Raw genomic sequence first — 1,153,433 nt, forward strand, 5'->3', positions numbered from 1 at the left:
AGTTGCCCACCTTTTGGTGGGCGAGGAAAGCAGTCAGATGCTTCATGTGGACGTTCAGAGCAGCCATGCAAATCCTTTTAGGAAAAACGCGTTTCTGGGGCTGAGAACCAAGTCTCTAAGTCTTAAGAGAGCAAAGCAAAGAAAATGACATTGTATCTTGCAAAAGAAAGCATAGATTCTTGCGTTTGAGTGACTGGATGCTAGAAAAATCTAATAGATGAGTTGAGAAAAAACAACATGAGTCAGAATTGACGACACATTCATCACGGGTGGGCGTGTGCACTGCTTCCCAAGCGGTCTTAGTCCCCGTGAGACCAGCGCTGTCCCCTGCGGCACGCCCTCTGTGACATCTCTCCTCTCCTTTCCTGCAGCTTCACCTTTTTTGTTTTCTATTCTTCAAGGCCTATTCCCTGAGGAGGCGAAACAAAGAGTGGTGGAAAAATCCACGAGCCCCAAAATGACTGCTCTTAAGCATAGGAGGCTTTGCGAGGTCATCGGACTTGCCACGTTGCAGAGTGCATGGAATGCTTAATTGAGCCTCATCTGTGTGATGGTGGTTCGACACACTCAATTTGCCCGGCCAAATCCTTTCATTAAAAATTCTTAGGCTGTAGACACAAAAGCACTTTTTTAAAACATACATCAATGCCAGCACAAAAGTGGGTTTTAATTCGTTGGTGTGCTCTTATAATACAAAGGTTTTTTTCTGTTTTCCTCAGTGAAATGCATTTCTTTTTCCTCTGGAATGTCATCATAATTCTCTACACTCAGAATGAAAATATACTCAGTAGGAAGTAGAATGACATCATTTTTGATCATGTTTTTATTTTTCACTGCCTAGAATAGGTACATTAAGATCATCATCCATTAAATTAGGAATGGTGCTATTACACACGCTATATAGAGTGCGTTATATATAGACTCATTAGTATTGGTTAATAGGGACTCAGTGCTTAAAATGTTCTAGGTATACACAGAGTCTGTAGAGTACAAGCCTTGCATTATAGCAGTATGTCATTCTCTTCTGACTGCCAAGAATTATCCTCTTATTTATTCAACAAATATTTCTTAAGTGCCTGCTCAGTGCCAGAGCTTCAGGCAAAAGAAACATGGGCCTGGGGCTCATAGAGTATACAAGTTCACAGTCGAGCAAGAAGACAGATGTCAGCAGACCATCACTGAGATTAGTCTTGAAGGATAGTTGTGGTGGGGACTCCGAGGACCACAGGGAAGGAGCTGCTCTCAGGCTGTGATTAGGGATCCTTCCTGAAGTCTGGCCTCTCTGAATGGCTTTATTCATTTGCTTGGCATTTCTGTGCATGTAAGAAGCCTTGGGCTTGATTCAGGGAGATACGAAGATGAGTAAGACAAAACTTGCACTCTCAGGGAGCCCCGCATCCCAGTAAGGAAAGCATACATAAAAGCTCATATATGCTGCAGTGGACACTGGGGTGTGTATGTGTGTCTTTTTTAATTAATCATGGCTTTCTCAAGGTTTATGCCCAGCAGTGGGATTCTTGGGTCATATGGTAGCTGTGTTTTTAGTTTTTTAAGGATGGGATAGCGCAGGTGGGGGGTTGGGAGATCCAAGAGGGAGGGAATGTATGTGTATGGACATATAACTAACTGACTTCGTCATGCAGCGGAAGCTGGTGCAACATTGGAAAGCAGGTATGCCCGATTTGAAGAGAAAGCTAATATACGCGCAGACGTCTGTTACACCACTGTGTTCTGAAAGGTAATTTGCTGACGCGCCCTTCTGAGAAAAGACACCGAACAACAGCTGCACAGAATACTAGGTAAACCAGTGGATCTCGGAGGGCGTGTGGATGGCACGCGGCATAAAGTTTTCTCTTACAAAGGGAAGACACAGTGGCAGTCATCATATAACAAGGAACATCATCAAAGCCGCAGAAGGCAGAGAAGGCTGATGCCTGTTGACCCCACTGGTGGTGTAGCTAGGCCGAGAGTTGGCATGGCCCCTTCCCACAGATAAAGTTCCACCAACACTGAACTGTAGCCTCTGGCTGCCTCCTGCCTCTTGGCCTCTGCTTCCAGGGAAGAGACTTAGCCAGTTTCTGTGTGTAGGAAGCAGAAAGCACGCAGAAGGAAACGGGGAAAAACCAGTCATTTTCGCGCTGGGAAAGCCGACACTGACGTGCTCCCAAGCTGGAGAGTCGGCCTGAGCGTTGGCAGAGGACTGAGGACACGAAATTCCCATATGTGACCCCCTGGCCGTGGCTTGAGTAGGACTGAGACAAGCTGCCGTGCCGTCAGTCATCCAGGCCTAGCAGACCATTGCTCTGCAGCCAATTACTTGTGAGCCGTTCCGCAGTGAAATAGCCTTTATGGGACTGTACCAGATAAGCCTGATTTTCAGGTGGAGACTCCTGGCTCCCGGAAAGACGAAGCGGTTCAGTCCATATCTGATTACCTGTTGGTTAAGGAGGGGTGGAGGCTGAGGTCCCCCACCTGTGTTGTCTACTAACTGGGCCCATTTCCTCTTACACCTTCCAAACGGCTCTGATGACTGGTGATGAAGGTGTGAAGGTGTGTGTACTCAGTCATGTCTGACTCTTTGTGACCCCGTGGACACTAGCCCGCCAGGCTCCTCTGTTCATGGGATTTCTCCAGGCAAGAATACTGGAGTGGGTTGCTGTTTTCTCCTCCACGGGATCTTCCTGACTCAGGGGTCGAGCCCGTGCCTCCCACGTTGGCAGGCAGGTTCGTTACCACTGCTGCCCCTGGGTGCAATCATTTCTGCAACCCCAATCCTTGTAGAATCTCTAAGAAAAAAGCCATTTATTTTCCAAGCATATGTTGCTTCAAGGCAAGTCATCTGGCCCCTTCTTTCAGCCAGATGATGGCTCCTAAATCTCCCCGCTAGAGAAATTCTGGAACTTTCATTGTCCTTGTTGGTGAGGAGGTCTGTGTTTGGGAGAGACACCCAGAGATCATGGAGGGGGACAGTCTGTTTTTCACGAGTGACTAAATTGCCTCGAGAACGATCCGGTGTAGACCAGGCAGTTAGCCATGGACAGAGTAACTCTCAGCTCTGACTCCATCCCTGGGACGGCTCTTGCTGTCTTACAGCGGCGTCCTGTGTGCAGGTTTCTCCGGAAGATAAAATGAGCTAGTATGTATTAGGGCTGTGACACACACCAGCCCGCGTGTCAGGCTGAAGTGTGAGAGCACGTGGTCATTAGGACCAGCCACTGCTGATACCAGGTCAGGTCAGTCCCTGTGACCCGTGCTGCCAGTGAGCAAACAGGGAAGGCAGAGCTGTTTTCCCTAAAGCAAATGTATCAGCCCATCCTCTCCCCATCCTTCGTGTCTTTGGGGTGGTGGGGGGTGCAGGGAACAGTGAGGGACGTCTGTAACGGAGCGGAGTTTCCAGGCCCCTCTGAGGTCGGTGGATGAGTGTCTCTCCCCGTTGCTGAGGTCACAGCCGTGCAGTGAGCCCTGGTCTGGGCAGAGCAGGTCAGAGCCCCGGGCAGCTCCTTCATCTGGATGACTTTATGCGTAAAATGTCCTGGCCGTCCGAACTCCAGACAGGAGTGAATATATTCAGAACAAAAAGCAGAGATAACGTGGGCAGTGCGAGTGCAGCCAGCCGACCTCCTGGCAGACCAGGGAGAGCCGATGCTTTTCACAGGTCAGGAGCCAATTTTTACAGCCTCGAGACAAAGAAAATTCCTGCTGGAAGGCTGGTGTTAGGTGATTGGTGTGGGTGCTATAGGGTGAGCACTGGGGTGGGCGGCTTTGCCTACCATGGGGTCAGGAAGCCTGCTGGTGATGGAGGTGGGCGGAGTTTTGGCCATGGTTTCCCAGGAGCTCAGTCAGCTTCGGAGGTGACCTTGGCTCTGGGCTCTACTCCTGTGGCCTACGTACAAGGACGCCACATCAAAGAAGGAGGAAAGGGGACCTAGCAAGTGTGTCAGCTTCATAGACAACTGCCTGAGTCATCTCCAAGTGTCTGCCATCCACGCCGGTGGCATCCGGAATTGTCTCCAACTATGGTTTCAAAGGATAAGGTCTGCAAGCGTCATTGGCCATAGAGCTAAAGAAGGCACAGAGCCTTCTAAGAAATAAACAGGGCCAGCTAAGAAATAAACCCTATTCAAAAAAGATAAATGCTTTGCACTGAAGATTCTGAATGAAACATAAGAATAAGCTAAATAAAAATCTGTCTCCTTTTCTCTTTCTCTCTACACTGTCAACCCCCAGCCCTGACCTCTTCTGAGGAAGGTTCAGTTCTTGCAAGGCCTTGAAGCCAAGTATTCATGTCTAGCTTGGAAAGAAGAGTGGAGTGGAAGGCCAGGAGCCTCTCAAGGAGGTCTCAGTGGGAACTTGAAGCCTCGATGGAAAGGCAATGGATAGAGGGGACTCTGTGTCAGCAATTCAGGGTTCAGCAGTGCCTGAGGGGCTGGCCTTTCCCCAGTCTCCATCCAGCCTGGCGCGGGCAAGGTGCACGTTTCCATCAAAAAGAGGGCTGGGTGGCTGCCCCGTGTCCATCCCTGCATGCCTCTTTATTCACTGACTTCCAGGAGCTGGCTTGATCAATACCAGCAAGAGCCCCTGGGGGGTCACAAGCCCACATCCATGGGCTCCCCAGGGAACAGGCGTTTTCTGAGTCAGGCTTGCAACACCTTCAGGCCTGGCCTCTTTGAACTTCAGTGCCCCCCAGGCTGGGTTCTGCATGTTCTCTCTCTGGGACTTGGAGGAATTCTCTCTTCACCTGTGCACTGTACCTGTCGATGGATGCCTGAAACCCTCCTAAGAGGTAATAAGCCTTTTTGCAACACCAGGCAATGACTCAGAAGATGCCTGTTCCCTGGGGAGCCCATGGATGTGGGCTCGTGACCCCCAGGGGCTCTTGCTGGTGTTGATCATTTACTAAGAGCTGTGGGAGGGTGATGGGGGGAGTCCAGAGTGCACAGAGCAGGCCGGGCCTGAAGCATCAGTGTCAGGAGGTAGCCTGAGGGTTAGGAGGTGGCCCTGGTCTGATGTCCTCAGATGCACAACCTGCTGGTCTTGGGGACCTCTCTCAACAGGGCACCCGACAAGGGATCCTCACGCATCCCTATACCTCAGTGGCCTAGCTCCAGGTACCACTCTGCCTCTCCCTCCTGTTGCAGGAAGGGGGACCCTTTCCAGGGCCTGAAACTGGGCTCTTGTCTAACACTCGGAAATGAATTGTCCACGGAGACATGTGTGCTGACAAAGCAGGAGATTTTAGTGAGAAAAGGTGCCGGGGTGGAGAGCAGGAGGGTAGGGGAACCCAGGAGGACTGCTCTGCCATGTGGCTTGCAGTCTCGGGTTTGATGGTGATGGGATTTCCAAGATGGAAGCCAGAGCGGGGGATTCTAGGAGGTGGTCGGACATGGGGCATCTCCTTTTGACATTTCCTGAACTATTCCGGTGGGTGGTGGCTTATTAGTTCCGTGTTCCTTACCAGGACCTCCTGTCGTAAAACAACCGGGGCAAATGGTTACGGTGGTGCCTGGCCAGGGAGGGCGGTTCAGTCAGCGTGCTTCTCTTAACAACTCCCGCCCACACAAAGCGTCTCCTTCCGCCTGCTCCTTTAGGCCCTGTGTCCAGTCAGCACAGAGCAGGATGCCCAAGCCCCGCGCCGACTGGCAGGGCCACTGCGCTCAGAGCCCACCTTCCCGCACTGCTGGCAGGGACTCTGCTGGGAGGCAGGTCCGGCCGGCGATGCCAGAGGTGAACTAGCCTGCACGGGGCTGTGGGCTTCCTGCGCCCGGACTTTCTCCTCTCGATTTGCCGCCCAGTTCCCTTTCTGACTATCCTGATTTTGTAAGAGCCTTGTTCCTCATGAAATATCCCCAATAGTTTTACTAAAAAGGGCCCAAGGCAAGTTCTTTTGTTGATTAGGGAACTCCCAAATACCGAAAGAGCTAAAGATCAGAACGCATGAATGTCTCACTGCCAATGTGGGGCATTCCACCTGTCAGGCAGGGAGATTCTATACCTACATGCCTGCCTGCAAGAGGGGGCTTCTCTGATAGCTCAGTTCATAAAGAATCCACCTGCAATGCAGGAGACCCCGGTTCGATCCCTGTGTTGGGAAGATCCCCTGGAGAAGGGACCAGCTACACACTCCAATATTCTGGCCTGGAGAACTCCTGGACTATACCGCCCATGGGGTCGCAAAGAGTCAGATAGGACCGAGCAATTTTCACTTTCATTTGGGCTTCCCTGTGGCTCAGCTGGTAAAGAATCCACCTGCAATGCAGGAGACCTGGGTTGGATTCCTGGGTTGGGAAGATCCCCTAGCGAAGGGAAAGGCTACCCACTCCAGTATTCTGGCCTGGAGAATTCCATGGACTGTATAGTCCATGGGGTTGCAAAGAGTCAGACACGACTGATCAACTTTCACTATTCACTCTGTTCAAGAGCATGGCCCATCATGGCAATTTCAGATAGTAGATTGAGTCAGTACTTCAGACCCCAGACCCTCGTCCTGGGGGGTTGGAGGGCTGTGCCCAGCTCCTCCTTTCCAGCCCCAGAGGATGGGGGAAGCAGGGCTGTGGGGTGGGGCGGGGCCGCCCACGCACCGCCCCCAGACCCAGGCTCCCTTTAGCTCCGCCCTCAGGGCTCCGTGGGCCCTCTGATGCCTTGCTCTGTTTTCCTTCCGCCCCTTGCCAGTGTCAGCCTCTGTCGCGAACAACCCCAGGAAGCCACACACCCGCTCCATTCAGCTCCTTCCACGTGGTGAATGAACAAGGAACCCAGAGGAGTTTTCATAGATTATCGCCAGAAAAATGTGTCTGCCAGCTTCCGGGTTTATAAAAAGCAATTTTGCTTCCCGCGAAGCCAGCCGTGTTTATTAAACATGTAATAGAGCATTTACGTTTAACAGTGGGGACCTCTGGACCCCTCGTCGGCCCAAGGATGCTGCAGGTTTGGGGAAAGAGAATGGGAAAGTGTGCAGCCCAGGCTGAGCCCCTCCGCGCTCCCCGCCTCGCTCTCCCCCTCCCCCCCACTCCCCTCCTCCTCCCTCCTTGCTCCCCCTCCCCCTTCCCTCTCCCCACCCCTCTCCCCCCTCCCTTCTCGCTCCCCCTCCCTCCCCAGAGAGCGCTCCCACTTAGGCAAATGAGCATCTGCTGTGTGCGCTGAAAGCGGTCCAGGGAGGATGCCGTTCCTGGCCTGTGGAACAATCGGCGACTGTCAGCGCACATAAGCGGTGTGAGAAGGCCTGCTTATGGCAGTGGTTCTGGAATGCCCAGGCTCTGATCTGCCTGGACGTTCACCTGGCAGTGAGCACGTGCTCCTGCCTGTGAACGCATGAGTGTGCATGTGTGCACACATGTGTGCCGGGCCTGCACGCGTGTGCTTGTGATGGTGTTCATGTGTGTGCACGTGTGTTACCCACCTCTGTGAAGACCCTGTGTCCACATAAGGTCACATTTAGCGGTACCGGGTGTTGAGCCTGCAGCATCTGAATCAGGGGACAAAAGGCTCAGTGTGGCTTTTCAGATAAGCTGCTGTTTAAAGACAGAGCAGACCTGCCCCAGTGCTGTGGCGCTACTCTCTTCTGTCGCCAGCAGGAGCGCTTCTGTGGTCTGGGACGGCGACGGGAGAGGGCTGGGGGCAGCCACGTGCTTTCCTCTTGGCTTATTTGGAAACTGAAGCATGAGTTTGTGGAAGCGTGTTTGACAGGGGGAGAAGGGGAGAGAGAGAGAGATGGAGAAAGTGGATTCTAGTTTGGCACTGAGAGTGGATGGGGCATGAGGATGCATGAATATGTTTGCCATGAATTTTGGACATAGGATAAGAAGCCCAGCAAACCTACAGTGGTTGTTCTGTGTAAGTCAGGAATCACTTGGTGGGGGGCGGTGGGGGAGGGCTGGGCTTGGCCTGATCAATAAGTTGCTTTATGGTTTTGAAGAGGAACTTTGAAACATGAAGACTGATATTGAGGTGGATACATGTGGCCTCGAGAGATTTTCTACTGTGCCTTACTGGATTTTTTTTAAGGTTAGAATATGCAAACTTATTAAAGAATGTAAAAGTGTGATGTGAGTTAAAGGAAGCTCTTACTGACTTTCCTCTTAATGCAGAACTATCTCCGTCTCCGACACAAGCCCCCAGCCCCCCTCCCCGCCCCGAGAACAGTAACTATTGTCACCTGGAAAGAGTAGGGGCTTCTCGTTCCAGCAGTAATCAAGCCTGTCCAACATGATATATTGACTAGGGTATGTGTGCACATACATACACAGGTGTGCCGTTAAAGGGGACTGAGGAAGTTAGTTTGGATTCACTTTTAGGGCATGTCATCACCTCAGGAAAGAATGAGAAGAGAAAGCACATGATGTCTCAACGGTTAAAAAGCTCACAGTTAATCCTGTCTTATTTCTAGAGACATTCAATCTGCAAACAGAGTAGTATATGATTGAGTGTGTTCCAGAATCTTCAGCTGAGACTCACAGAGGCCCTGATGCCCTTCTAGTATTTGAGGACACTGCTGCTGTTCCGATGGTCTCTCCCCAGGCGCTGGTAGGTCTGAGCCGAGCTTGCCTGCAGGAGGGGTGCCCTGGGATGGGGTGCTCAGACCCCTGTGCTCTCTTGTGCACCCGGATGGATTTGGGAAATGCAGCTGTTAAATGCAGAAGCAGAGATTCAGTACAGCGGTTGCCCTTGTGTGCGGGAGCTGCCTTCCAAGATTCCCAGTCCATGCCTGCTGTGTGTCGGGGGATGAGGCCACAGGCACACGTGTGACTGGTGATGGAGAGTAAGACGGACTGCGTGTGCACCCAGGACACAACCAGTGTGTGTGGGGTGAGCAGGCGGAAGTGGCAGGAAGGGGAAGACAGGAGAGTTCATGTGGGAAGGAAAGAGCCAAACTGCCAAAGGTCTAAGAGGCCCAGACAAGAGGCTCAGCGCGTCTCCAGAGCTGTCCTGTGAAGACCTAGGTTGCAGAGTGACTAGGAGACAGACAGACAGACAGACACAAACCTGAGATCATTGAGTGTAGAACCCCACCTGTAAGTCCAGCTACTAACCGCAGCTGCGGCATACTAGTCATAAGGCCAGGTGAGGAAAGGAGGTTGTTCTTTTTTTTTCATCAAGTAGGATCTAAAAATATTCGTCTGTGAAGATGAGATGCTCCTGGCTTGAAGAGCGTTGAGAGGAATCTGGCGGGTGGGGTGGAGGTGGAGAACATTGGAGGAAGAGTGGGAACCCCCACGGGAACGCGGCTTTGTCTAAATGTTGCTACTCCCCTAAGGCTCCCAGATGTATCGACCGCCCCTCTGTATTGAGACCGAGGGACCCAGGCTGCAGGAAATTGCCTTGCTCTGCCCAAATCCCATGCTTGGTAATCATCTCTCAGCTTGTGCTGTGGTTAGAGAGCTTACAAGCAATTGACCAGGCTGACCACAAGGCATTTTACAGTTGGGCTGGGTCTTGTTTATTTAGGCATGACAACCCCGTACCCATTCTGGCACCAAACATAAGAAACGTTCACTTGTCTGTTTTCCTCTAGGAAACGACATAATCCAGAAAAGCCTTTACTACGTCTAATTCACCGCCAGTCAGACAGTTTTGTACTTTCAGGGCTTTGTTTTTGTGGATCACAGTGGACTCTCTACGTCTTAATTGCAAAACCTACTGCCTGTTGTTCTTTGTGTTGAGAATAACATAATGCTTAACATATTAAGCGCTCAGTTAACTTGACACTCAATTTTCTACCATGTGTGTTATTTCTTTGTAGCTACTATTCCTGAGTAACTGGCAACCGTATTATGAAACAGATATGATCATTTATAGATCATTAAATTAGGGCAACTGTTTCCACGTAATATGGGAGGTTGATGTATCACTGGGTGAATCTTGTTGAGATTCTAATCCATATTTTAATCCTCTCAAGTATATGGAAATCAAATAAAATGCTTAATGAATGTTTTTCCTTGAGAGGATCCCATCTAGAGGGCAGTTTGGTTTTGCCAGGTACACACTGTGCTATGCTCTGAGTTCATTCCAGAAGTGCCCAGCCTCAGAAGGACTGAAATGTGGGGACCAGGGTTTTGTGTACATCTTAGGATAGGCATCTCGATTCTGCCCGGTGAGGAAAGGACATCTTGAAAGGCATATTTATTCCTTTCTATACTCCAGACTTATTGTATTAATAGTTTATAAGTCTCGGCTAAATCTCTAGGGCAAGATAAATCACGGCCTTCATCAGGAGAACTTGAGAGGAAAACAAGAATTCAGTTATAACAATTTATGGCGAATGCTTTAAATTAGCAGACCCCGAAGTCTTTCAAGGTCTAGTCAACTACAGAAGTCAGTCAGATACAGTTTAGAAAGACTTACCATAGGAAGCTCTAAATCTTTGCATAGTCAAGTATGTCTCAATACAGGAGAAAATTATTTTTGTGAACCTTTCCTTGGAAGGATTTTCATGCTCTCTTCCATAATCTTACAATGTGATGGGCAAGGTTGGAGAGAGACAAAGGCCGTATTTATCTCTAGCCTGCAGCAGTGAAGTGAGCTAGTTCTGAAGGTATCCTTTGAAGGAGCACTGAAAATATATATAAATACTGTCATTATCTTTTTTTATTTGATACTCTCACCCACTTCTCAAAACATTCTTTATCTCCTTTTCAATGTCCAGAGTGCCCTCAAATCTATATTTCATTTTATCCTCAAAACCACAAGAATTAAGTGAGGGTTTGTGTTATCAGTGCGACTTTACAGATAAGACTGGAGACAGGAGTTTGGGATAATTTCCTAGGGTCACACAGCCAGTTAGAGACAGAACCAGAGCAGAGATGTGGATCTCCTGGTGCTTTTGATTTTTTTTTTTTTCTTTTTCCCCTAAGCAAAAAGTGTCTAATCTCTTATATTTACTCTCAGAATGCTGTGTGTTTTTGCTGAAGCTCATGATTCAGGGCTTCTTGTTCAGGAGACAGCTGATGGCTAGGGTGTGAGCTGGGAGAGCTCTCACCACCACCCCTGCTGACCTTACTGCACCTTTTGGGCAACCATGTGCTTGTCAGCATCCCAGTTTCCTCCTCTGTGAAATGACGGAGCTGGAAGAGGAGTGGCTTCCTGGTCACCTGGACTAAACTCAGGGATTTGAGATTTTGCTGTTGTTGTTATGTCCTTGTATCAGTCAGGGTTTTCCAGAGAGATTCCAATGACAGGTTATGTGAGTGTGTATACACATCAGTTCAGTTCAGTTGCTCAGTCGTGTCCCACTCTTTGCGACCCCATGAATCGCAGCACGCCAGGCCTCCCTGTCCATCACCAACTCCCAGACTTTACTCAAACTCATGTCCATCGAGTCAGTGATGCCATCCAACCATCTTATCCTCTGTCATCCCCTTCTCCTCCTGCGTTCAATCTTTCCCCGCATCAGGGTCTTTTCCAATGAGTCAGCTCTTCACATCAGGTGGCCAAAGTATTGGAGTTTCAGCTTCAACATCAGTCCTTCCAATGAACACTCAGGACTGATTTCCTTTAGGATGGACTGGTTGGATCTCCTTGCAGTCCAAGGGACTCTCAAGAGTCTTCTCCAATACCACAGTTCAAAAGCATCAATTCTTCGGCGCTCAGCTTTCTTTATAGTCCAACTCTCATATCCGTACATGACTACTGGAAAAACCATAGCCTTGGCTAGACGAACCTTTGTTGGCAAAGTAATGTCTCTACTTTTTAATATGCTGTCTAGGTTGGTTATAATTTTCCTTCCAAGGACTAAGTGTCTTTTAATTTGATGGCTGCAGTCACCATCTGCAGTGATTTTGGAGCCCCCCCAAATAAAGTCAGCCACTATTTCCACTGTTTCCCCATCTATTTGCCATGAAGTGATGGGACTGGATGCCATGATCTTAGTTTTCTGAATGTTGAGCTTTAAGCCAACTTTTTCACTCTCCTCTTTCACTTTCATCAAGAGGCTCTTTAGTTCTTCTTCACTGTCTGCCATAAGGGTGGTGTTGTCTGCATATCTGAGGTTATTGATATTTCTCTTGGCAATCTTAATTCCAGCTCGTGCTTCCTCCAGCCCAGCGTTTCTCATGATGTACTCTGCATATAAGTTAAATAAGCAGGGTGACAATATACAGCCTTGATGTACTTCTTTCCCTATTTGGAACCAGTCTGTTGTTCCATGTTCAGTTCTAACTGTTGTTTCTTGACCTGCATACAGATTTCTCAAGAGGCAGGTCAGGTGGTTTGGTATTCCCATCTCTTTCAGAATTTTCCACAGTTTGTTGTGATCCACACAGTCAAAGGCTTTGGCATAGTCAATAAAGCACGTAAAGAGATTAGAAATCTAACTTTTGTTAGTCTTGCAGTTCTATCTTCAAGAAAGGAAATTCTTTCTTAAACAGAGATTGTAGGGCATTGGCTCACACAGTTGTGGTGCTGGCGGGTATGAAATCTATAGGTCAGATCAGCAGATTGAAATCTCAGAAATGGTTTCTATGGTACCATCTTGAGGCAGAATTTCTTCTTTTCCTGGAAGCAAAAGTTTTTACTCTTAAGACCTTCAACTGATTGGATGAGGCCCACCCACATTATGGAGGGTAATCGACTTAAAGTCAGCTGATCATAGATGTCAATCATGTCTACAGAATCCCTTCAGAGAAATATGTGGACTAGCATTAGACTAAAGGACTTGGCACCACAGCCTAGCCAAATGGACATGTAATATTAGCCAGCACAACTGTCTGCAAAGTCTCTTTGGACTTTATGTGTCTGTGAAATACATCCCTCTCTACTACAGTGCTGTGTGTCTTTGGTGAAGAGATGCCTAAACTGCACAGCAAACTACAGCCAAGTCTATTCAATCGTAAAGAATTTCCTTTGAGACTAAATTGCAAAGATAAAAGAATTTCAAATAATCGAGCATGTGTGTCTCCTTGCCCATTTGCTAATTTTCATATTTCAAATTTGAAGACTCTGTGCTTCTCCTCATTGCACAAATAGTCATAATTGTTCAAGAAGGTTGATCTGGTCCATGCATCATGGAAATGATTTAAAACAGAGGCTGAAATGGAAGCTTGATGCACACCATGGTTCAGCAGGTAAGAAAAATGAGCCCAAGGAGGCAGAAATGATGAGTGGTAGGTGGGCAGCAGGGGCCAAGATGACCTGGAGACCCCCAGCCTTTTCTAGGATGATCTAACCGATTGTCACAGTGTGGGAGTGGGGACCCCCAGTGCCCAGAGCTCCTAGTATTTTAAGATAAACTGCAAATATGGATTATTATAGAAAATTTAAAATTTGTACAGCATTGGCAATTAATGTTTAAAAATTAAACTTTCTTTGGCCTAGAAGCCTTCTTTAGCCTGCAGGCTACCCCAGTGGCATCTCTGGCGTTCAGCCAAGCCTCTTTGCTCCATGGTGTGGTTATGAATAAGAAGGAGAAAAATGTGCTGGGAAATAAGACAGTGGGGTGTGGTTTCACAGCAGTCTGAACAGAAAGCCCCGATGGGTTTCTACAGACTCTATTCTTCATCCTGTCTTAGTGAAGGATCATATAAACAGCTTTGATGGAGAAATCAACCCTTCTTGGAGGAAAAAGTCATCATCATCACCATCATCACCATGGATACATATAAGTGCCTACTGTGGCCTGTTTAGTACTTATATGCATTGGGTTATATAGTGAAAAAGTGAAAGTCATTCAGTCATGTCCAACTCTTTGCGACCCCATGGAATTCTCGAGGCCAGAATACTGGAGTGGGTAGGCTTTCCTTTCTCCAGGGGGTCTTCCCAACCCAGGGATCAAGCCTAGCTCTCCCACATTGCAGGCGGATTCCTTACCAGCTGAGCCACAAAAGAAGCCTAAGAATACTGGAGTGGGTAGCTTATCTCTTCTCCAGCGGATCTTCCTGACTCAGGAATTGAACCGGGGCCTCCTGCATTGCAGGCGGATTCTTTACCAGCGGCGCTCCCAGGGAAGCCCCTGGGTTATATAATCTCATGGTAACTGTTGCGCAGGCCCTGTTACTGTCTTGTTGCAGGTGTTATGTTAGAGCTGAGCCCCTGCGGCACAGGGGATAGCAAGTAAGAGCTCACACACGCAGTGAATGGACGGGGGCAGGGATGATCGCAGAGCCTATGTATTTGACCAGTATGCTGTCTCGGCCACAAAATCTGAGGATAACATGAAGAGGAGGAAGTCATGGTTGTGTGGATGACAGATTGCGCCCTTTTTTCCCTCCTGCCAGGACTCCTTGGACTGTGAGCCTAGGACGGTGTGACCTGTGAAGCCCGCAGACGCACCAGGCGGGGTCGGGGCAGGGAGAGGCGTCCCCAGTCTCCCTGACTGCCCCGTGGGCACCAGCCAGCCCAGCCTGCCTGACTCAGGAGTTCCAGGCTGCTTGGCTGGGTGTCTTCTTCAGCAGTCCCCAAAGGACGGAATGATTTAAGCTGTTCTTGGGAGGACCACAGCCCTCTGTCTTTTTCAAGGATGTCAGCCTTTCCTTGGGCAGATTTCTGAAAGGCGGGCCAAACGCGGCTGCAAGCTTTCTTCCACTGCTCAGCCAAGTGCAGCCTCGGCCCGTGGCGGGGGGGGGTCCTGCCACTGCAGCCCTCCTTAGGGATCTTGCCCTTGTGTTCATCCGTGTCTGCTCCCGTCCGCTTTGTGGCCCTGTGGCCACCCGCTGTGCACCTAAGCAGCGTCTTGCAAACCACCCTCAGTGCGAGAGCCTTGAGGATTTTCCCAGCATTAAAAAAATAAACAGAACCCAGATACGATCTTCGTTCTAAATTTTGGATAATAAAGAAGTTATAAGAAGGGAGACTCTGATAAGTCTCTTTGTTAAGTTTTTCCTTACATTGCTTCTAAATTCACGGATGACCTGCAGAGGAGATGACTTCCCATCACTAAAACAGAACAGGACCCTGTGGGCTTTCCTGGGACAGACCGCACCCCGCCGCCCCCCGCCACAGTGTCCTTCCCCTGCCTCTTGTCTGTAGAAAAACTTTAGCCAGAGTGTAAATTTAATCAGAGAACTGAGAAAACGCAGAAGCCCAGGAATGAGTCAAACAAGACCAAATAGTAATAGTGGAGTCATTAAGCAAAGTCAAGGGCCTTCTGCTCCCCAAGAGCTGTGCATAATATTCTGGGCCATGTCCTGTGAGCTGTTTTCTAGATGCTGAAACCTCCCCCAGGTGGGAGAAGTTAATGACACGATGACCAGGTAGTAACCGTGACTAAGGCTGCCGCAGTTCTGAGAACTGGCCTCAGAGAAATGCCAACAAACCAGCCCTGGAACTGAAGGTCGGCTGTATTTAAAACAATCAGGATGATGCTGACCAGACCAGCTGCAAGACGAGAGGGGACCGTGCTGGTCTGCGTGCAGCCCCTGCGTCTACCTGTGCACCGCTGAACCCCTCTTTAAAAGCTCTTGCCCTAAAAAAAAAAAAAAAAGCTCTTGCCCTCTGATAATTAGTGGGGAGCTGGGCTTTGGACACGAGTCTGGCTTCTCCCCCAGTTGCCAGCCTGTGACATAAAGCTACCTTTCTTTTCTACCAACGCTTGCCTCTCGAGTATAGGCTGTTGAGGGATGAGCAGCCGGACCTGAGTTCAGTAACATCGTCCATGAGGTTCAGCTGGAGAGGCAGTTGTTCAAGCAACAGGTGAAGGGCTGGCTAAATAATCCAGCCAGTGGCATGGTCTTTGGGATTCTGAGGTATTGGGCAATAAGGGCAGAATCTGAGAGAGAAAGCGGGTGAGGATGCGAAGGACTCACTGTGCTTGTCGCACTCCTGAGTCCTCCCAGGTCATTATGAGAGGGGCAGGCGGTCCCCTGGATGGGTTGACAGCCAGGGCCTGTTGTGGGGAAGGGGAAGCACCTTCAGCTATCCTGATGACCCCCGGAGCCCTGCCCTGCCTCTCAGAGCTTCAGAAACAGTGGATGGCAGATGCTGCCTCATCTGCGTGACACTTAGCAATCTGACACAGAGATCTGGAGAAGGAAATGGCACCCCACTCCAGTACTCTTGCCTTGAAAATCCCATGGATGGAGGAGCTTGGTGCAGGCTACTGTCCATGGGGTCGCAAAGAGTCGGGCACGACTGAGCAACTTCGCTTCACTTCACAGAGATCTGGGAGACTACAGCTGGGCGGTCTTGCTCATTCACAGGGTGCAGGCCCCCTGTTTAGAGGGGAGAAGAATGAAGCCTGAGTGGGGGTGATGCTGTCGTTTATCCCATCTTGTGAAAGTCCCCCTTTCAGCTTTAACTCATGCCTCCCACTGTCCACTCTCTGTGTTTCCTGGTGTTTGGACACAAATTCAGAGCTACTTCTTTCTGTTTCTCATTCTGCTTTGACGCGGAGGAGCACATTCATGCATGTCCTCAACAAGTTCACCTGCTCTTTGGTGAGTAACTGTGAACAGGCTGGATGACTTGTGAGGTTGCTGCTGCTGCTTCTAGGTCACTTCCGTCTCCGACTCTGTGTGACCCCATAGACGGCAGCCCACCAGGCTCCTTTGTCCCTGGGATTCTCCAGGCAAGAACACTGGAGTGGGTTGCCGTTTCCTTCTCCGATGCATGAAAGTGAAAAGTGAAAGGGAAGCTGCTCAGTCGTGTCCAACTCTTCACGACCCCATGGACTGCAGCCTACCAGGCTCCTCCGTCCATGAGATTTTCCAGGCAAGAGTACCGGAGTGGGTTGCTATTGCCTTCTCCGGACTTGTGAGGTTAGGGCAGGAGAACCTGCTGTAGCAAATAGACTCTGCAGTAGATGAAGGGTTGTGTGTTAGCGGCTCACTTGTGTCTGACTCTTTGCAACCCTCTGGACTGTAGCCCACCAGGCTCCTCTGTCCATGAGATTCTCCAGGTAAGAATACTGGAGCGGGTAGCTGTTCCCTTCTCCAGGGCATCTTCCTGACCCAGGGATGGAACCCAGGTCTCCTGCATTGCAGACGGATTCCTTAACACCAGTCACCGGGGAAGCTCCAGGCAAGCAGAGCCTTAATCGATGAAGGCCCCTCTCTAATAAGCGTCTGCTTCCCGCCGGTGTAGTAAGCTAGCAGGCTGCGAGCAGGTACATCAGCGTGAGCTCTGCTGTCTCCACTGTGCTTCTTCCCATGTTTTATTCTACCTCGTCGCCAGGTGAAGAGCAAGGAGGACTCCCTGGAGTCCCCACATACACCCCTTTCTGCAGGGCAGGACTCAGTCAAGTGACCACACCCAGCTGCGAGGCAGGCTGGGAAAGGCAGGCAAAGTGGGTGGGCAGAGAAAGAAGAGAAACTTCGCTTGTCCCAGACACACCTGCAGGTTTGGCCAGGAGCCCCGGGTTTGACATAGCACTGGGTACGTTCTTTTCGTGTTTGACTGAGTTTTCTTTTTTTCAAATCAGACATAAAATTTTATTCTCTGGGCCCTTCTGATGCATGTAATCATGCCGGAACCCTGGTTCCTTTCCGTTTCTTGTCCCGCCTTCACCTTGGGTGTGGCCAAAGCTAGAGCACATGGCACATTGGTGCCCTAGCTCACGGGGAAGAGAAGGGAACATGAAGGAGCTTGCGCCAGGACGAGCATCGGCACGAGCCCCCTCTGTCCACATTCCACACGTGAGAGCTCAGTCCATGGCACCACCCAGCCGCAACGGAGGCCGGGAGTGCGCCCAGCCTCAGCTCTGCTGCAGGACGGACCTGGGGAGGCAGCTGCCAGTCTGCATGGGATATATTTTCCTTTGCTTCCTCATCCATCCATTCATTCCTGTAGGACCAGGCTCTTCTCTGTTGGGGTCCTCCAGTCTCAGCGATTCCTGGCTGGATGAGTCTGGCTTCTGTTTTTAAATTAATTAGTTAAGTTGTTTATTTATTTGCTTTTGGCTGTGCTGGGCCTTTGCTGCAGTGCAGGCTTTCTCTAGTTGCAGGGAGCGGGGGCTCCTCTCTGCTGCAGCGCGCGAGCTCCCCCCGCAGCGGCTTCTCTCCTTGCAGAGCACGGGCTCTGGGTGCTCGGGCCTCAGTAGCTGCGGCTTGTGGGCTTAGTTGCCCTGCAATAGGTGGGATCTTCCCGGACCAGGAACTGAACCCACATGTCCTGTGTCGGCAGGCAGATTCTTTGCCACTGAGCCATCAGGGAAGCCCCCGACTCCTTTTTAAACCACAAGATGGTTGGAGGAGGCTCTTACCCTCGGCATGTCCCTTTTCTCCCTCCCAGGTACCCAGACACGAGACTGCCCCCATCCCCTCACGGCGGCCCCATCCCTGGGGGTGCAGGACAGCAGGGGTGGATGCCGTAACTGGAGTCAGTTCTCTGGGCGCTGTCCCCCGAAAGCCCGTGGGCATCTCTGCCTGCACATCTGGCTTGCTTCCTGGGCTGTGTAGGGGAAGGCCCTCTTCGCCCCGTGCCTCGGCTCTAGCCCCTGTGAACATGGACAGATTAAAACACAACAAAAACTGCTTCGCAGGCACTTGGAAGCAACCTGCTCTGTCCGCACATGCCCACTCCCCGTGCTTGTGATAATATTCACCTGCCTGGCAGAGACAGCCATCCAGGGAACGCACGTGCTCACCTGCCAATGCATTCAGAGATCCTCTAAAGAAAGGCTTTTGGTGGCAGAAAATTAACGATGGTGTATTTCAGAGACAGGCCAAGAACTTGGTCTCTGCTCCACTCTGCTGGGGGCTCTTTTGATGCTGCTAGTCACCAAGGGTAAGAGAATGACAATGACTCTTTTTTTCTTCTGCAGTATAAATAGCAGGCTCCTGACCTCAGGTCTGCAGCCCTTTGTTCCTGGCACTGAGCATGCGTGCTCTTAACGGGCCTCTGCCCACCCAGGTATCCTGGGGCCCACAGTGACTACTCAGGCTCAGCTGGCTTTGGGTGCAGATCCCCCTCCACTGTCATATTTTGGGGGGATTCAATTTGTTGCATTTATTTATTGCAGCCTCCTTAGGAAAAGGATAAAATTTGTTGAGACAGTTAAACACACACACATACACACACACATACACACATTGCCTACAGACACTTCAGGTGGAAAGCCAAATTGTTCACTTTTTCTCCTAATTAATCCCCACTCTGAAAGAATTAAATGGAGTTCATTTTCAACTCTGTTTTGGTATCAGGAGAGCTGATTGCAATGAGATTTATGCCAGCTCCCAGTACAAATCATACTTCTGGTTATAATTACTGTACAGAGGGATGTTTACTCTCCTTTCCTTTTTACCCCCTTACCGTCCACTGTTCTCGGTCTTCCTCTCTTGTTAGGACGTGTTTATGGCCCTGCAGCACTGAGTGTGTGCTTGGTCAGCTCCCGGGCGTCCTTGGTGATGGAGGAGTTACAGGAGTGCTTGCCCAGAGGGCTGCAGAGGGACCCAGATTGCATGGGAGTAGACTGGACCGCCTGTGGGGTGGCTTTTGTCCCTAAGACCACTTGCTGGACTCGTGTGTGTGTCTGTGTGTATCTGTGTGTGTAGGGGTAGATACGTGATAATGGACAGATGTAAGTTTCATATATTTTAAACTGAAAATGACAAGTCATATTTTAAAATATAACGCCTTCTTTATCTTTGGACTCCATTCATTCCGCTTTGGTTTCTCTCAATGCCTTTCTCTGGGAGTGGGCATCAGGTGTGTGTCCTGCTGCTATGCTCCGTCACTCAGTCACGTCTGACTCTTTGGGACCCCATGGACTGTAGCCTGCCAGGCTCCTCTGTCCATGGGATTCTCCAGGCAAGAATACTGGAGTGGGTTGCCATTTCCTTCTCCAGGGGATCTCTCCCACCCAGGATTGAGCCCATGCCTCTTGCGTCTCCTGTATTTGCATTGGCAGGCAAATTCTTTTACCACTGTAGCACCTGGGAAGCCCCAGGGGTGTGAAACAAAAGCAATTATTTGCAGAATCTTATTGCGAGGTCCTCATAGGTGCTGTAATTTTAAAGTATGTAAGAACTATATTAGTGCATTATCCAGATAATATATTAACAAGTCAAATGGAAGGCTCACATCCCCTTCCAACATCCCCACAGCCTTTATCCTAGGAATTCCTAGAAGGAATTGCTGTCATTACTTGGATATGTAAGTGTCCAGTCTTTATATGGGCTTCCTAAGTGGCGCAGTAGTGAAAAATCGACCCGCCAAGCAGGAGACATGGGTTTGATTCCTGGGTTGAGAGGATCCCCTGGAGGAGGAAATGGCAACCCACTCCAGCACTCTTGCCTGGAGAATCCCATGCACAGAGGAGCCTGGTGGGCTACAGTCCAGGGGGTCGCAGAGAGTCAGACACGACTTAATGACTGAGCACGAGCACAGCACACAGAAATCCTCACGTGCGATGTATAGTATTAGCAGAATATTAAAATACAGAGTAAGTGAAGTGAAGTCGCCCACGTTGTAGGCAGACACTTTACCGACTACATAATATCAATATGTTTAATAATATATATATATAATATTTATATATCTATATATACATAGACTTCCCTAGTGCCTCAGTGGTAAAGACTCCGGCTGCAGTGCGGGAAATGCAGGTTCGATCCCTGGGTCAGAAAGATCCTCTGGAGAGGGGAATGACAACCCACTCCAGTATTCTGACCTGGAGAATTCCATGGACAGAGGATTCTGGTGGGCGACAGTCCATGGGGTCGCAAAGAGTCGGACATGACTGGGTGACTAACACACAGGTATACATAAATACGTAATATAAATATATATGTCCATGTGTATACACATTTGAATACTTGTATAAAATTTTGTGTGTTTTTAAAACATTCAGCATTTTACTGAGGTTTTTTCTCACGTTGTCCATCACCTAACAATAGGAGTTGGTAACATCCATTTGTTGACTTAGATTCACACAAACACCTGCAGAATGATCTACGGTGTAGGTACCTTGTAGCCTCAATAACTGTTTCCCTATTAAGAGATACAAACTACTATGTATTTAATAAACTGCATGGATGTAGTGTAAAACACAGGGAATATAACCAGTCTTATAATAACGTCAGTGGATAGAGCCTTTCAAAATCGTGAGTCACTGTTCTGCACACCTGTAACTTACATAATATTGTACAGCAACTATACTTTATTTAGAAAGAGATTCCTTTGTTGACAGACGTGCAGGTGACTTTCACATTTCTGCTTTGAACACTGAGGCTATAGTGACCAGCTTGCCATATTCCTCTTGTCCCTACATGTTGCTGTTACTCCTGCAGAGATACTGAGAAATGCAACAACTGGGATAAAAGTGACATATATTTGAAATCGAAAACGACCATCGTATTCCCAAGTGGCAGCACCACTTCTCGTCCCCCCAAGAGTGTATGAAAATGCGTATCTTCCCTCATCGTTGTTTTAATTGAAGTATGTTTGATTTCCAGTATTGTGTTACTTTCTGGTACACAGCAGAGTGATCCAGTCACGTGCATACATGTGTGTATATATATAAAACGCGTATATATATTCTTTTCAGATGCTCTATAGCTCAGTACAAAGTATCAAGCGTAGTTCCTTGTGATGCACAGTAGGCCCTTGTTGGCTGCCTATTTTATATACAGGACTGCGTATGCGTTAGTTCCCACCTCCTAATGTATCCCTCCCCCCGCACTTCCCTCACTGGTAACTGTAAGTTTGTTTTTTGTGTCTGTGAGTTCATTTCTGTTTTGTAAATAAGTTCATTTGCACCACATTTTCGATTCTATATCTAAGTGATATCATTTGGTATTTGTCTTTCTCTGACTTCCTTCCCATAGTACGGTAATCTCTGGGTCAATTATGTTGCTGCAGATTGTGTTATTTCATTCCCCCCCCCCTTTTTTTTTAATACAGCCGAGTAATAATATAGCTCACATTTTCCTATAGAATAAAATTTTAAAGCACCTAGTGTGTTATTCTAGGACCTGGTAAAACACATCAGCATTTGTGACTCTTTTCCAGTTTTGTTTTTTTTAGATGTCAAACAGTGGGCACTTCACATAGAGGTGTGTGCGAAGTTGCTTCAGTTGTACCCAGCTCTTTGCGACCCCATGGACTGTAGCCAGCCAGGCTCCTCTGTCCATGGGATTTTCCTGGTAAGAATACTAGAGTGGGTTGCTATTTCCTTTTCCAGGAGATCTTCCCGACCCAGGGGTGGAACCCACGTCTCCTGCATTGGCAGGCAGGATCTTCACCACTGGCGCCACTGGGGAAGGCCCTCCAGTATTGTTTTTCTTTTCTGAGTCCACAGACTCTTTATAAAGTCCACAAGAGACAGAGTAATGAAACTGACCTTTTTCTGTCAAGTTCGATATACATGATGACACGCGTGGATGCTGTTCCCTTGGCGTATGGCATAATTCGGTCAATGTGTGAACAAATGTGACTATATTCTTGGGAGTTCTATGACACATTGTTTTGAATCTCTGCAGAAACTGGGGGCAGTACTTGCTCCCTGGAGTTTTTAGTAACAGTTAAAAGCCATTTGAAGATGAGTGTGGCCCATGGGTTTTGTGACAGAGCTCAAGCAGCTGGGGCGGCTTCTGGTGTAGACATAATCTCATCATTGAAATCACTTTAGTTTGTCAAAACCAATCGCCACTTTCTTTATAGTCACAGGCCATCTGGGTCAGGAGAGATGCTTGCGGGCAAACGTGGTGGGCATCTGCTGTTTAAATTCTTGCAAAAGCTCAGTGGTGGTTGATGGAAGGAAGAGTGGACCTGAAGAGGGTAAGATATGATTTTGTCACAAGGAGAAAAAGGCAATGTTTTCTTCACTGAGCTCATGAATCATTTGTTGGGACTTGAAGCAAAAGTACCTTAGCTCACTCGGAGCTGAGTTTCCGTCTCCAGGAAGGAAGGCGTCCTGACTCCAGGTCTCTCTGCCGGGTGCGGGGAGGTCCCAAGTGGAGTACCCACCTCAGTGTGTTGTCAGGGAACTGAGCACGTGTTGCTGCCTGAGGATGTGTATATGTTTCCCATCAGTGTCCCTTCGCGGGAAAGCCCAGGCTTCCGAGGCTGCTTTCTGGAGAGTTCCATACCATCCTGGGAGCTCCTGCGCTGGGGGCCCTCTTGTTCTCTCTCCTTCCTGTAGGCAGGTGGCTGGAAAATCCCCTCTGAGCCTTGAGTTTGCATAGATTATGTGATCTCTAACACCCCTTTAATGACGATGAGTCTTTGAAAATTGCCCAGAGCTATTTTTAAGGAGTCTTAGAATAAAAAGGTTCTCTAGGAAGGAGAAAGAAGCAGATGCCTTATGGCATCTGAGAGCAAGAATTCCTGGCGTCTGGCTGAGCCCCTTGTCCTCAGGCACCAGCTCAACTCAGCCGGCTAAATCTGCATCAGGGACCCGAAAGCTACGTTTAAAACCTCTTCTCTCCGCTCTGTCTTGGGAGGAGTCAGAAGATGCAGATTTGCCCTTTTTCTCACTACTTGTGAGGGCTGGTTTTACCTGTAGTTCTGCGAGGCCGTGTCACTCCCAGCGTGGCTCGAGGATTACGTAGTGTTCCTTTCCCAAAGGCGACGATGCTCCCTGTTGCTGGAGTCTGACCATTAGCGGCCCAGAGCACAGAGCAGCCGTGCGGTGTCAGACCTCGTGGCTGAATAGTTTCCCGTAGAAGCGCCAGTTACACAGAAGCAGTGGGCACAGCCGGGAGGAAAAGAGATCTGTGCAGTGCTGTCTCCGGGAAAGCTGATGTCCTGGCATTCTGGAGGCAGTTTAGAGGCAGCTTAGCATGGTCTTCGCAAACCAGGGGGGCTTCCCTGGTGGCTCGGTGGTAGAGAATCCGCCTGCCTGTGCAGGAGACACGAGTTTGATCCCTAGTCTGGGAAGATCCCACATGCTGCAGGGAGACCAAGCCCGTGCGCCACAGCCGCTGAGCCTGTGCTCTGGAGCCCGGAAGCCACAACTGCTGAGCCCAAGGGCCAAACCTGCAGCCCAAGCACCCTAGAGCCCGAGGTCCACAATAAGAGATGCCACCACAGTGAGAAGCCCGCACACCCCGACGGGGTGAGCCCCTGCTCGTCGCAACTGCAGAAAGCCCTCACAAGGCGATGAGGACCAGCACAGCCAGTAAGCAAACAAACTCGACTATATAAAAAAGATCCCCAGTGGATGACTGTTTCTGAAAGGAGAAATCTGGAAGGCGCGAGCGTGCCCTGAGGATAAACAGCTTCCCCATGATGTTAGTTTTGAAGGGGAATTCTGTGCAATAGGCTTTTTTTTTTTTTTTAATACAGTGGTCTACTTTAAATCCTTGCCCTATGTGATCTGTTTGTACAGATTTTGATGCAGTGACTTTCTTCCTCTTTGAAGTCTGGTTTTCTCTTTGTTCCTGTGATAATACGTGCTCTCACCTTTTCTGCAAACACTTTCATTTCTCTTCTTCGGGGCTTCTGTGTGTTCCTGGACTTTAAACACGGGCATTCCTGTCATCCTGTCCTCAGTCTTGTTAATTATCTAACGTCATATGGTTGCTGTGACTTCATCTTTCACTTGGTCTCATGTACCGTGACTATCCTAGGATGAGATGGTTGGAGGGCATCACCTACTCGATGGACACGAGTCTGAGCAACCTCCAGCAGTTGGTGATGGACAGGGAGGCCTGGCGTGCTGTACTCTGTGGGGTCGCGAAGAGTCGGGCACAACTGAGCGACTGGACTGACCGTGACCATCACTCCGTGTGTCAGTCCCAGCCCCTCATGTGAACTTAGATTTTAGCTGAGAAATTTCTAACAAACACTTAGGCTATAGTGGTAAAGAATCTGCCTACAATGCAGGAGACCCAGGTTCAATCCCTACATTGGGAAGATTCCCCTGGAGAAGGAAATAACAACCTACTCCAGTATTCTTGCCTAGGAAATCCCATGGAGCCTGGCGGGCTACACTCTATGGGGCTGCAAAGAGTAGGACATGACTGAGCAGCTGAACCACCCACCCATGGACATCTCGTGATCCACACAGCAGAAGGGAGATGCTTTCTCTACCCCCTGAAACTTTCTCTGCTTCCTGTATTTCCTACCTTGGGTAATGGTGCCACTAGAGACCACCGTACCCCACCCCACCCCCGCCAAGAAAAAGCTCCAGAATCATCTTGAAACCCACCTTCTCAACCCATAAACACTCTACCTTTAAGCACCATGACATAAGCAGCAATTTCTTGAATTTCCCACGCTGTTGTGCAGGCGCCTTCTTCTCGGGATGCCCTTCTATCATTCCTGTGCTTCACAAACTCCTCCTCATCCTTCAAGACCCAATTCCAATGGCGGCTTTATTTCGGAGACTTTAACCCAGGGTGAATGAACTGTGCCTCCATTTTTGTTTTCTCTAAAGGGTTTGTACTCTTTAAAAAAGAAAATCACGGTTTTTTGAAGTCTCCCAGGCTAAGAAAATAGCTTCACAAAGGCTGTCATTAGTGTAAGCACTATGCCATATTGTCAAATGGAGAATGGGAGCAAAAGGGATGTGAGGGTGAGAGAGAAGGTAAGAAGGGTGGGATGAAGGAAAGCACAGGAAGTCTGTAGCGAGAGGAAGGAAACAGCTGATGGAAAGCAGGGGCAGCAGCCGGGCTTCCCGTGTGGGGTTCGGGTCTGAGCTGGGGAAAGCCTCCCACTCAAGAGGCCACTTCCTGAGAGCTGAGGCCCCCTTGCTCCTTCAGAAACACTCATCAAAAGCGCCAAAGGGACGAGGCCCCTCCCTGAACCCTCACAGTTCAGTCCACCGAGGAGAATTCACTCTTTGTGAATGTGTGCTCATTTCCAGACTTCCTATGAAAAATTCATGTGGTCTAGAGGTATTAAAATGTTATGGGTTTTTCTGGAAAAGTCTGTTACACTCCTCCATCCTTGGCATTTCTCCAGTAGTCATGTACAGATGTCAGAGTTGGGACTATAAAGAAGGCTGAGCACCAGAGAATTGATGCTTTCAAACTGTGGTGCTAGAGAAGACTTTTCAGAGTCCCTTGGACAGCAAGGAGATCAAACCAGTCAATCCTAAAGGAAATCAAACCAGAAGGTTCATTGGAAAGACTCATGCTGAAGCTGAAGCTCCAATACTTTGGCCACCTGATGCAAAGAGCTGACTCATTGGAAAAGACCCTGATGCTGGGAAAGATTGAGGGCAGGAGGAGAAGAGGCGGCAGAGGATGAGATGGTTGGATGGCACCACTGACTCGATGGACGTGGGTTTGAGCAAGCTCCGGGAGATGGTAGAGGACAGGGATGCCTGGCGTGCTGCTTTTCATGGGGTCGCAAAGGGTCAGACACGACTGAGCGACTGAACAACTAGAGGCAACAAGGTCCAGGTTCACCCAGGAGCGTGGACACCCACCCGGCACACGAGGCTCCCTGAACTGTGCTCTCCAGATGCCAGCGTTCCCCCCCAGGCTCCAGAGGCCAGGCCCCAAACCCGAGCCTGACCTACTCCGGGAGACCTTGAGGCCTTGGAATACCACGTGGAATTTAGGAGCAGGGTACCAGATGGGCTTCCAGCTCCAACAATGGTGGCGTGTTCCTTGCTCCCGGGTGTCATTTCTAAGACGTGCCCCGCAGAAGCAGGCAGTGTGAGATTCTCCTTTTCTCTATGTCTAGTTTTATTTTGGCAGGGGAGGAGTTAGCCTTTGGGTTCATCAGGAGAAGTCCGTTAATATTGGCTTGGCCAAAAAGTTCTTTTGGGTTTTTCTGTCACATGTTGTTGTTCAGTTGCTAAGTCATATCTTTGTGACACCGTGGACTGCAGCACTCCAGGCTTCCCTATCCTTCCCTGTCTCCTGCTTTAACTCATGTCCATTGAGTCGGTGATGCCATCCCACCATCTCATCCTCTGCCGCCCCTTCTCCTGCCTCCAGTCTTTCCCAGCATCAGGGTCTTTTCCGTTGAGTCAGTTCTTCACATCAGGTGGCCAAAGTATTGGAGCTTCCGCTTTGACATCAGCCCTTCTAATGAGTATTCAGGACTGATTTCCTTTAGGCTGGTTTGATCTTGCAGTGACACAACCTGAACAAACTTTTTGCCCCACCCAGTAACTTCTGCTCTACTTGTTTCCTTGTAGGGTACAGTATTTTGTGGGTCAGTCAGGGTTTTCTTAACCTGCAACCGTGGTCCTTATCCAGTGCACTTCATAGCATTTCTTGTCTAAAGAAATACTCTTTAGGAATCTCTGGGGCATAGGCTCAACAGTGCTTTCCTTAGCTCCCACATGAGAGCTAGCTGCCAGTGTGGCATCTGGGCGCCGTGGTGGTATCACTGCATCTGTGCCTCTCAGCGGTTGATCATTTGGTTATCTCTGTAATAGCCCCTTGTTAACCCCCGTGGTCCTGCTTTAGTCCACAAGACACAGATGCTTAGAACTGAGCCCTGGCTCCTGGTGTCATGTTCTCTGTGGACAAACAGAGAGATAGCTTCGTGTCATCAGTCTATGTAAAGCTAAGCCAATGCCGCCCTGATGCAATGTTTTATTACCCTGAGCAATCGTAGAACCCACACTGTTCATCTGGAAACATGTTTATTTTGTGAAAAAGGATTACCCACTTTTCTGTTGAGCTGGTGTCCAAAAAAAAAATTTTTTTTTTGTTTTTGATGATACAAACTTGTTGAGGGTTCTATGTTCCATGGAGGAAAAATCATACCAGGGAGATTTATCAGTTTTCAGACCCTTGGAAATGGATGAGGCTTTAAAGAAGAGGTAGATGTGAGGGAGGCTTTGGGAAGGAACCCCTTGCCTTTGCAACGTTGAATATGACAGAGGAATGAGAGCAGAATCAAACAAAAATCATAAAAGCATCTCCCTGGTGGTGGCAAAAAGCTTCCCGGGTTTTGTGTTGGGAGGTGATTAGACTGAAAAATACACGTCTATCCAGGTTTCTGAAATAACCATATCCAGCTATATTCGCAATTGATCGGTGTGTGTAGGGGGGTGGGGTGGAGAGGTCTGGTGGTTATGATGCAGCCAGTTTTCCTTCAGGATTTTTTAGAGAAAGCATTCATCCCCCGTGGAGGCCTCCACCTGCCTCCACCGAGGTCCCCGCTGCCTCCCTCCTTCCCTCTGCCCTCTGTGCCACTGTCCTTGGCCCTCCATCTCCCATCCACCCAAGCTGCCTCTGCACCTCACGGCCCTCTTGCTCCAGTGAAGGAGAGTAAGCAGGTCATTTCCAGTTGCAGCCTTTAGTTAATTAACTTTAGGGCTTCCTGAGCGTTTCAGCGGTGGGCATTCTGACCAGCGTTACGTGACCCCTCACTGTGGCTTTGACGTTCATTTCTCTAATAATTAGCGACGTTGAGCATCCTTTCATGTACCTGTTGGCCACCTATCTATGTCTTCTTTGGAGAAATGTCTGTTTAGGTCTTCTGCCCATTTTTTGATTGAGTTGTTTGGGTTTTGTTGTTACTGAGTTGTGTGAGCTATTGGTATATTTAGGCAATTAAGCCTTTGTCAGTAATAACCTTTGCAGCTATTTCCTCCCATTTGGTAGGTTATCTTTTTAGGTTTTTTGATGGTTTCCTTTGCTGTGCAAAAGCTTATCCATTTGGTTAGGTCTCATTTATTTTTACTTTTATTTATTTTGCCTTGGGAGACTGACCTGAGGAAACATTGCTGTGACTTATGTCAGAGGATGTTTTGCCAGTGTTCTCTTTCAGGAGTTTTAATACTGCTTCGTATGTGTATGGTGAGAGGGTATGTTCTAACTTCATTGATTTACATGCAGCTGTCCAACTTTTGAACACCAGTTGCTGAAGAGGCTTTTTCTCATTCTATGTTCTTGACTCCTCTATTGAAGATTAATTGACCATAAGTGTGTGGGTTTATTTCTGGGCTCTGTATTCTGCTCCACTGATCCGTCTGTCTGGTTTTCTGCCAATACCAGGCTGTTTTGATTACTGTAGCTTTGTAGTATTGTCTGAAGTCTGGGAGGGTTATGCCTTCTGCTTTGTTCTTTTTCCTCAGGATTGCTTTGGCAATTCTGGGTGTTTTATGGTTTCTTATAAATTTTAGGATTATTTGTTCTAATTTTGTGAAAAATGTCATGGGTAATTTGATAAGGATCACATTAAGTCAGTAGATTGCTTTGGGTAGTATGGCATTTTAACAATGTTAATTCTTCCACCGAATGAATTTTTAAGGAATATGGGACTTTTATAAAGTACTACTGTTGGAAGAGATACTTGACAACATGAAGAACATCTCATTCAGCCCACAGTAAGTGATCTCTGGGTCAGAAGTAGACTTTCAGGAGATCGAGTCCTCAGAGTGAGAGGAGTGTTTATCTCCCTGCATCATTTAGCCTGTGCTCATTGAAGCCACTGGTGGCTTAGGGTTTAATCATTCCAGACCCCCATGAACTTGTCCTCCCCCAAGAAGCATATGGTATGTAATTTAGCTCTCAGTTCCCCTTAAGGAGACTTCTCAGCGTTTTGAACCCCAGCTCTCAGCTCCCCTTACGGAGACTTCTCAGCGTTTTGAACCCCAGCTGTTACCAGGAGCCACTGCTCAGCAGGCCAGCAGCTCAGAGTGCAGGGGTTTTAACAGAGCGCCCAGGAGTCACCGGCATGTCCCTGCAGCCGTGGGGCAGGGGGATGCAGGCAGCTCTTCACTGCACGTCTTTCGGGACGATTCTCCGGCTGGCTGAACGCCGTGCTGGCCTTCAGCTGGAGTGTTTGCCATGTGACCCTGAGCCCCAGGTCCCTCCGGATTTCCTGCCACAAGCCTGGGAGCTCTCTCTGATGCTTCTTGTTGGTGTTTTATGGGAGTGTGTGTGTGTGTGTGAGAGAGAGAGAGAGAGAGAGTTTTTGTCCTCTAACAAACTACACAAGTGAAGGGCTATTCAAGCTTAGGAACCAAGAATCAAAGAAGGAATAATTAATTCAGATACAGAAGCAGAAGGTGTGGCCAAAATAGCTGAATTATTGAGCCTCTTGTCGGGGTTCCCTGCGACCCTCAGCACCTTGAAACGACACTCCTGGGCCCCAGAGAGAACAGCAGTGGGAGTGTTAGGGCCCCGCTGATGAGGGGTCTCCAGGAATCTTGTGAGATCCCAAGACAGTGGAGGAGGCCGGGACTCCACAGCTCTGCTGGCCTACAGGGCGGCTTCAGCTCCTCTGGACGTGTGTTCACCCCCTAAGCCAGCAGCTGAGCACAGCACGCGGAGCTGTGGGGTGAGAGGGAGGGCGGCTCGCTTGAGAGCAAGTCTTCTTATTCTCTGTTTAATCCTTAAACACCTTGTGTACAATGCTGACTTAATTCTGCTTAAGAATTAAGGTGTGGGGGCAAGATTCCGTTTGTCTTCACGTGCATCCTCCTGCCCTTCCCCAAGGCGTTCCTTCTAGGGTTTCTGCTGTATATCCTTTTCTTTTCAGAGGTTACTGTAAAATATATGCACCATTGAACTTATGAGGATGCTTATTTTAATGGTGAATTTTTTATTGACGTGTAATTCACAAACCGTCAAAATGACCATTTTTAAGTGTACAATTAAACCGGGTGTTCCTGTATTCACAGTTATGCAACCTACACCCTGATCTAAGTTTAGAATGTTTTATCATCTCAAGGAAGAAGCTTTGTACCTGTTTGTGATTATTCACCGTTCCCTGCTGCACCCACCCCAGACCACCTAATGATTTGCTTATTCTGGACTTTTCCTGTAAATGGAGTCAGGCAGCGTGTGATCTTTGTGACTGACTTCTTTCATCCAGTAAAGAGTTCTCTGGGTTCATCCACGCTGCAGGATGTGTCAGAGCTCCATTTCTTTCTTTGACTTTAAAATATCCCAGGGTTTGGAAGTTCCGGGTTTGTGTTTCCATGCATCAGCTGTGAACGCTTGGGTTCCTTCCATTATGCGGCTATTATAAATAACACTGCCCTGATCATCTGTGTCCAGGCTTGGTGCGGACTTAACGCTTTCCTTTCTCGGGGATGTTCGCCGAGCAGTGGGGTGTACTGGGTAGCCTGGTAACTGTGTAAGCTGCCCACCTGGAAGCGGGTATGGACATGGGACAAGTCACAGTGACACGAAACGCTCTGTCCTGGTTGAGATTCAGCCACTTCCCTTGAATCAGCAGCCCTTGGGTGCAGCACGTCATTGGTTAATTTTTAGCATTCCGAAGAGCAGGTTTTGACTGTTTCGGCTTTGGTGGAGCAGCAGCTCCTTTCCCCCAGCCTCACCATGTCAGGAGTCATTCCTTACCAGCTGAGCCACAAGGGAAGCCTGAGAATACTGGAGTGGGTAGCCTATCCCTTCTCCAGGGGATCTTCCCGACCCAGGAATCGAACCGGGGTCTCCTGCACTGCAGGTGGGTTCTTTACCAACTGAGCTGTCCGGGCAGCCCCCATGTCAGGATGGTGCGTACAAAGTTCCAGAAGTGATACTGCTCCAGAGCACTCATCCTGGATCTTAGTTTTCCTGCATTTCTTTCCTTTTGAGCTCTACTAGTGACTATTAGTGTCCCTTCTTAAACACTGATTCTAACTGATACATGGTATTCCAGAAAGCAACTCATTAAATTACGTTATCCTCCCAACTTTGGTACAGTGACCGCCTAACTAGGACACTGCAGTAGTGATGGTGAGATATTAATCTCCTCCCTTCATTGCACACTTTCCTTTTTTTTTCTTTCATTCACTTGCTTGAATGAATTTATTGGGGCATGATCTGAGTTTGTTAAAAGTTTCTGATTTTTGAGTGCAATTTGATGAGTGTTGAAAAATGTCTCAAGTCATATAAGCATCATTGCAATCGCGATATAAAATATTTTATCGCCAAAAGCAGTTCCTTTCCGCTCCTTAACCATCAGTTCCTTTTCCCCAACCTGGCTCTTTGAAAACACGGGTTTGCTTTCTATCAAACAGGCAGGTCTCCGCTAGAATCTCACGCGAATGGGATCCTCAAGTATGTGTACCTTTGTCTCTAGGCTTTTCCTCTTATTAAAAAGCCTCTGAGATTCAGCAGTATTGTTAAATCTATCACTAGTTACTTCCTTTTTACTATTATCTAGAATAGTAAAGAATTCTCTTGTGGGGACTTAGCTCTGTTTGTTGGGCATTTGAGTTGCTTCCTGTTTGGCGCTGTTTAGAATAAAGCTGTAAGCGTTCATGTACAGGTAATTTTGTGACCATACGTTTTCATTGCTTTGGACAAAATACCTAGGAGTAGGACTGTTGGTGCTCCAATAAGTACATGTTTATCTTAATAAGAAACCGGCATACGGTGAACAATGGCTTTGTGAACTCATTTGCCATCTGTATAACTTCTTTGGCGAAGGCACTGTGCAGATCCTCTGCTAATTTATTATTAGGCTGTTTGCCTTCGTATTATTGAATTTCTAAATATGTATTGTTAAATAAATATTTTGTAAATCGTTTCTTGCAGCATGTGGTCTGGTTTAATTTTCTTAAGAGCCTTTACAGTGTCCTTTGAAAAGTAAAGTCTTTTAATTTTGCTGAAGTTTGATTTGTCCTTTCTTTTCGTCTATGATTTTTCATTTCATGTCCTATTTAAGGAACTTTTGTCTCATCCAAGATCAGTAAGTGTTTTTCTTATGCCTGTTTCTGGAAGTGTTACTGTTTTCTTACGTTTAGTTTTGTTATCCATTTGATGTTAAGTTTTGTAAGTGGTGTGAAAATTCTAGGATTTTTTTTGGGGGGGAGGGGTATGGCCATCCAGTTGTTTTAACACAATAGATTGAAATGAAAATCATTTTCCCATTGAGTTGCCCTTTTATTTGCCCCTTTGTTGAAAGTCAGCTGGCTCTATGTATGTGGGTCTGTTTTTTGGACTCTCTTCTGTTCTGTTGGTCTGTTGGACTACCTTGGGCTTCCCAGGTGGTGCTAGTGGTAAAGAACCCTTCGGCCAATGCGGGAGATACAAGAGACACGAGTTCAATCTCTGGGTCTGGCTGGGGAAGATCCCCTGGAGAAGGGAATGGCAACCCATTCTGGTATTCTTGCCTGGAGAATCCTATGGACAGAGGAGCTTGGTGGGCTACAGTCAACAGGGTTGCAAAGAGTTGGACATGACTGAAGCGACATAGCATGCACACACAGGTGGGTCTAGTGGTGAAGAATCCACCTGCAATGCAGGAGACCCTGGTTCGATCCCTGGTTCGGGAAGGTCTCCTGAAGAAGGGAATAGCTACCCACTCCAGTATTCTTGCCTAGAGAATTCCATGGTCAGAGGAGCCTGGCAGGCTACAGTCCATGTGGTCACAGAGAGTCAGACAGCACTGAGTGACTAATACTTTCACTTTCAACATTTAGCCAAGTAGGCATTACCTGCAATGAACCGTATGGGAGTCCCATGAACATGGCTGGGAAGAAGCGTATGTGCAGCTCCCATGCCTTTTCTGCTTTGCATCATATTACAGCCTTATGTCAACTGAAGGATGGAGTAAATCCCGTGAATCCACCCCTGGTCGTGGACTGGGCCGTGGAGTGGAAGTGTGTTGGGAAGGCTGGCACCTGTCATCACGATGGCCCCAGGGGCGAGGCCGCGTGGTCCTTGAGCTCTGACGGGGTGCCCTGACGGGTCCCAGGGATGGGGAGAGGCTGTGCTTCTGTGTGGCTATGTGAGTGCCTTGTGTGTGCCCGTGCACAGTGGGAGGGTGGTCCAGTCTCTCACCGCTCCAGGTGGAGTGACCGTAGTCGTTCTCATTCTCCGACAGCTCTTCCTGGTGGTTCATGGCTGAGTTTAGGCGGTGGAGCATTTATTATCTCCCTGAAAAAGCACAGCCTGAGTCTGGGGCCATGTTCCTTTTCCCTCATGAGCTTTAAGGCTGGTCTTGGTCTACATTTGGTTCTGGAGGACGAGGCTTCTCAAGTAGGAGTGGGTGTATGGTCATTTCAGTGACCTTGATGGTTTCACCCCACGGGGCCTCATGCAGCCCTGTTAGGGTGCGCAGTCACTGACAGGGCCCTGGGAAGGTGGGCATGCCTATGCTGGTCCAGGAGTCTGCCAGGGATCGGGCTCACTGGGGCTTGATCTGCCTGGGACACCTGCAAACCTTCAGTCTGCCCACCTTTGGGCACCAAAGGCCAGGCCCCCGTTGGACCATTGTGGATGGCCACAGCTTCGACTGGGTGTCACAGACAGGTCACGGCACCTTTCGTAACAGGCTTTCTTCTGATGGGGGTTAATTCAAGGCAGCAGGTGATGGCAGGTGGGCTCATATTGGGGGCTCCCTTGTTTGCTTGGGTAAAAGCCCGACCCTGGGGCTTAGTATCTTTAAAGATTCAGTTCCTAACAAAACAAGTATTTTAACCCATCTGTTTCCTCCTTGGTAATCCCCACTCATCCCAAATAAAAGCATATTAGATGGGTTCAAAGATCCTCTGAGCTTTCAGAGTCTACGACACGTTTCCTGGTTCAGAATCAGAAATGTGTGAGAGCGTGTAAATGGGGAAGAGGCAAAGGGGACCTGAAGAGACACACACACACACACACACACACACACAGTATCCCTGACACACACACACACACACACACACACACAGTATCCCTGACACACACACACACACACACACACACAGTATCCCTGACACACACACACACACACACACACACACACACACACACACAGTATCCCTGGATACCAAGGCAAGAAAACGCTCCTTTCATTGCAACTCTTTCCTCCAGAATATTTTGCCCTTTGTTTTACATTTAGTCTCATTTTGGGGGCAGTTTGTTGGCTCTTGGAGTCCAGGACCCTGTGATCAGAGAGGCTTCAGTCCTAAGCTTGGGCCCTTCCTTGGGGCCCCTCCAGCTCCTGGGTCAGAAGGAGCTAGCTGAGTGCCGCCGACAGCGCCCAGCGCTTGCCAGGACTCCACTCAGCTGTCCCTCGAGAGCCTCTTTATTACAGGAGATGAAGCTGGTCGTTTCTACATGCTGGCCCCATGGACCGTGTCCGCGGGCAGACTCACATTTGAATTAAAACTCTTGAATCGTATTTCAGGAAACTTAATTCAGTTCATTGGATGCTTCTTTTTATTGAGCACACGCTTAATACCTACTATGTGTCAGACCCAGAGGAGGCCTGCAGGTCACCGCCGGACACCAAGCCCAGGTCCACAGCAAAAGGAGGACATGCGTTAGAACTGGAGAATTCAGGTGCATATCCAAGTAAAAAACGTGGAGCAGAAGAAATGTCAAGTTTGGGAAAGCAAGCGTTCTTAGCTTTAGAGAAGAATTATTTCACTTATGAAAGATGTCATCCTGAGACCACCCTTAGGCACACATTTTGAGGACAGATCATTGGAAATATGACAAAAAATGATCCCCTCAAAATGCCTGGGAACTTTAGCCCGTAGAGACTTCTAAAATTCTCTATTAGAGAAATTTTACTAAAAGGTTATCTTGCCGGAAAATGGGGCTCATTTTACCCGGAGGCCTTGCAACTTTCAGAGGAAAGTCTTCATGTTACAGATCTGTAGGGAATTAAGGCAGCTTGAACGAAAAGAGGAAATATGGAACATTTTCTAAAAAGTACTGCGGCTACAGTTCTGTTTCTTTACTTGGCAAAGTTAAGTCATACCTAAAATTTCCTCGTAAAGCCTTGGTCAAAATAAGAGTTTTCTTTTGACTTAATCTCAACATCAAAATGGGGAAAACAAGATGTAGAAGCCAAGATAATAATATTCTTTAAATCTCCACTGGGTATCCTTTAAAAACAATGAAAACAGTATAAGCTTAGAAGTGAAAAGTGAAAGTTTTGTCATCAAAATGCCTAAAGTCAAATAGTGGCTCTCCCACTCACCAGGTGTGTGGTTCGGGCAATTAACACAGCCTTCCTCAGCCTCAGTCTTCTCACCTATAAAATGGGGAAATAATAGAATCTGCTTCACTGAGATGTTATAAGAAATAAATGAGCTAGTACTTGAAAAACCACATGTACCAAGCACACAGATTTTCAGTAAATTTCCAAGACTTATTCGTGGTTTGGTTATTATTAATTTTGACCTGCAATGTGCAGGGTATTGGGAGGGGCTTGGACTCAGTTTGGGAGCACTGGGGGCAGGTGTGTCACAAACAAGAATGAGCCAGACCTGAGCTGATCTTTTTCTAACAAACTGAAACAGAGTCGACTTACAGAATGGTGTTATTATCAGGTGTGCAGCGGTGACTCAGTTATACGCACATGCACATATACACACAGACACACACATACACAGACATATACACACACATACACACATACACAGACACACATACATATGCACACACATACACACACATATACAGACACACACATGCACATATATACACAATACACACACATACACACATATACACACAGACACACAAGACATACATACATATGCACACACATATACATACACACATACACATATACACATATACACACATACACACACAGACACAGACATATACACACACATACACACAGACACAGACACACATACATATGCACACACATATACATACACACATACACATATACACACATACAAACACATATACACACACACACAGACACAGACATATACACACATACACACAGACACAGACACACATACATATGCACACACATACACACATATACACAGACACACACATACACATATACACACAGACACACACACGCACATATACACACAGACACACACAGACACAGACATATACACACACATACACACAGACACAGACCTACATATGCACACACATACACACATACACACATACACACATACAAACACATACCCACATGCACACATACACACACAGACACACACACATGCACATATATACACAACACACACACATACACACATATACACACACACAGACATACATACACACATATGCACACACATATACATACACATATACACACATACAAACACATACACACATACACAGACACACATATATACACACAGACACACACGGACACACACAAACACATACACACACACAGGGCTTCCCTGGTGACTCAGACTAAATAATCTGCCTGCAGTATGGGAGACCTAGGTTCCAGCCCTGATTTGGGAAGATTCCCCTGCAGAAGGAAATGGCAATCCACTCCAGTTTTCTTGCCTGGAAAATCCCCATGGACAGAGGAGCCTGGTGGGCTACAGTCCAAGGGGTCGCAAAGAGTTGGACACGGCAGAGCGACTAACACTTTCACTTTAGTGTGTGCGTGTGTGTTTGTGTGTGTGTGCATATTTGTGTATATATGTGAGTGTGTGTGTGTGTGTATATATATTCTCCAGATTCTCTTCCCTTATCGCTTATTATGAAATACTGAGGACAGTGCCCTGTGCTGTGTATTAGGTCTTTATGAAGGAAGGAGAAGCTGAGATCCTGAGTTTGAGGAGGAGAGAATAATTGTGTAGGGAAAGGGAAGCATCTGATGTTTAACCCCATGAGGAGGGTGAGAAATGATTTGCATGGGGAATGAAAAGACACTGTTGGCATTTTCCAAAGCTCAGCTGCCTGGAAGTAAATCATGATGGAGACTAAGAGCATGACCCATGATTCACACGGTGGGGGAGTGAGAGACACCACGAGGGGGTCCGTGGTTGGGGGGCTTTGCTGCCCGACTTGGAAGTGCAGCGTCAGGTGAGCTGTGCTCACATCACACAGAGGCGGAAGGGCCATGAAGCCTGTGGGCTGGGACCTCTGACCTGCCCCTTCCCAGGCTCTTCACTTCCCCTCCATTCTTGCCCAGCCTTGGCGGCTTCTGTGTTCTTTTATGGCAACAATCTACTTTTTTTTTTCAGAGCATGCATGAAGAGTTTTTATTTTGTATCCAAATATAAAAGAGTCTGACTTGATTTAGCCACTAAAAAAAAAAAAATCACCCGCAACAGTGTTAATCAGACCCATGGTTAGTGCCCCCTAAGTATTACATACCATGGTAACAAAGGGTGATGTACACGCAGTTCAGCTGTGATCCGCTGAAGCGCCAGCACCGTGGCCACCTGATGGGAAGAGCTGACTCATTGGAAAAGACCCTGATGCTGGGAAAGACTGAAGGCGGGAGGAGAAGGGGAGGACAGAGGATGAGATGGTTGGATGGCACCACCGACTCAATGGACGTGAGTCTGAGTAAACTCTGGGAGTTGGTGACGGACAGGGAGACCTGGCATGCTGCGGTCCATGGGGTCACAAACAGTCGGACACGACTGAGAGACTGAACTGAACTGAGTATTACATCTATAGACAATCCAAGCCCCCGTATGGTCAGCTTGTTGGAAGTTTTCTGGGGGGAGGGGGGCTGGGTAGAGAGGGAAGAGTACAGAATGGGGTCAGAATAAGTTATAAGTGGAATTATTCTGACAGTCCAGCACATGAGATGCATAACCAGGAAATAAATTTAGGAAATTATGATTACCTGTATCTTCTAATATATTAAGAGCTTCCCTGGTGGTGCAGAGGTTAAAGTGTCTGCCTGCAATGTGGGAGACCTGGATTCGATCCCTGGGTCAGGAAGATCCCCTGGAGAAGGAAAGAGCAACCCACTCCAGTATTCTTGCCTGGAGAATCTCATGGATGGAGGAGCTTGGTGGACTACAGTCCACGGGTCACAAAGAGTCAGACATGACTGAGCGACTTCACTTTCACTCTAATATATTATTTTTAAAAATTGCTATCAGGTTATTACATGACTTATATTCAACTAGGTTCCTACAGTTTCTCTGACTGTGCAATACATTGGTGCCTCAGTAAGTTGACGCTCCCTTGCAGGAATGCCAGACTATCAAAGCTTCAGTCTCCATAGCTAACTGTGCGGCTCATCACGAGAGGCTGGGCATCTGTATACCTTAAATTAAAAAACATTTCCGTTTCCTTTCTTTTCATCTCTGCCCCCTGTTCTCCTTGTGCCCTAAGCCTGAGCGGGGGGACCATGTACTCAGATGGCACCGTCGTGTTCCCATCACAAGGGCACACCCATCATTAGGGCACAGCTTAGAGCAGGGAACTCTGGGAAACGTAGTCCTGGGCTCGGAAGGCGCAGACTCCCTGTAGGGGCGAGGGGACGCACACTTGTGGGTGACAGCCAGCACGTCTGCCGAGGCCCTGACCATCCTGCTCCATCAGCTGCGCTGCCACAGCCCCTGTGTGCAGCCACCCCTAGCCACCAGTTCCTGGGGTGGGGAGCTGCCATTTGTTGCTTTTCAGCATCATTTCTTACTCATCTCTTACACACACAGACACACACCGTTTACAGATACGATGCTGACCAAGACTTTGGATTTCTCTGAATATCCCTTTGCGCAGCAACTCTGTGGCTATATCAGAATGAAAAGGGAATTCCCTGGTATCTCAGCTCGTAAAGAATCCCCCTGCGATGCAGGAGACCCCGGGTCAATTCCTGGGTCAGGAAGATCCCCTGGAGAAGGATAGGCTACCCACTCCAGTATTCTTGGGCCTCCCTTGTGGCTCAGCTGGTAAAGAATCCACCTGCAATACGGGAGACCTGGGTTCGATCTCTGGGTTGGGAAGATCCCCTGGAGAAAGGAAAGGCTACCCACTCCAGTATTCTGGCCTGGAGAACTCCATGGACTGTATAGTTCATGGGGTTGCAAAGAGTGGGACAGGACTGAGCAACTTTCACTTCACATGATGAAAAGCTGGATCTCCTAATTCTTAGGTCAGAGCCATTTCTGCTTATGTGTGTGGTTATTATCTGATCTATATAGTAACTTAAGCATTCAAGAAAGTCTATAGTAATTTAAGAAATCAAAACATCTTTCTAACAAAGTACTTCCTTCTACATTTTCCAAAGGGAGTTTAGGAAAAAGCTCTTGCCAGAACCACGTCTAGGTCAGATGAGCAGAAATCGAACCAGAAATCTCGACAGGTGGGGGGTGGGGAGGGAGGTGTCCCTCAGCTCTGTCATCAGCCCACGCCAGCCCCTGAGAAGCCGTCTGAACCCCGTGTGCGGAGGCTGCCTCCGAGCAGGTGCAGCTGTAGCTGCGGAGAATCGTTTTTCCCCCTTTTCTACCGCAGCAAAGTGAATAGCACGGAAATAACAGACTCCCATCCCACTGCCATTTGCACCTGCATCCTGATTCAGGAAAAGACACTGATGGGCAAAAGTAGAGCCTGATACGTTCACTGTATCGGTCTTGGTCTTGCCTCCATAAGTCTCCCAATTACGACCATTTCTTGTACGTCAAGCTAAATTAATATAAAAATTTTATATGTATTAATAATAGTTACGAGTTCTGATCTTATCTTTGGCTTCTGTGACACTCTACCCTGAAGAGCAAAGTTGTGATGGGTGTTGAGGAACTTTGAGTGGTAATTGGTACAAATGAACTTATTTGCAAAACAGAACCATAACCCCAGACTTAGAAAACAGACATGGTTACCAAAGGAGGAAGGGGAAGAGATAAATTAGGGCTTTGGGAATAACGTATACACATTCCTATATATAAAATTGTTGTTCAGTCGTGTCCAACTCTTTGCAATCCCTTGGACTGCAGCACACCAGGCTTCCCTGTCCTTCACCATCTCCCAGAGCTTGCTCAAACTCATGTCGATCCAACCATCTCATCTTCTGTCGTCCCCTTCTCCTCCTGCCTTCACTCTTTCTCAGCATCAGGGTCTTTCCTAATGAATCAGTTCTTCGCATTAGGTGGCCATGGTATTGGAGCATCAGCTTCAGCATCAGTCCTTCCAATGAATATTCAGGACTGATCTCAGGATGGACTGGTTGGATCTCCTTGCAGTCCAAGGGACTCTCAAGAGTCTTCTCCAGCACCACAGTTCAAAGGCATCAATTCCTCAACACTCAGCCTTCTTTATAGGCCAGCTCTCACATCCATGCATGACTACTGGAAACACCATAGCTTTCACTGCTACTGCTACTGCTAAGTCGCTTCTTTCACTAGACAGACCTTTGTCGGCAAAGTAATGTCTCTCCTTTTGAATATGGCGTTAGCTTTTCTTCCAAAGAGGAAGTGTCTTTTAATTTCATGGCTGTAGTCACCATCTGCAGTGATTTGGGAGCCCACGAAAATAAAATCTGTCACTGTTTCCATTGTTTGCCCATCTATTTGCCATGAAGTGATGGGACCAGATCTTATTTTATTCAATGTTGAGTTTTAAGCCATCTTTTTCACTCTCCTCTTTCACTTTCATCAAGAGGCTTTTTAGTTCGTCTTTACTTTCTGCCATAAGGGTGGTGTCATCTGCATATCTGAGGTAATTGATATTTCTCCCCGCAATCTTGATTCCAGCTTGTGCTTCATCCAGTTCCAGCATTTCGCGTGGTGTACTTTGCATATAAGTTAAATAAACAGGGTGACAATATACAGCCTTGATGTACTTCTTTCCTGATTTGGAACCGGTCCGTTGTTCCATGTCTAGTTTTAACTGTTGCTTCTTGACCGGCATACATGTTTCTCAGGAGGCAGGTAAGGTGGTGTGGTATACCCATCTCTTTCAGAATTTCCCAGTTTGTTGTGATCCACGCAGTCAAAGGCTTTAGTGTAGTCAGCGAAGCAGAAGTAGATGGCCAATAAGAACCTAGTGTATAGCGCAGGGAGCTACAGTCATTCCTTATGTGCTGTGCTTTGTCGCTCAGTCGTGTCCCCCTCTTTGTGACCCCATGGGCTTTAGCCCGCCAGGCTCCTCTGTCCAGGGGATTCTCCAGGCAAGCATACTGGTGTGGGCTGCCATGCCCTTCTCCAGGGGATCTTCCCAACCCAGGGGTCGAACCGGGTCTCCCAAATTGCAGGTGGATTCTTTACCACCTGAGCTGCCGGGGAAGCCTCACCTTATGGTATAAGTCAGTAACTTATGATAATTTATAATGGAAAAGAATCTGAAAAAGAATGAACATATACGGCTGAATCACTGTGCTGTGTAGCTGAAACTAACACAGCACTGTGAGTCAAGTACAGTTCAGTTAACAAAAAGAGCTTTGAGAGGGACCTTGCAGAGACTCCTCTCTGCCATCAATTCTGGCGGCTGCAAGGAATGAACACTTGGTCTGTGCACATTTAGAGCAATGGGAAGACTTTAATCAATTTAAAATGATCTCTCGGTCACGTTCATTCTGTTTACTGAAAGCCTACTTCCTGCCACTCCCTGCACTGAGCGGAGGAGAGAGATTTGGGGCCACCATCCTCAATGCTATGACCGGTGGCCGTGGGACATGTGTCCTTCCCAGATGTCCAGACCCCACTCCTCCAGGCCAGAGAGGACGTGAGGACAGGAAGGAAGGAGGGGCTGGGGTTGTATTGTGTTTTTTTTTTAATTTCCTTGTGTACTCAAGAGATGATTTGGGTCACTAAATCCAGTGGGAAAGCTGAGCATTTGGTATTCCAGTAGAGATGGAATAACTGAGCAGAATAGCAGAGAAACAAGAGTAGAAACCACACAGTGTGTCGGGGAGTAAGTCATCGTAGTTTCTTTCACTTGGCATTTGACAGTTTGGGGTGGATGGAAAAAATGAACTTTCGTATTTCTCTGATGTTGGTGAAATTTAGATTCTGGAGCAATATATCTTACTGCAAGGTATCTGAGTATGAAAATCCTGTCAGTCCATAATTGTCCTTTGAGGAGAAATCTTTGGGGAAGAGAAAAATGACCGTAACAGCAGTCTAAACTATAGCTGAGTCTTACTTTTGCACGTGTGCATGCTAACTCGCTTCAGTCGTGTCTGACTCTCTGCGCCCTCATGGACTGCAGCCTGCCAGGCTCCTCTGTCCATGGGATTCTCCAGGCAGGAATACTGGAGTGGGTTGCCACGCCCTCCTCCAGGGGATCTTCCCCACCCAGGGATCTAACCCGAGTCTGTCACATCTCACTGGCATGGGGAGGCGAGTTCTTTACCACTAGCGCCACCTGGGAAGCCCGTGTCTTACTTCTGCTGCTGCTAAGTCACTTCAGTCGTGTCCAACTCCGTGCGACCCAGGAACCTGATTAATCACAAAGGTAAATACTAACTTCTCTTTCAATGCAAACACTCAATAAATGCACTGTTTAGAAATGCTCCAAAGAAAGAGAGAGAGAAAGAAAAGTCTCTGGTTCCGCTGGGGTCTGACCAGCAGCCCTACTGCTGAAATTCAAACTGAGTTCTTTTCCTTTTCATTCTCCATTAGAAATGAAAAATACATATCCATTTGTCACTCTTAAAAGATGTCTTCATGCAGAAAAATTGCTCTGCTGCAAAATGATTCCAAGCAATCATGTCTCCCTCAGAAATTATCATTGCCTTTGGTCTATTTGTCTAAGTAGAGAAATAAGTAATGTTGCTAATTTTTTATGGCTTCCTCTAAACTCCTTCCAAGATCTGTTCATCTTGCTTCTGTAGGCTCCAAACTGGACATGACATCTTTAATTAAGATGTGGTTCAGCTAGCATTTGCTTAGATCTTGCAGATCTGAAAAAGCGCCCTGAAGATAAGATTGGGCAAACAGAATTTAACCCTCTGTCTCAGTCCACACTTGAAAGGATTCATCATATGATGAGCCAGAGCCAGGAGCGGAGAAGCACAGAAATTACACAGGAACTGGTGTAATCTTTGTCCAGGCCAGTGTGCTATGGCAACACCAAACTCAGCTTTTAGCCAGAATCACTGGTGAGCTTTACCTTTAGAATCGTGCAAGTTCTTGGTTTTTCAGCATAGTCAAATGTATACTGAAACCGTCACAACTGGCTTAAATTCCACCATGGAAAGATTGAGGGCAGGATGAGAAGGGGGCAACAGAGGGTGACATGGTTGGATGGTATCACCAACTCAATGGACATGAGTTTGGGCAAAATCTGGGAAATGGTGATGGACAGGGAAGCCTGGCGTGCTGCAGTCCATGGGGTCACAAAAAGTCGGACACAGCTTAGTGACTGAATGACAGCAACAGTGAGATACCGTAGACTTCTTCTGAGGAAAGCTAGTCAGACCATTTGTAAATTCTTGGGGCGAGTAGCATTCATGTGGCATGTTTCTTTTTATGCGCATGACACAGGGCTGGGCTGAAACTTCAGAAAAAAGAAAGAAAAAGACGTGCTGATAAAATGAGCTTGTAGTTAAGTCATATCATCCCTGAGGAAGGCTTGTGTGGTTTGATTTGTTTAATATTTTGGCAGGCAAGGTTATTTAGAAAGTGAGTATATATTTTTTATTTGATTAGATGTCATTTATCATTTGGTAAAAGTTGTGATGCACCAAGATGTGAGATTTCATACTCTTGAGTTTCACGGATCTCCTCTGCTGACTCATCAAAGGCAAGCAGCAGATCGTAAGAAATGTTGTTTTTACAAGTTTTCTGTTCGTGACCTGCTCAACCCAAGGAGACTCCTGGTATAGTTACTGGGGCTTCAGTGCCTTTTCATTATGCTGAATCGCACACTATTGGTTCCCCCTATGCAAACTGAGCAGCTTTTAAAAATCATCCGATATGTGCTGGAGAAGACTCTTGAGAGTCCCTTGGACAGCAAGGAGATCGAACCAGTCCATCCTAAAGGAAATCCACCCTGAATAGTACTTGGAAGGACTGATGCTGAAGCCAAAGCTCCAATACCTCGGCCACCTGATGCAAAGAGCCGACTCATTGGAAAAGACCCTGATGCTGGGAAAGATTGAGGGCAAGAGGAAAAGAGGACGACAGAGGATGAGATGGCTAGATGGCATCACCGACTCAATGGACATGAGTTTGAGCAAGCTCTGAGAGATATTTAAGGAGAGGGAAGCCTGGTGTGCTACAGTTCATAGGGTCACAAAGAGTTGGACACGACTGAGCTACTGAACAGCAACAAAGTAGGTATGTTTCATGTCGTCTCGGGACAGAACTCGTCCTAGGAGCTTATTGCCCCTCATGGGGAAGGAGGTGGGGAAGACTCCCCATCCAGAAAGCAGAGAAGCATCTTCTTGGTGATTAACCCCCAAAATTAGCAGACATGAAAAGGAATGAAGCCAGACCATTTTTTGCCCCTCTTAGGCGACTAGACTAAATGTCAGTCACCTTCCATCTCCAGCTGGACTTGAAAGCTTCGTCTCTGGACCCCAGAACTCTTGGGGTGAGTCTGGTCTTCGAGCAGTGGCTGGGTGGAGTGGTGCAAAGCTCTGAGCACTGACCTTCCTTCCAAGGGTGAGTTGTCAACAAAGGCTGAAGCTCTTTGCCTGTGGGAACGACCGGCAGGACTTTTCTGCATCTGCCTCCTCTTGGCACCATTGATTTGTTGTCTGATTTAAACATAGAGTCCAATATGCAGGTGTGTGAGTGCAGCATAAATAAGACGGTATCCTCCTTCAGAGCTGAGGGACCTCCGTCTGAGGTGTAATTTACGCTGCCGGTGTAATTTACAAGCACCCAGGCAGCAGCGTGCACGTGGTGGTGGTGGGGTGGGTGCTCTGTCACCCGCCAGAATGGAACTGGTCGGAGGGATAAGCTTGGAGGGAAACGGAGGCAAGGGGACCAGGATGCCATTAGGAGCTCAGTCGGGGGAACGGGACCCGAACCCTGAAAACCGATGCCAACGCAGGTAGAGACCTGCTCGGCACCTTCTCTCAGGACCCTGGGTGTCTGGAGAATCCCAGACAGCGAGGGTGGGACTTTCTCAGTGCATTTCGTCTTGCCTTCCTTCTCTCTTTTCCTTCATGGAGAAGGGAGGGCAGGCATGGAAGGTGATGGATCAGCCTGAGGATGACAAGAAGCTGGCGGCTTCTGCTCCGCGCACCGGCCAGGAGGGCTGACGGCGCTGGAGTGGGCGCTTCGGAGCCGCCCCTGGGGTCTGGATGCCAGTGTGCTGAGCAGACGGGCACGGCCACCATGTCCCTCCTGATCGCAGCCCATCAGAAAGTGGATACCACTGTGTCCTCCGGTCTCCCCGGCGCACTGGTAAGGGGTGCGTCCGCGGCTGTGCGTGCGCGTGTGTGCTTGACGGGGAAGAGATGCGCAGTTACCTTTATTCGTTGGGACGGAGGGTGGAGGCTGACACTTCCGTTGTCTCCCGAGTTCTGCTCTCACCCACCATTTCTGCAAACTTGAATGTCACCCAGACTGCTGAGGAACCAAGCGGGGGAAGGGGCTGGGAGGGCGACCTTTCCAGGCCCCCCTGCAGGCCAGGAGGGCACAGGGCATGCCCTCGTGGGGGACCCCAGCGTGGCCCTGAAGAGGGGAGCTGGGAGCCCGGGTCTGGCCACTTGCGCGGTAGGAACGGGCCCCAGCTCCTGGGAGTGGACTTGCTTTTTAATGCGTGTAGAAAATCAGAGAAATGAGGAATGAGGAATTACGGAGATCCCAGCAGTAAGTCAGGGGAATAAATGAGTCCCGGAAACGCAGTTTCTGTGAAGTCCAAATTACTATGGAGATTGCAATGCTTTTCCAGGACGTGAAAGCTGAGGAGTCAGCGAAAGGTGTGGTGAGCGTGATGCACGGAGGCGGCGGCGGTGGAGGGTGGTGGGCGATGGATTACTCAGTTCATTAAACAGGGCTTTCTTCGCACAGAAACTAAATCAGCGTTTCATCCTGGTGGGGGGACTGGTGTGCCTTTCCAGAGATAAACCCTCCTGTTCTCTTCCAAGAGATCGCAGCGGGCGAGGGGTGAGGACAGGGTCCTCGGAATGCAGCGCTGCATGGGTTTATGTGGGTGTAAGTGTGCATGTGGGTCAGTGTGGGTGAGTGAGTGTGGGTGTGTGAGTGGGTCTGGGTCTTTGTGCGTGGGTGAGTGGGTGTGAGTCTGTTGGTGTGTGCGTGGGTGTAGGTCTGTGTGGGTGTGTGAATCTGTGTGCGTGGGTGTGTGAGGGTCTGTGTGCGTGGGTGTGTGCGTGGGTGTGGGTCTGTATGGGTGTGGGTGTCCGTGGGTGTGGGCCTGTGTGCGTGGGTGTGTGAATGGGTCTGGGTCTGTGGGTGTGGGTCTGTGTGCGTGGGTGTGTGAGGGTCTGTGTGCGTGGGTGTATTCGTGGGTGTGGGTCTGTGTGGGTGTGTGTGCGTGGGTGTGGGTCTGTATGCGTGGGTGTGGGTCTGTGTGGGTGTGCGAGTCTGTGTGCGTGGGTGTGTGAGGGCCTGTGTGCGTGGGTGTGTGCGTGGGTGTGGATCTGTGTGGGTGTGTGCGTGGGTGTGGGCCTATGTGCGTGGGTGTGTGAGGGCCTGTGTGCGTGGGTGTGTGCGTGGGTGTGGGTCTTTGTGCATGGTTGAGTGAGTGTGGGTCTGTATGTGGGTGTGTGCATGGGTGTGGGTGTGTGTGAGTGGGTGCGGGTGTAAGAGTGTGTTTATAAGTGGGTGAGTGTGTAAGTGTGAAAGCTCATGTGTGTGCGCATCCAGATGGGAGTCAGAGGCGCTGTGATGGAGGCGCTCCTGGCCAGGGGCCCCTGTCTCCAGGAGCAGCGGCGGGTCCTCATGGTCTCCACCTTGCTGGGGGCGTGGGAGGAGGGACGGGAGGAGAGGTCCAGGAGGGATGGGGCTCCCGGCTGGGCCCCTCCGGTGCCAGGCCCTGGGGTCAGATGACCCCGCCCACAACCACCCCACCCACAGAGGGGCCGCCTCCTGACCACGCCCCCGACGGCCCCGCCGGGCGCACCGCCCCTGCACCAGGCCCGGAGTCTCGCCCCTGGCTGCATGGGTGACCCCGGTACCCGTGAGGTATTCTCCCAGAGTCACTAGAGCTGAGGAGAGCAGTTTAAATTCTGAAAAGGACGTTTCTTTTTCTTCTTTTTCCTTTGCCCAGGGACTTGCAGTCACCTCCAGCGCGTAGTAGGAAAAGCGGGAGGCTTCCGGTGTGGGGCTGGAGGGGCAGGGTTCAGACTGGTGTCATCTGGGGGAGGTTTATGGTCCTTAGTACCAATTGTTATCGCTTGGGGAACGTGGGATGACTTCCAAAAACAGGCTGCATAATTCCGCACGAGGCAGAGACAGGAGAATTCGCGTTTCTTTAGACGATGACATTCTCGGATCCTTGGCTTGGATCACTGGTGGGATCCTGTGACCGTCTTTAGGTTTTGTCTTAGAATTACAGGGTCAGAGGCTCAGAGAAGCGTGGGCAACCTGTCCACATTTGAACCATAATTTTTTAAATTTATTTTTGAGGAGAAACCTTTATTTCCTTTTTTTCCCTCAGTTTTATTGAGATATAATTGATATATAACATATGTAAGTTTAAGGAGTATGATGTGATGATAAGAGACACAGTTGTGTGTTGCCAAGTGATTGCACAGTAGGGTTGATTGAGATCCATCACCTCACCTAACTGCCATTTCTTTTATAATCCACGATAAAGCTCATTGAAGCAAAGAAGAAGATGGGAAGACTTCAGAGTTTATTGAGCTTTGGAAACATAGTATCTGGATCCCATTTCAGGATATTTCCATTGTTTGCTGAAAGTGGATTCAAACTTTATGTTCCGTCTGGGTTCTTAAAGGGCTTCCCAGGTGGCCCAGCAGTCAAGAATCTGCCTGCCAAGCAGGTTCGATCCCTGGTTTGGTTAAAATCCCTTGGAGAAAGGAATGACAACCCACTCCAGTATTCTTGCCTGGGAAACGCTATGGACAGAGGAGCCTGGCGGTTGCAAAAACGTGGGACATGACTGAGTGGCTGAAGAGCAGCAGCAGCACCGTTAAATGCTGAGAATGTTTCGGGGTGCAGAATGTCAGGATGCAAAACCCACAAAGAGCGTGTTCTCACCCTGAGAAGAAGGGCTCTTGGAGCCTCGGGGAAGAATGAGGGCGCTTGCAGACCACGACGTTTAGACGGGAAGCCTGCTGCCAACCTGTGGGCAGGCGACTGTCTCGGCACCCAAAGCAGATGGGTGGGCTGGGGTGGGGCCGCAGGTGGAGAAGAGAGCTCACGTGGATATGAGGGGGAAAGGTTGAACTTGCTGCTCTCTGAGGAGGCACTGGGATCACTCTTATCTGCCTCTTCCATTTGGGAATCAGAGGCTGTAAAATATCTGTGTTTATTTTAGAGTGATCTTTCTCGTGTCATTTTCTCTCTTAAAATGGAAAATGGGGTGGAAACCTTCAAGCTCCGACTTGAGTTTTCCTGAATTCAATAGTTTTTTAGAAGAAAGTAAACATTCAAGGAAAACTACAGAAATTCCTCTGTAAGTTTCTAGTACCTACTCTAAGAAAAATCATGTATTCGCAATGAAAACAAATGTTAATTTTTCTTTTAAAGGAGATTTGGTTGTCTGTAGCCATGATGTTTTCTTTCCTGGGTTAAACTTTGGTTTAAAGGTTTGGTTTCCCGTAGCCAGGGTCTTCTTTCCTGGCTTAAACTCCTCTACGTTTACTTATAGCTTCTGGGCTCTCACTGCACCTGTCTTTACATCCCAGTGTCTCCCGAGCCTCTAAGGTCATTCAGTGCCCAAGGGACCTGTTTTGAGGACACAGCCCCAGTGAGTCTGAGTGCCCATCAGACAGCAGTCTGTGTGGGACACACTGACTCCACCCCGTCATGTTCCGGAAATTCTTTTTAACCTCCCAGCCCTGGAGTGCCAGCATCACTCCCTCCCTGCCTTTCCTTCCCTGTTTTCTTTCTCTCTTTCATTTCATGCATGTATATAAGGCAGGCGCTTTGACAATGTTGATTCAGTGAATGGACAAGCGAATGTTTGCTGAAACAATGGAGCCAGCAGCAGCGCTGAGCCTGTCATCTTCAAAAGCCAGTCTTTGGCTTCTTCAAGCCTGACAGCAGTGTTGCTTTAAACTTGACTTCACTTGGATGAGAAGTCTTGTGCAGGAGTTGTCTGCCCAGAGCCCAGGGTACCTTAGGAAATCCTGCTCCAAGTTTCTTCCAGTTCTGTTCCTGACTAATGCATCTTTTGTGGTGTATCAACCTGAGCAGCACATCACAGCAAACCACAACTTGTTACTGTTCAAACAGGAGGTTGTAACTTTGAAGAGTATGTGTTCACGCTGTCCTCTTCTCCAGTCCCCACACCCCCGACACCTCCCTTCTTCCTAATGCACAGACAGGTGATGGGACAGCTGAGGCTGGAAATAAATTGTGTGTGTGAGTTCTGGACCCAGAATCAGGTCACCTCAATAACCTTGTTCATCCATCATATCTTCTACCCTCGCTTCAGTAGGATTGATCATTTTTTATTTCTCCAAGCTTTATTTGGGCCAGGTTCTAAACCAGACTGAAAGATAGACTACAGTCAACAACACATCCTCTGCCTGGACTCAGGGAAGCACCTCTAGGCCCCAGATGCAACCGATCTTTGTTAAAGGGCTCAATACAACTGCTAACAGCTGCTGGCTAAGTGCGATGCCACGTTTCTTGCAGGGACTTCTCTTTTAAAATTTTCCGTTTTTGAAGTATGGTTGATTTACAGTGTTATGTTCATTTCTGCTCTATAGAAAAGTGATTTAGTTGCTTAGTTGCTAAGTTGCACCGGACTCTTGGCAACCCCATGGACTGCAGCACACCAGGCTCCTCTGTCCTCCACTCTTTCCTGGGGTTTGCTCAAACTCACGTTCACCGAGTTGGTCATGCTGTCTCACCATCTCATCCTCTATCGCCCCCTTCTCCTGCTGCCCTCTATCTTTCCCAGCATCAGGGTCTTTTTCATCTTCCTTCCCATTATTTTTTAATCATAGGAGGGTGAGTATGGTCGCTTGTGCTATACAGTAGGGCCTTGTTACTTATCTAATCTGTATATGCTACTTTGCATCTGGAAGTTCTCTCGGGGCTACTTTTTAAACCGTTAGCTATTTTACCATTAGCTATTTTAGGTATATCTGAGATAATTGTTGCACCCTGTTTACTGGAATCCAGAGAGTACCATCCATCTGATGAAGAATGATTGTAGATTTAGATTTTGAAACATAGAGCTTCAGTGATTTGGCGCATCTTTAATGATTTCCAAACATCTGTTAGAAATTGCTCATAAACTCATTTTCTGGTGTTTTTTTTTTTTTTTTTCCTTTTCTTTTCATTAAAAGCTCTTTCCTAAAATTCTAATTTCTTGTTAGGAAGTAATTTTTTCCCTAACTGAAATACAAGTCAAAACTCATGTTGACATCAGATATGAATTAAGTTTGTGCTTCCCTGCTGGCTCAGTGGTAAAGAATCTGCCTGCCGATGCAGGAAATGTGGGTTCGATCCCCGGGTCAGGAAGATCCCCCAGAGGACGAAATGGCAACCCACTCCAGTATTCTTGCCTGAAGAATACCATGGATAGAGGAGCCTGGTGGGCTGCAGTCCCTGGGGTCACAAAGAGCCAGCTGAGACTTAGTGATTAAACAGCAATGAATTGTTTAAATTCTTGCAGTGCCTGTGACAAAATAAAATCATCCTTCTCACAAAACGTGCCTGCAAAGAAGTTCCAGTTACCTGTTTTTAGAAGACGCTTCCAGCCTTTTCATTTGCTCTGAGCACATGTCTGGCATCCTTCTGGTGAAATGGGATCCAGCTTGAGATCTCTGCTTTGAGGCTACCTTTTCCATGTGAGATGGTTCAGAAGCTTCAAACATACAGTGTCCTCCAAACCTGTAAGGAAATAACGGCTGGAACTTGCCCAAAGGGAACAGGAATCAGAAGGCAGTCGTCCGTTTCAGGGTAGTTGCCGGGCTTCCGGCTCAGGTAGGGTGCACGGCAGGGGTGGGGTTTCCACAGAGCTCACCTGGGCCCACCCGCCCCTTGCCAGGCATCTGCAGCTAGCGAGAGCCCAGGGCGAGCGCTCTCCGGCCTTCTTTTCAGACGGAAGAAAGGCAGGTGCAGTGTGGCGTCGGGATGCAGTGGAACACGGGCTTGATTGCACATGGCTGCGTGGCTGAGCAGCAGCAGCAGCAGCTGGACTGGTGTTTCTCTTCTTTTCAGAAAGAAATTCCATGCCGCCATCCTTAGAATGTAAAGGCAGCATCTATTGGCAATTCAGTGTGATCAGAAAAGGTACTTCTAAGAAGGAGTCACGTCCCCAGATGGAAGGTGTAGTCCTGCTTACCTTCGAGATCCAGATGAAGCATCGTTTCCTCCAAGAAGCCTTCTTGCTCATCATCCTTTCAAATCTGTGTGGCCTTCATGATCCACACCATTTACTTAACAGAAGGAGCTTTGACCGAAGCCTCCACGCCTGTGTGTCTAAGTAGGTGGTATTCCTCGAGGCCTGGGGTTGTGTCTCGTACTGTTGTAAAGCCAATGTCTAGTCTGTTTCCTGGCTCGTGGCAGGCCTTTTGTTTCCATAAAAAGTGTTTAATCCACTTTTATTTATTTGGCTGAGCTGGGTCTTAGTTGTGGCACGCAGGGTCTTTGGTTGTGACTTGCAGTATGTAGGACCTAGTTTCCTGACCAGGGATTGAACCCGGGGCGCCCTGCATTGGGAGCAGGGCGTCTCAGCCCCCGCACCACCTGGGAAGTCCTGGCCCTTGGTTTTGTTGCCTCTGATAACACACAGCACGGGCCCAGGCTGGCACTGGCGGTGATGGACGAGGGTCCCAGCGATGCTCTGGCTGCAACTGTGTAGTGTGAGATAGAAGAAGCAGGCCAGACTGGAAAGTAGCAAGTATCTATTTTCATTTCATTCAGTCTGAAGAGATAAATTGTGCAAGATTTTAAAAAAATAGCGTTCTTTGACTGGATTTGAGATTTTTGTTTTTAATTGTAAGATAACTGCTTTACAATGTTGTGTTAGCTTCTGCCATACAACAGAGTGAGGCAGCTATATCCTCTCCCTGTGGAGCCTCCCTCCCACCCCACCCACGTGGCTGGGTTTTTAAAAAATTTATTATTTTAAAATATTTCCATTAGCTAAATAATTCGTTCTGTCTTAAAAAGACATAGATGTAGAGAAAACATGCCCATTCTCACGTATCCTTTAAGGCTTAATCTCACAGTGTTTTTCTAGGGAAAACCTCTGGCCATCTCGGTCCCAACAGGCATAGCTGTCCCCGGCACCCCAGCATTTGGCATCAACCACTTAGGTCTAAATGCAAAAAGCCCATCATCTCATGTATCGATGTTTTACAACTACAATATATCATAAATTATCTGTGGGGCAAAATACAGAACAGAAAAATACACACTGGAATGTGTGTTTTCCTTGCAAACTTATTACCATGGTAGTCGTCTTGGGTAATTTCTTTTCGAGCCTTTTGAATAACTTTGAAGTTTTCAAGTTTTTTAAATCTCCCCAATGGATAATGTTTACAAAAAATAAAAAATTGTTTGATGCCCAGAATAATAAATAAAACATATACTCAGAATGGATGATTAAAAAAAAAAAGTTGTTCTAAAAGTCAGGAAACTGATTGTGTCTGCCTGTATTTCATAAATGTTGAGTCCCCTTTGCAGTTACCTACAGATCAGACTTGCCCTTAACCATGGCAGAGTCCCAGAAGTAAATGACAAGGTAATTTTGGGAGAGGCAGTGTTCCCTTTGAATTAAAGATATTTATGCATCTCTCTTTTCCTCTCTCTCTCACTGTCATGGGGCTTCCCAGGTAACTCAGATGGTAAAGAATCTGCCTTATCTGCAGGAGACCTGGGTTCTGGGTTCAATCCCTGGGTTGGGAAGATCCCCTGGTGAAGGGAATGGCAACCCACTCCAGTATTCTGGCCTGGAGAATAGTCCATGGGATAACTGTCAGACACGAATGAGTGATGAACACTTTCTTTCTCTCTCTCATGCCTGTAATCCCACCAAGCTGTCTTTTCAACTACTCCAGTGATTCCTTCAGGATGCCCGAGTCGTTACATCTTTGTATATTACACTGCAACCCACGGGGCAGAGATGTCCAGCAGGTCTCACGATGGGAATCATAGCTTCCTCTCCTGGTTGAACCGGAGGGAAGCCTTGCCTTGGGATGGAGCGGTTATGGGGTAATGCATCCCCCCACTCTGAAGAGTCACCTTCACTTTGCCCCCTTCCCTATCCGGCTGGATCTGAGGTTGCTGCCCCCTCCCTGGCTTTCCTGCCCAGGTGTCAGCTCCAGATATGCTGACCCAGACTCCTCAGGGCTGAGATCATGCTGGAAACCTTGTTTACTATTTCTACATTTAAGTACCCATTTTCTGTAATCTCTGTTTATCTGGTGAGTGAGTGCATGACATGTCCTGTTCAAGTCAGTTTCACTCAATGCATGTTAATTGCGTATACTATTGCTCTTAGCTGGGCATTCACCGGGCCATCACTGAAGGCTTGTCTCCATGCTCACAGCCTTCCCTCCTAAAAGGGAGGCTGTCCTATGCTCTTAGTATGAATGCACACACACTCTCACACGTGCCTGTTTTATATTCAAAGAGCTAATCATGCTTATTTGAATAGATAATTTTGCTTATTTTAGGTGCTACAAAAATTAAGTCAGCTGACAGATCAGGCAGATGCAATTATCAAACCTTCAACAAGGGTTCCTTGGGCCGTACAACAGAGTGAAGCTTAGGGGCGGGGATGCACCTGAGTACCGATGAGACGATGTCCCATGTCCAGGCTACTTACATTGTAATTAAAGAGCAGAAAATAAGGGAAACACTTGTCAAGTGGTGACAAGTGCTAAGGAGAAAAATAAAGACGGAACAGGGAGTGATGGGAAGAGTCTAGTTCAGAAAGAAAGGTCTTGGATTGTTTTTCTGATAAAGGGATATGAGTGAGAACTGAGTGTGGGAGGGGCCCAGCCCTCACACCCCAGGGAAGGTAGCAGTGTCCTTTGTCAAGTCCAGCGGAGCTCCCCCCTGCCCCTGCCACAGGACAGGTGTGAGGGCTGAAGGATCGTCAGCATCATCTAATCTAGCATCCTTCATTTGACACTTTAGCAAAGTGCTACCTCGAAAAGGTTACAGGTCCCAGTTCAGCTTCACAAAGACACATCTCTTGTTAGGAGGAAAAAAAAAAAGAAAGAGAAAATGTCAAACTGCGCAGAGAATCTGCCAAAGCATTCAACAACATGTGTAAGAAAGTCAGTGAAAGATAAGTTCCTGAACATTTGATCAAATGTTCTACATTTGGTTTCATACTATGAGAATGCAATGACATAGTAAATATTTGCTCTAAGTTCTCAGCAACCATAGTTATTATTTTATTAAATTATTTTATTACTTTATTAAATTGGACAATTGGATCCATAGTCTATCTTTGGGCTGTTAAAAACCTATGTGAGGGGAAATATCATTCCAAATCCTTCAGTGCAATTAATGCCCTGGTTCGGAGACTCGAAACGTTGGGGTGTCTGCTTGTACAACCTCATTATAGACCTTAATGATCCTGGAGAATGTCAGAGGGAGTGTGCTCTTGGACCTGAGAGAGGACATTGTAGAAAACCAGCTAATAAGCTCGCTCACTCGCCGTGAGAGAGGAAGTGATGACTTCCTTCTTCTTAGTAGTAGTATTCGTGGTTTTAAAGACACTCTTGAGCTCATTTCCCTATCACTTAAATGCCCCCACTGACTTATATTTTCCTATTAAACTTTCGTAACACTTGGTGTTTGTAGAATTGTGCGTCCTTTTTCTGAGGCTGTTTGCTCCAGGAAGACCTAGCTTTCCATTGTGCCCGAGCCTTTATAGTGCACGGTAAATATTTTTGAACAGATGGACAGGCAGTCATGCCTCTGCATTGATGAAGGTTCTCTTTTGTTCATTAACTTAGAAACTGTCGGCAGTGGGTGGAGAGGGCCAAGGCAGTCTTGTGGGACTCCTAGTTCACTGAACACGGCTGACGACCGCTTCCATCTCCAGGAAGCCCTGGCTGAGCTATGGTGCGTGCGTGCCAAGTCGCTTCAGTCGTGTCCAACTCTTTGCGACCCTATGGACTGTAGTCCACGAGGCTCCTCTGTCCATGGGATTCTCCAGGCAAGAACACTGCAGTGGGATGCCTGTCCATCCCAGACGCCTCCTGGGAGCTACGGTGGGAAGCCTTAGTGTCCTCCAGACGTAGCGTGAGCAGCCCAGCCCTCCACTGGAAGGAGAACCAGGCACCGTGGGTCAGGTTTTCTGAGTCTGAGCTGCATAGTTTGCCTGTGGTATTACCTTTTCCAAGTGTATCAACACTTCGGGATCACGAGGAGCGTCCTGGGGCTCCTTACTTGGGGCTGAGCTTGCTGAGTGCACAGCTTTTAGCTGTAGTTAACCCTTGCCTCCACCTTTGCCTGTACAGAAAACTTACAGAGAGGACAATGCCAACTCTTCCAGGATACCTGTTTCTAGCATCTCACTTATTCACTCCGCCTTTCTGCACCAAATGCACAAAACCTCACTGACTCATGGGTGCTCCCTGATTCCTGCTTCTCTGAGTCCAGGTAGCACTTACTGTTTAAACCTGTTGATTCTTTCAGGTAACTTTCCTGTGTGCTCACCGTGCTCCCTGTGATGGGAACAGAGGCACGATCAAGGGCAGTCAGCTCCTTAAATATAACCATTTTCATAGTTAATGTCTAGGCTACTTCACATCATTCTGTAATTTCAGTTTGGCTGGAGAAACAAGATTAAATGGCATTCTTAATGAAACTCCTCAAAGGTGGAAAATTTATATTCAGAGAGTCAGGAAAATAAATCTAAATAGCTTTGCTGTGTAATGTTTACAGTGCGTATGCATTTAGCATTTATGACTTAAATGGATGGGGATGGGAGGAAGTTCTAGGCATGATAATGTTTCCTTTGACCACAAATATATTTTAGGATTGTCAGAGCCAGTGGGGAAAATTACTAAAGAACCTTGTTTCACTGGCACTAAATATTTTGATTTTCGATTCACATCAAGGTGCTGGATATGATTTCCCCAAAGACCATAAAACTTGGCATAGGTACCAGCAAGTAGATGGAGTTCTGGTTTCTCATTAGCTTTGTGCTGATGGTGAATCATGGGCATCTCCAGGGGATTTGGTTCCTCGCCTGCTCACGGGAGGAGGACCTAGGCCCTGATTGAAGGCGCCTGCGATCCTGACTTGGCATTGTTCCCACAGAGATGTTCTGGCTGACAGCCCTACCTCTGTGATCTCCAGCAGGGAAAGGATGCTGTTCCTGCAAGCCCGGGGCCTGGGGCCTGGCGTCGTACCAGGAAGACTCGGTGCCAAAGTTCTGGTTTTTCCATCAGAAGAGCTGAGACTCCTGACCTTGGAAAGCTGTTTTGGCTTCAGTGTTTTCATCTTTGAAAAGAAGGGTTTGGAACCAAAGAAAAATGTTCAGAGTTTGCATATTCTGGACACTTACAATCTTCCACGTATTTTAATTGATTCAGTGCAAGCCAGGCTGTGAGCCATCTCGTTTGCAGAGAAGGGAGCCTGAATGAGTTGTCACAGGCCACACGACTGGTCGACCAGCTGTCCCGCTGGGAGCCCAGGCCCTGACCCCTGCAGCTGTCCTCTGTTCTTGCTGCCTGCAGCGTCAGGTCCAGTCCCGGGGTGAAGAGATGTGGAGAAAGGAGTGGACAAGGAGGTTACAGGGAAGGGGGCAGCTGTCCTGAAGGCCACTTGTTGGCCACCACTGTCTTCACAGGACACCAGGGAACTCGGCCTTCTTCCAGCCCTGCCTTCCTCCCCCCTCCCACACCTCCTCAAAGACCAGCCCAGCCCTGAGTGTGACTCACTGTGAGTCTCGTGTTGGGTGCCCTGCAAATAAACCACCGTGGGGGCTCTGAATCCATGCCCCAACGCATCGTAGCGTCCCCAAGCTGTCCAGATGGTGAGAACACGTATGACCCTGTTTGGAGATGTTTCCCCACACAGCGTGGGGCTCAAGGTCTGTGTTAATCAGAAATCCATCATTTGTAGTTGTAACTACACCTTGCTGAAATTCTGTGGGGGGGATGGGACCAGGTGATGTTCAGTTATTAAACTCTTTCTTCGAACAAGACCTCTAAGGGTGTACAGCGTCTAGAGTTCCGGGGAGTGGGCTCTGGCCACTGGAGGTGCAGGCAGAGGTCCGAAGCTCCAGCCTCACTCTGCCCTGCCAGCCCCAGGCATCTCTTTTGTCCCCAAGGCTCCATGGAAGGCAGAACAGGAGTACTTGACAGTCATTGAGCTAGATGGCGTCCAAGGCCTTCTATGGGAGGGATGCGTTGAAGTAGAAAAGAATAGTTTTATTGTTTTGCCAGGTAAAGGGAGCCCCAGAGGGCTAATGCCCTCAACACTGTGTCCCCCTGCACCTGGAGTAGGTAGTGAAGAGTTTTGTAGCAGTGGTCCACAGAGGGTGTGGTCAGCGTATGGACCTTTTCCTGACTTGTTGGTGGTGAGGTAAGTGAGACTCAGCATCATCAACCTTCCAATTCCAACTTCTCTAGAGTCTGCATGCTTACGGGCAGCGTTATAGACAGCATCTCCCACCTGGTAGGGGCTTCAGTATCTGGTGTCTGGACTTACTGAGGCTCAGGCTTTTTGGGTCTCAGCGCAGAAGGAATTCAGTGAGAGGCAAAGTGATAGGCCAGAAGTACATTGATTAATATAGGACACTTATGAGAGATGTGAGCGGACAGGCAAGGAAACTCTCCCCTTTGCCACTTCTAAACACTGCTTCTTTCTCTTTCTGGAAATGAAGATAAGAGTTAGACATTCCTGCAGACTGGTCTCCACTGAAAATATTATTATAGACCATTAATAGGCAAGGGAAGCTACACGGGCTTCCCTTGTGACTCAGCTGGTAAAGTATCCACCTGCAATGCGGGAGACCTGGGTTTGATCCCTGGGTTGGGAAGATCCTCTGGAGAAGGGAAGGGCTACCCACTCCAAAATTCTGGCCTGGAGAATTCCATGGACTGTATAGTCCATGGGGTCGCCAAGAGTCAGACACAACTGACCGACTTTCACAGTAGGCAAAATCCTATATTAACGTTTAAAGATGAAGCAAGAGAAGGGAAGGGACTCTATAAGATTTCCTTAAAAAAGAAAAAAATGGCTGAAGCATAGTTGGTTACAGCGCAAACTTGAGCAGCTTGGTGCTGGGCAAGCATTGCAGGCGTCACCGCCAGAGCCTCAGGTGTCCCTGAACCCCCACGGTGTTGCTGTCTGTGCTCCTCTTTGGTGTTTGACTTTGATGTGTTTGTATTTCGTTTGACATGTGTATGTTTTCAACGTTGCAGCTATACCCACTTTTTTTTTTTTAACTATATTTAGAAGTTACAAAAACACTTTCAGTTCAAAAATGCAGTTTAGCTTGAAAGTTTAGCTGTCCTGCAAAGCAGAAACAGATCATGGACCTTGTGGAGTTTGGGTAAACAGCCATACTTAGAGCAATACAGATATTCAGACTTTCCGTGTCACAGCTATTTATTCTGGGAGGAATAAGTCTTGGCTGCTTTTTCATATCTTTGACCAGCTTACTCTTAAGCATAGTAAGTATCTACTATTGTAATAGAATTTGGGGATCACTAAAAGCAAGACTTGCCCCCAGATGTTTCTTTTATAGACCTGCATCAGTGCCAGCAAGGTCTGCATGGCTCAGTCCTGTGCCTCAAGGCTGAAAGCTTTCTAAAACACAAGACTTTCCAGAGGCCTTGACTGTGTCTCATTTATTACTGTATGTATAGTTCTTCACACGTCAGCTAGGTTATAAAAGGTATCCTGAAAATACTGGATACCTTCTAAGAGTTTCATGAGCTTAGACAGGAGACAGGATGCGAATGAAACTGGGTTATGTCATGGACTGAAAGACAGTTTAAGTTCAAAAATGCAGTTTAGCTGTCCTGCAGGGCAGAAGCAGATAAATGGATGTTGTGGAGCTTGGGTAAGCAGTCATGCTCAGCGCAGGAAGTCCCACCGAGGAAGTCCTGCACTTGGTGGGAGCAGTGTTGAGAAGGATGCCGCGGATGTATCCTTTGGAGCTGGAGGAGCGGATGTCATGGATGGGTGGAGGAGGGGTACCACGTGTGTCTCAAGTCATCATCTCTGCCTTAGAGTGGGAGGACGCCAGCGTCAGCAGAGGGCGGGGGTGCCCGCGGGATCCGGTAGCAGACTTTCAAAGGGAGGAGGACCAGGAACAGGAGCTCTAGCCTCCATCCATCCCCATTCTGCCTGAGTCTCTCACTGTCTCTTCTGCAAAGGTCAGCGTAGCTCCCATCTTGGCATTTCAGAGCCTTGAGTTCAGAGTCAAATGGGACATTTGGAGTGGAAGGGGAAAAAAAAGGAAAAGGGGGAAAAGAATGAAGTATGACTTTTCAGACAGGTGTTCAAGAGGGCTTTGGTTCATTTCGAGGTCTCCAGAAGGTTAGGTGGTAAGCACAGAGAGGGGTGAAGGTGCTGCTGACTTGACCTGAACGGCTTAGCCTGCTTCTCCCCTGAGAGCCAAGGTCTTCCTGGGGGTGGATGGGACATGGTGGGGAGCCCTCAGGCTCTTGGCCATGGGAAAGCATCCAAAATGCACACCTGCAGCTTGCAAATCTGAGCTAACGTGTGTGTCCCAGATAACAAGAGGGAAAGAAAACCGTTAAACCTATGTGGATCTTTTGGGGCTGTAAGTTTTGAACAGCGAAGACAGCTTTAAGAGCAAAGTCTCGTGAGTTTAGTCTCGCTCACAACCAGGCGTGATTCTCCAAGAGCTGAGCCTGTCTGGCGCTTTCCTGACGCAGCACCCTGTGGTCTGTGGTTGGGGATGACTGTGCTGAGTGTATCAGTGAGATATTGCTACTTAAGCACCCCCGAGTCAGTGGGCTTAATGCCCTGGTCATGGAATTGCTGAAACCATGCATTGGGCCTGGCTGACCTTGGCTGCGCTCCGTTGTCCGTCAGCTCCTTGGCTGGCCGGCTCCTGCTGATGCTATGCTGTCCTCTTTATCCCATTAGCTGGGGCATCCCTGCTCCAAGTGTCCCTCCTCTTCCTCCTCGACTGGGGTCATGGCCTTTGCACGGCCATGGTAGAAAGGCAAGACGCCAGGCAGACACAGGCAAGGTCTTCTGAGGGGCAGAAGCAGACAGATACCCTGTTGGCTCTGGCTCGTTGTGTTGCTCAAGCAAGTTCATGGCCAAGGGGTAGAGAAGAGTGCTCTATCTCCCATGGAACAGGTACCTGGGCGACGCATAAAGTAAGGCTGGGGAACCGAGACCCGTAGTGCAGTTTCCCACTTGAGATACTGCTGATGCTTGAACGACCGTTCCAAACCCTGAAGACGCTCAGGTAGCCACGAGGGAGGCTGTCGGAGGGGCCTGGGCGGATTGTCAGGGCTGACTTTGACCCTCATGTTCAGCATCGATGGCTGTAGACACGGTGAGTTTTAGATTCCTAAAGAGGTATAGAGGTTTGGTCCCTGGGTTTCTTTTCTTTCATCCATTAACGAATCAACTGCACGTACCAGGTTGCTACCAGAGGAGACGTGTCTGTTGCGTCCTGGTTCCTGGAGCTGAAGAGGGAGAAGGAAGGACTAACATTTACCTTGTGCTCATGTAGGGAACGGTGTATCAACTCCACATTAAATAGGGTGGGCATTAAACAGGACGGACACTGCTGATGTTAGTGCAGGCGTATTCCCAAGGTAGTGCGTTCTTGGAGACACTGAGCCTGAATTTCCAGGGTTTGGGCTCGAAGACAGAAAATACAAATGTGTAAGCTTCCTGTGGCTTTGGTGATGGCTGTATTTTTGATACATAGAAAGCAGGGGTAGATAATAGCCCTCCAGCCTCTGCATTGGTTTTAAAGAATGTCTGCAAGCACAGAGATTGCCTTCAGAGCTGAAGCTTCTCTATAAGATGATCTGGCATTTTGCCACCAACTTCATGAGGATTAGTGACTGCGGTTTATATGGAGAGCTTTGGAGAACGTTTTGCTTCTTAAAGATATTGTAATTTTCCTTTTTATTAGATACGCATATAGAGCTAACGGGCTTCCCAGGTGGCACTAGTGGCAAAGAACCCGCCTGCAGTGCAGGGGACGTGGGTTCAATCCCTGGGTCAGGAAGATCCCCTGGAGAAGGGCGTGGCAACCCACTGCAGTAGTCTTGTCTGGAGAATCCCATGGACAGAGGAGTCTAGTCGGCTACAGTCCATGGGGTCGCAGGAGTCGGACAGGACTGACGTGACTGAGCATGCATGCCTGCATGGAGCTGCTATCTGAGTACGGGGCATTTCCCTGAATATAGGCTCTCTGCACCTTTGCCTTCTTCTATAATTAATACATAATGGTGCTTATGGTCTGTTATGTCAAAAATATAATTTCCTTCTGCCTTTTTCTGTTTTCATTGTCTTCAAAAATGGGGTATAATCAGACCTGAATAAAACAAAAAGCTTGATTTCATGACCTGCAGAAAGTGTTGTCAGGCATGATACCAGTTCTTATTCTCCAAGTGTCGATGTTGCCAAAAAGCGGCTGCAATTACATGTAAAGGCCTCTTTTTCAGATCGCATCTTGGAAGTCTTTTATCACCATTCTCAGCCCTCAGAGATCCCTCGTTTGATTAGGTCCTGGTGGAATCCTGCTCTCCTCTGGGGAATCAGCTGGAACAGCTGCTGGGCCATCTGAGCAGGAGACCAGCCCTGTCAAGGGGCCCCAGCACGCTACCTGGGTCTGTACAGAGGGACCTCACTCTGGCTGGTTTTACAGGGGCCGCGGGAGATAAAGGTTTGGTGGTTGGTCCTTGTGGTCAGAGCCTGAGATCCAGTTTCTAATGGTTTTAAAGTGAAAATTCATTGCCTGGGAAGTAAACATAGGAAGTTGTTTGGTTTGGGTCCTGGGAGATGCTGGAAAGAGGCTAGAAGGATGGAAGACAGGAGAGAAAGTTCAGGGGGGCCAGAGTGGGGGTGGAGGCTTAGATGGGAGGTGAGATGGTTTCGGGGTGAGGTGTGGCCTGCCTCTTCCCTGGAGGGGAGCCCGAGAAGACCCAAGTGGTAAAGTTTCCATTCTGCTCCCCCCTGACCTTCACCCTGAACAGCCGTGCGGTGCATTTTCCAAGAGGAGTGAGTTCCCTTTGCCGCCGTGGGGACGTGGCCGGTGCTGGCTCCTGACTCTTGAGCATCCTCCAGCGTGGGGTGGGCACCACGCTCACCCCCCCTGTCCCCGCTGTATCTCTGTGCAGTGGGCAGGCCTGGAGGCTTGGGCGCCTGGGTGGGGCTGGCCCTGGGGGGACATGAGCAGTTGCAGGGCTGGAGGAAGCCAGACCTCGGGGACCTGCCCAGGAGTTACTGCCAAGGGGTCGGGGACTGAGGCCCAGCAATGGGGAACGTGGCTCAGTAGCAGGGCAGAGGGTCTGCACCGTCCTCGGCTTTGTAAGAACACATGTTGTTGAGGACAGACCTTAACCAACAGTGGGCTTCCATCTCGGGTGTTTTTCCCCTGAGGCCGGGTAGACCTCAGCAGATTGGGGTTCAAGGTTTCTATTCTATCGAGTCAGAGTCAAAGTCGGTCTTCTCTGTAGACCTCAGGATGACCTTTGTTGTAGCAGGAGATGGACTTCAGTGGCTGGAGGGAGCCAGAGGTGTTATTCTGGGCTCTATGATCTGTGGTTCTTTCCCAGTTTCTTTCTGAATGTCCACAGGTGGGCTCCAGGGCTAAATTCAGCCTCCTTTGAAGTCACAGAAAAAGGGCTCCACCAGTGATGGTTTCTCCCACCAGCAAAGTCAAGGATTACATAAGCCAGTCTCGAGGGCAGGCTCTGCGGCCATGTGGCCTGAGCCGAAGCCTCCGTTCCACCACTTACAGCTGGTGGCACGGTGCCCAAGTTCACGAACCTCTCTGTGCTTCAGTCCCTCCCTGGAAAACGGAGGCCTTAGCTGAGCCTTGTACGTCATACACGGTAGAGCTCTGGTGAAAATTAAATGAGTTAGTCCACAAAGAGTGCCTCACAGGGTATCTGGCACATGGAAGCCCTCAGTCATTGCTGTGATTACCAACGGCTGCCCCAGTAGAGCCGGGGATCTTCAGTTACCCTGGCTGGCGTGGCCGGGTATTTGGTGGAATCCGGGAGATGATACAGGACACGGAGGCTGGGCAAGCTGCAGTCCAGGGAGCCGCAAAGAGTCGGACACAGCTGAGCGACTGAACAACAGCAGCAGCATCTGAAATGTAGAGCAGCTTGGCCTTTCCAGGGGAGTGACTGCCCCTCCCCTGGAAGGGGCCTGGGTTTTCGCTTTTCCTGCTGCTGTTCACCGAGAAGGTGTCCAGCTCTTCCTAAACTACTGTTTAGGTTCAGGAAGTGACTCTGAGCAGAGTCTGGTCATCCCGGGGGTCACAGAGCACAGTCTGACAGCACTGTTTCCTGGAACCCCCTCAGAGGGGATGTGAGTGGCACCCCCTGGAGTTGTGAGCTGTGTTGACTCAGAGGGACAACCGTGTGACTTGTGTCCACTTGCCCAAGCGTTTCCCTTTCCGCACAGCTTGATGAATGTTTGGTCTTGCAAAATGATCCTGTGCTCACTTCTGAGTATAAGAATTTGCCGTTTGTTCCTTTCATTTATTAGAGTGGTTTCACGTGTATGATGCTGGTTTTCAGCGCTTGGTTGCTGCCGTGACACCCAAGGAGCATTTAAATTGTACACCCTGAGGTACCAACCAGGAGATGGGCCTTCCCGGAAAACTCAGGTGTCTGCGTTCTGAAAAGTTTCTCAGCTGCAAAGCTGTAGTATTCAAAACAGTATGGTACTGGCACAAAAACGGACAGCTGGATCAGTGGGCAGCATAGAGAGGCCAGAAATAAACCCATACATTTTTGCTCAATCTGTGATAAAAGAGGCAAGAATATGTAACGGAGAAAAGACAGTCTCTTCAATAAGTGGTGCTGGGAAAACTGGACAGTTACAGCAAAAGAAAGAAATTAGAACATTTTCCTCAGACCATATACAAAAATAAACTCAAAATGGATTCAAACCTGAATTTACGATCTGAAACCATAAAACTCCTAGAAGAGAATGTAGACAGAACATTCTTTGACATAAATCGCACCTTTTTGGATTTGTCTCCTAACGCAAAGGAAACAAGACCAAAAATAAGTGAATGGGACTTAATTAAACATAAAAGCTTTCCCACAGCAAAGGCTGCTGCTGCTACTGCTAAGTCACTTCAGTCGTGTCCGACTCTGTGTGACCCCATAGACAGCAGCCCACCAGGCTCCCCCGTCCCTGGGATTCTCCAGGCAAGAACACTGGAGTGGGCAATCATCAACAAACTGAAAAGACAACCTATTGAATGGGGGAAGTATTTGCAAATGATAAGGGGCTATAAGTGACCCCATAAGGGGCTAATATCCAAAATATATAAACAGCTCATACACCTCAATGCCAAAAAACAAACACCCCAATTTAAAAATGGACAGAAGTCCTGAACAGACTTTTTCCAAAGACATACACATACAGATGGCCAACAGGCGTATGCAAGGATGCACAGTGTCATCAGTGATAAGGTAAATTCAAACGAAAACCACGCCTGTTAGGATAAGATACCTCACACCTGTTAGAATGGTCATCATCAAAAAGGATACAGATAATAAATGTTGGTGAGGCTGTGGAGACACCACTGGTGGGAATGTCAATTGGTGAAGCCGCTGTGGAAAACAATTTGGAAATTTCTAGATCAACCTACCATATGACCCAGCCATCCCACTCTTGGATATATATCACAAAAAAGAAAATGCTAATTCAAAAAAAAAAATACATGCAGCTCAGTATTGTACAGTTGCCAAGATATAGAAGCAACCTAAGTGTTCATCAACATATAAATAGATAAAGAAGATGTGGTACACACACACACACACACACACACACACACACACACACACGTACACACTGGGATACTACTCAGCCATAAAAAAGAAAGATATTCTGCAACAACATAGGTTAACTTGGAGGGCATTATGCTTAGTGAAATAAATCAGATAGAGAAAGACACATGTTGTATTACATCCCCTATATATGGGAATGTAAAAAATACAGCAAAATAGCAACTGTAACAAAAAAGAAACAGACTCACAGATATAGAGACTCAACAAGTGGTTATCAGTGGGGAGAGGGGAGGGGGAGGGGCCAGATGGGGTAGCCGGTTAGCAGGTACAAACTGCTATGTATGAAATAAGTAAGCTATAAGGGTGTATGGTACAGCACATAGATTGTAGCCAATATTTGGTAATAACTATGAACAAGATAGAACCTTTAAAACTCTGAATTACTCTGTTGTACACCTGAAGTTTATATAATACTGTATGTATATCAGTTCCACCTCAGTTTAAAAAAATCCTCAGATGAGCAGCCCAGGATAATAGCTTCTGACTGATTGTCTTGTTTTTACCCTCATGCCAACCCTGAGAGAATTGGAGAGGTCATGGTGCCCTTTTATAGATGAGAAACCCAGCTCTTAGAGGGTGAGATGTGTCTGCAGTCACATAATTCGTTCACGTGTTGCTCGGGATAATACTGTTCTGTTCCTTAGCCAGCACTTCCTAAATCTCAATGGCTTAACCAGGGAACATCTATTTCTTACAGCACCATTAACTGTCGACAGGTGGCTTCCTGCTCCCCCATTTGAGGAGGGTCTTAGGGTCTTTCCTGGAGAAGGCAATGGCACCCCACTCCAGTACTCTTGCCTGGAAAATCCCATGGGTGGAGGAGCCTGGTAGGCTGCAGTCCATCGGGTCGCGAAGATTCGGACACGACTGAGTGACTTCATTTTCACTTTTCATTTTCATACATTGGAGAAGGAAATGGCAACCCACTCCAGTGTTCTTGCCTGGAGAATCCCAGGGACGGGGGAGCCTGGTAGGCTGCCATCTATGGGGTCACACAGAGTCAGACACGACTGAAGCGACTTAGCAGCAGCAGCAGGGTCTTTCCACCCATCTGTCCAGGCTGTTTCCTCTTCTCCACAGTTACCTGTCTCCCGGTGACTCACTCCCAGGTGTGTGTGCAGAAGATAGCGCTTGACTGTGTTTATGGCCAGCCTGATGGTGATGGCCGTGTCCTTGGTCCACATTCCATTGGCCAGAACTCAGGCGTGAAGCCCGATGTAGGGGATTCTGGGAAATGTAGTCTCCTTGTGTGTCCAGGAGAAACAACCCAGTTTGGTAAACATATAGCATAGTTTCTACCACTACTGATAATGTAAGGCTGTGAAATCTAAGTAGCAAGACTCATCCTTATGTCTAAGTAGCAAGACTCATCCTTATGTCTTTATGTTAAAACTGTGTTACCACTGACGTTTTCTCATCATGACAACCATTCAAAGAGGTAGTTATTGCCCCACTTTTTAAGGATGAAAACCTGAGATTCGGAAAACGTCAGTGCTGTGGAAGAGGCCACCCCTTGAGACGGGAGTGGGTGAGTGGGCGACTGACTGCTCTCGCATCTCCAAGTCGAGGGCAGTTTGGTGGGACCACCCTTGCTGTCCACAGCCCGTGGGGCCGAAACAGAGCTGGGCCAGAACTTGGATTCCAGGCTGTTTCCCCACCACATGTTCTGAGCCGTGTTAGCACGCGGACTGAGGACTCAGGCTGAGGCAAGTCTTCACTGACCAGAGTGGGCGGGGCCGCGGGGGGAGGAACAACTGAAGGTTGAAGTTTCTGGAATGTTTTCCCGTTATCACATGGAAATACAGAATTTTCCTACTTCCTGAAATCTACTCATAACCCCTCCCAAAGGCCTTCTCTCTGAAAGCCTCGCAGAAGACCCCATCCTTCCTGGACAAGCAGCTATGGGACAGTCCGTAATGAGGGGTGTCGCTCATAATGCCCAGGAGGCCTTCTGCCTGCGGCCTTGTCCCAGAGAAACCATCTTCCCGCGTTGTTTTCTGTTCGATAGACCTCAGTAACTTCCCAACAAGAAGGTGACTTCCCAACTCTGTTGGACGCCAAAGGCCCAAGTAGAGATCGCCTGACATTTCTGCTTGTTTTACCTATAGCCGCCTCTCCACAATGCTCATGTTTGCTCGAGTCCTGCTAAAGCCATTTCCTCTGGGAGGAAACCCCCCATGCCCTCAGGGCCCACCACCTGCCCACGGCACATGGTCTGAGGGCCTCTCAAGCAGCTCCAGCCTGACCCGTCAGCCCGGGGCCCCACTGTCAGCTCAGCCTCTTTGGAAGACAGATGGGGTGTAGCTAGCACTCAGCCTGGAGACCTTCAAAAACAGGTTCTAGGAGGATTCAACGGGCTTCCAGGCCCCACCTGAGTCAGCCCTGACCCTGAGCCAAGGTCCGTGGGATGGACCCAGCGCCCTGCCTGGCTCACCGCCTGCTGAGCTGGACAGCAAGGGTCCTGACCACTCCGCACCCATCATCATGGTGTCCTCTCTGCCCCAGCCCCAGGTCACTGTCGGTATCTCCATGCCAGCTCGTTCACTCCTTCAGACGGGCAAGGGCACTGCGAGTCTTTCCCACTCTTCTGGGCTCTGAGCCCAGAAAGGAGCAGTTCCACCTCACCCCAGAGGTGAAAGCCACTTTCTCAGCCTGGAATTGATCCCTCAACCAAGAAAAGGTTTAAGGAAGCAAGGCAGGAGGAGAAGGGGACAGAGGGCGAGATGGTCGGATGGCATCACAAACTCGATGGACGTGAGTCTGAGCCAGCTCCGGGAGTCGGTGGTGGACAGGGAAGCCCGGTGTGCTGCAGTCCACGGGGCCGCAAAGAGACAGACACGCCTGAGCGGCTGAGCGCCAATGACAGTAGACACAGAAGGCAGCAAATCCGTCTCAGAAAACCTGCACGTGTTGCTTTCCCCTGCGCGCTCAGGAATGCAGTTTATAGACTGTTAACTGTCGAAGCTCAGAAGGCCTGGCATGGTGCCACCCCAGAGTCCAGAAAACTCACATCACAGAGGCGAGTGTCGATACTGCGACTCACAGATCCTGGAGTAATAACAGTCAGAGCCAGAGCACCAATTCAACCAGAACCATGTATTTATCATGATATCTCCTGCCTGCTGCCTCCGATGCATTCTCATGAATCAATGAGCCTCTCCACTTGCATATCAATATCTTGTTTCGTTTCAAACCAGAAAATGAAAGGCAGGATTGGGTTTTGTTCTCAATGTCTATTTTTCTATGCTATCGATCCAGGTGGCAACTACAGATTGAACCTTGGAATGGGTTCTCTCTTCAGTTCATTTTTTAAAAGGGTTTTTATTTTCATCAGTGATGAATGAAGCGAATGCGACTTCCAGAGATGGAACTTGAAGGCATCGAAGTGGTCCCGAGTTTGGGAGTTTTATAAAAGCTGACTGTGGGACTCCATTGAAACGGTGCTCAGAACAAGCCTTCATGCCAGACTTGTGCTCAAGTCCTTGTGGTTCCTGGCACTAGACCTCTGAAGGATGGTATTTGAGTTTATATACTTGGCATTTCAGATGCTGGTACGTCTGGCTCCCATCCTGGTCAGAAAGAGGCAGAGCTGGAAGCGGGCACGTCCGTGGCAGCGGAGTTGTGTGGACAGAACAGCACGTGGACGGTTCCCTCAAGGTGTAGTGGAGGCTGCTGGGCACAGGGGACCCTTCCTGCAGCACCCTGGGTGCCCTCCTGTCTCCTCGCTGGCCGACCTGATCATCTTCCCTTGGGCCACAGACAGCCCTCCAGCCCGCAGGGAAGAAGGACCTGGCAGACCCCTCTCCTCCTCCAGCGCAGGTCCCCAGGACTTGCAAAGTGCATTGCAGAATTTCCCCGTGGGGGAGCGGGGTCACAGTGGTCCCAGACTGCCCTGCCTTCCAGCAACAAAGCTTGATCACCTGACGCCTCCCCTCCCAGTACTGATGGGAACGCTCCTCTGTCGCTGGAGTTTCCACTGGGAGACCCCACTGCTTGCTCTGCGGTGTTTTGGACTCATAATCTGGGCTCTGTCTTTGGCCCAGCAGGCAGCTGAAATCGAGGCTGACCTCAAGAGGGAGGCAGAAAATGAATCGTTTCGCAGTGGGCTGGAGACCTACAAAATACTTCGGTTCATGAACTTAAAAGACTCAGGAATGATCAAATTTGTATTTATCTTCTCTCTATGAAAATAGCATCCAAGGCAAGAGATGCTGATTTTATATATTGTTATTTCTACCCAACATATTGTTTCACTTAAGACAAGTATTTGGGGACTTCCCTGGTGGCCCAGTGGTTAAGACTCTGCACTTCCAGTGCAAGGGGGCATGGGTTTGATCCCTGGTCAGGGAACTAAGATCCCACTTGGTGCACAGCCACAGCCAAATAAATAAATAAATGTCACTGTTATGATTTAACTTGAAGAAGAGGGACCTATTTGTTTGGAGGCAGAGGTAGGTGTTGATCCATCAAACCAAAAAGCAGGTTTCTAAACAGAATGTACTTTCCTGAGGGTGCATCTTAGGTTGCCAAGTACATACTTGAGATTAGTAACAGAGAGTTTAATGTTGGAAAGGACCTGAGTGATGGGTCTTCTTACTTACCCTGTTTCACAGTTGAGGAAACCGAGGTTCAGAAAGGCAGACCCTCCTATGCCACAGAGCTAGTCCATGGGAAATATGGGCTTAAAACTCATGAACACTTATTTTCGTGATGAAACTACAGCATGATGAGAAGGATTATAATAGTGGTAAAAATATCTGCAGACAATGTGTTGTTATTATCTCCATTTTTGTAGATGGTAAAACTCAGGCTCGGAAACATTAATAACCTTCCTGGGGTCACAGAGAGAAGAGCGTCAGAGCAGGATTTAGCACCTGGGCTGGTCTAATCAGAAAGTTTGTTGTCTTCCCATTGTATGAGAGTGCCTTTTGGGTATCTTTTTTTTTTTTTTTAAACAGAAAATTTCCTTCCAAAGAAATTAATGATTAAAGAGCCTTCAGTTCAGTTTAGTTGCTCAGTGGTGTCCGACTCTTTGTGACCCCATGGACTACAGCACGCCAGGCTTCCCTGTCCATCACCAACTCCCGGAGCTTGCTCAAACTCATGTCTGTTGAGTCTGCGATGCCATCCAACCATCTCATCCTCTGTCATCCCCTTCTCCTCCCACCTTCAATCTTTCCCAGCATTAGGGTCTTTTCAAATGAGTCAGTTCTTCGCATCAGGTGGCCAAAGTATTGGAGTTTCAGCTATAGCATCAGTCCTTCCAATGAATATTCAGGACTGATTTCCTTTAAGATGGATTGGTTGGATCTCCTTGCAGTCCAAGGAACTCTCAAGAGTCTTCTCCAACACCACAGTTCAAAAGCATCAATTCTTTGGTGCTCAGCTTTCTTTATTGACCAGCTCTCACATCCATACATGACTACTGGAAAAACCATAGCTTTGACTAGACGGACCTTTGTTGGCAAAGTAATGTCTCTGCTTTTTAATATGCTGTCTAAGTTGGTCATAACTTTTCTTCCGAGAAGCAAGTGCATATATAAGAGCTAAAACTTTTTAACTCCTAGGAAAAAAGCACAGGCATGATCTCCTCTGAAAATAGAACAAAATAGAAATTCTAGAACTGAAAAATATAACATCTGAAAGAAAAGAATTATTAAATGTCACCTTGGATTAAGCGATGCTTCCTAAGATGTGGCCCCAGAAGCCAAACAACAGGCAAAAATAAATACAGTGGAGTTATTCAAAGTTAAAAAGTTTTGTTTATCGTTGAACACCATTAAGGAAGTGAAAAGACAGTTTACAGAATGGGAGAACGTTTTCCCACATCCTGTCTCTGACAAGAGACTTCTCCTAGCACATATAACACTATAAAAATAGCCCAATTGAAAAGGAGCAGGTGTTAGAAAAGACCCTGATGCTGGGAGAGACTGAAAGCAAAGGAGAAGAGGGTGGCAGGGGATGAGATGGTTAGATAGCATCACCAACTCAGGGGATATGAATTTGAGCAAACTCTAGGAGATAGTGAAGGACAGGGAAGCCTGGCGTGCTGCAGTCCATGAGGCTTGAAAGAGTTGGACGTGACTTAGTGACTAGACAGCAAATTATGTGCATCTTTTTAAAGGTATCATCTTTGAACAGTTTGTAACAGCTGTCCCAAAGTCCTTGTGCTGTTGTTCCATCCAGTGTCCTCAGTCTATTCCTATGGAATTATTTCTCCTGGGTTACGAGTTAGTTTCCTGGTCCTCTGGATGTCTAATAGCTTTTCATTGAGTGTAGCACACTGTGCGTTCTATATTGTTGAGAATCCGAATTTTTAAAATTTATCTAGAGAGTTTGAGTTTTGTTCTAGGAGGCATTTGGTTTCCTGGCTGGTTGCAGGGAGTCTGCATCAGAGGCTGGTGATCACCCCCGTGTGCAAGTTGCTTCAGCAGATTCAAGCTCTGATTCCTGTCCTCTTCCAGTGAGGCCACTGCTCCTCTGTGGCCTCCACCTCTTTGTGATGTGGGTTGAACGTAACCCTAGGCAGACAGCTGGTGTGGACAAGGAACTTGCCTTGGGCTCGCCCTGCTCTCAAGGGTCACAGCCCTGCAATGTCTGTTCTCCAGTACCTGAATTTGCTTTATGTGTTTTGTCCAGAGTTATTAATTGCTTATGGTGGGAGGGTAAGTCTGGTAACTCATAACTCCACCATGAACTGAACCATAGGTCTCTCCTGACTTATTTTAAATCATTCTGTTTTAGATATATTAATATTTAAGTTGTCCCCTGGTAGCTCAGTCAGTAAAGAATCTGCCTGCAGTGTAGGAAACCTGGGTTCGATCCCTGGGTCAGGAAGATCCCCTGCTGAAGGGAATGGCAACCCACTCCAGCATTCTTGCCTGGAAAGTCCCATGGACAGAGGAGCCTGGATGGCTACAGCCCACGGGGTCTCAAGAGACAGACATGAATTGGTGACTAAACCACCACCAAGTGGTTTGCAATGTTTAAATTCTCTCATGGGGAGAAGTTCAAGAGAGATAATAAGATTAACAAAATTTTTGAGTACTGTGTATTCCTTAGAGAAATCTCAGGTTTATTTCAACCATTTTAGGTGTGTGTTTTGTTTTAGAAGTTAAACATTAGGTAAAACGAAATATGGTTAAACGAGGGATAGGTATTTTGAGTTGACTTCACACCATTTTACTAAATCAGATGGCAATGTTCAGAAAAGTACTATAAAATTCTCATTTTACAGGTGCAAAAGTTTAGAAGTCAGCCCCTGGGTGCAATAGGGTCACGTTGGGAAATAATCTGGAGCATGTCTGTTTGTCTGCATCTTCTCATTTCTGGAATACACTCTGTGATTTCTTTCAGTTTCATGCCTTCATTGGCATGTCATTTGCTCTTCTTCCTCACACTTCCATTCACTGAGAAAATTCACTAGGACTATAAAAAGGACAGGATATGAGCCCTTTCCCAGCTTGCTTTCCAATAGCTCCACTCTTTGGCTTTAAACAATGGCAGTCGTAATGTGATTATCGTCAGATTATTATCTGATTGTCAGGCTGTGAGGGAAGAGAGACTTAGGGTCACCCGCTCACTGTCTTTCTCTGAGCTCGTCTTTGCCATCGAGTTGCCTTCAATATTCTGATCTCGCACCGTCATTTTCCCCACTCTTGTCCTGTGCATCCCACCCTCAGGTTCTAGAAACTCATGCTTTAATTCCAGCCAGGTGTTAATGAAGGAAGCTGGCTCAGCCCTTGTTTTACTTCCTCACCATTCTTGTCATAAAACTGGTGATTCTGCTTCCGTTTTCTAGTTCCTCACATCCTCTTACTGTCCATCCCTCAATAAACTGCAGACGAAACCTCCCTTCAGATTCCTCATGTGTCCCCGAAGCATAATGGAGCCAGGATTGATTCTGGTCCTGAAAGTACCAGGATGAAGTCCTCACTAACGATCCCATCAAAGGTCAAACCACCCAGGACATCGTCTCAGGACGCCTGCCTGATAACGATGGATATTTATTAAACTATCCCTTATGGGGCTGAGGATATGGTTTTGGAATGGTCCAATTTTTCATTCAGACATTTGAACTTTACTAAACGAAATCTTGGAGAAACTGGAAACTGTTTCCCTGTTGACTGCTTGCCTCAGTGGAGTGAGAAATAAGAAGCACCCAAGTGCTGGTTATTTTTCTCAAGCCCCGCAGGTTGCAGGGTTTCTGGAGACCCACAGTCTCCTCTGCCCTCAACATCTTTTCTGTCTTCCTTTTATTTCCCATCTCAGTGACGTCTGACATGGCTGACCTCCCATCTTAAACATCTCTGGGGAGCCCCCTTTTATGGCACCGGCCTCTCCTCTGCTATTTCCTTGATTGGCTCTATCTCTGGCTTGACCTCTTCATGTTAAAATACTTAGAGCCCAAGTCTGGGCTGTCTTCTCTTTTCTGATGTATCTAATTTCTGGATGAGCTCATTCAAGTCCGCAGTCTCAGGTACTGTGTATGTGGCGATGATTTCCAATTGTCTGTCTCTAGTCTCGTCCTCACATTTGAACTCCAAACTCAGTTTTCAGAATGCCCATCTGACCACTCCACGTAAAATCCTCACTCAATCAAAATATGACTCCTCAGCCCTGTAGCGTCCCCAAATTGTTTCTTTAGCGTAGTTTCCATCTCAGTGAGCGGCACCAACAACCACCCTGTTGCTCAAATCAAAAACCTTAAAGCTATAATTCGTTAACTTTTCCCCACGGCCATTCTAACTCACCCAGCATCTCCTGTCCATCTTAAGTTCCACATGCATCCCCAATCAATTCATTATGCTCCACGCTCACGACCACCATCATCTCTCGCCTGGATCACTGAAGTCATCCCCAAAGGATCCCTCTGCTCCCGTCCTGCCCTCCTGCAAGCCATTCTCCATAAGGAAGCCAGAGGGGTCCTGTAAAGATGGAAATCAAGTCAGGCCGCTCTCCTGCACATCACAACAGAAGCTCTTTACAAGATGTAAAGGTGCTCACATCCCGTTTCTGTGGCCTCTTAAGATCCCCCTTCTGTGCGCTCTCCACACTCTGGACATATTGGCCCACTTTCCATTCCTCAGATGTCCCAAGCTCTCTCTGCGTTAGAGCCCTGTCTCTGTCACAGATAGCCGTGTGACTGTGTCCTTCCGCCGTTCAAGTCAACCGGAACATCACCTCCTCAGAGAGGCTTTCCCCAGGCACTCTGCCAACAGTCTTTGCCCACCCTTCAGTCACACCATCTCCAAATTCTATTTCATTTTCCCCTAAACAGGTATCACTATTAGACATTAAACAGGGAAATGATTTTAGATTATAAGTTTGCTTATAAAAGTAGAGAAGGGCCTCGTCTATTTTTGTTCTGTTTATAGTGAGCTCAGTAAATATTTGTGAAGTCAATATGTATAAGTTGTAGAAACGGTCAACAGCCAGTTTTAAGAGTGTTTGGTTTTCTCAGCAATGCCAGGTAACTGGTGTGCACAGTAATAAGACGTCTGAATTCAGACCTGGGAGTCTTGAGGCCTGGCCAGCACTGGCATTCCCTGGGGGGCTCTGAGCTTCCATCTGCTTCTCTGCTAGACTCTCTGGTACCTCCTGGTCTCGTTATAGGGGTAGTGAGGAGAGCAGATAATATAAGGCCTTGGCAGACATGAAGAGACTCGTACAACGCTACATGTTTTTAGATTTTTGTTTCTGTTACATTTAGATAACCACCTGAGAAGTTTTCTTTGTATGTAGAACAAGGTAGAATTCACGTGCATAGACACATCTGATCAAGTCCCTGGCAGTCATACATCCCCAGGACCACCAGGCAGCCAGTGTTGGGTGGTGGCGGCCACAGCAGGCACCTTTCCTTTTTGGGCTGTCCCTGCCTCACTAGAGATCACTCCCCTCTGGCATTGATCATGAACACCTGGGTCGGCCATCCACTGCGGCCCCACAGAGCCCAGCACAGTGGCTGGCTCAGGCTAAATGCTCAGTTATTGAAAGCAAGTGTCCACCAACAGATGAATGGATAAGGAAGACGGTGCACATGTGTACAGTGGAATATTACTCGGGCACAGAAAGGATGAAATAATGCCATTTGCAGCTGCATGGATGGACCGTGGATACTGGGTGAAGTTAATCAGAAAGACAAAGACAGATGCCATAGGATATCCTGTTTATGGAAATCTAAGATATGACACGTGTGGGCCTGGCTGTGAAACCGAAGCAGACTCACAGACATAGAGGACAGACTGTGGCTGCCAAGGGGAAAGGGGAGGGAGACGGGTGGACTGGGAGTTTGGGGTTAGTGGATGCGAACTATTATATAGAGACTGGATAAACAAGGAGCTGTTATACAGAGCATGGATAAACAACAAGGGCCTGCCGTGCAGCACAGGGAACTCTGTTCAATATCCTGTGATAAACCATAGTGGAAAAGAAAATGAAAAAGAATGTGTATACGCATATTACAGCAGAAATTAACACTGGACGTCAACAGACTTCAGTGAAAATCAAGTTCCCTAAGGGAGGGTGAATGGTTGCTGAGGTGAGAAAGGGCGTTGAAAGACATGGGACGTCCAAGGCCATTTCTGCCACTGGGTAGCATCTCTCCTTTGGTCTATGATGGCTCTCCAAGTTGCAGCTTGATTTTCCTCCTGAATAAGCAGCAGCCGACTCCTCGTGGGATCCAGGTGCCGTCAAGCCTCCTCTGCCTGGGAAAGAAAGATCAGTTTCACGGGCTGTCTGAGCTCACAGGCAGGCTTGTTTGGGCTTTTCAGTAGAGTGGATACCAAGACATTATATAACCTGAGCTCCAGGAGAACCTATCAGGCTGTTCCCAGGTGAAGGGCACAGGGTGACTGTGGTATTAAAAGAGGCATTTGTTGCTCTTTATACGCAAAGGAAATCAAGGTGAAGCTAATACTCGAATCAGGCTGAGCACATTTGCATGAACAGGATATATGTCACTGGTGGCTTCTATCCTGCACGACAGGCAGAGAGAACATCCTCCCCGTTGCCTGTGGTTCTTCATTAAGGCGGAGCTTTGAGGATAAGAAAGGGTTCACAGTGGCATTTCCACCACCATCTCACAGCTGCTCAGAAATCACCTTCCCCCATATCTTTAGAGCTTCTCATCCACCTTTAAAGCAAAAGTGAAGGGTTGGGGGGAATACGGCTGAATGCAAAACAAATGCCATCAATAGGGAAAAAATTTTCAAAAGGTTCTAACGCAGATGAATAATGCAAACCGCCATCATGTTTATGGAGGGGGCAAACACTCAGTATTAATAATTTGCAAAGAAAAATGGCTGTCACTGTTTGTTAACAACTCACCATTTGTTCTGGATACAAACCTAAGAACGCACCATCTTATTAAGAGTTTCTTACTTTTTTAAAAATTTAATTTTGTGAACAAGGTGATGTTTATCAGAGGAAAACCAATATCCTGTCTAAAGCCGACTTTCTTCATTCCCTCCCACCTCTATCAAATATTTATCTGCCTCTGACATTTTCTGTTTTTTTGTTTTTGTTTTTTTTTTACTTAATTTTCAACACTAGGCTGCATTTTTAACACACACGGTGTAACTAGCTTCAGTAGCCAATCGTTCTTCCTCCCGAGATGTTTTATTACAAGGCAAGGAGCATGCAAAGCAGTTGCATTGTTTTTCAGATTCTCTCTTCAGGGAACAGAGTCTAACGAATTGTATCAGGGAGAAACACTTGTATAATGTGGCTGTCTCTGCATTCTGAGGATGGCGTTCGTATTGATTTAGTAATAGCTTACAAATAATAACCGAAAATTAGTTCTTCTGAGCTTGCGGTTTTCTCCTCTTACTCCTACCGTCTGGATTCAGGGAGCTCACAGACGAGTGCCGAGACCTTCATTCACTTTGGTTCCCATGGGAACCCCTTTCAACTGGGAGTCGGGGAGATCATGGAAAGCCCGTGTCTGTCTGTCCATAGAATGCATCTTCGTGTCTCTTGCTGACCACACTCTGGGCAGGCAGCTGACCTGACACAGTCAGGTTCCAGATGAAGCCCCATGACATTTTATACGCACACTCACCCACACTGTACACACTCATACACCATATGTGAAACCAAAAGTGAGCATCACCCAGTCGTGTCTGACTCTTTGCGACCACACGGACTGCACCCGCCAGGCTCCTGGGCCCATGGGACTCTCCAGGCAAGAGCGCTGCCGTGGGCTGCCGTGCTTTCCTCCAGGCACGTTCCCGACCCAGGGATCGAGCCCACGTCCCTTATGTCTCCTGTATCGTGAGGTGAGTTCTTGACCACTAGGCCAGCTGAGGAGCGTATATGTACTTTTTTCAACGTTCCATTTCATTATAGATTATTAGAAGATACTGAGTATAGTTTCCTGTGCTATACAACAGGTTCTTATGTTTCTCTCTTTTATACATAGTAGTGAAAGTGAAATTGCTCAGTCGTGTCCAGCTCTTTGTGACCCCGTGGACTCTAGAGTCCGTGGAATTCTCTAGGCCAGAACACTGGAGTGGGCAGCCATTCCTGTTTCCATATATAGTAGTGTCTACATGTTAATCCCAGATTCCTAATTCATCCCTCCCCACCCTTTTCTTTCACTGACTGCTTCAAACCCTTTGACTGTGTGGATCACAGAAACTGGAAAATTCTTGAAGAGATGGGAATACCAGACCACCTTACCTGCCTCCTGAGAAATCTGTATGTAGGTCAAGAAGCAACAGTTAGAACTGGACATGGAACAACAGACTGGTTCCAGATTGGGAAAGGAGCACGTCAAGGCTGTATATTGTCACCCTGCTTATTTAACTTCTATGCAGAGTACATCATGCGAAACGCTGGAACTGGATGGAGCACAAGCTGGAATCAAGATTGCTGGGAGAAATATCAATAACCTCAGATACTCAAATGATACCACCTTAATGGCAGAAAGCAAAGAGGAACTAAAGAGTCTCTTAAAGGTGAAAGGAGCATGAAAAAGCTGGCTTAAGACTCAAAATTCAAAAAACTAAGATCATGCCATCTGGTCCCATCACTTCATGGCAAATAAATGGGGAACAGTGAGAAACTTCATTTTCTTGGGTTCCAAAATCACTGCAGATGGTGACTGCAGCCATGAAATTAAAAGACACTTGCTCCTTGGAAGAAAAGCTATGACAAACCTAGACAGCATATTAAAAAGCAGAGACATTACTTTGCTGACAAAGGTCCATCTAGTCAAAGCTATGGTTTTTCCAGTAGTCATGTATGGATGTGAGAGTTGGACCATTAAGAAGGCTGAGTGTCAAAGAATTAATGCTTTTGAACTGTGGTGTTGGAGAAGACTCTTGAGAGTCCCTTGGACTGCAAGGAGATCCAATCCTAAAGGAGCTCAGTCCTGAGTGTTCTTTGGAAGGACTGATGTTGAAACTGAAATTCCAATACTTTGGCCACCTGATGCAAAGAACTAACTCAACAGAAAAGACTTTGGGAAAGATTGAAGATGGGAGAAGAAGGGGTTGACAGAGGATGAGATGGTTGGATGGCATCACCTACTCGATGGACATGAGTTTGAGCAAGCTCTGGTGATGGACAGGGAGGCCTGGCGTGTTGCAGTCCATGGGGTCACAAAGGGTCAGACACAACTGAGCGACTGAACTGAACTGAGCCCCTTTCCACTTTGGTAGCCATAGGTTTGTTTTCTATGTCTCATGCATAGTGGTTTCAAACAACATTTTTTAACATGTAATTTTGGGGCTAGTATCTCAGGCAGGGCTTGGCTGGGTGATGCTTGGGCTCCATGTCCTTCCCACCCCTTGGCAGTGCTGCTCTACAGGACCCTAAGCATTCTCACTCGGGGATCTGGTGGCTGAAGCTGGGCTCGTGTGGTTTCCACCCCGCAGCAGTCTCAGGTCCCCCCGCCGGTGGCTCAGGGCTCCCTGACGCCATCTTCCTGGAGTCTCAGGCAGATGCTGCAAGGCTCCTCCTGGTCCAGCCTTGGGAGTCCCAGAATGGCGTAGAGTCCCAGAATGGCGTAGAGTCCCAGAATGGCGTGGAGTCCAGCCCAGACTTCAGGGAAGGGCCATCAGACTGCATGTGTCAGTGGGAGGAGATGCGGAGCGACTGGCTTTCCCTGCTGGTTTGCTTACCTGATGAGCAGGGTAAGGATGGGCTTGGAGCATAGCTGTGGAAGGAGACTGCACAATGCTGCTAATTCCACTTAAAGCTTTTGTATGGAAACAAAAATAATGAATTATAATTGCAGTTGCCACCTGACCTTTTCTTAGTGAGAGCCTGACCTTTCTGTAGAAAAAATAATTGAAGAGTCACTTCAATGTGGAAGGCAGGGCACTGGGACCCCAAGCCACACAGAGCTGGCTGTGCCGAGTGGAGAGTGAGAGCTCCTGGCCTTTGCCTTTGAGAGGAAGAGAGACCAGGAACTGAAGGTGAAAGGTGAGAGAGAAGCTGGAAAGAGGTCTCTGTGCTGACCCGACACGCGTCGCAGTGGCGCTGGGTATGCCCTGCCTGGGTGTGCAGAGAGCTCTTGGTGAAGACGCTGGGCTTCCTTTCAGGAAACAGAGGAGGCTGGAGCTTGTCTTAGGACCTGGAGGGCAGGGAGGCCCCAGCTGCTGTCTGGCTTCCACGTGGCTTGTGGTTCGGGCTGTCTCCTTAACTCCTAGCCCAAGAGTCAGACCATGGCCTATTCCCCTGCTGTCACAGGGACCCTCCTAAGGCAGAGATGCCAATGGCTGTCCTGAGCATCAGCTGGGATCCTCTCTGATCCCACCGCACCACGTGCTAATCTCTGGGTTGCCCAGAGATTCCAGGGTCCCTGGTAGGGTCTTACCGATCCTGCCTCTGAGATGGCCAAGGCACACAGCTACCCTGGGTGTCATTAGAAGCTTTATCCACAGAGTTCTCAGGGAATTGTGTGATGTAACAGGGGGAAAGGGGTCCTAGAGCCGGGTCTGGGAATTCTGCACACACAGACACACACACTTAGATGCACACGACAGTACACCTGCACACACGCTCACACATGCATTTCTGAAGCCTGCATTCCCCAAATCATAAAGGACCTGTGTTTTCACAGCTGTCTACATCACAGAAGCTTGGAGGACTTTGCCATTTGGTTTAATAGAATTGGGACATTTGAAGCGCTGTCTTTGTATTTCTTAAAGAACAGATTGTGGTGTTACAAAGACTATACTTGTCCAAAAAGACTTCAGATGGTTTTGTTAAATGACTGCAGAATGGAGAAGAGGATTCTAAAAGATCGGTCAGTTCTTATTAAATATACATCCAAACGGTTCTTAGAAGTGGGGGCTGTCGAAACATCTCACCCACAGCAATTTCAGGTTGAGTTTTTACTACTTTTAAATGCTTACCTGTGACCTTTGATGTTCTGATTTTTTTTCTGGGATGTCTGGCACTTAGATTCACTCAATCTGCCAAGAGAGGAAGTTATACTACCAGGCTGCATAATTTCCTTCTCAGCAGTAAACAATATTTCCTTTAAAAAAGTGTGGAAGAAAATAAATTATGGGAGCAAATATGGTATTTATCATTTGAATTAAAAGACGGAACCTGGCTGGTCGTCCAGTTATCAATCCACACATCGTGTCTGCTGTTAGGGGCCCAGTTCAGAGAATTTGATGAGTTGATGTATTTATATGTGTGCACCGTAAGCCTCAAAACCACTTTCATGTGTATTATTTTTCTTGTCATCCACAAATCACGTCCAGAAAGATTGATGGTAATTGAATAAATGGCTGTGTGTACTTAAAGGCTGGGCTTGTTGAAGACAGAACAGATTTATTAGATGATACGTTTAATTTTTTTTCTTATATGCCAGTGCTCATCAAAACACTTCATTCCAAACAAGGGGAACTAGAGAAAATAAACTGAGGTTCTCAAACATGTAGTTCCATGGACATGAACTGGAGTTCTCCAGGGTCAGACCACCACCTGAGGGCTCTTTGTGGCAGTGTGGCAGGTATTGGGGAAGCTTGCGTGACCCGTATTCTCTATAACTGTCACCCACTGGCTGCCAGACTCCAAGGGTCGTGATTTGGGGCAACAGAGGGGACAAACATTAAAACACTGGTACCCCCAGGGAACCTCCTATGACTGTTTATACACCTCAAGTGTTTAACACTTTGTGCTAATCAGATCACCTGATTATTTTCTCCCTGAGAAGGGATGTGAGCACAGAAGTCTTAACGTGAATAAATCTGTTGGAGAGCTGGGAGGAGAGTGGAGAAGGCAAAGGATGGTACGGAGGTAGGAAGCAGAGGGGTCTTCCCTGGTGGCGCCGTGGGGAAGAATCCTCCTGCTGACGCAGGAGACGCGGGTTTGATTCCTGAGTCAGAAGGGTCCTCTGGAGAAGGAAACGGCAACCCACTCCAGTATTCTTGCCTGGAGAATCCCACAGAGCCTGGCAGGCTACAGTCCCTGAGGTCACAGAGAGTCAGCCAGGACTGGCGACGAAACAGCCACAACAAAGTAGAGGAGCAGAGTTAGGAAGTTTCCGGGAAGAGTGATGGCGCTCGCTGAAACTGGCACGGCGTGGACCGCGGTCGCCCTGTCTCTCCACTCTGCCATCCTTTGTGACATTTTATCCATGCAGCCATCTTCCCCGCCAACTGTCACAATGAATGATGTCAAGCCTTACACGGTTATGAATGAGGCTGCCTTTTCTTCAAATAAAGGCTTCTGGCTCCTTATGACTTTAATGGTTTCAATTCTCCTGCCCATTCATTTTTTTCAGACGTAAGTTGTGACACATTTGAAGGTCATGAAATGAACTTCGTGGATCCTGATCAACTTAAAGTAAATAAAGTGCAATTAAAAAAGCAATACCCTGTGCATCCCAGATAGTAGAATGACCTATTATTTTGCGGAACTTTGTATTTTATATATGGATTTATAAGTGTTTACTGTGTGGCTGTATAAAAAAGCTTTCATAATAGATGGTAGTCACAAAAGTTTGAAAAGCTCAGAACTCCATTTTTGGACCATGAAAAAGAAGAGGGATTCTGAGCAGGAAAGGGTTTATCATTTACTTGGCTGGGTCAGGTCTCAGTTGCAGCTCGCAGGCTCAGTTGCTCTGTGGCGTGTGGGATCTTCATTCTCCATCCAGGGGTCAAACCCGTGTCCCTGCATTGAAAGCACTGGATCACCAGAGAAGTCTCGGAAGGGACCGACTGTGTAGGCCTGGGTTGTTCAGACACTGAACATCCCCAGGAAAGGCCTGTCTTCAGGGCTGGTGCTTGGCTGCTCCTGGTAAGTTAGCTCCCATCCCCTGGAACATTCTGTCCCCACCCCATGAGAGTGTGGTCATTGGTCTGAGGCCATGGGCCACCTAGTATGGGTTTGACCTTATAGTCTGTCCTAAAATGGGATGGGGAAAAGTGTAAGCCATGACAAACTTTATTTTCTTGGACTCCAAAATCGCTGTAGATGGTAACTGCAGCCATGAAATTAAAAGGCATTTGCTCCTTGGAAGGAAAGCTGTGATGAAGCTAGACAATGTATTAAAAAGCAGAACCATCACTTTGCTGACAAAGATCCGTACAGTCAAAGCTATGGTTTCTCCAGTAGCCATGTATGGATGTGAGAGCTGGACCATAAAGAAGGCTGAGCCTCGAAGAATTGATGCTTTCAAACTGTGGTGCTGGAGAAGACTCTTAAGAATCCCTTGGGCAGCAAGGAGATCAAACTAGTCCATCCTAAAGGAAATCAACCCCGAATATTCTTTGAAAGGACTGATGCTGAAGCTCCAATACTTTGGCCACTTGATATGAAAAGCCAACTCATTGGAAAAGCCCCCGATGCTGGAAAAGATTGAGGGCAGGAGGAGAAGAGGGTGGCAGAGGATGAGATGGTCGGATAACATCATGGACTCAATGGACATGAGTTTGAGCAAGCTCCAGGAGATAGTGAAGGACAGGGAAGGCTGGCGTGCTGCAGGCCACACGTCACAAAGAGTCAGACAGGACTTAGTGACTGAATGGTGACAGCAAAACGTGATCTAGACTGGAGCCTGGTGTTGCTTTGAGGTGGGCTGCGTGGCTGAAGTCAGCTGTGTGGGTGCCCAGTGACCAAACCCCAGTACCAGCTCTGGGCACCAAGCTTCCAGGGAGCGTCCTTGGTTAGTAACGCAGTTTCTGGAGAATCAAGTGTGCCCCCGAGATTCCACTAGCAAAGAACAGTGGGCAGCTTGCCCCCCAGTTTTTCTCCTGGGTTCAGCCTCAGGTGCCTTTTCCTCTTCCTGTTTTTAATCTCTGTCCTTTCGCTGGAGGACTGACCCAAGTCTGAGCTTGGACCACGGCTGACCTGAATGGAGGGGCCGCAGTCGATGCCTGCTTTCGTGGTGAGCGGGCGGGAAGGCTTCAGCTTTTCTCCATTTGTGACAACAGTGGCTCCCAGACGCCACTTGTTCAAATGTCACTGGGTGGAAATAAATATTTTACTCCGTTTCAGCCTCCATGGAGGGCATGAGCCTGGTGCAAATAAATACCAGGGGTTATCATGAACTTTATCTCCAAAGATAATCCTGGCTCTTCCGAGATCTTCCAAATGGGCCTATTCTATCCACTGTGACCTCAGTGATAGTTTTCAAAATTATTTTTTTTACTATGCAATATTGCAAACCACGGAGCTGTCTCTTCAGTCTCCACATGAATTAAAATCAGTGTAACATTTGAATCTGAGGCACAGAAAGGTTAGCAGTGGCAGCTTCATTCTCTGATTGTTGGCTGAGCTTGTTCTTATGTTTCCCTGTTGTGTCGGGGAGAAGAACCAAAGAGGTTAGTAGTGAAAGCTTTGAGATCTAATTATGATGAGGGAGTTCCAAAGGAAATTAAACATAGCATGATTACTTTTTAAAAAATACAAATTAAAGCAAACAGCTTAGCAAATAATCTTCCCCATTCAGCAAGCTCATTTCCCATCAGGAGGTGGAAGAGGATATTTGAGAGCTCTTATTAGCAAATAATCGTGCCTGAATTTTTATGACACATTTACTTTCTCTAAGTATTTTCTTGCATCGTTAACTTATGTGATTCGCCCAGGTTTTACTAGTCTTTGCAATCATTTTCAAATTCTACCTTATTGGAGAACTACTGTTCGACCCCATTTTTTGCATCCTAAGAGCCCTGGGATTTGGTGGAAGGTCTGGGCTGAGAAGGTCTGAGGGGAGGAAGATGAGGAGAGTGCAGATGGTCAAGACTGGGTCCTCCCACAGCCCCATAATCCACCAACCATGTTAGCCAGAAGGCCCTATAATAAACATGTGGGAGGCCATGGGCTTCGGGGTGGGGAGACCGAGATGGGCATCACCAGACCTCAGATCTCCATGGAGCGTCTCTACTGCTGTCACCGCTTGGCTTTTCCTCCTTCTCACCGGACTTCTCACCGCTTTCCAGGCCAGAGGGCATTTCTCCTCTGCTCCACACCACGCCACCTGCCTTAGGCTTTGACGCGCCCGTCTTTTGGCCCTCGCTGCAGCGCGATCAGGAAGGACCGCCCCTCCCTCCAAGAGTTCACCTGCTCTGTTCTCGGTCGCAGCTCCTGCCAGCCACCCGCTTCCCTTCTCCAAATGCGCATTCCACCCCGGTTCCTCTTGAATCTAAACGCGTGTCTCGCCATCCTGAATTCTGACGGGTCTGAATCTCAGTATGGGGTCCCTTGAGTCCGTTTCCGTCCATTCTTCACCCTTCATTAAATTTCTTTCTGAGCACACCCTTCCTACTGGAAAGCTATATACTTTTAAAAGTGAAGTATAGCTGACTTACAGCGTCTCAAGGGTACAGCAGGTGGATTCAGTTGTGAACACGTGTCTTCCTTTTCAGGCTCTTTCCCATCATTGGCTATTACGGGACACTGAATATATTTCCCTGTGCTCTACAGCAGGTGTTTGTTTATATCTATTTTTCTAAAGCTCTGTCTATTTTTTGGCCATGTCTCACAGCACGTGGGCATCTTAATTCCCCCCACCAGGAATCGGACCCATGCCCTGCAGTGGAAGCACAGAGTCTTCACCACTGGACCACCAGGGAATTCCCCTTGTGTAACTATTTTATATGTACAGGTGTGTGTCTGTTAATCCCCAGCTCCTGGTTTACGCCTCCCTCCCACTTTCCCCGCTGGTGACCATCACTTCATTTTCCATGTTAGTGAGTCTTTTTGTGGAAGCCATGTCTTCTCAATGAGCTCGTCTCTTCATCATATATCCAGAGCACAAAGGGTTTTATACCTGTGATCTTACATCCTCCAAACCATGTGCCTTTCAAATTTGAGTACGTGTAGCTCCTGCATTTCATTAATTAGACACAAAGCCCATCCGTGCTGACAGTATTCTCCTCTTGTCCGGGTCAAGCCTCTCAGGCTCCTGACCTTACACTCAGTACTTCCTCTTTCCTCTCCCGGAGTCCATAGACCACCTTCTCAGCGGCCTGTGCTCCGTGCCACGTAAACCCGTGCTTCCGACCCAGCTGTGCTCCACTTGGCCACAGCATGGTTTAACCCTCAAAGGGCTCCCACCTTTCCAGTCCCTGTCTGTCTGGCCCTTTTCCCTAGCTTGTCTGTGTAATTTCCCAGATTGAGATTCCCCCCGCCCTGGCCTCCCTCAAACTCTGCACTCGGCGCTCTCTCCTACTTTCTCTTCCAGCTGGTCCCCCTGGCCCTGGGAAGATGGCGTTTCCCTTTTTTTAACAGGATGCTGAATTCCTGCTTATCCTTCTCCTCCACCAGAAGCTCCACTCTCAGCCTCCTTCTCCCTCAGTCTCCAGGAAATGTGTCTGCATCTCTTGAACTGAAAATGCAGCTGAACTCTTTCTTCTCTGGACCCTGGGGTGAGCGGCAGCCTACTGCCTGGCCTGGCTCCCTCTGGGCTGCGTGGAACCTTTGATTTTACCCACTGGGACAGGGCTGTGCAATCCATCAGACAGCATCTGTCCTCCTTCCCAACACCCAGGGTTCCTGGGGCTGTGCCCAAGTGCCCTGAAGTCTGGGGGCCCACCTCGCAGGTCCACGTGGCCCCTGGCTCAGTTGTGACATGTGTTTGCTTGTAATTTGTTGAGCGAGAGGCTCCCAGCAGCCAAGATCATCTCATTCTCTGTCTCAGAGGCCCCCTCCTTGCGGGAGCTGCAGTGACTCTTCAGCCTACTCTTGGTCTCTCCCCTGAGGTTGGGGATGAGGGGAGCAGGCCCAGCTCCTCTGAGTCTCTGCCCTCCTGGGCCCCTCTTTCTCTCCATCGCCCCCTAGAAATTAACTTCACCACTGAAACTCTTTCTTTATTGAAGTATAGTTGATTTGCAATGCTGTGTTAATTTCTGTGTGCAGCAAGGTATTTCAGATACATAGATATATAGATATGTGTATATATACATACATACATATTTTTTTCATATTCCGTCCATTATGGTGTGTCATAGGCTATTGAGCTGCTTTCCCTGTGCTCTGCAGTAGGACCTGACTGTTTATCCATCCTTGGGATAAGAGTTTGCATCGGCTAACCCCAAACTCCTGGGGCGTTCCCCCCGACCCTTCCGCCTGGGCAACCACAAGTCCGAGCTCTCTGTCTGAGAGTCTGTTTCTTGGATAAGTTCATGTGAATTCACGGAACCTCTTCCTACACTCACATCAGTGTCTCAGCAAGGCCACCCTCCGTCCCAGGAGCTGTCTTCTTCCTAGTGGATCGAGCTTCTCTCCTCCCTGCCCAGAGCTCCCGGCTCTTCTGCAAGTGACGCTCTTTCTAAGAGTAATTCTAGTGACTCTTCTCTGTGAGGGGCTCAACAAACCCCCCATTGCCTGGCTTATATATCACTCCTACACACATATATGCACACGTGCACGTCCAGCCCCTGCACACGTAAATGCACACGTGCACGTCGGCCCCTGCACACGTATATGCGCACGTGCACGTCCGGCCCCGGCACACGTATATGCGCACGTGCACGTCCGGCCCCTGCACACGTATATGCGCACGTGCACGTCCGGCCCCGGCACACGTATATGCGCACGTGCACGTCCGGCCCCGGCACACGTATATGCGCACGTGCACGTCCAACCCCGGCACACATATATGCACATGTATATGCACACGTGCACATCCATATATATTTTCCCCCTTTGCTCACCCCAGCAGAATTCAGCAGCAGGGTCTCTACCCCGAATGCATCTTGTCTGCAGAGGCTCCTCAGGACCAAGCCACCGTCCTCACAGGGGTCACAGTGACTCTTCTGCCTGCTCTTGGACTCTCTCCTGAGGCCGGGGATGAGTGGAACAGGCCCAGCTTTTCTGAGTCTCTGCCCTCCCGAGCCCCTCTTTCTCTCTGTCCCCCCATCCTGCATCCTCCTCTGTCTCTTCTTTGCCTCTCTCATCCATCCCCGGGCTCGATGACTGAGGAGAACACAGGCCAGATCCAGCATCTCCACCAGACACCCCTGCACTGGCCTTGCACACGTATATGCGCACGTGCATGTCCACATTTTCCTTCTTCTCAGCCTCTGTACTCAGCCCCTGCCAATCCTCCCATACATGCACACACATCACATAAATACACACACACATATGTTCACACATATGCACACATACACACCTGCATACCCCCACTTACAGGCATACATGTGCACACACACTGGTCACACACAAACACATCCCCTCGACACACACACCCCAGGTCTATCCCACAGTCCCACCCAGCCCCGAAGCCTGGTGTGTCAGGCGGAGTGTCTGACTCTGGGGAAACTTCACAGCCCCATGCTAACCCAGGAGTTTATCTCTAAAATGCTCCACATGTCAATTTTCTGCCAATTTTCCAAGTCGGATTTCAGTGAGAGGCATGGCCATGTTTGTTGACTCCATCTCCATTTCTTCTTTGGCACAATGGATTAGCCATTGTCTGCATCGTAAGAAAGGGCCCCCAGCTCTTTCTCTGCCCCTCAGCCCCGTGATGTCTTCCCAATAGAATCAACCCGCGTCAGGATCTCTCCTTTTGTTCCCTTCATACACACAGAGCCTCGACAGACCACGTGCCTGGGTCCCTCAGTGGGGACCGCAGCCTGGCCCTGGCTGTGGAGGTCCCGGAGCCGATGCTGAGGGTCCTTCTCGGGAAGATGCAGGCGGACGCACTTTGGGGAGTCACTGCAGCAAGGCCTCGGGGGGAGCCAGTATTTTAAAAGATGTTTCCATGGCTCAGAGGTTGTGTAATTGCCGCCTCTGGAAGCTCGCGGCCTGGGTGGAGAATCTTGGCCCCTGCACCACCCTGGAGACCTTAGTTATTCACAGTGTCCGGCTCCATTCTCAGAGTCCCCTCTGGGTCTGGTTCTCTGTTTCCAAATGCTGCTCTGTCCGAATGTCTGGGGGAATTCTCTGCTTTAGCAGCAGGATGTCCCCCTCTGCATTTCTTTCTAAAAACTCCCTGCAGAGAGGTCCCTGGCTGGTGACCTGCCAGCCACAGCCTGGTCTGTTAACCCTTTTCCATGAGACATGTCAGAGCATCGCAGTGTCCCTGAGCTGTTTACACAGAAGCAACGTCATTCACGCCCCTCCAGACCTGCCCAGAGTCTGCAGCGGACCACTGGGAGCCCTCACCTCCCAGCTCAGCAGAGCTCTTGCTGTCTGTCACCCCTCCCTCCTGCCCCAGAGTGAGTATACATGCTTCCCCTTCACCTCCCAAGGCACCACCAACTCACGAGTAACGTGTGTATTGGGTCTCGCCAACTGAAATTTTCAAGAGAGATTTTTGATGAGAAAATCCTCACTTGTGTACCAGGCTTCTCGGTGCTTGAGTTTTCTTCCTCATCCCTGGGAATCCTCTTAAATCATAGGCCTGGACCTTTCCTTCTCATATCAAGACTAAAACAAGATTTCTCAGTATTGAGTCTCAGGGGTCCATGAACTCAGACCAAAGAGAAGGTTATGATTAATTTTGTAGTGTTTGACTGTAGCTGAGCTTCCCTCCCATGAGTCTGTAGACAGAAAGCCACGGTAGTTTTGTCATTATCGTGAAGAAGAGAAATCATGGGTATTTTCACATCACGATGACATTTGGAGTTGGGCCAAAATACATGCTGTCACCCTTTATTGAAAATCGTAGTTGCTTCAGCCCTGCCCCTGATTTTGGTGGCAGAACAGCTGGGAGAAGGAACCTCGGTCCTTGTCCTTTTTGAAGAAAGAATGCAGCAGAGAGGGCAAGCTTGTGCAATGGTGGAAGGGTTTATTAGTAGCAGAATGCATGTAGAAGAGCTCACGTGTGAGCTCAGAATAAGCTACAACAGTGGGCAGCTTAGGTTGCTTATATGGGGTCAGTTTTCCGGGTTGCCTCTGGCTGGTCCTCTCAAAGTGTCAGCGGGAGACTGGTCACAGCTGCCCAGCCGGGGGCCCGTCTGTCTCCTGCCTTGCCTCTGCTTCCTGGGCTCCAGGACTGCGGCAGACCTCCAGGCAGCATCACTGGTCAGGCTTAGGACCTCCCAGCCCAGCGACCATGCAGCCAGGAAACTTCCAACAGCTGCCCTCACAGTTGGCTTTTAACTCAAAAAATCCTCTGGAGAACCTACTGCTTCTGGAGTCCAGTATATCTTTTCCTTGTGAAGCAAGTTCTGAAAACTTTCATCCTACTTGTAACTATGTCACTTGCAAAACAGGGGTCCCATCGCTAGAATCATCAAAATAAAAAAGTCGGATATGTACATCCAGTCCTGATGGGGATGCTTCCTTGCCAAAGACATGCCACAGGCAAATGGCATTAATTTATCTAAGCCAAAACAGTCATTGTACTAGTATGGCTTTAAACATAAATGTTTACTTTAGCTGTCTGTATTATGTCATGACTCATTAATAAACCAGAATAAGTACGTTTTATTTTTTATTTTTAAAACTGTGTCTCCAAATAATGTGTGTTCTCTGTGACTTGATATAGTTTATTTTATGTATTTAAAAACATTAGATGCTGAGAAAGGAAACATAAGCCTTACCACATTGTCCTAAGGGGTCACTTTTTGCTCTCATTTACGTCTAAAGAGACAAAAGATCTAGAATCTTTGTGCTAAAGACACACTTTCCTTATCTTTTCAAATTTTAGGGCCTCAATCCCTTTTTAAAATTTTATTTATTTTCACTGGAGGATAATTGCTTTACAACATTGTGTTGGTTCCTGCCATATATCAACATGAATCAGCCACAGGTGTACATACGTCCCTTCCCTTCTGAACCGCCCTCTCACCTCCCACCCCATCCCACCCCTCTAAGTGGTCTCAGAGTACCGGTCTGAGCCCCCTGCGTCATACAGCAGATTCCCGCTGGCTATGGACGCTGCATACGCTGCTCTCTCCCTCAGTCCCACATTCCCCTTCCCCCTCTGTACCCGTAGTCTGTTCTCTGTGTCTGCGTCTCCATTGTTAGCAGGTTCATCAGGACCGTCTTTCTAGATTCCATTAAATCAGTGCTTAGTCACTCAGTCATGTCCGACTCTTTGCGACGCCATGCACTGTAGCGCACCAGGCTCCTTTGTCCATGGGGATTCTCCAGGCAAGAATACTGGGATGGTTTGCCATGCCCTCCTCCAGAGGATCTTCCCAACCCAGGTCTCCTGCATTGCAGGCAGATTCTTTACCAGCTGAGCCACCAGGAAAGCTATATATGGGTGTTAATATACTGTATTTGTCTTTTTCTTTCTCACTTACTTCACTCTATAATAGGCTCTAGGTTCACCCACCTCATGAGAACTGACCCAAATGCATTCCTTTTTCTGGCTGAGTAATAGCCCATTGTGTCTAGGGATTAATACCACGGCCTCTTGATGCATTCGTCTGTTGATGGACCATCCAGGTGGCTTCCGTATCCCAGCTAATGTAAATAGTGCTGTGATGAACTTTGGGATACATGTGTCTTTTTCAGTTGTGGTTTCCCCAAGGTGTATGTAGGGCCTCAATCCCTTTCGTCCTCAAAATTTATCACCACCATCTTGCCAAATGGTTACTTTCCTGGGTGGAACAATTACCTCTTTTTTTTTTTTTTTTTTTGCCATATGCAACTTCTGTATCTCTGGAGCTGCCACAGGCCAACCAATAATAGTGCTGATCACAGCTGCCTGGCGAGGGTTCCTGTGGGGAAGTGCCTCCTCCGGGTTATCTCCCCAAGTCATCAAGTCACTCTCCCGAGACTCTGTGAGGGAGACAGGATCTGGATCTAGGGATTCCGGGCTAGGAGTCTTCCGGGCTAGTGTTGTATGCTATGGACTCATTCGAATATCTTTCAGAGCAAATACACAGAGCAGAGTTGTCTGCCTCGCGCTCTGTCCTTAGAATGCATGCACAGCTTTAGTGAAGAAAAAGAGAAAGTGTTTTCTCTTTACCTTTTTTTTCTTTCTCCGTTTCTTTTATTTTTTAAAAACTACGTTGTTTTAAGGCTTCCGTGTGTTTCTTGTAAGTCCCCATTTTCGGCTGCGCGGGCTCTCGCTGCGGCGAGCGGCGGCTGGCCTTCGGGCGCCGTGCGCGCTCCTCGGGCCGCGGCTTCTCTCCTCGCAGAGCTCGTGCTGCGGGGCGTGCGGGCTTCAGCACTTGCGGCTCACGGGCTTAGCTGCTCCGTGGCGTGCGGGCTCTTCCCCGACCAGGGACTGAACTCACGTCCCCCTGCATTGGCAGGCGGATTCTTAACCAGTGGACCGCCGGGGGAGTCCTCACTGTCTCTTTCTTTTCTTTTTTGTCCCTCTGCAATGATGTTTGACTCTGCAGAGAAGTCTCTTTCATTTTGAGGCGGCTTCCCTGTGTCCAAACAAAGAAGGTCAACCTGAGTCATCTCCGAAGTCCCTTCCAGCACCGTCATGCCTATTTAACCTCAGTGTGAGAAAGGACTCCTGACTGCAGGTGGGCTCCCGGCTGGTTGAGGGGTGATGGCTCTTTATACTGACCACAAGGTCAGGGGATTTCCTGCAAGGCTCTAAATCTTTCCCTCAAAGAGGTGACCTTGTACCTACTGCTCCTTCATCTCCGTAAGCCTTAGCTGCAGTTGTATTTGTCACCGTGAGTGATTCCATAAGCTAAACCAGCAGTTGCCATGGTTCTTGGTTGATTAATTTTCTAGGGAAAAAAAATGAAAGCCCATTCATGATCATGGTTCTCTTTTGGAAACCAACAGGATTTTAACATATATTCTACACATAGGCTCACAGTCCCGCTTTTTACTTGGAGCCCTTTTCTGTGAAAACAAGAGCAAGCAATATTTATTACAAATGGCTGCTTTTTCAATTTACTCTAGTAAGCTATGTTTTCTAGACCCCTTTGCAATTTGAATGTAACTGATTAATTGGAGTTCATTTATACACACGAGTGTATTGTTTTTCTATTTTTATTAAAGTCTAGTTAATTTACAGTGTTGTGTTAGTTTCAAGTGTACTGCAGAATGATTCAGTTACACGTATATATGCATGTCATGTACATCCTTTTTTCAAATCCTCTTCTACTACAGGCCATCACAAGTCATTGAATGTAAATCCTTGTGCTACACTGGAGGTCCTTGTTTACCTATTTTATATACAGCAGTGTGTATCTGTTAACCCCAAACTCCTGATTTATCTCTCCCCAACTCCTGCTATTCTTTCTTAAAATTAATTTATTTTAATTGGAGGATAATTCCTGTACAATATTGTGGTGGTTTTTGCCATACATCGACATGAATCGGCCACAGGTCTCGTATGTTCCGTACCTACTTATCAATACGAAACAGACTCACAGACACAGAAAATACACTTATGGTTATTCTCTTTGGCAGCCATAAGTTTATTCTCTTTGGTAACCATCGGTTTATTTTCTGTGTCTGTCAGTCTGTTTTGTATTGATAAGTATATTCATTTGTATCATTTTTTAGATTCCACATATAAGTGATTTCTTATGATATTTGTCTTTCTCTGTCCAATACTAGCACGTGTTTATAGACAGCCTCAGTGGCCGTTTTCTGCACAGTGATATTGGTAGAGGGGTCATTGAGATGACCTCATTACTATGAATGAGGGGAATTCTATAGCAGTCGTATTAGTGTTAACAGCTATATCAGAATATGACTAGTAAGTGTGGGCCCAACGAAATGCACCACTTTTTCCTGTATAACTCTTATTTCTTCCCAGAAACTATACAATCTGTTCTTTTATGTAAAAACAGAAGTTACCTGCTCAGATCCTTTCAAAGCAAGAAAGGTGTTTCTGCTGCTAATAGTATATTACATGAAGCTTACAGCATGAAAGAACTTCAAGAATGCCCTTGTGCTAACCTTGTGCACTTGTAGTTGAGGCAGTTGAGATTCTAGCAAAGACATGTGACTTGTCTGAGGTCATGCCGATGGGGGCATGGAGCGTCTACCACACTTACTGCTCCCGACCCCACGGTGCCTTTCTGCCACTTTTGCACACCGCCGCTGCTGCCGCGAGTCCCTGCTCCATGGCCAAGGTCCCCAGATGCATGGGCCTTCCTTCCTTCCTTTTTCTCTCTCTCCTCCCTTCCTTATGCGTGTGCTGAGATGAATGGTTCTTGTTTTACTCTGCTTTTGACTTAAGACACATTTTGTGTGTGTGTGTGCTTGATACGCATCACTCAACTATCCAATACCTCTCTTCCCTTTTCATTAATAGAATTATCAATCCCTTCTTACGGCAGGCATCAGTACACGTGCTGCTATCTTCCAATGGTCTGAAGGTGTGAAACCAGCCAAGGACAGATAAGCTTTCCTTGCAAATGTCTGGGCATTGTTTGTGTCTCCCTTCACTCATCTTGGCTTTTGCGGTTCACTTCAATTTCACTTCTGTCTTTATTCCCCTTTCTCTTTTCTCACCGACTTATTTGAAGGCTACATTTGTCTCATAAAAACTCAACCAACAGAAAATTGAGAAGATTAAGCCATCAGTTTATTTGGTCAGTTATATTCACCGATTGAATTCAAAGTCCCACACCCACCCAATTCAAACTGAGACTTTTCTGAAGCTAAAACATGGACAAAATGGCCAGAGCCCACAGCTTCTCTTGGCTTGTTTCTGTGTCTTGGTTTCCTTCAAGAGCACACTTCCCACCTAATCCTGAGGCTCTTGTACCAGAAAAACCTTGGTGCTCTAAGATTTTCAGCCTCAAGGATATTTCCTGAGGTTCACATTTGAGGGTACAGTCTATGGACTTCCTTTGTGGAGCAACTGCTGACTCGCTCATTGCTTAGCTTCAGTGGACACTGTCCTCTTCTAAGCCATCTTTGAGTGACAGAGTGAAGAGGCTCCATTAGAAAAGAACCATGGTGTGGTCAAGTAATGGATTTACTTTAAGACTTAAGTAAGCAAAGTGAATAAGGTACACTCTAGAGTTCATCGCCTTTCGGATATAGCAGTGATACAATAATAGTAATCACTTAGGCTTTCCATGTTAAATTATGTGAATCATTTCATTTATTATGGATAATGAACCAGTAACACAAGCCTGAAGTGATGTCTCCAGTACACTACTAATGTATTTCATTTCCCTTCTGCCCCTCATCCAAGTACAGGAAATATTTAATTTTCCTTGCAGGAATTACTTGCGATGGTGGTAGGAAGCCAGAGGATTGAGGCACCCAGCTTCTGATGTACAAATTCCATCTGCAGGCACTGATATTCTAGCACGATGCTTTTATCCAGAGAGACATTTATCAACTTAAACACACCTAGGAAAGCTACATGGAAGACGTAAAAGCATCAAGAAGCTCAAGATTGTAGCAGAGGCGCAGACTGAATGGTTTTTAATCTTGTCTCATCCACAGATATCCACAAAGATGATTCCCATAGATCGTCTTGGCACCGTTTGCCCTTTTTTACGTCCTCAGTACAATATATTTATTAGCTATATTGATGAAAATAGGAGAGCAGCTCTCCTTGATGTCGGAGACCTTGGCAAACATAAAGTCTTTTTTAAAAAATGAATAGACTGCCTTATAAATGTGAACCCATTGGCTGAACCACCCAGTGAAAGGATAGTCATGATATAGCACCAGGGAGCTTGATGAAAACCCGTGTGTGTGTGTGTGAACATCATATAAGAAGTTTACTTAACAGCTTTAATAATCCCTGAAAAACCTGTTACTCTCTCCTTTCTCCAGTGAGAAACCTGGAGGAACTGAGTTTCGAATGTCTTGTCTACAGCACATTGGAGACCCTGAGTTAGGGTTTCTTTTTCTGACATTTGTGGAGCCATCTGGTGGGGGCTCCCAGTATTCATGGGCTGATGAGATGTGGAAAGAGCTCCATTGCACCCCCATTTTTACACCTCCTCAGGAAGCAGGGCTACAGACACACCCGACTTCCCTATATGACAAGCATTCTACTCGTTCAAGCAAGGAGAATTGGTGAATTCAATTGGTGAATTTTCCCAGATTTTAACATTTCTGTTTGTCACTCGGTGTACTTCCGTGTCCATGGAAGACTGATTGTGTGCAGTGAGATGGCATGGTGAAAGACGTGACCAATGTTGCCCCACGGTTTGCGCCATTCATCCACGATGTATGTTCCAGTGAGGAGGTGACATTCCTCAGGATCTAGAAACCCAACCAACAGGCATGTCTTTGGTGAACATATCCGGTCATCAGAAATCTCAGTAGGAATGATATCCCAATGCAAATGGTAGGCAAGAAGCAATCGATTTGAGAGTAACATTCAAAACTCTTAAGCTTCCCTGGTGTCTCAAATGGTAAGAATCTGCCTGCAATGCAGGAGACCCAGGTTCAGTACCTGGGTGGGGAGTGTTCTTGCCTGGAGAATCCCATGGACGGAGGAGCCTGGGGGCTACAGGATCACAAAGAGCTGGACACAACTGAGTGACTCACTTTTCAAAACTATAGTGTTACTTGTTGCATCTTTCTTAGTCTTTCAAGTTCAAGGTCGATTTAGATCTGTGCATCTTAATGCAAACATTTGGAGCTCTCTAGGCTCAGTGAAAAATCATGTTAATAACAATATCAGCAGTGAACTGTGTTTGAGCCGCTTTGAAGTTGGTGGGATGACAGGCGCCAGAGAGGAGAGGGGTAGCTGACTGTGACCAGTATTGACCCTGACAGATTCCTTGGAGGAAAGACTTCAGTCAGTTTACATTCTACAAATTCATTTTCCCTGCAAGTGTGCTCAAGTGTTCACTGAGACAGAATCGTTGTTTGAGACCAATAGTCAGAGACTCCCAGGACCACAGAGCAGGCTCATCCAGAGGCTCTGGCCTGGAGCCACATGTATTTCTCCAAAGCTCACAGGGAGCCCTTCCAGCAAATCTTTATCGAGCTTTCAAAAACGCATCATTGTTGCTATAATTGTCAACATTTAATCTTTTAAAATTATTTAATGACTGATGCTGACACTGGAGCCCAATACTTTGGCCACCTGAGACGAAGAGCTGACTCGTTTGAAAAGACCCTGATGCTGGGAAAAATTGAGGACAGGAGAAGAAGGGGATGACAGAGGATGAGATGGTTGGATGGCATCACTGATACAACGGACATGAGTTTGAGCAAACTTCAGGACATGGTAGAAGACAGGGCAGCCTGGTGTGCTGCAGTCCACGGGGTCACCAAGAGTCAGACATGACTTAGGGAGTAAACGACAATAGACGAATATGTGCGTGAATGACTAAACACTTGACACCGCTAGTATATATAAGAAATCAGTCACCTTCGTAATGTGGGAGTAGTACATTGGCTTCTTAGCAATGGTGTTAATTCCACTTTGGATAGATAAACCACACTGGAGAGATTTATATAATACCTGTTTTAAGTGGCATTGTGCAATATTAGTTTTTCTAGGATACATTTTCATTACCCATTAAAGATAAATTATTTGCCACTAAAACAAACAAAAATCTGAAAGGAAAGGCTTTTCCCTCTTCACGCTATTAAACCTCCTCTGTATGAAAGATGTGTTCATTCCTGAAGGCTATGAAGGCTATTCAGAGGTAACCCACTCCAGTGGTCTTGCCTGGGAAATCCCATGGACAGAGAAGCCTGACAGGCCACAGTCCATGGGGTTACAGAGAGCTGGACACAACTGAGTGACCACACAGCAGCTAGCAGGTAAGGTGACTACCCGGCCCTGGTGCAATGAGTGCATTTCCTTGAATTACGAGAAGACCTATCTTGATAATAGGCATACCCAGAGGTTTTGCTTCAGTTCAGTTCAGTTCAGTCACTCAGTCTTGTCTGACTCTTTGTGATCCCATGGACTGCAGCATGCCAGGCTTCCCTGTCCATCACCAACTCCCGGAGCTTGCTCAAACTCATATCCATTGAGTCGGTGATTCCATCCAAACATCTCATCCTCTCTTGTCCCCTCCTGCCTTCTATCTTTCCCAGCATTAGCATCTTTTCCAGTGAGTTAGTTCTTTACATCAGGTGGCCAAAGTATTGGAATTTCAGTTTCAGCATCAGCCCTTCTAGTGAGTATTCAGGACTGATTTCTTTTAGGATTGACTGGTTGGGTCTTCTTGCAGTCCAAGGGACTCTCAACAGTCTTTTCCAAAACCACAGTTCAAAAACATCAGTTCTTTGGTGCTCAGCTTTCTTTACAGTCCAACTCTCACATCTACACATGACTACTGGAAAAAACAAAGCTTTGACTTGACAGACCTTTGTCAGCAAAGTAACGTCTCTGCCTTTTAATTTGCTGCCTACGTTTGTCATGCACGCATGCATTGGAGAAGGAAATGGCACCCCACTCCAGTGTTCTTGCCTGGAGAATCCCAGAGACAGAGGAGCCTGGTGGGCTGGTGTCTCTGGGATTGTCCAGAGTCGGACACGACTGAAGCAACCTAGCAGCAGCAGCTATGTTTGTCATAGCTTGTCTTCCAAGGAGCAAGCATCTTTTAATTTCATCACTGCAGTCACCATCTGCAGTAATTTTGGAGCCCCACAAAATAAAGTTTCTCACTGTTTCCATTGTTCCCCCATCTATTTGCCATGAATTGATGGGGCTGGATGCCATGATCTTAGTTTTTGAATGTTGAGTTTTAAGCCAGCTTTTTCATTCTCCTTTTTCACTTTCATCAAGAGGCTCTTTAGTTCTTTTTTGCTTTCTGCTGCAAGGGTGGTGTCATCTGCATATCTGAGGTTATTGATATTTCTCCCAGCAATCTTGATTCCAGCTTGTGCCTCATCCAGCCCAGCATTTCGCATGATGTACTCTACATATAAGTTAAATAAGCAGGGTGACAATATACTGCCTTGACGTACTCCTTTTCCAATTTGGAACCAGTCGTTGTTCCATGTCCAGTTCTAACTGTTGCTTCTTGACCTGCATGCAGATTTCTCAGGAGGCAGGTCAGGTGATCTGGTATTCCTACCTCTTTAAGAATTTCCCAGTTTGTTGTGATCTACGCAGTCAAAGGCTTTGGCACAAATAATAAAGCAAAAGTAGATGTTTTTCTGTATTCTCTTGCTGTTTTGGTGATCCAATGGATATTGGCAATTTGCTTGGTGGATATCCAATTATTTGCCTTTCTCTATTTGCCTTGGACAAATAGAGACTTGGACAAACACTAGGGTGTTAGGAGCCATCCCCCAGTACATACTGGTACATTCAGGGAAACGCTAAACTTGCTTCAGTGGGCCTTCGATATGATAGACAACCAAGACCTGCCTGCCCCGCCTCTACTGTAGTTGCTTTAGACTTTGCATTCCTGTGACCAGTGTTCACTGCTCACGTCCAGTGTCCAAGCGCTGCAATAGACACCGGTACAATCAGTAAAGGAAATGGAAGCAGTTTCTCCTCTCAAGGAGCTTGTACTCTGGGGCAGGAGACTCAAGGCAGGTACCCAACACTGGGAGGAGCCCAGCATGCCTGCAGGAAGAGGACACACAGAGCGGTAGGTTTTCACATTCTTCTTTAAAATCATACACTGATTTCATAACCAGCATGGCCTACCTATGGATTATGGTCCGTCATTTCTGAAAGGTGCTACTGTGAACCTTTTTATCGTGTCTTTATATCACTGGGGTCTCAGCAGTCACCAATCAGAGCATCTCCCAACTGACTCCAACACAGTATCTTCCGGAAGACCACCTCTGTGAAGACTATGTAGATAATTGGGGCTTAAATGAACTTTCCTCTAATTTGAGCATCTTCTCTGTATACAACAGAGTTCTTCGCTTGAACCTCAATTAGACGCATATCTTAAGGAACATCTGATGGGGGAGATAAGACATGGTCAGCCATATTAAGGCTCTGAAATGTGTGTTGGGTGAATAAATGAATGAAAAGCACAAGATAGAGCGTGATGTACTTTTAAGGCAAGTACTTGGAGGTGTCATGACGATCCAGCAGGACAATTAGTAACTTCGGGAAAATCACTGATGGACTGTTGAGCTGGACTTTGAAGTAAGGTTATGATTATGCCATCTGGAAATTCAATTTGACATCTTCCTGAGATGTGCTTTAGTGCACAGCTCATCAAAATGACGGCGTGGACAGAAACGTAGTGGGGATGTTCCTGTAGAGTGTCCCCCTCAGTTGGAATCCCGTCTTGGTAATAGTCACATCACAGGACTTAAAAAAATTATTAAACACTATGATGCATGTAAAACATATGGTTATAAAGCTTGCCTTCAATTGACTCTATTATCATTCATAAACAAAACTCTTCAAGGATGGAAAGTTTACAAATAAATCGAGTTCATTTGCAGGTATCATTTGCTACCGATGTCCTAGCTTCTGAGATCGCTTGTGTGTATGAAGACATGCATGTATTAAAACCTGACTGAAAGTAAATTGTAAAGTAGTATTTTCTAAATTAATGAATAATTTTTCAAAGATCATAACGTTCATATTTCCACAAAGACTTGTGCAGACCTAATTGTTGCCAGGCTGCTCTCCGAGGTGCTGAATTTATTTCACATATTTTTTGGAAAGGATGTCGGCTATCACAGCATAGCTTCTGCTCTCTGGGTTTCTTTTTATCTGAAAGGAGAAGGAGAAAGTGATAGATGGAATAAGCCTATCTAGGCCAAATAATGCTTGTTTATAATCCAGTCCATCACTGCCTCTCAATAGCTTCAGTGCTGCTCTGACGTCACTCATGCCGATTCGGTATCCCATATACTGAGGGTCTAGTGGATAAAAAAGACCACAGGGGATCCAGGACCCCTCCTGTGCCATGAAATTCTTGGCACACAAACCCATCAGTCTTTCTGTTCTCCATGATAAATGGGAATTCAGCTCATTATTGTGCCCACTGCCCTCTCCCCAGAATATCTGAATCTTCAACAAATGAAGACAGAGTCGTGGTTCATTTTGACCCAATTTTAGGTTTCTGAAAGCTTTTAAAACATTTAAAGCATGAAAACAAAACAGCAGTCTTCCTTTTCCTAGGAAACAAAAAGTCTTCTAAGAGGCTGCCCCGTTTCCTGTGTGATCAGCTGAATGCAGAAATGGTGTGATGGAATGAAGGGCTGCCCTAGCCATCCAGGGCTGAGCACAGCTTGCCTTTCTGAACTCCCACAGCACCCTCAAGCGGCAGCGTCAAGCTCGGAGCTGCTCTCTGTGTGCTCAAAATCACACGATCACAAGCCTGACCTGTTCTGCTTTCTTTTCGGTTGTTTGTTGTGTTGCTTTCATTTTGAGGGTTGATTGAATTCATCAAAGGGTATTGAAATAAACAGCTGTAGGTGAACAGGATGTGCAGAGCTGTTTTGAAATGGCAAGGATGCTGTCACGAGGGTGCTTTTGGTGTGGAAGGACTGGGAGGAGAAGCTGTGAGAAGAAATGAAAATAAAAGAGAGGCCCATGAGACTGTGAGAAATGTATTTATTTTCCTTGTGTTCTTTCCGTCCCCTGGATCGAAACGCAGGGCAAACAATGCGCAAGATCCAAACAATCAAAACAGGCTGCAAGATAAAGGGAACGAATGCACTTTATGAACCTGTTTTTCTGGCTTTCTTCCCTCAACTCCAAGTTCTGTAAAGAAAAAAAAAAGTTATCTGAACTATTACTGCTCCTTGCCTTTGATAAACAGGAAGCTGATCAACCTGGAGCAAAATGTATAATCCACTCCCTTTTAGCACTGCCTCTGTAGGCTTGATTAAGATGCAAAGGCATTGCCCCTCCCATGTGCAATTCCAAAAGGCAACTCCAGAGCTTGATTTTGTAAAGTATTAAAAACATGTATGTATACTAAATTTCTTCCCAGATATTCTGAATGCAAAGTTCTATATGTCCATTGGAGCTGGAATGTCTTTCCTTGTATTTTTGACCATTATTCTGGTTCCTAGTCCCCTGGAGGAGGGAAAGGCTACCCACTCCAGTATTCTGGTCTGGAGAATTCCATGGACTGTATAGTCCTTGGGGTTGCAAAGAGTCAGACATGACTGAGAGACTTGCACTTTAACTTTCACTGGTTCCTAGTGCCCAGAACACATGCCCTGCCTGCATGGGGGCACAGCCTGCCCCCCTCCTCCTGTGGGCTAGAGGATTCCAAGCCTACCATTTTTCAGCTTACAGCAGCCCTGGTTGCATGGGTTCTAAATGGGTTCTTCTGGTGCCAAGTCAAAGTTTGCCTCTTAGGAGCCTCTTTGAGGCAAAGAAACTGCCTATTGGAGCATATTTTGAGTATAGCGTGCTGATCTACACAAAAATTATAATATTATGATTTCATTTGGTAAAGCAATGATTCTTTCTTCCCTTTTCCCCTCCCTGTTTTGGATCCACACTACTTCTCTCTGGCTTTATCAACCCTAGATAGAGAATATCTCACAGAACATGTTTCTTCACGCCACGTGAATGAAAGGCTTTCAATCCGTTCAGTTGCTCAGTCGTGTTCACCTCTGCAACCCCATGCATTGCAGCGCGCCAGGCCTCTCTGTCCTTCACCATCTCCCGGAGCTTGCTCAAATTCATGTCCATTGAGTCAGTGTTGCCATCCAAACATCTCATTCTCCGTGTCCCCTTCTCCCCCGCCTTCAATCTTTCCCAGCATCAGAGTCTTTTCCAATAAGTCAGCTCTTCGCATCAGGTGGCCAAAGTATTGGAGTTTCAGCTTCAGCATCAGTCCTTCCAATGAACATTCAGGACTGATTTCCTTCAAGGCTTCCCTGGTGGCTCAGTGGGTAGAGCGTCTGCCTCCAATGTGGGAGACCTGGGTTCAATCCCTGGGTTGGGAAGATCTCCTGGAGGAGGAAATGGCAACCCACTCCAGTACTCTTGCCTGGACTGGTTGGATCTCCTTGTTGTCCAAGGGACTCTCAAGGGTCTTCTCCACACCACTGTTCAAAAGCATCAATTCTTCAGTGCTCAGCTTTATTTATAATCCAACGTTCACATCCATACATAAGTACTGAAAACACCATCGCTTTGACTAGATGGACCTTTGTTAGCAAAGTAATGCCTCTGCTTTTTAATGTGCTGTCCTAGGTCAGTCATAGCTTTTCTGCACTGCATTTCCCTGTCAGTCCAGTGATTAAGCCTCTGAGCTTCCGTTGCAGTGGTGGCAGGTTTGATTCCTAGTTGGGGAACTAAGATCCCACATGCTGTGCAGTGCAGCTAAAAGAAAGGGACAAACAAAAAACACAATAGCTGCTTCTCTCGTTGGGCTTCCCTGGTGGCTCAGGTGGTAAAGCATCTGCCTGCAAGGCAGGAGACCTAGGTTCGATCCCTGGGTCAGGAAGAGCCCCTGGAGAAGGGCATGGCTACCCACCCCAGTATTCTTGCCTGGAGAATCATGACTGAGCGATTAACGCTTCACTTTCTTTCTCAGAGAGAGGCTCATAGAGCAAACTCTAGGAGGATGCCAATCACAAATCCTCTGTCGTCCTCTCCTTGTGGAATGAGGAAGCATCAAGCAGACATGTGACAATACACAGAGTTGCTAACCTAACCCAGGAGGCTCACTCAGGCTTTTGATAATTGAAAAATATCTTCCATCAAGTACTCTAGGTGGAAGAAGCTGTCAAAATCAACAAAAAGTCCAAATCCAGAGTCATGGACAACAACAAGAAAGAATCAGATGAAAAAGCTCAGCGGTGTTTCTCGTAGAGTATGAAGTATAGGCAGCCCCTGTTCTCCCAAAGATTAGGTATATGTAAGAAGTGTTTGTTTTCTCTCATAAAAGCAATGGGTTGGAACCGCTCAGGAGCCCTGTGTTGTAGATAAAGCTGATAGGAGTAGCCTCTCTTATCATCTTCATGCTGTAGATGAGAAAACCAATACTTAGTGAATTCTCCTCATTCGAAGAGCCACTGAAGACGAGTCCGGGGTCTGACTGTGTCTGTTAGCAGCACTTTGGGCTGAGTAGCTATTCCTACTGAAAGAGGGTGAAACAGGGGTTTCTAACTGGGGGACTGTTCTGGTTTAGTTTACTAGCTCCATTCTGTTGGGGTTCTTTGTGTACATCAGTGCAAGCAGTTGACTCTTTCCTCATGGCCACAAAGAGGCTGCAGTAGCTCCTTGCCTTTCAGGTCTCATACAACTGTGTCCAGAGACAGTAATCGAGAGGGACGATGCTGTGGGGAGAAGGAAGCGGTCCTTCCTCATGCCACTATCCTCTATCCAGGAGGGAAAAAACTCTTTCCAATGCCACTCTGAAAGTTTTTTATATATCTTTAGCCAAGTAGGCACCCTTAATTTTAGGACAGAAATTCCTCAAATTAAGAGGAGATGGTCAGAAAGTGGGAAAGAATGGGAGTGTAACTTTTCTGTAATTTCCTCTGGAAAATAAACAAAGCTCTTTCTTTCTCCAAAGCACTAATATAAAGAATAATATCCAGCCTTTTCCCAGTAAAAAGTGTAATACAAACCTAAGGGTTCTTTTAAGTAAATAAACAATGAGATATATCTTCAGAGAACTCTTTAATGTGGCCAGTATCATACAGGGAAACAGTAAGATATGGTCCAGGAACTATAAAACCAGAATTGCATTTGTCTTAGTGATGATTTTTTTCCTACAAAGATCAATGGCATCAAAGGGAGATGGCAGAATCTGTGGAACACTTGCTTCCATTCTCTTCCTGGAGCTGTTGCCAGTTGGCCTAGGAAATCACCATCTTTCCACTTTAATCAGAAGCGGAGACCAAAGGCAGGGAGGGCTTCCCTGGTGGCTCAGTGGTAAAGAATTCACCTGCACTGCAGGAGGTGCAGGTTGGACCTTGGGTCAGGAGGATCCCCTGGAGGAGGAAATGCAACCCATTCCAGTATCCTTACCTGGGAAGTCCCATGGACAGAGGAGCCTGGTGGTCTACAGTCCATGGGGTCACAAAGAGTCAGACACGACTGAGCGACTGAGCATGCACGCATGCATGGGCGGAGACCCAGGGCTAGTGGCTTATCCACTGAGTTGGTCTGTGCTCTGAAGCGCCATCACATCAAGGGACTGTTTTTGTCTTGTGGAGAAATCCAAACAGACCGCCTGCTTTGCCAGGGAATCAGTGGCTGCCTGTGAAGTTGTTCATCTTATTTGATTGGAAAACAATAAAATGCAGATGTAATCAGTGGGTATGAGGTTAGACCAGTCCTTGGTCCAAGTTTTTCCATGAGAGTGCCCATCATGTCACGGGGATCCCACCTTGAGGGTCTATTGTAAGTCGTTAACTTATTTAAAGTCTTACTCTCTGTCTTAGCACAGTCACAAATTTTGTATTCTATTCCACCACCGTATATTTGGATTGAATAATCATAAAATATTTTTCTTTGAGTCTATTAAGTTCTCAAGGAAGATATTTCTCTTATGAATTTGAATAGCTCAATTTGGAAACTCAGAATTCATTTAGATCGCAACCAACCATTTACATCTCATTTAGAGTTGCGCTGAGGTTGTGTATGTTAGAGGTCTTAGAGAGAGAGAATAAAGGAATGCTAGAACACAGATATCCATATAGCCTTATCCTGCTCTATGGGCCGCTTCTTTACCATAAGACAGCTCAGAATCAGAGTCCCTTGAAAGCCTCCATTTATTCATCCTTTCTCGTGAAGCCTGAAAATGTCCTGTGACAATGATGCGATCTGGATAGTGTTGACTTACAAAGAAAGTCATGGTGGGGATTCTGGGTGCAACAGGGACGATGAGGTAATGAGACCCTTCAGAGACTCCAGGCTCAATCTAGGAATCAATAGAACCCACCTCACGCTATTGGGAGCAGAGAGTCAACATTGGTTTTGCTGTGAGTGAGGAAAAATCTGTTCAAATTGCAGGCTTTTGTGACTCATGGATTTATTTAGCCAACAGGCAATTTCTGTTTACCTGTCAAGCAGAATATAAATATAAGCGATTGTTAGGAGAATTACTGTTTTTGAGTTCCAAATTAAAATGATCTGAAATGCAATTAGTAGTATAGACAAGCCTATTTCTCCCTCTTATGAGAAGGAAATTGGTCAGAGATGGGTATAGCGGAATTGATAGAGTTACAGTGCACAGTGAATTGAATTACCCATGTGAAGCAAATGAGCGGCCTTATTTTACTTTTATTGCCCTAATATAATCTGTTCTCATTAATGAGAGTCCTCTGCACTCATATCTGACATGGCTTATATGCAGGAACCAGGGTTTTGCATTGAGATCTCTTGTATTTATTTGCTCAAGGCCCTGTGAAGACACAGAGCACCAGGCTTGAAGTTAATTTTATTCCTCAGGGTTAGTTCCCATACTTCATAGGATCTATTGTGTGTGTGCATTAATGATTAGCTGTAAATATTAACCACGTACATGTAGGTCAGAGAATGTATTACAATTTAACAGAAACGAACCACTTAAGGTTGCATCAGCCTATTTTAAAATTTTAAGTATGTTGCATGGAAATTTGGAGGAAATTTAAGTGATGGTGAAAAAAAATGGGTTTTATATTGAACACCTTAATATGTCCTAAAGGAGTAGATTCAGGAAAATTAAGTTCATAAAAAGTTGGTTTTCAACCTGAACATGTTTATTAACTTCATTGATTTTTAATTCTTTTTTTTTTTTTGCATTAAAAAAGCAATGAGTCTAAACCAGAGGCACTGAGGATTTTTAATGAAATCAATTTTTGAAAATAAGGTGTTTGGTTTCTTGAAATTCTGCAGAGCTTGTCTGCCAAACTGCATATATTCTGGCAAGATGGGTGAGACTGTCGGCTCAGGTACAGAGTCAAAGTCTCTCCGAGATGAGCCCCGACAGGAATGGATCTTAGCTTTGACCGTATGGTTGGTGTCTGCTTTTGGCCACAGAGACACTTTTGTGGCTGACTGCATATTTTGGCTTTGAAGGAACTGTCAAGATAACCCTCCTTTAAGTGAGAAAGACTGGCCTTTGTTCATTCTGGAAAAATTCTTGCCCTCTGGGGAATGCCTGTTCTGTGTTTTAAATGGGTAAGCCATTTCCTGAAAATCAACAAACATTCTGAGACTTGCTCGGCTCACCTGGGTGCCGTTTAGAAACATGCTCTAGGGATTATTCTAGTGCAGCTTGGTTTTCAAACTCTAGCACTCATCAGACCTACCTGGTGGGCTTATTAAAATTACAGGTGACCGGGCCCAGCCTGAATTTCTGATTCAGTAGGTTTGGAACGGGACCCAGAATTCACATCCTCACAGATTTCTAGATGTTCCTTTTGTGCCTGGTCCAGGTGTGATTCTTTGAGAGCCTCTGTGATTCGGGGCTGAACATGCTCTTCGTGATGGACAGGGAGGCCCGGCGTGCTGCGATTCATGGGATCGCAAAGAGTCGGACGCGACTGAGCGGCTGAACTGAACTGAACTGATGCTTTTCCTGCTTCTACAGTCAATAACTAGACCGTTATTAGGAACACATTTGTGGTCTACGCTTCTAACAGTCCTTTTCTAATAAAACTTCCAGGGCTGCAAATGTACCAGAAGGAAACATAAATAGAGACAGTTACATCTTTGCGTGAAAGAATGGCCTTATCAATACAGCCCCGTAGCTTAGAGCACCGGTCCGTCTCCGCTGAGAGGAGGGCTGACCATCATCTGCCTGAAGGCAAGAATTATGTTCATTGTAGCTATTCACCTCTTCCCTAGAGCATAAAATAGAATGATGACCGGGACATGCTGGACATTTAGTTAGCTACTGGATAAAGAAGTTAAATGCTTACAATTAGCACCGACATTAGCTGTTCCATTTTTCATGCATGGATTTGATTTTAGTTTTAGTGAGCTAGAACGTGACATATAGCATGATGCACGTATAGACGTCATCCCAAATGGCATGGCTTACGTAACATCAAGGTTTCCATTTCTGCTGGTCAGTCGTGATGCGGCTGGTCTGCCCTGGGCTCAGCTGGGAGGCTCTGTGTTGTGTTCCCCGATCCCTGAGCTTAACTCCAAACCAGGGGTTGGATTCAAGTCTCTCCCAAGTGTGTTAGTTGTGGAGGTCAAGCTGAAGTGGCTACAACTACCCAGGCTGTGTTCTTAGAGGGTGGGCCACCTGGGTGCAAGAGGTCGGCCAGGTTATGGAAATGCCCCGAAGGTCTCTGCCTGCACTGGGCCCATTCACAGTCCTTTGGCCAGAACAAGCCTTGGGGGCCTGCTGGAAGTAGAGCTACAAAGGTGTCGGGGTCGGTGGGTGTTTTCCGAACAACATTCCAGTCCATCACAGCTGCGAATAGGGAAGCAATGGCTTACCCTGAAGATGAATCATTAGGACCCAGAAACTCGTGGCTTGGAAGCGCTGTCATGCATCCAGCTGCGTCCTGCCCCGGGAAGGAGCCGATGTTGCCGGGAGAGCCCCGTCATATGCTGGAAAGGCTGGTGTGTCTTCTAATGCGTGTGTTTTTCTTTTCACTCAGACCGCATTCTTTATTTTTTTTAAAATGAGTGACACTTGTGTGATTCATTCATTTTTCTAAATGCTAGCTAGCTTTTATTGACAGTTCCTTTTTTCTGAACTTTCTAATTTTGTGTCGGAGTATGGCTGATTAACCTGACTGTGATGGTTTCAGACTCTGCACACGCATACACGAACCCATTCTCCCCGCACCCCCCTCGCATCCAGGCTGCCACAGAACCCTGAGCAGAGTCCCCTGTGCTGCACCGCAAGACCTCAGTTATGTCCAGTGATGTTTTTCCTGATGCTATTCCAGACAATGCTTAAACTCAAGGGTATGGTCTTAATTCTGGCAGCGTCCGAGGCAGGGTAGGATGGACAGGACAGGGACTTTAAAGCGACTTCTGCGGGTTCACATTCAACCAGATGGATGGCCAGGAGGCAGGTGGCCCTGCCGCATCCCTGGTCAGCCTCAGGGATGGCTTCTGGCCCTGACTCTCTAAGGCCCCTCGTTGTCACTGTTCTCCGATCAGAGGAAGCCCTCTCTTCTCCCCCTCGGTGTCTGGAAGGCAGACACCAGGATGCATGAAACACGCATCGCCTGCACCTGGACGCCTTCTTGTGCTATTTCCGGCTGGTACACTACATCAGCCTCACACCTAGGCTTCCCTAAAATTTAGCTCTGCAACGCATTTAAGGACTACATCACATTCCCTCCCATTCCTTCTGTATGCGTGCTTAGTCGCTCAGCTGGGTCTGATTCTTCGTGACTCCACGGACTGTAACCCGCCAGGCTCCTCCGTCCATGGGGTTCTCCAGGCAAGCATACTGGAACTGATTGCCATGCCCTCCTCCAGGGGGTCTTCCTGACCCAGGGATGCAACTCGCATCTCTCATGTCTCCTTCATTGGCAGGTGGCTTCTTTACCAGTAGTGCCACCTGGTGAAAGTGAAAGTGAAAAATGGTAATTGTGAGAATTAAATGATTTAATGTGTGCAAAGCACTTAGCCGAGAACTTAAGATATGGGAAACCCCCAGTAGATGATTCTCCATGTTTTGCAGTTCCACTGGCCTGCAGTTGAGTGGAATTTACATGGCAGGATGAATGAGTCAATACTAGCTCTGTTTTCTACTATCTGAAGAAGACTCAGCTTTTGAATGATCCTGTTTCTATCTCTTCTTTTCTATTCCATTGCTCCTTTCCAGTGAAAACCTAAGAATCCCTTTGCATGACATGATGAAGAATAAACGTCAGTGAGGGTCTGAGCCCTGTCCTTTCAAGCCGGTTTCACATTTCCCATTAGAGCCAAACCAGACTTGGTCCTTTGAAATGCCAGCCATTGGTCACAAGAGAGAGCAGATGAAAGCTTTTTCTCCTTCCAGAACTCAACCATCACCTCTGTTGGCTTAAAAAGGGGAGCACTGAATTGCAGAGGCTTGTTAATGTCACTTTAACATTGAAGGGAAGCCGATTCAGCTTAATTCATTGGACCCGGGAAGTGCATGGTTTGAAAGGCAAGGAGCTTTGGGGGCATTTCAGAGCAGAAGTCGCCTTCCTTTTTAATCTAATGGTGCAGGGTGTATGAATGAAGACATTTTAGATGACGACATGGCTGCTCTCCAGCGATCGCCAGGGACAGACAGAAACAACGGGCTCTCTTCTGGATCCCATGCTCTAAAAATCTCAGGAGCCTTGGGAAGCATGGTGGAGCTCTCACTGAGTCATCAGAAAATGAGGGCAGACAGAGGTGGGTACCTCCTCTAGGGGCTAACGTGATTATTCAGATACTTTCTGAGGCAGCATTGCTAGTGAAAGGCAAATTCTTATAAGTATTCAGAGCGCAGCAAGGAATTTTTAAAGAGGAAAAAAATGCAGTTTACTGATATTGATCCAGAGCAGGGACCATGGAGGAGCAGAAAGAGGATGGGAAGATAGGAGGGTGAAAGGTGGGAGGAAAGAGGAAGTAGGACATGGACAGTGTCCACGGGTGTAAGTGATGGAAGAGAGTGGACCCCTAAAGACCCCTAAAGGAAGGGAGGCTGGGCTCCCACAGCCCCACCAGGCTCAGAGGAAAATATGGGCTTAGCTGAGTCAGCGATTGTTTTACTTACTTGGTGATCAGCTTTACCACATGTATTAGTAACCAAGTCCACGTGAGCAGGTACGGCCTGGGGCAGAGAGCTGTATGTATATTTCAGACTGTATGAGCAAACCAAGCAAATGCAGAGTCAGTGCTGAAACGCAGGGACATGTGCTGCTGGAAAGTAACATTTAACAATATTAATTTTAGCATAAGCCTTTTGGTTGAAAGTGAAATGAAAGTGCTAGTCACTCAGTCGTGTCCGACTCTTTGAGACCCCATGGACTGTAGCCCGCCAGGCTTAAAATAAATGTTTTCCTTTAAAACATATTAATCTTGAAGTATCAGTTCAAAAAGCTCAAGGGTAATTCAGTTCGTACTTTAACTTTGTGTTAAAGCCAGGCGCTGTTCTTGCTGTTGTTTAGTTGCTCAGTTGTGTCTGAATCTTTGCGGCCCCATGGACTGTAGCCCACCAGGCTCTTCTGTCCCTGGGATTTCCCAGGCAAGAATACTGGGTGGGTTGCCATTTCCTTCTCCAGGGGATCTTCCTGACCCAGGGATCCAACCCAGTTCAGTTCAGTTCAGTCGCTCAGTTGTGTCCGACTCTTTGTGACCCCATGAATCTCAGCACGCCAGGCCTCCCTGTCCATCACCACCTCCCGGAGTTCACTCAGACTCACGTCCATTAAGTCCGTGATGCCATCCAGCCATCTCATCCTCTGTCATTCCCTTCTCCTCCTGCCCCCAATCCCTCCAAGCGTCAGAGTCTTTTCCAATGAGTCAACTCTTTGCATGAAATGGCCAAAGTACTGGAGTTTCAGCTTCGACATCAGTCCCTCCAATGAACACCCAGGACTGATCTCCTTTAGGATAGACTGGTTGGATCTCCTTGCAGTCCAAGGGACTCTCAAGAGTCTTCTCCAACACCACAGTTCAAAAGCATCAATTCTTCGGCGCTCAGCTTTCTTCACAGTCCAACTCTCACATCCATACAGGACCACGGGAAAAACCATAGCCTTGACTGGACGGACCTTTGTTGGCAAAGCGATGTCTCTGCTTTTGAATATGCTGTCTAGGTTGGTCATAGCTCTCAAGTCTCCTGCATTGGCAGGCAGGTTCTTTACCACAGAGCCAACAGGGAGGCCCAAAGCTTCTCTTTTTCTTGTGCTGGACGTTTCCTATTTGTAAAGTTTGAAAAGGACATCTTACCATCTTACCATCCAGATCCCTCTCAGTAGTCACCTTGCAAAGAAATAATTATTTTAAAGAGAGAGTACATGAGAGAGTGGGTGCTCTGAATTTATGTAGTCGGTACTGTATTTTCTCAAGCTACCAGAATACTTGTTTTATTTCTTTCCATTTGTATGAATACAGTGTGATAATATTTAAAAAACACTGATGCCCAGTGTTTTAGGGAAGCCTTTCTGTCAGAATGTGCTATGTTGGCCATTTCATTTTCTGAAATATCAGTGTTTGGGAAAGAATAAAAATCTTAAGCAAGGTTCTGTCCTCCTCGTTCTCCTCCAACAGAAGGGGGAAGTAAACTATAGGACATAATTCTGTCCTAGAAATAAGAAATCCTCTTAGGTAATATAAAGCATGCCTAGGCTGCTGGACTCAATACACTTTTGGTATTTTTACAATGCTTAGCTTGCATACAGACCAGAAAGTTCTCTGTATTGTCACTAAAAAAAAACAAAACAAAAAAACTACTCATCCTATTTTGCAGCATCTGCCTAGTTCCAATGATTTACCATATTTGTTTTGTAAATTGGTTCCAGGGAAAATAAACACGCACTCCCACCTTTTAATAAACAGGGAAGAAATAATCAAGTGAAACTAGATGGAAAAAATGGTCGGTGATCAGAGTTTTAAGCCATAGTGAGGAATTAACATTTTGATGGGAGATAATCCACAGAACATTTTTGAAAATAGATCCCCATACTTAGCCAACGAGCAGGAATGGAAATCTACTTTTATAGACTGTGTAGGCAAGATGTTCAGTGTTGAGTGGAGGCCGTCATAGACAAGTTTCCTTCGGCAGCCCTGCCCCTCTATTTACACGCTCCCTAGGAAGTCTTGCTACTCTTCAGAATCTTTTTCCTTATTTAAAGGTTGGGGTTCTGGAAAGGTTATTGAAGGCAGTAAGTGAACAAATTATGCATCATGAAGTGCCACGGCTTGCAGTTCTCTGCAGCTGAGTGACTTCATTCATCCTAAAATATTAGCCAGTTTCCTCTTTGCATTTGGGACTTCAGTGTTCTGACAGTCTATCCAAAGAGACCCCGCAATGTATGCATCAGCGTTTCAGGCAGACTTGAATGTGTGAGTGCATACGCGCTTGCCAACATGTGTGCACAGACTCACATTCAAAGTCTAGGGCACGCTTTAGAATGAGTGGTATTCAGTGTGTGGGTGGAGGAGGGCAGCCCGGTGCTTTTGAAGTTGGTTGATGGGCCCGGGATCTAGATGGCGCCCAGGAAGCTTTGCAACTTCTGACGGTTCCGCATTGGTGTTCCATCTGCTCCCACCACCCTGGCCTCTGCTCATCGCGACCGGTCCTTGCCCTCCATCCGTCCTGTTTAATTTTCAGATATACTTCTTTTGACACCCATCTGTACTCAACTCTTTCCCTAGTTGTTTATGGGCTTTATAGCTTTTTTCACTTTACAAATAACTATAAATTAGAGTGGCCCTATCATTTCATCTGAAGCCTTCAGCTGAGATTTTTGCTGTTGCCTTCTGTTCAGTCACTAAGTTGTGTCTGACTCTTTGAGACCCCACGGACTGCAGGACGCCAGGCTGCCCTGTCCTTCAGATGTCCTGGAGTTTGTTCAGACTCATGTCCCTTGAGTTGGTGATGCCATTCAACCATCCCATCCTCTGTCGCTTTGGCCAAATTGTAATTTGAAAACCTACATGCTCGCTTGAAAATATAATTTCAAGTGTGAGAGACCCTGCATGTCTTCTTATCTCCCTTTCAATCTATTCTCCTTGATACACACACATCTATAAAGTGTGTGATAGCTAAACTATTTCCATATAAATATCTTGTATGAACTATATTGCTACAAGAAATATCCATCATGCTTCTTCTTACAATTCGTGTAAATATAGACATGGACATTTCATAACTATATATATGCATATGTACTACACCAGTGGGACCCTCGTAGCCTCTATATTTAGCGAGGTGTCAGATCTAGATGCTTCTGTGAGCAGCAGTGGGGGGGCTTTCAGGTCGATTTGGGAAAGCAGCTTCATGGATCTGAAGCACAGCTGGGCGGGGGAGGGGGGATGAAAGCAAGATTTCCTATTTATCTGAATGTGATGACTCTTAAGGCTTAGCTGGGTGGTTCTTGTAATTGTGGCCTCTGTCTTCAAAGGCAACTGGGGCAGGATGCTCTGGCACCCCAGATCCGTGGGAGGCACACCCGCCTTTTGGCAGTGTGGGGGGCCCCCGGCTGTCCAGATTCTGATTCAACTTGTCTTTATGGTTTCTGGAAAGGAAGCATGTTTTTGGACTATGTTATGATGCACTTCTGTTTCTTAGTGGAAGGAAACCACAGAGGATTAAACAGCGGATAGCTGTGGTATACATTTTAATTAAAACAAGACTCCTTGCTAGGTTGAGAGATTGGGAGAGATAGGAAGGGGTCCTCTCCCAGCAGACTTCCAGTGTCTCCACCCAAGTTAAGGACACTGAAGGAGGTGTCCTGGTCTGGGCTTGGGTTGGAAAAGAATTTCCAGACATGAGACAGAACGAGAGGGAAATAAAGTTTATGAGAGAAGGAGATGCTGTTAGAACAGCGGGACAGCTCAAGCGAGAACTGAGATAAACAGGGGTCCTTGGTTCACTTTGATACCCAGGGACAAGGAGTGGGATAGGGGTCTTGCGAGGCATTTGCTCATTGGATGAGGCATGTATACTAGGTTGGGGGTCGGGGGAAGAGTAGGGCAAATACCTCCTCCCTATGGGGTAGGAGGGGAGACACATTATACTGTTTCATTAATAGTTACAACATAGGGGAGGGAAGGACCATAAGGGTCTGCTTTTTCCATTCCTGCATTCCAAGACCCTCCTTGGTTTTATCTGCTCTTTCGTCCTTGGGTCACCAGAGGAGGCAGCAGGTTTTTAGGACAAGGGACGGCAAGGTCTCTTTCCCTCTGGGATTTCTGCATTTGGACAGTGGTGCCAGGAGGTGGCCTTGGACTCAGACCCAAGCGCTGGCAGCCTGCAGTGGGGGCCGCTGAGTGGCCCAGGCCTGGCCATTTTCTCAAGTGGTCACGGAAACCAGGGCAGAGCGGGAGTCCGGCTGGAAGGTGAAGGTGAAGATGCCCACATCCACGTGGAGTGCAAGGACCGGGGAAGCGCCGGGACAGGTGCGAGCTGGTCTGGAGTGTGGGGTCCTAGTCCGCTCAGGACACGACGATCCATCCCAGCCCAAGGGCTGCCAACAAGGGGGAAAGGACTGCGCGTGGAAGATCGGGGGTTGGAGGAGGGGGACGAGACCAGCAGGGAGAGGCCTAGATCCTCAGGCAGGACGATGGCGCGGACTCCAGCAGGACAGGAGGGAGGAATCCACCCCGAAAGGCAGGGGACAAACCAGACGCCCGCCTGCGGTCTGAGCCGGAGCCCAGCGCCCAGGCGCAGTGGGTGTCTTTCCACAGAGGGGCGCTGGAGCACGTTTTACTGCAGAGGAAGAGCGAATGTGCGCCCAGACCCGAGCGCCCCAGTAGGTGTCGCCCCCAACACACCCGGGGCTCCCCACTTCCTCTCAGTCCAGGGGCTGGGGGCGGGCGCAGAGCAGGCTTCGGAAAAGTTGCAGGCATCACCAAATGCTTTCGCCTCCGTTGGCGTTTACGCGTTTATCGAAAACGAAAATGAAGTTCGCGATACACACAAATGAGTGGGGGTGTGCCGGGAGGAGCGCGGAACGGAGTTGCTCCGAAAACACCCCTCCCCGCCACCGCGCCCCACCGCACCCCGGTCGGCCCTTGCCTGCCTTCTCTGACCTTTCCCTTCTCTTCTTCTTGAGACCTGTTTTTGGAGCAGAGCTTGGTTTGGGAAGGAAGGGGGCCCATCGGAGGCCGCGACCCCGAGCCCCCTCCCTTGCAGCCCCGCGATTTGCTCTCCATCACCCCCCGTGCGCACCCCCGACCTCCAGGGGTCTCGGCTGTTGTCGTTTCACGTTAGGCAGGAAAAGCTGCGAGGAAAACACGAGGGAGAGAGCCCCTCAGGGCGCCGGGGTTGCAGCCGCCAGCGATGCGAGCGCGTGGACGCGGAGCGCAGCCCCGCGCGAAACCTAGCACCTGCATCTAGGGTGCCACCCCCTGCCTCCGTGCCCCCGACGCCCCCTCCCCGTCGCGGGCCTCCTCTCGCTGCGCTCTCCCGGAAGACGGCGGGGTGCGCTCTCCCCGGGGCCAGGAGCCCCCCAGCGCGCCCCTGCACCCACGAGCTCGTGGCCCCGCGGCCTCCTCGCTGCCAGCCCCGGGACCCCCGGGCGCCGCTCCCGGGGGTGAAGGGCCGCGTGCGGAGAAGGCGGGGAGGAGGAGCTGCGCGGGGGCCCGGGGCGGGGGGAGCGCGGAGATGCGCTCCGGATGCTCGCCGGGCTCTAGGTGGTGCCAAATTCCAGGGCCTAGGCATTTCCCCTCCCTTTATGGTTTCTGTTGTTTGTCTTCCCTTCAATGGCTTCGATTAGGCCGTCCGCGGCCGTGCCGAGGAGTTGAAAACAGAAAAGCAACGGGAACGAGAACACACCGCCAGACCCCGGCTCGGCCCAGCCGCCGGGGAGGGGGCGGAGGAGGCTGAGCCAGGCGGTCGCTCGGCGGCGACTCGAGAGTGGCGCGCGGGAGGAGCGGCGCGCTGCCGCCGTCCCTGCCTCCGCCGCCGCCTCCCCTTCTTCTTCCTCCCCTTTTCCCCCCGGAGGGCGTGGGGAGCGGGAGCCCCAGAGGGAGAAAGCCGATACAGAAACGCCCCAAAGACAGCGAGCGAGAGCGCGCGGGGACCGATGGCTTCGCTGTACCAGAGGTTCACCGGCAAGATCAACACCTCGCGGTCCTTCCCGGCGCCCCCGGAGGCGAGCCGCCTCCTGGGCGGCCAGGGGCCGGAGGAGGACGGCGCGGGGCCCAAGCCCCTCGGAGCCCAGGCGCCCGCGGCGGCGCCCCGGGAGCGCGGCGGCGGCGGCGGCGGTGGCGCGGGTGGCCGGCCCCGGTTCCAGTACCAGGCGCGGAGCGACTGTGACGACGAGGACGTAAGAGCATCTTGGGGGTGGGGTGGGGGTGGGGTGGGGGGAAACGCGGGGCTCCAGGCGAGCCCGGGGGAGACGCGCCCGCGCGGCGCCTGCGAGGGTCTCGGGGCGCCCTCCCCTCCCCCACTCCTCCCGGAAGCGCGCCCACAAAACCACTCCTTGCGCGGATCTCGGTCACCGGCGTCCTGGAGCGGGTCCCGGTCTGCAGCGGCGGCGGGCCAAGAGTTGGTGGCTTTGAGGGCAGCGTTGGCGGAGCTGCGCTGCTGGGGTGTGGAACTGGCTGAGGGTTCACGGCGGCCCTGGGGACGCCTGCTGTTACCCGCACGCTGCTAGGGATCCTAAGGAGAGAATTCGATCTGTGTGTGCTTACGAGTTGGTTTCTCTGTTCTTTCTTTCCGTTTTCTTTTGTCTGCTTTAAGACTCTAGGAAGAGGCTGTCCCAGGCTCCTTTCCGCCCCCTCCCACCTGTCACCGGAGTCCTTGCCTCCCAGGCTGTCGCTTCTCCACTCTCCAACCCCTCCCCTAACCCCCCGCCCCGCCACTGGTGGTGGGGCTGGTGGTGATCCTCTTTCCCGAACCATGAAATAAAAGCGCTTGCCTCCGAGGCCCAACCCTCTGACCCAGGCCCAGCACAGTTTTTGCTGGTGCGAGTCAGGCCCTGCCTGTCCCCACACTTAGCCGTGGACTAGCTACAACCTTGGACCGTGTTAGTGGGAAAACTTCTCCAGGAGCACGTTTTCTACTCTTCTCCGGGCCGGTAGCTGGGGGTTTCAAAGGTTGGATTTGCATATCACCTTAGTAACCGATGACTCAGGCAGGACACCCACAGGCTGCCAGAGATGGATGAGTTCGACCACCTCTGTTGATCTCTCTCAGCTATTCAGAGAACCAGGGAGGGCCAAGTGATGCTTCAGATACGTTGTGTTCCCAGAAGAAAAAAAAAAGAAAGAAAAAAATCCCAGACAAGCTCTCAGACAGGCAGACAGGACTGGCTCAACTGGTCCAGCTCCGCTGGGTGTATTGGGTCCAAGAGTTTACTGTGTGTAGCTTTGAGTGTCCTCCTCCCTGTGGGGGGTACCTGGACACAGGTCCTCTCACAAACCTGGCAGATGGCCTCCCCTGACAGACCCAGGGCAGTTCCTGTCTCTGCCCTGAGCAGGAGGCTGTGGTCATTCAATGTGTCCTGCCTTTGGTCACTGGTTGTTTTGTTTTGTGAATGGAGGATCTGGAGAGGTGGAATAAGTTTGTGGGAGATGTGGTTACACACACACACCCTGTATTAGAGCTTGCATGAGATTTTCTTATTTTGGTTTATTTCCAGACCCCCCCTTGGTTACACTAAGACCTATCAGAGAGATGGCCCTCACTCCAGCGGGTCAGGTCCTAAGGGAAATGTGTGAATTCTCAGATTCAAGGGACCAGAATCTTTAAGGAGGGGTTTCATTGGGGCAGTTGAAAAATTATGGAGGATTAAACTCCAGAGATCTTGGGGAAGACCACCGAGCTGCAATGCAGACAAAAATGATGTGCTTTTTGCCTTAAATCGTTTGACTTAAATATGTTGGGATTTGTTATGCTTGAAGTGAGAACCATGAGCAGTTTCCTCCAACGCGCTCTAGGTGTCGCTAGGGGAGTGGAGAGGGGAGAGTTTCTGACTTTTGCTGTAGACGGTTTCCGCCCATTTCCCCCTCATCTTAGCTTTGAGCATGTATTCCTCCTTTCATTTTGACATATGTCTAGAACTGTTCCTCAGATAAGCGAAAGGGTTGAACTGAGGAGCAAATTATTAATTTAACATTTTCAAATGGTTTCTGCTGAGATGACTCTGAAGAGTATATCTACTTTAAATTCATTAAGTCCTGATATTAATGTTTTTAATTTCATGGAAAATGAAAAACAAAGGGTGTGGGTATGTCTGTGTGTGTAAAAGTAGGTATAAATATAGTGTATGCAGTATCCTTATGAAATATATATATATATATCGTGTTTAAAATGTATTATTAAAAAAGGACACATGAGTAAATGTAGCATCAATTTCTTGAAAACTTTTACGTGCTTTTCTCAGAAAAAGTATTCAGGATTGGAAAAACTATATCTAAAAATATACTACGTAGGAGTACACATTAAACAGATTCGTTCCCCTCCAGTGACAGGGAATGCCATTTGCTGTGAGTTAGTACTAGTTAAAGAAAGCAGGTATAAAAACTACTTTTCTGATATTAGCCCTTGTTAAGATTACAGAATCTTGAGTAATCACCCTGCTACCTACGTTTAACCCTTTAGATGTACAACTGATTAAGAATACAGTGCGTATTACTCTGTGTGTCTTGGCATCCCCAGGGCATGCTGGTTGCTGTCCAAGGTTCTGAAGCATCCTCTCTATTAGCCCCTAGCTCTTCCGTGGCTTGTCTGTTCCGTGGAACAGAAACAGCTTTCCCACCTCGGTCACTCACATGATGGTAAACAGCGTTACCTTTAAAATCCAGTGAGCTCTGTGTCTCATTGTCCTGCCATCTAGAAATGAGGAAATGAAATGTAGCTCTTGATCTGTGTCTGTGAGTATGCACACATGTCTGAGTGTATGCACACGTGTCTGAATAGGATTGAGAACGAACAGTTCTTTACAAAATAAAGTTGACGGTAGTTACCAGGTCTGGAAGAGAGAAGTCAAATGCTGCAGTTGCATGGTTAGTGACTAGGAGTGCATTTCCTGTGTGCACCAACTACGTGTAGGGACCTCTCCGCTGTGTAAAAGTCTGTCTGGGGTGGGCCAGTTTTAAGGTGTGAAGTTTAACTTTGAAGAAGAAAGAAACCCTGAGTGCTTTTCTACCAGAGTTTCCTCATCAATCTTATATTTATTTAAAGTCAAAGACTTGGGAGACCCCCTCTGCAGAATCAATAGCTATTTTGATTTAAAATTCATTTCATAGGCTAAAAATTAGTTGACTCTTAAAGGGACTGCTGCTGGAAATGACTTTTAATGGAGTTTAGTAACTTCTGATAGGAATTAACTTCAATTAATTTAAAAATACTGAACCTTGTTGTGCCCTGGCTCGAGCGTTTCCTTTTGATTTCTTAAAGGACTTTGAAGGCCATGGGTGGCTGTCAGGGCAGTAGGCTTGTTGGGGCCAGATCAGCATGTTCCTGTATCCTTCATTTTTGATGACACATGATTTCCTAACAGTACAAGTATGATGACAGGATTTTAAAACAGCAATTTGGCCAAAACAGAGACTGAGCAAAAATCGTTGCTTACTCAGTCTCTCTTATGATGTCACTGCTGTCTAGCTTCTGATGTCATGCTTCTGATGCAGTTCATCCTCCTGTTTGTCTGAAACCTCCAGCCCTCTTCCTCTCCAACTTGACTTTTCACTGATATGCTCTCAACATCCTGTTCACTTCTCCTTGGCGTTTATCAACTTTAACTTTTCAAGCAACTTGATCCCACAGAAATATGTGTATACCTTCTTACTTTCTTCTGCAATTTCAAATGTATTTGAAACCTCATATTATCTTCCTAACATATTGAGGAAAAGGTTAAACGTTTCAGCCACCAGCTTGATCTCATTATTTTCATGTCGAATTCGATAATGCTTAGTGTAACTCGCCTATAGAAGAGTTATGGGATGTCACAGTGTTGCTTGGAGCTTTCAAATTCTCTATCAGGTGATCTAAAGTGGATTCACTAATTCATTACAAGAATTCCTTTTTCCTTACTTAGGTTGGTGGCACACTCACATTCTTACTGTCCTCACTGGAGCAAACTGCACAGCAAATGTCTTCAGTGTCCTCCTAACTACTGGATGCAGTGGCCTTAGCCCTCGTTGCCACCTCTTTGCTCCTGATCACCTCCACCCTACACTTCAGACTTCTGTGTCATGTGTCTTTCATGATGCCACATGAATTCATGTCCTATCTCTCTCTGACCGTTGTATTCTTCAGTAAGTCCTTTTTTCCCCTCCTCTTCCTCATGTAGGGGGTTGGGAGAACCTATGCACCAAGGTTTTGGTCTCCACTATTCTATTCTTTCCCTGCCATGCTTTCTTCTTAAGATAAACTAAATATTGGGAAAATTAAAATGAAGATAAAGGGAGCTGAGTATATTTCACAGCTTCTGTAATAGCAGATGGCCGAGGCAGCTTAATTCCTCTGGTATACACCTCCTAGCGTCTCTTCTGAAGAGTGTTTGCTTTCCTGTTTTGCAGAATTGGAGGACTGTAGGATTGGAAGGACCTTGGCGGTCCCCCCGTTGATCTCTTCTCCCACCTTTTGCTCCACAGATCAGTTTCGGTAGTGGTGACAAGACATCCACGTAAACTATACCCCTGACTTTGTCACTTCCCTCTCTTTTTCGTGTGGCTGTTTAGTAGCTTAGTCATGCCCAACTCTTGTGACCCCATGGATTGTAGCGCACCAGCCTCCTCCAGTCCATCCATGAGATTTTATGGGCAAGATTACTGGAGTGGGTCACCATTTCCTTCTCCAGGGGATCTTCCCGACCCCGGGATGGAACTCACGTCTCCGTGTCTCCTGCACTGGCAGGCGGACTCTTGACCGCTGAGCCACCGCTGCCCTCTCTTTACCTCTCATTATTCTAAACGACTCTGCCTGACCTCTTTACTTCCCCTTCTGGTGCTACTGTTTTTCCACCCCCGAGTATGGCATACAATAGACATAAGCTTGTACGGTTACATTTCTCCCAGGGTCTTGATTTCTTTTTTGTAATATGCAATACTTCACTAGATAAGCTTTGAGGTGCCCTTCTGGGTTAATGCTGTGTAACACTGTTGGTGATGGACAGGGAGGCCTGGCGTGCTGTGATTCACGGGGTCGCAGAGTCGGACACGACTGAGAGACTGGACTGAACTGAACACTCTATCGTAGTACCCTACAACAGCTGTCCTCCTGCAAAGTCTTTTCTGCATTTCAGAAGAGTGTCAAACACACAGTCAGTCAGTTCAGTTCAGTCTCAGCCGCGTCTGACTCTTTGTGACCCCATGGACTGCAGCACGCCAGGCCTCCTTGTCTATCACCAACTCCCAGAGCTTACTTAGACTCATGTCCATTGAGTCGGTGATGCCATCCAGCCATCTCATCCTCTGTCGTCCCCTTCTCCTACTGCCTTCAATCTTTCCCAGCATCAGGGTCTTTTCTGATGAGTCAGTTCTTCACATCAGGTGGTCAAAGTATTGGAGTTTCAGCTTCAACATCAGTCCTTCCTATGAATATTCAGGACTGATTTCCTTTAGGATGGCCTGACTGGATCTCCTTGCAGTCCAAGGGATTCTCAAGAGTCTTCTCCAACACCACAGTTCAAAAGCATCAATTCTTCAGCATTTAGCTTTCTTTATAGTCCAGCTCTCACATCCATACGTGACTCCTAGAAAAACCATAGCTTTGACTAGACGGACCTTTGTTGGCAAAGTAATGTCTCTGCTTTTTAATATGCTGCCTAATTTGGTCACAACTTTTCTTCCAAGGAGCAAGCATCTTTTAATTTCATGTGTTTACCATCTAAAGCAGTCTCTCTGTGAATGTTTTGGTAAAGTAGCTATCACAAAATTATGCAAAATTTTGCCTATTGTCTCAATGCAGAGCAGAGTCATCATTGGGAAATTGTCTGTTACAAGGAAGTACGAATGGTGATATAAACAAAGATTCAGTGCTAGCTGACTGATGGGTGAAGCCAAATATAGCATCAAAACTCTTGCCTCTGCACTGCACGTTGTGTTTTTTAAAGCACCGCTGGGTATATCTCATTCCACCTTCCTTGTTACCTTGGCCTTTGTTCGGGGAGAACCCTAACGAAGAGCGAATCTGTTGGCTTGAAAAATTAGTCAGGGTAAGCCTGATGTTTTTTTCATTTGGATGAGTCAATTGTCCACTGTGAATTATCACAAATAAATTTCAACGTGTTAAGCCTTTCCTCTGTGGAGTCGGCCAAAAAAGTATGTCTTTGCTTAAGGCCGGATCTGTTTGTGAAAAATAAGCCTTCTGCCTTCTTGGTGGAATTGAGTTCTGTGTAGCAGTAAGATCTTTGGAAGTGGGCACGGCAGCCTACTTGATATGGCGGGCTTCCTTTTATTCCTGCTAGTGCCCACTTTTAAGTAATTTACTGGTATGTGTTACCTGTAGATATGAGGAGGTCTGGAGTATTAGATAGCATAGTATCAATTTATATTTTTGACAATGGAATCAGCTGGTTTTCCCACATGAGATTAATATTCTAGGATCACTCTGTAGACAGGAATTGCTCTAGAGGTTGACTTTGGACATTTTTTCTTCATAAAAATAGAGCTTTCTATTTCATACTCCAAGCTTTTCCTCCTTTGGAATCAGAGTGATTAATGAGTTTAATTTTTGGAAGCAACTGGCAGGAGTTGTTGAGTAAGATGTACAAGCTGATTGTATATAACTCTGTTCCTTTTAATTACTCTGATGGTAACAATGCCTTCATCAAGCACATATGGAATGCTTCTTCGCAATATACAGTAGTGATCCCTTTCATGGAGTGTTGCCTATAAAATAATACGTGCAGTAATCCTTTCAAAATTAAATTCTCCCTAATAAATAGAGTGTTAAGGGCAGTCAGTACTCATGTGCCATGCTATGCTTTGCTTCATTTTAAACACATCCATTTGATTTTATTTACAAGTACAGAAAGAAAAGCACTCAGCCTTTCTGGTTAACGACCTTTGGAATACTTATCTTTAGAAGGATCTGCATCTTGAAATTATCTGAAATAAAATACTTAAAAATTGGATAACATCTCATCTTACAAACGAGAAGACTGTAGATAGTTCTGTGAATAATATTCTGTAAATCACTTGTGTTCTCTGGACCTCAGAGAAACTCAGTCTTTCCTTCTCTCCTGTGTCCTTCTCAGTATCCTCTATGGTACTGTAATTGAGTGGAAAAATTAACTTAATTATATCACTGGATTTCAAACATATGAATGTTATGAAATCTTAACAGTCTAAATTATTTTGGTTCTAAATGGATATGCTAATTGCCAAAGGAAATAACAGTTTCCCCACAGTAGTATGAGACTTTTGCCCTGGATGGGTCTCCCCAGTGGTTTTACTCTTTTTTCCTCCACACAATGCTTTCTGTGTTTCCTAACAGCATCCAGATCCACTGGAAGCACAGGAGATGCTCAGTTTTGTCCCATAATCTGGGAGCATATATGGGTATCTTTTCAGGGAGTCAGAAGCCAGGACGGCCCATGAGGTCCAGATGGTAGACTTCCAGGCGGTGAGCATCTTGCTTCCCAGAGTCGGAACATCTCGGTCGACAGCAGTGGGCACTATGGCCCGGCACCTGGCAGGAACTGGAGTCTTGCCTGGATGCAGGAAAGAGGTGGACTCCTGTTGCCACGGGAATGGTTCTCAGGTGCTGGAACAGTCGTTCCCTTTAAAATAAACAAACCTGACTTTAACTCACTCCTGTGGTATGTAGATAAACAGCTTGAAGGCCTTTAGAACGCAGTAAAATCCTACTAGTACCATGCCCAATGGACATTAAAAACAAACCAAACCAAAACATGCCTCCACCGAGTTTTTAATTAAAAAGGAACTTCAAGATTTTCCAGGACATCACAGTCATTGTCAAAATAAAATCTTAACTGTCTCTAATGTTCAGATTTTATTTGTTATCAGCTTTTACCTTAGATGATTTGGGGTCACTTTTAATATGCCTCTGTTTAAAAGAAAAATGTGGAGCAGGTTTTCCTGGCATGTTCCCCAGTTTGGAATTGAGAAGACCAATGAGTCCTTCTGTCTCTTATTGTTTACTGTTTGGGAAGGTTTAGTTTAAAGACAGAACTACTGGAATTAATACAGCTGTTTTGTACAGCAATGGTCTCTTTGTTATATCATCTGTAATTTATTTATATGATTGTTTATATCCCTTCTATTTTATATATTGTGCACCTAGTATGTTTTAAGATGGCATCAGCCAGAAGTTGACCAGGACTGGAAGAAGGGAGCATTGAAGAATAGGAACAGGAATAAAGAGGTTTTATGCAATACAAGTGAAGAGGGGGTGGATAAAGCAGAAACTAGAGGTGGAGAAATGCAGATCACAGGCCTCCAGGCTCCCTAACCATTTCCCCCCAAATATTTAATTTCCTAAACCGTATTCCTATGCTTCACGCAGTATGCCATCCAGCAATTTAAAAATCAAAAGTAAAAATAAGAAATCTCTTTGAAAGTCCTGAGAGATGACATTATCTCATCAGTTTGTGAAAGCTCTTAAGAGTTGCAAGCTGGTTGCAACCCCACGAGGTAGTGGAACCCCACCAGCCTTGAGTGAATGGCTCCAAGCCCTGAACATGCGGGGCTGCCTCTGGGCTTTTTGTGGCTTCTGCGCATCCCTCCTCAGCATCTCCACCACCCTGCGGAGGGACCGCTGCCTTCCGGCATCTGAGGCCAGTGGAGACAAGTGGGCGCACGCTCTGCCCTGAGGTTAGACTTTCATCCCTGCCTACCTTGCCACATCATCTTGGGAATATTCACAGAGGGGACGGTTGCCGTTTTCTGGAACACTTGGCTGCCTTATATTAATAGAATACCTAGCTCCTTTCCCAGGAGAACTTCTAGGTCTTTGTCGCTATGTCCATTTCATCTTTTCCGGCTTGCCAACGTGTGTTCTCCATGGCAGGTTTGGAGGCAGTGTGCTGCAGGTGAAACTCTTTGAATCCAGAGTGAACCCATCTGTTCACAAGTCCACCCCAGAGTGCACTGCCGCTGAGAATAGCGCTTTGAAGGGACAGAGGCTCCGCTGAAACTTACATGGGGGCTGTGGTTAGTTCGCTAGAGGGATGCGTGGGCGTGGCAGGCGGAGAAACGGAGCCAGAAGTCAAGTTGGGCTGAGCTGCCAAACTGGACCTCACGTTGAGTGTTGGCATGGTTTGGCTCAGGGTCACTGCTGCTCTGCAAGTTATTGCGGGTCTCACGGGCACCCGTGGGCTTGTGCCCTCCCTCTTAGCGTCGTGTGTGGTCACGTGGTTGACCTTGGCAGGTGGAATGGACCGGAAGTGAGAATAGCTCTCCTAAGTGGATGCTTTGTGAGCCGGCCCGTGGTTTGCCCTGCTCTCCTTCCCTCTGATATGGACGCTGGCAGTATTTCAGGTAGAGGCAGTTTAGCAGGAAAGATAGAAAGGTAGGTTTGTAAACCACCTAGATTACATCCGGATAGTGTCACCTGGCCTGAGCTGATGGACACAGCGGGATATGTGTTCCTGTGGATCAGCCACTGTGCACTCTTTCTGGACCTTGATTGTGTCGTCGTCTGTGGGTAAATCTGGCACTTTCTCAACCTCCATGGGAAGCTTCATTCTACATTCCTGCATTGTGCTTAAGACTTTCCAGTTCCCAAAGAGACGGAAATGGACATTTCCCTGGGAGGGCAACAGATGTTGGGGTGATGAGTTTTACCCACTTCCCTCATTTCCTGTCTTCTGGGAGCATGCTTGTTGGGTGACGGGGAAAGGGTGAGAAGAGACAAGTGTGGGCGTTCATGGGAGGAGCAGGGGAGAGACTGGGAAACAGGAGTCATACAGGTTCCTAGATAGTAACACTGGAAGCAAACAGCCTTCTGGATGTTGCAAAGGCTCAGCCTTGCAAATGAGCCTTCTGGGCTTCTGACCCTTCAGGTCAGAAATGAAGAGACTCTGAGGTTCTCATAGGGAAGCCTGGATGCTTCGGGTCTGTGTTGTGCTCTTCATGTCACATGGATTTTAGAACCCCGTTTTACACGGAATCTATATTTACAGTGTAGGATTAAAGAGGACATGTGTGTGTAGTGTAAGTCGCTCAGTCGTGTCCAACTCTTTGCAACCCCATGGACTGTAGCCCACCAGGCTCCTCAGCCCATGGCATGTCCCAGGCAAGAATACTGGAGTGGGTTGCCATGTCCTTCTCCAGGGGCTCTTCCCAACCCAAAGATTGAACCTGCGTCTCCTGCAATGCAGGCGGATTCTTGACTACCTGAGCCACCAGGAAAGAGGACATGTCTTCATCTGAACGAGAGGCGATGTCATCAGACACGCCCAGATCTGGCCGATGCTCTTTCTCCCCCAGTGCCTGTCCAGGCTGGTGCTTTATTTTATGTGTAGAAAGGTGTCACCAGTTTCTCTTCCTTTTTCCTAGATTTTTCATTCGTCTGAATGGACAGAAAAGTGAGCCCCTAAATGACTGGTTATCTGTTACAGGGAGAGGGGAGATGCTGTCAAAGCCAGGGCACTGTTTCTATGGAAACAGGAGCTAGCTGTGATGAGCAGGGATGTCTGGTTTCCTTGCCGGGTGCTGGCCTTACTGGACACACAGTCACTGATACCCTTCCTCACGGCTGTCCTGCAGCACCGAGGAGATCATATCAACCAGAAGCTTTTGTCTCCCCAGGTGCCCGGAGCGCACCTGAGCAGAATCCTAACGTCCTGTCTCCCCGTGATCCTTGATCCTGCTTCTCCTGCTCCAGCGCTCCTTCTATTTCATCGTAGCCATAGGGGAAACAGTCCTGTTCTCGACTTCTGGGCTTCATCACGGTGTTTCTGAAATAGAGGCGCACTTGCGGGGTCGTTTCTGGCCCCTCCGCTCTCTGTCACTCCCTCTTACACACACTTAAGAGCCATTTTCCTACTTGGATGGACTCTGCAGAAGTTTTCACACCACCCTCCAAGCTTCCCTTCCTCTTTCCCCTCTCAGGTCCATCCTGACCACACGGACAGTCCATTTCCCCGTGTCCTGAACTCACTGCAGAACATCGCTCCAGGGGGTGACCCTGCCCCAGGTCAGAGCTGCCCGCGTGGCTCCGCGCTTCTCTCGGTAAACGTCAAGGTCCCTGTCGTGGCCGGAAGGCATGCGCGGTCTGTTCCCTCTGCCTGAACATCCTTCCTCCCTGGCCTTCACATCTCTGCTTCCCCATCGCTCTCTCAGGGGTCCACGCTGCCATCCTACTTAGAGCTGCAGCCCCCCCCCCCCCCAGGCCTCCTGCTCTTCCCCGCCCTGCCCTGCTTTGCCGTTCTTTTCCCATGCCATTTATCACCTTCCAGTGTGTGGTCATAATTTTCTTATCATGCCTGTTTTATTTTTGTCTCTCTGCCACCTCCCCACCCCCCCCCACACACACACACTTCGAATATCACCTGACTAGTGTCAGGATCTCTGGCTGTCTTATTCTGTGGCGTGTCTAGGTGCCTGGTATAGTATCTGTCATGGGCAACGTGCTCAACATGTCTTTGTTGCAGGAATGCCTGAAGGACTGGCATCCTGCCTGACCCTATCTCTGCTCACTTCTGTTTGAATAAGCACAGTGCCCTTAACCCAGTTCTCCAGACCTTTTTTTTAACCCCGAAATTAAAGGAGTTCTGAAATTAGAACTCTGAACCTCCTATGTGGCTGCTTACAAGTGGCTACAAATGGATTCTTTTCTCTTCAGATTTTCATCCGTTGTTTGATTCTGAGCAGTTTCTGCCTGATGGCCCGACTTAAGACCACAGCTGAGAAGACAAAACAGTTATTAGGGAAACAGTAGGAGTTACTTTTGTAAGACCTGCTTGAGATGTGTGATAGTTCGCATTAGTAATACTTTGTCTGAGTTTAAAAATAAGTGTGAGTGAAAAGGAAGTCTAATTCTTTGGCCACCTGAGGGGAAGAGTTGACTCATTAGGAAAGACCCTGATGCTGGGAAAGATGGAAGGCAAAAGGAGAAGCGGGCAGCAGAGGATGAGATGGCTCGATCGCAATACTGACTCAGCGGACGTGAATTTGAGCAGACCCTGCGGAGCCAGTGAAGGGTGCGGGAGCCTGGCGTGCTGCAGCCCGTGGGGCTGGAGTCAGACACGACTTACAGCACCACAGAGGACAAGTCAGACAGAAGCAAATACTGCATGTCGTCACTTATACGTGCAATCTAAAAAATACAAGGAACCGGTGAGCGCCCAAACAAAAGCAGACTCACGGATATAGAGAGCAACTGTGGTTACCCACTGGGGAGAGAAAAGAGAGGAGGGGACTTTAAAAAGGGGTTGCTACAGGATCATGTGAAATCATGTGTATGAAACTTGAAAATTGTAAAGCACTGCAGAATTTAAACACTCTTTCATTCAGTAAAAATGCACGAGATACATTTTCTATATAGAACTGCTTCTGCTGACTTTTTCCCTCTCTTTTTGTGGTTATCAGAGGAGGGAGTCCCATTAGGGAAATGCAAGCCTTTAAGAAGAGGAGATTCCTATAAATACAGCATCGTGATAAGTTGCTTCTTGATTAGAAATTTGCATTACCTAATTCTCAATTTAAATGAGAGAAGAAGATCACAGCTTCTTTTTCTGTGGTCCTGTGATCCTCATTTCATCTGGCAGGTAGAAAGTCAAATCAGAGTGTTTTTGAACTCTGTGTCATTAGAGGGAAACTAAAGTTCCCAAACCAAAATGCACAGATTCTGACACACACACACAAAAGCTCTTCCTGGATTCTGTAATCTGTTCAAAAGTGCTAGAGGCACATTTGCTACCTGCAGCGTCCATTTTTGTGATGATACAGTCAGAGCTCCCTGGTGCTTCGGATGGAGCTGGAACAGGGAGAGAAGTCTGCAGGTGTGACCCTGACTTTTCTGCCCACCTCCAGCCTGGCCTGGCACCGCCGGACCCTAGGGGCTGTCTTCAGGCTGCAGTAGGACTTTGATTCAAGACTTCTGAAGTCTCAATGATGCGAAATCAAGATTTGCAGTTGCGTTTGCTGTGGCCAGACAGGGTTGGAATGCAAATGTATTCCATGAGGGGGGCTCTTGTGCCCACATCAGCCTGCGCTGAGCTGTTTAACAGCAGAGGAATCACACCAGATCCTCCGCTTAGAACACGGTCTGTGGCACGGGCAGCACTCCGATCGGGTGATCAGGGACCTGCAGGTAGTCCCAGTCCTTCCTCTGAAGACGTGCTAATAAGCCTGTGTGTTTCCTGATCTGCCGCATGGTGCCAGAGTGCCGGCCGTTACAGTGCAGCAGATAACAAGGAGACGCGTGGCTGGACAGTCGGCTCTCTGACCACTGGACTTAGGCAGTCGAAGTGCCTCCGAACACTTAAGGCCCAGAGACGCGCGGGAACATGTTTCCTGCCATCGTTACATAAGGGAAGAGAATGTGCGTTAATGTGACACGGTTTCCCAGCTCAGCACCCTGGCGCAGGTCCAGGGAGAGAGGGAGAGAGATGTGTGTGTGCCGCTTGCTCGGGCCTGTCCGCCTCTTTGAGACCCCCTGGACTGTAGCCCACCAGGCTCCTCCATTCATGGGAGTCTCCAGGCAAGGATACTGGAGTGGGTTGCCGTTTCCTCCTCCAGGGGCTCTTCCTGACCCAGGGATCAAGCCTGCGGCTCCTGCATTGCAGGTGGATTCTATACGGCCATGGTGCATGTGAAAAGCCACCTCACACACACTCCACCCGTCTCTCTGCACCTGAGAGAGGACCCAGGGACCCTGGCCCCCTGCAGGCAGTCCCCCACCCCGCAGAGCACTGAGGCAGCGGCTCCAGCCTGCAGGTCCACGCCCTCCCTTTCTCTCTCAGGGCATCAGCTGGGCGAGGGCAGGGGACGGGGATGGTCCTGGACCCAGCACACCAGCCCTTCGCTGTCAGGGCATGGTCACAGCTGCTAGTCCGGGACACAGCAGTGCCCACGGAGGAGGGAAAGAGGCCACTGGGCAGATGGGCACTGGTCTACGGAGGGAAGCCTCAGAGGAGAGAGCGGAACCCAGCCCTGCCCGCAGACCCGGGGTTCTGGGAGCCTGGGGCAAATGGGGTGCCCCAGGAGGGTCAGAGGTCTCCGTGGAAGAGCATCATTTCAGTGTGTCAGCCAGGGAGCATCTGCCTTCACTGGGTCAGAGCAGCCAGACCTCAGGCTTCAGCTTGGATTTGTTGGGGTTCTCAGTCTCTGCTTCCCCGAGCTCTGGGCTTGTGATGGCAGCCTCCAAAGAGGGGCAGGGCCACAGCCAGCAGAGCTTCATCTCCTCCCTAAGGCAGCTGTGCTTTTAAAATATTTCACCCGTACGTAAGGTTTCACAGGAAAAGTGGGCATTGCTGAGCTCTTGAGTAACAGGCCAGTTATCCAATAAACTCACAGACACTGGCAGGATGTCGCCATGACCTCTTCCTGCCACAGTTTATGAACGTGCCACACAGAGAATCAATCCTGTGTCCACCCCGCAGCATGATAGCCAGACAGAGGGCTGGGCAGTCGTTTCATGGTTCATGGTGTGGGCAGGGCGTCACGGTGGGTGATGTGTGCCCTGGACTCAGACTACCTGAGCATGAATGCCAACTGCTCACCATCTAGTCCCTGTGTAGCCTTACAAAGTCACGTAACTCTTTTTGGACTTTCCTTTCCTTATGTGTAAAATTAAGGGGGAAATCTGTGGTATTTTTCTTGTTGGTGTATTGTGAAAGTGAAAGTCACTCAGTCGTGTCCTACTCTTTTTGACTCCATGGGCTGAGGCCTGCCAGGCTCCTCTGTCCGTGGAATTCTTCAGGTAAGAATACTGGAGTGGGTAGCCATTCACTTCTCCAGGGGATCTTCCCAACCCAGGGATCGAACCCAGGTCTCCTGCATTGCAGGTGGATTCTTTGCCATCTGAGCCACCAAGGAAGGCCAGTTCGAGTCCATGCATGTCAAACGCTTAGAACAGGGTCCTATGTGACATAATCATAAAGTCCTTGTTGCCAAGTCTGATTGTTTTGGAAAGGAAAGGCGGAGGACTCAGTGTCCCCTTGAGTAAAGTGTCTTGGGGCTAGAACTGTGGAAAGGAAGGGAAGGTGATAAACCCCTAGTGATCACATAGGCTCTGGTTATTTAATTGCAATCCCTAGTATTTATAACTTAACCATTATCCCGCTATGCAGGTTGAGTGGTGTGTTATGAGAGGGCTGGACTGCTGGGTTCCATGGTTTTTGGAAGGGCTGGTGATGTCAGGGGTCATCAGGGTTAATCAGGATCCCCCTTGGGGTGGGTTTGTGCCCTTTACAGCCTGCCCCAACTTTCATGAAGGAAACGTGGTGGCTGGAGCCACAGGTTCAAGGCCAAGCTCCCCTCCGGAGAGGAGGACAAGTGAGGAAGTGCAGGCTGACCCCAGATTAATTCCCAGGACCCTGTCATCTCCACAAAGACAAGACACCTGCCAAGGGTGTTCATGGAGACCCTCTGGAGCCTGAGACCTCAAAACTAAATGAGGAAACAGTGGCTGAAAAACATGGCTTCTATTGGAGTCCATCCTGTGATTGAGAATTTGAAATGTTATGCACGGACGGTGCTCAATAACTAATGTTCCCCCGGCAGTGGTCGGAACAGTTCCAACTAGAAGACACGGAAAATACTGTGGAAACAGTGCCTGCTGGGGAAGGAGGGCGTCCACGTAGGGGATCCAGCTTGAGGATTCGCTATGAAAGGGCCGGCTGGCAAGTGTGGCCTTATTAGACAGAGTGAGAAAAAAGTATGGGCTCAGTGGAGCTATAGAAAAATAACGGAAAACTGGCCAGATATGGATTTGACTATAACAGTTGAAATTTTAAAAGTGTCCTAACTGTAAACAAAAATACTGAACCCACTTCTCTTCCTGATCCTCATAAAATTTCACTGTAACATAACCCCTGCCTTTTAGCTGCCTCTCTATTAGCAACTTAGTCGGGAAATTTTCATTTTAAAACTTATAGAAGTTTCTTCACTCCAGCTTCAGGAGTGGGTGGATGGGAACCTGGCTGTACCATCCAATTGTCAGAAGAGAAAGCGTGCCCGCCTTTGAAGTGGTTTCTGCAGCTTTCTGTGGTTGGAGAAGCATCTCCATCACCCCCAGCAGGGCGAGCATCACACCATGAGCAGCTGGAAGGGGGTTTAGACAGCCAGTGGCACTATGATGACGATTCTTCTCAGGAACCAACCAAGGAAGTCAAGGCTGCTTCTTTCTGTGTCTCTCTTAGACACACACACACACACACACACACACACACACATGACAAGCACACACAGGAGTGTCCACCGCAGTGACTAGCCCAAAGCAGTAGATGTGTTCCCCTCTAAACCAGGGCTCGTGAAGACCTTCGTCTGAAGTTTCTTCTCAGAGGTGCGGGAGGCTGTGTTTATTCACCCAGACTCTGGTTGGTCCTCACTGTGGCCCAGAGCTCATGATCCCTGCCTGATTTCCCAGGACTCAGACCATGGTGTGAAGACAGACTGCCCACTGAATGTCAAGGTGCTGAGTCTCTCTTGGACGTGGGCAGCAGTCCCTGTGAGCTGGCTGATCTCAGTGAGCTCATCAGGAGATGAGCCAGAAAATGCGACATTGGTGTAGACAGTGGGGGGAGAGGGGCGGGGAGGATATAAGGTTTTCCCAAAATGAAACAGAGCCAGTGTTGTGTTCAAGGAGACCTTGGTGTGTTTTCTACAAACTCAAAAGCCTTCAAGATGAAAGAAAAGACGAAATAGACTCAGTGAATCATTGAAAGCCTTGGAAAGGTATCCTGTATCTGAAAGACCTGATAGTTAAAACATCTTGAGGTTGGCTTGCGGCCATCAATGGTTCCACGACCATATACACCTTACAGGGGTCAGCATGCAATAGCTGTAAACTAGAAAGTCAGGAGGAGCTGGTAACATCTCTGGGCACCTGACTTGATGTCTGGGTCAGTGTTTCTCGAAGCTCATTTTCTTCCCAGTGCTAATGTTTCCAAAGAAAGGTCTTCCCGAGGAGGCACACATCAAAACACGTTAGAAGCAGGAACACGACTAGGGAAATACAGAAGGAAATGTCTATAACTAACCCAGCTCAGCTGAGAAGCAAGATGCAGATTTCAGTGAAGCCAGGCCCGAATGAGAAGGGAAAAATCTGTGTCCAATTTTGGAAAAGTCCCCAATAACTCTGAATGCCTTTGGGGGAGAACATATTCCATATTTTTTTAATGACATGACTCTAGTTCAGTGTTGAAACGTGGGGCCACGTTTGCTTGTCCTGAACAGTCCACATCCCTTGGCATTCTTCCTGGTCTTTATGGCTCCAAGACTGGCCGGCACTCACATTCACTGAGTTCAAATAAAATCTGTTGACCAGTAAAATATAAAATTTCACTTAAAAAGACGATTATGAAGAACCTAATTTAATCTAATTCTTTTCACATCAGTAAGTGTGTATAAAACTGTCAGCTTTGCAGTTCCTTTGAAATAAGATTGGGCTCTTGTTACAGAGCTAGGGGAACCTGTGCAAGGCATTATCCACGCTTCCCTTTTTAAATGTCTGCTTGTGTGGAAAAGAGGTTTTCATCAAAAAGTTTGGGAAGCATTGAATTCTTTTTTTAAATTTATTTCAAATGTTTTATTGGCGTGTAGTTGATTTATAGCATCATGGTCATTTCAGGTGTGCAGCGACGTGATTCAGTTATGTCTATGCATCTTTATATTCTTTTCAGACTCTTTTCCATTATGGTTGATTATAAGATACCGAATATGGTTCCTCGCGCTATACAGTAGGTCACTGTTGTTTATGTATTTGCCAACAAAGGTCCGTCTAGTCAAAGCTATGGTTTTTCCAGCAGTCATGTATGGCTGCGAGAGTTGGACTCTGAAGAAAGCTGAGCACAGAATTGATGCTTTTGAACGGTGGTGTTGGAGAAGACTCTTGAGAGTCCCTTGGACTGCAAGGAGATCCAACCAGTCCACCGTAAAGGAAAGCATCCCTGAATATTCATTGGAAGGGCTGATACTGAAGCTGAAACTCCAATATACTTTGGCCACCTGATGCGAAGAACTGACTCATAAGAAAAGGCCCTGATGCTGGGAAAGGCACGAGGAGAAGGGGATGACAGAGGGTGAGATGGTTGGATGGCATCACTGACTCAATGGACATGAGTTTGAGCAAGCTCTGGGGGTTGGTGATGGACAGGGAAGCCTGGTGTGCTGCAGTCCATGGGGTTGCAAATAGTCGGACACAACTGAGCAACTGAACTGACTGAGCGTGCATCTGTTAATCCCAAACTCCTAGTTTATCCCTACCCTACTTTCCTCTTTGATAACCATAAGATTGTTCTCTATATCTATGAGTCTGTTTCTGTTTTGTAAATAAGTTCTTTTGTATTTTTTGTTCAACCTATACGTGATTGCATGTAATAATTGTCTGATTTATCTCACTTAGCACGATAATCTCTAGGCTCCTCCACGTTTCTGCATGGCAGTATTTCGTTATTTTTTCTGGCTGAATAGTACTCCATTGTGTATATCTCCACCACATCTTCTCTGTCTACTCATATGGCTGCAGACATGTAGCCTGCTTGCATCTCTTGGCCACTGAAATTAGTGCTGCTGTAGACATAGGGGTGCATGTGTGTGTGTGTGTGTGTGTGTGTGTGTGTGTGTGTGTGTGTGCACGTGTGCGTGTGTGTGTGTTCAGTTGCCAAGTTGTGTTCGACTCTTGTGACCCCCATGGACTGCAGTATGCCAGTCCTCCCTGTCCCTCAGCATCTCCCAGAGTTTGCCCAAGTTCATGTCCATTGAATCAGTGATGCCATCCACCCATCTCATCCTCTCTCGTCCCCTTCTCCTGCCTTCAATCTTTCCCAGCATCAGGGTCTTTTCCAGTGAGTCAACTCTTTGCATCAGCTGGCCAAAGTATTGGAGTTTCAGCTTCAGTATCAGTCCTTCCAATGAATTTTCAGGGTCGATTTCCTTTAGGATGGACTGGTTTGATCTCCTTGCAGTCCAAGGGCCTCTCAAGAGTCTTCTCCAGTAGCAGAGTTTGAAAGCATCAGTTCTTTGGTGCTCTGCCTTCTTTATGGTCCATGTCTCACATCTCACATGATAGTCATCTCACATGACTACTAGGAGTGCGTGTATCTTTCCAAATTCGAGTTTTCTCTGGATGTATTCCCAGGACTGGGATTCCTGGATCATATGGTGGCTCTGTTGTATTTTGTGAGGACATTCCATACTATTTTCCATAGTAGCTGCAGCAAATTACGTTCCCACCACCAGTGTAGGAAGTTCCCTTTTCTCCACATCCTCCCCAGCATTTGTTATTTGTAGACTCTTTCAGTTCAATTCAGTTCAGTTCAGTCACTCAGTCGTGTCCGACTCTGCAGTCCCATGAATTGCAGCACGTCAGGCCTCCCTGTCCATCACCAACTCCCGGAGTTCACTCAAACTCATGTCCATCGAGTCGGTGATGCCATCCAGCCATCTCATCCTCAGTCGTCCTCTTCTCCTCCTGCCCCCAGTCCCTCCCAGCATCAGGGTCTTTTCCAATGAGTCAGTTCTTCGCATCAGGTGGATGAAGTATTGGAGTTTCAGCTTTAGCATCAGTCCTTCCAAAGAAATCCCAGGACTGATCTCCTTCAGGATGGACTGGTTGGATCTCCTTGCAGTCCAAGGGACTCTCAAGACTCTTCTCTAACACCACAGTTCAAAAGCATTAATTCTTCGGTGCTCAGCTTTCTTCACAGTCCAACTCTCACATCCATACATGATTATTGGAAAAACCATAGCCTTGACTAGACAGACCTTTGTTGGCAAAGTAATGTCTCTACTTTTTAATATGCTGTCTAGGTTGGTCATCACTTTCCTTCCAAGAGCACGTTAAGTAGATGCATTTATGGCAGGGTCTCTCCTGCTTTATATCAGTTTGTGGAATGGCAGCATTTGAGGGGCAGGTCTCACATCACCCCCCTCTTCAGCAGGGGGAGGAAATCTCCTTCAGATTCTGCTGGTTTCTTTGTATCACAGCTTATCTCTGATCCTGTTCCTTTCCCAGGGCTGCTGTGACAAAACACCTCCAATCAGGTGCCTCAGACCAACAGAGACATATTGAATCACAGTTCTGGAGGCCAGAAGTTCAAAATCAAGGTGTCGGCAGGGCCCCCTCCTCCGACACTGACAGGGATGGGTCCTTCCTGGTCTCTCCCAGCTGCTGGCGGCCCAGGAGTTTCTTGGCTTGTGGCCGTGCCACTTTCCTCTCCACCTGGTTGTCTCACAACCCTCTCTCTCTGCGTCCCTTCTTCTCCTAAGGACATCACCTATATTGGATGTAGAACTACTCTAACCCCCGTGTGACCTTGTCTTAGCTAATTATATCTGCAACCATCCGGTTTTTAAATAGAGTCACACTGTGAGATGCTGGGGTTAGGACAGCCTATCTTTTGGGGAGATCCCAGTTCAACTCTTAACACTGACTTCCTGACCATTTTCTGGAAGCAGGCAGCTTTCTGGTTATTTTAGAGCCTTTGGAGGGTCACTGCCCATGTCGCTGGGATTGTAAGGAACAATACATTGTCGCGAAGTCTGACTCACTGCTTTGTGCGCTGGTTCCATCCTTCAATCATCGTTGCCAGTTTATTGGTGCTTGCTGTCCCTGGGGACTTTTCCTTTGGGGAAAACAATCCGGAGAGGAAAGGAGGAAACAGATTCTGATGTGAATAGTTAGGAAGGCCAAAATGATGAGATACTGCAGTGTCGTGCATTGTGCTTTGAACTGGGTAAGTTAAACAGGAAAGGGACTGTCACGGGAAGGTGAGAGTCACTGGACTCCAGGGAAGGTCCATGCTGAGAAGTGTGGAAACCATCCTGTCTTCTGCGGACGACTCACTCCACAAAGACTCCTGATTGGTTCTTTTCTAGGATGTCATTCCACAAAGTCTCCTGATTGGTCCTCTTCTCAGGATGTCACTCCATGAAGACTTCTGATTGGCCCTCTTCTAGGATGTCACTCCACAGGACTCCTGATTGGTTCTCTTCTAGGGTGCTGCAATGTCCTGTTGGCATGGGAACCGAGGGGCAGCTAATTATGTGTCAGTGCAGCCCCTGGATGTACACACCTATTTCTGTAGTTCTGTTCCCAAAACGGACAAGCCAGCCTCTGGCAGGATCATTGTCGGTGGAAGACACATGGCTTTATTTATTTTCCTTATTTCTTTCTTCCTTCCCCTGATAGACTGTGCACATGAGTAGTGGAGAAATTAGAAAATAAGAGAGTGGCCAGATGGCAGGTAGAAAACCTAGGTGTGTTCTGTGCTGTCAGAACAGGAAGATGTCTAGAACCTGGTGCTATGAAGGTATACAGACACCTTATTGGTGCCTAGAACCAGGGCTGGCACCCTTGGGAGCCAAGGCTTTGGCCTCATTATTTCTCCCCCTGCCCCTCCTGAGGCACAGGCTCCCTGGATCAGGGGAGGGCAAGAGACAGGTGTGTCCCAGGCAGTCACGTGAGCAGTGGAGGTTCCTAGGAAGCCATTCTTAACCTGCCTGTTCCAACGTACATTCAGACGAGTGGCTGGTGGTGCCATGTGGGGTTAGGGTCAGGGTCAGAGTTGGAGTTCCACTGTTGGCTCAGATGGGAAAGAACCCACCTGCCAATGCAGGAGACTCAGGTTTGATCCCTGAGTTGGGAAAATCTCAAGGAGAAGGGGATAGCCACTCTCTCCAGTATTCTTGCTTGGAGAATCCCATGGACAGAGGAGCCTGGTAGGCTACAGTCCATGGGGATGCAGAGAGTCAGACACCACTGAGTGGCTAACACTCTTTATAGGGTCAGATTAGGGTCTGGCTGAGGGTCAGGGCGGGAGCGCTGGCGGCTCCGGTTGGAACCGTGGAGAGGAAGGGTCCTTAGGGTCAAGGTCAAGGTCAGGGTCTGGCTGAGGGTCAGGTCGGGAGTGCTGGGAGCTCCAGTTGGAACTGTGGAGAGGAAGGGTCCTTAGGGCTACAGGGAAAGGTTTCTGTTTGCCTCCACCCCCTCCTCTCCACAGGCCTGGCCATATGTCCTTACTGACCCTGTGCAAGCAATGGCCGGTCCACAGAGTTCCTGGTGTGGCAGAAACGTGGGCATCGAGGACACTTTCCCCCCTCCCCTGGCTCACTGGGTTACAGCTGACACTCTGCTCTGCTAGACTCTGTAGTGAAGGGATTCCCGCTCCACAGTCCATCTTCCTCCAAAGTCCTCCTGGTCCCCGTCTGAGTCACCGTGACAGCCTCCCCGAAGGTCTTCCTGCACGCAGGGGTGGGACCACGTGTCACACCACACAGGAAATTGCCCATTTTTCTTTTTTCTTTCTTTTTCTCTGGAATCTGAGCTTCTGGGGGTCAGGGAGCGTGCCCCCGTGTCCCAGGCCCCTCCGGGGACCGGCCCTGGGCTAGCGATGTGGTGGAGACTCAGAATTGTGTCCTCTGTGCTGCCTGTCAGGCTGTACGTTCATCAGAACTGTCCGGGGTGGGAAACGAGGAGCCTAAATGAGACGGATTTCCGGGGCCGCATGGGACGAGGCGGCGGCGGGATGCTTGGCGGCAGCCGGGTCCCCGGACCCCCGCCGCTGACATTTCTCCATTATTCATTCTTTCCTTCCTGGACACCGCCTCACATGCTGTGCCCAACCAGAAAGAAAGGAGGTCATGTTTTCAGATGTGTCCTTTCTGAAAAAAGCAACGGCTCCTGCCTCTCGCTTGGGGTTCCCAATGCCTCCCCAGGCAGTGGCTGAAATCCTTCCCCGGGATGTGTGATGAAAGGGAGGGTTTGGCTGGAAAGAAAGCCGCGCAAATGTCACAAGCTATTAAAAGCAGCCCCTGCTGCCCTTTCTGGGCTGTCTTTCGAGTGACTTGGGGTCCACCTTGAGGAACGCTTCGCTGCCGCAAGCCTGCTTCCCAGGATGACCCATTCCTGCCCTCGGTGGGGACGGGGTCCATCTCTGTGCCCTGACTCCCAGCTCGGCCCCTCTGCCTTGCAGCCTCTGGCCTGACGCCTCCCGCTCTGGGTGTGCCTCTCACCTGCCCAGCACCTGAGACCTGCTCTGACGTCCAGCAGCCCATGGAGGCTCTGTGTCGGCTCCGTGCCTCGGGATGCGGGCTCATCCACAGGACGGCATGGGGGTCACCTGCTCAGCTGCGTGTGGAGGTGGGACAGGCAGAGGCCCCCTCTGGCTACCCCCAGCACCCACTGCATACAGAGCGCAGAACAGGGAGTCTCTCGAGCTGCCAGCTCTGTAAAGGCAAGCGCCGGTCTTTTCATTCTGGAATACCTAGCACTTGACGCAGAGCACGAGCCAGATTCGTGTCTGGCAGCACGTGTGAAGTGGGGGAAGATACAGCTTTCTCAGCATCATTTCTAAAATGTCAGCACCCCTCTGTTTTCTGAAGTTTTCAATCATCAATTGAACTGGGAGAGATTTAGAGAAAACTGACGTCCAGATCATCAGACTAGTCCAGGGACTGAGAAACCTTTGCTCTCTCCTGATGCGCTCAGTTGAGTCTGACTCTTTGTGATCCCGTGGACTGGAGCCCGCCAGACTCCCTTGTCCATGGGATTTCCCAGGCAAGAATACTGGAGTGGGTCACCATTCCATTCTCCAGGGGACCTTCCCAACCCAGGGATGGAACCCAGGTCTGCTGTATTGTGGGCAGATTCTTTACCATTTGAGCCGCCAAAAGGGAAAGTGCAAGTTGCACGGTCATGTCCAGCTCCTTGCAGCCCCATGGACTGCCACCTGCCCCACTCCTCCGTCCATGGGACTCTCCAGGCAAGAATACTGGAGTGGGTTGCCATTTTCTTCTCCAGGGGATCCCGACCTGGGGATTGAACTCGTGTCTCCTGCATTGGCAGGCAGATTCTTTATTGCTGAGCCACCTGGGCAGCCCTCTTTCTTAATGACCACAGATGAAATCTCTTTTCGGGCTTCTGATGGAGTCAACATGGGTCACATGCCACAGCACCCATGGGGGTCGGTCACATTGTCAAGACTGTAGCGGGGCTCCATCAGGACAGACGATTCCCAGACCTTACCAGCTCCCTGAATGCTGTGTCCCCCACTGATAGAACTCTCTGTGATGATGGAAATAGTTAACATGTGTGGCCCCCAGTCCCACAGCTGAGAGCCAGCCATGGCTGTGGAGCACCGGGGATATGGCTTGGCCACTGAGTCTTAAGTTTTATTGAATCTTAACCTACTTACATTTCAACAGCCCTGTGGTAAGGGCTACCATTTTGGAAAGCACAGGCCTGAGGGATCAAGGTGAGAAATTTGTATTCAAGTAATACAAGGTGTGTTGATTTATTCATTTGTCTGAAATCCCCTATATTAATCTCTTTACCAGTACAAGGAGTTCAGTACGTGGCATTTCATCAATAAAACAGCCCTTTGCCCTCAAGTTGAGCACATCGCCTTATTATGCTCCGATAGAGTAGGCAGAGGCCCTGTGGGAACAGAGGAGAGGCGCTTAGCTTCCTCTCCGGGGTGTCAGGCAGAGTTTCCTGGGAGAGACGAGTGCTCGTGATGATTCTTGACAGATTAATAGGAGATAATGTGGGAAGGAGACAGATATTCCAGGTAAGGTGACAGCCCCTTCAAAGACCCAAAGACATGAAAGAGAGCTCAGAGCATCCTGGCACCTCGGTGAGTCTGAAGGACAACGCCTTTTAGGCACAGTGACGGGAAGTGAGCCCAGGGGTGGGTAGGGGTCATGGGGCTCCTGCATGGAGTTCAGACCTTAGATGACCTTTCACAAGGCGATGGGACAAAGGTCCCTCTAGTCAAAGCTATGGTTTTCCCAGTAGTCAGGTACAGATGTGGGAGTTGGACAATAAAGAAGGCTGAATGCTGAAGAATTGATGCTTTTGAACTGTGGTGTTGGAGAAGACTCTTGAGAGTTTCTTGAACTGCAAGGAGATCCAACCAGTCCATCCTAAAGGAAATCAGTCCTAAATATTCATTGGAGAACTGAAGGGCCAATCCTTTGGCCACCTGATGGGAAGAGCTGACTCACTGGAAAAGACCCTCATGCTGGGAAAGATTGAACGCGGAAGGAGAAGAGTAGGACAGAGGATGAGATGGTTGGATGGCATCACCAACTCAATGGACATGGGTCTGAACAAACCCTGGGAGATGGTGAAGGACAGGGAAGGCCGGTGTGTGCTCCAGTCCATGGCGTCGCAAAGAATCGGATGTGACTTAGCTACTGTTGAGAAGCTATGGGGAAATTGGAAGTAGATATGTGGCAAAGTCCTCTTGAGGTTTTTTGTTTGGTTGAGGGAAAGAGGGAGTTTTGGGAGAGTTGGCCAGGAGATATCACTAAGATGGCTGTGGTCACCGCCTACAAAACCGCAGCAGCTGAAAGGTGTGACACGTACTACACGCGAGGCTTACCTTACACGTGATGCTGCATGGGTTTCTGTTTTCCTGTCTCCATTTCAGTATTTTCTGAACAGCAGGAATAACCCTGGAAAGAAGAGGGGCAAGTATAAGAGATTTCCAAGAGGATGAGTAGAACAGACAGAATTTGGCGATAGGTTAGGTGTGGAGGTGAGGTGGATCAGTGTTAAGGACTGAATGTGTGTTTCCCCCCAAACTCATATGTGGAAACCCTGCCCCCTCCATCTGATGGTGTTTGGAGATGAGCCCTTGGGAGAAAAGCAGGGTCAGATGAGGCCATGAGGGTGAGGCCCTTGGGGTGGGATTAGCGCCCTCATAAGAGGAGGCACCAGGGAGCTTGTGTTCCTGTCTCATGAGGAAATAGCTTGGAGGGGGCCTTCTGCCAGCCACAGACCCAACCCTGCGCACCCTGATCTTGGACTTCCGGCCTCTAGAACTGTGGAAAATGGATCTCTGTTGTTTAAGCCGTCCAGTCTGTGGTGGTTTGTTGTAGCACCACAGTGTACTAATACAATCAGGAAAAGGGAGTAGGTATAGTGGTTTCCTGGTGGCTCAGATGGTAAAGAATCTGCTTGCAATGCAGGAGACCCCGGTGTGATCCCTGGGTTGGAAAGATCCCCTGGAGAAGGGACAGGCTACCCACTCCAGTATTCTTGGGCTTCCCTGGTGGCTCACCTGGTTAAGAATCTGCCTGCAATACAGGAGACCTGGGCTCCATCCCTGGGTTGGGAAGATCCTCTGGAGAAGGGAAAGGCTAACCACTCCAGTATTCTCACCTGGAGAATCCCATGGAGAGAGGAACCTGTTGGGCTACACTCCACGGGGTCTGAAAGAGTCAGACACAGCTGAGTGGCTGACACACACACACAGTGCCTTCAGGAGCATGACACCTGTGCTGGAAGAGAGGTTCCGGGGCAGAGCCCGTGGAAGAGACAAAAGGAATGGGCTTGGAGTATAACAAGCCTGATGACACGTGAGACCTGAGATGGCAGTTTGCATTAAAAAAAATGGTGTCAGAATTTTTAATATTCTTATATTCTGTAAAAAATTGCTTTGGATGTGACGTACAACACACTTGATTGGAAATGTGTGTGTTGGTTGCTCAGTTGTGTCTGACTCTTCGCGACCCCATGGACTGCGGCCTACTGGGCTCTGTCCATGGGATTTTCCAGGCAAAGATACTGGAGTGGGTTGCCATTTCCTTCTCCAGGGGCTCTTCCCAACCCAGGGATTGAACCTGGGTCTCCTGCAGTTCAAGCATAAGCTTTACCATCTGAGCAACTCGGGAAGCCCAGTAGCTGGTTGGCAATGGTCCTTGTTAAAGCAGTATTCTGTAAGCTGCCGTTTGTCCATTTGCTCACTTGTCCTTGGCGTCAAAATATTATTTGTGATAGTTAGGCAAGGCCTCTTACTCTTTTATAACATTGCCCAGGGGCAGGACTACTCTTTTTCTAGGATCTTTTCTGGAGCGTAGTTGACTTCCAGCGTTGTGTTTCAGGAGCACAGCAAAGTGCTTCAGTCACGTATCTCCATGTATCCATCCTCTTTTTAAATTCTCTTCCCATACAGGTCATTACAGAGAACTGAATAGGGTTCCCTGGGAAGTTTGCATTTTGAAGTCATTACTCTGTTGTGGGTGTCTGAAGCTGTGGGGCTTGAGGGCACTGCCCAGGGGAAATGGGTACAAAAAATGGCAGATGACCAGGTAGGGATGTTAGAAGGTGTTGAAGGGTGTTGAGCAGGACCAGCTGAGGAGGAAGGAAGGAGCAGCTGTCGTCACGGAGCCCGGGGGAAGAGCTTCCTAGAGAAGGTGGCTCCTTTCCAAGCGAATCCCATGAAAGAAGGACATGCCCAGTGGATTCAGCATATGGCTGTCATCCGTCATCCACCAGACTGGTTTTAGGAGCACGGGGGTGGGGAAGTGTCCAGGAGGGGACATCACTAACTGGAAAACGGAGGGGTGAACCGAAGCTGGAGAGATAGGCTTGTACTCTGGAGTTTCTGGCCATACACTGGGAGGGCCATGCTGGGCCTGCAGCAGCTCCTGGTGAGCGCCTGCAGAAGCCAGGAAGATGCCACTGATAAAGGCAGGGCTTGGGGATGCATTCACCTGGGTGGTACAGAGGACCTCCTTGGTCCGAGGGATGCGCTCGGAGACTAGACTGTTGACAGTTGGAAATTTAACAAATTAGGTCACCAGAGGCTTAATTCACCCCTTTATTGTTGTTGTCCAGTCACTAAGTTGTGTCTGACTCTTTTCGACCCCACGAACTACAGCATGCCAGGCTTCCCTGTCCTTCACCATCTCCCAGGGTTCGCTCAAATTCACGTCCATTGAGTCAGTGATGCTATCTGACCGTCCCATCTTCTGCCACCCACTTCTCCTCTTGCCCTCAGTCTTTCCCAGCATCAGGGTCTTTTCCAATGAGTTGGCTCTTCACATCAGGTGCCCAAAGTATTGGAGCTTCAGCTTCAGCATCAGTCCTTCCAGTGAGTATTCAGGGTTGATTTCCTTTACGATGGACTGGTTTGATCTCCTTGCAGTCCAAGGGGCTCTCAAGAGTCTTCTCCAACACCATAGTTCACCGCTTTACAGTCTTTTTATTGAAAATTAGCCAATGAGAATTGTTAAATAACAAAGGATTTTGTGAGCGAGGCTCTGGACAATGGTCCATGTGCCAGAGTGAAGAATCAGATTGCCAAATAGTGAAGGGTAGGGGCCGAATTTCCAAGATGGTTACCTAAAATCCAATTCTAGATTATTTCTAGAATATTCTCCACTGAAAACATGTGTAGTTTATTTATGACATATCTTGAAATAGAAATAAAACTATAAAAATAGAGCTCTCAAAGGACATGACTAACTCACTTGGGTTTTTCTCTGTTAGGACACTTTTTAAGGGTTAATTATTAAGACCCCAGAGTCTGAGGGGAAAAGTACAGTTTTTGGAAACACTCAAACGGTATTCATGAAAGTAATCAGCCCATTGTTTATATGTTAAATACTTACTAGAAACTCAGGGTAGTATTTTGTTTTTAAATCATTTAAACCTGGTTGACAGCTGAATGTTCACAGACCCCTGGTTATTTTCTTTTCTTTGAACAATATTTTCTTTATTAATATGCAAATTGTCCTATGTTTAGTAGATTCAAATGAATTAATCAAATCAGCATTTACTTTCTTCTCCCTCAAAGAGGGCTTTAAGGAAAAGAAATGTAGCTTCGCAAAATGCCTAACCATTTGGAGGGCTTAGAAAAATACTTGGTTTTTTTCAAATGCAGTTCATCTGTATGTTCCAATAATACTTAAGTAAGCTGATATCAAGAATTTAAGTGAGGAAGCAGAAATGAAGTAAAGGTGCCCCCAGCGCCCCAAGCCTATCAGGCTTGTCACTCTGCAGGGGTCAGCCGGTGAGGGAGGAAGAGAGCTGGTCAGGCACGGCCAATCCCAGGTTCAGACCCTGGCTCTACTACTAATTTATTGTAAGGAGGAAAGCCTTCACACCTCAGCTCACTCCTCTCCTTATAAAATGAGATTAGTCCGACTCTCTGGGACGCCATGATCTGCACCCTTGCCAGGCTCCTCTGTCCATGGGATTTCCCAGGCAGGAATACTGGAGTGGTTGCCATTTCCTGCTCCAGGGGATCTTCACGAGCCAGGGATCAACCCTGGGCCTCCCACACAAGCAGGGGGATTCGTTACTGTCTGAGCCACCAGGGCAGCCCTGGCATAGGTAAACAGATGCATCCCTCAGAGGAAAGTCGTGATGTATCTGTTAATCCGTGAGCTTTCTCTTGTTCGAAATGTACTGTTACTATCATCTTTAAGGAAGCATAGTTGATGCACACTGCTGTGTTAATTCCTGCTGCACGGCAGAGTGATTCAGCGATGCACACGCATGCATTACTTTTCAATATCCTTTTCCATGGTGGTCTAGCATGGGGCATTGCATATAGTGCCCTGCACTGTACAGTAGGACCTTGATGTTCACCCATTCATAGAATACTCTGCATCTGCTAATCCCAGACTCCCCATCCTTCCCTCCACCCCTCCTCCTTGGCAACCACGTCTGCGCTGTGGGTCCACCTCTGTCTTGTAGGTGAGATCATGCGTTCATCTCAGGTTTCCCGTTTCAGGGAGAGCACACATTTGCCCTTCTGGCTCCCTTCGCCTCGTAGATCATGTCTCGTTGCATCCGTGTTGCCGCAAATGGCATATTTTCATCCTTATGACTGAGTAACATTGCAGCCTGTATGTGTGTCCCACATCTTTATCGGCTCATCTGTCAATGGACTGTGACTGTGTCCGAGCTGTTGTAGACAGTGCTGCTGTGAACATAAGGGGTACATGTATCTTTTTCAGTTATATTTTAATCTGGGTAGATGCCCAGGAGTGGTATTGCTGGATTACATGGAAAGTCTGGTTTTTTTTTAGGTTTTCTTAAACTTAAAAACGAAGACCCTCTGTACTGTTCTCCATCATGTCTGCACCGATTTACATTCCCACCAACAGTGTAGGAGGGTTTCCTTTTCTCCACACCCTCTCCAGCATTTGTTATTTATAGGGTTTTCTATGAGGGCCATTCTGACGGGTGTGAGGTGGTCCCTCACTGTAGTTTTGATTTGCTTTTCTCTAATAATTAGCGATGTTCAGCATCTTTTCACGTGCCTGTGAGCCGTTTGTATGTCTTCTTTGGAGAAAGGTCTGTATGGCTCTTCTGCCCACTTTCCGATCAGATTGCTTGTCTTTTGTTGAGTTGTATGAGCTGTTTGAATATATTGGAAACTAAGTCCTTGTCAGTTGCATGGCTTACATTCAGCAGGTTGAACTGATGCTTCTGAACTGTGGTGCTGGAGAAGACTCTTGAGAGCCCCTTGGACTGCAAGAGATCAAACCAGTCAATCCTAAAGGAAATCAGTCCTGGCTATTCATTGGAAGGACTGATGTTGAAGCTGAAACTCCAGTACTTTGGCCACCTGATGCAAAGAACTGACTCATTGGAAAAGACCCTGATGCTGGGGAAGATTGAAGGCAGGAGGAGAAGGGGGCGACAGAGGGTGAGATGGTTGGATGGCATCACCGACTCAATGGACCATCATTTTGTCTACGGTTTCCTTCGCTGTGCAAAAGTCTGTAAGTTTGATTAGGCCCTATTTGTTTACTTTTGCCTTAACTTCAATTGTTTTGGACGACTGACCAGGAGACCTTTCACTGTTTCATGTGATCAGGTCTGTGACATCCTGGCAGGTGGAGGTCTTAGGTCTAATACACATGGTTTCAATTTTTCCTTCAACTTTGCCTCTCTAGCATTTTTCCTGAATGACATATTTAATTATTGAGGTCATGCAAAACTGTTACAGAAAATAACCAGGTCAATTTTCTTCACTGAAATTCATTTTAAAAAAGAATGGCCCTCTGTTTAATAGAATATTAAAATTGGTAGCATGGTATATTCTTCAAATAGTTTGGTTAATTGAGGGTATGGAAAAGTGTGTTTGTAATGTTCACTCAAACCATGTCTAATGAAGAGGCTTATCCATGGACTGGTCTCTGGAGATTGGTGAGTGAACTGTAGTTTAATGCACTCTCTTGCTCTCTGCTCACAATAACCCCATGTGGTAGGATGTATTGCTCTCATTTTACAAATATGGAAACTGAATCTCGGATTAAGTGACCTGCTCAAGGCCTCTCAGTCAGCAAAAGCCAGAAGCACAATGAGAACCCAGAACTTTCTGATTTTAAAACCCACGTTTCTCCCGCCTCCCTGGCTCCTACATCAGGCTGTCACATCTTCATCCTTCAGGCCAGCTGCTGAGTCTTCTCCAAAGTCAGATGGGGGCGGAGCTTCCCTGGCAGTCCCGTGGTCCAGACTCTGCAGGGGTGCAGGCTTAATCCCTGGTTGGGGGACTAAATGGCACCCCACTCCACTGCTCTTGCCTGGAAAACCATGGATGGTTTCCACTTCTCCATGGATGGAGGAGCCTGGTAGGCTGCAGTCCATGGGGTCGCAAAGAGTCAGACACAACTGAGCAACTTCACTTTCACTTTCTTTCTTGGGGAACTAGATTCCACATGCAGCCGAAAAATTTAAAAACATATTTAAAAGTAAGATGGGGGCACGAAGCTTGCAAACATAGTGGTTCATGTGGTAAAGAGTCCGCCTGCAATGCAGGAGACCCGGGTTCAATCCCTGGGTCCGGAAGATCCCCTGGAGAAGGAGATGGCAACCCACTTGCCTGGAAAATTCCATGGACTGAGGAGCCTGGCGGGCTGCAGTCCATGGGGTCGCAAAGAGTCTGACACGACTGAGTGACTAAGCACAGCACATTGCAAGGAAAAATCCAGCCAGTGAAATTAGTCTAAAAATCTCAATTCCTTGAAAACAGAAAAATGAGCAGTGTTAAGGAAACACAGATAATCCCCAGGGTAGCTTCCCATTTGCATGATATGCGTGCTAATATTAAAGGAACAAAATAAGGTTGTGTGTGAACTTGTAAATGAATAAGGTTGTGTGTGAACTTGTAAGTGAATAAGGCTGTGTGTGAACTTGTAAGTGAATAAGGCTGTGTGTGAACTTGTAAGTGAATAAGGCTGTGCGTGAACTTGTAAGTGAATAAGGCTGTGCGTGAACTTGTAAGTGAATCAGGTTGTGTGTGTACTTGTAAGTGTGGACGGCAGAGGGCAGAGTTTACTGATTAGATTCTGTTTCAGTAGTGCCAGGAGCCTTGAGAAGGAGAAGCAGCCGTGTATCAGAAGTTGTTCCCTAGGCCGAGAGAGAGGCATTATGGCATCAGGGAACGCTGCCCAGTGGCAGGGCTCAGAGCAGGTTGCATCTCTGTTAGCTCCCCTTAACTTTTGCAGGTTGTTTCAGGGTTTTCATGAGAGGCGCTCTTCTTTGGAGAATCAAATGCTTCTCACTGGGGGTTATTTCATGATAAACAAAAAACCCTGTCCAGAGGCCTGGCCCCTGATATGCTCACAGCATCAGGGGGCTGGGGTGGGTGCTTCGCTGAGATGAGTGAGGTACTTGGAGAAACCCCCCAGGCTTCCTGGCAGACTTGTCAGAAGAGTCATGGATAGCAGGCAGGATTAGGTCCTGAGAACACGCCGTGGCTGTGCGTTTGTGATGTGCGGGTCTGCCCTGCTTCCAGGCTTCCATCACAGAGGTGGGTTCTTGGTTCCAAAACGGTCTTGAGATCTAACAGCAAGTGGTGGAAGCGGGCGGGTGCTGGCCTTGCCCAGTGTCACTGGTTGTCAGAGGCTCTTGCTGACAAGAGTAGTGTCCACCTAGGGCTGTGAGGCTGCGCTGAGCCCACCCTAAAGAGGCATGGCCTGTCGCCTGCACTTTCTTACCAGGGGACGTGCCCCAGTGCCAGGCTCGTGAGCTCGAGGGCAGGGCTTTGAGCCCCTGGTGGCTGATCAGTGCAGACGGATAAGCGCGTCTGTCTGAGGCCAGACCAGCCCTGCCCCCGGTCTGCGCTGTGTTCAGTGCTGATCTCGGTGGACCCTAGGTTTGGAGGGAAGCGCCCTCGCTCACACCGCCCCGCCGGGACGGGCCTGAGGACCGCGAGGACACGTGCAGTGTCTGCCTCCCTCCTGTTGACCCTCCTGTCTGCACCTCGTGACCGTGTCCGGCCCGCGCCTGCTGGGACCGTGGCATGGCTGCCCTCACCTTCCTGCTCTCTGCCCAGCCCCCCAGTTCCGTGCAAGGAAGAACTCGGATGTGGAAGGATTAAGCATGGCCAGTATATTCTTCCCGACGCTCCCGGGCTCACAGCCGTGTTCCCGCGTCTCCCCGTTTCCTGGCCCCTTCCCTTTGTGAACTCCGGCTGGTCCACATCCTGTTCCTCCAAATCTGGATCCCCGAAAAATATTTTCAGAGCCTCTGCCTCCTCTCTTGTCTCATAGTCTCTGGGTTGTTTCTTGATAACCTTTTGGTGTGTGGACACCTATTTTCTTAAACACCAGCCATGCCCACCAGCCATTTAGAATCTCAAGGATGAAGACTGTTTCCTACTTAGTTTTGCACAGAACTGGTGCCCAGTGTGCCTCGTGATGAATAGATGAGTGGGCTTCAGTGGAGGCCCTGACATGGGCAGCCCAGCATGAGGAATGAGACCTTTACCGCTTGGCTTCAAATTTCCCAACATCTGTGAGATCTGTGTTCTGTGTATTAGACAAGGATCCTAAGGAGAAACAGATGGGAACGTGTGTTATTATTTCATTTATTAAAATATGTTTTTTTAAAAACTATGCGACTTCTATGCCAATTTGACCAAGTTAAATTTTCTCAATAAAAATTTCAATTGATATTTTTTTCCCACAGAACTTCAGCTGATTCTAAATCAGAGTAGCAATTCCTTGGCTGGGGCGGCGCAGATTATATGAGTAAACAGGAAAGGCATATATGTGCTTATATTTTGATAAAAATGCATATAAACAGACCTAACAGCAACCAGTGGTAAACTTCAGGGAAACAGGATGAGAAGGATGAAGATTATATTTTTTGTGATCTGTACCATGTGAGCTGTGAGTTTTTGCACATATTAACAAATGAGTGAAATAAGAGCAAACACTGTGGATGATTAAAAAAAAACCCAGACTTAGCAAGGCAGTCATGAAGGGTGCTTCTGTCTAACTCGATGCCTAGACTTACCCTAAGGCCTTAGTCACTGTGAGTTAGCGGAAATGAGTTTGAGCAAACTCCCAGAGCTAGAGAAGGACAGGGAGACCTGGCGTGCTGTGGCTCATGAGGTCACAGAGTTGGACATGACGTAGTGATAACACACCAAGAACAAAGTCACTGTGGTGTGGGGACGGATGCCCAGACCATGGACAGGACTCAAACGGCAGCACAGCTGGCCCCTTACTATGTGTGTGCCAGGAACCATTTTAAACAACTGTCAAACTCAAATCCACTTAATCCTTACAACCACCCGGGAATGCTCTAGGAAAACTAGGGAAAGAAAGGTTAAAAGGCTGATTTACACACGAGTAATTGACAACCGGGGTAGTTGTATATTGGTAGGAAAAATTGTTATTTAATAAATATAAATTATCAATATAGAAAAATATATAGTTACTTCCCTTCCTCATTCTATACTAGAAAACAGTTCGTAGGGATTAAAGGCGAATTTTTTTTAACTTAATGAGAAAATATGGGCCGTCTTTATAGAACTGGGGCATGAAAGTATTTCTTAACACGTGCCTGCCCAGTCACTTCAGTTGTGTGTGACCCTTTGTGGGTCTATAGCCCACCTGCTCCTCTATCCATGGGATTCTCTAGGCTAGAATACTGCAATGGGCTGCCGTGTCCTCCTCCAGGGGATCTTCCAAACCCAGGGGTTGAACCCACGTCTCCTGTGTCTCCTGCACTGCAGGCAGATTCTTTACTGCTGAGCCAGTGGGAAAGCCCATTTCTTAACATACAAATGTACAAATAATAAAGGGGAAAAAATGAATATTTTGCTGTGGGCAGAAGATTAATAATACAAACCCCAGACCAGATGAAACTATAGCTGCACATATAACTGATACAGAATTACATTCATAATATGTACATTCTTAGGAATCAATATATAATAGATAAATAACCTAACAGGACAAGGGAAGGCTGTCAGTGAGCACACTCCAGATTTGGAAAGCAGAATGGCCAATAAACTTCCCAAAAGAGCCTCAGTCTCACTGGCAGTCAGAAAAAAATGCAAATAAAAAATAATGAGGCACAGGTGGTATTTCAAAAATGTAAAGCATCTCAAATTTTGATAATAGGGAGAAAAAATGAATTTATGCATGTCGGTGGTTTCGGAAGACGTGGGTGCAGCTACTCTTGAAAGCAGTTTAGCATTCTCCCCAAGCAGACCTCTATCTAATAAGTGGTGGAGTTGTTCATCGCTACATCTGGCAGTTCTCTCTGAATATGTAGTCCCGAGAGTGCGCTGCCACATACAAGCAAGAATTATGCGTAGAGATATTCATTTGCAGTGATAGAAGACAAAGCCATGTGATGTTTGTAAATACGGAGTGTGTAAGTCACAGTAGTGTGCTCACAAAGCGGAATGCAGGGCAGCAATCACATGGATGGTCGAGGTATTTCGAGAAATCTGAGACAGCCCTTTGCATTACAATAGAGATTACAGGTATGGTGTGATACCGTCTAGGTCAGACCGGACTCATGCGAAGCAGTTACTGTTTATTGTCGCGGACGTGCGAAAGTAAAGTGTAGAAACACAGGATGGAAACATGCACAGACGCTCCAGGCTCCAGGCTACTGGGGAGGGACGAGGGAAGGGCACTGTGGCTCTGGCAACGAGCTTCAGCTGTTTCATCCAGGTTTATTTTAGTAAGATATTATTGTTACTACAAACAGGTGATAGCAGGTTAAAGCATGTGTGTGTCATATTGTTACACGTAGGAAATATAATTTTCCATTTCATAATTTTAAAGCGTGAGGCTGAATTTTAAAAGAAATGTAGTAATGTTCACGTTAGATACTGTTGGTTTCAGTGGGAAGAGGGAAGTGTCCCTTGAGCAGGGTGGTGTGCGTGCCAAGGGTGGATGCGCTGTGAAGGGTGTGCCCTTGACCAGGAGGGGCCTTCCTGGACTGGCTTCAGCGCTTGAAACACTGGCCAGACCTCTCAGTCTGGCAGTCTGCCAGCACACCATTTCCCCATTTTGGTATTGGGGGACAAGCTTGTTGTATGTATCAGGACCTCATATAGGGGCCCCCCTAAGGGCCTAATGCTTAAAAGAAAGCAGCCAAGCAGGGAGGGGAAGGTTGAGAGCTAAGAACCTGGGCTGTTTCCCCCTCTTTCTGTAAGTAGAGAGTAGCCTTGAGCAAATAGGTCTATTTTTTTTGGGAAAAAAAAAAAAAAAGCAAATCTAGAGATGCTTGTGTTAGGAAGAGCCCATACTCCCCTTGCCATGGCCAATATTTTAATGCCCTTTTCCTAGCTTAAATTAAGTGCATCTATAATAAAGCTTGTGTGCATACACAATTTTTTAAAATTTTAATGTAGATGAAATAAAATAATTTATAGTGAAGTATCAGTGATACGTGCTTCAGCGTGTAAGTGTACAGGCACTGAATGCCGGCAGTGCCCTGCTAACTGCGCTGATGGCTGTGGGGAGGAAGCCACGGTCTACACTGCATGTCGAGAAGAATGGGGACCGTAGTGTGGACATATGGACACAAACGTGTAAATAGACAGCCCACGGGAATGTGCTGTGTGACTCAGGGAACTCGAGCTGGCGCTTTGTAACAACCTAGAGGGGCGGGAATGCGTGGGAGGTAGGAGGGAGATTCAAGAGGGAGGAGGTGTGTATCCCGATGGCTAATTCATATTGATATACGGCAGAAATCAAACCAATATTGTAAAGGAATCACCAATTGATTAAAAATAAATATTGAAGAAATAATCAGTCTGGGTTGAAAAGAAAGAAGAAGATTGGAAATCATCAGAAATTGGGGAAAGGAAAGAGAAGATAGGACAGATGAACCCTAGAAGTTAAAAAGTGTCAGGATAAGTAATGATAGACTTGTATTGTTTGTATGTGGAATGAGAAAGAAGAACCTCATCTGTTGAAGTAAGGGCTGCACCCCCAAATGGGTTCCAAGTCATCAGAGAAAGTGGGGCCTGGGGAAATCTCAGCCAGGGTCATGTCTTGTTCTTGTTTCTTAGTTTATTTATTTGACTGGGCCAGGTCTCAGTTGCGGGGTGCAGGCTCTCTAGTTGCGGCAGGTGACCTCTTAGTTGCAGCGCGTGGGATCCAGTTCCCCGAGCAGAGGTGGGACCTGGCCCCCTGCACTGGGAACTCAAGAGTCTGAGCCACTGAACCCTCAGGGAAGTTCTGATCATATCTTTTCCTTCAGTGTGGTGTCAAACCCGTGTCTTCTGTGGATATGGCATGGATGGGTGAGGACGCTGTCTCCTTGGGATTCCACCACCTGTCAGGGCGTACATTCTGTCTGTGGTGCTTAATAAGGCCTTGGAGATCGCATCCTTTGCTACTCACTGGGGAACACAGCATAGACCGGAAAAAGAATCAAAAATAGAGAAGTCATGTGCTCAACCCAGTGGACCCTAGCAGAGAAAGACTGAAAAACAAGAGCCATCTTGCCCTCTACAAGAAATAATGTCAATACGTAATGTTTACAAAGTAAATTTATCATTGTGCTGTAGTCTTCAAATATGTGGGCAACAGGATAAGATATTTTTAAACAACCTTCTTCACAAAATGTATTGAGGCCTCTACATTGCACGTGCTTCTGTTGAGGGTCATGTTTGGGTCTAAGGATGTTCACAGGTAACGAACGCGATTTAAAATCCCTGAGGATGGTTTCACTGTGTGCTAACTGGGTCTCTGAGCTGAAGCCACCCCATTCTGTCGTGGGATCTGCCACTAAGGAGTGTACTAACCAGACAGGGTGCCCGGGGCCAGGAAACCAGCTTCTGTCTCCATAACCAGCGTGTTTGTTCCCTGGGCCCTTTGCTTACTCTCTTGTGAAATCTCTCAGCATCATTACGCACTGAGGTCCTGCTGATTTATCCTTCCATGGGCTGACCTCGGGAGCTCCACGGCTCTCACCGTGCAGGGGGCGGCAGCCTCTGGGGCTCCTCTCCTAATGCCAAGCTGACTCTTGTCCTCCTTGGGACCAGTGGAAATGCGGAGCATTTCCAAAAGGCCGTTTCCTTTGCTGAGGGTTTAATTTCTCTCCAGGAGTCGTTTAGATTTCATCTAAATCTGGGCAGCAACCAGGTGAGAGCAAAGGTCACGTGCTGTATCTCCTTTGAAAGTACCTGGCCAGTAGAGAGCAGGGGCTCAGGAAACATTTGCTGAGGGTGTAGACTGCCCCAGTGAGGCCCTGGATAGACCACGGATCCCCTCCAGTTAACTCCTTTCCAGACCCTGACAGCAATCACTTCTTTCCTTAGTTATCGCTGCTCCTTCTGTAATTTACACACGACTAGTTCCTGGTCTTACTGTCTACCTTGCCTCTCTCTATTGTGAAGGAATATCTTGATATCCTTTTCCAGCCACATATTAATTATGCTGAAGATAAGAATGATGTCACCTGCTTCTCTGAAGCCTTGAGAGATTCTAACACCGTGCTGAGAGATGATAAATGCTCTGAAAAAGAGTATGTAGATAGGGTGATTCAAGAAGAAATTCTTTCTTCCTTAATTACATTCCAGTTCTCTCCAACTGAAGGGTACTTGTAGACACACACACACACAGACACGCACACTCCAGACTTTTTAGGCTTCGTTAAACCCACATACATCTTCTACCCTGAAGACAGAGCATGACTCCAGAATGTAAGAACTATTTAAAATTCTCTCAGATTCTGAGCAATATAGGGGGAAAGTCAAGCTGCTGAATTATTCCCCAAAGCTCATTTAGTGACAAAGTTGTAGGTTGGTTAGTCTTGTTAAAGCTCAGCAAAGTGCTTAGTTAAGGAATTGTAAGAATTAGAAACCTGTGTAGGATATAAATTAAGACTATCTGGAGGCTAGAAAGATTTGGGGCTTTTTTGGGGGGTTGTTGTTAAAATATCTAACCAGCTCCTGAAAAATAATGAGTGGTTGCCATAGCAACCGTGCTTTCACATGACGCGCGGAAGAACATGAAAAGGATTGGAATCAAAGGAAGCCACCTGGTTTTCTTCTTTAATTTTGGAGGAAGAAATTCACCCAAAATGATTTATAAAACACACTATTTTATTTTTCCTTTCAACGTGATTATGGGGGGGTGGGGGAAAGAATTTTCTTTCTCTTTTAAAAATTCAGAATACAAACTGGAAATCCAAAGGAAACGAAGGCAGTTTGTCTCCACCTCAAAGCGCCCTGCCTTCCCTCCACATCTCCCAGGAAGCTGGGCCCCCACCGCACCACAGGGTTGACCCTGGAGCTGTTCTGAGGGTGCGTGCAGGCTGAGTCGCTTCAGTCGTGTCCAGCTCTCTGTGACCCCATGGCCTGTAGCCTGCTGGGCTCCTCTGTCCATGGGATTCTCCAGACAAGAATCCTGCAGAGGGTTGCCGTGCCCTCCTCCAGGGGACCTTCCTGACCCAGGGATCAAACCCTCGTCTCTTCCATCTCCTTCACTGGCAGGGGGCTTCTTTACCACTACTACCACCTGGTAGCTGCCCTTAAAGGCCAACTAGCAGATTTTCATTAAGCACTTGTTATCTGGTCAGCAGTTGCTTTTAAAGAAGACACGTCATGTGGCCTTGCTTTCCAGGGGTTACTGTCCAGTTGGCTACACATCGACAGCCTTGGGAGACCTTGGAGAAAATTCAAGTACTCAGCAAATGGAGAGTCGGGGTTATTCAAGGCAGAAAGGATGTGGCTTAGAAAAGAAGGCTCACAATGAGGAGGGGAGGTGGAGGCTGGTGGAGGTGAATTCTCCATTGACGGGATCGTGGAAAATGTAGCCTGGGTGATTCCAGGAAGGGGCCAGGGTGGCACCCAGTGAGAAGTGTGAGCAGGGCCCGTGTGGGCTGGAGGAGGAGGAGGGCTGGAGCATGGGGGCCGGGAAAACGTGGGCAGAGACTCGAGGGTGAGGTGCAAGATCTCAGGGTCTGGAGACTGGCTCCAGGGATCAGTGCCGCAGCTCTGAAGGGGGGTTGTCAGGAGCACCCCATCCCTGTAAGCTGGCTCCTGTGACCCCAACCATCCTGTGCTGCCACCCTGCCCCCTGCGCCTGGCACTCCACCCCTCTTGAGACCACAGTCACAGCCAGTATCGATCGAGGCACCTTGCTTCGTGGGAGTTGACAATTGTGCCACTGACTTAAGATCTGGAGAAAGTGCCAGGTGTGGGGAACCACTGTGATGGGGTGCATCAGTCAGGGTGCTGGGGAAACAGACAGGGCACCCACAGTAGGGCCATTAAAGGCCCAGAGAGGGAGGAGGGCGCAGGGGAGCCACAGAAGGGCTCAGGGCCTCGGTCTGCTGCCACCCCAGGTGGACGGGAGCAGGGAGCGGGCTGCCGTCAGGGCCCAGGGAGGGAGAAGGGATGCAGACTGCTGGGGGGCTGCAGGGAGGGGCCGGGGCAGGAGCATCTGCCTTCCTGGTCAGTCTCCTGCCTCCAGCCCCTGGCTCCCGTCACGTTGCATGGCCTCCTGTGAAAGCCAGGCCGTGAGGTGGGCAGGAGATGTGGCCCAGCGGCACCAGCCTCTGGGGCTGGAAGCGGGAGGACCCATGACTCTCGTCCAGTGACCCCACGCCAACGACACACGGAGGCTGGCACCCAGCTCGTCGTCCCTCTCTTTGCCTACGTAGGGCAGCAGCACACACACATCTGCAAAGGTCTGAACCTTGGCTCTCAGCCTTCGCCCAGTGCCCAGGAAAGCGGCATGACTTGTCCTGAGTGGGGCGCTTTGAGGGTGGATGTGCGGTTAACCCTTATACCAGAACAACCGGCATAAGCTCGACTTATGAACCAGGTGGGCACGTTGGGTCATCCTGACCTCTGCCTGCCTCCCCGTCCCGCACTCACAGCATCCCAGCCATGCATGCCGGCAGAAGCTGGAGGAGGGCTCGGTCGACGTGGCAGCCATCGGCTGGCCAGAGAGCCTTTAGAAAAGGTGCGCTTTGGCGTCAAGGGTGGTCGGATTTGGTGAGCAAGAGTGAAAATCTGTCTGTGCCCGGAGCAAATACTGACTTCCTCCTACCTGGAGAGAAGCAAACAGAGCTGCTAAGTTGAAAGTCACCCCCAAACCTTCAGAAAGCACCTTTCTGAAGTGCTTGCACCTTCGTGCTTGCTAATTGTCAGCGGGAATGAAGTATGCACATTTCTGTGGCTCCAGTTTGCGGTAGAGGGTGACAGCTCTGGATGGGAGCAACTAAGCTTGCATGTCTTGTATCCTGCAGTAATTTGGTACAAAATGGATGTTTGCTTTCAAGATGGTTCCTGAAGCTTCCTGGCGTCACCTTTCCTGGACAGGGCTCCTGCTATGAGAAATCAGCTTGAGATGTGGCCTTTCCATGGAACACATTAGACACAGTCCCCCATGTCCAGGGGGTTCCAGCAGCGTCTGCCCCTTGGAGCCTGTCCACACAGCACAGAGCTTCCTCTGCAGCTGTAGCCGGAGCAGCACAGATAACAGCTGGTCGACTGTCTCCGGGGGAGGGTGCTGGTCAGGATGGGACCCAAATCCCCAAATAGCTCCATGGCCTCTGGCCCCGGTGTCGGGAGCCAGCGTGAGGAACTCCGCCCATGGCAAAGGTCATGAGGAAGCAAGCTTGGCATACGCAAAGGCGTGATCAAGCCTCAGGAAACCCCCTGTTCCCGAGCATCTACCCCCAAAACCAGAGTACTTTACGGGGAGCTCTCCCCCATAACCATTTCTCTCAGAGAAGGAGTTAACTTGCAGCTCCAGTTAATAAAAATTCCTGGGCGTGACAAGAGTGTTTCAACTTACGAACACTGAAGGTTCTCCGGCCTGTCTGATCGGGCTCGTCTGGCTGCATGTGATTGTTTACAGCCTCCCAACCATGAGAGGCACAAGATGCTTTAAAACTTTCTAAATACAGACTCTTTTGAGAAGTTAGAAGATCATTAGTATAGTATTAGTGGGTTGATTAGGAATTATATTGGTGAAGGGTTTTTTCTTCATTTGTCGTGCCAATAATTACTGCTAATTCCCTGCCCTGGGTGTGACAAGGATGTCTCAGGTCAAACTTCTCTGCTGACAGACTAGCCCGTGTGACAACCTCTCAGCCATAAACAGCACAGAGAGTTTGGAGTATTAGCGTAGGGCTTTTTTTCATTGATGAGTCAATGATTGCCATCAGGCCTCCATATCCTTAGGCACCTGGGAATATATTAATCAATGTATTTGGAATATAGAAAAGGAAATATAGTAGTTTTTTGATGTTAGCAATACTAGACTCTTGAGTTAATGAATCTTCTCTTTTGTTATAGATCACTGTACTTTGTTATAAATCACTATAAATCACTATGCTATGTAAAAATGTAACTTTATCACTATCTTAAGACAAAATAGATCTTAAGGGGAACATTGGTGAAGGGTTTACATTTGTTGAGCCAATATTTGCTGCTAAATCTCCATATTCCTGCCCTTATAATGAATATAACTAGTATATAGGAGAAATAAGTATTAACCTTTAAGATTAATCATGTTAAACCTTAGGTTAAGTAAATTCCTTTCTTGATTGTAACTCACTACACCCTCACCCTATAGGAATGCAACTTTATTTGGAGGGTGGCGCCTGATTTAAGAAAAAATCACCCCTGGAAAAATAAGTTTTCTGGTTAACTGACCGGTATCAGAAAGGGCCATAAAATGTCAGCAGACCTCATGGCTAGAAGATGATGTAAAAACCCATAAGACCTTTGTATAATTTTATATGAAGCACCTGATTGTGACAAGGGTCAGGTCTGCTGACCCCCACGTGACTCTGTATTCATCCCTATGTATAACAAAAAGGTATATAAACAAACCTGAAAAATAAAGAAATCGGATCAGTTGCTGGAAAGACTGATTCCCCCGTGTCGTTTCTTTCTCGCTCCCCGTTTTCCTGGCTGAATTCCCATCTGAAATGTGGGTACTCACCAAGCCTGCTAATTCTGCCCGGGCTTCTGAGATCAGACCGGGGAGGCCTCAGTGCCTCCTCTCCTTTGGGAGAATGGAAAGACGCCTGTGGCCTACGTAGGTGGTGATTAGTATTCCACTTAACCAGTTATTCAGCCTCTTTTCTCCACTAATTCTCCTCCTACACTGTCTGTTTCTAATCTCCCGCTATATCTGTCATTAAATAAGCTTTTTCCAGGACGCCGATTCTGTCCCCACCTTCGAATTACCCTGGATCCACCGGGGCTGGGCCCCGGCACCCCGGACTCTACTGAATGAATGCGTGAATGAACAAAGCTTAGCTGATGAGTGAACAAACCTTAGCACCTGCCTGGACTGGGGGCTTGCCAGTTGGTTCAGTGCTAATGAGACAGGAATCCGCCTGCTAACGCATGAGATGCAGGAGATGCTGGGTCGATGCCTGGGTCAGAAAGATCCCCTGGAGGAGGAAATGGCAACCTGCTCCAGTATTCATGCCTGGAGAATCTCCTGGACGAAGGAGTCTGGCAGGGTACAGTCCATAGCATCGCAAAACGTTGGACACAGCTGAGCTGTTGAGCATGGCATGACTTGGATTCTAGAACTCTTCCAGCGGTTCCTTTTTATGGCTTTGTCTCCACTGTAGTTTTATTGCAGGATTAGTTCTGATATTCTTGGTACTTCCAAATTGATAGAGGAGAAAACCGAATCCCAGGAAGTTTGGGCAACTGGTCCCATGTTGCATCCCAGTTTCTTGGGATAGAGAGAAGGTGGCTGTTGGGGTCATCCAGCTGGAAGTTCAAATCCTGGTTATTTCAGAAAGGAGAGTTGGGAAGCTTGCTGTCTCAGTAGCAGTCATCTGGAGGATGGAATGATAACTTGCTCTGCTCCTTCAGTTGGCGAGAGGGGTAGGATGTCCCTTGGCCCACCCAGGTTACTCGAGGTTCCCCCGCCCCCACATCAGCTCACCAGCAAAGGCTGATCTAAGCCAACTTGCTCAGGCCCAGGCCTGCTGCCATCTGAAGCTCTGCTTCATGAGGATTGGCACCTGCAAACCTGGGGAGGACAAGCACCGAATGAAAATCCCTGTCTATCATGACAGGCTCGTTTCAGCAGCAAAGGTCCAGCCAGCTCCGTGCTTCCCCCGTGTCCTCAGCTGAGGCGTTGGTCTGACTCATCACCTGCTCTGAGCGATGGGCCCAGGACGCCCTCCTTGCAGGAGATGCAGCCCAGCTGCTCGGGTGGGCCGGCTCTGGAGAACCGCTCCCTCCTGTTCCTCTCTCTTTATGTTCCAGGAAGTGGAGACAGAGGCCTGTAACGCCCGACGTCTGGAGGAGACTCTGTTCCCAGCCCCTTAGTCTTTGGCGTCAATCACCCAGGCCTTCATCACCCCCTCTTCCTCACTCTTGCTTTATCTCTAATACTCGAAGCTACAGCTCAAAATTCTAAGCACTGTTTGTCTTCACATTTTCTAAGATCCAGGCGTCGATGGATTTGGAACATCCCAAGGATTTGGCTTGGGAAGTTTTTGGCGAAGGACGGATGGGATGTGCCTGGTCTTTTTTCTCCGGCTGCACAGGCATCTTTCTGCCACTGACCATCCAGGTGTCAGCCCATCCCCTTCTGCCTTTCCTTTCCCGGGGCAGTTGGCTTCCTCCATGCAGACTGGCCTGGGTGTTGCTGTGACATTCTTTAGTCAAAGGTTTGGAGGGGTGGGGAGGGGTTGGGGGGGCATGCCTCTCGCGCTGTGCGACTTGACTGGACCCTGAGTTCTGTGGAAGAGAAATGCTGTAATTAGCAGGGCGCATTAGAGTTGGTCCATCGTGCGCTCCTCTCCTTATAAAAGGTGCATCATCTGGTTCCCTCCCGTTTGAAGCTGGGGGAACCGCATCTTATCTGTGTAGCTAAAACACATGGGGGAGGTGAATCTTTAACCTTGTAACAAAGGTCAAGGCTCTTTGAAGCATCTGGGGATCTGCCGAAAGGAGAGAGAGCTTGCGTTTGGTCCTTTGACGAGGCTGGAGAGTGAGGCTGGCTTCCATTTCACAGGAGGGAAATGGTAAAGATGACACGGAGCAGACGAAACACAGGCTGTTGGTTTGACTTACACGGGTCGCCACCAAGGTTCATACGAAAGTGACGTCCTCCAGGGAGACGGTGCGCTCCTCCTGGACTCTGCTTCATCATGTGGCCCCCTTCTCAGGAGCGCGTCTGTAACCCCAGAGTGAAGGGGGATCCCGGGCAGCTGCTCAGATGCGGCGCCCGGCTTCCCCCGGCTCTGCCTTTCCAGCTTGCCCGTCTGAGGGTCCAGCTCCACGAGTGCCCTTCGCCCCCGGCCATGGGGCTCCTGGACTGCCTTCCAGACTCCATGGGGGAGCAGGCCTCACTTGGCATTGCCAGCTTGTTCCTAGTGAGCTGACTTGAAACTAATCTGCTCTCTGTTACCTCCGTGGTTTTTAAAAGAAAGGACACGTGCGTGCGTGCTCAGTCATGTCTGCTCTTTGTGACCCCGTGGACTGTAGCCTGCCAGGCTCCTCTGCCCGAGGGTTTTCCCAGACAAGAACACTGGCATGGGTAGCCTTCCCCTTCTCCAGGGGATCTTCCTGACCCAAGGATGGAACCCAGGTCTCCGCAGTGCAGGCAGATTCTTTACTGTCTGAGCCTCCAGGGAAGCCCTAAAGAAAGGACATTTTAACATGCAGGGAGAACATATTTTTCTGAATAAATACCATGGTTTCTAAAACACTTTACCTTTATAAAACACTCATTATCTCTCTCCATTTTTAACAAATTTACCAGCAATTGAGACATCATCATTGAGGATCAGTTATCCAGGGACGGGCATTTAGGAGTCACTGACCCAGTTCACACTGGGTCGATAATATTTCTCCATCTGGAAAGTTCTTTTATATTTCATTTTATCCAAATTTGAACATTCTTTCCCTTCCCCAAGCATTCCCAGGCCTCACCCTGAGCCTTCCCAGACATTTCAGAAGGTCCGCTTCTTCGGAGCCCAGCGTTCCTCTTGTCTACTTGACCCAAATGACCTTCGTGGCGTCTCGCACATAATGATTAATCCTCACTACGTCTTGCCAGCTAAACAGTAAACATTTTACATCCTCTTTTAATTTCTATTATTTTTATCCTATGCTGCCTCCTAAGCAAGCTTTGAGATTTTGCTGAATGAATAGGATACTAATGTGATGTACTTCCTGTTCTCTGGAGTATGTTTTTTAATGAGATTTAATGATATTGTTTAGTTACATAAGTTAGGGCTTTAGGTAGCGCTGGTGGTAAAGAACCCGCTTGCCAGTGCAGGAGACATAAGAGACGTGGGTTCGATCCCTGGGTCAGGAAGATCCCCTGGAGAAGGAAATGGCAACTCACTCCAGTATTCTTGCCTGGAGAATCCCATGGACTGAGGAGCCTGGAGGGCTACAGTCCATGGGGTCTCAAAGAGTCGGACGCGACTGAAGTGACTTAGTATTTTCACACGTGCAGAAGAGCTTAAACAGGAAAGATTGGAAACGTGCTTTTACGAGATGAATCTGGCTACTGTCTCCCCTATGAAAGAGGACTGTTGTACACGTGAGAGCAAGGGTAAAACTCGGGAGTGGACAGGGAGAGACGTGGGCAGAGGAGCGAGACTCTGACCGCAGGTGGCGCCCAGCGGCCTTCACAGTGAATGGTTATCTGTCTTTAGCGTCTCTCTGCTGGCCAGCCTGGAGGCAGGCCCAGAGCAGGGCAGCTCTTTAGTTTGCGAGGCTCCTTGGGCTTCTGCTGCCCTTCTTGCTTTTCTCACCAGGGGTTGGTTCTCTGAACATAACTTGTTGGCAGTCAGGGAATTTGGAAACTCGGTGGTTTAAGTATAAATCATTAACCAAAGAGATTGATGGTGTCTATGACTCAAAAATACTACATTTGGGGATTACTAAACCGGTCAGTCCTAAAGAAAATCAACCATAATAATACTCACTGGAAGGACTGATGCTGAAGTTAAAGCTCCAATACTTTGGCCACCTGATTCGAAGAGCCGATTCATCGGAAAAGACCCTGATGCTGGGAAAGATTGAAGGCAGGAGGAGAAGGGGCAACAGAGGATGAGATGGTTGGATGGCATCACCAACTCAGTGGACATGAGTTTGAGCAAGCTCCGGGAGTTGGTGAAGGACAGGGAAGCCTGAAGGACTGTAACAATGGGGTCACAAAGAGACACAACTTAGCAACTAAACACACACACACACACACACACACACATGCACGCGCGCGCACGCACACACACACACACGCACACGCATAATGTGGCTGAATTAACATCCTTACCCGAGAACAGGGATCTTCTTGTTCACTCAGCACAGTGTTGGAGGATTCACCGCTGTTCACGGCTGCACAGACCTGCTGGGAAGCTCGACCCCTGCCCCATTAGTCTTCTCAGGTTGCTGTGCCCAGTCAGTGTCCCGTCCCCATTGCTGGGACCTGCCCTCTTGGCCAGCCCCGTGACTGCACGTCTGGGGTGGCAGGAGGCCCCCCAGGGCCCAGCGCTTGCCCAGCCCCATTGGCCGAACCTAAAGCAGCCGCTGGCTTGGCTCAGCAGAGCTCCTGGCTCTGTCTCAGGCCTTTGCCCCAGGGAAGCCTGTGCCGCCACCTTCCCACCGCCCCCTCTGCAGGTCCAGAGTACTTGCTCCTTGGCCCTGGGCAGCTGCGGCTGTGAGGCATCCTGACCCATTGCCTGGTGATGCTGCCGTGATGGATGCTGTCTCCCCTGACATGTCACGTGCCATTTCTTCTGAGACAGTTCCCGTAACTACTGCTCAGCAGACTCCTTCCTTCAAGGATTATTGGCTTAAACAGTGGGATGTGTGGTCATCCCCTTCCCTGCTCACTGAGGTGAAGTCAGCCAGGTCCATAGAATTCAGGCAACTCCCTCCCAAGCCTGCACACTTCCTTCATCTGCAACCTGTTTGGAAGCCCTGAAGATGCTGCCTGGGGAAGTCCAGTAAGAGTGGGAGAGGTGATTGGACTTCATGCCGTCTTACGGGATTTAGTTGGCACTCAGTGCAAGAGAAGCCATCTGGTGACATGACCGCATCTGACTGGGTAAAATATAGCACCCGCCCACCCCATCTGGAGCGCTGTGTCCGGGTCTAGGAGACCCTGTTTTTAAGAGAGACTTGTATAATATGAGGGCTTCCCTTGTAGCTCAGTCGGTGAAGAATCTGCCTGCCAGTACAGGAGACCTGGGTTGGATCCCTGGATTGGGAAGATCCCCTGGAGAAGGAAATGGCAACCCACTCCAGATGTGTGATATGATAAGATGATATTTCAAGGTGATAATTGTCTTCAAATGCCGTTTTGGGATATTCAGTGAGACGGCAGGTAGAGAGCATCAGAACTCCGCTGGAGGTTCAAAGGCTGAGACTTCACCTTCCCATGCAGGGGATGTGGGTTCGGTGTCTGGTCAGGGAACTGAGATCCCACATGCCTTGCAGCCAAAAAACCAAAATGTAAGACAGAAGCAATATTGCAATGAATTCAGTAAAGATTTTAAAAATAGTCCACATTAATATTTAATATTAAAAAAAACAACAAACAGAGAGCCTCAAGGGCAGGGGGTGACCCGTGGTGGGCAGTCAGTTCACGCTGCCTGCTCTCTGCTCCATCAGCTGGCTCTGGCTGCCTGTACAGACACACCGTCATATGCTTCACGGAAGTCCACCCCACTCAAGAAATGGAATGGAAATGTAAGGAAATGAGGGCGACACTATTACAAGCATTACAGGGAAAACCCTTCATCCTTTCTGATGTATTTTCTAAAATAAACCTTTCAAAGGCTTTAATCTTCACTCATAGGAGATTACTCACAGGGCTCTGCACAGTCATCAAATCCTGTGGCCCAGAAGCTGAGAACCTTCGTGCAGCATGGACCCCATGCCTGTCCAGGCTGGAGGCCCAGCAGGGCTTCCAGACACTGTATGTGCCTAAGGTTCCATGTGTGTGGTCGCTGGGGACTTCGCTGAGAGCAGGGTGTTCAGCTGTAAATCCCATAAGACAAGCCACAGTGACACAGTGCAGCTCCTCCACTGAGGACATTTACAATCAGTGCAGTGATATCTAATCCAGCATCATGTGCTAATTTCAGTTGTTCCAGTGGTGGTGCCCTACCGGTCACTATGGTGCCCCCGTTCCTGGATCCAGTCCAGGATCACTGGTGCATTAATTGTTCTGTCTCTCTAATCTCTTTTCAAATGGAGCATTTCCGCCATCTGTCTTGCCTTCGTGACCTTCACGTTTTGAGCTTTCCTGCGGCATGCCTGTCAGTGGGATTTGCCTCGTGTCTCCTCATGATGAGAACGTTGGCCAGAGAGTCTCCTCAGTGGGGACGGAGGCCCTCCGTGGCGGGTGTGCTGCAGGGCCTCCTGCTCCTGCCCACCTCTTCTCAGCTTCTTCTTGTTCAGTCACCAAGTTGTGTGTCTGATTCTTCGGCGCACCCTGGACTGCAGCCCGCCAGGCCTCCCTGCCCCTCACCATCTCCTGGAGTTTGTCCAAGTTCATGTGCATTTCATCAGTGATGCCATCCAACCACCTCACCCTCTGTCACCCACCTCTCCTCCTGCCCTCAATCTTTCCCAGCATCAGGATCTTCTCCAGTGAGTCAGCTCTTCACTTCAGGTGGCCAAAGCTCTTCACTTCAGCTTCAGCATCAGTCCTTCCAGTGAGTATTCAAGGTAGATTTCCTTTAAGATTGACTGGTTTGCTTGCCCATACTATAGTCGCTCAGTTTCTGCTGAGAACACTTAGCAGGCTGGCTGCCCACTCTGCACACAGTGGCGGCTTATTCTTTCCTGATGCTGGGGTGGACCCTGCTTCATAGCTTCATGAAATCTCAGCTGTGACCGTGGCTCCTGACAGGCTCTTATAGAAGCACACGCGGGGCTTCCCACTTGATTTCAGAGGAACCCCTCTCTGTCCCTTCAGAATACAGGCAGTGTTTTCAAACCCCTTGCTCAGGATCAGTGAAGAGTGCGATGATTCTTTTGTTGAGATGGGGGGCGCCGCACTGATGTCAGTGCTGGAAAGAATGTCCTGTTTCTGGTGCTTCAGCTTGCATGTTAGGGACCACATTCTCTCTCTGTCTTGGACTCATAGGCTAGAATGCATGAGCTCAGCAGACACTGGTTTCTGCCTCTGAGCCCACTCTGGTTCACTCCTGGGCGGGTTGGGGGTGGTCATGGCAGAGCACAGTGAGCAGACACTGGTTTCCGCCTCTGACCCCGCTCCAGTTCACTCCCGGGCGGGTTGAGGGGGCGGTCATGGCAGAGCACAGTGAGGTATGTGCAAAGGGGGGCATGGGGCTCACTCTTGCAGTTTTGCCAAAGGTGGATCTTTTGTGCTCAGTCACTCAGGCATGTCCGACTCTCTTCGGCTCCATGGACTGTAGCCCACCAGGCTCCTCTGTCCATGGGATTCTCCAGGCAAGAGCACAGGAGTGAGTTGGATTTCCTATTCCAGGGGATCTTCCCGACCCAGAGATCCAACTCTCGCCTCTCACATCCCCTGCATCGACAGGCAGATTCTTGAGCACTGGCACCGCCTGGGAAGGACTGTCTTAATACACAAGTGACGTCACTTTCAGTGTATTTCTCAGCAGCCATAGAAGCCTTGCGGTTGTCATCCTCTCCATGATTGTTCACAGCTTGCTACTGCTGACCTGAAATCGACAGGTTGCAGGTATTTCTCCTGCAAAAATGGGTTTATTCAGGATCATCAGAGAATTGCAGTTCGGGGTCTTGCATGGTGAGTCACATGCAAGTCCCTGCAGGGCAGGGGAAGCAGGATGCTTTTATACAAGGGAAGAGGAAGCGGGGAGGATGCAGTGACCAAAGAGCCCGTGGCTTCTCATTGGCTGAGTCCTCTCCAGTCCTCTCCATGTGGGCTCTGCTAGTATCGAAGGCTATGGTTTTTCCTGTGGTCATGTATGGATGTGAGAGTTGGACTGTAAAGAAAGCCGAGTGCCGAAGAATTGATGCTTTTGAACTGTGGTGCTGGAGAAGACTCTTGAGAGTCCCTTGGACTGCAAGGAGATCCAACCAGTCCATCCTAAAGGAAATCAGTCTGGGTGTTCATTGGAAGGACTGATGCTGAAGCTGAAACTCCAGTACTTTGGCCACCTCACGTGAAGAGTTGACTCATTGGAAAAGACCCTGAGGCTGGGAGGGATTGGAGGCAGGAGGAGAAGGGGATGACAGAGGATGAGATGGTTGCATGGCATCACCGACTCAATGGACATGGGTTTGGGTGAACTCTAGAAATTGGTGATGGACTGGGAGGCCTGGTGTGCTGCAATCCATGGGGTCACAAAGAATCAGACACGACTGAGCAACTGAACTGACTGACTGACTGACTGGGTATCAAAGGGTGTGAGCCTGCCCCCTACTGATCTCTCCACTTTAACTGAGGATTCTGTTAACTGAGTTTTTACAGTTTCAAGGATTGTTCTGGGCCTGGCTGGTGGCTGAGTGGTAAAGAACTCGCCTGCCAATGCATGAGAGGTGGGTTCAGTCCCTGGGTCAGGAAGATCCCCCGGAGGATGAAATGGCAACCCACTTGATTCTTGCCTGAGAAATCCCGTGGACAGAGGAGCCTGGCAGACTACTGTCCATGGGGTCGCACAAGAGTTGGACATTACTTACAACAGCAAGTATTGTTCTAGGGGTTCTGTATGGATTACTCAGACTTTAATGCCAACCCTATGAATTAGATACAGCTATTCCTGTTTTTCACATGGAGAAACTGAGGCGCAAAGTTTTGATCTCCGTTATTTCAGAAACGAGGAAATTGTCACTCAGATTGTTTATGCCATTTGCCTACATTCAACACATCTGGGTAGCGTGAGACCCTCCTAACTCCTTGCTCAATTTTCCCATTCCATTGTGTTTGATATTAAAGTGACCTTCGTGCTTTGGCCGAGGTCATTTTCTTTAATCCCTCCTGTCGTGAAAGAATGAGTTTTTCCCAAGCAATTTCTAAGTCTGGAAAGTAAGATTCCAGGGATGAATATACTAATGAAAGTGAGTCACTTAGTCATGTCCGAGTCTTTGTGACACTATGGCCTGTAGCCTGCCAGGCTCCTCTGTCCTTGGGGTATTATATAAATCTGTATATGATATCACTTATAATAAATATTACATAAATCTGTATATAAGATCATTTATATAGATATTATATAATCCATATATGATATCATAGAATAAAGTTGTCTGTATTTTGTATGTGTGCTGTGCTGTGTAAGTTGCTTCAGTCCTGTCTGACTCTTTGTGACCCCATGGACTGCAGCCCGCCAGGCTCCTCTGTCCATGGGATTCTCCAGGCAAGAATACTGGACTGGGTTACCTTTTCCTAATCCCATCAGAGGAGTCCTCCTTGAGGAATGAGCCATTTGCATCCTAAAAGAGGCCTGATCGTTCTCCAGCCTTTTCCTGGGATGCTTTAGAATATAAGCCCATAAACGTTGATTTCCGGTGGGGGAGGGGCATCCCCATCCATCTGCAGCTGGCCAGACGGTGGCCACACGGGCAGGCGGCTTCTGGAGGAGCCCCCAGCCCCACAGAGTTTGCTGCTGCTGTGTGATTTCCTCTAACTTGCTGTCCTGTTGCACAGTCAAGGGGCGCTCAGTGCGGTTCCCAGAAAACCTGAGCACTTCCGCTCACGATCTCCTGAAATAAGGGCTTGGGCTCTGTGCTGTGAATTAACTTTTGTAATGATCTCAGAGGAATGGAGGAGCGGGTGGCTGAAAGGACTTCGCTGAGCTGGAGGGCGTGGGAAATCCTGGGGGCTCACCGTCCCCTGGAAGACGCAGAAGAGCTTTGTGGGTGAGTCTGCATCAGTGGGAAATCCTGGGGCCTCACCGTCCCCTGGGAGACGCAGACGAGCTTTGTGGGTGGGTCTCCGTCAGGGCATCTTCTCGGGTCAGCAGTGTCCCTGTGTGACACACACACCAGCCGTGCTACCAGGCGGGGAGGTTCCACGTGAGCAAGCCCGTGGCCTTCTTGTAGGTGGCCTCGTGGTTGAGAGTGTGTGGGTGGCAGGACCCATGAGGGCTCCCTCATGTGGGTCCTGTGAGGACCCACAGGGCCTTCTCTGTTCATAGGGCGTCCCTCCTCCTTCAGAGAGCACTCCCTTACCTCTCTCGATCTCGACCAGTTGGAAAGTGTTTTCCTGGAAGGCGGTCCTCAGCTGTCCCCAATCCCCTCGGATGCAGTGTGGTCCTGATGCTGTCTTTCTCGGACTGTGTCTGGCTCCATCTGAGAAGCCTGCTGTAGTGGCAGGTCTGTGCTGAGCAGCAGAGAAGAGAGGTGGTTACATAGCACGTGGAAGCAGATTTACAAGGGAGACTGGGGGTGTTGGTGAGTGAGTGACCCCAGCAGCGCATCCCCTGGGCCCGTCCGCTGATTCCCAGGTTAGCGTGAGGGCGAGTTCAGGCAGGCAGAGCCCTGTCTGACTTGAGGTGCTGCTTGCAGCCGCCTTTACTGGCTACGCCTGGGGTCGTCCTCAAGTCAGAGCTGCTGGTACCGGGTGGAGTTCTGAGCAGTAACACAGGCATGACCTTGTTAAAGCACCGAGATCTGGAGATGGACTTCTCGGGGACGCCTTCTGCTCTTGCTGAGGGCTTTGGCTCCAGAAGCTTCGGCTCAATTTGCCACAGCAGGTACTTCCTCCCTCTGTGATGCTGAGGGTAGAAGGACCGAAGATGTCCGTTGTCCAGCTGCATCTCGCCATCCAGCTCGAGGAAGAGAAGGTTGTTCCTGTTAGGGGAACCACTGCTAGGCCTCGTCGTTGGCCAGTGATGTTAAGAGTTAAGCTGTTAAGCTAACAGTTCCTTAGCTTCTCCTCGTAGAGAATCCATAAAAACACTTGCACCAGCAAACTTCCACTTCTCAACATGTGTGTAAACAAAACAACCCCTTAAAGTCAGCAGTGGCCAGAGGACTGGAAAAGGTCAGTTTTCATTCCAATCCCAAAGAAAGGCAATGCCAGAGAATGCTCAAACTACCGCACAATTGCACTCATCTCACACGCTAGTAAAGTAATGCTCAAAATTCTCCAAGCCAGGCTTCAGCAATACGTGAACCGTGACCTTCCAGATGTTCAAGCTGGTTTTAGAAAAGGCAGAGGAACTAGAGATCAAATTGCCAACATCCGCTGGCTCATCAAAAAAGCAAGAGACTTCCAGAAAAACATCTATTTCTGCTTTATTGACTATGCCAAAGCCTTTGACTGTGTGGATCACAATCAACTGTGGAAAATTCTGAAAGAGATGGGAATACCAGAGCACCTGACCTGCCTCTGGAGAAACCTATATGCAGGTCAGGAAGCAACAGTTAGAACTGGACATGGAACAACAGACTGGTTCCAAATAGGAAAAGGAGTATGTCAAGGCTGTATATTGTCACCCTGCTTATTTAACTTCTATGCAGAGTACATCATGAGAAACGCTGGACTGGAAGAAGCACAAGCTGGAATCAAGATTGCCGGGAGAAATATCAATAATCTCAGATATGCAGATGACACCACCCTTATGGCAGAAAGTGAAGAGGAACTAAAAAGCCTCTGGATGAAAGTGAAAGAGGAGAGTGAAAAAGTTGGCCTAAAGCTCAACATTCAGAAAATGAAGATCATGGCATCTGGTCCCATCACTTCATGGGAAATAGATGGGGAAACAGTGGAAACAGTGTCAGACTTTATTTATTTGGGCTTCAAAATCACTGCAGGTGGTGACTGCAGCCATGAAATTAAAAGATGCTTACTCCTTGGAAGAAAAGTTGTGATCAACCTAGACAGCATATTGAAAAGCAGAGACATTACTTTTTCAAGAAAGGTCCATCTAGTCAAGGCTATGTTTTTTCCTGTGGTCATGTATGGATGTGAGAGTTGGACCATGAAGAAGGCTGAGCACCGAAGAATTGATGCTTTTGAACTGTGGTGTTGGAGAAGACTCTTGAGAGTCCCTTGGACTGCAAGGAGATCCAACCAGTCCATTCTGAAGGAGATCAGCCCTGGGATTTCTTTGGAAGGAATGATGCTGAAGCTGAAACTCCAGTACTTTGGCCACCTGATGCGAAGAGTTGACTCATTGGAAAAGACTCTGATGCTGGGAGGGATTGGGGGCAGGAGGAGAAGGGGACGACAGAGGATGAGATGTCTGGATGGCATCACTGACTCGATGGATGTGAGTCTGAGTGAACTCAGGGACTTGGTGATGGACTGGGAGGCCTGGTGTGCTGGGATTCATGGGGTCGCAAAGAGTCGGACGCGACTGAGCAACTGAATTGAACTAAAAGTCGTTCTTGCCCCATGGAGTTTCTGTACTTGGAAAGTAAGTCATGCCAGGCTGCTTGTGCAGACAAATGGAGTAATCTACTCCAGTACCCTGCCTTTCAGTGAATTCTGGCAACACCAGCTTATGTTAGACATAAAATAAGCCATTCATGCATCAATGAACATTGAGCCCCAAATATGTGCCCAGCTTCAGACACAGTGTTAACCACTTTAGGTACAGCAGTGAGCAGTCAAAAATCTTGTCTTTCACTGGTGGTTATTGTCCAGTAGCTAAGTTGTATCCGACTGTTTGCAACCCCATGGACTGCAGCACACCAGGCTTCCTGTCCTTCAGTATCTCCAGGAGTTTGCTGACACTCATGTCCGTTAAGTCAGTGATGCCATCCAGCCATCTCATCCTGTCGTCCCCTTCTACTCCTGCCTTCAGTCTTTCCCAGCATCAGGATCTTTTCCAGTGAGTTGGCTGTTCTCACCATGTGGCCAAAAGTGTTGAATCTTCAATTTCAGCAACAGTCCTACCAATAAATATTCAGGGTTGATTTCCTTTAGTATTGACTGGTTTAATCTCCTTCTTGGATTTACAGTCTAATGGGTAGAAACCGGAAAAAAAAAAAAAACCCAAACAAACAAATCAGTAAAAATTATTCTGTACTATCTAGTGATGAATTCTAAGGAAAAAAGAACAAGGGACATATTGGGAGGTTGGAAGAAATGGCTGAAAATGATAAAAAGTGTAGCCGATGAGGTTGTACTGGGAAGCTGACATTTGCCCAAAGAGCAAATAAAGCAGGGGAGTGAACCACGGGCTCCTGGTAGTAAGAACAGAGCAGAGCAAGCGCAGAGGCCAGAGGTGGGAGGGGGCTGTTCTGTTATGAAGACATCAAGGAGGCCATCATACTTTCAGGAAGGCCAGGGGCCCGATGAGGAGCCTGATCAGGTCGTGTCTTATTGGCCGTTACTTAAGGAAGTTGGCTTTAACCAGAGTGAACTGGTAGCTGTTGGAGGGTGGGAGGGAAGAGGCATGTCATCTGACAAGTGTCCCCAGGGAGAAGGATGATGGTTAGGAATCCAGGCAAGATTTGGTGGTGTCCTTGCCAGAGTTCTGGCAGTGGACATACTAAGGATAAACTCTGTAAGTGAACTTGCCAGGATTTGCTGACAGAGTCCATGGGGGAATCCAGGAGGAGACAAAAGCAAAGTTTCCGCTGCAGACCGGGAGTGTGGAGTCGCCAGTTTTGTTTGCGATGGGGACGCTGTAGGAGAGCCGTCTTTGGGGGTACAGTTCGGATTGTAAAGTTTGAGGTACTCTTGAGTGTTCTTGTCAGCAGATGAGTCTATAGATCTCAGGGGAACTTTTAAACTAAATTAGACTAGAGTTTTAGAGGCGGCTCCTTGACAGAATGGCCTTCTGTTCCCTAGAGTGGTTTGGTGCTCATTCTCTGGGTCCAGCGTGCCTTCTGTGGCTCATCACTCACCACGCCCAGCGGTTAACCCGAGAGCCGCTCAGAGGGACCCCAAGGCAGAGCGGGCAAGACTAAGCTTTGTTCCTTTCTGATGGTTATCTGCTTCCACTCACCCAGACCTTCCCTGCTGTCACTGTTCTCCAATCTCATCAAAGCCCACCACGCCCTAAGTCCCTTTCCGCCTGGTGCTTGACCTTCCATCAGGACCCACAGTGGGTCTGCGCTTGTGTGGTTCCGCAGCACTGCGTTCATCCTTGTGAGAGTCCATCCGGCTGTGTTGTGGTGGCCTATGTGTTTACGCCCTTCTGCCTTGCACACCTTCAGCCACCTCGTGTTGCTGGGTCTTTGTTGCCCCTGACTGCTGAATCCTCCCCCGCGTCCCCCATCCCAGGCATATCCTGCCGATCCCTCAGGATATACTTTCCTGAAAAACTCCCTCTGGCACTCTGAATTCAGATTGATTGCTCATCCTGTGAGCTCCATTACCATCCTGCGCTTCTTTCTACCACAAGGCATAACTCTGTATCAAGACTTGTCTGCAGTTTCCTACATCGTCCAGAAAGAGCCAGTGAGAATTAACTGCCTTAGTGTTGTGTTCACACCAGCTGGAGCTCAGTAAATACTGAGTGCTCGGTCAGTGTCTGACTCTTTGCGACCCCGTGGCCTGTAGCCCGCCAGGCTCCTCTGTCCATGGAATTCTCTAGGCACGAGTACTAGAGTGAGTTGCTATTTCCTCTTCCAGAGGATCTTCCCAGCCCAGGGATTGAACCTGTGTCTCCTGTGTCTCCTGCATTGGCAGGCGGGCTCTATTACCACTGAGCCATCTGGGAATCCTTTCAGTAAATAGTAGTGATTTTGCCCTTTTTCTTCTTCCCTCTTCCCCCTGCGCCACGCTCCCTTCCTTCCTTCTTTCCTTCTCATTTCTTTCAAGACACACAGCTATAATCCCAAACAATGAACAATGATAGCCGCTCAGTCGTATCTGACTCTTTGCGATCCCATGGACTATAGCCCGCCAGGCTCCTCTGTCCATGGAATTCTCTAGGCAACAACTCTGGAGTGGGTTGCCATGCCCTTCTCCAGGGGATAGTCCTGACCCAGGAATCAAACCCGGGTCTCCCGCATTACAGGTGGATTCTTTACTGTCTGAGCCACCAGGGAAACGATGAAAGGAGCAGAATTAAACACATCAAGATGCTTAGAAGGGAGGGGAAGGCAAAGCAGATGAGACAGTGATGAGCGATGGTCACTGTATTGCAAAAGCCAGAAACATGTGGTCAGACTGTCATTAGAGCTCATAATTGGAACACTGCTTGGGAGCCGTGTGCACGGAATTCGAACGCTTTTGCTTTTCACCTTGCTGCTATTAATTCATTCATCCCCCCCTTATTTGCTCAGCAAACATCTGCAGGAGGACCTAGCGGACCATTTGGGGAAAGCATTTATGAAGCCAGGGGTTCAAACATCTAGTCCCCAGTCCTCATGAGTTCCCAGGTGGTGCTGGTGGTAAAGAATCTGCCTGCTAATGCAGGAGACACCCTCAATCCTCGGGTTTGCAGACCCACTGCCCCAGCTCCTTCATCTCTGAGTTTCAGGACGTTCATTACCCAGGATGTTGACCATCCTGCCTGTCCCTCAGTTGGTCCTTTAATGACCACATGGCCTGAGGGGTCCCATGTTCCCTTTTCTTCCTGGGATCCCAGTCTCCTCGTACTGGGTCCACCCCTCTGCACGCTGACCCATCACTCCGGCTGATGGATGACGGTTCAGAAAGGCACCTGGCTGAAAGGGTAAGTGAGGGGTGCCATGATTCCTTGATATTTGTTGGCTAGACCTTGAGAAATGTTGCTTCATGGACGATTTAGTCATATTTTATGAAGATCGTTTGTCAGTGGCTGGAAAATTGGACACGCATGATGAATGAGCGGGGAGGACGAACGAGCTCTTCCTCCTACACTCTGTCAAAGTCAGGTGCGGTGCCCGGAGCGGAACCTGCTAAGTGACACCAGCGCATGTATTCTGATGACTCGGAAGGCAAGCTATTCATATGTCCAAGCTCCTGTGACTTCTGAAACAGGCTGCAACCATGAATTTATTTGACAGCCTGGACAGGGGACCCATTTGGGACTTTCTTCAGGGATCCTTCCGCTGTTACAGACACCTCTGGGTTTCTTCCGCTGGGCATTTATCTGCTTCTCCATGTTGTAGCTTTTAGCATATGAATAATGCATCCCAGGTACATGGTTCCCCTGGTGGCTCAGATGGTAAAGAAACTGCCTGCAGTGCAGGAGACGTACATTTGATCCCTGGGTTGGAAAGATCCCCTGGAGGAGGAAATGGCAACCCAAAGGTACTCTTGCCTGGAGAATCCCATGGACAGAGGAGCCTGGTGGGCTACAGTCCATGGGGTGGCAAAGGGTCGGACATGAGCACACACGCAATAATGCATCCCCACATATAACCACAATAGGGATAAATACTCAAAGGAAGATCAAATGCTAGTCCACCTTGCTTCTCTGATGAATAATCAGAATGGCTCATATAAAAGAAGCCAAGTGGGTGGGGGTAAGGCCCAGGTGATGGGTTACTGCCCCCTCCTTATTTGATCATTAATGTGGAGAACATTGGCCTGAATCTCCAAAGTGAGAGGTGATCTAATCAAAGAGCTAATCAAAAGAGCGTCTACCTCTGGGCTTCCTAGTCCGTCCAGCCCGTCTGTAGGCAAGCCGCAGCTCTGGTTCAGCATGACAGAGGGGTAGCTGTGCGCAGCATGCAGCCCTGTTCACATGGTTGTTGTTTGTTGTTTGGTCGCTCAGTTGTGTCCGACTGTTTGCAACCCCATGGACTGTAGCCCACCAGGCTCCTCTGTCCTTGAGGAGAATACTGGAGCAGGTTGCTATTTCCTCCTCCAGGGGGTCTTCCTGACCCTGAGATCGAGCCCACATCTCCTGCCTCGGCAGGCAGAGTCTACCACTGAGCCATCAAGGGACCTGGGAGTGCTCAGGTTTCGGTCCTTTGAACTCAAGGTTTCCAGTGGCCGAATCTTCAGGACAAGTCCTCACTGCTCATCGCCGGCCAGGGGCTCTTTGGCACATGACCCATGCCCTTTCCAGGCCTCCCATCCCCCACTCCCCACAGGCACCTTGAGACCCACCTATAGCACATCAATGGCATAAATCCCCAAACATACGGAGCTGCCCCAGGCCTGCACCTCGGCTCATTCCATTTCTGCTGCACCATGAAGGAGAGAGGAGCATGTCTGGCCATCCTTGGGACTCAGGCAGAGATAATTTCATTTCGAAAACATCATGAGCAACCCAGGCTCAATCACTCACTTCCTTCCTTGCTCCTGGAGCATCACCCTTGAAGCTGTTTCTGTTGCAAAGGTCATGTTTTCGTGCTAGCCCGTCTTCCCTACTGGGGGCTCGATGCCTTCGGAATAGGGACAGAAGATGGGTCTGCTCTGTCTGTCTCAAGTTGCTTCCGAGGGCCCTAGAGGCAGCGCCTCCTCTGTGTGCATTTATTGAACATGCTGCTGGGTGGTGCCTTTTCAGGGGTGAGCAGAACAGGCATGATTTATATTCTGGCCAAAGGATCAAATAAACACCATGAAACATATTACACGTTGTCGTCATTGTCGCAAAGGGAGAAACAGAACCCCGGCATCCTGAATGCTTGCTCTGCCCACCTCACAGTGTTGGTTCTGAACATCAAGCCCTGAGCGGTGCTGAGGCCACTGACGTGGGGCTCTGTGTGCTCTGCAGAGTCCTTTCCTTTGCATTTTTTTTATACAACATACAATCGTACAGGCTCCCTGTACCGGGCTGGGTGCTGGCGATTTCCTCATCATTCATTCAGTTTGTGTCCGAGCGGAGGTAAGAGGTGGTCGATGAATGAGAGACAGACAGTACTCCGGTGAAGGTGACTCTTAGGAGGCATGTGAAGACTGACTTGTTGGGTGGGGAGCTTGGGAGGTCTGTTCTGTGAGAAGATTCCCCATGAGCTGAGACCGGAGGGTGAGCTGGAACCAGCCTGTCACCCGGGGAGACCGGAGTGCTTCACCTGCATAGTGGAAGGCCCCTGGACCGCTGGACCCCTGATGGCAGGGATATGAGGCTAGTGTGGCTGGGTGGAGTGGGCGCAGGACAGGGTGCGGGCGAAGGGGCCAGAGGGGCCTGGAGGGGAGAGTCTGTGAGCACAGACTAAGCAGGGGAGCGCTGAAGGGGGCCCTACTGCAAGAGCAGATGTAGAGACTGGGGACAGTCCCCGTGGCAGGTGTATGAAGGATTCAGGGCTGTGCTCTCCCGGTGGCATTCAGGCCTGGCTGCAGGAAGGCTGACATAGGGCCAGGATGACCTAGTGCCTGGATCAGGTACAAAGATGCTCTGGCTCTGGGGCTCTGTGACACCAACACTGACTGGGGGACCTTCCATGCCTGGTGACATCCCCGACCCAGGCCCGGAAAACCCACCTGAAGGCCCTTCACAAGAGCAGGCTGAGTTACTCTGTGCCACCCGCTCCCCCCAACCAGTGCTGAGCTCATTGTGATAATTTGATTTCATTTGAACTTCAGCAGTTTTCCTTGCCTTTGAAATCTCATTCAGTTGAATTTAATAACAAATAAATAATTCATGAGGGCTGGGGAATGAAAGGAAAAGGAAAATAAAGCAATGTATTCACCCAAACATATAAAAGGGCACCTTGTATACCTCAGCCCTAGCTCTGTGATCGGCCAGCCAGCTCGCTTCTAGGCAGATGCGTGAGACCCCCGGGAGGGGCCTGTACCCCTGCAGGACTCTTAGAACAGACCCTACAGGGCTTCCGGAGGCCCAGCATGGAGCCAAAGGTGGGTTTGTGTTTCTCCCTGCCCACCTGCAGGCCCTCCCGCCCCCAGCCAGGCTCCAGCCACCAGTTCCCCAGGTGGCCCGACAGCCCGCTCGGAGTGCTTCCTTCCTTGATGTGCCACATTGGAGCTCTTACCAAAACAATCAAGGTAGGCAAATGCCACGCATGCCGCCTGATGGGAAGAGCTGCCCTATTGGAAAAGACCGATGCTGGGAAAGACTAGGGGCAGGAGGAGAAGGGGGCGGCAGAGGAGGAGATGGCTGGGTGGCATCACTGACCCAACGGACATAAGTTTGAGCAAGCTCCGGGAGGTGGTGATGGACAGGGAAGTCTGATGCATTGCAGTCCATAGGGCCACAGAGAATCGGACACAACTGAGCGAGTGAACAGCAACATGGGATTATCCAGGCAAGAAGACAGGAGTGGGTTGCCATTTCCTTCTCCAGGGGATCTTCTCGACCCAGGGGTCAAACCTGGGTCTCCCGTATTACAGGCAGACTCTTTACTGTCCCAGCCACCAAAGAAGGCTGAACAACAAGGATAATGTGTGGCTTGAAAGAGTCGATCAGGGTATTCACGTGGTGCTGCAGCACCCACCTAAGGGGTCGCTGGCCGGCTGCAGGGTCAGGAAGGTGCCTTTATACTGGAGAGGGCTGGCCGTCACCACTTTAACCCAGTTATCAGTCTTCACATTCCCAACAGTGGGACAAACGTATCCCATGATGCAGGATGAGAGGCCAGCTTCGCATGCCAAGAAGTGACCGAGTTTAAGCTGAATGATGAAAGTGAAAGAGGAGAGTGAAAAAGTCGGCTTAAAGCTCAACACTCAGAAAACGAAGACCATGGCATCCGGTCCCATCACTCCATGGCAAATAGATGGGGAAACAGTGGAAACAGTATCAGATTTTATTTTTAGGGGGCTCCAAAATCACTGCAGATGGTGATTGCAGCCATGAAATTAAAAGACACTTACTCCTTGGAAGGAAAGTTATGACCTATGTAGATAGCATATTGAAAAGCAGGGACATTACTTTCCATCTAGTCAATCAAGGCTATGGTTTTTCCTGTGGTCATGTATGGATGTGAGAGTTGGACTGTGAAGAAGGCTGAGCGCCGAAGAATTGATGCGTTTGAACTGTGGTGTTGGAGAAGGCTCTTGAGAGTCCCTTGGACTGCAAGGAGTTCCAACCATTCCATCCTAAAGGAGATCAGTCCTGGGTGTAAAATAAAATTTCTTGATGGCCCAGTGGTAAAGAATCCATCTGCCAGTGCAGGACACCTGGGTTCGATCCCTGGGTCAGGAAGAACCTCTGGAGAAGGGAATGGCAACCCACTCCAATATTCTTGTCTGGGAAATCCCATGGACAGTGGAGCCTGGTGGGCTACAGTCCACGGGTTGCAAGCAGTTATACATGACTTAGTGACTAAAGAGCAACGGAAAATGTTTTAAATTATCAGTAGTTACACAGGAGGATATCTAGGGAATGGGGTCTCCATTTTTCAGAGCTGGCCCACACAGATTTTTTTTTAAGATGCATACTAAATTATTTACAGAAAAAAAAAAAGCCTTAATGTTTATGTTCGCTTGAAGTAATTTTGAAAGTAGATGAAGAGTAAATGTGCAAAATGCGGAACAACGGTCGGAATCTGGGTGGTGGGAATAGGAAAATTCACTCTACTCATCCGTGTTGCCTACTTTGCTGAATGTTTCTAACTGACATAATTATTTTAAAGTTGCCTGCAAATATGAATTGCTGGTGTGTGCATTTTGTCTCTGGTAGGATGTGATTCTTCTTCGGGGGTAAAGATGGTGGGAATTAATTGATTCGAGGAACAATCCATTAAACACCCATTGTCACCCATCGGGACACTGAACCCCTGACAGAGGAAGCCCTGATGGACTTGTTTTGATGGCAGAGCACAGAGAGGGGACCCTTCAGAGCTCAGGGTCCTCATGGCAATGGGGGTTGGGGGTCTGCAAGACCAGTCGCCTCTGATGTGTGGAGGGTCCACACCGAGGGGAGTGGGAGAGAGTGAACTGACGCTGTAACGGGGAGGAGAAGGAGCTAAAAGAGGTAAAACACAGCACTTGATAGGTGGACTTCATGCTGATCGACACTTTTCAAGTAATTGACCAGAGCATTTCACATGGCTCTAAAGAGGAGGATAGAGGTCATCAGAGAAGTCGAAGTAGGAGAGATGGAAGCCATGTTTTGCTGACTTTCTAGTTATTTATTTATCAAGTGTGGTTTCCAGGCAACAGATGAGGGGGGAGCTGTGTGTGGGAGGAGTCCAAATCCGACCCTGGTGCCTCTCCCTTTGGGGTTTCTGATGCAGAAATATTCAGTTCAGTGAGTTTGTTCAGTTCAATCCAACTCAAGGAGTGATGCTCCTGGGTGTCAGCTCAGAGCATCTTGTGTGGCTGCAGGAAGCAGGGACACGTGGTGCCTTCCTCCTATTTCACTAAGGGGTTGAGTTTCCTGAGATGGAAAGCTCTATGGGCGAATCTCTTCACAGTCAGGGGAGAACCTCTGCCGTCCCCTGAATCTGGTGTTGGTTACCTAGTGGGTGTACGGTAATAGCCAGAGCTGAGCAGATAGACAAGGACAGACAGGGGAGAGGAAACCGCAAAGGGAAATCAGGCCTTTGTCATCCATGTGCACAGCCTGACGGGAGATAGGTGATGTGCCTTCACAATATATGGGGTGAGAGCAAGAGGAGAGACGATGTGTGTCTGTCGGAAATAGGGTGGGCCGAAGAGTGGGGGGCTTTGGTGGTGTTGAGTGGATCTTGCGCAGGAAGAACCGGACTTGACTTGTATGTAAGGGTTTCTTAGAAGGTTCCACTTTTGATCTCAACCCACCCGAAGGAAAGAATAGGGAGCTCGTCACAGTCTGCAGGTTGTGGAGCAGACCTCGGCTCCAGGATTTGGAAATTGCTTTCTAATTCAAAGTTAATTCAAAGTTAGAAAAGCCTTCACGGTCTGGGGCATCTGATGGGCCAGACAGAGGAGAAAGTGGAGACCCCTGGGGTCTGGAGGGCTTGGTGAAAACAATTTTAGGATAAACGGTAAGGAGAGAAGGGAAAGGAGGGGTAAATAGGAGGGGCCATTTGAGGGAGCTGCTGCTGTCTGGGGACAGAAGGGAATCCAGAATGGGGGTTCCAAGTTCAAGTATAAAAACAGAACTTGAATGGGTTCAGAAGACCGGATTGGACAATGCGCTAGGTTGGCTGGCGGGCCGGACACTTGCGTTTGTTGTGATGTGTGATTATCCTCAACTCTGTCCCCAGTGGGGCCTGAGTATATTTTTTAAGCTGGGCTCCCCCATCAGACTTGCAGGGTTCTGGGGAGCAGTGAGCCATCCCCAGAACCAGGGGATTGACTGAGTTGAAGGCGAAGTCACTGCCCCAGCTGATTCACCCTGCTGTGACGTGGAGTCCTCACCTGTAACACAGGCTAGGAGCTGTGTGTGCCTCTTAACCACGGTGTGAGCACCAAACAAGAGAACCCACACTAGGCTATTCTAACTGTGCCTGGCACACAACACCCACTCAAGAAACACCAGCCGTGACTATCATCAGAGGTGCTTATGCTGCTGAGGCACCTGCCAGAGTGAATCATGATTTATGCCAGAGGCTAGTGGAAAATACTTATTTCAGTTATTTTCTTGTCTAGGTAATGCCAGAGGGGGCAATAAAAGTAAAAACAAGCAGGTATTTTTTTTCTTTGTTTGCAAGCGTGATTTAGTTGATGAAATTAGAGGCCTCTTCTGATCTGTTTTTCTTTGTCCTCACACTGGACCAGGACATTTCACCTGGTTGCTGTTGTTTCAGTCGCTAAGTCCTGTCTGACTGTTTGTGACCCATGGACTGTAGCCCACCAGGCTCCTCTGTCCATGGCATTTCCCAGGCAAGAATACTGGAGCGGGTTGCCATTTCCTTTCCAGGGGGTCTCTGCAACCCAGGGGTTGAACCTGGGTCTTCTGCACGGGCTGGCGGATTCTTTCCCATCTGAGCCACCGACTATGTTAATAACTAAAGAAACTCGCCAGGGGTATGAAGATGGGAGCATATGACTGACCCTGCACGGGTACGCTGTTGATGGGAGGCCAGTTGTGTAATTAAGGGTTATTGCCCTACATCATTAAAATATGTTTAAACATTAAGTCAGGATCCTTTTCCTTAACAGAAAAATGGGGAAGCACACGTATTTCTAAATTTAAAAAAAAAAAAAAGGTTGAATTTCATTAAGGACCAAATAGGCAGGAATTGGGTGAAAGAACCCATATTTTCCAATTTACCCTCCTCTACTCCTAAAAGTTTTCCATGCATATTGGCCATAATGCATCACAGAGGCTGCTCAAAGATGGGATAATTGGAAGTGTCCCGCATCCTTGAACTAGAAAGCACGTGGGTTGCACGCGATGTGGACAGTAGGCATCTCTCAAGTGTCTTAAAGAAATGGTCACAAACATTTGCGTCACGATTTCTATCAGACACCAAGGAACTTGCTGTCAAAGAGAGACCAACCAGCTGGTGAATTTAAATCAAATATGACATTGTCGACAAAGGAAGAATGAAGAAATCTATGAAGCTGTTTAACAAGGAATGCATTGACAGTAGCTGAATTCTTTAGTAAGTATTGGGGACAGTTGCTGTAAACTTTCTGATCTTCACATAATACAAGAATATTTTGCAAGATTTGAATTCCTGGGAGAGAAGCTTGGATCATCTCTCTCTCTCTCTGGGCAGTAACGAGGTGCTCCTCCTAGGGCCTCATTTGGCACAGTGCTGGATACACGACCAGGTCTCGACAAATGCCACACCATTTCCACTTCCGTGCCAAAATCTCAGTTATCCGCAGCAGGACCATCCCTCTTAGATGATCCTGACCCTGTCAGGCACCGGCTGAGCCCCCTTGAGTGAGCTACTTAAACTTTAAGTCTCAGTTTAGTTAGCTGCAAAATGGGGATAACAGTACCTACGCCACTGGGGTATTAGGAAGATCAAATGAGATCAAGAGTCTGAAGCATAATAATAAAAGTTAACTTTATTTATTCAATTATTGAGGTTGATGAAGGAGGAAAACATGGAGGACCATAGCCTAGAGGTTATTTCCCAGTGAGCTTTAAAAATTCTCCACGAGTTTGATCTTCCTAAGCAAGAGGATGGTAACTGCAGTGTCTCACTCCCCCTCCCAGGGCATTCAGAGGGCCAAGACCCATCCAATTTCACTGCCGAAGTCCCAGGCCCCCGCGGCAGAAATGGAGGCAAGTCGGGGACGGTGCTCTCAATATTAATGATACAATACTCTTTTCATCGCAGTGAACCCTCCCCCAGACTTGCGCTTCTCCTGATGTCTTCACCTGTGCCCTGGAGGCTTCTGCTGTCTGCTGCTACCGAAATGTCTGCCCTGAGCTCACGCACTTTCTGTGACACTAGGTGTTTAGGTTTGTGCTGAGTGCGATTCTGCAGCCACGGGTCTGATCCTGACCCGGGCTTGGTTGGAAATACGAGGGCTGAGGAAGGTGTGGTCGGTGGAGAGAGAGGAGAGAAATTATTCCCCACTCCTGGTCCTGCACTGTCGGCTGCCCCCCGCCATCCAGGGCTCACGGGTGTGCTGAGATGATTTAGGATGAGGTGCAAACCAGGATTCGGTCCTCCAGGCAAAGGTAACTTTATGTGAGAGTTCAGATTCTAAGCAGAAGGAAAGGATCTCTCTCCAGTCATTAGCAACTTAGTTGTAAAGTCAGATATAAAGCTGAATGTGTGTCTATGTGACAAATGGTCAGATTCTTACCTCCTACGAAACATTCAGTGGTCACTGTTCCTCACACATCCACTCTTACAGGCATGTGCTAGGTGTGCTAGCTAAGACGTGCTTTAGTTAGTTACTCAGGTAGATAATACACTTTAAAAATCTGGAACTGTCTTTTGCTTCGTTTAATTTTTTTTCCTCCAGAAGAGGGAACCCTCCTACACGGTTGATGGGGATGTAAGTTGGTGCAGCCACTATGGAAAACAATATGGAGGTTCCTCAAAAAACTAAAAATAGATCTGCCATATAACCCAGCAGTCCCACTCCTGGGCATATATCCAGACAACGTAACAGTTCAGAAAGATATATGCACCCCTCTCTTCATAGCACTGTTTACAACAGCCAGGACATGGAAGCAACCTAAAAGTCATTGACAGATGAATGGATAAAGAAGATGTGGTACGTATATCCAGGAATACTACTCAGTTTAAGAGAGAATGAAAAATGCCATTTGCGGCAACATGGCTGGGCTTAGGGATGATCATACTAAGTGAATTAAGCCAGACAGATATTAACATGATATCACTTCCATGTAGAATTTTTAAAAAGAGATGCAAATCAACTTACTTATAAAACAGACTCCCAGACCGAAAAACAAAATTATGGTTACCAACGGAGGAAGACGAAGGGGAGGGATTAATTAGGAGTATGGGATTAACAGATACATACCTCTGTATATAAAATATATAAGCAACAAGGATTTACTGTATAGCACAGGGAAATCTATTTAGTATCTTGTGATAACCTTTAGTGGAAAATAATCTGAAGCTGTACATCTGAAACTAACATGATATTGAAAATAAACTATAGTTAAAATTTTTCTCATCAAATAAGAATTGAATACATAATGGTTGAAGGAATGGATGCCTGGATGGATGAAAGGGAGGGTGGATGGATGGGTGTGTGGATGAATGGGTGGGTGGGTGGGTGGGTGGACGGATGGATGGATGGGTGGGTGAGTGGATGGATAGATGTGTGGATGGATGGATGGGTGGATGGATGGATAGATGGGTGGATGGATGGATGGGTGGGAGGGTGGGTGGATGGATGGATGGGTGAGTGGGTGGGTGGATGGATAGACATGTGGACGGGTGGATGGATGGATGGATAGATGGGTGGATGGATGGGTGGGTGGGTGGGTGGATGGATGGATGGGTGGGTGGATGGATGGGTAGGTGGATGGATAGATGTGTGGATGGATGGATGGGTGGGTGGGTGGATGGATGGGTAGGTGAATGGATAGGTGTGTGGATGGATGGATGAAAGGGAGGGTGGATGGATGGGTGTGTGGATGAATGGGTGGGTGTGTGGATGAATGGGTGGGTGGGTGGGTGGACGGATGGATGGGTGGGTGGGTGAGTGGATGGATAGATGTGTGGATGGATGGATGGGTGGATGGATGGGTGGGTGGGTGAGTGGATGGATAGATGTGTGGATGGATGGATGGGTGGATGGATTGATAGATGGGTGGATAGATGGATGGGTGGGTGGGTGGATGGATAGATGTGTGGATGGATGGATCGGTGGTGGATGGATGGGTAGGTGGATGTATAGGTGTGTGGATGGATGGGTGGGTGGATGGATAGATGTGTGGATGGATGGGTGGGTGGATGGATAGATGGGTAGATGGATGGATGGGTGGGTGGGTTGCTGGATGGATGGATGGATGGATGAATGGATGGATGGATAGATGGGTGGATGGATGGATGGGTGGGTGGGTGGATGGATAGATGTGTGGATGGGTGGGTGGATGGATAGGTGTGTGGATGGATGGATGGGTGGATGGATGGATGGGTGGATGTATGGATGGGTGGATGGATGGATAGATGTGTGGATGGATGGATGGATGGGTGGATGGATGGATGGATGGATGGATGGATGGGTGTGTGGATGGATGGGTAGGTGGATGGATAGGTGTGTGGATGGATGGGTGGGTGGATGGATAGATGGGTAGATGGATGGATGGGTGGGTGGGTTGCTGGATGGATGGATGGATGGATGAATGGATGGATGGATAGATGGGTGGATGGATGGATGGGTGGGTGGGTGGATGGATAGATGTGTGGATGGATGGATGGGTGGGTGGATGGATAGGTGTGTGGATGGATGGATGGGTGGATGGATGGATGGGTGGATGTATGGATGGGTGGATGGATGGATAGATGTGTGGATGGATGGATGGATGGGTGGATGGATGGATGGATGGATGGATGGATGGGTAGGTGGATGGATAGGTGTGTGGATGGATGGATGGGTGGGTGGGTGGATAGATGGATGGATGGGTGGGTGGATGATGAGTAGGTGGATGGATAGGTGTGTGGATGGATGGGTGGGTGGATGGATAGATGTGTGGATGGATGGATGGATGGGTGGATGGATGGGTGGATGGATGGGTGGGTGGATGGATGAGTAGGTAGATGGATATGTGTGTGGATGGATGGGTGGGTGGATGGATAGATGTGTGGATGGATGGATGGGTGGATGGATGGGTGGGTGGGTGAGTGGATGGATAGATGGGTGGATGGATGGATGGGTGGATGGATGGATAGATGTGTGGATGGATGGATGGATGGGTGGGTGCATGGATGGATGGATGGGTGTGTGGATGGATGGGTAGGTGGATGGATAGATATGTGGATGGATGGATGGATGGGTGGGTGGATGGATGGATGGATGGGTGTGTGGATGGGTGGGTAGGTGGATGGATAGATGTGTGGATGGATGGATGGATGGGTGGGTGGATGGATGGATGGGTGAGTGGGTTGATGGATGGATGGATGGATGGATGAATGGATGGATGGATGAATGGATGGATGGGTGGGTGGATGGATGAATGGATGGATGGGTGGGTGGATGGATAGATGGGTGGGTGGATGGATGGGTGGAAGGATAGGTGGGTGGGTGGATGGATGAGTGGGCAGATGGACATAGGAATGCATACATACTCTCCTGAATAAAACCTTTCTATTCATCTTTCTTTGCAAAAGAATACATAAAATACTTGATTCAAACTTCTTATTTCTGGTTGTCCTTTAGAAATCAGGGCTCCTCTTGAATATCCCCTTCTCAAAGGGGCAGTAAGCATCTATGTTTTGGCCTCTGCTGTTCCACATGGGCTTCTAAGGTAAATTTGACCTGAAGCAATTCATTTATAGTTAGATTTGATACTTCTCCAAAAAGTCACTAAGAAGTGACTGATTCAACTTCAGTAAAACAAAACCTGAGATATCTGTTATTAAGCAGATGTCTGAGAATGGTCTTCTCGGGGTTTGCTTGAGTTTCCCACATCCCTTCATCTGAGCCTCCCTTGAACTGCTGGATGAGCCACCTGTATAAAGTGCTGGCGTCCTCATTCCTTACCCATCTCTCTTAACCTTTTCTGTACTTACTAATCCAGGCAAACTTTTGTTTAACCAGGTATCACAGTTATTCAAGACCTGCCTTTTCACTCCAAGGTGAACTTGGAGAGCATTCTATAAAAATAAGATAGTAGGATTTGAAAAAAAAAAAATATATATATATATATAAAAGCAAATCCCAGACTCTGATTGAGCCCAGGGCAAATGCAATCCTGTTCTTCAGCTCAGTTTAAGCTGGTGAAGTGACTTTCTCAGAATGAGGACCTCAAGGCTTCGTAAGGCATCAAAAGACCTCTTTTCACGAGTGTTTGCATACTGTAGCAGTGAGGTGGACCCATGAGAATTAATGCATGCCTAATCCAAAACATACATTAAAGGGATTGCTTGCTCAGACTGTCGGAAATTTAATTTGTCCTACTCATTTCCCCAGCACTTATCTACTAGATCTATTCAGACAGTCAGTTATTCCATAAAAGATAACAAATTTATAAATATTACCATTTCACATGAGTCACAAAGTAGTCACTCAAAATAATTTATTGGACTAATCTATGTATTATGTACCCTGATTTTTACCTCTGAGGTGTGTAGATTGCCTTGAAGGAATTCTCTTTTACCTATTTTTTAATACATCCTTTTTAAGGACTAAGTACTGTGGTGGTTTAGTCACTAAGTCATGTCTGACCCTTGTGACCTCACAAACTGTAGCCTGCCAGGCTCCTCTGTCCACGCGATTCTCCAGGCAAGAACGCTGGAGTGGGTTGCCATGTCCTTCTCTAGGACTAAGTACCATATAGCTCTTGTCTTTTTCTTCTCTCTCAACACCTTGGTGTCTTTGTCTATCCTTTAGGAGAAGGAGATCTAGGTTTTGGACTAAAGTAGGACAAAGACCTTTGTTACTGTAATGCTGCTGCTGCTGCTCCTGCTGCTAAGTCGCTTCAGTCGTATCCGACTCTGCGACCCCATAGACGGCAGCCCACCAGGCTCCCCCGTCCCTGGGATTCTCCAGGCAAGAACACTGGAGTGGGTTGCCATTTCCTTCTCCAATTACTGCAATGCTAGTGTTTTTTAGATTAATTTGACATTTATTTATTTATTTGCTGTGCTGGTCTTAGTTCCAGCATGCAGGATCTCCAGTCTTCCTTGCAGTCTGCAGGATCTCTTGGCTGCAGCATGCAAATGCTTAGCTGCAGCATGCACACTCTTAGTCGCAACATTTAGTATCCAGCTCCTTGAATTGAACCCAGGCCCCCTGCACTGGGAGGGTAGACTCTTAACCACTGGACCACCAGGGAAGTCCCTCAGTGCTAGCTTCTTTCAAGGACGGTCCTGAAAAGGACACTCGGATTCCTTTTGGTCCTTCCTCTCGCTTCTCTCGCAATCATTTATTTTTTTCACTGTTCGCTGGAACTTGGAAGTTGCTGGCTCACTACACTGAGACATAGTGACTTTTGCCAAATGAATGGCAAGTGGCTTGAGCTTAGGAGGGATTCGTACTAGAATCTGCTGCTAATGAGCTTAACTTAACTGAGCATTTGTTAAATCTGATCTGCTCAGTGGGATGGGAGAAGGCTGGATGAGATGGAGGAGGCGCGGGTGAGCAGACACCCAGCTCGCGGAGCCACAAGCAGTGTTTCTGAGCATGGAACATGGTGTGGCCCAGAAGCTCCCCTGATGGAGGGTTTGCCATCCTAGTAGAGCCCAGCACTGGGTTCTGAGACTGAGACCGGAGGTGACATCCATAGCTCTGCTGGTCTACCGTAGGAGCCAGGCCTGCTGGGGTCAGGCATGTGGAAGGCAGAGTAGCAGTCTGGACGAGACTGACGTTGGCACAGATAATGGGCAGAGAGGAGATGCTTGTGTCTAAATGTCAAGTTGTGTCGAAAGCTGAGAGGCAGGAAGAGAAAAAACAAAACCTGCAAGTGATTATAAGATGAATGAGTCCAGTGTCACCTGTGTCAGAGATATACAGCTCTTCTTCGAGATTCAGCAGGTTCAGAATAAGCAACAAGGAAATATGGGCAGTTATTCAAGCAGCTGTAAATCTCTTTCTTCACAACTGAGATGGCATCTCTATGAACTGCCTTCAGCTCCACATCTGAGACAGCAGGAAGATGACAGTGCATTGATTTTTGACAGAGGATGGTCAGTCTCCAGAAACACTGTGAAATCTGGATCTCTTGTTTCCAGAGGATCACTGGCATTTTTATAGAACGTGAATGCTTTCCTAAAGGTCAGCAGTCCACACTAACGGGGAGGAGCAATAAACTTGTGCAGGTTGTGAACCTTTTGTGGAAAGGGATCCAGTGCCTTTGAGAATTTAATTGATACATGGACACACCATGAATGCCTGACCTGAAGGGTGAAGGGAGAGACCTCTGTTACTGGTCATCAGGACGAGTAGTGGCCAGCCAGCTAAGACTTGGTCCCCTCCAGTGATATTCACATGCGTGAGTCACTGATGGAGACGCCTGGTGGGAGGGGCTTTCATAAGCTAGCAAGGAAGACAGAGCTCTCCAGGGTGTGTGCAATGTGTGCGTCTCAGACAAATCCCACATTGGGCAGGAGCGTAGAGTCGGGCCTGCTCAGTTCCTCCTCTGATCTTATAACACATCCATCACCACACATACACACACGGGTTCTGATTTAGCCCCTTGAAAATAAAAGCCAGCTGTGAACACGTAGAGTTTTATATTATCTCCTGTGACACAGCAGAGCTATGAGATAGATGTGTAGCCTTTTAACAGGGGAGGAGATGGAAAGGCAGAAATATTAGGCAATTTACATGTGATGGGTTGTTCTAGCATCAACCTACAATGTTGGGAATTTCCCAGATCTCTTTCCGTATGTATGTGGTTCTGAGTTAGAGTTGGCCAAAAATGAAGTTGTGAGAGCTTTGGGGGGTAAAGTGAAGCGGTGGTTAGAGATGCCGATAAGAAACTAGCAGAAGGCTTTGGTTTGTCTGCTCTTTGCTGTCTGGTGCCCAGCTGTCTTTCCCAATTGCCAGATCCCAGGGTCCCCACCAGATGCTTGCAAATCCATCCTACAGACCTTGCTTCCCTGTCTGCCCCACAAATGTGTAAGGTCTAATTCCTGTAATAGATATTACTGCTGTCTAATACTCAGAGTTTCACTCCCAAACTCGAATTCTGACTGATATATTTACCTATGGCCAACCAGGTTAGAAGTGCTGTTTCTATTCTACATAAACTTTTGATTTTTTCCATTCTGCCATTGCATTCTACTGTGTTAAAATTCCTCCTTTTTTAACATCCTTTCTTGAACATTATACATGTTCATTTTTAAGAGAATTTTCCTAAAGCTTATGCCTTGAACTGAAAATTGAAGAGTTGGTTGTAATGGTGGAAAATCATCGTCTATTGAAAGACTTATGCTTTACAAGAATAACAGAAATACCTCCTTACAAAATAGACTTCTGAAAGACTATTGCTGATTGGAATTAATATGCATGAGAGATACTAACTTGATGGGAGGTTATAGGAAGTCATCTGGCATTGAAAATTCACCCTGAGGAGTTCATAATGACCCAGCTATCAAAACGTTTGCCACTTTGTTGATTTTCAAAGAATTCACTTGGCTTCATTCATTTATTATTTTTCAGTTCTCTATTTAATTTATTCTGCTCTGTCCTCTTTTTTCTTCTGCTTGCTTTGGATTTAGTTTGCTCTTCCTTTGTGAGCTTTTTAAGGTGGAATGTTAGGGTACTGACTGAGAAGCTTTTTCTTAATATACTTTACAGCCATGATTTTCCCTCCAAGCCCTGCTTTCACTGCACCCCATAAGTTTTGGTATGTTGTGTTTTCATTTTAATTCAGCTCAGAGTATATTTTAAATGTCTCTTGTGGTTTCTTCTTTAATGCATTGGTTGCTTCTGAGTGTGTTGTTTAATTTCCACATATTTGTATGAATTTTCCAGGTTTTCATCTGTTATTGGTTTCTATTGGTTTATTATTCATCCCACTGTGGTCAGAAAAGTTACTTCATATGTTTTTCATATATTAAAATTTAGACTTGTTTTGTGCCCTAACATATGGTCTGTCCTGGCTAATGTTCCCTGTGCACTGGAGGGGAATGTGCCTTCTGCTGCTGTTGGGTGGAGAGCTCTATAGAAGTTTGTAACAGTTCATCATGCACCTCGCTTTCCAACATAGCATTCCAAGCAGAAGATGCCAGTGCTGTCAACTCAACACAACACACGTGCAGAATCCAATGCCTCTTTTTATTTAGTTTCTTTTTTCAGTTATTTTTCTCTCTGTAAAACACGTTGTCAATTCCAAGTTTAAATATAAACATGTATTCTTTGGGCTGTCTCTATCTAAAATGATCTGTTGTCCCAGAGACCATTCAATTGTATTTCTCACAATTCTAGTAATTCCTGAAAATGGTATTCTCTTCACCTGAAATATCATTTTGCCTTGCTTTCCATTTAATACACTTTATAAATTTGCACATAAAACTAGGGAAGGACACAGCTGCAGGAAACACTGGACTCTGTTCTCTCAGGATGTCTGTGTATGTTGACTCATAGGTGAATAAGTTCTGGGAGCCCAGATATAATATAATGATTAGGAATGATCGTCCCCCTCCCAGGACCCTTTACCACACCATCCCTGAAGTGCTGAGAATGGCTCACATTTGCATGTTTGTCTACTGACCCGGGTGGTGGGGTGTGGAGAATGGGAGCATGGTGTGAGAGCATAAAGCACTCTATGAACTAAGAGCCAGAACCTATTAAAGTGCAAACTGCATCAGAAGCCACATGAAACCAAGGAAGATAAATCAAGAGATGACAGCATGTGTGTGATGTGGTCTCGAAATACCTCCCCGTGTATTGTATGAAAGAAATGTAGGTTGTTGGAAAGAGATATGGGATTAAAGTTCTAGCTGAATGATGTCAGACATGTTTATTGGACTCTAGGAGCCTCGTGCCTTCATCTATGCAGTAACAGGGATAGTTACACCCACTCAAGTGATTTGCTGTAATCATTAGCAGCAATATCTTAAATACCTGGCCATCAGACTGTCCTCCCTCTGACCACCTGACCCTCCTCCCTCTGACCACCCGACCCTCCTCCCTCTGACCAGCAGACCCTCCTCCCTCTGACCAGCAGACCCTCTTCCCTCTGACCCTCAGGTCCTCCTCCCTCTGGCCAGCAGGCCCTCTTCCCTCTGGCCAGCAGGCCCTCTTCCCTCTGGCCAGCAGGCCCTCTTCCTTGCTCTCCCCAGCAGGCCCCCTTCCTTGCTCTCCCCAGCAGCCGTCGCGTGAGTCTGAAGCATGCAGCCTGCAGCTCGCAGGGCTGGATCCCTGGGCTGTTTTTGGAAGCAATCAGCGCTGCATCCAAGTGCCTGCAGTTGAGCTGACAGACACACTGGGGTTGTTTATTACAAGGAAAGGAAGTCTCTGGGGGAAACCAATTGTTAACAAAGAACATGAACCCCCATGGACCAAACTGCCATCAGCCCTCCCCAAAGCCTTCTGTGTTTGACCCGCATCAAGGAACTGCATCAGCAAACTCCTGCCTGCTCCTGGTGCTCCATGGCCAGAGCGGCCTCTTCCTTCAAAATGAGCTTGCAGGAGCTTGGGGTGCACAGGTGCACAGGTGCACGGCTGGTGAGGGGACATACGGGAAGGCCAGTGTGGCCGGAGCAGGAGGAGTGGCAGGCGATAGTGACACATGAAGAGGGGCCCAGATCCAGAGCAGGCAAGGGGTTAGCACTCTCCTGTGACTTGGAAGGGCGCTGGCTGGGCAGGCAGGGGGGAGTGGATGGCTCGCAGACATACTGAGAACAAACAAAAATAGACACACAAGCTGCTGATGGTTGTGACTTGCAGGCAGGGGGCTGGGAAAAACTATGATGCTATCTGTGGGTTTTTTTTTTTTTTTCATTTTTCAAGCAATCAGTTTAATATTGATACCCTTTTCTCCAACTGAGAAGACGAAGACAAGGACAGTTTCTTTGGTGCAGATACCAGTGACTATGGAGCTGGGACACCTCTGAGATGCCCAGGTGGCAATGCCTGCTCTCTTTTCCTCGGGGGAAAGATCAGGCAGAAATAAAGCGTGGGAGTACTTAGCAACAGATAGGACGTGGAGCCGAGTAGTGACTGTTCACAACTAGAAAGGAAAGGCAGACAAAAAGAGAGTTCAGTTCAGTCCAGTTCATTTCAGTCGCTCAGTCATGTCTGACTCTTTGCAACCTCATGAACCGCAGCACCCCAGGCCTCCCTGTCCATCACCAACTGCTGGAGTCCACACAAACTCATGTCCATTGAGTTGGTGATGCCATCCAACCATCTCATCCTCCGTCGTCCCCTTCTCCTCCTGCCCTCAATCTTTCCCAGCACCAGGGTCTTTTCAAATGAGTCAGCTCTTTGCATCGGGTGGCCAAAGTATTGGAGTTTCAGCCTCAGCATCATTCCTTCCAATGAACACCCAGGACTGATCTCCTTTAGGATGGACTAGTTGGATCTCCTTGCAATCCAAGGGACTCTCAAGAGTCTTCTCCAACACCACAGTTCAAAAGCATCAATTCTTCGGTGCTCAGCTTTCTTTATAGTCCAACTCTCACATATCCATGCATGCCTACTGGAAAAACCATAGCCTTGACTAGACAGACCTTTGTTGCCAAAATAATGTCTTTGCTTTTGAATATGCTATCTAGGTTGGTCATAACTTTCCTTGCAAGGAGTAAGCATCTTTTAATTTCATGGCTGCAATCACCATCTGCAGTGATTTTGGAGTCCCCCAAAATAAAGTCAGTCACTGTTTCCCCATCTATTTGCCATGAAGTGATGGAACTGGATGCCATGATCTTAGTTAGAGACTGAAGAGGTATTCAGGTGAGGTTGGAGGGCAGAGGGAAAAAAAAAAATTATGTTACAAAAGCTAGCATGAGGACAGAAATGTGCCCTTTGGTTACTCAGCACAGAGGTCTTGAGAGGGACAGTTTGCTGACAGCTCACCAGGAGTGGTGGAAGTCAAAGCCAGATTGGAGGTCATTGAAGGGTGAATGGGAGGTGAGGAGGAGAGACAATATAGGGTAGATGTGACTCTGAGCCTGGAATGAGGCAGAGGCTTTACCAGGACTGAATGAAGGCATGAACTCAAATTCTCTGAAGTCCTTTCAAAATTCTACTTGCTTCGCTTTATGAACTGCCTGCATTTCTAAAAATTGTACGGCAAAGCTAAAAAAAATGTGTGGAATTCTGTTAATATCTGAGCTTTACTTCTGTTAAGTAAGATATAGTCACATTATAAAGAAACACGGCTGTGACCCCTAACGCAATGACGTGCAGTAATCCTCGTATGACTGTGAAAGGGCAACGTGCGTGGGTGTGGGTGCATGAAACACACTGGAAGGTCTAGAGAAAAATATAAATGTGAATGGGCAATCTATGCATGTAGCATAGCCTTTTATAGTAATGTGATCATTCCGACCCACCTTCAGGGCTGTGCATACAGTGGTTATTTTGCCAGTGGACAAAAATAAGGTTTCATGTTATACCTTCTGCTGGTACCTGTCAGGTGTGGCAGCTCCCTGGGTCCAGAAGCGATGCCCAGGGCTAGAGACCAGGGTGAGGATAATGAGCTTACGGTACAGAGATGAAAACAGAGATGATCTGTATTCTGTTGGAAAAAGCCTAGAATTAACAGGCCACCAAGAAATCATCCTCAAGACTCCTTAGCAGAATCGTAAACCGTCCTCATGCATATTTCTTTTCCACCTTGATGTAAGTGTGCCCTGGCTTGTGGGACTTGATTGTTGGGGTCTTGTTAGTTATGTAGTCGCTCCAGGAATTCAAGGCAACTTTCTTCCTGGAAGAACCTTACATGGAGACAGCACACGCTTTCTGATTCTTGAATCCATTTCTCATTAGCTGTTCACATTCAGTGGCCCTACCTCCTTGGAAAGCAAAGCAGGAGTATGTTAGGGAAAGGGCTATTTTGTAATCTAGATAAATACTTGGTGCAAGCGTTATTGAACTTGAAGGGGAGGTATTAAGTCAGTTAGCTAGGAATTTGCAACTTCTCTGAAATTCTTTTTGGCTCCAGGACAGGTAATAAATCTAGAAACTGTCAATTTACAAACGTGTAAACAGAATTTACGTTTTAGTTGACTGAATATCCAACAGTGAAATAGTTAAGCTGAATTGATATAAGGGGAAAATTGATCTAAAAGGAAGGGGACCGTGTCATTTATCATCCAGATGAGGACACTCAGTCAGAGAGGGGAAAGGGGAGCTCTCAGCTTTTATGTCAAGACAACAGACATCGCCTTGGTCAGTCTTGGGGGAAGCCAGGATGAACTGTCACCATTTGTAATGGTAAACTGTGGTCTTTGATGCTACTACTACGACTCACTGAAGGCTCAGATGATGGCTAGCGTTTTTTTTTAATTATTTTTTTATTGAAGGATAATTGCTTTACAGAATTTTGCTGTTTTCTGTCAAACCTCAACATGAGTCAGCCATAGGTATTCACGTACCCCTCCCTGTTGAACCTCCCTCCCGTCTCCTTCCCCAACCCACCCCTCGAGGTTGATGGCTAGCATTTTTTAACAATTTTTTAAAATGCTTCCCTGGCGGCTCAGTTGGTAAAGAATCCACCTGCAGTGAGGGAGACCTGGGTTTGATCCCTGAGTTGGGGGAGGGCATGGCTACCCACTCCAGGATTCTTGCCTGGAGAATCCCCATGGACAGAGGAGCCTGGTGGGCTACAGTCCATAGAGGTGCAAAGAGTTGGACACAACTGAACGACTAAGCACAAGCAAGTTTCTTTAAATGTTCTACATCTTAAAAAAAAAATATCCCTGTGTTTATTTATCTTCGGTTGCACTGGGTCTTCCTTGCTGCATTTTTCTGGCCGCTGTGAGCAGTGTGCCCCTCAGTGCAGCGCGCAGGCTTCTCTCTGCGGCGGCTCCTCTTGTGGAGCGCAGGCCCAGGCACACGGGCTGCAGTAGTTACAGCGCCTGGGTGTAGTGGTTGTGGCTCATGGGCTCCAGAGCACGGGCTCAGCAGTTGTGCAGCACAGACTTGGTCGCTTCACGGCGTTTGAAATCTTCCTGGGCCAGTGATTGAACCGGTGTCCCCTGCATTGGCAGGCAGATTCCCATCCACTGTACAAAAAGGGAAGTTCAGCAATAACGTATTTTTTTAAATTAAGATTATGCGTGTTGTTTTCTTAGACATAATGCTATTGCACACTTGACAGATGACAGTAGAATGGAAACGTTGCTTTTATATGCACCAACTGTGAGTCTCTCAGTCGTGTCCTACTCTTTGTGACCCCATGGACTGTAGCCCATCAGGCTCCTTTGTCTGTGGAATTTTCCAGGCAAGAATACTGGAGAGGATTGCCATTCCCTTCTGTAGGGGATCTTTCCAACCTAGAGACTGAACCTGGGTCTCCTGTGTTGCAGGCAGATTCTTTACCAGCTGAGCCCCCAGGGAAGCCCTTTATATGCACTGAAGAACTAAAAATTTGTGTGACTCACTTCATTGCAATATTTACTTTATTGCAGTGATCTGGAATTGAACCCATAATATCTCTGGTGAGTGAGTAAAAGTCACTCAGGTCAGGTCAGGTCAGTCCCTCAGTCGTGTCCGACTCTTTGCGACCCCATGAATCGCAGCACACCAGGCCTCCCTGTCCATCACCAATTCCTGGAGTTCACTCAAACTCACATCCATTGAGTCGGTGATGCCATCCAGCAATCTCATCCTCTGTCATCCCGTTCTCCTCCTGCCCCCAATCCCTCCCAGCATCAGTCTTTTCCAATGAGTCAACTCTTCGCATGAGGTGGCCAAAGTACTGGAGTTTCAGCTTTAGCATCACTCCTTCCTAAGAAATCCCAGAGCTGATCTCCTTCAGAATGGACTGGTTGGATCTCCTTGCAGTCCAAGGGACTCTCAAGAGTCTTCTCCAACACCACAGTTGAAAAGCATCAATTCTTCGGCGCTCAGCCTTCTTCACAGTCCAACTCTCACATCCATACGTGACTACTGGAAAAATCATAGCCTTGACTAGATGGGCCTTTGTTGAAAAAGTAATGTCTCTGCTTTTGAATATGCTATCTAGGTTGGTCTTACCTTTCCTTCCAAGGAGTAAGCGTCTTTTAATTTCATGGCTGCAATCACCATCTGTAGTGATTTTGGAGCCCAGAAAAATAAAGTCTGACACTGTTTCCACTGTTTCTCCGTCTATTTCCCATGAAGTGATGGGACCGGATGCCATGATCTTTGTTTTCTGAATGTTGAGCTTTAAGCCAACTTTTTCACTTTCCGCTTTCACTTTCCTCAAGAGACTTTTTAGTTCGTCTTTACTTTCTGCCATAAGGGTGGTGTCATCTGCATATCTGAGGTTATTGATATTTCTCCTGGCAGTCTTGATTCCAGCTGTGCTTCTTCCAGCCCAGCGTTTCTCATGATGTACTCTGCATAGAAGTTAAATAAGCAGGGTGACAATATACAGCCTTGATGTACTCCTTTTCCTATTTGGAACCAGTCTGTTGTTCCATGTCCAGTTCTAACTGTTGCTTCCTGACCTGCATATAGGTTTCTCCAGAGGCAGGTCAGGTGCTCTGGTATTCCCATCTCTTTCACAATTTTCCACTCAGTCTTGTCCAACTCTTTGTGACCCCGAGGACCATGTATACAGTCCATGGACTTCTCCAGGCCAGAATACTGGGGTGGGTAGCCGTTCCCTTCTCCAGGGGATCTTCCCAACCCAGGTCTCCTCCATTGAAGGCGGCTTCTTTACCAGTTGGGCCACCAGGGAAGCCCATAATAGCTCCAAGGTCTGCCTGTATGAATATAAGGGTGAGGTTATGTGTCGGTATAAATATAAGAATAGATATTAGATGAGATACAGAGATGAAGCTAGAATCGGCTGTCCGAGAGGTGGCAAAGACAGCTGCTGGGCAAATCCCCGTGGAAGCTGGGGTGGATGTTTTCAGGTCTTTCCGAAGCACCTTGCCAGCAGAGAAATGATTTTCCTGTCAGGTGCAGCGAGAATCAACATGAACATAAATGACGTGGGATGCTTTAACAAACAGATGAATGATCTGAGAGTCAGCTGGTATCAGATTCAGAATCAAGAACCAGTGTCTTCACTGAGGGAGCTTGGGCAAACAACTCAACTCCTGGGTCTTATCTTTGCGTTTGGGGGAGGTGTGGGTTAGATCTGTATTTACCATCAATTCTGCAGGATGGTCAAATATGTTACGAGGGGAGAAGATGGTCACGTAAGCGCTCTAGGTCGTATGCAAAGACATTCACTTCCTTATGGTAAGACTGAACCTATTTTAGGCTGCTGTGAAGCTCCCAGAAGGCAGGGTGTCTATGGGTGTATATGCACGTGCGTGTGTGCACGCTGAGTTCTGTCTGATTCTTTGGACTTTAGCCAGGGATGGAACCTGTGTCTCTTTGAGTCTCCTGCCTTGGCAGGTCTATTCTTTACCACTAGCGCCACCTGGGACGCTCACAGTGAAAGGTGAAAGTGTTAGTCGCTCAGTCGTGTCTGACTCTTTGCAACCCCATGGGCTAAAGCCCCCCAGACTCATCTGTCCATGGGATTCTCCAGGCCAGAATACTGGAATAGGTTGCTATTCCCTCCTCCAAGGGATCTTCCTGACTCAGGGATCAAACCTGGGTCTCCTGCCCTGCAGGCGGATTCTTTACCGTCTGAACCACGAGGGAAGCCTGGCAAGCCCACAGCTCTGACTTAATGGCCTCAACATTCGTGTTTCAAGGAGTATCCGCTGTGACTGATGACATTCAGACCATGTTGGGAAAACTGAATGGATGATCTGGAAGGGTTTTTTCCTTATGATGTTCTCTGGCTATGGCTACATAGAGAAGTTGACAGGAGAATTTCAATTCAAGGGTCCACATTGCTGTCTCAAGCAGAGCTCTATGCGATGAGAAAGGCCCATTTTGGAAATAGGTCATCTTCAGCTGCTTTCTGTCTTTTGTTCTGTAATTATAATGTGCATCAGGAAAGTTATCACAACCTATTTGGAGAATATTGGTTTAACAGAATGTTTGATTAAATCAATATTTGGAATGGTAGGGGACTTTTCTTGTACTAATTACATGGAGAAGTACTAATGCTGTCTGTGGGAATAAAAGGGGAAAGTTTGTTCATTATGTAAATGAAGGTAACTTAAGGGAGAAAATATTTTGAAAAGATGCCCTTTGGATTCTGGCTTGGGTATGGCTAATGGAGAGATACTCAAGGAGAAAAGAATAAACCGTCTTATCAAAGTTTATAGAAATTCTAATTATCATAGATATGTCGGGCAGTTGATTGATTTGCTGGTCATACCGTTGGCTCATCGTTGTTCTAAGTATTCCTCTTCCAGCAAGTGAGGTGCTTGATACCTTCAAAGGAGATGAGACTGTAGTTATTGCCTGAGATCCAGCACTCAGTCGCGCTTAGCCCACTGAGGAGATACAGTGGAGGGTCCCCATCCTCTCCACCTCTCGGACTACAGACTGGCGGCGGGCCCTGCCCTCTGCATTCCCTCCTTTCCACGGGTCTGCCCTCCCACCATCCCTCCTCCACAGGACCCCCATTCGTCCCATTCTTCTTCCTCCTTTCTGTGGCCGCACCTCTTCCCTGGTGGCTCAGACCATAAAGAATCCGCCTGCAATGCAGGAGACCTGGGTTCAGTCCATGGGCTGGGAAGATCCCCTGGAGAAGGGAATGGCAACCCACCCCAGTTTTCTTACCTGGAAAATTCCATAGACAGAGTAGCCTGGTGAGCTATAGTCCATGGACTCTCAAGAGTCAGACACGACTGAGCAACTCACACACACACACACACACACACGCTCACCTCTGCCTCATCCCCTCTCTCCATTTCCGTAATCTTGTAAGAGGCATCTGCCTACTCTTTCTGCCAATGCATTTGGTTAAAAAAAAAGGATTTTTCACGTCTTCAGTGGATTTCTATGGCCTTTATGATAAAGTCTGTTGCTGGGTCAAGGACAGAGAGCCTGCCCTCGTGGTTGGCCCCATGCTTCACAGTGCCACAGGCCCAACTGTGACGCAGCTCACCAGAGCCTTCTGTCAGAAGCGGTGTCCTCTGTCAGGACGGGGAGGTGCTCCAAGGAAGAGGCCAACGGGATGCCCGTCCTCAGGTGGCTCCCATGACAGAGAGAGGAGACCAGCGAGGAGGAGCTTTAGAAGCGGCTCGCGGTGACCCCAGTCCAGCAGGCAGCGTGCTGTTGCTGGGGAAACACAGATGAGTTCTCCTCCTCCAACTTCCTAACGTCACAGCTTTGATACCGTCTGGGGCCCATCGAAGAAGAGACCAAGTGAGAGCAGTGTGAGTCTTCAAGAGGGAAAGTGACAAGGACGGGGGCTGTTCTGAGTCTGGAGAGGCAGGTTCCCTGCCATGTCTGGGACAGAAGTTCTTTTCAATGGTGCTTTTGAATCGAGGGGACACACCTGACCACTCGCTTCCGTAAGCTGTGACTCATCCTCGTGGCACTGACTTGGCCTCGTTCCCGGAGGCAGAGAACCAACTCAGTGGTGCCCACAGGACCCTGCAAGCCTTTCTCAGGCTCCATCCACCTCCCTCGGCCTCTGCGGATCAGGTCCACACCCCGCCTGGGAGCCGGTTGATGGGATGAGATGAGACGCACCCCAGGCTGGACAGCTTCCAGAACCAGAGTGGTGAGAACTCATGCCCGGAAGCCCCAGAAGTCTGATTCAGGGGGGTCTTCATGGACTTGAGCAGGGCTGCCCCTAGTCAGTCTCTGACTTGGACACATTTCCTCCCTCTGGATGAAGTTTGGCTCTGAATCCTGAGATGTGGAGTTTCCAGGTATCGCCCAGGGGAACCTCAGGAACACAAGTCAACAAGGAGAGTTCTTCCCTGGCTGTGTGTCTCCTCCCCCTTGGGGCTGAGATAGTCTTTCTAGCAGAGAACCCCAGGGAGGAGTCACAACTAGGGGATGGAAGTCTCTGGAACTCTGATCTCCTGCCCACTGCCTTCTCCTCTTGATAATGGGCTTATTACCTTCGTCCGCAGATGCTTTCATGGAGCGGTGATGGTGCAGGGATCCCCGCATGTGGTCTGGAGAGAAGGAATGAGATGCTGTGAGGAAATGGCCGGGCCCCCAGATCTGCTGGTTCCCATGGGTTCCCTTCCTCGTGGTCCTGCTCGCGTTCCATCCCGGGCTCACCCACACTTCACGGGGTCAGGTACATACAGAACCCAAGTGGTGCATGACTCTGAGGCTGTTTCTCTTCCCCCAGCTGTCTCGTGTCCTCTGATCCCTGCTGGTATCGCCAGCTTCCCCTACGTGGGAGCAGGTGTTCACTTCATTTCCTGTGTGCACACACTTCCCGTGAGTGTGTACTTTTGTTTGCTCTTCCTGTGTGCACACTTACTGCACACTCACTCCAGACACACAGGATGCCTTTCCCTCCTTGGGACACATTGCTCTCCCAGACTTGCACCTCTCCCAACGCCAGTTCATCCTCCATATCTCTCATTAAGTATTGATGGTCCCCCTGTGATGTGCTTTTGTTGAGACCTGCATTTTTTTCTTGGTGATATTTATTGAGAGGGATCATTATTTAATGACAGTTGACATTACCCCTGGCTGGAACTACAATTCCAGGATGACAGAACTAAGTCGGCATTGTTCTTTGCAGAATCTCCAGGGTCAGCAATTCCTGACTTCACCAAATGTTTCTTATCTGAATGGATATATTATAGCTGGGATTTCTCTCCTTAGGAGGAATAATTAAGTTTATATCATTGTCTTGGGTTATTAGGGAATATCTTATACAAGGGAAGTTTGTGTTAACACACCAGATTCATTGATTTCTCTGTAATCTGACACACTCCCAAGCAGGTTACAGAATCTTTATTCCAGATTTTTGGAAAGGTGGAGTAGTAGTCATGTATGGATGTGAGAGTTGGACTATAAAGAAAGCTGAGCACCGAAGAATTGATGCTTTTGAACTGTGGTGTTGGAGAAGACTCTTGAGAGTCCCTTGGACTGCAAAGAGATCCAACCAGTCCATCCTAAAGGAAATCAGTCCTGAATATTCATTGGAAGGATGGATGCTGAGGCTGAAACTCCAACACTTTGGCCACCTGATGCAAAGAGCTGACTCCCTGGAAAAGACCCTGATGCTGGGAAAGATTGAAGGCAGGAAAAGGGGATGACAGGGGATGGCATCACCCACTCAGTGGACATAAGTTTGAGTAAGCTCCAGGAGTTGGTGATGGACAGGGAGGCCTGGTGTGCTGCTGTTCATGGGGTCGCAAAGAGTCGGACACGACTGAGCGACTGAACTGAGCTGAACTGAGGTTTCACTGAGTTTCATTTAGACAGGTGGCAGTATGTGTGCCCTTTTCACAAGACATTTTCTGACACACATCACTTGTGAATCTTCCAACTCCTAAAATGCTCTCACGAGCTCTTCAACACCTTGTCCCTCACTGGAGTCCTGGAAGATGGCTTTTAGAAATCTCGACTCATAGTTCCTCTGAGACAGTGTTCCTGAGAAAGGTAAAATGTTATCACCAAAACCGTGGACCCTGATGAAAAGGAGATGATCGTTTAGGCAGGATTCTGAAAAAAGCTTCCCTGGTGGCTCAGAGGTTAAACCATCTGCCCGGAATGCAGGAGACCCGGGTTCAATCCCTGGGTCAGGAAGATCCCCTGGGGAAAGAAATGGCACCCCACTCTAGTACTCTTGCCTGGAGAATCCTATGGAAGGAGGAGCCTGGTAGGCTACAGTCCATAGGATCACAAAGAGTCGGACACGACTGAGCGACTTCACTCACTCAATAGGTACCTAATGGTGACTTAGCAGTAAAGAATCTGCCTGTAATGCAGGACGCCCGGGTTTGATCCCTGGGTTGGGAAGATCCCCTGGAGGAGGAAATGGCACCCCACTCCAGAACTCTTGCCTGGGAAATCCCATGGATAGAGGAGCCTGGTGGGCTGCAGTCCATGGGGTTGCAAAACAGCTGGGCGCGACTTAGCAACTAAGCAGCAGCAGTGTACACATGCCAACCCCTGTCTGCAGCCTCCCACCCCTTCCCACCTCGGTGTCCATACGTTGTTCTCTGTGTCTACGTCGGATGCTTCTGAAGCCTTCTTTCAGGCCGAATCTCTGAACTCAGCTGCATCGGCCTCTGGCCTGTCCAGTTTAGGGCTCCTCTCATCGCCTCCCCCTGAATAGTCCTTGGAGGAGTGAAGGCCATGCTGGAAACTAGCGCTCTGCCCATCGGAACCCGCCTGTCTCATGGCCTCTGCAGCCCTCCTCTTTCCGGCTCACTCGGCCCCTCCGAGTCCCCTGTTCTGCATCCATCACACAAAAGGAGACCAGGGAGGGATCCCAGGGATGTGGGCGTCCAGTCAACAGCTCCTTCAGAGCCTCATTCCGGTGATGAAACATGGTATTTCTACATAGTGAAGCCTCTGAAGGATGGTGTTACAGAGAAAAGTCTTAGCTCACAGAGCAGGGAAGAACCGGTTGGCTGGCATCAGCATCTCTGCCAAGCATCCGTGGTGCTTTGCACCCAGGAGCACGGTGCCAGGGGGAGGGCAGCTGTGGGCTGGGTGGGTGGGATGTAATTATTGTGTTGGAAAGAGCCCAAGCCCCTTGGATTGACACACCCCTTCCCTGTTGAAAAGGGTGCTCAAGGAGTGCCGTGACCTTCATTTCCCCTCTCCCTGGGCGCAGAGCCAACACACACCACGGGAAATGTCTTCCGTGATTGAAATTGAAGGTGACTGTAGTCTGCAGGGGTGTGACCCACGCAGCTTCTACCTCCAGAAGGCCTGGGCCTTTTCTGCCTCCCTGCCCCCATTTAGAATACACTGTGTCCTGTGTTGCCTCCCGCCCCCCCCCACCCCAACCCAAACTTTAGCTGATGTAATTTCCAGGGTCCAGGATTACTCTGTTCAAGCCCAGGGTCTCTGGAAGAAAAGAAAGAGGTCAATTTCTATAAATCGCCAGCCTGGCTTCTGCTCCCTGTTTCCTGGGAACCCATACCCCTCCTTTGCAAACGAGGTGTTTTTATGAACAGAAAATGTGTGGACTTTACTGCTTGGCTTACTCCCTCGGAAGTTCATTAAAAGCTTGCCTACATGCCAGTCACAGGTTTTTACGAGACACAGTCAAGATGTTTCGTGTGTAGGGTGCCAATAAACACACTCCTCACAGAAGGAACTGGTACTGTTTATGTAAAGAAGACATTTAGTTCAAGTGAATTGCCATTCAGTCACTCAATCATGTCTGACTCTTTGCAATCCCGTGGACTATAGCCTGCCAGGTTCCTCCATCCTTCACTGTCTCTGGAGTTTGCTTAAACTCATGTGCATCGACTCGATGAGGCCATCCAACCAGCTCATCCTCTGTCGTCCTCTTCTCCTCTTGCCCTCAGTCTTTCCCAGCATCAGGGTCTTTTCCAATGAGTTGGCTCTTCACAGCAGGTGGCCAAAGTATTGGAGTTTCAGCTTCAGCATCAGTCCTCCCAATGTATGTTCAAGGTAGATTTCCTTTTGGATTGACTGGTTTGATCTTCTTGCTATTCAAGGGACTCTCAAGAGCCTTCTCCAGCATCACAATTCTAAAGCATCAATTCTTTGGTGCTCAGCCTTCTTTTTAGTCCAGCTCTCACATCCATACATGACTACTGGAAAAACCATAGCTTTGACTAAATGGACCTTTGTCAGTAAAGTAATGTCCCTGCTGTTTAATGTACCGTCTAAGTTTGTCATAGCTTTTCTTCCAAGGAGCAAGTGTCTCTTTAGTTTGTGGCTACAGTCACCATCCACAGTGATTTTGGAACCAAAGGAAATAAAATTTGTTACTGTTTCCACTTTCTCCCCATCTCTTTGCCATAAGGTGATGGGACCAGATACCATGATCTTAGTTTTTTGAATGTTGAGTTTTAAGCCAGCTTTTTCACTCTCATCAAATAGCACATTAGACAGTGCTAGACTGTGGCTTTGAAGGTGCTTTTTTGGAAGGAAGATATTTGGCAAACTTCAAGATTCTCAGTGGCTCAGCTGATTAAGAATCTGTCTGCAGTGCAGGAGACCTGGGTTCGATCACTGGGTCGGGAAGATTCCCCTGGAGGAGGGCATGGCATTCCACTCCAGTATTCTCGCCTGGAGAATCCCCACAGACAGGGGAGCCTGGCGGGCTGCAGTCCATGGGGTCACAAAGGGTCAGACACGAGTGAGCAACTAAGCACGGCACAGCACAATACACTTGGTGAGAAGCTTGGATCACACAGGTAACTCCCTATAATAGACACAGATAGAGACACTCATCCTGTATCCGCCCGGCTCACCTGCATGGTACAGATCCATGGGTGAGACACCAAGCGAATCCCTTGAGCTTGTCCACCGTGGACCTTAATTGCTGCCATGAACAATAGGATCAGCCATGATCCTGGATCAGCTACGAAACCCATATTGTCACACCCTAGGCCTGTGGCCGCACAGGTGAAATGACAAAGGCTGGAAAGAAAAACGTGCCCAAAATGCTGCCACGTGCTTGGTTTGGAGGAGGCGACAACCACAGCCAGTGAGTCTGAGCCACTATTTTTCTAAACTGATTTTTTAAAAAAATATTAATTGAGCAGAGAAGCCGTTGATGTGAAGCCAGTTCAGCACAAAGAGCATCCAGGCCTGTCAAGGGACTGAAGTGAATGAGCGGCATCACCTAACAGATAAACAAGAGGACACGTCAGTGACCCGAGAAACACCTGAGCCCAAAACTCCTTCTGCCCCAGCAGGGGCAGCCTGATTTCCTGTGGCCCCCATCCCATCCACGTGTAACAGAAAGAGCCCCTCCTTTCTCCTAAGAGCCGAGGACGCGGGCCTGCCAGCCTCAGAGGAGGTTCTCAGGCAGTGGGTAGGGCGGGAGGGGCACTGCTGCCTAGGTGATTCACGGGCCCTGAGTGCTGTAAGGGGTCCAGAGAGACGCAGCTGCTCCGCTGACAGCCCGTAAGCCTTCCCCAACTCCTCCCCTCACTCCATCCATAGTTTATGCCAGACCACAGCCACACAGAGGTCTCCTTTGCGTCCCCTTCTTGCCTCCAGTCCGTGATGCTCTAGGCAATGCCCGCAGCCAGTGGCCTGAGAGATAGAAATGGCATTGCCCTTGGGCGCAAGGGGGCTTCCCAGATGGTGGTAGTGGTAAAGAACCCGCCTGCCAATGCAGGAGACATAAGAGATGTGGGTTCAATCCTTGGGTTGGGAAGATCCGCTGGAGGAGGGCATCGCAACCCACTCCAGTATTCTTACCTGGAGAATCCCATGGACAGAGGAGCCTGGTCGGCTATGGGCCACTGGGTCACAAAAAGTCAGACACGACTGAAGCAACTTAGCACACTGGGCACAAAAGAGGTCAAAGTGCTCCATTGCCCTCCTATCTACGTGACCTTCAAGGGACAGTCCTATCTCTGCTTGCAGACCAGGTTCACCCAATGTAGCTGACTTGGCTTCCAGTTTCTGCTTCTGGTTCCAGGTGTTCTTGAATCCTGAGAGTGAGCAGTGACAGGGAGCCCCGCTGAGTGAAAGTGTCGCCAGTGTCTGTTGGGAAGATGCCCATCAGAGGGCTGCTGGGAGTGGCCAGCAACTCGCTGCCCCATCTGGCACGTTCTGCTCTTACCCGGTCTCCTACATCTCTCTTCTTTCATCTAAAACGCCCAACCAAGGAGCCCACTCCAGAGTTCATATTTATGCTTTGTATACTCCAATCAGAGATTTCATTTACATGCATTTTTAAAGAAAAGTCCAGATGTGATTAAACCACCAACACTGTTAGCACGTATAAATCCACATATTACAGAAAGAGAGGCCAAATATCCCAGAGAGGTTAATCTTATTCACACCAAGTTTGCTCTGTAAATTTCATAAGATAATCATGTAAACGTGGGTAACTCTTCACTGTATTATAATTCACGCCACTTGCCCTGTACAAGCCCAAAGAGCTGATTTTAGGAATCCTTTAAAATGCCAAGAGGATTCAGCTTGTTAGCATCTTTATTAAAATGCCAGCATATTCAGGATAATCTGAAATATTTACCTAGCCCTATCTAAATCCATGGAATTTTAGAAATGTAAGTTTAAAAAAAAGAGTCACGTCTAATAATTTTGTTCAGTCACTAAGTCATGTCCAACCCAATGGACTGCAGGGTGCCAGGCTCCTCTATCCTCAACTGTCTCCCAGAGTTTGCTCAAACCCATGTCCATCGAGTCAGTGATGCCATCCAACCGTCTCATCCTCTGTCACCCCCTTCTCCTCCTGCCCTCAGTCATTCCCAGCATCAGGGTCTTTTCTGGTGAGTTGGCTCTTCACATCAGGCGGCCCGAGTATGGGAGCTACGCCTCTAAGAATAGCACAGTGATTAACCGCAGTGATTGTAGAATTGCCTCAAAACCTTTTTGGAAGTAGGCAGAGTCTAAACAAATTACCTGGCATATAAATAAGATGTCTGAAGCTTGGTGACCTTCTGATTCTCGGGTTTCTATCTATCATGCTAGAAATAAAGCTCACTAAGTTATCCTTGAAGTTCCCTGAATGTAGAATTCTATGGGTTTTCTGTGAATCCCAGGTTAAGTTGAAGGCCATTTGGCTTTTGACTTTGTTGACAGTCTTTTGCCAAAGTAGAGTCCACTGTCCTGCCAAGTTCATGTGCTAGTGTTAAAGGGCTGTGGGGTTATCCGCAGATAAACCCTCAGATTTGGGGGAGTGTGTATGTGGACTGATGTCGGCTACAACTCTTGTGTATGGACACAGTGATATTCGATTTTAGAAAGCTGTCACTGATAGTTTATTTTCTTTCTCTACTGAAGAACGTAGAGGCATTCAATGTGTTTCATGCCTCTTCTTTCCCTTGACCCTCCACAGTGAATCCCCGGTGGTTTTACAGGTGGAGACACAGAGAGTTCTGCCTCGCTTACCTGAGTTTCTGGAAACGTCAGAGTTTTTTGACCATCCACTGTGCTTTGGATGCAGTAGCTGCTAACTGGATATTATTTAAATGAATGGATGAATAAGCAAACAAATGAATGGATAAATTCGGTGCATGTTCCTGAGCCCCTTTCTGAGTCCTGGATGTGTTTTGCCACCCTCTGTTGCTTCTGCTTCTTTGTAAACCTGATTGCCAGAATGACCTTCATAGCTCTTCTCAGCCCCGAGGACAATTGCATTTGCACCAAACTAGCATTTCTGTCTTGGAGAAGGCGATGGCCCCCCCTCCAGCACGCTTGCCTGGAAAATCCCGTGGACGGAGGAGCCTGCTGGGCCGCAGTCCATGGGGTCGCTGAGTCGGATACGACTGAACGACTTCACATTCACTTTTCACTTTCATGCACTGGAGAAGGAAATGGCAACCCACTCCAGTGTTCTTGCCTGGAGAATCCCAGGGATGGGGGAGCCTCATGGGCTGCCGTCTGTGGGGCCGCACAGAGTCGGACACGACTGAAGCGACTTAGCAGCAGCAGCAGCAGCAGGGCTTCTGTCTGGGCTTGTGTACTGTGGTTGCCTTTCCTTTGTAAAAAGAAACTCTTAAGAAAATATTTCTCAGTGGTCCCAGAATAAGCAATAGATGGAATGTCGTAGCAATCCTGAGAAAAGAGATAAGAAAGGGATCGGAGACATTAGTATCCAAGGGTTTGGCTTATCAATGGGCTCATGTTGAAAATGGATTTGGATGTCAGATGTTGCCCTGCAGGTAATGCCAACTGCTTGATCACAGCAGTTGTTGTTTAGTGACTAACTCATACCCAGCGCTTTGTGGCCTGATGAACTATGGCTCACCAAGCTCCTCCGTCCATAAGTAAACAAATGAATGAATAAATTTGGTGCATGTTCTTGTCTGGGATTTCCCAAGCAAGAATACTAGAGTGGGTTGCCATTTCCTTCTCCAGTGGATCTTCCCAACTCAGGGATCAAACATGAGTCTCCTGCTTGGCAGGCAGATTCTTTACCATTGAGCCACCAGGGAAGCCTGCTTGCCACAGAATAAATCAAGAAGACCTAAAGCGAAGACCCAGAAAGAGACATTCGCCAAAGTACACACAATTAATTAAGCACCACGTATTCAGTGTACTCTTATTTGTGGCTTAAAATTGAAAGATACCATATTCCTGAGAAATGTACAGAGGTTACCACAAGATAAATTGATAATGACCTCATCCTTAATTCCCTACATATTCTCAGTTAAGTGGTTTAAATAGTGATAGAGGTTGTTATTTATAAGCATGTTAGTAGAATATTTGAGTTTAAGTGAAATTAACACACTGTACTGAGTAAGGGATAAGAAAGAGTTATTTGGTTGGCCCTGGATAATTTACTTGGTTTTATACTTGGGTTTATAAACTGAATGCATAAATCAATGGGCAGGTAAACAGTGAACACAGATATAAAGACAGTCATATTTATTATTTATAACTTTCCCCAAAATCTGTACAAAAATGGCATGTGAAAATGATAAATAATAACATTCTATGTTATGAGATTGGGGGTATTTTTGAAAGCTACAAAATATTAAAATATCCCTCATTGCATCTCATCTTTAAGATAAAATATATATTTGTAGTATTTACACATTATTTAGTTTTATTCTTTATACAGTTAACTGAATTTGGTTGAACTTTCATTGTGAGAAATTCTATTTGTATAATTGAGAAAACTATGGAAATTAAGTTAATATGATCTGAGCCACATATCATTGGAATCATCACTGTAATTTTTGCATTTTCTACTCATTTTTACAAAACAAAGAGCAAAATGTGAAAATAAAAACCACGCAAACATTTATGTGGGGGAGAAAAAAACATAAATTATGCCAAAACTGACCTGCTCGCAGGCAAACAGCATCACAGCAAATGTTAATTTGCCAGCAGTGAACCCAGTTCCAAACTGACACCTAAACAGCCTTCCATATGCCAGCACATAAGGCTCAGTGAGCAGATTGTTCCAAGGTCAAATAGCCCTACAAAATGTATTCTTTTCTAGTATCCTATGCTAAATAGCAGTAGTCAGACACCTAAGAGTTTACGAAAGCTGTGGGAAGTAGCCTAGGATTTCACGGCCATCTGCGGTGCGATGTCTGTAGGCTGTGACGGTTGCAGGATGGTCACAACTGCTTTTTGTGTGTAGAACTCTGTGCTGTGCCCAGGAAAGGGGCCAGAAGAAGCAGAGTCAGCTACACCCGGAAGTAGACAGGCACGCAGTTCAGAATGTGTTGTGGGTCCCAGGGGGGGTCTTCCCCTGTTGATCACAACTGCTGAAAATTCTAAATCAAGACTCCTTGGTAGTACACCTTAGAGATGATGTAGCACGTTGAATCAATACAAATTGCAGTCCTCTTAGAAGATTTCCCAGGCGGCACTAGTGGTAAAGAACCTGTCTGCCAGTGCAGGAGACGTAAAAGACCCAGGTTCGATCCCTGGGTCTGGAAGATCCCCAGGCGGAGGGTATTGCAACCCACTCCAGTATTCTTGCCTGGAAAATCCCATGGACAGAGGAGCCTGGCGGGCTCCACAAGGTGGCAAAGAGTTGCACGTGACTGAAGCAACTTAGCATGGATGCACAGTAGATTTCAAAGTCTTTGATGTAACTAGGGAAGGTAACTTTAGATCTCAAATAAGCTTCAAAGCAGTTTAACTTTTTTTTTTTTGAATAAGCAATATATGTTTAAGAAAGAAAAATAAGAAGCAAGTAAAATTTTTTGATCTAGTTCTGTGACAAATGCCATCGGTAATTTGATAGGATTGCATTGAATATGTAGACTGCCTTGGGTAGTATTGTCATTTTAACAATATTGATTCTTCCAATCCATGATCACAGTACGTCTTTCCAACTGTGTCATTTTTAATTTCTTTCATTAGAGTCTTACAGATTTCTAGTACAGATCTTTTGCTTCCTTATGTGTGTTTATTCTTAGGTATTTTGTTCTTTTTGCTGTGATGATAAGTGTGGTTATTTCCTTAATTTCTGTTTCTGATATTTCATTGTTCTTGTACAGATATACAAGAGGTTTCTGTGTATTAATTTTATATGCTGCAACTTTACTGACTTTATTGATGAGCTCTAGTAGTTTTCTGGTGGTGTCTTTAGGGTTTTCTATGTATATCAACGTGTCATCTGCAGACATTGACAGTTTTACTTCTTCTTTTCCAATTTGGATTCCTTTTTCTTCTCTGATTTCTGTGGCTAGGACTTCCAAAAATACGCTGAACAAGACAAATACTTGCCTTGTTCTTGATCTTAAAGGGAATGATTTCAGCTTTTCACTGTTGAGTATAATGTTAGCTGTGGGTTTGTCATATCAAGTAAATTAAATACAAGTTGGAAAAGAAATATGAACGTGACCCCTAGTCTAATCACTCAAAGACATCACTGTAAACGTTTGGCAAATATTCCTTCTACGATTTTCTAGGCATCTATGGTCTGTTTCGAGCTACATCTATCTATACTACCGTTATTCATGCATATAAATACGTTTACTTTACAAAAATGGTATCAGTTTGTTCTGTCACCTCTCTGTTTGCATATAAAATAATTAGGAACATCTTTTCAAGTCACGAAGGAAACATCCGGAGAAGGCGATCACACCCCACTCCAGCACTCTTGCCTGGAAAATCCCATGGACGGAGGAGCCTGCTGGGCTGCAGTGCATGGGGTCGTGAAGAGTTGGACACGACTGAGCAACTTCACTTTCACTTTTCACTTTCAAGCATTGGAGAAGGAAATGGCAACCCACTCCAGTGTTCTTGCCTGGAGAATCCCAGGGACAGGAGCCTGGTGGGCTGCCGTCTTTGGGGTCGCACAGAGTCAGACACGACTGACGCGACTTAGCAGCAGCAGCAGCAGCAAGGAACCATCTGTCTTTTTTTTTTTCTTTTATTGGTTTTGCCATACATTGACATGAATCCACCACGGGTGTACATGCGTTCTCAAACATGAACCCCCCACCCACCTCCCTCCCCATAACATCTCTCTGGCTCATCACCGTGCACCAGCCCCAAGCATGCTGTATCCTGCGTCGGACATAGACTGGCGATTCGATTCTTACATGATAGTATACATGTTACAATGCCATTTTTAAAGGCTTCTTGCAGTCGTGTCTTGGGCCCACCTTGGTAGATTTCAGCGCCTGGCGGGTTCCTCCTGTTAGTTGCTGTGTGGCACACATCTCTGCACATTTATGTCCTAGTCTCTTTAGGAAAAGATTTTTGGAAGTGGAACGGGTAGGTCAGAGTTTTGTTTTTAATACATTTGATTTGTGCTGGAAATTTTTCTTTTGGAAAAGTGTCTTTGATTTGTATTCTCACCAGCTGTATATAAAAGAGCCTTTTTAATCAGACCCTCTTCAACACAAGGTGTTATTCTTCTTAATTGTTGCCAGTCTGATAGGTGGTGACTATTAATTTGCATTTTATTGATTAATAAGTAAGGTTGAATTTCTTGATGTTTATCGGCCATTGTTTTTCCTTGCCTCTTCATGTCATTATTCCTGCAATTAGATGTGATTTTTTTCCCTATTTCTCTGCTATTTATGTATTTGTTTGTGTATTTGTTCATCTACTGTGGTGTATCTTTTTTTCACAGATGTAGCAGTCACATCCCACCCCTATCTTTAGTTTATTATATGTCTTTAATTGTATTTATATTTTAAACATTAAAAAAGTTTTGATTTTTATGTAGCCAAATTCACCATTGTTTCGCATTATGATTCCTAACCTTAAATATTTGGAAGCTTTGTGAATTCACTTATTTACCAGGATACCTAAGCTAAAACACAGCGATGGATTTGACATTGCCCCTCCTAAATCCATGATGATTTCATTTGCAGGAAGAGTCAGTGAAATATGGGTATGATTCTTTTGATATTCAAAAGTGAGATATTTTAGAAGGAAGGCAAAGTTGAGTCCCATCCAGTGATACAGTACCAACTGTTGGAAGTGGAATTCCAAGACAACCCCCAGCTATGGTTTCTGGTCCCCGTTGCACCCGCCTGCTCTCCCAGTGGCTCAGGGAAGCACTAATTTATGTGCTGCTGTGAAGGGGTTTGCTGATATAATTAAGGTCCCCTGTCAGTTGACCTTCAGGGAGATCATCCGGGTAGGCTGATGTAATGCACGAGCCCTTTAAAAGCAGAGTTTCCTCTGACTCCCTGCAGAAGAGGAGTTCGATGGTCTGCATGGCCTGAAGAAAGCACAAATCCTTGTCATGAGCTGCCCATGGGGGCCACATGGTCAGGAAATGTGGGTGTAAGGCCCGAGAGCCATCCTGGCGACCTCAGTCCTGAAACCACAGGAGATGAGTTCTGCCCACTGCTAGTGAGCCTGGCAGAGTGCTCGCAGCCCCCAAAGAAGCTCACACCTTACTCATCCACTCTCCATACCCACACCACCTGCTGGGGCTGGCTTTTGCACAGGAGGTACTCAGTATGGATGGTGGAAATCCATGGCCGTAACTGGATACCCATATCTAAGAACTTCATACCACCTCTCTATCTGGCCCCCATTATTCATATAAATATGCTGGGTAAACTGCTCCACATGGGCTTGTATCGGAGAAAGATTGGTTAAATTGGTGACTGTCAGTTTGCTAAGTTGCCTCAGTTGTGTCCGACTCTTTGCGACCCTATGGACTGTAGCCCGCCAGGCCCCTCTGTCCATGGGATTCTCCAGGCAAGAATACTGGAGTGGGTTGCCGTGCCCTCCTCCAGGGGGTCTTCCCCACCCAGGGATGAAACTGCGTCTCTTTCATCTCTTGCATTGGCAGGCAGGTTCTTTACCACTAGCGCCACCTAGGGAGCCCGGTGAGAGTCTAACAGAGCCAGAAAATGCATAACTTGGGGAGTAACCCAAAGGGATCTCTCATCCGTCCGTCTCTGTCCCTCCCTCCCTCTTCCTCACACTTTTCTCTTCTAAACACTCATCAGCATAAGAATAAAGCAAAAGTTTGGACGGAAATCTGTCAAACTGTTGCTGTTCTACTTCACTGTACATTGGATGTGAGAGCTTTGATTTTTTTTTAAATGATTTAAAAAATTTTTTATTTAATCCCAGAAACATTTTGTATTGGGGTATATAGCCAATTAGCAATGTTGTGATAGTTTCAGGTGAGCAGCAAAGGGATTCATATATGGGTTCTTTACTTTATTAATTTCTACATTTGATTTTTTCACAACAAACATGAAATTCTCTTAATTTTAAAAATTAATTTAGTTATTTCACTTTACACTATTGTAGTGGTTTTGCCACACATTGACTTGGATCTGCCACGGGTGTACGTGTGTTCCCCATCCTGAAGCCCCCTCCCACCTCCCTCCCCATCCCATCCCTCTGGGTCATCCCAGTGCACCAGCCCCAAGCACCCTGTATCATGCATCGAACCTGGACTGGCGAGCCGTTTCACATATGATTATATACCTGTTTCTTTTTTTTTTTTTTTTATATACCTGTTTCAATGCCACTCCTCTGTATCATGTTGTTTTTTTTTTAAAGGAAGGACAAGTGCAGTGTTGTCTGTACCTCAGGCTCCTCTTTCCTAAGTGAACCCAAGCCTCAGAGTTATTCTGCCTCCTCCCACATTGGGCTCTTCCCCCACAGACCATACTTGAGACTAGCTCCCCAAGTTTCGTGTGAGCCAGAAAAGGTCCTCGAGGTGTCCTGACAGCCGGAGTCCTCTGGCCATTCCATGCAGGGCTGAGCAGAAAGCTCCGTCATCGCGTGCCAGCAGGTGAACTCTGGTGAACAGTGGCAGGTCCCCTGCCTGACTTCCCCCTGTGTCTTGGTCCTTTCGGCACTGCCAAGACCAAGGACCATAGTCTGAATGGCTTCAACATCAGGAGTTTGCTTCTCATAACATTGGGGAATTCCAGAAGGTCTGCTGTCTGGGGATGACCCTCCTCCTAGTTTGTGGACGGCCACCTTCTCCCCTTAACACTAATCCCAACCTGGGGGCCCTATCCTCATGACCTCATCTAAGCCTAGTTATTCCCCAAAGGCCTGTCTCCAGGTCCGACCCCTTTGGGGATTAGGGCTTCACTAAGTGTGTTTTGGAGGGACATGCACGTTCAGTCCGTGACACCCTGCCCCCCGCTGGGGCTGCCCCGACTCTGGGCACCAGCAGTGACTCACTCCCTTAGACGGGACTGAGGGACTCACTTCTATCTCGCTGTTGATGTCTGCTGACCATAGTGCCCCCAGCCAGTGTCCTGGCCTGGCGAGTGCGGTGGGGGTGGGAAGGCAGACTGTCCTCAGGAGGGGGTGGGGGAGAGGGGTGTGAGGGAATAGTGCCCTGGCCTTAAGCAGCAGGTTTTGGGGCCAGGCTCTCTCCTTACCAGACACATCTTGAAAGTGCAGCAGCATATTAGCAGCCTTAGAAGTGATGAGAGTTCCGTGCATTAAAACAGTTAGAGCTCACGTGCACCGGTTCCTATAGCGGATGCTGTTCAGGCTTCAGTGTATCAGTCACTGATGATGGTAAACGCTCGCTCATCACTCTAACAGCTTTAAGGTTTTGAAGCTGTGATATTTATTTTGAAATCGCAAATGCCATTAAAGGAGGCATGCTATTTTTATGACGTGCATTTCAAATGCCTCCAACATAGCTCCCCCTCCTCCTCTGTATCCAGAGTGTGTGCTGGTGGCTCTCAGGACTTTCTGAGGCTCTGCCCACAGAGTCCCCTGCTGACTCTGCTCTGAGCTCCAGAGGAGCAGAACCACAGGTGGGACAAGATCGGGAAGTCCATCATGGTTGTGTCTGTGATCTCTGGGCTTGCACAGTTATCCCAGCCTCTGTGCATGCTCATGTGGACATCGAATTGCTGTGAGGAAAGAGAGAGCAGCCACAGGATGGGGGGCTTAGCTGGAAAGCCGGAAGTGCTGCAATGTGAATTTGGAAAGCGAGCTACAGGGGACATGGAACGTCTCCTCCAGCAGTCCAGCCAGCAGAAAAGCCACAATGCTGTCCGACGGCAGGCCAATGGCTCAGTGGCCCTCCCCAGAGTTCCACTGGCCTCCAGTCCCTCCTCGGCCATTGCCTGCTGCCTGGAAACCAGCCAGGGCAGGAGCACTATCTCACTAGACCATTTGTTGTGCCTTTAATAGTAAGGCAACGTGGATTCTGCTCTCAGTTCTGTCTAGAACCCTGCAGATCCCGGCACCACCCGCAGCCCTCCTGGCCCCATGCAGAGCGTCCAGCCCGGCTCTCGGGGGCTGCTAGAGGACCCCCAGCAGAAGCCCACCTGGCAGCTTGGTGTGACGCCAGCCCTCACAAGCCTCGCCTGCCTTCTGGCTGCTGGATGGGCATTCGCAGTGAGGTTCATGCCTCCAAAGCTCCATCTGATGGGACATCTGGATGTGGTGTTCCAGCACCAGGAACACGTGTGTGGAGTGATGAATGAGACCTCGGGACGTAGCATCGGGAAGATCTTCAGCTACTCTTCTTGGAGGCACCAGGGGAACGTTTTAGCCTCATACAGAACAGGATTATTAAAAAGGCTTATTTTCATCTGGATGGTGCTTCAGGCATTTGGAACGAAACAGATGGGGGAAGAAAAAATATTACAGAGAACTGGAAAAGTTATTTCTTTTTAAACTGCTGGGCCAGTAGTCCCAAGTGTTCTAGGGGAGTTCAAGGAGATCAAAGCAGTTAATCCTAAAGGAAATCAACCTGAATATTCATTGGAAGGTCTGATGCTGAAGCTGGAGCTCCAATACTTTGGCCACCTGATAGAAAAAGGCCCTGATGCTGGGAAAGACTGAGGGCAGCAGGAGAAGAGGGTGACAGCGGATGAGATGGTTGGGTGGCATCACTGACTTTGGACTTGAGTTTGAGCAGACTCCGGGAGATAGTGAAGGACATGGAAGCCTAATGTGCTGCGTGCAGTCCGTGGGATTAGAAAGAGTCGGAAGCGACCTAGCAATTGAGCAGCAACAATGCACTGTTCCTAGTGGTGTCGAGAAATCATCGGTACTGGATGTTTAGACAAGCGAGAGGACCGCTGGGCTTTGTTGGATAGAGCTGGCCCTCTTTGGTGGTACTGAGTAAGAACAGAAATTGAGGCAGAGGCTACGGGGTGATCTTTATTGAAAGTAAATTTCACAAATATATATACACATAGATATCACTGGAAACTCACATGCAGTTTCTCTCTTGTTTAATAAAACCTCCTTCCTGATTAGCATCTTTTAGGAAGTTGACAAAACCATGCATAGCTTGGTTTCTTGATGAAACTTAGACCTTGAACTTAAAAGGGCTTAAAGATACAGTTCAGTTCAGTTCAGTCACTCAGTCGTGTCCGACTCTTTGCGACCCCATGAATCGCAGCACACCAGGCCTCCCTGTCCATCACCAACTCCCGGAGTTCACTCAGACTCACGTCCATCGAGTCCGTGATGCCATCCAGCCATCTCATCTACTGTCGTCCCCTTCTCCTCCTGCCCCCAATCCCTCCCAGCATCAGAGTCTTTTCCAATGAGTCAACTCTTCGCATCAGGTGGCCAAAGTACTGGAGTTTCAGCTTCAGCATCATTCCTTCCAAAGAAATCCCAGGGCCGATCCCCTTCAGAATGGGCTGGTTGGATCTCCTTGCAGTCCAAGGGACTCTCAAGAGTCTTCTCCAACACCACAGTTCAAAAGCATCAATTCTTCGGTGCTCAGCCTTCTTCACAGTCCAACTCTCACATCCATACATGACCACTGGAAAAACCATAGCCTTGACTAGGCAGACCTTAGTCGGCAAAGTAATGTCTCTGCTTTTGAATATGCTATCTAGGTTGGTCATAACTTTTCTTCTAAGGAGTAAACAAGTGACCTTTGAATATCAAAGAGGTCTATCTGTATCAAACTTAGCCAAAAGACACCAAAGTGACCTCCTAAATTTGTTCTTAAAGGAAACAGTCTTTTTAAAAGCTGGTGGAGAAGGGGGAGCTGTGCGTTGGTGCTGATCTTTGTATAGCTCTCTGTTGTTTTACTCTTGGCAAAGAACAAGTTATCTTTGTAATATCTAGAGAGACATTTAAGATTATACCTTCATTGGGATAATTAAGCCTTGATATGTGTGGTTCTCTCTGTTTCTGGGGTAGAAGACCTCTTTAGGTATTCATATTTTGGTTATTCTGAATATTTTTACTTAATACACACAGAGTTGCAAAACTTCAGGGCATATGTATTTTTTTATGTATATGAAATACCCTCATCGGAATTTTCTGAGCCTAAAGATTAGAAGGATTCAGAAAATGCTAACTCATTGATTTAAGCTAACATGCATTCTCTCTACCCAGCTTGTGAGAGAAAGCTTGGATGACTTTAGAGCCAGTACCCTATGCAGAATTTCTAGTTCCTCTTTCTACAAAGCCTAAGAGAGACTGAAAGCATCTGAGAGGAGAAGCTCTCTGTGAATGGGAATTGATTCTCTAATTGCTTTCTGCTTTGTGTTTGTTCTGCTTTTAAAAGTACTTTTCTTTTTTATCTTTTTCAAAGTAATTTGCACACAGAGTTTGTAAAGCTGTGTAGTGAGCACACTGAGGCTCTTATTGACTAAAAACACAGTTCTCTGTTCCTCGTCCTCATTCCAAGTCTTGATCCCTAATGGCTAACATTTTCTTTTTGCTGTTTTTCCAGCATCTACTGTAATATTTTTCAACAATGCACTTAAGTATTTGTATTTGTTCATTCAGGCGTTATCTATTACTTTCCTATTGAAACAGGTGAAGATCAACTCTTCTGTGTTATTTTCACCAGATTTCACCTTTCAGCGTATTCCCATTAGTTATTTCACCCTTTTCGTAAAACCATTATGTGATGATTGTACTGCTGCCGAACAAGAGGTAAAATATTACTTTTGCTGTTGTTCAGTCACTCAGGAGTGTCCTGCATGTCTTTTTTATGTAACTTTCCCCCCTGCATTCTCAGTATTTAAATAGATCGATTTTCCTCCTGGAGACACGGTCCCCGGAGCCTTCTGTCCCTAATCCCAAGCTGACTCGCACTCTGTGGGCCAGGAGTGCGGCTTCTAGCTGCGGCGTCATCCTCACTATCAACCTGGGTGTATCTTTGCCTTTTTCCTGTGTCAGAAACAAAATCCAGAATATTTCTGTGGCCGTCTTTGATTCTTTCTGCTTTTTCAGATCAAATGAATAAGATGACTTAAATCAAAAGGCAATATTTATGAGATACTAAGACCTACCCTTTCCCCCAACAAAAACAAAACCTCTCCTCCTTACCTTATTCAGCTCACTAACAAACATGAACTTGGCCACACAGAAGTCAGGGTGAGATTATACACAGCACTGCCACCAAAGCAACTCTACCCACTGCAAAAATAATGGGCAAAATACTACAGATACTGGGCACTCTGCACAGACTTCTTATACCCATGTTCACAACCACACTGTTACTTGGTTTATCAGATGGTAAATTGCACGTGGCACATTCCTTTAATCAATCCTAAAGGAAATCAGTCTTGAATATTCATTGGAAGGATTGATGCTGAAGCTGAAACTCCAATACCTTGACCACTTGATGTGAAGAACTGACTCATTAGAAGAGACCCTGATGCTGGGCAAGATTGAAGGCAGGAGGAGAAGGGGACAACAGAGGATGAGATGGTTGGATGGCATCACTGACTTGATGGACCTAAGTTTGAGCAAGCTCCCGGAGTTGGTGATGGACAGGGAGGCCTGGCGTGCTGCAGTCCATGGAGTCGCAAAGAGTTGGACACAACTGAGCAACTGAACTGTAATTGCATGTGGCAAGGTTAAGAGGTTCCCCAATCCAGAGATCTGCATAACAAAATAGGTCTTCAACCTAGATCGCCTCACTCCACATTCACTGTGCTTTAATCCATCCTGTGTCAGAAGCCGAATGACCACCTATTTTTTGATAAGTGATAAATGATGCCACGTCCTCAGTGACATACTTTAACTTCTTTTAGGCCATTATAGTGTTCTTTATGCCTTATTCTGTTATGCTAAAACAGGCAACCTATTTCTATAGGCTTTTCTCTATTTTAGGCTTTCTAAATTCAGAGTGAAAAGTCATTGATTTTCCTCTGACAACCTGTCTTTAAAGAAGCAAGGTGCTCTTCTGATCTCCGCTGTATAAGCTGTCTTGGAAACATCACCTTAGCAGAGGCCTTGGGTTATTGGGAGGACAAAGAGCCAAGACAGGACCTGTCTTCTAGACAAGCCACCCATCTCTGGGCTTGCTCTCCCTGAGGGATGGTGACGGAGAATTCGGGAACATGTGTGGAACTCTTTCTCCAAATGCAGTGTACACTGAACTTTGGTGCTAATCGAGGCACTGGCATTTCTAATGTGGATGAGTTAGACTGATTTCCAGAAGGTAGAGAGAGATGACTGGAAAATAGCTTCAAGGCAGACAGTTAATTAATTCTAAGCCTGCCTCCTTAGCACCTTTAGCACCTTGGCAATGAAATTACTGTCATAATACAATTCAGTAGAAGACATGCTAATACCCTACTTAGTCCCAGCCAGCGGGGGCAGGGGATAGGCGAGAACATGTGAGTCATCCGACCTCAAGAAGTTCCTGTTCTTTAGAAAATAATCATAAATAGTTAAGTACCTACAGTTCCCAAACTAAATATTTATTGCTTTAAAATCAGTGACCAATCTGCCAGGGGTCAGTCAAGAGCCACCTATAAATGCCAGAGCCCAGCGCTGCACCATATCTTTCAGGTTTTTTTTTTTAAATTAATTTATTTATTTTAATTGGAGGCTAATTTCTTTACAATACTGTAGTGGTTTTGGCATACATTGACATGAATCAGCCATGGGTGTACATGTGTTCCCCATCCTGAACCCCCCTCCCACCTCCCTCCCCACCCCCTCCCTCAGGGTCATCCCAGTGCACCAGCCCTGAGCACCCTGTCTCAGGCATCGAACCTGGACTGGCAATTCATTTCACATATGATGATATACATGTTTCAGTACTGTTCTTTCAAATTATCCCACCCTCATCTTCTCCCACAGAGTCCAAAAGTCTGTTCTTTACATCTGTGTCTCTTTTGCTGTCTCCCGTATAGAGTTGTTGTTACCATCTTTCTAAATTCCATATATATGCGTTAGTATACTGTATTGGTGTTTTTCTTTCTGACTTACTTCACTCTGTATAACAGGCTCCAGTTTCATCCACCTCATTAGAACTGATTCAAACGTATTCTTTTTAATGGCTGAGTAATACTCCATTGTGTATATGTACCACAGCTTTCTTATCCATTCATCTGCTGATGGACATCTAGGTTGCTTCCATGTTCTGGCTATTATAAACAGTGCTGCGATGAACATTGTGGTACATGTGTCTCTTTCAATTCTGGTTTCCTCAGTGTGTATGCCCAGCAGTGGGATTGCTGGGTCATATGGCAGTTCTATTTCCAGTTTTTTAACAAATCTCCACACTATTCTCCATAGTGGCTGTACTAGTTTGCATTCCCACCAACAGTGTAAGAGGGTTTCCTTTCCTCCGCACCCTCTCCAGAATTTATTGTTTGTAGACTTTTGGATAGCAGCCATTCTGACCAGCATGAGATGGTACCTCATTGTGGATTTGATTTGCATTTCTCTGATAATGAGTGATGTTGAGCATCTTTTCATGTGTTTGTTAGCCATCTGTGTGGCTTCTTTGGAGAAGTGTCTGTTTAGTTCTTTGGCCCATTTTTTGATTGGGTCATTTATTTTTCTGGAGTTGAGCTGCAGGAGCTGCTTGTATATTTTTCAGATTAATTCTTTGTCAGTCGTTTTGTTTGCTATTATTTTCTCCCGTTCTGAAGGCTGTCTTTTCACAGCCTTCCGTTTGTACCATATCTTTCAGTGGATCGGCTGTTCCTCCTACTTCTTTTCTCGGCCTTTTTGGATCAGAGCTTCTTTGGGTGATCCTGTAACTGGAGTTTTCCTTTCTGTCCAGGCCTTGGTGTTCCTTGCTCTTTATGCGATCTTGGTTTTTCTAGAAGATGCCTTTGCTTATGTGCTTGACTCTGTGATCCAGGGCCCTCCACCTGCCCTTCCCAGGCTGTCTGAGTGTGCTGTGCTCCCTGAGTACCTGGAAGAGGAGACCAAGCTGGGGTTTACAGTCTCTGCTCCCTTGTCTCCCCCAGTTCTATTAGTTACGCTCCAAGGATAAATCACAGAGGGCAGGTTCTTGGGAAACGGGAGCCGGAGAGAAGAAAGGGAGGTGCTCACGTCCCAACAGAGGGAGGTCCTGTCGCTGGTGTACTTACCAGCAGGGCTTCCCTGGGGACAGCTGTGGTCCTGATGGTGGCATTTGCTCAGAGCCAGCCCCGGGCTCAGGAAGCCCTGAGTCAGCCAGCCAGCTCCCGGGCCCCATTTCCTTTACCTCTCTTTCTAAAAACAGATAAAATTATGTAACTGCCCGCAAGGTGGTTTCCTATGAACTCTAAAAAGCACGTTCTTTTTTTTTCAATTTATTTTGTATTGGGATACAACTGATTAACAACGTTGTGACAGTTTCTGGGGGACAGCAAAGGGACTCAGCCATACACTTCCATGTATCCAGTCTCCCCCAAACTCCCTTTCACTGAGGCTGCCACATAGCATTCGGCAGAGTGCCCTGTGCTATACAGCGGTTCTTGTCGTTTATCCGTTTTAAATATAGCAGTGTGTACATATCCATCTCAAACTCCCTAACTAACCTTTCTCCCCCGGCAACCATAAGTTCTTTCTCTGTCTGCCAGTCTCTTTCTGTTTGGTAAGTTCATTTGTATCATTTCTTTTTAAATTTCACAAAAAGCACGTTCTTATTCACCAGAAAACAAGGTGCATTTGATTGCTCTTCTTAAAACCACAGCCCAGCAAATGCAGAGCCTTCTTCCCTGAGTGGGAATCCAACGGCGCTGAGAGTCCCCTGTCAGCGGGCCTCTGGCGACTGAGGCCTGCGATTGTGAGCCCTAGAGGACACGGGTGACACCAGCTACGGCTAACTAGAATCTCCATCATGTTTATTATTCCCCTGGAAGGAATATTTTTTTTTATTATATTAGGCACACCCTAAAAGTTCAAAGGAGATAAACTAAAGCAGTAGATGAAGCCACATCCTTCTTGAGTTTATTCTGTTGCTTTAGTGTTGGTTGTTAATGTTTGGGTTAAAAATCATTGCTGCTGAAAGGAATACAGCATGCTTCTAGATCAGACCTGATACACACACACACACACACACACAAATGCACACATGGCCCAGATCGGTGGGTTTGGAAAGAGCACCCCCCTCCATGTGACACTGAGGGGCTGGGGACCCAGGAGCTCCCAGTCACACGTTTTGCTACAGGGAGGGGTAGAAATAGAGGCCAAATCTTTAGGCTTCAGACTTCCTTATTCCTAAGAGTGGCGCATTTTCCTTGGTTTTCTAGTCCAGAACCACAGCCAGAGTTGACACAAACCTTCCCGGAGAGCTCGGGTGATGGGGAAGTTGTCTGCTCTCTGGGTCACCTCTGAAAAGCCGAAGAACAGAGTTATCAGAGACTATAGTTGGTCCCTGAGAAGAGGGAACTGAACAAATGCATTCAAATCTCAGTTGACAAAATAATCTGAAAACTAAAAGTAGTTGATTTTATCTCTGCATATTTATCCTGGGTGTTAGCAAATGTGCTCTGATTTAAAATATACTCTCAAGAAGGTTTCATTTAATTATAAATGCAGATTTGTTTTTGTTCTCTATCTCTTCCAAAAATATCCTGGGATTAACCTCAAAACTCAAAGCCAATGTTGCCAAGTGCAAAAAATCTGAGAGTCCTGGGCTGGTTGGGCCTCACTGGGACTTACTGGTGTACACCGAGAGTTTAGTCGAGAAGGGAGATTCACGAAACAGGGTCCTTAGTCTGCCTGTAGACTCTTGAGTGCCCGGTGAATGGGTGACAAGTTCAACCAAAGATAAAGTCCCTCTCTTTGGTCTTTATGGAATGAATGAACTTCAAGTCCATAGACTTACTTTTGCACACATGTAAGAGTAAATAAAGGGGCTTGCCCAGTGGCTCCATGGGTAAAGAATTAGCCTGCATTTAGGGACCCAGGAAATGCTGGTTTGATCCCTGGGTCAGAAAGATTCCCTGGAGAAAGAAATGGCAACCACTTTAGTATTCTTGCTTGTAAAGCCCCATGAACAGAGGAGCCTGGAGGGCTACAGTCCAATGGCTCACAAAGAGCTGGATAAGACTATCTAAGCATGTACATAAGTGTAACTAAGTGAGTTGTTACAGGCACCTGAACTCGAATACATAGGCTAAATTTAGCGGGCTGCTGCAGTTCGCCAAGCACCCATCTCTGGTCTGCCAAGCCTGCTTCCCACTGAGTGCCTGGAGAGGCCACAGAGCTTCTGCTCCCCGCCCACCAGGGTAGTCAGGCTCGACAGCTCGGCTTCCTGGGCTGCCAATGTTTTGAGCCGGTTGGATTTTTGTTGCAGTTATTTTTGCTTTTATCTTTGTTTCATTTCCATTTGAAATCATCCTTTCTCTCTTTGGCTGAACCAAATAACCCACAACATGTTTTAGAGATCCAGATCGGTTCCCAAAATGCTTTAAATCTTTAGTTTACCCAAAACTAATTCACAAGACTTGTCTGCCCTGTAGCTCCAGTGTAAATCCTCAGGGTCCCAGTTAGTGACTCAGGGTGTATTCATGAGATCGCTAGATGTGCTAGGACAGTGAGGCTTTCTGATTTCGCTGAACCCACTGGGAAAGATTGAAGGCGGGAGGAGAAGGGGACAACAGAGAATGAGATGGCTGGATGGCATCATCGACTCCATGGACATGAGTGTGAGCAAACTCCGGGAATTGGTGATGGACAGGGAGGCCTGGTGTGCTGGGATTCATGGGGTCGCAAAGAGTCGGACACGACTGAGCGACTGAACTGAACTTTTTCTAACGCGACTGGGTAGTACGTGGGCTGGGAAGTAATTTGTATTATGAGAGCTGTGGTCAGAAAGGTCTATCAGCTACTGGGAGGAACTGTGGGTTTCAGAGAACTCAGTGGAGCTTCAGGGTGTGCAGGTGCGAGGTAGCTGCCCACAGAAGTGTGGTGAGGAAGCCAGTCCCCTGGCCCCCACCCAGCTTCTGCTTGCTTCTCCCTCCTGCCAGCCATCCTCGGAGACAGCTGTCTTCCCGGGCTCCAGCCTGGGGCTTGGAGCTGACACTTCTCTGTGGACTTCCAGCTGGGAATAGCCCCAAGGTTTCTCATCGCTCTTCTGATCCACCTGCCTGGCTTGGCTCCCACCACTCAGCATCGTATTCTCGCTGGCTGAGTCCAGCATCTTCCTGGCCTCTATCACCGTTCAGACGGATAGGCTGGCACCATCCATGGAGTTCCCTTTCCAGTACAAGTTCTAGGTCCCTAGGCTTTCCTGACTGTTTTCTAATATAAGGCTTTTAAGATGTTCTGTCTTTTCCTCTAGAGATTAATACCATCGACGTTCTATTTCACATCCGTGATTTTCCTAAACGGCCAGAAACCCAGCAAATGGCTGTGCCGTTCTCTCCACCACCCTGTTGAAAACCTCACCATTGTGTCTGACTTAAACATGCTACTGTGCATGGACCATGACATTTGTTTTACAGCTTCACTGAGGCATCATTTACATACCATAAAATCTACCCTTTAAAGAGTGCAATTCAGTGGTTATGTTCACAGAATTGTGTAGCAATCATGTTAATCCAATTTTACAGCATTTTCATCACCCAAAAGAGACACCCTCTATTCCATTAGCAGCCATTTCTCATCCGTCCCTGGCCCAGCTTGCAGTGACCTCTAATTACTGTTATTATTTTTTTGGTCTGTATTTGCCTATTCTGGTCATGTCATACAAATGGAATTATATAACATTCACTGGTGTATATGGTTTCTTGCACTGAGGATAATGTTTCATAAAGATTCATCCATGCTGTCATGCATATCAGAACTTCATTCTTCTTTGTGGCTGAAATGTATGCTCTTGTATGGATATAACACATTTTGTGTATCTGCTCATCATTTGGTGGATGTTTGGGTGGTTTCCATATTCTTTGCATTATGAGTAAGGCTGCCATGAGTAAGTGTGTACAAGTCTTTCTGAGGACATGACTGTTACATTTTATTATGGGCAGTCTGGAGATCCAGAAATCAAGAAGCCTTGGTTAGAGAGGTGGACATTGAACTTGCACTTGAAGGACTGTTCTATTAAAGATTCTGTGAAGCATCCTATTTCCTCTCTATCTTCTTTCTTCTTGTCCATCTCATTCATTCATCTACTGAGCCAGTAACCAGGGAGCACAATTTTTCAGGCACTTTCTTAGACCGGGTGATGCTTAATTAACCATTTTTATATTTTTAATGAAGTTAGGCATTTTATTCCTCCAGGAGAGAACTTTTTTAAATTCTGAAACTAAATTGTGTTTGAAAATATTGGCGCCACCTCCTTCATGCATCAAACACTCAGAATAAGCCATTTCAAGATACTTGCTTTTTCTCTAACTGATGCCTTCCCTCTAATTTTTTGATTTCTTTCTTTTTTGGTCAGTTTATTTTTTGTGTATTGAATTTCTCCTGCCCTTGGCATCCCCGGAGCCACAGATTCTACAAGATTTTAAAGAAGCTTTGTGTCCTAACTGGAACTTGGTCCCTGCTTCCCACTTTTAATTACAACTTATGTCTACAGCCTTATTAAACTCCTCCAGTTGGAGATTCTTGCATTATAGGTTTTGGGCTTGTCAGAGGAGCTCTGCTAAGCTGCAGCTCTGTGCAGAGGCCCTGCTAGGGGCTGAGGGAAATGCAGAGCTGGATCTGAATCCTTGCATCACCCCTCACATCTTCCCTAGGACTCGCAGTGTGCTGGGGCGGGAGGGGTGTGTGCGAGGTCCCCAGGGAGGGGCCGCCCCCGGATGGCATCACAGGAGGATTAGCAGGGCGGGGAGCCAGGAGAGTGGAGTGGGAGCTCATGAACTAGGAGGGAGCATCCAGGCACCCTAGGGAGGAAGAGAAGCAATTAAACACGTGCAGATGGCAGGGAGTTCTGGTATACCAAGGAATGCGAGGCAGCACCAACCCCCATCAGAAGAACTTTTGAGACAGCAGACCTAGGACGCCTTCCTTGAGCTACAGAGTCCAGAGTCTCGATGGCGGATCACAGGGATGTGGGTTTATGAGAAGCTCTGCAGGTTGCCAGGGTTGACTGGGAGCCTCAGTTCTTAACAGTGCGCATTGTTTAGGAACCTGAGTCTGCAGGTTAAGAATCTACCCGTTGACACAAGCCTTGGCATGTCCACCCCTCCATGAGTCAAACATGAGGCTTTATGTGAAAAGAGCAAGCATTTTGGCCGTTAGCACCTGTCCTCCCATTGCATGCCGTCTTGCTGGTGCGAGAAGAGCAAGTACCAGTTAGAGACATGAGGCTACTCAAGGAAAGTGTCAAAGGACAGGACACAAGTTGAGTTCTGTAGGTGGCTTTGGGAAGGGAAGGACTGTCTGGAGGTCCAGCATCAAGAAGTCTTGGTGTTAAGGTTTGGCTGTGAGCTTGCACGTGAAGGACTGTTCTGAAACTAAACCCTGTGCATCCTCCCATTTCTTCCCTGCGTCTTCCTCTTTCATGTCCAGTTTACAGGGGCCGCTATGTGCAGCTCCTGTGTGCCAGGCGCTGTATTGGGTCCCAGCTATTCCTGACCTCTTCAGTGCACCCACAGTCTGATGGGGACAGAGATACACGTTCTGTCGCTTTCCTTGTTTGCTTTGCCGTCGCAGGCGTCACCACAGAGTGCCATGTGTGTCTACAGGAAGGGTCATCTACCAGCTTCCCCAGCAACGGCTTGTATTTCTGGTGTGGATTTGAACAAAGTGCAGGCGTTTCCTGGATTACCGAGAGCTTTGCCTTTCTGATTTCTCTCTTCCTTCCCTTTTCTCTTGCCAGCTGTTCTGTAACGCCCCATTTCTGGTTCCTCAGCTTGTCTAGCTCCTTCCATTTATTGGCTCCTGTTCATCCTCTGTGTCTTGCCTCCTTTCTCCCATGTTTCTCCCTATCAGTTGGAGCAGGACTAACAATGGGCGACTTCAAAAGAAAAATAAAAAGTAAGCCGGAAGTAATCTGTGTGTTGTTAGGCTTGGAGAAAGCTGGAAGGTGCGCCACAGGCAAGCATGTAACTCTGGCCAGTGACGTGTCTCTAGTCTCCAGGAAGGGGAGCGTCTCAGTTTTTTCTCCGCATCACTTCTTCCCCTGCTAGGAGCCACTGAAATCCGAGATTCTGTCAGATACCAGGTACCGGCAGCATGGCTAGGTCATGCTGCTGTTGATTCTAACACGTGGGGCTTAGGGGGAGGACACTGGGCTTCTGGAAGGGGTACAGTCAGTGGAGAGTCTGTGATATTTCTCTACATTCACTCCCACCAGCTCAGCTGGTCAGGACACACATGCAAATAAATGCAAACACGTGAGACTGATGTCTACATTCTCAAGTCCCCAGACTTGCATAAGATAAAACAGATACTTCTGTATTTACTAATTGAGAGGGAGTTACCCACCTGTTTGTCTTCAAAGGCAGCCTTGCCTTTTCCTCCACTTGCCAGCAAGGATCTAATAAGTATCTGCTCAAAATCCAACCCGGGGACTTCCCTGGTGGTCCAGTGGTTGGGACTCTGAACTTCCAGTGCAGGGGGCACAGGTTTGATCCCTGGTCAGGGAGCCAGCACCCCACATGCCGCACAGAGCATGGTGGAAAAAAATCTAGCCCTGTTCTGGATGCTTGGGGCATAGCAGCAGAGAGGGATTATTCTTCATGCAAAAGATTAAAAGGAAATTGCAAGCACATGTGTGCCCATGTGCAGATTTGTGCTGGGTAATCTCTTCCTCTGCACCCGTGCATCTATCCAAACTGTGGGTGTGGTCTTCAGGAAAACCACCACTGGGAGACCATCCTTTGCCCCCTGTTTATCTTGTGTCAATATTGCCTTCCGATCAGTCGGAAGCCACACAGTCATTTGATGGAAACAGGACCAGTGTATAAGACATTGAGGGGAGAGGGTTCAGTTAAACTAAAAGTAAGTACTAGAGAAGAAATCACCCACGTCCTCAGGGCTGAGCTGCATATAAAAACTAATGCTTAGCGACTGGCATTTTCTAGGGAGCTTCTCAAATGAACGCCAAGCTCTTGCATGAATGCAGGTGAGTGCTGAGCAAAGCAATGTTGAGAATATTTTCAGCTGACGTTTCCACTTCTGAGCATGAGCTCCCTTGCTGAGGCGATGCATTTTCCCCAAGGTGAATGATCCCTTGGAAAGGCTTTCATATTTTCAGCCACATCTTGAGATTGGAGGCGCTAAACTCCTTTGCATAAACATTTTACAGCTTCCAACACGAACTGCTGTCCAGAAGGGCCACACGAGCTCATGGAGCTTGGTGCTTCCCAGGCTCGCTCTCTTAATTGGATCTGTCAGTTCAGTTCAGTTCAGTCGCTCAGTCATGTCCGACTCTTTGCGACCCCATGAATCGCAGGACTCCAGGCCTCCCTGTCCATCACCAACTCCCGGAGTTCACTCAGACTCACGTCCATTGAGTCGGTGATGCCATCCAGCCATCTCATCCTCTGTCGTCCCCTTCTCCTCCTGCCCCCAATCCCTCCCAGCATCAGAGTCTTTTCCAATGAGTCAACTCTTCGCATGAGGTGGCCAGAGTACTGGGGTTTCAGCTTCAGCATCATTCCTTCCAAAGAAATCCCAGGGCTGATCTCCTTCAGAATGGACTGGTTGGATCCCTTGCAGCCCAAGGGACTCTCAAGAGTCTTCTCCAACACCACAGTTGAAAAGCATCAATTCTTTGGGGCTCAGCCTTCTTCACAGTCCAACTCTCACATCCATACATGACCACTGGATCTGTACCTCCCATTAATTGCAGACCCTTTCTGAGGCTGGGATTCCCAGGACAGTTAGTAGATGTTTTCTTTTTCTCTTTTTTGGCCATGCCTCACAACATGTGGGGATTTAGTTCCCCGACCAGGGATCGAACCTGCGACCCTTGCACTGGAAGCTCAGAGTCTTAACCACTGGACTGCCAGGGAAGTCTCTGATAGCTATTTTCAAGGGGCATTTGTGCTCCGGGTCCTACCACATCCAGCTCTGTTTTGATTCAGCAAGAATTCAGATATTTCCATGGATTTGATGACTGTCATTTTGCTAAACAGCACTCCTGTTTGTGAACTGCTCAACACAAGTGATACCCTTGAATCTCTGCAAAATGCCTGGAGGACAGTTATTAGTATTGCTGTTTTTAGGGGAGTAAGTGAGGTTTAAGTGAGATGAAACGTGAGGCTTGAAGTCAGAGAGCCTGGAAGCAGAATAGATGGACCAGTGCCCGTGGTAGGCAACCTTGACTTTCCTAAGCCTGTCGGTCTCCCAGGGCTGAAGGCTCAGGGTCCACTTGGAGCTGTTGCTACTGTTCTTCCCCAGGACAGACTGCCCCGTCTCGCACCTGTCAGGCAACTTTCCTCCTGATGCTACTGCTTTCTGGGCCCGCATCCAATCTCATTTGGAGCCTTTATCAGCAAGCAAATCTGTTTCTTTCTATTAGATTCAGTTGGGACAGAGGCAGGCACTGGAGACAGATGGACGGCTGAAGATAACACCAGCTTCCAAGGAAGGAGAAAGCCACTCCAATTAAAACTCTCACTCTCCCTCCAGGTCGTGGAGTCCACAGAACATCAGCTCAGGGTCTGAGACGGTGGCAGCCCAGACAGAGGGGAGACAAAAGAGCCCAGAAGGCCCTATTACTCCCACTTTAGGTAGACACGCAAGATCAATAAAATAAATGAGCTGTTTTATCCAGGCCAGCCATTCTGATCCAGGGACACGTAAACATATCGATCACCCTGGTAGAACCTGCTGGTCCACCCTGTGCACAATGTGGGTGGTGAAGAAAATACACCGAGTGTGGTTCTGGGCCACCCTGTGCCTGCTCGGCTCTGAGGCAGAGCTGTGCACACTGCGGCCCGTCCTTCCCGACCCGGGTGGGGGCAGCAGTTGGAACTAAGGCCAGTGGATCTCCAGCAGACGGCGGGCCTCCAGGCCAAGGCTGAAGCTCTGACTTCCAAAACAAGACATTTGACACAGGCCTTTATGCAGGTCTTCGGAGTCAGTGGTCTCATAATCATTGACTCTAACTTGATGCCTGTTCCACTGACATCAGGGCTGGCCAGATGCTCAGGGTCTATAGTGACTTGTAGAGGAACGTGACATGTCTTTTTCTAAAAATAAACATCTGACTCTTTGCAACCCCATGGACTGTAGCCTGCCAAGCTCCCATGTCCGCGGGACTTCCCAGACAAGAATACTGGAGTGGGCTGCCATTCCATTCTCCAGGCTCTTCCTGACCCAGGGACTGAACCCAGGCCTCCTGCATTGCACACAGATTCTTTACCATCTGAGCCACCAGGGAAGCCCCTTAGATACTTTGAGTGGAGGTATATTTCTGTAGCAAATGATGCATCTCAGCTTGAGAAAAAGAAGAAGCTCTAGCTTGGGCAAGAGAGAGGCTGGTTGGGGTTGGCTGAACCAGGCCTCAGGTGCAGCTAAGACTCCCTCCACTCGCCCTCTGCTTCATCCGCTGGCATCTCCTCTTAGGGCATGAGCGGAAGTGACCACCACCTATCCCAAGGCCTTCTCCTCAGTCTCTGTGTGAAAAGGAAGGAAGGCTTCTTTTCTCCAGCCTCAATGTGGAGGTTCTCAGGCAAGCCTCCTATTGGCCTGGCATAGATCCTGTGCCCACCCCGATACAGTCCTATAGTAAGTCAGTGAAGCCCTGGATCTATCCCAAGTAAACTGGACCACACTGTAACAGGGGTGCAGTCTGTCGCCAGAAGAGAGAAGATGGGGCACATGACCACAGAGGGAGCTGGTGGGAATCATGCTCTCACTCTGCTCTCCACTTCTGCACGAGACAGAACTGCGTAGCGGTTAAGCCTGATTCAGGGCACCTGAGTTCAAGTCCTGGTATCTGTTAGCTATGTGGCTGTAGAAAGATTGTATTTTTTCCTCTGTGTCTCAGTGACCTTAAAAATGATGAGGACAACCTCTGCCTCACAGGGTTATTTGTTATTTTTGTTTGTTTAGTCACTAAGTCACACTCAACTTTTTAGCGACCCCACATGGACTGTAGCCCGCCAGCCTCCTCTGTCCATGGGGGGGGGGGGGTTTCCTACTCCAGGGGATCTTCCTGCCTCAGGGATCAATCCTTGTGCCTCCTACATTGGCAGGCGTGTTATTTACCGTTGAACCACCAGGGAAGCCGCTGGGTTATTGGATGACTTCAGTGAATTAGTACATCAGAGCAGTTACTCGTACCAAGTACATGGTTGTTAATGTCAGCTAACACCATCATCACCTCATCATCGCCATCATCTTCATCATCACTGATGCTGTGCTGGTGCTAAGTCACTCAGTCGTGTCCGACTCTTTGTGAGCCCATGGGCTGTGGCCCGCCAGGCTCCTCTGTCCATGGGATTCTCCAAGCAAGAATACTGGAGTGGGTTGCCATTTCTTTCTCCAGGGGATCTTCCTGACCCGGGGATCAAACCCACGTCTCTTACATCTCCTGCATTGGGAGGTGGGTTCTTTACCACCAGAGCCACCTGAAGCCCTCATTGTTACTCAGTTCAGTTCAATTCAGTCGCTCAGTCACGTCCGACTCTTTGCAACCCATGGACTGCAGCACGCCAGACTCCCCTGTCCTTCACTATCTCCCAGAGTTTGCTCAAACTCATGTCCATTGAGTCAGAGACACCATCCAACCATCTCATCCTCTGTCACCCCCTTCTCCTTCTGCCCTCAATCTTTCCCGGCATCTGTCAGCATCCGTACGTGACTAGTGGAAAAACCCTAGCTTAGACTAGACGACCTTTGTTGGCAAGCTTGTTATCATCTTGCAACTCCATCCCACTCCATCCCCAGTCCTAGGGGGCACATAAGATGCAAGCAGAACAGAGGCAGGCCTCTGCCGAGAACTGAGCCACAGCCCAGGTCCAAGTGGAACATTTTCCAGTGTCACTCTGACCTTCATAATCCCCCAGTAGAGTCCAGATGTCCCCCCAGAACCTGTGACACTCAGAACAGCTCTGCTATTGCCTCTGCTTCTGATCATGGTCTGACTATGTATTCACATATAGAGAATTGAAAGGAAACATTGTCCCTGGTTACTTAAAATGCAGAGCCCCTGGGATGGTAATTTTTTCCCTTTACATTGATGAATTATTTTCTGTTTTCCTCACTAGTATAATGAGTGAAACAGGGTGAGCACTATTATTCCCATTTGATAAATGCACACAATGGGATTCAGAAAAGTTCTATTACCCAAAGAGAGCCCAAGGTCTAGTCTGCTTTGGTTTCTGTCTCCCATTAAAAAAGAATATAGGGAGAGGGTGGGATGATTTGGGAGAATGGCATTGAAACATGTATACTATCATGTAAGAAACAAATCACCAGTCTATGTTCGATACAAGATACAGGATGCTTGGGGCTGGTTCACGGGAATGATCCAGAGAGATGATATGGGGTGGGAGGTGGGAGGGGGGGTTCAGGATTGGGAACTCATGTACACCCATGGCGGATTCATGTCAATGTATGGCAAAACCAATACAGTATTGTAAAGCAAAATAAAGTAAAATTTAAAATTAAAAAAAAAGATTATGCCTCCCTCTGAATGAGCCACATTCCAATATTGTACACAGACTCTGTGGCACCGTGCTTCTTCCTTCCTCCCTCCTTTCTTTCGCTCATTTATGCCACAGACATTTAATGAGCGCCTTCTGTGGTGGCTCAGACAGTAAAGAATCTGCCTACAATGCAGGAGACCCAGGTTCGATCCCTGAGTCAGGAACATCCCTGGAGAAGGGAATGGCTCCCCACTCCAGTTTTCTTGCCTGGAAAATTCCATGGACAGAAGAGCCGGGCGGGCTACATACAGTTCATGTGGTTGCAAAGAGTGGGACACAACCGAGCAACCATCACTTTCACTTTCAAACATGTGCCAAGGACTCTGGGGTATTTTGGAAGTAATATAAGGAAAGAGTAAATAAACAAATAACATAAATAATAAAATATCAAGGCGTGGTAAGAACCTTGATTAAAAAATTTTAATGGTAATATTGCAAATGATCCCATGAGAGGGATGAAACAAGTGTTTTTTCACGCAGCTTATTATGTGAAGAAATAGATAAAGAAGATTCCAGGTAGACAGAATTGTACTGCGTGAATCTTTGCATATTGTTATTAGCTTCACAGATCTGCACACCAGAATATTTAACCATAACTCTCACTCTTGACCTTCTTGCCTTAAAGTGCCTTAGACCACAGCTTAGAAAGTTAATATAAACAACTGTGATTGGCTTTCCCAAGTTTTGAAACCATGGTTGTTGGAGGCTTTAAGAAAGAATGTTATTTACAAGTGTATCTTCATCAAAAATCCATTTTATTTGTTAAAAATCCATAATGGGGGAGAAATGGTAGCAAATAACAGGCTATTTTTTGCATTTAAAAAACAGTGTTTGGAGTAAATAGATTTTCTGGTGGGTTATGTGAGAATGAATCTTAAATCCTAACTGCTTTCATTTCTTTCAGAGGAATTTTGGCAAATAGAGTTTGTTTCTTGGCCTAAGTGAAGTCCTGGTTAATTTATACCAACAACAGTGACATTATGGGTATTTGTATAACAAAAGTTGTTTCTGACTGTGCCAGTGTGGATGAAATGAAAGCCATCATAATTAGTTTCACAGAATGAAGGTTTAGAAGAATGAGTGAAAATTCTAAGTGAAATAGGCAGACAGGAATTTTGTGCTTTGATTTTTATGCCTACATCCTTGGAGGGGAAAGAAACAGAATTTATATTTTAGTGAATGCAGGCTCACTTTTCCTTTGGGCTCACTGAGGAATGCCTGCCCAGGTCTGGTGAGGCAGCTTCGGGGTGTGGGGGCTCTTCCACCTGCATCGGCTGTAAAACGTTGTCCTATGTGCGTGCTTGCTAAGTCGCTTCAGTTCGGTTCAGTTCAGTTCAGTCACTCAGTCGTGTCCGACTCTTTGCGACCCCATGAATCGCAGCACGCCAGACCTCCCTGTTCATCACCATCTCCCGGAGTTCACTCAGATTCATGTCCATTGAGTCCGTGATGCCATCCAGCCATCTCATCCTGGGTCGTCCCCTTCTCCTCCTGCCCCCAATCCCTCACAGCATCAGAGTCTTTTCCAGTGAGTCAACTCTTCGCATGACGTGGCCAAAGTACTGGAGCTTCAGCTTCAGCATCATTCCTTCCAAAGAAATCCCAGGGCTGATCTCCTTCCGAATGGACTGGTTAGATCTCCTTGCAGTCCAAGGGACTCTCAAGAGTCTTCTCCAACACCACAGTTCAAAAGCATCAATTCTTCGGCGCTCAGCCTTCTTCACAGTCCAACTCTCACATCCATACATGACCACAGGAAAAACCATAGCCTTGACTAAATGGACCTTAGTCGGCAAAGTAATAAGTCTTTCAGTCCTGTCCAGCTCTTCGAGACCCCACGGACTCTAGGCAGCCAGGCTCCTCTGTGCATGGAATCCTGCAGGCAAGAATACTGCAGTGGGTTACCATTCCCTCCTCCAGAGGATCTTCCCGACGACACGGGATCGAACCCATGCTTCTTATGTCTCACTGTATTGGCAGGCAGGTTCTTTACCGCTAGCCTGGGAAAGTCCTGCTCTATGAATCGTGTGCAAATCTAACTTTTAAAACTCCGGATGCGCACCCATTTATACGAGGCCTTCTACTTCTTTGTTTTCCTAGAGACGCGGGTTTGTTGCCTAAAATGCTATTGGCTGCACATGCCTCTCTATCATCCTTCTGGTCACAGATTATTTTTTAAATACATGTTTATTTTCCTTCTTTATTTAAGTTGGTTTTTGAGTAAGAGAAGAGTCAAGTGATTAACACCAAGGGACTTGGGTCACGCTGTTTTGCTCTGAATGGCAGCTCCACTCCCATAAGCTGCATGAGTGTGGACAAGTCTCTCCGTTCCCTAAAGTTCTAGTTTTCCCTCTGGAAAAAGGAGATAGTAAGAGCACCAGTCTTACATGGTTGGGGGGAATTAGGGGAGTTGATCCATTTATAGGGAATGGCGCCTTTTTTCAAAACTGTGGTAAACAGCACGCAACATAAGCTGTCTTAGCCGTTGTAAGTGTACCTGCAACTCAGTAGTATTGAGTGTATGACATTGCCGTGAAACAGATCTCTGGTGCATTTTGTATATTTTTATGATGCGGATGCCTGTGTTAGAAAGATTGAGGGCGGGAGGGGAGCCTGGCGTGCTGCAGCCCATGGGGTCACAAAGAGTCAGACATGACGGAGTGACTGATGACAAATGTTAGAAATTAACCTTTGGTATTTAGACATGTTGAGAAACAGTCTCTTATCACTAATGATATTAAGACCAAGACATGTTAGCATCTCAGATTTTGCCTGCCATGTTCACAGACCTCCCTAGAAATGTTTTGTTTTGCTTAGAATTTGCTTTTATCACCATTTCTTGATTACCATAAACCTGGCTCTTTGTAGATAAATCAATACCCCCGGGTTTAAATAACTTACTTGTATATATTTAAGTGGAGATTTGGCTCTCTGTGATGAATACAGGTTGTTAATTTTCAGCTTCTCAAGATCTGTCTTCCCCTTCGCATCCTTCCCCTCCACCCCTCGTGCTCCCCCCTCCCCTCCTCCTATCTCTGTTATCTCATTGCAGCTGCTTCCCTTCGTGTCTCTCGTGTGGTTTTTCTTCTCTCTTCTCCTTTCTCCTCTCATTTCTTCCAGAGTCCCTTCTTGAACCCACTCTTGTTCAGTCACTAGGTCACGTCTGACTCTGTGGCTCCATGGACTGCAGCACAGCAGGCTTCCCTGTCCTTCACTATCTCCCAGAGTTTGCTCAAACTCATGTCCGTTGAGTCGGTGATACTATCCACCCATCTTATTCTCTGTTGCCCCCTTCTCCTGCCCTCTTCAACCCACTGCTTCATGTTTAATTCGGTAAGGTTGGAACTGATGGTGATTTGGCCAGTTGGACATGTTCAGAACTTGGTTTTCAAGCAAAGCCACTATCAAGCCATGGCAAAGCCAGGGACGATGCATAGCAGGGATAGCTGAGCAACAAGGAAGGTGGCGTTCATGGCCAAGGAGTGTCATTATCCACATAGCTACCTCTCTGAGCTGCTCATCAGGAAAACAAACTATGGAAATAATATAACTCAAGAATAATATTGCTGGCTCCCAACCACCGACACTTTATCCAAACACTGTGTTTGAATCACTTATTTGCCTGTGGAAAGACTTCTGGATGAACTGATGTTCAATAGGGCCAAACCTCATTAATTTGATTTTTATTTATTTTAGTTTTAAATTATTAATTTATTGTAAATATCACACCATATGGAGTTATTTCCCAGTTATAATGTCTTATGCTTGATTTATTCTTAATATTTAACACTGCCTGCCACACACAAAAATGATGTTATTGGCCCACTATATATAGTAGCCAGAATTTTGGTTCCCATAATGTCTGTCCTCTGGCTTCACACCCATGGTTGTGTTAGAGTGCATGGCAAAGGGACTTTGCAGGTGAAATTAAGTTTACTAGCCAGTGGACCTTAAGACAGGGAGTTATCTTGTTATCTGGGTGGGCACAGTGTAATCACGTGAGCTCTTACAAACAAAAGAGGATCCTGCCAACAGAATGAGCACATTCTTCCCCAGGGCTCCCGAAAGAAACCTGGTCCTGCTGATATTTTGATTTCTACCTTGTTCAGTTACTTAGTCATGTCTGACTCTTTGCGACCCCATGGACTGCAACATGCCAGGCCTCCCTGTCCATCACCAACTCCCAGAGCTCACGCAGGCTCATGTCCTTTGAGTCGGTGATGCCATCCAGCCATCCTCATCCTCTGTCATCCCCTTCTCCTCCTGCCCTCAGTCTTTCCCAGCATCAAGGTCGTTTCCAGTGAGTCGGCTCTCTGCATCAGGTTTCCGTCTTGCCAGACTCTAAGCAGAGCATCTAGCCACACTGTGCTGGACTTCTGCCCTACAGAACTACACGGTGATAAGTGAGTTCAGCTTTAAACCACTACGTTTGTGGCGACTGGTTACAGCAGCAACAGAAGCCTAATGCACACCCTAGTCACTGTCAGATCATTAGCTTAGGGTGGTGGCTGTTTTTGATCTCATCACAAGTTTTTGCCTCGCCCTCTTTCTCACCAGCATGGGGCATGGTCCATGGACAGAGTCCCTAGCTGAAAAGTGAAGGTGAAGGTTGCTCAGTCGTGTCCGACTCTTTGTGACCCCATGGACCATTCAGTGCATGGAATTCTCCAGGTAAGAATACTGGAGTGGGTTGTCTTTCCCTTCTCCAGGGGATCTTCCCAACCCAGGGATGGAACCCAGGTCTCCTGCATTGCAGGCAGATTCTTTACCAGCTGAGCCACAAGGGAAGCCCAAGAATACTGGAGTGGGTAGCCTATCCCTGCTGCAGGGGATCTTCCCGACCCAGGAATCGAACCCGGGTCTCCTGCATTGCAGGCAGATTGTTTACCAGCTGAGCTATCGAGGGAAATATGTATTTGGTTTCCATGGAATAAGATGAAGTTAATTGACATTTCAGGAATATATGAAAGAGTTCCATCTTAGAAATCTGCCCTCACCCAGTGAATTGAGTGCAAGTGGAAGTTTTAATTCAGTGATACCAGTGAAAGACTTTGTGGAAACCAACTGCATTTCCAGGAAATAAGTGAAAAGTGTAGAGTTCTATGGATCACCTCACATTTATGGACTCAGAATCTCCACAGATATGGGCAGAGAGTGTGGTGTTTTCCAAAAAAAAAAAAATATATATATATATATATATATATAGAGAGAGAGAGAGAGAGAAGTAAATGGCAAAGGTAAGTATGTTTAGTGAAAGGTGTGTGTGTGTGTGTGTGTGTGTGTGTGTGTGTGCATGTGTGCCTTTTCACAGGTGTGCATACAGGATCACCATGTAAGAGGATGACAAAAATCATAGATATTTGAGAAACACTGCTCTACTCTGACCCTGTGAATTTCAAACCTTTGTCTGGTACTCTCCGATTAACTGGGACTCCTCTACGAATACTTCCTGTCTGCTTGCCTGGCTTGCCGGTTACCAGGCAACGCTGTAAACAGTGCTGCAGACAGGGTGCAGAAGAGACTTCACCAGCCTCGGAAGAGAGTCTCAGGGACGCGCGTCCTTCCATCTGGGGACCTGTTCAGTGTGCCATGGGAGACATTCACTGTGTTCAGCAGAGAATAAAGTTCCTTTGAGCACTTCCCAGAGAAATACATACGAAATAGAGGAAGCTGGCTGTGGATGTATAGACATGGATGCCTTGCTTACAGGATAAGGTAGTGAGTGATGCAGAGCAATCATGCCGTGTAAGGAAAGTGTCTTCAGTATTATCTTCAGCAGTGAGACGTAGTGAGAAAGGAAGTTTAAACAATGGGAGTTACAGTGATACGCTGTCTTCAATACAGGCTTCAGAGAAAGGCAGTGAGGAAAGCCAGAATGCCTATGTAGTGTTTTGTTTTTTTTTTTTTAAGACTGATTGATTTATTTTTGGCAGTGTTGGGTCTTCATTGCTGCGGGCAGACTTTCTCTAGTTGCGGCGAGCAGCACTGAGGTACAAGGGCTTCTCATTGTGGTGGCGTCTCTCCTTGCAGAGCATGGGCCCTGGGCACGTGGGCTTCAGTGGTTGGAGCCCCCCAGCTCAAGAGCACAGACTCAGTAGTTAACAGCATGTGGGCTTAGTCACTCCACTCCATGTGGGATCTTCCTGGACCAGGGATCAAACCTGTGTCCCCCGGATTGGCAGGAGGATCCTTAACCATTGGGCCACCAGAGAGGCCCCATATAGTTTTAAAAACTGGAAGTGGTGATAAGGAATAAAGAGGATGAAGGGATGCTAAGGAAAGCTAGAGTGGGACTAGAGCTGAAGGGTGTTTGCAGATGAGTCTAAACCCTCACCAAGGGCCCTGCCCACGAGCGAGCATGGTTTGGAGTCACTGGGTGCATTTGCTGATGATTTTCCCTAGAAAGGGGGACATGTGTTTATTTGTACTTTTTGGCCATGCCCTGCTGCATGTGGGATTTTAGTTCCCCGACCGGGGATCAAACTTGCACCCCGTGCATTGGAAAGCCAAATCTTAACCAGTGGATTGCCAAGGAAGTCCCTGTTTATATTTTTAAAAGAATCATCTCTGGTATGAATAATTGAGATTGATTTTAAAGAAAAGTGCTTCCCTGGTGGCTCAGATGGTAAAGAATCTGTCTGCAATGCAGGAGACCCGAATTTGATCCCTGGGTCTGGGAGATCCCTTGGAGAAGGGCTTGGCTACCCACTCCAGTATTCTTGCCTGGAGAATCCCATGGACAGAGGACCCTGGCAGGCTACAGTCCATGGTGTCACTAAGAGTCAGACACGACTGAGAGACCAGCACTTTGAAATGAAGAGCTCTTTCCTTACCCAGACTTGCCTGCCTTGCCAGCCACGGTGGTGATAGCAATGGTGCTCAAGTACTCTCTAAAGTATTTGTAGTGCCCGGAATAACACACCGACACACAGAAGTTAGTATCTTTGGCAGTAAAGAAAAATGAGGCTCAGAGAGGAAAGGTGAACACACCGTAATCGTAACTGTGAGAGCTGATGCAGGAACACCAAGGCCCTGACTCCCCGTGCGGGGCTCTTTCCAGGAAACCACACTGCCTGCATCCGAGCATCCAGCCCTCTGACCAGCCAGGGCCCCTCCCAGAACACGAAGAGGTGAGCGCGCCCAGATTGTGAGAGTCAATTTCAAGTCTTGGTGAGACTTCATGCCCACAGAAGGGAGAGTTTGCACATTTTTGTTCAATGAGCTTTGAAGAACGAAAGGTCATTTCCAATTTGGAGACAAAACCTTTGCAGAGACAACATCCTGCAATTACTACCGGGAGGTTAACCTTCACCGTTTGATCAGGAAGCAAAGAAGTCATTGTTGAGCAAACTCTGAAATACCTGAGGCCTCGAGGATGCCCACGCCCCTTTTGAAGTGCTTTCATGCTGACCAGCATTGTATTGCTGTTTTCTCTGGCTCACCGCTTCAGTCTCTGACCGCAAAGCCAAAAGCCGCAGGAAGGCAGGAAGCCACAGCAAGTGGAGTTTCTCTGCCCGTCCCTAGCGGACGCGGTGGAGCGTTAGTGAGTCAGAGCTGCTTACAGAAAGGGCTCTCCGGAAGACACTGACTCTAGGTAAAGCCTCTGTTTCAGTGCTCTTCCAAAGGCAGGACCTCAATCACAGGTCTCTGTAGATGAGAAGGAAGTCATCAGCGATGACGCTGCCCTGCCAGGCATAGCTAACATTCATATAGGATTCCACAATTAAAGCAAATTATTAGAGTATAGTTTCTTTACAGTGTTGGGTTAGTTTCTGCTGTGAATCCAAGTGAAGCAGCCACACACGTACATAGATTCCCTCTTTGTCAGCACAGAGCCTTGGGCAGAGTTCCCTGTTATCTGTTTTACACACACTAGGGTGTATATATAGTCAGTATAGTCAATCTCAATCTCCCAATTCATCCCACCAGTATTTTCTTCCTTGATACCCATGTGTTTGATGTCTACACCGGGTCTCTGTTTCTGCTTTGTAAATCAGATTATCTATATGATTTTTTTTTTCAGATTCCACATATATGTGTTGTATAATAACGCATTGGCCTTTCTCTTTCTGACTTACTTCATTCTGTATGACAGTCTCTAGGTCCATCCACATCTCTGCAAATAACCAAATTTTGTTCCTTTTTGTGGTGAAATAGTATTCTATTATATTAGGTACAACATCTTCTTTACCTATTTATCTGTCGATGGGCATTTAGGTTGTGTCTGTCTCTTTGCTATTGTAAATAGTGATGCGATGAAAAGACCCCTGTCTCATTCTGTGACAGCCCTTTTCGGTTTATGTCTAAGGGTCCCATTCTGGGCGGGGAGGTTGGAGAGCCTTTGGAAGCAGTAAGAGAAGAAATCGCCCCAGACCAAAAAGAGAAGAGAACTTGGCATGACTGCCTGGAGCAGCGTCTGTGTGTTGATTCAAGATGGAGCCCAAGGGAAGCGGCAAGACCTCGAGGGGAAGGCTTGATGGTGCCCTTTTGGAGGCCGAGTCCTGGGCTGTGTGGCCCCTAGCCCCTCCAGAGCATTCTGTGTCCCCAGGCAGCCCCAAAGCAGCAGGGTTAGCACACTTAAAGGAATGATGCAGAATGACGCGAGGTCCTGTAACCCATGACAAACGGCCTGAAGGCTCCTCCCTGGGCTTTAGCACTGCAGAAACCCACAGACCTGGACCAGTCCTGGGGGGATCCCTCGCGGTGAGCAAGACCGAGCTGCCTCTCATTACGTCGGACAGAACATCAGATATTTTAAAGAGGATTTGGTATTCTTGCACACCTGAGTTTGTAGATTACTGCAGAGCAAAGAGAGGCTACAATAAGGGTTCAAGATGGTAGTGCAGCGTGTTTATGTAAAGCTTGAGTAAAGAATATTTAAGTGGCCAGTGGAGTCAGATTCGACAGTGTGTGTCTTGAAATGGTTATTTACGTTGGATTGGATGCCATAGACCTGGTTGTTGATATTCTGGAGGCAAATTCTTGGCTACCTAAAATCCAGGCATTCTGAATACAAGTGATTACTTCATGACTGTTCTGAAAATCAAATAATAAGTAATCTATAATTATCCATAACTCAGGGGAGACTATACAGCTTTTGCTAACCATGACCTCCAGCTCCCTCTCCCATCAAACCAGAATCAGTCACAGCTGTCACCTCCTTTTCCCCCAAAAATCAAAACCCTAGTGTGATTGTAAGGCTTATTGTGTCTTACGCATGCTAGTAATCACTGACTTGCCCTGGGAAGCTGGCCTGATTTTGTGTCACGTACATCTTTTGAAAATGTGGAACGACATTCTTAGTTGTTAATTTTCTTTGTCGCCTCTCTTCCAGCAGCATTGCACAGTATTTTGTGATGGCTTTGAGGCTATTCACTTTAGGCCATTTTAATAAGGTGAAAATTTAAGCGAAGATAGACTCACTTATTTAAAAATCAATAAATTATTCATGTTATGTTTGAGAACATTTAAGCTAAAAATGACGTTGCAATTCTTGGTTTGCCTGCAATGTCACAAAGACTTGGAATCTCACAAGACGATTCTGATTTAAAACACTGAAAAACCCTTTCTTTGTAGAAATATAGGGAAGTCCAAGGTACTTTGAAAAATACGGCTTATTAACAAAATATGTGAGTTTTATATCCTTTTCTTAGAAGTCACCCGGATCACAAAACTACAAATGACTTAAAAAATATATGATAAGCATGGCAGAATATCATTTTGTAAAGCTTTATATGGTGAAGAATGAGACCTATGTTTTCTTCCCCAGATTTTCCAGTGACTTAAAGTTCTTCTGATGGGAAGGTTCTCTGTGGTCTGTTTCCGGGGTTATAGATCCATCATAACTACCTTTCCAAAATCATATAAACTCAAGCTCACGTTATTTTTATCAGCCAGGAATTAAATATTAATCAGCTTTTCTTGGTGCTTAGCCCACAGGTCTTACTTCAAAGACTTTTTAAAGGGGAAATACTAGAAGTCACGTCCCCTGGCTTGGAATCATTTTGTCAGCAGTATCGGTTCCTGTAGCTCTCCGTGTTGCTTAACTTACGACTTAAATGGAATGCTGAAGAGCCCTGAATGTATTAACTTGCTCTGTTTCCATATTGACATGATCTATAAATGACATACAGACCCGATGCATTTCAACTCCCAAATATAGGCAAACAGTCCTTGAAAATGGCTTGTGAGAGCTTCCAAATTTCAGTAAAATGTTTACACTCGTAAGATTATGACCACTTCTTTATCTCGGTTTTTTTCCTCCAATTAAAATAATGTCCTGCTCTTGCTGCTGCTAAGTCACTTCAGTCGTGTCCGACTCTGTGCAACCCCATAGACGGCAGCCCACCAGGCTCCCCCATCCCTGGGATTCTCCAGGCAAGAACACTGGAGTGGGTTGCCATTTCCTTCTCCAGTGCATGAAACTGAAAAGTGAAAATGAAGTCACCCAGTCAAGCCCGACTCTTAGCTACCCCATGGACTACAGCCCACCAGGCTCCTCCATCCATGGGATTTTCCAGGCAAGAGTCCTGGAGTTGGGTGCCATTGCCTTCTCTGAAATAATGTCCTACTGCACTTCAAATAGGAAGAGGATACTGCTGTCCAGATGGTGGTGACTGGGCATAATTTGAGAGGCATTCAAATCTCCCCACCCTACATCCCAACGGTAATTCTTTGCCCTCACCTGCTCTGGTGCCAGGAATTTCCCAGTGTTGCTTTTGAGTGAAACATCAGAGCCTTGAATATGAATGACCTAAATATCACTGGCCCATCAGTGGCAGCTGAAAGTTAATATCCTGAGCCCTCTCTCCCTCCATCCAATGGTGGGGAAGAAGCCAAGCTCACCACATCTAGGCTTCTCCTGCACACAAGTGGCAGACAATGGACAGCTTTGTTTACAAATATATTCAGTATAGAAGGTGCTACCAGTTCAGTCACTCTGTTGCATCCAAGTCTTTGCAACCCCGTGGACTGCAGCACGTGGGCCATCGAGTCGGTGATGCCATCCAACCATCTCATCCTCTGTCATCCCCTTCTCCTCCTGCCTTCAATCTTTCCCAGCATCAGGGTCTTTTCCAATGAAGGTGCTATGATATTAGCTTATAAGCCCTCACTTGGATCCCTTACTTCTGTATATGGACTTAAATCGTGCCTCTTGGCATTTTATTCTTTTAATTTTTATTTTTATTGAAGTATAGTTGATTTAAAGTATTGTGTTAGTTTCAGGTATACAATAAAGTGATATATATATATATACATACACCTGCTAATGCAGGAGACATGAGTTCCATACCTGGGTTAGAAAGATCCCCTGGAGAAGGGAATGGCTACCCACTCCAATAATCTTGCCAGGGAAATCCCGTGAATAGAGAAGCCTGGGAAGCTACAGTCAGTGGTGTCGCCAAAGAGTCGGACACGACTTAGGAACTAAACAACAACTCTGTGTGTGTGTGTGTGTGTGTGTGTGTGTATCCTTTTTCAATTTTTTTTTTCCTTTATAGATTATAAGATACTGAGTATAGTTCCCTGTGCATGCATGCTAAGTCGCTTCAGTCGTGTCCGACTCTGTGCGACCCTGTGGACAGCAGCCCAGCAGACTCCTCTGTCCACAGGATTCTCTAGGCAAAAATACTGGAGTGGGTTGCCATTTCCTTCTCCTATAGTTCCCTGTGCTATACAGTAAGTCCTTGTTGGTTATCTATTTTATATATTCTAGTATATATCTGTTAATCGCAAACTCCTAATTTATCCCTCCTCCCCTTCCCGCTTGGTAACTTTTAGTGTGTTGTCTGTGACTCTGAGTTCCTTTCTATTTTGTGAGTCATTCATTTGTATCTTGTTTTTTAGATCCCACATAGAAGTGATATCTTACGGTATTTGTCTTTCTCTGACTTTCTTGACTTGCTATGATCATCTCTAGGTGTATCCATGTTGCTGCAGGTGGCATTATCTCATTCTTTTCTTGAGGGATGGTGCATTCGCGGAGTGTCTGATTGTGACCTCTGGGGTCAGCCTCGTGGCTCTCAGTCTGGCTGTTGAGGGGTTATCCTGCCTGGGTTCAAGAGGATAAACAACCTGATCCTCTGACTTCAGAAACTGCGGAGCACCACCACACATCGACAGTTTGGCTCTGCTGATTGCTTTGGGAGAACTAAGGAAATGATTGACAAGTCGTCACAGTCAGTATAGGCTAGGTTATGCTTCAGTAACCAACACACCCAGGAGCTCCAAGGCTCAAGGAAGAAAAGCCACGTGTCCGTTGCAGGTCTCCACCTCCTCGGCCCATCGCCATACCAGAGTGAGAGTGTTTTGCTCCGGCAGTGTCAGGCCTGATGTGGAAGTGGCCCGTTGCTTCTTTCCGGAGCTCACCGACCAGACACGTCACGTGCTTCCTGCCGATCAAAAGGGACCAGGAATGATCCCGTAATGTGTGCCCAGGGATGCTGAGCCAAAACTATTCAGCAGCCAGCACTATCCCCACACAGTGGGTCATCGTATGGTGTTTAATGGAGAGACGAATCTTCAGGCAGCTTCCAGAGAGGAGCCACTCCTGGTACTCTGTGATGACAAGGAGGTTTCAGCCCGTGTCTCCCGGTGCTGTCTGATCCAGCGTATTTCCCATATTACCAACCCAATGCTGCCTCTCCGTGAGGATAGATCCTCCTTCAGCAGCTAAGGGATGAAGAACAAGAGCACAGATGCAGGCATTCCCAGCTTTCTCCTGCCCTTGCAGCCTGGTCTCGTGGTGTTATCTCGGAAGCAGACTTCCTGTTCGATTCCTCTGTCTCCAGAATCTTCCTTCCTCTCTGCTCTTTCCTTCTGTGCCCTCGAGCACTTTTCTTGAGTCCAGAGATGGTGTTCTTCCTGGCAGTTGCTCTTTGGGGTCAAGGTGAGGCTGGGCTAAAGACCGATGCTCCCAGTGGTGGAATTCGCTTCTCCAGCACAGACACTTGTGCACCGTGTGAGCGTGTCTCCATCTGCCCGCTGGAATCCCCAGTCTCCGATTTCTCCCAGCCTTCCTCACTCTTCTCTCTTCTTTCTCCTCCCTTCCCTTGCCCTTTGTGGTTTAGTGAAGCTGATTTTCTTGAGATCGTTGGCTCATTCCTTTTATCCCAGACTCTAAACCAGCCTCTAAACGTGTTAGTTTCACAGTATTAATGTCCTGTAATAAGAAAACCCCCCAGAAATGAGTTCACTGTATCCTACCTGGTGATGAAAGACGAGGTGGTGGTGGGGAGTGGAAGTGACTGTTTGGATGAGGCTCCTCACGGTGGAAAGGGCATCTGGGTGAGAATTATCTAACGGTGTTCCGTCCTTCAGGCTAAACTTCTGTAAAGGTGGAATCACCTCGGAGAAGTCTCTCTTCCAGGTGGATGATGGGGGCACCTGAGTGCAGCCCAGACAGTCTCGGGGCTCCCTGATGCACGTCCCTCCCGGGCCCACCTCCTCCCCGCCTCCATCACTGACTGTTCTCAGGGTCCCCACGCTGAGCTGGGTGCTGGGTTCGATACTAAGAGACAGTGGTCCAGCCTCTGCTCTTGAGAGGCTGTTGGTCTCAGGTGGGCCGGTCTGTTCAGGAGAGAATGGCAGGTCATTAAATTGCTACCACACCAGACTGACTGCAAGCATCGCAGTCACAGAGCTGGCTTCCGTGTGCTCACACGGGAGTGCCCAGCGTGGAGCTGGCGTACACAGAACATGGCTGGGATGAATCTGTTACAGGACGGGAGTCGAAGTGAGCACAATGAACTCTGGGTCTGCCCTCTGCCTATGGCTCCTCTCTGCTGGGGGCCCTGCGGTGTGGGGGTGGGGGGCTTCTGTAGATACATTCTTCCATATCCAGAACACTGCTTACTACAGCTCTGAAATACCTGTTCTCTCTGCATACGATCAAGTGCATAAGGGCCAAATCTCTCTTTCCTGAGTAGATGCAGCCAACCTAGCATCAGCATTTACCCTTTATCAGGAATTAGGGCCCGTATTCTGCACCTGCCCCTGATCAGAACCCAGAACAAGAAGGCAGGGCCAGCGAGGCCAGCACGGGGACCCTCCGCCTCAGGCAGGCTGAGCAAATTTGAGCTGAGACGATCATTAGTGTCTGGCTTTCCCAGAGCAGAATGTGATCTCTGATTTAGCCCAGGTGAAGCAGGAAGCAGAAAAATAGGGCCGTGGGAAGAACACCTCCGGTTCTGCACCAGGGAAGGCTGCTCTGGGGTGTCTGCCAACACCCAGGTCTTCCCTCTGACCCTCATTGGCCGGTTGAGGGGTCTCTCCGCTCCGCTGTGATCCTCAGAGGCTGAGACTGTCCTGTGCAGCTATTGGTTGCTTTGTGCTGAGCGGAGGACTCTGTGGTTGTTGGAAAGCAGTATTAAAAGCCAAGGAGTGTCTCCGGTTGCAAGACTCCCCAGGCATTAGCCCTCACTCCACTTCACGTCAGCCCAGGGAGTCCCTCCGTCTTCCTGGCCGATGCACATCGGACCGGCGACACACAGAGATGAGCACGTCCAGACTGCCCAGAGTGAGCAGATTAAAGCAGTTTTGGAGGGTGAGTAAAAGGACACAAATCAACTTACTGGAGGGGAGAGGGAGTTTAATTCCTGAAAGGAAAATTAAAAAGCTGAGCTGCTCGGGGGTGGTGTGCCGTGAGGTATTTGCATTATCTTCCAAAACTCACATGGGGGGATTCCACTGTGTGTACTTGATGTCTTGCCCAAGGTTCTCAATTTAATTTTAGCTAATCTGCAGCAGATACAATCAGCAGTCAGTTCAGCTTGGGGTGTTTACTCCCAGCAAAAGTTTTCTAGAAATGGCAGTCCAGAATCTGAGCTGCTGCATGATGGCGGAGTATATTTACTGCCCCCGACCCCGTGTATCAGCTGGCGTGTTCTGGTCTTAGCCTCTGGGAAGAGTGTCGAAAGTGATGGCTAACAGATAAAATCCTGTGGAAGTGAGGTCTCTGTGTGTTTTCTTCCCAACTATAGAATTTATTAGAAGCCCTGGGTGACTAGAAAGGAAAAAGCCAAAGAATGTTCGAGCTTTGTGTGGCGCTATTAAAGCATTAGAGAGTCAAAGGCAATTGCAATTATCAAGCATCAAACATGAGATGTATACTGTAGACGGTTCCCATAATCCTGTGTCATGAGGGGTCGGGGTCAAGCCAGCCTCAACAGCCGGCTCGTGGAATTTCAGCTTTCGCCTCTCCTCTCGGAAGGCTGAAGCATCTCTGTGATCATGGCTCTTTTCCGGTTGTCAGAATCTGGATTCAGAGCAACAAGTATTCCTTCCTGGGTAGTTAAGCTGGGATTCGGGGAGGGGGGGAGTGTCCACGCCTTCCAGCAATCAGTCAAAACCCTCGCGTGTTTAGCACCTGGGAAGGAACAAATGACCCTGAAGGTGATTTTCAGTCCTCAATACGAAATGCAGAAAATGTGGGTGTTTCCATCTCGCCTGATGTTATTTGACTCTGATTTTTGAGTGTGTACCGGTGCCCTGATAGAAACCACTTCCTTAGATGAGTAAGCAACAGGGAGTCGTGCACGGAACGCATCTCTGACTGTAGGTGAACTGCTCTCCGTCCTGTGTGATGCTCTGAGTCACTGGGGAAGGGCCTGGTGTGGTAGCTGTGCTTAGCCAATCACTTAGCAAGTCAGGATATCTCTCTCTCTGAACTTCGAATGATCGGAGAGTGTGAGTTTGCCAGGAGCTGTGAAATTACTTCTTAAGCCAGTTAATCTACATTCACCTGGGTGGAGCCAAAACAATTCCTCCTCAAATGGAAGAATCTGTGTAATAGGTAATGTATATGTGTGTATGCACACGTGTGTGTATGTAGGTGTTTCAGTTGAGCGAAGAAGAGCATGTTGAAAATATTTCAGTGATGAAAGCAGAGAAGCACCATATGCTCCCTGCATAGCCCTGGGCTGAAGGTCCAACCATTTACTGGGATTAGTCTCTTGATCTTGGGCAGAAGTGCTTAAGGCCCTTCATTTTCCATCTGAAGAGGGAATGGTTCCTTCCAGCCCTGAGAGTTAATCTCAGCACATGGAAGACAGATTACTCTCTGCCCCCGATTCACCCCATATCTGTCTGGATTGTTTCTCAAAAAGGTTCATGGTTGAGTGTCATTTCCTCTTTCACAGACTGTTTCATTTTAGCTATTGACACCTCCAGTGATCTAAAAACATTGTATCTGACACCCCAGAGCTTCAGATGAACCCCTCAGGAAGCTGCATCTGGAAGGGAGACCCCGGAGCCCCTTAGCATCATCTGATGCGCACAGACTCACAAACTAGCAGTGGTACATTGGCCCTCTTCTCTGGAAGGAGGCCTCGGATCGATGTAAAGAGACATCCAGGGTTTCACGAGCCAACAGCACAGTGCAGACAAGGAAGCACATTCTAAATAATCTGAGGGCTTCCTTCATTATTTAGAGATGGGGATTTAAATGGGCGATGTAATTACTCTGTAGTCTCAACTCTGAATTATTCATCCCCCCTTTCATGGTCATTTTATGCTAATAACTCAGCCTATTGTTAATAAAATTTTTAAAAATCAGAGAAAGATTCGAAAACAGTTTCAGAGCAAGGATGGAGAAGACCCTGAATGGTGAGCAGCCTTGCAGCATCACAGGCAAATGGCAAGGCTTGTCTAGTTTCTTCCAGTTTGCCAGCTTCTCAAGGCGGGCTGGATGGAGCCCCTCCCATCTCCCCCAGCCCAGTGCCACCACATACTCCAGTGAAAACTCCTCCAGGGATCCTGGCAGTTTTGAAGGGACTGTGTCCTGGTGGTCTGCAGTCAGGGTCAATGGCAGTCCACTCATGGTCACTTCTGTAATTTTATATCTTGTTTTTGGTGGTGGTAGTTCAGTCCCTAAGTCATGTCCAACTCTTTGGGACCCCATGGATGGCAGCACGCCAGGCTTCCCTGTCCTTCACTGTCTCCTGGAGCTTGCTCAAACTCATGTCCATGGAGTCCGGCATGCCATCCAACCATCTCATCCTCTGTCTTCCCCTTCTCCTCCTGCCCTCAGTCTTTCCCAGCATCAGGATCTTTTCCAGTGAGTCGGCTCTTTGCATCTAGTGGCCGAAATATTGGAGCTTCAGCTTTAGCGTCAGTCCTTCCAATGAATATTCAGGGTTAATTTCCTTTAGGGTTGACTGGGTGTTGGTAGAAAGGAGAAATAGGAGAGGGGCTGGGGTTGTTTCAGCAAACCCGGGACTGGCCCACCTGCGATAGCCAGAGAGAGAACACTCTCGGAATCGCTGCTTTAGACGGCCCTGCTGTTTAGACTGCATGCACACCATGGCCAAGTGACGGGTTTTTTTCACCAGAAAATCTGTGAATCCAGTTATCGAATGCCAACCGAAGGCATCTGATACAACACGTGTTTGATGATAGGCATCTGTACACCAGAAAAGCTGGTCCAGTTTACCCTAGAAGGCGAAACAGGTGGTTTGTTTTGTCCCCATGGACTCTCTATTATTGACGACAGTGTCAGCAAACAGGCCCACCCCGAGCACTGCAGCTTGGCCACGCTCCTGAGAGGCTCTGCCATCTCCTAGAGCAGTGAGCAGGGTGCAGGGATTCTGTCGCAAGCCCGTCTTTCCCAGGGTTTTGTCCAAAAGGGTCATTTTATCTCCCTGAGTATTGGTTTTCTCACCTGTAAAACTGCGAAGAAGAGTGTAGATCAAATTAGCATGATCCTCTGTCTGGGTAGTAGACGATAATCTCCCAGAAAGCTTTTTTTTTTTTTCTACTATGCCCAGCCTCTGCCCTACTCCAATTAACTCAGAGTCACTGCAGGTGGAACCTCTGATGTCAACATATTTTTTTCAAGCTCCCCGGCTCATTCTAATAGGCAACCAGAATCAAGAACAATGGTATTATCTGAAGGGCCTTCCCGAGCTCTCACATTCTATATACTAAGATTCCAATGGTCATTTCTCAAGGTAAAAGCACTACACAGTTTGTACTGTGGTTGGGGTGGTTCTTAATATTCTGTTCATTTCAAGAGAGGATGAGTTGAAAGTGGTACAGTGAAATTTCGAAGGCCTTCAATCCCCCAAAGTGGTGTTTCAGGCTGAAGACTTCGAATATCCTTAGTGTGGACAAAGCATCTAATGGCCATCTGAATTTTTAATTCCCTAATGGGATATTTTCTGTCCTAAGAGCAGTGAACTCTAGTTTCAAGGGAATAAAACCAGCAAAAATAATATACTTTCTCTCAAATACAGGCTTGTCTTTCTTGTCACTGAGGTCTAAGACAGTGTTAGGTATACAAAAATTAAGAAGACACAGTCCTTGCTTTAATTAATTTATAATCCCGTAGAGGTGAAAGAAAAAGAAATAGTGGATTGTGGCTTTGGGCTATCTAAATCTGATGTTGTTTGTGCAATTTTCCAGTCTCAAAAACTTGGCTGATGCATTCAAAACTAGACAGAAGAACCCTACCCCTATCTTTTGTATATTTAAAGATAGTTGAGTTTGAGGGGTAAACATTTCATTCATCTGTCCACATTTCTTTGGGACAAAAAGATGTCTAACAAGCACACACACTCCCACACCTATACCCATAGATCCTCTGAAAGCCCAGAGCATTCATACTGATGTTCAACTAACACTAATGCATTTAAATGTGCAATCCCTCATTTGTGCATTTCAGTAAAAGAAAACATGGCAACTTTCCTGGCAGTGCAGTGGTTAGCACTCTGCACTTTGACTCTCGGTTCCCAGGTTTGAACCCTGATCCAAGAACTAAGATCCTGTAAGCCGTGTGGCGAAAAAAAAAGCAAACCAACTACAATGGGATCTTGCCTAAGTCATGGCACAAACGTGGAAAGCAGTTTGAAGCCCGTGCCGACGTTTGGCTCCTCCCCTGGACCGTTCAGGGCCGCTCCCGCGTGGCGATATTGTGTCTTCCTGTGCCAGGTCGGCTCCACGTCCGACTCCCGGTCGAGCTTTCTTTGGGTCTCAGGGAAAAAATAGTCTGAGTCCTTGGAATCTAACTGTGTCTTTGCCCCCGGGAGTTGCGTTTAGTAAGGGAAGCCCTTTCCGCTCTGTGGACCTTTGCGTCTTGTCTGTGATGGGATGAGGTTAGACCAGGTTTCCGTAGATTGTCTGATGTCCTGTGATTCTACCTCCAAACCACTTTCTTCAGGTTGTTGGGAAGTCATAAGACTATTTTAAAGCTGGTCATCCAAAGAGGAAGTCAGACAGGATAGAAATTTCTTCTCCTCCAAAAACTAACCAATCCACCAACCCACCTGGGTAATTTACTTGAAAAGGCAATGGCATTGCAGACAAATCAGAGTTTGGGTCCAGATTCCCCCATCACCTCTCTGGGTGAGAGGAGGCGGGTGTTAAGCTGTCTGAACCCAAATTTCCTCCTGTGTAAGATGAAGCTGCTAATGTTAGTTATACTCTAAATGTTTTGGGGTGAAGATTAAATTGGATAATACACACACACACACACACACAGTATCTATGGAGCTTCCCAGGTGGCTCAGTGGTAAAGAATCCACCTTCCAATATAAATAGATGCAGGAGACATGGGTTCGATCCCTGGGTCAGAAAGATCCCCTGGAGGAGGAAATGGCAACTCACCCCAGTATTCTTGCCTGGGAAATCCCATGGACAGAGAAACCTGGCGGGCTACAGTCCATGGGGTCCAGAATTGGACACAGCTGAGTGACTGAGCATGATACAGCATCTTGAAAGTACTAGAACATGCTGGCTGTTCAGTTAGTGATGTCCAGGACACCCTCACTTGTTTGAGGAGGTTGACTGCACTCATCCCAATGGGATGTTTGCTCCAGGACACAGCAGAGGTCCTAGGGTTGCAGACCTGTTGAAGAAGGAAAATATGATTGGTTTGGCCAAAAAGTTTGTTTTCTATAAGATCTAATGGAAAAACCCAAACAAACTTCTTGTCCAGCCCAATACCTCCTGGCCCCCCGAGAGTGTGGAGTAAGTGACGTCGAGACACAGGCTTCCACTGGCCACTTCCCCTCTCCCCCTTTCATGTGTCTCTGGGTTGAGACCTGTGAGACTCTCCCTGTATTTGAATTCTCTTTGTGGCCTCCCTCTTTTTTTACTGTGTCTCTTCCTTGCAGACCAGAGCAACTGCTCTCAGCTCTTGAAGGAAAGCAAGCTCGAACACACTTGAACAGTTCTACTTCTCAGAGTCTCTAAGGGTTCCATTCACCAGTGAGGTTGTGCAGCCAGGCATTTGGACATCAGGTAGACCTGATCACGGCTCTTTATTGGCCTCGAATCCTGTCCCTTTATAGAAAGTTCTCTGCTTCTTGTTAACCAACACTCAAAAATTATTAATTTGGCTCTTTATTCGTGAACATTAAAAGCTGGAAGTTAATAAATATTTTATGATCCCGAAGCTAAAATGCATATCTGATTGATATTGAGGGATAAAGAATGGAGGCCAGGAAAAAGACCTCCTCTTTCCTGAACTTGCAAAATCAATGCAAAGTGGGCTTTCTCTCACCTACCGTGTGTGTAACTAATGCTGGCTGGAGCAGGAGGTCTGAGGGAACCGTGCTGTCTGAAACCCCGGCATGGCCCCTGGGAGTCTCCAGGCAGTTACAGTGGCATACATCTGCCTACTCTTCCAGGTGAAGGTGGCTGGAATTCGCGCCGGAGGCAGATAGAGTTGATAGCAGCAGCATCAGTGAATCCAGTAATGTCAAGATTTCAAAGAAATATATCACAACTCTTCCTTCTCAAAAGGCGAGGATTCCTGGGTTAGAATGTATTTTTGCAAGTCAGATGTTAATCTTGAAATAATAAACAGGCAATTCTTTCTACCTTTGTATTCATTGCCAGTGTAAGAAGGGCTTAAGTATACACTTAATGCATCATGCGTCATTTCTTCTGCAAATGTGCTCAGGAACTCAGCTAAGGTGTTGGTTTTCTTTAAAGACTTTTCTCCCTACCCCTAGAGAACCAGAACAGATTCCTTGCATTTGCTATTGATTAAACAGATGGGTGGACCTTTCTGATAGTCCAAAGGAATGGCACTAGGATAAATAGGGCCATTTTTTTCCCCAAAGCTCTAAAAAGCCCACACATTCACCTTGTGTCCTGGAAAGAGCTGTTACTTTGTGAAGGAAAAAAGAGTATCGAATAGTTTTTTCATGGGATGGTCATTAAAAGAACTATTCCTAACCAATGAAATCTTTAAGAAGCCTACACTGCCTTGTGCTCATGTAGGAATCTAGAAAGTTCCCATTTTCAGATGTTTTTGAAATAAAGTATGCTGACTATTTGCAACGGGGGAGTTCATATATAAGATGTCAACGGTCAGATAATTTGTTTCATAGTTAATAACCAAAAGCAAATGATATGGTTGCAGAGAAACCCAGCAAACAATCTTGGGGACTGGAGAGTCTGTTGATGTTTCATTTTCAGGCAGTAATTTGCTGGCTGGAGACTCTGTGCTCTGACCTTTGATGGCACTTTCTGCACACATCTGAGCCAAGTTACTGATTGGGAAGGTGAGTGTATGCGATACCCATCTGCTAGTGCTAGTCTCTCAGTCGTGTCCAACTCTTTGTGACCCCATGGACTGTAGCCCGCCAGGCTCTTCTCTCCATGGAATTCTCCAGGCACGAATGCTGGAATGGGTAGCTATTCCCTTCTCCAGGGGATCTTCCAGACCCAGGGTTTGAACCCAGGTCTCCTGCATTGCAGGCAGATTCTCTACCATCTGAGCCACCAGAGATACATGCAATACTTGTAAGATTTTAAAGTGTTACCGTGTAAACATGATTCAGTTCAGTTCAGTTGCTCAGTCGTGTCCGACTCTTTGCGACCCCATGAATCGCAGCACGCCAGGCTTCTCTGTCTATCACCATCTCCCGGAGTTCACTCAGACTCACGTCCATCGAGTCTGTGATGCCATCCAGCCATCTCATCCTCTGTCGTCCCCTTCTCCTCCTGCCCCCAATCCCTCCCAGCATCAGAGTCTTTTCCAATGAGTCAACTCTTCACATGAGGTGGCGAAAGTACTGGAGTTTCAGCTTTAGCATCATTCCTTCCAAAGAAATCCCAGGGCTGATCTCCTTCAGAATGGACTGGTTGGATCTCCTTGCAGTCCGAGGGACTCTCAAGAGTCTTCTCCAACACCACAGTTCAAAAGCATCAATTCTTCGGCGCTCAGCCTTCTTCACAGTCCAACTCTCACATCCATACATGACCACAGGAAAAACCATAGCCTTGACTAGACGGACCTTAGTCGGCAAAGTAATGTCTCTGCTTTTGAATATGCTATCTAGGTTGGTCATAACTTTTCTTCCAAGGAGTAAGCGTCTTTTAATTTCATGGCTGCAATCACCATCTACAGTGATTTTGGAGCCCAAAAAAATAAAGTCTGACACTGTTTCCCCATCTATTTCCCATGAAGTGATGGGACCGGATGCCGTGATCTTCGTTTTCTGAATGTTGAGCTTTAAGCCAACTTTTTCACTCTCCTCTTTCACTTTCATCAAGAGGCTTTTTAGCTCCTCTTCACTTTCTGCCATAAGGGTGGTGTCATCTGCATATCTGCGGTTATTGCGATTTCTCCTGGCAGTCTTGATTCCAGCTTGTGTTTCTTCCAATCCAGTGTTTCTCATGATTTACTCTGTATATAAGTTAAATAAGCAAGGTGACAATATACAGCCTTGATGTACTCCTTTTCCTATTTGGAACCAGTCTGTTGTTCCATGTCCAGTTCTAACTGTTGCTTCCTGACCTGCATATAGGTTTCTCCAGAGGCAGGTCAGGTGCTCTGGTATTCCCATCTCTTTCAGAATTTTCCACAGTTTATTGTGATCCACACAGTCAAAGACTTTGGCATAGTCAATAAAGCAGAAATAGATGTTTTTCTGGAACTCTCTTGCTTTTTCCATGATCCAGCAGATGTTGGCAATTTGATCTCTGATTACCAGCATTTTAATGAAGACTAATAATTATCCTTGACAGTGAGTCCTCCTTGAGCACCTGAAGAAGAACCCAAACCCACTTTAGGAGGCAAGTGGACTTATTTAGGGTAAATTGAAGGGTTCCTTAAACACTTTCCCTCAGTTGCCTTATTAGTAAAATGTAATCAGATTAGTTATCCTGTAAGACCCTGTGAGAGATTCATGAGATCACCTGCATCATGAGCGACCTTGGGAGCTGTCTCATTAACAAGGGCTAGTTTCTCTTTTTTCCTCCTGTGCACGCAACCTCTTGTTTAATCTTTAACTACAGCTCATAGGCTGAGGGTGGGTGTACTGAGTGAGCATCCTTGAATGGAAAGAAGGAAGGAAGAATGGATCAATGGATGGGTGGATGGATGGATGAGTGAATGGATGGATGGATGGATGGAACTAGCTTACATCCAATTTATGGCTACATAAAAATCTATGATTTAGTATGAATCACCTAGGAATTCATCAAGTCTATTTTTAATCAGTTAGCATGAACTTCAATCATAATGCTGATATTAACATTACCATATGATCTGAAAACACCAGAAAGTATTCCTTTTCTCTGTTATATTCGTTCTTGCCTGACCCTTCTTTAGAATTATTAACATTATTAGGTAGTTTGGCTATTAGCCTTTATCCAAAGACATTATCCTTGCGTTGTTCTGTGTTCACCGTAGAATTTAAGATAGCCCTTTGCTTTAGGAAGTAGAGTGTTTCCACTCTATGTTTATTAGTTAGGAAAAGGATGCAGGAAAAGCCCTAACCATTTAACCTAAGCCTTTTGGGGGCAAATGTTGGTGGATTTCTCTCTATGCTTGAGTATCCTTTTCTGTTTCAAGCTGCAGGAATGATGAGAGGGGAGGTAAAGACATTGAAAGGAGCAGCCTTTTAGAGTATGAGTCCTTGTCTTTGCAAAGATTTTATTTTCATTTTATTTTTTAATATTTATTTATTTTACTTGGAGGTTAATTACAATATTGTATTGGTTTTGCTGTACATCAACATGAATCCGCCACAGGTATACATGTGTTCCCCATCCTGAACACCCATCCCTCTCCCTCCCCGTAACATACCTCTGGGTCGTCCCAGTGCACCAGCCCCAAATATTTTATTTATTTTTGGCTGCGCTGGCTCTTACTTGTGGCATGTGGGATCTTTCCTTGTGTTGGCTTCTCTCTAGTTGGGGCACGTGGGCTTGGTAGTTGCACCATACAGACTTAGTTGCCCCTGGGTGTGTGGGATCTTAATTCCCTGACCAGGGAATGAACACATGTCCCTTGAATTAGAGGGCAAATTCTTAACCATGGAACCACCAGGAAAGTCCTGCAAAGATTTTTAAAATAAAGTCTTCAACTGAGCAGGCAGTAAGCACTGAATTTCTTTTTAACACTGATTTTTTTTCCTCTTTTTGTTGAACTGGTTAATAGCATCATCTATTCCTTCACTACAACTCAATTCTTATTTGAGTACCTCACCTACAAACAGCAAACTTCTCCTGCCTATAAGATGCCTAAATTTGATTCCTGTAAAAGTTAGCTAATGCCTATTACCTGTTAATCCGTCAGATACACATTTCAGTTCCTTGACTGTTTCTGGGTGTGGAGGCATCATGTCATCTCGGAGGGTGAATTTAGAAATTTAGCATAAGAACACAGAGAGTAAGATGTGCCAGAGAGAGGCAGGGATAAAGTGCCCTTGAAATAGGCAAACAGGACAATTCATTTGATTTGGAAGGCAGGGAGCTTGGAGGAAGACCACAGAGAAGAGATATTTCAACCAGATGTTTAAAAATAAGTGAAGAAAAAACTCCCATATGGACCAAATGGAGTCCAGACAGAGAAAACAGTGTGATCTGAGGCCTGGAACCATGGACCTTTATGGAAACTTATGCAAACGCCAGGGCTTCCCAGGGGGCTCAGTGAGGAAAGAACCTGCCTGCAACGCAGGAGACGCAGGCTCGATCCCTGAGTGGGGAAGTCCCCGGGAGAAGGGAATGGTGCCCACCCCAGGATCCTTGCCTGGGAAATCCCTTGGGGAGCGGAGTCTGGTGGGGTACAGTCCATGGAGTCACAAGAGAGTTGGACAAGACTGAGCGACGAAGCACACAGGCAAACGAAACTGTTCCCTTCTGACTAGTGAGGCAGGTGTCTACGGTGGGAACTGCGGAGCAGGGGTGACTGAGATGGCCTGGGGCCAGGTAGGGACACACCTGAGTGAGGGAGCCTGAGGAGGTGCAGACTCACTGAGCTGAGGCCCAGGAATTACTTCAAACAGTGAACTCGTTAGTAGTAAATAGAAGTTAATGCATTTTCGTTTCTGAGTGTCCAGTGAATAATGCTTGGAGACAATTCTTCCTATATTTACATATATTTAGGCGAGCAAAGTAGATCAAACCAGAGATCAATTTGCCAACATCCATTAGATCATCGAAAAAGCAAGAGAGTTCCAGAAAAACATCTGCTTCATTGACTATGCCAAAGCCTTTGACCGTGTGGATCACAACAAACTGTGGAAAATTCTTAAAGAGTTGGGAATACCAGACCATCTGACCTGCCTCCTTAGAAATCTGTATGCAGGTTAGGAAGCAACAGTTAGAACCGGACATGAAACAACAGACTGGTTCCAAATCAGGAAAGGAGTACGTCAAGGCTGTATATTGTCACCCTGCTTATTTGTATGCAGGGTACATCATGTGAAATGCCAGGCTAGATGAAGCACAAGTTGGAATCAAGATTGACGGGAGAAATACCAATAACCTCAGATATGCAGATGACACCGCCCTTATGGCAGAAAGTGAAGAGGAACTAAACAGCCTCTTGATGAAAGTGAAAGAGGAGAGTGAAAAAGTTGGCTTAAAACTCGATATTCAGAAAACTAAGATCATAGCATCTGGTCCCATCACCTCATGGCAAATAGATAGGGAAACAATGGAAACAGTGACAGACTTTATTTTGGGGGGGCTCCCAAATCACTGCAGATGGTGACTGCAGCCATGAATTTAAAAGATGCTTGCTCCTTGGAAGAAAAGCTAGGACCAACCTAGACGGCATATTCAAAAGCAGAGACATTACTTCGCCGACAAAGGTCCCTCTAGTCAAAGCTATGGTTTTTCCAATAGTCATGCATGGATGTGAAAGTTGGACCATAAAGAAAGTTGAGTGCCAAAGAACTGATTCTTTTGAATTGTGGTGTTGGAGAAGACTCTTGAGAGTCCCTTGGACAGCAAGGAGATCCAACCAGTCTATCCTAAAGGAAATCAGTCCTGAATATTCATTGGAAGGACTGATGCTGAAGCTGAAGCTCCAATCCTTTGGCTACTTGATGGGAAGAACTGACTCCTTAGAAAAGACCCTGATACTTGGAAAGATTAAAGGCAAGAGGAGAAGGGGACGACAGAGGATGAGGTGGTTGGATGGCATCACCAACTCAACGGACATGAGTCTGAGCAAGCTCCGGGAGTTGGTGATGGACAGGGAAGCCTTCCATGCTGCAGTCCATGGGGTTGCAAAGAGTTGGACATGACTGAGCAACTGAACTGAACTAAAGGCATTTTTACCTTTTCTTTCTGTGAAACAGCTAACCAACTCTGCAGATGGATTGCAGGGTTTGTTATTTGTGGCTGTTCTAAGTTGTTCAGTCAAGTCTGACTCTTTGAGACCCCATGGAGTATAGGCCGCCAGGCTCCCCTGTCCATGGGATTCTCTAGGCAAAAACACTGGAGTGGGCTGCCATGCTATTTACATGCAAATTTCCATATTATAGAGTGAAAATATTGGAATGATTTTGCTAAAAATAAAAAAAAAATACATGTTACTTTGAGATTCCATTCAGGTCTGCTATTGAGTATGACCTGCATATGGTAAAAATCTTGGGGGTGATTTAAGAAATGGGAAATTTAGCATTCATATGTGTGATAAATAGAGCCCTAGTTTTTGTACCGTTTTTGTACATTTGTCGTTTGGTATTGAAAGTCAGAGGTCACAGCAGCTTGTGACTCCATCTTTCTAGAGGCAGATGGCAAGTGCCAGTCAGTAGCTGGCAGAGTTAACCTGTGAAAGAAGGTTGAGAGAGGCACTTCACTGAAGTCACATCCTCACGTTCAAGCAGTATTAACATAGGAGAAAAGCAGAGCTATTTATTTCTCCCTGCTAGGAGGGCTAGGGAAATTGCAGCCTCCCCGCTCACCCTGCTGAGTCGGGATGCACCACAGAGGGCAGAACGGGGCTCCAGGGCAAAAGACAAACAGAAGCCTTCCAGCCTCTGAAGTGTGGTTGCTGTCAATATGTCAAACAGCAACTTCCCCCTGGAAAGGGACCCAGCCCGGGGGGCGGAGGTTGAGTTCACTCTGATGGAGTTTAGAACAAAGGGTTACTCATCAGAGAAGCTGCTGAACCACAGAGAGAGGCTGTCTGTAGCCTCAGTGTCTCTTCTCCCTTGATGAGATCCATTTTTCTTAAGTGGTTTTTATTATGACACGTAGAAAGCCAGCCTGTTTCCAGGTGCCGTCAGTGCTAGTGTTAGAAAAAGCCAGTGTATCATTTTCTTATGATAGAGGCAGCTTATGAGTTCTTGTAGGTATGAGGTAAAGAGACGAGGAAATTAAGATGTCAGAAGGGGGCAAAATAAAAGGGAATTATCATAAAAATCAAGCTGGAAAGGCATGAATCGTATGCATATAACTCTGATGATGTTTTTGAACAGCTTTATTGACCTAAAGGACATACAATCCACTGCACACCTTTGCGGTGTGTAATTTAATAAGCTTTGGCACGTGTTTACATCCAGAAAGCAACCCTGCAATCAAGATGTAAAATGAACAGACTGTCACCCCTCAGCGTATCCTCGTGTTCCTTCTTCTTGTTCATTTAATGAATGAATAAGTGAAGTTAGCACATTTCTGTGTTATTGAGACTCATTTGAATTTCTTGGAGCACCTTTGCATCTCTGTTGAATGTCGGTTTTCAGGAAGATAATTACCTTTCAGCTGCATGCTTTCAAGGAGCACCTGGGCTTTATGGCCAAGTGCCAAGCCTACCCAAGGCCTCTGACTTGGATTCATCTGACAACATGGCTTTCACCACGCCTCAGCTCATCGGAAAGCAGCAGGACGCCTGGCTCTGTCGGGCCCTGGCCCACCTTCCCAGCAGACTTCAAGCGTCCTCTCATAGTGGTCTCCTTTCCCAGCATCTAGTGGACCCCAGCCCTTCAGTGAAATCCAGCTGGGTCCCCAAATAATCCTGGGGCTTCCTACCTCCTTGTCTTGCCTGGAAATTCCATGAGATTCAACCTCTATTTTCCTCTCTCTCCGCCAAGTTACTATGTTTGGGGGCCCTGTTTGAGTCTCCTTCTCCATGAGGTCCCCCATTCTGAACTTATTTATAGCCTATGCTGCCAGTTCAGCATCTAACCAGACCCTGCTTGGTGTTTTCAGCAAGCTTGGCGGTGTGAGTAGATGGTGCATCCTTCCGTAGCCCCTGGCAGAGTTTAACACGGTGCACGGCAACTCTTCTTCCTTGATTGTGATGGTGGTGGGCTTGGGTCTGAGGACAGAGGTTATGGAGGGTCAGCAAGCACAAGAGAGGTAGAGCTGTGACCCTAGAGTGAAAGTGAGGGTTGCTCAGTCGTGTCCGACTCTTTCAATCCCATGAACTGTAGCCCACCAGGCTCCTCTGTCCATGGGATTCTCCAGGCAAGGATACAGGAGTGGGGAGCTGTTCCCTTCTCCAGGGAACTTTCCCAACCCAGGGATCAAACCTAGGTCTCCCTCTTTGCAGGTGGATCCTTTACTGTCTGAGCCATCAGGGAAGCACTGTAGGGAGTGATGATTTATTGGAAGAAATAAGAGAATCCATGAGGAAGAATCAGACCATAGCTTCCCTTTGGACAAAAAGCGTTCACACACCTTAGTGTGCTGCCTGCCCAATGGCATTGTCTGAAATGTGCCTCTTACTCCCCACACCTGGCTCCATGACATCATGACCAAGGACCAAGGTAGCAGTCCCCACTGACCCAGTTCAGCCAGCTTTATCTGTGGACACTGAGGCCCTGTAATGAAGTCCATTTGAAATCCCAGTGTTTCTGTGCCCTGGTGCCCGTTTGTTCTAGATAAGACTCAATAACATTCAGTTAACATTATAGATTATGTCACCAAGCAGTTAATTTAGAGTGTCATTGCTTTGCAGCTTGTATCCTGACCTAACCAAGCCTGATGACCTCTGCCTAGAAGGCCACACCACTGGCATGGAAAAGGGCAGAGAAACTAACCTCTCCTCCTCCCAGACCTAGAATTGCACTCCAATGGGAGCAGCGCACCCTGCCTTTGGCCTCCCTCCCCAGGAGCACTAGAGAGATGAGTCACTCTCTCTGATGCCTTCCTTGGCACCCTGGGCAGAGAGCAGGGTCACCTGGGTTTTTAGAGCTGGAGTCAGCACTCACCCCTGTGATGCGGTCTACCCCTCGTGCCTGCGTGTTTGCACTGTCACCTCCTTATTTAACTGGTCGAGTGTTTGTTTCTTTATTTGGCTGTGTTGGGTCTTAGCTGTGGCTCGTGGGACCCGCACTGTGTCAGGTGGGGTGTTGCGCTGAGACACAGGCACTCTCGAGTTATGGCGCCCGGGCTTTGGTGTCGTGGCACTGGGCTTCGGGTAGTAGCAGCACGTGGACTCAGTTGCTCTGCCCCGTGGGGGATCTTAGCTCCCTGACCAGGGATTGAACGTGCATCCCCTGCCTTGCAAAGCAGGTTCTTAACCACGGGGCCCTCAAGGAAGCCCTGCACTGTTATTCTTTTTGAACGCTCCCTTTTTCCTTACATAAACAGGGTTGTTTTGTGGTCCAAGGCCATCTTTTGCTTGTTCTCTCTGACTCATGCCGAGAGTGAGGGAGTGGACAAATGGGCTTTCAGTGTAATTTTCACTTCGTGTGTTTTAAAATTACTCCAGCAGCCTAAGCATTATACAACTTTGATTCTGTAACAAAGATAAGTCTATGTCCAAATGGTTGCAGATCTTAAGGACCTTTCCTGTAGATGTGCATTAGGCAGGGTGCTTCACAGGAACAAAACCAATTAGAACGTATATAGGACATAGATGTGTATTTATTATGAGCAGTTGGCTTACGTGTTTATGGAAACTTTCAAGTCCCAAGATCTGCGGATGAGTTGGCAGGCTGGGGACCCGAGAGAGCTGACGGGTAGCTCCAGTCTGAATCTGAAGGCCTGAGAAGCAGAAACACTGATGATATAAGTTCTCATCCAAAGATCAGAAAAGACTGATGTCCCAGCTAAAGGCAGTCAGCCAGGATGAGTTCCCACTTACTTAGGGAGCAGTCACCTTTTTTGGCCTACTCATCAACTGATTGAATGAGGCCCACCCACATCAGGAAGAGCAATCTGCTTTCCTCGGTGTAAGGATTCAAATGTTAGCCTCATCCAGAAGCACCCTCACAGACACACCCAGGACAATGTTGGACCAAGTATCTACACGCCCCACGGCCCAGCCACCTTGATATAAAATTAGGCATCACAGTGCGTAGGGCATCAGAAGGTTCCAAGCCCTTCTCTTCTGTTGTGTAACTGGACCTTCAGCCTCTAAGTTCAGGAGTGAGTCTTGGTGTTAGATGAGGGTCTGATGAGGATGGAGTGAGTTGGTGAGACCTGGCGTTTGTTGTTTTCCTGTGCTTCTGAATACATCGCCGTCTTTCCTGACTTTCCCTGATAAAGCCCCTGGTGAACACAGCCTTGCTTTCTGTTGGTCGTCTTCATGGTCCTCCCAGATCCTTGTCACACCTGCTCCCCTGGGCCACTAACGCACTAGGGAGTTTTACAGGGTTTGCCCCAGTGTTGGGAGGCCTGGCTGGAGACACCAGCTGGGCTGCATCTGAAGTTGCTTGCTGTCTCCTAAGTCACAACCTCCTCTCCCTCCCTCTACCATCCCCTTCCCCCCACATTCTGACTCCTTAGTGGTTTCAAATGTCCAGCTGCATTTAGAGAAGGCTTGTTGATTATTTGTAACCTTTCCAGCATCCTTTATTAATTAGGCAGGACATTTTTTTTTATAAACAATAGATATTGGACAAAGCTAATTGGTAGCTGAGTTAGAATTACCTGTTTCATTCGTTTATCCGTTTACTAGTGCTCTGTGAAGACTTTGCATGTGAGCCTAGCACTGTGTCAGTGATGGAAAGACAAATCGTGGGGCATCTCTGCCCTTAGCAGCAGTTTTTGAGTAACTGTCCTGATCGTGAAGGGGCCCATCTGTGATACCTGGGACGCCTCAGACTGTTGGACTGTCTTCTCTACCTGGGCTGCTCTGGGTGGGGGCGGGGCGGGGGGGTGCTTTCCAAATAGGAATTGCCTTACAGGTCACATGCCGGGGTTCTGATTTAATCACTTTGGGGCTATGGTTTTATGAAAGGCCCCGCAGGGGTCTTCTTTGGTGGCTCACATGATAAAGAATCTGCCTGCCCGTGCAGTAGATATAAAGAGACAAAGGTTCAATCCCTGGGTTGGGAGGATCCCCTGGAGAAGGAAATTGCAACCCACTCCAGTGTTCTTGCCTGGAATCCCATGGACAGAGGATCCTGGTGGGCCACAGTCCATGGTGTCGTAAAGAGTCAGACATGACTAAGTGACTGACACTTTCACTTTTCAGCTGGTCCTGATGTGTGGCCAGGGACGAGAACTAGCGGGGTGGAACTTGTAAGACACCTCGATCTTTAAAAATCTCTTCGGCCACTGAGAAAAATGTTTGGGAGGCTTTGATAATGCCAGTGCTAAAGGTCAGGGCCTGAAACTATGGAGGTCATTCTGGAGCATTTTCATCTCAGAAAATTTTAAGACAAGTAAAGCCTAGGGTTTCTGCCCCCTGTAAGAACTCTTAAGAGAAACTCACCATCTCCTGAGCTAGGTTGCAAGTATCATTTTTCCTCCTGAGTTTTCTTCAGAAGAGTGGTGAGAGATTAAAAGAAAATCAAAACAGTGCTATTGTAACTTTACTAGCTGGAGAATGCAAGGCTGCAGATTTTTATTGCTTGAAACATTAGTCCTACTTTGGCACAGACTGTAAAGCTCTGTGTTAATTGAACAAGTGCTATTCAAGGCAGGAAACTTGGTGTCTCCTTTGGACAGTCCAGTAGGACATTAGTGGGATCTTCTGAGAATTGGCTTCCTTTTCAGATTTTGTGAGCTTCCCTTCCCCCAACAAAGAGTATCCCTCTGAGATTAGTGAGGGAACCCCTATCGATATGGCCCCACAGCTCTAGCTGGATCTTCTGATGTGTTCAGCTTTCATAATCAGCAGTAAAAAAGAGAAACTTGAGTCATAGTTTCAGGTAGTAAGGAGAGGATTTCCACTTTAAAAATGGATTTTTCCAGGCAGTCAAAGTCTGTGATGGTGTAGGCATATACCTACTGAACACATGTATTGCCATGAGGACCTCATCCATGTTGAGATTCTGAAACCCTTCAGATGCCTTTCAGGGACACTCATATAAATAGGAAGACACCAGCAGGTCACAATGGGGAGCTCTGAGACTGGATCCATGCAACAATTATTCATCATTTCTGCCTCTCTAGACTCTGTGTAAGATATACTGCAGATGAGTCGGTTGCTCATGGTGACTTTAGGAATAGGAATTAGTAAATCCATGTGTAATGGTTCTATTAAAGGGAAAAATTTTAACTGCATAAGTGAGAGGACAGCATGGTCTCAGCATGTGCGCACACACAAACACACACATGGAACTATGTGAGGTGTCGCTGTGTTAAGCAACTGTTGTGGTAATCATCTCATTATATATATGTATATGTATATATACACACACACACATATATATATACATATATCAAATCGTGATGCTGGGAAAGATTGAAGGCGGGAGGAGAAGAGGATGACAGAAGATGAGATGGTTGGATGGCATCACCGACTCAATGGACATGAGTTTGAGCAAGCTCTGGGAGTTGGTGATGGACAGGGAAGCCTGGCGTGCTGCAGTGCATGGGGTCGCAAAGAGTTGGACATGACTAAGCAATTGAACTGAACTAAACTGATATCAAATCATCATATACACTTTAAACTTACACAGTGTTGTCAAATATATTTCAATAAAGTTAGGGAAAAAATTTTAATTAAAATGATGATGTGAGGATATAGAAGGAACAGCTGCATGTGAGCTTTATTTGAACTCTGATAATTACTGTGAACACATTCACGTGTGTGTGTGTGTGTGTCTGTGTGTGTGCGTGTGTGTGTGTGTGTGTGTGTTTTCTCCCAGCATTTTATTCTCCCTGCTATGGTCACTCCTAGGTCCCCTCCTCCACCTCCTACCTACCCTACCCTTGACCCTCACACCCCAAACCAGTGCCCCCTCGTTTCCCATCCCCCACACTCCTCATGCTGGTCCATCCGGGAAGTCCTCACCCTCTGAGTTCGCCACCCTGGTTCCATCTTCAGATAGACTCTCGTGTTGCAGCCCCCAGCCCCCTCTCTCTGTTCCCTGGAATCTTCCTCTATCATAGACTCCCCCATCCCACAGAGGTGTGTTTGTTTTGTTTTTTAAACATTTCCCCCTTCTGTGCAGTGAGCTTCCTGAAAACAGGTAACAGGTCTGACTTTACCTCTGGATTCCTGAACTTAGCTCAGAACCCTTTATCAGGCTTTTGAACTGTTCAGAAATATCAACTAATACAGACACACAGACACACAAACCACAATTTCTTTCTTGATTGCTGTGGACTCAGGGCAGGATTTTGACTTTTGGCAGTAGAGCATATAGATTGGCAATAAAGACATTAAAGTTCAATAAACCTGGCTTTAGGTTCTGATTTTATCATTTATTAGCTGATAAACTTGACTAAATTACTTAAAATGTTTTTCTTTCTCCTTAAAAATAGAATATATTCACAATATTTATTGAGAGCATCAAATACAGAAATGAGATAATGTTAGCTCATGCCTAGTATATAAAATTTGCACTTAGCATTTAGAGTGTATGTTTTGGCTGCTGTTTTGGCATTGAAGCTGTACAAATACAAGTAGATAGTGGAATATGGCAATAATTATCAGGATAAGACAGGGCCCAAACCCCAGCCCTGAAGAAATACTTTTCTCTACATACCATGGGCAGGACCGCTGCCCAGGACGGAGACCATTTTCAGTGGTTCGGGGTGGCCTGGCCATCAGACGTCCTCCCTTGACTTCCTGAGCCCTGGTCAGAAGCTTGCCAGCACACATGGCCTGGGCTCTGTGTATCTGTCACGGAAACATCGCCGCCTCTGGGGGGTTGCAGACACCACAGCAGGAACAAGGCACAACATGGACAGAGGCAGCTGGGTGAGTCATGAACAATGACAAGCCCAGGCATATCTGTGCACTGTAAATGCAGGGGGGCGGGCGGGGGGGGACCAGGAGGGAAGAGCTGAGAAGGCATTAGAAGGGTGGAGGTAGACCCCCTGCCTTCTGAGCCATCAGGTTCGTGCTGTGATAGCAGCACCTGTCCAGAGGCAGGAAGACCAGCCTCTGCTCAAGCTGCTGCCCCACACCTGTGCCCACGTGGCCCCTCCATGAGCAGTGCAGTTTCCTGTATCACAAGGAAATAGAGGTCATCATAGCCACCTGAGTGTGCTCTTCAACAAGTGATACGATACAGGAAGGGCCTGTTAAACAGAAGTGCTGGTTGAATGGTTGCTCTGACTGTGGTTAGCGGCTGTGGAGGGGCTGTGAGTGTGTCCAAGGGAAGTGATCGATTATGGGGCCTGTATCCCCAAAGTGAGCCCTGGAATGATGCTCCCTGCCTCTAATGATCCTCTCTTCTCTCACAGTAGAGCTGTGGGCCCTCTTGTGTGCAGTTCCCATCTGACGGCCCCACAGGGGCTCGCCACCTGCATCTCCGGGAGCAGCATGGGGAGGTGTGGCCGTCATCACCCTTCCGTAGCCCAGTTCAGAGAGACTGCTTTCTATGGGCCAAGCATGCATCACGTCAGTCATGTCCGACTCTGCGCCCTATGAACTGTAGCCCGCCAGCTCCTCTGTCTATGGGATTTCCCAGGCCAGAGTATTGGAGTAGGTTTCCATCACCTTCTGCAGGGGATCTTCCCAACACAGGGATGAAACCTGTGTCTCCTGCATTGGCAGACAGGTTCTTTATCACTGGTGCCCCTGGGAAGCCCAAATATGCATCACCCAGGAGCTAAACTGCTTCATGGGGGTGGGGAGCTCCTTGATGGGATGCCCCTGAGGGAGTCCTGGGAACTTACATCTTGTTTTTCACTCGAGATCCTGGCTTCTCCATCCAGCCTGCGACAGCACGGGGAGGCTCTGGCCCTGCCCAGGGTGTCATTGAGGGGACAGAGTCACCAATGGCCTCCAGGTGCTTTAAGCGAAGGAGAGGTAATTGCATCATTAGCTTTCCCCTTCCCCGTGGGGACGAAGGATAGACCCTGATGAGTCTCATTTGAAAGGGTGCTGCTTACACGTGCACCCGGATCCTTACACGTGCAGGTTCTGATCTCACAGGACGAATGGAAATCACATGGCTCAGGACACCCTTGTGGCAGGTCACTGTCAAGGTTAAGTAGGGAGAAGTGTGTTTTCTGAGGCCCGACTGATTGTACAGGAGAGCTTTGTCTAGAAGCAGCAATAACCCAGGTCTGTGGTTTTACTTCTGTTACTAACTGGGTTAGTGACCTTGTACATGCACGTGTGTGTGTGTGTCAGTGTGCGTTTGAATATATTCATTCATTCTCAGGTGACACTAGTGGTAAAGAATCTGCCTGCGAAAGAGAGGTAGATTGAAACCCTGGGTCAGGAAGATCCCCTGGAGGAGGGCATGCAACCCACTCCAGTATTTTCACCTGTAAAATCCCGTGGACATCTCAGTGGGAGGGGGGTTCATGTTTGGGAACACATGTAAGAATTAAAGATTTTAAAATTAAAAAATAAAAATAAAAAATAAAAATAAATAAATAAATAAAAAATAAATAAACCCACAAAAAAAAAAAATCCCGTGGACAGAGGAGCCTGGTGGGCTACAGTCCATGGGGTCACAAAGAGTGGTACACAGCTGAAGCGACTGAGCACGTTCATTCCCTGGAATTCTTTGATATGTAGACACACACACACATATCTATGGAATGAATATACATAAAGAATGTGCATGTATGTTTATATAAACAATGTTTCGTCACAAGCTGAATTTGACTCACTCTCTCCTGTGCTGAACCCCACCTTCTCCATCACAGGCATTAGATGATAGGTCAGGTGCCTGTTCTAATATGTTTTAATAAGCATGCCTTTGCAGTGCCACCTTGAGATGGGACACTGTCCTTCATTAATCATCAGTGATACTTTTATTTTCTCCAAGTGTTTCCTTTCCTTTATGAAGAACAACCTCAGTGCTCACTGGCTTTGTCCTCTTAATTAAGCTTTTTATTTTGAAGAGATTGTAGATTCGCGTACATGTATACGAAATAACACAGCACGACCTCGAGTGCCCTTCAGCCAGGCCCCGCCCCCAACGTGGTACCCCACTGCAAGGACCCGAGGCAAACCCCACACCAGGACACAGATCCTGGTGCAGACAGGACGCAGGGCATTCTGTCCCCACAAGGACCCTCCCGGGCCCCTTTTATGGCTAATTCTGCACTCTGCCGCCCCCTCCCCTCCTTAACCCTGGCATCCACTCATCTGTTCTCTAGCTCGGTAACTTTTTCATTTCCAGTGAAAGTGAAAGTCACTCAGTCGTGTCCGACTGTTTGCAAGTCCATGGACTGTATAGTCCATGGAATTCCTCAGGCCAGAATACTGGAGAGGGTAGCCTTTCCCTTCTCCAGGGGATCTTCCTAACCCAGGGATTAAACCCAGGTCTCCCACATCTCAGGAGGATTCTTTACCAGCTGAGCCACCAGGAAAGCCCAAGAATACTGCAGTGGGTAGCCTTTCCCTTCTCCAGGGGATCTTCCTAACCCAGGGACTGAACCCAGGTCTCCTGCACTGCAGGCGGATTCTTTACCGGCTGAGCCCCCAGGGAAGCCCCACTTGCGATATGAACGGAAGCACACAGTACGTGGTGGTGGCTTCCCTGGGGGCTCAGATGGTAAAGTGTCCGCCTGCCATGCAGGAGACCCAGCTTCCATCCCTGGATCGGAAAGATCCCCTGGAGAAGGAGATGGCAACCCACTCCAGTATTCTTGCCTGGAGAATCCCATGGACAGAGGAGCCTGGTAGGCTACAGTCCATGGGGTCACAAAGAGTCGGACATGACTGAGCAACTTCACTTTCACTACACACTATGTAACCTTCAGTTCAGTTCAGTTCAGTCACTCAGTTGTGTCCGACTCTTTGCGACCCCGTGAATCATAGCACGCCAGGCCACCCTGTCCATCACCAACTCCCAGGGTTCACCCAAACCCACGTCCATCGAGTCAGTGACGCCATCCAGCCATCTCATCCTCTGTTGTCCCCTTCTCCTCCTGCCCCCAATCCCTCCCAGCATCAGAGTCTTTTCCAATGAGTCAACTCTTCGCATGAGGTGGCCAAAGTACTGGAGCTTCAGCTTTAGCATCAATCCTTCCAATGAACCCCCAGGACTGATCTCCTCTAGAATGGACTGGTTGGATCTCCTTGCAGTCCATGGGACTCTCAAGAGTCTTCTCCAACATCATGGTTCAAAAGCATCAATTCTTCAGTGCTCAGCTTTTTTCACAGTCCAACTCTCACAGCCATACATGACCACTGGAAAAACCACAGCATTGACTAGACGGACCTCTGTTGGCAAAGTAGTCTCTGCTTTTGAATATGCTATCTAGGTTGGTCATAACTTTCCTTCCAAGGAGTAAGCATCTTTTAATTTCATGGCTGCAATCACCATCTGCAGTAATTTTGGAGCCCCCCAAAATAAAGTCTGACACTGTTTCCACTGTTTCCCCATCTATTTCCCATGAAGTAACCTTCAGTTCAGTTCAGTTCAGTTCAGTTCAGTCGCTCAGTCGTGTCCGACTCTTTGAGACCCCATGAATCGCGGCACGCCAGGCCTCCCTGTCCATCACCATCTCCCAGAGTTCACTCAGACTCACATCCATCGAGTCCATGATGCCATCCAGGCATCTCATCCTCGGTCGTCCCCTTCTCCTCCTGCCCCCAGTCCCTCCCAGCATCAGAGTCTTTTCCAGTGAGTCAACTCTTCGCATGAGGTGGCCAAAGTACTGGAGCCTCAGCTTTAGCATCATTCCTTCCAAAGAAATCCCAGGGTTGATCTCCTCTAGAATGGACTGGTTGGATCTCCTTGCAGTCCAAGGGACTCTCAAGAGTCTTCTCCAACACCACAGTTCAAAAGCATCAATTCTTCGGCGCTCAGCTTTCTTCACAGTCCAACTCTCACATCCATACATGACTACTGGAAAAACCAGAGCCTTGACTAGATGGACCTTAGTCGGTAATGTCTCTGCTTTTGAATATGCTGTCTAGGTTGGTCATAACTTTTCTTCCAAGGAGTAAGCGTCTTTTAATTTCATGGCTGCAGTCAGCATCTGCAGTGATTTTGGAGCCCAGAAAAATAAAGTCTGACACTGTTTCCACTGTTTCCCCATCTATTTCCCATGAAATGATGGGACTGGATGCCATGATCTTCGTTTTCTGAATGTTGAGCTTTAAGCCAACTTGTTCACTCTCCTCTTTCACTTTCACCAAGAGGCTTTTTAGTTCCTCTTCGCTTTCTGCCATAAGGGTGGTGTCATCTGCATATCTGAGGTTATTGCTATTTCTCCCGGCAATCTCGATTCCAGCTTGTGTTTCTTCCAGTCCAGCGTTTCTCATTATGTACTCTGCATATAAGTTAAATAAGCAGGGTGACAATATTCAGCCTTGATGTACTCCTTTTCCTATTTGGAACCAGTCTGTTGTTCCATGTCCAGTTCTAACTGTTGCTTCCTAACCTGCATACAGATTTCTCAAGAGGCAGGTCAGGTGGTCTGGTATTCCCATCTTAGGGGGTGCCTTTTTCCACTCAGCATATTTCTCTGGAGATGATTTATATCCATCCACTCATGTGGCTTCATCTTGAAAGAATCCCAAGTCCGAAATCCTAGAGTTAGGATCCAAGGACCCCAGAGCCATAGGACACCTTACCCCCACCCCCCTATCCACCCCCAAGTGACAGAGGCTCAGAGAGGCCGTCTGTCAAGGAGAGATTATTCACAGCTGAGTGCAAAGCTCTTGACTTTTGCCGAAACTAGGATTGTGAGAGGAAGCCCCATTACTGCTCCCGACTGGGGGTTCTTGACAACCCACCTTCCTGGTCCCCAGCACGGCCGTGGCCTCTGGTGCATCAAAAGAAATGCAACTCCTCTAATGCTTTGTCAAGTTTGATTTATAAATGCTTCGGATGGAAGGAAGGTCCTTAAAGAAACCAGAAACGGGCGTGACCTTCCACAAGATCAAGGTGTCTTCTTGCCTTTCCTCTGGCTAAAGTCTTCACTCTCCCCCAGTGGGTTGTTCCACCCCTTGCTTTGCTCTCTCTGTTCCTCTCCAGGAACATTCTGTTCCTTGACCATTTCAGATCAGGACCCCCAAGGCCTCACACTGGGGACCTCTTAACCCCTGCCACTCCATGTTTACTGCAACCCTATAGGAAAAAGAGGACCTTTGCATTTTCCAGGGGGACAAACTTAGCAGGAGGAGGGAAGGCCTTCTTCTTACCTAGCAACCATCCAGTCTGTCACGCCTCATCCGGTGAAAAGCCTCGCCCTCTGAGCTCCTGGTTTCCTCTGCTGAACTCTGTTGATAGCATCAGGAGATGTTCCCCAGCTCCGTGTTCTCCTGTATGAAAGAAGACTTCTGTTTTCTCCAGACCTGTATGTGATTCAGCAGAGCCTGCATATCCTGAATTGCAGTTTAGGAACGTTGCTCTTCCTGAATAAATCCATTTTGCTGGTTTAAAAAAAAATATGCCTCTCACCACCCCCATTCTCTCTCTGCCCTGTTCTCTGAGCACCTGTGTGCTCTTTCCAGTTGGAATCCTCAGCCTTCCCTGGCCCCCCAGCCTCTGCCACCCCCTCACCCCTGCTCCTGGTCTGGCAGCATAGAGGTTGAGCTCTGCAAGAGAAAGGGAGGGAGGGAGAAGCCGTGAATCCGCATCCTTGAGTGTCTTCCTGTCCCAGATACATTGCTAATTTGGAGGTCTTAACAGCTCACAAAGTCATCTTTTTAAAAATGAATTAATTTATTTATTGACTTTTTAGTTGAAGTATAGTTGACTTATAATGCTCTCCTAGTTTCAGGCATACTGCGAAGTGACTCAGTGATATACAGATATAACTTCTCCCTTATAGCTTATTACAAAATAGACTATAGTTCCCTGTAATATGTGGCAGGTCCTTGCTGGTCTCTATTTTATATACGTGTGTGTGCTCAGTCACGTCTGACTCTGCGACCCTGTAGGCAAGAATCCTGGTGTGTGTGTGCGCACACTCCCTGAGTCTCCTACTCTGAGACCCCACGGACTGCAGCCCACCAGGCTCCTCTGCCCATGGGACTCTCCAGGCAGGAACACTGGAGTGGGTTGCCACGCCCTCCTCCAGGGACTCCTCCCGATCCAGGGATCAAACCTGCATCTCCTGCGTCTCCTGCATTGGCACCGGATTCTTTACCTCTCGCTCCACCTGGGAAGCCCTATTTTATATATGATGATGTGTATTTGTTAGGGTTAGATGAACTGATATACAAAACAGAAACAGACCCACAGACACAGAAAACATGCTTGTTACCAAGGAGGAAAGGGACTTCCCTGGCGGCTCAGACGGTAAAGCGTCTGCCTGCAGTGCGGGAGACCGGGTTCAATCCCTGGGTTGGGAAGATCCTCTGGAGAAGGAAATGGCACCCTACTCCAGTACTCTTGCCTGGAAAATCCATGGACAGAGGAGCCTGGTAGGCTACAGTCCATGAGGTCACAAAGAGTCGGACATGACTGAGCGATATCACTCAAGGAGGAAAAGGAGAGGGTAAATTATATATTTGGGATGAACATGTAACAAAGTTACCTTTTAATATACATTGGAAACATTCCTAAGGTGTTTAAACTCAGGTGACAAAGTCCGTTGACCTCTTTCTTAGCCACGATCCTCATACACCCTGTAACCCCACCAATCCGTCCAAGCAATATTAGGGAACATTTATAAGACTAACCATTAGTCCAATTCATTCTTTTCTCTTCCTTGTATCAGAAACCATTGAAATGTCCTAGAATAATATTTGCGATAAGGGTTTTATTTGAGGGTGATGGAAATCTTTTAGAAATAGAGGTGGTCGTTGTACGATGTGTGAATGTACTGAATTCCACTAAACTGTTTACTTGAAAATGGTTGACTTTATGATACAAGAATTTCGCTTGGGTCAATTATTCTTTTAAATGTATATGATGTCTCTTCAGAGGTGAAGTCCCCAGTCTTCCCTCAGTAGACAAACACTCCTCGTATCTACAGGGGAGTAGATAGATCATTCTCGAATATATTCAAGCAAAAAGTAAGGGGAGCCGAAGGGTGAGAAAGGAGGATGGGACTCAAAGATGCTTCTCAGTGTTAGCTCCTTAAAAGGGCGTAAGATTAAAGACTTGGAGATGGGGCCTTTGTGTATTCAGATTGGAAGCATTTTGTGGGGAAATACCAGGATGAAAGTGTGAAGTATGGTGTTGGCAAAGGAGCATTAACACACCCACAGGGCACACGTGTAAGACTTGCCAGTGACGATCTGATCCTTTAAGATCCGGGGCTTAATATCGATACAAGCGACTCCAGTTAATCATTCTAACCGTGAAAACCTAATCCTATGCATTTCCTGACCTTCTGAATTTGCAAGTGTAATGTCATTTGTTTCTGTGTAGTAGAAAGAGATACAGTGTTTGGGAGGATGTACATTTCACTTTTAGATTTTTCTATAGCGTGTTTATCAATTTGCATGATTTTGAAAAAACAATGTATAATGTTAGCACCAAATATATGCAAATACAGTTATGCCAAAGCTGCTGAATCCGACAAGTTCCCTGCTCCGCTCTCCACTGCCTGTTCACAGTTGAATCCAGACACGTTAGGATCAGAAGGCCCCTCCCAAGAGCAAAAGCCCAAAACTCCAGATCACAGTGATTTGTAATTTGCAGTTAATCAAGTGTGACTGTGGAGTAAGATGATTTCCAACCACCGTCGATGAAAAATTAATCGATCAATCCAAGAAAGAAATGGAAAATTTTATTCAAGCCGGATGTGAGGTTATCACCTGTGGGAGAGTGTCTCAGATAGCTCTGAGAACCTGTTCTGCCCATTAAAAGCCAGGCAGTTATGTAAGTTTTTTCAGACAGAGGCCCATGCATCAAATGATGTGTTACCGACAGTTTACATAATCCAGATCTAGGCAGCATTATGGGACCCCTTATAAGATCAAGGAGAAATGTTATCTTTCAGGATTTGTCTTGCTGATGCTGGGAGAAGGTTGCTGTTGATGGCTGAGCAGGTATTCCTGCCTAGGGCGGAGGTGTGGTCCATACATGACACAGATACATGTGCATAGCAGACGGAAAGGAGGCCAAAGTTCAGTTCAGTTCAGTTGCTCAGTCGTATCCGACACTTTGCAACCTCATGAACTGCAGCATGCCAGGCTTCCCTGTCCATCACCAACTCCTGGAGTCCACCCAAACTCATGTGCATTGAGTCTGTGATGCCATCCAACCACCTCATCCTCGTTCATGCCCTTCTCCTCCTGCCCTCAATCTTTCCCAGCATCAGGGTCTTTTCAAATGAGTCAGTTCTTCGGATCAGGTAGCCAAAGTATTGTAGTTTCAGCTTCAGCATCAGTCCTTCCAATGAATATTGATGACTGTTTTCCTTTAGGATTGCCTGGTTGGATCTCCTTGCAGTTCAAGGAACTCTCAAGAGTCTTCTCCAACACCCCAGTTCAAAAGCATCAATTCTTTGGCCAAAGGGCAGAAGACAGTTTTTGTTTAAATTTGTCTCGTCTTGCCATGAAAATAGGAATTTTATTTCACACTATGAAACAAGTTTGCTTTTCAACAAACCCAGAGCCAAGTATAGAGTAAGACTCAGAATCTGCCTTTCAGTTCAGCCTCTCAGTTTATAAGTGAAGAAGCAGAACCCAGAGAATCTTCTTTTGACTAGGAGTTTTGAAGGCAAATGCTTTTTTTAAAGCATCATCTATTTTGAAGAGCCTTTGTATTCTGATTTTCGCATGTAATTGAATTCTTCTAGTTATAAATCATTTTGATCTTTTTGATCCAGTGGTGTGACACAGAAAGGGCTTCTCTGGTGGCTCAGATGGTAAAAATCCACCTGTAATGCAAGAGATCCAGGCTTGATCCCTGGATCAGGAAGAGCCCCTAGAGAAGGAAATGGCAACCCACTCCAGTATTCTTGCCTGGGAAATCCCATGGACAGAGGAGCCTGCTGGGCTACAGTCTATGGGGTCCCAAAGAGTCGGACACGACTGAGCAACTAACACTTCCATTCACTTTCATAGCACAGAAAATAGGCATGGGTGAATAGTTTCTCAATTTAAAATGAAAAGAAAAAATAAATTATTCACCTCTCCAAAAGTGGTTACTAACGGTGTATCTGAGAGCCCCTTGGACAGCAAGGAGATCAAACCAGTCACCCTAAAGGAAATCAACCCAGAATATTCATTGGAAGGACTGATGCTGAAGCTGAAACTCCAATACTTTGGCCACTTGATGCAAAGAGTTGACTCATTCATTGGAAAAGACCCTGATGCTGGGAGAGAATGAAGGCAAAAGGAGAAGGGGGTGACAGAGGATGACATGGTTAGATAACATCACCAACTCAGTGAAGATGAGTTTGAGCAAACTCCGGGAGATAGTGAAAGAGAGGGAAGCCTGGCGTGCTGCAGTCCGTGAGGTCGAGAGGAGCTGGACACGACTGATCGCCCGTGCAACAACAGTAGTGTATCTAATCACGCCGCTGTTTCCGGAGGTGACTTAGAAAGAAGAGAGGCCTCAGGTATTTGTGTTCTCAGAGTATCAGAACCGTGTGCTGCTGGAGCTCCTCGTGGCATTTACAGGGACCCAGACATGGAGGCGGAAAGCTTCTTCTGAGGTCAGAGTTGGCCGGAGGAAGTGAAACATTCCCTGGACAAAAATACAGCTAAGCTCTGCCTCTTAGAGTCACCGAGGTCTCACTGCATGTTTATGTCTCTCCCATGTATTTGAAGAGCCCCAGAAAACCAAAGGTGTCCCACACCCCGCAGCATTCAGATCACCCTGGCTGATTCACCCCATCTGGAATGTGTGAGGGGCTGTTTGTCACAGCTGTGGTCATACTCCACTCTGCCCAACATAATAAATATTAAGCAGGTGCTATGTACTTACATAATTTGCAGAATTGATCCGCTGACTTAAAAGCTTGATTCCCTAACAAAAGAAAATGGAGTGCTTTGTGCAAAGGTTAAACGCACGGTTTAATTGGCAATTGTGCATTAGAAACCTATTGTAAAGCGATTACAGTTGGAGGGGACGGTCCAGATAGCACAGTCAGGGAAATAAGTTTTCATTTTTGGCCATTAAAAAATCAGCTCCTGGAACTAGAGTGAAAAAAAATGGGACAGCCTCAGTCTGGATAAGTGCCTCACCAGAATGTAATTTTCTCCCTGCTACACTTTACCTCCTAACTCAGAATTTAGAACCTGTGAAGTATGCAGATGTTAAAGATTCTTTCCTTGCCTAAATAATTTATGCAAATCTAGTGAATTGTTAAATTTCAGAGAAACACACACACACGTACATGATCTTGGTTATGTTAGGTATGTACCATTTAAGTTGAAGGAAATGAAAATCTAGCAAAGCCTTATGAAACTAATTTGGACTGAGTAAGACCATTTTGTAACAGAGACTTCCCCCAAATATTAAGAGAATTCCTAGCAAGAAATTAAGACTGTCGCATCCCCTCAAATAGAAAGTAAATGATGAGCCTTCCCAAGTGGCTCAGTGGTGAAGAACCCACCTGCATGCAGTGGACATAAAGAGACCTGGGTTTGATCCCTGGGTTGGAAAGATCCCCTGGAGAAGGAAATGGCAACCCTTTATTCTTGCCTAGAAAATCCCATGGGCAGAGGAGCTTGGACGGCTGCAGTTCATCGGGTTGCACAGAGTCAGACACGTGTTCCAGTGAGAGATGAATCGTGAGCTTCGAGCAATGGGAAGCAGTCCTTGAAAAGTCTGGTTCCCAAAAAGAACTGTCAGATTTGGGAGGCTTGCTCCATTTCTGGCAGAGGTGGCCCCGATAGTGAACGCCAGCCAGTGCACTACCTCCGGAATGTTCATCCTCTTTATTCCTCCTCCAGGGGATCATCCCAACCCAGGGATCGAACCCGCATTGGCAGGTGGATTCTTTATTAATTGCCCCACCTGGGAAGCCAGCATCTCTCCGTTAGGTGCCTACCTTTACCAAAGGTAGCCCGGGGTTCCATCGAGGCCCTTCTTATCTGCAGAATTCAACCTCAGTGGGCATGTGGGCATGACTCTTTTTATTCAAGATTTTTTTTTTTAATGTGGACCATTTTTAAAGTCTTTATTGAATTTGCTACAATATTGCTTTCTGCCAGGGTCCATCCCCGGTGGATCCAGGGTGATTCGAAGGTGGGGACGGAAAAAACTTATTTAATTACAGATATATAGAGAGATTAGAAACGGATAGTGTAGTAGGAAAATTACTGGAGAAAAAGAGGCTGAATAACTGGTTTACATGGAGTACCAATCACCACCTACGTAGGCCACAGGCGTCTTTCCATTCTCCCGAAGGAGAGGAGGCACTGAGGCCTCCCCGGTCCGATCTCAGAAGCCCGGGCAGAATTAGCAGGCTTGGTGAGTACCCACATTTCAGATGGGAATTCAACCAGGAAACGACACGGGGGATTAGTCTTTCCAGAAACTGGTCCAATTTCTTTATTTTTCAGGTTTGTTTATATACCTTTTTGTTATACATAGGGATGAATACAGAGTCATGCGGGGGTCAGCAGACCTGACCCTTGTCACAATCAGGTGCTTCATATAAAATTATATAAAAGTCTTATGGGTTTTTACATCATCTTCTAGCCATGAGGTCTGCTGACATTTTATGGCCCTTTCTGATGTTGGTCAGTTAACCAGAAAACTTATTTTTCCAGGGGTGATTTTTTTCTTAAATCAGGCGCCACCCTCCAAATAAAGTTGCATTCCTATAGGGTGAGGGTGTAGTGAGTTACAGTCAAGAAAGGAATTTACTTAACCTAAGGTTTAACATGATAAATCTTAAAGGTTAATACTTATTTCTCCTATATACTAGTTATATTCATTATAAGGGCAGGAATATGGAGATTTAGCAGCAAATACTGGCTCAACAAATGTAAACCCTTCACCAATGTTCCCCTTAAGATCTATTTTGTCTTAAGATAGTGATAAAGTTACATTTTTGCATAGCATAGTGATTTATAACAAAGTACAGTGATCTATAACAAAAGAGAAGATTCATTAACTCAAAAAGTCTAGTATTGCTAACATCAAAAACTACTATATTTCCTTTTCTATATTCCAAATACATTGATTAATATATTCCCAGGTGCCTAAGGACATGGAGGCCTGATGGCAATCATTGACTCATCAATGAAAAAAGCCCTACACTAATACTCCAAACTCTCTGTGCTGTTTATGGTTGAGAGGTTGTCACAAAAGCTAGTCTGTCAGCAGAGAAGTTTGACCTGAGACATCCTTGTCACACCCAGGGCAGGGAATTAGCAGTAATTATTGGCATGACAAATGAAGAAAAAACCCTTCACCAATATAATTCCTAATCAACCCACTAATCTATACTAATGATCTTCTAACTTCTCAAAAGAGTCTGTATTTAGAAAGTTTTAAAGCATCTCATGCCTCTCACGGTTGGGAGGCTGTAAACAATCACCTGCGGCCGGACGAGCCTGATCAGGCAGGCCAGAGAAACTTCAGAGTTCGTAAGTTGAAACACTCTTGTCACGCCCAGGAATTTTTATTAACTGGAGCTGCAAGTTAACTCCTTCTCTGAGAGAAATGGTTATGGGGGAGAGCTCCCCGTAAAGTACTCTGGTTTTGGGGGTAGATGCTCGGGAACAAGGGGTTTCCTGAGGCTTGATCACGCCTTCGTACGCCAAGCTTCCTTCCTCATGACCTTTGCCATGGGGGGAGTTCCTCACGCTGGCTCCCGACAGCTTTCGATTTATGTTTAGTTTTTTGGCCAGAGGCACACAGGACCTTAGCTCCCCAACCAGCGATGGAACCCAGGGCCTCTGCAGTGGAAGCTGAAGTCTTAACCGCTGGACCACCTGGGAAGTCCTGGTGGGTGTGACTTCCTATGGCTTTCCTTTTTGTCTCTGATTGCCATCTGCCAGTTTACAGAATGAGTAGCGGTGCCTCTGGTGTGAAATTCAACTCCCCTAGGAATTCCCAGATATTGGGAGTGCTTTGAAACCAGAAAGCCCTTCTTTATATCTAGTTGAAAAGGATCAAGTGATACAAACTGGACTTCGTTTTCTATCCTCATAGATAGAAAGTATGGGGCTTCCCAGGGGGCACTAGTGGTAAAGAACCCACCTGCCAATGCAGGAGACATAGAGACTTGGGTCTGATCCCCAGGTCAGGAAGATCCCCTGGAGGAGGGCATGGCCAGCCGCTCCAGTATTCTTGCGTGGAGAATCCCGTGGACGGAGGAGCCTGGCGGGCTACAGTCCTTAGGGTTGCGAACAGTCAGACACGGCTGAGCACACGGGCATGCAGGTAGAGAGTATAGAGAAGCCCAGTAGAAGCCACCGTGAATTAAGACCCTCGCTTCTCACTCTAAGTGCAGAAAGGGATCTTTGCCTCTAGCTCTCTGTGAAAGCCAGCTCGGGACTCCAGCAGAGGGATCAGGTGCTGTTGAGATGCTAATGGTTGTTGTTGGTTCCCGGGTGGAAACATTAAGATTGTACTTCCCATTTTTTTCTTGTCAAAGGGTAGAGCTGGACAGTAGATGGTAGTGACCATTGGCTATTGATTGCAGATATTATAGGATGTGCATTTAGACTCAGCATACACATCTCTAATGCAACAGGACTTTTTCGAGGAGCTATAGAATTCTGCCTGGAAAATATCCATAGCTTCAGATTTTACTCTGTTTGGCTGGGTTGAGAAAACCTCACAGCAAGAAACTTGTTTCCAATTTTTGAACCAAATGGTGGTGAAGAGTAATTGAAGAGATTAATAGTGACCTTTCATTCTCTTTTCCTATAACCCTCCAGCTCCCCAGGGGCTGGAAGAAAGGTCATCATAACAGGGAGATAGACTTGAGAAGGTTCAAGTCTATCTTTTAACAAATTAGCAAATGCCTCATTAGCAAATGCCTCATTGGGCCAGCCTGGCTGCTCAAGACCCTGCCCTCCCTCAAGCCTTCCCCGTCCACATGGATGTCCTGTCATCCAAGATGGGGCCTAAGGGTAACTGCAGTGGATATCCTGTCTTGGGGTGCTGCAGGGGTCTTCCCTGAGCAAATCCTCCTCTGTCCGTGGCCTGCCAGGGTGCCTGAACAGCTGTCACCTGTCACTGCAGGTGAAGAGCCTGAGCCCTGGGTGCGGCTGCAGAGCCGAGTTCTCATCTTCTTCTTTTCCCTGATGGTTTATCACAAGACGCTGAATACGGTCCCCTGTGCTATGCAGTGGGGCCTCGGCGTCTATCCACCCTACATTAGCCAGTCTGCTTCTGCTAGCCCCAGGCTCCCACCACACCCCTTCCTGGCTCCCCTCCCCCGTGGAAACCAGAGTTCTGTTGTCTAGGCCTGGGGGTTGGTTTCTGTTTCATAAATAGGTTCATTTGGGTTGTATTTTCGATTCCACATGCCAGTGATGACATGCGATGTTTGTCTTTGTCTTTCTGACTGACTTCACTTAGTATGACAACCTCTAGGTCCATCCACGTGGCTTGCACATGACATCCTTTCATTCTTTTTTGTGGCTGAGACCTATTCCATTGTATATACGGGCCACATCTTCTTTATCCATCTATGCTGGGCATTCGGGTCGCCCCATGTCTTGGCTATTGTAATAGTGCTGGAATAAACATAGGAGCACACGTATCTTTTAGAATTATAGTTTTCTTCAGGTATGTGCCCAGGAGTGGGATTGCTGGAGCAGACGGGAGCTCTGTTTTTAGTTTTTAAAGGAGCGTCCATACCGTTCTCCGTAGTTGCTCCCCCAACTTACGTCCCCGCCGGCACTGTGGGACAGCGCTCTCTTTTCTCCATATCCTCTCCGGCACTTATTGTTTGTAGACTTTCAATCACGGCCATTCTGACCAGGGTGAGGTGGGCACTCACTATAGTTTTGATTTGCATTTATCTGATAATTAGCAATGCTGAGTATCCTTTCGTGTGCCTGTTGACCATCTCTATGTCTTAGCTGGAGTAATCAGACCCAGGTCTCCCGCATTGCAGGCAGATGCTTTACCGTCTGAGCCACCAGGGAAGCCCAGTAATTAGCAATGTTGAGTATCCTTTCGTGTGCCTGTTGACCATCTCTGTGTCTTCGTTGGAGTAATGTCTGTTTAGGTCTTCTGCCCATTTTTTGATTGTTTTATTGTTGTTGGAGCTGTATGAGCTGTTTGTATATTTTGGAAATTCAGATTTTACTTTACTTCTTAAACACCTTCTTAAAAATGAGACTTTACTTCTTAAAAACCCAGTGACTTAGAGGCAAGTGTAAAATGATGATGGCAGCAGGGCCTACCTCACGATGGCATCAAGCGAATGGTGTGAGCTAGCGCCTGTCAAGACCTTGATATGATGCCAGAACTGATATAAGCATGCAGTGGAATTAGCTGTTTTTACCAGATGACCTCAGCGCCCTAACAACTAGAAACTGAAAGCTGCTCATTTGTGTCTGACTCTTTGCAACCCCATGGACTATACAGTCCATGGAATTCTCCAGGCCAGAATACTAGAGTGGGTAGTTTTTCCCTGCTCCAGGGGATCTTCCCAACCCAGGGATCAAACCCAGGTCTCCTGCATTGCAGGCAGATTCTTTACCAGCTGAGCCACAAGGGAAGCCCAGTCTAACAATTGGAAAACACAGCCAAAAACAGCTTCCAGGGACTTGTGCCTCCAAGTTTCTGGAATGTGGCTTTGGGGAAAGACATCTGTGGAGGGGATGGGGTGAGGGGGGCCTGAGGCTGGCAGAGGACGGGCTGCGTAGAACCACAGAATCCCTGGAGGTGTCTCTGGCGATGATGGCTGCACACCGCTGCTCCTCTGCCCCGGAGCCCAGCCTGCGTCTCCAAGTCCACGCCCCTTCTTTTCCGCTTCTGTCTGCGATGTCAGTGTTGGTGAGGAATTTCTGCAGGAAGTGATGGGGCCATGTGCATTGGGGACACAGAGGAGTCCGACAACCCGGCTTCACCCTCCCCGAGCCCCTGGAAACGTGCCAGCAAGACACTCCAGGAGGGGCTGGAAGGGACCCCAGAGCCCCTGCCCTCTGGTCTCTGGTTTCCCGATGCTCAGTGCCACCTGCCTGAGGCTGTCCTCCTTTCCCACTTGTGAGACCCTCGTGTCCCTCCCTCAGGTCTGTGCCCAGCTTGCAGGCAGAGAGGAATAAGACAGGGCCACCAGCCTGCGAACGCAGGGACTGCTGCCAAAACTCGAGGGAGGTGGCTGCCTGCCCCTGAGCGCCCTGCCCACCAGGCGCGACCACTCTGTCTCCATCAGCCATGTTCCACATGGCGCTGTCAGAAGTTAGGAGCTGAAACTCCCTCTGCTCGTATCCAGCTTCCCTAGTGGCTCAGACAGTAAAGAATCTGCCTCCAGTGCAGGAGACGTGGGTACGATCCCTGGGTCAGGAAGATCCCCTGGAGGAGGGCATGGCAACCCACTCCAGCGTTCTGGCCTGTAGAATCCTGTGGACAGAGGAGCCATGTGGGCTGCAGTCCATGGGGTCGCAAAGAGTCGGGCATGACTGAGCGACTCACACTACTCTCCCACTACGACACTAGCGGCCCAATCCACATCCTCCTCTCCAGTCCGGTGAATATGTCGAGTCATCGGTGTGGCTTCCAGGGCCCCTCCAGGCCCTCTGATGAAGCCAAGGCCATGGGTCCTCAAATACACCTGTCAATGTGCCCACCAGCCCAGGTGCAGGGCCTCTGCAAAACCCGAGAGGAAGACCAAAGGCCTCAGCTTTCCAAGGAATTCTCTGCATTTCCAGGCAGAAGCAGCTCTCTTCCTGGAGGGTGGTCTTTGAGGGTCATTGACTTCTTCCTTTTGCTGCAACTAAATTGTGCCTCTAAGGGGCAGCTGGTAACCAGCTGGAGCCCCTGAGGACAGGTGGCTGCAAACACTCTGAGCTTTGCAGGCACCGCCGCTAATGAAGAACAAAGTCACTGCTTATTTGAAAAGGTGTCATGGCCCCGGCAGCTGTCAGCACCCTTGGCACATTTCAAGTAAGTGTTTAGGTTCTAAAGGACAGGGATTTCAAGACCAAAGTCTTTCTGAAAATTCCAGCAACCCAATTTATTCACCAAAGCCTTGAGCCAGCAGCTCTTTTACATCAGAGTGTTTGAAATGGAGATTTAAGAAGTATGCTTTTGCTGAAGGGCCTCCAGAAAAAGACTTTCTGTGCTCGAGGATCCTTACGACCTTTCTGTAGAGTATTAACCAGCCTTAGTCCTTGCCTGGCACATCATAGGTACTCACTAGACATGCAGCTGGAAAGAAAAAAAATTTGCATCCTGAAATAGGTAAGTGGCCCCTTTGATGGGCAGAGGAAAGAGTGCAGGCCTTTGAGTCAGATGCCCCACCCCGGTTCAGATGCCATGTCCACTTCTGCCTTCATTAGCGAATCACTTAAATCCAGAAGCTCTGTCTCCTTTATTGCCTCAGGACAAAGTATGTATCTTGTAGTGTTCTTATGGGGCTTCCCTGGTGGCTCAGGAGCAAAGAATCAGCCTTCCAACATAGGAAACTCAGGTTTGATCCCTGGGTCTGGAGGATCCCCTGGAGGAAGAAATGACAACCTGCTCCAGTATTCTTGCCTGGAGAAGCCCCTGGACAGAGGAACCTGGGGAGCTACAGTCCGTGGGGTCACAAAAGAGTGGGAGATGAGTTAGCGACTAAACATGAACAGCAAGTGTTGTGATGAGGCTCAGATGAGCTCTTTGCTGGTCTATGGAGCAGCTTAATAAGCATTAGCCTTGTCAGTACTTTTAAACGTTTGAAGTGGGGGCAAGGAGACTCGGGTGGTTTTAAGGAGACTTGTAGAAATGAGACAGTTTGGTGCGTGGATGCTCCTACAGTAGTACAGCTGCGTGGTATTCCATTGTGTGGGTATGTACCACGTCTTCTTTTCCATTCATCTGCAGGCGGACTCTTAACGTCTGTTGCTGTTGCTGCCATACCTCAGCTATTGTACACAGTGTTGCTGTGAACACTGGAGTGCGTGTATCTGTTTGAATCTGCAACATAGTTTGAACTAAAGATTAGCATGCTAAGGGAAATAAGTCAGAGGAGCAACAAATATGTGATGTCACTTATGTGTGGAATCTGAGACAAAAGATGCAAATAAACTTATTGACAGAACAGAAATAGACCCACAGACATGGAAAACAAACATATAGTTCCCAAAGGTACAGGGGTAAATTAGGAATATGGGGTTTACAGATTGGGGCTTCCCAGGTGACTCTGTGGTAAAGAATCCACCAGCCAACGCAGGAGATGCAGGAGACTCTGGTTCGATCCCTGGGTCGGGAAGATCTCCTAGAGAAGGAAATGGCAACCCACGCCAGTATTCTTGCCTGGAAAACCCCATGGACAGAGGAGCCTGGTGGGGTACAGCCCATGGAGCTGCAAAGAGTCTGACACGACTGAGGACTGAGCACGCACCCACATAAAGTAGAAAGCCAACAAGGGCCTGCTATGTAGCACAGGGGACTATACTCAGTGTCCTATAGTGACTTATAAGGAAAAGAATCCGAGCCATTGTGCTGTACAACGGACACTAACAGGACATTGTAAATCGGTTATAAGGTGAGGTGGAGTTGCTCAGTCGTGTCCCACTCTTTGCGACCCCGTGGACTGTAACCTACTAGGCTTCTCCGTCCATGGGATTCTCCAGGCAAGAATACTGGAATGGATTGCCATTTCCTTCTCCAGGGGATCTTCCCCACCCAGGGATTGAACCCGGCTCTCCCACATTGGAGGCAGATGCTTTAACCTCTGAGCCACCAGGGAAGCCCACTTGTACTTCAATTAAAAAAAAAAAAAAGAATAAAGAATAGTCGTAACTAGAGCTCCTTTCCAGAGAAGGCGATGGCACCCCACTCCAGTACTCTTGCCTGGAAAATCCCATGGACAGAGGAGCCTGGTAGGCTGCAGTTCATGGGGTCGCGAAGAGTTGGACAGGACTGAGCAACTTCCCTTTCACTTTTCACTTTCATGCATTGGAGAAGGAAATGGCAACCCAGTCAAGTGTTCTTGCCTGGAGAATCCCAGGGACAGGGGAGCCTGGTGGGCTGCCGTCTATGGGGTCGCACAGAGACGGACATGACTGAGTGACTTAGCCACTTAGTCAGAGCTCCTTTCTGGGAAGCCAGTTGAGGTCTGCTTTTCACTGTCAAGGTCCTGTCTCCCCCATCGGTTTGTCTTGGCAGGAGGGGAGCAGCCCCACTGCTTTTGCCAAGAGCCTCGTGGACCAGCGTCTGGGCATCCCCTGCGAGCCTTTTAGAAGTGCCGCGTCCAGCTCCATCCCCAGGCAGGCTGACTCTGGATCTATGTTTAACGAGATCCCAGGTGATTCATTCACGTTGAAAGGAGATGCTGGCCGGCACACTTCAGCCCCGTCTGGTTTCCTGAGTTCTTGATTGATTACAGCCGAGCCATGTGATGAGGGCGGGCGGTTCTGGAGAGTTTTCTGAACATGAGACTGAACTGCTCAAGCTTCCAATAAAACAACCGGGCAGATCCACCTTACGCTCATGGCACCTACTGCCTTTAATATAAGGGGGCAACAGCAGATCCGGTCCTGTGTCCCATAGACAGATGTGCTTGCCCAGTCCCCCTGTTTCCCTCTTGCTGCTGGAAACGCTCACAGTGCCGAGTGCCTGTCGGGACATGTCCACTCGGCAGCCAGTTCATCTCTGAGCATCCAGACAGCTTTTCAGGCGGCACAGTGGTAAAGAACTTGCCTGCCAATGCAGGAGACTCAGGTCCGTTCCCTGGGTCAGGAAGATCCCCTGGAGGAGGAAATGGCAACCCACTCCAGTATTGCTGCCTGGAGAATCCCACCGACAGAGGAGCCTGGCGGGCTACAGTCGACGGGGTCGCAAAGAGTCAGACACAACTGAGCAACTGCGCACGTCTGGACGGGAGGACGCAACGCTGCTCGGCACCGGAAGCCTCATGGGAACCGTGGGGAGCCTGGAGACATCGGGAGGAGGGGCCTGAGGGGGCAGGTGGCCTCTAGGACACCCTCCACGTGGGCCGCTGGACCCTCTCTGCCCACAGCTCTTGACCACCAGCCGTCTCGCTGGCTAGTTCCACAAAATCTCTCTTCCTGGGAAAGTAACGGGCTTCCCAGGTGACACAGTGGTTAAGGGTCCACCTGCCAGTGCAGGAGACCTGGGATTTATCCCTGGGTCGGGAAGACCCCCCTGGAAAAGGAATGGCAACCCACGCGAATATTCTTGCCTGGAAAATCCCATGGACAGAGGAGCCTAGCGGGCTGCAGTCCATGGGGTCACAACATTGTTAAACACAGCTGAGTGACTGAACACACACACTCACATGGACTGTGACGCTCACTCGAGAACGCAAATTCAAGTGTGTCGCCATGTGAAGATCCTAAGATGGTGTTTTGGAAGGTCTGGGGTATCTGGAAGGGCCAGCTTCTAGGGACGGAGATCACACTTGGCCCAGGGCAGGAGCCGCAGAAGCCCGTGACTTCGGGGAGGCGCGAGGGGAGCCTGTGTCGAGGGCCCGAGGAGTCTGACCAATCTGTCTTCATCCGGAGGAAGGGCTATCATGACTCCTTTTTTGAAAGGAGGGTCCTTTTCACATTACAAACTAGCGAGGGCCGCTCTCTCCTCCTGCCACCCTGAGGAGCAGCGCCAGCCCGCAGGGGCACGCCTCCCGGGAGAAGCATGTCCTCACTCTCACAGACGGCCCCCGTACACCCTGCATCACATGACTATGACGATGTTTCGGCGGAGTTCCAGCTTTTGTGACATTGTTGTTTTTTGCCAAGTTACAGACTTCACATGTTAAGACTTCACACTTCAGCTAAATTCAATCTGACTTAGTGATTTAACCGTGGAAGCGAAAACCCTCTCAGAAGGAGAAACAGAAAAAAGCCCCAAGGAAGTATTTGGGAACAGAGGAATGTGTTAGGCACTCAGTCATGTCCAGCTCTTTGCGACCCCACGGACTGGAGCCCTCCAGATTCTCCAGACAGGAATACTGCATTGGATTGCCATTCCCTTCTCTAGGGGATCTTCCCAAACCAGGGATCGAACCCCGGTCTCCTGCCTTGTAGGCAGATTCTTTACCATCTGAGCCACAAAGGAAGCCCATGAGACCTGTACTGATTCTGATCCATGTTCCGTATTAGGAAGTCTCCCTTCCCAGAAAATGGGAATAAAACCCTTGCCTTGTAAAGACTGAAACGCCAGCCTCACCTTAAGGAAACTGAATTTTAAAAAAAAAAGAAGAAGAAGCAGCTCTCAAATTATCACTTGATCAGTATTCCAGGTAGATTCCTTTTGGCAAAAGCACAGACATAAACAGGTTAAGGAGGTTGTGATGTTCCCAGGAATAACTGTTTGAGGTTTGCAGCTATTCACATCAGCCCTTGACTTCTGAGTTATTCCATCCAATCAACAATTTCAGGCTCTAAAACCATGTCAGCACATTTAAGTGAGCTGGGTCCTGGGAGCTTCCAAATGTTGGTTTTGTTGGAACTGCAAATTATTTGACCCTCATTTACATAAAAAGGGTAGAACTGGCTGGAATAGAAGCTCAAATTTAAAGTGTTAAGATCTTTCGCCAACCGCAAGCTATCTCTCTGAAATGTTAATGTATACATGGGCCAATAAGATTCCATTTTGACCACCAGAATTACCCTCAATTTTGTTTAGGAACTTTCAGAAGGTTGCATTTTCTGAAAAGATGAAAGCCTATAAGCGGTAAACAGATACATAGTTCTTAAAACTGAGTGTTGTTTTTAGTGACTAAGTCGTGTCTGACTCTTTGAGACCCCGTGGATTGCAGCCTGCCAGGCTACTCTGTCCACGGGGTTTTCCAGGCAAGAATACTGGAGTGGGTTGCCGTTTCCTCTCTAGGGGATCTTGCCGACCCCGGGATCGAACTCTTGTCTCCTGCATTGCAGGCAAATTCTTTACCACTTGAACAACCAGGGAAGCCCCCAAAACAAATGTATCTATAACCAATTTGTACTCCCCGAGGCTTGCATGAGCTGAGAAAGGTCTGTTAGGGAAACTCAGAGGTGCTGGACGCCCAGAGCTTCAAGGGCCTGAGTTCGCACCTCGTCTCTCTCTTCCATGGACCGCAGGGCCCAAGGACGCCCTTTGTGGTTTTCATTGTCTCCTTCCAGCTTGGGAGAAGCTAAGAGCACCCATGTGACCGCGGAGGAAGCAGACAGGATCGAGGCACAGCTCATCCACAGACTGCTCACTGGATCCTCGGTCTCAGGGTCCGGGGCTGAAGAACAAAAGGCACGTGGGCTCAGAGGGAGCGGGGCCAGGCCTGGTGGGAAGGAGCTCATAGTGATTCATTGCGCATTCTCTGCGGCAGCTTACTGGGTATTCAAGTGTATTTCTCTGAACACCCAGAATGTAATTAATATTAAAAAAAAAAAAAAAGGAAAATAAATCAAGGAGCACTTCACATTTAAAATCCATCCATTGTCGGTTTTCTCATCTTATCAACAGAAAACAAATTACCCCAGGCCATGTGCTGAGATGGATTTTGCATTTCTACTACCTTAGGGGTGGAGGGTCAGCTGGGGTCCTGGGCAGTCCAGCCACTCGCTTTTATCAAAGGAAGCAGAAGAGATGCAGAAAGCACCATTATCCCAAGGGTGCTACTTTCCTGATTCACACACTGGGTGCCCTCCCGGACGACCCACCCAAGTCAAACAGTTCTTAGTACAATTACGATCACAGCTAAACTGCCCAGACTTAGAGATTACCTTCAAAGAGCTATGACAGGTCAACTTTATCTTCCAAAGAAATTGACATATCATATTAATATTAAACCAGATTTTTCAGCTAATTCATTGGTTTCCTTGAGGATTAAGGCCACAGCATACATGTGCACCTCTAGGTGACCTAATGCGTGAAAGGGTGGATTACTCATGGGCTTTCTCTCAGTTACAGGAAACCTTTATACAGCTTTTGTTTCCTAATGTATTAATATTCGGTAGGCTCTCTGTGCCTGGTCACATTATATGGGTGTTTCTGGCAGTAAATTTTAAATTATATAGTCTGCAGTTCTGCACTAAGAGTTCGTAGGAGATGATTCATCATCTTCCATGTCTTCCTGTTTACATGCGGAAACATAATTCACGCTCAGAAACCATCTTTCAGCTCATCTGGAAGCAGTCCCCGGCCCCGCCACAGAATCTGTCACTGCCAATCCGCTGTTATAAATCACTTTTCTATTAAACAGCAGGGCCAAAAATGCAAACATATGTACTTTAAATGTAGATAGGCATCTCTAATTCCCAGTGGATGAGCCAAAACTAGAGGATTGTCCCCCCAGAAGAGGTGCCAGAATTGAGTGAATGAATTCTTTGACTTAAGGGCATCAGAAATTTGCATCTCTATACACATACTGAGGGGTTTTCCTGGTGGCTCAGACAGTAAAGCATCTGCCTGCGATGAGGGAGAGCTGGGTTCCATCCCTGGGTTGGGGAGATCCCCTGGAGAAAGAAATGGCAACCCACTCCAGTACTCTTGCCTGGAAAATCCCACGAACAGAGGAGCCTGGTAAACCACAGCCCATGGGGTCTCAAAGAGTCGGACACGACTGAGCAACTTCACTTTCACGTTTACACATAGTGAGGGGCTTCCCTGGTGGCTCAGCCGTAAAGAATCCACCTGCTAACACAGGAGATGGAGGTTCAATCCCTGGGTCCGGAAGATCCCCTGGAGAGGGAAATTGTAGCCCACTCCAGTGTTCTTGCCTGGGAAACGCCACGGATAGAGGAGCCTGGCAAACTGCAGTCCATGGGGTCACAGGAGAGTCAGACAGGACTTAGTGACTACAGCAACACATATTTGAAGAGCTGTGCATGTGCGAGTTTCCCAGCTGGGTCTATACTGGGGGACGTGTCCTTTGCCGAATTCTTGGTACATTCAATCTTTATTGTTTTGAAACTTTACTTCCTACGATTTTCCACTCAGGCAGTGTTAGAAGGCAGTGGAATGGCAGGAAAGAAGTCTGCTTAAATTCTTCTCTCAGTTGTGCTGTCAGGCCCGTTGTCTGTCTCCTTGACCTTCCTCCCCAGGATAGTGCAGCCACTGCTTCAGGAGGATGCCCCCAGACTCTTCGTCTCTAACAAAGATGAAATTCAGTTCACCAAACCCACCTGCTACTAAAGAATGGGAATTAGGCATTTCGGAAAGATGTTCACCAGCAGCTACTTCTTTGCTCAGCAAACAGACCTAATCATGGCACCCCACTCCCTGCAACTTGGGTACCATCTGATTCCACTGAGACTGTGGATCACACGTCAACTTGCTCATACGCACACGCACATGAGCACTTCCTTTATCTGGCACTCTCAAGGGTGGGAGAGCTTTCAAGGTAACTGATGCTTACACATTGAAGAGTCTTTGTTCAACACTTCCGCTGTTTTACTGGGGTCTTTTGAAACTATTATTTACTATTATTTCCTTGCCTACTTTCTTAAGCAAAGGGCACCCAGCACAGACCTGTTTCCTTCCTTGGTTCTGCTGGGAAGTATTACGTGGGTCTTACTGTAGGTTGTCAGGTACCTGTGTTGAAACCCACCTGGCCTTATATCTGGGTCTTCTAGGGGATATGTTTCAAGCCCTAGTTTGTCAGGCTTGATTTATACAGTCAGAGCTGGTAAGTCCTAAAAAAAAGGTGCCCAAGTCTTTACAGGGTCTAGCGTGAAGGCTTCCATGCACAAGTCTTACCTGGGCTGCTTGAGACCCCAGGGACTCTGTGCTGGGGCGGGATGGGTGATCGGTCCTTACGGTGGTTGGTCTTGAATTCGTGGTCTCTGGGTCTGTAGGGTCTCAGCCTAGGTATAGACGGCACGTGCAGGTCTCCACTGAAAGCTGGCTTTGGAGAGCATTGGCTAGATGCCCAGCATGGACACAGCGGTTCCTGTTCTCATCCCGGCCACCTTCTCTCATCTGCTCTTTCTTTCTTTATTACTTTTGTTCAACAGCCTGTTCCCCGACCTTTTTAAGCCTCTGACTCAGTGGCTTAGCCTTTTTTGAGCAGCAAATCACAGAAAGGTGACTTAACTACTGAAAATTTTATTAACATCGTTATGATAATGACTTCATTACTCTCTGAGATTTCCAGCTCCTCTCTTCATTCCGGGGGAGCCGGTCATGCAAAGACATCTGTGGATTGCTGTTAACCTCTGCGGAATTAGAAATGGAGGTGGATGAAGAAGGTTGGAAGCTGGCCAAGCCCTTTTCAGAGATAATGGTCATATTATAGCATCCCTAGTTTGTATTATTAAAATAAAAGGCATATGAATTCATGATAAACTGAGAATTTAATTTAATTTTCCCTAAATGAGTTAGGGGAAAAAAAGGAAACACCTTTGCTATGCTTGATGAGGTACCCCCGGGACAGAAAATCTTTGGGGGAGAGTCTCTACCACATGTCACGTGACCCCCTTCCTTCTTGTCTCCTTGAATCCCAACCCCAGCATTTGCACAGCTTGGCCTTTTCTTGGATAAGTATTTGCTCTCTATGCATTTTCATCTCTCAGTCCCCACTCCTGACCTATGACTGTGGACCCGTCTCTTCCTCCCACAAACCAAATCGTGCTCATTTCCAGAGGACAATTCAAACCCCACCTTCTCCTGCTTACAGACCAACATCCATCCTGTCCCCTGTGGTTCGCAGCTCTTCACAGCTGAGTTGGGCAGAGAAGGATCGAAAGACTCAAAATAACATGCAGCAATGTACCCTGCAATGGGGCTTCCCAGGTGGCTCAGTGGTAAAGAAGCCACCTGCCGATGCAGGAGATGCAGGTTCAAGCCCTGGGTCGGGAAGAGCCCCTGGAGAAGGGAATGGCAATCCACTCCAATATTCCTGCCTGGGAAATCTCATGGACAGAGGAACTTGGCAGGCTACGGTTCTTGGGATCGCAAAGAGTTGGACACGACTGAGCACCACCCTGCAGGAGAGGGGAATCTTTCAGCGGATTTCAGTGGATTTTGCCCCATCAGGGTGACCATTTCCCACTTTAAAAAAATTATTCATTTACTTGGCTGCGCTGGGTCCGTTCCTGCACACCAGGTCTTCAGTCTTCACCGCTGTGTTCAGGATCTTTATTTGCAGCATACAAATGCTTAGTTGCATCATGTGGGATCTGGTTCCCTAACCAAGGGTTGAACCTGAGCCCCCTGCATTGGGGGCACGAAATCTTAGCTGCTGGGCCCCCAGGGAAGTCCCATTTCCTGCTTTTTAAATCTGCCATGTCTTCATCTGCCTCACGCATCTCTGGCTGTTGGTTGACAAGATCTAGGCTAGGGTTAAAGGCATATGGATGGGCTCAACAGGAACCTTTGATGACTTGTTTGATGAGAGCCATGATGTCCTGACCTTGCAGGCTGTGGGAAAGGCTTTGTTTGTTGTTGTTTTTCATCATCTGGGACTTCATACCCCTTCTGTAAATACTAAATCATACTGTACAGTTATTCATCAAATGATAATCCGTGAGAAAACTGGAAGTAACTAGGTGAGGCTGTGGAGCCCATGGTGAAACCTGGAGAGCTAGAATTGATCCTGATGCTTTGAAAGATTGAGGGCAGAAGGAGAAGTGGATGGCAGAGGACGAGATGGTTGGAAGGCATCACCGACTCGATGGACATGAGTTTGAGCGAATTCTGGGTGATGGTGAAGGACAGGGAAGCCTAGTGTGCTGCAGTCCATGGGGTCACAAAGATTCAGACACAGCTGAGTGAGTGAGCAACGGCAGAGTTGAGTGCTCATGAGAAGAGCTTTGGTTTCCACTCCTGTAGGCTTTGTACATATTTGCATAATCAGAGGCTGCTCCTCCTCCCGTCAGAGAACCCCAGCCTCAAGCTAAGCATCAGAGAGATACTTCTCTTGGTCAGTGAGAGGAGACCGACCAAGGACAGGCAGAGGCACAGCTCACCAGGGCACCGTGCCCGACTGCAGATGATAAACGGATGCGTGTCCTGGCATCCGTTCATCCATTCGCACTCAGCCTCCACTGGTGCTGAGCTCCAGAGCACACACAGAACCGACGACGTAGTGTCAGAGTGGGGTAAGAGTGGACTGTGACTGCACAAACAAACGTGTTATTAAAACTGTGCCGTGACCCGTGTCCTGAGTGCCGTGGGACGCAGGTAAGGCCCTGCGATCACAAATTTAACCTGGCTGCCCTGAGGAGCCAAGTGAAAACGGGGACCTAAAGGGCGACTGAGATAGGGGGACGGGGTGGGAGGAGTGTTCTAGGCAGAAAGAAGCTGTAAAGCCCTGCGTGGGGTGGGATCAGGTTGAGTGTTGGAAGGGGAGAAGGTGGACCGGAGGGCCCAGGTCCCATGGGCCACGCTACAGACCTTGACCTCATCCTAGGAGCAGTGGGAACCCGTGACAAGCGCTTGGGAGAGTAGTCGGGTAGGGGCGGCGCCAGGCCTGCAGGTAGAAAAGACGCTTCCTTGGGGGAGTGGAGAACAGTGAGGAGGAGGGACGGCGCGGAGGTGATGGAGGAGCGCAGCGGTCACCTTGGTGCCCAGGCCGGGGACAGCTTGGACCACGATGCTGATGGTTAATGTGGAGAGAAGCAGGCAGTACTAAGAGGTACTGAGGTGTCACATTCACGCGACAAGACACTGCGAGTTAGAAAACGCGAGGCATCCAGGGTGACTGCTAAGTTCTGCGCCCCCAGGTAACAATATAACCAAACTTTGATGAAACTGTGTACTTTACATGTTCCTGAATTGGTCCCCAGGCTACTCCAATCAACTGCAAAGCTTCATCTTCCATAAAACATGACGTTAAATTAAGACCTAACTTTTAAATTTTGCTTTGTGCGTTGAACAACATTATCAGTACGTTCCCAGATTCCTTGTTTAACTCTGACAACTTCAATAGTTCTCTTTCTGCAAATGGAAATCTCAGCTGTCCCCAGTGTACCGAGTTAGATTTCAGAATTTACCAAAATTAATCAGCTACAAAAAAGATTCCTAGCAGTAGCCAGAAGAAGTTAACATCAGCCTAACAATTTGATGACATAAGAGGCCTTTTGCAATGTCTGATTAGCTCCTTAATTGTTAGCATTTTTACAAAGAATTTGATTTCAGAATAACTATCATGAACAAGAAATGACTCAAACCTTTCATTCTTTTTCTGGTTTTTATAAAAATGCATTTGTATGTGCAGTTTTCTGAAAAGAATCTGCAAAAAATTAAGAAAATAAGAGTTTCCTTCCAGAGAGTATATACAACATATATTATACATCTATATAGATAATGTTCATATTACATATATATATAGATATATGCATGCATGTTAGATATCTGATTCTGAGCAATCACATGACCTCCCAACCTCAACTTCTTTCATGATGGAGTATCTAAATTTTCTTCAGCTTTCCAGATGTTTTAATTCCACTATTAAGATGTCATTGCTTCTAACCAGCGATAAAATAGAAAAATGTTGATTGACATTTTCCCCTTTTACTGTGAGACAAGCTAGGGAAGGAAAGGAAATTCTTACTGGTTTAGAGTTACTACAGGCTGTGTGTGTGTGTTTATGTGTGCATGAGTGTGTGTGTTTATGTGTGTGAATGTGTGTATGTGTGAGTGTATGAGTGTGTGTGAGTGTGTGTCACTTTATATAAAAATCTCATTAGTAATCATAGCATCTGTACCATCTCTCTATGGCAGATTTCATTTTACCCAGTCTATGAATAATACACTGATATTCAAGGAACAAAGATATTTATTCACTCCTCTGATGTTACCCATGTCAGGATTTAAACACAGGTTAGTCTGCCTGCAGAGACAAATCTCTTTCCCCAGGCCGTTGGATTTCCTCATTTCCCAGCAGACCTCATCCACCCTCTCTCAGGGGAGCCAGTCATACTTCGACTTTGATTAGCAAGCAGTGTTTGTAAGCAACCTTTCAATTTTGGTCCCATTAGCCCTTAGATTTGGAAGACAGTTGTTAATATCCACCTCTCATGAATAAGCAAGTGAAATGATCAAGCCACAGCTGTTGCGGCGCATAAACATGCCTGGAACCATGTCTTCTATTCGGAGTATTTCCCAGTTGCACAGGGCTGCACCCAGGACTTGCCCTGGAGGTGGGATGACACGGAATTCAGGGGGAGGAGCGGCGGGAGCCTTGGGCTGCCTGGTGTCAGGGGCAGGAGAAGGGCCGGTGGGGAGACAGGACCTGGTAGCAAACTGCATTCTGTGCTGGGAGATGCTCTTCAAGAAGCTCCCCTAAGACCCAGAGGTGTCTTGCCAGTGAAACCAGAAGTTATTTGAAATATTGAAGCGAGAAACTCTGTCCTGTGGGGAACCTGAGTTGAGGGATGCACAGTGATGATCCAAGGATTAAGCATTGGGGTTGCAGACGATCAGGGAAGATGGAGAAAGGGAAGGGGCATCTCAGTTCACAGGAGAAAGACACCAGCGAGGGAGGGACCCCTGTGTTCGTTCTGCTGATCACTTACTGCAGAGACCCAGGGATCTGGCTGCAGGGGCATTCCAGTGACTTCACAGGTGTTGAAAACTTCAGCATCTCTCGCGTGTTTCACCCCATGGGGCATAGAGACCTGGCTTAGTTCCCGACTATACGCCAGTAAATGCAGGTTCCTATTTCCAATTTGTCATGGGATGGATCTTACATGGACATCCTCAGGAGCCTCTGCTCAGAAAAATCCATAGTTGATGCTGTTTTCTCACATATAAGGCATTTGCAGAGAGGAACAGCAGCTGGACTCCTTCGTTTATTCATCGCGGTGTGTGATCCCCGGAGCCAAAGGATGTGTAAGACTTGGTTTTAGCTGTCAGCTGCCCACAGTCTCCCCTTGACTTTTAGAAGGTCAGTCCATCTCCCTTTGGCACCCAAAGGATGAGGCAACAATGCCCTTCAGCCAATTTCAAGGCCCCAAAAGATGAGAGATGGAAGAGCAAACACGTGGGCACTGTTAGTTCAGAAGGTGATGGCGTCACTGCTGTGCAAAGCAACATGGAGCCTCCTCTGAAAAGGAAAAATAGATCTGCCGCATGATTCTGCCATCCTATTTTTCTGAGGGTTTATCCCAAAGAATTGGAGACAGGATCACAAAGAGATATCTACACTCATGCTCGTGGTAGCGTTATTCACAGTGGCCGAGAGACAGAAGCTACTCAGTGTCCCTTGCTGGAAGAAGGGATGAAGGGAATGTGGTCCCTCCAGACAGTGAAGTACTCTTCAGCCTTGAAACATGAATGGAATGTGATTGTGCTACAATATGGAGGAAACTGGAGGACATCGTGAAATAAGTCAATCACAGGACAGTTTATATGAGGGATCTAAAACAGGAAACTGGTTCAATTAGAAAGTAGAATCGTAGTTGTCAGGGATGAGAGAGGGAAAATGAGGGTTGCCATTCAGTGGGCATAAAGCTTCACTTAGCAAATTGAGTACGTTTTCTTTTCTTAACTTTTTCTTGGCCAAGTTGCACAGTATGCAGGATCTTATTTCTCCAATCAAGTATCAAACCTACATCCAGCGTAGTGGAAGCACAGAGTCTTAACCACTGGACTGCCAGGGAAGTCCCTCATTTTTATTTTTTATTCATGTGTAATTGATTTACGATTTTGTGTCAGTTTCAGGAATACAGCGAAGTACTTCAATTATACAAATGTATATATACATATTTCAAATTCTTTTCCCTTATTCAGTTCAGTCGCTCAGTTGTGTCCGACTCTTTGTGACCCCATGAATCACAGCACGCCAGGCCTCCCTGTCCATCACCATCTCCCGGAGTTCACTCAGACTCACGTCCATCGAGTCAGTGATGCCATCCAGCCATCTCATCCTGGGTCGTCCCCTTCTCCTCCTGCCCCCAATCCCTCCCAGCATCAGAGTCTTTTCCAATGAGTCAACTCTTCGCATGACGTGGCCAAAGTACTGGAGCCTCAGCTTTAGCATCATTCCTTCCAAAGAAATCCCAGGGTTGATCTCCTTCAGAATGGACTGGTTGGATCTCCTTGCAGTCCGAGGGACTCTCAAGAGTCTTCTCCAACACCACAGTTCAAAAGCATCAATTCTTCAGCGCTCAGCCTTCTTCACAGTCCAACTCTCACATCCATACATGACCACAGGAAAAACCATAGCCTTGACTAGACGGACCCTAGTCAGCAAAGTAATGTCTCTGCTTTTGAATATACTATCTAGGTTGGTCATAACTTTTCTCCCAAGGAGTAAGCGTCGTTTAATTTCATGGCTGCAGTCACCATCTGCAGTGATTTTGGAGCCCCCAAAAATAAAGTCTGCCACTGTTTCCCCATCTATTTCCCATGAAGTGATGGGACCAGATGCCATGATCTTCATTTTCTGAATGTTGAGCTTTAAGCCAACTTTTTCACTCTCCTCTTTCACTTTCCTCAAGAGACTTTAGCTCTTCTTCACTTTCTGCCATAAGGGTGGTGTCATCCGCATATCTGAGGTTATTGATATTTCTCCCGGCAATTTTGATTCCAGCTTGTTTCTTCCAGTCCAGCGTTTCTCATGATATACTCTGCATAGAAGTGAAATAAGCAGGGTGACAATATACAGCCTTGATATACTCCTTTTCCTACTTGGAACCAGTCTGTTGTTCCATGTCCAGTTCTAACTGTTGCTTCCTAACCTGCATACAGATTTCTCAAGAGGCAGGTCAGGTGGTCTGATATTCCCATCTCTTTCAGAATTTTCCACAGTTGATTGTGATCCACACAGTGAAAGGCTTTGGCATAGTCAATAAAGCAGAAATAGATGTTTTCCTGGAACTCTCTTGCTTTTTCCATGATCCAGTGGATGTTGGCAATTTGATCTCTGGTTCCTCTGCCTTTTTTAAAACCAGCTTGAACATCTGGAAGTTCACGGTTCACGTATTGCTGAAGCCTGGCTTGGAGAATTTTGAGCATTACTTTACTAGCGTGTGAGATGAGTGCAATTGTGCAGTAGTTTGAGCATTCTCTGGCATTGCCTTTCTTTGGGATTGGAATGAAAACTGACCTTTTCCAGTCCTGTGGCCACTGCTGAGTTTTCCAAATTTGCTGGCATACTGAGTGCAGCACTTTCACAGCATCATCTTTCAGGATTTGAAACAGCTCAACTGGAATTCCATCACCTCCACTAGCTTTGTTCGTAGTGATGCTTTCTAAGGCCCACTTGACTTCACTTTCCAAGATGTCTGGCCCTAGATTAGTGATCACATCATCATAATTATCTGGGTCATGAAGATCTTTTTTGTACAGTTCTTCTGTGTATTCTTGCCACTTCTTAATCTCTTCTGCTTCTGTTAGGTCCAGACCATTTCTGTCCTTTATCGAGCCGATCTTTGCATGAAATGTTCCCTTGGTATCTCTAATTTTCTTGAAGAGATCTCTAGTCTTTCCCATTCTGTTCTTTTCCTCTATTTCTTTGCATTGATCACTGAGTAAGGCTTTCTTATCTCTTCTTGCTATTCGTTGGAACTCTGCATTCAGATGCTTATATCTTTCCTTTTCTCCTTTGCTTTTCACCTCTCTTCTTTTCACAGCTATTTGTAAGACCTCCCCAGACAGCCATTTTGCTTTTTTGCATTTCTTTTCCATGGGAATGGTCTTGATCCCTGTCTCCTGTACAATGTCACGAACCTCATTCCATAGTTCATCAGGCACTCTATCAATCAGATCTAGTCCCTTAAATCTGTTTCTCACTTCCACTGTATAATCATAAGGGATTCGATTTAGGTCATACCTGAATGGTCTAGTGGTTTTCCCCACTTTGCTCAATTTAAGTCCGAATTTGGCAATAAGGAGTTCATGATCTGAGCCACAGTCAGCTCCTGGTCTTGTTTTTGTTGACTGTATAGAGCTTCTCCATCTTTGGCTGCAAAGAATATAATCCATCTGACTTTGGTGTTGACCGTCTGGTGATGTCCATGTGTAGAGTCTTCTCTTGTGTTGTTGGAAGAGGGTGTTTGCTATGACCAGTGCATTTTCTTGGCAAAACTCTATTATACTTTGCCCTGCTTCATTCCTCATTCCAAGGCCAAATTTGCCTGTTACTCCAGGTGTTTCTTGACTTCCTACTTTTGCATTCCAGTGCCCTATAATGAAAAGGACATCTTTTTTGGGGTGTTAGTTCTACAAGGTCTTGTAGGTCTTCATAAAACCATTCAACTTCAGTTTCTTCAGTGTTACTGGTTGGGATTATTACAAAATATTAAGTGTAGTTCCCTGTTTTCTATAGAGTAGGTCCTTGTTGGTTATCTATGGTGGGTTTATTTTATTTTAAATTTTATTATTTTTATTGAAGAATACCATTGATTTACAATGCTGTGCCAATCTCTGCTATGCAGCAGGGTGACTCAGTTATACATATACATACCTTCTTTTTCATTTACTTTCCCATTATGGTTTATCGTGGGATGTTGACTATAGTTCCCTGTGCTGTCCAATAGGACCTTGTTCTTTATCCCTGCATGGTGAATACATTTTAGAAGTCTGTGCTTAAAGCTAGCAAATTGTACTGAGGACTTGAAACTGTGTTAAGGGTAGCTCTAATGTTATCTGCTTTTACCATAGTAAAAACATGTAAAGCGCCATCCCAGATGTACCTAAGAGGCAACCTTCCTCTTCACCGACCCCTTTATCCCACTGTGCTCCCCACATCATCCTCTGGGGTTTTTCTCAACTCACCATCCTAGGAGAGGTCTACAGTCTGTGGGGCTGAGTGTGGGTGGGGTTGTCATTCAGAGCCACATCAGGAATAAGTGCCAGGCGCTGTCACCACTGTGGCGTCATATATCTGAATGGACCAGCACGCAAAACTAGGATGTCCTGTGTATTCAGCATCGGCGTTTAGCCCATGTTTCCTGCTCCCTCTCATTCACTGTTGTTGCTGTTCAATCGCTCAGTCGTGTTCAACTCTGCAAAGCCATGGTCTGCAGCATGCCAGGCTTCCCTGTCCTTCACCATCTCCCAGAGCTTGCTCAAACTCATGTCCATCGAGCCGGTGATGTCATCCAACCATCTCATCCTTCATTGTCCCTTCTCTTCCTGCCTTCAATCTTTCCCAGCATCAGGGTCTTTTCCAATGAGTCATCTCTTCGCATCAGGTGGCCAAAGTATTGGAGCTTCACCATCAGTCCTTCCAATGAATATTCAGGGTTGATTTCCTTTATAATTAACTGGCTGATCTCCTTACTGTCCAAGGGACTCTCAAGAGTCTCACTCATTGTAGCTACGATATTTACCCTGCTTAGAAATTTCAGGAAGACAATAAGTGGATGAGAAATGAATAAGAATGAACAATGTCCCATTCAGAAATATCACTAGGGATTCTTTTTCCTTATCCCACTAGTAACAGCAAATTTAAAAGATATCATTATAAACTCAATACCCAAGCTTAATAGAATTGATAATCAAATGTGATCTTCAGATCAATAATTCTCAAAGTGTTCTGTGTAGTCCAGTAGTTCCCAGTGAATCCTTCAGACTGAATCTGACGGTCTTATTTTAAAAAAACAAGTTGGAGTGGCTTTTACTCCTATGAAAGATGCCAAATTGAGAGTTTTTAAAAATTGATAGTTTAAACCCTGTCTGAAGAGGCAATGTACAAGCCTTCAGAGTGGATTCCTTTTCTGCATTTCACAGGGGTCCTCAACCCATCAAACCACACTGAGTGCATATTTATATAATTTCCACTACAAAGACATGTAAAAAGATGCTGTGTCCTCCACTTAAGTCAGGGATAAAAGGAGAAGTCACAACTTCTGTTTCAAATAAGCCATTCCTTTATGTTGAAGCTAAATGGTAGAGACGTCTCCTCGGTGTAAATAGTGCCAGAAGATAGTTCAGCAGGTTGAAAAAAGAGAGAGAGAGGTGGAAATTAGAAGAGGATCTATTTCCCTTAATTTAAAGACCCTCGGATATCGTCCTCGGTTCACAAGGGACTGGAGCAAGTAGGGCTTGACCCTGATGGTATCGCCGGCTCGTGGAGATCTCGAAACAAGATTGTGCATGTGACAAGACTCTATCAGATTCTTCACACGCTTAGGTCCCTGTTAACTGTAACTTTGTATTCGGAGAAGGCAATGGCACCCCACTCCAGTACTCTTGCCTGGAAAATCCCATGGATGGAGGAGCCTGGTGGGCTACAGTCCATGGAGTTGCTAAGAGTCAGACACAACTTTGTATTATCATGGGTGGGTCTCCAAGGGTGGGTTCTTGGTGCTCTGAAGAGCATAAAAGGCGGGACAGAGTTTATTAATGAGTTGATTATCATGAAGTATTAAACACTTAGGGCTTTGCTGTGGACAGGGAAGCCTGGCAGGCTACAGTCCGTAGGGTCGCACAGTGTTGGACAGGACTGAAGACTCTGCGTGCATCAGTTCAGTTCAGTCGCTCAGTCGTGTCCAACTCTTTGCAACCCCATGAAGTGCAGTATGCCAGGCCTCCCTGTCCATCACCAACTCCTGCAGTTCACTCAAACTCCCGTCCAAGGTTCCTTTTCCTTACACTACCAAGTTACGTCTTTAGCCTTCCTGTAACAGAGCTGTGCACAGAGGGTTTTCTCCGTAGCAGGTGGACAGTGTTCTGTGGGAGTCGGGAGGAAGAGAGTGCTTCCATATCTTTCTGGATCATTCAGATTAGCTGGGTCATTTCTGACCACTCCAGCAACATGCTGGGCTGTCTTGCAGCCCTGCCAGCATCCCAAATGGAATGAAACTTTTATTTAACAAACATTCACTGAAAACCTTCTCTTCCCAGAGCCCTTCCTGCGCATAATTGCCTTCAGCTTCACAGTACCCCTGCAGGATACCCATTTTACAGATGAGTAAACTGAGGCTCAGGGGAAATGCCTAAGTTCATAGCACTAGGAGGGGAAGGATGCAGAGACCTCCAGGGTCCAGTGGTTCTCCTGAGTTACTTCCCCTTTCCTCTCACTAGGCCCTCCTGCTCCATCCCTGTACCCATGAGAGGAACAGCTTTATAACCTCAAGAAGCCCCTTCACTTCTCACCTACCCACTGACCCCTTTCTGCATGGAGCCTCCCCCAAGACCAAGGGCTTGCTCTCTGTGATCCAGAAGTATCGTCACTGTTGTTAATAAGTGACCTGAGGGAAAGTTCACGGTTTGTCTTGTGTTAATAGACAATGAAATTTTACAAGGATTTTCCTGAATGTTTCATATATTAGTTACTTTGCTTCGGCTTCTGTAAAGTTTAAACTTAGGCCTCTAGAAGTACAGGCAATGCTGTGAACCAAAAAAAGTCTACAGGAGCCACTCACGACCTTGAAAGAGGTGACTTCAGCCTCCACGCAAAAAGCAAGAACCAGCTTTAGGAAGGAGATGGGCTGAGATCTGCTCGGGGAGGGGCAGGGAACTGGGTGGACTCAGTCTGTGCATCCTTACAGCAGGGCGTGGGGGACAGGCCAGATGCTGATGTGTTAAGCGACTTTCTAAGAGGACGATGCCAGTGGCCCTTCTGAATCTGGTGGCCTCCTCGACTCCTGCCCGCGACGTGATGAGCCCCTGTTCCCCTACGCCGGGCTGACTGCCTGGTCCTCCCCGTCCACCTCTACCCCGGGTCCCTTCTGTGCCTCCCCGATGCTCTCTTCTTTGCCTGCTCCCTTGTCTCCCAGATCAGTTTCCAGCCACTGATGCGAGATAATGTATCCATGACTCACTCATCACAACCTAACAGATACCAGAAAATCACGCTTACTGAGGGCGACATATCTTCCCCCGCCGAAAGGTTGTCAGTAGCCTCTTTAGGAATTTTGATTATTGGCGCAGACTCATGGCCTTAGAGGTCCATGGACATCCTTGAAGACAGCCATCCTCCTGCTCTGCCCACCAGCAAGGAACATGGCAGAGACCAGCATCATGATTTCCATTTTTCTTACAAAGATAGATGAATCCACAGGCTTGCTTCATGATAAGAATTACCTAAACAGTGTGGTCTTTCAGAATATGGCATCCCAGGGCAAGCATCTCCCTTGGGACCAGTGGAAATGCTCAGGAGCTGGAAGGACCCGACAGGTAGGATAGGATGATGGGGTGGGTGGGGTCAAGTGAACTGAGGAGAGGCAGGTACTGAAATTAAGCACCCAGGAAGGGTGCTTTTCACTGGGTCAGAATATATCCAGTCAAGGGCATGCAGAAAACCAGCTACCAAGGGTTGCTGTTGTGTTAAGTGGCTTCAGTCATGTCCAACTTTTTCCAACCCTATGTAGCCCACCAGGCTTCTCCATCCATGGGATTCTCCAGGAAAAGAACCCTGGAGTGGGCTTCCATGCCCTCCTCCAGGGCATCTTCCCGACTCAGGGATGAAACCCACGTTTCTTATGTTCTCCTGCACTGGCAGGCGGGTTCTTTACCCTTAGCACCACTTGGCAAGCCCAGCAATTGAGAGTAACTGGCAAAAATGCCAGAGCGCAGAACGCAGAATCTGAGCCTGACCCACCTGGGCCTTCAGGCCGGTTGGGTCCTGATGTGGATCATCCACCGACAGCTAAGCCCCGACATGGAGCAGGCGCTTGGGCTCGGGGTCCCAGTCCCTGGGAGGAGGATGAGCAGAATCAGGACTGGCACCTTGTGTCCAGGTTGGACCAGTGCTCATGGGGACTCGATGATCACTACGGCTTCCATATTTAGTAAAAATCCTTTTGTCCAGTCATGTAACAGTCTTCAGTGGGTGTCCCTGCCCAGCTCAGATCAGGGTATTTATATCTGTTTCTCCAACTCTATCTGTGTTTGTATCTTGATCTGCCAAGAGCAGGGCAGGCAGGGAGAAGCCAGAAGTCAGCAGAAAACAGCTGAGATGAATTAGACACAACGCGGGAGGAAGGCAGATGGAAATAGGTGGCAGAAGGGTTTGAGAAGCGGGAGCCCACGAAGTGCTGAAACCTGCAAGAACGCTGTCCGACTCATCCCACTGTTTATGTTTCGGATTACCAAGTTTCCTGCGGGTGTCAAAAATAAGTCATTGACGCTTTATGTGTTCCAAAGACAGAAACGTGGTTAAAATGGCTTCACGTGGACGCCCGATAATGAAACTGTTGAACACAGGGAGCGAATCTGTCTAGAGAATGGATCCTACCTGGGTGAACTGGAATAATCGCTCAGAGCTTGAATTCAGAAATTATTTTCTGGAGAAAAGCTGGGCTAGAGAGGGAAACCATTTTGCTGGCAAGCATACCAGTGGGATGTAGTTATGAATTATAGGTAGTCGGGGAGAGGAGGCTTCTGCTAACGGCAATTTGTTTGTTGATTCAATGATAATTTATTCATCACGGCGGTGATACAAAATATTTAGATAACTCAGCACCTGTGTGGCTAAGGAGCTTCTATGCTGATGAAACATTTAGCATTCTTGTTGAATGGTTGAACTGCGTCCACTGAAAATTCATAGGTTGGAGTCCTAAGCCCCCAGTATCCGTGTTTGGCCTTATTTGAGACGAGGGTCATTGCAGACATACTTAGTTAAGATGAGGTCACCCTGGAGGACATGAGGGCCCCTGATCCTATAGGACTTTTATGTTGCTGACTGAAAAAAAAATACACAACCTAAAAAGTCGCGAGTTATGTTTTATTCGGCAGACTTCCCACAGATTTCAAGCGCAGGACACCGCATCTCAGATGACGCTGAGAAAACTTCAGAAGGGGCAAGGGAGAAGTCAGGATATAAAGGAGATTTTGCCACAGAAGCTCTGGTAGTTGGAACATCCAACGGTTACTGTTAATAAAAGAAAGCCAGACGTCTCAAGTTAAGGAATTCAGGGCTTTTCTATGTATGGGAAGATATAGGAGTCTGGGCGCACTGAAATCCTTCCTTTGATGCACACCTCGGCTCTCTGGGGCCAGCATCCTCTGCTTTCTCACCCCAAGTGTCCTCGGGGTGTCCCTTACAGCATGGCTGGGGGCTCGATGGGCTTGACACTGGGCAGCCCTCAGGCTCCGTCCTGAGCGCCCTCGGGGCTCAGCGTCTGCTTGGCTATAATGGGATGGCTTGATGCCTGCCACATCCTTTGTTCACTGACACGGCAGCAACCTTTTAGTTTGTCAACCTTATAAACAGGGGAAGAAATTCAAGCCCCCACATGTGTAGGGCAGCCATTACCATGTGAAGATGGAGGCAGAGACCAGGGCGATGTGTTGATGAGCCAAGGATTCGCCAAAGACAGCCAGAGACCCAGCGACCCTGGAAGGGAGACCTGAGACCCACCTCCCCGCAGCCTCAGAGGGGCCCGGCCCTGCTGCCTGCTTGATCTGGGACTTCCCTCTCCAGAACTAAGAAAATCAGTTCCTGTTGTTCGAAGCACCCAGTTTGTGGTCCTTCGTTACAACAGATCTAAAAAAAGCTAAGTCAGTGCTGGAGAAAAACTGAAAAAAGCAACACAAAGCAGAAATCGTGTAGAGAACAAACGGTACAATATTCATAAACCTACAGGGTGAGGAAGGTGGCGCTTGGGAATACTCTAAAAAGCCCCCTAAAAAATTGGACTGGATTCTTAAGGGCGTGTGGGGCGGGTCCGGGAGGACTAAAGCAAGAAAAAGGGGGAGATCCTTCCAGCACTTAGCAGCTGTGCACACGCGTGTGCATGCTCAGTCGTGTTCGAGACTTTGTGACCCCTGGACTGTAGCCCGCCAGGCTCCCCTGTCCATGGGACTCTCCAGGCAAGAATACTGGAGTGGGTTGCCGTTTCCTCCTCCAGGGGAGCTTCCAGACCCAGGGATCGGACCTGCATCTCCTGCTTGGCAGGCAGCTCCTTTGCTGCTGAGGCACCGGGGAAGCCACTTAGTCTCCGTCAGAGCCGAGTTCAGGTGGGGGCGGTGCTGGTTCCCAGCCAGGCGCTGGAGCGGTGATTCAGGCTGGAAACACAGAGCTGCAGCCTCTCAACATAAGGAGGTTTCAGACAAGCGAAGAGCATTCAGACAGAAGGAACAGCGTCCAGACGGAGGGAACAGCGTCCAGACGGAGGAACAGCAGGGACGAAGGTGAGGGTTTGTCAAGGAGCCCCTCCCACATTCTAGGATGGTCACCTGGGTGCTCCGGCCACTTGCTAGATGGGACTTCCTGGGCAGCTGCCTCCTGCGTAATTTGCTGTGGGAGGGAGTCAGATCTCAGTGTTGGTAAAATTGCTATCATGTGGAAAAAAAAAAAAAAAACCTCCAGTGCTGTGCTGGGTGCTTCACAGGAAGTGTCCCCGACAGTGTTGACCTGTAACATCTTTCTGCGTTTACTCTCAGGCACTTGCTCCGGTACAGCCAGGCCAGCGTTTCCTTCTGGTCCAGCAGACAGGCCATCTCTCGGGACCTTTCTTCCTGACTCCACCTCTGGGCGTGCTCTTGAGGGGCTCAAATGATATTACTTAAATGGACAAATCTTCACGTCCACCCCTGCCCCCCTGCCACATGTGAAAGGTCAGTTCTCTGAAGACCTGTGCTTCCCTGGGAGCAATTAAAGGCAACATCACCTTTCCTCCTTCATTTTCTGGAGGATGAAATTATACACAGTTTATTGAGAAGATCATTTCAAAACTGAATGACACACGTAAGCCTAGAGAAGCCAGTCATTTGGAACCTCACAGCACTCTGGAGAATATCTAATCCATCTCTTTATCTTACAGACAAGGAATCTGAGGTCCCCGTGGACAAACTGACCTTCCCTAAGGTGGCACGGGGGTCTCCTCAAGGACCCTGATATATTTCAATGTGCTATAAATCCAAATAGCTGTTTGGATTATGAGAAAATAAACAATCTCGCTCATAATTTTGTGCAGAACAATTGAGATGTGTACCAATGACTTCTAGGTAATTTCAGTTCCTAGAATAATTTCTTTGTCTTCAATAAAAGACTCACTTTCTTATTTTAAAAGATCAGAGGAGTCTGGGGGGGAGGTACAGCCTTTTTTCTCAGTAAGCCACTATCTGAATGGGGAGTGGGTTTGGAGTCAGTACCCCGACACCCCCATTTTCATCCTTGTTTGCTTAGTTCTTTCTTCTGGACACTGAGTGGCTCCGGACAAACCTCTCCTATACAACAGGGGTCAGTGTGGTCCTGACCCAGCTCAAGGCTCTGAGCTCCCAGGAAGGAATCTCGAGAGAGAGAGAAGCACTGGGTCTGAGGCTGAGGACCCTCCACGGGCGCTGGAAGAGTGCTTTGTAGCAGAGTGTGTCCGGTCCAGGCTCGGGAGGGCGGGGGAGCTGGTCAGAGGTGGAGCTGCAGCAACAGAGAAGGGGCTTGTCTGAGGTCCTCTGCCGGGGGCGGGGGGGGGGTGGGGAGTGAAGGCCCAGGGGCCACCACCCCATGAGAAGCTCCTGTCGGAGAATCCCAGGGCCCTCCCAAGGGCCTTTCCCCTCTAAGCAGGAGAGCAGACTTCACAAGGTCCCTTTCACAGTCTAAGGCAGCTTTTCCTCGCTGAAGAGATGTGCGAGTTGGTCATTTTTAATAGCACCATCTGTCACCGAGGGGGAAACTCTAGTTGCAGAATTGATCCTGTCACGTTGGGAAACAGGTTGATATTTGGGATTATAAATAGCATTTTCATTTGCTGTGTTATCGCGTGCAGGTTGTGTTTGATGGCGGAGCCCAGGAATATCATTTCTTATCAAATATGACGATGTGTACTTTTCTTGAAGTCTGAAGCCTGAAATACTATTGATGTGTGTTAGAGGGAGTGATTTACTAGGAAACCTTAACAATTCAAACGTAATGTCAAGTTTTTCTTTTTGAATTTAGTTCAGTTCAGTCACTCGGTCGTGTCCACCTCTTTGCGACCCTATCCACTGCAGCACGCCAGGCCTCCCTGTCCCTCACCAACTCCCAGAGCTTGCCCACACTCATCCACTGAGTCGGTGATGCCATCCAACCATCTCTTCCTCTGTCATCCCCTTCTCCTCCTGCCCTCAATCTTTCCCAGCATCAGAGTCTTTTCCCATGAGTCATCTCTTCGCATCAGGTGGCCAAAGGATTGGAGCTTCAGCTTCAGCATCAGGCCCTCCAGTGAATATTCAGGGTTGATTTCCTTTAGAATTGACTGGTTTGATCCTCTTTCAGTCCAAGGGTCTCTCAAGAGTCTTTATCAACACCACAGTTCAAAGGTATCAATTCTTCAGCCCTCAGCCTTCCTTATAGTCCAGCTCTCACATTCGTACATGACTACTGGGAAAACCATAGCTTTAACTAGATGTACCTTTGTTGGCAAAGTAATGTCTCTGCTTATTAATATGCTGTCTAGGTTTGCCATAGCTTTTCTTCCAAGGAGCAAGTGTCTTAATTTCCTGGCTCCAGTTACCAACTACAGTGATTTTGGAGCCCAAGAAAATAAAGTCTGTCACTGTTTCCACTGTTTCCCCATCTATTAGCCATGAAGCGATGGGACCGGATGCCATGATCTTAGTTTTTTGAATGTTGAGTTTTAAGACAGCTTTTTCACTCTCCTCTTTCACTTTCATCAAAAAGCTCTTTCATTTTTCTTTGCTTCCTGCCATAAGGGTGGTGTCATCTGCATATTAAACAGAAGAATTTTTAAATTAAATTCTTTTTTGGATTAAACAAAGAAAACTATGAGTTGACCATGGCAACACTGGCTGACATTTATCCCTGGGGGCTCAAACGGTTACGAATCTGCCCGCAGTGCAGAGACCCAGCTCAATCCCTGGGTCAGGAAGATAACGTGGAGAAGAGTACAGCCACCCACTCCAGTGTTCTTGCCTGGAGAATTCCATGGACAGAGGAGCCTGGTGGGCTACAGTCCATGGGGTCACAAAGAGGTGGACACAACTGAACGACGAACAGTTTCTCTGACTTCACATTTGAGCAGGGGCTTCCCAGGTGGCTCAGTGGTTAAAAAAAAAAAAAAAATCTGCCTGCCAATGCAGGAGACTCAGGAGACTCGGGTTCGACCCTGGAAGGAAGAGAAATGGCAACCACCCTACAGCCTGGAGTCTGTGAACAGACACTTTTATTATTATGCTCTCAGTGTCTCCAGCAAGTCACACATGGGCTTTTACTCTCTTCCCCTTGATTTTTACAAAAACTCCTTGACATGCACAGAACAAATGTTATTATCTCCATCTTGCAAGTTAAAAACCTGAGGCCCAGAGATAGTCAAGGATTTCACCAGTGCCATCTTGTAGTTAACAGCGGATTAACTCACTCAAACTGCTGTGTCTCTGTGATTTGAGCAATGCAAAATTATTACCATTGTCTGGTTACGATTAGAAGATAAGATAAGCTGTGTGTTTCTCTGGGTGACGGGACTAATGAAGGGCAGACGTGCTAGACACCTAGCCAGGTCTCTGTTACAGGTTCTGGATGAATGTTCCAGTTGAATTTCTTAGTGGGAGGAGGGGTGTGGGGAGGACTCACTGGAACCCATTTCTCTACCTGTTTCCAAGAAGGATGCTCAGACAGCCTCTCATGGCATTGAGTTTGAGCTGTGTTCCCAAAGAGCAATTCTATCCCCCTAGAAAGTATCTGAGGAGAAGGAAATGGCAACCCACTCCAGTGTTCTCACCTGGAGAATCCCAGGGACAGCAGAGCCTGGTGGGCTGCCGTCTATGGAATCGCACAGAGTCGGACACGACTGAAGCGACTTAGCAGCAGCAGAAAGTATCTGATGCCTCAGATGGAGCTGGGACTCTGTATTTTCAAGAGAAATGACAAAGCCACCCCGACTCCGGCATCTCTAGTGCGATAGTTCTTAATTTCCTAGTTACATATGGAATCTGTACAACTAGGAATATAGTTAGTCATATATGGAATATCTATAACCTAGTTATATGTGGAATGTATATAATTAGGGCTGTTTATATCTAACTAGAATATAGTTATATCTTCTGCTATAGAGAAAAATATTCCAGAACTCCATTTAGTATTAATTTACTTCATAGATTTTAAAAGAAAAAAGATTAACTGTGATGTATTCATCTCTATATTTAGCTGAGTTTATGGCCAGTGATGTAATTCTAGTAATATTTTAAGACACCCCCTGTATAGATTCTCATTATTATCACCGAATGCCACTTTTTAGAAGGTCGTTATTCCATACATCAAGGACCTTTCCTTGAACTGGGCAGACTTGCTGATGCTGCCTGCTGATTTCATCTGCATACAATCCTCAGACATCTGCCTTTGGCTGAGCTTTCCCTCTCTACTGAGAACAGGAATAGGAAATGACCCTAAGCAGCCCTGTGTCCATTCCATGCTCCCCCAAGGCATGATGGCAGAGAAGGAAATATACGCTAGAATATTAGAAGCTTCCATCTCTTGTAAAAAGGAAAAAAAAAGGAGAACATAAGTTCTCCATCAGTGAGAGGTGTTCAGATCCTGTGCTCTCTGCAGATTATTGGTTGATGTCGTTCCCTGTGAATATTTCCTCTTTGTTCAGATTCGTGCTATAGCCGCATGGGCAAAGCGTCTGACCTTACACTCATGTTCAATTTTCCACCTGATTTCTTGAGGGACTAACTCTACTTCATCAAGTGCTTCTAATTTGGCTAATGATTATTCCAATATTTTCTTATTAGCAAATCAACAGTGACAGTTGTTTAATTGCTGCCAATGGATTTTATGCATGATGGACAGTGTTTCAGACATTCAATTTACTTGATTCAATTTATTTTTTCATTGAAGTATAGTTAATTTTCAATGCTATGCTAATTTCTTCAATAACAAAATGACTCAGTTACACACACACACACACACACACACACACACACACATTCTATTTTTATATTCTTTTCCATTGTGGTTTATCCTAGGAGACTGGATATAGTCCCCTGGGCTCTGCAGCAGGACCTTGCTGTCTGTCCGTCTTGCACATAGTAGTCTGCATCTGCCAATCCCAAAATCCCCCTCCCCCCCGCCTCCCCCCCTGCCCCCCCAGCAGCCACACGTCTCTTCTCTACATCTGTGAGTCTGCTTCTGTTTTGTAGATAAGTTCGTTTTGGGCCATATTTTAGGTTCCACATATAAGTTACATAATATGATATTTATTTGTTTTTCTCTTTCTGACTTCCTTCGTTTAGCATGATCATTGCTAGTTGCATCCACGTTGCTGAAAGGGCATTGTTTTGTTCTTTTTCGTGACTGAGCAGTATTCAATTGTGTGTGTGTGTGTGTTGCTTACGCACAATGAAATGCCACTACATGTATAGATAGATAGATAGATAGATAGACAGACAGACAGACAGACAGACAGACATGCCACATCTTCTTTGTCCGTTCATTTGTCAGTGGACTTTTAGTTTGTTTCCATGTCTCGACTGTTGTCCATAGTGCTGCTGTGAACATAGGGGCCCGTGTACCATTTTGGATTACAGTTCTGTCTGAGCATCACCAGGGAGTGGGGCTTCCGGGTCATGTGGGGCTCTATTTTCAGTTTCCTTAGGGAGCTGCATACTGTTTTCCATTGTGGATGCACCGACTTGCGTCTCCACTGGCAGTGTAGGAGGGCTCCCTTTTCTCCACACCCTCCCCAGCTTCTGCTGTTTACAGAGTTTTTAATGATGGCTCCTCTGACTGGTGTGAAGTGATGACCTCATGGTAGTTTGATTTGCATTTCTCTAGTAGTTGGTGATGCTGGGCCTCTTTCCGCGTGCCGAGTGGCCCCATGTATGTCCTCTTTGGAGGAGTGTCTGTTTAGGTCTTCTGCCCATTTTTTTGATTGGGTTGTTCAGTCGGTTACTTTGAAATGGGCCATATTTCCGTTTGCAACGATGTCATACATTTGGTATTCCCATGTTGTATTTGGCCTGGGCCAATACACCTTTGGGTAAAAAGCTGTGAATTTAGCCAATTCAACCTCAGACCCAACAGGCCGTCTCATCTTCAGGTCACCCCTTTATTTGTTGGTAGAATACTAGGAAGTTTCGTTGATAAAGGTCTGGGTTAAATGCTTCTTTTTTACTCACTGCACTAGTTTTTACTGTTTTGCACCATCGGTGCGGCACAAAGAAAATGTCACGAAACAGCAGGCGATTCAGTGAGCTCGTGTGTGTGAACATCATCCACTGGCAAAAACAAACGTGCTTCCTTTACGATGTCTCCAATAAGTGCCTTCCTTCCTTCCCCTGTTTTATCCAAAGCATGCATGATTTCAAATATCCACCTCCACTCCCATCTACACCACAAAGCCTTCCTCAGCCTTCCTTAGATCCAATAATTCCCTCCTCACCATTCTATTACTTTTGATTCAGTATCACAGTGCGGGCCTTGATTACCATATATTCTACTTGATTTTCCCCCAAAGAAAGCGTTATGTTTAACCTGGCTTATTCTAAGTTTTTTTAAAATCTGATGGTTAAAAAAAGTCTATCTCAGAACTAAAGAAAGGAGCCATTTGCCCCATTTTCCTGTAACATAGCAGTGGACAATCCCCCGGCCGCCCACCTCCCCACACAGTCCACTCTATTTATCTTCCAGAATGTACAGAGAACAGAGTTTCTGGTAGATATTCATTAAATTCTTTGTGCTTGATTCCTTAGCTTTTTATCTTGAAAGGGGTTAGGCAATCCTGGAACAAAGGAAAGAGCTACTCAGAGAGACTTTCTGGCATCTGTGTTTCATCCCTCAGAATCCGCTACCATCTCCCTCTTGGAGACGTTCTCGGCATCAACAAAGGGGTCTGTCCTCTCTGCGTCTCCCCACACTGAAACCTTTGAAATAGCATCCAGCCTTGCCACCTCCTCTTGCTGACTAGTGTGACATCCGCACGTAAGCACCCTGGAGCAGGCATCTTGATCTCACTCGGGCTTTGTGAACTTCCGCGTGCCTCCGTGGTGCTTCATAAATAACTAATGGTGTGAAGCAGAGACCAAGTTGACTACTGGCTTTGTAGTTCTCAAGCTCTGATGACACTGGCTTCAAGAAGCACGTGTGCCTTTGTGTGCTGACTTGGGCTATTGCATAAAAGCCACCAGTGAACTTTACTTCTAGCTACGATGGAGTAACTCGCGCCGAACCGTCTTTCCTGGCACAGGTAACTTTTAGACTCATAAAGTGTGTAGGGCAACTGTTCTAAGGAATTGAACATAGCATCACAGAGTCACAGCCCTTGAGAGAAAGGAAGTGGTGGGGAGACCGACGGCTGCCTGACCTGTCTGTCTGGGCCACTTTCCCCAGGGGTTGCCGGGGTGGTGGGGACCGACCACAGGCTCTTGGCTGCAGCTGGGATGCAATGCACGTGACCCGTCAGTGATCAGCTGCTGCAGGAGTGGGAGCGTGACTGGAGGTGGAAGAGGTCATGCACGGCTGGGGACGTTGGACCTGCAGCCCAGCCTCAGCGAGGAGCCCTCACTGAGCATCCTGGACTTCAGCTGAAGCCACAAGAAGTCTATGACTTAAAGTAAAAGTTATACCTCATAGAATAAAGGCCTTCCCATGGACTAGGTTCATGTCTAACAAAGATTAATAAACCTGATATGACCAAAATAGCTCAGTTCAGTTCAGTTGCTTAGTTGTGTCCACCTCTTTGTGACCCCATGCACTGCAGCACGCCAGGCCTCCCTGTCCATCACCAACTCCTGGAGCTTGCTCAAAGTCATGTCCATCGAGTCGGTGATGCCATCCAACCATCTCATCCTCTGTCGGCCCCTTCTCCTCCTGCCTTCAATCTTTCCCAGCATCAAGGTCTTTTTCAATGAGTCAGTTCTTTGCATCAGATGGCCAAAGTATTGGAGCTTCAGCTTCAGCATCAGGCCTTCCAATGAACATTCAAAACTCATTTTCTTTAGGATGGACTGGTTAGATCTCCTTGCAGTCCAAGGGACTCCCAAGAGTCTTCTCGTACACCACAGTTCAAAAGCATCAATTCTTTGGCGCTCAGCTTTCTTTACAGTCCAACTCTCACATCCATACATGACCACTGGAAAAACCATAGCCTTGACTACACGGACCTTTGTTGGCAAAGTAACGTCTCTGCTTTTCAATATGCTATCTAGGTTGGTCATAGATTTTCTTCCAAGGAGCAAGCATCTTTTAATTTCATGGCTGCAGTCACCATCTGCAGTGATTGGTAATTTTTCAGCTGTCAAAAGAAAACTCAACAAACTTATAATTCTAGACACTATCTAGAATTCCTGAAATATGTCATCTGTAGTATCTGGTGTAAACTATATTAATTCATCTATTTTTAACTGAAGGATAATCACTTCACAGAATTGCATTGGTTTCTGCTATACTCCAACGTGGGTCAGTCATAGGTACACATAGATCCCCTCCCTCTTGAACCTCCCTCCGACCTCCCACCCTTCCCACGCACCTAGGTTGTTACAGACCCTGGTTTGAGTTCCCTGAGTCGTAGAAATTCCCAGGGCCTCCTGTTTTGCATGCGGTAGGGACTGTGTTCTCATGGTGCTCCCTCCACTTGTCCCTCCCTCTTCCTCTGCAACACCTCCCGCGCCCATAAGTCTGTTTTCTGTGTTTGTGTCTCCATTGCTGCCCTGCAAAAAGTGTAAAACAATTTAAGCAATTACTAGGTTTGTAGGAAATACAAATAGGTGACCCATGATCAATGATAATAGAAGTCAATGCAATTGAACCCTGAGATGACCTTGATGTTGCATTTTTCAGACAAGGACTTTACAACAGGTATCGTAAATATAGCCAAGAAATTAGAGGAAAACACGGCCATAATGAGGGATCAAAAGGAGAATTGCAACAGAGAAAATAAAAGCAGAAAAACATTTCTAGAACTGAAAATATAGTATGTGAAATAAAAATTCACTGGGCAGACTTAATGATGCATTGAGAACAACAGAGGAGCTAATCAGTTTGAAGGTAGTTCAACAGTGTTATCCAGCTTGAGGAAGAGATAGAGACATGGGAAAGTATAATAAGATATTTCTCAGTGATAAGTAGGACAACATCCAAGTGGTCATAAACACATGTAATCTGAGTCTCAAAAATACAGAGCAGAAAAAAAGTTTTAAAAATAATGACAAGTTTGCCAATATTTTATGGAAACAAATGAAAACAAGTATTTAAGAGGTTCAAGAAATCCAAGTGAGATAAAAACTAAGTTAATACATATTTTAAGCCAGATGACTAAAAACATACATATCAAAGCTGTGGTATGTATCTAAAGTAGTGCTTGGTAGGAAATTTGTAGCCTTAAAAGTTTATATTAGAAAAAAAGAGAATAAAAATCAATAATCTGAATAAAAAAAATGAAAATGAACCTCAAGTAAGTAAAAGTTGGAAATTATACAGGAAAAAATGATAGAATAGAAAACTGACAGGTAATAGAGACAAGTTACATAAATGAGAAGAATCAGTAACGTTAAATGTCAATGATCCCAGATTGACCTATGGGTTTAATAAAAGCTCAATGAAAATTTCAAATAGATAGTAGAAATTGACAAGCATAAGAATTCTAAGGACTTGGAACCGCTGAAATAAATCTGAAAAGGAAGTTCGCGTTTTAAGAATCCCTATTACCTGTTTTTAAGGTTAGTATTCGTTGTCGTTTTGTTTCTAAATCACGTCCAATTCTTTGCAACCCCACGCCAGGCTTCCTTGTCCTTTACTATCTCTCAGAGTTTGCTCAAATTCATGTCCATTGAGTCAGTGATGCTATCTAACCATCTCATCCTCTGGCGCCCCTTTCTCCTCTTGCCCTCAATCTTTCCCAGCATCAGGGTCTTTTCCAGTGAGTCAGCTCTTTGCCTCAGGGGGCCAAAAGATTGTAGCTTCAGCTTTAGCATCAGTCTTTCCAATGAATATTCAGGGTTGATTTCCTTTAGAATTGACTGGTTTGATCTCCTTGCAGTCCAAGGGACTCTCAAGAGTCTTCTCTAGCACCACAGTTCAAAAGCATTAATTCTCTGATGCTCAGCCTTCTTTATGGTCCAACTCTCACATCTATACATGACTGCTGGGAAAACCACAGCTTTGAGTATACAGGCCTTTGTGGTACTAATATTGGCATAAGGAAAGATGATTAATCAATAGAACTTATCTGTGAAGAATCCAGAATTAGACATACACATACACAACCAATAAATTTTTGATAAGGTGGAAAGATCTGGATGAAGTGAGAGGGAGAAAGGAAATTTAAACCCTGCCTCTCATCATAAACAATAGTCAATTTTAGGTGGATCATATGCCCAACCGTAAAATCTAGAATGATGATGGATATATTAATAGTCATGAGAGATACCCTGACTCTGGAGTTAGTAAAGGCTTTGTGCTGTTGTTTAGTTTCCAAGTCGTGTCCAGCTCTTTGTGATCCAATGGATTGTAGCCTGCCAAGCTCTTCTGTCCATGGGACTTTCACGGCAAAAATATTGGAGTGGGTTGCCGTTTCCTTCTCCAGGGAATCTTCCTTACCCAGGGATTGAACCCATGTCTCCAGCTTGGCAGGCAGATTCTTTACCATTGAGCCACCTGGCAAGCCCAACAAAACCTCATGAAGAGAAGTGAAGAGAAGTTGCTCAGCCGTGTCTGACTCTTTGAGACCCCATGGACTGTAGTCCACCAGGCTCCTTAGTCCATGGGATTTTCCAGGCACGAATTCCAGAGTGGGTTGCCATTTCTTCCTCCAGGGGATCTTCCTGACCCAGGGATCAAATCTGGGTTGCCCACATTGCAGGCAGATGCTTTACCATCTGAGCCGCCAGGAAGGCCCACCAAAAACCTCATAGGTAGGGATTTTTAAAAAATGATAAAAAGTCAATCGGTTGGATTTCACCAAAGTAAAAAATTTCTGCTCAGCTAAAGATGATGTTAAGGAAATGAATAGTCTGGTCATAAATTAGGCTCTTCCCTGGTCATAAATTGGGAAAATTATATTCAATTCCATATATCTGACAAATGGACTTGCATCTCTAATAGATAAAAATGCCTACACATCAATAATTTAAAAGGGACAAGCTATTTGAATAGATGGTATACGAAAGAAGATGTACAAGTGTTGGCACATGAAATAGTGCTCCATGTTGCCAGTCGTAAGGAAACGGCAGGCAGAACTGTGCTGAGATGCCATTTCTCAACCCAGCGACAACAACAAATGTTAACAGGAATGTGAAGTGACAGAAATTCCTAACACTATTGATGAGAGTGTAGAGCACATATGACCACTTTGGGGAACAGTTTGAAAGTTTCTGATAAAGCTAAATGTATAACTCCCAAGTGAAATCTATTACACTCCTAGGTGTTTCTCCAACAGTAGTGAAAACATGAGTCCTTGAAAAAAACTTGTAGTGTTCATAACAAGTCTTTTTCTTAGTGTACCCAAACTGGAAAAGACCCAAATATCCTTCAAGCAGATAATGGAAAAAGAAATCGTGCTGCATTCAGGTAGTGAACTACCTGTGAGCAGCGTTCAATGCACACTGCACTGAGGGCGAATCTCAACAGGAACCTCATATCCGGCCTGGAGAAAGCCAGACAAAAAGACAACATGCTAATTCCATGTATAAAAACTCAGGAACGGTGAAAGGAATCAAAACAGGGGTTGCCTGTAGGAGATTCTGGGTGGAACTGGAATGCCATCTATCTTGATTTGATCATATTCATTTGACTGTATATGCATTTGTCAAAACCAATGAAATGTATGCTTTAGATCTGTGTGCATCAAAATTTTATCTCAAAAAAGAGCATGCTTTTTTGGGGGTGCAAGGCTTATGGGATGTTAGTTCCCTGAGCAGGAACCCAACCCTCGCCCCTGCAGTGGAAGCACGGAGTCCTAACCACTGGGCCACCAGGGGCTTTTGAAGGAGACCTGTCTTGATAATCTGTTCCTCTGTTATTCAAGCACATCAGTGATCAGACTGGGGTTCTCAGGCCCTAGGGCACAGCCACCTGTAGGCTCCCCCTGAGATTCATAGGATGCCCGTGGGTGTTGAAGACCCATGGTCCTAGTGATCCTTAGCTGTTGTTTGTTGCTGCCTTTGGATTCTTGCATACAGTGCTGGTGTTCAGCTGGATCAGCACGTGAGTACCGATGCATAGCTTAATGAGAAAGGAGGCTTGCTTTCTTCAAACACGTTAAAAGAGGCCATTCTCTGATTTTGTGTGTCAGAGACAAGCATGCTGTTCATTTTGGAAACCACATCAGACTTTCTTTAGGACAGCAGCATTCAGTGGATAGAGAATGGAAAATATCAATTAACCTATGAATTAACCCAGAGAAACTATCAGCCAGGGAGGTCGTCAAATCGCATCTGAAAAGGTTGCCTGACCTCAGAGAAACCACACAAATAATTCCTTCTGCCGGAATCCGGTGTTCCTCGGCTCCCTCGGAGATATTTGGGGAATTTTAAACATCAGAGAACGCTGATTCTTCCGAGTATTTCCTTCCACTTGTAGAAGATGGTGTGCCTGCAGTTCAAGGATTCTGTTGTGTGCTTGTCTTAGCCATGGACAAGGGAAAGCGTCTCTGTGGTCCAAACGTCAGATCTCTGCTTCAGAGTCCCTCTGGGTCGCAGCTCCATGAATGTCAAGGTGCTGGCCACTGTTACGAGTTCACACATACACACAGACTTTTGCATGTGCTTTCAGAAGGCTTGTGGATACCCAGAAATGTATCTGGTATCCGGAGGGGTTTGCAGTAGTCTGGCGGAAGAGCCCTCCTTCTCATTTCTCATACAGCTGCCTCTAAGAAACCCCGCCCGGCTCCCTCACTGGCATCCGGGGTGAGGGTCTCCGTTGGGGAGGGTGTGTGGGTGTGCGCCGTGGCTCAGCGCTGGGCAGGCTCGCGGGGTTTGTCTGCAGGGGTTATCTCACCAGCCTTTGAAAAAAGCTCTCTTCAATCTCTGCCTGTGAATTCGAGCAGGAGACAAATGGCTTTCTCCCCTCGTTCTGAGCCTGTGTGGGAGCTAAAGAAAAACGGGTGTCTCCAGCTAGTTAGAAAGAAAGGCCTTTCCCAAAGATGAATTCAGACAGCTTTATTTAATGGGGAAAATGTCTGCCTCGAAATGCAGTCTTCCCTGGTGGCTTCTACCTGGCGAAAAGAAAAACTAGTCTCTTGCCTGAAAGAGTTCTTTGTCAAGAGGGAGGAAGGGGAAGGAGGGGAGATATAGGACAGGCAGCCTGCACCGCAGGGCTCCAACCATCGGCACACAGATCCTGGAAACTTGAAGCTGGAACTTTGAAGAACTTGCTCTTGGAGTGTTCAGAGGCCACGTGGGAGAGGCGGAGACTCACCAGCTGGGTGGATTCATGGATGCACGCTAGCTGTCTGAGCCTCAGCTTCCCCATTTGTAGGTTGATTACATGAGGTTTTCTTTTAATTTCTCAATGTTCTTTTTTGAATTTTTCTTTATTCGTTTATTATTTTTAGCTGTGCTGGGTCTTTGCTGCAGAGACGGAGGGCCAGGCTGCTGTCTAGCTGCGGTGCACAGGTGCTGCTCACGGTGGTTCTCTGCAGAGCCCAGGCTGTCTGGTGTGGGGGTTCAGCGCTTGTGGCATGGGGGTTAGTTGCTCGGCAGCGTGTGGGCTCTTCCCGGATCAGGGATCGAACCCGTGTTCCCTGCAGTGGCAGGCGGCTTCTTAACCACTGGCCCACCAGGGAAGCCCTGCACGGAGTGCTTATCAGAGTCCATGTGAAAATGTTCCCGAGAGTCTGGCTGACTGCAGAAAGGCTGCTACTTGTTAGTGTATCTCAGTTGAAGATCAAGCTGAACCTCAGAAAGCCTCGTGGCAGCAGAGGAGAAAGACCCAGAGAAAAGAGAGGCTTCTGCCCCAATTAGCGGATGGCCGTTCCAAAAGAGCTGGGTATTTCACAGGGAAATCTGCAGGTGGTTGGCAGCTGATGCCTTGGGAAGGGTGGAAGAGAAGGCAGGCGAGGGAAGAGCAAGGCCTGGGGCTTGCAGACCTGATCCCCCGTCAGGTGGGATGTCTGCAGGTTTCCTAAGAACATGAGGCCTGAGCAGGAACAAGAATGCTTCCAGAGTCGCATATTTATTGTCAAGGCTTGCTGTGTTCAGCCTGGCACGTGCCCATCACTACAGCGGTTCTTCAGAGGGATTTCTTCTTGGGTGAAAATGGAAACGTCGGCTGATAGAGCTTGGATCTATATCTGTATTCATAACAGGGTGAGATTTATCTACTTCAGTTAAAGTGAAAATCAAGACCCTTGTATTTCACATTTGTGTGTGTGTGTGTGTGTGTGTGTGTGTGTTGGAAATACAATAAGGATGTTTGAGATCAAGTTAAGCTTTGAAAAAACTCCTGCCATTTAGCAGTAAAGCAGGACTGAGGTCAGAAGGGAGAAGAGTCCTCTGTCCAGGCAGAGAGGGGCATCTGAGCCCTCACGCTGGTTTCTGGTCTTAAACAAATCCTACCAACCCTTATTATTCAGATCTGTTTAAGCTTAAATTCTCTAAAGACAATGCACCTTTTAAAACTTTTACTGTTGACTTACAGCCTCATGTTAATTTCTGCTATAGAGTAGAGTGATTCAGTTACACATCCATATTATTGTTGCCGTTGTTTAGTCGCTAAGCCTTTGCAGCCCTGTGGACTGTAGCCCGCCAGACTCCTCTGTCCATGGGATTTCCCAGGCAAGAGTACTGGAGTGGGTTGCCATTTCCTTCTCCAGGGGATCTTCCCGACCCAGAGGTCAGACCAGCAGCTCCTGCGTCTCCTGTATTGGCAGGTGGATTCTTTACCACTGAGCCCCCCAGCAAGACCACTCCCCACTGTGATGACCGCTAGCTCTACCACTGTCAAGTGGCCATTTACCCGCACCCAAGGGCAAGTGCACCTTTCATACAGAAGCAGAATACAGTCTCATTGGTGGATGAGGATCTGTGTAACAATGCCTTTTGTTGCAGAAGATTATAAAAAGAACAGAAAAAATATTGTCTTCACCTTTTGTGGGATCTGTGATTACACCCGCTTACAGCCACAAGTCTGTTCTCTCTCTGTGAGTGTTTCTGTTTGGCAGGCAAGTTCACCTGTGGCCAGTGTGCTTTCTTACTTCCTGTACCTGGCAGACTGCTTCTCCCAGGTCCCATCCTACTGACCACCCAGCACACACTCGCACACACACAGTCTCCCTCTCTCTCACACACAGGCTCACACAGTCTCTCTCTCTCTCTCTCACACACACACACACTCACACACTTTCACACACACACTCACACACACACACAGTCTCTCTCCACACACACTCACACACACACTCACACACTCTCTCACACACACACACAGTCTCTCTCTCTCACATATACGCTCACAGTCTCTCTCACACACACACTCACACACTTTCACACACTCACACTGACACATACACACACACTCACACACACAGTCTCCCTCTCTCTCACACACAGGCTCACACAGTCTCTCTCCACACACACACTCACACACTCACATACTTTCACACACTCACACTCACACACTCACATACTTTCACACACTCACACTCACACACTCACATACTTTCACACACTCACACTCACACACACACACACACAGAGTCTCCCTCTCTCTCACACACAGGCTCACACAGTCTCTCTCCACACACACACTCACACACTCACATACTTTCACACACTCACACTCACACACTCACATACTTTCACACACTCACACTCACACACTCACATACTTTCACACACTCACACTCACACACACACACACACAGAGTCTCCCTCTCTCTCACACACATGCTCACACAGACTCTCTCTCTCACACACACACTCTCACACAGTCTCTCTCTCACACACACACACTCACACACACATGCACACACACACACTCTCACACTCTCTGTCACACACAATCACACACACACTCACACACTGTTTCTCTCACACACATGCTCACACACACTGTCTCTTTCTCTCACACACACACACTTTCACACACTCACACTCACACACTCACACACACACACACAGTCTCCCTCTCTCTCACACACAGGCTCACACAGTCTCTCTCTACACACACTCACACTCACACACAGTCTCTCTCTCACACACACACTCACACAGTCTCTCACACACAAACTCACACACACACTCACAGTCTCTCTCACACACACACACTCTCACACAGTCTCTCTCTCACACACTCTCACTCACACACACACACTCTCACACTCACACACTCTCTCTCTCACACACACACACTGTCTCACACGCCCACACTCATACACACGCTCACACACACAGTCTCTCTCTCACACACATGCTCACACAGTCTCTCACACATACACACTCACACACACTCTCACACATACACACACGCTCACACAGTCTCTCACACACATATGCTCACACAGTCTCTCTCTCTCACACACACACTAACTTTCACACACACTTACACACCCACTCACACACATTCACATACACATTCACACATTCTCACACATACACACACTCTCTCTCACACACCCATGCTCACACACATGCTCACAGTCTCACACACACGCTCACACACATGCTCACATAGTCTCTCTCTCACACACATACACAACAGTCTCTTTCTCTCACAAATACACACACACACGCTCACACACACACAGTCTCTCACACTCACACACACTGTCTCTCTCTCACATACACACTCACACTGTCTCATACACAAACTCACACACACAGTCTCTCTCTCACACACACTCACACTGTCTCTTTTTCTCACACACTCATACACAATCACATACTGTCTCTCTCACACACACACTCACATTGTCTCTCTCTCCCTCACACACACATACTCTCACACACAGTCTCTCTCTCATACACATAGTCACACACACAGTCTCTCTCTTTCACACATACACACACACACATGCTCACACATATGCTCACACACACACTCACACATTCTCTCACACTGTCTTTCTCACACACACATACTCCATATTCACACATACAGTCTCTCTCTCTCACACACACACTCACACACAGTCTCTCTCTCTCACACTCACACACATGCTCACACACACTCACACACTGTCTCTCACACACACACCCACACACACACTGTCTCTCTCTCTCACACACACACATTCTACACACAGTTTCTCTCTCACACACAGTCACACTGTCTCTCACACACACACACACACTGTCTCTCACACACACTCACACACACTGTCTCTCTCTCACACACACAGTCTCTCTCTCTCACACACACACACTCACACACACTCACACACATACTCTCTCACACACACACACACTGTCTCTGTCTCATACTCTCACACACATACTCACACATACACACACACACATGCTCACACACATTCACACACACACTGTCTCTCTCACACACTCACACATACTCTCTCTCTCACACACACACACACAGTCTCTCTCTCTCTCTCTTACACACACACACACACACTCACACTGTCCTTGTCTCACATACTCTCTCACACACAGTCACACACACTGTCTCTCTATCACACCACAGTTCCTGTGAATCGCATATGAGCAAATTTCACTGAAACTTCTCCTGACCAACTGTTGCTGTCTCATCAAAGCAGGAGATGATTTCTTTTAGCATTGAGGGATTAGAAAAGATTTCAAAAAAGCAAAATTACATGAAGGAAAAGTTTAGATGTATGCCCTGAGGATATCCAAACTAGTTGGAAAGGTCAGACTAACCCATCTGAAACCAGAGTGATCACTTTGCTGATTCCACTGATAGGTTGGGCAAAGTCAACAGCAACTACCATAAAGCTTCTCTTGAAACCTGTCTGCCCCCAGCTGTACTCATAACACCTTAACTGCTGGGGAAAGGCCACTCAAAGCTCATTCAAAAGCTTTCCCTTTTGGTCAGATTTTAGTTTGCCAGAATCAAAATAACATGACAATAAAATAAATATTTAGAAAGTCTCTGGCAAGAAGCCAGATTGAAAGATGATGCAGAGAAAGCCAGGGTGGGGAGTGGGGAGACATGGGGTGAAGGGGCTTCCGGGAGCACTTGATAAATAATCTCAAGCATTTTGTGCAAAGTGAACCCGCCCGCCCATTTCAGGGAAGATGGGAGTGACAGAGACGGACCAGTGTACTTTCAGAACAACCACTCTCTGCCAAGGAGAAAAGTACTAATCTGGTTTTTCTTTGCAGATGAGCTAGTTGACTGTGAAAAGAAAGGAAAGCAGCATATCAAGGTTTCCTTGGAGAAAGTGTCTGGGGGGTGGGTGGTGATCCAAGAACTCATGCTCCACTCTCATAACTGAGTGAACCAAAATACACACAAGTGAGTGGAGGTGGTTTTGATCAGCAGGAGGGCACTTCCCACCTTCAGGGGAGAGCAAGTGAGGAGAGACCAGGAAGCAAGAAGGTGATGTGAGCTGACTAAATAACGCTTAATGCTGTCCACCTACAACCTACCCTGAAATGGTAACTTGAGTTAAATCTTGCCTTAGTACACTGCTTTAGGGCTTCCCTGGTAGCTCAGCTGGTGAAGAATCTGCCTGCAATGCAGGAGACCCCCGTTCGATTCCTGGTCAGAAAGATCTGCTGGAGAAGGGAAGCGCTACCCACTCCAGTCTTCTGGCCTGGAGAATTCCATGGACTGTAGAGTCCATGTGGCCGCAAAGAGTCGGACACGACTGAGTGACTTTCACTTTCACACTGTGTTAAATTTAGAAATGATTTGATATTTGTCATCATTGGAAAAAATGATTTTATGTCTATCGTTGTTTGAAAAAATATAGTTCATGTGACTAAAATAGACACTGTGAGCCTCACTGATAATGAAAGCAGTGATGGCGACAGCGAGGCTAATGCTGTCTTGGTGAAGAGGAGCAGTGTTCCAGGTTTGCTGATAGGTCATCTAATTCATTCCTTGCAGCAGCGCTTCATGGAAGCTATTACCATCCTCCTCCTCTGGTTTGGAGAGGTTGAGAAGTAGCCCGAGAGGACAATGGTTTTATCCTTAGCTCAGTCCAGTCTAACACTTGGGCCCTCTTGGCCTTTTCTGTTCCCTGACCTCTCCTGAAGTTGAAGATTCTTTGAAATTTTTGTTTGCTTTTTGCCTGTCACAGACCCAAATCTAAAGAATCTCAGCACAGCTATTGGTTTTGTAGGTGTGACTAAAGTTGGGTTTATTTTGTGTGTTTATTTATAGGTTTCGCTTACAAGTTAACATTTGTGACATGATGGCAGCTGTCGCAGCCCATCATGAATTTTGGTGGAATAAACCATGGCTACACTGAGGTTTGGGCTTCCCTGGTAGCTCTGTGGGTTAAGAAAGCACCTGCCACGCAGGAGACCCTGGTTCAATTCCTGGGTGGGGAAGATCCTTTAAAGAAGGATAGACTACCCACTCCAGTATTCTTGGGCTTTGCTGGTGGCTCAGATGGTAAAGAATCTGCCTGCAATGCAGGAGACCTGGGTTTGATCCCTGGGTCAAGAAGATCCCCTGGAGAAGGGCATGGCAACCCATTCCAGGATTCTTGGAGAATTCCCACGGACAGAGGAGCCTGGTGGGCTACAGTCCATGGGGTCACAAAGAGTCGGACACGACTGAGCGACTGAGCTCAGCACAGCACACTGAGGCTCTAAGAACAATCTGGGAGGGAGGCCTGAGTCCTGTGGAGGCAGATGCACCGTCTTAATGCAGATGCTGCTGCCATGGCCGTGGGTGGGAGAGTGGGGGCACGCTCCACGTTTAATGAATGAGTCACAGCCTGGACACAGGGCTTGCCTTGAGGGATGTTAGTACTAAGGGTGTCAGTAGGAGACCTAAGAACAGTGGGGAGGAGGGGAACAGTCCTCATGTTTTCACTGGGTACGAATTAAAACACAACTATTACACCTAAAATACCAACTGCTTGAGCCACTGCTGAAGAAGGTCACTCTTCCGTGAAGGGAATGAAAGTGAAGGTGAAGTTGCTCAGTCGTGTCCGACTCTCTGCGACCCCATGGCTGTAGCCCACCAGGCTCCTCCCTCCCCTCCACGGGATTTTCAAGTCAAGGGTACTGGAGTGGGTTGCTATTTCCTGCTCCAGGAGATCTTCCCAACCCAGGGATCGAACCTTGATCTCCCACATTGTAGGCAGACGCTCTTACCATCTGAGCCCCCAGGGAAGTCGTGAAGGGAATGGGAGGACTTGTTTGTTATTGGAATAAAGGTTAGAGATAAGCCATGAACATGAAGGAAAAATACATGCTCAAAACACACACACACACACACAGACACACACACAGACACACACACACAGACACACACACACACACACAGACACACACAGACACACACACACACACAGACACACAGACACACACACAGACACACACACACACACAGACACACACACACAGACACACACAGACACACACACACACACACTCACAACTAAAACTTTGAGGAATGAAAGCACATAAATCACGTTTTATTTTATGATTTATTTTCATTTCTTTATTTTTTTTAACTTCATTTCAAATTGGAGTGCAGCCAGTGAGCAATGCTGTGATACTTCCAGGTTGTCAGCAAAGGCACTCAGCCATACATGTGCATGTGTCCATCCCCGCCCCCGCCTCACACACTAAACTCTCCTCCCGTCTGGGATGCCACATCACACTGAGCAGAGTTCCCTGCGCAGATCGCATGTTTTTTTGAGTGTGAAGGCTAGAGAGGGTCTGAGGTTGTACAAAAAGATTCAAAGGTAGGAAAATGAGCATGTTGAAAGCTAATGGGAGAGGGATGCGTGTGGGAGGAATGCATTAAGAGTGATTCAGAGAGCCGTATGGACCACAGACAGAAAGATATATGAGAATTCCTAATGAAGTAAAGGATGTGCGAAATTCCAGTGAAGATCCAATCACGCCATTTGCCCAGGGCAACCGGTCTGTTCTGAGCAAGAGTGAGAAGAGACTCGCGATCAGGGCAGGGGGACCTGAGTTGCAGCCGGGGCCCAGGTGACCTCCTGCCTTCACATCAGACAGGAGGAGCTGAAGGTCACAGACCGGAAATGAAATCCACTTTCGGGGGGGGGTGGGGGAGAGCAGGGGCATGTGAATACTGAAAGGTCTTGTGATTATTCCAGAGAAGGTAGTTAGAAAACCAGCAATATCTGAAGGTTGAGCAGTCTGCAGGCTTAGATGGATTCTGTCCCAGATGTGAGGAGAGAAAGAGGCAGCGAAATGCAAATTCGGAAGGTGGGAGCCACTCCCCAGCAGAAGACGGAGCAGTCGGGGTGCTGGGGACAGCCCTGCACCCCGAGTCAGGTAGGGATGGGGGCTCCTCGGGCTTTCTCATGCCTTTCGGGGAGAACACTGGCCCTCTCTCCCTTCCTTTCTATTCATCTTTGGCCTGCCCTCACTGACTAGAGCATGCTTGTTCAGTCCCATCATAGTCTCCAGAACAGAAACTAGATGTTTCCAAAATGTTTCCGGTAGAGTGCTTGAAAATTCTTGGTTTAACGATGTATTCCCACTTAACACTTAAAATAAATAAACACTTAATACAGAAAAAGTATTGTCCCATGAATTAGAACAACTGGTTGCTATACCTAATGAAAGCTTGCAGTATTATATTCCTCTTAATTTATCCATGTTTGTTTCACCACCTGCAAAATCACAAATACCAATCTACAAAATTAGAATGGTGTTATCTGCTCTCTTTACCAGTTTCCCTAAGGCACAGTGAGATAAATACATGAAAATATATTGTGAAAAGCATGAAATGCTTTATAACCCATGGTGTGATTTTCATAGGTCTCAAGCAAAACTGTAATTGTGTCTGAGGTCTACAGATTGATAAAGGAAAGATGTATTCTGCAGTGGACTCTAACATCATATAATTAAAGTCTGACTAGGAGAAAAAGCACTTCCTGATGAATTTCAAGACCCAATTTATGAAATAAATTATTGGACTAGTTTTTTTAAAAGTCCAATAATGGTAATCACTTATCTTGATTAACCTAAAGTTTTCACAAACTATAGTATGCAAAACACTGATCTGCTCCCAAAGGGCCCTGAGCTGACTGCTCAACACAAGCCAAGCATCCTTCATTCTGCAGAGTGACTACTCTGCCTGATGTGTTACACGACAGTCTTGGGATGAATGGAGATGGGTTTTATGATGGAAAACGATCCATCTGCAGGACTTGTTGCAGGGAAGTGAAGTGTGGCATTTGAAGACATGTTTCCTCCCAAGATCTCAAAAGCCTCTTGAACCAGAGTCAGCCACATATCTAAACCTTCCAGATTGCAGAGCCAGTCAGTACAGGGCTGGGGTTTGGTCCCGGGTTTGTCTCTTCTTGCTCCTGCACTTACTTTTCTGTTAGTTCAGTGAAAGTGTTAATCACTCTAACTCTCAAGAGTCAGAAAGCGTCTGACTCTGCGACCCCATAGACTGTAGCCCATGAGGCTCCTCTGTCCATGGGATTCTCCAGGCAAGAATACTGGAGTGGGTAGCCGTTCCCTTCTCCAGGGGATCTTCCCAACCCAGGGATTGAACCTGGGTCTCCTGCATTGCAGGCAGATTCTGTACTGCCTGAGCTATCAGTTCCGGCCATTTCCGATTAACCGCAAGGAAGCTGAGTCTACTGCATGGTGGTAAGACCACTGTTCGTGTCACCACTGTGGAAAGAAAAGAAGATTAGAATCTAGGTTCTCATTGGGTTACACTTGTTTAGCACCTGCTCACCCCCAATCAATCCTTTCACGTCACAAGGTCTTGTGGGGTTCTGCTGGGAGGTTAGGAAGGGTACCAGCCTAGAATTGCCACCATATTTCCTTCTCAGCCTCACTTTAGGGAGGGCAAGTGTTTTTAGATGGTACCAGGCTTCAGAACTTCCCGGTGGCTCAGATGGTAAAGCGTCTGCCTGCAGTGTGGGAGACCGGGGCTCGACCCCTGGGTCGGCAAGATCCCCTGGAGAAGGAAAAGGCTACCCACTCTAGTTTTCTTGCCTGGAGAATTGCATGGATGGAGAAGCCTGGTAGGCTACAGTCCACAGGGTCGCAAAGGGTCGGGCACAACTGAGCAACTTCACTTCACTTCACTTCAGGCTTCAGAGTGAGAGCGTGAAGTATTCCCCTTATTTCTTTGACTGAAGATACCTGAAGATCTTCTCAGCCTTGCTCGTGAATCTTCTCTACTGGCATTTGGCCAGATCACCCCCTCCGGCCACACTCTCCCCAGTAGCCCCTTTTCCTCGGCCCAGGGTTACCTGCCTGCTCTGGCTTGCACTCGCTGTGTCCTCAGAAGGCAGATCTCCCATACAGAACACTCAAGTTCAACACCCAGCACAAGTGGGGAAGAAGTCAAAGCAGGTGCAAGGTCGTCATTTCTATGCTTTGAGTCAGGGAGTCAGGCGTGGATGAATGGCTTGTGGAGTTTAAAGGAATGGATGGCAAAGCTGTAATGACCTTGTTTGGCTGCCCTTCGTGAGAAGAGACGTTTGACATCAACCCAATTCATTTGTTTTCTTGAATCTTAGCTTTTTTCTCCCTTTTGTTCCCCAGAACAAATACTAAAGGGCAAACCGCTTGACAGCGTGTCTGGCTGTCATTTCCTAATGTGGCCACTTTCAAGGCTGAGAAGCCGAAACATCACTGGAAATTACACACATTATTGGACAGAAATGAAACAGAATAAGAACAGGTTGGAAAGAGGTAAAGAGCAAGGGTAAATTGTGGGCAAGAACTGCCTCCCTCTTGGCATCTATCCAGATGACTTCTCCGCTTCGAAGTAAACTCTGTGTTGTAGGGAAATGCAGTGAAACAATAAATTAGATGGTAAATCGTTTAATATATATCTTGTTCTACTTTTCCAACAATGCAGTTTCTGTTTTATTATTCCCATGAGAGAACAAGAGGCTGAGCAAGATTTATGCTGCCCATGAAAAAATCACTGAAAAAACTCGAGTCATCATAGAACTTGAATGGTAACTGAGGTCCAGCAGAAAGAGAGCTGATAAGGGGGGTTTGCTTATAGGAGTTTGTGCATTTTGCCTATTACCTCAAGGTTTATTGTATCATGCTTTACAAATATATGCCATAAGACAATGCAAATGAATAGAATTATCAAGCATATGTTTTCCAGTTTCTTTCTTTTAAATGTATTTAATTGAAATAAAGTTGACTTACAATGTTGTGTTAGTTTTTGCTTTACAGCAAAGTGATTTAGTTATACATGTATATATACATATTCTTTTTCACATTCTTTCCCATGATGGTTTATCCCGAGATATTGGATACAGTTTCCTGTGCTCTATCGTAGGACCCTTTCATTTACCCGTCTCATATATAATAGTCCGCATCTGCTGATCCCAGCTCCCAGTCCATCCCTCCCCTCTCCACCTACCGCTTGGCAACCTCAAGTCTGTTTCTGTCTGTGAGTTTCCTTCTCTTTCATTTGCGTCAAATGTTCAATAAGTGTTTGATGATGCCCATTCTCCCAAAGTACCTAGAATGTGCAAATGTTTTGCTGTAGCAAATAATAATAATGTTGTTCATTTGCTACTCATGTCCAGGTCTTTGTTACTCCGTGGGCTGCAGCATGCCAGGCTTCTCTGTCCTTCACTGTCTCCCAGAGTTTACTCAAACTCATGTCCATTAGGTCAGTGATGCCATCCAACCATCTCATCCTCTGTCACCTCCTTCTCCTCCTGCCCTCAATCTTTTCCCACATCAGGGTCTTTTCCAATGAGTTGGCTCTTCACATCAGATGGCCAAAATAGTAGAGTTTCAGCTTCATTATCAGTCCTTCCAATGTTTATTCAAGACTGATGTCCTTTAGGATGGACTGGTTTGATCTCCTGGCTGTCCAAGGAGCTCTCAAGAGTCTTCTCTAGCAAGGATTCTTAGAAATCAGTGCCTTATGCAAAATTACATCATAAAATCCACAGGGTTTATGGGGAAAATGGGCTTGTGGACCAAACATTCAAATATTCTGCCAGTAACACATAAAGCAGAGACAAGAACCTAGTGAGAGCGGGAGCGCAGTTTACACGCGTGAAATGATTAAGGACATGCACACTGGAGTCTAGATGGTATTTGACCTTGAGAAGGACCAGGAGCTTGTTTGGGGACATGGCACTGGAAGAGGACGGCTTGGGAGTCATGGTGGAGATGGGAGGGTGTGGCTCCACCAGGCGGCCGACTGGAGTGAGCACTGTTCGGGAGTGTGCGTGCTTTCTGTGCATTCCTGCAGCCTCCATGCACTGTTCACATTCACCTCAGTCCAGTTCAGTTCAGTCGCTCGGTCATGTCCGACTCTTTGTGACCCCATGAATTGCAGCATGCCAGGCCTCCCTGTCCATCACCAACTCCCGGAGTTCACTCAGACTCACGTCCACTGAGTCAGTGATGCCATCCAGCCACTTCATCCTCTGTCATCCCCTTCTCCTCCTGCCCCCAGTCCCTCCCAGCATCACAGTCTTTTCCAATGAGTCAACTCTTCACATGAGGTGGCCAAAGTACTGGAGTTTCAGCTTTAGCATCATTCCTTCCAAAGAAATCCCAGGGCTGATCTCCTTCAGAATGGACTGGTTGGATCTCCTTGCAGTCCAAGGGACTCTCAAGAGTCTTCTCCAACACCACAGTTCAAAAGCATGAATTCTTTGGCATGACTACTGGAAAAACCATAGCCTTGACTAGACAGACCTTTGTTGGCAAAGTAATGTCTCTGCTTTTGAATATGCTATCTAGGTTGGTCATAACTTTTCTTCCAAAGAGTAAGTGTGTTTTAATTTCATGGCTGCAGTCACCGTCTGCAGTGATTTTGGAGCCCAAAAAACAAGTCAGCCACTGTTTCCCCATCTATTTGCCATGAAGTGATGGGACCAGATGCCATGATCTTCGTTTTCTGAGTATTGAGCTTTAAGCCAACTTTTTCACTCTCCTCTTTCACTTTCATCAAGAGGCTTTTTAGCTCCTCTTCATTTTCTGCCATAAGAGTGGTATCATCTGCATATCTGAGGTTATTGATATTTCTCCCGGCAATCCTGATTCCAGCTTGTGCTTCTTCCAGTCCAGCGTTTCTCATGATGTACTCTGCATAGAAGTTAAATAAGCAGGGTGACAATATACAGCCTTGACGTACTCCTTTTCCTATTTGGAACCAGTTCCATGTCCAGTTCTAACTGTTGCTTCCTGACCTGCATATGGGTTTCTCCAGAGGCAGGTCAGGTGGTCTGATATTCCCATCTCTCTCAGAATTTTCCACAGTTTATTGTGATCCACACAGTCAAAGGCTTTGGCATAGTCAATAAAGCAGAAATAGATATTTTCCTGGAACTCTCTTGCTTTTTCCATGATCAAGCGGATGTTGGCAATTTGATCTCTGTTTCCTCTGCCTTTCCTAAAACCAGCTTGAACATCTGGAAATTCATGGTTCACGTATTGCTGAAGCCTGGCTTAGAGAATTTTGAGCATTACTTTACTAGCGTGTGAGTTGAGTGCAATTGTGTGGTAGTTTGAACATTCTTTGGCATTGCCTTTCTTTGGGATTGGAATGAAAACTGACCTTTTCCAGTCCTGTGGCCACTGCTGAGTTTTCCAAATTTGCTGGCATATTGAGTGCAGCACTTTCACAGCATCATCTTTCAAGATTTGCAATAGCTCAACTGGAATTCCATCACCTCCACTAGCTTTGTTCGTAGTGATGCTTTCTAAGGCCCACTTGACTTCATATTCCAGGATGTCTGGCTCTAGGTGAGTGATCACACCATCGTGATTATCTGGGTCATGATCTTTTTTGTACAGTTCTTCTGTGTATTCTTGCCACCTTAATCTCTTCTGCTTCTGTTAGGTCCAGACCATTTCTGTCCTTTATCGAGCCCATCTTTGCATGAAATGTTCCCTTGATATCTCTAATTTTCTTGAAGAGATCTCTAGTCTTTCCCATTCTGTTGTTTGCCTCTATTTCTTTGATTCGATCGCTGAGTAAGGCTTTCTTATCTCTTCTTGCTATTCTTTGGAACTCTGCATTCAGATGCTTATATCTTTCCTTTTCTCCTTTGCTTTTCACTTCTCTTCTTTTCACAGCTATTTGTAAGGCCTCCCCAGGCAGCCATTTTGCTTTTTTTGCATTTCTTTTCCATGGGGATGGTCTTGATCCCTGTCTCCTGTACAATGTCACGAACCTCATTCCATAGTTCATCAGGCACTCTATCTATCAGATCTAGGCCCTTAAATCTATTTCTCACTTCCACTGTATAATCATAAGGGATTTGATTTAGGTCATACCTGAATGGTCTAGTGGTTTTCCCCACTTTCCTCAATTTAAGTCTGAATTTGGCAATAAGGAGTTCATGATCTGAGCCACAGTCAGCCCCTGGTCTTGTTTTTGTTGACTGTATAGAGCTTCTCCATCTTTGGCTGCAAAGAATATAATCCATCTGACTTTGGTGTTGACCATCTGGTGATGTCCATGTGCAGAGTCTTCTCTTGTGTTGTTGGAAGAGGGTGTTTGCTATGACCAGTGCATTTTCTTGGCAAAACTCTGTTAGTCTTTTTCCTGCTTCATTCTGCATTCCAAGGCCAAATTTGCCTGTCACTCCAGGTGTTTCTTGACTTCCTACTTTTGCATTCCAGTCCCCTATAATGAAAAGGACATCTGTTTTGGGGTGTTAGTTCTAAAAGGTCTTATAGGTCTTCATAGGACCATTCAACTTAAGCTTCTTCAGCATTACTGGTTGGGGCATAGACTTGGATTACTGTGATATTGAATGGTTTGCCTTGGAAACAAACAGAGATCATTCTGTCGTTTTTGAGATTGCATCCAAGTTCTGTATTTCGGACTCTCTCTCAACAACAAAGGACACACATGCAAACGTGAAGTTAGCGTTATCCACAGGTTAGTCCCTTAATACTTCAACAGCGTTGGAACAAAGTCTCGTTTTCAAAACAAACTTTTTCGCAGAACTGATTGCAGTTAGGTCCTCCCTCTGAGGGTTTTATGATCCTGTTCAGAATAAAAGGTGGATAAAGAAAAAAGACTGAATTACAAAGTGCCAAGCTGATCAGCACAGGTGTCTCAGCCAGGGAGGGACCCGGAAAGGATCCATCCGGGGAGTTTTCTTGCGGAATCTGTCCTTGAATAAATGCTCTGAGCAGCCATAGGAATGAAGATAAATGCGGTGGGGAAGAGGGAGGGTCAGAAGAGAGACCTGCTGGGGACAAACTGGAAATGAGATCAGATAGGTAGATTTGGGCAGAGCTGGCATGGCCACGGCGACCCGGAGGAGCCGTGTGACAAAGGAGGTTGGCTGAAGGATGTGGGCATGCCACCCAGACTGAGGGCGCATGTATTTGCAGGATTCATGCCATCACTCTGCCTCTTCCGGCCCATCCTGTTCATCTCTCATTCAACAATATTTGGTGGGTTCCTGCTAAGTGCCAGACACTGTTCACAGCTGAGGACCGGTTGTGAACATGGAAATCAAAACACCTGCCCTAAGGAGCTTAGACGCCGGCGGAGGAGAAGAGCAACACAAAGCAAGGAAATAAACAACATAGCATCCAGCAGAAATAAGGGCTCGCGAGCCAGGGAAGCCGAGTCAGGCGAGGGGGAATGATGGTCTGCACGGGCAGGTGGCTACTTCAGGGTGGACAGCCAGAGACCTCTTCTCTCAAAAATAGTAGTGACGTGGGCCTTGCGGAGTGGGGAACAGGTCTGGACACACTGGTGGAGGCAGAGGAAACCTCGGAAATAAGGATCCTCAGACGCTGGAGGCAGACAGTGGAGTGGGGTGGGAGGCGGGGTCGGAAACAGGGCGAGAGGTTGTTGGACAGGCAGCGGCCACGCCCTAGAGGGGACTGAAGTTCATGGGAAGGAGTTAGGGTTCATTCCAAGTTTCATGGATCCTTTTAAGTGGGAGTTGGTCAGAATCGGATTCACATTTTTGAAAGGCCGTTTTGTTATGTGGAGAACAGTCTCCAGGGGTTAAAACTGGAATTGCAAGGAGCAAGTAGTGGCGAGGTGATGGGACCAGGAAAGTAGATGTAAGTGAGGCTAAGGAGGGAGCAGGGAAGGAGGGAAGTAGAGTTGAAATCAGGGGATGTTTTGAAATGAAAGCCTTCAGAATATACTCATTTCCCAGATGGCGCTAGTGGTAAAGAACCCGCCTCCAGTGCAGGAGGCATGAGACACATGTTTGATCCCTGGGTCAGGAAGATCCCCTGGAGGAGGCAATGGCTACGGACTCCAGTATTCTTTCCGGGAGCATCCCATGGCCAGAGGAGCCTGGAGGGCTACAGTCCATGGGGTCTCAAAAAGTCAGGCAGGCATGACTGAAGGGACTCTGCATGCATGCAGAGTGTACTAACAGACTGAATGTGAGATACGAAAGAGGGTGTGAATCGAGGATCACTTAAGCTCCCTCTCCCTCCAGCGACTAAGTGCACGGAGTCCGGTTTCCTTCGATGTTGGTGACTGTGAGAGAAATGGTGTTACAGGCTCGGCTGTATCCCCTCTGAACTGAAGCCCAAAGCCCAGTATCTCAGAATGAGACTGTATTTGCAGATAGAGCCTTTAATGAGGTGACCCAGGTAAACCAGTGCCTCCCTGGTGGCTCAGTGGTAAAGAGTCTGCCTGCAGCCAAGTAGATGCAGGAGAAGCAGTTTTGATCCCTGGGTCAGGAAGATCCCCTGGAGAAGGACATGGCACCCACTCCAGTACTCCTGCCTGGAGAATCCCATGGGCAGACGAGCCTGGTGGGCTACAGTGCATGGGTTTGCAGAGAGCCAGACACGGCTGAAGTAACTAAGCACTCAGGTAGAAAAGGCCATTGAAGTGGGCCATAATCCAATGGGAATGATGGTCTTATGCAGAGAAGAAGTTATACTCCCACTGAGAGCCCAGGAACACACACATACAGAGAAAAGGCCATGTGAAGCCTTTGAGGAGGTGGCTGCCTGCAAGGTGGGGGGAGGAGCCTCGGGAGAAACCAAACCTGCCCGCGCTTTGGTCTGGGACTTCCGCCTCCGATAGCCAGGGCAAAGGAAATCCATTTTGCTCCAGCCAGCCAGTCTGAGGTAGGTTTCCACAGCAGCCTGAGCCGAGTAATAGTGCTCTGGGGACAAGAAGAGGGAGGTCCAGGGCTCTGTTTTAAAAATGGTAAAAGAGTACCAGGTGACGTGAGAAGGAAAAAATAAACTGCAGGTAAAGCTGTTGTTTATCATGGTTCAGTCGATAAGTCGTGTCCAGCTCTTTGGGACCCCCTGGACTGTATGGAGCCTGCCAGGCTCCTCCATCCATGGGATTCTCCAGGCATCAATACTGGGGTGGGTTGCCGTTTCCTTCTCCAGGGGATCTTTCTGACCCAGAGACCAAACCCATGTCTCCTGCATTGGCAAGTGGATTCTTTACCACTGAGTCATCAGGGAATTAAGCTGACATAAGACATAATCAGAGCAAATCATTTTATTGGGGATCAAAAGTCGTATTTGTAGGCAAGAATGCAGTTTCTCTGACTTGAGACTAAATATGTTATTTTCTTGGAGACCAGCTTAACTTCTCAGTATATCCTTGTGGCTTAACTGGGTTTTCACCTGTTGACCCAGGCCAAGGTCAGTGTAGCAAGAGCGAAGTAGTGAATTATGAAAGTTTCTGACTTGTTCGGTTACAACAGTGGGAAAAATTCACCCTTGAAGAGTCTGGTCCAAGAACCTGCTTCCTCAGCAAGAAAGCGCAGCTGGAAACTATAATCTCGTTGACTCCACTGCACTTCAATCCTGTGAGGTCTCTTTCTACTCGGGGAAGGGGTCAGGAAAACCTTGACACCTGTTTAAGGAAGAGTCCCGATGTTGACAACCAGTGGAGAGTCTAAGGTAAGAACCCCACCCCTCTGCCTTTCTCTCAGTTACTGTCTGTTACAGGAGAATGGTAGGTGAAGAAGAACCATGCCCGGAAGAACAAGAGGAACAGGGCTCCCTATACACGGTCATGTGACACACAGAGGGTCAACTCCAGGCAATGAAGCAGGTCAACTCGGGAGTCAATGAGCACATGTTCCTCTTGCCAGGATAAAGTCTACCCCTTCAAGATCAGATTAGGAAGCTGGTAGAACAGATTCCATTCTTCTCACATGTGAATAATGTTTAATTCCATAGCTGTTTGGGGAAAGGATTTGAGTAATTGTCAACCAATGCTAGAAGCTGGGTCAACTTCCACAAGCCTGCAGCTTTGGAAGGTGGTCTGAAAGGAAACGGACCCTGAGATGTGAGGTCATCTGACACTTGGACTGTAGGTTTCCACCGCAGGTGCGGGCGTCACTAATTCCTGTCTACACATGTGTCTCTGCCCCTCTCCTACCGTGCCTCCCCTGTGCTGGCCTCAGAGCAGGTACTTAGGGCTTTCCCAACGGTCCCTGTTATGTTCTGTTTGTGGAGGTCTGTGGGGACCGAGTGCTATAAAAATAGATAGAATAACTTGCGTGACGGACTACAGCTCCCAAGAGGCCCTCCTCCTGGTCACAATTAAGGCTCCCTGAGGTTGTGTCATGCTGAAAAGTGGCCTCTTCAAGGAGTGTGAGATGTGCCTACATCTCAGAGATACTGCAGGTTTGGTTCCAGACCACCCCAAGAATGAGAGTTTCACAAAGATACACTAGTCACGTGGACTTTTGTTGTTGTTGTTGTTTCTCAGTGCATATAAAAATTATGTTTACACTGTCTTGTGAGTCTGGTAAGTGTATAATATATGTCTGAAAAAGCAATATGCATATTTAAAAATATTAATACGTAGCGTTAAAAAATGCTAACCATCATCGGAGCCTTCAGTGAGTCATAACAGTAAAATCAAAGACCACTGATCACAGACCCCCATAACAAGTATAGTAATAGTGAAAAAGTTTGAAATATTGCAAGAATGACCAAAATGTGACACAGAAACAGGAAGTGAGGAAATGTTGGGGAAAATGGCACTAAGAGACTTGCTCGACACAGGTTGCCACAAATCTTTAATTTGTGGGGGGAACATGCAGTATCTGTGAAATGCAAGAAAGCAAAGCACAAGAAAATGCAGTCTGCCTGTACCTGTATTTGCATGGAGTGCTGGTATCCCCAAGTCTCATTATGTGTAATGTATTTACCAACGCAGAGGTCAAAACAGGCCGTGCATAAAGATTTATAACACAGATTTCAAACTCTGAAATCTTATTTTGTGGTTGGGCAGAGAAGCACCGTTTAAGTCAGAACACAGCGCTCTTTGGTGTCATATGGTGGTTAAGAAGATCACCCTCAAAGGCATGAAAATCTGGGTTTAATCCTTATCCAGCCTCTCATTGGCTGTTCCTTTGGACCTCTTATCTGTCTCCCTATTTTCTTTTGAAAAGTGGAAAATAACCAGATTTGTCTAGTAGGGTTATTGTGAAGATGCAAGCTTATTATGAAAAGCTCAGCATGCTTCCCGGCACCGAGTGGGGAGGGTCCGCATTGGTCTGTATGAGGCTGGTGGTGATGCTGGTGGTCATGATGAAAGATGATGATGGTGGAGGTTATGGGTGGTGGTGATAACGAGGAAAATTCTGTGAGGACGGTGATGTGGATTGTGTGATACGATGGTGCTGACCTGATTAGGGTTATGATGCTGGCGGTGATGAGGGGATGTGCTGATGGTGGTTATGTGGGTGAGGATGTAATGATGACACAAAGACAGCCATGATAATGAGATAAGGGTGGCGCCGATGATTGTGTGAGACCGATGAAGACGATCAAGGCGATGATGATAACGATGTGGTGATGAGACTGATGATGTTGAAGGTTATGGGTGGTGGTGATAATGATGGAAATAATAATACGATGATGTGATATTAATTACGGTGACATGATGTTGACGACTATGATGATGGTTGTGGTGATGATGGTGACAATGATGAAGTTGATGAAGATGGTGTTGATAACGGTGCTTATGATCTTCAGTTCAGTTCAGTCACTCAGTCATGTCTGACTCTGCAACCCCATGGACTGCAGCGCGCCAGGCTTCCCTGTCCATCACCAACTCCCAGAGCTCACTCAAACCCATGTCCATCGAGTCAGTGATGCCATCTAACTATCTTGTCCTCCGTCGTTGCCTTCTCCTCCTGCCCTCAATCTTTCCCAGCATCAGGGTCTTTTCCAATGAGTCAGTTCTTCGCATCAGGTGGCTAAAGGATTGGAGCTTCAGCTTCAGCAGCTTATGAGCATGTTTACCTTAATGAAGTTTCTCTGAAATGAAATATACCTGCCAATATATTGGGCAAATAGAAGGCTCTCTTAGGACATGCCCCTGCTGTGGCTTGTTCTTGGTTTGCTTTCTAATAAGAAAGAGAAATTACTTAAATTCATTTTACAGAAATGCACCATCTCATATTCTTTTACATAAGGCCAAGAAATTGAGATGAAGACAATTGTGTTATAACTTTTGGTAAATTGGTTCAATCATGATATTCATTACTACTGTACCACAGACTATATTAGCAAGATCAACAAAACCTTAAGCGATAATGTAGCCCACTTACAGAAAATAAACTTAAAATTAGTGCTTTGCCCAGGAGACTTTCTTGGATCAGAAAAGGAAGATAAGAAAAATATTCAGTTCTATTATAGTGTATTCCTTAGAGTTTTTTTTTTTTTCTTGTGTGTGTGTATTTCTTTTTAGAAATATATTCAAGCGAATATTTTCCTAAGGCTAAAATTTTTTCACTCAAGCTCTCATCATGACTTTGTTTGGGCTTCGTTTGGTCCTATGTTTAACAAGAGATGAGGAAAGATAAAGGGCAAAAACAAAGCCTGTTCCCTAAAAGGGCAGCGTGCCCAGTGGCGTGGTCTGGAGCTAACCTGGGTGACCACACGTGAGGTATGTCTTTGCTAATGGCCAAACCACGAAGAGGAGCCATTGGTTAATCAACAGTACTTACTATATTTATATTCAGAATTAAGTCACCCTGAGAGTCTGCAGAAGTCACTCAGGATGTCTGAATGATTTTACATATGTTGAATGAGTGAATTCAACCAAAAGTCCTCTAAGTGTTCCTCAAGACCCTGTGGGCACCCCTGACCTTTTTAAGGAGGTCTGGAATGCCAAATATACTTTTTTAATAATACCAAGATTTTGTTTGTCTTATACTTTCATTCTTTCATGCATATGAAAAATCCACCAATTTAGTTTTTGAGTCAACACTGCAACACTGTTGCCAAATTTTGATGTAGTATCAAAGAAAAGTATCTGCAATTATTGAAAAAGGCAGTTAAAATATGGTTCACGTTTCTAACAATGTATATATGCATGAAGCCAGATTCCCTTCACATACCTAAACCAAAATAATACATTATAACAAATTGAAGGCAAAAGCAGGTGTCAGAATCCAGCCTGGTTTTTTTTTTTTCAATAAAGGCAAATATTAACTGAGTTTTGCAAAAGTTTAAAACAATACCATTCTACTAATTTTTTTGTCTTGGAAGATAGTAATCTTTCATAAAATATTTAAATTATATTAACACATAATAGGTTTTCATTTTAAATAAATAAAGATAATTTAATTTTTAATTTAATACGTATATAATTGTTTTAGTCACTAAGTCATGTCTGATTCTTTTGCAGCTCCATGGACGGTAGCCCACTAGGCTCTGCTGTCCATGAGATTTCCCAGGCAAGAATACTGGAATGGGTTGCCATTTCCTTCTCCAGGGGATAGGATCTTCCTAACCCAGGGACTGAACCCACATCTTGTCTCCTGAATTGGCAGGCATATCCTTTACCACTGAAGCACCAGGGAAGCCCATTTATGTGTATATATATATATATATATATATATATATATATATAGAGAGAGAGAGAGAGAGAGAGAGTATATATATATATAGAGAGAGAATATATGTATAAGTAGAATATAAACACACGCACAAATTTGTTTTAATTTTAAAAAATAGAATATAAACACAGAAACTAAAGCTCTTTGAGATTCTCAGTAATTCCTAAAAGTGTAAAAAGGTCCTGAGAAGAAAATTTTTTGAAAACCACTGGATTAGATTATTAACTCAATAATAGTTTTCCAGCCTGAAAGGTTTTGATTTACTTTTAAATGTTTTATTTTATTTTGAGGCATACCTGATTTGCAGTGTTGTGTCCGTTTCAGATGTCCAGCAGAGTGACTCAGTCATACCCATACGTATATCCATTCTTTTTCAGATTCTTTCCCCGTATAACTTTTCACAGAATATTGAGTAGAGTTCCCTGTGCTATACAGCAGGTCCTTGTTGGTCATTTTATATATAGTAGTGTGCATATGTCAATACCAAATTCCAAATACCAAACCGCCCGCCTCCATCTTTATCTATAACCCTTTTCCAGCCTGAAAGTTTTTGGTTCTAAAACATGCCCAGCCCATCCTGTGGTCTATGAGGAGTGAAAGTACTGTCTCCGCCCTTGGTGTTGCCTTGACACTGTTAGGGAGGTGACTGTCCACACAAAGGTGCTGAACTTAGTCCAGCATCAAGGACTGAGTTGTGTGGTTCCGACTAAGGGAACCAGCAGCAGAGGGTGGGGAGAGTGGCTTCTCCCTTTATCTGAATGGTTCTCTCTGAGGACACACCGTGCTCTGAGCAGTGTGTCTTCCACAGACTGCATCTGTATTTCATTAAGAGACTTTCTGCTGATGCCAATTATTGTCTCAATAATCTTATGTGGGGCATCCCTGGGGGCTCAGCTGGTAAAGAATCTGCCTGCTGTGCGGGAGACCTGGGTTCCATCCCTGGGTTGTGAAGATCCCCTGGAGAAGGGAAAGGCTCCCCACTCCAGTATTCTGGCCAGGAGGATTCCATGGACTGTATAGTCCATGCGGTTGCAAAGAGTTGGACACGACGGAGCGACTTTCACTTTCAGTCTTATGTAAATTCAAATGCTGGACCTGGTGACTTGAACCAGCTCTATTAGAACCTCTAAACTTGCCTTGTTTGTTGATTATTTTGACACAAGCCTGGGTCAGAACATTAGACGAGGCAGATTAGCAGATAAAAGGGTGAGCCTTGGAGGCAGTCAGACCTGGGGTCCCAGCTGACTCAACCTCTTCTATCTACAGGCTTCTCAGCAAATCTTCTATTCCATGAAACTTTTTAAAAAAATCTGTAATTTGGGGATGATAACTGCCATTTTAAAATCCCCTACAATATTCCTTTTGCTCTAAAAGATACTTTGTATGAGTTACTGATTTAATTCTCAAAAACACTCCGCTAAGGCAACACTGTGACCCTCATCCTACAGATGGAGAATGCGAAGATTAGAGACCTAAAGGCTAAAGCCACACAATTGCTAAGTGGACAGGCTTGCGTTTCAGTCTAAGCTCTTTGATCCTAAAACTTGTGATTTTCTTCCCTACATTGAACTCATTCTAATGGTCAGCTTTGAGAGTTCTTGGGATAATTGGATACCGCAAAGCTTGCAAAGAGCCCAATACAATGCCAAGCTCACAGTGGGTGTTACAGAACCTAACTCGGGTCCACTCGCCCACACACAGAAAGGCCAGTCAACTGACAGCGGGTGTGGTGAAGGAGAGTGCAGCATTTCTATTGCAGACCCCAAGCGAGGAGAATGGGCAGGTCACACTCAGGAGACCCAAACTCCCCGATGGCTTTCAGGGGAGGGGGTGCTGCTGGGGGCATGACCAGCTCTTGCAGAATCTGGTCGGCATCAGGGTAACGTTTCAAGCATCTTTAACCTTCTGGGCTTTCAGCCAGTCTAGGGTCTGTGTTCCTGCCATCAGCGGCTTTCATCTGGTGGGGCTCTACTTCCTGTAAAAACAACCTAGGAACGCGTGTTGGTCCTTTATCCGTGTGTTTCAGGGAACTGTGAGTTTGGTGATTCTGCTCTGTGGCTGGTTATACTCTAAACAGTTACCAGTTCTCCAGCCCAACAGCTATGCTTTGTCTCTACATCTCCACATCCTTCTCTGTTTACTGAATCCGCCTTTTAAGATTCAGGAAGGCATGGAAGACTAAAGCAACAGGCTTTTCCTCTGAAGGGCTGGGGCCCAGGGGCTTGTATGTGGTTTCCAAGGTGCTCAGGCAGTCTTAGCTGCCCAGGCCCTGCCCTTCTCCGGGGTCACAGCGCTCTGTATAATTACATGGTGCCACTGAGCACGTTTAGCCGCGTGGAACCCAGGAGAGCAGGCTGGTGTGGGTGCAGTGGGCTCTGGCTCCTGGCAGTGCTCCGTGCGTGTTTGCTGATGAAGCTGCAGCACCCTGTGGTCAGCTCAGGGCTTAATTTCTCCGGGCTTTGAGTTTCCTTTCTTTATAAGTATGAATTTGAACAAGCTTACTTTAAGATCTATACCATCTAGAGAAGTCTATATTGTACTATTGTGCAGAGTTTTTGAACAAACTTAGAAGTTCCCAGCAATAATGGTGTTTTAGTGGAGAAGGAAATGGCAACCCACTCCAGTATTCTTGCCTGGAGAATCCCAGGGACGGAGGAGCCTGGTGGGCTGCCATCTATGGGATTGCACAGAGTCGGACACGACTGAAGTGACTTAGCAGCAGCAGCAGCAGCAGTATTTGAATGCATTCTCCAAATCCCAGAAGTAAAATGAGAAACCTGTGTTGCAATTAAGGGAAGGTGATGTGTAAGAAAAGCAGTAAGAAACATCTGCTCTTTCACAATTCCTGGCACGCGAGAGAAAAAAAAAAAATTGATGCTATAAAAATGACTCGCTTCTTCTTGTGTCAAACCCTAAATAATGAGAAAAATGCAAAGGAAATATGTTTCCTATTTGTAAATAGAAAGAATGACTTTCCTAACAGCCTTTATATGGGTATGTTTTCAACTCTGGGCTAACCACAAAGACTTTTCATTTCATGCTTCTTTTCATGATTACCTAATTCTCATCTTCCCTTCGAATTAAAGAGGGAAGATTAAATTCTTGCTGAAAGAGGAGCATGATTTCGCTCTTACATTGTCTGTTTTCTGTACTCGCCATGTTATGTAACCATTAAATGTGTTTCATCGTGCTGTTGTTGGGTTCAGCACAAAGCGTTGTCATCCAGTTCTGCAGCCGGTGCTATTGTTGGTGGTCTGCACAGGCCAGGTTTCTAGGCAGAAATGATATTTTCCACCAACTTAGAACATCTGATCATTACTGGTTTTGAACTGATAATACAGAAGAACCCTTTCGAATGGATGGAAATTAAAAAATCACTTTCCTAAAGAAAAGGGAAACGTAACATATATATAGGCAGGGAATCTGGAAGCCTGGGGAGGCCTGAGAACCACCCATGCCTGTCTCCCAAGGACCTGGAGGGGAAGCGGATGGCTGGCCCACCCCTCCACCCCCCAACTCCCACCCCTCACAGGTTAGACTCGAATGTCCAGTGCTTTCAGGGCGAGAGGCTCACGAGGTTTTTCCTGGGAGTGGAAGAAGCTGAGACCCAGCCTTGATGTGGAAAAGTTTACAGTAAGACACCCAAAGGGGTGTTGAGTCAAGGTGTGCTGAGGCTGGGAAAGGGGTGGTTTTCGTTGCTGTTGTTTGGTTGCTAAGTTGTGACGGACTCTTTTGCAACCCCATGGACTGTAGCCTGCCAGGCTCCTCTGTCCTTGGGATTCTCTGGGCAAGAATACTGGAATGGGTTGCCATTTCCTTCTCCAGGGAAACTTCCCCACCCAGGGATTGAACCAGAGTCTCCTGCACTAACAGGTGGATTCTTTACTGCTGAGCGACCAGGGAACCCCAGGGGTGCTTTTGCCTCCGTGGAAACCAGGGTGCTGGGATCGCCCCTCTCAGTGCATTCATTGAGTAATTCCACCCTGGCTCCAGAGCTCAGCCCCAGTCCTGATGCACACAGCCTGCGAGAGTATGTGTGCCTGCGGGCTTCCTTTTTCACCCTCTACACCGCCCCACTCGTCCAGACCAACTTTGCTTTTATCGAAAACCTCCATTTCCAAAGGAAAGGGGTTTACTAAATGGACAAGATATCAGTTCACTTCAGTTCAGTTGCTCAGTCGTGTCTGACTCTTTGTGACTCCATGGACTGTAGCACACCAGGCCTCCCTGTCCATCACTAACTCAAAGAGCTCACTCAGACTCATGTCCATCTAGTCACTGATGCCATCCAGCCATCTCATCCTCTGTCATCTCCTTCTCCTCCTGCCCTCAATCTTTCCGAGCATCAGGGTCTTTTCAAATGAGTCAGCTCTTCACATCGGATTCCCAAAGAATTGGAGCTTCAGCTTCAGCATCAGTCCTTCCAATAAATATTCAGGGCTGATTTCCTTTAGAATTGATTGATAGATCTCCTTGCAGTCCAAAGGACTCTCAAGAGTCTTCTCCAACACTGCAGTTCAAAAGCATCAGTTCTTCGGTGCTCAGCTTTCTTTATAGTCCAACTCTCGTGGCCGTGCGTGACTACAGGAAAAATCATAGCTTTGACTAGAAAGACTTTTGTTGGCAAAGTAACGTCTCTGCTGTTTAATATGCTGTCTGCTGCTGCTGCTAAGTCACTTAAGTCATGTCCGACTCTGTGTGACCCCATAGATGGCAGCCCACCAGGCTCCCGTCCCTGGGATTCTCCAGGCAAGAACACTGGAGTAGGTTGCCATTTCCTTCTCCAATGCAGGAAAGTGAAAAGTGAAAGTGAAGTCGCTCAGTCATGTCCGACTCCTCACGACCCCATGGACTGCAGCCCACTAGGCTTCTCTGCCCATTGGACTCTCCAGGCAAGAATACTAGAGTCTAGGTTGGTCATAACTTTTATTCTAAGGAGCAAGCATCTTTTAATTTCATGGCTGCAATCACCATCTGCAGTGATTTTTGAGCCCAAAAAAATAAAGTCTGACACTGTTTCCACTGTTTCCCTATCTATTTCCCATGAAGTGATGGGACTGGATGCCATGATCTTAGTTTTCTGAATGTTGAGTTGTAAACCAACTTTTTCACTCTCCTCTTTCACTTTCAACAAGAGGCTCTTTAGTTCTTCACTTTCTGTCGTAAGTGTGGTGTTGTCTGCATATCTGAGGTTATTGATATTTCTCCCGGCAATCTTGATTCCAGCTGGTGCTTCATTCAGCCCAGCATTTCACATGATGTACTCTGCATATAAGTTAAATAAACAAGGTGACAATATACAGCCTTGATGTACTCCTTTTCCAGTTGGGAACCAGTCTGTTGTTCCATGTCCAGTTCTAACTTCTTGCTTCCTGACCTGCATACAGGTTTCTCAGGAGGCAGGTCAGGTGGTCTGGTATTCCCATCTCTTGAAAAATCTTCCACAGTTTGTTATGATCCACACAGTCAAAGGCTTTGGCGTAGTCAGTAAAGCAGAAATACATGTTTTTCTGGAAATCTCTAGCTTTTCTGATGATCCAGCAGATGTTGGCAATTTGATCTCTGGTTCCTCTGCCTTTTCTAAAACCAGCTTGAACATCAGGGAGTTCACGGTTCAAGTACTGCTGAAGCCTGGCTTGGAGAACTTTGAGCATTACTTTGCTAGTGTGTGAGATGAGTGCAATTGTGCGGTAGTTTGAGCATTCTCTGGCATTGCCTTTCTTTGGGATTGGAATGAAAACTGACCTTTTCCAGTCCTGTGGCCACTGCTGAGTTTTCCAAATTTGCTGGCATACTGAGTGCAGCACCTTCACAGCATCATCTTTTAGGATTTGAAGTAGCTCAACTGGAATTCCATCACCTCCATTAGCTTGTTCATAGTGATGCTTCCTAAGGCCCACTTGACTTCACATTCCAGGATGTCTGGCTCTAGGTGAGTGATCACACCAGTGATCATGACAAGTGATTATCCGGGTCATGAAGATCTTTTTTGTACAGTTCTTCTGTGTATTCTTGTCACCTCTTCTTAATCTCTTCTGCTTCTGTTAGGTCCAGACCATTTCTGTCCTTTATCGAGCCCATCTTTGCATGAAATGTTCCCTTGGTATCTCTAATTTTCTTGAAGGGATCTCTCGTCTTTCCCATTTTGTTGTTTTCCTCTATTTCTTGATCACTGAGGAAGGCTTTCTTATCTCTCCTTGTTATTCTTTGGAACTCTGCATTCAGATGGGAATATCTTTCCTTTTCTCCTTCGACTTTTGCATCTTGTCTTTTCTCCGCTATTTGTAAGGCCTCCCCAGAGGCCTTTTGTTTTTCTTTTTCTTGGGGATGGTCTTGATCATTGCCTCCTATACAATGTCACAAGACTGTGTCCCTAGTTCTTCACAGCACTCTCTCTGTCAGATCTAACCCCTTAAATCTATTTGTCAATTCTACTGTATAATTGTAATGAATTTGATTTAGGTCATATCTGAATGGTCTAGTGGTTTTCCCTGCTTTCTTCAATTTCAGTCTGAATTTGGCAATAAGGAGTTCATGATCTGAGCCACAGTCAGCTCCTGGTCTTATTTTTGCTGACTGTATAGAGCTTCTCCATCTTTGGCTGCAAATCAATCTGATTTCGGTGTTGACCATCTGGTGAGGTTCATGTGTAGAGTCCTCTCTTGTGTTGCTGGAAGAGGGTGTTTGTTCTGACCAGTGCATTCTCTTGGCAAAACTCTGTTAGGCTTTGCCCTACCTCATTTTGTACTCCAAGGCCAAATTTGCCTGTTACTCCAGGTATCTCTTGACTTCCTACTTTTGCATTCCAGTCCCCTGTGATGAAAAGAAAAAGGACAAGGTATATCGTAGTACCAATGAACTGTGACTAAGGACTGGGTCCATGTTCAACCTTGTAAGCACTTTCCTGGGAAGATTCTGGGGCCCCGGATGTCTGTTTCTGCTTCCAACTCAGAAGGTGTGTCTGTGCCCATCAGAGGGGAGACATGGGACTCGACGTCTTAAGGACCAGTCTCTGTACACTGGGGCTTCCCAGGGGGTTCAGTGGTAAAGAACCTGTCCGCCTGTCTTGTAGGAGACTCAACAGACGGGGGTTTGATCCCTGGGTTGGGAAGATCCCCTGGAGAAGGAAATGGCAAACTCCTGTCCATCTATTTTGTGCCTATGAAGTTTAAGGCTTCAGTGACACCCCGCTTATTTGTCAGTCCAGTGAGGGAGGGCCCGGGGCTGCCTCTTTCTGGGGTCGCAGACTGGGAATGATGCTGTTGATCGTGCCAGGCAGGAAATGTGGTGAGGCTGGAGTGGGCGGGGGTTGGAGTGGGGCTCCCTGGAGCCAGGATGCAGAGCAAGCTCGGAGAGCAAGAAGCAGGGCCCAGAGGGCCAGTGGGGACCAGGCGGCCTCGAGAGGAGGCCCTGGTGGACAGGGGACCCTGCTCGTTCCCACAGTCCCACTTCTTCCCTCACTTGGGTGCTGGGGACCCATCGAACAGACGCTCCTGTTTTCAGGGGACACGCCGGCTCAGCAGGGCCAGTGAGTGCCATGGCCACCCCCGTGAAAGGGAGCCTCCCTTCCTTGGCAATTATAAGAGGGTCCCAGCGAAAGCCCGAGGGCCAGCGCTGGGTGTCAGTCTGCCGTCCCATAAAATAACACGAAAATGGCTCAAACGTTGGACCTGAAAGTAATGTCAGCCTTCCCTGTTAAGAGCAGAGTCAGTTGAAGGCAGGCCCCAGTGGGGCCTGGGGACGTATCTTTGTCCGGGATCACTGCGTAGACTTGCCTTCCTGCAAGATGGACCTTGTGACCTGGGCGCAGGCTAGCAAAGCATTTGCAGACTTGAGGCAGAATGAGAGGAGAAAAGCGTTTGTTAGAGCAGGAGATGCTGTTAGGACAGCGGGCCAGCAAAGGGGAGAGCTGACGTCTTCTGTGGGCTTAGTGGCCTCGAGACGGAAAACTCCCCTGGAAGAGTGGCCTTAGGTGATTGGTTAGGGTGCTATTGGGTGGGTATTTTTACCTAATGTGCCGTCAGGGAGCCTGCTGGTTTAAGTCAGAGGGGTTCATGCCAACGGTTGCTATGGGGCTTGGTCAGTTCTGGAGATGACCTTGGTACCAGGGCTCCATATCTTTGGCTTTGGCATAAGGCTTTACACCTGTGACCTTGGTATCAGTTCAGTTCAGTTCAGTCACTCAGTCGTGTCCAACTCTTTGTGACCCTGTGGACTGCAGCACACCAGGCCTCCCTGTCCACCACCAACTGCCAGAGTTTACTCAAACTCACGTCCATTGAGTCGGTGATGCCATCCAACCATCTTATCCTCTGTCGTCCCCTTCTCCTCCTGCCCTCAATCTTTCCCAGCATCAGGGTCTTTTCAGATGAGTCAGCTCTTTGCATCAGGTGGCCAAAGTAATGGCATTTCAGCTTCAACATCAGTCCTTCCAATGAACACCCAGGACTCCTTTAGGATGGACTGGTTGGATCTCCATGAAGTCTGAGGGACTCTCAAGAGTCTTCTCCAACACCACAGTTCAAAAGCATCAGTTATTTGGCACTCAGCTTTCTTTATAGTCCAACTGTCACATCCATACATAACCTCTGGAAAAACCATAGCCTTGACTAGACGGACTGTTGTTGACAAAGCAATGTCTCTGCTTTGGGTACAGGGCTCCACAAACATGATGCTCTGCACAAGATCTGTAGCCAGAGCCCTCAGGTGATGGTGAAGGACCACCTTCGATCGTAAGTTTCCTGGCTTGAAGTAGAACGGTCTTGAGAATCCCTCTACGTCCAGCGTCTCGATATATTCTGTGTGTCTCTCTCCCTGGAGAGATGAGTAGCTTCTGGATAAGAAGATGCTGATTTGTTCACCTGTGGGTCCCCAGCTGCGGGCACAGGGCCTCGGGCTGAACTAGACCTATCCTCTGCTGAAATAGCCCTGCATGGTCTGTCCATTTTCGACAGGCTCTCTCCTAATATTTACTTTTAATTAAATGGAATGTTCATCAAAGTGAAAAGCATGCTTCACTTGGTGCATTATCTCGGACCACAGAGGACGCACCTCTGTTACTCCTTACGGCCCTTTTGGGACAGCTGGAGCTTTAGCTTCATATACTTTATTAGCGTAATTGAAATGGACATTAATCCAAGGGGAAGCATTTAGAATGCTGCCTGGGTGAAAACTCCGCGGCAGGGGTCTGCCCAGCCGTGCGCTGGCTGCTTCAGTCGCACCTGAAGAGTCGTGGCTGAACGCTCAGCCACATTTGCCTTATTTGGAATTGGGTCCGAGACATTTGGGGGTCTCCAGAGTTTCACTGAAGTTCATTTCAAATCTCCCACGGCCGGTGAGCAGTGCAGGGGGAGGGGGCATGGGGAGTGTTATTGACGGGAAACATACAGCGGTGTTGAAAGTGCGATAGAGGGACTTCCCCGCGGTCCAGTGGTTAAGACTCCACCCTCCCATGCAGGGGGTGGGGGTTCCATGCCTGGTCAGGAAGCAGAGATCCCGCATGCCTCCGGTTGGAAAAAACAAACCATTAAACAGAAATAATATTGTGACAAATTTAATAAAGACTTTAAAAATGGTCTACATAAAAAAAGAAAAAAAAACTCTTTAAAACAACAACCAAATGCTCAGGCAAGAGGGTGGGAGAAAGGGCTGCAGAGGGGTAGAAGTGACCTTAAGAGTGACCTCCCCTGGATCCGTGCTGGTAAAGAATGAGGAACTTGTGGGTATTGCCATGGTGTCCTGATGCTGCACACGAGCTGTTCCCATCACACGCCTCTGCTGGCCCCACGCCTGGTCCTGAGACCCACCCGCCTTCAGGTCTGTGAAGATTTCTGTCCCTGGAGCCCCCAGGACCTCTGCTTTGCAGGACCTCTCTCTCCAAACCTGAAGTGTCACATGCTCCCAAGAAAATGCACTTTTCTTTTTGTGGGGGGCTATTCTTTTAATTTATTGGAGTATAGTTGATTTACAATCTTGAGTTAGTTTCTGGTGTACAACGAAGTGGTTCCGTTATATGTGTATTCATTCTTTTCTAGACCCTTTTCTCACATAACCTATCGCAGAATATTGAGTAGAATTCCCAGTGCCGTACCGTAAGTAGGTCCTTGTTGGCTACCTATTTTGCATGTAGTAGTGTGTATGTATGAGTCCCAAGCTCTTGATTTGTCCTTCCCCACCCCATTTCCCCTTTGGCAGCCATAGGTGTGTCTTCCACGTCTGTAAGCCTGTTTCTGTTTTGTAAGCACATTCATTTGTACCTCTGTTTTTTAAATTAGATCGGTTTATTGCTGTTGCATGAGTGAGACATACGATAGTTGTCTTTCTCTGACTTGACTCAGTGTGATCATCTCTAGGTGCATCCGTGTTGCTGCAAACGGCGCTATGTCATTCATTTTTATAGCTGAGTAATATTCCATTGGATATATGTACCACGTCTTATTCACCTGTTTCTCTGGTGATGGACGCTTAGGTTGCTTCCATGTTGTGGTTATTATAAATGGCGCTGCTGTGAACATAGGGATTATGGTTTTCTCTGGATATGTGCTCAGGAGCGGGATTGCAGGATCACTGGTAAATCTATTTTTAGCTTTTCAGGACTCTCCATACTGCTCTCCATAGCGGCTGCAGCAATTTACGTTCCCACCAACAGTGCAAGAGCGTTCCCTTTTCGCCACATCCTCTCCAGCATGTTTGTAGTCTTTTTGATGGTGGACATGCTGACCCCGGCGTGAGGTGATAAGCTCGACAAGCCAACGCACCCTTTTGATAGTGTTCCCACCAGAGCTTCTGTTACCATTTCTCTCCCCAAGGACTTTACGTGTATATAACCTCACTTTTTTAGGATAGCGGAGTTCCGCCCATCAGCGGACACAGCAGAGGTCTGGTGCTGTTCCTCGGACTCATCCTTTGTCCCAAGGATCTTTTGGTCTTTATTGTTTTAAGTCACCTCGACTTGAAATTGCCGGGACTGGAGGGTCCTCTGTGTTCAGCTCAGCCTCCCTGCCACTAGCTGTGTGATGTTCAACAACAGAGTGAAGCAAGCAGAGCAGAGAAAGGGGGGACTCTGGACGTGTGGGGAGCAGCTGCAGGTGGAGGACCATGGCCAGAGGAGCCCCCTGCCCCCACGCGACAGCAGCAGTCAATGACGAGACGCGGCTTGTGTCTCTGCCAGGCCGTGCAGCCGGACAAGGCCTGCCCTGCCCCTTACGACGCGTGTGAGCTCCATTGCTCAGACATGGCCCGTTCTTTTGTTACCCCCATGGACTATAGCCCACCAGGCTCCTCTGTCCATGCAATTTTACAGGCAAGAATGGTGAAGCGAGTTGCCATTTCCTTCTCCAGGGGATCTTCCCAACCCAGGGGTCAAACCAGCATTTCCTGTGTCTCCTGCGTTTCCTGCGTTGGCAGGTAGATTCTTTACCACTGAGCCCCCTAGGAAGACCACTCCCCACTATGATGACCATTAACTTTACAATTGTGCAGTGGCCGTTTACCCATACCCAGGGGCAGTGCACCTTTTATTATTTTTTAATATAAATTTATTTATTTTAATTGGAGGTTAATTACAATATTGTATTGGTTTTGCCATACATCAACATGAATCTGCCATGGGTATACACGTGTTCCCCATCCTGAACCCCCTCCCACCTCCCTCCCCATACCATCCCTCTGGGTCATCCCAGTGCACCAGCCCCAAGGATCTTGTATCATGCATCGAACCTGGACTGGTGATTCATTTCTTATATGATATTATACATGTTTCAATGCCATTCTCCCAAATCATCCCACCCTCTCCCTCTCCCACAGAGTCCAAAAGACTGTTCTGTACATCTGTGTCTCTTTTTCTGTCTCGCATGCAGGGTTATCATTACCATCTTTCTAAAATTCCATATATATGCGTTAGTATACTGTATTGGTGTTTTTCTTTCTGGCATACTTCACTCTGTATAATAGGCTCCAGTTTCATCCACCTCATTAGAACTGATTCAAATGTATTCTTTTTAATGGCTGTGTAATACTCCACTGTGTATATGTACCACAGCTTTCTTATCCATTCATCTGCTGATGGACATCTAGGTTGCTTCCATCTCCTAGCTATTATAAACAGTGCTGTGATGAACACTGGGGTACACGTGTCTCTTTCCATTCTGGTTTCCTCAGTGTGTATGCCCAGCAGTGGGATTGTTGGGTCATAAGGCAGTTCTATTTCCAGTTTTTTAAGGAATCTCCACACTGTTCTCCATAGTGGCTGTACTAGTTTGCATTCCCACCAACAGTGTAAGAGGGTTCCCTTTTCTCCACACCCTCTCCAGCATTTATTGCTTGTAGACTTTTGGATCTCAGCCATTCTGACTGGCGTGAAATGGCACCTTTTATATGGAAGCAAAATACAGCCTTATCGGTGGATAATGATCTGTGCAACAATGCATTTTGTTACAGAAGGTTATAAAAAGAACAGAGAAAAAATTATTGTCTTCACCTTTCGTGGGATCTGTGATTTTACCCATTTTCGTTGATGAGCTGCATGCTTTAAACTGCCATTAAAAAGTAAAGTATAAACTCTGTGCTTTTTTCTGTAGATGAGACTGGGGGGGCGGGGGCGGGCTCTTTGAAAGGATTTCTCTCAGTTAGCAACCAGGACCGCAGAGTCATGCTGGTGCCAAGTAGAAAGACATCGCCATAGCAGCACCAACAATTGAGAAACACAGCACTCCCCATGGGACGGTTCCAGGTGGTTCTCTGTGAATGCCTCTCCCTGACTGCATTCCTCCTATTTCAGAAAGTGAGGGCGCTGGATTACCAGAGGGTTTTTAAGGGTGGGCGAAGCCACGTGCTGTTGGACAGCATCTCATCCAAGGTGCTGGTTCCCCCTTGAGGCCCCAAAGCCCTGAGAACTCAGGGTCCCAGCAGGGATCGGACAGGCTGCTTTATGATCTCCCAGGACCTTTACAGCTGCAGAATCCTGCGTTCCTGGCCCTGGCCCTTCCTTCCACCCAAAGTCCTCTTTGTGAGTTGGAGGCCTCGTTGCCAGGTTCCTGAGTTCCGATCCGCGTTTCCATGGGATCCTCTGCTTCCTCAGACACGACCCCTGTTCCAGTCCTGGCAGCACCAGTAAGATCACACCCAAGCCGGGCAGCCAGCTCCCCAGGCAGGGCTGCAGGAGCCGCGTCCAGGCAGAGCCGGTCTTGTGAGCGGGCAGCTGCTCTACGAGTGGAGAGGCGCCTGCTCAGCCCCCGACCATCTGCGCGGCCACGGACTGCGCCAGCCTGCGGCCGAGGGAAGGCCTTGACCTCTCGACACCCAGAAGCATGAAGCCCTGAACTGCAGTGTGTACTGAACTGCAGTGTGTACTGAACTGGGGTTCTTCTGTACGCGAAAGACGATGGTCTAAGTCTTCAATGAGTCAAATGCAGACATGCCAACTAAGATTTTCTTTGCTCAGACACTGATTTCTAAAATCTGCAAGTCTGCCAGGGTTTTCCATTTACTCTCATTGTAAAAGCATTGCAGCGCCATGTCCATCAGATTCCAAAGCTGGCTCTGACAAACCATGACTATAATTTTAAACCTAGTGAGTTCTGGTGGAGAAGGAAATGGCACCCCACTCCAGTATTCTTGCCTGGGAAATCCCATGAACAGAGGAGCCTGGCGGGCTACAGTCCACGGGGTCACAAAGAGTCGGATGCGACTGAAGTGACTTAGCAGCAGCAGCAGCAGCAGTGGCTAAACAACGATCCCGTTCTGAAGCCCCTGCTTTCCTTATACTTTCTGACAATTCATTTTGCTGTTTAGTGTGTTTGGGAGTATAGCTGTTTTACAGCGTTGTGTGAGTTTCTACTGTGCGGCAAAGTGAGCGTAGATCTGCTCTTTTTTTGAGATTTCCTTCCCATTTAGGTCACCGCAGAGCATAGAGTTCCGTGCGCTGTGCAGTAGGTTCTCATGAGTCATCTCTTTTATCCATACTATCAATAGTGTATGTATATATCCGTCAGCCCCAATCTCCCAATCCGTCCCACTCTCCTGTCCCCCTTGGTGTCCATGCATTTGCTCTCTACATCTGTGTCTCTATTTCTGCTTTGTAAATAAGATCATCTATACCAGTTTTTTTTTTTTTCAGATTCCACATATGTGTGTTAATATGTGGTATTTGTTTTTCTCTTTGATTTTTACTTCAGATGTGGTACATATATACAGTGGACTGTTGAGATGTGGATGGACCTAGAGACTGTCATAAGGAACTTTTCTTGTGTATTTTATTTCAAAATGTTAGGCATAATTTTTTCGATGAAAAGGGACCTTTTTAAACACACAGCACTCCGTCTCCATCACTGTTATGTGCGTTAGCATAGTCCCAGGCCACTGAACCACGTTTCTGGCAGACATGACCATCCAAGTGTGTGTGAGAGTGCCAGTCGCTCGGTATAGGCTCCAGGCAAGAATACTGGAGTGAGTTGCCATTCCCTTCTGCAGGGGATCTTCCCGACCCAGGCATCGAACCCAGGTCTCCCGCACTGCAGGCAGATTCTTTACCATCTGAGCCACCAAGGTTGAGGTCAGAGACAGAGGTAGATGCTGACCTCTCTCCTGCAGGTCCTCCCTTGACCTTTCCCAGGCACACCTGCCCCAGGTGCATACCCATGACCAAGGCTAGCAGCTCTGTCTCCAGACGTGGACATCTCAGAGGTCATGTGCTTCTGTGGTTCTCACATGGGTGAATCACTTGGCTTATTTCTAGAAAGCCTGTTGATGTGGGCCTTACTGTCCTAAGTCAGTTGTGTTGGGACTCATTACAGTGTAAGTTGTAACTGTAAGTTGTTTGGCTGGAGGAAGCACAAGCTGGAATCAAGATTGGCAGGAGAAATATCAATAACCTCAGATATGCAGATGACACCACCTTTATGGCAGAAAGTGAAGAGGAACTAAAGAGCCTTTTGATGAAAGTGAAAGAGGAGAGTGGAAAAGCTGGCTTAAAACTCAACATTCAGAAAATGAAGATCATGGCATCCGGTTCCATCACTTCATGGCAGATAGATGGGGAAATCGTTGAAACAGTGTCAGACTTTATTTTTCTGTTCTCCAAAATTAGTGCAGATGCTGATTGCAGCCATGAAATTAAAAGACACTTACTCCTTGGAAGGAAAGGTATGACCAATCTAGATAGCATATTCAAAAGCAGAAACATTACTTTGCCAACAAAGGTCCGTCTAGTCAAGGCTATGGTTTTTCCAGTGGTCATGTATGGATGTGAGAGTTGGACTATAAAGACAGCTGAGCGCCGAAAAATTGATGCTTTGATGGATGTTGGAGAAGACTCTTGAGAGTCCTTTGGACTGCAAGGAGACCCTACCAGTCCATTCTGAAGGAGATCAGCCCTGGGTGTTCTTTGGAAGGACTGATGCCAAAGCTAAAACTCCAATACTTTGGCCACCTGATGCGAGGAGTTGACTCATTGGAAAAGACCCTGATGCTGGGAGGGATTGGGGGCAGGAGGAGAAGGGGATGACAGAGGATGAGATGGCTGGATGGCATCATCGACTCGATGGACATCGGTTTGGGTAAACTCCGGGAGTTGGTGCTGGACAGGGAGGCCTGGCGTGCTGCAGTTCATGGGGTCACAAAGAGTCGGACACGACAGTGACGGAACTGAACTGAACACTGTAAGTTAATTGCTCGTTCATAGTAAATGTTAAAATTGTTAAGAATGACCGAGCCCCTTAGGCTGCTGGCCCTGCCTCTTAAGAAGGACTCAGTCTGTGATCAGGGCCCTTCACCCTCGCTATCCCCCCATGCCCATCCACGCTGTCCACTGCTAATGGCTCTGAATTCAGAGCTTAGTGTGAAAACTCCTAGGAGCCCAGACACTTCTCCTGTAGGTCTGATAGTTGAGATTTGTCAGACTCTGCTGGTGTCTAGGACATCTCTGTTTATCCCAGAATGCACAAATAGGAGCTTCCCTGGTGGCTCAGATGATAAAGAATCTGCCTGCAATGCAGGAGACACGGATTCAGTCCCTAGTTGGGAAGATCCCCTGGAAAAGGGCATGGCAACCCACTCCAGTACTCTTGCCTGGAGGATCCCATGGACAGAGGACTCTGGCGGGCTACAGTCCATGGAGTCACAAAGAGCTGGACACAGCTGAGCCCAGCACAGGGTTAGAGAGGGCTTCCCAGGTGGCGCTAGTGGTTTAGAATCCACCTGCCAATGCAAGAGACATAGAAAACTCAGGTTCAGTTCCTGGGTCGGGAAGATCCCCTGGAGGAGCGCATGGCAACCCACTGCAGCATTCTTGGGTGGGGAATCCCATGGACGGAGGAGCCTGGCGGGCTACAGTCCATGGGGTCACAAAGAGTCAGACACTTTCTGACTCAAAGAGCCTGAGGAGCTAACACCTGCAACGCCCATGGAGGTGTAAGCTGACCACTTCCTCCTGATAACCTACTGTTGGTCATGTTTTCCCCCCAAACCTGTGGGCACTATCTTAGAAACACAGACCAAAGCCCTGTGGGCAGTTATTATCCCCGTTTTAGACACAAGGCGGCTTTGGCTCAGAACTGCTAACCGATTTTTTTCCTAGGGTCACTCAGATCGTTCCAGTTTGGTTCTAGCTGATGTCCCTGTCCCTAAAGCCTCTCAGTAATGACATGTGCTTTAGAGTCACAGTGGGATGTGTAGGCCAGGTTGAGGAAAGAAGGAAATGTCCCTTCCCACAGCCAGGAAAGTACTGATTAGGAAATGGTGTGGATGAGGTCAAGAATTGAATTGGATGTGAGCATGTTCTGATCTTGGGGCTGGGGTGCAGGGGACACCCCACTCGGCTTCAGGTGAGGAGGAGGATGGACCTGATGGGCTCTGGACACAACCTCGTCTCATGTCCGTGGCGCTTCCCTTCCGTGAAGTCGCCGAGGACACTGAACCGTGGCCCCTGGTGGAAACGCAGGGTCGGTTCCTGTGAACCTCAGGTCCCAACATCTCCATTAACTGAACGGTACAGTCTTCTTATGTGTTGTTCAGTTGTGACTTCGGAGTGGTCGTGATAAAATGTATCATCCAATTTAGAAAGATGGTAACGATGACCCTATACGGGAGACAGCGAAAGAGACACAGATGTAAAGAACAGAGTTTTGGACTCTGCGGGCGAAGGCGAGGGTGGGGTGATTTGAGGGGATAGCACAGAAGCATGTATGTTACCATCTGTGGAACGGAGGATCAGTCCAAGTTTGATGCATGAAACCGGGCACTCAAAGCCGGCACGCAGAGATGACCCAGAGGGATGGGATGAGGAGGGAGGAGGAGGGGGGTTCAGGATGGGGGTCACATGTACACCCATGGCTGATTCGTGTCGATGTATGGCAGAAACCACTATAATACTGTAGAGTAATTAGCCTCCAGTTAAAATTTATTAATTTTTTAAAACGCATCCATCTCGAGCGGCCCCTGTGAAGTCAGAGGCTGGTTCAGTGAAGGGTGTTCTTGTTCCACGTGTATCTGGAAGTGCTTGTTTGAACGCCTTCACCACATTTTTTGAAAATGTTTGATGATGCCATTAAATCATAGACATTTAGGGAAAGACATGTGAGTGCCCCTGTACATGTGTATGTGTGTGTGTGTGTGTGCGCATGCATGCGTGTCTGTGTGCGTGTGTCCAGTGTGTGTGTATGTGGTGTGTGTGAGTGTGTATTTGTGGTGTAAGTGTGGTGTGTGTATCAAGTACATACATGAGATTTGCGTGTGTAGATCTAATCATTCAAAGGCAAGCACGGAATACCCTGGTTGATCAGTCTAGATGCTTTTCTGCTCAGTTCAGTTCAGTTCAGTCGCTCAGTCGTGTCCACCTCTTTGTGGCTCCCCGGACCCCAGCATGCCAGACTCCTCTGTCCTTCACTGTCTCCTGAAGTTACTCAAACTCATGTCCATCGAGTTGGTGATGCCATCCAACCATCCCATCCTCTGTTGTCCCCTTCTCCCTCCCTCTATCTTTCCCAGCATCAGGGTCTTTTCCAATGAGTCAGCTCTTCACATCAGGTGGCCAAAGTACTAGAGTTTCAGCTTCAGCATCAGTCCTTCCAGTGAATATTCAGGACTGATCTCCTTTTGGATGGACTGGTTGGATCTCCTTGCAGTCCAAGGGACTCTCAAGAGTCTCTTCCAACACCACAGTTCAAATGTTTATTTTATGTAGAGTTAAAAAATGGTCATGAAATTTTGTGACTGATTTTCATCTGTGGTCCCCAGACTGACTCTGGTCAGGATGTTCCTAGGTTACTGTTAATGGCAGGGTCATGGGGGTGAGACTCTGGCTTTCTGAGGTGGTAGCTTTGAAGGGTATTACTTATTGGGACAGACATGTAAATACAGTAATATTTAGAGTAATGTGCCATGCCTGTGTGTGGATTAAAACAAAAACAAAAACAGTGTTGTGTTCACGTGAGCCCTTTATACTGTGGTACTACTGACGATAATTTTGTTTAGATTGTAGAGTCTCATTGGTCTGATTTTTGAATCCATATAAACTCTTAGAAAAGGATATTCATATTTCCACTAAGGACTGTGAAGAACTGAATGAAACATAATATTTAATTAAATTGGGAGTGAGACATGCATTAGTCGCTCAGTTGAGTTGGATTCTCTGTGACCCCGTGGACTGTAGCCCGCCAGGCTCCTCTGTCCATGGGATTCTCCAGGCAAGAATACTGGAGTGTGTTGCCATGCCCTCCTCCAGGGGCTCTTCCCGACCCAGGGATGAACCCAGGTCTCCTGCATTGCAGGCAGATTCTTTACCTGCCTAGCCACATGGGAAGCCTGGAGCGGGGGTCAGATCATCTGCTTAAGGGTATTGTTTGTTGAGAAACGTGTTGGCTACTCCTAGGGTTTGGTTTGACTCTTAGACCATTTGTCTGCAGATGGATTTAACTTTAGATTAAAAAGCCTCACGCACTCCCTGCACAGCAGATGATCCTTAGAAAAAGACAAACAACAACAAAAAAAAACAGTTCTAAAGACCTCTGGGCGATACCCTGCTTTTTCCTAGTGAGATAATAAGCATATTAGGCCATTGTTTAGAACAATGACGTGCAGGTCCTATTCAAAGCCTAGAACAATTTTATAGCTCTCAATAGGTGTTGAGAATAACCAGCAGGATATTTTGAAAGAAAAGTTGCATTTAGCATAGAGAAAAGTAAAATATTTGTTTATCCCCCATCACTGCACGCCAATGGGCCAACAGTGCGAGACAGAGCTCTGAAGCCACGGAAGTGTGGCTGGCCTTTCATTACTGGAAGCGACACCGTGGTACCTCTCGTTGCTGTAGTTCAGTTGCTCGGTCATGTCCGACTCCCCATGGACTGCAGCACGCCAGGCATTCCTGTCCTTCACCATCTCCCAGAGCTTGCTCAGACTCATGTCCGTTGAGTCAGTGATGCCATCCAACCATCTTATCCTCTGTCCTCCCCTTCTCCTCTCTGCCCTCAATCTTTCCCAGCATCAGGGGCTTTGCCGGTGAGTCAGCTCTTTGCATCATGTGGCCAAAGTCTTAGAGCTTCAGCTTCAGCCTCAGTCCTTTCAATGAGTATTCAGGGTTGATTTCCTTTAGGATGGACTGGTTGGATCTCCTTGCAGTCCAAGGGACTCTCAAGAGTCTCCTCCAACACCACAGTTCGAAAGCACCAATTCTTCAGCGCTCAGCCTTCTTAATGGTGCAACTCTCACATCCATACAGAACTACTGGAAACACCATAGCTTTGACTCTGTGGACCTTTGTCAGCAACGTGTTGTCTCTGCTTTTTAATATGCTGTCTAGGTTGGTCATAGCTTTTCTTCCAAGGAGCAAGTGTCTTTTAATTTCATACCTGCAGTCACCATTCACAGTGATTTTGGAGCCCAAGAAAACTTTTACTTTCGTATTAGTGGGTTTTTTAAAGTTTGCATTGTGGAGCTCATGAGGGTTAGGCAAAATGCAAATGTGCAGTATAAATGTATCCCTTTGAGCTTCACGAACTGGAACTAAGGCTTCATTAAGGGGTTCTTTCTGGGGAAGCGTCTCTAAAGCCCACCCCAGTTTTGAGGCACACCCAGGCCTGTGGCATGAGTTCAGGAAGCTCCTGGTTCTGGGGGCGGCAGGCCCCGGGCTGGAGCCGCCCTCCACTTACTCCGTCTGTGACCTTAGACACAGCACATCCATGCCAAGTCTCACTCCCTTTATTCAGGAAGCAGCGTCACCAGGGCGGGGTGCTGTGGGGAGGGCGCGATGTCCCCAGCACAGAGCATGGACTCCTAGAGCTGCTCAGTAAGTGATCGCCATGGTTACGCCTATTTCTCCGTTAGCTCCTAATTCAACTGATGTTGGGATTTAATTAACAATGGTAACCAGTGAGTTCATTATCACTCCAACAACCACATACAGGAAGCTCCCTACATATGAACCTTCCAGCTGCGAACTTTCAAAGGTGCAAATATGCGTCCGTCAGCGTCAGGCGTGAGTGGCCCTGCAGCTGGTCCTCCGTCTCCCACCTCCCCTCCCTCCAGTCATTCCTGCCCGTTCCCTCGATGCCAGCACCTGTGTGCCAGCTGTTGGGCTGGACCACTGTGCTCGTCAAGGTACTGTCCTGTGAAATTAAAAAGGCTTTCTTTATTTTTTTCTGCTGTTTATGTATTATTTACGTGAAAAGTATTGCAAACGCATTACAGTGCGGCACTATACGTAGCCAGGTGTGCGAGTTGGGTGCCTAAGCTAACCTTGTTGGATTTATGAACAAATCGGACTTACAAACGCACTCTCAGAATGGAACGCATTTGTATGCGGGAGACTTACTGTACATGTAGGTTAAAAATCATTCCTAGGAAAATCCCAGTGTTGATACTTTTCTATTTCCTTGCATCTCCTCGTTCTGATAATGCAATGTAAGAGCCGACCTAAGTTGACCGTTCACTCTGCGTCCAGCCCTGTTTTAGCCACTTTGTACGTATTAACATATCATCCATCCTGTGAGTTTGGAACAATCAGCACCTCATTTTCACAGGGAGGAAACTGTGGAAGGTAAGAAACTGGACTAAAGACACACAGCCGGTCAATGGGAGACAGGTGACTGTTATGTGATAAGAATGCAGTTTTAAAGGCCAGGCTTTATACTCTAGATAAGATGCTATGTCTGGCACCACACCTGGCATGTGCAGGCTCTCCTTCCCCAGGGAACTGTGTTCTGAATCATACGAGTCAGTCTTGGATCTCTGTCTTCACTGTCATAACTGAGCGATACATCCAAATGGTATTATCTGACTTGACACAAGCGTTGTTCATTGTAAATCACACAGCTTGTGATGAAACTTTTGAAAAATCAAGGGAGTCACACAGTCCAAAGATGTACCACACTGTGTATCCTGGAGATCTTAGGGTGTCAGGCTAAGTGGTATTTCAAATGCATTTTGCGCCTGGGTGAAAGATCTCTTGGACTTTCCAGGTGGCATAGGGGTAAAGAACCAGCCTGCCAACGCAGGAGACATATGAGGCACAAGTTTGATCCCTGGGTCAGGAGGATCTCCTGGAGGAGGGATGGCAGCCCACCCCAGTGTTCTTGCCTAGAGAATCCCTTGGACAGAGGAGCCTGGCGGGCCACAGTCCATGGGGTCACAAAGAGTCAGACACAACTGAAGTGACTTAGCAGGCATGCATGTAAGATCTCTGGAATAATCATGCAATTCGGATAGGACCTGCTTTGCAACTGGCCACACAGATGGATTTTAGCACCAGAAGGTGTTTATATCAGTGGCCTCTTTTTACAGTCATGCTGCATGTTGAGTAATTTGACCTTTGACGCAGTGCTCTGCATTCTGTGTTTGCCTGCTAAGTCACTTCAGTCGTGTCTGACTCTGCGACCCCGTGGACTGTAGCCCGCCAGGCTTATCTGTCCAAGGGACTCTCCAGGCAGGAATACTGGAGTGGGTTGGTACGCCCTTCTCCAGGGGATCTTCCCAACCTTCTTCCAATCTTCCCAATCTTGTCCAGGGATCAGACGCGCATCCCTATGATCTTCTGTGTTGGCAGGCGAGTTCTTTGCCGTAGCACCACCTGGGATGTCCAGTCTGTGCCCTGCTACCTGAGGAAAACGAGAGTCTCCCTCCTCCTGCTGCTGCTTAAGAAGAGTTTCCCATGATCCTCGGAGTCCAGAGCAGCAAAGATGGAGTGGTGTGGGCTTTGGGGTCACAAGACGCAGGTCTCTGCGACTTTATCTCAATGACGTAACCTCACATCTCACATCTCACTGTCAAAGGAAGAGTCAGCCCCCATGCAAGTCCTCTTGAGAATTCTATGTGATGGGAGCGTCGGTGGGGGGCCTGGCACAGGGTTTCGGGCAAGGAGATGGCCTCCTTGTCCCTCTGAATCCCACTCTGCCTGTGACCCCCTCAGACAGGCATGGACCCCTCGCTTCCCTTTGCTCATGGTGCTTTGCCAGGTGGCCAGGTAACCTTTACTCAGCCCTGCGATCCAGTAACTGTGCCTTGACCAAAGCTGTTCTTAAGGTCTGCTCCCTGGCACAGGTACATGGAGTTGTACCCCCAAAGCCTTCTTCAGACAGCGCAGGGGAACCTTCTTGGGGGTCCAGTGGCTAAGACTCCCTGCTCCCATGGCAGGGGGCCCGGGGTTGACCCCCGATCGGGGACTGAAGATCCTGGATGCGGCATGGCGAGGCAAAGTGATTCTCACACTGTCTTCGCCTCTGGAGCTGGCCCTCCCTTCTGCTCACCACACCCCAGGAGGAAGCTGCACGCTATGAAACGTGTCCCCTGACCTTGGGCACAGCCCCCGCTTCAGACTCAAAGCAGGGACCCAAGTGAGCGGTCTGTGACAGAGGACTGTGCCGTGGCCTCTCTTAGGGGCAGTTTCCTTGGAGTTGCTATCAAGTGGGATGCTTATGGGATAGAATTCACACATAATGCCTTGTGTATCATAACTTGGCTTCAGTATGAAGACCATTTGCGAGAGAACAGAAACGCTAATGTGTATTGGGGCAGATAAATCTTCAGTGGTTTCTAAGGGGGTTGGAAGCATTCGTGACTGACACCAAAGAGTCAGACATGACTGAGCGACTGATACTAATACTGTCAGTATCAGTCAGGACCCCATGGACTGTGCCATCCAGGCTCTTCTGTCCATGGGATTCCCCAGGCAAGAATACTGGAGTGGGTTGCCATTCCCTTCTCCAGGGGACCTTCCCAACCAGGGATTGAACCTGGGTCTCCCGCATTTCAGTTAGTTTCCTGACCTTGTGAGCCACCAGGGAAGCCCAGTGTTTATATAACAGGTGATCAAATTAGAGGTGATGACTCTTGCCCCCCTCCCCCACAAATGCCAGAACCTGCCAGGACACCCTGCTCAGGCCAGAGCCAGAACACACCTGAAATCTTACTCTGGCCTCAGGGGCAATACCTGCACATACCTGAAGGTCAGGAGACCCACATCCAGCTCCAGCTCCCCTCCGTCAGGAGGCAGGCAGTGATGTTCACCATAGCCCTCTCTGGATTGGGACTGGACTCGTTCCCGCCTGCCCCATTGGGCCCACTACTGTGATCTGCTCACCTTCTGAACCCTAGAGTCCCTCCTGCACCGCCCTAGAGCACTCATCCGAAAGGAGGCGGGAGTAGATGTTCTGTGCTTGAAATCTGCAAGAGACGCCTGCTTTCAATCCTGGACTTGACACAGCTGTGCCCGTCATCTGGAGCAAATGATTCCAACTTTCTCTGCCTAGGCTTACCATCTGTAAGATGAGGACAGAAATGGTCTACTTCATTGGGCTTATTTAAGGATAATTGAGTTAAAGCCCAGGAATTGTATGATGGCTGGGGACTCGGTATTTGCTGGCAAGTGTCAGCCATCGTCATTGCCAGCATCGTCATCCACAGCAATACTGCCGTCGTCACCAACGGGAACTTAATCAGGACTTAAGGAGGCAAAGCAGCAGGTGTGGGGTATACAGCAACGGGGTAGACGTGGCTCCTTTACTCGAAGAACTCACCCTCCTCTCCAGGCAAAGAGGAATCGTAATAATAACGGAAAACAGAAAATCGCTGTTATGAAGCTCACGTAGCACAGGGTACCGTGGGAATTCCAAGAACACAGGGGATGCCCGGAAGGCAGGCCTCCACAGACACACCTGGAGCATCCTTGACGCTCCTGGTATCTTCCCAGATAGAAGGTCAGACGGTCCAGCAGGAAGGACTCAGAGGCAGCTCCAGGCATCCCCGGGTATATGTGGGCATGATGGACAGATATCAGATGCCCGCCATCTACCTGGGCTAAACGGGGCCTTGTGCTGTTTGTTGCCGGCTTGTGTGTGTGTGTACCCACAATTTCATGTATTTATTTATGGCTGTGCTGGGTCTTTGCCGCTGCTCAAGCTTTCTCTAGTTGTGGCGACCGGGGGCTACTCTCGAGTTCCAGGATGCAGGCTTCCCTTCGTGGTGGAATCTCTCGTCGTGCCCGGCTCTAGGGCACGCGGGCTTCAGTCGTTGTGGCCCCCGGGCTCTAGACACAGGCTCAGTAGTTGTGGCTCATGGCCTCAGTTGCCCCGTGGCATGGGTCTTCCCAGATGGGGACCATGTCTTCTGCAATCACGAAGACAAGGGAACAGGTGCTTCTGGGCCCACATCATTTCAGTCCTCTTTGCAGATGCGTGGAAACAGCTGTCTTCAAATTCAAAAATAATACATTGTGCTACATAGAGCTTTTCTGCATTTCAAAGGTTTCCTAAACATTACCTCGTTTGATCCTCATGACAATCACATTAGATACACAAGGCAAGTATTATTTGCCCTGTTTGACAAATGGGGACTGAGTCAAGAGAAGACACCTGGTCCTGGTCACGGGAGAGTGAGGGCTGAGTCCCAGATCCCCGCGTGGTCTATGGAGTTGAGAGGAACCTATTACAGGTGGGTCTTAGCTGATTTATAGACCAGTGGGGTAATTGTGACTGAATTCTGGAAGAACTGTGAGGTGATTTGCAGGACATAAGGAGTAGATAACTCATGCAGATTTCAGCCAATTGATTGTATTTCTGAAATTAAAAACAGTCAAAATATCCCAAAGTATTAAAAGCAAGGCCTTGGGCACTGAGCGTGCCCCTCAGGTAGTGAATACGGTGCCCGCTGCAGCAGGACTCACAGCCGAGAGGGGGAAGCAACGTGGGTGCCTCAGCTGTTGAATGTGCAAATAACATGTGGCCTGCTCATAAAGGGCTGCCACCCACACACAAAAACCAGTGAGGTTCTGATCCGTCCTGCAACATGGATCACCTTGAAAAATTACACCAAGTGAAACAGGCCAGGCAAAAAGGACAGATCCTCCACGATTCTGCTTATCTGAAATATCTAGGAGAGGCAAATTCACTGAGAGAGAAAGTGTTAGAGGTTACCAGGGGCTGTCAGGAGAGAAAAAGGGACTTATTATTTAGTGGTTAGGGATTTTCATGTTGCAATGCTGAGAACCTTGAACACAGATAGTGATGATGGTTGTACAACCTTGTGAATGTACTTCCTGCCACTGATGCATATGCTTAAGACTGGTTAAACTGGGACATTAAGTATCTGTGTCTGTACACACAGAGGCAGACCTCATTTTAGTGTGCTTCACAGATATTGCTTTTTTTTTTTCTTTTTAACAAATCGAAGGCTTGTAGCAACCCTTTCTCCAGTGTTCTTGCCTGGAGAATCCCAGGGACGGCGGAGCCTGGTGGGCTGCCATCTATGGGGTCGCACAGAGTTGGACACGACTGACGCAACTTAGCAGCAGCAGCAGCAGCAGCCCTTTATTGAGCAAGTTTGTTGGTGCATTTTTCTAACAGCCTTGGCTCACTTAGTTTTTCTATGTCACATTTTGGTAAATCCCACAATATTTCAAGCCCTCCACCTGCAAAAAGGTTTCAGCTCAGATGGTGGTTAGCCAAATCAGTAAAATCAGAAGTGAAAAAAGAAGTTACAGCCAGCACCACAGGTATAGAAAAGATAATAAGAGACTCCTATGGACAACTGGCACTAGTGGTAAAAATAAAACCCGCCTGCCAGTACAGGAGATATAAGAGACACAGGTTCGAGCCCTGGGTGGGGAAGATGCGCTGGAGGAGGGCGTGGCAACCTTCTCCAGTATACTTGCCTGGAGAATCCCATGGACTGGCGAGTCCATAGCATCACACAGTCAGACACGACTGAAGCAGCTTCACACAGCACACAGGAACAGCTATATGGCAATAGAATAGACACCTAGAAGAAATGGACAAATTCTTAGAAAAGGTCCACTCTCCTATGAACGAACCAGGAAGAAAGAGAGAATCTGAACAGGTCAATCACCAGTACTGAAATTGAATCAGTAATTTAGAAATTCCCAACAAACAAAAGTCCAGGATCAGACGGCTTCACAGGTAAATTCTGTCAAATATTTAGAGAAGCATTAACACCTGTCCTTCTCAAACTATTCCAAGAAATTTCAGAGGAAGGAACATATACTTTGAAACTCATTCTATGAGATCAACATCACCTTGATACCAAGACCAGACAAAGATATCACAGAAAAAGAAAATTACAAGTCAGTATCACGGATGAACATAGATGCAAAAATCCTCAACAAAATATTAGCAAACTGAATCTGACAATGCATTAAAAGGATCATACACCATGATCAAGTGGGATTTATCCTAAGGATGCAAAGATGTTTTTCAGTATCCATAAATTAATGTGATAGGCCACATCAACAAATTGAAGAAGACCAACCATATAATCATCTCAACAGAGGCAGAAAAAGCTTTTGACAAAATTCAACATTGTTTATGATAAAACTCTCCAAAAGGTGGGCATAGAGGGAATATATCTCAACATAATACAGGCCATGCATGACAGACCCACAGCTAACCACATGCTCAGTAGTGAAAAGCTGAAAGCATTTTCTCTAAGATCAGGAACAAGACAAGGATGCTCACTCTCACCACTTATGTTCACCTTAGTATTGGAAGTTCTAGCCACAACAATCAGACAAGAAAAATACGTAAAAGGAATAAAAGTTAAAAAATAAGTCAAATTCTCACTGTTTGCAGAAGACATGATACTATACGCAGAAAATCCCAAAACACCAGCAGAAAATTAGCAATAGAGCATTTTAAAATTATGGATGTATGTTGTTTATTTAGACATAATGCTGTTGCAAGTGATGTGTGCGCACGCTCAGTCGCTTAGCCATGTCCAGCTCTTTGTGACCCCATGGTCTGCAGCCCGCCAGGCTCCTCTGTCCACGGGATTCTCCAGGCAAGACTACTGGCGTGGGTTGCCATTTCCTCCTCCAGGGGATCTTCCCGACCCAGGGATTGAACCCGCATCTTTTGCGTCTCCTGCACAGGCATGTGGATTCTTTACTACTGTGCCACCTGAGAACCCTCTACTTCACACTTATTAGACTACAGTAGAGGGTAAACAGAGCGTTCACGTGCGCTGGGAAACCAGCACTTTGACAGAGCTTGCTGCATTGCAGTATTCCCATTACTGTGGCAGTCTGATACCGCACACACAGTGTCTCCAAGGTGTGTCCGTGTGTATATGTGTCTGTGTGTTTAAGTAACTCCTCGTGAGGAAGTGTTTTTAAAAAGTAAAGAGATGGCAGCACGGTGAATATTATAATTTTTGAGACGCCTCGTAGGTTCTGCTATTTTTCATGAGAGAAAGCAGTGGTATCACAATGCCGCGGCGCCCTGCGTTTCCTTTTAAGCCTGATTATTCCTGCCGTGTGTTTATGAAACATACACAGAGCACTGGTGTGTTTAGAATATAGAAAAGGCAAAGTGTGTAAGGAGATAACAATTTAACTTTTTGCAGGAAAACTCTGGCATGTTTTTCATTCTGACAGACTGGTGAGAAGAAAGATGCAGGCTCTACTTTCGTAAACCCGTTTATCCTTCCATTCTCAAGAGCCATTTGTCACCGGTTATTCCCTGTCATACAGAAATACACCTCGAAGAAAATATAGCTAATTCCTCCATATGGTTTTCAAATATATTTGCTCTTGATCAGTGTGCTAAATGTTTCATAGCTTGTATGCCGCAGGTTAGAAAAGAAAGGATTCAATTTTCCAAGACCGTGGAACCGAAAAGAGTCCTTACATTTTACAGAAAGGGCAGGAGCAGTCACTGAGATGGGAGACAGTTTTGTCTAGTGATGAGGAAGAGGAAGGGATCCCCCGGCCCAGGTCCCCAGGCCGCCTCCAGCTTCATCAACAGTCTGGGGCAATTTTATCCTTCATGCCTCGAAGCAGCCATGAGTAAAATGGTTTATGATGCTTAATCCCTAGGCTGCATATTCAGGACAGAGACTGAGCCTCAGGGTACTTGGGACCATGCAGGTCACGCATGCCTCGGACCATTATGGAGGGTAGACTAGACGCTGCAATTGAGGTAGGCAGCAGGTCGTCCGATGGCCTTGCAAGGAGATGGCCTCTCTCTCTCCAGTGACTTGGAAAAGGGCATTCTCTTCCAGGCAAGGAAATTATGGACAAGACCTGAATTTTAAGGCAAGGCTCCCCAGATATCCAGTCAGCTGCCAGGTGGCCTTCAAGCCAGCCCTCTCATGGCACTGTCCCTCCCCTGAGGCCATCTGTGCCTTCCTGGTGGAAAGTCGCTGTGGCCTTGGGACCATCCGGAGGCACCTGTCCTCTCCTGATGCCCCCTGGCCTCTCTGAGGCCACTGTCTGCTTGCTCTCCCTGATGGCTGGGTCTGTTGTCTTGTCAGTCACTCAGTTGTGTTCAACTGTTTGTGACCCCACGCACTGCAGCACGCCAGGCCTCCCCGTCCATCACTATCTCCTGGACCGTGCTCAAACTCATGTCCATTGAGTCAGTGATGCCATCTAACTGTCTCATCCTCTGTCCTCCCCTTCTCCTCCCGCCATCAATCTTTCCCAGCATCAGGATCTTTTCCAGTGAGTCGGCTCTTCAGCTTAGGTGGCCAGAGGACTGGAGCTTCAGCTTCAACATCAGTCCATCCAATGATCATTTAGGGTTGATTTCCTTTCAGGTGGACTGGTTTGATCCTACTTAGTATAAAAGGCCTCCCGGGTTAAAGGTTTACGGCATCTGTCTGAGGTCAGTGTGATGTTGTTATAACGCTGGACACGTATCGTGGGGGCCTATCCTCTGCTGTCATCACTTATTCCCCAAGAATTCCGTGCGCAAGGGAAGACAAAAGAACAAGCAGGGGGCTGAGGGGGAGACAGGGGCTGGGAGGAGCAGAGGGGCCCTGGGCATCGTCTGCTTCCCCCCGGGTCCATCTGCGTGGCTGGCCCAGACCAGCGGCCTGGCCACGCTCCTGGAACCAGACCCCCGAAGGGCTGGCAGAAGGGCCTCCTGCCACTTGCCGCCTTCCCTAATGAAACGGCAGCATCCGGCAGAGCAGGAAAAGCAAAACACGTGGTGAACAGGAAGGGCAGGTCAGGCCCTGCATCCTGTAAGAGCCGTCCCTGCTCTTTCTATTTCTGAGAGACCGAGAACATTAAAGGTGAAGGCGCGGGATCCATCGTGAAGGAATCGGAATCGTTTTAGAGGATTTGGCCCCTGACCTGATAGAGACTTACTCCTCTAGAGAATGAGTCTGGTAAAAGGGGCAAAGCCACGGTCATCCGTAGGAACATGCCGGGTCTTCACTGGATGCCCTCGGCCACTGTGCATCTGAAAAGAGCTGGTCCTCCTCCTGGCCACGCGGCCCTACCCCCCGCCCCCAGCTCGTGGTCTTTGGAGTCGGGAGAAGTTTGCTGGATCCGGAGACTTATCTAGGGTGTGATGGATCCATTGTTCTTACTCGGTGCAGTCCGGCAGCTGAGCTGCGCTGTGCGAACCTTCCGCCTAGAGGTGAGGCAGGGGACGCAGGCAGGCAGGGGACGCAGGCAGGCAGGGGACCAGACCTGGGAAGACACAACATACAGGGCAGGTGAACTGGACGTGGGACTCGGTGCCGCTCTGCCCGCCTGGCTGAGCAAAGCCAGTGATTCCGCACCCGCCCTCCCCCAGACGCACCAGCCGTGTTTCCACTGTAGGCATCACAGCCGCGTGCAGAGGACTCAGAGCCACACGGGGGTGGCTGCGACCTCACTGAGGGACCTGAGACCTGGCATGCCACCTCCCTGGGCAGCTGCAGGCTTCAGCAGCTCTTCTTCTCTAGGGAGGAGACGGTTTATGCCTTGACCACTTCTTAAGGCAGGTTTGAATGGTGATGAGATCCTGTGTAAAGGTATAAGCTGTTCTCTACACGGAAGGCATGATTCATCAAAAGTGATTTCATGTTTCAATGCCATCCTCCCAAATCATCCCCCCCGCTCCCTCTCCCACAGAGTCCAGAAGACTGTTCTATACATCTGTGTCTCTTTTGCTATCTCACATACAGGGAGGAGGGAGAGGGGTTCAGGATGGGGAACACGTGTATACCTGTGGCGGATTCATGTTGATGTGTGGCAAAACCAATACAATACTGTAAAGTAATTCACCTCCAATTAAAATAAGTAAATTTATATTTTTAAAAAAGTGATTTAATCTATGTGATGAATCCCTCCAAGTTTTACTCCCTGCAAATGGCAGGGAAGAAATCCTCTGTAACAGTGAATGTTTCAACAGGTATTTATTGAGCACCTACTACGTGGCAAACACTGAAGCACTTGTAACGTGTCGGTGAATGAAGCAGATTTCAACTTAATGCCCTTTGGCAGTTGGCATTCTAATGGGCACTGAAGAAATCTGGTCGCAGGTAGAGTGAAGTGACGGGAGTCATGGAACATGAAAGTCGTGGGCTAGGGGGCGGTACAGATGCAAGTTTCAGGAAAGATTGATTTTTAAAATTCGCTCAGTGTCCCGGGCTCTGCCTCTTTGAGACTGAAAGCTCTTGTCTGTCTCTCTTTGTACTTGTGGAATTCAGTGAATACACAGTGTCAAGAGTGCAGACCCATTTGAAGAGGGAGGCTTGTCGAGTGGCAGGAAAAAGAAAAAAAAGGCATTTCAAGGAAGAAGGTGATGCTAAATGGAAGCTGATGGAAGGAGGAAGAAGATACACAATGTGGGAAAGTGGAGCCTGGTGACGAAGAAGCAGTGCGAGGTGGGCTACAGTAAGAATATCCGGTGACAAAGAAAACGCTGTCATCAACCGAGGCCGGAAAATCTGTCATAGACGTCATAAGCCATCTAGACACTGACTCCTAGCTCCCGGCTCCTGTGGGACGAAGCTCTCTATGTGGAACCTGTTGTCAATACAGGTTAAAGGTCACCAAGCCGATGACAGAGTCGCTCCTGTAGTCTGGGTTCCTTCTGTGGGCCCGTGGCTCGCAGGACTCCGGCCATACCGGATTCACAGTGCAAGTCAGAGGCGCTGCGCCCCCTCGAGCTGGCGCAGTCCTCTCACTGTCTCAAGGGCCACGACATTCAGGGAGTGCCTACTGTATGCTTGTACTAGGTGTAGCAGTGAGCAAGGCGAGCAGCCCCCTGCCCCCTGGTGCCCAGGCTGGGGTGCCGTGGGCGGAAGGTGGCCATGACTCACCCAGATGCACACAGCTGTGTGGGGAGCAGACTCCATGCCAACTCAGTGAACGCCACATTCCTAAGCCAGCGGTCCCCAACCTTTTTGGCCCCGGGAACCAATCTGATGGAAGGCAATTTTTCTATGGCCCAGGGATGGGGGGGTGGTTTCAGGATGACTAAGCACGTGGCGTTTATTGTCCACTTCAATCTAACACCACCACTGATCTGACCGGAGGTACCAGTCCATGGCCTGGAAGCTGGGGGGACCCCTGTCTTATGTGACTCCAGAGAGCATCCTTGACATTGATATTATAGGTCTTTATTTTTCCCAGTAATCCCCCTCGTCCAGAGTTCATAGAACACAGGGGGAATTGTGTGCTCAGACTGCTGTAACAAAAATGTCGTGGACTGGGTAGTGAATAAACAAGAGAAATGTACTTCTCGCAGTTCTGGAAACGGGAAGTCCCGATCAAGGCTCTGGCAGATGCTGTGTCTGGTGGGGGCCAGCTTCCCGGAGGTTCCTAGCTGGAGTTTCTCGCTGTGTCCTCAGGTGATGGAAGGGGGCCCAGGAAGTCTCGTAAGAGAGCACTGATCCCACTCACGAGGCTCCACCCTCCTGACTGCATCACCTCCCAAATGCCCCACCTCCAAATGCTAGCGTGTCAGACTTAGGGTTTTTTTGTTTGTTTTCTTTTATCCCTGTTTTTAAAATTTATTTATTTTTCATTGAATGATAATTTTTTATTCAATGATAATTGATTTTGTTGTTTTCTGTCAAACTTCGACATGAATCAGCCATAGGTATGCATATATCCCCTCCCTTTTGAACCCCCATCCCACCCCTCTAGGTTGACACAGAGCCCCTGTTTGAGTTTCCTGAGCCAGACAGCAAATTCCCGTTGGCTATCTATTTCACATGTGGTAATGTGAGTTTCCATGTCAGACTTAGGTTTTAACAGTGTGAATTTGCCGGGGACACAAGTGTCCATCCTATGTGTGTGAGCTTTTCTTGTTCCTTCAGCCACCCTGACCAGATTAATCAAAATAAGGAACCAAGGAGCCCTCAGGTTGAAATACAATGGTTGGGTAAAATACAGCGCTTGGTAGAATGACCAGATGGAGGGGATGTTGAAAAATAAATAAGATGTGATCATTGCGATTTATCGCCATCATTACAGCCTTGCTTATTAGGAAGTTCCACGTGGGCACAGGGCAGCGCCAGGGAAAAGAACGGATAAGAGGTGAGCATGAGTGGCGAATGTTCCTCACGTGGACAGTGCCTTGTGCTGGGCCTCGCAGAGGAGTGCTTGTGTTGCTGCACCTAAATTTATCCAAAGAACATGGATTCGCTCTTAATCACTCAATGTGCTCTTTCAAGTTGACCCTGATACACAATTTTAATTTTTCTTTTTTATCCATCCCACCATTTTACTTCAGGCACTTCTTTCTCACATGGACGACTCCAAAAACCTCCTAAACTGCTGTCTCAGTTCATTCTCCACATGCTGAAGAGACCTTTCTAAATGGGAAATATGCTCCTGACATGGTATTGCCTACAGTTTCTCTCAGTTGTCTGCAGGGGAGAGCTTGTCCCTTTCAGAAACAGGATCCTCATAATCCGAGCCTCACCCGTCTCCTCCCCCACACCTCACCCCAGTGCTCTGGACCTCCTGCAGCCCCTCAAAGGACCTTCTTGCATGTCGTCACCACTCAACTGAACAGGCAGCTCGCCGCTCAGTCCTGTCCACGCTAGTCCACCTGGCCCCCAGCATTCCAGCAGGATGTGCTATAAGAAAAGCCTCGGAGAGCCACAGGCCCATGGCTTTAGCCCTGCACACACACTTCATGTTCTTCTGGACATATGGATTGTTTGTCTGCCTTCCCACCAGACTGGGTGGCCTTCAAAGCCGAGGTTGCATTTTCTGTATCTGTTTCCCCAGTATCCCCCTTTGTTGCTGTTGTTTAGCTGCTAAGTTGTGTCTGATTCTTTGCATTCCTGTGGGCTGAGGCATATACTCCTATAGGCTTCCCTGTCTCCTGGAGTTTGCTCAAACTCAAATCCATTGAGTCAGCGATGCCACCCAACTACCTCCATCCTCTGTCGCCCCTTTCTCCTCTTGCCCTCAATCTTTCCTAGCATCAGAGTCTTTTCCGATGAGTTGGCTCTTCACGTCAAGTGGCCAAATTATTAGAGCTTAAGCTTCAGCATCAGTCCTTCCAATGTATATTCGGGGTTGATTTCCTTTAGGATGGACTGGTTTGATCTCCTTGCAGTCCAAGGGACTCTCAAGAGTCTTCTTCAGCAGTGTAGCCCAGTAAGACCTGGTATATGGTAGATGCTCAATAGATGTCTAGAAATTAAATGAGAGAGACAAAAAATGGTGACCAATCAGGATTTTCCAGTAATAATCTCTTGTGTGGAATGGAATAAAAGCTCTCGGCTAGTTGAAAAATGATGTTGGGCTTTGGGAACCTGGACCAGTTTGCAGTCGTTCCTCCTCTAAAACACATCCTGTGTGAATTCCATCTGACCCCAGGAGGGGAGGGTCCCTGGGGTTGACTAGCCTGGGGCATCCTTAGGTATTAGTCTGCGTGCGGAATCTTCGCCTTGCTCATCACTAGCACCAAATGCTAAATTGGAAACCAACCTGGGCTTGAAAAGGAGGCGTCTGAGTGTGCCTGAATTCAAGTTCCTGAGAGGGAGGATCGGATTGGCTTGCAGCATGGAACATGGCTAACCTGGCTATAGACTGGCATTCTTGGGTCAGGCCACAGACCCTGGGCCAGTCACCCATGCCTTGGATTCCTGTTTCTCCTTAAGCGGGATGCTTAAAGGGGGAGTTCTACGGACATACAGGTATTTTCTATTAAACCATAAAACCCCAAGGGAAGGAAAGCACGCTCCCTCCTTAATTCTCCTGAGTCAGTGAGCATGCTGGCTCCACTCCCTTTTAGAGGTATGGCAACAATCTGTGCTCGTCAAAAGAACTTATTTCATTTGAAGGATGAGAACAGTTTCTGAAAGCTGATGAAAAGAGTCAGGGAAGAACGTAGCCTGAATCTAGAAATGATCTTCCTGGGTTTTTTCAAGTTAGTAATTCTGAGGGGAGTGGGTCTGTTCATTGGATCCATTGAAAGATTCTCAATTACAGTTGATATAGAGAAATGGGGTGTCTTTCATCTGTGTCAACTTACTCTGTTATCAATAGGCTTATGAATGATAGCAAGCTCAAAAGATAAAAGCGCAGTTGTGGTTTTGAAGTCTTGATGAGGAAACTACTTTAAAGCCAGAGCCTTTCTGGTCCCCTGTGAATGCTACTGTACCAGCTATGCTGTGCCCCACCTGGCAGCCTGCGCAGAATGGGCTGTGAGAAACCCCCCAGCGTCTTGTAGGCTTCAGTCTTCTGTCCTCTCTGAGATGTGGCTCAAACTCAGCTAGTTTCCTGGCGTTCTGCATTCATCCCAAGGGTGATCTTTCTATACCAGAGTTCACCTGAGCATCTCAGATGGAGGAGACATCATTAATTCGTTCAGGCGAGCTTTTTCTCCATCGCATGCAGGCCCTTCAGTTGCTTTGGTGTAGTGGCACATTTTATAAATGGATAGATTGAAGGTGGGAGGAGAAGGGGATGACAGAGAATGAGACGGCTGGATGGCATCACCGACTCGATGGACATGAGTTTGGGTGAACTCCCAGAGTTGGTGATGGACAGGGAGGCCTGGCGTGCTGCAGTCCCTGGGGTCGCAAAGAGTCAGACACAACTGAGCGACTGAACTGAACTGATGTTGGAAAGGGGAAGTTCCTAGTATTGGAACCTGAGCCTGCTTAAGGAGCTGACTCTGGTGTGCTCCTGAGAGCTTCTGGGAGAAGTTGCGCGTTCGAGAATTCTCGGCAAGGGAGAGAGAGCTTTGGAATAGGGAAAACAGGCCCATGCCCAGGGACAGTTTCTCTTAAGAGACCTTGGAAGAGTGTTTTCTTCATATTTCACCATTGACCGCATTTCACAAAAGTTTCACAAAATAATACCCGTCCTAGGAACTGTCTGCACTTGTATTTTCTGTTTTATTGCAGTCTTTCTCTTTGAATGCTGGTTGGCACAGCAAGTGATAGAATTAATTTCATCGCACGAACCTTGCAGTTGCCTTCGTGTGGCTGTCTCTGTGTTCCCCAACAAGCAGTCATCTTTCCTGTTTCCTGTGGGGGCCGGTGGAGAGTCAGACTCACATTCAGTACTCAACGGCAGCTCGTCTTCTTATTTGATAGGCCAAGCTCCAGTTCTTAAGGACTTTTACTTCTAATGCTCAGCAAAAGAAACTTAAAAAGACATAATAAGGCACATGCTTGTCTGATGAATTGAGGAAATATATCTTCCTTGTGTGTTTTATCGTTAATTTCTAAAATGTAAGTTTTGTTTTTTTTCTCTTTAGCAATCATTGTTTTCCCCTTTCCATCTTTCTCCTTTACAAAGTGTTCATCTGCCATGAGAGACTTGGTGGATCCTCTGTCTTAAGCCTAGATAGCATATTCAAAAGCAGAGACATTACTTTGCCAACAAAGGTCCATCTAGTAAAGGCTATGATTTTTCCAGTGGTCATGTATGGATGTGAGAGTTGCACTGTGAAGAAAGCTGAGCGCCAAAGAATTGATGCTTTTGAACTGTGCTGTTGGAGAAGACTCTTGAGAGTCCCTTGGACTGCAAGGAGATCCAACCAGTCCATTTTAAAGGAGATCAGTCCTGGGTGTTCTTTGGAAGGAATGACGCTAAAGCTGAAACTCCAGTACTTTGGCCATCTCATGCAGAGTTAACTCATTGGAAAAGGCTCTGATGCTGGGAGGGATTAGGGGCAGGAGGAGAAGGGGACGACAGGAAATGAGATGGCTGGATAGCATCACTGACTCGATGGACGTGAGTTTAGGTAAACTCTGAGAGTTGGTGATGCACAGGGAGGCCTGGCGTGCTGCAATTCATGGGGTCACAAAGAGTCGGACACGACTGAGCAACTGAACTGAACTGAACTGTCTTAAGGCAGGGAGCCTTTGTTTCAGTGATATGCAGCTCCTGTCATGGGGACAGGGTCCTGGCTGGATGCTGAAATGAGGGTAGGTGGGCTGGAGCCCCAAGTTCTCAGGAAGCCTTGGCTTCAACCTCACCACCTTGGTGCCATCCCAACCTACGTCTCCTCCCGTGGATGCTGCTCCATCCTCCAGGGCTGCCCACATCCGTGTTTCCACCTCTCAATGGTCCATTCACTGTGACCACACTAGCCCGTAAGGCTCCAGGAGGAGCCCTGTGTGTGCTGACTCGGTCTGAACATCTTTGCTGGGAACAAGTTGCCTAGAATGAATGATCAGGTTCCAATCTCTCCTGGTGCTCGTGTGAAGAAAGACATCCTCTTGAATGTCAGTGGCAGTGACTCTCAAGTTTTCCTGAAGTTCTCTCCCTGAAACACTCATGTTTCTGTTGTTTTCTGTGTGCTGAGTGCTGGGCATACGAAGAAGCAGACATGTTCCTAAGGTGACCTCAGTCCAGCAATGAGGAGAGCCTCTGATGGAGCGCCTGCTCTGTCCTCTGGTTTAATAGTTGAGCTCATTTAGTCCTGGCCATGCGCTGGGAGCCGTCTACTGTGTGTGCATTTAACAGCCGAAACCTGGAATCAGCGGCTGACGTATGGCCAGCGAGTGAAACGGACCTGGGATTTGCACATAAGAAATTGTTCTGACCTTAAAGCTCATTCCTCTAACTGATGTGTAGCACTTCATTCTTCCCAGGCTTTGCCCTGGAGAAACCCACAACGGGGCAAGGGGAAGTGGGCCGTGATGCCGTAATGAACAAGACTTCACACAAGCATGGGACATAAAAGCTGTGAAGGGAGAACAGTCAGGCGAGAGATGAAATCTAGGGAGGAGGGAGGAGGTGGCATTTGAACGGGGCGTTGAAGGATGAGTAGGAGCTCATCTGATTGGAGGGTTGGGGGAGATATTAGTGCTCCTTCTTCGGTGGACGACGTGCTTTCTTTGAGCTTCCTCTGCTCATGTCCTTGCTCAGTATTAGCTTCTAAGAGGAGTAGCCAAGTGTAATCGCCGAGGCTTATGTCCATCTCCAGTGTGACGTGACCCATTTGGGGGTCATTCACACTCACTTACACTCATCCCCAAAGCCAAGTCGAATGCGTTCTGCAAAGCTGGACAACAGTGGTTTCACAGACGGATCCTCCCCTGGGCATTGTCTGCAGGAGTCTGTTTACTTATTTATTTGCTGTTGAAAACGAAGCAGGAGAATTCAACGGCTTGGAGGGACTTGCTATATAAGATGTACCTTCCTACGTGGGTATGAGAGCTCTTCCTGACCCTGATTCTGGCGCTAGGTAACCACACGTGGGCCAGACGGCAGGGGCTGAGCAGAGGTCCTGGGAACCCAGAGAGGAGGTGGTGCGCGTGCCCAGAGCATGGCCCAGGGGCTCCTTAGAGGATGTCCGTCCGGAGGCACCACTGACCACGGTGCCACAGCGGGAAGACCTGAGTCCCCCTCCACGCCTGCTGATACCCAACTAGCATGAGAGCTCGTTCACCATGGGCCTTGCGAACAGCCCTGGAAATTTCAACCTGGGGCCATTAGAGACCGTCACCAAGACATCTGTCGGGCTGCTGTTGCCAAGGTCATCCCGGCAGTGTGAGGCTCCCGGGGAGAAGCTGGCAGTGCCCAGCCGTGACCAGCCAGCTCAGGTGGCCCACCTGCCTGGGTGCCAGGTGGCCCACCTGCCTGGGTGCCACATTGCCCGTGCCCTTCGGCCAGGTTTCAAGATACGAGAAGGGTCAGGGGGAGATGCAAAAGACAGCGATTGGAGTGGAATTAAGCTACTTTGGCATGGAACAGACGCATTTTTAAATGAGGTTTTCGAAATGCCACACAGTTTGTATTGCATCTGGTCCCCTTGACGGTTGAGACGAGGCTGCTATTGAACAGCCCGGAGTGTGACCAGGTGTGGGGGAGACGGTTTCAGACCTTTTTGCACAGTGTCAATTTTCACAGATTTGATTATCAACCTTGAATGTCTACCTGGACTCACCCAGTAGAATTTCCCAGCTGGAAGGTATTCATACCAGGGGACACCTAATTCAGGGAGTGTGATGGGTCTACACAGAGCGGAGAGTTAGACTTACACGTGGACCCACGCCGGGCCCATCCTTCAAACCATTGCCTGTGTGATCTCGGGCAAGGGATCCGGCCTCTCAGAATCCCCCTTTTCCTAACCTATAAATTAAGAATCAGTTATTTCCTAGGACTGTTGGGAGCGTTAATTAAGATAGTACAAGTGACCGCGCAGGGCTCCCGAGGGCTCTCAATGCATGTCTTCTGGTCCTGCTTTAGAAAGCATTCTCTGGTGGCTCAAACCATAAAGAGTCAGCCTGCAGTGCGGGAGACCCGGCTTCCATCCCTGGGTTGGGAAGATCCCCTGAAGAAGGGAATAGCGACCCGTTCCCTTTTGTTTTTTAATATGTATTTATTTGGGGCTGCACTGGGACTTGGGTGCTGCTCTCGGGCTTTCTCTAGTTGCAGCGAGCAGGAGTCACTGACTTGCTGCAGAGCGCAGGCTCAGTAGCTGTGGCGTAGGGGCTGAGTTGCTCCGGGGCACGTAGGATCTTCCTGGACCAGGAATTAAACCCACGTCTCCTGCACTGGCAGACAGTTCTTACCCACTGGACCACCAGGCAGACCCCTCTCCATTCATTCTGTTTGGCCTTTTCTCCACCCTACTTGCAGGAGAAGAAGCTGAGGTTTACAGGGGTAGAGCTGACGTCACGTGGTCATCTGTGGTCCAAGCAAAGCCCCCCTCGGCCTTCCTCCTTCCTTTGCCTCACGCTCCTCTCTGCCTCTATTCCTCCCTCCCAGTTCAGAATCTAGCCCCCTTTCCTTCCCACCACCAGCAAACGTTATATCATGTCCGCTGGGTAGCTTTCAGTTTGTATTTTTGCAAAACACGTATCTTTGTACGAATGCATTTTTCATTTGTTAAAAGGTTTATGGATATATGCGTATGTGTTCTGTGTACATTATTTATGTAAATGTATTTATACATGTGTGTGTACATGTGTCAGTATGCATTTCTATTTCTTAGTTTTTGCCCTGAGCGCTGTGTTTGTAATCCACCCATGCTGCTCTGTATGCACACGACCTTGCTGCTCATCACTGCTTAGTGTTGACCGGCATGTGTCCAGAGCATTCTACATGGCCCTCTGTGAGGATGGGCACCGAGGTTGCCTCCAAACCCCCTCGCTACCTCCACCACCACCTCTTTCTCCTTGTGCTTCCTAAGAGAAAGAAAGTGAAAGTGTCAGTCGCTCAGCCGTGTCCGATTTTTTGCGACCCCACAGACTGTAGCCCGCCAGGCTCCTCCGTCCATGGAATTCTCCAGGCCAGAATACTGGAGTGGGTTGCCATTTCCTTCTCCAGGGGCTCTTCCACCCCAGGGATGGAGCCCGGGTCTCCGGCACTGCAGGCTGGCTCTTTACCGTCGGAGCCACCAGGGGGTGCTCCCTAAGGCAGGACCAGAAGACGTGCATTTGCTACAAGTTTGCACCTCCCATTAGGCTCTGAGGCTCTGAGAGCAGATCTCCTGACTTACGTGGAAAGCACTTAGCACACACTAACATATCTGTAAACACGGGCCGGAGGCTTCTCCAACAGCTGGATACACTGGCTCGGGTGAGGCGTCCTGTGGCCTCATCTCCAGGGAAAGTGGGTGGCATTACCTTGCCTTGTAAAGGTTTATGATCAGTGCAGGAAGCATCTTTGAGGGAAAGATGAAAATCACTCATATGAAACTTGTCATTGAATTCCTTTGAATACACCACATTCATTTGTCCAAACAAACAGTATCAAACACTTACTCTAGGTGATGGAGGTATGGATTTTGCAAACCATTTGAATGCTTTCAGTATTCCCAGATCCACAGGAGATTCCTGCTTCCAGGGCAGTGAACTCCATTCCATGGGTCTGCTGTGGCCTTTGGAGAGGACGCTGTCAGGATGTACACAGGCGAGGGTGAGTGGCGGGTCACAGGTCAAGTCTCAGTCTCCCTACGAGAAATGAGACTCTGTGATGTCAGTGCCAGAGGGGAACTGTGTGAAAACATTCGTCTTCCTGTGAAGACAGGAGGCTGATGGCAAAAAACTGTTAGGATTTTTTTCCCATGGTCTTTCCTTTTAGGGAATCAGAGGAATGGTCTACTTGGATGCAGCTTTTTTTCCTATTGATTTTGTGATTCTGAGTGAGGGCACATAACTGTAATTGACAAGTAACAGGGTCACTCTAGACCTGGGGTCTGCAAACTTTTTCTGCAAAGCATCAGATAATAATGTTATACCTTACAGGTCACATGGCCTTGTTACAAGTTCCACTCTGCCACTATAGTACAAAAGCATTCATTAGACAATGTGTGAGTGAATGGGCTCAGCTGTGTTCCAGTAAAACTTTATTTATGAAATAAGAAGTGGTTCAGGTTTGACTCAGGTTTGACTTAGAAGCTCACTTATTTGCTACATCTGGAAACCAGCATACATTTATCAGGTCTCTTAAGATGGATCAGAGACTCCCCTGGCAGCCCAGGGGTTAAGACTCCATGCTTCCACTTCAGGGGATGTGGGTTTGGTCCCTGGTCAGGGATCCCACAAGCCACACACGTGGCCAAATAAATAAATAGGTAAGATCAGCTCCTGTTTCTTCCTGCTGCTGCTAAGTCACTTCAGTCATGTCTGACTCTGTGCGACCCCATAGACAGCAGCCCACCAGGCTCCCCTGTCCCTGGGATTCTCCAGGCAGGAGTACTGGAGTGGGTTGCCATTTCCTTCTCCAATTGTTTCTTCCTAATTGGCTGCAATTTTAGGGGGGTACCCCTAGCAAAACTGCTAGGAGTAATAAAAAGAGGAGACAGAAGAGAAATTGGTCCTGTGTTCATTTGGGCTCATCTTGGTTTTGCATGACAGAAAACCCAAGTCATGGTGGCTTATGTAAGAGAGAAGTCTCTTTCTGTCTTCTGTATAAAACATTTGGAGGAAAGAAGCTCAGGAATCTGATGGCTTTTCTGTTTTCTCCCATGAAGGGTCTGGATTTCATGATTCAAAACTGTAGCAAACATTTCAGGTAGAAAGATGGGAAAAGTGGAGAGGAGAAGAATGGTATTAGTAAATTAAGAATATTCACCTCACCAAACGCTTTGCCAGTCACCTCTGTTTATCACCTGTCATGGTTGATTTTGTGTCAGTGAAGCTGGCCCACGGTACCAGCGTTTGGTCTCCTAGATGTTGCTGGGAAGGACTGGTGCTTTTTAAGGTGATTAACATTTAAGTCAGTAGACTTCTGAATAAAGCATATTACCCTCCTTAGTGTGGGTGGGCTTTGTCTAATCACTTGAAGGCTTTAAGAGAAAAGAGACCAACCTCCCCAAAAGGAAGACAGAATTCTACCTCCAGATGGTCTTTTTCCTGGGTTTCCAGCCTGCCGGCCTGCACAATCCTACCCTGCAGATTTCAGATTAGCAAGCCCCCACAAGCAAATGAGCCAACTTCCTAAATTCCTAAAACTAACCAATCTCGGGACTTCTCATATTGTCCAGTAGTTAAGAATCTGTCTTCCAATGCAAGGGACATGAGTTCAATCCCTGGTCAGAGAACTAACCATAGGGGCAATTAAGCCTGCATGCCAAAACTAAGACCCAACACGGCCAAATGAAAAAAGAGTGACCACTCTCTCTCTCCGTATATGTATATGCATAGTATATGTATGCTGCTGCCGCTGCTGCTAAGTCGCTTCAGTCGTGTACGACTCTGTGCGACCCCACAGACGGCAGCCCACCAGGCACCGCCGTCCCTGGGATTCTCCAGGCAAGAACACTGGAGTGGGTTGCCATTTCTACACACGTTTGGATTCTGTCTCTGGTGGTTCAGATGGTAAAGTATTTGCCTACAATGCAGGAGACCCGGGTTTGATCCCTGGGTCCAGAAGATCCTCTGGAGAAGGAAATGGCAACCCACTCCAGAACTCTTGCCTGGAAAACCCCATGGATGGAGGAGCTTGGTAGGCTACAGTCCATGGGTCGCAAAGAGTCAGACATGACTGAGCAACTTTAGTTTCTTCTTTCTTTATGTACACACACACACACACACACACACACACACACCCTATTGGTTCTGTTTCTCTGGAGAAATCCAGTCTTCAGGAAACTTACCCACGTGTCCTTCCTAGTGGTAGTTTTCTATGTATCTCTATAAGCTCTTTTTCTAAGCTTACTTCTTTGGATCCTGACGGGACTCTCCAGGGAATCTTACCTTGCTGCCCATATTCACTTTTATTTTCAGGGAACTGTAATAACTGGTTTCTCTCGCTCATGGTTAATACTAAAAATAAAAATAAAAAAATCAGGATTTTCAGGGATCCTACTCTAAGGCCATTTTGGTCCCTTACAGCAACAAGGCAGCTACCGTGCCTGCTTCTTGTCGGTGGTGTTGCCGTCGGCACATACTAGGTGCTTGGTAAAGACGGGCTGATGGGGCCAGTCGTGAGGCAAAGCTGTTTTAGCCGATTGGCTGCTGGGGCAAAGTGAGCAGAGATCAGTGGATCGAGAACGGCCTGGGGCTGCCGCAGGACCCAGGGCCGCACATGCGCACGCAGACCTCATCAGCTGAGCCGGTGCCAGCCGCCAGTCTGGGACACACTGGATGGGAGAGGAGGCTGCAGGCTGCACGGTGCCCACGTGACCAAGCCTCTAGCCCCATGCACCTGCTCGGGACTATGGGGCTTCGGGTCCACGCAGGGAGACTGCCTGCAGGATCTCAGAGGTTTCTGGTAGTGCCAGGCGATGGGCCCAGTGGGAAAGGGAGGTGGGTAACATGGCAGGGCGAGCAGCTGGCGGCAGCCTCCTTGGCCAGCGGGCTGCCGCGCTCCGCCAGGCTCAGCTGCCTGTGTCCAGCAAAGGCAGGGAAGAGCCAGCGGAGCGAGGAGCAGGTGTCACCGTGGCCCCTGCTGTGTGCTGCGGGAGGAGGCTCTGCTCACACCGGCTTCTCTCTGCCCTCCCTCGGCACAGGGAACACTCGCCTGGGAAGGGCTAGTCTGTACTGGGCTGGGATCCTGCCGGGACCCCCAGCAGGGACTTGCCTAGAGTGGGCCATTAGGGCAGACCCTTGAGCTGCCTGCCGCTTCGCAGATACCGGGAGGTTGGTCAGGCACCTCACTCTTGTTTGGAGTAACTCTGCTGCCTATTACTGACTGTGTGGGTTTTGGAAAGACTGCAGAGTCGTTTCAAGCCTCAGTTTCCTCATCAGTGAAATGAGCTCACAATGAACATTAGGGGCTGAACTGTGTACCTCCTTATTTACACGTTGAAGTTGCAACTCCAGGACCTCAGAATGGGACTGTGTCTGAAGACACGGTATTAAAAGGCTGATTAACATAAACTGAGGTCGCTGGGCGGACCCCTAATCCCCCATGACTGGTGTCCTGTATGAAGAGCGGGTCGGGTACACACACAAGGGCCACCAAGACAGAGGCCTCAGAAGGCGCCAGCACCGTGGTCCTGGGCTTCTCGCGATGCTCTGTTGTGGCTGCCCTCGCGAGCTAATGCCGGGTGTGTCTAAGAGGTTTTTAAGGATCAAGTAAGGGAATGGGTGTCCAGTGCTCACTGTACTTCCTGGCACAGACTGCTTAAGTATCTTCCATCTTCTGCTCTGCAGGCATTTCGAGGCAGCACAGTACGGTAGCCCTGGCCCTGGCCTGCCCAAGTTTAGGTTGGGCACTTACTTGCTGGCTAACGATGAGAGTAATATTTAAATTCTCAAAAAGCCAATTTCCTTTCATAAGTGGTGCAATTTCAGGGGCGGCCTCACACGCATGCTGGGCTTGGGTGCCCAGCACAGGGAAGCCCCAGGTGACCATTGTCGCTGCAGCTATTGTGAGGCAAGGAAGCCTTGACTCTGTCCCTTTGCTAAGGATGGATGCTAGAAACTTAATGCTCATTGAGGCAGGCAGCAAGGCTCCGAAAGAAGTGTGCAGGACACACTTTAGCTTGACGGATAAACTTGGGCATGGTGCTTTTGTTCTAGAGGGATACTGATTAATTTTAAAATATGAATAAAACACAGCCCTTTCTCTCTTAAAGAGATCTACCCTTTGAACAGACATTTTTAAGATATATTTTTGTTATCTTTTTAATTGGAATATAGTTGATTTTTTTTAATTAGAGGATAATTGCAATATTGTGATGGTTTTTGCCGTAACTTTTTTTTAATAATTAGAGGATAATTAGTTTACAATATTGCAATATTGTGATGGTTTTGGGGAGTATAGTTGATTTTTGTTGTTGTTGTTTAGGCACTAAGTCACATCTGACTCTCTGTGACCCCACGGACTATAGCCTGCCAGACTCCTCTCTCTGTGAAATTTCCCAGGCAAGAATATTGGAGTGGGTAGCCCTTTCCTTCCCCAGGGGATCTTCCAAACCCAGGGTTCAAACCCGCATCTCCTGATTGGCAGGTGGATTCTCTACCAGTGAGCCATTAGGGAAACCCACGGTTGATTTACAGTGTGTTAGTTTCAGATGTGATGGGGGAGCCTGGTGGGTTGCCGTCTGTGGGGTCACACAGAGTCGGACACGACTGAAGTGACTTAGCAGCAACAGCAGCAGCAGTTTCAGCTGTACAGGAGTGTTTCAGTCATACATACATCTATATCTATTTTTTCAGTCTCTCCCGTTATCACTTCACTTCAGCTCAGTCGTGTCCGACTCTTTGCGACCCCATGGACTGCAGCACGCCAGGCCTCCCTGTCCATCACCAGCTCCCGGAGCTGGCTCAAACTCATGTCCATCGAGTCGGTGACGCCATCTTTTCCCTTATAGATTATTACAAAGATTAAGTAGAGTTCCGTGTGCTGTCCTGTAGGTCCTGGTTGGTTATCCACTTTGAATATAGTACTGTGTGTCTGTTAATCCCCACAGATTTGTTTCTACTGCGATACAGTAGCGGGGGCTCGAACACGGCATGTTGCGTGTGGACCACGTGTTTGGACTCTGCGCCGCCTGCAGGGTGCTCACCACCGGAAACTGTCTCCCTCCGTCCACTCGATCCTCCTGAACCCATCTCCCCCCGCCCCTTCCCTTCTGGCCGCCACTGCTCTGTTCTCGGTCACTACGTGTTTCTGTGTTGATTTATTTTTGTTTGTTTGCTGTCCTCCACGTATGACTGGAATGATTCGTTGCTCGTTTTTCTCTGACGTATTTCAGGTGACAGATTTGTCAGCATACGACGCACGGTCGTTAACCAGAAGCGGGTGTTTGCGGCAGCTCTGGAACCTTTTCATCTGGCAGAATAGAAGTTTTGTAAACATTGCACAGCCACTCCCTGCTTCTGCCGCCCCCCACTCCCCACCCCCGGCAGAACCATTCCACTGTCTGCTTCTGTGAATCTATTTTAGACTCCTCTATAGCCGTGGAGTCAGGCAGTATCTGTCCTTCTGTGACTGGCTTACTTCACTCAGTGAAACGTCCTCCGGGTTCATCCTTGCAGTCTGGCTCGGCTGGAAGTCCTGCCCTTTCTCTTTTAAAAGCAGTCCAAGCCAAGGATGCAGAAAAGCTGGGCCCTGGGCACCTGGTGTCAGAAAAGCCCATGGAAAGGTTCCGAGCGGCACCACCTGGCCTGTCCATCCTGCAGCCTTTTGCGAGCTTTTCCTCCCAATCAATGGCTCATGAAGACACAGGAGCTGGAGGAGGTGGGTGTGTGTGTTGGGGGGCGGGGAGCTCCAAGAGATCTGAGGCTGCGGGGCCAGCAGGAGACTCCTTTGAAGGAGCAGGTATAATCTCGCAAGTGTGTGTGAACTTTGCATGATATCCATATTCATTTTAGATATAAAATCGCATTTACGGTCTTTACTGAGAAGTAAAATAGAAGTGCCCTGAGGGTTTCACGCCCTTCCCCAGCAGATACAGCTGAGCAGCTTGGGGTGCCACCCACTTGGTTAGACCCAGGGCCCTGGGAACCTTCTGCCTTCTCCTCCCCCAGCTCGCGTCCCGTCCTTGGACAGCGGTGCTGGGTGGCGTTCATGGCCCCTGCGAGTCAGCGGTGGATGCTCTCAGAGACGTGAACTGATGGTGGTTGTAAGATGTGACCCACCCCAGGGGTTCTGATATAAGAGGAAACCCAGGAGAACAGATCAGTTCTGAGATGTTCAGCGATGAACCATTTTGCCCCAAGGGCTGCTGGTCTCTCCCCGGGGCTGCCAGGTCCAGCTGTGTTAGGGTAGGGGGCGCTGCTCACCCCACTCCCCAGACCTCCTTCCTGAGTCTTAGCTGCTGCTGCTGTGATGGCCGGTTTGCTTGGGGACTTCACACCACAGTGACCGCCCCTTCCCCTCCAGAGCGACCACCCCCCTGAGCGTCTGTGTAGCCTGGCACACTGCCCACAGCCCACACCGGCAATACCTGGGTTCTGGACCCCCTGGATGTGGCCCACCAGGAACACACCAGTGCTGTTCCCACCCAGAAACCCCCCTCCCTGCAGGGATGTCTAAATAAGACAAACACAGCACTAACCGAAGCCAGACTGTGCGACAAGGCTCTCACACGGGGCTTTTCCATTTTTGTACTCTCGGCAGAGCCAGCCAAGCTCCCAGCTGCCCATCCTGACCTTCTGGAATCAGTGCCAAGTAAACGCTTAGAGCCGAATTTCAGGCTGTGGGTGGGTGGGGGGGCTGCAATCCTGCAGGAGCAGGACTCGACCCTCCCCTCCAGGGAAGGGCACAGGGCCTTGGATCGCACTGTTGCTATCTATAGTAGGATGGGGTCAGGGAGTCAGGGAAGGAGCGGAACCAAGGAAGTCTTCTATTAACACCTTCAACTGGATACGGCTCTACTCTGCCTTCTCTTTGCAAGATGCTGCACTGGCTTCACAGGGGCAAAGGCAGGACCGCCTGGAGCCCAGGGGAAGCACTTCCTCAGGGCTGGGGGTCATGACCACGCTCCCCCAGGCCAGTGAGTGTCTGAGGCCTGAAGCCCTTTGGCGGCAGAGGCTCCAGGCTAGGAGGCGGGCAGTCACACACAGGGGCAGCAGAAACCTGAGCCTGGAAAGCACAGGTGTCCCTACCTGCAGGCCACAGCTCAGCGCCACCAGAGTCCCCACTGGGCATTGCTTCTCCACCAACCACTCGGTCCACCCAGGGGCAGCAGCCAAGCGGGTGCCGTGTGCCCAGGGTCAAGACCAAGCTCAAGGACATGAGGCCCCAGAGCAGGCCGGCCACCCCTGCCCCTCTCTCTCCTTGAGCTCAGGACAGAGCAGGGAGCCCTTGAGTTCCTATAAGGTCATCACCAGCTTCTTTCCTTTTTTTTTTCCTTCTTTTAACCATCAGACACCCTTGAGGTCCTGGTTGATTTTCGCAGAGAAACAGATGATTCTTTGAGTTAAAAAGACAGACCATAGTTAAGTTTCTGAATTTTAAGGAAAATAAAGGCCAAGATGGCCACGCCTAGTGTTCTTGGTGGGGGCAGCGGGGTTGGGGGGTGGGGTGGGGGAGCGGCCGGAAAAATCCCACCAGGCAAACAGAAAAGAAGCTGTTCTTTGATGCCCGCGGGCATCTTTGCTCCTCAAGAGGCCCTGCGCTTGGCAGAGGGACAAACAAAGCCTCTCGCCCCGTGGTCCCTTCTCGCGCCCCCCCCCCGGCACCCCCCCCCCCCGGGTGTGACCTGCCCGCAGCGGTGCCCCGGGGGCGCAGGTCCGGCCACCTGTATAGGTTGGCAACAAGACCCGGAGCCAGCGGCCCCTCCCCTCTCTCCTCGCCTCTCCCCTCCCCCGTCGCCGCTCCCCTTCCCCGCAGGCGCCCCCTCCCCAGCCCCCTCCCCGCCCCGCCGCCGGCCCGAGCATGCGCCGTGCACCGCGGGAGGCGGGCGGGAGCGGCGCGCATCACTCGGGTCCCCTTCCTGCACCGCGCCGCCACTTGCCCGGTTGCTAAGCAGTGGTCGTTGTTTCTGTGGCGATTGCAGAGGCTGTTGCTAATTGCAGAAGCCCCGCGAAGCCGCAGCATCGCCCGCTTCTGCTCTGTGCATTTAAAAGAGAGAACTAGGCGGCCGTACCCACTCGCCCGCCCTCCCCCTCCACCCCCTCTCCAGCAGCCGTTGGCTCTGGGAAGTATGGACTAAGCCCCAGTCCGCCGGCCGGCTGGACTCTGGGGGCCCCCGAAGTCCTCCCGCTCAGACCGCACCTGCCGCTGAGCCGGCGTGCACCCTGAAGCAGGGGACCATGACCACAGCCAAGGAGCCCAACGCTTCGGGGAAATCCGTGCAACAGCAGGAGCAGGTAAGGCTGGGCTCGAGGTGCATGTGCCCGCGAGGCAGAGAGAGGGGGTGGTGGCGGGGTGCTACGTCTCTTGAATGACTGTGTGTTTGCACGACTGTAGCCACCTGAGCCCCGGGCTGGCCGTGAGATCAAGAGCCCCGACGGTGCCGGCAGGGACTGCCTTTGTCCTCCCACCCCGCTTCTATTTTTGAAGGATCCCTAGTCCATCCATAATGCATGGGCTCGGGGAGCATCTGGAGAGGTAAACTTGATGTGTGGGAACCGCTGACAAAGGCCTCTCTCAGAGCTGCCAAATGTAGCCTGTCAGTTGCGAAGGGTGCCGGCTACTTTGCAATCTGGGGAGGTGGGGTGGAGGGGGGCTGCAGGAAGTGGCTAGCACAGCCCTCTCCCCAAATTCAGCTGCTCATGACCCTCCAACAGGACTTTACTTTGGTTCTAACACAAAGCACGAGAAGGCATGCCAGGTCTGCTTAAAGGACTTTTTCCCGGATACCTGTGCCCCCTTTCCTGCTCTCCCCCTCCCTAGTATTTTGGAAGGTACTAGCAGATCACTGCTATTCATCCTGGCATTTAGAGAGTGCAGACGCTCCCAGCTGGAAAAGTCAGAGGATGCTCCTGTTAAGACCAGAGGGGCCCCGGCTAAGAAGTGGCAGTTGTTAAAGGGCTGGCAGGGAAGGCCAGGACTGCACTGGTGTCCCCAGGTGGCAGGGGACAGCTGCTCACCCTGCCCCGAGGAGGCCCAGTGTCTGCAGAAACTCAAGGAATAAAGGGGAGCCCGCAAGCTCTTAGAGAGTAATTCTCTTCTCAGAAGATCTTGAGGGTTCTTACCTTTTAATCAGTGCTTAGTTCTTGTCGGGCAGGTCGTTAAAGTAGATCCTGGGAGACACCCGTCGCTTGGCAGAGCAGATCGCTCAGGCTTGGTGAATCCACAGCACCGAGTCTCCTGTGTGTGTTAGGGGTGTTCTTGCTGTCACTTGCTAGGGTTGGGGCAAAGAAACGGGACCCCTCTAGAGTTCAGAAAGGCAAAGAGCCTCTCTGGGGGGCACCATGTGACAGTCCCATCGTCGACTCTTCAGAGAGCTCCGCAGGCAACTTCGGATCTGTTCAGTATGTAGTGCAAACTGCCTGTTGTTGGTCATCTCCTCAAATCCCAGTTTTCCATTAAAAATGAGACCGTCTTATTGGTTGTATCATCGTCATCTACAGAACTTACGTGCAGTTTCATTTCTTCTGGGAAGAAGGTTTTGTCATTATGGATGTCTCGGAAACCTTCTATGCAGTTGGTGAGCTTGTGTGAGGGTTAATGCTCAGTGTAGCATGGACGCAGGTTCACACGAGGCAAACAAAGCCTTCCTCCGGGGTATCTGTTCAATAAAGTAATGTGTTCACCCTGAATCAACCTCCAGTGACTGATGGGGCTTCCTCTTATTACCGAGCTCCTCCTCCTAGCTGTAAAATAAACCTGCCCCGGGCTCCAGCTTCTAGCAAGGGCTGGGGTAGCATCTCGGACCAGGGGCCAGTGCATCGCTATTCATGGGTCTAAACCAAGGGCGGGCCCTCAGAAGCCCAGGCTGTTACGTAAAGGGAGGTGCGTGGTTCCTGCTCAGTTTTGTTCTCACTCTGCTTGATACCTTCACAAGCCAGAATCCTGGAAATGTCTCATTAGGGTGTGGGTTTGGGAGGACGGATAAGCCCTTGTTTGATATTATACTTTTTATCTTGGGAAATCCCTTATAATTGAACATGCTGTAATTGTGGAAGACTTCCGCTGGCATGACCTGGCTTCTGGGAGCTGGTGGAGACATCCAGAAGAGTCTGTCTCACCCCAGGCAGTTGGGAGAGCCCTTTCCACTCTTCTCAGAGTGGTGTCGCCTTGACTGAAGAATTCCCAGAGCCCACAGTCCAATAATAAAAGGTCAGCAGCAGAGTTAGGGGAGGAGAAGCAAAATGAGGATGGAGGATGGAGTAAATACACCACGCGCTTCCCTGGCGGACAAGTGGTTAAGACTTCCAATGTAGGGAGCATGGGTTCGATCCCTAGTCAGGGAACTAAGATCTCACATGCCTCATAGCAAAAAAAACCAAAACATAAAATTGAAGCAATATTGTAGGAAATTCAATAAAAGACTTCTAAAATGGCCCACAGTAAAATCAATTTTTTTTTAAGTGAAATGCAATAAATATACCTTTAGGGGACATTGGTTAAAATCTTAACTGCTAGTCCAGAAACAAGGAGGAGAATGAAATACTTAGTTCATGAAGACTGTTTCTTATTCCTCTCATCTGTCAGTTTTCAGAAGACATTTAAGCTGTTTCTGTGCTTTGAGCTCTTAATGATTCCTCCACTCCTTCATATCATTTTCTTCTTTTTTACTCGTGATGCTTTGGGGATGGCCCCTTACCCAGGCTGGGAGAAATACGATCCGGTTTATTTTAGGAGAGAGAAAGAGATAGATGCCTGTTTATGGTTTGATTGCTGGGTTGGAGATCTTTTGATTGTGTTGTACTAACTTCATGACTGCCTTCAAATCACCAAGCATTCCTTCCTGGTTGAAACTCTTAGCATTACCAAGGATGTGGGTTTAACGTGGTATGATGCTTACACATTTTTGGCTGTTGTAATAGACGACCACTTTCTTCTCAGCACGCTAACAGATGTATTACAGTAGTTGGGAGCCTTGGTAGTTGGGAGCCAGGCACATGGGTGGCAGCTGGAATTAGCTTTTTTATGTTGAGGATTACTGCAGATTAATGAAAAAAAAAATCCAAGAAATGGCATATAACCAATTGATTTTACCTGTTAATTAGAGATTGCTGAGTTTTACCAATTTGTTTTCTAAAATATGTACTATAAAATGATGAATATGTAGGAGGAGGTTTTTTTTGTTTTTTTTTTAGGAAACTGTATGACGTATTTTAGGCCTTCCAGGTGGCTCAGCAGTAAAGTACCCACCTGCCAATGCAGGAGACGCGAGTTCGATCCCTGGGTCGGAAAGATCCCCTGGAGGAAGAAATGGCGACCTGCTCCAGTATTCTTGCCTGGGAAATCCCATGGACAGAGGAGCCTGGCGGGCTGCAGTCTATGGGTCGCCAAGAGTTGGCATGACTGAGGGAGCACCCGCGATGCACCTATTGGAGTGAAATGGGAAACAGATGTCTAGAAAACTATTCTCCCTTCTCTCTGAAGATGCTAAAAGTTATTTTTAAACAAAGTATTAAAAAAAACCCAGAGATGCTTAGAAACAATACATCTTTTAAGCTGAAGGAGTTAAATCTAACCTTTGACTCTGAAGCCAGTCAGGTGTTACGGAGGCGTGTTGGTGAAACCAGAATCCACCCTGGCCAGCACCCTTGCTTCCCATGTACCCAGAGGTTAGCCTCGAAAGTGAAGTAGAAAAATCAGAGGCTAATTTGACTGAGCGTATTCTCACACACTAGATCCTACCTTAGAGAGCTATATTAAGGTTCTTTCTCTCCCTTTTTAAACTGTGCTACCCTCGCGTCAAATGACTTAGAGTTGGAAAGTGCTCATCTCAGGGGCTGCTGAGAGACAGAGGAGACCGCAGGCTCGGTCTCCATGATTCCGGCCAACCGGGACACCCCGTTCCTCACATAGTGAGCAGGGAGGCAGACTCCGTATTTGTGTGTGTGTGGATACACACCCACAGGCACGTGCACGCGCGCACCGGCGGGGCTTGTGTGTCACAGAATCCCAGAGCTGGAACAGTGCATCCTGTGATCCCTTCCACCTTCTTTGGCTGGGGAATCTCACAGATAAAGGCAAACATCCCTTTTCTTTAACGGTCTTCAGCAAAATCTCTTTTCATATGGAAATACTCTGTGTCCTGTGGACAAGCCTGAATCTTTTGCTCTTTGTTAAGTTCAGTCACCACCTCTGTAACTTCCCTTGATCTGAGAACTGGTAGCTCTGATAGTCCTGCCAGAGGTGAGAAGGTTGCCATTTCCTCCTCCAGGGGATCTTCCCAACCCAGGGATCGAAGCCTGGTCTCCTGGGCTGCAGGTGGACTCTTTACCGTCTGAGCCCCCAGGGAAGCCGCCGACGGCTTCATTTTTGTTGCTTCTCAGTTTTTCTGAGCTGCACGAGTCCTAATATGTAGGCCCATGCGTCTCTTCTCCTAATGAACGATGGGCCCTGGGACCTGGTGTGGACTGGTGGGTTAGATTAGATCGAGGATGTTACTAGGGGCTGCTGGGAATGGAGAGTGACCGCTAATGCAACTGGAAGTTTCTTTGGTGGTGATGGCAGTCTTAGAGGTGATGGTCGACAGCTTTGTGAGTGTACTAAATACCACCCAACTGTACTTATCAAAATAGTTTGTTCTGTGTTAAGTGAATTTCAGCTTAATAAACAATTTTAAAAGACTAAACCTAACAAAAAAAATGATCTAATTGTTTGTAATGCTAATGGCACTACAGAAGTGTTTTCTGAAGTGAAGAGAATTTTACAAACAGCTATAGAGTGAGCCTTAACAGGCATGGCGGGACTTCCCGGCTGGTCCAGTGGCTAAGACTGCACACTCCCAGTGAAGGGGCCCGGGTGTGACCCCTGGTCAGGGATGCTGCATGCCTCAGACAAGACGGAGAGCTCCTGTGCTTCAACTAGGGCCCAGTGCAGCCAAATGAACTTTAAAGACTACACGAAACACAGTGCATGGAGCCGAGACTTTTGAGAGGGCGGGCCTTGCCAGGGACACGTAGATGATGGCCTGGCCTGCCCTGGCTAGCGCTCTTTGTACGCAGCCTTCTGCCTCTGTCAGTGGTCGGACAAGATACTTAAACAGAGGATCTCGCTTTGACCATCATGACAGGTAAATTTTTTGTGTGGCTGTCTTAAAAGAAGAGGCAATGTGAGGCGACTGCTGTGAAGGCAAACGGAGTATTAAAAAGAGGAGGAGGGAGAAGAAGAGAAGGAAGAGGAGGGGGAGGGGGAAGCGGGGAAAGAAGAACCAGAACATCGAGCGTCAGTATTCGGAAGTGCAGAAAGGCTTGCTTCAGAGTTTCTTAGTAGGAGAGATGGTTCTTTCATGACTCAGAAAGTGTCAACGATGGCAGTAATTGTACTCAGTTCAGTTCAGTTCAGTCGCTCAGTCGTGTCTGACTCTCTGCGACCCCATGAACTGCAGCACGCCCCCTGTCCATCACCAACTCCCGGAGTTCACTCAGACTCATGCCCATCGAGTCGGTGATGCCATCCAGCCATCTCATCCTGGGTCCTCCCCTTCTCCTCCGCCCCCAGTCCCTCCCAGCATCAGGGTCTTTTCCAATGAGTCAACTCTTCGCATGAGGTGGCCAAAGCATTGGAGTTTCAGCTTTAGCATCATTCCTTCCAAAGAACACCCAGGACTGATCCCCTTCAGAATGGACTGGTTGGATCTCCTTGCAGTCCAAGGGATGCTCAAGAGTCTTCTCCAGCACCACAGTTCAAAAGCATCAATTCTTCGGTGCTCAGCTTTCTTCACAGTCCAACTCTCACATCCGCACATGACCACAGGAAAAACCAGAGCCTTGACTAGATGAACCTTTGTTGGCAAAGTAATGTCTCTGCTTTTGAATATGCTATCTAGGTTGGTCATAACTTTCCTTCCAAGGAGTAAGTGTCTTTTAATTTCATGGCTGCAGTCACCATCTGCAGTGATTTTGGAGCCCAGAAGAAAAATAAAGTCTGACACGGTTTCCACTGTTTCCCCATCTATTTGCCATGAAGTGATGGGACCGGATGCCATGATCTTCGTTTTCTGAATGTTGAGCTTTAAGCCAACTTTTCACTCTCCTCCTGTACTATTATAAGTCAAATTCCATTCTGCCCATGTTGCTGTTGTTGTTTAGTCGCTAAGTTGTGTCTGACCCTCTGCAAGCCCATGGACTGCAGTACACCAGGCTCCTCTGTCCTCACTGACTCCCGGAGTTGGCTCAAATTTATGCCCATTGAGTTGGTGATGGTATCTTGCCATTGCATCCTCTGTCGTCACCTTCTCCTGCCCTCAATCTTTCCCAGCATTGGGGTCTTTTCCAGTGAGTCAGCTCTTCACAACAGGTGGGCAAAGGATTGGAGCATCAGCCTTAGTCCTTTAATCCTTCCAGTGAATATCCAGGACTGATCTCCTTTAGGATGGACTGGGTGGATCTCCTTGCAGTCCAAGGGACTCCCAAGAGTCTTCTCCAACACCACAGTTCAAAAGCACCAGTTCTTTGGTGCTCAACTTTCTTTATGGTTCAACTCTCACATCCATACATGACTACTGGAAAAACCATAGCTCTGACTAGATGGACCTTTGTTGACAAAGTGATGTCTCTGGTTTTAAATAAGCCATTCTGCCCATGGACTAACTTATATAAGACTCTCTGGATGAAAAGGAAGCTTGAAGGAACTGGTGAAGGATAGGGATGCCAGGCTCTTAAGTTTATCTGGAAATACCTGTAGGATTTGTGAGCTTCCAGAGCAGCGAGAGAGAGAGAATCACTTTCACTGCAAAACGGGTTGGGGTGTGAAAGATTTGAGGGGGAGAATTCAGAAGTCATGGGTGTCCAAGCAAGAGCAGGTTGAGAAGGGCTCAGGGCCTGGAGTTGCCAGGGTGGGTCCTGGAGCTGAGGGAGCAAAGGGACAGCAGTGTGACGTTTCTGAGGAGAGGAAGGGGCGTTGAGTGATGCTCTTCTCCGAGGAAGGATATATAGTCTCATTACTGGCAAGACCAGCGTGGCAATGAAGCGCACACCAGTGCAAAGCTGTAATCTGTGTGTCCTGGTATCCATGGGTAGTTCCCAGTCTTCTGGGATGTAAGTCACATGCTGTATTAAAAGAAGTCCAGAAAGATACTGCTGTGATGCGTGTCAGAGAGTGTTCTTGCCTATGGTTTCCCCAAGGAGTTTCACGGTATCCAGTTTTACGTTCAGGCCTTTCATCCACTTTGAGTTTACTTTTGCACGTGATGTTAAAGAATGTTCTAATTTCATTCTTTTTCATGTAGGTGTCCAGTTTTTCCAGCACCACTTACTAAGGAGACTGTCTTATCTCCATTATATCTTCTTGCCGCCTTTGTCATAGATTAATTAGCCTTAGGTGCATATGTTTATTTCTGAGCTTTTGCTGCTGTTTTTGTGCCAGTACCATACCATACTGTTTTGATCAATGTAGGTTTATAATATACTCTGAAGTCAGGGAACCTGGTTCCTCCAGCTTCCTTTTTCTTTCTCAAGATTGCTTTGATTATTCAGAGTCTTTTGTGTTTCCGTATAAATATAAAACTGTTTTCTTGGTCCTAGTTCTGTGAAAAGTGCTATTGATGATTTGATAGGGGTTGCATTGAATCTGTAGGTTGGCTTGGGTAGTATATTCATCTTAACAATATTGATTCTTCCGATCCAAGAACATGGTGTATCTTTCTGTATCATCTTCAGTTTCTTTCATCAGTGTGTTACAGTTTTGAGAGTATAAGTCTTTTCTTTCAAAACTTTCCTTCCTCCCTGAGGAAGGAAAAAGAATTCTGCCCTTCTTGATGCAATGATAAATGGGATTGTTTCCTTAATTTTTCTTTCTGAATTTTCATCGTTACAGTATAGAAATGCAGTGATAAATGGGACTGTATTAATTTTGTATCCTGTGAACTTCACGAGAACTGATGACGAGCTCCAGTAGTATTCTGCTCACTTAATCTACTGCATGAAAACCCACACCGCCCCACCCCACCAGATCGGCTGTATCCACAGCCCAAATTCAAAACAGATGGGAACCAGCTGACTTTCCTTCCTGGAAAATACTCTCTCTGCACGGAACACAGTCCGCTGTGTTATACTTTATCAGCAAGTGTCACATTAAACCTGGTCCTGCGCTTCCTCTTTAGTAGTGGAGTTGCCACGGAAAGCTTTGCCAGGAATTCTCAGTGTTCCACAGAGAAAAGCTGGAGGATGTAAAGGGCTGGAAAATGCTTTCCGTTCACCTTCACCGAAACGTCTTCAGCTCCAACGTGCCTGCTGAAAATGCAAAGACGCTCACCACTTACAGTAATGAACAGTTACCATGTTTCCGGCTCATCGGGAATTGTAGCTTAATTATTTTTTATGGAAATGAGCCGTGCCTGTCTTTGGCATTAACTGATTTGGTTTTGTAATAGACATCTTTCACCCTCTCTCGTTGAGAAAGACAAGACTGGATGAGTCTGATGATCGAGTCCTGAAAATTGAGGGCAAGAATTTAACTGGGTAAAGAAGCAATTCTCTAAAAGATTTTAGAGGTCAATGGTGGCTTGAAGTCCTTGCTTTAAAAATATCAGTCAGGTGTGGGGTGTGTATTCTTTTTTCAGACATCCTTTGGAAACACGGAATGGACTGAAATGTCTTTTAAAATTTGCATCTGGATGCCTTGTGGCCTTAAAGCCACAAGGAGGAGATAACCACGCGTTTGGGTGAAATTTCAGCCTGAATCCCACTTGCTGTAATTCTTCACGAGACTGACATTTCCTTCCTGACTTGGGCATCTTGTGTTCCTTAATGTGGGGAAATAAATTAAAGAGAGGAGGGTGGAAAGGATTTTTTAAAATAGCCCAGGGAACGTGGTTAAGTCCAGGAAGTTTCTTCTCCATGCTCCTCCCCGTCTGCAGTTTACGCTCCGGAACGCTTTATGTCATGTCCCTGATAGGCCTTTAGTCACCCCCCGTACCTATACAGGACCAGTATTTGTTCACAGTTGATTCTCCTTATCAAACTCATTTTTTTATGTGCTATATTCCACCTGGCTTTGCTAAAAGGTTGAGACAAATCCAATTACTTAAAAACATGTAAAACTGGTACAGTGTGTCACCCTCCTTCAGAACATCCATAACTTTAGCAATAGCAGTGTGTATATCTAAAACAGATAATCAACTGGGGCCTACTGTGTAGCACAGAGAACGCTGCTCAATCGTTGGTAAGAACCTAAACGGGAAAAGAATCTGAAGAAGAATGGATACGTGTGCGTGTGTGACCGAATCACTTTGCCGTGCGCCTGAAACCAACACAACACTGTTCACGAGGCATGTGTGCTTCACCGCTTCGGTCGTGTCCGACTCTGCAGCCCCATGGACTGTGGCCCGTCAGGCTCCTCTGTCTACAGGATTCTCCAGCAAGAACACTGGAGTGGGTTGCCAGGCTCTCCTCCAGATCTTCCCAGCTCAGGGACTGAACCCATATCTCTTAGGTCTCCTGCGTTGGCAGGTGGGTTCTTTACCGTTTGCACCACCTGGAAAGCAATAATCAAGTATATGCCAACATAAAATAAAACAAAAACCAAAAGCTTAACAATAACTGTTGGTGAACAGACCAAATTGAATTATTAATGGTTGAAATTTCTGGTACAAAGTTATGGCAGAGTTGATACAAGACAAACTATGGTCCCAGTTGGTCCCAGTTGTTTGTGGAAAAGCAGGGAGAGGTCACTGTGGGGCCTGTCTTGGCGCCCCTTCAACCGCTGATGGGTTCTGTGTGTGTTATCAGGTCTGTGAATTCTGTGTTTTCATTGGAGCAAGTGCTACATCAGTCAAGGACCAAACAGCAGATACTGTTGCTGGGTTCAGCTTCCGTTTCCAGGTTGAGCTTATGGCAATGGAGTCAAAATTTGCTGTGAATCCCTTCATGAGAAAAACGGCCATAAGCACGGACATTGAGTCAGTGTCCTGGGCCAGCTTCCATGGTGGTGGCCGGCTCCTTTTGGCACCGGTGGCTCGGATGCTATAGGATCTGGAATGCAGCCCTCCACCAGCAACTTTACAAAACACACCAGTGATAGAAGAGTCTTGATAATAGAATTTTCCATGGCAGTGTACATTTTATTTTCTTACTAGTGGTGGTGGTGCTTTAGTCACTAACTTGTGTCTGACTCTTGCAGCCCCATGGACTATAGCCCCCAAGCTCCTCCATCCATGGGATTCTCCAGGCGAGAATACTGGAGTGAGTTGCCATTTCCTTCTCGAGGGGATCTTCCCGACCCAGGAATTGTATCTGATCGATTTTTAGAGATGTGTAGCTTCCCTTACTAGCATCTGACCCATGTCTAGAGAGCTTTAGCCTCTCCTACTAGGTTCTGAGAAAAACTGCTTTCTTCTCAGAAACTGTACAAGATGCTAAGCATTCTCTCAAACTGCTAAGCCATGAATTTGGAATACAGGCTTTTCAAAAATTTGTGTCTGACGCCCCTGTGAAGGTGGAGATGGTGGACTAAAAAGCACCAGCACGGTGTGGTGATTAAAATGGGAAACCAAGGTGGGCAGGGAGCTCTTTCAGAACATTTTCCAAGGTCTGTCTTCTGACGCGCTCATGTGATTCCTCTTGACAATAGTGGGTGTCCATGTCCGTGGAAGGCTAGATTCCACCCCATAAGTAGTAGGTTTGCCCAGAGAAAGATGGTCATCAAACCACAAAATCTGAAATGCATGCTCATTTTTGTCTCTTGGAAATATTCAATAGAGATGTCCTTGAATGGTGATGATGTAGGTGTTAAAATGAATGAAAGAATCCTTCTCTATTTTGAGGACAAGATTTGCATTCTTGTTAGAATGTTTGAGGTTGTTACAGTGTTCCCACTGGAAATTCTAAAATTATGACACTAACTATGTATCTTAAGTTGGATCCCTGGGTAGGAGAGTCAGGTAAACATATTTTAAACTTTAATAGCTGCCTAATACCCCATCCACTTATTAGACAGCTGTTGGATTGGAGGAAGGTTTTTATTTGTTTTTAATTTTTTTTTATTAAAGTATTGTTGCTTTACAACTGTTGTGTTAATTTCTACTGTACAGCAAAGTGATTCAGTTATATACATTTTAAAAAGTATTCTTTTCTGTTACAGTTTATCACAGGATACTGGTTATAGTTCCCTGTGCGATACAGTAGGACCTTGTTGTTTATCCATTGTATTTATACAGTTTGCACCTGCTAATCCCAACCTCCCAGTCCATCATTCTCCTTGGGCGTGATGTCCGTCCTCTACGTCTGAGTCTCCTTCTGTTTCATAGATAAGCCCATTTATGTTGCATTTTAGATTCCGCATATAAGTGATACCGTGGGGTGTTTGCCTTTCTCTTCCTGACTTATCTCATTTAGTTTGATCATCCCTACAGTCAGTCAGGAGGCAGAGTAGAGGAAAGGAGAGCTGGACGTACCAGCTGGAGGTCAGGAGAGGAGGAGAATTCCCAGCTCTGCGGTCTGCATTCTAAGGGGCGGGGAGCGGGCAGGGTGGAGTGGTCCACCTGGGGAGGTGGAATGTTTTGTGGGGCTTGGAGGCAATTTGGGGAAACAGGACCTGCTTACATGTTGTTGTTCAATCGCTAAGTCCTGTCCGACTCTTTGCGACCCCGTAGACTGAAGCACGCCAGGCTTCCCTGTCCATCACCAACTCCCACTTTGCTCAAACTCATGTCCATTGAGTCGGTGATGCCATCCAACCGTCTCATCCTCTTGTCTCCCCCTTCTCCTCCTGCCTTCAGTCTTTCCCAGCATCAGGGTCTTTTCCAATGAGTCTGTTCTTTGCATCAGGTGACCAAAGTATTGGAGCTTCAGCTTCAGCATCAGTCCTTCCCGTGAATATTCAGGACTGATTTCCTTTAGGATTGAATGGTCTGATCTCCTTGCTGTTCAAGGGACTCTCAAGAGTCTTTTCCTGCACCACGGTTCAAAAGCATCAATTCTTTGGTGCCCACAAGAGAGGGTTACAGTGCCGTGATGCCCTGGGAAGGATGGGAAGCAGCAGAGGGTTAGTCATATTCTCAAAGAAAGAGAAGAAAACTGAACTTCACGTGACAGAATCCTGCATAAAAGAACAGGATTTGAGGGGAGTATTTGAAACTGGAAGAGCGACTTGGATGTAAAATTTCACTTTGTGGGGGAGTTATGTCATCTGGGTGTGACTTTGAGGGACTCGAAAGGGCACTGTAGGATTCTAGTTTTCAGAGAGCTGAAAAGGAGTGTGTGATGTCCCAAATGGAACTCAAGTCCACAAGCAACAGGGTGTTTTAAGGCCATATGATACATACACGCACATGAGTAGGTAGATAGGAACGTAGATATATACACGTCCTATTTCTTGAAATAATCTGAAAAACATTTATAAGACTTTGGATGATTAGAATTTCTGGCTCTGATTTTGAAAAAACAAACAAACCCTGCACTCTCCCAGTACCAAGTCATATGATACACAATCAGACAATGCGATTACCAGTGAGAGAGCTTTGCCAGGTAAAGGCTGTCCTGCCATTACAAATCAGTTCAGTTCAGTTCAGTCACTCAGTCGTGTCCGACTCTTTGTGACCCCACGGACTGCAGCACGCCAGGCTTCCCTGTCCATCACCAACTCCTGGAGCTTGCTCAAACTCATGTCTGTCGAGTCGGTGATGCCATCCAGCCATTTCATCCTCTGTCATCCCCTTCTTCTCCCGCCTTCAATCTTTCCCAGCATCAGGGTCTTTTCAAATGAGTCAGTTCTTTGCATCAGGTGGCCAAAGGATCAGAGTTTCAGCTTCAGCATCAGTCCTTCCAATGAATTTTCAGGGTTGATTTCCTTTAGGATGAACTAGTTGGATCTCTTTGCAGTCCAAGGGACTCTCAAGAGTCTTCTCCAACACCACAGTTCCAAAGCATCAATTCTTCAGCCATTACAAATCATAAAGCCTTAATACTTCAAATCTCATACCTCGAAGCTCCGATGGGGGTCCAGGGGTGGCTGTTTCACTTTGACATTGTGAATAGTCATTGCCAATAGCCCTGTTTGCTGGCGGTTGGGAGAACACATGGATGCTTCTGACTCCACATCCCAGCCCTTCCCCCTCGTAGCTGAGCGATCTTGGCAAATCTGGTTCACTTCCACATTTGGCGATAATGCCAGTCACACCACTGCTATGAGGAAAACATTTTTTAAGCACAGAACGCTATTCTTAGAATGAAGATTTCAATCTGCCGTTGAATGAGCCCTTACTGTGCGTGTTGGCATTAACGATGGTATTTGAGTGGCTCTCCTGATTTTCAGCATTTGGTGAGGGTTTGTGTCCATTCCAAGAGGTGTTGTTCTAGGAAATCACAGAATTTTGACTTTTAGGGCACTTTATAGACCATCTTGGCCAGTGTGATTTGTGGACCCGTTTTAGTAACAGAAACCTATTACGTAAAGAAAAGACAAATCCAATGTGTGAAAGAGATGAAAGCACCACCCTCGTGACCCCAGGACAGGCCATCAGAGCTCCAGAGCAACAGTCCAGACGCCTGATTCAGTAGAAGGATTTTGTGCAGGAGGAAATAGGGCTCGGAGAGGTTACGTCAATTACCAAAATCACACAGCCAGCACTTTGCAAACTCAGGACAGTTTCTTAGTTTTTGCTTCAAACCAAGCACTCCTGGGTGAGACCCAATAAAAATAATATACTAAGACGATTAATCCCCAAACTGAGATGGACTGGAAACTGAAACGGCAATAAAAGAATTTTGTGTTGTAGATGCAATAAAAACCCTTGTCTGCAGACCGGCTGAGAAGGGGTGTGTGCTGAGGGCAGCCGGGGTTTCCTGCAGTTCCTTGTCTTCCTGTCTGTGGAGAGGCAGAGATGTTTCTTCTTTTTATAGCACCATCCCTGGAGGCATTAGGGTTTTCAGAGCAACTTCTGTTTAATGAGTTACTTAATGAGTTGTTTTTCAAACGAGGGGAAAAAAAATGAGGATATAACAAATGTTTTTCTCCCCAAATTTCAAAAATAAGCAACAATTAATAAATTCTGCCTGCTTTGGAAGTAGGCAGTAGGTAATTTTCAATTTCCTCTTACACTTGAATAGCTTCAAAGGTAGTAGTTATACGACAGGTGTAGGAAGATCAGAGTCAAGAGACACAGGATTCCCAGACAAACACCTGGGCACGCTGGGTACCTGGCCCAGCAGGAAGGCTGATGTCGAAACACTGGGACTGTTACCGTTCATAAGCTTAAACGGAACTGATGCTGTGTTGATCGCTGCCCTGGGATTATGGAGCCCCTTTGAGGGTCTGATAAAAGCTATGGATCTGCCAACCAGAAAAATGTCTCCTATCTTGAAGATTTTGCACCTTTGTTTTCTGTCCCTGGATATGTTCCAGTGTCTCCTGGTTTGTAGTCTATGGGAACTTGAACAGAATTTGTATCCTGATGTAGCAAGAAAAATTGTTATAAATCTCAATTATACTGAACTGGTTCATCGTGCTTTTCAGATCTACTCTATCCTTCCACTTTTCTATCTGTTCATTCTATTAATTTTGGAGAGTTTGGTACTGAAATGCCAACTAAAAATCTTAATCTACCTAAAAACATGATTGTAATATATAGTGGAGCTATGTGTAACTTTGTTCTGTATTTTTCAAGTCTCCTGTGAATGTGTTATCATACTTTCATAATTAAAAAAAAACACTTTTAAACTGTAAAAACAAACAACAAAAAAGAAAAAGTCTCATAACCTCGGGTGAGGCTCACAGAAGTTCTCACGTCCATCCGTGGACTCCAAGTTGAGTATCTCTCTGTTCCCTTCGTGTGGTTTGTGTCCTGAATTTGTTAGCTGTGTGACTTTGGTAATTTACATCACCTCTAGGGCTTCCCTACATTAGCTCAGCTGGTAAAGAATCTGCCTGGAATGCAGGAGACCCCCGTTCAATTCCTGGGTCAGGAAGATCCGCTGGAGCAGGGATAGGCTACCCACTCCAGTCTTCTTGGGCTTCCCTTGTGGCCCAGCTGGTAAAGAATCCGCCTGCAGCGCAGGAGACCTGGGTTCAATCCCTGGGTTGGGCAGATCTGCTGCTATAAATAGTAGTAGAAGTGTAGGATTTTGATCTTTCGACTTCCTGGGTTACTCTGCAAGACAAAACTAGGGATCTGTGGATTTAGGGGGTCTATGGATCCCTGGATGCAGCTTTAGCTGAGGGTCAGCATGTGCTCTGTGGGTCACGGCTGACTTGCTGGCTGTCTTCTCATCACCAGGACCGTAGGATGCCCATTGGCCTCCGATAGGGGCAAGTGTGACAAAGGACTTCCTCTCCTTAAAGCTCTCTAATGTGGAACGTGTTTTCCCTTCCCTGACACACAGCTGTGAGCCTCTGATAGACAGGCCCTGTTCCTTTTGTATCTCCAGCAGCGTGCACCGTGCCGGCCCATGAGTCTATGTGCAGAATAAATCAGTGAAGGGGTGAAGCACCTTGTCCTCCCTGAAACCTGTCCGGTGAGCGTCTCACAGAGCTCGGGGGTCCGTGGTTCGATTCATTCAGCAAATGGATGAAATTTTTGGAGGAAAATAAAACCCAGCTCCCGAACGCCAGGCTTACCTTGCTGTCTCTGATGCTTGATGTGTCACTGCCACTTTTCCTTGCCCCAAATCCGACCCCCACCTGACTTGCCTGAAGCCTTTCCCACCACGAAAGCACCGACTCTTTGCCGCAGCTACAGGCCAGGCATGGCCATCCAGCATTGCCATGACTCATGTCTGTTACGTAAGCGAACGTCCTCTCATTTACCAACTCACAAACAAGAAAGCCAGTTGATGAGAAAAGGTGGGGAAATGGACAGTGTGCGTTCCCAAAGCCCCTTTCTGTTGTTGCTGAAGCAGAAGCACCAAGTCTTTCTCCTCCACGAAAGTGACGCCCTGAAATGAAAAGATGGTAAGATCCAGATTGCACCACCTTCCCCTATGTGTAGAGAGAGTTGACTTGGAGGACCAGTTTGAGCTGGTCCTCTGAGACTCAGGTGGGAGGAGTGCTTTCAAAGAAAAAGGAAGCAAGTGGATCAAGATGGCAAGGCTGAGTTGGTCTGGAACATTCCTCCTGCTTGCCCTCTGCTAGGTGGGATGGCTACCTTTCTTAGGCTTTGTCGCAAGGCAGCGTGGGTGCACGAGTGATTTCCAGGGTGGGTAACAGCATACTGTGCTTTCTTAAAAAGAAAGAAATGAAACAGTGAGTGAGTGAGTGTTGTGTGCTCAGCTGTGTCTGACTGTTTGTGACCCCATGGACTATAGCCCGCCAGGCTCCTCTGTCCGTGGGATTCTCCAGGCAAGACTACTGGAGTGGGTTTCTGTTTCCTTCTCCAGGGGATCTTCCCCACCTAGGGATCGAACCCACATCTCCTGCATCGGCACGCAGATTCTTTAACACCGAGCCACCTGGGAAACCCAAAACAGTGAAGCTTCGGTTTACAGAGCCAAGTGGTGGTGAGGCAGGGGCTGCGTAGGAGAAGTACCAGCCTTGGGCTCCAGCAGGCCGGAGTGTAAATCCCAGTCCTGCCGCTTTCCAGCTCGGCAGTGCTGGACTCTGGGTGACCTCAGTTTCTACACTGAGCTCAGTAGACAACAGCTGTAAATATTGTCAGTGCAGTGGTTATGATGTCTTGTCAATGAAAGAGCTAATGGTCAGGTAGGCCTTGGTAGGGAGGCCAGGGTCCCTGTGACTTTCATAAAGGAGTGGAGAGATAATGACCTGGTGTGAGTTGGGTCAAAGTGATTACTGTCTGTGTGGCCCCAGACAGTCTGGCTGTAGGACAAAGTCGCCAAATGGATGCACGTTTGTTGCGTTGAATGAAGTCGTTTACTTTCCCTTAACTGCTGCTATGCTCAAAATTGCAGAGATAATACACTGCACTTGAAGCAATTAGTCTGCAGTTTTTGACTCAATTAAATTCACTTAGGCTTGTGGCTTGAATAATTATATTAGGGTACTTGAAGCTTAGTTGTAGTTTATTAGTTATCAGAAATGTATTTGCAGCTTAGTTGCTTATCCAGCTTAGTTCAGTAGTGATATTGCCACGGACGTGGAGATGTTAGCAGCCCCGGTATGCAGCTTTGCGTGCAAAGTAGACTTGCATTTTAAAGTTACCAAGTTCTTACAAGGTTACCGAGCTTGGTTTCCTGCAGAATGATGGTCTTTGTAATGCACAGAGGTATGATGAGAATTTTCTATTAGTTTTTGTCTATGCTGTAATATCCCTGTTGAAAATTTTAGATTTAGGTAATTGTGTTGTCATTGCTTGAATGGGGAAACTGTAGTTAAAGTAACAAGACAGTAATTGAATTCAAGCAAAACGCTGAAGAATGTGGAGATCACTGTCACCAGAACGCTGGCTTGTGCCTTTTGTGAAGCTCGCAGAAAACATTCTTGTCAAATGAATACGAAAGAAAGGAAACGCTAAATTATGTGTGGTTTTTCACTCGGATCTTAATTTTGTGAAAGACACTTAGAATACCTTTTAATTCTGTAGGAGCTTCTGAGCTGATCCGATGTCTGGAATTTCATGAGCACGCAGAGAAAAATTTTACGACTTTGCTTTTGCTGGAGGATCCTCAGTTTTGGCCTTAAATCACATCTTTGTTGGATTTGAAAATATGCGCAGAGGTGTATAACATTGTCTTATTTAGAAACGTGTGAGGGGATTTTTAATAATACAGGACTCAATACTTACCCTTCTTTTGCATACTCTTTCCACGTTTGGAAATGTCCGTTGTCATCTTATTTGATCCTGTAAAGAGGGGTAGCGAATTTAAGGATAATGAGAGCGATTTGGGGGGAATTGTTAAGCCCTGAATCAGTTACATACATATCATATCAACCACACGCTCTCCTGTACTTTTTACACCCCTGCCAGCACACACAGCTCTGACTCCTGGACCAAGAAGCTAGGGATCACCTCACTGACGGCCCTCGTACGCTGATAAAACTTACTGGAAAGATAAATCGCTTGGTTGGTTTTTGTTGAGCAGGTCGAGGTGGCCCCAGCTGAAGCCCATTGTACCAAAAGCTCAGAAACCACTGGCAGAGAAGTAGGACCTGCACCTGAGGATGGAGACATGTGTCTATCTCTTTGTTCATCAGGAGATACTATTTTGCTTCGTCTTGGACTGGTTAAGTAACAGTCCAGCATCGATTGTTCCCAGCCACAGGAAGGGCATATACGTTAGAGAAAAAAAACTGATGGCTTGAGTGCCGTCGATCATTCCAGAGAGACGTTCTCTCCTCTTTGTTGGCAGTTACGGCCCCTGATGTGGGAGCTGGGGGTATCTGCATGTACGTCTGTCCTGTCATCCGTCCATCGTTCCCTTCTACTTGGTTGAAGTAGACTTCAGATGCTAGGATGTTATGACGCTGTGTCTGTGGAGCGTAAAGCATTGGAGATGCAGAAAGCACAACGGTGGGTTTTCCCCTCCGCGCTTCTTCTTTGGGCAGAAGCAGGACAATCGGATAACGTTTTGCGTTTCTAACCCACGGCCTCAGCATCTCTGGCACTGTAACGATGAATTGTCGAAGCAGAAAGGTCAGCAACAGAAGGAAGACAATCTTCACTTGTTCGACCTGCTGTGTCATGAAGAGTATCGTGGTTATTCATTCATTTCTCAGCTGCATTGGGCAACATGGAAGATTGCAAACAACGTGAACCCCAACCTTCACCTTCCATTTTCCGTGGCAGGAGAATTCAAGTAGATTCAGGAAACTATAGTGTGCAGGATAGAACAGAAGACTCATTAGACTCTAACAGACTACCGAATTCCAGGTGTGCTCAGGAAGACAGCAGCGTTTATTGGGTATCTGTTATGAAATATTCGGTATCACATACTGAGAGGGATCTTCTTAGGCAATAAACATTACGGCCTTTGTTGTATTTCCATAACAGTTATAAAATTTCCTTTTTAGCTGCTACCTATAAATGAGTAGTATTTGGATCTGAGCTGGTTAAGGTTTGAAATAGATAAGGTGAACTTGAATTTGTTAGCAAAAGTTTGATGAGTTTGGCATTAGTGAAGGCTACAGAGAAGATGTTTGAAACATACACCACGCTCACATTAGCTAAATATGCTTACTTCAGATGCATGTATTTAAGTCACATTTCTGTGAGGTTATTAACCTGCTGTCAAACGCCATGCAAAAACCAAACCAGATAATGTGTGTAGGAGTTCACACCATACAAACTGCGATGGTATTGCTGTGATCGCACCTTCTGGTTTGTAGTTCTTTGTGGAAGCTAGCCTGCTTGCAGAAAAGAATGGGCACATTGGCCCTGTTTGGGGAAAATAAATGGAATAATGAAGAAAATTCAAAGTCGAGTAAAACGCCATTCCATACACATCCTAAAGAAGTATATAAAGTAGTTTAAGTGTGGAGGGTTATTGTAAGCATGACAATAAACTCGAAGGATATTGCTTCCTTTCCAAGATTCCACTTTTCCAAGATGGCTCGAACATTAAAGACCTCTCTTGGAGTTTATGTACAGTTCTTTCAACTGGCGCTGTTAGCCTCACGCAAAATCTCTAGAGTTTGTCTTTGAAAGGAAAGAAAGGAAGGAAGCGGTTCAGCACAAAACCTGTAGAAATGAGGGCTCCACGAGGACAGGGTTTGGTGGGACGACTGCACGTGTGTGGGATCCAGCTGGCATTTGGCACTGGGCCCGTGTCTGGGACAAGCGCTGGTCTTGGTGAAGGATGGTTCCGTCAAGCTCCACAACAGAAGGCCCACGTCCATTTTCATCAGCAACTGACTTGTCTCTGGCACTTGCTGCCTTTGGTCCCCCAACCGTGAAATTTTATTGACCCACTTGCCGTGTCTCGTGTAAGTGGATGGAAGCATCTTTCTTGACGGGAACTCTCGAAGAGTAACACTGTGCACTCGTCCCCGAGTGTCTGAGCCTGCCGTTTTTCCAGGTCTCAGCGCTCGCCTCTGCCTCCTGTGTCCGTGGACCTCACCACATCTGCGTGTGAGGCATGCTGTCTTCAGTTTTGGTACTGTTTCCATAATCGTTCTAGAATTTCCTTTTTTAGCTGCCACCTATAAATGAGTAGTATTTGCGTCTGAGCTAGTTAAGGTTTGAAATAGATTAAACCAGCTTGAGTTTGTTATAGCAAAAGTTTGATGAGTTTGCCATCCGTGAAGGCTACGGAGAAGTACCAGTGAGATAATTAACCACAGGTGAAAAGTTTTCAAAGACCCTAGTATAACAAGTGCGCATCGCATATACACATGTCCTCATATTTTCCATTTACAGTTAGGAGGATGGGGACAGGAGGGAAAGCTAAGCACCATGTGCCATTTTTTCATTCAGGACAGAGTCTTGAATGCGGGGTTAAGCGGGCGGGGTTCTGTGAGAAAAAGGGACATATTCTTTCCTGTTTGGAGATGGCCTAGAAATTACTTAAGTTAGGCTTACTCTTATAACTCCTGCTGATTTCCCAGTCACAGTTACCTTCCACTTCCCCAGGTGACTTGGGAAACTATTCCCATCCTAAACACCTCAGTCCTTGTCTGCTTAAGTACTTTATAAAAATTACGTTTGCTCCTGTGTGTGTGTCTGGCTCTGTGTATACATCCACGTTGCTGCGAATGGCATTCTTCCACTCTTTCATATGGCTGAGTAATATTCCACCGTGTGTGTGTTTCACATCTGCTTTATCTGTTCGTCTGTTGATGGACACTTAGGTTGCGCCCCATTTCTTGCCTATTGTAAATAGCGCTGCCATGAACGTAGGGGGTGCATGTAGCTTTTCAAACTAGTGTTCCTGTCTTCTGCAGACTTATGCCTAAGAGTAGAATCGCCGCATCATACCGTGGTTCTGTTTTCAGTTTTTGGAGAGCCTCTGCAGTTTTCCAGAGTGGCTGTATCCAGTTACATTCCCACTGACAGTGTATGAGGGCTCTCTCTTCTCCACACCGTCTCCAGCATTTGTTATTTGTGGTCTTTTTGATGAGAGTGACAGGTGTGAAGTGGTATCTCATTTTGGTTTTGATTTGCTTTCTCTGATGACTAGCAGTGTTGAGCATCTCTTCATGTGTCTGTTGACCATCTGTATGTCTTCTCTGGAATAAAATGTCAGTTTAGGTTTTATGCCCATTTTCGATAGGGCTGTTTGTTTTTTGATATTGACTTGTATGACCTGTTGTGTATTTTGAATATTAACCCCTGTCACAGTCATATCATTGGCAAACATTTTCTCCCATTTGGTAGGTTATCTTTTCATTTTGTTTATGGTTTCCTTTGCTGTGCAAAAGCTTTCAAGTTTAATTAGGTTCCATTTGTTTGTTTTTGCTTTTCTTTCCTTTGCCTTAGGAAAAAATTATTGCTGCAATTTATATCAAAGAGTGTTCTGCCTATGTTTTTTTCCGTAAGAGTTTTATGGTTTTTGGTCTTACATTTAGGTCTTTAATCCATTTTGAGTAATGTTTGTATATAGTGTGATAAAATATTCTATTTTCATGGAATACTATTCAGTCATAAAAAGAATGATATTTTACCATTTGCAAGAACATGAATGGACCTGGTGGCTGTTATGCCTTCTGAAATGTCAGACAGACAAAGACAGATACCATATGTTACCAGTAATATGGCGAATCTAAAAAAAAAAAAAAAAAGAAAATATTTGAATCAATATGGAGAAGCCTGGTGGGCTGCAGTCCATGGGGTCGCTGAGAGTTGGGACTCAGTGACTTCACTTTCACTTTTCACTTTCATGCACTGGAGAAGGAAATGGCAACCCACTCCAGTGTTCTTACCTGGAGAATCCCAGGGACGGCGGAGCCTGGTGGGCTGCCGTCTGTGGGGTCACACAGAGTTGGACACGACTTAGCAGCGGCAGCAGCAAAGCAGAAAGAGACTCAGAGAGATAGAGAACTGTCTAGTAGTTCCCAGTGGGGAAAAAGGAGGCGAGGGGCCATCTGGGGTAGAGAATTCAGGCTACAAACTACCCTGTATAAAATAAATAAGCTGTGAGGATATATTGGGCGGAATAGGTAATACAGTCAACATTTTATAATAACTTTAAATGGAGTATAACCTAAAAATTTTGAATGACTGTTATACACCTGAAAATACTGTAACATTGTAAATGAGCTGTATTTCAATTAAAAAAAAAAAACAACTGTGTTTGCTAATGAACTGTTCTCTCATTTCTGCCCATTCAGCTCAATACTGGCTGTATTTCCATTTGTCTTTTCCCTTTCCTTTTTAAGACATTTTATGCTGTTTGTTTGTTTTCGGCTGTGCTGGGTCTCCGCTGCTGTGCGAGCTCTTCTCCCGTTTGGGGTACAGGCTCTGGGGGCGTGGGGCTGCAGTCATCTCCGCCCGTGGGCTTAGCTGCCCTGCAGCATGTGGAATCCTCCTGGGCTGAACCCGTGTCCCTGCGTTGGCAGGTAGAGTCTTAGCCATTGGACCGCCGGGAAAGCGCCTCCTTGCTGTGTTGCTGGTCCCTGTCAGAAGCAAGTTCGACTTTGTCTTTTCCCGACCTCGGCCATCCCAGAGTGCGGTCTTCCCTCCCAGGTTCTACCCGGAGAGCTTGTTTGTCCCCCTTCTTCCCGTCTTAGTCACCCCCACGTCGTGATCGCTGCCCCAGCCCCCCTCCTTCACATCAGCTTTGGGAATCTCTTCTGGTCCAAGAGCACCTGGTTCCCCCAGGCGGTGGGTGGTGGCAGGATCTTTTAGGTGTTCCGAGCGTCACCGGGTGTCGGCGCTGTGCTGCTAAGCGGCGTCTCGGGATCTTGACAGGCTTCTCAAGGGCAGCTGTTGGGTTGGTCCTCCCAGGCTCTCGGGATGGGCTCTACCATCCCCATTTGCCACACGAGGAGACGGAAACTCAGTGAAAACGTGCCTGAGGCCACGTGGCTGGTGCTCGGGGAGGCGGCGCTCATGGGCCCCTGGTTCCATGTCCCGCCCACTTAGGAGGGAATGACGGGCTGTCCAGCAAATAGCCTTTTCCGACTTCTTCCCGACGACACCAAAAAAATTTGTGCCTGACTTGGATTGCCTTGAGCCTGCAAGGCCCCACCTAAGCATCTAGGACTGCTTTCCAGCTCCATTTCAGATGCACACTGGGTTCTCGTGATTCTCCTTTGCAGCTGATTTCTGCTCGTTGCCCTCAGAATCACTTAACATCGACGTGAGTTCAGCTGGAGACTCTCTTCCGTGATGGGAACTCCATTCCCAAAGAAACAGAGCAATATTTCTTAATTAGGTATCTGCTCTAATGATTCAGAAAGAGACTCAGCTGGTCCCATTTGCTTTATTTTCATTATAAATTAAAGATTTGGATGGTGTTTTCATGATGTATTCAGAACTGTAGAGAGATTGGCAGAATTCAATATATATTATTAATAATCAGAAGAAAGACACATATTTTCTGTCATACATACACCTCTAAATGTTTAGGCCAAGGGCACGTTTTTAATGGATTGAAATAACAGGTATAAATTGTGCCTCTGTTACCTGAATATCTTACCTGTTTGGAGGTTTTATTGTCAGGAAGTGCCAAATTACTTGCATGCATCATTTTAATTGAACCTTAGGTCTGACATTTTTATTGAAAAAAGTGGATTTCAAGTTGTTTTTCATGCATAAAGGCTACTAAATCTATGCTTTATTGGTGAAATCTCTCTCAAATATGGATAACCTTACCTCCATGTTCCAAGGAAAAAATAAAACCTTGCTGTCTCATATCCTTGAAATTTGGCAAAAATTGATCAATTAACTGCAGAAATCTATCCTGAAAGGGCTGTAGGGAATGAAAGAAACTGATTTGTGTCCAGTTCTGCTCATCAAAATATCATCTCTGGACCAGCGATAATCTGGGCATCCAAGACTTGGGTTCTGTTCACAGTGAGGTAACCCTTGTGTGGCTCTGGTCCCTATTCAGAAACATAATGTGGTCGCGTCTCTGGTGCTTTGTAATTCATGGGAGGGGGCTCAGCGGTAAAGCATCTGCCTGCCAGTGCAGAAGGTGCAGGAGACGTGGGTTTAATCCCTGGTTTGGGAAGACCCCTTGGAGAACGAAATGGCAACCCACTCCAGTACTCTTGCCTGGGAAGTCCTATGGACAGAGGAGCCAGGTGGGCTATAGTTCATGGGGTTGCAAAAGAGTTGGACACAACTTGGCAACTACACGGCAACAACAAACGACACATGGGAGGCTCGTGTGTGTGTGTGTGTGTGTGTGTGCGCGCGCGCACGCACACTCATGCTGTTGCATCCAACTCTGTTATCCCTGGAGGAAAATTGTCAGGCTCATAATCTGTATTTTGATGAAACAAGAATGCACATATAATTATGATAAACATTGAACCTCTGACCCTAGAAACAGAATGTAGAAGCCTGAAAACCACCTGATACCGTGGATACCAGTGGCATCTCTTGGCATCCTAGCAGACTTTGTCCGGATCTAGAGTGGCTCATGCGTGCACAGTGTGACTTGTTTATGAAGAATGCATAATTCTGGCATTATATTCTATGGTTAATTTTAGCCTGTAAGTATAGAAATACTCTACCGCATTTGCTATAATCAGCACCATATAATTTGTGTAGTTGCTGCATAGAAATAATATCACTTTGTTTTCCTATCTTGTTTTTCTCTGGAGAGCTAGTGGTTTAGCACTGATTTATATCTTTTCCTGGGGTAGACAGTAAATGAAATAATCTGATCTGCCATGAAGAAGGAATGAAGAAAGGGAGGTGACTGGTCCTTGGTCTGCAGGCATTACCCAGCTAGTCCTGGAAGGGCATGAAAAGCATGTGTGCCAGAGTTCCTGTTCTCAAGGAGGTCACAGTGTTTTTAGAGAAATAATAAGCTCCTGGATCCAAGTCTCTGTTTCAGTCTTAATATTTTGCTTGAGGTCTGCTTACCACCTGTCATCATTGGAGTCTATATGAGGATAGTTGCTTCTGGAAAAAAATAATTTGGCCTTTAGGCAATGTTGAGAGAATTAAAGGCAGAATGTGGGGATGATGAGAAAATAGAAGAATCAGTAGTTATTAGCATTATGAGGGTAAAAAGCAGTTTATGGGTTTAAAAAAGTGCTTTGTAGGTAAGGTGACCGTATCTCCCAGTGTGCTTAGGACAGTCCTGGTTTATGCCAGTGTCTTGGCTTGAGTTTTAAAGGTATCCCCTTTTATTCTCAGTGGTGTCCTTGTTTGGGCATTGTTACATGGGCAACATATGTATTGATGAGGAATGCAAATTTCCTCATCAAATATTTTGTATTTGAAAATAGCAGCAGATTGGAAATGAAGACTTTGGTGAAATTGATTGTTGAGTTCTCCGTTTACTATACACAGGTGGCTCACTGCTAAGGAATCTGCCTGCCAATGCAGGAGATGCCCGAGATAAGGCTGGATCCCTGGATCAGGAAGATTCCCTGGAGTAGAAAATGGCAACCCTCTCCAGTATACTTGCCTGGGAAATTCCATGGACAGAGAGCCTGGGGGGCTACAGTCCATGAGGTCGCAAAAAGTCAGACATGAGGGCACGTGTGCATGCGCGCGCGCGCGCACACACACACACACACACACACACACACACACACACACACTTTGCTCTACCACCATCTGATATTTATGTCAGCTTCTATTTTTATATGAGGACTGGTATTGACTATATTTCGTAGAAGAAAAGTGGAGATAAAAAAATAACAAAACTTTTCTCAGTGTTGCTAAATTATCTAAGTTGGGACTGGAATTCAGAACTTAGAAGCTTCATTGCCTGTACTAATTTCCACTCCATATGGTGGAAGTTCAGTAGCTCAGTCATGTCCAACTCTTTGCGACCCCATGGACTGCAGCACGCCAGGCCTCCTTGTCCATCACCAACTCCTGGCGCCCACTCAAACTCATGTCCATCACGTTGGTGATGCCATCCAACCATCTCATCCTCTGTCATCCACTTCTCCTCCCGCCTTCAATCTTTCCCAGCATCAGGGTCTTTTCAAATGAGTCAGTTCTTCTCATCAGGTAGCCAGTGTATTGGAGTTTCAGCTTCAGCATCAGTCCTTCCAGTGAACACCCAGAACTGATCTCCTTTAGGATGGACTGGTTGGATCTCCTTGCAGTCCAAGGGACTCTCAAGAGTCTTCACCACAGTTCAAAAGCATCAATTCTTTGGCGCTCAGCTTTCTTTATAGTCCAACTCTTACATCCATACATGACCACTGGAAAAACTGTAGCTTTGACTAGATGAACCTTTGTTGGCAGAGTAATGTCTCTGCTTTTTAATATGCTGTCTAGGTTGGTTATAGCTTTTCTTCCAAGGAGCAAGCGTCTTTTAATTTCATGGCTGCAATCACCATCTTCAGTGATTTTGGAGCCCCCCAAAATAAAGTTTGTCACTATTTCCATTATTTCCCCATCTATTTGCCATGAAGGGATGGAACTGGATGCCATGATCTCTGCCTTTTGAATGTTGAGCTTCAAGCCAACTTTTTCACTCTCCTCTTTCATTTTCATCAAGAGGCTCTTTAGTTCTTTCTTGCTTTCTGCTATAAGGGTGGTGTCATCTGTGTACCTGAGGTTATCTATATTTCTCGCAGCAATCTTGATTCCAGCTGGTGCTTCATCCAGCCCAGCATTTCTCATGATGTACTCTTCCTATAAGTTAAATAAGCAGGGTGACAATATACAACTTTATGTACTCCTTTCCCAGTTGGGAACCAGTCTGTTGTTCCATGTCTAGTTCTAACTGTTGCCTCCTGACCTGCATACCATCTCTTTAAGAATATTCCACAGTTTATTGTGATCCACACAGTCAAAGGATTTGGTGTAGTCAATAAAGCAGAAGTAGATGCTTTTCTGAAATGCTCTTGCTTTTTTGATGATCCAGTGGATGTTGGCAATTTGATCTCTGGTTCCTCTGGCTTTTCTAAAACCAGCTTGAACATCTGGAAGTTCATTGTTCACATACTGTTGAAGCCTGACTTGGAGAATTTTGAGCATTACTTTGCTAGTGTGTGAGATGAGTGCAATTGTGCAGTAGTTTGAACATTCTTTGGCATTGCATTTCTTTGGGATTGGAATGAAAACTGATGTTTTCCTGTCCTGTGGCCACTGCTGAGTTTTCCAGATTTGCTGGCATATTTAGTGGGGGAAATGGTAAAAGGCAAAGAAATATATACTTTTGACTGTACCCCTCCACTGTCACCACTTACACTGATTATGTGATTTGGCTTTCCAGGACAGCAAAGAAAAACACACAGGTACTATAAGCCTTGTGATAATCTGCCCAGTCTCACTTGCCTAGGCTGTTGCGTTTCTGCCCCGCCTTTGGTGGGAAGGTGCACCGCTGTGAGGAATGCCCACCGCTAATGCTTTTGGAACAGGACTGCTGTTTGAGTTTGTTTCCTGGGACCTCTCTGACGGAGGTGGTTATTATTTGTATTCAGTGGAACAGTCTTCCTGAGATCCATGAGCTCAAGGAGCCATCAGCGCCAGTCATCAGAGACTGAAGTGGAAAGGTCATTTGCTCAGTCTCCATGTGCCCTTGCCCTCACTCAGAGTAGTAGATGTGCTCAAGGTCAGAAAGCTATCTGTGGGACAAGGCTGCTTTCAGAGAACATGAGGTCTCAGAGAGATAGGCCATAGGGCTGATGCAGCCAAGTCAGGTGATGGGAGGCAGGAGCAGGGCAGTATAAGGCACTCGAGAACTGGTACTCGAGTCGACATGATGCTACGCCCCGAAGTAGCAGGAAGTCTCAGGCAGTGCAGAGGATGGCAGAGGCGCTTGTTCAGCTAGGGGCCCTTCACTGGAGTGCTTTGCGAGATGGAGTTAATTGATGAGGTTGAGTGCAGGGAGAACAGAGATAGGAAACAATTAGCCTGATAAGCATGTGGCCCTGAAATTCTCTTTGCTGACCTGCCCGGTGTGGTCAAGACAGCAAGGAAGGCCTTGGGAGTCCTGTTGATTTCTGTCTAGTGGCGGGAAACCAGGAGGTATGAAGGCGCCTTGGTGGCCATAACATGCATTCTGGAGTGGGAGAAGGTCAAGCCCGCAGAGGAGCAGCATTTCCGTAACTCATGGGTGTACTTGCTCGGTAGTGGCAGGAGCCACGGGCCTTTGTCAGCAAAGTCATGTCTCTGCCTTTTAATCTGCTGTCTAGGTTGGTGATAGCTTTTCTTCCAAGGAGTATGTGTCTTTTAATTTCATGGCTGCAGTCACTATCTGCAATGATTTTGAATCCCAAGAAAATAAAGTCTGTCACTGTTTCCATTGTTTCCCCATCTATTTGCCATGAGGTGATGGGACCGGATGCCATGATCTTCGTTTTCTGAATGTTGAGCTATAAGCCAGCGTTTTCACTCTCCTCTTTCACTTTCATCAAGAAGGTCTTCAGTTGTTCTTTGCTTTCTGCCATAAGGGTGGTGTCATCTGTGTATCTGAGGTTATTGGTATTTCTCTTGGCAGTCTTGATTCCAGCTTGTGCTTCACCCAGCCCAGCATTTTGTGTGATGTACTCTGCATATAAGTTAAATAAGCAGGGTGACAATATACAGTCTTGGCATACCTGTTTCCTGATTTAGAGCCAGTCTGTTGTTCTATGTCCGGTTCTAACTGTTGCTTCTTGACCTGCATACAGATTTCTCAGGAGGCAGGTAAGGTGGGTATCTTTTAGGCAAGTGTGGATGGTAGAATGCTAATGGTTTGTTTTTGAATTAGTGTAAATCTTGCCCATTGAAGCTTTGGCATACTCCTTTGTGGCTCAACTGATAAAGAATCCATTTGCAATGTGGGAGACCTGGGTTTGATCCCCGGGTAGGGAAGATCCCCTGGAGAAGGGAAAGGCTAGCCACTCCAGTATTCTGGCCTGGAGAATTCCATGGACTGTATAGTCCATGGGGTCGCAAAGAGTTGGACACAACTGAGCAACTTTCACTTTTGTTTTATTTCTGATGTCAACACATCCTTCCTGTGCACCAGACACAGTATTTTCTAGAACAGCGTGGTTTGGTGAAACTTAGAATTGTTCTGTAACTGCCTTATCTGATATGGTAGCCACTGGTGCGTGTCGCAGTAGATTTCTTAAAGTGTGGTTTGCGTGACTGAGAAATCATTTTAATTCTAACTATGTAAGACGGAAATAGTTGCATGTGGCTAGTGGCTGCTGTATTCTTGCACAGCGCAGTTCTCCACACCATTGTCACTGCGCTGACTGCAAGGCACTGGCAGCCCCGAGTGGTGGGGGAGGGGAGAGACGGGTAAACAGTCGTCCCAGAGAGGGGTCCGCATTCTGGTACAGGGAGCGGAGAGAGGGGAGCTGTGCCTCCTTGGGGTGGGGCCGTCAGGGAGGTGTTTGAATCTTGATGGACAAGCTGAGTCTGTTCCAGACACCAGATGCTAATGAAAAGAGGAGGGGGCATTCAGCAGTGGTGGGAACGGGCACAAGCTCGTAGTGTGCGGGGAGCCGAGGGACCCGGTGAACCTCGTGATTCTGGACCCTGCTGCTCCCCGCATCACTGTTCAATTGTGCACGTTTCCCCATTACCTGAAATTCTTCTGTCTCTGTCTCTTTCTCTTTCTCGCTCTCTCTATACACATATGCTTATATATGGGACTTCCCAGCTGGTTCAGTGGTAAAGAATCTGTCTGCCAGTGCAGGAGTCGCAACAGACTTGGGTTTGATCCCTGGGTCGGGAAAATCCCATGAAAGAGGAAATGGAACCCAGCGCAGTATTTTTGCCTGGAAAATCCCACAGACAGAGGAACCTGGCAGGCTACAGTCCGTGGGGTCTCAAAAGAGTTGGACGTAACTGAGGAGCTGAACGCACACAGACGCACACATACACGTGGATATTTCCCTCCCTCTGTGGGGAGGCGGACTAGCACATGCTTCTGCTAAGAGCCCAGCCTACCTCTGTTAGCCCCTGTTCCACCGTGACGTGCAGTATGACCTCAGGCAGACCAACTGCTGCGTGGACCTCAGACTCCTCTTATGGAGGAGGTGTCAGCACTCATAGCCGGAGGCCCAGTGAGCAGTTGGGCGCCTCCTCCCAGCTCTAGCAATCATTAGCTTCAGTATAATTTGCTCTCCCCTGCACCCACAAGTCCCTGTGATGGCCTTCCCTGGCATCATCTGAAGCTGGGGGGTGTTTAGCTCGGGAGATGCCTCTGGGTGGAACACACTGCCGCAGGGGTTGTTACTGGCTCATCTCATCCAGCTCACATCGTGTCGCATTTCAGTGCTTGGAGGGCATGCTCTGAAGCTGTGTCGTTTCCCCCACCCCCTTCCAGGCACTCTCGTCCCAGAGATGAGCCTGCTCTCTGGAGCCTGTGCAAAGACCACACGAGTGGTGTTGGAGGTGGCGGGCAGAGCTGTGATTTGGGGGAGCGTTCGTCTGTCATTGCCTCAGTTGGCAGTACGTAGTACACAGGGACTGTCAGTGTGGCTTCTGAGAAGAGTGGAACATTCACTGTTTTTCCAGGACCTACCTGCTGGTGAGGTACAAAAGGCCTCTGCTTAGCCCCAAGGGAATCCCACTTGAGCTGCGGCTAATAGGCAGACGGATAACTGGTCGACCAAAAGCGCAGGGGATGAGAAGAGAGCTCCCTTTTGTAAATGAATCTCTCGGGCCTTTCATTAGGAGGCCCGTGAATTCTCTCTTCATCCATGATGGTCGCGCTGATCTGCAGGGAAGAGGATTTGATGCTGGATGGAGCAGGAGGGCGTTGCTAGTAGGTGAGGAGGACCCAGCCTTAGAAGATGTCTGCGGGGAGAATGCCCATCAATTGTGCCATTCCAGCCCTCCCGATTGGCCGCACACCCAGAGCCTTCTGTGCCTGTCATCTCAGAGGGGACAGAGTATCACACGTGATGGGATCATTCACTCAGCTGGGGTGGTTAAATATAGAGTTCTGGTGTGAAATTAGCAGCCTACTGAAAATAGAGCCACGTCCTCAGAGTCCATAAAAACACTCTCCAAGTTTCCACCAATAGGGTCACTATACATGTGCCTAGCAGAGTCCAGGACCCTTTATGATGGTGTATATACTAAGTACCCACACCTGCACGTATGCTGATCTGGAACTGGGCTATACCTTTCCCGTTGTCACCTATGAAGGGGTCTGTGGCCAAGGGTCACAGAAGGTAACCCATGAAGGGACCAAAAACGTCTCCGTTGTGTGCTGTGACCCCAGGGACGGTAGCCCACCAGGCTCCTCTGTCCATGGGATTTCCCAGGCAAGAGGACTGCAGCGGGTTGTTCTTCTGCAGGGGATCATCCCGACCCAGGGATCAAACTTGTGTCTGCCACCTTACAGGCCTATTCTTTACCTTCTGGGCCACTAGGGTGTTCTTCATTGTGTCTTTTTAAATTTGTTTATTATTTCTTAAATTTTTATTTTATATTGGGGTATAGTTCATTTATAATGTTGTGTTAGTTTCAGGCGCACAGCAAAGTGATTCAGTTATGCACAGAAGTGTGTCTGTTGTTCACTTTCACTTTTCACTTTCATGCATTGGAGAAGGAAATGGCAACCCACTCCAGTGTTCTTGCCTGCAGAATCCCAGGGACGGGGGAGCCTGGTGGGCTGCCGTCTATGGGGTCGCACAGAGTCGGACACGACTGGAGAGACTCAGCAGCAGCAGCAGGGTCTTTCAGGCTGTTACGGAGTATCGAGTAGAATTCCCTGTGCTATACGGTAGGTCCTTGTTGGTCATCTGTTTTACATACCGTAGTGTGTATCTGTTAATCCCAAACTCCCAGTTTATCCTTCTCCCCTCTTTCCCTTTTGGTATCCATAGAATCTGTTTCTGTTTTGAAAATAAGTTCATCTCTCTCTCTCTTTTAGATTCCACACATAAGTTTTGCCGTATGACATTTGTCTTTCTCTTTCTGACTTACTTTGCTCAGTGTGATGATCTTTGGGTCCATCCATATTGCTGCAAATGGCATGTATTCTGTTCTCCTTTATGACTGAGTAACACCCATTGTATTTCTGTACCATGTCTTCTTCATCGCTTCCTCTGTGGTCATTTAGACCATGGGGGGTCATTTAGTTTGCTTCCATGTCTTGGCTATTGTCAGTAGTGCTGCCACCAACATAGGGGTGTGTGTATCTTTCTGAATTATAGTTTTCTCTGGATATTTGCTCAGGAGTGGGGTTGCTGGGTGATACGGCAGCTCTGTGTTTCCATTACATCTTCACCTCTCAGACTCTCGTGCACAAACAGATCTCCTAGAGATTCTATCACAATGCAGATTCTGATTCAGTGGGTTTGGCACATGTCCTGAGAGTCTGCATAGCTAGCAAAATTTCCCATGATGAGGTTGCTGCTGTTCTGTGGATAAGCCTTTGGGTCTTTGTATGTATGTCCAATTTTAGGTAGAAGCCTTTTAAGTCTTGCCTGGAGAATGCCATGGACAGAGGAGACTGGCAGGCTACAGTCCATGGGGTCGCTAAGAGTCGGACACGACTGAGAGACTGTCACTCACTCATCACACAAGAGTTTGAACCTCAAGGACCAGTGGAATCTGAGAACTAAGGCAGTGAAGATGTTTATCCGTGGATCCAGGTTTCGAGTGTGCACATGCATTTGGGCTTTCCAGGCTTCTTCCAAAGAGAAGCCAGATGAAATCTTCCATTGTCAAGTTCTACGAGTAATCTATTCATCTCGAATACATTTTTGAGAGTGTGTGTTTGGCACTTTCCCGCTCAAGTTGCCCTCAATGCCCCTGACAGCACATTGGCAGCACCATAGTTGGAAACAGGAAACTCTGGCCTTGGCAGTGAGATGCTTGTCTGGGTCTCGGGTGCTGGAGAATTGCAGGAGCGGCTGGAGGCAGGCTATGCGTCCCAGAAACGCTGCTCTGTCCCTGCAGGAGGAAGTGCCTGCGGTGAAAGCCCAGGATGGATGCTTCTGCAGCCCACCCCTGTCTTCTTAGAGAAGGGAGCCCGGTGCCTCGACAAGATGATTGCATATGACCCTTTTGGGCTGTTTTAATACCTCTGCTTCAAGCATGTTTGTTTTCCCTTATTTTCTAGTGTCTTTGAGAAAAAATTCTATCTTGCACTGTATAACCTGTTTGGAGAGAGATGATGGATCTGATTCTGTGATGAAATACACATATTTCTCAGGTGTTTTTTTATTTTTATTTTTTGTTGTTGTTGTTGTTTTGAGACTGATCTTTGCTGTAATGCAGGAGACTCACTCGGGTTTGATCCCTGGGCCTGGAAGATCCCCTGGAGGAGGGCATAGCAATCCACTCCAGTGTTCTTTCCTAGAGAATTTCCTCAACAGAGGAGTCTGGTGGGTTACAGTCCATGGGGTTGCAAAGAGTCGGACACGACTGAGTGACTAACACTTTCATTTTCACTTTGAGGTTGGATTTCTAGGCAGTCTTTAGTGTCAAAGACAAACATTTATTTTCTACCAGTATCTGGAAAATGTTCCCGATTTTAAAGCCTCTAGGCTGGCCTTGCCAGGGCAGCCAAGCCTCTTCTGTAATCCTCGTGCTTGAATCGTGAGCAGCTAGCGATATAGATTAATGCTTTATGCACTTTCAGAGCTGAGCTCCCATGCTACAGTTAGAAGGTTTGAGCATTGATTTTTCTCTGACAGCTCTTCAGATATTGGATGCCCCAAATATAGGAAGGTTGGTTAATCTCTATAGCTAGTATGTTGCTTGCAGTAGAGAATGTTGGTGAAACATCTTTTTTTTAATTATAAGATGCACCAGGGGTATGAAGAATGCTTTAAATCATGGTGAAAATTAGAAAAATAAAACTTCCTCATTAGCTCAAGAATGTAAGATTCAAAACAACAGTCAGTTTGATATTTGGCTATTTTATTCAACATCCGATTTTACATAATTCTGATTAGTAAGGTCAGTCATTAGAATTAGATTATATTCTGTCATGATTTCTATCAAGGCTTTTAAAAATGCTTACCCTTGGGGGCAAACAGACAGGAAGAGGAAGTAACTGGATTCAGATTCCTTAACATCATCCTTTGTAATTAGAAATAAGATTTTAATAGACTGTTTTCATAATGTCCCAAATCATTTTTATAACTTAATAAGTACGAATTAACTTTAGTGAGAAGGAGGCATTTCAGCTCGTCATTCTATAATGTACTTATTTAGATTATTCTGGTATAATATTGGTACCTCATCTGCAGAGAGAATTCTACATGTGCACTGACTGAATTGGTATATAGTTTGTCTTTTGTTACTTATTTTTTCTTTTTTAATTAAAAAAATTTTTTTGATTGTGCAATGTGGCATATGGGATCTTTTGTTTTTGATTAAAAATTTTTTTGAGTATAGTTGCTTTCCAATGTCGTGTTAGTTTCTGCCGTACAACAAAGTGAATCCGCATGAAATGTGAAATGTTCATCACTCAGTCGTCTACAACTCTTTGTGACCTCATGGACTGTAGCCCCCCAGGCTCCTCTGTCCATGGAATTCTCCAGGCAAGAATACTGGAGTGGGTAGCCACCATTCTCTTCTCCAGGCAGTTTTCCCTACCCAGGGATGAAACCCAGGTCTCCTGCGTTGCAAGCAAGAGTCTGTAGCGTTTGAGCCACCAGGGAAGCCCTGAACCAGCCATACATGCACAGATATCCCCTCTTGTTTGGATTTCCTTCCCTTTTAGGCCACCACAGAGCGCTGAGTAGAATTGCCTGTGCTATACAGTAGGTTCTCAGGAGTTATCTATTTTATACATAGTATCAACAGTATGTATACAGCACTTAGTTTAAAAGGGAGGATGGAGGGAAAGAAAAAGCTCATCACAGGTTCTCTTGCTGTGCTAGCTTTTCCCAAACCTTTGTATTCTGATCCCCTTCTAGGGATGTTTCTTCATACCACCCCCGCTAGAATGGAGCCTTGGCGAGGCAAGTTGTGGGATGCGAGGGGGAGAGGAGGTGGGATGTGTCAGTGCCCATAACGAGCTGTCACCCGTTCCTCTCATGGTGATGCGGAGACAAACACACCTGATACTAGACGCAGCATTTAGAGGCCAGGCCTGGCGTGCTGCACTTCATGGGGTCGCAAAGAGTCAGGCACGACTGAGCGCCTGCACTGAACTGAGCTGAAGACCGCTTGCCTTCTGCCATCAGCGGCATGTTCAAGGTTCCATGCGTCATCAGAAAGACTTCAGAACTCAGAGAGCCTTAAACTCACGGTCGTGCTTTATTACAGCAAGAGGATGTAGACTAAAGTCAGTGAACGAAAGAGACACGTGCGAAAGTCCCGGAGAATTCTAGGTGCGGGGCTGCCAGCCGTGCCCTCCCTGTGGGCTCGTGGGCAATGCCAGCTGCTCCCAGCAACAATACACAAGGAGTGTTGCCAACCAGGAGGCTCGCCTGCGCCTTGGTGTCAGAGCTCTTGTTGGGAACTTGTCATGCAGACACAGTTGACCAGCCAGGTGCTGACCTTGGCCTCCCAACCCCTCCAGAGCTCAGACTGATACCACATGGCCCAAATGCCCACCCTGATGCCCACCCTGAATGGTGTTAGCCTAGACTGTCTGGCAGCCCAAGATCACCAGGTAAACGAAGACGTTGCTATGGGGCAGGACCTTCCAAGGGCTTGGAGATTGTATCCCAGGATCTGAAGACAAAGGCCAGACTTCTCTCTGGGCAGGTGGTGAGTGAGGTGGGCCATCGTTGGGAAGTCCGGGAAGCAGGACCTGTGAGAGGTGAGAGTGAATCCGCTCATCACAGATGCGAGCGTGATGCGGCCTCACCCATGTTTGAGGGACCCCTGAGTGTAGACACGTCCTGAGATGCAGATCGGCGTTAAGTCCAAATGGAAAGAGGAGAAATCTTTGAAAACCACTTAAGGTAATGCGGAGTATTATCATAATAGCCCGTGTTCAAATCCAGATACTATGTTATTTGATAATGACAATGGAGATTGCTGCTTTGCTGTTTTCCTTGGTCTTTCCACCCATAATTTGGAAGTCACAAAAATGCTGAATGAGAGTTTGGTCTTTGATGAAGGCCATGACTTGAGCTTTGTTTTCTGAGACTCCAGAGTTTCATTTCTGTATAACTAAATAACATGACTTTCAGCCTGTCTTCTTAAGCCTGGAGTGAAATATTACTGGACTCGGGGATGTGTTCTGAGTCTTCATCTCACTGTTTTTACCTAATGGTAATGGTAGACCTTGCTAGGTGACTCTGTGTCTTTAAAAGAAGTCCAAAGATTGATCCTGCCTGCGTGCTCAGTCACTCAGCCGTGTCCGGCTCTTTGTGACCCCATGGACTTCAGCCCGCCAGGCTCCTCTGTTGTTGGGATTTCCCAGGCAAGAATACCGGAGTGGGTTGCCATTTCCTTCTGCAGGGGATCTTCCTGATCGAAGGATCGAATCCGCGTCTCCTGCATTGCAGGTGGATTCTGCACCAACTGAACCAGCAGGGAAGCCCAATCCAGAACCTATCTATCTGTGCGTGAGTTGACTTCTTATTGATGCTGTCAACATTAAGTTTCCATTGACCAGTAATTCTGTTTCTAGTTATGTAAGCTTTGGAATTAATCACATGTGTGCCAAGTTTTTATACATAAGCATGAGTGTTCATCAAAGCATCAATTACATGTATAAAGAACCTGTAGAAAGGGCAACATTCTACCTTTGTTGGAGCGAAGTGAACATCCATGGTGGAGGTTACATAAAGGGTCCGACTCTTGGTGACTCCGTGGACTGTAGCCCACCAGGCTCCTCCGTCCATGGGATTCTCCAGGCAAGAATACTGGAGTGGGGTGCCATTTCCTTCTCCAGGGGATCTTCCCGACCCAGGGATTGAACCCAGGTCTCCTGCATTGCAGGCAGACGCTTTACCCTCTGAGCCACCAGGGAAGCCCCAAAATAGAAGGTAGCATATCCTGGGCAACCATGACGTATTTTGTCTAAAAAAAAGTATTTAGGGATATATGGAAATACTTCCTCTATATTAAGAGAATATTACAAAAAATACAGACGGTATTGTGCAAATTGTGTGTGCGTGTGCATGCATGCATGTGTGTGTGTGTTTGTGTAATGGGCTGAAAATAAAGTGAAAAATTAAGCCGACTGTTCCTGCATCTGCTGGGTTAGGTCTGTATTGTGAGCAGAGAAGGGAGTTCAGTGGCATAACTCTTCCTATGGTCCCAATTCTTGTGTCGCTGCCTTCCGCTTACGGGGGGCAGGGCAGGGCTCCGAGCTGTTAAACAGGAGCTCTGCAGAATGGAAACACAGGGTGGGCCGGGGGCTGGGCAGATTTGGGAGCGAGATTTCTCTGGACAACAAGGTAAGGCAAGTTGAGTTTCTGAGAATGTCCAAAAGTACGAGTTCAAAGATTGGAGGAGAGAAGAAGTTATTGAGTATATGAAAAGCAACAGTGATAAGAAACCAGAGACAGGATCCAGAGGAAATTCCCAGTGGGAAGAGAGCCAAAGCCTTTTAAGCAAACGGCTGGCTGATGTGAAGTTTTAAGTCTGTGTCTTCAGGATAAACCTGTCCAAGACCTGAGCCTTTGATGGAACATGCTGTCTCCCCATTGGCTTGTTGAGTAATTTTGGGGAAGTCAAGGAAAAGGGCAGTGTTCTCCCTTATGTTTGAAGGAAGTAACCAGCTGTGGTTGCTGGGCTTGTGGTGACAGGGGCTTTGAGCCAGAAGGGACCGTGAAAACCTGAGCAGGTGGCCTGGCAGTCAGTGTGACCTTGACCCAGGGGGCGAACTCCAACTTGACTTTGTCCCAAAAGGGAGGTGGCTTCACATTTTACTAAATTAACACAATGAATACACACCTGGAGAATCCCAGGGATGGGGGAGCCTGGTGGGCTGCCATCTGTGGGGTCGCACAGAGTCGGACACGACCGAAGCGACTCAGCAGCAGCAGCAGCAGCATACACCCAGCGCCTAGAGAAAAGGCTGGAAAGATATGTCCATCTTTATTGATTTTGTCTCTAGATGTTAAATGGTATTTATCTAATTTTTCTTTTGAGTTTTTCCTTCCTTTCCAAATGGGTATTTCCGAAATGGGGGACAACTAAGTAATCTGTCCCAAGGAGGAAGAGGCTTTGACTGTATGCTGCTTTTTTTATGCATACTGTTACTGTCTCTGGGTTCATAAACTTAGGTAGAACATTGGCAGACAGGATCTTACGAAGTGTAAAAATCTCAGTTTACATTTGTCGACATAAGACATGCCCCACAGCATCCTCTGGCCCAGTCTGGCCTTCTCGTGATTCGTGGAGACGTGGGGCAGTGAGTCCAGGAAAGAGGGCTAGAGGTTGTCTTTGATGTGCCTCCGTTGTCCTTCCTGGATTCTCCCTCGAGCCTGGAATGGGGGAACATACTATATCGTATAACTGCTACCCAGCGAAGGTGGAATTGCTCCATGCAGTTTCAAGGGGGGAAAGAAGTCTGGCTTTGTAATCCTCAGCCCAAAGCAGATGGTTTCCTTAGTGTGAAGACTGAAGATCAAGAAAATAGGTTGGTATCGGTGGGAGGGGGGTTCAGGATTGGGAACACGTGTACACCCGTGGCAGATTCATGTTGATGTATGGCAAAACCAATACAATATTGTAAAGTAAAAAAAAAAATAAATAAAAAGAAAGGAAGAAGGAAAACAATGAGCTACTGGTCGGTGTCTGGGGAGAGAAACCATCCATCAGAATGGGCCACAATCATCTGCTCACAAGTGTCTGGACAAGGCATTATTCCTCCATCCGCACGGGTCCCCACTTGTCTGTTCCATGTTCTGCCCACTGGACCCTAAGTGATGTGAGGGATGGGAGCCTCCCTTCTGTATTTCATGGCATCTCTCAGGGCGGCGGCTCAGAGGAGTAAACCAGTCAGTGCGTGCCGCAGGAGGAGCAGACGCAGCCACACTCGGTTAAGAATGTTTTATTATCATGTAAACCTGAGAAACGTGTCCCCATTGTGGACAAGGGAGAGAGGCGGAAACTCACGGAGACAGAAGCCATGGCTCATTCTCTACCCCTTTGACTTAGAAAATATTTGGAGGAGACAGGATTTAGGAGCTGATACTGAGGTCTGGTGGAGAGTGAAGTTACCTCTTCTATTTTTAAGACAATGATTTCAGCTTTTTAAAATGACTTGTAAAATTGAATTATAGTTCAGTTCAGTTCAGTTGCTCAGTCGTGTCCGACTCTTTGCGACCCCATGAATCGCAGCACGCCAGGCCTCCCTGTCCATCACCATCTCCCGGAGTTCACTCAGATTCATGTTCATCAAGTCCGTGATGCCATCCAGCCATCTCACCCTCGGTCGTCCCCTTCTCCTGCGCCCAATTCCTCCCAGCATCAGAGTCTTTTCCAATGAGTCAACCCTTCACAGGAGGTGGCCAAAGTACTGGAGCTTCAGCTTTAGCATCATTCCTTCCAAAGAAATCCCAGGGTTGATCTCATTCAGAATGGACTGGTTGGATCTCCTTGCAGTTTAAGGGACTCTCAAGAGTCTTCTCCAACACCACAGTTGAAAAGCATCAATTCTTCGGCGCTCAGCCTTCTTCACAGTCCAACTCTCACATCCATACATGACCACTGGAAAAACCATAGCCTTGACTAGATGGACCTTAGTCAGCAAAGTAATGTCTCTGCTTTAGAATAAACTATCTAGGTTGGTCATAACTGTTCTTCCAAGGAGTAAGCATCTTTTAATTTCATGGCTGCAGTCAGCATCTGCAGTGATTTTGGAACCCCCCAAAATAAAGTCTGACACTGTTTCCACTGTTTCCCCATCTATTTGCCATGAAACGATGGGACCAGATGCCATGATCTTCGTTTTCTGAATGTTGAGATTTAAGCCAACTTCACTCTCCTCTTTCACTTTCATCAAGAGGCTTTTTAGCTCCTCTTCACTTTCTGCCATAAGGGTGGTGTCATCTGCATATCTGAGGTTATTGATATTTCTCCCGGCAATCTTGATTCCAGCTTGTGTTTCTTCCAGTCCAGCGTTTCTCATGATGTACTCTGCATAGAAGTTAAATAAGCAGGGTGACAATATACAGCCTTGACGTACTTCTTTTCCTATTTGGAACCAGTCTGTTGTTCCATGTCCAGTTCTAACTGTTACTTCCTGACCTGCATACAGATTTCTCAACTATGCCAAAGGCTTTGACTGAGTGGATCACAATAAACTGTGGAAAATTCTGAAAGATATGGGAATACCAGACCACCTAACCTGCCTCTTGAATTATAGTTGATTTACCATATTGTGTTAATTTCTGCTGTACAGCAAAGTGATTCAGTTGTAGGAAAATATGTATGTTCTTTTGTAAAATATTCTTTTCCATATGATTTTACCCGAGGATGCCAAATATAGTTCTCTGTGCTATACAGTAGGACCTTGTTTATGAAATTACTGCTTCTTCAGCTTTTTGTAGGTGTCTTTTTTGGGGGGTGGATACTAATCCTGGCCCCTGGATTTCAAACAGAAGCCTTGTGTCTGTCATCTGAAACCTCCAACTCATCAAAGTACACAATGGAATGTTTGTAGATGATGTATTCTGAGCAGGACTTGAATCCCAGCTTGGATGCTCACAGGCTGGGGGAAAGGCTGAGATGTCTGTAGTCTAGTAGCTGCTCAATAAACGTTTGTAGGAGCTCAGGGACACCCGCAGAATCACAGCTATTGTTGTATGTGGTTCTTACATTCAACTCCAAGCTTATTTCTGCTCCAAAGCGTGTTTGTTACTTCAGGTCTCCAATGTGAGGAAATCCTGTTCTTGAGATTGAATGATGATTTTTCTTTTTTTTTTTCAAGACTTAACTGTAGAAATTATGTAGGAATCTGTGATGCATAAGGGGAGAATGAACACGTCCTCAAGGGAAATTAGTGAAGATGAATGAAGGCTCCATGCACGGGCTGGTTGCATGGCCAAGTTCATCACGTGGTAGGAAACAGCAGGTGTGAATTATCACTCTTACGTTGAGGCTTTTCCCCTGGATGCAGGTGCAAGACACGCGCTTCTCTTGTCTCCGGCATTGTCAGCTCAGCAATCAAATGAGAGTGTTTCTTAGAAAAACCTCCCCACACCACTCACCTGAGCTGTGAGTAGCTATCCTTCCACCTAAGCCACTTACGGGTTGTATAGATGACCATTGCGGTGATCTGTGGGCAGAGCACACGTTGGTAACCTACAAACAATGTGCAGAGGCTGTTGTTCAGACTCCAGACCCCACGCACTGGCTGTGGAGCCAGTCAGTTGCTCCATTGTGTCCAACTCTTTGCGACCCCATGGACTGCAGCACACCAGGCCTCCCTGTCCTTCACTATCTCCCGGACTTTGCTCAGACTCATGTCCATCATGTTGGCGATGCCATCCAACCATCTCATCCTCTGTCATCCCCTTCTCTTCCTGCCTTCAGTCTTTCCCAGCATCAGGGTCTTTTCCAGTGAGTCAGTTCTTCGCATCAGGTTGCCAAAGTATTGGAGCTTCAGCTTCAGCATCAGTCCTTCCAATGAATATTCAGGGTTGATTTCCTCTAGGATTGACTGGTTTGATCTCCTTGCTGCCTATGGGACTTGCAGAAATATCCTGTAAAGCATGACAGTAGGAATCCAAGCTATACCCATTACGGGAAAAGTTCCACATGTTTAATAGACAGTGATTGGAGTAGACTGAGATACAGAATCAATTCAAGAGGCTCCTGAATTGGCTTCCCTGGTGCCTCAGACAGTAAAGAATCTGCCTGCAGTGAAAGACCTGGGTTCAGTCCCTGGGTTGAGAAGATCCTCTGGAGAAGGGAATGGCAGCCCACTCCAGGATTCTTGCCTGGAGAATCCCATGGACAGAGGAGCCTGGTGGGCTATGGTCCATGGGGTCGAAAGGAGTCGGGGACGGCTGAGCCACCGGCACACCGTGGCCTGAGTACAGTGTGGAAGCGGTTGCAGCGGCCCCAGTGCTTTGGCCCCCGACTGAAAGGCTGCCAGCTGTTCAGGAATGCAGCCTTCCTGAAGCTGTGTGCCTGTTTTGTGTTCTGATTTGCAGTTGTACGGGTGTTTGTGGCAAAGTCCCAGTCAATATGTTAATGAAATGTGTGCAGCGTACAACGTTGATGGCTTTTAGTTGGGCACTCTGTGGGCTGTAATAAACCATCATGTGGGCTTTTCTTTTCTCAAGTGGCTCAGATGGAAGGCCTGTACCTGTGTGTCCATGTAAAAGAGAGATAACGTTATAGAAGCCTGCAGTAGAATGTTGCTGTTCAGTCCCGAAGTCGTGTCCGACTCTGTGTGACCCGTGGACCGCGGCGCGCCAGGCTTCCCTGCAGTAGTGTAGGAAGTCGAAACCACCTACAGCCTAGCCCCCTTCCCTGATGGGAGTAGGAATTGCATCTGGAGGAAGTGAAGTGACTGGGCTCAGAAGACAGGACAGCACAGCCGGGACCAGATGCCTCGTCAGGTCTGCCTGACGGGCTCATGCCTGTGTTGCTTCAGTGACAAGTAGTGGGGAGGAGAAGGTGACAAGTGACAGGGCCACCAGAGGCAGGAGGTGGCTGAGGATTCCACCTCTGGTGGTGGCAATGCCAACCCTCCAGGCTTCTCAAGCTCAGCCACGCTGCCCCCCAAACACAGGCTTGTCTGGGCACCAGGGACTCCCCAGGGGCTGTCGAACATAACACCTACCCCACGCTTTGGAGTACAGTTCAAGGTAGAATGTATGCTGCTGTTGCTGCTAAGTTGCTTCAGTCGTGTCTGTGCGGCCCCATAGACGGCAGCCCACCAGGCTCCCCTATCCCTGGGATCCTCCAGGCAAGAACACTGGAGTGGGTTGCCATTTCCTTCTCCAATGCATGAAAGTGAAAAGTGAAAGTGAAGTCGCTCAATCATGTCCGACTCCTAGCGACTCCATGGACTACAGCCTACCAGGCTCCTCTATCCATGGGATTTTCTAGGCAAGAGTGCTGGAGTGGGGTGCCATTGCCTTCTCCGATGTAGAGCGCGTAGTTAGTTCCAAAATGTGATTCAAACTAAATGCAGAGCCCCCAGCTGGAGGGACCCATGGTCTCCATCTTCGCGGTCCACTGTCTGGGACAGAGCCCACAATGGACCCGTACCATTTTCCTGATGAGGACGAGATCGGCAGCTCCCCTGCCCACCCTCTAGCTCAGTCTCTCTCACCAACAAACCAAGATCGTCAGAGCAGTGGAGAAGACGAAACCGCGTGGGCGGGATGAGGCAGGGACGCGAGGCATCTGACAGCCCGTGTGGGATTGTGATGGATGGAGCAGGAGGTGGGAGGACCTCCGCTGGAGACTGCAGAAAGCAGTAGGAGGCTGGGAGCGTGGGTCCCCGCGGGCAGGACCACCCCATGGAGGGCCAGACGTGCTCTGGCCCCCTGAGCTGATGGCTGCTCTGTAGCTTCCTGCACCAGGCAGGTCACCAGCTGGAAGGGGCATCGAAGGGCTGGGAGTTCCCCAGCGGCGCCTGATGGTGTTCACTATGAAGTCGGGGCCGGAGGAGCTGGGGTAGAAAAGAAGCGCTGTTTAAACGTCAGAGAGCCTCAAAAGTCATTTCAGCATATCCCAGGCATAAAAAGGCAAGTCGGTCTCGATATCTGGTTCCTCACTTCTCTGCATTTCAAAGTTGAACCTGCGTGAACTCTTGCGGAGCTGGGGTGGAAGAGGAAGACTGCACTGCAGGTGACGTCGCCGGGCGCCCAGTCGCTGGGTCTCCCGTCTCCCTCAAACAGCCCATTCAGCTCATCTTCACGTGTCTGCACATCACTTCCTTAGTCCTCTCCCAAAGAATCCCTATTCTCTCTGTGAACATAACATGCGCGTGCTCAGTCGTGTCCCACTCTCTGCAACCCCATGGACTGCAGCCCACCAGGCCCCTCTGTCCATGGGATTCTCCAGGCAAGAACACTGGAGTGGGTTGCCATTTCCCTTTCCAGGGGATCTTCCCCAGCCAGGGACCTGAACTCGTGTCTTCTGCAGCTCCTGCACTGGGGGCGCGGATCCTTACCATCGAGCCACCAGTTGCTAACATGGAGTTAGAATAAGTCCAGAAGTCTTACCGTCAGACCGCTGAGTAGTTTCCAGTGCCCTAAGAAGAGGGAGGAAAGTGTCACTTCTTGAATGGTAACGGCCTATGCCCAGAATCGGAGCGCTCCGAAAACGTTGTCTGAAATCTGGCATCCTTGGCAGGGTGCTGTCTGCACAGCAGATACATCCCTGCCAGGCTCCATGGCTAATGATGAAATAGGTTGGGGTCCAATTCTGAAGGAACTCAGCATTCTTGAGCCTTGACGGGGCTCAGGGCGCCCTCTTGGTGCCTCCCAACCAGGCAAACACCCAGGAGGGTGCCTGATTTCTCTCCCAGCCGGATTTCTTTCCCAGGCAGGTCTCATCAAACTGTGTGCGTGGGAAGCGGTTCAGTGAAACCACCCTCCGGAGGTAAAGGATGGACAGAGTCACGCTTGTGAGCAGTGCTTGCATCTCCGTGGGGCCAGGGGCCATGCCCAGGGAGGGGGCAGGAGTAGAATGTGCAGTGCCCGCCGCGGGGTGGCTCTTTGGGGGCCCCGGACGGATGTGCTGGCTGGGGACTCCTGCCTGGTGCCCCTGAGATGGTGCCTCAGTGAACGCAGCCCTCTCTCTTCTGGGTCCCGGGTGTCAAGGCTGGCCGTGGTGGGGGCGTCGGGGCGGTTCCTCCTTGACAACGTTTCTAAGTAAGCGTGTACTTGTTGTCTTGCCTTCCGGCAGATATTTTCCATATGGCATTTTGCTTATTTTTAGCCTGGATTCAGATCGTTTCCTCCAGAAGATGAGATTGTTTGCCAAGATGTTACAGAGAAAGGTGGATGACAAAGTTAGAAGTCGCTTACGTTTTTTCCAAAGGGCTCGAGAAGCATCGTTTTATTCCAAGGGAACCGTCGTCCCAAACCTGACTCTCCACCTGGCCTGAGGAGCCTGTTTCCGAGAACCTCAGTGTCCCCAAAAACCCTCTGGTACATAACCCAAGAGGCCTGTTCAAAAACACTTCTTGTATTGGGGTATAGCCAGTTAACACTGTGACAGTTTCAGGTGAAGGGCGAAGGGACTCAGCCAGACAGACACATGCATCCTTTCCCCACCAGACCCCTCCCATCCAGGCTGCCCAACACTGAGCAGAGTTCCCTGTGCTGTGCAGTAGGCCCTGATGGTTCCCTGGTTTAAATATAGCTGTGTGTGCACGTCCATCCCAAACTCGCTAACTGTCCCGTCCCCCCTCCCCCGGCAGCCATGGGTTCATTTTCTAAGTCTGTGAGTCTGTCTGAAAGGCCTTTTCTGAACGTGCAAAGGATGCTGTGACCCAAGAGGCTTCATTTCATGAAGGCAGATGTCTGTGGGGCCAGGAAAAAAGAACTCCGAAAAGCCGTGATTCTGAGAAATTCAACATGTGGAACATACACAAAGGACTGAATACGGCCGACCCGTGCAGTATCGAGCGATTCAAGCTGAAAAGCAAAAGGAGAAAAGAAGCTAAGAGGAAGACAGGAGCTGTGAGGCCCGGGGTGTCTGCCTCAGGGCCACTGCTGATGCCCGGTCAACAGCACCTTTCGGGTGAGTGCTCGGGCTCCTGGCGCCGCTTCTCCCTGGAGCCTCAGCAAGCGGGGCCGCGGTTCCCGCACCCAGCATCCCTGTCTTGCCAATGTCTGCGCCCTCGAAGGGACAGACGCGCCACTGAATCTGCGGGAGCCGCCGCGCCCGACACAATGCCCTCTTTCACGCTCCCTGAGCCTGCTCCGCTTTCACTGGCCTCTTTTCTTTCTTCTCCTGAACCTGATCTGAAAGCAAACACTGCGGCCTCTTTCACCGCAGCGGCACAGCCCTCCGCCCTCCTCTGGCGTCCATCCATTCCTCTCTCTTCCTGAGCCCAGCCACCCTGCTCCAGGCAAGGCCTAGTGCCAGTTCCCCTCCCTCTGAGGTTATTAAGCCTCCCGAATTGCTATTTCTACCCCAGATTTCTAAACTTGCCCCAGACTGGACGCAAACGGGCCAGACTATTTGTTTCCTTTTAAATAAAGCGCTTGCTTGTTGGGCTGTGGGGCTGGTCCTCGGTGGTCACTGCCAGCGTAGCAAACACGTCTAGGCTGTGCGTGCAGATGCTGTTTCATCCAGCGTGCTGCTGCTTTTTTCTTCTTTGAGAGGTGTCAGCAGCTCGTGTTGTGCATTGAAAGCGCTACTCATTTGGAATTTACTGGGAGAGGAAGGAGCGCAGACAGGATCATGGGACAGGCAAGCAGGGGGTTCAGGCCGGTTTAGTTTTAATACAGTCCTTTGGTTGGTGGGGACCAGGATTGGGGAAGAGCCAATGGCTGGCTGCCTGTCCGGGGGAGGGGGCTTCGCAGCTCCTTCAAACTGAGGTTTACTCAGTGGCTTTTCTTAAAGAGCCCACAGAATAGGAAGACCTCACTTCCCAAGAGTCCCCAGGAAGCTGCTTACAGTCAGTGGGCATGTTCTGCATAACGGTCCTTTTGAATTCAGCGATAATCTGTCGAGCAATTAATATGAATAGAACATCTAAAATATTCATCTGAAATGCAGTCCCTGTCCAGTGAAGGGCTGCCTTGACACGCCATGCTTTGAGTGTGTTTTTCACTGCGGTAGATTAGGAAGTGTGCGTCTCTGTGTGTGTGCTAGTCACGCAGTTGTGTCTGACTCCTCTTTGCGACCCCAGGGACTGTAGCCCACCAGGCTTCTCTGTCCCTGGGATTCTCCAGGCAAGAATACTGGAGTGGGTTGCCATTTCCTCCTGCAGGGGACCTTCCCGACCCGGGGATTGAACCCGTGTCTCATGCATCTCCTACACCAGGAGGCAGATTCTTCACCACCGAGCCACCTGGGAAGCCCAGTGTGCATCTAGTAAGTCACAGTAGAAGTAGCCAGTCTTTTCTGCAGAGGAGGAATGGTGTAAATTCCTGGGGATGTGCCTGTTACACCTTGCTGTTAGGTGGTCAGCAGTGTGTTGACCATTATATGCAAACATCAAGTTAACTTGGAGCCATCTTAGCTGATCAGGATTGCTACACAAAGCTCAAATGCTAGAGATGCTGCTTATAAGAAGACAAACTATAGATTTATTTTTAAGTTTATTTTTTACTGAGGTATGACCGCTTCACAATGTTGTATTAGTTTCAGGGGTACAGCAATTCAGTTTCACGAGTGTGTTCCTTTCCAGGTTCTTTCCCCTTGGAAGTTGTTGTATAATAAGGTGCTGAGTATAGTCCCTTGTGTTGTACAGTAGGTCCTTGCTTATCTGTTTTATCTGTAGTAGTGTGTATCTGTTGGCCTCAGTCTCCTCACTTTTCTCCCCCAGCTTCGCCTTTGGTAACCATGAATGTGATGTCCATGTCCATGAGTCTGTTTGTGTTTGAGAGTTCATCTGATCACTTCTTTAGAGTCCACAGAGCATGTGGTATTCGTATGACTCTCTCTAGGCCCACCCATGGAGCTGCAAACGTCACTTGTCAGGCCGTCTTAGACAGTGCAGGGAAGGGTTAGTGCGTTGATGGGGCAACAGTTGATTCTGTGTAATCGCTAATGCTGTTTATACTCTGTGAACAATTGTAATGAATGAGCAGTTTGACAGTGAACTAGACCAAGAGTCCCCGAATCACTTCCTGCTCACGTCGGCCCTCAAATGCCTGTCGGGTCTCTTCAGTTTGTTCCTTTCCTCATCTTTTGACGAACCATCAGAGAGCCAACTTGCAGAAATGTCCTCAGTACTCTTGACCTTCATCCAGGTTCCCCAGTTCGTGGGCTATGGTGAATGTTTTATCCCTCAGACTTTAATTCCTTCTAGATTTTCTTGTGTTTTTAAAAGTGACTTTTATATTTTTTTGCATTTATTCAAATTGGAGACCCAAAACGTGGGTCATGCGATCTCTTGGTTTAAACCTGTCCTTTAAAAATGTTTCCTTTAATGTTCAAGGTATTGAGTGGAGTAGAATTGATCATAGCAGCGATAGCTGACATGAATATACCACATGAGCTTTCCTGGTGGCTCAGACAGAAGGAATCTGCCTGCAGGAGATGCCGGTTTGATCCCTGGGTCAGGAAGATCCCCTGGAGAAGGAAATGGCAACCCACTCCAGTGTTCTTGCCTGGAGAACCTCATGGACAGAGGAGCCTGGCAGGCTGAGCAACTAAACAGACACACACACAAACACACACACACACACCCACATGGTAGGTACCGATTAGCTCTCAAAGTGTTGTACCTGTAATATCTCAATTAATGCAAGATTCATCCTCATCACTCCTATTATTATTATACCCACTTCACCCTTGGAAAAAGTGATGCTTAAGCAGACCTCAAATGTGACTGCAAAGCCCATCTCTGTTGCAAGGAGATGGTTCTGCACTTGTTTCTGAGGGCATGTGTATAATTTTTCAAAGAACACTTTCCTTGATGCATCTTTTCCTTCTGACATTTGTCCTTCTTTCCATTTCATTGTTATAGAAACCTATAGATCACTTTCCCTAATGGGTGAGTTAACAGCTGTTAGTGTAGACACCAGGTTTTTCAGTGATTTTGTTATGAGTAATAAATCACACTTAAATACCATTCAATCTAATACTAATAAATTGCTCCATCTTCCTTCTGGTATTTGGAAAACACAAAAACACGTTTATAAAGTAGGTCACACAGGTTTTAAATGATGGGGTTACACAGTGAAGGTGTCCCGAGGTGGGAGGCATCTGCGCAGCTCCCCCTTCGGGGCAGGATACGCGTCAGTTCAGGAGATGCGCCCCTGCTCCGTCCTCACCTTGTGGGGGCTGCGGGCCAGACGGAGGAGGGGGTGGTGATATAGGATTGAAATGAATCATCGAGTCCGCATCGCTTCAGCTGGTTGAAATGAAACCCACAGTTGTAGGTGCCTTTGCCGCACTGTCCCTTTCACAGATCTGAGTTTAAAAAGCCAGAGGCAGGCTGAACAGGAGGAGACCACTCACCCAGGGTCAGCAGCCCCTTCTCGCCTTCTTCCCTCCTGCCAAAGAAGATGCGAGCTCTTCCTCCCTCCCTGGAAGCAGCACCATCCCTTTGAAGCAGCAAAACGCCTCGTTCCTCATTCCCTTTCTTGTCCCTCATGTTTAGGCTCGAGGTGTGTGTGTTTCGCTTTTCCCCTTGATGACACATAATTGCGTGAATTTTCATATTCCGGGCATCGTACGTCTTGCCAGAGTGACTGGCTGTTCCTCAGTTAGTTACAGATGGGCGTCCCAGGTGGCCCAGTGAAAAGAAAATCCGCCTGCCCATGCAAGAGGCATCCCTGGGTCAGGAAGATCCCCTGGTGGAGGAAAGCCACTCCAGTATCCTTCCCTGGGAATCCCAAGGACAGAGGAGCCTGGCGGGCTACAGGCGTTGGGGTCACCAAAGAGCTGGACCCTACCGACCGACTGAACATACGATATAGATATACGAGACCAGTGTTTCAATTAAAAAGGCAACGACTTTAGAACCGACTATGGACCGCGTCTCAGTGCAGGGCGCAGCACTTACGAGCGTCCACGGGAGCAGGGTTGTCGGGTGGAGCACGGGGGCTGCTGATGTGCACTGGGGCATCTGAGCTGGAGGCGATGCTTGGGTGCTTTGGAGTTAGAATCATCTCAGATTCTGAGTCCTCAATAGTTCTGATCAGCCCATAGCTGATTGTCAGTTAGTCATTCAAACTGATGAAGAAAAGGCATTCTGGAGAGTCTTCAGGGGGAGACAGGCGAGGCTGTCCATCAGACAGCAGGGCCTGATGGTCGGTTGACCAAGTCTGCCGGGCAGTTGGGTTTGGCAACCCCAGAGCACCTGAAGGACGTAGATAGTGTACAGAGGGGGTGTGGAGAGGGAGACAGCCGAGCCCATGACTTTACAAACTCTGTGATGCAGCGGGTGGGGGCAGGGGAGCACGCCCCAGGGTCTGAGCCTGGGCTGGGGCCGGATGGACGAGCAGAAGGGGGGCCTCCACACGTTCAGGGGACCCAGGAAGGAGCACATAGGGTCAGTGGAGTCCGTTGGCCCTGCGTCTTCTCCAGGCTCTGTCCCTTGGGAGAGTAGCCAGGTTGCAAAAGCCCCATCACAGTGTCTTCCTGAAGCTCTTCCTTGTCTGCTGAAGTGGGATGAAGTGAACCCTGACCCTTGGCAGATACCCTCACGGGAGGGGCTCCGGGAGCCGCTGAAAGATTCATCACTCTAAGGACTGTTTTCCTGGAGGCACACGAGTTGACAGGCCAGTCGATGTTTCTTATCCAGAAATTGAGTGAACGCCTGATGGCCTCTGGACCTTTCAGTCAAGAACCACCTGTGACCGTGTTGATTTAAGGGAAACATAAGTGAATTAGACCACTTCTTTCCTTCCACACGTGAGACCCAGCTGACAGCAGAATTGCCGTTAAGTGTTGAGGGCAGTAAGCTTTAGTGATACTGGATGTGTGCATGCGTGCTGAGTTGTTTCAGGCCTGTCCGACTCTTTGTGACCCCAAGGACTGCAGCCCGCCAGGCTCCTCTGTCCATGGGATTCTCCAGGCAAGAATACTGGACTGGGTTGCCAGGCCCTCCTCCAGGGGATCTTCCCGACCCAGGGATTCCAGGGATTGAACCCGTGTCTCTTAAGTCTCCTGCACCGGCAGGTGGATTCTTTACCACCTGGGAAGCCCTTAGTGGTGTTACTAGTGTGGAAATAGCAAACCAGCCCCTATGGGAGTGTTAGGTAAGCTGGGCAGTGAAATGATCGATGTGCTTTCTAATAGAACAGCCAGTAATCCGCTTAGTAGTGGGGCAGTGGAGGGCATTGAACGGACAGTATTGGAGGGGGTTTACCTGGAGTGTTCAAAACTCACTTTGCTGCTCACAGAGACCCAGCTGGATTGAGGGGCACCCCAAAAGTGACTTGAGGTGCGTTTGCATGGAGCAGAGAGAAGGCCCGTTGTTACAATGACACAGGTTTGCGTGCCCTGGAAGGAGGAACAGAGCCGCGGCTCCTGCGCTGCCTGAGTACAAGGCCGCGTGTCATCGCTTCCTTAGGTCTCTACCCCGATGTGCTCTTGGTCACATCAGACAGAGCATGCACCTTCCCCAAGGGCACGGAGCCGATAAGTAGCGGAGCTGAGTGGCAAACAAAGGCATCTTGTGTCCTCAGCCCTGAAACTGACGGCCGATCGCATCTTGATCTTGAGACGACGTACCGCTCAGCCAGCTCTGTAACTCAGCCTCAAGTCTGAAGTCACACCGCGGTTCGTGTGAGGTTTTATCTCCTGTCCCCCAAGGGGAAGAAGGCGTTATAGATAAGTCACTCAGCCTCACTTTCCTAAGGTCTCTGTAAAAGCATCATGGCGAGAAGAGACAGGGCTGAGGGAAGGCGGTGGGAGGATCAGGGTGCCTTTGCCCTGATTGCATCTTCTCTTCTTCCCCAAGGCCTGTTATTCACGTTCAAGTGACCTCGCTTGCAGGTCCCACGCCCGCGGTTTCCTTCCTCAAGCTCCCCGCCCCCAGGTCAGCGTTCTAACTCCCATCTTTGACCTGCTTTCTCTCAATAGCACGTGGAATTGGGAAATGCCTCCGGTATTCTTGCCTGGAGAATCCCATGGGCAGAGGAGCCTGCCAGGCTACAGTCCACGGGGTCACAGTCGGACAGGACTGAGCGGCTGACGGCAGCAGCAGTCTCCACTGTGTGTGCTCAGTCGCGAAGTCCTGTCCCACTCTTTAGCAAGCCCGTGGACTGTAGCCCACCAGACTCCTCCGTTCATGGGACTCCCCAGGCAAGAATACTGGAGTGGACTGCTTTTTCCTCCTCCAGGGGATCTTCCTGACCCAGGGATGGAACACAAGTCTCCCGCATCGCAGACGGACTCTGGGTTCGATCCCTGGGCCGGGAAGATCCCCTGGAGGAGGGCATGGCAACCCACTTCTGAGGAGTCTGGCGGACTACCATCCATGGGGTTGCAAAAGAGTTGGACATGACTGCGCAGCAAAGCGCAATCTCCAGTGAGTCCTGCTGGGAGCTAGACCAGTGTGGGATAGGGATAAAGGGCTTGGGAGCCAGGCAAGGGCAGTGAGGCCACACCCACCTTTGCACCCCAGTGGCTGCTAGCTGACTACTGTCGCCCCAGAGTCACTTTGTCCTCATTTGTAAAGGGTGAACAATAAGCCCCAAGGGCTGTTGGAGGGACTGACTAGAAACTATAATTCAAGTGTTTAATACTTGGCACCTCCAGAAACATACATGAGAAATCTTGTGAAGAGGGGCTGGGCAAATGGTACTTTGGGGATGATGTCACTTTAGTTGCCCTGATAGGGCTGGGTCCCTCCAGACGTGTCCTGGGAATTGTCACCATTTCCCACTTGCCCGGACTTGGCTGTTCCTTCTCTTTTCCCTGGAGGTGTTTCTTTCGCCGGCTGTCCCTGCAGACCCGTGTGGGCCTCGCAGTGTGCGTCCACGGAAGCCCATCAGTGGTCATCATCAGCCGTGGTTCCCCAGTCAAGGGTCACGTGTCCTGCCCTGCATCCTTGCCTGCAGTTTCTGCTCAGGGAGAAAGGATGCTCTGGTTGCCAGGGCGACCTACTGCCCCTTTTTCTAGACATCATTCCTTTGTACACAAAGTGCCTTCTCGGTGACACCATTTCCGTGAGTTAAAATAGACATACTTCTTTCAAAGGCTTTGTTGTGGTGGTGGTATAGTTGATTTACCCTGTTGTGTGACTTTCTAGTGTGCAACAAAGTGAGTCAGTGTAATACATATATTTACATATATATATTTTTTCTTTTCCATTATAGGTTATTACAAGATATTAATTATCATTCCCTGTGCTCTACAGGAGGTCCTTCTTGGTTGCCGCTTTTGTGGTAGTGTGAATCTGTTAATCCCAAGGTCTTAATTTATTCCTGCCCCCTTTCCCTGCTTTGGTAACCATAAGATTGTTTTCTATGTCTGTGAGTCTGTTCCTGTTTTGGAAATAAGTTTTAAAAAAAATCTGAACAGTTATATATGAAATCAGAAAGATCCAACAAATAATCCCTAGCCTTGGATAAAATTATTTGTTTAAAGAGTGATGTTTTAGGCAGAAATTAGTTTTCAGAACACTAAACGATTCCACTGATAATATTTGAAAATCCTTTCATAGGCATGGAAAATTAGCAACTAAATCTGGCCATTAAAGCATAATCTTTATTTGACCAAAGCATGGTCTAAAAATGGAATAAACTGTAATTTGTCTTCACTGACAGCTAATTACCTGGAAGTCTGATTAAAGGGAAAACTGAATTTACTTAATTAGTGTTTTGGTGTTTTGTCTGTATACATGTAAATATGCCCATCTCCTCTTCTACAGGAACATTGCTCGAAATAAATTACCATTTTTATTTTGTCCCATTCAAATGTTGCCAAACCGAGAACAGCATGAGAAGAATGGGTCTTTTACTGACAATGGTAACAGGTGTTTATAGATTATGAGCCTGATAGAGAAGAGCCTGTTAGCAGGAGAATAGGGTATTTATGACTAAGTCATTTTCTTTTTCCCCACTGGCTCATCCTTCAGTTGTCAGCAGAGGAGAGCCAACTTGTGGGAGAACCACCCCAGCCAGTAAATCCTGGCCGGGTCGTGGAGATTTATGCAAATGGCTAAGCCCCCATGGCAGATGGGCTCTGATAGCCTCTGGGGCTCCTTTTAGCTCCAGCATCGCTTGTTCCTCGTTGTTGTTCCGCTGCTAAATCGTGTCCGACTCTCTGCAACCCCATGGACTACAGTATCAGACGGGTTTGCTCAAACTCATGTCCAAAATTGAGTCAGTCGTTGCTATCTAACCATCTCACCCTCTGCCATCCTCTTCTCCTTTTGCCTTCAATCTTTCCAGGCATCAGAGTCTTTTCCAATGAGTTGGCTCCTTGAATCAGTTCAGTTCTGTTCAGTTCAGTCACTCAGTGGTGTCTGACTCTTTGTGACCCCCTGGACTGCAGCATACCAGGCTTCCCTGTCCATAGCCAACTCCTGGAATTTGCTCGAACTCATGACCATCGCGTCAGTGATGCCATCCAACCATCTCATCCTCTGTCGTCCCCTTCTCACTCTGCCGTCAGTCTTTCCCAGCATCAGGGTATTTTCCAATGAGTCAGTTCTTTGCATCAGGTGACCAAAGTATTGGAGTTTCAGCCTCAGCATCAGTCCTTCCAGTGAATATTCAGGACTGATTTGCTTTGGGATGGACTGGTTGGATCTCTTTGCAGTTCAGGGGACTCTCAAGAGTCTTCTCCAGCACCACAGTTCAAAAGCATTAGTTCTTCAGTGCTCAGCTTTCTCTATGATACAACCCTCATATCCATACCTGACTACTGGAAAAACCACAGCTTTGACTAGGTGGATCTTTATTGGCAAAGTAAAATCTCTGCTTTTTAATCAGCTGTCTAGGTTTGTCATAGCGCTTCTTCCAAGGAGCAATGTCTTTTAATTTTGTGGCTGCCTGGCATTTGGGGGTGTTGCCTTTTCCGTGTGCAAAGAACCATGCGGTGATTACAGCCCAGGGAGGAGGAGGTGCCTCAGCTCTCACCCACATGTTCCGATGCCTCTGAGTTCTCCTGGCAGATGCTCTTTGAACAGGAGGCATCTGTAACACACCCGAAGTGGTGTAATGAAGTCATCTTCCTTTGCAAGCTGCTATTGTGAAAGAAGTTCGTATTAATTTTTTAAAGTGATCGGAAAGTCATGGGATGCGACTCTCGAACGTGAGAGCTTTTCCTTATTTAAGCGGCAGACCTCCCAATAGTTCATTTCTGTGTGTATAAATAATTGGACTAAAATATTATTTTTGAAAAGCACTGCAGGTTTTAATCAAAATCCCTCAAGAAATGTAAGTCTTAATTAAATCTGAAAAGCTCTTTCCTAGGCCTGAGGTTTCTAATTTTATTTTTCATCTTCTCTGTACATCCTCTATGATGAAAGCAGAGTGTAAGTGGTGAAATAGCCAATTATTTAAAGGATAGTATCATTGAAACAAACCCAAAGCAAATGAAAAATCATTTTAGACTCACGGAATGGAGAAGATGAAAGAGGTTTGCTCAGAGCCTTCCTTTCACGAAGACTTTGGTGCCAGGACCCCTTCATTTCATTATGCCCGTTCTTCTCCGATGCAGAATTGTCTGCCATAATGGGATGTTCTCCAAAATGACTACTTCTGACAATACTTCTAAAAATTGCAGAATGGAGACTTGAAGAGGAGAGAGATTCTTAATGATTTGTTGAAGATCACAGTAGCAGTTTCTGGAAGCATTCCCCTTTGCTTGTAACCTGGCCCCTTCCTTCTTCTCTAGGAGTTAAGTGGTATTTCTTGGAATCCTCTCTCGTTTATTCCTCTAGTGAACTGGGTGGCCCTATGGTTGCCCCGGGTAAAGGGATTATGATAAAGTTAGCAGATGCAGCTAGTTCTTGGGATGCCACTGATCGCACAGGTGACCTGTTCTCTGCGGTACTCTCCAGGGTTTTAGGAAGATGGCATTGTCTAGGGAAAGATAGGTTTTGGTGTTGCTAAGCAGGGTTCTTGGCCTCCTTAATCAATAGAAGTTGCTCAGAGAGCAGACAAGAAAGTCAAGCAAGGCTTTACTGGGGCCCCTGCTGCAGCAGGAAGGAGCAAGAACAAGTGACAGCTTCCCCTGCTCGCTCACTGAAGGAGGGTCGTGAGGGTGGGGGCCGCTTCATGGGCTGGGCTGGAGGGAGTCCTCCCGTTTGGTGATGTGTGCAGCGCATGCGGAAGTAGCAGTGGGGTTTTTGGTCTTTCTGTATCATATTGTCCATAGTTAGCCCCAACCATGCGTGCATGTGTTTATTTTTAGTCCCTTTTAGTTTCTTTGTATTTTGTTGCTCAAGGAGACGTTTGTTCAGCTGCAGGCTCTGCAGCAGAAGGTCCCAGGCCCAGGTCCCAGCGTGTCTCGATGACGTTAAGAGCATCAGTGGTTTCAATCAGGTTGTCAGCACAAGAGTACACCCCTCAGGAGTACTGCTACCCTCTAAGTTGGCAGAGGACGGGAGAACAGAAGCCATGAACACCCCACGGAAGCTTCTGGAAAGCACGTCGTGAAACCCCGGCCACAAAGGTTTAATGTTTGTTCCCTTTTTGATGTTAAGGAGAGACAGGCTGAAGTTTTCAGTTCAGCCCACAAACGCTTGACTCGGGGACACACTTGCCTTAATAAGGGCTTAGTGTGCTAAAAGTTGCCAGTGCTGCAAAAATGGAATTATGTTTATGCATCGTCTCCAGGCGATTGTTGGGAAAGATACAGGTTTTAGGCAATAATAAACCTCTCCTAATGTGTTCAGCATGTGTGACTTAGAGCTTTGTTGGGTACAGAGTGCCCGGCCAAATGATGCCTTATAAGGGTATAGCAGTTCCAAGGCCTCTGCCAAGGGTCCCCCTCTCACAACACAAGTGCTGAAAAAAAGCATGTGCATAAGAGAGGTCAGAACTAGAATTTCAGCCATTTATCCTGAAGTAGGCTTAAAAAAATGTTTGAAGACTCATTGTATGGATGTTTTTTTGTGTGTGGGGCCAGTCCTTGGAGTCAGGGGACTGATGAGTTCCACTTGACAAGCAAGTATTGAATACTTACCAGAAATAAAACCCTGAGCTGAGGGTACCAGGACACGCAGACCTGGTGGGCGGGCGGTAAGTGAAATGTGAGGCGGGGGGTCTGCCCTGGCAGTCCAGTGGTTCAGTTCAGTCGCTCAGTCGTGTCCGACTCTTTGCAACCCCGTGAATCACAGCACGCCAGGCCTCCCTGTCCATCACCAGCTCCCAGAGTTCACTCAGACTCACGTCCATCGACTCGGTGATGCCATCCAGCCATCTCATCCTGGGTCGTCCCCTTCTCCTCCTGCCCCCAATCCCTCCCAGCATCAGAGTCTTTTCCAATCAGTCAACTCTTCGCATGAGGTGGCCAAAGTACTGGAGTTTCAGCTTTAGCATCATTCATTCCAATGAACTCCCAGGGCTGATCTCCTTTAGAATGAACTGGTTGGATCCCCTTGCAGTCCAAGGGACTCTCAAGAGTCTTCTCCAACACCACAGTTCAAAAGCATCAATTCTTTGGCACTCAGCTTTCTTCACAGTCCAACACTCACATCCATTCATGACCACTAGAAAAACCATAGCCTTGACTAGACAGACCTTTGTTGGCAAAGTAATGTCTCTGCTTTTCAATATGCTATCTAGGTTGGTCATAACTTTTCTTCTAAGGAGTAAGCGTCTTTTAATTTCATGGCTGCAGTCACCATCTGCAGTGATTCTGGAGCCCCCCAAAATAAAGTCTGACACTGTTTCCACTGTTTCCCCATCTATTTGCCATGAAGTGATGGGACCGGATGCCATGATCTTTGTTTTCTGAAGGTTGAGCTTTAAGCCAACTTTTTCGCTCTCCTCTTTCACTCTCATCAAGAGGCTTTTTAGCTCCTCTTCACTTTCTGTCATAAGGGTGGTGTCATCTGCGTATCTGAGGTTACTAATGTTTCCAGTGGTTAGCATTCCAAGCTTCCAGTGCAAGAGGTGCGGGTTCCATCCCTGGTTGGAGAACCAAGATCCCACATGCCGTCAAGAAAATAATAAAAAAATTTGAATGCTAAAAAGAACTGTTTGTTTAAAAAAAAATGTGAGGCTCCAGAGGAGACCCTGGTGACTTGCCCTGGGGAATACAGAGCAGGCTCCCCCAGTCATTCAGAGTTGGGGGTCACTGCTCTTCAGTTTTGGGGGAGCCAGGCCCAAGCAGGGGCACCCCAGTGCATATCGGGCTATAGAGAGTGGTGTCCACTGGAAAAATCAGATGCACAGCTTCCCAGGTGGCGCTCGTGGTAAAGAACCCGCCTGCCAGTGCAGGAGACATAAGAGACGCACGTTTGATCCCTGGGTCGGGAAGATCCCCTGGAGGAGGGCATGGCAGCCCACTCCTGTATTCTTGCCTGGGAAATCCCATGGATGGAGGAGCCTGGTGGGCTACCGTCCATGGGGTCAGAAAGAGTCGGACACGACTGAAGGGACTTAGCTCACACACAGCATGAGCATTGTGAGTAAACTTTTATTTGGGGGCAAAATGAGGGCAGTAGCCTGGGGGACAGCACCTCAGAAAGCTCTGAGAGACCTGCTTCAGAGAGGTAGGGGAGGTCAGTGTATATGTGACTTTGGTGAAGGGGTTGTATGCAACCAAGCACTCCTTTTGGCTGAAGGTTACCGCTTGTCACAAAAAGCAAGGGTCTGCATTGATGATTCAGTGCTTAGACGTGAGGAGATGTGAGACTCTGCCTCCTAAAATCTCCTGAAAATATCTATCTGAAGACCTTTTTGCCCGTTTTTTCCCCAGAGCACAGAATGCCTCATTCCTGATCTCCACCCTAAACTCATTTCAGGAGATGTCGAAGGTGAGAGGTTGCAGCAGCTTGTGACTTAGTCCTTGTGACAGTCTTGGTGGAGGCCGATTGTTGCTGTTCGGTTGCTCAGTCGTGTCTGACTGTCCGTGACCCCCATGGACTGCAGCACGCCAGGCCTCCCTGTGCTTCACCATCTCCCGGAGCTTGCTCAGACTCATGTCTGTTGAGTCAGTGATGCCATCCAACCATCTCATCCTCTGCCACCCCCTCCTTCTTTTAAGCCTTCAGTCTTTCCCAGCATCAGGGTCTTTTCCAGTGAGTCAGCTGTTCACATCAGGTGCCCCAAGTATTCGAGCCTTAGCTTCAGTATCAGTCCTTCCAACAAATATTCAGGATTGGTTTCCTTTAGGATTGACTGGTTTGGTCTCCTTGCAGTCAAAGGGACTCTCTAGAGTCTTCTCCAGCACCACAGTTCAGAAGCAGTAGAAGGAGACAGCAAGTGCCAGTTTGTGAATACTTGGCTGTGGGATCCGGTAGCCGAGACCCCACAGGGGTGGGACCTTGCATGCCTTCCTTCACCTGCATCTCCAAGGTCTCTGAGCTCTCACCCAGGACCCTCACGGGGGAAATCTGCTCTCTGGGACCGGCCCTGCATTTAAGAGGGGAATTAACGTTTTTAGCAAGTGTTGTCACAGAGATGTGGGTCATTTGCAGCCCCTCCGCTCTGGGGGCCTGGCCTCCAGCTCAGAGCCCGGGAGAAGCACCTGTTGATCAGCACCTGGATATGAATGTGCACCAGCAGAGCCTGCTCACGGCAGGAAAACAGAGGCTGGAATAATAATGGTGATGATCACAGGGACGCCCCCCTCCTGCCCCTGGAGGCACCTGCCCGTCCTCTGCAGCCTGGACAGGAACAGCGTCCAGGAAGGGGAGGTCCCTGGGCCTGCGCTCTGTGCCCCGCCAGGCTGTGGGGTGACCATGATAATGGGGTCACGGGAAGGATGGGAAGCTCAGGAAAGAGGCTCACTTGGCCCCCGCAGACATTACATGGCAGTGCTGGGATGTGAACTCAGCAAGACTGCAGAATCGGGTGTGCTTTCCCGCAGGGACCCCCGCCCCGCCGTCTTTGCAACTGCTGAGCATGCTTATCTCAGGCACAGAGGTTTCTGGGGGACCCCTGCCTCACCTTGGATCTGGCAGGGCACCTGGGTCCAACCTGTTTGGCCAGACTTGCTGGACGCAGGGAGTGAGTGGCAGACGCCTGGGCACGTGGCCTGTGGGACAGCTGTCATGCTGCCTGCTCCCTGCCCATCCCCCTGGCTGATGCACTGCCCACCACCCTGGGGAGCTACCCTCGCAGTCTGACCCCTCGGACCTCAGGTGGAGGAGAAATAAACCTTCCCAGAGCAGCTGCTGTGAGCGACTCTCATTTGTCCTTAAAAATTTGGATGTTTATGGGCTGACAAAGGATTTAACTACTTGAAGGACTTCTGTTTGTGTTTCGATAACCAGAGGCCTGAACTGTCTCCTTCTTCCTCTACTAATTGCTCCTTACTGCTGCTGCTGCTACTAAGTCACTTCAGTCGTGTCCGACTCTGTGCGACCCCATAGAATGCAGCCCACCAGGCTCCCCCATCCCTGGGATTCTCCAGGCAAGAAAACCGGAGTGGGTTGCCATTTCCTTCTCCAATGCATGAAAGTGAAAAGTGAAAATGAAGTTACTCAGTCGTGCCCAACTCTTAGCGACCCCATGGACTGCAGCCTACCAGGCTCCTCTGTTCATGGGATTTTCCAGGCAAGAGTACTGGAGTGGGGTGCCATTGCCTTAGAAAAATATAAATTACAAGTATGTATCAGCGACATGAGGCCCGGAAAGAGGTGTTGGCATGGGCGCCCTTGCCCTGGTCCCTGGCCCATTTGCATCAGCGTCATTGGGGGTCCTCAGACTTGCAAGGTCTCAGCCCCTCCCGCTACTCCAACCTACTGAGCCAGGATCTGAGGTGGTCTTGATCCACTTTGAGATGCACTGTTGAAAGAAAACAGGAGCGGATTTGCCCGATAGTATATACTTGGTGAACCTTTCAGTAAAGTTTCTGCTTTCTTTCTGGTTGAACTGCATTTATATTCTGAAGATCCCCTGGAGAAGAGAAAGGCTACCCACTCCAGTATGCAGGCCTGGAGAATTCTAGACTGTGTATAATCCATGGGGTCTCAAAGAGTCTTTCGTGAGCGACTTTCACCCACCTGCCAGTGCAAGAGACTTAAGAGAAATGTGTTCGATTCCTGGGTCGGGAAGATCCCCTGGAGAAGGAAACAGAAACCCACTCCAGTATTCTTGCCTAGAGAATCCCATGGACAGAAGAGCCTGATGGGCTACAGTTCATAGGGTTGCAAAGAGTCGGACACGAGGGAAGTGACTTTGCAACCAGAGTTTGGGCCAATTCTGAATTTTTTTATTTGGTGTAGAGAGAAAGATACACCTACATTCTGGTAGGTGTGCCAGTGAATCAGGAGCCAGAATAATGTCCCTCTGGGAAACATGGGGGCATTTGGAGACTTAAACACACTGTGTTTATCTCCTGCAACACAGGGAAATTGTAGCCCACTATTCGAATCTGACTGGGGAATTCTCTGTGACAGTCGAGTGATGGAGGAATTTAAAATTTTTTCCTGTGTTTCTTCTGGAAAATGAACAGGCATTTTAATGAACCCTGATTACAGGGTCTTTAATGTAAAAGACAAAAGCATACCAGACATGTAACCTATTAGATTTGGGCTCTGGTCAAATAAGAGATGATTGTCTGCTGCAAGAACGATAAACCTGCACGCGAAAGCCGTCCCTGACCTCACAGTGATTTAGGGGCAGGAAGCCCGCAGTCACCGTTAAGCTGGAGGACGGCTAGTTTTATATGAAAATGACAGACAGGTCTCTGGGGTTCACACAGCAAGCATAATATACTTCTGTGTCAAGGCCGTTCCAAAGAGAAAAACTTCAGCAAATAAGTTCCAGTGTCAAGTTTTCTTTCCCGTTCTGTTCTTCCCACCAGTGTCCAAGGGGACTTTCCGCTGAAGACCCTGAGGATGAAGATTATCCCATCACCGTGTATCTATTGAGCTTTAGCCCGGGTCCAGCACGGTGAGGGGCCCAGGGCTTAGAAGCAGTGAGCCCCGGTAGTGTGTGCAGCAGCCCCAGCTCCCTGGGGGCAGGAAAGCAGGAGCACATCACCTGCACCGCACGTGCCTGTGGTCATTCCCTCCCCCACGTGTCCCGGCTGCCAGCACCCCACCACCTTCCGTATCCAGTCACGTCTGCTTTCCTATCAAAACATCTTCCCACGTTGTTCTTTCTGTTTACTGGAGAAAAAAAAAAAAAGTACCACATAAGAACTGTGAGTTAAGGTTCGAGGCAAAATGAGGACTGCAGCCCGGGAGAAAGCCCTTCAGATAGCTCTGAGAAACTGCTCCACAAAGGCCAGGGGGGAGGTCAGTATATACGCTATTTTCATGGGGCAGTGGGTACATATAGTCATGAGTACATTCAGGAGGAAGGTTTCTGCTAGTCCCAAGGAGCAGATGTTACTGTTAATGATTCTAGAACTTTTCTAGATATGAGAAGATGCAAGAACCGGGTTCCTAAAGCCTCCTGAAAAGCCCTAACTGTCTGAAGACCTGTTCTGCCAGTTTTCCTAGAGCACGGACCACCTCATTCCGATCTCCACCCTGGTCTCCTTTCAGGGGGCGTCTGAAGGTCAGCGGCTGCAGAACTTAGTGTCCTTATCCTTGTCGGGGGTAGACAGCAAGCGCCAATCCGTAGCTGACATTACCTTTTCATCTCCACAGGTCCCGGCATAGTAATAATGATGATAATGGTTGACAGGCTTGACTGTGTCCTGTGACAGGCACTGTAGGTGTTTTACATGGGTGTCGCTGTTTACTAGTAGCCACCGCCCTGTGATGTTTAATCCACAGTGCTGTCCCCTCCCCCATCCAGATGATCTCCACCCAGCACCACTGCAGCTGTTTGCGAATGTTCCTTCCTAATCCCAAGGTGCCCCTTCCCAGCACAACCTTGCAGACCAGCTCTGTGGAATATTCCTAAATCACGGTTGCACCAGGCGTCTCCTCTCCTCCCAAAGGCAAACGCTGTTCTGACATCTCTCAGATCCATGTGCTTTGCTTGCTTTTGAGCTTTGTATGAATGGAATCATGCAACACGTATTCTTTGGTGTCACATTTAATTTGCTTAAAATTGTGTCTGAAAGGGTCTTCTGGCACACAGCAGAAGTTCTCTCTTGCGTTTCTCTAAAGTATTTCATTGTGTGAACATGTCCGCAATTGCTAAGTCATGTCCAACTCTTTGCGACCCTATGGACCGTAGCCCGACAGGCTCCTCTGTCCATAGGATTCTCGAGGCGAGAATACAGTGGGCTGCCATTTCCTCCTCCAGGGGATCTTCCTGAACCAGGGGTTGGAGCAGCACCATGTTATTCCTTCTTCTGTCTGTGGACGTGTGTGTTGTTTTCTGACTGGACTCTTCTGCACAGTCGTCATCACATGTTAGTTCAGGGCATGAACGCACGCATTCATATGGAGGACTGCAGGTGATTTTGCTACAAATGTCCAAAGCAGCCATTCTCATTTATATTCCCACCAGCAGTGCAGAGGCCACTGTCTCTCCTCTCTAGCTTTCAGAATGGCCCAGGCTGTGCTAGGGTACAGGCGTCGTTTTTTTTGACATACCGGTGAGCGTATGATGGGGTCTCACTGTTGTTTTAATTTCCATTTCTCTGACGGCTGATGAGCTTGAGCACCTTCTCACGTGCTTGTTGTCCATTTGGGATAGCTTTCCTGAAGTGCCTGTTCAGATATTTTGATCTATTTTTTGTTGCACTGGGTTACCTGACTCCCCTCCCACTTGTTGATTTATAAAAGCTATTTATATATTCTGGATATGAGACCATCCGATAGATTATGACAGACATCCTCTTTCCTTACAGCTTGCCTTCTCACAGTGGTTTTCACAATAATGTCCTGAAAAACGGGATTTTAAATTTCAGTGAAGCCTCATTCATAAGCCTTTGCTTTCTGTCTCATGTTCTCCTTTTGTTGTCCTCTAATGACATTTTTGCCCTGTTCAAGGACATGAAGAGCTTTGCTTTGTTATTGTCTAGAAGCTTTATTTTACTTTGGACATTTCAGTCTGTGATTGATCTAGAATGTATTTTTTAATGTGGTGTGAGGTGTAGGGGGTCATGATTCATTATTTCCATGTTAATATTGAATTACTTCATCACCATTTTGTAAAAACACCATCTTTTCTTCACAGTAGAGCTATGACACCTTTATTAAAAGTTAGGTGACGTGTGGCTCTATTTCTGAACAGTCTATCTGTTCTACTGGTTGAATTGTTTATCCTTTCAGACCAAAATCACATTATTGGAGTTACTGTTCCTTGAAATAAGTCTTGTTTCTGATGGTTTGGGACTTCCCAGGTGGCTTTAGTGGTAAAGGGCCCACCTGCCAATACGGGACACAGAGGTTCCGTCCCCAGGTGGGGAAGATCCCCTGGAGGAGGGCAGGCACCTCACTCCAATATTCTTGCCTGGAGAATCTCATGGACAGAGGGGCCTGGCAGACTATAGTCCATAGGATTGCAAGGCGCCAGACACAGCTGGAGAGACTTAGCATGCGTGCCCACGCACTGATGGTTTACCTGCTTCAGCTATCAAGATTATCTTTCCTAGGTTGTCTTTCTTTGCCCTTTACATTTTCATAAAAATTCTCAAATCAGCTTGTCAGATTGCACACATGGGCATGTGCACATGGGTATGCACAGCATTGAGGGTTGAGAGATGAAATTGATGAGGAGTTACATACTTACAATATTAAATTTTCCAAACCATAAATGTGGTATACCCCTCTATTTAATTTAGACCTTTAGTTACTCTTAATATCATCTTCAAGTTTTCTGTGTTGACGTCTTACACACTTTTATGAGATTGAGTCCTACGTAAGTTTGGGGGTTATTGATGCTAATATAAATCTTTTTATCCTTTTTCTTTTCTGTGTTTTTCTATTTCATTTTTATTTGTTTATATTGATAAAATGGTAATACAAGTAAGGCTAATTTTATATTGACTTTGCATTTCTGAGTCATTTAAAACAATGTTTTATGTACACAGTTTTATAATTTTATTTTTTATTATGGCAAGAGAACATTTTGGATTTTTTTCCCTTATACTCACAGTGCATAACTGAATATTTACCAAATAAATATTTCATTACTGTTGATTGATGATTTGTGAAAGAACTTTAGTCTTTTCTGGTTACTCTAAAAGTGATAACATTTCAGACTAATTCTTCAGTGGTCTGACTGTTTTAGCTAAATCTAAGAAGTAACTAAATTTTGTGGGCATCCAATCATCTTATAAATTACAGTGTTTAAAGTAAATAACCTCCTCTTAAGTCAGATATGCACGTATTCCTGCAGACGCCTCTGTACTGAAATCTCATCTTGCTAAAGATTATTTTGTTACTGAATGTGGGAGCTGGCTGCTCATTGCTCAAAAGCCAGTGCTTGAGAGGCAAGGCTGGTGGGAAGGAAAGTCTGCCTTACTTTGGAGGCTTGCAACTAGAGGGAGGGTAGACTCCTGCTCAAAGGCCAGCTCCCCACTGACAGTGGGAAGAGCTTTAAAGGGGGACTTTCGGGGTGTGCAGGCCAAGGGAGGGGCCACACGCAGAGCAGCACACTCGGCTCTGATGGTCGTCTCGCGGTTGATCATCTTCATACAGTTAGCTTCTTCCACTTGAGGGGTTTCAGCGTCTACACACAGCTCGCAGGATACGGCTCAGAATATTGTCATAGGCCGTGAGGAGGAAAGAAAGGTCCTTGACTTTGCTTATCTGACTCGACTGTTTGGGCCTGTTTCACTCCTTCCTTTGCTTCTGCATTTCATCATTCCTCTGTTTAAACTTATTCCTTGGCTAAAGCTTGAGGCTCAGCTGGCAAAGACTCCACCTGCAATGTGGGAGACCTGGGTTCAACCCCTGGGTTGGGAAGATCCCCTAGAGAAGGGAAAGGCTACCCACTCCAGTATTCTGGCCTGGAGAGTTCCATGGACCATATAGTCCAGTGGGTCACAAAGAGTCGGACATGACTGAGTGACTTTCACTTTCACTTTTTACAGACAAGAGGCAGGAGGAAGCCTTGGTGGTGTAGGGTGGGGGTTGAAGGACGGTAGGGTCCTGTCAGATTGAGAGTGCATCAGATAAAGAACAAAAGGAATGAAATTTGAAAAAAAGCAGAAAAGATAAATTGGAAGATGATTAGAAAATTCTATTGGAATTTGATATTTGCTACATAAGCAGGCAAATTTCATGAAGCCCCAGGTTTTACCCTATAGATGGTATTACCTTGTATTTTAAGAGTTAAAAAAAAATAAGTCTCTTGTACAAGAGTTTCTTTCAAACCAGTCATTTAATGGAAGAATCATTGCTAAAATGAAAAAAAAAATCCTCATCCTGCATTTACCGTCCTCATATGATGTATTTTAAATGAACAGTGAATATCTTGACCTTAATACGTAAAGCATGAGGTTAATATAAAAAGAAGTTCATCTAAAATTAAAATTCAAAAAGCACATTAATTCCCTTTGATCTTATACCAAACAAGTACAGCGCCTCTTTCATTAATGCATTATCTTTAGAGAAGAGTCCAGGTTTGTCAGAATTGAAGGAAGATTCATTTAATCAGCTACTGTAGTTCATCTGTTAAATCACAGCTCTTTGCTCTCCATTTGTAAAATAATCTTCAAACTAATGAAGTAAGGTCAATTGCATGTAGTTTTAGTCAAGCCAAATTGCTGTTAATTGCACCAGAGCCTTCGGTAAGGTCAATAAATGTTGCCTTTTTATATCTTCTCTTGAAAATGGCAGAAAATAAGCTTCTTTTCTCTGTAATGCATTCAGGCTTAGGGCAACTCATAGCAGAAGTCGTTCCATTTTTAAAGAATGGTTGGAGGGCTCAGGGTTACCAAGGCAGCTTTAGAAAGGATGCTTTCCTTAGGCACTGTCCTCATTCCTCGCATGACGGTGGTATCCCGCAGGTGGGCGCTTGATGTAGACAATGGACTTTGACTTCTGGGGACAGTCAGCCTGGACCATGCAATCCTTTCCCCTACCTCCTTTGCCACAAACAGTACACGTTTGCAAGTCGGCTCCACTCTTTTGGCCATGTGAGGTGTACCAGTGGCTGGCACGGAGAGCCGGGCAGCCTGGTCCCCCGGGATGAAGAGGAAGGGACCCAAACCCTGGGGAGTCAGCATCTCACAGGGGTCTCATGCATTCTGAACATCTGACATAGCTCTTGGGACTTGATCAAATAAACTTTAAGTAAATTTTCTCTCTCAGTGTGTGTATCTTTCTCACTGTCTCAGTTTATAAACCAACACCGTGTGTGTGTGTGTGTAATAGTGGCACATGTGTGTAATGTGTGAGGCACGAGACAAGGAAAGCCAGAAACACAGACGACAGGAGGCAGATGGAAGGGGGCAAAGGCAGGGGCTGGAGGGGGTGGCCCAGGAGGGGGACCAGGTGTGCTGGGGGGTCAGCCGGGGCTCTGGGAAGGATGTCATGGCCTTTTTCTCTTCTTTGTCTCCACATAAGTTACGATTAAAGTATGTTTGGCTTGTGATGTATTGACGCTTCAGTTCAGGAAGCCGTATGTTTCTGAGTGCAGAGCTGAGCAGAACGGCCTTTGGCGGTCAGTGAGCTCAGGAAGGATGCCGTCCGTCCTGGTAGACGTGGTCAGAGGACCACGAATGACGTGGAAGGCAGGCTGGCAGGGACGGGGCAGACGGGGTGGTGGGTGCCTCCCAGGAGGAGCCCTGGCGCGATGCTGGGGGCTGGAGGGCCCATCTCAGCGTGCGACGAAAGCAGTCCAAGCCTGCTGTCCAGTCACCACGTCCTGTTTGCTAAGGCCGTTGGCACCGGTAGTCCGTGCTGGAGACGCAGAGAAAGGCAGGCGCCCCGAGGTCTTGCAGCCCCATGAGGGTGGCCGGGGGAGCCGTGGGGAGCGAGTCCTCCCTACTGATTCCACCCTCCTCCCCTGCCCCTCGCCCTGCCTCCGTCCTCCCCGGGTTGCCAGAGTCCTCTTGCCTTCTAACCCATTTGGCTGCTCCGTGTACCATCTCCCACGCTAACCCACTCACGCCTGACAGCAGGAGGACGTTTTGTCCTTTTCTGTCGCCCGAGGCGCCTAGAACAGGGCTGGGATAGTAAGCCCTCCTAAGGGTTTGCTGAAGGAATGGAATGAACTCGTGAATAAATAGCTACATGAGATACTAAGATAGAGATGTAAACAGAGGCATTGTTGAGAGGTGGGCTGGGGTAAATTCAAAGAAAGTTTCCAAAAAATGATGATGCCAAATAACCGCGATAGACTGAGATGACTAAAGAAAGAAAGAAAGTGAAGTCGCCCAGTCATGTCCGACTCTTTGTGACGCTGTGGACTGTGGCCCACCGGGCTCCTCCATCCATGGGATTTTCCAGGCAAGAGTACTGGAGTGGGGTGCCATTGCCTTCTCCAGGGCAGATGACTGAAGCATGGAACAAATGGTGCCTTTTCCTGCAGGAGTGTGTCTCCCAGGGTGTCTTTACCTTCTGCGTGTTTCATCCCACGTTATCACAACCATGAAATGTTTCTCAAAATCACCAACATATTTTTTCGTGTATAGACTCTGCTGCTTTGGTTGTTGGTCATGATGGTGGCAGGCGCCATTTAGTGAGCACATTTTTTAGGAACTGCTTTGCAGAAGGGTAACCCAGAGATGGGCTTCCCAGGTGGCGCTAGTGGTAAGCAGCCCACCTTGCAGTGCAGGTAGACGTAAGAGACGTGGGTTCATCCCTGGGTCAGGAGGATCCCCTGGAGGAGGGCACAGCAGCCCACTCCAGTATTCTTGCCTGGAGAATCCCATGGACAGAGGGGCGGGTACTGTCCATAGGGTTGCACAGAGCTGGACATGACTGAAGCGACTTAACACACACACACACAACCCAGAGATGATAACTAGCAAGTGGGAGAGCCCAGGCCTGATCCTGGGGAATCTGATTTCAGAGCCTGAATCCCCACCTCGACAAATAGATCTTTAAGTGTCAAGTGAAAGTCGCTCAGTCGAATCCGACTCTTTGCAACCCCATGGACTATATAGTCCATGGAATTCTCCAGGCCAGAATACTGGAGTGGGTCGCCTTTCCCTTCTCCAGGGGATCTTTCCAACCCAGGGATCAAACCCAGGTCTTCTGCATTGCAGGTGGATTCTTTACCAGCTGAACCAAAAGGAAAGCCCAAGAATACTGGAGTGGGTAGCCTAGTCCTTCTCCAGGGGATTTTCCTGACCCAGGAATCGAACCCGAGTCTCCTGCATTGCAGGTGGATTCTTTACCAACTGAGCTATCAGGCAGGCCTGCCTTGACAAATAAGTCCACCCCCAAAATAGGCCCTAAAGCACCCCTGGGAGCTAAATGTTCCAATTAGTGAAGGAAGCCTTCCTGGAGAAGTAGATATCAGCCTTGAACCGGGAACCTCTGGACAGCTGTGGGAGACGCAGAGGGTAGGAGGGTTTTCCGGGGGCAGGTGGAAATGACCCAACGGCTGGATGCAGAAGGGCTGTGCACGGAGGAGAATCGATTGTTTTTATCCGTGACTGTGGCTTGGCTCTGATTTGGAAGGTTTAGACGCTGGACTCTTCCTGGCTCATTCTTCTGTGTCAGCAGTGATCTCTTTCCTATCTCCTTAAGCAGAGAAGCTGGCATAAATCTGCATGCGAGCTGCCGTTCAGCAGGTGGGACAGTGTAGTACGTTGGCTTCACTTATTCTTGGAATATTATCTGGGTGCCCCAGATAGGGAGCTTTCAGGGGACCCCCCGGCCACGGGATTCCCTGGGGGAAAATGAGGCCGTGTCCAGACCCTGATTCCACGCTCCCTTCACCTCTCAAGTCGCTGACTTTGACCCAAAACCCTAAGTGGCTCCGTTTGTTTCTTCTTTCCATGTCGCCTCTTGCAGGCTCAGGCTTTCCCTGTTTCTCTATTTTCAGCAGCGAGCAGCTGCCCCAAACCACTGTAAGTTGATTTGCCAAAGACAGAGATGCTTGAGACCAGAAAAATAACCCTGAAATGGATCTGAATAAAACATGGCACGCCAGGTGTTGATTCCTCTGAAAACGCCTGGATTCGGTGCTTTGCAGCAGAAGTCTCTTTGTGACATGTCACTCGCTTCAGCTCTGTAAAGAGAAGCTGAAAGCGCAGAGAGAATGATGACCTTGTTTAAAGTTCGCTAGGCATAACAATGAGCTGTTTTCCAAGTGACCAGCCTGTGTGATTTATGACTGTATGCCAGAAAAATTAAATTATAAGGCATAAATAAGTAGGGAGTTGATGTGGGCTCCACAAATAACAGGGAGCTGTGCGCTGTTGTTTTCTCCCAGTGAGAATCCACCCCTGATGGCCTGGGCTGGGTCTGTCTTCTCTTGCGCGTGCAGTTCTTATTGAGCTTGACGAGCATCTGTGTATGAGATGCTGGACGCCGTGGGCTGGTGGCCGATGGAGGACCTCTGTGCCTCTTATCCAGAGTTATCGATGGCATGCAAGCTGCCACTGAGGCGCCGAGATTTATTTTTAATAGTGATAACCAGCTGAGTCATAGCGCCCTGCCCTGCCCTGTGCTCCAAGACCCCACAAGACGTGTATTTGGTCCACACTCTGGACTGACTCACCCTGAAGGTCAGGGTGAGCCAAAAGGACTTTTGAGGTTTCTTCCTGCTCCTGTTTGTGAGGACGTTATGAAACCTTGTTGCCTTGTTTGTACTATCACGTGGGTGTGGGCTGGAAATCCAGATCAACAGGGTAAAATCTCTCAGGAATAAATGTAGTCTTTCATGTCTGTTACAAAAATGAAAGCAATTTGGAGAACACCTGAGCAGAGAGATCTCAAGAGTGTTTGCTGGCAGAACAAAACAAAACACCTGGAGTCTGAGCTGACCTCATGCTCCACGTGGCCCATCTGAGACACTGCGGCGGACTCGGCAATAAATAGGTGTTTTGTTTAATTATTAATTAATATCAAGTATTTGCTTAATAGGAGAAGGCAATGGCACCCCACTCCAGTACTCTTGCCTGGAAAATCCCATGGACAGAGGAGCCTAGTGGGCTGCAGTCCATGGGGTCGCTAAGAGTCGGACACGACTGAGCAACTTCACTTTCACTTTTCACTTCCATGCATTGGAGAAGGAAATGGCACCCCACTGCAGTGTTCTTGCCTGGAGAATCCCAGGGACGGGGGAGCCTGGTGGGCTGCAGTCCATGGGGTCGCTAAGAGTCGGGCACGACTGAGCGACTTCACTTTCACTTTTCACTTTCATGCATTGGAGAAGGAAATGGCACCTCACTGCAGTGTTCTTGCCTGGAGAATCCCAGGGACGGGGGAGCCTGGTGGGCTGCCGTCTATGGGGTTGCACAGAGTCGGACACAACTGAAGCGACTCAGCAGCAGCAGCATTTGCTTAATAAGCTATTATTGTTGCTGATTAATTGACCGCACTGTGGCAGGTCCTAGACAGGTGCTTACAGCATTGACTCATTTGATTCACATATATATCCTCTGAAGTAGGTGCTCTATTAATCCTGCCTCACAGATGAGAAAACTCAGAGGCGTCAGGTAACTTGCTGCGTCCTGCGGTGTTGGATCTGGAACCCAGTTTGTCTCCAGGGTTCCCCACGGGAGGTCCTCTGCACCACGGCCCCACCTCTAGGGTGTAGGCTCATCCCTGGCAGCGTGTCACCTGGTGGGGAACCCACTAGGTAGGTCCACAGTGGTCCTTGTCAGGGGGGATGAGGGCAGAGTCATAGAGGTGGTGTGGTGGCCTTTCTATTTTTAACAAACTGTTTTTCAAATTTTGAACTGTGGTGGTGTTGGAGAAGACTCTTGAGAGTCCCTTGGACTGCAAGGACATCCAACCATTCCATCCTAAAGGATATCAGTCCTGGGTGTTCATTGGAAGGACTGATGTTGAAGCTGAAACTCCAATACTTGGCCACCTGATGCAGAGAGCTGACTCATTGGAAAAGACCCTGATGCTGAGAAAGACTGGGGGCAGGAGGAGAAGGGGACCCCAGAGGATGGGATGGGAGGATGGCATCACCGACTCGATGCACATGAGTTTGGGTGAACTCCGGGAGTTGGTGATGGACAGGGAGGCCTGGCGTGCTGCAGTCCATGGGGCGGCAGAGAGTCAGACACGACTGAGCAGCTGAGCTGAACTGACTCTTAAGGCTGTTTGCTCATGGCTGTGCTGGGCTGCGCTGTTAGCCTGGGGTCTGCTAGGTGTGCCGCGCGGGCTTCTCACTGCAGCGGCTCCTCTTGTGGAGAGCAGGGGTCTAGAGCCCCAGGGCCTCAGCTGCTGCCACTCTCGGCTCTAGAGCATCAACCTGACACATGGGGTCTCACTTCCCGGACCGGGAATTGAACCTGTGTCCCCTGCATTGCCGGGTGGATTCTTCACCACTGGACCTCCCGGGAAATCCTAATGATGGTCTTTTTAAATCATGGAGACCGACTCAACAGGGTTCTCCCTTGCCCCAGTGGGAAGGGCTAACATCATTGCCGGTCCCTGGGAGAGCAGTTTGAGAGATGTGGGCTGAGGGACCTCCAGACAGCCCCGGGGGCTCAGCTCAGGAGGAAGCCAGCCATCACCTTGCAGGAGCCCTGAGGCAGGGGGTGCATCCTGCATCAGGAAACCCTGAAATGGTTGGCATCAGATGAAAAGACGAAGCTTCTGCCTGCGGACTGACTCCTCTGCCCTGGGGGTCAGAGCCACCACAGTGGAGGTTGGCCCCCTCCGAGGGGAGCCTGCCCCGCAGCAGCAGCAGGAGTCAGAGCCCCTCTGGAAGGCAGACGGTCCCTTGGTTAGTGCTGGATGTTATGAGTCCTCAGGGCGCACGCCACGTTTGATGCCACGGCCTCAGACTGGCGTGCCAAGCATGGCTGCACGTTAGAGACCCCGGGGGGCTTTCAGAAGGCTGAGGTCTGGGCCCGCCTCCTCCCACATTGCTCTGGGGTGAGCCCTTGTCCTCAAGCATGTTCCAAGCTCTCCAGATGACCCAGTTTGTGAAGCCTGTCCTCAGGCCCTAGCAACCGGCCACAGCACTCAGCCCTGCTAAGGTGTGACCTTGGGCTGATTCTCTGGGCTCCGTTTAGCCTTTTGCACGTGGTTTAGTCAGAGAAGAAAGGCTTTTGCTTAGGAAACATGTTCAGGGTTCAGGAGGAGTCGCAGGTTTCCAGTTTATGGAGTTTTTATGGCCATTTCATTCCATTAGGTGCTAAACTCCCAAGACGGAGTTGATTCACTTACAAGGCATTCGAGGCCCTCCATGTTTCAAACCCAAATTCCCAGTCTGACTTCCACAGCTCTCCTTTGCATGACTTGTGCTCCAGCTGAACTGAACCACGCTTGCTGTTGTTCAGTCGCTTAAGTCGTGTCTGACTCTTTGGGACCCCATGGACTGCAGCCCGCCAGGCTTCCCTCTCCTTCACTATCTCCCAGAGTTTGTTGAAATTCACAGCCATCGGGTCCATGATGGTATCTAACCATCTCATTCTCTGCCACCCTCCCCTCCTTTTGCCGTCAGTCTTTCCCAGCATCAGGGTCTTTTCCAGTAAGTCAGCTCTCCCCATCAGGTGGCCAAAGTCTTGGAGCTTCAGCCTCAGCTGAGCCACTTACCATTCCTTCAGTGTCCCCTTGTTCCTGCCCTCTTACCTTCTGCTCTCTTTGAATGAGTTCCTGTAGTTTATAATTTCCTCTGACCGTCGTGCCTTGTCAAACTCTGCCGTCCTTCAAGGCTCACCTCAAATACCTCCAGGGAATCGATTCTCATTCCCCAGCAGGAAAGGATAACAGTCGGCACATGCCTCCCTTTGGACACCTGTGACATTTTCCTTTGTCATAGAGGCAATGGCGTGTAGCAGATTTGGTGTTAGATAACTTCGGGGTGAGCCAGGCTTCTGCCTTTGGTTACTTCTGGGGGGTCTGGGTGCAAATCTCCTAGCCTCCGTTCTCTTTCACGTTAAATATGAATGACTGCTCCTTCAATGGGCTTCCCAGGCAGCACCAGTGGTAAAGAATCCGCTTGCCACTGCAGGAGACTCCAGATGCCTTGGAGGAGGAAATGGCAACCCACTCCAGTATTCTTGCCTGGAGAATCCCATAGACAGAGGGGCTTGGCGGGCTCCTCTTTCCACTTTTTCACTTTCACATCCTCATATTTAGGACAGAGAAATGTCCCTATTTCTCTGGCAGTCTCTCCAGGATAGGACACACAGGCGGATGCTGCTGCTGCTGCTGCTAAGTCGCTTCAGTCATGTCCGACTCTGTGCGACCCCATAGACGGCAGCCCACCAGGCTCCCCCGTCCCTGGGATTCTCCAGGCAAGAATACTGCGGTGGGGTGCCATTTCCTTCTCCAATGCATGAAAGTGAAAAGTGAAAGTGAAGTCGCTCAGTCGTGTCCGACTCTTCGAGACCCCGTGGCCTGCAGCCCACCAGGCTCCTCCGTCCATGGGATTTTCCAGGCAAGAGTACTGGAGTGGGTGCCATTGCCTTCTCTGCACACAGGCAGAGACTCACGTAAAGGGCACAGTGCACATATGTCCAAGTGGAGAAACAGTATTTCAGCCCCAGCTAGACACTGACCTTCCAGCCCAGCATCAACTCATTCTTTCTTGAGTTACCCAATGTATTTATCCGCACAAGAGAAACCAGATCTGAAATGTGTGGTCTATACTCCGTAAAGCTGGTCAACCCCCGCCAGGCAATGTGTGGTGGGATAGTCTGCTCTGGGAGACCCCTGTGTGGGCTTCCCTTCCTCCTTCCCCTGAGGGTGAAGATCAGCTGTCATTCCTGCTTCCAAAAGGACTGAGGAGGTGACCAGACAGGCCTCTGTCTATTGCGTTTCCCCCCTAGCAAGGCATCCTCACTCAGGGGCCGTGTTTGGGGGCTGTCTGTACCATCCACTCCCAAGGACAGACACGGGGGTGTCTATCGATGAGTCCTGCTGGGCTGACAGTCCCAAACTGCTTTGCCTGGACTAAGTGACCTCCTGTCTCCTCAGCACAGTGGCATCCTGAGAGAGAGCAGCGTGACTCGCCGTTCTTTCATGAAAAGGGTTAATCCAGGAATTCATGACACCATGGAATCTAGTCCAGCCTCCAGGAGTCAAAGGGCATGCCAAGGCGAGAACATTATTGTATTTTGCCAAGTAAGGCTCCCCGCAGAACGAAAACGGGAACAAAACAAAAATAAATTTAGCAGGACCCGTGGTGGTGGTGCAGTCGCTCAGTCGTGTCTGACTCTTACGACCCCAGGAACTGTAGCCCGCCAGGCTCCTCTGTACATGGGATTCTCTAGGCAGGAGTACTGGAGGGGGTTGCCCTTTCCTTCTCCATTGCAGGACCAGAACTGATGATAAAGAACAGAATGACGATCATAGATTTAGCAGAGAATGTAAAATTCACAGGGCAAAGTGTGATCCACGTGCGTTTGATGAAAGCTAAGAAACAGAGCCCCGAGGGTCCCCTCTGCTGTGCAGTATTTTCTGGGGAGATGAATCCCCTTTGTGTGTAACTGGGTCTGACGGGATGGGAACGTGTAACTGTGAGGTTCAGATCAAACGCGCGCAGAGCGCGGCCCACTTAGCACTCGGGAGTCTCTGACTCACCTGGAATTCACGGCTCAGAGCCCCTAATTGCTGGCCCGGCCCCGCTGTTCATCTCGCTGCCCCTCTTGAAGTGGGAGCCTTTGCTCTGTCTTCCGGGGAAGCCTGCAGCCCTGGGCCCCCGGCAGGTGTTGTCAGCCCAGTTCTAGCTCCAGGGGCTGCTGTCCTGTCTCAGCTCCTGGGCTGAATGGGGCCTGGCTCTGAGCCACGTGGCTGAGACGGGAGGAGAACGGTGATGCTGCTCAGGGGCGTGAGTGTGTCCCCCATCAAGGGGACCACCAAGTAGGAAGAGAATGGGAAAGTGCAAGGTGGGCAAGAGCTGTAGGCCAGCTAGTGACCCAGCTGTGCAGGTGAATAAGATGCGGGGATACTGGAAAGGATTCTCTGCACCCCTGGACATGTGCCTCTCTCGTGTCTTCCTTGGGGGGAAACAGCTTCTGCAACTGGAGGTTGACTCTGTGCCTTCGATTTTTTGTTAACATCTCTTACAACAGGGGTGAGGGTTACATCCCAGACAGAGTCATGGCTGTCAACTGCGTGGGAAGAGCTCCCCAAACACAGGTGTTGGGCCCCGTCGGTCCCCATCAGCAGAGACTGCCACTCGTTTGGCCTGGGGCAGGATTGGCCATTGGTCACTTACAGACTCTCCCTGGTGATTTTAATGTACGGCCAAGATGGGGGCTGCAGTCTTAGTGGGAATGGCCTCTTCAGAGTATTTTAGTGTAGTTGGTTTGCAGAGCTGTGTTCCTTTCAGGGGTACAGCAAAGTGATTCAGTTATACATGCATGTTTATTCTTCAGACTCTTTTCTCTTACAGGTTATGACTAAACAGTATGGCGCCCGGGGCGGTACAGTGGGACCTTGTTGCTTATCTCTTTCACATCTACCAGTGTGTACCTGTCGATGGCAGTCTCCTAATTTATCCGTCTCCCACCCTCTTCCCCATTGGGAACCTAAGTTCGTTTTTTTGCATTCTACTTCTGTTTTGTATACGAGTTCATTTGTATCATTTTTTTTAGATTCTACGTGTAAGCGATTATCATATGACATTGGCCTTGGGGTGAGGACCTCATCAGAACTTTTTAAGTCAACAAGTTTCATGAGTATGAGGGTGAGGAACTGGATGGGGTGGAACCCACTAGAAATAATTAAAAGGATAAAAAGTAATGTCGAAAGAGCTAAATGCAGATATTACTGCCTAATCACCAAGATACTCAGTTTTGCCAAGACTTTTAATAATTAATTTATTCCCTGCAAAGCCTTAAAAAATGCCTCCGAACTGTCTTTAGTAACAGAGTTGTCTGATAAGATTGTCAGATTAATTGACAAGAAGTGTGGGCATGTGTGGAAAACTTGCGGATTTTATTGTTTTGCCTTTGAGACAGGCTTCTGTAATAGGAGGGCGTTATCAATGTTGTCCTTTTACTGGAGAGGACTCTTCCTTTCCTGGGAGGACATGTCACATGAAGGATGAGATTTCCCAAGGTCCATGGAACTAACTGAGAGGTACGAACACACAGAATCACGCCATGGAGCCCAGCAGTGGTTGCTCAGGGTCACCGCCCAGGTGACAGGCAGTGAGGTCGGTGGGCAGGGACCTGGGCTCTCCGCTGAAGGTGAGCACGGCACGTCTCATGGCCCCAGCGTCAGCCAGCACTCCAGCGTGCAGCCTTTATTGCCGCAATGTTGAGCCATGGCAGGAGAAGAAAAATATACCGTGTTCGTCGTTAGTGTAACATGGGAGTGTGTAATTTACCACGCTGGAAAATCCTTCCTTGCATATCTCAAGTCTGTTAGTCAAGCTTTCTCAAGTGACTCTGACAAATTATCTCTGCATTCTCATTCCCAACATTTCTAATTGGATTGCTTCTAACAGTTTGAAAAGCCATGAACTTTTAAAAATAAGTACCAACTGGGGTTGCACGATTATGTGCCTCTTAAATACTCATTTCTCCTAAGATCTAAAAATGACATGTTTGTTTTTATGGTAGAGTTTTGTTTTCTTGACTTTCCTCCAAAATTATTGCTAGCATTCCAGTTAAAGAGAAGCATGTTCAGCATTTTATTTTAATGAAATTGAGTACAAGAGGGGAAAGTAGAGAATACCAGCTTATATAACAGGAGTAAGGGTGAATATTGCCTGCTGAAGACTTTACTCCGATTGGAGGTAGGTAGGTTTGGTTGCTCAGTCGTATCTGACTCTTTTCACCTCATGGACTGTAGACAACCAGGTCCCTCTGTCCATGAGATTTCCCAGGCAAGCATACTGGAGTGAGTTGCCGTTTCCTTCTCCAGGGGATCTTTCAAAGTCAGCGATCGAACCCAAGTCTCCTGCATCACAGGCAGACTCTACTGACTAAGCCACCAGGGAAACCCCAGTTGTGTGTGTGTGTAATTAGGCTCTCAAGTAAAGTTTTTATTGTGGTACATGAAAAAATTTTGGAATGCTATTGGATCATGGTATTAGTTCAAATAATCTCCCTGCCCAAACCACGGACATCAAGTCAGTCAACTCCCTCGTATGCTCAGAGAAACACAGAGGCCAGGAGGAAGGAAGGGCAGCCTGACTCCATCTCACTTCGTGTGGATCAGCTGGACCAGTGGTTCTCAAAGTGTGATCCCTGGACCGGCAGCATCAGCGTCGCTTGGAAACCTGCTGGAAGAGCCAGTTCTCAGAGGCGCTGTCCCAGATCTGCTGCACCGGAAACTCTGGGTGTGGGGCTCTGCAGACAATGCTGTCACAAGCCGGCTAGGCGATGCTCTCCTGATACCGGGCTGATGATGCTTTCACAAGCCGGCTAGGCGATGCTCTCCTGATACCGGGCTGCAGGGGGAGGGGGACACGTGGCCAAGCAGGAGTCAGGACAGGCCCTCACCCCTTACAGAAGACCCGCATCTACGTGGTATCAATAGGCACTTAAGCCATTATTTCAATGGATAAGGCTTTTTCTTTTTATTTTAGTAGCTAATTTTAAAAGATTTTTATTGGGGTATATTGTAAAGAATCTGCCTGCAACGCGGGAGACCTGGGTTTGATCCCTGGGTTGGGAAGATTCCCTGGAGAAGGGAAAGGCTACCCACTCCAGTATTCTGGCCTAGAAAATTCCATGGACTGTAGAGTCCATGGGGTCACAAAGGGTCGGACACGACTGCGCGCCTTTCACACACACACACACACACACACACACACACACACACGCACGCACGGACACACACACAGTTGCTTTACAGTGTTAGTTTCTGCTGTGCAGCAAAGAGAGTCAGCCGTCAGCTGCGTCTGTCCCCTCCCTTTGGGATTTCCTTCCCAGCTGGGTCCCCCCAGAGCACTGAGTATCTCATTAATTGTCTATTTCATACACAGTATCAACGGTGTATATACATCGCCCCTTGTCATTGATTTTGTGCTGGTGGTCCCTTGAAGCAGCCTCAGCAGCCCTGGCAAGTTCTGAACTGATGCTGGCCTGCTTCTCCCGGTTTGCGGCTCAGCCTACCTGCTCTCAGCCCAGCCCTGAGCCTCCAGGGTGCCTCTGCCTTTCACGGACCCTCCACTCTGCCTGACTCTTCTGAAAAATGCCCGTGTACACAGCCTGGTGCCCAGCTTCTATAATTCAGTCCATCCGCCCGGCAGAGTGTCCCTAATGAAACAGGTACCTGCGGTCTGAGCGTCTGTCGTGCCTAGAGGCACATGCCAGCAATTTTAGACGCAGGGGCAGGCTAATGGGAGGGATTCTGTTTTCTTTGGAGGGAATGGGGAGCTGGGGGGGAAGGATGAAGTGCTCTCAATGCTTGTCAGACCACCCCACGCAGATAATTGCCTGTTCTGCTGGGCCTCGGGCTGGGTCAGCTTTTGTCCAAGGGGCAGCCAGCGGTTAGCTCTGGCGTGGAACAACGTTACAGTCCTTTGCTGAATTCAACCCCTTTGTCCGTCTGCCTTCGTACGAGTTCCTGTTCTTGTGCCCCTCATCTCTTGAAGAATGTTAGCGCAGCAACTTTAGCCAAGTAATTAAAATTGGAGAGAGCTCAGCAAGAAGCGTTTAAACTTTGGAATGTGACTCTGAACTCGTCTGCTTCTTTGTGGAAATATTAGACATCAGTTCTTTCAAGTACTCTCACCTCGGAGCCAGATAGAACATTGGTCGAATTTTTCTGACAGCACTTCATCTATTCTTAATGTCGGTAAACACAACCCACTGGAAGTGGTTCTTTAAGAAACTGAGTGCAGAAATCTGATTACTTCAGCACGACTCGTTTCTTCTCCCGCCAAGGGCCGAAGCGTCTTTCAAACTTGAATAATGAAGCAGCTTGAATGAGCTCACCTGAGCGGGCCACAGTTCTCCCCAGGCACTTTCAGATTCTCTGCTTGTCGGAGCCAGAGGTCTGCTCCCAACTCAGGGGACGTTTCAACCATCTGCCAGAAGGAATCCTCTTTTAACTTCACAGGAAACGCCAAAACGAAAAGGGGTCACCTCATCCTGTGACGGAAGCGGTGTTTCTGCCGGTTCTCCGGGGTGGGCTCGGGCTTCCAAGAGAAGGTGGGGACGGATGTTCAAGTCCTTGGCCGCGGGGTGGGGTGCGGGCGGGCGGTCCGGGCGTCCTGGGTAGACAGGCCTGTGAGTCAGAGGAGGCCCCGAGCAGATTCCCCCCGGGGGTCCCTGAGAATGGGGTCTGTGAGTGGGATTTAAGGACCTGTGGTCTGCCAGGGGTACTCCTGGGACCTGCGCCACCTGACTTCAGTTCAGTCGCTCAGTCGTCTCTCTTTGCGACGCCATGGACTGCAGCACACCAGGCCTCCCTGTCCATCACCAACTCCCAGAGTTTACTCAAACTCAAGTCCATTGAATTGTGTCCATTTACTCAAACTCAGGGCCTGACTTCAAGAGGACAGAAAAACAAAGGAGTCAAAACAAACCCACCAAATCAAGAGCTTTCCCAGGGCAGCTGAGACCCCACTGGTGGCCAGTGGGTCCTTTGCTGTGAGCGCCGTGGTGGCCTGGGGAGAGGGCACGTGGCCCGCCAGGAGCCAGAGGTGCTGGGGTGCCTCGTGGCTGGCTTGGGGTGTGGATGTGCTTACCACGCTCCTCCCAGAAACAGGCTTTGACTGGACATCACGTGGGGCAGGGTGTAGAGAGAGAAAGACGGGCACACCCCAGAGTAATGGACGCCTGAGCCCAAGTGAGGACCCACGTGCCAGGCAGGGAGAGCTGTTGGGGAGCGTGTGGGTGAACGAGAAAGAAAGCCTCTTACTGGAGACTGGCCGAGGGTCAGCTGGCGGGGAGACCGCTGTTTGCTTTTATGCGGCTTGATCGTATTCTTCGGGCAGAAATCATTTCAAGTGTCCTAACTTTGAAAGCTGGCACCTCCCCCTACCCCCACACCCCCACCATCATGGACGTGCCTGAAAGCCTAACAGAGACCCAATAGAGACGACTTCCTGGGGTGACTTGGAAAGGAACCTCGGGATGTCTCATTGTGGGTGAGATCGTTATAGAGAACAGCCTTCTGAGAAGGGAAGGCCAGCGCCTGTCACTTGTCCAGTGCTGGCTGCTCCCCTAGGGAGTGGCGCTGAACATAGCAGGCTGACCTGTACGTGGCAGTGCCCACGCATCCGATTTCCAACCCGTTTTCCTGATGTGGAGGGGTGGGGCAGACACAGTGCCAGCCCGGCTGATTTTGCCTATTGGGGCAGGGAGCCAAGATGCCGCGGAGGTCCAAAGGTGCTTTTTAAAAAATTACTTCCTGAGAAGAAAACGGCGTTGTTATTAATGCATTAGTTGAAGTGGTCCAAATTTAATTTACAGAGGAGAGCCAAAGGAGATGGCTGAGCCTCGAAAGGGAGTAATTACAGGAGGAAGGCGAGGGCTGAGAGCGCCTAGGGTCCCCTTAGGTGAAGGCGTTGCTAGGTGACCGTGGATGTGGAGCTCAGGCACACGTGAATCGGAGGCCACTGCCGTGGGGATGCACCCTTTGGAGGTGGGTTCCTAATAGGAGTACTCCCCACGTGGTGACAGAGCCCCTCCCCTGCTGCCCCATACGGGGCCAGACGCGCCAGATCGGCCAGGCCGTGCCGTCTCACCTGCTTCTGATCATCTCTTTTGCCTGCACCCTAACCCTTCCCTCTCCTTTTCTCCCTCCTCCTCCGTCTTCCACCGTGCTGGCTTCCGAGGATGAGCAGAAGAAATGACCACTAATGTGATTTCTGAAATTAACGAGAGTCTTCTTTAGGGAGGGAGCTTAGAGATCCGGAAGCAGAAGACCTGTGTCTGTACACAGCCTCTCCTGCAGCGCGGCCAGCCTTCCAGGAAATAAAAGTGACTCTGTGACTTGGTTGCTTGTGTCTGCTGGGCAGTTACTAGGACAGGTCCCCGTGTCTTCGTACAAGGAGGAGGCGGGTCGCGGTGTGTAGGCCGTTCCGAGGTGTCGGATGAAGACAGGCAGCTGGCCGCCACGTGCGTGTCACCAAGGCCGGCTCCTCCTGTCATCCGCCCGTCATTGTAAAGGGACAGAGTCTGTGCTTCACTGAGAGCTATGGGGGATCAGCAGGTAGACTGGAAATGTTCGAACCATATTTCTGTGTGTGCTCAATTAAAAAAAAATGTTTATTGTGATGAAACGTACATAACATGAAATATACCATCATAACCATGATTTAGGGTACAGTTCCAGGGGTGTGAAGCACAGCCTCACTGTCGCACAGCCGTCCCCAACATCCACGTCCATAGCTCTTCTTCCTGCAAAAGGGAAGCTTTGTCGTCAGTAAACGCTGACTCCCCGTCCTGGCTCCCGGCCCCTGGTCACACCAGCTGCTTTGTGTCTGTGAATTTGAATCCTCCACGCCTTTCATATAGGTGATATCAGTGCTTCTCCTTTTGTGACTCGTCATTTCATGAAGTCTTCAAGGTCCATCCGGGCTGTAGCGAGTGTGAGAATATCCTTCCTTTTTAAAGCTATAATTGCTTATTTTTAGCTGATTGACGTATAAGCAGAAACTCTGGACACCAGCTTATTTTCATGCAGGAAATTCGCTGAGCTTCCAAAAATGTGGCCGAATCTGTCACAGTCCCGATGAGGACACACGACGAAGCCAGAGGTTTTGGAGTCAGACCGACTCTAGCCGGAACCCTGGCCCCGTGAGGACTAGCTGCGTGACCTTGGAGAAGTCGCTTGACTTCTTTAGTCTCATGCTTATAAAATCGGGCTAATAGTAAGTGCTTCATAGTGTCAGGTGGCCCGAGTGAGCTGAGGTTTGTAAAGTACTTATCTTGGCTTTAGAGTATTGCTGTCCTTGTGGTAGCTGGTTGTCACAGCTACTGTTTGGGGGTCATTTTAAGAAAAATGTGCCTGTTCCTTACTAACATTTTTACAGCAGTTCCCACACGAATGTGTTGCCACTTGAAGACCGTGCAAGGGTTTCATATCCGCTGTTCTAAACAGATTTTGTCTTTCTAAACAGGGTAAACTGGTGTTTTGTCTTCTCGCTCCATATTGTGAGAGAGGGGCCAGCATGACAGTTTTAAATAATTCTCTCCACTAGCGTGTATTACGGAGAAGGCAATGGCATCCCACTCCAGTACTCTTGCCTGGAAAATCCCACGGACAGAGGAGCCTGGTGGGCTACAATCCATGGGGTTGCAAAGAGTCGGACACGACTGAGCAACTTTACTTTCACTTTTCACTTTCATGCATTGGAGAAGGAAATGGCAACCCACTCCAGTGTTCTTACCTGGAGAATCCCAGGGACGGCGTAGCCTGGTGGGCTGCCATCTATGGGATCGCACAGAGTTGGACACGACTGAAGTGACTTAGCAGCAGCAGCACGTATTAAGTACTTGTTACACGCCAGATACTCTGAGGGCCCTGTGGATGCAGCCATGACTGATAGGGACCTGGTCCTGAGTGAGTGTGGAAGGGAATGGATTTGGGAACAGTAAACCTGTGTTTAGGTAGCAAGGTGGGGGCAGGGGGCTTTAGAGAAAATTCAAACACAGTACGAGTATCACGAATAAGAGGGTGCAGGGTCGGATGGACACCTGAGAAGTGCTGCTTTGAGGTGATGTTTGAGCAGGGGCTGGTGTGAAATCGGGGGGCATATTATGAAGAGCCCTGGGGGATGGGCTCCGAGTCACAGGGAGAGCAGACTCGAAGAGAAAGCTTTATGGGCTGTGCATTTCTCTCCCTTGAGCTTTATTTACTCCATTTTATTACGAGCCTTGTTAGTGTCCTCCCCACCAGCCCCCGCAGATTCCTGCGTTGAAGCCCTCATTCCCATGGGATGATTTGGAGATGGGTCTGTGGATGATAATCAGGGTCAGGTGAGGTCACGAGGGTGGGGCCCCAGCAGGGGATTAGTGTCCATGAATGAGAGGTCTTTCCCTGCACACTGTCTGCACACCAGGAAGGGAGCTCTCACTGGAACCCCATCTCCCAGCGCCTTGACCTTAGACTTCCAGCCTCCAGAGTTGTGAGAAGTAATGTCTGATGTTTAAGCCACCAGCCTGTGTGTTTTGTCACAACCATCTGAGCTGCCCAGGAAAGCCTTCTGCTCCCTGAATCACTCAACTCACATCCCAAGGCCCACATTTTTTCCTGATTGCCACCAACTTTTTAAACAGATGCCTGCCTTTTGATAAGTGGATGCTGCATTCAAGTGAGGAAGAGTCAGATACCTTCCCACACCTGGACAGGCATGCTCACCTGCCTGTCTGCTTAAGGAGGAGCCAGGTGGGTCCCAGGTATGACCTGCCCCTTCCCCGTGCCCTCCAACCAGAACTGCTGGGCCCCCAGTCTCCCGAAGCGCGTGCATTTGCACTCCACCGGAGGCTCATGTCAGGCAGCTTCTTTGCTCACGTGGTGCTCTTGGGCCTCTGCCAGCATCAGGCAATTTGATGGACACGTGGTGATTTCCATGCACAGGGAGGGCTGCTGGGCCGTGGACTTGAGCAGATGGTGGTCATTACTGATGCCAACGTGTGACCAAGCTTAATTGAGCTGGAAGGGCTGAGGCCGTTGATGGTTGTTCTGTCCTTCGGCCCTACTTAAAAAATATTTTTAGTGGAAAGTGATTAAATGGACGAGGCTTAAACGGACAAGGCAGCAATAGTCTATAAAATATCAGACTGCCCATAAATGCTGTCTCACCACCCCGGGTTTTAACGACTCTAATACTCAGATATACATCATCTCTCATTACTCATCAGGCAGTTAGAAGTGAGATGGGTTTAGTCCTCAGTGGATAAACACTAAACACTACAAGACTTAAAATTTTGCTTTAATTGAGTGTAGCGACACTCGTGAGTATGTGAAGCATGTAAGAAATACATCTGCATCCAGTCGAAGAAACTTCAGGTGGCTCTGTTTGCACACCATGAGTCCTCGGGGTTGACTGACAGCGCAGGTAGCTTCAGGCTTGCACGCGGTGGTCCCACCTGCTTCCAAAATCCTGGCTCTCGCTGGAGCTGGTCTGCCGCCCATTGGCCCATAAAACTAATCTCTCTGCTTAATAGCTTGCAGCTTGGGCCTCATGAATTCAGAGAACTCAAGCCCATACAATAGGCTCTAATCCCTGGTATTAAGATGTTGTAATTTGGCCCCCAACTGGAGGATTTTCTCCTCTCACTGTGTGGCACAGCTGTAATTGTTTTCCTGCGGTTTGCTTTTTGAGAAAGTCAGGGACTTCCTATTGTATTCCTCCTCTGGCAGGGGTGGGAGGCGGGTGAGGGAACTTCTCAATGGTATTGGAAGTCTCAATCTGTTGATAGCAAACCTTCTTTTAGAGAAAGAAATCAAATGAATAGGAATAATTATAATCACCTTCAGAGCAACTAATAGTTACTGAATATGTATCATATGCTCGTGGTAGTCACTCAGTCCTGTTCGACTCTGAGATCCCGTGGACCATAACTCAGCAGGTTGCTCTGTCCATGGGATTCTCCAGGCAAGAATACTGGAGTGGGTTGCCATTCCCTTCTCCAGGGGCTCGTCCCGATCCAGGAATCAAACCCGAGTCTCCTACATTGCAGGTGGATTCTTTACCATCTGAACCCCGAGGGGAGCCTGTCCTGTGCTAAGGAAAGCTACAAGCAGTTTCATTGTGTCAACTCGCAATTCCATCACAACCTGATGGGACTTGCTTTCTTACCCACATGCTGCATTTGAAGAGTGGAGACCCTGAGTGCTTGAGTTTCATTTGAGCAGTTAGTAACAGAACTGAGATTAAAGCCAAACAGTCCATTCTTAATCACCATTTAGTGTAGCTTCTGGGACATGTATTTGAATGAGTCACCTGTAGACCTGACCATCTGAGCCACTTGGGCACCTGCACTGAATTCTAGGTGAGGGAGAGCAGCTATGAGAGTCTGGTTGCAGAGATCAACCCCATTTTTGGTTGTTGTACAAGGGGGTACTTCATCTTTCTAGGTCGGAATCTTGGGGTGTGTCTTCCAGACATAATAGAAATGCTCTTATAATTTTGGATGAACTTTGTATTAGTGTATAGAAATAGGGCGTCATTGTTGTTTGATTCCTAAGCCATATCTAATTCTTTGTGACCCCGTGGACCGTAGCCCACCAGGCTCCTCTGTCCATGAGATTTCCCAGGCAAGAATAGTAGAATGGGTTGCTAATTCCTTCTCCAGGGGATCTGCCCAACCCAGGGACTGAATCTGTGTCTCCAGCCTTGGCAGGCCAATTCTTTAATCCTGAACCACCAGGAAAGCAGAAATGGGGTGTGGTGAGGTATTTTTGAGGGTAGAAACTCTGTCTTCTCTACTTTTTCCTTCCTAGGACCCAGCAAAATGATGATGCCACTCAAGTATTTTTGAGTGAATGTTAGGCATTTTTCTGGAGAAGGCAATGGCACCCCACTCCAGTACTCTTGCCTGGAAAATCCCATGGATGGAGGAGCCTGGTAGGTTGCAGTCCATGGGGTCGCTAAGAGTCGGACACGACTGAGCGACTTCACTTTCACTTTTCACTTTCATGCATTGGAGAAGGAGATGGCAACCCACTCCAGTTTTCTTGCCTGGAGAATCCCAGGGACGGGGGAACCTGGTGGGCTGCCGTCCATGGGGTCGCACAGAGTTGGACACGACTAAAGCAACTTAGCAGCAGCAGCAGGCATTTTTCAAAGCTGCAGGATTTTATACATCATTTTCTACCTATTGCCAGTCATTTCTCTCCATACGTTTTATTCAGCATGTGACAGCGGCAAAGTAGAATAAGCTGATGTATCGTTTCTGAGGGAGAAGCAAAGAAATGGGAAGTAGTTATGTAAAAATAGATATACTGTCAAACTACCATCAAAAAATAAGGAATGAATTTAAGGCCCTAGTGAAAGGCATGTTGACGTGACAGCCTGGCTCCAAGCAGCGCCCCAGTCAAAGGTCATGCAGACCCCCAGAACAGAGAGCTCCAGGGGGTGCAGCAGTGAATGTTTAGACCTAAAATTTTTCCTGAAGTGTGGACTTTTAAAAAAGTGAGAAGTATAAAGAGGATAAAAACTTTTCCAGATGAATATTCCCTAATAAATATAGAAAGCATTATGAATTTAGAAAATTATGATTTTGTCATTCCCAATGCTATAGTTGATACAGGCAAAAATTGACAATGAATGCTGAAATCATTCAGTGACAGTCTGGGGACTAAGATAGCCATGAAGTCTTAAAGTGTCGTTCCATAGATTCTTATTAATGAAAAATGGAAAAATGAAACCACCTTTCTAATTAACATCACGTAACCAAATGATCAAACTCAGTAATGAAAACGTTGGAACAAAATACGTGCTTCTTGGGACGGTGCAGTCAGCAGCCCACAGCATTCCTTACGTAATATTATTGCCAAGAATGTTCAAGTGAATCTAATCATGAGAAAATAATCAGATGAGTCCAGATTGTGGGACTTTCTAGAAGACAACAAGCCTGGATCCATGAAAACAAAACTAAAGTAAACCAAAAACAGTGTCATCATGGAAAACAAAACAAAGTAAAACCTGGCGAGGCAGAGGGGGTGGATGCATTAAACTCAAAGAGAGAAACTAGAAAAAACAAGTGCAAAACAGTACGCCACGATTCGTCACTTGATGAAAAGAAACAGATACAAAAGGCATTTTAGAAGCACTAGGGAATCTGAATAAGGCCCAGGATTATTGTTAGATATTTTAGGTGTTATAACTCAGAGATGTTTGTGTTGGTTGTGATGCTGTAGGAGAATGCCCTTATCAGGAAAGTCACGCTGAAGTACTTGGTGGGTGTTGTTTGTAAGTGGCTTTCAGGTGGTTTAGCAGGGAAAGTCTGTGTGTATGCATATACCCACACGTGTATGCATCCAGGTAGACGTATGTGTATACAGAGGTACCAGGAGAGGGGCAACGCAGTAGTGTGGTAACAGCCGTGATGTCTCCGTGAAGCCTGTGCAGATGTCCACTGCACTGGTTTTCACGGGTTTCCCTAGCTTCCTGACTCTTCAAAGGGAGGCGGGTTGGGGCGGGTGGGAGGGGGCGATGTCTCCGCCCAGCAGGGCTGGCCAGCTGTGGGGAAAATGTCCGGCTGGGCCCTGGGAAGATCGCCTTCTCCTCTAGAGCACCCTCACCTTGGGTGAGGCTGTGTTTTGTTGCTTTTGGTGGTTCTCAGGGAGCATCAGTTTGGGCTTATCCCTTTTTCTGGGCTGTAAATCCACAGAGGAGGGCTTTGGCAGGGGTGGTGGGCTGTTTCTGGAGCATCTTCTCAAGGTGCGTCCTGCGTGGGGGCACAAGCCCGGGGCCATCACCCTGGGTCAGTCCCTGGCTGGTGCCAGCATCTCTGACTTCTGGGCACACCTGGCCACGTGTTTCTAGGAGAGTGTTTTATCTTAGCTTTCTGCCCAGGTGAGAGGGTGGGGAAGGTACTGTGGTCAGCACCTTTCAGAGGCAGAGATGGTCAGAGAGGGCAAAGGGGACCAGACAACGCACGCCATTCAGGGTCTTCGGCAGTGTGGTCTCCACCCGCTCATCATGGTGTCCAGCCTCTTCCACGCCTGTCTGCCCAAGGGGGTCCTGGGAGAGGAGCAGTGATGCTGTGGGTGTGTCACAGGTGGTGTGTGCAAGGTGCGCCTGGGCACAGATATGTGGACGTTTCTTGCCGGGTTTGCGTCTGACTTTCACAAGGCAACGCTTCCACACTCTGGCTCAGACACCACCCAGAGGCATCGGCATCCTGTCCCCTCCTGTCTCTCCTCCCGCCTCCTCTCTCTTTGCAGGAATAGGTGTTTTAAAGGAGGAGGGAGCTGACAGTTGGTGTTGTCGGTATCTCAAAAATTTTGACAGTAAACCCAGACAACAAATATGTTTCTGTATAACAACCATGCACGTATATGGGTTTGTATGTGTATGTGTGTGTATATATATACATGTATATATACATGTATATATATACACATATTTATCAGCATGCCAGAGGACCTGTAGACGTGAATGTATAGGTTTATGTGTATGCATCTTAAAATACATGATACAAAACTTTTATCAAACAAACCTTACACTTATTCTTAGATGTTTATTAATATTTAATATGCTCCCTTCTTTAAAGAGATATTGCTGGTTGGTGCCTCCTATATTGATTTCACAACTTACAGATTAAAAAATGGATTAAGCAATGTGAATGACATAAAAGAATGTAGTAAACAGTGGATCGGGGGTCTGAAACCAATTCTGTCTGCGTACCGCGTGCTTCCTTAGATGCGTGCGTGTGTGTCTGTGTGTGGGTCTACTCACGTGTGTGTGCCAGCCTGTGTGTACATCTGCATGTGTTTGCAGTGAATGTGCGGTAGCCACTGGCCTGCCGTCCTTGGTACTCCTTTCTCTCCTCCTTCGGGGTGAGGCCCTGTCGGAGCCGTGGGTGTGTTGACCTTGGGGCCTGAGCTTTGGCTTTCTCTTTCCCTAAAGTCGTGTGATTACAGCCCAGGACGGGTGGCTGTGCGGTGAGCCAGGAAGGGAGCCTGGAGGACGGTCCGCATCCCAGTGAAGCCACAAGCAGACCCGGTTGTTACGTCCCGTGAAGGGCTCTGCTTTGGAACTGGTCACGCTCTGCAGTCCCGTGGACAGAGGAGCCAGGCAGGCTGCAATCCATGGGGCCGTGAAGAGTCGGCCATGACTGAGGGCCTGAGCACACACTAATCTTGCCTAGTGAGCAGCAGTGTGTGCAGGTGGCACGTGTGTGGGGCCACAGACGTGCTCACTGGTGGCTCTCCCCCAAGCCTGGGCTGCGGCCAGGGATGCTCTGGGTCTGGGTCTGGGTTTGTGCAGCAGGGTGTCCGTGGGCAAAGGACGGCCAGCCCGTGTTTTAAGTTTCATACTTTCGAATTGAGGATCACTGTCTGGTGATGTTATGGTCAAGATGCCATCAGAACTTTAATTACTGTTGAGGCATCCTAGCAGATGTGCCTGCTTTGGTAGAACTTTTCATTTTCCCAAGTTCAAGGGTTTGTCCTGTTCAATATTCCAATTGGTAGAATAGCAGTAGGAGTAATAATAATAAAAGCAGCAATAATAACAACAATTAACAGACTCTTACTAGAAGCTCGTGTCTGTGTGTGTGTGTGTGTGTGTGTGTGTGTGTGTGTACTAAGTTGCTTCAGACCTGTCTTGACTGTTTTTGACCCTTCTGGATTGAAGCCTGCCGGGCTCCATTGTCCATGGGACTCTTCAGGAAAGAATACTGCAGTGCGCGGCCGTGCCCTCCTCTAGGGGATCTTCCTGACCCAGGGATCGAACCCAGGTCTCTTACGGCTCCTGCCTTGGCAGGCTGGCTCTTTCTTTACCGCTAGCACCGTCTGGGAAGCCCTACTGTGAGCTTAACTCCGTGTTAAGTGCTTTTGTGTATTTTTTCCTTTATTCACTGCATGTGTGCGTGCTCAGTAGCTTCAGCCGTGTCCGACTCTTTGCAGCCCCATGGACTACGGCCCTCCAGGCTCCTCTGTCCATGGGATTCTCCAGGCAAGAACACCGGAGTGGGCTGCCGTGCCCTCCTCCAGGGCATCTTCCCGACCCAGGGATTGAACCTGCTTCTCGTATGTTTCCTGCGTTGGCAGGTGGATTTTTTGCCACTATTACCATCTGGGAAGCCCTTATAGGCTCATAAAATACCCGAATTCCCATCCCTCCCTTTGTAGCCCTGCACTCCCGTGTTCTTTTAGATCCTCCCATTAATAGAAACATTCACATCTTTGTGTCTATTTTTCAACATTATTTGGTACTAAAATGTTTCCTGTGGATTGCTTTCTAGGGCATGCTGATTATTCCTACGTGCAAAACATTTTAATATATGGAAGTTACATGCACTGTTGATAACTATATGAAAAATATAGTGGAGCGTTTTGTCTCCAGCTGATTCATGACTCAACAGTTTAAAAAATGTTAGTGAATTATTTAAAATAATACTGATCTCTTAGAGTCATCAAAGGATTCTTAAACCTCCTTGGTAAGGGCCTAGGATCACCCAACATCCCCGAGTAATTAGCTTAGTCATTCTCAACCCACGAGTGCTGAGCAGCTGTTTTACAAAGATGTTCATCTGGGGTCTTTGCACATGGATCCTCCCGTATGTCGTGTAATTGTCTTCATTTGAAAGTTGAGGCCAGAGAGCTGAACACGGACATCGGTATGTGTTACTAGGACTCCAGTGCAGGGCTTTGTAAAGGCAGAGACCATGCCGTCTGAGGATGGCGGTCATAGCATCCCCTGGTGTTTGGGAAGGTTGTAACTGTCAGAAAACGAGGCCTGAAGGCGTCAACAGCAGAGGACGACTTAAGGCTCCCTAACTGAAATGGCACCCACGGCAGACATGTACCTCTGCGGGGAGGAGGTCCCGGGGTTCCAGAAGCATTCGGGAAAGACTTGCAGAGGAGCCTCAGCGTGGGCAGACCCTGAATGCTGGAGGGGATTTGGGAGAAGGGGCCGGGACTGTATATGGACACGTGGGCAAGTGGGGGACAGAACCTGGAGGAGACAGGAAGACCAGTTTTCAGGGCCAATGAGAACTGGGCAAAATGCCTTCTCGCAGTACGGGTGACCGCCTGAACAGCACGGCTTTGAACTGTGTGGGCCCATTCACACACGGATGCTTTTCAGTAGCAAGCATTATGCACAGTCCACGAATGGTTAACCTCAAGGGTTCCAGGGAAGCACAGATGCCAGGGTTTGACTCTAAATTACACGATTAACCCCTTCAAGTTGTTCAAGGGTCAACTGTACATCACATCAACGTACTTTCTGGCTCCAAATTATCATCCATTTTTAGGGAAAACCAGTGAGAATCAGATGAAATTATTGAGTTTTATTTCCAAGAAATGAAGTTGTTACTTTTTAGATGAGGCATTTTTCATCAATCATGCAGCTCCATGCCTTCTACCGTGACGACCCCAGTCCACACAGAATAAATACATGGTCTGCATCACGCTGCTTCCCCTCCACCCCATCCATCGGTCCATGTTTACCAGCTTCCACGGGAGAGGGAGGCAAGGCTGATGAGAGTGGGACTCAGGCCCCAGGTCAGTTCTGCCCCCAGTTGCTGAGAAAGCCATCTAATTTCTGTGAGACAGAATTCCTTCCTCTGTCGGCGGAGATGCTAAGCATTATGTCATGGGTTGCTGTGAAGCTGCGGTGAGACCCTTGCTGCACAGGCTGTGACATGCCCAGAATTATGACTGTGCTCAGCTGCGATTCATCAGTAGAGGTTCATTCCCTATCAATGGCACCCTATGTACAGATGGATTCTTCAGATCAGTAAGAGAATCTTACATAGAAACTGGCGTCGGGGATCATTCATGGAGAAAACTAAATGGATGGTGTTTAATTACCCAATAAATGAGGCTCAGCGTGGGGGGAGTGGGTGTACTAGGCAGGCAGAAGGGTGGTCTCTCCCAACCTGTGAACGCCAGCAGCTTTGATGAGCTCGCCGGATACTTCCGGGCAGAAAGCAGGAAGTAACCCAGAATCACACTTCTTGTTTCCCTATGATCGTGGGCTGGTCTTCATGACAGTCATTCTTCCAGAAAGCCAGTCCCTTCTTGCAGAATTACTGGGTATATTTGTGAAAAGTGTTACTACTGTCTTTTCCAGTCTCTGTGTCCTTCTGAGATATTTTTAAAGAGATGGACTGGATCAACTCACAAACCTTGATTGATCTTGTTGGTGTCTCTGCCATGTCTTCCCTGATGTGGCAGGAAGGATCGCTTATCACCTTCTAATCTCTATGGTAGATTTTCTGAGAGTCTGTGTTTATATATATAAGATTTCTTTCATTGCAACCATCCACGATCCCCTGGTGCTTCTGAAGCCCCACGTTGCCCAGAAGCATTTCTGTCACAGGTTAAGTTTGTGGTCTGCTGTGCTTCCCCATCACAGTCATCTGTCTTCTCCCAGAAACACTTGCCCATTGGTGCTACCAGATCCAGACCTCACTGGACGTTATGGCAGTAATGGCATTATTTCAGGCTTCGGACTTTGCATAGATGCATGCGGGAGTTACGTGAACCTCCCAAGACAGCCAAGGTCAAGTAGGAGGGAACTTTTCTAAAACAAAGAGGACTCCAGATTTTCACACGGTTGCTTTGTTTAATGTATAAGCAGCAGCTTAATTTAGGAGAAGAGATGCAAAAAAACCTCACCTAATTAGAGAAAGCAGGGGAGAGTCAAAGTTGAAATATGTGCTGTTCATTGGAGCATTCCTGGAGCTGGGGCAGGACTGAAACCACCCCCGAGAGGAAAGAAGCAGCTCCTTTCTTGTGAGCCAGCCCTGGAAATTACGGGGCAGAGGATGGGGCAGATGACCAAATAAAGGAGACAAGAATGGAGGTTTGAGGATTTCCCTGGCAGTCCAGGGGTTAAGACTCTGCACTGCCAATGCAGGGGTTTGATCGCTGGTCAGGGAACTAAGATCCCAAATGTCATGTGGCACAGCCAGAAAATTTTTTTTTTTAATTTTTCATTTAGAAAAAAAATAATGGAGGTTTGGGCAGAGTGAGCAAGTATTCAGAATGCGGAAACCAGAGTGGTGAGAAATGGCCGTGTTAGACTGACAGGACAGGACAGGATGTGGATGTAGGAGAGGAAAGGACAGAGGATGAAAGTGTGAGAAGAGAAAATCAACCTAGAAAAACTTCAACGCAGCATCTAGCTCTAGAAGCAGGACGTTACTGGTCTTTGAGCCCTGGGCAACTTCTGAACGTGGCCGAATCATTCATCAAGAGCCAGGAGAAGGCATCCTTCATTTCAGCAAACATCTGTGGGTGACTTGGCGTGTGCTGGTATTACAGGAAGGCCAGGTGCATGGTAAGGCCGAACAACCCTCAAACATCAGTTTGGAACAGAGAAAGGTTCAGGGCCGTGAAGCGAGGCCAGTGGCTCGTGCCCAGATAACCGTGAACTCCCCAAAGCTTTCAGCAAAGCCCTTTCCTGGTAAAGGTGAGGGAGGGGCCTGGTCAGTTGCTGCAGACTTCCTGGTGTTAGAGCCTTTGTCCTTGAGGTCAGGTCACGGTCAGGTAGCAAAGGTTCCTGTAAGTCTCCGCTGAAACAAATATTCTCTTCTGACAAGGAAGGGCAAGGTCCGCAGGCTCAGCTTTCACCCTCCAAGGTCCAGGTCCTGGCTAAGAGGAGGGGTTCCCACCGGGTCGGTTATCCAGCCCTGGAGCGCTCATCTGGCATCCAGTCTGGATCCTCTCCTGGTGCGGATCAAGTGGCAGACCTCAGCAGGCAGAGTCCTCAGCATCAGGCACCCGACCCGCCCAGCCATCATCACTGAGGGAGCCTGGCGCCCAGGACCCAGCCCACCCTCATGCTCCCTTGTGACCCACGGAGGCGGAGGTGGGGGGGAGGTTCACCCCTGCCTCAAGGCTGGGGTCTGGCGCTGGCCATGGCGAGGACTCTGGAGCCTGCAGGACAAGCCTGGCCCGGGGCTCCCAGCTCACCCGCCGGCCCAAGTTAGGGTCCCGGCGAGAGGCCCTATCCTGCTCTCATCGGCCTCCCGGCCTCAAGAGAACCACCAGGCTGGCCGCGGCTGAGACAACCTCGGCGAACCCCACTTCCGGTCTCGTGCCCGCGTCTCGCGAGAACGGCCCAGCGCGGACTGACGGCCGTGCGCCGACCGTGGGCTGCCGCTGCCCGCAGGAGCGCAGCTCGGCCCGCGCGGAGCCGCGAGCCTCGGGGCGAAGGGAGTCGAGATGCCAGCGGCCCCCGGTGAGGACATTGCCGGAAACATCCAGGGATGCTTTCTAACAACCCCGAGAGAAGGTGCGGCGGCTTCATAGAGCCTGGGCGTCTAGCCCCGGGGGGGGATCCGCAAGTCGGCTGAGGGGGCCGGCCCGTGGCGACCTGCTCTGACCCGCTGCAGGGGCCGTGGAAACAGCGTCTTGGGCAGACGTGGGGTCAGCGCAGCACTCAGGGCTGACACGTGTTGGGAGCACAGACGTGTCCCCGCTTCCTCGCCTCCGCTCGGTCGCAAGCGCTGGGCAGCTCCTTCGCGGCCCCACGTCGTCATGGCAGCAGCGGGAGGTGTATCCCTCAGGCCCACCCCGCTCCCCACCAGCACCCACACCGCAGTGCTGCGAGACGGCCCTCTGCGTTGGGACCTTCCAGTCAGGAGCCCGGGACTAACCACCTGTCCTCTAGTCCGGGACACCATTCCTGTCTTTCTTTGTCACTGTTTTGTTCATTACCCTCTTCGCCGTCTGACACCAGCCAGTTCGCTCCATCAGAGCAGGAACCGTTTATATCAACTGTTCTGTACTCAGCACCTTAGAAGAGGGCAGGGCAGGCAGCAGGCACTCAAAAATATTCACTGAATAATTGGAATAAATTAATGAATTGGAATAAGGGCTTCCCGGATGGCTAAGTGGTAAAGAATCTGCCTGCAATGGAGGCGATGCAGGAGACACGGGTTCGATTCTGGGTCTGGAAGATCCCCTGCAGGAGCAAAACGGAAACCCACCCCAGAATTCTTGCCTAGGAAGAATTCCATGGCCAGAGGAGCCTGGCAGGCTACAGTCCATGGAATCGCAAAAGAGTCAGACGCAACTAAGCGACTGAGCATGTAATTGTAATAATGGTTCGATCACCCCCTAAAGCTTGTCTTACTATATTTATGCTCTCAGGATAGTTCTTCTGAGCCTTTGAAGACAGTGGCATCTTCAGATTCACTAATTTCATCGAATAGTTTCATTCAGATGATCGTTCAGATTTCTTGGAGCCCTTAAACATGTCTGGGTCTCCCCCAGGAGAGTTATTTCTCCTGGAGGTGGGACCCAGGCTGTTTTGGTTTTTGATTCCGATGATGGTCCAGGCTTGGGAACTACAGAGTCCATCGTCCCCTTTGCACAAGAGAAACAGTAGGCTCAAAGACATAAAACACCTTCCCTCACAGCAGCCAGTTCCCTTCTCTGCAGTCTGGTCTGCATCTAACACGAGCCTGGAGAGAATCTCCTGGCCAAGAGGTGACTGAGGGTGGAGTTTAAGCAGGCTTTTGAGGGACAGTAGATTTATGACTAATAGTAACATTGGGAAGTTGATTCCAAGTGAAGAAAATGCATCCAGTGCCGTTTTAAGCAGAATTAAGATCGTAGCTCCTCACTAACTTGTCCCTGGTGTCTTAGCAGTAAAGAATCTGCCTGCAGTGGAGGAGATCCCAGTTCAGTCCCTGGGTTGGAAAGATCCCCTGGAGAAGGGAATGGCAACCCACTCCAGTAGCCTTGCCTGGAGAGTCCCATGGACAGAGGAGCCTGGTGCGCTACAGTCCATGGGGTCACAGGAGTCGGACGTCATTTAGCAACTAAATCACCACCAAGATCATTAAGACCTGGATGTGTGTGTGTGATAGTCGCTCAGTCGTGTCTGACTCTTTGCAGTGCCATGGACTCTAGCCCGCCAGGCTCCTCTGTGGACTTCTCCAGGCAGGAATACTGGAGTGGGTTGCCGTTCCCTTCTCCAGGGGATCTTCCTGACTGAGGGAATGGACTTGGGTCTCCTGCATTGCAGGCAGATTCTTTACTATCTGAGCTACCAGGGAAGCCCAAGACCAGGATAATTTAATACAGATTTCTATTGGTTAAAGGCTTTCCTCTTATTTCTTGGTGATGGGTTTCCTGCTCAAACGCACAAGTGACATCACAGGAGCCCAGGTCAGTCCTCAGCACTGACTTCTTAACTGTCTTCACGTTGATGGATCGTTGTCCCCGTAGTGAGTACTCGGCCTCATTGAGTTCGTGATACCCTCACCTGAAGCACATAATTTATATAGAAATGTCAATATATTATTTAGGAGGGCACTTTTGCTGATTTTGGCAATTCCAGAGAAGGCAATGGCACCCCACTCCAGTATTCTTGCCTGGAAGATCCCATGGACGGAGGAGCCTGGTGGGCTATAGTCCATGAGGTCGCTAAGAGTTGGACACGACTGAGCAACTTCCCTTTCACTTTTCACTTTCATGCATTGGAGAAGGAAATGGCAACCCACTCCAGTATTCTTGCCTGGAGAATCCCAGGGACGGGGGAGCCTGGTAGGAGGCTGTCTTTGGGGTCGCACAGAGTTGGACACGACTGAAGCAACTTAGCAGCAGCAGAGCAACTAGGGAAAGGCAGAGGGAGGGTTGTGAAAGTCCAGGGTGATGATGGCTGCTCACTCAGGGATGAGACGAGGAGGCTGAATGGGATTCAGATGTTTCATTTCAGGGTGAAAGCAGGTGGTTAGAAATTAATAAAAACGGAGGTGATTTCATCTACCCAGGATAGGCTTATGATTTCTAGAATGTTTTACTTAAATTCTGTTTCACTGCAGGGATCAGTGTTCTAGTAATTTCATAATGTACCCTTTGATTATTTCATTGTCTCTTTGCAGTGGGCAATTAGCCTTCTGTGTCCTGGAATTAGTGTCAGACAATAATATGTTTTATAGAATTTGTGTGATGACTTATTTCAGTGCCTATGTATTTAGAAAACTAAGAGAATTGGAGGGGGGTTATTTTCAGAATTTTGACCTGGATAATATCTTGAAGATATTGGACATAATATATTGCTTTTTGTTGCATTCTGGCATTCCCCAAAATATAATTCGCAAGTTCATTTTTAGACACAATCCATTTAATTAAAATTCTCATGGTAACTTTCATATGCAGCAAGTGAATTTTCTCTGAAAGGATTAAACATCTCAGCTTTGAAGCTGGATGAGTGATTATTATAAAAGCTAAATTAATACAATTTGACCTAATTTCAAGACAGTGACAGTAACATAAGTAGCCTTATAAGAGTGGCTTTTATTGCAAATATGTAAGTTTACAATTGGAAAAGACCCTGATGCTGGGAGGGATTGGGGGCAGGAGGAGAAGGGAACAACAGAGGATGAGATGGCTGAATGGCATCACTGACTCGATGGACGTGAGTTTGAGTGAACTCCAGGAGTTAGTGATGGACAGGAAGGCCTGGTGTGCTGCGATTCATGGGGTCGCAAAGAGTGGGACACGACTGAGCGACTGAACTCTAGTTGTTTAGATCCATGCTGGGAAGATAATAAGTGAGTGAATGTCAAGTAGAGATATAAAGAAAACTAAGGTATGAGGGTGAAGTGTGACATCCATAGCAGATCGGGGCAGGAGAGGGTCTGTCGCGTGAATGGGGCCAGAGACCACTCGGGGTCCAGAGCGTACTCACCGGTGCAGGGCTTTGGGTTTTATTTTGAGTGAAGCTGGGAAGTGTTGGATCAGAGAAGCAAGAAGGTCTGCCTGTGCTCTCAATACCTGCCTCACTAAATTACAGACCTCCAGGCCGCATAAGAAGCAATTGTGTCCAGGTCAGGATGGCGCCTCAAAAGTCACGAGAGCAGATACCCAGCGGGCGTGGGACCAAGAGAAGCAGGAACCAGGACTGGCTTCCTCTGTCCTTGGCCCTCATCCTCTCCGGGCCAGCCCACTACCCTCTTTGCTTCTCCCCTAAAGCCTCCTATTCCTGCCCTGCTCACGCTTCCATACCCACCGTAAACGTGGCCCCGCCTTGACACCTTCTGCCCTGCCCACCAGCCTCTCAGCTCGTCACCTGCAAGACCCAGAGACAAACACACAATCTGCCATCAATTTTCACGCAACCAGAGAGCAGTTCTCCACTTTCTGAATACATGGCTTTCAACAGGTTGCCTTATGCGTCAGACTTTGGTGTCCTCACCAGTAAAAGCCCACCCACCTCCAGGGGCAAATTCAGCAAGAAGATGTTATGAGACCTGGCGCACACTGACTGTGTGAGGCGCCCTGTGAACACTGCTGCCGCCATCGCGCTCCTGCATTTGCACCCTATTTCATACGCGTGCTCTTGTTTTGCATATGATATCACGTGTATTGGTTCTGTTCTACCGTAAAATCTTAAAGAGTAGGAACCAGGGCTCAGAATTCCTTGTCTTCCACACACAGCGTCGGGTGGGTGGTGGTGGCCCTCAGGTCTCTACTGGGTGGGCAGCTGCTTGTGCACCAGCCATCTCCCCTGCCACCCCGCTTTCCCCGCAATGAGCCCTCCAGCCTGCACGGCCTCAGAGTCACGCCTGCGGGATGATGGCCCTGTTCCAGACTCTTCCACACCCCTACTGAGTATTTCTCATTATCGGCAGACACTTCCCTGGATGTGTGTCTTCCCAGACTCAAATTTAGAACATCTCAAACCTGCCTCCTCTAAACGGCCATTTCTCCCGAATTCATCATTCTGGGAGCACAGCCTCCATTAATCTCTGTCAGTCAGTCACGAGGGCTTTGTAAATTCTTCCCTTTCCCTCAGACTTTCCTGGTGTCCCACCTGGACAGACTCATCAGCCCCTGATCCAGCCTAGAGGTACTCGCTGTCCACCCGCCTTGCACACCTCAGCCAGGGAATATTTACGATGAAGATGGTAGTTCTGCACAATGGTGAGGGTGAAGGGTGGGTGCTGCGGAGGGCAGGTCAGTGACTTGCTTCAGGGTTCTCTGAGTGAAGCACACCTCACAGTCACCTTGGTGTGACCAGAGTCTCAGTGACCAGAGGAGCCAGCAGTGTGCCCCCGACTTCCCCATGACAGTGTTCCTCCTTAATTGTTAGCGAATGCAAGTTCCTGTGCCCAGCACACAGTGGGGCTAAACAGACTGATGTTTGGAGCCAAGAAAGTTTATTGTAGAGCCATACAAGAAGATTTGTGGAAAAAAAAAAAAAGATTTGTGGCTTGTGCCCCCACAAACTCCGGAGCTCCCAGAGGATTTCAGCACAACTTTTAAAGGCACAGTGAGGGAAGGGGCGTGGTTGGTTGTTGTAAACTTCTTGGTGTCAGAATCCTTTGTTCTTATAACTACACACCTAGGTCAGCTCACCATGTTCCTGTAAACCTCCAATAAGACAAGTGTTATTCTCTGTTCTGCAACTTTTTATCTCTATATGAATGAACTCTTACCTGTGAGTGTCCTGAGAATGGACTATCCTGTGTATTTCAGGCTGTGCTGTGCTTAGTTGCTCAGTCATGTCCAACTCTTTGCAACCCTGTGGACTGCAGCCCACCAGGCTCCTCTGTCCATGGGGATTCTCCAGGCAAGAATACTGGAGTGGGTTGCCATGCCCTCCTCCAGGGGATCTTCCTAACCCAGGGATTGAACCCAGGTCTCCCACATTGCAGGCAGATTTTTCACCATCTGAGCCACCAGGGAAGCCCGTTTCAGGCTGTAGGCAACACGCTTTTACAAAAAGTGCTAGCTGGCATGACTCAGCACAGGCACTATAACACATCCAGCATGGGGTCAGATCTGTTCTCTCCTGTTACAGTATCCACTGGAGGAAGCCTGGTTGTTAAAGACCCCCGAGGTGCCATATCAATAAAGGTACTTTTTCGGTAGATATTCATCTAAGAAGTAATATCTGTAAGTAATTTAGCTGAGCAAAGGCCTCCATTGATTAACTTTTCTTTCCTTTATTAACTCTGCTTCTAAGAAGAAGCATGTGACAAGCTCCTGTGAGCTATTTTGTGCGGATCTCTGGCTAGACTCCGTTTCCGTGAGGGCTCCAGGGAGGCGGAGGGGTCTTCTTTCATCCAGGATGGGTTTTGCATGTTTGACTTCACTAAGGTAAAGACTGGACGAGTATATCTAGGGAACTTTCAATGGAGAGTTGAGATTAGTGTTTCCTGTTAGTCCTCAGTTAATTAGAAAATTAAATTAATCACAACCCTCATTCCCAGAGCTTTCTGGTTAATTGATGTGTTACTGTATTTGGGTTAGAGAAGATCCCAGGAGGCACAGAGATATAATTGTGTAAAATTAGAGGATGGAAGGAAGAAGGAACTGCAGACAGTTTGCAAAGTTGCAAGGCAGCAGTCCCTTGGCCAAGACATTGCTTTGGGAGACCTGGGGCCAGAGTCTGAATCCTCGGGACACACCCGCCGTGAGTCCAGAGCTATTTAAAGGTGAAGGTGTTGCTTTGCACTCTTCATCTGATGAAGAAAAGAAATCTGAAGTGCTAACCCTAAGTTAGAATCATTTTAATACTTTCAATTTGCATTTAAAATGCACATGTTTTTCTTGTCTCAAATATAGGTCATCTTGAATAGTCTCCTAGTATGTAGACTGGATTTGTTTAGAAATACACAAAGTGGAGAACAGTCTAGACTCCTGAGGAGCCAAAAGACTAAACAGCTGAGGGATTTAGATGGGACATTCTCAATATAAAGTTTTAAATGTCCCAATGAGAGAACCTTTACCAGGAAACAAATTGCAATCTGAATGATCCATGTTGTTGTTAAGTCACTAAGTTGTATCTGACTCTTTGTGACTCCAGGGACTGCAGCACACAAGACTCCCTGTCCTTCACTATCTCCCAGAGTTTGCTCAAACTCATGTCCATTGAGTCGATCTCATCCTCTGTTGCCCCCTTCTCCTCTTGCCCTGAATCTTTCCCAGCATCAGGGTCTTTTCCAATGAGTTGGCTTTTCACATCAGGGGGCCAAAGTATTGGAGCTTTAGCTTCAGCATCAGTCCTTCCAGTGAATGTTCAGGGATGATTTCCTTTAAGGTTGACTGGTTTGATCTCCTTGTAGTCCAAGGGGCTGTAAAGAGTCTTGTCCAACACCATAATTGAGTATCAATTCTTCAGCACTCAGCCTTCTTTCTGGTCCCACTCTCCCATCAGTACGTGACTACTGGAAAAACCATAGCTTTAACTAAACAGACCTTTGTTGGCAAAGGGATATCTCTGCTTTTTGATACACTGTCTAGGTTTGTCATAGCTTTCCTTCCAAGGATCAAGCATCTTTTAATTTCATGGCTGCAGTCACTGTCTGCAGTGATTTTGGAACCCAAAGAAAGAAAATTTGTCTCTGTTTCCACTTTTTCCCCGATATTTGCCATGAAGTGATGGGACCGAATGCCATGATCTTCATTTTCTGAATGTTGAGTTTTAAGCCAGCTTTTTCACTCCCCTCTTCCACCCCCATCAAGAGGCACTTTAGTTCTTCTTTGCTTTCTGCCATTAGAGTGGTAACATCTGCATATCTGAAGTTGATATTTCTCCCAGCAATCTTGATTCCAACTTCTGATTTATCCAGCATAGCATTTTGCATGATGTACTCTGCATAGAACTTAAATAAACAGGGTGACAATATACAGCCTTGGCATATCATTTTGCATGGTGTACTCTGCATAGGACTTAAACAAGCAGGGTGACAGTATACAGCCTTGGCGTACTCCTTTCCTGATTTTGAACCAGTCTGTTCTGCGTTTGTTTGAACTGTTTCTTCTTGACCTGCATGCAGATTTCTCAGGAGGCAGGTCAAGTGATCTGGTATTCCCATCACATTAAGAATTTTCCACTGTTTGTTGTGATCCACACAGTCAAAGGCTTTAGCGTAGTCAGTAAATGATCCATGCTGGGGCTTAAAGCCTATGGTGGAAGCAGAGTTTGCATAATGACCCTTGCCTTGGAAGATTCTAATGAAAACTGAGGTTGGTATGTGGACTAAGTACTGTTTATGACTCAATAAAATCTCTTATAGGTTAGTCAGGGGGAATGTTTATTCAATAAAGAGTTGCTTGTAATTGTCATCCAGCCTTTTATAATTTTTGTCCTTGGGGGCTAGGGGTGGGAAGCTGGCTGTGGGCGAGCCATGGAATTGGCCCACACACATTTTTGTTTCTCCTTTTGGACCCAGTAACGTTAGGTTGTACACTGATTGCTTATTTAAAAGTCTCATAATCTTTAGATGAGAGTACACTGCCCTGCATTTTTAGAAAATTGACTTGATTTGACTCTCCAGCCACTGAAATAACAGCACAAATAAAGTACAGTGGTTTGCTGTATGCACGGCGCCCCGCTAAACCATCCACATGCATTATAGTCCTAATGCGTAGAACACCTTCCATGTGGGAGTTACTAGTACCCCCACCTCTACAAGCGAGGAACTGAGAGAGGCTCAGTAACGTGCTCAAGGCAGCAAGCCAGCAAGGGCAGGGTTGGGATCCAGACTCTGCCATCTAACCCCCAGCTTGCTGTGGTGACCGCTGTGCTAGGGTCGTGGAAGAGAGCCTTGTCCCAGACGCTCCAGGGAGGCTCTGCAAGGGAGAAAGAGACAGAGAGAAAAGGAATGAGAATGTTCCTGTTTTCCCTTAACTTCAGGAAGAAAAGTTGACCAGCTTGCACCTTCCTGGGCACAAAGGGAGGCTGTCTGATGCTTATATTGGAGCAGAGATAAAAATGCATAAAAAAAGCAGGATAAAAAAGTCCTTGACAGACGGTAGTGACGAATAACTGACATCTAACAAAGAGCCTGGAGCACACATAACCTTGATTTCCCATCATGACACAATTTCCACTTGTTAGTAGAGGCAGGATGTTATAATAAATGATGAAATGTACAGGAGATAGGGACCTACTTTCAGAATCTAGTTATTTTAGAACAAAATGAAGCTACTTCTTTTTTTTCCGTCTCTGTCTAGCAGTGGGCATCAACTGAACAGTGGTACAATGGTCCCCAAAAGGATGAGAAACGTGCGTGCTGGCAGGCATAGCCTTTATCTTATGGACATGGTGATGGGGAGGGCAGTCTGCTGAGAAAGGAATGAAAGAACCATATTTCAGTTTTAATTCCCCATTCATAAACTTCATTTAAAAAGGAGAGAGAATTCTAGAATCTGCAAACTGGTGGAAAATAATGGGTTTTTTCCTCCCTAAAAAGGAATGTCTTTGTCATGAAGCTGCACTTGCATTCTTGGATAAAATATTACCACTGTTGTGTGCAATGTGATTTCCATAGGAGAAATTATCAGCAGATGACCTGCAATGAATCATATGCCACGGCTGCAGGCTGCTAATACCAAGATTAATTCTCTTCTGATGGGGAGGCTGCTCACATTTGGATGGAAATGTTGATGATGCTGGGTTTGGGATGAGTTCTAATGTATTTGTTTACTTTCCAGCACTCCTGAGATGCAGATGAAAAAGCTAGGTGGCAGGTGTACAATATGTTCATCCGCTTTGTGCTGTGTGTGGGGGGAGGAAGGCGGTGAAGGCATCTTTTCTAATAAACAGCCCTCTTTCTCTTGCCAGGTCCCCAGACATTTCCAGGTCTTGGTGCCTTTGGGCTTTAGGGCCAGGTTTTCAATATAGAACATTTGGAGGGGATGACCACTATTCATTTCAACTTACTCTTTCCCTGAATGTACATTTCTGGATTTATATCCAACAGTTGTGATGCTATGAAACAGATGGTAATTCTGGGCACAGCAGCATTGTTAGTAACAACTGGTGCATCCCCGTGGATGTGTGTAAGGTGTAAGAATGATAAGGACCGTGTATTGAGACTCTGATCTGGAAAAAGCCCTGGAAAGACCTTGATGCTGGGAAAGATTAAGGGCAGAAGGAGAAGGAGATGACAGAGGATAAGGTGGTTGGATAGCATCACCGACTCAGTGGACATGAGTTTGAGCAAGGTTCCAGAAATAGTGAAGGACATGGAACCCTGGTAAGCTGCAATCCATGGGGTCACAAAGAGTCAGACACGACTGAGCGACTGAACAACAGCAACATCAAGACCCGTGTTGTGTGCTTGTGACCTGCCAGGCAAGGCACCAGTCACGTTATGTGTGTAACTTACTAATCTTGCCAATTCCTCCATAAAGTAATCATTATTATCTCAGTTTGAAAACTGAGGTGCATGTCATTTAAACGGCTTGCCTAAGATCTTTCAGCTAATTAGCAGCAGAGCCCAGCTTCAGTCCCAGGAGGCTCTGACTCTGGAACTGGCATGCTAGCCCATCGCACTGCCAGCCCGCTCCTAGAGATGCATCTGTGTGTTGATGGCAGGGTGGCACCTCTTGTGTTTGATTTGCACTTCAAGTGCCTTCATGACCCGTCAAGTCACCCTCTTATGCAGGCACCAAAATGATCCCACAGAGAAAGTATCTCTCTCCATCATATTTCTTTTTCCACTTAATGATCACAATTTTTTCTCCATCTCAAGTGAATGGGCAGCTTGCTTTTCTCATCCTCTCCCGATTCTGGTAATGCTGCTTCTGCTTTGCAGATTGAAGCCACCACAGCAGGCAGAAAATCAGGTGCCTCAGTGCATCCATGTGTCACGCGTCTACTGGGGCATCAAATTCAGGCTTACCTTCTTCTTTTGAGGGGGAGCTGTGTCTTAAAGACCTTGTTCATTCATCACTTCTGTCTCCTAAATTTCCCTTCCTGAAAACAGTAAGACTTGGGGACTCTGAAGGTCATTTTTACACGGCACACTTGATTGTTTAGGGAAAGAAACTTAAAAACACTCTCTTTCGAAGGGAAGGTACAGTTTCCCCAGAGTAAACGTTTTCAGCCAGATCCTGGAGAAGTCTTGTCTCCCAACAACCCTGAACTGAGGGCTTTGTTAAGTGAACCATAGCCGGTGAACAAAATATTTGAACTGCAGCCAGTGGCCTTGCGTTCAGACGTGTGGTTGGTGGGTGAGAACCAGACTTCAGTGACAATGAATCTTTGGATTCTGGAAATTCAAGAGCAGCCATGCAATCTCTATGGAGTCACCACCTTTCTTTTTGTAGGAATAGGAAGAGGAATCCTCTCTCCTAAGGAAAGTTAGCTTCTCAGGCACCAAAGCCCATTGTACTTTCCTTGTGTCATTGATTCAGTTTAAACACAGTGTTCTTATTCAGATGCAACTGTGTGCTAGGACAGAACCGGAAAGAGACGTCTCATTTATTTTTCTGTGTGAGTGCTTAGTCGCTCAGTCCTAACTGCCTTCAGCCCCATGGACTGTGGCCCCCCATTCTCCTCTGTCCATGGGATTTCCTGGGCAAGAATACTGGAACGACTTGTCATTTCGTACTCCAGGGGATCTTCCCAACCCAGGGATCGAACCCATGCCTCTTGCATCTCCTGCATTAGCAGACAAATTCTTTACTGCTGTGACACCTGGGATGCCCAGTTATTTCTCTATCCCTCTCCTTATTTTGTTACAGTTCTACTGATTGTCAAGTAGTTTTTCAAGGCCCCACTGTCATTTCTGTAAAATGGGAATAATCAGACCTTCTGTATTAACTTCCCAGCGTTGTCAGAAAAATGAAATGAAACTGTTCAGGTATCAGAACTCAGAACGGCTCAAACTCATTGCCAGGTGTCGGTTTGTTGATAACTTTGGTTGCAGTTGAAAAGCTGCAGTGATTGTTCCAAGTGTCTCTGTGGGGGGCTCACTCTGGGCAGGCAACTGTGTTCATCCTGTCATAGAAACTGAGGAAGCGAGTCTGTCTTTGCACACACACAACCCAGTGGCATGTGGCAGGTGCTGAGGGCCAGGCTGATGCTCTTGGAGGCCCAGGGGATGGAGGGTGGCCATCACCAGGTGCTGCCTGCCTTCTGTTCTGCCAGACTTCGGGGTGAGCGCTGTCCATGCTGTAAAGAAGGATGTAGTTTCTCTCCAGGTGGAGGGTGGGAGTCTTCATGGAGGAGATTGAAGTTTAATGCACCCTTGGGTGTTAGATATAATTTAGTAAGTTATTGCATATATGTACGTCATAATATCGGGGCTTCCGCAGTGGCTCAGTGGTTAAAGAACCCACCTGCAGTGCAGGAGACGCAGGAGATGCAGGTTTGAATTCTGGGTCAGGAAGATCCCCTGGAGGAGGGGATGGCAGCCCACTCCGGCATTCTTGCCTGGAGAATCCCATGGCCTGAGGAGCCTGGCGGGCTACAGTCTGTACAGTCACATAGAGTCGGACAGGCGTAAAGTCACTGAGCACATGTGTGTGCACACACATTGTAATATTAGAAAAATACAGAAGAAAGATTCTTCAGGAAAGAAAGAATGCCAAGACCGAACACACAGAGAAGCATGGACACGTTTGGATAGGGACCCAGGGTCCAGCTGGGGAGAGTGTAGGGTGTGTATACAGCAGCAGTGTAGGGTCTTGCCAGAAAAGACATCAGGGATGGGGGGCTTGCAGGGAGTTGAGAGTGGTGCTGAAATCTATCTGGAAGTCATGGGGCGGAGAGGAGACCAGCGAGTGGCATGGCTGTGCCGGGAGCACTTCTGGCCTGCTGTTCTTGCCCTGGAAGATCCAAGCCTGCTGCCCTCACTGGGGAAGACGCCATCTGGGTCTCCCTGGGTCTCCACAGCTGAGGCAAAGTGAGGGCGGTTGATGAAGAGAAGTATCGAGGCACAGCTCTGATGGCTGGCTGTCTTGCTGGGGGTGGAGGGAAGGAGTCTTGAAAGAGGGCAAGGCTCCAGGCAGTGCGTTAATAAGCACAAGCAAGGCAGCCACTTGGAATAGATGCTGAAGAGCAAATTCAAGCTTTTTGGGAGTGTGTTTGGAATGAATTTGGAGCATGCTGGGCCAACGATTCTTGCAGTTGCCGAAGTCATGGGCCTGAATGAGATCCCGTAGGGAAAGAACTTTGAAAGAGAAGAGGGCTGAAAACAAACGGTCAGAGCCAGCCAAGGACAGGGAAACGGTCCAGCCAAACCCGCTTCCAGGGCAGGTGAGCATTTCAGTCCTGAGGTGCAGGGACAGTCATAACAGTAAAGCTCCTCAGATTTCACAGGTAGGAGCTCGGGGCTTCGGTTTAATCGAGATGCACTTGCAGTGAGGTGTGATGCTCCAGCGGTGAGGTTCGATTTTGATTCCTCCCATTTCTTCCAGCTTCATTTATTTCCTTCTGTACCCTCGTGAGCATTTCTTCATGGCAAAGCGCTCCCTGAACTCTTGGCTCCTACATATTGACAGAACTCTGCTGGAAGGAGATGCCCTCCTGAGCTGATTAGCAGCCTGTGCCTGGGGCTGCGTGTTTGAGGATGTGGGCAGCAGAGGTGGAGAGCTGGGGGTTGGCACGTCTCGGGGAGTGGGTTTGCTGTGGGCCCCAATAGGCCCGGTGCATGGAAATTGAGATCAGTGCTGGGTAAGTGGTAGGAGAAAGCAGGGCTTTACTTTGTGTTTATTGATTTATCCATGTGGCCCCATAAATATTCACTTTACATCCTGTGGACTCTGTTTTACAAAATCAAAGTAGGAAAGAGGCTTCTCTGAAGGCCTTCACTCTTTGCCGGCTTATCTGTGAGTCCTCCAAGAATGCATCACTAGGAGAATTCCTCCCCTCACCAAACTCCACGAAAGGATGAGGATGCCTTAATTGCAGGCATCTGCAGAAAGCAGGTTTCATCAACTTGTAGACTGTTGGCGCTGGAAAGAATTTTAGACCTACAGGTCGTCTGGCACACATGTTCAATTTAAAGGTCAGGAAGCAACTCAGAGAGGGGAGTGACTTACAGCCCTGAGTTCCTGTGAACTCAAGACAGTGTGCTAAGGGGAGGGCACACAGCCCCCCAAGTGAGGGAAAGTGGCAAAGGGATAAAGCTCTCAGCACAGTCTGAGAGCCTTAATTTATCAATATTTTAAATTGAAGTGTAGTTGATTTATAGTGTTGGGACTTCCCTGGTGGTTCAGTGGCTAAGACTTCACCTTCTAATGCAGGGGCTGTGGGTTTGATCCCTTGTTGGGGAGCTAGGATCCCACATGCCTTGTGGCCCAAAAAAACAAAAACCCCATAAAACATAAGCACTATTGTAAGCCACCAGGATACCCATCAAATTCAATAAAGACTTTTCAAAAAATGGCCACATCCAGAAAGAAGAATCTTTAGTGTTTCATCAGTTGCTCCTGCACAGCAGTGATTCAGTTATATTCAGTTCAGTTCAGCCACTCAGTCATTTGCGACCTCGTGGACTGCAGCACGCTGAGCTTCCCTGTCCATCACCAACTCCCGGAGCTTATTCACACTCACGTCCATCAAGTCAGTGTTGCCATCCAACCATCCCGTCCTCTGTCGTCCCCTTCTCCTCCTGCCCTCAATCTTTCCTAGCATCAGGGTCTTTTCAAATGAGTCAGCTCTTCGCATCAGGTGGCCAGAGCTTCAGCATCAGTCCTTCCAATGAATATTCAGGACTGACTTCCTTTAGGATGGACTGGATACATGCATTCTCTTTTTTAATATTCTGAGAGTCTTAATGTATGTTTAGTAATCATTACTTGCCAACACGCTGAGGGCTCTTATGTAAGCAGCCTGGTAAAAGACTATTCTTTGTTAGTATTCACAGACAGAGAGGCAGATTAAGCTGGAATGCTAAAGAAATGCACAACTAATTCCCAATACCAATCGCTTAAAATACAGAAACAAACACCAGTCCCCTCCCCCTCAAAAACCCCATTATTATGAGACTGAAAATTAGTATTGGGCAGAGGATGAAATGGTTGGGTGGCATCGCTGACTCAGTGGACATGAGTTTGAGCAAGCTCCAGGAGATACTGAAGGACAGGGAAGCCTGGCGCGCTGCAGTCCATGGGGTTGTGACACGACTTAGCGACTGAACAACAACAATTCATATTCATATACAGTGAGACTGTCGCAAGTCAACTTTGTACATTTCATTAATTAAAGTAGCCAGTCTTGAGGTCTTCGCATTTAATCCCTAATTGTCCTTGACTGATGAGTTGAAATCTAAAACATACTTTTTTTTCCAGAAAAGACTGTTCTAAACTGAAAGTCTCTATTTGATAAGATGCTGGAAACGTTTTCCACTATGTGTTTGTCATTCATTCCTGCCTAACAGATTATCTCAAAGCTTAGTGAGCAGCTTGAGACGACAGACGTGGAAAGAACAGAAATTTTAGAGACATGTAACTCTTGTTCAAGTAACACCTCTGGTTCTTCAGTTCAGACGGTTTAGGGATTGCCCATAGCTGCAGAGATCTGGAGTTTTATTATGTCTAAAACAGTGACACTGATAGCCAACTGTCAGAGTTTATAACGTGGTGTCAGATACACACCTGAAAACACCTTGTACTACCTGTGCCTTAAGTAAGAGCATCATGAAATGAACTTGTCTTTTCTTTGTTGTCATAACAACATTCATCCATAACATAGTTCACTGGACTTGGAACTGATGAGTGGTTCTCTCATTGGATCCAGGCAGAAACTGGAATTAAAGTCACTTCCAACGGTAGTTCCACTCCTCCCCTCCAGAAGGCAGTAGCTGATGCTTACAAGACAGGAAATCAAAGATATAGCATGGGTGATATTAATGGCACATATCATATCATATAAATGATGGTCAGAAGCCATGCACACTGAGTTGGGGACTCTCTGTTCAAATCTATGGAGGGAATTGTAAGGCAAAGACCATACCTGTTGCATAAAGTCAGAAGCATGAGCTTTGTAAAGTTCCACATAGAAAATCAGAAAAGAAAGAACAAGGCTGTGGGAAATGTTAACAGCAAATAGGAAAAAGGATCATGTCTTTGAGCCACAGGCATGCTCGTAAGAAGAAAAATCAATAAGAAGAAAATTACAAAAGCCCAATATACAGAGCCTGGACACAAACAGGTGAACAGACAAACGAGAAAACGTGCCGAGCGGCTGGTTCGTCAGAAGCACCAGCACAGCAGTGGTCAGAGAGATTCAGACAGAGGTGGAAAGGGGACGTCTGGCTTATAAAGTCAGTACATGTTTAAAGCAGGTGATTTCCAACTCGAGTACTGATGCCATAGAAGTAAAACAGGCGCCCTCTCTCAGCACTCGGCGGCGGCGCAGATTGGACGGACGGGTTCAGACGGGAGACTGCCTTGGAAAGGCTCAGGTGCCTTGACCCAGAAATTCCACATCCAGAACTTTGTCCCAAGTAAATAATATCATGTAGGGTAAAACTAGGCACCAGTATGGCCATGGTAGCACTTTTTAGAGAATAAAAACTCAAAAGGAAATCCAATAAAATTATATTTAAAAATAAGTTTAGTAGTAACGGCAGATGTTTATTTTGCACTTAGGTGCCAGGCACTGTGTCTGTGTGTTTAAATATGTGTGTGTGTATATGTACATGTGTGTATATATATATGTATATATATTCACACACATACATGCATGCATGTATTTGTAAGTGGACCCTTGAACAACAAAAGTCTGAACTGCATGGGTCCACTTATGTGAATTTTTTCCAACAAATACATACAGGAGTACTTTCTGACCCAAACTTGATTGGATGTGTAGCTATGGAGAACTGCCTTACTGTTGCACTTGGACTTTTGACTGGGGGAGGGTTGGTACCCCCAGCCCCCATGTGTTCTTCAGGGGTCAGCTGTATTTATGTATATGTGTGTGTGTGTGTGTGTGTGTGTGTGTGTGTGTGTGTTACAGGTTCACATTTAACCCTCAGAACCAACCCTATAAAGTACGAACCATTGTTCTCCAGTTTTTAGACACAGAGACTGAATTGGAGAATTCAGTAGGTCACACAAAGTCGCATACCCATTGAAATACACAGTCTCACTCCAGCTGCACTGGAAAAGCGAACAATGTTTAGGAGAAGCCCCCATAACGTGCTTTTGGAAACGTGGTTCCTCGACTTGGTAAGGTTTTCGCTTTTGTCTTAATCTTTATTCACCTGCCTGCGTGAGGCCTCAGCTGAGCAGGTGGGCTCTTCACTGCAGGGGGCAGGCTCTAGAGCCTGCGGGGGGGACAGGGTGCTCAGTAGTTGAGGTGTGGGCTTCGTCGCCCTGTGGCATATAGGATCCCAGCTCCCCGACCAGGGATCAAACCTGTGTCCCCTGCACTGGAAGGCAGACTCCCACCTGGGAGCCCCAGGATTTTCACCTGTGAAATGGACGCGCACATTCTTGCTTGCTTTTTTGGCTTCTGACTACAAATGAAAATGAAGATGTTTGTTAATACAAAAGTAGTGTCTACTCTTTTCAGTTCAGTCGCTCAGTCGTGTCCAACTCTGTGACCCCATGAATCGCAGCACACCAGGCCTCCCTGTCCGTCACCAACTCCCGGAGTTCACTCAGACTCACGTCCATCGAGTCAGTGATGCCATCCAGCCCTCTCTCATCCTCTGTCGTCCCCTTCTCCTCCTGCCCCCAATCCCTCCCAGCATCACAGTCTTTTCCAATGAGTCAACTCTTCTCATGAGGTGGCCAAAGTACTGGAGCTTCAGCTTTAGCATCATTCCTTCCAAAGAAATCCCAGGACTGATCTCCTTTAGAATGGACTGGTTGGATCTCCTTGCAGTCCAAGGGACTCTCAAGAGTCTTCTCCAACACCACAGTTCAAAAGCATCAATTCTTTGGCACTCAGCTTTCCTCACAGTCCAACTCTCACATCCATACATGACTACTGGAAAAACCATAGCCTTGACTAGACGGACCTTAGTCAGCAAAGTAATGTGTCTGCTTTTGAATATGCTATCTAGGTTGGTCATAACTTTTCTTCCAAGGAGTAAGCGTCTTTTAATTTCATGATCTGCAGTCACCATCTGCAGTGATTTTGGAGCCCAAAAAATAAAGTCTGACACTGTTTCCATTGTTTCCCCATCTATTTCCCATGAAGTGATGGGACCAGATGCCATGATCTTCGTTTTCTGAATGTTGAGCTTTAAGCTACTCTTTTAGGAGATGCTTTTCCCCTTGTTTTCCATCTCTTAAAACACAGAAGCGTTTTCTAAGCTGAGAAAGGGGTCAGGCGATGTGAGGCGGATGTGGTCCCCCTTGGGTTTTGCAGGCTCAGTTTAACCGCATGATGTCTAAGCTGAGCTGGGTAGACTGAGAGTGGATGGAGCAGGGAGCCTGAACAGGCTCCGGGAGGCAGGACATGGAGGGCACGCAGAGTGGCCCTGGGATCCACACCAGGCTTTGCATGACTCAGTTCACCTTTGCTTCTTTCTAAAATGAACTTGAAAATGTTTTCCCTTTATGTACTGGAGAACTTCTGGAAAGTCATGTGAAGATGTGTGCTTGGTGAGTGGACTCATATTTCTGGGGCAAAGGAGCTCAGTAGATTAAGGAAGGCTTTGGTGAAGACTGCTACGTAGAAGGAAGACATATTTGCAATATGATACGTAATGTGAAATTAACTTGGCTACTGGTACATTGAGTTTTCTAAGAAATAGGTGCAGTGAATCTTGTATTAATGCTGACTAGAGGGAAAATCAGAGAGTCTGCTGTGAAGTGGGCAGAGCACAGGGAAGTCCTTGGAGAAGATTCCACTGAGTGTCACACGCTTAGACTTAAGTGTTCTCCACTCCTGAAAAGGGAAACCAGAAGCTCGCCAGGCATACTTTATGTTTACATTTTGAAAAGGTAAGGCTACAGTGTCATTTCCATAAGGTCGTAAAGGCAGATAAACATTGTCTTTTATTAAACACACTTTGCAGTTCTGCTGTGGTTGTGGGCCAGTCTTTTCTTCAACTGTTCCAGTTTAACTCTGAGAGCTGGCTGCTGCCCTGAGCCCGTGCGGAGGGAGAAGCGTGGGCTGTTGACAGACACACAGACACACACAGACACTGACAAACCCACACACACACAGACTCACACACACACACACACACAGACGTATGCATAGATACAAACTCATACAGGCACACACGCAGACACAGAGAGACCCACCTACACAGACACACAGATATATATACACAGATACAAACTCATACACACACAGACTCACACACACACATACATGCACAGACACAAACTCAGGCACACAGATTCACACACACACAGACACGCACACACACAGACACACAGATATATATGCAGACACACAGAGACAAACTCATACATACACAGACACACACACACACACACACACACACATGCATAGACACAAACTCATACAGACACACACATAGATGAATACACAGACACAGAGACACGCACACACACAAACTCATACACACACAGACACACACACAGACATATGCATAGACAAACTCAGACACACAGAGATTCACACACAGACACATAGATGTACACACAGACACACACAGAGACATATAAATATATCTAGACTCATACACATACACAGTCATACACACAGACACTCGCAGACACAGACTCATAGACACACACACAGATAGACACACACATACACACACACGACACACACAGACTCACTCACACATTTTAGCTTGATATGGATCACTAGCTGTTCTACCAGACAGCTCCATGAGGGTCATGGATCAGCCTTGGACTTCTAGGCCACTGGCTTCCACAGTGTAGGTTTCAGACCACCGCCATCAGCATCACCTGGGATCTTGTTATAAAGGTGATTTCTCAGGTCCCAGCCCAGGCCTATGGGTCAGTCAGGGGACTGTCTTCCCCTAGGGCTCTTTCACAAGTTGGTTCTGGTGAGCGCAGGGCAGTCAGAGAAAGAGCAAGATGGATGTCAGTGTTGATGAGAACAAATCTGTTCTTTGGAAAAAGAAGAAACTGTGCAAACATGATGCCTCCTTGTGTATTAAAAAGCAGAGACATTCCTTTACCGACAAAGGCCCGTCTAGTCAAAGCTATGGTTTTTCCAGTAGTCATGTTTGGATGTGAGACTTGGACCATAAGAAAGGCTGAACACTGAAGAATTGATGCTTTTGAACTGTGGTGCTGGAGAAGACTCTTAAGAGTCCCTTGGATTTCAAGGAGATCCAACCAGTCAATTCTAAAGGAAATCAACCCAAATATTCATTGGAAGGACTGATGCTGAAATTGATGCTCCAGAACTTTGGCCACCTGAATGGAAGAGCAGACTCATTAAGAAAACCCTGATGCTGGGAAAGATTGAGGGTAGGAGGAGAAGGGGACGACAGAGGATGAGATGGTTGGATGGCATCACCGACTCGATGGACATGAGTTTGAGCAAGCTCAGGGAGATGGTGAAGGACAGGGAAGCCCGGCGTGCTGCAGTCCATGGGGTTGCAAAGAGTCAGATACGGCTGAGCAACTGAACAACAGCAGAGGCCTCCGTGCAGCGCGTATCAGTGTCACGACCGTGCACTGACAGCTCCAGCCAGCATTGCCCTTCCTGGTCTTGGTACAAACCAGCTCTTCCCATCCTAGCCCTTCATCTTTGAGATAAACCCAAATCCCGAGTCTTTATCTGGAATTACACGTACCATTAATTTTCTCTGCTCACTCCAAGCAGATGATAGACTGTATAGCAGACACCGCCTCAGGCCTGTGGTTGTTACGGTTTCTCCTCCAACTGGAATTTCTCCCCACATTTAAATTTCCAATTTAAGATCCTCTGAGGTTCCTCCGAGGGTTCTCTTTTTCAAATGGCATCTGACTCTTCTTTTCTATTGCTTTTTATTTGGTCTTCTTCTCATCATTTTTTTAGAGAATCATTTAATGCATGTTATGTCTTGACTGCCTCTGATTGAAAAAAGTTTCGCGGAGAAGACCCGTATTAAACGTGTCTCTGCATCACTTTGTATCGTCCGGCCAAGCGTCTACTGATAATCACTGATGGTGTTTACCTTGCTGCCCCGTGTGTGCAGTTAGCATTTCCTCGCCATGACTTTCCAGGTTGTGCTTAGTGTATTCGCTTGTGGTCGCTCTCCCCTCTCCACATTTTCTTGGCACAGCTTCTCTAACTAGAGGCCACGATCAGGCGGCTCGTGTGAGGCATTTTGCTCTGGTGCTTCATGGTTGGTTTTCTCTTTTTGAACTTTGATTTAAAAATTGAGAAATTTCCTGTGAATGTAACATTTATGGCTTTGAGATGAACGAAGATGTACAGTCTTTACTTCTGAACTATGTCCAGCAGGGCCGTGAGTGCCTGTTAGTCATCACAGGTGCACCAGTGACTGTCTGAGGCTGGAGACCGTTCTCTTTAAGGAGTGTCTGGCTTCTGCCGTTGGCTGTGCACCTTACTCACTGTGTCTGAGCAACCTGGCTGCTGGTGCTGCTAAGTCGCTTCAGTCGTGTCCGACTCTGTGCAACCCCATAGACGGCAGCCCACCAGGCTCCCCCGTCCATGGGATTCTCCAGACAAGATACTGGAGTGGGTTGCCATTTCCTTCTCCAATGCATGGAAGTGAAAAGTGAAAGTGAAGTTGCTCAGTCGTGCCCGACTCTTACCGACCCCATGGACCACAGCCCACCAGGCTCCTCCGTCCATGGGATTCTCCAGGCAAGAGTACTGGAGTGGGGTGCCATTGCCTTCTCCAAGCAACCTGGCACAAGATACCTAACTTCTGTCTCTGATTCCCTTCTGTGAACTGGGGATATTAGTGGTACCCAGCTCATAGGTCATGAAGCTCCAATGTGTACATATACATGAAGTGCTTCAAACAAGCCTGACACATAGTGAGTGCTCAAGTGTTTGTCTGATGTTCTTGCCCTAGTTCTTAGGGCCAGTAATCAAAGCAGAAATAGTCGTACCATTGGCCAGTGTTTCTCTTCTAACAAAAGATGGGTCAAGAAAGTCATATTCTTTGTTCCATCTTTCAGTAAAAATGAGACACACCACATTTTTAAAAAAAAAGTGAAGGGTTTTCCTGTACATTTAATGCCAGGGACAATATTCAGTGTAAAGAGGGCTGGAAGGCAGTTTCACCGACTACCCGCTGTGTTACCTTTAGGCTCGGAAAGGAGGTCAATCTCTTCTTTCCTTGAGCAAAGTCCTAGTGCTCCGTTTGTGTGGTTTGGGTTTTTTTTGTTTGTTTGTTTGTTTTTTTAAGGACTGGGGAGTGCCCGCGGGTATTGAACCACCCTGGAAAGGGCGCTTGAACCGTGATTCAGTCGAAGGAAGCGCTGAGCTGGAGCCAGCCCTGGGTTTGTTTGATCTTTTTTGTTATAATTTATTTTTTTTCATTTGGGTATAATTTTAGGTTTTCAGAAAATTTGCAGACCTGGTACGGAGAGTTCTCGTATACTTTCCCCCAGTGTCCACGCTGGCAACAGCTTACTCTTCTGTGCACATTAATTCAAAAATGAAGAAAGTGGGATTGGTGAGTAACTGTTAACCCACCTCCAGACTGTCCTTGGGCTTCAGCTTTTCCCTTGGTGCCCTCTCTCTGTTCCAGGCGAGGTCTCCCCAGTGTCCTCTGATCCGTGGCCGCTTCCACTTCTTTCCTATTTTTCCTGACCTTGACTCGTTTATTTATATCAATACTGTTACAGGCTGAATCGTGCCTTCCAGGTTTACAGGTTGGGGTCCTAACCCGGGACCTTAGCATAGGACTGTATTTGGAGACAGGCTCTTTAAAGAGGTGATTAGGTTAAAATAATGTCATATGGGTTAGTCTGTCAGTCCTGTCCAACTCTTTGTGACCCCATGGACTATAGCCTGCCAGGCTCCTCCGTCCATGGGATACTCCAGGCAGGAATACTGGAGTGGGTTGCCATTTGCTTCTCCAGGGGATCTTTCCAGCCCAGGGATTGAACCCGGGTCTCCTGCATTGCAGGCAGACCCTTTGCTGAGCCACCAGGAAGGCCATTGGAGGTCATATGTGGGGGTGCTTAATCCAACCTAACAGGTGTCTTTATCAGAAGAGACTGGGACCCAGATATGCACAGAGGGATAGCCATGTGAAGACAGCCACCCATAAGCCAAGGAGAAAATCCTCAGAAGGAACCACCCCACCGACTCCTTGATCTTTGGCTCCCAGCCTCCAGAGCTCCGAGGAAGTAAATTCCTGGCATTCAGGTCGCTCAGTTTGTGGTGTTTGGCATGGCAACCTTAGAGAGCTAGCACCATAAGGACCCATATAAGCTTGCTTTATCCTTTTCATTAAAATCTAGTTCAGTGGTTGTTTACGTTGATGCTCAGATTGTCCAAGCCTTGCCTCTGGAGCTTTTTCACGTTGGTCCTTGTGTTCCTTGGGGGTGTCTCGTGCTTTTGGTATTTGGGCACTTACTTCTATTCAGGTGCTTTGAGATAATCCAGGCTCATTGTGTATTTTCCTTGCACTGTCCCTACAATCGACCATTTCCCCAAAGAATGCAGCTTCCTTTTATTTTAAAATGACATCTAGAAACCAAGGTCTACGGTACCACGTTTTGGTTCTTGATCTGTGGCACCAGCTGGTTCTCTAACAGCATCCTCTAATAACCTTGGCTCATGCCTGACAAACTGTTTCTCCAGGTTGGAAGCATGTCACTCTCCAAGGTACTGATCATGAAAGGCTCTTCTTGTGCTGGGGAAGAGAGGAAAAACATGTAAGAATATCACATTTCAGCATAGCTACCCTCATCCTCTGTTCACATTTGTGATGCTAACAAAGGCAGGAAGCTATATCACTCAGGTGAAATAAATTCAGACTCTTAGAATTTAATGAGTAGGACCTGTCTCTCTGCAAATCCATCCCTTGATAAGGATGAGAGAGCCTCTTTAAAGAGAAAATATAATAAAGCACTGTCCGAAATGTATGTGTGAACAAAGATCACACGATTTCAGATTTGCCTGACACCACGTCTTAGTGATGACAGTTCAGCAGGAAATGTGCTTAAGCTGTGGCTTGAAGGGTTGAGTTGAGATGTGTGCACTTCCTGACAGATAAGACTAGTGGATTCTGGAGAAAGCAGTAATGAGATTTACAGAATTTTCCTCTAACTCTGCTAATAAACAGGTGCAGGATGCTTAAATGTCTATTTGGATTACAGTGTTTCAGATTCAGTATTTCATTGGATATAAAGGCTTTCCCTCCATCACTGAAGCATACACAATCTTAAGTTCTTTTTGTTCTGTGAACATTTGTTTGATGGTACTTATTTTTGGTTAATCAATATTGCAAGATATTAATACTATGTCTTCCTAGTATGTTGATTTTTGGAGAGAGAGGTTTAAGAGGCAGCTCTGGCTGTAATTAAACAACCAAATGTTGCTTTTCACTTAAGGGTCTTTAATCAACGGATTTAACAGCAGAATGGATTCTGCATTATCACTGCTTTGGATATTTTTATTTTTACTGCTAATAAGCATTAAAGTCCCTTAGTGTGAGATATTTTGTTTCTTTCCTTAAAAAAATTAATTTTGGTGTTTTTCCTTAGAGCCTGATTCATTTGCTAGCCTAGAAAGTATTCAAAAACATTGTTTAAACAGTGAAAACCCACTGTCACAGTTCTTTTTATTAAGGAATAAGTGCACATTTGATTCCCTTGAAAATATGAGCTTTTATAGTTAGCTCTTAGGAATTAAGAAATATGTATCTACAAGAATTGCCTGAAGTACTTTTGACCTGAGAATGTCTCCTGCCTCAACCCTGGAGAAAATTCCTATTGAGTCAAACACTTCTAGGACTGGATAGATCCTTGAACGGTCCTCTACCTTTTGTGAAGCCGCTTCTAGATAACCTTTTTAAAGAGAACACTCGATGTTCAGCAGAAATGTCATGAAGATGGACATGTACTAACATCCCTAAAGTCCATGTCTTTGAAGGCAGTCACCCCAGGGGGCTAGGGCTTCAACGTGCATTCGAGGGGACACAATTCAGTTCCCCATCATGGATTTTCAGCTACCTTGGTGCATCTTTTTCTCTCAGCTTCCAGCAGCTCCAGAGAAAGAGGCACGGCAGTTTTCACATAAGACATCTTTTGAAGCTCTGCATCTCTGAGTTGCATTTGCCCAGTGCTGCCTACTCAGGATGACCTGACTTCCCCACTTGCAGCTTTCCCTGAAGCTCTCCTGGCCTCTGCCCTGCCCAAGGTGCTTGTCTGAGCCGATGAAGCGTCCCACACGCTCACAGGGGCAGCCCACTCGGTGGTCCTGATGTGCTTGCCCTAAAACCCTATGCACCTTGGTCCAGGGTCTCACAAATCCTCAGGACAAACACCTTCCCAATCTGAGTTTCTGGTCGCTGCTTTAGAACATTCCAACTGGAGTCTGAGAAACATCCGTATCACCCGAGAATCTAAATTCAGACACTCTGACCCCACCCAGACTCCTGAATACTAATATTCCATGTTAATATTAATACAAATGTTCCTTGTGAATATTAATATCCCTCATGAAAATTTGAGCTTGAGAAACACTGCTCTAGATTGGCCTTTGGTATACATAAAAAACAGCTGCCCACCCCTCATCCAGCCACCTGAGTGTCGGTTCATTCCCTTTCAGCCTCTTCTCTGTTTAAGTAAACCTAGTCGCACCGTCTTCTCCTTGGGGAGCGCATTTCCCTAAACAGTGTATCTAATATTTCTGTGCCTCCTCATTTTTATTCAGGTATTCAGAGATCACAGATCTGTTTCTATGGAGCCTGTTGCATATTGCAGAAATCTTTTTGATAGTAAGGAAATACGTGGTGAGTCGCGAGGCTGAAATTCAAAGAGAGTAAGGTAGCTAATAGTCAGTGGTTTATGGCAATTTTTGTTCACCATCTCCACCCTTTATTCATAATCCATTTTGATTTTCTACAGAACAAGTAAAGGATATTATTTTAATCCATTCACCTGAAGCCACATTTCAAGTAGTTTTAGTTCTGGGCATTTATTTTGTGTTAAATACACACAGGGTTTTATAAATGAAGGCTTCAGAAAGCAATCCCTTCTCTGTTTAGTATTTTTTCATTGTTTATCATTGGACTTCAGCAGTATGAATAAGGTTATATGAGTCAAATGCTTTCCTTGCAACTGCTTGAAAAATTCAATAACCAATTATTTAAAATAATTGAAAATTAAGTGAAAATCAAAACGAGTATAAAGCAAGTTTTCTTTTTCTCCCACCAATAATGCATGCTGCTGCTGCTGCTAAGTTGCTTCAGTCGTATCTGACTCGGTGCGACCCCATAGACTGCAGCCCACCAGGCTCCTCCGTCCCTGGGATTCTCCAGGCAAGAATACTGGAGTGGGTTGCCATTTCCTTCTCCAGTGCATGAAAGTGAAAAGTGAAAGTGAAGTTGCTCAGTCGACCCGGTGGACTGCAGCCCACCAGGCTCCTCCATCCATGGGACTCTCCAGGCGAAAGTACTGGAGTGGGGTGCCATTGCCTTCTGCAATAATGCATGCTAGTGAGCCAAATAAAAATAACCTGCTTTCTCATGAAAAAGTAATGATATAAAAATCACAAAATGCTCAGCAGATGCGTTCTTTCAGCATTACTGTAGTATAGAATTTCTTTAAAAGATCCAGTGAGAACAATGAAGCATGCAATCTGTAAAGTGCCTAGATTTTTAAGCCATTGTGTCCATCATTTTCACTGAGAGCAAAATGATTCTGAAACGTGAGCTCCTCAGACTCCACAGTGGTACAGCATCTCAGGACTGCCAAAGAGCCCTTTTGAAACTTCGCCATCTGATTCGCCATCATTAATACTGTAATTTGGGCTAATATGTACTTCATTCAGGAATGTTACTATTCAGACTAGCAGAATTCAGCTACACCTGAAAAAACCAGAAGGAAGAACTCTTCTATCAGAAAGAATGAGTTTCCTTTCCCAGGAAAGGAAAGCCTTTCCTTGGCTGGTTATGTGGTATAATTTCATTAAAAACAAGAAGGAAACTTTTTCTTTGATTAAAAATAAAACGGCGACTTTTCTTTATAAGATATGTAGTTTGAATCAATCAAAGTCTTCCTCTACCTAATCATCTTTATAAACTCTTTGAAAGTGAAAGTGTTAGATGCTCAGCTGTGTCTGACTCTTTGCGATCCCATGGACTGTAGCCTGCCAGGCTGTTCTGTCCATAGAATTCTCCAGGCAATGATACTGGAGTGGGCAGCCATTCCCTTCTCCAGGGGATCTTTCCAGCCCCAGGATTCACCTCTCACCTGAGCTCTTCCAGCCAGCACGAAAGCGATCTCTGCCTTTGTCCTTCACTCCTCACCCTCTGCCTGGGGGCTGTTACCAGCACACTGATGGATTAGCAGTCCTCCTCCTTAGGCTCCTGATTTCAGGAGTTCCCGTGACCAAAAGCCTTGTTCATGAGGTCTGTTTGGTCGCCAATTACAGCCACCATCACAGTCATTCCAGAACACGTGCTCTGTTGTGAACAGGGCAGGCACGTCTCTGCCAGTAACAGTGACAGTCTCCCTCGCTAGGATGCCGTGGCAAAGTCTGCAGAAATCTGCTTGCCTCCCAACTCTCTGCCCAAATTCCCACTGTTTGCATGAGGGCTTCCCAGCCCCGCCACCAGTGGAGATCCAGGTCAGAACAGGCAGCCCCAGCTCGCCTGCTGTAACGTCTAGCGTGCGGAGGATCTTTCGCGGCTGTTGCTGTTGTTTGCTTAGTTCTTTTTACTGGATTGTAAATTTAGGTGACAAAGACTATGTTTTATTCATCTTCTTGTCTCCTAAATCAGCTAGCATTGGAGCCTATTTACAACAGGTGCTTAATAAATGTTTAACCCATTTATGAATTCAATGGATGGGTTTCTTGGATTCTTTTAGAACGTAGATTTTGTGAAAGGAACGTGGAAAGGATTAAAGGACACTACATGACGAAATAATAAATGGTACCAAGAGGGAAAGCTGGGAGAGATGGTGTCAAGCACGCCTGAAACAGTTTTATCTTGAAGCTGTCAATAGCATTTAAGTAACGACCGTGACTTCATAAGGAAACCATTCCTATCCCTGCTGCTTGCTTCTCATGCATTACCACCTGGTTATAGCATTTCTACCTCCCTCTCTCGGGAAATTTTATATTAAAGGTGATTTTTTTCTGTGATTTTTAATTGCCTTTATAACTGAGAGACAGCTCCCATAGGAATGTGAGCTTGAGAACCAGTGAGGCACACAGCTCTCTGTCAATGTATTAACAAGCAAGCACTAGAAAAGTGAGCATCTTATGTTTGAAGTCAGGGGTGTCCAAACACCTCTAACCAGGGAGGTGTACACCATGGTGGAGCCTTTGAATTCAGCTCCTTGAGGTTGGCATGTCTGCTGTGTTTTAGGCATGTTGTTGTAAGTTAATGAAAATTACATCAATAGTTGGAGGCAACAACAAACATTTATCAGGTTTTGGCAATGGCACCCCACTCCAGTACTCTTGCCTGGAAAATCCCATGGATGGAGGAGCCTGGTGGGCTCCAGTCCACGGGGTCGCTAAGAGTCGGACACGACTGAGCGACTTCCCTTTCACTTTTCACTTTCATGCATTGGAGAAGGAAATGGCAACCCACTCCAGTGTTCTTGCCTGGAGAATCCCAGGGACCGGGGAGCCTGGTGGGCTGCCGTCTATGGGGTCGCACAGAGTCGGACACAACTGAAGTGACTTAGTAGCAGCAGCATAGTTGTAACAGTGACTGCTGGAATGTAGGAGACACAGGAAATGCGGGTTCTATCCCTGGGTCGGGAAGATCCCCTGGAGAAGGCAATGGCAACGCACTCCAGTATTCTTGCCTGGAGGATCCCATGGACAGAGGAGCCTGGAGGGCTGCAGTCCATGGGATTGTAGAGTCAGACATGACAACTGCTGGAATGGAATGTGAGAATAAAAGTTTCAAAAAATTAAAAAATAATCTTCAGAAAAGCTTATGGCTTCCAGCCAGAGACTTTTGTCCTGATAGTATTTAAAAAAAAGAGAGAGAGAGAGATGCACTGCCTTGTCAGTGTTTTCTTGAAAGGATGTTTGGCTCGTCTCGATCGATAGATTGGAAGGTTAACCTTTGCAAAATGCCTGCTCACCATTCGTGTGAGAATGACTACATGCTGGTATTAAACGAAGGGTTGAGATTTATATTTCAGACAGTGAATGTCCTTTATTTACACATATTACCCTTCTAGGACTTACATTCACGCTTGATTCACTTTTTTAAAAATATATAGCTCCCAGCTTCATTCTGATGTGTTTGCATTTTTCATACATCTCTTGGCAGCTCAGTAGCCAAGTGGCCTGGGGTAAAACCAAGTCCTAGCTGGGAATTGTTCTTGCCACTTCCAGAGTTGCACGTAGGGTCTCAGGTGGAGCAGGTACTGCTGGTGGGCTCCTCACCCCCCCCCCCCCAACACCCCTGGTGCTGCCCTGGGCTTGTATTCCTTTCCTTTTCTTCTCTTGGAAGTGGTTAGAACCAGAAGCAGAAAGGCAGCCAGAGTCTGTGAAATATGCATACCTTTTGTGCAAGTATAGATAGAGCCTCAGAATTCTGAAACAGTGTGTATAAAAGTTCGACATCTGAAACTAGACCACCCAGTATTTGAAGAATGACTCTCCCAGTTACTAGTATATAATGTCAGGCACCTTACCTGACGTCTCTCAGTTTCCATGTCTGTAAGTGGACATTTTTGTTATTTCTAAGTCACATTCAACTCTTTGTGACCCCATGGACTTTAGCCTGCCAGGCTCCTCTGCCCTTCGATTTTCCTAGGCAAGAGTAATGGAGTGGCCTGTCATTTCCTTCTCTAGGGGATCCTCCCCACCCAGAGATCCCACATAGATCTCCTGCACTGCAGGCAAATTCTTTACCACTGACCCACCTGGGAGCTGGACATAACAAGATCTGATTTTCAGCAGGACTGGAAGAATTGCAGGCTCAGCCTGGGAACCAGTTTTCTGCAGGAATAGAACCTCACAGCTCATGCAGCTGTTGACGCTCTGGGCTGTGTATCTCTCTTGGCTTCACACATCATTTCCTGTCTTTGAATGTCAGTTTCTATCTACCTTTGTAAAAAGAGAGAATTGAACTGAATTATCTACTCATCAAGTTGTCTAAAGATTCTGTTTTGTATGTGCTGTCAAACAGCACATTCAAATGGTGCCCAAAGCTTTGGGCCAATGCATTTGGTTCAGTCAAACACCGTTAGAGAGGAAATGAATCCAACCATTTAATTACAGCGCTGGTGTGTATCTTGTCAATTACAGTGGCCCCAGTGCCCAGGGTGTATAGTAGGCACTCAGGAAACATTTATTTAATGATTTGAAGTAACTAGTTGTATGAGTCACAACTCCAGGAAATAGAGGGTGTGATCAGATGGAGCATTTGAAGAGATAAACCAAGTGACAAGTTAGACAGCAGCAGACAGGACGAGGAGAAAGCGGCGGAAGATGGTGAAACACTCTGGGGCTGGACGGGCGGGAGGACACAGTCACCCTTTGGCCCAGTGAGTAGCTGCTGGACCCCGACAAGTTGGTGGGCCTGAGAAAAGGCTGCCTACTGGGCACGAATTGTGCCCATTAATACCTTGACCTCTCCTCCTGACATTCTGATCTCCCAACAGAGCTTCCCACTGGCCAGACCCAACTAAAACCCAGAGCACAAGGGAGCCAGGTCCAGGCTGGCCCTCGAGATCAGGCTCCTGGGGCGAAGAGCAGGGGCAGAAAGCCACGTCCGTGTCAGTGTGGACTGGGGTCAGCCTAGTGACGTGACCTTGAGCTGCCAGAGACTCTACTAGTGTTTGCTCGTGCCGCTGGGGCGGCTTCCCTCGTGGCTCAGATGGTGGAGGACCTGCCTGCAGTGCAGGAGACCCAGGTTCGACCCCCTGGATCCCTGGGTCGGAAGATCCCCTGGAGAAGGAAATGGCTACCCACTCCAGTATTCTTGCCTGGAAAATCCCATGGACTTACAGACCGAGGTTGAGGGCAGGTGGCGAGGAAGGTCCTGCCTACTGACTGGCTGAGGGGAGATCTTCGTCACCTGTCATTCTACATCGGTAGAGCACGTAGGTATCTCTGAACACCTGAACAGAGCATACAGGGAAAACGACCGCACAAAACTGTGTTGTCAGAGAACAGTTTTATTGGCGAAGTGCATCTGAGTAATGATTCATGAAATGGAAAATTGTGAAAGCCCCCCACCCACCTTAATCAGGCGTTTAAATTAGTGGCATTTTGCAACCCAGCTGAGGGTTTTGGTTATATTATTTAAAGTCAAGAATGCAAAGAACTGTTGCATGTGGGTTTATTTTCTCTTCCAAAATCCGGGAACCGAATTAGTCAGGTTATTCAAAGCTGCTGATGAAAGATTCTCGTTTAACAAAACTACCTGCAGTGATAGGAAAAAAATTAAAAGTAAGAGTTATATGGAGGAAATAGCAGTGTGAAAGAAGTGTGGTGAATGATATCTCAGCCCGAGGCCAGAGAGATTTTATGGCGTTTGCTTAATGGGCTTTTGTTTCCAGTGTCCTTTTTATGGGAAGAAAACAATCACCCATTTTCCCACTGATGGGGCTGTTGTTGTTCAGTTGCTAAATCTTGTCTAACTCTTTGTGACCCCAAGGACTGCAGCATGCCAGGCTCCTCTGTCCTCCACTATCTCTGGGAGCTTGCTCAAATTGGTGTTCCTTGAGTCGGTGATGCCAGCCAACCATCTCATCCTCTGTCACCCCCTTCTCCTCCCGCCTTCAATCTTTCCCAGCATCAGGGTCTTTTTCCAGTGAGTCAGTTCTTCACATCAGGTGGCCAAAGTATTGGAGTTTCAGCTTCAGCATCAGTCCTTCCAAAGAATATTCAGGGTTGATTTCCTTCAGGATGGACTGGTTTGATCTGCTTGTAGTCCAAGGGACTCTCAAGAGCCTTCTCCAGCACCACAACTGTGGACACGTGTGTAAGTGTTTTGGGGCTTCCCTGGTGGCTCAGTGGTAAAGAACCTGCCTGCAGTGCAGGAAATGTGGGTTCGATCCCTGAGTCAGGCAGGTCTCCTGGAGAAGGAAGGTCAGGACCTGTGGCTGGGAGGCCTCTGCAGAGTGGGGCCCCTGACAGCCATCTCTGCAGACAACGCAAGTGTGCCAAACGATTGAGGACTTGCTGCTCTGGCTTCCTGGTCACCGTGAGGAAGTGCTGAAATGCCCCGTAAAACCACTGAGGAATGACTTTTGGGAAAATACCAGCCAGTGCGTTATTTCATTTTTTTAAAATAGAGCCATTAAATACTCAAAAAAAAAAAAAAAGGTTTATGTGAATAGATCATGGAACACAAAACTCTAAGAGAATCGTTTGTTTGCTACACGAGGAGCTGAATATGTTTGTGAAGAAAGTAGCGTGACATTTTCTGACCCCGAAATGACCACTTCCGCTAGTGACACTCCTTACTCATAGTTCAACACTCTATTTTAATCAGATATTGTTTTGTTGAAAATAAATGTGCACATTAAAAGATCAATCAAGATCATTACTATTTAATGTTGTAGGCAATTTTGTGTTATAACCCATTGTCACTTGCTGTTTTTTTTTCCACCTCCTTCCCCTAAATGGAGTGTGTAGAGACGCATATGTTCATTAAATATCTTTATATTAATGTCCTTAAATTTAGGGATAAGTGCATTTGGTATTGTTTGGTATTCATGAAGTAGTTTTGGAAAAGCTTGAGATTGAGGACCTGACCTCGGGTCCCATTCTGCTGCTTGACCTCTGTGTGACCTTGGGCAAGTTCCTTAACCTCTCTGAGCTTAGGGTTCTTAACCTGTATTGTCATAAGGATCATTTGTCTAGCCAGCTAGCGCTCAGCCCCTGGGAGCACAGGGGCATTGACATCCGTGGAGCAAGGCTGCTGCCCTTTGGAGGAGGTGTGTGTGAGGCTTCCTCCAGTCTTACCGCAGCAGGGCCTGCTTTCCACGGTTCAGCTGGGATGTGGGTTGTGACAGCTGACCTGGCATGTTGCTGTACCCCTCCCTCCCCGCCCCAGCACAGAAGGGAGTCCAGCGCGGTGTTCTCTCTGGCTTCTGGAACGCAGGCCGCCCTTTCTGACAGCTCCGGAGCGGAGGCACCTTCAGCCACCGTCCATCACCAAACAGACACTGCTTTCCGTCTTCCTGCCTAGCTGCTTGGATGCTGCAGGATTCTCTTCCCGGGGCGGCGGTCAGGCTCAGGGCAGCGAGCTGCACCCTTCTCCTGCAGGCCAGGCTCGGCCGGGGGCCCCAGACTCGAAGTGTTTCTCGGGAGCAGACAGCGCTCTGGCTGGGGCTGGCTTGGTCCTGCAGGTCAGCTAGGAGGCTCCAGGGCCGTGGAAACGCCCGCTGAATGGTCACTGTCTCTTCCATGAGGATACCACATGAGGGGGTGTTGGTATTACGTTCAAGGGGTAACAGGTGCTGCTCTCGGGGTCTGCTCCACCCTAGGCCTCTTCCTGGACGTGTTGCGGTCATCCACGCTTCAATTCCCCAAGGTGTGTGTCGTCCCCAGCCTACCGCTGATCATGCTGAACACTAGCTCCATGTATAGTCCCTGTTAGGAGCGGGGTGTCTGAGGATGTTGAAATCTAACCCCAAGTGACGGCATCTGGAGAAAGGGCCTTTGGCGGGGAGTCAGTGACTTGCAGGAAGAGGCCAGGGTGCTGGCCAGCTCCCTTCTGGCCGTGTGAGAACACAGCAAGGAGATGCCTGCCTCTGGACAGGAGGAAGGGGGCCTTGACCCAGAACCCAGCCGGGTGGTGCCTGATCTGGGACTTCGGCTCCAGCCGTGAGGACACATTTCTGTTGTGTAAGCCGCGGGCCTGTGCTGCTTTGTTACAGCAGCCTTAGCCCACTGAGACAGCCGCTCAGCAGAGGCGGAACCGAGTCTGCATTTCCAAGGCCCCCCAAAGTCATTTGAATGCTTCTTTCCCAAGTGGAGTTAAGTCTTTCCCGTCCAGGAAATAAGTGTTCTGTGTTGAACATCACCATCACTAGGCCCGTATCTTGCGATGACGGGTCCTGATGAGGCCCTGTCCCCAAGGGGCTGATTCCAAGAGTGCTCAGTCGGGGAGAAGACACACGTGCCTCGTGCAACAGGGACCACGTGAAAGGTGAAGACACAGCCCCTGAGGGCAAGACCCTCCACATCTCCCAGAGCCTGCCCAGTGGGGTCCAGGACTGCCTCCAGCCCCCTCAGCCCTGTGCCCTGCAGGTGCAGGCCAGGCCCAGGGTAACCATGACCTGGTCTCTGTCCAGACTGGAAAGCAGGACTCATCCAGCTCACACCCTTGGCCTCCCCACCCTTCCCTGGACAGAAACAGGTGAGAATAGACAGGTGCTCTCCATAAAGTAGCTCCTATTGCCCCGATCATTCCAAAGAGGGAATAGCCACTCAGGGAAGCTGGCTAATCCATCCGGAAGGCAGATATTCACTTAGGATGTATAGAAAACACTGGATGGGGAACTGTGGCTGGCGTTCCCCGGAGGAACTTCACATTTAATGGAAAAGAGACCGCTCAATCCAGGATGAGGCTGAGAGCTCGTTGAGTGCAGCAAGAAAGAAACACTGCCTCCTCTCGCTGTGAGTGGGGTCAACTTCTAGGGCGTTCAGGGTCGCACAGGAAACCTAGAACAGCTCACTGGTTCGGGACTCTTTGCAGAGCCATGGACTGGGTTAGGGAGCAATCAGAGAGGTGAGCTCTAGGGAAGAGCAGCCCCTGAAACTGCTACCTACCCTCAACTAAGCCTGAGAGGCAAAGGGTGGCCCCCCGCAGGCTGCCCCCATGGGATGTAGTCACGAGAGGAAACTGCTCTTGCCAGGCATCCTGGGTGTAGCGGGGAGAGATCAGACAGGTGACCGCTGGCCGGTCAGTTTGGGTTTTGTGTAAGTATAGTTGGTTTACAGTGTTACGTTAGTTTCCGGTGTACAGCAGGGTGGTTCAGTTATATCCGTATTCCTTTTCAGATTCTTTTCCATGAGAGGTTATTACCAAACGTCGAGGATACTTCCCTCTGCTACGCAGTACGCCCTTGTTGGTTATCTGTTTTGCGTATAGTGGTGCCTATACGTTAATCTCAAGCTCCTGATTTTTGCCTGTCCCCCTTCCACCTTTGGTGGCCGTAAGTTTCTTTTCTATGTCTGTGAGTCTACTTCTGTTTCGTAAATAAGTTCATTTTTATCATTTTTAAAAAGATTTCATATATAAAGGGAAAAGGCAATGGCAACCCACTCCAGTACTCTTTTGCCTGGAAAATCCCATGGGCGGAGGAGCCTGGTGGGCTGCAGTCCATGGGGTCACTAAGAGTCGGACACAACTGAGCGACTTCACTTTCACTTTTCACTTTCATGCATTGGAGAAGGAAATGGCAACCCACTCCAGTGTTCTTGCCTGGAGAATCCCGAGGACGGGGGAGCCTGGTGGGCTGCCGTCTATGGGGTCACACAGAGTCGGACACGACTATGACTTAGCAGCAGCAGCAGCAGCACATAGAAAGGATTGTAATAAATGATTTCACATAATTATTTCAATGGAAAAATTTGTCTTTATCTGACTTCATTTAATACAATGGTCTCTAGGTCCATTGTGTTGGTGCAAGTGGCGTTATTTCATTCTTTTTTAATCTGTTGACCAATCTGAAGCCATGAGCAAAGATGGGCAGGGATGAAGCTTGCAGGGTCAGAGGGCAGCCTCCCGAGACATGGAGCAGGGTGCAGAAGGGGGCTGAACGAAGTTGGGAAGGGACCAAAGGGCCCTTGAACTCTTCCTTTGGAAGACGAGAAGGATAAAGCACATCAGAGATGAAGTAGCCTTGCCTCCTGTGGGACTGGAGACCCTGATCTGAACGGTTAAAAATCTGCTCCCTATCTCCTGACAGCAGCCTGAACCAATTTTCTTATACCAATTTTGAGGAATTCTTAGATCAGTTTTGGGGAAACTTGCTAAACCAGTTTACCTTGCTAAACCAGTTTATATGATGGGAAGCTCTTGTGAATACTTTGTCATTATAAACATCACCTGTGTGGATAGTAAAACCACTGCTCTCTGCTCCAACCCCCAGAGACTCCGGTTCAAGAGGGTTCAGGGGGCCCAGGAATCTGCGTGTTGACATCACAGCCAGGGGCGCTGAGTACTTCTGCAGCAGCACTTTGAGAAACATACTCAGTTGTTTCAAATAGTCTTTCTCATCATGTCAACTTGCTTCTGTCCTAGGAACTAAATCATTATTATTTCTTTTGTCCAAACATCTTTGGATGGCTATATTTGGAGACTAATTAAGTTCTGGCCTGGGCCAGTTTTTCTTCAGATAAGTAGACTAATTATCTTGACATTTCCTTGTAGATCCAATTTTCCAGCAAAACATTCACTGTTTGTTTCCCTGTAAGCTCCCCGAAAGGACTCTTCATCTGTTACATAACATTCAAAGTAAAACAAATATTTCTGGTTGTCCTTTCACGTTGTATATGTCATGGTTAAACCCAGGCCTCGTGGGTCTCCTAAATATGTCAGAAATTGTGGTTATTTTTGAAAAAATCAGTTTTACCTATAACAACAATAATGGCATCCTGAAACGTTTAAGTGCAGTCTTTAAAAAAAAATTGATTCATAAAAAAATGACTTGAAATGGATGGACCAAATTGAAGTAAAAAATGAACAATGCGAATTTGGTTTAAATTATAAGCTCACCTGGGTTGTTCTTGATACCTGTAGCTTGAGGTTTCTAAAATTTTATCGCTTCAAGTGTAGAATTTGTTTTAATATTTTCAGGTAGAAATTATTTGGGAATGCAGCATGTAAATAGCTGCTGAAATGTTGCAGAAACCAGTAATTGAGAAACCAAGCGCCACACTCAGAGGGCTGGAGAACTCAGGTTTATTATGCCAGGGGGGCCAGAGACGTTAACACTCTAAGCTCTAAGCCCAAACAAAGGGGTTACAGAGTTTTAATAAACCTTATAGGCAACACTAGCTGCTAATAGGCTGGATTAAACTAAGGGGTTTCGTGGCCACGCAGAGAACAGTGGTCAAGACGGGGAGGGGATGCCTGACCTTTACCTGGAAGGCATGATTAAGCAGGTTTGCAGGGGCTGGGCGATTGCAAAGAACAGGACAAGGGTGAGTGAGAAAAGCTCCAGTTCCTAGTATTGTGAGTCCTCACTTTCTGAGACTGTGTGACCTACGTGACCCAGACCTTGCAAGGGGCAAGCTGAGTCACAGAGGCAGAAGGAGCAGGAGGGGATGTGAAATTCTAACTTTTCCTCTTCATTAAAAGCAAACAAACAAAAAAACCAGCAAACAGAAGCAACCACCACAACCTGGGTTTCCCTCTGTGTTACTCTTGCAGAGGCATGATTTCGCACCCAGAGGCAGGGGCATCCACGGGTCGCTGGATGCCGCTCCTGTTTGCCCCACCCAGGGATCCAGACTGGCCCCTTCCAGCTGGTTCTTCCGCCTGTGGTGTCACCAGACGCTTCTCCCCCTCCCAGGGCCTGAGGTTTTCTTCTGTTTCTCTCTTCAGCGCACTTTAAGTGTTTTGCTTCATATTTCTTCTTGACCTTTCGCTTGAGCTGCTGCGCTGTGCTGGGCTGAGTGTTACTGAGACGGTTCCCGCTTTCTGATCCAGGCGCTTCTCCTCCTGCTCTGCGAGCCCAGTGGATCCCCTCTGGGTGTTTGCTTCTCCCCAGCACGTCTGAACTGTGCTTCTTGGACTCTGAAACTTCTTGGTTGTTGCTTTCGTGCTCATGGCTGTGCCAGAGGCAGAGAATTCCACTGAAATCCTGGATTCAGTACAAATAGATTTATTTACAAAACAGAAAGAGACTTATAGACAAGAAAACAAATTTATGGTCACCAAAGGGGAAGGGGGGAGGGATAAATTAGGAGTCTGGGATTAACAGATACACACTCAGTTCTGTTCAGTTCAGTCAATCAGTCGTGTTCAACTCTTTGTGACCCATGGACTGCAGCACGCCAGGCCTCCCTGTCCATCACCAACTCCCAGAGCTTGCTCAGACTCATGTCCATTGAGTCAGTGATGCCATCCAACCATTTCATCCTCTGTCGTCCCCTTTTCCTCCTGTCTTCAATCTTTCCCAGGATCGGGGTCTTTTCTGATGAGTAAGTTCTTCCCATCAGGTGGCCAAAGTATTGGAGCTTCAGCTTCGGCATCAGTCCTTCCAATGAATATTCAGGACTACTGAATACACGCTACTGTATATAAAAATAGAGAACCAACAAGGTCCTACTGTGCAGCACAGGGATCTATACTCAACATTTTGCAATAACCTGTGAGGGAAAAGGGTTTCTCTGGTAGCTCAGCTGGTAAAGAATCTGCCTGCAAGGCAGGAGACCCAGGTTCAATTCCTGGGTTGGGAAGATCCCCTGGAGAAGGGATAGGCTACCCACTCCAGTATTCTCTGGCTTCCCTGCTGGCTCAGACGGTAAAGACTCCACCTGCAATGTGGGAGACCTGGGTTCGATCCCTGGGTCAGGAAGATCCCCTGGAGGAGGGCATGGCAACCCACTCCAGTATTCTTGCCTGGAGAATCCCATGGACAGAGGAGCCTGGGGGGCTGCAGTCCAGGGGCTCACAAAGAGCCAGACACGGCTGAGTGACTAAGCAGTAGCATGAGGGAAAAGGCTCTGAGAAAGCAGGGCTGTGTGTGCATGTAACTGAATCACTCTGCTTACACCTGAAACCAACAGAATATTGTAAGTCAGCTGTGCTTCAGTTATCGAAAGGAAGATCATTCTAAATACAGCAGTGTGTACCTGGCCTTCCCAAAGTCCCTAACTGTCCCTTCCCCCCGGTAAACATGAGTTTATTTTCTAAGTCCGTGAGTCTCTTTCTGTTTTGTAAGTAAGTTTACTTGCATAATTTCTTTTTAGAGTCCACATATAAGGGATGTCATACACCTTCTTTATCCATTCCTCAGTCAGTGGACAGAGGTTGTTCCCATGTCCTGACCGTTGTGAACAGCACTGCAGTGAACGCTGGGGTGCATACACCCTTTTGTGCGTGTTTTCCTCTGGATATATGCCCAGGAGTGCGGCTGCGGGGTCCTATGATAGCTCTGTTTTTAGTTTTTCGAGGAGCTTCCTTACCGTTGGCCGTAATGGCTGTACCAGTTTACATTCCCACCAAGAGTGTAGGGGGGTACCCTTCTCTCCACACCCTCTTCATCATTTGTGGTCTGTGGATTTTTTGATGTTAGCCATTCCAACTGATGTGACGTACGATCTCGTATTTTGATTTGCGTTTCTCTAATAACTAGCAATGTTGATCATCTTTGCATATGACTGTTGGCCTTCTGAGTGTCCTCTTTGGAGAAATGTCTGTTCAGGTCTTCTGACCATCTTCAAGGACCTACTGTGCAGCACATGGCACGTGGCTCAATGTTATGTGGCTGGCTGGGTGGGAGGGGCGTCTGGGTGCGTTTTGTGCCCAGTTGCTCTGTTAAATCTGACTCGGCAACCACATGGACTGCAGCCTGCCAGGCTCCTCTGTCCATGGATGATTCTCTAGGCAAAAAATACTGGAGTGGGGTGCCATGCCCTCCTCCAGGGGATCGTCCCGATCCGGGGATCAGGGATCAAGCCCAGGTCGCCCACGTTGCAGGTGCATCCTTTATCGTCTGAGCCACCAGGCCCCTGGGGGGAAATGGATGCATGTATGTGTATGGCTGGGTCCCTTCGCTGTTTGCCTGAAACCACCAGAGCACTGCTGATTGGCTATACCCCAATTCAAAATAACAAGTGCAAAGTTTGGACAAAATAAGATTAGTATCTGAGTGGAAAGAAGTATCACATCTACTAAAGTGTGTGTCAATAGATGATACACTTTTCATGTAGAAACATTTGAAGAACTTTCAATGTCCTTTCCGTTTGAATAAACTGTCAAATTTTTTTGGAAAAACAAAATCAACCATTCAATCCATGCTGGATTCAAGGGGCCTTGACTGTGTGAGGGAGGTGGTGGTGGGGCCTTGTGGGAGGAGCAGAGGCAGGATGAGGAGGGATCCCGCCACCCCCTGAGCCATCCTGTGACTCCCTCCCATGGACCGTGGAGGGCAGCCCCTGCTCCGCTAACTTCACCGCTGGGGATTTCCCTCTGAGCCCCGTCACCAGCTCAGTGACCTAGGACCACGCAGGGCAGTGCTCTCTGCTCTGGTCCACTCGGGTTCCTGGGGCGTTTTTGGCCACTTACTGCCTTTGTTGTGCCGTTTATGAAGGACTCACCGAGATCGAAGTGTAAGGAAATAAGCCGGCAGAGCATAAATACGGGGTATGGCCTGCAACAGGCCAACGCGATGGATGTTGATGGACGTGTGTCAGTTGCTAGATGTTATTTAAAATGTGTTCTTGCCATCTTCAAAGTCGTTTGTTGTCCTCCTGAATGTGAAAAATACAAGGATTAGAAAGCTTTTCTTACCATCCTGAAATGCACACACTGCTGATTCTGTAATTCGTTGCTACCTTCTACTTATAGTAAATGGTCCACGGTACATAAAAGAAAATTTATGTCAGTGGTGCTCATGGTGAATAAATATTAGAAAGAAAATACGTTCAGACGATAGACTGGAGCCCTGTAATGAGGGTCCCGCGGTCCAGTTTGTGGTTTATTTTCTCTCAGTGATTGTAATAGTTGTTATGTGGGTGTTTCCCTTTAGGGGGTATTTGTTTCCAGCTCGGCCTGGTATGTTTTAAGGCACAATGGAAGTAACCAGTCCTGGTCCTTCTTGGTGAACTTTTTCTGATGTCAATAAATAAATCGAATAAGTAATGAATGCCTACCTTCTTCTAAAAGTTATTCTTCTAGAGCGCTATTATTCTTCTAAGCTATTCTTCTACTTCTTCTATACAGTCCACGGAATTCTCCAGGCCAGAATACTGGAGTGGGTAGCCTTTCGCTTCTCCAAGGGATCTTCCCCACCCAGGGATCGAACCCAGATCTCCTGCATTGCAGGCAGATTCCTTTACCAGCTGCCACCAGGGAACCCCAGAAGTTATCACAAGTGGCTTATAGAATCCTTCTCTGACTTCTCCTTGCATTTTGCATCCGACCCAAAATGCACGGCGTCATCTGCAAAGCAGGCCACATTTTGTCTTCACCTTCCCCGCAGCTCTGTCCCGGGCGCTGCGCGGCCGGCGGCTGAGCCGCGCTGAGCACAGGCCCACACCCTCTGCTCTGAGCTTTCCCCACGTGGGCAACCTTCCCAGTTGCCCACCGGGCTCCTTCCTGCACACCCTTCATCTCAAATGTCTCTCCCTCAGAGAGCCCTTGCCTGCCGCCTGGCCCTGCCTCCCATCATTAGGCCCATCATAGCCTTTGGCTTATGGCACCCCACTCCAGTACTCTTGCCTGGAAAATCCCATGGGCGGAGGAGCCTGGTGGGCTGCAGTCCATGGGGTCGCTGAGAGTTGGATATGACTGAGCGACTTCACTTTCACTTTTCACTTTCATGCATTGGAGAAGGAAATGGCAACCCACTCCAGTGTTCTTGCCTGGAGAATCCCAGGGATGGGGGAGCCTGGTGGGCTGCCATCGATGGGGTCGCACAGAGTCGGACATGACTGAAGCGACTTAGCAGCAGCAGCAGCCCTTGGCTTTCTGTCCATCATCTGTGTCCTGAGGGTCATTTCCTTGGCCTGATGTCCCTTCCTACCAGCTGTGAGCTCCGGAAAGTGTCTGCTTACTTCGCCCGCGGCCAGTCCCCAGGCTGTTGCACACGGAGCACAGTTCCCCTTTGCACTGTGAAATACTGTAGTGTAAAGCTGGATAACATGAAGCAGACAGCTGAACAGACAAGTGTGCCCAGAAACAGCCCTATAGCCTCCATCTGGGTCAGAAGAGAGTCCTGCCAGGCCTCCCCAGACTGCTGCCTTTTGTCTTCCCCTCTCCAACTGCTAAGTTATCCAGCAGCCTCATTTTTATGGAAATTCCTTTCTTGGTTGTCCTTGTAGACTCAAGTATGCACCCTATGCTTGGGGTGCAATTTTGCCCAATATTGAACTGTTTCTGTTGTGGAGTTGCTAAGTTGTGTCTGACTCTTTGCAATCCCATTGATGCTTTTGAACTGTGGTGTTGGAGAAGACTCTTGAGAGTCCCTTGGACTGCAGGGAGATCAAACCAGTCAATCCTAAAGGAAGTCAATCCTGAATATTCAATTGGAAGGACTGATGCTGAAGCTGAAGCTCCAGTACTTTGGCCACCTGATGTGAATAACTGACTCATTAGAAAAGACCCTGATGCTGGGAAAGATTGATGGCAGGAGAGGGGGATGACAGAGGATGAGATGGCTCGATGGCATCACCGACTCAGTAGATGTGAGTCTGAGCAAGCTCCAGGAGATGGTGAAGGACAGGGAAGCCTGGCTTGCTGCAGTCCATGGGGTCACAGAGAGTTGGACAGGACTGAGAGAGTGAACAGTGCTAAGTCGTGTCTGACTCTTTGCGACCCCATGGACTGACTGTAGCCCACCAGGCTCCTCTGTCCATGGGATTTCCCAGGCAAGAGTACTAGAGTGGGTTGCCATTTCCTACTCCGGGGGCTCCTCCCGACCCAGAGACCAAACCTGCATCTCCCTCGTTGGGAGGCAGATTATTCACTGCTGAGCCACAAGGGGATGAAATTATCCCACGTATATTCCTTAGTGTCTTTTCCGTCTCACTCCCAGCTCTATTTGAGATTTGCCTTAGGACACTGCATGTAGCAGAAGGTTGGTATTTCCATTGAGGTATAACATTTCATCACATGGAACACACCCCGTGGTTGGCAAAATAATCATCTCCCCCACCCAGAGATGTCCTCATCCCCAACACACGGACCTGTAGACACGTTAGTTCTACAGCAAAGATGATGAAGGTGGCAGGTGGAATTACATGGTTTATCAGTTGTATTCCTGTGGTTCATAATTCCTCTGATGCTATCTGCCTCTCTGTTAGACTGAATTAATGACAGTGCTGGCATAGACTATTCTCTTTTTCTTAATTGAAGTATGGTTGATTTACAATATTGTGCTAGTTTTCAGGTGTACAGCCAAGTGAATCAGTTATGCACAGACATATATCTACTCTTTTTTAGGTTTTTTTCCCCAATACTACGAAGTATTGAGTAGACAGAGTTCCCTATGCTACACATTCGGTCCTTATTAGTTATCTATTTTATGTATAGGAGGATGTGGGTATCAATCCCAGTCTGCCGATTTATCCCTCCCTCCTCTTACCCCTTGGTAACCATAAGTTTGTTTTCTGCATCTGTAATTTATAGACCATTCTTGATTATAAAAATAGCTGTTACACATGGAGCTACTGGAAAGAGCCGTTCTAAGCCAGCTGTTGATGTTCAGTCTTTAAGCTGTGTGCTACTCTTTGCAACCCCATGGACGGCAGGCACACCAGGCTTCCCCATCCTCCACTGTCTCCTGGAGTTTGCCCAAGTTCATGTCCACTGAGCCAGTGGTAATATCTAACTATCTCCTCCTCTGTTGCCCTCCTCTCGTCTTGCCTTCAGTCTTCCCCAGCATCAGGGTCTTTTCCACTGAGTCGGCTCTTCACCACAACAGCGAGGCCACGAACACATCGGGACAGCCCGCCCTCTCAGGACGCTCAGGGTCACTGTCGCGCCAGCTGTCTTGGCTGCGTTTCCTTCAGCTTGAATTACTCACCTCCTGTCTCGCAGGGCGCACACTCGAGCGCTGAGAATAACAAGTGTGGGTTCTTGTGGGGATCTGCGAAGGTTAGGGTTGCTGAATTTCACTCAGCATGTCCCTGGAAAAAATAACTATGCATACTTATGGAAGAGCTGGTCTTTTCAAAAAAAGTTACACATCCAGTTAGCAAATCGGATATTTTGATATTATACATCAAGCATGTAGTTAAAATGTTCACCTCGTTTTCAGGTGTGGGTTTGGCCGTAAGGTACTCCTCACGGACGACCTGTGACTCGGGTCGTATGCATGGAATGACTTCTGAAAGCACAGTGCCGACGGGATGTTGGGCAGCTGGGCTGGGCGTCTCTACGTGACGTGTGTCAGCTTCCTCGTCCCCAAGTTTCAGGAATCAGCTCAGGCTAGATAAGCAAAATAGGAAATAAAGTATTTCATGGAGAAATGGGAGTGTGCTGATAAGTCTAAGGGAAAAATTTATTCAGGCCCCAGGAGAAAAATTAGGTCAAGAAATTCAAAACCAGTGGGGACTGCTCTCTCTCTCCGCTGCTTGTCTCTTTGTGTCTTGGTCTAATTCATTGCTCGTCTTCTGTCAGCCGCTTCTGTCTCCTTCAGGGTCCATATGCCAAATGGGAGCAGACACTCCCCACCCCCATGCCTCCTCCATTCTCGTGTTTCATGACAAAGGCGAGAATAAATTGGAATATTGTTACAGAGTCCAAACTCGCAGTGCTTGCTGCAGGACAGGTCAGTAATTTGGGAAGCCAGTTGCTGGGGGAAGGCGTGAAAGTGAAAGTCACTCAGTCGTGTCTGACTCTTTGTGACCCCATGGACTATACAGGCCATAGGATTCTCCAGGCCAGAATACTGGCGTGGGTAGCCCATCCCTTCTCCAGGGGATCTTCCCAACCCAGGGATCGAACCGGGGTCTCCTGCATGGCAGGCAGATTCCAACTTTATTTGGAAAACCAATTGATCAAGAAGATGGGGAACTACTGTTCCAAAGAACCATCATGCCTGAGACAGAATTCAGGATTCTTCTGCTCTGAAAGGGGAGGGAGTAAAGTCAGATGTTTCCTGGTTCTGGTCAGCCTCCTGAGGGGATGTGTTAATCTCTTCCTTCCTGTGGTCATCCATAGGTGGGCTGGTAAGGATGTTTCCTGTGAGCTAAACAGAGGTATTTGAGCATCTTGCTCATTACCTGCAAGGCAGGGTTCCCAGAGATGGGCCATTATGTAGAATTTAAGCTTATAGGCAACATCCTTTTAGTGGTGTTGTTTTTTGATGATGTTTAGTGAACTTGTAAGAGAATACAGAGATTCTTCCCTGTTGCAATATTTTAACCCCATCCCTAAAATCCTGCGGCAGAATTCTGACCCAGGTTGGGCCAGTCACTTGAGGCTGGGGCGGGGCATGGTGGGGTGCAGAGTGGTTGAGGAAGCGCCATGGCTGGGGGAGGAGGGCAGTTGGGATAACTTCTCAAAAGGGGTCCATGTACCTTGATAGAAGACTGTATCAGGGGGCAAGCCCTTTTGAAAAATTGAGCTAAATTATTTTAATCTTTGTCATTAAACTGCTGGTGAGTCCTGTCTTGGAGACTTGTTTGTTATTTAATAGTGAATGACGGCCTGCAGGAAAGTTTGACATCAGGAAGTGAGGTGTTGAGTTTGCTTAAAGGCTGCCCAGTGTAGGAAACTTGTCTTAAAATTGCTGTGCGCTTCAGTGAGTCAAGGCAAAGGCAGACATTATCTAAAATGCTTTTAAGACATCATCATACACAGCAATGTGAGATGCAAATGCTCAATTTTAAATTCTGCAACTTAATTTCATAGCCATATTTTTTACTGAAAGAGGTTTCTCTTCAGCATGATACATTGTGAAATTTCCTCTGACCTTGATCGGATCATAGTGTACTTACTTTTGTGATTTATGGAGCAACATGATGCCTTATAAAACAGTCTATCAAAACAGGTCCAAGTCAGACAAAGCTGTGAAGTTTGGAAAGTTGCCAGCCAAAATCTCAACCTTCTCTGCCCACCAAAGCCGAATGAAAAAATGGAGAGAGAATTTGGAGGAAATAGAAAGGTGGCTTTCACTCCCAGCCGCTGAGAGGGGAACTCAGTGGGCTTATGTCTCAAGAACTGTGCCCCCAACCCATGAGGCCTCTAGGGGCTTATATTCAGCAAGGGCTCCTAGTCAGGAGTCGGTGACGAGGAACAAAGGTGATAGGAGCTTGACTTCGTCCTCTTGCACTGTTTCAAAGTCAGTCATATACTGGCATCAGCAACCCAGTCTTAGGGTCTGGTGGCTTGGTGGCTCTGCGACCTTCTTTCTGCTGTGTAACCACAAGGGGAAGCGTGTTGTCAGGGTAAACACCAGATAGGGGAGGTATTTAGCATAGAGTTAAAGGAGAAAACGTGAACTGTAGCTCCTGCAGAGTTGGGGGCCAGGAAAGCAGACTCAGTTACAGACATGCAGGATTAGGGGCAGTTACAGCCATGAAATTAAAAGACGCTCACTCCTTGGAAGGAAAGTTATGAGCAACCTAGATAGCATATTCAAAAGCAGAGACATTACTTTGCCAACAAAGGTCCGTCTAGTCAAGGCTATGGTTTTTCCAGTGGTCATGTATGGATGTGAGAGTTGGACTGTGAAGAAAGCTGAGCTCCGAAGCATTGATGCTTTTGAACTGTGGTGTTGGAGAAGACTCTTGAGACTCCCTTAGACTGCAAGGAGATCAGCCCTGAGATTTCTTTGGAGGGAATGATGGTGAAGCTGAAACTCCAATGCTTTGGCCACCTCATGCAAAGAGTTGACTCATTGGAAAAGACTCTGATGCTGGGAGGGGTTGAAGGCAGATGGAGAAGGGGACGACAGAGGATGAGATGGCTGGATGGCATCACTGACTCGATGGACATGAGTTTGAATAAACTCCGGGAGTTGGTGATGGACAGGGAGGCCTGGCGAGCTGCAATTCATGGGGTCGCAGAGTCGGACATGACTGAGCGACTGCACTGAACTGAAAGTAAAAAAAAAAAAAAAAAAAAGGACTTCCTTGGTGGCTCAGATGGCAGAGAAGCCTCCTGCAATGCATAGACCCGGGTTTGATCCCTAGGTTGGGAAGATCCCTGGAGAAGGGAATGGCAACCCACTCCAGTATTCTTGCCTGGAGAATCCCATGGACAGAGGTGCCTGTTGGGCTACGGTCCATGAGGCTTTAAAAACTAGGAATGTTTAGGCCTGCTCACTGTTTTCTTTGTCTTTGTTCTCAGAGAAAGGAAAAAGAAAAACTCAATCCTGTTTTTTTCCTTTTCACTGCAACAGGAATAACTTAACGTTTTGAATTAATTTCATAAAGAAGCTGTCAGACACTGTCAGTTAAACTAAAGAGCATAAAATTATTTCAGCTCTGTTGTTGAATTTGTGGGTAAAAATAATGAAAAAATTTTTAAAGACAGATAATTACAGTCAATATTTTGCCTGTTTTTTCTTCTTCATCTAGGAGAACTTATAGGGTAGGGGCTTGCTCTGCAAACAGTGCTGCTGAGCCGCAGGTACCAGGTCCGTGCATGCACGCTTCGTCACTCAGTCGTGTCTGACTCTTTGCGACCCCACAGACTATAGCCTGCCAGGCTCCTCTGTCCATGGGATTCTCCAGGCAAGAATACTGGAGTGCGTTGCCATGCTCTCCTCCAGGGGATCTTCCCAGCCCGGGGATCAAGCCCAGGTCTCCCGCATTGCAGGTGGATTCTTTACCCACTGAGCCGCCAGGGAAGCCCAGGCGAAGATGGCAGCTGCTCCTAACAGTGGTGGGTTTGATTTTAGAGGGCTGTGCCCTCAGACAGCAATGTTAGGTTAAAGCCATGTTAAGTCAAATAGTCAACTTCCGAATTTCCAAGTTCATAGGAGGAAAGGAGAGTGGATCCCAGCTCAGTCAGTAAGGCTGGCAAAGAACGTGGTGGAGGACTCAGAACAGCCTAAGGATTGGGGTGTCCGTGTAGTCTAGAGAAAGACGGTGAAGAGAGAGCATCCAGGGGAAGGAGGGCCACCTGACTGTGGGTCAGATACTCGGGGCATGACAGCTCCTCTCTATCACTAAGATGATGACGATTCATAAGGAACCATCAGTCCTAGGAAGAAGGGCCCGTCAACCAAATGTAACCTCAAATTAGTGAAGTCAGCAGAAGCCTTTTGAAGGGTGGACTCTGCCCTCCAACACGAGCCCTGCCCACTGCTCACACATCAATGGATGTTTCTGTCTTTCAGGAGTGGCTGCCAGCCGCCCCCCAGCCCTGTAATCAGTTGAGAGTCACTAGTGGCATCAGCGTTAATCAGTGTCTCAAGGTCACAGCACTCAGCCATCCCTCACACTCACAGCTAGCAAGAATGCCCAGAGTACTCAGAGGACTCAGGCGCTCTATCATGGGAGGGGGTGTTCCAGGGAGTGGAGAGTCCCCCTTGTGAAGGATGCCTGGTCTCCATGGGGCTGCCATTCCCATCTGTCCTCTGGGGACATTTAAACTATCAGTGACCTAAACCTGGGTCTAGTGATGTCCCAGCTTTGATTTCCATTTTGAGAGCCAGAACCAGTCTCCTAGCCTTAGTTTTCTTCGGAAAGCTGCTTGATGATAGAAGATGAAATTGATTAGCTCAAAGATGGATTATTCTGAGAAAAATAATTGAATTCACTTCCTTCTTCCCTGGTGAGTGGGCCATCTGGTTGACCTCTCTGCCTTCAGCAAAGGGAAATAAAACACGCAATGGCCAGCTGTCCCCGTCGCAGCCGGCAAGGCCTGGACCTCAGCTGTCGCTGTGGCCCCTGCCCTCCTCCCACCACCCCCGTCGCTCCTGACTTGAAGTTTCCTGTGCTCTCGTCCCCCCGGATGGGGAGCTTCTTTAGGACAACCCCTAGTGTCCTGCAGAAGTCAGCCTCCAGCCTCATCTCTTGTTTTTTAAATATTTTTTTAATGTGCACCATTTTTTTTTCTTCCCATTTCTAAAGTCTTTATTGAGTTTTGTTACTGGATTGCTTCTGTTTCATGTTCTCGTTTTCTGGCTGGCAGGCGTGTGGGATCTTAGTCCCTGACCAGGGATTGAACCCACGCCCCCCTGCATGGGAAGGTGAAGTCTTAACCTCTGGGCCACTGGGGAAGTCTTTCCAGTCTCACTCCTGCTGGCTGTCCCTGTGTCCCTTTAGCCACAGCGCACACAGTACTTGAGGCGAGGTGGTTATTTCTACATCACTGTGGTGGAGTCTCTCAGCTGCAACCTACACCGCCCTACTCCGGGGACCCAACAGAAGTTCAAGTGCTCATTTCCCCTCATTGGAGCTTCTGATGTGAAGAGAGTGGATGAAGGAAATGTGGTCTCTGCGCCCTTTACCTTCTTTATCCAGGACAGGAAGTTTGGTGTGCTTTTGAGTTTCCCCATATCGCGTGTCAGGTGTTGCCCAGACATCGTTTGGATCACAGTCAATAGTAACACAACGCTGATTCCGGTTTCTGTAGCGTCTACAGACGTTAACAGGCTTTCAGACACGTGTGCATTTATCCTCTGACAGCCGCACTCTAGATTCCTCATCCCCGCCCTTCCTTTCTTTTCTCCACCTTTGCAGTCTTGGTGTCTCTTGTTTAAATAATCACCCCTGAGTTTTCATTTGATTCTCTACTCCCCATCAGAAGGCAGAGGTGTGATGAAGGTACATGGAGCTCAGGACAAGATAAGATGCTGCAGACTGGGACTTCCCCGGCTGTCGAGTGGTTTAAGACTCTGCTCTCTCAAAGCAGAGGACACAGCTTCAGTCCCGGGTCAGGTCTCTAAGATTCCACATGCTGTTCAGCACGGTCAAAAAAGTAAAATAAAGAGATGTCAGATTTTTGCAGAGAGAGCAGAGGGCCTCTCTAGCAGACCTGCTGTAAGGGCACAGGGGTCCCTGCAGGGGAGTCAGCATCCAATGGAGTCTTTTCTGAATCAGTTCACAGGACATCGTGGGGTCTGTAACTAATGTTGTGACCTTGGCAAAGAAAATATCAAGCTCTGATTAGGAACTGCTAAGATAATAGCACTCTGGGAAGATGAATTTTATATTTAAAACAACCAAATGACCCAGGAAAAGGTTGTTTGGTTTTAGTTCTTTGTTTTCTTTCTGTCTGAGCTAAAAATAAGTATGAGCAACAGTTACATCACTAGGTACGAGGGAATTGGCAGCCTTAGATGTCAGTTTGCATTAGGCTTTTAGGACCGATTGCTATTTATGGCATAGTTCATGCAATCAGACTTATATTAACGCTTTACTTTCTGCATCAGTCAACAGTCGCATCTCTGACAGATGTGCAGGCAAATGCCAAAGCTCCTTCTTATAAAGGCATCTGTAGATTCACTCATCCGTTCTGCCCACAGTCCCCGGGCGCTGTGGTGTCCTGGGTTTCATACCAGGCGTCGTGATCATGAGCATCAGGATAACTTCCTTAAGTGGCTTGCAGCCTGCAGATGAGGCTCCTCAGAGGGGGGTCCAAGTGGAGGAGGGGCGTATAAATGTGTCCCCGTCACGTATCCTCTGCTCCGAATAGCGCTGTTGACTGGCATTTTCTATCATGTGCCCAGGGTTAACCCCTTCTCACAACCTGCGCCACTGCCCCCTGGGACAAACCTCCATCGCGCCTCCTAGTGGGTCCCTTCTGGGCACACCCTTCTTTCCTTGTTCTTTGCCCTCCGTGTAGCAGCTCCCCTGGGGGTCTTCTTGTGGGAGTCTGGTTCATGCCCTGCGGTGCTCACATGTCCTGCCCTTAGAGGAAACGCCAAAACCCATGCTGTGGCCTCCAGACCCTGCTCTCCTGGCTGCCCACGCCCACCCTCCTTGCTCAGCGTGGTCACCCCACCCTCATCCCCGTGGCCCCCAGGCCACTGTCTCTCTCTGCCGCCCTCCACTCCAGAGCGCACACTGCCTCTTCCTCTCCCTGAATTGCTTGCCTTCATGTGTCAGCCCGTGTCTTACTCTGTCTGGAGCAGCTATAACACACCGCCACAGACCAGGTGGCTTAAACACAGATTTCTCTCTCACGGTTCCAGGGACCGAAGTCCAGGGTCAGGGTACCAGCTGCTGGGTCTGGTGAGGGCCGTCTCCTTGGGTTGCAGCCAGCCGACTTCTCTCTGTCCTCACGTGGCCTTTCCTCCACGTTTGCGGGTGAAGACAGAGGGGAGGCAGCTTTCTTGGTGGGTTTGTCTGTTTATTGTTTGCCCCCATCCCTACACTAAGATACAAGAAAGGAATATGGAAAAAATGAAAGCTGTTGGACTTGTCGAGTTGCTAACAATGCATAACAAGTTCACAGAACAGGGCTTGGCAGAGTAAGCCTTGGATAAATATTGGATGGATGGATGGATGGATGGATGAGGGACTTGTTCACCTTCTCAGGCCAGTGTTTAATTGTAAATTAAATTTTATTGGATCTCCACGGTATGCATGTGGTACCAAACAGAACAGGGAATATATCACAGCCTCATTCTCATCATTCTAGGCAAAAAATACGTAATGATGTTGAGAAATGCACTACCGAAGCTCAACATTGCAGGGGAAAGTTGCCCTTCTTGAGAAATGGGAACAATTTTGCTCAAATTTTTGATAATTCAATTCCTATACAACTTAAGATGAGGAAGTCTGAATTTGGGATGCCAAATCAGATGCTCAGGTTGGATGTTCACGGTTACTCTGCATTCTAACTCAAAAACCAGATCTATGTTCTGGTTATTGTTAAATACCCATGTAAGAGCTGAATATGCACACACATCAGCCCTGGAGAGGAAGACGGGAATATGGAACCTTGAGCTCTTTTGGGGCTGCCGAGGTTGTTCGTGTGTTTTTCCTCTTTGTTTCCTATGGTTATTGTAGCGATATTGCTTGTGTAGTTTAAAAAGTTACTTTTGAAAATAAAATTCGGAATTTAGTAAGGACGATCTGCTTTTCTGAGGGTGAAATGACACTGCTTTTTAAATGTAAGAGTGTTGCCTGAAAGACAGTGTAATGCATCTGTACTTAAGAAATGGCGTCAATGATCCAGAATCACCTAAGCAGACTCTGCTATCAACACCTGTTTGGTTATATTATTGTGCATTCTTCCATCTAATAATATATACTGAATTGGTTTTCTCTGCAAAATCTTTTCTTAGCCCAGTGAGCATGAAGGAACAGAGCCTTTGTCCTCTTTCTGAACTGTCCTGACGCTCATTCATTTTCCCACTTGCCGAGCCGTCTCAGCATCTTTCTTTCCCATGCCCTGTGTGACCATAGACGGTGCCCTGTGTGACCGTAGAAGGTGCCCTGTGTTTGACGTTTTCAAGATCTCTCCTCTCCACCTCCTTTCCTGGACTGGCCCTCCTGCAGCCTTGCGAGCTGTTCATCCACCTTCCTCACTTTCTGGTGAAACAGCCCGCTCTGTCATGAGCAATGCAAATGGTTAGAAATTCTGAAGTCTTGTTTGTTTGTTTTACATAATTTTGTCTTCATGAAATTTCCTTTTGATTGCAACTCTGCCTTCTACAGCTCTGCAGAAGTCTTCTCTCTCTTGCATGTGATACCTCAAATAGAGACTCTAACTATTTGATTTTTGAGGTTGAACTCTTCCGTTAGCCTTGCTTCATATGACGTTTTGCAGTGTCTCTATCTTTCATATCCTCTTTATGGGCATACTCTGTCCATCATTATCTCTAACGATATTCAGCCCAGATTTGGACACCATTCTGTGACTGTACTTGGGCCAGGGAAAGGTCTACTGGAACATTGCTGCAATGTTCATTCAATTGCATTTTTGCAAGTAAATTACTTATGCTCCTGGCCACTCAAGAAATTGATGCAAAAAAAATTGATGCAAACTAAAAGTCTTAGTTGTTTTTTTTAAGTCTCTGTACACTATTTTAGTTGTCTTTTTCATATAAACTTCTACAAGGGCATCTAATATTAATCAGTTCAGTTCAGTTGCTCAATCATGTCCAACTCTTTGCAACCCCATGAATCGCAGCACGCCAGGCCTCCCTGTCCATTACCAACTCCCGGAGTTCACTCAGACTCACGTCCATCGAGTCGGTGATGCCATCCAGCCATCTCATCCTCAGTCATCCCCTTCTCCTCCTGCCCCCAATCCTTCCCAGCATCAGAGTCTTTTCCAATGAGTCAACTCTTCGCATGAGGTGGCCAAAGTACTGGAGTTTCAGCTTCAGCATCATTCATTCCAAAGAAATCCCAGGGCTGATCTCCTTTAGAATGGACTGGCTGGATTTCCTTGAAGTCCATGGAACTCTCAAGAGTCTTCTCCAACACCACAATTCAAAAGCATCAATTCTTCGGTGCTCAGCTTTCTTCAGAGTCCAACTCTCACATCCATACGTGATCACTGGAAAAACCATAGCCTTGACTAGACGGACCTTAGTCAGCAAAGTAATGTCTCTGCTTTTGAATATGCTATCTAGGTTGGTCATAACTTTCCTTCCAAGGAGTAAGTGTCTTTTAATTTCATGGCTGCAATCACCACCTGCAGTGATTTTGGAGCCCCCCAAAATAAAGTCTGACCCTGTTTCCACTGTTTCCCCATCTAGTTCCCATGAAGTGATGGGACCAGATGCCATGATCTTCATTTTCTGAATGCTGAGCTTTAAGCCAACTTTCTCACTCTCCTCTTTCACTTTCATCCAGAGGCTTTTTAGTTCCTTTTCACTTTCTGCCATAAGCGTGGTGTCATCTGCATATCTGAGGTTATTGATATTTCTCCTGGCAATGTTGATTCCAGCTTGTGCTTCTTCCAGCCCAGCATTTCTTATGATGTACTCTGCATAGAAGTTAATAAATGTGTTTAAAACAAAATTTCAAATCTGAGATTATTCTTATTAGAAACAAAATTTTAAAGATATCCATTGTTTGAGCTGATGAAGACCATACCACTAATTTACTTATTCTCTGTCTTGAGAAAGATTGATCTGGAGTATGAAATTGTTCAAATTTTGGATGTCGACTCTGAATTTAATCTGAACAGTACTTGAGAAATGTCTGCTTTGGGTCTGTGAGTGATCTTGCACATCTGATAGCGTAAGGAGTGTGCTACTGCAAAACATACGCTCTTCTCATTCTTAGTGAGAAGGGCTTGTTTCCTCTGTAAACTCAGATGAAATGAAAAGCTGCTCAATCAGTGAGATCTGATCACTTCTTGTCATTGGTCAGTGATTTCCTTGCACAGAAAGCTCTATCCAATAGGAAAGGAGATTGGCTCAGTATACATTTTGTCATAATTTCATGCTTATGTTTAGTCTTATTTTTAAATGCTGAAAATCACTCTTTAATAGGCAAGTTAAGTTCTCGATGGCACATAAGAATGCTGGTCAAAATTTCTAAAACTGTAGCACTCTTTCCTGCTCAGGTTATGATGGTCCTCCAACCTGGGTGGCCAGTGTTAATTAGCTCGAGTCAATTTTTTTCCTAATTCTGTAGCCTGGATAGCCAGTATTAAATATTTGCATGTCAGATGTTAATTATTTGCTGTCCCGTGGTTAATATTGTCTTCATTTCGATTTGCAGCCATTTGATACATTCTAATGAACTTTCAGCCTGGGATAAAGGTGTATCTATGCCTCACATTGCCTACTTTTTGACACTATCTCCATTCTGTTGCATTTTGACTTGCAGTTAATATGAGCTGCAGTCATGGGTACTACAGGAGAGAATATTTTGTGATCTATGTACAGACAGTAGTGAGTAGTTCATTTGCGGTGTAGCCTTATGCTTAAATTTGCCCTGGAGAGTTCCTGTCGCTCTTGCATAATTAATAATAATTATTATTGGTATGTAACTATTGTATTTGTTATTGTTTATTAATATCACCCCCTTTGTCTCCCCAAGGATCCTAGTTTGGACTGTAAGTTATATAATCATCCTGATTTGAAACTGCAAGTTTGGTCTCAGGAGCCAACATGCTGGATTAATTTCCTAGATTTAGTAAATCTTTATTATCCTTAATTGTGTCTCCAGATCCCTCCTCTCACCCTCAGTACCTGCTATAATACAAATACAGCTCTGTGGAGGGGACTAAGAACCTAGAAAAGGGATAGATGGGTTACCTAGTGAAGTGAGACCTGGGAAACCTTGAAGCTTTATTTGAGGAGCTGTAGGTGGAAGAAGGTACAAGATGATGAGAAGTAGGCAGACACTGATTAACATTGGCATTTAGTATGTGCTAAATAAACGTTTGAGTTTCATAGCTGAAATAGAAGTTCACAGTGTGGGTGTCAATGAAGACAAAGATGAGAGAGGTTGAGGCTAGAAATTCTATCATACCTGGGTTTGATTTGATGGCATTTAATAGGTTGACTGCAATGAGAAACTCCATAGTCAGTCACCCCGTAATGTGGAACCAAGTCTATTGGGTGGAAAAGCATTAAGTTACAGAAAAGGCTGTAAACATAACGTAATATCACCTTCTTCTTGAGATAAAGCTTTGCCATAAGATGGGGGAAGGGAGCCTGGGTCCTTTGGACCCTGAGGCAGAAGGAAGAGAAAGGAACTGATCTCCGCTTCCGGGATGAGAATACCCCGGAGCTCTTTATTTATTTTTGCCATGTTGGGTCCTCCTTGCTGCGCGGGCCTTTCTCTAGTTGCAGAGAGTGAGGACCGCGCCCCAGTTTCAGTGCACGCGTTTGGCACCGGCGGCTTCCCCTGTTGCAGAGGATGGACTCTGGGGAGTGAGAGGGCAGGAGTTGCGGTGCGTGGGCTAGGTAGTCGTGGCTCCTGGGCCCTGGAGCGCAGGCCCAGTAGTTGTGGTCCGGGGCTTAGTTGCTCCGAGGCATGTGGGATCTTCCCAGAGCAGGGACCGAACCCACGTCTCTTGCGTCTCCTGCCTTGGCAGGCAGATTCTTTACCACCAAGCCACCGTGGAAGCCTACGCCCGAGATCTTGACTTGACTGAAGTGTGGTTCCTTGGTTATTTTAGTTCCTCATTTGGCTCACAGATTTTCTCTTCCATGCTGTCGTTTCAGGAGCTCGTGGGGAGTAACCCTCCACAGAGAAACTGGAAAGGGATAGCCATCGCGCTGCTCGTCATCCTGGCCATCTGCTCCTTGATCGTCACCTCGGTGATTCTGCTGACGCCAGGTACTTACGTTTATTCCTGGAAAAGCAAGTTGCTGTAAGGGAGAGAGGGCACGATTTTACTCGGCAATTTTTTTCTAACAGCCTACTGTGTAATGTATGTTCCCTCGATTCTAATTCTCATTGTGCCATTTGGTAAAATGATCTAATATGCATTCAATGAAAAAGATCCATTGTACATGCTATGAATTTGTCAGACAATTCCTGACTAGGGTAAATTCTTGGCAGGTATTAAAATTCACAAATATTTGTTTATACTTGATCAGCTTAAATAAAGACTTTGCCCTTATAAAATGTAATGATTTTATATGTCTCATGGTATTCTTGGGTATTCTATCAGGGATGAATTAACATTATTAAAACAACATATACTAAGTGTGAGCTAAGGATAAACTACTTATTAGATACTACTGATGAAATAAAGGAAGCATGAAATAGAATCAGAAATCTCTCAGGGAAGAAAAACTCACAAAAATTGTCAGCAAAAGTCTACAGAAAAAAAAAAACATATATAGGCATGGATTATTGAAAGTTTCAAATATAAGCTGTATAGAAGTTGAGAAGAAAGAGATAAAACCCTTCATGAGAAAGTTCACGGAGAAAGTCATGTGTGAAGCTGGACTTCCATGGAGAGGTGAGAATTTAGTAGCAGGAGAGTGGTGAGGTTAGGACAGAAAAAAGCCTTCGCCCATAAAATAAACGTCTGGGGTCATGATAGGAAAGCATTATCGCCGTATATAAACTGTGCATGACTGTCCATTCTCCTTTGTTATATTAAGTGTCAACTTCTGTGGACAAAAAGGTGTTCCAGTCCTCGATAAACAGACTATACAGGTATGAGACTTTATGATGGAAAAAATGCATTTTTTGACAGGTACAAAAATTGCAGGCAAATTTTCAGGTATGTGTAGCTCTAATTTATTGTTGCTGTTATTGTTTAGTCACTCAGTCATGTCCAGCTTTTTGTAACCCCAGATCACGCCAAGCTCCCCTATCCATGAGATTTTCCAGGCAAGAATACTGGAGTGGGTTGCTATTTCCTTACTGACTAAGTTTGAGCAAGCTCTAGGAGATTGTCAAGGACAGGGAAGCCTGGTGTGCTGCAGTCCATGGGGTCAGAAAGAGTCAGACACAACTGACCAACTGAACAACAGCAAATACCCTGGAACCAAGACTCAATAAAGATACCACGAGAAAGCTACAGACCAACGTCTCTGCTGAACATAGATGCAAAAAGCATAACAAAATACTAACAAAGTGAACCAAATTACCAAACCAAAAAAGTATTATATACCATGACCAAATGGGACTTATCCCAGGAAATAAAATTTGGTTTAACATATGAAAAATCAGGGTAGTGCACTCAGATTTGTAGAATAAAGACAAAAAAAAACAATATGATCATCTCAATAGGCACAGAATAAGCATTTGACAAAGTTCAAAATCCCCTCTCTATAAAACACTGAACGAACGAAGAGTAGAGAGAAACTTTCCCAACCTGAAAAAGAGCATCTATAAAAAACCCACAGCTCATATCATACTTCACACTGAAATGGTTAGCAGTGATCCTGCTGAATATCAGCTTATCCTTGACAAGGGGAAGAAAAGACATCCAGGTTAGAAAGAAGTAAAACTGTCTCTATTCATAGATGGCATGAACTTGTGTATAGAAATCCTAGAGTCCACAAACACACAAAAGTGTAACTAATAAATGAGTTCACCAACACTGGAAGATGCAAAATTATACAAAAATTATTTATAATTCTGTACACTAGCAATGGGCAGTTCAAAATGAAGTTTGGAAATGATTCCACTTACATTAGTTTCTAAGGAAATAAGACATTTAGGAATCAATTTAACAATAAAAATGTAAGACTTGTGCACTGAAAACCATGAAACGTAATTGAAAGGAATTAAAGATCTTAGCAAATGGAAAGATATCCCGTCTCATGGGTTAGAGGGTGAGCCACTGTTAACACGCAGCAGTTCCCAGAATCATCCGTAGATTCAACCTGCTCCATGCCAAAGCCCACCTGGTGTCATTGCAGAACTTGACAGGCCAATTCTAAACTTCATAGGAAAATGCAAGGCTCTCAGACCAGCCAAACAATCTTGAGAAAGAACAGCTAAAGGACTTACATCTATGATATTAAAATTTACCCTGAAACTACAGTAAAAGTATTGTGATAGTATCTGTTGTTCAGTCACTCAGTCACGTCTGACTTCTTTGCGACCCCATGGACTCATTCACCATCTCCCAGAGCTTCCTCAAACCCATGTCCATTGAGTCAGCAATGCCATCCAACCATCTCATCCTCTGTCGTCCCCTTCTCCTCCCGCCCTCAATCTTTCCCAGCATCAGGTTCTTTTCCAGTGAGTCAGCTCTTCGCATCAGGTGGCTGAAGTATTGGAGCTTCAGCTTCAGTCCTTCCAATAAACATTCAGGGTTGATTTCCTTTAGGATGGACTGGTTGGATCTCCCTGCAGCCCAGGGGACTCTCAAGAGTCTTCTCCAGCACCACAGTTCAAAAGCATCAATTCTTCGGCACTCAGCTTTCTTCACAGTCCAACTCTCACATCCATACATGACCACTGGAAAAACCACAGCCTTGACTAGACTGACCTTTGTTGGCAAAGTAATGTCCCTGCTTTTCATAACTTTCCTTCCAAGGAGTAAGTGTCTTTTAATTTCATGGCTGCAATCACCATCTACAGTGATTTTGGAGCCCCAAAAAGTAAAGTCAGTCACTGTTTCCACTGTTTCTCCATCTATTTGCCATGAAGTGATGGGACCAGATGCCATGATCTTCATTTTCTGAATGTTGAGCTTTAAGCCAACTTTTTCACTCTCCTCTTTCACTCTCATCAAAAGGCTCTTTAGTTCTTCTTCACTTTCTGCCATAAGGCTGGTGTCATCTGCACATCTGAGGTGATTGATATTTCTCCCGGCAATCTTGATTCCAGCTTGTGCTTCTTCCAGCCCAACGTTTCTCATGATGTCCTCTGCGTATAAGTTAAATAAGCAGGGTGACAATATACAGCCCTGATGTACTCCCTTCCCTATTTGGAACCAGTCTGTTAGGAAACTGTTTGTCAGATATAACGCCAAAAGCACAAGCAACCAAAGGAAACAATAGATAACACTTCCATCAACATAAACATATTTTGTGTTTCAAGGATCACTATGGAGAAGGTGAAAAGAGAACCCCCAGGATGGGAGAATATATTTGCAAATCATATATTCAATAAACATTTAGTATTCAGAGTATACAAAGAGTTCTTACAGCTTAAATCATGCGACAAACAGTTCATTTTTAAATGAGTAAAGAATTTGAACAACATCTCTCCAAAGAAATACAAATGGCCAGTAAGACTAAGAAAACATGCTCTGTATCATTAATCATCAGGGAAATGCAAAGGAAAACATAGTAAGGTACCACTCCATACTCAGCAGGGCGGAGAGATATACATATATAATTTTATATGTATTTTTGGCACTATTTTTAAAGGTTGCAGTCCATTTACAGTTATTGCAAAATACTGGGTATATTCCGCCCAGTAAACAGTCAGCCCTTGTAACCTGCGGTGCACTCACCCGTGTGCGCCCCAGCCCTGCCCGTGTATTGCCCTCCCCTCCCTCTCCCCACTGGTAGCCGCTGGTTTCTTTCATCTCTGAGTCTAATGCTTTTTGGTTATGTTCACTAGTTTGCTGTTCTTTTTAGATTCCACGTGTAAGTGAGATCGTACAGTGTTTGTCTTTCTCTGTCTGACTTATTCACTTAGCATGCTGCTGCTGCTGCTGCTGAGTCGCGTCAGTCGTGTCCGACTCTGTGCGACCCCACAGACAGCAGCCCACCAGGCTCCCCCGTCCCTGGGATTCTCCAGGCAAGAACACTGGAGTGGGGTGCCATTTCCTTCTCCAGTGCATGAAAGTGAAAAGCGAAAGTGAAGTCGCTCAGTCGTGCCTGACTCTTAGCGACCCCCTGGACTGCAGCCCACCAGGCTCCTCTGCCCATGGGATTTTCCAGGCAAGAGTGCTGGAGTGGGGTGCCATTGCCTTCTCCTCACTTAGCATAATACCCTTCAATTCAAATCCCCCCAAAATGTATATATTTTTATAGGAAATAGCAAATATCGGTGAGGATGTGGAAAAATTAGAACCTCATACAGTACTAGTAGGAATGTAAAAGTACATAGCCTCTTTGAATAAGGTGAAGTGGTGAAAGTCAAAATTGTTCTGCCCGACTCTTTGGAACCCCATGGATTGTATCTCACCAGGCCTCTCTGTCTGTGGGATTTTCCAGGCAACAATACTGGGGTGGGTTGCCATTTCCTTCTCCAGGGACAGATGTCCATAGAGACATTCCAATAATTGTAGCTTGCTCTGTGAGTTTTAGGTTTATGATGAGATCAGAGTTCCTGGGTCACTTGGACTCACGATTCAAAACAGAGCATCTGACTGGACAGGAAAACTTCCATGCAGCTGTTGGAATTTAGACACGTAGATCTGAGAGGGACTGGCGAAGGGAATTGGGAGAGACATATACTCTTCTCTGGAGAAGGAAATAGCACCCCACTCCAGTACTCTTGCCTGGAGAATCCCATGGACGGAGAAGCCTGGTAGGCTACAGTCCATGGGGTCACAAAGAGTCGGACATGACCGAGAGACTTCACTTTCACTTTCTAGACTCTTCTATTTTATAATTTTGCTGATATTTTATATTAATTAAAAATTAATTCATAAACGTTGGTGACTTTGGCAACTATTTTTAATTAATAGAAAGGAAGTGAGATCTCCTTCAGAAATCGTGAAGCATGTTCCTACCTTTGCTTTTCTTTGAGCACAAGTGTAGTGTATACAACGGCCACTGCCACTCTGAGGATGTGATTGCCCATCACTCACTTTGGGGATTAGGGAGCAGCGACGGTTTGGGCAGTTTGCAGTTACTGCCATCCCCCTCCTCCCCAAGGTGCGTGAGCATTCCTGTCTCCCAGGATCCGAGGGCTCACACCTCCATCACTTCAAAGGGAGACGGGAGGGCTGCTGGAGGCTCCCCTCATGTCTGCGGTCCAGGGCAACCAGGCTGGGTGGGAAATGTCTGAGACTGAACAACTTCATGCCTGGGACATGAAGTCAGTCCCGGGACATTCCCTTCCAGATGCCCCACTCAGCATCAGGCAGAGAGCCGTCCCTGGGTCTTCCCAGCTGTACAGTGAGCCATGCCTCAGTCTCTCTTCTCTCAAATGCAGCTGCTAATCCTGAAAGCTTTTTACATTCAGTTCTTGTGCAGCTGGAACCGTCACAGCAGCGTCTCTTCTGCAGTAAATAAGAGCACAGATCACACCACTCTGTTCTCTGTTTGAATGCTGACCGCCAGTTACCAGGGGCAACCACCATGAAGGTGAGGCTCTAGTGAATCCCTGAGTTCCAGGAAAGGCTTTGAGTGGGATTTCTTTTATCCGTCTGTTGAAATAAAACTGTGGCTGAGCCTGCCTGACCCTTTGGTTCTGTTGGACTTCCATAGGTAGTGTTTATCTGGGCTGTGCTGCTGGACGGCTGTGTGTCCTAGGTTTAGGATGGTCGGATGGGCTGGTTCAATAGCGAGTGCCTCCCATCACTGGCGTTCTGCGTCACTCTCCCTTGATGCAGCAGTGGCTTTTGTTACAGCGTCAAAATTCCGCCAGACACAAGAGGACGTCAGATCCTCCAGAGCCTTCTCAAATTCACCTATATGCAGACCGTCACATGGACTCATAATGCCTATCCATCGATGGAACTTGAAGGATCCCTGTGAGGGGCTGAGGGCATCGAGCTAAGTGCTGGATGCACTGTGGGCAGAGAAGATGCACGTATTTTCCACGACAGCACAGATCCACCGAGAAAGACAGAAAGTGCACGCGGAGAATTTCCCACCATGACAGAGACGGGAATACCAGACCACCTGACCTGCCTCCTAAGAAACCTGGATGCAGGTCAAGGGGCAACGGTTAGCGCCAGACATGGAACAACAGACTGGTCCAAAATTGGGAAAGGAGCACATCAAGGCTGTATATTGTCACCCTGCTTGTTTAACTTACATGCAGAGTACTTCATCTGAAATGCCGGGCTGGATGAAGCACAAGCTGGAATCAAGATTGCCAGGAGAAATATCAATAACCTCAGATATGCAGATGACACCACCCTTATGGCAGAAAGTGAAGAACTAAAGAGCTTCTTGAAGAAGGTGAAAGAAGAGAGTGAAAAAGCTGGCTTAAAACTCAACATTCAGAAAACTCAGATCATGACACCTGGTCCCATTACTTCATGGTTAATAAATGGGGAAACAATGGAAACAGTGAGAGACTCTATTTTCTTGGGCTCCAAAATAACTGCAGACAGTGACTGCAACCATGAAATTAAAAGATGCTTGTTCCTTTGAAGAAAAGCTATGACAAACCTAGATAGCATATTAAAAAGCAGAGACATTACTTTGCTAACAAAGATCCATATAATCAAAGCTATGGTTTTAACAGTAGTCATGTAGGGATGTGAGAGTTGGACCATGAAGAAGGCTGAGCATGCTGGTATTGGAGAAGACTCTTGAGAGTCCCTTGGACTGCAAAGAGATCAAACCAGTCAATCCTAAAGAAAATCAACCCTCAGTATTCATTGGAAGGACTGATGCTGAAGCTCCAATACTTTGGCCACCTGATGTGAAGAACTAACTCATTGGAAAAAACCCTGATGTTGGGAAAGATTGAAGGCAGGAGAAGGGGACGACAGAGGACGAGATAGCTAGGTGGCATTACCAACTCGATGGAGATGAGTTTGAGCAAGCTCCAGGAGATGGTGAAGGACAGGGAAGCCTGATGTGCTGCAGTCCATGGGGTCAGAAAGAGTTGGACGTGCCTGAGTGACTGAACAGTCATTAGGCAAAACTAAAACAGAAGTTATAGGTGAGGCTGGGGGGCTTCCCCAGTAGCTCAGATGGTAAAGAATCTGCCTACATTGCAGGAGACTCGAGTTCAATCCCTGGATCAGGAATCCCCTGGAGAAGGGAATGGCTACACACTCTAGTATTCTTGCCTGGAGAATTCCATGGACAGAGGAGCCTGGTGGGCTCTGGTCCATGGGGTCACAGAGTCAGATACGACTGAGCAACTTTCCCTTTCGTTTTTGGTTAAAGACCTGTTGTGGTGTGAATTACTGAATCTTTGACGTAACACACAGCATGGCCATCACCTTGTCCACGGTCCCCCAAGTGCCCGCACACCCCCCTCTATCTTCCTGGTGTCTCCACAAGCCAGGGCAGGAGTGGCTCTCCCCCGTGAGGGAGGAAGTTTAGGCTTGAAAAGTAGAGCGTCCTGGTAGTAATAACACCCTGGACCTATATGGACAGTCTTGAGCGCACCCCTTCCAGACTTGCTGCTGCTTCCTAGACTGACTTGAAACTCTTATCATGTATTTAAACAATTATCTTTTCAAGTGCACCCTCTTTTTCAGTCTTGTATTTTGGTGTGTTGAAACTCAGAGTGCAGTATCCACTTTCTACTTAACCCTCAAATCCATTCCAAACTCCTTGGATTCAGTCTTTTGGCGAAAACATTTCTGAGTACGTGTGGGTCCCTTTCCTACTTGGGAAGTATCCTTGGGAAGGGTCGTGATGGAGTGCGCCTTTGGTGCTTCAGGCTCTCAAAGAACGTCCTGGCGATACCTTACTTCTGAGCGACAAGTACCTTTGTTCTGTAGTGCAGCCTAATTATCACCAGTTATGCACAATTTATGTTTTAAAAATCAAATTAAAAGTGTTTAAGGCAATCTTAGTTCCAAAGGGATTAACCAGATGAGAATGTGTCCTTTTCAGTCCTGTCATTCATTTCTCCCTTGCTAGTCTGTGCTCTTTTCTTAATTTCTCTTTGGAATAATAGACTCAAAGTTACCTTTTTTATTTTCAGATATTAAATATATGTCTGCGATAGGTCACACACAGCATATGCCTTTTTTTTTTGCAGCTATAACTCTTGTATTCTGATGAAAAGGACTCTGATAATCTTTAGTACCACAATTATGGTTGTAGGAGCTTAAAAACCCACCAGGATCATATTTGCATTAAAATATCCCTGACATTTGACTTTTATGGTTTTTCACTGTAGAGAAGATGAACACTGGTTTGTGACGGAAAACATTAGGATCCTTTAGGTGGTATAAAAACGAAAAGGCTTGGGTATTTGGAAGTCTTATTGAAGGTAAATTTTAAAGGCAAAGCAGAGGTTATCAGAATATAAGACTCATTAATCTTTTGGGTGGGAACAAAATGTAGAAATGATTGTTACAGAATGGAATTTTCATAACTATCTGATTTATATCTACTGTCTATAACTGCATTGCTAGCTCTCAGCTTATCTTTTTAAAAAAATGTTCAATTCGACCCAATAGGCTTTATTGAGAGGGAGAGAAATCTAGCAAATTAGCATACAGCTCGTAAATTAGATTCTGCTCTAAGAGCATGTAAGTCAGCAACAATCAAGTGCTCTGAAATTACACCACAGTCAAAATAAGAGGAGATGGGTTTATGTGGGAAAATTATATGTTAAAATTACATATAAGAGAATCCTTCTACTTAATAGTTGCTACTGCTAGTTGTCTGAGTTTTGAAACAAAATTTCCATGGATTCTCTTAATAGACTTGGCTTTTTAAAAGCAGTTTTTGGTTCCAGCAACATTGAGAGGAAGGTAGAGTTACCCAGGGGATAGCCTCTGCATTCCCAGAAATGGATGGTATCCCCATCATAAACATCCCTCCCCAGGTGGTGCCTTTGTGGCAGTTTATGAATCTGCGTGGATACGTCGTTGTCCAAGTCCGTAGTTGACAGTGAGGTTCACCCTCAGGGAGCACGGTCTGTGGCATTGGACAGATTTATAATTGCATGCGTCCGCCTTTACTGCATTGCATGGGGTAGTTTCAGTGCCCTAAAAGTCCTCCGTGCCCTGTCTGTTCATTCTCCCTTCCCCTATAATGCCTGGAAACCACTGATTGTTGTTGTTGTTGTTTTTACTGTTTCCATGTGTGCGTGCTAAGTCACTTCAGTCACGTCTGACTCTTTGCAACCCTATGGACTGTAGCCCACCAGGCTCGTTTGTCCATGAGATGCTCCAGACAGTAATACTGGAGTGGGTTGCCATTTCCTCCTCCAGGGGGTCTTCCCGCCCAAGGATTGAACCCTCATCTCTTATGTCCCGTGCATTGACAAGTGGGTTCCTTACCACTTGTGCCAGCCGGAAGATACCATCTCCATAGTTTTGTCTTTTCCAGAATGTCATAGGGCTGGATCGTACAGTATGTACCCTTTTCAGATTGGCGTCTTGTCACTTGGCAGTGTGCACTTGAGGTTCCTTCCTGGAGGAACTGTCATCGTTGGAGAGTTTATTTCTTTTTTTATTGCTGTTTTTCAGTTGCTAAGTTGTGTCCTACTCTTTTGAGACCCCCGCCCCCATGGACAGTAGTCTGCCAGGCACCTCTGTCCATGAGTTTCTCCAGGTAACAATATTGGAGTGGGTTGCCATTTCCTTCTCCAGGGGATCTTCCTGGACTAGGGATCAAACCTGTTCTCCTGCATTGGCTGACAGATTCTTTACCACTGTGCCACCAGGGATGCCTTATTTCTTTTTCAGCACTAAATAATATCCCACTGTCTGGCTTTACCTCAGGTTCTCGATCCATTTACCCACTGAAAAACATCTTGATTGCTTCCAAGTGTTGATGGGTATGAATAAACCTGCTGTGAACATTTGCGTGAAGGTGCTGGGTGGGACATAAATTTTCAGTTCCTTTGGTAGTTGCCGAGGAGCATGATCACTGGACAGTCTGACGAGTGTGTAGTCCTGGGGGAAGCCACCGAGCCGTCTTCCCGAGGACTTGCTCCATGGTGATCTCCGCCAGCAGTGAATGAGAGTTCCCGTTGCTCCACACGCTCACCAGCATTTGCTGTTGTCAGCGTCTCCGATTTTCTGACTGGTCCTTCTAATTGGCATGAAAGCCTATCCTTTTAAAATTCTGGGACAGACGTTTTAAAAACATTATGAATTTGCATAGAATATTCTAATGTTTAATGAATTTTCAAACTGAACGGACTACATAGCCTGCACCCAAATCCAAAAGTACCAGAATGCAGCCAGTATCCCCAAAGCTACCCCATGCCCGTTCTCATCATTCATCCCCCCAAAGGTAGCCTAACTTCTAACGTCATAAAATAATTGTGTATGATGTTATATGTGTTACATTCGCATTATTCATGTAATCGTGTGATGGGTATTTTTTATACCTGGTTCTTTTGTTCAGTGTGTTCATGCATTTTAATGTTATATTTTAAGTCCTATTTGTACCTAGTTTTCAACTGATGATGGATTATCTCTTCGTGAGGTCTCATATCATCCCTATGGAAATTGCACACCACCAGTAATTTAATAACTTCTGTTCATTTCGTAACAAGTGATATATACCTTACTATTTCCTATTGGGGTTTTTTTGGTAGAAATACTGTTTCCTGCCCATTTTTTATAGGCATTTTCTCTCTGTCCTCCTTCCGACATTAAACTCACCCCCCATGTCCCAGTCTTGTCATCATCCATTGATTATCAATGACTGTGACCAGGTGTCCTGTCACGGGACATATAGGGTGCTTTATACATGCCTGGTGTTGTTCATTTGCCCTTGGGCATCTGTGGTTGTGTCTGTAGATTCTCTGCACACCCACCAGCCAGCGGATGACCTGAGTAATCAGTGGCTCTGTTTTGCTCCTCTTGCTGTTGTTTCTGATTACAGTTAATGTATCAGTGCTGAGGAAGACCAAGTGCTATATGTAAATGCGCGATACAGATAGTGTCTGTTATGGCAATCCAGAATATGGGAGAAGGCGCTGAGGACAGGAAGCATGTGTGGAAGATATTTTGGAGGATGAAGAATTTGAAAGACATGCCTTGTGTTAATGGGAGGACATCCAAGAAGGAAGGTCACCATGAACTATAATGAGCCTGGCGTGTTTGCTGGACAGCAGATGCCTGGCCTGGAAGCACTGGCAGGATGTGACGAGTGTTAGGAGGGTCTGAGGCACTGAGTTCCAGATTGTACTCTAACGGCTCCTACAATCTGGAACAACTTATACGTCCTAACTGCTTTTATTGTGATAAGCCCACAGATGATGATCTTATCATTTCCCCTGATGCTGGGAAAGATGGAGAGCAGGAGGAGAAGGGAGCGACAGAGGATGAGATGGTTGGATGGCATCACTGACTCTTTGGACATGGGTCTGAGCACACTCAGGGAGATCGTGATGAGCAGGTGTGCTGCAGTCCATGGGGTCACAAGAGTCTGACATGACTTAGACACCGAGCAACAGTTGATCTTGCCGTTGGAAGGGGGACAGGCTCATAAACATGTGGATACATTTCAGGAAGCTCATGGATCTAGTCAGTCCATTAACCATCTTGGAATCATCTTGAGCATTTATCCAAGCTCAGATGTTAGGAGGTATCCATTAGAGTACTTTTATCCATGTGGAATAAAATACCTAACTAAAATACTGTAATTCAAATGGTAGGTATTTATCATGTTTTCACAAACAAGAAGTCCAGACCTAGCCAGTCCCAGGATGATTCAGTGGCTCAAAGACCATGTTTCTCTACTGCTATCATCATAATGTTGGCAAAGTAGCTGCAGTGGCACCATGCATCTCATCTCACACCCTCACCAAAAGGAAGGGAAAATTAGAACCTGCCTAATGTATTTCTGTCTTTTTCCAAAACTAGCCAGGAGGCAGCTTGTTCATATAATGATATTACATGAACACCCTTAGCTGTAAGGGTTTAGAGAGCATGTATTTCACGGAAATTCACCTCTGCTGAGTTGACAGAGGGCTGTGGCTCTTGGGGAGGCAGCGTAGTGCCTGCCACAATAAGTAATGAGACTCCTCGATTTATGAAATACTTGAGGAATGAGGCCTGCATTCCTTGAACTTGAACGGTGAGTTTGCACCATTCTTTAAATTGAAACAAATCTGAAAAGAGGGAGTTCTGACAGATTCTCATGAAAGAAAGAATTAATTTATACTGCTACTAACCTTACAGTTAGTTGCAAGCTTCCAAAGTCTTGAGAAGTGGGTCCCTAGGAGAATCTTAACAGTCTCTCTTCTGACTTTTCATCATTAGTTCTAGAAGGATTGTTAGGTGAATCTTGCTTATTTATTGAATCCTTACACTAAAGAGCAATTTATCGCAAGGATGACGGTAGATGCTTATTATTCACACTTGCATGAAGACTCTAAGTTAAGGCAAGTGTGCCTACATATTTATCCATAAAGGGGCACTTTTCAAAGTGTTCCTACATTATGCATTCTACTTTAAAGGCACAGTTGCCTGTAAGCCCCGAAAAGGAGTGTGTCTTATCCTGGCACTCTTATTTTCTCTGGAGTCTACTGCTTGGCTTAGAGGAGAGCCTGTTGGTAAATTTCACGTGGATTTTGGGAGCCTTTGAGACCGTGTGTTACAAGGGGCTAGCTGATCCAGGAGGTGCTATTTTAAGGAAGACTCTGACCGGTTAGGACCCAAAGGTAGCAATTCAGGAGTCTAAGCTGAGTTTCTTCGTATAGGTCAGAGCACAGAAATCGATGAAATAATAAAACCAGAGAACTAGAGAGAAGTTGTCCACAATGTATTAGGCAGCTCGGGGGACTGAAGAGGATGAAGTTAAATCACCTGCCTTCTCTTTGAGACATAACTCTCACCTTAAACCCTGGTTCAGCAACATTGATCGCTTAAGGAGGAGTAATAGATATATGCACTTTCTTGGGTTGATGTTTCATATTCTCCAAATCCCTGATTATCTGTGCTTTTAGGTGAGGTAATAAAGTCACAGAAAATAGGTGAAGTGATCATTTATAGAACCTCAGATCTAATCAGTCTTTTTTCCCCATTGCTTTCCTTTATCCAGATTCTTTTTCTTTTTTTCAATATCCTTCTAAAAGTTCAGGAAATGTATAACTGTTCCATTTTCAGAGGCTACCTTATCAAGTGGTGGGTTAGTTGGAAATGGGAGCAAAGGTTGAGAGGGATGAGGCAGGAAAAAGGCAGGTCCCGGGAGATGCCCACGTCCTAACGCCTGGAACCGTCATCCTAGGAGTGTGCTTCCTTGCAGATGCAGTTATGTTGAGTAGCTTGAGATGCGGGGTTTTCTTGGACTATCCAGTGGGTCATAAATGGAATCATTTGTGCCTTTGTGAGTGGAGGCAGAGGGAAATGAGACAGAGAGGCAGGAGAGAAGGCCATGTGGCCCCGAGTCAGAGGTGGAGTGATGCGGCCCCGAGTCACGGAGCACCCAGAGCAGCGGGAGCTGGGAGAGACGCAGACAGGAGAGGTGGGGGAGGCTCAAGAGGGAGGGGCACAGACACACAGGCGCACAGACACACAGGCGCACAGACACACAGGTGCACAGACACACAGGCGCACAGACACACACAGACACACAGACACACAGGCGCACAGACACACAGGCGCACAGACACACAGGTGCACAGACACACAGACACACAGGCGCACAGACACACAGACACACACACACACACACACACACACACACAGACACACAGGCGCACCGATACACACAGACACACAGACACACAGGCGCACAGACACACAGACACACAGGCGCACACACAGACACACACACACAGACACACAGGTGCACAGACACACAGGCGCACAGACACAGACACACAGGCGCACAGACACACAGACACACAGGCGCACAGGCGCACAGACACACAGACACACACATACACACACACAGACACACAGGCGCACAGACACACAGACACACAGGCGCACTGATACACAGACACACAGACACACAGATACACACAGACACACAGGCGCACAGACACACAGGCGCACAGACACACACACAGACACACACAGACACACACACACACAGAGACACACAGACACACAGGCGCACAGACACAGACACACACACACAGAGACACACAGACACACACACACACAGAGACACACAGGCGCACAGATACACAGGCACACAGACACACAGGCGCACAGACACACAGGCGCACAGACACACAGGTGCACAGACACACAGGCGCACAGACACACAGGCGCACAGACACACAGGCGCACAGACACACAGACACACACAGACACACAGGCGCACAGACACACAGACACACAGGCGCACTGATACACAGACACACAGACACACAGATACACACAGACACACAGGCGCACAGACACACAGGCACACAGACACACAGACACACAGGCGCACCGATACACACAGACACACATATACACACAGACACACAGGCGCACAGACACACAGACACACAGGCGCACAGACACACACACAGAGACACACACAGACACAGACACACAGACACACACACACAGAGACACACAGACACACACACATAGAGACACACAGACACACAGGCGCACAGACATACAGGCGCACAGACACACAGGCGCACAGATGCACACAGACACACAGGCGCACAGACAAACAGACACACAGGCGCACAGATACACACAGAAACACAGATGCACAGATACACACAGACACACAGGCGCACAGACACACAGGCACACAGACACACACACACACAGAGACACACAGACACACACACAGAGACACACAGACACACAGGCGCACAGACACACAGGCGCACAGACACACAGACACACAGGCGCACAGACACACACAGACACACACACACAGAGACACACAGACACACAGGCGCACAGACACACAGACACACAGGCGCACAGACACACAGGCACACAGACACACAGATACACAGGCGCACAGACACACAGGCGCACAGACACACACACAGAGACACACACAGACACAGACACACACAGACACACACACACAGAGACAGACAGACACAGACACACACACACACAGAGACACACAGACACACAGGCACACAGACACACAGACACACAGGCGCACAGACACACAGACACACAGGCGCACAGACACACACACACAGACACACACACACACACAGAGACACACAGACACACAGGCGCACAAATAGACACTGACAGACACACAGATACACAGACACACACAGAGACACACAGACACACAGGCGCACAGACACACAGACACACACACAGACACACACAGACACACACACACAGAGACACACAGACACACAGGCGCACAAATAGACACTGACACACAGACACACAGATACACACAGACACACAGGCGCACAGACACACAGACACACACACACACAGACATACACACACAGACACACACACACAGACACACACACACAGAGACACACAGAGACACACACAAAGACACACAGAGACACACATACACACAGACACACAGGCGCACAGACACACAGACACACAGATACACAGACACACACACAGAGACACACACAGACACAGACACACACAGACACACAGATACACAGACACACACACAGAGACACACAGAGACACACAGGCGCACAGACACACAGACACACAGGCGCACACACAGACACACAGACACAGACACACAGATACACAGACACACACACAGAGACACACAGGCGCACAGACACACAGACACACAGGCGCACAGATACACACAGACGCACAGACACACAGATACACACAGGCGCACAGACACACACAGACACACACAGACATAGACACAGACACACACATACGCAGACACACACAGAGAGACACACAGAGACACAGACACAGGCACACACACAGAGACACACAGAGACACACACACCGATACACAGACACACAGACACAGGCACACACATACACACAGAGACACACACAGACACAGACACACACAGACACAGACACAGACACACAGATACGCAGACACAGGCACACACACAGACACACACACACAGATACACAGACACAGGCACACACACACAGATACACACACACAGACATGCACGCACACAGACACAGACACAGACATACACAGACACAGACACACACACACACAGACACAGATACACAGACACAGGCACACACACACAGACACAGATACACAGACACAGGCACACACACACAGATATGCACAGACACACACAGGCACACACACACAGATATGCACACACACACAGACACACACACAGAGACACACAGACACACGCACACAGACACAGATACACAGACACACGCACACAGACACAGATACACAGAGACACACACACAGACACACACACAGACACAGATACACACACACACACAGAGACACACATACAGACACACACACAGACACAGATACACAGACACACAGACACAGGCACACACACAGATACACACACAGACACACACACACACAGACACACACACACAGACATACACACACAGACACACACACACACAGAAACACATACACAGAGACACACACACAGAGACACATACAGACACACACAGAGACACACACAGACACAGACACACACACACAGACACACAGACACAGGCACACACACAGACACACACACAGACCCACACACACAGATACACACACACAGATACACACACACAGACACACACACAGACACACACACACACAGACATACACACACAGACACACACACTGACACACACACACAGAAACACACACACACAGAGACACACAGAGACACACACAGACACACACAGAGACACACACAGACACAGACACACACACAGACACAGGCACACACACAGACACACACAGACACACACACACAGACATACACACACAGACACACACACAGAAACACACACACAGAGACACACAGACACACACAGAGACACACACAAAGACACAGACACACAGACACACAGAGAGAAACACACACACAGAGACACAGACACACACACACATAGACACACAGACACACACACACAGACACACAGACAGATACACACACACAGATACACACAGACACACACACACACATGTGTACATGCTTATGGCTGATTCACGTTGTATGGCAGAAACCAATATAACTATAAAGCAATTCTCCTCCAATTAAAGCATTTTTTAAATAGAAAAGATTGTCCCCTAAAGCTCCCAAGGAGCCCACTTTGATTTTGGCCCCTTTAAACTGATTTTAGGCTTCTGGGCTCCAAAAACCATGGGAGAATAAATTTCTCTTTTAAATGATCATATCTGTGGCCACATGTTAGAACCGTCCAAAGAAGCTGATAACAAAGGGAAACATTTACTGAATGCCTCCAGTGACTTTACGGCAGCCACAGCTTGAAGGCAGGCATGTAAGTGGACCCCCGGAGCCAGCAGAGCTAGGGAGAGGAACTGGCCACTTTGGATGCCGCGGCCCTGGTGACAGCCTCGCCATGAGGCCCACCTCTGCGTCCCTGGCCTCTCCCACTGAGCGCCCACACCGGCTCCTCTCCCCTCCCTGGGGGGCTCCTCTCAGCTTCAAAATGTGACTCTTTATCATCTCGACCACCAGGAAAGGAGCTGAAATTCATTCACATTAAGGTATGCACTTGCCTTTTTAAAAATTGAAGAGGAAAAGACGGTGTCTGCCTCCCACACTGACGTATTTCATTATTTTTGTTGTTCAGTTGTGTCCTACTCTTTGTGACCCCATGGATTGCAGCATGCCAGACTTTCTTGTCCTTCACTATCTCCTGGAGTTTTCTCAAACTCGTGTCCATTGAGTCAGGGATGCTATCTAACCATCTCATCCTCTGTCATCCCCTTCTCCTCCTGCCCTCAATCTTTCCCAGCATCAGGGTCTTTTCCAGTGAGTTGACTCTTCACATCAAGGGGCCAAAGTACTGGAGCTTCACCCTCAGCATCAGTCTCTCCAGTGAATATTCATGGTTGATTTCCGTTAGGATTGACTGGTTTGATCTTGCTGTCCAAGGGACTCTCAAGAGTCTTCTCCAGCACCACAGTGCTCAGCCTTCTTTATCATCCAGCTCTCACATCCATACATGACTACTGGAAAAACCATACTTTTGACTGTGCACACGGTTCTTGACAAAGTGATGTCTTTGCTTTTTGATATGCTGTCTAGGTTTGTCATAGCTTTTCTTCCGAGGAGCAAGCGTCTTTTAACTTCATGGCTGCAGTCATCACCTGCAGTGATTTTGGAACCCAAGAAAAACATTCATTAAACACATACAGACTCTACTTAACAATTCATATAAACTTAAGAGCAAGAACCAAATTAAAATAAATACAGGTCAATCAACAAAGTCAATAAATTTCAAATTAAGAAACAGTCATTTTGTGTGGCAGAAGATGAGGTTCCCAAAACTAAATCACCCCTTAAATGTGTTCGGGTGTTTGTTGTGACACCAATGTTTTGGGTTGGACGTTGCATTGGACATGCCTGCTCTTGCCTCACTGGGTAAAGCGTTGCCCTGCCCACCGTTTCTCTGCTGGGAGCTGCACTCTTTGTTCACAGAGACCCCTGTGCTTCCGGGAGACCAAATCAGCTGACTTGGCGTTGGTGCGTCATAAAGACGCACGCTCATTCAGGCAATTAATTTGGGTATGAGTGTATTTTTATGATCAGAATATAACTTCATTAATATTTATTGCCCAAATAATATGAATAAACAGAAAAACAGTGAAAAAGGTATTAACAATTACAGTTAAAATAAAAATAATAATACTTTTCTCATACTATCCGTGCTTCAACCAGTCCCTCGGCATCATTACTTTGGACCATTTCTGATTTTAATTCTTCCGGCGTTTATTTCTGTCACTGTAATGTGACGTTCATATATCAGTATTCACAGACTGCCTCCCATCCCAGTAGAACATTTAACTCACATTTCCTCCTGCTTTCTTTTCTCTACTCTGGGTTGGAGAAACTATCAGGTTATTTTCAGTTCCTCTAGACAGGGGTGCCCAACCTCCAGGCCATGGGCCGGTACCTCCTGTCACATCAGCAGCAGCGTTAGATTAGCAATAAAGCGCACAGCAAATGTGCTGGGCGTGAATCATCCCTAAACCACCCTCCGCCACCCTGCCCTCCCCCATTTGTGGAATAATTGTCTTCCATGAAACCCATCCCTGAGGCCGAAAAAGGTTGCGGACCGCTGCTCTAGAGACCTCTTTCATAAATTCCTATGAAAATGTCTTTACAAGTGCATTTCCTGTTCTGCTGATCTTCAGTGGAGTCTCCTGGCTTCTCGTCAGACAAGAGAGAGAAGCTAGTGCCCAGACGATCTTCTGCCCCATGCTACATGGTCCCTCCAGCTCTTCCTCCCAGCTCTCATCAGTGACATGTGCACTGTCCCACTTAATAAAATCTCCCACCAAACGGTTGATTTTAAAGTGGAAAATTCTAACACAACACTGTAAATCAACTGTGCTTACAAAAAAGAACGCAGATCTTTGAAACAAAAGCAAAAGCATTTTGCTTCTGTATTGAAAACAGTGAAGTCATCTAAGTATCAAGAATGGGTTTCAGCTTTACCACGTACTACAAAGTCTATGGATAATCACCTAAAAATCTGTGAAAAATTAAAAAAGAGAAGTTATTCCAAATAAATAGACACCTAAATTTTTAAATGGATAATTCATTTAAAACATTGACAATGTTTGACTTAGACATGTATTTCTCTTTAAAACCTGATAGTGCAGACAAAGCCACAGGGAGAGAGAAATTGTAGTACTTTGTCACTAAACAGCTTGTCTAGAGGTATTCAGGTCAAATAGACTTTTCAGTAGCTGCAGCTAGCTTATTCTTATTTGGACTTTGACTTTAGTAAACAGACCCGTTTTCTTAGCAATCCTAATGGATTGTTTCTATTTGACATTAAAAAGTAAAACTATCTTCATTACAGACAAAATGAAAAAGTTGTGTAGATAATGCTAATACATTTAGGGGTAGTTTTAGAAAGAACATGGAATACAAGGTCTATATTCAAATATTAATTGTATGTCTTAGGCACTAGCAGCAAAACTTTGGAAATGGAAATTTTGAAATTGCTAGTTGTATTATTTGCCTGGGCTGACCTAATGAAGCCACAGAGTGGATTCAAACAACAGAAATGTATTTTCGCACAGTTCCTGAGTCTTTAAGTGCCAGGGGAAGGGCCAGCAGGGTTGGTTTCCAGTGTGGCCTCTCCTCTTGGCTGCAGATGGACCTGGTCACTGGGTCTCACATCGCTTTTCCTCCGCTTGGATGCACAGGGGGAGAGAGAGACGGAGAGAGCCCTGTCTCTAGTCCTGTCTCCTTGCAAGGAGACCAGTGCTGTTGGACCAGAGCCCCACGTTTATGGTCTCATTTTGCCGCCTCCTTCAAGGCTCTGTTGCCAGGTATAGTCACATTGAGGATTAAGGCTTCCGCATATGAATTGGAGAGAGAAGAGTCGGTTCAATCCATAACGCCATTACATGTGGACCTCTGGTGCGAAGAACTGACTCATTGGAAAGACCCTGATGCTGGGAAAGACTGAGGGCAGGAGGAGAAGGACAAGAGGATGAGACGGTGGGTTGGCATCACCAACTCGATGGACATGGGTTTGACCTCACTCCGGGAGTTGGTGATGGACGGGGAGAGGCCTGCTGTGCTGCAGTCCACGGGGTCACAAAGAGTCAGACATGACTGAGCAACATGTACATCTTTGCTGTGTATTATTTTGCCTACACAGTCTGACCTCTGGCCTTCAAAGATTTACATCCATCCCGCATACAAAGTATATCCACTCCGTTCTGAGACCCCAGAAGTTTCAAACTATTCCAGAATCAATTCAAAGTCCAAAATTTCATCAGCTCAGCAGTCCCAAATGCTATCATCTAAATAATCTCAATGAGTTGTGAGTAAGACTCTGGGTATACTCTATCCCAGGGCACAATTCATCACGATTGTGAACCTGTGGAACTAAAGAAATAAGTGGTGTCTTCTCCTGAAAGTAATGGTGAGACAGGAATAGGGTAACAGTCATAAGTACTTCTGTTCCAAAAAGGAGAAATTTGAAGGAAAAAAGGGGTTACCAGTTCCAAAGCACTTCTAAGTGCACTTGGGCATGCTCCTGTGTGTGTTAAGTCCTGGGAATAATGGTCTGCAGATTGTAACTCTGTCCTCCGGGGATCATGTTTCTTCTTCATGAAAGGCAGCATGAGTTTGCAGCTGAGTAGTTTTATCAGCATGTTTCTTGTCTGAGGAGGCTGGAGGTCTGCCAGCCTTCTCTTATTTCATAGTCTCTCTGTCCTTTTCAGTCCAAGCTGGCAGAGCTTCTACAGATACACAATTCTGAAGAACCTGTGGGTTTCGTATGTATATCCTGGGCATTCATTCTGTTAGACCAGAGACCCCTCCATAGGGGTTAGCTAGATACTCCCATCTCTGTGTTTGGCTTCTGCTGAGACGGCTGAGAAGATTATGAGTTACACAGTTAGGCTCTTCAATGAGATTTTTACGTGAGTGAATACCCTGAGATTTTGATCTTGCAGTCGTATTGGCAAAAGTATGTTAAGCCACATCTAGTGAAGTGAATTTCTCAACTTCCGCATTTTTTACAGTCTGGGTAAGGGGAGATAATTCTCCAGAGGAAATACAGAAATAGCCAATAAACACATGAAAAGATGCTCGACACTATTAGGGTTGAAACATTATTCACCCACAAAAAGGAATGAAGTGCTGGTAGATATTATTACATATTATCACATGGATGAAACTTGAAAATGAAATATACCAATAAAAAAGACCAAGATATTATACGACTCCATATGAATTACTCATAGTAACCAAATGTATAGATACAGAAAACAAATTTTTCATTGCTTAGGACTGGGAAGAAATGGGTGGACGTGGGGAGTGGCTGCTCATGGTTATGCAGTTTTAGAGAGGAACAATGAAAATGTTCTAAACTTCGGCCGTAGCACTGCTGCTGCTGTTCAGTTGCTTAGTCGTGTCCGACTCTTTGCAACCCCGTGAACAGCGGCGCACCAGGCTTCCCTCTCCTTCACTGTCTCCCGGAGTTTGTTCAAACGCATGTCCATTGAGTCGGTGATGCCATCCAGCCGTCTCCTCCTCTGTCGTCCCCTTCTCCTCGTGCCCTCAATCTTTTCCAGCATCAGAATCTTTTCCAATGGGTCAGCTCTTCGCATCAGGTAGTCAAAGTACTAGAGCTTTAGCTTTAGCATCAGTCCTTCCAATGAATATTCAGGACTGATTTCCCTTAGGACTGACTGATTTGATCTCCTTGCAGTCCAAGGGACTCTCAAGAGTCTGCTCCAGCACACTTCGAAAGCCTCAGTTCTTCTGCGCGCAGCCTTCCTTATGGCCCAACTCTGCTGGAAAAACCCTAGCTGTGCCTGTGTGCACCTTTGCCGACAGAGTGATGTCTCTGCTTTAGACTGTGCTGCCTAGGTTTGTCCTAGCTTCTCTTCCAAAGAGCAAGTGTCTTTTAACTTCATGGCTGCAGTCACTGTGCTCAGTGATTTTGGAGCCCAAGAAAATAAAATTTATCACTGCTTTCACTTTGAAGTGAAATGAAGGGAAGGGAAGTCGCTCAGTCGTGTCCGACTCTTTGTGATGCCACGTACTGTAGCCTACCAGGCTTCTCAGTCCATGGGATTTTCCAGGCAAGAGTATTGGAGTGGGTTGCCATTTCCTTCTCCAGGGGATCTTCCCAACCCAGGAATCAAACCCAGGTCTCCCGCATTGGAGGCAGACACTCTATCCATTGAGCCACCAGGGAAGCCCTTCTGTTTGCCAAGAAGTGATGGGACTGGATGCCATGATCTTGGTTTTTTGAATGTTGAGTTTCAAGCCAGCTTTTTTCACTCTCCTCTTGCACCCTCATCAAGAGGCTCTTTAGGCCCGCTTCACCTTCTGCCGTTAGAATGGCATCATCTGCATATCTGAGGTCGTTGATATGTTACCTGCTTTAAATGTCATTGTTCCTAAGCCGTTGATAGTGAAGCATAACTAAATTTATTCTTTCATTATGTCAAGAATCTACTAAAGAAATATGAGTAGTATGTACAGCAGACATCGTTATTTATTGTACTTTTTCTATTAAAAGAGAAAAGAAAAGAAATCTGATTGGAATTATTGGACCCAACCTCTGACCATATCTGGCACAGAGCGCTCATTTTGCACTGGCACGCAGGCACGGTCCCTCTGTGTTCACCGAGCTTTTTCCTTCTCTGCACAGCTGTGTTAGGATGCTTGTTAATGGAAAAGGCTGCAGCGACTTGCTTCTCAGCAAACTCTGTGTCATTGGAACTTGTGAATTAACAGTGCAGACACTGAAAAATGAAAAATTGATTTCCGCATGTTCTTCCTTAGGTGTTTGTATGGAAACGCACACCGATTATCAACCTCTATAGAAATAACACACAAGTTTCCCAGTGACTGATTCTGAGCATTAGAGTAGTTTTGCTCTGCGTCTCAGGCTGGGGTCTGTCTCCCTGTGGATTTGCACCTGACATGCCCACCACTGTCCTTTTCCTCTTCGAGTTTTTAAAGCACTTGGTACTTGACATCACCCACACTGTTCACAGCAGAGTGACCACTTGCTGTGTGCCCGTCATTGTTGATCTGATTTGATGGCCAAGTCTTTTCCAGTTAAGGAAATGTATGCCTTTAAAAGTTTTTCCCAATCTTTTCTTTATTACAGAAAACATTTTTACCTGGAGAGCAGTGTTCTATCAGGATCATCATTAAATGTTACCTGCGTTTTGTGATTTTATTAGCTTCCTGGCTCTGGAATATGTTATGAATAAGCCAGATTCTGTGAATAATGTCAGTATTTAAACTCTCCTGCAGATGTGGTTAATGTTGACCTTACTGTCCTCCTGGACATCTTTAGAGAAGCCACTTAGCCTCTTAGGAGCTCAGGTCTACCTTCCATAAAATGGCTTTCTTTCCTCCTCCTTGCAGGATTGAGAGGTAATAACTGTCAGAGTCCTCCAAACACAGCAAAACATTTTAGAGTTGTCACTTTACATCACAAGGACCCAAAGAAACCATCCCCTGAAAGCAGTTCACCAGCTTAACGCACATGAGACCTTGATTCCAAAGAAATAGAAATCTATTAGGCACAGCAGAAAATGACTGAAAAGTTTTTTCTCAAAATTATCAGTTTGATCAGTTTAATTATCAGTTTGAAAAAGTTTTTTTTCAAAATTATCAGTTACATAGAGCTTGTAACCTAAGAGCAGATGATCTTGATAAAGCTAATTTGGAACATTAGAAATTAAAATAAATTATTTAGAAAATTAAAACAGCAAAATGATAGAGCTTGATACACTAAAGAAAAAAAAAAAGATAAAAATTGAGCTGAAGACATAATGCAAATCCTTCCAGAGACGTAAAAATGCAGGGGACCTAGAGGTTCCTGGTGAGGTCCAGTGGGGTCTGGAATGACGGAGAAGCAGTGTTGAATTGGACAGTTACTGATAACATTCCTGATGCAGAGAAAGGCAGTTCTTAGACTGTAAAGAGTACTGACTGGTAAGCAGGATAGTTAAAGAAAAGCCACAGCTGGACATTTTTCTAATGGGATTTCAGAATATCAAGTATGGGAGACTATACCTTCCTCGCTGGGCATTTTCAGCTCCCACTTTCTGCTGCACCAGTGCCAACGCGCTCGCAGTCTCCTGAAAGCACGGCAGTCGTCAGTGCCTTCATGGCCTTGCCGTCCTCCCAGCTGGAATGTTCCTCCGTTATGTTATCTTGGCCAGCAGGGTCTTTTCTCAGTTCCCCCCGCTTTTTGTCCTGCAGCCCCCGGCACGCCAGGCGCGGCCGCCCTCAGCCCCGTCACTCTCGCAGTGTGGTCACTCTCTCAGCGCTGGTTCCATTCCTCTTTGAGATTCGGAGAGTCAGAATCGGTTACAGGGTCTTTCATTTGTGATTCTTTGGGGCTCAGCCTGACTTCTGAACATGGCAGTCCCTTGTGCTTCTCCCCACCTCAAAGGATTTTGGAATGCATCAGGCTGTAAGTCAGTAGCTTAGTTAGAGAGCACCTGACCGTGTGAACAAGCTGTCAGGCTCCAGAGGGGTGAGCGGAGAGTGTCTTGAGGAGGGAGGGCTGACTATTGGCAGAAGCGCCTGTCCCGGCTTGAACGGAGCACTCTCTACAGTAATGCCGTAGACGCAGTAATAGTATAGTGATAGCATATAGGAATGCTGCCACTGTAGGCTCTCCCTACTTAAGTCATGTAAGATTTTAAAGTTTTTTTTTTAAGCCAAGGAAGTAGTAGTCATTTAAAAATAAAACACATTTTCAGTGGTCCAGTGGTTGAGCCTCCGCACTTCCAACACAGGGGGCGTGAGTTCAATCCCTGGTCAGGGAGCGCTGCATGCCATGCAGTGTGGCAAAAAAAAAATAATAATAAAATAAAATTTAAAAACCACCTTTTTTGTTTTGATGCATAGAACAGTCGTTTGTGAAAAGAAAATTTTTTCAGAAAGTGAGTGGGTCGGCTCTTCATATTTGACCCAAAGTTTGTTTAAAGGCAGTCTTTCACTCTTAGTGGGCTTCCTGCGGCTACCAAAACGTGCAGCTAGACCCCTCCCTGAATAGAAGTGTTTATTAGGTAAAGGTTAAGTTTTAATATGGATAGTTATTTTCTGACCATGTATGTGAGTGTCTCTGACATATTTGCTTGTGTTCTTGCTTTATATATTGTGTTTTAATTGAAATATATTTGACACTGTGTGAGTTTACGGCGTCCCAGGTGGCGCTAGTGGTAAAGAATGCGCCTGCCAGTGTGGGAGACGTGAAAGAGGCGGGCTCGATCCCTGGGTCGGGAAGATCCCCAGGAGGAGGGCGTGGCAGCCCGCTCCAGTATTCTTGCCTGGAGAATCCTATGGACAGAGGAGCCTTTCAGGGTCCACGGGGTCACAAAGAGTCAGACATGACTGCGTGACTCACACACACGTTTAAGGTGCACAACATGTTGGCTTGATGCCTTTACGTGTTGCAATATGATTGCCTTTGTAGGATCACCTAACACCCTCTGTAAGGCCACATGATTAGCTTCTTTCTTAGGGTGGGAAAAACTATGATCTAGTCTCTTACCACGTTTGATGTTTATAGTACAGTTTTGTCATCTCTAATTACTAAAAGTGCATGAGAGCTCCAGGACTTATTTATCAACTAGTTGCAAATATACTTCCTAATTACTAGTTCACGGTATAACTTTATTAGATCGATGTCCAGTAATCTTTAAATTTTTCATTTATTGTCTGTTTTCTGTGCTGAAATGCATCGTGCTTGAAGCAGTGCATCTCTCTCCGAGACTGCTTCAGAGGCAGATGAGAAAGTCCTAGAGGGAAGAACTGGGCTTGGTTTTAACGTGCTTTGATTAGCACCTAGGAGAGCTCCACATCCCATCAGGTCTAACAGGAAGGCCCCCTCAAGCCTCATCGTTCTGTGCATTTAAGAGACTTTCACATGCACCAGTCCTATTTGATGTGCAAGGCACAAGTCCGTGTACAACATTTCTGTGAATTTCAGTAATCTTTCATGCCCAGGGAGGCCACGAAGAAGAAACCAAAGGAGATGTAACAAAATCTATACGCTAGAATCCTAGAAGCTTTGAGGATTTCATTCAGAGATGATCATTTTTTCATTCTGTAATATAAATTTTTTTTTTGTTTCCCCAACCTGCCACAGAATTTGAAACAGAAAGCTGAAAGAGGCAAAGGGTAGTGTTGAGGGCAAGCCCTGTGGCAGCCCAAGAAGTGAAGGCTGGCTCAGCAGCCAGAACTGGAGAGAGAAGCAGACAGACCAACCAAACATCCCCCTGTAAAATCGCAGTGATCTGAAACCACCTCACGCAGGATGCCCACAGACCTGCACACCCCAGCTAACACTCGTGATAACCCCACGCCGCAGGCCAGCACAGAACTAGAGAAATGGGGACCGGCATCTCCAGGAAAAGGGCAGCAAAAGAGGCATCTTTTATTTCACAGAGCAGGGTCGTAAATAAGCATTCTGCGTAAATGAGGAACATCAGACAAAGGTTAGAGAGCGTCTTGTTAGTATAACAGCCGTGGGGGTGGTTTGATGTCCTGTCCAGTGGGGGTTTTGGGGGGAGAGGTGCTCTTGCTTTACAATGTGGTGTTGGCTTCTGCTGGTCAGCAGCGTGACTCAGCTGTAAGTATGCACACAGCCCCTCCCTCTGGAGCCTCCCTCCCACCTCCCCCAGCCCACCCCTCTCTATCCGCAGAGAGATGGCCTCCCCAAGCCAAGCTCCTTGCTCAACACGCAGCTTCCCACTCGCTGTCTAGCAGTGTGGCTGTGTCAGCAGCCTCCTGGTCATCCCGTCTCCTGCCCCTGACGCTTCCACACATTCTGTTCCCTGCGTTTGCGTCTCTGTTCCTGCCCAGCTTTAATCTGCTCAGACTCGCAGATCAGAAGGTGGACAGCCTATTGTCTTGTCAACGTAGATGAATGAATTTTTGTGCCTGTAATGAGGGAACCTTTCTGAGGCAGATCTAAACCCCCAGAAGCTTCAGCCTTAGGAGTAGGATAAAAGCTGCCAGGTTCCTAAAGTCTCTCCGCTGGTGTCATTACCTGAATACCTCCTCTTGGGATGGAAGTTCAAGTCTTATCCCGGGTGCTTACTCCCAAGCCTGCTGATCCAGGGGAGGCGGGGAGGTCAGAATCTGGTAGTTTGCACACAGAATGTGGGGTGGGTCCTTATCTGGAAGACTACTCCCCAACCTGAAGGCAGCCAGGAACGAGTGAGGCATATGGGGATAAATACCTAAGGAAGGCGCTACTTGTTTTTGGATTTCAGGCGCCCAGTGTGTGGTTTGCTGTTGCCATTATGAATGCTCCATGAATGACTGGTTACATAATACAGTTGTGATCCCATCCCTTTTTTTAAACTATTTCCACCGTATTGCTCATCAGTCAGTTTTTCAACAGTCATTTACCTTCATATCTAAGAAATACGGTTGTTTATGTTTTACAGGTGGAGAGGGCATAGCGATGCCGTTTTACCGTACTATGATTCCCCTTACCATAGCTTTTGATAGCTTTGTTGTGATTGTTCAGTCCCTCAGACGCGTCCGACTCTTTTATGACCCCGTGGACTGTAGCCCGCCCACCAGGCTTCTCTGTCCGTGGGATTTCTCAGGCAAGAATACCGGAGTGGGTTGCCATTTCCTTCTGGGGATCAAACTGGCATCTCCTGCACTGGCAGGCGGATTTTTTTTTTACCACTGAGCCACCTGGTAGCTAAGCTATTAGTAAACGCAAAAAGCATGCCTGGCTTTTGTTCAGCACTAGGTATAGAAATTATGTTTAACCCTGTATACCATTTCTGGGTGGCAATCAGAATGTTTTATGGTCCTCTCTTTTTTAACCAAGGAATAAAATTTTTTGTCTCTGTGCCTTGCTCTTTTCTAGCGGAAGATAACAGTCTGTCTCAAAAGAAGAAGGTGACTGTGGAAGACCTCTTCAGTGAAGATTTCAAAATCCATGACCCGGAGGCTAAGTGGATAAGTGGTGAGTCCTGAGTGCGTTTGGGGAATCTCTCCTGCTCTCTGCCACTCTGAGCGCTTGGGTTTTGCCATTCGCCTTTCACCTTCTCTCTCTGGCTGCAGAAGTGGACCCACAGAGCTCTTGCTGTGGTCGTCTCATTCTAAGGAAATGTGTGTCTGGTCAAATCAGGCTGTTCCTTCATGAGAAATGGGTCTTCAGGGTCGCCTCCCTGAGTCACTGCTTCTCAGACCCAGACGTGAGATGTTGCTAAGCAACAGGGCAGGGCGAGACACAGCTGAGCCTCCCTCCCTTCTCCGCATTTCTTTATACCCTTTTGCACGCCTCTCGCTTTCACTCCCAACTAGGTCCAGGCTCCAGAAGGAACTGAAGGCATTCTTCTAGAATGCTGCCTAGTGAAGGGAACAGTGGAGTCCAGTGCCCACATGCGGATAACTTAATCTTCCTCTTGAATTTCAGTCTAGATGAAATCTTGTTTTCTTGTTTGGGGGGGGATTTTTTTTTTTAACCACAAAGCAACATAGAACTGGAGGTGAAAGGCAGTTTGTTTATAATAGCCTATTGTTGGTTCAAAATAGCCTATTTCCTTTAGTTGGGCCTGAAATAACTCTAGACTGCAGTCCTGGGGAAAAGGATGTAAGTGGCTGCTCGCCCATCCTCTGCAGGCTTCTCTGCATCCCCCTTGCACAGTCTGGTCCTAGGACCTCTCCAGTTAGCTCCACAGATACTGCTTTCATTTCGTCTTAGCCTCCATGGGATGCACTTGAAAACTGATCCTCGGGGCAGATAACCTGTGTAGTGGAATACCAGAGGTCAGTTCACAGCCTGGCTTTTATAGCAAATGAGGCCGAGAGAGGTTAAGTGCCTTCTCGGAGGTCACAGAGCTAGTTAGTGACACAGCTGAAGCTGGAAGCCTGTCTCCTACCTTCCTCCCCATTTTGTGCGCTTGCCGCTGATACTTTGTTGAATGACACTGTGGCATGTTTTCTCGCTGTCAAGCTCCTCTGAAATGCCATTTATGCTTCACAAACTGTCGAAAAGCAACCAGCAATGACTCTTTGCTTTCCATCTCCCACTGGGCAATAGCTTCTCCTTTGTCCTTCACTGTGGCTTCGGTATTAATTCCTGGTTCTTAGATTTGCTTATTTAAAAATGAAAGGAGTAGCTGAATCTCAGAGGGAATGCATTTTATAAGAGGGAACTGGGAAGAAATGAGGGCAGCGTACTGTGAATACCAGTAGGAGGCACACACAGAAATCCAGAGCACTGACAGAGCCAAGCTCTTTGTTGTTGGAGGAAATACTTTGACCTCTGGTCCTGAGGGGACTCGGCATCTGCTTCCTGTTTGCGTGCTCCCATCGCAGAGAGAGGGTTGAGCACGGATCGCATGCTCTGGGCCAGATCTTGGGAATAAAAGGTGATGACTGTCTTCTTAAGGAGCGCAGCAGCATCCTGGAGACAAACAGAGCGACCAGTGGTGGTCATGACACAAAGTGCAGGAAGGCTGTGATTTTCTCGTTCTTCCCGAGAAGGAGTTTCAAAGATGGTGTGTACCCTCGGTCTCAAAGGCACAGGGTTCAGAGGCAGTCGGATGGGGGCCCTGCAAAGGCCCCATGAGTACTCAAATAATATAGGCAAGCCTTTAGAATAGAGTTTCCATGGCCTCCGGCTTGGCCCGCCTCAGCATTCCCTGTGCAGACAATGTAAAAAGTGTAGGCAGAGATCTGGAGGCTCAAGGGCACCCAAGTTTCTACAGGAACCCTTGTTGGTTGCTGTTATAAGGCATTGGTCTTTCATGAACTAATTTATGCTGCAGAGGCATGGAGCTGGTCCTGAGATGTGCTGGCTTTCTGGCCAGAATTTCATTGTATCCGCAAAGTTGGGAGTTAATACAAGCAGTCAGGAAGTGGCCTTGTGCCCAGCAGAAAATGCCCAGCAGGTTAAATCTACTCATAAGATGACCTGTGGTTCAAAGAAACATGCCTTTTATGTCCAGGAGCTTTTGTAAGAGTAGTCTTTCTTTGTAATTGTAGGCACAGTGTGAAGTTTTGTTGTGGGGTAACCGAGTGGTCAGGTCTCCCCAGAGACCAGGCACCATCAGAAATCCAAGGGAACATAACTGATTCCTCCCCCCCTCTATTTTCTAACTGCCCCCTCCTCCTTTCACTGATCCCTCTTCCTGATCAGTCTCTTTCTTCCTGCTCCTTGAAGATGCAGTAGCTTAAAGGGAATGAAGTGACTTTGTGGTGACTAACTGTGCCTTACAATGTGAGTCTCACAGACGCCATAAGGAATTCATTCATTTTCTAACCTTACAAGTCTAAATGTGAAAACCCAGAGAAAGAATCCTATATTTCAGAGGATTGTTGATTGTCGTGGAGCTGAGATGAGCTTTAGAAATGGTCAGAACATTAATTCATTTAATTAGTGTTTGTTGAGTGTCTACACGGAGAAGGCAATGGCACCCCACTCCAGTACTCTTGCCTGGAAAATCCCATGGACGGAGGAACCTGGTGGGCTGCAGTCTATCGGATCGCGAAGAGTCGGACACGGTTGAGCAACTTCACTTTCATTTTTCACTTCCATGCATTGGAGAAGGAAATGGCAACCCACTCCAGTGTTCTTGCCTAGAGAATCCCAGGGACGGGGAAGCCTGGTTGGGTTGCCATCTATGGGGTCGCACAGAGTCAGACACGACTGACGCAACTTTGCAGCATCAGCAGCAGCAGCAGAGTGTCTACAATGTAGCAGGCAAGTTGCTGGACCCCAAAAAAGACATGGTTTTGCCCATGGAACAGTTTCCCCTTGGGTGACTTGGAGTCACCCCCACCACCACTGCCGCCACAACCATCTACCACCATCACCACTACAACAGCCTCATTCTTCTCCTCTTCTTCCTCCTTTCTCTGCTGTCTGCATTTCCTCTCCTTGTTCTTCCTTGCTGTCATCACCACCACCAACACATCCCCACATCATCATATCACCACCACCACCATCACCACCACCATCATCACCACCACCAACACATCCCCACATCACTATCACCACCACCACCATCACCACCACCATCATCACCACCAACACATCCCCACATCACTATCACCACCACCACCATCACCACCACCACCATCACCACCACCAACACATCCCCACATCACTATCACCACCACCACCATCACTACCACCATCATCACCACCACCAACACATCCCCACATCACTATCACCACCACCACCATCACCACCACCATCATCACCACCAACACATCCCCACATCACTATCACCACCACCACCATCACCACCACCATCATCACCACCACCAACACATCACCATCATCACCATCACCACCACCACCATCACCACCACCACCATCACCACCACCACCATCACCACCACCAACACATCACCATCATCACCATCACCACCACCATCATCATCATATCACCACCACCATCACCACATCATCTACTGGGGGCTTCCCATATCCTAAGTTCTGGGCTAAGTGCTTTGCACACTTTCAGTCAATTAATTCTCACAATTACCATTATTCACTTGGCCTTCCCGTGTGGCGCTAGTGGTAAGGAACCCACATGCCAGTCCAGGAGACATAAGAGACGTGGGTTTGATCCCTGGGTCAGGAAGGTTCCTTGGAGGAGGGCACGGCAACCCACTCCAGTATTCTTGCCTGGAGAATCCCATGGACAGAGGAGCCTGGCAGGCTATAGTCCATGGGGTTGCAAAGAGTTGGACACAACTGAAGTGACTTGGCACACACACACACCATTATTCGCATTTTACAGATGAGGAAGCTGAGTCAAGGGTGTTTAAATGACTTGAACACACAGCTAATAAGTAGCAAAATTCAGATTGAAACCTATAAACAGCTGCACTGGTGTCTATAAATAGCTACATTGTATTTAACCAAAGTCTGCAGCCAGTTTCTTCAACCTCGCCGGCTACATTGTGTGTTTAATCAAGACTGTAGGTTATGAGTATTTCAGGATTATTGCAGTTCCTTAACTCTCTATTTTAGGACTCCTCATTCCCATGGTGCCTATGTTGAACTAACAGAAAACAAGTGATCAAGAAAAATGGTGCAATTCCCCAAGAAAGAGACTTTGACTTTTTTAGTGAACATTAACCATTAAAGTTAACAAATGTATTATCTTCAGTTTAATATTGGACTTAATCGTGTAGAACTAATACATTTTATTTAGCAGGAAAAAAAAATGAATTGGAGTTACATTTCTCCTCACCCAGGTTCATCCTGGGGACACTTTTTTGATCTACCTTTTCTGAAAATGATTGGTGTAACAGCCTTCCAATTCTCTCATGTCCTAAAGCCCTTGTAGACTTCCCTCAGGTATTTGTTGCAGCTAGCCTATTGAGATGCATAGAACAATATAATTGGCAACATCTAAGTTCACTCAACCTCCCACCTGCAAAGGAAGAGGCCTATGCTTCTTGAAATTACCCAGCGTGTGGCCTTACCCCATGTTTGCTTAGTTGAGTAAACTCTTCTGTCTTTTGTAAGTGGCCACATTGGACTTCTCAACCTTTTGCATCTTAGTGTGCTGCGCTGGGATGCTGTGATCGGAGGTGGCCTCTGTGATGCGGTCTTAGGTCACTTCAGACGTTTAAGTCTGTTCACTTCCATTGGTCCATCTTCCTGGACTCTCCTTGCCTACTCATTCTTTCCAGCCCCTAGATGATAAATCGTTTCAGACCTTCTCCTCTTTCCTTAACCCTCAAAACTTTCTTCCCATTCTACTTCCCATGCAGACCTTCCGGGAGAAAGGAAAAGAATACTCCCACCATCTCATCTCCTTTCCCGCCAGCGTCTGCAGCTGCCGCTCGCTCTGCGCCTCCCCCAGCCTGGAAGCGCCGTGTGACCTGTCTGTGCTCAGCCTCCAGGCGTTAGGGGTGAATGTGCCTCACTTACTTGAGGAATCATGGCAGCACATGTCTCCTTTCTTCTCCCAGTGTCAATGTTTCATCTCTGTGTTAGATTATTCCCTTCATCAAGCAGATATGCTGCTGCTTGGGTCTCCAAAAACACGTGGAAGGCTCAGCTGGGCTGCACCTTCCCCACCAGGCCCTGCCCGATTTCTTGCTCCTCTTTGCAGCTTGAAACGGGCGCCCCTGTACCGTCTCCAGGTGCTTCTCCAGCTCTTGCTAAGCCCACCCTGGTTAGGCTTTCAGCCGTAGGACTCCCTGACTCTTCTCTTGTCGAGGTCCCCAGGAACCTCCAGGTTGCTAACTTCCACCTTCGCATCCCAGACCTCTGCTGCTGCTGCCGTCAGCAGCATTTGACACCGTCCCCCTGCCCTCCGCCTGCGCCAGCTTCCTCGCTTGACCGCCGTGTCGTCACGTTCTCTTGGTTTTGTCTCTGTCTCCCCAGGTGCTGTCTCTGACTTCTGATGCTGGTGGGCCTGGCTCTCGGGCTTCCCCTTCGCTTTTGGTGTCTACACTCACTCCCCCGAGTTTTCATCTAGCCTCATGACTTTAAATATTCTCCGCCTACTGATGACCCCTAACTTATTTTCCAGACCAGACCTCTCCCCTGAAGTTCTCAGATAGCTCACAGACATACAACCCTAGCTTTAATATCACCAAATATGAGTTCACCCCCTCCTCGCCAGAAAAAAAAAAGCACCCGCACCATCCACATGCTGAGTTGCTTCAGTCTTGTCCAACTCTGTGCAGCCCCATGGATAGCCCACCAGGCCCCTCTATGTCTCCAGGCAAGAAAGCTGGAGTGGGTAGCCTTTCCCTTCTCCAGGGGATCTTCCCGACCCAGGATGGAGCCCACGGCTCGTATGTCTCCTGCACTGGCAGCCAGCTTGTTTACCCCTGGCGCCACCTGGGAAGTCCCATCCACAGCCACTCCCAAATCAGCTGATGAGAACTTTGTTCTTCTGGCAGAACCGGCTGAAAGATTTGGGGTCATCGTCGTCCCCACTCTTTTTCTTGTGCTTCATATCTAACCCATCAAGAACCGCCAGCTCTGCCTTCAGAATACGCTGCTGCGGCTGCTAAGTGGCTTCAGGCGTGTCCAACTCTGCGACCCCGTCTAATCCTCAGTCAGACACTCCTGGCTGACGTCGGCCTTCTTGTCTCAGTCCACGTGAGGGATGCAGGACTCGGGGCAGGCGTGGCAGCAGGCGGGACCAGGCTCCATGCTCCTCAGTGGCCCCTCGGGCCTTGGCTCTGGTTCAAGGCGGGAATCATTACACGGCTGGGTGGAGTGCTTTCGTTTCTACCTTTCGGTGTCTGGAATCTTTAGCAAAGTACCCAGTCTGTGGCCATCTGCTGGCCCTTCTGGAACATTCTCCCGTTTGCAACTTAAACAACTGACTTTTAAGGATAAGGAAACTTATGGATCCGCTACTTTGCGTGGAATGGTTGGAAGTTCTTTCTGATGAAACTGGCTTAAGTAGACATCTGACTGTGAGAACCCTTCGAGTAAGCTCTCTGTGGGAGAGGGTCCTGCATGTCCCCTGTGGGGCAGCAGCCGCAGAGGCCCCGGGGCCGAGCCCCACCTGGGATGCCCGTCCACAGTGTGCAGCCACGGGGAAGACCCATCCAGGAGCCCAGAGGGGGACAACGTCGGGCCAGGTGACACAGGCTCTTGGGACAGGATGGTGGCCAGTGAGAGAGGGTTCCATTCACAGAAACAGAGGGGTCGAGCATGATCTGTTGGAACTGAAGGGTAGAGAGTAGTGAAATGTCGCCATGAGAGCTTAGGTGTGTGTGTTGTATCAAATTTTTTATTAGACCTGAATTACATACTTATTGTACTAAAGTAGAAACCAGAGAATGCTATTTTAAAGGATAAAAATAAATCCCCTGTAATAAAACTACATTTTCATATTTATCCTCTTAGATATAATTGGTGGGACAATGCTGACCATGTTTATTACATGGGGGAAAGTTTATAACACATTATCATAAACATATTTCAATGAAAATAAATGTCTGTTTCCATGATCATGTTAATGTCTCAGTAGGCTCTCAGTCATCAGTTCAGTTCAATCGTTCAGTTGTGTCTGACTCTGTGACCCCATGGACTGCAGCACGCCAGGCCTCCTTATCCATCACCAGCTCCCGGAGCTTGCTCAAACTCATGTCCATTGAGTTGGTGATGCCATCCAACCATCTCATCCTCTGTTGTCCCCTTCTCCTCCCACCTTCAATCTTTCCGAGCATCAAGGTCTTTTCCAATGAGTCAGCTCTTAGAATTAGGTGGCCAAAATACTGGAGTTTCAGCTTCAGCATCAGTCCTTCCTTAATTCGGTCAGTCTTCAGAGAGTGGGAGTCTCAGCTGTGAGTGGAGACGGAGTGACAGATGTCAGAAGGCACGGTGAGCCGTGCATGAATAAGATGTTCTGGTGCGCAGACGTGGGGGTGGGAAGATATGCACGGAATGCCTCGAGGTGGCGCCTTGGTTAGCGAGCGCAGTCTCTGCCTAGTTGGAGTCAGCTCTTGTGGTTAGATAACGGCAGAGCAGAAGCTAATGAGCGAGAACTCTGTGGGATGTGCTTTAAGTGCTGAGAACAGGGAGTGAAGCTCCGTGAGGAGTGGGAGCCACTTGGAGACGTGGGAAGTATGCATCTCGTGGGAGCTGTTCACACTCTCCCAGGCAGGAGGGGCCCGAGGAGGCGGCATCAGAGAAGACCTGGGAGAAGAGGGTGCCGGAGAGCTGGTGCTTGGCCAACTTTGCGATGGCAGGTGGAGGGCACAGCAGTGAGAAGCGGCCCCTCGGCAGCCGCACACCCACTCGCCCCAGGAACGCATTTCCTGCAAGTCTCTCATACAGTGGGTTGGGTTTTGTTGCCCTTCATCAGACTGCTTCGTGTGGCAGATCAGTTCAGTTCAGTTCAGTCACTCAGTCGTGTCCGACTCTTTGCGACCCCATGGACTGCAGCACACCAGGCCTCCCTGTCCATCCCCAGCTCTTGGAGCTTGCTCAAACTGATGTCCATCGAGTCGGTGATGCCATCCAACCATCTCATCCTCTGTCGTCCCCTTCTCCTCCCGCCTTCAGTCTTTCCCAGCATCAGGGTCTTTTCCAATGAGTCAGTTCTTCACATCAGGTGGCCAAAGTATTGGAGTTTCAGCTTCAGCAACAGTCCTTCCAATGAATATTCAGGACTGATTTCCTTCAGGATGGACTGGTTGGATCTCCTTGCAATCCAAGGGACTCATGAGAGTCTTCTCCAACACCACAGTTCAAAAGCATCAATTCTTCAGCGCTCAGCTTTCTTTATAGTCCAACTCTCACATCCATACATGACTACTGGAAAAACCATAGCTTTGACTAGACAGACCTTTGTTGGTAAAGTAATGTCTCTGCTTTTTAATATGCCTAGGTTTGTCATAGCTTTCTTCCAAGGAACAAGGGTCTTTTAATTTCATGGCTGCAGTCACCACCTGCAGTGATTTTGGAGCCCCCCCCACCCCAAAAAATAAAGTCTCTCACTGTTTCCGTTGTTTCTCCATCTGTTTGCCATGAAGTGATGGGACTGGATGCCACGATCTTGTTTTCTGAATGTTGAGTTTTAAGCCAATGTTTTCACTCTCTTTCACTTTCATCAAGAGGCTCTTTAGTTCTTCTCTGCTTTCTGCCATAGGGTCGCGTCATCTGCATGTCTGAGATTACTAACCCTGTTTCAGACTGATGGGGGGAAGGCTAATTCCCCAAACAGGGGGTGATATTTGTATTTGCTGCTGCTATCCAGTCATTGAGTCGTGTCCAACCCTTTGCGACCCAGGGGACACCAGGCTCCTCTGTCCCCACTGTTTCCCAGAGCTTGCTCAAATTCATGTCCATCGAGTCGGTGATGCAGACGGCTCTTCTGTTCATCACACTTGCCAGCAACAGGGAAAGAGTGTCCCTCTGTATTTGTGGGGTCAGCCGCTCTACACAGGTAGCCTGAAGCCACAGCACCCCAGAGACTCCTGGATGACACACCTTCTCAGGAAGCTTATTTGCTGTTGCAGATTCCCTCTTAGGAAGGCCGCCTGGGCTGAACCTTGGCAACAGGCTGGCGAGCCTGCAGCCTGTGGCCTGAGCTAGCCGAGGCACCCGCACCCGTCGGGGGACCCGCTCTCCCTGCCCAGCATCTTCAGGACGCAGCCGGGCCCGGGGTGGTTGGCAGCAGCTGTTGCCGGGGCCGGATCGGCTTGTCTGCGAGCTCCAGGCAAGGCCTGGCCTCCCAGTCCACTCTCTCTCTGGACTTCAGCGGAACGTGGGGAGAGCCCATGGTGGCTGCTGGCTCCAGAGCCTCACCACTGTTTGTTGCTTCTCATTTCCATTCATCCAGGCGCCATGAGGGAGGATATGAGAGAGGCTGTAAAACTGGAGAAAATCACTTCCTTTGAATGTCGGGAAATATCAGCTGGCTGGTTGATCCTGGAAAAGTATATGTTTTAGAAGATAAAACTGAGATAGTTCACAAAGCTCAAAGCAGCCTGATTTCCATATTTACTTTCTCCTCTTCTCTATTGTTATTCTGAAAGACCAGATGGATTTCTTTTTCTAAAGCTCAGGGGGTGGGGGGGGATAAAGGAGGGATTCCAGTTTACAAAGGTTTGGGTATTTCCACTGCTTTTCGAAAGCTACATTTTTCAATTGAAACTATTAAGTCTTTAGAATTGTAGAGTCAAAAAGTTCCCCTAAGGGTTGTTTGGCGCCACCTGTACCCGTCAGCCAGCAGTCACTGCAGAGGAATGCCCAGAGAGGTCAGGTCTCAGAAAGAGAAAACGTTCTCTCATGGCTCGGTACTGGTGGAGGTAAGGACTTAGTTTACCATTTGAAGTCATTGCATAGAATGCACGTCGAAGAGCATCACTGTGCCTGATTAAAGCCCATGAGAAACGGGTGAAATACAATTAGAGTACACGTTTGGGTAAAGCCCCAGTTTACTGAACAGTTTTCGAGATTTCCCCTTGCTCAGGGGAAGAGAAAGCCACTTGTCTGGTGTGAGGCCAGCTACGCCTGCCGCAGACTGTCTCAGTGCAGTGAAGCTTGTTCCCACCAGTGCTCCCGGATGTATCCTCAGACCGAGGTGCTTTCAGCAGCCCCCTGTCTGCATCGTCCTGCCTTCTTCTTAATGCAACGCCCACACTTCAGGGTGAGAGCAAAAATGATTATCTGCTAACCGTCCTTTGGAGTTATGAATACCTGCAGGAAACATTCCGAAGGCTGTAGCAGTGAGTGCCCAGGGCAGTAGAAGCAATAATAGCAATAAATGAGAACAATAGCTACATTCGGTAACTTAGTTTTCTTCTCTGTTTTTCTCTGGCTCTGTGTATATGAAAGTGCTTTTATCCAGTACTTCTGTGCTTGGGAAATCCTCATCCACTCTTCATGGCTTGATCCAAAATAAACTCTCCCTGGCTTTTCCCAGGGAGAATCAGTTGCTCTGTGCTGAACTCACAGTTCCGTCCGCGCGTCTCCTGGATTATCGTCTTGGGGTCCCCAGTCTTGGGGTCCCCACTCTGCAGGGCTGGACCTGCTTCACTAGCAGCTAAAGGAGTGATTGGGGCAGAGACGGGAACAAGCCTGGTTCCTCCCTTTGGAGGCCCCGAATGCTCTGTGGACATCACGCTCCTTGCTTTTGGTCTTCTGTCTGAGGGGGCCCTTCTGCTGGTAGGAATTCCTGCTTTGAGGAGTTGCATCTCTTCAGGCTTAGGTGGGCCAGCACGCTCCCAGAAGAGAGAGGCGCCTTCTGAATCTTTTCCTCACTTTTCAGTTGGCAAGTGCCTCTTCCCTGGGAAATTTAGATACAGCCTCTGTTTCGTTGAACTGAATGAAGACCCTTGGCAGAAGCAAAGAGTAAAATCCTATTTCAACTTTGTTTCTTTGCATTACAGAGAGACAGGCTTTATTTGCATATATGAAAACACACGCGCGCGCACACACACACACACACGGGCGTGCACATTTTCATTTTGAGAAAAGAGATCTCAACTGAGAGTTACATGTCATGTTGCATCCTCAGTGAGGTGGAAAGTCAGTTTTCAGAATGTTCTGTGGCTGTTCCAGGGTTCCAGGCCTGACTAGGGGGCTTCTCCTGAACCTCTCCGCCGCCCCCCGCCCCGTCATTCCCTTAGGGCATGCCCTGAGGTACCGCGTGTCACCGCTGAAGGCCCGCCTGTAAACCAGACCAGGGTGCACGGCAGGTGGTCTGCCTGGTAGTGGGATGTCAAGGGTACTTTCGGCCCCACAGCTCACAAACCGTGACTAACCAGCCTCATTTTATTTTACTTTCATGCAAATTAAGCGGCCTGTGAAGTTCTGTAAGCCCCACTTTACTGCAGCTGTTGAACCCAGGGGTGATATTCCTCTGAGTCTAGAATGGTCTTTTTAAAGCAAACCGGAAAGTCCTATTAATTAGAGATTTTACGTCCTTGAAATGCAGTGACCCTCATTACCAGCACTGACGTTATCATTCATTGTCTCAATTAAATTATCCCAAGTCCTTACCCTCATCAGTCTACTAGAGGCTAGTTAATTATCATTGACATCTTTTCAAACATTGATCACCTTCTTAATTAATATAAAATGAATCAGTTGATCTCGTCCATGGTTGAGTGTAATCTCCAGTGGCCCTTCAACCCCGGGCCGACGGTGCATCTAATTTGCATTCAGCTGTTTGCTTCCATCTCTGCCTTACCCTGGGCTCGATTCCCGGGTCGGGAGGATTCCCTGGAGGAGGGCGTGGCAGCCCACTCCAGTATCCTTGTCTGGAGAGTCTCCAAGGACAGAGGAGCCTGGCGGGCCGCAGTCCACGGGGTCGCAAGGAGTTGGACACGACTGAGCGACTCAGCGCAAGCGCTGCCTCACCCTGGAAAGCAGGCTTCTCGGGGCTGAGAGTGTGTTGCTGTGTTGTCCTGTTTCCCTCATGGAGCGGAACGTCTGGCATGTGGCAGAGTCTCTGTGAACAGGACCTGACTGAAGGACGACTCCAAGCACACATGGCCCAGCACTCTGCGTAAATGGACTTCTGGTTGATGGAATGATAACCAGGCTCTTTATCTGTGCTAACTCTTGCCATTGAAAGAAATCACATGCATGCGTGTAATGACAGTGATGGGGTGTTTCTCTTTTCCTGCTTTAATAGGGAGAATCCAATAGATGGTAAAGAGGCTCCTGATGCTAGATTTGTTCACCTCGCTTATGTTGCTGGGACAGATTGAGGGCAGGGGGAGAAGGGGGTGACAGAGGATGAGATGGTTGGATGGCATCACCGACTCAATAGACATGAGTCTGAGCAAATTCCAGGAGATGGTGAAGGGCAGGGCAGGGTGTGCTGCAGTCCATGGGGTTGCAAAGAGTCGGACTCGACTTAGCAACTGAAAACAGTGACGACATAATTTCTGTCCTTGTCATTTACTGATTACATGCAAAATGTGCTAAGTCCTTAGCATGCTCTGTTTCCAGAGTCACTCAAAGCCACCCCACGAGGGGCCCTGGGGTGTCACCAGCTCCACGGGAAGTCTTTCAGCTGCGTGGGATCACCCAGAAGCCTGTACGTGGACTCGGGTCCTATGCGCAGTCCGGGGGCCTTTTCAGTGCTTGGTTTCTGGCTTCTCAGACTGACCCCCATCGCTCCCAGCAGGGCCGTCTCTTGGGTCACAGGCTTCTCTTCCGTGTTCAGACCCTTTAGTTCTCTGCGCATCCTGGGCTCCTGCACAATCTCCTCTCCCAGAAGAAACAACAAACAACTCGTTTACTCAGGGTCCTTATGCAGAAGACTCTAGCTTGCTAGGCACCCCTTCTTTCCGAGGCCCCGCCTCGGGTGCCAGGCAGCCTTTCTCAACAACAGCTAGAAAGTCAAACTAAGAAGTTATTCCAAAGAAAAGACACATTTCTGGGACCCCCTGCCCTTGCAAACAAGGAACAGCCAAGCGACTTTGCTTTGTTAGTTTTTCCCAGATGAGATCCTTGGATGGGGCTTTCATCCACCCCAAATATACAAGGCAAGTAGAACAAACCTCAGAAATGACGCAGCCGCAGAATGCTTCCTGGTAACGCCAGGGTGGCAGGTAAAGCTTCCTGGAATCAGAGAGGTCCAGTCACTTGTCCTGGGCCACACAGTGTACACGTGACAGAGCTGGCCTTTATAAGGGTTCTGTCTGGCTTAACACTGAAAATGCCTTCTGAGAACGTGCCCCGAATTCAGTGGAAAGGTTGTTCATTAAATGCGAGAGCGTTAACTGAGTCACTGCGAGGCTGAATCCTTATGGACAGTGGGAGTCTGGACGTGTCTGTGAAGCCCCAGTGTGTTCCCCAAGCTCAAACACCCTCACCTCTTGCTGCTGGTCTCGTGAGAGCCTGAGGGTCACAGCAGAAGTGCCAGGTATCAGGTAAGGGGGGTGGTCAGCAGTCCCACACGCCCCGCCCCAGGCTCCCCGGGGCAGCCAGGCGGCCTGTGAGCTCTGCCTCTTCTACCAGGGCTATTTGCTGCCTTTTGCCGCTGGACTTGTTTTCTCTGTGGCTTCTCAGCCTCAGCTCAAACACCTCTTGGCACCAGATACTTGCCTTAAGATAGCTGTGATCTGCACAGGCGAATGCCTACAAAACAACAGGTAAACCTCTTAAGAATAGTGTTGCCGGATGATTATTTTGGGGACAGAGTTTTGTTTTTAATCTGGCAGTTTACCGGTAAATGTGCAGTGAGTCCAGGCTGTCTACTTGGGGGTTGATAAGTCCCACATCAGGAATTTTTAAAGGGCAAATATATACAGACCCTGACAGTCACTGTCCCATTCTCCCCTCTGGTCTCGTGGATTGTAGAGCAATAGCCGGAGATCAGAAGTGCATCTTAGAAGTCATTTTAGCCCTTTGGCACCTTGTTCAAATTGCCTCGGAAATGAGACCCAGGCAACCTTCCTGTGAGTAAATACAAGCTACATGCAGAGGAAATGCCGTGGTCAGCTCGTGAGAAGGCACCTTTTTCGTGAAATCTGGGGGATAAATGTCAACATAATGTAATATTAATACCAGCCTTTCCTGGGATGTTTTCTTTTCCAACTTTCTTATCCGTGACTCCTCACAGGAAAATAGGTTTTTACTAAACACAAAATGCCTAGGTTGGTGTTCATCCTTAAACCAAATTATTGGGTTTTTAAAACTTAATTTGGTGTTAAGAGCCCCAAATAAGTCAGGTTAAACAAACAAATGGATTGCAAATTAGAGTCTGCTCATTTATCAGCTAATGGACATGAGAAACAATGACCACCTCAATGCCTGTCTGTAAGCTAATAAAAGCCTTTCTTCCTGATGCCCGAACCCCATGGACAGGGCTAGAGTAAATCTTAAGTGCCTAAGAGGGGATGCAATGTATTAAAGGCTAAAAGGAACTTTCCCTTTCAGCTTGACTCTCAGGCCAACCCATGGCCTCCTTTACTCTTCGCATCATCTTCCTCGGCTGTTAGAGCTTCAGATTCACCCAGAATCTTTGACCCCTCCCTCCTTTGAGTCACCGTTCGACAGAGTTCAGAGAAAGAACTAGCGCTCCTCCGCCTCTCCCCTTCCCCTCCACCTGACTCGTGTACCTGATGAACAGGGAAAATGAATAGGATGGAGAAGGAAATGGCACCCCACTCCAGTGTCCTTGCCTGGAGAATCCCAGGGACAGGGGAGCCTGGTGGGCTGCCGTCTGTGGGGTCGCACAGAGTCGGGCACGACTGAAGTGACTTAGCAGCAGCAGAAGCAGCAGCAGCAGGGAGCAGGGTCATTCTCTAATTATCATATGAGCACTTGAGTTTTACAGTAACACCGCTGACCGTTGGATATTTATTCCAGGCACTGTGGACTGCCCCAGTCACAGGCAAGGGGGTTGCACCTGAGGCTCCCAAGCCCAATATGGCGAGCTTCCTTTCTCTGTTTGTTCATGGTCTTGGCAGGTCTTCTGCTGATCTGTGTCTCTTCACGGCTTTCCTTCTGGGTGCTAACTTAATCTCTGGAAGTGATTTATTTATTACCAACTGCACTAGCTCAAGGATTCTGTCTTGGCACCCAACAGAGACTAAGTCTCCAGGGGTCAAACTGCATAAAGCAATGTAAACAGGTACGGCAGCATCCTTGGCTGCCACTCAGCCCTACAATGGGAAGAAACTGCCATTTGCAGAGACGTGGATGGACCTAGAGACTGGCGTACGTATGTGTCACAGACTGGCATACGTATGTGTGTGCTAAGCTGCTTCAGTCCTGTCTATCTGCAACCCTATGAACCGTAGCCCACCAGGCTTCTCTGTCCATGGGATTCTCCAAGCAAGAATACTGGAGTAGGTAGCCATGAAAAGCAAATATTTTATATTAATGCATATAGGTGGAATCTAGGGGGGAAAATGGCCTAGATGAACTTATCTGCAAAGTAGAAATAGAGACCCAGACTTAGAGAACGAACGTATGGATACCACGGAGGCGTGGGATGGATTAGGGGATTGCAGTTGACATACACACACTATTGGTAGTTTGTATAAAACAGGTGACTGAGGAGAGCCCGCTCTACAGCGCAGGGAGCTCTCTACTCAGTGCTATGTGGTGACCTAAATGGAAAAGAAATCCAAAAACGAGGAGATACGTGGCTGATGTATGTATTGGTATAGCTGATTCACTTTTCTGTACAGCAGAAACTGACACGGTGTTGTAGAAACACTATACCCCATTTAAAAAAAAAAAAGCAGCATGCTTAAAGCATCACCATTCACTTTATCAATATTATGAAGTGTCTGCCCGATGCCTGGAGCTCTGGTTAGTTAGATGACTCGGGGTCATAAAGAGACAGCAGGTGTGGTTTGTCCCTTGTGTGTAGAACATAAGACGTGGTGTAAATGTTAACTTATGAAGCATCAGTTGTTTTTATTTGCTTGGTTATCATTTGCTTGTATCTCCCCTGCACCCCGTGTGGTGCCCAGGAAGTGTTAGTTAATGCGTAGAGTGAAATGAACGAATTCATAGCGTTTTGTTCCAGAAAAGACTGGGAGGAGGTCAGTGCAAACCTCAGGTGGCAATGTAAGAGCCCAACGAGGACCACAGAGAGGAAAATAACGGGAAAGATGAGATGATTTTGTAGGAATCTCCGAGGAGTGGAAGTGCTCTGGGGAGCGAGGCATCCGGAGGGGCCTCCTCCTGGCCTCCCCTCTGCCCTCACCCCTGGGCTTGTCCTTCTCCTTCACCAGGTGCCAGTCTGGCAGACGCTGCCCCAGGTGCCACGTGTGCCTTAGCTCACGTGACCTCCACAGCAATTCTTTGTGGCTGGCGGTGTCTCCATTGTACATATGAGAAAACTGGGCCTTCAAGAGGTTAATGAACCACCTTTCAGTTCTATGGCCAGTTGTCACAGCAAAGGAGGTGACCGCAGGTTCATCTCTTTCCAAAGCCTTCAATGTGGACCCTACGGCTCGCCACAGGGAGCTGGTCCTCCAAGCAGGACAGGGATCTTGTTCTCATTGCCCCCTTTCCTTCTGCATCGGAGGCTTTGTCGGAAGACCAGCTCTAAAACCCTCATAGGAGTGACACTCACTGCAGACTGTCCCTTGAGAAATGGCCTAGGGTCAGAAAATGGCCTTCCAGCAGCTGGTTAAGATCCACGCAGCTTCCTGTCTGTTTGATCACCGAGGCCCAGTAACCCCGATCTGTAGCTCACCTGAGATTCTTCTGAACAGAGTGTTTCTTTTCTGGCCAGGGTTCGTGGGAGCAATCACTGCAGTTTAATTTGGGGTCTTACAGAGAAGCCGTCCCGTCTGAGAACAGCACCCCCCAGGGCTGTTGTGCCCGGGGCCACATGTGAGGTAGCATGTAAGTGTGCGCTCAGTCACTCAGCCGTGTCCCACTCTGCGGCCCCACGGACTGTAGCCCACCAGGCTCCTCTGTCCATGGGATTTCCCAGGCAGGAATACTGGAGTGGGTGGCCATGCCCTCCTCCACGGAGCATCTTCCCAACGCAGGGACCAAACTCAGGTCTCCTGCACTGTAGGCAGATTCTTTACCATCTGAGCCACCAGGGAAAGTGAGACTTAGAATGAATTATAGTTCGGTGAGCATCATTTTGGGCCTCTCAGGTGGCGCTGGTTGTAAAGAACCTGCCTGTCAAGGCAGGAGACAAAGGAGGCTCGGGTTCGATCCGAGTCAGGAAGATCCCCTGGAGGAGGGAATGACCACCCACCCCAGGATTCTTGCCTGGAGAATCCCATGGACAGAGGAGCCTGGGGGACTACAGTCCATGGGGTTGCAAAAGAATCAGACATGACTTGGCAGCTAAACAAGCAATGACAAGTTCTGCTCTCTGGCAGATCAGGGGGACATTGCGAGAAATAGGTAAACGACACAAGGAACCGCAATTGCTTCCCAAGACACAGAACGGAGTGAGGTCCGTAGCAAGGACGTGGAACACAGAGCTTCTTACCGTGGGAGCTCAGAGAGTCCCTTGGGGTGGCACCTGGACCCAAGAGACATTTGAACATCCCTGGGACTTTGTCAAGTAAAACTGCTTGGCAGCATACGGGTGAGAGGAGGGAGTTCTGTTAATGGTGCAGGAACGAAAAGGCTATGAAAAGAGAGATGCATGTGGAGGGCTGGTCTGAGAACTCTGTCTGGACTGGTGGGAGCTGAGGGGTAAAGTGTGGGAGGGCTCAGGCCACGGAGGCCTCTCTGCAGCCTGGTCTTCGAGCGGAGGGACCGCGGTGGCTGCTGGGGGTGACCTCGGCCGTGTTTCACTGCCTGGGTCGAAGGGCAGCGTGTAGGGGTAGGCTAGGAAAAGGACGGAGAATGTGTATGCTTTTATAAATCACTTTCTGCATTCAGAATCCTTCACAGGGTACACGGGGACAGGAGGGTGGCTGCCCCCCGCCCTCCTTAATAAGCCTTAATAAGCTCGGAATCTGACAGGGGTGGTGCTGGGTGTGTACCTGGGCGTGGGAGAGGAGGGGAGAACAGGTCACTGAGGACAGGCCGGCAGTGCATTCAGCAAGAGGTCACCGGGGCTGACGTCTGTGGGCCCTGGTTAATGAACATTAAGTGAATTCCTGCTGAGTCAAGCACACCTCCCTCACCTCCTCCACCATAACTCAGCAACGGCGGTAACCCAAGCCAGAGCACGTGCTTGTAAGAGCCAGTTCATGGGGCAGAGTCTTGCATTTTCATAAGGAAGAATCTCTTAAGATTTGAGGATTTCACAAATAGTATATATCTTAATTTTTAACAACGTGACCATGCTGTGTTTTAAGAAATTTTTTTTTCTCTCTCTAGAACAAACACCGGCAAACAGCTTATTTCAGGAGAAATACAGATGTAAGCGGACCTCTTAAATGCATTAAATATAATCCTTTTTCTCAGAGCCTGAGCCTGCAAATTTCCTGTCTAGAAGGAATGAATTAATTTCTGAAAAGGAGCATGAAGATGTTATGAACATTAAAGCTTTGAGGATTCACTTAATATAATTAAGTTGACCCAAAAGGGGTATCCGGGAGCCCAGAGATTTAAGGTTTTTACTAGATGAGAATATCCCATTACCAGGTATCATCCATTTATCCGACCATTTCCAGCATTTCTACTGGAAAATGTTCCCCAAGCCCTGAGACAGAGACTCACATGTGGAGAGACAAGAAGGAGAGCCAGGCTCGCTTGTGTCCACGGCAGGCAGGGAGCTTGGACTCGGTTATACTCTTTGTAGTGGGGTCTTTCCCACAGGAAGGGGGGCCTCACCCACAGGAAACGGGGACGGTCCCCTAGGCCTGAGCCGTCATCAGCACGCAGGCAGTGCTGCTGGTCAGGAGGAACTCGGGGGGCCAGCTGGGAGGAGGTTAAGGGTCTGCCTTCACATCACGTCAAAGACGAGAAACCTGCCCCAGATACTCCTTCCGTGTCCAGTGTGGCTCATCCCTGAGTGATGAGGGCTGAAGAATGTGGCATCTGTTCTTAGTGCTCAGCCTGAATCACCTGGAAAGAAAACATGTCCCCCATCTTCAAGGAAGCCACGTTCTGGTGCATTCGGGCATTCATTCACTCAACTGACGGTGTGCCAAGGACCTACTGTGTGTCGGGACCTACTGTGTGTCAGGCACTGCTCTAGGCGCCCAGGGTGAAGGGGAAGCCAGGTCCCTCCCTCGGGGTCTTTCTCGGAGCTCAAAGCCTGGGATCCCATAGAAGAACCCTCCTTCGTGCCCTTGGAGCCTGGCCTCTGCTTTTACAGATTAAACCGCTAAGAACTCTAGGATGCCCTGTCCAGGTGGCACATTTTCTAGTCTGAGCTGGATCTGCTGAGGGACTTTGTAACCTGGGGTTGAGCCAGGAAGGACAGGTCAGGAGTTCGTCCTCAGAACAGGAAGGGAAGTAGAACTGTCTCCGTAAGATCATCACCCACAGAAAGGCATGTGCAATACGGCACTGAACCGAGAAAAGGAAGGAAAAACATAAAGTGTGTGCATTTCTCTCAGAGAGCCTCTACCTTTCCTGCACATGCTGAAGAGGGAAAATCTGGAAGCGAGTAAAACAGACTGCCAGCAATTTACGTCTCCTGGGATTAGGCTTATGGGGGCTTTCTTCCTTTTGTGACTTTTCTCCTTAGACCACCCCTGACCACTGGACACCCCCCTGTCTTCTTTTACACTGGAAACCAGTGAGCCCCCACCTCGAGGTCACCCGGCCAACCAGCCGGCCTGCCCTTGAGGTCACACAGTCTTCCTGCTCAGCAGGGCAATGGGGCAAGGGTGCATTTTGTCTCTCTCATGCTAACAAGAAAAACAGAGGGTGCGTCCTGAGGTCAGGTGAGATGAAGCTGGCAGAGAATAGTGTCAGTCTCTCTACACAGAGTTGCAGAAAACCTCAGAACTAACGAGTGACTTCCATGAGATGTAACGTCAGAACAGAGCCCCCTGAAAACTTTCCAGGTCAGGAGCAGTTGAGAACTCAGGGAGAATGAAGGAGCATGAAACACTGATTTCAGCCGAAGGTAAAAGAATCCCTGCTGAGTGGCCTAGCCCGCTGACTCCTTGTCCTCACACAGTAGGACGGCAGAGATGGACAACGTGTGGCGATGTCACTGTGTCTTCGAGAGTCCCAGCTCCTTTCAGAGCGGGGCGTCTCAGCCCTGGTGCCAGGTGATTCCCGGGGTGGGGCTGTCCCTCGTGCCATAGGGCATTCCGCTGCACGCCTGGCCTCCATCCACCGGACGCCAGCAGCTCCCCACCTGCAGCATGGAGACCAAAAATGCCTGCAGACCCTGCCTCTGGGGGCAGAGTCACCGTGCTCACCCCCTTTGAGAACCACTGTTGTAAGTCCCCAGTATGCCATCTGTGACATGTGGCCTATATCTTCAGAGGCTTTAAAAAAGAAATGCAGGTGATTAAGTCTGTTGGAAGATAACCACTTTACAGGGCTTCCCTGGTAGCTCAGTGGTGAAGAATCTGTCTGCCAAGCAGGAGACCCGGGTTCAATCCCTGGGTTGGAAAGATGCCCTGGAGGAGGAAATGGCTACCCACTCCAGTATACTTGCCTGGAGAATCCCATGGATGAAGGAGCCTGGTGGGGTGCAGTCCGTGGGGTCATGAAGGTGTCGGACACGGCTTAGTGACTAGACACCAACAACAAAGCACTTTACAAAATTCGCAGCAGCCTTCTGCCCTGAGCTTGGCGGTGTGACTGCCCTGTCTTCTTGCATGGACATGCAGGAGCCGAGCATTTTTTTTCTAATGTTGCTGACGTCTACTTGATTTACAATGTTGTGTTAATTTCTGCTGTCCAGCAGTGACTCAGTTATGCCTGTGTGTATATTCTTCTTTATTTTCGTGTCCGTTACGGTTTATCACGGGATACTGAATACAGTTCCCTGTGCCGTGCAGTAGGACCTTATTGTTTCTCCATATTAACAGTTTGCATCTCTTAATCCCAAACTCCCAGTCCGTCTCTTCACCACCCCTCATAGGAGGGGTGTATTTTTAACTGGACATACTGAATCCCAGATAAGACTGAGACCACTGTAGTAGAGAAGAGGAAGCAAAGTGGATCCTAGGTGAATCCCTCCACTATTTTCAAAGGTATCTCATATACCATAGCTTTCCATCGCAAATGTATTAATACGTGTATCCGAGGACCCCAAGGTCACCCCAGGGTTTGGTGACCCTCCAGGAGGGCTCCTAGGACTGAGCCTGGAGTTAAAAGTTACAGCTATGACGTCAGCAGGATGCAAAGCAAAGGCACCAGAGGGGAAAGGCAGATGGGGCCAAGTGCAGGGGACCCCGGCTTCCGAGAGTCCTCACGCAGTGGGGTCACTCAGGAGACATTTAATTCCCCCAAAACAGACTGTGGCAACACGGGTGAAATGTCACGTCCCAGAAGAACTAAAGAGCCTCTTGATGAAAGTCAAAGAGGAGAGTGAAAAAGCTGGCTTAAAACTCAACATTCAGAAAACTAACATCATGGCATCCGGTTCCATCACTTCATGGCAAATAGATGGGGAAACAGTGGAAACAGTGGCAGACTTTATTTTTCTGGGCTCCAGAATCACTGCAGATGGTGACTACAGCCATGAAATTAAAAGACACTTGCTCCTTGGAAGAAAAGCTATGACCAATCTAGACAGCATAATAAAAAGCAGAGACATTACTTTGCCAACAAAGTTCCGTCTAGTCAAAGCTATGGTTTATCCAGTGGTCATGTATGGATATGAGAGTTGGACTATAAAAAAAAAGCTGAGTGCCGAAGCATTGATGCTTTTGAACTGTGGTGTTGGAGAAGACTCTCATGAGTCCCTTGGACTGCAAGGAGATCCAACCAGTCCATCCTAAAGGAAATCAATCCTGGGTGTTCATTGGAAGGACTGATGCTGAAGCTGAAACTCTAATCCTCTGGCCACCTGATGTGAAGAGTTGACTCATTTGAAAAGACCCTGATGCTGGGAGGGATTGGGGGCAGGAGGAGAAGGGGATGACAGAGGATGAGATGGTTGGATGGCATCACCGACTCAATGGACATGAGTTTGCGTAAACTCCGGGAGCTGGACAGGTGATGGACAGGGGGGCCTGGAGTGCTGCAGTCCATGGGGTCGCAAAGAGTCGGACACGACTGAGCGACTGAACTGACTGAACTGAGCGACCCCTTTAGAGACTCGAGCGCCCGGGCTCTGTCCAGGCTGGTCACACGAGACCCGGGTCAGGTGCCCAGCACGGCCCCAGATCCCAGACTCCGGAGGGACATCAGGGATTCAGCAGAAGCACAGTGTACAGGGGCTCAGGCGCAGTCTTCTCACCAGTGGGCTGGAAATGTTCTGGCTTTACACAGTGCTGACAGCTGAACAGCTGCGTGAATATGCCCCCAAAGCACTGCATTGTAGACTTTAAAATGGTTACATTGGTGACTTCTGTTATGTAAATTTTGTCTTCAAACAGAATCCCACCTGGCACCATTTCTGTAAGGAGGAATGGAAATCGAGGGAGATAAAATGTCTGAGTTGATTTGGGGACCCAGGTGTATTATATTGAGTGTCAGGTCAGGAGACTGAATTCTGTCTTGTGACTCCTAGAAAGACCATCCTCAGGAGATTTTGCTGAGGGGCAAGCTGATCTGACTGGTGAGCGCCCTGAAACAGGATGTAGATGGTGCTGGAAAGGCAGGAATCTGGAGGCTGAGACACCCGTCAGGAGCTTCCCCAGGGGCACAAGGTGGACTCGAGAGCCCCCGAGGACACCCATCGTGTAGGTGGTAATTGCCCTAGAACCGCAGGCGAGGGTAACCCAGCTGTAGAAACACCCTCTTCTCACTCAGGGCTTTCCTAAGCTGTAGCAGCCTTCGTGGGAACAGTGCTTTCTGCCCCCCGCCTCACCCCATAAACAAGATTTGGGAAAAGGAACACTTCTGCCCGCAGTGGAAGACAGCTGGATGGGGGTCCAGAGATGGAGCCGGTCTTTTCCCAGCCTGTGCCCCTTGGGGTCTTTCTTCCAACGATGGAAAACCACACGCCCGTAGCATCCTGACCCTTTTTGACTCTCCAAGCTTGAAACGTATGAAATAGTAAAATCAGACCAAAAACTAAGCAAAATAGAGTATAAATGCCAGTCTGCCCTCATGCCGTATGCTGCAGGGGTGTCCTCCAGAGACACTTCACACGAATCTCATCGTAACCACAGCCCCCGTCCCCCAGCAGCAAGGGCTGTGGGATTCATTCTGAAGGTCACGCTACTTAAGAAGACAAACTAACAATAAACTCAGAGGTACTTAAATAGGTCGAGCTCCCTTGTAAAAAGTTCTGTGCCTGACGTCCAGCATGAGGGCACGGTCTTCTCTCTGGGGTACTCTGGACCCTGAGTGTGCCCTGGTGTGAGTGCAGGCGTGACCCCAGTGCAGGCCCAGTGCCGGAGACAGTGACTCGGGAAAGGGGCTCAGAGGACCTTTGGACTACAGAAGATTTGGGATGATTTTGAGAGATGGGGGGAAGTAGGCAGAGAGGAGAGAAGGATGCTCCAGACGAAGGCTTGGGCGGAGGGAGGAGGAGCTGTGTCCAGGTCACCCCCTGCGTGACTCAGCGAGGCCCCGAGTGGGGAAAGGGCAGGGCTTCACTCTTGCACACATGGTGTGCTCTGAGTGTGGAAGGCCCTACCTGGGGCGCTCAGGACCTGAGGTTTCATTCTGGGAGCAGTTGGCGGTGCTCAAGGCTGGCTGAGCTTGGGAACCATGGCGTCAGGACCACAGTTGAGGACTCCGCCTTTGCAGCAGGAGAGGGGAAAAAAAACCCACCAACGGCACGCCAAGGCACAGGCTGTGTGACGTTTTCGTTCGAGTCTTTGCAGTTGTGAGCGTCTCTGAGGCTTCAGGGCTCACAGCAGGAGATGTGAACGTGTCTTTTGAGGTTTCTGCTTGGTCAGCCGCAGAAGGGCTGTTACCATGGCTCATCCCCCTCGCTGTGACTCCAGACCCCCTGGGATGCCACTTATCCTTGCTTCCTCTATTTCTCCTCCAACAGGGAAGACTGAGAATCCGTCGGTGAGCTAAAAGTATCTTTCTTAATGCAGCACTGCCTGTAACTAGAACTGCCTCAGCCAAGCAGGCGAGGTTCCACGCGTATCCTTCGTGTGTTTCCTTTACACGCGTGCGTGGTGAGTCGCGTCTGAGTCTTTGAGACTCTTTGGACTATAGCCCGCCAGGCTCCTCTGTCCATGAGATCCTCCAGGCAGAAATTCTGGGGTGGGTTGCCATTTCCTCCTCCGGGGGATCTTCCTGACCCAGGGATCAAACCTGCATCTCCTGTGTCTCCTGTCTGAGCCCCCAGGGAAGCATATATGTGTTTATTCAGCAGACGCTCACCGAGCACCTTCAGGACCTGTGATGATGAGGAAACACGCGTCACAGGAAAATGGAGCGACTTCCTGCTTGGAAGTCAGGAGACCCCTGGGTCCATACTCAATACCCCAGCTTTTTCATCATGTTTCTTCATCTATTAAATGTACCCGTAATAATCCTTTCCTCGGGTGATTGTTTGAGACAAACTGAAACTGTAACCAAAGGTGGGGTCTGGCTGCTCACCACGCAAGAGTAAAGAGACCAGGTTGGTGGGCAGCTGGAGGGGAGGGGGAAGATGCCTGTCCAAAGGCCGACCCCCCCACCCCTTGGCAGTCAGAGAGCAACTGCTTTTATAGGCTAGGGAGGGGGCTCCATGTAGAAAAAGCACAAGCAGCTCTGACGGTCATCTTGAAATCGGTCCTCAGTGGTCTGACCATCATCATCTCTATTGTTTTAAGGACAGTTGATCTTCAGTTCCGGGGTCAGTTTGTTTCCCATTTCCTTAAGGCCAGTTCTTGGAATTGTGGCAGCTTATGTCATGCCTACGGTCTAGTCAACACGCGCGTGCTGCGTTGCTTCAGTAGTGTCCGAGTCTCGGTGACCCTGGGGACTATAGCGCTGTCCGTGGGATTCTCCAGCAAGAATACTGGAGTGGGTTGCCATTTCCTCCTCCAGGGGATCTCCCCGACCCAGGGATCAAACCTGCATCTCCTACGTCTCCTGCATTGACAGGCAGTTCTTTACCAGTAGCGCCCCCGTGGGAAGCCCGTTCATCATGTATCAATATTTCCCCTACCTCGTGGAGGTTCCAGTAGTTCACAGGAGGTGTCTCAGAATATGATCCGCAGCTCTTGAGGAGGAACTGAAGGTCCGTGGCTTTGCTTACTGACTAGACTGCAATTATTTGGTCTTGTTCGACTCTCTCCCTTGCATCTGCATTTTCTCATTTCTCTGCCCTAACTTACTGTTCGGCTAAAGTTTTTCTACACGTAAAAGCCAGGAGGAGGCCGTGGTGGGGGAAGGGGAGGGGAAGAACGGTGGAGTCCTGCCCCTTTTGCAGACCACTCACCTGAGAGCACGCAGTGAACACACAGCCTTGGCTGTTACCAGTGATGATGGGACTGTTCAACTTCAGCTAAATTGGTCGAATCCAGCAACAAAAACTTCTCGATAGAGGAGCATTTCAAGGACCCCATGAGACTCACAGCAGCAACATTTAAAGATCAGAATCAGGTATTTCGTGAAAACACTCCAAATGTGTTATGAAAGGTTTCCACAGACGTCTGATTTGGGGCTAAGAAAACAGGCTTGCAGATTTTTGAGACTTGCTGAGTTTACAGGTGGAAGTGAAGTGAAGTGAGGTCACTCAGTCGCGTCCGACTCTTTGTGGCCCCATGGACTGTAGCCCACCAGGCTCCTCCATCCATGGGATTCTCCGGGCGAGACTACTGGAGTGGGTTGCCATTTCCTTCTCCAGGGGATCTTCCGCACCCAGGGGTGGAACCCAGATCTCCCACGCTGCAGGCAGACTCTTTACCGTCTGAGCCACCAGGGAAGCTATATTACAGGTGGACGGGGATTAAAACCCAGTGATCCGGATGAACACAGATAAATATCATGAACAGTAGCATATTAATTGTTCTGTTCTGAATTGTCGCAGCTTGCCAACATTGATGAATTCAGACATGCCTTCATTCTCACTCTGTTATTTTTAATCAGAACTCGAAAAGCCAAACAGCGTTTAAAGCATTTTATGAAACAGTGCCCCCCAGTGGCTGAGGACACGCATGACAGTCTCAGTAATGGCGCTATTTTTAGTCTAGCCAGAGAACTGATTGTAAGGCTGGCGTTTAAAGAGATTTATCATCGTGCTGCAGATGTATGCATCGCACATGTGTAGCAAATAAGCACGAAGACAGATGCTATCTGGCTTGTTAACTGGGTGTATGATTTTTTGATCACTGACCTATTAATTCTCCTATTAATATATACCGTTGCCTTGAGTATAAATTTAGCAGCCTGTCGTTTATAATATTAGCGATATGACAGATGATCATTTGAGCAATCACACTGCTTTATGCCAAAGCCAAGAGCCCCAATAATTATTTTCTAAAACGTGGTTAGGTGTGATTTGGAAGAGAGATGAGTCCAGGAATAGATAAATCAAAGGATCAACGTATGGGACCTAATTTTCGTGAAATATTACTCTTGTCTCATCCTTCTTTCTCTATCTAACAGATCATTACAACCCGAAACCTCACTACCATATTTCTGAGAATGAAAATTAAATACTGCCTCTAAAAATAGCCTTTCTTCGCTAAAAATATCCAAGTTTATCTTATAGAAATGTAGGCAGCTCTTTGGTTAGAAAGACAAAGCAGTAGATGGAAAATATACAATATCAATTTCTTCTTTTGCTGTGGAAGTTGATTAAAATCAGATGGGTTTTTGAAACTAGTTTGTGGTGTTAAATTCTCCATCATGCATTATCTGGGGCATGGAAGTGTATCTGGAACTATGCAAAATTACCATATTGGACGAGACTTTTGGTTTGGGGAATTAAGTACTGTGAATATTTGGTGAACTGAACGCAGAGAGACTGTTCCACTTTGTCTTTGCTGGATTAGAGCCAGAGGATTTTTTGCTACCGGAAGTGTATTCTTTTCACCATATTCTGGATTATAGCATCTGAGAAGTATAAATGTCAGAGTTAGATACTTCAGGGAATATTTGTCAAGTCTCCTGTAGCATGTTTTTAAATGGCAGTGTTTCTGGGTTTTCCATCATGGCTGGGGTTACAGGGTTTTGAGCAGAAGAAGACGGAAGTAAGAACACCGTTCTCACCACGTCACGTCAAGAGCACGTGCTGTCAATGTGATGATGGCCTTCAGTGGACTCTTGATCATCTGATTGAGGCAGTGTCTGCTGGGCATCTGGAAAGTTTTTCTTTTCCCCCTCTTTTCATACTGTAGTTTTTGGAAAGAGGTAACTATTCATAGGAGTGGGAGTCCGTGTCCTACTCGATTGAGAACAGAGCATCTATATCAATTCTTTGTAATTCTTCTGTGTGACAGATTTGTTTATTCTCTGCCATTTATTTACTTATTGGGTCACTTGTTTATGTTAATATCAACTCACAGATTTAGTTTATATTTTACGTTATTGCTCAGCACTGCTTTTTCTCAATAGTTCCAGCTTTGTCCACTGGGCACCCTTTCAGTTCGACTCACGTGCCATTTCATTATTGTGGATTTTATCTTTTCCTTTCTTCCTTCCTTCCTTTTTTCCTTTCTTACTGTCTGATATTACAAGATTCTCCAGACTTAGATTTTCCCTCCCCAGCCCTAGAATTAGTCATTTCTCCAGGGAGGTCTGGTTCCTTTTATTGAATAATGGTGTTAGAAACAAGACCGTGATCGTTGGTACTGGGACATCTGACAGTGTGAGGAGATACACGGGTGTATGCTAACCTGTGTGTATGAACGTCTGTGTATCCATCTGTCCTGTCTATCCATCATGTCTGTCTGTTAACATCTACCCTGGCTGTCTATGCCTGCCTGTCTGTCTGTCTGTCTATCCTATCATGTCTGTCTATCCATCTATATACCTCGTCTCTCCTGTGTATCCATCTACCATCTCCATCTGTATCTGTATTAAGCTAAATTGAGTTCATATTGAGGTCTCTCCGTGGAATGTTCTAGTTACCCCTTGTTGCTTCTCTGTCATTTCCCTGATTCACAGTAAAAACCTGACTCCCCATCTACCACGCGTTGATTGACTTGTTCAACCCCAGCATGAATGTGTAGAAGTTCCGGAACTGTTAAGCTGTACCCCAGTGAGAAGCTGATTTACCCGTCATCTGAGTGTAGTGTTCACGTACAGTTTGTTTGTCATTAGCCTTCCCTCTAATTTTCATTTTTTAAAAACTCTTATTTTGAAATTTATCTGCAGTGTTTTTGCCCTTTTCAAAGTTTGTTGTTGAAGATGTTGTTTTCTTTATTAGATACTTTTGTATTGTGGTAAGATATGCAAAGGGGCTTCCCAGGTGGTTCAGTGGTAAAGAATCCACTTGCCAGTGTAGGAGGCCTGGGTTCGATCCCTGAGTCGGGAAGATCCCCTGGAGAAGGAAGTGGCAGCCCACTCCAGTGTTCTGCTCTGGAAGATCCCATGGACAGAGGGCTGCAGTTCATGGGGTTGCAAAAGTGTCGGATATGACTTAGTGACTAAACAACAGCAAGAGATACATGTTACCATTTTACCTATTTCTGATGTATAGCTCGGTGGTGCTACATGCATTCAAAATCTTGTGCAGCCACCCCTTTTGATTTATCATCCGGAACAGAAACTCTGTCCGCATCAGAATGCTAACGCCCTGTTCCCCGCCCCCAGCCTCTGGCCATCTCCTCTCCACTCTTTTGACTGTTTCAGGCGCCCTAAGGAACTGAACAGCCTCCGTCCTTCCGGGTCTGGCTTACCTAACTTAGCATAATGTTTTCGAGGCTCCTCCCTGTTGCGGCTTGCATCAGTCTCCTTCCTTTCATGGTTGAGTGTTATCCCATTGTGTGCATATCGCCTTTTGTTTACCCATTCTCGGGTGGTGGTAGAGTCGGCAGTTTCCGCTGGTTGGCCATTGAGAATAATGCTGCTGTGAGCATTGCTGTACAAGATATTGTTGGAACAGCTCTTTTTTAAAGTATACAGATCCGTGGATTTTGGTCCTTGTTGGGCACCGTTAGGCACGCCTCTCCTCTTCTCCAGCCTGGCTTACTTTTATTTCTTTTCTTGTGTCGTTGCCCCGGCTAGCACCTCCAGCACAGCGTTAAACGGAAGGAGCGAGAGTGGGCTTCCCTGTCTTGCTCCTTAGCTACTAATCCTTCGCCAGTACTTGTGACCCCATCGTAGGGTTTTCAGAGGTGCTCTTTATGAGGCTGAGGAAGCTCCGTTTTGTTCCTGGTGTGTTCGGGGTTTCTCTTGTGTAAGGGTGATGGGTTTTGTCAGATACCGTTTCTGTACCTCTTGCCGCGATCACACACTTTTTGATCTTTCTACTAATATGCTGCGTTACATCAGTTTCCTATGTTGAACCAGCCTTGGATTTTGGGAGTAAATTCCGCTTTCTCACGGTGTGTAATTCTCTTTAGGTTGCTAGATTTGGTTGGCTAATATTTGTTGAGGGTTTCGCACCTGTGTCCATCAGAGATATTGGTCTGTAATTTTCCTGTGATGTCACTTTTTGGTCTTGTTGTTTCAAGGTATTGGTGGCCTCATAGAATGAGCTGAAAAGGGTTTTCTTCTCTCCTTTTTTTGCCATTGTTTCTTCAAATATTATTTCTGCTCTTTCTCTTTCAACATCTCCTTGTAGACTCCCATTTTGTGTATATTGAAGCACTTAATGATATCCCACAAGTTTCTGAAACGTTGATTTGTCTACACTTTTTTCTTTTTTTGTTCCCCAGACTAAGTAATCTCAGTTATCATCAAGTTCACTGTTTCTTTATTCTGTCAGATGAAATATTATTTTACATCCTTCTAGTGAATGTTCCTGTTTCAGTTATTTGTACTTTTCAATTCCAGAGTCTCTGTTTGGTTCATTGTAGATAATTTCTGTCTCTTTATATTGCCTATTTGGTGAGACGCATAGTTCTCATTTTTTTCTGTACTTCTTCAGACATGATTTCCCTCAGTTCATTGAGCATATTTATAATAGCTAATTCAGCAGTTTACTTTGAATTTTTTTTAGTGTCTCTAATGTCCAGTCTTCCTCAAATACAGTTTATATTAACTGCTGTTTTTCCCTGTGTAGGGGCCATATTTTCCTATTTCTTTGTGTCTCATGATTTTTTTGTCACATAATGGACATTTTAAATAATATAGTGTGGCAACTCTGGAAATCAAATTACCTCTCTTCCCAGGTCTTATTGATTGATATTTCTTGTTATCTATGATGTTCATGTATTTAATGACTTTCCTGAACTAATGTAATGAGGTCTGCATTCTTTTCACGCGTGGCTACTAAAGTCTCTGCTACATTAGCTTAGTGTTTAGGTAACGATTGGACAGAGATTTCCGTAAATACCTTGATCAATAAATCTCCCAGTTTTTACTAACAAATTTGTGTGTGTGTGTGTGTGTGTGTGTGTGTGTGTGTGTGTGTGTGTGGCTAGGACACCCATTCAGTACTCAGTCAGACAATTTACAACCGTGTCACAGTCTAATCCTGCTTTCTCAGAGTCTCAAAGTCAGCCAGAGGTGAGAGCCTAGGGCATCCTTTGATATTTCTTAGGCATGCATATACTCCTGCACGTAAAAGTAACCTTCCAGATTCCCAGCCGTATGTTAGTGTTTCAAAGCACTCATGGCATCTCGTTCCCTACCTTTTCCTTTCAGGTTTTTTGGTCAGCTTCTCATTACTCCAGCTAGCATCATCACCTCAGGCAGCTACTGTGTTAAACAACTGTCACTGATTGTTTCTGACAAATGCCCCAAGGGAAAAAACTTTTGCAGGGAGCAAGCTAAGCGAGATCAAATAGAAGCAAACACGACCGAGGGCAGGTTTCTAAGAAACAGCCAGACAGGTGAGACAATGACCGTCTCCTGGGAATGGCGCTTTTGGAGGGTTATAAAGCTGTTCTTCCCCCTCCAGCAGTTTTTAAGCTGATTATTTTAGTGGCAACTGATTATGAAGGTGCTGGTTTTCAAGACTACCATGTAGACAGAGAGAGGAATATGAGAATCAGTTCAGTTCAGTTCAGTCGCTCAGTCGTGTCCGACTCTGCAACCCCATGAATCACAGCACGCCAGGCCTCCCTGTCTATCACCAACTCCCGGAGTTCACTCAGACTCATGTCCATCGAGTCGGTGATGCCATCCAGCCATCTCAACCTCTGTCGTCCCCTTCTCCTCCTGCCCCCAATCCCTCCCAGCATCAGGGTCTTTTCCAATGAGTCAACTCTTCACAGGAGGTGGACAAAGTACTGGAGTTTCAGCCTCAGCATCAGTCCTTCCAATGAACACCCAGGACCGATCTTCTTTAGGATGGATTGGTTGCATCTCCTTGCAGTCCAAGGGACTCTCAAGAGTCTTCTCCAACACCACAGTTCAAAGGCATCAATTCTTCAGCTCTCAGCTTTCTTTACCGTCCAACTCTCACATCCGTACATGACTACTGGAAAAACCATAGCCTTGACTAGATGGACCTTTGTTGACAAAGTAATGTTTCTGCTCTTTAATATGCTATCTAGGTTGGTCATAACTTTCCTTCCAAGGAGTAAGCGTCTTTTAATTTCATGGCTGCAATCACCATCTGCAGTGATTTTGGAGCACCCCAAAATAAAGTCTGACACTGTTTCCACTGTTTCCCCATCTATTTCCCATGAAGTGATGGCACCGGATGCCATGATCTTCGTTTTCTGAATGTTGAGCTTTAAGCCAGCTTTTTCACTCTCCTCTTTCCCTTTCGTCAAGAGAATAGAGCAAGTTAAAAGGCTACAAAACTCAGTATTCTGGCCAAAATTCAGCCATTTTTTTTCTTGAATAAATGGATCTCAGAGTGTTGGAAACTACTGGTTAATTGCCAAAGTTTTGGAAAATTGCTTTTGCAATCTCATTGCTTTTATAATAAAGGAGCAGATTTTCAAAAGGTCCTTAATTTCCCATTCTGGAAGTGGCTCCTCCTTCTAACGGATTTTGTATGTAATCCTTTTCTTCTTTGTGTTGAAAATGACCTGATTCTCATATTTGACACATGTAATATTGGATGATACTCAAAAGGATGCTTGGTTCCCCATCAATGCTTTCAAGAGTTTCAGGACAGACTAAAATATTAGCAGTTTTCCATGCTACTAGGAGCAGTGTGTTTCTGTGGGAGTGAGAATTGAATAGATTGAAACCTATATTTCTGACATTTTTGGTGTTTAAGAGCATATCTTAAACAGTACAATTATCTGAAAAAGAATCACATTTGCACATTTACTCTGCAGTGCTGTGACGACTAATGCTCTGAGAGGGACTGTCCTTTGAATAATAAAGCACACATGGGCTTGTTTTCTTATTTAATGTGACACTCAGTATTTAGCTATATTCTTCCAAATAACATCCTTAAAAGCAATGTTTCTTTCATTTTTCTCTGTATAGAATGCTAAAAGCATATAACAGATGATAAACCATAATACCTGAACGGAAGAAATCTTTTTCTTTACTCTCTTGAAATTAAGATCCATATTTAGGATAAAAGAACTAAGTTCCTCTGACCCGGACACTGCTTGATCCGGTCATGGGCTTAAAATGGAGAAGGATTATCAAGCATTTCTTTCTGTACTTTCAGTTAGGAAGAGAATTACTGTGTCCTGATACATTTTCCCTTTCTAGTAGTAATTGGTTCACAGAGATGAGGACAGTGTCCCTTGAAAGTTGCTCTGACAGCCTGGAAATTGTATACCATACTTTTGAAGGCCTAGACCACTTTGAGTTTGCCAAAGTCTGTAGGAGATACAGAAATCGACTTTCTGGTGTATAAAATATCTAATTTCCCAAGGCATTTTTTTCTTGGATGACTGTTCAGTATATTAAGTACCAACCGTATGCCCTTCATAAGAAGAAACACTTTGGGTTGGGTTATTAAAGGCCCTTGGTATTTATGGAATAACAAGGAAGTTTTTTAAAGAATTAACTTCTGTATACCTGGAGCATATTTAGACTGTATAATCGGATGAAGAGGTTCAGAAGGCAAGTACATGTAAACTCGACGTGAAGATTGGCACATAGAGAGAACTGTCAGCCTCCCAGGGGCCCATGGAGACAGTGAGCCTTAGGCCAGACCTTAAAGGATTTTGTGAGCATATAGTTAGCGACTTTGCACATTCTGAACCAAGCCTGTGCTGTGGACATCAGCCAACCCTGTGTGGGGACAGCATGCAGAAGCAGGACTGGAAGGGGTTTAATTTCATGTCATCAGCGGTAAACACAATAAAGAAATCCCCCTATAAGCTCTGGCCTGCGATCCATCAAGCTGAGTCTGAATGCACCCATTCAGTGTGGTTGAGTGCTCCTACCAAGGAAGCCAGCAGTGACTGGTAGATAGTTCCTCATAGTATTAATCTAAAATTTATCCATAGAATTATCTATCTTTAGGTCTAACTATTGCTTTTGAGGAAACTCAGAATCAATCAAATTTTTGACAGCTCTTCAAATCCTGGAGAGTGGAGCTGTTATCTCCCTCTGCACACACACACACACACACACACACTCACACACACCCTGACTCAACCTAGCCTCAGATTACACACACACACACACACACACACACACACACACCTACACACACACCCTGACTCAACCTAGCCTCAGATTACACACACACACACACACACACCTACACACACACCCTGACTCAACCTAGCCTCAGATTACACACACACACACACACACACACACACACTCACACCCTGACTCAACCTAGCCTCCGATTACACACACACACACACACACACTCACACACACACACACACACACACCCCGACAACCTAGCCTCAGCTTACACATCTGAAGAGAGAGTGTCCTGTGTTTATCTATCATCTGTCAGTTTTGTAAGGAAAGGACAGTCAAGCTCTCTGGGCTGCTGCTCTGTGTGACCAGCGTCCATCTGTCTCTGTTCCCCACCTCCCAGGACTTGGCTGTGAGAACCAACTCCAGCTCTCGCCTCCCAGCCTGGGACGTTCCTCCAGGAGCACCCACTGTGTGGCCCCCTCGTCTTGCAGGAGTCCTTCTCTGTCTTGTCGTCTTCACCTGAATTCCTCATCTCTGAGCACTTTGATGGGTTTTTTTCTTTCTCACGGTGCGGGGACTGTGGGTTGGTCTGGCCTGTGGCTTTCGGGGACTGAGGTTCCTTTCCTAGTGGCTGCAGAGTCTGTAAGAGATCAGATTCCTCCCCTGGATGCTCTGTAACTTGGCATCACGTGGAATCTTTCACTGTGGAGCACATGGTCTCATAGCTGTGACATACGGGCCCCAAGAGCAGCACAAGGGGGAAGTTGCGGCATGTGGGGTCTTAGTTTCCCAACCAGGGATCGAACCCACACCCCCTGCACTGCAAGGCAGATTCGTAACCACTGGACCACCAGGGAGGTCCCTAGAATGGAGAGTTTCTTACAGGAGGTTTTTAGGGGCTGGGCCTGCAAGAGGTATACATCCCTCCTACCTGCATTTCCCATTGGTTGGGAGTCAGTCACGTGACCCCCATCTAACAGCCACAGAGGCTGAGAAATTTGGTGTAGTCGGGTGACCAGGTAAAAGAAGGCCAAGCCAGGTGAAACAAGGTCATGTACGTCACTTCTGCCTCAGCTGTGCTAGAAATCAGGCACAGAGCCCCATCTGATTTCAAAGAACTCTGGAACGTGTAGGCTGGATGAAGGCTTGGGAGGAAAAGGCAGTCATTATGCTTTCTGAGCCTGTCAACCTCAGAGGTAGGTGATTGTATTAATTTTCTGTGTTACAGAGTGAAATTACAAAACGTCACATCTGTGAAAATGCTTAAAATATGGTAAAGCAGCGTGAAAATGAGTGGAAGTTTCTTTTTAACAAATGATTCTGAGACAACTAGACCGCCATATACACTAGCATGTCCTTGAACCCTTACCTCACACCATATGCAAATACTATATCAAAATGGATCAAAGACCTGAATGTAAGTGTGAAAACTATTAACTTGGGAGACAGAGGAGTAAGTCTTCATGACATTGGATTTGACAAAGGATTCTTAAACACAGCCCTGAAGTATGATCAAGAAAAGAAAAAAATAGATTGAATTTAATCAAAATTGAGACCTTTTGTGCTCCAGAGTATGCCATTAAGAAAGTGAAAGGCAGCCCATAGCATGAGAAAAATTATTTGCAAATCGCAAACTTGGTAATGAACTTGTCTGCAGAGCATGTAAGAACTGTTGTAATGGCCCAGTGAAGTAGGTAATACTGTTATCACCCATTCAGAGAGATTAATTAACTTATTCGGTATCATCCATATGGTCAGGTTCAAAGCCAGTTTGAATACATCTCTTTCTGGTCCTGGAGGCTGAGTAGAAAGGCCAGACCATGCCTTTGAGCATTCAGAGCAGCTAAAGGGACATCTGATTTGCATTGCTGATGGTTTGTTCAGCAGTCAAATATGCTTTTCCTAACCTACATCAACCAACTTGTCAGGGAAATTACAGAATCGTTGCGAATAATCTGTAAAAATGTATGAGCAAATGAGAGAGGAGCTGAAAGACTAGGCAGAAAACAAGTTATTATATTGTCAAAAATCTAAAATCTAGCAAAATTCTAGAATAGACTAGCAAACGTCTGGAGTATCTTATAAAAGTATACTGTATCCTGATGTACCAGAATTGTAGGCTACCTGAATATTCCATCTTCCTAACAGTTTACAGAGAATCTATTTGGATCCTACAGTAGTGTTGTTTTCATAGTTTTTACATTTTCGAATGAACTTGATTTATTCAAATATTCATTGGTAATGCAATTTACCTCATGCTGTAAATGATCCTAATACAATTTGCTAAAACCTTTAAATTATTAACACAACACAGTCCTCTAGATGTATGCTAGATGAATGCTTGCCATAACTGTCACATAGTCAGTTCCGCAATCCTTCATAGAATTGGAATCTACTTACACAAAATTCATCCAGTGATTAATGATAAAAGTCATTGAGGTCATTGAGAGAAAGTTGTTATTTTTTAATCTAAAATTATGGTACCCAGTTCATAAACATTATACATTTTTCTCTATATTGTGTATACTTTAAACTGTAACTGTGTTTTCACTCTGATTGCTCAGTTAAAGGAAAAACCTTTATGTCTATGAGACAGATCTTCATAATAGCATTACGATATCTATATTGGCTTACAGATAATCCTATCACAGGAATGACTTTGTTTTTTCTCTCTATTCCTGGTAACCAAAGTGTCCTGTTACGTAATGCACTTTAAAGATGTTATATCAGTACTATTTTTCATGACAGAATCATGGAAGGGTATAATTCTAATAGTGGTTTTTCCTTCACATTTGTGAAGCATGATGCCACATCACTTAACGCTTTTAATGCTAAAGCTCCTTGCTTTCAGGTGAAGAAAAGGGAGTTATAAGCTAAAAGACATTTTACCCTCCTCTCGTGCACGCTGCCATGAGTTATTCCCGTTGGTGGAGGAGGAACGTCCTTGTGAAGAAGATGATGGAGATGATGAGTCTCCCTATAGGAGATGGCCACTCTCAGACCTTGGGCCACCAGTCAGCCTGTCTAACAAACAAGATCTCTGCTTTTATATCACAAAACAGAAATCGTGTGCGGTGGGCAGGGAGCTGCGGTCCTCGTGTGCGGTGGGCAGGGAGCTGAGGTCCTCGTGTGCGGTGGGCAGGGAGCTGCGGTCCTCGTGTGCGGTGGGCAGGGAGCTGCGGTCCTCGTGTGCGCTGGGCAGGGAGCTGAGGTCCTCCTGTGCGGTGGGCAGGGAGCTGCGGTCCTCGTGTGCGGTGGGCAGGGAGCTGCGGTCCTCGTGTGCGGTGGGCAGGGAGCTGCGGTCCTCGTGTGCGGTGGGCAGGGAGCTGCGGTCCTCGTGTGCGGTGGGCAGGGAGCTGCGGTCCTCGTGTGCGGTGGGCAGGGAGCTGCGGTCCTCGTGTGCGGTGGGCAGGGAGCTGCGGTCCTCGTGTGCGGTGGGCAGGGAGCTGCGGTCCTCGTGTGCGGTGGGCAGGGAGCTGCGGTCCTCGTGTGCGTTGGGCAGGGAGCTGAGGTCCTCGTGTGCGGTGGGCAGGGAGCTGCGGTCCTCGTGTGCGGTGGGCAGGGAGCTGAGGTCCTCGTGTGCGGTGAGCAGGGAGCTGCGGTCCTCGTGTGCGGTGGGCAGGGAGCTGAGGTCCTCGTGTGCGGTGGGCAGGGAGCTGTGGTCCTCGTGTGCGTTGGGCAGGGAGCTGCGGTCCTCGTGTGCGCTGGGCAGGGAGCTGAGGTCCTCGTGTGCGGTGGGCAGGGAGCTGCGGTCCTCGTCTTTGGCAATGACAGCTTCTCACTGAGAGCGAATGACTCACACTGAATGCCCGGCCGTTTTCCCACTGTTGATTGACCACAGACTCATCTCTTGATGGATGAACTTCGTGAGGACAAAAACGGTCATCGGCTGAGACGTTGGTCCTTAGATTTTCCATGAGGAGACATACATTGGCGGCTGTGTGAGACATAGGACGGGTGATGAATTCGCAACCTGTAGAAATAGGAAAAACCACTGTCTGCTCTGCAGTGTTGGGTCACTCTACCTAAATAGCCAGCACAGAAATTCACTAGGTTTTAAGAGAAGTATCCTGAGAGCATCCTTCCAGCTCTGGAATGTGTGAGCCCCCCCAGAACTGAGCACGAAGAAGTGATCGTTTATCATTCTCTCTTTCTCTTCAGCCTGCTATATCTGTCTACGGACAGAGTTCCTGGAAGTGTCCTTAGCCCCACGTCTGATGTAAATAGAATGATTTTCGTGCCTTCTCTTCCATGCTGCTGAACTTTAATCCACACTTCTGCTCTTTGTCACTGACTGATGCGCAGGGTCGCCTTGGTGCCCCACAGTGGGGTCAGCCCCGGCAGTAGCTGCCTCCCTCTGTCCGCACCAAGCTGTGGGGTTGAGTAAGCGCAAGGCGCGGGCCCACACCCAGGCGTTTGCAGGAAGCCCAGCACTCGCTGAGGCAGCCCTCTCTCCACCCTGTGTCCAGGCAGGGCGGCACATGCACGCTCTCCACGGGCAGAGTCCAGGCTTCCCACCGCCCTTCTCTTGCTCCCAGTGACTCTCTGACCCGCCTGGGGGCTGGTCTCCCCTGCAGAGGATACCAGGATTGGGCGCCCAGTCTGGGGCTCAAACCGCTCACTCCCCAGGTCAGATCTCCCCACCCTTTCCTCCACATCCTCTCCCGGGGCCGCAGGTCCCAGCCCGAAAGCCTCTCTTCCCTCCTGCCCGATTCCGTGGGGGTCTTCCTACAGTCTTGGTGGTGAGGGGTCCCCCCGCCAGGCTCCAGCTAGTTTGCCGTAAGAGTTGTTCACCTGCAGCTGTGTTTTTGATGTGTTTGCAGTGGGAGGTGAGCTCCACGGCCTCTTACTCCACCCTCTTGGTTGGTCCTGACAGTTTCCTTTCTGTCTGTGCCTCGGGGTCATCCAAGAACCAGTGACTGTGCTGAGTCTCTGCTGCCCGCACGCCAGACGAGATGGGGTGTGACGGCGTATGACCGTGTTATGATAGTGTATGACGGTGTATGACGGTGTATCAGGTGTATGACACCTCAGAGCAGCGAGCTTCAGGGAGCTGGTATGTGGGTCAGATAGATACTTGCCTGACCCACGGATCTGTCTTCAATCAGCTCACGTAACTTCATGCTGATTTTTTTTCAGAACCCTTGGTTTCCAAAGCCGTAACCTTGGGACTGAATGAAAGTAAGAAGTGATGAAATATACAGCTATGCACTTTTCATCCCCTCTTTCTTTTTCCCAAACTCTACATCAAACCCAGTTTTCTGTCCCAGGGATTCTTTTTTTTTTTCAATTGTTATGAAATAAATATAAAATTTACCATTTTCCCCATTTTTCAGTGTACAGTTGAGAAGCATTCCGTACATTCACGCTGCTGTGCAACCGTCTCCTCCATGGACCCTAGGACTTGTTCATCTTCCCAACTGTCTCCCCATTGAACCCACTCCCCATCTCTCCTTCCCCGACCCCCGAACCCCCCACCCGACTTCCTGCCTCTATGACTGTAACTGTTTCAGGCCTTGATGTAAGTGGGTTTGTGTAGTATTTGTCCCTTTGCAACTGGTTTATTTTGCTTGGCACCGTGTCCTCCGGTTTCACCCACGTTGGAGCATATGTCAGAATCGGCATCCTTTTCAAGGCTGAACAAGTTTCCATTGTGTGTGCGTATGTGTCTCCCATTCTGTTAATCCATTCATCTGTGAGTAGACACCTGGGCCGCTTCTGCCTTTTGGCTGCTGTGAGTGTGTTGGCCTTGCTGCTGTGAACGCAAGTGCACACGAGACGTGTGAGCCTCTCCTTTCACTTCTGTGTGCGTGTCCTGAGGTGAAACTGCCAGAACAAGTGGTAATTCTGTGTTTGGAGTTTTAAGATATCACTGTGTGTGTCTCGGGAATTCTTAATGTTTCCAGAAATCACTGAAAATAGTGGATGACCTCAGGACACAGGGCTGTTTTTATGCCATTTTGACAGCACCACCCAGGCAATTAAACCTAAAGAAAAAAATGTAGGTAAACAGCAAGTCATACACAATTCTCTTTCTCCAAGTAGAATTGCTTCTGGTTGGTGGGCTGTGACCACATCATGCAGAAGTGGCTGGAGAGATGACCGAATGTAGAAAGTCTTCTAAGAATGATCTGGCATAAAATTCACATTTGGGAAATCTTGTGTGGCACTTTTAAGAGGTTAGCTGCTATCCCCAGGAATGCCCTGTGACGGAAGATCTCTGTCCTGCCCCCTCCCTGGATAATTCTCTCCTGCCCTCCTTCCCTACCTTCCACAACCGTGAGACCACACTAGGACACCCAGAGACGAGATGGTGTATGATAGTAACAGAACCAGGCCCTATTCCTCTGCCATGCACAGGCATTCATTCTTTCTGAGTCTCTTTATTAGTGAAATAAACAAGATAAATGTGTGAAGGTAGTGCCAGTGTTCCCTCTGGCTCTAAAATTCATCAATGCAGATGTCCCCACACCACCCCTGGTGTTCGGGGAATTTTACCAAACTTGGCCCACGACACACATTAGACCTACTAGCTTTTCCATTTTCCTTTCTCTGACTCTTTCTCAGGTCAGCTGACACTCCAGTGAAATCTGTTGTGGCACCAGTTTTCCTTAATTCTTCTTTGTGAGACTTTTCCAGAAGTACTTCTTGAACACCACGCAAAGCTCTGGTGGTGGCTGGTTCAGACAGAAACGTGAGAGGGTCCACGATGCTCAGAATCCAAAAGACTTGAGCTCAGACGCTGTTTATCAACCTGAGAAGCACTGAGAAAATCGTATCAAAAGGAAAACAGTGAATTAAAGGGCCAGGGAGGGTGTTTATGGTCTCCTGGGAGAAATGGGCCGCATAAACTGATTCAGGAAAATACAGCTTACAGTCATTAAACGGATATGTCGTGAACAGTATGACTGATTCCTAGACGCTAGAGAAGTAGCCGGGCTAGTCTCTCAGGGGAAGAGCAACTACTTTTGCACTTGACAAGATCCTGCACTTGGTTGTAGCACATGGGGGATGATTACAAGCCAGACTATTATGAGAAATATAGCACACATGAAATTCAGAAGTAAAATGGAAATATTTGTCAAGGGTTTGAGTAAATGGAAAATAAAATAGAAACCCAAGCAGAAATCAAATCGTCAGATTTGCAGAATTGACTCTCCTATTTGAGAAATAATCTGTGGCATTTCTAAAGGACACGGGGCTCAGATGGCTCTGTGGTGTAGTTCATTTTAGCACTTTGGTGATTTTTGTGTTTGACAAAATGTGTTTGGTTGTTCCAGAGCACCAAACCGTCACCTACATTTGTTCCACTTACATGCTTTCAAGACCATCCCCATGGAAAAGAAATGCAAAAAAGCAAAGTGGCTGTCTGGGGAGGCCTTACAAATAGCTGTGAAAAAAAGAGAAGCGAAAAGCCAAGGAGAAAAGGAAAGATATAAGCATCTGAATGCAGAGTTCCAAAGAACAGCAAGGAGAGATAAGAAAGCCTTCCTCAGTGATCAGTGCAAAGAAATAGAGGCAAACAACAGAATGGGAAACACTAGAGATCTCTTCAAGAAAATTAGAGATACCAAGGGAACATTTCACGCAAAGATGGGCTTGTTAAAGAACAGAAATGGTATGGACCTAACAGAAGCAGAAGAGATTAAGAAGAGGTGGCAAGAATACACGGAAGAACTGTACAAAAAAGATCTTCACAACCCAGATAATCACGATGGTATTACCTAGAGCCAGACATTCTGGAATGTGAAGTCAAGTGGGCCTTAGAAAGCATTACTACAAACAAAGCTAGTGGAGGTGATGGAATTCCAGTTGAGCTATTTCAAATCTGAAAGATGATGCTGTGAAAGTGCTGCACTCAATATGCCAGCAAATTTGGAAATCTCAGCAGTGGCCACAGGACTGGAAAAGATCAGTTTTCATTCCAATCCCAAAGAAAGGCAATGCCAAAGAATGCTCTAACTACCGCACAATTGCACTCATCTCACATGCTAGTAAAGTAATGCTCAGAATTCTCCAAGCCAGGCTTCAGCAATATATGAAGCGTGAACTTCCTGATGTTCAAGCTGGTTTTAGAAAAGGCAGAGGAACCAGAGATCAAATTGCCAACATCTGCTGGATCATGGAAAAAGCAAGAGAGTTCCAGAAAAACATCCATTTCTGCTTTATTGACTATGCCAAAGCCTTTGACTGTGTGGATCACAATAAACTGTGGAAAATTCTGAGAGAGATGGGAATACCAGACCACCTGACCTGCCTCTTGAGAAATCTGTATGCAGGTCAGAAAGCAACAGTTAGAACTGGACAGGGAACAACCGACTGCTTCCAAATAGGAAAAGGAGTACGTCAAGGCTGTATACTGTCACCCTGCTTATTTAACTTATATGCAGAGTACATCATGAGAAACGCTGGGCTGGAAGAAGCACAAGCTAGACTCAAGATTGCTGGGAGAAATATCAATAACCTTAGATATGGAGATGATAGCACCCTTATGGCAGAAAGTGAAGAGGAACTAAAAAGCCTCTTGATGAAAGTGAAAAAGGAGAGTGAAAAAGTTGGCTTAAAGCTCAACATTCAGAAAACGAAGATCATGGCATCTGGTCCCATCACTTCATGGCAAATAGATGGGGAAACAGTGGAAACCGTGTCAGACTTTATTTTTTGGGCTCCAGAATCACTGCAGATGGTGACTGCAGCCATAAAATTAAAAGACGCTTACTCCTTGGAAGGAAAGTTATGACCAACCTAGACAGCATATTCAAAAGCAGAGACATTACTTTGCCAACAAAGTTCCATCTAGTCAAGGCTATGGTTTTTCCAGTGGTCATGTATGGATGTGAGAGTTGGACTGTGAAGAAGGCTGAGCACTGAAGAATTGATGCTTTTGAACTGTGGTGTTGGAGAAGACTCTTGAGAGTCCCTTGGACTGCAAGGAGATCCAACCAGTCCATTCTGAAGGAGATCAGCCCTGGGATTTCTTTGGAAGGAATGATGCTAAAGCTGAAACTCCAATACTTTGGCCACCTCATGCGAAGAGTTGACTCATTGGAAAAGACTCTGATGCTGGGAGGGATTGGGGGCAGGAGGAGAAGGGGATGACAGAGGATGAGATGGCTGGATGGCATCACGAACTCGATGGACGTGAGTCTGAGTGAACTCCGGGAGTTAGTGATGGACAGGGAGGCCTGGCGTGCTGCAGTTCATGCGGTCACAAAGAGTCAGACATGCCTGAGCGACTGAACTGACCTACATGCTTTCAGGCTTCCCTGGTGGCTTAGAGGGTGAAGTGTCTGCCTGCAGTGCAGGAGACCCGGGTTCAATCCCTGGGTCGGGAAGTTCCCCTGGAGAAGGAAATGGCAACTCACTCCAGTATTCTAGCCTGGAGAATCCCATGGACAGAGGAGCCTGGCGGGCTACAGTCCACGGGGTCACAAAGAGCCGGACACGACTGAGCAACTTCACTTTCACTCTCTTTCTATGTGTTTTCAGTCTTTTCTGTATCACAGTATTTTTGTTTGTTTGTTTTCCTTTTGAAATATCCACTATGCATTGGCTGTGCAAAAATACATCATAACATAACATAGCCTGGTCTCCCCCCTCAGAGCAGAGAGACACAGGCATCGTGGAAGGAAAAGCATGAGCTGAGAGCAGTGGGGAAAGTGGGGACTAAGGTCACTGTCTGTTTCTGGCAACGTTTGATTCAAGGAAGCTCGCCCATAGTCGATAGCTATTTGATGTTCTAAGTTGGAGTCACATGTTCAGCCCAGCTGCTGCGGGGAGGGCCGAGCACACAGGAAGAGACTAGCAGTAGTGAAGGGTCTCGCGCACGGAGCGCCTCAGAAGCCCTTGGTGAACGAATCAAATAGAGTGAGTAAGCCCACGGCAGCGTTTGGAAGGCTAGCCATTGTTTGTAAAATCAGATGCTTTGGCAGTAGTTGGATAGGTGTGTGTGTGTGTGTGTGTGTGTGCGTGTGTGCGTGCAAATCACATGCAAGTTACTAATGTTGATCTAGTTGGCAGTATTTCATTACGCAGAATAAATAAGGTAGAAGCAAATATTGTATATTAATGCATAGGTGTGGAACCCAGAAAAATGGTACAGATGATCTTGTTTGCAAAACAGAACTAGAGACACAGAGGTAGAGAACAAACGTGTGGATGCCAAGGGGGAAGGGGGATGGGATGAGCTGGGAGCCTGGCGTTGACTCAACACAACGCTGTCAATACTACGCCTGAAACAGACGACTGAGGAGAGCCCGCTCTACAGCCCAGGGAGCTCTGCTCAGTGCTCTGTGGGGACCTAAATGGGAAGGAAATCCGAGAAAGAGGGGATATACGTGTACACGTAGCTGATTCACTTTGCTGCACAGCAGGACCTAACAGAACATTGTAAAGCAACTATGCTCCAATCGAAATTTTTTAAAAAGATTGTTTCGGGGAGGAAATTTTACTTTATAATTTTGTAGTGTTGAGAGTAGGGGAGGAAAGCTTTGCCCACTTGGTCACACCTAGCCGATCGCAGCACCATACCTGTCTCATACACGATAGTGTGCACGTGTAAATCGTAACTGCATTGCTGAAAGCAAATGCGAACAAACAGCGCAGGAAAAGGGGAAAGTAGAACTTTAAAACTCCGTTCCCTAGTAGAGTGAACAGATGCCCGACTGCCAGTTACAATTTTCAGTGGCATTTACCCTGCACCTCTGCTCTTCACGGGCTTCGCTGGCAGCTTGGCGGGTGAAGAATCCGCCTGCAATGTGGGAGACCTGGGTTCGATCCCCGGGTTGGGAAGATCCCCTGGAGAAGGAAAAGGCTGCCCACTCCAGTGTTCTGGCCTGGAGAATCCCATGGACCATATAGTCCATGGGGTTGCAGAGAGTCGGGCACGACTGAGACCTTCACTTCACTCCGTTCACTTCTGCCCTTCAGAAAGGCGGCTCTAATCAATGAGATTGCAGTGACGACCTTTGTCTGCCCCTGTTGCTCAGCCGCCAAGCCTTATCCAACTCTGCGACCCCATGTCTGCTCTCCCCATAGCTATAAACTGAGCTGAAAGTGCCCATCAGCTCAGAGGACAGGACTCACTGCTGACCAAACGTTGCTGCATTGCCTATGACGGAGATGCGTGCCTTTAAAACGAGTGCAACTTTGCCACTCATGAACACAATGTTTATGAACACTGCAGAAGACTTGAAACACGACTCATTGATTTTGTGGATGGCTATGATACTACAACCTAAAGATTAGCTGAGCCTTTTTCTGTGTTTGTTAAATTACAGTGCAATCAATCTTTTGAGCAAGTTGACCAGCTGCTTCTTAAATTGTCGTCTTCATTGGCAGCATCCGTGGAATATAATCATTGGATTTACAATCCTGACGATTCAAGTTTAGTTACCTTCTTATTTCAGAGGTGCTAGAGTGAAGCTTTTATCCCTTACATTAAGTCAGGATTGTTATTTTTAAAAACTTTTGTTTCTGCCAACACTAGCCTTATTAATTCATGAACACCTTAATTCTGCTGAAGTTGAGACAAGCCAGTGTTCATATACCAGGTTATGCCACTTGGCCTGATACGATTAGTAAACTACCGCCCACCTTGCACTTTCAAGTGTCCTGGTTTATATGAAAAAGCGCACAGTCATACTGGGGATACGTGAAATAGAAGGGCTATAGCCGTCCTTAACTTTCAGGTTAGAGTTACATCAAGTCCCACATGTAAAGCATTTCTGTGAAGTCTGAGGAATGTTCGCTGGACTACACAGAGGTTGGTTCTTTGCTCTCAGGCGGCACTGATAGTAAAGAACCTCCCTGCCCATGCAGGACGCACAAGAGACACAGGTTCGATCCCTGGGTCAGGAAGATCCCCCCGCAGGAGAAAAATGGCAACCCACTCCAGTATTCTTGCCTGAAAAATTCCATGGACAGAGGAGCCTGGCGGAATACAGTCCATGGGGTTGCAAAGAGTCAGACAGGACTGAGCGACTTAGCACACAGTGCGATACTGCTAGTAGAACTCGGTAGTACTTAGTAGTTAAACGTGGACATTATCCTAACGTCGTGTTAGGTGGTATTCATACCTGTGTGTTTTTCAGATGGTCATCTTATGTTAGTGTTTGCTTATTTGGCTGGGCTGCGTCTTGGTTGCAACAGGCAGCGTCTTTCGCTGTGGCGTGTGGACTCTAGCTCCCTGACCAGAGGTCGAACCTGGCCCCTGCATTGGAAACTTGGAGTCTTAGACGTTGGACCGCCAGGGGCAGCCCTCAGATGAGAGTGTTGAAGCACGGAAAGTCCGATAATCTGTGTAAGGTTGCACAGTTCATCGCTAGTAGAGGTGGGAGTCTTCCAGCACTTCAGGTTAACTGTCTACTGTCAGAGACGTGTTATCCCTTCTCCGCGGTGAATGCAGGGGCTTCCTCGCCGGCAATTACGAGGACACACTAATGACTGGTCTGTGACAGGTGCTCCACCGAAGAAGCTCAGGGGCACAACCCAGGGACCCCCAGCTTTCAGATGGATTGGTTCTGGCTCTAACTGGCTGGATCTTCTCTAACCATCCCAGCAAACTCTCTGCAGTTCAGAGCCAGAAGGGAGAGGGTCTTTGGTCAGAGCAGTGTCGGAAGAAAGAGGTGGATTTATAACGACAATGTCATTTGGGACTCCTGGGAGGCCCTTACTTGGAGGAGGAGGCTTCCCCGGTGGCTCAGTGGTAAAGAATCTGCCTACAATGCAGTAGCCTGGATTTGATCCCTGGGTGGGGAAGACTCCCTGAAGGAGGGCACGGCAACCCACTCCAGTGCTCTTGCCTGGAGAATCCCACGGACAGAGGAGCCTCACAGGCTACAGTCCATAGAGTCACAGAGTCAGACACGACTGAAGCGACTCAGCTTGCAAGCTCTCACGCTCTTGGAAGAGAAACCTGGGCAGCTGGGCTGAACCTCTTCAACACAGCAGCCCCTCGAGCACCTAATTAGGCTTCCCCGTCTACCTGAGCAGACAAGGCCCAGGCGACCCCTCAGCCTGGAGAGAGGCCTGCCACTGGCAGATCGTATTTGTCACACACACCATGCCTGCTAGAAACAGCCCGCTGGTGTCCACTGTGCAATCAGGCATTTTCAGGCCTGACAGTTGCAAATGAGCAGGTCAGACGGAGTGAGTGATTCCTTCAAAGGAACCTGCCTCCTTTCCCCGTGAGAGTGAAAGAACCGCTAATCATCTGTTACCTCGCTTTTCCACCCCAGTGAATAGACAGGCTGGGACGATCTTCTTCATTGTGTATAGGTGTCACCCTGCCTGCTCCTTATTTTTTTATTTTGTATTTTTTTGCTCAAAATCAGAAGGACAAGAGTTATGCAGAGACAAGCTTTTTAAAATAGGATTCTACCCCCAGTTCTCCTGGAATGTCATTCATAACATTTGTTTACAAATGTCATGTAGGAAGACAACCCTTTCTCCTTCTCAAAGATATGACTGATGCAGATGGAAATAGCATATCCTGTATTTATTCGAGTTTTTCCTTTATTTTTTTCTTACTTTCAAAATATCTTCACATGACAAATCTCAGGTTTTATTAGCAGCTGCCCTTTCTGAAGAGTAAGGCATTTTGATATTGAAAATGAAAGATTGGGGGATAAAGTAGCCTGACTCAGGAGAACGCAGATGTGGGGCTAGAGGCAGTCTTCTGTCCCTAAACCCGGAAATTAGATATGGTCTTTATTACCATTAGATTCATCTCTGAGCAACAGAAAAATGAAAGCAGTGCTGGTTTAAACAAGATAGAAATTTATTTGTCTGTTAAATTCACTTTTCTCTCGCTTCAAAGTCAAGAGGGACGACCTGTGTTCTGTCTGTCTGGGTCTTATATTCCATTTCCAGGATCACAGAAGGCCCAGGATGGCTGCTCTAGCTCCAGCCATCATAAAAGCCTTCCTGCTGGCAGGTATGAAAAAGGAGAGGAGAGTCTCGCATGCTGTATTTCCTCAACGACACTGCTTCAAGACTTTCACTCTGTATTGATGGCATACCAGTCTGTGGCAGCGCCTGAAATAGAAGCCAGATTTCCAGACTCCTATTCCAAGCTTTTCCCAACAGTGTGCCTCCTACCCTTAGCATTTTCATCAGATTTTTCCTTTTGAAGGAAGATACTCAGATCTGTGTTTCAGCCCTTCTTTCGTCTTTGTCAGTAGAAGGTGATTCTTCTCATGGATGCCTGGATAAAGAAAGGTGGTCATTTCAGTTCAACCTGTAGGTACTTTTATTTGCTAATTTGTTCCATAATAGTCATTTAGGGTGAACCTGAGTTTACTTTCTACAATAGTCTTCTCCCTCAACGTAAAGTCTGCTGACAATTAGGTTATTCCACAAACGTCTTCTATACTTTACTGGAAAATAGCTATTGTCATCAAATCTCTGTTGATGAAAGTATGCAGACAATTTAACCTTGATTCAGCTCTCACCATTGTGACTAAAGTGATAGCCCGCAGAACTATGAATAATACCGCTTTTTTGAGAAGTAATTGCTGATTTACTAATAAGCTATGGCACTGGAATGAGACACAACATGTTTCACTGACCAGTGAATTTCATAATCCGTTAATGGTTCAGGACTTTTGAAGATATCTTATTTTGATACAATTTAATATTCTGAAAAATAGTGATATTTAATCTGTAAGTTGGCTTATTTCTAAACAAGTTGATAGCCAAAATTACATTTCAAGTATTTCAGTGATTTTCTTTTCATAGCCTATCTGTGAAATGGTGTCCATATCTTGCAAATAAAGAACTTTATTGAAGAAGTGTATTTTTGAGATAAAAATCACGAGGCTCATGATTTTATGTTAATATAAAATAAACATCTGTCAAAGACTTTATTTAGCTCACAAATTAAGGTGAGATCCAGTAAGATCTGAAGAGAAGGGTAAAAAAAAAAGTATGTAGCTGATCACAGTACTGAAATGAATTTGCTGAGAAATATTTGACAGCGTTAAATACAGAAAGAAGTGCTTTTTGCTTTTTGGTAAGATTGCCATATAATAAGCTGTTTAAAAGTCTAAACATGGTGCTGTGGAGACACATACAAATTGTTCCCCATAAGAGGAATGAACATTTAAAAGATTTTTAGAAGCTGTCTGAGCCATCCATTAATCAAAGACAAAATTGGGCGATCTCAGATCCTGTGATGAAAACTAAGTGAAATTTAGACCCACTCCTGTCATCTTTGAAACGTAGATCCTTTCCAAGTAATTTCCAAGCTGAGACCATCATTTGTTGGAAGGGACTTGTCGATGCAATTACCCAAGCTGTAAGAGTGGGTCTTGCAGTGTCATTTCATCATAATTTGAAGCCCACAGAATTTAATCGCCCGCTGTTCTGCATCCATCCACTTCCCCATCTCCTCCCCCAGACAAGCCAGTTCTTTGTTTCCCAAGCAAATGCCTCCCGATCCCCTCCAGTGTAAAGAACACGGGTCCCTGGTTCATTCTTGAAAGGGGGAGGGAAGCATCGCCTGCAGTCCTCGTCTATCCTCGTTCTCAGGACCCTGCAGGAAGTGGTCAGGCTGTCCTGCCAGACAGGGAGCTGCAGGTGTGGATCAGGAGGGCTGTGTGAGCCCTTGAGCCAGACGGAACCAGTCTGCACCTCACTTGGTGCTGCAGATGAAGCTGGGCCTGCCTTCAAGTCTCAGAGTCTCAGCATCATGCTGTCTGGGTTGTGTACTTGCTGGTGGGGACCATGAGTGCTGTTAGCATTTAAGGAGTGGATTTAGAAAAGCTTGCTCTCTTAAAAGACAAATTTGAGCCCACATTGCCTCCTTGTGACATTTTTGTGATGTAAACCAGAAAAAACCCAGAATACAAAAAAAAAAATTTTTTTTTTTTTTCAATTTTTTAGAGCCCTTTGGCTACTTTAGACCTAAACACACAAGTTAAAAAGCAGCCCTTCCCCAGAGCTTCTGGACAGATGACCTAGGGTTAGAGTTAGGGTTAGGGTAATGGAGGCAGATTCTTTACCGTCTGAGCCATCAGGGGCTTCCCTGGTGGCTCAGACGGTAAAGAATTCGCCTACAATGCCCTCAAGAACCTGCCTGCAATGCAGGAGACCCCAGGTCGATTCCTGGGTTAGGAAGATATGCTAGAGAAGGGATAGGCTACCCACTCCAGTATTCTTGGGCTTCCCTTGTGGCTCAGCTGGTAAAGAATCTGCCTGAAACGCAGGAAGCCTGGGTTCGACCCCTGAGTTGGGAAGATCCCCTGGAGAAGGGAAAGGCTACCCACACCAGTATTCTAGACTGGAGAATTCCACGGACTATACAGTCCATGGGGCCGCACAGAGTCGGACACGACTGAAGCGACTCAGCAGCAGCAGCAGCAGCAACCCTAAGTCATCTGGCCCCTGGTGGCTCAGTGATAAAGAACCTGCCCACAGTGCAGGAGACATGGGTTCAATCCCTGGGTTGGGAACATCCCCTGGAGAAGGGAATGACTACCCACTCCAGTATTCTTGGGCTTCCCTTGTGGCTCAGCTGGTAAAGAATCTGCCTGAAACGCAGGAAGCCTGGGTTCGACCCCTGAGTTGGGAAGATCCCCTGGAGAAGGGAAAGGCTACCCACACCAGTATTCTAGACTGGAGAATTCCATGGACTATACAGTCCATGGGGCCGCACAGAGTCGGACACGACTGAAGCAACTCAGCAGCAGCAGCAGCAGCAACCCTAAGTCATCTGGCCCCTGGTGGCTCAGTGATAAAGAACCTGCCCACGGTGCAGGAGACATGGGTCGTTTCAGTTCGTGCAGACTGTTGCGTAGCGCTGCCCGTGCTGTGCCGTGGATCCCTGGGGATCATCTGTTTGGATCAGAGCAGCCTGCATTTGGGTTTGGGTTTGGTTTCGGTTTTGGTTGGCAGCACTCAGTGCTGTGTTCTTGCTCGATGAGGCGGTTCGCTGCTGCTGGTTGCTCTCCTGGGGTAGCAGCTCCAGCTGATCGGCGCCTTAGCTCGTTAGGAGCTGCACAGTGGTGACAGTCCAGTTCCATCAGCCTTTTCCACTTAATAGCTGGAATACTTCCACAGCATGAAACTTCCCCTTATCTATAGTTTGGTTGCCCAGTGATACAGGTGGTATAAGAAAGAAGGGACATTTTCTCGATGCTTCCTTTTTTCTTTACCAGTTTTTCAGTAGTGTGTTGATTTATAAGCATCTTCTAATGATGACCACTTGCATTAGCTGTTTCTTTTTGAAATAGCATTCTAAGTTCATGAATGTACTCAGCGTTAATGAGCTTCAATCTGGTGCAGTACGCTCTTAGCTGATGGGAGCCCGTTTTGCCGAAAGTTTTCACTTTCCTCTCAGGTTCAAAGGATTTGTTAACAAAATAAACAGTTTGTTTTATACAAATAGATAGTACAGATATTATTAGAGAATTATCTAGCTTACTTTCAATACACTAACATTGGAAGGAAAGAGAAATAGAAAAAGCAGAGGACACATCACCAAATTGGGTTTTTGACCAACATCCAGGCTTAAACAGCCCTGGGAAGTCCCGCACCACAGCACATCTGGAGCCCCAACTAGGAAAAGGCCCCAGGCAGCACGTCCACTCCTCATGTGAGACTTCAGAGACTGGAGCTCACGGTTCCTGCTTATAATCAGTCCCGGGATGCAAACTTACATCATCATCCACCTGTGAACAAATCGCTGCCCTGGTTTCATGTCAATGCTGTTTGTTGTGTAAACCTTGGCCTGTTGTTAAGCATGGGACTTGGTTGGCCAGGCCCCCCCCCCAGGGGCTCAGGGATCTCAAAATTCACCCCCATCTTATCTATGGTGCTGCAAGTCTTGCCCTCCCAGCCGGCAGCCACTCACAGGCACTCCGAGTCGGGGCAGCAACATCCAGGCAGGTTAGCAGCAAGGTCAGAGGGCTGTTCTTCTCTGTCTCTGAAGCCTGAACAAGACTATGTGTTTAATTTCCTTAACAGAGCCTTTTGAAGTTGGTTTCTGAGCCATTTGTCATGGTCCTAACAGAATTTGATAGCTTCCCTGACAACTTCCTTGGTTTCCAGGGACTTCCCAGTTGGCACAGGTGGTAAGGAACCCGCCTGCCAGTGCAAGAGACGCAAGAGACTTGGGTTCGATCCCTGGGTCAGAAAGATCCCCTGGAGGAGGGCATGGCCACCCACTCCAGTGTTCTCGCCTGGAGAATATCATGGACAGAGGAGCCTGGCGGGTACAGTCCATGGGGTCACAGGGTTGCACACGACTGAAACGACTCAGCACAACAACATGCTGTGTATGATTTGAATATACATGAATAGAAATAAATTATATCTGAGAAAAAAGGCAATAACTGGAAAGGACATTGTTTCTATCAGCATTGTTTAAAACTAAAAGAAGATAATCATGAGAAAAATCAAATCTACTACATTTATTATGTACGCTAGTTGTTTCAGTAATTAAAAGCTATTTCTATGCATTGATTCTTTGTGATATTGATATAATCAGGATTAATATGCTCCTCAAATCCAATCAGCATATACAAATTGTACTTGGCAAAGACAACTAAATTATCTCAGTTTTTAAGAAATCTATTGCACCATAAAATGCCATACATTTTTAACATTTTCACCATGGATAAGACTTTCAAAAACTGCTAATAATGTAGTATTATTAGGCAAAAGTATCCAAAACATAAAATTAGCTTATATATTATACTGTAGCTCAAACACTAAAAAATCTGCTTGCAATGCAGGAGGCCAGGGTTCAATCCCTGGGTTGGAGGGAATGGCAACCCACTCCAGCATTCTTGCCTGGAGAATGCCTTGGACAGAGGAGCCTGGCTGGCTACAATTTGTGGGGTCACAAAGAGTTGGACATGACTGAGCAATTAACACACACACGTTATACTCAAAGTGAAGGACTGAATTTTATCTTACTTTTGGCTGACCACGTAAAATAATTTGTTGCATTGCTATATATTTTTTGTATCACAATTTGGGGAAACAGAATAAAAAATAACCATCTCTGGTAGCTACCAATGCAACTTTATTTCTTTAACCTTTTTAGCTTTGAAGAGTTCCTAAAGCACACAGGACAACTAAGTTGCTGATGTAAATGCAAAGCACTGGGTAGTTAGCATGTGAAGAACCAGCCAGTGGGTGCTCTGTCTGAGATTTTCTTTGGGAAGCCTTTTGCTGAGAACCTCCGCGTGTTTCTTGGCATCCCTGTTGAGCATGGCTTTTTGTTTCCCCGTATCCTCAAGGCATTCAGATGCACTCCTTGTTACTGGATGTAAGATGTAACTCCTTCTGTAACAGAGCTGGGAGTGAAACAGCTGTAACAGAATCTCACCAAGAGGCACAGAAGGTAGAAGTCGAGAAAACCACCCCACACCACAGCCATCTTTCTTTCGGCCCAGAGAGCTCCCTCTTGTACCAGGAGTCCTGCCTATTGTTCCTCAAGCATCTTCGATGTCTGGTGACTCAGACCCGAGATGGGATGAATTTGTTAAGTGCATCACACATTGTTTAGCACCTACTTTCATAAAGTCGTTATGCTAAGAGTTAGAAAAATCGTATAGGTGTGGGCTCTGCCCTTGAGAATTATGACTCTAGTGGGAGAGACGAGTGTTAGTAGCAAGTAAGCAGTGTGCTGCGGTGAGCACAGAGCAGGGTGAACGAGGTGAGGGCCAGCAGACAGGGAGGGCTTTCTGCCCGGAAGAGGCACGAGAAACTTCCCGAAGGGGAGACGGTCCCTGGCAGGGCCGGGCGAAGGGCACTGCAGCAGGAAGCCTCAGAGAGGAGTGGCAGGCAGGACTTGTTCAGATGCTTAATGGGGGATGGTGGGAAACTTTGAGACGAGAAGAGAGACCCAGGCCAGGATATGACTAAGAAGTTTGGCCAAAGTAGTCTTGGCCAAGCAGCCAGGGAAAAAAAGTTTTGAAAAGCAAGTGTGACCTGGTCCAGATAGGACGGAGGGCCCCACTGGGAGGCCCTGCAGCAGCGCAGGTGGGGGTGACGGCCGCCCAGCCCTGGGCAGGACCATCGGAAGTGATTCGCGAGAGAGGCAGGGTGAGCAGGAGGCGGGGAGAGTGTTGGGAGGGTGAAAGTGTTTGTTGCTCAGTCATGTCCAGTTCTTTGTGACCCCATGGCTCCTCCGTCCATGGGATTCTCCAGGCATTCTCTGGAGTGGGTGGCCATTTCCTTCCCCGGGGGATCTTCCTGACCCAGGGATTGAACCCTTGTCTCCTGCATTGCTGGCAGATTCTTTATCATCTGAGCCACCAGGGAAGCCCAGAGTGAGGGACAAACAGGAGTCACAGGCTGGGGAGGGCAACCTAGGAGTGGGAGGTAAGAACTATTTGCGACCGCATGGACTGTAGCCTGCCTGGCTCCTCTGCCCATGGGATTCTCCAGGCAATAGTACTGGAGTGGGTTGCCATTTCCTTCTCCAGGGGATCTTCCCGACCCAGGGATCGAACCCAGGTCTCCCAAATTGTAGACAGACGCTTTACTGTCTGAGCCACCAGGGAAGGCCTTAAGATGGGCTTAGGGCTCTATTAATATTGTACTGCTGCTGCTGCTGAGTCGCTTCAGTCGTGTCCGACTCTGTGTGACCCCCTAGACGGCAGCCCACCAGGCTCCCCCGTCCCTGGGATTCTCCAGGCAAGAACACTGGAGTGGGTTGCCATTTCCTTCTCCAATGCATGAAAGTGAAAAGTGAAAGGGAAGTCGCTCAGTCGTGTCCGACTCTTCGTGACCCCATGGACTGCAGCCCACCAGGCTCCTCTGCCCATGGGATTTTCCAGGCAAGAGTACTGGAGTGGGGTGCCATTGCCTTCTCTGATTAATATTGTACAACACTGGGAATGCAATTGATACTTCGTAGTAACTGTAAATGGAATGTAACCTTTAAAATTGCATAAAAATTTTTAAATAATAAAAATTTAAAATTCCAATAAAAACATTTATTAATGGAATGTAAACAGTTCTTTCAGGGAAAATTTTTTTAATTTTTATTTTTACTTTATTTTGTTTTACAATACTGTGTTGGTTTTGCCATATATTGACATGAATCAGCCACGTGTGTACATGAGTTCCCAATCCTGAACCCCCCTCCCACCTCCCACCCCACGGGGCTGGTGCATGGGGATGATCCAGAAAAATTTTTTAAGAAAGGAGACAAAGGTGACTCCAAATCCTTTTCTGAAATATTGCTGACAGCTGACATACACCAAGGGCTCACCTTGAGCCTGGCGTTGTTTAAAACACATTGTGTGTGTTACGTGTATCATCTCATTGACTCCATGTGGGCAATAGCAGGTGCATGCTGTTACTCCACCTATCCTATCACGCAAAAGAGAAGTTATCTTTAAAAAGCATTGTTAGGGAGAGAAAAATAAAAACTTTTATTTTACAAAATAAAAGTTGTGAGTCTTCAGGAAGATGGGAAATTTCTACACTTGCATTAATTTAATAAAATAGTCAAAAATTGTATAAAACACTATTTGGGAGATCTCCAGGAGAGAATTGCTCAAAACATCATTCTACTAGAAAATTTCAATACTTAAGGAAAGACCTAGCACACAAAAAATTGGCTAAGTGAGAGTCAATTTAATGAGACAAGTAACATGCTTAATTTATGAGCACATATAGAACCCCCTGCATTTACAATTAGAGAATAATGTGTTCTCTCCAGAAACCCTTCCAAAAATGGGCCGTGTGTAAGTCCATAAACCAGTCTCAACAAATTTCAAAGAATTAATAATACAGATTTTTCTGGCCACTGGTAGTAAATAAGGGTGCTTTGCATACATTTGCAGACTGGAAGTTCTCAGTAACAGGTTGAAGACAAAATCATGACAGAAACTGAAAATGCATAATGCTAAGCAGTAGTGAAAATACTATTCTACTCATTAAAACTTACAAACTCAAAGAAGTAATTAAGAACGTTTATAGTAGTTGTGATTATATTAGAAAAGAAGAAATGCTGAAATTAACAAGCTCAGTGTCAAACAAAAGTTAAGAAAAGGAGAGTGATGAGGTAAGGTAGAACTGGAAGCAACGAAACTGAAAGTATAGGTACACTATTTTCTCCATCTGACCCATGAACCACACATGCGTGAAGAGAAGCCCAGCAGGTCCACTGAAGATAAAATAACTGAGCTGAGAGTGGAGCTGCTCTCCGGAAAGACAAAGTTGGCCATCCGGGTTTAGCAAAGAAATTACCTGCTATAGCAAAGAAGACAACAGTCACTGGAGAATATCAACAAAACCCAGGAAAAGTTGGGCTGTAAAGAAAGCTGAGCACCAAAAAATTGATGCTTTCAAACTATGGTGCTGGAGAAAAGTCTTGAGTTCCTTGGACTGCAAGGAGATCAAGCCAGTCATTCCTAAAGGAAAGCAACCCTGAATATTCATTGGAAGGACTGCTGATGAAGCTGAAACTCCAATCCTTTGTCCACCTGATGTGAAGAGCTAACTCACTGGATAAGACCCTGATGCTGGGAAAGATTGAGGGCAGGAGGAGAAGGGGACAACAGAGGATGAGACGGTTGGGTGGCATCACCGACTCAATGGACATGAGTTTGAGCAAGCTCTGGGAGTTGGTGATGGACAGGGAGGCCTGGCGTGCTGCAGTCCGTGGGGTCACAAAGAGTCAGACACGACTTAGTGACTGAACAACAACAAAACCCAGAGTGTCCAGAACTTAATTCATGGCGTCTAGGAAATAGTGAAAAATTACCTTACGTACAAAGAACCAAGAAAGAATGGAAGACACTCTCTACATAAAAGTAATTGAATCTGATCGTGAAATGAACCTTATTTTGGAACTGAGAGACAAGGGTTTTGTAAGGTTCTTTAATTGTCCCCAGTGAGTTAACATGATCGTGTTTTTAATAAATGAAAATCCCAAAGGAAAACCTCAGCAGAAAAATAGAAATAAGAAAAAGAACTGAATGGACATTCCTAAACAGAAGAACACAAATTCTAACATTTTTAAAGTCACTGTGTGGATTTGATAGTCAAACAGTTGTGACAGAGCAAAGACAAAGTGACTTTGATGAGAGATCAATAGAAATGATTCCAATAGAAATGATTCAGGGTGAACAGAGAGGAAAAAATTCTTTAATGATCAGAGCTTCAGAGGCTGTTAGATAACATCAGGGTGCCCAATATATGGGAAATTGGAATACCAGAAGGAGAGGAGACAGATAAAGGAGCAGACAAATTGTCTGGAAAATAAGCAGCTGAAGATTTGGTGGAGATGTAGGTTTGCAGATAGAAGACGCTCATTAAACATCAAACAAACATGAAGCAGGCGCCCTCTAAAGCGCATCGGCCTCAAGCCGCTGAAAACCACAGACAGCAAAGAAGTCTGGAAAGCAGCGAAAGAGCACAGAAATGGCATGCAGGGAGATAATTCAGGGCATAGTTGGCTCCTCATTAGAAAGCATCGTGACAGAAGAGCGGGGACAGAACTTCCACTAAAAGAAAAGAAACTAACCTAGACACCTGTGTTACGAGAAGCCTTTCAAAAATGAAGGCTAAAGGAAAAGACTTTTAGACAAAGAGTTAAAAGAATTGATTGCCAGCAATTCATATAATCAGAAATCCCAAAGAAAAGTCTTTAAGAAGTAGGAAAATGATATCTGATGGAAACTCATATTTTTGATTAAAATTATTACCATCAATAATGGTAAATAGTGCATAAATGCGAAGGACAATGTTTTTCCTTTTTTTTTTTTTTTGCTTTTTCTTCTTAATGTCTTTATAAGCTATGATATTGTTATAAACAATACTTATAACATTGTCTTGTGGAATGTATAAAGTATTGATGAAACACACATGACAGTTACCACAGGATGAGACTGTATATGGACCTGAAACCTGAGAGGTTTCAACAGTGTATTTTATGAGAAATAGCACATGATTAACCCTTGGGAGATGCTGCAAAGTTGAGTCCATATTAAAATCTCTAGGACAACCACTAAAAAAAAAAAAAAAAAAAAAGCAAAGAAATACAGCTAAAAATAGGAAAAATTAAATTGTAAAAATTATTCAAACAATAAAGTGAAAATAAGGAAATAAGAAAGAGGAAAACGAGAAGTAGAGAAGTAGAAAACAAACACACCCCCCCCAAAAGAAATTCTAGACCAAACTCATCATATCAATAATTTCATTAAATGTACATCCGGTACATTTACCAGGAAAGACCATGTCTGGGGCCACAAAGATGTCTTAATGAGCTTTAAAAGGCTAAAATCATGTGCAGAATATTCTTTGATCCAGTGAATTTAAAAATCTGTAAAAAATAAGAAGACCAGAATACATATTTGGAAATTAACATATTTCTCAATAATCATTGGGTCAAGCAGATTTTACAGGGAAAATTAGAAGTAATTTGAAGTGAATAATAACATAATTCAGCATATCAAAATTTGTCAGATGTAGGTAATACGATGCATGAAGAAGTTTTAGCTTGAATAGTCTTACTAAAAGGAAGGAAAATGAAACCAAAATTCTAAGCTTCCATCTTAACAGACTAGAAGAAGAAGAGAAACTAAAGGCAAAGCAGATAGAAGAAAGGGATAAAAAAGAAAAGGGTGTCATTCTGTGGAGCCCGATTTTAAAGGCGTAGCAGCGATCACACCTCTGGAATCAGTCCTGTCCACACAGTGCTTCCATTTATCAGCTAATTGCTGTGTGAAATGCCTCTGCCTTCACACTGGCTCAGCGCCACCCCCTGCACCCAGAGAGGTAGTATTTCTTTTTCAAATAATTTTGAGTATAGCTAGTTTACAGTATTGTTAGTTTCAGGTGAACCGAAAAGTGAATCAATCACACACATACGTATATCCACGCTTTTCGGTTCTTTTCCCATTTAGGTTAGTACGAAGTTTCGAGTAGAGCTCCTTGCACTATCGCTTAGGTCCTTATTCGCTGTCTTCATTTATGTAGAGTAGTGCACGTACGTCAATCCCAGTCTCCAAATTATTATTTCTTCTTCCCATTGTGTGCTCTGCCTCCTGTCCACCTACTGTTTTTTCAGAAAGTTTCAGCTCAGTTCAGTTGTGTCCAGCTCTTTGAAACCCCATGGACTGCAGCACTCAAGGCCTCCCTGTCCATCTCCAACTCCCGGAGTTTACTCAAACTCATGTCCATCGAGTCGGTGAAGCCATCCAACCATCTCATCCTCTGTCGTCCCCTTCTCCGCCTGCCTGCAATCTTTCCCTGCATCAGGGTGTTTTCAAATGAGTCAGCTCTTTGCATCAGGTAGCCAGAGTACTGGAGTTTCAGCTTCAACATCAGTCCTTCCAGTGAACACTCAGGACTGATTTCCTTTAGGATGGACTGGTTGCACCCTTTCATTTATATAGTATGTGTACACAGCACACAGACACAGACCTCCATGCCTACATGCCTGTACAATCACACACACACACAGACACACACACACACCTCTACATGTGTACGATTCAGTGAAATTGCTCTATTAATTTTTTAATATTCAACTGGAGGATAACTGCCTTACGATATTGTGTTGACTTCTGCCGCACAGCAATGTAAATCAGCCGCAAGTGCACACACGACCCCTCCCTCCTGATCCTCCCCACCCCCATCCCGTCCCACTCCTCTAGGGAGCCACAGAGCACCAGGCTGAGTTCCGTGTGCCCGTTTAGCAGCTTCCCACTGGCTGGCTGTCTTACACATGGCAGCATATGTGTGCCAATTCATATATATTACCTCTCGGTTCATCCCACCCCCTCCTTCCCCGGCTGGGTCCAAAGTCTGTTCTCTGTCTGTGTCTCTGTCCCTGCCCTGCAAATCAGTTCATCAGTTCCATTTCTAAGGGGATATTTGGAATCTCAGTTGATTTACAAAGGACCAGTGTCACTGAAGATACAACGTATCGAGGCAGAGATACACACGAGGGCTGCTGCTGCTGCTAAGTCGCTTCGGTCGTGTCCGACTCTGTGCGACCCCGTAGACGGCAGCCCACCGGGCTCCCCCGTCCCTGGGATTCTCCCGAACTGCCAGTTCCTCCAGACGTAGCCAAGGGAGCTGTGGGCCAAATGAAAGCAGTCTTGCAGGATGCGGATGTGGGTTTGCGCATGGGTACATGTAGATTTCACCCTAATGTTTCAGACGCAGGGAATCAAGCCCTTTAGTACCAAGCACCTTCCAGCTCTTGGGGTATGAGGTTCCATAATCTGCTCATCTGTGTGTCCCACGCCCCCAAATTCTAGAATGTTCTAAAGGTGGTGTATACTTGCACAAGTAGAGCAGGAGAAACGATTCAGAGAGAAGCTTCACGTGCAGTTATATGGAAAGGCGCTGAATATGTTTCACCATACTTAATGGATCCTTCAATGAAACACAGGATATATTTTTGTTGGAACTGGGTCAGTTCATTTTATCTAAATGTCTACCAAGAGCTAGTGAGTTCCTTGGAGTTTCATGTTTCTTTTTTATTTCCTCTCTTGTAGATAAAGAATTCATCTACAGAGAGCAGAAAGGAAGTGTGATACTGCGGAATGTTGAAACAAATACTTCTACGGTGTTAATAGAAGGCAAAAAAATCGTAAGTACTCCCTTTAATGACCAGGATAATTTCAGTTTTCCCGCCTTCGAGTCAATAAAGCAGAAAATGACTTTAGGTTTCAACTTTCAGTATAGCCAAGCAGAAGCAATAAATTTATAAGACCACAGACTGAGCAGCTGAAGATAATGTGAAACTGAGACCACACTAATTTAATATGCTGAAAGCATGCTTTCTCTGAGTGCCCAGAAAGTTCCTCTGCAGGTGTTGGAAACAAGTGTTGCATATCACATATAATTGAAAGACGAGTCCTAAGGCTTCACACATTTACAGAACAATTGGGGGTAATGCAGAGAATACTTCAGGATGGCTTGCTCGATCTCATTTTTAAAAAACGCATCCTCGCATGCACAGGGCGTATTAACTTAGGGACTGACAGTACTTACTCTATAATGACATGAAGTGATGTTTATGCTTTGGAACAAGGACGGAGTCGATATGAATGCCAGTACTTCATCATTGGGAATACCTGTTTTCCCAAAAATAATGGCATTAAGATTTGGAGCCCTTGTACAGCTAATGGTATTTATTGAAGAATTGACTGAAGGTATGTACCAGAAATCAATTTAAAGAGCATCAACTCTTTTTTTTTTCACATATGTTCACGCTCATTTTTAGAAGGAATCAATCTTCAACTTTAGGGAATCTATCCTTTTCTTGTACGATATGCTGAAAGGAAGTCACGGGAAGAAACTAAGGCAACTCTGTTAAATGAGAGACTTGAAACAGACCAAGAATTTGCAGTCAGAATGGTCATAACAAGCATCTGGTGTGAATGAGAAACACAAGGAATCCTGGAATTCTGGGATCTGGGGATTAGAGCCCACAGTGGCGGGTGGGGGTAGGGGGCGAGGGGCAGGGGAAGAGCTGCCTGGATTTACAGCTAAGGATCCTGCGCCCAGTAAGGGAGTGAGCTTGAGGACCCTGGGTGAGGACTCAGGCTGGTCCCTGGAGCCTCCATCCCAGACAAGAAAGGATGAGAGGACCACTCCATCTTTGTGCTGCCCCACCCCGCCACCCACACAAATGCTGCCCCACCTTCTCCAGAACACAAAGCTTGCCTTTTGAACACTTTTCATTTCTTTTCGGTGTAGTGACACCTTGTTCTTTAAAAGTAAGCATTTTAGTGGTGTTTAGAATGAAATGGATCCCGCCCTTTACAGAGACTGTTTGCGGAGGTGAGGGAGGCCTGGAATAGCTGTATGACGGTATAATTCCCAAAACGACAGGTTTATTGAATTCAATAGTATTCTGGCAAAGTAGGACCTGACCCAGAAAGAATGAATGTGCCTGCATTTCTTTGTGTTAAAAAACCATCTGTGATAGAATGAGTGCCCTTAGAAAAGCTGATTCAACTCACTTAAAAATACAGGAGCTGCAGAAATGGTTTTCTAATAATAATCGAGAGGAGAAAGTAATGGGACTGTTGCTGAGGGTAAGTACATGTTAGTGTCAGGATAGTGGCGATACTTCCTGTGAGGACATCGGTTTGCTGACAGCAGGTGCTGTCCATACAGCTATGTAAGACTAGGAAGGGCCTTCTCTTTCTCAGATCAATGCCTTGTGACAGACCGTGTATTGTAACTGAAGTTGTTTTAGTCAAGTAATAAAGCAACTTTGGAAAACACCTTAGGTAGAGAAAAAAGGAAGAACTTTTCTTGAACATCAGAAGCCGTATCCTGTATAATGAAATTTCTTCTTAACATGTCATTTATCCACTCACATCAGAAACATTTTTTGAGTGCCAAAGGTATACATACATTCTGATTAATACTGTTCATGATCAAGCCAGTTTATTCCTGGCTCAAAGCTGCATGTAAAGACTCCTATAAACAGACCTCAGATAAGTTCAGTTCAGTTCAGTTGCTCAGTCGTGTCTGACTCTTTGTGACCCCATGGACTTCAGCACGCCAGGCCTTCCTGTCCATTGCCAACTCCCAGAGCTTACTCAATCTATGTTCATTGAGTCGGTGATGCCATCCAACCATCTCATCCTCTGTCCTCCACTTCTCCTAACACCTTCAATCTTTCCCAGCATCAGGGTATTTTCAAATGAGTCAGTTTTTCCCATCAGGTGGCCAAAGTATTGGAGTTTCAGCTTCAGCATCAGTCCTTCCAATGAATATTCAGGACTGATTTCCTTTAGGATGGACTGGTTGGATCTCCTCACAGTCCAAGGGACTCTCAAGAGTCTTCTCCAGCACCACAGTGCAAAAGCATCACTTCTTCAGTGCTAAGCTTTCTTTATAGTCCAACTCTCACATCCGTACATGACCACAGGAAAAACCACAGCTTTCACTAGACGGACCTTAAGAGGAAAAGTCATTGGCAGCCTGCATCCTCATTTAGAACACAGAAGCTCCGGATTTAAGTTCCTTTGAGCCAGTTAAACTTCTTATTCTTCAGCGCCTCCGTCTGCAAGTTAAAGCCGATGGAACGATCCAGCCTTGAGATGGCTGTCTGTCCTGTGTGTTTTCATGAGCAAACGTGAAGAAAGGGGAGCACAGTGCTCTGAGGGTTGGGGCCAAGGGACCGCCTGCTCCCGGGAGGGTGCGTGGGCTGCAGAGAGCAGGAGCACAGGGCAGTGACTCTCATCTGATCTGCCCTCTTCCTTCTGCAATGATGGCTCACCAAGCAGTCTCTCCTTATTCGAAACTCGGAAGCTTGAGATTGTTTCAGTGATAAAGGTAAGCTGAGAGAGAGAACTGTGCTACCTGTGAGGCTACCTGTAATCTTTGCGTTTATCTTAAAACAACCCAGAACCAGTGGAGAAATGAACGTGAAGCAGTGAATGCCTGGGTCAGTTCAGACTATCAACCTGCAGTCTGACCCCTAACCTCATCCTCCTTCCCCAGCCTCACAGGCACGGTCACATAGGGTGGGTACCCCAGCCCACTGGCCTTAAGCATCGTCCTGGCTCTGTGGCTTCCGTGACGGGCTCTTTCCTGGGATGGATCAATGGACGGGAATGAGACTGAATGCGACTCACACTAGCCAATCCAGCAGAAGGGCTTTACGGATCATTGATGGTGATGCAGGCGAGAGCTTGCGCTGCGCTGGGCTCACCTGGAGGGGTCTCACTTGCCCCCCAGACAACTTCCTTTAACAAAAAGGAGGTCGTTTGTCCCTTCTCACACCTTCAAATGGTAGAAATCAGATCATGAAATATTTCAGAACTCCACAAATAGTTTGAGCTGTGAGCTCAAGGAGACATTTAGCATTCTGTGGTAATTCCATCCTGGTTTGCATGTAACTTGCATTCCTTGGGGTTTTTTATGTTGTTTTCTGATCGGTATTTTCAGATCCTTATTATTTGCTAGTGTGTCCTATTTGATGTGACGTGATAATTGACTTTAGGAAGGACTTACCAAAATATCTTGGCCAGGGGACTTCCCTGGTGGTTAAGACTTTTTGCCTTCCAATGCAGGGAGTGCAGGTTTGGTCCCTGGTTGGGAAGCTGAGATCCCACATGCCTTGCAACCCTCCCCCCAACCAACAAAAAACAACCAGAAAGCAGAAACAATGTAACAAATTCAGTAGAAACTTAAAAATTTAGTACACATCTGAAAAAAATCTTGGTTCACTTTCTGATTTTTTGAATACTTTTGAAGCATTCCTTTTAGATTTCTATGGGAAATGAAATCACAAGCACATTGTCTGGGAGCCGGGGACCTGTGCTGCTCAGCTGCAAAGCTCATCAGGGGCAGGTTCTGCAGCTGCAAAGCTCATCAGAGGCAGGTTCTGCCTGGTTGAGTTTTGTCTCTTCCACAGTGCTTGGCACTGTGACCTGCACACAGTAGGTGCTCCATAACTGTGTATTGTGTGAATGAACATAAAAGGTCTCAAAACAGGAGTAAGCCGTCGGTCTCCCGGAGCATCAGTGCGGTAAGGATGGGGGCAGTTCCTGACCCAGCTCCTCCCCATGCTGGCGTTGCTGTCTGCTCAGGAGCCGGAGGCCTTCAGGCAGCGGTCCAAGCTCCGTGCATCCTCTCCCACCTCCCAGGAGCGTTTTCTGGACCACATGAGAGGACAGACGTGGCAGACTGGGATGTGAGCGTCAGTCAACATGGCTCAGGATTGTGGGAGAGCCCCGGTGGATCAAGGATCCGGCAGGATGAGCCAGTGGCGGCTCTAAATAGAGATACCCAGGGTGACTAGGTCAGCAGTGGTGGATGGAGAATTAGCATCCTTGGCTTCCAGCCCCTTCCCTGTAGGAGTTGGGTCTAGGCTGTGTCCCGAAATGAGGCGGGTGCATTCCCTCCAATTTCTAAAACTAAAGTCTAAGCCAGCTTTCACGAGGATTCTGTGCACACAGCCCTCATTGTACTGAGTTTTGCAGATACTGTCTTTTTTCCACAAATTGAGGGTTTGTGGGCACCTACGTCAACCAGGTCTTCCGGTGCCATTTTTCCAACAACATTTGCCCACCGTGTGTCTCTGTCACGTTTTGGCAGTTCTCACTGTACCTCAGATTTTTCACTCTGTTTGTTTCGGGGAACTGTGATCCGTGATTTTTGATGTTGCTATTGTAATTCTTTGCAGGGCACCCTGGGGAGCACCTGTATAAGAAAGCAAATTTAATTGAAAATGTTGCATGTGTTCTGACTGCTCCCCACTCCCAGCCATTCCCCTGACTCTCCTTCTCAGTCTCTCTGTTCCCCGAGACTCAACAGTATTGAAATTGGGCCAGTTAATGGCCCTACAAGGTCCTCTAAGTATTCAAGTGAAAGGAAGAGTCACATGCCAGGCCTCTCACTTTAAATCAAAAGTCAGAAGTGGTGAAGCGTCGTGAGGGAGGCGCCTCAAAAGCCACAACCGGCCAAAAGCTAAGCCTCTGGCCATTTGCCCACGGTGTGAACGCAAAGGAAGAGTTCTTGAAGGAGGTGAAAACTGCTCCTCCAGCGACCACACGAGTGATAAGAAAGCGAAATAACCTCATTGCTGTCGTGGAGAAAGTTTTAATGTTCTGGACAGAAGATCTGAACAGCCACCACATTGCCTTAAGCCAAAGTCTAATCCAGGCAAACTCTAAAGTTCTCTGAAGCCTGAGACAGGTGAGGAAGCCGCAGGAGAAAAGTCTGAAGCTGGCAGAGGCTGGTCCGTGAAGTCTGCGCAAGGAAACCATCTCCCTAGCATCCAGTGCAGGGTGAAGCCAGCAAGTGCTGATGTAGGAACTGGGTCATCCAGAAGAGCTAGGTAAGATGATCAGTGAAGGTGGCTACAGTAAGCCACACAGTTTCAGTTTATTGGGTTGGCCAGAATCCCAGCAGATGGACCAGGTGAACTTTTTGGCCAGCCCGATAGATGAAACAGTCTTCTGTCGGAAGAAGACAGCATCAAAGACTTTCATAGCTAGAGACAAGTCAATACCTGGCCTCAAAGCTGCAAGGGACAGGCTGACTCTGGCATTGAGGGTTAATGCAACTGATGACTTTCACTTGAAGCCAGTGCTCATTTACTGTTCCAGAAGTCCTAGGGCCCTTAAGAATTAGGCTAAATCCACCCTGCCCTGTGCTCTATAAATAGAACAACACAGCCTGGATGATGGCTCATCCGTTTACCACATGGTCTACTGAATATTTTAAACCCACTGTTGAGACCTACTGCTCAGAAAAGAAGATGGCTTTCAAAATATTACTGCTCATTGACAAAGCACCTGGTCCCCAGAAACTCCGATAGAGATGTACAACAAGATTAACATTCTCATGCCTGCAAACACAACCATTCTGTAGCTCATGGATCAAAGAGTAATCCTGATTTTTAAGCCCATTAAGAAATATTTCCTTAGACTATAGCTGCCATAGGTAGTGATTCCTCTGATGATCTGGGCAAAGTCAATTGAAAACCTTTTGGAAGGGACTCACCATTCTAGATGTTAAGAACATTCGTGATTCATGGGAAAAGGTCAAAGCACCAGTGTTAACAGGAGATTGGGAGAAGTTGAGTCTAACCCTCATGGATAACTCTGAGGGGTTCAAGACTTCAGTGGAGGAAGTAACGGCAGAGGCAGAAACAGCGGGAAAACTAGAATTAAAAGTGGAGCCTGAGGATGCGCCTAAATGGCTCCAATCTCATGATATATTTGAGTGGATAAGGAGTTGCTCTTATGGATGAGCAAAGCAAGTGGTTTCTTGAGATGAAGTCTACTCCTATGAAGATGCTGTGAAGTTGGTTGACATAACAACAGAGAATTTAGTGCGTTCCTCCAACTTTCTGATGAAGCAGCAGCAGTAGGTTTGAGAGCACCGACTCCAGTTTTGAAAGACGTTCTACTGCGGGAAAAGCACTTTCAAACAGCGTTGCATGCTACAGAGAAATTGTTCCTGAAGGGAGAAGTCAATCAATGTGCAAACTTCATTGCTGTGTTATTTCAAGAAATTGCCACAGTCATCCCACTGATTCTCTTTCTCCAGTGCAAGTGCATTTAAAATGGGCTTAATAACATAAATTTCACTGGGGCTGAAATTCTTACAGAAACTCACCACCATCTCTCCAGTTCTTCTAAAACATCACAGTGCAAAAATTCTCCACAGGAAGCAGTTAGCCTCTGCTTGAGATTTCAGTATCTAAAGCGGAAGTAGTCTTTGCAGATTGTGTCATTCAAACTCTTCCTTTCTTCCGTGAGGAAACCAAGAGGGTCCACAAACAACTGTGACTTGACCTCCACTTCATGAGCTGTGGATCCAGCAGGCTGGTTCAGCACAAGCCTCCGTGTTACCTGCGGCACTCATCCTTTTACGCTCTCTGCACTTACAATACCATCGGTAAGCCAAGAGTGGTACAGTGGATACAGCTATTCATCGTATTACTTACATTGTTCCAGGTGTTTGGGAAGCAACTTAGCGATGCATCCAAGGTTAATAAAAATATTTTCGTCTTCTGACTCATTCCAGGGAATTTGTTATAAGTAAATTTTCTAAAACGTTTCTTGAAATAGTGAAAAGACGTGACACTTGAGAAATGAGATAAGTAAGCAAGTAAAACTAGGCTTCCCTCGTAGCTCAGTTGGTAAGTAAAAGTAAATTAAAGGGGCTTCCCTGGGTGGTCCAGCGGTTGAGATTCCACCTTGCAATGCAGGGGACGTGGGTTCCATCCCTGGCTGGGGAACTAAGATCCCACATACCTCGGAGAAACTAAGCCGGCAAGCCGCAACTGCTGAACCCACACGCCACAGCTAGAGAGGCCTCATGCCGTGGCTAAGACCCAGCTGAGACCCAAGGCAGCCTAACTGACTAATTAAACATGATGTTGCTGTTAAAATAATAGTTATGAAGGCTACAGAGTTAAATAATGCAAAAATGTTTATGATGTTTTACTAAATAAACACAGAAGAATGCAATATAATACACTTCAGTTAACACCTGTCAGCATCATCTGTGTACCCTGAGAAGGCTGGGAAGTCAACACCGAGTTCTGACAGTAGCTCGTCTCACTGGGTGGTGAAATTTTGTACATTATTTTGCGGTGTGATGATTTCCGTAATTGTTGTTTCAATGCCATTTACTCAGTAATTTTAATCAGATTTTTAAAAATTCAACCTCACATTCCAAAGACATTAGATTTCTTCCATTGATGAATATGTAAGAGCTATAGATGGTTCCTAGAAACACTTGGAAGAGGAAAACAAGCAAATAGAAATATATATATATCCTGTTGTTACGCTTATGTTAGACTTTCTCAACTTTTTATGTCTTTACTTGTTTAATTACTGATCTACTTGTTTTAATTACTTATTTAAATTGCTGGATTAGCATTTAAATGAAAAGCCTTTTTGTTTCTTTAATTTCTTTCTCTCTTTGATTTTATATCATCATGAGACAGTAGAATTTGAATTTTTATCTCACTCTCTAAAAATGAATGAATTCTAACTCCCCACAGGGAGGGACATAATTACAAGTGTTCTTAGAGCCGTTCCAGACTCCAGGAGAGAAATGGCCAAGGAAATCCAGAAGGTTCTTCCTTGCACTGATGCCACCAGACCCCCAGCTAGGCTGCGTCTGTGGTGGGGCCGGCCATGCCCAGCAAGCATTTCTGCCCCAAGCTGACTAAACTGGGCCCCAAGTCAGAGCCGTGATGGAGGAACAGCCTTGTTTTGTCCATAATTCAGACGGTCAGTACTGGCACTGACATGCCCAGGGAAAGGTTTTGTTTGGCCCACGGAGCAGCTTTGTACAAACTCAGTGTCCACATTTCTGGCTTTGCTCTAAAAACAGGAAGATCTGGCAGCAGCAAGACATACTATTCTCACAGATAACAGATCTGGCTGGTGGGGCCGGGGCAGCTGGCCCGTCCCCAGAGTGACCACAAGCCCTGGCTTCTGACCAGACCGGCCTCAGGGTGTCAAAACTTTTAGTCTACAGACGAAAGGGCGGCCTGAAAAGTCAGCATGTTTTGCAAGAATACTGTAGGTGGCTGTGGTCCACAACGCCTCTGTGTATTCTGTATTTCTTCCCATGTCTACATGGTCCAGCACATCCGCTCTGTCCTTCTGTGTTTTTCCTTTTTCCTTTGGGGTCTCAGATGCCCCCTTCCTTTACATTCCTGATAGTTGCTTTTACTGTTTCTCCCTCTCTTCCTTCCCTTCCTTTGTCCACCTCTCATATCACAAGATAGAACAAGAGACGAAAGTGTTTTTTACTTATTTTAATTCTCATTTTCATTCTGTTTTTAACTTTCTAGATTGTACATGATTGTATATATTTAACTTTATAAATTGTATAATTTAACTTTTTAAACTATTTTCCAATGTTTATTTTCTTTGTTTCTATTTAAAATTTTTTATTGAAATGTAGTTGATTTACAATGTTGTCAGTTTCTGCTGTACCTCAAAGCGATTCAGTTATATACGTACATGTATACACATATACATACATGTACACACATATATACATCCATACATGTATGCATGCATACATGTGTACATACATACGCGTATACACATACGTACATATATACATACACACATATATACATACATATATACACACATAAACATATATACATACATACATATATACATGCATGCATGCACACATATACACACATACATATATACATGCATGCATGCATACATACATGTATACACATACATACATACATATATACATACATACACGCATACATATATACATACACATACACACATACACACATACATACACACATACATATATACACACATACACACATACATAGATATATACACACATACATATATACATACATGCATGCATGCATATATACACACATACATATATACATGCATGCATGCATATATACACACATACATATATACATATATACATACATGCATGCATACATATATACACACATACAGATAGACGTATATACATACACACACATACACACATACACACATACATACACATACATACATACACACACATACATATATACATATACACACATACATACATATATACATACACACATAGATATATACACACATACATATATACATACATGCATGCATATATACACACATACATATATATACATACATGCATGCATACATACATATATACACACACACACATACATACATACAGATAGACATACATACATATATACATACATACACACATACATACACACATACACACATACACACATACATACACATACATACACACATACATATATACACACATACATACATATACACACATATATACATATATACACATATACATACATATATACACGCATACATACATACATACATATATATGTATATATAGGCTTCCCTGGCGGCTCAGATGGTAAAGAATCTGCCTGCAATGCAGGAGACCCAGATTCAGTCTCTAGGTCAGGAAGATCCCCTAGACAAAGGAATGGCAACCCCCTCCCTTGCCTGGGAAATCCTATGAACAGAGGAGCCTAGTGGGCTACAGTCCGTGGGGGTCACAAAGTCAGACACAGCTGAGCAACCAACACTTTCACTTTCATATGTACACACATGCCTCTGTCTCCGTGTGTGCTCAGTCGTGTCCAGCTCTGCGGCCCCAGGGAATGTATGTGTGTGTGTATGTGTGTGTGTATATGTATGTGTATATATATATGTATATATATATCCCAAACTCCCAATCCTTCCCTCTCCTGCTTTTAATTTCAACGTAGGTGAGTAGAATATGTTTTGTCAATACTTGTGTTTTTAAAAGACCTGAAAAGACATCTGGCCGCAGCTCCGTCTTTCTGCCCAGACCCGTTCCTCTGCAGGGGAGGCTAGGCTGATGCCGCTCTGCGCTCACAGCTGCACGGCATCATTTGACCTTAAGGAGGAGTCTTCTCTGAGCGAGACCCTGGGCTGCACGAGGAGGTGGGTGGCAGGATACCGGATTTATAAAAAACAGTGTCTACTTCTGGGACACTTTCAGCCCAGGTATAAAAGAAGTCAACATCTGGAGGAAATGTGTTCCAAGTTGAGGTCCCGTGTGGGATGGGAATAAGGAAGGAAGGAGGAAATGGTGTTGGCCCTGACAATAGATGAGGTCTTGAAGAGGGAGCGTTCAGCCACCCCTGGAAGGCGACTGTGGTCTGCAGACCAGTGGGAAGTGGCATCCTCACAGCGTGAATAGATGGAGTCAGAGGGTTCTGGGCAGACCGTGACAAGAAGTCATGACCTGGTGAGCTTGTCCAGGAGGGGCCTGGGAGGCTGTGGCTTAAAAGTCCTGGAAAAGAGCAAGTCGCATGTTGTGGGTCCTCTTTACTCTGTCGGAGATTGGAATGGATGGGATTTTCAAGGACAAGTGTGTGTTTTAGGAAAGTAAGTCTAGACTCCAGTATGAGAGGGTATTTGGAGAAGAGAAAGATTCTAGGTCAAGAGCCCCCAGGGGCTGCTTCAGGACCAGATGAAGAGAGATGACGCCCTGAATGGAGGGAGAACAGCAGAAATGGGATGGGATGGGTTTACGTCATGTTGTGGAGGGAGAACTGGGAAGACTTGGAGACGCTGTGTGTGCAGGCAGCTGAGAGCTGAAGCAGAGGTCTGGGTAGTCCGGGGGATATGAGCCTTGTTGGTGGAAGAGTGGGCCATCTCAGGGAAGTCGGAGATCTCGGTCAGGAGACATCAGGCCAGGTGGGCAGACGGCCAGGGAAACTTTGAGGAAGAGGATGTGCGAGGTTTACACAGGATAAATCAACTGATGATTGATCTCTGAGCGCTCGCAGTGCGACAAGAAGTAAAACACAGTATATTATCTTATTTAACTGAAATGCTTAGGAATCTTGTGAGTGGGAACATTTACTACTTATTTTATCGATAAGAAAGCTGAAGTTTATGAAGGTTAAAATAATTTTTTCTGAGTAACATAGCTGTTAACTGGGACTCCCGAGAGCTGAACTCAGCTTTGCCTAATTCCAAACAAAGTTATTTTTAAATTGCATAAGGGATGCAGCCGCAGCGTTTGCACCCACAAATCCGGGGGGATCCGGGGGGATGGAGGCCATCACCTCGAGACTGAGAAGGGTGCCCAGCTTCAGATGCATTTTCATACCTGTGGTCCCCTGTGGCATGTCACAGGATTGCTCCTGGAGGCCACCTCGTATTGACTGAAATAAAGATTACAGATGCAAAGTGGTGCATCAGCTTAGCGTAATGCAAAATTCGATGATGCATCAAAGTGCACAGAATGGTCCGTTTTCAAGGTTAGAGGGAAGTCGGCTTGGGAAGCCACCGGGAGACTTTCTTGGCGGTTGAGCGTTATCGTCCCTGCGGCCTGTTCTCCAGCGACTGCGGGTCTTCTCTCTCACAGGCAGTGCCGGGAGCAGCACCGGGGCTGTCTGATCCCGCTTAAAATGATTTCTTAGGGAAGGAGGGGCCCAGGTATGGGCTGTACTGCCTGGTCCGGGAGCCCCCTTCTTCCTCACTGACTAGGGAGGGCGCGATCGCAGTCGTCCGTGTGTTGTTTGGTCGTGCTTCTGTGGGCTCCACAGGGTTCTCCGTCTGTGTGTTCAGCCCCTCAGTCGTGTCTGACGGCGTCCTCTTGGAGCTCATTGAACCTGGTGACTGTTTGGCTTTTGTTTCACCATTACTAATCTATTTCACTTGTGTATTCTTTTTTTCCTTTTATGAGGAGATTGTTTTCACAAAAGAGCCTGCGGATATATTGATGCTTTCTGCTCTTCCTTTCCCTTCTATTACTCAGTAATTTGGAGCAGCCTACATTTTATTTCTTTCTCTCCCGCATGGCCCCCTCTCCTTCTGTGCACTCACAATCACACACGTGTGTATCTAGTCCAAGAAAACAGGGCAGAACCGTTCAGATGGGCGTCTCACCAGAAGCATGCCCCCCCCCTCAGAATCGATGAAGACCAGTATTGTTGAAAGTTAGAATAGTGTTATTAAAACATTGTATCATTGACAGCTAAATAGCCCCAAATAATGCAAAGTGTGAAAGGTTAATAGGGTAGCAGAGATGTGCCTGCAAACGGGTCTCTCTGCTCGGGCTGAGCGTCCTTGCAAGCGAGGCGTTCTGCCAAAGAGTCTGGACACACCCTAGAGTTTAATGGTCCCTTGCAAACGAGGGAGCATTCCCTTCTTGAGATAAGAAGGAAATGAGGGCTTTGGGCAGACTCTGCAGTAGACAGGGTTTCGCTCCCCTTTGCTACATGATAACATGTATGCACCTGCGCTGTGCTGGAAAGGCTTATTCATGCAGTCTGGAATTCTGCCCAGGGGGCTTTTATAATAAACAGCAATTAGTTTTTTGCCCAGTTCTGTTCCTCCGGCCGGAATGTGTGTCTGTCTTTTATGTGTGTCTTGTTTTATGTTATTTCACTCGTAATCTCCAACAAAGTGTAAACTATATACTGATCTCACTAGTGAGCATAAACGCAAAAATTATAAGTAAAATATCGGCAAGTAGAGTTCAGTCATGTATGAGAATAGTAGTGTTCTCTGAACAGCAAGGTGTGATCATTGCAACAGCATTTGGGTTCAGGAAATCAATCAACAAAATTCACTGCAACTGCACATTAACAGGAAAATACTTGTAACTATGTCACAAGATGCTGAAAGGGCATCTGATAAAATTTATCAACCACTCCTGACAAAAATTCCAGGTAAGATAACAGTAAAAGCTGCTTTAATAGCATAAAGACTATTTATCATGGACCAAGGAGCAAAGAAAATCATTCTAAATGGCAAACAGTAAAACCATTTCAATTACAGTCAGGAAGGAATACTCAACATCACGATTAATATTTAATATGTTCTTGAATGGTGGGAAATGCAGTATACAAGCAAACTGCATGCTGAGTACAGGAAAATATATCTCTTTTCTGATCATATAATTCTACTTTAGAAAACCCAAAAGACATTAGTTTCTTAAAAACTACTGTAATTAGTAAGAAAATTTATTAAGATAGCTTTAGTATATAAATATAATAAATCAAAACCTTCTCTATTCCTTAACATGAATATCTAGAAATAGAAATGGAGAAAATATTCCATTCACAGCACACAAACTGTACAAAGACCTAGGATAAATCTAAGAAAAGTACTGGGAGTTAGAATAAAGCAAACTATAAAATCTAATTGAAAATTTGAAAAAAATAAAAGGATACGGTGTAATCTTGAAAGTATTAAAAAGCAGAGACATTACTTTGCTGACAAACATCTGTAGTCAAAGCTGTGGTTTTTCCAGTAGTCATGTGTGGATTGAGATTTGGACCATAAAGAAAGCTGAATGCCAAAGTATTGATGCTTTTGAACTGTTGTATGGAAGAAGACTCTTGGAAGTCCATTGGGCTTCAAGGAGATCAAACCAGTCCATCCTAAAGGAAATCAACTCTGAATTTTCATCGGAAGGCCTGATGCTGAAACTGAAGCTACAATACTTTGGTCACCTGATCCGAAGAGCTGACTCATTAGAAAAGATCGGGATGCTGGGAAAGATTGAAGGCAGGAGGAGAAGGGGTCGACAGAGGATGAGATGGTTGATCTCATCTTTCATATGCTTTCCGTGGACATGAATTTCAGTAAGCTCCAGGAGATGGTAAAGGACAGGGAAGCCTGGCGTGCTGCAATCCATGGGGTTGCAAAGAGTCAGACACGACTGAGCAACTGAACAATAACAACAACAATGTAATCTTAGGTGAGAATACAGTATTTAAATGTTAATTCTCTTTAAATTGATATAAAATTTTAACAGAATCCTAATTAGAACTTTGAAACAATTAATGCTGAACATTTGATAAAATATTTTAGTCAACATACATAGTATAGTCAAAGTTATGGTTTTTCCAGTAGTCATGTATGGATATGAGAGTTGGACCATAAAGAAAGCTGAGAGCCAAAGAATTGATGCTTTTGAACTGTGGCATTGGAGAAGACTCTTAGAAAGTCCCTTGGACTGGAAGAAGATCAAACCAGTCAATCCTAAAGGAGATCAGTACTGGGTGTTCATTGGAAGGACTGATGTTGAAGCTGAAACTCCAATACTTTGGCCACTTGATGCAAAGAACTGACTCATTAAGACCCTGATGCTGGGAAAGATTGAGGGCAGGAGGAGAAGGGGACGACAGAGGATGAGATGGTTGGAGAGTCTAACACAACTGAGTGACTGAACTGACTAAAATCTTGCATACTATTCTACTGTGCGGATTTATCTTCACTCACTCAGTCCTCACCAAGGGTATTTAAAGCAGATTCCTATTATTCATGGCAGCTACGTTTCAGAAAGTCTCCACAAACACTGTTCCTAGGGGATAAACGGGTAGGTTCCCGAGAGTCTTGGTCACAGTACCTATCACTAATTCAGGTGAAACCAACTGCCTTAGAGTCATTTCCTTCCTTTATTGTTGCATGAGAAAACAGAGATGAGAATTGTTCAGGGTGATGTGATTTTTAGACCACCTGACCTGCCTCTTGAGAAATCTATATGCGGGTCAGGAAGCAACAGTCAGAACTGGACATGGAACAACAGACTGGTTCCAAATAGGCATAGGAGTACGTCAAGGCTGTATATTGTCACTCTGCTTATTTAACTTATATCGAGAGTACATCATGAGAAACGCTGGTGTGGATGAAGCACAAGCTGGAATCAAGACTGCCGGGAGAAATGTCAATAACCTCAGATATGCAGATGACACCACGCTTATGGCAGAAAGTGAAGAACTAAAGAGCCTCCTGATGAAAGTGAAAGAGGAGAGTGAAAAGTTGGCTTAAAGCTCAACATTCACAAAACTAAGATCATGGCATCCAGTCCCATCACTTCATGGCAAATAGATGGGGGAATAGTGTCAGACTTTATTTTGGGGGGCTCCAAAATCACTGCAGATGGTGATTGCAGCCATGAAATTAAAAGACGCTTACTCCTTGGAAGGAAAGTTACGACCAACCTAGACAGCATATTAAAAAGCAGAGACATTACTTTGTCAACAAACGTCCATCTAGGCAAGGGTATGGTTTTTCCAGTAGTCATATATGGATGTGAGAATTGGATTATAAAGAAAGCTGAGCGCCAAAGAATTGATGTTTTTGAACTGTTGGAGAAGACACTTGCAAGTCCCTTGGGCTGCAAGGAGATCCAACCAGTCCATCCTAAAGGAGATCAGTCCTGGGTGTTCATTGGAAGGACTGATGCTGAAGCTGAAACTCCATATTTTGGCCACCTGATGCGAAGAGCTAACTCTTTTGAAAAGACCCTGATGTTGGTAAAGATTCAAAGCAGGAGGAGAAGGGGACAGCAGAGGATGAGATGGCTGGATGGCATCACCGACTTGATGGACATGGGTTTGAGTAAGCTCTGGGAGTTGGTGATGGGCAGGGAGGCCTGGCGTGCTGCAGTTCATGGGGTCGCAAAGAGTCGGACACGACTGAGCGACTGAACTGAGCGACTGAAACGTCTAATGTTTACATGTGGTCGTAGGATCATTTGTAGAGTGGCGCGTGCCAGGCTGACAACATCGGGCGCTCTTCCTGGGTGTGAGGGTCTGTACAGCAGTGCAAGTGCCTCAGAGAAGACAGACAAGTTGAAGGGAAACACAGCATTTTTGATTATTTCATTTATGGAAAATCACCTGTGTGCTATGAAGAAATTTGAAAGAAAACATGATAATGAGTCTTCTGTCCACTGACCTGTGAATTAGAGTCCACGGAGGTGCAAAGGCAGGTTTGCCAAATCAGGTGTGGAATGCAATTCTATTTTAGGAACAAATCTGCTGAATATAAGCTTCTAAGTGTAACAGTGAGCAGAGGAATGTATGCCTAAAGACGTGTGTCAGTTGCGCGGTCGCGTCCGACTCTTTGTGACCCCGTGGACTGTAGCCCGCCAGGCTCCTCTGTCTGTGGGATTCTCCAGGCAAGGATACTGGAGTGGGTTGCCATTCCCTTTTCCAGGGGAGCTTCCCAACCTGAGTCCCTTGCATTTTAGGCGTAAACCGTCTGAGCTACTAGGGAAGCCCATGCTTAAAGATACAGAGAGGTTGGGAATCTTGTGGGAAAAGAATTGTTTTTATGCTTATTTACATCAACTTGTTTCAATAGATACAATATGTTTTGTTGAAATTTGAAAAACAACAAATAAGGTGTAAAAGAACATTATGTAACTGAACATTATTCCATTAGCCAAAAAAAGGACATAGCCATATTTAACAGACTTTAACAAATTTGCTGCAAAGGAATTTTATTAATAAATTTTGAAGATGGCACCATCAGGCACAGTCTCAGTGCAAGATTTTGAGTTATGTTATATGTAATGTTTTAAAATTCTTTGTTTTTTTTTTTCTTTTAGGAATCATTAAGAGCCATCAGATATGAAATATCTCCAGATAGAGAATACGCTCTTTTTTCATATAATGTGGAACCAGTGAGTACTCGTCTCTCCTATTTATAGAAATGTGTTTCTTTATCCTAATACCGTATTAAGTATTTTTCCTTGAATCTCTATTCTTACTGATCTTTGAATCCTGTAATAGTTAATGGATTCTGAGATAGTCTCCTTTTATGCCACACTGCCACCTAGGAGAGAGGAAAGGTATGAAAATCTTTTTAACAGAGGAAAAAAAACCCAACAAAACACTCCTTTAAAGGCCTATTTCATAGGATTTCATTGGTAACAAAAAGTTGTCCTTTTATAGATTAATTTACCCTTTTGTAAATTATTTTTCTTGCCATTTTCTCAATCACACCATACATTTTATCCTAAGAACAGAAAATGACTCTCAGGTTCCCCCTAAATTAAAATCAAGGGTTAATCATCTCCTGGCGTCACAGTGTTCTAGAGAAGACTTGAACTGTCACTGTCTTTATATAAACCCTTGTTTTTAGCACTTCCTGAATGAATCTCCCACAAAATTTCACCAGAATTCTTTATAAAATCTCATCCTGGTCTTTGGTAGCAGTCTAAAACTGGGTCTCTCTCCTTTTTACTGCACTGATATACTGGGATTCATTTTGGCTCTTTAAATTGAGCGAGAGGGCGCAATGTATTTAAGTGAAACAGATGTTTGGCTTGCAAGAGATTAGCAGCTTTAGAAACATGCATCAGTGGAACTTTTTTCTCTGGCAAATAAAATGTAGAATTCCACTGCTTTCTAGCTCTTTTGAGACTATTCTAATTGGAGTTTCGTGAAGCTTCTGTGAGATGTAATGGTACTTGCATCATCATTCATGTCTGAGTAGCTCCTTGGTGAGTCTGAGAGAATCTTCCCCCGGCATGAGCTGGGCAAGCTCGTTGAGTTACACGCCAGTGAGGAAGCTGGGGTTTGCATGGAGAAGCAACTCCGATTCTAGACATCTTAGAATTTCTTTTCAAAGTAACTTGACAGCTGGGTTATTATTTCTTGACAACTGGATTTCAGTCTCAATTAAAACTGCAATTGGAGATTTGTTCCTCCAAAAGGAGATCTTTTTTAAATTCTCCATCTTCAGTTTTCCATTTACTAGTTTTGAAAATGTCCATTATGTAAAAGTTTTCATTTTCTCCATCTGAATCCTTTGGAACAATTAGTCATCTTCAGCCATTTGATTAGGGAAGTCAGTGAACTTGACATACTAGCTTTGGGACTCCACGCATCCTACACCGAACCCTGCATACCTCTGAGCGTGATGGTCACAGCTGATAGTATTCCAGCCTCTTTCACCACCCTTGGAAGCTGCCAAAAACGTAACCTCCATCCTTGAATAAGAGAAGAATCCCAGCAGATCTTTGAAGGACTTTTGTAGGAATAGGGAAATGAACGCTGAGTTGCTCCGACGAGACAAAACCAACACACAAGTGAGAAAAGCATTGAAAGACAGGTTTCAGGTCATCTTCCTGGACAGTCTTTTCATAATAGGAGGAGCTCAATAGTGGGATGAGTTGCCATGTTTGGTAATGAGCATCCGGCTCCTTGAAAGCAAAGTTTGTATTTGTTCTTCAGAATCTTTCCGAGGAGCTTCTCCTACCTGCTCACTTAGGGTGCCTGGGACCCTGTGGTTCTGTCCATCATGGAGCTCTCCACCATCCCCCTCCTTCCTCCCAGTGCTCCTCGGGGACAGTGCCTACGGATCACATTGCAGCTGATGCCATTTGGGGAGAGGATATTTTGCTAAACGTGAGTCTCTATCATGTAGAACACAGGCTGTAAATAGACACCTTGAACTAATGCTTTCTCCCTGCACGGCATCCGTTGGCCTTTGGAGTAGACGTGTGTTCAGTTTGATTTCTCAATTGAGGGAAAATGTAAAAAAAAGAAAAAAAATTGTACTGATTTAGCTATATTTTCAACTGTAAAAATGATCAAATATCAAAAATGTGTGCTATATTTTTAAAAATCTATAGAACTGGGTATTTTTAACCTGAATCAAAGAAGTAACCCTTGATGGTTTCTGAGAGCTGAGCCGTTACTGAGCATGTGACTGTCCAAGCAACCTGCCTGAACTGTGTATTTCTTCCTCTCGGTCATTCAGACTAGTTGCAGTGTTGCGTCAGTTCCCAGTTGTTTGACGTCAGCTGGTTTCATTTGCCCGTTTTTAATGTTGTCAGCTGTTCATAGAGCAGGAGGCCCTTTGTCCTGTCCGTCCCCTCGAGATGTGGCCCAGAACCACGTGTGTATTTTTGGTGCTGAACAGATATGTCTGTGCCATTATCTTCTCTCTGAACTCCTTAGCTCTGGAGAGAGATTCAAAGTGACTTTTTTTTAAATCCTTGAAATTCTATGAAATACACAAAAAGGAAAAAAAAATTATGTCATGAAAGAAAGAGACCCCTATTTGTGAAACATTTTAGTAACATTCCACATTTATTCTGGAAATGGGGGGCATCTTGCTAATTAGCATATCTTTTTTACTACTAAACTCTTTTAATATTATTAAACTTATAGCTTAACTAACAGCCTTGAACATCCACAAATTAGCTAATTTTTAACTGTGTCAACCATACGCTTTTTAAATGGTCTCAAAATTACCCTTTTAAAAAAATATAAAGTTAGCAATTAGATTTGAGAAATAAACCCAAGCACAGTTTTCCAATTTTTCCAGGCCTTAGATGCCTATAGATCCATAAATGTCTCTAGAATTGAAAAGTAATAAACAATGTTATGTTTTTATTAATGTGTGCCAGTCCTGCCGTTTGCAGAATATGTTTATTTACACCCTCTCAGTTCAGTTCAGTTCAGTCGCTCAGTCGTGTCCGACTCCCTGCAGCCCCATGAACCACAGCACGCCAGGCCTCCCTGTCCATCACCAACTCCCGGAGTTCCCCCAAACTCATGTCCATCGAGTCGGTGATGCCATCCAGCCATCGCATCCTCGGTCGTCCCCTTCTCCTCCTGCCCTCAATCCCTCCCAGCATCAGAGTCTTTTCCAATGAGTCAGCTGTTCGCATGAGGTGGCCAGAGTATTGGAGTTTCAGCTTCAACATCAGTCCCTCCAAGGGAGGGACTGGTCTCCCTTAGGATGGACTGGTTGGATCTCCTTGCAGTCCAAGGGACTCTCAAGAGTCTTCTCCAACACCACAGTTCAAAAGCATCAATTCTTTGGCGCTCAGCCTTCTTCACAGTCCAACCCTCACATCCACACATGACCACAGGAAAAACCATAGCCTTGACTAGACGGGCCTTTGTTTACACCCTCTCACTTCTGCTCAAAAGACCACTCCTGCCCACAAAGAGCCAGTATTTCTGTTATTTTCTGTTTTACTTGTAGAACTTCATAACATTTCTCAGTGTATTGCTTCTAAAGGGTTCTCTTGAAACTAAGCTAGACATTGGGGGATAGTAATTTTTTATTTTAATTAGAAAGCTATTTTAACTATAGTAACTAAACTATACTTAGAGGGGTAAATTTCCGTAAAGTTATCTAATTAGAGTAACCATGTTCCTTCATATTGAAGTATATTTGGCAAATGTGAGAAGTTTCTAAAACTCTTAGGGGAGGAGGGGAAAAATTTTAAACCTTGATATCTTAGATCATTTAAAAATATTAATACATTTTGTGACTTTCAAAGAGGAAAGAGAAATTTTATCTGGAAAATATTCTTTCTTAGCAATTATTTTCTGAAAGGGCCAGTGAATATTTGTGGAAGTTCTGGCTGCAGTGTTTAAAGGAGATGCTGGGCTGTGCTGAGTCACTCAGTCGTGTCTGTCTCTGTGTGACCCCACAGACTGTAGCCCTCCAGGCTCCCCTGTCCATGGGATTCTCCAGGCAAGAATACTGGAGCGGGTTGCCATGCCCTCCTCCAGGGGATCTTCCCCACCCCCAGGGACTGAACCCCACTTCTCTTATGCATAGGACGCACCTGCTGAAGGGATATAATGAGCTCCTTCCTTCCTTAAGTGGCTTCCCAGTCAGATGGGCCAAGAGGTGTGATGATAGCCTCCATAGAGGGCTGTGATTGGGCAGGAAAATGAGTTCTCATCGGTCCTCTGCAAGCGACTTTCTGATGACCTCTGGTGGCCCAGACCTCTGTGGTTCTCCTGCCGGAGAAGTGGAGATGCTGTCCTGTCCATTACTGACTTAGGGATGTTGTGAAACCAGCATGGAGGATCACTTAGCTGTCTGGGTTACTGAGTAATTTAAATTCATGATATAAGAAGATGCCTAATCCAGATCTCGAAAATCGTGGGTTCTATCTATATAACTTCTTGCTATGATTTTTTGTTTTTATTATGATACTTTCAAGATTGGTGGTATAAAGATACTACATAAATCCAGGGAAGTGCAGTATTGCTACCATTCTGTTAGGCACCCAAGTGAAAGCTTACTCTTTTTTTTTTTAAGTACTAACTACTTCTGGAATCTCAAATTCAGCAATAAAATTAAAATACAGCAGGAAATTATTGGGCCATTAAATGCGGATATATGTCTCTTGCTGTACTGGTATACATCTTAAAGAGCTTTTTAAAGTTTTGTGCTAGAAAAGGAGTGTACAAAGAACTACTGTGATGTTCTTTCTGTCTTTTAAGGATTGTGTATTAGCAGTTAAAGATGATGCCACTTAGTTGGGGAAGTTACTCAAATCCTTTGTTATTCTAAATACAGATGGTGGTTTGTGCAGGTAGCATGCTTCCATCCAGACCCTGGTGTCATCACTGTCACGTTTTTTAAAAATTTATTTTATTAAACTAGAGTTGATTTATAATGTTGTGTTAATTTCTGCTGCACAGTGAAGTCTTTAGGTGAGATATATATGTGTGTTAGGTGAGATATATATTTATATTTAAGTGAGATATATAAATATGATATATATTATATATGTGTGTGTGTGTGATATATATAGGAAATGGCAACCCACTCCAGTATTCTGGCCTGGAAAATCCCATGGAGAGAGGAACCTGGCAGGCTGCAGTCCATAGGGTTGCAAGAGTTGGACACGACTGAGTGAATAAGCACACACATGTGTGTGTATGTGTGTATGTGTATGTATACACACATATGTGTGTATATGTGTATATGTATACACACATATGTGTGTATATGTGTATATGTATACACATATGTGTGTGTGTATTCTTTCTCCTGTTCTTCTCCATTATGGTTTATCACAGGTTACTGAGAAGCACGTGTGTGTGTGTATGTGTATATGTATATGTATACACATGTGTGTATATGTATACACGTGTGTGTGTGTATTCTTTCTCCTGTTCTTCTCCATTATGGTTTATCACAGGTTACTGAGAAGCACACACACGTGTGTGTATGTGTGTGTGTATATGTATACACGTGTGTATGTGTGTATGTATGCACATGTGTATATGTATACACACATGTGTGTATATGTATGTGTATACACGTGTGTATGTATACACATGTGTGTATGTATACACGTGTGTATATATGTACACGTATGTGTATACATGCATGTGTATGTGTGTACATGTGTACACGTGTGTATGCACATGTGTGTATATGTATACACATGTATATATGTGTATACACGCATACGTGTGTATATGTATGCACATATGTGTATGTGTGTATGTATACATGCATATGCGTGTATGTGTGTGTATACACGTGTATATGTATACACGTGTGTGTATATGTGCATATGTGTATATGTGTATGCACATGTGTGTATATGTATACACGCATATGTGTGTATATGTGTATATGTATACACGTGTGTGTATATGTATACACACATATGTGTGTATGTGTATATGTATACATGCGTGTGTATATGTATACATGCGTGTATATGTGTATATGTATACACGTGTATACACGTGTGTGCATGTATATGTATACACGTGTGTGCACGTGTGTATGTATGCATGTGTGTGTGTGTGTGTGTCTTCTTTCTCCTATCCTTCTCCATTATGGTTTATCACAGGTTATGAGCACAGTTCCTGTATGAATTAGGGCCCTGTTTGCGCATCCCGTCTATCACAGTCTACCCCTGCTGAGCCCACACCCCCACTGCCCCCTGCCCGCCCCTCGCCCGCTCTGCCCAGCTCTGCGTCCCCCAGCGTCCCCGGCCAGCCCTGCCTGTGCTCCGCGGCGCAGAGGGTCTGGAGGCCCACATGTGTCTTGATCGGCCTTGGGCGCCTTTGCTTCCTACAGAGGCAGAACATGGCGGTCTCCTTGCCCTTTTTAGCTGTCTAGCACTTAAAGCTTTGAGCCAAGTCACAGACCGACTCTCTGCTCTTCTCAAAGGCGGACGAGGGCAGATGCTGGCGACACAGGAGTGTGTGGTCCCTTGGCTTCCAGCATCTCCCCTCTCAGTGGTGGGGAGAGGGGCGCTCAGCCCCAAGGTTCTTGATTCCCACCTCCTCTGCCGACAGGCATCCTGCTCAGACCTGAGATAAGGTGGTTTCATGCTGAGCTTCCTGCAGGAATTTGAAGCCATCTTCAGACCTAATAAATTGCTACCTGTTTCCTGCCCTTGTGGTAAGTTTATGCAGCCCATTTTGCCATCTAAGGGACCATGACCTTTATAATTCATGTGAAATCTGAAAAACAGCCAAACATGTGTAGGTCTGGTTGAACCTGTCTGGTTTAAGGTGAACCTCAACAGAATTCTGGAATCTCTAGTACCTATGTCTATGAGAGTTAATTTTTTAAATTTATTTTTACTTGAAGGATAATTGCTTTACAATATTTCTTTGGTTTCTGCCATATCAAAAAGTCTACAAACAATAAATGCTGGCGAGGGTGTCGAGAAAAAGGAACCCTCTTACACTGTTGGTGGGAATGCAAACAAATACAGCCACTATGGAGAACAGTGTGGAGATTCCTTAAAAATCTGGAAATAGAACTGCCATACGACCCAGCTATCCCACTGCTGGGCATACACACCGAGGAAACCAGAATTGAAAGAGACACGGGTACCCCAGTGTTCATCACAGCACTGTTTACAAAAGCCAGGACATGGAAGCAACCTAGATGTCCATCAGCAGACAAATGGATAAGAAAGCTGAGGTACATATACACAATGGAGTATTACTCAGCCATTAAATAGAATATATTTAAATCCATTCTAATGAGATGGATGAAACTGAAGCCTATTATACAGAGTGAAGTAAGCCAGAAAGAAAAACACCAATACAGTATACTAACGCATATATATGGAATTTAGAAAGATGGTAATGATAACCCTGTATGCGAGACAGCAAAAGAGACGCAGATGTAAAGAACAGTCTTTTGAACTCTGTGGGAGAGGGAGAGGGTGGGATGACTTGAGAGACTAGCATAGAGACATACATATTACCATATGTGAAATAGATGACCAGTCCAAGTTTGATGCATGAAACAGGGCACTCAAAGCTGGTGCGCTGAGATGACCCAGAGGAATGGGATGGGGAGGGAGGTGGGAGGGGCGTTCGGGATGGGGCACACATGTGCCCCCGTGGCTGATTCATGTTTATGTATGGTAGAAACCACTACAATACTGTAGAGTAATTAGCCTCCAATTAAAATTAATTAAAAACAAATAACTTGAGACTTTATAATCACAAGGGATTGGCTATAAAGTATTGAAATCAAACTTATGGACTGACTTAACAACTCTACTACAGCTCAATTGATGTAATTCTGAGTGTATGAGCTCCTATTTGCAACCACTGTAGGTACTGTGGTGTGCTTCTGGTATCGACCATTAGAAGAACTGATGAAATCTTTGCCCCGTAGTGACTAAGGGAAAGGAATTCTTAACTCTTCAGCTGTTGAACTAGATCTTTCTGCATTGTCTGCAAGCCTTTTCTGGGCCTTCCTCAGGGAACCAGCTGATCCCAGTGGTTCTTGCCAGATGAGCCCCTTACACGTTTCCGTGCGTCAGGGCTGAAGTCAGCATTGCAGGGAGGTATCTAGTCTCCGTCTGCGGCTGTCCACAGGTCCAACTGTGAGGAGCAGGGCTGCGGTCACTGGTATTTCTGCAGCCGTGAGGATGGTCCTAGTGGGACTCATTGCCTCCAGTGTGGACACTGCCCCAGGACCCCTGAAAGGGCACCAACCCCCCACCAACAGTTCTCAGGAGCCCCTTTGTTCTGTGATTAAACCCGGGGTCTCAGTTCCGACCACCTTCCCTCCAGCAGCAGAATTTACAAGGAAAACCGCTCCCCTTGATTTGTTAGTATCCTAGTGTGTTGCTCTCTAAGTGTTGAAGACCGGGTTGTCTAGGGCTCTTCCTCTGCTGGGTCATTGGAAACCGCCCCATGACTTTTGCGCTGTGTGCCGTCACACAGCTCGTGAAGCACCGTGTGTGGTTGTATGGGGCCGTGGATGTCCAGCTGCTGGTCAGAGTTTTCGGGAGCCTCTGCTCCAGGCTGAGCCAATGTCTCGGGTCCGCTCCCTGTCTCTGGAGGGAGTAGATCCTTCCTGTGCCAGAAGTTCGGTCGTGGTTGGTGAGTTTTGTTTGTTTTTGAAGTTAAATGACTTTTGTTTGTTTCTGAAGTGGAAGCTGCTTAGCGTTTCGGGGGATTGTGGTGGTGGTGTTGTCTCGACACAAAGCTGGTTTGAAATGCACGCACAGACTTTCGGGCCTTTTGTTTTGTTCTTTTTGTCTGTCTTTCTATTCCAGTTTCAGAGCTAGACTTAAAAGCTCAGAATTGGACATGGGAAAATGTGGACCTCACGATGGTCCTTTTCTCCACAAAATGCAAACATTGTTGAGGTGATTGTGTGTGTGAGAGAGAGCGAGCGAGCAATGATGCTCCAGAGGGGAGAAAGGGGGTTGAACCGACCTGCGGGACTCTATGGGGCGAAAAGGACTGATTAATGTTTTGGAGAACAGCTTCTGTAGGTGCTCGAAATACTTATTTGTAGCATGGAGTGTTACAAAAAGAGGCTTTCTGGGCATATCTGTAGGCAGCAGGAAAGTCTAATGAGGCCACGCATGCAGCTCTGGGCGTGCGGCTTGAGTGACTGTAACAAGTGACAGCCTGTGTGCGGTGACCTGTGGCATCCTCTCTGACCTGTGGCGTGCCCTCTGACCCGTGGTGTCCCAGACCAACCCTTTGACCTGGCATGCCTCAATTACAAACAGGCATTAATTGCTCTCTGTGCTTCTTCTCTGGCTCTTCTCCAGCCAGATAACCTGCAGATGTGTACGCAAGATCACGTAGGTCTCTCCCTGGCACTCGCCTTAGACTGATGGCCTGCTCCCCTGCAGGGAGGCCCCAGACTCCTCCGCGTGCTATTGGCAGCCCTGTCTCTGTCCGCCGCCCCCTCTGACCTCAGGGCCTTTGAAGCCAGTCCGCCCTCTCCCACCGTCTCCGGGACACTCTGCCCACGGGGGAGGGACACCGCCTCCAGGCGCAGGAAGAAGCTTGTCTGCAGGCGAAGAGGCCGCGGGGCCGTTGAGTGTCTTTTGACGCATCCGTTTCTTTTTCCCAATAACGCTTGAGAGTGATGGCAGAGGAGCGGGGAGTCGGAAGAGAGCGGAAGGACCTGCTGGCCTCTTCCCCTCGAGGGGCAGGGCTTGTACGGATGCGGTGCGGGGAAGGCAGGCCTCCAGGTGGCGCCTCTCCCTGGAGCCCTCGTCGGTCCAGCTCCCTCTGCGGCTGGAATTGGGCAGGTGAGTGAAATTGGGAGTTAAGGCTGTTTTCAAAGGAGTGATTATCGTGAGGTACCGTGGACGCTCACCTGTTCACGGCGGGAAGTGAAAACCGGAGGGGCCACGGGTAGAAAGCGGAGGAGTGTTTGATCAGAAATCTGGAGGGGAGGGAGTGGGGGCAAAGGCAGTGGATGGATGCAGTGTGGACATCAGAAAGCGCATGCGAGACGCTGCAGGTGGTGTCTCAGGATGGCTAAGCCAGTGGAAGCAAGAGCAGACAGGAACGGGGCTCAGGGCACTACCAGTGTGGGAAAGACGTGCTGGAGGATGGGGGTGTGACCTGGGACAGCAGGGCGGATTCACTGGTGGCGGGGAAGGACTTTTCTCCTGCATCTTCCAGCCCTCTGGTAACCGGGAAGGTTAGGGTGAAATGAAGAGGCGAAGAGACGCTCCACGGAAGAGAGGGTGCTGTGATCTGTTGGTCGCCGGCGTCAGTGAGGACAGGAGCGGGGAGGGACAGCTTCAGGAAGAGCCCGCCAGTCAAAGGACCGGCGTCTTGGAGGACCCGGGAAGGGTTTGAGAAGCAGGACATGGGCCAGGGTTCGGTGGTGCCCGCGGATGCTGAGCATCTGCAGGAGAGGGCGTTGGGGAGGGGGCCGCCTCACTTCCGGGTGGCGGTGACCTCATCCAGAGGTCACCAAAGGCCTCGCGCCGGAGGAGGGTCTCTGAGTCATCTCAATTAATCATGGAAGTTGTGTCGTTAGTAACAAAAGAAATGAGGGAATGCACATGAGAAGAGCGGGTGTGCGGAGTGGCACAGGGCGGGGTGAAACCGAGAACACCTAATGCTCTTATGGTGAATGGCCGTCATTGTAATGTACGGAGGGGGAAAGGCCTCAAGTTCTAGGTGAAGATCTGGGCTTCACTTCCAATTTAATAGCCCTTCACTGTGGGTGAGCTGCGTGTAACAGCAACTGTATGCAGAGACTCGGAGCTGATTAACATGGACAGCAGTTGTATGCAGAGATTACTGTGCACCGAGCCACTGGGCCTTCCCAGCGACAGCTAGGGCTCAGAGACTCATTATCTCTCCTTGGTGGTTAGAGCGTCTTTATGTTACTAAAAACTGAAGGAATTCATCCTTGTTATAAGTTAGGACCAGTTCCATTTGTGGTTTTCGGCTCCAGCTGCCATCAGAGAAAATGATTTAACAGAATGGTACGAAGGTGCTGTTGGTAGCATTTCCTATAGCACATGCTATTGGGAATTTTAGCTCAGCGGTAGAATCAGACAGCCCATTTCTAGAAGCAGGTTAGGACCTGCTCTTGCTTTTCTTCTGGGCAACTAAACTTATTACTTTTATAATAATAGATAGACGTTCTTGAATGTCATTTTCAAGAGTTTATTGGGTTCCACTTTTTCCTTCGTATTTTCTGCAGTGAGTAGGCTGTATAGTTGGAAAAACTCCGTGATGGGCTCTGTGGATGAGGCAGCAAGTCCCCTGGGAATTTGGAGTTCTGCTAATTTGGAGTTCTACTAGGTTTTAATTTTCTATAGTCTTTTCCCATCTTAGCAGGTCGCTTACTCCTGAGTGATCACAGAAATCCCAAAAGCAAGTCAGGAGTCTTCAGGCTCACTCTGTGGTGTGGTAGTGAACACCAACGTCTGGACTTGGCAGGTTTTACTGATACACCTGCCGTGATGGGGCTTCCAGCCAAGTCAGTAGCCGTGGGTTTTGAATCTGTAGAAATTAACGAGCAGAGACAGTGTGTTGCTTTTGTGTTGTTGTTGTTGAGTCACTAAGTCATGCCGGATTCTTTACAACCCGTGAACTGCAGCACACCAGGCTTCCTGTCCTTCACCATCTCCCGGGGTTTGTTCAAACTCATATCCCTTGAGTCGGTGATGCCATCCAACCATCTCATCCTCTGTCACCCCCTTCTCCTCCTGCCTTCCATCTTTCCCAACATCAGGGTCTTTTCCAATGACACAATGTGGCCCACTGGAGGAGGGAATGGCAAACCACACCAGTGTTCTTGACTCGAGAAACCATGAACAGTGTGAAAAGGCATTGCTTGAATGATCCTAAATTGGGTGCTGCCGTGGGCATTTTCAGTGACTTGCCTCCACTGTATGATGGTGACAATAGGCAAAAAGTGTTGACGTTTGCAGGATTTCCCATGTGTGTGTCGTGTGTGTGCTTGTGTGTACATGCGTGTGAGGGGTAAATAATTTTCACTAAAGGTGAGACGAGATGGGGAGTGTGCATTGTTCTTGCATCAGAACTGCAATCTGCTGTATAATTAGGCAATTACTCACTGGAGAGAGGGATCCTGTTAGGCAGAAGGAACATGACCCAGCCAGTATCTCTCTGTAATCTAACTCTCTACCTGACCTATGCATCCAGAGCTTTGAAAGGTTCTCTTTTTTGTTTGTTTGTTTCCACAAGCTACCAAAGATTACTAATCATCCAAAGAAGGAAGACCTTTGCTTATAGGGAATGAGAAAATATAATGAGACTGAAATCCATGAGTAGGTTTGCTACTTAGCTCTGATTACATAAATCCTTGGATGAGGCAAGAAGAAGGGATTAGTGAAAGCAACCAGTAGTCTAATCTGCGTCATGTCACAACTGTCATTTTTACTGGATTGCCCCTGGCCTGAATTAACCAACAGCTTCGGCAACCTTGAGACTGACCGCCACCAGGGAGCCCCAGGGAATGAGGTGTGTGGGTCCAGCCAGAGGATCCAACAGGAAGGGAGGAGACAGGTCCTGGGGCCAGGCCATACACAAGTATTTAAATGCACGTTCCCTTGAACCCCCCAGGGAAAGAGGATCGTGAGTGATCGCCCTGGAAGGGTTAGGAGGGCTGGAGCCTGAGAGACGCTCTGAATCACAGTGTCCCTGTGTGCACAGCGGCAGGAGCAGAGAGAGGCAGACACAGCAATGAGAGCGAGTCAGCAGCGTGACCTAGATGCATGCGTGCGTCTTAAGTCACTTCAGTCGTGTCTGACTCTGTGTGACCCCGTGGACTGTAGTCCGCCAGGCTCCTCTGTCCCTGGGATTCTCCAGGCAAGAATACTGGAGTGGATTGCCATGCCCTTCTCCGGGGGATCTTCCCGACCCAGGGATGGAGCCTGAGCCTGCGATTTTTATGTCTCCTTCGGTGGCAAGCAGGTGCTTTACCGCTAAGGCCACCTGGGGCACCCCGGGTAAGGAGGAAAAATTCCCTCTGTGTCCTGGAACAAGACCCTTAGGCGAGAGAAAATTTCCCAGGGATGAGCCCCATTATCAGATGCTGTTTCTCAAATTAGAAGTATTGGTACTGCCTTAATAAAGAGTCACATTGGATAAGGGCTTCAACCTATGAATTTTGAGGGGTCACAGCTTATTCCGTGGCATTGAACCCCTGGTTTCTCCAAATTCATATTCTTCTCAAGTTCAAAATACATTCATCTGGTCCACAGAGCCCCCAGAGTCTTAACTCATCTCAACATCAGCTGTAAATCTCGGTCCAGAGGCACTTGTCAACATCATCTCCTTCAGATGCGGTGAGACCCCAAGCATGATTCACCCCGAGGCTGAATTCCTCCCCAGCTGTGAACTCATGAAACCAGACAGGTTGTGTGTTTCCAAAATCCCGCAGGAGGACTGGGACAGATGCGGGACAGACAGTCCTAATCCGAGTGAGAGAAGGCAGGGAGAAGAAAGGGGTTGCGGGCTCCAGGGCTGCCCAGAACCTAGCAAAGCAGGTTCCTTTGTGTCTTAGGGCTTGAGGGTCATCTTATCCAGGTCCATGTACTGCCTTCTGGGCCTGGTGGGGCATCAGTGTCACCCTCACAGCTCTCGGCAAGAGAGGGTCCTGCCCCCAAAACCCTAGGTGCATCGTTCCGGCCATGCACACTGGAGAGGTGGCCTCAGCCCTGAGTTTTTGCTAACAAGTGGCTGATTACACTCATGGTTCCCACCCACCCCAACCCCCTTTTAAGTGGGTCTTCAGAAACCCGGGGGGCGAGAACGAACCTTCTCACTTTTCATGGTGGGGACAGGCTGAGAATTCTCCAAGCCTTTCGGTTCCGCTTCCTTTTTTCTTGACCTTGCCTTCCTCGGTTCATCTCGCGCCTTTCACATTTCACTAGGAGCACCAGGAGGACCCGGGCTGCCACGTCACATTCAGCCTCGTCAGCTGAGTTTCCAATTTCATGGCTCACAAGCTCCATCTTCCACCAAAGACTGGAACACAATGCAGTCAAAATTAGTTGCCGCTTTATAACAAGAGTTGCTTTTCTTCTCATTTCCAATAGCATCTGAGGCCTCGTCAGAATGGCCTTCCCACCCACGTTTCTACCACTGGTCTCCTCCCTGCAACGCAGGCTTTTCCTGGCAGGCACCTTAGAACTCTCCAGTCTCGGGCCATCGCCAAGTTCCAAAGCTGCTTCCACGTTTTTAGGGACTGGTTATGGTAGCACCCACTTCGTGGGGCCCACATCCGTGCTAATCAGCTCGGGCTGCTAGGACCAAAAACTGCAGACTGAATGGCTCAAACGACAAAGGTTAATCTTCTCTGTTTTCGAGGCTGGAAGGTCACGGTCCTGGTGGATGTGGGCTCTCTTTCCTGTTGTAGGCTGCCACCATCTTGCTGCAGACCTTTCTTGGGTGTGTGTGTGTGTGTGTGTGTGTGCAAACTTGTTGGTGCTTTTTCTCATGAGCACACCAGTCTTATCAAATCAGGGGCCTCCCCTGTGACCCCATTTAACCTTAACTGCATCCTAAAAGGCCCATCTATAAATGCAGTCACATTGGGGGTTGGGGTTCTGGTATATGAGCTTGTTGGGGACCCAGATGTTCAGTCCAAAAGGCCACCCTCCTCTGGCCTCCCTGGCTGGCCCTCTTGGCTGACCCAGAGGTTACTCACGGCTCTCTCCTCCGTGGACTGTCCCGGTCCTGAATTCCCGAGGCTTCCGTGGGTGCTTCTCCAGGCCTGCCCAGTTAGGACACGTCCAGGGCACAGACGTAGCTGATTCTCCTCTGGGTCCTGGCCTCGGTCGTCTTCCTGCTCAGTCAGCGTCCTCGCCCTGGGCAGCTTTGTCTGAAACCGCAATTGCTGTGCAGGCTGTTGGCACCCCCCAAAATGTGATCTACAGACTAGCGGCAGAAGTACCACCAGGAAGCTAGTTAGAGATCCTGGATCTCGGGGCCCTGCTCACACCTTCATGAACGGGAACCTGCACTCTCAGGAGGCATGGACGTGACCCGTATGTGTGCTGCTGGAGTTTGAGACGTGCTGCTCTACAGCAGTGCCTCCCAGTCACGTCTGCCCCAGGTCACCTGGTCTCAGGATTGTATGTCGTGCTGCCTCCTGGGGACCTCAGACCCAGCGTGTGCAAACTGATTTCATTAACTGCACCCCCAGAGTGGCTTAGCTTTCTGTGTTCTGCATGTCAGTGGGTTGGGCCGAGCGCCACCAGCGCCTGGGTCCAGGGCCCGGGTGTAGACCTTGCATCTCCTCTCCCCCGGCACCAGGCATGCCCACTGCAGTTTTCCTCCACTGCTGCGCCCTGGGGCAGACCTTCACTTGTGTCCTAAGAACTGGGTCCCCTCCCAAAGGGCCTCCCTCCTGCTCCGCAGCTTTAGCCTGTCCTGCAGCCTGCCCTCAGGGTGACCTTCTAGGCACCAGTCAGCTTATGCCAGCCTCCAGCTTGCCATCTTTGGGTCCCCCCCTCACTTCCTGCTCACAGCCTCGATGGCGCCTTCTGGAAGGGGTCCTTTTTGGTTGGACACATCTCCACCTGTGACCCCCAGACCTGTTGCAGCACCTTAGTGACCGGACCTCCGTCTTGCCGTTGGCCTTCGCTCTCCCTGCCAGCAAAACCACTCCCCATCACCCCAGAGCTCCTCCACGCCCCACTGATTCCTCCCTTAGGAAGAGTGTGCAAGAGGGTGTTAGTGACCCTTGCACAGACCACAGGGTCCACAGCACTTTACAGTTTTCCAGTCACACACTGGCTGACCGGTCTCCACCTTCACTGGACTTGAAGACCCTCACAGGGAGCCTTGCAGCCTGGCTGTCCCATATGGATCCCTCACTGTGACTCAGTTCACAAAAGGAAGAGCCCCCCTCGGCCCCCACACTGAAGCTTGTGGTCACTCAGGGCTCCTGGGCTGTGGATGCATGAGGCAAACCACGCCACCCAGGAAGCCGGTCACGGCACTGACCAACATCAGCCCCCACGATTCCAGCTTCCTGAAGCAAAGGCAGTTTTGTTAAGCCACGCTTGTACCAGAGGTGTTCTGCTGAAATATCTTCTAAAGCCTCTCATGCTAAGGCGGCTTTTAATGTCAGAAATATTCAAGAGCCCTTCACAGCTGACTCTGTAATTATTCAGCTCAGAACGCACGCAGAACCGCTGCCTTCGGAGGACTCTGGTCTGAATGCTTCTCAGCCCACCTGCAGTATCTCCTGGATTTCAGTTTACATGGAACATAATGGAAAAATTGGTTTTTCTTTCTCATTTAAAAAAATTTCATTGATTTGATTTTTGTTGTTTTTTTTTGTCCGTGCTGAGCCTTCATCGCTTTGTGAGGGTTTTCTCCAGCTGCGGTGAGTGCGGGCTGCCCTGCATTGTGGTCTGCAGGCTTCGCGCTGTGGTGGCTTCTCCTGTGGGAAGAGCCTGGGCTCTGAGGTTCTCGGGCTCAGTAGCTTCCGCTCCCAGGCTCTCGAGCACAGGCACACGGGCTCAGCTGTCCCATGGGATGTGGGATCTTCCCGGACCAGGGATCGACCCCATGTCCCCTGTGATGGCAGGTGGACCCGTATCCACTGCACCGTCAGGGAAGGTCCTTCTTTCTCATTGTTGATGTTTGTAGCTGCTGGGGGTGTGCAGCTCCCTGAGTTTTGAAGCCGGTGTAACCACCCTTGTCGATCAGGGTGCTCAGCTGCTCCACCCCCCGAAAACCTCCTCTCGAAGCCCCTTTGCTGTCTGTCCCTCCTCCACCCTGGCCTCTGGCAACCACGGATCTGTCTTCTGTCCCAATGATTTGACCTTTTCTAGAATGTCATACAAATGGCAATAAACAGCATTTAACCTTTCCAGAGCAGCTTTAAAGCGGAGAGTATGTTTTGATGTCGAAATATGGAGAATATCTAAGGCTTCTCTGGAATATTATTACCTTCACCGTCTAGTCAAAGCTACCGGTTTTTCCGGTAGTCATGTTCAGATGTGAGACTTGGACCATAAAGAAGGCTAAGCACTGAAGAACTCATGCTTTTGAACTGTGATGCTGGAGAAAACTCTTGAGAGACCCTTGGACAGCAAGGAGATCCAACCAGTCCATCCTAAAGGAAATCAACTCTGAATATTCACTGGAAAGACTGATGCTAAAGCTGAAGCTCCAATACTTTGGCCACCTGATGTGAAGAACTGACTCAGGAAAAGACCCTGATGCTGGGAAAGATTGAGGGCAGGATGAGATGGTTGGATGGCATGACTGACTCAATGGACATGAGTTTGAGCAAACTCCAGGAGGTAGCAAGGACAGAGAAGCCTGGCGTGCTGCAGTCCATGGGGTCGCAAAGAGCCGGACCTGACTTAGCAACTGAGCAAGAACAGCAGCACTGTCTAGAAGTGTGGAGTGTATGAGCTGAAAGAACTTATTTGCTGTTTGGTGAGACACATGACTCCAAGTTCAGCTGTGAAAGATGTGGTGACCTACCTTGTCCTTCACTTTGATGGTGAAAATCCAACAAGCCTTTCTAGGCCGTACCCTCTGCACGGGGTGGTGTGTCTCCCTGTGGAAATTTCGACGAGAGTGAGGAGAGAATTCCACAGAGCAAACAAGACAAAACTGAGCAGAGTCACGACCTTGTCTCTGGGCAAGGGTTCCTCGGGGTTGGGTGTCCTTGGAGGGGGGTGGTTTCTAGGGGAAGCTGAGCTGAGCACAGGGGGCTGAAGCAGGGGTCTGACCCAAGTTGTCAGGTGAAGAAATGAGAGGGGGAAGAGGCATTCCTGAAGGGAACCGCAGGAGCAGATGCTCAGAGTGAGATGTTCCTGATGGGCATGGGCAGGCGGCCTCTCGCTGCAAGTCCTGGACCATGGGCTCTGGGGTCTCATCTGGCCAGTGGGCTGGGTGGCCGCTCCTTGCCTGAACTGAACTGAATTGCCTGAGTGGCTCTGCTCACCTGGACCCTGTTCCCCTCCCTCAGCCCGGGTCAGGACCCCCACTGGCTCCTGCCGAGACTGCCGCTACAGCTCCCTTCCACTCCCCCGCCCACGTGCCCCGCGGGCCGTCAGGTGACGTCGCCGCAGCTGGGCTGCGATCACCACCCTGCTTGGTGCAGAACAGCCTACCTGCGGGAGGTGATGCTCGGCCGTGGGGGCGGGGGCTGGATTTTATGTCTCCCTCCCCAGAATCCCGCCCCCTCAGCCAGAAAGGCGCCGTGGGGTCACGGGCGAAATGGACCTTTCCAAGAGCGTCCCACCCATCCCCCACCTCGCGGAAGAGGCCTGAAGCCGCCCGGCCTGGGACTCGGGATAGTGCAGTGAGGCGGGAGCCTCTGCCTGCCCCGGCTTGGCTTTTCTATTCCGTCACCGTCTCTCCGCTGCTCTGTGGAGCTGACAGAGGTGGGATGATTGCACGGGCAGAAACTGATCTGTTTCAGTACCCACCCGAGGACCGAGGCGGAGCCCCTAGCAAGATCCAAGGAGACAGGATCGCAGGCAGACGGCATGAGGCCTTGAGGGCCCACAGCTGCCGCCCCGGGCAGTCTCGCTGGCCGTGTTGTGTGCGGCAGGGACAAGGCCCTCCCGTTTCCTCCCGTCTGGTCCCCCAGATGGTAGGGCGGAGCAGCGGCCGGCAGATCTCAGGCCAGGGACACTCGCGGCCAGCGCGCTCCCAGCTCCTGCTTCTGCGCAGGCTCCGTCGTTAAACAGCGTTGGAGGAGCCAGGCGGCCTCATCTGGCTTGCGGATGCTGCCTCTCTTCACCTGACCCTGGTTGCTGGCATCCCCGGAAGGGTCCCCCGAGGAGGGAGGGAGGCGTCTTTCCCTGGTTAAAATGGCTCTTCTCTGAAAACGGACACCATATGATGTCCCCTCTATGTGGAATGTACATTACAACACAAATGAGCTTGTTTACAAAACAGACTCACAGGCACAGAGAACAGACTCAGGGTTGCCAAGAGGGCAGGGGAGGAGGAGGGATAGGCTGGGAGTTTGGGCTTAGCAGATGCAACTATCATACATAGGGTGGATAAACCATGAGGCCCTAGGCACAGCACAGGGACCTAAATTCAGTATTCTGTGACAAGCCATAGTGGAAAAGAGTAAGGAAAAGAATGTGTGTGTGTGTATAACTGAGTCGCTTTGCAGGACACCAAAAATTAGCAACATCGTAAATCAACTGTACTTCCATAAAATGAAGAAAATAAAATAAATGGCTCTTCTCCAAAAGCTGCTGGCAGTGGAGTTCCTGTGGATATTTTCACCCCTAATCACAGGACAGAGACTGGTTCATGTCCTCCGAGGGGCAGTCGATGCTACTTTCACATGTAATAGACACCTGAGGTCGCCACTGCCCACAAATTAACATTTTTCCTCACTATTAACAATGAAGATAATTCTCACCCTGGGTTTTTCATTACCGAGACTCTTCTTGCCTTTTTATTAGCTTGTGACTTATTCTAGGACCTCATCCCAACGGGTTACTCCTAAGTGTCTACATTAGACTCACAGATTTTTAATGATCTTCAACTAAATGAAACAGCTAGCATTTCTGTTAAAACAAAAATATCCATGGGCCTCACGGAATTAGTAATACATATATTCCTAAAAGGGTTTCTCTAGTGGCTCAGATGGTAAAGAATCTGCCTGCAATGCAGGAGACCCAGGCTCAGTCCCTGGGTCGGGAAGATCCCCTGGAGAAGGAAATGGCCACCCACTCCAATATTCTTGCCTGGAGAATTCCATGGACAGAGGAGCCTGGTGGACTACAATCCATGGGGTCACGAAGAGTCGGACATGACTGAGTGACTGAACACGCACGCACGCATACCCATATTCCCAAAAAGTGGTTTCACAAATTAAATAAATAGTAATTATTAAAATAATCATAGAGACTTTTTCTCTGTGTCTACAGCTAGCAATCACCCGTTATTTTTAGTCCTGTAGACCTGACACACGCTCAGTTACCTGGAAGCTTAGTGGACGAACATCTCCATTAAGGAGAAACAGGCTTGTTAAACTGGAATGGATTAGTCTGCTCTCACAAAGCCATTTATCAAAGGAAAACAGAAGCTGGATCCGGTGCAAACCTCTACCCATATGTGTTCATTTACTCAAATCTTTATCTGTCACCTGAGTGCACTTGTTCCTGGGGGTACTGGTTATTTTTATTTAATCTGTTTTATTTTCATCGACTGGTGGAGTTGGCTGGGGTGACAGTATCAGCTTTTCTTGTTTGGAGTTTCACTGAAGAAAACTGGTTAGTCCCCAGATCTCCTCTGCTTGGATTTATGATTATTTGTGATTGCCGTCAACCTCTCCCTTCCTTTATGTTTCTCAGCACGAACGTGTAGTTCTTCTTGTGCTGATTTGACTGTAATTCATGGTTCACAGCATCGTAGGGTTTTGAGGCTGAAGGGGTGTTGCTGTGGTCGCGGTCCACTGTCACTCTAGCTTTTCTGGAAGGCTCCTGTCTGGGCTCTTGTGCCTTAGTTCTTCCTTGTAGACCTCCTCTCCCCAGACTGGACAGGTCTGGTTTGGGGAGCGTTCTTCTGTGCATGCGTGCTAAGTCGCTTCAGTCATGTCCTACTCTTTGCAACCCCATGGACTGTAGCCTGCCAGGCTCCTCTGTCCGTGGTATTCTCGTGTCCAGTACTCTGTTCAAGCGACAGTACTGGAGTGGATTGCCATTTCCTTCTCCAGAGGATCTTCCCGGCCCAGGGACTGAACCCACATCTCTTACATCTCCTGCAAGGGCAGACAAGTTCTTCTCCACTAGCGCCGCCTGGGAATCCCGAGTTCTTCTATAGACTGATTTAAATCTACTCTGTAGAAGTTCCCATCTGCTGGAACTTGCTCCACCTTGGACACAGCAGGACCATCCCCAGTGATGTAAACGCTCTATACCTGCCCTCTCCACCATGGCAGCCACTGCCCACACACGGCCGTGGAAACCGTGGAGTGTGGCTGGTGGGACAGAGGAGCTCCATTTATGACTTAGTGTTAGTCACTCAGTCGTGTCCAACTCTTTGTGACCCCATGGACTGTAGCCCAGCAGGCTCCTCTGTCCATGGAATTCTCCAGGCAAGAATACTGGCGTGGGTTGCCTTTTCCTTCTTCAAAGGATCTTCCTGACCCAGAGATCGAAGCCAGGTCTCCCACATTGCAGGCAGACTCTTAACCGTCTGAGCCAGCAGGGAAACCTATTTATGACTTTACATAACTGTAATTAAGTGCATAGCAACAGATTGTTGCTACCCTTAGACACTCCAGCTTCAGAGAAACACTAAATATAATTTCTTCTCCATTGTCACTTGATGACCTTCAAGTATTTAAAGGCACTTTTCATACATCCTTAGCCTTTCCTGTGCTGAACAAGTGTCCAGACTCTTAACAGCTTAGTCATCCTAGATTCACCCTGTAAAATATTCAGATTAATAATTGTAATAATTGAGTAAATTAGCGAGCAAATAAGTGGGTTTTCATTCTGGATGTAAGCCTCTTCCTAACTAATCATCTCATCCTCTTATATAAAGTGAGGTTTTTGGTTTTGTGACCATGGGTGGGAGGGGTGTGCAGAGGAGGGAGACAGAATCGAGGAGGGTCCTGTTTCCTTCAGCTCCCCCTCCCCCACAGTTGGGTACAACACAGCCTTTTCAGCTCTCAATAGCCATGGGTGTATCCAGGTAAGATGCAAAGCAATGCAGATAGTCTTACAGTGGTATCTGGGGGTGGTCACTTGTCTAGCAAAATGGTCCGTATTGTTGAGCCCCTCCCACAGTTCTTCTGAGGAGGCACATGGGGTAGAGATGTTGCAAATTCAGCATGTACCAAATGGTCCTGCAATAAACAGCTTCCCAAAAGTGTGAGCCTGAGAATTCCTGATTTGGTTCTATTTTTATGGATCAAAAATTACATGCTTGTCTTCCTCTAAAGCTTTCTCCATCTGTGTCTTTACATCCCATGCAAGCTTGAACGCCATTTCCTAGTGTCCCATTGTTTAGAACCTACCAGTATCTCAGCATTCACATTTATGGTGAATAAAAAGAGTATATTCCATAATCTGTTTTCATGTGAAATGGAAAAGCCAAGTTTGGCAATTCTGCCTTTATTTACTAATGAGGCAGACATGATCTTTTTTTCTACTCAAAAAAAAAAAAAAATCCATTCTGTTAATAAGTGTTCATTGACCATTGCCATGTCCTGGGCCATCATGACAGCCCCCACAAGGAGGAAGATAATCGTAACCTGTGTCACCCATTAGGAAGCAGGGGCGGCCTTGGCGATGCAAGAGAGGCTCACAGGGACCATGCTGGCCCTGGGGTGCCTCAGGGAGGGAATGAGATTGGACGAGGAAGCAGAACTGAAGTGGAGTTAGTTGTGCCCTTCACTGAGCGTCTTGGCATGCATTGGCACTGAGGTGACAGCTCAGAGGTACAAAGACAACTTTGCCTGAAAGACCAGTGTGGGAGGAAAGCAGGGGCCAGGAGCCGAGCCTGGAAGGTGGCCTCATTCTGCCTCTGGTGCTCATTCAGCATCATGGATGCTCAGGATGCGTCCTTAGCTTGCAGGAAAGGAGCTATTGCTGCAGATGAAGGTTGAGACTTATAGTGGCATCGTGGGTATCACCATAGTGATGGCAGCTGATGATGGTTGTGGCAATGGTGTTGATGGTGGTGATGATGGTGGTGATGATGGTGGTGGTGATGATGGTGATGATGGTGGTGACGGTGATGATGGTGATGATGGTGGTGATGGTAATGGTGGTGGTGATGATGGTAATGATGATGGTGGTGATGGTGATGATGATGGTGATGGTAATGATGGTGGTGATGGTAATGGTTGTGGTGGTGATGGTGGTGATGCTGACAAAGACAGCCTCAGCAGGGACGATGGTGGCAGCTGCTCATCACAGTGGTGCCAATGTCAAGGATAGTTATGATAGTGATAATGATAAAGATCAGAAGACGATTTAGTGTCATCCTTTCTCAGGGGCCCTCCTTTGGGAAGAGAGTTGGTGAAAATGAGAAGTCTGGAAGGAGACAGGGATCGCTCAGAGGGAAAGCCTACAGGCAGTGTGCAAGCCACACTGTCCGCCCTGCTGCATGCCGGGAGCAAAACTGCGGAGATTAAGGGCTTTGCTGTTTCAACAGCATTTCCACTCTTTAAATATAAACAGCCTGAGCCCCATCCAGCAGAGGCGATCACAGCTGTCGAATCCATCACTAACTACAGGCCCTGGTTGGCTGAGCTTCTTTAGGGGGAAAAAAGACTGTCCTGCAATGAACAAAACCCAAAGGTGTGAGCCCGAGGATGGAATTCTCAGTTCTGGGAAGGGGAGACCAGCACCCTGTGTTCAGAGTCTCAGAGCGAGCCTGGAGGACTCAGAAGAAACCACAGTGCCCTGACGCCCACATCTGTGCTCTTTGCTGGTCCAGGAAGGTCCTGACAAGATTGCAGATGGTGGCACCTCTGTGCCAAGGGAGGCTGGAGTTCTAGCCAGGATGGCCTGATGGCTCCTGAAGGGCCTGTCTCTGTGTCCCCGCAGCCCCACCTGCAGACTGACCTGCCCACCTGAGAACAGGGTCTGCACTATTTCTCCACTTTCTGGATTGGGGGGCCCCAGTCCATGATCCTCACCACACAGCAGGGGTACAGCAGAAGTAGGGTAGAGCCCCCAGAAACCTGTGCACCCATTCTGCTGAAAACGCCATTGCTGTGACTTGCTGAGCAGGAAGAGAACAGAAGAAGAAGCAGAAAAAAAACCAATGATTTACACCATTACCAGAAGTAACACAGTGCAAAATAATTTGTTAACCCATTTGGTTTACTTCTAATCCTCCTCAGCACCTATTCACTTATTCAAGCACTGTTTATTAAGCCCAGGATATGTCCCAGGCAGTCTTTAGACACTGGGAATAAATACAGCAATGAACAAAACAGGCCGAGCCCCTGCGCCCATGAGTCTTACATCCTACGGGAAGAGATGGTCCGTTAATAACTACTGCCTCCCCAGCCGATCTTTAGCCCATAAACCACCCTAAACCCAGCTTCAAGAAATGAGCAAAAGAGGAGAGGAAACCATTCACTCTCCTGGGGCTGGAAGGTGCCTGGTCAGTGCCTTTAGACTGGGTGCTGATCGGCAGAGCAGGTGGTAAAATTAGAGAGGAGAGGGGCCCCTCTCACCTACAGATGCTCTGCAGGGCCCAGGGGAATGCAGCTTGGGGAGAGGCAAGACTGGGAAAGAGCCCCGGGGGAAGCGACGCAGAAGCAGCTTCTCCAGTCTGCTGGGTTAATTGTGTGATGCTCTGTCAGCAGGGTGGTGGTTTGGGGGGCACGTGACAGGTTCAGAGACTCTGCAGGTTAGTCCCCACCCCTCTTCCCAGGGCTGTGTTCAGATCAGGTGTGAGCGTGATGCATGCGCTGTTAGCATAAGCTGTGAGCAGCTCCCGTCCGGCTAGACTCTGGTTTCCTTGGTAGAACAGCACAAATCTTGATTGAATAATGATGCGTTTTGCCTTGTGAATAATTCTTGGTGCGTGAAAGCTACCTTCCTGAGATCACAGCGTGTATTTTCTTTCCTATGAATTCTTGAAAACTCAAATATATGAGATTTTACTTTAAAAATTAGACTGTGCTCATTCACCGGGCTGTTAGCATTACAAATTGATCTCTTTTAGCTGTTGGACAGGTGATCATTTGCTCTAGCAAGCTATTTGTTCAGAGTCTTAGGGCATGAACATTAAAGAAAAATCCCGCATCACTTTTGGGACACGGGTGGCCACTGGGGTGTGTGTACATGGAAAATAAAACGTGGACCCCTTGCCCAGAAGAATGGGCTTGTGCCTCTGAGCCCCAGCTCTGAAGCAGAGGGCTGCTCTGGCTGCCCCTGAGGAGTCAGGCAACCAGAACCCAGGCCCCCTCAGCGTGTGCAGCTCTGTTATAGGTCCTGCGAGGCTGGGGCCTCAGAATGCAGAGGAAAAGCAACCTCCCACGGCCCTTTAATCATGACCCACAGTCCCCCATGCAGTGATTAGGCTAGTGGGTTAGGCGGTGGCGTTCACTGCAGTATCCTATGCGAGGGTTGCATTGAGAACCGTTAGTAGCTAGTAGCATCCTAATGTGAGGTAGGTGTGATCTGCGGTCTTAAAGCTGCCTCCATGTAGGCAGGAGAACCAAGCTCCTCTAGGCAAGAACACGCGCTCCTTGGTCAGGCACCTGGGGAAAACGCAGGGGTGATGATGGACCCCCAATCTTTCAAAGGCAGCAGATTCTGTTTCTTATTTTAACCAAAGGGTGACTCCAGGACCCTGGAGCAAATATATATATTTGCTCCCTCAGGTTCCCTGGTCTAGGGGGTCCTTTTGGATGGAAAACCATGCATCAGTAAGGATAGCTCAGGGGATTCTGGATGGAAATTTTCATGCTATAAAAGCACTGCCTCTAACCTCGACCTTCTGTAACATAATGAAAGTGTCAGTCGCTTCAGTTGTGTCCCACTCTTTGTGACCCCATGGACTGTAGCTCACTGGGCTCCTCTGTCCACGGGATTCTCCAGGCAAGAATATTGGAGTGGGTTGCCATTCCCTTCTCCAACGGTTGTTCCAAACCCAGGGATCAAACTCAGTTCTCCTGTATTGCAAGCAGATTCTTCACCAGGAGAAATATCAATAACCTCAGATATGCAGATGACACCACCATTATGGCAGAAAGTGAAGAACTAAAGAGCCTCTTGATGAAAGTGAAAAGTGAAAAAGGTGACTTAAAGCTCAACATTCAGAAAACGAAGATCGTGGCATCTGGTCCCATCACTTCATGGCAAATAGATGGGGAAACAGCTGAAACAGTGGCTGACTTTATTTTTCTGGGCTCCAAAATCACTGCAGATGGTGATTGCAGCCATGAAATTAAAAGACGCTTACTCCTTGGAAGAAAAGTTATGACCAACCTAGACAGCATATTAAAAAGCAGAGACACTACTTTGTCAACAAAGGTTCGTCTAGTCAAGGCTATGATTTTTTCCAATGGTCATGTATGGATGTGAGAATTGGACTATAAAGAAAGCTGAGCGCCAAAGAATGGATGCTTTTGAACTGTGGCGTTGGAGAAGACTCTTGAGAGTTCCTTGGACTGCAAGGAGATCAAAACGGTCCATCCTAAAGGAGATCAGTCTTGGGTGTTCATTGGAAAGACTGATGCTGAAGCTGAAACTCCAATACTTCGGCCACCTGATACAAAGAGCTGACTCATTTGAAAAGACCCTGATGCTGAGAAAGCTTGAGGGCAGGAGGAGAAGGGGACGACAGAGGATGAGATTGTTGGATGGCATCACCGACTCAGTGGGCATGGGTTTGGGTGGACTCCAGGAGTTGGTGATGGACAGGGAGGCCTGGTGTGCTATAGTTCATGGGGGTCGCAGAGAGCTGGACACGACTGAGCGCCTGAACTGAACTCTTCATCGTCTGAGCCACCAGGGAGGCCCTCTGTAATATGCCCGCCTGCTAATGCCGTTTCCAGAACCGCATGGGGGGGCTCCTCTGTGCGTGTGTCTGTCTGTACCCGTCGCTGGACTCAGGACTGAAGGCAGGCAGTGTACCTTATTCATCTTGCATCCTTGGTCTCCTGCCCACTGTGTAAGCGAAGCAAATACTGAATGAATCGATAAGTGAAAAGAAGTTGGTGAGAAGTTGCCCTTGGGTAGCAACGATCTTTCTTCTCACCCTGGATCATCTCGGGCCAATGCTGTTTGTGACACTGAATCCCTAGTGTCTGCTGCCTGCGATTCTTTGACGTGTCATGATTCCCATTTGTTAACTTCCTTAAGATGCACCTGTGATCCCCAACTTGAAGTATCAGAGAGGAATATGAGGTATTGTCCTGGCTGCCCCCTCTGCCCTCGCCCCACAGCGCCGACCACGATACTGAATATACAAGAGACCACCACTGGTAGGTTTCAGACTAAGGAAGTCAGGAAAGATGGCCCTTTGAGTTTCAGATGGGATTCCACGTCTGACCTCGAACAGACCAAGACCCTGCCTGGACTTCAGGTCTTTCCCCCAAGCCCGGAAGCTGATGTGAATAAGATCCCAGACCCCTGTGGGTTTCCCAGACTGGGCTCCAGACCCAGGTCTGAGGCAGGACACGCTTCTGAGGGAACAGCGTGTGCGCTTTGTTGAGCTCTGTGTCTTTTCAACCCCCCTTGACAACCCCTCTTATCAAGGTATAACTTGATTCCTTGGGGCATGGATGTTCTTTGCTTAGTGTTGGTGAAGTCTGAAGCGGCCGTGGGACTCGGGGTGTTGTAGCAGCGCAGGGGAGTGCGCGTGCCGGGTGCCTTCACTCTCTCCTGGCCCTCGCCCCGCCAGCTCCCCCACTGCCCCGCCCCTCCCAGGCCCCGCCAGCTCCCTCACTGCCCCGCCCCTCCCAGCCCACGCTGCTCACCCTGCCTGTCACCTTCCTCCCATCGCCTACACGCCACCCGCCTTTCTTCTCTCCTGCTTCCTTCCTGGCATTCTGGAACCCAACTGTGCTGTAGGACGGGGTGCTGGATCCCAAACCAGGTGCCTCCCCATCCCTCAGCACTGCTGCCTTCTCGGTTGAGAAATTCCTGCCGCCTTCCCACCCTGATTCGCCTGCAAGGAGAGTGAACTAGATCGTTTATTAAAGACACCCATTCTAGGGTTATCATCTATACGTGATTTTCACAAAAGTGAATCACAGTCGTTATGGCGCTGTCTAAAGATATCTTTTTTCCCACTGTTACAGTGTGTTTTCAAAAATGCCTGCTAGGTGGCACTTTCCATAATGGTGCAGGGGAGCTGGGAAACAATACTGCTCATTTGCTAAATAAAAAAGCTCTTCTCTCAGTTCCCTCAGCAAAGGGGAAGGAGAGACAGCAAAGAGGAGAATGGTGGTTATTTGCAAAGGAGGCTGCGCTGCACTTTTCTTTACCTTATTACGCTTAATGTGTTCTGACGTCTGAGTGGAGTTTGCACTTTGGAGCACTTTTCTTTATACATAAAAACCCTTATCTCCCATTTAGAATGAGGCAGGACTTACTTTTCCCCAGATCAGGTATTCATTTTAGTCATGGAAAGGAGAAGGGCATTTGACCCAAATTACAAAAACCATTGAAGTGAAACTGTTCCATTTTTCCTTCATGCTGTCAGTGAGGAGTGCCTTGAGCACCCCCAGCTTACTGAGTACTGAGCCTGGTGTTCCGGGGGAGGGGAGGGGGCAGGTGATACTGTGTGCAGAGAATTTGCATTCTAGCCAGCTGCATGGAACCCTGCAGGGTCTGGCTGCATCAGGACCAGAGAATGTTGCAATGTGCAAGCACCTGAGAAAGCCTTGAAGGATGTCCATGGTGTCTTTATAGCCAGTGTGTGTGAAGGGGTTAAGGAAAGCAAGAGAAAGCCTGGCATGATGTAGACTGGTATGCCAAAAACTTCTAGAAGGAAAGTGGATATTGAGGTGGTCCTCGAAGTAAGAGTTGAGGAGACAAAGGCCACAACATTGAAGAAATAGCATCCGTACTTAGGAATTAGCTATTTCGTAAAACAGCCTAATAGTGCCTATAGGTGAGTCTTCATAATTGGTTAAATGAGGCCAGGATGACTTTAGACAAATAATAGCATCCATTTGTCTGGATTTTTGAAAGCACAAGAAGTTATTTCTGTCGGCCTGTTTTATTTTAGGATAACTAAAAACTCTTCCCTGGTGGCTCAGAGGTTTAATCGTCTGCCTCCAATGCGGGAGACCCGGGTTCAATCCCTGGGTCGGGAAGATCCCCTGGAGAAGGAAATGGCAATCCACTCCAGTATTCTTGCCTGGAGAATCCCATGGACGGAGAAACCTAGTAGGTTACAGTCCACAGGGTCGCAAAGAGTCGGACACAACTGAGCAACTTCACCTAAAAGTTGTTCAGTCATTCAGTTGTGTCTGACTCTGCAGCCCCATGGACTGCAGCACACCAGACTTCCCTGTCCTTCGCTATCTCCTGGAGTTTGCTCAAACGCATATCACTGAGGTGATGATGCCATCCAACTATCTTGTCCTCTGTTGCCCCCTTCTCCTCCTGTCCTCTGTCTTTCCCAGTATCAATGTCTTTTCTAATGAGTCAGCTCTTCGCATCAGGTGGCCAAAGTATTGGAGCTTCAGCTTCAGCATCAGTCCTTCCAATGAATATTCAGGACTGATTTTCTTTAGGATTAACTGGTTTGATCTCCTTGCAGTCCAAGGGACTCTCAAGAGTCTTCTCCAGCACCAGTTTGAAAGCAGCAATTCTTTACTGTCCATCCTTCTTTATGGTCCAACTCTCACATCCATACATGACTACTGGAAGAACCATAGCTTTGACTATGTGGACCTTTGTTGGCAAAGTGATGTCTCTGCTTTTTAATATGCTATCTAAGTTTGTCATAGCTTTTCTTCCAAGGGGCAAACATCTTATAATTTCATGGTTGCAGTCACCATCTGCAGTGATTTTGGAGCCCAAGAAAATAAAGTTTGTAACTGTTTCCACTTTTCCCTTTTATTTGCTGTGAAATGATGGGACCGGATGCCATGACCTTTTTGAATGTTGAGTTTCAAGCCAGCTTTTTCATTCTTCTCTTCCATCCTCATCAAGAGGCTCTTTAGTTCTTCACTTTCTGCCATAAGGGTGGTGTCATCTGCATATCTGAGGTTGTAGTTATTAAGGAAAATAATAGCTTCCAGCTTTATTTAAGATAAAATCCATTTCTATGGACTTTTGAAAGCATGAGAAGTTATTTCTGTTGGTCTGTTTTGTTTTAGGATAACTAAAACTACGAGGTAGGAAAAAGCTATGAATGAGATGTTCATGATGTTCCAAGCTAATAGCTGGCCACTGTCTCTAGAAGGCGATGATGCTCTGCTCTGCTCACCACCATTAAGCTCTAGGAGTAGAGAAGGGACTTCCCTGGCAGTCCAGTGGTTAAGACTCCACGCTTTCAAAGCAGGGGGTGCAGGTTTGATCCCAGGTCAAGGAACTAAGATTCCCATATGCCAAATGGTGGGGCCCTCCCAAAATTTTTTTAATTTTTTTTTAATAAATAAAAGTAGTGAAGAGGCAGCCGAGAGCTTCTTAGTAGTACGCTGAGGCAGGGGTGCTGCCCCTGCAGGACGGCAGGGCCCGAGGGAGGTGCTGCGCCTGCGTGGTGAGAGCAGTGAGGGGAGGAGGCGCGCAGGCGCAGGGCGGATCCGGCCCGGCCCACGGCTCACCCGGGCCGCTGCGACCTGAGCAGGGGGTCCGCGTGCTGGGGCTCCTGGAGCACGGTGCCACGGCCTGGGCCTCCAAGCCACACGAGCGGGCGGCCCCGCGCCGCTGGAGGCCGGAGGCCCAAGGTCAGGGTGTGGGCAGGGCAGGTGCCCACGGGGGCGGGGGCAGGGCGGGGCGAAGCTGCCCCGGGCTCTTCAGGGTCCTGGTGGCGGGGATCTTCCCCGTCCTGGTGGCCGGCCGTCTTCGGTGCGCTCTGGCTTCTAGAAAGCATCACCCTCACCTCCGCCTTCCTCCTCGCATGATGGTCTCCTGTGTCCCAGATCTCTGGCCCAAAATACCCTCTTCCACAGGGACACCAGTCAGATGGTTGTAGGGCCGACTTGAATGATCTCCACTGAGCTTGATTACTTCTGTTAAGTCCTTGTCTCCAAAACAAGTCACATCCTGGGGTCCTGGGGGCCAGGACTGCAGCACATCTTGTTTTGGGGGGATGGGAACACAATTCAACCCATAACCCACAGGGAAGAAAAAACAGCAAAGTTGGGAATTATCTTCTTTTTAGAATTATACTCAAACAGCGAGATGGTTATTTACCAAAATCAGCTGGTAAGTCGCTCCAGTCATGTCCTACTCTTTGTGACCCCATGGACTGTAGCCCACCAGGCTCCCCTGTCCATGGAGCTTCTCCAGGCAAGAATACTGGAGTGGATTGCCATGCCCTCCTCCAGGGGATCTTCCTGACCCAGGTATCGAACCCGTGTCTCCTGCACGGGTAGGTGAATTCTTTACCACTAGCATCACCTGGGAAGCCCAGGACCAAATTACAGGTTAACATTATCTATTACCAGACAGTTTCGCAAGTACACTTAAATTTCAAGTCTCGAATTTTATACCAGGAAACGTAGTTTAGTCAACACTTCATAAGGTAAAAACTACTTTAGCAGATAAAGAAATGTGCTTATTGGAACAGCCGAATGTCACACTTCTAGATGTAAACTACACAGAGCAAATATTTTTCAGCCTGTGTTATTAATATTTATTCACACCCTCTTCAGATCCTGGACATGGTGACAAGGCCCGCAGACGATCGCTCAGTTTGCAACCAGCCACCCGAGTTAGTGCGTTTTTGGTGTCACTGATTCCAAGAGCAGAACACTGGTGCATGAAATTAACAGCATTATAAATAGATTATAGCAACTCTGACAGACAAAGGGCTGCCGTTACCCCTCGGAAACAGTAGGACACAATTCGTGTAAAGCCTTGCCAAATCCTCTTTGTCATTCAGGGGAGGAGGCCGACAGCAGATCAGATGCCAGGCTTCCTTTCTTATGTTCTGGAACCTGACTCCGTGCTGTAACTGAGAATAGACTGGCACCATCCCTGTGCGTCTTGAAGCGACAGGGATGCGCGGAGAATTCCACAGAGTCTCTCTTTTTATAGCGCTGGGTGTCACCGTTCATCTTAATTGTATAATGCGCCATCTGATGCATCAATGTTTAGGCACTTCAGTGAACCCACCGCCTGGGTGCTTAGTGTCGCCGTGGCCCCTGGGATAGAGGACCCAGTGGTGTCGATGTTCTGTGCACTGGTCTCTTTCTGCAGCAGTGGCAGAGCTGGCCGCTGTTGTTTCGTTCAGTCACTTCGTCGTGTCCGACTCTGCAACCCCGTGGACTGCGGCACGCCAGGCTTCCTTCCCCTCCACCATCTCCCGGAGTTTGCTCAAACTCACGTGCATCAAGTCAGTGATGCTATCTAATCATCTCGTCCTCTGTCGTCCCCTTCTCCTTCGGCCCTCAGTCTTTTCCCAGCATCAGGGTCTTTTCCAGTGAGTCGGCTCTTCACATCAGGCAGGTGGCCCAGAGTATTGGAGCTTGAGCTTCAGCTTCAGCATCAGTCCTTCCAGTGAGTTTTCAGGGTTGATCTCCTTTAGGATGGACTGGTTTGAGCTGGCTGTAGCTGCACCATATTCTAGGGGTGATGGCAACCACCAGGAATGTGCCTGTGTGCCTTTTGCTGCTGATGTCTTTGCTGTTGGAGGCAAACCTGCAAATCAGGGAAAGAGCACGGCAATGCCTGGTGGAGAACTCAGCTCTTTGCACTCTCCATGCTATAAACCAGGGGCAGAAAGACCCCACGGTGTGCACGAATGGTAGCTCTGTCTCAGGACCATCCTATTGCTTGGAAGTTACAAGGTGTTGTCATGTTAGTTTCCTCTTTTATTGCACAAAATACCCACATGAAGTTGACAAGGTTGATGTTATCCTTACTTTATATGTGAAGAGAATGTGGGTACGTCCAGACAATGGGATGTTACTGAGCCTTAGAAAGAGATGAGCTATATTAAGCCATGAGAAGACACGGAGGAAGCTGAGATGCATACTATTACCAAGTGACAGGGCCTAACCTGAAAAGTCTGCATGCTGTATGACTCCAATTGTCTAATGTTCTGAAAAAGGTGAAACAATGGAGACATCAAAAGGCCAGTGGTTACCAGGGGCAGGGGGATGGGGGGTGAACAGGCAGAGCCCAGGAGATTCCAGGCAGTGACACTACTCTCTATGACGTGACGGTGGTGGGTACGTGTCATCATGCGTCTGTCTAAATCCACAGAATGCACGTGGGAATCCTAATGTAAACTACGGGTTCTGGGAGATTAGCACGTGTCAGTGTGGGCTCATCGGCTGTAACGAATGTATGTGCGAATGCTGGCGGGGTCTTCATGGAGGGTGAGCGGTATGTGGGTGGGGGTCTCGATGGAGGGTGAGGGGTACATGGGTGGGAGTCTCAATACAGGGTGAGCAGTACGTGAGTGGGGGTCTCCATGGAGGGTGAGTGGTACGTGGTGGGGGTCTCGATGGAGGGTGAGCAGTACCTGGGTGGGGGTCTCCATGGAGGGTGAGTGGTACGTGTTGGGGGTCTCGATGGAGGGTGAGCAGTACCTGGGTGGGGGTCTCGATGGAGGGTGAGCAGTACCTGGGTGGGGGTCTCCATGGAGGGTGAGTGGTACGTGTTGGGGGTCTCGATGGAGGGTGAGCAGTACCTGGGTGGGGGTCTCGATGGAGGGTGAGTGGTACGTGTTGGGGGTCTCCATGGAGGGTGAGTGGTACGTGTTGGGGGTCTCGATGGAGGGTGAGCGGTACCTGGGTGGGGGTCTCGCTGGAGGGTGAGTGGTATGTGTTGGGGGTCTCGATGGAGAGTGAGCAGTACCTGGGTGGGGGTCTCCATGGAGGGTGAGTGGTACGTGTTGGGGGTCTCGATGGAGGGTGAGTGGTACGTGTTGGGGGTCTCCATGGAGGGTGAGTGGTACGTGTTGGGGGTCTCGATGGAGGGTGAGCGGTACCTGGGTGGGGGTCTCGATGGAGGGTGAGCAGTACCTGGGTGGGGGTCTCGATGGAGGGTGAGTGGTACGTGTTGGGGGTCTCCATGGAGGGTGAGTGGTACGTGTTGGGGGTCTCGATGGAGGGTGAGTGGTACGTGTTGGGGGTCTCCATGGAGGGTGAGTGGTACGTGTTGGGGGTCTCGATGGAGGGTGAGTGGTATGTGGTGGGGGTCTCCATGGAGGGTGAGTGGTATGTGGTGGGGGTCTCGATGGAGGGTGAGCAGTACCTGGGTGGGGGTCTCCATGGAGGGTGAGTGGTACGTGTTGGGGGTCTCGATGGAGGGTGAGTGGTACGTGTTGGGGGTCTCGATGGAGGGTGAGTGGTACGTGTTGGGGGTCTCGATGGAGGGTGAGTGGTACGTGTTGGGGGTCTCCATGGAGGGTGAGTGGTACGTGTTGGGGGTCTCGATGGAGGGTGAGCGGTACCTGGGTGGGGGTCTCGATGGAGGGTGAGTGGTACGTGTTGGGGGTCTCGATGGAGGGTGAGCAGTACCTGGGTGGGGGTCTCGATGGAGGGTGAGTGGTACGTGTTGGGGTCTCCATGGAGGGTGAGTGGTACGTGTTGGGGGTCTCGATGGAGGGTGAGTGGTACGTGTTGGGGGTCTCCATGGAGGGTGAGTGGTACGTGTTGGGGGTCTCGATGGAGGGTGAGCGGTACCTGGGTGGGGGTCTCGATGGAGGGTGAGTGGTACGTGTTGGGGGTCTCGATGGAGGGTGAGCGGTACCTGGGTGGGGGTCTCCATGGAGGGTGAGGGGTACGTGTTGGGGGTCTCGATGGAGGGTGAACAGTACCTGGGTGGGGGTCTCCATGGAGGGTGAGTGGTATGTGGTGAGGGTCTCGATGGAGGGTGAGCAGTACCTGGGTGGGGGTCTCCATGGAGGGTGAGTGGTACGTGTTGGGGTCTCCATGGAGGGTGAGTGGTACGTGTTGGGGGTCTCGATGGAGGGTGAGTGGTACGTGTTGGGGGTCTCCATGGAGGGTGAGTGGTACGTGTTGGGGGTCTCGATGGAGGGTGAGCGGTACCTGGGTGGGGGTCTCGATGGAGGGTGAGTGGTACATGTTGGGGGTCTCGATGGAGGGTGAGCGGTACCTGGGTGGGGGTCTCCATGGAGGGTGAGGGGTACGTGTTGGGGGTCTCGATGGAGGGTGAACAGTACCTGGGTGGGGGTCTCCATGGAGGGTGAGTGGTACGTGGTGGGGGTCTCGATGGAGGGTGAGCAGTACCTGGGTGGGGGTCTCGATGGAGGGTGAGTGGTACGTGTTGGGGGTCTCGATGGAGGGTGAGCGGTACCTGGGTGGGGGTCTCCATGGAGGGTGAGTGGTACGTGGTGGGGGTCTCGATGGAGGGTGAGCAGTACCTGGGTGGGGGCCTCCATGGAGGGTGAGTGGTATGTGGTGGGGGGTCTCGATGGAGGGTGAGCAGTACCTGGGTGGGGGTCTCCATGGAGGGTGAGTGGTACGTGTTGGGGGTCTCGATGGAGGGTGAGTGGTATGTGGTGGGGGTCTCCATGGAGGGTGAGTGGTATATGGTGGGGGTCTCCATGGAGGGTGAGCAGTACCTGGGTGGGGGTCTCCATGGAGGGTGAGTGGTACCTGGGCTAGGGGCAGAGTGTGTATGGGAAGTATCTGTGCTTTCTCCACTGTTTCGCTGTAAACCTGTAACTTCTATAAAAAGTAAAGTAACTCCATTTTGAGAAGAAAGAGGGAAGGAGGAAAGAAAGGAGGGAGGGCCGGTGGGAGGTAGGCATGGGGCGGGAAGGGTGGCTCCACGGTAAGTAAAGGCTGGCACAGAGCTGCGGCAGGAGCCTTGCCATCCTTTCCAGCCACCCTCCGCCCTGGAGCAGGGACTCTGCTGGATCCCAGGGTGTCCTGCCTCCAAGCACATCCTTCCCAAGTCAGAGGACTGCCCCTGGCCTCAGATATGCTCCCTGCCACCCCTCGCTGTGACAGCATCTCTGCCCTCCTCTTCCCTGCAGGTCAACCGCTTTCTTTGCCCAGCTGTGTCGCGCAGGAGCTCTCGACCCAGCTAAAGCTGTCCTGCCACCTGCAGCTCCCACCAATCTGCCAGCTCTTTGGGGAAAATGTGAACTTTTGGAATCATACTCCCTTTTGGTTGATTTGCTTATCCTGTTCCAAAGATAGCTTCATAAAATAATGATAATTAGTGCTTTGGTGTGCTTCATATGTGCCAGGCACTGTGTTAAAACGTTATGAACATGATCTGATTTAATCTCCAAGAAGCCTCCATGGCAGCCCTTACAAGTTACCTCTTCTTCAAGATGATGGAAGCAAGATCAATAAGAGAAAGTCAGTGTGACATCCAGGTGCTCAGCTGGCCTTTGGGAAACTGAGTCACAGACCCAGGTCTATCCGTTTTGAAAACTTGTACTTTTTTAAAGTAATCAAACATCTGGTTTGTTGTTCAAACATGGGATATCTCCGGGGCGCAGAAAAACACAGACGCCATTACTGATAGACACCCACATCCAAAGCGTGCAGATCCATCAGTGGTCTGGCTGGCTGGCATCTTCCTGGGCTCTTGAAGAAGATGTGGTCTGATGCTGTTGGTGACTTATGGCCTGTTTAAAATATGCCAGTTAAGTTCAGTTAGTTGGTATCATGGTTCAGGGCTTCTGTTCATTTCTGATGAATTCAGCCTACCTTTTCAGCTAAATACTAAGTGAGGAGGATTGAAATCTCCAACTGTGTTGCTGAAATCTCCAGCACTCACTAAGAGTGTCCAGCTCTTTGCAGCCCCATGGACTGCAGCACACCAGGCTTCCCTGTCCTTCACTATCGTCACAGGTGATGCTGCTAGACCACCATCTCGGTGGTGCCAACCAACCATTTCTTCCTCTGTTGCCCCCTTCGCCTCCAGCCCTCAATCTTTCCCAGCATCAGGGTCTTTTCCAATGATGCAGTGCTCTTTGCATCAGGCGGCCACAGTATTGGAGCTTCAACCTCAGCATCAGTACCTCCAGTGAATATTCAGGGTTAATTTCCTTTAGGATGGACTGGTTGGACCTCCTTGCTGTCCAGGGGACTCTTAAGAGTCTTCTCCAACACCGCAATTTGAAAGCATTAATTCTTCGGCGCTCAGCCTTCTTTATGGTCCAACTCTCACATCCATACACGACTTCTGGGAAAACTGGATTTGTTAGGTTCGTCTAATTCTCTTTTCAGGTCTGTCAGGTTCTGCTTAGTAAATAGTGATGCGCTCTTACTAGGACACACACACCTTTAGGACTTTTGTGTCTTCTTGATGTACTGGTCCTTTCATCTTTATGAAACATCCCTGGTCGTATTCCCCTACCTTTGTTAACATTGCTTGTTCTACAGTCTCTTTTGTTTGATATTAATACATTAACACAGCTAGTCCAGCTTTCTTTCAATTAGTATTTGCATGATCTGACTTTCCCCATTCTTTTCCATTTAACTTTTCTGTATCTTCACATTGACGCAGGATACAGCATGCTTGGGGCTGGTGCATGGGGATGACCCACAGAGATGTTATGGGGAGGGAGGTGGGAGGGGGTTTCATGTTTGGGAACACATGTAAGAATTAAAGATTTTGAAATTAAAAAAATAAAAAATTAAAATTAAAAAATAAAAATAAAAAAAAAAAATAAAATGTGTTTCTTGTAGACAACATATAGTTAGATCTTGCCTTTTTGGTCTTTGTTTTTTTTTGTTTGTTTTCAATTTAACAGTCTCTGCCTTTTAAGCAGAATGTTTAGACAAGACACCATAGTTTGTTTTTGTAAATAAAGTTTTATTGGAAAACAGACATGGGCATTTGTTTCTGTATTGTCTAAGTTTTTGCACTGCAAAAGTAGTTGCAACAGACACTGCATTACCTGCAAGCCTAAAGCATTTATTTGTTATTGTTCAGTCACTAAGCTGTGTCAGACTCTTTGAGACCCCATGGACTATAGCATGCCCGGATTTCCTGTCTTTCACTACTCCCGGAGTTTGCTCAAACTCATGTCAATTGAGTCAGTGATGCCATCCAACCATCTCATCCTCTGTCACCTCCTTCTCCTCTTGCCTTCAGTCTTTCCCAGCATCAGGGTGTCTGTTTTGAGAAAACACATTTAGGCCCTGCAACCCACTCCAGTATTCTTGCCTGCAGAATTTTATGGATAAAGGAGCCTGGTGGGCTATAGGCCATGGGGTCCCAAAGAGCTGGACATGACTGAACGACTAAGGTTTTCGTTTTCACTTTTAGACCTTTACATTTAATGTAATTATCAACATGATTTGACTTAAATCTGCCATCTTATTATTTGATTTTTGCTTTAATGTATCCTGTCTGGTTTTTGGTTCAGTCTTTCCTGTCCTCTTAGCTACTTAGGCCGTTTTTTTTATTCCACTTTATCTCCAGTATTGGATTATAAACTAAAGCTTTTCCCTTTGCTTTTTCATGGTTGCCCTAGGGTTTACAATTAACATCTTTCACTTATTACAGCTGATCTTCAAATAATATTTCACACTTTACATAAAGTGGGAAAGCCTTAAAGCAATATTCTTCCATTTTCATTATATGTTTCTCTGTGATATTTTGTCATACCTTGTCTTTCTACTTGTCATAAACCTCACCAATGCATTATCGTTTTTCATTTAGGATGTCTACTAGTCTTAAAATGATTAAAATAGGAAAACAGCTTTAGATTTTCCCACCTCTTCATTAATTCTTTCGTCTCCCCAGTAGATACAGACTTGCTCTGGCATCATTTCTTTCTGCCTAAATAACTTCTTTTAATATCATAATGCTGATCTTCAGGCAATGTTTGCTCAGCTTTTGTTTATCTAAAGAAATCTTAAGTTCGCTTTTGTTTCTTAAGAACATTTTTTTTCTGGGTGAAGAAGTTCAAGTTGTTGTTTATTTCTTTTTGGTACTTCAATACAGCACCTCATAGTCTCCAGGCTTGCACTGTGTCTGAGAAGTTCCCTGCCTTTGTTGCGTGTACGTTTCTTTGTTCTCTGGGTGCATTTAAGATTTTATCTTTACATTTGACTTTCAGCAGTCTGCATGTGACGTACATAGATGTAACTGTGTTTGTACTTGACCCGTTTGGGGTTCTGTGAACTGTGTGGATCTGTCCTTAGATGTCTTTTAGTCAGCCCTGACCTCTTCCCATGTTTCTTCTGTCCCTTGTCGTTCTGCCCTCTTTCTGGAATGGCATGTACACATGGGTTAGATCATGCTTATTCTTCCAGAGCTCTGGATGCTCTGTTCTGCTTTTATTTTTTCTCATAAAAATAATGTTAAGGAATAAAAGCCAAGGACTGGGCTTCCCTGGTGGTCCAGTGGTTAAAACTCCACCTGCCAGTGCAGGGGACACGGATGTTATCCCTGGTCCAGAAAGATCTCACGTGCTGCAGGGCAATTGCTGAATTGCCGGTGCTGCACGGCAAGGGAAGCACCGCAGTGAGGAGGCGCCGCAGCCAGGGAGGAGCCCCCGCGTCTGCAAACAGAGAAAGCCCACACAGCAACAGAGGCCCGGCAGGACCAGAAAGACAAAACAGGCACAAAAGGGCAGTGCCACAATGATTCCATTTATACACACTTTAAAAAAAACCACTGAGACTGCTCTATAGAGATGAATGTCAGCAGGGGAGTGGTGACCTCAGGGTAAGAATGTGAGCAGTAGAGGGGTCCTCAGGGGACTGCGGAGTGTCTGGTCAAGTTCCAGTTCTTGATTTTCATGGTTCAGGCAGACTTTTTATGAGGATACACTGGAGTCTTTACTTTATAAATAAAATGTTAAACCGAAGAATAACACATTCAGAAGAAGTACAAATCCTGTGTACAGTTCAATGGGCCGTTGCAGGAACCATGAAAATCAACAACTAGAACTTGACCAGACACTCCGCAGTCCCCTGAGGACCCCTCTACCGCTCACATTCTTACCCTGAGGTCACCACTCCCCTGCTGACATTCATCTCTATAGAGCAGTCTCAGTGGTTTTTTTTTAAACCTTGTATAAATGGAATCGTTATGGTATTACCCTTTTCTGACCATTATATCTACTACTGTGGGCAGGAATCCCTCAGAAGAAATGGAGTAGCCATCATGGTCAGCAAGAGTCCGAAATGCAATACTTGGATGCAATCTCAAAAACGACAGAATGATCTCTGTTCATTTCCAAGGCAAACCATTCAATATCACCGTAATCCAAGTCTATGCCCTGACCAGCAATGCTGAAGAAGCTGAAGTTGAACAGTTCTATGAAGACCTACAAGACCTTTTAGAACTAACACCCAAAAAAGATGTTCTTTTCATTATAGGGGACTGGAATGCAAAAGTAGGAAGTCAAGAAACACCTGGAGTAACAGGCAAATTTGGCCTTGGAATGTGGAATGAAGCAGGGCAAAGACTAATAGAATTTTGCCAAGAAAATGCACTGGTCATAGCAAACACCCTCTTCCAACAACACAAGAGAAGACTCTACACATGGACATCACCAGATTGTCAACACCGAAATCAGATTGATTATATTCTTTGCAGCCAAAGATGGAGAAGCTCTATACAGTCAGCAAAAACAAGACCGGGAGCTGACTGTGGCTCAGATCATGAACTCCTTATTACCAAATTCAGACTCAAATTGAAGAAAGTAGGGAAAACCACTAGACCATTCAGGTATGACCTAAATCAAATCCCTTATGATTATACAGTGGAAGTGAGAAATAGATTTAAGGGCCTAGATCTAACAGATAGAGTGCCTGATGAACTATGGACTGAGGTTCGTGACATTGTACAGGAGACAGGGATCAAGACCATCCCCATGGAAAAGAAATGCAAAAAAGCAAAATGGCTGTCTAGGGAGGCCTTACAAATAGCTGTGAAAAAAAGAGAAGCGAAAAGCCAAGGAGAAAAGGAAAGATATAAGCATCTGAATGCAGAGTTCCAAAGAATAGCAAGAAGAGATAAGAAAGCCTTCTTCAGTGATCAATGCAAAAAAATAGAGAAAAACAACAGTATGGGAAAGACTAGAGATCTCTTCAAGAAAATTAGAGATACCAAGGGAACATTTCATGCAAAGATGGGCTCGATAAAGGACAGAAATGGTCTGGACCTAACAGAAGCAGAAGATATTAAGAAGAGGTGGCAAGAATACACAGAAGAACTGTACAAAAAAGATCTTCATGACCTGGATAATCACGATGGTGTGATCACTCATCTAGAGCCAGACATTCTGGAATGTGAAGTCAAGTGGGCCTTAGAAAGCATCACTACGAACAAAGCTAGTGGAGGTGATGGAATTCCAGTGGAGCTATTTCAAATCCTGAAAGATGATGCTGTGAAAGTGCTGCACTCAATATGCCAGCAAATTTGGAAAACTCAGCAGTGGCCACAGGACTGGAAAAGGTCAGTTTTCATTCCAATCCCAAAGAAAGGCAATGCCAAAGAATGCTCAAACTACCACACAATTGCACTCATCTCACACACTAGTAAAGTAATGCTCAAAATTCTCCAAGGCACACTTCAGCAATACGTGAACCGTGAACTTCCAGATGTTCAAGCTGGTTTTAGAAAAGGCAGAGGAATCAGAGATCAAATTGCCAACATCTGCTGGATCATGGAAAAAGCAAGAGAGTTCCAGAAAAAAACATCTACTTCTGCTTTATTGACTATGCCAAAGCCTTTGACTGTGTGGATCACAATAAACTGTGGAAAATTCTGAGAGAAATGGGAATACCAGACCACCTGACCTGCCTCTTGAGAAATCTGTATGCAGGTCAGGAAGCAACAGTTAGAACTGGACATGGAACAGACTGGTTCCAAATAGGAAAAGGAGTACGTCAAGGCTGTATATTGTCACCCTGCTTATTTAACTTCTATGCAGAGTACATCATGAGAAACGCTGGGCTGGAAGAAGCACAAGCTGGAATCAAGATTGCCGGGAGAAATATCAATAACCTCAGATATGCAGATGACACCACCCTTATGGCAGAAAGTGAAGAGGAGCTAAAAAGCCTCTTGATGAAAGTGAAAGAGGAGAGTCAAAAAGTTGGCTTAAAGCTCAACATTCAGAAAACAAAGATCATGGCATCCGGTCCCATCACTTCATGGCAAATAATTGGGAAACAGTGGAAACAGTGTCAGACTTTATTTTTTGGGGCTCCAAAATCACTGCAGATGGTGACTGCAGCCATGAAATTAAAAGGCACTTACTCCTTGGAAGAAAAGTTATGACCAACCTAGATAGCATATTCAGAAGCAGACACATTACTTTGCCGACTAAGGTCCATCTAGTCAAGGCTATGGTTTTTCCTGTGGTCATGTATGGATGTGAGAGTTGGACTGTGAAGAAGGCTGAGCGCCAAAGAATTGATGCTTTTGAAGTGTGGTGTTGGAGAAGACTCTTGAGAGTCCCTTGGACTGCAAGGAGATCCAACCAGTCCATTCTGAAGGAGATCAGCCCTGGGATTTCTTTGGAAGGAATGATGCTGAAGCTGAAACTCCAGTACTTTGGCCACCTCATGTGAAGAGTTGACTTATTGGAAAAGACTCTGATGCTGGGAGGGATTGGGGGCAGGAGGAGAAGGGGACGACAGAGGATGAGATGGCTGGATGGCATCACTGACTCGATGGACATAAGTCTGAGTGAACTCTGGGAGATGGTTATGGACAGAGAGGCCTGGCGTGCTGCAGTTCATGGGGTCGCAAAGAGTCGGACACGACTAAGCAACTGAACTGAACTGAACTGAACTGTTATCTTTATTTGTATTGTGGAGAAAGGATCTAACATATTTCTCCTACATGAATAGTCAGTTGTTTCATCATAATTAATTAAGTTATTCCTGGTAGTCACGTCCTGGTAGTTTGTATTGCAGTAATGGCCAACAATCGTCCATCTAGTCAAAGCTATGGTTTTCCCAGTGGTCATGTGTGGATGTGAGAGTTGGACCATAAAGAAAGCTGAGAGCCAAAGAATTGATGCCTTTGAACTGTGGTGTTGGAGAAGACTCTTGAGAGTCCCTTGGACTGCAAGGAGATCCAACCAGTCCATCCTAAAGGAGATCAGTCCTGGGTGTTCATTGGTAGGACTGATGTTGAAGCTGAAACTCCATTACTTTGGCCACCTGATGCGAAGAGCTGACTCATTTGCAAAGACCCTGATGCTGGGAAAAATTGAAGGCAGAAGGAGAAGGGGACAACAGAGGATGAGATGGCTGGATGGCATCACCGACTCCATGGACATGGGTTTGGGTGGACTCCAGGAGCTGGTGATGGACAGGGAGGCCTGGCGTGCTGCGTACGGTTCATGGGGTCACAGTCAGACACAACTAAGCGAATGAACTGAACTGAGATGTAAATTTTCCTCTGTTACTTTAGGGGCATCCACAATTCTTGATATGGAGTGTTTTATGCCATTCCATTCTAAATGTTTCATATTTTATAATTTTTCATTCATGCATTATTTAGCTTCCAAACATATGCTTGTTCTTCCCTTAGCTTTGTGTAATAGCCTCCTAATTTACTGCACACAGAGTGAACTCTGCCTGAAATGCATTTTAGCGTTACACTTGAGACTAGGTCTCCTGCATGATGGAGAATTTCTGACTGTTGACATAGGGTTCTAAAATCGTTCACCAGCTCAGTTACTCCGTGTGTGTGTATTCAGTCATGTCCAACTCTTTGCCACCCCATGGACTGTAGCCTGCCAGGCTCCTCTGTCTGAGGAATTTTCCAGGCAAGAATACTGAAGCCGCTTGCCATTTCCTTCTCTGAGGGATCTTCCTGACCCTGGGATTGAACCCGCATCTCCTGTGTCTCCTGCATTACAGGCATACTCTCACCTGCTGAGCCATCGGAGAAGCCACAGTTACTCTGACAACTGATAAACGTTGATCATTCCAAAAATGGTGTTTTGTTTTTTCTAGTTCAGTTCAGTCACTCAGCTGTATGTGACTCTTTGTGGCCCCATGGACTGCAGCACGCCAGGCCTCCCTATCCATGACCAACTCCCAGAGTTTACTCAAACTCATGTCCATTGAATTGGTGATGCCATCCAACCATCTCATCCTCTGTCATCCACTTCTCCTCCCACCTTCAGGCTTTCCCAGCATCAAGGTCTTTTCCAATGAGTCATTTCTTCCCATCAGGTGGCCAAAGGATTGGAGTTTCAGCTTCAGCATCAGTCCTTCCAATGAATAGTCAGAACTGATTTCCTTTAGCATGGACTGGTTGGACCTCCTTGCAGTCCAAGGGAGTCTCAGGAGTCTTCTCCAACACCACAGTTCAAAAGCATCAATTCTTCGGTACCCAGCTTTCTTGATGGTCCAACTCTCACATCTGTACACGACCACTGGAAAAACCATAGCCTAGACTAGACAGACCTTTTTTGGCAAAATAATGTCTCTGCTTTTTAATAAGCTGTTTAGGTTGGACATAACTTTTTTTTCCAAGGAGGAAGCATCTTTTAATTTCATGGCTGCAGTCATCACCTGCAGTGATTTTGGAGCCGAAGAAAATAAAGTGTTTCTAGTTGTCACGCCTTTTCTTTGTTCCCCTTTATTGCGTTTTTCAGGAGTTACTGCCTTCTTTTCTGCTTCTCTCCCAGCACCTTGTCACGCTTCTCGTTATTGGTATTTCATACTCTCCGCACCTCGTTTAACCCTCCTCCAGGAGCCACAGTAATCATCAGTGACTATTTCCGCAGCCTCTCTGGCTTGACCTATGTATTTAGCCCCTTTTTTGCTTGCCAGGGACAGTGTCACCACCTTCTTCCAGGTTCAGGCTCCTCACATGTCACCTCGGTGATAAACTACCTTGGTTGTTTGTCTGGCCATCACCTGGATAATAGTTCAGCTAAAATCTTATAGTTTTTTCTTCTGTCTTTTAAAAACCATAATCCATTTTCTTTCGGCTTCTGTGTTGCTTGGAGTAATTCTGGGTGCAACCCAATGGGTGCTCTTCCATGGGAAATTGTTTTCTCTGATTGCTTGAATGGGCTTCTTGCATTTTCACCGTGATTTATGTATGTGATGATTTATTTTTATTTATTCTACTCCTGACTGGTTGCACTTATTTGCTTTAAGGAACCATGTTTTTAAGTCGGAACAAAGCCTTACCGTATTCATAGAAAATGCCTCTCTTGTGTTCTTTTCTTTCTTTCTAGAGTGTTCTATGTGTATGGGCCCTTCTTATTTTATGTGTCTTTTAATGTTTATTCCTGACTCATTATCTCTCTGTGCTATATGTGCACACTTTGTTTTAATCTACATTCCAGCCATTAATTTTGCTTCAATTATGTTTAATCTGTGGCATAATAAGCCCATTAATTTTTTTATTTCAGTGGATGTTTGTTTCGTAATACCTCGAAATACTGCTGGTGCTTTTGTAACTTTTTAGGTGGAGAGTGCAGATTCTTTCATTTACTCTGCTCCCCTTCGGGATGTTTTTTTTCATGATTTATAATTTTTCACTGGGAGCTCTTCTTCAGTGAGAGTGATGACCATGTGGCCTTCATTGTCAAAGTGACCCGGTAAAGTTTTGCTGGCGCTACAGGAGTTTTAACTTCCTTGGACTGTGTTTATGTTCATTTCTCCCTGCAGACTCCCTGACCACCAGATAGTACAAATATAGACTCTGTCCATGCTCAGGGCAATGGCTCGTGGCTTCCAGTTATCAAAGGAAACCCTCAATTCGTCCCCCCAGCCCCACCCCACCCAGAGCCCTTTCTTGACAGAAAACTATATTGCCCTCTTCAAGGCTGATGGATAGAACTTTCTAGTCCCATTTTCAAAGATGATTAATCGATGTGTGGGTAGTGGCTTTATTAAGGAGGTCCACAGTTTCAGCTTTATTAAGGGGTCCACAATTTAGGGATCCACAATTTTGGTCCACGAAATTAAAAGATGCTTGCTCCTTGCAAGAAAAGCTATGACCAACCTAGACACCACAGTAAAAAGCAGCAACATCACTTTGCCAGCAAAGGTCCATATAGTCAAAGCTATGGTTTTTCCAGTAGTCATGTACAAATGGGAGAGTTGGACCATAAGGAAGGCTGAGTGCCAAAGAATTGATGCTTTGAAACTGTGGTGCTTGGAGAAGACTCTTGAGAGTCCCTTGGACAGCAAGAAGATCAAACCAGTAAATCCTAAAGAACATCAACACTGAATATTCATTGGAAAGACTGATGCTGAGGCTGAAGCTTCAGTAGTTTGGTCACCTGATGCGAAGAACTGACTCATTGGAAAAAACCCTAATGTTGGGAAAGATTGAGGGCAGGAGGAGAAGGGGATGATAGAGGATGAGATGGTTGGATGGCATCACTGACTCAATGGAGATGAGTTTGCGCAAACTCCAGGAGATAGTGAAGGACAGAGAAGCCTGCTATGCTACACTCCATGGGGTCGCAAAGAGCGGGATATGACTTAGCTACTGAACAACAACAGCGACAGTTTCAGCTCATGACCACATCAAGGCCCAAGGCATCCTGTCCCCATGGGGGCATTAAAACCTCAGACCCTGACCCTAAGCCTACATTCATACCTGAAACCCCCATCAGCTGCCCAGACCCAAGCTGTAATTCTGTGTTCTCCCCACACATTTTGTCTTCATTTCTGGCATCTAGACGTTTCCCTCATTTCAAGCGTTACGTATTTTCAGAAAGTTCCATGACGTGTGTCTAGGTCTGTGTTTAATGGGAGGTGTTCTCTGTCTATTTTAGCTACCACACTGCAGGATTTTGAATCTTGAATCTCTAAATTGAATCTCTGAACCATCTTGAATGGTTGAATCTCTGAACCATCCCTGTAACCACCCCCACTCCCTTGTGACTTGGTGTCCCTCACACGTTTTGCACAGAGCGTTTCGTCAGGAGAGGCGTCATGTCTGGGATACAGGCTGACAGGTCTGTTCACTGAGAGATTCACCTTGTAGCCACGCTGGCTTGGATCTAAAGTTGGGGCTCTGTTTGCTCGTACAAGTGTCTCCGTTTTCTCTCTTGTCCTTCTGATAGGATGTGTTCTCCTGTGTTCTCAAGTGCCTTTGGTAAGCCTTCTAGTGTTACTATATCACTCACTACACACATTCACACACGTGCTCACACACACACACACACACACACTTCAACACGGCTCAGTGATCAGTTCACAGTCAGCATAGAACAAACCTCCTCAGCTTCCTAAACCATGTGCCCAGGGCCTCTTTGCTGGTCTTACTGTCTTCCCAAGTAGTTCCAACTTGACCTTGGTGGTCCGTCTCATAAGACCTCCATGGAACGTGTTGGAACTTACATATTCCCACTCTGGAATCAATCTTTACTTGCAATAGATCCAGGGGTTCCTTTTCACTCTGGCATTATTCCAAGAAAATATTACAGCTTTTTGCATTCTCTTTGGAAAACGAAAGCATTTATCTTGACCTTTGTCTTCCCCATCAGATATAGACATACAGAATTCAAGGCCGTCTGTTCACTCCTGTATCCCTTTGCTTCATAGATAGTTATCTACTGAGCCCTGGCCGTGCTGTGGGTGGAGTGTGAGTTACTGGGGATTGACCCATGAACCAGTGGTCAATCTCTTCACCCGGGAAGAGAGAGCAGGCACTGTCCCAGCTTCCCCTGCCACATGATCTGACTGAGGAGATTCTATGAATTAAATGCATGTGAGATAAAGACTTGTCAATAGGAACGGCTTGATCCAGAGGCAATAGAAAGCACTGTAGGTTGGTGTGATTCCAAAGGGCTTCGCCTAACAAACTCAAAACTGAGTCTTGACAAAGAGGAGAATTTATCCAGTCCAGCAGTTTAGATGGGAAGGCATTTCAGATGAGGAGGAGGAAATGGATAAGAACTCGAGTGATAAGAGGACCACTGATATGTGAGTCAGCGGAAAGGACAGCCTCATGGAGGAGGGCTGGGGAAGTTGGGCTGAAAGTCAAACCCCCGCCATGTGGAGGTGCCAACTTCTGGCAATGAATTTGTCGTTTCTTGCAGCAGATGTCTCCCATTTAACTGAGAAGTCTTCTCTGAGTTCCACAATGACATATTGCTTCTAGAGGCAACATTTGATCTTTGATATTAAGATCTTGTGTTAGCGTTACTTCGGGTTTTACGTGGAAGCCCAGCTAAAATCTATCCCAGTTTCTGTTTTCATATCATTTGCATGTGTGTGATGCTGTGTGGTGTGTGTGCTTCCATTGGCGACTCTTCTCTGGAAAACTGTTCCCAGGGCTCACTCTGACTCACCATCTGACATTTCCTTTCTTAGTTTTCCCAGCGGCGTGTACGGTGCTGAGCTTTCTGCACTGGATTGTCATTTCCCACTTCCAGCCTCTCACCCGAGTAAGAACCTTATGCTGAATCATCTTTTCTTCAGTCCTCTCAAACTCTGAATCTGAATAGTGTTTTACACCTGAGCTGGCTGCCGGTTTAACTCATGTACAGTGACGCAGACTGGTTGGTCACTTGCCTGAGTTGAATTTGTATTCATTTATCACATTACAGCTAGTCTCAGGCAGTTAACTGTGCAGAGGGCTAATGATAGCTGTGTGGCAAAACTGTCTGTTACTTCTTGACTTCTGACTCACATGTGTCCTGTAAATATCATTAACAGTGAATGGTTCTACCTGCACGGTGGTTAGATAAGGTGGAATCTTCCCGATAGAAGACGTGTGTTAGCTCAGATAAATGATGCTGCTTTCAGACACGCATCTCTTCTCTGACAAGCCTGATGCTGGATAAGGACAGGATTAGTTGTTAACTATATTTGGTGGGCGAGACAAGTGGCTCTGATGACCAAAGGCTTAGTTAAGGTCATAGGGCTAAGCATGATAGAACTGTCTAGAACCCTGTATCACTGACCCTTTGCTGTATGCGCTTCCTCCCAAATTAAGCTTCTAATTGATCATAAAAGCTTATTCCTAAAAGTGTGAAGACTGGGCAGGCCCTCTCCCCAACTTTCTGCCTTAATCCAGAATGTCAGATGCAGGCTGAGGCTGCAGGATGTCCATTGACAGAGCAAAAGGAGCAAGGGCCAGTCACCCCCATATCCAGGCCAAGTACAGTGGTTCCGTTCAGTTCAGTTCAGTTGGTCAGTCGTGTCCGACTCTTTGCGACCCCATGGACTGCAGCACGCCAGGCCTCCCTGTCCATCACCAACTCCCGGAATCCACCCAAACTCATGTCCATTGAGTTGGTGATGCCATCCAACCATCTCATCCTCTGTCATCCCCTTCTCCTCTTGCCCTCAATCGTTCCCAGCATCAAGTTCTTTTCCAATGAGTCAGCTCTTTGCATCAGGTGGCCAAAGGATTGGAGTTTCAGCTTCAACATCAGTCCTTCCAATGAACACCCAGGACTGATCTCCTTCAGAATGGACTGGTTGGATCTCCTTGCAGCCCAAGGGACTCTCAAGAGTCTTCTCCGACACCACAGTTCAAAAGCGTCAATTCTTCGGCTCTTAGCTTTCTTTATAGTCCAACCCTCACATCCATACATGACTACTGGAAAAACCATAGCCTTGACTAGACGGACCTTTGTTGGCAAAGTAATGTCTCTGCTTTTTAATATGCCGTCTAGGTTGGTCATAATTTTCCTTCCAAGGAGTAAGCGTCTTTTAATTTCATGGCTGCAATCACCACCTGCAGTGATTCTGGAGCCCAATAAAGTCAAGTCAGCCACTGTTTCAACTCTTTCCCCATCTACTTGCCATGAAGTGATGGGACAGTGGACTTGGTGGCAAAACATTTGTTATTTCCACAGTCTTCTTTTCAGTGTGAATTCTTCCAAGCCATCCCCCAGCTGCAGACGCCTTTTCTGCCTGCCTCCCCATCACACCCTGTCCCTCCCCCGCTCCTGCCTCCCCTGCCCATCCCCCACATCTCCATCCTCACTGCTTTCCTCTTCTCCTCGCTTCTCTCTCCCTTTGGGAAAAATTAGTTTTACTTGGAGTGTAGTTGCTTCCCAGTGTTGTGTTAGTTTCTGCTGTGCAGCAAAGTGAACCAGCCGCAGGTATATAGGTGTATGCGCCCTCTCTTTTGGACGTCCTTCCTGTTTAGGTCACTGCAGAGCGCTGAGTCGAGTTCTCTGCGCTACACAGTAGGCTCTCATTAGTTATCTGTTTACTGCACAGGAGCGTCTGTGAGTCAGCCCCAGTCTCCCATTCCATCCTTCCCACCCCTTCCCCCTTGGTGTCACATGTTTGTTCTCTACATCTGTGTCTCTATCGCTGCTTTGCAAAAAGATCATCTATGCCATTTTTTAGATCCCACATATTTGCAGTCCATGGGGTCGCAAAGAGTCAGACACAACTGAGCGACTGGACTGAACTGATATGTGTTAACATACAACATTCGTTTTTCTCATTTACTTCATTCTGTATGACCGTCTCTGGGTCCAGCTCTGTCTGCAAATGACAGAGTCCTGCCTCTTTATGGCTGAGTAATATTCCACTGTGCATACGCACCACATCTTCCATATCCACGCCTCTGTTGATGCACACTTGAGTTGCTTCCACGTCCTGGCTGTTGTAAATAGTGCCCCAGTGAGCACAGAGGCACATGTATCCTTTGGAATTACGGTTTTCTCCGGGTATGTGCCCAGGAGTGGGATTGCTGGCCCTATGGTGGCGCTGTGTGTAGTTTCGTAGGCCCTCCTTACTGCTTTTCTGGCATCACTCCCGTCTGCTGGGCCCCTCCCTGGTCCAGCGCTTCTGTGTGGCCTCTTAGTCTTTACTGTCCCCACTGCCCCCACCTTCTTCCCACAACTAAACACAGTGGCACGGGTTTGGGTTGTGCTGTTCAGCTTCTTTAACTGGCTGTGTTCCATTTCTGATGTTCATATTTTTCGAGTGGGCTTAATCATGGAAAGAGTTGGAGACTGAGTCTTCATAATCTGATCACGGGATCAGCCCGTGGCGTTTGGAGGGTGTGGAGTCAGTGTGTGCGTTCTCCTCCAGCTGGCCTTGATGGGGCTTCTCTCCAGGCAGAGCTTGGGTGGGAGTGAAGCACACTTTGCTCTCTAAACAGATCGCTCTGCCTTGTTTGGAATGGTTTATTGGGTTTTATAGCTCTGTTTTCTTTTCTCTGACATAGTTGCCCTACCTTCCCTTGAAAAACATGTCATTCTGGACTATTTGGGGGTTTCTTTACTGTGTGTACTTAAATTAATGTCAGCAGCAGAGCAATCAGTAGACACTTCCAGTTAAATTCTCCAGGGAGCGCACGTAAAATGTTAATGTTTCATTTAATTGAAGCGTCCTGAGGTATCAGCATTAACAGCCTCGAGCGCTTTTATTCGCTCACAAAGCCGTCGGAGTAGAGAGGGAGAGGACCCCGAGGGCCGTAAGTCATTTCTGTGCGGCTGTTGCTGGGGACGCGTCCTTGGCCAGAAATCGCAGGATGGGTGGCGTGTGTCCCGCAGTGTCGTCAGCCAGGCCCCATCTCCATGTGCAGGCCAGACCGCTGAGGACCGGGTTCCTCGTCTGTAAAGTGAGGATAAGATTTGACTGGTGGGCTGTCCAAGGTCACCCGGGCAAGCACAGGTGGTGCCTGTGGGTGCGAGGTTCGCACAGTGGGACCGGTCTCTGGCACACCCTCAGCCGGAGGTCCCCGGCGGACAGGAGATTGCCTGGCGGTGTGCATGTCTTTGGGGCCTTTCGGCTTCCTGTAAGGGAAGTTTGCAGGGGTCGGGGAGGCACACTGCCTTGGCATCATCGGGACAGCCAGTTGCTGACCCATTAGTACATTTCTGGAACCAGAGTCCAGGGTCAAATAGCTTCCTCACCTATAAAATAAGAAGAGAGGGCAGATAATCCTTGGTGACCCTCCTAGTGCCCCAACTTTAGCAGTTACACATATTCTGTGAATGTCCAGTAAACGTGCACTGGATAACCGTACCAAAACAAAACTTCAGAGCCTAAGAAATTATACTGCCTATAAATGCTCCTGCAAGTGATAACATACCTGTTTTTCCTTAGATTCATGATTCATCAAGGATTGCATTGTGTAATCAATAATAGTTGATGGATTGAAGAAATGGTTCTTTTTCAATGACTATTGTTGATTACACAATGATTTTTCAGATATCTTAGTATCCGTTTTCTCTCTCCAGGCTTTTGTGATTGTGGTGAATAGACATATCATTTTAACCGTTCGTAAGTAAACCGTCCGGCGACATTAAGCACCCTGACAGTGTTGCATCCTCACCACCCCTGCCTTTCCCATTAGATAGTAGCCCCTCCGTCCCCTCCTCCAGGACCTGGTAGCATCTGTCCTGCTTTCAGTCTCCATGAATCTGCCTGTTGTAAGTGCTTCGTATAAAAGAGTCACTCACTGCCCATCCTCCTGTGTCTGGCTTAATTCACCTAAGCATGGTGTATCCCCTCCAGTTCTAAGAGAACCTTCTCCCCAAGGAGATTCGTAAGGAAAGGAGTAGGCTGCCAGCCCCCGGGATGCTTCAGACACGGCCCCACCCAGAGACCCTGGGTGTGGCTCTCTCAGGGCCAGTCACACGGCAAGCTGACCCTGAGCTCTGGGGAGCCTAGTGTCCCGGGTCGACCAGCTGACCCTGAGCTCTGGGGAGCCTTGCCCGTGTCTCAGGTTGACAAGCTGACCCTGAGCTCTGGGGAGCCTAGTGTCCCGGGTCGACCAGCTGACCCTGAGCTCTGGGGAGCCTTGCCCGTGTCTCAGGTTGACAAGCTGACCCTGAGCTCTGGGGAGCCTAGTGTCCCGGGTCAACCAGCTGACCCTGAGCTCTGGGGAGCCTTGCCCATGTCCCAGGTTGACAAGCTGACCCTGAGCTCTGGGGAGCCTAGCTCGTGTCCCGGGTCGACAAGCTGACCCTGAGCTCTGGGGAGCCTTGCCCATGTCCCAGGTTGACAAGCTGACCCTGAGCTCTGGGGAGCCTAGCCCGTGTCCTGGGTCGACCAGCTGACCCTGAGCTCTGGGGAGCCTTGCCCATGTCCCAGGTTGACAAGCTGACCCTGAGCTCTGGGGAGCCTAGTGTCCCGGGTCAACCAGCTGACCCTGAGCTCTGGGGAGCCTTGCCCATGTCCCAGGTTGACAAGCTGACCCTGAGCTCTGGGGAGCCTAGCTCGTGTCCCGGGTCGACCAGCTGACCCTGAGCTCTGGGGAGCCTTGTCCGTGTCCCAGGTTGACAAGCTGACCCTGAGCTCTGGGGAGCCTAGCCCGTGTCCTGGGTCGACCAGCTGACCCTGAGCTCTGGGGAGCCTCACCTGTGTCCTGGGTTGACAAGCCAAGCTGACCCTAAGCTCTGGGGAGCCTTGCCCATGTCCCAGGTCGACCAGCTGGCCCATTGCCAGGAGTAGCTCTGTCTGGAGGCCTTGGGTTTCTACCAAGCATCTCTGAACAAACTCTCTGGGTAGTCCACTGAACTTGGCCTCCCAGCAGCCTGTGGCTGTAAATGTTTAGTAGCGTCAAAAATATCCCAGATGGCCAATGGAGAAGCTGATCCTCGGCTCCACCCAGAGAGACTCTGAGTGGGCAGGTCCGGCGTGAGACTGGGAGGTCTGCCTTCCAAACAACTGACTTATACTCTGAGTATCTTTATGAAAGTGAATACCGCCTGCTGTAAACAGCTCCCGACTGTCTCAAACTGAGTTTAGGACAGTCCCAAAGTCTCCCTTTAATTTTGAACTGAAGGATGGGGTCCAGTGTCCTTACATGGACTCCGAAAAGGCTAACATGCAGAGTTGAGGGTTTGGAGGAGAGGAGACAGCATGATGGGGGTGGACAAAATCTGGTTTGTGACCTTGGGCGTGAGTGACCCTCACCACAAGTACCAGAGAGCCACTCCCTTGAAACGTAGGACTGTTCTTTGATCCAGAACTGGGTTCAGTAAACAGAGTAAATACAAGCAGGAGGAGAAAATGAGTTCAGAGAAAAGTCCGTCTCCACCAACCTGAGCAGCAGTAGTAATCGGCCACCTTGTGGTAACCATGGCAACAGAGAACACTCTGGAACAGACACAATTAAAGATTGCATCTCCTTAGAAGGAAGCAAACACATAGATTCCCGAATTTTACCTTCCAAAGAATATTATTTCATCGAGTTTTAAAGATTGCATCTCGTTAGAAAGAAGCAAACACATAGATTCCTAAATTTTACCTTTCAAAGAATATTATTTCATCGAGTTCAAAGTCTATACCTTTTATCCAAGAAAAAACCAACTGCAAGTTGGAGGCCGTAGAATGGTCCTCAGAAGCATCTCCAGGCGCCTGCTGCTGTCATGCCACCACGCCCAACAGCGCATATGCGTTAAGTGTCCACTGCAGGCTGATGTGTCTCCGATGGAACGTGTTTGGCGGAAGACTCACTGAGGACCCAACACTTTGTGTTTTGTGTTTGGAACAGAAAACAAATCCAACGGGCTTTCCCGGGGCCGGGTGCCCTTTCCCATCCCTGAGGGCGCTCAGCAGAGATTCTAAGGAGTGAGGAAAGACTTCATTACGGGGCTGAAGGCAGATATTCGGACCGAGGTCCCAGGGAGACCGGCCTTGCAGGGACCCGAGTCCTGCACCTTCCCGCCAACTCCTGACGTCCCTTTCTCATGCACCTTCTCCCCTTTATGCTGTGACACCACTGATCCCTTTAGAATTTCAAAATCACGGCACAGAGGGAGCTCTTGCCGTCAAACTAGCTTGGCTCTCAGAAGCACTGTATTTTGCCGACATGAAAACCAAAACCCAGAGTTTATGACACACTCAGAGCCACACCATCCCTGAAAGGCAAGGCTGCAGCCCCGCCTCCAGACATCCCAGTGGGGTGGTCTCCATGGTGACCTCATGTCCTGAGAAGCCAGCACAGCCCCGTCCCTAAAAACGCCTCAGATACGCTCTCTCACTTCAACTTTGATCATGTGAGTGCTGATGTCATCTCCACTTCATAGAGGGAGAGACCCAGGCTAGGGCTTGTGTGTTTGCACAGGCGTGAGTGACATGGCTGAGAGGCTGTCCCCGGCCTGGGTTGTCTCCAGTCTTTCTCATTCCCGAGGCATTCGAGTCCACGTTCACGGTCCAAACATGTCACCCACCGCCTCAGCCTAATACCAGCACCTATCGCCACTTTGTCCTGTGCGGTAACTTCAATGAATCCAAGTTAGAGGTGCTGCTTCTACCCTCTGAGTATGTATGAAACTGAGAGCTGGGATCAGGGAAAGGACGTTTGCTTCATAGCTCACCTGCCACCAGGGGTATGTGAACATGCCCGCGGAAGCTGGCTGCACTGGCTGGAGGGAATATCTGGATTTTTGGTCGACGAGGGGAGTGATCAGTTTGCAGCGCTGTGGTGGAAACTCATGATCGAGCTATGAGAACCTTCAGCAATGAAGCTGACAGCAGGGAGCCCACGTGCTCCAGGGCTCAGTCCTCTCTTGGTGTGTTTGTTTGTAGATGTGAGTGTTCGGTAACACCCAGAGGTGTGCCTGCTCCTACGTTAGAATCACCAGCCAGCCATGTAGCAAATCAGGCTCTCTGGTGGTGGGACTTGAGCTTTAAAAGGTCCCTGGTAACTCTGAGTGGAGCCAAGTTTGCAAACCAGGCACCTTGGGACAGAAGTTCTCAAATGTCAGCGTGCTCGCTGGGGGCACCCCTGTTAACGTGTCCAGATGGTTTTGTCAAAAGGCAGATGCGAAGCCCCACACACTCGATGATGCTACGGGGTGGACCCAGGAATCTTCATTTTTAGCAGACACACCGGATGATTCCAACGCATGTATGTGGTCCATGGACCACACTGTGAGACGCTCTGCCACGGCAGCGAGCTCTGAGAGCAGCCTCGAGTTGCCATCTGGCAATTCCCGAAGAGCAGAGCGAGCTAATTAGCTCCAGTATTTTTAGCTCAGGGAACAGCTCTGCAGAACTCAGCAGCCCAGTCCAAACAAGGAAGGATTCTTCCATAACTGCTCATTAGAGGACCCTGAGCATATGGCAAATGTACAGTCAGTGTCGACTGAGGAGTTTGCAACGTCAGCCCCGTCGGCTCCATGTGGCATCTGAGTGCCGTCCATTAGCATGCCTCTGCCTTTGCCTCTAGCCCTGCTTTAAGACTTGTATCGGAGGCACAGCATCCTGGGATTCCTCGTGTGTCTTCGGGATTGTCAAACCAGGAGATATATTTAGAGCCGTCTTGTGAAGAGCACAGAATTTCAGTAGATGCAGAACTGCCAAGCAGGCAGGAACCGTCACGATGACGCATGCAGCCGGCAGCTTTTCCCTCTGAATTACCAGGACAGCCTCAAGGCTGCCTTTGTCCTCAAGGAACTTTTCTCCTTTCGACGCTGCCCACAGAATCTTCAGCAACCCATCACCCTTAGCCCATCAGCGGCCAGAGAGAACACCCTCCTCCATCACCGAGCACCGAGGTCCCTGCCTTCATGGACACAGTTTTGTCCTTGCCTGCAGACAGTACATTCCCATCTCATTCCAGTGGACTTCTCCCATCCACCGTGACAAATAAACCCACATGAAATCAAATAAATGTTGTTTTAGGATCACCTGTACTTTTAAGGATGCCCTACGTTTTGAAATCTTTTAAAACTGAGAATTCTCGTGACATTGATGGATGATAATAAAATCTGTTATTCGATCTGAAAATTGAAGCATCACCCCATCATTTTCAAGAGTTCTTTTTGTCTCAAGGATACAAATTTGTGTACAATTGAGTTCAGGATACTGGATTTTTTGTTTGCATCTACTTTACCCCCTAATCCGCAAAGCTATATCCTAGTAACTATAGCCTGATTTGGGAGACTGAGAATGGGTCCCTCATATGTTCCTAGGATTATTGGGACATTGCTAGGTCATTAGAAGTTCATGTAGCCGCACTTACGTAAAACCATCGATTCCAGGGCTTGTTCAACATTTGTTTCAGTATGCGCTTTGTAAGCCTTTATTCTCCCTCTTCTGACTTGATGGAAAACGGTCTTTCCAGCCTCTTGGCCTCCTGCTCTGTGTTCACTTAACCTACGAGTCATGGCCCTGCTCGGCCCCAGCACCGTCTCCACTGCCCTTAAGCTGGACACACAACACCTGCCAACAAACAGCGCCGTCTGACTGTGGCATGTGATGTCAGCCCGAGGCTGGGGAAGAGGCAGGCGCTGTGCACCTTAAGGAGCTGGCGTGCACAGACGGTGCCTCAGCAGCCTGGTTGCTTCGTGAGTCCTTCTTGGAGACGTGCTCAACACAGTTCCCCTCCCTCCTCCTCTGTCTGTTTTCAGACTCCTTCCCCAGGTCCTCGTTGGATTTCTCACGCCTTCCCCTGGTTAAACTGAGGATGTAATTTCCCATTCTCCCATCAGTAGGATCGCTCACGAGGCAACAGTAATGGGGGAAATCATGTATCCTGGTTTGTCTTGAACGGACGGCTCCAGACAAGCAGTCTGTGCCTGTCTCTCCAATGTTGATTACCGATCAGTCCACTTTCTCTGTGCCTGTTTGGGTGGCAAATTATATGGTCACAGTGGCATGATGTTTGGTAATTCCAGATCAAGAAGACATCAGAGAGGCTGCTGAGGAGGGTGATCTTCCAGACCTTGTTATCTGGAAGCGTGGGGAGGACCGTGGTGGCGCCCGAGTACCCCTGGTGTGTGTGTGTGTGTGTGTGTGTGTGTGTGTGTGTGTGTGTGTGTGTGTGTGTGTGTGTGTGTGTGTGTGTGTGTGTGTGTGTGGTGTCCAGCTGAACCCAACCCACTGTGATGCGAGCCCCAGCCTGTCGCTCACCCGGGATGAATCTTCCAGAAAGAGACAGCCAAGGGGACGGAAAACAAGCTGGAGTGAGAGCATGATATGTGGCCTCTGCCAGAATCCCCCCTCTTCCTACTCTCGGTGTCCACGTGGCCAGGGGCTGCCTGTGTGTCAGAGGCGTTGACCGTCTCCTTTGCAACTGGAAAATGAAAGCAAAGGCCTCTGAGAATAAGCGAAGGAGAGGCTGAGAATGGGTGAGGGGAGGGTCTCAAGAAACAAATACCAGCCGTCTCAGAAGTGGAGTGGGGTGGGAGAGTGGGGGGGGGAAGCGCAGACACAACCTCCCACAGAGCCTCGTAAGATGCGCACAGGAAACAGTGATGTGAGTGAGAATGAAACCCTCAAAGATGGTCTTGAAAATGAGAGAGCAGAGCGCACTGGAGCCAAGCTTTGCGGGTAGAAAGTGCCACACGAAGCATGCCAGTGCAGATGGCACATCGGCTGGGGTCTCTGAGCAAGAGGGTGCTCAGCCCATTTCTACCCACTGGGTTCCAGAATCTCCTCCAGTCACCAGCGGCCCGGTTTATCATCTGTCTTACCCACAAAGGCTTTGTTTCAAGGGACCCTGTGGGTTAAGAGCTGTCGGCATGAAGTTGAATCCACCTTGGATGCGGCATGATGGGTTTCGGAGGTGGGAGCGCAGTTGTCCGGCGTAGTGAAGCCTCCATCGGGTGTGACTGGGACGAGCACCCCCGGGACCCGGCGATTCGTCCTCTGGCACTCAGTTCCGGGCGGCGCTAAGCCTCCCCCGTGGACCGCTGTGCCCTAATCCTGTCTTCGCTGAGCTGCGGCTCTGTGCCCATCTCCAGGGAAGCCACAGCCCTCACTTCTCATCCGGCCCCAGCCGACTGATGCCGACTGTGGGCAGGGGAGGGGTGGTTTTGACAACTCGTCAGTGAGTCTGGGCAGGGGGACTCGAGAGGGGAACCGCTGGAGTGCAAGAGGAGGTGAGGGAAGGGGTGTGTCGGGATGCTGGGCAGACGGCAACGTGTTAGTTCCTGACAGAGTCCGGGCCGGGGACGGGCCGGGGCCTGGATCAGGTTCAGAGGGACTAGGAGGGAAGGAGTGAGAGAAACGGCCCCAGGCCCAGACCTCCCTCCGGCGTGTGAGCGCAGAGGGTTCCTGCTGCAGGAGGCGCTCGGACGACAGGTGAGGAGTGTTCGCCTTAGACTTGGATCAGCGGGGCAGAGTAGCCATGCGGTGATGGTGAGCAGGAGATGGAAAACGGAGGACTGGAAATGTCACGTGAGCGTGGGGGGGGGGCGGGGGGAGACGGGCCTGCCGAAAATCAATCATCCATTTAGCATCACGTGACACACGCTATAGAATTAACGAGTAAGGCCGCGAAGGCAGAGGAGGGACCGCCTGGCCTTCTCAACCCTGCCCTTCGGCAGAGGCCTGGCGGGGGACACAGCCGGGCCCGGGTGCACCCTCTTACAAAACGGAGACAGCCGCTGCTGCTTTTTATGTTGTGCTGATAAACTGCTAAGTGAGCCCTGCCTCCATCAGCACCCTTCCCCAGAGGAGAGAACCAGACATTTACGCTCCATCTCCCCGCCCTGACCTTGAAGTGAGTCCGGTGCACTCAGTGTTTGCTGCCACGAGGAACCAGGGGTCAGGGTCCTGAGATACACTCAGAGGGGCAGCAGAGAAGCTGGGGAGCTGCCGTACAAGCAAGTGGTGCGGAAGCAGCTCAGCCTGAAAAGCTGAGCGACCTTCCCCCTCGGTGACCTCCTTCCTCTCCACGTCCCGCTCTGTCCCCAGGACCGCTGGGATTCTGTGAGGTTCCCCGAGGCCTTGACGGCATTGGCTGACAGCCGATCTTGTGCAGGGCGGGAGCTAGTTGCGGCTCTGGCATAGACCTTCTCAGTTCTTTCCTTCCTAACATTGCTCTCTCGAGTGTGGATCTATCGGTATCCTTTCTGGCTGCTAAAGAAGAGGCGGCTTAGGGTGGGAGAAGCTTTCTGACCAGCATGTTACAGTGGCAACAATGTGAAGCCATGTGGGAAAAAAAAGACCCTGACTTCCCGCGTCTGTTTCTTTGACATTATGTGACCTTGGACCAACCAGTTGTGTCTCTGAGCCTCCGTTTCTTTATTTAAAAGAGGAATCGAAGAGAAACTTAACCCAGTCATGGGAGCAGGTGTTGTGAGGGTCACGTTAAAGGATATAGAACATGGTTTGTAAATTCTAAAGACATCCACGATGTCAGGAGGTTTTATTTATTTTTACCTTGCATCTCCACAAGGCTGATCCTACAGGCAGTATATGCAGGCGAGAAGAGACACAAAGGCGAGCAAGGGAAGAGAAAACGCCGTGTCCTCAAGCGAGATCAGGAAAGAGTCAGCAGCACAGAGAGGGCGAAGAAGGAGAAGTCGGCAGCCTGGAAGAGCGGGGACATCGGGCATCGTCTCTTAGTGGCTGCCACACTGAGGACAGGCAGTGATGGAGCCAGGGAGAGGTCAGGGCACGTGGGCGTGTGTCCTTGAAAATCAGGAAGGAAGGAAGGCTCGTGAACTGCTTCCTTCAAATGTCTTCCCAGCACCCTACGACTGATATCATTTGTCTCCAGAAGATGAGCCTAAGACACATGGACATGCTCCTTGAATTGCAATGTCCGAGTGGAGGCACAGGAAATGATTAAAAGGATATTACTCAGCTATTCCTGAATGTCAGAGGTGTTCCTCTCTTGGGTATCTGGGAATGTGACCCGAATCACAGCTGAAAGTTGTGCTATCCATCTCTGAAACTTAAGATCTTTATTTAGAGGCATCCTCAGTTTTAATCCTGTTGTTTTCAGGCTCAGATGTTCTCAGAGTCACTGATATCTGGAGAGCTTTGTGCGTGAAGGACCCAGAGGATGAGACATTCTCTATAAGAAGTTTGATGAATGGGGTTGGTCAAAAAACAAAGCATTAGAGGTTCTTGGGGCTGGATTAACACCCAGAGCAGGACTAGATGTTTGGACAGACTACAGGTTTGAGGGGAAACCTACTCTCTTAAATTTTATGGACTTCCCTGATGGTTCAGAGGTAAAGAATGGGCCTGCAATGCAGGAGACCCAAGTTCTCTCCCTGGGTGAGAGACATTCCCTGGAGAAGGAAATGGCAACCCACTCCAGTATTCGTGCCTCCAGAATCCAACGGACAGAGGAACATGGTGGGCTACAGTCCATAGCGTTGCAAAAGGGTTGGACATGCCTGCATGACTGAGCATACACCCTTGAATTTAGAAAGTCTGGTGGGAAAACAGTGACTCCTGGAGGAAAGGAGTACTGATACAAGTACTGAATATGGACTGGGCTCTTCAGGAACCTTTCCATCATCATCAACCTCTACATCAGGACTTGAGATTCACAGAGACCAGGCCAGATGTTCTGGCACGATGCCGAGTCACTGGGGGTAGAGCCCAATAAAAGACATGAGTGAAACAGGAGATTAAGAGTCGAGCAGAGACCGACTCTGTCACGAGATGGGATTACTCCAGAATCTAGGAGAGGAAGCAGTGTGGACTCTGCGTGCAGGGGGACATCACCAACTGTGTCACTGTCAGGGGCTTGTCAGACGTGACGCCCTAAGGCTTGAGCGCCCAGATCCAGGCTTCAGTGCTTGCACGGTTAAACGTAGGCACGAGACAGGACAGAGGCGGGGAGGGCAGGGGTGCAGTCCCCCCAGGACCCGAGGGGCTTTATGAACAGGAGGGGGAGGTAGAGTCCCCGGGCTCGGTGTCACCACGGCATTCTCCTGCCACCCCTGCAAACTCTGCTTCCACACTGTTACTACCAGGGGCCTGGAAGCCCTGCCAGTCTAGCGTTCGTCACCAGCAGCCAGCATCATTGCGCTGAGATGGAGTTCTTTGTCACGTGCACTTGTCAACGCTGTCCTCCCGCGTGGAGGAAATGAGAACAGGCCTGTTGGCGCTTACTCCCGGGGCTGTGTGAAACCGAGAATCAGCCCTCCGGCTGCCCTCGGGCTTCTCTCTTCTGGCCAGACCACTTGCCCCAGGCGTCCCTCACCCGGCTCTCTGTCCGACTCCCGCTGACCTGAGCATCTTCTCTAGAGCATCTCCGCCCGTGGGTCTCACTCCTCAAAAGACCGAGAACCCTCAGCTGGGCCCGTTTCTCCAAATACTAAGTGAAAGGGTTTCTGGGCAGGATATTCATCATTTCTTCCCAGCAAGACCCTACGAACTGGTTAGCTCTTGTCTCATCACATACTGGAGATGCGTTCACTTGTTTTCATTACTCAGAGAAGGATCTGGATGGACTGTTCGGGGAGCCTTTGGCAGGCCCTGAAGCCCCCTCTGGGTCATGAGCCGTTCCACAGAGCGGGTCTTCGAGGGCTTGGAGGAACGGCAGCTGCTCTGTGAGGGTTGATCCTGACCCTGGTCTAACCGTGTGGATGGAGGGTGTCCACAACCAGGAGGGCAGGTTGTTCAGAAGAACATGTCGGGACCGAGTCTTAGGAATACACCACGTGAGTGTGGAGACTCGTGACGTGGTTTTGAAAAAACAGTCTTAGGAACACACCACGTGAGTGTGGAGACTCGTGATGTGGTTTTGAAAAAACAGAGGGTAGGTTTCCTCGCCTCACTTCTCCCCACTGATGGAGGGGGCACCAGGGCTCCAGGCTTAATTATCTGGCCTTTGCTGCTTTCCTGAAAGGTTGTCGGGGACACATGGAGGCCATGGAAGGTGCTGGGTGTGTCTGGTGCCTTGGTCCTGACTATCACAAGTGTCCAGACTCATCAACTCAAACAAATCACATACGTGCAGTGCCTTTTTTGTAACTTTTAAAATTAATTCATGTGGCTTCATCGGTCTCAGCTGTGTGGGATCATCGGTCTCAGCTGTGTGGGATCATTTTACTGCAGCACACAGACTCTCTAGCCGTGGCATGGGCTCAGTAGCTGTGGTGCTTGGACTCAGTAGCTGTGGTGCTTGGGCTCAGAAGCTATGGTGCTTGGACTCAGTAGTTGTGGTGCTTGGACTCAGTAGCTGTGGTGCTTGGGCTCAGAAGCTATGGTGCTTGGGCTCAGTAGCTGTGGTGCTTGGACTCAGTAGCTGTGGTGCTTGGGCTCAGAAGCTATGGTGCTTGGGCTCAGTAGTTGTGGTGCTTGGACTCAGTTGCTGGAAGGCATGTGTGATCTTAGTTCCCCGACCAGGGATCCAACCCCAGTCCCCTGCACTCCAAGGCGGATTCTTAAGCACTGAACGACCAGGGAAGTCACCTACGTGCAGTATTTGACGTGTAAGTTACTCCTCCATAAAGCTGTTCTCAAAAAGGTTTTGAGGGAACAGCTACAGAATGTCACAGGATCACGAACAGTGCGCGAGAATCCGTCATGGTCCAGGGGACGTCGGCTTGGGTTTGGGAGGCAGGTTGCTTGCTTTCTCCTGGGGCTGGCTGTGTGTTAATTCTCAGGAGAACTGTATTGCCAGCTGGAAGCTAATGAAATTCCTTCTCTTTTGGTAACAGAACCTTCAAAACTGTGAGGAGATAGACCCTCTGGGTAAATGCTTTATTTTCTCCAGTTTTAAAACCAAGACATCTTACCTTTTCCAGCTACTTTTTTTTAGCGTTTTTATCTTTTCCCTTCAGATTTCTATTTTTTTTTTCACTCATCAGCATGCATCTTGTATGGATAATTTTCTTTCTTCTTCTTTTTTACCATCTGGTTTCCAAATCTCACGTTCTTTCCCTGCCCAGTCTGACTTTTTCCTGTGTTAAGCTTTCCCGATACTTTTAGCTTCTATTCACTTCACATTCCTGTATCTTATTTCTTTAACCATGTGTTATTCCGTCCATGGCGCCCTTGGTTATAGCTTGGGAGAATCTTACCCCGAGCTCATCTGTACCCTCTAATATGTTTAATTTCCTCGATAAATAGAAGGAAAAGTAAAAGTGTTAGTCGCTCAGTCGTGTTTCACTCGTGTTTTGACCCCATGGACTGTAGCTTGCCAGGCTCCTCTGTCCATGGGATTTCCCAGGCAGGAATACTGGAGTGGGTTGCCATTTCCTCCTCCAGGGGATCTTCCCAACCCAGGGATCTAACCTGAGTCTCCTGCATTGCAGGCAGATTCTTTGCCAGCTGAGCTAGTAGCAAAGCCCGTAAGTAAATAGATGTAGGATCAGACAAGAAAGGGGAATCATGTCCCCTGGAGCCAGCTGCCTAAGAATGCACACATCCATTCCAGGGCGGACCTCACAGCAGCCCTCCAGCCTCTGCCTGAATCCCATCAGTGCTGGGGAGCTCACCCCTTCAGGGGACCATCCACCTCATTATTGAAACACTTGTTGTTCAGTCACTAAGTCGTATCCGACTCTTTGTGACCCCATGGACTGCAGCACACCAGGCTTCCCTGTCCTTCACTGTCACCCGGAGTTTGCTCAAATTCATGTCCACTGAGTCCGTGATGCCATCCAGCCATCTCATCCTCTGTCATCCCCTTCTCCTCCTGCCTTCAGTCTGAATGGAGAGGTGGTGCTGACCAGCAGCCAGTCCAGAGGGCAACAATCTCAGTTGTTTTCCTGTCTCTCCCACCCCTTGGAAGAGGTCAGCTCCTACCTTGCCATTCTCTGTGGAATTCCTGTTTTCCTACAGCCCAAAAGAGTGGAAAAAAAAATAATTTTGTGGATTCTATACAGTGCTAGTAGCTAGACTATATAGTTCTTCAAATTTAAACACGAGCATTCTTGATTCTTTTCTCATGGCTTAAATTTCCTAAGCAAATACTCACAGCTGTTACTTCTCAGGCTCAGAAGTTAAGTAATTTGTCTGAGTTCACCCATCAAATGAAGAGCAGTCTGGGAATTGAACATATGTCTTAGTATAAAACTGTGTTGTAATTATAGTGGATACACAGGAGTGGCTGCATCCTACTCCAAAACTATTCCAAACCACCACAGCCACCCTACTGCTTCCGACTCCTGTGTTGTGAAGAAGGACTTCTCCAGGCCTTGGGGAGGAGGGGAGTTGTGGCCCGAGGCTGGCAGGTCACCTGGAAGGTCATTGTGATCACTCAGGCATCAAACTAGGGCAGTGTTACTGAGGGTGGAGATTGTGCTGTGAATTTAAGGTTCATTCCAAAGTCACAGTCCAGTGAAATTTGGAAACCAGTAGTACCTGGACAGTAGGAAAGGAGGAAGGAATAGGAATGGTTGGAGCTGATTCCAAGATGCTTCTACTGAGAGACCAGATACATGCAAGAACATAAAAGGGAATTCTTTAGGGGACTTCCCTGGCAGTCCAGTGGCTAAGACTCCACACTTCCAATGCAGGAGGCCCAGGTTCAATCCCTGGAGGGGGAACTAAGATCCACGTGCTGCACAGTGCGGCTTAAAAAAAAAAGACTTTTAGGAGGAGAAGAATTTATTTGGTTTTCAAAATATTGAATGTGGTATGACAGTTTGGAGCAAAAACATGCCGAAAGGCCCAACATAAGCAAAAACATGAGCTTAGAAGTCAGCAAGTAGATCAAGCATGAAAATATGAACTCAGGAAGACGTCACATAAGGAAGCAATGTCCTTCCAGACCAAGAGTGCAGACCAATGAGGGGAACCTGCGTGGGTGGCAGGTTGGTGCCTGCATCCGTTCAAGGGGTCTGCAGAGCAGAAAGGACAGGCAGGGAGGAGACCAAGGCCGGTGACCTGCCTGGGAACGAAGAAGGGAGAAGGATTCCTGTGACCTTTCTCACGCACTGCAGAGTGAGCCAGTGGGCTGGAAAATAAGAAGACGCTGTCATGCACGGCAGTGGGACAGACACGCAGAGGTGGCACTTTGAGAACGTCGGGAGGATGAGCCAGTGGGCTTGAAGTGATGGAAAGTGATGCAGTGCAGACTTTCCTTATAAAGTACCGTGCTAGTTAAAGAGAAGGAATTGGGGGGGGAGGGAAATGCCCAAGGATTTTTTTCATGTGGAAGATTTTAATTCAACAGATCGGAGAGACAAAACCATGGAGAGGGAGTGACGAAAAATGTGTGTGTGTGTGTGTGTGTGTGTGTGTGTGTGTGTGTGCACTCAGTCGTGACCAACTCTCTGCGACCCTGTGGACTGTACCTGCCAGGCTCCTCTGTCCTTGGGATTCTCCAGACAAGATCACTGGAGTGGGTTGCCATACCCTCCTCCAGGGGATCTTCTCCAACCAAGGGATCGAACCCACGTCTCTTGAGTTTCCTGCATCGGCAGGCGGGTTCTTTACCATGAGAGCCACCTGGGAAGCCCGATGAAAAATATAAGGTGGGGTAATCTGTGGTAGAAGAGTTGATAATCAAGTGTAACAGGAAGCGGAAGGGAATGGGGTCAAGGTCTCAGGAGTTAGTCTTAGAGAAGAACACGGTAGCTTCTTTCAGTAGGAGAGGCAGGATGGACAGGGGTCTGAAGCAGGGCACTTGCCTTAGGGATGGGTGGGTGATGGATTTGAGAAGGACTTGAGAAATTATTTCAGCACCATTTGGGGATATATGGAATTGAGCCAGAGAAGCAAGGAGGCAAAGAACGGAGTTCGGAAAAACTAGGTTTTCAGCTCAGTTTACTGAGGGGATGAGGGAGCCACCAACCAGGATAGGAAATACGAAAGGAAAACGAGGTTTTAAGGGTTGTTGAAGAGTTTCTTTCAGAGAATATTGAGTCTGGGGTGCCTGTGAACCTAAGGTGGAGAAAGAAGTCATTGGGGAGTCTGATACACTGGCCTACCGTTGAGGAAACAGGCCCATGAAATTAATATTCAGGTAATCATGGTTTAAGACTGCAAGAGGGGGAGATTTCAGAGAGGAAGAGGGCATAAAGTGAGGCCGTGTCAGTGTACCTGGTGAGGCTGCGGCAGGAAAGACCAGAGGAAATCAAAGTCTGCGTCTCTCAGAGAGTGCTGTGGGAGAGGGTAAGAAAGCAAGCTGTGCACAGAGTGATGTCTCAGGAGTATCAAAGTGGAAGTGAAAGTCGCTCAGTCATGTCCAGTTCTTTGCGACCCCTTGAACTATACAATCCATGGGATTCTCCAGGCCAGAATACTGGAGTGGGTCGTCATTCCCTTCTCCGGGAGATCGCCCCAACCCAGGGATCGAACCTGAGTCTCTCGCATTGTAGGTGAATTCTTTACCAGCTGAGCCACCAGGGAGGCCCTCAGATTTCTTAGATGCAGACCAAATATGAACCTAGCCCAAGACAAACATTGGGTTATTTTTCCAAATTATTGAATGCCAATGTCAACTATATTGTATGATATATTAAAAAAAAGAAACAATATAATGAGATTTTTTTTCCATCTTGTGAATGGTATTTTGGGTAACAGATTTTCATGCATTTATTTTCCAAGGGAAATTTGATGGTGTGGGAAGAAACCTTATATTCATGAACTTCTAAAAGTTCACTCACAATGCAGTCTTACTAACTTCCAGCTCTTTGCACTTTTTTCCATGATCAGAAGTATTTAGAGTCTGTTTTAAAGAAAGATGCATAAATACAAGAGATAGAGTCCACACACACACACACACAAACACACACACACATACACAAACAAAAGGCTTTTATCTCAAATTCTTTCAGAGATGTAACTTTTTTTCAATGTCTTTTCAAGAGAAGGCATTGTGCAGATGAAAGCACTTGAAATTTGTCCTCTTCCAAAGTTTTCTTTGTGACTGTGGTTCTTTTGGCTCCAGGTTGAGGGAATATTTTGCAGAGGAGAATGTTTGATTTGCTTGTTTCATCTCGGAGCGTTGAGAAAATCACCTCGTCTTCCTCCTACTTCCCCGTTTTCTAAGAGTAGCTCTTGAGTCGTAATTGCAGTTTCACGCTGAAGGCTTCTCATTTGCATCCACGGTTTACCCTGGAATGCTGCTTTTACGTACATACTTGGCACAGAGGTACTCCAGCGTCCTCAGGTTTTATCCGTCTCTACTTCTTGACTCTCTTTCATCTTGTTTGACTCTTTCTAATTAGCGGTTTCATTTTCTAGCTATTCTGCTACACTTCCCATCCATATAGGCTTGTTTTTTTCCTTGCTGCCTGACAGAACAGACGCAGAATTGTAAATGGATAGCTCTCTCGTTGTTTTATTCTGTTATCCTTACTAGGTTATTTTAGTTTTGTCTTCCTTTTTCTCTTTGGTCCCACTCAGAAGATAACCACAGAGTTGAATTTCAGGGTCATTTGCAGGTATGTTTAAAGAGGTGTGAAGATGTAAGTCTAGGGGTTTGGGAATGTCATAACCAGAGAATGAACTGAAGTCACTGTTTCCAGATGGGTCAAATAAATAGGGCTTCGACCAAGCAAGACAGTGCGTGTCCTTACTTTGCATATGTGTTATGGCTGTTGGTATCCTGGATTTTTCAGTTGACAGCAACCAACTTGGACTTGTAACTTGAGAATTAAGAGCTGTACCCTTTGTTCAGGCAATTTCCAGTATGTGCTTAGAGAGAAACGGATCTCAAGTATTATGGGTTTGATTCAGTTTTCCTATCCAAAAGATAGGATAATAATACCTAGCCCATGCAGATTGAACGCATTCACGTATGCTGAGGAGCTGGCCTACTGCCTGCTGCATAGAATGTGCCTCAGAAATGCTCCCCACCCTCCCGTCGTGACCACCTCATCCCCTGTGCTGTGGACCATTCTCTACGGTAAACTCAAAGGCTTTTTCCAAATGCTTTGGTCCTTAATGGCCCCCACCCCTCCCCTCTCCTGTACGGACTCTTTGATAGGTAACTTGTCTATTTGTTTGAGAAGTTGCTGAAAGTTTATAGGGAGGGGATACAGAAACTCAAAAGTCTGTCCACTTCTGATTTAACAGTTAAGCTTTATCATCTGGATTTAAACCAGATGTTTTATTTACCAACTGCTGGGTGAGAAGCTATCCGAAACTTAGTGGCTTAAGACAACCAATACTTCCGGCTCATGGTTACTACGGGTCAGTAACTCAGGGCCATCTTAGATCTGAGTGGCCCCAGCTCACGTTCTCTTGCGAGGTTGTTAGTCAGGGCCGTGTCGTCTGCAGGCCTGACTGGGGGCCTTGAAGAATCAGTTTCCAAGCTTCCCGGTGCCTTGCTGGCTTGTGGTCATCTCATGGGGAAGAACCTCGGCTCATCTCCATGCGGTCACTCGAGTGTCTTCGCAATCTGACAGCCATCCTCCCGCAGAGCAAATGACCCGAGAGGGAGCTGGGAGGCCTCAGTACCATTTACAGCCTGTGCTCAGAAGTCTCGGGCCATCATCTCTGACCCCGTCGGGGTCACTGAGTTAGGACCCAGCCCTACTCTCCTCGTGCCTCCATCACTGCTGCCTGCTCCACGCCCCCGGCAGGGCCTCACTTTCCCCTCTCAGCAAACAGAGGTGCCTGCCTGGGGTCACTGTGAACCTGGAGTGAGACACGCAGCGTGAACGGGCACCGCTGGAGAGACGGAACGGCCCAGCGCAGGCGCCGTGACCGTAGAGAAACGGGACGGCCGCCCAGCTCCCGCTCCCGTCTCCGTTCCCAGAGGCAGCCTCTGTCCAAGCTCCCGGACCTCCGAGGGGCTCTCTGAGCGCCAGTCTGCTCAGGACACGGGGCCTGGGACCGCGGCCCCGCCTTCTTCTCCTGGGGGAGCGGCGCTGCAGCGCTTCAGAACAGCAGCTCGGCCCTGGCGGGGCGGGGTCCTGCTCAGATTGCTACGGGGGCGCGTGGTGGTCTTCGTCACGACTTCGCTCCTCCAGAGCTGTTTCTTCACACCTGGACCAGAGCTTCAACTAGTCCCCTAGCTGGATGGCCGTCTCCTGCCCTTGAGCACACCATCCCAGGGTCTAGTGCAGGAGTCCTGGGGTCACTGGAAGCGAAACTTCTTTAGCATTAAGTGCTGTTTTTTATTTTTATATCTGGGTCCTTTTTTCGCCAAATGGCTGTGATCCCCACGAGGTTAATCTGGGGGCCCAGGCCAGGTGTGGAGCTGGGGTGTTAGCAGGCCCTCCCCCGCTTTCCTTTGCAGGCTCACGTCTGTCCTCAGCCCAAGTGTGTCCATACCGCACGCACCCGGCGGTAGCTCTGTCTTCCTTGGCCTGCATGTCCCTCACCCGTTATCTTTAGAAAGCTGGTTTTAAAATGCTAGTCAGGGTGGGAGGCGGGGGTTCATGTTTGGGATCGCATGTACACCCATGGTGGATTCATGTCAATGTATGGCAAAACCAATACAGTGTTATAAAGTAAAATAAAGTAAAAATAAAAAGTTAAAAAAAATGCTAGTCAGCGAGCGCTGGCCCACACAGGGCACCAACACTCAGAAGTTTCCAGAGGAAGGGAAGTGAAATACGGCTCTCACTTCATCCCTGCAGGGTAACCAACACATCACATTCCACACCCCCAGAGGGTCTCTCTCCAGAAAGCTCAAGAGGACAGAGGCCACGTTCTCCCTTCTTTGGGGGTGACCACTGCATTTATGGGTTGGGGAATAATCTCCTGGCTCAAGAGTTGAAGAGGGACATCTGAGACCTGTTGCTGTTGTTGCCTTACTTTTGAAAGCCGCGTTCCCCTTGCAATGAGCTCTTAATTTACTGGCCACTCTCTGAAACTAAAGCACGCGCATCAAATTGTCCAGGAGACAGGAGTTTGCCCAGGTCAGCCTATCTTGGCTCTGGTATTACAGCTCACCGAGGGTACAGAGTGGACTCTGCCAGAGATTTCAGGGACCTCCCGCCGGGCCGGGGTCTCCCCATCTCTGGTCCAGCTGGCTGTCAGGAAGCCTCCGATGAGCACCGTCCACGTTAGTTCTGTGCTACATTAGTTGAGCTGGAAATCTCTGCCCCGATTTAGTCACAAACCAGGTAGTTATGGAAATAGTACCAAGCCTCTGGCTACCCAGTAAACCACATGCAAATGGTGGAAATAAGACTGACATGCAACGCAAATTTACTTCCTGAGTAAATAAAAGATTTGGCTGCCTGGTCTCCTGACTACGTGCGTTTGGTCCAGGCTTGTTTATTAGGATTCACAGTGATTTGAAAAATATAATCACAACCATGATCTCAATGCTTGTTTTTTTTTGTTTCTTGTTTTTTGTGTGTCTGTTTCAGATATATCAACACTCCTATACTGGATATTATGTCCTGAGCAAAATCCCTCATGGGTAAGATGGTTCTTTCATTTTCTTCTAATGAGAGCTCTGCAGAATAGAGTGGGGTGGAGCGCTGACTAGTTGCTTAATTCCTAGGTCAGGAGGTGTGGCACCTTAGCTTTTGACAGTGAAGTGTCCTGATGCTGTGGGAACCTCTGGGGTGCCCCCAGGCCCTGGGGTGGGGGTGGGGGTGTCAGTGAGTCCAGCTCCTCGCCCGTTAGTGAAGCCCCCTTCCCAGAGCAGCTGCCCCAGCTCCTGCTCTGGTGCCCAGGTTCCAGATCCTGCAGGGTAAGATGCTGCCCCGGCCCCCAATCACCGACCCCCCCACCCCTATGATTTGTAATCACCTGCAGTCCCCCCAGGGCATGGTGATTCACCTTCTGACTCCAGGAGGGTTCCCGGTTTATAAACACAATAGAAAGGGCAGCACCCCAAGCGCCTCTGGTTTCTCAAAACGGGAAGATTTGGGACCCGGAAGTGTGAGTGGAAAGGAAAAGACGTGAGTGCGTGATTTGGCAGAGTTTTCAGCTCTGGGTCTACACAACGGGGTGTGTGATCAGGGGCTCGTCTTTGGAATCCAGAGGTGTTGATTCGAGGTTAAAGTTGGATGAAGCCATTTGTTGAGGTGGCGCACGGAAAACCTGTTGCAGAAGAAGGGGAGTGAGGCAAGGACGGTGTTTCCTTGCTTCCGTTCCTGTTTTTCCTTTCTTCCCCCTCCTCCCTCCCGTCCTCCACCCCCTACGGTGCCCCTCCCCACACCCCGACGCCGCTCTCCTTCCGGTCCTCTTCTCTGCCTTCCACAGTTTCTCTCACTTTTTTTTGACAAGGTGAGGTGCTCAGGAAATGTTCAAAGACATTGGGTTGTGCTGCTGGCGATATAGTGCGCTTTCCCGTGATGACTTAGGGGGAGGCATCCTAGTTTTCCTAAGCAAATGCAAACAAACAGCAGGAGTTGATTTAAAAAACATTGCTCTGTAGGAGAGCACTGATCACAGAATGGGTGTTTCCCGGCTAAGGTGGGTAGAATGTGGGCATATCCTTGGAAAACAAGCGTGGGGAAAATAGCTTCATTCTGGACTTCAGATAAATAAAGGATGCGTGTCAATAGGCGGCAAAATGTGATTAGTCGCTTCTGTTAGGCTGTTAGAAAACTCAAGCCCCGAGAAACTAAAGCTGACCCCCTGTCGTGAAAATGAAGTATCCATGGGCATGTTTTATGTAAAGCATAGTTCAGATAGAAACTCAAATGCCTTTCACAGAGGAGGGAGTATTCTATTATTTTTCAAGCAGATAGGCACTTCAAAGGTCACGGCCAGCAGGGGTATAATTATGCCTTGAGATTTATCTACCTCTTCTGGGAGCAATAGAATTTATCCTAGATGGAGGATTAATTTGTAGAGCTCAAAACTCTAAAAGCCTTTTGTGCTTGACACACGGTGTACATGTTTTACTGCATCAGTTAGCATTTAGGAGAAATATGTTCTCCTGGCACGAGCGCTTGCCAGACGGACTGCAAACCTGAGGACAAGGTGGTCTGTGCTGAAGGCTTGGCTTCAGTGCTCACGATGAGGGTGATAATCCCCCCATAGGGGATGTCAGCAGAGTGAGCTGCTTTCCGTGTTTTTCGACAACCACGGTAATCAGCACTGCCTTCGCGTATTGGTTGAGTCTCATGCGTGTTCACCCTAGCACGTCGCTCTTGCAAGGGAATCGTCCTTCTCCTCTGCCCTGCCTTCTCATGGCTGGTGTCCAGGAGGCCTGGACTCCAACACACTGGGCTCACCGTCCACCTCAAACAGTCCCCTTGGGTGTTACCCTGCAGCTGTGAAATCAGACTCTTCACCGTGCTGATTCACTGCTTCCCTAAGCGTTACCGAACCAAACGTGGACTTGTGTGCCCGAGTGCGGTACAGCCGATCTGCTGACGCCAGCTTGTGGTGAAGGAACGCGCACACTGATTGCAGGCGCCAAGCAAGGAGTTCAGACAGCTGGTGCTTAACAGGCCCAGACTCCCTGAAGGCTCCAGGGAAAGGTTTCTACAGTCAGGGTGAGGGAGGGGATTGTGGGTTATGCGGCCGGCTCGTGGACAGCCTTCTGACTGACCGTGGTGAGGTAAGTAAGCGTCAGCGTGCCCTTTTGGTTCCAACTGGCCTGGGGTCTCCGTGCTTCTGTGCAGCTTACCGTTCACTTCTCCCAGCTGGCGGGGGCGTCAGTATCTGCGAGACAGCCCAGAGGGCGTGGCTCAGAATGCGATCCATAGCCCTGGGGGAGGAGCGAAGGGTCCTTGACTTTGGTTCATGGCTAAACTATGGTTATGTTGCCTTGTTTGGCTTTTTCTCTTTGTTTTTGCATCTTCTCACTTCTCTGATTAAATTTCCTCTTGGGAACTTGAGGGAAACCTAGGTAAGCTATGGTTTTTCTCCAGACAAGAGGCAGATGGAGAACGCGGGCTGGGGAGGGGTCTCCTCCAGGAAGGCCCCACAGGGCCCTGCTCAGCTACATAAGGACTTTCATAGGATTGAAAGATGTAGCAGTATGCTTGCTGCACTCACGGGAGACAGCCTCTGGTGGTTGAGGACGTCTATGATTCATCTCATCATCAGGTAAACTGAGGCATCTACAAAAATGGCGTTCACTGTTTGACCACCCAACTCCTCCTCCTCATCATAAGATCATTTTGTTATTGTTCAGTCACTAAGTCGTGTGCCACTCTTTGCCTGTTTGTGACCCCATGGACTGCAGCACACCAGACTTCCCTGTCCTTCACTATCTCCCGGAGCGTGTTCAAACTCATGTCTATCAGTGATGCCATCCAACCATCTCACCCGCCGTCGTCCCCTTCTCTTCCTGCCTTCAATCTTCCCAGCATCAGTATATTTTCCAGTCAATCAGTTCTTCGCATCAGGTGGCCAAAGTGTTGGAGCTTCAGCTTCAGCACCAGTCCTTCCAGTGAATGTTCAGGGTTGATTTCCTTTAGGATTGACTGGTCATTTATGAACAATAAATAAATGAGTTTCGAGTATCATCAAAGTCTTCTTTGTATTAATGACACAGTGGATTTCCAAACTGGGTGAGCCTTTAGACCTTGAGCTTATGCAGCTTCAGTGTCCAAGAGAGCCTTGTTGAGCTCAGTCAGTTGTACCAGGGCCCTGCCTGGTGGCCGGGCAAGAGCACAGCCCTATAGGTGGGCTTGGGGTGGTGAGGAAAGCACAGTTGTCTCTTTAAATAGAAACGTCTCTATGAAAACATTTAAATTAGCATTTACTCCTAGGGCAAACACCCTATGGGAGCACCTCTTGAGATTTCTGGAGACACAGACGCGTATCTTTTTCTCCCTTTTTCTCACCTCTCCTCTCATCCCTCTCTCCCTGCAGTCTCTCACTTCCAGCCCGAGGCCATTTGATCTGCAGGATGGGATTACCTGGCATTTATAGCATAGATTTTCTCCCTTAGCTTCAGGCTTTCCGAACAATCACAGAGATGAACCGAATTAATTTTTCAGTGCCCTCTAAACTCTGGCTTCCTTCCCTTTTGCTAGTGATGGAAGAATCTGGGGTGGGTGAACCCTCTTTTCTGTCTCGCCCACGAGGGAGGAGGAGGCCTCCCTGACCCGTGCTTAACCCCCTCCATCCCCAGCTCTGACCTCCGCAGCTGGAGCCTGGGGTAGGCCCCAGGGCACACGCAATAGCTCGAGTCATAATGAGAACCCCGAGCCTGCTGAATTTTCATCTGATCAAAGATCTGGAGCCTCATGGTAGGGGTGTTTGACTTTCACATACTAAATTTTCAAAAGTTGTGTTCTCAAAGGACATGTGTCTTTTACACAGATTTGTTTAGTAAGCCAGCATTAGAGCTAGTTAATGTTTAATTTAGAGTGTTTTACTGAGTGTTTATATCGAAACTGCAGCAAAGTAAAGCGACACTTCATGACAGAGATTGATAGAAATGGTAGCCAGCTAAATGTTCTCTGATAAGGGTCCATCCTGTGTTTTCATAGCAGTTTTTGGTAGATTTGTTGTTTCTTGGAGTTTTCCTGACGTGAGTTTTTTCTTGGGTTAGTTTTCCCTTCGACTTGAGTGATTTTCTTTAAAAAATTATATTCCTATATAATTTGCAGTTTTTCATATCTATTAGGATCATTCTGGAAATCATATGGGCTGGAGAAACTCAATTCTTCCATAACAGACATCACTTTTAAGAAAAATTGGGCATGCCCCTCAATTAGATAGCATTGGCATTTTGGAGTTTGGCAAACAGAGCAATGATAGAGCAGAAATTGAGAAGTGTGTGAAGCTACTTTCGTGTACGTGTCAGGCCGTCTTCTGTAGATACTGTTGCCCTAACCTTGCTTATCTACCTTTACCAAACAAACCATACAAAATTGTATTCCTTTGGAATATTACAATATGACAATGGCCTCCTCCTCCCTCGTGAGAGAGACAGAAAAGAGGGTTCACCCACCCCAGATTCTTCCATCACTGGCAAAAGGGAAGGAAGCCAGAGTTTAGAGGGCACTGAAAAATTAATTATACAATATTATGAAGTCACATCTGTGAAAATAATGAACTGAGACGTAGATTCCTTCTTCCTAGGGTTACTCTCTAACTTTACAGGCTGGGACACAGAAGAGCATTCTATTCATTTAGAAAATAGATGCCTAGGTTGAGAATACACCGCCATGCCCAGCACCTTGCTGACCTCGTGACGCGGGAGTTAGAGACTGAAGCCCTGGGGTCACATAGACCTGAACACGAGTCCCATTTGGCAGCTGACTCTGTATGACCTCAGGAGTCACTGTGCTTCTGTGGAGCTTCGTGTCCACGCTCTTATAAAGGTGTTAACAACAGTGCCTGCTTCATAGGCGCCCGATAAGAGTTAAGGGGAATGATGCATGTGCAGTGCACAGCAGAGAATTTTGCTCCAAGTGACTGCCTGGGAATGTTATTTCTTCACATTTTAATATGTCCCCGATATGTATTTGTAGTCTCATAATTAAATTTTATCAGACTGTACTTTCTAGCCAGCTCAAATCCTTTCTGTTACAAGGAGAGGAATGATATAACCCCTACCATAATAAAATTCCCTTTAAAATTTTTTCAAAGCTAAGAAAGATCTGTTCCATGACGCTCAGTTGATTAAAATGCCCATGTGATTTTAATTTCTCTCTTAAAAGTGATGTCTATGGCCTCAACAATCTACAGTTCTCAGTGCTCAATAAGTTCTTTTTTTAATCTCATCTCAACCTGACTTGCTGCAATTACTTTCTAAGGCTTTCTTGTTTTGCTTCCAGTGGAAGCAGAAAAGATAAGGCAACAGTGAAGTGCTGTATTGAGCAACAAAGCATGGTTTCTCTCCTTAAGGAGTTCAAAAGCGTCTTGAAAAGGAAGGACACAGACGTATCAGTTGAGTTCAGTTCCGTTGCTCAGTCATGTCTGACTCTGCAACCCCATGGATTGCAGCACACCAGGCCTCCCTGTCTATCAGCAGCTCCTGGCATTTACTCAATCTCATGTCCATTGAGTCGGTGATACCATCCAACCATCTCATCCTCTGTCGTCCCCTTATCCTCCCACCTTCAATCTTTCCCAGCATTAGGGTCTTTTCCAATGAGTCGTTTCTTTGCATCAGGTGGCCAAAGTATTGGAGTTTCAGCTTCAGCATCAGTCCTTCCAATGACTATTCAGGACTGATTTCCTTTAGGATGGACTGGTTGGAACTCCTTGCTTATATAACAATATAAAATTAAATGCCTCGAATGGGTATTTTAAACACCGAACACAAAAGAAGAGATGCCATAAAGAATCTCAAAAAGGAAGTCTGGCTTGAGCAGAGCCTTATAGTTGAGTAAGTTTTATTTCGTTTGGTTTAATAGATGGAGACTGAGAGGAGATATTCCAGGTCGGGTGAATCATTAAACGAGCTTGACCTTTTCAGTGAGCCAGCATCTTCCTGGAATTAGTGGGGTGCCAGGCCAGGCTGGAGCAGGGCTGTTCTCCTGGGACTCTGCCTGGGGAAAGACGGGATTGGGTGGGTCTGGGGTGACCCTGGGGTATGGAAGACCTAATCCCCAGCTGAGTGCCATGGGTCTTTACAGGAAGAACACGCTGAACATCAAGCCTAAGAGAGACGCGGTGCAGATGGCAGGCTTAGGTTAATTTTGTGCGTGTGTGTAGAGCGGAGAGCAGGGAAGGGGTGAGTGGGGCTTGGAGTCAGTTAGGGGTCCTGGCGGGGAGCAGGGCAGGCGTGCGGTGCGAGAGGGCTCAGTGGAGAAACCACCCAACTGTGATGGTGGGTGTCTGGTGTCTGCTCTGAAAGTGAAGACAGGTTTCAAGGGTTATGTTCCATGCCCTGCAAATTAAATCTTCGGCAGCCTGTGCCTGTTGTGAATCGAGCCTGATGTGTACGGAGATTCAAGGTAGCAAGTTCATGAGGGCGGCGGTGAGAATCCCCAGCAGTGTCAATGGCCCAACACTGCCTTCTCCAGGACGCTGCCGCTGGACACATTCACTCTGCAGAGCTGCCAGGAGTTGCGTGAACAGGATTGTCTGTATATCTTTAGGAAAGGCCAACATGAGGCTGAAATATAAGAGAAAGAGAGTCCTTAGAGTGGCATTCTACGTGCCTCCAGCAAGGCCTGCAAGACTTCCCAAGCGTCTGCCTGCCAATGCAGGAGATGCAAGTTCGGTCCCTGGGTTGGGAAGATCCCCTGGAGAAAGAAATGGCTGCCCATTCCAGTGTTCTTGCCTGGGAAATCCCATAGACAGAGGAGCTTGGTGGACTACAGTCCGCAGGTTCGCAGAAGGGTCAGACAGGACTTACAGACTAACCTCTCTTAGACAGGGCAGGATGCTACTCTTGATAGCGGCCCAGCGTTTCAGCACTGCGGACAGCTCCGAGGCCTGCGGGGCTGGATCTTGGTTAAGCTGCTTCTCCTGCTCCCTCCCCGCAGTGTCTCCCCCTTCTCTCCCTTCTTCCCCCGAATTACAAGCAGTGAGCAAGCACTATCAAAAGGATGAGCTCTAGGATCAAATCGATGTGGGAATAAATCCCCCGTCAGCTTCTTTACCTGTGTAGTCATGGAAGAGCTACTTTGCTTCTCTGGGCACTATTACTCCATCCATATAATGGAAATAAAATGCCTGACTCATGGGGTTCATGGGAAGGTTATGGAGTTCTGTAGGATACTGAAATGGTGCGTGTACGTGCCTGCTTCGGTGTGCAGAGAGTCCTCCAGGCTTCCTTCGTGGGGGAACCAAGGCCTCCCATTACGCAGCCAAATCTAATTAATCACTCTCCCCACAATTTCCCTACCTCTGGACAGAAAGTAAATTTCATACTCCATGCCAGCTCTGATCAATTCTAATGGCTTCCTGGAGCTCTGAGTTTAAAGCTGTGCCTGTGCTCTCTGGGGGAGGATGCTGTGATCCATGAGTCTCGCCCACAGTGAGGGGGGTGGGGTGGGAGAAGGATGCCCGCGATGCCTTCCGGGTGCAGGAAGCAGTCTTCCCTGAAGGACCACTTCAGTGATGTGCTGCCGCTGCACGCAGACAGAAGGTGGTCCCGTCTTCACTCGCTCTATTCTTTACCCCATCCCCACAACACGGACGCCAGAAACGTAGGTGCCACCGACCGTGTGTCTTGTGTCCAGATCTTCTGATCCTTCAAACCCTGACGTCACAACCCTCTCCTCTAAAACCGCCTGCAGCCTCCCCGAGCTCCTGGAGTCAGATCACCTCCCATTTCAGGCTGAAATGTATCCTTGCTTTAAATTGCTCTTTTGTTGTCAATATGTAGTTTTTTCTGGACAGCGTGTTTAGAAATGTTTTCATATGCATTTATTGCCTGACCCATTTCTCTCCTGAATTCTTAGATGTCAGAGAGCGGGGTTTGCTGGGAGGAGCTTGGCTGTGTCCCAGATGTCTGTGGCCTGGGTGTGAGAACAGGGATGCCCAAGAATAACCGCCGGAGAAGCTGCCCCTGCAGGTCTGAGCTGTCGGGAGACAAAGCGTCAGCCACAGTCAAAGGGGGCCTGTTTCAACCAATCCTTTCCTTTGAGTCCTTTTCTGCCCTTAAAAAACCGCCCTCCATGTCTAAAGACTTTCAAACAAGCAAACCCATTTGGAAATGAGGTGAGAAGATGGGGGATGTGTCGTTTCCTCACGCACCTTGGGGAACCTAAACTCTCATGTTCCCGTCCTTGAACTCTTCCCAGCGTGGGAGGAGGTGCATCAGTGTTGACTGAAACAGGTGGAGGGAATTAATGGATTAAATGAGATTGTCGAGTATAAGGAGAAGCAGGCCTGGGCCCCACCCCCAAATCACTCAGACCGCAGCCTCAGATGACGGGACCTCAGGAGAGCATTTGTAAGCGACTCGGTTTCTAGGTCGAGCATCTGGTGTCAGCTGTCAGCACCAAGCGACCCCAGGATTCTCTCTGAAGCTGAGAAACCTCTGTTTCGGTTTCTGGGAAGAAGCGACGAACGTGAATTTCAGCAGAGAGATACAGGCAAGTCTCCGGCTGACAGCGTCCTTGGAGATTTACTTACTGATATGCAGTAAAGGCCTGCAGCGCTGACGGCCGAACCACGGCCATGAGATGGAGCCTGGGTCTGGGCTGGAGCTTGACGTGAGCGCCACCTGGTGTCTTACCCTGGAGTCGCTGCTCCCAATGATGCATTCTGGAGCCGAAGAACCGATGCTTTTGAGCTGTAGTGTTGGAAAAGGCTCTTGAGAGTCCCTTGGACTGCAAGGAGATCCAACCAGTCCTAAGGAGATCAGTCCTGAGTGTTCATTGCAAGGACTGATGCTGAAGCTGAAACTCCAGTACTTTGGCCACCTGATGTGAAGACCTGACTCATTGGAGAAGACCCTGATGCTGGGAAAGACTGAAGGTGAGAGGAGAAGGGGGCGACAGAGGATGAGATGGCTGGATGGCATCACCGATTCAATGGGCATGAGTTTGAGTAAACTCCAGGAGCTGGTGATGGACAGGGAGGCCTGGCGTGCTGTGGTCCATGGGGTCACAAAGAGTTGGACGTGACTGAGCGACTGGACTGATGGAATGGACTGGCCGAGCTCTGCTGGTCTTTCTCTTCTGAAGAGTCACAGGCCGCGTTCTCAGTCACGCAGAATTAGAGGCGAGCATGTGGGACGCTTCCCGCCGGGCCTGAGAGCCAGCCACCCGGGAAGGCTCTGTCGGCGTCCCTGAGGTCAGCACTGCTCCCGCCCACAGACCTCTTCCCGACGAGTCCCCTGGAGAACGAGCCCCCGGTGTTTGCAGCAGGGCGTCCAGTCCACTCTGCTGCGCCCCCACGAGCCAGTCTGTTCTAGCCCAGGATGGACAGTGGGCAGGCCACATGAGCACCTGCTGCGTCGTCTCCTCTGCTTTGTCTTCATGCCACCTTCTCTGCGCTTCAGACTGTCCCCACTGGGGGCTGGACTCAAAGCCCCCTGTCTTATTTATGCTGGTGACATTGGCACAGATTAAACATCAAGGGTAATAGCCTTGTCCAGAAAAGCAGGCCTCAAGGACAGCAGCGCAGGTGGTCGACCAGACCCTGGAGAGACAAGCAAACACCGGTTACTGAAGCAGGACATGCCCATCGTAAGACCCGTATGTTTCAGTGAGAAAGTTTCATCAAGTTTTGACTGATGGTTGCAATCACAGAAGCACCTCCCCGAACAAGACAGATTTCTGTCTCCCCGAGACAGCCCGTGCGCCTGTCCTCCAGCCCCCGTGGTCGCCCTGGCGTCCACCCCTCTAGCTCTGCCTTTTCGAGACTTCCTTACGTAATCCGGGGTGACGGGACTCTTCGTCGGCATAATTGCTTTTGAGTTTCACCCGCGTTGTTGCCGACGCATGTAGGTCATCCCTTTTATTGCTGAGAAGTGGCCCAGTGAGTGGAGAGACAGTCGTTCATTTATGCATTTGCCATGTGACATTTGAGTGGTTTCCAGCTTGAGGCTGTTATGAATAAAACTGAGCGTCTGCGTACAGAATTTTCTATGGGCACACGTTTCCATTTTTCTTGGGTGAATAGCTACAGGTAGAATCACTGGGTCGTACAATAAACGTGTGTTTCAGTTGGCGAGAGACTGCCAGGTGGTTATCCAAGGTGGCTGTACTGTTTAGACACCACCCCTGTCAGGCTGGGGGTTTCAACCCCCCTACCCTCCACCTGGTCCCCAAGAGAGGCCAGCTGACTTGTCTGCTCGGGTTCTGGCCCAGGACAGTGTCAGGCCTCCTCTCCTGCCCGAGCGCAGGCACTTGGGGACCTCGCAGGCTGCTCCCTGTGGCCGTCCCCTCTGCAGTGCTCTATAATGACAAGTCCTCAGGGAAGTCGGTGGCAGGGAGGGTGGAAACTTCCTGAAGAAGCTGTTCACAGGCGCTCCAGCACAAGCCTCGCGAGCAGTGAAGAGGGCTCCACCCCGAGCATCATCGCTCGTTTCTAGACAGATCTAGGAGGAGGGGTTTTCTTTTTGAGAAGGACCAGGTTCAGGAGCACAGCCCTGCCCTGGGGCCACCTGCTGCTTCCTGGCTGAGAGAAGAGCGGAGCTGCACGCCCAGCACCCAGCATCCTTAAGGATGCCTCTGACCTTGGGGTTCCCGGCTGGGCCGGCAAAGGACATCATGGGCCTTCTCAGGCGTTCCTGTCTGTTCTCTTGCTGTATCTTGATGGCAGCAGTGTGAAGGAGACAGCAGGCAGCGTTAGCCCTCCCAGGAGGCGATGACTTTGCACAATCCGGCTCTGCACAGCCAGACTGTATATGGACCAATACGTATTTCTGGAGCTGCTGGCGATGGATAGAAGAACGAAAGCTGTGGCATTTCATCATCAATAAGCTCTGGTTCCCAGACCTGAATAGCACAGCCTTCGGTGGAGATGACACAACTCTTCGCTCACATGAGGCTTTCCACTCCCAGGACTTAGCTTGGCCCGCTGCACCACCTGCCAGGCCACTGGACACTCAGTGGCGAAGTCGATGCCCTGCTGGGGCTGAGGCTCCCAGATGAAGAAGCCGCTCAGACCTCTGCCTGTCTGGGCTGGAAGTTAGCAGCATCCCCTGGAGCTCTGTCTCCTCCATCCAGCAAGACGATGGACGTTCCCACACTTCGGGGCGAGCACCTGGGCCCAGGGCCTGTCACGTCAGCCGGCTCCGTGAACGCAGAGCTATGGACAGCCGGAGCCCAAGTATGAACAGAACGTTGGGATTTTATCGTCTCTCTGCATGTCTTTGATTCATTGCATGACGGCCCTCATACATGTTTCTATCAACCTTCCAAGTGTTTAGAGGGGCTTCCAGGGCAGCGCTAACAAGCACGGCTTCCGCTGCAGCCCCCTTCACAGCCAGCCCAACACCGAGGCTAAGGAGAGAGCAAGATGCAAACCCGGGGCTGACCTGAGGCTCGCGTGTAATCATCAGTGCTGTCGGAGCTAGGACTCCTGAGTCAGGACTGAAGCTCAGGGCAGGCCTCCTGCTGAGACCCGTGAGCGTGGCCCCCGAGGGCACTGTGGTCCCTGGCCTGTCCCCTCCCTGTGTCCGCAGGTCAGCCCTCGGGGTCTCTCCCCTGCTTCTCTCCCTGCAGTTCCCTCCGCTGACCTCAGCACGTCTGAACGCCGTCCGGCTCCTGGGCTCTGTCCACTCTGCTACGCACCACCTCATCCAAAGGCCCCTTCCCAGGCCCTCTCTCGCCCCACGCAGGAGTCGCCTTCGTGCCGCTTTCTGTTCTGTCCCCTTGGTCCCTGGAATGGATCCTATCTTGTTCCTCTATTTGGTTGTTCAGTTGCCAAGTCGCATCCGACTCTTGGCAGCCCCATGGACCTGAGCACAGTAGGCTTCCCTGTCCTTCACCATCTCCCAGAGTCTGCTCAGACTCATGTCCATTGGGTCCATGATGCCATCCAACCATCTCATCCTCTGTCGTCCCCTTCTCCTCCTGCCTTCAGTCTTTCCCAGCATCAGGGCCTTTTCCAATGAGTCAGTTATTCACAGCAGGTGGCCAAAGTATTGGAGTTTCAGCTTCAGCATCGGTCCTTGCAATGAATATTCAGGACCAATTTCCTTTAGGGTGGACTGGTTGGATCTCTTTGCAGTCCAAGGGACTCTCAAGAGTTTTCTCCAGCACCACAGTTTATAAGGTTATCTGAAGTTGCTTAGTCGTATCTGACTCTTTGGGACCCTATGGACTGTAGCCTGCCAGGCTCCTCCGTCCATGGGGTGTTCCAGGCAAGAGTACTGGAGTGGGTTGCCGTTTCCTTCCCCAGGGAAACTTCCTGCCCCAGGGATTGAACCTGGGTCTACCCGCATTATAGGCAGACACTTTACCATCTGAACCACGAGGAAAGATCCCACATAACCACAGTTTATGCATGTCTTTAAAACCCTACTGTGCAGTCTCTCGCATATTCCTTTCTGCTCCCATGTTGCTTTTATTTCATTTATAAATGAACGAGTGAACATTTAACCGCATTTATAGACATTTAGTGACTAATTTATTATGCGTCTGATATTGGGACTTGAACATATCATAACGTATTTTGTAGTCATAACAATCATGGGTGTAGGTCACAGCCCCCTTCAGAGGTGAGCACCCTGAGACTCACAGTTGGAGTAACCTGCTCCCAGTTCACTTTCACTTTTCACTCTCGTGCATTGAGAAGGAAATGGCAACCCACTCCAGTGTTCTTGCCTGGAGAATCCCAGGGACGGTGGAGCCTGGGGGGCTGCCGTCTATAGGGTCGCACAGAGTCGGACACGACCAAAGCGACTTAGCAGCAGCAGCTCCCAGGATAGCTGGTGGTTGGCCAGGATTCCTGTCGGCACTTCCAGCTCCAAGCGACATCGCTTCGCTCTGCACTTCAGTCCAACAGGAGCTGCTAGGCAACCTCTGAACTGAGCGCCACACCCTTCGTCTTACAGAGGTAACTCATCCTCCTCAGGCTGAGGGCCCTCTGCAGCACATAGTAGGGGTGGTATTGATCAGGTGAGAGGTTGGGGGATAACCCGGTGACCGGCGTTACTGGTCGTCGGAGGTAGATTTAATTGGTACATCCACTCAGCCTGGGTGCCTGCACTGCCTCGAGCTGCAGTTTGCCTTCTGTTTGATATCAGAGAGTAACGGTAACTCTGATGCTGTCCTTCTGTTTTGATTTGACAAACAGGCATGTGAAGCAAATAAGGCATCCCTACCAAAACAGAACTACACAGCATCACGTATTAGGCACAGAATTGCCAAGAGGCCAGACGGGAGGAGACCCCCAGAGCCCTGTGTGTAGCAGTCTCGGGCCCCGCACCAGGCCCTTGTACATGGTCCCCTCTGTGGGCTCCCAGGACAGCATTGCCACCTGCAGGAGGGGCTCCGGGGCTTGGAAGCAGTGGAGTGGTCGTCTTCTGGGCAAAAAGATACCCCTGAGAGTTTCTGTCCTGCCAGCAAGCGGCGAGCGTGTGCCTCAGTGGAAGTGACCTCGCACACCTGCGCTGAAGGTCCCGGAGCTGGGCTTCTCCTGTGTAACCTCAGCCCTGTGTCTCCTCGTCCCTAAAATGGAACTAAAGGCACCTGTTCCAGGTGTTCCAAAGGCTGGGTCAGAGCCTCATACGGCGCTGGAAAGACGTCGCCGTGTTTTCTTGGTTTGGTATTAAAATCCCTTCTTCCGGGAGGGAGGGTCAGGATGGGAAACACATGTACACCCATGGCTGATTGCCTCATGTGCATGTGTGCCAAAAGCCAGCACAATGTTGTAAAGTAGTTAGCCTCCAATTAAAGTTGTTACAAAAGTAAAGTAAAACCCCCTCTTCCTTGCATTAAGCAAACACGAACCTCAGAGTGCCAGCCCCATCCCCCAGCTCCTCCAGAGGCCCCGACAGAAGGGGGAAGCTTGTCTTGTGAGAGTGGAGAAATCGGACCCTGCTGATTGCCAGGGTCCCGGTGAGCACAGTCCAGATACTCATCTGAAATTACGTGGCTGGACCACCTGCTGGCCTTGCCGGGCACTCAGTCCGGGGAGGGAGCTCAGGCATGCTTGCTTTGTAGGGAGTAGAAATCCGACCTGCTGTGTGGAACCCTTTTGAAGAAAGATCACGTGAGCATGAAGGTCAGCAGGCAGATAAGAGAAGCCTGGAGCGGAGGAAACAGGCAGCGTCTCCGCACTGGCAGAGGAGAGCTATCCTCAGCCCGCAGAGGCCGTGTCCCCGCCTGAACCCCAGGTCTCACCCCGCAGTCTGTCTGGCTCCCCGGGCGCCTCTGATGTCAGCCGAGCTTAAGTGATTCACTCACATGAGCCTGGCCAGCTGACCTGTTGGATTTCTCATAAAAAATAAATAGACCACTTTTCTCGGTTATGTACAGATTCTTAGGATTTTGAAATATGTGTAAAAATGTCTGTAACAATTGTCTGTAACAATTCATATAATCAAAGTCAGTTAAAAATGTAAAGAAATACATAACCTTTAAGAAAATTGGTTCTTACCCTTCAGTGGCAGTGGCTAAGCACAGGTCTCACTGTCGACGATGGTGGTGTTGTGGTTGGTCTTGGGTTTGACTTTCACCTTCAGATCCCTGTGTTTTGTAGACAATAAACTATGCAGCTCCAGTCATGGGAATGTTTATTTTCAGAGATGGGGTGCCCTCTGCCGCTTTCAACTCCTTGCAGACAAGGCGCACGTCCTATCAACATCACGGCATTAGCCCAGCCGCTTGGCCTTTGGTCATCTACTGCTCCCGGGGGCATGATTTTTAAACTCATGGAGAGGAAGGTCGTCTGTGAAAGTGATCTTATTATCTTGTGTTCCCAAGAGCTCTTATTATCTTGACATGGATCAAAACCCTGACTTTAGTTTTGTCAAATTGTCTATTGCTGATTTGTTACCAAATGAATCCCAAACACTAAGTGGCATTAGAATAGAAGAAATTTTTTTTTTTTTTTTTTTTTTTTTGCCATAAAGCAGAGAATTCAGTCTTGGATAAAGAATCTTTTCCCAGTCCATAGAGAAAAATGATCTGTGTGTTTGTGGAGGAAGAGGAAGAAGAGAGGGAGAATGCTTCTTTAAAAAAAAAATTACTGATTTAAATCCATTGCTTTCTTTTCCCCCCAAGTAAAGTGGCACTAGTGGTAAAGAGCCCGCCTCCCAAGTGCAGGAGATGCAGGAGGCATGGGTTTGATCCCTGGGTCAGGAAGATCCCCTGGAGGAAGAAATGGCAACCCACTCCAGTATTCCTGCCTGCAGAATCCCACGGACAGGAGCCCGGCGGGCTACAGTCCACAGGGTTTGTAAAAAGTCAGACACAACGGAAGCAACTTAGCATGCACGCGCAATCAATCTGAAAATAATTTTAAGTTACGCAATTTGTCCTGAGACCCAGATCTGAGGAAAGACTTCTTTGAAAATAGTAGCCATTGCCCCTGATGTAGTGAGCTCTAACAGCAGCACGCTACGTGAAGTATTTCAATAAAGAAACGGCAAAAGATCCTTTTCCATCCGATTTCAAGGATTCCTCACTGGATGAAATAAACCAGAGATGCAAGAACAGATCTGCAGAAAGTATTATCCCCACAGGACCTGCTCGGGAAACCCGTGAACTCGGCCCGCTTCCTACAGGTCCTCAGAAGTGGCCCGCAGGCTGCACAGGGGAGATGGTTAGGAAACCTGCGTGAAGACTCGCCCAGGCCATCCTCAGTATGTTTCTCCTCTTTTCTACCAACGCGTTGAACCTTGTTTAAAGAGCCGTGTTTTCAAATAGTCATTTCTTGACCCCAGATATTCTATTCAGTTGTAACGGCAGCAAAAAAAGACCCGCCCTGATGCAGTACTTTCTAGGTCAGATAGTCTTCCTAGCGCTTTACGTGTAGCCCTCACTGAATGCTTGGATACCTATGGTGTGGAGGCTGCTATTAGCCACTTTTTCACGTTCAAGCCCAGGCGTGGCGGGTGCGCTGGCACAGCTGGTCCCTGGCAGGGCAGAATGCACCCGGGTCCTGCCGCCCTCGATTTCTCCCGCCTGCATCGTGACCTCTCTGTTTGCCCCAGCTTTCTCTGCGTTCAAGTGTTCTCAAGCCCCCAGCGATACAACAGAAAATAAAGCTGAGCACGTCACCCACAGGAGCGAAGAGAGGACACATAAACAGCAAAACTGGGCAAGCTGTAAAGCAGAGGAAGACGGGAAAATCATGATGCCCAAGCATAAGACGGCTGAGTCGCACCCCAGGAACCAAGCTGGCTTCTCCTAACCCCTCCCCACCCCCAGGGTGGTCCTCAGCACCCCAGGTGTGGACAGCGCTCGGACTAGGGCGTAGGGCGGCTCCTGGTTGGCTGTGGTCTGCTGTCTGTTGGGTCAGCCCTTTAGAATATCACCTCTGATGAGAAGAAGGCTTAGGCCTGGGCCCTCGGGATGCTTTTGGAAGGTCGATGGGAGGGGCTGTGGGAGAAAAAACAAGGATGGTTTGAAAATTAAGAAGCCGTCAGAATCCCAGCTTCCCCTCACTGACTCCCCTGAGGTCCGGAGGTGTGTTCCCTGGTGAGGGCGAGCAGAGGCCCTCGCATGGGAGAACATCATGGCAGGGTGCAGTCTGAACAGGGACAGAGGGACGCTTGCAGGGTGTGGAGAGACTTCCTGCTCTTTCATCGTCCCTGACACGTGGCAGCCATGCCTCACCCACCAGGCTGGGGGACGAGGGATCCTTCCCCAGAGACGCTGGCAGAGCCAGGTCCAGAAGGAGCCAGCAGGAGGGCCCAGGGGGACCAGGCAGGCCCTCCCAGGCTCTGCAGGACTCTCCATCAGCTCCTCGGTCCCAGCTTCCTCAATGTGGGGGCCCGGGGGAGAACCACCGTCTGACCGCAGACGTCTTCTCGTCTGACAGACAGAAACCAAAGCGAACGGTAGCGGCATTGTGGAGAAAACAGAGATCACCATCACCCCAGGAACCGAGCTGGTTTCTCCTAACCCTTCCCCACCCCCAGGGTGGTCCTCAGCACCCCAGCACCTGAGGAGAAGCCAGCGTTAGGACCAAAGCCTCTTCTTAAATCCTCAGATGACTTGTTACCCTCAGGAGACAAAACAGAATAACACGTACCGTTTTTTAATTTCAAAGCACCAGACTCTTAGAAATGAAAAATATGGTAGAAATGAAAACTCAGTAGAAAGGTTTAAAGACAAAGCTGAAGACATTTTCCCGAAAATGCAACAGAGACAGAGAGAGACAAAGAGATATGAACAGTGGGAAGGAAGGATGAGATACGGAGAAAAGACGCACAGATAATTTAGAGGCCCAGCCGAGAAATGTACGAGCACATATAGGAGTCAGCTAAATATAATTTTTAAGGATACAAGTGAGATTACTTACGAAACAGAAGCAGACCTACAGACATAGAAACGAACTTATAATTACCAAAGGGGAGCGATTGAAAAAAAAAAGAAACACAGAGGCGGGATAAATTAGGAGTTTGGGATTAACATGCACCCTGCTGTATATAAAATAGATAAACAGCAAGATCCTACTGCACAGCACAGGGGACTCCGCTCAGCACCTGGTAATGACCTCTAGTGGGGGGTAACTTAAAGAAGGATATGCATGAGTGTGTGTGCAACTGAATCCCTTTGCTGTACGCCTGACACTAACACACACTGCGAATCAGGTATTCTCCCGTGAAATTTTAAAAATAAATAAACCCAGTCTTTAAGGCCCTGTATCCACTGCCCGCTTTACCCCCGGCAAAGCTCAGGCTGTCCACACATCACGTCTCACCCCCCCCACCCATGTGTGTCAGTCGCTCAGTTATGTCCGACTCCTTGCAACCCAGTGGGCTGTAGCCTGCCAGGATCCCCTGTCTGTGGAATTCTCCCTCTATGGGCTAAATGCATCCCAGAGCCCTGCTGGCTGTTAACCACAGAGCCCAGCCCAGGGCCACGTGAGCAGGAAGAACCCAGGCTGCCCGCTGGGCCCTCACGGTATTGGGTGCTGCCCAGGTGGCCTGTGGACAGGCTGCTGGATCCGTTTCCAGGAGGGCTGGGTCTTCGCTCCAAAAGCTCAGCGCCAGGAATCGCCCTCAGCACGCCTCTGGACTTGGCCTTTGCAGTCTATGGATGGGCAGCCCAAGGGCACCATGAGGGATGGAGGGGCTGACCCAGCCCAGACCATGGACTGTGCTCTTGGACCAGGATCGCCCTTAATGGCTTCCTCTGACTTTTTTCTGCCCTGAAGCCCCAGGGGGGCTGGACAACTGTCTGAGAGTTGAAACCTCCACCCAGACACCCCCTCATGCAAAACATGTCTTGGAATAATAAGATTATTTCAGGCCTGGCTCTAAAAAGAAGCCCCCAGATTAATTAAGATGTCTGAGTCATGCCTTCCAACATGAGGAGGATGGCAGAGCAGATTGAGGGGAGAATCTGTGAAGCAGAAGAGGAGGTGAGTCCTCAGATCAGCAGTGGGCTCTCGGAGAACAGGAAGAGACCTCTCTGCAGGCTTCAGACACGTGCGCTGGCGATTCTGTCAAGCTCAGGGATACTGGGGAGAGAGCGATGCAGGGTGACGGGCACCTCTCGTCTTCCTGGGCCCTTACTTAGCTGGAGACTCTGAGTTGTTTCTGTTCCAGAGGTTTTTTCCCTCTGCAGTGTTTGGCGGTGGCCCGCTTTCTGACTTGCTGGTCTTCGTCGCCCACCTGCGCTGTGGGAGGTTTAATGTTGTCTGGCTTCTCTGGGTTGTGCTTGTTTATTATCCGGGTACACAGTTGTGTGTGCGCTCAGTCGCTTCAGTGTGTCTGACTCTTTGCGACCCTATAGACTGTAGCCAGGCTCCTCTGGCCATGGGATTCTCCGGGCAAGAACGCTGGAGTGGGCGGCCATGCCCTCCTGCGGGCATCTTCCCAGCCCAGGGACTGAACCCAGGTCTCTTAGGTCTCCTGCACTGGCAGGCGGGTGCCTTACCATGAGTGCCACCTGGGAAGTCTGTACACAGTTGGAAGTGAAAGCCGCTCAGTTGTGTCCGACTCTGCTACTCTTTGCGACGGAATAGTCCATGGAATTCTCCAGGCCAAAATACTGGAGTATTCCCCTTTCCCTTCTCCAGGGGATCTCCCCAACCCAGGGATCAAACCCAGGTCTCCTGCATTGCAGGCGGATTCTTTACCAGCTGAGCCACAAGGGAACCCCAAATATACACAGTTAAATTGGCTTAAAATAATTCTGTGAAGGGCCTCATCAGTGTCTTAAGATGGCATACCCAGCTCTTGTTCAGAAGGAGCCTGGTTCATTGATGACCACGCACATGGAGCATGGGAGCCGTGCCCCTACACGCATATAGGACGTGTGTCTGGCCAGGTCCTCAGGGCTCCACGGAGACGCCCTGGTCACCCAGCATTCCAGGGTATTCATTCCCGGTGACTGAGCCCCAGGAGTCTCACTTCTGCTGCATTTGACTCTGATGCCATTGAAAGCCTCGCCCAGCTTCAAGGATATAAACTCCATCTTTGGATGGAAGGCACATAGATTTTTGAAAAAGCATTTGGGACCAGGAATACTGTTGTGGCCGTGTTGGGGAAACCTCATTTGCCACTCAGGCCGAAAAGATTTGCTAGGTTTTCTCTCTATGGTTTATATTTTAAATATGTCAGTATATATCAGATACGCATTTTTAAACTACATCCACACAATCTGTCCTGAAATTCAGATCTGGACTGACTTGAAGACTGTGGGCAGAGTGTATTATGTAACAGCCCTGCTCTCATTGTGTGAAAGGTCGCCTTCTTTATCCCAGCTTTCTGCAGGCTTCGATGTAAGAAATATTAGAAGTTCCTTGATAAGTAAGATGCATAGCCTCCCATCCAGATATGTACAGTCCATATTTAAATAGTATGACTTCTCACAGCAAATCTCCAAACTGTCCAACATTTCTACTGAATATCCCATCTCTTCTTGGAAGAGATGCTTGAATAGAAAAATATAAATTTTTTGGAAAGCCTTTAAGAAATAGTAGAAGCAAATGTCTGAAGTGTAGGAACAGGAAAAGATGACCTTCCCGCCGTATCTGTGATGATACTTGCTAGTGATGACAAAAGTGTTTGGGACCCTGGGGATTTGTAAGGATTCGTAATGAAGCGGTAACTTCCAGAGTCCCCAACTTTTAACACTCTAATCTGCTCATACGATTGTTTATTCTGTTGACACGTTGGCAGTTTTTCAGTCTAGCTAATGTTTTAGCAATTGCTCGATAGCAGAAACTTGAAGGGACCTTGTTATTAATGAATGCCATCTTCTGCCAGTACTACATGCTTTTGAGAGAAATTCCACTCAAAACGTGTGTTTCATCCTCAAATACTGCCAGCCGGTAAAGGGATGTGGACCACCCAGAGACCAGTTCCCCCTGTGTCTCCATCACTCGCTGCCTTGCTGCCCTGCGTGTGACCCATGTTCATTCATCAGCTATTCATATAAGTGCCAACCTTGCTTCTAAATCACAGAAGAAAGCTCTCAAATAGCTCTAGGGTTTCCAGGTTTAGATTACCTGTCTTTTACACCATTTCTGTTTGCTGAAACCACCCCTGAGATAAAAGGGTTTTGAGCAATGTGTCTCTGGGCCCATAATAGTGCATTTCCCCAGACTCCGAGAACCGATGCCTGTGAGCAGGCAGAGAGGGCGAGAAGCTGCAGAAAGGGCGGAGGAGGAAGTGCCAACCCTCTGAGGGGGAGGGGACAGAGCACCCTTCTGAGCTGGCTGCTCACTCCATGCACTTCCTGAAAGGGCTCGTCTCCTCAAAACTCCCGTTCTCCCCAGTCTCCAGGGCTGGGAGCTCATTTCACTCCAGACGCAGGCCGAGAAGCAAGCCAGTGATGGCTTCCTGTAAGCGTGCCTTCTATGGCACCCTTCTTCGGTTCTTTTGTTCTGTCCTGGAATTTTACTAGAAGCAGGAACAAAAGAGCCCTTGAAATGATCAAACACTTGTGTTTTTCAATTTTGTTGAGGTGTAGCTGACTTACAGTGTTGCGTTAACTTCTGCTGTGCAGCAAGGGATTCAGTTATACATATGTATTCTTTGCATTATGGTTCATTGCACGACGCTGAATGTGGTTCCCTGCGCTATGCGGCGAGACCGTGTTGTTGACCCGCTCTGCGCGCAATAGTTTCCATCTGCTCCCCACCCCGGCGACCACTAGTCTGTTTCCAGCGTCTGTGAGTCTGCTTCTGTCTGGTGGGAACGTTCGTTTACGTCGTATGTTAGATTCCGCATATAACTGCTGCCGTGTGGTATTTGTCTTTTCCTGACGTCCTGCGCTTAGTGTGATAATCCCCGGGTCCGTCCCCGTCACTGCAGACGGCGTGATGTCACTCTCTTGGGGGCTGAGTGATGCTCCCGTGTGTGTGTGTACCGCATCTTCACCCACTCGTCTGCTGATGGGCGTTCATGTTGCTTCCGTGTCTTGTCGGCTGTGACTCGTGCTGCTGTTAATGTACGGATGTGTGTATCTTTTCAAGTTAGAGACTTTTTCTGGATCATAGGGCAACTCTAGTGTTTGAAGGAATCTCCGTACTGTTTTCCATAATGGCTGCACCAATTTGCATTCCCACCAACAGTGCAAGACGGTTCCCTGTTCTCCACATCCTCTCCAGCATTTATTATGTGTAGACTTTTTAAGGATGGTCATGCGCACAGGCTTGAGGTGGCAGCTCATTGTAGCTTCGCTTTGCATCTCTCTAATAAATAGCAATGATGAGCATGTTGCCGTGTGCCCTTTGGCCATCTGTAGGTCTTCTTTGGAGAAATGTCTGTTTCGTCTTCTGCCCGTTTTTTGATTGGGTGGTTTTCCTGTTGTTGGGTTGCGTGAGCTTTTTGTATGTTTTGGATACTAAGCTCTTGTTGGTCACATCATTTGCAAATATTCTCTCCCAGGCTGTGTGTTGTCTTTTTGTTTTGTTAGTGGTTTCCTTTGCTGTGTAAAAGTTTGTAAGTTCGGTTAGGTCCCATTTATTTATTTTTGCTTTTATTTCTCTTGTCTTGGGAGAAAATGAAAGTGAAAGTTGCTCAGCTGTGTCTGACTCTTTATGACCCCGTGGGCTATACAGTCCATGAAATTCTCCAGGCCAGAATAGTGGAGTGGGTTCCATTCCCTTCTCCAGAGGAATCTTCCCAACCCAGGGATTGAACCCAGGTCTCCTGCATTGCAGGTGGATTCTTTACCAGCTTAACCACCAGGGAAAGCTGTTTACTGACCTACAAAAACACTGGTACAATTTCTGTCAGATAACGTTTTTTTTATTTAAATTTATTTAATTTAATTGGAGGCTAATTGCTTTACAATATTGTACTGGTTTTGCCATACATCAACATGAATCCACCACGGGTGTACATGTGTTCCCCGTCCTGAACCCCTGTCCCACCTCCCTCCCCGTACCATCCCTCTGGGTCATCCCAGTGCACCAGCCCCGAGCATCCTGTATCCTGCATCGAACCTAGACTGGCGATTCGTTTCTTATATGATATTATACATGTTTCAATGCCATTCTCCCAAATCATCCCACCCTCTCCCTCTCCCACAGAGTCCAAAAGACTGTTCTATACATCTGTGTTTCTTCTGCTGTCTCGCCTATGGGGTTATCATTACCATCTTTCTAAATTGCATATATATGCGTTAGTATACTGTATTGGTGTTTTTCTTTGATAAAGTTTTGCCTTTGTTGTGGCGTTTTATGGTATCGTGTCTTCTATGTAAGTCTTAAGGCCATTTTGAATTTATTTTTGTGTATGGTGTTCTAACTTCATTGACTTACATGTGGCTGTCCAGCCTCACCCCACTTGCTGAAGAGACTGTCTTTTGCCCACTGTATATTCTTGCCTCCTCTGTCGAAGGTTAATTGACCATAGGTGTGTCGGTTTATTTCTGGACTCTCTATTTTGTTCTGTTGATCCCTATGTCTGTTTTCGTGCCAATACCATACTGTCAAAAGCTTGTTTTTACTGCTGCATGGTGTAAGGTGGAACCTCCGAGAAGGTAAACAAATGTATTTATTCTAAAGGAGTTCACTCAGACGCCCAGACTGGCACACTCGCTGTGAACACAGAGGGCGTCCACACTGCCACCCTGCCTGCAGAGATCCCCTGAACCGAAGGTGCCTGAGAGTCCGAGAGCCTTAGGCCGCAGGGACCATCTTGCTTTGGAAAGCCCTGAACGAGTGAATCGTGCCCCCTCTCCCGTCCCCCAGCTCCTCCACTGTCATCAGCAGAAACATCAGAGCGGTAACACCTCTGCCCTGCTTTCCAGGACCATTGCCGGATCTGCTCACCTACACCTCGCCGTAGCCCCCTAAGGAATGACCCCATGTCACAGAGAAGAAACTGGAAGAGCTCAGAAAGGTTGAGCGTCTCACCCGAAGGCGATACTGCCTGGGCGTGGGCTCTTGGCATTTCATCTGTGTCTGATCCGAAGGCATGTTCTCTCCTACTCGGAAGGGCACTGAGTTAGGGCGTTGCGGCCCGCTGTAATTTCACCCGAGAGTACAGGACGTGTGTTGTCACGCTGCCTGGGTGTCTGCTCCTAGAGACCGGGGCCTGGAGGAGCAGGAGCAAGGAGAGGCATGTGGCAACGTGGGGAGGAGAGCGTGCAAAGGTCAGGTCCCCCAGGCCCTGCAGAGTGGCAGCCCCGCGTGGCACCGTGGGGTGTTCATGGGGCCTGCTCTGAGCATCAGACCTTCTGGAGGGGGTGGGGGCCAGGCTGAGAGGCGCGCGGACTGCACCCCGACCCGGCCGGGCCCCTTTAGTTTGGCTCACACAGCCCACACTGGCCCCTGGGTGTGGTGGGGAAATGGATAGGGGTGGGCTCCCTCCCCATGCAGACGCCGCCCCCTCCCTCCAGAGGGGCAGCGAGGAGCTCGGGTTCGCTGCCTGCTGTCATCTCCTCTGAGACTGTCCACCCTTTCCAGGGGGAAGCATGGGAATTCCGATTCAGGGAGCGCGTCCTGGGGAGGCAGTAAGAGCGTGACGGCTTGACGCCAGGTCATGAGCAGAGCAGAGGTCACCTCGCACCTAGGCTTTGCCCGTGAGTGCTGGCGCCTGGAGCAGCCGCAGTGAGGGCCCCTCCCCCCTTCCTCCTCCCTCTCCTTGAGTCGTATTCAGAGCTAATCTTCCTGTGCGGTCTTATTCGATTCCTGTGCTTCTCATCACGCATATCAGAGCATGGGACTTCCGAGGCGTCTCAGTGGTAAAGAACCCGCCTGCCGACCCAGGAGATGTGGAGACTCGGGTTCAATCCCTGGGCTGGGAAGATCCCCTGGAGAAGGGAATGGCTGCCCGCTCCAGTATTCCTGCCTGGAGAGTCCCCAGGGACAGAGGAGCCTGGCGGGCTACAGTCCATGGGGTCATAGAGAGTCAGACGCAGCTGCGTGACTGAGTGCGCACTCCCACATTAGAGTGTCCCTGTAGATGGGGCGGGTGGAGATGTCACAGATATTTCCGAACAAGCCTCCTCAGTCACTCTCCCAGTGAGAGAGCTTCTCTGCCTGGAAACTTCGATGTCCAGATCTTTCACAAGGAAAGGAACTTCCATAGATCATAGATGTAGAAGCATCTTAAGATGAGTGGTAAGACACGTGCTCAAGTGCTGGCCATTCAGGAAGGGTTTGTGCCTAGAAGGATGCCTGCCCTAAAGGATTAAATTGTGTAATTTAAGATATACGTAAAAATGATAACACCAAGCTTTAAGTTCTGAATCAGCTTAAGATATCGCAAACCCTAGACTAGACACTATTTTTACCCATCAGCCATCCATTTGTTTATTATTTAGTATACATAGACATCTACAATGTGTCAGACCCTACACTATGACTGGGAGTATATCTTTTATTTTTATATTACCCACCATGCAAAGTGCATACTTCATTCCACACTAATAATGCTATTTTCTGATGTCTTTCACTGTAAAAGTTTAGGAACCAAATAAGCAATTTTTTTTGCTTTTCTTTGCCAAATGCCGTTTTTGTTGGGAAGCTTTTTAATCCCCTGAACTCACGTTGGAAGATAAATGAGTAAACTTGGCTACATTAATTTGCTTTTCAAAATTCAACATGATTTATGCCCTATTTTGTTTATTGCTCAAATAAGCAAAATAAGAACGGATGGCATGATTATTTTGAGATATAGGAAGTCCAGATAATTTTATTCTTCCTTAATCATTTTTTAACCAATTCATCTCTATCCTGGAGATGATTCATCACAGAGCTTACCGTGGATTTTTAAAAATAAATAGCAAATAGAAAGGAAGATAGCAAAAGGGTAGAAGGCACCAACCAATCCCCAAATAAATCCATAGCTTTCTGCATTTTCTTTCTTATTCTCTCTCTGTGTGTATCTGTCTCTCTCTCTCTCACACACACACACACTCACCCTTGAGAATAACCCAGTCCATGATGGAAAATCATTTGATGACAGGGAACCAAGTCTTGGGCTCAAGGCAGAGAGATCTGCAAGTGGTCCCCACAGCTGGAGGAGCTGTGTGGAGCTGGCATCCGGGCCTCTGTGATGGAGAAGCCTCCTCCACGTGAAGCCATATGAAAGCACAGCAAGAAATCAGCAGACAAAGCTTCCTTGGTCTCCCCTCTGAGCGTCTTCCTGCTTTGTTCTTCAGTCTGTTGGAGACTTTTTTTTTTCCCTTTGACCAAAGCAGGAGATTTACCTTCAAACAAAAGTTAATCAGCTATGTGTCCTTGAGCAAATCACTTACGACTCAGGGCTTCAGTTGCTCTGAGAAATGAAGTTTCTTGGGGCTACAGTAACAAGTTACCACGAACCGAGTGGCTTAAAGCAACAGGAATTTATTCTCTCCCGGTTCTGAAAGTCAGTGGTCTGAAATTGGGGTGTCAGCGAGATCGCGCTCCCTCTGACACTTCTCGGGGGGACCCTTTCTCACCTCCTCCGGCCCCTGGAGGATGCACTCGGGCCCTGGCACGCCTTGGCTTGCAGGCACCTCGCTCCGATCTCTGCCTCCATCATCACGTGCCCTTCTCCCTCTGTGTCTGTTCTCTGCGTCTCATCTTCTTATGAAGACTCCAGCCACCAGATTTCCATCAGCCTCTCTCCTTTTCCAGAATGACCTTATATTAATGTGATGACGTCAGCCAGGAGCCTATTTAAAAATAAGGTCAGGACTCAGCATCTCCTCTGGGGGGACAGAATTTGACCCACAATGCATAGCGTTGGCTGCTTGACCTCTAAGATGCCTGGAGCAGATTCCCAGCTTGCACGACCAGGCAGAGGCAGAGAGGGCTCAGTTCACTCGTGTCAATACTGAGGACTAGGGGATGGCCCAGTGGAGACGCCCCGTATGCCATCTGAGGTGTGGGGGAGTCCCGGGCTGGGATGTGATCTTGGTGCTCCTCAGAGTAGGAATTGAGATTGACCGTGACTGTGAATGTTCAAATTACCGCACAATTGCGGTCATCTCACACGCTAGTAAGGTCATGCTGAAAATCCTCCAACTTAGGTTTCAAAAGTATGTGAACCGAGAACTTCCAGATGTTCAAGCTGGATTTAGAAAAGGTAGAGGAACCGGAGATCAAATTGCCAGCATCAGCTGGATCACAGAAAAAGCAAGAGAATTCCAAAAAAACATCTACTTCTGTTTCATTGACTACACTAAAGCCTTTGACTGTGTGGACCACGGCAAACGAAAATTCTTCAAGAGATGGGAATACCAGACCACCTTACCTGCCTACTGAGAAATCTGTATGTAGGTCAAGAAGCAACAGTTAGAACCGGATGTGAAACAACAGACTGGTTGTTTCAAATAGGGAAAGGAGTAGGTCAAGGCTGTATATTGTCACCCTGCTTATTTAACTTCTATGCAGAGTACATCATGCAAAATGCCAGGCTGGATGAAGCACAAGCTGGAATCAAGATTGCCGGGAGAAGTATCAATAACCTCAGATATGCAGATGACACCACACTTAAGACAGAAAGTGAAGAAGAACTAAAGAGCCTCTTGATGAAAGTGAAAGAGGAGAGTGAAAAAACCTGGCTTAAAACTCAATTTTCAAAAATTGAAGATCATGGCAAATAGATGGGGAAACAATGGAAACAGTGAGAGACCATTTTCTTGGGCTCCAGAATCACTGGGGATGTGACTGCAGCCATGAAGTTAAAAGACGCTTGCTCCTTAGAAGAAAAGCTATGACAAACCTAGACAGCATATTAAAAAGCAGAGACATTACTTTGCCAACAAAGGTCCATCTAGTCAAAGCTATGGTTTTTCCAGTATTCATGTACAGACATGAGAGTTGGACTATAAAGGAAGCTAAGCACCAAAGAATTGATGTTTTCAGACTGTGGTGCTGGAGAGGACTCTTGAGAATCCCTTGGACAGCAAGGAGGTCAAACCAGTCAATCCTAAACAAAATCATCCCCGAATAGTCAATGGAAGGACAGATGCTGAAGCTCCAATACTTTGGCCACCTGATGCGAGAGCCAACTCATTAGAAAATACCCTGATGCTGGGTAAGATTGAGGGCAAGAGGAGAAGGGGATGACAGAGGATGAGATGGTTGGATGGCATCACCGACTCAGTGGACATGGGTTTGAGCAAGCTCCAGGAGTTGGTGATGGACAGGGAGGCCTGGCGTGCTGCAGTCCATCGGGTCGCAAAGAGTCGGACGTGACTGAACAGCTGAACAACAACAACAACAACAATGCCCGTACGGAGATCACCAGGGTGGGAGTGCAGTGGGATGGGCAGGTGGGCCAATGGAGCCCAGGACACTCAGTTTCGAGGAGGAGGCGGAAGAAGAGCCCACAGAAGGAGAGTCTGGCAACTCAGTGGTGACGGGAGACCTTAGGAGCAGCCCAGCTCCACAGTGGGATGGAAGCCACACTCCCCTAGGTTGAAAACAGGCTGGAAGGTCAGAAAATGACCCCTACATGTGACCTACTTCTTGAGGTTCCAGAGGAAAGACAGGGGTGAATCATAAACAAATGAAATGGTGTTTTCTTTGTCCCTTTGGTCGGCTTGTCTCGTATGTAAATGGGAAAGTGCCCCTTGGAAAAAGCAGCAATGAAGAGAGAGGACAAACTGGAAAGAGCAGACGGAGCCAGTCCTCGGGGATCTGGGGCTTCACGAGAGACACTCCTCCGCAAAGGGGGCCCTCCTGCCCCGCTGGTGGGGGTGTACGTTGGTGCAGCCGCTACGGAGAACAGTATGGAGGTTCCGAAAAAGCTACAAACAGAGCTGTCATTTCCAGCAGTCCCACTCCTGAGCGTATATCTGGACACAACGTATAATCCAAAAAGATACATTCACCGCTACGTTCCTAGCTGCACTGTGTACAGTGGCTATGAAATGGCAGTAAGCTCCGTGTGCATCACCAGGTGAAGGAAAAAGGACAATGTGTGTGGTGTCTGTGTGTATACAGTGGACTGTTCCTCGGCTATAAAAGGACCGAAATAATGCCGTCTGCAGCACCATGAATGGGCCTAGATAACACTATCTCACTAAGTGAAGGAAGTCAGGAAAAGAGGAACACCACATGCGTCTCTTCCATGAGAGATCCAAACTACGGCACAAATGGACGTACGTGCCAAGCAGAAACACACTCAGAGACGGAGAGAGCAGACCTGTGAGTGCAGAGGGAAGGGGCTGGGGGATGGATTGGGAGTTTGGAGTTAACAGATGCAAGCTGTCACGTAACGGATGAGCAGACAGGTCTTCTGTGCAGCCCAGGGAACTATGTTCAGCATCCTGTAATAAACCATAATGGGGGAGAATATGGGAAAATGTATTTATATGTGTAACAATCTTTGCTGTACAGCAGAAGTTAACACAGCATTGTAAATCAGCTGCGTGTGCGTGTATGTGTGCATGTGCGTGCGTGTGTGTGTGCACATGTGCATGTGTGTGTGCCCAGTCGTGTCTGACTCTCTGCAACCCCATGGACTGTAGCCCTCCAGGCTCTTCTGTCCATGGGATTTCAGGCAAGAATACTGGAGTGGGCTGCCGTTTCCTTCAGAGCAGAAAGTTCTTCCTGGAAGGTGACCAGAACTAGGACCCTTCCTGTCTGCCCCACAGGTGGGTCTCTGCTCAGAGCAGAGGCGGAAGGGGGCAGCAGATGAAAGGGGACGTGAAGAGAGAGGAGAGATTGGAGTTGGTGTCGAGAGGCTGGCAAGCACCCAAACCCTAGTAAGGACAGCGACAGGTGGGTTGGCCCCAGTGAGGGGAGGGACTCCGGTTGGCTCCGTGCTTTTCTCTGCTGGTTCCAGGGGTCTGGGTGTGTCAGGGAGAGGGGGAGGCTGGAAGAGATGCACTTTTAACGTGAAAGGAAAAGAATCCGACATAATCACGTGCAGATACAAAAATACAGGTTTATTTTACAGAAACAGATGTGGAGTGTATGGTTAAGAGCTAACTTTTCTGTACCAAGCTCCAATCTAATACAGGAATATAGGTCATGTGTTGGGTTGCTGAGTTCTGTAAATTTGTCCTTACAGCTGATATGTGATTGGACCTTTTGTTAAAATTACATAGAATTTGTGGTGCAATTTGTGTGTGTGTGTGTGCGTGTGTGTGTGTGTCTGTGCGCACTCACTTGCTCAGTTGTGTCCAATTCTTTGCAACCCCATGGACTGTAGCCCTCCAGGCTCCTCTGCCCATGGAATTTTCCAAGAAGACTGGAGTGGGTTGCCATTTCCTACCCCAGGGGATTTACCAGTTTGCCAGTGAGTAAGTGGGCATTTACCAAGTATGTACTAGATAATGGGCTGCCCTGGCGACTCAGTGGTAAAGAGTTTGCCCGCAGTGCAGGAGACGCAGGTTCAGTCCCTGGTTGGGAAGATCCCCTGGAGAAGGGAATGGCAACCCACTCCAGCATTCTTGCCTGGAGGATTCCACGGACAGAGGAGCTTGGCGGGCTACAGTCCACAGGGTCGCAGAGAGTTGGACATGACCGAGCGAGAAACACTTTCACTTTCAAGTGCTGTGTTGCCTGCCGTCAGTATATACAGTCTCGTATCCTGTTGAATCACGGGATCTGTGCTCACGTGTGATCAGCCCAGACGCATGGCCTGTGCCTCAGGAAGCTGGAACCTGGGCGCTAGACTTCTGATCGCTACCCTGAGGCTCTTCCTATAACTTTGCTGCCTCCAGGCGGTGGACACTTGTCTGTCGTCTCTAGAGAAGGAGAAACGGTCTCCTGAGCACAGGGGAGCGGAGGTAATGAGGCTGGACGCGTGTGTGTGGGCGGGCGCATTGGCCTGGCGCTCAGCCAGCCTCCTGAGACAGTTTACCTACTGCAGGTATGATCTCTGGGCAGCACTTACGGAAATTTTACAGGAATTCACAGTTGTTAGATCAGAGAGAAGTTCATCAGCTATTGTGAGTATCCTAGACACCTGCTAGAAATCATAACCGAACAAGCTAATTTTCAGTAATAAGTAAGGCTACTTCCTTCTGATCCCCTACCCTGTCGTCTGTGCTTCGAAAATTCTGTAAACCCAGGACAGGTGAATTCATTAGACCTTTAAACCTGCTAAAGTTATTCCCCTTAGTACCATCCATCCATCTGTAGTCCATCCATCTTGTTTGTTTATTCAAATGCGTGTACTGAGCGCTGTCGCTGTGTTAGATACAGAAGGCATGGTTTTTCAATTATTGAATCAGTGTCACAGTATGTCAGGGTTGGGGAAATTCCCCAACTTTTCATTACATACTATAATAATTTTTATAACCAACGAGCTATAAGCTACTAAGATTCTTCAGAATAGTTTTAGCTTTTTATTTTGAAGTAATTTTAGACGAACAAAAGTTGCAAAAATACTACAGAGTTCTCTTCTATGCCTCAGTCGGCTTCTCCTGCTGTTAATGTATCAGTGTTTCATACCCATGGTGTTATCATCAGGAACAGAAAATTAACACTGGTACAGTGTTATTCACTCAAGGGCAGACCTCATGTGCACCTGACCAGCTTTTCCATCAATGCTTTTTTCCCTGTATCAGAATCCCACATTCTTGCAGGCAGTAATTCCCCTCAGCCCCCTCCAGGCTGTGACATGTCCTCCATCTTCCCTTCCCTTTTGTGGGAAGAAAGGTCACTTTTGAAGATCGCTGGTCAGCTGTTTGGCTGAGCGCCTCCATCTGGGTTTGTCTGAAGTTTATTCATGATTGGAGAGAGGCGATGCATTCTTAGCAAAGATGCTGTTACCGACCCACCCCAGTTGGTTCCCAACAGCGGCCCTCCTGCCGTGTGTGGAGCCAGTAGAAGGAGAAGGATCTGAGCTCAACAGCAGAGGGGAGCTTCGTCCTCTGATGTAAGAACTAGAAGGACGCTGAGGTGGGAGGTTGGCCTTCAGAACACATGCTCTTCTGCACGTCGGGTTAGGGCTGCTTTATCAAGCGTGGTCGGGGCGGGGGCGGGGCTCGAGGAGAGGGGCTCAAGGGGTGGGGCTCAAGGGGCGGGGCTCTCGCTCCGGATCACAGTGCCCGACTCAGCGCTTTTGCACGCAGCCTACAGGTGCCGCCATCTTGAGTCCCAGAGATGTGTGCCGCATCTCTGCACACACCCCTGAGGCGAGGTGGCGGAGCTGCGATTTCACCCCAGAAACTCTGGTGGTCTGAAGGGCCAGGGGCGAGGCCTCTACATCTGGTCCCCTGTGAGCAAGTGGGATTACATGAAGCACAAGGGGGTTAAAAACGTTAGATTTCTTTTTTTACCCAGATTCTATGTTTATTCCCTGGGAATTGATAATGGGCGTTGCCAGTGATGAGCTTCCCTGATAGCTCAACTGGTAAAGAATCAGCCTGCAAGTCAGGAGACCTCGGTTCGATTCCTGGGTCGGGAAGATCCGCTGGAGAGGGGATGGGCTACCCACTCCAGTATTCTTGGGCTTCCTTGGTGGCTCAGCTGGTAAAGAATCCACCTGCAATGCAGGAGACCTGGGTTCGATCCCTGGGTTGGGAAGATCCCGTGGAGAAGAGAAAGGCTACCCACTCCAGTATTCTGGCCTGGAGAATTCCATGGGCTGTATAGTCCATGGGGTGGCAAAGAGTCGGACACGACGGAGCGACTCGCACTTTCGCCAGTTGACAGTACCGAATATATGATGATTTGTTTTTCTCAGTGCATCTTGCTGGGCGGTCCTGATGCTGACATGTTTTACTTCTGGTAATGCTGACCTTGATCTCTTGGTTAAGTTGCTGTCTTCCAGGTTTCTCCTTGGGAAGTTGCTGTCTTCTCCTTTGGGGTGATAAGCATCTTGCATGAGATACTTTGAGACTATGCAAATCATTTCTCTTCAGACTTTCCCTGCTAACTTCAGCATCCATCATGGATCTTGTCTGCAGCGGTCATCTCTCTGCTGTTCCCCCAAGGGGGATGCTCTTTCCTTATTCTGCATTTATTGATTGGAATTCTGTTATGAGGGGAGCTGCTCTCCCCTCTTCTTTATATTAGTAAAGCTCATGAATACTTATTCTCTGGGTCATTATTGTTCTTGATTCTGTTGCTCAGATTATTCCACCTTTGGCCATGCGAGCTTTAGCTTCTGCCTTCTGTTAGCAAGCTCTATCTTTTCTGAGTCTTTCCGTATTTTCTGGTCCATGAGATGTTCCAGACTCATCTTGCATTTTTGCTGCTGGGAGAAGGCAATGGCACCCCACTCCAGTACTCTTGCCTGGGAAATCCCATGGACGGAGGAGCCTGGTAGGCTGCAGTCCGTAGGGTCGCGAAGAGTCAGACACGACTGAGCAACTTCACTTTCACTTTTCACTCTCATGCATTGGAGAAGGAAATGGCAACCCACTCCAGTGTTCTTGCCTGGAGAATCCCAGGGACGGGGGAGCCTGGTAGACTGCCGTCTATGGGGTTGCACAGAGTCGGACACAACTGAAGCGACTTAGCAGCAGCAGCAGCAGCAGCCTGTTTATGGTTTCTCCTCCTGCGAGCCCTGTTCTTTTTTAATTGGAAGATGGTGCTCAGAGACCAGGATGAGGGTCCAGGGTAGGCTCATTTTCTCCTGGGTGTCCCTGGGTCTAGGCTTCTCCATGAACAGAGCAAGGGCATGTAGCTATGTGCACTAACCTGTAGATACACACATAACTGGATTTTGGATCTGTCTGTATATGTGTGAGTGTATGTGTGTGTGTGTGTGTCGGTGAGAAATGATATCAGTGTAGTTTCAGTTTCTATTTCTCTAATTTTTGAATGCGTTTGAGTCCTTTTTAATACATTTTTCTGTATTTTTGTGAATTATCTTTTCATGTCTTTTTCTTGTGTTTCTTTTTGCTTGTTCTTTTATAACCTTGATAGTTTTAGAGTTTTTATGTAATAGTGATATTAGCCATTCATTTGTTATGAATATTTTCTCCCAGTTTGCCAATTATCTTTCATTTGTGGTTTTTGTCATGCAGAACATGTACTGTTATGTAAATTTACCTCACTTTTATCACTGCTGGGTTTTGAGTCAACCTTAGAAAGCCTTTCGCACTTACGTTTATGAAAATGCTTTGAAATGTTAAAAGCCTACAGAGGCAGAGTTGGCCACAAGTCATCTGGAAGCTGGAACGTTGAGGCCCTTCTGCCTGCCTGGGCGTCCGCCTCGCCGCGACCGCAGTTATCACTCCTGCTTAGCGCTTATCATCCACCTCCAGGCTTCCGCGGTTTCCCCAGACCCGTCTCCACAGTGCCTGAACCCCGGGGGCTTTGCAGACCATCCTGTCTCCCTTGACACCTTTTGGTCTGCAGTGCACTCTGTTTCGCCCTTGTAGTGCTATTGAGCATTTGTTAATACTTTAGAATTTTCTACTGATCGAAGCTCTGAATCAGCCCATCTCACTCACCTCCCTTCCCTTCTTGCTTCATCTTGGTTCAGACAGCTCCTAACACTCAGCATCTGTCTTTTCCTAAGACCACTCAACCCTGGTCTCTCTAGACGAATGGGCACCTTCTCGGCTGTGTCTTCTGCACAAAAAACACTGTATTTCAGTAACAGGCGCTCCTCTGCAGAGCCTGGCATGTGCAGCAGACGTGTCTGAAAGAAGCTCGAACTTCAGTCTTTCCTACATGAGTACACAGTGGTAGCTACAAAATACACTGAAATAGTTAATATTTATAAAAGTGTTAGGTTTTTCCTTTTATTACTATGACTTATTCACTAGGACCTTTATTTAAATACATAGGATTTTTTAAAGTGTGGCATTTTGCATATCAATAAATTAAGAAGGAAAAATGTGATGCTTAAAAGAAAAAAAAAAATCCTCCCCCTTCTCTCCTTGTCCCTCTCTTCCTCCCTCCCCCCTTCGCCACTTCCTTCTTCCCCACCCCACCCTTCTTCTGTATCAGCACAAACTAAAGGGTGGGCTCTGCCCTGAGGCTGCTGTTTGGGAAGGTAAGAGTGAGCCAGCTCAGGGGGGAAGCCAAAGATGGAGATGGAAGTTGCGGGGAGTTACACCGTGCAGAGCTGCACATTTCCATTTTTAATTTGGACTATTAGGGACATTTTAGAAATCGGTCTACACACCTCTCTGCATGTCCTCTCTTGATGAATATTTACTATGGAAGTTAAGCAATGACCAGCCTATTTCAGCTTCATGTAAATTATATGTATATCTGAAGAAATCTAGTGGAGGCTGAATGAGACGTTCTAATTGAATAACCACAAGCTCCTGAAAATGATGTGGTGGAAGAAACACGAGTGAGCTCCAGGTGGAAGATAAGATCACATCATCGTAACTTCTTCTTTCCCACCTTTTTCTTTGCTTTTTTTCTTTCAGGGACCCTCAGAGCCTGGATCCACCGGAAGTTAGCAATGCAAAACTTCAGTATGCGGGATGGGGCCCCAAGGGTCAGCAGCTGGTAAGCATGTTGCTTTCAGTGACCAAGTGTCCGTGATGATGAACTTTATGTTTTGCAGACTGAATGTATCTCACTAGACTCAGAATCTGTGTCTGTGTGAATTACGTTTTGGGAAAGTACCCCAGGACATCTGCATGTGTAAATGGCCGTCTCTTTCGCTAGAGAACTCGGTTGAAATTGAAAGAGCATATGCCTTGGTTCTGGTCCCTGCTGTCCTTAAAGCAGTCCCTGACTGGGCCGTGTGTGTTGTCTGTGAACTTAACCATGAATCTGAGATGGACCTCATCAGAGGACAGCAGATGGGGATGGTCAGAACGGTGGAGTCATGAAATGCTCTTTGGTTCTGCTCGTGGAACTCTGGTTCTTTCCTTGGGAGGGTTTCATGAGAAAAGTAGATTTGCAGTTGCTGTGGGCCTGGGCTCCCAGAGCACAGAGTCTGCAGAGTGCCCAGAACTGCTGGGGCCGTCTCTGCTTTATGCCAAAAAGCTCCATGGATTCCCACTCAAATTGGCAAAACTAAGGCGTTTCGAGATACCCAATGGCCAAGACAGTGTTGCAAAAAGGGGTCTGAACAAGTGGTTAAAAGACGTGGGTTCTAACCCTGGGAGTTCGTGAACTAGACGCCAGGCTGCCATCGGCTAGCCCAGCTCCTGCGTGAAAGATCTGGGTGACTTGAGCACTCGGGTTCATCCCTAGCATTGCTTCTATCTAAAACCGGGTGATACTCGTCAGTTCCGGTAACAAGGTCGCGTGACCCTTTCCGGAAAGCTCCTGCAGCCTGAAGATCAGGTGGCATGGCAGCGGACCATTTTCTTCTACATCTTTGAGCCAATTAATAAAGCTGCCTCTTTAAAACTCTTCCTAAAATAGCGCAGAAAATGATCATGTTAAAAACCTTGGGGTGAGATTCTGTTGAACAGGCTGCCTACTGTCTTAGAATTAAAGTTTTCTTACTTTCCCCAACAGTACAATTATTTTTTCTCGGTTGTGTGTTAATTCCGTTGCCTCGAATTGATTTGAAGACGCAGGAGGGTGTAGGCCACCCGGCTGTGTCAGCTGCTACCCGAATGTTCCCTGTGCTGCACGCTTACTGAGCAGAGGTTTCAAAAGGCACATTTAATGGGTCTAAACCAGTGACAAGAGGGCAGGAGGGTGCCGCGAGCTGACTCGCAGAATGACACCCATCCACCAGTCAGTCACAGCCAGGAGAGGAGAGTTGTCTTTGCTCAAAGCTTCAAACGCTGTGCAAGGAAAAAAATCACAATTCCATAGGCGATTGCAGAAGACTGGGGTGCTGAAGACTCAGGCCAGGCTGCACTGCGGTCAGGGCTGGGTTAGGCGATTATGGAAGCTGTTATTTCCATCTCCTGAAGAGTAACCAGCAGCAGAACTAGGGTCAGCTTCTTTGAGGAAGCTCCTCTGGCCCCTCTGCCCACGTGGCCAGGCCCCCTCTCTGGGCACCCCAGTGTCTTACCACACAAACTCCTTTCACACACGAGTTCCTGCCCACACATCTCTCCCCGGTGGGGTGGTCCTTGGTCTAAGCCCCGAGTGCTTTCCATCTGTGAATTCTGAGCATCTGACTCCATGCCTGGCACTTGGGAAATAACTGTTGAGGTCCAAAGTAAACACATGCATGGACAGATGAATCGTCAGCTGATATGTTCTTGTGGTTCTCAACCACTTACACATAAAATAATTGGATGGAGGCAAATAGCCGGCATCTGTGTGTGAGAGAAAATAAAGTGTAGTCACTCTCTCGTGTCTGACTCTTCTCGACCCCATGGACGGTAGCCCACCAGGCTTCTCTGTCCATGGGACTCTCCAGGCAAGAATAGTGGAGTGAGTTGCCATTTCCTCCCCTGGGGGATCTGCCCAACCCAGGGCCGGAACCCGGGTCTCCTGCACTGCAGGCAGATTCTTTTCCACTGAGCCGCCATGGAAGCGCTATGCGTCTGCACCTCCGTGTATATTTAGGATGTGACTGACAGTGAAGGAAGTTCAGCTTCCTTTCTGCTTCGGGGAAATGAAGGTTCAGTCAAGTATGATCGCTGCTGCTTGGCCTTAGTACCAGGAGTACTCATGTGCTCCTGGAACCTGAGACTTTAAACATTTTTAACTTTGCTGTTTTTCTTGTACTAAGTCTAGAAGGCAATACCTCTCAGTGCTGAGAAAACATCCTATATGTTGGAGCAGGAGTTGGCAGCCTTTCCTCGGAAGGCACCAGTTCGTGAATGTTTAGGGGACCCAATGCCCTCTTGGCTGTGCTCACCTGGGAAAGCCCGACCCCCGGGGCCAGGTGCTCCCGGTGGGCGCTCTTGGCAAAGACATTTCGAAACCCACAAGCAGGCCTTGTAAACACTCACAGATTTCTCATTGCTGTTTTATTTTTAAAAGTAAATATTGCTCCCCAAAGGAAATCGACTCTAATTATAATGAGTCAGAGTGAAATGAGTACTTCTCCTCTGGGAGCAGAGAACACAGCTGCAGTTAAAGTTCAGCAAGGCCTTTCCGGGCACCACCTCCTCCCCGTGTGGCCAGATCCCCACGATGCCTCTGGGCTGGGGACCCCCTGAACCACAGGAAGGTGACCCGGGCCACCAGGAGGGGCTGAAAGGCATTTCCTCCCACGCTTCCACGTGGCCTTCAATTACTGGTTCTTGCCTTTTAGGGTGAATTTCATTTGACCTTCAGATCGCAGCATAGGAGATGAGCACGGCCTGACCGGCTCCTGCCCTCAGAGAGGACAGGGAGAACCCTGACTTCAGGGAGGTGTGCATTCTGCCAGAAAGTCGCTGCTGAAGCAGTGCTGGTCTGTGGCCTTCCTGAGGGGTAGCCGGGTGCTTCCCAGAACTCGGCATTAGCTGCCAAAAGCCTCGAGATGGGAAAACGGATTTGGCTGGGATTTAAGTGGGAAAAGACGCTCACCGCTGAACAGCTGCCCCCCCCCCCCCGCCCCGGCTTCGTCTTCCTCCCATTCTGCGTTCTTAAATATTTGTTGAGGTTTGACAGAAAACAGCGGAATTCTGTAAAGCAATTATCCTTCAATTAAAAAGTAAATGAAACTCCAACATGCCTATTTACTTCCTTGTTTATCTGGCTGCGCCGAGTCTTAGTGGCAGTACGTGGGATGTTACGGAGCAGCGCGTGATTCTCTAGCTGTGGCGGAAGCCCAGGGCGGTGGCGAGCAAGCTTCGTTGCTCCGGGGCATGTGGGATCGTGGTTCCCTGACCAGGGATCGAACCTGAGGCCCCTGCATTGCAAGGCAGATTCTTAACCACTGGATCCCCGGGGAAGTCCCTCCTCCGTCTTTTTCAGTCAATCTATGTAGTGATTTACACTGAAATACAAGCTATATCAGAATATCTCTCCAAACTGTATCTTTTTCCATTTATCCTCTAACAGATGAATGTCTGCCTAATGGAGAATTTCCATTTTCTTTGATCATTTCATGATGTCCTGCCCACCCCTCCCTGCATGTTCGTCTGTTTATGTGAGGTTTTGTCTCTGCTGATCTAGAATATGATTAAATTCTCCTTTCATTTCCCTGTATGTCGTCTCTGCTAGAAACGTCTAACAAAATCACACAGACGCTGAGGGCCCCGCAGTGGCCTGCTTTGCGCTTACGGCTGATGGCACACTCGGGGTTCAGGCCTCTGAGGGCCCCGCAGTGGGCCTGCTTTGTGCTTACAGCTACTGGCACGCTCAGGGTTCAGGCCTCTGAGGGCCCCGCAATAAGCTGCTTTGCACTTACGGCTGCTGGCATGCTCGGGGTTCAGGCCTCTGAGGGGGCCTCCTCCTGGGGTGAATGCAGGCGCCTGCTGTCAGCGTGGCGCCCCTCCAGCCCCACGCGTGCGTCGGGCTTCCTCCCCGACTCCCAGCAGCCTTCCTTTGTGGACACGCATGCACCCGTGTTGTCCTGGTTGCCTCGTGGGGACCCCTCTGCAGGGCCCTGGACCGCCCCCCACCTCAGTCATGACTGTGCCTGTCAGCCGTGTGACCGCTCTGACTCTGAAGTCCCTTCTAAGGAAACTAAGCCTTAAAACAACTCACTTCTTAGGAGTCTTCTGTCTCAATGCTGTTTTCCTACCTACTTAACAACACTGCTTTATCAACAGAGGTTATTTTTCTTTCTAAAATGTCAACAAAAAAAAGAAGAAGAAAGGAAAAGCAAGAGTCTTACCGTGCCCGTCCATTGGTGCTGGCTCATGCCTCCTCCCGCAGGACAGCATCTTGACGCATTTCTGAGAGTTCAGGAAAATCCTAGCTGAAGGCACTTGCACTCACACTGGGTCATTCGAGTTTTCAGTTTAAAGAAAGTAAGCTTTTTAAAAAACAACTCGTTAACATTGTAAAAATTCATGCTACCAAAATGTCAGTAATTCAACAGGAGAGGCTCGATGAGGAGATTGTTCTGGAAAGCACGTGGTCACGTGGAATGAAGGGCAGAGAGGTGAATGGAGATGAACGAGGGGCTGAGGAGTGGAGTGCCCCGCGCTGGGGTGGGCGCCTGCAGAGAGCTTGGCCGCCTCGGGGGCCCCTCAGCTCTCGGGGTGGCGGCCAGGTGCAGACAGAAGGGCCAGTGGCGGGCGCTCGCCCTGCAGCCTTGAGCTCAGACCGTGGGCCGTGCGGGCAGGGAGCCCAGGACCCAACCCCAGTTGGAACCTGGAAGCCCTGGTCTAGCGCCACAACCACCTCGTCCGTCTCAGAACCTGAAGGTCCTCGTCTTAGACCTCAGGAGGAGAAGGGAGTTTTCTACAGTTTGTTCTGTTATCGAGGACCAGTCATAACAAAAACAGGGGCATCGCAGGGTCTCGTTCAGACCTTGCACTTTAAAGCCGCGATCTGGATTAAAATGCTTAACCTCTCAAAGCCCCAGTTTTCCTTATCTGTAAAGTGGGGACAACACTGTGTATCTTGTAGGGGTCACCGTGAGGGTTAAGTCAACCCGTTTAAAGTACGTGGCGTGGAACCTCGTGTGGAGAGTATTCGTTGAGTGACGGCTTTGCTGTTGCTGTAGTTATTAGGGTTATTACTTGGCTTAACCAAAATGTAGGGAATGAGAAAAAATAAGAATATCATCAGCTGAGGGTCTGGTCTGTGCAGGAAGGTGAGTGAGGCTGCATTTGATAGAATAGAGAGATGCTGGCTATAACCGAGAGAGAGTCCAGGTGCGTGTCTAAGGCTGTCTCCTCCCCGAAACTTCTTCGACTTTTCTCGGGGAAGGGCTGCTGTTCACAAGACACACCATCACCTCCCTCAGCCTTTGGCTCCACCTAGGTTTTCAGATGTCTGTGTCTTTAGAGAAGACCGTTCCCAGGGACAGTTCCCCTGCCCTGATGCCCTGCCAGGGTGATCCCTGGAAAGGCAGAGAGGATACGCTCCTTACAGGGATCCTGGGCAGTGGTTCCCCAGCGTGCTCATCCTCTGCCTGGAAGCTTGTTCCCTATGACTGGCATCTCCCCACCCCCGTCCCCCACCCTCCAGCCCCTGGTGGCCACTTTCTGCTCTCAGTTTCCATAAGTTCAGATTTTTCAGATCCCACAAGTATGTGAGACCACACGGTATTTGTCTGTCTGACTTGGAAAAGACTAAGTGGCTAGATGGACATGGAGGTGTCCACAACGCTACGGTGGTGATCGTTTTGCAGTAGAGAGATGTGTGAGACCCACACTGCACACCTGAAACTTGGACAATTCGTGTGTCAGTTACATCTCAGTAAAGCAGGGGCAGGGGAATTTAAAAAAAAAAAAAAAACTTGAAAACTAAAAAGCGGGTGAGACTTCCTGCCTCCTCCTCCCTTTGGTAAACCAGAGTCCCCGCCCTGGGACCTCCAGCTGGTTGACTGCTCTCTACCCTAACCTTACCCAGAAACTGAGCAGAAAGAGGGCATCACCCCCAGGTCACAGCCCCCGAGGGCATCACCCCGAGGTCACAGCCCCCGAGGGCGTCACCCCCAGGTCACAGACCCCGAGGGCGTCACCCCCAGGTCACAGCCCCCGAGGGCATCACCCCCAGGTCACAGCCCCCGAGGGCGTCATCTCCAGGTCACAGCCCCCAAGGGCATTGCTGCTCCCCCGGCTCTGGGAACCAAGGGGGCAGGGAGCATCTGTTGACGTTGACAAGTCCCACGAGGGGAGAAAGACGAATCTTTCCAGCAAGCAGAGATTATTTAATGAAACCGTCGTAGATGTGGAGAAGACCAGGCCGGAGTGACATCCCATTAATAACTTATAAAAGCCTCTAATCAGTTTGGGTTAATTTGGTATTCATTGTAAAAACATTCATCATGGGTACTGAAGTCCATGACAGTAGCCACGAAATTAATTCACGGGGAGGGAAATCGCCTGACGTGTCCTCAGATAATGGATGGAGCCAGTTTAGTGAGTGATTTACCAGCTCCACCAAGGGTACCCTTCAGGTTTAACGCAATATGTTATCACTTCACAGCTCTGAGGGACTCCATCACTTTAGCAGTCACTTGCACTCAAGTAAATAAGCTGTTTCCGGCAATTAACCCGAATGGATGGCGCGGTAAGCAGAGCTCCCCAGTGGTCACCGTCGATGGAAAGGGATGGTTAGGAAGTGGTCCCATGGCTTTTCCCTTTGACCGGCAGGGTCCCTGAACGCACGGAATTTCCAAACACAAAGGCATGGTATATGGTATACCCCAGCAGTGGGATTGCTGGGTCGTATGGCAGTTCCTTTCCTAGTTTTTGAGCGCTCTCTGTGCTCTTCCCCACTGTGGTTGTATCAAGACGGTACTGATGAACCTGTTTGCACTGCAACGTAGGGAACAGACTTGTGGACCCAGCATGGGAGGGAGAGGGAGGGGAAAACGGAGAAAGTGGCATGGAAACATACATGACCGTATGTAAAACAGAGAGAAGTGGGAATTCGCTGTGTGATGCAGGGAGCTCAAACTGGTGCTCCGAGACAGCCTAGAGGGGTGGGGTGGGGTGGGGTGGGAGCTGGGTTCAAGAGGGGGGGGACATGGGTGTGCCTGTGGCTGCTTCGTGTTGATCTATGGCGGAAACCAGCACCGTATTTAAAGCAATTATCCTCCAATTAAAAATTTTAAAAAAACATAAAGGCAACTTTGTTACCATAGGATTATAGAGAAAGTGAGGAGAGCAGTGTAATTAGTGTTGACTGAAAAAAAAAAAATGCACGCAACCTAAAAGTTGAGAGTTCTGCTTATTCAGACCTGAGAGGCTGCGTCTCCAGTAGCCCCAAGAGAACGTCTCCGAGGCGGGGGCGTGGAGGGGCAGGGTATATAGAAGTCTGTAATAAAGAGGGGAGAGGCAGTCAGGATATCAAAGATTATTGTTAATTAGGGAAAACCTGATATCTCAAATTAAGGAAGGTACCACTCCTCTATGGAGAAGGCAATGGCACCCCACGCCAGTACTCTTGTCTGGAGAATCCCATGGACGGAGAAGCCTGGTAGGCTGCAGTCCATGGAGTCTCAGAGAGTCAGACACAACTGAGCGACTTCACTTTCACTTTTCACTTTCATGGATTGGAGAAGGAAATGGCAACCCACTCCAGTGTTCTTGCCTGGAGAATCTCAGGGATGGGGGAGCCTGGTGGGCTGCCGTCTATGGGGTCGCACAGAGTCGGACACAACTGAAGCGACTTGGCGGCAGCAGCAGCAGCAGCAGCAGCGCTCTTCTAAATGTGGGAAGTTGCAAGAGTCTGGGCTCCGCGAAATCATCTCTTTCATTTCACCTCAGCCTGGCTGGGGCCAGCATCCTGCTGCTTGATTTTGTTGCGTCCTTAGTCCCTCAGTCATCTTAGGGAGTGGTGACAGCTGACACCTGCAAATCCCAGGCTCTGTTCTTCTCCCTGTTGGGCACCCTCCCGGCTCAGAAGTTTACATTTGGAGGCCGGAAGTCACTGATGATTTTGTGGCATCCTTGTTTACTGATGAGGCTGGAAATACTCCATTTCATATTAGTGAATTACGATTCAGTGCAGATTTCTTTTTAACTTTCATCATGCTGTATGGATGGGGGGGTGTGTGGCGCATAAGAGAAAATTCATTCCCAAACAATGTGAAAATACATAGTAAGAGTCATAAAGATGCTCCTGCCCTTTAGCAAAGTGAAAGTGGCTCAGTCATGTCCAGCTCTTTGTGACCCCATGGACTATACAGTCCATGGAATTCTCCAGGTCAGAATACTAGAGTGGGCAGCCTTTCCCTTCTCCAGGGGATCTTCCCAACCCAGGGATTGAACCCGGTCTCCCACATTGCAGGCGGATTCTTTACCAGCTGAGCCACAAAGCCCTTTTAAAGAGAAGCCAAAAGCTGTATCACAGACATTCATAACGCTGTTATCTATAATGATAGCTTTAAAGGCTGGAAAATCAGTGTCAATAGAAGAGCAATTTGGTGAGGTATGGTCCATTGACAGGAAGAGCAATTATACAGCCATCAAAAATAATAGATAGATTGTACAGGAATACGGGAAATATACCATCTATTAAATAAGATTACAACTAAAAATACACTGTTGGACATGTATATGGGGAAGGATAAGTGTTTGAACCTGGCTGGGCAATGGGCACTTTACCCACTTTCAAAAGTTTGTAGGATAAGCCTCATTACATATTCATTAAAAATTGAAATGAGAATGATTGTCAAATGCAAGGCTTAGGAATTCCATTCAGTAGACGTGTGTTCCACCCTAGGGGAAGTCCAGTGTGGCGCTCTTTGCAGGCACAGGTGAGGATAAGCTGGCCTTCAGGACAACGGTGGCCCCCGCCCCACTGGTTTCCGAGCACTGTGCACGCGCCCTTTCTCCTGGGCTCGGCTGCAAACCCTCAGGAGAGATTGCCCAGAATTTACTTGCAAGCCAGAGCAATTAAGAAGAAGGTGGATTTGGGGTTGAAAACCGGCCTGGCCTAGTTGTGCACTTAGGTCTGTGGAGATAAACCACGTTCTCTTCCTCATCACAGCTTCCCTAATGCAATTGTGATGGAAGCAGTGTATTATTTTTTATGAAGAATCTAATTTCAAAGGGTGCGCACATCAGCCTTGGGAATATTAGGTTAGAGAAGTTCAGGATGATCTATCAAATAGAATTTAGAGGCAGGACCAGAGTTCTGCATTAGGAAAGAGTGCATTTAGTGATAAATTCCTCAGATAATGTAACAAGGCAGTTATAAATTAAAATAACCTTTTTAAACATTAGGATGTGAGGCTGGAGGGTATGGTTGCAGTGGCAGCCACGGGCAAACCCATCAGTCCCCATTATGCAGAGATCCGGCTCTGAAACATTTGGAGATTTCTTTTTCAGTGGCCTTGGGAGTGATCTACAGTGTTTGTGCTGCTAAGAATTCTCTTTAGTGTCCGTAATGGGCTTTTATAGGCTATTTTGTGGACTTCTCCCACTTGGGTGGAAGGAACACCTCTTTATCATAATTCCTAAAATGTTCCACAATTGGAAAATATCAAGGTAATGGTTCCATCTCCCCGTCTCCATGGAATAACCATGACTTTTTCTTTCTCTGAACTGCTGTGATATTGTCAGCCCCACTTAGCGTAGCAGTTAATCAGCCTCCTCCTTTCATTGTTCATCTGTTTCACTTTTGAGAAACTTTATTTCCCAGACCAAACATAAGCTGGTCAAGGACAGAGTGTTTTTCATCTCACTTTGATTTTCCCCGGCCCACGGCTCCAACCAAGCAGAGTCAGGTTGTCACCAAATACCTGGTAAATGAACGGGATCCATAAGGGAAAGTAAAACTAAACGTCAGATGTATGGACCCATGGTCCAAGAGTCATGGAAATTAGAAAAGCTTTATGTTACAAACTAAAAAAATTTAAGATTTAACAAGTTTGTTGCTTCATTAACTGAGTAGTTCAGACCGTGAGCAACACTGGGAAGGAATTCTGGGTTTTTGAGTCATATTTTTTTTCTTAAAATGGTTGTTACGCTATGTTGTTGTTGTGGTTTAGTCGATTAATCACATCCGACTCTTTGTGACCCCCTGGAATGTAGCCCGCCAGGCTCCTCTGTCCGTGGAATACTCCAGGCAAGAGTACTGGAGTGGGTTGTTACTTCCTTCTCCAGGGGGTCTTTCTGACCCAGGGATTGAACCCACATCCCCTGCACTGGCAGGCAGATTCTTTACTGTGAAGCCACCTGGGAAACTCCTAATAGGTTGTTATGCAATGAAAGATCTCAATACAAAGCAGGGAATTTCACTATTAAAAACAAGGTCAGGAAGGACAAGCTGGCCTGAGCATCCTGACCGAAGGGTGGGAACCCCGTGGTTTTCCCCAGGCACATCGGACGGCAGAAGCACCCCCTTCTCGTCCCGCCAGGCGCGGGTGTCGTCCTTCTGTTCAGTATCAGAGGGGATGTCAGGCCTCCGTGCTGCGAGTCCTTACTGGTCCTCTGGGTGCTGCGTCTGGGTTGGTGAAACACGGAGAAGGCAGGGCGCCAGACGGAAAACAGCTCGCGTGAAACAAGACGCCTCTAAGAATGTTTGGAGGCAGTTTAGCAATATCTCGGTCAATTATGTGCAAATAATTGACTCTTCCCACCTTGTCTTCAAAACAGACTTCCCAGGACTCCTCCTTTATAACATCACGTCAGCCCTTATTGATTATTGAAATCAATTATAAATTCTGAAAAGTGACAATACTTCACTTTTCTAAAGAACTTGTCTTGATACCAGTGTCTTCTTTCTGCCCTATGACATAGTTATTCCCACCATCCATGAGGTTGTGTTTCACTGACACCTAGGGGATGCAGGCATCTCTTACGACAGAACAAAGATGCAAGTGAGCATAATTAATCCATGAGTCAGTTTAAAAAAAAAAACAGACCCGGTTCTATGTACTTTACACTGTGTTTATTTTATGTATATCATGGCTAAAATCCATTTCAGTTCAGCTCTTTCCACTTGTAAAGGACAATTAGCAAATTTGTGAATTGATTTTTCTGTTTGTTCTTCAATTTGGAAACCTAATCATTTGTCTGAATGGTTTGTTTTTACCATAATGGCTCTGATGGCCAGTAACAGCTGGAATTATGTTTTCACGTCCTCAGCTGGGCCTGATTTAGAGTGTAGGTCACTCACGTCGATAAGCCAAGTCCAAGAGATACTTGAATTTGCCGTCTCCCTGACCCGGGTCTCGCTGTGGTCCTTGCCCACGTGAGCCGTGCCTGCCGTGAACTGACCCAGACTCAGAACTTGGACCCAGACCTTCTGCGCTCCCCCTCAGTAACCACCCCTCAGTGAAGGGACCACGTGTCTTCCGCTGCCCAGATCAGAAACCTGGCATCCCAAGCTCCACAGGCCCCCTCGTCCCTGCCCTGACCCATCCAGCGACAGGTCCTGCGCCTCCTGCTTTCCTGATACTGTTGGACCCCATCCCGTCCTCCACGTTCCCACCATCACCGCCCACTGGGCCCTGTGACCCTGCCCACTGGACCCTGGGAGAGCTGCTGGCGTGGCCTCCCAGCCCGAGTCTGCCCTGCTCCAGAACCTTCTGGAACAGAGGGGCTGTGTCACCTCCTGTGTCGATCCTGCCCCAGGCTGCATCACCGGTAGGGGAAGCCCGACCCTGATCCCATAACCCTGCTGCCCCGACGCTGGTCCCCCCACCCCCAGGCTGAGCATCTTTCCTGATGAAGGCTGTGCAACTGCCCAGCTGTCCCAGAGCCTCTCCCCTCTGCACCTGAGTCCCCAGCATCCAGGACAAAGGCCCCACCCCACCTCGGGCGCCCTGTTAAAGCCACCTTCTGCCCTCAGGAAGCCTTCCCAGATCCGCAGGCACAGCCACAGCTGGGCTGGAGACCCTCTGCTCATTCTCCACACCCCCTGCCCTGCTGCCTCCCACGCTCAGCAGCCGTCTGTCAGGATCCAGTCCACCGTAAGCTCCTTAGGAATGAGAGCTTTCTTCTGTTCCTAACGTGTACCCAGCCCTGAAATACAGACATGACAGTCGATAAACGCGCAGCGAGTATTCAAAGGCTAAACGAAGGACGCGATCCATTAAAGCATTTTTTAAACTAAAGCGTAGCTGATTTATACCAGTGTGTTAGTTTCTGCTGTACCGTGTATGTATGGTGTATAACACGTGTGTGTGTCTGTGTGTGTGTGTACGCACTCAGTCATGCCTGACTCTTTGTGACCCCATGGACTGTAGCCTGCCTGCCAGGCTCCTCTGTCCATGAGATTTCCCAAGCAATAATACTGGTTTGGGTTGCCATTTCCTACTCCAGGGGGTCTTCCTGAGCCAGGGATCAAACCAGCATCTCTAAGGTCTCCTGCATTAGCTGGCAGGTTCTTTTCCACTTGCGTCACCTGGGAAGCCGCACTTTCATATTCTTCTCCATGATGGTTTACCATAGGATAGGGCTTCCCTCGTGGCTCAGATGGTAAAGCGTCTGCCTGCAATTTGGGAGACCCAGGTTCAGTCCCTGGTTCATCCTCTGGAGAAGGAAATGGCAACCCACTCCAGTATTCTTGCCTGGAGAATTCTGCCGGGGTCCAGCCCTGGTGGACCCAGGGAATTCGAAGCGGGGACGGCGTTGGCGTGAGAAAAACTTATTTGTTTATTAATATAAGATTAGATTAAGAAACAACAGCATAGTAGGAAAATTAAGTAGAGAAAGAGGCTGAATAACTTGGATTACGTGGAAGACCAACAAAGTTCCAGAACCTGCACCATCCACGTTAGGCCACGGCGTCCCTTTGAATATCGGAGAGTGCCCCGCCTTGGGCTCTCTCTCTTACAGATCTTAGAAGCCGGGACAAATAAATAGACATGATGAGCCTCCCTGCTCCAGATGGGAATTCAGCCGGAAAAAGAAAAGAAGGACATGGGGAAGCCCAGCATTGGTGCAAGACTCCAAAAACTATTTTTCAAAATCAGCTTATATACCCCAAGTTGTGCATAAAGAAATAGAGTTATGCAGGGGCAGCAGTCCTGACCCTCATTGAGACAAGGCTTTCTTTTTGCATACCCTCCTGTATACAAAAGGTCTCAGGTGGTTTACATTATCTTCTGGCAAAGAGGCCTGTTAACATTTTTATGGCTCTCTTCCTGGATAATTGTCCAGAAAACTCCTTCTCCCTAGAAGTGTTTTTTCTTTACTCTGCATCACCCTCAAAGTACAAAAAGTTACATTCCTATAGAACAAAGGTGCAGTGGGTTATAACAAAGAAAGTACTTAACTCAAAGATCCAGTGTTGCTAATACCAGGCCTGCTACCTGTTTTTCTATAGACCAACTATACCTAAAAATAAAGGGTATGAAAATTTGGCAGCAAGTATTGGCTCAACAAATGAAACCTTTAATCGGTCCTATTCTAATGATTTTGACTCCTCGGAAGCCCTGACATTCCTAGGATGTTTTAAGCTTCCTGTGCCTCCCGCAGTCGGAAGGCCTCAAACAATCACATGCACAGCTGTATGAGTCCTGCAGGCAGGCTAGAAAGCCATCAGAGGGGTTTTTGGATTGAAACACTCGTATTACGCCCAGGAGATTTATTATCTAAAGCTCTAATTTTTTCCAGAAAAAGGTGGTGGGGGGACAGTCCCCTGTTAATGACAGAAGAGTAGGTGGAAAGCATAACACAGTAAAGCAGGCAGATTCTGGTCTTGGGCGGTGGATGCTCAGGAATTTCCAGGGGGAATCCCTGAAGCGGAACACGTCCTTGCTTTTTGTCAGGCTTCCTTCCTCATGACCTTGTCACGGGTGGGATTCCTGACGCTGGCTCCCGACAGAATTCCATGGATGGAGAAGCCTGGTAGGCTACAGTCCATGGGGTCGCAAAGAGTAGGAGACGACTGAGCGACTTCACTTTCACTTTTCTTTCTTTCATTGAATATAGTTCCCCTAGTGGGTCCTTGTTTATCTGTTTACCATATGGTAGGGTGTATATGTTAATCCCAAAGTCCTAATTTCTCTCTCCCTCACCCTTTTCCCCTTTGGGAACCGTAGTTTGGTTTCTGTGTCCAAGTCTATTTCATAAATAAGTTCATTTGTGCCATAGTTTAGAGTCCACATATACGTGATATCAAATGGTCTTTCTGGTTTCCTTCACTTAGGATGATAATCTCTTGTTGCATCCATGTTGCTGCAAATGGCATTATTCCATCTTTCTTTTTATACCTGAGTAATATTCCCTTGTATATAGGTACCACGTCTTCTTTATCCATTCATCCGTCAGTGGACACTTAGGTTGCTTCCAGGTCTTGGCTATTGTGAGTAGTGCTGCTGTGAAAATAGGGGTACGTGTATCTTTTCGAATCATAGTTTTCACCTTTTCTGGATATATGCCCAGGAGTAGGATTGTTGGGTCACATGGTAACTCTATTTTTAGTTTCTTAAGGAGATCAACCCTGGGATTTCTTTGGAAGGAATGATGCTAAAGCTGAAGCTCCAGTACTTTGGCCACCTCATGGGAAGAGTTAACTCATTAGAAAAGACTCTGATGCTGGGAGGGATTGGGGGCAGGAGGAGAAGGGGACGACTGAGGATGAGATGGCTGGATGGCATCACGGACTCGATGGACGTGAGTCTGAGTGAACTCTGGGAGATGGTGATGGACAGGGAGGCCTGGCGTGCTGCGATTCATGGGGTCGCAAAGAGTCGGACACAACTGAGCGACTGAACTGAACTGAACTGAGGAAACCTCCAGACTGTATTCCACAGTGGTTTCCCCAATTTACAGTCCCACCAACAGGGTAGGAGGATTTCCTTTTCTCCACATCTTTTCTAGCATTTATTATTTGTAGACTTTTTGATGCTGGCTGTTCTGACTGTGAGATGGTACCTCATAGCAATTTTGATTTGGATTTCTCTGATAAATTAGCCATGTTGAGCATCTTTTCATGTGCCTCTCAGCCATCTGTATGTCTTCTTTGGAGAAATGTCTGAAGGTCTTCTGCCTATTTCTTGATTGGATTATTTGGTTTTTTGTTATTGGGTTGGATGAGCTGTTTGTGTATTTGGAAATTAAGTGTTTATTGGTTGCATCATTTGCAAATATTTTCTCCCCAGTCTGTGGGTTGTCTTTTGGTTTTTGTTTATGATTTCCTTTGATTAGGTCTTATATGTTTATTTTTGCTAATTAAGGCATATTGTTTACCCAAGGTGAAAGTCAACTACCTTTTCTGAGAGTGAGAGAATGAAGTCACTCAGTCCTGTCCGACTCTTTGCAACCCCATGAACTGTCTGCCTACCCCAGGTAGCCTGCCAGGCTCCTCCACCCATGGGATTTTCCAGGCAAGAATACTGGAGTGGGTCGCCATTTCCTTCTCCAGGGCATCTTCCAGACCCAGGGATGGAACCCACTGCAGGCAGACTCTCCCACACTGCAGGCAGACTCTCCCACACTGCAGGCAGACTCCTTACCACCTGAGCCACCAGGGAACCCACCAGGGGCTTCCCAGTTCATGGGGTCACAAAGAATTGGACACAACCTTTTCTGATATAAGCATAAACCTGAGGTGCATTTTTCCTATTTTTCCTTTATTTTCACCTACTGCAGCTGGCCTTCTGTCTTAGGCCATCACTTGTGACACACCTCCCTTAAATCTTAACCTTTTCAGCCTCCAGATGAGTTATAATTACCCCTGACATGAAGTTGAAGCTGGGACTCAGTGAAATTCCAGCAAGTTTCCAGATAAAAAGAATTTTAATTGCATATACACATAATTATTTAATTAAACTAATTTTCTCCGTGGCCATACAAGCTCATATTTTTTTTAAGTTTACTGAAAATGTGAACATTTAATGGAATTTCAGAATGTTTAATGGAATCTGAGTCATTGAAATGTGCTCTGAAATCACTGCTCTCTATTAAATATTTCCTATGGATTTGATCACCCCAGGACAAGGTTCATGGTGGACTTGCTTAATGAATTCTGTCTTTTAAATTTCCTGTGTTACTGCCTTACAAGATTAACTGATTCCACAATCTTCCTGTCAAAAAGCACAGAATAATAAAAGCGTAAATTCATCAGTCAGTGGAAAGTAAACTCTCATGTCTGGCTGATGAAACATAACAGAACGTCGCTGCAGCACATCTCGCTTTTCTGCGCCTCCACCATCTCCCCGCATCCCAGTTTACACGCATCCGAACAGCAAATCAGTGTCATAACAAAGCAGCCTGTCGGGCAGCGGGTAGACCTGCCTTTCGCCTCCCGTATTATGAGGAAATGTGTCAGTGATTTTGGAATTTCCCAATTCAGACTCTGTACATCCTTCCTTCCAACAACCCTCAAATTTTGTTGGCCAAGAGTTCAACAGCCTAGTACACATGTAGTGAAAACAAAGGGCATGGCGGTCGGTGTTTGCTTGAGCTAGTGGTTCTGAGCTATGCGTTGACGTTTATAAAGACCAGTGCCTGGGCTCCGTGCCCAGGGATTCTGGTGTGTTTGGACCAGACACGGCTCGGGCACCACTAAGCGCTGTGTTAGAGCTCCCAGGAGCTTCTCACATTCAGCCAGATTTGATCATCGCAGGCTTAGATGCCAGCAGGCAGGGTGGGGACTGCGTGGCCTCTTTAATAAATTCGAAGCCTCGTGAACACCATTCTCACTTCGTGAAGAAGCAAAGAATCTGTGAGATTATGTTTTTAATCACCAGGCCGGTAGCAAAGGAGTGTGTTGCGTATAAAATCGCCACCCAGAACATTCCTGGTCAAACCAACCATCACTTCCCGAAGGCAGTGGTCCCTGGTCAGGCCCATGGGCACGTCCAGGCAGATGCTGCCTGTGCTCCAGGTTACCTTGGTCAGTCAGTTCAATTCAAAGTTTAGATCAGGATGTTTCAAAAGTATTGTGTTTTCTTTTTCTTCTAACCCTTGGTGAGGAGTCATTGCCCACATTGCAAGATCTTTTATTCAGTGTTAATAATTTTGGGGGGATTTTCTCTAATCAGATCTATGAGCAAAAAGTGTCTACTAAAAAAGACAGCCATGCAGACAGCAAGTTGTAACCACATGGCTGCTCGGTTTGGGACATAATAGCTGATAATATAGGAGAAAGCAATGGCACCCCACTCCAGTACTCTTGCCTGGAAAATCCCATGGATGGAGGAGCCTGGTGGGCTACAGTCCATGGGGTCGCAAGAGTCAGACACGACTGAGCGACTTCACTTTGACTTTTCACTTTCATGCATTGGAGAAGGAAATGGCAACCCACTCCAGTATTCTTGCCTAGAGAATCCCAGGGTTGGGGGAGCCTAGTGGGCTGCCGTCTATGGGGTTGCACAGAGTTGGACATGACTGAAGCAACTTAGCAGCAGCAGCAGCTGATAATATAAAGCAAGGGCTTCCCTGGTGGCTCAGACAGTGAAGAATTGCCTGCAATGCAGGAGACCTTGGCTTGATCCCTGGGTCTTCTCCTGGAGAAGGGAATGACTGCCCACTCCAGTATTCCATCTATTTAGGGCTGCCAAGGCCCCAATCTGCAAGACAGGCATTCCACATAGATGGCTTTTTTTGTTCACTATATCTCCATTTAGCTGTGAGAAAGTTGAAGTTCAGAAAACGTAAGATATTTGTCCGAGACCATGTATTCATGATGGTATCAGAACGGAAACCCGGGGGCTGCTTCCTCCTATGCACCAGACTGTACATCTGGACCCAGCATCTCAGCTGAAAAACCAAAAGGAGTTATCTTGAGAACAAATGAGTTCATGTCTGTGAAAAGTCTTTGAAAATCTCCTAAATGCCCTGCAGGTGCAAAGTGTTATTATTACTGTGAGTGATGGCATTTGTATTCAAGGCCACCCATGTGAACCGTTTATGCAGTATCAAGAAGCTGTCTGTCTCCTGATACAGCCTCTGGCGTAATTAATCTAACCCCCTTATCTTTCTCCTGCCTCGCTCCTTAAAGGAAATGAAACATTGACCTAACTGTGATATTTTCATCTGAAATCTCTGCAGCTTCCATAAATGAGCTGCCAGGGCCCCAGAGCAAGCAATGAGCCCCACCTGGAATAAAATGTCTCTCCCATAAGAAACAGATCATCAGCTCAGTATGACGTCCTCTCAGAAAGACTTTGTAGAGGGTTCAACAAAGAAAACCCTGAGCGTTCCCTTCCTGGTGGCAGAGGGTAGGGGTAACACTTTTGTTTTAGTTTCCTACCTTTAGCTGTTTTGTGTTTCAGATGCATATTTATATCTTAACGAAATGCATTGTAAAAACAAAAAAACATATATGAAGTGTGTGCTCAGTCATGGCCAGCTCTTCGTGACCCCGTGGACTGTGGCTTGCCAGGCTCCTCTGTCCATGGAATTTCTCATGCAAGAATACTAGATTGGGTTGCCATTCCTTTCTCCAGGGTATAGTCCTGACCCAGGGATCAAACCAGTGTCTCCTGCACTGGCAGACAAATTCTCTTACTGACTGAGCCTCCAGGGAAGCCCGTAACTGTTACTGAAATCTTATAGGTACTCTTGTTCCTCACTTTCTGCACTCAACACTGCTTGTGATATTTGTGGGTATTTGTGATACGTGTAGCTTTAATTGAACATTTTTCAACGCTGTGTTGTTGTCCATTGTACAAATAGGTCCCAAGGAGTTTATTCAGTCTCCTGTCCATCAATATGCAGGTCCTTTTCTAGTTAGTTTAAAATATTTTCAGTGTTAAGTACATGTCACTCATTTCCTCGTACAAATGTGTCAAAGTTTTGGTGGATTTTAATTTGCATATAATTGATTACTAATGAGGTTGAACTTTTTCACAGGCATAATTATTCATATTACATATTCTGTAAAAATGCTTATTTATGCCTTGTTTTTCTTTTGGATATGTCCCCTTTTATTGATATTATTATGTACAATTTATTTGTACAGTCTTTTTAAACAAAACTAATATACAGAAACATGGTGCAGTTCTTTTTTATTGAAGTATGGTTGATTTACAATGTCGTGTTCATTTCTTCTGTACAGCAAATGATTCAGTTACACATATATATATTCTTTTTCAGATTATTTTACATTTTGGTTTATCACAGGATATCAAATATAGCTCCCTGTGCATGCTTGTCCTTATATATTCTGAATCGTAATTGTTTGTCCATTTTATTATTGTCAGTATTTCCTTGCATTTTATAGCTTTTCTTTTCACTTTCATTTTGATATTTTTAATAGGAAAAGATATTAACTTCAGTGAAATCAAGTTTATTTATTCATTTATGGCTTGCATTTTTTATGTCTTTTTAAAGAAGTGTTTCCTACCCTGAGATCACACCCCCTCCTATCTTGTATCTTGTAACAGTTTTTGTAATTTCATCTTTCAAAACAGGTCTTTAATTCACTTAAAATTGATTTGCGTGTAGAATGTGAAGAAGACTTACAATTATTTTCCATAGGAAAAATCATTGTACCAAGTTATTTATTGAAGAAATAGAAACACCTTCCTTCCCTCCCTGATCTTTATGGCTGCCTCTACCATCTGTCAGCTTTTGTGTGTGTGTAAGCTTGGTTTCTGACTCCCTGCTACGTCCCACTGGCCCTTGGTCTGTCAGTGTGCTGGAGCGGCACAGTCTAAGTTACCGTAGCTTTATGGCTGGTATGGCAGTGTAACCGCTGACAGCAGGTATTATTCTATCTGTTTCACTGGATGTTCATGTTGTTCCTGGCTACCGTGGGTACTGTGTTTGTGTGTTCTTTTAAAAACACTTTTGGGAGATTAATGGGGAGTTGCACTGAATTTACACACCATCATGAGAGAATTTATAATCTTCAGCTATTGAACTTTCCCAGTGGCGCTAGCAATTAAAAAAAAAAAAAATCTGCCTGCAATGCAGGAGACACAGGAGGCGTGGGTTCGATCCCTGGGTCAGGAAGATCCCCTGGAGGAGGGCGCGGCAGTCCGCTTCAGTATTGTATTCTTGCCTGGAGAATCGCATGGACAGAGGAGCCTGGTGGGCTACAGTCCACGGGGTCACAAAGAGTCAGACATGACTGAAGCGACACAAGCTCATGGAACTTCCTAATACATGGCATAGTTGCCAGTTTATTTACTTTTCCAAAAAAATCTCTTACACTAAAATCTTTATTTTCTCCATAAATTTCTTGCAAATATTTGGCTTAAAATCATTCCTAGGTATTAGAATATTTTGGAACTATTGCATATATTCAATTTTTAAAATAATTTCCCTAATTTATATATGCTGCTGGATAGAACTGCAGGTGACTTTTTATGTTAATTTCATATCCCTCAGCCTTGCTAAACTCACTTAACTCCAATACTTTATCTATGGCTTGTTTGAATTAGGGATTTAGACAATCCTGGCCTCTCCAAATGGTGATGAAGTTATTTCTTCCTTTTTCCATCTTGCTGTGCTGTCTAAGGGCGCCACTGCCACGTGGGACAGAGGGGTGACTGTGGGGTGCGATCCTTGTCTCGTATCTGACCATAAAGGAGATGCTTTCAAGCGTTCACCTTTCAGTGTGAAGTCGCTGCAGGCTTATTAGGTAGATGCCCTCGACCAGGTTAAGGAGGGTCGTTTCCAGTTCCGGTTTGCTCTGCGCTTTTATTTATTTATTTGCTTTATTTTTGTTGTGTTCTTGTTGTTTTGTGTTCTGTGATTCATTATCTTAAACTGTGTTTCGAAATCTTGGAATGTGCTTTCGTCATCTACTGAGATGATCCATGTGGCATTTCTCCCTTAATTTGTCGGTGTAATATTGTGCTGATCAATAGAAAACCAGCCTTACTGAAGATTCTAATCAGAGTGAACTAGTAGTGACTAGGATAAATCCGATTAGATAAATCCAGATTTTTTTCTTACATGCATACATATTTTGCTGGTTTTTTAAACTAGTAGTTTCTCTATGGTTTTTGCATCTATGTTCATGAGTAACATTGTCTGCTAATGTGGTAAATATATTCTTGAATTAGACTTAAATCACTTTTATTAAAATGGTTCGGTTCAGTTCAGTCTCTCAGTCGTGTCCAACTCTTTGCGACCCCATGAATCGCAGCGCACCAGGCCTCCCTGTCCATCACCATCTCCTGGAGTTCACTCAGACTCATGTCCATCGAGTCCGTGATGCCATCCAGCCATCTCATCCTCTGTTGTCCCCTTATCCTCCTGCCCCCGATCCCTCCCAGCATCAGAGTCTTTTCTAATGAGTCAACTCTTCACATGAGGTGGCCAGAGTACTGGAGTTTCAGCTTTAGCATCATTCCTTCCAAAGAACACCCAGGACCAATCTCCTTTAGAATGGACTGGTTGGATCTCCTTACTTGGGTACAAACACAAAGCTCGGTATATACTTATATAACTTATAAAGCCAAATATAATTTACCAGTGAGCCTCAACAAATCTACAGAATCAACAGATTTGAAAGCAGCAGTGCCTGGTGATCACAGCACTGATGGTTCCTGCCTTTCCTTTTTCATGCCTGTGTTACCCTCATGCTTGTGTTAGTCATGACTTTTCTTTATTTGGCACTTTTCCCTGGTGGCTCAAATGGTAAAGAATCTACCTGCAGTGAGGGAGACGCAGGTTCAATCCCTGGGTTGGGAAGAGCCCCTGGAGAAGGGATAGGCTACCCACTCTAGTATTCTTGCCTGGAGAATCCCATGGACAGAGGAGCCTGATGAGCTACAGTGCATAGGGTTGCAAAGAGTCAGACACGACTGAGCAACTAACACTTTCACTTTCTTTATTTGACCTGCTGCGAAAACTTCTTTGGAACCATAAAGCATGATATTATTTTTGCTTTGCTCGTCAGAGGTGTATTATTTACACGTCAGATTCATTTTATCCTTTTCTCATTGGCTCACAACAACTCTAGTAGTGTCACAGGCACTTTTGTGCTTGTGAACATTAAATCAGGAATGAAAATTACATGGTAGGGCTGGGTTATTAGTCATCTTGGAGGTCTAGAATATGTCAGGTTAATTTTATTGAGGTTCTCATCAAAATGAACATGGCATGTGTTTGCGTGCTTGGTCGTGTCCAGCTCTTTGCGACCCCATGGATTGTAACCCACCAGGCTCTGCTGTCGATGGAATTTTCCAGACAGAAATACTGGAGCGGGTTTCCACTTCCTACTCCAGGGACTCTTCCCCACCCAGGGATTGAACCCACATCTCTTGCACCTCCTGTGTTGGCAAGTGGTTTCTTTACCACTGCACCACCTGAGAAGCCCAAAATGAACATGTGAAGCTTAGAAGTCCTTTAAAAGCATCTGTGGGCTCAGATTCCTGGGTTATTGCCACTCCATCCAGAAGGAACCCACATCCCTAGATTGCGTTCTGCTGGAAACAGTACTGGTCAACACAGCAGTGGAACCTCCCTGAACAGTGGGCAGGGTTGTAGATGAATCCTTGTACCCTGGGTGGGGTGGGGCTTCCTCCAAGACCTGACATGTAGACACCACAGCTTTCACACTGACTTTCAGTAGCATCTCCATCGTGAACAGCAAAGAAAAGTGAGCTGTGTCCGTCGACCCGCCATGCTGTTTCCACATGCAGCCGTCTCAGCCTAAGGGCAGAGAAGAAACGGTCCAGCCCACTGGGACCAGTCACTTCCACCACCCCCACCCCACCCCAAGGCACCAGAAGGGGCTAGCTCCCCCATGCCAGCTCCAGCACGTCCCTTACAGACAGGCCACTGGTGACTCCCCCTTACAGCCACCTGTACTCTCATGCTAACCTGATCTGCAGTAAGTGACAGTGTCGAGGACGGGAAAGAAACAACCTGGGTTTCATTTGCTCTGATCTCTTTCCTCTCGTGATGACGGCTGTAAGGCCTGTTCATTCAACAGTGTTTGCACGCCTTCTGTTTGCCAGGAACCCCACAGCCTTAAGGACCACCAGCTGCTGTGTGTTCCCTGATGGTTCCACCATCCTGTTCATAGCGAACAGAGAGGCCGGTATTTATTTACACAAGGCTGGTAAAGCCAGGAGCATCTTTCAGCGTTCTGCTTCCTAATACACCGTCTTAGGTGGAAACAACCCGTGAGAAGCAGCTTCAAAGTGTTTTGATGCAGTGCAGATGTTTTCCGGAGGTTGTTTTCCTCCACACTCCCAGGTGGAGTTTCTTAATGTTATGGAGCAAAGTGGCGAGTGTGGGTGGATGGTCTGGGGCCGGACTCTAGGTGCGACGTGGAGCGCTAAGGAAGGCGGCAGTACATAGTAAGGAAATTATTCCATGTTCAGTTCTCTTCCAGACTTTGGCATATAGATCAGGAGAAAGTCTTTGGCAGGGCCTGATGCCTGCTAACGCTGCTCTTTAACAAAGAGACCTTTAGGTAGATCTTAAACAGGTCTTTAGGCAGACCTGGGCAGAATTAGAAATAAGGTTTGGTTTTGTTGGTGTTTGTGTATGCCTACCACCTCTTCACTCCTGAGAATACTGGTGTTCCCTTCACACTAGTGAGGCAAAATATCCCTTTTAAATGAAACTGGCTTACACTGAAAGGGAAGTGATTGAAAAATAACTAGTAAATAACAGTACTGTGCTGAGTTGCTCAGTCATGTCTGACTCTTTGTGACCCCGTGGACTGTAGCCCACCAGGCTTCACTGTCCAAGGAATTCTCCAGGCAAGAATACTGGAGTGGATTACCATTTCCCCCTCCAGGGGGTCTTCCTGACCCAGGGATCAAACCCACATCTCCTGGTTGGCAGGTGGATTCTTTACCACTAAGCCACCTCAGTTCAGTTCAGTTCAGTTCAGTCGCTCAGTCGTGTCCGACTCTTTGCGACCCCGTGAATCGCAGCACACCAGGCCTCCCTGTCCATCACCAACTCCCGGAGTTCACTCAGACTCACGTCCCTCGAGTCAGTGACGCCGTCCAGCCATCTCATCCTCTGTCGTCCCCTTCTCCTCTAGGAAGCCCCAAATAATCGCACTAAGTACTATTCAAATCAAAATCCAAAAGCCTCATGGAGGTGGTTGGTGGTGAACCAAACTCTGGGAAGCACTCCCCGGGTGGGAAGAATAGAGTTTAGAAGCAGCCTGAACTGGATTGGCATGAGCTTGGGCAAACTCCAGGAGACAGTGAGGGGCAGGGAGGCCTGGCGCACTGCAGTCCATGGGGTCTCAAAAAAGCTCAGACATGACCTAGCAACTCAATAACAACAACTGTGCTGGATTGAAACCCAGCCCCCCACCCAACTCACAGGACTCTATGACTCGAATGCCCCCTCAGAGCCGCGGTTTCCTCACCCGTAAAGGGTGGAAAGACCTCCAGGCGCGCCGTGGAGGCTCTTGGAGCAGCTCCTGAGCAGCCTTCTTTGACATGGTCAGTGTTAGTTCCCTTTCTTGGCCACTGTTGTGGAAGGAGAAACCTCATAGTATCTTGAATCTGAGCCAACGATATAATTTTTGCCCAAATGATGAGAAAATTACGAAATGGAAAAATGTAGACTCTGGAGACAGGCGACCCTATTAGCTTTTCCGACCTTGAACCTTCTGAGTCAGGTTCCTCATCCATAAAATGAGGGTGATTGAGATGCCTAACTTGCATGTTTATTGGGAGAACCTGGGGTAAACTAGATGCTCAGATCGCATGGCAGTAGCCACCCAGGGCGTGCAGCAGGCACTGGATGACGGCCCCTGTTGTGGTCCAGGGTAGCGGATGGCCGCTGCTTCCCTTCCTCGTTTGGAACCGCCTTTGGTGGTTTGGGCAGTCGTCTAGCACCAAGCCTGTATTATAATCAAGTGTTGGATATCTCATGTAATTTACTGGACTCTGTACTGGAGGTGAAAGCAGAATGGCCGTCTGGGTCTGGAATGGTCATCTGCGTATCATGGTTTCCCCTGTGGTCACGAGACTGACCGGGAGCTGCCCTGCCCAGCATCACGAGAGAGGATCCGACCACACAGCACTGCCCAGAAAAGAGCAGATTTCAGCTTCCAAGGTCAGCTTCTACCGCAGTCACAGCATCGTGAGTCGGGGGCTGTCCGCACCGCGGTCCCCTTGTGGTTACGATGGCGCGCCGGTTCCCATCAAGGGAAAGCAAGGGTGGAGCACCCTCAAGGAGGACCCTCCTGACGACGGTTCCCTTTAGTCTTCCCCAAGTCACACCTCCATAATTCCAAGTGAGAGTGTGCAGCTTAAATGTCTCCTGAAATCCTAAGGAGCTTGAAATTTTGCTTTATTAATTAGCAGTTTCATTTTGCTAACATTGTAGAGTGCACTGATTTTCCAGAAGTGCTAATTACCAAGCTCAGCACGGAAGACTGGCTGCATATTAAACTGTCCCACCACATGCTCCCCGCAAGGCTCAGCCATGTCCTGATTCATCAGAGCCAGCTTCCCTGGACGGGTAGGAGGCCCTGGCTGGTGCGGCCGCATCTGAACCAGGCAGAACACCGAGTGCCTTAGGCTGGGCTCCCAAAGCCGTGGCCACGTCTGTCTTTAAGACAAGTGTGTCCTAGGGTGCCAAACCTGCCTTGTGACATTAGAGAGCCAGAGCCTCTCTGCCGCCCTTCCCCAACCTCAGCTGCAGGCTCAGCTCCCGTCAGGCGACGTGTCATGGTCCTGCGGCCCTGGTGGGTCTAGGAGGCCCTGGAAGGTTCTGGCTGAGTCTCAGCAGGAACAGAGCGTGTGTGTGAAATCGCTTCAGTCGTGTCTGACTCCTTGTGACCCTGTGGACTGGACGTAGCCCGCCAGCCTCCTCTGTCCATGGGATTCTCAAGGCAAGGATACTGGAGTGGGCTGCCACACCCTCTTCCGGGGGATCTTCCCGACCCAGGGATCCAACCCGTCTCTTGAGACCCCCTGAAACACCCTCCCTGGTGTCATTGCAATAGGTGGACACAGACACGCGGGAAGGCTCATGTGCGGATGCATAGAACCATATAGGAAGATGTAGGAGGTGAGGTTTTATTTTCATAATTTTTCTTATTGATTGTCCAGGAAATTTTCAACCCATGATACAGATAATAAAGACCAGCTGAGCCCTCCCCACCATCTACAAGTCACCTCAACTGGGGCTACAGTCTACCCCAGTTTTTCTGAGTGCTCAGTGTTAACATGGGACTGTCCCAGACACACAGGCGGCCGGCCCACCTGCTCACAACCCCCGGGGGGCATTCGTAGCCCACCCTCTCCTCCTCAGCCCCCAGCTCATCTCCTCCTCCCTTTCCCCAAGCCCCTTCCTGCACAAGACCCTGTCCAGGATCACCAATCAGGCCAGATAGTACTAATTCACCTGTTCCCCACCTGTTCCCAGTATGCCTGGAAAAGTGCGATTTGCCTCCTGAGACAACATTTCAAAAGACGGCTTCTGTTTGTCATTGAAATGTGCCCTGAATCTATGGCTGGTGAGTGACAGAGATGGGACAGACACCACCGTTGCCCCCCGTGGCGCCGTGGTCCTGAGATGCTGGTGTCCCGTTAGGGGATTAGTCGAGGCTGCGTGAGGCTCAACCCTGGCGCGGAGCCTGCTGCTTGTTCTCCAGGAGCTGAGGGGGCTGCTGGGACCCCAGGCCAGGAGCAGAGAACTCTGATGGCTCAGACTCAGAACGTAAGCCCTGTGTTTGCCCAGAGCTGTGCCAGTGTTTGAATGAGATAAAGGGAAAAGCGTGGCCTGAAGGAGATTAATATTTGGACAAGACACATACACACGACATAATCTAGGAAAGTTATTACAGACTTTGAGAAGCTAAAGAGTCTTAACTCCCCTGTTTTTTTTAAGACAGGGAACTGTGCTGAGTGATCACTGCAGTTCAGAGATTGAATGATGCCCTTTATCACATAACGGTGATTGGTGCTCTTATATTAGAGGGAGGGAGATGGAGGTAGTCATGGAAGGCTTCCTGAAAGAGGCGTAACAGACTCAGGCTTTGCAGAGCAGAGCTGGAAGGCACTGCTATGGGATTGAAGGTTTGTGTCCCCCAAATTCATGCAGGGAAACCCTTATCTCCAGTGGGATGGTGTCAGGACGGGGAGCAAGCATTGGGATGCCCTTGAGGGTGGAGCCCCCACGAATGGGATTAGTGCCTTTATATGAAGAGACATAAGAGATGGTCTCTCTCTGCCCTGTGAGGACACAGCCCGGGCCACCATCTGTGAACCAAGAGGGAGGTTTTCACTAGAACCCGACCCCGACGGCGGCCTGATCTTGGACTTTCAGCATCCAGAACCGTGAGCTCTACACACTTGCCGTTTAAGCAGCCCCGTCTGTGCTGTTGTGTTAGGGCAGCCGGAGCCGCTGAGACAGCCCTTCATGAGGAGGAGGCGGGAGCGGCCTGACACAGGGTGTTATCAGCCGGTCACTGAGTGGATGGGCATCTCCGGGCACGAGGTCGTCGGCCTGGCTCTACACCACTGACCCGGGACGTGCGGCCTTGGTGGATGAGTGCCTGCACACACATCTTTAACACCAATTACAGGGGATTGTCCCACGAGTGTCAGAGCAGGTGGCCTGGAGCAGAGAGGGCAGAGAGGCGGATTCTGGAGCCACAGCCTGGGCCGGACCTCAGCTCGGCCGCCCCCGCCTGCCACGTCGGGCCAATTGCTTCACATCCCTGCGTCTCATCTCCAGCTGGGGATGGAAGCCGCGCCTGCCCACGGCTTACAGGAGGATGTAACGGCAAGTCTCCGTGCCTCCGCAGTGGCATTTGTCTCCTGGAAGAGCTGTGGGGAGGCTGAGGGGTGGGGGAGGGGGACAGGCCGAGGCTGGCCTGCGGGCCCATCAGGACAGCAGAGCCCTGCTCCGACGGGGGAGGGCAAGGGACAAGGTGCTGCTTCCGGAAGGTCCCCGAGTCCTGCTCTGGCCGCCGGGCCTCACGTGGTGCTGGAACAAGCAGCCCCACCGAGGGCTTCGAGCCCGGCATTCAGGAACCAGGGGGATGTGAACACAGCTCTCCACCCTGAGCCGAGGACCCTGCCAGGCACCCAAGGTCATCTGACAGGCGAGAAAGTTAGTCTGGGGACATCTGGCGGGTCACCCGAGGCTGAGTGCCCGGCAGACGGCAGAGCAGCTCTGCGTCCAGGCTGCCCCCCTCGAGAGCTATAACTACCCCCTCACCCCCTGCCCTAAACACCTCCACGTGCCCCCCCAGAAGCTTGCCGCCCCCCACGGCCCTGGCCTGGCCTCCTCCCAGCCAGGTGCCTGCAGAGATGCCCATGGTCTCCGGTGGTCAGGGTCTGCACCAGAGCTGCGCCCACCATGAAGGGCGGGCCAGACTGCGCAGCACAGACTTGGGGCCGCCCCATCTGACCCCTCCAGCCTCAGCCTGGGTCTTCGTGGGATGGAGCCTACAGTCAGGATGAGCCGGCCTGCTGTGGGGGTGGGAAGACACCGAGTCTCTCAGGCAGCAGTGACCCAGGCACCAGGTTCGCTCTGGGCCTGGAAGGCAGAGCCCACACCCGGAGCTGGACAGCTCACTGCGTCCCCGACTCTGGGGTGCGAGCTGTCCATGGACACAGGGACCCTTTTCAGACAGGCAGCCGTGAAAGACACAGGTAGGGTTGAGGTGAGCAGGGGTCCTCTCTGGGGTCCTTGGAGCCCAGGCTAGGATTCCATGCCCCACTGGCTCCCTGCTACTCCCCAGATCTGCCGGTACCCACCTCGTGTGCTGAACACTTGTTTCCAGATCCTTTCCCATCACGTATGATGCCGAGGATGAAAACGTTAGATAGCATCACCAACTCGATGGACATGAGTTTGAGCAAGCTCCGGGAGTCGGTGATGGACAGGGAAGCCTGGCTTGCTGTGCTCCGTGGGGTCGCACGGAGTCGGACACACCTGAGCTGCTGAGCGGCAACCACATGGTACCTGTGGCAGTTGGGATGCTTCATCTTCAGTGTTTCATCCCCACTTCCCAGGACTGGTGGGTGCCCGGACCATTTTAGGTAGTTGCTTAATTTTTATTATTTCCCTACTGTAAAAATAATACAAAACATAGAAAGTAAAAATATGTGGAAAGCAGGGGGAGGATGTCTTATAGAAGGACCAGGAGACCCAGCATGCACAGACAGCTCCTACTGATGCTTTAGTGTCCTCATAATCTTGCTTCCCAGAGTGGAAACCTTACAGTTGTAACAATAATATAGTTATAATAATTAGTCTCATTTTGTAGTTATAATAGTTAGTTGTATAGATCTCAACTTGTGCCTAGTATGATTCAGTTAGCATCTGATGCAATTAAATACTTGTCCTAAACATAATTTTTAATAGTTACATAACAGTTCATAGAATGGATTTATAAAAATTAAATCATTTCTCTGTGGACATCTAGACTCTTTACGATATATATAGTATCCCTGGGCTTCCCTGGGAGCTCAGCTGGTAAAGAATCCGCCTGCAATGCAGGAGACCCTGGTTCAACCCCTGGGTCGGGAAGATCCGATGGAGAAGGGATAGGCTACCCACTCCAGTATTCCTGCCTGGAGAATCCCATGGACAGAGGAGCCTGGGGGGATACAGTCCACGGGGTCCCAGAGAGGAGTCGGACGTGGCTGCGCGACTGAGCACAGCACATAGTGTTACAGCTGATACAGTGGAATATCTTTAGGCCTAATGCTGCTAATGAGGAATTACTGAGTCAAAACAATGGGTGTTTTGTGTTTTTTTGTGTGTGTGTGTGTGCCAATTGATTTTTCTAACTGAAGTATTACATGCTTTTTTAAGGCTCTTGATACATATTTACAAATTGTTTATGGTGTGCTTAATCAGTCATATATTTACTGCATAAAGCAGCAGGCTTTATCATTAAAAATATTGTTGAATCTTATGAATTTTCAAAAATCTTTGCTAATATAATTCAATTGCATACCTACTTAAATCAGCATGTATGTATTTATATACCTTGATATATTAGTATGTATTTGGTAGTTGATTGATTATTTTCCATAAATTAATAGTCATGGCATCTTTCTTGTGAATTTTCTGGTTTGATTCTGGGTCCGTTTTATCTTTTATTGCCTTGGTGTGTAAATAATAGAAAAGGTCACTGATGAGAGCTCCACAGGTCGCAGAAGTCAGCACTTAACAGTGTAGCCAGAGCTGGTCCCAGCAGAGCCACGGCAGATGCCTCTGAGCATCAGTGCCGAGGACGGTGGGCTTCTGAGCTGGACCCCCACTCCCGCTATCTGATGAGCAGTAATAGGCTAGGAGGTGAACAGCCAGAGAAAAGAAGAGCTGCAAAGACCTCCAGTAATCTACAGACCAGATAATGAGCCCCTAGCGGCTGAAGAGAAGGCTGGCTGTTTATCTCATTGCCTTGGAGAAGAAGAAAGTTCTAAGACCCATCACCCTGGGAATCAGAGAGGACGTGTCCGAGCGGGGTGAGCTGGCATGTCTGCAGCAGTGTTAGAGGCCTCGGCACCCCCTCAGAGTGGACCCTGCACACCTCACACACCTGCTCCCACCCAGGTGATCCCACCAGCAAGGTCTGAATGACGTTTCAGGGGCAGCATTGCCGGCCTCATGTTTGGACTCTACACAAAAAGGCCCAGAAACATACCAAGAAAAAAGTGTCCTTTTCCGTCCCCTTAGGAAAGTACTGCAGAATCCTTTCACTTCTTCGGAGTCAGAAGCCTGCATTTGGCAACCGATGAGGCTTGAATTTAACTGCAGCATAAAAAGATTGAGAGAGTGCCTGCTTTCTGCCAGTCAGTACACTTGTCATCCCTCAGTGCTTGCAGAGTTTTCAGTTCTCAGCCTTTGAGTTTTCGTTCAGACCCCTCCCATGAAGGGGGTCAGCCATCCTCACCAGCAGGCTGTCCTCACCAGCACAGCTGTTGGAAATCGCTTATGATTTTCCACTGATATCAGTCACCATCCGGAGAGCTCACTAAAACCCAGCTGGCTTGGGGAGGTGCCTGAGAATTCACGGTTCCAGCTGGTTCTGCAGGCTGCTGGCACCGCCAGCTCCAGAGTCACAGGCATGTGGGTTAAGCAGTCCGTTTCTAATTCTGTCGTGAGCACTGTGACCTCGGGTCAAAGCTTCGCCTCTCCGAGCCTGCATCTCATTTCTAAAAAACTGCAATAACATCTTCTCTGCCAAAGTGGACAATGAGGGCCACACTGAGGACAAGAGAGGGCTCTGCATTGTTCAGCCTCTCAGTCATGTCTGACTCTCTGACCCCATGGACTGCAGCACACTAGCCTTCTCTGTCCTTCAGTGTCTCCCGGAGCTTGCCCAAGGGTTCGTGTTCATTGAGTCGGTGATGCCATCCAACCATCTCATCCTCTGCTGCCCTCTTCTCCTTTTGCCTTCAATCTTCCCCAGCATCAGGGTCTTTTCCAGTTCTGAGTCAGTTCTTTGCATCAGGTGGTCAAAGTATTGGAGCTTCAGCTTCAGCATCAATCTTTCCAATGAATATTCAAGGTTGATTTCCTTTAGGATTGACTGACTTGATCTCCTTGCAGTCCATGGGACTCTCAAGAGTCTTGTCCACCACCACAGTTCAAAAGCATCAATTCTTCAGCGCTCAGCCTTCTTTATGGACCAACATCCATACATGACTACTGGAAAAACCAAAACTTTGACTGTACAGACCTTTGTTGGCAATTATGAAATAACCCAAATGTGGGTGAATGTCTGTCAGTGCCAAGCACACAAGGAGCCTTCAGCTAGTAGCAGTGGGCATTTTTGGAATCATGAATCAGCAAATAATTAGCATCAGGTCTCTGCAGGCATTGATGTGGGCATCAAAGCGGGCACAAGCGCAGTCTCCATCTTCTTGGAGATTATAATTGTGTGGGGAGACAGTATAAGATGAATTTAGTAACAGGAGTTTTGATAAACGCTCCACACACCGCTCAGAGAGCGATGAGCCAGCGTTGTCTTTCTGAAGGAAAGTGCCACGTGCTGCAGAGAGACCAGAGAGGGTGTCAGAGTCTGAGACTCAGACTGAGCCAAGCATTCTTGAGGCTGACGGGGAGAGAAAGCATGATGCTTTGGGGGGGTCCTGGTGGTCGTGTGTGGATGGCTTGGGCTGATGCAGGCTTGTTCGAAGGCCAGTACCAGAGCACTGTTCAGTTCTCGCAGTGAAACTTCAAGGGGACGGTTCTGCATTGACTTGTAGACACGCTGCCCTTGAGCAGGACGAGTGAGGCCACTTCCTTGGGGCAGGCGGGCGCCCCACCACATCTTCACGTCCCCTCGGCCCACTCAGGTTCTCCAGGTGAGCAGGTGCTCAGGGGCCACCCCCACTGGAGAGCAGGCCCCACCTCTGCCCAGGTGCTCAGACACGTCCTTGACCCTTTACCCTCATCCCCACCATCCAGCATCACCTGTCCTCGGGAACCTCCCCACCCGTGTGCATTTGCCTCCCTCTCCCCACGTGACCCGGAGGTGGTGGCTCTTCCTTCTCAGCAGTCATCTCTGGTCCTCTAAGCGATCACTGGGCTGCGTGAATTCATTTGCATTGAGAGTCACCAAGTCAGGCCCACTTCCCAGCGTCTTCTTCCTATCTGACTTTGCAGGTTTGTCCACGGAGTGGGCTTCCAACCTCTTTCCTCCTGCCTCCCACCAGCGGACGGGCCCCAGTGCTGCTAGCCAGAGGCTGAGTCTGGTGCCCTGGTCAGCTTGGAGCCCCGGCCTTCCCCTGGGCACAGTCCAGTGCCAGCCAGTCTGGTTTCCCTTGAGTTTCCCACCTGCCTTGGTTGTGGCAGTTGCTGTTTTTTCCAGCGGGCATTTTGGGAATTTGAGAGCAGCACGCACTTCATCACTTACCCGGGTGGGTGTGACCCAGTCTGGACTCCAGCCTGGGGCAGGCTGTGTGGGGAGTGTCCAGAGTGACCTCTGATGACCACATCACTGCTCTATCCACCCCGGACCACCCGCCCTCTCATCTTTGCTTCTGTTGATTTATCCTCATCTCTATGCCTGCCAGCCTCTGAGAGTCTGTGGATCTCTGGATTGCATCAGCCGTCTCCTTCAGTGAGCCAGAAAAAATTACTCTCTTGGAGCTATCACTTGGAAAATGTAAGGAGGAGATCTCCAGAAACCAAAGCGCTGATCACTGGCGGCCTGGGAACTAGTGTTCATTATCTGCCATGATTTTGTGCATCTCTTTTTAAGCATAGATGAGGATGTGCCTGAACCTGGGGCTATTGGGGGGCAAAGACCTCATCATCATTCATAACACCTGGCACAGGAGAGAGCTCAGAGGGAGAAGGCGGATCACAGACACACAGTAACTGGTGAAAGAAGAGTGTGCGTTCACTGGGGTTTGTCAGTTACAAGGGACAGAACTCACACTTAAAATGGAATCAACAAAAGAGAGACTCTTACCTGCGAAGGATGGGCAGACACAGGTTTGGCACCAGGCACAGCTGCACCCAAGAGCCAGAGTAGATCCTCAGAGCATGCACGCATCCCCTCTCCCTCCCTTTCCTGCGTTCCCTTTGCCTTCGCTTCTCTTTAGCTCCACTTCCCTCTGGGTGGGTGTTTCACTGTCTCTCACCGTGAAAAGACATGTTCTATGGGACCAGGTAGATCAGTAATCCCTGGGCCTTCCAGCACCAGAACCCATTAACTTCATAACTCTGTCAGGGAGACACTGAGGGATGACCTGGACCGAGCCCACACCCAGCGTCGCCGAGGCCAGGTGGGGGGGGAGGGAGGGCTCGCAGGGCACACAGGCACGCACCGCATGTCCCAGCTGGTGTCCAGGGCAGAAGGTGGTGCTCACAGGCAGGCCAGAGCCGCAGATCATGAGGGAGGGACGACTTCAACCTGGGCCGGCGGAGCATGGGGATCTCCGCCAAGTGCTCAGCCAGAGCATCCTGGAGTAAGACAGAAGCAAGTATCCCCTCCAATTAAAAATAAATTTTAAAAAGTGCTGGAAGGAGAGGTGAGAAGTGAAAGTCTCTCATTCGTGTCTGACTCTTTGCGACCCCCTGGACTATATAGTCCATGGAATTATCCAGGCCAGAATACTGGAGTGGGTAGCCTTTCCCTTCTCCAAGGGGATCTACCCAACCCTGGGATCGAACCCAGGTCTCCTGCATTGCAGGTGGATTCTTTACCAGCTGAGCCACAAGGGGAGCCCAAGAATACTGGAGTGGGTGGCTTATCCTTTCTCCAGGGGATCTTCCCAACCCAGGAAGTAGAGGGGTTACCACCAAAAGAATTCCCTCAGAAAAGTTAATATATATAAAGCACTTTGAACAGTGCATAGAATGACATATCAAATGCCGCTCCCCAGGTTCATCAAATATAAATGAATACCTACTGTAAAATCAACACTTTTTCACTTACCTCCAAGAAAGCATAATATGCTACAATTTTAACGTTGACACACCATCAATTTTAATACGTTTGAATTTTGGTAAGATTTAAATGTGAATAATTTGTGCATATTAAATTTGAGAAAGTGAAGTGGGCATCTTTATATATGTCCCCACCGCAGGGGACTGACAAATACTGCTCTTCCTCTATACAAAGAGGCAAATACTCTCCCAAGTCTGGTGACCGGCAAACCCTCCTTTTGTTGAAAGGGTGAGCTGTGGCTGCGGGGCAGCCACACTCGTGACGGTGACCCTCAGCGCCGCTGAGGGGCGCACAGCTCGGCCCAGGAGGTGGTGCCCCCAGGGAGGGTGGGGGCCCCTCCAGGAGCTGCCAGCGGCCCCGAAGCCCCTGAGAGAGGCCCCCTTGTGGCTTTGAAGGTCCTTCCCGCCCAAATCCTCTAAAGAAAGGCGACTTGCTCCGTGGTAGACGCTGACCCCAGACAACGAGTGATTCCAGGGGGCCTTTCCCGGGGGTACCGAGAGTTCCTGCCCCCGTGAGCCAGGCACGGCCATGGATAGCACCAGCTCTCCAGCAGGGGCTGAGCTGCAGGCCACAGGTACCAGTGGGTAGGAGGCCTGCAGAGGCAGATCCCATGATGGGCTTGGCACCTACGGGGTTGACGAGCCGCTGCCCACCCTCCATGTCCTTGTTCGGAAGCCCTGCACGACCCTGTGCCCAGGCGCCCTGTCCCTGGTGCAGGAAGTGCCTTCGCACACTTCCTCCCAGCACTTCCTAGCCTGGCACTTCGGGAGGCCGACCAGGCCATCCACAGGCAGCCCCACGACTCAGAAGCCCGCGGGGAGGAGAGGGGGTGAGGCAGGTGCCCCTGCCCCTGCGCCTTGTCCCCGTGGTCGCTGTGAATTTGCTCAGCTCCCATGTCCCAGGGGACTGAGCACAGCCATCAGCTGCACCGGAGCATAATTTCATTTTGAGGCTTTTCCCTCAGCTTTGGGAAAACAGCACCTCTGAGCTCTGCAGGTTAGAGGGCGAGTTCAGCAGTGGGAGAGATCCTGAGAGCTCTTCCCGGGGCCCGACTCTGAGAAGCACGCTTTTCCTCCACCGTTTGCACTGAGGGGAGGGTCTCTACGGTGATGTTTCAGCTGCTTCTCCGAGACTGTGGTTGACATTTGAAAGGATGAGCAAGGTGAGTACTTTCTAGCGAGAAGGATGGTTTTAGATAGTGTGCAAGGCTTTCTCTTTCTTGGCATTGAACTCTGCTCTTTGGCATTAAATCCGTGTTGTTTTGCTTCGGCGAAATGTGACGCGCTGTGTTGCACTGATTTCTGGAGGAAAGGCTGGGAGGGGCAGTGCCGACGTGAGAAGCTGAAAGGACTCCGTTATTTGATCGGTATCCTAGCAGCAAGGACTGGACGGGCTGACGATAGTTACTATGCTAACAGAGCATTTCCTTTGAATGTGCTTTAAAACCCTCAAGTTTTTCTGCAGCATTTCTGCAGCACAATTGTCTCCCATTTTATCCTCCCGATAGCACCACAAGGCAGACGCGGCAGGTATGATTATCTGTATTTCACAAGTGAGAAAGTCCGAAGGCAGGACAATTGTGTGAATTTTGCCAGGTCCCACCGCCGCCTGGGCAGGAACCAACCTGAGAGCCAGGTGTGCTGAATCTGGGGCGATGGGTGGACTGGGAATGTGAGCCGTTCACACAGCATAGTTGTGGCCCCAGCACCAGTCAGACGAGAGCTTGGAGAGCCAGCGCCCAGCGCCCTGCCCGGCTCTTTGGAGGTGCTCACACGCACGTCTGTGGGGTTGATGGTGATGCTCCTGTATTGGACAGGAGCCACTAAGAGTCTGGAAAACCCTCACTGATTCAACAGCATTGCCGCCGCCACCCCCGCCATCAGCGCATTTCCAGACTCAGACACCAGCTAGAGGAACAGACGGTCACTTCCGCGCCCAGCCGAGCAGTAGAATGGCCAAAGCAGGGGCTCAGAGAGCAAACAGAGTAAGGAAAGAATTGCTCAGTTCCCGAAATGAGCTTGGTGATCGGAGAGCGATTCTCAGCACCTTGGCGTGTTGGCCCAGGAGACAGCACACGTCTACATACATATACCTCTATTGTTCCCCTTTAGATCAGAGGCTACAGCTCCCACCAGATCAGAGGCTACAGCTTCCCACCAGATCAGAGGCTACAGCTCCCACCAGATCAGAGGCTACAGCTCCCACCAGATCAGAGGCTACGGCTCCCACCAAATCAGAGGCTACAGCTTCCCACTGGCGTCGGTTCTGTAGACACTGTTCGAGAAGGCTATACGTTCAGTCCAGCATGTTTCTTACATTATCTGCCCAAGAAAAGTCCCTCTTGACATGGTTTTCTGACTGTGGGTGCAGCCAACCTCTGCCCCCACCAGGGAAGCACAGGCCCTCCCAAGCAACTTTGGGTGTCACTGTTCAGTCTGAAAATCTGATAAACAATTCACATTGTTAGCAGATTTCCTTTTGTTCTTGGTATGCACGCTTCTGTGTAGTCAGCACTTCATGCGGTGCTCTGGCCCACCTGTTCGTCTCCTCCATCCATTTTTTTTTTTAGTTGCACCAGGAGCATGAGGCATGGTTTCTACTCATGGGAATTTATCCTTGGGAAACGGCAGAGGTCCCGCCAAGGCCTGAGACGAAAGCATTTTCATTGTGATAAAAACCAGAATAGATGTCAAACAGCAGGGACATAATGAAATAAGCTACGGTGTATCTCCTAAAAGGCATGTCTCAGAGCGTGCTTAATGACATGGAAAAGCACTTCTGATACAGATTCTCAAACATTGTGCAAAACCATATGTTATATAACTTGAACTTTATTAAAACTAAATTTTATACCCCACCCACCAACCCTCTCGCATTCTCTCTCATCTAGAAGGAAATAAAATACCAGTCTATTTTATCGAAAATAGTCATACACCATGTATCTGTGTGATATGCCGTGTGTCTGTGTGATATACCGTGTTAATACACCATGTGTCTGTGTGATACACCGTGTGTCTGTGTGATATGCCGTGCGTCTGTGTGATAGTGTGATACACTGTGTGTCTGTGTGATCTGCCATTGTCTGTGTGATCCACCGTGTGTCTATGTGATCCACCGTGTGTCTGTGTGATACGCCGTGTGTCTGTGTGATAGTGTGATACACCGTGTATCTGTGTGATACACTGTGTGTCTGTGTGATACGCCGTGTGTCTGTGTGATACGCTGTGTCTGTGTGATATGCTGTGTGTCTGTGTGATATGCCGTGTGTCTGTGTGATAGTGTGATATACCATGTGTCTGTGTGATACGCCGTGTGTCTGTGTGATACGCCGTGTGTCTATGTGATAGTGTGATATACCATGTGTCTGTGTGATATGCCGTGTATCTGTGTGGTGTGCAGGGTTGTGAGTTTTGACTTTTCCCGTATACACTGTGGTAATGCTGATTGTGCACAGTCAGAGGTTGGCGGCATTTGTTGTTCTGGTTTCCACCTCATGGTCGGCCAAACTGATGTGTGATTTCCCACCAGCCGGTTTGCTTTTCAAAAAAATAATCACAGCAGTATTGTACTCACCCTCTTGTGGGTGTTGGCGAACCTCCTTCTTGTCACTGTTGCGTAACAACTGCGCTCCAGTGGAGACCCAGGAGTCCCGCCACCAGCGGTGTCTCCTGACCTGAACCAGGCAACATGGGCTGTTCCAGGAGCCTGATGGCTGCTCAGAAACACCCACAGGGACTCTTGTATCTGCCAAGGAGACAGGTCAACTCACACGCCTGGCACCAGGCTGGCACCAGTTTGGCTCAGCAGCGTGTGGACAGGGGCCGTTTGTCAACAGCTGCTCCTGGGTGTAGCCCCGCACGGGACTCCTCGCAGCCCTTTTTGGCTCCATGTGGGTCTTCTTCCTGGTTCTTCCTGGCCACTTCCCCCAGGAATCCTCCCCTAATCCCTCCAGGCAGAATAAAACTTGTCACGATGAGAGCCACAGCAGCGAGACTAGGGGTGTGTTATGAGCCCTGCCGTGCTGGGCACTGTCCTCGTGCCCTGCAGCTGTCAGCTCACTCAGCCTCACGCCCGCCCTAAGGCCGGGCTCTGCGTTTGTCTCATTACTGTTCAGTTGCTTCAGTCGTGCCCGACTCTTTCGCAGCCCCTGACAGTAGCCCGCCAGGCTCCTCCGTGCATGGAATTTCCCAGGCAAGAGGACTGGAGTGGTTCCCATGTCCTTTTCTAGGGCATCGTCCTGACCCAGGGAGTAAACCCTTGTCTCCTGCATTGGCAGGTGGATTCCTTACCACTGAGCCACCCAGGAAGCCCATGCCTTTGTCTCCAGTGACAGATACAGGGACCTCTGGGAGTCCAGCCCTGGCCCAGGCCCACAGCAGGTCTGTGGTGCTCCCGGAACACAGGGTGCAGACACCCTTGCGGGGCCTGGAGGCAACTGAAGCTCTGTAGAACCCAGACTCCCGTTGTAAACATGAACATCTTCAGAGCAAAACGTGCTGTTCCCTGCAACTTGTTCCCTTTTGTTTTCCTTCCATTAAAAATGCAGCCAGCGTGAAAATGGATTTAATATCTATCATAGCAAATTTTACTTATTCAGAATATTAATTGGCTATGGTCTGACTTGATTCAAAAATGGATTGTTAGGCTTAGAACTCATAAAAAGAAGTTAAAATTTCATAATACATCTTTACCCTTTGGCAAACTCGTAAGAACAGCTGCAGAAATTAAACGAGGATGTGTACTTGTGTCTGGAAGTTTTCCAGCTCATTTCTGGTTGAAGTGAATGTTTAAGAGGCAGGAGGCCTGAGCAGGAAGCTGATACTTGACAAGTTTTCAGTTCCATCCTTCCGTGAGAACCGTCTGTGGGAACTGCCCTTTCGGCATAATTCTGTTTAAAATGTCAATATTTGCGCTGTTTCCTATGCTTGCAAAACACCCTCTCACTGGCCTTGTCAATGACACTGATAATATATTTTTTAGATTTATTAAAAAAAAAAAAAAGATTGAGTCCTGTTCTTGGTCCACGTAGCTCCACGTCTATAGATGCTGGAGATTTGCTTCCCCCGGGGGTGGAAGGCAGAGCATTTAGACACAGAAAACACATACAGAACTGACCAGGGCCTTGTGAACAGGCTCATTCATACTTTAGGAGCTCCGGGAGGCATTGGATTTTTTTCCTGGGCCGCTGTTTCATAGATCTGGCTGCACATGACCAACCTAGATAGCATATTGAAAAGCAGAGACATTACTTTGCCAACAAAGGTCCGTCTAGTCAAGGCTATGGTTTTTCCAGTAGTCATGGATGGATGTGAGAGTTGGACTGTGAAGAAAGCTGAGCACCAAAGAATTGATGTTTTTGAACTGTGGTAAGACTCTTGAGAGTCCCTTGGACTCCAAGGAGATCCAACCAGTCCATCCTAAAGGAGATCAGTCCTGGGTGTTCATTGGAAGGACAGATGCTGAAACTGAAACTCCAATACTTTGGCCACCTCATGTGAAGAGTTGATTCATTGGAAAAGACCCTGATGTTAGGAGGGATTGGGGGCAGGAGGAGAAGGGGACGACAGGATGAGATGGCTGGATGGCATCACCGACTCAATGAACGTGAGTCTGAGTGAACTCCGGAAGTTGGTGATGGACAGGGAGGCCTGGCGTGCTGCAGTCCATGGGTCGCAGAGTCAGACACGACTGAGCCACTGAACTGAACTGAACTGGAATCACCTGGAGTGTTTCTTTAAAATGCTGATGCCAGGGTCCCACCCCTAGATTCTGATCCTTGAGCTGGGCTCCTGGACCTGGCAGTAGGGTTTTCAGAGCTTCTCAGATCATTCTAATATGCAGCCGAGTTTGAGAGCTGCTGACCTAGCCCGCCCTCCTCCCCAGCCCCAGAGAATTTGGAGTTGACCCAAGCTTAGAGCCGTAACATCCCCCAGGGCACCCCAGTGCGCACACGGGTCACCCAGCCAGCAGCCGGAGGCCCTCTCTGCCTCCTCCACGACTGCACTGGCCACACTCAGGGCGTCCTCCTCCCATCCCTGCCGGTCCGCCTCCATCCTCACTCCCTCAGTAACAGGCTGACACCTGCCCATGCTCCCTGCATCCATCTCACGGCCCGGGGCTCACCTGCAGAAGACTCACCCCAACCCTGGCGCTCCCTCGTCAAGCCTCAGCCAAGGCTTCCCGCTGCCCCTGGGGTCCTGTGCCTGCCAGGATTCTGGTCACTGGGAGCGCGTGCCCAGTTCCCTCAGACCCCCAGCCCTGCCTCTGGTTTCTCGCAAGCTGTTTGCCCCGTGTCATCTCATTTCTCTGCCCCCTTTCCTCGTCCTGCTCCCTGTCCAGATCGCAGCCTAAAACCCACTTTCTTGGAGCACTGGCCCTTGCTCCAACCCAGGTGAAGCTTGAGGATGTCCTGCTCTGTGAGCCGAGCCACACACAGAAGCACCCACACTGCGCTTTTCTGTTCTACGAGGTCCCTGGAGTCATCAGGTGCCTAAGAGGCGGAACGCAGAGCGGTGGGCGCTGCGGGCAGGGAGCGCTGCTAGTGTTTATGGGGGCGGGGCTTTCATTCTGCAGGATGACAGGAGCCCAGGAGATGGCGGTGGTAACGGATGCAGGACAGTGTGAGTGCATTTAATGCCACCAGACTGTACGCTGAAACGCAGCCACGGCGGCAGGTTTCATGTCAAGCGTGTTTTACCACAATTAGAAAATGCATACTTTTCAGTCACTTTCTCAGGCCTGTCCTTCGTCCTGAGTTAGCGGTACCGTCACATGTCCCCACGTCTCCACTTGTCCCCGTCAGAGCATTCTCCTGTTAAAGTTTGTCTTCTTTACCAGACTGTAAGTAGGATAAAGTGCACGATACATCCCACAATACATCAACGTGCTGTCTCAGGACTGGCACAGAGCAGGTGCCCACTAAGTGGTGGTGGTGTCCAGTCACTCAGTCGTGTCCGACTCTTTGCAGCCCCGTGGACTGCAGCACATCCAGGCTTCCCTGTCCTTCACTATCTCCCAGAGTTAGTGGGAGATATGAATGTAATGCTCATATTCACGCCCATTGAGTCCATGATGCTAGCTAACTGTCTCATCCTCTGCTGCCCACTTCTCCCACTAAGTGTTAGTCGCTCAGTCGTGCCCGACTCTTTACAACCCCATGGACTGCAGCCCACCAGGCTCCTCCACCCATGGAATTCTCCAGGCAAGAGTCCTGGAGTGAGTTGCCATTTCCTTCTCCAGGGGATCTTCCCAACCCAGGGACTGAGCCCAGGCCTCCTGCACTGCAGGCAGATTCTTTACCGACTGAGCCACCAGGGAAGTCCATTGAGTAGTTTTTAGTAAATGTTGAGTGAATAAGTCTCAGGTTTCCAGTTTCCCAGCACCCCCATTCATAACTGCTAGGGAAAATACAATTGCTAACACAGTCAGTGCAACTTGATGTTAACACCCCCAAGGGTATCCAACCGATTGTCCACTTGTGGTAAATGACAGCATTGGGTGAACTGTGTGTAGTTTGAGGCTCTGACTGACCCTCAGTGTAGGTGCTATAGGAGGCAGGTGAGCCCCAAGGGATCTTGAGACTCTTGTTCTGTCCAATAAATGCACCAGGAAAATGCCGACCAAATGGCTGGTTTGGGGTTTTAAGAACATCCTGTTTGTAACTGCTCCCTTGATTAATGCTTTGCTTTTTTTTCTCTTTCCAATTAGATATTTATCTTTGAAAACAATATCTACTACTGCGCGCACGTCGGGAAGCAGGCCATCCGTGTGGTCTCCACTGGGAAAGAAGGCGTGATTTACAACGGCCTCAGCGACTGGCTGTACGAAGGTACGCGGGGGCGGGGCGCCGTTCCTGTGGTCGAGGCTGCCGCTGTTTCATGGCGGTTCGTGGTGGTGATGTGGGCTCTGTCAACTAAGCTCCGGTTTCTGGAGCTTCAGCTAAATTCCAGAGGGCCTGTGCAGTCCCGGGGAGCAGCAGGCGGCCGGCTGGAGCCTGCAGTGTCGGTCTCTCACCTGGTGGCCAGGTGTGCTGGGCACCCACCAGCCTGTGCCGTGCTGGGGGTGACTCCAGAATAGGCAGAGTCCAGACTCCAAGGTCCCCTGCTCCCTTTCCGAGAGGCAGAGCACCTGGTTCTGCCCGGGGAAGACATCAGAGGGTAAACCCCCCGGGTCAGGGTGACGTGCTGGCCTGCGTCATCCATCCACCTCGCTGGACGTTTCCTGCAACTGGGTGCCAGTGGACTCCGGCGGTGGGCGTTACTGAATCTCTGAAATCCAAGTGAGCAGTTCTCTTCTGAAGCATTTGTCATCCGTCTCCGTGCTGATGAGAACTTTGCTGTGACGCTAACGGTCGTGTATTGATTGCTGCTAGCTGCCAGGCATCACGCTAAGTGCTTTGGTGCCTGTTAGCACCTCGTGTCACCTGCCATAGTCCAGGCTGCTGTGAAACCAATAGGCCACAGTCTGGGCAGCTTGAGCACCTCCTGTCTGTTTCACATGGTCCAAGATCAGGGCTCCGGCAGCACTGATGTCTGGTGAAGGCTCTCTTCCTGGCTTGCAGACGGCCGCCTTCTCTCTGTGTCCTCACAGGATGGGGGTGCAGGGGGAGAAGGAAGGAGGGAGAAAGTTCTGGACCCCTTAATCCCGCTGGTGGAGCACTTATCCCATCATGGAGGCTCCAAAGGCCCCGCCTCCAGACACATCACCACGGGGATTCGGCTCCACGTGAATTTTGTGAGGTCACGGACACCCCATCCATGGCGCCCTCAAGAGCACATTCTGAGATGAGCGTGTCACAGACGTTTCACCATGGAGGCGGTGGTGAGGGTAGGTCATCTGCCCGAGTTGGCATGAGGTCAGGGGAGATGCTCTGGGGGCGTGTCACTGTTCAGCTGCAGGACTGCCCCTCCTGAAATGCAGGTATGGACGGCCGCCAGGCTGATGGACAGCTGGTACCCGTCTCGACCTTCCCGCCTGAGAGCCCACGATCACAGCAGGAGTCCACCGTGCTGGGCTGGACCAGGGGCTCTGGGATGCCTGGGCGTGACCAAGCCTGGAAGATCTCATCTTTCGCTGGTGCAGTGCGTCCCTTAATCTGGGCTCTGCGTTGCAGCGGCTTTTATATCCTGAAGAATAGAGCAGAGACATATATGTTCAGTCCCACTTCCCACTGGAATCGCACTGAAGCCACTGAGGCTCAAGGTTCTGTGACTGGGTTTCCATTTTTTTAATTGAGATGGAAGCCTTTGACAGTTAAGTGCACAGTTCCAAGGCCGCGGTTCGATGGGCTTACTAACATGCACTGTGCAACCCCATCAAGACGTAGAACGTGGGATTTCCCTGGTGGTCCAGTGGTTAAGGATGCACTCTGCCCTGCCAGGGGTGCAGGTTCAGTCCCTGGTTGGAGAACTGAGATCCCGCATGGCACGTGGCACAGCCAAAAAATAAAAATAAACAGTAAGAATAATAAAATAATTTCTGAAAGGAAATCCTTTAAAAGACACAGAACACTCCCTCATCTCAGGAGTTCCTCCCTAACAAGCCCCTTCCCAGAGGCCACCATGGTCCTGATTCTGTGCAGCTGGCTTCCTGGCTGAACGCTGGAATGCTCATCACGACCGTCCCCCTCCCTGTGGTCTCCCCGGAAGCCCCATGTTTATTCCATCGCGGTCACCACTGCTCAGAGCGGCCATGAGTCTGGTTCTGAGCTGCACTCCAGGCCCCAGGAGAATCGACCTTGAGGTTTCACTGGGCGCACCCGAGGATGTCACTGGACGAAACAGTGTCCACCATGCTTCAGCTGTCTTGCGACAGACAGCCCTATAGGTGGCAAAGGGATCAGGGCAATAACCCCATGGCCCCCAGAGAGGGGAGGGGGCACTGGGGTCCCAGTAGGAAGAGCCTCGACCTGCTCTAGGAATAATCTTCTTTAAAACTCCATCACCAGGAAATTGAGAATATCTTTTTTAGTATCTTCCAAAAAAAAAAAACTCATTGCCTTGCAATTCAAGATAAGCTTCTGCTTGAGCAAACTGGTTGAAAAGAAATGTTTCTTTAGGGCATTTACAGGGAGTTGTGTGGGTGTGATAACAGGGCCCTCACATTCTAAATCAATCATGGTTGATGTACAGCTTAGTCTGCTGAGTGCTGTCCCCTGGAAGGTTATATACACTGATGCTTAGACTCCTGGAGCCTGCAAGGAGTCTCAGCTCCTTTTTAATAATGGGAAGGTAAACTCTGAAGGCTGCCTTTTTCTCATCTGTGACTTAACTGCTTCACCTCCAAATGCTCCTTTTAAAAAACAGTAGGGGGCAAGATTAGAGGAAAAAATACCCTGAAAGCATTTGCAGGGTGCCTGACTCACTCGGAGATGTTAGTTCTGAGAAGCAGAGCTTACGTAAACCCTGAGCCACTCCACGGCCCTTAGGCTTGTTGGCAGTCAGATGCCACACTGATTTGTTTTGTTTCCCAGAAAGGATCTTTTGAACATGTTGAATGTTTCAGAATATCAAGGGCTGAGGAAGAGGAGGAGATGCAGGGGCTGCCAGGAGCCCCCATCCCTCAAGCCGAGGTTTACACGCACTCCATGGGAACCCCCCTAACTCACTGAAGCAGCCCCCACGCTGGGAAACATTCCCTCAAAGCCGTCTGTGACATCGGACCACAAGCCTCACTGACTCTGCAGATTCCCACCCTCACGGCGGCCACGCACTTATCTTGATGAGCGAAGTGCATATTTTATTCTTCTGGGCAAATGTCATGCGGTTACATAGCATTTTGGTTTTAATATGAGGTTAAAGGTGACTTAAAAGTGTCCCAGAACTCCTTCAAGGTTTACCAAGGTCAAGTTGGGCTTCCCTGGTGGTTTAGATGGTAAAGAATCTGCCTGCAATGGGGGAGACCTGGGTTTGATCTGTGGGTCAGGAAGATCCCCTGGAGAAGGGAATGGCAACCCACTCCAGTATTCTTGCCTGGAGAAGTCCATGGACAGAGGAGCCTGGCAGCCTACAGTCCACAAGTGTGCAAAGAGTTGGACATGACTGAACAACTAACACTTCCACTTCAAAGTTGGTTACCCAAAAACTAACGGTGTATTCAGTTTAGAGAACTCAGGAAGGGAGATTCTGTTCAGAATTTGTACTTTCATGCAAGTCTTAGTGATTCTGCAAAGCTCCTAATATGTAAGCTTATGAGCAAAGGGCTGGATTGTCCACATTTTTGAAAGGTTCGTGGTTTCCAGTATTACAGAGATGGTTGTGTTTTCCAGTTGATACTGTTTATATTATTTCCATTTTGATCGTTGCCGTCATAGACACAGGTGTGGGGGCTTCCCGGGTGGCGCAGTGGTAAAGAAGCTGGCTGCCGGTGCAGACGACGTAAGAGACCTGGGTTTGATCCAAGTCGGGAGGATCCCCTGGAGGAGGAAATGGCAACCCACTCAGTATTCTTGCCTGGAGAATCCCAGGGACAGAGGAGGCTGGAGGGCTCCGGTCCATGGGGTCGCAAAGGTCAGACACGACTGAGCGACTGACACTGCTGCCACCATAGTGGTGCAGCACAGATGTTTTGGCCAATAATTTTTCAGTAATGAAACTTTAAGTCATTACCGGTTTTGCTGTCTTATGAGACAGCCGTACCTCTGTTGCCGAGGCAGTCAGATGCGTGCGCGCGTGTGTGTGTGTGTGTGTGTGTGTGTGCCGTTTAGTCACTCGGTCATATCTCTTTGCGACCCCGTGGACTATAGCCCACCAGGCTTCTGTGTCCATGGGATTTCCCAGACGAGAATATGGAATGGCTTGCCATGCCCTCCTCCAGTGGCTCTTCCCAACCCAGGGGTCAAACCCATGCCCCCTGCATCTCCTGCATTGGCAGGTGGATTCTCCAGGAGACAGGGATTTGACTGGGGAAATGGCTCACATGGGAAGAAATATTGTCATGACCAAACTGCGGAGCTCCCTGGGGTGGTTTTGAAAATGTGTACTTTCCACGGGAAATATGTTCCCATGAAGAATTCCTCCTGAATCATCCTGGTCACCCCAATCTTTCCTGATTCCCTAAAATGAAGTTCTAAGTCATAGTCCCCATGGAATGTGCCTTTGTCTTGGACTAAACTTGTGGTTTATTCTATGCTTGGTGAGCGGTGTGTGTGTGTGCTGACCTGTATACCTAAGCTCCCATGTCCCCTGCCCGAGCTCTGTACTTGTCATCAGTGGATCAAGCCCGTGAGGCCCACTGTGGCCACAGGTTCCAGCGGACAGCCCTCGCCCGGGACTGTCAGATGCAGGTAGAGGGCATGCACACCAGGTTTTTATCAGCAAGAAAGTATTTCTGATGCCTCTTGCACTGTTATTAAGCCACACACACCCCCACCTTGTACACATTTTGATCCTGATATTTTGCAGAGCTCATGGAGCCACTCTGAATGTACATTCTAGATTGATTCTTCCAATGCTAACATCTCTGAAGTACCTGGGTCCGGTCATTAGCAGACTGCATCCCGGGGGTAGACTCGCCCATGGAGCCTCGTTCTGGCTGGACTGATAGTTTTAGAGACAGTTGCACGGCCTGGAGTTCAGTGGACTGAGAGTCATGTTCACTTCTGCATGCTCTTATTCGGACCGTGGACTTGAGGCTCTTTGGATGTGGTTGTTGGTTACTTCTCCAATTTACCTGATGGGAAATCTTGATCAGACCAGGAAATCTCCCAGAAAATTTCCTGCAGCTTGTGGTGGGCTTTACAAAGCCCTCCCGTGTCCGAGCGGCAGAGCTGGGGGGGAAGGGCAGGGTCTTTGCAGCCACTGTGCCTGCCTTTGAATCATAGCTTCACCACGTAAAAGCACCATGAACCGGAATGAGATTTGAACTCTTTGGGTCTGTTTTCTTATCTGCAAGACAAGCGTGAAGACCATCTAGGTTCCCTCAGGTCATCATGGAAATTAAATGGACTGATGTGTGTACAATTCTTAGAACAGCGCCTGGGACTAGTGAACCGCAGCTGTTGCTGTTGAAGCTACTGTTATTCTTTATCTTGGAATTTTAAAAAAACCAGTGGCTTCTCTGCTGGCTCAGATGGTAAAGAATCTGCCTGCAATGCAGGAGACTCAGGTTTGATCTCTGGGTCGGGAAGATTCCCTGGAGAAGGCAACTCACTCCAATATTCTGGCCTGGAGAATCCCATGGACAGAGGAGCCTGGTGGGCTACAGTCCATGGGGTCGCAGAGACTCGGACATGGCTGAGTGACTGACACTTTCACTTTTCCAAAACTAGTCACATAGCAGGTACACACCTCTCTCGTCTGGCATCGTCAGCACCAGAAGCGCGAATGCGTGGTCCATTCTCCTCCAGCATCAGTGTTGAGAACCACTGAGCTGTTCACTCGTGAGTTATTGTCTCCATATGTCTATGTAGGAAGCGCAGGCTTCCTGCTGCCCCTGGAGAGGATGTCTGTGCAGATACGAGTGTCGCTCTGGAACCTTCTCTCTGCATCGGCGTCCCTGAGCTGGAGGCGTGCCCCCCTTGCCTGACAGCCGTTCACCCATGAGCACCTCGGTCGTGTCACGCGGTAAAGAGTGTGCTTCAGGGTGGCTTGTAGACACTACATAGTTAAAAATTCATATTGCATTTCACTTCTGAAGAGGGACACGGGCATGAAGGTGATGATGAGAATACTGGAATTTAACCAGCCTCCAGGGGAGCCCCTGACCCGGGAGGCATTGCCTGGAGCAGCAGCACCGGGTGGCAGGCGGCAGACCTCTAGTCCAGTAAGTCAGCGCTTTCAGAGTGTGGAGTGAAATGAGCGTTCCTCCTGGGTAGCCCCGTCTCCAGCTCCATGGAGTAGCGGTGACCTTGACTCAGGCAGCAGGGGCTCTTACCTTGTAGAAAGACACAGAAGAGGCCACAGCTGTTGAGTGGGGACCCTCGCGTCTGGCGCGGGGATGGACGAGATGCCTCGGTGTTGGCTCGTTGCTTCTGTGCTCTCTCTGACCCCCGATGAGACGTCCCTGTTTCCCTGTAAATGTCAGTGCAAGGACAGTGGTCCAAGGCTGGGAGTAAGACTGTCAGGCCCGTGGGGAGAAGCTGCCGGCCAGGCCACATCCAGCTGGCCCCCAAGACTCCCCTCGCCCCCGGGGCCGGTCTAGCCTCATCTGGGTCCTCTGCTTCCTTTTCCACCTTCAAGTCCCGTCACACCCACCCCTGCCCGCACGCCTCCCCACCGGGACGGTCCCTACACACAGCCGTGCTCCCCCATCCTCGCCATGCGGCCCCAGCTCCAGGGTTCAGGTGCAGGGTCCCAGACTCCCCCCAAGGGAGCTCAGCTGACCTCCTTTTTCCCACTACCATCAGAGCTTCCGCACCCTTCCTTCAGCAAAAATAGCAGGCTGATCACTGAAGAGCCCCGGGAACAGTTAATCTCACTGTGACAATGAGCTTCACTCTTTTTATCCCCAAAGGAGGCAGGAGAGGTGTTGAGAATGGAGACAGTCCCCTTACTCAGGACCGAGGGGCGAGGAGGGGGCGTCACTGCAGACCGCCTGCTAATAATACCACCAGTCGGGGCTGGCCCGCGGCAGGTGTGCTCACTCTCACCCACTGCCTCTTCCATGGCTCGCCCAACACGACTAAACAGGTACGAACTTCCTGCTGCAGCCGCAGAAACTTGGGCTCAGAAGCGTTGTGTGACTTCTCTGCGGTCACACAGCCAGTAAGTGGTTCCAACTTGGCCTCCTCACCACACGCCCATCGTGTATAAAAAGCTGCATGAACTTCTTGCAGATTAAAAATAGGCCTGATGGGTGCCCAAGGGGTGAGCGGACCACCCATCACCTCAGCAAGGTCCGCTCACACCTCTGACACCCCCAGCTCTGTGCCAGGCGCTTCTCAGCATAGGTGTGAGGACCCCAGAGCCTGCGGGTGCGTCCCTGAGCTGCCACGCTGCCACCAGTGCCCTTGAGGCAGTCACGTACCTCGTCTGACCTTCAGGTTCATCGTCTGAAAATGAAGAGCTCGGATACCTTCCCCAAAGATTTAGCGTGAGGCTGGATAACAGCATATCCGTGCGAGCAAGGCGGAACCATGTGGGCATGGCAGGACGTGTCCACAGCATGTCACCTCAGGGCTGTGAAATGTCCCGCGAGGATCCACCTCCCGCCTGGCTGCTGGCAGACGTGGCAGGGTCTCAGACGGCCATGTGCCCAGGGTCGGACGAGTGTCTTCCACAGAGGGGCAGAGGTGTTTGTAAGGTGAATGTCAGACCCGAGCCCCCCAGAGCATGGCACCCCCAGAGTGTGGCACCCCCAGAGCACGCAGCTGAGTGCAGGGGAAGGGTCTGGAAAGCGGTCTGGATTTCTCCTGAGAGAAGCCCGCAGAGACGTCCTGCCCCGTCATCTCCCTCGTCTTGCTCCTTGGGTCCCCCACCCCCTGAGTGCCAGGGTGACCATAGCTGTGGTCCGTAGTCACTGCTGTTATCTTCCTGCCTCCCAGAAGCACGCAGGCGAGAGTTGCCATGGAAACTGTGTGATGAACGGACCATCCAGTCATGAGGATGGAGCGTCAGCCTGGGGGATCTCCGGGGGTGCCCCGGTGGCTCTCCACTGGAAAGGTGACGTGGCCCGAGCTGGGGTGAGACCGCGGCGCCGGCCAAGGAAGGAGCGACATTCTATCCAGGACGTCAGGCCCGGGAGGCTGGGGCAGGGGCCAGGGCCCGGCGACAAAATCAGCAAATGCTGGAACTCCCGATCGGGAATTTCCCCCAAGTTCAGCGCTGAGGGTAGGGCCCTGACCTGTGCTTTGCAGCCCGACGTCCTCCCTGTGCTGAAATAAACCCAGTAAGAGAAGCAGGAGAGGATGCCAAGGTCAGGTTGGGAAACTAAAACAAACCCACAGGGACTTCCTCGGTGGCCCGGCAGTGAAGACGTCACGTGTCCACTGCAGGAGGTCCAGGTCCGATCCCTGGTCAGGGAACTAAGATCCTGCAGGCCATGTGGTGTGGCAAGCAAGTAATAATTTTTTAAAAAACAGAAAACATTTGTTTATTTTTGCTTTTATTTCCAGAATTCTGGGGGGTGGATCATAGAGGATCCTTCTGTGGTTTATGTCGGAGAGTGTTTTGCCTATGTTCTCCTCTAGGAGTTTTATAGTTTCTGGTCTTACATTTAGATCTTTAATCCATTTTGAGTTTATTTTCATGTGCAGTGTTAGAAAGTGATCTAGTTTCATTCTTTTACAAGTGGTTGACCAGTTTTCCCAGCACCACTTGTTAAAGAGATTGTCTTTACTCCATTGTATATTCTTGCCTCCTTTGTCAAAGATAAGGTGTCCATAGGTGTGTGGATTTATCTCTGGGCTTTCTATTTTGTTCCATTGATCTATATTTCTGTCTTTGTGCCAGTACCATACTGTCTTGATGACTGTAGCTTTGTAGTAGAGCCTGAAGTCAGGCAAGTTGATTCCTCCAGTTCCACTCTTCTTTCTCAAGATTGCTTTGGCTATTCGAGGTTTTTTGTATTTCCATACAAATCTTGAAATTATTTGTTCTAGTTCTGTGAAAAATATCGCTGGAAGCTTGATAGGGATTGCATTGAATTTGTAGATTGCTTTGGGTAGTATACTCATTTTCACTATATTGATTCTTCTGATCCATGAACATGGTATATTTCTCCATCTATTAGTGTCCTCTTTGATTTCTTTCATCAGTGTTTTATAGTTTTCTATATATAGGCCTTTAGTTTCTTTAGGTAGATATATTCCTAAGTATTTTATTCTTTTCATTGCAATGGTGATTGGAATTGTTTCCTTTATTTCTTTTTTGACTTTCTCATTATTAGTGTATAGGAATGCAAGGGATTTCTGTGTGTTGATTTTATATCCTGCAACTTTACTATATTCATTGATTAGCTCTAGTAATTTTCTGGTGGAAATAGACATTTCTCCAAAGAAGACATACGGGTGGCTAACAAACACATGAAAAGATGCTCAACATCACTCATTATTAGAGAAATGCAAATCAAAACCACAATGAGGTACCACTTCACACCAGTCAGAATGTCTGCGATCCAAAAGTCTGCAAGCAATAAATGCTGGAGAGGGTGTGGAGAAAAGGGAACCCTCCTACACTGTTGGTGGGAATGCAAACTAGTACAGCCACTATGGAGAACAGTGTGGAGATTCCTTTAAAAATTGCAAATAGAACTGCCTTATGACCCAGCAATTCCACTGCTGGGCATATACACCAAGGAAACCAGAATTGAAAAGAGACACATGTACCCCAGTGTTCATCGCAGCACTGTTTATAATAGCCAGGACATGGAAACAACCTAGATGTCCATCAGCAGATGAATGGATAAGAAAGCTGTGGTACATATACACAATGGAGTATTACTCAGCCATTAAAAAGAATACATTTGAATTAGTTCTAGTGAGATGGATGAAACTGGAGCCGATTATACAGAGTGAAGTAAGCCAGAAAGAAAAACACCAATACAGTATACTAACACATATATATGGAATTTAGAAAGAAGGCAATGATGACCCTGTATGTGAGACAGCAAAAGAGACACAGATGTGTAGAGCGGACTTTTGGACTCTGAGGGAGAGGGAGAGGGTGGGATGATTTGGGAGAATGGCACTGAAACATGTATACTATCATGTAAGAATCGAATCACCAGTCTATGTTCAATGCAGGATGCTTGGGGCTGGTGCACTGGGATGACCCAGAGGGATGTTATGGGGAGGGAGGTAGGAGGGGGGGTTGCGGGGGGGGGGGGGAAGGGGGTTCATGTTTGGGAATGCATGTACACCCGTGGTGGATCCATGTCAATGTATGGCAAAAGCAATACAGTATTGTAAAGTAAAATAAAGTAAAAATAAAAATTAAAAAACAAAAAACAGAAAACAAGTCAGCAAAGCAAACTGGACACCCGCTCCAGGTTTCACAGCCGGAGAATCGCTCATGCCCCGCATGGGGCAGAGGTGGGCTGGTCTGCTCCCGGAGCTCACCCAGGGGCGCAGGCTGCGGGCCCCGCCCTCCCACCTGGCAGCAGGCCCTGCCCAGTCCAGAGTGGGTGGGGACGGAGGCGCTGTGCTCGGACCGGAAGTGACTCTGCTGGGCTGCCCTGCTCACCACTTGGTCGCCAGGACCAGGGACCAGGACGCAGTGCTGGCAGCCAGCCAGACGCGGGAGAGGCCTGCACAGTGGAGACCCTGCCTTGCAGATTCCACGGCGGGGCCGAAGACCCCAGATCTGGAATCAGCAGGAGAGGAACTCCTGCAGGGTCGGGGGGCCCCTGAGGGTCAGTGAGAAGACTGAGCAACAGGTTTAGGGGCAGCCTGGGGGTGCGGGTAGTGGTTGCAAGACTGCTGCAGCTGCCACCCCCCAGACGCCAGGCGTGGGGGCGTTAGGGGGGTGGACTCTGAGTGAGGGCGGCTTGGCCTGCCCGAGCACTCGCGAAGACATTAGTGAGCCGCTGCAGGTAGCAACGCCGTGTCCCCCTCGTTGGACCACTCAAGAGACAGCTAGGCGTGTAACTTTTTGTCGTTGCAAACTCACCTTGCATGCGTTGTCACGCGCTTCAGTCATGTCCGACTTTTTGCAACCCTGTGAACTGTAGGCTCCTCCGTCCATGGGATTCTCCGGGCAAGAATACTGGAGTGGGTGGCCATTTCCTCCTCCAGGGGATCTTCCGGACCCGGCGATTGAACCGGCATCTCCTGCGTCTCCTGCCTCGGCAGGCGGATTCTTTACCGCTAGCGCCACCTGGGAAGCAAACACCTTATTTCACACTTTACGACTGGTAGCCAGGGGGCGTCAACCAAATCGCTAGCTGGTAGGTCTCGTCTCCCATGAAAGGTTGGTCAGTGACACGCGAGCCTGTGATCAGCGCTCTTCTCCGCATCTCCTTGGAGTCCTTTAAATTAATGGCAGTGTTTCCCACTGAGCAGCTCCCGACGGCAGGGGAGAGACTCCAGGATGGGCAGGCCCCCTGGAGCTGGCCAACGTGTGACACCATCAGGTTTACTGCAAGACTCCAGCTCAGAGAGTCAGAAGCCGAGTCTGCCCTTCATAGTCCTGCCTGGGCCTTGTGGGTCCCTGATTGTTCTAATTCAGCATGAAGCAAAAATCAGGAAAAGGAGAACTCTGAGGGAAAATGTTCTCTCCACGTGTGGGAAGAATTCCCGCTGGTCTTGAGAAATGTTTCTCACAATTAATTACCTAATCCTGAGAGACTGTGCTAAATAATATACAATGCTCAGTGGTTAGGCTTTTAAAGCTCTTTAATTATGCATCGACTGTGGGATTGAGACCGACACGTCTCCATCTTTTGGTTGTGGAGTTTAATGAGACTCGGGTGTCGCTGGCTGAAATCTTGACGCTCCCGGACACCCCAGTTTCTTTCAGTCTTTTTTGCTTCCTGAAATCTCGTAAGGACTTGAGACCCTTTGCCGCAGTGTCGAGAGTCTGGTTAATGTTAGTGTTCCACCGAGAGGCAGACAGCAGATGCTTGAAGGAAGACGTGTGAGGCCCCGTGCTTGCCTGTGCCCCAGACGTCTCCTGGGCCCAGAAGCCAGGGTCCCGCCCCCACCTCTCCCACCGAAGCCGCGTCCTGGCCTCTTTGCGCTTAGTTCTTTCTCGCTGCTCTGCAGGCATCACGGCATGGACCGGATAGCGCTGCCCGCCTCCCTCAGCTGTGTTTTCATACTTAAACGTCGGGGGGAGCGCTCAGTGTGACGGCGTGAAGTCTGTATGCACACGAGGTGACTTTGCGATGTGCTGTCCACCTGTCCTTGGCTTTCCTGGGTGGGTGTCAGGAGGAAAATGCCCCGACTGTAGACAGCGGGGTGGGGGGCCCAGCACAGGGCGCCCCGTCCTCTGCCCCATTCTGCCCCCGCACCCCCCCGCAGGATACACGTGCGCTGGGAACTCATCAGGGGTTCTCATCTGCTTCTCCGCGGGGAGGGGCCTGCCTCCCTTCCCGGGACCCCCTTTTCCTTTCTTTCTATACAACCTGCGTTTTCAGTGTAGTTTTTCTCTTTGCTCGGGCTGGGTTTGGGGAGGTTTGGGGGGCGGGACGGGGGTGAGATGGCAGCTCAGCTTCTCCACGTCAGGGCCCCCTGGACATGGAGACACGGCCTTGTCACTGTTACTGCTAAGTCGCTCAGTTGTGTCTGAGTCTCTGCGACCCCATGGACAGTAGCCCGCCAGGCTCCTCCGTCCATGGGATTCTCCAGGCAAGGACACTGGAGTGGGTTGCCATGCCCTTGTCACGGACCCCATGAATGAGGGCCAGTGCCTGGAAGGAGATCCAGGCCATAGGTCTCAGGTCAGTTGCATCTTCCTACTCGGTCTCCCATCCTACTCGGTCTCGGAGGCCATCTCTCCGTCACCGTCGTGGGGTCAGGGTGCCCCAAAGTGACTCCTGCACTGGCCAGAGGGCAGACATGCAGGCCCACGTCTCTACCGCACACACTTATGGCACCAAGCCCCCGAGCAAGTCCGAGCGGAGTCCGGGGCCCAGCGTCTCCAGCATCTGCCCCGCCCCGGGCTCCTGAGGATGGATGGGCCCCTCCCCAGAACACGGCGCCTTCCTCCCAAGGCCGTGACTTGTCCATTCACTGAAAATGGGCCCCAGGCCTGGGAACCGCCGGGTGCCAGATGTCCCCAAAGAGCAGATGACTGTGCAGGCCTTAATGGAGAACTCCCATCCGGCACCTTGTTCTTGCCGCAGGAGTTCGAGCATATGGCACTTGCTTTATTAATAGAAAAACCAACAACCGTGGGGACACGAGCCCAGGGAGTGTTGGGATTTTAAATAGATGTTCCCGGGAACGGGCCCAGCCTTCCTGGAGGTCACGGGGTCACATCTGCCCGGCCCTCGGGACCAAACCACCGGGCCACAAGGTTCTAGAACCTTATGTTTTCAGTTCTTCTAAGCGTCCGAATTACTGTTCCCCATCGCACAGCTTCTGTTGAGGGTTGAATCTCTCCCCCAGTCCCTGTGCCCATGTGCCTACCCAGGTGTGAGGCATATGAAGAATCTGCAGGTAACAAAATTGATTCCACACGGAGGCTGCATGGACACCTAGCCCAGCCCGCCCTCCCCACTGGTTCTAGAGCAATAAGCCCCACCTCTCCCTTGGGCCCAGAACTGATCCGTCTCCAGGGAACCTGGGGCTGGTGACCCGCAATGTGACAGGGGGTGGACGTGGGCCCTCCTTTGGGAGCCAGCACAGAGCAGCCCCACCAGGAAGCCAGGATGCACCGTGTGAAGCGGCCTCCAGGGACGCACCTGTGCATTCTTCACCTGGCTCCACAGGCCCCCGTGGGACGAGGCTGCACTGTGCCCCAGGCTTGCCTTCAGGGTGGAGTTGAATCACACCCTTGCCACGGGGTGCTTGTCTCCAGTGCCATTCAGACACTGGCAGAGTGACCCGTTCTGGTTGAAGACCACAGACCCATCAGAAAACCAAGCAATCGCTAACCCATTAACTGATTTATGGAATCCAGAGCTGATTCCTTAAAACATTTGTCCCCAGTTGCCTTCTCTCGGCACATTATCAGTGCCTGGTCCCCAATCTCTTTTCCAGTTTCTGCCTTTTGCGATCTATTGCTGACTTGAGATCCTGCAAGATGTGAGCCCACATAAGCTTGTCCTGAGGGGGAGATTTTTGAAATAGCTGGGGAACACTGATGGTTAGAAAATCCACGGTTGCCCCTCCACGTCATGACACCAGCTGGTAAAGTCGGGGGACATTCTGGGCCCTTCCTCCCAGCTCTGGCAAGTGAAGTGCTCGCTCCCGTGAGCCAGGCACGGGTGGCAGGCGGGGCAGGCAGTGTCCTCCCGTGTGGGCACCGTGGCCACTTCCACTCAGACATTCAGTGCTTCCAGCCTCTGGCCTCTCCACCTCCTCGCATGGAGGAGGCTCTGAGCCCTAAGGGGTTGGGGTCAAAGCCCCAGAACTGAAGGACAGAGGCTCAGACCTCAGTGCCTGGGGACTCTCCCGGAAGCCCCCAGAGGGCCCCCCACGTTCCTGGGCCGATGGAGGATTCAGCAGACTCTTCAGGGAGCACAGAGCACTGTGCCTTGGTGGCCGTGCAGGTGAAAGGGTGAAAGGATGAAAGCCCGAAATGAGAACCAGTCCCCAGTGGTCACAGCTGAGGTTTGCGGAAGACCAGGTGGGGCAGGGGGCTTGCCCGCTGCCATGATGTCCAGCTGCTCTCCTCTCAGGCTGAGCCATGCACATCTCTTTCTATGCACTCGAGCTTTATATAAGTAATTTTGTTTCATCGCAACATTTAACTGAGACTGGAAAGTCATCATTAAGGGGACATAAAGCTGAAGGAGGGCTGGAAAACTCTGTAAAAGAGACCTTTCAGGCTGCGGGGGAGACGGCCTTCTGGCATAATGGGCCTTTATTGACTCTGATGTTTTAGGAACAGGGAAGAGGAACTCATTACTCCCACACTGCGATCTCCCAAAGCAGAGGATGCTAAAACAGATGAGGCTCAGCCAGGGATGCAGAGTGTGTGAGAGAGGAGAGAAGCAGAGGCAGGGAGAGAAACTCAGAGACAGGCAGAGCGAAGCAGAGACTTTCGGTTCGGTCGCTCTGTCGTGTCCGACTCTTTGCGACCCTGTGGACTGCAGCACGCCAGGCTTCCCTGTCCATCACAGACTCCCAGAGCTTGCTCAAACTCATGAGAGAGAGACTTTACCAAAAGAAAAAGAAGAGATTTAACAAAAGCTGGAGGACTTTCCTTGCCCTCGGAGTGTCTGTCTTCTTTCGGCACGGCTGGAGTGCTGAAACACTGCCCTTCACGCGGGACAGTGACAAGGGGAGCCGCTGGGGTGCTTCTGTGCAACAGGCGGGTTTGCAGCTGGTCATCAGGGGGCCCCCCATCAGGGGCCTTGGGCGTCCGCCCCACTGGAACAAGCTTCTTAACAGTTTCTTCCTCAAAAGTCTCCAGCCCCTGGAAATGCATTCAGTGTCTGTTTTCCCCTGGAATGAAAAAAGGAGGACGGGAGAACTGAGGCAACCTATCAGTGTTTGGAGAAGCTGCAAATTAGCAGCCAGCAAGGTTATAATGAACATTTGAGCGGTTACGGCTGTGGAATAAAAATCAAGTCCAGACTCCTGCCTGTCTCAGACATGAGTACGGGGGTGGACGCTGCCCCCTGGTGGCCAGCGCAGGCATGGCGGGTCCGCTGGCCCCTGGCTCAGGTGCTGAATTGCGGGGGTTGTCAGACCACCGGGATGGTGATGAGGTGTGTGCAGTGAGTAATACGCAAGTCACAGGGCGCTGGTTAGCCAGGGAGGCTGCGGGCAGCGAGGGAAAAGCTCCTTCCACCTCCTGGCTTGGCGTTGGCCGATTTCTTGTTTAACCCCCCCATTTAACTCCGCTCTCAGCACCTCGGATAAAATATTTAGTGGCAGGAAAAAGGCTGCAGATGCAGGCGGGAATAAATAGGATTGCCCATATTTAGAATGAGGCCATTTATTTCCAAGTGCAGATCTATCAGGCATGTTATTTATGTCTTTTGCAATTTTCCAGGACCCAGATTTCTCCAGACGCTTTGATTTTTTTCCCCAGTCGACACAGCAGTGGGGGTGCAGGTGGCAGGCATTTATTAACAGTGAGAACACACAGGGCCTGTGTTTCAGGAGCAATCCCAATCCCTGTCTCAACTGCCTGCACTGTTTTGATCTGCTTCTTGTCATCCCATCCAGAGGTGACGGCCGTAATGCTGACATGAGTCAGGCAGATGGAGTCTTCAAGGCAGAGACAGCTTGAGCTGCCGGACAGCGCAGGGTGGGCAGGGGAGACGGGCCGGAGGCTCAGCACCGGGTTGGCAGGGCGCTGGCAGCGTTGGGACGAGCTGTGGACCAGGAATCAGGACCAGAGCCAGCCCCACCCTCTGCCCTTTGGTGAGCTTGCAAAACAGCCCCGTCTCCTTCTCACGCCAGTGCCCCCTCCACATACCCCAAGACCAGAATCCACTCAAGGCCCTAGCAGGCCCTTGGGGTGAGCCGCCCCTGCTTGTGGGTCTCAGCTTTCTCCTCTGTGAAGTGGAGTCACAGAAGCATGTTTGCAAGCTTGGCAGTAGGGTGCTAACAGTGAGCATTGGGTTCCTCGTGGGACAGAGGACACACCTGCCCTGCCCATCCCACCAGGTCACGGCTCAGCACATGCAGGCCCGTTAGTCCCAGAGCCTGGGTGCTGGCTGGTTGTGAATGGAGTCCTTCCTGCAGCATTCATCCAGGCCGGAAGCCGCGGCTGACTGGGAGAAAGTGAGCTCAGACCCACGTGAGCACAGCCGTGAGACGCAGGGAACCTTAGGTGGGTCAGAACCTGAGGACTAGGGCGACGTGTGGAGCTGGGACCTCTCTTCACGGGGAGGCACCTCCCCTCCAGGCTCCAAGGGCACCACGTGGGGAAGGCAGCTGGAGGCGAGCCACTCTGTAGGGTTGGGAAGCCCGAGGCCCTGTCCCTCGACCAGGAGAGAAGCCCCCCAACCCCTGGGAGAGAGGAGCCTGTGTGTGCAGTGGGCACACAGCCCTGGTGGATTCTGCCTCCTCTTCACGCCATTTGACGGCCCATCCAGTGGGGGCTTGTTGACAAGACCTCTCCTGTGTGAGACCCTCCCAACCCCAGAAGGGCTAGCACACTCCTCTCAGGCTTCTAGAACCTTCTCCCTGGGGTCATTTTATCCACAGAGAGACTCTGGCAGTCCCCTGCTTTGGACCACACTTGGCCAAAGATGATTAGGGAAAACAAAGCAGAATTCACTTGATTTTTCACTTCTGTATGCTGTTTGGATTTTGGCAAAGGGAGAATTAACTCATGGTGACTTGCTTTTCACTCTAACGAGAAGCTGACATTTTTTGCCAGCTACTGAGCAAGTTTGAGAAGATTCATTCGAAGTACCGCTTTCCCTACAAAACAGGACTAAGATATACCGTATCTCAGAAGACACTCCGTTGGAGGATGGGGTCTCCCTTGGGAGCACTTCTCTGACTCGGGGGGAGGCGCCTTGTCACTGGAGTTCTGTCTCGTAACCCCGATTATTCCCAGGGCCCATGGGACCTCGCTCCTCCTGCTGCGTTTAAAGCCATGCAGGAGCTAGCCAGGGACGAGTGTGCTGGAAGAAGGCAGTGGGCAGGGCGCCCTGGAGCCGTCACCACCTCTCCTGGAGCAGGCGCTTGTTGTCCTCATCGCCTGCCTGGCGCACGGACCCCGGGGAGTCCGATGCCGACCTCGGCCCGCGGAAGAGCTGCTCTCTAATTGGCCTCGACTCACTTCATCCCCATCTGCCTTCCAGGGCTGTCTGCCTTGGAGCACAGATATTTGCATTCCACCCCATCAGTTGGCCCTAAAGTCACGGACTCTCGGAAGGCAGCAGACCTGCAGTTGTCAAGGTGGAGCCAACTGTCCAGTGAGATGGGTGTCGTGGGAAGACTGCCTCCCCCAGTTAGCTGCTGCCCGAGCTGGAGCAAGTTAACCCCGTGCAGGAGCCTCAGCGGCCTCCTCTGGGAGGTAACTGCGGCAAAGAGCAGGGTAAGCGTGCAGTGCCAGCTCCCAGGCACGGGTCAGGCTCTGGCTGAGTTACAGCTGTTGGTACTCGGCCCCTGGCTCCAGGAAAATGCCAGACCTATAACAAAGAGAAGGGTTTCCATTTCATGTCTCTAACACTGGGCGTCGGAGACCCTCCAGAAGCAGGCCTGTTAGCACGGCCATCACAGAAGGGGCCAGGGTGCTCAAGGCCCAGGGGTGGGGCACAGGGGGCAACTGTCACCCTGGTGAGTCTGCACACGCTGTGGGGAGGCCTCATGGCTGCAGGCAGGGCTGATGCTGGTGCTGATGCAGGCACCACTGGCCGGTGCCCTGGGTGGATGGACCCGTGTCCAAAACTCCCAGCCTCAGGATGGCCCTGAGCAGTTTCAGGTCGAGGCTAAACGTGGTCCTGGGTCCAGCACCGGCTCTGGTCAGTGCTGCCCCACACCCCCCATCATCAGTCCAGTGTCAGGATGAGTGTGAACAGGCAGGGGGCCCTCAGTTGACAGTTGTTTGCTGGCCTAAGGGGTCTTCTGAGAAGGGGAGGTGCCTGGAACCCAAAGCCCCCTCCTTCCACTTTCTGGAGGTGTCGGCAGGTGTGAAAAGCCATGGAAGTGGGTGGTAGGGAGCCCATGACTCACGTGAAGCACAGGCAGGGTGGGGTCCCAGGGCAGGCGCAGCCCAGAGCCCCCTCCTGGCCTCCTCAGTGTCCCTGCCTGTCCTACCCACACCATGCTCCTTGTGGCCAGGGCCTGGAGGGGACTGTCCCCAACATTCTCAGCAGCGAGTGCCCCCTGGAGCTGCTGTGCCTGGGGGCGGGGAGGGGCCCTGGGCCGGGGACACTCTCCCTCCTCGTGTGGCTCACAGTGGGGCTGCGCTGAGCTCTCCCGTCTCCCACATGAGGAGAGGGGAGCAGGGCCAGAAGGGCTTGGTCCAGGCCCACTGGCCGGTGCTCTGGGTGGACGGACCCGTCTCTGAGACTCCCAGCCTCAGGATGGCCCTGAGCAGCTTCAGGTCGAGGCCAAACGTGGTCCTGGGACATCCTGGGGGTGAGATCGGGTGGGGACAGGGGAGGGTTAGGGGCTGTGGCTCTGCCATCTCCTGTCCACCCTGATAGCATCACCGCAGCACCTGTGACTGGACCAATGGTCACCGTGCCTGTGATGACTGTGCCTGTGGTGACCCTACCTGTGATGACTGTGCCCTTGGTGACCCTACCTGTGACGACTGTGCCCGTGGTGACCCTACCTGTGACATCTGTGCCCATGGTTACCCTACCCGTGACGACTGTGCCCGTGGTGACCCTACCTGTGACGACTGTGCCTGTGGTGACCCTACCTGTGATGACTGTGCCCGTGGTGACGCTACCTGTGATGACTGTGCCCGTGGTGACCCTACCTGTGACGACTGTGCCCGTGGTGACCCTACCTGTGACATCTGTGCCCGTGGTTACCCTACCTGTGACGACTGTGCCCGTGGTGACCCTACCTGTGACATCTGTGCCCGTGGTTACCCTACCTGTGATGACTGTGCCCGTGGTGACCGTACCTGTGATGACTGTGCCTGTGGTGACCATACCTGTGATGACTGTGCCCGTGGTGACCCTACCTGTGACGACTGTGCCCGTGGTGACCCTACCTGTGACATCTGTGCCCGTGGTGACCCTACCTGTGACGACTGTGCCCGTGGTGACGCTACCTGTGACGACTGTGCCCGTGGTGACGGTACCTGTGATGACTGTGCCCGTGGTGACCATACCTGTGATGACTGTGCCCATGGTGACCATACCTGTGATGACTGTGCCCGTGGTGACCCTACCTGTGATGACTGTGCCCGTGGTGACAGTACCTGTGATGACTGTGCCCGTGGTGACGGTACCTGTGATGACTGTGCCCGTGGTGACCGTACCTGTGATGACTGTGCCCGTGGTGACCCTACCTGTGATGACTGTGCCCGTGGTGACCCTACCTGTGATGTCTGTGCCCGTGGTGACCCTACCTGTGATGACTGTGCCCGTGGTGACCATACCTGTGATGACTGTGCCCGTGGTGACCCTACCTGTGATGACTGTGCCCGTGGTGACGGTACCTGTGATGACTGTGCCCGTGGTGACCCTACCTGTGACATCTGTGCCCATGGTTACCCTACCTGTGACATCTGTGCCTGTGGTGACCATACCTGTGATGACTGTGCCCGTGGTGACCCTACCTGTGATGACTGTGCCCGTGGTGACGGTACCTGTGATGACTGTGCCCGTGGTGATGCTACCTGTGATGACTGTGCCCGTGGTGACCATACCTGTGATGACTGTGCCCGTGGTGACGGTACCTGTGATGACTGTGCCCGTGGTGACCGTACCTGTGATGACTGTGCCCGTGGTGACCATACCTGTGATGACTGTGCCCGTGGTGACCCTACCTGTGATGACTGTGCCCGTGGTGACAGTACCTGTGATGACTGTGCCCGTGGTGACGGTACCTGTGATGACTGTGCCCGTGGTGACGGTACCTGTGATGACTGTGCCCGTGGTGACCGTACCTGTGATGACTGTGCCCGTGGTGACCGTACCTGTGATGACTGTGCCCGTGGTGACCCTACCTGTGATGACTGTGCCCGTGGTGACAGTACCTGTGATGACTGTGCCCGTGGTGACGGTACCTGTGATGACTGTGCCCGTGGTGACCGTACCTGTGATGACTGTGCCCGTGGTGACCCTACCTGTGATGTCTGTGCCCGTGGTGACCCTACCTGTGATGACTGTGCCCGTGGTGACCGTACCTGTGATGACTGTGCCCGTGGTGACCCTACCTGTGATGACTGTGCCCGTGGTGACCATACCTGTGATGACTGTGCCCGTGGTGACCCTACCTGTGATGACTGTGCCCGTGGTGACAGTACCTGTGATGACTGTGCCCGTGGTGACAGTACCTGTGATGACTGTGCCCATGACCAGGATTTCCCTCCCCTCAATCATACTGAAATCCTGAGCTATGTCTCCAGAGTCAGGATCTATTTATACAAGTTGAAAGGCAGACTCTTTTTCTTTGAACAGTAGAACCAAGAATATTTAATAATTCGATGCAGTTCGGTATAGAAACTGTTCTGACTGCTGTTTATAATTCACAGTTAATTAACCTTCCTCTTCAAAAAGAAGTACAAAAACTTGAGACCTAATTTCTTGATACACATTGTTTTTGATATCCATTATTTTAAAAATATCTTTCCACTGATATTAAGAAATAATTATGCAGACTGCCTCAGACTGATTCAGGCAACTGTTGCTCTGTTAGAATTTTCTTTGAAAAGATGTATTATCATGAGCTTTTGTACAGTGCACCTACAAGAAAACATTCCTGTCATCTAATTTTAAAGCTAAAGCCAGTGTATAGAAGAAATGTTACATATAACTTTAAGGCAATAATTTTGCTTTGCAATGAAAAATTCTACCTTTCAGAAGAGGACACCATCGAGTCAGCACTTTTAAGAAACCCTTCATAAATACAAACAGTTTTGGTTGTAGTGGTTGGTAGTTAAGTCACTGTCTCATTGAAATTCCAATTTCAGAATCTCAATCATTTTTAACTTCCTTGTGAATATTGTTAACAAGATGATCAGCTTCAGCAAAATATCAAGAAGAAAAATAAAGCTGTCTAAGAGCATTAAAAATCATTGTAGAGTTGGGTGATAACATTCTACCTTCAGTCACTATTATAGATTATTAAGTTAATATCAAAGAGTATTATGATGGAACGTTCTCTTTTAAATGGAACAGTTTTAGGAGCTGAATTTAAAACCATTTTTGGTCAGCACCCGGGCACAGATGGCAGACTGTCTGCAGGGCTGCCTGCCTGCCTGGCAAGTGGAGTGGCACGGGCTGGGGGGAGGTCTGAGATCTGCCCGAAGCCCCCACTGGCCCAGCTCATTCATCTCACCTTCAGTGCCTCAGTGTCCAAAATCTCGACCCTTTGTGACCCCATGGACTGTAGCCCCCCAGGCTCCTCTGTCTATAGGATTCTCCAGGCAAGAATCCTGGAGTGAGTTGCCATTTCCTCCTCCAGGGGATCTTCCCCACCCAGGGATTGAACTCTCGTCTCTTGAGTCTCCGGCATCGGCAGCCAGGTTCTTTACCACTGGCACCACCTGGGAAGCCCAATCAGTAGCTCAGACTGCATCCAGAACCACAGGTGGGGGAGAGACGGAGCAGAAGGAGGTGGAAAGCTGCCAGAGACGATGTCATGCCATCTCTCTCAGCGCTTCCCACAGACATGCTCTTCCCAGGGCCTCGCTCTGTGATGTGGGCCAGTTATCTACACTTTTATCCTTTTAATTTCCTTAAGAGAAAGGTAAAGATAGGAACACCTACTCAAAGTGGTTGTTTGAGGAGTAAATGAGCACTTACGGAAACACACACATGCACACACACATGTACGTGTACATACATGCATATATCCGTGCGTGCACATGCATACCCACGTGCATACGTGTGCACACATGCTTGCACATATACACACATGCATGAACGTCTGGCCTGTACATTTTGATGGGAAAAAGGAAAAGAGGACGATTGACCCAGACCGGGGGTTAAGGGTCACAGTGAAGTGCTTTCTGTGTCTGGGCTGCCAGACAAGGTAACCTCCGCTTTCCTCTACATTTTGCCTGGATCAGCCCTGCCTTCCTAGCTTACTACCCCCACTGGGGTCTTGTTAATTACAAAAAAGTGGGAGGACTTGCGTGCGCGTGGCCTGAGGGTTGTTCTGTGGCAGGCAGGGCCAGCTCTGCAGCCGCTCTACAAAATGAGCGCTGGAGAAGCAGCCCCCTCCTTGCCCTGCGCGTCCTGCGCGTCCGGTTGTCTCCTGTGCTTGCCGTTCCTGACGGGGCAGAGACAATCTGCCAGGGCCTCTGGGAAGCCTGAGCTCTTTGCTCTTTTTCTCCTCCAGTTATCAGGAGCCACAGCGAGGGTGTTCAACAGTGAGGGTCCCCGATGGCTTAGTGGCTCTGACCCCAGGTGCCCAGGCTCGCCAGGTGCGAGGCCGCGCCACAGTGGCCCACGCCTGGCGGCCACATCCATCCGGTCCGAGCTCATCTCCCCTCTGAGCCACTTCTGCTCCCTCAGTGGGTCCCTGACTGCAGCGGCCCAGGCTGACACATGTTCCGTGATCATAACAGATGCTGTGGCGGGCTTGCCAGTGCATTTATATATGAGAACTAACATCACTCTCACAACAACCCACGAGGTAGAGACAGATTTGCAGATGAGAAAACTGGGGCAGGGCCTTCCCCGAGGCCACCAGGTCGGCTAGTGGCCCTGGTGAGGCTGGCTCCGGGCCCCTCCTCAGCAGCTCACGTCTGCAGGGCGGGGTGTGGTGTGCGGGGGCCCCTCGTCCTCAGCACCTCACGTCTGCAGGGCGGGGAGGGTGTGCGGGGGCCCTCGTCCTCAGCAGCTCCCATCTGCAGGGCAGGGTGTGGTGTGCGGGGCCCCTCCTCCTCAGCAGCTCACGTCTGCAGGGCGGGGTGCAGTGTGCACACCATTCCCTCCAGGCCCCTCTCCAGGACGCCTTCCAGGGTGGGCAGGGTGGCTCTCCCGTCCCCACCTCCGCCCGGGGGTCAGCCCCATGTGGTAACTCACTCCGCACGCCTGCTGCGCTGAGAACATCAGAGCAGAGGAGAACCAGGTCTGGCAGCTTGGGCAGCCCCGACCTCCCACCCACCTGTGGTCCCTCCAAGGCTCGGGGACAGCCTCTCCCCTCCCTGACCCGCCACGACTGGGAGGGGGCCGCCTGCCAGGATGCCCCTGGTGTCGGCAGAAGGCCCTGCCATTCCCACGGGTTCCCCCTTCTCTCCCGCACCCCCGCCCTCCACACCCAGACAGTGCCCAGCTGACGCTGACTGACAGGCTTGGGGTCTTGAACGGTTTCTCTGGTTGCAGAGTCCTCGTTGCTGCTGTGCGGTCTCCTATCTAGCTGCCGTGCTCCAGCTTCTCATGCTGCAGACCACGGGCTTGGGGCACATGGACTTGAGCAGTCGCGGCTCACAGGCTCCAGAGCGTGGCCTCGGTAGTTTCTGCACACGACTCAGTCGCTCTGTTGGAATGTGGGATCTTCCTGGACCAGGGGTCAGACCCACGTCCCCTGCGTCGGCGTGCAGATTCTTAACCACTGGACCTCCAGGGAAGTCCCTTGAATGATATTTAAATGCAGGCTGAGATCCTGCAGCGAGAGCCCCCCCTTCCCTTGGCCGCCTGCCCTGAGGCTGAGGGAGACCAGACGCTTGTGTTCAGAGCACGTTCTTCCTGGTCCCTGGTCGGGTTTCCCCTCTTGTGTGAGATCCTCAAGGCAGGAGCCAACCTCCCAAGCCTCTTCTGCCCCCAGAGCATGCACCCCAGCGCCTGAGTAGCTGCTGCTCAGGGTGGTCTCCGGGGGAAGGTCCTGGGCACACAGGCGGGAATGTCGACCTAGAACAAGGGCCCGTGACCGCACTCACTGACTCCAGCATGTTGGGGGCTGCGGAGCTCACCAGAGGCCGTGGGTCGTTCCAAGGCCGCCTCTAGGACCTCACAGGCAGGTCAGGGGAGGGTCAGGAGATGCTCAGAGAGGCCGCGAGCCCAGGAGGAAGGGCCTGAATGCGTGTCCTCCCTGGGCACCTGCTGCGCTCTGTGCCTCCCACCACCTCCCAAGTGTGCCCCCTGCGGCCAGGCTGGTCCAAGCTCACCGTTTCCCGGCAAATGCAGCCTTGGCAACCCTCTGCTCATGGCTGGCGGGTACTTTGCCAGGAACTCAGGAGGCGGGGCGATGTTGGCTCTGGTGGTGGGCGTCCTGGAACCTGCTCAGAGGAAGCTGGTCCACATCTAAGCCAGGGAGTGGGAACAGGCTGTGGTGCACAGTCAGGACGTCTGCAAACCCATGCCCACGACTCATCACACGCGGACCAAACAAACTGTGCGTTGACGTCCACCTAAACGTTGGTGTGGTCTGTGCAGATGCTGTTGTGATGAACGCAACACAAAGTATTTTAAAGTTGTGTTAGCCGCTCAGCCATGAGGGCCATCAGGAGGAGTAAACGAGCTGTTACCTGGAAGGTGCACCAAACAGTGTCTGGTGCATGTTAAATGTTTGTTCGACCAAAAGATGTCCCTGATCTGAGCGGGGTTCAGCAAGGGTCCCAGGCAGAGTGGGTCCCCAGCGTGTTGGGTGGAAGCTGAGGCAGCCAACTTGATCCAGGCCTAGTGGAGGCTGGAGCGTTGCAGGTCGGGGCCTGGGGACGCACCCGGACAGACTCAGCATCGTGTGTGTGTGTGTGTGCGCGTGCGTGTGAACACATGTGTGCATGTGTGAGCACCAGGGAGGGGGGCGCTGGGTCCAGCCCAGCTTGTTCTTAGGGCTGAGGCCAGAGCACAACCCCTTCCTGGTCCGGTCTGGCTTGGAAGGTCACCCTGTTGAGGTTCAGGGCCAAATTCGGCTGACTGTTTCCCCCATTATCCTCCCAGTGAGGAGCGGGCTCTCTGGAGGTCATGACCCAGCACAATCATGACCTTGTGCAGATCCCTGCAGCTGCTGTAACAGAAGGCAGCAAACCACATGGCTTTAAACTGCAGGAATTTGTTGTTCCAGCTTTAGGCGCTGCAAGTCTGAAGCCAAGATGTCCCTTGCAGCTTTTGAAGGGGCATCCTTGCTGTTCCTCAGGGTGTAGGCGCATCACTTCAGGCTCTGCCTTTGCCCCTAGAGGGCGCTGTCCTGCTCTCTGTGTCTCTACTTGTCCTTAGGAGGTGCCAGTCATGTCGGCTTGGGGCCCCCACCCTCCTCCAGTGCGACCCCGTCTTAATGTGCATCTTACTTACATCTGCAGCAACCCCGTTTCCAAACAAGGTCACCTTGACAGGTACCAGGGGTCAGGATGTCATTATCTTTAGGGGACAGTTTCACCCACAACACACCTTTAAGTGGAACCTACTATTCTTCTGTTCAAATGGTGTGCTCCCCACAAATAATTTGGAAGCCTATTTCTTATGTACTGATGGACCTGTCCACTAAAAAAGCGCACAGCCTAAAAGACGCCTGGGTGGTGCTCAGTCCTGAGTCGTGTCTGACGCTCTTGCCACGCCGTGGACTGTAGCCCACCAGGCTCCTCTGTCCATGGCATTTCCCAGGCCAGAGTACTGGAGTGGGTTTCCTCCTCCAGGGGATCTTCCCAAACCAGGGGTCAAACCCGCATCTCCTGCACTGGCAGGCAGGTTCTTTACCGCTGCACCACCAGCTGTGTCTTATTCAGGGACCTTCCTGAGGACGACAGCCTGGGAGACAGCCTCTCAGTGAGACCGTTCCAAGAAGGGAAGGAAGGAGCCGGGATATGTAGGAGTTTTTGCTGGAAAATAATGTAATCAAGCGTCGGAAGAGTACTGTTCATCGCCAAGACCAGACCTCTCGAGATAGTGATCGTTGGTGTCTCTCTGTGCGGACGATGAGGGAGTCTGGGCTCACTGAAGTCATTCCCAGACAGGTGTCATCACTGCCTAGGGCCAGCGTCCTGTCCTCCTCCACCCTGAATTCCCTAGGGCTGCACCATCAGGCCCGCTGCCCTGCTGCTGGCTTCACAGCTGCAGCAGCCTCTGTTTGTTGCCATGGCAGGCAACATTGTTTGCCACAGACCACAGACATGCATCTCCAGAATGCAGGGCCTGTTGGATCAGATGTCATGTATCAACCAGCCTGCAAGCTTGTGCAGAAAAGGAGTTCGTGCCCTTCCCCCACCCCACTAAACCATGACTATTCTGCCAGGAGTGGGACCCGGGTGTCTGTAACAAAAGCTCACACCGTTCCCACATGCTTCCCTGAGCACCTCCCTAAGGGGTTGTTGTTGCTGTTCAGCCGCTCAGTCATGTCCAACTCTTTGCGACCCCGTGGACTGCAGCACGCCAGACTTCCCTGTCCTTCACCGTCTCCTGGAGCTGCTCAAACTCATGTCCTTTGAGTCGCTGATGCCGTCCAACCCTCTCATCCTCTGTCGCTCCCTTCTCCTTTTGCCTTCAACCTCCTTCCGTCCGTCTTTCCCAGCATCAGTCTTCCAGTGAGTCAGCTCTTCGCACCAGGTGACCATAGGGTTGGAGCTTCAACATCAGTCCTTCCCATGAATATTCAGGACTGATTTCCTTTAGGATTGACTGGTCCAAGAGATTCAGAAGAATCTTCTCCAGCACCACAGTTCAAAAGCACACCCAGCAAAAATTATGCAATGACCGTGGTGGCTTCTTCTTGTTCTCCATCTGAAAATCAATCTGGAAAATTGGAGAATTCCTCATCTTGGCGGGACTGGACTTCATCACCTTGAGCCCCAAAAGGACTTTGTCCTCTTGGACCTGCCAATATATGTGCGACCTGAGTGACAATATTCGCTTCTTTAAGATGTGGTGACAAGACCTAGGGGAGTAGGCCCAGATCCTGCTGTGAGCTGAAGCTGCATGGATGGAAATTTCTTCCTCTTCAAGTGAATGTCCCAAGATGCATCCTTCTTGATTGATTCCTAGAAGGTCCCAGGATGGGTCAGGGGAGGTGAAGGAAAACTGTACCCTCTCGTTCTCACGGGTTGTCTGTCCTTGTTCAGAAGGCAGTTTCCCCTGTTGTTCCAAGGCAAGGGCTCATGCAATTAATTTAGTTGATGAACTAGGGTTTTTTTCCACCTGCAAAACTCTGCCCATAGGAGTTGGCGCGGTGCAGGGCTCTTGAGAACGAACGGCTTGGGCGCGGACTGGTATCCGGGGAGTGTGACTTGCAGGGTCAGCCATGGAGCCCGAGCAGGTGCTGGAGAGACAGATGCAGGTTGCAGAAAATCCCCACTCCGCATATGGTCTCACAGACAATGTCGAGAAGACAGTAGAAAATGAGAAAGTTAACGCAGAGAAGTCATCAAAACAGAAAGTGGATCTCCAGTCTTTGCCAGCACGTGCCTGTCTGGATCAGACAGTTGTGCCTATCTTATCACAAGGACTTGCTGTACTTGCAAAGGAAAGACCACCAAATCCCATTGAATTTCTAGCATCATGTCTTTTAAAAAACAAGGCACAGTTTGAAGATCGAAACTGACTAATTGGGAAGAACAGAAAAATTTGGTTTCTACTGTAGATTTACATGATTAAGAGGCAGCTTTAATTGCCAAGATTCCCCCCTCCCCCCCCCCTTTTTGGAAGAATAAGAACCTTCAGGACAACAGAACTTATTTTGGAGTTGCAGAAGAAGACATCATTTCCCTTATTGATTTAATGACAACTTATTTAATAAATGTGTTCCATGCAAAAAAAAAAAAAAAAACTCTGCCCATAGACCACATTTGGTTCATGGCATTTAAACCAACTGCATCGTTAAACTAGAAGCCTGAAGAAAACGTCTGCAGAATGGGGACGTTCGTAATGAACAGGGAAATGTCGCAGTTTCACCTGCCTGGTCCTTTTCCCCGTAGTTCCTTGTACTTAATTATGTCTTTAAGGAGCAACTAACTCACAGGAAAATAAGAGCACCCAGGAACAATGTGTTTAAGAGCATTTGGAGAGAGTAAACCGCCCTTTGTGTATGGCCTGCCTTTGGCATGGAGGCATTTCTCTTTCGTTAGCGATCGTCTCGCTGTGGGATGTTGAGTATCTGCCAACAGAGACAGCAGGCCCTTGTCACTCCTGAGCGCCCTGCTTTCCGAGCTGCCCTCTGACCAGCACGTCTCTCCTCTGAAGCCTGTGGTCCTCTGCACCGTGCGCTCTGAGCAGCGCATTGAGCTCAGTGACAGACTCGGTGTCCGCTAACGGACGGGGCAGGAATAGCGCTTCTCAGCCCAACCTGGGGCTCCTTTCTCCCCCGGTCTGGCTCTCATCCCCACACGTGGGACCCCCTGCCCTGTGCTGGCCAGACCGCAGCAGCAGTGTTTCCTTTGCGTCTAAAGGCAAGTTCTGGAAACGAGGTGGATGCATGGCGGACGGATGAGAAGCTAGCAGTGTGCCCTCCCGCGCTCCGTGCCCCTCACCAAGCCCCGGGCCCATCTGGGGGTGAAGGGGGGCAGACCCTGCAGGCTGCTGGTTCTGTCCCTTCCCTCTCAGGGGGTTGCTCGGGGTCAGAGAGCCACAGACGAGTTGCATGTCTGCAGGGCTGTGCTGCCCGTCTGCTCCTGGGTGACGCTTCTGTCCAGGCGCCTTACTTGCACCCGCCGCTGTTCCGCTGGGATTTTCTGGTCCTGGAGGAACAGGCTGTGAGCGCTGCAGTCAGGCTCGCGGCCCTGATTTCAGGTGGATGACGCTTGCCTATCCCCGCCCTGCCCCATGCGTTCTGCTCGCTCCCACTGACTCCCCTCTACTCCCCGTCCCACCTGACATGCCCACGCCCCCAGCCCCCAGCACAGGTGCGGTAGAGCAGCGTCTCCCACAAACCACTGCAAGTGGCACCCGTTTCCCCCAGCAACCCGTCTGCTCGAGTCCATCACGCCGGCCAGATAAGTCAGGTGGTTCTGCAGAGAGTCATCTCTGCGTCACCTCCTCCCAAACCCACACCTGAAAGTCACTTTGCCACTGCTGAAGACACTGGAAAATTACAAGCCCTGGAGAGCTGGCTGGCTTCTTCTTTTTTTTTTTTTTTTTTGCCTCAGCAGACCTTTGGGTTTTTTATCGGCTCTGGCAACACTTCTGAGTCGTTTCTTGGGGTGCTGCAAGGTCAGAGCACCAGCAGGATTGGGGTGTTAGAGGCAGCCGCTGTGCCCCTCGGCTGACAGCGGGGGGCTCATTCGGGGGCCCCCGGTGGATGGCAGGACGGGGGCAGAGCCCAGGGCTGGGGCCCCTTCGGCATCCTTCACGGACCCGCCACGCCACAGGCCTGGGTTGCATCTGGTGATAGGAGTCAGACGTGCTGGGCACTTCCTGGGAGACAAGATGCTGCTGTCTGGCGCTGCTCCTGGGTCACAGGGGTCGGGGTCTCTGCAGGCTGCTGGAGACCAGGAGGGAAGCCCCCAGGGTGGAGGGCTGGGGGCACAGGAAGTTATTTCAGGAAGGCCGGCGCTTCATGAAGGGAGTCCCTTCTAGCTCTGCTGTGACAGGTCCAGCAGGACGTTGGGGTTCCTCTCACTGAGCCCCCAGGCTGGTGGAGCCCATGATGGAGGGAGAGACTGCCCATCGGCCAGCCCCCCGGGAGGAGCAAGGCTGCCGGGCCCCTAAACTGGGCTGCGGAACGCCCTTGTAGCCCCTGCAGCAGGGCCCTGGCCCCCCAGCCCACCCCTGTCTCCGCCCTGCAGTCGGCGGGTCCCCCGCCCCCCGCCGCGCCGCCTGGCTCCTCGGTGGCCCCGCCTCCGGCGCCACCTCCCTCGCCCTTATTCTCACTCTCGCCCTCTGAGTCCCTCATTCTGCTTCCCCGTGTGCCCTCAGCTGTTCCGACTGCCTTTCTGTCCCTGCGGGCTCTCAGAGCTGGTTTGTGGTCTGCCCCGAATAATGACTGGGGAATGGACTCGCACTGAGGGGGTTGTAGAGCTGTGCTGACCATTATTTTAAAACAAAACCGGGGGAATTCATTAATAAAATGCACACAGGGCGTCCACGGAGGACCCCAGCCTCAGAGCTCTTTAGCCCCGAGGTGCTTCTCCAACCCCAGTGCTCTGATGAGTGGCCCCTGGGAGGTGCCCTCTCTCGGCTTGTTCAGAAGGCAACGTGGGATCATTCTTTCCGGTACAGACGTCGGAGCCTATGGGACTCCTCCCCGGTGAGCGCTCTAGTTAACCCAGACTCCGCGACGGGGAGGAGCCGTGGGAGCGCCCGATGGAGGCTGGGCCCGTCGCTGTTTCCATCTCGGTCTCCCTGAAGGGGGGCCATTCTGAGTCTCGGCCGCAGGGAACGAGATTGCCTCCTTCCATCACGGCGAGCGGCCCGCCGGGCTCTGAGCCTCACCCCGCACACGGCTGTGCGCCGGGGGCCTCTGTGCGGGCCTGAGCCCTCAGCGTCTCCTGCTCATTGATTTCCTGGGATTCAGGCTCCAAACAGTTATGTCCTCCCTTGGTCCTGCCGGGGTCTCCCTGCTTCAGACGAATGGATCTCCTCGTTTTGGTTTCCTGATCCCCTTAAAGAAGTAATAACCCACAACACAATAGTAAGTCAACTCAGAAAAGACCTCACAGGCTCATCATGCTCAAATTTGCGCAAAAAAAAAAAAAGAAAAGAGAGAGCGGTTTTTAGATGGTTCGCCTCTGTTCGGTCGGGCCTTGATTGACTGGGTTTGCTGTGCTGGGGTTCGTCCGGAATGACGGTGCACCTGGCACGGGGAGGCCTCCTCAGCGGCTGTGAGGAGGGAGATGTCCCCGGGGGTGCTCCCGGGTGCCCTCCCCCGTGGCTTCACGCGCCTCTGCTTTGTCTGTTTCCTTAGAGGAGATCCTGAAGACCCACATCGCACACTGGTGGTCTCCGGACGGTACGCGGCTCGCCTACGCCACCATCAACGACTCGCGCGTGCCCGTCATGGAGCTGCCCACCTACACCGGCTCCGTCTACCCCACCGCGAAGCCCTACCACTACCCCAAGGTAGGCGGGAAGCCGCGCCGGGACAGCCTCTGCATACACTCATCCACTCCCCACGCCCTCGCGGAGCTGTGGCTCTCCCCCGTGCTGGGAGCAAGGCAGTAACCAGAGGCGGGTTAATTATGTCCCATTACTCGGCATTAAATTCCCATCTTTGCGGAGCTGAATTTGTCAGCAGGTTTACTTTTTTAAAATAATGGAACTACCATTAGTCATTTGTCTAAGCTTCGGTCCCAACCAATATACATCACCTCCCTTGTGATCTGTGGTGACAACAGCTCACACTGCTCACGCTGGGGCACTCTGTCCTCTAGCTCCTTTTGCAGGTTCTGGGGGGTCAGAGGGTCCCCTTGGCTCTGGGCTGTTCTGTGCCTGGCCGTGCACTGACCTATACTGTTTCTGATTGCTCCCCAGACCAGTGTGTTGGCACAAAAAGCCAGCAGAGCAGCACGGCTGCAGGTGGGCGGCAGGGGGTGAGGGCCACACTTGGCTTTGTTAGCAAACCGCATCATGCCAGTGTGGGGGGCAGGGCCTGCCGCCCACTCAGCTGGACAGAGGCCAGGGCCCCGCCTGTCCCACCTGGTGACAGGGTCCCCATGTTCCCCCGGGGCTGCCCCAGAAGGACCCGTCCAGCCTCTGTCAACCAGCCCTGGCCCCGGCTCCCCAGCCACCAGAGGGCTCTGGGAGCTGCCGCCTCCTGCCGACCAGAGATACAGGACACTGGGCCTGCAGTTTGCAGTGAGGGGGCGATGGTGCCCAAACAGGGGTCCCAGGGTCCCAGGCCAGAGGAAGGAAGTGCCAGGTATATCAGTCAGCCCGGGCTCCATAACAAGCACCACAGACCGTGCCACTTAAACAGCAGACGTGTGTGTCTCACGGTTGAGGAGGCTGGGAGCCAGAGATTGCCTAGAAAGGGAAGTTTCCCTGGTGAACCCTTTCACAGGAGTCCTCCCAACCTAGGAGTGATGGGATAGCCTGAAACCTAGAAAACTGCAGCCCCCTGACTTTACCGTGAGTTCTGGGACAGGTCTGTGATTGGAATTATGACATCCCACGTGGCTCGAGACTGGGGTTTCCTGTTTTAGTAGAAAGTCGGCACGTTCTGACCAATAGAACTCAGACTGGAGCCACGAGCTGCCAACCCATCTGACCCCTGCCCTGTGTGGGTCCGCTTTCCTCTCACCCTGACACCCCGTCTGCGGGGGCAGAGGAGCCAGAGTCAGACCAGCAGCCTAGTTTTCTGCCCTGCCGGCCAGCGCTAGTGCAGGGAGGGGAGAGAGGAGAGTGGCCTCTCCCCCTCCCTGCCCCGTCTACTGACACTCCCCCTGAAGGGCTTCGTCCTCCCCACACTGAGCCTCTCGTGTCTCCCGGCAGACTCAGCACCCAGGCCAGTCCAGGAGGGAGGCGCCTCTCACACCCCTGTCCCCTTTCCTCCCAGGCCGGCTGTGAAAACCCCAGCATCTCCCTGCACGTCATTGGCCTGAACGGACCCACGCATGACCTGGAAATGACGCCGCCCGATGACCCGAGGATGAGGTTTGCACCTTCCTTCAGTCATGCGGCGACAATAACTGTGAGATCCATGTCCGCTTATGTGGCCTCTGGGGGCTCAGGCTGCCAATTTAAACACCCAAGGAAAAGGCACGTTTTGTATCGTTTTCCTGGCTGCTTTATGGCTTGGTGTTCTGGGAAAGGAACACCCGTCAAAGCCGCTGCGATGTCTCACCTCACGCCAGGCTCAGATCCTGCCCCCCAGAAGCTGGGCTTCCGGGGGGCAGAGGGGATGGTCAACCACACGTGTCCAGTGGGGGCACCTGGGCTGTATGTGGAGGACTTTGGGGGCACCCCTCAGATGAACAGATGCACCTTTCCAAGAAAGTCCAGGTAATCGGACCTACTGTGCACAGGACCCCATTTTCAGAGCCTCACTTTAGAGCAGGAGTCCCCAGCCCCCAGGCCACAGAGCGGTACTGTTCCTGTTGGGAACCGGGATGCACCACGGGAGGTGAGTGGCGGGCAATGGAGAGAATCTCTGCCTATGTTTACAGCCGCTCACCATCACTCACAGCACCACGCGAGCTCTGCCTCCCCAATGAACCCAGTAAATGTAAAGCACTTGAATTATTCCAAAACCATCCCCCTACTCCGTCCGTGGAGAAACTCTCTACTGCGACACTGGCCCCTGGTACCAAAAAGCGTGAAGGCCCTTTGCCAGGCCTAGGAACCAAGTGGGAAGTCCTGTTCCAGTGAAGCCAAATCTCCCAGCTGGCGCACCAACCACACAACTGGTGGAACATATTGGCAAAGGCACCCGTCCTGTTAGTAACGACCGGCTCAGGTGGATCTTGTAGTCCAATCCAGAAGGCTGAGTAGAATCTGACTGAAGGGGTCTGGCTTTCAGTTTCATCTTGTCCCAGAGTCCAAGCAGCCTGGGGACTGGTTATACTTCCAGAGTTTACTAATAGCGATGTTAAACCCCACTCTGTTGAGAGAATTGATGGGAGACGCAAAAAGGGAAGGAGACTGGGCAGGCCCCAGCTTCCACTCACTCACTGATGCTGCAAACCTGTCCACGGGCCCAGTTAAGCCGAGAATGATCCATCCAGAAACTCAGCAAGTACCCAGCCCACATGTTGCCATAACGGTAGCCTGGGTCTTCCCTATTCATTTACAGAGTTCTGCATTACTAGTAGCTCCTGGCAGCTTCCAGAAGGGCGGGTGCAGTGGCCTCAGCCACTCTGGCTCCTCCGCAGGCCCAGCTTAGGGCTGGACACACGGGCGCTTGGAGCTGCTGGTCCGTAACGACACGGGCTTCTCTGGTGGAGGCTTCATTGCTGTCCCTGGTAGAACCCATCTGCCCGCAGCCGCTGCAGGACACACTGAGGTTCTTTCAGCTCTCCCATCTCCAGGGGTGTGTAAAATCACTGGTCCTCAGGAGGACAGACCCAGCCCAGGGCTCCCCTCTGCCTGTCCCTCCCGGCTGTCTGTCCGTCCCGGCCCTGGAGTGGCCGGCCTACTCGTGCAGCAGGTCCCAAGGCCTCCGTCTCGGACGGCCCCTCCTGGGAGATCGGGCCCTCAGTGTGTCCCGGAGTGGAATCAACTCGGGCGATGCTATTCTTGCCGGCACCCACTCTGGTATTGCCTGGAGAAGCCGCTGGACAGAGGAGCCTGGCGGGCTACAGTCCATGGGGTCGCAGAGAGTCGGGCACGACTGAAGCGGCTTAGCGCGCATGCCCGCATTCTTGCCGGGATAGGAGAAACGCTGCGATCGTTGCTTCGTCTTCTCTCCTGAGATCCGTGCGCGCCGCTGTCTTCCTACAGCGCCATCCCCGCCTGGGGCCTGGGCCAGCACTCTCTCTGAATTAATAAGGAAAGTCACCTGGAAAATTTAAGCCATCTGTTTGAGTTAATTGAAAATCTCGTTTAGTCCATTTGGTGATGCTGTTTCCGCAGGCTTGATTAGCTTCAAGGACAGTGAAAAATTAGCCTCCATCAGGGCTGCCGGGACGCGGGCCTCGGGGCCTCTGCTCTGCAGCTTCCCGAGCTCAATGCGGCGATGCTTTCCCGGCACCCCGTAACCTGTGGTGTGTTCATGTCGCGCTTTCTCATCTCCTTCCCCATCACAGTCTTGGGATTTTTCAATGTGAGCGCAGATCTGTCAGAAATCACACAGTAAATGTGAGAAGCCGTTTAGCAAGCATTTATTATTTGCGTCCATTAGGCTGAGAATTTAGTGTGAATGAAATATGGAGGTTATTATGCAGAGGAGGGATTGGCCTTGAAGGAAGCATTACAACAAGTGGAGGGCTGCAGGCGTGAGAGGGGCTGTGCTGAGAACAGAGCCTGGGCGCAGCGCCCCCACTGCCCCCACCAAGTCTGAGGCTTTCTCTCCCCGGCATTCAGGGCCTGGGGACCCTTTGCAGTGGGGGCTGCCTTCTGCATCACAGAGACTTCAGGCACATCCCCGCCCTCCCCACTGGGTGCCAGCATGACCATCGAAGACGCCCCAGGACAAGACTGAGAACCACTGGTTCTGAGTGAAGGGTCACAAGCCGCCGCCTGGGTCCAGATCCCGGTTCCGTGCTCCAGGGCGAGTTCCCCTTCTCCTGCCTCGTTCCGGTTCCTCACCTGCAAGAGGGGGATGCATGTGAACAATCGAGGGCTCACTCTTGTGGGTGTCGTGAGGATTAGACAGAGCACGCAGCATGGGCTGGTTCTCCCGTCTCATGCCCTGAGTCCTGCCTGCTGGCCACTGGCACTCCGCCCTGCCCTCAGAACTTCAGGTCCATTTCTAACTGCCGGTCCAACATCTCCCCCTCAACTGGTCAGGCTGTGATTCTCAGAGGAGGTAAATGAGCAGGTGTCAGAGGTTTTATTTGACTCACTAATTAACCAGTAGGGCATTAGAACCAGTCCAGGGACAGTTGAGAAGCTCAGTATGTGTGGACAGTCTGACAAGAAATATAAGGTCAAGCTTGAGGGTTACAGATCCCCCAGGGCCCTGACTGTAACCTTGGGGCTCTCTGAACCACCAGACAGAAATCCATGTGAGATGTCCACCCCAGCAGGGCTGCCCAGGCCATCGCAAGGCAAGCCAGGCATTGCACAGGAAGATACTCCATGACCTCACTTGCTCTTTGCAGGTTTCAAATAAATCCTCTATCTCTCTCTAAATGATATCCTAAACTGGGCTTTCCCGGTGGCCCAGAAGTGAAGAACCCACCTGCCAGTGCAGGAGACGCAGATTGGATCCCTGGGTCAGGAGGATCCCCTGGAGGAGGGCATGGCAACCCACTCCAGTATTCTTGCCTGGAGAATCCCCATGGACAGAGGAGCCTGGTGGGCTACAGTCCAGGGGGTCACAAAGAGTCGGACACAAGTGAAGTGACTGACCACGCACACACATGTGACGCTCGAAGCTCAAGCTCCAGTTCTGGGCAGAGCCCGGCACGTGGTGCGAGCTGGGCTTGCTGAATGGGCAAATTAGGTTTAAAATTAGCCGATAAAGTCCTGCTTCAATAGGAGCCTTGTAGATATGGATTTCTTTGGTTGTCCTGGAAGCAAAACTTGACAGATACTTGGCCCTTGCTGACGTTCTGCCTTCTCAGTACAGGACGCTGTAGAGACCACCATTTACCCGTCCTGGGCTTGCAGCTGGGATCCTCACAGCAAGACAGATTAACAAGAGGGAAGCACAGTTTATTCATACATGCCCTGCACGTAGCGTGGGAAAACATCTCAACCCAAAGCAGCTCAAAGCATCGGTTCCCAGTGCAGCCTTTTGCAGCATCGTCCACCGGAAGCAGTAAACTCAGAGAGAGTTACCAGAACAAGGAAGCAGGTGCAGGGTTCCCAGGGCAGCAGCTGCAGGTGGCACATGAACCAGAGGGCCCCGTGGGGAAGATGGGCCCTCAGGCTCCCCGGTGCATCTCTGGGCCAGTGAGAGTCTGCCTCCAGAAGAGGAAACTATTTCCTGCCATGAGGCAGAAACGGGGGCTTTGCTGGGTTTGCTCCTTCCTAACTGTCTTCAGCTCAAAATAATTGTCTTGTCAAAAAGGCATATTTTGGGGTGACCTAGTCTGGTCTCCTTCAACACTGCTGCTGCTGCTGTTGCTAAGTCACTTCAGTCGTGTCCGACTCTGTGCGACCCCATAGACGGCAGCCCACCAGGCTCCCCCGTCCCCGGGATTCTCCAGGCAAGAGCACTGGAGTGGGCGCCATCGCCTTCTCCACCTTCAACACTAGAGTCACTAAATCTAAAGAAGGTAAAAGGAAGACGCTTTGTGGAGGGATGGAAAAAGGAAGGAAACCTACGTCATGCCCTCAACAATCTAGGCAAGGATTGACAAACAAAGAAATATATAATAGTCAAAAGTTAAGTACCACCAGATAGACATCAGTTCTGTCCAGAATTTTGCTGAAAGACTGAGAAATCCGGGGAGGAAGAGGGGTGGACACAGGCAGGATTTGGCCACTTGGGGACACAGACGGAGATCGTATGGACCCAGGAGGAGCGTGCAAGGCGGCTCCTGGGTCATGTGTGGCCTGGTCTGGTTGGGTGTTGTTTTCACGCTTGTCCTTCCCTCTGCCCTTCTCTCAGGAGCCAGGGTGTGTGTCTCACAGACGTGACTGGGTCCCCCGGGGCCTCACACAGCCCCGCCGTGAGCCCCCCTCTACTGCTCCACAGAGGCAGGGCCGAGAACTCAGAGATTACAGGCAGGGTCTGCAGCTTCCCTGGTGGTACTAGTGGTAAAGAATCTGCCTGCCCATGCAGGAGACGCAGGAGACGCGGGTTCCATCCCGGGGTCAGGGAGATCCCCTGGAGCCGGGACTGGCACCCACTGCAGGATTCTTGTCTGGAGAATCCCATGGACAGAGGAGCCTGGCGGGCTGCAGCCCATGGGGTCGCAAAGAGTCGGACACGACTGTGCACACAGCTGACTCCACAAAGAGCCTGAAAGGTGCCCTGGGACTCAAGCCAGGCAGGACCACCCGTCCCTCCACGCGGCCTCCACAGGGAGATGCAGAGAGTCCCAAAAGGCCTGGGGCCACTTCCTGCAGAGGGGTCAGGGCCCTTCGAGAGGAAGCAAACGTTTCTGTGTCAGTCGGCTCCCCTTCATCCCGCGCACCCCCACTCTCTGCTGTGTCTCCTCAGCCAGCCCAGCTCCCCTGCAGGGTTCTCGGGCAGGGGAGGGGTGGCTGACTTCCGGGCTCCCCAGTCCTTGCCCTGGCAAAACACCTACTGCCTTCCTCGTCTGCCAGGCGCTCTGGCGGGCCCATGACAGCCCCTGCATCAGAGACCGGGGTCCAGGCGCCATGTCAGCTCCAATTCAGTAGCCACGTGCAGGGGGGCGGGCACGGGTGATGAGCGCCAGGGAGGGCGAGGCAGCCCCGTGCTCACACAGCCGAGCAGAGCCGGGGCCTCCACGGGAAAGGGTTCCCCACAGAGAACCCGGAATGGGGTTGAGGCACGGGGCCCAGGGATGGGCGCCCCTTGTTACTCGGGGCACAGTGATCCTCGCCTCTCCAGGAAGTGCGCCTGCGGCAGGGCCCGCCGTTTCCAAAGTTTCACGCGGAAGCCCGGCTGCGCTGATGAAAGGAGCACCGCTGCTACTTTCCTTGCGGGTCTGTTGAGCTGGGTGTTGAATGAGGGCGCAGCAGAGCCCCGACGCGGTCATTGTGAACTGGCCTCGAGCTCCGCTGATGTGTGTGTGTGTGTGTCTCCTCCTGCAGACACGCCATTCAGATGCCGTCCAGCCGGTGGCTAGGGTGCCCGTCCTGCGTCCAGTGGCTGCGGGGCTGATCACAGAGCCTGAGAAGGGAGGCTAGTGCCCTGTGCCCGGCGCTCCTGGGCCAGGCGGGCTCTCCCCACCCCCACCTCTCGCTTCTGTTGTTTCTCGTCCGTTTGTTCGCCTTACGGTCCAGCACCAGGACCTAGATCTGCCTCGCGCAGGGCTAGTCGTCCCCGGTCAAGTGCAGGAGCTCTCGTTTACTTGTTCTTGTCCGTTTCACTCTCTGCCCCCTGCCCGGCCCCCACCCCTTCAGTTCAGTTCAGTTCACTTCAGTCCTTCAGTCGTGTCCCACTCTTTGCGACCCCATTAGTCGCAGCACGCCAGGCCTCCCTGTCCATCACCAACTCCCGGAGTTCACTCACATTCAGGTCCATCGAGTCAGTGATGCCATCCAGCCATCTCATCCGCTGTCGTCCCCTTCTCCTCCTGCCCCCAATCCCTCCCAGCATCAAAGTCTTTTCCAATGAGTCAACTCTTCGCATGAGGTGGCCAAAGTACTGGAGTTTCAGCTTTAGCATCATTCCTTCCAAAGAAATCCCAGGGCTGGTCTCCTTCAGAATGGACTGGCTGGATCTCCTTGCAGTCCAAGGGACTCTCAAGATTTGTCTCCAACACCACAGTTCAAAAGCATCAATTCTTCGGCGCTCAGCCTTCTTCACAGTCTAACTCTCACATCCATCCATGACTACTGGAAAAACCATAGCCTTAACTACACGGATCTTAGTTGGCAAAGTAATGTCTCTGCTTTTGAATATGCTGTCTAGGTTGGTCATAATTTTTCTTCCAAGGAGTAAGCGTCTTTTAATTTCATGGCTGCAGTCAGCATCTGCAGTGATTTTGGAGCCCAAAAAAATAAAGTCTGACACTGTTTCCACTGTTTGCCCATCTATTTGCCATGAAGTGATGGGCCCAGATGCCATGGTCTTCGTTTTCTGAATGTTGAGCTTTAAGCCAACTTTTTCACTCTCCTCTTTCACTTTCACCAAGAGGCTTTTTAGTTCCTCTTCACTTTCTGCCATAAGGGTGGTGTCATCTGCATATCTGAGGTTATTGATATTTCTCCCAGCAATCTTGATTCCAGCTTGTGCTTCTTCCAGCCCAGCGTTTCTCATGATGTACTCTGCATAGAAGTTAAATAAGCAGGGTGACAATATACAGCCTTGATGCACTCCTTTTCCTATTTGGAACCAGTCTGTTGTTGCATGTCCAGTTCTAACTGTTGCTTTCTGACCTGCATACAGATTTCTCAAGAGGCCTTTGAAACGCCGAAAATGTGCTTTGAGCCTCTCTCCCGTCAGTGCTGGTAAAACGTACGGCGGTGTGCGTGCTTGCCTTACGTACATAGCGCTGGGATATAAATACAGACGCGCACGTGCAGACGTGTGTTGCCTGTGTGGGCGCCTGCCGCCTCTTTTTCCTCTCGGAACTCTGTAAAGACCTAGCACACGGGTGTGTGTGCGGCTCACTGCTTCCAGCTGTGCACGTTCCCCGGGGGCTGGCACTCTCAGGGCATCCGCCCCGCCACCCGCTGCCTCCAGGCACCTCCTGCACCCTCTCCACCTGTGATGGGCCCCCTTCCAACCTCAAGAGGAAATGCCGCTTCCTTCTGCCCGGTCAGTAGGAAGTGTGGGCTCCCTGGGAGACTGGCACACTGGATCTGGAGCAAGCCTTTATAAGGATCAGAAGTCATCAGAGCAACGGAAACATAACAGAAAAACAGGGCCTTCGTTCCTGAGGACCTGAGCGCCACCCCCATCAACAATTAACCACCACCTCCTCCCTGGTGGCTCAGCTGGTAAAGAATCCGCCTGCAATGCGGGAGACCTGGGTTCGATCCCTGGGTTGGGAAGATCCCCTGGAGAAGGGAAAACTACCCACTCCAGTATTCTGGCCTGGAGAATCCCAGGGGCTGCATCGTCCATGGGGTCGCAAAGAGTGGGACACCACGGAGGGAGTTTCACCCCCACCCCCACCCCCACCATCAACACCCCCACCAGGACCTCTGCCTCTGCCGTCATCATCGTCACCTCGAGCTCCTCCAACACCTGCACTTTCACTACCAACATCACCACCACCTGACTTGCCGATTTTTGCTTTTTAATTAGGGGTAGAAGCGAGGCTCCAACACAAGATTCCTGACCCCTGAACACCACGCGTGTCCTTGTTCCAGAGCTCTCACATCTGCCGGGTTTCACTTGGTGCCTGACCTCTCAGGTGGCACACACAGGACCATTTCTGTAACTCTCCCCTATCTGGTTGTCTCCACTGGGGGTGTGGCTTGGGTTTGGGGGGTAAAAGCCTCCTCAGGTGATTCAGAAGTGTGAGCGAGGCAGGAAAGCCCTTCTTGGGAGCAGTTTTTCACCTGGAAAGGAAGGTCTGTGTCATTTTCCTTTTTTTTGGTAATTTCATTTCTTTCTCCGTTTGGGCCGTGCTGGGTCTCCGTTGCTGCACAGGCTTTCTCTAGCTGTTGCGGGTTGTGACACACAGGCTCGTCGTCGTGGTCCTTATCCTGTTGCAGAGCATCAGCTCAAGGCACAGGGGCTTCAGGAGCTGCAGCATGCCAGCTCAGTAGTCGCGGCTCCCAGGCTCTGGAGCGCAGGCTCAGGAATCGTAGCGCTCAGGCTTAGTTGCTCCGAGGCACGGGGAATCTTCCTGGACCTGGGGTCGAACCCGCGTCCCCTGCATTGCAAGTGGATTCTTTACCACTGAGCTACCAGGAAAGCCCCGTGTTGTTTTCAAATCAAAGATGCTGCCCCACCACTTCCATCCCTGAACCTGCCATCCTGCTAACATATTTCTAATCTTCTGTCTTTATATGAATGACTGTGGGAAGGCACGTGTTTCATCTGAATTTGATTTCCAACTTGATTCGAAGGTGTTTGGGGGATGAATTAGAAATGCATAACGCTGTCTAATGCCCGCAAAGTGAGACCTCGCTCCGTTTACCTCATGTATTAAGTAGTGAACTGGCCAGACATTCACATGACTTCATCTCAGGGAGCCGTTCAAGGGGCTTTGCACAGCCGGACAGCTGTTGTGTTTGTGGTATCAGAGTGGGGTGTGGTTTTGTTACCCATGAGGGCAAGAAGCTCTTCATGGCGACTGCAGAAATATGGAAGGTCCAGTCTGGAGAAATGCCGCTTCTTCATTCTACAGATGCTTTGGAAAGGGGGTTCTCAACGTTACTGTTGATCACAGGTTTCCAGGTTCTCATCCATCAAAATGTCTCATGCTTTAGAATCCTGGGAATCTGGTCGTGGATGTCCAGAAAGATAAACTTCTGGTGAAGAACACGTGTTCTCCATGGTTCTGGTTTGTGTTTAAAGGGAAGCGAGATCATTCTGAAGACCCTGTCCCTAGATATGCAGGGACTGAGTCTTGTTTGGCAGATTTCGGCAGAGCAGAATAGCCCGTGCTCTCCTCCTCATCTTAGCAGCCAGCCCTGCAGTGCGGCCAGTACCTCAGATGGAAAGGAAAGCTCATGTGGTCTCTTCCTATGTTGAAAGCAAAATTCTGGGGCCTCCCTGGTGGCTTTGTGGTAAAGAATCCGCCTGCCAGCGCAGGGGACACGGGTTCAATGCCTGGTCCGGGAAGATCCCATGTGCCGGGGAGCATCAGAGCCTGCGTGTGAGAGCCTTGAGTGCGGAGCCTGTGCCCTGGCGCCTGCGAGTCACAACTGTGAGTGTGTGCGCTGCAGCTCCTGAAGTCCCTGGAGCCCATGCTCTGCAACAAGAAGACGCCACAGTGAGAAGCCCGTGTATCCCGACTAGAGCGCAGCCCCCATGCGTGACAACTGAAGAAAGCCATGCGGCAGCGAAGACTCAGCACAGACAGAAACAAATAAACAGACTTATTTTTAAAAAGTGAAATTACGGAAGTCTACATCAGATAGCCACTTGTCTTACCGTCGCATCCTCATATCTTGCAAAGTGCAGTTCGCCTGCAGATATTTTTGTGCAATTAAGAGGCTGCTCCCAGGGCTCAGGTGTGGAGCCGTATACTTGATCACAGCAGCATTTGTTATTTGATGTCGTTTCCGTTTGTTCAGTGATGCTTTCTGTTACCATCTTCCTTGTTTTAAAACTGTCCTCTCAAAGTATTTTTCGCTCCAGCCTCACGCAGGGGCCAACCCTCACTGGAAATGCCAGCATCAGTCGCAGGCCCCTGATTTCGCTGGATCAGCAGGCCTTTCGCCCCCCTGGCCTTCGCTGCCGCATGACTGTCAGAACCTCTGCCAGAACTCGCAATACCGAGAAGCGACATGGCACATTAGTCCCTGCGCGGGAGACGCTGCTCTATTAATATTTTACGGGAAACAAATGGACTGATAAAAAATTCATACACTGCTCGGCAGGAGGGGTCGCTGTGTTTTGACTTGAAGGCCCATCTGACTGGAGATTCGTGAGGAGGCTGTGGAATTTTCTCGGCCAAGCTGTGCTGTTTCAGCGACTCCGGCACCCACATGGTTCCTCCTATCAGGGCAGTCCTCACCCTGTACTGAAATCTGGGGGTTCTCTGCCTCCCCACAAATAGGGAGCTCCCCTACAACCAGGCTTTGGGCCTCTGCATGCCAGCATCTGGAACCGTGTCCACACTGAGCCCTAAGTAAATGCTCTTTGAATGAATGACAGTATTTATGGGCAGATAAAGCGCTTTAGAATAAAGAAAACCGGTGGCATTTCTCCCAGGAACTTTTGCATCCTGTTAATCATTTGGTTTCATGTTCTTTTTAAAACACAATTTGTCCAGCCCTTGAAGCATGATTTTCTGTTTTCTGTGATTATCGAAATGCTTCTGTGTCTCACTGCCTCTCAACATTGGATCAACTCTGGTGTCTTTCACAGCCCAGCTCCATCTCACGTTCTTAGATTCAGTTCAGTTCAATTCAGTCGCTCAGTCGTGTCCAGCTATTTGCAACCCCATGGACTGCAGCACGCCAGGCCTCCCTGTCCATCACCAACTCCGGAGCTTACTCAGACTCATGTCCATTGAGTCAGTGATGCCATCCAACCATCTCATCCTCTGTCATCCCCTTCTCCTCCCACCTTCAATCTTTCCCAACATCAAGGTCTTTTCTAATGAGTCAGTTCTTCCATCAGGTGGCCAAAGCATTGGAGTTTCAGCTTCAGCATCAGGCCTTCCAATGAATATTCAGGACTGATTTCCTTTAGGATGGACTGGTTGGATCTCCTTGCAGTCCAAGGAACTCTCAAGAGTCTTCTCTAACACCACAGTTCGAAAGCATCAGTTCTTCGGTGCTCAGGTTTCTTTATGGTCCAACTCTCACAACCATACATGACTACTGGAAAAACCATAGCTTTGACTAGAGAGACCTTTGTTGGCAAAGTAATGTCTCTGCTTTTTAATATGCTGTCTAGGTTGGTCATAACCTTTCTTCCAAGAAGCAAGTGTCTTTTAATTTCATGGCTACAATCACCATCTGCAGTGATTTTGGAGCCCCCCAGAAATAAAGTCTGTCAGTGTTTCCATTGTTTCCCCATCTATTTGCCATGTAGTGATGGGACCAGATGCCATGATCTTCATTTTCTGAATGTTGAGTTTTAAGCCAACTTTTTCACTCTCCACTTTCACTTTCATCAAGAGGCTCTTTGGTTCTTCTTTGCTTTCTGCCATAAGATGATGTCATCTGCATATCTGAGGTTATTCGTATTTCTCCCAGCAGTCTTGATTCCAGCTTGTGCTTCATCCAGCCCAGCGTTTCTTATGATGTAGTCTGCATAGAAGTTAAATAAGCAAGGTGACAATATGCAGCCTTGACGTACTCCTTTTCCTATTTGGAAGCAGTCTGTTGTTCCACGTCCAGTTCTAACTTTTGCTTCCTGACCTGCATATAGGTTTCTCAAGAGGCAGGTCAGGTGGTCTGGTGTTCCCATCTCTTTCAGAACTTTCCACAGTTCAAATGCTATTTTCTCCTCTCCTTGAACTGTGACCAGGTTTCTCTTTATTCCTTAGGACCTTATCTGCCTACCAGTTCACTTATTAACTCAGAGAAAGTCTAGGGAGAGCGGAAGTGGAGGCAGAGACGATCATATGGAGCCCGGATGCATCACCAGCTGGTCTGCCCACCAGAATCACTTGGCTCACTTAGTTTGGTGGATCCCAAACTGGGGCACCAGTTAGACCAGTTAGGTGCCTCAGCCCCACCCAGAGTCTCAGATTCAGTTTGTGTTTCCAACACTCCCCAGGTGCTGCTGGTCTGGAGGCCCCCACCTGAGGACCACTGACTGGTCATTAAACGCGGGGAGCAGAGACTGCTTCTCCTCCAGGGCCCAGGGTCAGCAGTCTGCTCTGGCCATCTCTCTCTGGACAGGCCCCGCCTCCCCGAGTGCAGGGGGCAACAGCGGGTACTGCAGGCCACCCTCGGGGCCCAGGAGACAGCCCCCCATCTCCACCCACACCCACACTTCTTGCAGGTGGCAGTATGTGTACACATGCGTGCTCAGTCGTGTCCAACTCTTTGCAACCCCATGGACTGAATCCAGCCAGGCTCTTCTGTCCATGGGATTCTCCAGGCAAGAATACTAAGAGTGCGTTGCCATTTCCTTCTCCAGGGGATCTTCCTGACCCAGGGATCAAATCTGCGACTCTTGCATCTCCTGCATTGGCAGGCAGATTCTTTACCACTGAGCCACCCGGAAGCCCATCTGTGTGTGGGTATGGGTGTGTGTGTGTGTGTGTGTAAGTGAATATATATGTGTGAAAGTGAAAGTCACTCAGTTGTGTCCAACTCTTTGCGACCCCTTGGACTATACAGTCCATGGAATTCTCCAGGCCGGAATACTGGAAGGGGTAGCCTTTCCCTTCCCCAGGGGATCTTCCCGACCCAGGAATCAAACCAGTGTCTCCTGCATTGCAAGCGGATTCTTTGCCAACTGAGCTGTCAGGGAAGCCCTATATATAGTATATATGCATTTTATTTTCTCTGCTGGTTACCTTTATAAGCTGAAACAGTACTCTTACAAGTTTCTCTCATATCACATTAACTGCAGGCAAGAATTTTTAACAACCCACTTGGTAAAATGGATCTGAAAGTCCTGCCCTTTCCTACAGGTCCATTCTCTGCCCCTCCCACCTAGAAAATTCTGTCTTTTTAATATTTTTATATCTCTGAAGTTGATGCTATTTGTGCTCTTCCCGAACCCAAAGTTTCCTTGTTTATCTGTAGGCTGATTCTGAAAGACTACAGTCAATAAACAGCATAACTTTACCATAAGTAATCGTCTGTCTTGGTAGTGCTGAGTAGCACCCTATGACTGTGTCTCTTTTTTGTTCAGCTTTTTGTTTTTCCCTGAGTTTTAAATTGCCTTTGTTTTTATTTGAGCTATTTTATCTTATCACACCCTCACCATTTTCCCCCAGATTCTAGCAGGTATCCCGTTGCTCTGCCTCCTTCCCCACTTGCATCCCTGCAAGACCGCTCCACCACCCCAACGCTAGTCCGGGCTCATTGTTCTTTTTCACGTCGGCCCTGTGCCACCCGGGGAGACCCCCTCACTCCTCTCCACGTTGGCCTCACATCACCTTCTTTCTTGATTCACTTCCACTTTCGTCTGGAGTACACCCTCCAGGTGCTTTCCTAAGAAAGAACTATGGGAGGCAAACTTTCTGAGTTCTGCAATATTTTAAACGTCTCTCTCACGTCTGTTGAAAAGCTTAGTTGTATGTAGGATTGCAGTTTGAAAACCACTGTCCCTCATTTTGGGGCTATAATTCCATCTCATGTCCAGTGTTGCTTCTGACAAACCTGATGTCAGTCTGACCCTCATTCCTCTGCGAATTATGTCTTCCCCCCACCCCCCTCCCCGAAAGATATTTGGATGAACTCACTTGTCTAAATGTGGGTCAGGTTTCTCTGTTTTCTTTTGCACCGTCTGTCTCATCCAGACACTCCGAGATGGCACTCCTGTTCAGCCGCATTTCCCAACCCCATACTGACTGCACTCAACCTCCACGTCCCCACATTCTCTCTGGGGTTGACTCTGCAGGTGTTTCAATCTGCTGCTGCTTCAACCAGCCTCATCCCTCAAGACTCTTACGTCTGAAATGTGGTGAGACCGTTCCTGTAATCTTTATGTGAGTGTATACCTGCTTTATTGCTTCATTATCATCGTGATTGTGTTTCTGGGGAGAGAAGACAGAAATAAACGTGATGGATCCATCAATTTAAATTGGAAACTTCCAGTTATCCTTAATAACCTTTTTCCTATTTAAAAAAATCATCTCTGCGTTATAGAAAATAATAATCACTTGCCATCTCACTACCCACAGGTAACTGTTCTGAGTATTTTGATAAATTTTCCTGATGTTTTTATCTAGAAATGCACACTTGTTCTTTATTTGCTCATTTTTTTAAATAATCACTTTCCCAGCACCATTTATTGTTATCAGTCTTCCTTTCCCCACTGATTTGGGATGACAGTTTAATATTATTAAATATTAAATTCTTAGATAAACTATTCTGTTCTAATATAAACCCTTGTGACTTAAGGCTGCCCATCATGATGGATCTACTGAGGGTTATATCAGTTACAAAGTCTATAGCTACTCTGTCTCATTAGCAATAAATCCCTTCTCATCAGTCTTCCTCTAAACTATCTTGTCATTTTCATCCATTTCTTCTTATACGTGAACTTTAGTATTATTGTATTAGCTGCCCCCTCTCAAAAAAAGAAGTTCATTGGTCTTTCTGCTAGAAATAAGTTCATTTCTTTAAAATGTATTAAGTATTGACCATAGGTGGAGCACTGCCCTCATGGAGCTCGAATACTGTCAGTTCAGGCATCCCCAGGCGGATAATTATTTTGAAAGTTTCTTATGTTTAGTTTCCTATTCCAGGGAGGTAGCATGTTTGTGTCTTAAATATAAGATTCATCATCTGTGATGGCTGGTATCTTTGTTTTTAATCTTTCTAGATTTACTAAATGTTTATAATTCTATGAAATAGCCACCCAGTGTTTATTTTATATCATTTTATCACTTAATAATTACTTCTGATATTTGCATTCAAATTTATCATCAGATTGGTAGTAGTTTAGGACTGGCTGTGAATGGATTGGTATCAGACACGATCTTCCTACACGTGAAGCTTTTCATTTTAAGCCTTTAATTTTGAATAGCTTTTAATAAAGGGTATATTCAAGTAGAAGACATGCTTGAAACAAGAAGATACGGGTTATTAAAAGCTCACTGAGGTATTAAATACCATTAGGCTTAAAACACCTTTGCCGACAAAAGTCCTTCTAGTCAAAGCTATGGTTTTTCCAGTAGTCATATATAGATGTGAGAGTTCAGTTGAGTTCAGTCACTCAGTTGTGTCCGACTCTTTGTGACCCCGTGGAACTACAGCACGCCAGGCTTCCCTGTCCTTCACCAACTTCCAGAGCTTGCTCAAACTCATGTCCATTGAGTCGGTGATGCCATCCAACCATCTCATCCTCTGCCGCCCCCTTCTCCTCCTGCTTTCAATTTTTCCCAGCATCAGGGCCTTCTCTAATGAGTCAGTTCTTCACATCAGGTGGCCAAAGTATTGGAGCTTCAGCTTCAGCATCAGGCCTTCCAATGAATATTCAGGACTGATTTCCTTTAGGATGGACTGGTTGGATCTCCTTGCAGTCCAAGGGACTCTCAAGAGTCTTCTCCAACACCACAGTTCAAAAGCATCAATTCTTTGGCACGTAGCCTTCTTTATGGTCCAACTCTCACATCCATTCATGACCACTGGAAAAACCATAGCTTTGACTATATGCATCTTTGTCAGCAAAGTAATATCTCTGGTTTTTAACATGCTGTCTAGGTTTGTCATAACTTTTCCTCCAAGGAGCAAGCATCTTTTAATTTCATGACTGCAGTCACCATCTGCAGTGATTTTGGAGCCCAAAAAATAAAGTCTGTCACTGCTTCCATTGTTTCCGCATCTATTGCCATGAAGTGATGGGACAGGATGCCATGATCTTCGCTTTTTGAATGTTGACTTTTAAGCCAGCTTTTTCACTCTCCTCTTTCACTTTCATCAAGAGGCTCTTTAGTTCCTCTTCACTTTCTGCCATAAGGGTGGTGTCATCTGCATTTCTAAGGTTATTGATATTTCTCCCAGCAATCTTGATTCCAGCTTGTGCTTCATCCAGCCCAGCATTTCTCATGATGTACTCTGCATAGAAGTTAAATAAGCAGGATGACAACATTGACATACTCCTTTCTCAATTTGGAGCCAGTCTGTTGTTCTGTGTCCGATTCTAACTGTTGCTTCTTTACCTGCATACAGATTTCTCAGGAGGCAGGTAAGATGGTCTGGTATTCCCATCTCTTGAAGAATTTTTCACAGTTTGTTGTGATCCAGACAGTCAGAGATGTGTCAAAGATGCAGATGGTGACTGTAGCCATGAGATTACAAGATGCTTGCCCCTTGGAAGAAAAGCTATTAGCAACCTGCTGTTGCTGCTGCTAAGTCGCTTCAGTCATGTCCAACTCTGTGCAACCCCATAGACAGCAGCCCACCGGGCTCCCCCATCCCTGGGATTCTCCAGGCAAGAACACTGGAGTGGGTTGCCATTTCCTTCTCCAATGCATGAAAGTGAAAAGTGAAAGTGAAGTCACTCAGTCGTGTCCTACTCTTAGCGACCCCATGGACTGCAGCCTACCAGGCTCCTCTGTCCATGGGATTTTCCAGGCAAGAGTACTGGAGTGGGGTGCCATTGCCTTCTCTGATGAGCAACTTATATACCATATTAAAAAGCACAGACTTTACTTTGCCAACAAAGGTCCATCTAGTCAAAGCTATGGTTTTTCCAATAGTCATGTATGGATGTGAGAGTTGGACCATAAAGAAAGCTGAGAGCCGAAGAATTGATGCTTTTGAACTGTGGTGTTGGAGAAGACTCTTGAGAGTCCCTTGGACTGCAAGGAGATCCAACTAGTCCATCCTAAAGGAAATCAGTCCTGAATATTCATTGGAAGGCCTGATGCTGAAGCTGAAACTCCAATACTTTGGCCACCTGGTGCGAAGAGCCGACTCATTAGAGAAGGCCCTGATGCTGGGAAAAATTGAAAGCAGGAGGAGAAGGGGATGACAGAGGATGAGATGGTTGGATGGCATCACCGACTCGATGGACATGAGTTTGAGCAAACTCTGGGAGTTGGTGATGGACAGGGAGGCCTGGAGTGCTGCGGTCCATGGGGTCACAGAGAGTTGGACATGACTGAGCAGCTGCACAAGAACAGACTTAAAATAGCTGAGAAATCTGAGATCAGCATAAATCTGTATCTTTTCTCAAGACTTATTTCTTTGTTCCTGGATTGCTGTGGCATTTCTTTTCCTGTAGACTTCTAAGATTCGATGAGAATATTTTTAGGCGTTTTGTTAATTTCCCTGGGATTGGAAAACCCTTTGCTCTGCGTGCTCACGTCTGCACTATGCAGGAGTCTTGTGGTGCCTTCAGCTATTGCATCTCTTCCATCACTCCAGTTCGTTGGTGAGAAGCACTTAGACTCTCAGATGTGAGGACCATCTGCTGTCTTCCATCTCTCCCCTGCAGGGACCCCTTCCTCTGCCTTCTGGGGGAGCTTCCCAAATTTTCTTCCATTTTCATTTTCTCATTTTCAATTCCAGTTTCTTTACAGTCGCCTCATCTCACCTCTTTGGTTGCACTTCTAAATAGCAAACCTCTGCAGCCTGTCTCTGTGACCTTCCATCACACCTCAACAGGAACGCCTGCATCAAACAGGTCCAAAAACCAGGCCCTTCGGTCGCCGGGCTCGCTGCAATGTCTGTCCAACAGGTACCAGAGCTCATTTATGGTGTAACTGGAAATTCAAAGTGTTCTGTGTGCAGCACGGGCTGGCACAGACCTGAGTGGCTTTTTAAGGAGCAAAGCTGAGTACATGTTTCCTGGCTGCAAAGATCCAGGCAGACTGTGAGATCCTATTGTTAAAAACACAGCTCCCAGCCTTGAGGCAGTGATACAACAGCAAAGCGGCAGCCGCGGAAGCTGCCAGAAAGACACGTGACTCTCAGAGCCGGAGCCGCCAGAGGGCGGGGTGGGAAAGTGGGTCCTGTGAACAAACACGCAGGCCCAGGTCCCCGGAGCCCGAGGGCTTGCGGAGCGGATGGTGACAGGAGCAGCGGCATTTCAGAAACTCACGGAACCCGAGACGGTGGGAAAGCAAGAGCTGGGCCGTGCTGAGCGACTCTCCACCGTGTCCACAGCAAATTTCCGGGGACTGTGCGGGGTGGGGGGTCCCGGGGCCCGTTCTCTGCCCCGCGGGAGCTGATGCCCTGGCTCAGAGGCCTCCCTGCCGTGTTCGTTGTGTGCTCTCGGCTTTGGTTGAATAACAGCTGTGACTAACGGTCCTGAGAAGTGGGGGACCCAGCGATTTAATCCCCTGACTAGCTGAAGGCCGTGTCAGCGTGCCGGGTTGTTTCGATCCTTCTGCCGACAGTAATTACTGAGCGTACCGGGTCTCCTTCCAGCTCGCCGGCATCGTCCCGCAAACGCACAGCGTCTTAGCGATAAGGGATCTTGTCAGACGTGGAGTCATCATTCTGAACACGAGATCTCATTACAGATAGAGTCGGGCGGGCGGAGGGATGTGTTTTTGTGAAGTTGCTTATTTGTTTTTCTTTTTTTGTCATGTCCTTCTAACTCATCAATGTACATTTTTCGTAAAAATCCTGATTGGGTGGGGGGGGGGGGCGAGGCGCGGGCGGCTTTGGGTAACTGAATTAAATACCCAGGGGCTGAGTACAGAGTGGCCCAGAACAGTCTGGGGTTTTCAGGTTTGGGTAAAAGCAGGTGCGTGACAGCTCAGATATCAGATCAAGTCCACCACGTGCCCTGAGCCTAGGCACCCGTTTCCCTAAATAGAGCGAGAATGGGCCTGGGGACTTGGGGACTGAAGCGCCGCGGCTCCCTCCCTCGGGGGCCGGGGGCGGGGCGCGGGGGACAGGTGTACCCCAGGAGCCCTTCCCGGCTCAGACGTCCTGGCCGCTTTCCCCACGTGGCGCTGAGTGTCCCCGTGGCAGGAAAGCCGGGCAGCAGGCAGCACCGGCCGCCGACTTACAGAATCCGGCGGGGCGGCTGGAAGGTGCCAGTGAAGGAGCGCAGCTCGGGGGCAGCTCGGAGAGAAGCGCACCGCTCCCTCGCTGCGGGCGCCGGCTCGGGTCCCGCCCGCCGCCCCGGGTCTCCCTCCCGCATCTCTGCACTGTGCCGCCCAGAGCCCCGGGGCCCTCAGCGCCGCCCTCTGTTGCAGGGAGTACTACATCACCATGGTCAAGTGGGCCACCAGCACCAAGGTCGCCGTGAACTGGCTGAGCCGGGCGCAGAACGTGTCCATCCTCACCCTCTGCGACGCCACCACGGGGGTCTGCACCAAGGTAGGGGGGCCGGGGGGCCGGGCAGGCCGGCGGGCGCTTCCCGGGCGTCAGGGTCACGTGGGAGAGAGGGAGAGAGAGACACACACACACACACAGAGGGAGAGTGACACACACACAGAGAGGGAGAGACACCCACAGAGACACAGAGAGAGAGACACAGAGAGAGAGAGACACACACACACAGACACACACATACAGAGACACAGAGAGAGACAGAGACACAGAGAGGGAGAGAGACACACACAGAGACACAGACAGACACAGAGACATACACAGAGACAGAGAGAGACACACACAGACATAGAGAGACACACACAGAGATACAGAGAGAGACACACACAGAGACACACACATACAGAGACACAGAGAGGGAGAGACACACACACACAGAGACACACACAGACACAGAGAGACACACACAGACACAGAGAGAGAGACACACACAGAGACACAGAGACACACACACAGAGACACACACATACAGAGACACAGAGAGGGAGAGACACACACAGAGACACAGACAGACACAGAGACATACACAGAGACAGAGAGAGACACACACAGACACAGAGACACACACAGAGACACAGAGAGAGACACACACACAGAGACACACACAGACACAGAGAGAGAGACACACACACACACAGAGGGAGAGTGACACACACACAGAGAGGGAGAGACACCCACAGAGACACAGAGAGAGAGACACAGAGAGAGAGAGACACACACACAGACACACACATACAGAGATACAGAGAGAGACAGAGACACAGAGAGGGAGAGAGACACACACAGAGACACAGACAGACACAGAGACATACACAGAGACAGAGAGAGACACACACAGACACAGAGAGACACACACAGAGACACAGAGAGAGACACACACACACAGAGACACACACATACAGAGACACAGAGAGGGAGAGACACACACACAGAGACACACACAGACACAGAGAGAGAGACACACACAGAGACACAGAGAGACACACACAGAGACACAGAGAGAGACACACAGAGACACAGAGAGAGACAGAGACAGAGACACACACACAGAGACACACACACAGACACAGAGAGAGAGACACACAGATACAGAGACACACACACACAGATACAGAGAGAGACAGACAGAGAGAGAGACACACACACACTGAGACAGACACACAGGAAGAAACACATACAGAGACACACACACAGACACAGAGACACAGAGAGAGAGAGAGAGACACACACACACAGACACAGAGAGAGACACACACACTGACACAGACACACACACAGAGGAAGAAACAGAGAGAGCCACATACACACAGAGATACGCAGGGAGACACACACAGAGGAAGAAACACACACACAGAGACACACACATTGAGACAGACACACACACAGGGAGACACCCACACACACTGAGAGACACACACACAGAGGAAGAAACACACACAGACACACACACAGGCTGAGCGCTGGCTGGTCCAGGCTCGCTGGCCTCCGTTTTGCTGCCGCCTGGTGGCTGACTTGAGAACTGCTACAGACTCAGGGCTCATCCCCATGGACGCCAGGTCCCAGAAGTGACCGTTCCGTTCACCTTGCCCCCGGCCACTCCATACAGGGGCCTGCTCCCCATCCTCCACTTGGCGCTGGAGAGGGGAGTGGCCCGGCCTGCGTTCCCAGGGCCCAGCGCTGCACCCACGCCTGCCCCTTTCAGCGTCGGCGCCCCCAGCCCGGCCAGAGCCAGCCAGTCTCCTGGGCAGTCAGCCTCCTGTCTGCAAGTCACCGCCGTGTTCCTGCGGCCCCAGGCTGGCTCAGTGGGCGGTTGGAGGAGGCGAAGGAAGGAGCCCAAGAAGGAATGAAAATGTAAATAAGCAGGCCGGGCTCCCCTGAGGATCGAGGAGTGACCCACAGCCAGACTTCCCTGGCCCTGGACTGCGTCCTCCACGCTCCCTGAGCCCCGAGAAACGTCTACTCAACCCAGGCTCACCTCTCGGAAACCCTTTTTTGGTCCTAAACTTTTATTTTTATTTTTTGGGGGGCCCTAAATTTTTATTTCCCCACTGGGGAGGCGACGGGCTTGCAAAGCAGCCATGTTGTGACTTGGGAGATGCCCCCAAACAGGCTGACCCCGCAGCCCAAGGACGGTCCCAGGGAGCTGTGGCTGGGACCGGCGTCCTCCACGGGCCGGTGACTTACTTTGTCTGTGATCCAGTCTGGAGCAGGTTCCGGGCTGTTCTGATGAGCTTCCTGAGGGGAAGGAAGGGAGGAGCGGGCGCGGCTCGTGCCCCGGGGCCCTGGGGTCTGTGCCCCTGGCCCTGTGGGGTCCGCGGTGACAGTCCTGCTGCCCGCGGTCAGAGTCTGCAGGTGAAGAGCAGAGCGGCCCCGGGACAGGCCATGGCGCGTGCCGCTGAGCAGCTTCCCGGTGCGGTGGGTTTGGTCGTCTCTCTTTCTGTTTCTCCACATAGTCCTCAGATTGACTGTTCAGCTGTGGTCTAAGTCCCGAGGGTTACTCAGAGTTGTGAACTGGAAATTTGACACATGTCCACACACACACACAGACACACAAACACACACACTGAGGCACTTGAGACTTGCCTTTAAATGGGCCCGTGCCTGGTCAGGGGCGACTGTCTAACGGGCCCATGCCTGTCAGGGGTGACCGCCGAATGGCAGTCCTGCAGAGGATTCTCACCCCGGCTGTCTGTCCTCATGGCCGGGAGAGTAATGTCTTCCCTGCTCGAGGACACGCGCGCTCAGCTCTGAGCCGCGGCGCCAGACGAGGCAGAGAGCAGCCAGCCTCCTCCCGAGCCTGTGCGGCCCCCGCGGAGGGAGCCAGACTGCTTCTGCACCACCGATCAGAGACCCGAGATGTGCACAGACGCCTTCCTCTAACGCTCTTATTTCGTTTCAGAAACACGAGGATGAAAGTGAAGCCTGGCTGCACAGACAGGTAACTATTCCGTGTGTAAATCCCACACTCGCCGTCCCCACCAGCCACCAAGTCCTCCTTCCCCAGGTGTTACAACATGGCTTCTGACATTAAACCCTACAGGAAGCTCCAGGAACACACACACACGCGCACGAGGTTCCGTGGGGCGGTAGGGCCACGCAGCACCCCTTGTCCCCCACCCCGGGAGGCCCAGCAGGGCTGGAGAGCCGTGGGCTCTGTGGGAGGGGCTGCAAGAGCCTGCCAGGGCCGTGCGGGGTTCTCAGGTCTCGGGGTGTCCCTCCGGTGTACCGTGGAGGAGTCCCCCTCCGGTGTACCGCGGACGAGCCACACGAGTTGCCTGGATTTAACCTGTGCTTAGTCGGTCGGTCATGTCCAACTCTTTGCAACCCCATGGACCGTAGCTTGCCAGGCTCCTCTGTCCCTGGGACTCTCCAGGCAAGCATCCGGGAGTGGGATGTCGTCTCCTCCTTCAGGGGATCTTCCGAACCCAGGGATCAAACCTGCATCTCCTGCACTGGCAGGCACGTTCTTTACCACTGAGCCACCTGGGAGGCCCACTTTGGTGAAAGAAAATGAAACATGGCTGATGTCCCTGATTTTCTCAACCTGGTTCAAAGAAGCCTCCTTCAAGCGGGGGGGGACTCCGGACAGGTCCGCTGAGTCTTCCCTGGATTTCTGTCCCCGACTCACCTAAGAGATGCAAGTGAAGCAAGCCTAAGGAACTGGAGGCTATCGCATGAGATCTGTAGTCAATCACCCCAACAAAAAAGTTCAACTCCCACAAAAAATAAAACCCTCGCACTGGTGCTTTCTTGCTTCGGTTACTTTTTTCTCGTTGCACAGCCTGACGTTAGAAAGCACAAGTGGAAGGTTTTGGAAGCTCACTTCCTTCTCGTCCTACCGAATGGGATGAAAATCGTCTGAAAATTCTATCAAACTGGATCTGAGTCTCAGGATGATGGTGGGGCCGGCAGAGGCACGCCTCTCTATTGACAGGGTAGAGTCCGTTCGTGGAGAATGACTGAAGCTGGGCTGTCCACAGTGGCTCTCCAGGGACATCCCAGAAGCTCCACGCACCGTGTGACCTGCGGAGTCAGCGCCTGGCCTCGCCTCCATCAGTTATCTCAGGGGAGGGTGGCGGCCTCATCGAAGGAGCGATGCTTTCGAGACACCCATGTCCTGCCCTGGGCTCGCCTGGTGCGGAAGCAGACCACTTCGTGTAGCCGCTTACTTCCTGTGTCCAACTTTGAATGCCAGGTCCCCGCTAGGAAATACCCATCATGAGACTGTGCTCGGGCGTTAGAAAGTACTCGCTGGGGAGCTGAGGAGTTCTTGAGTGCCGCCTGGACCGATAATGCGAGCGCAAGCCCCAGACGTAATGTTACAACATGCCTCTTAAAATGACACAAAATGCCCAAGTAGTTGAAGCGAAAGAGTTGGAGAAAAAATTCATTATCTGCGTAAAATCATCTGTCCCACTAGTATGAGATCGTGCCAGGCACCTCGCTTTGTGGGTCTCAAAAACTCACGTCCACCGCTTCCACTTGCTTCAAGGCTGAACTCGCCGCTGGGTGGACAAAGCACGCTTTGCTCTTCGGTGACGGCATCCTGCCCTGCGGCTGGTGTGGGTCATGCTGCGGAGGGCACAGCGCCGAGTGACAGGGGCCACCCGCCATGTGACTCCAGGTCCCTGAGATGCCCGGGATGACAGAGGAAGCAGGAGGCTGCGTGGGGGCTGCAGCGGTTGCCGAGCTGGAGGCGGAGGAGCAGCTAGTGGATTCCGGGCTCCACCCCCCGCCCCCGCCGAAGAGAAGGAAACCCGCCAGGGTGTGCGCCACATCGCGAGCGCACCCGAAGCTGCGGAGGGCTTGCTTCAACGAACATGTTTCCGTTTGTGTCATCCTCGATTTTGTAAGGGATGAGTCTGCTGGAGTAGCAGTCTCCATGATGTCTCAGTGAAGACAGGGAGAGGATGTCTGGGTCCCAAAGCGGGGAACGTGGTGGAGTCCTAGACTCTGTGCCTGGGGCGTGGAAGGGCTCGGCCATCGCAGGTGGGGAGCGGAGGTGCGGGGGGCCAGGCCTCCCACCATGGGCAGTTCATGTCTGAGCCGGAGGAGGGGGGATGGACTTAACTGAAGCGGGGTGCAGTTTGTCTCCTCATGGGCAGAGCGCTGTAGGGGAGCCAGGGTCAGACGGTCCCCTTCTCACCCCTGCCTTCCCAGTTCAATCCCTGGCCCGGGAAGATCCCCTGGAGGAGGAAATGGCAACCCACTCCAGTGTTCTTGCCTGGGAAGTCCCATGGACAGAGGAGCCCGGCGGGCTGCAGTCCCTGGAGTCGCAGAGTCGGACTGAAGCACACTCCTGGTCAAAAGTCATTGCACTTTCCCACTAAAGATACGTCTGCTGCGTGAGAAACCAGGTCTCAGCGAGGCTCAAAGTCTGGTCTCCCCCCTTCCTGCCGAGGAATGTTCCCAGGATGGATGTGAAGATGACATGGCAATGCATGGGGCCTTCTCAGTGTAAAAGCAAGGCTTCGGGCCAGGATTAATTATTTATTACATTTACTCATAGCAATTTTCTCTGCCAAAAGTGCAGACAGTTCCCCCCTCCCCAGAAAACAGATGCAGTATTGTGGTATCCATCCTGCGGTTGGCAAATAAAAGTGCCTGTAAAAAGCCAGATTTACTGCTGGGTTTTTCTGTCACCTCTATTTTTAAATACCATGCTTCCAACTCTAAATAGAAAAATAAATATTTGCAGATTAGAGGTTTCATTTTGCTGCAAATGTTCATGAAGATTAAATGTCACTTTAATCACATGTTGGCTTATTTCTCTGGGCATATCACATTTGCATGTGTTTGCATGCATTCATTCACCGCGGGGAAATGAGCTCTCCTCCTGCCAGCTGGGGTTTATTTACCATTTGTTCCCCTCCGCCTCAGCGTGGATCTCCTCAAATCAGAAAATGTATGTTGCGGCCGACTAATTGGAAACCTTCAAGCTGCAGCTTCACAGAGGCTGCGGTGTCGCCCCCCAAAGCGAAATCCCTTTCTGCCCGTCCAGGCGACCGCCATCCTGAGGGGGTGTAGCTGGGCACTGAGCGGGACTCCTCAGCTTTTAAGGTGGGGGGCAAACCAAGATGCAGGCACACGCTCCAGGCACTGGCTTTGAGTCCAGCCTGGAATTGTCCCCCAGGGAAAACTGGGAATGCTGGTTTTGTCTCCAGGGGAAAGAGACAGTGCGTGCGAGCGTAGTTGTGTCCGACTGTTTGCAACCCCGTGCACTGTGGCCCTCCAGGCTCTTCTGCCTGTGGAATTTCCCAGGCAGGAATACTGGAGTGGGTTGCCATTCCCTCCTCCAGGGGATCTTCCCGACCCAGGGCTAGAACCCTAGTCTCCTGAATGAGCAGGCAGAGTCTGCACCTCTGAGTCCCCTGAGAAGCCAGCAGTGACAGAGGATCCAGGCAAATACGTGCCTCCTACCGAATGGGCGTGGGGAACGCCCCGCTCCCTCGACAGCGGCTGAGAAGCACAGTGAGACCGGAGAACACTGTGCTCCCTCCCACGTCGTAGCACACACGGGCGCTGTCCTTGTTTGCTGGGCTTTTTTCCTTTCTTTTTTCTTGTCTCCGTGGTGGGCTATTCAGCATGAGGTGGATTTTATTGAATAAAAGGTCAAAGGATGGAAAGAATAGAATCCATTTTTAGGCAAGATCAGGTTTGTGCTTCTTCAGAATTATGATCGTTAACTCCTTGGATGATAGAAACAAACTTTTTTACAAAACAGAAATAGACTCACAGACATAGAAAACAAATTTATGTTTATCAAAGGGGGCGGAGATAAGTTAGGAGTTTGGGATTAACATATACATCCTTCTGTATATAAAATAACAAAGACCTCTAATACTTCGGCCACCTGATGCGAAGAGCTGACTCATTTAAAAAGACCCTGATGCTGGGAAAGGTTGAGGGCAGGAGAAGACGGGGACGACAGAGGATGAGATGGTTGGATGGCATCACCGACTCAATGGACATGAGTCTGAGTAAGCTCTGGGAGTTGGTGATGGACAGGGAGGCCTGGCGTGCTGCGGTCCATGGGGTCGCAAAGAGTCGGACACGCCTGAGTGACTGAAGTGAACTGAACAGCAGAAGTACCTGTGTTCACTGTCCTGTAATAAAACCTGTAATAGAAGAGAAGCTGAAATATATATGTGTACAGATACACACACACATAACTGGATCACTTTGCTATGCCCCTGAAGCTAACACGACATTGTAAATCAACTCTATTTCAGTTTTTTAAACGGTTTAGCAAACACCCCTGGAGGGTTTTTCAGGGCACCCTGGATTCCACGGCCCCAGGTAAGTGGGGAGCCCGACCCTGCGCTTCCCAAGTGCTGAGCTGTCGTCTCTGAAGTCCTCACTTTCTTTAGGAAGCTGGAGGTTTGACACGTGATTCCCAAGGCGAGAAAAGGCCCCACATAGACTTTACCCCTGTTGGAAATAACACAGGAAGTGTATCTCAAGACGTGTTTTATCCTGGTTCAACCTCTGGAAACCAGATGAAGCAGTTTATAGACTTAATCAATGGCTTCTGTCCGCAGAATGAAGAGCCGGTGTTCTCCAAGGATGGCCGGAAGTTCTTCTTTGTCCGAGCGATCCCGCAGGGTGGGCAAGGGAAGTTCTACCACATCACCGTCTCCTCCTCGCAGGTGAGCCCCCCCTCCGGTCAGGTGAGCCCCTCCCAGCTGAGCCCCCCATCGGGTGAGTCCCCTCAGGTGAGCCCCCCTCCTAGGTGAGCCCCCTCCCAGGTAAGCCCCCTATCGGGTGAGCCCCCTTCCTAGGTGAGCCCCCTATCGGGTGAGCCCCCTCCCTGGTGAGCCTCCCCAGTTTTTGCTTAGCAAGTGGGATTGGCCCCCAGGGGCCAGGGCTGAGTGCACTTGTCACCTTCAAGGTGTGCAGAGGGGAGCAGGGCCCCCAAACTGGAAGGTGGCTCCCCTGTGGGGCCAAACAGGGCCCTGATGAGCCAGCCGTGCTGAGTGCGTGGAGGTGGCATTCGCCCCTCCTGTTACCGCTCAGGAGCGCAACAGGAACGATGCTGCTGATGACGTCAGGGGAGACCCTGGGCACTCTGCTGGGTCTGAGCCTAGGACACATAGCCCACTGTGTGTGCTGGTCTGCCCGGTCAGCCTGGCCTCCCTCTTCTGGGTCCTGGGGGCCGGCCCTGTGCCCTGGCGTCCCGCCTCCACCGTCAGCCAGAGACACTGCTCTTGCCTGTACAGTAGCTTCGGGCAAAGGGCTGAGGGTCACTGATCGGGAAACGTGGGAGCTGCATACGGTGCGTTTAGACAGAGCAGGCTGCCAGCAAGTCCGCCCCCTGCAGGGGGGCACCCAGAGGCCGGCCCCCTCCCCGCGGGGTGCTCCGCGGGGCTGCCCTTCAGGGACCCCGCTCTTAGGAGGGAGGCGAGGGCTGCTCTCCTCCACCTGCACCGCCCTAGGCAGATGGGTCTGCGTTGAAGCAGCTACAGACCTGTTCAGGATCAGGACACGTGAATGAAATTGCTTTTTAAAAAGTTCTAAAAAATATCCCATGACTGTAAAGTAGATGCCAATTCATGGTATGACCCCAAGGGTAATCTCCAGGAAAAACTCCAAGGATGCCCCGGATGGAGTAGCCCTGATGGGGCAGGCTCCAGGACTGGGTGCCTGCTAGTCACCCAGCAGGAAGCAAGTCCCCCCAGGAGAGCTCCTCCCCAGGGACCCTCGGCCCCCACTGCCCTGTGGGTCCCCTGGCCCCCCGCTTCTCCCGACGAGCCCTGCCCCCATCGGCTGTCCCTGTCCCGAGACCACCCCTGGGGTCCTGCTCCCCGGGCACCTGTGGTTCACACCTCAAGTCTCCCACCCCGGCCCTGTGGGGACGGCCATGTCTTTCTCCACGTGTTATGGTTTAAACTGTCACAGTCGTTCTGGTCTGGGAGGCACTTGGAGACAGACCGTGTGTGCACATGTGCAACACGCAGGAGAATGCCTTCTGACCGTCCCTGTGACAAACAGCAATGAGGACCAAGGCCAGGGCGGCTTTCACTGCCTCCGCCCCCTCCCTTCCTGGCTTTATGCTTTCTTTCCCTGCCCTGTCGCATCCACTTGCCTGATTTCTCTCCTCTCTCCTCGTCCCGCTATCGTGATAACCCACTTACTAGATTCACAAGCTGTGAAGGAACACTGTCCCCAGCCTGAGACACTGGGTTAAGGCACAGAGCTCACGGCAAGAGTCGCTGGCGATCTAGTCGAGCTGGTTGACCAGCGCGGTGACCAGGGGTCCTGGCCGTCACAGGAGCACTCAGAGAGTTGGGGATGGGCAGAGGAGGCCAGGGTGGGGCAGGAGGAGGGATCACCCCAGGGAGGGCCCACTCACCACCTCTTGTCTGAGGGCCCCGGGGCTGAGAAGGGAGGCTGCAATCCAGCCCCCTCCCCAACCGCACACCCCCCTGCCCCCGCCTGTGTTGCAGCCCAACAGCAGCAACGACAACATCCAGTCCATCACCTCCGGGGACTGGGACGTGACCAAGATCCTGTCCTACGACGAGAAGCGGAGTCAGATGTGAGTGAGCGTCCTCCCACCACTCCGCACCCTTCTCCGCTCGCTCGGCCCTTGGCCCGACGCTCCTGGCGTCTCAAGACCCTAGCTGCCAACACACCATGTCCCGAGTCGCCGGGTCCTAGCGACAGACGCTGCTGGGCCTGCAGCTGTGCAGACCCCGAGCCTCTGCTGACTCTCGGGAGTGGGGTCGGGGAGCCCAGGGCATCCCCAGTGCACGTCACTGCTACCCCGCTTCTGAGAGAGAGGGCCAAGACGGAAAGAAGTTACGGGACTTCCTCCAAACTGTCTGGCTGGTAACGTCAGGAGCTGGGGCTCCACTCAGGCAGGCGGGACGCCGCCACCCTGCCCGCTTCTGGACCAGAGCCTCGGTTTCCCCGTGGGGTCCCGGGCGGGCATGGGCCGAGGAGTCGTGAAGTCGGGCTGTGTGTCTGGACTCCTGGCTCTGGCCCTGCAGAGGGTTGGTCCTGTGAAGGGGTTCCCACATCCAGACCCAGCTGTGCACCCCGCGGCCAAGCCCTGGGCGGTGCGGGCATACCTGGGCCAGCAGAGGTCTGCCCGGGTGCGGTGCCTTCAGCCCGTGGGAGTGTGGCCATCCCCTGCCGCCCACGGGGAGCTGGCCCTGGGCAGGAACTTACCAGCTGTGAGCCCTGAACAGCACACGACCCCGGGGGGCGCCGGGGGGTGGGCCTGGCGTGCCAAGTACCAACCTGCCCCGAAGCCAGCTAACCGCTGTGCCCCCGCTGGTCTTCACAGCTACTTCCTCAGCACAGAGGACCTGCCGAGGCGGCGCCAGCTGTACAGGTGCGTCCCCACCCGACTTCCTACTCTGCCCCCAACCGCACCCACCCGCCTGCCCTCTGCCCCAACCGTGGGGCACCGTTACCACCCCCGCCACGCTTTCCAGATGGGAAGGAGGCGGCGGCTGGTTCCTGCCGCCGGCTCAGGGCCACCTAAGGGGACTCCGTGGTGTGAGGCCCCTGTGGCCTGGATGGTGCCTACCCCCCCGGCCCCGTCAGGTGCACGGCCGCCCCCTCCAGCCACAGAGTAAGGGCTACACAGGGGGGTCCTTTCAGAGGCGGAGAAAACTTGGGCACATCCCTGCAGTCACAGGCCCGCTTCTCTCCATGGACGGGTCACCTCTGCTTGTCCACCCGGATAATCCCATCCGTCCCGCCCCCAAATTAGCAAAGGGGGATGGAGACTGGCCACCCACCTGCCTCTGACTTATCCCGTCAGGACGTGTCCCCTTCCCACCGAAAGGTCTTCGGTCCGGTGGACGGTTTTCGCGTCCAGACCCACCCTGTGCCAGCAGCTCCGACCGGGACTTCTTCCAGGCTTCTGGAAGGCACCTTGCTGTCTCATAACCTCTGATAGCACCTGTTGGCTAAGCCTTCGGGGCGTGAAATCATGCTTGATCAGCAAGGCCCCGAGTGACAGCTGCGGGTCGCCAGGACTCGGCCCGCCTGGGTGACCCCCAGAAGCAGCCGTGCCCGGGGGCCCCTGCCTATAGCGGGGCAGGGAGGGCTCATGACAGCCGAGCCCGGCACCCAGGGGCGGCCAGCAGGGCGACGGGCAAGGGGACAGCGCCCCCAGACCTCCCCTGTAGGAGAACCCGGCGGGCCACTCAGGGCTGGGACTGAGGGTCTTGCCCGCGGTGACCACTCATTCCCGCCCGCCCTCCCTGCACAGCGCCAGCACAGTGGGCAGCTTCAACCGGCAGTGCCTGTCCTGTGACCTGGTGGACAACTGCACCTACTTTAGCGCCTCCTTCAGCCCCGGTGCCGACTTCTTCCTGCTCAAGTGCGAAGGTGAGTTCCCGCCGCTCCCAGCGTGTGCGTCGTTCATAGCCGCTGCGGGGACCCGGCAGGTACCCCGCCCCAGGAGCTCCAGGACCCCCGGGACAGACCTCGGCTCACTAAGCAATGTTCCTGGACCACCTCTGTCTGGAGCATTGCTGATGTTTTACATCTTATAAAGGGTTACAGTTTATCAAAGTGTTCTCCACATGCTATGCCAGTTAATCCTAAAATTCACCTACATTTTCCTTTAAAAAAAATATTTATCTTACACATGGATGGACGCAGGTCGTCTAAAAAGGTGATAAAACAGTTTCAAAAATTATTAAGTATATGTAAAGATTGAGATATAAAAGAACCCAGGAAAAACATTTATTTTCCTAGGACCCAGTGCTTGGATAATTTATCCCACACTTCAAAAAGTTCTTGATCACACCTGTCAGCATATACAAAACAGCAGGCCAAGTCCCATCACAGACAAAAAGAAATGTGTTTGCATCTTGTCCTCAGGTCTTGGAAAGATAGGATAGGAACCCACAGAAAAGTAAGAGATTATAGATACAGTTGTAACAAAATATGTCTCAAGGAAGAGCTTGATCTACTGAGATCATCTCTTGGAGGAAACTACACTGAGGGCAGGAACAGACCGACGCCAGGAGCAATTCAACCCCAGGGTCCCAGGTGAGGTGTGAAGAGCCTGCTTCAGGCCGTGATAGCCTTGCTGGCCACTCAGTGGCTCGGGACTTCATCCTCTCTTTAACAGCGTCATCATCTGAAATCTCAGCCCCTTCATCACCCGAGCATGGATGATGTGATGGGAGAAAATCGCATGTTGGGTGGGGGGTGGGGGAATCTGAACTACAACTCTAGGCCCCAATCCCCTTGAAGCATCCTACCAGACTCCTCTTTCCCCATCAAGACCTGTCGCCCCAGGGCAGGACCTTTGTGAAATTAGCTGTTGGGAACATGCAGAGATGCACAGAGACTGGGGAGTGTGGTCCTAAAGAGGAAGTCCCAGAAATAATGACTGGAAGGGAAAGGTCACAGAGCCTCCCTCAAGGAAGGTCTCAAAAAGAAGGCAGACATCATTTTCCAGAAACAGGTTTAAATTCGAGGCAGACAGTGAGCTGGGGGCTTCAGGCTCTGTGTTGTCCCTGGCCAAGGTGGTCATGGTTTGGGTCTCATTCTTGGGTTCTTGCTAACATTCCCCAGAGAATGAGATGGTTGGATGGCATCACCAACTCAATGGACAGGAGTTTGAGCAAGCTCCAGGAGTTGGTGATGGACAGGGAAGCCTGGCGTGCTGCGGTCCATGGGGTCGCAGAGAGTTGGACACGACTGAGCAGCTGAACTGAACTGAACGTTCACCAGTGTGTGCTCCTGCTTGGTTCTGTGGGCCCTTCTCAGTGGGAAGGGCCTCATTGTGAGGACGGCAAGCTCTCGTTGTCCAGTCCCGCAGACCCCCACCCAGGGTTGAAACTGAATGGCTCTCCCAGGAAATCTGTGGCCCTGGGTTTGGGCACGGACGCTCCTGTGTGGAGGTGGTGGACGTAAAAATGGCGCCCGCGTTGGGAGGCCCCTTGGGCAGCCCATTGAGGTCGCTGGACATTCATCTCTGCGGATTTCCTGTCCTCCCGCTGGCGTCTGTCCCGAGTGGGGAATAACGTTTCTTTTTATGTTTATGCTCCAGCCAGCCCAGGGACTTGTTTCCTGTATAAAGCTGCCTGTGTGGTGGTCTGCAGATATTCCGGGTGAGGAGATGGCTCCTCAGTGGCCACTATGAAGGAAAGCAGAAGCAGAGAGCCAATCAGGCCGGCCCAGGTCACAGACACGACTCGGGCCCCTGAGACCCCTGTGAGCTCAGCTTCAGAAGCACGGGCGTCCCTCCCCACACACATGCCTGGACCCACCAGCGATAGAACTGATTCGCAGAGTTTGAGGCATAGGAGACCTCAGAGACCATCTGACCTGATCTCCACCCTCTGCTGCCTCTTATTAAGAAACTTAACTCTTAACTGATCGTGGAGTTGTCACCTCAAGACTTTTTGAATCACTGAAACGTAGTGTTAGTCACTCAGTCGTGTCTGATGGTTTGCGACCCCATGGACTGTAGCCTGCCAGGCTCCTCTGTCCATGGAATTCTCCAGGCAGGAATACTGGAGTGGGTTGCCATTCCCTTCTCCAGGGGATCTTCCCAACCCAGGGACTGAACCCAGGTCTCCTGGATTGCAGGCAGGTTCCTTACCATCTGAGCCACCAGGGAAGGCCAGTTGATATAAAAGTAGGCCCCAATGTGTAGCCCACAGCAGCGTGTATTAAACTCCACACCCTCTCCCGTTTGCTTCTCCCACACTCCACAGCCACTCTGATAGACCTGGATTTGTTCATTTATTTGGCTGCATCGAGCCTTGGTTCCGACACCTGGCATCTCCGCTGCGTCCTGCAGGATCTTTGGTTGTGGTGCACAGACGCTAGCTGTGACATGCTGGCTCTGCTGCTCCGCGTGGCATGTGGGATCTTAGTTCCCCAACCGGGGATCTAACCTACGTCCCCTGCATTGCACGGCAGACTCTTAACCGCTGGACCACTTTTGTGAACCTCTGAGCAGCATTTAACTGCTCCTCCCCGGCCGCTGCAGGACTCTACTATGTAGGTAAACTCAGCTTCTCAGATGTAAGCAGAACAGCAACTAAAATCTCTCCTTTTAAGGCTGAGAGGAAATGTAAGCGCAGCTGGATGATTCTCTTGGGTGAATTGGGAAAGGAACGTCTGTAGGTGCTCCCGGGCTCAGAAGTGTCCAGCCCATCACGTCACGAACCACGGATGTTCGTCTCGGTTAAAGATTGTGGTCAGAGGATTTACTAACTAGTTCAAGGTGGACCCTAGCCACTGAAACAGAGGCCCAGTCAGAGCAGATGCAGGCTTACCCCACATCCGTACATAAGAGCTGGGTGTCATAGCCACGTGAAACGATGGCAGCCCCACGTGAACCTGTTCTTCGTCTTCGTGGCCCTTCCATTGTGATGGTTTCTGGGAAGCTTATCCGATATGGGTCTGTCACCTTCACTCACGCTGCAGTGTCCAGCGGCGTAATCCCGTCATGACTGAGCACAGCTCGTCAATAGCTTGCAGCCAGAACTTCTGTTTAATTAGTCCTCTGGCATATAGTTCTTCTCCTTGTTGGTGGTGCTGTCCAGCTGCTAAGTCATGTCCAGCTCTTTGTGACCCCATGGACTGCAGCACGCCAGAATCCTCTGTCCTCCACTGTCTCCCAGAATTTACTCAAACCCATGTCCATTGAGTTGGTGATGCCGTCCAACGCTCTCAGCCTCTGCTGCCCACTTCTCCTCCTGCCTTCAATCTTTCCCAGAGTGAGGGTCTTTTCCAACGAGTCAGTTCTTCACATCAGGTGGCCAAAGTATTGGAGCTTCAGCTCCAGCATCAGTCCTTCCAGTGAGCATTCAGGGTTGGTTTCCCTTAGGATGGACTGGTGTGGTAGAGTCTGTCCATCTTCCTCACTGTAGAGATTCATCCCGTCTCATCATCATGTGCTTTCTCGTCTAACATTCATTCGCGTTTCCTCTGTGGTTTCTCAAAGATGGCCACTTTATGTTTCTTTATAATTTTTAAATTTCTAATTTATATTATGTGACCACTTTAAAATATGTACATTATTGTTATACCTTTGCACACTGTTAGATTAAACATAGGCTAAAATAGAATATAAGTAAGCCAAGACTTGGAAATGTTTGCAATGCGTATATCCACTCGTTACCTGGCTGGATCCCATCTATCAGTGTCAATATTTATATCTAAGTGGCATGGGTTTTAGGCAATCACGGAATACTTCCATGAGGTATATGTGTAAACCGTGTTCAGTAGAACTTTGTGGAAACTCACTTGCATATTTAATGTAGGGATTAGGTTCCTTTCCAGATCTCTGGGGCCTGGCAATGAAGCCAGCTGCATCCAAATGGTTGTAATATGATACAACATCTTATAATGAGATCAAGTCTACTCTAAGATACACCAGCAAGCCTCAGTTTACATGCTTAGTTGGTCTTCCCAATGACCCTGTGAGATAGGTAATGGAAACAGTCGGTATGTGTCCAGCTTCTTACACGTGAAGTTCATTCCTATAGTTTAATACTCGACGCCCATATTCCCATGTCTGACTCCTTGTAATTTATACTCTTATCACAAATGGATCTGCGGAGAGTGCCCTGCGTTCAGTGTTCCACATGCCCATACCTTTGCCTGGCTGCCCAATGGCCTCCTATACTCCCCCCAAGATTTCTCTCCGGCAAGAGTTGATTTTTATCCCCTCCCAGGAGCATTGAAAATGTTAGTCACTCAGTCGTGTCCAAGTCTTTGTGACCCCATGGACTGTAGTCCCGCCCGGCTCCTCTGTCTGTGGGACCTCCCAGACAAGAATATTGGAATAGGCAGCCATCCCCTTCTCTAGGGGATCTTCCCAACCCAGGGATCGAATTGAAAGATTCTAACTCCTTGGAAGGAAAGCTACAACGAACCGAGACAGCATATTAAAAAGCAGAGACATCATTTTGCCAACAAAGGTCCACAATCGTCAGCGCTATGGTTTTTCCAGTAGTCATGTACAGATAGCAGAGTTGGACCATAAAGCAGGCTGAGCACCGAAGAACCGATGCTTTCGAATTGTGGTGCCGGAGAAGACCCTTGAGAGTCCCTTGGACTGCATGGAGATCAAACTGGTCAATCCTAAAGGAAATCAGTCCTGAACATTCATTGGAAAGACTGATGCTGAACTGAAGCTCCAATACTCTGGCCACCTGATGTCAAGAACTAACTCATTGGAAAAGACCCTGATGCTGGAAAAGACTGAAGGCAAAAGGAGAAGGGGACGATAGAGGATGAGATGGTTGGATAGTATCACCAACTCAAAGGACATGAACTTGAGCAAACTCCAGGAGACAGTGGAGGACAGGGATGCCTGGTGTGCTGCCGTCCATGGGGTCGCAAAGAGCTGGACACGACTTAGCAACTAAACAACAGCAAGAGAAGCCAGTGTCTACATGACTCCCTCCATCCAAGACCTCTAGTCTTCAGTGGTGCGTTCTGGTGGGATGTGGCGAACACTGACCAGATAAAATACATCTGTGTTACAATAGTAAATATATATGTGCTTTATGAATGTAATTACGCTAGAATATCATGGTTTAGGGAGAAAATCTAAAACATTTCCCCTGCCCTCTTTGATCCAGACAGGTGTCTGTGTACCTCCAACCAACCCGTCTTCCAGAGAAAAGGCTACCTATACATCCATTCTAAGAATTTTCTTCTTTAGTTTTTACATTTCTTTCTTCTGGGTTGTGCTGCGTCTCCGTTGCTTTGCACAGGCTTTCTCTAGTTGTGGCGGGTGGGGGCTGCTCTCTGCTGTGGTGGCTTCTCTCACTGCAGAGCATGGGCTCCGGGCACGCAGGTCTCAATAGTTACAGTACGTGGGCTCAGCAGTCGCAGTCCGTGGCCTCCACAGCACGGGCTCGGTGGTTGTTAACACCTGGATTTGGTTGCTCTGCGGCCTGTGGAATCTTCCTGGACCAGGAATCGAACCAGTGTCCCCTGCATTGGCAGGCAGAGTCTTATCTACTGCACCACCAGGGAAGTCCCATACCTCAGTTTTAAATGGTTATAAATGCTATTTTTTCCAGAAAAGAGCTTTTTTTCTGATATCTATTATATACTACATTTGAAGTCAAAAATATAACTTTTGAAATCAGGCTTAGGATCATAAACTCTAGACAAGCACTATTTAATAGAAACACAAAATGAGCCAGGTAGATAATTGAAGTTTTCTAGTGCTTATATTTAAAAAGTAGAAAGAAACTATAATATTAGTTTTAATACTATATTTTAATTTACTTAGTATAGTCCAAACATTATTTCAATTTAAAAAATCTACATAAAAATTTTAAATGGTCATAAACTTTAAATCCTGGCACATTGACACTTCACTTTCTAAGATGACTTTCAGCAACCTGTGCACCTCAGATTTTTCTATTTTTGGTCGTCCAACCCTACTTTCTCCTATGACACAGCCCTGAACAGCAAGGCAGCATCAGCATCTTCCAAGTCATCACCATTAGTGTCAGCAGTCTTCTCACCAAATGCACCCTCATCTGTAAATATCTAATTATCATTCACATTAATGTTTAAATGTCTTGTTTAGTCAGTTGCTCAGTCATATCCAACTATTTGCGACCCCATGGACTGCAGGACACCAGGCTTCCCTGTCCTTCACCATCTCCCAGAGTTTGCTCAAACTCATGTCCATTGAGTCGGTGATGCCATCCAACCATCTCATCCTCTGTCCCCCCACTTCTCCTCCTGCCCTCAATCTTTCCCAGTATCGGGGTCTTTTCCAATGAGTCAGCTTTTCACATCAGGTGGCCAGAGTATTGGAGCTTCAGCTTCAGCATCAGTCCTTCCAGTGAATATTCAAGATTTATTTCCTTTAGGACGGACTGGTTGGATCTCCTCACTGTCCAAGGGACTCTCAAGAGTCTTCTCCAACACCACACTTTAAAAGTACCAGTTCTTCAGCTCTCAGCCTTCTTTATGGATCAACCCAGTATATTAATATTTGCCTCAAGCTCTATGGTAGGAAAAGCAGTGGGGGAGATACTGGCAGGAAAGCGACTGGGTTCTGAGCACATTGGGAGCTGAGCCATGAGCAATACGGGCTCGGAGGCCATGATAGCAACCCCGGTCACTCTCGAGGTCCTGAGCCAGGCTGACGCCGCACTGAGGGCATCAGCAGCAGCGTGTGAGACTCCGAGCTGTGTTTGCCTGGCGATTCTAGCAGGAGCCACACACTGCACTCAAGTGGGCAAGAGGCTTGCTCCATCCTGCCCAGGACCCTCCCCTGCCCTGCTGACGCTGTCTCTGCTCCTGAGGTGGCATCTGGACTCGCCTTCCAGGAGCATCACCCACGACTCTCTATAAAGACCCCAGAGCACGTCCCATTTGCAACTCAAGTTTTAAAGCTGCCTGGACGCTTCCCACATCTGTGTTCTATGCTGGCTCCCATCTTCGCCACCGGACGGTCCTTCCCGATCTTTTAAGCTGTCACAGCTGTCCCCTCCCTGAAGGATGCTCTGCTTCACACCAGCCAGCCCTGTGGCAGTTTCCTGAGCAGTTGTTAATATCCTTGATGATTCTTTTAAAAACCTCTTCCTGCTGTGCCTCGAAACCACCTTTTCTTTCTCTTTCCACCTTGGAAATCGACACACCGAGTGCTTCTTGACTCTGACACTCACTCGGCCCCTGCCCCGTCCTGCGTCCTCCCCCGCAAGCTCACCCGTGACACTCTCACTGAGGTCTGCTCCTCCCAGAGGTGAGAGCCTCTAACTCAGGGAAGAGGGGTGAGCAGGGCAGAGCAGGCCACGAGGGCAGGGGACGGAGGAGTTCGCTTTGGTCTAATGAGAATAGTGGAAAGTCCTTTTGGAAAGACAGATTGAGGGGAACAGATCCACGGATCCATGTAAACCCTGCAGTGTAAGGTAGCCCTGAATAACATCACACGCTTTCACAAGCACACGCCTGGAAGCGCGGCTAGTGGGAGAGCTTCACCCACAGGCTGGCTTCTTGAGGAAGAAGTTTGCCTTGAGAAAAAGCAGAGCGCTCTGAACAAAGGGAAGAGTCTAACCAGAAGCATGGACCGGACTCACAGGTTTGTAGAAATACAAGGGGGTGAAACAGTGTACAAGGTGGGGGTGCCACCCGGCAGGACAGGGAGGGGCCGGGCTTCCTGAACCTCACCCGCCCTGCTCAGGAATTTAGGTTTCAGCCAGTAGGTTAATGTTAGAACTGACTTTCATTTCTCGTATAACTCACTTAGTAGGCTTCCCCGGTGGCTCAGCAGTAAACACTCGCCTGCATGCAGGAGACACAGGAGGCCCGGGTTCGATCCCCGGGTCGGGAAGGTCCCCTGGAGGAGGAAATGGCAGCCACGCCAGTGTTCTTGCCTGGAGAGTCCCATGGACAGAGGAGCCTGGCGGGCTGCAGTCCATGGGGTCACAAAGAGTCGGACACGACTGAAGCAAGTTAGCATGCATGCATGCATGCCTCACTTAACAGAATGTGTAATGGTGTCATAAACATTTTAAGATAGATACCAAGCAGGTTTCTGGTGTGCAGCCATGTATATCTAGTGAGAAAGCCTCCTGTGAACGGAGGCAGGTCTGAGGTGGCCAGGCCACTGAGGGAAACCTTGATCCAGCTGCAGTGATGTGACTGCGGGCAGTGTTTACAGAGCCTCCAGCTGTGCAAATGAAAATAGAGAAATGGTGTTGAGACTCAAATAAAACTTCTCCTTTAACTCTACTCTCTCATTCATTTAGAGTCTATTTTTTTATAGACTGACTTTATATTGGGAAGTTATAAACTACGCTGTAAATTTAGAAAGTGAGTTTATACTAAGAGCGTACAGCTGTTGGCTATTTGACGCATGGGAGTTCAGCAGAGTTCAGGGCGCCGCTGCTGAGAAATTGGAAGCCCACTCTTAGTGTGACGGAGCCAGTTACGAGGTAGCCTTGGCAGGCGCGTGACTCAAAGAAAGAGCAGCCGGCCGTGAGTGTGTGAGGGTGCATCTGGACGTGCCCCCTACCCCGCCCCCCGGGTTGTTCTTGGGGTCCCGCGTGAGGACAGGGCCACATGCGTGAGGGCAGTTCCAGCACCACGCCCGACAGCCCAGCATCCGGCCTTTCTGAGCCTCAGTCTCCATGTCTGTGAAACAGCTTGTTTTCTGGGTTGTGTTTACATTTAAGTAGCATCTCCTGGAGCCTGTGAAGTTCAGCTTCACCCCCGTTAGTTCTTGGACAAGTGACCACAGCCACGCCGATGTCCAAAGCCCACAGGGAGCACCTTCATGCTTGTCTAGCCCATTAGCTAAGCCAACACACAGTTCACAGTCCCAGCAGAAGCTTTGAGGTGCTCCAATAAGTCAAAAGTAATCTTTTGTTTCACCTCAAGCAGGTCGTTTCTCAGACAAAAATAGACAGAGAAATTCGTGATCTAGATGGGTTCTCATTTCTCATCAACTCCAGAATTCTCTGTGCCCGTTTGGAAAGCAGATCATGTGATCTTTTTTAATTGAAATACAGTTGATTTACAGTGTGTCACTTTCTGCTGTTCGGCGAGCAGGGATTCAGTCACACTCATATGTATTGGTTTTCATATTCTTTAGGGTTTACTGCAGGATGTCGCGCATAGCTCGCGGTGCTGGAACAGTAGGGCCTTGTCTATCCATTCTGGATGTAATGGCCTGCATCCATCTGCTCATCGCGACCTCCCAACCCTTTCCTCCCCCAGCCTCTCTCCTTGGGCAACTGCAAGTCTGTTCTCGGAGTCTGGCTCCGTTCTGTAGACAGGTTCATTTGTGTGGTACTGTAGTTTCCACATGTGTGACATCATATGATGTTTATCCTTCTGGCTTACTTCACTTAGGAGGGCAGTCCCTAGGCCCATCCATGCCGCTGCACAGGCGTTCTTTCACCATCTCTCTGGATGAGTCATATTCCATTGTATGTATGTATGTAACACCTTATCCATTCATCTGTGGATGGACACATAGGTGGTCTCCATATCTTGGCTGTTGTAAATAGTGCTGCTGTGAACACAGGAGTGAGCTTTTCAAAGTAAAGTTTTTTCTGGGTATACGCCAGGAGTGGGCTGCTGGATCCGCGTGGTAACTCTGTTTTCAGTTTTCTGAGGAGCCTCCAGACTCCTCTCCACGAGGGCTGCACCACCTTCTGTTCCCGCCCACAGGGAGGAGCGCCCCCTCTCCCCGGCCCCTCGCCAGCACTCAGTCACGTGGTTGTGCGCTTACAGGTCATCACGTTGAGTTCTCTTTTTGCCGGGCGAGACCTCTGTCCGTTTTGGAGGCACGTGCACACCAGGAACCTAGGAGCTCGGCGCCTGGTTCCGGCTGGGGCAGGAGGCCCCGCGTTTGTGAGCAGCCTCACTGCTCCTGGGGCGGGGGTCCGGGCGCTCGCTCCGGCACTGTAGGAGGGTGGGCGCTCCCGCCCCAACCCTCTGGGGCCTCCCAGCCGTCGGCGCTCCTGCACCGTCCTTGGTGCCGGACCCTGGCTCTCTCTGTACAGCAGGGACCATGGGACTCTCCATCCAGAAAGAAAAGGACACGCCAAGAACAAAAGGAAGCCATGCTGTCTGCTGAGGAGAATGTTCCTGAAGGTTCCGGTTCACACGCCGTCATATCACAGCCCAGAGCGGGTCCTGACATTCAGAGTGCTCTCCGTGGTCAACTTTGAAGCTTTATTCAATCATTGGTTGATATACAGGCCTTGATGCTCTGGAATAAAACCTCTGAAATCCAGACGCCCCTGATTTAGTCGCCGAGAATGCAGGCAGAGCCAAGTAAACGTTGAAAAGGAAAAAAATATCTCTTGAAGAAACAAAGCAACAAGAAAAGCCTGCTGAAGGGTTGTTGGTTCTGTTTAGGAAAACTTATGAATGTCGTCTCTGCATTTCGGTGCTAATCTCTGCTGAATTTATATCCTCATTTCAGCAAGTGGCAATCGCTTAGAAAGTTGTCTGTTCTAAACAGTCTCTTGAAATGAGGCTTCTCACAGGTTCAGTTGAGACTTTCCCACTTGGTGCGAGTGGGCGCATTTTATCTGTTTTCCTTTTCACGACAAGGGAGCTCGCAGAGACTGGGAGCCTCTTGTCGCTGCAGCTCATTTCCCTACAGGTTCAAACCTACAGCCAGGTCCCCTCACCCTCTGCGGCTGCCTTTGGGGAGCTGACCCCTGCCTCCAGCTCCAGAGTCTTCGATGTGCAGAATAAGCTGCTGGCAGGAGATTTTGGCATTTCTTTTCGGAAAGTAAGAACACATTATGTCTGTCCTTTATGACAAATGAAACTCATGTGGAATAATTGATTAGAAGGCCTTGCAAAGTAGAATGCAAACCATCTGACTGGAAAAGCAAAACCCGGCTGGTCTCCCTCCCTGGAGAGTCACGACACCCTCACGCCCCACCGGGAGCCCCCCCCTCCACCCCCCACCCCGCCGGACGCCGACCTTCCCCTCACGGGTCCACGCGGCTCAGTTAAGAGCAGCTACAAGGAACACCAAGAGCACGCGCGGGTGCCCGCCTGCAGGACTCGTGTCTGCGGGGAGACACGCAAACAGAAAGGTCCCCCCGGAGTCAGAGCTGCACCGCCCTGTGCACAGGGCCGGGAGGAGCCAGAGGGATTCCCCAACTCTGTGCCTGGGACGTCGCTGGGACCACCGCTGGAATGAGACGCTGCCCTTGACCTCGGGGAAGCTACAGTCTCTGGAGGCTCCCCCTAACCAAAGTGCGTGGATTCAGAACCCGGACGCTGCGCCAAAAGTCAGTTGGTCACCCTGTCCCTTCCCACCAGCAAAGCCACCGCCCATGTGACAGCCGAGGACACCCAGACACCCAACCCCTTCCCCCACAGGCATGTGGCCCGTAGAGCTGGGAGCAGAATCTGCCTTCTTTCTATCCGTGCCCGTGAAGTCCAGGTGCCCGTGACAGTGTGTTTGTCACCTCTCGTGCGCTGGGGAAGACTGATCTCATTGCTGATTGCTTTCCATGAGAATCTCTTCTGCAGACCTGAGTGCACTGAGCCCCAGCGAAGCCCCAGACACAAGAGGGCACTGCAGCCCTGCGCTTTAGCGCCTCTTCCTAGACCCGCTGCAGGCTCAGGTTTCTGGTGATAAACTGGGCACAGCTTGGTGTCTCCACTGAAACCAGTGTCCGAACTGCCTCGTCTGAATATGTCAGACCACCCAGGGGGCCACAGGGGACTGACCCGTCCACTGCGGGCAGGAAGTCTTTCTTTGGTGCCTGCTAAGTGCCAGACTTGGGCTGAATGCTGGGCATGCAGAGGTGAGCAAGGCAAAGGCTGCCCTCAAGTAGCCCAGCATCTGCAAAATTACCAGCTGGCTGAGGGGACAAAGGAGCATGGAGGGGAACCGGCTTGTCAAGCACCTCCGCTGGAGGTGGGCTGCCTGCACTCAGGCTTCTGACGACTGGCAACATCAGTGCACCTGGTAGTCAGTTAATGATCATTAACTGACGGCTGTTAAGTTTCCAGGCTGAGCAACAAATAGGCTCAAGTGACCAAAGGTTATCACTGAACATACCTGTGGAAAAAGGACTTTTCTTTACTTCACGGGTGCAATCAATAGTCCCAGTGGCCTTCAGGACTGGCTGAAGGGCGTGGATGATCTGGGCTGGGGTCTGGACCTTCAGAAGCCAGGTTCGCCTGTCTGTAGGTGGGAGAGCTCTGACAAGACTTGAGTCTCTGCTCTTAACTAACCCGTCTATGCTGTGAACATGGGATCGTGATGTCCAGGGCTAAGAGGTAAAATCTGATCTGTTAACTGGAGAAAGGATCATCATTCGTGGAGCCTGGAACCTGGATGAATTCAAGTGTCGGTTGCTCAGTCATGTCTGACTCTTTGTGACCCTATGGCCTGTAGCCCACCAGGCTCCTCTGTCCACGGAGTTCTCCAGGCAATAATACTGGAGTGGGTTGCCATGCCCCCCTCCAGGGGATCTCCCAACCCAGGGATTGAACCCATGTTTCTTAAGTCTCCTGCATTGCAAGCAGATTCTTTACCACTACTGCCACCTGGGAATCCCCCAAGTACAAGGCACATGGCATATTCTAGCCATTTTGTTCGTATCACCGTTTGGTTCCAGAACAACTCTTTGAGAGGAAGATGCCAAGGACCAGCTAATAAAGGTAACCTGCAGAACTCCACTCAGCTAGACAGTGTTGCTGCTAAGATGAACACTGAGGTTCATTGCCCTTTATAACTAAGAAATATATGGACGTGAGCAGCCACGTGGATGGACTGTGACTGCTGTCGGTCCTAGCAATACCGTAGGCAATTCTGTACCTCAGTTACTCGTCTGTGAAATGGGGATACAGTGCCTACTTCACAGGGTTATTTTAAAGACTAAAGTGGCTAACATCACTGCATGTAGAACACTTGGAACAATGCCTGATGTGGTGATTGTGGTGTAATTATGGTGTATTGCTATTATTCTGATTACTATTATCACACTGGTACTACCAAAGAGGGACTCGTCAGAGGAAGTATCACAGAGAAGACACTGGAACTGAGCCTTGAAGGCAGTGCAGAGGTTTAGAGGAGACTAGGTGAGCGGGGCATCGAGGGAGAGGAGGAGTGAGCAGGCACAAAGCTGTGAAACAACACAGCTTCTCTTCTAAAGAACAAGGCGTTGGGGAGCTGTGTGTCGGGTGATAGGAGATTGTCTGAACAGGTCTTTGATTTCATGCCAAGGGTTTCAACTTTGTTATGCAGGGATTGGAGAGCGACTCGAGGGTATTAATCAGAAGAGGGCCAAGGGCAAAACTGTGTGGGAGTCCTCGGCGGAGGTGAGGAGGGCAGTGGTGAAAGCGTTGCCATGGCGATGGGAGGTGGCAGGAGATGCTTCCGCAGGTGTGGAGGAGGGAACCTCTGAGGAGTCAGATGTGGCAGCGTGAGCGAGTTGAGTGTGGATTTACTAACCTTTAAAAGAAGTGCTCTGCTTGTTCTCCGTCCTTGAGTCCAAAAGGAAAAACAGGAAGCTCTGTATCCACCAAGTGTCAGGACCCATAGGGGAGCAGCCCCTGGTCACCCCGATACCCCAGTCAGGTGGCTCCCCCACCTCACAGACCCTGCACCGAGAACTGAGGCCTCTGCCCAGGATGCACAGCCAGCGCTTGCCAAGTCACTCCTGCTTCTATGCAGGGTACTGAGCGTGAGGGCTGAGGGGAAGGAACGCAGACTGGTGGTCAGCAGGGGGCAGAAGAAGGCAGACCGAGGGGCACGGTAGACTCCCACCGGCCAGCGCCCTCCAGTCTGAGTCAAGACTTGACCAAGTTCAAAAAAAAAAAGACAAAGTGTAGCCTGTCCTCATTGGGATGATAATAAAAGTCTCATTTCTTTTCATTCTGTCATTTGTACATCCACTAAGTATCATCCTTCTCAGGAAGCTGCACAACTTGTTCTGACAAGAGGGTATTGCTCAGAAGAATTTAGGGTGTTCCTTGCAGTATGACCTTCTTGGACCAGCCCCCCAAGGAATCTGTAGTTCTCCCCTTAATAATAAACTTGATTGTTGACAGTTATTGTAATCATCAAACTTAAAATATCCTTTGTTACATGATTTAGCTCTAAGTGATCTTTTGCCCTTTTTAAAAACCAGAGCTAACATCTAAAAAAGGTAATTGGCAACTTTGAGGTTATTCAAGAGAACAGGCCACAGCCTCTGAACCTCACCATTTCCCAAGGCATACATCCTGTCCATGAATACTTTGTCCTTCATTTATACAGCAAATATCCACTGACCACGTACTGTGAATAAGACACTGTACATGTTCCTTTGTGGGATACAGAGTTGTATAAAATGGGTTCCTAAGCTCCACATATAGTTGAAAAGATAAGACATGAATGTATCATTAGAGCTCCAATCAGAACTTAATCACGTTGGTTAAAATTCATCCCAGAACTATCAGGTGACAATACCAGCAGATAATAAGAAGTATTATCACAAGTGTGAGAGACAGGACAATACAGGAGCTGTGGGAAGTGTACTCATAAGAGCCTTGACACCACCCTGGTCCAGATCCAGCTCGAACGTGCACAGGGATGAGTCTAACAGCCACTTTCTCTATTTCTCTTGTAGTTTGCCTAACCTCACAAAACTGATCAAACTAAGCTCATTCCTTCACATTCATACTTTGTATTCTGTGAATTACGCTAAACATCTGAAAACTTCACCCAGGGTGATGCATATCAGGCATAAAAGTTTTGCTATAGCTCAAAGGCAGAAGAGAAGTGAAAGGCAAAGGTGAAAAGGAAAGATATACCCATCTGAGTGCAGAGTTCCAAAGAATAGCAAGGAGAGATAAGAAAGCCTTCCTCGGAGGATGATGCAAAGAAATAGAGGGAAACAATAAAATGGGAAAGACTAGGGATCTTTTCAAGAAAATTAGAGATATCAATGGAGCATTTCGTGCAAAGATGAGCACAACAAAGGACAGAAATGGTTTAGGCCTAACAGAAACAGAAGATATTAAGAAGAGGTGGCAAGAATGCATGGAATAACTATACAAAAAAGATCTTAATGACCCAGATAACCATGAAGGTGTGATCACTCACCTAAAGCCGGACATCCTAGAGTGCCAAGTCAAATAGGCCTTAGGAAACATCACGACAAACAAAGCTAGTGGAGGTGATGGAATTTCAGTTGAGCTATTTCAAATCCTAAAAGATGATTCTGTTAAAATGCTATATTCAGTATGACAGCAAATTTGGAAAACTCAGCAGTGGCCACAGGACTGGAAAAGATTGGTTTTCATTCCAATGCCAACGCAATGCCAAAGAATGTTCAAGCTACTGCACGATTATACTCATTTCACATGCTAGCAAGGTCGTGCTCAAAATTCTCCAAGACAGTCTTCAACAGTACATGAACCAAGAACTTTCAGATGTTCAAGCTGGATTTGGAAAAGGCAGAGGAACCAGAGATCAAATTGCCAACATCTGTCAGAAAATTTTTCATAGAGGAAGCAAGAAAATTCCAGAAAAACATCTACTTCTGTTTCATTGACTACAAGAAAGCCTTTGACTGTGTGGATCACAACAAACTGTGGGAAATTCTTAAAGAGATTAGAATACCAGACCACCTTACCTGCCTCCTGAGAAATCTGTATGCAGGTCAAGAAGCAACAATTAGAACTGGACATGGAACAACAGACTGGTTCCAAATTGGGAAAGGAGTACATCAAGGCTGTATATTGTCACCCTACTTATTTAACTTATATGCAGGGTACATCATGTGAAATGCTGGGCTGGATAAAGCACAAGCTGGAATCAAGATTGCCAGGAGAAATATCAATAACCTCAGATACGCAGATGACACCACCCTTATGGCAGAAAGGGAAGAGGAACTAGAGAGCCTCTTGATGAAAGAGGAGAGTGAAAAAGTTGGCTTAAAGCTCAACATTCAAAAAACTAAGGTCATGGCATCCAGTCCCATGTCTTCATGGCAAACAAATGGGGAAACAATGGAAACAGGGAAAGATTTTATTTTCTTGGGCTCCAAAATCATTGCAGATGCTGACTATGGCCATGAAATTAAAAAACGCTTACTTCTTGGAAGAAAAGGTATGACAAACCTAGAGAGCATATAAAAAGCAGAGACATTACTTTGCCAACTAAGGTAGATATAGTCAGAGGTAGGTTTTTCCAGTGGTCACGTATGGATGTGAGAGTTGGACTGTGAAGAAGGCTGAGCACTGAAGAATTGATGCTTTTGAACTGTGGTCTTGGAGAAGACTCTTGAGAGTCCCTTGGACATCAAGGAGATCCAACCAGTCCATCCTAAAGGAAATCAGTCCTGAGAGTTCATTGGAAGGCCTGATGCTGAAGCTGAAACTCTGATACTTTGGCCAGTTGATGTGAAGAGCTGACTCATTTGAAAAGACCTTGATGCTGGGAAAGATTGAAGGTGAGAGGAGAAAGGGTCGGCAAAGGATGAGATGGTTAGATGGCATCACCAACTCAATGGACATGAATGAGTTTGCGCAAACTCCAGAAGATGGTGAAGTACAGGGAAGCCTGGAGTGCTGCAGTTCATGGGGTTGCAAAGAGTTGGACACGACTGAGCAACTGAATAACATCAAAAGGCAGATAGTTCCTAAAACCTAACACTTCTGTGGATTGGTTTCCCGAAGATGCTAGCTGACTTTGGGGAGTGTACAGAGGCCCCTCCCATTTTATTACTGGGGTGGTTTCTCTTACTTTGCCTGTGATGTTCCTGACATGTGACACGTAATTTCTCGAGCAGGAGGGCACATGTGACTGTGAAAGGTTAACATGACACTTTTCACCACGTTTGTGAGCAGGTGAAGCCACCCCCAATCCCCGTGAAGCCCTCTGAGCGATGCTTCTTCCCCTGCCACATGGGACGTATGGTCACTTTCAAGTGGCCCCATGAACCTGGACTGAAGCAGGACTCAGTGCTGTGAGGCATGGCAGGGGAGCCCCCAGATCCCACGCTCGATGTCAGCTATGACAAGGCTTCAAAGTCAAACACAACAATATCCATCTGCAGTGTTGACGAGGAAGTCACATCTTTGGGAACAAACGTTTTCATTCTCTGCGGTAGTTCTGGGAAGCTTGGCTAGCCCCCTCCTTGTTAGTCTGATAATATCATCTCGACGTGTGAACCTTGTGCATGAAGCATACATGATTCACGGACCGGCAGATAAAGAGGTCCGGATGCTGCGCCCAGCAGGGCCGTGGCCCGTCTTCTGCGCTGGCTGGAGCCTTCCTGCACTCTCCCAGCTGGCTGCTGGCCTTTGAACCATTCATCCGTGCTCAAGAGAGATTCGGGCCATGATCGCCAGACTGCCTGCGTCTCTGTTGCTCACGTACCACGAGTGTAGCTTCTGGCGGGAATTACCCGTCACGCACATTCCTCTGAGGACCCAGATGAGAGCAGTGAGGACAGGCACTGTCTCTACGGTTCCCTTTTAGTCTGATGGCTTTTTCCTCTCCGGTCCGTGCCATTTCTCATCACTTTATTCTCGTCTGCCACTGTTGCGTCTCTCCATCCAGTCGAGCAGGTATAAACTCACGTTCTGAAATGAACGGGACTGGAGACCGGAGACAGAAACAAATAAGTACCTTCTGTATGCAAGTCTGTGATGCACTTCAAAGGTTTTCCGTTTATAATTTGAATTTCTCCCCATCTGGCACCAGGATCTTTATCGACCAGAACTACCTTATGGGTTGGTTCTGAATTTGCTTGCTTCAGTGTGGATATTTTCCCGCTTGGAAACAATATAAACTTGGAACTCAGATTTTTTTTTTTTAACTTGAGCCAAAATAGTCTCTGTCACTACCCGGAGTTTTTAAAAGACCAAATGTTGTTTTTATGGCAGTTGTGTCTTTGTAAGCAAAGGCTGAGCAAACAGAACTGTCTTTGCGCAATTTCAGTTTGAGCAAAGGGACAGCCGCTGAGACACACTTAACCTACCAAGGACGCAAGAAATCTCCGGAAGGGGCAAGGAGACTCCTAGTATTAATAAATATTTTTGTGACTGCACATGTGTGTTCACAGGTGGCTGCTCACATGAGTCTAGGCGTGTGTGCATGAGTGTGTCAATAGGTGAACACATGGAGAGTCGAGTGTTTCATGAATGACCTGATTGACAGAGACATTTACAGTGGAACATGTCCTATGTCCTGGGATGAGCCGAAAGGGGATGACAGGGAAGGGATGCTAAGAGGGAGCAGACAGGTGGTCCTGCTTCTCCATCGGCCCCTTCCTGCCCCTCCCCACCTTCCGCGTCAGGCTGAGAGCATCGCCTCCTCCTGGGCACAGGTGTGGAGCGTCTCCCCTCCCCAGGGTCCGCGTTTGCATGTTATAGGGAAGCTGCAGTCGATCACAGCATCCTAACGCCTGTGCAGCCAGGCTGCCTCGGCCTCCTGGAGCCAGTGCGGGGAGGCAGCACCCAGCCCTGCACCTGACAGCCCCCCAGAGTGGTGGTGTCATCATTTTTGCTGTTCCTCTTATTAAGAATAGACCTGAGCCACCCTGTATTCCACAGCTGGGACCCAGGTGAGAAACACCCCTTGGCTGGAACCACAAGTAGCTGGTGGCCGAGCTGACCCAGACGGAACTGGGGACCAGGTCCTGACTCCTGGGTCCGTGTGCGGACCTCGGAACGGCGCACCTTCTTCCGGGGACTGTTTCTGTGCCTGGCTGTCTTCCTCTGCTAGCCTCTGCGCTCCCTGGTGGCGAGTCCTCTGTCTTCTTCTGTCTCTCCCCCCGGGACCTGGCCCTGCTGCCTGAACATGGTAGAGTCTCCTTATATGTTTGTCGGGTTGAATCACATGCAAAGTAAGAAGAAACTGCAGACAGGAGCTGTTGGAAGGACAGCAGGTAAACAGAGCGCTGTCGGGCTCTGACCGTCTAGAGAGATTGGGGCCACGGTAGTCTGTGCAGCGACAGGCGGGAGGGCGGGACCGCAGGCAGCAGTGCAAGCTGCTGCTGTTCAAAGCAGCGCATTTAATCAGGTGGCTGTTGGCTGGATGCAAGTGAGATCATTTGGAAGAGGAAGAAAAGTAAGGAAAGCCAACTTAAACTTCAGTGGTGAAGCCCCTCCGAAGGCTGTTCAGTAAAGGTGTCCTTAATTGTTTAAAATGAGCATAGCAGGCTCCCCTTTAAGCATTGCATGCTCCCCAGGGTCATGTGTGTGGGCCTCCTGCGTTTAGCATGTTTCTTCTCCTCTTACAGAAATCCTCAGCAACACGAACCCAGGTCTGGTCAAACGATCACAAAGCCCAAATATCTTACTCCGAATTGGGAATCTCCTGCTTTTCCCCCGTTTCTTGTGAGTTTGAGTTAGGTATTTTCCTAAATTACCTGCCACATTTTCAGGAGCCCAAGCATCATAGAAATCTCAAAATGATGGGTGATCTTAAAATTCACACAGAGCCGTGGGTTGAGGCTACCTGGCCCAGAGGAGCGTGCGTGATGGCGTGAGAGGAGGAGGACCCAGCGCCTTGACCGCAACACCTATGGACCTGGGGGTGGGGCCTCACAGAGGAGGTGTGAGTAGTTGGATAGGATTAGGTTATAATTAATACGTTTAAATTATACATACAGGCTGCTTTTTAACTTCGGTGTCCACCTACAATGCAGAAGACCTTGGTTCACTCCCTGTGTTGGGAAGATGCCCTGGAGAAGTGAAAGGCTACCCACTCCAGTATTCTGGCCTGGAGATTTCCATGGATGTTATAGTCCATGGGGTCAGAAAGAGTTGGATGTGGCTGAGCGACTTTCACTTTAGATGTAGTTTTTACTTGTATTGTTTCTGTTCGGCTGTTCTAAAGAATGTGACCCAACGTGTGTGCTTGGTCTTGCCAACTCTGTGATGCCACGGGCTGTAGCAGGCTCCCCTATCCGTGGGATTCTCCAGGCAGGGATACTGGAGTGGGTTGCCATTTCCTACCCCAGGGGCTCTTCCAATCCAGGGATCAAACCTGGGTCTCTTGCATCTCCTGCATTGGCAGGCAGGTTCTTTACTACTCCGCTACCTGGGAAGCCCATTCTAAAAAAAAAATTCTATATTAAAATAACTGGAAAGATGACATGGTTGTGATGAGGCTCTCAGAAAACAAGAGAATACAATTCACATCCTGTAAGTAAAGATAGCTACCCTCGCTGCTTAGAGAAAAGGGTTGGGGGTGGCGGGGTTGCTGAGTATCAGCAAGGAAACCACGACCTGAATAAAGCACAGGACCCAGAGGGTGGTCTTAGGGGGCTCTTCTTTAGCTGAGTCTACACTTGCTGCCTTGATACATGACGGCCAAGCATATGCTTAGGAAGCCGTCCTACACGAGCTGCTAATCCACTGAGCAAACGTTTTGTTCAGGACATTAACCCCCAGATTCAGAACAGGTACTGGGATGACTCAGATCCCCGGCCTGAAGATTCGTGTGTGTGTGTGTGTGTGTGTCTGGGGAGTTGTGGGAACTTGGAAGGAGCAGTTATGTCTTTTGAAAGTGGCTTTCATGGTGACAGTTGCCGCTGCTGGTGCCGAGGACACCTTGTGAGGCACACGCCAGGACGGGTGCAGGGCCGCTCGGTGGAGAGCAGCTCCTCTGCTTGCCTCTGTGTGTCACTGCTCTGTGATGCCGCAGCGGTTCCTTCACCTTGCTGGTAGATGTCTGTGTTGTTTATAGTGTCCATCTGTAACAAGTAAGGCTGCTGAGAGTATTCATGTAAGATAGAACTAATTACTAAATAACGATCGCAAGCAGCAACGTGACTGAAGGGACCACGGATGAGACAGGCGGTTTGCAGTCCACACACATCACACATGAATTGCACAGGCAATTGCCCAGCGTCAACCCACTCAAGATTTGGAAAAGGCAGACCAAAGCAACACCAAGATAAACACGTGCCTATAAGGATGGTAAAGGCAAACAAAAGAAAAAAGCAAACAAAAACCCCTCACACACCTTTTTTAAGTTATAGCATAGACCTCCATCCGCCGTTAGCCGTAGGCTGATGCGACCACGTGCTCTGCTGTTACCAGACCACCCTCCCATCACACGTGGTTCACGGCCCCTCCTCTGGAGAGGTTTTCCAGCTCCACCATTGAGGGCACCGGAGTGCGCGTGAACTACGGCCCCAGGCATTTTCTGCAGCTCCCTCTGGTTTCCTGCGGCCGTGGGTGTATAGCTTCCAGATGAAGGCTGCTCTGTCAACCTGGATCCCGGAGGAGGACCAGCACGGCTGCAGCTGACCAGTTCCCCAGGGTATAACACCCACAAGGGTTGAACTCCTGTTGTATTAAAGCACAGAGATTTGGAGGTTTTGTGTTTGAAACCACAAGCCTATTTAGTGAAAACTGACTGTACGGCCTTTTTAATACAGCAATTGCAATGCCATTAGTGAGCTTAACCAGCACAGTCTTACCTGTGTGTGAAGACACGTGTTAGAGGATTTCTGTGACAGCGTTCTTAACAACAACCACAACCACAACAAACCCGAAGGACACAGTGTGAACACCCATGAGCAGGGGGTGGACCAGAGACGCGTGACGTGTCCACAGAGCAGAGCACTGTGCGTCTGTTAGAAATGAAGGCGCCACTTGTGGACGCCATTCCCACCGTCGTGGTGTTGCGGCCTCTAGTGTTCTGCAGCCCGATGTTTCCAATAACATGGCACAGTAAGTCCCCTACATAGCAACTTGCAAGCTGCAGGCTTTCAAAGATGCACACGTGCGTCCCGTCAGCGTCAGGCGTGGGTGGCCCGCAGCTCGCCCTCCGCCTCCCGTCGCTGACCATCCTTTGGCTCCCCCGGCTCCCGCCGCCCCTCCCTCCTCCACTCATTCTCGCCTGTTCACGGATGCCAGCCGCTGCGTGCCAGCTGTTGTGCTGGACCGCTGTGCTTTTCCAGGCACTGTCCTGTGAGATTAAACATATTTTGTTTATTTTTCTGTGTTTTTTTAATGTATTATTTGTGTGAAAAGAATTATAAACCTATTACAGCATAGTATTATGTAGCCCCACTGTGTCAGGTGCCTTGGCTAACTTTGTTGGACTTAGGAATGTGCTCTCTGACTATAGCTCGATCGTATGTATGGGAAGCATTTTCCACATTTGCCCATGTGCACAGGTGTCCCCTACTCATCTCCTGCACTCTGCGGTCTTCCCCTGGGTGGACAGAATGCGTTCATGGGGTCCCTCCCCTGCCCACGGCTGGCCGGACAGCTCTTGCTCAGATGCAGTGGCGGTGAAGAGCCATCTCCATGCCTCCGTGTGTCTGTGCACAGGGCCCGCTCTGAGACGAGGCCCGGTGGTGGAACCCTCTGGTCGTGGGTCAGGGATCGTCAGGTTTCACAGCTGTGGCTGAGTCTTCCCCCCAGGTGGCTATGCCCACTCACCTGCTGGGCACTTGGCCTCATCGTCCTGCTGTTGTCAGACTAGATATCAAGACAGTTCAAACACTGAGGTGTGCGTATGTGGCGTATGTATTATTAGTAACACATTTTTGCCGTTTTTCAGTAGCTCAGTCGTGTCTGACTCTTTATGACCCCATGGACTGCAGCACACCAGGCCTCCCTGTCCGTCACCAACTCCCAGAGCCTACTCAGACTCATGTCCATCGAGTCCGTGATGCCATCCAACCATCTCATCCTCTGTCATCCCTTTCTCCTCCCACCTTCAATCTTTCCCAGCATCAGGGTCTTTTTCAGTGAGTCAGTTTTTCACAGCAGGTGGCCAAAGTATTGGAGCTTCAGCTTCAGCATCAATCCCTCCAATGAGTATTCAGGACTGATTTTCTTTAGGATGGACTGGCTTGATCTCCCTGCAGTCCAATTGACTCTCAAGAGTCTTCTCCAACACCACAGTTCAAAAGCATCAATTCTTCGGTGCTCGGCTTTCCTTATGGTCCAGCTCTCACATCCGTACATGAGTAGTGGAAAAACGCATTTTTGCCACATGATATTGTTTGGTTACCACCTATCATGTAACAATCAGTTCAGTTCAGTTCAGGCCCTCAGTCATGTCTAACTCTTTGTGACCCCACGAATTGCAGCATGCCAGGCCTCCCTGTCCATCACCATCTCCCAGAGTTCACTCAAACTCACGGCCATAGAGTCGGTGATGCCATCCAGCCATCTCATCCTCGGTCGTCCCCTTCTCCTCCTGCCCCCAATCCCTCCCAGCATCAGAGCCTTTTCCAATGAGTCAACTCTTCGCATGAGGTGGCCAAAGTCTTGGAGTTTCAGCTTTAGCATCAGTCCTTCCAAAGAACACCCAGGACTGATCTCCTTTAGAATGGACTGGCTGGATCTCCTTGCAGTCCACGGGACTCTCAAGAGTCTTCTCCAACACCACAGTTCAAAAGCATCAATTCTTCGGCACTCAGCTTTCTTCACAGTCCAATTCTCATATCCATACATGACCAACTGGAAAAACCATAGCCTTGACTAGACGGACCTTTGTTGGCAAAGTAATGTCTCTGCTTTTGAATATGCTATCTGCTGCTGCTGCTAAGTCACTTCAGTCGTGTCCGACTCTGTACGACCCCATAGACGGCAGCCCACCAGGCTTCCCCGTCCCTGGGATTCTCCAGGCAAGAACACTGGAGTGGGTTGCTATTTCCTTCTCCAATGTAGGAAAGTGAAAAGCGAAAGTGAAGTCACTCAGTCGTGCCCGACCCTCAGCGACCGCATGGACTGCAGCCTTCCAGGCTCCTCCATCCATGGCATTTTCCAGGCAAGAGTGCTGGAGTGGGGTACCATTGCCTTCTCCAGAATATGCTATCTAGGTTGATCATGACTTTCCTCCCAAGGAGTAAGCATCTTTTAATTTCATGACTGCAGTCACCATCTGCAGTGATTTTGGAGCCCCTCAAAATAAAGTCTGACACTGTTTCCACTGTTTCCCCATCTATTTCCCATGAAGTGATGGGACCGGATGCCATGATCTTCGTTTTCTGAATGTTGAGCTTTAAGCCAACTTTTTCACTCTCCTCTTTCACTTTCCTGAAGAGGCTTTTTAGTTCCTCTTCACTTTCTGCCATAAGGGTGGTGTTATCTGCATATCTGAGGTTATTGATATTTCTCCCAGCAATCTTGATTCCAGCTTGTGCTTCTTCCAGTCCAGCATTTCTCATGATGTACTCTGCATAGAAGTTAAATAAGCAGGGTGACAATATACAGCCTTGACATACTCCTTTTCCTATTTGGAAGCAGTCGGTTGTTCCATATCCAGTTCTAACTGTTGCTTCCTGACCTGCATACAGATTTCTCAAGAGTCAGGTCAGGTGGTCTGGTATTCCCATCTCTTTCAGAATTTTCCACAGTTTATTGTGATCCACACGGTCAGAGGCTTTGGCATAGTCAATAAAGCAGAGTTAGATGTTTTTCTGGAACTCTCTTGCTTTTTCCATGATCCAGTGGATGTTGGCAATTTGATCTCTGGTTCCTCTGCCTTTTCTAAAACCAGCTTGAACATCAGGAAGTTCACGGTTCATGTATTGCTGAAGCCTGGCTTGGACAATATTGACCATTACTTTACTAGTCTTTTAAATACAAATGGAAATGATAAATACTAACTCCAAGATAAGTCAACCTCTGGGAAGGGAGCAGACTGAGATTAGGAGACACAGGTGACCTCAAATCTGTGTGTTCAGTTTTCTCTTTAAAAAGTGAGGCAATGTGCTATAACTTAAAGTTTCGATAAAGCTGCATATTTACATGAAAGGTTTTTTTTATGTTTGAAATAATTGATTATTTGTAAATTTGACCACCTACACGCAGAGAATATTAGAGTGGGTGGCCATTCCCTTCTCTGGGGATCTTCCCAACCCAGGGATCAAACCCAGGTCTCTCGCATTGCAGGCGGATTCTCCACCAGCTGAGCCAGCAGGGAAGCCCAACATGCAGGAAACACTTTAGGACATTTTAGAATCATTTAGGTTACTTCTGGAAGTGGGGTGAGAAGGACCTTTACCTGTCACTTTATCCCTTTCTGTGGTGTTTGAATTTTTTTAGAAACATGTGCCAAGTTCACTGGGCTTCCCAGGGGGCTCAGTGGTAAAGAAACCATCTGCCAGCGCAGGAGACATAAGAGACTTGGGTTCCATCCCTGGGTTGGGAAGATCCCCTGGAGGAGCGCATGGCAACCCACTACAGGATTCTTGCCTGGAGAATCCCATGGACAGAGGAGCCTGGCGGGCTGCAGTCCATGGGGTCACAAAGAGTCGGACACGCCTGAGGGAACTTAGCATACACGCACGTATCAAGTTCATGCATTTGAAAATAAGAAGGGCCCCATCCAGGCTCAGCAACTTCCCTGCTGCACTGCTGGGACAGAAGACTTAAAGCTCTCAAAGCCTGTGTTTTCTCATCTGCAAAATACGGTTGGAAGTGCCTGCTTTGTAGAGCCGCTGGGAGGACTAGGAATTATTCATATAAACACCTAGCAGAGTGCCTTTGACATAGTAGGCACTAAATAAATAATCACTGTTTACATTATTAATAAGAATGGAGGAAGTGCTCTGTTTGCAAACGTACCCTCCCCGAAATGTGCGGAGGAAGGACACGCAGCCTGTCTCTCAGTACCTGCTCTGTTCTCCCCACACACGCCCCGTGGGGAAACAGATCTTCCAGCCCGAAAACTTCTTTTGACCCAATAATTGAAACCCACCGCCTGCCGGCGCTTAGCCCCCTTCAGTGGGTGCCGTCCCTTTAGGCTAAATGCACAGAGTCTCCCAACCCTGCTGCCCCCTCCCCACCCCGGGTCGGAGGCACCTGATTCCGCAAATAAAGAGGCAGGACACCCGGTACCACTTGATTTCAGGTAAACAACAAATGAAGTTTTAGTTGTAAATCCCAGTACCGCCTGGGACATCTTTGTACTGAAAATACGTATTGTTTATCTGGAATTCAAATATAACTGGATAACCTGCATTTGATCTGGGCAGCCTTCCCTATGGGGAAATGGAGGAGGGGCACCTGGTGGGCCAGACGAGGCCCCAGACCTCCTGGGCTTTGTGTCTGGGCCCAGTCCCGGGCAGGGGACGGGCAGTCCACGGCTGCCGTGGCTGCTCTCTCTCGGCCCTGCTGGTCTGGGGGTGCCGCCCCCCCGCCTGGACCAGCCCCTCATCCCTCTCACGGCACCTCGGACCCCACGGCTTCTGTGCCGCATCCTCTCCGGGCCCTGGACTAGGATTCCACTCTGCAGCCTTTGAGCATGGCCGGGGCTCTGAGCTTTGCGGTGGTGGGACCCACACAGACCCCCGGCTCTCATCTCAGCCCCTTGTCACTGGGCCCCTTGGAAGTGGGCAGGGAGTTCTGATGGTGATCCTGGGGAAGCTTCCCAAATAGTCTGAACCCCCAGCTTAGATGCAGCCGCCCCATGAGCTCAGAGCACCCCCGAGTCTCCTGCCTGAGGCAGAGGAACAGCAGGCCCCCCCCCCACCAGCTCCCAGGACACATCCATCCCCCTCTGCCCACTGCCGCCCACCCGCCTTCGCTCCCTCTCTCCCTGCCATCTCCCCAGACCACCAGGGTCAAGGGGCAGCTTCCCCAGCTCCTTCCTCTGTGGTCTGGGGTCCTTCACTCAGCGTTCAGTCCACAGATATGTGATCAAGCCCCAACTGTGTTCCAAACACCACTCTAGATGCTGGAGATACTGGCAATAAATAAGACCAAGGTTCAGAATTTGTTCATATAAATTCTAGGGCTTCTGTTCTGGTGCAGTTGAAGTGAACAGTGAACACATATGCTGAAAATCCATACTCTGGGGTCCGACGTCATGCCAAGAGGCAGCACTCTGTAAAGAAGAGGGGGAGGGGGCTGGGCAGAGGGGGTGGGAGCTTCTCCTGCATTGGGAGTTGGGGGCGTGGAGGAGGTGTGTGGGCAGAGACTCAGTGAAGACAAAGCCCGTGTCTGGGAGCAGAGACTTCAGGCAGAGAGGACATAGGCTGGGGCGGGGTGGGGGACAAGCCTGGCGCCCTTCACATCCCGCGGGAAGGCCCCCCACCACACTGCCAGGTGGAACAGGAGTGCAGAGAAGGCGCAGAGATGGGGCTGGAAAATCCACGCCTGCCTCTCAGTATGCCTTCAGAATATCTGAAAAGTAAGTCTGGGAGCCCTTTTCTCTTGCCGGACTCTCCTTTTGCTAAAAAGGGTAACAAAGTTGACCTACAGATTCGACCCACAGCTGGCCAGGCCCCCTTCTCACTCCAGGCCTGCAGCTTCGGGACAACCTAAGAGCCGAAAGCTGCATCAGGGACCAGGGAAACGGCTGAACACTTGCACAGTGATCGTGTTACCCTAGAAGTGTTAACCAGGCATTCCGGGAGACAGGAGGGGAGGGCTTCCCCCGGGAGGAGCCAGCAAGGCGGCCTCGAAGGGTGACTCAGGACAGAGGCCGTAGATTGACCGGAACTCAGTGGAAACCCTGAAGGACTGCCTGGAGGGTCACAGGGAAAGTGTAAGGGCATCGATGTTTTCTGTCATCACAACCCTCTAAAATCATGCGCTTCTACTTGGGTTCCTTGTAACTGACACAGATGCAAACTTAGGAAGACGTGCCCTTAACCCCCAGGGACCTGGCCTCTGCCGTCCATGCTTCCAGCCCTCCGTGGGGCCTGGCGCCCAGAGCCCCACGGAGCACGTGGCGACCAAGGCTCGCTTCTCTTTCGTTCTCAGCGAAACTCATGGCCTCCTTGTCTCTCTACCCTCTGCAGGTCCTGGGGTCCCCACGGTGACCGTGCACAACACGACCGATAAGAAAAGTAAGTGCTCCTTGGTCTTGTCTTAAATCTCCCTGCGACGTGGGGAGGGGAAGTGGAAAGACTTTAAGAGATGATCCAGGCGCGGTTTCTGTTTGGAGACCGTGATGGTCGTGTCCTAGCAGCTCCAGATGGACCTGCGTCCCCAGTACTGTTAGGTGTGATGGACGTGAAGATCTCCCGGCCAGTGAGGGCACGCAGGCCGCAGGTGCCGAGGCCTAGAGGCCGCCTGGGGTGAGCCAGCCTTGTCTGCGACCCCCTAGGCAGAGCCCCACCCAAGGCGGAACCTGAGCTGCACAGACGTGCACAGCCAGTGCTGGGCTCTCCAGCCGGGCCTGCCGCGCCCTCCCGGCTCTGGGAGCCCCCCACCGCGGGCTGAGGCTCCGTGGACGCCTCCAGCCCATCTGCCTCTGTGGTCTGGGGGCACCTGCCTGGCACAGGGGCCTTCACCCCTAGGCCGCTGCAGCGGTGGAGCTTCCCAGAGACTCTCAAGGACCCACACACCTGGGGTGACAAGCTGCGCACATGTGTGTTCACAGAAAAAGGTGGAAACCATGGGAGCAGGCGGACCGGCAGGAGAGCTCAAAAGTCAGGAGCCCTCGGCCTTGGTCGCTCCCTGCCTCGGCCCTCCTCTGCCCTAATTCCCCAGGAGTCTGAGCCTCCATTCCCCCCGACCTGTCCCCCTTCCTGGGCACCAGCACCCCCGGTGTGCCAGCCCTGGCAGGACCCTGCTCAGCACACCCCCTCATACAGCCCCAACTCACACAGTTCCTTTAATTCTCTCAGCAAGGGACTGCTACTGTCTCGATGGCAGGGTTTCAGGCACCAGGGAGAGTTGCTTAGGGGGAAAGTTTCGAAAAGGAGGTCGCCAGCAGCACATTTAGACAGAAATCCAAAATTAAAGATCAATAACAGTGAAATCAAAAGTAAATAATTAAATCATTTAAATGCAAAGGAAAAAAAAAGCCAGAAAATGGATGTGAGAGTGGATGGATACAGAGTGCATTCCTTATATATATTCATTAGTGTGCTCCGCGCCAGACGCTGACACCACAGGAATATCTGAGGGTGCCACCTGGAAGATAAGACCCGGAGGTCGCAGTTCCCAATGGTGCATCAGAGCCGCAGCGTGGAGTTCAGCCTCCAGGTGCTGCGGTGGGGAGTCTGCAGGGGGGCTTTCCTGGGTGTTTAACTCCTGACTCATTGGAAAAGACCCTGATGCTGGGAGGGACTGGGGGCAGGAGGAGAAGGGGACCGACCGAGGATGAGATGGCTGGATGGCATCATGGACTCGATGGACGTGAGTCTGAGTGAACTCCGGGAGTTGGTGATGGACAGGGAGGCCTGGCATGCTGCAGTCCATGGGGTCACAAAGAGTCAGACATGACTGAGCATCTGAATTGAACTGAGCTAACTCCTGACGGGTCTCAGGTCGGCTCCGGAGCCTCCCATCCCGTCTTGTCCCTCACTGCGTCAGCACAGAACACAGTGCCCCCGGGTTTGGGTCTGTCTGTTGAACTGGGCGTGCTGCCCCCAGGCGGGAGTGGAGCTGATGCCCTGGTTCCCGAGCCTCTCCCTGCCCGAGACGCAGAGGAGGTGCTTGGGAGGCCCATCAAAGCCTTCTGGCGCCTCTGCCGAAGTCCACACAATATGCCTGCCCCGCCAAGGCTGCACCATGACTATCTTCCAGACCAGGGCAGGTCTGGGGCCCAGAGACCTTAGGAGTTGAGGTGATGGAGACAGTGACCTGGGCCAGCCTCACAGAGCCGGCCACGAGCCGGAGCCACTGCTGCAGATTCTCTGCGTGTTCTAACCCGTCTTCTCCCCCTGCCACCCGGGGGGGCAGGCACTCCCATCACCCCAGAACTGACCAGGAGACCCGAGGCAGAGGGGCACACCTGGCATGCGCCCAGCCGGAGAGTGCTGGTCCCGCCTCGAGCCGGCAGCGGGGACTCAGCCCGCCCCCACCTCAGAGCACAGCACTGACCAGCAGCCTTGCGGCCAGTGTGGCCAGGGGGCTGCTCAGGCCCAGCAGCTCTGTCCTGCATCCGCCCCGAGACAGGCCAGGGCAGGCAGGCCGCCCCCCACTCCCGCCGCACACCCCTGCCTCCAAGCCGGCCGGGCGACCACAGCCTCATCCTCTCCCTGCTCCAGAGACCCTTGCCCTGCAGTGAACCCCGCTCAGCCTCGGTGTGCAGTTGGCGGGGCGGGGAGAGCTATGAGCAGGGGGCAGATTCTGGGGGAGGGCTCTGCAGTCAGCAGGACTGAACCTTTAAACTGCACCCTGAATGCTTAATCCCCATTGGGACCATGCTCACCATTTTTTACATAATCGAGTGACCACCTAATATCAAGGGCTGGCCTCCCTGCGGCTTCCTGGACATTCCTGGGCGCCCATCTCGCAGCAGCTCACCCGAGCTCACACGGCCAGGCCGGGCCAGACCTTATTCACGCAAGCCCAAGCACGAGGCCGTGACCTTGGGGCCCACTCCGGTCACCGGGACGGAGGCCTTTATTCTGCTGCCCACCTGAGTGACCTGCTTACAGCCACAGCCTCCCCAAAGGTCCCTCCAAAAGCCGCCCCAGCTAACCTGACACAACACTGAGTCCCTGCTGGTCTTTGAGCCCCAAGTAGAGCCCAGGGCCACCCGACTCGTCTGGAAGGCGGTTCCAACCGGTGTGCAGGTGGGGAGACGGATGTGAGGGCCACCCGCCCACAGCCCAGCAGCCCAAGGGCAACCGGGCCCTGGGGGATGGCCTTTAGAGAGAGACGCTTGGGGAGCCTGGACAACCAGCCTGTGGCCTGCGTTGTGCGACAGCCCCAGGCAGACAGGCCATGGCAGGCAGGGCCCCAGAAGGTCCCGTCCGTCTCTGAAGGCAGCAGCCATTTCCCGGATTCCTGCCCCACTCTGGAACTTGAAATTACTGTTTCAGAATTCTTTGCCTTCCCCCTCCTCTGCCCCTTGACCCCAGAGCCACCCTGGGACTATCTGATTTCTTTCCCTTTAGAAAATCTTCTTTACAGACAGAGCCTGTGGTGTCACAGATGTGACTCTGAATTATTTAGAAGCTGTTTCCTGAAGAGCGTAATTGTGGTCAGGGCCGGAGCGCACGCATTAGGTGCTGGGTGTTCAGGCTGCTCGGCCCTGGGGTGGCAGAGCCGACAGCCGTGTAAATAGACGCTTTGAGGTGAGCGTGAGGGGCGTGAGCTCGGGGAGAGGGTGTGATCCAGGTGCAGAGGACTGCCAGCCTCCCTGTCTCCCCAACACAGCCCAGCCCGGGTCCAGAGCGCCTGCAGGCGGGTACAGTGTGGTCTGCCCCCGACGGCGCCCACAGCGTCGTGACCACTGCCCCCGGACCCAAGTTCCTGGGCTTCCCAACGCGGCTCCTCCCCCAGAACTCCTGGCCAGCGTCTCTCCCTCCTGCCCCCTCAGTCGGCTTTTTACAAAGAAGCAAAACCACCTTGCGTGCAGCTCTCGTTTGAGACCGTCCCAGCCCGGCGGCTGTCTGGTCCAGTCCACCTGCCCTCGGTCCCCTGCCTGGTGGCCACCCCGCCCTCCCCATCTTCCTCCAGGTGACCACACAGGGGCCTCAGCTGTACCATCAGGCCCGTCAGGAGCTGGGACAACCGATGGGGAGATGTCAGGCGGGATCAGCACAAGTGCGCCTGCCCCCAGCAAGCCCAGAGCTGTCGCCAGGACTCTGGAGGGCAGTGGGTTGGAGGTGCCATGTCCACCGCTACTGCTTCCTGAGCGAGAATGGAGCTGACTGGGTGGGGGCCACACGTGGCCCCTCGTCGGTGCCAGTACTATAACCACACTCCATCACTCTGCCTCCAAGTTGCTTATAATCCTCCTGGAGAGAAACAGGCATGGCAAACAGAACAATGGCCCCCAGACCATGTGGCCACCTTTAGGACTGCATCCGTGCCACACTAGGCTTGAGCTGCACAGCCCCGGGCGGGCACGCCGCCTCTGGGATGCCGCAGTCACTGACACTACAGAGACAGCTGCCTGAAACACGCCAGGAAAGGCCCGGACTACAGGAGGCCTGGAAATCCAGGCGGGTGGCAGACCCCGGCAACGGGGCAGCGCTGCCCAGACCGAGCACCCTCTGTGCCGGCCCTGCCCTTCTGCTGCCGGCAGCAACCTGAGACGGGGAGGGCAGTTCTTCTCTCCTCCAGCCCAGTGGCTCACTGGCTCTTCGACGCTGGTCACTCAGGCCCCCAAATGCAGCCAAGTGGCGATTCCACCAAAGACCTGAGCCAACTGGGTCTCGAACAGCCACAGCCACACGGCGCCTGCACACGGGGGCCCAGCTGGAAGGCAGCCCTCGTGAGCCACCCAGCTTCCTGCAGGCTCACTGTGTCCAGATCTGATAATAGCTAATTCCGTCAAATATTAGAGGGGCTCACATTTAATTAAGGAGCGGCCATTTGTCTGCTCCTGACGGCAGGTCCCCACGGCCCCCACGTCAAAAGAGACTCCTCGGGGAACAAGCCCATCTTTTCTTATTTCCTCCGCCGAGCCCCTGCCCTCTTTGAATGCAATTATGGGAACAAATAAAATGGCTTAACTCTACTCCCCAGTGGGACAGCTAGCTCTCTGCTGATAAAACCGGTTGTGTGGGCAATCATTAAATGAGAAATCTAATATTTAACTAAATTTAATAGTCTGCTGCCATGGCGCCATTCTGTGAAGGGTGGGGTTTTAATACAGAGGGACTAACTATTCACACGCTGTCTGCCAAGGCCGTGTGCCGTCAGAACGCCGTGTACAGTGAGAACACCCAGGGCTCCCTGGTGAAGCCACGGCTCCCATGCCCAGGAGCCAACCAGAAGCTCCACGTTCCGGTGGCAAGTCTGTGTTCTCCTTAGCTCCACGCGAGCCTCGCTCGTAGGCTGCGCGTCAGCCTGAGCACAAAGCTCCCTCAAGCTCAGCTGGCGTCAGCCGTGTCAAATCCCCATGCAGACGTGTGGAGAGAGGTGACAACCAGCCTTGAGTGGCTGCTCCAGGCCTCCTGCCTGCTGATGTCTGCCCGTCCAGGTCGCCCCGCCCCCCTCTCGGAGCTCCGTCCAGCCCCGAGATGTGGGAGCTTGGAGCTGCTTCTCTGCCAGCAAAGGACCCAGCCCTGCTCTTGTCCCCAAGGACGCTCCTTCTGTGTTCCCGCTGGTCCCCTGTCTTCATGCGTCTCCATCCCTCTGGTCTGACCCACAGCCCCACCCGTGCCCCCGAGCCCCTTACCTCCCTACCCCCGGGCTTCTCTTAAGCAGACACAGAGGTCCAGATCATGGGCTGGAGGGCTGAGGCTTCTAGAAGACCCTGTGAGGTCCGTGCTCCGGCTCCTACCATAAGCTTGGGTTTGGGTAGCATCAGTGAAATTAGAAGACGCTTGTTCCTTGGAAGAAGAGCTGTAACAAACCTAGACAGCGTATTAAAGAGCAGAGACTTCACTTTGCCCACAAAGGTCCGTATAGTCAAAGCTATGGTTTTCCCACTAGTCACGTATGAATGGGAGAGTGGGAACACAAAGAAGCCTGAGTGCCAAAGAACTGATGCTTTCAAACTGTGGTGCTGGAGAAGACTCTTGGAGCTCCTTGGACAGCAAGGAGATCAAACCAGTCAATTTTAAAGGCAATCAACCCTGAATATTCACTGGAAGGACTGATGCTGAAGCGCCAATACTTTGACCACCTGATGTGAAGAGCTGACCCATTGGAAAAGACCGTGACGCTGGGAAAGATTGGAGGCAGGAGGAGAAGGGGACGACAGAGGATGAGATGGTTGGATGGCATCACCGACTCAATGGACCTGAGTTTGAGCAAGCTCTGGGAGATAGTGAAGGGTAGAGAAGGCTGACATGCTGTAATCCATGGGGTTGCAAAGAGTCAGACACAACCGTGCGACCGAACAGCAACAGTGAATTTCCTCAGTTCCCAAAATTAAATAATAACCTGGGTGTTCAAACACTGTCAACTTTCAAATCAGTTGGATTGAAATGTGCTTTTGTTGTGTTTTGCTTGGTGTGGGAAGCAGGGGCTAATAGGCCTCGGTTGCTTTGGCTCCTGGCTCCACCACCAAGAGGTCTGACCACCAGGACCCTCAGAGCCCCACGGGGTTTCGGAAACCCCCAGAGGGACCATTCAGTCCTTCCCATGTGGGGAAAGAAAGAAAGCCTCGGGCCAAAACCCAGGCTCGGCTGCCGTGAAGATGCGTCATGTCCCGGGCGTGAGTCAGATTTCCACAGACAGGTCGACTCCTGCTGCTGGAAACTGGTATGTTTGGTCCCTGGGATGGGACTGAGCCCGATGCCCGGCGTGGGAGGGGGCAGCCAGGCCGGTGACCGAGTCTCTGAGAGCTGGTGTAGCGTGGACCTGGAGGGGGACCCGAGAGCGACGGTGGGGGCTTCTCTCGGAGTAGATGACCTTTGACCTGATGGAGGGGAGGAGCCGGGAACACAGAGCAGCAAGTGCGGAGGCGCGGAGGCAGCAGAGAACGTGGGAAATGCCGTTGCTTCCGTCGTCTGGTGGGGCTCTCTCCCGATCGTCCTGCCCTGAGAGAGTGGATAGAGCACGGGGAGGAAATACTTAACACCTCGTAAACCGGCTCCTCTGTGTGCCTGGGACGCTGTGTTAGAGGGCCTAGGCTGTTTGGACTCAGGGAAAACGACTGCTCTCTGCTCTGTTAGGACCGTGGGGCGCTCTCCCCACACTGAGATTGGGGGTCCCCTCCCTCACGTGTCTGTAAGACTGCAAGATTGAGAGGGTGCCACCTCCGGGCTGGGTCTCCAGGTCCCCGAGCTGAGGTCAGGTCTGCCAGGACCTCCGGGCTTCACAGGCGGTGCTAGTGGTAAAGAACCCCCCTGCCAGTGCAGGAGACATTAGAGGTGTGGGTTTGATACCTGGGTCGGGAAGATCCTCTGGAAGAGGAAATAGCAACCCTCTCCAGTATTCTTGCCTGGAGGATCCCATGGACAGAGGAGCCTGGCGGGCTATCCAGCCCATGGAGTTGCAATAGTCAGACACGACTGAGGGACTAAGCATTCACTCACGCGCTGTTTGGACCTCCATGTGTCAACACAGCCCTTGTGGACACACCCTTCCTTTCTCACTTTCTACAAAGGACTGGACTTCTCGCCTGCCAGGTGGTGGGGTCCAACCTCACCATTTTTAAAGCTCCATGTATTTGAGAGGTAGTTTCACCATTTCTCCTCTCACCGTGTCACCAAAGCTAAATATCCAAATACGTGCTCGGCAAACTCATGAAGCGCCTTCTGTCTTGTTTCTTGGCTTGTCACCAGCCCTGGGAACTTTTGGTTGCCTCTGCCCCTGAGGAAGTGTGAGGGTCCTGCTCAGGGTGGTCCCCATGGCCCCACAGAAAGGACACTCACTGCTGGGGGTCCTAAGTGCTGGCTCACCTGCCTGGCCTGTTCTTAAAAGCAGTTATCAGCATGCTTGTGAGACTAGGTTCTTCTTTTAAAAGGTTCACACCCATTTCCAAGTGACTTGTCTACCCAAAGGTCAAGCCCCTTGGAGATAAAACTTCCTTTCGATGTAACCACGAGTTGTCCCCAGGTAGGGTTGCGGGGAGAGAGGAGAAAAGAAGTCATGTGTCAGATGGAGCAGTCGGGGGAAGGGCCAGTTCTGCAGGGGATGGAAGAAGAGGGCTTTTGCAGGGACAGGGTCCCTGCCAAGGCCTTCATGAGCTGGTGCAACGTAAGGGTCTCAGAGCAGCCCCTGAGGGACAGGGAAGGGTGCAGCCACCTCTCTGGCCTGGAGGGAGACAGGCCAGTCCCCCTGCACCCGGACTCACACGGCCGCGCAGCCACCTCAAATGAAGGTATCCAGGGCCAGGCCACCTATGGCTAAGGCAAGAAAGCCAAGTCCACTTTCCTGGACAAAGTGGCAAAGGTCACCCCAGCTCCTGTCCTCTCTTCCAGTGTGTTATTGTGGCCACTCCGTTTGGAAACCATTTGCCTTGACAGACATGATGTCAGTTCCCCAGAAAAACAGCAGTCCTGAGACCAGTCACTCCCCCAGAATGATTCCCGTGTGTGAGGAATGCCACGGAGCGTGGCACCGTGGAGGAACCCGCCGCCCGCCTGGAGCACCCGGGCTGACCTGGACTCGCCCCTGTCCTGACCCGGGCTTGGAATCTAACGTCTGCGGCTCTTGGCTCCTACCATGGACGCGTGATCCTGTCCTCCGACGTAGGAGTCAGGAGGCACGTGAAACCCCAGGGTGTCCATGAGCGGGGGTCTGAACACATCATTGTTCTGTCTGTTTCAGAGATGTTTGATCTAGAGACCAACCAGCACGTACAGAGAGCCGTAAGCGACCGGCAGATGCCGACAGTGGAATACAGGAAAATCCAGACTGAGGACTACAGTGAGTGCTTTGGGGGAAACAGCCGCGATTGCTGTGCCGGCGGGGGGTGGGGGCGGGGCAGGGGTCCCCAGCGTGGGGGGCCAGGGGAAGCCTACTGTGTTCACAGGCAAGACACTCGCTCTGTGCCAGACAGAAATAAACAGGAGCGGTGATTTCTGTCCCCCGGAGGCCGACAGTTTAGACGTGGTCCAGATGAAAATTCTCTCCTTGGCAGGGAGCAGGCCTAGACACCACCCAGGGCAGGGGCTCCCCCCGGACGTTCCCTTTCTGTGCCACCGACGCCCTATTGCTTGTCATCTCGCCTCTCCATGTAGCTCACGGGCTGTGGGGGGGGCGTCCTTGCAGCTGGAGACCATCAGCGCCCCTCCTTGCCCTGTGTCCTTCTCCCTCTGAGCTGTCCGCTCAGCCCTTCAGTGAGCTTCCGTGAGCTTCTTCTGTGGCAGGCTCCCCTGAGAGCCCTGGGGCCCGGCTGGATGGGACCCGAGCTCCAGGCGGGAAGGGGGTCCCGGCAGCTTCGTCACCTCTGCACACAGCCCCGCTCACCCGGCCCGGGCCCACCGCCCACTGGGCGTCCGCCCTCCAGTCCCCGCAGCACCGTGTCCCTCCGCGCTGTCCTGCTGTGGGCGATGACGCCCTTAGTGTGCAGACTGGTTCCAGGTCATTCAGGCCGCAAACCTCGAAGTCATCCAGGTACCATCTGCCCATCATCTCTGAGGTCTTGGGAGCTAACTTGGAAGGTCACCAGGGATGGATGGGAAAGAGTGATGCCTGAATGCAGGCCCTGGGGTGACGGAGGGAGGGTGGCCAGAGCCTGTGTCTGTCTCCCCAGACGGCATCTGGGAGCTCCTCGTCATCTGCCCTTTCCCTTCAGTGGGGCAGCAGCTCGTCACTGGGGCCCGTGAGCCCTGGAGTCTCGTTAAGCATCCCTGTAAGATGGGATCTGGCCGCCTGCCAGCCTGTGAGCCCCTGAGGGCAGGATCCAAGGCTTTGCCGCAGAGCACAATCCAGCTCCCCTCCCCACCGCCTCCCCGCCCAAGACTGCGGTGTGGGGTGTGGGGAGAGGTGAGGAGGGGAGAGGCCCTGGGGGGAGAGGTGCGGGGGTGGGGAGAGGTGCGGGTGGGGTGACGTGCAGGGAGGGGGAGATACGGGGGAGAGGTGAGGAGGGGGGAGACTGAGCTGCAGCAGTGACCCCTCCCCGGGCCTGTGGGCACAGCTGGTTGCTCTGGCCCCGCGCATGCTCAGTGCCTCGGAGGCTGATAGAGAAGAAACCAGCCCAGGAGGAGTGTGAGTGGAGGCTGTGGTCACGCCTGGCGGAGACATCTCTGCCCACCGGCCCAGGGCCACCCCACTGTCTCTCCGGGTCTGGATTTCCCTCGATGTCCCTGAAATACTCATGGATCCCGGCAGGACGCGCTCGGACCTGGAAGCGCTGGCAGCTTTGCGTGTCCAGGGGGCACGTCCAGTCGCAAGCGGGAGAGGGGCCATCAGTCAGAAAGAGAGGATGGAGGAGCAGGGCGGCCCACAGATGCTGTCATCAGGGTGCGGGGAACCACAGAACAGAAAGCGAGCGGCAGGAAGGGTGGGAGTCCAGGCCGCAGACGAGGCTCCTGAGACCCCAGGAGTCGCGGCTCTAACAGGAGGGGGAGAAAAGAGGCGTGCAGCCCCCATGGGGTCTGTGCGTGGGTCACCAGGACGGGGCAGGCACCCCCACATGGGACGGGCCAGGCCTGAAACCTGCCCCCACTGCCCCGAAGCCTGTATGCAGGTCCTGTCTGCCTCCCCCGCCCTGCCGAGTGTAGAGAGAACTGACTCTGACAGCTCAGGGTGGAGCCTCCGTACCTCCAGGAAGGGGGCAAAGGGAAGTCTAGGCTGCCCCCGGGGAGGGCGTCCGTGACTGGTGCAAACTGTCGTGCAGCGCCTGTCACTCAGGACAGACCCAGGGTCACGAGAGCCCTCTCCTTAACTGGGTGTCCGTCTTCCTGCTCTCCTTTGGTAAGGAAGAACCAAGGCAAACACACAGGATGCCTTTAGATTGAGGGAGGGAGGAGTGGATGGAGAGTTGGAGGCAGGGGTGGGTGGAAGGGTGGATGGGCAAGCAGGCAGGCAGCCTCCACGGGCCTGCCGCAGCCGCCGCCTCTATCTCTCCACGCAGACCTCAGGCAGGCCCCGTCACGTGCAGGGCCCGAGCAGAACGAAAACACGAGGCTTATGATGGTGGCAGAGCTTCTGGTCCAGCTGGGGCCTCTCAGGGGCCCACAGGACTTCACAGGCCGCGCCCTCTGAGGCCGGCCAGCCTCCGCCCTCAGACCTCAGCCTCCGGCCCTGCCCCGTCCCTCCTCCCAGCCAGTTTTCTCTAAGTCTGTTACCTGGAGGCCAGGTCTCATTCCTTGCCTAGACCCTCCCCCACCCCGATCTCCTAGCCCAGGCCCTCCTCCTCCTCCTCCTCCATCCATGTGGGCTCACGGGCTCCCACAGGAACGGTCCCCACACCGCGGAGCCCTGAGTGGTGCTTGCCACCCCCTCCTCCAAAAACCCAGAGAAGAGGCTTGAGAAACAAAGAGCCGACCCCCGCCTCCTCCAGCGGCCGCCCAAGGTTTCTCCCGGGGCGAGGTTTTTACTCGCAGGTGTCCAGGGATGAAGACAAGAGGAGAGGGCGTACAGCGTGTGCGGGCCGGCGTCCACACATCACCCCTGGGGGCCCTAGCAAACCCGAGCGCTGTCGCCCTGCCCGCCTGTTTTTATTTTGTCTGTCATTGAATGCTGGTGGAGGCTAAGGCTGTCCTCGGGGAAGTCGCCCACCTCCAGGACTGCTCTCCGAATGTATTCCACCGCTGGTGGCCAAAGCCTGCCCGTGGGCTTATCAGTGGCAGAAAGCAGCCCAGACCATGTTTTATGGATATTTCAGTGATAGAGTCCCCGGGTCCCTGGGCCATTGATCTAATTTGCAAGCCATTAACATTCAGCCGGAATCAGTAATGAGAGTCGGGTCAGAGCCTGCTGCTGAGCCAATCCCCCAGCCTAGGGTGTATCTATTGGTATAGTGACTGTGCTCGGGCAAAGACGCCCATTCCAGTTTAGTTGCGATCTGGGCTCTAGTTAACGTCAGGGAACAATCTCTAACTGAGGCAGGAAGTTCCATTTGGGGAAAGGACAGAGACAGCGGTGAGGGACACGCTCCTCTCCCTCCCTGACCGCATCCTGGTGGCCAGGGACCACGTCCAGAGGGCCTTGGCTGCAGGACCCGTGGCCGCACTGGCTCCCTCCCGCTGGCTCCCGGGCATCCAGGCCTGCCCAGCTCCAGCCCATGAACAGTGAGGGCCCCCCAGCTCCAGCCTCTCCCTCTGGGCTCTGCCCCGCCTCACCACCCACTCCCCACTGAGTGTCTGCCTCCCCGAGCCCCCACCACTCCTCAGCGTCCCTCCCCACTTACCTGTATGATGCAGGAGTCCCTCGTGACAGAGCGCACGCTACTCCAGGGGCTCACTCCCCCTGCCTGGAACTCTGCTGTTAGCAAGCGCACAGCCCACGGAGGTCCAGGCATTCCTGTCTGTCCACACGTTCCTCCGCACAAGGTTTCCTTTAAGCCTCAGGTGGAGAAGTGTTGGTCACTCAGTCGTGTCTGACTCTGCGACCCCACGGACTGTAGCCCACCAGGCTCCTCTGTCCGTGGGATTCTCCAGGCAAGAAGACTGGAGTGGGTGGCCATTCTCTTCTCCAGGGGATCTTCCCCACCCAGGGATCAAACCCAGATCTCCTGTATTGCAGGCAGGTTTTTGTTTTTGTTTTTGTTTTTTTTACCATCTGAGCCACAGGGAAGCCCTCATTTGAAGAAACTCAGCCTCAAGGAGACTGACTGGGTGCTTTGTCCAAGTCCAGGGGGAGCGGGAGTCACCCTGTCTGTCTCCCAGGCCCCTGGGGGCCCATCCCGCCCCTCCCTTCCTGGCCACACTTCCTGGCCCCTAACGTGCAGCCCTGTGTTCTGTTTCTGCCTAGACCTGCCCATTCAGATCCTCAAGCCGGCGACCTTCACCGACACCGCCCACTACCCCTTGCTCCTGGTGGTGTAAGTATCCCAGGGAAAAGGACCAAACCCTCAATAAGGTGGGAAGGGGAGCCCAGTCCCGCTGCAAACTAAGATCAGAAAGCGATTTTAGCCCCTTGTCTCTAACTACCGGTGACCCCGGATGTTAAAGGAAGGCAGGGCCCGATCAGCCTCCGGGGGGTTCTCAGCTTTGAACCCAGGTGCTGAGTCACGTCCCATGGATCCTGCTGCCGTGGCCGCTCAGCAGCCCAGGGACAGCGGGAAAGCTGACTGGGAGTCTGACCTCACTGGGCAGGGCCTGGGGCCCCCAGAAAACGAGTTGGGCCTGGCAACAGCCCCTCCTGCACCACCAGGCAGCCTCGAGCACCGAGTGTCCCCCACAGGACGATTTCAGATCTGCCCCTGCTAACTGGCAAGCCTCTGGCTCAGATTCTGAGAACCCCTTGCAGAGCCTTGCAAGCACCTCCCACGGGGTTCCGTCCTGACCCGGGCTCCTGCCCCAGTGTGCACAGGGCCGTGGGGCGAGGGAGACTCGCAAGAAAGGGCCAGGGGAGGGCAGAGGCCTGCACTGGGGCTGCCCTAGGGCCCCCGGGGAGTCAGCACCCAGAAAGGCGCCCAGAGCCCGACAGCTCTGTACATCGCCCCTGGCACCCAGACAGGCCCTCAGTAACAAGGCTGCACCCGAAGACGCCTGGCTGGACACACAGTCCTGCCCAGCTTGCCACTAACACTCTCTCCTCACTGTCTGGGCACTTCACCAGCAAGAGACACACAGACACATGTATACGGACACACACACGTATACACAGACATACATACACATATGCACAGACATACATACATATACACAGACACAGACACATATATACAGACGTACACGCATACACGTATATACAGACACACACACATATACACAAACACGCATACACATATACACAGACATAACATACACATATACACAGACACCTATATACAGACATAGAAACATATACACAGATACACACAGAGACACGTATATACAGACATACACACATACACACATATATGGACATACACACATACACGTGTATACAGACATACATATACACACACACAGAGACACACATATATACAGACATACACGCATACACGTATATACAGACACACACACATATACACAAACACGCATACACATATACACAGACATAACATACACATATACACAGACACCTATATACAGACATACATACATATACACACACACACAGAGACACATATATATACAGACATACACGCATACACGTATATACAGACACACGCACATATACACAGACAAACACGCATACACATATACACAGACACATATATACAGACATACATACATATACACAGATACAGAGACACGTATATACAGACATACATGCATACACGTATATACAGACATACGCATACACATATATACAGACATACACACATACACACATATATGGACATACACACACATACATGTGTATACAGACATACACACATATACACATACACACACAGAGAGACACATATATACAGACATACACACATACGCACATGCACATATACACAGACACACAGACACATACATACACACAGAGACACATATATCCATACACATGTACACGTATATACAGACATACACACACATATATACAAACATACACACATATATGGACATACACACACATACACGTGTATACAGACACACACATGCATATACACAGACATACACATATACACCAACATATACATACACGTATATACAGAGACACACACACATACATATATAAACATACATACACACATACACATGTACACACACATATACATATATATGGACTTACACACATACACATATACACGGAAATACACATACACATAGATACACATACACACCACACAAATGGACATAACACACAACACACACACACCCACATGTACACACGCACACCCACATGTTCACACGCACACACCAGTACACAGAGCACGTGCATACGAGCACATGCACGGACCTGGGACCCTCCAGGCAGGAATCCTAGAGCAGGTGGCCATTCCCTTCTGCAGGGGATCTTCCCGACCCAGGAATGGAACCCAGGCCTCCTGCATTGTAGGCAGATTCTTTACTGTCTGAGCCATCAGGGAAGCCCCCTAATTTCCTCAAACTAGGGGCCGCCGGAAGGAGCACCACAGCGTGGTCACTCACATGATGGGCACTGAGGGGGCAGCCTGGGAACCCGCCCAGGAAGGATGGGAGAGGCAGGCCGTAGTGGGAGCCAGGCAGGAGGGGAAGAGGAGGACTGTCCAGGGTCTCTCCCCAGGAATGGGCCCTTCAGCACCCTCGTGCTGGGGGGTGCAGATGTGTGGAGCCGGGCGTGGGGGCTGGCTCTGCCCCAGGAGAGCATCCCCAGGCTCCTGAGTCTGCAGGACCAGTCACTGCACCCCCCGCCCCGTAGCTGTGTGCTCAGGCCTGACCTGTCTCTCCCAGGGACGGCACCCCGGGGAGCCAGAGTGTGGCCGAGAAGTTTGCAGTGACCTGGGAGACGGTGATGGTGAGCAGCCACGGGGCCGTGGTGGTCAAGTGCGACGGCCGTGGCAGCGGCTTCCAGGGCACCAGGCTGCTGCACGAGGTGAGGCGGAGGCTGGGCTCCCTGGAGGAGAAGGACCAGATGGAGGCCGTGCGGTGAGCACCCCGACGGCGCCATTGGAACGGGGTTGGGGGGTCGCCTCTCTACCCGGGGTGCGTCGCGGCCTTGTTTCCTGGCGGTGCACACATCCCGCCTGTGCTTTGCTGGCACCCCCAGAAGTCTCTGGTGATTCCCCAGTGAATTCCTGCTAGCGATACGCTCCCAAAGGCCAGGGTCCTAGTCGTCGCATGGCTGGTGGCCTTTCAGCTTTGCTGATTGCGACAAGGTACAGAGACCGTGACATGGGTCTTTGTGGGTTCCCGGTGCTGTGGTCACAGACCTTGGCCACTGGTCATGGGGGGAGGGCAGGGAGAGGGAGAGAGAAGGTGACCCACGTAGCTGGTCACCTCCTTCCTGAAAAAGGGGTGCAGCAGGCAGGTCGGAAGCCCCGCTCCGTGTTTTTATGGCTCTCCCACGTCCTGCTCGCGGAGGCAGGGCCGGTAGAGTCTCCGGAAACAGAAGGGGCCGAGGAGCAAAGGTGTTGACTGGATGTTATTGTCACCCCGGAATGAGAGCTGTTAGGGACCTGTGCCGCTCACTGGCCTGTGGGCGCATCTGCCAAGGTGGGGTCTTCCCAGGTTACCGCATACGCGGCAGACTTCATGTGGGAGAGGCGTGAGACGCACGGACTCAGGTGCTGCAGGGACGGGAAGGGTGTGGGCACGGCGGTCATCCTCCTTGAGATCCAGGTGCATGGTGCTGGACCCTGGGCCTCGGAGAGTGTGATATAGCGCCCAGGTGGATCAATGTTTGCTGACCGAAGGGCGGTAAGACAGCGTGACATCCCAGCCCATGAGTCATCACGATTGCACTCTGGAGGTTTACGAGGTTTCACTCTCCTGACTTTTCAGAACATTTTCTCTCTTGTTTTTAGAAAGATTGATGTCGTGTGACGTGTGCATACGTGTGATGTGTACGTACATGTGACGTGTACTCAGTAAGTAAGTATTAAGTGGATGAAACTGTGAGTGAGTGAGTGAATGGCACCCTCTCCTCAAGGGAGTTGTGAGCTGGTGGAGAGACACGCCACGCGGCCGGACCTTCATGTGCTACAGGCAGAAAATCGGGGTGGGAGAGACGGCTGAGGACCCGAGAGTCTGGGAAGGTGCATCCGTTGCCATACTTTTGCCTGAAAATCAACAGCACACACAAACACACATGCAACATCAAACGTGCTTTACAGACACGGTACCATATTGGCTCTGGAGTCCAGACGGGCATCAGGCATCAGGTTTGTCGGCTGGAGACCCAGTGGTGAGGGTCTGCCTCAGGCCTGGCTCCCTCCAGCTCTCATCTCAGCCAAGCGTGGAGCACCGCTGAGCCTCTGCTCCTCATGCTTACAGGATGGCTGCCAGAGCACCTGCCTTCAGCACCTTGATCCACTTACAGAAACCTTCAGAAGGGAAGGGAGGAGCCTCCCCAGGAGCCCAAAACCAATCACCCACGAGAGCAGTGGGGCAGCCCTGCCCCCTCTCCCGAGACCCAGAGGGCTGGGCAGAGGAAGGAAGAGCGAGTGACAGCTCGGCCAGCGGAGGAGGAGGAGGAGCGGGTGGCGCCCGGTTGGCACCGGTGCTGCAGCGTCTCCTGGGGAGAAGCACGAGGCCCTGGCGGGGCTCGGGGGGAGGAGGGGTGTGACCGGGTGGTGGCGGAGCCCCCTCCCCTGAGCCCCCCTTTTCTTGTCCCTCCCCGCCTGCCGCTGCCCCCTGCCCTCATCTTCCCTGGTCTGACACCGCCCCCAAAGCCCAGAGGCCCTGGCGGAGGACACAGCGTCCTTCATGCACCCCGCCGGCATGGCTAGCCTGGCCACCCTCCTCCGAGCAGAGACAGAGAGCACACGGCTGTTTCACACCCACGGTGTTTCCAAAAATAAGGGATTGATCGGCCATCTGTTCAAAAACAAGGCAGAACCAGTTCCAGGAAAATCATAGTAAAATAGAAAAATTGGCCAACTCTTAAGCCACTGAGGCTTCTGGGGTCAGGAGCACAAGCCACCCCAGCCACGCGGACCTCGGGAGGCTGCTCCCCACGTGCCTGGAGCCGTGGGAAGTTTACTCAGCTCTCTTAGCATCTGGGTCTGTATTCTCATTAGAAAGACATAGCCCGGTTTTCTCAGTTTAAGGAACCGTGAGGCCAGCGCCCCATGCTCACTCCCCGGGGCTCCCCACCCCTGGTCTGGGAGCCCAGCAGGTCTCTCTTTCCATGGAGGAGGAGCCGGGCGTGTGAACGGGCACTCAGGGAATCGGGGGAGCACAGCCTTGCCCAGAGGGGCTCCTGCAAGGAGATGGCTTCCGGCCAGGACCTCACCTCAAAGGATTAATAAATAAGGATGTGTCCGCAGGAAATGAGAGATGCACGTTCCACACGGAAAACACTGTGAGCGAAGGTCGAGGTGATGCAGGGGTGCAGGCAGTTCAGGGCCCCCCAGCTGTAAATACCACGCGGCACGTAAGCCAGGGATGCGGGGAGGGGTGGGCGGCTGGACTGGGCGCCTCCCCTCCCGTCCTCCGAGCTGCCGCCTGCTCTCCAAGCAGCAGCGTCCCCTCAGAGGGTTTTCAGCCAGGAGGTGGCAAAGTCACCTTCATCTTCAGAACCGAGATCCTGGTAGCAGTGTAGCAAGTTTTCTGGGAGAGAGCCCTGGCGGGAAACATTCAAACAGGGAAATTTAAGGAGAGGAATAACCGAAAGCTATGACAAACCCAGACGGCATATTAGAAAGCAAAGACATAATTTTGCCGACAAAGGTCAAATGGTCTTTCCAGTAGTCGTGTACAGATAGGAGAGTTGGACCATAAAGAAGGCTGAGCGCTGGAGTAATTGATGCTTTTGAGCTGTGGTGTTGGAGAAGACTCTTAAGAGTCCCTTGGACTGCAAGGAGATCCTAACCAGTCCATCCTGAAGGAAATCAGTCCTGAATATTCATCGGAAGGACTGGTGCTGAAGCTGAAGCTCCAGTATTTTGGCCACGTGACGCAAAGAGCCAACTCATTGGAACAGACCCTGATGCTGGGGAAATTGAGGGCAAAAGAGGAAATGGGTGACAGGGGATGAGATAGTTAGATCACATCACCAATTCAATGGACATGAACCTGGGCAAACTCTGGGAGATGGTGAGGAACAGGGGGACAGACATGGACACATCAGGAGAGTGGGCTGGGCCACGCGCCCTGCGTCCCTCCCAACGTTCTGCCGCTGCCACACACGTGCAGGGAAGGGCAATCTTCATGACACATCTCTCCCGTCTGCCCCGCGCTCCTGTCTCGTCAAGTCTCTGGCTGTGAGGTTCCCCAGCTCCAAAAGTGCTGGGGGCAGCTCTGTGATCCATGACGCCTGCGTCAGCGTGGGTCCCTGGGAAGCAGTGCCTGGACACGCTCAGACGTGCAGGAGGCGTGTTTGTGCAGAACGCAAGCTGGAGCACAGCGGGGCAGAGCCCTCCAGCCGTGGGGGGAAGGACAGACAGAGGCACCTGGACCCTGAGCGTCTCTGCCAGACTGACTGGGGCCAGCGGGGGCCCCACCCCGGCCACTGGTGGGGACAGCCTGAGATGGCGTGGACATGGGGAAGGCTGGAAGGTATGAGCACTGCCGCTCCGGGGTGTCAGCCCGCCATCCCCAGACGTGCCTCTGGAGGCCAGAGTCCTCCCTCCTCACACGGGGCCTCTGCAGACCCTGGGGTGGAGCTGAGCGCTGCACCTGCTCCCTCGAGAAGGACGCCCTGCCCTGCGCTGCAGCTGAGAGCGCCCAGGAGTGCTCCCGGAGCCCAAACCACGCTCCCCTGTCTGGAGGCTCCACCGCTGCCCTGGAAAGGGCCAGCACATGGAACTGCCTGGTAATCAGTGGACATAAGTCGTGGTGCAGTGGTAAGGTATCTGCCTGCCAATGCAGAGATGCAAGAGACACGGGTTCGATCCCCGGGTGGGGAGATCCCCTAGAGAAGGAAATGACAGCCCACTCCGGTTTTCTTGCCTGGAGAATCCTACGGTCAGAGGAGGCTGGCAGGCTATAGTCCATGGGGTCGCAGAGTCGGACACAAGTGAGCAACTGAGCACAGGCAGCAACAAGATCATAAAAATATTTGATGTTAGAAACACTGTTTCCCCAGATGCCTCCCAAGCACTTTACAGGTGAGGGTCGTGACCGTGACGCGTGGCTTCAGCTCAGGAAGTGACCCTCCAGGTAAAGTCGCTGCTGGGCCGGTCACCAGAGATCGGAGGCTGCCTGTGGATGTGCACACAGGGCTGCGAGCAAAAGTCCGAGATAGTTTATGAACTGGAATGGAGCCAAGACCCCAGCACCAAGGCCCCTTGGGGTGGACACCGTGGTATCCACAGACACAGTCCCAGCCCCCGTGGTCTGGACATCCGGCCGTGCAGCAGAACCCCGCTGGAAGCGGGTGGGCCCTTTCACCAGATGGTCCTCGAGCCCCGTCAGCGTATCAGGGACTGGGGTCACGAGGAGAGAATTCAGAAACTTGGAGAGGGGTCTTCAGTGGTTCCATTGTGTGGGTGTGGCCACTGTGCTTTGCAGGTCGACCTAGGCTCTGTGTGTGTGTGTGTGTGACCTGAAGTCTGCCAGGCTGCCCTATGGCACCTGCACCATGTTTTAAACAAGCCAAGGTGTTCAGTGTTGCATCTCCTAGGGCTGGAAGCCAGGATCGGGTGTGGGCAGGGCTGCGTTCCCTCTAACGCCTGGTGGGGAGGGTCCTGCCTGCTCTTCCTGCTCCCGTGGATGCTGGCAATCTCCGGCTTGTCCACCCATCCTTGCGATCCTGTGTCTTCATGGGCTGTGAACTCCCGAGGCCTCTGTGTCTCTTCTCCCCTTAGAAGGACACCACTCTAGTGTGACCTCGTCCTGACTTACTCCTCACATCGGCAGTGGGCCCTATCGACAGGTGTGGTCCCACACTGAGGTTTGAGGGGTTAGAAATCCAACATATTTTGCAGAATTCAACCCATAACAAATGCATAAATCAACCACACCACTTCCCTTGCCCTTCACCCGACCCTCCCACCAGCCCTGCTTTGCAGAGGCAGCCACCCTCGACCCCCTCACCTCCTTCATCAAGCGTTTGCTTCCGCCTTTCTGAACACGGCTGTCATCACGTCACGACTGCTCATCACTCGACTTCTGGTCGTCACAGGTGAGGACCATCATTCTCCCAGGCATGGTACATCAGCTGCGCGGGGAGGTCAGCCGTCCGAGGTGCAGGATCACTGCGTGCATGGTGCTGGCTGCAGACCCCGTGGGGTCTCATGCCCTGCTTTCTGCTACGTCACTTAATTTTTCCTGGACGGCACCTTTGTCTTTCACCTGGGTACCATCTCCTGGAGTTTACCCAAACTCATGTCCACTGAGTCAGTGATGCCATCCAACCATCTCATCCTCTGTCGTCCCCTTCTCCCCTCACCTTCAATCTTCCCCAGCATCAGGGTCTTTTCCAATGAGTCGGCTCTTCACATCAGGTGGCCAAAGGATTGGAGCTTCAGCATCTGTCCTTCCAGTGAATGCTCAGGGTTGATTTCTTTTAGGATTGACTGGTTTCAAGAGTCTTCTCCAGCACCACAGTTTGAAAGCATCAGTTCACCACCCCTGCTAATGATGTTGATTCCTGCATCCCTTTCTCCCGCTCCACCTGGACCAGGTGTCTGCAGGTCACCCCCGTTGCCCTGCCACACCGTCCCTAGGTCGGGGGCTTTGCACGCACCCCGGGTCTCATGCCACAGAACAGCAGATATATATCCCCCTTTTTATTTACTTTGTGCTTCGTGAATCTAGAAAACATTATAAAATGTCTTTATTCTATTCCCACATTTGAGGTTATTGCTTGTCTAGATGTAAAATCTACATAGATAGTAATCTCTGTCTAGAAGGCCCTGGAATCATCCACCCTCCGGGGTTGCTAGTGAGAAACGCCTGCTGACCTTCCTATTTTTGCTGATCCTCATAGACAGCCTATTGCTCCCTTCCGGGAGAAGGACCTCTTCGCTCTTGGCATGCTGAGACGTCCGCGCTTGGTGTGGGACTCTTCAGCCCGGAGACTAATTGTTCTTCGTCCTCGTCCTCGGAAAGTTTCACCATAGAGTGCTGCTGACTTCTCCTTTCTTGTTGTTTCTCTCTGGAGCTTTTATTGTACTGGTTTTGGTGCTTCTGGGTTTGTTCTCAACATCCCTTTATCTCCTGTTTTCCAGCCTTTCTCTTAATGTTTATTGGCAGACATGACACTTCAAAATCCGTAACCTTCTCTCTTTACCCAAGAGCAAAGTCTTCTTGTCTTATTGGTTCAGTATTTCTTCTCTTTCTAGATATGTTAGTGATGGTTTTCCCTCTGTTTACTGTGTTATCTCTGTTCCCTCTGGATTCCTGAATTTTTCTGGGGTTTTTTAGGGGGGAGGAGTTGTCAATATAATGTAAATGCTATATAGATAGTTGTCAGAGTGTGGCAAATTCAAGTTTTGCTTTTTGGAACTCTCTGGGTTTCTTCCTTAATAGTTTCAATAAGCATTTGGTTGAATCTGTGCATGTGAAACTCCTGAATGCAGAGGGCTGACTGTACCAAGGGCACAGAAGTCGCCTGAATTTGTATCATGGCAAGAAGTCAGAGCAGTTGCTGTTCCACTCTGGACTGGCCCGCCCAGCCCCAGGAACTGGGGGTCCGTGGGCTTCTAACATCACCGTAGAAGCGCTGCTCTAACCCTGAAGGGCTGGCCGGGTCTAGGGCTTGGGACCCTTGGAGAGCCGACTGGAGGACTGTGCACTCTTGGGGCCCAGGCTCGGGAGTTTTAGAGTCCCCCAGACTGAGAAGGGCGGTCAGAAGTGACCAGGCGGCTCCAGCCAGCAGACACAAGAAAATAACTGCTGGGCAATACCTGCAAAGGGGTGATGGGAAGCAGGGGAGGGAGGCTTCGCAGTGACGGCAAGTGGACAGAAGCCGCAGATAGATTCCTGGCAGCACTCCTGCTGCTGAATGAGGATCCAGAAACCAGGACGATTCCAGCCACTTCGTGGGGGAAATGAGGGGCCCTGGGGGACCACAGTGAGAGGACGAGGCAGGACCCAGGCAGCACCCCCCGGGCGCCGAGCTGGGCATGTCCAGATGGAGCCCTGCCGGGAGGCTCAAGGCAGAAAGATGCTGCCCACGACAGGGACCCTCCCAGGAGCTGGGGGCGAGGGCGCCCAGGTGGAGGGCCCAGTGCCCTGACATACAGCCTAGTCACCCTTGCAGACCTCAGAGCTCCGTCCCTGAGCCTGAGGTTCGCGTGGTCCCACTGAGGGGTGACCGTGGCAGAGACGGGACCCAGCCGGGCCCACAAGTCTCCAGCACAGCGTGTGCTGCTGTGAGTCCCCAGTTCTCAACCTGCGAGCTCTGCAGGCCCGGCTGCCCCGTGGCGATGCACGGGAGCCTCAAGTGCTTCACATGGGCGTCCAGTGCACTGTGTAAGCACAGCCAACAGTTAGAGTCTCAGTGTTTCCTCTAAGAGAGGGCTTTCATCTTTGAAAAGGGCAGGAAAGCCCAGCTCCAGCCCCCCGGGTTGGGTTCCAGGCCGCACTGACCCCTCCCTCTCTGCCTGGCCTTGCAGGGTGATGCTGAAGGAGCCGTACATCGACAAGACGCGCGTGGCAGTATTTGGGAAGGTGAGCCCCCTGCTCGGGCCCCCGCCCGCTTCGTCACCCGGCCGAACCCTGATGCGTAGGATGTGCCTCTGGTCCCACCACGGGCGAGCAGTTCTTGTTTAAAAAGAGTTTGGATGTTCAGCCCGGCGCAGGGGTTGGGGGTGGGGGGTGGGGGGTCTTCATCTAGACCCCCGAGCCTCAGAGCTTCTCACATCATCTGGAAGGAAGGCAGTAAGAAGCAGATCCCTTGGGCATGCTCCGTGAGGCTCCTGACTGCTTTCAGGACCAGCCTGCTGGGTTCTCAGGGTGGCGCCCGGAACAGGGGGAGGCGGGGTCTCTGTGTCTGTGTCTCAATGAGCAGCGCTGGCTTCCCTGATGGCCCGTCTGGTAAAGAATCCACCTGCCATGTGCAGCACTGAATCTGCGTGTCCGCTCAGTCGTGATCACTCCTTTGTGACCCCATGGACTGTAGCTCCCGCAGGCCCTCTGTCCATGGGATTCTCCAGGCAAGAATGCTGGAGTGGGTTGCCATGCCCTCCTCCAGGGGATTTTCTTGACCCAGGGACCGAACCAGGCCTCTTGCGTCTCTTGCACTAGCAGGCAGGTCCGTCGCCACTGCCGCCCGCTGTGACGTCCTTGTGTGCAGGGGCCGTGTTCATTTTGGAAGGGCTCCCTGGCGGCTCAGACGGTAAAGCGTCCGCCTGCAGTGCTGGAGATCCGGGCTCCATCCCCGGGTCGGGGAGATCCCCTGGAGAAGGAAATGGCAACCCACTCCAGCGTCCTTGCCTGGCAGATTCCATGGATGGTGGGCTACAGTCCATGGGGTCGCAAAGAGTCGGACACGACTTTTCTTCTTTCATGTTCATTGACTAGGTTCCCTTACAAGGAAGGGAGTGGGTGGGGCGACTCACACCTTGTGCTGTCAAACCGGAGAAGCGTCCATGGGCGCCCCACGTCTGCGGGCCGGAGCCAGGTGTGGGGCCCGTGACTGGGCCTCGGGTCCCCGGAGGACCACCTCCTGTCGCCATGGTGCCCCCGCCACCGTGGTTAGGCCTGGACCGTGGGCTCTTGGGCTCACGGCAGGAGCACAGAGGGACAGGCAGAACTGTCCTCCCGCTGAGAGAACAACCCCGCAGAGGGGCCTGGAGTGGCCTCACGGCAGGTGGGGGTTTGAACAGGTAACCAGAGGGCAAACTCTTGGGTCATCACCTCTGAGCCCAGCGCTGCCCGGGAGCCTCACGCATCAGACATGCGACACCGCCCCGTGGAGGGTCCCAGAATGCCCCAGGAGGTGCGGTAAAGGGCCCGCCCCAGGGCCAGACCCGAGTCTGGACAGAGTCCTCAGCTCAGTCCGTCCTAGCGAAAGCCCACTCCCAGCCTGTGAGGCTCCGAGGAGGCTGGATGACCCACAGCAGACCTTGCCGTGATAGCCCTACCGACTGCCCCCATGGAGACGTTCCTGCCCAGCAGACTGGCCGCAGCTCAAGGCCAGGCTCCGGGCTGGGCTCAGCCTCTGTCCAGCCTGGGAATCTCCCCCAGCGTGGCCCCCGCTGCCGGGAGCCTGGCCTGCGTCGCCTGGCCCCTCCCCACGGTGGGCATCTGGACCCAGCCCTGGCCCCTGCACCTTCCTCAGCCGCTGTGCCCAGTGGGTCCCTGGCCTCTCTGAATAGTGCCTCAGACAGAAGCTCATGGACTCAGTGACTGCGTCTCTTCAGAGGAACAAACCGCTGATCCCCGTAGCTGGTGGGCATGCTCCCCTTTCTTCCTTTTCTGTATAATTATTTTTAACTGGGCTGCCTCAGGTCTTAGTTGCAGCCTGTGCGACCTTGTGTCATGCCCCTTGGACTCTAGTTACAGCTCTAGGGCTCCCGACTTGCAGTTTGGGCTTTAGTTGCTGCAAGGCATGTGGGCTCTTAGTTACCCCCTAAAGGTCACGGATGGAACCTGCGACCCCTGCATTTGCAAGGCGAATTCCTACCTGCTGGCGCACCAGGGAAGTCCCCTGATTCCCTTCTCAGGCCCACCTGAGTGAGTGTGGGCCCCGCCCAGGCTCCGTGTTCCCTCATCATGCAGCCCAGGAGCTCCCGGAGCCGGGGCGGGCCCGGCGGAGCTGCAGGTGTCCAGCCCAGCTGCGTCCTGCAGCTCTGCCTGTGGGCTGCAGCTCACCCCCAAGCACAGCGTGGTGCCGGGGCTCAGAACACGCTTGCTGAGATCCTAGAATGCCCTGAGTCCTCTGGGAAAGATGTGTTCCACACTTTTTTTTTGCAAGACTTTGTTTAGAGCAGTTTCAAGTCCACAGCAAACTTGAGCGGTGTCCTCGCAAGCTGCACAGCCTCCCCCATCACCATCGCTGCCACTTGCTACCCTTCTTTTCACACTCGGTGAACGTGCACTGACGGACCGCGATCACCCAGAACCCGTAGTTCACATAGGGCTCACACCCGGGGCTGCACCGTCTGCGGTTCAGACACATGTACGATGCCACGTGTCCATGACTGTAGGGCCGCCCAGGGCAGCCTCACTGCCCTCAGGGTCCCTGTGCTCCACCTGCTCATGGCTCTCCCCTTCCTGACGCCTGCTCTGTGGAAGAGAAGCTGTGATAAAGCTGTACCATGTACTGCGCTCAGTCACTTAGTCGTGTCCGATGCTTTGAGGCCCCATGGACTGCAGCCCACCAGGCTCCCCTGGCCATGGGATTTCCCAGGCAAGAGTACTGGAGTGGGTTGCCATTTCCTTCTCCAGTGTATTAAAAAGCAGAGACATCACTTTGCCAACAAAGGTCCGTCTAGTCAAAGCTATAGTTTTTCCAGTCGTCATATACGGATGTGAGAGTTGGACCATAAAGAAGGCTGAGCACAGAAGCACTGATGCTTTTGAACTGAGGTGTTTGAGAAGACTCTTGAGAGTCCCTTGGACAGCAAGGAGATCCAACCAGTCCATCCTAAAGAAAATCAGTTCTGAGTATTCATTGGAAGGACTGATGTTGAAGCTGAAACCAGTGCTTGGGCCACCAGGGGGGAAGAGCTAACTCATTGGAAAAGACCCTGATGCTGGGAAAGATTTAGGGCAGGAGGAGAAGGAGGTAACAGAGGATGAGATGGTTGGATGGCATCACCAACTCAATGGACATGAGTTTGAGCAAGCTCCAGGAGATGGTGAAGGACAGGGAAGCCTGGCGTGCTGCAGTCCACAGGACTACAAATAGTCAAACACGACTGACCGACTGGACGGTGGCTCTCTTTCTCCAGCACGTCATAGCGCTGGAATCTTACAGTGTGGGCCCTTGTCAGATTGCCTTCTCTCACTTGGCGATATGCATTCAAGGTTCCTCCACGTCTCTTTTCCCTCCCACAGCTCATTTCTTCTAGTACCAAACAGTCACTGCCTGAATGCACCATGCTTTATCCACTCACCTACTGTAGGGCATCTTGGTGGCTTCCAAGTCGCTGTGGCAGTGACGAATAAAACATCATCCCTGTGCAGGTTTTTGTGGACATCTAAGTTTTCAGCTTCTTAAATACCAAGGAGTGTACGATCATATGATAAGGGAATGCTCAGTTTTGAAGGAATCCACCAAGCTCTCTTCCACAGAGTCTGTAACACTCGGCATCCCCACCAGCAGCAAGTGGGTTCCCAGCAGAGTTCCAGTACTGTGTGTGCTCACCAGCCTCTGGTGTGGTCACTCACCGTTTTTAAAAAAAAGCTGCAAAATGACCTGTAAGACTTGGCAATTTCTTTGACCGTAAACATTATTTGCAAGAAACCAAAAAGACTCATGTCGTTAAGAGAAAGATAGTCCTGTTTTACTGAAGGAGAAACTTATGATCAAAACCCGTTAATTCTGCAGTGAGCTTGGCACAGATGTCTCGCCACCCTCCCTACCAGCACACACCCCTGCACACACACCCACACCCTTAACACCTGCCCACCTTTGCTCATCAAAGCATGCCCTGTGTGTCTGCTTCCCTCTGGGCCTGCCGAGAAGCAGGAAGACATCTGGGCCAACCTGCACCCACAGCAGGCCTGGTGTCATGCTCACTCTCCCAAGGAGGCTCACACTGTGGTCTTCCATCTCAACCCCAGAGTGAGGGCCACACCGGATCCGAAGGACTGGCCACATGCCAGACACGTGTGGACATCTGTCCTGTATAGGCCCCTAAGCAGAGCATCGTGGCGGCCCGTCCCCGAGCCCTTTGACATTGACTCCTCATGGGCCCGTCCTCAGAAGCACAGAAAATGGGGATTTCCCTGGCGGTCCAGTGGCTAAGACGCCACACTTTCAGTGCAGGGAGCCGGGGTTTGGCCCATTGCCAGGGCACTAGATCCTGCAGGTCACAGCTAAGACCTAGTACAGCCAAAAAATAAAAATAAAAAATCAGAGAAGATGGGTTGACTCTGTCTGTAGACAGGGAAGGCAGCAAGCAATGGTATGCTGGAGGCGCCGGACTGAAAGGACATGACAGTCGTGCACGCACACAAGGGTTCTCCAGCGCACGGTCACACTCGACGTGACCATCAGATTCCGCCTGCACGGCGCATGAACACGAGGCCTCGGAAGGGAGCTCGCCTCATGGTGCGTTTAGCTGGAGAGGTGTTTGCGTTCCCTCTTTTTACGTCCCCTGGAGATGTCTAATGTCGACTTTTTAAAATATAAATTTATTTATTTTAATTGGAGGCTAATTACTTTACAATATTGTATTGGCTTTGCCAAACATCGACATGACTTGAATCCGCCACGGGTGTAAGAAAGGGCCCCGTGGCAGCGCTGCTGAGCCCCGCCCCCTGTCTGTCCCCGCCCCCAGGACTACGGCGGGTACCTGAGCACCTACCTCCTCCCGGCCAAGGGCGACGGCCAGGCTCCAGTCTTCAGCTGCGGCTCCGCGCTCTCCCCCATCACGGATTTCAAGCTCTACGGTGAGGGTCCTGACGGGGCGGGCACACACCCTCCCCGCGCCACACCCCAGGGCCTCGTCTGATACCCCTCGGGGAGGTGTGGGCGGCGGTGACGCCTGGTAGCCTGAGTTGGGAGTGCAGGGCGGGGGGTTTTCCAAGCTGCTTATTCTGAAAGGGGTTGACCCACCCGCGTCCCTGAATCATCCTCCCCAACGTGAGACCAGGAGCTGAAACTCGACCAGCGGTCCGCCTGCAGCGTGGGCATGGTGGGAGCGGAGGGAAGGGGCTCCCTGCACGCCACCCCCAGCGGCAGTCTTCGGCTTGTGCCCCAGGGTCAGCCGGCAGAGCCCTAGCCGTGTCTCTCTCAGCCTGGGGGTGTTCGCGGCCGAGGGTCCCGGGGGTCTGCTCTTCCTTGCTGCCCGCACCTGAGGCCCCCTCCGCGGTGCGACCCTAGGTGTGGGGGCCGGCCCCTGCCCGCCTGGACCTGGCTCTCCGGTCACTGATCCGGGCCCGAGGCTCCCGGCGTCCCTGCCCTTTGGTCAGCCAGCCTCTTCCCCAAACGCGAATGGTTCTGTGACGTCACTGCTGGTTTAAGTGTGGGAAAGGCCTTCTCCGCGGGCTGTGAGAGCCGGCACTCGGGTCAGGGCCGCAGGGAGGCTCGGCCATCAGCCCCAGCTGCACGCAGGGACACAGCAGCAGGGGCTGGGGGCCTGGAGGCTCACGGCTGACGCTTTCATCTTTGGGAAGTGATTCGTGCACATTTCAGCTGAAAACCATACAGGAACTCGCCTAATTCCAGATTTTAATAACCTAGAATGATCGCCCCGTGGAATACATGAGACATAGTCTGTGTTTTCAAATTCAGCGAGGCTCTCTAGGGGCTTTACTCCAGCTATTTCACAGTCCGAGGGGCCGAGGCCAAGGGCTAACCCTCCCCTCTGCTTCCGTCCAGCGTCTGCATTTTCCGAGAGGTACCTGGGCCTCCACGGACTTGACAACCGAGCGTACGAGGTACGTCTGGTTGCAGCCACCGCTTGGGACGGCCCCCTCTTAGCCTTCTGCCGGCCTGTGTCCCAGCACAGCTCCCTCTGAGAAAGCCCCTGGCCCCACCCCTGAGGACGTGGGTGACCAAGCCCTCTCCCAGGTGCATCTGGCTGTCCGTCTGGAGCCGGAGGGCAGAGGAGGAAGCGGGGAAGGCTTGGGTGGGGAAGTCTGTCCTGGGGTCCATAGGCTGCCGTATGCATGGGCTCTGCCCCCAAGGCTGCTTCTGCTCCGGGAGAGAGCGAGCCCTGGATGGGAGAGAGCAGGCAGGACGCACCTCTGACCCACCCCCCAGTCCCTGCGCAGCGGCTGAGAGCGGAGGTCACCCAGGCCTCTCCTCACCTGGGGCCCCGGAGGCCACTGAGGCTTCAGGGCTGAAAGCCACGCACAGACATCGTTCAGGCCAGCGTGTCACTCCCAGTGGGATGGCGGCCCCAGGCTTCCTGCAGGGGGAGGGGACCCTGTCTTCCTGCCCTCCCTTCCCCCCACCCCTCATCTCCTGCCCCCCCTTCCCCCCCACCCCTCATCTCCTGCCCCGTCCTCTTCTTGATTGGGTGAGACCACCAGGGCAGGGAGAGAGTGCCCGCTGCACCGCCCGGCCAGGCCCCGTGCTGACCCCCCTCCCCGCCTGCAGATGGCCAAGGTGGCACACCGGGTGTCCGCGCTGGAAGGGCAGCAGTTCCTGGTCATCCACGCAACCGCGGACGGTGAGCGCCTGACCCTGGGGGCTGCAGGGAACGTTGCCCTCCGTGCTGCCACAGGCTCTGACAGACCCTGTCCTCTTTCTTTCAACAGAAAAAATCCATTTCCAGCACACGGCAGAGCTCATCACACAGCTCATTAAGGGAAAGGCTAATTACAGCTTACAGGTACAGGGCTGGCCCAAGACACCCCCTGCCCCCCGACAGAGGCGAGCCACACGCCCAGTCTTCCCACTCTGCAGGGACACGCTGCTGGGCCCGGTCCTGGGAGGTGGTCGGGGACACATCAGGTGGGATGAGCAGGGCTTAAGGGGGCAACTGGGGACGAGACGGTTGGATAGCATCGCTGACTCAGGGGGTATTAGTTTGAGCAAGCTCTGAAGATAGTGAAAGGCAGGGAAACCCGGCATGCTGCAGTCCATGGGGTTGCAGAGCCGGACGCGACTGAGCGACTGAAGAACAGCAACAAACGGCAGCTGGGTTCTGCTCTGGGGCTGCGTTCAGGCCCCTTTGGAACGCCCCTTACCCTGCCCCGCACCCCCAGGGAGCGGTTCCCCGCAGGACAGAGTCCTGCCTAGTTCACATGTCATCTGAGCTCCGTTGAGAGAGCTCAGGTCACACTACAAGGCCAAGTGCATCGTATGACACGTCGCAGCCCCAATAGGTCCAGCAGCAGAGCTCTGAGTGCCAGAGTGGACCACGCCGCAGATACAGGTGGGGCCCAGCCCAGGCCCCCTGGATACGGCTGCAGACGCAGAGCAGCTGAGATGCTCAAGCCTGTAACGGTGACAAGGCCAGCTGAGGGCTCCGGGGCCCAGGACCCGGCGAGGGGGAGAGGTGTCTCCTGCTCTGCACCTCTCAGAGCTGTTTGAGGCTTAAGGCACAGGCAGTAGCTCAAGGACCACCTTCCTAAATACTGAGGCCAAGGTAGGTGTCACAAAGACACCCAAGACGCAAGAGAAGGATGGGTGCACGTGCAAGAGGCAGCCTGGTATCCTGGCAAGACCGCAGGCTTTGGGGCCAGTGAGACCTGGCTCTGAGTCTCTGCTGGGACCAGGCCCTTCGTGTGGAAGCTGGGTGGAGCCCAGGGTGCCTGGGGCCATCACACTTGGGGACGGGATGATCAGCTGCTATCTTTTCAGCCCCGCGGTGTCCTAGGGCGCCTGCCATGCCAGACACCTGGGGTCCATCCCCGGGTCAGGAAGGTCCTCTGGAGAAGGGAATGGCAACCCACTCCAGTACTCTTGTCTGGGGAATCCCATGGACAGAGGAGCCTGGTGGGCTACAGTCCACAGGGTCACAAACGTTGGACACGACTGAACACAGCGTTTTGTGTCCCAGGCCTTGTTCTGAGCCTTTCAGGGAAATTTTGTCTTTCAATCCTCACCACACTTAATGAGTTAGATTTGATGATGATAATCGTCTCCATTTGGACACCTCTGGACGCTGAGGTCCAGGAAAGCCCCTGTGCCTGGCGAGCCGGGAGCTTCCTGCACTCACTGGGGTCTCGGAGACGCTGTTCCGCCCAGTTCTCTGGGAGTCCTGACCCCTGCAGGCCCGGCCGCGGCCTCTGTGGTCCCCGAGCCTGGATCCATGTTGTGGATCCGAACAAGCAGAGCCAGAGGCACAGAGTCTACTAGACAAGAGTGTTGTCCGATTCCTTCCCTGATGCTCTGAGGACGCCCTCTGCCGTCGGAGCTGAGTCTGGCCACGCGGGCGGTGGGGTGGGGGTCTCCGCGTCTCCCGGCGCCTGGCCCACAGGGGGCGGTGGCCACGTGGCTGAGTCCTCTGCCCCCGTTGCAGATCTACCCGGACGAGAGTCACTACTTCGGCAGCGCCGCCCTGCAGCAGCACCTGTACCGCTCCATCCTGGGGTTCTTCGTGGAGTGCTTCAGGATCCAGGACAAGCTCCCCGCAGTCGCAGCAAGAGAGGAGGAGGAGGAGGACTGAGCCCCACGACGCACCGCCCGGCACCCCCTGGGACAGGGCACGCTGCTCCGGGCACCCCGCGGCCTGTCCCGCAGAGGCGGGGGCGCCTCCTTCATCGCATGTGTGTCTCGGGTCCGAAGGCATTTCCGCTCCAGAAACAAGCTCCTTGCCGGGTGGAGGTGCGTCGCCGCTCCCGAGGGGCTTCTTCGGAGCCTGGAACCACCGCCTCCTCCCCCTGCAGCGTGACCGGGGCCTCCCCACGACCCTCCCCAAGGAACAAAGCGGAGCCTGGATGGCACGGCCCTGGAACTGGAGCTGGCGAGCGGCAGCGTGGGACCCGGCCTCCCCCGAGTACCGTGCCCACCAGGGAGCACCACCCCCGCGTGACGTCACCGCGCCATGGACCAACCAGAGCACAATTACTTTCACAGTACCTGTCCCTAGACTGGCCCGCTCCTTTTCAATTAGGAGATTCCACATTTTAAGGGGCTGTACAAAGTGTCACTGTAGCTGGTGCTGATGGTTAACCTTCTGGAATTAGTTTGCGTTTTTCTATGGTTTTCACCTGACACTGTCTCTGATCACGGGCTTGTTTTGCTGTGCGCTTTTTTCTTTTTTTTTTTTTGCTTTTGTTTTGCTTGGTTTCGTTCAGTCAGTATGTAGGCTTTGCACTTGTTTGGATTGAAAAAACAGATCAGAAGTAACGGCTTTCTCCTCAAGGTCATCTCTAGACTTTGTGGGGACATTTCAAAAATACTGCAAACGACATCCGGCACTGTTCACTAAAGGGTCATAAATAAAAACTCGCCTCCCACCAAGTGCGTTAGGGTCTGGCTCAAATTCGCGCCGTCCATTTCCACGCGTCCTGAAGCCCATCCCTTTCCTCCCAGATAGGTTGTCTTTTCAGATGACATTTGGTTAAAAAACATGAAAAGACCAAGCATTAGCTCCACCTCCAGGCTGGTCACATGTGCTCGGGTGACAAGAACCCTGGAGGAACGGAGGGGCCCGCGCCAGCATCGCCCCCAGCCCCCACCCCCTGCACGCAAGCAGCCTCAGCAACATTCCAGCCTGGCCTCGTGAGGCATCCTCTGCTCAGAGGCAAGCCAGCATCCGCGTGTATCTCACTCCATTGTATATAGAGACAGGACTGCGGTCAGCCATCGCCACTGCCCCCTGCCCTCCGCCAAGTCCTTGTCGTGTTTTGCCTGCATGCTCGCAGCCTGCCCAAGCTGTTGTCTCTACAAGTGCTCGTTGGAAATGCACTGAAGACCGTCATCGCCTCTGGAGCTTGTTGACAGCCTGAACATCAGTCCCGGGTCTCCGGGTCCCGCCCCCGCTGGGGAGCAGGGGTCCCTGACATCCTCGTCTGCAGAGAAGACAGGTCCGTGTCGCTCTTTGGTGTTCGGGGGTTTGTGTTTCATCTCCTCGAGCTCTGAATGTCAGTTGCACTTGGTTCGACTGGAAGATCTCCGTCATGGGATTTCTTGTTTCAGGTGATGCATCAGCGTTTGGGAAAAGAATGAAGGTGCTGCCCGCTGGACCGCTCCAATGCTACCTGGCTGTGCTTTCTGTCTTGTCAGGGGGCTTGACCGACTGCACAGCCAGCTCAGTCTGAAAGGGGAGGCCGGCTCTGGCCACGAGGTCTGGCAGGAGGGAGTAAGGTGTGGCATGGTAGTGTTTGCTCATCCATGGAATAAAACATTATTTTACCACTCGAGAGCTCTTTTCTTGCTTATCCTCCACCCCACTTCACCTCCGAAAGTGTGCCGAAGTCTTCGCAGTGCTCACTGGGCCCTGACCAGGTCTGATGTGTCCTCAGGGGTCTGTGTGCAGCTCCTAAAACCTGCATCGACTGTAGCAGTAGCCCTGATGGTAGAAAGGGCGGAACCGGTTAAGTCCATCAAAGTCCCAGATCAACCAGGGACGTGAATTTGAGTTTCGTGTCTGAAGTTTCCAGGGGAAGACGTAGAGGCCCTCCCCAGCACTAGCAGTAACACTGGCTCTCCGTTGAGGGCCCTGCATTGCTCGCTAGAAGGTGTTAGCAAACCTGCATCTGCTAGAAATTCATTCACTTTGTTGTTGTTTTTTAAGTCAGTAAGTCTGATGTAGCCCAGCCTGGAAGCAGAGAGCTTGATAAACTGAACCGTCCAAACCATCAAGCCCCCACTGCCCCAGAGAAACCGGCCATCCGTCTGGTCTCCCCCGCTGGATGCTGGCACCCCTCCCGACCAAGGGGCAAGACACAGCTGGGCGCACCCCAGCCGGGCATGCTCACCCTGGCGCCCATGGTCACGCTTGCAGCCCCGGCCTCCGCCCCCTCCCAGGAAGGACACCAACTCCCTGTCGGGTGGGGCTTGACGGTTTTGCACGAGAGCACATGTTCCCCACGTTTGGAAACACTGGGTGTAGCGATAAGACGGGCCCTGAGAGCAGACCCTGACCTTGACCCCTGGGTGGGACCACCTGGTTCCACTTGAATGCCCTTGACGTCCCCCAGGGAAGGAGGAAAAGGCCTCGGGGGAGGCCTGGACCCAGCGCCTACCCTGTGTGTTTGACGTGGCTTGTGTGACGCACCTGAGTGTAGCTACTTATTTCAGATTTCAGTTCAGTCCAGTTCCATCGCTCAGTCGTGTCTGACTCTTTGCAACCCCATGAATCGCAGCACGCCAGGCCTCCCTGTCCATCACCATCTCCCGGAGTTCACTCAGACTCATGTCCATAGAGTCGGTGATGCCATCCAGCCATCTCATCCCTTCTCCTCCTGCCCCCAATCCCTCCCAGCATCACAGTCTTTTCCAATGAGTCAACTCTTCACATGAGGTGGCCAAAGTACTGGAGTTTCAGCTTTAGCATCAGTCCCTCCAAAGAAATCCCAGGGTTTACCTCCTGCAGAATGGACTGGTTGGATCTCCTTGCAGTCCAGGGGACTCTCAAGAGTCTTCTTCAACGCCACAGTTCAAAAGCATCAATTCTTCAGCACTCAGCTTTCTTCACAGTCCAACTCTCACATCCATACATGACCACTGGAAAAGTTTAAATTAGCTTTTAAATGTTGGAATGAGACCACAAAGCTGTGGTGCTCCAGAGCCCTGCGCAGGGAGCACAGCCCTGACCCCGGGACATTTCTTCTCCACTGCATCTCCTGGGGCCAGCCTGCCCCGTTCACAGAGGTGCCGTGGAGGTGGGCAGGAAGCCATGTGTACCCCTGGCCTGGAAGCAAGCCCCTTCCTCTCTTGCCTGACCCATTAGAAACCTCAGGGTCCCAGGAGAGGCTGGAGGGGCCTCTCGGGGAGGCCCTTGGCCCTCCTTCGGCAGCTTGTGGCTGTGCGCTCTCGGGCCAGTCACAGGAGGAAAGAGCAGGAAGCCTGTTAGCCCCCGATGTAGACGCTGAGGATGTCCAGGCCGTGTGTACAGGCTGAATTCTGCCCCCACTTCCAACGTAGGACCAGCTTGGGAGAGCCTAACACGTTCCCCTCGGCAGTCACGTGGGAGCCCCACATGCAGCCTTGCCCCAGCCCCTGCAGTGGCACTCCTAAGCCCCCTCCCATGACAGAGCTGTCCTGCTCCACGCCTGCCTCCGGCATCCACCAAGCACACGCAAGGGCAGCTGCCCCCAGCTCCGGGACCCCTGAGGAAGCTGCCTCTGCTGGCTCTGCTGTGGGTGGGTAGCAGTCCGCTAGTGACTTGGACAACAGGAGCCGAGCTCTCAGAGCTCTGGAGGCTGGAAGCTGACAATCAGGGTGCTGCAAGTCAGGTTCCCAGGGAGAACCCTCTTGCTGGTTCACAGATGAATCCTCTGGCTGCGTCTGCACCCAAGAGAGGCAGGGAGAGCTCAGGCCTTTCTTCGTCTTATAAAGCCCCTAACCCCACCATACGGGAGGAGGTAGTGGCAATCCACTCCAGTTTTCTTGCCTGAAGAATCCCCATGGACAGAGGAGCCTAGCGGGCCACAGTCCATGGGGTCGCAAGAGTCGGACACGACTTAGCAACTTAACCACCACCACCAGTCCCATCGTGGGATCTCATCTGTACCAGCCACCTCCCAACGGTCCGTCTCCAAGAACCGTCCTGTTAGCGTTAGAGCTTCAACAGGTGAACTTGGGGCAGGAGGGAGACACACGTTCCGTTCAAACCCGAGGTTCTCATCTTCACCTGGCATCCCTGAGAGAAAGGTTTCGGGGGAGCTGCTGAGCAGAAGCAGGGACCCTGGGGGCTGGAGGAGGAGCCAGCCTCAGGGACACGGCCTCCTGGGGGGAGCTTCTCAGAGCATCAGGACAGGCGGGCCACCGGGCGCTGGCCCTGAGACGCCTGGGCTCCCTCCCCAGTCTCAAAGAAACCAACCACTGTCTGAATCCCGTCACTCACTACATAGACAGGGGGTCAGAAGACCAGAGAAGGCAAGGGAGTTGCCCAAAGTCACACAGCAAGGCAGCTGCAGCTCCAAGGCAGTGCATTCATCATTTCTTTCTTGAGGAGTGACGCCCAGGCCCCCCTCCAGGGTCTAACACAATTCTCTGGGTGTATGTGTGGGGGCAAGCCCAGCCCCCACTCCAGAGCCAGGTTTTCTGGAAATGGGTGTCATGGTCTTGGTTCCAAGCAAACGACCGATCCGTGGATGCCTCTTGTCCCCTTCTGTTCAGCCCTCTCTCCTGGGATCACAGTGGATCAGCCTAGGAAGCAGTAGATGCTGTATCTGTGTCCCAGGCCACGGTCTGAAGCCCCTGAGGGTTTGGAAGTAATGTTTGGAAGCAGAGCGCCCTGAGCAGGTCACACGTCGGCCTCCATTGTGGCTTTCCGTAATGTAGACCTCCAGCCCCAGGATGGTGGTACGGTGTGGACACACGGAAACACACACGTGTTTGAGAAGCACCGCACTGAAGGACACGGCCCCACGGGACCTGAGCAGGTGTCCCCAGGGCGTAGGCTTTGGCCCCAAACATCCAGCATGCTGGAGGACCAGCTGTGACCACAGGAACTGCTCCCGGGAGCCAGCACCACGGGCCGGACTCCCCTGGAAGGGTCTCTGGCCGCTGGCAGGTATGCGGAGCTGCCACAGGGCAGCCAGCCCCCGTGACACCCTCAAGAGGCCCTGTCTGCCCTCTCCTTCCTCCTCTCTGGCCCCGGGAGCTCAAGCAGACCCTCAGGGCACGAGGCGGGCGCTTCACGCTGGGAGAGGCAGAGACAGAGGAACACGCCTGGGGTCCGGCAAACCCCAGCCCCAGCAAACCCCCCACCCCGGCCCGGTCCTGCTCTCCATGGGCTTCTCACATCCCACGGGAAGAGCTGTTGGGGCGTTGCTCCAGGAAGCAGGATCCCCACTTGGCCTCATGCCCTGGGACTCCCAACCTGCAGGGGGAACCTGCTGCTGTTTGCGGGGACAGGAGCTGTATTGAGCTCCTGGGGAGCCTCTTGCCAGTCAAAGGCTGTGAGCCTCTTGCCAGTCAAAGGCTGGGTGGGTCAAAGCCCCTGGGCCCCCGCGGCTCTTGGTCCTGCAAAACTCATCAGGCCTCATCAACATCACAACACACGGCCCTGGGCGCTTCAGCACAAAGCAGGTCCGTCTTCGATGATTCAAGAACCAGGCTTGGGGACCAGGCAGCGGCTTCAGAGCTGGCATGACGTGTCAGTTACACAGGAGTTTCAGGGCTGAGCTCCTCCGCCTGGAGAAGTAACAGCCTCTCTCTGCCCCCCTCCCCCATTTACTCTCCCAGTAGAGCGGCCCTGCTTCATCCACAGCCCGGCTGGAAGGGGGGCAGGCGGGCGCAGGGGGCGGAAGGGAGCAGGCGGGCTCCGTGGGCGGCCTTTCTGGGCCACCTCCCCTGTGCCCTGGCGGCGGGGGTAAGTGGCAGAAATGTACACTCTCGGGACGCTAGAGGTCAAAAGTCTGCGATGAAGGTGTTGCAGGAAGGGGGACCCCTTCCAGGGCCCGAAACTGGGCTCTTGTCTAACACTCGGAAATGAATTGTCCGAGGAGACACATGTGCTGACAAAGCAAGAGATTTTATTGGGAAAGGGCACCCGGGTGGAGAGCAGGAGGGGAAGGGAACCCAGGAGAACAGCTCTGCCACGTGGCTTGCCGTCTCGGGTTTCATGGTGACAGGATTAGTTTCCGGGTTGTCCTTAGCCAATCATCCTGACTCAGGGTCCTTCCTGGTGGTGCATCCTCTGTTCAAAGGATTCTGGGAGGTGGTCGGACATGTGGTGTCTCCTTTTGACCTTTCCCACACTCTTCTGGTGGGAGGTGGCTTATTAGTTCCGTGTTCCTTACCAGGGCCTCCTGTCGTAAAACAACTCATGCAAGTGGTTACCGTGGTGCCTGGCCAGGGAGGGCGGTTTCAGTCAGCGTGCTTCCCCTAACAGAGGTGTTGGGGCGTGGGCCTCCTCCCGGCTTCTGCGGGTCCCTCCGTTGAGGTGGAAGACCTCCGACCCTCGGACAGCCTCACCTAGCCTGCCCGCGTCCACGTTTCTCTGTTCCATGAGGCCACCTCCCCCCTGGTCAGGACCCACCCTGCCGGCCGTATCTACACTTGATCATCTGAGATGGTGGAGCACAGACCCCTGGAGAAGGTCCCATCCATTCAAAGCCCCTGCGGGTGAGTTAGGATGGGGTGGGGGGGTGGGGGCAGTGACGCAACTGAGCCCCTAACGCGGGGTTTCCTGCCAAGGGACAGCTTGGGTGTTGGGGAGGAAGGGGTGACCGGGGCCCGAGCGGGCAGCAGGCCTGGGGGTCCGTGAGCCGGCCTGTCCTCCCACCCCGACCCCTGCAGAGAGAGGCCGCTGCAGCAGCCAGGCTGCCCCTGGAGGGATCTATGCACTTCTGGGAAGGGGCGGCCACAGCCCCCCGGACCCTGCAGGGCTCCCCACTTCCTCCGGGCTCCCGTCTGGATTCTCCCAGTGTGCACCTCGGTGGAGCCGGGAGCCATCCACGGCCCTGCCGGCGGCTTGTGCCTCAGGGAAAGGCTGTAGGGCCCGCAGCCACACCCGCACAGGAAGGCCCGCAGGAGCGGGGCTGAGGGGCCTGCCCCCCCACCCCAGGCACGTGCTTCTGGGCCTACCAGGGCTTCCCACAGGCAACTGAAGGCCTTTCTTTTAATTCTAGAAAATCCCCAAAGCAGCTTACTGACCCTCAGGAGGTGTAGCCCTCCTGCCCTCCCCAGTCTTGCCTATAGATGCCTTCCCACCAGGGCTTCGGGCTTCCTGAGCGTGGGCCGCCCACCCACCCTCCTTCCTGGCCCCAGCCGGAAACCTCTGTCTGCTCCAGGTTCTGTTCAGCCTCACTGGAAGTCAGGCATGGCCTGGGAACCCGGGTCCCAGGGCAGTTGGGCCTGAGGGAGCCACCTTTGCCCCTGGCGTCGTGGTTTCTACCAGAATACCCCGCCAGGCGCAGGGGGAGATTTCCTAGGCAGACACCCAGGAGAGGGTCGGGCAGGCTCACTGCCCATGGGGACACCCCATCCCACCTCCCAGGATGGAGTGGACAGAGGCCCTGCCGACGGTCAGCAAGCGGCAGGGTATAAACCCACCCAGCAAGGATGGGCTGGCCCAGAGGAGCCAGACTGGTCCCTGAGCAGCGTCCGGTCCCCTGGCCTCCCCGAGAGGCCTTGAGGGCAGACGGGCGAGGTGCAGCCTGCTGACCACAGGCTCTGCGCTGAGGGCCACCCTCCACCTGCCTGCCGGCTGCTGTGTGATCCCGGGCAGGTGTCCTGGCCTCTCTGGGCTCCCACTCCCCCTCTCAGGAGGCAACGGCCAGCTCAGAGGGGATGAGAACTTGGGTGGCATGTGATTCCTGATGCCTGGGAGCCTCGTCTCACCCAAAGAGCTGGAAGGATGCCTGACAGTTTGCATTCCGAGTTTCTTAAACTGCAACCTGAAGAACCTCTGGGAAATAGGTTTCTGGGCTGGAGGTGGGCGGGCTCCAGCCCGTGGGGGAGTGCTGGGTGGGCAGAGGGTCCCCAGGGCGCGGGCCCGAGAAGCGGGGTAGGGGGGCGGGACTCCACGGGGGACCGCAGGCCAGGGTCACAGGGGGGCTGCCCCGAGCCTTCCAGACACCAGGCTGGGGTGGGGGGGAGCAGCGGGCGGAGCCTGCGCCCCAGGGGAGGGCCCCCACCAGGCCTGAGTCAGAGCTGCGGCCAGCAAGGGAGCGCCCGGCCCAGGGAACACCCAGGGAACACTCACCTGCCGCCCCCACCCGCTGGGGAGCTGACGCTGCGCCCAAAGCCCACAGGGGCCAGGGCGGGAGAGGCCTCGCTCGGGGACCCCCGGCGAGCCCCAGTTGTCTGGTTGGGCCCCTGTCACAGGCCTGCTGGGGCGAGGAAGCAGCCAAGGACTCGGGAGAGCTTGAGACCCCAACAGGGCAGCGTCGCCCCCTGCCCCGGGGCAGCTGCGCCTGCAGTCCCGTCCAGACAGGCCGGGGAGCGCCCAGGGTCCCGGAGAACCCCGGAGACCAGCGGGTGGCCCGGGCCTCGTGTGCAGGGGATGCCCAGGCCCCCCAAGGCGGCAGCACGGCCGCCCCCGGGACCCTGCGGCTCACGGTGGGGATCCGTGCGTCCTGCAGGCAGCTCGGCGCCTCCGCAGGAATGTGCTTGCCTTTGTGCGGCTGTTTCCTAGGAACTGGGGGGTCAGCTGTGCCCGGTTGGCACTGAGCTGGTTGCGGCTGGATGGGACCAGGGCCCTTCCAGCTGGGCCTGCACAAGTGCCCGGGGCCTTCGGCACGTGGGGCGGCCTGCAGCCCTGTGAGCCCCTGTGGAAGGACCAGTCCGCACCTTTTCCCAATCACCTTTCCCCGTGCTCCCCACGTGCAGCTTCCTAATTCCTTATCCTGTAAACGCCCCAGCCCAAGGCCTTCTGGGAGGCAGACTTGATTGTTCCGTCTCCTGCTCCGCCGCCTTGTGAGCAAGCCCTGGCGTCTCTGCGTTCGGCTGAGCAGCCGCCAGGAGGAACGGGTTGGGGACTGGCTGCACAGCCTCCCCTGGGACCCAGCGCTCAGGACCACTGACTCCCGCTGTCTCCACAGGCCTGCCATTTTGGAGACACCAGGTAAGGTCGGCTTCAGGCAGACCTGCCCCATTTGGGCTTCTCAGCGAGTCCCATCTGCTTTCCCAGGCCTTGGGGGCGTCCGGGGGGCGCCCTGCAGCCCTTCCTGAGGGCTGTGTCCTCCCCCAGGCCGCGCTGCTGCTCCGGGCTGGTCCTCAGCACGCCTGGTTCCTGCTGCGTCTGGTTCCTCTTTGTGGACAGGCCGTGTTCTTACCGGCGCCTCTCAGGGAGTCTGACCAGGGCCGCGACCGTTGTAGTTTGGTGGATTAGTCATGTCGGGCTCTTGGTGACCCGTGGACTGCGGCCCACCAGCCGCCTCCGTCCCTGGGACTCTCCAGGCAAGAACACTGGAGTGGGTTCCATTTCCTTCTCCAGGGGGTCTTCCCCACACGGGGATGGGACCCGCATCGCCCGCGTCTCCCGGATTAGCAGGCGGATTCTTTCCCACTGTGCCACCTGGGACGCCTGAGCAGCTGACTGGGGTGTGACCTGTCGGTCTGTGCTGCGACCTGGTGGTGTAACTGTCTTTGGCGGGAAATTACATGTGATGGTCGCCATCACTACCACCTGGTACCATTAGACAATAAAACGAAGGAGACCCAAGCCTTGGCTTATGGGCAGTAGTAGTTATCTTAGAATAGTGTCCTTTTCAAGGAAAGTTATCCAAGAGGATAGTTTGTTGTTGTTGAGTCTGACTCCTTCAAACCCTGTGGACTGTAGCCCATCAGGCTCCTCTGTCCATGGGATTTCCCAGGCAAGAATACTGGAGTGAGTTGCTTTGTTCTTTTTCTTCAAGATGGTTTTAGCAGTTCTGGGTCTTTATGTTTCTACCTAGGTTTTAGGATTATTCTCGCTGTGAAAAATGTCCTGGGTAATTTGCTACAGATCGCATTAACTCTGTAGGTTGCTTTGAGTGGTATGGCCGTTTTAACACTCATTCTTTCAATCCGAGAGCTCGGGGTATCTTCCCACTTTCAACTGTCTTCAGTTTCCGTTATCAATATTTTTTTAGTCCTTTTATTGTTTTAAACCTTTTATTCTATATTGGGATATAGCTGATTAACAATGTTGGTGATAGTTTGAGGTGAGCAACAGAGGGACCCTTTATTAATGTTTTATATTAATTCTCACTATATAATTCTTCCACTTCCTTGATCAGGTTTATTCCTAAGTACTTTATTTTGGGTGGGGGATCCAATTTTCAAAGGGAGTTTGTTTTTTCTTAAAACATTCCCTTTTTGATATTTCATTTTCAATGTAACAAATGCAACCAATTTCTGTATGTTAATCCTGTATGCTGCTACCTCACTGAATTCATCTCTCAGTTCTAGGAGTTTTTGTGAGGAGTCTGCAGGGTTTTCTATATATAGTGTCATGTCCTCTGCATATCATGACAGTTTCACCACTCCCCTCCAGCTTAAATACCCTTATTTCTTGTCTTTTTATTGTGGCTAGGACTTGCAATACTATGTCGAACAGAAGTGGTGAGTTCTATCTTTGTTACAGATTTTAGGGGGAAGACTTTCAGCTTTTCACTGGTGAGTATTACACTATCTGTGGATTTGCCATAGTTTATTATGTTGAGATACAGTCCCTCTATACCCCCTTTTGTAAGCTTTTTAAAATCATGAATGGATGCTGAATTTTTGCAGAGGCATTTTCTGAACCCACTGAGGATCATGTGGTCGTGGTTTCCGTCTTTGCTTTTGTTGTTGTGGCGTATGGCATTAATTTTGCATGTGCTGAGAGGTTTCCGTCTTTGCTTTCGTTGCTGTGGCGTATGGCATTAATTTTGCGTGCGCTGAGCCACCCTTGCAGTGCTGATTTATCTGACTTGGCCATTGCGTGCGGCCCTTTCTATGTCTTGTTGGCTTTGGCTTTTGCTAATTTGTTGAGAGCTGTTGCATCTATATTCGTCAGAGATGAACCAAACGACTACAACGTATTCATCAAAGACACTGGCCTAGTTTTCTTTGCAGTGTCTCTGATTTTGCTATCAGGGTGACGGTGGCTTCACAGAGTGTCTTGAGGAGTGTTCCCTCCACTTCAGTCTTTTGGAAGAGTTTGAATAGAATTGGTATAAGTTCTTTGCTTGTGTGGTAGAATTCCCATGTGAAGCCATCAGGTCCTGTACTTTGGTTTGTAGGGAGTCTTTTGTTTTTTAATTTGCAGATTCTATTTCACTTCCGGGCTTCCCAGCTGGTTCAGTGGTAAAGAATCCACCTGCCATTGCAAGAGAGACAAGAGACGTGTGTTTGGTCCCTGGGTCAGGAAGATGCCCTGGAGCAGGAAATGGCGCCCACTCCAGTATTCTTGCCTGGGAAACCCCATGAACAGAAGAGGGGAGCCTGCTGGGCCACAGAGGCATAGACACGACTGAGCACACACACGCCCTTCAACTGTCAGATCAGTTCAGCCGCTCAGCCGTGTCCTACTCTTTGCAACCACATGGGCTGCAGCACATCAGGCTTCCTCATCCATCACCAGCTCCCAGAGCTGCTCAAACTCATGCCCATTGAGTCGGTGATGCCATCCCACCATCTCATTCTCTGTCATTCCCTTCTCCTCCTGCCTTTTGTCTTTCTCAGCATCAGGGTCTTTTCCAGTGAGTCAGTTCTTCACATCAGGTGACCAAAGTACTGGAGTTTCAGCTTCAGCATCAGTCCTTCCAATGAATATTCAGGAATGATTTTCTTTAGGATGGACTGGTTGGATCTCCTTGCAGTCCAAGGGACTCTCAAGAGTCTTCTCCAACACCACAGTTCAAAACCATCAATTCTTTGGTGCTCAGCTGTCTTTATAGTTCAACTCTCACATCCATACGTGACTACTGGGAAAACTATAGCTTTGACTAGATGGACCTTTGTTAGCAAAGTAACCTCTCTGCTTTTTAATATGCTGTCTAGGTTAAGGAGATCAGCCCTGGGTGTTCTTTGGAAGGGATGATGCTAAAGCTGAAACTCCAAGACTTTGGCCACCCCATGCAAAGAGCTGACTCATTGGAAAAGACTCTGATGCTGAGAGGGATTTGGGGCAGGAGGAAAAGGGGATGACAGAGGATGAGATGGCTGGATGGCATCACTGACTCGATGGACATGAGTCTGAGTGAACTCCGGGAGTTGGTGATGGACAGGGAGGCCTGGCATGCTGCAGTTCATGGGGTTGCAAAGAGTTGGACACGACTGAGCGACTGAAATGAACTGAACTGAACTAAGGTTAGTTATAGCTTTTCTTCCAAGGAGCAAGCGCCTTTTAATTTCATGGCTGCAGTCACCATCTGCAGTGATTTTGGAGCCTAAAAAAATAAAGTTTCTCACTGTTTTCATTATTCCCCCATCTATTTCCCATGAAGTGACGGGACTAGTTGCCATGATCTTAGTTTTCTAAATGTTCAGTTTTAAGCCAGCTTTTTCACTCTCCTCTTTCACTTTCATCAAGAGGATTTTTAGTTCCTCTTCACTTTCTGTCATAAGGATGGTGTCATCTGCATATCTGAGGTTATTGATATTTCTCCCGGCAATCTTGATTCCAGCTTGTGCTTCTTCCAGCCCAGCATTTCTCATGATGTACTCTGCATATAAGTTAAATAAGCAGGGTGACAATATACAGCCTTGATGTGCTCCTTTCCAATTTGGAACCAGTCCATTTTTCCATGTTTGGTTCTAACTATTGCTTCTTGACAACCATACAGATTTCTCAGGAGGCAGGTAGTCTGGATTCCCATCTCTTTAAGAATTTCTCACAGTTTGTTGTGATCCAGACAGTCAAAGGCTTTCGCGTAGTCGATGAAGCAGAAGCAGATGTTTTTCTGGAACTCTCTTGTTTTTTCTATGATCCAGTGGATGCTGGCAATTTGATCTCTGGTTCCTCTGCCTTTTCTAAATCCAGATTGAACATCTGGAAGTTGTTCACATACTGTTGTAGCCTGGCTTGGAGAATTTTGAGCATTACTTTACTAGCGTGTGAGATGAGTGCAATTGTGTGGTAGTTTGAACTTTCTTTGGCATTGCCTTTTTTGGGGATTGGAATGAAAACTGACCTTTTCTGGTCTTGTGGCCACTGCTGAGTTTTCCAAATTTGCTGGCATATTGAGTGCAGCACTTTCACAGCATCATCTTTCAGGATTTGAAATAGCTCAGCTGGAATTCCAACACCTCCACTAGCTTTGTTCGTAGTGATGCTTCCTATGGCCCACTTGACTCCGCATTCCAGGATGTCTGGCTCTAGGTGAGTGATCACACCATTGTGATTATCTGGGTCGTGAAGATCTTTTTTGTACAGTTCTTCTGTATATTTTTGCTCCCTCTTCTTAATGTCTTCTACTTCTATTAGGTTCATACCATTTCTGTCCTTTATTGAGCACATCTTTGCATGAAATGTTCCTTGGTATCACTAATTTTCTTCAGATGTCTAGTCTTTCCCATTCTATTGTTTTCCTCTATTTCTTTCCATTGATCACTTAGGAAGCTTTCTTATCTCTCCTTGCTTTTCTTTGGAACTCTGCATTCGGATGGGTATATCTTTCCTGTTCTCCTTTGCCTTTCACTTCTCTTTTCTCAGCTATTTGTAAGGCCTCCTCAGACAGCCATTTCGCCTTTTTACATTCCTTTTCCTTGGGGATCATTTGATCACTGCCTCCGCACAATGTCACGAACCTCCGTCCACAGTTCTTCAGGCACTCTATCTATCAGATCTAATCCCTTGAATCTATTTGTCACTTCTACTGTATAATCGTTAGGGATTTGATTTAGGTTGTACCTGAATGGTCTAGTCATTTTTCCCTACTTTCTTCAACTGAAGTGTGAATCTGGCAATAAGGAGTTCATGAAATGAGCCACGGTTGTTTTTACTGACTATATGGAGCTTCTCCATCTTCGGCTGCAAAGAACATAATCAATCTGATTTTGATATTGACCATCTGGTGATATCCATGAGTAGAGTCTTCTCTTGTGTTGTTGGAAGAGCATGTTTGCTATGACCAGTGTGTTCTTTTGGCAAAACTCTGTTGGCCTTTGCCCTGCTTCATTTTGTTCTCCAAGGCCAAACTTGCCTGTTACTCCAGGTATCTTGACTTCCTACTTTTGCATTCCAGTCCCCTATAATGAAAAGGACATCTTTTGGGGTGTTAATTCTAGAAGGTCTCGTACATTCTCATAGAACCGTTCAACTTCAGCTTCTCTAGCATTAGTGGCCGGGGCATAGACTTGGATTACTGTGATACTGAATGGTTTGCTTTGGAAACAAACAGATCATTCTGTCATTTTTGAGATTGCACCCAAGTACTGCATTTCAGACTCTTGTTGACTATGAGGGCTACTCCATTTCTTCTGAGGAATTCTTGCCCACAGTAGTAGATATAATGGTCATCTGAATTAAATTGCACCCATTCCAGTCCATTTTAGTTCATTGATTCCTAGGATATCAGTGTTCACTCTTGCCATCTTCCCGCTTGACCACTTCCAATTTTCCTCGAGTCATGGACCTAACATTCCAGGATCCTATGCACTATTGTTCTCTACAGCATCGGACTTCATTGTCACCACCAGACACATCATTTACAGAGCGTCGTTTCCGCTTTGGCCCAGTCACTTCATTTTTCTGGATTTATTCATAATTGCTCTCTGCTCTTCCCCAGCGGCGTATTGGACACCTTCTGACCTGGGGGGCTCATTTTGTGGCATCACGTCTGAGAAATTTCCTCTCCTTCCATGCTAAATGACAGTCCTCCTGGGTAGAGTATCCTAGGCGGCAGGGTTTTCTCTTTCAGGACTCTGAACTTACCCGGCCACTCCCTCCTAACCTGCAGTGTTTCTGGAGAGGAGTCTGCCAGCAGCCTTGTGGGAGTTCTCTTGAACGCTTCCTTTAGACCCCTCTTTCACTTCTGACATTTTCAGGACCCTCCGTCTTGGAGTGGGTCTGCTTGGGACCCCATCCTCTGTGGGGGTGCAGGCAGGCGGCCCTCGGTGCTGTGTTCAGAGCCACTGGTGCAGATCCTCTGAAATCAGCAGTTGTGCACCCAGGCCTGCCGTGGGAGCTGGGGAGCAGCTCAGGCCTGGCCCGGCCCCCAGGTGCACCCACAAACCCGCGGCGCCCGGGCCCGACCTGCCCCAGCCAAGGAGCCGCCGCTGTCCGCTCGCGTGCCCTGCAGGCACCTAGTGGACAGAGCCAGAGATTGGCCACGGGGAGGCTGATTTCAACCCCACCTCCGCAGGTGAGGGTCTTGCTTGTGTCCGAGTGCTCTGGGGGCTCGTGGTGGGGCTGTGCTGGGGAGTGTGGAGGCTGCTGGGGGCCCAATCTGCCCTTCACATCGGTGCTTTGCTTCGACGACGGCTGGGGTGTCTTCCACGACACCCCAGTTGCAGCGGCGCCACACTCCAGCCCCTCAGGCTCTTCATGCAGCCAACCATGGTACTCTTCCCCGCCTGTCCTGCATGAACTAGCTGGCACACGTCTCTGGCTGGAGACTGGCTGCGTGCAGGCAGCACAGAGCCTCTCTGCTGGGCTCTCTGCCCTGCCTGCTACGTGCTCCTCCAAGTCTCTGAAGACCCCCTCTCTGCTTGGGTGAGGGCCTTTCTGGGGGCCGGAACCTGTCCCCTATCAGAGCTTCCTCCTGGGGGCGCAGGCCTGGTTCTTCTTCCCTCCATCCGCCGCCCGTTCATCCCCCTGGGTTACCTGGAGATCTCTCCTGTGCTCCTTGCTGCCTGAGCTTTCCCGCCAGGAGGTATTGGGAGAACTGTTCCGTGCGTAGATGTATTTGTGGGAGGAGGTGAGTTCCATGTCCTTCTGTTCTGCCATCTGGATTCAAAGTCATGTACTTGTCTATGCAGAGGTATGAGATGATCCTAGAGGCTTATTTGGATACCAAGTGTGCCGTCTGCAGTTGTATCCGTGTTTCTCCCACCCGTTTGCAAAGTGAGACGGTGCAGACCAGCCACACCAGCTCACCACGCACGGGACACAAGCCTGGCATGAGAGAAGGGCTCAGCTGTCAACCTTAATGTTAACTTAAAAAAAACCTACACTTAGAATAACTTGGGTATGTAAACCTGCTTTTCGAACTGTTAAGTGGTCTGAAATCTGAAGTATTTAAAAAAAATTTTTTAATATTACTTATAAATGAAATAACACTTCAGATATATTAAACTAGAAACTAAAATCTAAAAGCTTTCTTATTGTGACTACTAGAAACTTTAGAATTACATACGTGGTCTACATTGTACTTCTGCTAAATCTTGAGTCAGGCCAGACAATGGGACTGAGAGACTTCCTTATGAGAAATAATTTTATAACCTAATCAACCTAGTAAGTTGATTTATCTTTTTCTTAAATCTTCATATGTAATTTCCTCTGAGCCTCCAAGTCAGTGCTCAGCAGCTGTGCAGGCCAGTTGGCTGTAGACAGCTCCTGGAGTTTTTAAGGAGTATTTCTTGGCAGCTTTTGCAAAAACACTCATTGAAAGGTTAATCAAATCAGTCAGACTTGCATGTTGCTTAAACAAACCCCCCTCTTCACTGAAGACTGCACAGATGCACAGACTCTACCCAGAGGCTTTTATGCCTCGATCACGTTCACTTTCCTTCAAGGGTGTAAGAAGTGGCCCATAACTCTGAATACTGAGCAACCAACATTTTGTGCCAACTCATGAAACTTCTGCCGCACTTCCGGGACCTTACAGATTCTAAATTCTTTCACATCAACATTCATGCCACCTGCGGTTCATGAGGAGAGTCAGTTCTGCAGGGAAGTGTGTTTGCTTAGGTACAAAAGTGAGAACCAAAATGGACACACATTGAGACATAGTCTGTTACAGATGCAAGTAAGTGCCAACGGGGTGTTTGGAAGAGCTTGACAGATCACTGTTTCCAGTAGACCACCAGCGTGTCATGCACGAGTGGCGAGACTTAACGGTACCCACACAGCAAGAGACAAGTCACGGGGAAGTCACCACAGGTGAGGTCCCAGCTGTGGAGCCTCACTTCACAGTGGTGAACTGCAGGACTGACTCCACGTGGCTCCACGTCAGAGCCAGGAGGACACCCCACGTAACTAAGTGACGCCTGACCCTCCCAGCAGTGCTGACCACTCCTGTGGCGGGAAACTGATGCGCTCAATGCCCGTGCTCCCCTCCACTTTGTTCGGGAATTAAACGGTAGGGACTGCGCAGCAGGACAGACTGGAGCCAACTCCAGCTCCTTCTGGGAAGACACCTCAGCTACTGCCGTGGAGGCAAGTTCCGTGTCTGAGGAGCACGCGGATGGGCGGTGATGTCGGGGCAGGGCTGCACCTCTGTGGCAGCACTGGACTGGAGACTACTGGAGAATACTGGAGTATACTGGAGACTACTGGAGACTACTGGAGAATACCTGTAGCATATTCAACACGCTTGAACGTCAGTAGTCACTGTAAGACGATGGTCTTCACTTACGCTCCTGTACCTACAACCCAACAGGAAGTGTATTAGAACCGTATCTGGTACAGAAGCAGGAGAGATTAACGCCATCTGGCTGGCTGGTGCCTGTGCTGTCCTAACTGCTAATGTTGTGAACATACCTCTGCTCAGGAGTTTACGTCTCACCTTGATAGAAAATTACTTCCATGAGAGAAAATTCTACCAGAAAATATTTTGCCTTGAAATGACTTAAAATGTGATCCAGCTTCATGCAAGCCCCACACACTACACCAAAAAATGTGTCGTAAGAAAGGGTCACTCAATTCTAAGTTCAAAAGTACATTTATTTAAAATGTGGGCAAGATTTCAATATAAAAGAAAAGAGTATAAGAAATAAAAATAAAAGTACAAAACATTTCAAATCTTTAACATTCATAATTTAGAGATAGCAAGGTCTTTATTTACATCATTTCTATTTGCAGCTAAAGTTCCATTAACAGTGTTGTGAAAACAGTTAAAAACCTGGCAAATGAATCATAAAACCTAATGTGGGCTCTTAAAAGTCGTATAATACAAAACATAATTTATGTTTCCTCAGAATAAAATTAGACATCTTAAATAAGATGCAACATATTTAATATATTTGTCTTCCTGCTTTAAAAACGCTTGTCCCGAAGAAAGCAGCTGGAAAACAAGGGCGTCCGCAGGCGCGGCCGGGGTAGGCCGCGGCTCCTGGGAGCGGCGCAGGGGCGTCAGTTGAACTTATATGTAGGCGTGTTGAGGAAAACAACCCACAGCAGCGCAGACCAGGCCCACATCCAGCACGGCCACATGCGGACACAGAGTCCCAGTGCCCGAAGCCCCGCTCTGGAAACCAGGCCCTGCCTTCCCCTGCAGAGCACCTGCCAGGCCCTGCGGCCCAGGCCTCCACCCGCAGCAGGACGACACAGCTACTCTCAGGCTGTAGACGCAAGGAGAGGCCCGAAGGGTCACCCACAGACGGCTCAGGCGAGCTTTACACCAAGTCTTCCTTCCGCAAGGAAAGGCAGTGCAGAATGGGCTTTTGGACAGAAACACGGAGGGCAGCAGAGAGCCTGGAGATGTGGGAGCGCCTACTCTAAAAGACAGCCTACGGGGTTCAGCGGGCCTCCCAGCGGCTCCACCACTAGCCCTGGCAGTGTGCCCTAGCCTGGGGGCTCCCGGAGCACTGAGAGGGGCCCACCCACCACCTTCCCAAAGGATATGACTCGTAGTCCAGTGTCTGAGTGAGCACTCCAGTGAGAACAAACTCGGCATTGTGAACATCTGCCAGGAACAAAGAAAAAACCCGTCAAACGGACGCACCTGCCCGCACCCATGCCGACACGCGGCAGAGCAACGAGGACCTGCCCGCACCCATGCCGACGCGCAGCAATGAGGACCTGCCCGCACCCATGCCGACGCGCAGCAGAGCAATGAACGTACCTATTCCTCTGGCAAAATACTCTCGACACAAGTGAAGGTCATTTTCACAGGATATCAAGATTATTTCTGACAAACTCTAAGGAAAAGAAAAGCAGCTCCTTGGTTACTGAGCCTCGTGCACGACACTGACACCCAGCAGCGCCCCACTCCTGCGCACCTTATTCTGCTTATGTTCCACGAGTTTCCGGAAAGACGGCTGCTTAGACAGCACTTTGCCTCCTGCGCACTCCACAATTGCTCTCATGGTTGACAGACTCGGGCAGATCCCAGGGGTGATGTAAAAGTATTTCGCCTAAAAATGAGGATACGTGTACTGGTTTTAAACTGAATTGTCAGCATGTGTAATTTCTCCTTCTACCCCAAAAGTTTGACAAAATGCCTAAATTCACAGAGCTAAACGGTCCTAGACCCCCCTAGTCCCCCACATGAAGTGGGCCTGGCAGAACCCAGACATGGCATTTCAGAAACAAGCACCCTCATGTGCTAGGTGTGACCTATAATTATTAAAAGTGACTAGGACTTTAATCCCTGTAAGACATGAGGTATTCTGTGGTAAAAGCCAGAATAAGAACATTTTTCACAATTTCCAAAGCTCAGATGGAGTACAAAATGATTTATTATGGTTAAAATTTTCCAACACCCTTAACTCTTAACTGTACCAAAAGTAACATTTTGTGTTAAACTTCTCAAACATTTAGAATAACAGACTATTTTAGGTAATGTACTCTTAGCTCAGTACTATACATCTCTTTTGATTCCTAAGTTGGCTCCTTAAAAGAGTTAAGAAAAAAAACTGATTACCTTATTAATCTACTAAGCCACTGTTTGATACAAAAAAATTTTCCAAACTGTTCTATCTTAGAAACATTTAAACACTGTAGTCTAGAATTATTAGACACATATTCAGTTAATATTTTCTCAAGAATGGTCTCCATTTTCCAGCTGAATAAACGTTTTATGAGAATAGAGTTGCTTAAAGCAAAAAAATTTAAATCTCTTACAAATTATTCATAACATACTCTTTGAACCCAGGTTATGTGTAATGCATCTCTCTCCATATCGATTCTGAGCCCTGGAACACACCCTGGAGGAGGCCCAACTGCGCAGGGGAGAAGGGAGCACCCGGCTCTCTGGGGGTGAGCCGCCCACTTTGTCGCGGCCACACGGCCACAGCAGCTGAGCTGAGCTCCCGTCCAGGCATACCTTGAAGAGCGGAGTAGCGTGGGCCCTCCTCAAGGACTCCTCCAGACTGAAGGAGAAAAGCACTTCAGCCTCCGCGTCTCGGAGGAGGTAGTTCTGCTCGTCTGAAAAGGAAGACAGCATGGCCTCAGAGAGGGCCTGGCGCTGGGGTACAGCGTGTGCGACTGGCTCCAGGCGCCCCGGGAGAAACCTGTGAATGAGTAAGTCTCCCCGACCATATTTCAGTTCCTTTCCTCCCAAAAACAGCCAGGCCAAAGACACTCTTCCTCCTGGACCAGGGTTTCTTAGCTTTTAGGAACAAATGACCCGAAAGCCGTGGACCCTCCTCTCACCCCTGGACGGCTCCCCACCCCGAGCTGTAACTTTACACTGTTGAGGGGCCACAGCGCCCCCACCCACACCCAGGTGAAGGGCGCCTGTGCAGAGGGACAGCCCGGGAACCAGCTTCACAGCCGGCGTGTGCTCCCAGGGACCAGGGAGTTCAGAGCCACTGGACTCCAGGCGAGAGTCAATAGTTTACAGATGTACCAGAAACAAGTCCCTTTTATATACAAACATGTACAGCAATTTACAAAGAATGGTTCTACCAGATCTTGAAGATCCAAGAATTTTTAAATAATACCTAATTTGTCAAAAAGTAAAGATCACAAAATGTTTTAATCTTATGAATACATCTCGTTCAGAAAAGCGTTTCATTTCATCATCGTAACCAAACAGTCCAGGGTCGGGCTGAGTCAGGTGACACGCTGTAGGGCCGACGGTCCACACGCTGGGTCCGTCACTCACCCTTCTCTTCTCAAGACAACACCTTAAAAAGAAGGCATTACACTCGGTGAAAGAAGAGAATAATGTCTTAAAAGTGAAGTTAAAAAATGAACAAAGAAGTACTGTCATGCATGAAGTGATATACTTGAATCAAGGGATATATCTGAAATCTTAGCGTCTACAGCAGGATGAACGTTGCTGGGCCTACTGAAGAGCTGTGACGCAGGAGAGGAAGCAGTCCGTGGGTAAGGAGAGAGGACTCTGAAAGGAACACAGTGGCTACGACAACCCTGGATTTCTAAGAGGAGCAGCTAGAGTCACATCAACTTGGTCAGAGTTGTGCTGCTGCTGCTAAGTCGCTTCAGTCGTGTCCGACTCTGTGCGACCCCACAGACGGCAGCCCACCAGACTCCCCCGTCCCTGGGATTCTCCAGGCAAGAACACTGGAGTGGGTCACCATTTCCTTCTCCAATGCATGAAAGTGAAAAGTGAAAGGGAAGTCACTTCAGTCGTGTCCGACTCTGTGCGACCCCATAGTGGGCAGCCCACCAGGCTCTGCCGTCCCTGGGATTCTCCAGGCAAGAACACTGGAGTGGGTTGCCATTTCCTTCTCCAATGCAGGAAAGTGAAAAGTGAAAGTGAAGTCGCTTAGTCGTGTCCGACTCGTCGCGACCCCATGGACTGCAGCCTACCAGGCTCCTCCGTCCATGGGATTCTCCAGGCAAGAGTACTGGAGTGGGTTGCCATTGCCTTCTCTGCGGAGTTGTGGCACGAGTCAACTTGAAAATCAAACCTCCCACAGCAGCGCAAATGGCATGTGTATTCCAGAAAGAAAGAACCTACACAACTGGCGTCTCAAACTATGTAAAGACGAATACAGAATGTCGAAACGCCCGTCCCCCACAGCTGGAAGCGCCCAGCGTTAAAGCTGCCAGAGCCCCGGCGGGGGCCGTGCTGCAGGGCTGGCCGTCGGGGGCTGCCTCCGCACAGGGGACTCGTCCTGGGAGCTGGTGCGTTTAGGACATGGGGAGCAGGCATCTCGCTGCTGGAGCCCAGACGCGGGAAGGCAGAGGCGTGCCTGAGCCTGTGTTGCAGGACTGGCAGGGGATGGACGGGCACGAGACGCACCGTGGGAGTCGGCTCGGCACAGCCAGAGCCCATGGGCCTGCGCCGTCAGCTCCCAGTCTGCCCTGCGGAACCGGGGGTGGTGGGGGTCTCTTGGACACGCTGGCACCGGCGTCAGGGCAGAGAAGCCTAAGGCAGGCCCAGGGCACGCCTGTTTCGCCAAAGCCACCAGGAGGCCACGACTGGCGGCAAGAGCGGAGAGGACACCAGGGCCAGCCTGGCCGGCGGCCACTGGCACAGCAGGCGACGTGGGGACGGTGACGAGATGGCAAGGAGACGTGAGGACATGGGATAAATGGGAGTCGGCCGCGGGGCCAGTGGCCAGGGCAGACTTCAAAGCGCTCCCCACAGACGACTCGAGAGCAGGCGGGGCGGAGAGGGGACCACCGTGGACACCACCCAAGCACAGGTCCGCCCTGTGCAGCCTCCGGCAGGAGGCGTGCAGGGGGCACGCAGCAGCAGAGAGACGGTCCCACCACAGATGCCCTGCCTGCCCTGGGCGGGGGGGTGCCCCGCACTGACCCTCAGGCCGCGTGTCCCGTATTCCCAAGACGCTCCTGCCGCCCTGGCCCTGCTCCGTCCACCACCCCACACCTGGAACCCTGCTCGACAGCCAGCGTAGCAGAGAGGACGAACCGTCAGGAAGCAGCAGGGCAGGGCCACAGAGCTCTTCCCTGGCACGTCCCCCATCACCACGGCCTTCCTATTTCACAGCAAGACGCAAAGGCACCAAATTTCACGCTGAGACATGAGAGAATCTGTTATAATTCACAGACTTAAAAAATGAACTCGGTGTTTGCTGGGATGAAAACGGGGACAGATTCAAGGCAAACCCCTCCTAACTGGGCACCCAGTCCTCGAGGTGCAGCTCGGCCCCTTACCAATGAACTTCTGGCACTTGAAGCACTCCTCCAGCCACTCAGGGGTGACGATGTGCTTCACCACAGAAATGGCTGTCAGGAACTTGACCGTCCGTGTCACTTTGCTGGCGATGAGGTGGGTGCACTTCTGTGCAGACTCGGCGACCTCCCCGCCCAGGATGTAGAGCTTCTGCAGGCCGGGAACACAGAGCAGGCGTCAGACAACCCTGTCTGCAGAGCCACCCGCCCGCCCGCAGCTGGGACCTGTCTAGACCGTGAATGGGGCTCTGGGCCGCGGAAAACGGTGAAGCCAGACCCACGCCACCGTGCGAGCAAGGCAGAGCCTGGGAGCGACAGTGAGCATCTCCCTCATCAGTGCTGCACAAGTCAGGAGTAAAGCGGGCCCTCCACCGGACCCCGGGGGGCACCCCGTGAGAAGCAGGACGTCTGTAGAGGCCCCAGGCCGCCCACGCCCGCCGGGAGCCAGCACGGGAGGTCCCACCCATGACAAGGTCATGCGGAGAGGCCTGACGGGCAAGGCGAGTCAGGTCTCGAGGGGTCCTCTGTCTGAGCATCTCCCCCGAAACCAAAATCTGCCTGTTTGCTGTGTGCTATACTGCACTCTCCTGACACCACCACCTTTCTCTGCAGAGTTAACTCAGAGCTCCAGTGAACAGTCTCCTGCGTATAAAAAGAATGTCTCGGCTTAACCCCTTTGATGGCTTTCTAACTTATCTGACCGGTCTGCCCAACTTTACAATTTGTGGATTCTTTACAGCCCCCAACTGTGAGAGGCACGAAGCTTAAAACATCTTAAAGATATAGAGCCTTCTGGAACTAATAATTAGTTTGGTGAAGAGTTTGTTGAGTTAATGTTTGCCGCCAAGCCTCCATATCCTTTATCTTTTAGGCACCTGAAGGATATTAATCAATGTAACTGGGATATAGAAAAAGGAATATAGTAGTTTTGATGTTAGCAATACTAGACTTTTGAGTTAATTGATTTTCTCTTTGTTATAAATCACTGTACGCCTTTTCCTTGTTATGAATTGTTGTGTCCTTGCTATGTAAGAATGTAACTTTATTTAGTGCTTTCTCAGAGTGGCACCAGACTTTGGGAAGAACAACACTATTACACTTATCAGAAAAGGGCTGTAAAATGTTAACTGGCCCTCTGGCCAGAAGATGATGTAAATCACCTAAGACTTGTGTATACAGCTAGGTACGCAGAGAGAGAGCCTGGTCTCGATAAGAGTCAGGGCTGCTGCCGCTGCATAATTTTGTATTATCCATTGATCTCTACGTACAATCAAAAGGTATATAATGCCTTTCCGGACAATAGAGGAGGAGCCAGTCATTGGAAAGACTGGTTTCCCCCGTGTCTTCTTTTCTTACTCTATTTTCTGGCTGAATTGCCATCTGGGGCATGGAGGCTCGCCATGTCTACTTACTTGCCCTGGCTGCTAAGATCCATGAGAGAGGGAGCCCGAGGCGGGGCACTCTCCACTATTCAAATGGACGCCGGCGGCCTAACGTAGATGGTGCAAACTTCTTGTCCTGAAGTTTTATTGGTTTTCCACGTAAACCAAGTTATTCAGCCTTTTTTTCTCCACTAATTTTCCTACTACACTATTTCTTCCTAATCTAATCTTTTATATTTCTAAATAAATAAGTTTTTCCTCGCCTATGCCATTTCCCCTTCGAATTCCCTGGATCCACCAGGGCAGGACCCCGGCACACGCCCAAGTGAGTGCTGGTGAGGCACGTTAAGACATGGTCTCTAAGAAATGACGACACAAAAACCGACCTAAGACATAGACATGTAGAGCTGATCTCTTTACGCCCAATCTTAAAAGTAAAACAAGAATTTTATAGTAGCACTTATAATTGTTTCTTTTCCTTAAAAAAATAAAGGGAAATGTTTGAATCCGTGATACAGGTCAACTATACTTTAACCATCCCCTCCCCAGACAGCCACATAACAAAAGACAAGCCCACAATCCCTCCTGGTGTTACTTCCAGAAGTGCATGTATGTAAATAAATACAAATACACTGCTGAGCCCTGAGCCCGCCACACTCCAGGGAACAGGTCTTGAGAAGATGGTGGGTTCATTCAGGAAACCTGGAGGGGCACAGCTGCTCTCGTGAGCTGGAGTCCTTATGAAAATGGGATTTGTGCGGCTTTGCTAACGTGTGATTACAAGACTGCTCTTGGCCTCCTCGCCTGAGTCGTCCTAACAAGAAAGCACACATCTGAGGAGGAAGCTGCAGCAAGAGGAGGCGGGAAGGCGAAGGCGTCACAACGACACAATAAGCACACACCATGGACGCTGCTACAGCAGGCTACTCCTGACTACGCGTTAGCTTAGAGACAGCTAGCCTAAAGCAAACAGACACAGCAAGGAACATTCCTAGAAGTCCTTATGCAAAACAGAAGGAAAGGTCACCTTTATGTACTGCTGAACTTGAAGAGGCTCAAATCCAGTGAAAAGCACAAAAGGGGTCAGTTCCGGGGTTAACTTCTTGGTGGGAGGTGGAATATCTTCGATCCTATGAAACAGAGAACGGCTATTACTTCCCTGATGTGTTCTTTACCAAACAAGGGGTTTCAACAGCTTTAAGAGGCCCTGAGAGCTTTACCTGTGAGTGGTTCTCTTTCCTTAAAGGGAAAGCGCAGTGGCTCATCTGCTCTTTCTTCCCCACCATTTACACAAAGTCACCCCAAAGGGCTCTCACCCAGCACCCCTCCCACCCCCAGCCCGCACTGGCCCTGGGGGTCTTTGAGGGCAGGAGCGGGGGCTCCCAGGGGCCCCTGTGGTCCCAGCCCCCCACCGCCTCCCACAGGCCCCATCTCGACCCAGAAGCTCTGACGCAGGACAAAGCTGGTTGACTCAAGCACACATTTTATATTAAACTTTTTTCCCTTTCCTTACATTTTTTCAAATCCTATTTTTAGGTTATATTTGAGACAGTCTATTAAATTAAAAAACCTGCAGCATTTTAATGATAGATACAGTCACATAATTAGGCTTTTACTAAAGAATCCAACGATCCCCAGCCTGGGTGGCTGAGGAGACAAAGACCCTCAGCACGGCCGCGCCGGCTCAACTTCAGCAGGCAGACCAGACAAGTGTGGGGGCGCGGCTCCGCCCCCCCCCGGCGCGGCTCCGCCCCCCCCGGCGCGGCTCCGCCCCCCCCGGCGCGGCTCCGCCCCCCCCGGCGCGGCTCCGCCCCTCCCGGCGCGGCTCCCAGGCACACACTGCGGAAGCCCGGAGCTGGGCTCCAATACCCCCGCCCCGTCCCACCACAGCAGATCATTTCCCAGAACAGGGGTTCCAGAGAGAGAGGGAAAAGATAAAGAAGATTGGACTGGTATTTTTTTAAATAAGAAAGGAAAAGACACTGTCTATTCCCCGTTTGTCTCCAGCAATGAAACAAAAGCTGTCACAATACAGCTGCGAGGCAAGCAAGCAGCAGATCCTTCCAAGTCCTGGTAGTTCAGTTGCTCAGTCATGTCCGACTCTCTGTGACCCCATGGACTGCAGCCCACCAGACTCCTCTGCCCACGGGCTTCTCCAGGCAGGAACACTGGAGCGTGCAGCCATGCCCTCCTGCAGGGCATCTTCCCGACCCGGGGACTGCACCCATGCCTCTTATGCCCGCTGCATCAGCAGGCAGATTCCTCAGCACCAGTGTCAGCGGGGAAGCCCTTCCAAGTGAAAATCCCGACTGCCACCATTTCCTAGAACATACTGGGAAAGACCATCAGCCTTAAAAAAACAAGGTGATTCTTCCTACCTGGCTCTTTTGGAAGAAGGCTGGATATTAGTTACTTCATTCTGCTTCGGTTTGGGAGGTAGTCTTACACCCTGTAATTAAAGGACGATTTACCTTAGTCAGCCTCCCCAGTAACACAGCAGCTTCTGAGCGCTTTCTAGCCACCTCACCTCACACAAGAAACGCTCCCCGCTGCACAACCGGCAGAGACTACGGGCACCGCGAGCTGCCCAGGGAGCCCTGGCCACCCTCCCTGTTCACCTGACCCAACGGCACTTTACGACGTCTTCACCCCCTCTCAGCTCCTATAATAGATTTAATCCTCAACCTTGAACTTTTCAAAACACTTTTTACTTCAAATATTTTTTGTGTCTCAATGGAATTTGGGAAACATAATGATTGCAATCACATCCCTCCAGAAAGACGGAGGTTCCCCTCTGAGGGTGCAGGACGGTCAGGTCACAGCACTCTGGAGGCGAAGGCAGGCCTCTGACGGCCACTCCAGGACCTGGGCACGGTGCCCGCGCTCCTAACACCAGTTGGAGGCCCTGACCTGCAGAGACGCCGAGCCCAGAGAGGAGCCGGTGCCTGAGGCCCCCACAGCCAGCCTTGCCCTGGCCTCTAATGCAGACCTTCTCCCACAGCACACTCATTTACCTGCTACCGGAAGCAACCGCCTCTCCACCTGAGGTGAGGGTGGCGGTGTCACCGCCACCCTGAGTGAAGGGCAGCCCTTACTTATTCCTACCAACCAACCCCTGGTGCTCCAGTGCAGAACAGCCCACCCGAAGGCAGCCCACCAGAGATCCCAGCCCACGGGCTACAAGCCCGCCGCCACGGCGAGGAGCTGCGGCCAGGGCTGACGCGCCGGTGCCCCAGTTCCTGCCTCCCAAACCCCACGGAAACACACGATCACCCTCTCTTCTGCTCTGCAAACCTTCGCAGCTCTCTGAAGAAGTCACGGGGCTAACGTGTGTGTGAATAAGGAACTCCCAGTATCATTAATGAAGAGGAAAAAGGGTGCACCAAACAGCTAACGACAGGCGAGATGATTCAGCCCTCATCTGTCATGACGGCCGATTACTACGTTAGTTACAGACACAAACATAGCCCTCCTTCTTCGTAACACAGTAACGCCACAGCGGGGTGACCAACTTGACATACCATCAACAACTCTGCTGACACTTTCAATGGAACTCTCCAAGCATCTGCAGAGAGAAGACAGGTTACCGTTCAGAAATACTGTGTAAAGAAAGGACCCATAATCAACAGAAAAGCCTTTTCAGGACCCCTACACACTATTATATATGAAACAGATTAACAATAAGCACCTGCCACACAGCACAGGGGACTCTACTCAATACTCTGTTATAGCTGCATGGGAAAAGACCCAAAAAAGAGATACAAGTATGATTGATTCACTTCGCTGCACCCCTGAACTAGCACAACATTGTAAATCAACCATATTCCCATAGAAAAACAATTAAAAATGGAGGTGTGTCAGTAACAGCAGAAATGAGAGGCCTCTCCAGGTGCAGGTCATCCTGGACACGCAGAGGCTCAGGGGACGGCCTCCAGGAAGGGAGCTGTTAGGACTATTCCTGAGTTTACAGGGAAGCCTGGCAGGGGCCAAGGGTTCCATGTGAGACAAACCCGAGCAAACTACCTGCCCGTGGCCCAGTGCAGGCACCGCCCGCCCGCGTGCGCTGCACCCCAGACCGTTCTGGGAGCCCCGTTCTCGGGGGCTCTGGCGTCCAAGAAACCGTCTGTGATGAGCGCAGCGCGTGGGGGCGGCGGCCCAGCCGGGCCCTCAAGGACACGTGTCACCAAGGAAGGGCCTGCCACCTGCACCACGGCTTCAGAGCGGACATTACACCCAGGTCTGTCCCAGGGAAGCAGGCAGACCGCGGATCAAACCAGGGAGGGCTTTCTTGCGACTGAGGCCATTAGGACCAGAGCTGGATGGGCCCCCTCATGGCAGCGCGTGTTCTAGCAGTTGGGAGCGACCACTCCCTGGAGGGGCCGCCTGGAGCACAGTCAGGGCGGCACAGAAAAGACAGCACCCAGAGGAAGCAGGAGATGAGACGAAAACCGACAACACTCTGAAGCCAAGAGCAGCGCCTGCAGCGCCAGCCCGCGGCCACGGGGAGCTGCCTGCTTACCCAGAAGGTTCAACACCAGCTGCGGGGTCGGGGCGAAGGGGTCCTGCAGGCCGAAGGCGGTGTAGCGGCCGTACTGCGTCTGCCGCAGGGCCTCGAAGTTCCCCAGCAGGATGTCCCCCAGCCACTGGGCGTTCACGCACGGGATCCGCCACTCTTTGGCCTTCTCGTACTTTAAACCAGTCGGTCTTTTTTGTTGTGGGGGGTGGCAGGGGAGGAGAGGAGAGAAAACACACTCATTAGCCTTATTGGTGTTCAAACTTATACTTCTGTTAACACAAGCCAGCCCACACTTGCTCACACTGGACACGGCAGGGATGGGTCTGCAGAGCTGGCCGGGCTGTAAGGAGGCATCCCCGCGACGCGAGGCCACCACTGGGCCGGCTGTCAGCTCAGCACCACCACCTAGTCTGACTGCAGCCTCCTGAATCATCCCGTTTCATTCCCCTGCTAGCATCGCCACCAACATCACTGCCATTCTGTCAACAGACTCTGTGACGTCCACCCCAGAACTCGGACAGACCAAGGGAACCGGAGTGGCGCTGTGCAGGCCCAGACGGAACCCAGCTGACCGAGGGACCCAAGGCGGGGCTGCACGGGCCCAGATGGAACCTGGCTGACCGAGGCAGCCCCGGCTGACGGAGGGACCCAGGGCGGGGTGTGCGGGCCCAGACGGAGCCCCGGTTGACCGAGGGACCCGGGCGGCGCATGCAGGCACAGACGGAACCCGGCTGACGGAGGGACCCGAGGCGGGGCTGCACGGGCCCAGATGGAACCTGGCTGACCGAGGGACCCGGGCGGCGCCGTGCAGGCACAGAGGGAACCCAGCTGACCAAGGGACCCGAGGCGGGGCTGCACTGGCCCAGATGGAACCTGGCTGACCGAGGGAGCCCCGGCTGACCGAGGGACCCGGGGTGGGGTGTGCGGGCCCAGACGGAGCCCCGGCTGACCGAGAGACCCGAGGCAGGGCTGCACGGGCCCAGATGAAACCCCGGCTGACCGAGGGAGCCCCAGCTGACCGAGGGACCCGGGCGGCGCCGTGCAGGCACAGAGGGAACCCGGCTGACCGAGGGACCCGGGCGGGGCGTGCGGGCTGAGGGTGGCCGTGGCGGCGCCACGCTTACTCTCTGCAGATGAGGATGGTGTTGCTGCGGCACAGGTAGCCTGTGTACTTGGCGCCCGCCAGGTACGCCATCAGCTTCAGGTCGTCCCTGTCGTTGTCGACGAACCCCGTCACAGAGATGATCTGGGGGGAAAGGCCCAGTGAGGTCGAGAGGGCATGATGGGTTAACCCGCCTGACGTGGCTCTCCTCCGTTAGCTCTGCTGAGACAGGCGCGGATCCGTTCCTCCTCCAGCACTGACGGGCACGTTGGTGACACGGCCTCTGGGAATGCTGTTACTGGCGACGATGCTGCACACGAGCCACCCAGGGGGACAGGAAGCACACACACCAAAGGGGAACGCTTCCCTGTGTCAGCTCGACACTGCTCCGATCGCAGTAACAGAGCTACCTAGGCATATCAGTCAGTTCTTACTGACCCCGGTTTTGGGCTTATCTGACCAGGAGAACCGACAGGAGATCACGTCTGGCCGGCTGTGGCCACTCCTGGTGTCACAAACTTAGCTGTAAAGTGACTGAAGTCGCTCAGTCGTGTCTGACTCTTTGAGACCCCACAGGCTGTAGCCCTCCAGGCTCCTCCATCCATGGGATTTTCCAGAAAAGGATACTGGAGTGGGTTGCCATTTCCTTCTCCAGGCATCTTTCCAACCCAGGGATCGAACCCGGGCCTCCCGCACTGTGGGCAGACGCTTTACCGTCAGGGCCACCAGGGAGCAGGCATTTATTAAACAGTGTCCGAGATGCGGGAGAACCCGTTAAATGTCAGGAAGCCGTGACTGTTACAGGGGGACAGAGAAGGAAACAAGGTGCTTATTCCGTGCAGGGAGGCGGGGGAGCCTTACGTGCTGGGAGCACGGCTTGCCCCCCGGGGGGAAGGCCACGGGGAAGTGCAGGGCCCGATGGGGCGGCACCAGCTTCTTCTTCTTCAGGACTGTGTTCAGCCAGTGCGCCGTGACACACCTCTTCCTCTCCTTTATTGCCTGCGAACACAACAGTACGGGCCGGTCGCTGGGGGCTTTACCGCAGGTGACACACAGAACTGCAAGGCTGTAACTACAAGGTCGCTTCTGTTGGAAGTCCTATCAATATAGGAATTTCAGGAGCTCAGCACTCAACTAAACTAATAAACTACAACAGTGTCACCAGTTAACTTGAACACAACCCGAAATTGGTACCGTTTACACAGGAACAAGAGGCAACAGCAGGGAGGAAAGCTGACAGCCCAGGAAATGAACTCAATCACGCAAGGAGAGGACACTCCCGACCATCAGAATTAGACTTCCCCCGTGAGAACACAGCGAGTTACAAAAACGTAACTGCCCCTGAAATTACCGCAGGATGGGGACCTGCCAGCGAGCGGCCCTGCCGGGGCAGACGGTGTCCACCTCCCTCTCACTGGGAACCTGCCTTTCCGCCCCGGTCCTCCCGGGCAGAGAAGCCGGGGGCCACAGAGGTGTCCACACGCCAAAGGCGGATGGAAATGAGCGAGAAGCGGCTTCCTGTCTTCAGAGGTGGGAGAAAGTCCTTTCCAAGCACGACCGTCCCAGCGTTGCTCAGAGCCCCGCTGGTCCCAGCAGAGCCGAGCCCTCACCTGTGCGAACAGCCCGCTGACCTGACTCTCGCAGAGCAGGTGGGTGCAGCGGCTCGAGAACGCGGGGTCCACGGCTCCTCCGTGCGCCTGGATGATCTGCACACACACGAGACCCACGGTCAGTCAGCTCCTGCACCCGGAGGAGAGGGCCTTGCGATCTCCAAAGGGACAGAGCTCACGAGACCCACCACGTATGCACACAGTCTATTTCCCAAAGCGTGAACGAGCCATCGGTTATATTCACGGGCTTTCCCAGCCAGCACTACCCAGCAAAGACGAACGCTAAGCCCGGTTTCACCTGAACTTGGAGGAAGAGTGGGATGCCCTCTCTCTGAGACAGGGCGCTGCGGATGTTTTAGATAAACCAGCTGTTCTGCACTGTGGGCGTCCCACGTCTCAGGGGGCTGGCTGCACCCCGACCCCCAAGCCAGATGCCAAGAGCACCTGCCCCGCTGGGACAGTGAGAAAAGTTTCAGACAGCGCCAACTGGTCCCTGGGGCCAGAAGCGCTGCCTTTAAGAAACTTTATTCTAAAGAGAAAGAAAGAAAGCAGAGCAGCATGAAGTGGAATTCAGCTTCTGAATTTCTGAGCCTCTTCATCCCGGCTTGTATCCCAACTGCAGTGGCTGCCCGGTTGTGTGGCACTGAGGGGAACACTGTTACCAAAAGAGCGAGAACTTTCTTGGGTTGGCCAAAAAATTCCTTTGATTTTTTAAATAAAAGATGTATTTTTAATGCGGCCCAAGAGCTTGACTGAACAGCGTGTCCACCGCTTCGTCCCTCTGCCTGCTGCCACTTCCCAGGCAGCTTCATAGTCCCACGCTCCCAAGACTTCCTATCATTCTGAGCAAACAACTGTTCCAGGTGCCTGCCTACAGTCTTCTAGGGAATTAGCATTTTTCTCCAGTAAGAGAATTTTGTAAAGAACGAAATAAATGGAAATTAGAAGGTGCCATGTTTGGTGAAAATGGTGGATGAATCAGAACTTCCCCGACAAGCTCTCCCAGTTTTTGCCTGGTTGTCACACATCAAAGAAACATGCGGTCTGAGCTATCTTGCTGGAAGAGCGTGAGCTTCCTGTCGATTAACTCCGGGCGCTCTTCACGCAGTGCTGCTTTCGGCTGGTCTGAGCGGGAGGAGTACTTGTCGGAATTAACCGTTTGGTCTCCCAGGTGGAGCCACAGCAGAGGACCCCCTTCCACCCGCTCCAGATACACAGCATCACCTTCTCTGGTGTGGTTGGTGGCAGTTCACTTCAGTTCAGCTCAGTTCACTTCAGCTCAGCTCAGTTCACTTCAGCTCAGTCGCTCAGTCGTGTCCAACTCTTTGCGACCCCATGAATCGCAGCACCCCAGGCCTCCCTGTCCATCACCATCTCCCGGAGTTCACTCAGACTCCCGTCCATCCAGTCTGTGATGCCATCCAGCCATCTCATCCTCGGTCGTCCCTTTCTCCGCCTGCCCCCAATCCCTCCCAGCATCACAGTCTTTTCCAATGAGTCAACTCTTCGCATGAGGTGGCCAAAGTACTGGAGCTTCAGCTTTAGCATCATTCCTTCCAAAGAAATCCCAGGGTTGATCTCCTGCAGAATGGACTGGTTGGATCTCCCTGCAGTCCAAGGGACTCTCAAGAGTCTTCTCCAACACCACAGTTCAAACGCATCAATTCTTCGGCGCTCAGCCTTCTTCACAGTCCAACTCTCACATCCATACATGACCACAGGATAAACCATAGCCTTGACTAGATAGACCTTAGTCGGCAAAGTAATGTCTCTGCTTTTGAATATACTATCTAGGTTGGTCATAACTTTTCTTCCAAGGAGTAAGCGTCTTTTAATTTCATGGCTGCAGTCACCATCTGCAGTGATTTTGGAGCCCCAAAAAATAAAGTCTGACACTGTTTCTACTGTTTCCCCATCTATTTCCCATGAAGTAGTTCACTTCACTTGCCCCCAAATCTCTTCTGTTCATTATTGTACAGTATCTTTTCATCGCTGGTCACAGTTTGTTTTAAAAACAAAACGTTTTTTGTTACGTTTCAATAGAGAACTCCATGTGGAAAAAAGGTCAAGAAGGCTTGTTTCGCTTTACTTGTGTGGAACCCAAACATCAAAGCAATGAACACAGGCAAGCTGGTGCAACTCACTCTCCGTGCTGGATGTGGAAGTCCTCAGTGTGTCGGCTACCTCACACGCGGTGTAATGTTGACTGCTCTCAGCAAATGTCTCGATTTGCTCACTATCCACTTCAACTGGTCTACCCAGCCATGAGGCACCGTCCAGCAAGAAACCTCTAGCAGGAAACTTTGCAAACCACTTCTGGCACACTTGATCACTCACAGCACCTTCTCCATACGCTGCACTAAGATCCCTTTTATTCCTTTTCAGTTGTTTTTTTACCTTTCTTGAAATAATTAAGCATAATATGTCAAGAATATTCCTTTGTTTCTTTCATCTTCAATATTAAAATGGCTACACAGAAATTCACCAATTTTGATAACTTTTAAAAAGAATACAAGCTGATAAGACAGCTGTCACAGAACAATCTAACAAAACTGTTTTGCATGAAGTTAAAGTCAGTTAAGCGGTATCAGAGCTGTCTTACAGAAAAAAACAAATTAGCTTCTTGGCCAACCCAGTGTGAGTACAGGCGTAGGTACACGTGTGTGTGTGTATGTGTGCAGGTGTGTGTATCTTAGTGCCCTCACCCTTTTCCAGGTGGCCAGCAGCTGCTTGTCAGACATCTGCTCTGGATAATCCGCGATTGCAAACACACACCCCAGTAGGAAGCCTTCTTCTGGGACTAGAACAGAATCACACAAGGAAAATGAACCAGAGCCCGCGCTGTGAACGTGTGCATGGAACATGAGAAAGTGCACTCTGCAGAGCTCAGTGTCAACCTATGAAGTCAGTCACGCCTGCCCATGACGTCTCCACCCGTCGAGGACCTCTGCAAAAGGTCCTGCAAAAGCAGCTGCTACAATGGAGCTACCCGATCGCCCGTATCACATGATTCAAAACCGGGAGCCACCACAGTCTATGTCTGGGCGCCGAGCGCTCCGAGTGGTCCTTGCGGCAGCCCGCCATTCCAAGGACACCGGTGTTCACTTCAGGGTATGGATGGAGGCCCAGACCACCCGAGAAACCTATCGATTCTGAACTACGGTCCCCGTTTTCTATGTATTACTCTGACACAAATCCTTAGCCTGCCCTCAAACGCTCTCAGAGCAGGTATAAGGGTTTCGGGGGAGGGAAAGAAGGATGCACATTACTAACTCTCCACCGCTGGGTCGTGTCCGAACAGTGGGGGCTGCACCTGCGCCTGGGGTGGTGGGGGCTGCAGGGCCTGGGCCGGCGGGCCGGGCGGCTGCGCCGTCGGCTGCATCGGCTGCATCTGCTGCAGGCGCTGCAGGTGCTGTAGGTGCTGCTGCTGCAGGTGGGCGAGCTGCTGCTGCTGCTGCAGGGGCGGCTGGGGCCGCTGCAGAGGCTGCTGGGGGAACTGGTGCGGGTGGGCCGGCGGCGGCGGGAACGGGTGTGGTGGAGGCGGCGGGTAGGGCTGCTGCGCCAGATGCTGCTGCTGGAGCTGCAGGAGCTGCTGCGGCTGCAGGTGCAGGACGGCCTGCGGCGCCGGGGCCGGCTCCGGGGCCACCTTCACCTGGCCGAGCAGCACAGCGCTCCCGGGGCCTTGCTGGCCGTGGTTCACCTGCTGCTCCAGCGTCTTCGTCGGCGCCGAGAGGGACTGCAGGATCTGGAAGCGGAGATCAGGCAAGGGCGCGTCAACGGCTGCTGCCCTCACCTCCAGGCCCCTCCGGGAGCGGAGCGCACACCCGACACGCCGCGCTCACCCTCACCAGCGGACCCACCTCTCCCACGCACACCCGACACGCCGCGCTCACCCTCACCAGCGGACCCGCCTCTCCCAGTGCACACACACTGCCAGCCCAGTGAAGTGGACACGCTAGCACTTGAGACCCCTTCACCAAAACGTGGAACAGAGTAAGTAAAATGGAAGAGGCTACGGAACGGACGTGGGCAGATACACTCGCTGGAGTGGCTGACCCGCTCCAGAGAAGGACGGGGGTGCTGGTGGGGGGCTGTTGTGTCCCGCTGACCCCACAGTCCTGCTGCAACCACAACGCCCTGCCACCCCCCACCTCCCCCGGGCCACACAGCCTGACCAACCCTCCCTCCCACAGCTGCCATTTCCCAGCAAACAAAGGGTACAGAGGACGCCAAGACCCCACCCGCATGAAGGCACGGGACACTGCAGCCCCGGACGGCAGCCCCCAGCCCGCCCCGTCTGTGGCTGCCCCGCTCCGCCACACACACGAGAGGCAGGAGAGACCCAGCCCCAGGTTCGTGCATGTGGGCAGCCCTCCCCAGCCCAGAGGCCCATGCACAGCAGTCCATTCCCCGTCCTCAGGGTGACGTGGGGCCCTGCACACACACTGGACGGAAGGCCTCAGGCTAGAGCCCCCGCCGGCCACGGCATCTCCCGAGCTCATCCCCTCCTCGGGACAGGTGTCGGCCAAGCACCCGACAAGCGACCAACAAGCCGCAGGAACCAGGGACATCACCTCGCAGAGTCACATCCCATGTTATTCTACTACCTGCAGGGCGCTGGACGTAGCAAAAGAAACCCGTCTTATTATGAATTTTCCCTACATGCTCAAAAAAATTGGAAGGCAACTTCCTATGGTCACGGAAAACAGTAACAAACAGATTTTACTAAAGGCAATGCCAAAGAATGTTCAAACTACCACACACTTGCACGCATCTCACACGTTAGCAAAATAGTGCTCAAAATTCTCCAAGCCAGGCTTCAACAGTACATGAACTGCAAAACTTCCAGATGCTCAAGCTAAAGGCAGAAGAACCAGACATCAAACTGCCAACATCCACTGGATCATGGAAAAAGCAAGAGAATTCCAGAAAAACATCTACTTCTGCTTTATTGACTATGCCAAAACCTCTGACTGTGCGGATCACAACAAACTGGAAAATTCTTAAAGAGATGGGAATACCAGACCACCTGACCTGCCTCCTGAGAAACCTGTATGAAGGTCAGGAAGCAACAGTTAGAACTGGACATGCAACAACAGACTGGTTCCAAATAGGAAAAGGAGTACGTCAAGGCTGTATACTGTCACCCTGCTTATTTAACTTCTATGCAGAGTACATCATGAGAAGCGCTGGGCTGCCAGAAGCACAAGCTGGAATCAAGACTGCTGGGAGAAATATTAATAACCTCAGATATGCAGATGACACCACCCTTATGGCAGAAAGTGAAGAGGAACTAAAGAGCCTCTTGATGAAAGTGAACGAGGAGAATGAAAAAGTTGGCTTAAAGCTCAACATTCAGAAAACTAAGATCATGGTCTCCAGTCCCTTCACTTCATGGTAAATAGACGGGGAAAGGGTGAGAACATTGACAGACAATTTTTTGGGCTCCAAAATCATTGCAGATGGTGACTGGAGCCATGAAATTAAAAGACACTTGTTCCTTGGAAGAAAAGCTACAACAAGCCTAGACAGCGTATTAAAAAGCAGAGAAACTGCTTTACCGACAAAGGTCCGTGTAGTCAAAGCTATGGTTTTTCCGGTAGTCATGTGTATTTGTGAAAGTTGTACTGTAAAGAAAGCCAAGGGCCAAAGAATTGCTGCTTTTGAACTGTGGTGTTGGAGAAGACTCTTGGACTGCAAGGAGATCCAACCAGTCCATCCTAAAGGAAATCAGTCCTGAATATTCCCTGGAAGGACTGATGCTGAAGCTGAAGCTCCAATATTTTGACCACCTGATTGAAGAAATGACTCATTGGAAAACACCCTGATGCTGGGAAAGATTGAGGGCAAAAGGAGAAGGGGAAGACAGAGGATAACATGGTTCGGTAGCATTACTAACTCAGTGGACATGAGTCTGAGCAAGCTCCGGGAATGGGTGATGGATAGGGAAGCCTGGCTTTCTGCAGAGCATGGGGTTGCAGAGTTGGACATGATCGAGCAACTGAACTGAACTGAAAAGTCAACCAATACAACTAATCCCTATTTTTGTATCCCTGTCATTTAAATAAAACTCTGGAAATTCAACTTTCACATAAAGCGAAGTTATACAAAAATCTCAAATATGTTTTTAACATACATCTTTCACTTAAATAGACTCCAAAACGTTATATAATTTGCCAGACTAACAGGCCTTGGATTCAGTGATGAAACAAATTAAAACTGAAAAAAGTTAAACTCAAGAGTCTGAGGATACCTGTCTTAGGAATCACCCTACATGTAAGAGGAGACTCTGGGCACTCTGGAAACTTCGCAGTTGAGCTCTGGGCAGAAAAAGCAGATTTAAGTAAATTTTTAAGTAACAAGATAACTCTTTTCTCTATGCAAGTATTAAAAAATACCCAGTCAAGTGGGGCAGAAATGAAGCCCACCACAGACCCAGCCGAGCAGAGAACAGCACTTGGGATGCTGACCCTGCAGAGAAGCAGGCAGGAGTGGGAGGGGGCCGGGGGGCTTCAGGATGGTTATTATCACTTTACAGCCTTGGGGACCATTAACATGGGCTTCCCTTCTAGCTCAGTTAGTAAAGAAACCGCCTGTAATGCAGGAGACCCTGGGTCAGGAAGTTCCCCCCGAGAAGGGACAGGCTACCCACTCTGGTATTCTTGCCTGGAGAATCCCACGGACTGCAGCCTGCCAGGCTCTTCTGTTCATGGGGTCGCAAGAGTCGGACCCGACTGAGCGACTACACCACCACCACCATCAGAACGTTACCTGCACGCGCGCACTGCTTCCCCGCAGCAGTGGCAGCCCGCTTGAACCTGACAGCCTGCCTGCCGTCAGCAACAGGGCTCCCGAGGGGCTCCCGAGGGCGGCATCTGACGGGGCCGGTGCGTCTGGGGCGGGTGGAGAGGCAGGCGAGGGCCCAGCCGGCCTGAGGTGGGCGCCGCCCAGAGGGCCCGCACCAGCCCGCCAGCCGCCGAGAGGCCCCGGGAGCGCCCTCCCAGGCCACCAGACGCTGCGTCCAGCTTTCTGACCTGCGTCTGGCTGGAGACCTGCGTGAGCCCACCTGAGCGGGCAGGCGGCGTGCCGCACTGCCAGCTACAGTTTTCAGGGGACGCCGAGTATGGATGCCGCTCTGCGCTGCCACAGTCCTTAGTTAAGTCCCTGACGCTGAGCGCCACATCTCACACACACGCACAGCTCCTCACCGCCAGAAACGTGCAATCTCAGCAAGAGTCTGATGGCTGCTGTGTTTCCCCAACCTCCTGATCTAATTTTAAACTAAATCTTCTATTTCTAACTTTCAAAGATTCCTTTTCTCCACATCTAGCAGTGAAATGTCCCAATGTTCTGACGCTGCTGAAGAGCTCCGCAAAGGTCTCCTCCGAAGGTTTCCCGTCAGTATCACAACCCTGCCCTGGTGAGGACAGACCCCACCCAGCCCACACCGCGGGCGGAGAGAGACTGTCTTCCCTGGAGGTGGCACCTGCAGGACGGCTGGCGGGAAGGCAGACGTGTGCCCCACCACGGACTGCGCATTTCCAGGTCCAAGGGGACAGATTCCAAGGTACAGGGAACTTGGGATTTAAGTCAACCTCCACTGCACTGGAAAGACACAGAAGCCACTGGAAACACCATCACTGACGAGCAGGGCCCTCTGCGCTGCTGGCGAGGGGGCACCGGGCACACCTGTCCTGTCTCCACAGCTGAGGAGGAGGAGGCTGGCACCTCCCACCACCCCCCCAGGCAGCCCCAGGGAACAGCCCAGGGAGGCGTCCGCTGGCCCACAGGGAAGGTCCCCTGGAGGCTTCCCCAGCCTGCCCCACCCCGATTTCTGACTTCCTCCCTTTCTCTGCCTCTGGCCGGGCATCTGCACCCCACCCTCCCCACGGCCCCTGCAGGGCTGGGTGCTGACACGGGGCCCACCGCCCACAGGGGCGCCTGCTCCTTCCCAGGCTCCAGCTTCTCCCCGGGTCTCGGTGGCACCACCTGGCCGGGCCTGGCCCTCCCGTTCTCTGACCACCTCCTCGCTCCTCCCGCCACTCGCCACTCATAGCCGGGGCCGGCACACGGAGCGCAGGTCCTCTGGAGCACAGCAGACACCTCAGCAGACCGTGGCCGGTCAGCTGCAGTGCGCGACCTCGCCCTCCGCCTTCCCCTCTGAAGCCACCACTCTCCCAAAATTGCCCATCCGGACGCGCCAGCTCTGCCTCCTCCGGCTTCCCCTGCGGGCTGTGGGTGCCGCCCCAGCCCTCACCGTGGGCCAGACCCCACCTCGCGCACTCTGCCAACACCCCAGGGCAGGGGGCCCCTCACCCTGGCTCCTATCCAGCTCCAGCACACGTCCAGAACCTCATGTCCATGTCAGGACACTCGCCCCCCAAGTCCCTGACCCCGTGTTCCCCCCGCACTCCCCCCAACCCCGGCCAGGGGCCGCCCCTCCAGAGTCTCAAGGACCAGGTACTATCCACTGGTCACTCTTTACCCCAAGACAGGGACGGACACTTCTCATACACTTTTAACCAACAGGACTCTCAAACTAACCCCCCACGCAAGCTGAGGCCCCACCCGCCAGGCCCCTCCAGCCCTCAGGACTCGGCAGGGTCCGTCTGCTCGGGGTCTGAGGGCTGGCCCCCTACCCAGAACTCGCTTTCAGCTCTGCCAGGGCCGCCTGGGGTTAAGTGCTCGACCTAAGGAGCCTCCTCTGCCTGCAGCTGGTACACGACTCAGCACCACCGTCCAGACACCCACGTCATGGGGAGCCCTTCTGCTCAGACCCGTCTGCGCCCTGCCCACCTTCTGCACCCGAGAGGGGGCCGGGCTCCTCATCCTCACTCATCACCTTGTCTCCAGGGCCCACACACACAGACACACACACAGGGATCCCACCCTATACACACACACACACACACACACACACAGGGCCCCCCCACACACACACACACGGACCCCCCCCCACACACATACACAGGTATCCCCAAACACAGGGACCCACACACACACACAGGCCCCCCCCCCCCCACACACACAGGGATCCCACCCTATACACACACACACACAGGGCCCCCCCCACACACACACGGACCCCCCCCCACACACACACAGGTATCCCCCCACACACACACACACATACACACACAGGGCCCCCCACACACACACACGGACCCCCCCACACACACAGGGCCCCCCAAACACAGAGACACACACACACACACACACACAGGGATCCCACCCTATACACACACACACACAGGGCCCCCCACACACACACACGGACCCCCCACACACACACACACAGGTATCCCCACACACACACACACACACTAACACACACACACACAGGGCCCTCCCCCCACACACACGGACCCCCCCCCCACACACACACAGGTATCCCCACACACACACACACACACACACACACACAGGGCCCCACACACACACACACAGACCCCCCCCACACACACACAGGGACCCCCAAACACAGAGACACACACACACACACACACACAGGGATCCCACCCTATACACACACACACACACACAGGGATCCCACCCTACACACACACACACACACACAGGCCCCCCCACACACACACACACAGGGATCCCACCCTATACACACACACACACAGGGCCCCCCCCCCACACACACGGACCCCCCCACACACACACACAGGTATCCACACACACACACACACACACACACAGGGCCCCACACACACACACACGGACCCCCCCACACACACACACAGGGACCCCCAAACACAGAGACACACACACACACACACACACAGGGATCCCACCCTATACACACACACACACACACAGGGATCCCACCCTATACACACACACACACACAGGGATCCCACCCTATACACACACACACACACACACAGGGATCCCACCCTACACACACACACACACACACACACAGGCCCCCCCCCCACACACACAGGGATCCCACCCTATACACACACACACACAGGGCCCCCCACACACACACACGGACCCCCCCCACACACACACACAGGTATCCCCACACACACACACACACACACACACACAGGGCCCCCCCCACACACACACGGACCCCCCCCCACACACACAGGGCCCCCCAAACACAGAGACACACACACACACACACACACAGGGATCCCACCCTATACACACACACACACAGGGCCCCCCACACACACACACGGACCCCCCCCCCCCACACACACAGGTATCCCCACACACACACACACACACACACACACAGGGCCCCACACACACACACACGGACCCCCCACACACACACACAGGGACCCCCAAACACAGAGACACACACACACACACACACACACACACAGGGATCCCACCCTATACACACACACACACACACAGGGATCCCACCCTATACACACACACACACACACACATACAGGGATCCCACCCTATACACACACACACACATACAGGGCCCCCCACACACACACACACGGACCCCCCCCACACACACACACAGGGGTCCCACCCTATACACACACACACACACAGGGCCCCCCACACACACACACAGGGACCCCCCCACACACACACACAGGGACCCCCACACACACACAAACACACAGGTATCCACACACACACACACACACACACACACACACACACACACACACACAGGGATCCCACCCTATACACACACACACAGGGCCCCCCCCCCCCACACACACACACAGGGACCCCCAAACACAGGGACACACACACACACACAGGGACTCCCCCCACACACACACAAACACAGGACCCCCCCCACACAAACACACAGGGATCCCACCCTATACACACACACACACACACAGGGCCCCCACACACACACACACACGGACCCCACCCCACACACACACAGGGACCCCCAAACACAGGGACCCCCACACACACACAGGGACTCCCCACACACACACACACACAGGGCCCCCCCCCACACACAGGGACCCCCCCCCACACAAACACACAGGGATCCCCACACACACACAGGGACCCCCAAACACAGGGACACACACACACACAGGGACCCCCAAACACAGGGACCCACACACACACACAGGGACTCCCCCCACACACACACACACAGGGACCCCCCACACACACACAGGGACCCCCCCCCACACACACACGGACCCCCCCACACACACACACAGGGCCCCCCCACACACACACAGGGACCCCCCCCCACACACAGGAACCCCCAAACACAGGGACCCCACACACACAAACACACAGGGATCCCCACACACATACACACACACACACAGGGACCCCCAAACACAGGGACACACACACACACAGGGACCCCCACACACACAAACACACAGGGATCCCCACACACACACACACACAGGGACCCCCAAACACAGGGACACACACACAGGGACCCCACACACACACAGGGCCCCCCCTACACACACACAGGGACCCCCCTACACACACACAGGGACCCTCCCCACAGGGACACACACACACACAGACACACAGAGGGACCCCCCCTTACACACACACAGCGACCCGCACACACAGGGACCCCCACACACAGGGACCCCCCCTACACACACAGGGACCCCCACACACATGGGGACACACACACACCCCGGGACCCACACACACAGGGACCCCCCCACACACACACACAGGGACCCCCCTACACACACACAGTGACCCACACACACAGGGACCCACACACACATTGACCCACACACACTCAGGGACACGGACACACACACACACACACACACACACACACACACACACACACACACACACACACACACACACACACACACACACACACACACACACACACACACACACACACGGACACACATACACCTAACTGCCTTCTTTTTGTCCTGAATGGAAAAACAGCTACTGAAGCGTTTAAGGTCCATTCTGTATAGCAGGCTCCCATCACAAAACTGTAAATTAAAACTGAGGCTTCTTCAATGAATGAGCGAACCATGCCATGCCCTCTACCGACCCACAGCTCGTGGTAAACACCAAGGCACAGCTGGCAGCCTCGGGCTTCCCTCTGGGGCCACCGTCCGGGGCCACCGTCCGGGGCAGCCTGGCCGCGGGGCGAGGGCTGCTCAGCGGGGTCAGGGCCTGTCACCGCTCTCGTCGGGAGTCTGCGACACTGAACACACGCGTGTGTGCAGACACCGAGACTGCAGAACATGCCCTCGGCAAAGAAACACTGCCTGTGCGTTAGCTGTTCTGAAGAAGCAGAAAATAATCGGATCTTCTAAAAAGACTGAAATCGACATTTACATTTCCGTCTAGAAGAGTGACTTACGTGCGCCACGTTGGAGGGGCGGCTCATCTGCTGGATGTCGGCGTTGTTCGTGATGTTCCTCAGCGTCCGCATGGCCGGACTCCAGGCGGCCATCACCTCGGCCCTCTCGGGGCCCTGCAGGCTCTGTCCCGGCGCCAGCAAGCTCCCGCGGACCTCGGGCGGCAGGATGCCCCCGGGGACAGGCGGCACGTTGGCGCACAGGTTAATCAGCCCGGGCTCCTTGCCGGCGGGCAGCCGGCGCTTCGCCGCCGCCAGCTGGGGGACCTCCGCAGGGGTCCAGTTTAAGTTCCTTTCTTGCTTCTCGGGCGAGGAGTCTGAAGAGTCGTCGAACATCAGCTCCCCTTTGGACTTCTCAGCACTCGACTTGGGTGAGAAGGGCGGCTCGCCTGAGGGGGAGCCCTCCTGAGAGCTGGCCGGGCTGGACTTCCCGTCCGTGCTGCCCTCGTTCGGGGAGTCCGGCTCCTCATTGCCCGCCCCCTCCTCCTCCTCCTCTTCCTCCTCCTCCTCGTAGACGATGAGGCGGGGGTGATAGAGGGCTTCGTCCTTCCTGGTCTTCTCGGCGATGCAATCCAGGACCCAGTCGGGGGTCACGATCTTAATGCTGGCTCTCCTCAAAGCACACTCGTATTTCTCCTGTGGGTGAAGCACAGACACAGAAGCAAGCTGCGGGGTTTATCAGATCTCCTAGAATCACGGACGCAAAGCGAGAACTCTAGGAAGAGAAGAGCCAGCTACTGTTGTGGCCACTTCACCCACAGGAACCACTCAGACCCCTTCAGACAGGAGACAGGAAGAACCACGTATCAGGGGTCACAGGACGCCGTCCCGTGTGCCAACAGCAGTCTGAGAAGACTGTGCTTCACTTCTCGTTTACAAACACAACTTCAGACAACACGCAGCGCCAGGACTCCCGTGAGATGCTCCGGAGCGAAAGGCGTGTCTGCCGTCCAGCGTGGTGATCACCGAGAGCTGCTCGGAGCCCCCGGGACCACAGGCAGTCACGGGGCGTGAGGACACCGCCCCAGCAGGCACCGGCGTGCACCAAGCTCGTTCCACTGCAGACACAAAGTCGCAGTGATTCGGACCCCACGAGGCTTCCGACTCAGCTCTGCACAGAGGTCAAACAGGTGACGGGACTATGAGGGAAGCCAGCGCCACGCCGCGTGGGCCGCGGCCAGGGAGGCCCGGCGGGCTCTGTGGGCAGCGAGCCGGGGCGCCTGGGGACGCTCCAGGGCACAGGGCAGACCGGAAGGCACGCCCGAGGCAAGAGACGGAGGAAACCCTACGCGAGAGCAATGTGATAAAGCAGCTTCAAGTGAACCAGTTCGTAACTGTGGCTCGGTGAACCGGCAGAGTCCCACCCACCTGTGCTAAAGCCTCAGCTAACAGCCATTCTCTGGGAAACAGGGATTTGGGGCCCTAAACTACACCCATTTCCTGCTGCAGGGCCAGGGGGCAGGCTGGAGGACCCGAGGACCCTCCCCAGCTCCGCCTTCCGCCTTCAGTGGAGTGCGAGCATGTACACCCGGAAACCAGCTCCCTCCGCCAAACACTGAGCAACATACCCTGTGTTTTGGCCGTTATTAAATTCCTCCATTCTTAACTTAAAACATTTTAAAAATTCAAGAATACAGAAAACATAGTTTCATCATGCCATTTATGTATTTTCTCCATAAATTTATCAAAAATGAAAAAAATTAAACGTGCCATTTATTTTTGTGTATATAGTCAGCTAGCTCAGTTGGTAAAGAATCCGCCTGCAATGCAGGAGACCCCGGTTTGATTCCTGGGTCAGGAAGATGCCCTGGAGAAGGCATAGGCTACCCACTCCAGTATTCTTGGGCTTCCCTTGTGGCTCAGCTGGTAAAGAATCCACCTGCAATGCGGGAGACCTGGGTTTGGTCCCTGGGTTGAGAAGATTCCCTGGAGACGGGAGAGGCTACCCACGGCAGTATTCTAGCCTGGAGAATTCCATGGACTGCACAGTCCATGGGGTCGCAAAGAGTCAGACAGGACTAAGCGACTTTCACTTTCGGCTGGTCTGACAAATCCACTCGATTCATATACTGCCTCCAACTGTAATCTGACCCTTTACAAGTATTCTCTCATAGTTTTAAAACTTTTAAACATTTCATTCCCCTTAAACTAGCTACCTAAAATCAAAGGATTTATTTTCAGCTATAAACCAGTTGATAAAAAGAAAGAGGAAAAAAAAAACATATGCTCTTTAATCAAAGCATACTACTTATCTCTTAAATTGTCACGTAAGATACAACTTTTTACTTAAGTAGACTTTTAAGATTCGCCCCAAATTTTCAGAGCTTCTCCCTGGAGTAAGTGGCTTACTAAGGTAAAGCACACTCACCAGCTCACAGCTCACTTTCTTGTCAGAGAATAAGCACTATGAACAGTACACATCCACGGGCTGCCCTGCTTCCGGGGTCCAGGGCAAGGGACCCTCCTGGCAGGTGGGTCTGTCAGCTTCCACGCCCCCTTCACCCCAGACGTGGCCGGACGCCCACCTCCCACTCAGTGAGTCAGCGCACTCGGGTGAGACACACATGGTGTCGATTCAGACTGAAGGCAATGAAAAATATGGAGGTAATGACTGAGGTGGGAACATTAACTTGTCAAAAGACCTTCCCACTGTGAATACACTATACTTAATTCTCAAAGTTCTAAATAATTGTCCATGGGAGGAAGAAAGCTCGGCCTCCACACAAGAGCAGTTTTCGCACTTCATGTGGGGGTGCAGCAGTAGGCCCGGGCTTCCTCCCCACCCCAGCAGGTCCTGTTTCGCTCGGTCTGGGGCGGGTGGGAGGCCAGCCTGCAGCCCTAACACGTCCTGCAGGGCTGCGCTGCTGACCTGCACCCCACTCAAGGACCCCAATCCCCACGGCCCCACCCGTGCTTAGGGAAGAGGTAACCACCGCTTAAATATTCCAGGTTATTAAGAAGGACAGGACACTGAGAACTGCTCCAAATGCATGTTTATAATTATACTCAGGACCCTTTGTAAAAACTGTAACAAGCACTAACACACGTTTTCACAAAATTGAAGTTTTAGTCGATGTGAAAGGAAACCTAAAGATTAAAAAAATCTGTCCAATCTTCACCATGAAACAAACCCAAATTTCTTTGTATTTAAAAGTCACATCTGGTTCAAAGTAAAATTAAAATTCATCATCTCCCATCCTTTGTGGAATGAAGCTGTTTTACAAGTGACATAAAAGCTCATGTCATCAGCTTTTGCAAACAGAATCCAGTTAATTTAAAAGAAGTTCAATGGGACTTCCTTGGTGGTCCAGTGGCTAAGACTCTGAGCTCCTAATGCAGGGGGCCCAGGTTCGATCCCTGGTTGGGGAACTAGATCCCATATGCAGCAACGAAGACACAGTGCAGCCAAATAAAAGAAGTTCAAAGAAGACATGTGATGACTGGAAATGCTTAGAAGACGTTTAAAAGGAGAACGTACATGGGTCGCTTACCCCCTTTGGCTCGGGAACAACCAGGTGCGTGCACTTCCTGTTGAGGTTCAGCTGGCAGCCGCCCCCGTGGAAGGTGAGCATCGCCCACAGGGCGCTTCGGTCCTCAGGCGACACCTGGTGGGAACCAGAAATCACGCTTCCATCACACTCACCGACTTGCCTGCCCACTTTATGTGACATCATAACCACTGTGCTCATCTACTTTCTTCCTTCTTAAATGAAATTAACCTAAGCGTATTAGTGGGAAAAACAAGATGAGCTTTCAGCTATGCGCTTGTTTCAGTAACTTTTACTCCTATCTTAAGTTTTGTAAACATCACCTTTTTTGCCTTGTCACCAAATAAATTAAAAAATACTTATGTCCACACTCCAGGGGCTGAGTGGAGGATTCCTTCATTACATAACCAAATGACAGGGAGAAAGAACTAGTACACCGCACTCCATCTTCCAACTCTGTCATTTTTTAAAATGTTTACATACAGTAGTATAAAGATCATATTCAAGGGATTCCTTAAGAATTAACGGATAACAAATAAATGCTTATTATGAAATGAATTAAAAATAAACGACAAAAATACAGTGGCGTATAAGCTCAAGGGAAAACGTAATCACCAAGCACACAGAAAATGAGGCAAGCATAAAGGGCGTATTCCAATGCTTGCGCAAGTGATGAAGCTGAGACTCAGATGCGATGGCTTATGCTGCGACAGAGGCTTTCACTCCAGAACCAACAGCTCCATTTATTGCCTGCCTACTATGTGCCAGGAACTGTGCCAAGGGCTCCTCATCCCTGCGACCCCGCAGGGGACACACGAACTCACAGAAGTCAGAGCTGATCATCGTAAAGCCTAGGTCTGCCTAAGTCCAGGCCTGACTCCCAACTGCTTCCCACTGTTCTAGACTGCTTCGCTAAGGGCAGGTCCTACTAAAAACAATTTCTAAAAAATAAAACTTTATCATCTGAAAGTCAAAAGAAACATTTAAGGAAAACAAAGGCATTAATTCTAAGATAATCATTGAAGTCAATTTTATGCTAGGTAACTTACTATAAACTGTGAATTACAGTTAAGAATTCTGAACTTTGTCTCAAGCTAATTTTTTTTAAGTTTAACAAAATTTTTTCTTTTTAACTGTCATTATTCAGATTGCCGAAAATCTAACATCCTGTATCTACTCTCCATTTTACAAATATTTCTAGAAATTATTTTGCATTCCATACTACTCTGTGAATACTAACAAGAACACATTAATTTTACAAAATCACCTTAAAATCATTATTTTGTATGTCTTTAATTTAGTCAGTGACACATTTCAGGAGACTTGATCAGAAGGTGTTATTTTTAAGTGACTTCCACAAAAACATACCCTGCAGCATTTGGTGGTGAGACTTAATTACATGATAAAACATATGACTCTAATAAATTATATAATCTTTATTACAAATGAAATAAAAACCGCAATCTAGACATGGCTTTATTATTTTTATTTCACTGACTAGTCCTCCACCCTACGGCCTGGACCCTGGCTGGGTTTCAACAGAGCACAGCAAGCTTGCATGGGGGAGGTGAGGCCCCGCAGGGACCAAGCTCCCAAACTCTAGCTTGTATCAACTTGGAAAACTTCCTGGCATCAGAGTCTTCACCAACCTGTGTCTGCATTAAGTGACTTGAACATATCTGCACCAGCTCATCCAATGAGTCTCTAACAGTGTGATGGAGAATGCTCTTTCCACACCAAACTGTTAACAATAGCTACCTAGCGGTGACGGGGTCATGGGGACGTTTTAATTTTCATTTTTATACTTTTCTGTATTTTCCAAATTTTCAAAAGCATTTATAACTGGGGGGGGAAATGCTCTTTTTTAAAACAGCCATCTTCCTAATCTATCAACTCAGCTAAGAGCCTGGACGTCTCCTCGAACCATCGGGCTCAGATCTGAGCGCTTCCAGAGTGTCTCGGGCACCACCCACCCCGCCCCCACCCCGCCCCAACCTGTGCGCAGCTGCCCCCTCGCCGAGCCCCCGCCCAGGCGGCTGGCCCTGGCCCTGGGCCACCATCCTCTCAGCTCAGCGCCCCTGGCCCCTGCACTCCCACAGCAAGCTGCCCCCAAGGGGCACTGAGCCCCCTCCACCCTGAGCAGAGGGTGCTCCTGGCCGCGCCCCTGTGGGGACGGCCCCCTCTTCAGGCCTCCCGCCCAGACACTCCTGGGGTGCAGCTCCGTGAGCCCTTCTTCGTCCCTCCTGCGCACGAGCTCTCAGCCCGCCAACCAGGAGGCCTGTCCTGACCTTGGAACCTCCGCTGGGGCCTAGTACAGTGCGAGGCACAGGGTAGGCAGTCAAGAAATTCTTTGTTGATTGAGATACAGATGGAAAGGGCCTCCCAGAGTGCAGTCAGGCCCCGGCAGGCTCTCACACACGGGGACCTGCCCACCACCTACCCAGCACACGACAACCGCGGCCACAGCCTGCGCCAACACCGGCTCGGGAGGAGGCGGGTGATGTCTGTGCTTCCCAACTTCTGCCGGCACAAGCGCCCTTCCCTACCTCTCCCTGGAGCGCTCTGGAAGACTCCAGCAAGAGCTCCAGCGTCTCAACACCCTGACGGGAAAAGACAGAAGGTCACTGAGAGCCGCCAGCAACAGTCCCTCCGCGGCGGAACCCCGCCTGCCTGCCTGCGCGTCCGTGTGCGCGCGTGTGCGCGTGCCCGTGCTGCAGAGGCCGCTCGGGGCATGTTACCCGTGCTGGCCCCCCCCAACCCCGATGCCTCCCACACCCTGCGCCCCCACCTGAGGGGAACCTGTCTCCTACTTCACAAGGCACCCGCACAGGCGTGGTGGGCGGGTCCTGCAGCTGCACGCTGGACAGACACTTGTTATCCATTTCACGACTGAGTGAGCGAGTGTTAGCAGCCAGTTAGTGTCCCCAGTGTGCTCTGAGCTTTCCTCACTGGGCTGAGCCATCGACTCCGATGAAGCAGAGCTTCCTTCGCCACGAGTGACAGACGGTGAGAGTAAGTGCAGTGAGTGACGGACCCACAAAAACCACACTTCCATCACAGTGAAGATCACACGAAGGTTCTGGGGTCTGAACGGCACACCTAATCGATCTGCTTCAGGGCCACAAAACCCGTCAGCGATCTCACTAAATCCACTGTTTTGTCCACCACAGCCCCAGCCGCACCCCACACCCCCCGTGAAGTGCACACCTGGACAAGCCCCCCGGCTGGGCCACCTCCCAGACACCCTGCCCATCGACCACAGCTGCCTCTCAGGTCCTTCCCGGGGTCCCCGCTCTCCCTGCTGCCGACCTCACCTGTAGCTTTCTCAACCCAGAGCCGGAGGTCCACGCAGACCCCCGAGCCCGCATGCAGCCGCAGCCAGCCCCCTGCCCGCAGCACTGAGCCGGGCAGAGGGGCTCCAGCTGACACTCCGGGTCCCCCTACTGGCCCCGGCGATGAAACCACGCAGGGCCTGACCCCTGGCTCCTAGAGCTGCCCCCGCCCGGCCGGCCGCCCCCGCTAGCATCTCTGCTCACTCTGAAGCCTCCTGTCTTCCCACTTAAGGCTGTCTTCCTGAGCCTGCACCTCCCTGCACCCTCCTCTGCAAGGACGCACTTCTCAGCCTTCACGCGTGTCCCAGGTCCCTGCGCTTGGACAGTACTGGGTTTCAGGCTGACTTCGTCTCTTCCCCTTAGCAGCCCAGGCCCAGCGATGCTCCTAACCTGGGAAAGGAAATCACCCGGCCGTGCCCTTCTGTGGAGCTCCCACCAGAGGCCCACTGTGAGCGTCGGCTCCTCTTCCTTTGCACCCCCGCGTCATGCAGACCCTCCGACTCCCGTCCGCCCGCTCCTCGGTCTGCGCTGTCTTCAGGGACACGGTGCTCACCTGGGTTGCAGCCCCCGCCTCACCCCATCCCTACTCAGCCTGCTATTCCTGCTCAGGGCTGTCAGATCAGTTTCACCTACAGGAAGGCAAGTGATTTTTAACTTGTTTGCTTTCTTCCTGTGTTTTCCAAATGTCCTGATGCAAATATCTGCAATCAAGACTAGAGGCGTGAGAAACTAAGGAGGGAAGCCAGCAGCTCATCGAGCTCCCCCCGCACCCAGGTTTCCGCCCCCTGGGTCCCCAAGCTCTCCTTTCCACCCCAGCAGGCAGCCCTGCTCTGAGGCCAGCGCCCCCACGGCCCCTCCAGCTCCACCTGCTGTGCCACGGCCTTGCAGACCTCGCCACCTCCACCAGGGCCATCCGGACCCTGCCATCCACACGTCCCCGCCATCTCTAAGCTCACAGGTGACCCTGCGGCCTGGCCACGCGCACCGGTCCTCACACACCAAGTGTACTGACCACGTGTAACCCGTTGCATATGCCAAAACCTTTGTCGAACGTCACTGCACTTCTATTTCTCCAAGACTAGAAGGCTCTCCAGTGTCAAACTCAGATCCCTAATTTAAAACCCTGTAATCGTCTCATATTCACAGACTCTAATCAACGAATAATCTTATTTATTTTTCCAAGTCAGGTCTGCTAAAGACCCTGTCACTATGACCTTGACCCATGAAAACAGCCACAGGACTCCCTGCCTCGGCCTCTTCCTCTCTTCTGGACAGTGGGCTCTGGATCATGAACCCAGAGATCCAATCAGTACAAATATAATTAAACGCAAATTTTACATTTTAGCCACAGTATATTGTGTTTACGGATAAGGAATAATAGTAATAAAGTGTTTTCATTTTAAACACTTTTCTGATGCTTATTATAAATTTGGAACATACAGAGAAGTATAAAGAAAACAATAAAAATTGCATGTAACCACAGTACTCATTATAAACAGGTCTTCATTTTAGCCAATTAAAAAAATCATCATCATATAAATTTACATTTCTTACAAAGATGTGAAAAACACTGAAAAACACAAATACCAACAAGATTTCTATTCTTAAGGAAAAAAGCCAACTTTTCAAGGATCTCTATTAGATCAATGTAGCAAAAACGAAAAGGTGACCATTTTATAAAGAACTTCCAGAATTTACAGAAACACAAAATCACTCGACGTACTGTCTGGGCAGAGACGGGGTCGAGGTGACACCACCTGTACAAAAACCTGAGTCTGGCTGATAATCAGCAGTTTCCAGTCTTCAGTTACAAAGCTGTGAGGAGGCAGGGTTCGCATCAAATCCCTTGTAGTCTCACCTAACATCCTGGACACCCCGTTCTCGAAGGCCTCCAAAGAGATGGGGAGACCCAAACTGTCATCAGAAGAGCCTCAGATGAACGAGGTCCTCGGGCTACAGAAACAAGATCGGGCTAACCAAGCCTCCTCCTGCTCAGTGGCTACGTCTGACTCCGAGGAAGCTGAGAGTGAGCTCGAACACCACCAACCTGACTTTTCGTAAAAGCTGTTTACAGACTGAGGGTGTCCGGCTGGGGACTGAGAGGACAGACTGGGACGGAACGACACTGACACGCACTGCCCAAACCCATCACTGCTAACGTCTGGTCCCCCTTCAGATGTTTCTTTTCTTCCCAGATATTTCTTACATATTTGGTTGACGTAACACTGTACATAACTATGTTATATCCTGCTTTGTCCCCCATTTAAAAAATTACCCATATGTCTGTGCATACGCTTATAAAACAAAATTCAAAACTGGCTAGATAGCTAGATTACTACGTATTAACAACAGGCCAGAATAGTTTCTTAAACGTTTCCAAATCATGGATGATCTGCTTATTTCCAACTTTACCCTCTCATGAATAACGCTGCCTTTATGCCTCAACCTGCCACTTTCTCCATCCATTTGGGATAAACGTCTAAACACACGAGGCCTGCAGGGAAACAACTGAGTCTCCCACAGCTCCGACGTGGCTGGACTTTTCCAGAAAACTGCTCACTGCTCTGCACTCCTGTGGGGAGCGGGGAAGCCTGTCCACAGCTCAGCCAGCACTGAATACACTGTCACACGTTTGAGACACAGACAATCTCATCTCAGCACTACTAAAGGGCACACCCAGTGTATCAGATGTCTTGCTGCACTTATCTGAAGCTCCTCTTCATAGAAACGTTTCACTGGTCTGCATGAGCCTCTTACTTACGACAAAAAGCTCTGCTTTTACTTCTGAATGGAGTCTCCTTGTCACCTTTTAATTTCACTTTTAACGTGTTTTCATACTCAAGTTTTAAATCTCTGTAATTCTTTAGAAAGACCATTTTCACCCATTAAAGCTTTGACTCTTAAGATTGGGTATGAATATTTAAATAATTGCTGTAAGCTCATACTGAATATGCAGTTTAGTTAAGCAACACTGGTTTACAAATACAACATATGTCCAGTCACATAAAAATTCAGAACTGTTATGTAAATAACACAAGAGGAACTGTGCCACACTTACCTGAGAGAGGCAGGCTGTGATTCCAAAAAAAATCTGACACGACTCTGGAGAAAAACCATTTACTCTGTTGCACACGTATTAAGAGTCCAATGAAATGAGACCAGTGCAATCTCTACTCCACTAAGAGACAGCTCCAACCTGCCCGTGTGGACACCACCCACCTTCTGCTTCCCACTCAATCCCTTTAGCAAAGAGGCAGACTTAAGCTGGCCGAAGAGGGCAGGGCAGGCGGGAAAAGCACCCAACTACACACACAGACAGACACACAGGCACACGCACACACGCAGGCACACACACACACAGCCACGTGCGGCCTGGCATTACCCCAGAAGAGCCCTGGGAACCCCGCGCTTGCTTTGGCGCGGTCGCCCCTGTCGCCTCGAGGAATCTTTCATGAAAGAACCCAGGCTCCAGCTTTAGCACCGCCATACCCTATGAACCTGGGCGAGACAACTCTGAGCTTCAGCTTTCCCTTCATTAAAACAAGGGTTAGAGTATGTATGTCATTCCCAAGGTCTGCCCCATTTCTGAAGCTCTGGCTCTTAAAACTCCATCAACATATTCTCTGAGCGCTCATGGCATGCAGCCCCGAGCACAGGGCTCTCTGTCAGCAGACAGGACCTCCGGGGGCCTGAACTTCACAGTCTGTTCAAAGCAAACGTGACTTTTTAAGGAATCTGGAGTGTCTGGACCTCGAATGGGCTACAGCGTTACTTCTGCGTGCTGAGCCAACATGCAGTGCAGGGGCAGCTTCCTGGGGGCAGACGTGCGGCCCTGGTGACCCTGTCTGCTGTGCATGTGCGTGTGGGAAGGGGTGTGTGTGTTCCACAGTCACACTCGGGAAATGGCAAATGAACCAACACGCAGTGCAGGACAGCTCCCCGGGGCAGGAATGCGGGCCTGGCAACCCTGTCTGCAGAACTAGGCCCCGAGCAGGCACTCCACATCAAGGGTGGAATTAATGTAGAAATAGATTAATATATTTCCATCCAATGTAATTAAAAGAATAACAGTGCATGATATAAAACTAAAAATGTCCTAATGTTCTCTTCGCCCATCTATTCTTCAAGCAGTTCGTGACCGGGTTCGTACAGACTGAGACTTTTAGCAACAGTCCGTCTAACCAGACACCACAGAAGCCATCTGTTCCAAAGTCAACAGAACTGAGGTCCAGACTGCCTGGGTCCTAAAGCCAATTTGCAGAACGAGAACTTGTGCCTCAGGCCCAGGCTACAGCTGCCTCCATACAGCTGGCCCCCCCACCCCCGGGGGAAAGACAGGGATCAGGGACAGACGCCTGGATACGGGAGGGACGGAGCAGGACACACAGCACCCCCCGACTCATGCATCAGCGCAGGAAGTGAGGCTCGCTTGAGTCCTGGACCCAGAGTCACCCTCTCCCTCCCTCCTTCCCCAAAAAGGATACGGGAGAAGAGCTCCACACTGGACGGACAAGATCACCCAAGAAGGCTGAAAAAGAAAACAAAAGTGCAAATCAAAACACAGTTCCGGTCTGTATTCAAAACACCACCATGCGACCAGTGCAGCTCCTGGAAATGAAAGGCTCTGTTATCACCAGTGATACAGCATCCAGACTGCAGCACCAGCTTTCAAGCAGCAGGGCCAAACATGAGCTCTCAGTCCCCAAGGGGAAAAGCCCAAGTGTGGAAGGAGACACTAGGGCCCTTTAAAAGCTTGTTACACGTAGGAACCCCTATTCCAGGTTCCCACACTTGCTCAGTCGCTCCAGCTGTGTCCGACTCTCTGGGCTGCTGCGTGAGCCTCTACTCCAGCTAGAAGCTGTCTTCACAATCGGAGGCTTACCCTACCCACATGCCAGGCACACATGGTCCCTCCAAGTCTCCTCTGGGGTCCGGAGTCCTGGCTCGTCTAAAGGTGGGAGTTTTGGGGTTTTTCTTCAGGAGGCCAAGGAGATACAATGTTTGTAAATCACATGAGGCCTTTCTGTCTGCTGATCTTTCTATGAACTGCAAAACACATTACTTACTACCTTTCCGTGTAAATTATAGTTTTGAATAATCATCTTACTTTGACATTTAATTTTGAAAATCACATTAACCATTATCCTGGTAGGTCTGCTTCACAGAATTACTGTGAAAAAACACACAGCAGCCAGCTGTAGCCAGCGGACTTCAGAAATCTCAGCTGCTTGTACGACACTCACTTCTAATATACCATATACGCCTCGAAAGAACATCAGGAATCAAAGTACCCTCTCCTTCTACGCCAGGTAACGCCAACAACTCCTCAGCGTGAGTCTGTATGCTGTGCGGCATCTGTGAAGAGTCACTTCACACTGATTCCACCATTGCACCAAAGCTGTAGCTCTGTGGCTAAGCCACCAAGTAGGAGGGAGTGTGTAACATCATCGTGACTCTGGTCCTGGGGAGGCTCCGGTGACAGGGGAGGGAGCCGCCCCCCCACGAACCCCCGACAGGCTCCGCCTCCCGCTCCATTCAGCATCTCAGCTGCGACCCCAAAGCCCTCAGTGGCCATCACGTGTGGAGCACCAGGAGGCTTTCCTGAGACCAGTTCCCCAGCCGCCCTTGGTCCACGGCAAGAGGATACGGCAGAAGGCCAGGTCAACACCCTGAAACGTGACTCAGATGGGCGGGCCAGAGGAGCTGACACCGTGGACAGGCACCCTTACCACTCTGCCTGCAGCAGTCACCCCGAAAGCTGTCCCTGGGGGCTGCAGGAGGGGAAAGTACAGGTGCACTTAGAGGCTGCCGGGCTGGCTGCTTGAAAGTCGCCAAGTCATAAACAGACTCGCCCTGACCCCCTCATCCAGGGAAGTCTAGGTAAGATACTGCAGCTAAGAAGAAGACATGCGTAACAGAGCAGAAATGGAGAACTAGAAAAGCACAGTAATAGGGAGCGATTTATCCCAAAAGCAAGTAACAACATATAAAACAAAGCCACTGCAAGTCAGCATAATTAACGCTTCCAATGAGGCCTCCAAGGCCACTGGGGAAAGCGTTTCCACAAAAGAAAAGGTTTAAAAACTCTTGGGGCCAGGCTGCCCTGGTGGCTCAGTGGTGAAGAGTCTGCCTGCCAACACGGAAACATGGGTTCGATCCCTGGTCCAGGACAATCCCACATGTTGCAGAGCAATTAAGCCTCTGCACCACGGCTACTGAGCCTCCGCCCCAGAGCCCAGAGCCACGACCACTGAGCCTCTGTTCTAGAGCCCAGAGCCACGGCTACTGAGCCTCCACTCTAACACCCAGGAGCCACCACCACTAAGCCTCCGCTCCAGAGCCCAGAGCCACGACCACCGAGCCTCCGCTCCAGAGCCCTGGGTACCAGGGCCCACGTTCGTTCGGCTGAGCGCACCCAGCAGCCTGGCGGCACACCGAGCGGGTGAGACGAGGACTGTGTGCCGTGCGGTCCTGGAGTGAGCGCAGACCGCTGCACTGCTCTGGAAGACTCGGCCACCCCGTCCCCGCACTGCAGCCCTGGACAGCGCGGTGCGCCACGAGGTACAGGCAGGCTGGTGCGCTGAAAGGGAGAGCGAGCAGTGTGCCCGGAAGCAGCGGGAGACGAGACGCAGGGCCGTGGTCAGCCAACTGGGACACGACGGTCGCGCTGCAACTGCGTGATGGCTACTTCTGGGCAGCCGCGTGGTGGACGCCCTTCCTGGGAACGCGACCTCTGGGAGGGACGTGCTGATGGGCTCAGGACTTCAGCAGTGCCCAGTCACCAGCCCGCACTCCCCTCAGAGCTGGTGCTGGTGGGCGGGACAGAGGACCAGGTTCCTCGGGATCCACCCCCGACCCCCAGGGTCTCTCCACTGAAATGCAGACTTACTGCCATCGGCCTCCCTTTTTTGTTTACATTCCTGTTCGGGCCATTTGTATATAAATACTAATATATGCATTTACAATACATTTTATCTTACATAACAATTTCATTTCGCGGTAATAAAGAGGGTACTACCAAATATTTGCTACAAATAAGGAGCTTGATGGGGTCGCCAGACTTAAGAAGCACTGCCGTAACTGGGCTGGGGACAAGGACCCTGGCACCCCAAACTTGTTACCAAGGGGTTGGCCTTTGAAGGCTCATGAAGAGTCCACACAGTTTACCTGGAGTCACTGTGACAACAGGCTGCAGGCTACTATGTGGGAGAGATGAGGTTCAGTCCCCACAGCCACGGAAGGATGGAAGCAGAGCAGGGCCCCAGGGCACCTGGTGCCGGAGGCAGGTCCACTCTTCCACGGCGGCACAGGGGAAGCGGGCAAGACACCTGTGACATCAGTCTTCACGAAGGACCAGGTGGAGTGAGCCCGCTGGCCAGGCAGAAAGACGCAGCCAGCCAGAACCGCGACTGCTGTGCTTCAACACCGCAAAGCAACCACTCGTGGTTCTGACGCGCAGCGGCTGCGGGAGGCCCTGGCGGGCAAGGACCCTCCTGTGAGACAGACCTGCCTGCAGGCTCACTCTCACAAGTCGGGCTTTTGCACCTGCGAGGCAGCGTTTCAGAGCCTCCGTGCTGGTGAGGCGGACGGCCGCAGCAGCAAGCCGGCCTGCAGGCTGCCCGCCACAGCACTCGCCCCCAACTGCCAGGCTCTCGGTATTCAGCTACGGTAACCTTCATAGTGATTTTAAGATAACGCACGCAACAGCATGAGAAAGAGAAGAAGGAAAAAAACAGTGGAATAAAACCATTTCAAAACAAATGCATAATATGAAACTGAAGGATCAAAATTACAAACCTAAATTTCAAAAACCCACATTTAACAGCAGTTAGTTCGACCCTCAGCAGCAACAGAGCAACGGGACACATATCAACAAGCTCCAAGCGGTTCGCCCACCAGCAGATGCTCCGCTTTCTAGAACAAACGACCCACAGCTCTCAAGCTGGATAGCGGAAGTGAGAGCTCCTGGGGGACAACGAGACCAGCGGCCACCATGGCCCGTCGGAAAACAGCGAACAGCCAGACCGTCTGCCGGGACAGCAGGGCCCCTGGCCGCTGTGGGTGCGAGGGAGCCAGGAGTGTCTCGGGGAGTCAACCCAGCTTCCGAGCAGAATTCACCAGTGTCATCTGTGTCAAGACAGCACGTCCACTGCCTTCGACCCGCTTTCTTGGCTTAGAGAACTTCCAGCCTGCGGCCAACGGGCTCACGGTGGCAGGTGTGTAAGCCGTAGAGTGGGGACCGGGCCTTCTGCTGGCTGGCCTCACGGTGGCAGGAGCGTAAGCCGCAGCGTGGGGACAGGGCCTTCTGCTGGCTGGCCTCGCAGGCGTGCAAGTGCTGCAAGCGCTTCCCACCCAGACCCGAGCCTGAGCCAACAGCCTGAGCAGAGCCGCACAGAAAGCTCAGCGCGCCGCTGGCAAGATGCGCAAGCAAGGGAGCACAGTGGGGCAGTCAGCACCCACCTTGACGACAGGCAAGTCAAAGACCTCGCGGGCCTCTCCCACCTCCGGATTGTCCCCATCTTCCGAGATGATGTGCGACGCGAGCGCGTTGTACGACACTTCCTTCGCTTTCCCGGCTTTCAGAAGCTGAATAACCTACAAAAAGCACACAAGTTACAACAGAACACGCCACATTTCAGTGCATACCAGTGATTACGAGCCGTGAAAATTCTAATAAACATCCACCACGCTCTCCACACGGGATTAATACCTGCCACCGAGTCATTTGCAAGGGAACCTACGGGATGACAAAATGCAGCAAGTCTTGATTCACCGACAGGGAAGCATAGAGCTCCTGCAACCGAGGCACTGGGCAGTGTCCCCCTTGAGGACAGAAGGGCTGACAGACAAGGTGAGCATGGCTGGGCGAGCACTGGACACGCAGCATCTCAACAGAAAGGCGTGGGGACAGGCAGTTCTGATAAACGGAGAGATTTAGCGGAGTTTACCGGAGAAGCGCAAGAGGCGCTACAGGAGCCGCATCTCGAGGAACTTAAAGGCGTCAGCCAAGCAAAAACACAGTCACTGTGCGGAGAGGGCAGCGTTCGACACGCCGGGCAGAACACAAGCCACACCGTTGGCGGCGTGGCACAGATGCTGCGCCTTTGTATTCTACCCCAAAATAAAATGCAGAGTGTCTTCTGAAAGAGAGGCTGAAGGGCAGGTGGCCAGCAGGGAAGACCATGGTGAGACACGACAGAAAGACCACCGCCAGTGGAAGGAGGACAGGTTTACCCTGCGGGAGTGAAGGCAGGACACGCGTTAAGAAACGCCTGCGACAACTCAGGTGAAAGAGGCAGGTTCCCGAACTGGACGGGAAGATGATGCAAGGGAATCAGCAAGACTTGGTGACTGAGGGGGCGTGTGCAAGAAACCGCAACAGCACAGCTCTCGAGCACCACTAAGAGCGGACGGGGGAACGTCTCAGTTTAGGGCACACCTTCCTCTGGAGGACAGGCAGCGCATCGAGGAGGAGACCAGGGTCCCACCCGAGTAAAGCCATCTGTGTACGACAGAGATGGGGGCAAAGCTCTGAGCCAACAAGACCCCAGAGCACAGGGGGCCAGACACGGAGGCCGGGCGGGCAGCGGAGGCTGGAGGGCGGGTGGAGGCCCCGGGCCGGGTCTGAGCAGCACGCCGCAAGCTCCAGGCGGTGAGAGCGCCCATGTGTGGTGGTGAACTAGAAGTCCGTCCGACAGAAGTGAACTCCTGGAATCCACACTTTAAGATTCAGAGGATCAACCATCTTTCAGGAAACAGCGTTTCAGACCTCAGTGGTTTGCAAGGACGTTTTTAAGCCCTTAGACTTGATTCACAGTTGAGTAAGCATGGCTCCAGTTCAGCTTCCTCCAGATTTTAAGTAATATTCGCTTCAGTTGTGTTCAAAGCCTTAAAATGAACCAGAGGATAGGCAGCAGGGTGGAGAGGAACAGCAGGCAGTGAAGAAAGGGCACCCACGCGGGAAGGGAGAAGCCTCCACCCTGCTACGGGCACTTACTTTCACCTCTCTGAGCTCACCACCTGTTTATCCAAGTCAAAGAATCTACTTCAGAGTTAGAGGGGAGAAAGGATCCACTTTGGGGGCTGCCGAGCGTTTAGTTACTAGGACACCAGCTCACAAACCTCTAAGAAAGCCAAAACCCATCAGCTCTTCTGTCTCCAGTTTATCTATTAAGTCCGCGTCTCTACTCAGGGGGCCCAGGCCTAAGTTCTCCATGCTCAGCGCTCACAGCCAAGGGGACACCCAGGCGATGTAGGGAAGACAACACCTGGAGACCCAACTAGAGTTCATTCCCACGGTGGAAGCATAAAACTCTGACGTTCAAACAGATGCACTACTTTAGGAGAGGCGAGGACAGGAGAGAACCAAGCTGCAGACCTGCGAGCTGGGAGGGTGGTGGCTGCCACCCGGGGGCGGCTAACTGTCCCCTGAGCACCCTGGGACCCGCGTTCCTACTGGTTCCACCCTGTCGAAGCTCCCACCCCGGACGCACCCGTTGCCCCGGGACCGTGTCCCCGTCCGGACTCCGCCCACAAAGGAGCGGAGAGAAGGGGTGGGGTGGGGGGAAGCCGGCGAGGCGCCGCGCGACGGCAGGCAGGCGGGTCGCCCCACGGGGAGGGGACGGGGACACCCGGCGCTGGGCTCTCCGCGCAGACCCCCTCCACGTGCCCACTTTCCTCCGAGTCTGGGCACGCGTCCCCCACCCCGCGCCCGCCGCGGACCCCGCAGACGCGCCCCACGTCCCCTCCTGGGGTCCCCACCAGCCCCGGGTGCCCTCCCGCGGGGGCTGCAGACGCCGGTGCCCGCTCCGTCCCCTCCGGCCTTGCTCGGCGCCGAGCGTCTGAGTCTCTGCACAGCCGGACTCGCGAGCTCCCCGGGACCCGGTCGCGCGCGCGGTGGCCGCGGGGGGCGCGGGGACGCGGCGGGGTGGAGGCGGGGTACCTGCGGGTCGAGGTCGCCCACCGCGTAGTACTTGACCTCCTTGAACATCTCCTCGGGGACGCGGGGCACCTGGCCCGACATGGTCGCGGCGGCCCCGAGGCTCCGCAGCAGCGGCTCCCGCCCGGCCCCGCGGGGCCCGCTCCCCAACAGCGCGGCCGGCGCGCGGCTCCGGCTCTGGCACTACAAGTCGGACCCTCGGCGCCCCCGCCCTCGGCGCCGCTGGAGCGCGGGAGCCGCGCGCGTCCCGTGGGCCGCACCATCCCGCCGGCCGTCGAGGGGGAGCCGAGGGCCGGGGGCCACTCGGCCGGCGCCGCCCGGAGCCCTCCGCCTCGGCCCCGCGGTCGGAAAGCGCTCAGCGCAGAGGGCCGCCCGTCGAGGAGCGCAAGGCGCGGGGAGGCCGCCGCCCCTGGGGGAGCCCGGGGGTCGCGGGGAGACGCGCCCCCCCCGGCGCGGCTGCAGTGGGCCGGCCCCGGGGAGGACGGCAGCACGGCGGGCACTCCCGTCGGTCCGCGCGGCCGCACGCGCTGCGCATGCGCGCGCCCGGGGGCGGGGCCCGGGCGAGCTGAGCGCCGCCGGCGGCCGCCCAGCGGGGACGTGAGGTGACGGTCTGGAGCCGAGTGGGGGAGGGGGAGGCCCGGACTGGAGGGCGGGGACCGAGCGCCGCGGGCTGCTGGAGGCGCGCCGGTCCCGCGGGCGCGGGCACTGGGCTTCTCCCCATCGCCCGAGCCGGTTCCCGCCCGGGAACCCTGTGCGATCGGAACCAGCCCCGCTCTCCTCACTCCGGGCGCCGCTGACGACGCCTGGCGCGACGCGCGCCCGCGCTGTGACGTAATCGGGCGGCGCCCGGAGAGCTGCGCTCGGGGCGCACCTGCGCAGGGTGGGAGCTGAGCGGGGCGGCCGGCGGGACACCCCGTCCCACGGGGCTTACGCCGCGGCCGCGGCCTGGGGGTGGGAAGGCACGTGAGGGAGGCCCGCTGCTGCTCCCTGCTAAGAGGAAAGCCGTTCGGTTCAGTCGCTCAGTCGTGTCGGACTCTGCGACCCCATGGACCGCAGCACGCCAGGCCTCCCTGTCCATCACCAACTCCCGGAGTTTACTCACACTCTTGTCCATCAAGTGGGTGATGCCATCCAGCCATCTCATTCTCAAACGTGAAGTAAATGTTAATGGAATTGGTCGGGGAAAAAGAGAACCTTTCAGAATGACTGTGGCAGCCTCCTGTAACGTTCACTCATTTCTGAGGCTACCGCTTTTTCGTCTGCGATCACACACAAGTTCTGAAAGTGAGTTGTGGTTGGTTCTTTGACCAGGACGCAGTACCGGGGATACTGGCTCTGTTTAGTCAGCAGACACGCCTGTGATTGTACTCGTTATGTGTGTGATTAGTGGTTTTTGTATGGGCAGAAAGGAAGTACATTGTGCGTTAGTGGCTCGGTCGTGATCGGCTCTTTGCCTCCCCATCGACTGTAGCCCGCCAGGCTCCTCTGTCCATGGAATTCTCCAGACAAGAATACTGGAGTGGGTTGCCATTGCCTCCTCCAGAGGATCTTCCCGACACAGGGATGGAATCTGTGTCTCCTGCATTGCCGGGCGGATTCTTCGCCACTGTGCCACCTGGGAAGCCCAACCCTTTTAAATATCCTTATGTTTTATCATTTTGATGTTTTCTCTTTTTTCATTTGTCTTTTGAATAGTCTGAAACAACGCTGTTCTAATGCTAACTTTTTTTTTTTTTTTACAAATAATAAAAACACTGGGTACTTGGCCTGAATGAGTAAGAATATACTGTTCTTTTGACGACCCAAGCATAAGTTTGGTATTGGCCATTGTAACATTTTACCTTCTTTGTTAAGAAAATGTAGGGGTGATAAATTCTAAATATTGAATCAAAATTGGCATCCCCTTTTATTGACCTTTGTGAGAGAACTTACTAGCTTTTTTCTTCCTTCATTAAACAGGAACTAAGCATGAATTTTTATAAGAAAAGACTTAAAACATATCTCAACCAGGTATTTTATTTTGTAAGTTAAAAAAAGAACTTGTAACATTCAGCAGGGCAACTTTACCCTATTGTGATTTCTGATAGTCAAGAAGGCAAATTATGGAACTAAGAAATCTGTTATTTAAAATCTCATCAACCTGTCAAAAGATTGTTAAACATTAAACTGTGCGAGGTCAGTGTTGTGCATGTTGGAGCTTATCTCACCAACATCAAGAGGGTCCGGGTCAGCGGCCGACAGAGCAAACGCTCAGTAGTCTGTCTAACGCACTGCTGCTTTGCCAGTTATGAAAGAAACTTCTTTAGATGAAATCTGACTTCACCTGGATAAGGCATGTTCTGAGGAAGTATCAGTTCATTTAACAAAAGCTTCGTACTTCTTTACCTTCAGTACATGTATGACCCCAAACGCGACATTGAGCATTAATATATCTCCCATCTAAGTTAAGCGTGATCATTTTGTTGGTAATCAACCTTCAGAGAACAAACAGCCTGTTTATTTAATACTGATTTGATAAAGAGGGTAATACACACTTCTCATGTTTTATTTTGCAAAATTGGGTATCTTGAAGCTAGCCGGGAAAAGTGTAAAATTAGGAAATGGAAAGTAGAGAATATTTAACTCAAATTGTACTTACTGGCAGGAACTTGAGGCCGTTATTTAAGCATTTACAATTTTTTTAATGCAGATCTTTCTGTTCTATGCGACAACCTAAGTCTTGGCCTCATGTTCAGTTCAGCGAGTCACATACCCCTTAAAGTTAGGTGCTATCAATTTTTAGTAAACCTCTAGTTGGGGTTTATAGACTACAACATTTGACCTTTTCATGAAAGGGAGTACTTAAGTTAGAGGCATCAGTTACAGAAAACCAGAGTTTTCTCACAAGAGAACCTGGGAGCCAAAAAACGTGTTTCTTTATGGGAGCGGTCAGTCAGCCGACCCACAGGGCACAGTTGCCACCCAAAGTCATGTATTCAGTGTAGAAAAACTAGGGAACATGAGTAAGGCAAAAAAGTAAATTATCTCAAATCCTATCCTGGAAGCAGTGTTACTGAAATCCTTCCAGACACTGTCTCACACAAATACATTTTTCCTTGAAGAAAAATTCTGTTACTGGCCTAAAAACAACAGAAACAAGAAGGTCTTTCCAGGTCAGTAGATAAAAGGTCTGCATCGTTTAGTGGATACATAAGGCTCCGTTTTTAAATGTACGTTAACTTATATAACCAATCCCATGGACAGAGGAGCCTGGTGGGCTGCAGTCCATGGGGTTGCTAAGAGTCGGACACGACTGAGCGACTTCACTTTCACTTTTCACTTTCCTGCATTGGAGAAGGAAATGGCAACCCACTCCAGTGTTCTTGCCTGGAGAATCCCAGGGGCGGCAGAGCCTGGTGGGGGTCGCACAGAGTCGGACACGACTGAAGCGACTTTGCAGCAGCAGCAGCAGCAGCAACTGATATAACCAACTCTGTGGCATGCCTTTGTTTCCAGTTTGACAGTGGCAGGGCTGTAAAGTCATCGCACAGGTAGCCCGCGCGCGTGGTTTTACACACTTCCGCGCTCCGAGGTCAGGGACTAGCGCCACCCCTCTGCCCCTCGTGGACTGCGTGCGGAGCACAGAGTGTCATCACCAGGGCTCGCTCATTGGTTCTGGCTCTGGCGGTGGTGCTCCCCGGAGGCATCTTGAGGAGAGGGGAATAGCTGGCCTCCAGGGACAGAGGCCTGGACGCCCGGGGCAGCCCGCACGAGGACCGCCCTGCGCACAGGGCCCAGGGAGCCGCGAGGGGGCGTGGCCGGAGGACCGGCAGCACGTCCAGCGTCCACCAGATCCGGACGCTGCACGCTTCTGAGCGGCACGCTTCTCACGCGGCTTGGGGGCTTGCTCAGGTGGCGTTCCTCAGGGCTGCTGTCTGGGAGCCATTTCCTGCCTGCTGTCCAGGAGGGGAGGAAGCAAGCAGAACATCGCTCGGGAGGCTCCCCGGCCGCCAGGCCTGCGGAGAGCCGCCTACCTCCCAGTCCACCCACTTCCACTGGCCAGAACCAGGTGTTGTAACCCCAGCCTACCCTGCAGGGGAGGCTGGGAAACAGGGTCTTCCTGGTATCCAGGAAAAGGAGATGAGATTGAAGGCACTCCGCCAATTTCTGCCATCTTTAGCTTCAAAACAGTTCTAACAAACTAAGATCATACCAACAGAATACAATAAAACATTAAAAAATTTTTATTAAAGATAATTTTAAAAAGCCATGCTTGCACCTAGCTACTTGGTAGACACATGCTGAGTTGGGGGGTCGGTGGCTCTGCGTGGAAAGGTTGAGCGATGGATGTCCTCTTAGAAAGCGTCAGGCATTGGTCGGTGGCCTGCAGCAGCCTCCAGCACCCCTCCTCCCGCAGGTCTGCACCCCGTCCGCGGCCCTGTTCCCTGCCTGGGATGCCGACCTCGCTGGGTGACAGTTCAGGCTCCCAGATGAATCTACTGAACGAGGAACCCAGCACAGCTGAGATGGCAGGAGAGAGGTACTGCTGTGTTTATTTCTTGGACCTCTGGTCAGGCTGCTGGGAGCTGGCAAGGTCACGTGACCTCTACAGGTGCCTCCTCCGAGGCCCCGGTCGCCTTTCCTTCCTCTCATTCCTTTGGCCCTTCCTTCCCCTGCCACCCACACATCTGCCTCCACCTTTGTAGCCATCCCTTTACAAATCTGCTTTCTCAGGTGATGCTAATGTGAGTAGGCTGCTTCAGCCATGATCCGAATTACACACATTACATGGAGACCTGATAAAACATTGAGAAGTCTTTTCTTCCAGATAAATGTTATGCCTGCCCTCGAAAAGCTAACAAATACTTGGGTACACAAGCCTGACAGTGGTGGAATTAATAAACGCAGCAGAGCTTTAGAGAAGCACTCCTTGTGTGCCAGGATCGATGGGACAAACTTCCCAGAAGGAGCGGGTAAGAGAAAAGTGGCACGTTTTAGACAGTTATTGGTTATTTGATATAAGGGGTAAATAGGAAATAATACAAAATAAATGCCAAGTATGTGAAGGTCCTGAAGTCCCACCAGAGCAGGCTGTTGAATTTGAGGTGCAGAATAAACTTGTAGCTGTGGTAACAGGAAAAAAAGGACAGCTTACTAGCTACTGAAGGTGAACTGCTTTGTGGCAGGCCGGCTATAGAATTAACTTTTGCTTCATTTACAGCCTTTAAAGTGCATGAACAGAAGTTGTCATTTGGAATTGTACTGGCCATCTGATGGGAAGTGCCCGGTAGCGCTGACATGGCAAGGAATTAAAACACACTCGTTACGGCTTTGGGGCGTCCGCATGGACTCACCTCCGCCGTCCACACCCAGAGTGGAGCCCCAGAAAGGCCCTGGACCACAGTGCTCTATGTGCTTGTCAACTGCGTGGAGAGTGAGAACAATGTAAACAGGCCGGAGGGTCCGCAGGCGTCTAGCTGGCCCCGCTCAGGGGTCTTCACCCTCGAGACGCGGCGGCCAGTGGCGCTGAGCGCCACGACCTTAGTCTAGCTCTTGTGGTCGCTCTGAGGCTTTCCTGGCCGTTAGAAACCATTCCCAGAGGTAACGCTGACGCGCGTGGCGGCTTCCCGTCATGGACAGAGTTGGGCTTCTTTGAAAATGTATCCTTAGGTTCATCTCCGATTGTTCACCGATAAGTCCTAGACTAGGACCTGGTTCTGTATTATAAGACACCGACAAAGATTTTGGCGGTCTTCTCTGACTCGGGCTTCTGAACCCATTCCTCCCATTTAGATAGACTTCCATCTTAGATGTACTTCCATCTGCACGATGTTGTGAGTCAGTCTCACTTTTTAATAGAATATACTGAGGATGAGAAAACAGGCCCGGGGAATTTAAGTGACTTGTTGATGATGAGAATCGCTAGCAGATTTTGGGCTAAATCCATCTTTTCATATTATATTTACTTGAATTCATTCTTTTAAAAAAACAGAAACAAGACTTAATTTCACATATAATAGAAGTAGAAAAAAGTATTAGTGGTATGAAAGGTATAACTTGATAAAAGTTGAAAATAGTCCACTGATTTATATTTTTGCAGCTAAGATGTATTCAATCCTCTCCTGGAATTGACTGAAGATGAAGAGATGATTGTTAGCTCTAAGTTCAGAATTTCCCTCTTTTAATGTCTTGTGTCAGTTTTAATTTTCTGATTTAATTAGTTTCCTAATTAGAAGGGGTTAAATTAATTAACCTCATTATTTACTATATATTTAATGATTTCTCCTCTATAGGGAGTTACTTCATTTTCAATAATTGGAAAGCTATGGCAAGAGGGAATACTGCCGAGTGCTACACTTATTGCTTTATGATCAGTGGCAGGACAGGCCAGATTGGAGGGAATTTTAGGCGAGATACCAGATACTTGCAAACTTCCCAGATACTTCCCACTTGTTCTGAAACACGGTACAGGTGAAAACATGAGCTGGGATTCAATAATTTCTGCCAAATTAAAACTCAACGGGTAAATCCTTTATATAAGGTCAAAATATCCTAGAACATAGGATGTTATGAGAAATAGCCCAATCACGTGATTTTAGTTATAGACATAAGACAGGCATGAATCACCAAATACTGTAAGTAATGCTGATGAAAAGGAGAGTCTCTGGAGTCACCACCCGGCCTGACGGCATGTTCTAAAGTCCATTCTGAAGGAGATCAGCCCTGGGTGTCCTTTGGAAGGAATGATGCTCAAGCTGAAACTCCAGTACTTTGGCCACCTCATGCAAAGAGTTGACTCATTGGAAAAGACTCTGATGCTGGGAGGGATTGGAGGCAGGAGGAAAAGGGGACAACAGAGGATGAGATGGCTGGATGGCATCACCAACTTGATGGACGTGAGTTTGAGTGAACTCTGGGAGATGGTGATGGGCAGGGAGGCCTGGTGTGCTGCGATTCATGGGGTCACAAAGAGTCGGACACAACTGAGCGACTGAACTGAACTGAATGGCATATTAAAAGATCATTATTCCTCAGACTTGTCAGTGGGCTGAATGGAAAACATTTTGCTAAGTCACAGTAAAATCTTAAGCCTTATAACTGCATGACTTATGGAAATCAAATAGGCCTCGTTCTTTCATGTTTATAGATGTATAAATATAAACAATTTGTGGATAACTATATTTTAACATAGCAATACCCCCCAAAAGATGAAATAACCGCTTTTTTTAGAGAAAATGAGTCTGTATCCACGTCCGAGTTGTTCTTTTTCCCACCAAGAAGCACCTCCCGGTGTGGGTCTGAGCCACTAGGTACACGGGCTCTGCACCACACCACGTCCCCCTGCTGGTCCGCAACACCACTGTTCCCCAGCTCCACTGAGAGCCCCACGAGAAGGCTTGGGCGGGGGCACAATTCTGAACCCAGATCTAACGTAGGAGTAAAGTGAAGCGGTCTGACTCTAGGAAGTTCACTTCAGCTGAGCAAGCACAGGGCACTTAGGTGCATTGCAGATAGGCCTGGCTTAAGAAGCAAGGCCCAGCAACATGCACCCATGGGAGGCCCGAGCTCCAGTCTAGAAGCAGCCTGTTCCGTGCCAACACGAGTAGTAAAGGGCGACGGAGTTCAAAGCAGGGAGCTTCCATGGGGACTGGGATGAACATGGAGGGCTTCTCGGAGGAGGTGAGTCTTGAGAGGGCTCTGAAGGATGATGGAAGGAGGGGACCAACGGCCACTTGGAGAAGCAGCCTGAGCAGAGGCCTGGGCCTGGAGGGAACATGGGGCAGCAGGACCAGGGCAGACCCCGGAGCAGGGGGCGCCGCCGGGGAGCCACTGCAAGGAAGTAGGCTGAAGACGGTCAGGGAGAAACCATGCAGGAAGGCCCAGTGCCGCCCACACGGCTCAGAGCGAGGGGTCTATTACAGACCCTCACCCAACAACGCAGAGGCTGAGGTGGAGGCGGAGGACGCCGTCTCTCGTTCGTTCCCGTTTGGAAAATGCTTGCTCATGTTCAGTGTGGAGCAGGGCAGCACTCAGAACAGCACCAGCCAGACAGCGCTTCCTGCCTTGCCCCAGCTCTCCAGCAGCTCCCACGGCTGGCTGGCGGAGGAGGTTCAGTCCCATCAGCCTGCTGGCCGTGCCCCCATGACCTCCTGTGACCTACCCCAGACGCCCTCTACAAACTCCAGAACCCAGCACCCCAGCCTGCCTCCTCCACCCCGCTGCATACATGCCTCTTCCCACCAACCTGCTGCTCAAACCCCCTCGAACACACCCACCACGCACCCCCCGGCTTCGTGCAGATTCCGCACCCACCCCCCGACCTGAAACGGCTGTACCCGTGCACAGCTGAGCCTTCCCACGCCTCTGCTGTGTCGGTGCCCAAGTGTCCCCTTTCGTGAAACGTCTCTGATGCCTTGAGACAGAACTGCTCTGGTCCCTTCTGTTGCCGGTGGTAAAGAAGTCATAACCTGGGGCTTCTCTGGACTGATCGAGGCTGACTAAAGCCAAGCAAGTTGTGAGAGAGTTCATTTCCGCTCCGTGGCGTGGCTGCCCAACGCACCTGTTTTCAAGGCAGGGGACCTAAAATGTGGGTGCTTGCCTTCCTCCCAATGCTTCTATTTAAAATTCCAAAAGATTTGACTTTAAAATACTTGCCCATCTCACACAGTACCCCTACCCAACTCCCACATAAGCCTGCCACTGTCAACAGAAATAGGCCTTACTGCTCTGAACAAGTATATCCCAGCTGCTCAGCATGGTGCCCGATGCCAAGTGGATGATGGATAGATACTGAGAGAGTAGATGGGTGCATTTCGAATGAGCTAACATCAATGCTAGGGATTGTCCACCTTGGTTTTAAGGCACCACAGTCACAGCTGTGCAAAACTGAAAGTTCCTTCTTCGACTGGAAGTTGCTCCACTGTTACTGACGCCCAGACTTTGCTTTACAGATGGGGAGACAAGGTCCAGAAAGGTTAGGCCAGGGGCCAGCCAGCTTGTCCTGTGATGGGCGAGACAGAAGACACTGCAGGCATTGTGGTCCAGGACACCCATTCTGACTCCTTAACCCCGCCACTGCAGGGAGACGGCAGCTGTAGAGGAATACGTGTGCCGATGGGCGGGGCTGGCTCAGTGGCACCCCTTCCTCAAAGGCGGGCGGCCGGCCAGATTGAGCCCGAGGGCCTCCGCTTGCCGACTGTGGGCTGGGGCATCCAAGGTCACAGGCTCACAGACTCCATCCCAAAGACCAACACCCAACAGGTGTGAACTAACTCACAGGTCCCCGGAGCGCCAGCCGGCACTTCCTCTACTTGGCTGTGCCAACTCTCCGGTCTCCAGAGGTCTGTCTGAGTGCTTGACCATCAGGAAGACAGGGGAATTAGGGCTAATTAATTAGTCCAAACTTTGAAGTCCAGAGAGGAAACGGCCTCATATTAACTGCAAACGATCATCCTAAGTAATATGCATGTGGCACTTTCATTAAATTTTCTCTCAAATCTTGAAAAATATGTATCTCCTGGCTGCCAACATTTTCATCTTAGGATAATTATGAAGCCTCCCCAAATAGTCCTTTCTCAGTCTGTGATCCGCAGCGGGGCACAGTGCCAGCTGCTGAGGCTTGATGGAGCTGTTTAATTTGAGACTTATAAGCACAGCACAGGTGAAAATGAATAAAGACAGTGGAATTTACTCAGAACACACCCAGTGTACATGCCTATTGTGTAGTGATGTTCATGGGGAAAAGAAGTTATATGAACCTACAATGAAGGTACTTCAGTGTCTATCAAGGTAAATTCAGGCATTTTAGGAACATCGTCCAAAGATAATAAAAATCATTTTACTGTGATAAAGGCAGACGTTTCAACATAAGACAACCATTCTTATGAACATTTATTCACAAAAAGAAAACAGTCACAGAATAACATGACCAAGAATCTTAAACTTTAAGCTTGTAACACATTTTTGTTTTTGTTCAGTCACTAAGTCGTGTCCAATCCCATGGATTGCAGAGCTCCAGGCTTCCCTGTCCTTCACTATCTCCTGGAGTTTGCTCAAATTTATGTCTACTGAATTAGTGATGCTAGCTAATCATCTTATCCTCTGTCGTCCCCTTCTCCTCCTGCCTTCAATCTTTCCCAGCATCAGGGTCTTTTCCACTGAGTCAGTTTTTCTTATCAGGTGGCCAAAGTATTTGAGTTTCACCTTTAGGATCAGTCCTTCCAATGAATATTCAAGGTTGGTTTCCTTTAAGATTGACTGGTTTGATCTCCTTGCAGTCCAAGGGACTCTCAAGAATCTCCTCAAACACAATTCAAAAGCATCAATTCTTCGGTGCTCAGCCTTCTTTATGGTCCAGTTCTCACATGTCTACGTAACTGCTGGAAAAACCATAGCTTTGGCTATACAGACCTTTGTCGGCAAAGTAATGTCTTCACTTTTTAATACACTGTCTAGGTTAGTCATAGCTTTCCTTCCAAGGAGCAAGCATCTTTGAATTTCACAGCTACAGTCACCATCCACGATGATTTTGAAGCCCAAGAAAATAAAATCGGTCACGGCTTCCACGTTTTCCCCTTCTATTTGCTATGAAGCAACAGGACCGGATGCCATGAGCTTAGTGTTTTGAATGTTTAGTTTCAAGCCAGCTTTTTCACTCTCCTCTTTCACTTTCATCAAGAGGCTCTTTAGTTCCTCCTCACGTTCTGCCATTAGAGTGTGGTATCGTCTGTGTATCTGAGGTTGATATAATTTAGGGGCTGTGAATTAAAAGTGTCATTCTTTGTTTATTAATGTTCAATTCCCAGCCAATTCTGAAGATAATTTTTGAGATATTAAAACCCAGCTACACAGCAGTTCTAATATCACATTCGATTTCCTGACTTGGGCTCAAAGTAATTCCTTCCTGTTGTAAACCAGTCATTTTCCTCATTTAAAACACACTATTCCTTAGAAAGACGAAGACAAGGCTTAGGGTGTTAGTGGTCAGGGACAGAAGGCCATAGGATGAGTTGAACAGAAAACCAGAGGAGAGAAAGCCCCAGAGTGCTCTCACTTATGTTAGAGTCTCTTCCATTTCAGGTGTCCTGTAAGAAAATTCCAAGGGGTGCACATTAGGGATATTGGTGATCCTTCTGCTTCTGTTACTCAACTGCTCATGCAGAACAAAGAATCTGCTCCAAAGCCGTGCAGAGAAAGAAAAACCAGACTATGGAGAGAAAAGAACCACCTCGCTGAGCACAGAAGCCATCTATATTTACAACCCTTTGCCCAGCCAGCCATTTCAAGGATTAAATGATTTAATAAGAGTCCTGAATAATTCTAATACATTTCTAAGTGGGAGGATTTATTCCATCTATTTGCCTATGTCTGGCAGCTCTGAGGACTTTCATAAAAGTATATTAAAATAAAAGCAGAGGGCTTTGCAGGTAGAAATAAGTCCCATGTTCCACTCCCAAGACAAATTTCAATGTATTGGAGAACATGTGTATAGCATGATCATAAATGGAAACTTCCATTTTATCTTGGGCATTGTGACTGGTGCATTTTATCCCACTCATCTACAACATGTTCATTAGAATCCGAGAAAGAAGCTTCAGGGATCCTTTCTCTGTGTGTTAGTCACTCAGTCATGTCTGACTCTTTGGGACCCCATGGACTGTAGCCCACCAGGCTACTCTGTATAGGATTCTCCAGGCAAGAATCCTGGAGTAGGTTGCCATGCCCTCCTCCAGGGGAGCTTCCTGATCCAGGGATCGAACCCAGGGCCCCCACATTGCAGGCGGATTCTTTACCGTCTGAGCCCCCAGGGAAGCCAGGGAAGGTTCTCCTTCTCTCCGTTCCTCCATCCTTCTGTCCTTGGCTCTGTCTAATCCGCCAATGGCACTCTTGGTTCTTTACAGCGGCTTTAAGAAATGGCTGCAAAATAATGTAAAGCGGCAGGTGGTTGTCATAGGCACACGGCATTATGACTTTAAAGTTTCGTTATCATGACTAGTGAAGTAGGATGAAGCTTAATATTGCTATGAGGAGTGCAATGAGTGACATTCTTAATATTTTTAAGTAAACGGGCTCGTGACAGTCTCGCGGGCTCCATCCTGCTGCAGGATATGAGCTGCTCCTGCTGCTGAAGTTTTTACTAAAGCGTAATAAGGCAATGGCACCCCACTCCAGCGCTCTTGCCTGGAAAATCCCATGGATGGAGGAGCCTGGTGGGCTGCAGTCCCTGGGGTTGCTAGGAGTTGGACACAACTGAGCGACTTCACTTTCACTTCCATGCATTGGAGAAGGCAATGGCAACCCACTCCAGTGCTCTCGCCTGGAGAATCCCAGGGACCGCGGAGCCTGGCGGGCTGCCGTCTATGGGGTTGCACAGAGTCGGACACGACTGACGCAACTTAGCAGCAGTAGCAGCATCAATATAAAGCATTATACATATATAATATTACATTATATATATATATATAACATTACATTATATATATTACATTACTATATATCCAGTAATGTGCACAAGCCCTACTCAGAGAGCCTGACGAGGAGGATACACCTGTGTAACCGGCTAAAGACACGGTATTGCCTGTGTTACACTCCATCACAAACCGCTGCTTCCTGTCCTGACTTCTGATATCTTAGAGCCGTTTTTCTGTAATTAATTAATTAATTATAAATATAATTATATATAATTATATAATTATTATAATAATATATTATAATAATTATATAATAATTAATGTAATTATTATATAGATAAACGGATTCACATATTTTGTGTCTTGTCTTTGGCTCAAAATTATAGTCTGTGAGAGCCATTCACACTCCCGCACGGCGTTTCAGGCTCTCCATCCATATTGCTGAACCGCGGTCCCGGGCAAGTGCTCCACAGCGGTTTATCCACACGACGATCCTGGGCATTCGAGCAGTTTTCAGCTTTTCGTTGCTGTGCGCGTGCCACGACGAGCATTTCCATACATGCTATTTGGTGGATAGATGCACGCGTTAAGTTGGATACACATAGTCTGGCCGTGGAATTGCTGGGTTGGAGGAACGGCATGTGTACGGTTCAGCAGATGCTGCCCAACCGGTTTCCCACGTGGCTGCACCGTTTCATTCCTGCCAGAGGTGGCGCTGTCTTTTTCATTCTGGCCGTCCTGCTGGGCGAGCGGTGGTGTTGCGATATGATTTTCATTTCTTTGATTAATGAGGTTGAGGACTTTAATACTCACTGGCCATTTGGCCACTTTCACATATGAAGTATCTGTTTTTGTCTGTTTGTTTGTTTGTTTTTAACGTTTTGCCCTCATCACAAGGCATGTAGGATCTTAGTTTCCGGACCTCCTGCGTTTGTAGCGTGGAGTTTTAACCACCAGTGGACCACCAGGGAAGTCCCAATGTCTGCTGTGTTTTTACTCATATTGTAAAACTCCCCCTCCTGTAGCTTCTGAGCGCAGGGATGAGGGCCGTCCTCCCTTGTTTCTAACCTGCTATGTTCCTGGGAGTCCCGTCCGCGGCCGCCGCAGTCCCAGGCTCTCCAGCTTCTGCGGAATCCTTCCTACGACCGACATTCCCTCCGAACGCCCCCGTCTACTCTGGACTCTGGGATGCTTAGCCTCAGTTCCTTAGAAGGCAAATATACCAGTACTTGTTTCAGAGCTATTATCCCCAACACATCATTTTGGTTAAAATTGTTAAAAGTTAGTTTCAGATTTCTCTTTACTGATTTATGATCAAATATAAGTGTTTTGTTGAAAATGTATACTTTTATGCAATGTATTTCCCCCTTTTACAATTAAGTGCAGTATAAAACTGGTAAGGAAAACAAAGCGTTTGGAACTGAAAATATTGAGACATCATGTTCTAAATGGTTAGAACCATCTCTTTGATTTACACAGATTTTTTTTTCCAAGTGAAGTACTGAATACATTAAATTCTGAACTCTGGAAACCTCAAATGTTTTCTCTGCAAAAAGTGATTTTTTTGAATACTAATGTCAGCGAGACATACAATGGTTTTGTTGGCTTTGGGGAATTTGAACTCAACCACTTCAAAGTCTAATTTCTTAAATATTTTATGCATATTTACACACGCTATGTATATATGTGGATATATTCAACACATACACATCGTTTACTTAGCTGTACCAATAGACCCTTTCTTGGAATGGCTGAGCTTAACCTTGGGGGAATTCTAGTAAGGCACATGCATAGCATGTAAGATCTTAACCCATTTTCACGATTTCACTTCATTTTCTACTCAGATGAGCATCCGCCCCTCAAAGAATGTACTCACATCTCTCTTCCTCCCGCAAGAGCTGGAAGGAAGGGGGGCCTTGCGGGGCTAAAACAAGGGGGCACTAGGAGTGCGTGCAGTTCTCGTTCTGAATCAGAGCGTGGGAGCCTCCATGGGGCAGGGAGAAGATGGCGCAAGAATAAAGGAGACAGAATTAACATCCGATCACTCAACACAGATCCCGCGGGAGCCGGAAACTCCCCACCGTCCGTTTACTGAGGAAGGTGGCAGGCGCTCGCGCCCAGATGAGGATGAGAGACACGGACCCCAGGCTTTTCATCAGACAAGGGCACGAGTCACCTGCCAAGAGACCCTCATCTAGACGAGGCCCAGTGCCCCTCCTGCCCGCGTGTGGGCCAAGTCCTGGCGGGGCGAACATTTCAGGCATTGCCTGGGGCGGCCGTGACACGGGCTGTGTTTATTTTCTTTCTGGTTTTAGTTAGATTTCCCAACCAATTCAAAAGAGCAAGTACTAGTCCCACCTCTATTTGGCGTGTGCAGCAAATGCTTGTTTCTGCTGACGAAACCGTGCCAGTGGTTCTGACTCAGCCTTCGGTTTTGCAGAACCATCTTCCTGAGCTTGTCAGCACACAACCAACTGTGGTCCCTGCCAGCAAGCATGGAGTGGAATGGTTGGCGCTAATGAGGTGCACTTAAAGGAACTGGACTACTTTGAGTCAGGGAGGGACCCAAGAGATTATCAAAATGGTGTTCAATTCTTTTTACATTTTTTTAACACTTTTTTTTTTTTTTTGCCACACCATGTGGCATGAGGGATCTTAGTTCCCAGACCAGGGATCAACCCCACGTCCCTTCAATGGAAGCTTGGAGTCTTAACCACCCAACTGCCAGGGAAGTCCCCTGAGGTTCAGTTATTTTTAAACAAGGTCTTATGTAGAACTCCAATTTGGCTCTTGGAGAAGACACTCATGGGGAAGAATTTCAAGATCTAAATAATCTGAATTGGTGGAAACCAAGACAAGATTTGGGACTCCCTGGTAGCTCAGCTGGTAAATAATCCACCTGCAGTGCAGGAGACCTTAATTCGATTCCTGGGTCAGGAAGATCACCTGGAGAAGGGATAGACTACCCATTCCAGTATTCTTGGGCTTCCCTGGTGGCTCAGACAGTAAGGAATCCACTTGCAATGCAGGAAACCTGGTTTCAATCCCTGGGTTGGGAAGATCCCCTGGAGAAGAGAAAGGCTACCCTCTCCAGTACTATGGCCTGGAGAATTCCATGGACAGAGGAGCCTGACAGGTACATGGGGTCGCAAAAAGTCGGACATGGCTCAGTGACTTTAATTTTCACTTTTCAAGACAAGATTTGTGGAAATGTACTCCAGGCGCCAGGCTAAGAAAGATAAAATACATGATTGTGTTGGGGTGACTTTGTTGATGCAGACGTCCTCTCCCAGGACTCAGGACTCACAGAGCCACGGGGAATGGCTCCTGGTCCTGGATCCCTCAGCCAGCGTCGGTGAGGTGGAGATACTGGACATTACCTGTCTTACCCCGGCACTGGGATGTTCAACTGAAATAGTATGTGAACACCAATGTAAGCCACTATGGAATTAAAATGTTTTCCTAGTAGCTACATTTTTTGGAAAAGTACAAAGAAAGAGGTGAAATTAAATTAATATATCAAAAAATACTATTACTTCCACTTCTAGTCAGCATGGAAAATAATCAATGGGATATTTTGTATTCATTTTTCACGTACGTCTGAAGCCTGTGCATTTCACACTTGGTAGCACATCGTAATTAGAGCTAGCCACACTTCGAGTGTTCAACAGCCAGAAATGAAGAGGAAGAATACACCACTCACTCAACCGATGTCAACAGTACTTCAAGATATTCAATACATAAATCGTTCATAAAAATTTTTTGTACAAAAATTCCAGCTACTAATTGAAGAAATTACAGAATATCACTATGTCGCAACCTAAAGTGAAATAAATGGAAAAAACTGATAAGTGAAAAGCTGAAAGGGACCATTATAATGGATTGATCTGCTTGACGTCACCTGAACCCTGATTAATCTTATCACAATTTATTATGTGTCTCTTATAACATAATCCAGAAAGTACTCTCACCAAAAAACCCGCAAATACTTGTAGGCTAAACAAAGTGCTACTAAACAACCAATGAATCACTGAAGATCTCAAAGAATAAATTAAAAAAAAAATCTGGAGATGAAGATAACACAATGATCCAAACTGTGGGACGCAGCAAAAACAGTCCCAAGAGGGAAGTTTATAGCAACACAAGCCTGCCTCTGGAAATGAGAAGAATCACACAAGCAGCCTAACCTTACGCCTAAAGGGAGTAGAAAAAGAACAAGCAAATCCCCAAATTACTGATAGTAAAAGGCAACAAATAATAAAGATCAGAGCGGAAATACATGGAGGCTTAAAAAACAACAGGAGAGATCAATGAAACTAAGAGCTGGTTTTCCAAAGGATAGTAAAAAACTGATAAACTCTGAGCCAGCCTCATCGAGAAAAAAACAGAGTGATCAAATGGGATTTAGCCCAGGGATGCAAGGATGGTTCAGTATCAACAAAGCAATGGATGTGACACACCTCATTAACAAATCTGAGAGTAAAGAGCCCATGCTCATCTCAGTAGATGCAGAGAGAGCTTGTGACAGAATTTCATATCCATTTATGAAAAATTCTCAACAAAGTGGGCACAGAGGGAATATACCTCAACATAATAAAGGTGATATACAACCAGGCCACAGCTAGCATCATTCTCAGCAGCGAAGAGATGAAAGCATCTCCTCTGAGATTAGGAGCAAGTGAATGCCACTCTTGCCACTTTCATTCAGCACAGCATTGGCAGTCCTGGTCACAGCAACCAGACAGGAAAAAGAGGTAAGGGGGCTCAAACTGGAGTAAAACTGTCACTATTTGCAGATGACATGATGCATAAAAATCCCTCTCAATATGCCACCAATAAACTAGAGCTCATCAACGAACTCGGTAAAGTGCAGAATACAAAATCAATAGGCAGGAATCTGTTGCTTTTCTATACACAGCAATGAACTATCAGAAAGAGAAATTAAGAAAACACCTCCATTTATGATTGCATCAAAAAGAACAAAATACCCAGGAATAAACCTAACTAAGAATGTAAAATACCTGTACTTAGTAAAATAGCAGACACTGATGAAAGAAACTGAAGATGACCCAGAGGAAAAGATACAGCTAGTTCATGGACTGGAAGAATTATTATTAAAATGCTCATACCACCTTAGACAATCTACAGATTCTATACAATCTCTATCAAAAGATCATGAGCGTTTTCAAAAAATGAGAACAAATAATTCTAAAATTTGTAAGAAAGCACCAAAGATGCTGAACAGCTAAAACAACCTTAAGAAAGAAGAAAAATGCTGGAGGTATCCCATTCTCTGATTTCAAATCTACAGTAATTGAAACGAACGGTACTGACTCAAAAACAGAATCACAGACCAGTGCAACAGAGTAGAGAGCCCAAAAATGAACCTACATTTATCTGGGCAATTAACCTACGACAAAAGACACAAGAATATACAAGGAGGAAAAGACAGTCTCTTCAATAAATGATGGTGGGAAAGCTGGACAGCAACACGCAAAAGAATCAACCTGGACTACTTTCTCACACCATGAACAAAAATAAATTCAAAGTGGATTAAAGACTGAAATGTAAGACTTGGAAAACTTCTAGAAGAAAACACAGGCAGTATGTTCTTTTTGTTTGTAAATAAATTTGGCTGTGCAGGGTCTTAGTTGCAGCACGCAAGGTTTTTGATCTACATTGCAGCATGCAGACTGTTCAGTTGCGGCTTGTGAGACCTAGTTCCCTGGCCAGGGACTGAACCCGGCCTGCCTGCATTGGAAGTGCAGAGTCTCAGCCACTGGACCACAAGGGAAGTCCCAGGCAGTATGCCCTTTGACATTGATCTTAGTAAATTTTTTTTGGATATGTATCATCAGGCAAGGGAAGCAAGAACAAAAATAACAAACAGTTCTACACCAAACTGAAACACTTCTGTACAGTGAGGGGAACTATGGGCAAAACAAAAAGGCTGCCTACTGAACGGGAGAAGGTATTTGTAAATAATATGTCCAATTCAGGTTAATATGCAAAGAATATACTTGTAAATATCATACTCATACAACTCAACATCAAAAAACAAACAATACAGTTTTTAAAAAATGGGCAGAAGGCCTGAATAAACATTTTTCAAAGAAGACAGACTGCCAGCAAGTACATAGAAAGACAAACATCACTCACCATCAGAGAAAGCGATTCAGAACCGTAGCAGGACAACGCCTCACACAAGCCAGAAGAGGCATTACCAAAAAGCCAGCAAAGAACAAGCGTTACTTGGGACTCGGAGAAAAGAGAGCCCTCGTGCTGATGGGAAGGTAGGTCAGTGCAGCCACGGTGGAAAAGAGCGTGGAGGAGCCTTGAAAAGTTAACAGTAGAGCTACCGTGTGGGCCCGCAACTCCGCTCCTGGGCATTTATTTGAAGAAAATGAAAATACTGGTTCAAACAGATATATGCACGCCAACGTCCACTGCAGCATTATTAACAATAGCCAGAGTGTGGAAGTGCCCACTGATAGACAATGGATAAAGAAGACATGATGCGTATATACATATATATGCATTTACATGGTAATAGATGGAGACGGCTTATTGTGGCGATCACTTTGAAATTATGAAAACCCTGAGTCTCTGTGTTGTACACCAGGAAATGACACAGTGTTGTAGGTCAATAATACTTCAATAACAAACTCATAGAAAGCGAGATTAGGGAATTCCCCAGCAGTCCAATGGGTAGAACTAGACACATTCACTGCTGTGGGCTTGGGGGTCAATCCCTGGTTGAGGAACTAAGATCTCGCACACCTCATGGTGCAGCAAAAAAAAAAAAAAAAAGAAGGAAAGAAAAAGAGACCATTTGTGGTTATCAGAGGTGGGCACAGGGGGAAGGGAACTGTCTGGAAGAGGTCAAAAGGTATAAACTCCCCTTACAAAGCACGTACATACTAGGGATGTAATGTGCGACGTGATGAATGCAGCCAACACTGCTGTGTGTTACTTATCCGAGTCCTTACTTAGATCCTAAGAGCTCATCACAAGGAAAGAAGTTTTCTCTTTTTCTTCTCTTTGGATCCTATATGAGATGATGGATGGTCACTAAGCTTATTGAGGACACCATTCCATGGCATATGTTAAGTCAAATCATTATGCTGTACATTTTAAACCTGTTAACTACATGTCACTGAAACTGGAGGGAAAAGAGTAGTTAGGTTTGATCAGTGGACTAGTAGCCGGGACATCCCAAGGGAGCTTGCTAGAAATCCTAGTGTTTAGGCCCACCCCCAAACCTACTCCACCAGAAGCGGCATCTTCAGGGTTGTGCTCATTCACGTTTGGCTGTGCCGGTCTCCGCCGCGGCGTGGGCTTTTCTCTAGTGGCGGTGTGTGGGCTTCCGCTTGTGGAGGCTTCTCCCGTGGGGGCGCTCAGGCTCCAGGGCACGGGGCCTCGGCAGGCGCAGCACCAGGGCCCGTTGGCTGTGGCTCCCGGGCTCCAGAGCGCAGGCTCAGTGGTTCGGGCACAGCGCACGTGCTTAGCTGCTCTGTGGCACGTGGGATCTTCTGGATCAGGGACTGAACCCGCATCTCCTGTGTTGGCAGGCGGATTCTGTATCACTGAGCCACCAAGGAAGGCCAGAAACTGTGTTTTCAAAAGATCCCTAGGTGATCTGCCTAAACCTTAAATTTTGAGATGCACCGATGTACACAACAAATGATCAAGCCTTTTCAATAAATGTGTTGTGAGAATTTTTAAAAGGTGATAGGTTTAAAGAGATATAGGTTTAAAAGATTTCAGACATATACACCCAATATAAAGTGTGGACCCTGTTTGGATCCTGATTTCAACAACTTTAAAAAGTTTCCAAATTTGCACACCATCTGGAGATTTGATACTAAGGAACTGGTGTTAATCTTTTTATGTGTGATAATGCACGTGATGTTGTTTAACACAGTCTTTGTCATAGAGATATATGCTCATGTAATTACGGATGCACTAATATGATGAGGTTCGCTTCAAGACAGCTCAGGAGAGAAAGCACCCCGGGTGGAGGGAGTCTGACCACGAGCTGTGTGCTGGAGTAGAGTGAGGGGTGCGGGAGGGTGTCACTCTAAACCTTTCAGTCTGGTTTATGTATGCTTGAGACTTTCCACAATAGAATAAGTTTTCAGAAGTACAGTGTTAAAGGAAGCACAGACATCCTTGAGAAGTTCTGAGAGAGAGAGAGGACGAAAGGAAAATGGCATATTGAAATAAGCTCCGTGCTTTGAACTGAAAAATCGGGATCCCGGAAAGGAAACACTTGTCAGAGACACGGTTGGCAACGTTTGTCTACCAGACCTTGAGGACAGAAAGCTCATCAAAGTTTCCTGACCCACGGGATCCCACATGGTAGCTACCCAAGCATGGGGTCCCTAGGAATAAACCACAGGGTCAACCCAATGAGGGGCTACTTTCGTCAGACAAAAGCCCAGGTCTGGTAGGCAGAGACCCAGCTCCTGCTGCCGTGGTGACGCTGCAGGCTCCCTGACCCAGTTCCCAGACCTAGGTCTGATCACAGACCAGCGCCTGCTGACCGAGGAGCAGGCTGGGCCCCGTTGGAGAATCTCTGCAGCGTGGCCACCCATGTATTCTATAAACTGTCTTCAGGCCTCTTCAAAGGGGCCTGTGACTTTACAGGAAGCACTGGCCTGGCTGGGTCCAGCTCTGACCTCAGCTGTGGATGGGTGGACACAGCTGCACACAGGATGCTGATGGCATGGTCCTTTGGGCTCCCCACTCACTCTCCTGTCCGGGGGCTTTCTTTCCTTTTTCTTTCAAACTTTAAGCTTTTTGTTTTGTACTGGGGTAGCTTTTAGGCGAAATATCGAATGGACTCAGCCACACACATACAGGTCTCTATGCTCCCTCAAATGCCTCTCCCATCCAGGCTGCCACTCTTGAATGGAGCTCCGTGTGCTGGACAATACTGTCCTGGGACTTTTTTACTGCTGGGGGACTGAGCTGGCCTGCACGCAAAAGCTGGCCCAGAAGGAGGGAGGTGGTGAAGCTGACAGCCCTGGGGCAATTCCAAAAATGCACTAAGTCCGTGGACGAATGTTTGACCCCCGTTCTAAGGTGAGTCCAGCTTTAAGGGCATGCCTCCTTTCCAGGTGACTGGAAGCTGGATGTCTGCGGCGTCAGCTCTGTAGGGAGCTCTGCACTGCTCTCCCTGGCTTCCTTCCCCTCTCCCTGCTCCTCCACTCGTTCTCTCTGAGGTCAACTCCCCCCAGATTACTTGTACCCAGGTCTCCATCTCAGCTTTGATGGGGAGCGACTCGGATAAGAAACCGTATCCTTGTTGATGTGAATCTCTTGGCCGTCCACATTCCGTCGCGGACCCCAGCCAGAGGGTTACAGAGGCCAGATGAGAGACTCTGAGCCCCAGTGCAAGGGCGGGGGCTGTCTAGTGAGTATGCAAACCGTTCCTGAGTGCTCAGTCTGAACGGAAAACCTAGGCTGCAGAATATCCACATCGGCTCCCTGACCCAGGAGGTAAAATGAGGATGAGAAGCAAGGGAGAAGCCAAGATCTGTGCAACTTTCCTCCCGCCCCCACCCCACGTCAGGGAGGGAGGTGAGGGCGGTTCAGAGACTGGCTTGAGAAAGGGCCGGTCTGCAAGCTCTGGGCTTCTGGGATTCTCAAGAACCCATGTCCTTTTCTTCTCTTTTCTTTTTTTGGCCATGTTCTTCACCACCTGTGATCTTAGTTCCCCGCCCAGGGATCGAAGCCGCAACCCTTGCGTTGGAAGTGCAGAGTCCTAGACACTGGACCACCAGGGAAGGCCCCCGACATCCTTTTATGTGCAAAGGAGGCATAGATTCCCCCGACAGTGCCCTCAGCCGTTTTCTGGAGAAGAAAAACCTTGGGACTTACCATCTTGTATTCTGTTGGCTGAAGTTACTCACTAGCCTAAAACAAATGAGCTATTGATGGCGATGAGACTTTTGAACTAGTGTATCCTAGAAGAAGAGGACACTTTTTACATGTTTCAGCCTTGAAATGTCTTATGTTCTGAGGGGACTGAGCTTGAATGTTCAGAAAGCCAGACGGCTCCGGTAACTGCAAACAGACTTGACCTCACCAAACGCCCTGGTCGCTGCTGCCCGCCCCACTGCCAAGCAGAGAAAATACCAGCTTCCTGAAAGATGCATGGCCAGCCAGGGAGGCAAGAAACAGCCCGTTGCAGGCGCGGAGACAGGAGGCCGCCTGTTCCCCCTCTCCCCGAGCGGTACTGTTTTCTTGCCCTTCCATCCAGACACTTGAGGGAGAAAAGAGGGGCTGGGGGAGGCGCACTAGGAATGTCTGTGGCCTCTGCACCTGCTCCAGGAGAGAAGTACACTCGCTTATTTACAGGAGGTGAAGTTACTCATCGCATTAGAGCCCTCCCAAGGTGGCAATTTAACTTTACCAGTGTAACGGTAACTTGAGCATTCAAGCTCAGTCCCCTCAGAACATAAGACATTTCAAGGCTGAAACACGTAAAAAGTGTCCTCTTCTTCTAGGATACACTAGTTCAAAAGTCTCCTCACCGTCAGTAGCTCATTTGTTTTAGGCTAGTGGGTAACTTCAGCCAACAGAATACAAGATGGTAAGTCCCAGGGTTTTTCTTCTCCAGAAAACGGGCTCTCCGGGGCTTCTGCCTGCATTCGCCAAGCCCTGTGCTGGAGGTCAACAGCGCTGGTGCTGTTGTTTGGTTGCTCACTCGTGTCTGCCTCTTTGCGACCCCATGGACGGCAGCACGCCAGGCCTCCCTGTCTGTCGCCAACTCCCGGAGTTTACCCAAACCCATGTCCATTGAGTGGGTGATGCCATCCAGCCATCTCATCCTCTGTCCTCCTCTTCTCCCTCCTGCAATCTTTCCCAGCATCAGGGTCTTTTCCAATGAGTTAGCTCTTTGCATCAGGTAACCAAAGTATTGGAGCTTCAGCTTCAGTATCAGGCCTTCCAATGAATATTCAGGACTGATTTCCTTTAGGATGGACTGGCTGGGTCTCCTTGCAGTCCAAGGGACTCTCAAGAGTCTTCCCCAACACTACAGTTCAAAAGCATCAGTGCTCAGCTTTCTCTATAGTCCAACTCTCACATCTGCACATGACCGCTGGAAAAACCACAGCTTTGACCAGACGGGCCTTTGTTGGCAAAGCGATGTCTCTGCTTCCCTAGGACACCTGTAAGTGAGCCCTGTAGAGTTCCCCTTTTCCTGTGAGAGCACAGCAGTGAGGAAGGCCCGTGACGACTGCTGCGGCTTCACACGGCCACTCTGTGCGAGCGCTGGGCAGGTCTCCTCCCCATCCACCCACACCCCTGATGAAACGCCAACAACCATGGGAAAGCCAACGATATCCTTCTGTTATTGTGAAAACAGTTTGGACCTTGCAGACCCACTGGAAGGGATTAGGAACCGCACTTTGAAAACCACCAGTCTAGACGACCCAGGGCCCTTCAGACCGCTTGGAGGCAGCAGGAGGGAAAGCTAACCCCGCCCTGGTGCAGGAACCTCGTCCTGGCTGCCGCTGGCTGTTCCAAGGGAGCCGGAGCCGCTCTGATTCTCCAGAGTGATGGGGATGGAGCCGGATCAGTGGCTGCCCGCCAGGCTCTGAAGGCTGTGCTCACCCACGCTAGCCGAGATGCGGTCCAGTCCTGCACAACCGAGCTCGGGTCTGACCCCTGTCCCCCCCAGGACCCCACTGGGGCTGCTGGGACCAAGGACCGAAGCACACGTGGACTCCCCTCAGCCATGTGCTGCTCTTTCTGCTGTCTTGCCTGCCAGGTCGGAGGAGATGTTCTGGAGACTTTCTCTTGGCCTTCCTTATTACAACAGCTTCTACCCGCCCAGGTCAAGGAACCAGGGGGTCTGCCCACTGCCATTAAGCATATTCCAATCATGCACTTGGGAACTGGAGAAATAAATATTGAGGGAATTCCCGATAGAAATTTCTGATGTATGATCACATGGGGATATCATTTAATGTCTGGGATATAATACAGATTTTCTGTAAGAAGGATTATCTGTTAATGAATCACTGATTTCATAAAATTGTGGTGGTTAGGGTGGGTAGGAAAAAATCTTACCCATCAGATCCTTGCGAGTGGAGCAGAATTAGGTTCTATTCTGCGTTTCCAATTTTTTTCTCACTTTCAAACTTTCAGTTAAGAATCAGCTCCTACTTGAATGAAACAGACGCATACTTTCCCACTAAGAAAATGTAAAATAAGCCTTCTTCTATATGCTTCTTTGGCTTAATCACAAACTGTAAGTAACTTCAATAGACCACTGAGCCTGCAATCTAATTCTTGCCAGAATGGCCACAAATTACGTTTTATAAAGACATGTTTTGGTAGCTGTCCTACAATTGGTTAACGTGTCTATAAAACCACCACACAGCCTATCACCCTAGTTGGTTATCTGGTTGCACCTTTTCAGCAAGTAGTTTTTGTTGATGGTTTATTTATTTGCCAGAGGGCCGTATCAAAACAGCACACAGCAGCTTAAGAAACAGGGATTTACTTTATGTTTGACAGTTCTGCAGGCTGGAAGCCCAAAAGCAAGGCATCATCAGGTGTGGCTTCTCCTGAGGCCTCACCCTGGGCTTTCGATGGCCTCCTCTTTGCTGGGTCTTTGCTGTCTTTCCTCGGTACACCAACATCCCTGGTGCTGCTGTGTGTCCAGCTTCCTCTTCCTATAAGAATGCAAGTCAGATTCAATGAGGGCCTACTCTAATAGCCTCACTCTAACTTAATCTTATCTCTCAAGACCCTATTTCCAAATACAGTCACATTCTGAGGTACTAGAGATCAGGACTTCAAAATGAGGGTTTAGGAGAGAGGGGATACGGACTATATGCATTAAACAAGAAAATCCTATTCCCCAAAACTGGCATTCCTGAAGTGCTTTATGGCAGAGGAGAGCTTTACACCTGTTGCATTCAGGTGCTGAAACCGTTCAGAGCCGAAAAGCCAGTGAAATCATATTAGACCCTTAACTCAGAAAGTGAAGTCGCTCAGTCGTCTTGGACTACTTGCGACCCCATGGACTGCATCCTGCCAGGTTCCCCTGTCCATGAAATTTTCCAGGTAAGAGTACTGGAGTGGGTTGCCATTTCCTTCTCCAGAGGATCTTCCCGAACCAGGGATTGAACCCGGGTCCCCCGCATTGCAAGCAGACGCTTTACTGTCTGATCCGCCAGGGAAGCTTTTTACTCAGAAGCTGAACTCGGAAGACAGGTATTAAAATAAAGACCTGTGGAAAGCGAAGAACCCTCTCAAGGTATCGAGACCACCCCTAGAAAGGCCATGGGTTTGGAGTGCTTAGGGGAATATTTCAAGGAAAGTTCTTTGGTAAACTCTTTCCACGAGGGGCGCTCATTTAGGGGAGAAGCGGCAGCACCAAGGACAGCAGCAAGCTCCGCGCGCGCGGGCCGGGGCGGGGACAGCCGGCAGCACCCGGGACAGCGCCAGCGCAGCGCGCTCGGGGCCGAGAGGCGGCCTCATCAGCTGATGCTTTACGTAGGCTGGCTCCCCAGTTTGATAAGACGGGTCCGGTGGGCGCGCCAGCAGTCGCTCTGCGGGGCCGCGGCCCCACACGGGGCGGGAAGGGGCCGGGGCCGAGCAGAAGGCGGGTCCCTGCCGGGCTTCCCCCAGCACGGAGTTGCGGCTGCAGCCCGCGGCCGCTGCGGGGAGAAAGGGGCGGGCGGGGAGGCCACGCGGCGAGAACTACTGCGCTGACGCACCAGCCCTCTCGGCGGCCACACGCCCCGAGGCCGCGCAGCTTGTCCCCGACACTTAGGGGACGCTCGACTCTAGGGAAACAAACTGCTGTGTCTCCGCCGAGGCGAAGCGCCTTGGGCGTGCGACCCTTAGGCGGGCCCTGGCTGAGAGACGCAGCCCCCAGCCTCCGAGGACTTCAGATCTGCCGCCGGCTTGCAGCCCAGCGCCCGCCCCTCCGCCACACCGTCTCCCACGGATGCAGGAGATCGGCCCGTTTCATAGGCGCTCCCCAGAAACCCTGCCTCTGGCCAGGGGGGAGAAGCCTCCGGAGTGGCTTCCAGCACAGGGGCCACCGTGCGTTTTCCTGAGCGCCCCTTTCCTACACACCACGGAGCCGGCCTCCTGACCCAGAGATGGACCCGCCTGCGAACCTCAGCTACTTCACCCTCTCCACCCCCGCCCCTGGGGAGACCAACCGCAGCAGCTTCGACGCAGCAGACCCGCGCCCCAGCCTGCCCCTGCTCTCCGTCTTCGGGGTGCTTGTCCTGACCTTGCTGGGCTTCCTGGTGGCGGCCACGTTCGCCTGGAACCTGCTGGTGCTGGCGACCATTCTCCGCGTGCGCACATTCCACCGCGTTCCGCACAACTTGATGGCGTCTATGGCCATCTCGGACGTGCTGGTAGCCGCTCTGGTCATGCCGCTGAGCCTGGTGCACGAGCTGTCCGGGCGCCGCTGGCAGCTGGGCCGGCGGCTGTGCCAGCTGTGGATCGCGTGCGATGTGCTCTGCTGCACGGCCAGCATCTGGAACGTGACGGCCATCGCGCTGGACCGCTACTGGTCCATCACCCGTCACCTGGAATACACGCTCCGCGCCCGCAGGCGCGTCTCCAACGTCATGATCGCGCTCACCTGGGCGCTCTCCGCCGTCATCTCCTTGGCCCCGCTGCTCTTCGGCTGGGGCGAGACCTACTCGGAGGGCAGCGAGGAGTGCCAGGTGAGCCGCGAGCCCTCCTACACCGTGTTCTCCACCGTGGGCGCCTTCTACCTGCCGCTCGGCGTGGTGCTCTTTGTGTACTGGAAGATCTACAAGGCCGCCACGCTCCGAGTGGGCCCCCGGAAGACCAACAGCGTCTCACCCATATCCGACACCGTGCAGGTGGGTGTTAAAGGCAGCCTTAAAAAACACTTTGCTTGCGTTTGCACAGGCCTCGTCTCCGGCACACCTTCCCCCACGTTAGTGAGAAGTGGAAAATTTTTAGTATTTTGGGGCAAGGGAGGGGAGGAAGGGAAGGGGGTCAAGCGGGAGAGAGAAAGCATCACCCACTCTGCTCTGCTCACAGAGCATGCCATCGCTCATGCATATTAATTTCCTCACATGTATGAGGGTTTGAACTATAGAATTCTACAGGGTTCCACTAGGCTTGAAAATTCTGTGGACCTATAACCACCTTTAGGAAGCCTGAGGAAGCTGGTGTCCAGGGCCGCACCAGATGAAAGAGAAACGTGCAGACTCCTGTGCTCAAGAGGGGGTCTTTGAGGGGCTGGGAAGAGGGGCGGTGATCTGACTTGGCAGGAATATACCAGGCAAAGCACGTTAGTGTTTCAACCCCATCTAATTTTTTCTTTGCAAATTATAGCAATTAATTTTGCAAAAATGTGGTATCTCATGGATTACCGTCATTCTCAGCATCCTCCTCTCCCGATGCAAGATCAGATGTTGCTCACACGCCTGTCTCAGAGCCTGCATCTGTGACCTGCTCCCACGGGCCGTGGTGCTGCTTTCGGGGGCTACCCCTGCCCCAGCCCCACCCCCAGTCAGGCCACATGTGCTGAGGATCACTGGCTTGCCTCCTGGCACAGGAGGAAAGCTGAGGGAGGAAATTAAAACCTAAGGCAGACAACTCCCTAGCTCCGTGCAAAGAGCATTTAAGGTCCAGCCACTGCTCCAGCACCCGGGGGGGCTCAGTCCCCATCTTCTCTCCACCCGCACCTCCTGCTTTTTGTTAACTCTTAGTAATCTGACCCTGTGGTGCAAGCTTCAGGAACCATGAGAGCTCAGCCCCTCCCACTCATTGCCAAGGGTGACCCCTTGAACCTAATTCACATGTGTAAGTTAGATCAGAAATCCACGCAGCACCCATCTCTGTTACTGGCTCTGGGACAACATCAATTCAATGAGCACACTGAGTGAGTACTACGGGCTGGCTGCTGGGGGTAAGAGGGTGATAAAGGCACCATCTTTGCCTAGGAGGAGTCTAACGCAGGGAGAGAGGCGTGTGGTGTGAGCACTGTGATGTGACTGTGTTTTTCAAGAGTCAGAAGGTAATTCCAAGCATAACCAGTCAATCAAGCTTAGAGGAACCAGAGGTGAAGGCAGGGGAGAAGGAGAAGGGCATCATTCTAGAAGAAAGAAGGAAAAGGGGGTGAGAGGCCCTCTGTCCTTTTATCTACAACAACAGTCTCACCCAAATGACCCTCTCCCACCCCAGGAAACATTCGGAATGTCTGGTTATCTGATACTCTTTCTGATTATCGACACGTGGGACAGGGTAGACACACAGCACAGCCTGAACAGCAAAGAATTAGTGACAGATTAATGTCAACAGCGACAAATGTGGGAAACCCTGGCCCATGAGATTTCTACACTGGACAAGGAGTGCCGACAAGTAGGAGTGCCCCCAAACCACCAGGCATGTCCACGTGTGTGCGCCCCCGCAGTTCCCGGTCAGGAACAAGGGGGCTGGCAGACTGCCCACTACATCCCTCCTTACACGGATCCTCTTCTGCCAGGATGCTCACCCAGGTAAACACAATTTGTGATCAACACCAAACAGCTTTAAAAGGGAACAGCAACTGTCCTTGTGTCCTGGAGGGCTTGAAGCAGAAGGAAAACGGGCTAACACTACTCAGGTCTGGAGACAGCAGAAGCAAAGCACCGCTTCATGTTCTTTCTCTGCCAGGTAACTTTCAAAAATGGGCCCCATGGCTTTGCAAGGCCTCTAAGCGATCCAGGGCTCCACCTGAAACGTGGAGCTGGCCTTGTTCTCACGTTACCGTGGAGGGTGGATTAAAAGCCAGGCTTCCTGATTTCTTGGTGGTAGCAGTTGCCGAAGTTTCTAAATACAGTTCTACCGCCAACGATCCCTGTTGCCTAGGGAAACACAACGCGTCTTCCCTGCTGCTTTACCTTCTGAGTTTTCCGCAGACGCACACTGAAAGCCTAACCGCTGTCAGGCACGGAGATGAAAGCCAGGAACATATGAGAGAGAGGCCTTGCCTTGACACAGCCTGATGAAACTGCGACTGAGGCTCCAATGTGAAGACACAGGTGAATTTGCTGCCTGTAAGCGCCTGGGGGACTTCCCGGGTTCTCAGCGGGTCGACATCAGCTGTAGGAGCAGCTCTGCTGGCCGGGCGTTACTGGAGTGAATCCAGGCTGGCTGCCTAACTTCCAGAAGTGAGGGGCCGACACGGCAGCGGGGCTTGTAAAACCGAGCCCCCCGAGACGAAATGTCCTTGACTGACAGTACATCGAAGGCCCTTGGCCACTCTTGCCAAGACTTTCCTAGCTTCTAGCGTTACTGCCCAGGAAGGAGCAGGCTCCGGGTGCGGAACAGGTGGACTGGCCCCAAGTTTGAGGAGCACGTGGCTCTCACTCCCCAGCTCTTGGTCCTCACTCCGGAGAGACCGTCAGGACTGTCCAGCTTCTCAGCTCTGTTCCTGGTTCTCCTTGAAGTTTCATCCATGGAGAGCGGGTGTTCAGACTGCACAGTGATCGACGTGCTCAGACACTTGTCAGGACAGCGCTGGGCAGAAGCAGTCAAAGCTCTGGACAGTGGACACCAAACCAGATTAACCAACTAGCAGGAAAACATGGGTGGTTTCAGTTAGCAATGGGGATTTACTGCGCGTGGTAACATAAGGTTTAAAGGCTTAATGTAAACAGAACAAAACAAAACAAAAAAACTAGTTTAATTGATGCGAGTAATGTCTCTGAGGCACGGAGGCAAAGCCTTCATCACTGAATGGAGGGGTGGGCTTCAACAGACAACAGTTCTTAGACAGGTGCCATGTGGTTGGATCAGCCCACCTGGAGTGTGCCCCAGCACGTTCACATCGGGACAGGGTGGCAAATCCATGACAAACCAGGGACAGCCCACCTGAGCTCCCACGCATTCCGCTCTCTTCCGTCCGTCTGTGGCGTCTCTTGTCCACAAGAGCTCTAGGACCGCTGCTATTTCTCCAGTGATGTCTTGAATTACACACAATGCAGATACTCTCACAGACAGACTGGTTATAATCCGACAATGTTGAAGGACGGCAGTATGTTTTATCTGGAAGCAGTTTCTACTTACTAAATGTGTAGTTGTGTTAAACCGAAACAAAAGGATTCTCGTAAGGATCCTGAAATACCAGCTACAAGTTGGCACACAGGATTATTCAAGATTCTTACCAAATTCTTCCACTAACTTAGGTTTTTTCCCTCAAGCCTTTTCAACAGCCACACCATAAACAAGAAAGCTGTACTGTTGTACATCCACAATTAAAGGCAATTCCCCCTAGAAGTTTGGAAGGACAGGAAGCTGTTGGGTGATAATATCTCCCTTGGGGTGACTTCACTGGGCAGATTTTAGATGGTTGTCATTTTGATTTTTAGCCAAAAGGGGATATTGCCGCTTTCAAGGTTACTTCTGCTGTTCACATTTACTGTGGGCCTTATCTAGGCACCCAAATCTTTTAAAACAGAGGTGCTTCTCCATGTTTCATCTAGATAGCCATATCTGGTATTGATTATCTGCTTTCTTTTTAAATTTATTTTTAACTGAGGATAATTGTTTTAAAACGTTGGGTTGGTTTCTACCATGCATCACCGTGAATCAGCCATAGGTTTACACACGTCCGCTCCCTCCTGAACCTCTCTCCTACCCCTTATTATCTACTTTCCAAGGGTATCTGGAAGTATTTAGCCCCATACTGTGTATTTTCTAAATTTTTTAATTTATTTTTTTATTAAGTTCCCTAATTCAGATTTGAGCCCATTTAGGACAAGACCATATGTCAGCTGTTGGGTTTATATCAGAATACTGCTTTTAAATTTTCTATATAGTTTACAATTTTGTGTCCTCAATCAATCTTCTCTTTAAAAATGGCTTCTGAAATTGTTCTAGTCTACATTTAAAATCTTCATAGCCGGGTTACACAGCTCTTCTCTCTCCATCCTTCTAGTTTTAAATTTTTCTCCTCATCTAAGGGAAATTTTAATTAATTTCACTAGGTGCTGCTGATCTGCAGTCTAGGACAATAAGGATTTTGTTCAGTACTGTCTAAAAATTCTAAATTCTACAACAGTTTTTTGCCCTGCTCCCTGAAGTTTAGGGGCTTCCTGGTGGCTCAGGTGGTAAAGAATCCCCCCAGCAATGTGCGAGACCTGGGTTTGATCCCCGGGTTGGGAACATCCCTTGGAAAAGAGAACAGCTACCCACTCCATTCTCCCATTCTTGCCTGGAGAATCCCCATGGACAGAGGGGCCTGGTGGGCTACAGTCCATGGTATTACAAAGAGTCAGACATGACAAGTGGCTTTCACTTTAGAAAAATTCTTCCTTATAGCCTGTATCTCAGCTCTCGATCAAGGTTTTAACTGACATTCCGTAGGTTTGACTTCTTGCCTGGCAATTTTACAATGTGATTTTGTTTTACTGAGGAATCCCCTGAGGAAAAGACAGTTCATTTAGGAAGTTAGGAAAAGCTGAGTAGAAATATGGGGGGTGTAGATGTGTAAGGTGGGGAGGTTTTCAGTTCAGTTCAGTCGCTCAGTCATGTCTGACTCTTTGTGACCCCATGGACTGCAGCACGCCAGGCTTTTCATTCCATCAGCAACTCCCAGAGCTTGCTCAAACTCACACCCATTGAGTCAGTGATGCCATCCAACCATCTCATCCTCTGTCGTCCCCTTCTCCTCCTGCCTTCAATCTTTTCCAGCATCAGGGTCATTTCCAGTGAGTCGGTTTTTCGCATCAGGTAGCCAAAGTATTGGAGTTTCAGCTTCAGCATCAGTCCTTCCAAAGGATATTCAGGGTTGATTTCCTTTAGGATTGACTGGTTTGATCTCCTGGCAGTACAAGGGACTCTCAAGAGTCTTCTCTAACAGCACACTTCAAAAGCATCAATTCTTTGGCACTCAGCTTTCCAACTCTCACATCCATACACGACTACTGGAAAACCATAGCTTTGACTATACTGACCTTTGTCAGCAAAGTAATGTCTGCTTTTTAATATGCTATCTGGGTTGGTCATAGATTTTATTCCAAGGAGCGAGAGTCTTTTAATTTCACATTTGCAGTCACCATCTGCAGTGATTTTGAAACCCAAGAAAATAAAGTCTGTCACTGTTTCCATTGTTTCCTCATCTATTTGCCGTGAAGTGATGGGACCAGATGCCATGGTCTTCGTGTTCTGAATGCTGAGTTTAAGACAGCTTTTTCACTCTCCTCTTTCACCTTCAAGAGGCTCTTTAGTTCCTCTTCATTTTCTGCCATAAGGGTGGTGTCATCTGAGGTTGTGATATTTCTCCTGGCAATCTTGATTCCAGCCTGTGCTTCATCCAGCCTATTTCACAGGAGGTACTCTGCAGCGAAGTTAAATAAGCAGGGTGACAATATACAGCCTTGACATACTCCTTTCTCAATTTGGAAGCAGTCTGTTGTTCCATGTCCGGTTCTAACTGTTGCTTCTTGACCTTCATACAGATTTCTCAGGAGGTAGGTAAGGTGGTCTGGTATTGCCATCTCTTTAAGAATTTTCCACGGTTTATTTTGGTGATGGACAGGGAGGCCTGATGTGCTGCAGTCCATGGGGTTGCAAAGAGTCAGACATGACTGAGCAACTGAACTGAACTGAATTTTGATCCACACAGTCAAAGGCTTTGGTGTAGTCAATTTAAAGCAGAAGTAGATGTTTTCCTGGAATTCTCCTGCTTTTTCTATGATCCGATGGATGTTGGCAATGTGATCTCTGGTTCCCCTGCCTTTTCTAAAAGCAGCTTGCACATCTGGAAGTTCTCGGTTCACACACTGTTGACGCCTCACTTGGAGAATTTTGAGCATTACTTTGTTAGCATGTGAGATGAGTGCAATTGTGCAGTAATTTGAACATTCTTTGGCATTGTCTTTCTTTGGGGTTGGAAAGAAAACTGACCTTTTCCAGTCCTGTGGCCACTGCTGAGTTTTCCAAATTTGCTGGCATATTGAGTGCAGCACTTTCACAGCATCATCTTTTAGGATTTGAAATAGCTCAGCTGGAATTCCATCACCTCCGCTAGCTTTGTTCAGTGCTTCCTAAGGCCAACCTGACTTTGCACTCCAGGATGTCTGGCTCTAGGTGAGTAATCACACCATCGTGGCTATCTGGGTCATTAAGACCTCTTTTGTACAGTTCTTCTGTGTATTCTTGCCACCTCTTCTTAATATCTTCTGCTTCTGTTAGGTCCATACCGTTTCTGATCTTTATTGTGCCCATCTTTGCATGAAATTTTCCCTTGGTATCCAATTTTCTTGAAGAGGAAGAGTTCTCTAGTCCTTCCCATTCTACTGTTTTCTTCTATTTCTTCGCACTGATCACTGAGGAAGGCTTTCTTCTCTTTCCTTGCTTTCCCTTGGAACTTTGTATTCAGGTGGGTATATCTTTCCTTTTTTCCTTTGCCTTTAGCTTCTCTTCTTTTCTCAGCTATTTGTAAGGCCTCCTCAGACAACCATTTTGCCTTTTTGCATTTCTTCTGCTTGGGGATGGTTTTGATCACTGCCTCCTGTACAAAGAGTTGGACATGACTGAGTGACTGAACTGACTGTTCATGGGGTTCTCAACGCAAGAATACTGAAGTGGTTTGCTGTTCCCTTCTCCAGTGGACCACGTTTTGTCAGAACTCTCCACCACGACCCATCTGTCTTGGGTGGCCCTACACAGCACGGCTCATAGTCTCACTGAGTTAGACAAGGCTGTGGGCCAGGGGATCCGTTTTGTTAGTTTTCTGTGACTGTGGTTCTCAGTCTGTCTGCCCTCTGGTGGAGGATAAGAGGCTTGTGGGAGCTTCCTGATGGGAGGGACTGGCTGTGGGGGAATCTGGGTCTTGCCTGATGGGTGGGGCCACGCTCAGCAAAGCTTTAACCCAATTTTCTGTTTTGGGGTGGAGCTATGTTCCCTCCCTGTAGCTTGGCCTGAGGCCAAAATATGGTAGGGGCGATGGCATCTCCCTCAAAAGGACATACGCCAGGACTGTCGTCTCCAGTGCCCCTAACCCTGCGGCAGGCCACTGTCAACCCACACCTCCACCAGAGACTCCCAAACACTCACTGGCAAGTCTGGCTCAGTCTCTTGGGTTCCTGCGCTTTCTCCTGGGTCCTGGTGCGCACAAGGTTTTGTCTGTGCCCTTCAAGTGCCGTTTCCTGTGGAAGTTCTGTAGCAAATCCCACTCAAAGTCAAATTCCCTGGGTTCTCAGTCCCTTTGCCAGATCTCCAGGTTGGGAATTCTGTTGTGGGTCCTAGAACTTTTGCAACAGTGCAAGAATTTCTTTGGTATAATTGTTCTCCAGTCTGTGGGTCATCTGCTCGGTGGGTCTATGGTGGGGCCAGTGGTGACCTCCTCCAGGAGGGCTATGCCACACGCCACACCTCCCAGGTCTGCTGCAGCCAGAGACCCTGTGCCCACGCAGGCCGCTGCTGACCCAGCCTCTGCAGGAGACACTCAGACACTCAAAGGCAGGTCTGGCTCAGTCTCTGTGGGGTCCCTGGGTCCTGGTGCGCACAAGGTTTTGTCTGAGCCCTCCGAGCATCTCAGATGGGTATGAGGTTTGATTCTAAACACAATTTTGCCCCTCCTACCCATCTTGTTGGGGCTTCTCCTTTGCCCTTGGATGTGGGGTATCTTTTTTTGGTGGGATCCAACAGTCTCCTGTTGAGGGGAGATTTTGGAAAGTTACAAAATCTTTAGGACCAACTCAGAGTTAGACTTTAAGGCCTTAGCAGAACAACTAAAAAAGCTGACTCTCAACTGTTTAGTGTTTGTCTTCTAACTTAAATATGTTAATCTGTTGATTTTGATTTTCAGAGATTATTATGTGAAAAACTTTTTTTCACATTTATCAAGAAAAGAGTGAGAGTTAGGATTACAGTGCAGTTTAAAATAGACGTTCACAAAGAAGAAGGCTGAGACTCTGACTAAGACAAACCAGGACACACAAGAAAACGGCCACCAGGGTTGGCCAACAGTCTGTGTGTGTGAACGGTTTCTCAGATCCTTGACCAGAGGCCAAGAAGGGGCCATATGATGACCAACCCAATCATCAACGAGCTGGAATGCCAGCTACACAAGGTGATATTTATTCCATAGACCGACAAGATAGGGAATGCCCTCACTTAAGTTTTGTGAAAAACTTGAAGCAAAGTTAGATCAATTGCTTTTTGACAAAGTGGTTATTAAGTCTAATGGTCTGCAAATCATTAGCCCTCAGGTCTAGCTTAGAAAAGATTAGAAGCTTATAAAGCCAGCACCTTATAGAACAATCCTTTTTATATTCAACAGAAAAATAAAAGGTATTCCAGGACAAAAATTAAACCAAAAAAATCTATGAAGATAAGAGTTTGCATATTTAGACAAACAACAGCCAAAACAAAGAAGACAGCAATATAATAAGTAGGTTATGGCATAACATTTTTGCTCAGTGGTATACCTCCAGCAAGAGACCTAACAGCTTTATAAGAAGATGTGAGTCGACTTCCAAATGGCACACCTTTCTAACAAGGTCCAGTTATTTGATACGAAGACCTAAGCTGAATGATCTGATTCAAATACACACGTATGCGTGCATGCTGAGTCACTTGGTCATGTCTGACTCTTGGTGACCCCATGGACTGTAGCCTGCCAGGCTCCTCTGTCCATGGGATTTTTTAGAAAGAATACTGGAGTGGGTTGCCGTTCCCTTCTCCAGGGAATCTTCCTGACCCAAGAATTGAACCCGCATCACCTGTGTCTCCTGCGTCGCAGATTCTTTACACTCTCAGCCATCGGGGAAGCCCATTCAAAGACACATGTGGCTGCAAAGCCTGGGATAACAAAACTCAGAGAGTGAGAAGAGCCGGGTGGAGTGGGCTGGCACTCAGCTCATTGAGACTGGTGTGCGTCTGCAGACCCAAAGGCGGCTGGGGTCCGGGGCTCTGTGAATGCACCTGTAGTCCAAGTATCCTGTGAAGGGTCCTCAGAACAACATCCATGGAACTCCCCGAGGACAATACAACCACCACACAGCACCTGAAATAAAAACACGGCTTGCTACAGATTGAGAGAAAGCTACACCTGTCTGGCACCATCTCCCGGAGCAGGGCAGGACACCTGTCATCAATGGAGACAGTGTTGCGCTCGGGGATGGGAGGGCGTTGAGAGGAACACTGAGCGGACATTCCCCATGCAGGGGTGACTCAGTGAGGCCGCTGTTGGCTCACTGCTGCTTGGGGATGCGTGCACTGGGGCGCACCTCGCCCCAGCGGGCTGACTGTCAGAAGAGAGGGCCAACACCGACCAGCTGGTCTGCCAGTGCCTGTTCCCAGAGCTGGACCGTCCTGGATTCACTGGAGGGGTTTAAACAAGCAGCGAGGCTCTGTGTTACCACAACTACAGGACCAACGGTCTTTTCCTAAGCTTGTGGAAACATTCTTATTCTGCCCCTTGTAAGCCCTCCCTAGGTGGGTAGGATCATTCCCAGATTAAACATCCCAACTCACTGGTACATCCTGCGTGTGACAATGGTCTGGTCTCACCTGCAATCACCTGAAGCCACACTTCCCAGGTGAGAGCCTTCATCCCTTAATTGCAATATCCACTACTGATTATAATCTATTGATTGTCTGTGATATTAATAGGGAGGTGAAGCAGAATAGTTTCAGGAAATAAAAGGACATGCTAGATTTATGATTAACTAGTGAATAGTTATTTAACTAGGCTTCCCAGGTGGCTCAGTGGTAAAGAATCCGCCTGCAATGCAGGAGATGTGGGTTTGATCCCTGGGTCAGAAAGATCCCCTGGAGAAGGAAATGACAACCTACTTTATTATCTGAGCCTGGGAAACCTCATGGACAGAAGAGCCTGGTGGGCTAGTCCACGGGGTTGCAATAGAGTTGGACACAACTTAGTGACTAAACAACAAGTTCAGTTCAGTTCAGTCGCTCAGTCGTGTCTGACTCTTTCGACCCCATGGACTGCAGCACGCCAGGCTTCTCTGTCCATCACCAACTCCCAGAGCTTGCTCAAACTGACGTCCATCGAGTCAGTGATGCCATCCAACCATCTCATCCTCTGTCATCCCCTTCTCCTCCTGCCTTCAATCTTGCCCAGCATCAGCATCTTTTCCAATGAGTTGGTTGGAGTTTCAGCTTCAGCATCAATCCTTCCATTGAATATTCAGGACTGATTTCCTTTAGGATTGACTGGTTTAGATAGCAACAAGTTATCTCACACATAACCATCTTCATTTTTTTTTAAGTTTCAGCTTTTAAAAAACTTTTAATTTTGTATCGGGGTATAGTCGATTAGCGATGTTGCGATAGTTCAGGTGAACAATGAGGGACTCAGTCATACATGTATACATGTATCCATCCTCCCCCAAAATCTCCGCCGCAACACACACATCCAGGCTGCCACATAACATTGAGCAGAGTTCCATGTGCTATACAGTAGGTCACAGTTGAACACATAACCGTTTTGGACGAATGGGAAGTCTAAATCATTGGCACATGTCCCCCAAATAATTCATTTGTTTGGAGATACAAGGCCAACTGTTCATTTAGAACATTTTTTCCATGGGAGTCTTAAATTGTGAGGCTTATGCTTTAGAAATGATACAAGACTACAAAGATAAATGGGAAAAGTGAAGCTCGGCTTGAATACTTTCACTTATTTTTACCCCATTGCCTCTCTTTCTGTGACTCTACTAACCGTGCTGAGTAACTGACAGAGTCATCAACAGAGTCTATACCCCAGGCGTGATTAAGTGCTTTACTGCGATTGCTGACAAGCAGAGCTAAGGAGTCCTTTAGTCAGAAAGCCACAGGGTAAGCAGCCAAGTCAACCATCTGCTAACATGGGGAGCTGAAACTCCCCAACAGCAAAGCCCCTCCTCCAGCAGAGCCATTCCAGACCAACGACATGCCCACCAGGTGAGCTGGTGTTGAATGACCCCCAAAATGATCAACACTTCTCATCAACGTCGTAGAGAGTGTGCTTTTCTGAGAAACAAGGAGTTCTCTAACCTATAAAAATTCCCGACTCAAAACAAACCATAAAAACAATGTATTTAGGGAGAAAAGTTTAACTTGAATTCAAACTAGAATTCTAAGTGGGAAAAGACCACATGGAACAGGAGAAGAATTGTTAAACATGAATTTAGGTTCTCTGCTGTAAAGGGGCCCCACAAAGGTGCTCCCCAGCTGCTGTGCTAAGAACTCAAGAGAAAGCAATCATGGACTTGTGGGTCCCACTGACAAGAGAAATCCTCCTGAAGACAAGCTTAGGAATGAAAAACTGGGAAACCTTTAAGAGACACTTACACATCAGTTCTTGTACAGTGGGGAATTCTCACAAATTCAATGAACCCAAGCTGTACATGGGAACAGTTCAAATTCAAAAGAACCTAGGTACAGTATACTGGAAGAACCTCGGATCTTATACTTGTTGCTGTTCAGTTGCTCAGTAGTGTCTCTTTGCGACCCCGTGGACTGCAGCACACCAGGCTTCCCCATCCTTCACCATCTCCTGGAGCTTGCTCAACTCATGCCCACTGAGTTGGTGATGCCATCCAACCATCTCGTCCTCTGTTGCCCCCTTCTCCTGCCCTCACTCTCTCCCAGCACCAGGATCTTTGCTAACGAGTCAGCTCTTTGCATCAGTTGGCCAAAACGGTCAGGGTTTCGTAGTGCAGCTGCCACACCCCTGCACAAGCAGGCCTGTGTAGGGCATTCAATGTTTCTCCATGAGGACGATGACCTGAAGGGACGGGCTGCCATGAAGCTTATGACACTTGGGCTTCCATCCCTGATGCTCACCTTTATAAACATATCCTACACCTGAACGTATGGCACACACCTGGACAACAAACAGCCCTGTGATCCCTCGTCTCTCAGACCCACAAAGAGGTACTGTGCCGTATTCTGACGTGGAGTCCCTTTGGATACAGGTCAGGACTGGGTCTGAACGTCCCAGCAGTCTCAGTCAATAGGACAGAAGGTGTCCCCTCAGAATGGAAGCTGTGTAACTTTTCCCATTATGCAGTAGAAAACTCCCACAGACAAAAAGCAGAGCGCTGGGAGTGTATCTCATCCCTCACCAAAGGCTGGCCTCACGGAGGCAGTCTCACTGTGGGGCTCACAGCTTCTCACAACTGGAATCTGCGTATTTGAAGGGCTCAGACGGTCTTCTGGAGCTGACCTGGAGGGGCACTGACCACCAAGAAGCAGGCAGGCAGTGAGTGGGGATGGGGCGGGGGTGGAGAGGCTCCCGAGAGTGGGCCGGGGTTCAGGAGCCACAGTACCTAGCTGTGTGTTGCTGTGTTCATTTCTGCCGTTACCCCAGAGCTTGGAGTCTGGTCTACATGCTCCACCTTTACACAAGTGTGCTACAGAGAGTTAAGGGCTGGTCACGATGGCCTCAAAACCGTGAGCGGCCAGCGTCGCCCAGGAAAAAGTCTGAAAGGCAAGAGAACTTCTCAAGGACTCAAGAGTCAGGACTGGAATTACTGTTTCATTGCCATCTTGGGGAAACGGGGAGAAACAGGTTCCTTGATGACCTTCTGAGGTTGAGTTTTACTAAGGGAATTAGTGACTTTTCCTATTTTCTTGATGCTAAAAAATAAAACTGAATACTGTGCTTGCATTTCTATAAATTAGCTCCCTGAAATGAAGTCCACGACAGACACTAATAAAAGAAGAAAGGTAACTGGTTCCGTCCAGGGGTGAGGCTCTGGAAAGACACAGGTGAAAGGGTCAATGTCACTTATTTTATATATGCTTTTACGAGCTGAAGAATAATGAACTACTTGTTTCAATATTTATGAATCTTTTCTTTAACTGTATAATGCTTGCAGTTTCGCTGTCTTTCAAATAGATGACAGGAAGGTTAACATATAAATTTAGTCATCCACACAGGAACTAACATTCCCTTAACTACAGTGTTGCTATTTTCAGCTCCATTACTCTATATGATGTTATGAACAGCTCCTCTTGACTGCAATTTGTAGATGCAGCCATAAACTGGCTACGTGGGTTAGAGAGACAGACCCTGTGACCTAGCTCACTGCCTAGAAGGTTGTGCGCTACTGGGGCGTGAGTGGGTCCCTCTCCAGGTCAAGTGTACTGGGATCACAGAAAGCCAGAGTTGCAGAGGACAGAGTTTGATGTCAGGGTAGTCTCTCCACTAGTGAATGATGGATCGACCCAGAAACTGCCCCACATTGTGACGGGGTCAACTAATCTGCTCATTTAGCACATCAGCCCATTGTCATTCCTCCTGTTTCAGGGGCCTCATCATCAGATACATCATATTCCAGTTCCCCCAAAGACCTGGAGAAAAAAAAAATTAAACAGCTGGAATGGAGCAAAGAGCCTCCTTTCCTAGGAATTCCGCCACCTTAGAGAAGGGCCGTGAAGCTGGAGAAACTGCCTTCCAGGGTACTTGGGGCAAGCTGAGGTGGAGGGAATCTGAGTTTAGCATCTCTTGTTTTCCATGAAAGTTGGGGCAGGGGATAAACCAGAAGGAGATCAAAAAGATTTAAGATGTCAAAATGTGAGCAAACACTCAGCTCTGCTGGCCCGGGAGTGGGGGGACCCGACAGTAGGGTCCCTGCAACGGACAATTAAAAGCTTTCTCTTGAAGTGCATGTGCGGGAAGCCGGGCCCACCCGAGTCTCCGGTCAGCCCACCCTGGGTGTGGGATGGGGGTGGCTCTCCTGATGCTTCCATTTGCCTTCTCCAGGTGAAGGGCGCCGCTCAGCGGCCTGAGATGGTCCTCGCCACGCGCCGCGCCACGGTCACCTTCCAGGCCGACGGGGACGCGTGGGGCGAGCAGAAGGAGCAGCGCGCCGCCCTCATGGTGGGCATCCTCATCGGGGTGTTCGCGCTCTGCTGGATCCCGTTCTTCACCGCCGAGCTCCTCAGCCCCCTGTGCGCCTGCGACGTCCCGGCCACCTGGAAGAGCGTCTTCCTGTGGCTCGGCTACTCCAACTCCTTCTTCAACCCCCTCATCTACACGGCCTTCAACAAGAACTACAACAGCGCCTTCAAGAACTTCTTCTCGAGGCACCGCTGAGCACGAGGCTGGACAGGCGAGGGCTACTCGCCCATCTGCCCATCCCCACCCGGCAACCGCCTGCCAGAGACAGGCCTTCGAGGTCCCCACGGTGGCCCCCAGAGCCACCTGGCTCACTGCCGCACCCCCGGCAGGAAGCGAGTCTGCACGGGCAGTTCCCGGGACCTCGTTTTATCCCATTTATCTGCTTGCCCTCACTCCGCACTGCACAGCCACGGACTTGGCCCACCAAGTGCCCTTTCCTCTCCAAAGTCCCCCGCAGCATGGTTTAGCGTCCTCACCCCAGAAAAGTCAAGCCAGCCAGAGGCGAGGGAGGAAACACATCAGTCCAGGCAGGATGAGGACAGACAGGAAGTGATGAGCAAGGAGTCACAACGGGGACATCTAGGGGGAAGGAAACCACAACTGCAAGTTTCCCGGAACAGTCCCCACTTGCAGGGCTCCATTCCGTGGTTCCAGGAAGTTCACCCTAGTACTTACCATGTCCCAATATTTGCCCGCAAAACATTCTCTCTGAACATATCAAAGTACACAGCCACATCTCCAAGACCAGTCAATATGGCCCCACACACGTGCACACCGAACCTATGGAAGAGGCAAGTGTTCCCACTGGCGAGTTTATTCTAAAACGCAACCCAAGAGCTTGGAACTGGAACTGAAAGTCAAATCAAATACCGCCTTCCGTTTTGAAGCAACTGTCCACAACACTGAGATATCTACTAGCTCCGTAGAACCTGTCAAATTTGCTTATTTACTATGGGTTCCATTTGTATAGAATTTATTCAAATGTTGCCAAACGAAGATTTCTAGCCTCAGATCATGAGGTTAGAATAACAAAACTGTCGCAAAATTGTTGACTTCTTAAATATAGTTTCATCACTAAGGGCTATGAAGGCTTATTCACCAAACAGGGGCACTTTAAGGTGATGGGTGATCGATCTGTTAGCTGCTGCTGTGCACTGGCATGTAAATACCCACTGTGAGGCCGATACAGACAACGACGAACGCAGAAAAGCGGTAACACTTGAATGAACGCGGCAATGTAACTGGTGAGGCAAGACAGTTAAGTAATGATGTGGTGTTTATGTGATCACACAAAACTTTAAAAAGGTCTTGGACAACAAAACTGCCTGTGGTTTGCTATGTCCCTGATTCTCTGAATGCATGTGTTTAAAAATTATATATTATGTCTGAATTATTACAATACGGATATATTGTTATATGTATTATTTTGTACATACTAAATTATATTAATTAACATATTAAAAAAAGGAGATCTATGTCCATTTGTTTTAACACTTGCTCCTTGGAAGGAAAGCTATGATCAACCTAGACAGCATATTAAAAAGCAGACATTATTTTGCCAACAAAGGTCCATCTAGTCAAGGCTATGGTTTCTCCAGTAGTCATGTATGGATGTGAGAGTTGGACTATAAAGAAAGCTGAGCACTGAAGAACTGATGCTTTTGAACTGTGGTGTTGGGGAAGACTCTGGAGAGCTCCTTGGACTACAAGATCCAACCAGTCAATCCTAAAGAAATCAGTCCTGAATATAAGGACTGATGTTGAAGCTGAAACTCCAATACTTTGGCCACCTGATGCAAAGAAGTGACTCACTAGAAAACACGGATGCTGGGAAAGATTGAAGGTGAGAGGAGAAGGGGACGACAGAGGATGAGATGGCTGGATGGCATCACCGACTCAGTGGAGTTTGAGTAAGCTCTGGGAGTTGGTGAAGGACAGGGAGGCCTGGCATGCTGCAGTCCATGGGGTCGCAGAGCTGGACCCGACTGAGCGACTGAACTGAACTGATGTCCACTTGGGGTCTCGGTTTGAAGTTTGGCTTTGCATTCACTGCAAAGGTGGCTCTGATGCCTCAGTCAGCACCAAGGTCCACGGCAACAGTGGACAGTAGGACTCGACACATGGCCCAGACTGAATTTACTTAGAAATCAGGACGGCAATTCCTGTACGGCAGACCTGGGCGTCGCATCTCCCACCGCGTGGGTGACGATATCCACATCACCACCCTATGCACGCCCCGCCCCCACTGATCAGAGCGACGCTGCAGGGGCCCCACCTGGGACTAGGCCTGAAGTCCCTGGCAGGGGAAGAGAAGCAAGGGGTGTCGAGACTTCATTCTCACAGGATCAGTGGAGAGCATCTGGAGCCCAGCCTCGGAAGATACATGAGCCTTGACGCTCAGGGAGGCTCAGGCTGGGAACGGGAGTGGAGTGGTGTCTGTTTACATACATGGAAAGGAAAAGCCATTTAAACGAAGACTCTCTACAGTTGTACCCTATGGTCAGAAAGGACCAAGAAGTGGTGATTATAATTAAGTTCTATCTGACCACAGGGCTCCATCCCAGCTTTTCCTTAAAGCCCAGGCTGGGTGAGACGTGGAGGGGAGGATCGGGGGGCAGGGGGGCTCCCATCTCAGGGCAGGTGGCTTTTATTTCCCAGATGACTGTGTGACGCTGCGGAGCAGAGATGCTCAGAGTGAAGTGAAGTCGCTCAGTCATGTCTGACTCTTTGCGATCCCATGGACTCTAACCTACCAGGCTCCTTCGTCCATGGGATTTTCCAGGCAAGAATACTGGAGTGGGTTGCCATTTCCTTCTCCAGGGGATCTTCCCAACCCAGGGATCAAACCCCGGCATCGCAGGCAGACGCTTTACAGCCTGAGCCACCAGGGAAGCCAAGTGACCGGCTTTCACACTGATTTGGCAACAGGACCCTGTCATCAAGAGCATGCGTTCTCGGGGAGACTCTCACAGAAGAGACCAGATGCCGTGTGGCTCAGGCAGATTTGTCCTTCCTCCCTTCGCTGGATGACAAGGAGCTACACAGCAGGCTGACTCAGCTGCCGCCTCACTAACACTGCACTTGTTCCTTGGTCTGTGTGGCTGCAATCCCAATGGAGACTTCTCTGAGGGGACGGGGTTCTAAAAATCACATATTTCCTCTCTCCAGATACACAATAAAGTAGGTTTCGGATATGAACACCTTGGGAAGAGAACTAGCCTGAACTAGTATCTTCTCCCTGGTGAAAACCAATGACATAAATAATACACATATTTTATTCACCACTTCCAAGCTATGCTTCTGTGCTCTAATTGAAGTGTTAACTTAGCACACACACAAAAAAAAATCACTATCTCCCTCCTTGGTCCCTGGAACATTCTGAGGCAGCTTATAATAAAACCAGACAATAAAATAATTGTTGTAATAAAACCTGTAGGCTCTTCAGTAGACTTAGCAGAATGCCAACGGGGAGAAATTGGTTTTCTGGAAGTATAAAGAGAGTTCACCTTCAATTACTTCTCTCCATAAATTCCAAGAAGCCTGATAACTCACCCCCAGCCCACCAAACACAAAGAGAATAAAGTTAGAGGCATAAAGCAAACCCTATACACAGCCTGGACCCCTGTGACCTTGTTATTTTGTGGGTGTTGCCCTTTACATTGTTAATAACATGGACATGTTGGCACCCAGACTGAGCCCACACTGGTGTGAATGCCTCTGAGGCATTCATTGTGGTCTTACTGAACTCTAATTCTATATTCCTTGTGACGACTGATGCCAGTCTCCAGCCCTGGTGTAGATAAACGAGCTAACCTCCTCCTCCTAGGAAGTCACCAGAGACAGAGCTCTCGTGTTCTGAGGGTCCTCCTGAAGCTCCGTGGGCAACAATCAATAGACATTAAATCATGTTTACGCCCAAAGCACTGGACCTTAGATAACTGTCTCCAAAAACGGAAGGCGCCCTTGCTAGCTGAGGCCCTAATGAGAGAATTCAGTTTACAGATCTACTCTTTGAATAAACCGCTTACCAGTGGCCCTATTCACAGAGCTTGCAGAAATAATGGGACTCAGCCACATAGAATCTTTGCTTTAGAAATGATGAGTTTGTTGTTTTCAACTAGTCACATTTGCACATGGGTCTTTGGAACAAGGTAAAATGACTTTTCAAAAAGTGAAGGAAAAAAAAACAGTCTCTGATATTTCAACAAGCTGAAAACCAGTCTCTATAGTGGTCATCGGAGCTGGTGCCAAGGAAAGACAAAGTCAAACTTCACCCAACTAAGCCTTTCCCTTGATTTCATCTATCTTCTAAAACTTCTAGTCTATGCAAATCTTGTTTCCAAACTTTTCTCCTGAGGTGCAAACCTATTACGGACTGAATGTCCCCCAAACACATAAATTCAAACACCGAAGCCCTGACCGCAGCTTGATGGTACTGGGAGACGGGAGGCGATTAGATTTGGATGAGGGCATGAGGGTGGGGCCCCACACACCAGAGAGCTTGCCCCGCCTCTCTCCATGCACATAAAGAGGAGACCATGTGAACATGGCGGGAAGGCGACCATCTGCAGGCCCGGGAGAGAGCCCTCACCAGACAGCCAACCGGCTGGGACCCTGACCCTGGCTTCAGCCTCCCCAGCCCCCAGGACTGTGAGAACACACGTTCCTGTTCTGTGACCCACTCCGTCCATGGTATTTGCTATGGTAACCTGAGCTAATTCAACCAGTGTCACTTGCTCAGAATGAAACTCCAGGAGGAACAGATACACTTTTTAAAGAAAATATTCACACGCCTTGTTCTCATACATTTCTAGGCAAATAGACCTCTCCCTGGTCAGGACAGGTATCCGATCCACCAGGACTGTAAATTAAAGCTGTCACAGAAGGGCTGGGAGACCCATACAGCTCTGTGTAGGCACTCTGAGAAGACGGCATTGGCCTTCAAAACTCTGAGAGGAGCAGATTTACTAGGTGTTAGAATTAGGTTTGTGTAAAGAGTTTATGTCAGTCAGGGTTCTCCAGAGAAATGAAATCCACAGAAGGGTGTATACATGTGTAGTGACAGAGAGAGAGGAAGAGGGAGACGAAGGGAGAGAAAGGGTGTTTAAGGAGTTGCTCAGGTGATAGTGGAGGCTGGCAAGTCTAGAATCTAGAATCTACCGCATCAGCTGGCAGGCTGGAGACCCAGGAAACAGTTGATGTTGCAGCTGGGACTCAAGGGCCTTCTGACCTCAGGGCATTTCAGTCTTTCCCTCCTAAGGCTTTTAACTGACTGGATGAGGCCCACCTATATTATGGAGGGTAATCTGTTTTATGCCAAGTCTACTGATTCAAATGTTAGTCTCATCTAAAAATGCCTGCACAATGCCAGGACACAAAAACAAACTAAATGTCCATTGATGGATGAATGGATAAAGGAGGTGTGGTACACACATATAATGGAATATTGGCCATAAAAAGAATGCAATAATGCCACTTGGAGTGTCACAGATGGATCCAGACTGCATACTGAGGGAAGTCAGTCAGACAGAGAAAGACAAATACCACATGACAGGGCATGTATGTAGAACCTGGACAAATGGTAGAAATGAACTTATTTACAACACAGAACAGAGTCACCGATGCAGAAACCAAACTTATGGCTAGCAAGCAGGGGAGGTAGAAGGGATACGTTGGGAGACTGGAACGGACATACACACACTACTGTATATAAAACAGACAAGAACCTACTTACAGCACAGGGGACTCTATTCAACACTCTGTAATCATCTATATGAGAAAAGAATCTAAAAAAGAGTGGTATGTATATATGCATAATTGATTGTTTGCTACACAGCAGAAATACAACACTGCAAATCAACTATACTCAAATAAAAACTATTTGAAAAGTAATTTTAAAAGAAACTTCAGAAACACCTAGAATAGTATTTAGCCAAATATCAGGGAACAGACGGTACATAAAACTCATGAGCCCAGAGGCTAACTCTGCTGTCTACAGCTGCTAGGGTATGAGCCTTGGTGCCCACAGAGAAGAGATGCGTTATCACAGATTCTCTCCCATAACAAGGTTAGTGATGTATCAGTGCTGGAACAACAGTAAGCTCTCAAATGATTTTTGAATGAAAGTCAAAGTGTAAACCCTGCCTTTCCCACTGGAGGAATTATGAAGAGTGGACTTGGACGTAATGTGGTGAGGTGAAGCACCACAGCCCTCATTTCTCAGTCCTTTCTGAGATGCTTTAGAAAGATTTGGCTAACATGTGGGGGCTGAGGAAGCACTGTCCTTGCTATCTTTGCACTGGAGCATCAAGTATGAGCTGAGCTTTAGGTCCAACTTGGAGCCAGAGTGACAGAGACTCGGTGCCCACAGGAAAGAGATGCATATTGTGAATTCTCTTCCGTAACGATACTAGTGATGGGTAACAGAGTTGTGGCTGGATGGGTGGGACAGCCTGTTGTGCTGTTTTGAGACAACACACAGGTGTCCAGAAAGATGATGAACTGATAAGAGGCCACAGGTGGGGATTGTAAACTAAGAGGTAAACGGCTAAGATGGCAGGCCCAAGGGGTTAGTGCCAAGTTTCAGCACGTCATCTCAAGAGGAAAGATGGGACCATCTCAAGTCAGAGGTCAATGGTCCAGGAAGAAAGCCTGACTAGCTATTTCAGAACCAACACAACTGTGGATCCAGAGGATACATCCTAGACTGTGAGCTCATCCCTCACCAAGAATGCCTTCTTTTGCGGGAGTAGAGGGTGAGAGCAGCACGTGCTGAGACCATGGGCATGTATCTCAAGAGGCTGAGTCACCCAAACACGTACTCAACATACTGCAGAAGACACGTAAGTTTAAGTGGACTGCACACTACAGAACGTGCAAAGGACTATATAGCGCCCCAATCCGAGGGGCATCTTGCTCCTCCCTAATCCTCTAAGTCCAAACCGTCCCAACAATGGTTCCAAACACTGACTCCAAGCTCGCTGCCCATGACCCTCAGCTTCCGCAGACCTTCTGAAAGACGGTGCAGCGAGTAAGTTCAGAGCAACACTGGACTCAGGCTGAACCGTCCACATTCCACATCGAGTGCCGGCAAACTTTCTCTATCAAGAGCCAGAAAGCACACGTCTCAGGCTCTGCAGATCATACAGTGCCTGCCGTAACTATGAACTCTGCCCCTGCGGCGCCAGAGCAGTCATACTCAACACAGAGGTCAGGAAGAGTGGCCGTGTTCTAACAACACTTTACTTACAGACATTGAACTCTGGATTTCATAGTTTTCACGTGTCATTAAGTATTATTTTCATATTTTTCCAAGCATGCTAAAAAAAAAAAAAAAGTTAACCAGTGTATCACACAAGAGTAGGTGGCAAATTTGGCCCACAGCTTAACTTTCTAAACTATTAATCTTTTAAGTCTTTAAACATCTTGCTTCCTGAAGAACAGTCAATTGTTCCGTTGTAACCTTTTAATAGAAGCTTGCATTTTGCCCTTAACTCTGAAGAAATGTTTCACTCCTCTTCCTTCCTATGTATGCTGCTGTTGGGAGTCTGATGCCAAACTAATTTTCTTTATTCTCCTTTTGGCCAGGAGGCCTAGGGTTCATCTTCAACGTTTGTTTCACTAGGTTATATTTCAATTTTCCCAGCTATACAGTGTAGGACGTTTCAACATGTATATTTAATTTTTTTTTTCAGAAAAACTTCCTTGAATTAAATTCTAAATAATGTCTTCTACTGTTTTATTTTTCTAGGGAACTCATTTGTAGGTTGGATGCTCTTTGCTGGTATTCAGTACCATGCACTCTCTGATCATTTCTTTCTCCTTGGCGTTTATGTTTCTCCATTATGTTCCTTACTGTGCTTTTGGTTATATATCATTTCCACTGTTTATTTCCATAATTTAGTATTCACTTTTGAATTAACTTTGTCTTTTTCTTCTGTAGCTTTTCTGTGTTTGATCAGTGCTCACTTCATGCCTTAATATCTTTTGTTGAGCTTGAGCTTTTGACTCATGGTGACCTTCTCATTTAATTATATATAATTACATTATGTATATAATGACATTAGATTGTCATGGTTTTGCATTAGCTAAGTCTCTTATACCAGAAAAACATCTGAATAGAAAACTGAGCTGAGAATACAAGGAGGTAGCTCAAAAAAGGTACATATCACCAATACTATGTTGTATACTAAAAATAGTAAACATATGGTTAAATACTCTTCAATATGCTAAACTTCTCTGTCCATGGAATTCTTCAGGCAAGAATACTGGAGTGTGTAGCCATGCCCTCCTCCAGGGGATCTTCCTGACCCAGGGATCGAACCCAGATCTCTTGCATTGTAGGCAGACTCTTTACCATCTGAGCCACCAGAGAAACTCCAATAAAAGAATCCGAAAGTTGAAAGCATCTTGGCATAAATGAGCCACGCTCGGTGCTGGGATGGTTGTGAGCACCCTCATTTCCAGCTGGTGAGGGTGAAACATTGCCTCAGTATTTTTGAAGGCCCATTTGGTTCCATTCACCAAATGCTTGAATATTTAAGGGATGCTTGAAAATGTGTATATTCTATTTGTTCTTCCCACTGCCACATGGAGATGAGTTCCCAGGAAGCTATGAAAAGCTTTCTATTCCGAAAAGACGACATTCTGAGAAGGTGGTGCTTGTGCTTGAGTACCTGCTCTTAAGTCCAGCTGAGAATCTGACCCAGAAGTGCTGACATCCTCAGGAAGTTATTTCTTGGTTTCCCTGTTCATTTCTCTGCAGTATTTCTGGAAGATGAAAATGGACTTTGCTTAGGGAGAGGGGATCTCTTCTTTGGAAAGAGTCTTTGGTTGAGTCTTTGGGAAAGAATGGAAGGGGTAGACGAGACTTGCGGACTGAGATGCCTATTTTATGATTAAGCCTCTAAAGTATGAAAACAAGTCAGGGTTTGTCTCCATCAGGATCCATGTCTGAAGGCACACAGCCAGCACACTCTAGAAGCAGTGATATGATCTAATTTTTAAGAGAATTACATTGGTGAATTGGAGCTGTGAGGCCTCTCTCACGTCCTCATGTCCTATGCCTGCCTTTCGAGTGCAGAAAAGATTTAGTCGAGAAATAACCTTAGGCAGAGAAATGGGGAAGTACAAAAACAAAGGAAAATCAGTTAAACAAGACCAACTAATGATAGTCATTAAACACAGTCAAGGACCTTTATTTCCTCCTCAAGGCTATACATAACATTCTGAGCTGTATCTTGTGAGCTATTCTGTAGACACTGAAACCCCTCCAAGCGGGAGAAGCCAACTATACGGTGAGCAGACGATAGCCATGACATACGCTGCCACAGTCCTGAGAAACGGACTCGAAGAAATGGGAACCAACCAACCCGAAAATGAGGATTAACTGCACTTAAAACACTTAAGACACTGATCAAACCACTATGGTCAATTTCAAGATGACTATCAGAGCTGCCCGTGCTGTTTCCGTATGTAGCCTCGTCCCTCCACTTGAGCACCCCTAAAACTCCCCTTTAAAAACTTTTGCCCTTGGGACTCCACCTTCTAATGCAGGGGACACAGGTTTGATCCCTGGTCCCAGAACTAAGATCCCACATGCCACAGGGCTACTGAGTCTGTGCACGCTGGAGCCCAAGTGCAACTAGAGAGAAGCCCAAACATCTGGCTGCTGCAACTAAGACTCGACACAGCCAAGTAAGTAAATATATATGTATACACACACACACACACACACACACACAAACACACATACATATGCTCTTCTTAACAGCTTTTGCCTACTGATTGTAAGTGGGGAGCTGGTCTTCAGACACAAGTCTGCCTTCTCCCCCAGTTGCCAGCCTCTGAAATAAAGCAACCTTTCCTTTCCGCCAGCACCTGCCTCTCAAGCACGGGCTTCTGAGTGGCAAGCAGCTGGACCTGAGTTCAGTAACACTGGAGGGAAGCAGTGTCTTCAGAGTCTTGGAGAGCCCGGGCTGGAGGGGGTTTGGCCTCGAGGTGTCACAGGAGGTCAGCATGCGCTGGGGACAGCAGGTGGACGCAGAGCAGCAGCAGCAGCAGCAGCGCATGACAGCGGGACTGCCAGTGGAGTTCACGCTCAGAGGCCTCTCCTGGCCTGTGACCCTGCTCCGCTCACATCTGTGACTGAAAGCTCTGACACTCTTTGCTGTAAGTTATTAAGAAGACAATCTGGAAAGCCATCAACACCAGGAAAACATATTACATCAAAATCCAGTGTTTGTGGGTTAGGATCCAAAATGCTCATATCCTCAGTTCAAAAAAGTCCCATCACAGAGGCTGAGCTCCCCAGAGCGACCATGTGACTAGTTTCCCAACCACTTCTTTGAGCAGGACACCAACCCCACAGGGAGTTGGCCTGGGCATGGTTATCCTGTGATCCCTTCTTACTGCTTCTGCTTCTGGGTCTCACAGTGGGGAGGAAACTACAAAATTTAGGTGTAGTGATCAAAACGCCATAACTGGCTGGTCCACATTCACTGGAGTGAAGTGGGACAAGGCTACATCTGCGGACACAGACATTCCCCTATCACCATGGGGCAGGAGGACAAAAGGAAGTCCTCACAAGACATGGCAACATAGGAAAACAGTAGGAGGAACATGACTATTAATCAGCAGGGAATCTGACAAAACCTCACAGAAAAATATATACAATGGAAGGCCATGGAGTCACTCTACTGTGTCTGTGTAAATTACAGGAAGTGAGGACAATATATTTCTACTGAATGATATTTCTAAGAACCAACAATATAATATGAACACTACTTTTAAGTACACACTTATATATGTAAGGTTGTACATCCTAGAAAGCCATACAGCAAGACATAAAGGATATTTTTCCTCCAGGTGTTAGGATTACCGGTGACTTTTTTATCCTTTTAAAATATCTTCTAACACTCTGGCAATGATTATAATTCACAATCAAAAACAAAGGTGTAATTTTGAGAGCTTTTCACCCAGAGACAGAGCTGACTTCTAGAAGGGAGAAAGCTTCCTTAGTATTCAAAACAGACTAATTTAGCAACAATATTTGGCCCCATAATAACAAAAGAAGCCAAATGTTCCTCTTAGAAGTCTGGCTGGAAAAGCACAGCTCTTTTCCTGATGATTGCCCCCCGTGATTTATTAAAGTAATAAAGGCTTGTTGCAGAAAATTCCAACAAAGTGTGTTTTATTATCTGTCACAGGGTGATCCAAGCAAGGCGTGTGGCTCCCCATCTGTCTGCTTCAGGCGTTGGGACTTCCAGGGAGGGGAGGAGCGAGCCTTTCTGTGCCTGCTCCTCGCCTGGGCAGCCTTGCTGATGGGTAGACAGTGCTGTTCGGGATGAATTATTCATGGAAGAAGCTGTGCGACCATAAATATTCAAGGGGATACATCTGGTTTCTCTGACGCCCTGTGTAGGGCAGAAACAGTACATTTGTATGGAGTAAAACAACTTGTCAACCCCTCAACTCTTCCTGCCTGGGCCCAAGATCTACAGCAGAAAAGCAGCTTCTCACACTTCACATGAAGTCCAGCTGAGACACGTGGGCGTGTGAGTCCATGCACAAGCTTTCACCTGGATAGATGCTGCTAACCTTCAGCCATGTTCCCCTTAGCAGACTCGAGACTGTTCTTGGCGTTTGGGATGGGAAGGGGAATCACCTCACATTTTTCTACAGTGAAATATGGCCTCTAAGACACCAGTTGAAGCCTCAGAAGTAGAAGAAAAGTGTTCCCAAGGGGTTTGCAGTTAGGGGAGAGCATCTGGGTGCTGCGTGGGGGATGGCGGTCCCAGGAGGACACAGACAGGACTTCCTCCTACAGTCTTCCACCTCGGGAAGAGAATGAAAACCATCCCAACGTTAATGTGCCCAGTCTCCAGGCACACCTACTCTTTCACACTCACCCACAGTAGAGAATTCCCAGGTCTGAAGGAAAGCAAGCTTCGGGAGATGAGCCATGCCCCTCACTGCACCTGCTTCAGGGAAGTGCTCTGCTGCCCTCTCTCCAAGTAACACTTGGCGGTATTGTGCACCACCCACACGGCCCTCCGCCATAACCCTTATGGATGGGGACAGGTAGGTAGGTTTAGTTGCTCAGTCATGTCCGGACTCTTGCAACCCCATGGACTGTAGCCCCCCAGGCTCCTCTGTCCATGGGATTCTCCAGGCAGGAATACTGGAGTGGGGTGCCATTTCCTTCTCCAGGGGATCTTCCCGACCCAGGGATCGAACCTGGGTCTCCTGCATTGCAAGGAGACTCTTTACCAATTGCGCCACCAGGAAAGCCCAAGCCACCCTTTTCAAGGTGTTTCATAAAATCCTAATTCCAAGGAATGTTAATAGCTACTGTGTGAACATATGTGCTCCGTATCTACAGCCAAATAAGTTTTAAGAAATACTGAGTAATAGTTTCTGGAAAAAACCTACAGAAGCCTGCCCTCTGAATCTCTAAGATTCCATCAGGAAATTCTGCCCTAGGGAATTTGTGGGGTGCCTGGAGACACCTGGAGACATCTGTTGTTGTTAAAAATGGGGGCTGGTGGGGGGAAGGGGTGCTCTACTGACATCTAGTGGGTAGAGTCCAGGGATGCTGGTAACATGTGCAGGACGGCCCCCCACCCTTCCCAACAAGGAATTATTAACTGCTTTCCTGTGGCAGCCCGGCCCGCTGCAAGGACCCCAAACTTGTTCTAAGACAAAAGGTTAGAGTAGGACTGGAGGCTGTTATCTAAGCTGCCACATCCACTTTCTGGCAAGAAGACCCTCCAGAGCCCATTGCTTGTCACAGGGCTGAGCCAACAATGGCTTTTACATTTGCAAATGTTCACGTTTTACAGGATCCTCTAAGTACCAACCCAGTACCCTCAGTTTTGCCTCTTTATCCATGAAGGCTTTAATATTTACTAATCTGGCCCTTTAGCAAGTTTGCCAACCTTACTCTGAACGGCTGTTTTAGAGATTATTACACAGAAGTGTCACAAGCTGGTTAAAGGCTGACAGGGCAATTAAACTGTAACCTTGAGGTTATCTCATCCACCAGAGGGAAACTGCAGGGAGGACAGACTCCTCCAACTGAACACAGACACACGGCCACATGGGCTGTAGGCAAGCAGAATACAAAGGTCCCAGGTGCATGCCCACTAGAGTGTAAAAAGGCGATCATCTGTGAGCTGTTTTAACTCATGTTTGGAACAGCGTCTGTCCAGTATTCAGGAGACGCTCAATACATGTATTAACTGAATGGCAGCTGACTTCCATTCCCCTCAGCAACACCCCGCAGAACTTTAGAGTGTAAGGAAGCATGTGTAGAAATAAAATGTTGAAGGACATACAGCACTTAAGGTCAACCCACAAACTTGAACTTGCTCAAATTATCACATTCATTACAGCTCAATTCCTCTTTCCTCTAGGTGGGTGGCGCCCTTCGACTGCCGAGCTACAGTGCGACTCTAGAATCTTAGCCAGTGCCATAAGAAGGGGAAGGAGCCTGCCAGGGTGGCCGCAGCCAGGGTCCCGCGGTAATCAGTGAGACAGCGCGCCCTGTGGGTGCGGTAGCCATTCACCCTTCGGTGACGTGCCCGGAGCATGGCAGCAACATTTATTCCCATCTAGGTCTGCAGGTCTCAGCTACGAGTTCTTATCGCCTGGAGAACTTAAAAAATAAAAACACTGATGCCTGACCCTGCTCCTCTGAGTTCAACTGGTCTTGAGGGTGAACTTGTTTTTATTGAGGTGAAATTCACGTAACACAAAATTAACTAAAGCAAGCAACTCAGCAACACCCAATGTAAGAATCACCCTCATATAATTTCAAAACATTTTCATCTCCCCAAAATAAAACCCTGTACCCATCAAGCGGTGAACTGCCACTTTCCCTCCCGACAGCAACCAACCTGCTTTCGGCTTCTACGGATTCACCTATTCTGCACGTCCCTTACAGACAGAATTATACCGTGTGTGGCTCTGCCTCTTTTGCCTAGCTTCTTTCCCTTTCAGCATAAAGTTTTTGAGGTTCCTCCCCGTTGGACCATGTATCCATACTCCACTCTTCGTATGGCTGAATAACATTCCAACGTCTGTGGATACCATAATTTGTTCATCCATTTGTCTGCTAACGGCCACTTGTGTTGTTTCCATCTTTTGGCCACTGGGAATAGTGTTGCTTTGAACATCCAGTAACAGGTGTTTGTCGGAGTCCTCATTTCCAGTTCTTTGGGGTATATACTCGGTGATGGAACTGCTGAATCATATGGTAATCTTGTTTAACTTCCTGAGAAACAGCTAAACCATTTCTATAAGGATGGACTGGTTTACAGTCTCAGCAGCCACGTGTAAGCGTTCCTGTTTCTCCACATCCTTACCAGTACTTGCTTTCTGTTTTGTTTCTTATTTTATTCTCACCAACCCAGTAGACGCAAAGTGGTACCTCACACCCCACTGTGGTTTTGACTGATGTTTCTCTAATGCCTCGGGGCCTGGGGCGTCCTTCCACGGGCTTATTGGCCGCCTGCACGTCTTCTTTGGAGAAATGTCTGTTCAAGTCCTTTGCCAACTTCAGATGGGGTTGTCTTTTTATTGTGAGATGTAAGAGGTGTTTATAAATTCTATACACTTGACCCTTTTCAGACATAGGACCTGCAAATATCTCCTCCCAATCTGCTGGTTGTCTTTTCACTTCCTTGATAACGTCCTTTGCTACACAAGTTTTTAATGTTAATGAAGTCCAATTTATCTATTTTTGCTTCCATCATTTGCTCCTCTGTGCCATATCTAAGAATCCATCGAGAAATTTAAGGTCATAAAACCGTTTTATTCTGATTTTCATAATTTCAGCTCTTATATTTAGGTTTTCGATCCACTTTTAGCTGTTTTTTGTATCATATGAGGTACCATTGAGCTTATTTTTGCATATCATGGCCATGTGTCCAACAGCCTGCATACTCACTCTTTGAAGCTCCTCCCAGGAAGCTCTCACATGCAGCCAGACGAACGCGCCACTGGCCACTAACAGGCCCGCTGCGTGTCCCCACTTGGGAGGTTAGCAGGAACCTGACATGTGAAGTCCTTCCGTTTCTACCCCATACATTTGTAGTCTCCCCCAACCCCATCCCCATCATGGAAAAATTTTCCTAGTCTCGGAGTGGGACAGTTTCGTGCTAAAGTTCTGGCAAAGACAACCTGTTCACGCCCAATGCCTGTGGAATCAGGCTTCTGGAGTCGAGCATGGAAGACTCGGGGGCGCTGTCCGCTTTCAGCACAAACACATGTTCCCCTTGAGGCAACGAGCATGGGTTTGGCTGGGGCTCCTGCAGGTTCTGAGGCTGTCGTCACTGAAGACTTCTTCACTAGACCCGAGGGCACGGCTACTGACCTGGGCCACCGTCTCGCATCACTTGCTATGTTCTCTGGTCACAGTATGTGAGTTGCGCCATCCAGATGGGTTTCCTCCAATTCCCTACAAACGAGTTCGCTGCCCAGGTTCCAAGTCCGCAGCCTGAATTTGCGAAGAACTGATTTATAAGACCATGACACGATGTTAACATTGTTTTACAGTTCCAAAATAATTACAGTCCCCCTGCACGCTCTCATTTCAGAATTACGAGGCAGGCGCTGGCTCCACCCTGCAGAAAGGGAACGGGAGCAGTGAGCACAGATCTGGGCTGGGCTGCTGCTCTGTGACCGCGGAGACGCAGAGGAAGCTGGGAAATAGCTCTGGAGTCAGAGGAGCCACTGATCCAAGCAGTGGCTAGATGTGGAGGAAGGTGAGCACCTAGACATCAGGCTGACAGAGCAGGAGCACACCTCCACACCCAGGAAGCTGCGCCCCGCAAAACCAGCGTGGGGGAAGGGACAGGTGGGCAGCACCTGCTACCTCGGGTTATCTTTGTGACCTATTCATGGAGCGATCACCTTATTTCTGCGCGCATACAAGAGACTCAATCTGGAAGGCTCTGCTTGTTTGTAGCTGTGAGATTCCACACTGACCGCCTCGTCCTCTAATCATGCACGACCTGATGCCCAATTCAGTGCAAGTATCGCCCCATCCAGTCTGCTGGTGTTTATACTACCACAGTAACCAGAGCTCTGGATTCATGGTACAAATTCTTAATCCAGCGCCACGTCTAGTGAGGGACTGACAACTGCATTTATAATTACTCAGTCTTCAGTTTGCCTTCTCTCTGGGCTCAGTCTGTGAAACCAGTCTATTTTTGCTTTCTCCTAAAGAATAAAGGGCTTCTCTCACCACTGGAAGGGAAACTGACAATATCAGTTATTCCTGTGGCCATTCAGGACTCAGTGACATTTCTGGGAGCTGCTGCTCACTCCTGAGGGAGCAATTAAAATTCCAGAGGGGCATCCTCCTGATGCTGGCAAAACTGACACAGGCTAGCTCCCTTTCTCTTAAAAAAAGGTGCCATCCTCTATCACGGTGAGGGCGAGGAGGATGCACATGCCTCGGGACCTGCTCTGGTAGCTCAGCTCAACAGACTTCTCTGACAGTTCTCCAACTTCATGAGTGTGCGCTCTGTGGAAACACTATCGACTCCAGGGCAAGGCCTTTTTTTTTTTTGCTGAACCTCTGTGGGGACTGCCTTTGGGTCCCCTTGTTCCTCTGCCCAGCCCTGCTTCCCTTGCTCCCCTGCAAGGATGCTCCTAAGGGCACATCCCAGGGACTGCCCTGCACGCTTGCCTCCATCGCAGAGTCTGTCCCCAGAGAACTCCAGCTGCGGTACCAGGGACTGCCCTCATCCTCTGCTGTCCTCTCCTGAGTCTCAGGCCTTTCTCTGAGTCAACCTGAGCTCCACCACAGCACAGGGGAGAGAAAGCCCCCAGGCCAGCTTTTCAGGACTAACCAGCATCAGTCTCCAATGGCACACTCCAGAGCAAATGCCTCTTCTCAACTTTCAGGACAGTTCTGAGCCTGGGCCCCCGTTCTTAGGGTTCAGACGAGAGACGTTTTATCTGGGTCCAATGACAACGTGAGGCTGAATATTAGCCCTGCCAGGAAAATGAGGTAGAGAAGCATGGCTCCCATTCCAGCATCTGTGAAGTTTGCACACATCTGTCCAGGTTCCAGGAGCCCAGGCTTGGGCAGACAGCAGCACCTGCTGGGGCTTTTTTGTCCAATGGCTGATGCAAACTCCCCAAGCACAATTCAGGAGTCACCTGCATCACTGTTTTTTCATTTTCTGCCCTTTCCTCTGTTCAGGAGCATCTGCTCTCTTTAAATACCATCTAGCTGGCTTCTATGGTGCCCACTGTTGAATCTGGCACTGTAGCAACATCTGAACATTAGCGATACAGGTATAAACACATTTCTTAATTAAACCTTTGTCCTGAAGTGAGTTTTGTCGGCCTCAAGTGGGAGGGGTAATGCCTTTTAAACAATTCTTATGACAATCTACTTGTCCAGAAAGAGATAACACAGAACATGAATGGTGATTTACACACGAGAAGTGGACAGGGATACGTCTCGATATAATCAGGCTGATTTGGTCAGTGAACACATACCTAGGGTTTCACACTCTTAGCAGGTAAAAATATCCTTTACACATACACAACAAAAATGGTCAATTTATACTGACATGTACCTTTCTCCCCTTTTTCTTAATATATTGTGGTGTTTTTTCCACATCAGCATGAGAGGAATTCCATCTGTGTGTGTGTGTGTGAGCACATGCACGTATGCGTGCACGGGGGGGGGAGGTGGGGGGGGCAGGGGCTCTGTACTACATGTCATTCATTCTACTGAGGATCTTCCCAATCCAGAGATCGAACCCGGGTCTCCCACATTGCAGGCAGATTCTCTAACGCCTGTGCCACCAGGGAAGCCCATTTGTACAATAAATCATCTACAATTCCTAGGAGAATTATTTGGTCAAGGAGTATGAGTAGAGTTTTAACAAGCATTACTAGCTTGACCTCCATGGCTATTATTTACAGACGGCAGGCAGGCATCTCTTTCCCTACTTTAACCAATGTTATCAAACATTCAAATCTGTGCCAATATCAGAGGGTAAAAAATGGAATCAGAAAATAGTTCTATTTGCATTTGTTGTCTTAAGTTGAGCATGTTTTCCAATTTTGTGAGCCTTCTTTATTTCCTCATTTTCTCACTTTCCTGTAGAGACATGAGTCTTTACAGCAACTTGTGGACACTTCATATACTACGAAAATCAACCCCTTTTCTGGGATGTTATCAGCCAAGTGTTGTTCCCACTTGATATTTTGACTGTATACAAAGACACAAATTTCTGTATGGCAAAAGCACCATAAGCAGTCAGATTAATTTCATGGCTTCTATGTTTTATGTTCTTAGGCCTTGCAGCGTCAGACCAGGAAAGAACTCTCCCATTGGTCCTCCTGGTACTTAAGGGTTCTATCATTCTTGCCTCTAGGTTTCTAGTCCATTTGGAAGTTATCCTGGTGTCAATTGTTCAACAGCTGTTGATCCATTTTCCCACTGTGGCTGTTTTAAATTCTTTGACCCTCCTCCCTTCAAAGGGTGAGGCTAATTTCTTTCACCTTGAGTGAAGGTCAGACTTAAAGACTCTCTTTTAAGTAAGAGAATGTGGCAGAAGTGAAGGTTTATGGCCTCTGAGACCAGGTCATGGAGGAGACTGCAGCTTCTGCATAGCTCTCTCTTGGGTATTGCTCTGGGGGCACCAGATGCCACGCTGTGAGGACACTCAAGCAGCCCCGTGGAGAAGTCACACAGGGAGGAACTGAGGTCTCCAGCTGATGGCCAGCATTCAAGACACACGTGTGGACAAGCACCATGGAAACAGATGCCCCAGCCCCAGCCTTCAGTTGAAGCCCCAGCCAAGTGCTGCACTGAGCCTCAGAGAAGACATTAAGCCAGAACCACTCAACTGAGTCACTGGCGAACTCTTAACCCAAGAATTCATGCGAGATACTTACTGCCCATGTACCATGGTGTTTTAAGACACAAACTTCAGGGATGACCTGCTCTGCAGCCACAGAGAGCTAACACACATAACACACCATTTATTGAACAATCTACTCCCCCGGTAATTTGAGATGGCATTTTCTTTACACTAAGTTTCTATATGAATGAATGTGGGTCTAGTCTGAATTTTCCCTTATTTTCTATTGATCGATTCCATTGGTCTAATTTAATCATAAAAGGCTTTACGTTTGGTATAGGACACTTCTTGCCAATCATCTTTCATTAATCTCAAAATTATGATTATTGTAATTTATAAATTGTTAGGGAGAAATTACATAAAATCGGAAGACACTGTGTAATCCAGTTTCCCCGGGGAACATTCTGAGATGAAGATCTGAAGGCGGAAAAAGATTTAGGGTAGTGGAGGTGATGGAATTCCAGTTGAGCTATTTCAAATCCTGAAAGATGATACTGTGAAAATGCTGCACATTTGGAAAACTCAGCAGTGGCCACAGGACTGAAAAAGGTCACTTTTCATTTCAATCCCAAAGAAAGTCAATGCCAAAGAATGCTCAAACTACCGCACAATTGCATTCATCTCACAGGCTAGTAATGCTCAAAATTCTCCAAGCCAGACTTCAGCAATACGTGAACCGTGAACTTCCTGATGTTCAAGCTAGTTTTAGAAAAGGCAGAGGAACCAGAGATCAAATTGCCAACATCCACTGGATCATCGAAAAAGCAAGAGAGTTCCAGAAAAACATCTATTTCTGCTTTATTGACTATGACAAAGCCTTTGACTGTTTGGATCACAATAAACTGTGGAAAATTCTGAAAGCGATGGGAATACCAAACCACCTGACCTGTCTCTTGAGAAACCTGTATGCAGGTCAGGAAGCAACAGTTAGAACTGGACATGAAACAACAGACTGTTTCCAAATAGGAAAAGGAGTACGCCAAGGCTGTATATCGTCACCCTGCTTATTTAACTTCTATGCAGAGTATATCATGAGAAACACTGGGCTGGAAGAAGCACAAGCTGGAATCAAGATTGCTGGGAGAAATATCAATAACCTCAGACATGCAGATGACACCACCCTTATGGCAGAAAGTGAAGAGGAACTAAAAAGCCTCTTGATGAAAGTGAAAGAGGAGAGTCAAAAAGTTGGCTTAAAGCTCAACATTCAGAAAACGAAGATCATGGCATCTGGTCCCATCACTTCATGGGAAATAGGTGGGGAAACAATGGAAACAGTGTCAGACTTTATTTTGGGGGGCTCCAAAATCATTGCAGATGGTGACTGCAGCCATGAAATTAAAAGACGCTTACTCCTTGGAAGAAAAGTTATGACCAACCTAGATAGCATATTGAAAAGCAGAGACATCACTTTGCCAACAAAGGTCTGCCTAGTCAAGGCTATGGTTTTTCCAGTAGTCATGTATGGATGTGAGAGTTGGACTGTGAAGAAAGCTGAGTGCTGAAGAACTGATGCTTTTGAACTGTGGTGTTGGAGAAGACTCTTGAGAGTCCCTTGGACTGCAAAGGAGATCCAACCAGTCCTTTCTAAAGATCATTCCTGGGTGTTCACTGGAAGGATTGATGTTGAAGTTGAAAGTCCAATACTTTGGCCACCTCATGCGAAGAGTTGACTCATTGGAAAAGACTCTGATGCTGGGAAGGATTGGGGGCAGGAGAAAGGGACAACAGAGGATGAGATGGCTGGATGGTATCACCAACTCAATGGACATGAGTCTGGGTGAAATCCGGGAGTTGGTGATGGACAAGGAGGCCTGGCGTGCTGCAGATCATGGAGTCGCGGAGAGTCGAACACAACTGAGCAACTGAACTGTTCTTGGGATCAGCATCTTTGAGAGAGCGATGGACTCCTCCCAGATCAACGGACAGAACAGACTGAGCAAAGAGAGCTGAACTGCAGCAGAGAGCTCAGCCATCCCACAGTGAGCTCTGACACTGGGATAGCCCTTTAGAGACACGCTGAAATGAGGCAAGCGGGGCTCAGCTCTTATACCCGAGATGAGCCACTCACTGGTGAGGAGAGTTGTCCTCAGGGAGAGAGCTACTCTCGGGTGAGGCCAAGGGCAGCTTCTGAGGACAACACTCCTAGAAGCTCAGGAAGTCAGTGCCTTAGTCCTAAGAGGGAGATCTGGGCAGGATGCACACAGATGTTGGGTCTTCCTACCCAGGACCATGGCACAACTTTCAGTCTGCTGAAGTGTCTTTCGTATCCCTCAGGAGTATTTAAAAACACCCCTTGCGTGGACTTTATAAATTCTTTAAGCTTATTTCTCATTAAGTTTTGTGCTGTCAATGTAAATAAGATTTCTTCCAATCATTTATTATCTTTGAAATGTGAAAGCTATTGATTGTTGCATTATAGTTTTGCACCCTGATGCCTTACTAACTTCTCTTATTGTTTGGTTTTGGGCTTGGATTCTTGTCTTGGATTTTTCAGTTACAGAACCTAAAATAATAACCAATTTTATACTGGTTCTGTGGTTGAGATGGACCTATTTTAGTCAGGTTAAAGAAACATCCCTTGATGACTTCTTAGAAAATATATCCAGAACTGTGCTTTACTGCTTTTTTAGCCTTACCCTAAATCTTCTCAAAGATATTCATAATTGATTTTTAATTCAGGACTTCTTCTGATTAACTTCACCAGCGATCATCTCAAAACAATACAATGCAGGAAATAAAGGGGGCCTGACAACTAGGTTCTCATCCTGGTTCTGCCACTGTGGCACAGGGTCTCCCTGGTGAAGGGAAGGAGCTGTGGCCTCAGCCATCTCTGTGGAGGCAGCAGGTTAACTCCTGGTTCAGAGACAGGCCCCAGCTGCGTGCAAAGGACGCAGACGCTGGGGACGTCCACCAGCCCAGACAAGCATCTTTGATCCTTTCTTCAATCCTTGGTTAGTGAGAAAGCCCAGAATATGCTTCCAAGGTATGAAGCGCTTCCACCAGGAAGCAAAAGATGATCACTAACGCTGCAGACGTTCCAAGACTGCAGCGTTTACAGACCTGCTGTGACCACCTGGTATTTGAACAGCACCTACTGATGAACATGAAAGGTGTTTTTTATCCACAGAGTTTAGCCGATGTTTCCCTTAGGACAGGCATGAACAGAAATCTTTGTTATCAAGTGGTATCTACCTAGCAAGTTAGTGCACCGTCTGGAGAGGAGCCCTGGGTCAGCAGTGTGTCCACTCGCTGGTTTGCACTGATGCAGAAATTCCCTATGACATTTGGGCGCTTCCACTTCGGGGCTATTGGGAATGGTGCCTCCATGAGCACTAATAGTGTCTCGTTGATAACCTGGTTTTGATTCTTTTGGATGAATACCCGGAAGCGGAGTTGCTGCATCATACGGCAGCTTCATTTTTAACTTCTTGTGGAATCTCCATACTGTTTTTCATAGTAGTGGCACCATTTTGCATTCCCACCAACAGTGTATAATGGTTTCAATTTCTCCACATCCTTGCTGACACTTTTACTTTTTTGATAACAGGTATCCTGACAGGTACGAGGTGGTATCTCATTATGGCTTTGATTTGCACTTCTCTGATGCCTAGTGACATCCTGCCCTTTTCCGTATTACCAGTTGGCCTTTTTCATGTCTTCTTTGGAGAAATGTCTACGCGAGTCTTCTCCTGTTTAAAAGCAGGCTGTCATTTTCTCTAGTGTTGAGCTGTAGGAGTTCCTTTCATGTTTTGGAAAGTGACCCCTTAACAGACATATGCAGCACAAATATTTTCTGCCACTCAGCAGGCTGTATTTTCACTCTGTTGACTGTTCCCTTTGCCCTTCAGTAGAGGACAGTCTTCAGTGTCTCCTAATTCTCTTTAGAAACAGCTACAATATTCACCCCCTTCCTGCCCTGCTTGTAGGTGTGGGGAGAAGTGAGATAAGCTGCCACCCTCAACATACAAGGTCAGGGCACCCGATCTCAATCACAGCCTTCTACCACGACGCAAATGCTGCAGAGTGATCTTGCTTCTGTAAACGCTCAAGTCCAGGTGGCAGGAAGCATCTTTTTTTAGAACTGACATTCTCACATGTCTAACTCAACAGAACTGCTATCACTGCTAAATTTTTAGAGGTAACTGTTAAGTTAGCACTGGACTCGCGCACAGATGAGATTTAACGCAGCACATTTGCGCTGGGAACCACGAGGGAATTCCAGCAGGGCATTCTGTCTCATCTGTGCGGTGCCCCTCTTGAGTGGAGTGGCTGTAACTTACCATCCAAACCAAGACACTTTTAAGACAAAGGACAGCAAGAACCATGCTGGAACAGCATCTGAAAACAAGGGTGGTAAAGCCTCGGTCTTCAGAGTGAACTCCAGTGTGTCTTACAGAATAGCATGAGGAATTAATCTTCACCGGGAAAGTGAAAACCAAAGACTGTCAGCAACGGCCCCCTCCTTCAGCGTGCTCCCAAGAACAGTGTGCTGGGTGGGGCTTTGCTGGGCCCCAGGCCAGGCGCCAGTGGCAGAGGAGCAGCGCTCCCGCTGTGACCTTCACGTGGGGCAAGCATGAGAAGGCTGCTTTGTCCACAGGAAGCACATCAAGATGCCAGGCAGCAGGCGCTGGGGGTGCCTGCCCTAGAGGTAGAGGCTGGGCGCACCCCAAGGCCCGGGGTCAGGGTTCATAAAAGGTGCACGCCCAGGCCTGAAGCATGGCCCAGTGTCTGCTCCAGGGCAGCTCTTCCTGCTGGGGGAGTGAGACAAGCCCCCACTTTGAGGAAGGGCTCCCCACATGACCCAGAACAAGCTCTTGGGCCTGCTCTCAGAGGACTCTCTTCATTTCAGAACAAGTTTACAGTTAGAAATGCAAGAGAGAAGGTGAAGGGAAGCAAAGAGAAAGAGATGGAAGGGGTGGGGAAGTGTTCCCAAACTGGTCAGGGTTTGACTCAGTCAGGGTTCCTGCTGCCCCTTCAGCAATTAACAGTCGGGCCCTGGGAGTTCCCCAGAGATCTAGTGCTGAGGACTCTGGCTTTCTCAGATGTGGCCTGGGTTCCTGGTCTGGGTTCAAGGCCTGGTCGGGGAACAAAATCCTGCAAGCCTCACAGTGAAGCCAACAAAACAAAACAGTGAAACCAGGCACATTAGACAGGAAGACACTCATGGGAGGGACCTAGAGAGGGTGCAGAATTGAGAGCAATTCTAGAGAACCAGGTGGGGAGGAGGAGCGCCCCCGGGCACAGCGGGTGAAGAGGTTTCCCAGGGCCTCCACGCTGCAGTGTACACGTCAACACCAACTGCGTTTGGTCACTTCGTGTTCCCACTGCAAAGCACACGACAAGCGTCCTGTTGACCTACTTGGGCCACGTGCCCGCCACTGGTCAAAATGACTTTGACGGTAGCCCTGCCTGAGCGCAGCCAAGGAGAGAACAAACAAAGGCACACCTCATTTCAACAAGAAAGTCCTGCTAAGTGGCAAAAAAAAAAAAAGAAAAAGGTCCTAAAGCCTTCCGTGCTTTAGGAGCTCCGCCTCCATGGTGGGGACAGGGATCCCTCTCCCACCTTCGCCCTCTCCTTACCGCCACCCCTGCTCCTGCTTCCAAGGTTCACTTCCCCTGGGCCTTTCCTCCTCCCACCGCGCCACGTCCAGGCCAGCACGCAAGGGTCCCCCCCCACACACACCCATGAGTGTCCAGGCGAGCTTCCCCCCCACACACACACACCTGTGAGTGTCCAGGCGAGCTTCCCCCCAACTCACACACACCTGTGAGTGTCCAGGCGAGCTTCCTCCCCACTCACACACCTGTGAGTGTCCAGGCGAGCTTCCCCCCCACTCACACACCTGTGAGTGTCCAGGCGAGCTTCCCCCACTCACACACACCTGTGAGTGTCCAGGCGAGCTTCCCCCCCCACACACACCCATGAGTGTCCAGGCGAGCTTCCCCCCCACTCACACACCTGTGAGTGTCCAGGCGAGCTTCCCCCCAACTCACACACACCTGTGAGTGTCCAGGCGAGCTTCCCCCCCCACACACACCCATGAGTGTCCAGGCGAGCTTCCCCCCCACTCACACACCTGTTGAGTGTCCAGGCGAGCTTCCCACACACACACACCTGTGAGTGTCCAGGCGAGCTTCCCACACACACACACCTGTGAGTGTCCAGGCGAGCTTCCCCCCCACACACACACCTGTGAGTGTCCAGGCGAGCTTCCCCCCCACTCACACACCTGTGAGTGTCCAGGCGAGCTTCCCCCACTCACACACACCTGTGAGTGTCCAGGCGAGCTTCCCCCCCCACACACACCCATGAGTGTCCAGGCGAGCTTCCCCCCCACTCACACACCTGTGAGTGTCCAGGCGAGCTTCCCCCCAACTCACACACACCTGTGAGTGTCCAGGCGAGCTTCCCCCCCCACACACACCCATGAGTGTCCAGGCGAGCTTCCCCCCCACTCACACACCTGTTGAGTGTCCAGGCGAGCTTCCCACACACACACACCTGTGAGTGTCCAGGCGAGCTTCCCACACACACACACCTGTGAGTGTCCAGGCGAGCTTCCCCCCCACACACACACCTGTGAGTGTCCAGGCGAGCTTCCCCCACTCATACACACCTGTGAGTGTCCAGGCGAGCTTCCCCCCAACTCACACACACCTGTGAGTGTCCAGGCGAGCTTCCTCCCCACTCACACACCTGTGAGTGTCCAGGCGAGCTTCCCCCCCACTCACACACCTGTGAGTGTCCAGGCGAGCTTCCCACACACACACACCTGTGAGTGTCCAGGCGAGCTTCCTCCCCACTCACACACCTGTGAGTGTCCAGGCGAGCTTCCCCCCCACTCACACACCTGTGAGTGTCCAGGCGAGCTTCCCACACACACACACCTGTGAGTGTCCAGGCGAGCTTCCCCCACACACACACACCTGTGAGTGTCCAGGCGAGCTTCCCCCACACACACACACCTGTGAGTGTCCAGGCGAGCTTCCCCCACTCATACACACCTGTGAGTGTCCAGGCGAGCTTCCCCCCCACTCATACACACCTGTGAGTGTCCAGGCGAGCTTCCCCCACTCATACACACCTGTGAGTGTCCAGGCGAGCTTCCCCCACTCATACACACCTGTGAGTGTCCAGGCGAGCTTCCCCCACTCACACACACCCGTGAGTGTCCAGGCGAGCTTCCCCCCCACACACACACACCTGTGAGTGTCCAGGCGAGCTTCCCCCCCACACACACACACACCCGTGAGTGTCCAGGCGAGCTTCCCCCCCCACACACACACACCTGTGAGTGTCCAGGCGAGCTTCCCACACACACACACCTGTGAGTGTCCAGGTGAGCTTCCCCCCCACACACACACCCGTGAGTGTCCAAGGAAGCATCTACCCCCCCACCCACACACACACACACACCTGTGAGTATCCAGGCAAGCGTCCCCACCACACACACACACACACACACACACACACACACACACTCATGAGTGTTGAGGCGAGTGCCCCCCCACACACATGTGAGTGTGAAGGTGAGCGTCCCCCCTACACACACACACCCGTGAATGTCCAGGCGAGTATCCACACACACACACCTGTGAGTGTCCAGGCAAGTGTCCACCCACCCACACACAGACCTGAGTGTCCAGCCAAGTGTCCACCCACCCACACACACCCGTGAGGGTCCAGGTGAGTTTCCCTCCCTCCACACACAGACCTGAGTGTCCAGGCAAGTGTCCACCCACCCACACACAGACCTGAGTGTCCAGGCAAGTGTCCACCCACCCACACACACCCGTGAGGGTCCAGGTGAGTTTCCCTCCCTCCACACACACACACGAGTGTCAAGGTAAGTGTCCCCCCCACACACACACACCTGTGAATGTCCAAGCGAGGGTCCCCCCTACACCCACACCCATGAGTGTCCAGGCAAGCATCCACACACACACACCCCTGTGAGTGTCCAGGTGAGCACCCCTCCCCCCACACACACACTTGTGAGTGTCCAGGTGAGCGTATATACACATATACACGAGTACCTCCCCCACACACATACGTGAGTGTCCAGGTGAGTGCTTCCCCCCCACCCACACCCCCTTGAGTGTCCAGGTGAGTGCCCCTCCTCCCACATACACACCTGTGAGTGTCCAGGCAAGCATATACACACATACACACAAGAGAATGTCTAGGCAAGCGCCTCCCCCACACACATACGTGAGTGTCCAGGTGAGTGCCCCTCCCCCCCCACACACACCTGTGTCTCCAGGCAAGTGTATACACACATATGAGAGTGTCCAGGCAAGCGCCTCCCCCACACACATACGTGACTGTCCAGGTGAGCGTCCCCCCCTGTTGGGAGCCAGCGTGAGGAACTCCGCCCATGGCAAAGGTCATGAGGAAGGAGGCTTGGCATACACAAAGGCGTGATCAAGCCTCAGGAAACCCCCTGTTCCCGAGCACCTACCCCCAAAACCAGAGTACTTTACGGGGAGCTCTCCCCCATAACCATTTCTCTGAGAAGGAGTTAACTTGCAGCTCCAGTTAATAAAAATTCCTGGGCATGACAAGAGTGTTTCAACTTACGAACTCTGAAGTTTCTCTGGCCTGCCTGATCAGGCTCGTCCGGCCACATGTGATTGTTTACAGCCTCCCAACTGTGAGAGGCACGGGACGTTTTAAAACTTTCTAAATACAGACTCTTTTGAGAAGTTAGATCATTAGTATAGTATAGTGGGTTGATTAGGAATTATATTGGTGAAGGGTTTTTTCATTTGTCGTGGCAATAATTACTGCTAATTCCCTGCCCTGGGTGTCAAGGATGTCTCAGGTCAAACCTCTCTGCTGACAGACTAGCTTGTGTGACAGCCTCTCAACCATAAACAGCACAGAGAGTTTGGAGTATTAGTGTAGGGCTTTTTTCATTGATGAGTCAATGATTGCCATCAGGCCTCCATATCCTTAGGCACGTGGGAATATATTAATCAATGTTTTTGGAATATAGAAAAGGAAATATAGTAGTTTTTGATGTTAGCAATACTAGACTCTTGAGTTAATGAATTTTCTCTTTTGTTATAGACCACTGTACTTTGTTATAAATCACTGTGTCCTTGCTATGCAAAAATGTTACTTTATCACTATCTTAAGACAAAATAGATGTTAAGGGGAACATTGGTGAAGGGTTTACATTTGTTGAGCTGATATTTGCTGCTAAATCTCCATATTCCTGCCCTTATAATGAATATAACTAGCATATAGGAGAAATAAGTATTAACCTTTAAGATTAATCATGTTAAACCTTAGGTTAAGTAAATTCCTTTCTTGATTGTAACTCACTACACCCTCACCCTATAGGAATGCAACTTTATTTGGAGGGTGGTGCCTGATTTAAGAAAAAATCACCCCTGGAAAATAAGTTTTCTGGTTAACTGACCGGTATCAGAAAGGGCCATAAAATGTCAGCAGACCTCATGGCCAGAAGATGATGAAACTCATAAGACCTTTGTATAATTTTATATGAAGCACCTGATTGTGACAAGGGTCAGGTCTGCTGACCCCCGCATGACTCTGTATTCATCCCTATGTATAACAAAAAGCTATATAAACAAACCTGAAAAATAAAGAATTCGGATCAGTTTCTGGAAAGACTGATTCCCCCGTGTCATTTCTTTCTCGCTCCCTGTTTTCCTGGCTGAATTCCCATATGAAATGTGGGTACTCACCAAGCCTGCTAATTCTGCCCGGGCTTCTGAGATCAGACCGGGGAGGCCTCAGTGCCTCCTCTCCTTTGGGAGAATGGAAAGACGCCTGTGGCCTACGTAGCTGGTGATTGGTATTCCACGTAAACCAGTTATTCAGCCTCTTTCCTCCACTAATTCTCCTCCTACACTGTCTGTTTCTAATCTCCCTCTATATCTGTAATTAAATAAGTTTTTTCCAGGACGCCGACTCCGTCCCCACCTTCGAATCACCCTGGATCCACCGGGGCTGGACCCCGGCACCCCCTCCCCCCCGCCCCACACACACACACACAACCCCCCATGAGTGTCCAGGCGAGCGTCCCCCACCCCCACACTCCCCCCACACACACTGCCCCCCCCACTCCTCCCCCACCCCCCCACTCCTCCCCCACCCCCCCACTCCTCCCCCACCCCCCCACTCCTCCCCCACCCCCCCACTCCTCCCCCACCCCCCCACACGCACACGCACGCACGCAGCACGCCTGCTGCGGCGCCTCCCCTCAGGACCCCAGCACGTCGCCCTCCCCTACAACACTGCCTCACCAGGGCCTCAGCTTCCGTCTCTCTGGACTCGCAGCTCTGTCCACACGCGGCAGGCCAGCCCCCTACCTGGTGGGACCTGGGCGTCCCCAGGCGGCGCAGCACAGGCGTGACCAACCCTTCTGCCCCACACGCTGCGAGCCCGCTTTTGAAACCGAGGTTTGCCCCAGGAAGGAAGCCCGGAGAACAGGCCTCCTGGGGAACGGCAGGGGCCGGGATGTTTTCGGGAGGGACAAGCAGGGTGGCGGGAGGCTGGGGAGCCGCGAAATGTGACCGGAAAGAGGAACGAACCCAGGGAATCGTCGTTCTCTGCTGGCGACCCCGAGCCCCAGGTCCTTAGCAGGCGGTCTTTGGAAATGGCGGCGCCCTGACCTTCCGGGGGAACTTCCGGCCGAGACGTCAGGGGCAGGATCACGCATGCCCAGTGAGAGGGTCGGGGGAGAGTGGGGGGGTCCCAACCTGTCTCAACCAGTCAGAACTCGAGGTGCGCTCAGCTGACGCTAAGGTGCTGAGAAACGGCGGGGACAGACGTCCACCTGTTTGGACTTCTTAAGGCTTGGAGGTGGAGAAGGAAATGGCAGCCCACTCCAGTGTTCTTGCCTGGAGAATCCCGGGGACGGGGGAGCCTGGTGGGCTGCAGTCCATGGGGTCGCTAAGAGTCGGACACGACTGGGCGACTTCCCTTTCACTTTTCATGCACTGGAGAAGGAAATGGCAGCCCACGCCAGTGTTCTTGCCTGGAGAATCCCGGGGACGGGGGAGCCTGGTGGGCTGCCGTCTATGGGGCCGCACAGAGTCGGACACGACTGAAGCGACTTAGCAGCAGCGGCAGAGTGACTCCCGCCGGAGCGCCGTTTCCTTTCGCTCGTCAGGTCTTCATAGCCCTTCTGCTTTGTCCCAAAGGAAGGATACCCCTTCCTTCGCTTGTAAGCCTTAGTTCTGCTTGAGAGCTCAGCGCAGACATAATCCCCGCCCCCCCAGGTGAGCTTCTGGCTCACACACACGTGCACTCGCTCACAAACGTGTATAGGATCGTGCCTCTTCACACACGTGTACACGCTTACACCTGTTCACATGCTCACACCTCTTCACCCACTGCACACGCTCACACCTGTTCACACATGTGCACGCTTATACCTATTCACACACATAGACACACACCTGTTCACATGTGCAAATGCTCACACATGCTCACAAACGTGTACACGCTTGTACCTGTTCACGCATGTGCACATGCTTGCACCTGCTCACATATGTGTCCACACTCACAAGTGCACAGTTCCCCTGTGCAGAGCTGTGCCCTGATGTTGCAGTTGCTCTTTGTCCGTCTGGGTCCCCACCTGGAGGCATGGCAGTGTTTCATTCACCTTCATGCTGTATGCCTAGCCCACAGCCTGGTACAAAGGGCTCAATCAGTGTTAATTTAAAAAACTCTGACTGTACAATGCCTGGGTACAGGGCCATCTCAGAAGCATCCCCTCTCTTGGAGTCTAGTGTGCCAGGAAAGGAGTGGATAAATTGAAAGTTAACTGGAAACAGGTAAAAGGCTTGGCCCACATAGTGTGCATCGTTGTACACAGGTCTGTCTCAGCTAAGGCAGTAAGGCCCTGCGTGCCCCAAGGAGGGAGGGATGGGCAGGGGGTGCTGAGGAGTGGCTCTACTCCAGGGACCCAGAACCTCCTGCCCGCTGCTCGCCTCCAGGAAGCTCTTATGTGATTGCCATTCAGCCCTTAAGTCTGCTCAGTCCTGCTAACCACTTAGTGCGGGATGGAAGGGCACACAGTCAGGCCGAGGCTGGAGCACGCAGTGTCCACCAAGGAGCACACGGCAGCTAGTCACCCGTGACTCGAGGCCGCGGCAATGCTGTGCTGGCCGCTCGGACAGCCGGAGGGGGAGACAACACCCCCACAACTGTGTTCAAATAGCTGCTGAGCGGCTGACACTGCAGGAACCCCTTTCTCCTGGACTCCACGCAGGATTTCCCACCTTCTGTCCACTGGGACTGCCCTGGGCTGCAGAGCAAGCCCCTCTCGTCTCCTAGAATGCAGTTCCCCAGTCTTCATGGGTCTTTCACACTCGGGTTATCTTGGCACAATCCACGTCCTGTTAATTAGATGAGATAGGGATGATGATCAAGTGAGGAGCTCGGTGTGATGAGATGACCACATCCTTGCAGACGGCCTCTCTGCAGCTGTGGGGAACAGCTCGTCCTCCCAGCACCGCCTCTCTTGGGGTGCTCTGTGGACTGTCTCCACCTACCCCAGTCCATCCTCTGCCCTCTGCTCCTCACACCACAGAGACTCCGGGAGGCTGACCGTACCCGACAGCAGGTGAGTGGATGGTAATCCGGCCGCTTCCCCTGTGCGTCACTGTGGGCTGCCGTCAGTGGGTGGCACTGTCGGCGCCTGGGCTGGGCCAGGCCGGCCTCGATCCTGGGGGTTGGGACACCACTCCATCGCCTTGGGGGCCTGCAGGTGGAACCGCTTCCCGCTGTTGCCCATCCTGGGGGAATCTCACCCTCCCCTTCGGCTCTCATTTTTGTGGAGGGCACGCGTTACGTTTTCTGAGCTGTTGCTGTAGCTGGGACCTCAGGGACACGGGTGTCACTGCTTTTCCACTCAAGTTTGTCCTGGGAGAACACGATCACGGTGCCCTCTACCCACATGACTCAGGCTGGCGCCACCAACCCCCCATTGTGTAACTGGCTCCGGGTGGCAAGCGACCCCACCAGGGCCAGCGAAGCCTTGCCTGCAGTCTGGGCGTGCTCCTTGTAGGAAGAGGGACTGTCTCCCGGTGGGATTCCGAAGTATCTCCTGGTGGGAGTTCACTGGCTCTGCCAGTGGTCGGCTTCCCCGCCCTGTGGAGCAAGTCCGCCTGAGAATGAAGCTGTGACAAGGAGGGCCCAGAGATGACAAGAAGCGTCTGCGACATCGTGTAAGCGTGTCCCCACACCTGCCGGACGCCAGCCCCACCGTCGCCGCCACGGGAGCAGGGCTCACGGCTCTCCTGGTCGAGGCCTCGCCGTCCGCTGGGATTTCTCTTGATTCAGCGGCGGCAGCGCAGTCCTATGAGGATTCGTCCTCTCTGGTCCCAAGCCTTTGTGACCCAGCTCTCCAGCGCGTGTGTTTCAGGGAGAGAAATAGACGCGAAAGATCGACACTGTCTTCCTAAAGCACCAGAAGGCCAGCAGGGCTCTTGCTCCTCCCAAGGCAGCTACTGTGGGGTCTTTTTGCCACATTCCAACCAGGAGAATTTTCGCCAGGATGTTAAGCAGCTCCTGGCCCGGGAGCTGTCTCGCCTCTCTCCCCTCCCCTCCTGCTGATCCAGACCAAGCTGGACGTGTCCATCCGCCTTCCCCAAATCAGAAGTGACTGCGCCACCGCTGTGATGCTCATTGTCTTGGGCAGTGACAGATGATGTCGCAGTTTCAGAGAAAATTAAGTCATCAACTCCCAGGCAGCCCTGACATCATCAAAACATGTCCAGGCTGGAGAGCCACGGGCCCTCGACTGACTGTTGGAAATAATGGGCCAAAGGCAGGCAATTATGTGTTGACATCGGGCTCGGCCGCCGTGAAGGGGTGCTGAGTTGTAATTCCTGCCCGTGGGTCATATCAAGATTTGGAACCAGAGCCCAATTTGAAATAACAGAAACTCAAAAGAATTGATTAGACGGGGTGTCATTTGGGGTACCTCTCTCTGAACTGCCCACAGATCCCTGCAGGTTATAATCTAATGCACAATAATTACACCCACTTTCAGGCGGCCGCGGGGGGTGGACGACGGGTGGGTGACGGATGCTTGCAGCCCCGTCTGGACTCCCCCTCCTGCCCGTAAGACCTCTCCTTTCCCTGTGCTTTCAACTCTGGTGCATTGCACACGTGGCAGCCGCCAGTGCAGGTAGAGGCCCTCCGTAATTAAGGCAGGTGATTATAAGCAGAGGTGCCCACTGGACTCCCCTAGAGGCATGTCACGGAGGAGACAGCAGAGGTCTGGCTCCTGGGCAGCGGTCCCAGAGTCCTGGGCAGGCCCAGGTGAGACAGACATGGGTGAGGGTGAAGCCAGGCCCTTGGGGCCCAGCAGGGCTCAGGCTGGCTTCAGCCCAAAAGGGGGGAAAGCAGAGGTCGGGAAGAGCCAGCCTGGCTTGCCAGAGCTGTGGTAGACCTTAACCGGAACACTCTTTCCGGGGTGGGGGTTGGGGGGAGGCGGTGATCATGCACATTTCCCTCATTTTCAGGGACTCAGAATTTCAACGTGGCAGGAGAGCCACCTCCCCAGCCTGAGACCCACCCCCAAGCCCCGTATGCCTTCCCTTGCCACGACCACCCTCCCCTTGCTCTGTATCTGGGGCCTGGCCTAGGCGAGGGTCTCCTGACGGTCCCAGGGCACACGGGTAACCTGCGAACCTGCGAGAGCCGTCGCCGCGGGCTCCCAAGTTCACGACCCTTCAGGCTCTGCCCCTCCACCCGCAAGCTCCCTAGAACACAGTTAGACCTCCCCAGGACCCCACCGAGACTCTCCCATTCACTGACTTGGGCGAGAAATACTTAACAGACCCCAGTGCTGTACCACTTGCCGCCCCGGGCCCACGGGAGATGGGCGAGCTGCCATCTAGCTCAGGGAAAGCACACGGTAAGTAAGACAACAGACAGAAATGAGGGTTAGTTACGGTGACTTAGAGACGCACCCCATGGTGAAGCGGTGCAGAGCGACAGGCGCGGTGCTACCTGGGGGTGTAGGTTGTGAGTCTTTACTGATGCTAGTGAGCGGAGCACACTTGCTTGTTCGGATGTTTTGTCTCTTCTATTAATATTATCTGTCAGCTTATGAAGCGTGAGTGTCTGCTTGTTTCCATCTGTTTAAGCAGGAAATACACTCAAGAAACTGTGAGTCACTCCCTGAAAAGGTGAGAAGTAGCCAGGGGGAGGAGGGCGAATCAACACCAGCTGTCACACAGAAGGACCGAGTAAGAGAAGGCGCTGCAGACAGCCAGTTAGCCAAAAGCTGGGCAGGCCTCGCGACATGAGGCAGAGCTCTCTCGATCCCTGCTTGCCTTAGCAAGACAGAGGCTTTCCCCTAAACGGCTCATATAGCAGAATGCAGAGCAGAGGTCAAATCACATCAGTCATTAAAGGAAGAAAATAAAAAGTTTAAAAATACATTCTTGAGAAAACCACAAAATCGCAAAAATAAATAAATAAAATGTTGAATAAGGCAAACATGAACAAGAGCAGCTTCAAAAGACCTCAGGTAATCACCAGCAAAACTCATATAGGCGAGAAGTCAGCCAGCCGGCTGGTGCCTGAGGCTGGAATTCTGTGCACTGCAGGACATATGTGAACAGGTGGGCCACCTGTGTTCCAATAAAGCTTTATTAACAAAGACGAGGAGGTCCCCACCAAGGAGACTCATGAAGAAAACCCGGAGGGAAAAATAAGTGGACTGGCAGTGGCTAGGAGATGGGGAGGCAGAGAAGGGAGGGGAGTGAGTTGCAGCATCTGTATAAGTGCTGGTAGCATTTTAGTTTCAAAATCGTGAAAAATGTATGGATATTTCGAAGATGAACCATAACAAAGTACTATTAAAGATTCTAAATATGTTCTCTTTACAAAGTATAATGAGTAACTGATAAATAAATCATTGATTTTTATAATTTAATGGCAACTTACATTGATATTTAGTGTATACATGCATGGGTTTCCCAGGTGGCACTAATGATAAAGAACCCACCTGCCAAGGCAGGAGATGGAAGAGGCGTGGGTTTGATCCCTGGGTCAGGAAGATCCCCTGGAGGAGGGCGCGGCAAGCCACTCCAGGATTCTTGCCTGGAGGATCCCATGGACAGAGGAGGCTGGCGGGCTGCAGTCCATGGGGGCGCAGAGAGTCGGACACAATTGAGACAACTTAGCACCAGCACGCACACATCTTTTCAAACAGTTGAATAAATGTAACATTTATCCTCAAAGTATAACAAAATGATGTTTATGTCACAGAAAGGAAGAGTTTGAGATCCAGAGCTGCTATTCTGTAAAATACATTACAGGTTTGCAAAACCGAACTTTGGGAGGAGTGGAGGCCTCTGCAGAGAAGCCAGGTGATGCACAGCTGAGATCCCCCCGAGGCCGGTTCAGGGTTCGCTGGGAGGAGGCGGGACCAGGGTGGACAGCATCTCAAAGCGCCACAGGGGCAGAGGGTCACTGGGAGGGGTGACTGGCAGGTCAGGGAAACTACTTGGGACCCCAGACCATGTGATTCTAGCAACCAACTTTCTAACTGGCATTCTGGGACATTTTTACACAAAATGACCCTGTTGAGCAAGAGTTCTTTATGGAGAAAGGGCCTCCTTCAGGATGCTGCTTAGCCATGGAAACCAAGGAGGGAGTCCCTGCGAGGACCCCTTTCCCGGGGTGGAGTCAAGTTTAGGCTGCCACCTTCCCACGCTTCATTTTCCCTAAACTCATCCTGTCTGCTCCCCGACTTGCGGCTTGAAGTAAAAACATCATGAGGCCCACACGCTTGCCCCCCCAAAACTCCTGATACCCATGGAATGCTGAGGTCCCTCAGAACCAAGGCTCCTGAAAGGCTCAGCACATACCAGAGACTCAGGAGGAGGCATTCTGGCCGTCGGTGATGATGGTGATGTCTCTCTTCAAGTCCGTACCTCCCCTGCCCCATCCCCGCCCAGGAGAGACACGGAGGCTCTCTCGGGTTTACACAGTGGAGACCAGTGCCCTATCGGACACAGGTCTCCCCTCATCTAAGGAGACCTCCAGCATCACTTCCTCCACGCTGGGATGCTCCTAGCTCCTTCCTGTCTGTACTCAGGACCCCTGAGGTCTGGGCGGACCCCACTCTGGCCTGAATCTAGCTCGTTCCTCTGGGTCAAGTTGGCCTCATGTTCTCAGCGCCAGTTAATGCTGCACTTGGCGGGAGCTCAGTCCTGCCCTGACTGTGGTGGGAAATGAGGAGGCGAGAACAAGCCAGGGACCCTGGAGAGAGGCTGAAGCGGACAAGAGAAAGTATCCCTATTTACCTCAATGTTTCCAGTTTGAGTCAAGGAAGGGTCAGCGCCAGGGCGCCCTCGGGGGCGAGTCTTGTTGAAAGAGTCAGAGTGTGAAGGAAACACAGGATGTGGAAAGAACAGCAGTTTTAAAGTAACATTAGCTTAGGCTTGTCTGAGGGCTTGCCAGATGGCACCAGTGGCAAATAACCCAACCACCAGTGCAGGAGACGTAAGAGGTATGGGTTCGATCCCTGGGTTGGGGAGATCCCTTAGAGGAGGGCATGGCAGCCCACTCTAGTATTCTTGCCTGGAAAATCCCATGGACAGAGGAGCCTGGCGGGCTACAGCCCAGAGGATCGCAGAGTCGGAAATGACTGAAGCGACTTAGCACGCACACACACGCACTTGTCCACGTACACAAGTGCCTTAAACATCCGTAAACGCTTCTGGCCCCAGGAACATGGGAGTGCTAACGACACCTGCCTCGTGCCCATCTAAGAATGGCCAGACCCCAGCCCTGAGAGCCAGGACTACCTCTGCTGCCCTTGCTCCGGGATCTGCCGCTCTCAGCCAGGCCCCCATCCTCCGTGGCCGGCCGGCGCCCGCTCTCTGAAGCCCCAGCACCAGCTCTGCAGCTCTGACCCCCGCCTTCACCCTCCCCGCCTCTGTGCCTGGGCGCACCCACTCCAGCAGCCCCTCCGCCCGCGGAGAGCAGCTGCCCGTCCAGCCCCTGCTCGCCCACTCTCCACCAGCCCTCTCGCGCGTCACAGACGTGCTTCCACCATTCCTGCTCTCGTTATTCACTGGACCCAAGTGAAGTTTTGACACGCGGCCAAGCCAGCCTACAAAATGGCCATTTCATAAGATTCAAACAAATCATTAAAAACGGCAATTTTCCAAGTAAGAGCACCCCAGACCTTTGGATTCCCAGCTTCCAGAGTCCTGGAAGGTGGATTCAAAGGTATGAAAAATGTACTCGGGCTGATGGCACCCTGGGGCTGCCAGCGCTGGGCAGCGAGAAGGGCCGCGGTTTTCTATTAAATTAAGAGAGTGGCTGACAAGTGGGCTGCTCCTTTGCAGGGAAGGGGGTCTCACTCTACACAGGTGCTTGGGGTTCTCTGAGTCCTGGTCCTGCAGATCACACCAGTGTCTAGTGAAAAGAACTCTGGATAAAGATTCGTGAGCCTGGGTCCTTAGTTCAGTCAGAGTAGAGTCCTGCTTCACCATCCCATCCTAGATGTCTCTGAATCAACAGGGTTTTGTTTTTTTTCAATCATGCCACATGGTGGCATGCAGGATCGAACCCTTGCCCCTACAGTGGACCCGCAGAGTCTTAGGGAAGTGCTTGGATGTCACTTCTTTTTGGCATGCCACGTGCCCACCGAGATGCCCAGCATGCCCCTCCTCTGAGCTTCTGTGTCCCCGCAGCATTGCCCCAGGTGTCTCCCTCCCCTTTGCCTCTGTGGTTTGCAACACCCGGCATCTTAGCACCCCTTCCTGAGAAGAAAATGAACCTGCCCAGGAGTTGACGTCACCATATGGCCAAAGCTGCTGGAGCCAACAGATGGAAAAAGGAGAAACAGAACCTGACTCCAGGGATTCCAGAGAATGACGCGACCCTCCTGGGGCCCCGGGGCCTCAGCTCGTTCATCAGCAGGCCGGAGGCAGCCTGCTTCCAACCCCAGATGTCCCCTCACCGTCTGGGTGACCTTGAGCAAGCTATTTGTCCCCTTCGAGGCTGGGTCTTCACCTGAAAAATATTAGCAACAGCAGTTTTTTTCTTCAGAAGGCGGTTGAGAGGATGGATGAGATAACAGCTTAAGGTGTGTGTCCCACATCAGCCACGTGTGCTGCAGGGCTCAGGGGTCCTCCCTTGGAGTGGACTCCCCTGGGGACAAAGGACTGAGTCACCGAAAGCTGTGTATGAAGCAGACACGCGGAAAATCCCCTGCAAGGCTTTCGCCCTGCATCCGCCTGTGCGAACGCCCTGCACTACTTTGCAAGCCCCCTCCCGAGCCCTTGCTGACAAGAACAGTCCTTGGGGACTGTCCACCCCAAACCCTGACCTCCGCATCCTCCCACGCCCGGGGCCAGGTCCACACCATTCAGCCCTGGACGACGCACAGGCTGACCATTTGGGGGGAAGGGAGGGAGTAAAAATTATGGCTCCTCTTTAGAAGTGTCCCTGAAAAGGACGCATCCTATCAATGGGAAAAGTACTGCCCCCAACCCTCAAATGTCTGTTTGCAGAAGGGCACCTCACACCCTGATGGCTGTAGCTTTCCATCCTACAAGATTCTCAGGATGGAAGATTTAGGATGTCTGCATAAAGCCGTGGACCCTCTACCTACAAAACTACCCTCCTCCCCACCCCAAGGACGCCTGGAGAGCCGGCCATCCTTCTGTGTGGAGGAGAGGGCTCCAGGGGCGGGCCGACCCGAGCCCCACCTTTCAAACTGCGGTTCTGTAGGAAATACTTATTCTTGCGGCAGCTTGGTTTCCTTATTTGTCAAACGGGTGCAACGTGCTTTCAGGGCTGTAGTAAAGATTGAATGAGGTCATTCTGCAAGGCACGCAGCACATGGGAAGAGCTTTGATACACATTGCTGCAGCTGCTGCTTGCTCGCTTCAGTCGTGTCCGACTCTCTGCAACCCACGGACTGCAGCCCGCCAGGCTCCCTTGTCCATGGGATTCTCCAGGCAAGAATACTGGCGTGGGTTGCCATACCCTCCTCCAGGAGTCCTCCCAACCCAGGGATGGAACTGGGTCTCCCACATTTGCAGGCAGATGCTTTACTGCTCAGCCACCTGGGAAGCTCCCAGTACACCCTGCCTGTCATCATCTCCTAGGTCAGCATTTTCCAAAGCACATTGTACCCCAATAAATTACCAGGCATCAGATCAAGAAAGATAAAAAATGCCGTGAGATAAAGGCACTTTTGGGAAAGCTAGCTACAAATATCAACCAGCTTCTCTAACACCTATTTTTTAGGGGCTTTGGTTTGAAACCACTGGTATGATTCTCCAAGTGGAAGACGAGGGATGTGGCAATTTACCTGACCTTCGAATCTTGTTTCGTTGGCCCTAGTCTGGACACAGTTTGGGGAGTGTGACCCTGAAGGATAAGCGTCCCCACTAGACCATCTACTGCTGAGGGCAGGAACTCGCATACTCTCACTGTTGGTCAAGAGTTAGCCAACTGACCAGTTAGAACAATCCACAGAAGACACCTCACTTCTGACATCAGTTGTAAACTTTGAGGCTCCCCAAATCACCCAGAAATGTAATAACTTGCTAGAAGGACTCAGAGAACTCATAAAAGCTGTTACACCCACAGTTACCACGTGTTACAGGGAGAAGCTACAGATAAAATCAACCAAGGAAAAGTCCGGGAGGGGCCCAAACACAGAGCATCTGCCATCCTCTCCCCGTGAAGTCAGGACAGAGTGAGCCTCACAGCATCAGCGGGCAGCAGAGCTCACGGAACACGGCCACCAGGGAAGCCAGCCACACCCAGCCTTCAGAGCTTTCATGGGGCGCACTAGTCACTAAGTTGTGTCCGGCTCTTATGGCCCCATGGACTGTAACCTGGCACGGTCTCCTCTGCCCATGGGATTCTGCAGACAAGAATACTGAAGTGGGTTGGAGGGGATCTTTCCCACCCAGGGATTGAGCCTGTATCTCTTGCTCTAGCAGGCAGATTCTTTACTGATGGAGCCACGTGGATGGCTTTATCGACCACATGACTAATTTCAGTGGCCAGTCTCCGTGGGGATCTACCGCCGCTACTCAGCCAAACCCCCATTCTAAGGACGCTGTCAGACTGTCCAGTGTGACCAAGGTCCCAGGCAAACAGGTGCTCCTAGTAGGCAGGCCATTCTAAGGGCTCTGAGACTACATCCCAGGCACCAAGGGCAATGACCTGACTGAGGAACCAGGGCACCCAGTGACCTCTTTTCTGGCAAGTGTCAATTCCTTACCGTGCACTATCGTATGCCAGTAACTTGTTCTGTGGTTGTTTAGCTGCTAAGTCATGTCTGACTCTTTTGTGACCCCATAGACCATAGTCGGCCAGGCTCCTCTGTCCATGGGATTCTCCAGGCAAGAATTATATTTACCCTATTGAAGAAAACCTTCCTTTCATTTGTACTTTGGTGCAATTATACAGTAGATACCTCTTTCTCCAGAAAATAAAGATATTCTTGATCTAAGCTTGAAATGGAAAAAGACAATAACACCAAGTTTCTCACACCACTTGGTAAAAGAGTGTAATAGAAATCCACTCTTTGGAATCAGCCTCTTTATTATTGAGTTCTAGAACAGCCAGTCCCACCAATGCTCCCACACACTTGGAATTGAGTTCCAGGGCTCTGCTGAATGCCAGACGAGCTTTCTCCAGTTTGTTAAGTTTCACAAAGCAATGGCCCGTTCCTAAACGAACTTCTGCTGGACAGCCTGGGTTAGTCCGCAAGGCTTTCTTATAGTAAGCTAGAGCGCCTCTGTAATCCTTCTTGTTGAACCAAATGTAAGCTTTACCAAGCAGTGCTGGAATATTATTTGGAGACTGATTAAGTACAAAATGAAACTGTGCATCAGCTTGATCCATTTTGTCACTTTCAAGAAGGCAGAAGTAGGCTCTTCCCAACAAATGGTTCTGATCATACATAATAATTTTATCTGCCATTGTATACAACATGGTTGCCTGGGTAATAAGATCCTCCAGGCAAGAATACTGGAGTGGGTTGATGCCCTCCTCCAGGGGATCTTCCCAACCCAGGGATCGAACCCATGTCTCCTGTGTCCCCTGCGTTGGCAGGTGGATTCTTTACCACTGAGCCACCAGGGAAGCCCATCCCAGTAACTAGCAGCCAGTAGACCTTCAGTGACACTTTTTGAAGGGATGAGTAAATGAAACGCACCTGTTGAGATCGTGGGACATCCTGCTAGTCCCAGCCTGTTGGGCTTTCCTGATCCCCAGCTTTCCTGTTGGTCCCCAAAACCCACCTTTAATAATAGTTACTGGCTTATATCTCTCTCATATAAACTTACCCTGATCAAAAGCTGTCTGAACATGGCAAAATGTCCAATTCAATATCCTTTCATGATTAAAAATAAAACCTCTTATAATTAGAAAAAAAAGAGAATGTCCTTAATCTGATAAAGAATAGCTGTAAAATACTTGTGCAAAACTATGAGAGCTTTCCCTCAGAAATCAGAGACTGGGTAAAGATATTCACTGCTCGTCATCACCATTCCTATTAACATTGTCCTAGAGGCTCTTGCCAGTGCAGTAAGGCAAGAAGAGGTAATAAAAAGCATACAAATGGAACACAAGAAATGCAATATTATTACTCACAAATAACATGATTTTATGTGCAGAGGATTCAAAAGAATCTCGTCTATTAGAATCAACAATCAAATGTTTCAAGGTCACTAAATACAAGGCTAATGTACAAAAATTAATTGTATTTTTATATACTAGCAAAAAGTAGTGAATAAATGTAAAACACACACACGCACACATCAAAAACTCCAAACACCTGTGAATAAATCTAACTCTGGTCTGAAAACTGTCCGGCAGAAGTAAGAGCTCATGACTAGAGGCGTACTCCATGCTCACAGAACGGAAGACTCAGTATTACAGATAGCCCCCAGTATGGACTGCAAGTCAATGACGTGTCAGTAAAACCCTAGCAGTGGGTTTCTTAAAGTTGACAAACTAATTCTAAACGATACTGTAAAATGTAGAAGACCAGAAATGGCCGAGGCAGTCTTGAAGAACGCTGGAGGGACGCATGGCCTGACATAGAATGGCAGTGACTAAGATGCTGCGGTGCTGACTGCAAGGGAGGGAAACGAGGCCCCCAGACCAGGACGCAGGGCTGCTTCAGAGGTCCATCACTGTGGGCAAGCTCCCAGTGGTCATTGGTCAGGAATTTCAGCCAGAGCACAGCGGGCAGCTCACTTTGCCCCACAATGACTGGGGCTCAGCTGGAGTGACCCAGACTCCATGGAACTGGCTGGAACAGCTGGCTATGGCCATCTAGCCAGGCCTGAGCTCTGGCCCTTGGCCATGGGCATCCATTCCCCACTGTGGTCTCCAAGTGGCTCGCTTGAGCGCTCTTCCAGCATGGTGGTCTCAGCGGTCAGACTCTTTACACAGCAGCTGGCCTCCCCGGGCATGAGGGTAGACGTGCCGGGTGTCTTAGGGCTGAGCCCACAACTGGCACAGCTGTGCCCACCATATTGTCCTGTCAGGATGCGTCTCAAGGCCTACTCGGAGTCAAGGGTTGGGAAGCAGGGGCATAGCCTCCACCTCTTGCTGGATGAAGTGTCTGCCATTGGCACATGTGGATGTGCCCACCTCTGAGCCAAAGTGACCCCACTACACCATGGCAAAAGGATCGTTGTTGTCATTCAGTAGTTAAGTCGTGTCTGGCTCCTTGTGACCCCATCGACGGCAGCACGCCAGGCTCCTCTGTTCTCCACTATCTCCTGGAGTTTGCTCAAATTCATTTCCATTGAGTCAGTGATGCTAACCAAAAGGATAGTCTTTTCAATAAATGCTGCTAGTTAAATATTGATAAATATCCAAATACAAAGCAGAATGCGTCTTGATACCTATGTCACAAAAGACTCACTCAGAGAAATCGATTCCAGGAGTGATGTGGATCAAAGTATGAAAAAAATAAGGTTTTCAGGAGTGATGTGGATCAAAAGATGAAAAAAATAAGGTTTTCAGAAGAAAACCTAGGAGGATACCTTCAAGCTTTTGAAACAGGCAAGTTTTTCTTAAACAAGACCCACAAAGTACTAATCATAAAGAAGAAAGATGGCAAACTGAACTACATTAAAACTAGAAACTTCTATAATAGTGATAAAAAGATACTATTAAGAGAGAAGAAAAAGGCAAGCCACAAAGTGAGGGAGATATATGTAATGTGTAAAGCACTGATATATGAAAACATATTTTTTAGCCGTTCATAAATCAATAAGGAAATGACAGCCAAACCAATAAATAATAGAAAAATAGGGACTTTACAAGAGAGGGTGAGTGGCCAACATACATGAGAACGTGCTCACCTTTATTAGTCATCAAAGAAGAACAAATGAAAACCACAACAATTAAATTCCCACCCAGAAGGATGACAAAATGAAAAAAGACAGGGCAAGCATGAGCACCAATATGAAGACTTCAGAATATGCACGCATGGCAACCCACTCCAGGATATTTGCCTGGAGAATCCCATGGACAGAGGATCCCAGAGGGCTGCAGTCCATAGAGTCGCAAAGACTCTACAACTAAGCGACTTAGCATGCACGCATGCACATTAGTGGGTGTGAACTGGTACAATCACTTCAGAAAATTGTCTGGCAGGATATACACACATATCCTCTCTCCTGGAAGTTTCACTCCCAGGTATATACCCAACATGGAAGCTCACTCTTACACACCAAAAGACACAAGTAAAAATGTCACAACAGCAGCATCCCCCATAATCCCAAGCAGAAATAAATGAATGTCTGTAACAGTAGCAGACATTACAGGCATTACATGGATAAATAAACTGTGGTACATCTGTGCAATGGCCTACCACCCAGGAATGCAAATGGGCGAAGTCCTGACATGCAACACAATGTGGGTGAATTTCACAAAATCTTTCTGCTGAAAGTGGCGTAGTGGGGAAGAACCTACCTGCCAGTGCTGGAGACCTGGGTTCAGTCCCTGGGTTGGGAAGATCCCCTGGAAGAGGGCATGGCTACCCACTCCAGTATTCTTGCCTGGAGACTCCGCATGGATAGAGGAGCCTGGTGGGCTACAGTCCTTGGGTTTGCAGAGTCAGACAGGACTGAGTGCGTGCGTGCGCACACACACACGCACGCACGCACACACATGCACACACACACATGCGCACACACACACGCAAGTCAGAACAGCTCCACCCCTGGCAGGGACAGGTAACTACTGAAAGGGACCAAGGCAGGTTTTGAGCAGTAATGTTTGTTTCTTGATCCAGAAGGTGGTTTCGTAATGTGTGCACTTTGTGAAATTCATAGCGCTGTACATTTATGGCCTGTGCATTTTTCTGTATATGGTTATATTTCAGCTAAAGTCAGTAAAGAAACAGGAGAAAGGTGAATTTACTCAGATATTTGCTTACTCATATTTCATTTTTCACAATCAACTACAAATTAGAAGAGAAAAAAGGAGGAAGTTGGTGTGTGAATCCAAAAGAAAGCAGAGAAAGGGGGAAAAAACGAGAAATCAGCGTTTTTACAGAAAGCAACAAAACCAAGACACAAAAGGAAAGCAGGGACTACATCCCCAGTCACTATTGTGATGAAATTAAGTTTTTGCAATTAGAGCTGGAAATGCCTCACTCTCATTATGTTTAGTATATAGGCCGTGAAATCACCCTTCTAGGACACAGGGTAAATGGGAATTATTTTTAGTTCTTATAAGGGCTCCAACTTCAAACAAAATGTCAAGTTTAATGATTCCTCCAACTGCTAAGCTAGAAATCAATTTTCAAAACTCATTTATGGTGCTACAGCTAGGTCACCAGTAGACACTCTGTATTTTCACATGAAATTGCAGCTACCAGCTATGAGAGCTCTGATTTTCTGTACAAATTGTACCAGTCTTTTTCCAGAAGAAAAATGATAACTGCATCTATTAGAAGGGAAAAAAAAAACTCTCCTTAGGAATAAATTGAGAAATTAAAGTGTAAGTAACTTCATGAATTAAAATTGATTCTCCTGGAGAAAAGAAAATTAAAACTGGATCCCTACCACACCCTACACGAGAAGATGGACTTAGGTAAAAGAAAAACCTCAGTGTGAGAAATGGAACTATGATGTTCATGGTAGAAAATTCAGATGAATGTCTCTGTGACCTTGAAAGTAGGGAAGGACTCCTAAAATGAAGCTTTAAATAAAGAACTATGAGGCACAATAAAAGGAAATTACATATAAATTAACAATAAAATACCAAAAGAGAAAACCAACCGTGAGGAATAGACAGCAGGGCTGGAGGAGGACAGTGTAATGTCCAAAACTGACAAACAGGTAAGAAGCGTTCTTGCCCCAACTAGGAAAAGATGACAACAGAAAGATGGGTAGAGCCTCAGGCTAATTTACACAAAGGAAATCCAAAGAGACATTAAGCAAATAAACGTTCATGCCGCAGCTCATCAGATAAACACAAATTAAACCATCGTGATATCATCTCATACCCATTTGACTGGCACTAACTGGATATTTGGAGGTGCCAAGCGTCGGCTGGCCCATGGCAATGTAGGGCCCCTGCAGCCCTGGTGGGCGCGGGACTGGGGGTCACCTGGCATTGCTTGGTCAAGCGGGGTCTGCACACCCTGTGACCCAGCCGTGACACTCCTGAGTGCACCCTCTGGAAAGCGGGGTGCCTGGTCCCGTTCCTCCCCCGGCAGTGGGACTGTGTATCCACACTGTCACCTCGCCACTCCCCATCAAGGCGGGGGCGTGCATACCCCACTCCGTCCACCCTGGCTCGTCCAGGTGGCAGGTTTGAGGGACAGGACGACGGCAGAGACCTCAGATGTGCCTGAGCGTTCTGCCTTCACCTCTTGAGCTCCAACCATCCACCATCAGAAGAACCCGCCCTGGGTGGACACTGATCCACGGAGAGGAGAGACACGTGGGCCAGACCTGAGCCCAACCCAACCCACAGCCTGCAGGCCTGGAAGCAGGGAAAATTAAGTTCTTGTCGTAGCAGCCCGGTGTTTAAGGACACTGTAGCCCTGGGCAAGGGGTTCACTGCGCCATCGCTTGTGACCGGGTGCCATGGGTGGAGCAGTGTCTCCCAGAATATACATCTGCTGGGAATCTACAAATGGGACCTTAATCGGAAAAAGGGTCTTGGTAGATGTAATTCAGTTAAGGCTCTCGAGATGAGATCATCCTGGCGTGGAGGGCAGGGGGTGTCCTGACCGAGGAGAGAAGAGGGCACTCAGGCATGGGAAAGACGGTCTTGTGACCGTGGAGGCAGAGCCCTGGGGCAGCACGTCTCCAGATCAGGAGCGCCAAGCCTCCCGGATCCACCAGAAACCGGGAGAGGGGCCCGGACAGACCCCCTGCCGCCACTCCAGCCTCCGGAGGGACCCGGCCCTGCTGACACCTTGACCCTAAACTTCTGGATCTGGAAGTGAGAGAGAGTAAGCGTTGTGCTTGAAGCCCCCTCCCCACCCCCCCACCCCCTTGCCACTGCAGTTCGTGGTCCCTTGTTAGAGCAGCTGCAGGTCGCACTGTCAGGGGACGTCAGGGACTACTGGCCCCGGGAAGGACCACCAGACGCTCGCCAGGCGCCACCGCCCTCAGCCGGCATGGATTCTGGATCCTCTCCCCCAGATGCGCTCAACAAGGTTCTCATCAACCCCCAGGGCCCAGCCGCATGGCGGGTGTGGTGCCAGGGTGACGTCAGGGATGGACGAAGGATGGGAGACGGTCGGAGGGTCAGAGGGTTGCCATTCCCCAGTCCAGTCCTGGGGGAGGGTGCTGGCGCTCAGACCCGAGGATGGGCGTGGAGACGCGCACACAGCCGGGGGTTCAGAGGCCTCGGCCCCGGGGGATCCGTGCCAGCTGTCACCTGGGGGAACCAGTAAGACGCTGCTAAAGCGCCGTTGTCACACAAGCTGGGCCCCCATCTCACAGGCCAGCAGGGCCCTTGGAGCTGAAGAATGATGGTGTAGGTGAGCTAAAAATGGATATTCAAGTCCCGGCCTGTAGCAGATCCATTTAAACTGAATCACAGGGAATCTCCCCACCTACACACATCAGTGAATGAACGCTCTGGTAACCGAGGCTCTCCTCCATAGGTGGTGCTGGCTTTCCAGTAGGAATCACTGGAGAACATACGAAAGGTCTTCTGTGCAGGCCCCTTCTAAGGGAAACCCTGGTTAAATTCTGAGAACAAAACTTATCAGCAGGGGCTGTCTAAATAGCACCTGGTCACTGCAGGGCAGTAAACACAGCTTGGGTGGACCTAAAGGAGACACTCCACCTCTCGTACAAGATAGGACAAGTTTTCTAGGGGGTTGCAGTCTGTCCAGGCTGCTGTCATGAAGTGCCAGAGACTTGGCGGGCTATAAGAAACAGAAATTTCTTTCTCACTCTTCTGGAGGTCGGGACGCCCAGGAGAGCTCACTTCCTGGATGGCTGTCTTTTGCTCCAGTTTCACAGGACAGAGTGAGAGTCCCTTGAGAGTTCCTCAGACTGCAAGATCAGACTAGTCAACCCTGAAGAAAATCAAGCCTGAATATTCACAGGGAGGACTGAGGCTGAAGCTGAAGCTCCAGTACTTTGACCACCTGATGAGAAGAACTGACTCATTGGAAAAGACCCTGATGCTGGGAAAGATTGAGGGCAGGAGAAGAAGGGGGCGACAGAGGATGAGATGGCTGGACGGCATCACCAACTCGATGGACATGAGTTTGAGCAGGCTCCGGGAGGTGGTGAAGGAAAGGGAAGCCTGGCGTGCTGCAGTCCATGGGGTCGCAAAGAGTCGGATACGATTGAGCGCCTGAACAACAGCAACAGTAACACAGGTCAGAAGGTGCCCGGGAGCTCTCTGGGGCCCTTTCACACGGACGCTCGGCTCAGGGGGCTCCACCCCCGTGACCCATCACCTTCCAAAGGCCCCGCCTCCTAGCCCGTCCCACTGGCCATAACGTTTCAGCACCTGGATTCTGGGGAGGCACAGACATCCCCTTGGCAGGGCGGATGTTTCTGTTTTTCTTTTCCTTCCCTTTTTTGTACGGGGGGGAGGGGAGAACCATGCTTTCTTTATTTCCTCTGCTTCCTTTAACCATTTAGTGAGTTATAGATTCTATTTCTTTTCTTATCTTGATTTTTTAACATACATGCAATCTCTGCTTCACATGCTGCTGTGAGAACCCAGCTCCTCCTAGGCTGGCCCTGCCTTTACTGTAATTGTCGTGTTTTGTATTTGCTGTGCCAAGGAAAGGGCTGTGTCTTTGCAGCGCCCAGACAGAGGTGGAGACGCACTGATTATGTTCATTAAAGCTATTGCAGGTCACGGGCCGACTGAGGCCTGTCCGGCCGCAACTGCTGCTAGTATCTCGACAGCTAACAACAGCAGCTGAGCTGGTTGGATATTGCCATGTTACATAGGTACAGGTACTCTTTTTTTCCAACCCAGACATGGATTCTTTAATTTATCTTTGTGTCTAGATGTCTCATTTTGGAAAACAAGTTGACTGATATTTTTTTCCCTTCCAGAAATAAAGGTCCTATGAAGGAATTGCCAAAACAACTCTGTAACTATGCAAGTCTGTGCTGTGGGCCTAAGCACATCTCTGAAGACCGTTTCATTTGGTGAAATGCTTCTTTCCTTCTGGAAAATGTTTCTTTATTAAAAAAAAAAAAAAAACCACTGCGTTTACAGCACATTGTCCCTGAAATTTATCCTTTGCTCTTGGGAGATGTGTGTGTTTATTCAATCAGCGATCCCCCAGGAGCCAGGCAGGAGTGGGTGCCTGGCGGGAAGCTGTGTCAGTGAGCCTTCCCTTCCCTCTTAGGGAGAAGAACCCCAGGATGGGTCAGTCGGGGACCAAGAAGCAAGTTGGGAGTCATGGAGTGTGGTCCTGAGGCAAGACTAGCCTCCCTGGTGAAGGCAGAGGGCCTGACTGTCCCGCGTCTGCCGAGGAGGCCAATGTGAGAACAGGGTGAGATGCTGCCTGTGCCCCGACACGCTCAAAGCCCCGCCCCCCAGCACGGTGTCAGGCGGGGCTGAGGGACACAGGGGGCCCCTTGGAAAGCCTGGGCTCCTGGCGTCTCGTGACAGTCACCCCTCTTGTTAGCAGCTGCCTCTTCTGTCCGGGATTTAGGAAGGAAATGGGCCATCACGGTTTTCTGCAGCACAGAGATGTCCCCTTGGACATCTGAGAGTGACTCATCCTGGTGATGCTCTAGACGCTGTGGCCTCCTCGCTATTTTAGGTTTTCCTGGAGGCTGATGATAACCAAGCTGCCCAGAAAGAACACATTCATTCATGTTTCAGTCACACATCTAACAAACAGGAATCAGAGAACTGCTGTGAAGCTCCAGTACTTTGGCTACCTAATGCGAAGAGCCGATTCATTGGAAAAAATCCTGATGCTGGGAAAGAGTGAAGGCAGGAGGAGAAGGGGAGAACAGAGGATGAGATGGTTGGATGGCACCACTGATTCAATGGACATGATTTTGAGTAGGCTCCGGGAGTTGGTGATGGACAAGAAGTCTGGCGTGCTACAGTCTGGAAGGTTGCAAAGAGTCGAGTCACAAAGAGTCAGACGACTTAGCGACTAAACAACAATTAATTCAAAATTATCAAATAAATTTTGTTAGCATGAGTTAAAAAAAAAAAAGTTTTCCCACTGTCAAGAGAGAACAAGCAGGAAGGCAGAAGAGCTGGTCCGGGTGGTACTTAAGGACCAGAGATTCACAGTCATCCCAGAAAGGGATGCCTGGAGAGATGCTCCAGAGGGGCTGACCGGGCAACATCCTGCAGGGTCTAAGGATGCTCTGTGGTTGCCTTCTGTGTGTGCAGGTTAACCTAACCCCACAGGCCTGTAAAGTCTCAGCACTTCCAGGGCTTGTAGATTTTTAATCAGTTGGACGAGGATGACAGTCACGTGCTCCGGGGGTGGGATGAGTGTTCATGGATGAACAGCAAGGTACCAGATTGTTCTATCAGGTTTATTAGAAAAAGCTCTGTGTGGTACTGAACATTAAGCAATTAAACAGCATAAGCAACTGTTTTCCTGCAGCTCTAGGGTGGTTTCCTCCTTCTCCTTCCTTTGTACCGGGCACTGAGAGGTAAAGAAGGCCCTGTCTCTGCTTCGGGGGATGGGGAGGGGGATGGGGAGAGGCTCAAAGGCTGGAAACGCTCATTAGGAGGGGACACCCAGTGAGGGCTGAAGTCCAGGCCAGCGGGACAGGGAGGCTCATGAAAACACAAGCAGGTGCAAAGGCACACACACACACACACACGGGAAGCAGAGAAGTACAGAGGTGTGCCACAGCAGGGCTGCGTGTGACCTGAGCTCAGGGTTCAGGATGGTGGCTGACAACCCAAGTTCTGGGAGGGGGAGGGCAGCCAGGGCCTGACCCGGACCTGCGCCCTGCTGTGTGACCCTGAGTGAGACGCTCACTCCCTTGTGCCAAGTGAGTCTCTGCTCACCAGCCTCCGCCTGCCGGGAGGGAGCCCCCACCCTGAGCACAAATGCTTGATGCCACGAGATCTTCAGTTCTCAGAACTGCCAAGTTCTGACTCCAGCTGCCCTCGACAACCTTCTGATGATAACTTGGGCCTGCCTTTAGGGTGGGCTGGTTTTCATTGAGATTTGTTTCTCACTTTAATGTAATACAACCCCTGGCATTTGGTTTTATACCTCAGTCTCCGATGTTTGGCTAATGTGAGTTGTGTCTTAGGGACACACCACTACCCATGTTTCTGAACATGTCACGCTCCAGGTCTGACCAGCTTCCCAAGGAGTCAAGGGCTTGCCAGGAGGCCCCCTGCTGGTTCCCTGCTGTCCTGACTTTGCAGCCCTGCAGCCTGAAGCAGGAGGCTGCAGAACTTTCACCTCCGTCTGAGTCTCCAGCTACCCCTCCCCACCAGAGACACCACTGAAGGTCAGGACCCCAGGGCAGCTCAGCTGCAGGGACAGGTCTGACCTCTGGGGAGCCAGGTTGCAAACTTGAGTGTTCCCCAGGGTCAGTCCCCGCCGGGCTTGTTCAGATATGATTACTGCCCTGCCTCGAGGTTCTGACTCAGCAGTTCTGGGGTGGATGGAGTCTGAATATTTGCATTTTGAATGAGTTTTGCTCTGACTCTTCTAGGATTCATTCAAGGCAGGTAATTAGAAGTGGTATGAAAGCCACTTACTGTTGCCTTCCTGTATAATGTAACTGTGGACACAAACTGGGTTTGTTAAAGGCAGGACTGATAAAAGTCAAGAATGCCTTGTTTGGGAAAAGCATCTTGGGGACTTTTTTTGGAAATCAGCGAATTTTTAGATAGCTGCTCTCGTCTACAGATTCTGTAACAGTTCCAGCCTCCAGCCAACCCTGCTCGCTTCTGTCTGGGCCCCACAATCCGATCTGGTGTGGGCCAATCTATCCTGTTGCTGTTCGTCCTGAATTCAGTGGGTTTCTGGTACACTGACAGACTCCCTCAGCTCATCTCAAGTCTGAAGTCAAGTCAGCAACCAAGGGCCTCTGCACAGTCCTGAATTAGATGGGTTTTTCCTCCCAGTTCCAGAGCTTGACCCCATACTTGTGCTCTGAAGTGTATAGTTACCCCACCCCTTAAGACTGTCCAGCTGGTGAATATAGTGTGCAGTGTTAAACACATTGAACCCTTAAAGCTGTTTGTCTATTTCATCTTCATTGCAAAAATCAAAAACACAAAGGAAAAAAAAAAATATATGAGGCTAGCATTTACTTGCACTCTCGGTGAAATTTAAATGTTAATACAATAGCATCCCATTTAAAAACGTCAGTATTGAACTTGATGTTCTGCTCCCTAATCTGAGGGACAAGAAACCCAAGCTTGAAAGGAGAGGGGGCGGGTACTGATTCGGAGAAACAGGGGTGGGGGTGATGAAATAAAATTCATATATTAGGACAAGACAAGGAAAACTTTAATGCAAAAATTTTCCCTGCCTGCCTGTGCCTCCCTCCTCCACTCTGTTCCCCCAGGATGCACTGCGCAACCCTATGCTTTAACCAGAAATATCTGCCCAACCATAGAGACCAATTTAACTTCTTCTGGTGCCAGAAGGTAACAGTCCTTTCTCAGTCCTGTAAGGGGTCATAATGACCCACCGCTCACCTTGAACCTGCAGACAGCTTTGGTGAACTTTATGTGCAAAGTCAATACATCGCTTCCCTGAAAGAGAACAGACCGGTCAGGGGACCTGGGGAGACACTGGGCCACACCTCATGGAGCCTCTCAGCTTAAATGCTGTTCATGACCTCATTAGTGCTACTAGCTATGTTACTTGTAGTCTGTCTGTCTCACATTTCTTGCATTACCAAATGTGTGACTGAGCCTCAAGTAGAATTAGGAATGTTTAGGCAACTTAAGGACTTCCCTGGTAGCTCAGACAGTAAAGAATCTGCTTGCAATGCAGGAGACCTGGGTTCGATCCCTGGGTTGGGAAGATCCCCTGGAGGAAGAAATGGCCACCCGCCCCAGTATTCTTGCCTGGAGAATCCCACGGACAGAGGAGCCTGGTGGGCTACAGTCCATGGGGTCGCAAGAGTCAGACACGACTAAGCGACTAAAACGACTGATCAAATACATCATTCTAAAAGGCCAGTGACTGCCATCGTGCGACTCCAGGCATGGAAGGGACGGCAAGAGGGGCCGTGCCCCGGGCCAGAGCAGACCAGCTGGACGGCAGGTCTAGAAGCCTTCGATCCCTGCTAGCAAAACAGCCCAGTAACAGCGCGTCAACAAAACCCTCGCCTGGCCTGGGGGCAAGCTTTCCTCAAAGCCTGGGGCAAACTGGTCACAAAATGCCTCCCAAACCTTAGTTGAAATTAAGACCGAGAGGGAAGGGGGGTGTAAAATAAAGAACGTTGCCCACCTCCAGTTCTGCAAGAATCAAGCCTTAGCCACTGCGGTTGCTGACCTTCAAGGTACCTGAAAGGGATTCAGGGTGAAGGTCAGAACAAGGGACTTCGTACTCCAGGAAGACCGATGAGATCGGCCCTCAGATGACTATAAAGCCCTCAGGTTTCTTAGGGAGAAGATTTTATTAATCCAGCGTCTTGCATCATCCCATACTCAGAAAAGCACTAAAACCGTTGACTAAAATATCTGTTCCCTGTAAATAGCAGTGACTTTTTACCAAGTTGAGGGCTTGATCGCAGGTACCCCTAACTCCCCAGAATCACACATATACTGACCTCCTCACCTCTTCCTAACAGTTCTCAGAGCTCTCTAAGAAACCCTTGGCTTATAATCCTTCTGTTGGCGCAAACAAAAATTTCCATTTTTTTTGTTAGATTGACCATTGGTTATTTTTGTTTTTATCTATCTTCTGTGGATGGGGTTAGAGGCAAAGAAGCTGAGCACGCTCACGGAGAAGGGGAGCTTGGGAGCTAGACAACCGGCGATTCCTGGCTCTGCGTGAGCTCCAGCAAGTCTTAACCTCAGCCACTCTAAAGTGGGGCCACTGCCACTGTTATGGGGTGAACTGTGTTCTCCGAAATCCCCGCGTGGAAGCTGTAACCTCCAGGGTGACTGAGTTTGGAGATGAAGACTTTAGGTTGGTAATTCAGGGTAAAGGTCACAGGGCGAGGGACACTGGTAAGAAATAACAAATGCCAGAGCATTCTCCGAATGCAAGAGGCTTCCCAGGCAGCACTAGTAGCAAAGGATCCTCCTGCCAATCAGTGCAGGAGATGCAAGAGATGGGGCTTTGACCCCTGGGCTGCAAAGATTCCCCTGGAGAAGGAACTTGGCAACCCACTCCTGAGAATTCCATGGACAGAGCAACCTGGTGGGCTACAGTCCATGGGGTCACAGCTAGTCGGACACGACAGAGTGATTAAACGAAGGCAACATTCTCTGAATGCACACAGAGGAAAGGCCATGCATGGGCACAGACCATGAGGAAACAGTCTATGCAACGCAGAGGGTTCACCGGGACCCACCCTGAGGCATCTTGATCTCGGGCGGCCAGCCTCACAGCTGTCCGAGGTCCTTTGTGCTGGCCACCTGAGCTGACTGAGAAGCCACAACCTCTGCAGTCCTGCTCTCTGGCTTGGACAGCTTCACCGCCTGCTAGGAGCTCAGCTCATCACAGTCAGCACAGCAGGTGCTTAAGGACACGGGTGTGACTGCACACGCAGCCCTCAGTCACCATGGTGATCTGGGAACCAGAAGTGATCCAGGAAGATCCCCTGGAGGTGGAAATGGCAACCCACTCCAGCATTCTTGCCTGGAAAGTCCCATGGACACACATCACTACTTTCCCTCAAACTTCTCCACACACGCCCCCGCCCACTCTCAGAAGTGTGTGTAGAAATTCAAGCCCCAAAATAACAGCCGGCTCTCAGGATGGTGTCCAATCCCAGGCATGGCCACTGGGGGGCACCCCACACGCGGCTCGCGGCTCTGAGAGCCAGCCTGGACCGAGGCCAGCAAAGCGGAAGCTAATTCTTCCTTTACATCAATTCAGCTTGAAAGATGGAAACAGCACGAGTTGTTTTTTATTTAATGCATCTCTATTGTTCTGGTAGGACTGCATTTCTCTTTAATGGTTGAAAATTTAGTGTCGGAATTGAGATGCGCTGTAGTTGTAAAACACATACCAGTTACGAAGACTTCACACCCAAAATATGTGAACTAGCGTTGGTTCATTTTTGTACTGACTAAAGGGTATTTGGTTACACTGGATTACATAGCGAAAGAAAGTGAAAGTGTTAGTTGCTCAGTCGTGTACGACTCTTCACGACCCTATGAACAGAGGAGCCCGCCAGTCGCCTCATAGAATCCTCTAAGCAAGAGTACTGGACTGGGTTGCCATCTCCCCCTCCAGGGATCTTCCCAATCCAGGGATCGAACCCAGATGTCCTGCATTGCAGGCAGATTCTTTACCCACTGAACCTCCAGGGAAGACCTGGATTACATAAAATGTTGGTTATTTCCCGTTTCTTGTGATTCCTTCCATACGGTTACCAGCTCATTCAAATTACATGTGCAGCCCACAGTGCATTTCTGTGGGAGCCAGACCTGGGTGTGCCCTGGAGTCTGGGCAGCGGGCTGTGGGTGGCAGCAAAGGCCCAATCCCCAGGTGGAGACTCAACTTGGGATGATAAGCCCTGTCTGGGAAATCATATATTCTGTAAGATGTTATAGAAAAACCCAAATGAACTTTTTGCCCAACCCTGTCTCTAAATATCTACAGATTATATATATATATATATATACACACATGTATATGTACATAGAGAGATGGAAAGAGAGAGAGGCAGAGAGATTTGTCTGAAGGAACTGGCTCACACGATTGTGGAGCTGGCAATTCTGAAATCTGGAGGCTGGAAACCCAGGAAAGAGCTGATACTGCAGCTCGAGTCTGAAGGCTGTCTGGAGGCAGAACTTCCCCCTCTTAGGGAACCTCGCTCTTTTCCTTTTAAGACCTTCAGCTGATTGGATGAGGCCTGTCCACATTATGGAGGGCAAGCTGCTTTACTGAAAAATCTACTGATTTAAATGTTAACCTCATCTGAAACGGGCTTCCCAGGTGGCTTAGTGGTAAAGAATCCACCTGCTAGTGCAGAAGGGGTGGGTTTGATCCCTGGGTTGGGAAGATCCCCTAGAGAAGAAAATGGCAACCCACTCCATTATTCTTACCTGGAGAACCCCTTGGAGACAGGAGCCTGGTGGGCTATAGTCCACAGGATCTCAAAAGAGTCAGACATGACTCAGACTGAACAATCACCACATCCAGAACACACTCTCACAGCAACATCTGAACTGGTGTTTCGCCAGTTATCTGGCACGGGGGCTGGGCCAAGCTGACGCAGGGAATTCACCATCATATCACCCGGACATCCAGGAAATCAAGAGCCAACACTGGCTGCCTCAGGCTGCAGCACTTGCTGGTTGACTGTCTCTCTTTCTCCATCTCTTTCTCTCTAGATAGACAGATAGGTAGATAGATATCATTTGCATTTCTACTGATTTAAAAAATCCACAACTTAACAAGTCATGTCACAGAGGCTGAGGCCCCAATCCGCCGTCAGAGCAAGTTAGATGCAGGTGCAGCCCAAGATGACTGAGGATCTGGGCTCAGCAACAAGACGGGTGGGGAGGCACGTCCGCTGGGAAAGCCGACTGCAGGGCGCTCCCCTGCTATTAACATAGCTGATCACACACACACACCCCTGGGAGCAGACAGCACAGTCAGACCTTAATCAACCTCTGGGCCGCACGCTTAGAGAGCGTCTCATTAGTGGAAGTCAACTGGCAAGACCGGCCAGCAGGTCAGTGCAGACGGCACCAGAGTCGACCAGGCCGCTCATGATGGGGTGGATCCTTGCAGCCCAGGAGGGGTAGGATAACCAGCTCAGGTAAGTACAGCTGTCAGGCCAGATGGAAGGCCCTGTCACTGGGAACTCTGTCCGGGGCCCTGACATGGCCAGAATCTCATCTGTAAGCTGGACAAAGATTCAGTAGCAAAGTTAATGAAATTGTCAAGTTGAACAAAACTTGGAGAGAAGCCTCAACTAGGTGGAGACCCCAAAGGTGGAGATGTTCAGGGACAAACGTTGAGTTCTCTGTGTGAGGGCAGAACCCCTCTAGACTTGCCTCAACAAAGCTCCTGGGGTCACTTTCCTGACCCCTCACCTATAAACCGGCCAATTTAGCAGAAAGCCAAGCCAGGGCTGCAGACACAGCTGTGCAATGCACCCACGCTCTCTGACACGGTGTGGGCTTTACCCCACGTGCCACCTGCACCAGCCGGTCTGATCAAGCCTAAAACCAGTGGACAAGGCAGGCAGAGATGTTATTGAACACACTCTACAGATACAGCTCAAAGAGGCTGCCTGACTGCCCAGTACTAGCAGAGCCGGGGTTGGAACCCCAGGTGTTTTTTCCCCCAAATCTCAAATTCCTCTTACTTTGGCTGGAGTCCCGGAAGGAACAGGACACACCCAGCTGGGGGTTAGAAGGAGCTGCCTCCTTGCCAGGCTGGCGCCCGTAAGGATAATGTGCCCTGTGGAGTTTCATGCCAAGGGAAAGTGCTGTAGACATCCAGACAGAAGACAAGGGGAGGAGAGCCAGGCCTCCTCTCTTCAGTGCGCGTCCCCATTTGCACACGCGCTCCCCACCACCATCTGCTGGTCACAGGGCAGCTGTGGCCGATGCAGGAAGGGATCCCACAAGGGAGGAAGGCCGCCGAGCGAGGGGCTCAGGAGTCCTGGTGGAGGCTGGCCACGCAGGTGGGTCAGGAAGCAGGCCTGCCTCTGCGGTTGCCATTGAGAGATTCACCCAAAGTGCACCCAGGTCTTTAGGCAAAGGCATAACCTGCCTCCACCCAAAAGGCTGCAGCCTCAGTCTCTACATGGGACAAGGCAGTTTTTCAGCCAAAACACAGTGCAGTGAGGTCAAGCAAAGGCGCTTTGAGCCCATGAGCATAATTATAAAATTATTAAATTTATAATTTATAATAAAGATATAGCAGTTGTGAATATTCTTGCCCTAGATACTATTAAGCTTTCAAAGAGCAGCCATGGCTGAAGACACAAGGAAAACAGGCAGAAATAGGATTTGCAGAAGCTTTGGCTTGTCTCTCCTGCTGTGCTCCCCTTTGCCTGCTTCCTTTGAGTTCTCTGAATTTTTTTAGGGTTTCATTTTAAGTGCTCTAACGTCTCCTTACCTCTTTTTGCGTTATTCTATCAGCAGTTGCTCCGGGGATTACAATACACTTATCTAACATCTCACACCTGCTTTCAGGTAATGTTTATCACCTCCAGTTAATCGCAGAAGCCTCCCAACCATAGGTTTCCTTTCCCCTCCCCCGCTACGTTTCGGTTGTCATGTGTATCCCGGCTCGAGTTAATAAACCCGGAAGATGTCATAATCTTGCCTTCAACAGTCACACACATTTTAAACAATTTAAGAGGAGGGAAAGAGCCTATCATGGTGTCCCAGGTTTCATTATTCACAAAATTGGGAACGTTGTAAACCACAACATAATTTTAATTAATTTCAAGAGGTAGAAATAATGCAGAAAATGTTTTTAAGTATAGTAAAATAAAACTAGAGGTTGACAAAAATCACAAAACCAAAACAGGCCTTCACCCAGAAATTTTAAAAATCCCTGTCAATCAATGTTTGTGTCAGAGGGAAATGCAAAGTGAAGCTGCAGAATTTCTGGGAAACAACGATGAAAATACTAGATGGATCGTATGGACCATAAATAGAGCATATTCGTAGACTTGAATATTCATATCGGTAAAAAGAAAGTACTCTTTCTTTTTGAATAAATCCAGCATCTCACTTAGGAAGTTGGAAGAAGAATAAAATACACCGAAGCAAAGCAGAAAAGACTCAGTAGGGATAACAGGAAAAAAAAATGAGTCATAGAATAACAGATGAATTTATGAATCCATGTAAAAAGCTGGTTAGTTCCTAATCAAAGAAAAAAGGGGTAAATGTAGGCCCACAAAGGGACACAGGGCGGATGACCCGCAGGCACTGAGCTAAGTGCTTGCCACATGCTGTTGCACTGACTCTTAAAACAGTCCCGTCACAGTGGCTGTTAGCATCACTATTATTGTATTTATCCCACTTACAGGTGAGACCCTGAGGCCCTACGAGGCCCCGTGACTCCCTGGGTGGGGCCGGAAGCCCGCCCGCGCTGGCGCCGCGATGCGGCTCTGGTACTGATGATGCGGACGGGTTAGGTGTGAGACCCGATGCGGACCTTTCTGGCGTTGGCCCCGCCTCTCCGTGAGGTCACGGCGGCAATTCCCTCTCTGGGACCAGACCACTTTACCCTGAGAGGGCTCACAGCGTCAGGAGCAAGACAGGTACTGATCTTTCAAGGTCCCAAACACCTGCCTCTTTCTTAGGCAGAAAAGTGGTTTGCAAGAAGGAAGCTGAAAAGCAGCACATGATACCCAATATGCCATTTTTCTCTTACTGGACTGAGCTAGAGAAGAGGAAACTGGGTTAGGAAAAAAAAAAAACGAATACACGAATGCCCTTTGATCTTTGTTGCCAGTCACTCGATGAGACTGTGGCAAGGGGTCAGCCTGACAGCCCTTCCAGCCCCTCGGAGTCCCTTCAATGCCAACGGTGATTCTAACTCAGAGCTCCCCACGGCTCCAGGCCCACATCCCTCCCCAGGGAAGACATCGGGAAGACTTCAGGAAGACAACAGACACAGAGAGGCCGGCCTCCGTTAGCCCACCCACTTTGCAGAAGAGGCCGTGGAGGCCCGTCACCCACACCAGGACACGCCAGGTAGCTGGGCAGTGGTTCTCTGCCCCATAGCTTTTCTTCAGATCGCTATTTCCAGGTTGTCTTTCCAGGCTGAACCCGGTAACTCTGTCAGATAAGGCTGCCCCGAATGTGCCAGTTACCTGTTTATCTCCTCTGGTGAGGGTAGAAAGCTGGTTGCACTCCAGCTGTGCCCAGAGCAGGGCAGTGGACGAGAGCTGAAGTCACTTCTCTTCCCAAAGCCCACCCCCACCCAAGTCCTTCCCCAGCGTGGGCCCAGGGAGCCTGGGGATTTCCCACCGCCCCCGCCGCGCCTTCCCCAAAAGCTGTACCAGGATGGGGAATGGCTTTGACCTCAGCCAGGCCGTGGCTGGGTCTCTAGGTAGGGCAGTGTGGGGCGGGGGAGTTATATGTAAACAATGTAAAACAATACCATCTGCCTCGCTGAGTTTGTTTTGGAATACAGTTCATTTTCCTACACATGTGTTATTTACATGAATGTGTCACGTGTCTGATTTTATTTTTAAATGGATGGATGTGTTTTAGTTTCCCAGTTTTAGCTTCCATCATGACAAATAGCAGCAGTGTCACCCACATCAACTATACCTTTCTGGGGTCCTCAGTGGTGTTCAAGAGTGAGCCCAGATCCTGAGACTAGAAGTTTGAGAAGTGCTGCCACGGAATCTTCTTCGGCAGCAACGGGTTTGGGTAGATTGCTCTGCTCCATTAATCTGAAAGCTCTCGTGGCGTCCCATTACGTGAGATGAGATTGCAGACCCCTAGTCAAGGCTATGGTTTTCCCAGTGGTCGTGTGTGGATGTGAGAGTTGGACCATAAGGAAAGCTGAGCACTGAAAAACTGATGCTTTGGAACTGGGGTGCTGGAGAAGACTCTTGAGAGCCCCTTGTTCAGCAAGAAGAGTCAACCAGTCCATCCTAAAGGAAACCAGTCCTGAATATTCATTGGAAGGACTGATGCTGAAGCTGAAACTCCAATACTTTGGCCACTTGATGCGAAGAACTGACTCCTTGGAAAAGATCCTGATGCTGGGAAAGATTGAAGGCAGGAAGAGAAGGGGACAATAGAGGATGAGATGGCTGGATGGCATCACTGACTTGATGGACATGAGTTTGAGCAAGCTCCGGGAGTTGGTGAAGGATGGGGAAGCCTGGTGTGCTGCAGTCCATGGGGTCACAAAGAGTTAGACACGACTGAGGGACTGAATTCAACTGAACTATAGACCCCTGTCTATGGCCTGACACCATTTATATGAAATCAGAGAAACCATATCGTGATTTGTTTAGCTGTAATGATATAGGCAGGTATCTTCAGGGCAAAATCTCTGCTGGGAAAACTGGCCGTAGTTCATAGTGGCCACGCCGGGGAGGAGAGTAGACGGAAGGCATGGAAGAAGGGCTTTTATTTTTTCTTGCGTGTATTTTACGAATTTTTGTGCAGTGAGATTTGTTCATTTACTACACAGGCTTTTTAAGTTAGAGGATGGAGGGGAAGAAGAAGCCTGGAGAGGCTGGGCTGGCCAGCAGAAGGAGCCTCATGGGGAGGCGGGGAGGCCTTACAGAGCAGAAGGGGGCCTGGGGCGGTGGGGCCGGCCACCAGGAGCTCGGGGGCCCTCCCGCCTGGGGCGCTGACAGTCGATGCTCACGGGTGGCTCGGAAGCCGAGCTGCAGCTGGAGACGCGGGCTCAGTGGGCAGGGGCCTGGCGTCTGCACGCAGCAGCTCCAAGGGCCTCCGCTGTGTAGTCACGCCCAAGGCCCAGGCACGGCTGGGGCCTGGGGATGCGAGCCGGTCCTAGGGGAAGACTCTGACGTGCTGGGATGGCCGTAGTGACCGCGTCCTTCCACCACTCGTCTACGGGGCAGCCACTCTGAACAAGCCTCACGCCTCGGTTACTGATACAGTGTCTTCTACTTTTGACTTTCCTGGTGGCTCAGATGGTAAAAGCATCTGCCTACAGTGCGGGAGACCTGGGTTCGATCCCTATGTCGGGAAGATACCCTGGAGGAGGGCATGGTAACCCACTCCAGTACTCTTGCCTGGAGAATCCCATGGACAGAGGAACGTGGTGGGCTACAGTCCCTGGGGTCGCAGAGTCGGACACGACTGAGCGACTTCACTTTCACTTTCTGCCTCTTTATAATGAACTCCTGAAGGCAGAATGTGCCAGAACTCACTCACCGATGAGGAAACCTGGGCTCAGACAGATGCTGGGGGGCCCCGGGAAGGAAAAGGACCCAACCTGGGACTCCAGTGGGCAAGCGGCACTGGGCTGCCTTCAGGAGGGGTGAGATCTCGGGGGGCAGGGCCCCTCCTGGGACGAGGGCCTTGGTGGCAAGCGGTCAGCAGTGGATGTGTAGCCTGGGGGTAGCGGCTCTGGGTGAAAACCCGCCGGGCTTGGAGCAGGAAACTGTGACCTTGAAGACAGGGGACCTTCTGGCCCTCTCGATGGTTCTCTGGTGAAGGGCAGGGGGATGGAGCTGGGTAGGCAGACACACTTCCAGGGCGGGTGGCATGGACAGGCCAGGACCACCCCCTTCAGAATGGACCGATGTCAACCTTTCCCCCAAACCACAGCTGGGGGCGGGGTCGTTAACAGGTAGAGTCACCCAACCTGAACGCTTGGCTTCTTTCCCTGGATAATCTTTTCATAGCCATCTGCACCTGCTGCGGCTTCTCTTTCGAAGTCCACACCACTCCCGTCCGGAGCGGAGGGTGCACCCCCGGAGCTGAGAAGCTGGGAGGGGGGATGCCCAGCAATAACGTGCCGCGTGGGTGCCGGCCACAAGGCCAGACTGGCGGGCAGGCCCTTGGTGCGTTTCTGGCGGGAACCGTCATCTCCTCTTGGGTGAACCTCCCCCAAAACGTGCTGGTCCGTCTCTGCTCTGCTCCGGGTGTGCCACCTCGGACCCCAACCCCATGGGATCAGTGGTCAGCACTCCCTCGTGACTTAGGGCTCCCGCAGGCACTAGGGTCTGCTGCCTCCAGAAAGGGACCGGCACCACATCTTCGGGTTTTCTGGGGCTGCGGGGATGGCCCACAGGCCTGCTGTGGACACGGGGGATTTGTGGGTGGGTTTAAGCACATGAAGCCCAGCTGCACCTTCAGGCTGGGTTGCCCCTAGAGGTGAAGATTGATGTGGTATTTAAGTGCCGTGGATATCTACCTCTTAGGGCAATAAACTTGATGCTTATCTCAATTGACAATGATATCTGCTGAGAGTTTATTCCGCTTCCCAACCTTTCATCAGGCAGCCAGCGGGGAGAGGGGAGAGGCTTGGACAAAAGGACCCAGGCCTCTGGCTTCACTTCTCCGGGCCCCGTCCCCTGGTGGGTGGGGGGGGCCCTTCCCCTGGCATGTAGGCACCTCGTTGCAGTTAGTAGGTTGTTTCCCAAGTGAGTGGCAAAGCCTGGGAACGGAAGCCCGGTTCTCTGTTTGGATGGACTATAGAGATGTCTGCACTGATTTCAGCTGGGGCTTCTTGGAAGCAAATTTCTGGGGGAAGTTACCAAAAGAAGCAGATGTCCTGGAAACTGGGAATGCGGACAGGAGGATGCTGGTGCCACGGGCAGTACCACCGGAGCGCGAGGGCCTTCCTCTCGGCCGGAAGGAGCCAGTGGTCAGGGTGGTGCTGCCCTGCTCCCGGGGTCGGGAAGCGGGCTGGGCAGCTGGCCCAGGCCCTGCCGCTCGCTGAGATGGGGCCACCTCCACTGAGGGAGCTGGTTGATTTTACACTTTAGCTCAACTGGACCACGGGCCCCCAGACACTTGGACGGTATGCTGGGTGTGTCGGTGAGGGTGTTCCCGGGTGAACGCTTGAATCTATAGCCTGACTGCAGCAGACAGTCCTCCCCACATGGGGGTGGGGTGGGGTGGGCGGTGGCCTCGTCCAACCTGCTGGAGGCTGGGACAGAGCGAAAGTGGGGTGAGGGAGACCCCTCTCCCTGCGTCTATTTGCAGCAGGGACCTGGGTTCCCCTCTGCACGTCTCACACCTGCGTGCCCCTCCCAGACGGCTGATCGGGGGACCCCGCAGCCTCTGCAGTCACAGGAGCCAGTTCTTTACCGTGAAGGCATAAACCCGCATGTTGATCTCTGCTTCTGGTCCTCTAGGGAGAATCCGGCTCCCCGCTGGGCTCATCGCTCTGAAGCTAGCAGCTTCCACGGCCTCCTGACCCTGCCCGGCAAGGATGCGACAATGACCCCCTGGCCACTGAAGGGGCCGGGCAGCGTGAGCCCGGGCCCCGGGACGCTGGCCACCTCTGGGGAGCCCACATGGACAGCAGGCTTGACACGGGGGGGTCTCGGCCTCAGCACGGACTGAGCCCCGGCCTGGAAGTGGCCAGGAAGGCCAGCCCCACCTGCGGTCCCGCTCACACAGGCCAGTGGGGTCTCAGCACGCTGCTGCCGCTGCCGGGACACAAAAGGACTTGCCTAAGGGGGAGGTGCCCGGGGGGAGCCAGGGGTGGGGTCAGGTCACCAGGCCGAATCGCTGTTCGCTCTGGACAGCTGGGAGCCTGGTGTGGGGCCAGCTACCGGGAGGGGGCGCTCTGTGGACACGGGGCTCAGGGAGGGAGCGCTCTGTGGGGGCTCAGGGAGTCGGTGCTCTGGGGCCCAGGGGGCCCAGGGGAGGGTGTGCTCGGGGGTCCTGGGGGCACCCTGGAGCAGCTGCGCCGTGCCCCTGTGTGAGCCCGAGGCCCCCACCTCTGTCCCACCGTCCTCTGTGAAGCTGCCTGTGGTGTTTCCCTAGGTCGGGTTGGGGCGCCCCAGGTGGCACAGCGCTCCGCCAGCACACACAGCTGCCTCGCCTTGCCCTCCTGCACGCACCTGGAGGCCTCTAGCCCTCCCCTCCCGGGGCCCCAGTGGGTCCCCTGGTGGAAACTCCCAGAACAGGCCCAGGCCCCCGATCAGACAGCTCAGGAGACTGAGTGTGGGGCCTGCGGGCAATGGGGCTGTTCTGACTGCAGGGCGGGAAGCCCCCAACTCCCCACCCTCCCCCCACCGCCTCACCCGTCAGGCTCTGCGGAGCAGCTTGGAGCCTGGACCCCAGGGGCCCAGCAGCCTCCAAGGGGCCCGCAGCCCTTCCCGAGCCCGGTGGATGTCCGCAGCCAAGGTCTGCACCTTCTCCAACCAAAGCAGCACGCCAGGGCAGCCGGACTGCAGAAGCAGGCAAGAAAGAGCCCAGCGTCTTCTATTAAGCCAGAAAGGAAAGACATTTGCAAAATTGTAACTACTGCTGTTTGTCATAAAATATTTATGTTAAAATATAAAAGGTTTATGATTGTTATTTTTAAATAAATGAAGAAGTGTTTAAAATGTTCCCAGTTTAATTTTGTAGTATGGTGAAACTCTGGTAGTTTCTAATATGATAAATATCACGGGATACCTCTCACATACACGGGTGCCCTCTGGCGCCCTCGGGCACTTCTGAGAGTGAAGAGGGCCCGAGACCAAGCGCGTGAGGCCTGGGCTGAGGACCCTGCTCCGCATCCACCCCCCAGCAAACCGGCGTCCCGTGTCCCTGTCGCCGGAGCCTCTCAGGTGAGGCGAGGCAGCACACTCCCCGCTTCCCGCTCTCCAGGCGCTCCTCTAAGTCCTCTGCAAATATTAACTGCCTTTTCATAATGCCAAGAGGCAGCATTATCAGCCCTGCTTACAGAGGAGTTCGGGACACTTGCTGCTCGACACGCAGCTGCCAAGGGACGGGGTCAGGGTCCCACCAGGCAGGTGGGCTGCAGAGTCCAGGCCCAGCCTGCACAGCAAAAGGGCCAGAGTGCCTGCTGCGACCTCCCAGGCCACATCGGCTCTGAGTCACGTGTGCCGGTTAAGAATAGTCTGCGATGGCCTGGCCCAGTGGCTTCCACTCACAGACGTTACTGTCCTCGTGGCTTATAGAGGCCTGGCGTGTGTGTGTGCCTGTGAGTGAGTGAGCATGTGTGAGTGAGTGTGTGTCTGTGTGTATGTGTGTATGTATGTGAATAAGTATGTGTGTGTGTGTGAGTGTGGGGGGGGTTATGTGTATGTGGGTGTGTGAGTGTGTATGTATCTGTGAGTGACTGTGTATGTGTGTGTGTATGTGAGTGTGTATGTATGTGAATAGGTATGTGTGTGTGAGTGTGTGTATGTGAGTGTGTGTGGGGGTTTATGTGTATGTGGGTGAGTGTGTATATGTCTGTGAGTGACTATGTGTGTATGTGTGTGTGTATATGTGAGTGTATGTGTGAGTGTGTGTATGTGAGTGTGTATGTGTGAGTGTGTGTATGTGTGTGAGGGAGTGTGTGTGTATGTGTGTGTCAGTTGTTTGTATGTGTGTGTGTGTGAGAGTGTGGGGGGGGTTGTGTGTGTCTGTGAGTGTGTATGTGTGTGAGTGTGGGGGGTTGTGTATGGGGGGGTTGTGTGTATGTGTGTGTGTGTCTGTGTATGTGTGTATGTGTATGAGTGTGTGTATATGTGAGTGTGTTTGTGTGAGTGAGTGTATGTGTGTGAGTGATTGTGTGTGTATGTGAGTGTGTGTATGGGGTTATGTGTATGTGTGTGTGAGTGTGAGTATGTGTGAGTGAGTATGTGTATGTGTGTCTATGTGTATGTGTGAGGGAGTGTGTGTGTGTCTGTATGTGTGTATGTATGTGTGAGTGTGCGTGTGTATGTGTGTCTGTGAGTGTGTGTGTGTGAGTTTGTGTGTGTGTGTCAGTTGTGTGTGAGTGTGTATATGTGTGTGTGAGTGTGTATATGTGGGGGGGGGTTGTGTGTGTGTATGTGTGTGAGTGTGGGGGATTGTGTGTGTGGGGGTTGTGTGTATGTGTGTGTGTGTCTGTGTATGTGTGTATGTGAGTGTGTGAGTTTGCTAGGGCTCTGTAACACACCGTGACTGACTGGCTTACTCACAGAAATGTGTTTTCTCACATTCCTAGAGGTTAGAAGTCCAAGAACAAGGTGTGGGCAGAGCTGATTCCTCCCGAGGCATCTCTCCTTGCTGCGTAGATGCTGTCTCCTCCCGTGTCCCCCCGTGACCATCCCTCTGTAAGACACGGTGTCCTCTTCTTATCAGGGCACTGGTGAGATCGGATCAGGGCCCACCCATAAGACCTCACCTCTTGAAGCCACATCCCAAGGCATTTGATACTTGACTGTGAAATTCTCACCTTATTCAAAACCTCAGATGATTGTCAGATGCTTGTCCTTGTGGGCTGAGCCCTTCCTCGCCTCCTGGGGAAGCAGCTGGCCTCCAGGCACTTGCCTCCCTTTCTTGGTCCAGCATCTTTCCCTCTGCAGGGTCGTCTGTGTAAGTGGCCAGCAGACTTTCTGGGTTAGCTGGTTAGAGCCACAGGCAGGGGCCGCTGCTCAGGTGAGGAGGCGGGGTGAACACCCCCAGGTGAGAAGCAGCACTGACCGGGGCTCAAAACCAGAAGCCCGTGATTCAGAAGTTTTGCTTTAAGAGCAAACTCTGAGAAAACCCTGGGAAAGGGGAGGTGGGAGGGAGAGAGATGAGACAGAGATAGGAGAGGCAGGGGCGGGGCCTTTCCACTTTGGGAAGGGAGCGCGTAGGGAAACAGCTAGAAATCTTTTCCAGGAAGCACCTCCTGGCTTTCGCTCTGTTTCTCCATAAATTCAGTCCAGTTCAGTTCAGTTGCTCAGTTGTGTCCAACTCTGTGACCCCTTGGACTGCAGCACGCCAGGGCTCCCTGTCCATCACCAACTCCCAGAGCTTGCTCAAACTCATGTCCATCGAGTCAGCGATACCATCCAACCATCTCATTCTCTGTCACCCCCTTCTCTTCCTGCCTTCAATCTTTCCCAGCATCAGGGTCTTTTCCATTGAGTCAGTTCTTCACATCAGGTGGACAAATAATCGGAGCTTCAGCATCAGTCCTTCCAATCAATATTCAGGACGGATTTCCTTTAGGATGTATCTCCTTGCAGTCCAAGGGACTCTTAAGAGTCTTCTCTAACACCACAGCTCAAAAGCATCAATTCTTCAGCTCTCAGCTTTCTTTATGGTCCAACTCTCACATCCATACATGACTACTGAGAAAAACATAGCTTTGACTAGACAGACCTTTTTTGGCAAGGTAGTATCTCAGCTTTTTAATATGCTGTTTATGTTGGTCATAATTTTTCTTCCAAGGAGCAAGTGTCTTTTAATTTCGTGACTGCAGTCACCATCTGCAGTGATTTTGGAGCACAAGGAAATAAAGTCTGTCACTGTTTCCATTGTTTCCCCATCTATTTGCCATGAAGTGATGGGACCATGTTACTAGCAACACCAGCAAAGACTTAGGAAATAAATAGACTTTAGCCTAACCTTCTTGACCCTTTTTGACATAGTTCAAAAGCACTAATTCTTTGGTGCTCAGCTTTCTTCATAGTCCAACTCTCACAACCATACATGACTACTGGAAAAACCACAGCTTTGACTAGATGGACCTTTGTTGGCAAAGTAATGTCTCTGCTTGCTTTTTAATATGCTCTCTAGTTTGGTCATAATTTTTCTTCCAAGGAGCATGCGTCTTTTAATTTCATGGCTGCAGTCACCATCTGCAGTGATTTTGGAGCCCAAGAAAATAAACTAGAAATCTTTTCCAGGAAGCACCTCCCCACTTTCGCTCTGCTTCTGCATAAGTAAATACTTCCAAACCTGAGGTCAGGGATTTAGTACAGCTCTAGCAGTCATGGCTGCTTACTTAATCAGAGCCATGGTTTCAGGTGGCTGGCCACCAGGAGAACGTGAGATCTCAGCCCGGCTGACCCCCAACCCCACGTGAGGGGGCCTCGCTCACCCCCGACCCCGGAGGCTATTTTTATCTACTTGATGTCAGTGTGATTAGTAAAGGCAATTAAGCAGTCAGATCAAAGCTGAGGGCCGCAGCCCTTCAGATGCTCTGTAACAACCCTGGAAAGGTTTGCAGAGATGAGCCCGGGGGGAATCGAGCGTGCCATGAATAAGCATCACCTGAGAGGGTTTGGACACCCTCACCCCGCCTCTGGAAGAATCCTCAGGAAGGCAGAAGCAGAAGTGCCTTGGGGAGGGCAGGGCCGGCCGGGAGGGATGCGGACGCCCCTGCCTGCTTGGTGGTGCCTTGCCCAAGTCATGAGGCACACGCTGCCTGGGGAGGAGTGAACCCTTGAAAGCCAGCGACACGCCTGGTCTGCTGTCCGAATCCAGTGAGAGGCGCTGCTTTCTGCTTTTCTGCAGCGATAAACTGAAGACACCAGCAGAGGGGCCTCTGAGGCCCACCCTGTATGTAGCTGGGGTTTTATATACATAAGGGGCTTCCCAGGTGGAGGGAAAAAGTCTGCCTGCTAATAACAGAGACGCAAGAGACGCAGATTCGATCCCTGGATCAGGAAAATCCCCCTGGAGTAGGAAAAGGGAACCCACTCCAGTATTCTTGCCTGGAAAATTCCACAGACCGGAGCCTGGTGGGCTACAAAGACCCCCCGGTCCTGTCTGCACAGGAGAGCGTGAGCACTGGGCAAGCGAACACTATTGGAAAATCTCCCTGCCTTATCATGCATGAGCCACTAAGGCCTTGCGAGCAGCGAGACCCGGGCAGGGAGAGGAAGGGGAAGCAGCGGAGGGCTCTGACTGTCGCCAAGGGCCGCAGAGGGGGACCTCAGCAGTCTGCTGAGTGGGTGCCAGGAGCCACACCAGCCAGGCCACTGAGCGGCCTGAGGCAGACCCCTGGGCAGGCCAGGCACCTCCTAGAGACCAGCCTGGGGGTGGTGGGGGGAAGGTCCGGGCAGGTTCAGGCTGTGAAGACCCCATGCGGAAGCCCCCAGGTGGCAGGGGGCCACTGACCAGAGGAAGCAGGCATGCAGAGCGCCCAAGGAGTCAGAGAAGCAGAGGAGAGCAGAGACAGAGAGACAGAGAGAGACACAGAGAGAGGGACAGAGGCGAGGAGAGCCTGAGGCAGGGAGAGGAGGAGGGGAGGCGTGGGTACTGGGGGAAGGCGGGGCGCGGGGGCTGCTCTGGCTTCTGTGGTTCCCAGGCCCCCGGGTATGGTGATGCCTACCGCCCCCGTCCCTGAGGCCCTTTCCCTGGCATGGAGTCACTCAAGCTCTTGGGAAGGGAAGGCTTCATTTTAGCCAAAGGTCCTGGTTCAAGGTGAAAGGCCAAACTGCAGAAACCGTTCACATTGAGAAGAAGGGGGCCCATTCTGGGCATGGGCTGGTGGGCACAGGACGGGGTCACGGCCACGGCAGACACTCTGTGTGTGTGGGGGGGGGGATAAGACCCCGGGAAGGGGGGCACTTGAGTGGGAGCCAGAGTGTGTGTCTCTCTCACTTCGGCCCCAGGAGCCTCTGGCCCCGCTCCAGGTATGCAGCGACCGAGAGCAGCAGGGACACGGCTGGTGAGGGGTCTAGGGGGCGGTTTTAAGGTGCACACGTCCTGAGGTGTGTGTGCAGCCTGGCAACCGCAGTGCAGACACGGAGCTGCATATTCAAAAGCTGCTAAGAGAGTAGGACAACCTAGACAGCATATTAAAAAGCAGAGCCATTACTTTACCAACAAAGGTCTGTCTGATCAAGGCTATGGTTTTTCCAGGAGTCATGTATGGATGTGAGAGTTGGACTATAAAGAAAGCTGAGTGCAGAAAAATTGATGCTTTTGAACCGTGGTGTTGGAGAAGACTCTTGAGAGTCCCTTGGACTGCAAGGAGATCCAACCAGTTCATTCTGAAAGAGATCAGTCCTGAATATTCATTGGAAGGACTGATGGTAAAGCTGAAACTCCAATACTTTGGCCACCTGATGCGAAGAGCTGATTCATTAGAAAAGACCCGATGCTGGGAAAGATTGAAGGCAGGAGGAGAAGGGGACGACAGAGGATGAGATTGTTGGATGGCATCACCAATTTAATGGACATGGGTTTGGGTGGACTCCAGGAGTTGGTGATGGACAGGGAGGCCTGGCGTGCTGCGGTTCGTGGGGTTGCAAAGAGTTGGACATGACTGAGTGACTGAACTGAACTGAAGAGCGTAGGTCTTAAAGGCCTCATCACAAGGAAAACAGAATCTGTATGAGTGAGGAGACGGTGTCAACTAGACTTATCCTGGTGATCATGTCACAATATAGACAAATCTCAACTCAACTCACTCTGTACACTGGAGATGGACATAACATCGTATGTCAACTGTATCTCAAACTGAAATTTTTTTAGTTTGAAGAAGGAGAGGAACAGTGAGCATCACATACTCAAACACTGATCTGGGGAAGTGCAGCGGGGCTGAACCTCAAGGTGCCAGCCAGCTCTGAGCTCTGATCCCGGTCAGATGAAACAGCAGAGAAAAGCCTAAAGCACTGGCCGTCTGGCCCCCCCGCCCCACTTCCTGCCGCGCAGCTTCAGGCTCCGGAATGCCACCTCCCCAGGCCTGATGCTCTGTCTGTCCACTCACCAATTTCTCCAGCTCACCGCGTGGTGATTGGCTGGGGTGGGGGACGTCCGGCCAATGAACTGCCTGATCCTGTACCCACAGAGGCATCCTTTGTGGGGTCAGCGTGATTGATGTTCATGAAAACGTCTGAATTCTGGTTATCTTGGCAATTCTACATGACACACCTTAATACAACATCAATCTAGACAAAAGGGAACAGACTCCCTGTTAGGTAACCCAGCAAGATCCTCCACCGACAGCCACGTCCGCATGTGTCAACAAAAGCCTTGGTCAGGAAGAATATGTCGCTCAACTAAAGACCCAACAAAAGGGATGTTTAGGCCGATGATGACTCTTTCATACAGTGGCGCAGTCTGCGCTCCTCATGAATTATGTTCAGGGCGGGTTTCTATTGGCGCTGGCAATGCCCATGAATCTTACTGTGAAAAAGATTAGAAACAATCGTCTCTACAAACAAAAGAGAGAAACACATTGATACCACAGATATATTCGGGTTGGAGGAAGCTCTTGCATGTGGCCAACCCCTTCATGACTCCAGCAATGACTAATTCCACCCCAAACCCTCATGATAAAACCGCATGGATGGTCCATTTTCTGTAACACACCATGGATCACCACACACCCTTGCTTCTTAAACTGGCTCCAGATGAATCTCAGTCCAAGGCTCAGGAATTCGTGAGGTATCACCCTCACCGTTTCCTGACAAAGGCCAGTCTAGTCAAAGCTATGGTTTCTCCAGTGGTCATGTATGGATGTGAGAGTTGGACCATAAAGAAAGCTGAGCGCTGAAGAATTGATACTTTCTAACTGTGGCACTAGAGAAGACTCTTGAGAGTCCCTTGGACAACAAGGATCCAACCAGTGCATTCCAAAGGAAATTCACACTGAATATTCATTGGAAAGACTGATGTTGAAGCCGAAGCTCCAACCCTTTGGCCACCTGATGCGAAGAGCTAACTCATTGGAAAAGACCCTGATGCTGGGAAAGATTGAGGGCAGGAGGAGAAGGGGATGGCGGAGGATGAGATGGCTGGATGGCATCACCGACTTGATGGACATGGGTTTGAGCAAATTCCAAGAGATGGTGAAGGACAGGGAGGCCTGGTGTGCTGCCGTCCGTGGGGTCGCAAAGAGTCAGACACGACTGAGCGCCTGCGCGACAAAAACCCTCACCTTGACCCCTGTCATGCCAGCAGAAGTGGACGAGACAGCACGTTGAATGCCTCTTTGGAAGGACATGGCCCAGTACAGCCTCTTGGGCTTCCCCTGCTCATGTTCGGCTGTGCCGTCCGCCTGGCTACCTTGCCGGGGGGCTCTGTCCATATGCTGAGGCTCCTACACCCCCTTGTGCATAAGAATCACACAGAAAGGTGGCAGATTGCATCTTCCCAACCCCACGGAGCACAGGCCCTGACTCTGCAGGGCTGGCGGGCGGGCAGGGGGCAGGGCTCTGCCTGTTAACCCAGCACCTCTGGGGGTTCCGACACTGGGGCCTGTGCACACCCCAGGGCACTGCAGAAGATTTAACAGGATGCCCCTGGCTTCAGTCTGGATGCCGCTCCGGCTGCGTGTGTTTCTGCACCCAGAATCTGTCTTCTGGAGGAACAACAAACACCCTGGCTCTGGGTCTCTACCACGGAGACTGAGGGCACTGGCTCCGACGAGGGCCGGAGTGAAGATGAACGGGCCTCAGCCACTGCGAAGCACGGGGTTCCTCAAGATTTAACAACATGCAGGCGATGGGGACAGCGCTTCCCAGGTGGTGCAGTGGTAAAGAATCCTCCTGCCAGTGCAGGAGACGCAGGAGCCTCAGGCTGGATCCCTGGGTCAGGAAGACCCCCCTGGAGTAGAAAATGGCAACCAGCTCCAATATTCTTGCCTGGAAAATTCCACGGACAGAGGAGCCTGGCCAGCTCCAGTCCGTAGGATCAAAGAGACCAACATCTCTGAGCAACTGAGCACAATACACAGCAAGTCACGGGGACAAGGGTAGGGTGACGAATTGACTGCTCGACCAGAGCCCCGAAGAGAGGGGTGGACACGGCCACTCCTGGCTGGCCACCGCGGCTGCTGTGGCCAAGCCACGTGGTCTTTCCATCTTAACCAGCAGAAACCCAAACAGTATCACCCGTCTGGTCCAACCCGTGGTTGGCTGAATAACGACCCTCAAAGGGTTCACGTCCTGCTCCCCAGAACCTGTATCTGAGGTTGTATGGGAAAAGAAAGCTAACGATGCAGATGAATTCACGGTGCCAGTCAGATGATCTTAAGTAGGGAGAGTCTCCAGGGCCCTGAGAAAGGGAAGCAGAAGGAAAGTCAGAGAGGGACCCTGCGGCAGGAGCCGGGGCAGGAGCTGCTGCCGCTCTGAACATGGAAGGGACCACGAGCCAAGGAATGAGGGCGGTGGGCCCTAGAAGCTGTAGAAAGCCAGGAGGCAGTTCTCTAAAGTTTCCACCAGCACCCAGCTCTCCAACGCCTTCCTTTTAGGCCAACGGGGACTGCGCTGGACTTGTGAATGACGGAACTGTGAGAAATTCGTTTATGTTGTTTGGAGTCGTGGGATTTGTGATAATTTGTTAAGACAGAGACTCACAGAGCCCTCTTGCTCGCCCCAGGACCGTGTTACTAAGCGGCAGAGAAGTGATGGTAGGGGCGGGAAGCTGTACCCGGTGGGTCCGACCCGCTTTCCTGCCTAACGCTGGGCTGTTTTCTGTTCATCCCTACGCTTGGCTGTCTATGTGTTTCTTGCTGGCTTTATATCAACACAGCCCAATAACAGCATGAATAACACTGACAGCAGAAATTGGCAATGCCCTTTGCGTGTTTGCCCAAAGCAGACAAACAGAGTTCTGGGTGGTGGAGTGGAAGCAGAGGCAGTAGCTTGAAAAGTTTATTACGGAGCCTTTATGCTGTTCAGGGCTGAGAACGCCTTTGAAGCAGCTACCCTCCCATCTGACAGGTGAGTCAACAGCTCCGAGGGATCAAGGCCAGAGGCCCAGCAAGAGACAACTCCCGGACTCAGTTCTCACATTCGCTCGTGCCTTAGCCGCGGCCTTGGGCCTCTAATCAACTAGCATTTCAGGTCAGACATCGAAAACCTGCTTGTAAAGGAATTGAAAACACATTGCCGAATAATTCAGATATTTGCTGGCAAATCTTAGACAGTGATGAAGTCATCTGCAGATCAACTGGTATCTCGTCCGATGTCACTTCCGTCCCGTCTGACTCTTTGCAACCCCATGGACAGTAGTCCCCAGGCTCCTCTGTCCATGGAATTTTCCAGGCAAGAATACTGGAGTGAGTTGCCATTTCCTTCTCCAGGAGAATCTTCCCAACCCAGGAATTTAACCCAGGTTTCCAGCGTCCCCCGCTTGGCAGGTAGGTTCTTTACCACTAGTGCCACCTGGGAAGCCAGAGGTATTGGTATCTGAATTATCACAAGTTCTGAACCTGGTCCAGTACAATAAAGCTCATTCCAGCCGTGTTTCCAGAAGATTGTCTGGGATGCTTTGGCCTGAAGGGCTTTGCAGCAATTGAATGCAAGTTCTTTCCTTCTAGAATGTTTTAGCCTGTTGAGCAAACACTTGTCTGATGTTTCACCAGTTGCAAAAATAAAAAAAGCTTTCTTCAGGTAACTTTGGACTTGACATTGGTCAGACCCGAGCTTGTTGGCTTCTGCTGGGCCCTGTCACTGGTACTGCCATCCAGCAACTTACCCACTGATGGTATTTACATGCTCTTACCAAGGACCAAGAAAATAGAGATGTCAGCCAGGGTCGTGGGTCAGGCAAGGAAGGCAGGGCCTACGGGCAGAACCCCAGCTCAAGTTTAGCAAACAGCAGGCCCTGTCGGTGTGGGCTGGGCTTCCTTGAGGAATGTGGGCCGTGCTGGGTCACAGAGAGTTGGAGGGAACTACCCTCCCAGGAATGAGGCCAGGAAGGCCGGGTGTAGGGGAACTGGTTTCTCGGCCTCGGTGACCTCCCCGCTCGTTGTTTACTTGGAGTGCCAGGCCTAAGCCTGGGTCAGATGCTCAACCTCTTACTCATTAGAGAATTGCACCTTCAGCCCAACACAGCGCCTCCACGTTCCCTCCAGGGCACCTCGCTACCTCCCTGTTGCAAACTAGATCATCCAAGAAAATGCAGACACGAGGAAGCACAGCCCCACTCAAAAACACTGAAATGATACCCATGGAGAATGAGCCCTCGCCTGGACTTCGTCTTAGCAAAGCACGGACTTGGGCATCCGGCGCCTCATCTGACTTCTGCAGTGACCCCGAGGTCACTGTGGCGTGGACACCCCCTGTTCCACCTGAAAGCACCTATGGGCCAGGGACCTGGGCTCAACCCTACACCTTTCCAGCAGCGTTAAGTATAAAGAGGAAACCTCGAGAAACTGGCGGGGAGCGTCAGTTCGGTCTCAACCTCTGGACTCCACTTCCGGTCATCAGATCCCTGTCTGTCTGCAGCAGATGTGGCTGTGGGACATGGTTCTTTCTCAGACTTTACTGCCTGCTTGTTTCAAATACGACATTCCAGACCCTGCACCCAGAGGCTCTGCTGGTTGGTCTTGTTGTGTAGTCGCTCAGTTGTGACCGACTCTCTGCGACCCCATGGACTCTAGCCCACCAGGCTCCTCTGTCCATGGGATTCTCCAGGCAGGGATACTAGAGTGGGTTGCCATTCCCTCCTGCAGGGGATCTTCCTCACCCAGGGATTGAACGCGGGTCTCCTGCCCTGCAGGCAGATTCTTTACCAGCTGAGCCACCGGGGAAGCCCGGATCTGAGCTGGAACCCAGAAACCTTCATCTTCTGTAAGACTCACAGACGCTGCTGGTACAGGCGGTCACTGTCCACGCCAGCACTCCCTGGAGAGCAAAAGTGACGTGCTTAGTAGCCACGCTGGGAGAGCAGCTTATGCGGGGACTGGGGCGAGCCAGAGGGGTGCGAGGTCACACGGAGGCGGCCCACACTCAGGGACGCCTTCTCTGGAATGTCACTGGAGGAACAGCTCTGGCCACCCTGTCAGGATTCTGACTCATGCCCGTCATAAACATCAGAACAAGGTTTATGGTCAGCCGTGGACTGAAACACAGACCGGACATCAGAACGCCGTCCTTCTTTCCCACGCCTGGGAATTATTTTCCAGTGCTGGCTCAGATTCTCAGTCTTTCAAGGGTCAAGGTTCATCAGCATCATTTTATTATTATTATTATCATCACCCACTCTGCTTCCAGAAAGCACTTCAAGCAACAGCAAAGCTTAGTCATCTCTTCTCATCCTAAGACACCGTGCTTCCAGTTCTGTTGGGCCACAGTATGCATTCTGTCTGTCTGCCTCTGTAAGGCAACACCCGATTCTTGGCCCTCTCTGGGGCCACCTAGAAGAAAGAGTCCATCTCTCGGGTTCTCAAGCATGAATTGTGTCCGTGTCCAAGGTCAGGTCAGTGAGATGGAGATATACTTGCCCTGCAGATCTTCCAGGAAATGTACTTAAAGGTAACATCTTCCTTGCCCTCTCTTCCTTCTGGCTGGAACATGAACCTAACAGCTGGTGCTCCAGCAGCTCTCTTGGGCCATAACGTAAACTTGGGTCTGGAATAGTAGGCTTAGAAGGAATGGAGTTCCCTGAACTGAGAGACACTCTTCTAGCCGTGGACACTATGTTTCCGGCTTCTTGACTATGAGAGAATCGTCTATCTTTTTCATGCTGTTATTAGTTGGAGTTCTCCTTTGCTTGACTGCATAGCTAATTGTAACAGATTTAGAATTTTGCCTTTTTCCTCCTGTCTCAATCAATGTTGGGGTGTGCTAAGTCGCTTCAGTCTTTGTGACCCCATGGACTGTAGCCCGCCAGGCTCCTCTGTCCATGGGATTCCCAGGGAAGAATACAGGAGTGGGTTGCTATTCCCTCCTCCAGGGGGTCTTTCTGACCCAGGGGTTGAACCCTTGTCTCCTGAGACCCCTGAATTGCAGGTAGATTCATGAAAATTGAGGCTCTGTAATGCTGAGTATACCGGGACATACAGGGGTGGTGAGGGGACGATCTGCACAGAATCCCTTCGGTTTTTCCTTTTGACTCGATTCAACACTTACTGGGTGTCTTTAATATAAGTGTGAGAACTTGAGACGAAAGCACTTAACGAGCATAAAGCTTTTTCAAAGATGTCTCATCCGATTCTGCCGGTGGCTCTGTGCGGGGGGCGCGGCTGCGGCTTTGAACCCACGATGGGTAAGGAGCGGAGCGCCCAGAAAGCGGCCTGTGCTCCTCGCGCAGCTTCTGTGTCACCCCGGCACAGTGGGGAGCGCGAGAGGCCTCACTACTGAAGCGAGCAGTCTCCAGCATCTACTTCTGCCCCCTCCAGCGATGCAAGACTGCGGCCGGGCCTGTGACAGGCCTGGCTTCTGTGGCCCACCCAGGCCCGTCATCGCCATGAACCGCCCCTCCCCGAGGTCATCAATTCTGACTTCCGCCTCCGCACAGCAACCTCTCTGTTTACAGGCTCCCAGCGGTCCTGCGGCCCCGCGTCCCAGTGGCCCCCATCCCAACTCCCAGCTCAGTCCCCTCCACCCCGACATTTCACTGCATAGCATTCCTCAAAAAAGTATGGTCTAGCATCCCATGTCTGGGTTTACTCCTAAAGGAACTGGAAGCAGGGTCTCAAGGAGATATCTGTGACTCATACTCTTTATTCACAACAGCCAAGAGAGGGAAACAACCAGTGTCCATGGATGGATGAATGGATAAGCGAAATGTGGCCCATCCAGACAGTGGAATATTCATGCAGTCTTTAAAAGGAAGGACATTCTGACACCTGCTGCCGCCTGCCAGGAAGGAAAATGTAAGAGATCTGGGTTCGATCCCTGGGTTGAAAATATCCCCTGGAGGAGAGCATGGCAAACCACTCCACTATTCTTGCCCGGAGAATCCCATGGAGAGAGGAACCTGGCAGGCTACAGCCCACGGGATTGCAAAGTCAGACACGACTGAAGCGACTTAGTACGCACGCACGCACACACACAACGTGGATGAGCCTAGGGGATAGGATGCTTCGTGAAACAAGCCAGTCATAAAAGGACTAACACTGTGTGACCCCACTTACGTGAGGTCCCCAGCATCGTCAGACTCACAGAGACAGGAAACAGATGCTGGGGGCCGAGGCCTGGGGGAGGGGGAGGCAGAGTCGCATGGGGACAGCTTCAGGAGAGGAAAATGACAAAGTCTGGGGACGAGCGGTGGTGAGACTCGCAGGACAGAGCGGCGGCACCTGAAACCACAGAGCCCGGCGCCTGAGAGCCGCTGGGCTGCTACACGCTACGTGGTGTGAGTGCACTCTCTCACCACTGAAAACAAAACCCTAAGCTCCTCTCTTCTCCCAGCCTTGCTCCCTGCCTACATTTCTGACCCACTGGACGGCACCACTGCGCTCCTGCTTACCCGAGCCAGCGGTTGGGGATGCAAGCCTCACCCACACCCAGCCGGTCCCGGGTGCCGCACCCTCCGCCCGCGAGGTGGTCTGCGTCTCCCCTCACCCAGACCACTCGGAGCCCCCGAGCCGCTGCCCTGGGTCCATTTGCCGCACAGTCGTCTGTGATTTCCTGCTTCCAGCCCTTCTGCTTCTGTGCCCACTCACCGCTGTCTGCAGCCCGAGGGCACCTCACTGCCCCCACCCCTGCATCCAGCCCCTGGTCAGCATCAGTCCCCAAAGCACCTCCGGAGCTCCCCGCCATCCTCCTCGAGGGGAGTAGGCCAGTCTGGCCCAGGTCCTGGCTTCCTCGGTCACCTTCCTACCGCCTGGAAAGGACGCAGTGGCCCAAACACCCACCTGTCAAAGTGCTAAGGGGGTCCGGATGTTCTGGCAGCCACTCTCCAGCCTTCCTGTCCTGCTCAGTGAGTTCCAGACCGGCGTGGCAAACCTCGGGCCGAGGGGGGCCATGCGGACGCTTCCTCAGGAGTATCGATCTTTCTCAGATGACTCCAAAGAAATTCATTCGCTTCAGGGACCCAGGGTGCTCTTAAAACTTAAAAGCAATCCTGGTCATGAGTGTTAAGGAAGCACATTCATTTACAAAGCCAAAAGTGGCAGCTGGGACGAGAAGAATCTAACTTAAAAGATCTCTGGGCAGCGCTCTTGAGAAACTTTAAGCGTGAAAGATGTTACTGGCGTGTTCGCTGCAGGCAACGAGCACCGGCCTCGCCCTCAGTCAGTGCTAGGGGGTGAGAACGCAGAGGGCAGCCTCCTGACTCGTGGGGTTGCTGGAGCCTCCGCGGAGGGACACGGCCCTCCTTCCTTCTGCAACTGTCTGCCGTGTGCATCCGCATCCCGAGCATCCTTGTAGGAACCAGGCAGACACGGCGGTGGAGACAGTGCCCTTGTTTTCCCAGAGTTTGTATTCACGGAGGAAGGAAGACAATTACCTCGAGGGTGGTTAATCACACAGGACAGTTGCAGGTGGTAACCAGGGACGTGAAAGGAAGATAAAGCCAGGTGAGGGGGGCTTCCCTGGTGCTCCAGGGGATAAGACACCTAGCTCCCAACAGAGGGGCCCAGGTTCCATCCCTGGTCAGGGAACTAGATTCTAAATGCCACAGCTAAGACTTCGCATGCTGCAACTAAAAATCCTGCAACGAAATGCCGCAACTAAGGCTGGGCACGGCCAAATAAATAAATAAATACAAATCAACATTTTTTTTAAAAAAAGAGCCAGATGAGTGAGTAGAGATGGGGGAGGAGCCTCTCAGAGGAAGAGACGTCTGAGCCAGGATGGAGTGATGGGAAGAAACGGGTCCAGAGGCGGGACGGGGACCGGCTACGGAGCTGCTGCTTAAACAGCACCCAGGTCGTTACGTCCGGGGGGAGGAAGGAAGCTGCACCCAGACCCCCTCAGGCAGTGTCTGCGTGGCCCTGGACTCGTCCTGTGTCCAGAACGCCAAGGGGCTCAGGGAGGGCCAGTGTCAGGATCCGACCCATGCTTGGAAAGCTCACCCTGGGAGCAGGGCGCAGAACTGGGCTCCAGAGGTGCTGAGAGGGACGTGCAAACTGAGGGAAGGCACAGATCCGGGGGACCAGGACTGCGTCTGGCACGTGAGAAGCGGCAGAAGCCCCCTGGGCTCCAGGGAGGGGCGCCCAGCCACTGGCCGGGTGGTCGGGAGGAGAGGACGGGGAGGTGCGTGGACAGCCTCGGAAGAGGGCCTCGGGTCGTCACGGCGGGCCAGCGCCGAGGGGCGGAAGAGGGGGCCCTGGTGGCTGGAAACGCACAGAAGCAGGGTTTGGATCCGGTCAAAAATCACACTTGAGGTTTTTAACCAGCGGAGGAGAGACGAGCTGCGCCAGGCGGCGGAAGACTGACCGCAGGTGAAGCCAGGAGGACTGCAAAGCGCCCCCACGGAGGTTCAGCGGAACTGGGATGGGGGGGGGGTGCGGCTCGGGAGGCCCAGCGGTGAAGGGCCGAGGCTGTGCTCGCACCGAGGCGTCCCTTTAGTTTCTTAACCGACCCAGGGAGATGGCTGACCAGTCAGTCGCTCTCCCATTGAAAGTCTCTGGTCCTGTGTGTTGACTCAAAGAAGTCACAGGTGGCGGCACACAGACACGCACACCGGGAAACACTAAGCTGCGAGTGTGAACACACGCTCCCTGAGGTGGGGCGGGAGCCGGTGGACAGCCCACCAGCAGGCGCTGGTTGAGGCCCAGGTTCAAGTCCCAGGTCCACCCCATGCTGAGCTCCTGCTCTGAGCCGGCGCCGGGGCGGCCCCCTCGAGCCCCAGACGCCTCTCTCTCCTTCCTGGGGGTGAGGAGTCCCAGGCCCAGGGGCTGGGAGGCTGATTTCCCTGGGGGCCTCTCTCCCTGGCCCCAGACAGCATCCTCGCCCTACGTCCTCTCCCGGTCTTTCCTCTATGTATTCATATCCCCTGTTCCTTTCAGGACACCAGTCCGACTGCATCAGGGCCCACCCCCATGGCTTCGTTTAATCATAATCACCTCCTTACGGACCCCTATCTCCGAATGCAGTCCCATTCTGAGGTCCTAGGGGTTAGGACTCCAGCCTGTAACTTTGTGAGTAGGTATGTGAAAGTGAAAGTCACTCAGTCGTGTCTGACTCTGCGACCCACGGACCATACAGTCCATGGAATGCTCCAGGCCAGAATACTGGAGTGAGTAGCCTTTCCCTTCTCCAAGGGATCTTCCCAACCCAGGCCTCCTGCATTGCAGGCAGATTCTTTATCAGCTGAGCCACAGGGAAGTACAAGAAAACTGGAGTGGGTTGCCGTTCCCTGCTCCAGGGGATCTTCCTGACCCAGGGATTGATCCCAGGCCTCCCGCATTGCAGGCAGATTCTTTACCGGCTGAGCCACCCAAGAAGCCCTGTGAGTAGGGAGGTGGACACAACTCCGCCCACAACAGGTGTTATATCATTTTAGTCTGCCCTGAAACCCTGGGGTCGAATTCTCCCATGGCCCAGTTCCCACGGCCACAAGAAACCGATCCAGGAGTTCCAAAGACACATCTCCCCACCGAGCCGACGGCACCCACAGACCACATGCTGGCAGAAACCCCAAAGCCGCTCAGTGGCATGCTCCTGGCTCCCCGGGTCCAGTGCCTTGAAAGGCGCTAAGGACAAGACAAAAGGGAAGCTGGGGGCATCCCGTTCCTCTGGGGGCACACAGCAGCGGGTGCCCCTTTCCCGAAGCACAGCCTTTGCTTTTGGCGCAAAAGACCTCGAGGACCCCCAGTCCACCTCTGGCCAAGCTGCTTGGCCCAGCCTGGGCGTCTTCTCAGGTCCAGTTGGCCAGCTGTAGAACCTCACCCCCAGAAACAGGTCACTGGTCCAGGGTTGGCAGGACACAGCTGGACCAAAGACGGCCCCCTGGCCCCAAGTCTCAGAACTCTGAGAGCCAGTCCGGGCCCCTCTGTGGCGACGCACGGGCGGGAAGCGGCCCTGTCCCCTCCGTGTAGAGAAGGCAGCTGGGAGACCCAGCCCAGACAGGGAGACACGTAGATGGGGGCAGAGACACAGGCGAGGGGAGAGCTCTCGCGGCCTCGGAAGACGGCCGTCCCCCTCCGTCTCCCGGAGTCACACAACTGTTCCACGGAATTGCCCCTCCTATCAACATTGTTTGCACTGACTTTTCTTTTATTCACACCAAAGGAGGGCTCCCAGGCTCAGCCATAAGTAAAATGACTGTGGCGCGACTCTTCATCATGGTGTGACAGCCCACTGCATCCTTCGGGGTCTCTGGCATTCCTTGAAGCCACCCCTGGCCCAGGTCAGCCAAGGTGCAGAAGGGCAGAGACCTACAAGGTCTCCCAGGACCTTGATGACCATGAGGTTCTCCATCAGGAACGGGGTTGTCTTGAGAAGCATGGGATCCGGGCCCACGACCCATATCCAGGGGTTGGGGTTAGACTTGACTTGAGGTTCTTCCAACTGGCCAGCTGGAACTTAGCCAACCAGCTGTGGCCAGAGGTGGACTAAGGGTCTTCAGGCCTTTTGAGCTAAGCTGTTACACAGCTTCCAGGCTGTCTGCTATGGGCTAGGTCGTGGGCAGTCATGGTTAGACTCTGAGCTCCCAGCAGCAGGCTTTTCTCACTCAAGTGTGGTTTTTGCTCCAATTATGGGCTGAATTCTGGCCCCCTCTGCAACATTCATATGGTGAAGTCTGAACTCCCAGAACCTCAGAAACAGAGTCACTGAAGAAGTGACTGGCCAAGACAAGGTTGTACTGGAGGAGGGCGGCTCCTAGCCCGCTGTGGCCGTCACGTGTAGAAAGACTGTCCTGTGAAGAGGGGGCTGCGCACAGAGGGAAGACAACATGGGGGTGCAGGGAACCGGCCCCCACCAGCCACGCACCCCATGATGTCCTGAGGCCACCAAGAGCCGGAAGGGAGGCCCTGGAGAGGTTCCCCCGCTCAGATTCAGAAGGAGCCCCTGCCACGCCCCAGGGCCGGGAGGCCAGTGAGCAAGGGGGTTTAAGCCACGCCCTCGCGGAACTTTGTTTCAGTGGCCCTAGCAACCCGTGCAGCTCCTTTGTCAAGCTTCCCAGGTCTGGGGTCAGGGGTCTCATTTGTGATTAGATCAAAGAGACTGGAGAAATCTCGCCCCCTCCCCACCTGCCCCACTGGGGTCCAGGTTTGAAGGCTGGGCGGGTGGGGCAGAAAGGATCGTCAGAATCTACACAGGTGGGGTGTCACCAAGTGAAGACCAGGGTCTGGACACCTTGGGGGGAAGGACAGCAACAGCGGTGATGAGGTGTGCAGGTGGGGAGAGGGCCGGTCCTGGGGCAGTCAGCAGTGGGGCAGTCAGCAGCGGCGGGCCTCGAGGCGGAGCCACGGGAACGCCCCGGGGGAGGCGCAGAGAAGCCCGCACAGGAATCCTGGGCTGCAGCCAGCAGCCAGCCCCTGCCGGCTGACACCTGAGCTCCAAGAAGGCCCCTCCCCTGCCACGCCTGCTCCGGGTCTGGGTCCTGGGCTCACCGTGGAATCAGGATCGCGGGGCAGGGTGGGGAGAGGGCAGAGCCAACCGTCTCCAGCTCCCAGCCGGCCACGTCTCATGATCCAAGGTGGCGTGACTCGCTAAGTACTCCGGACTGGCACCTCCACCCCTGCCGCGCTGGGCCATGGCCAAGTTTCCGAGAACAGTTTCCACACTTGGCTCGGCCGGGCCAGGGAAGGTTGCACAACTGGGAGGAGAGAGGGGCAGACCGATGGCTCCTGGCACCCAGGCCACTGCAGGAAACCTGGGTGGGCACCAGGTGGCAGGGGAAATGGGCACCAGGCATCTTGGCTTCTCCGAGGGCTCCAGCATCACAAGGGCAAACGCTCTGGGCCAGAACCTGGACCTGCGCGGCGGGGTCAAGCATCCTGAGGCTGAAGGGCACTTGCAGGGAGTGAAGGGGTCACCACGTCAGCTCTGCAAACGATGTTCAGAAAACAAGATGCTGGGACTCAGGGACCCTACAAGGTCCATGGGCTGGAATTTGCTGCTCGAATTCCATGGGAGATAGCAAGAGACGGCCGATCCCCCCCCTCACCACCCATGACACATGTTAACACGGGGCGGAGGGGCGCCAGGGGTTTGCAACTCCTAAAAACGTGCACTTTCACATAAATGCACTCTTTCCACACCAACCCCGCAGTGGAAGGCCCCCTGCTGTGTCCCAAGCCTCCACCCCATTGGAGTCCTTCACTCTGCAGGGGCTACGGGGTGCTAGCTAAGCTGTTGTAGCAGACCCAGACACAGGAACGGCATGAACTGCTTCTCGTTAATAATATTCTCATTTTCATGATTAATGTGTCACCGTTGATAAACGCAGGCGACGACAAAATGGCTGAATGAAAATGCCACCCGCTGAGCAAAAATAATCAGACAAATAAGGGACGGGACACAGCTAAGTGAGCAGGAGGCGTGGCCTCTCCTCCTGACAGCATCCGAAACGCTCACATCACCCGCGTTGGGACAACGGAGGAGGAAGCCGGAGACAAGAGTCCCAGACCCTTCTGCGGAGGTCTGAGCCTCCGGCAAGTCACCACAAGACAACTTCAGTCATTCCGAACAAGGCCACTCCTCCCTGCTCCGGGCTCCATCTGCACCTTGTCATTCCCCCACTGGGAGGAACATTCCAGGCCAAGTGGTGCCACCATCAGCTCAGATCTGAGTCCTCCTCCAGCCGCCAGCCTCTGTGATTTCTGGCCAGAACTGGGGGCAGGGCAGTTGCTAAGGGCACAGGAGACCTCAGGGAGCAGACGGGAAGGGAGTCGAGGAGAACCTGAAACGGCCTCGGACCTAGAAGGGCCTCTGCACGATGCCTGGCCAGAGCGTTCACTGGACGTGGCCCCCAAGCTGGACACGGGGCCAGGAGCCCGGTGCTGGGTGCAGACAGTGAACCACACTCTGGCGGAGGGGGGAGCCATGGGGGAGGGGGCCCATCCAGTGGAACTTCTGGAAACGATGGGGAATGTTCTAGATCTACAGGGACCAGCACGGCAGCCCCGGGCCACACGCGGCTCGAGCAGCTGAAGGGCAGCCAGGGTGATTCAGAAGCTGGATTGTCCTTTGCAGTTCACGTAGTTAACGTGTCTCTGTGGCCACCGCACCCCGCCCACCCCACCCCCCACCCCCCAGGCCAGAAATGATGCTCCGGCTTTAGGAACAGGGCAGCCTGGAACCCTTCCTGGCGTGTGACCTCGAGCAACCATTTCACCTCTGAGTTTCTCTGCTGGAGACTTGTGGGGGTCTGGTCAGCTAACCCTTGGGGTTCACACACTGCATCCTGACTTAATCTGCAAACTGCCTGCTCTGTTTGCATTTACCACCATCCCCCAGACCCTCGTGGGCTTTCGGCCACCTCCTACACACCGCCTCCAGGTCCTGCAAGCCGCCCGGATTGCCCAGCCCCGGCCCCTGCAGCCTCCACGTGACTCTGGTCACACCTGCCGCTTCCTGCCCGCACCTCGTCTGCTGCTCCATCCCGAGGCCCCTCAACCCCCTACCCAGTCCTAGCTGCAGACCCATCTGGAATGGGAGTCTCTCTCGGCCTCCAGGAGTGGGGGGCGGCCTGCAGCTTGGGCTTGGCTTATTTACCCGGCCGTTTCTGTTTACTTGCAATTATGTTGCAACCTCATCCCAAGAGCAAAGCAGCAGCTTCCAGGCCCCTGACAGCAGAGGCGGAGGCAGAGATCTGGACGGAGGCAGAGTTGGGAGGAATCTTGCCCTCCCCCAGCAGCGGGGCAGCCTTGTGCGGCTGCGGGCCCTCCCACTCTGCGTTCCTTCTCCGACCTAAGGACCGCAGCCATCCCCCGGCCCGAGCCCTGGCCCCGAGCTCCCTGCACTGACTGCACCCAGCAGGTCCTCAGCCTTGTGGATTCCCCGTCCACTCCAAAGGCAGGTGATAAACTCTGGCCAAGGATGTGTTTTGTTTCGTGTTTTGTTGTGTTCAACCCATGAGAAATAATGCCTCAAATGGTTTTTATCCCTGCCTCATTTATTAAACTCAATCTGAGCTTATGGTGAACATGCTAGTAAAGTAATGCTCAATATTCTCCAAGCCAGGCTTCAGCAATACGTGAACCGTGAACTTCCAGATGTTCAAGCTGGTTTTAGAAAAGGCAGAGGAACCAGAGATCAAATTGCCAACATCCGCTGGATCGTGGAAAAAGCAAGAGAGTTCCAGAAAAACATCTACTTCTGCTTTATTGACTATGCCAAAGCCTTTGACTGTGTGGATCACAATAAACTGCGGACAATTCTGAAAGAGATGAGAATACCAGACCACCTGACCTGCCTCTTGAGAAATCTGTATGCAGGTCAGGAAGCAACAGTTAGAACTGGATATGGAACAACAGACTGTTTCCAAATAGGGAAAGGAGTACGTCAAGGCTGTATATTGTCACCCTGCTTATTTAACTTATATGCAGAGTACATCATGAGAAACCCTGGACTGGAAGAAACACAAGCTGGAATCAAGATTGCTGGGAGAAATATCAATAACCTCAGATATGCAGATGACATCACCCTTATGGCAGAAAGTGAAGAGGAGCTAAAAAGCCTCTTGATGAAAGTGAAAGAGGAGAGCGAAAAAGTTGGCTTAAAGCTCAACATTCAGAAAATGAAGATCATAGCATCTGGTCCTATCACTTCATGGGAAATAGATAGGGAAACAGTGTCAGACTTTGTTTTGGGGGGCTCCAAAATCACTACAGATGGTGATTGCAGCCGTGAAATTAAAAGACGCTTACTCCTTGGAAGAAAAGTTGACCAACCTAGAAAGTATATCAAAAGCAGAGACATTAGTTTGCCGACTAAGGTCCATCTAGTCAAGGCTATGGTTTTTCCTGTCGTCATGTATGGATATGAGAGTTGGACTGTGAAGAAAGCTGAGTGCCAAAGAATTGATGCTTTTGAACTGTGGTGTTGGAGAAGACTCTTGAGAGTCCCTTGGACTGCAAGGAGATCCAACCAGTCCATTCTGAAGGAGATCAGCCCTGGGTGTTCTTTGGAAGGAATGATGCTAAAGCTGAAACTGCAGTACTTTGGCCACCTCATGCGAAGAGTTGACTCATTGGAAAAGACTGTGATGCTGGGAGGGATTGGGGGCAGGAGGAGAAGGGGACGACCGAGGATGAGATGGCTGGATGGCATTACGGACTCGATGGACGTGAGTCTGAGTGAACTCCGGGAGTTGGTGATGGACAGGGAGGCCTGGCGTGCTGCGATTCATGGGGTCGCTAAGAGTCGGACACAACTGAGCGACTGAACTGAACTGAACTGATACGTCTACTCAGATTCTCTACTTTTTCATTAGTTTTAGTAGTACTTATACTTTTAGGAATTTGTGCATTTGATGCTTCTGTAAATAATTATTTTAAAAATTACGTTTGGGACGTTCCTGGTTGGTGTCCCATGTTTAAGATTCTGCACTCCGTTTTCTGTACCATCTCGTTTCTCTCTGCCTAACCACTTTTTATTCCTTTTCTCACCTTCCTGATCTTCTTCCTGGTGGCTTAGGGGGTAAAGCATCTGCCTGCAGTGCAGGACACCCGGGTTTGATCCCTGGTTCAGGAAGATCCCCTGGAGAAGGAAATACTCTTGCCTGGAAAATCCCATGGACGGAGGAGCCTGGTGGGCTACAGTCCATGGGGTCGCCAAGAGTCGGACAGGACAGAGCGGCTTCACCTGCACCTTTCATCTAGGGGGAGGCGGGGGAGGCGGGGAAGAGGAGAGGGAGGAGCAGGGCGGAGCGAGGAGCTCTGGAACTGTCTGCGTTCCCTCTGATACAAAGGTAACAAAACCGGCTCGGTGGACAGATACGGTTCCAGACCCTTCCCCGGGGCCCCAGGCTCCAGACCCTGGTGGAATTTTCTGCAGCCTGTGTGTACAAGGTGGCCACAGCGAAGGGTCGGAGACAGCTGGACGAGGGTCTGGCAGTCCACAGCATGAGCACAAACCCAGGGCTGGTCACACTGGTCACTTTGGCTTCCCCCTCCTTTCCTGCGCGTCCGCCGTACCGTGTATATAGCAAGCTTCCATTCATTGACAGAGAATTCTGTGCCTAAAAGGACTGTGTTTGTTTCTGAGCTGCAGCAGCAGGCCCACAGCACCCCACCTGCCCTTCCCGGTCCCACCCCACCCACCACTGCCCCCGGAGCTGGTCACAGGGCAAGCCCACACCTCCCAGCCTGGTCCCTTCCTCTGCATCCGTCTGCCTCTTCCACCTTCCCAGACCAGCCACACGTGTGAGGCTCAGTTTTCTCGTAGACATCTGTAAAAAGTTTCCAAGAGACATGAAGTCCGTTTTAGTATAACGTGTTTTTAACCCAATACATCCAAAATATTTTTATCTCGTGTAATAAAAAATTACATGTTTGGATTATGTGCAGAGTACACTGAAGCTCCAACACTTTGGCCTCCTGATGGGAAGAGCCGACTCCTTGGAAAAGACCCTGATGCTGGGAAAGACTGAAGGCAAGAGGAGAAGGGGACAGCGGAGGATGAGATGGTTGGGCGGCATCACTGACTCAGTAAACATGAGTTTGAGCAAACTCTGGGAGATGGTGAAGGACAGAGAGGCCTGGTGTGCTGCAGTCCATGAGGTTGCAAAGAGTCAGACCCAACTTAGCGACTGAACAATGACAATAACAGGATATTTTGCACTTTTTTTCTTAATGTAAGCTTTTGAAATCCAAGATGTATTTTACACTCTCCAGCCATCACAGTTTGGACTAGCTAAATGTCAAGTGCCCCAAAGCCTCTTGGCTGCCGTAATAGACAAGCATCTCTAGTCTATTTGATTGGCCGTTATGGATTGAATGTTTGTGTCTCCCTAAATTCACATGTCGAAGCCCTAACCCTGTTATTGTTAATTTGTTGCTCAGTCCTGACTCTTTGCGACCCCATGGACTACAGCCTGCCAGGCTCCTCTGTCCTTGGGATTTCCCAGGCAAGAATTCTGGAGTGGGTTGCCATTTCCTTTCTCCAGGGATTAAACCCACATTCGAACTTACGTAACCTACACTTATGTTGAGCACAGGTCATAAGGGTGGAGCGCCATGATAAGATTAGCTGCCTTACCAGAAAAGACGCCAGAGATGCTCATGAGCCCTCTCCCTGCCTCTCCCTCTCTTGCATGTAGGGACCCAGTGAGAAGGTGGCCGTGTGCAGGCCAGGAAGAAAGTTCTCCCTAGAACCTAACCAGGCTGGCACCCTGGTCTCAGGCTCCCAGCCTCCAGAACCATGAGAAGCAGACGTGTGTTTCCTAAGCCAGCCAGCCGGTGCTGTTCTCCTAGGGCAGCCGGAGCAGACTGAGGTGCTGCGGCTACAGGACGAAGCCTCCCACAACCGGCCCGTCAAACAGGCCTCTCTCTGGAGGGATGGTGTAGAAAGCAGCAGGAGTGATGGGGAGCCGCGCCACCCCCCAAGACTCCGCCGGAAGCCGCTGCTCAGAGAACCGGTCCCAGCTTCTCAGTTCATGAGGCTCGCTGTTCAGCGGGGCAGACAGAATAATTGCCCCATTTTACGATGACTTGTTTTACGGTCTAAGCCACTGCACGTTTGGGGAGAAAGCGACAAGACAGCCACAAAGAAGTAACTGAGAGATGGAAACGGGAAATGAGGAATCCAGGCAGAAACATGATCAGGTCTGGATCAGGCAGCAGGAACCCGCTGCTTCTGCTACTACTCGCTGCTGACAACCGAGAAGGGCAGGTGGGTTTGCTGCTGAAAGATTACCTACCGACACAAACAAGAACCGCGCCCAAGGCGAAGACCGGCCTGGTGTCTGAGGCTGCACTGGGGGGACTTCTCCTCTACCAGCTGTTTCAAGCTGTGCCTGGGTCCACGTGTTGGTTTGTTCCGTGCGTTTTCATGTGCTACCTTTTCCTACTGATAAGACATAAAGGAATAAAACAAAATAAAGGTGCAAGGTCTTGGAAGCGTGTTTCAATCGCTCAGTTCTAACCTCAGTGACCAAAGAGACCTAAGAGATCCAACCAGTCCATCCTCAAGGCAATCAACCCGGAATATTTGTTGGAAGGACTGATGCTGAAGCTGAAGCTCCAGTACAGTGGCCACCTGATGTGAAGACCCGACTCTGGAAAAGACCCTGATGCTGGGAAAGATTGAAGGCAGAAGGGGACAACAGAGGGCAAGACGGTTGGATGGCATCACTGACGCAAAGCACATGAGTTCGAGTAAACTCTGGGAGTTGGTGATGGACAGGGAGGCCTGGCGTGCTGTGGTTCATGGGGTCACAAAGAGTCAGACACGACTGAGCAACTGGACAACAACAACAATTTAACAAACCTAAGTGACAGAAAAGCCCCAAACTTCCTCGGGATCAGGATTTTGAGAGTACAAAGGGAAATCTATCGAATAAAAGAAAGAAAAGAAAAAAACTGCCTCAAGTTATCAGCCATCACACCGGTGGTTCCTAAGGGTCAAGTTAAGGCACATCAAAGGACTCCCATGCTTCAGAGCCATAAAAACGTTAGAAAATGATTAGCCAAAAGGACTAGAAATGCCTGGCAAGGTCAAGGTACCAGGAAAAGTCCTTAGGTAAAAAGATAGGACTCTGGGATTGGTCCTAGCACAATCTGAAATATCTAACACTCGCTGCTGGCATGGGAGATGGTGGACTTGGCTATGGCACTGGAGTGAAACGTGCAACTGGGCTCACCCCTAACACCCTGATAAGACTTAAACTGACTCTGAGTCTTTGGGGGGAGCATGCATAAGCCTCTCTGAACAGAGGAGACAGGGCAAGTTTAGAAGAGAAAAAAACATTATGAAATGTGGGAAAGGTCTCCTGGAGAAATGACCGACTGTGCAGCAAGGGACAGCCCTGCTGAGCTGAGAGCCGGCCAGGAGCCGCTGCCAAGAGGCTAAACCACAGGAAAACAATCTGGCCACAGGGTCCGGGTGAGGCTAGAAGAGAAAGTCCAGGTCTCTGGAGGCCGCACGGTCCTGGAACAGTGCTGTTCAAGAAAAGCAGGTCAGGACGGACTGCCTGCCCCCAAAGGTCCATCCAGCATCGATCCAGCGACTGCACGGACTCGGCCCGGAGGTCCGGCTCTGTGACCCGACGCGTTCTCACCGCCCTGGGACCAGCCGACCCCTGTAGCACGGGGAGCCTGTCCGGCTACCGCGCCTCCCCTTCTTCCTAAGTCTCCTTTGGAGGCGTCCTCTCTCTCTCTGAGGCCGCACGGCCTTTGGGGGCTTCCAGGGCTGTCTCTGGGCCTTCTCTCCCACTCCACCCGCCCCCAGATCCAACCTCGTCACTCTGTGTGTCCCTAAAGACCCCCTCAGGAGCCGTCCTTCCCAAAAGGCAGGAGTCACGCTTTCTCATGGGGATCTTTCAGAGACACTACTCTTTAATCCAGAGGGTGGTCCCTAATGCTGTGCGTTTCACACATGCAACAGGCCCAGCAGAAAAGTCTCTCTTAGAATGAGGAGGCTCCTTGGGTTCTCGTAAGCCACAGTTTAACACTGGCCCTGCCTAGAGTACGGCTGAGTAAAGACTTTGGATAATTCGTGTTGAGAAATATTCATGTCAATTTCACGGAATATTTCACCTTAAACTCCTGTTTGCACCATAACTACTCTTTACTGGTTACAAAAGTAATGCAGTAGCATTGTTGAAAACCTTTTTGTGAAAGTGTAGTTTAAATCCACCTCTAAGAGGGGCTGCCTTGGTGGCCCCGTGGTTAAGACTCGGAGCTTCCGATGCGGGGGGCAAGTGTTCTAAGATACCACATACTGAGTGGCACAGCCGAGAAAAAAATCACCTTCAAGAAATACAGCCTAAGTTTACCTCAGTATTCTTCTAGCTCTGTGTATGCACACACTCCTTTATAGATCACACGTAGATAGAGACAGAGGCATATACAGCTGTGTGATGTATAATTGCAATGGAGCTTCCCCAGGGTTCAGTTGGAGAAGACAGTGGCACCCCACTCCAGTGCTCTCGCCTGGAAAATCCCATGGATGGAGGAGCCTGGTGGGCTGCAGTCCATGGGGTCGCGAAGAGTCGGACACGACTGAGCGACTTCACTTTCACTTTTCACTCTCATGCATTGGAGAAGGAAATGGCAACCCACTCCAGTGTTCTTGCCTGGAGAATCCCAGGGATGGCGGAGCCTGGTGGGCTGGCGTCTATGGGGTCGCACAGAGTCGGACATGACTGAAGCGACTTAGCAGCAGTAGCAGGGTTCAGCAGGAAAGAATTCGCTTGCGATGCAGGAGATCTGGGTTCAGTCCCTGGGTTGGGAAGATCCCCTGGAGAAGGGCATGGCAGCCCACTCCAGGATTCTTGCCTGGAGAATCTCATGGACAGAGGAGCCTAGCGGGCTACAGTCTCTGGGGTTGCAAAGAGTTAGACAGGACTGAAGCAACTTAGCACACACGCGTGCATAATTGCGATAAGGAAACTGTTCCAAGCTCCAATTTTCCAGGTCACCGTTTGATTTTCCTTTCCTACATCAATGCAGAGCAGCTTCACACCTGTGTTGGAGACAAAGGGACGGGCAGGGACAGTTGGGGACACATGTCCTGCTGTTGCCCAAGGGGTCACATGGTGGCAGCAGGTGTGCAGCACTACACACACACACACACACGCACACACGCGTGCACACACACACACGCACACGCACACACAGAACAGAGAGCACTCTCACGTGGTGATACACATGGACCTGGGTCTCAGGAGTATGATGACGATCTTTTCTCAGGGATACGTGGCATTTGTTCCCACACCACTAGTCTTGGAGCACGGAGCCAAGAGGTCTGCCCCTTGGAGCCCGTTGGAACCGCCGGGATGGGCTGTGAGGCCTTCGGCTCCTCTGTCCTTGGTCTCTTTGTTTGGGTTCCTTGTGTCAAAACCAACTTCCCCAGCTCTACTGGAGACTCACCCACGCGAGATTTCCCTGGCTCTGGGGGACGATATAAGAGAAGCACCACTGAGTATGTTTAGGGTGAATGGAGCCGCCCAGTGGTCCAAAGGCCCAGCCCACTCTGGGCCCCTGAATTCTCCCCCTCATCCTTCCCGGCCCAAACCCCTGCCATTCACGTGTGCATCAGGACCATGCTTGTGCGGCAGAAGTAAGGACTCATCCCTGCTTCTCAGAGCGAGGCCCTCGCCAACCCGGGCATCATCGTGGACCACGGCTCCCGCCTTACGGGTGGGGATGGGGGAAGGGGGTGGCCCACCGTGTGTGCTGCGGGCTGGCAGCTGCTCCCCTCTGATTTAGGGCATGGCCAGCAGGGCCGAGGGTGGTCCCCCCAAACTCCTAGGACCTCAGACCTGCCCATCAGGGACTGAGGTGCCGCTGAGGCCCAGCATGGCCTCCGCGGAACACCCCGGCATTTCAGCTGGCAGACAGGTGTCTGGGAGGAAACTGGGCAGGCCAGGCCCCGGCCCCTGGCCTGGACCATGGCCCTGGGAGCTGTCGTGTGAGACAGAAGCACCCCGCCCCTTCCTCATCAACAAGGTCGCTTCTCCCAACCAACATACACACGCCGAGGCCAGATGTCAGCCAACTGTCCGTCCCCCCATTCTCCTTCCATCCTGCATCTCAAAGGCCTGTGTCTGCAGAAGATAAATCCCAAGGATGTGGCCTCTCGACCAGAACCCAAATCAAAATCACTATCTTTTATCCAAGGATGACCATCACCCGCGCTCAGAGTGTTCCTCCACAGAGCATGAGGGGTCCGTGGGCCAGAAGCTGGCCTCCGCGGGCCTCCGTTTGCTGGGCTCCGGATGGAGCCAGGCCTGCCTCACCACACGTGGAGGCAGCCAAGCTCCCCCAAGGTTGCGCTCAGGACTGCAGTCAGCAGAACTCACAGCTTGGAAGGGAGGGAGCTCGGAACCTGGAGCCAGAGTATCTCCACGCAAGCCCCGCTGTGTGGCCCTGGGTGAGACCTGCCTTTTCAGCTAGATCTGCGTCTTTCTGAGGGTCGGTGTGAGCTTGGGGGAGCTGGCTCAAAGGGCTGAGCCCCGTGCTTGGTGCACCTGAGTGACTCAAGAAAGGCACTGCCCGATCTTCCTTGAGAGGGCTGGCCACCGGGGCTGAGGACTGTCCAGCAGGGGAAGAGGCAGGCCTCAGCAAGGACGGGAAGACAGAGAAGCTGCCTCCAACACAGCGGTGATGCTGGGTGCAGGGGAGCGAGGTGGGGCTGCCTGCTGCCCTGGACGGAGCCAGTTCTGGTCAGGGGAGCATGGAAATCCTAGAAATCACCGTTTCTAGTCACTCGTGCTCAGGTGCAATTCCTGACCCAGAGCCTTGGTCCAGAGCCTACCTTCACACGCATGCTGTTCCCACACACACATACATACACATGTCCCATACGTGTGTATTCACATGTGCGCTCACATGTATGCATGCATGTGCAATGCACAGGTGCGTGTGTACATATATCTACATGTGGCCGTACTGTACACATATGCATGTACGTGTGCATCTCTGAGCATGTATACACACACACATGCACACATATGTGACCATGTGTACACTCACAAACTCACGCTGCATATACTTGTGAACATACGTGTGGGCACCCATATCCACAGATGTGGGCACCTACACAAACAGTGTACTTACACGCAGACACCCAACACACGTGTACACTGCACACGCACACCCATGCAAACACACACCCTATGTGGACACACATGAACACGCTTACACGTGCACACACCAGCCCTGAGGACACACTCCAGATGCATGAGGTGGCCGTTTCATCAGAGAAGTAGCTCATCTGGGGGAAAGACGGAGCGTGTAAACGAGGCAGAGAAGGGAATCAAGACACCAGCCCCCCCCACCGCCCCACACCCGCCACGTGACTGGAGGGCTGTAGTCACCCAGGAAGAGGTGGCTGAAGATCCTACTGAGGAACCGCAGTGATGGGCAGGTGTCCCCCCATCATCCCCGAGTCCTCCTCAATGCCCACACCCTCTCAGCTCTGCTTGCCCAACTCCTGCTCAGGGACCCCGGGGCACAGCTCGCTGCCCCTCCCCCGCTCTGCACGCTCAGGCATAGACTCCAGCCACTGCAGACCCACAAGGGGAGAGCTCCCCCCCTCCCCTGAGGCACCCACGCAGCACAAACCACGCTGGCTCAGCTGTGCATGGGTCTCTGCTCCGAGTCCTGCTCTACAGTGAAACCTTCGTGTGGCGTCACCTGAAGTTCTGCTTTAAAAAAAATGGTACTTTTGAAAAAATATATTGCATTAAAAATGGTCCTTGTGATTTCCCTGGTGGTTCGATGGCTAAGACTCTGAGCTCCCAGTGTAGAGGGCCTGGGTCCCATCCCTGGGCAGGGAGCTAAATCCCACAAGCGGTAACTAAAGATATCTCAGAGCACAACCAACATTTCGAGTGCAGCACCTAAGAGCCAGTGCCATCAAATAAATACATGTTTTAAAATAGCCCTTTCGGTAGGTTCCGAATGCAAAGGGTCTTCCCTCCAGACTGTATGGAATAATAAGAGTGATGTGTTACAACATCCTCTTAACGCCATCCAGCCTCCGTTGATAAAGAGCATGAATTGCTTCTGCTTTCATTTTGCAGGGCTTTGCAGAGTCTAATACAGTAACACAAACACTGTTTCTTGTGTATATTCACTGATTTATAATTTATTTATAAATTATTAAATATAAACTATTCTTCCAAGCAGGCTTGATGGATCTTCCAGTTCTTAGGCCCTTGATGGATGGCCTGACCCTGGGGAGGTAACTTCTCTGGGAACTGATGGCCTCTCATTTATAGCTTCACGTGGAAAAACTATGGATGCATCTCTGGCCCATGAGATGTAAGTGAAAGTCTGCTGGCGGGGCTTCCAGGAAATCTTCACAAAGGGACAAGCACAGCTCATGTAAGCCTCCGCCTCCTTCCCTTCCCCAGTTATCACAGCTGGAATGTGTGCGTGATGCCTGGAGTTCTGCAGCCCTCTTGAAACCATGAGGTGATGGACAAGTGTCAGATGGAAAGCTCACACTGTACGGATGGCAGAGGGCTGGATGCACTCCACTGCTTCTCCAGACTCACTGTCCACTCACCTCCACTCAGCTCAGCGCCCTAAGATGCTGGCTTGTATTGGACGGCTCAGGGCTTCCTTACCCTCTGGCTTTCAGTTGGGTTATTCAAAGAGGAAGTTGAGAGGCACCCCTGGGAGAGTGGAGGGGGGCAGGAAAGTCAGGTTAATTTCTTGCCCCCCTTGGCTGTGTTCCTCTTCTGGAAGCCGCAGCTCCTTTCCAACGGCCCTCCAGTCGTTGCTGCCACAGCTGCAAACCTCTCCACGTTCGGCTTAGAGCCCCTGCCTCGCCCCACCAGGCTGGAGGTAGGAACACCTGCTTCTGCACCCATGATGGGCTCCCCAAGCCCTTCCCACCCTTTGTACAGGAGATCAGGCCTTGTTTTAGTCTCCTCACCCACTGAGAGTGCCATCTTCTTTAGCTTTCTTTTCTTTTTATTTTTGGTGGAGACCCTGGGGGCAGCTCGGAAAGAATAGAGCTGGGCCCCCACAGTGTTGCTGAGCCCTGGGCCGATCCCGCACCGTCTGCCTGCAGACCTCATGCCATGGGATGAACAAGCAAACCATCGTGATCTCGATCACTCGGGTGTGGTTTGCTCACACCTGCCACTGAACGCACTCCCAGCTAATCCACCAACAGGATAATAAGATGGGCTTCCCAAGGGGACAGCCTATCAGGGAGTGGAGATACATTTACAAGCAGTAAGCTATTTTGGGAATGTCCCTGGTGGTTCGGTGGCTGAGACTCTGCACTTCCCAGGCAGGGAGTACGGGTTTGGTACCTGGGTCAGGGAAGCAGGTCCTGCACGCCGCATCTGAGGATCCCACACACCGCAACTCAGACCCCTCATTGTCTATTTAATTAATTAATTAATTAAAATGAGCAAAAAAGAAATAAAGCTATTTTGGGGACTTTCCGAGCAGTCCAGTGGCGAAGACTCCATGGTCCCAACACAGGGGGGCTGGGTTCAGTCCCTGGTTGGGGGACTAGGCCCCACAGGCCACAACTAAAGATGTGCATTCCACAACTCGGACCTGGCGGGGTCAAATTAACTAATTTTAAAACAATGAGAAAACGCAAATAAAGCTCTTTGTATAGGAGGTCTGCTAAACAGGAGGGCAACAGGGGGCACGGAGGATGCCGGTGAGGGGACTGTCACAGATGAGAGGCCAGATGTGAGGGCCACAGATGAGGGTCCCAGATGTGAGGGACCCTGCAGGCCGGACGTGCACGCGTGAGCGCACGTGGAGACGAAGCTGGCAGGCGGGCGGCTTTCCCATCAACCTCCAGAAAGACGCCGGGTCCCTCTCAGCCCCGGCATCTGGGGCAACTAAGGGAGGGTGGGTGTGTGTGCTAGGACAACAGCCAGGTGGCTTGGGCCGCAGCGATGGGCGCTGCTAAGGTGACAGGCCCCAGCCAGAGAGGTCTCAGAAGAGGGGTGGCCTCCTGGGGAACGGACAGGATTATGCGGGGCGGGGACCCCGGTAAAAGGCTGCCCCTCCTGCCGTCACAGGACACATGCCTGCTCAGTCGTGTCCGACTCTTTGCGACCCTGTGGACTGTGGCCAACCAGGCTCCTCTGTCCATGGGATTCTTCAGGCAAGAGTGCTGGAGTGGGGGGCTTCCCTGGTGGCTCAGGGGTAAAGAACCTGCCTGCCAATGCAGGGGACATCGGTTCGATCCCTGGTCCAGGAGGATCCCACCTGCCCTGGAGCGACAAAGCCCGTGCGCCACAGCTGTTGAGCATGTGCTCTGGAGCCGGGGAGCCACGGCTGCTGAAGCCCGCGCACCTGGCGCCCGCGGTCCACAACAAGAAGCGCCGCTGCCGAGACGCTGACACACGCCATAACTCGAGAGCAGCCCCGCTCACCGAAAGTAGGAGAGCCTGCACGGCGACAAAGACCCAGCACGCTCAGAAACAAGTCAGTAAACTATTTAAAAAGAGAAAACTGGAGTGGGCTGCCGTTTTCTTTTCCAAAGGCTCTTCCCAACCCAGGGATGGAACCCACGTCTTCTGCGTCTCCTGCGTTGGCAGGTGGATGCTTTAATGCTGCTGTCATAAAGGCTCTGCATTTATTATGTTATTTCGCCAAGTAAGGAAATTGATGACACAGGCTGGAGAAGCTGTGGATATTTGGGTTCCTGGGATCACAGGCATGGTGTAGTAGTTCACTGAAAAGAAGGTTTGCAAAATGTACTTTTACAAAAGTCAAAACCCTTGGTTAAGATATTTCTCCAGGGGAATGGATGGATTCGGCCCTGGGAAAAGCCTCAAGTCGACTAGAAGAAGAAGAGATAAAAGCGCTGTGAAGTTTGAGAAAACTTTTAAAACTTTCCCTCCCAAACGGGCTTCACTCAGGTTTAACAGTGGGTGTTTTCCCCTGGCTTCCTCTCCTCTCGTCTAAGAGAAAACAGGCTTTTAAGTGTGTGGATGTTCATGCTGAATCGGGACTGCAGAAGCTGACCCCGTGCCAACAAGCGTGTGGTGAAACAGCCAAAAGCTTCCGGAAAGCAATCGATATTTTGTTTTTCTCAATTAAGGTTAGGAACGTAGTGCACGTCTTTCAGATGTCAATAACATCCATGTTGCAGCTCAGTCATCGACATCAAACTCACCCAGCGGCCCCCACACGCTTACACCCTGAGAATCAGCCAACGCGTCCCCCACCCGCCACACCCCCCAAGCCACAGACCTCTCCACTGGGAGGCGTTTAGTTTAGAAGCGTGTTTCTAGCAGCACAACCCTGGGTCTGCGAGCACAGGTAAAGGGAAGGAGGTGAGCCTTCTCCCCCTTCCCGTGGTCCAGCTGGTCCCCTCTAACGCTGGTCCAGAGCAGAGCAACGCCAAGCTCCAGGGCACAGTGGGCACCATCCAACGGGGCTTTCTGAGCATCTCTTTGTGACAGGTACTGTGGGGAACCACAGAGCCTCAGACACAAACCTCAGGTTCACAGGGTTTATGGCTTAATAGAAAGCACCCACATACCACCAGCACTGATTAGTAAGTGCTTAAGAGTCAGCAGTGTGGTCAGACAGTGAGGAGGGGCATCCTCTCCTCCCGAGGGGGTCCCGGTGGGAAGCCGAGTGGAGCCTTGAAACATTCTCCCAGTTCTGGGAGCGCAACATCAACAATTATAAATTAATCTTCATTTTTGCCTCGTAAGATGTTATAGCATGGAGCAAACCGGGCGTATATGTCTGTCCTAATATTTAACACCTACACTGAGTGAGAACTATCCGCTTCCTACTGTGATCCCACCAAGGCAGCCCATCAAAGGTGGGGCCTGAACAGCCAGCACAGAATGTAGCCGGAAGGGGTCCCCAATAGTCTGTTGATCGATTATCTGATGACATTCACTATGTAAGTGCTACATCCAATATATAAACTCATGGGCAATCTTGACTTCCTAATTCACAAGGAAGCACATGAGAGGGAGGGTTTTTTTTTTTTTAATTCTCTCCCAACTTGGTTTGCTAGGATCTGAAGGGGGAAAAAAACCCAGGAAAAGATAAGGCTGAGGGAAAATAGCATAATGTGTATTTTTCGATGAATATTTTTATTCAGGAGTTTATGCTTGTCAAAAGAGTGCTCAAGTTCACACACCAGAAAACAATGCAAAAGAAATCACAAGGAATTATCATCAGGTTTCTCCCAAAGCCTTGCTCCTCAAAGTGCAGTCCACGGACCACCAACCGCAGCGCCGACTGGGACTCGATTAGGATGGAGGATCTGAACCCACCCAGACCTGCCCAGTGAGCACTGCAGGCTGACAAGGTGCCCAGGTGACGTGAAAGAACCCTGAAGTCAGAACAGTACTGTTTTAGAAAAGCAGCCGCTGTGACAAGTGCAGACACCCGCGTAGCCTCTCTTCATTCATCCCAGCAGCACTCTGGACTCACCAGGAAGGGGACCTCCTGACCACTTCCTGGAAAGCACCCTCCCTTGAATTTGCTATGTTGACACCTCTCAGCTTGGGAAAGGGCCACCACAGGTTCAATCAATAATGCTGAGCCAAACAAACGCTCCGACACAACCCCGGAGGTCATCACTGGGGAGGGCAGGAAGAGAACCGCCTGCCAGACACAGTCCAGGGGACACCCATCCTCCAGTTTCACTCAAACTGTCGAGTTCCCCAGAGCAAGTCGCATTTCATATAGTAAATCTGCTTCGTTGCATTAGAGGAGCTTTTGTTTTTGCAGCCATGATTTTACTCTGAGGGACCCTAGCGTCGGGGTGGGGGGTGCAGCATGCTGGCAGGGGGTTTGCGGGCTGTCCTGAGCTGTTACCAGCAGCCCCCCCCAGGTGTCTGCACATTCTGAACACCCTCCGTGGGCGCAGGACCGTTTAGGGATGGACTCTAAGGAGAAGTCTGAGGCCGCCAGACGGTACACGGCGGAAAGCGTGGGAGCCAGGCGGCGCAGGCGCGCCTGTGTAACGGGGTGAGAGCAACTCGTCCGGTGCTGCGCGCGGGCGGGGAGGGGCTGAGGGGCGCTGCCGGGCGCTGACCGTTCGAGCACAGCAGAAGAGCGCGCGTCTAACCCGGCTTGGACCTTTCAGCATTTTAATTATAAACACACACACACATATTCCTCTCTCTTCTTTCTGGGAGTTCATTAGAAAAAAAAGCCTAAAGTCTCCAAGAGGGGAGAAGGATCGCACTCTTAGAGCTGGAAATGGCTCCAGTCTCATCTGGTGATTTCTGGGGCGTCTCCTGATGTTTGAGGAAACCGAAGTTCAAAGAAGCCTGTAACTCATTCCAGGGCATCACATGATGTGTGGGTGAGTCACAGTCAGAACTCAGAACCTCTGATTCACAGGCTGGACTTCCCCCACACCCACAGCACACACACACACACCACACACACACACACACCACACACACACCACACACACACCACACACACACATATACCATACACACACACACCACACACACACATATACCATACACACCACACACACACATACCAACCACACACACACATATACCATACACACACATATACCACACACACACACACACATACCACACACACACACACCACACACACACACATACCATACACACATACAACACACACACACAACACACACACAACACACACATATGCCACACATATCACACACCACACACACACCACACACACACATAGACACACACATATACCATACACACCACACACACATAGCACACACACACACCACACACACCACACACACATACCACACACACACACCACACACACACATAAACACACACATATACCACACAAACACCACACACATACCATACACACACATACCACACACACCACACACACACACATAGACACACACACCACACACACCCCACACACACACTACACACACACACCACACATACACACTACACACATACCACACATGTACACCCACATCATATATACATACCACACACACACACCACACACACATCACAACACACATACAACAAACATACATACCACACACACATATACACACATCACATACACACATACACCACACATACACATACCACACACCACACTCATACCACACACACTTATATACACACACCACACACACATACACACACTACACACATCACACCACACAGACATATCCATAGTTATGGACCTACAGAAAGTTCTAGTAATAAAAACCGCACACTAGAGAGGACTCTCGGGCAGAGTCACAGGAAGCACTGGGCAGAGAGCAGTGTTGCTCTTATGCTCTTTGGGAAAGCTTCAAAGGAGAGGTAATCTAAATTAAACAGTATTCTATTTCCTCAACAAGAATCTGACATCTGAAGCCCATTAACAAAAATATTTAGAGTTTTCCAAGAAATGCTTTGGGAATAGGAATATTTTAAATAAACTAGCAATAAAAACCAGAAAACAATGCTTACTGCTGAAAATATAGCCGAGGGCAAGAGATTACAGAGGACGCCTGCCAAGTGCCACGTACAGTAACATCCTGAATGAATGGTTCTCAAAGTGTGGCCCCAGGTCCCAGGCGAGCATGTTGGCTTCTTCTGGGGATTTTCAGAAATGCAAGTGCCAGGGCCCCACCCTACCACGGGACTAGTTGAGGGTGAGAGGGACCCAGAGACTTGCATTTTCACAAGTCCCCCACTTTTTCCGTCAGTGTTCCGATACAGACTTTGAGAACCTCTGGCCTGATACAAATGAGGTTTCTGTGTAAGGTAGGTCTGAGATAGGCATAGCTCCTGCCAGACACCTATTTATGTTCCCTGTGGTCTGATGGTGTCCTTTCATTGGCGTTTATAATCAACTATTTTTACTCCCATGAAAACCACAGGCTTCTCTCTGGTTAAGATCCTTGTTACCCAGGTCAGTGATTGAATTGTTAGTAACAACATCAACCGGAAATAATTTTCTACTGATGTGCTCCACTAGCATCAGTATTATGCGTTGAAAAACAAATAAACAACAAAAACAGTTGTGAAATGTCGCCTCACTCCATATCAAGAGCTGAAAATTAAGACTCAGATAAAAACAACAACAACAAAAACCATTGGGGCTTCCCCGGTGGCCCAGTGGTTAAGAATCTGCCTGCCAGCGCAGGGGACGCGGGTTCGATCCCTGGTCTGGGAAGATCCCACATGCCTCGGAATCGCTAAGCCAGTGAGCGGCAACTACTGAAGCCCGAACACCTCGAGCCTGCGCTCCACGACAAGAGAAGTCACCACAACGAGGAACCTTCACACTGCAGCGAAGAGAAGCCCTGCTCACCACAACCAGAGGAAGCCCACACACAGCAGTGAAGACCCAGCACAGCCAAAAATAAACCCTAAACGACAACAGACACGCACACTTGGAAAATCCTGTGTTCCCAAGTAGACAGGGAGTGGTCTAATGTTCCAGTAACTGGATGCCTGGCCCCAGGTTGCAGCAAGGTACTCCTGGGCCCACATGTCCTGGGGTCTGCAAGGAATGCAGAGTCTCAGGCCCCACCACCACCCCAGCACCAGAATCTGCATTTTAACAGGATCCCCGAGGAATTTGCATTCACATTAGACCCCGAGAACAATGCATTCGATGAGCCGCGGTCAAGTGTTTGGTGACATGCTGGATTTCCTAGTCTTTCACCCTCTCGCGCAATGAAAGACCAACTGAGTCGAAAGAGGCACACTGTTATCCACAGCAGCAATATCGCGCAGTTCTTAAATGCCTTCTGTAAGTACGGCAGTGCAGTAGGCATTTAAAAACAAAAGAGGAATTTGACTTACCCTTTCTAAATAGACTGATTTAAATTAAATAGCAACTGGCCACTTTTTTACGCCATGAGAAGGAGATTTTGAAAAGTCTCTTGGAGACAGATAGAGTCACTCACTGTGTTCAACTCTTTGCGACCCCATGGACTGTAGCCAACCAGACTTCTCTGTCCATGGGGTTCTCCACGGAAGAATACTGGAGTGGGTTGCCATTTCCTCCTCCAGGGGATCTTCCCGACCCAGGGATTGAACCCCGGTCTCCTGGATTTGCAGGCAGATTCTTTACCATCTGAGCCGCCAGGGAAGCCCTTGAAGACAGAAAGTGAAGTGAAAGTGAAGTCGCTCAGTCGTGTCTGACTCTTTGCGACCCCAAGGACTGCAGCCTGCAAGGCTCCTCTGTCCATGGGATTTTCCAGGCAAGAACACTGGAGCGGGTTGCCATCTGTTTTGAAGACAGAAGCCTACACCAGATTTATTTAAGGGAAATCTGAAATTTAGAAAGCAGCGGGGAGAGAGGGGTGACTGGGGGCCTCTGAGCACAGAACAGGGGTGTGAACAGAGCTGAGTGGGGAAGTAAGAAAACTGAGGCCAGCCTGGGTGTCAGGCGGCCTCCATGAGATCAAGTCGAGGCTGAGCTCATCTGCCCAGGAAACCGGGTGCGGCTGCCATCGCGGTTAATTCCACAGACTCTACCAGACTGAGGCTGGAGGGCGCGGGCGGGGGCACGGCCCAGCAGTGGGGCTGAGGGAAGTGGAGAGCCCCTCCACGGGCAAGCTTCTCCCAGCACTGCTCTGCCTCTCGGAGATGAGAGCTAGGAGAGCAAACGGCTTTGCCCTGCGATGAAAACCCATGTTTTATGCAGCAGGGCCTCAAAGCAGCCCGGCTGAGCGACCCAAGGGGGGCCCCTCTGCTGGGAAGGTTGCTCCCCGCTCAGAGTAAACGCAGCTATGATATTCTCTTTAGTGAGAAAAACGCCCTCGCCATGTGCTGCGTTACTGATGGCCTTCCGGGGCCTGGCCTACTCTTGGGATGCCTCTAATAGTCTCATCTGTTCGTTTGCTTGCGGTTGTTGGGTTCTGTTTTCCGGCAGAAGTCCTGGGACACGTGTGCTGCACCCTAAGCAGCTTGCTGGCCCAGCAAAGGCAGGGGTAGTCCTGGTGTAAGGATAACACGCACTGACTGCAGGAACATAATAAAATCCTTATCCACAAGGCTCCATCGCAAGTGCCTTTCTTACCACACACCCTTCAGGACCAGATTGGATCAACCACATGGTCTGTGGAGACAAGTTTCAATAGCGCTGCCTGAAGGGAGCAGACCCTTTCTGCTCTGGACTGTGTTCAGCCGTGTGGTTGTAACAGGGCTGTAAGAGACCCCCTAGCCCTGCCTACGGCTGCAGGGTGCCCATTACGAAGACCGTGAGTGCCTGCCAAGTCGTGTCCAACTCTATGAGACCCCATGGACTGTAGCCCACCAGACTCCTCTGCACATGGGATTTCCCAGGAAAGAATACTAGAGTGGGTTGCCATTCCCTCCTCCAGGGGATCTCCTGATCCAGGGGTCAAACCCGGGTGTCTTGCGTCTTCCGCACTGGCTAGAGGATTCTTTACCACTGTGCCCCCTGTAACCAAGTAAATAAGTGAGGGGCCGGAGACCGTGGCGCCAGGATCCGGCACGACCCAGAAAAGGGCTTTGTGCGGCTCCCAGATCCTGGCACTTCCTCTTTATCACGTGTACAGATAAACAACCTCAACTCTGCGGGGTTTGTGCCAGTGTATATGTGACACACACAACAGCTGTAGGGTGGGGTGAACAAGCTTTTTATACAGTTGCAATATTTTACACTTATGTGAAATAATACAACATTAACTCTAAAGAGACAGGGACCACCAGGGAATGGACATTGTAACCCCTCGAGCAACACTCGTTCAGTCGCTTTGTGACCCTTGGTGACCCCATGGACTGTAGCCCACCAGGCTCCTCCGTCCATGGGATTCTCCAGGCAAGAATGCTGGAGTGGGTTGCCATGCCGTCCTCCAGGGGATCTTCCTGGATCAGAGATTGAACCCGGGTCTCCTACACTGGCAGGTGGATTCTTTAAACACTGAGCTACCAGTGAAGCAACCACTAAGAAAATACAAGCAAGGATAATAGATACACTTAAAGGGAATTCTAAAAATCAACCAACTTTTAAACAAGGACAATCAGGCTACAAATAGCAAAATGATGGACGTCGTATCACATCACTAATTACAATAAACGTAGAGGATCAGACTCTCCAAAGAAAAGACAGAGATATTCAGGGTGCATTTTAAGAACCGAGACCTAGTTGATACGCTGTCCACAAGAGACATACTTTTAATACACAGATAAGCTGAAAGTACAGGGTAGGGAAAGGCACATACCGTCAGTAACTATGTCAACATCAGATCATAGGCACTTGAAAACAGAGTGTCCCCAGGAATAAAGAGGGGCATTTCATGATAACAAAAGGGTCAGTTTGTCACAAAGTCCTAACAGGCACAAAGGTGTATGCGCTTCATAACAGAGCTTTGAGCTACGTGTGGCAAGACTGGACACACGGAAGGGAGAGGCGGGCAGAGGCCAAGGGAGCCTGCATGCGTGCGGGCCAGCATACAGACACAGGCCCCAGGCCAGCAGCCCCGGGCGCACTCTGCACAGACAGCCTGACGATCAAGAGAGAAGCCCTGTCCCTCCGGAGCCGAGAGCTCCCGCTGCGATCAGGTGAACGCGGGCAGCTGGGGAAGTCCCCTGCTCCTCGCTGCCTGCGGGGGGGTTCTCGGTGGTGAGTTTGGCTGCAAGAGGCATGTTGTTTCCAGCTGCTGATGTGTGGCTAGGTAAGCTGACACAGACTCCGGGAGTGTCAGTGGGTCGCTCTGGAGGTGGTCCCATCTCCCTGAGAGGTGGAGGTCACCTGCTCCCTAGGTGAGGTCACAGGGCGTCTGCATACCCGGACTCCTCCTGGCTGGTCCCGCTTGGGGTGACCCTCTGATCAGAGCATAGCAGTGACCCTGAGTGTGGGAAGGTGGGGACTCACCTCCTTTCTCAGCTCTTAATACAGAGAAAGTTTACACCCAGGAAACAAGTCCAATACTCACTGATAATCACTGAATTACAATTCCCCAAACTTTACCTGGGACTCCCTGGTAGCTCAACTGGCAAAGAATCTGCCTGCAATGCAGGAGATCCCGGTTTGATTCCTGGGTTGGGAGGATCTCCTGCAGAAGGGAATGGCTACACTCTCCAGTATTCTTGGGCTTCCCTGGTGGCTCAGCTGGTAAAGAATCCACCTGCAGTTCAGGAGACCTGGGTTTGAACCTTGGGATGGGAAGATCCCCTAGAGTAGGGAACGGCAACCCACTATATAGTCCATGGGGTCACAAAGAGTCGGACACAACTGAGTGACTTTCATTCATTCGCTCAAACTTCACCTGTTGCAAAGGGAAGAAGTCCACTAGCAGATTAAATTGCTTTTCAGCAAAATTAAATATGTAACGAGAACAAACTAAATCTAGCCCCAGTGAAGTGCGCCTGCCCTGTTCATGGATAGCCACAAGTTTTATACACTCATTTTTAAAACAGCAACCCAATGTCTAGAAGTGTAAGCAGTGGAAGGAGTTCCTATTAAACCACAGTTCAGCTCTGGTTCTTATTTTTAAAAATAGGGACCCAGGAAATCACTGCGAATGAAAAGCAGAACAAGAGCCATTTGTCCCGGGAGGGACTGATGGAAGGTGGAGAGGAGAGGTGAGATTGTCACTCATTGTTTCTTGCTTACATCTGAGGAGCCCTGCAGCACTGCACCAGAGAGGAGAGCGGGGAGGAATGCCAGCAGTCACAACTGTGACTCCTCTTGGGACCTCATATAAGTGAATCTCAAAGTCTTACTCTTCTTGTGGCTCTTTACTTCAGCATAAAGTCCTCAAGGTCCATCCCTGACGGAGCAGGTGACAGAATGTCCTCACAAGTCCTTGTGAGGACCACAGTTTGTTTACTCGTCATCCATCGATGGGCGTGTATGTTGCTTCCACCCCTTGCTATTGTGAAGAACGCTGCCATGCACACAGTGAGCAGACCCCTGTTCCAGCTCCTGCTTTGCCTTTTTTTAAGATATAAATCCAGAAGTGGAACTGCTGAATTGTATGGTAATTCCGTGTTTAACTTTTTGACAAGCTGCTCTTCTGTTTTCCACGACGATGGTACCCCTGTACGTTACCACCACCAAGGCACAGGGTTCCGAGTCTCAACATCCTCACCAACACCGGTTCTCTGTCGTTGTTTTGAATAATAGCCAACCTCGTGGCCGTGAGCTGGCATGTCACGATGGGGTTGATTTGCGCTTCCCTGGGGATTAGTGATGCTGAGCCTGTTTTCGTGGGCTCGTTGGCCAAAGGTATGTCTCCGTTGCTTCCTCCATCTTGTATACATCATCCTGTTGAAATCTGCTTGGGTCCAGACCCTGGCATATCCAACTGCCTTTCCAACGTCAGCCACTTGCTGCCCACGGCCCCCTAGATGTTCATGTTTGACAGTAAACCCACTCTTCTCCCCACCCCCAACCCCACAGCCTGAGCTCCTTCTTCTCCAGGATCCAGAAGCACGAGGCGGATGGAGGCACCGCCACCCGGGCCCACGGGGAGCCTCTGCGTCCCCAGGAAATCTTCCCGTTAGGCACCCCAGCAGCCTCTGTCCTCCCTATGTTCCTACCATCACCCACTTTGTCCCCTGAGGTCCATGGCTCCGGTCCTCCCATATCACCCCAAGCCTGGCTGGAAAACATAAGGTAATTTTTCTAGTTTTTCTCTTTCTTGTTCATCTTCAACAAGGGCGCATATGAATGCCCTTTTTTTTGTTTAAAGATTTTGTTGCTAATGCTGGAAAGTGACAAGGGATTAAAAGCAACAAGCAAAGCAAGCCCAAACACTAGAGCACTGTCTCCAGGCTATAACTGTAGCTCAGGCCTTTGCATCTTTGGCCCTGAGTCCCAGGGTCTCTGCCCCACCCCGTCTCCTGGCCAAGGCCAAACATGAGACATGATGCCCCCTCCTCCCTCACAGACCCTGGACTGAAAGACCACGTGGCAGGGGTATGGGCTCCGTGCTCCCTGAGACCCTCCAGCAGGTGGCTCACACGGATGGGCCACAGCCTCAACCAGCTGCACCCCACTCGGGGCCTGGAGGGGAGGAAGGACACAGTGAACCCCACATTCTGCCCCAGGCTCCCAGGCCATGGCTCCCCTCCACCTCACCACATGAGCCAGCGCCGTGCTGTGGCTCATCTCCCCACACAGCTACTGCTGCACCTGGTCTGGGCCCGTCCAGGTCTCCAGTCTGATCGTCTCCTGGAGCAGACAATGTGAGCGTGACCGCCCCACCCCAGCCCCAAGCTCACGGGACACCCCACATCTGGAGCAGCAGGCACCCTAGGGCTGCACCAAGTGTTTCCAAACAGAAATTCATTTCTGGTAACATTTACCAAACAGGTTGACAGGAGCACCTCCACTCAGCCAGACCATCAGGTGCAGGCCACACCCAATGTGCCATGTCCAGGCACACGTGGCCACACCACCATGAGGGGGACAACTGCCAGGTGCAGGCCACACCTGATGTGCCATGTCCAGGCACACGTGGCCACACCACCGTGAGGAGCACGACAGCCAGGTGCAGGCCACACCTGATGTGCTGTGTCCAAGCACACGTAGCCACACCACCGTGAGGAGCATGACAGCCAGGTGCAGGCCACACCTGATGTGCCATGTCCAGGCACACGTGGCCACATCACCGTGAGGGGCATGACAGCAGCACCACCTGTGTGCGTCCAGTCCAGAGCGCCACAGCCCCTGGTGTGGCTTATAGATAACCCTGACCTACAGGTGTGCCTGTCTGCTGCTGGTTTCCTGGGGCCTCTGGAACAAAGACAAACCTAGACAGCATATTAAAGAGCAGAGACATCACTTTGCTGACAAAGGTCCATACAGTCAAAGGTATGGTTTTTCCAGTAGTCATGTATGGATGTGAGAGTTGGACTATAAAGAAAGCTGAGAGCCAAAGAATTGGTGCTTCTGAACTGTGGTGCTGGAGAAGACCTTTGAGGGTCCCTTGGACTGCAAGGAGATCCAACCAGTCCATCCTAAAGGAGATCAGTCCTGAATATTCATTGGAAGGTCTGATGGTGAAGCTGAAGCTCCAATACTCTGGCCACATGATGCAAAGAGCAGACTCATTGGAAAAGACCCTCATGCTGGGAAAGACTAAGGGCAGGAGGAGAAGGGGACAACAGAGGATGAGATGGTGGGATGGCATCACCCACTTGATGGACATGAGTTTGAGCAAGCTCTGGGAGATGGTGAAGGACAGGGAAGCCTGGCATGCTGCAATCCATGGGATTACAAAGAGTCAAACACAACTGAGCAACTGAACAGCAACAGATACCTATCCTCTCACAGTTCTGAAGGGCAGAAGTCTGAACTTGATTGCAGGATATAAAATCAACACACAGAAACCGCTTGCATTCCTACACACTAATAATGAGAAAGCAGAAAAAGAAATTAAGGAAACAATTCCATTCACCATTGCAATGAAAAGAATAAAATACTTAGGAATATATCTACCTAAAGAAACTAAAGACCTATATATAGAAAACTATAAAACACTGGTGAAAGAAATCAAAGAGGACACTAATAGATGGAGAAATATTCCATGTTCATGGATTGGAAGAATCAATATAGTGAAAATGAGTATACTACTCAAAGCAATCTACAGATTCAATGCAAGCCCTATCAAGCTACCAGCGGTATTTTTCACAGAGCTAGAACAAATAATTTCAAAATTTGTATGGAAATACAAAAAACCTCGAATAGCCAAAGCAATCTTGAGAAAGAAGAATGGAACTGGAGGAATCAACCTGCCTGACTTCAGGCTCTACTACAAAGCCACAGTCATCAAGACAGTATGGTACTGGCACAAAGACAGAAATATAGATCAATGGAACAAAATAGAAAGCTCAGAGATAAATCCACACACATATGGACACCTTATCTTCAACAAAGGAGGCAAGAATATACAATGGATTAAAGACAGTCTCTTTAACAAGTGGTGCTGGGAAAACTGGTCAACCACTTGTAAAAGAATGAAACTAGAACACTTTCTAACACCATACACAAAAATAAACTCAAAATGGATTAAAGATCTAAATGTAAGACCAGAAACTATAAAACTCCTAGGGGAGAACATAGGCAAAACACTCTCCGACATAAATCACAGCAGGATCCTCTATGACCCACCTCCCAGAATATTGGAAATAAAACCAAAAATAAACAAATGGGATCTAATTAAACTTAAAAGCTTCTGTGCAACAAAGGAAACTATAAGCAAGGTGAAAAGACAGCCTTCAGAATGGGAGAAAATAATAGCAAATGAAGCAACTGACAAACAACTAATCTCAAAAATACACAAGCAACTCATGCAGCTCAATTCCAGAAAAATAAACGACCCAATCAAAAAATGGGCCAAATAAATAAATAGACATTTCTCCAAAGAAGACATACAGATGGCTAACAGACACATGAAAAGATGCTCAGCATCACTCATTATCAGAGAAATGCAAATCAAGACCACAATAAGGTACCATTTCACACCAGTCAGAATGGCTGCGATCCAAAAGTCTGCAAGCAATAAATGCTGGAGAGGGTGTGGAGAAAAGAGAACCCTCTTACACTTGTTGGTGGGAATGCAAACTAGTACAGCCACTATGGAGAACAGTGTGGAGATTCCTTAAAAAACTGGAAATAGAACTGCCTTGTGACCCAGCAATCCCACTGCTGGGCATACACACCAAGGAAACTAGAATTGAAAGAGACACGTGTACCCCAGTGTTCATTGCAGCACTGTTTATAATAGCCAGGACATGGAAGCAACCTAGATGTCCATCAGCAGATGAATGGATAAGAAGGCTGTGGTACATATGGAGTATTACTCAGCCATCAGAAAGAATACATTTGAATCAGTTCTAATGAGGTGGATGAAACTGGAGCCGATTATACAGAGTGAAGTAAGCCAGAAAGAAAAATACCAATACAGTATACTAACACATATATATGGGATTTAGAAAGATGGTAACGATAACCCTGTATGTGAGACAGCAAAAGAGACGCAGATATACAGAACAGACTTTTTGACTCTGTGGGAAAGGGAGAGGGTGGGATGATTTGGGAGAATGGCATTGAAACATGTATAATATCATATAAGAAACAAATCACCAGTCTAGGTTCGATGCAGGATACAAGATGCTTGGGGTTGGTGCACTGGGATAACCCAGAGGGATGGTATGGGGAGGGAGGTGGGACGGGGGTTCAGGGGTGGGAACTTATGTACAACCATGGCGGATTCATGTTGATGTATGGCAAAACCAATACAGTATTGTAAAGTAAAAATAATAATAATAATAAAAAGAAGTCTGAACTTGAGGTGCATCAGACTGTGCTCCCTCTGGAGACCCTGGGGTAGGCTCTCTCCTGCCCCCTCCAGCTACAGGGGCCCAGGGCTGCCCTCAGCTTCCTGGGCTCACAGCCACACCCTCCCTTGGCTCTCTTCCATCATAGCCTGGCCTTCCCAGGAGTTTCCTCTCTCCGTGGCTCTTCCCCTCTTATGAGGACACCGTCGTACTGGGTTAAGGGCCAGCCCTGCTCCGAGATGACCTCAGCATGACTAATCACAGCTGCAGTGACCCAATTTCCAAAGAAATCCTGTATTTGTCTTCTGAGGTCCCAGGAAGGACCTGGAATGTGGGGGGACACTCTCGCCCGGGGGCATCCTCTCAGCTATAAGCTCACCAGCCCCCAAGTCATGGGGCCTCGAGGGCAGGCCCAGGCCTCCTGCACAGACCTTCTGGCCTAAGCAACTCCATCTCAGAAGAGCCAACCCCCAGGTCCGCCTCTCTGACTCCTGACCCCATGGCCCGGGTGACTCCTCTGCAGCACGGCGCCGCCCAACCCCAGGGCCGCTCTGTGACTTGTTACATCTGCAGCTGCTGTCCCTCTGAATCCTCCTGTCTGGCTGGAGTCTCTCTTCCTCCAGACTCCCTATCCAGTAACTTGTGTGTATGTGCTGGGTCATGCCAGTGGACAGAGCACAGATCCCCGCACGGAGGAGGGAACGCCGAGTTCTCTGCCTGACGCCCCGTCCTGGGAGGGCAGGGGGGGTCGCTGTCCCTCCCCGAGCCCACTCTCGGCTTCCTCCTGGCCCTGTTTGGACTCTGAGAGCGCCACGAGCCACTCCTCAGTGTGCCGCCCTTCCAGCCCTGGGGTTCTTCCTTTGTTCCACTTGGAAAAGCCCAGCTTCTCATGCCCGGGATGCTGGTACAAAGGACTCACCTCACCACCCTGCAGACCTTGTGGAATCATGTCCCAAAAAGCTGAGAAGGCCCCCAGGCTGAAACTCAGACTGCTCTCAGTCCAGCAGCTCCTCCTTCCTCCCCAACACCTCCCACACGCCTGAAACCCTGGCCGGCAGGCCCACCTGGTGGCCCACCCACCTGGCCCCAGGCCTCCCTGAGGACACCCTCCTGGGGACAGCAAACATTCTCATCCAACCTCCCTCCAGCCTCTGCAGGCTCCTTGGGGGAATTGCCCACACTTTCTCCTTTCTTTCTCCCTTTGTCTACTGCAATCTTCCATCAGCGCTGAAAAGCCTGTCTCTCTCCAGACCACGCTCTGCTCCAGCCTGGTTCTCCCCTCCTCGTCCACACTTGCCTCCTCATGAAGTACCAGCGTGACTCTTTGCCGTGCCCCCAGCCCACACCACTGTGTCTTTCTGCCAGAAGCGAGCCTTTGTCCCTGCCGACTCCCCTTCCTGCAACACACCTCCCTGGATTTCTTTTTTTTTTGTTAACATGGAAGAGATGTCTATAAAGTTTGCTTGTAATCCTTGCTCAGGGGCTGCGCTGATCTCTACATCCTCCCAGGTTAGTGCGCGTGCTGCCAAAGGGAGCGCCTCCCTGGCTTTCTCAAACATCCTTTCTTCCTGCTGTGAGACCTTCCACCCCGGTGCCCTCTGCCACCTCTTGGTCTCCTCTCCACCCCTAAGCCGTCGCGTCATCCTTCGTCGCACGCGCTCTGCCTTGGCCCGTCCTCCCCAGTGGCTCGGGTCACCATAGGGAGTGGTCTCAGTGAGACTCACCAACAGCTTTCCACATCAAAGCCATTTGAAACAGGAGGGCAGGGGGCAGGGCACAACTTTTGAAGGAATGACACAGTCTGAGGCCACAGCAGAAACTGATTAGAATCAAGTCCGTCCAAGATGGCAGACAAGCCGACTAGACCTTGATCCTCGGCATAAGCTCGTTGTAACACATCAGCAAGCTAAACGACACACCCAGGGGTGCCATGACAGTTCCAAGGTCAGCCATCAAAGATCGACAGGGGGCGGTGGCCCAATGTCTGGAAATCTCCACCCCATTCCCAAAATATTGTTGCTCTTGTTCAGTTGCTAAGTCACATCCAACTCTTTGTGACCCCATGCCCAAATTATTAATAGATGGAATAATCTTCGTGCTCATTAGCCTATGGAATCCCCCAGCCCATAAAAGCTGACTGCAGCACATTTTGAGAAGTACTCACCCTCTGTGATGGCACACTGTGTCTGTGGAGTGTGTTTCTCTCTGAATAAACCCACTTCTTACCTCTCACTGTGTCTCTCACTGAATTCTCTCTGCGATGAGACACCCAGAACCTGAACCACGTCTGTGATCTCAGGCGGAAGGCCATGGTTTTGGCTCAGCTTGAATCCCGGAACATGGGTTCAGGGTTTCCCGGGGTGACGCTAGTGGTAAAGAACCAGCCTGCCAGTAAAGGAGACTAAGAGACTCGGGTTCCATCCCTGGGTCGGATGATTCCCTGGAGGAGGGCATGGCAACCCACTCCAGTATTCTTGCCTGGAGAATCCCATGAACAGAGAGCCTGGAGGGCTATGGTCTGTAGGATCGCAGAGTCGGACACGACTGAGCGACTTAGCACACATGCTCATGGGTTCAAGTCCCAGTCTGAGGTAAAGGGATTCCGGCATCTCTCCTGAATCTTCTCTTCCCTTTGTGAGTGACTCTGACCCACCTGGACGTACAGCAGCAGCCCTGGCCTCCTCCCACCACTGCAGAAACTGAGCTGCACTTACTGTTGGCATGGACCCTGGCTGCCCAGTGGACACACGGGGGAGTTGAGTACCCATCAGGACAGCAGAGGACACAGTGACTGCGAGGAAGATGTGACCAGCCAGAGAAGGGAGTCGGAAGGCTAAAAGACACTCTTTCTTTTCTCCAAAAACATGTTTCTTTCTTGCAAAACATGTTTCTCCATAACCCTTACGGGTGATGTTGTTGGCATGACCAGCCCAGGGGATGGGTTTTTCTTGGGATCCAAAAATCACTGCAGATGGTGACTGCAGCCATGAAATTAAAAGATGCTTGCTCCTTGGGAGAAAAGCCATGACAAACCTAGACAGCATATTAAAAAGCAAAGATATTACTTTACCAATAAAGGTCTGTCTAGTCAAAGCTATGGTTTTTCCATAGTAAAGTATGGATGTGAGAGTTGGACTATAAAGAAAGCTGAGCACTGAAGAACCAATGCTTTTGAACTGTGGTGTTGGACAAGACTCTTGAGAGTCCTTTGAACTGCAAGGAGATCCAACCAGTACATCCTAAAGGAAATCAGTCCTGAATATTCACTGGAAAGACTGATGATGAAGCTGAAGCTCCAATACTTTGGCCACCTGATAAGAAGAACTGACTCACTGGAAAAGACCCTGATGCTGGAAAAGATTGAAGGCAGGAGGAGAAGGGGACGACAGAGGATGAGATGGTTGGATGGCATCATCGACTCGATGGACATGAGTTTGGGTAAGCTCTGGGAGTTGGTGGTGGACAGGGAGGCCTGGCATGCTGCAGTCCATGGGGTTGCAAAGGGTCAGACACAAGTGACTGAACTGAACTGAAGGCTGGGGAGTGGAGGCTGGCAGGGTGGGGTGAAGTAGGATAAAGGGAATGATGTCTAGGCACAGTTTCTTTTTGGGTTGATGAAATTTTCTCAGATTGACTGGGGCTTCCCTGGTGGCTCAGATGGTAAAGAATCTGCCTGCAATACAAGAGACCTGAGTTTGATCTCTGGGTCAGGAAGATCCCCTGGAGAAGGGCATAGCTACACACTCCAGTATTCTTGCCTGGAGAATTCCATGGACAGAGGAGTCTGGTGGGCTACAGTCCATGGGGTCACAAAAAGTTGGACACAACTGAACAACTTTCACTTTCTTCTCAGTTGACTGTGGTGATGGTTTCACAACTCTGTGGATGTACTAAATGCTATTGAATGCTCCAAAGGACTCATTCCACTGTATATGAAGTATGATTCTCCTTGTGTTTTGTTTTAAACACACATACATGCATAGGAAAAATATCTGGAAATACCCCAAGAAGTTATAGTATCTCTAGATGATGGCATTATGGATTTAAATATATATTTTCATTTACTTTCTGTATGTTTTATCTTCCCTGGTGGCTCAGAGGGTAAAGCGTCTGTCTACCATGCGGGAGACCCGGATTCGATCCCTGGGTCGGGAAGACCCCCTGGAGAAGGAAATGGCAATCCACTCCAGTACTATTGCCTGGAAAATCCCATGGACAGAGGAGCCTGGTAGGCTACAGTCCATGGGGTCGCAAAGAGTCAGACACGACTGAGCGACTTCACTTCACTTCTTCTGTATGTTTTATAATAGGCACATAATCTCTATTAAAAAATAATATACTTAATCATCTACCCTATTTTTAAAAATAGATTATTTAAATAGGTTATTTTTAAAATGGCTATTAATGTTATCAAAAGTATATCAGGAATAGAGACTAAAGTCCATAGAGTGCTCACTGCATACACAACATCTCAAAGTCCTTAGAACACGTTCCCCTACCCCCCCGACACACTCCCCCACGATCCATGATTTGTCTGTGTCCAGAAGGCCTACTCAGCATCATGCCCTCAGTGACTGATCTGGGGAGACAGCACAGTGCTGGGCTTAGTTCGTGAGCGAGGGTAAACTCCCCTTGTGTAACAGCACATCTATAATTGAAAACTGTAATAAATGGTACCCTCATGAGCATATTTCCTCAGATAATCCACTCCGAGTCACTGGCTGGGGCTGGAAAGAACAGATCCCATTATGCTCAACAGAAAGACTCCATCAATAACAGCCTCACTGCAGATGATGGCATTTCAAACCCCAAAATACCTGGATATGGTTACTGGTAGCGAGGCTCTGGTCTCCAAGGCAGTAAACTCAGCTCCTTCCATTGTCATTCCCTGGACTGACTTCTCCATTCATGGCCCAGACTCCACAGGCATTTAGGCAAACCACACACCTGGGGGTGCAGTGATGAACACCAGGTGGAGGCGAGGCCACACCGACGGCCCTAGCAGGACCTGGCGAAACGCAGCCCACGGGCATCCCTCCTGCCTTCCCCCAGATCCGTGGGGTCTCTGTGTGACTCGAGGGGGACCCTGGTTCAGAGTGTCACACAGGAGAGGGGATGGAGGGGCAGAGGAAGGGCTATATTAACCTCGGCGTGGGTGGAGAGAGGAAGGTGACTGAGTGAACAGACCTTGATATGCCAATTACCTAGGAGAATTGACAGCACTCCCGCAGACAGCAGAGACACAATGCAGGAGCCCATACCGTTTTTATAAGGCATGTACTTGGTGTTAAAGATACTGGGAGAGTCTGGATGGCCAGGCAGAAGGGCACAGGGAAAAAAGATGAAGTAAACAATCTCAGATCCCTCAAGACAGGTAAACTGCAATCTGTGCTGTCGGGAATGCCTGTGAACAGCAATTTGGTAGCTAAACACTGACCTGTCACCTCACTGTCTTAAACCTCACACATCTGAAAATACCAGGTTTTGAAAGAGGATGTGCGAAAAGAGAAGCTTCCTGAATTTTCTAGGGTTTCCCAGTTGAGTCCATGGCACACCTACATTTCAGAGTCATGGCTGTGAGGCACATTCGTCTCCCTGAGGTTAAGAGCTTGATTTCTATCAGTGCTTCCTGACCTATGTGCATGGGATTTGAGCCTGAGGTTGGAGTAGGGGAGACTCAGCATAGGCTTCTGATGGTTAAAGGAATGGCTCTCAGTTACACAGCATCTCATCATATTAGTGTGCCATCATTTATCGAGCCAGTTTCCTGTCAGTTGATAACTGGGCCAGCTTTTTGGAACTTTGTGGGTCCCAATGTTACTGTGATGGTATGTATGTATATATATATATATTACATGCATATATATACATATATTACATGCATATGTATGTATATATATATGTACTCTTTGTGACCCCATGGACTGTAGCCCACCAGGATCCTCTGTCCATGGGATTTCCCAAGCAAGAATACTGCAGCAGGTGGCTGTTGCATTTTCCAGGGGATCTTCCTGACCCAGGGATCGAACTTGAGTCTCCTGCATTAGCAGGAGGATTCTTTACCACTGAGCCATCTGGGAAGCCCACAAACAACCTTGTTGTTGTTGTGAACAACAACTGACTGTTGTTCAGTCACTAAGTTGTGTCTGACTCTTTGCAACCACATAGACTGTAGCATGCCAGGCTTCCCTGTTCTTCACTATCTCCCAGAGCTTGCTCAAACTCATGCCCATTGAGTCGATGATGCCATCCAACCACCTCATCCGCCTCCTGCCTTCAATCTTTCCCAGCATCAGGGTCTTTTCCAATGAGTCAGCTCTTTGCATCAGGTGGCTAAAGTATTGGAGCTTCAGCATCAGTCTTTCCAATGAATATTCAGGGTTGATTTCCTTTAGGATTGACTGGTTTGACCTCCTTGCAGTCCAAGGGACTCTCAAGAGTCTTCTCCAACACCACAGTTCAAAAGTATCAGTTCTTCGGCGCTCAGCCTTCTCTACAGTCCAATTCTCACATCCATACATGACTACTGGAAAAACCATAGCTTTGACTATACATCCCTTTATTGGCAAAGTGACGTCTCTGCCTTTTAATATGCTGTCTACGTTTGTCATACTTTCCAAGGAGCATCTTCTAATTTCATGCCTGCAGTCACTGTCCACAGTGATTTTGGAGCCCAAGAAAATAAAATCTGTCACTGTTTCCACTTTTTCCCCCATCTGTTTGTCATATGATAATATATATATTACATGTGTGTGTAGTGGTTCAGCAGTAAAAAATCCTCCTTCAATGGAGGAGACACAAGTTCAACGCCTGAGTTGGGAAGACCCCCTGGAGGAGGGCATGGCAACCCACTTCAGTATTCTTGCTTGGAGAATCCCATGACTGAGGGGCCTGGCAGGCTATAGTCCACAGCGTCGCAGAGTCGGATATGACTGAATTGACTGAGCATATATATATATAACGTGTATTAATATATGTATATATACCTACAGAGAAACATATCTCCGTGGACTTATGTAGGAAATGGAAAGAATGGCCAGGATCCCAACTCCCTTAAGTCAAAAAAGCTTTGAACTTTTGGGAACAAAGTACATAGTGGTGACCAGGGCAGAGACAGGAAAACCTGTCCTGCCCACTCAACAGGCAGAGCAGAAGACGGAAGACTCTTCTGCACACACTCCTGCTTTGGCTGGGCCAGGCTCAAGAAATGAAAATGTCACATTATTAGCAAACGCTGTCTTGATTGAACATAACCATTCAAAAGCAGTTTTGGTTATAATCCAGTGTCAACATTCTTTTACGCTTTTATAGAAGTAGATTAGGTGAGGTTCATGCCAGGTTGGCACCTTGGACCGGGGTGGGGGTGGGGGTAAGGGGGAAGGCGGGGGTGTATGACATCCACACAACCAGGCTTTGTCTAGCCAGTCAGGCAGAAGAGATTTAGAGAAACCAGTTCTGACCCTGGGATAACAGGAAATGTCTACTCAGCACTTCTCAAGTTATCTAGTGAAACATCCTTATGGTCCAGGAGAGTAAACACACCCCCTGAAAGCATTACTTTTCCTTGAAGTCTCTGGATTATCATTCATGTGAATCCCATCCTCACCTCCACCCCCAAAATGAAGTTTGAGAAATGTTGGTGCCTCAGGAAGGCTTTTTTAATCTTCTGGCATTAAGTCAGAAACCCCAGAGATCACACAATATGGCATTTCACACTGCCTAAGCCTGTAGGGTCTCTTGGCTGTGAGCGGATTTGCTATTTAGAGCACAAACTTCCTCTCAATCTCTGCTCACCCGCAGACAGTGGGAAAAGGCCAGAGTTTTTCTACTGTTGTTCAAGGACATCTTAAAAATACAATCTTGCTCAACGAGATGTGGATTTTCAGTTGGCATGGGGCCTGCCCTCCTATTCAGATGGCCAGACTTATGTGGCAAACAGGATATAAATATATGACATCAACAAGATAAAATAATCTCTTATTTTTACCCCAAGTGGTTTTGATGGTTTGTTTTCCACTGAGAGACAGTTAGAAACTAGAAGAAACTATTTTATGAGTGAAGATTCCATCATTTACCTTTTCGTAAAGGGGCTCGTGTCAGAAAAGTTTTCTAAACCACTCTGGTGCCTGGGAAACACGTCTGAGCCCTTAGACGTGCCAGCACCTTCTGGTCACTGCAGGCACTAACCCACTTTATATCAGCAGGTTTGGTGGCCGGTCAGGAGCCTCAGACAGCAGGGCATGGAACGAAGTCAGAGCATCACCACGTGACACGCCGGGGCAGAGAGTGACCATCTGGAGGGGAGGCTTTTGAACGGGTCATGCCTGGGACAGGGTCCGAAGACTAAGGTCTTCCACCACCTGACGCCAGGCCCGAGGCTGCCAACTGCTGGGAAGCCGTCCTCCCGCGGCCCGGCCCCGGGCGCTCTAGGCCAACCCCGTGCGTCCGTCAGTACTCCCTCCCCTCGGCCGGTCCATCGGCCCTTCAGTCAGTCAGTCAGTCAGTCAGTCAGTCAGTCAGTCCGTGCTCCCTCCCCTCGGCGGGTCCAGCGGGCCGTCAGTCAGTCAGTCAGTCAGTCAGTCCGTGCTCCCTCCCCTCGGCGGGTCCAGAGGGCCGTCAGTCAGTCAGTCAGTCAGTCAGTCAGTCCGTGCTCCCTCCCCTCGGCGGGTCCAGCGGGCCGTCCGTTAGCCAGCCCCCCTCCCCCGCTCCATCCTCTGCTCAGTCCGTCGGTCCCCCCGCCTGCCGTCTTCTCGCAGCTCTGTCCGTCGACAGCCCGGCCCCTCCCCTCGAGCCGGTCAGTCAGGCCGTCCCCCGTCATCGCCGTCACCCCCTACCCGTCCCCCCCCCCCCCGCCCTCAGCTAGCGTCTGGCCCCCGGGCGCGCTCAGCCCGCCGTCCGTCCGCCCGCGCTCCCGAGCCAGCGCGCCCGGCGCGGGGCGGCGGTGGCGTGTGATGACGTCATATGGGCCGCCTGCCCGCGATTGGCCGCGGCCGCCTCACCAGACCCAGAGCGGCCGGGCGCGCGGGCGGGGCGGAGCGCGCGGAAGCCACGCCTCCGGGCGGCGGGCCCGGCGGCCTGCCGGACGCGGCCACGTGACCCGGGGCCCCGCCGCCCGCCTTATAAGCGGCGCGGCGCGCGGACCGCTGCGGGCCCGACTTCTGGCGGTCTGGGCTGGTACGCTCCTGTGCGTCCCTCCTCCCTCGGCGAGCCCGCAGGCGGGCGCCCCTCGGCCAGGTACTCGGGGCGCGGCGAGGGCGGCGGAGTAGGGGCTCCGGGGCGGGCCGGGCTGGGATGTCCGGGTGCCGTCCCCTCCACTCCAGGCAGCCGCCCCTCTAGGCCGCCTTCCTTTGGGGGACCCTCGGGCCTGGGCGCCAGCCCTGACCCAAGCCCCGGACCCTGCGCAGGGGGCCAGCACCCCTGACCCCCAAGTGCGCTTTGCCGGTGCGCCTCCCGGACCGGGAGGACCCCAGCACTGGTCCTGGGACGACCTGCCCCAGATCCTGCCTGGCTGAGTCCGCCTCCTGCAGACAGACGGGGTCTGGAAAACTTCTGGACCGGACGGGCCAGAACTTCAGGGCTTCTGTGGAGGGGCGTTGTGGCGGGAGCGCAACGCCCAGGTTAACCTGCCTGCCGCGGAAAGCAGTCGGTGCATCTGCCTGGCTGGGGCTGTGGGCAGGGTCCTTGCAGCTGCTCCCCACCCCGGGGCACCTGCCCGGTGTTACTAACTCCCGGAGGGCCTTAGGGGTTTTCCTGGACCTGCTGGTGGTGAACCAGAGCAGAGCCCTCCTTCTTGAGTGGGCTTCCCTGGACCTGACCTGCTTTGGAAGTGAACTTGATCAGGGTTCCACCTCCACGCCCCCTTTTCGTTCTAGGAAAGCCTGCAGGCTGGTGGCTCATGCCCAGACTGGACGACCACCTCTGGAGAGGGCCCTGTGCCAAGGGCACGAAGCACAGAAGCCACCCGAGGGCCAGCGCCAGAGGGCTGGTGGCCAAAGCGGGAGAGATGATCAACTCCTCGGGGTCAGGCCCCTCTCTGCTGGCAGCCCATGGCGCCCCGGGCACTGACCCCGCTCACGGGCTTCAGAGCACTGGTGTGGGGGGCCAGGGCAGCAGCGGCCACGTCAACAGCTGGCATCACCACTTGGTGCAGAGGAGCCTGGTGCTGTTCTCGGTAGGGGTGGTCCTGGCCTTGGTGCTCAACCTCCTGCAGGTCCAGAGGAATGTCACCCTGTTCCCGGATGAGGTCATCGCCACCATCTTCTCCTCCGCCTGGTGGGTTCCTCCGTGCTGCGGGACGGCAGCGGGTGAGTAGACACCGGAGATGTCTGTTGGGTTAGGAAGTGTGTTCAGCCTCTGAGAACTGTTTATTTGAGAATGGAACCATCCACAGAGGGGCGGTGTGCCTCTCCAGGGAGCATATCTAGAGGAGAAGGGGTGAGAGGCAGAAGCCCAGATGCCAGGACTCTGGACACTGGTGATGGGGATCAGGCGGGGCACCGACTGGCTGTTCCTCGCCCGTGCCAGGCTGACCGAGGTCCTTCCCTCTTTCTGATCTGGCCCTGAGGACAGTGTTGAGGGGCCCACAGCTGTCACCCCGAGCGAGCCATGCCATTGGCCACCAGCGGAACTGGTGAGCCGAGGAACTGCCACGGGATTGGCTGGCCCTGGGAACACGCTACCCGCCGGGCAACCGAAAACAAACTGTCACGTGGGCGAGTGGGCAGAGCTGCCCCAGTGGCCTCCCGCACTTCCTTTTTCTGGATGGCCCTGTGAACATGCCAAAGCCAGGCCTCACCCCCCCCACCGCCCTCCCCCACACACAAAAAAACGCCGGGGTCCCTGGAAGAAGGAAAACAAATGTCTTATTCAGAGTTTAGCCTTTAGTGCACCTCGCCAGCCACAAAACCTGACCCAGAGTCTGCAGTCTTAACAGACTAGACAGATGGACTGTATCTCTGAGTAAAATGTCTTGGTCGTCTGGCAGGTTTTAGGAAAAAACGCTGAATTGATCTCATCCCAATAGGGCGCTTAAGACTTCTCTGGCACCAGGCATTTGCTGAGGCCTAAGGTCTGCCGGTGGTTGAAGTGCAGTGAGCAGCCTGCCCTTGGCAGGCGTCCTGGGCTGGGGGGCCGGACAGTGGACCTAGATTGACCAGGCCGGCTCCTGTCTGCTCCGTGGCTGGCATTTACAGACTGTTTGATATGCTTTGCTCCCCCTGGTCCTTACAAGAGTCTGCTGCAGCTCCATTTCACAGACATGGGAACCACAAGGGGCCACGCTGAGTGGCAGGCCCGCCGTCCACAGCTGGGTGTGTCCCCTGCACTGGGAACGCAGTGCCTTGTCAGCAGCCTCTCTTAGAACAGGGGGAGGCCCCAGGCTGGAGTGGGGACCCTCAGGGGAGCGGTGCTGTGGGGAGAAGGTTCTCATCGTTCTCAGGAAGTTATTCTCCTGCTCTATTTTCTAAGCCCCGTCAGTATGCCCTTTTACTATTAAGACGCCTTTTGGGGCACTGGGCCTAGGTGCACACTTCCAGTTTTTCATTCTCATGTGATATAATAGTTTCTTTGATTGGAACAGTTGATCTCAAAACCATTGAACCATTTGGTTTAGGCTTTATTTGTAACAGAAGCTTCAAGGAATTCCAGGGATATCTGATACATGATGTCTGGTACCCTAGCTGTTTTTTTTAAGCCATCAGTCAGGAGCATAAAGGGAAAATTCCATAGTATGTTTTCACCTCCTTGAATCTGAAAGGCTAGGATTAAGATATAGTGACTTAAGTGATAGAACTGTTTGGGTTCCATTTTTGAAGACTCCAGAATTATGGGAGTTCCCTGGCGGTCTAGTGGTTAGGACTTTATGCTTTTACTGTGGTGGTCCAGGTTCAATCCCTGGTCGGGGAACTAAGATTTCACAAGCTATGCCATGTGGGTCCCCAACCCCCCAAAAAAAGTCCAAAATCAGAACTTGATAAAATGAATTATGAAATTGAAACAGTCTCATCGACTCTTGGGCTGAGGCCATGTTGCTTGTTCTCTGTTTGGGACCTAAAGTGGGCCCTTTTCACGAGACACCAGGAGCGCCGTGCATGCCTTTCAAGCCTCGGTTCCTGGCTGACTCCACCTGGCCTGCCTCCCGGCCAGCCACCACGCGTCCCAGTCCCTCTTGCTTTGGCTTTTTCCACTTTACTTCACCCCGGAACTCTGAGCCTCCCCCCATCTGAACCCTCTGGGAACTCTGAGGCTTTAGAGTCCTGTGTCTGTGAAGACAGTTCCCGACCACACAGTAAGCTCCTCCTGCGTCCTCTGGTTACGTAAGCCTCATCGTTTTACACACGAGCGCCAGGTTCCAGCAGGGCGAGCAGGGCGTGAGGCCATGTGTCCCGTGCTCTGCCCCTGGTTTGGGGCCTGGATGCAGGGACGGTGGGGCGAGGTTGTGCTGAGCGCTGACCCACGGCAGGGGCGCACAGCGCACACGCAGGTCTCCTGCAGAAAACGCTGCGGAAAACTCCCCTTAACTGTCAGGGGCAGGGCCGCCCTCTGGGACCGTGGCACAGTTGGGTCGACACGGGGGTGCCGGGCCTGGGTGGTGTCAGAACGGGTGCCATGGCCTCCGGGCCGTGCGGGTGCTCCCCGCATACTGGGCCAGGGAGAGGCACTGGGGCCGCAGTTTTATTTAAAATTGTACAAAATGATGTGGATTTTTCAGTTTGTATTCAAGGAGAACAAAGATGTGACATTAGTTTAAAAACAAAAGACGCAGAGTTAGTTTAAACGTCTGGTGACTGGTAAGCCTGGGGAAGGGAATGGCTTGAATAACGCGGTAATGATCCCCACGTGGCAGCTGCATCCCTGCCAGCATGCTCAGACGCTGCCGTCTTGTCTTTTCCCGCAGCTGTGGTCGGCCTGCTGTACCCCTGCATCGACAGTCACCTTGGAGAGCCGCACAAGTTCAAGCGGGAGTGGGCCAGCGTGATGCGCTGCGTGGCCGTCTTCGTGGGCATCAACCACGCCAGTGCTGTATCCTAAGGCGTTACTGTTAGTGGGTGTCTGTCGCGTCCGCGGTCAGTTGAGCCGTCCTCTTACAAGTATGATTTCAAACCACGTTGCTCAGTTTCCTCTCGGCAGAGCTTTCGAAATGGTCCTGAAAAGTCTTTTCAGTTCATTTCAGGAAACAGTTAAAATGACCCTGGGAACAGAGTGAATATCTTTATATTCTGTCCCTTTCTTGGTCACTACCTGTTGGATCCTCGGAGATCGTTTGGTAAATTCCTCGTACGATTCTGCCTCCTATCCTTCCACCGTGCACACCTGGTTCCTGTGGTGCAGTGAGAAGTTGCGAGAGCTTCACTCTTCTTGGCCGACCCTTCCAGAAGGCAGAGCAGAAGCCTGTCTGCTTCTCCGCCCTTCCCAGTCATGACCAGGGAAGGCCCAGGGCTGATCAGAGGAGGTGGCCTCAGGAATAGGGTTCCCAGTGGAGGTTACATTCAAGGTCAGGTTCTGGCATCCACCAGTGGGCTGCCTGGCAAAACACAGTGCAGTCTTCAGGAAGATGGGCCATGGTTTCCCAGGTCTCAAGAGATTTATGGTTTCTTTCTCACAGCGAGATTATATTTTTAAATTCTGGAGAAAGCGGTTTTTAGAGTTTCTGCTGCTTAAATCTGCTCTACCCTGATTTTAATGATAAGAATATTAAGAACAGGTATTACAAGAGAGCCTGGCTCTGACGCATTTGTTTTGTCCCCAGCTGATAACGCAGTGTTGTGAAGGAGGCCAGCTGTGTCCCCATCAGCTGTGACCGTGTTGTGTTGAATGCCTTTCCGATGAGGTGTCTCCTTGCAGACACAGTAAAGACTGTGCTTACTCAGTTCAAAGTGCTAATAAGAACAGGAAATAAAAGTGGGACTGTGGATGACTTATTAGAATATAGTTGTTTAGTGGTTGAAATAGACCCAAGCAGGGTTTTATGCATAGCTTTTAGGTCTTTGACTGGTAAGGTCAAGTTTTTGACACAGGGGTCCCAGAGATGCCCCAGGTCATCCTGATCGAGTAGCCCTGTACCCAGCACATGCTCTCTGCAGCTTACCCGGCAGCTTCTGTGGCTGGAGAATCCGGTGGTGCACATGTGCCCAGGCCCCGGGGTTTGCTTGCATGTCTTTGACTGTATTAGAAATTGTTGCACTTTTCCTTAACTTTCCGTCACCAGAAACTGGATTTTGCCAATAACGTTCAGCTCTCCTTGACATTAGCAGCACTGTCTCTGGGCCTCTGGTGGACATTTGACCGTTCAAGAAGTGGCCTGGGGCTGGGCATCACCATAGCCTTCCTGGCCACCCTGATCACGCAGCTGCTGGTGTACAACGGAGTCTATCAGTAAGCACGTGCTCTGCCTGGAAGCTGTCGCTCCACTTTTACTCGGAATACCCACGAAGCTGAGATACCATGTTCTGTTTGTAATTACACGGCATGAGCTTGGACATGAAATCTTCAAAAGCGCTGCTTATTGTTGACTCACGTAAAAATGCACCATCTGTAATTTAAGGAAAACCAAGCCATGGTGGAGAGCCCTACATTGCTCTTCAGTCTCGTAAGCCGTGTCCAGGTCCTCGTGACCCGTGCTGGGCTGCAGCACACCAGACTTCCTTGTGCCCCACCATCTCCCGGAGCTTGCTCAAGCTCCTGTGCATCGAGTTGGTGATGCATCCAGCCATCTCACCCTCTGCAGCCCCCTTTTCCTCCTGCCCTCAGTCTTTCCCGGCACCAGGGTCTTTTCCGAAGCGTTGGCTCTCCGTGCCAGGGGGCCGCGGTGGGCGGTGAGCGTGGGTGTTGCTTGCTAGCGTGGCTGGTGTGTGTGCCTGCCTGCCGCGCAGGGCTCATGCCTCCCTCTCCCTCCAGGTACACGTCCCCAGATTTCCTCTACATCCGCTCCTGGCTGCCCTGCATCTTCTTCTCGGGAGGTGTGACCGTGGGAAACATAGGACGACAGCTGGCCATGGTACGTAAAGTGGTCACGTTGGCACCTGCCGGGAGCTTTCCGTTTGATCAGCTTGTTTGCCTAAGACATTATCATTTGTGTCAATAAATGTATAGTCAGGAGCAACAGTTATTCAGATAAGCATACACTTTAAAAAAGGCACATCCCCAGGTCATTCTTGGCTAACTTGTAAAGGTTCAGGGATTTGTAGGCTCCCAGTGAGACCGGCAGAGGAACCAGAGCTCCCCTCACGTGGCGGATGCTCTCAGCTGCTTTTCTGAACTGCTTCTCCTGTAGTAACTGGCAGAGACGAGCTACAGGAATGGCTAACTGAACGATTAATGATGAGTTTCCTCCTGGGCTTCACGGCGCAGGTACAGACTACGCCGTGCTAGGGGAAGGGTGCCACTCCAGGCCCATGAGAGCGCGGGCCGGGCTGGGGGCCGCTGAGTGTCCCTGGGTGGGTGGACTCCATCCTGGACCTTGTCTAAGGACTAAAGGGAGAGACACTGAGTCCTGAACGGAGCTGTTTCCCAAGAGCCAGAAAGGCAGACACAGTCAGGATGCCTTGGCAGTTCTGTTTGGGAGTGAAAGATCGCGACACTTGAGCACTTTGATGAAGGGGCGTGCAACATGGACATTTAACTGTTTTGAATGGACTTCAACTCAAAGGCTTAAATAAAGTGAATTTTAAAAAGAAAAGGAAACTAGAGTCTTATAACGGCCATTTCTCTCAGAGACACACTCTGGGACTTTCTTAGAAACTTGTCTTGGTCCCTCATGCTTTTATTTTTAAAAAGAGGACATTTATTTGTGCCCGCCGAGCTTGGCTTGGGAGCCGCCTGCTTGGCTGTTTGACAAGAATGGAAATAATTTAAAAAGGGGAATTTGCGATGTGTCCCACTGGCTCCCAAGTCCACGCCATCCTTCCCCCACCCCGACCCTTGTGATTGTCTGGACCCGCCGCCAAAACGAAAGCTGACGACGGTTTGTCTCTGGACCCCTTGTGAGCATGCGGGCGGCCCTGCCCTGTGACCACAGCCTCGCAACACCCTTGTGCTGATCCCTGCGGCCCCTGGTGACTCCAGGGAGAATGAGGCTGCTTGCCATCCACCTTGAGATGTTCATTTTGGTAGTATTTAGTTAGCATTCTTAATAAGGGTTTTGAGATGAGGTTGTTTTCAGCTCCTGTAACTCTTCATGGAGTTAAAGTTGACAACATTCAGCCAACTGGTTATTACTTCAGGAGGAGGGGTGGATGCTGTCACACGTCTATGATGAAGGTCTTTTGAACAAATTTTGTAAAGAAGCGTCCTTTCGATAGAGGTAGACACTGCACGCCATGCATAGGATCATAACACCAGAAATGGTTGGAGGAGACTCCCAGGAGCGGCACGGCCACGCCTTTGGCAGCAACACTAAGCGAAGGTGCTTTTAGCAGCTGTCCTTCCATCCTTGTCTTGCTGCTGCTGTCCAGTCGCTCAGTCGTGTCCGACTCTTTGCGACCCCATGAACTGCAGCACACCAGGCTTCCCTGTCCTTCACCGTCTCCCAGAGTTTGCCCAAACTCAGGTCCACTGAGTCGGTGATGCCATCCAACCGTCTCATCCTTTGTCACCCCTTCTGCTGCCTTCAGTCTTCCCAGCGTCAGGGTCTTCTCTAGTGAGTTGGCTCTTTGCATCAGGTGGCCAGAGTATTGGAGCTTCAGCTTTACCATCAGTCCTTCCAGTGAATATCCAGGGTAGATTTCCTTTAGGATGGACTGGTTTGTCGTAGACACTTTCATTTTTTTTGAAAAGATGAGTGAAAGTTTTAAACAGAACTTAAGATAACTGGCATAATGGTAATTCCCCTTTCTTAAAGGTGTTTCTTCTTTTTCACTCTTCAAAATTGGGGACAGTCTTATCTTTGGATGTTACTGTTGTGTTTTGAAACTGGAAGAGGCTGGTGAGCATTGCAGTCATCAAAGGGAAAGAGCCCCGCCCCAGTCTCTGAGTCCAGCCCGCCCGCTGTGTTTCCATCCGTGCACATTTATTTGTGTGTGTATTTGGCCACGCCTCACAGCTTGTGGTATGTTAGTCCCCAGCCAGGGCCTGGACCCCAGCCCCAGCAGGGCGAGCTGCTGACGGGGAGACTGGTAGACTCCTCAGACATGTGAAGCCAGAGGGGCAGTCACAGCTGGTTTTACAGATGCCCCCTCTGCTGCCAGCCGCTCGAGGGAGGGCAAGAGCAAAGCCCCTTTCCCTGAGTCCTCAGACCCCAGCAGAGGACACGGTCCACGTGATCACAGGCAGGGCGGTCACGGCTCGGGTCACAGCCCTGTTTCTGGCAGAGTCAGGGAGAGGATGAGGAAAGGTTACTCCCGTTAGAGCTACTTGGGGCCCAAGAGTGAGGCTCGCGGTTCAGATGGCCTGAAGGGGTCAGCCGGTCGGACTGGCAGAGGCGGGCTGTAGTGAGGGGCCGTGTTGGTGGGGGCGGGCCGGGGAGCTCTCTGCAGGAAAGAAGTGGCTGCTTCTGACAAGTAGGTGGTTGGGGTTGTTCTTTTCTCTTTTGCCATTTTAAAGTTTTCCGTTGTTCTGCAGTTGACCTTTGAAGAACAGGTGGATTAGGGGCACCAACCCTCTTAGAAGTTGAAAACCTGAGTGTATTGGATGAATCCTATATTGACGGATACAGCCAACTAGGGACCGTATTGAAGCCTTGCTCTCAAAGCCTTGTTGTTCAAGGGCCAGCTGTACTTGGTAACCGGAGCACTGGCCTATGTACAGGAGCCCGTGGCCGTGGTCTCTGCAGTGGGCAGACCTGTGTCAGGAGGGGGGCAGGCCCGCGTCCGCTGTGTCCCGCGGAGGGTGTCCGTGGGACGGTCACCGCAGGACTGTGGCCCTCTGCCTCCGCACAGCGCCGTCTGTGCACTGGGAGCAGGGCCTTGGCCCTGGGCTGTGGGCGACAGGAAGGCGGGGAATCAGGCCCCCACCCCCGGCGACAGGAAGGCGGGGAATCGGGCCCCCACCCCCGGTGACAGGGAGGCAGGGAATCGGGCCCCCACCCCCTGCAGAGCCCCTAGACCCTCATCCCCACCCCGGCTTCCCCTCCTTCAGTCCATCCTGCCTGGTCCCTGCCTTTCTGTTTGTCTCTTCCATCCTTCAGGGCGTGGTAAATGAAAGTGACGTGAAACTCACTCGGTCTTTGTGACCCAGGGACCACACAGTCCATGGGATTCTCCAGGCCAGAAGACTGGAGTGGGCAGCCTTTCCCTTCTCCAGGGGATCTTCCCAACCCAGGGATTGAACCCAGGTCTCCCGCATTGCAGGCAGGTTCTTTTACTAACCCAGGTCTTCCGCATTGCAGGCCGATTCTTTACCATCTGAGCTATGAAGGAAGCCCTCTGTAAATGACTCTCCCCTGAAAGCAGTAGGGAATCTTAAAAAGCTCCCCTTTGTCTGGCAGGAATTACACAGTCTTCACAGCCTGTCAGTTGACCTCTGAACCTGACCGTGACCCCTCCTCTTTACAAGCCCTCCGTCCACTTCAGCCTTTCCTGCCATGTCCGTGGGATGGCAGACCGCCTTTCCGCAATGTGCTGTTGTTGCAGGAGCAAACAGATAAGAGTGTGAAGCCAAAATTGTATTTTTCATGAGACTAGAATTGGAAGTGTAGGAAGTTATATTCGCTTCACATTGCATCAGGGCTGAAGGACGAAGACCATATTCATAAGAAGGTCTGTCTTAGGAAGCTATAACCACCCGTGACTTGACCGTCCCTGCTGGAGGGCCTTCTGCTCTTCCCCACCACCCAGCGGCCAGTAGCTGTGATGGGCGGGAGCAGGGCCGTGGCCTCTGCCCTCTGCCCCTGCCTGACCACCCACCACCCAGTCCTGGTCCCCCAGAGCAGTGCCCAGGGCCGGGCACAGAGGCTCGTGACCCTCAGCGCGCTGGGGTGTTCGCCCTGACGGCTTGGGTTTGTGTCTCTGTGGGGTCTCAGAGCTCGGCCTGGACAGCGCAGCACCTCACTAGACTCTCCTGAGCAAGTTAAACAATTTTTTAAAGAAAGAGTTCGAATACTTTAGCCAGGTTTTTATTTTATTTCTTTGAAGAAAGGGAAAAAACTAACAGCTGCTATGTGACAGTGAGCTTACTCTTCACTTGAAATTTGAAAGGACTCAGAGCCGTAGAAATGGGGTCGCTTGGCACCTCGGTGATGGCCCTGTTCACACACCCGTGGCCACTGTCCTTGCTTTCAGAGCAGCCTCCATGCCGCCGTCGGACAGAGGACACTTCTGACTCATATTCCAGCCGCAGCGTTTCAGGATGGATTTTTGGTCTCAAACGTCTCCAAGTGAGGCTTTGTAGCGGAATGCACAGAAGACAAAGGGCTGAAGGCGTCGACGCGAGGTGGGCGCCAGTCAGCACGGGGCCGGAGAGTCCCATGTGACGCGCCTGCAGCCCGCCCCTCCCGTCCGCTCAGTTCTGCCCTTAAACGTGCTTCCCGGCCTGGGCAGGCGTGCCCCAGAGCCACAGGCTGGCTTTGCTCGAGTGTTCAGTGGCTCGCGTAGCTTTTTCTGCGGTACCTGCCCCCCGCCTATGGGTTTAGACGTGCTTCCTGGCCTGGGCAGGCGTGCCCCAGAGCCACAGGCTGGCTTTGCTCGAGTGTTCAGTGGCTCGCGTAGCTTTTCCTGTGGTGCCTGCCATCCGCCTGTTTAGACAGGAGTCTGCAGCCTCATTTTATCGGGCTCGTGTCTGTTGTTCACAGATGAAAGTCTCTTCTCAGAAACAGTGAGGCTTTGCGCTGCCGCGTGAGCAGCGTGGCCCTGTCCCCAGAGCCCCGGCCCCGGACGCCGCGTCCCCAGCGTGCCTCTCCCGTCTGCAATGCGGTGGCTCATGGCCGTGGTGTTGTCAGGGGCTGACGTCCATTGGCACTTGGCCGAGTCCTGTGGCACTTGGCCGAGTCCTGTGGTGGCGGTCTGGGGGCAGGACTGTCAGCCCGCTTTGGAGATGGGGGTCGGAGCCCAGGAGGCTGAGCGCCTGGCATCTGGTGCAGAGCGGGCTGGCCCGTGTGGCTTGCTCGGCCTCTCAGCAGGGGTCAGGGTGGACATGGGGGGCCCCGGCTCTGGCAGGAGGCAGGGGGCTCTCCTCACACAGGCCCGTGACCCCAGGAAGGTCAGCCCCTGGTCTGGGACCTGCTCCTCCAGTGGGGTGGTTGTCCTCTATTGAGGGCCCGCCAGGCTGGGCCCAGATAGCGGCCAGAAGCACAGGGTGCCCTCCCCGGGTGTCTGCACTGGTCGGTGACAAGACGTGCATAGACACGGCTTCTGGGCAGCGGTGCCACCTCCCATCCTGCCTGAGCGGGACAGACCAGGTCTGCTGAGACGGCGGCTCCCAGCTCAGGGCCCCAAGGGCATCGCCGTGGGGCTGGGGGAGCCCACCTGCCACCCCTCTCCACCCTCGCCTTCAGCGCAAAGGAATTCTTCATCTCTCTTTGTAGGGTCCGCTTAAATTGCTAATTAAAACACGCACACATCCAGCGCTAACATCCTCTCTTTTTTTCTCTTTTCCCACATAGGGTGTCCCCGAAAAGCCACACAGTGATTGAACCTTCAGACCCACGGATCCTGAAGAGTGGCAAGGTTTGGGAGGAAAATCCGTGATACTGGGTAGTGACGAAGACTATCTCTTTTCCTCAGTAATCTTTTCAGATGGGGCTGACTGTACCAGTGACTCCTGGAAAACACTTCACCTGTTTCAGAGCAGCCGAGCGGGTGGATGGCCGCTGGTGTTGAGACGGCACCTTGTGGGACAGTGTCTGGGCCCGCGTCCGCCGGGGGGCACCACAAGCAGGCCGGCCGGGCACCAGGCCCTGAGGACTCAGTTTCCCGTGTTATTAAATGCCAAGTTGCCATATTTCCTAAGCCTCGAACTAAAGCCTAACTGCCAGCTCTGGTTCCATGTCAGGGCCCTGGGGATGGCTTGGTGGTGCTTATGAAGATGAAGTGTGGTGAGATAGGAATATTACTCATCCAGAAGATTTTAAAAATAGGGCTGTGTTGTGAAAAAAGAGAAGGCAGTGGTGGCAGCAAGTGCTGGATGGCCGTGCCGGGCAGGCGGGCACGGTGTGCCCTCGGTGCCCGCGTGGGGCCCCGCGCAGACAGTCCTGCAGAGGAGGCAGTGAGTGGGAGGTCGTGGCTCTGCGCTGTGATGGGTTGGACTTTCCACCCCGGTATTCACAGAGTTTGCCCGGAATCCGCATCGTCTCGAAGGGGGCACCCGCCGGCCACACGTCTCCATCTTCGCCCAAAACTTGCGTTTTCTCTGATACTCGGGAAGAAGAGACAGCTTTTTCCCCACAGCCCTAGGAGATCTGCAATCTGTGATTGCCTTGTAAAAAGAAGAGTGCACACGTCACTGCATCAAACATTCGGTGTCTCTAAACCCTCAAAGGACGCGGTGAGCACAGTGCACTCACTCGATGGCACAGCCCACGTTGGGCCCGGTATGCAAGTCCTGGGCCTTCGACTTCAAGTGCAATGTATAGGAAAACCAATCTGAGCCTTGTATTCTCTTTAAATATTTATTATTATTTTTTTAAACGTATGCGGTGTTAAAGAGGGTTCTCCATTTCAGTGCTGCATGGAGGCAAGATTCAGCAATAATTTCTTTCCACTTGTGAAGTTACTTTGTTGTGCCCTCCCGCTGAGCCCCAGTCCTTTGAAATACTCCTAGTTTGGGGGGTTTAGTAAACTTGTAATTTTTACTTACAAATTCACCCGTTCTGTATTTTGCAATTTAAAACATTTAGGTTGTTTCGAATCCTGTGAATGTGGCTTGATGGTAAGATTCCTCTGGCAGCTGGCAGTCGGGGGGCTGGGGACATGGGATCCCCTACCGGCAGCCGTGGACTCTGTGCGTCCCCGGCTCCTCTCACCCGATGGTCCCCATCTCAGTTTGCTTTTGTTTTAAGGAGAAGATCCTGGAGTAAATTTTAGGTTACTGTAGCAACTTTGTTTTAGAGGAATTTCGTTTAAAAGAAAATAGGACCATTCTGAACTTTGCAATGACCCCCTTATGACATTTTCTGAAAACGAAAACCATCAGCTATGCGAAAAGATTTTTCAATGAGGATGTCAGCGTTTTTGTGAAAAAACCAGAAGTTATTAGATGAAAGCAGTCATTGAATCTTTCCAATATACTTGATCATGCACAATGAGTATTTTTCTCTCTTAAACTGGAAATAAATCTGTCTGTTAGAAGCAGTATGGCCAAAAGATGTGAATCTGAAGAATTTCGTTGCCAATATTTTCTAGCAAGTATGTGAACCAAAGTCATTTGAGTTCGTGAAAATGTTAAAATAGTATGAGCAGAATTTGCACTATACCAGATTGGAACATCTAGTGAGATTCACATTCATACTAAGTTTTCAGCATTGTGTTCTTTTGAATTCATTTTTTTACTTTTATTAAAGGTTCAAAACCAACCATTGGATTTATGGGTTTTTCTTTAAAGGGAGGCGGGGGAATTCCCTCTGTAGGATAGTCACATTTGGAATGGAAGAATATTTTATAGCTTTCCAAAATTTACTAAGTTGCCACACAATCTTGGGAAAAATATTTTTTCCTCGTGGTGGAAATGCAGGTGTTTAACCTCCCGCCCCACCCACTGATCCTGGAAAGTGGGATGTCTTCTCCGGCCTGCCCGCCCCCAGGAATGCTGTCCTCCGTCTTGAAGTGAGAGGGCCCTTCTCCTCGTCCTAGGGAGCGGGGTGTCTGGGCACCCAGGGAAAGGGCAGAGGGAGCCTCCAGGCTGTTGGCAGCCAGTGCGTCCAGAGGCCCCGAGTGAGGGTCCACGCGGCAGAGGCCCGCTGTCCCTGGCGCCCGCTGCACGGGGTCACCCCAGTTGAAGTTGTCACAGATGTGGTGCGTGCACACACACCGCCCGCTGTGAACGCCCGCGCTGCCAGGGCTGGGTGCTGGGTTGGACAAGAATCAGAACTGGCCTCAGAGGCTCTCATCCCAGGGTGAGAAACACAGACCCCTGGGCCAGGCTCGGGGGGAGGTGGGTGTGATGGAAATGACCAAGTCAGGTCACTTCCACTGTGAGACTCCCAGCACAGAATAGCACGTCCCCTACCTAACAGTGAGTGGTGTTCTAAGAGCGAGTATGCGAAGGCCAATTTGTTCTGAAGTCCAACAGAGCTAGCCTAGGTACCCAACTAACACAATCAACTGTACTGTACTGTAATAGGTTTGTAATACTTTCCACGCAAATAAGACATAACATTTTAAATCTTAGGATACCTTGA

General features: G+C 49.3%; 4 protein-coding genes and 1 pseudogene across 6 annotated transcripts; 4 read left to right on the forward strand and 1 right to left on the reverse strand.

Moving 5' to 3' along the window:
• Nucleotides 1–116,226: 116,226 nt before the first annotated feature.
• On the forward strand, nucleotides 116,227–916,039 carry DPP6 (dipeptidyl peptidase like 6). Of its 3 annotated transcripts, none has more exons than XM_068972565.1 (26): nucleotides 116,227–116,469; nucleotides 540,959–541,073; nucleotides 569,455–569,553; nucleotides 629,572–629,666; nucleotides 646,442–646,516; nucleotides 716,721–716,773; nucleotides 751,494–751,575; nucleotides 793,462–793,582; nucleotides 824,669–824,823; nucleotides 826,259–826,356; nucleotides 845,379–845,502; nucleotides 848,414–848,452; nucleotides 853,056–853,163; nucleotides 854,961–855,052; nucleotides 855,806–855,853; nucleotides 856,742–856,860; nucleotides 884,682–884,729; nucleotides 893,014–893,112; nucleotides 897,106–897,175; nucleotides 899,649–899,843; nucleotides 907,421–907,475; nucleotides 912,257–912,368; nucleotides 913,300–913,358; nucleotides 914,023–914,095; nucleotides 914,184–914,257; nucleotides 915,893–916,039. In XM_068972565.1, exons 1-26 carry the CDS (start codon nucleotides 116,227–116,229, stop codon nucleotides 916,037–916,039), a joined length of 2,598 nt encoding a protein of 865 aa, XP_068828666.1. The 3 variants fall into 3 exon arrangements, with proteins under 3 accessions (XP_068828666.1, XP_068828667.1, XP_068828668.1); XM_068972566.1 differs by lacking the exon at nucleotides 116,227–116,469 and adding an exon at nucleotides 391,646–391,702; XM_068972567.1 differs by lacking the exons at nucleotides 116,227–116,469; nucleotides 716,721–716,773; nucleotides 751,494–751,575 and adding an exon at nucleotides 391,646–391,702.
• On the forward strand, nucleotides 821,072–821,371 carry LOC138080397 (protein dpy-30 homolog pseudogene; annotated as a pseudogene).
• Nucleotides 916,040–934,608: 18,569 nt separating the features above from the next.
• Nucleotides 934,609–977,677, reverse strand: PAXIP1 (PAX interacting protein 1). The gene is made up of 20 exons (XM_068972467.1): nucleotides 977,597–977,677; nucleotides 975,115–975,249; nucleotides 971,139–971,182; nucleotides 969,713–969,776; nucleotides 963,326–963,439; nucleotides 959,838–960,470; nucleotides 950,780–951,251; nucleotides 950,212–950,306; nucleotides 947,507–947,602; nucleotides 946,758–946,895; nucleotides 945,919–946,040; nucleotides 944,798–944,982; nucleotides 943,800–943,843; nucleotides 942,657–942,727; nucleotides 941,306–941,408; nucleotides 938,879–939,047; nucleotides 936,111–936,211; nucleotides 935,065–935,199; nucleotides 934,908–934,983; nucleotides 934,609–934,748 (listed from the first exon to the last, which is right to left on the reverse strand). Exons 1-20 carry the CDS (start codon nucleotides 977,675–977,677, stop codon nucleotides 934,609–934,611), a joined length of 3,018 nt encoding a protein of 1,005 aa, XP_068828568.1.
• A 26,437-nt stretch (nucleotides 977,678–1,004,114) lies between these two features.
• HTR5A (5-hydroxytryptamine receptor 5A) lies at nucleotides 1,004,115–1,019,047 on the forward strand. Its single transcript, XM_068972320.1, has 2 exons — nucleotides 1,004,115–1,004,858; nucleotides 1,018,715–1,019,047. The coding sequence occupies exons 1-2, from the start codon at nucleotides 1,004,115–1,004,117 to the stop codon at nucleotides 1,019,045–1,019,047; spliced, it is 1,077 nt and encodes a 358-aa protein (XP_068828421.1).
• Nucleotides 1,019,048–1,139,333: 120,286 nt separating this feature from the next.
• On the forward strand, nucleotides 1,139,334–1,150,923 carry INSIG1 (insulin induced gene 1). Its single transcript, XM_068972598.1, has 6 exons — nucleotides 1,139,334–1,139,401; nucleotides 1,140,040–1,140,471; nucleotides 1,143,063–1,143,187; nucleotides 1,144,374–1,144,540; nucleotides 1,145,063–1,145,162; nucleotides 1,150,701–1,150,923. Exons 2-6 carry the CDS (start codon nucleotides 1,140,063–1,140,065, stop codon nucleotides 1,150,728–1,150,730), a joined length of 831 nt encoding a protein of 276 aa, XP_068828699.1. The 5' UTR covers nucleotides 1,139,334–1,139,401; nucleotides 1,140,040–1,140,062; the 3' UTR covers nucleotides 1,150,731–1,150,923.
• Nucleotides 1,150,924–1,153,433: the final 2,510 nt, after the last annotated feature.

The sequence above is a fragment of the Capricornis sumatraensis genome, chromosome 5 (assembly GCF_032405125.1).
Source record: "Capricornis sumatraensis isolate serow.1 chromosome 5, serow.2, whole genome shotgun sequence".
NCBI classification, from domain to species: domain Eukaryota; kingdom Metazoa; phylum Chordata; class Mammalia; order Artiodactyla; family Bovidae; genus Capricornis; species Capricornis sumatraensis.

Excerpts from the sequence above, each read along its gene's own strand:
- DPP6 (XM_068972565.1), top strand. The coding sequence starts at position 116,227 with ATGGCTTCGCTGTACCAGAGGTTCACCGGCAAGATCAACACCTCGCGG. Across the intron at positions 646,517-716,720 it reads TTTCATATAATGTGGAACCA|ATATATCAACACTCCTATAC; the intron begins GTGAGTACTCGT and ends TGTCTGTTTCAG. Across the intron at positions 793,583-824,668 it reads CAGCGACTGGCTGTACGAAG|AGGAGATCCTGAAGACCCAC; the intron begins GTACGCGGGGGC and ends CTGTTTCCTTAG.
- PAXIP1 (XM_068972467.1), bottom strand. The coding sequence starts at position 977,677 with ATGTCGGGCCAGGTGCCCCGCGTCCCCGAGGAGATGTTCAAGGAGGTC. Across the intron at positions 963,440-969,712 it reads TCACAGCCTGCCTCTCTCAG|GTGTCGCCTGAGGACCGAAG; the intron begins GTAAGTGTGGCA and ends GGTTCCCACCAG. Across the intron at positions 946,896-947,506 it reads TCAGCGGGCTGTTCGCACAG|GCAATAAAGGAGAGGAAGAG; the intron begins GTGAGGGCTCGG and ends TTGTGTTCGCAG.
- INSIG1 (XM_068972598.1), top strand. The coding sequence starts at position 1,140,063 with ATGCCCAGACTGGACGACCACCTCTGGAGAGGGCCCTGTGCCAAGGGC. Across the intron at positions 1,143,188-1,144,373 it reads GCATCAACCACGCCAGTGCT|AAACTGGATTTTGCCAATAA; the intron begins GTATCCTAAGGC and ends TTCCGTCACCAG. Across the intron at positions 1,145,163-1,150,700 it reads TAGGACGACAGCTGGCCATG|GGTGTCCCCGAAAAGCCACA; the intron begins GTACGTAAAGTG and ends TTTCCCACATAG.
- HTR5A (XM_068972320.1), top strand. The coding sequence starts at position 1,004,115 with ATGGACCCGCCTGCGAACCTCAGCTACTTCACCCTCTCCACCCCCGCC. Across the intron at positions 1,004,859-1,018,714 it reads CCATATCCGACACCGTGCAG|GTGAAGGGCGCCGCTCAGCG; the intron begins GTGGGTGTTAAA and ends TGCCTTCTCCAG.